Raw genomic sequence first — 1,153,433 nt, 5'->3', positions numbered from 1 at the left:
GCGCCCTGGCTTCTCCCCCCGCCCCCTGCCATTTTCGCGCTCACAGGGCGGTCCTTGCAGTGGCTGCCCCACGTGCCGCCTGCCTCTGACGCTGCCTGTGTGCCCCAAAGCCAATGAGCGCTCCACCGTGTCATGGAAAACCACGCCCCATCGCAGCCGAAGCTGCTGCTGCTCGCTCCCGTCGGTGCCCTGGGCCCCTGGGTCAGCGCCAGGCTGCCCACTGAGCCTCCCCTGTGAGCCCAAACCCTCTGGTGTTACTGAGGCTGCTGTCGAATGTCCCGGAGACCTCGGTGCATCAAACCCAAGTGGGATCTCTGCTAGTTCAAGGAGACCCCTTCTCCTGGCGTCGGTACCCCCGAGCCACCGTGGTTTGAGGGAAGGCTGTTCTTCCTGCTTTTGCCCACACCCCCTGCTGCACCAGGGCTCAGAGCGGAACAAGTTCATGGGGCCGGACAGGAAAACAAAATGCGGCCAGGGCCCTGCCGAGCCGCCAGCAATTCGCAGTGTTCATCCTCGTGCATGGAACGCCTTCCCTTGGGTTTGCTCTGTCCCAGGAGGGCCCTTGCTCTGTGGCGCAAAACGGCTCCCACAGCCTGCGCTGTAAACGGCCACACATGCGCAGACTCCCCCGAAACTCCTGAAAAACACAGGCTTGTGTCAGGCAGACCCCCGCACACCCAGCCCAAGGAGCCGTTAAAAGGCGCTAAATGGCGTTCTCCCCAGGACCTGAACTGCTCCGAGATAGAAAAAGGGACTTTTAGGGGAAGGCAGTCCCTTCCAGGCCCAGCAGACCTTCGTGTTCTCTGCTTGGGGACACGCTTTATCCCAGGGACCACCCGAGGGCTTCCTGGCCCCCGTGGGAAGATGTGTGCAGGACACAGAGCGAGGGGCTTAGGGTCCAGAGACCCTGCTCCTGGTGTGAAAGTCCTGAGGTCTCTTCAGGGGTAGGGGAAACAACTAAAGTGCTTACTAAAGTCTGTGTAAAATAATGTTGAGTTTACCGTCGTTCGGTGGGTGCATCGGCCGGGAAAGTTGCTGTTGAAATTCACCGTGCCAGCGCCCCGCCGCAGATACTCTTGTTTCCTGGCTGGGATGGTTTTCTTCTTGTTGTGTTGTTTGTTTGACTTGTTCATCGGTTATAATTCTCCATTATCTCCAAACTCTCCGACCGTTTAATACAATTTTGCCACCCCAGTGAGCCATCTGTTAAGGGGACTTTGTTCAAGCGAATTTCACATTTTCGGGCGACGTGGGTGGAGAAAACGGGGCATGCCAGCTCAGCAGAGGGATTAGAGGCAAGATGTGTTTGGACCTAGAGCCAAGCACTGAGCTCCTGCAGTCAGGGACGGGGCAGCAAGTTATGTTGTTTGGCTGTGCAAGGAAAAGGTGAACCCAGAAAACTCACGTTTAAGAAAATCTATCCAATCATGTAACCACAGTGACATGAGAGCTTAGGCAGCCTTTGTCAAAGGACTAGGAAACCCGTGTGTGAAAATTTTTGTTCCAATATAAAAATTCAACCCTCCAGAATTTTACACTAAATTATATCGGACACACTGGAGCTGGGAAAATAAAAACAAACCAAAATACAGCAGGCAGGAAAAGCACAGAAAATAGTCTAAAACCTAAGGCCAGCCCAGAGCACACGCTTTCTGCCTGAAGCAGAACAGGTGAAGGGCAGATTTTGGGAGCTGACACAGTCTTGTCTGTCATAGAAAGACCAGCGTTTGGGGCTTCCCTGGTGGCGCAGTGGTTGCGAGTCCGCCTGCCGATGCAGGGGACGCGGGTTCGTGCCCCGGTCCGGGAGGATCCCACATGCCGCGGAGCGGCTGGGCCCGTGAGCCATGGCCGCTGGGCCTGCGCGTCTGGAGCCTGTGCTCCGCAACGGGAGAGGCCACAGCAGTGAGAGCCCCGTGTACCGCAAACAAAAAAGAAAGACCAGCGTTTACAATGAACTCCGAATAAGCTTCCATTTGGCATAGTCTCTAAGTGTGTACATTTTTTTTTAAAGAGGAATAGTTACCTAAAGCAAGGGGGAGTGTTCTGCATGTCCACAAGCGTGTTTTATTGTTTTATTTTCATTTTTTTACATCTTTGAGTGTAATTGCTTTACAATGGTGTGTTAGTTTCTTCTTTATAACAAAGTGAATCAGTTATACATATTCATATGTTCCCATATCTCTTCCCGCTTGCGTCTCCCTCCCTCCCACCCTCCCTATCCCACCCCTCCAGGCGGTCACAAAGCACCGAGCTGATCTCCCTGTGCCATGCGGCTGCTTCCCACTAGCTATCTACCTTACGTTTGGTAGTGTATATATGTCCATGCCTCTCTCGCGCTTTGTCACAGCTCCCCCTCCCCCCTCCCCATATCCTCAAGTCCATTCTCTAGTAGGTCTGTGTCTTTATTCCTGTCTTACCCCTAGGTTCTTCATGACATTTTTTTTCTTAAATTCCATATATATGTGTTAGCATACGGTATTTGTCTTTCTCTTTCGGACTTACTTCACTCTGTATGACAGACTCTAGGTCTATCCACCTCATTACAAATAGCTCAATTTTGTTTCTTTTTATGGCTGAGTAATATTCCATTGTATATGTGTGCCACATCTTCTTTATCCATTCATTTGTCAATGGACACTTACGTTGCTTCCATGTCCTGACTATTGTAAATAGAGCTGCAATGAACATTTTGGTACATGACTCTTTTTGAATTATGGTTTTCTCAGGGTATATGCCCAGTAGTGCGATTGCTGGGTCATATGGTAGTTCTATTTGTAGTTTTTTAAGGAACCTCCATACTTTTCTCCACAGTGGCTGTATCAATTTACATTCCCACCAACAGTGCAAGAGGGTTCCCTTTTCTCCACACCCTCTCCAGCATTTATTGTTTCTAGATTTTTTGATGATGGCCATTCTGACTGGTGTGAGATGATATCTCATTGTAGTTTTGATTTGCATTTCTCTAATGATTAGTGACGTTGAGCATCCTTTCATGTGTTTGTTGGCAATCTGTATATCTTCTTTGGAGAAATGTCTCTTTAGGTCTTCTGCCCATTTTTGGATTGGGTTGTTTGTTTTTTTGTTATTGAGCTGCTTGTAAATTTTGGAGATTAATCCTTTGTCAGTTGCTTCATTTGCAAATATTTTCTCCCATTCTGAGGGTTGTCTTTTGGTCTTGTTTATGGTTTCCTTTGCTGTGCAAAAGCTTTGAAGTTTCATTAGGTCCCATTTGTTTATTTTTGTTTTTATTTCCATTTCTCTAGGAGGTGGGTCAAAAAAGATCTTGCTGTGATTTATGTCATAGGGTGTTCTGCCTATGTTTTCCTCTAAGAGTTTGATAGTTTCTGGCCTTACATTTAGGTCTTTAATCCATTTTGAGCTCATTTTTCTGTATGGTGTTAGGGAGTGATCTAATCTCATACTTTTATATGTAGCTGTCCAGTTTTCCCAGCACCACTTATTGAAGAGGCTGTCTTTTCTCCACTGTACATTCCTGCCTCCTTTATCAAAGATAAGGTGACCATATTTGCATGGGTTTACCTTTGGGCTTTCTATCCTGTTCCATTGATCTATCTTTCTGCTTTTGTGCCAGTACCATACTGTCTTGATTACTGTAGCTTTGTAGTATAGTCTGAAGTCAGGGAGCCTGATTCCTCCAGCTCCATTTTTCTTTCTCAAGATTGCTTTGGCTATTCGGGCTCTTTTGTGTTTCCATACAAATTGTGAAATTTTTTGTTCTAGTTCTGTGAAAAATGCCAGTGGTAGTTTGATAGGGATTGCACTGAATCTGTAGATTGCTTTGGGTAGTAGAGTCATTTTCACAATGTTGATTCTTCCAATCCAAGAACATGGTATATTTCTCCATCTATTTGAATCATCTTTAATTTCTTTCATCAGTGTCTTATAATTTTCTGCATACAGATCTTTTGTCTCCTTAGTTAGGTTTATTCCTAGATATTTTATTCTTTTTGTTGCAGTGGTAAATGGGAGTGTTTTCTTGACTTCACTTTCAGATTTTTCATCCCTAGTGTATAGGAATGCCAGAGATTTCTGTGCATTAATTTTGTATCCTGCTACTTTACCAACTTCATTGATTAGCTCTAGTAGTTTTCTGGTAGCATCTTTAGGATTCTCTAAGTATAGTATCATGTCATCTGCAAAGAGTGACAGCTTTACTTCTTCTTTTCCGATTTGGATTCCTTTTATTTCCTTTTCTTCTCTGAGTGCTGTGGCTAAAACTTCCAAAACTATGTTGAATAAGAGTGGTGAGAGTGGGCAACCTTGTCTTGTTCCTGATCTTAGTGGAAATGCTTTCAGTTTTTCACCATTGAGGACGATGTTGGCTGTGGGTTTGTCATATATGGCCTTTATTATGTTGAGGAAAGGTCCCCCTATGCCTACTTTCTGGAGGGTTTTTATCATAAATGGGTGTTGAATTTTGTCAAAAGCTTTCTCTGCATCTACTGAGATGATCATATGGTTTTTCTCCTTCAATTTGTTAATATGGTGTATCACATTGACTGATTTGCGTATATTGAAGAATCCTTGCATTCCTGGAATAAACCCCACTTGATCATGGTGTATGATCCACACAAACGTGTTTTAAAAGCATGACAGTTATTCAGTGACTACCTCGAGAGGCCTGACTTAATCCCTCTGAATAACGTCTAAACATGACAAATGGTGGCCATTTACTAGTTCTCCTGCAGGGTGATGCTATCAGTTTGCAGGCCGTTGGTTTGGAACATGTAATGATCAGGAATAGTAAAGCAGTGCTAGAACCGTAATAGGATACGTGCCCCTTAACACCTTTCCCACCCTGTGCGCACACACGCCGAGTGATGATCGCTGGCGTTAGAACGTTCAGGTGCAGAACAGAGAGAAGAGGTGCCCCAAGTCACCAGGGCTCAGCCTGAGCCTCGAAGGGCCGTCAGTGGCGTTAAGGCCTTTCTTGCTCTGGCCTCCACCTCCCTTTGCAGCCCCATAACTCCCACCGCCCCTCTACCTGCAGGGGGAGGATGGAGGGACACACAGGTATTCGCGGTGCCTGGCGGCGGGTTGGGGGGAACACACTGAGGGAAGAGGCTCGGGTCAGCCCCGGCGGGCGCTGGGAAAGCTACCACAAAAGAGTATTATGTGCATCTCGAAGCTCTCCTAGGATAATGGGGAGACGGCCATGTTGGGGGAGGCTGGTGGAGGGCACCCAGGGCGGTGAATTTCTGGGAAAGGATGAGAACACTGCACACGTGGGGACGAATTAAAAGATGCCAGTAATGTTACAGGAAGAGCGACACCAATGACAGTTACCCCACCCGGACCTCAAAACGGGGCAACAGCTCTGAGGTAGGCGGACTCTAGGAGGGCCGATGAGGACCTAGTTTTAGGTCTGGGGGGCTGTCATCAGGAAAGGGTCTCTGAGACGTCATTTTTGTTGACATCTGCCCTTGGGCAGGAGTTTGTTGGCAGGGAGAGCATCCAAGCAGAGGGGCAGGTGAAGGAAGGCCTGGCTCCGGACGGAGCTGAAGCCGAGAGGCACTGCCCCACACCCTGGTGCCTGCGATCAGAGCTTCCGCCCTCTATTCGCCTTTACACTTTCCAGTCCCTCCCCGTTTCTCTGCAGTATTTATGTGCATGTCATGTCCTGGCGGGCAGAGGCGGCCTTTCCAGATCTTGCTAACCCGGTGCCTGGCCATCCCTTGCACAGAGGCCTGGGCTCAGTACCCGCCCTCCAGTGAGCGGTGAGGTTCATTTCCTGCAGCCCCATCACAACCATGGGGCTGACATGTAAATGGAGCTTCAGAAGAAGCAAAGGCTCCCTTCTGTGGCGCAGAGCCTACTCCTTGTGTTTTCTCAGGTCAGATTTTCTTTTTTTAAAAAAAATTTATTTATTATTTATTTATTTTGGCTGCGTTGGGTCTTCGTTGCTGTGCGCGGGCTCTCTCTAGTTGCGCTGAGCAGGGGCCACTCTTCGTTGGGGTGTGCGGGCCTCTCATTGTGGTGGCTTCTCTCGTTGCAGAGCACGGGCCCCAGGCGCACGGGCCTCAGCAGTTGTGGCACACGGGCTCAGTAGTTGTGGCTCACGGGCTCAGTAGTTGTGGCTCATGGGCTCAGTAGTTGTGGCTCGTGGCCTCTAGAGCACGGGTTCAGTATTTGTGGTGCACAGGCTTAGTTGTCCCACGGCATGTGGGATCCTCCCAGACCAGGGCTCGAACCCATGTTCCCTGCACCGGCAGGCGGACTCTCAACCACTGTGCCACCAGGGAAGCCCTCAGGTCAGATTTTCTTACGGGCAGTGAGGCCATAGTGACATCCCCTAGACTGCGAGTGAGTTTTGAATCTGTCTGCCCTAGAAGCTCTACCTGTTACAGTGAAGACCATCCATCCCTCCTCAGAGGGAAAAGGGCTAGAATGGCAGGAACCAGCACTGGGGATGGGACGGTCCCCTGAGCCCGCGGCTGTGCATCTGCTCTCCAGGGCGACGCCCACGTCCTGCCTGTGCTCGTGGGCAGGGCACTCTCAGATGTTCCAAAGTGTTCACAGATGACACAAAATATAGAATTTATGTGAAGGAAACCCAGAGACATACTGTCGCCATCAGCTGACATTAAAAGGGTGAGGACACTGTTATAAACACTGTATATCCTATGTCCTGAAAGCCAGGAGGCTGCTGGCGCCGGACCGGGGCCCCGAGCATGGCCTTCTCTGGAACGCAGTCCTGGGCTGGTCCACAGGCCGCTGTCAGTGCCGTTTGCAGAATTAATCTGAGACATGGCCTCCTGCTGAAAGCTGAGCGCCTAATCAGAATATGTGAAGAACAGAAATTCCTTTCCCTTGAAAATTATGAAAATGGTCTTATCCAGCCTCCAGGCAAGTTATTTGAATTGTAAAGCATCAGAAGGCTGTGATGAGCCCAAAAAAGATGGTGGACTCAACGGCTAAGAGGTTTTGCTTAAACGCTGATTGTGGATGGAGCATGTTTGAAAAAAACACACAAACCCTGACATCTATTATCCCCAGAAAGATATTTAAATTAAGTGGCAACCGTGAGCGTGACTCTCCTTGCAAAAATCTAGGTTACAGCTAATAAGAAATGCTGTCTCAGTATAGGGCTACATTAATCAAATTGATATGACATTTCACCACTGACTTTATTTGTTATTTTTATGATGATTAATGGGAATAAGCATTTAGATTGTCCTCAAGGTATACGGCAAAATTAAAACATTGTTATAAAGGAGGCGTCTAATGAAATAATAAACAAAGAGTCGCTTTTTACCTCACCGACTGTGTGCACACTGGTAGGGAGAATGCCAGGCCAGCCTTCGACGACTCCAGGCCAGTCCCAAGCCTCTGGCCCCAGGGGAACAGCCCGGCTCTGTCCATGTGCTGTGTCTCAGGGGCTTTAGTCCCACGGACGATGAACCCAGCTCACTGGACAGTCAGCAGATATCTGTTAAGTCCCTACTGTGTGCCAGAAGGTACTTCATGTTTTAGGTGCTGGGACCTTGGCGGTGACTAGACACAGCCCCTGCCCGTGACTAGACACAGCCCCTGCCCTCACTCAGCTTTAGGTCTGATGGGGGATAGAAATAGATAAATAAGGAACTTGAAAACTGGTTTCGGGGGACCCACAGGTGCTGGGAGCTCAGAGGGGCAGCGCCTCAGTCAGGCTCAGAGGGTCCGGGGAGAAGGCTTCCGGAAGCCGGGAGTCCAAGGATGAGCTGCACTTCTCCAGGCAGAGGGACGGCGTGAGCAGACAGTGACCCCGGCAACGCCTGTGCCCCACCGAATATCCAGCCCACGAATGTGTAGATTCAGACCCCTTGCTGGGTCTCTGGGTAACAAGTCAGTTAAATAAGTTCTACTGAAGGTCTTTTAAAGCACCATCCAGGGCTTCCCTGGTGGCGCAGTGGTTGAGAGTCCGCCTGCCGATGCAGGGGACACGGGTTCGTGCCCCGGTCTGGGAAGATCCCACATGCCGCGGGGCGGCTGGGCCCGTGAGCCATGGCCGCTGAGCCTGCGCATCCGGAGCCTGTGCTCCGCAACGGGAGAGGCCACAACAGTGAGAGCCCCGCGTACCGCAAAAAAAAAAAAAAAAAAAAAAACCAAAAAAAAACACCATCCAGAAATTAGTGACCTTTCTTTTATTTTTAATTTAATTTAATTTAATTTTTTTTGGCCTTGCCACGTAGCGTGTGGGGTCTTAGATCCCCGACCAAGGGTGGAGCCCGTGCCCCCTGCAGTGGAAGTGCGGAGTCTTAACCACTGGACCGCCAGGGAGTCCCAGTAGTGACCTTTTTAAACAAAATGGATCGAAGTGAGTTGAGATAAACCCTTAAGTTAAATAAATATATTTTCACAGGAGCAGAGCTGGTAGCTTCCAAAGTTTCTATGTGCTTCTCCCCTGAAGTGGTTGTTGATTGTGACTTAACGGGGGACAGGAGCTGAGCTGGGGGGAGTCCTGCGGAAGGTGCAGGAAGACCCACTGCCCAGAAGGGAGCAAACCCAGCCTCCGGAGACTGCAGACAATCCAGCTGAGGGCACGGACCCTCCCTAACCTCGTTGTCAACGAACCCTTTCAAGCCATTACGTTCAATTACACGAAAGGGGCCCGGAGGTTAACACAAGCACACGGATTGCTGAACAGTTAATGAAATCACAATAAATGAATTCAATGACCACAGTTCATTATGAATGTAAAATCTGATTAGATGATGGAGAATAATATCGCTGTGTTCATCTCTTCCTGGGTGATGTATTGCTCTCTCCCTTCAACTAGCATTTACCTCCACAGATAAGGCAGAAATCATTGCAAAGAGCTTGGGGAGAAAAGAATACCTTTTGACCATGTGCTCTGTTTCCTTCGCTTCTTTTTTCTTTTAACTGAAGTATAGTTGATTTATCATGTCGTGTTAACTTCTGCTGTACGGGAAAGTGAATCAGTTACACATATATACAATTTTTAATATTCTTTTCGGTGACGGTTTATCTCAGGACATTGACTGTAGTTCCCTGTGCTCCCTCCTGCAGTGTAAGTTGGTGCAGCCACTATGGAAAACAGTATGGAGGTTCTTTCCCCTCTGCTGGCCTATTTCCTACATGCTCTGTTCCGTCGGTCATTTGCCTAGAAATCCTCCCTCACTGTCCTACAATTTTATGGCCTCACAGGTCCTTAGGGAATCTCAGAGCCATTTTGTTTTCAGACTGCCTGGATCCTAAGTTTCTTGGCACTGCCTGTGGGCCATCTGTTGATAACTGCTCGATGGTCCTAAGCTCATAAAGACCTACTTATTCTAGCCACAGCGTGAGGCATTGAAGATACGAGCCTGAGCAAAAAGGTGGAGGTCCCTGACCACCTGGTGTTTAGCGTCTCTGGGGAAGGACATTCACGAAATCATCTCACAAATGTAAACATCTAACTGTGACCCATGCACGGAGCAGAGGTACACCCCCCGTGAGAGGGTAGAATAAATATAGAATCTGACCAGCCAGGAGGTTCTGGAAAGGCTGCCTGGGGAAGTGGTGTAGGCAGAGGCCTAAGAACAAACGTGCCTTAGTTGGAGGGGAGGGCGTTCGTGGGAGGGTGGTGTGTGCAAAAGGCTCAAGATGGAAGGGATCTGGATGCTTGCAAGAGAAAGGAAGAAAGTCGTGGGATGCAGCTCGGAGAGTGAGGGTGGATCGTGGAGCAGTTGAAGCCACGTATGCGGGTCCCGTAAACGCATCGTAGATTCAGGTCTTTGCGCTCAGAGCCACCCAAGAGGGTTTTAGTGGAAAGGAGCGCAGGCTGGTGAGCTGATCACACCTCAACTTGAAAACTCTCTGGCTAGTGTGGGAAGGCGCTGCAGCCGCGTGAGTGCCAGGCTGGCGCAGGGGCTGTTGGACGTGGTTCAGGCCCCAGGCAGTGCTGTGTGGACTCGAGCGGGCAGTGGAGAAGCAGGGGTAACAGGCACGAGTTGCCCCTGACTCTCAAGGGGCAGGAGAGGCTCCATTTCTCTTTTTCAAAATCAAGCCGGATTTAGCGCCAAAAGACCACTGATCGTTGAAAGCAAGTGACGCGGCTCCCACGCTGTCCCCATCCCTGGGGCCCCTTCAGGGATGACACAGGAAAAATGAAGCAGGGCTGTCATCGAATCTTCTCACCGCTTCCAATCGACTTCCATCTAGAGAGGCTTAGACTGAACTCTGTTGCCTGATTCTAAAATGAACTTGTATCTACATGGCCCAAAGTACTAGCCGTCTGTCCTTGTCTAAAAGTCAAAACCGTAGCAAGGGGCACTACCACCTGGAGACATTTATTTTTAATCCAAACACCTACCCCACAGCTGAGTGCCGCCCCTCTCCTGTGGCAGAGCTGCTGGTCAGTGGTTCCTTGTGACCTGTGCCCTTCGTTTTGCCCTTCAGAGACCATTTGGAGGGGGAAAGCTCTGCTGCTGGGATCCGCTCCCCCAGCCAGCTTGGCGGTGCAGAGGGAGTTTCACTGTGGCTCCCAGGGGGAAGGCGCCAGGTCTGAGCCCCCATCTCTGCAGCCTTCCTTACCCTGGTCCTGCATCCAGGGCTTTGCCGTAAGCAATGGACCACACAATCCTGTCTCCTTTCCTGTACGCCCTCAGCTCTTTTGTCTCCCAGCCTCCACCTCCTCTCCCTCTTGGCTGTGTCATCTTTATCAGCCTAGATATTTCAAATAAGGAGCTGTCCATTTGGGGCTGGGGGTGATTTGGGGGGTTACCTACCCGCACCTTGCCTGAAACACAAAAAGGCTGTCAGCTTCCGCTAGGCAAGGGAGCCCACAACTCTGGAAGCCAGAGGCCCAGGGGAAGTGGAAAGAATACCTTTTCCCATTACCGGTGACTGCAATCCCGGTGCAGCACTAATTAACGTATCAGTGAGCCACACGGTGCCCAGTGCGGCCAGGCTCCATATTTTGCCGTCTCCCTGCCCTTGAGGAGTGTGCCCTGGAGCTCAGGTGGTTCCTGTGATCACAGAGCCTGCAGCCCAGGCTGGGAAAGCCCAGGCGCCAGCCCAGAGGGCATGTTTACATCACCCAGCCACTCCTTCGGAGCACGCAGGTGGGACCAGGGACGCACACCTGCGGGGCCGCTGCAGGGACCCTCTAGGTTGTGCCTTGGACAGGACGCTTGGTCCAGAGGGTGCTGGGGACTGAAACCCACGCTCCATTGGAGAAAGCAAGTGCTGGCCATGGGCGCAAGAGCCTAGAAAAGGGCTCTTTTTCCTTTTTGTCCGCCTGGAGACAGGCTCTCTTATAACCACCTGCCCTGAAGGGGAGTCTTTTTCCAATTTGCATAAAGGTGGTAGCAGGGGCCCCAGAGTCAGAGAATCAGGCAGTTGCCCAGGGATTAGCCTGACGCCCAAAAGCCCCGCTTGAGACGACCCTCTGTACAGGATGACGACTGACCCAGCTGAGCAGAGGCTCTTGGAGAGCTAGAATCTTGTAAGATCTCAAGAGGTGTGGAGGGGCTGAGAGGGTGGCACGGAGACGGAGCACAGAGAAGGGCAGCAGTAAATCAGGGCTGTGGGGAGGAGGGATGCTGGTTTGTGGAGCATCTGTGTGGCCGAGTCACGCTGGAGATGGGGCCTGCGTCGAGAGCACCGGGCGCCTGCTCCTGGGGCCCAGGCCTGGGGTGCCTGCACCCCCAGAGCTTCAGTGGCCACCAGGCTCTGGCCGCTTGCTGAGCGGCACCCGCCAACTCCAGGCCCCTGCACGCCTGTGGGGGCTCATCGCTGTCACTGGGACAGAGTGGGTGTGCAGCAACGGACGCGGACAGGGGGTAGGACTGCCGTTAGCAAGCTCTGCTCTGCAGACCCTCCCTCCTGACACAGTTGCTCCACGGCACCGGCTGCAGTTTACTTACCTGCTGTATGTCCCCGTCTCCCTCCCCCGAGATGGGTGATGCGCTGTGAGAGGACAGGGGACCCCTGCACTGCATCCCTCACTCCAGGTGCCTAGTGTACCCTTCCCGAGTCCAGTGGAACCCGCCTCATATGTGTCTGAAGGAGCGCTGTTCTCTACAGAATCATCACCTGGTGGGCATCTTCCCCTATACATTTTGGAACAAGGCTCTTAGAACTGTCTTCAGAAAATGAGTTTGGAGGCTTCATGAGAAAAGAAGCCTTAATGCTTTATGCAACCAACAGTAAATGGAAAACAGGACTCTATTAATAAACACAAACTCACCTACGGTCCAGCTGCTTCAAGAAATGCTTTTTAGCGACTGCCTCTGGCATTTTTACTGACCAAGATTCCTACTTTTCTGGCCTCTGCGTAGCTGAGTTTGTTCAAGCCAGAGAGCTGACCCTGTTGTAAGAGCTGGAGGTTCACAGATGTCATGATGCAAGAAAACGATATTTCCAAATATTTCACACATTTTCTTTCTGATGAAAGAATTTGCTAGCAATGCTTAAAATCCATATTACGCTTTTCTCCTCACTTTTGTCCTCAATATTCATACTTTAATTCTGGGGCCGAGATTTTGCCCCTACTTGGTGTGGATGTGCTTCGGGTGGAGACGTGAATCCTCCAGCCCCGGAGTCTCTGAGTCCCGTCACCTCCCATCGTCACGTGCAACACTGACCATGACGTCTGCCCCGCTTGTAGGGAAATGTAAATTCCATGGTGGGGTTGAATCACAGCGAATCCAAGACCACCCAGATCATCCCACAGCCCAGCCCTCCTGAGGGCTGGCAAGACCCCCAGGCTCTCCATGGGCTCCCATGGTCTTCCCACTCAGGACACAGCTGCAGGAACCATGACCCTCAAGGGGATCCTGGCTTCCCCGCGGAATTAATTAATGGGCTCCAGGTCAGAATAAAGCACTTCGACATTGAGCTGAAGGCCTTGAACTCCTCTGGGGCAATTCAAGACTTTTCCTAGCACCGGCTTTGCCCAGTGTCCGAAGGGCACAGAAAACCCCGGCCTGCCACAGAGCCAGTTTGCAGGACCCCAGGTACCCGTGAGGCCAGTGTAGCAGGAACTTACCAGATCGTGTGGGGCTGGTCCAAGAGGGGTGTTAAGCACACACATCTCAACACACACACACACATGCAACACACCACACACACAACACATACCACACACCACACACACACACACACACACACACACAAAACACACACACACGTGGGGTGTGGGAGGCTGAGAGGACCACAGTTTGCTCCTGTCAGCCGTGCACAGGACTCCTGGACCAGCTCTGTTTCTTTTATCACTCACTTAACCCAGCAGTTTTGCTCAGAACTCAGTGCCACGGGAAAGTAACACACATGTGAAGCCTTTTCATCCAGAAAACAAGTGCAGAAGTGTGTCTAACTATCGCTAAGTTACTGCATCTCCCAAAGAGAGAACCACACAGCTAAAACGGCATGCCCAGAGCAGTCAGGGCTGCTCCTTTACTTGTCATTCTTGTAGCTCTTTTTCTCCGCCTCTTGGGTGTGCTGAGTGGATCCACAATCTCTTACTCAAAACCTTTGAGGCCAGATGGGTTTCACATTTCAAAAATGTTCAGATTTCAGGAAGGTAACGTGGTGCAGATATCATACTTTATGTAACAGCCCTGGGGTCTAGGACAGCACCTCCTAATTAAACTTATTAACATTTCTGTAGCCAAGGGTATGAATTAAGATCCTAAGTTGTAATGAATTAAGATCCTAATTTGCCCCGTATTGTTTTAGGTCAGGTTTTGCCTCTAAATATAAAAAGGCAAAACAAAACAAAACAAAAAACCCCCACAAACGCTCTCGGTTTCTGGACATTGGAATTATAGGTAATGGGTTATGGGCCTGTCTCCCCGATTTTTTGGCTCACCCATAAAAGTCGGCCTGCACATCTTTTCTCCTTCTACTCACTTACCTTCCTTCCTTTGTTCAGGGTGTTGGTCTCATGGTAGAGCCTTTTCCGTCCTTCCCTGATCTTACCATTCTTAAATATCTCAGCATAACTGTCCATCTAGGTTTTGCTTCCTATTGCTGTCGTTGCAGCTCACTTCGTGCACAGAGAACATTTCAAGTGCAGAGAAGTGGTCTCGACTCGGATTTTAGGCTTCTTAAAATAGGTTTATATCTTATGCAGCTTTGCAGACTCCACAACCTGGGAAACCTACAGAAAAATATAGGGCCCCTGGTGTTCGAGGAGCTAACATGGAAAAGAACATTCCAGGCCCTGAGCAGTTCCCCCATCGCTCAGTCATTGGTTAAATCAGTGAGGGTTATCCGACGCTTCCTGAGGAACCGACCTTACAGGACTCCACTAGAACTACTTCCTGGTTGCAGATGACTCTCTGAAGTCGCCCAGAGTTACATTCACCTGTTTATGCCAAGAAAGAAAATCTCCCAAACACAGTCCAGCAGAAGGTAACCAGATATTTTCAACAAGGGTGTGAAGTTTTACCCACTGGAGATGCTGATTCCACGTCTCCCGGGCAGCCTCGGTTGTGGGTCGTGTCTTCACGTCTCACACAACTCACTCAAGAATTGCTGATCTCATCTGTGCACCCAAACCAGCGGCATTATCTATAACAGCCAAAAGGTGGAAGCAGCCCAGCTGTCCACTGATGTATGAATGGATAAGTAGAAAGGGGTGTCTGTATCCAAGCGACTGATTCAGCCACTGAAAAGGAAGGAGATTCAGACACATTCTATAGCATGGATGAATCTTGAGGACATCGTGCTACGTGAAGTAAGCCAATCATAAAAAGACAAATACTGCATGATTCCACTTGAGGTACCGAGAGCAGTCAAATTCATGGAGACGGAAAGTAGGCTGGTGGTTCCCAGGGGCTGGGGGAGGGCAGATGGGGAGTTGCTATTTGATGGGAACAGGGTTTCAGCTCTGCAAGATGAAAAGATCCTGGAGATGGATGGTGGTGACGGTTGCGCAACAGTGGAAATGGACATAATGCCACTGAACTGCACACTTAAGAATTATTTAAATGGTACATTTTATATTATGTATTTTTACCACAGTGAAAAAGAGAATCGCTAGTGCTAACGAAGATAACTTCTGTTTTGCAGAAATGCTTTCTCCTTGAAGTACTAACATGAGCCCAAAAGGCAGTAACATAAACTAAACTAAACTAAACTAAAACTAAAAGGCAAGGGAAGCAAATGGAATTGATTACGTCCACTAAGAAAATCTTCTACTCGGCCTTGTACCATTTGTTTCTGTGTGTGAACATTCTGACTTTGCAGCAGTTATGACTCCGAAAAGGGGGAACGAAGAGAATCTCAGCTTTAAGAAAACTAGGACACAGTCGCATTTATAGAAACAGGTGCAGCTGATCTTATTTGGAATTTTTTCAACTGTCTTCATGATAAATAAAAGCAGACACCATGTCACATGAACCAGGGAACTTTGCTCCCAGCGGTTGGCAGATTGCTAAATTCCATGAAGATCAAATTCACCTCCGATGTCCGTACGCCCCGGCTTCCCGGCCCTGTGGACACAGCTGGCTCCAGAACCTGCGCCCACGTTCGGTCAGACTGAGGCGGGATACTGCCCGATGCACGGGATTTCCCAGATGGCCTCCGCTGAGTCCAACGCCATCGTCGTGCCCTTCTCACCTCTGTAGCACTGGTTCTGAACCTTGGCCACGCATAGAAACATGTGGGAGATTTTTTAAATCCCAGTGCTCAGCCCACACCCCAGTTGAACAAAATCAGAGTCTGTGAGGTGGGAACCCACTGTTGAGACCACTGTTTTATGTCCCTATAAACATGACATTTATGGTCCTAAAAGCTTTTCGAAAAATCAATAACATTTTTGAAATAGGAATTCCTTCTGACGAGAGGAAAAAAATTTCCTCACACTTTGAACATCTAAAAGGTGAGACCACTGTTTTAAATTAACTCTATAATCCTTTATATGGTATCTGTGAGAGTAGTAACAACTATATACATTTTCTCCTAAAAAGATCATCTACTTTCTGTCCTCCCTTATGCTCCTTTCCTTAAAAATCTCACCAGCAATCCTGTGGGAATTTCATATCCACTCCCATCTTATCTCACGTCTCAAAATAATTGGTTGAATTATAATCGAATAATTGACTTCCAGTGAACAAGTATTTATTAAGACCTACTCTTCGGGACACCATGGTGGGCAGGACAACTTTCCAGCTCTCCTGGGAAATCAGCTTCTAGAGGAAGCAGACAGACCGCTGTGGGGTCAATCCTTCTAGCTGGGGGACTCACAGCTGAGTCCTCTCAGGGAGCTGCCTCGCCCAGGGCAGCCTCCCTCCAGTGACTGGTCCATGAAGAGTGGACTTGATCTTGCGCTCAGGGCCATCCCAGAGCGCCCACGGGATCGGCAGGGGCTTCTGTTCCCACTAACGTCCTTCGCCCTCTGCCCAACCCTGCTTCCTCGCCCCCTCCTAGCAGTTGATCCCAATAACCTTCCTACGTGCAAGTGCTCAGCGTAGACAGTCTCCCAGGGAACTCTCCCCAAGACTGCGGTGGATCCTAGGGTGGCAGCGGTGGACCCTAGGGTGGCAGCGGTGGACATGGGGGAGGTGGAGAGGGTGAAGATGTGGGAGGGAGAGCTGTGGGACCTGCTGATGGATTAACTGTGAGCTAGGAGAAAAGGCAAGGATGCCTCCTGGGTTTGGAGCCTGAGAAACTACGTAGCTGACACTATCTTCTGAGATTCTTTAGGGAGAAACGCTGGCGGGAGAAATGTGGATATGATCCAAAATAAGGGCTTCCAACTACAGTGTGTAAATTATTAAGCACCCCCCTCATAATAGCTATTAGTTTTTTGTGTTCTAAGCACTTTGGATGCATTAGGTATCTTAACTCATTTAATTCTGACAGCAGCGCCGGAGCATGGGTTTTATTTTCCTGTTCCTGAAATCCCCCAGGCCCTCGTGCGGCACCCTTCTGTTCCTCCAGCTCTGGTCAACAGGCTGCCCTGACCTTCCCTCCCTTGCTTGCATGCATCAAACATTCTGTGACCTCAGGCCCTTTGCACGTGCTGCTCTCCACCTGGAGCGCTCTTCCTCCCCTGCTCCCATCAGCCTCCTGGCTGTGACCTTCCTCAGGTATCACTTCCTCAGTGTGGCTTCTCTTGTCCTCCAAGGCTAATGGGGCCAGGTTGTCCTGGTCTCACGGCACCCTAACATATTCCTTTATTGATTAACTCTGTAGTATTCCGTTACTGAATAGTCCTATGATATTTCCTATTTCTTTCTGATTAACCCCATGGGATCTCCTCAATGCGTCACTACAGTTACAGTTAGGTGGCCGTTTGTGTGATGAGCCTCTTCCCCGGCACAGGAAGCCCCATGAGAGCAGGCGCTGCCTTGCTCTGACTTCGCCCTCCAGCACAGTGTGTGGCACATACTCGACTCTCAAGAAATATTTGTTCAGTGAATCGTGGAAATAGTGAGGCTAATGGGATTCTAGAACGTCCCATGAGTACACGTCATTTTGTTGTGGAGCTGGGATGTGAACCCAGGTCTGTTTGACTCCAAAAGTCAAAACACATCATAATTTGCGGACTGAAGTTGGGAGGGCTGCCCCATCCAACCGATCAGTAATATCTGGACGAATCCGATGAGAGCTCAAGAAGACGTCCCAGAAACTGGATTAAAACTTGGGTTCCTGTAGCTCTGCACTGGGACGCCTCCCAGAAAGGCAGGGAAATGATAATATTCCCTTTACCCAGGCAATTGTAAAACAGATTCACGTTGACATGTGTGCCCAACGTGGTGCTAGAGAAGAGGGGTGGGATGGGGTCAGGAGACAGGAGGCTATGAAAATGTATAGTCTCCTGGAATCCTCAGAGAGCGAGATGGGCTGGTTCTAATTGATGAGGTCTTTTCTCATCGATGAAGTATATGCACTAGGAAACGCTTTTTATTTCAACCCTCATGCTAAATCTTTCTAAAATGGATTAGTCCACCTTTTTTTTTTTTTTTTTTTGCGGTACGCGGGCCTCTCACTGTTGTGGCCTCTCCCGTTGCGGAGCACAGGCTCCGGACGCGCAGGCTCCGCGGCATGTGGGATCTTCCCGGACCGGGGCACGAACCCGTGTCCCCTGCATCGGCAGGCGGCCTCTCAACCACTGCGCCACCAGGGAAGCCCTAGTCCACTTTCTTGCAATAATAAATACTAGTTGCTAAATGAGGTCTCAATTTTTAGTGATGACAGAATCTCACGGGGCCACTGAGGCGACAGCTCTGGCCATCCAGCACTGGAATGGTGAGATGGAGAGAGTCAGGTCCACAGAAGGGAACGCTGTGGGTCAGTGAGCTGAGGACGAGCCCAGCCTCTCCCCGACACGCAGCTGGGGAGTGAGAGCAGAGCAGTTAATCCAAGCTTACCTGTATGTCTTCACCTGAAAAATGATGGCGATGGACCACGTTGGTGTCCATCGCGTTGTCTGACTGCCTCCCACATTTGAGATGATTGGTTCTCGGAGTATGTTTATATAGGCTTAACACAAAGTTTAATGAAAAACACCTACTCTTCTGTGATACATTTTAATTTTTTCTTCCATTTTATTTTCTAGGAAACTTTGCTCACTGACTTCAGAACCTGCTAATAAATTTCAGAAACAGTTTGGAAACCACCATCCCCATTGTTGCTGTTTACGATTCTCGACAACGAACTGGCTGAGTCAAGGTAAGCCCAGCATACGCTGGGATGTATTTGCCGTTTTGAAAGTGAAATGTCATCTTAGCTTTGTCATTTGCCGCATTCTTATAAAAGGCCAGTGGGGGAAAAAAACACCTGCTTTCTGATGGAGAATTCTGGCGGGGTGGTAATTCTCGTTGACTGAGATTAATTTCACTCCCTGAGGACGCACAGGAAAATGAGAGGTGGGCACAGTGGTATGTAATCAAGGTCAAAGACACGGGCAGCGAAGAGATGGAAGTGGGGAGGGCAGGGATGGGTCCTCTCCTCCGCTGCCTGTCGCTCAGCGGTAACTGGAAGGGCTGATGTGCGTGAATTTGCTGTTGGGAGTTTCTATGACTGCGACACTTAGGTTTGTGAATCCCTGAGCTCCTGCATTGTTAAAGGCTCTGGGACCTCCAGGGTGGCGATCGATGCAGAGGGGAACGTTCTGCTCGTCCAGTGGGACCCCGGACCTTGCGCTGGACAGCAAATCCCGGCATCGAAAAACAGCTCGGGTCTGGGTGGAACCAGGAAAGTCGGCGTAGACCTTGCCTTTGAGACCTTGAAGCGATTGCGTGATTGAAAAGTCTGCCAACTCTTGTCCTCGTTTCCTGGGGTCCTAAATGAGCTTTCAGGTTGCTGAGGCTGGGAAACCACAGCCCCAGAGGCTCACCTGCAGCCACGCCCAGCACGTCCTCCAACCTGGAAAGGTGTGGCTGCCTCTGTGGATCAGAAAATTGGAACAGAGGAAAAAACAAGGCCTAGGGCACCCTCGAGCGAAGGACAAGAATCCGGGGCTCCTGGCTCCTGGCCCAACCCTCTGGTATTTAGTCCTTGTGTCTGAACGGAAGCAGGCTCACAGGAGTGACGACAACATCTTAGTACCTGAGCATGTCATGAGCACCTGCTGTGTACCAGGCCCTGCACCGAGGGCTTCATGTGCGTCCATTAACGTCACCTCAGAACAGACTCTGTGAAGCTGGTACCATTTTATCCCTGGTTCCAGCTAAACCGATTAAGGATGGCGGGAGGAGGCGGCGGAGAGTCTTCACTTCCTCCAGGCCCAGAGGGACTTTCAAACTCCAAATTAGGGAGCGCGGAGCCGAATGCGTCTTATTGAAGGAAACCAAGATGGCCTTTGCCCGGAGTCCTCTGAGTCATGGATAAATACATTCGAGAAGGAAATGAATTCAATTGAGCTAATTCAAATTTCATGCCACTTAATTTTAATAGGACAAATATTAGCCCGCCAGTAACACTTTTAAATGGTTGGAATATGAATACATGCAATTCGATGTTGAACTGAAGATATTATCTCACCATCATTGAATCTGATTCGTCTCGGGGGAAACGAAGGAGGCATTTTTAGTGGCCACGGAGGTGGCTGACTGAAATTCTAATAAACCTGGGAACGGATGAATAAAACACTGTCCCGCAGCCAACACCCAGGGTTTCAGCATCTCTGAAGCATCTAGACGCTCAGCCCAGGGCAGGTACATGACCCCTTCTCTTCATCACTAACGTCCCTGGGGCCAGGCACAGAGCACGCGTGATGGGGATCATGTCATAGGTCACCCCGCTGCAATTGCGGCTCATTCCCCTTTCTCCCTCACTACCCTGTGATCCCGGTGACAGCAGGAGTCACGTCCCCATGTCTTCTGGGGCTTCGTATCATGGCCTCTAACCCAGTGCCTTTGGATGAATTATTAGCGCTGATGGCCAGTATTGCCACGTGCGGACGCCGACCTCTGCCCTCACACACGTTCCTCCACTGAAGACTCCATCAGCCTGCAGGTCCTCCCAGACCTCACCCCGCAGCCTTCATTCCAGCAACAATCCTAAAATAACCGCATGCACATCTGACGTTCGCCAACCCTATAGCAACGTTTCCAAATAAATTCTGGGACGTGTTCAAGGGCATTCCAAGGGGGTGAAGAAAGAGATCCCAGGCTAAGAAAGTTTGTGAAGCCCGGGGTGAAACTCAGTGAAATGCTTCCTTAGGGAAGACTTCTCGGAGCCTCTAACGTGCTACCAAGTGCTGTAATTTTCCTAGAAGGACTTAACGGCGTTCAGCTTTTCTGTGTTGGTTAGGATTCCCCAGAGGCAGACCCTGAGACAAAGATTCAGTATAGTAATCTGTTTTGGGTGTGATCCCAGGAAACGTGGGTAGGGATAGAGAAGTGAGACAGGCGAGAGAATAGAGCAGTGAGCAGGGTTTTGAAGCAGTTACCTGTAATGAATGGACTGGATGTCTGTGTCCTCGCAATGCATATTCTGAAGCCCTAGCCCCCGTGTGGCTGTATTTGGAGATGGGGCCTTTATGGAAGTAATTAAGGTTAGATGGGGTCATAAGTGCGGGCCTGATTCCATAGGGTTAGTGTCCTAATCAGAAGAGGATGAGGGCTTTCTTGCTCTCTCCACAGGTACACGTGCGCTCACCAAGGAAAGCTATGGGGGAGCTTAGTGAAAAGGCCAGAAAGAGGATCCTCACCAGAAGCTGAACTCTGCCAGGACCTTGATCGTCCAGCCCCCAGAGCTGTGAGGAAATAAAATTCCACCGTTTCGGCCCCCCAGTCCGTGGCATTTTGTTGTGGCCGCGCAATCTGTCTAATACCTTCCCATCGTGAGTAAGGAGCTTAATCCTGCTGAGAGTCAGAGGCAGACATGCACCGGGGCCTTGGTTAAACCCCAAGGAGACAAACTGGGGAGGTTGAGGCCGACATCTGTGAACAATAACAGGATATAAAGGGAGCTTCGCGTGCTGCGGGGATTGGCGTGCCTGGAACCGGGTGGGCAGCATAAACAGAGCAATTCCCACATCCTCTGGGCTGCAGGGGCTTCTTCAGTCTAAAAAAATTATGCCACTTGGTAGTCCTGAGACTCAGAGAGGAGAGAGGGAGGCGGGATACTTATACAATTCCCATCCGTCATGCTCCGGGGCATGAACTTCCCGGCACTGCCGACCTGCGGCGCAGGTGGCAAAGCAGCCTCTAGACCAGAGGAGGTCCTCAGGCTGGAGATGCACGTGCTGGGTTCTGGAAGCTGCCTGGTGTGCCCTGAGGGGCCAGGGGACGTGCGGGGGTGCCGACAGCACCTGGTACGCTGTTCGGCCTTGGACGAGCGTCTTGTAGACAGTGATGTTCCTTGATGCAGTTTGGAAAGCTCTGCTCCAGACCCATTTCAGGCGGCCCAGAAGAGTTCGATTTCCTGTCAGAATCTGTCCACCTGCTCATACTTATCGGTATTAGTTTGCAAGGGCCGCCCCAACCAAGTGCCTCGGACTGGGTGGCTGAAAAAAACCGAAATTCATTTCCTCAGTTCTGGAGGCTCTGACTCTGAGAGCAAAGTATGGGCAGGGTTGGTTCCTTCTGAGGCCTCTCTCCTTGGTTTGCAGACGGCCGCCTTCTCCCTGTTTTCACATGGTTTTCCCTCTTCCTGTGTGAGTCTGTGTCCTAATCTCCTCTTCTTATAAGGACACTAGTTGTATTGGGTTAGGGTTAGGGCCCACCCTCATTTTAACTGAATCATCACTTTAAAGGCTTTCTCTCCAAATTGAGAGACACTCTGAGGTACTGGGGGCTAGGACTTCAACATACCAATTTTGGGGGAACATAACTCAGCCCCTAAGCCATTTATCCCTCCACTGGCATCAAGGCAAGTCATTTGAGAAACACCAAAGGGCTGTGAAGCGAGCAGGACCTGCCTCAGACCCAACCCTATAGACGGGCGTGTCTCAAAGAACATGTCCCTCTGAAGGGAGTTCTTGGGTCACGGTGGAGACGCTGACTGAGGCCCATCCAACCACCGACATCCCCAGCAGAGTGGAGCACGTGTTACAACTGATGAAGCTACGCTGACACGTCCTATAAAGTCCACAGTGCACATTAGAATTCACTCTGCTGTCACACATTCTGCAGGTTTTGACAAATGGATGACACGTATCCACCATCGCAGTATCAACGAGAGTCGCTTCACTGCCCTTAAGGATCCTCTGTGTTCCTCCTGTTCATCCTTCCCCCAGCCCCTGACAACCACTGATCTTGTTACTGTCTCCATAGTTTTGTCTTTTCCTGAATGGTTGGAAGTAGCCTTTTCAGACTGGTTTCTTGACTTACTGAAATGCATTAATATCATGTCTTGAGAGCTTCTTTCTTTTAGCACTGATGACATTCCATTGTCTGGATGTACCACAGTTGACTTTTCTATTCACATACTGAAGGGCATCTTGGCTGCTTCCAAGTTTGGGCAGTTACGGATTCGGGGTGTATTTTGATGGTAAAGTCAACAGAATTTCCTGACACTTTGGGTATTTTGTGAGTAATGGCCCCAAAGAGGATGCCAAGGCATTTGGCCAATGCAGCTGAGAGAACAGGGTTCCCGCGGATCCCCGCACACACAGGAGGACAGGGAGATGATGGGCTAACAGTGGCCACACCAGTAATCGTAACTCTCATTGACAGACCTTAGCTTTCCGCCAGGCTGGGATAAGTGCGCCGTGCCCCTTATCCCGTGTCACACTCACACCAGTCCTAGGAATAGATGCTGTTAACATCCTCATTTTACAAACAGGAAACAGAGGCAAGTTGTTTCCTTGCTCCAGGGCACACAGGTCTGCTCATACCTGGCTTCTGAGACCGTAAATATTTATTATATGATAGTTGGCGTTTTTACGCAAACACATCAGCCTGGTTAATAGAAAGCTCCCCAAACCAGGGTAAATCCTCAGAGAAATGAATGTCACTATGTGAGGATTCATGGGAGGAAGCTGGCTGACCACTTCCCCGTGGTGACAACATCCAGCATGCTGGCAGCAGTGTTTTCTAATTCTGGTGAAGTGAAGAGTTCGTGGTTCAGAGCCTGGCACACAGTGGGTGCTCCAGGAACACAGGCCATCAGCTTGGAGAGGCGAGTAACAAAACTTGGGTAACCTGGGCGCCTAAACGGAAACTTGTACAGTCTGAAACTTGACTTGTACATTTCCCCTATTGATTTGACCAAAAGTATTAAATCTCTTCTAGGCCCCCTTTGAGTGGCTACAAAATCACTGTGTCCATCAGTGGTTCTCAAGAGCCATCCCCCAACCAATCTGGGCTCTGGTAGTTTCCACCCAGCTGGGGCAGAATGAAAAAAGTCAGAACACGGCCGTGAATTTTCATAAAACAAGATGTATTTCATTTAAAGCCCGATCCTTTCGTTTGAGATGTGTCCTGTTTTTAAAGCCTAAAAATGCCTTTTTTTTTTCCTATGAAATAATAATGAAAGTAGTTAGGAGTTCGCTTGCCTAAATGAATTTATGGAGCAAAGCAAAAGCCACCAGGTCAGTCTCTCCTTTTTGTTGTTGCTACTGCTGGCGAGGAAACTTACCAACCCATGAAATCCAAATTTCTGGGTGTCACTGACCTTACATAATCGACGTAAACTCGGTTGACTATAAAAGCAATCAGAAACGTGAGCTCAAATGTAGAATGATCAAGAGTTAGGACAGGTCACCTCTACTGCCGAGCGAAGTATGCGTCGATTACCCGCCCCCATACCGCCCTGCGTTAGGCGGCGTCATCCAGAGATGAAAACACAGAGCTGGTCATTCTCCTTCACTGTTCACAAGCCCGCTGCCAGGGCACTTCTAGCTACATGTCACACCCCGTGTACACACCTTGCAGAATTTGGGGTGTAAATTTCCCACCCCCCCACCTCTTTGTCTTGCTAAAGGAGTCAAGGAGAGGGAAGATGCTTTACCTCCTACACGATTTCTTGCCAAATTTATAGGAAAAAAATGAAGAATATAAGCGATTAAAAGGCAACCAACGTTGCACACTGAGGGTGTCTGCTGCACTGTCCTGTAATGGGCGGGGGTGTGGTGGTGACTGAATTGAGAACACAGCCCTGCTCATTCCTGAAAGCCGAGCGAAACCTCCCGATCCGCTGAATTCCAAGCCACGGAGGACTTCCTTCGGGATCTCACTGCCTGGCGTCCCACCTCTCTTTTCTTCTGGGGAAACGCTCATTCGGCCAAGTTCAGACGGAATCTTCACTGCAGGACTCCACACAGGACTTACCTCATCCGGTCGGAACGCACGGTTGGTTCAGAGCTGGGCACACACCAGGCCGGGCCAGAGTCCTCCATGGGAATTCCTCTCTCCAGCTGGGAAGATGGTCTCGGCGTGCCAGCCTGGGGCGGCCTGGGGGCACTTTCATGGCTTCACGGGAGATGCTGGTCTAGGAAAGGACCGTTTGAGTTTGGCAACGTCAGGGGTGGGCTGACCGAGGGCCTCAGCACACGGGTGGGACTCTGTTCCTGAAGCTCCCCCTCCTCTGCCTTGAGCCTCTCCAGGACCTTTCCCAGCCGTGCCAGACAGCAACATCCGTTTTAAATTAAGTTGGTCTGAATTGCGTTTCTGCCCCTTGGCAACAAAAATCCTAACAGATACACCGATAAACATAGAAATTTGGAGTAAAGTTTAAATCCTTCTTTTTGTCACAAGCAGTCATTCAAGGGGAAGGGGTAACAGCAGGACTGTGGGTGCATGGCTGACCCTGGCCCCTGGCTCCCAGGTGTCTGCCATTTAGCCACATCCAAGCCCCACAGTGAGTTTTCTCAGTCTCTTCCTTTAACTCTTCCCGGGTCTGAAAACTGCACAAACCTACATATCTCTGCCATCCACCTATTACCCTTTCCCTTCCCAAGCCTCCATTCTTTTTTCTTGTTTCCCAAACGCATTAAAGAGGGAAGAAATCCCACTACTGTAAGCTCTCCTGGGGGCTCCCCAGGGTCCATCTCCGTGTTATTGACAACAGTGATGTCTGGTTGGCGCTGTCGTTCACTTTCCCTAAACTGCTCTGCTGATGTGAGGCTCCTAAAATTTTGGCAGGTGGTTTGAACTGTGTCATACTGAAAAGCCTATGTGTATTTTTAAAAAATTAATTAATTAATTTATTTTTGGCTGTGTTGGGTCTTCGTTGATGTGCCCGGGCTTTCTCTAGTTGTGGTGAGCGGGGGCTACTCTTCGTTGTGGTGCGCAGGCTTCTCATTGTCGTGGCTTCTCTTGTTGCGGAGCAAGGGCACTAGGCGCACAGGCTTCAGTAGTTGTGGCACGTGGGCTCAGTAGTTGTGGCTTGCGGGCTCTAGAGCACAGGCTCAGTAGTTGTGGTACACGGGCTTTGTTGCTCTGCGGCATGTGGGATCTTCCCGGGCCAGGGCTCGAACCCATGTCCCTTGCATTGGCAGGCAGATTCTTAACCACTGCACCACCAGGGAAGCCCCGTGTGTTTGTTTAAATGACGGTTTTCCATCGCTTTATTCTAAAAATGCTTTGAATCATCACAGAAATTGAGAGGAAGATGTACATCTCTTCATTACAGCATGTGCTGCCTGGTATTACTGTTGCTTTTTATCTGTCTGTCACCACCAGACTGTACACGCCTGTGAGGAGAGACAGCACGTCTTACTGAATTTGTATGTCCAGCCCTTAGCATGGTTCTTTGGCAGTCACGGTGTCCGATGGCTCTCCGTGAGGTGCAGGCGATTCTTACAACTCTGTAGAACCTTGCTTCTCAAAGTGTGGTCCGTGGGCCAGCAGCCTCGGAATCACTAGGAGAGAGGGCTGCAAATGCAGAATCTGGGCCCCACCCCGGAACTGCTGATTGGGAGTTGCTACCTGGCGTGCAGAGAGAGCTGGGGTGATCTTGCAGAGTCAGGGGCTGATTGATGGGAGAAGGGAGAAGGAGGGGGAGTCGGGTGGATGAGCCTGCAGGGCTGGAGTGAGGAATGACAGTGAGCCCCAGGGGAAGACCGGCCAGCCAGAGGATGATGCCCCTGTAGGAAGGAGTCAGTTCTAGGGTCCTGTGCCCTGCAGACCGTCTTTATTCATACAGGACCCCCTCCCTCGCTGTGGAGAAAGGCAGTAGAGAAAACCTTCACTGCTGACGGGAAAAGACCAGAAGATCACGCCTTTCCTTCTCCCATCTTTAAACTTAGGATCTAGGTGCTCTGGTTTTTGTATCCAGGGGAGACAGGCTCATAAAAGCAGACGGCGATCAGGTTCTTAGTCTTAGAAACTACTGATGCGTTAAAATGAAAACATAAATTAGCACGGCCACTCCAGTCCCTAAATGAATTGGGTTTTGGCACTCTGCTTCTGTAGGAGCTCAGTAAATGATTTCCATTTGAAAACACAGCTCAAGGAGCACTTAATAAGTGCAATTTGATGATGAAAATGACGATTCACATAGCAGCTCCCTATGAATCCAGTCAAGCCAATGTTTCCAGGGAACAGTAATTAGAAAACCAAGTCCAGGACACACCCACGGAAGGGGGCCTCTTGGGGATCCGAATGCGATGTGGTCAACGGCAATTCTGAAACAGCTGGCTGAGCATTTTCCTGCTTCAAAGATCTGCTTCCCTAACCTGCTCCGCCCGGTATCCATCCCCACAGCTGATCCTGAAAAACCACCCTAAGCAAATTCTTTTGACCCTGGAGGTAGCAGTTTAGGGAAAGGCGTGGAGAAGCGGGCCGCTGGAGAACGGGACTCCGCAGGGGGACCTCAGGAACGAAATAGGTCACCGGGCTCCGGGGCAGCGCTGCCCCGCCCCCGCGCGGTGCAAGCCCCGACCGCCAGCCGGGGTGGGATGAGGGGCCGCGGCAGCGAGGGTGACAGTGCACTTCCCCGCCTCCGGGTCGTCTCGCTCCCGCAGGGCGCTGGGGGGCTCTCGCCGCCCCGCGCCCCGCGCAGCCCCGACCCCTGGGGCGCGCGCCGGCCTCTCGGGGCTCCGGCGGCGGCGGCGGCGCGCGCGGGCGGGCACGGGGCGGGGGCGCGCGCGCGTGGCGCGAGCGGGCGGCCGGGCGGCCGGGCGGGGAGAGCCGGGCGCGCGAGCCGAGCGCGCAGCTCACCTGCCGCCGCCGCTCACCTGGCGCGGAGCGCGCCCCCGCCCTCCCGGCCGAGCACCGAGCGCGGCAGCCGCCCCTCGCCCCGCGGGCCCTGCGCCGACAGGCCACACGGGTCGCCCGCGCGCCTCGGGAGCAGCGGAGGAGCCCCCCGGCCTGGGCGGCCCAAGGTGACCCCCGCGATGCCTCCGTCCCCGCGGGCAGCCTGTCGCGGCGCCCCGTGAGTCCCCTCGCGTCCGCCGCGCCCCCGCCGCCAGGGCAGCGGCCGTGGTGCATGGGCGTCTGTCTGTCTCTGTGTCTGTCCACACCTCCATCGCGCGCGCCCGCCTTTCGTGGCCCAGCCGCGACTGCCCCGTGCGCACGGGGGAGGCCGGACCCCTCTTTGTTCTGGCCGGGGTGTGAGTGTGTGCACGCGCGCCGGGCGGCTGTTGGGGGGGGGAGTTTTGAACATTCCACCGAGGAGGGCGGCCCCGGCTCGCGACCTGTCGCCGTGGCGCGGTCCCCCAGCGGCAGCCCCGGTGCCAGGCTCCTTTTGCAGCACGCGAGACGGATTTTCACGTGTGTCCCCAGCACTTTAGCAAACCGGCCGCCGCGGTCCCGCGTGTGCCCGCCCCGCTCACGCTCGTGTGTGCAAATCCCATCCTGTGTTCCCCCCAGCGCCAAAGGGCATTTTTTTGGTTGTGGTGGGTTTTTGGCTTTTGTTTTATTCCCTCTCAGTCTGTAATTCAGGAAGCTCGTGGCACTTGGGGGTAGTATCTGAGTAGGGGCTGGCTTTCTGTTCGTGTGGGTTTTGCGTGATGTTAGATTGTCACCCTGCTGTATCTCAACATTAAACAGCCTGTCTTTTCGTTGAAGAGGACGGGGGTTAAAATGAATGAAGACCTGAAGGTCAATGTAAGCGGGCTGCCTCGGGATTATTTAGATGCCGGAGCTGCGGGGAACGTCTCGGCTGCTGTCTCTTCCCAGGTTCCTGGCGTGGAGCCAGAGCCAGAGCTGGTTGTCAACCCGTGGGACATTGTCTTGTGTACCTCGGGAACCCTCATCTCCTGTGAAAATGCCATCGTGGTCCTTATCATCTTCCATAACCCCAGCCTGCGGGCGCCCATGTTCCTGCTCATAGGCAGCCTGGCGCTTGCAGACCTGCTGGCCGGCATTGGACTCATCGTCAATTTCGTTTTCGCCTACCTGCTGCAGTCAGAAGCCACCAAGCTGGTCACCATTGGACTGATTGTCGCCTCTTTCTCAGCTTCTGTCTGCAGCTTGCTGGCTATCACTGTTGACCGCTACCTCTCCCTGTATTACGCTCTGACCTACCACTCGGAGAGGACAGTCACGTTTACCTATGTCATGCTTGTCATGCTCTGGGGGACGTCTATCTGCCTGGGACTGCTGCCCATCCTGGGCTGGAACTGCCTCCAAGACGAGTCCACCTGCAGCGTGGTCAGACCCCTCACCAAGAACAACGCCGCCATCCTCTCCATCTCCTTCCTCTTTATGTTTGCGCTCATGCTTCAGCTCTACATCCAGATCTGTAAGATCGTGATGAGGCACGCCCACCAGATAGCCCTGCAGCACCACTTCCTGGCCACCTCGCACTACGTGACCACCCGGAAGGGGATCTCGACCCTGGCCATCATCCTGGGGACCTTTGCTGCTTGCTGGATGCCTTTCACCCTCTATTCCTTGATAGCTGATTACACCTACCCCTCCATCTACACCTATGCCACCCTCCTGCCCGCCACCTACAACTCCATCATCAATCCTGTCATATATGCTTTCAGAAACCAAGAGATCCAGAAAGCGCTCTGCCTCATCTGCTGCGGCTGCATCCCGTCCAGCCTCTCGCAGAGAGCGCCGTCACCCAGCGACGTGTAGCGGCACTCCACTTAGGAGCCTGCATTACCAAGCTCTCCCACTGCCTGGCCAAGCGGTTGAGATGCTCTCCTTAAATTCTTTCTGTTGGATTCTCTCTGAAGCCACAGGAGCACTTTGAAGCATTTATTTAGATAAGTTAAGTGATTGAAGTGAAAATAATGTTACCAGTGTTTTCACCCTTTGAAAACAATTGAGTTCTTTGCTCAATACAATTTCGTTTTGTTTGGGGTGGTTTTTTTTGTTTTTTAAGTATTTTATTTGGAGGCAGAGTTTTTGTTTCATATTGTTTGGAAGATTGGTAGTGTGGGGGGGGGGGGAAGGAAGGGGTATGACATGGCCATGAAATTATAAAAAGTAAATTGGTCCCAGAGTTTCTACCTGGACTTTAAAATAAAACTGAGTTATTGAGGAGAATGGAGACATTACTTCTTCCAGACCGTTTTTTTTTTTTTTTTTAAACATCAAGGTAGATTTTCAGTGCTGCATGTATCTAACAATACAATCACTCTGAAGCCAGTGGAAATAGTTTACATGATTTACGTTTGGAAGGGACATGATTTTATTAACATGAACTCAGTAATAAGTTACCAACACTGAAACCATGAACCCATTCTTTTTCATTCTTTCTTTACTTTCAGCAATTACTGTTCACAAAAATTATTTTGGTACTCCTAGGATGGTTGTAATTCTTTCTGCATGGCTGCCTTTGTCAGCGAGACCGCTAGTTTCAAATGTTGCCATGTATATCCAGAATCAAGTGAGTCACTTTTCAATATGGTTTTTCCATGTGTCCTTCTAAAATGAAATATGAAATTTGTTGCGATTTACATATGAAGTAGGATTGATTAGGTACACCACAGTAGTTTTTTCAGCTACAGTCTGTGTTCAGGAAACAAAAGAAAAAAATTAATAACATTATTCAAAGTGGATTAAATTGATTTTAGTATATTCCCAAAAATAATTAATGTAAAGCTATATCACAAAATATGAAAAGCATCACTTGTCCCATTTCTCTATATCTAAGAATGTATTAATAGTTATTCTTGGTTGAGATAAACAGTATTACGTACTGTAGACCAAGTATTTCTGGTTCATACTGTCTGTGGTGTCAATGCATTTGAAACAAGTGGTCTCCTGCTTTACTGATCAAGTTGTGAGTAAATAATATACATATCTGATTGTGATGTATAGCAGCTACATTATGTAAGTTTACAAGCAGAATGACCACATGGCTGTTCATGAAAAGTTAAATTTGAGCCCCTTTTCTTTCTTTTCACCAGAAAGCAACTTAAATTCAATAAAAACTATATTGCCTGTTTTCAGAGAGCAAGGAAATGATACAGAAGAATTAATTTTAAACATACCGTATAATGATTGTGTTTGATCGTCATTTCTGTCAGCACAGACAGATGTTTTGGACACAGATACCTTCCCTCCACTTGCAGTGTACTTATAGCTGTGTCTATACAACCAGTGGGAGAATTTCTGGACAGCCCATCAACTTAACCCATTCAGGTGTTGGAAGACCAGTATTTCAGGGTCCTTGGGGAATCATCTGTAATCGGTTAACCTCATTGGTCCCTCCCAAACGTTGTGCCCACGGTGGTCTGAGGTCCATTCTGGCAGCCTGCGTGCTGAAGCCCTCTCTCCAGAGCACCTCCCAGTGCAGCGCGAGTGTGAATCGATCCTACACTTGAATCCGTGCCTCCTCTCTTATGTCACTTACGGTAGAGGAGAAGGGTTGAAACATTTCAGAAGTGGGAAAGGATTTTCAGTCCACAGAACTGGATGACCCATCTCAACCTTTAAAAAATTCTTCAGGGCTTCCCTGGTGGCGCAGTGGTTGAGAGTCCGCCTGCCGATGCAGGGGACACGGGTTCGTGCTCCGGTGCGGGAGGATCCCACATGCCGCGGAGCGGCTGGGCGCGTGGTCCGTGGCCGCTGAGCCTGCGTGTCCGGAGCCTGTGCTCCACGGCGGGAGGGGCCACAGCGGTGAGAGGCCCGCGTACCGCAAAAAAAAAAAAAAAAACACAAAAAACCCCCAAATTCTTCAACATGTGATGGAGTTGGTAGGTTGAATGTGATGAGTTTTGTTTGTTTTTAATCGCTTGAAAGTTAATAGCATCTCCACGGGAGAAATGGCTAAGGTCAGTTGGTTTTGACGAGAGCTGGGAAATATCCATAATGAGGTTTGAAAGCAATAAATGTGTTTTTGTAGAAATGGTGGTTGCCATTTGCATATCTCTAATAGTAATTATAATGATCATAATAAGTACGGTTTTTCACCACGTGTTGTGTGCCGGGCCCCATGCTGGGCGCTTTATCTGCTCTGTTGCTGTATTCACAAAAACACACATTTATAGTTAAGAAAACTGAGGCTCAGAGAGGCTAAGAAATTTGTCCGAGGCCACAGAGCTTCAAGGGTAAAGGAAGGATATGAATCCAGGGTTTCCGGAGTCTATGCCTGTCTCCTTCCCTGCACGGGACTAACTTTGATGCCTACCAGGATATGAGGGAAATGATATATAATATGTTAATGTCACTAAGGTTTTAGTCCTACAATTAAGACATAAAGCTTCCTGTTTAAAATTACGTGGGGGACTTCCCTGGCGGTCCAGTGGTTAAGACTACGTGCTTCCAATGCAGGGGCACAGGTTCAATCCCTGATCGGGGAACTAAGATCCAACATGCCACATGGTGCAGACAGAAAGTAAAAAAAAAAAATAAAATAAAGTAAAATAAAATAAAAGGACATTCTATTAGACAACAGTAAGTGTTTTAAAAAAATAAAATAAGATTACATGGTTTGTGACTATCAACGTGGTCCTACCTACAGGAACGAGGCCCGTTTTTATTATATTCAGTTCTCTTCTTCGCTAAGCATTTCCCCCGTTTGGCGCCAAGGCCATCCCCCAGAGGCACATGGCAATATTTTAATGCAAAGAGGCGAGGGCACCCTTATTGTGCAGAGATTTTCCCTTCCTTTACTATTTTCAACTTCCTGTTATATACTTACATCAGTATATAATGGTCTTGCAAATATTAGCTAAATAGCTGCTTTTGCCTCCAGTTTTTAAAACATCTGATTTCAGCTGAGATTTTTTCATTCAATTGTAACATGTTCTTACTGTTTACTTTCAGTTGTGAAGATTTCTGGATGTTTATGTGATTTCCTCAGAGCTTCTTTGTCTCTGTGGGGTTAATGATTAAGAAATGTGCACGTCTTGATATATGTGTGTACGTTTGTGTATGTGTGCGTGTGTACATCTATATATGCATATATACGTTCAAGAATGTGAACTTTGCAGCAGGACTAAAAACATCATAGAAAACAATCATGTTTCCAACAGTCCTAAGGTTAGCAGGTAATCTTTTACTCCATTTGATTAAAACTTTCAGCTACCAAGATATTTGTATTATTTCCAGTAGAAAGAGTTATCCTGTAACAATGACAGTTCAGTTACTTTACCAGAATCCTTAGTCAAGGCTAATTATCCAGGTAGTGGCTATCCTGGGTTTTGTTTCCTTTTATCCCTGTAACTCTGATTCTTTGTCTCAGTCACGTTTGTTTCTTGGCGGTAAAGGGGGCTGTCTTCCCTCTTGGTACCTGGAGGCAGAGGGGGTGATGGGAAGAGCACCTCCTTTCCCAGAGGCCTAAAGGGAACAGTCATGTTCAGTAGGGGAAAATTCCTCCACTGACTTGGCAGGCAGGAACAGTCTTGGAGTCCTCCAGAATTTAAAGCAGGATTTAAACACGTGTAAAAGAGAAAATGAGAAATAAATGAAAGTATTTTGGAGACGTCGTAAACTTTTTGTTTTTAGAGAACTACTTACTCCATTATTAAAATAATGATTAACTTTATTTCATGATAGTATATACATCGTATGAAATTAGGACAACTTACCATTTCAAATTTAAAATACATATTAAGTAAGTGACTGCGATGGTGTTTTATTAAACAACGTTTATGTTTCCATTTTGATTATATGCCTGGTGTAATGAAGGAACAGACTGCTTTCTTGTCCCCTTTAAAAAATGGAATAATTACTGGATGGTTTTGATATCTGGTTAGAATTTTAAAATCTGGTTGGAACTTTTAGAATCATCAAACATAGTTTATATACATCAAGGAAGTAAAAACATGGTTGGAATTAGCAAACAGATCTACTGGCCTCTGGCGAACAATGCAGAAAAAATTACTGGTAATTTCGACTAGGGATCCTCAAAATTGAAATATTTAAAAGGCATACGGATCATCTGAGATTCTTATTAAAATGCAGATTCTGGGCTTCCCTGGTGGCGCAGTGGTTGAGAGTCCGCCTGCCGATGCAGGGGACGCGGGTTCGTGCCCCGGTCTGGGAGGATCCCACATGCCGCGGAGCGGCTGGGCCCGTGAGCCATGGCCGCTGAGCCTGCGCGTCCGGAGCCCGTGCTCCGCAACGGGAGAGGCCACAACAGTGAGAGGCCCGCGTGCCGCAAAAAAAAAATGCAGATTCTGCTTCAGGAGGTCTGGGGCGTTGCTAAAGTTCTAGCAAGTTTCCAGGTGACGCTGATGGTGATGCTGACAGTGTGTAGCCAATACTTTGAGTCACAGGCGACTTGTCACGCCTTTAGCGTTCTTTAAAAAAAGTATATAAACCTCTGATAAGGATAAATAATTTTTTAAATAATAATTATAATATAAATACTTAAGTTATATAAATATAATTATATATACAATACAAATAAATACGATACACATTTAAATTATAATATATTATATATATATGTTTAAAGTGTTTACTCTTGTCAGAAGTTAAAAGGTAACTAGTCTGTGTTTAATGGATTTGAACTTTGAACTCTTCCTAGAATTTCTCAGGATCTAGTAAAGACTTTTTCCTGGTTAGTGTCCTCACTGTTTGAAATTCGGATTACCATTACCTTAGGGTAATTCTTTCAGAACTTAATATAACAATGCAATATATACATGAGTATACGTAGCAACAAAGGTTTTCATCTCCATATTTTCAAGAAGGATAGTTTTCCCTATGACACATGGGGTTTGTATCTGGGGGGCTGTGTGTGCCTGCATGATTTCATCTTGAAATAACTGAGATGAAAACTTCTGTTCTCTGTGTCCTAAAATTCAACTGAACTGATCCTAGAGCAACCCTTTCCTAGCCAGGCAAATCAGAGAAATTTTAAATATCTCACCTTGATTTTTGACATTTATCTGTAATCTTCTGTTATTTTCAGCATTAAAAATGCTATTAATGTTAACAGTTATGATGGTCATTACATCCACTGTACTTCTTTTCGGCCCAAGGACGTAAGAGTATTTTTTTTTCCAATAGAAGTATGTTAAAGTACATAGTTAAAGTGGGTTTTAATAGATAACTTTAATATCTCCACAGTATAAAATATTTACAGAAGAAATCTAAGAATTTTTTAATCATAAAAATTCAAATAATAGCATCAAAGCACCAGGGAACAAATTTTCAATTGAAAATAAGTTTGCAGCAGAAATGAAAGCACTTCCTAGGGCACAGATTTCCCTGGTAACTGACTACAATTACAAGTAGTGTATTTTAAAAGGAAAAAAGAACATCTTAATGGCATTCTCTGAAAGGTAACAGAAGTCTAGGTTACTGAGCTGAAACCTAAGGGAAAATTGGTTTGATCCAACTCTATCCTTACTCCTTCCAGGATCCTTTTGAAATAGGGGCAAATTTATTCTTGGATGCTATAGAATCTGACAATCGGAAGGAAATTTACAGAGTGGAATCTTCTATATCGAATCTAAATCTTCCAAGTCAGGGTATCTTTGGAAACTAGAGTCCCACATTTACCCCCAAAGCTTAGCAGCATTTTAATATCCCTAATCACAGTCTTCCTTATGACACTCTAATTCTGCTTACCTTGGCCCAGCCCTGGAGATGCAGAGAAGGCCCTAGTCACAGTCAACGTTTATACCTTGCAAATATCCATTAAACGGCATTCTCTTCTTCTTCAAACAGTGTTATCCCAACGACTTAAATCATTTTTCCGGATTGGTTTCATTTTATATCCTTTTGATCCTTTTCCTTTTGAGCCTTTTTTCCATGTCATCTGCCATTTCTCTGCAGCCTCTTCAACTCTAGTAATCAAAACTGGGCTCCAGTGGCCCACTAAATGTGGAACTCCTTGAGGCAGAACGACTGATTACCCTCTGCATCTGCTGGCCGAGTGGCCATGGGCCTTCAAGCAGGGAGCCCAACCAGAAGCATCAGCATCTCCTGGGAACATGTTAAAATGCAGCATCTCAGGCCTCAGCCCAGACCTACTGACTCAGAAACTTGGGACGTGAGGCCCTGCAGTCTGACTTTTAACAAGCCCCCCAGAGGGTTCTGATGCACACTTGAGTTTGAGAACCATGCCGTTCAGCTCTGACCAAATCCCGACATCGTTCTGACATAACTAAGGGCGTTAAGATCTCATCAGGCCTAGGACCCCACTGGCTTTCCTGCTGCCTGTGCCCTGTTGGATGATTCTGGTTTGTGGTGTGCTACCTTGCACTAATTACTGTGGCACTTGTCGCTTTTTTGGGGGGTTATTTTCTAATTCGTCAAGGTCAGTTGAACTTCTGCCCCTCCCAGCAGGGCCGTTCCACTGTCGTGCACCACGTATGTCGTGCTGGATGGCAGTCTAATGGATGTAGAGACAATTCAGTGAGAGGGGAAAAGTCCAGCCAGACCTCCTGCTTGGCATCGTAGAGACTAGTCTGGTGCTTTTCCTGTACGTGACCTATCTGTGAACCTTCCAGAATATTCCACAGGCAAGGCGGTGGTCCGGCCACGCATCATCTGTCTATCCACACCCACCATCTCCGGCCGTGGGACGTGCTACTCACACCCACACGTGCATGTACACAGCACGCCCTCGCCCCTCCTCTCTCACTGTACGTACCTCCGCCTTCCTTCTCCGTTGCCCAGGTCTGAAGTCGTCGGTGGGGACGCCCAGAGGATGAGGGCCTCGAAGGTGGTTGACTGTGTGTCTGACCCTCAGGCTGGTTCAGTGGTGCCAGGACAAGAACACGGACGTGATTACACAGGGAGCGCGGTTCCTACGATATAGGCTGGCGGTCACCTCACCCCCCGCCCCCAGTACACACACCAACCTCCTCATCCTGTTGCTTACAGTCCAGAAAGGTCAGGAAAGAAGAGCAATAGTCAGGTATTGAGCAGGACTCCTGTGGGTTCTAGGGACTGCCTGGAGGCTGGAGCCAAGCTGCATCTGGTGACTCAGCAGAGTAGGATGTCATTTCCACGGGTGTGTACCCTTCCAAATCACTGCATTGATTTGGTCACTTTTCTTTAGGAACGTTTGAAGCTATGAGAACATAACCTATTTTAAAGATCAAAAAATGATTATTAAAGACACTCTGCCTTTGTCAGTTCAAGATCCAGTGTAAGAAGCAGCACATCCTGCAATAAAGGACACAGAGGCACTTTGCCCCCTGAGGAGGCTTTGGGACAAAGGCGGCTGCTCTCCCAGCCCAGTGACCAAATACTTCACAGATGTGGATGCACAGGAGAATCTGGCTTGTCTTCAAGTGAAAATCTAGGTATTTTTGAAACATCTGAATCCAGAGTTTATGACTGAAGTTAAGGGAAAACACTGGTCTCGCAGCCCCCAGCGCTACCCCAGGGACCTCGCTCCCTCTGAATGTTTCCACCCCGTGGGAAGGTTGTCCTGGGACAGGGGCTTCCTCTTAGCCCTCCCACCCTCAACAAACTTAACCTTGTAAACAGGCTCCACCCGGGGTGAGAAGCAGAGCCGGCCCTGGTTCAGGCTGTTCTCATTCAAAAGCCATAGCTCTGCGTTTAGGTCATTGCTTTAGTTCTGGGACAGGTGGCAAATCCTGAGAGGTCTTTTCATTTTTGAAAAGTGAAGCTTATTTCACTCTATCCCACCCTGCTGTTGGTGTGAAGATGGTTTCTTCCATCTCTCAGACTTGGTTTCCCCTCTAGTTACTGGCCAGCTCTTACTGACTTCCTCCAGGAAGCCCCCCTGGGTTGAAGAGGTTTGGGGAAGAAAACCTATCGGCCTCAGTGTGCCTGCCTCTACCTGCAGACCTACCAGAGTGACAGGGCTTGAGTCAGCAGTGTTGACCATAGCTACCATTTCTATTGGAGTAAAAATAGGTTTATGATTGTAAGAGGGAAGATGTCAATCAATGGCTACGTAGTCTTCATGAATAAAATGATTGGGAACACAGACCACCTGGGTTCACATCATTTCCGATTGCCGGCTTTGGGGTGCATTACACAATCTCTCTGAACCTCTGTGTCCTGGTTTTATGAAATGAGCATGACCTAGAAACCCACCACACAGCCTGGTGATATGGGACACAGGAAGGGTTTAGCATGTAGTGCTTTGCACAGACCTACTTAAATGTTATTTTGCATTAGTATTATTATTAGTGCTGCTGCTAATGGGTGTATTGACTTACTCATTCTTTTTTTTTTTTGGCTGCATTGGGTCTTCGTTGCTGCGTGCGGGCTTTCTCTAGTTGCGGCGAGCGGGGGCTGCTCTTCGTTGTGGTGCACAGGCTTCTCATTGCGGTGGCTTCTCTTGTTGTGGAGCACGGGCTCTAGGTGTGCGAGCTCAGTAGTTGTGTTGTGCGGGCTCAGTAGTTGTGGCTCACAGGCTTAGTTGCTCTGCAGCATGTGGGATCTTCCTGGACCAGGGCTCGAACCCGTGTCCCCTGCAGTTGGCAGGCGGATTCTTAACCACTGTGCCACCAGGGAAGCCCCGACTTACTCATTCTTCATACCCTTGAAGGTAGTATTTGAAAACTAGCCTTCAAAGGGGGGATGCTTACACATCGCAGGTTGAGAGCCAGTCCTACAAGGCTCCTCCTTCTGTGGACCCTGGTGCTCTGCTCTGCATGTCCTGGAGCTCAACACACTTCTGGGCCCAAATCGTCCAACAATTTATTCGCTTAATAAGTGACGCCGCATTTCAGAAGTCACTGCATTTTCAACACAGGCGCTAGGATGTTTCCATGCCCAAAACATCAGTACAAAACTTAACAGATGCACTAGTCAATGCCGTCCTTTGTCACAGCAGGGCCGGCAAGCTCGGAAGAGGGATTTGCAAATTTGCAATTACAGGAATATAGGTAAATTGAAGAAACTCTCAAAATATGCTAACCAACAAAAACAGAATTTTTTTACAAAGCAGGACAGCTGCTTTCTTAGTTCTCCTGAGGGAGAAAAGCACAGATTGTCTACTTTCCAGTCAGCCAAGTTTACAGGCTTTCTAAGAAGATGGTCTATATATTTGATGAAAGATTTCACTGAAAACGATGGATTTGGCAGTTCGTTTCCGTATAGCAGTCAACTGACTCATAGAACTTGAGACCCAAGAATCATAATCCTTACGTCAAGCGACATCTAGCAAGAGGATATTCATGGAGTGCGTGCGTGCGTGTGACCTATGTGGTCTCATTCTAGGTTTTGAAACAGTTTCAGAAACTGTTGAGGATATATAAAATCAAGCTTGATTTTTCTGCAAAAGGTATGAAATAAAATGGGAACGGGCAAAACTGAAGCATCAAGAACACATACTCAGTTTTTCCAAACGTGTTTTTATATACTTTGAAAAGCATACAATTCCGTGATTAGTGAGTTATTCTTAATGTCAGTGTTACATATTTTGGATTGTATAATTTTGTTTGGTAAATATTTAGAACTATCAAATCTAAACAGTTACTATTAAAAGCTGTATCGGGCTTCCCTGGGGGCGCAGTGGTTGAGAGCCCGCCTGCCGATGCGGGGGACGCGGGTTCGTGGCCCGGTCCGGGAAGATCCCACGTGCCGCGGAGCGGCTGGGCCCGTGAGCCATGGCCGCTGAGCCTGCGCGTCCGGAGCCTGTGCTCCGCAGCGGGAGTGGCCAGAACAGTAAGAGGCCCGCGTACTGCAAAAAAAAAAAAAAAAAAAAAAAAAAAAAAAAAAAGTTGTATCACTGGTTACTTAAGAGAAATAAAATAAAATAACCATCAGCCCTATTTCTGTTTATTCCTATGTATGTCTATCTATTTTGATCACATAGAAAAGCTCTGGAGCGGGGCTGTCTGACGGAGCTTCCTGTGGCAATGGGGAAGTTCCGTGTGTGCTATTCAGTACGGTAACTGCCAGGCTCGTGTGACTACTGAGCATTTGAAATGTGGCTAGTGAGACTGAGGAGCTGAATTTTTAATTTTGTTTCATTTTAATCGATTTAAATGAAATTTAAAAAGCCATGTGGCTCTTAGCTACGGTACTGCACAGCACATATCTAGAGATGCACTACTTCTCTCATGGAGACAACCACAAGAAAGACGAGTTCCTTTGGTTTGTTTGATTTAGGATTCAGCCGAGGCAGGGAATGCCCAGGATCCCGGGATGGATGTAGAGAAGGGTCACCCAGGGAGCTTCCTAGAGCGATGGGTCTCGGGGGCGTGGAGTCGGCTTTACCGAGAACAGTTCTCCATGGGTCAGTCCTTTGGGGTTGATAGCAACTCATGGGGCCGTGAAGGATGCACACATACCCCCCAAGCCAGCCCCAGACACCCAAGCCAGCCCCCCGGCTTCCCACCCACATGATCTCTTTGCTGTGCGTGGCGTCAGTTCAGAAGACCTCCCTGTGGGTCCATCTCCCGCCTCACACCTTCCTGAGTGTGGACGCTGAGGTCTGGGGCAGATCCGAGCCCCCAGGTTTACTGGCTGCCACACCGTCTCGGGCCAGGTGTCCTGTGCTAAGGTGGTTGGTTTGTGCCTGCCGTTGGGGACGCCTGTCCGAGTCCTGGGCTCTCGCTTTCTGCCCGCGCCGCCTCGGGTGAGTCATTTCACTTCTGTAAGCACAAACGTCCTCCTCTGTGAGATGCTGCTCTTGAGATCACGGAGATACAGTGGCATCCCTGACGGACTCCCAAGGGGGCTGTTGTTATGACTGTGAACGAGAATCTTCCTGCGTGTCAGCATAAGCAAGTGTCCCCTAACCTAAGAAAAGTCAGGTATCATTTCCCAAACGGGTGAAGCAAGCCTAGAGAGATGAAGGGCGGCATCCACAATCACAGGACTCGGAGTGGGTTGGTCCACCTCCCGCTTCCCAGCACAGGGCTCTTCGTCTGAGGCTGGTCTAAAGTGATGGAGCAGAGGAAACTTAGCAGATTTCAGTGAGACTCTCGTCACACTAAAGAAGTGGAAGTCCTGGTTCATTGACTGACACTTCAGAAAATTCAGAAAAGCACAAAGTAGGACTCATACATCTATCATTCCTTTTTTTTTTTTTTTTTTTTGCTGGTACGCGGGCCTCTCACCGTTGTGGCCTCTCCCGTTGCGGAGCACAGGCTCCGGACGCGCAGGCTCAGTGGCCATGGCTCACGGGCCCAGCCGCTCCGCGGCATGTGGGATCTTCCCGGACCGGGGCACGAACCCGTGTCCCCTGCATCGGCAGGCGGACTCTCAACCACTGCGCCACCAGGGAAGCCCCGTCTATCATTCTTCTACCCATTGAAAACGACTTGGAGTAGTTGTGTATTTTCTTTCATTTCTTTCATTTCTTTCATGAATGCTTCTCTAAAACCTCAGCTCATACTGTTGTAAGTGATGATCGCTAACACGTACAGGGCCCGGCACAGTGCTGAGTGCCTCACCTGCATTCCGTTGTAGACCATAATTTGTTAACATGCTGTTGTGTCACTTCATGTATGGTGAACACATTTCCACAGGCATGGCCTGGTCTCTGACCACATACATACTTATTAGTGACTCTATAGAATTATATCGGATGCAAATACTGTTGTTATTTAACCAGTCCTCTTTTTATTGATTATCTAGCCAATTTCCAGTTTTCTAGTTGGAAACACACTTTAAGGAATAGCCCCGAACGCACATTTGCCCACATCTAGGATTTTTCTCTAAAAATCCTAGAAGTGGGGGAGTTCCCTGGAGGTCCAGGGGTTAGGATTCAGTGCTTTCATTGCTGTGGCCCGGGGTTCAATCCCTGGTCAGGGAACTAAGATCCCACAAGATGTGGAGCGTGGCAAAAATATAAACAAACACTACATAACTTAGTATTGTTCGTCTTTCATTTGTATAAAAAATAATATGATGCTATTTGCATCCTTTAAAAAAACAAATTAATTAATTGAAAAAATCCTAGAAGAGGAATTACTGCATCAAATTTCCAAACTGCCCTCCAGGTAACAATTCACAATCCTACCATCAATTCGTGCAGATGTCCTCAGTAGCTTCGGTTTTATTCTATGTATGTTTGCACACATGACGAAGCCAGGATGATTCGGATGATTCTGCTGAGTGAGTGACGGCCTGGTAGGTCATACCCCAATGGTACAGTGGGCTCCATCTCAACCCAGAGGCACAAAGAGGAGAGATGTAAGACTCCAGGCAAATGGGGAAGGAGGGCTGAGGACGACCTCGCCCCTCCCCTCGGCACCGGTTGCATTTCTGTTAGTCGATGCGCCCATTTGGGGACACCATATTTGGAAATGGTTACAGATAAATTGGAATAAATTCAGTTTAAAAAGTGATTAAAGGGTCAGGAAATAGAGTCGATGAGGAAAGATGAAAAGAATTGGATTATCTGTCCTGGAGGAAAGGAGGCCAATTAGTGACCTAATTACTACCTTAAAGTTATAAAGAACTTGAAAGAGAGCGTTTTTTTCAGTATGAATGGAGTATTGAATAAGAAGGATAGATCATATTAAAACTGGATTTTTTCCAGTTGGATACAATGAAAAGGCTTTCAATGCATTATCTCATTTAATTTTTTTTTTTTTTTACATCTTTCTTGGAGTATAATTGCTTTACAATGGTGTGTTAGTTTCTACTTTATAACAAAGTGAATCAGTTATACATAAACATATGTCCCCATATCTCTTCCCTCTTGCGTCTCCCTGCCTCCCACTCTCCCTATGCCACCCCTCCAGGCGGTCACAAAGCACCGAGCTGATCTCCCTGTGCTATGCGGCTGCTTCCCACTAGCTATCTATTTTACGTTTGGTAGTGTATATATGTCCATGCCTCTCTCTCGCCCTGTCACAGCTTACCCTTCCCCCTCCCCATATCCTCAAGTCCATTCTCTAGTAGGTCTGTGTCTTTATTCCTATCTTACCCCTAGGTTCTTCATGACATTTTTTTTCTTAAATTCCATATATATGTGTTAGCATATGGTATTTGTCTTTCTCTTTCTGACTTACTTCACTCTGTGTGACAGACTCTGCGTCCATCCACCTCATTACAAATAGCTCAATTTCGTTTCGTCTTATGGCTGAGTAATATTCCATTGTATATATGTGCCACATCTTCTTTATCCATTCATCTGATGATGGACACTTAGGTTGTTTCCATCTCCTGGCTATTGTAAATAGAGCTGCAATGAACATTTTGGTACATGACTTTTCTTTTTAGCTATTTATATTTTATTTTATTTTTTAACATCTTTATTGGAGTATAATTGCTTTACAATGGTGTGTTAGTTTCTGTTTTATAGCAAAGTGAATCAGTTATACATATACATATGTCCCGATATCTCTTCCCTCTTGCATCTCCCACCCTCCCTATCCCACCCCTCTACGTGGTCACAAAGCACCGAGCTGCTCTCCCTGTGCTATGCGGCTGCTTCCCACTATACCACATGATCTTTATTTTTTTTAACATCTTTATTGGAGTATAATTGCTTAACAATGGTGTGTTACTTTCTGCTTTACAACAAAATTAATCAGTTATATATATACATATGTTCCCATATCTCTTCCCTCTTGTGTCTCCCTCCCTCCCACCCTCCCTATCCCACCCTTCCAGGCGGTCACAAAGCACCGAGCTGATCTCCCTGTGCTATGCGGCTGCTTCCCACTAGCTATCTACCTTACGTTTGGTAGTGTATATATGTCCATGCCTCTCTCTCGCTTTGTCACAGCTCACCCTTCCCCCTCCCCATATCCTCAAGTCCATTCTCTAGTAGGTCTGTGTCTTTATTCCTGTCTTACCCCTAGGTTCTTCATGACATTTTTTCCCTTAAATTCCATATATATGTGTTAGCATACGGTATTTGTCTCTCTCTTTCTGACTTACTTCACTCTGTATGACAGACTCTAGGTCTATCCACCTCATTACAAATAGCTCAATTTCGTTTCTTTTTATGGCTGAGTAATATTCCATTGTATATATGTGCCACACCTTCTTTATCCATTCATCCGATGATGGACACTTAGGCTGTTTCCATCTCCGGGCTATTGTAAATAGAGCTGCAATGAACATTTTGGTACATGACTCTTTTTGAATTATGGTTTTCTCAGGGTATATGCCCAGTAGTGGGATTGCAGGGTCATATGGTAGTTCTATTTGTAGTTTTTAAAGGAACCACCATACTGTTCTCCATAGTGGCTGTACCAATTCACATTCCCACCAACAGTGCAAGAGGGTTCCCTTTTCTCCACACCTTCTCCAGCATTTATTGTTTCTAGATTTTTTTATGATGGCCATTCTGACTGGTGTGAGATGATATCTCATTGTAGTTTTGAGTTGCATTTCTCTAATGATTAATGATGTTGAGCATTCTTTAATGTGTTTGTTGGCAGTCTGTATATCTTCTTTGGAGAAATGTCTATTTAGGTCTTCTGCCCATTTTTGGATTGGGTTGTTTGTTTTTTTGTTACTGAGCTGCACGAGCTGCTTGTAAATTTTGGAAATTAATCCTTTGTCAGTTGCTTCATTTGCAAATATTTTCTCCCATTCTGAGGGTTGTCTTTTGGTCTTGTTTATGGTTTCCTTTGCTGTGCAAAAGCTTTGAAGTTTCATTAGGTCCCATTTGTTTATTTTTGTTTTTATTTCCATTTCTCTAGGAGGTGGGTCAAAAAGGATCTTGCTGTGATTTATGTCATAGAGTGCTCTGCCTATGTTTTCCTCTAAGAGTTTGATAGTTTCTGGCCTTACATTTAGGTCTTTAATCCATTTTGAGCTTATTTTTGTGTATGGTGTTAGGGAGTGATCTAATCTCATACTTGTACATGTACCTGTCCAGTTTTCCCAGCACCATTTATTGAAGAGGCTATCTTTTCTCCACTGTATAGTCCTGCCTCCTTTATCAAAGAAAAAGGGTTTACCTCTGGGCTTTCTATCCTGTTCTTTGATCTATCTTTCTGTTTTTGTGCCAGTACCATACTGTCTTGATTACTGTAGCTTTGTAGTATAGTCTGAAGTCAGGGAGCCTGATTCCTCCAGCTCCGTTTTTCGTTCTCAAGATTGCTTTGGCTATTCGGGCTCTTTTGTGTTTCCATACAAACTGTGAAATTTTTTCTTCTAGTTCTGTGAAAAATGCCAGTGGTATTTTGATAGGGATTGCATTGAATCTGTAGATTGCTTTGGGTAGTAGAGTCATGTTCACAATGTTGATTCTTCCAATCCAAGAGCATGGTATATCTCTCCATCTATTTGTATCATCTTTAATTTCTTTCATCAGTGTCTTATAATTTTCTGCATACAGGTCTTTTGTCTCCTTAGGTACGTTTATTCCTAGATATTTTATTCTTTTTGTTGCAGTGGTAAATGGGAGTGTTTTCTTGATTTCACTTTCAGATTTTTCATCATTAGTGTATAGGAATGCCAGAGATTTCTGTGCATTAATTTTGTATCCTGCAACTTTACCAAATTCATTGATTAGCTCTAGTAGTTTTCTGGTAGCATCCTTAGGATTCTCTATGTATAGTATCAAGTCATCTGCAGTGACAGCTTTACTTCTTCTTTTCCGATTTGGATTCCTTTTATTTCCTTTTCTTCTCTGATTGCTGTGGCTAAAACTACCAAAACTATGTTGAATAAGAGTGGTGAGAGTGGACAACCTTGTCTTGTTCCTGATCTTAGTGGAAATGCTTTCAGTTTTTCACCATTGAGGACAATGTTGGCTGTGGGTTTGTCATATATAGCCTTTATTATGTTGAGGAAAGTTCCCTCTATGCCTACTTTCTGGAGGGTTTTTATATAAATGGGTGTTGAATTTTGTCAAAAGCTTTCTCTGCATCTATTGAGATGACCATGTGGTTTTTCTCCTTCAGTTTGTTAATATGGTGTATCACATTGATTGATTTGCATATATTGAAGAATCCTTGCATTCCTAGAATAAACCCCACTTGATCATGGTGTATGATCCTTTTAATGTGCTGTTGGATTCTGTTTGCTAGTATTTTGTTGAGGATTTTTGCATCTATGTTCATCAGTGATATTGGTCTGTAGTTTTCTTTCATTGTGACATCCTTGTCTGGCTTTGGTATCAAGGTGATGGTGGCCTCGTAGAATGAATTAGGGAGTGTTCCTCCCTCTGCTCTATTTTGGAAGAGTTTGAGAAGGATAGGTGATAGCTCTTCTCTAAATGTTTGATAGAATTCGCCTGTGAAGCCATCTGGTCCAGGGCTTTTGCTTGTTGGAAGATTTTTAATCACAGTTTCAATTTCAGTGCTTGTGATTGGTCTGTTCCTATTTTCTATTTCTTCCTGATTCAGTCTTGGCAGGTTGTGCATTTCTAAGAATTTGTCCATTTCTTCCAGGTTGTCCATTTTATTGGCATAGAGTTGCTTGTAGTGATCTCTCATGATCTTTTGTATTTCTGCAGTGTCAGTTGTTACTTCTCCTTTTTCATTTCTAATTCTATTGATTTGAGTCTTCTCCCTCTTTTTCTTGATGAGACTGGCTAATGGTTTATCAATTTTGTTTATCTTCTCAAAGAACTAGCTTTTAGTTTTATTGATCTTTGCTATTGTTTCCTTCATTTCTTTTTCATTCATTTATTTTTGATCTTCTGATCTGATTTTTATGATTCTTTCTTTCTGCTAACTTTGGGGGTTTTTTGTTCTTCTTTCTCTAATTGCTTTAGGTGCAAGGTTAGGTTGTTTTTTCGAGACGTTTCCTGTTTCTTAAGGTGGGCTTGTATTGCTATAAACTTCCCTCTTAGAACTGCTTTTGCTGCATCCCATAGGTTTTGGGTCGTCGTGTCTCCATTGTCATTTGTTTGTAGGTATATTTTTAATTTCCTCTTTGATTTCTTCAGTGATCACTTCGTTGTTAAGTAGTGTATTGTTTAGCCTCCATGTGTTTGTATTTTTTACAGATCCTTTCCTGTAATTGATATCTAGTCTCATAGCGTTGTGGTCGGAAAAGTTACTTGATACAATTTCAATTTTCTTAAATTTACCAAGGCTTGATTTGTGACCCAAGATATGATCTATCCTGGAGAATGTTCCATGAGCACTTGAGAAAAATGTGTATTCTGTTGTTTTTGGATGGAGTGTCCTATAAATATCAATCAAGTCCATCTTGTTTAATGTATCATTTAAAGCTTGTGTTTCCTTATTTATTTTCATTTTGCATGATCTGTCCATTGGTTAAAGTGGGGTGTTAAAGTCCCCTACTATGAATGTGTTACTGTCAATTTCCCCTTTTATGGCTGTTAGTATTTGCCTTATATATTGAGGTGCTCCTATGTTGGGTGCATAAATATTTACAACTGTTATATCTTCTTCTTGGATCGATCCCTTGATCATTATGTAGTGTCCTTCTTTGTCTCTTCTAATAGTCTTTATTTTAAAGTCTATTTTGTCTGATATGAGAATTGCTACTCCAGCTTTCTTTTGGTTTCCATTTGCATGGAATATCTTTTTCCATCCCCTTACTTTCAGTCTGTATGTGTCTCTAGGTCTGAAGTGGGTCTCTTGTAGACAGCAAATATATGGGCCTTGTTTTTGTATCCATTCAGCCAGTCTGTGTCTTTTGGTGGGAGCATTTAATCCATTTACATTTAAGGTAATTATCGATATGTATGTTCCTATTCCCATTTTCTAAATTGTTTTGGGCTTGCTATTGTAGGTCTTTTCCTTATCTTGTATTTCTTGCCTAGAGAAGTTCCTTTCGCATTTGTTGTAAAGCTGGTTTGGTGGTGCTGAACTCTCTCAGCTTTTGCTTGTCTGTAAAGGTTTTAATTTCTCCATCAACTCTGAATGAGATCCTTGCTGGCTTGAGTAATCTTGGTTGCAGGTTTTTCTCCTTCATCACTTTCAATATGTCCTGCCAGTCCCTTCTGGCTTGCAGAGTTTCTGCTGAAAGATCAGCTGTTAACCTTATGGGGAGTCCCTTGTGTGTTATTTGTTGTTTTTCTCTTGCTGCTTTTAATATGTTTTCTTTGTATTTAATTTTTGACAGTTTGATTAATATGCGTCTTGGCGTATCTCTCCTTGGATTTATCCTGTATGGGACTCTCTGTGCTTCCTGGACTTGATTAACTATTTCCTTTCCCATATGAGGGAAGTTTTCAAATATAATCTCTTCAAATATTTTCTCAGTCCCTTTCTTTTTCTCTTCTTCTTCTGGAACCCCTATAATTCGAATGTTGGTGCGTTTAATGTTGTCCCAGAGGTATCTGAGACTGTCCTCACGTCTTTTCATTCTTTTTTCTTTATTCTGCTCTGCAGTAGTTATTTCCACTATTTTATATTCCAGGTCACTTATCCGTTCTTCTGCCTCAGTTATTCTGCTATTGATCCCTTCTAGAGTATATTTAATTTCATTTATTGTGTTGTTCATCGTTGCTTGTTTCATCTTTAGTTCTTCTAGGTCCTTGTTAAATGTTTCTTGCATTTTGTCTATTTCCAAGATTCTGGATCATGTTTACTATCATTATTCTGAATCCTTTTTCAGGTAGACTGCCTATTTCCTCTTCATTTGTTAGGTCTGCTGGGTTTTTATCTTGCTCCTTCATCTGCTGTGTGTTTTCTGTCTTCTCATTTTGCTTATCTTACTGTGTTTGGGGTCTCCTTTTTGCAGGCTGCAGGTTCGTAGTTCCCGTTGTTTTTGGTGTCTGTCCCCAGTGGCTAAGGTTGGTGTAGTGGGTTGTGTAGGCTTCCTGATGGAGAGGACTCGTGCCTGTGTTCTGGTGGATGAGGCTGGATCTTGTCTCTCTGATGGGCAGGTCCATGTCTGGTGGTATGTTTTGGGGTGTCTGTGGCCTTATGATTTTAGACAGCCTTTCTGCTAATGGGTGGGGTTGTGTTCCTGTTTTGCTAGTTGTTTGGCATAGGATGTCCAGCACTGTAGCTTGCTGATCATTGAGTGAAGCTGGGTGCTGGTGTTGAGATGGAGATCTCTGGGAGATTTTCACTGTTTGATATTACATGGAGCTTGGAGGTCTCTTGTTGACCAGTGTCCTGAAGTTGGCTCTCCCAGCTCAGAGGCACAGCACTGACTCCTGGCTGCAGCACCAAGAGCCTTTCATCCACATGGCTCAGAATAAAAGGGAGAAAAAGAAGAAAGAAAAGAAAGAAAGAGAGAGAGAGAGAGAGAGAGGAAGGAAGGAAGAAAGAAAGAAAGAAAAAGGATAAAAGAAAAAAAATAATGTAAGGTAAAGTAAAATAAAGTTATTAAAATAAAAAAATAATTATTAAGAAAAAAATTTTTTTAAAGAAAAAGCAAAAACGGACGGATAGAACCCTAGGACAAATGATTAAAGCAGAGCTATAGAGACAAAATCTCACCCAGAAGCATACACATACACACTCACAAAAAGAGGAAAAGGGGGAAAATCATAAATCTTGCTCTCAAAGTCCACCTCCTCAATTTGGGATGATTTGTTGTCTATTCAGGTATTCCACAGATGCAGGTACATCAAGTTGAATGTGGAGCTTTATTCCGCTGCTTCTGAGGCAGCTGGGAGAGATTTTCCTTCTGTTCTTTGTTCGCACAGCTCCCAGGGGCTCAGTTTTGGATTTGGCCCCGCCTCTGTGTGTAGGTCGCCGGAAGGCATCTGTTCTTCGCTCAGACAGGACGGGGTTAAAGGAGCCGCTGATTCGGGGGCTCTGGCTCACTCAGGCCGGGAGAAGGGAGGGGTACGGATGTGGGGCGGGCCTGCGGCGGCAGCGGCCGGCATGATGTTGCACCAGCCTGAGGCGTGCCATGCGTTCTCTTGGGGAAGATGTCCCTGGATCCCGGGACCCTGGCAGTGGTGGGCTGCACAGGCTCCCCGGAAGGGGGGTGTGGATAGTGACCTATGCTCGCACACAGGCTTCTTGGTGGCGGCAGCAGCAGCCTTAGCGTCTCATGCCCGTCTCTGGGGTCCGCGCTGTTAGCCGCGGCTTGTGCCCGTCTCTGGAGCTCCTTTAAGCGGCACTCTTAATCCCCTCTCCTCGCGCACCAGGAAACAAAGAGGGAAGAAAAAAGTCTCTTGCCTCTTCGGCAGGTCCAGACTTTTTCCCGGACTCCCTCCCGGCTAGCCGTGGTGCACTAGCCCCCTGCAGGCTGTGTTCACGCCGCCAACCCCAGTCCTCTCCCTGCGCTCCGACCGAAGCCCGAGCCTCAGCTCCCAGCCCCACCCGCCCCGGCGGGTGAGCAGAGAAGCCTCTCAGGCTGGTGAGTGCCGGTCTGCACCAATCCTCTGTGCAGGAATCTCTCCGCTTTGCCCCCCGCACCCCTGTTGCTGTGCTCTCCTCCGCGGCTCCGAAGCTTCCCTCCCCCGCCACCTGCAGTCTCCACCTGCGAAGGGGCTCCTAGTGTGTGGAAACCTTTCCTCCTTTACGTCTCCCTTCCACTGGTGCAGGTCCGTCCCTATCCTTTTGTCTCTGTTTATTCTTTTTTCTTTTGCCCTAACCAAGTATGTGGGGAGTTTCTTGCTTTTTGGGAGGTCTGAGGTCTTCTGCCAGCATTCAGTAAGTGTTCTGTAGGAGTTGTTCCACGTGTAGATGTATTTCTGGTGTATCTGTGGGGAGGAAGGTGATCTCCGTGTCTTACTCTTCCGCCATCTTCCCGGAAGCCCTCCATGACTCTTTTTGAGTTATTGTTTTCTCAGGGCATATGCCCAGTAGGGGGATTGCTGGGTCATATGGTAGTTCTATTTGTAGTTTTTTAAGGAACCTCCATACTGTTCTCCATAGTGGCTGTACCAGTTCACATTCCCACCAGCAGTGCAAGAGTGTTCCCTTTTCTCGACACCCTCTCCAGCATTCATTGTTTCTAGATTTTTTGATGATGGCCATTCTGACTGGTGTGAGATGATATCTCATTGTAGTTTTGAGTTGCATTTCTCTAATGATTAGTGACGTTGAGCATTCTTTCATGTGTTTGTTGGCAGTCTGTATATCTTCTTTGGAGAAATGTCTGTTTAGGTCTTCTGCCCATTTTTGGTTGGGTTGTTTGTCTTTTTGTTATTGAGCTGCACGAGCTGCTTGTACATTTTGGAAATTAATCCTTTGTCAGTTGCTTCATTTGCAAATATTTTCTCCCATTCTGAGGGTTGTCTTTTGGTCTTGTTTATGGTTTCCTTTGCTGTGCAAAGCTTTGAAGTTTCATTAGGTCCCATTTGTTTATTTTTGTTTTTATTTCCATTTCTCTAGGAGGTGGGTCAAAAAGGATCTTGCTGTGATTTATGTCATAGAATGTTCTGCCTCTGTTTTCCTCTAAGAGTTTGATAGGCCTTACATTTAGGTCTTTAATCCATTTAATCCATTTTAATGGATTTTGAGCTTTAATCCATTTTGAGCTTATTTTTGTGTATGGTGTTAGGGAGTGATCTAATCTCATACTTTTACATGTACCTGTCCAGTTTTCCCAGCACCACTTATTGAAGAGGCTGTCTTTTCTCCACTGTACATTCCTGCCTCCTTTATCAAAGATAAGGTGACCATATTTGCATGGGTTTACCTCTGGGCTTTCTATCCTGTTCCATTGATCTATCTTTCTGTTTTTGTGCCAGTACCATACTGTTTTGATTACTGTAGTTTTGTAGTATAGTCTGAAGTCAGGGAGCCTGATTCCTCCAGCTCCGTTTTTCGTTCTCAAGATTGCTTTGGCTATTCGGGGTCTTTTGTGTTTCCATACAAATTGTGAAATTTTTTGTTCTAGTACTGTGAAAAATGCCAGTGGTAGTTTGATAGGGATTGTGTTGAATCTGTAGATTGCTTTGGGTAGTAGAGTCATTTTCACAATGTTGATTCTTCCAATCCAAGAACATGGTATATTTCTCCATCTCTTTGTATCATTTTTAATTTCTTTCATCAGTGTCTTATACTTTTCTGCATACAGGTCTTTTGTCTCCTTAGGTAGGTTTATTCCTAGGTATTTTATGCTTTTTGTTGCAATGGTAAATGGGAGTGTTTTCTTGATTTCACTTTCAGATTTTTCATCCCTAGTGTATAGGAATGCCAGAGATTTCTGTGCATTAATTTTGTATCCTGAAACTTTACCAAATTCATTGATTAGCTCTAGTAGTTTTCTGGTAGCATCTTTAGGGTCCTCTATGTATAGTATCATGTCATCTGCAAACAGTGACAGCTTTACTTCTTCTTTTCCGATTTGGAGTCCTTTTATTTCCTTTTCTTCTCTGATTGCTGTGGCTAAAACTTCCAAAACTATGTTGAATAAGAGTGGTGAGAGTGTGCAACCTTGTCTTGTTCCTGATCTTAGTGGAAATGCTTTCAGTTCTTCACCACTGAGGATGATATTGGCTGTGGGTTTGTCATATATGGCCTTTATTATGTTGAGGAATGTTCCCTCTATGCCTACTTTCTGGAGGGTTTTTATCATAAATGGGTGTTGAATTTTGTCAAAAGCTTTCTCTGCATCTATTGAGACCCTTTTATTTTTAAATTGATGTAAAGTTGATTTACAGTGTTGTATTAATTTCTGCTGCACAGCAAAGTGATTCAGTTATATATATAGATATAGATTTTCAGTCATATAGATATCCTTTTTTTACATTCTTTCCCATTATGGTTTATCACAGGATATTGAATAGAGTTCCCTGTGCTCTATGGTAGGACCTTGTTGTTTATCCAACACTTTTGAATAAATAAGACCAATTCCACCACTCAGCCAGTCCACCTTCCTGTTCTATGGGTAGTTCACACACATGTGGGATGAAAAGAGCAAACAATAGTTATCGCAGCACCCTTTGCAATAACAAAAAATGGCAGGTTGGAAACCAACTCATATCCACTAATAAATCAGGGTTAAATCCATGAAGTTCCTTCCATACAATGCAACGCGATGCACTCATTAAAGTTCAAAAAGCCAGCTCTTACGTGAATAAGGTACGGAATAATCAAAAGCATATCGTGTTAACTTATGTGGAAATAAATGAAGAGCAACAGGTGCAGGCCATGTATTCCGTGCCTGCCCGGCCTCTATCACGTGTGTCTGGGCAGAGACTCCAAGGCAGGCAGAAGAGTGGGAGGTCCTAGTGGACCCAAGGGAAGGTTTCAGGTGGGCCCTGACCGGAGGCTGCCGGCGTGGGGAGGCTGGAAGCAGGCAGGCCACGAGCAGGGCGTCCTGTGTCATTGGTACGGGGACGTATTTGGCCTTCTCTCGCAGGTCCTAAGTTTCAAGCAGGGTCAAAAATTGGGGACGTCTTATTTTTCGTGTCAGCAGAATCTTCTCTAGAGAAGAGCTGCTTTTGTTTGAGTCGGTGATGGCCAGGGTAGAAGCCCGTGAATGTCCAGATTAACGAGCTCTGCATAATGAAAGGGGGATGGGGAGACTCAAAGGTAGAGTGGAGACAGGGAAAACGGAGAGAGCGAGACCCCAGGAGTGGCCACTGAAGAATAACTTTGAGAGAAAAATATGGAATGGGGATTTAACTAAGCTGGTTGCTGTGAAGTGTGGGAGGTCACATCCTGTCATCCATTTCCCTGTGAATTCTTAAGGAAAATCGGCACTGCTCAGCCGTGCTTTGTACGTGGGCTTTGTACGTGGGCTTGCTTTGGGGAGGGGCTGCAGCGCAGTCAGGGTTGCTATGGGAACAACCTGGGGGCCACCGTGGGAGATTAGACACATAAAGTGACGCCACGACTCATTCTTCTCCGGTAACGCTATCTTAAAGCAGGCCCTGCCTTTGTGGAATTTTGTGTCCACTAAGTTACTGTATTTTCCTTAGTCGTACTTTGGTTTTCAGGTAACGTTATCATTTCAGTAAAACAGTGTCTGTGGACAAGAAAAAGTCTATAGGGGTAAACTGGGATTTGAACATAAAGGAATTTATAATCAGCTGGAGGCCACGTGCAGGGATCATCTCTTCCAGAAAGTTCTTAAGGCACCAGGCTTTTAAGGTAAGCAGTGGCACAAAGTATCCAAAATGATGAATAACGTGGGAATGTCACCATCCCTCTGAGTTTCTGTGAAGGTGCGATCTTGGTTCGTCTTATTGGTACCTTGCGTGAGCCTCTCCTTGAGGATACGAGCTGGGTCTCCTGAGGTCCTCCACACATTTTAGTATGAAAATAAAAATTGCTTAGGATGCTGGGATAAGATTTATCCTCCAATATGAGTTTTTCTCCTTCTCTTAGTATTATACCCAAATTTTGGCTGGGGTACATGCCTGCCCAGAAGAAAAACTACACTTAACGTTCCTTGCATCTGGGATGGCCCATGGGATAGAAGCAGGATTGGTGTCCACAACTACCTAGAAATGTCTTTAAAAGGAAGAAACACACCTTTACCTCCCTTCTTTCTTCTGGCTAGCTGGAATGCATATGCGATGGCTGGAGCTACAGCAGTTATCTTAGCCTTGACATGAAATCTGTTTTGCTGAGAATCAAGGCAGAAGGATCTGGGTCCCCGACATGTGGCATCCCATTCCAGTCCATACCACTTATACGGATTAAATAGATTCCTTTGATTATTGACAAATTGCCCTCCATTGATGGGGGAGGTGCTCAGGGGCAAGGAGGTGTACAGAATCAGATATTTTGATATGAACTTGCATGTAATAGGGGCTCAATATATTATTGTTTTATGTGAATTGGGGGAAAGATGAAAATTCCATAGAATGAGCATTTGGGAAAGAGTGAATATCCCTGACTCTTATAGAGATGAAAATAAAAGGCAGGGCTGTGGAGGCAGACCAACTGCAGCCAAGAATGAATGCTGTATTTTAGGGGAAAATAAAGCATAGTCTGAAATAGTCACCTCCATCAGCAGGTTGCTGGCAGCGCCGCCCACCACCCACCCACCCCTCCTTGATGGACAGCTCACAGTAGCCCCAAGCACGCCGTCCATCGTTCAGGAGTAACCTCAATGAGCTGTTCTCGGGCAGACGTGGCTGAAAGGCTCGTTGAACACACCCAGTAAGGACAGGGATCAGAGGCTAATTGCGGGAGCTCAGGGCAGCTCTGCAGGGTGCCACCTGGTCCTCCTCCGCCCTCCTGCTGTGCTCCTCCACCACAAGGAGTCAGGTGGGACCGCCCAGGCACAAACGTGGCACTCATTGTTCCGTGGAGCCTGCAGGGACTGCTTTGAGGGTTAGTTTTTTGCAGAACAGGGAAAAGTCACTGCCCCGCACACGCCCTCTGGAGAAACACTCTGCAGTGTATTCGCTCTGCCAGCCAGCTTTGCGTGGGGACCAATAGCCAGTTCCTGGAACCATCTGAAGACACTGCAAGAGGCCCGTGCAGGGGCTGCATGCTGTCAGAGCACAGTCTGGAGGCACACAGGGCCCTGAAATAGCTGAAGGGGCCTGAAGGCAGCATGTGTCTCCCGGGCAGGCCTCCCAGAGTGGAGCTGGCTCATTAGAGGCGGTTTTCCTGGCTGGGTAAACTGATGTGGATATTGATGTGAGAGGGGCATGAGGAGAGCTCGTGCTCCCGGAGCCCCCTTTCCACCCAGGGAGTGGAGGATGCTCCTGCCTCTCTGGCTCCCGCGGACTCTGTCACAGGCGACCACATCCCTCCTGGGGGCTGAATTGGGTTGTGCATCTCTATGTATAGTATCATGTCCTCTGCAAACAGTGACAGCTTTACTTCTTCTTTTCCAATTTGGATTCCTTTTATTTCCTTTTCTTCTCTGAGTGCTGTGGCTAAAACTTCCAAAACTATGTTGAATAGGAGTGGTGAGAGTGGGCAACCTTGTCTTGTTCCTGATCTTAGTGGAAATGCTTTCAGCTTTTCACCATTGAGGACGATGTTGGCTGTGGGTTTGTCATATATGGCCTTTATTATGTTGAGGAAGGTTCCCTCTATGCCTACTTTCTGGAGGGTTTTTATCATAAATGGGTGTTGAATTTTGTCAAAAGCTTCCTCTGCATCTGTTGAGACGATCATATGGTTTTTCTCCTTCAATTTGTTAATATGGTTTATCACATTGATTGATTTGCATATATTGAAGAATCCTTGCATTCCTGGAATAAACCCCACTTGATCATAGTATATGATCCTTTTAATATGCTGTTGGATTCTGTTTGCTAGTATTTTGTTGAGGATTTTTGCATCTATGTTCATCAGTGATATTGGCCTGTAGTTTTCTTTCATTGTGACATCCTTGTCTGGCTTTGGTATCAGGGTGATGGTGGCCTCGTAGAACGAGTTTGGGAGTGTTCCTCCCTCTGCTCTATTTTGGAAGAGTTTGAGAAGGATAGGTGTTAGCTCTTCTCTAAATGTTTGACAGAATTCGCCTGTGAAGCCATCTGGTCCAGGGCTTTTGCTTGTTGGAAGATTTGTAATCACAGTTTCAATTTCAGTGCTTGTGATTGGTCTGCTTATATTTTCTATTTCTTCCTGATTCAGTCTTGGCAGGTTGTGCCTTTCTAAGAATTTGTCCATTTCTTCCAGGTTGTCCATTTTATTGGCATAGAGTTGCCTGTAGTAATCTCTCATGATCCTTTGTATTTCTGCAGTGTCAGTTGTTACTTCTCCTTTTTCATTTCTAGTTCTATTGATTTGAGTCTTCTCCCTTTTTTTCTTGATGAGTCTGGCTAATGGTTTATCAATTTTGTTTCTCTTCTCAAAGAACCAGCTTTTAGTTTTATTGATCTTTGCTATCGTTTCCTTCATTTCTTTTTCATTTATTTCTGATCTGATTTTTATGATTCTTTCCTTCTGCTAACTTTGGGGATTTTTTGTTCTTCTTTCTCTAATTGCTTTAGGTGCAAGGTTAGGTTGTTTTTTCGAGACGTTTCCTGTTTCTTAAGGTGGGCTTGTATTGCTGTAAACTTCTCTCTTAGAACTGCTTTTGCTGCATCCCATAGGTTTTGGGTCGTCGTGTCTCCATTGTCATTTGTTTGTAGGTATTTTTTTTAATTTCCTCTTTGATTTCTTCAGTGATCACTTCGTTGTTAAGTAGTGTATTGTTTAGCCTCCATGTGTTTGTATTTTTTACAGATCTTTTCCTGAAATTGATATCTAGTCTCATAGCGTTGTGGTCGGAAAAGTTACTTGATACAATTTCAATTTTCTTAAATTTACCAAGGCTTGATTTGTGACCCAAGATATGATCTATCCTGGAGAATGTTCCATGAGCACTTGAGAAAAATGTGTATTCTGTTGTTTTTGGATGGAATGTCCTATAAGTATCAATCAAGTCCATCTTGTTTAATGTATCATTTAAAGCTTGTGTTTCCTTATTTATTTTCATTTTGCATGATCTGTCCATTGGTTAAAGTGCGGTGTTAAAGTCCCCTACTATGAATGTGTTACTGTCGATTTCCCCTTTTATGGCTGTTAGTATTTGCCTTATATATTGAGGTGCTCCTATGTTGGGTGCATAAATATTTACAATTGTTATATCTTCTTCTTGGATCGATCCCTTGATCATTATGTAGTGTCCTTCTTTGTCTCTTCTAATAGTCTTTATTTTAAAGTCTATTTTGTCTGATATGAGAATTGCTACTCCAGCTTTCTTTTGGTTTCCATTTGCATGGAATATCTTTTTCCATCCCCTTACTTTCAGTCTGTATGTGTCTCTAGGTCTGAAGTGGGTCTCTTGTAGACAGCATATATACAGGTCTTATTTTTGTATCCATTCAGCCAATCTGTGTCTTTTGGTGGGAGCATTTAGGCCATTTACATTTAAGGTAATTATTGATATGTACGTTCCTATTACCATTTTCTTAATTGTTTTGGGTTCGTTATTGTAGGTCTTTTCCTTCTCTTGTGTTTCCTGCCTAGAGAAGTTCCTTTCGCATTTGTTGTAGAGCTGGTTTGGTGGTGCTGAACTCTCTCAGCTTTTGCTTGTCTGTAAAGGTTTTAATTTCTCCAACAAATCTGAATGAGATCCTTGCTGGGTAGAGTAATCTTGGTTGCAGGTTTTTCTCCTTTGTTACTTTAAATATGTCCTGCCACTCCCTTCTGGCTTGCAGAGTTTCTGCTGAAAGATCAGCTGTTAACCTTATGGGGATTCCCTTGTGTGTTATTTGTTGTTTTCCCTTTGCTGCTTTTAATATGTTTTCTTTGTATTTAATTTTTGACAGTTTGATTAATATGTGTCTTGGCGTATTTCTCCTTGGATTTATCCTGTATGGGACTCTCTGTGCTTCCTGGACTTGATTAACTATTTCCTTTCCCATATTAGGGAAGTTTTCAACTATAATCTCTTCAAATATTTTCTCAGTCCCTTTCTTTTTCTCTTCTTCTTCTGGAACCCCTATAATTCGAATGTTGGTGCGTTTAATGTTGTCCCAGAGGTCTCTGAGACTGTCCTCACTTCTTTTCATTCTTTTTTCTTTATTCAGCTCTGCAGTAGTTATTTCCACCATTTTATCTTCCAGGTCACTTATCGTTCTTCTGCTTCAGTTATTCTGCTATTGATCCCATCTAGAGTATTTTTCATTTCACTTATTATGTTTTTCATCGTTGTTTGTTTCATCTTTAGTTCTTCTAGGTCCTTGTTAAATGTTTCTTGCATTTTGTCTATTTCCAAGATTCTGGATCATGTTTACTATCATTATTCTGAATCCTTTTTCAGGTAGACTGCCTATTTCCTCTTCATTTGTTAGGTCTGCTGGGTTTTTATCTTGCTCCTTCATCTGCTGTGTGTTTTTCTGTCTTCTCATTTTGCTTATCTTACTGTGTTTGGGGTCTCCTTTTTGCAGGCTGCTGGTTCGTAGTTCCCCTTGTTTTTGGTGTCTGTCCCCAGTGGCTAAGGTTGGTTTAGTGGGTTGTGTAGGCTTCCTGATGGAGGGAACTAGTGCCTGTGTTCTGGTGGATGAGGCTGGATCTTGTCTCTCTGATGGGCAGGTCCACGTCTGGTGGTGTGTTTTGGGGTGTCTGTGGCCTTATTATGATTTTAGACAGCCTCTCTGCTAATGGGTGGGGTTGTGTTCCTGTTTTGCTAGTTGTTTGGCATAGGGTGTCCAGCACTGTAGCTTGCTGGTCGTTGAGTGAAGCTGGGTGCTGGTGTTGAGATGGAGATCTCTGGGAGATTTTTGCTGTTTGATATTATGTGGAGCTGGGAGGTCTCTTGTTGACCAGTGTCCTGAAGTTGGCTCTCCCAGCTCAGAGGCACAGCACTGACTCCTGGCTGCAGCACCAATAGCCTTTCATCCACACTGCTCAGGATAAAAGGGAGAAAAAGTAGAGAGAAAGAATTAGTAGAAGTAGGAAGAAAGGAAGGAAGGAAGAAGAAAAGAAGGAAAGAGGGGAAGAAGGAAAGAAAGGATGGAGGGAGGGAGGGAGGAAGGAAGGAGGGAAGGAAGGAAAAAAGAAGATAAAGTAAAATAAAATATAATAAAGTTATTAAATTAAAAAATATTAAGAAAAAAATTTAAAAAAAGAAGGATGGATAGAACCTTAGGACAAATGGTGGAAGCAAAGCTATACAGACAAAATCTCACACAGAAGCATACACATACACACTCACAAAAAGAGGAAAAGGGTAAAAAATCATAAATTTTGCTCTCAAAGTCCACCTCCTCAATTTGGGATGACTGGTTGTCTATTCAGGTATTCCACAGATGCAGGTACTCAAGTTGATTGTGGAGATTTAATCCGCTGCTTCCGAGGCTGCTGGGAGAGATTTCCCTTTCTCTTCTTTGTTCGCACAGCTCCTGGGGCTCAGCTTTGGATTTCGCTCCGCCTCTGCGTGTAGGTCGCTGGAGGGCGTCTGTTCTTTGCTCAGACAGGATGGCGTTAAAGGAGCCGATGACGCGGGGGCTCTGGCTCACTCAGGCCGCGGGGAGGGAGGGGCACGGAGTGCGGGGCGAGCCTGCGGCGGCAGAGGCCGGCGTGACGTTGCACCAGCCTGAGGCGCGCCGTGCGTTCTCCCGGGGAAGTCGTCCCTGGATCCCGGGACCCTGGCAGTGGCGGGCTGCACAGGCTCCCCGGAAGGGGGGTGTGGATAGTGACCTGTGCTCGCACACAGGCTTCTTGGTGGCGGCAGCAGCAGCCTTAGCCTCTCATGCCCGTCTCTGGCTTCCGCGCTTTTAGCCGCGGCTCGCGCCCGTCTCTGGAGCTCCTTTAAGCAGTGCTCTTAAATCCCCTCTCCTCGCGCACCAGGAAACAAAGAGGTAAGAAAAAGTCTCTTGCCTCTTCGGCAGGTCCAGACTTTTCCCCGGACTCCCTCCCGGCTAGCCGTGGCGCACTAGCCCCCTGCAGGCTGTGTTCACGCCGCCAACCCCAGTCCTCTCCCTGCGCTCCGACCAAAGCCCGAGCCTCAGCTCCCAGCCCCACCCTCCCCGGCGGGGGAGCAGACAAGCCCCTTGGGCTGGTGAGTGCCGGTCGGCACCGATCCTCTGTGCGGGAATCTCTCCGCTTTGCCCCCCGCACCCCTGTTGCTGTGCTCTCCTCCGCGGCTCCGAAGCTTCCCCCCACCGCCACCCACAGTCCCCGCCCGCGAAGGGGCTCCTAGTGTGTGGAAACCTTTCCTCCTTCACGGCTCCCTCCCACTGGTGCTGGTCCCGTCCCTATTCTTTTGTCTCTGTTTTTTCTTTTTTTCAGGTACATGGGTGGGTTTCTTGCCTTCTCGGAGGTCTGAGGTCTTCTGCCAGCGTTCAGTAGGTGTTCTGTAGGAGTTGTTCCACGTGTAGATGTATTTCTGATGTATTTGTGGGGAGGAAGGTGATCTCCGCGTCTTACTCTTCCGCCATCTTCCCCTCATCCCCTGCCCTTGATTGTTGAATGGAGTTAACCAGGTGTCCTGGGTGGGCCAGAGCTGAGGCTCAAACTGTCCAGAAAGTAGAGTCTGTGCTTCTTCAGGAACCTCTTTATGGCCCTAATTTTCAGCTGGGGGCAAACACCCGACCTTTGTCTACAGCTGACACCCAGACGTCTACAGGCCCATGTGACGTACATGACGGGGGTGGCAGATCGAGGCCAGTTTTCAGTGAACGCTATCAAGCCTCCCAAGAAAAAGTGCACCACGGGGACGAGGAGGTTGCGCAAAACACACGGCCCGCCCTCCAGGTCGAGTTTCCAGAGGCTGTGGTACTTAGACCCACCCTCACCAAGACACCCGGCCACACTCATGGTGCGGCCTGAGGAGCAGAGTAGCTGAGTCTGGGACGTGCGGGGGCCCCTCCCCGAGGGACCATCAGGGTGGTAGGTTCTCTTCTGTCTCTGGGTGTCACTGACTGGGAGAAAACTGCAGGGCCTGACATGCAGGCAGAGGAAGATATGGCCTACCAGGTGGAACACTGGTGGCCCTGCCAGCCCTCCACAGAGGGTGGGTGGCACCTGGCCTCCTGTGCAGGGTGCCCAGAGTCACCCAGGACCGCTGCGTGAGGCCTGATGTCAGTGTTCGAATGACTGCTTTCAGACCAGCGGAGAAGCCAAATCCTTGGGTGGTTTGTGGGGGGGGGAAAAAAAAGGAAACTCTAAACTACAAAAAAACCACCACCACCCAAGTAGGGAATGTTTGTCCTAGAGATCGTAAGATAGGGGCTTGAAAATCGCCAGGCCGCACGCAAGCTTCTTGAGTTGAAGCCGCAGACTTGAGGCGGACGTTCTAGGCAAACCTTCCGGGAATCTAATCAGACTCACACTGAGCGCCCGTCAGTCATTTTTCTTTAAATGTCTGCCCCTTAAAGACGACGTCTTGCTCGGCTGTGACCTCTCTCAGTGCACCCGTGTCACAGCCGCCCTGGTGAAGCTCGTGTCTGGAGAAGAAGGTCCCTCAAAGCCGCTGTGAAGTCATCGGCTCCCAGACCCTCACAGCCGTCCCCGGAATCTCACTGAGGGGCGTGGGGACCTGGGGCACATCACGGTGCCCAGAAATGCCAGCCCCTCCGCGAGATCCCAGCAGCCACAGGAGGCAGGGAGCCTGTGGGTCTGAGCCCAGGTGCTGGGGGCACAGAGCCTTTGCCCCAGAGGAGAGGGGTGAACAGACTGCAGGCGTTGACAGACGCAGGCTGATAGCTTTTAAGCCGCCCCCCTGCATCTGTTCACGGCTGGTCAGGAGCCCCCTGTGGTACGTTTTATGCCTGTGAGACATTCGAACCACAGGAGTCCCTCCCAGCCTGTGCACGACCCTCGCCCTGGCCCCAGTCCCTAAGTACCAGAAAAACCCCACGCCCGTCTCCCCTGCAACCTCATTTGGGGACCTGCTTGGGAAGCCTGCCCGCTCTCCCCAGTGAGTAAAGAACCTTCTGCACCTTCTTGGCGTGTGTGGGGTTCATCGTTTAAACCCCTGGGGCCAGCTTCCGGTGAGACCCACCCTGGTTCCGCAGGTGCCCCCAGCGTGGCCACAGGGAGCACGGCCTTGGGCTCTGGATTAACTAAATGAAATTCAGCTGTGAGTGGGGATGCAGGTGGGCCCCTGTCCCCACTGGACTGTGCACACAGCTAGGACCGGGGCCAAGTGTGCCTCAGAAGACATCTGCATAAAGCTTTTAATTAAAGTCACTGGCTGAACAGAGGCTAGTGGGATGGGGACGCCCCACCCGACAAAGAGGGAGAGGGAGGGAGAGGGCGCTGACCTGGATGAGGGGGGCCGTGAGGACGGAGAGAAGGGGATAGCGTCCAGATGTGTCTTGCAGGGCGTGTGTGTCTTTGCAGAACCCAGCACCTACCCTGAGCACCGGGAAAGGAGCCTGTGGCCATCTCCTTAGTCTTATGCGTGTGGCACGTAAATCCTGCCTGTGTCCCTCAGCGGCATTATTAGTGGCAATACTGCCATGTCCCTTGGCCTGTTTTGGTGCGTGTGCCAGCTAGAGCCACCCACCGTTACCTGTGAGATATGGGCGGATCCCTCACGTTAGCATTTATGTCAATAATGGGGGCATTTCTATTTTGAGCCAGAGGACAAGGGATCTAATATCCGACATCTTGATCACTCCTTCAAGAGTTTAGTTCATTGCACATGATCAATATTTAATATAACTTCCTCAGTTATTAAAGCTCTGCTTCTTTAAAAACAATGATTTGCCCTCTCCTGCCATGGGATTCAGTGACACCGAAGCCCTGGGAGCCTGTGATGCTGGTCACTCTGTGGTAATGATGGATTCCCTTCTTCTGCAGGCATATTCTTCTCTTTGTACAACTGCACTTGATTGGGACAAACGCATGGATGATGTTTTGAAAAATGACCCAAACTCAGCTTTTGGGAGAGAGTAAGAGCTCAATATAACCAATCTGTGCAAAGAAGAAAGACAGGAAAGTAATAAGTGACTCAAAAGAACACTAGGGTTGGGGACAGGCAGGGCCAAGGGCTCCCCAAATAAGAGGCTTGTTCGGTTCAAAGTGCTAGTGATGGGATCACCTTCCACCGTGGTCCTAGGAGTCACAATGCTTGGGTTTCAAATCCTCATTCTACCTCTGTGACACAGGCACGTGAACTCAATCCTCAGTACAGCTCCCCCTTCCCTGTGTTCCAGATGGGGAAACTGAGGCACGGAGAAGTTAACATATGCAGAGAACTTAGAAGATGGCTCAACACGTGGTGAGTCCAGTATAAATGGTAGTTACTCGAAAACTGGCAGCTGGCTAAGGGCTACGCACGAGATGAATAGGGTTCATCTCCTAAACTCCCAGCAACGGTAGCAAGGTTGCAGGATACAAGGTTAATACACAAACGTCAACCACTTTCCTGTTCACCGGCACAAGCTGGGCATTGGGACTTTCAAAATCGCCCCAGTTGATTCTTATACACAGCCAATGTTGGGAACCCCGGCTCCAGGGCATTCAGGCACCCCTGACCCACCAACCGAGGCCCGATGAACAGGTGGCTTTACGTGATCATAATATCAAGTTTGCATTCTGCTAAGACAAGTCAGCTATCTTGCTATTTCGCTATCCTAATCATCCTAACATTGGAGTGCGTGGCATAATTTGCAATCTTAATGAGAACTACTTTCTTAGTCTTAATTGGATTCCAAGTTACATTAATTCTTTATAAAAATCTCTCAATATATTATGCTTACTAGGCCAGAAATATTTTGTTCACGCTGCATTTTAAACATGAGAGAGAGAGGGAAGAGAAAAAAGAACAGAGCAGATAGCTCATTTAAAAATACTCTAAAAGGCAAAAGCAGCCCTTCACACACGCCAGCATGGCAGACGTGGATTTAGTCCCAGCTCATGTTGTAGAAACAAGACTTCTTTTTGCAGGAAACGGAAAACAGCAGCCCAGGAAGCAGCGTGACTCGGGGCTCACGACCTGCCCGGCTGGAGACACACCCCTGCCGAGGCCACCTAACCTCTTTGAGCCCCTGTTTCCTCAGGTCAGGAAAGAGAAGCAGCCAGCCCTCACTACCTGTGTGGGGCAGGTGCTGGGCCAGGCCCCTGTGTTTACAACTTAATGAGAGAAATTCTAAGATGTGCTTTAACTCAGGTGAAATGGAGGCCCAGGCACATGAAGTGAATCGTCCAAAATCACACAACCAGGAAAGGCAGAGGCAGGACCCGAAGCTGGGCACCTCCGAGTGCAAAATCCTTCTGTCTGCGTCACTCCGGCTTAACAATTCCAACTGAGATAAAAAAAAAAAAAAAAGCCAGTTCAGACCTGAAGACACCACGCCAAGCGAAATCAACCAGACTAAAAGGACAAACACTGGGTGATTCCGCTGACACGAGGTGCCCAGAGCAGTCAGATCACAGACAGAAGGTAGGATGGTGGGTGCTGAGACTGGGCGTGGCAAGAAGGGAAGTTAGTGTTTAACGGGGACACAGTGAACCATTTCTGGAGATGGATGCCCAGGGGTGCGGACACACACGACGCTACTCAGCTGTCCACTTCAAGATGGCTAGGATGGCAAACTTTATGTTGCGAGTATTTTACCACAATAAAAAAAGATAAACTATATTTAAAAGAAACCCATGTGCCGAGAAATGAGCAGATAGAGGGATTGAGACCCAGTTTAGGGCACGGCAAGCAGTGGAATGCCTGAGCCCATGACTGCCTGCCCAGCAGCTGGCTCCTCCCACCGAAGGCTGAGCCCAGGGACTCGTCCTCCAAGGCGGGAGGGAGAGGAAACCCAGAGCGCAGGATGTCAGGTGCCCGGTGACCTGGGACAGCTCCTCAGTAACTTTTCCAAACCCCACTAGGAAGCCAACGGCACCAGGTGCCATGAGACGCGGTAGGACGCGGCTTTGCTTCGGGCTAAGCCCCTCACCCGGGGGGAGGACGATCCAGTGGCCGGGGCAGATGTGCCGCACTGCATCCTGCAGGCGTTCATCCACTGGGGGCCCGACTCAGCAACGGCCCCACTCCGGACCTACTGAATCAGAAGCCCAGGGAGGGACCTCGGCCATCTGGGCTTTAACATGCCCCCCAGGTGAGTCTGCTGGCCGCCGGTGTTTGAGGACCAGCTGTGTGTCTCGCTCCCCATGAGGGAAACACAGTCACCTATGTACTCACGGAATCGCCAACAGAGCCTTTAGAAAACATTAGAAACAGGGAGACGGGAGGGCTGTCATGACAAGTGTACACTCAGTGTGGACCGGCCTTGGTGACAGTAGCAAATGTTGCCAGAGTGGCCAGGACAGTCAACGTGGTCAGCGGTTCGAGACAGAGACAGGACTCGTAACACTGGTGACCGTTCTGAGAAGCCAGGGAGACCAAGGTCTGTCCTCAGAACAGGGCAGATGAGGGAAGGAAAAGTGGGACCTTGGAAAGGAGGCACTGAGCAGGGTAAGAAGCGCACCGGAATGAAGACCAGTGAGATCGCGCAGCACCCAGATCGTAGGGGGCCGAGAGGCGGGGCGACAGCCGCAACGTTGGGGGTAAGAGTCACAGACCGTTCTTCCCAAGGCCACGTGCTCTTGGTGTCAGACCCTGAGCAACACAGACAGCGAGAAACCCCTTACACGGTCCCGTGTGGGCAGCAGGTGTGTCCCTGGTGGGCACACCGTCAGCGGCCGATGCTGTGTGCTGTCGACTGTCCTATTGTGGCCTCACCCTTCACCCCGGATCTACTGGATCTGGAAGCAGAGGGGGGTCACTTTCACTGTCTTCGAGCGAATAGTACAGTTCTCAAGGCAGGACTTATGCTGGTGAGACTTGTGTGTTTGGGACTTGCTGGCCCTCGTCCTCTCGGAAAGGGAACCTGAAGCATCTAGGGTTGCACCCCTGCTCACACTGTGACGGGCAGGGTGTCAAAGGGCTGCCACCTGAGGCCACATCGGGGATGACACCTGAGGTGAAGGTCAACAGGTCATACCTTACAATCCAGAAAATCCAGTTTCATGTTGCTCTCTCTTTTTTCTTCTTTCGATCTTCCTGAGGCTTAGACAAAGGCTTCTCTGAAGTCCAGCCGGGTCTTAGTCACACTCTGGGGATATGAAGATACAGTCATAAGTCCCTGCGTGGCTGAGTAAGTATAAGAACACATACAGGTTAAAAGTAAAAGGATGGAAAAGATATGTGATGCAAATCTAGTCCTAAGAAAACTAGAGCGGCTATTTTTTTAATTAATTAATTAATTAATTTTTGGCTGTGTTGGGTCTTCGTTGCTGTGCGTGGGCTTTCTCTATTTGCCGCGAGCGGGGCTACTCCTCGTTGCAGAGCACGGGCTTTAGGCGCGTGGGCTTCAGTAGTTGTGGCACGTGGGCTCAGCAGTTGTGGCTCGCGGGCTCTAGAGTGCAGGCTCAGTAGTTGTGGCACACGGGCTTAGTTGCTCCGTGGCAGGTGGGATCTTCCCAGACCAGGGCTCGAACCCGTGTCCCCTGCATTGGGGGTGGGGACATGGGTTCCACTGCACTACCAGGGAAGCCCCTAGAGTGACTGACTATCTTGAGTGGACTTCAAAACAAGAAAAATCGGGCTTCCCTGGTGGCGCAGTGGTTGGGAGTCCGCCTGCCGATGCAGGGGACACGGGTTCGTGCCCCGGTCCGGGAAGATCCCACATGCCGCGGAGCGGCTGAGCCTGTGCGTCCGGAGCCTGTGCTCCGCAACGGAAGAGTCCACAACAGTGAGGGGCCCGCGTACCACAGAAAAAAAAAAAAAAAAAAAGAACAAGAAAAATCGAGAAAAAATACTTCAAAACATATATTTTGCTCACAAGTCTGCAGTTTTGGCCGGCAGATCTCAGAGGGGGTGGATGTCCCTGCCCCAGCGGGTGTCAGCTGTGGCAGTTCATGGTGGGGACTCGAGAGTCCTCTGAAGGGATCCTGCCCACTCACGGGGCTGGCAGGCGATGCTGGCTGGGACAGTGGCTGGGACGGGAAATGGAGTTGACGGACCCAATCCACTCTGTCTTCCACAGATGCATTTGGCTGCAAGGAAAGAGGCTTAAATTAATCAAAGAACAGTGGCTGAAACTGTAAGGACTTGGCTGTGGAGGGAGGGAGTTGCAGGGTGAAGGAATTCAGAGGCTCGGTGAATCCCAGGCTCTTGTCCAGACCTGGGAAGGGTCTGACGTTTTATCTACTTGCAGAGCCACTGTTTCACGAACACTGGCGGCCACGGCTCCTGACTTCACACAAGATCTCAGGATGAGAAGGGAGACAACCAAGGTCTCTTCAGGCTAAACTGCAGTCCAGAGCTGGAGAACTGACATGGTCTTGAGTGAAGAAAATACAGGTGAACTACTGACACTGGTCCACAAGCAAGTCCACTGTTTTATCAGAAGGTCAGTCTCTCCTCACAAGCTCCACGCTGAGTGCTCCCAGGTTCCAACGCGAAACCATGGCTCCATTGGTTCTGTTTCTCCAGGGAATCCTGACCAGTACGGGGACATGAAGACAACGGTTCTGTATCCGGGCAGGCTCACCCTGCTTCATAACTATTTCTCTGGATGGTGGGAAGCGTGCATCAAGCCCGAGTAGCCACAGGACTCGGGAGACCTGGCCCCAGGGGACCCTCACTCTCACACTAGGACATTCGCCGGGACCCTCTGCTTCAGCTCTGTCCCGCAGGTCGGGGCTGAATGGCAGAAGGAGGGAGCAGATCCGGCCACAGCCAGGCTCTCGGAAATGGGGCTCGCCACCTCCACTTGCAGATTCCCAGGCCAGGCAAGGTCAGGTGCCACAGGGACAGGCCCTGTTTCCTCCGCTCCTGCCTTCCTCTGCTGAGCCTTCTTAACCAAGCCCACACGGCAACATAACCCTCCTCACGGCACCAGCCTGCGCGGAAGCTTCGGCCCTTAGTGCACCTCGGCTGGAAGACTCGACGGCTCAGAGTGAACGAGGCCAGGCCCCCAAGATGCAGAGCTGACAGGGCAGGGAGGCGGGGAGTGCGCTCTGCTGGGAGCCCAGCCATGCGGAGGGTTTGCGTGGGGAGCAGATCAGGGTCAAGGGCAGAACTGAGGTGTCCACCTCCTAGAACCCGGCGCTGAGAACCCGTGGGACTGGTGGATGCAGGGCAACTTCCTGCCGACGCTTGTCGACCTCCACAGGTGGGTCTTGGCTTCCAAAAGAGACGAGAACTTAGAGATGATCATCTCGTCTCACCCACCGTGCCCTCCACGGAGCTGTGTTGTCACGGAGGCAGCTCAGCGGAGATCTCCACACTGTAACGTGTTTAGAATCAAAGCCACTGATTCAGAAGAAATTCTCGGAAACCTTACGTGGAGCAAGCCCGCCTGCTCCGTTCCTTTGCACAGGCACCCTAACCTCCAACACCAGAGGGCCAGTTGGTATGTGCCCGTTTCACTCCACTTCTGGGAGAAAAGAAAAGTACTCGAAAGTCTTCAGCGAGGTGAAGCACAAAACCAGAGAACCGTAACGAACCTGCTGGCAGGAAGGTTACGGTGGATAAAGGGGTGTCTCAGACCCAAGGCGGTAAGTAGCAGAGGTGGGGACCAATTCATTCTTTCACTTGAGGTGCCTTTGGCCATTCAGCTGCTGAGTCCAGGAGACTCAGGGTCCCCCCCCACAGTGTAAGGGGTCCTCCTCCCATCGGCCCAGGGACGGGAACGGGATGCGGGGGCCAGGGAGGCGAGGGAAAGGGGACGGGGGTGCACACGATGCAGCACGGCCAGAATCCTCCCTCGCCATCCTCGGAGGCCGGCCCCCCCTCCCTCCGTCCAGCCCCCAAGAGGGCCTCAGGGTCCCAAAGCACAGGTGCAGGTAAGTCTGTGGCTTTCCTCCCCCACCCAGCCCCCATCCCAGCCCGTCCAGGGGCCACGGCAGCCCCAGCGGGCCGGTCCAGCTTGCTCCAGCCCCGGTTTCTCTTGTACAACAGCCTGGCAGCTCCGAACAGGGAACTTACCTACTGTGCTTCTTGTCACTTCTGTTTCTGAGTCAGCGGCTCCGTGGAGCAGAAGATGCTGTGGGGAAAAGCTTCCAGGTCAGGGGGGCGCTCACCCACCGGCTGCTGGGTCTGAAGTGACAGCCGCCTTCACTGAACACGCAGCTGTGTCCACACAGCCCCCAACCCCCCATCGAGGTCTCTTAAAGTGTCCTTCGCGCCCATCAGGCAGCGGTTAGAGAGCAGACGAGGGCTACGTGACACAGCATCCTGCCTGTGAGGACCCGCCCACTCGGACCCACGTCTGGACGCAGAACTGACGGCCTGCAGTTGGAGGAGGGCGATTTAATACCTGCCCCTTCGAGGCAGGAGTGAGGACCCAGGCCGGGCACGGACACCACCTTCTTCTCCCAGGCTCCATCAGGGGCACGTTCCGTGCGGTACGAAATGCCTATTTTCGGGCAGAAGTAGCCTTGGGAAGCAGAAGCTTGGGGTTAGACCACTGACTGCATACCGTACACTCAGAAGGCTCAGCTGGAGGGCCGGGAAGCCGCTGGGCTCCAGACCCCGGGGTGGAGGAGGGGCCCAGCGGCAATGTCCACCTGCACTGGGCAGCTGGTCACTTGAGGGCAGGGGATGACAAGGCGGGTGGGAGGCCCCGCAGGGGTGCCGAGGGCCCCTGCGCCGGGTGACACCTCATCCTGGTCCCTTCAGACACATCCAGGCGGGAAGCTTCCGAGGTGCTCGAGGCAGTGCTGACCCCCTGTGGAAGGTCCCTGCACTTCTCCGTGAACTAGCTTCCCAGCCAGCTGGTTCCCGACAGCACGTGTGGCAGCAGCGCTAAAATCCACTTATCGCTGGAGTTGGGTCCACCGACGCTCCCGCTATGGGGTAGGCATCATTCTCACCTTGTTACAGGCGAGGAAACTGAGGCTCAGAAACCGTATGTGAGTAAGGCCAGCAGGTCCGGGGAAGGGCCCAGGGAGCCAGACGGAACCCCGCCAAGGAGGCGGATGCAGCCGACACCCAACCTTGCCACACCACCAGAGAGATTACCACAAAAGGGGGCTGCTTCACACAGCAAGCGCCTCCCCTGCGTCCACCCGATAAATTTTGTTGGCGCCCGCACCCGGGCGCGACTTCTCTGGCCCCTTTCTCTCGGACCAGTGAACCTCGCCCGGCAGCGCTCCCAAATAAAGCTTGTTTAAGCTCTCCTCCGTCTTTGGTGCCCTTCCTTACATTTGGTGCCGAAACCCGGGAGGGGTACCCAGCCCCACAAATTACTGTGGGGCCACCCCTCCCCGCCCCCCCAGGGGACGACCGGGGACCTCTGCTCACCCACCCGATCCGGCAGAAGCGGGGTAAGTTCCTCCTTCGTTCCCCTCGACCCCCGGGGGCCCTACCCACCGGACTCCCTGGCCTTAACCGCGGCCGCGTCAGGGACTCCTCCATCCTCCCTCCGAGCCTCGGGCGATTGTGGAGACGTCCCAACTGCCTGACTGCTCTCCCATCCGCCGTGACCAGAGAGTGAGACCAGAAACGTCTCTCTCTCTCTCTCTGTTCACCCGGGGACAGACCGGAGGTCATGGGGACTTCAGAATCCAAACCAGATCCTAAGGCACCCCTGGGGTGTCTCCTGGCCCACTTCTCAAAACTCGGCTTTTCTCAAGATCTCCGCCGCAGGCGGCTCGTATTCTATTCCACCGAGGCCTGGCCATGGTACCCTCTAGAAAATCAATCTAAATGGCCTCCTGAAGGGACTTTCGATTTCAGCATCCTCCGCGATTTAGATAACTACTGCCGCAGGACGGGTGAATGGTCCGAGGTCCCCTACGTCCAGGCCTTCTGGTATTTACCCTCCCGTCCTTCCCTCTGCGTCGACTGTTCCACCTCCCAGATCCTTCTTGCCAAACAGACATCTCCCACATCCAAGCCTCTAATTTCCTTTGACGATGACCCCTCTCCACTCGCCGACCCACCCGAATCTCTCGCCTCTCCCCCGTCCAGAGCTCCTCTCCAACCCCCACCCTACCCTGGACCGGCCCCTCTCCCTCCCGAGCCCACTCCATCGCCCCCCCCACCGCTCCCCCCGGCAACCTCCCCCTTGGCCCCCCCCTTCCCCCGCTTCCTCTCCCTCCGTCTCTCTCCCATCACCCCTCTCCTCGCCGGTCAGCTCACACACCCGCTCCCACCACCACGACTCCCAAAACCCAAACCTTCTCTGTCCCTTAAGAGAGGTGGCCGGAGCGGAAGGATTAGTTAGGGTTCATGTTCCCTTTTCCCTCCAAGATCTCTCTCAAATAGAAAAGCGATTCGGCTCCTTTCCTGCCGAGTCCTCCCGCTACATCAAAGAATTTCGCTACCTCTCTCAAGCTTATGATCTAACCTGGCACGACATCTATGTGATCCTATCTTCCACTCTGACCCCCGACGAGAGGGAACGAATTCAAACTGCTGCCCGTAACCACGCAGATCAGGTCCACCTCACTGATAACTCGATGCCCGTCGGAGCCTCTGCCGTGCCTGGCACCGATCCGGGCTGGAGTTATCAGGACGGCCAAGACGGTCACCGCAAACGCGATCTAATGATCCAATGCCCCTTGGCTGGTATGCAGGCTGCCTCCCACAAGATTGTCAACTTCGAAAAGCTAAAAGAGATAACCAAGAGCCCAGTGAAAATCCAGCCGTTTTTCTCACCCGCCTTACGGAAGCTCTAACTCTCTACACCCGCTTGGACCCTGACACCCCCGCAGGCGCCACGGTCTTGTCCACCCTCTTTACCACCCAGTCAGACCCTGATATCAGAAAAAAAACTTAAGCGGGCAGAGGACGGCCCCCAGACTCCCATCCGAGACCTGGTAAAAAAGGCCTTTAAAGTCTACGATGCCCGTGAAGATCGGGCAGCGTCCAGCCGACAGGCCCGGATGCACCAGAAGGTGGCCCTCCAAACCCAAGCCCTCGGAGCCGCCCTGCGGCCGCCATCTTCCATGGACAACATCCACGGGACCCGCCGAAGGCAACCCCACCAGGGGCCTGCTTCAAGTGCGGAAAAGAGGGGCACTGGGCTCGCCAATGTCCCAATCCCCGGCCTCCTTCCAAGCCCTGCCCTGGCTGCGGGCTAGCAGGCCATTGGAAAAGTGACTGCCCTACGGCCGGCCCTCCCTCAGCGCCTCCACGCGGAGGGCGAACCGACCCGACGGCTCTACCACTCGAACTCCTGGGATTGGCTGACGACTGACAACACCCGGACTCGAAGACCCCCATCACCCGCGCCGAGCCCAGGGTAACGCTACAGGTAGCGGGTAAGTCCATCTCATTCCTGGTGGACACGGGGGCTACCTATTCGGTCTTGCCTACATATTCCGGGCCAGGTTTTCCTTCCCAGATCTCGGTTATGGGCATTGACGGTAAGCCGTCCTTCCCGCTCCACACCGGCCCCCACTCATGTTACATCGAGAGGCTCCCTTTTACTCATTCTTTCTTAGTCATACCTCCTGCCTGGTTCCTCTGCTAGGTCGTGATGTTCTCTGCCAATTAGCGGCCTCTCTCCAACTGGCCAGGCTTGATCCTAAGGCCCCCTCCTCTCAACTCCTGCTCCCCCTCATCGGTCTGGCAGCGGAGCCCTCTCCCTCCTCTCTCCCTCCTCCCATCTCCCCCAACCTGATAGACCCCCAGGTCTGGGATACATCAAAACCCATAATAGCGACACACCACCCCCTGTCCTAATCCGTCTAAAAGACCCCTCCAAGTTTCCATCCAGGCCCCAATTCCCCAGCTCTGAGACTCATCTAAGGGGCTTACGACCTATCATCACCAGACTCTTAGACCAGGGGGCTCCTCGTCCCCACGGACTCTCCCTGCAACACCCCCATCCTGCCTGTCCGCAAGGCCTCAGGAGATTACCGCCTGGTCCAGGACCTCCGACTGACCAATGAGGCGATAATTCCCCTCCACCCAGTGTGCCAAACCCGTACACTTCGCTCTCCCACATTCCCCCACCCACCACCCATTTTACGGTCCTCGATCTCAAAGACGCCTTCTTTTCTATCCCCCTACACCCTGATTCCTACTTCCTTTTTGCTTTCACCTGCACAGATCCGGATACCCAGGCTTCCCGCCAGCTCACCTGGACGGTTCTTCCCCAGGGCTTCCGCGACAGCCCCCCACCTCTTTGGCCAGGCTCTGGCGCGGGGCCTCGCTTCCTGCCCTCTCACCCCCAGTATAGTCCTCCAATACGTGGATGACCTCCTCCTCTGTAGCCCATCTCTCAGCCTCTCAAAACAGCACACTGCTGACCTCCTCAATTATCTCGGCTCTCGCGGCCATCGGGTCTCTCCAGCCAAGGCCCAACTGTCTACACCCTCAGTAACCTACCTGGGGATTCACCTTACCCCCACAACAAAGAGCCTGACGGCCGACCGCACCCAGGCCATCCGCGACCTCCAACCTCCAGAGACAGCTGACCAGCTTCTCTCCTTTCTGGGCCTAACAGGATTTTTCCGACACTGGATCCCTAGCTTTGCTCTTCTTGCTAAGCTCCTATATTTAGCTGCTAAAGAAACCCCCCAAGGACCCCTTACCTCTCCCTCCACTGTTCAACGGGCCTTTCTCACCCTCAGAGACACCCTGATAGCCTCCCCTCCCCTCCCCTCTCTCTGCCTAACCCAGACCGTACTTTCCACCTCTTTGCAGATGAACGGACCGGAATAGCTACTGGACTCCTTGCCCAACCCGTAGGGCCTCCCTATCGCCCATGGCCTACCTCTCCAAACAACTTGACCCGACCATTCAGGGACGGCAACCGTGCCTCCGAGCTGACCAAACAAACACTCAAACTGACCCTGGCCCGCCCCCCGACTGTATTCTCCTCCCACCAACTGGCCGACCTCCTAGGCCACAAGTCTCTCTCTCTCTCGGGCCCCTCCTGCATCCAGGAATTCCACCTGCTGTTCATTGAAAACCCTGCCATCTCCCTCGACCTCTCCCCCCGCCTAAACCCGGCCTCCCTCTTGCCTATCTCCGATACCGGGACCTCCCCTTCCCACTCCTGCCCCCAAGTCGTAGAGGCCCTCAGCCCGCCGAGGGAGGGACTCTTCGATGCTCCACTGTTAAACCCGGACCGCACCCTCTTCGTAGATGGCAGCTCAGTACTCGGCCCCGATGGACACCGCCGGGCGGCCTACGCGGTAGTAACCATCTCAACCATCATCGAGGCCAACCGCCTCCCAGAAGGGCCAACCTCTCAAAGGGCTGAACTGATGGCACTCACGCGGGCCCTCGACCTCTCTAAGGGCCAAAGGGTCACTATCTATACAGATTCTAAATACGCCTTCCTGATCGCACACAGCCGTTCAGCTCTTCGGAGGGAGCGCGGATTTTTGACCACCAAGGGCTCCCCGGTGGTCAACGCCTCCCTCATCGCAAAACTCCTGGATGCCCTCCAGCTGCCTGAGGAGGTGGCAGTCATCCACTGCAGGGGCCCCCTGTCTCCCTCTAACCCAACAGCACACGGTAACTCAAAGGCCGGCTCCGTGGCCCGCGAGCTCGCCAAAGAGGCCCCTCCAGCTCCGATCTTGCTCCTCACCACCTCAATCCGACCCGCATACGACCCCCACGAAGAGACGGCCCTACTATGCAAAGGGGGCCACCGGGCCGAAAAAGGATGGATTTTTATGGACAACGAAGTTGCCCTCCCTTCAGCCCAAGCGGCCAGCCTCCTAGCAGACATCCACAAGTCCCTACACATTGGCCCGAGGGCGATGTTCCGTTTCCTAGATCCCCTCTTTTACATGCCTGGACTCAGAGATGCCATCTCACAAACTCACGTGGCTTGCCAGACTTGCGCGTCCGTCTCTCCACAAGGAGGCCTACGGCCCCGAATCCCTACTCACCAGATGCGCGGACACCAACCTGGCGAGGACCGGCAGACTGACTTCACCCACGTGCTCCGCCATAAACGCTTCCGATATTTGCTCACTCTCGTTGACACCTTTTCAGGTTGGATCGAGGCCTTCCCAACGGCCTGAGAAACGGCAGATACGGTCGCCACCATCCTTCTCCAACGTATCATCCCCCGATTTGGCCTGCCGATCTCCATCCAGTCGGACAACGGACCCGCCTTCGTCTCGCAGGTGGTTCAACAGGTTTCTCCGCAGCCGTATACAAGAAGTCTCTCGGGTGGCGGTGAATCAGATGCTCCTCCACCCACCTGCCTTACTACCCACAGAACCCCCCGCTGCCGCCCTCCCCTAACCTCCGGACCGCTGGCCGCCCGACTCCCTTCCGGCGCCCCCGTACAGCAGGAAGTAGCCAGAGACCAAACGTCGCCCCATTACACCAAAGAAGTCGGGACGTAAGGCCAGCAGGTCCGGGGAAGGGCCCAGGGAGCCAGACGGAACCCCCGTCAAGGAGGCGGATGCAACCGACACCCAACCTTGCCACAACATCCGAAAGATTACCAAAAAAGGGGGCTGCTTCACACAGCAAGCGCCTCCCCTGCGTCCACCCGATAAATTTTGTTGGCGCCCGCACCCGGGCGCGACTTCTCTGGCCCCTTTCTCTCGGACCAGTGAACCTCGCCCGGCAGCGCTCCCAAATAAAGCTTGTTTAAGCTCTCCTCCGTCTTTGGTGCCGTTCCTTACAGTGACCTGCCCAGGGCCATGCAGCCAGTGGAGGGCCGATGGGCGACCAGAGCTCCGGCCACAGGCAGGGCCCTGCTCCCCGCTCTACCTCCGTGCTGCCCCTCCCCAATCCCAGCCTCTCCTGATTACTGCAGCGTTACAGTGAGTCTTAAGCAGGAGCGCCAGCCCTCTGACTCTTGTTTCCTCCTTCAACGTCGTGCTGGCCGCTCTGTGTTTTGCCTCTTCTCAGACCAGCGCTGGCCCAGCCACACCCTCTCCTGAGCCCAGCCCCCCTGCACCGCACCCTCTGGCCAGGCCAGGCGCCTGCCTGCCCATCCTCCAGGAATAGTGGCCGCTGTGTTGACCAGTGCCAGCCCACAGCCTGGCAAAGGGCTTGTTTTGTCTCAGTCTCTGGTTTCCCCCCCGGCAGACTGGGGGTTCCTGCGGGACCGCCATGTGGGAGGGGTCCCTGCCCTAATCCTTCATTCCTTCATTGCCCCCTCTTGCCCAGCCGAGAAGCAGTAGCTGTTCTTTCATACCTCTTACCTCTGCACTCCTCGGGGTCCTCTTAAGGAATTAACCACCTGGTAGGACTTCACCTGTTAGGAATTAACCACCTTGTCTTGTTCTACTTGATAATTCTTTATAGAATTCCCTGGTGGTCCAGTGGTTAGGATGCCACATTTCCACTGCGGGGGGCACAGGTTCAATCTCTGGTCGGGGAGCTAAGATCCCGTAAGCTGCAGGGCCAAAAAAAAAAAAAAAAAAAAAAATCTTTATATTAAAATACCCCTGTTCAAATAACCAGTAAGTTTCTGTCTCCCAATTGGACACTGACAGGTCCCCGGCCGAGCTCCAGGCTGGCAAGAGGGGGAGTGTCTCTGGCAGACTCCCCGCCCCAGGGCACAAAGCAGAGTGGGGATAGGGGGTTGGGGGATGGGGTGTGCCTGTGGAGATACGGGAGAATCACTCAACAACGAACTGAGGGTGAAATAAAGATATTTTCAGATGAAAAGAATGAGTTTTTTTCCATCAGCAGATACTCACTGAAACAAATTCTAAAATAACATACTTCAGGACAGAACGAAGTGATCCCAGATGGAAGTCTGAAATACGCAAAGAAAGGATGAGCAAAAACAATGATAAATATTGGGGTAAATCTAAAAGGACATGAAACAATGCTATCTTATGAGGTTAAAAAGAGGGAACATGCAAGTCGGACGGGGTGGCGGAGCTATGGACAGAATCGAATTTCCCCAAAATTCACGCGTTGAAGCCCTGCTCCCGCTGTGATATACCATTTGGAGGCAGGGCCTTTGGGAGGTGATTAAGTTATGAGAGGGGCCCTCATGACGGGATCGGTGCTCTTATAAGAAGAGACCCCAAGGACTTCCCTGGCCGTCCAGTGGTTAAGACTCCGCCTTCCAGTGCAGGGGGTGCGGGTTCGATCCCTGGTCGGGGAGCTAAGGTCTCACATGCCTCATGGCCAAAAAAACCAAGACATAGAACAGAAGCAACATTGTAACAAATTCAATAAAGACTTTAAAAATGGCCCACATCCAAGAGCAAATCTTAAACAGAAAAAGAAGAGACCCCAAACAGCTCTCCCTCTCCCCCCGCCCTGCCGTGTGAGGACACAGTGGGAAGGCGGCCGTCTGCAAACCAGGACGGGGGGCCCCAGCAGAATCCAGCCACACTGGCACCCTGATCTTGGACTTCCAGCCTTTACAACTGTGAGAAAATACATTTCTGCTGTTTAAGCCACGCAGGCTGTGGTACTTCATTATGGCAGCTGAGCTAAAACAGGGATAAATGCTGCAAAGACCCTTGTGTTGTCCTGAAGGAGTGAGCAGACAGGGCTGGCACCCAGGCGGCGTGAACCTGTACATCGTCCCAAGTGAATTGGCCACTAGGGTTCTGATTGGTCCGTGTGTGTCATAAAACAAATATTTTTATTACCTCTGCAGAAAATTACTGACTAACTTTAGACTTTGATAAATTAAGCTTTCATATTATAATTCTTAGAGTAATGACCCATTAAAATTTTTCCATTTAAAACACAGAAACTGTCAGAATGAGGAAAAAATCCAAATATTTGCTAACAAGAGGCATATCTAAAACATAATACAGATGTTGAAAGTCAAAGGACAGTAAAAGATGCAACAGGAAGATGTTAATCAGAAACAAAAAAGCCACTGGAACATTATAAATATTAGACAAAATAGATTTAAGGCAAAGATAATCACCAGGACGAAGCTCGTGTCATAATGACAGAAGCTCTTTCAGCAGAACAATGTCAGTTTGGTTAGAAGAACAGGTTCCAGAGTCAGTCTGTTCAAGTTCCAGCTCGGCTACTTACTATACGTGTGATCTTCGGCAAATTGCTTCGTCTCTGTAATTTTCAGTTTCCACACGTAAACGGGATACTAATAGTAACTACCTTGTAGGCTGGTTAAGAGGATAACAGAGTTAGCATGTATTTAAAGCACTCAGAACAATGCCTGCCATGTATGGACATAGTAGGCATTACACACATAGGGCATGAAATTGCAAACCCTAATAACATGCATCAAAATACGTGAAGACAAGTTTAACAGAATGACAGAAATGAATAGATACCAGTCCAAATTCTCAATGGGCTATTTTAAACACATCCTCTGAGTGATTAAAAATTCAGTAGCAATATGGAAGTGTTGACAATACAAAAAGTCTATGGACACATAAAACACTGCATCCGATAACGTATACGTTATTTTCCAAAATTTGCCGTATACTGGGTTGTAAAGTGAATCTCATCAAATTTCCTACAAAGCATGCGTGAAATCATGAGAGACATGTTCTAGAACTACATGCAGTAAAGCTAGAGATCAAGAACAAGCCAAAACACCTAGAAAATCTTCATCTGGAAATTAACATTTCTAAATAATTCACACAAAGTGGAAAATGTCTTGAACTGAGTGCACCATCACTCCCCACTGTACAGAGGAGGAAACTAAGGAATCGGTCATTTGAGTAACTTGCCCAAGGTCACAGAGCAGAGGCAGGATTTGAACCCCAGAAGCCTGATTCTAGAGCGTCACTCGTTACTGTCGTACTTTACTGTTTCCCTTAATTATAGAAAAATAAGGTGAATGTTATGATGGTTAGCAGCAGTCTTTCGTCTCTATATCACCATGTCCAGCATATCAAAAGGCCTTTATACATTTAAAAATAATTGATCAGTTTTTTTAGGTAGGTGAACATTTACTTGGTTACAAAATTGACAGGTACTGAAAGGGGAACGTAGCAGAGATTCCCCTCCCCACCCCCAGACAGCCGGGGTGCCCTCCAGAGGTAATGCTGTCACAATCCTATGGGTCCTTTCAGAAATGTTTTATGCACATATAAACGAAGACATATATTTTTTCTTTTTATCTAATGAATAGCATATATGCACATTTTCCTGCTCTTTGTTTCTTCACTTTAATGATCTATCTTGAAAATCACATGAATGCATTTGAAACATCCTCATTCTTCGTACAGTTGCAGAGTATTCCATTGTGTATGTACTATAATGTAATCCATATTCTGTTGCTAGAACAGTAGGTTGTCTCCAATCTTTTGTTATTTTAAACCATGCTGTGGGGAATATGTCATTTTGCACATGTTCAATTAAGTCTGAAATACCTATCCGTCCCAGTTACTGGAATCTGTCTCGGTTCCTAAAGACGTATAACCAGTTACACCAAATCTGAGTTACCTAAGCTGATGACATTTATTTCTGCTCACAGATCTGCAGTTTTGCCCTGATGAGCTCTGTCGGGATGGATGTCCCTGCCTCAGCAGGTGTCACCTGTGGCAGTTCACGGCGGGGACTCTGAAGGGGTCTTGCCCACTCACGGGGCTGGCAGGTGATGTTGGCTGCTGGCTGGGACCATGGCTGGAACCAGACTTTGCATGTGGCCCCTCAGGTGGCCTGGGCTTCCTTACAACATGGTGGCTAAGCCCAGAGGTGGGTCCTGAGGGAGAGCCAGGCTTCTTGCCTTTGTGACCTTGCCTTGGAAGTCAGGCCTGCAGTGAGGCAGCCCCCAAGTCCCATCAGCTCCAAGGGGAGGGAAATAGAATCCACCTCTTGCCAGTGGAGGGGCAAAGTGCTGGAGGAGAACGTGGGGCTGAAAATACTGTCCTCACACTTTTGGAAAATCCACTCTAGATGTGGATTTGCTTGATCTCGCATATGTACAGTCTTTTTTTTTTCTTTTTTGTCCTTCTTTGTTGGCATTGCCTACCATTATTACTATTATTATTATTATCATCTTGGCTGTGTTGGGTCTTCATTGATGTGTGCGGGCTTTCTGTAGTTGTGGCGAGCAGGGGCTACTCTTTGTTGCAGCGTGTGAGCTTCTCATTGCGGTGGCTTCTCTTCTTGCAGAGCACGGGCTCTAGGCGCGTGGGCTTCAGTAGTTGCGGCACGCTGGCTCAGTAGTTGTGGCTCGTGGGCTCTAGAGCGCAGGCTCAGTAGTTGTGGCACATGGGCTTAGTTGCTCTGCGGCATGTGGGATCTTCCCAGACCAGGGATCGAACCCGTGTCCCCTGCATTGGCAGGTGGGTTCTTAACCACTGCACCACCAGGGAAATCCCCTACCATTATTTTAAAAAAAAATTTTATTGGTGTATAGTTGATTTATCAACACAGTGTTGTGTTAGTTTCTGCTGTACAACAAAGTAAATCAGTTATACGTATACATACATCCACTCTTTTTTAGAGTATTTTCCCATACAGGTCATTACAGAGTATTGGGTAGGGTTCCCTGTGCTATAACGGTAGGTCCTTATTAGTTATCTATTTTATATATAGTAGTGTGTATATGTCAATCCCAATCTCCCAGTCTATCCCTCCTCTTCCCCCCGGTTTCCCCCCTGGTAACCATGTTTGTTTTCTACCTCGGTGACTCTATTTCTGTTTCGTAAATAAGTTCATTTGTGTCATATTTTAGATTCCACATATAAGCGATATCACATATTTGTCTTTCTCTGTCTGACTTACTTCACTCAGTATGACAATCTCTAGGTACAGTCAGTGTTGACAGGTGTTTGCTAACTGCCCTTTGGAGAATGTGTCCCAATTCACTCCTAACAGCAGGGCGCGAGAAACACATGCAGGACGGATTGAGGGAAAGAACGGGTGAGTGGATGTGCCGCAGGAGTGAAGCTGATGCACCATGTGGCCACTGGGGGGCGGAGCTGCGCCCTCGGGAGGCTCCCTAAGCACTTGGTGACACGCGCTTTAGCAGAGGGAGGCCGGAAGCTCCCTGCATCCGGTCCGTACTTCGGGGTCACACGGCACGGCACGGATGCCTCGGTGGACGGAAGAGGGGAGCCGGGATCACAGATTTCCGTTTCTCTAGCTCATCTGTACAGGGGGCGTCTGTTCCCCGTGGAGAGTCCTCCCAAAACCACAGGACCGGGACTCAGAACCCACCTGTCTTCTGCAGGGGCCTCAGGGGGTGATGCAATTCCTTTAAAGGCAGGTTTCCAAACGGCCTCCGTGTTAAGCCGGGGGTCGCTCCGCCCCGGGAGAACAGGAGATGCTGCTCTGCGGCCCAGAGACCGTGCGGATACTGAGCCCCGCGCTCCGGCTGTTGCCCAGGTGATTCCAGGGGCGCAGCTCCTCGCCCCGCCCTCCCGCGTGCAGAATCCTCAGTCGCTTCCAGGGACCCCAGACCAGAGACCCCGAGACCACGGGCGTCGGCTCCGGGCGTGGCATCCTACGGGCAGCAACATCCACTCTGCAAACATCTGCCCCCACGGTCGTTTGCGGAACCTCACATCCTGAGATGCAGGCCCGCCCTGGTGTCATCATCATACAGATGCCTATTCCTGACAGACCCAGTGGGGATGTCCACGTCCACCACTGAGACCCGGGCGGGGCTCGGGACCTGCTGGAGTCAGGGAGGGTCGCGGGAAGCAGCAGGGCGTCTCGGGACATCCAACAATTGCTTTTAGTCCAAAGTGGGGGACCAGCAGCCTTCTTCCGCTGAGCCCTGCCGCCTGCCATGAAGACGCCGTGTTGCCCCTTGCACGGGCTCGTCTAGTTCTGGGGTCCATTTGTGCCCCAGCCCCTCGCTTCCACCTTGCAGTCCAGCCTCAGTCCGGCAGCGGGGAAGGCTGCCCAACGAGTCCTCCTTTAAATTCCTCCAACGCCTGGGAAGGCGGGGGCGCGGAGTCCCATCAGGAAGGCCTGGTTTGAACCTCAATCCTGGGACCCTGGTCGGGTGATGTGGCCTCACTTTTCTCACCTACGAAACGGATCACAGCCCCCACGGCACAGAATCGCTGTGTTCAGTCACAAAGCACACGCAGCCATCCTAGCGTGAGGCCTGCCACGGGGGTTGGGGGGGGTCAGCCCCTGTGCCAGTCCCGCCACTCTGGCCCTGCCCTGACCTTACAGCTCCCAGCCCTGGTGCCTTCGTCCAAACGGGAGATGCAGGCGTCCTGGCCACACTCACAGCAGAGACGGGTCACGCTGAGACGCAGCACCAAGGCTGCCGGGGCTCACGAGCCTCCCTCCAGCTTCCCCTCCACGCTCTGTTTCTCCAGCTGACGTGCACGGGCCCTTGGGGACACGGCAATTGCTCCCCCTGCATCACCTGTGTTGGGGGGCAGGTTGAGTGTCAGGCCCCGGGTGCCGGCTCCACCAGGGCCCAGCCCCGCCTGACTCTCTGCTGGACTAAGTGGATGCTGGACTTGGCCCTGAGCCCGGTGCTGGTGGCTCCAGGCCACAGAGGGGTGGGGTGCCCTCCTCTCCATGCCGTGGCTGGCCCCTCACTGCCCTCTATCCCCATCCACTAAGGAGCCTGAACACGGGGAAGCCTGCCTCCTACCCTCCCAGGTCGGAAGCGAGGCCTCTGCTAACCTCCTTTCGGGATTGCTTTCTTGCGGCGGCCTCGGAACAGACTGCGTATGAGTCCAGCGGGCAGGGCCGGGAGGGGTGGAGGCTCCAGCAGGCTCCCTGGGCCCCCAGGCTGAGCACAGGCGCGTCTTTTTCATGCAGAGGTGGAGGGCCCGCCGGGGCGTTCATTAGTCTCTCTGACCACTTGTCTTAGCAGAGGGCACATAACCATGGTACTAGGTGTGGGGCTGACTGGAGGATGTTTATTCTGTTTCCCACTTAAAGGCAGTTACCACATGGGAAAGGACAACCTAGGGTGCTCCCCACCCTGGACCGGTGGTTAGGGACCCACCCGCCTGGGTCAGCTCTGCAGACCAACTGCACCCGGGGCAAGGAAGCCCCCTTCCCCCCTTCCCCGCCCCGCGTGACGGGCCAGGACCCCACAGCAGCATCTTTGTAAGACACGCGGCCCGAAGAAAATCAAGGAAGTGCTTGGCTCTCTTTCACGCCGCCTTTGACGCTGCCCGGCCCCGCGGGGCCGAGGGGCAGGGCACCCCCCGCCATCAAAACCTGCCCCACAAGCTGGTTTTATGGGCCATGAAGGGAGATAAGGGAACCTTTAAGAGTAGGTGCTCACGACCCCAGGAGAGAAGTCCCGGGAGCCTGGGGCCAATTCACGCACCTGCGTGCATCACGCCACCTTGTTCCCACCCCAAGGACCCCACGGCGGTAGAAACAGAGCAGAGAATCAGACTAACATCTCCCAGTCCAGCCACGGGAGGACGAAGCCCTGTCCAGTGAGTGACATCAACGGGGACAGCCCCCAGGCAAGGATCAGGCCCCAGCATTTGTCTTCCCAGGTTCTGAGGCCAAGAGCTCAAAGGGGCTCCTAAATTACCTGCCCCGGGACCATAACGTCTCCCAGGGGCTTTGGGCAGCCAGGACCCATCGATATAAACAAGTGAGAAGCTTGGTGTAGGTGCCGAGCCGCAGGCAGGCTTGGAAGCGAAGGGACAGCCGCCCTGAAAGGAACATGGAGCTGGGCCACCGGGTGTGAAATTAGGGATGGCGATTCTGCATCCCTGCACCTGGGGTCCAAAGACGAAGATGGCCAGCAGGGACTCAGCTCGCCCCCGAGTGCATCAGGGCTGCACAGAGCCTCCTTCAGGAGCCAGAGTGACAGACAGCCCCTTCCTGTGGTCTGGGGCCCAATGTCCAGTCCACTTGGTGCCTCCGCCGGCTGTGCAAGAGCCTAGGTCACCGCAGGGGCATCTCTGGGCTCCTATCAACCGTGTAAGGGCAGGTGCTGACCTGGCGTTTCTGGAACTTTGGTGTCCCTAAGAAACACCTGCGTGACGGGATAAACTGTGGATTCCACAGTCTCGTGCTCAAGGTTTGGGAGAGGGCCCGGAAATCTGCATTTTAACACGCATCCCAGGTCACTTTGAGGTGGGTAGGGTGAGGGACCGCCCTGGGAGAAAACCCCGGCTCTGCTGGTAAGACAGGGAAGGGGCGCCTGGCCTGGCTCCTCCCCCCACATTCAGGAGCACCTCGGTTCCGATGCCAGGCTGAGTCCTCTGTTAACTGCCTTGGGCCCCTGTGCCCCCAGCGTTGCCTCAGAACCCGCTGTGGCCGCCAGCTGGCCGCTGGGGCCCCGGGGGAGGGGGGACGGCGACGGGGTGTGGGGGGGAGTGGAGGGGCGGGGGGGGGGGGAGTAGAGGGGCGGGAGCGCCCTGGAGGGGATTACGAGAATACCCCGCGGTGACTCACTCAGCTCTGCCTCAATGCACAGGCCGTTGAAACTCTCTAACTTACAAATCAAATGAATGCCTGGGTCCTTGAAATATTTCAAAGGAGCTCAAAGGTAACAACACCCGACCTTAATTGTCAAGGTCATAAAGTCTCGATTTCGAGAGGGTACATTTCGAGCCACCGTCACGCGCGCACGCAGAAGGCAACGTCTGATCCACGCAAACGCTAAGTTACACTCACGTCTGCAGGATGCGAAGGCTACGTACTCTTCAATTGCCCGACTTCAATTTAAACTGGTTTTAGGCCAGAACAGCCGAAGCACATCCTAGAATATTAAATGCTTTGAAATGTCACTTCACGGGAAGGCTTGGTAGGCTTTAAATGACTCTCAAAGGGCATATTTTCTTCATTTATCTTCATTGTGAATCAGCTACCAACTCACCACCTCTAGCTAATCATGGTGCTGTGTTTGACGCTAATTACTCAGATCACAAATGTGCGGGACGGATGCAGTGGGGGACCTGGAAAGACGACAGAAGCAAATATTCACAACAGAGCTATTGTGTTTGGGCAAATCCATGTCCAGCAGGTGTCAGCTCTGTGAAGAAAGTGTACTTTGAAAGCAAATCTCTTTCTCATCTAAGTCCCTGTCAAGATAGATACCTCCACAAGTGACTCACACCTGCAAATTCAATACGTAAGTCTTCTCAAGATTTGACATACCTCTGTATTAGCACTGCCTTCGCAGAATACAAAACTGGCGCACAGTACAATGCGCTGTTAGCGGTGTGAATGCTTCTTGGTCTAAGGATAAGAAAATCAGAGAGTGATGAGGTCAAGCAGTGGTTCTCAAACTGTTAAGTAGTGAAACCATATTTTCAAATGAACCCCCAATAATAGAATTTCCATTTCTAACACTCAATGAAAACATTAAGGTTCTTTGGGGAACATAAAAATTTGAGACCGGGGTTAATTAAGGCCGGCAATTTGCAAAAGTAGCTTCAATCTCCACATTATTTATGTACTGTGTTTTGCCGGCGGTTTAGAGAATACCCTGATCCACAGACATAAGGAGATGCATACAGCAAGTGTTTCAGAGCACACCATGCGTGCAATCCTTCTATACCACATGAATAAAGATATCGCAAGTTTTATTGCAGAGTCCTTGCAAAAACAGGTTTGCCTGGTAGAAAATCTGGACCGTTGGTGGTCTGTTATATTTTGGTATTCAACAACAGTCTGCATTTTTAAAAATCACATTTAAAAATATTTTAAAAATAAACATTGCGTCAAATATTTACAGACTGAGCGCTCCTGGGAATGAAGGACTAACCCATTCCAGACCAATTCTTTACAGAAAACAATTATAAACTGGACAAAATAGACCTCACAACTATTTAAGGCACTGGAGAGAAATCAAGAAGACAGTAGAGGAAGTTGACGCTTGGAAGGAAAGAAGTTTGGTGCATTTCCTGTTTTTTAATGGCTTTTTTGCCTGAGGACAGGCTCCGTCCCGCCAAGCAGGGCAGCTAAACTTGAATAGAAACCCTGAAGCCTTGCTGGCGTATCCCAAAGTCCACTGGCTTAAAGAATAAGAGGACCAAGTTCAGAGAGACCAGAGTAGATAGAAAGTGAAGGAGGATCCAAGAAAGGAGAGCCAGAGAAGGGACCCAAACATTCTGTGAAAAACTGCCCACCTCCCATTGATCCTGCAACTAGGCCTGAGCAACGCAAACTCCAGGCAGCCTGACTAAACTAAAAGAACTTAAAAGATTTCTGCTGCTATACATTGCAAGGGGAGTGGGGAAGCATTGGGAGCTTAATTCTAGCCATGTTAACTGTCTCTCTTAAAAAAAAAAAAAATTGGCACTTTTCAGAGGAACATAATGGAATCCAGAGTCTCTAAAATGCGTTATTCACCAAGTTTAGGATACAAACCCAAACTACTAGGCATTGTGCACTCAGGAGAAGAGGCCATCAATAGAGATTCATCCGGAAAAGATCCAGATGTTGGAATTAGCAGGCAAAAATGTTTAAAGAGCTAGTGTAACTATGTTCAAAGAGGTAAAGGAACATAATTTTTATTTTTTGGCCGTGACGCGAGGCACGCAGGATCTTGGTTCCCCGGCCAGGGATCGAACCCGTGCCCCCTGCAGTGGAAGCTCAGAGTCTTAACCGCTGGACCAACAGGGAAGTCCCGGAAAATAAGCTTTTAATAGATGAACAAGTAGGAAATCTCAGCAGAGAAACTATAAAAAAAGAACCAACAGCAAATTCTAGAATGGAAAAAAAAGAACAATGAATAAAAGATATACTAGATGGGCTTAAGAGCAAATTATAGATTACATATGAAGATCCAGTGAACCTGAAGATGGAGACATAAAAATTATCCAATCCGCAAAACAGGAAGAAAAAGAATTTTTAAATCGAAAGAGTCCCAAGCAATTGTGGGCCAACATCAAAAGGTCTAACATATGTATACAGGCAGACCTCGGAGATACTGCAGGTTTGGTTCCAGAACACTGCAATAAAGCGAGTCACATGAACTTTTTGGTTTCTCAGTGAATATAAATTTATGTTTACACTATACTGTAGTCTATTAAGTGTGCAATAGCAATGTATCTAAAAATTAATGTAAATACCTTAATTTAAAAAACTTTATTGCTAAAAAATGCCAAAACAATTAACAATAGTAACATCAAAGATCACTGATCACAAACCACCATAACAAATATAATAATGAAAAAGTAAAATATTGAGACAGTTACCAAAATGTGATGCAAAACATGAAGTGAGCAAATGCTGCTGGAAAAATGGCACCGACAGACTTGCTTGAGGCAGGGTTGCCACAAAGCTGTGATTTGAAAAAAATTCAGTATCTGTGAAGTGCAATAAAGCAAAACACAAAACGAGGTCTGCCTGTAACAGCAGTATAAGAAGGCAAGTATGGAAAGGGGCAGAAAATATATCTGAAAAAATAATGTCCAAACATTTCCCAGATTTCATGAAAGACATAAATTTACAGATTCAACATCAGTGAACCCCAAGCAGGATAAATACAAAGAAAATCACATCTAAGGATGTGGAGCAACATTGCTGATGGCGATAAAACAGTATATCCACTTTGCAAAAGTCTGGCAGGCACCTACCTATGATACAGAAATGTCACTCCTAGATTTTTATCCAAAGATAGATGAACACGTATGTCCAGAAGGGACTTGTGTTAAGTCTTATCCAAGAAAATGGATAAACCCACTGTGGTATATTCATACAAAGGAACAGTACTCAGCAATAAAAAGGAACTAACAATTGACACATGCAATAACGTGAATGAATTTCAAGAACATTACGCTCAAAGAAGCCAGAAGCAAAAGGGCACGTACTGTTTTATTCTATTAGATGAAGTTCTAAACAGGCTAAATCAACCCATGGAAAACAAACAAACAAAAAGCTAGAACAGTGGTTGCTCTGGGGACTGGAATAGGAGAGAACTGAATCTGCAAGCGCCCGAGAGAACTTTCTGAGGTGAGGATAATGTTTCTATCTTGATGGGATTTGCACCACACGAGGGCACACACTTTAAAACTCATTGAATGGTATACCTAAGATGTGTGCATTTCACTCTAAGTATCTTTTACCTTAAAACATTAATACAAATATTAAACTCTAATTTATGATATACTGAAGTGCTCAGGGGTGAAGTATACTGGAACTTTGAAATGCATAAAATAAGGTGGATTGATGGATGGGTGGATGGATAGATACGGGTGCGTGGGCATTTACTGAACAGGTCTGCTGTGGAACAGGGGTGCCACCGTTTGAAAATAAGACTTAAGAGACCAAGTTCTGCAACCCAAGCGATGGCCAGATTCCCCATCTTTAAGGCTAGGGAGCTGGACTAGCCTAGCACTAAGAAGCCTTCTAAATATAATATAAATAAATAAGTAAAACTGACCTAAGTAAAACTAATACGCTACATAGAGTATTAGTACTAAGGCACGAGGCTGTCGAGATCAATGAATAACCAACATGCTGCAAATATGGAGAGATTTTCTATACGTTTGAAGCTGCAGCTGTGGTGGCTTAAAAAGCCCCCTCAGGGGCTTCTCTGGTGGCGCAGTGGTTAAGAACCCACCTGCCAATGCAGGGGACATGGGTTCGAGCCCTGGTCTGGGAAGATCCCACGTGCTGCGGAGCAACTAAGCCCGTGCGCCACAACTACTGAGCCTGCGCTCTAGAGCCTGCGAGCCACAACTACTGAAGCCTGCGCGCCTAGAGCCCGTGCTCTGCAACGAGAGGCCACCGCAATGAGAAGCCTGCGCACCGCAACAAAGAGTAGCCCCCGCTCGCCGCAACTAGAGAAAGCCCGCGCACAGCAACGAAGACCTGATGCAGCCGAAAAAAACAAAAAGCCCCCTCGGTCCTGAGTACTGGGCCCAGGAAGGTCTCCACCCTATTTGTACCCCATCTCATGACACTGTCCTTCTTCTCGCTCCATTTCACTGATCCTTGGGTTCCATGGTCACCTGTCACGGTCTTTCCCACTCAGCAAACACCAACGCTGTCCCCGCTATTGAGAAACCCCCTCCCTGCCCTTGGCTCCCAGCTAATTTCTGTCCATTCCTAGACCTCAGCTTCCCCTGGTCCAGTCTAGACTGAGCAGACCTCACCTCACCCCTGAGTAAAGTACACAGACAATGATCAAAATTACTTATTCGACAACATATGACGTCTTTCTCTTTAGACGAGATGCTCCATGAGGGTTAAGACCGACCTGTGCCTCATCTCCAGCAAGTGGCCTGCAGATGCCTACAGCCAACATTCCCATCTGTCGACAAGGTGTCCAGCACAGTTCTGTGCACTTTACGCGGGTTATTGCATTTACACTCTTCTTAAGCCTTCGAGTGTGTGTTGACGAAGGCTTCTCTTCTGCTCTTTCTTCTGCAAACGAACATCAGTCAGTAAAGATGTGTGGGCCCCTAGGAAGTACCAGGTGCTGTGCTCAACAAACAGGCTGTAACAGTAAACACGAGGCCCCACGTCTGTGCTGCGGAGCCCAGGCTGTTGGGAACACACCCAGACAGAGTGGGAGCCGTGCGTCCAGGGACAAGGAGGAAACACGGGGTACCTGGCAAAATGCTTCATGTTTTAAAAGTGGCACACAATTAACTTTTGGTGAAAAAAAGTAACTGGAACATCTGTCATTCATCCAATCACTGCACAAGCAGCTGCTCACCATCGAGGGGTCGGGCCGTGCCGGGAGGGTCTCGGGACATGCAGAGGAACGTAGCACACGCGGAGCACACCATGCACACGGGCAGCTCGGGGCAGCGGCCACAGCAGCCTCGACGCCAGCCTGCTCCTGCTAAGGCGCCCCTCTTACCCCCCGACCCCCGCAATGCTGCAGTTCAGATCCCCCGAGAACCTTCCCCGGGCCAGCAGCTGATCTTCACTCCGTTCCCTCCCACAGGACGCAGAGAGGATGCCCCTTTCAAAGGTTAAACGGAAGCATCTCAGAAGCAATCAATGCTCCAGGGTATCAGTCGCTATGATAACTGAGACTGGATGCGGTCGAGACGCCTCTGTCTTCTGGGCAGGCTGCTTCCTGCTCTGGGAACGGCTTCTTCTTTCTAACTGTACCAGTGCTTTCCCGACTCACTCGAGAATCCAACCTGAACTCTTGGCTACACAAGAATTGTGCAGAAATTTAAATGGAAATCAGAGCAGTATCTTGTGTTACCTAATAAGGAAAATGCTAATTAAAAGCCCCACCCTTGGGCTTCCCTGGTGGCGCAGTGGTTGAGAGTCTGCCTGCCGATGCAGGGGACACGGGTTCGTGCCCCGGTCCGGGAAGAGCCCACGTGCCGCAGAGCGACTGGGCCCCTGGGCCATGGCCACTGAGCCTGCGCGTCCGGAGCCTGTGCTCTGCAACGGGAGAGGCCACAACAGTGAGAGGCCCACGTACCACAAAAAAAAAAAAAAAAAGCCCCACCCAACCCCCAACTTCCCCCCCTCCCCGCCAAAGATTAAACATACAACACTGTTATAAATAAGCAAAAGTGTTTAGGGTTAAAAGTGTAATTTTATTTAGATGTTACTTGTACATAATCTATAGTAAGATATACAAACAGATAAAAATTGTTTACTAGGAGGTTTTTTTTTTTTTATACCACTTTAAATTCAATGTACAACAGCATTGGTAATACTGCAAGATGACAGACTCTGGTTTAGACAACAAAAATTACTTGCTACTGTCGCTGACACATTCCCATGAGTGTTCAATGGATGAAAATGTATCATGGATTTCAGCTGCAAATTATTACAAAACTTTCACAACCTAGCCACTTGGTGCTCAGAAAAGATTTCGATATTCTAAAAATTTACTGAAATGAAAATGCTAATTCTCCAACAGTATACTTCTACTGAAGAAAACCAAAAGTGACCAAATCTTATGGTTTGGGGCCAAGAACAGAAAATCAACCACATCATGGGTGGTTCTGAGGAATCTTCTCATCCCTCTGCCTGATCTATGACGTGAGGAAAAGCTTGTAAGAAATTAAACTAAATACACGCCGGGGGAAACGGGACAATTTAAAATAACCTTACCACATACAACTACTTTAAAATGTAAAATCCATGGATATGAAGGATGCATTTACATGTTTTTCTCCATCTGTTTTGTAAATACTTTTTGCAAATGAGAACGGACAATTCAAAATAGTCACTTTTTCCTTTTCATGTACTATCATATTAGAAAAAGTCTGGATTTCATTTTTAGAATAAATCAAATGCGCTGAGAAAAATACTGCAAAAAATAATCTACACTGGATTTTAGTCCTCTCCCCTTCTGTTAAAGGCTACGTAACACATCAGGGCGAAAGCTTTTTCACTAGTCAGAATATCAAGTTGAAAATAACTTGCTAATTAAACTACAGGAAGACAACGAATACTTAACAGGCTCATGAATATTTACGGATAAAGTGCCACTAATTTTATCGTGATGAGATATAAACAGAAGAAATCCTGACACGGATAGTAGCTTTACGCATTCTCTCCATCCTGAGGACAGAAGGGCCGTAAGAAAAACCAAAGAAGCATTCCAAATACAAGTTCTAGAATGACACAGGTGACTCCTTATCCAAAGTAAAGTTGAAGACGAAATATTATAAGAAAGACAAAATACGATCGAAAGTGGTAACAGTCCCCAGGAAAATGCCAACACAGTTGCCTCCACACTGGGGAAAAAAAGGAGAGAAATTAAAGAGAGAAACTGAGAAGTTCATTAACAGCTACTACTTGCAGGCAATAAACGTATGGTGACGAGCTCCAAGACACAGAAACTCAATCAAGAACCACGTGCCCAGACAGCTGGCTTTAGCTGAAAAGACTCAGATAACCTGGCCCGGGCACTGGGAAAGGTAATACAGACCTGAGGCTTTTCAGAGTTCCAACCTAGGTGACTAAAAGCCCGTCAGGCTGGCCTTACAGGATGACCACGACCTTCCACAGGCCACAGGTGTCCCTCGGGGACACAGACGTGATGGGGGGCCGGTGACGTCCTGAGGAGAACGCATTAACAAAAGCCGGCAGTCGGGGTCCTGCTGACTCTACCATCCACCCAAACACCTCTGTCTCAGCTACAGGTTCCTGGGCCACAACTGAGTCACTAGGACCCACAGTCCGTTTGACACATGGTACAGACGAAAGAACTGCTCAGTGGGTAAAGTGCCTCGTACATCTGTGAAGTTGTATCTGAGATCAAAGCCTGGGATGTTTATTCCTTCCAAACAAGCAGTTACCCTTCACCCAGCATTACAGAATGTAAGCTCTCATTCATGAGTTTCCCAGGGGTTTGCCTTGGGCAGGAAAATCTGCCTGGGCTCGCGTGTCACCACGTGGGAGGGGACAAGGAAGGGACATGACCTGCTCCAGCGAAGGGGCGACTCTCCTCTGAGGTACCTGGTCCAGCCTCGTGTGCTGACGACCGTGTGGGAAAGGGACCGATGTGCTTCTAGGACAGAGCGAAGGCCCTACTCGTGCTGGGTCCCTAACTGGCCATCGCGCCAGGAAAGGTGAAAAGCTGCCCCAGTCTCCTTTCACCTAAACTGAAGCTGTCAGGATTCAGACCAGGCGGGGCGAGGTGCCGCCCGGCCCCTCCTCTGCAGCACCGAGGCCTCCACGTGGCCTCACTTGGCACATGGCTCCGGAAGAGAGGTTGTGCAGGGCTCTGCACCCGGGGCCACCCGGGGCCGGGCAGGCTGGCACCCGAGCTGCAAGGACCGCCAAGGGCTCTGCATGCCATCGCAGACGGCAGTGGCCCTGAAGGAAGAAGGGCTGATCTCCACTTTCATTACGGCTGCGCTGCTGAAACCTCTTACAAAACTCCTCAACAAGCACCGGCTCCACGGATGCCCACAGGGGATCCTGCCTGCAAAGGGCCAAGTTCCCATTTCACAAGAGGGAGCAAAGGAAGCGCAATTCTTCAACAGAGCGTTCCCACGCACAGAGGCTACCAGGCCGAGAGACTGAAAACAGAAACATCTAACTCTCCTACTTGTCAAATCTTTCTCTCTAGAACCAACGTCTTCTGAAACACATTTAAAAAAAAAAAAAAAAGTGGAAACAATATCTCTTACGGATGGGAAGACATCAGTCTGACGCACAGTCATTAATCTTGCAAAGACCAGACATCAGGCAGCTTCACAAACGCACAGCGAGTCTGCAGGATTCTAATGATCAAGGGGAGTGAACCCAAACTGCACTAAGTACTCTCGTGGCCAGGAGGAAGGAAGCAGAAGGCTGTTTTCGGGACAATGCAATAGTTACAGCTTATTTCCTCGTGTGCAGCACGGTTTGCTATGTTTCGTGGCACTTAAGTATTCCACAGTAAATACTGAAAAACCCAGAATTTTTGCATGTGCAAGAGCAATCTCACGTTATCGATACAAAAGTCGCTAAGCTACGGGATTATAATACCACTATGTGGGCGCCGGGGCCACAGAGATCGTCAGCACACTCCCCAGCCCGGGGCCCTGGGCGCCAGCCTCAGTCGGACCAGTCGTTCTCGTCCAGCTCCGAGTCATCGTCCGAGTCGCTGTACTCGACGGCGATGCGGCGGGACAGGATGGTGGCCACGTCGTTGCCCACGGGCTCGCGCTTGGCTTCCTGCTCCTGCAGTTCTTGCACCTTCTTCAGCTGAATTCCTGGATACACGGGACACGGCTTAGAACGACACCCCTTGGCTTACCGCTCCAATCACACAGAACGGACAGGGAAGTCTACCCGGCTGCTGTTCTCCCCACTGACACTCTCAGAAAAAGCTTGAGAAATCTGAGGGGAGAAGCTTGGGAAACAGAGTTTCATGAGCAAGAAAAAAGGAATGTGCGAAGTCATAAGGTTCTTTACAGCGGTGCGTTGAAATGTAAGAAAGTCAGTTACAATTTCAGCGCACACGAGCACCGTGAAAGAGAACTCCAGGACGGCACAGCCTGACCCGGCAGCCACCGGGCACGAGAGGCTGTTTCAAGGTAGATTTACGGTGGCCGGTGGCCCCCATAGTGGACCGTGTTCCTGGACAGCCTGGGACCCAAAGGCTTGGGAAACAGAGCCAAGCTTCTGGCCAAGCGGGCGAGGTAGGTGAGAAAAGCTCAACTTCAACAATTACCGTTGAAAATGGGTATGAGATCGCAATCACCTTACTCTCTTACTTTTGTAAGTAACAAAATGGGATCTCTAACAATGTGCTGTGTTATTTCCTTAACCTTTTCTTTCAGAGTAATTTCAGACCTATAAACTAGCCGTAAGACTAGTAGAAAAACGTTCCCATATAACCTACTCAGATTCCCCAACTGGTAACATCTGACCAAATTTATCCTCTTTCGCTCTCATTTACACACACACACATACTTTTTTTCTGGACCATTTGAGAGTTAAGTGGCATATAATGTCCCTTTGCCCCTAAAATACTTCATGTGTCTTTCCTAAAAAAAAAATTGATCAAAATCAGACTAGCAGCAGAGATACAATAGTACCATCTATTCTACGAATTTTATTTAAATTTTGCAAATAGACCTAATATAACAAACGAAAAAAGTTTTCCACCAGGTTTGGGATCCGCCATGGGATCTCACCTGTTACATTACTCGCCACGTTTCATTAACCTCCCTTAGTCTCTGTGTTCTACGACCTTCACGTTTCTGTAGGACGTCCCTCGATGTGGACCCTTCAGAGGTTTCCTCTGACACATCCAGGTTACGGATCCCTCTCATTGGACAAGGCTCACAGGTGTCAAAAAGCAAAACACTGTCCCTACCAGGCCCGCAAACGCGTGATCAGTGAGGTATTCTGACTCTGGGACTTTCTTCTTGACAAAATCATCGTGCGTCAGTAACGTCAATGCATACAAGAGCTCCCCGCCCTGATCTGACCAGAGACGCTCCACTTCTTAAGGTTTCGTGCTCTGGGGTTTGGTGTAGGACCTTCACCTGACAAGGGTTTTGCTACTTTTAAATAAATGTTGAAAATCTACTGGCTTAGCACATCAAACTAAAAATATGAAAAGGCTAAGTAAGTTACATCCTAGGTTTCTAAAAAAACTAAATCACTGACATGAGCTCATTTTCTTTCATTTATACTTTGGCCCTTAGAGTAGAACGCAGAGAAAAAAGATCCAATTAACTAATGATCATTTTTATTATCCGTTTCTGCTCAAGTAAAGCTTTCCTGAATTCAGTGCTTTATCACTGAGCTTACTTTGCACTGAAAAAAAAATGTATCCACTATTAAGAAAAAAGAAAACCAAACAAGGCTCCTTCAACCCTCTTCTACCGGCCCTCTGGGGCAGAGGGGGTCCCTGGAAGCAGACGAGGCTGCAGCCGCCGGGACAGGGGGCAGCGTCCCGGGACGCGCACTCACCCATCCGAATGGCAGCGAGGAGGTCGCTCCGGGCGTCGCTCACGGGCGGCTGCGCAGCCTCCGGCCTCTTTGCCTCGGCTCCCGGCGGGCCGTGCATCGGGGAAGGGGAGAGCGAAGAGCCGGCACCTGGAGGGCCCGGCGGCGGCGGCGGGGGGCCCGGGGGGGGCGGGGCCGTGACCACCAGCCCACCGGAGGGAGGGTGGGTAGGACCCGCGTAGGAGGGGCCGGCGGACGCTGGGAAGGGGGGCTGCGTGGGCATCTGGAGGGGGCTGACGAAGGCAGTCTGTGCGGAAGGGATCATGGGCGGGGGCGGCGGCGGCGGGGGTCCTGAGGGGTTGTAATACTCCATGATCTGTGCCGGGAGCATCCTGGCGGAGACACGAAACAAGAGTCACCAAAGAGCAACCCAGGGTCCCAACCTCGGAGGTTCCCGCACGCCTCGGAGAGGGGCCTCCCCGGACAAGACGCACACTGGCAGCTGAATTTACAACACTGCGGGACACGAACATCCACGCTTTGGACCACAGGACCACACAAATCCCTAGGTCGGAATTCAAGAGCATCTACTGACGTGCACCAGAAAGTTAACCACTGAAAACGTAACTTTCTGTGGAACACTGGAACAGCTGACTGCAGAGGTAAGAAGGCAGCACAAATGCATCCTCTGCACGAGGCATCTCAGAAGTGGGGGCTTGAAAACCCATCTTACAAGGGTTCTGTGGCCAATCAGATTGGACACTTCTGTATTTTATATCGCGTCTTCATGGAAATTCCCCAAGCCCATGACGCCCATCAGAACATCCAAAGCTTTGAAAACCCCTCCAGCCGAGAAATCTGCTGAGTTCCATTTAGCCAAGAGCTTTCCAAACCAGCTGGACCGCAAACCCTCTCTGCCTGATACTTGGGAAGAGCCACAGAACACACTCTGGGGATCCTGACTTAAAGAGAACCAACCACGGGAGAAAACCTCGGGGAGCTGAGGGACCTACATTCAGAACGTGACCCACGCTGCTCTGGAGTGAAGAAAAACACTGTCGATGGAAACACATTTTCAACTTCCCTGGGCGCTGACTCGGAGGGGCTAACTCTTTAAAGACTGAGGTGGTGCGAAAACCACAGCCTATCAAAACACAGGCGGGGGCTTCCATTAACAAACGCTGAACAGGAGGGTCTTTGTTTCGGTGGTGTTCGAATTTTTCCCAAACGACAGAAAACAAGAGGACCTGGTGGCAGAAGAGTATTTGGATACCAAGAGGTCCGGGTGACATGTACAAGTGTAGCAAGTGCTGCACTGTATAGCTTTCTCCTTTGAGATACGAGTTGTCTGCGGTTCGCCCGGCCTATCAGAGAAACACTGGAGCATCTGGGACAGGCTCACAAAACCGGCAGCTCATCCTTTGTCAATGCCTTGGCTCAGTCATTCAGACATGAAGGGAACGTGTGTTTGCGAATACAGACACCGACCTGAGGTTCATCTGTAATAAAAGGGGCAGCAGCACGACACTGCATTTTTTCACACAGGATTTCTCACGACTGACAGTATCCGTATCCGGTCATTCTGGGCTGCATCCTGGCCTCCACAGTGTGATTATTCAGTGAAAATGCTTCCACCACGCACAGCAAGACCCCAGTGCAATGGCAAGGCACGGTCAGAGCCCGGGAGTGGGGAATTACCCGTAGTCGGCGGGAGCCAGGGGCGCGGGGGCCTGCGACGCCTCTGCGGCCTGCGGCGGGGGCGGAGGCGGCTTCTGGGGCCGGTTCAGGGCCAGGTGCCTGGCCGAGGCCGACGGGGGCCGGAACTCGTGCTCGGGGGCCTGGGCTGCCGGCCCGCGTGGCGGTGCGTCACCGGCTCCGTGGGAAGGCGTCCCGGGCTGCGGGTGCAGAGAATGGTTGGGGGTGGCAGGATACGAGTAATCCGTGACGTCCGACGCGTGGGACCTGACGGCCAGAACCAGGGGTGGGAGAAAACGACGTAAGTGAAAAAGATTTCCCCTCCCAGGCATCAGCATGTATTTGAATAATAACATGGCCAAGGCACAGAAATCACACGCTTTTTCCCTTTCCCATCAGCTAGGTCTAGGCCCACAAGCGACAACGTAATCACGACTTTGGCAGCAAGCGCCAGGGTTACGCGGATTCAGAGCCGCAGCTTTGAAGTGAGCGCATCAGACGGACACGGACGGGCAAGCGGCAGGCAGCAGAGCCCCCTTCCTCAACATCGCAGCCGACTCTTTTCTAAGAGAGGCTGCAAGACACACTGTGCTTAACTTGAAAATGGCATCGGAGACCTAAGATTTTAGTGCAACGAAACTGACAGCATATGATGCGACCTTATCAAATGGCAGACGAACCGGATACATATTAACAGTAAGAACAGAAAAAGAAATCAAGGATGCGATACGGTGAGTCGCGGTTTTCTTAAACAGAAGAAACATATTTAGCCAAAAAGGAGAGGAGGAGTGCGGTGCCACGCGCAGAGGCCCTCTTGCTGTCTCTGAACGCACGGGTGGGAGGGAAACTCTGAAAGGAATGCGCGTCTCGTTTTAGTCAGCAGGGTTCAGGAGGATGCTGGTACCCGGCCGCTGGGGGAGGGGAGGGCTCGGCAACGTCACACGGTGTTAGTCACCCGGGTTACGGGACGCGTGGTCAGTACAGGGGGCACATCCTCTCGTGACGCCGAAGCAGGGGGCTGCTGAGGCTGCGATCCAAGAACAAGCGGAGCGACAAACCCTCTGGGCGTCCTGTCGTCTCCCGAGCTCCCTGCCTGCTGCAGTTTCCTGGCGTCACTCATAAACTCAATGCCCATCTTCCTTCTCTCCCACTCTTCTCTTCTCGTTCTTACTTTTCTCACACTTACTTGCTGGTTTCTGTTAGGATTCAGCTTGTGTCTCTCCCTCTGAAGGAAAGAGGCAAACACACATCGGGTCTTTGGAATTCAGACAGTAGCGTCCCTGGAGCGTCACACCACACAGAAAAGTTCTTTAAATGGCAAAAGATCGCTGGCTTTTTTCTTTTTCCTTCCCTAATTGCAATATAATAATAACCTGTAACTCACTTTCTTCTCCCCTAAGTGCCCTATGAACTCTAGCTTACAGTGTACGTGTGCCTGCCTTCTGAACTGTGGCAACCGCTTGCTGGTCAGAGAGTTAAAAATATTTTCAACGGGGGAAGACTCTGACCTGTATTTAGATTTATCTTATTTTAAAAACGTAAATACCTAAAACTCTGGAGTCCTTGACGATGGGTGCTTGGCTCTGTCGGGGGGGGGGGGGCTGCGTCATAGACTGGGCATAACTTTCTAAGGGAAATGGACTCGTCTACAAAACACGGACTGCTCCTGAGGGGATGAGAAGCCAGGAACTGGGAATATTCTGGCACGATTTGGAAAGCTGTCCTGTAAAGCAGCTTGGTGATAAAGGGCCGAAAGGAGGCAATACAAACGGCATAATCGGACGGAGGAAAGGAATGGGCGGTGAACGTCCGACATCAAGAATTACAGCAGGAGAGCGGGAAGGACAGGGCTCTGACGAAGGGTGGGTGGGAGACGGGACCGGTCACTCGAGGGGTCACTGCCCAAGTACAGGGGACACCGGTGGGCTGGAGGAGAGGTGAGGAGGGGGGTGCCCTCTGAGAGACAAGGACCCCTACAGGAAGGCAGAAATCAGCCACAGAAGACACGGCACTAGTGTGGGCAGGAGCGGGTGGTCCTGAAGCTGCATGAGTGTCAGGAATTATCTGTTACAGGAAAGAGAACTTGGAGGAGTGAAGACAAGATGGAAACAGGAGGAAGTAGGTGTAGGCAGTGGAGACCCAGCGGGAGAATCAACGAATCCCGCAGGGTTCTGTGGGTGGGAGGGTGGGCAGAGTCAGGCGCCTGCAGCACCCAGGACAGGAGGAGGAAAGGGGCGAGGACGGTGGGCAAGGAGGCATCCTGCTTCCGGGTCGCTGGGGAGAGCAGTGGGCAGGCACTGCATCAAGTCTCATCCTAAACGTACGCTTAGAATCAAACCATCCCTGACCATCTACAAAGAGAGTAAAACTTATCATCAGTTTATGCAATCAGCTTAAAACATGTAAGTTATATGAACAACTTATACACATACCATGATCCCTGATACTCAAACTTCCCTCAGTTATCCTGAATACATCCACTAAAAACCAAGTTTCTAAGTAATACTTAAAACGTGAATACAAGAAGTTAAAAAATCAGAAGACAGAAAACAGAGCAGGAGTTCACTTTTGTAAAAAAAAAAAAAAAATTTGCACATTTGCAGAAAAAAGACCAAAGAAAGAAATACACTAAAATGCAAAAAAAGTGGTTTCTTTGGATAACAGGATTATGAATACTTTAATTTTTTCTATAATTTGCAAATATGGAAAGTTTATCTTATTTCATAATAAGAAAAATAGTGATATGCTTTAGTCAAATAAAAAATAAACATTTCCAAAATAATTTAAGGGATCAATTGTACACCCAGTATGGCACAATCTAATCTCAGATTCTAGAATAAATATCAATTATTCAACTGAGGGATTAAAAAAAGACATTTTCCATCTACCTACTGAAATGAAAGGGAATATAGGGAGAATTGCAAAGTATATGTTTTGCATGAGTCAACAGTCACAACTAAGTTAGCTGGAAAAAAACAAAACCCAAATGGCCCTCCTGGGACTGATCAAGTTCAAGCACTTCTCCCACCCAAAGAACTATGGGCACAAGTGTGTCATCATTCTTACTTTCCACAGAAATAAACTGACATAAAGATTAAAACTTGAGGCCAGGGCTCAGTTAAAGCTCCAGTAATTCTCTAATAGCTAACCGATCGCAGCTTGTACAGAAAAATGACCTAGACCTGCCTCACAGGCAATGACTGACAGCCCTTGTGGGGTAGGAGTACTTATAGGGCTGGAACCACCAAGTATTAAAAGCATCTTCCATCTGTCAGTCTGTGCTAAACGCTGAGGTTAATAAAGACAAACATTAAAAAAAACAAAAACCCAGATCTAACGCAAGGTCCAGGTTGTTGCTGTTTGTGAAACATCCTTGAATCATGTAAGAATTCTCCATTCACATTTTTAAACACTGACGGAAGACTCCAACTTTAGAGAAGCAGAAATAGGAAATTAACCGTAAGTTACAATTGACTGGTCAGTTCTTCTCCTTCAGTGAAGCCCTTTTGGGATAAATGCTGCTTACTGACCACATCTTTCACATCTGCAAGAGAGATTTTTACTTAATTGCTAACAAATTTTCAAAATAAACTTCAACAGAATTCTCCTCCTGCAATTAGAATACATAAGATTAGCGAACTGAAGGAAAAAAATCTTTGTTCATCACTTTTAGAAAAGGTTATCAAAAAGAACAACAGTTATTCCTTGATCACATCAGCTACCACCTACCAATCGGTTCAGATACCAAGTGAAAGGAAAGGCAACATTCTAAGCAAAAGAGGCGGAGAGAGAATTAAATGATTATTAAAATTAAAAGGGTCAGTCTTAGGCAGTTACTATGCCCAAATTCAGAATCAATGTTAAAACAGTGCATCTAGGTTAATGGAATGCTCGAGTTAAGCCAGAGAGACAGAAAATCACACAAAGTAACCCAACGTCACAGAAAACTGCTGTAAACTATTATTTCGAAGTCAAAGCATATATACCGTTCATTTTTAAGGAAAGTTTGGAAACACACTGTGGGCCACAGAAGCACAATGCTACCGTGCATTTCCATTTACAGGGAAGCCAAGGCCGGCTTTGCACACACACATGCACACGAACATGCACACGCACACACACCTAGTGTCTGGGGACAGGGATCCCTCGGAAGATGCTCCGTGGTGTACGCTCTGCGACAACCTGGTGTCGGGTCTAAGCTCTTTGTCATACGCCATCATATTCCATTCCTGGCGCCTGTTTCTGGCTTTTCTAACCTTTTTCACCTCCCGGGTTGTGCCATCTATGCGCTTTTGCTCCTGACGTCCGGGAAGGAAGGCAAGCGTGCCGAGACAGAGGGAAGGAAAAGAGCGGGTTAGTGCAGCGGCCCCGGCAGCCACGAGCCTGGCGTGCAGGCAAGGCAGGCCCGTTTCCATCACTCCCGGGTCAAGAACGTTCTAACATGCTTACCCAACTCAGACCCGACCAAAATAACACATACCTAACGATTTAACATCGACACATCAGAGTTACCGTGCTGCAACTTCAAGAGTCGCTTACCGTCATTTTGGATCAAGAATTCTCACTTCACTAGGATTTAGCTCGTTTTCAATGTACGACACCTTTTAGATCCCTATTATACACATGAAATACCTGCCCGCACCAGACAGAGAAATCGTTTCCCACCCCTACACCATTCTGACTTGTTAACGTGCAATCATCTTTCAAAACATAATTTTAAATGCTCCATTTCAGTTTGAAAAGGTTATTGCAGAATATTTAAGCGAACCCTGCAACTAGCTTAACAAAAAAAAACAAGATAAGAACTTACCTTCCCTCCCGTACAAAGAATCATTCCTGCTCCAGCCCTACTTTGCCAGCAAAAATGTCTTCGATAAATAACTTGGGTCCTACGCAGGTGCTTCTTTAAAGGTGAGGACAGTTACTTCTACGTGTGTTTACGTCCCTCCTGCTTCCCCCGTGAGACCTGCTGACCTTTAGGGAGGTGAACTATGCGCCTTTATGTCCTACGCTCCCCTCACGGCACCTCCACGCGCGGCTCTACAGAGGGCCCACGCTCAGTAAACGCGGACTGAACGATCACGTCCAGGTGAGCGATGGTGCTCACTACGTCCCAGCACCTGCCAGGCCCGGACGGTACAAACGGCAAACAAAAGAAGACAAGGATCTGCCCTCATGGAGCTTGAGGTCCAGCGGGGAAGCCCACAGAGTCACACAGGTAAATGAGCAATTATGAAATGTGCAACAACACGACTGTATTACACAGAGAACGCTGTCCGGTCTGGAAGTCAGGGAGGGTGCCCGAGAGGCTGGGACGAGCTCTGCAGGGTGAGGAGGCCTGAGTCCTGCAGAGGAGGGGGGCAGACGCACGCAAGAGGCCACGGGACAGCATCTCGCCAGGAGAAGCGACAGAAAGCGAGTGTGAATTCGGGCGAACGGTGGGTAAGACCTTGAAGGCTGCGTAGAAATGTTGTTCTTTATCCCAAGAGCAACGGGAAACCATGAAGACTGAGAGGGGAGGGGCTGGCACGTGAGAGGAGCCCCTGTGCTGGGGACAGAGTCCACGGGGAGAGGCAGGGATGCCGGGCAGAAAGCTGCTCAGGTGTCCAGAAGGAGAGGAGGCCCATGGGAGAGGAGGGGAGCCGTTAGCCCAGGTACCCAGGAGGCTCAAGTGATGTGCTGGCAGACGACGTGAACGTGAAATTCACAGAACACATGCCAAGTGTTAATAAAGACACGGAAAGATGTGCAATTCGTATTTGATTTTTTGGGGGGTGGGGGAAGCTCATCAAAAAATAATAATAGTTCATCAGCAGATGAATGGATAAAGAAGATGTGGTACATATATACAATGGAATACTACTCGGTCACAAAAAAGAACGAAATAATGCCATTTGCAGCAACATGGATGGACTTGGAGGGCATTATGCTCAGTGAAATAAGTCGGACAGAGAAAGACAAGTACTGTATGATACACTTATATGTGGAATCTAAAAACTACAACAAACTAATGAATATAACAGAAAAGAAGCAGACTCACAGATATAGAGAACAAACTACTGGCTACCAGCGGTGGGGGGCACGTAGGGATGGGGGAGGGGGAGGTGCAAACTAGTGGGTGTAGGGCAGGCTCGAGGATGTATGTACAACATGGGGAATAGAGCCAATATTCTGTAGTAACTGTAAATGGAAAGTAACCTTTAAAAACTGTATAAAAATTTTTTTAAATTTTTAAATAAATGAAGATAATGCCAGATAATAATAATCTTCAGGACTGGAGGAGGCCTGTTAGGAGTGTAAACTGGTTCAGTCCTTAAAGGGTCAGGAGCAATAGGATGGGATCTTTCAAATTTTCAAGTTCACATTGCACTTCTGGGAATTTACTCTGACGAAATATGTGCACATGAGTCCAGGTACCCCCTACAGTGCTGTAACAGCAACAATTTAGAAGCAACCTAAATATTCATTAATTCGGTAATGGGTAAATAGTTTATGAAGCCTCCAAACTTTGGAATATGACACAACTATTAAAAAGAATGAAGGACACCTTTATTACGTCACTGTATGTATATGTCTGTGTGTGTGTGTATACAGGTCAATTCTAGGAATAAAAAATACTCTGTGACGTGTGTACACATGTATTTATGAACGCCCTACAAGGTCGAAAAGTATGCACATGTGTTACCAGAGGGTGGTTATGCCTGGGCAAGGGAGAAACTCACCCCCAAATTTTCTAAACAAATGTGTTTTACTTCAGGGTAGGTGGGGCATTTTACAACTGGCATGTATTGTGTGAACACTTTTAAAACCAAAAGAGAGAAAAAAGAAGGGAGACCTCAATGGATTCCAATATACATCTCACTCAAGCGTCACTGTATTACACTAATTAGTAACTATCACCCTTACTTTTAAGAGATGTATGCTGACATATTCAGGGCTAAGTGTTATATCTGCCACTTTCTTTACAATGGTTTAGCCTCCAATCTACCCATCAACACGCACCCGACACACACACACACACACACACACACACACACACACAACTATAATAAAATGCTAACCATGAGGCATCTGCATCTCAGCTACGCTGCCTAGCTTAAAATCCCGAGACTACTGCAAGCTGTTTCCTGCCCCAGGATGATCCTAGCTGCTCCTATCAATACCTGAAAGCCCCTCGGTCTGCCCAGCACGCCTCTGGCATCCCCTCTCACGTACATGCACGCACAGTCGCACACACACTCACTCTGCGTAGCTAACTTCTGCTATCAGTCCTTGCACCTCAGTGAGCAACGCCGAGGGGCCTTCCTCAACTCACCACCTCACCTTCTGCACTGTCACCCCACCTGCTGCTGCCACCTCCCCCAAGGCTTCTCCTTCCCAGCACTGTAACTACAGCCTTACAACGACATAACTATTTGCATAACTTAAAAAAAATGTTCTCAGACCATCAAACCAAGGAAATTTAATGTCAGAAACAATGGATGTCTTATCCCCAAATTTTCTAAACTAATTCTTCCTTCAGATAGAATTGTCTGTTCCAAAGTGAAAGTGACTTTTGGGTTTCTAAAATCCTGGGAAATTAAGGATATCTTGCCTCATTTTCTGTTCCTATATAAAGCAGATTTGTATTAAAATCTTCAAATTTCTTTCCCTCTTTATGAGTTCCAAAGGACAGCATGATTATCTAATGTTTGTTTCCCCCGCTATATTTTCATCTCCATGAGGGGGATGATCCTTTCTTTTTCATCACAGCATTTACAAGCCATTCAAAAAAGAACCGTTATATAAATGAACGAATAAGAAATTCTCATCAGAATTTTGCGTCTTTGAGGAATATGGAATGAGACAAAACTGCCAAGGAAACGACAAATAACTTTGAAGACACAGTAACCACACAGAGTAGATTAAGACTAAAGAACAGTGGCAAAAAAGTTAAATATTTTTGTCAAAAGTATCACTGATGCTTCTAGGAAATCCTGGGAGGCCACTTTAAAAGCAGGAGATTTTTAAAGGAGAGTCCTCTTAAAAGTACTTGGGGGTTTGCCCTGTTACCATAAAAGAGTTCGGGGATTCAGACCAACAGGGCTTTAAATCTCTGTTCCTTTTCCTTTGGAGAGATTAGTATCTTCTTTTTCTTCACCTGAACACTTTGCAGCTTCTTTGCTTGGCTATTTCTCCACGTGAATACCCAGCAACTCTTCGAAGATTTCCCATTAAATCTCCCCAACCCATCAGCACGAGAAGTGCATACAGATAACCAAGTCTGTGGAATTCTCTCCCAGAACTCGTGGTAACCTCTCACACTTGCAGTCTGCAACCTATTTCCATGTTCCCTTTCCTAAATCCTGTTTTCAAATCTCAAGTTCTCTTCCATCTCGAACTGTCACTCCTACTGGGCCAATACACCTACTAGATGTCTCAGAACCTTCAGGCAGCCAGCCCACAACATGCTAAGCTCTTAATTCACACACCCTAATATTTGTCAAACAAAGCAGGTGGTCATTTTTTAAAACACAGCTCACATATAAAAGGCTTGGCAAATATCTGCCTTTGGAGAGTTAACTCTGATTTTCAATGGTTTAAGTCTAATTTCTGGGCCCCAAAGGGATAATTTTCAAAACAGAAGTTCCTTAATCTGAGAGTGGGTTTGTCCTCCCAAGAGCGTTTGCAGTACAGATGTCCCTCAACCTTCCAACTTGCAATTCTCCTGCCTACGACCACCCCACCAAAGGGAATCTCATTTTTAGTAAATACTACCCTCGTCCAAATGTGCAGATCACACACGCTTTTCAATCCAATATGAACCTCTCACCACAGTCTTAATTACAGTTAGGTGACAACCCAACAATTAATAATGTTAAAAAGACCAAAGCAGAAAATTCTAACTGATATGGAATGTTGACTACTTTATGAAATTTGAAGAGCAAGAGAAAAGTTATAAACCACAGTTACGAACAAAACTGTATTTATTAAAGCAAGTATTAGAGAACAAATCAACAGTATTTATTGAAAATAGTTATTACTGTGTTAGACTGAATGGTATCTTCATGTGACAAATGCAACCTCTAAAAAAACTTCACGAAATTCAACATCTCAACCGTTTAAAGAATTTACTGATTTTAAACTTCTAATTTCTAAGGGAGAATCCCATTTATACGCACGTTTCCCATACTAGAATTATTTACCTTTTGACGTCTTTTCTCTTTCCTTTTGTCTTCTGTGTCCTGTAGCATTTTTTCTTTCCAGAGGTCAAAGAAATAGGAAGGATCAGTATAGAATTTCAGCCCGTCCTTTTTATCATCTCTATAAACCAATGTATTACAAGTCGGGGGTGGGGGGGAGAAAAGGTCGTTAGAGAGTTTCATACGGGGTAAACATTAATGTTAATTCTAAATCATGAGATAACATCTACGTGAGGAATTTGAACTGTCCTTATACACTGTTAAGTCTCCCAATTTCCCTTATTTGGAAAAATGTGTGAACATGCAAGAACAGCACTTTTTTTCTAGAATAATGAAGTAAAAACTACTCTTGCAAATTTAGATTTCGGTAGAGCAAAGTGCTGCCCAAATCACAATATGGCTCGTAAACAGCAACATTTAGTTCCACAGTTATTTCAAGGTATGTTCTGTTTATTCCAATGGGGGCCACACACACAGATGGATGGATTCTTAGTATATATATACATTCACTTCTACTCTGGAGCGACAATGTTATTAGGATAAAAATTAGCAAGTACTCTGTGCTTTTCTCTTAATTAGGTTTGCCCAATGTCTACAATTCAATTAGGAAAGGAGCAAAAGGTTCATGGTGTATAAATGTAACTAGGATAAAAAGTGATGACCTAGATATTTTTTTAAATGGAAGTAACCGACAAAGAAAGTTCACTTGTAGCCATTTCATTGTCAAGAACTGCTGCAATTACTATATTCTAAAAAATACTTCAAGTCTTTTTAAAAAATATTTATTTATTTATTTTGGGCTGCATTGGGTCTTCGTTGCTGTGCACGGGCTTCTCACTGCGGTAGCTTCTCTTTGTTGCAGAGCACCGGCTCTAGGCACACGGGCTTCAGTAGTTGTGGCTCACGGACTCAGTTGCTCCACGGCATGTGCAATCTTCCCGGACCAGGGCTCGAACCCGTGTCCCCTGCATTGGCAGGTGGATTCTTAACCACTGTGCCACCAGGGAAGCCCCGTCTTTATATAAGTTATTCATTTATCATAAAGCCAATAAGAATGCAGCCAATATGAACCCAAAGTTGTAATATAAATCAATAGACAGCAAAGTTCAAAATAATCATGATAAGGAGGGAACACTCTATTTATTCTACTAATGCTTTAAAAAGTATCTGGCCTGTACATTACCTTCAAGAGAAGGCAAAACATTTACATTTAAAATTAGCATGTCAGGGACTCCCCTGGTGGCGCAGTGGTTGGGAATCCGCCTGCCAATGCAGGGGACACAGGTTCGATCCCTGGTCTGGGAGGATCCCACATGCCGTGGAGCACCTGAGCCCATGTGCCACAACTACTGAGCCTGCGCTCTAGAGCCCGTGAGTCACAACTACTGAGCCCGTGTGCTGCAACTACTGAAGCCCGTGTGCCTAGAGCCTGTGCTCCGCAACAAGAGAAGCCACCGCAATGAGAAGCCCGCGCACCGCAACGAAGAGCAGCCCCTGCTCGCCACAACGAAGACCCAATGCAGCCCAAAATAAATTTATTTTTAAAAATGAGCATTTCAATTAGTCATTTAAGGCATACAGAGAAAGAAAAAAAATCAGAGAAATGAGTATAGAAAAGAGTTTGTGGCCACACAGTCAAAGAAAGTGACATGAATTACTCAAGGAAACCTGGTCTTGAAGTTCCTGCTATGCCATGTTCTGTAAGCTTCTCAGCATCAAATAAAGAGACCCAGGCTTTCATGAGGGTCATCTGGTAGCTCTGTCTTAAAGTCGCTAACAAATCAGCACAATTCACTCTGTACTTTAAACTTTAATTACTTAAAATCCTTTCTTTTCCAAATTTCCTAAGTGAGAAGCAACCTGCACTATTGAGATTTTATTAATAACATTATTGTGAAAAGTATAAATTATTTCCCTAAGATACTAGGCCTTCAATATAGGTGAAGACAGAAAAACTGAGCAGGAACTTGCTGCAATTTTAAGATGTATAAAATGCACCTTCTTTTTTTCAAAAATGGAGCTAATACTTAATGGAATAAATATGTTTAATAACTTAAGCAAACGTTAACCTTGACATCAGAATATAAGCAGAAATGTCCTATGTTTATCGCAACTAAACATTCGATTTTTCAGTCACATTGTACATCTCATATTTAAGACTGCATTGTGACTGTGTCATATTTAAGTCCAAATGCAAAAGTTTATGTGTTTTCTTACCCCAAACATTTCTGTATTAATAAAAAGTAGATTTGAGCTGGCACTACTATTCTTAAATACTATTAAAAAGTCAAAGACATTTTTCTTTTCCATAAAACTGAGTAAACACACAATAATATAATATATAAAGGTCGATTCATTTTTTATGCAATTAAACATTTTAAATCACCACAAATATTTAATCATGATCTTGAATAATCAAATACAAGTGGTTCATTGAATTTTCTGGGTTTCTTTTTTCCTTTAGAACAAAGTATTTAGTGAGGTTTCTTAGGAAAATTTTCCTAAGTTCTCATGGCTCTGGGCTAATAAGTAAAACTGAAATTGTCCCAGAAAAATGTCTATTGAACAAAAGCAAAGTCACAAGTTAAAACGTTAGGCTTACAACACCACTATTCATCTACATCTTTAAGTGAGTGCGCTAAAACCTCCAGAAAAGTGTGCTTGTTTCATATAAAAATGTGGTACCCTGGTCCTCTCCCATCATGGTTTCCACGGAATCTCTATTACATTTTTTGGAGAATCTTTCTGTCCATGCTGAAAGACAGGGGTGCAGTCTGAATTACTGCTTTACTAGCAGAGCCGCAACAAAGCACAGCTCCAAACGTCTCCTTTTGGACCCTGCGAAAGGATAGTTAATTCAGACCCCAAAAACCTCTGGGCACTCCCTGAGAAGGGCCACTGGGCCCAGGAGGACAATAATGGACGTGAAGGACACAGTGATTTCAGGAAGGCCTCTGCAGGGGTACTACCCAGCAGAGCTAATCCTGGGGGACCGTGGGGACTCCACCACCAGCCTGACTGAGCTCATCAGAAGCTGGACCAGTGAGCTCGACAGTGGGGTGAAGAGACAGGGAGGTACAGGGAAGTACATGAAATGGGAAAGAACACACGGATGTGGCCGGCGGGAGGAGAGGCGTTCTAAAGGGCATTTTTAGTTAGTTTCTTAATATTCATTTTTTGCACATTTTCTATTCTTTTTCCTGGAAGTTTGGTCCTAATAATGTGTCCTACCACTTCACACAGAAGGTTAATTTCTTGACGATATATTCACTCGTAGAAACCTCCAATGCTGTAGAACATGTTTTTCTGAATTCAGTAACAAACGTCTGCAGGGCTGAAATGCTGAGACAGGTGTTTTGCTGCATTAGAAGTGAATTATGCAGTTCCTTTACACTTGATTTTGCATGCGAGGAACAACACAATCACACAGGGTTATTACATAACGTGCCCACTTCTGCTGTAGATATCTGCATTTAAAAGCTAACGTGAGCGCTCCCACTTCTCTTGGTAAACTTATTTATATTTTGAAAGACTCAGACTTTGGCAATTCTGTAAATAACTAATTTCACTATGGCTAACACCGCAATTATCATTCTCAAAGTCTGAAAAGATATTTTCACCGCACTGCTCGCCCCTCTCAACTCATTTACACTGAAAAGGCTCTGGGGATACACAAGGCCGTACCTGTATGGTGTAAGGATATTCAGAGGAGGCGGTTTATCACTCTGGTTGTAAATGTCAGCAACAGGATTGGGAATGCTGTTCTTTGAAACCACCTGCTGGTCTTGGACTGTGGAACTTTTGAAAGCTTTTTTCATGTTGATATCCTGTAGTGACACTATTTAGAGAAAAGTCCAAGTCGGGTTATATGGAAATATTTTAGAAACAAGTATAATTTGACTCACAATCACAAACATCTCCTAGAACAGCCAAATAATGTCTTTTATTGTTCACTTAAAACCATGCTTAAATAGTACATGCCTTCCCTCCCTCTGATAAACAGTTTTATCTGTAAGGCGCGCCTTTCCTTCTTCTGTAGCGATATAATGATTTCATGGAACCTAATATTAGAGCATCATTCTTTACTTAAATAGCATTTCTCAGAAACCACACAGGCATAGAGTTATGAGTATAACAGGAATGTAAACACAATACCCCTGGGTATCTTAGGGGGGAAAATCACTCAAACAGTTAATACCAGTTTAATTACAATACATGTGGGAAATACTTCTGCAAAAACCACACAAATGGAAAAACTGCATTAAATTTTTCTGACACTAACATTAAAGAGAGAGGGCAAAGCTTTTCAACCTACCTGTAGTCCTAGAAATTAAGCAGCATGATATGAATCTACACTAAGGAATGAGAGAACCAGGCTAATTATCCTCATTTCCTGAGTTTGTCAACATGTTACATCTCAGGTTTCAACTCATCTGACCTCCACACAGACTTTTCCAGGTGGGTAAACTGTTACATTAACCCACTGGACCAACGAAGCTGACGGTCAGGGGTGTTAAGTGACCTTTCCAAGGTCACCCTGCAGACCAGTGGCAGGCCCAAGGAGAGCACAGATTTCCTAACTCGGCCGCGGGATTTTTCTACAGTTACATCCATGGCAAGGAAAGTAATAAGGTAAACTCTTGATTGGCAACAAATCTTAAGGATGTGAGATATGCTGTGGAATCTCATGAGATTTAACCTACAGACTAACCTTCTCCAGTGTAAGGTTTATCACAGGCGTTACAACTGCAAGAACCAACAAAAAACTGAAGACAGACAAATATTTTTTAAAAAAACACTTGTGATACCGTTTGAAAAGTGAATGATTAATTTAAAATGTTAAAAATTTCTTATCTGAATAGACCAAGCAGCTATTCAGATTTTTATTTTTTAAAATAAGAGACAAATTTTAAAATCAGATTAAAAAGAGCACAGCTTCCGCTTGCTACTTACTGTTCGAAGAGTCAGTAAGAAATGCTCGTAACAGGTATTAAATATCAATGTTCTACATTTCTGTTAAATGTTTAGTTTGCTAATTTAATTCTGACCTTTGAAAAAGATCTGAACATGAGAAAACATGTTTTTCTTAAATGATGAGGGATGAATTCCATAAATAACTATATTAAAAAAAAGAAAACCTTCTTATTACTACTACTGTTAAAGGCCTAGTAGAAAAATCAGATGCTAGGATTGTTTTAATGCAACAAGAGAAATTGTAAGTACCCTTATATAAAGGTAAAAATAACTTTTCAAAGTAAATATAAAATGGCATATCTTGATTTGGGGGGACAGATTTTTTCCAGTCTAATTTCAGTCTTTTGTTCAAAAGAGACAGCAAGTGGAAAAATTTTTAAAGGAATTGTTGAATATTCATTTTGTTGAAACTACCCCAATTTCAGGGTATGACCACCAATTAACTACACAGCGCCTGTCAACACTAACTTTGTTTTAAAACCCTGAAGCCTAGAGGCCTTCAGTAAATGTTATTTCTGGGTAGTTAACCCAGCAGGATCAGCAGCATGACTTAGAAGCCTCGGCCCAAAGGAGAGCAGCAGGTGAAAGCTCACCCTCCCCCTTAGCTGGACAGAGTCTGTGATTTTTAGGTAAGAAATTATCTTTACTACCAATAACTACCAATGACGTCCATGAGGACTTCTAATACTGAATGCATTCAAAGAGTCCTTTAAAACAAATACTACATGTGTAGTTTATTTAAAAAGAGAGTGTGGGGCTTCCCTGGTGGCGCAGTGGTTGACAGTCCGCCTGCCGATGCAGGGGACGTGGGTTCGTGCCCCGGTCCGGGAAGATCCCACATGCTGCGGAGCGGCTGGGCCCGTGGGCCATGGCCGCTGAGCCTGTGCGTCCGGAGCCTGTGCTCCGCAGCGGGAGAGGCCACAACAGTGAGAGGCCTGCGTACCAACCAAAAAAAAAAAAGAGAGTGTGGCACACAAGGCAGACAAGATAGGACTCTCTTAATTACTAATTAACCCCACTGTTGTGGGGTTTCCCCCTCATCGTTCTTCTAGAAAAAGACAAGATGAAATAACAGCATACGACCCCAAGGAAGAAGCAGGAATTACCCTGCGATTAACCACTCCTGTCCCGTCCGCATCATTTCCAGCTCACAGCTCTCAGGCAGTTACCTACCCTCTTCCACTGTTGAGTCCAGCTGGGTGACTTTGACAGCAAGGCGATCGATTCTGTCTTGAAGAGAATTTGCTCGGATGTAGAAGTTGTTGGCCTCATTAAACAACTCACCAAATATGTCTTCAGCATGTTTGCCTGGAGAAGGAACGCACGGGAAAGGCCACCTGGTCAGAACCCACATTCTCACCCAAGCCAAACTCCAATCCCAACACGCGGGGCTTTGCGCAAATGATCACAAAAATAAAGTATCACAGTCAAAGGCCTGTAGAATTTTTCAAAATTTATTAGGCATGTTCACACATATCTGAGACGGACCCAAAGTTGTAGAATTTTAAAATGCCCCAAAACGGTGCAGAATTTTTACTTGATTGCTCCATGAGCTAGCCCACCAGCTGCTTTCCGTTAAACTTCTTTAGAAGAAACTACTCTCTCATTTTGCAGGCTGCATGTGTAAACATCTCAGGACCTGCGGTTTCCCTTTACTTCCCAAGGCAATTCAGTAAGTCATGTTGTTTTCTACACTTAGGATTCTAACTCATTCACAATCGGAAATGTTAGACATCTTATATGGCGCCGACAACTTTCCAATGGCATTAACGTCTTCTAATTCCTATTTCAAAATCTAGGTATACAGTGCTGACTCTGGCCCTCCCTGAAAGTCGACATGTTGAATTCTGAGTTAAATTTTTCTCTGTGGATCACCTCTTCATGCTTGTGAGTGCTAGACATACTTCCCAATTTTTCTTAAAGTGTAATTAATAACATTTCTGAAAGTTTAACAAGCAAGACAGGAATCAGTATCTTACGATGAATTTCCAAATCCGAACGCTATTCCTTTTTTCTCTCAACAAGCATTTAATAACTACCTACTTGAGTGTACAAGGCATGCCTGCATCCTCTCTCCCCGGACAGAGATACCACTATTTTTTTTTTAACTAGATTTCATTTTTTAGACAGTTTTAGGTTCACTGAAAAACTGGGCAGAAAGCAGAGAGTTCCCATGTAACACCTGCCCCCCACACACATAGCCTCCCCTGCTGTCAGTACCCTGCACCAGATGGCACGTGTGTTATAACTGATGAACACACACTGACATGCCATTATCACCCCAAGTCCACGGTCTACATTAGGGTTCACTCTGGTGTAGGACATTCTATGGACTTTGACATGTATATACAATGACGGGGATCCACCACTGTAGTTACCATACAGAGTAGCTTCACTGCCCTAAACATCCTCTGTGCTCCCGCTGTTTACCCCACCCCATCTTGGCAACCACTGATCTTGCTTTTCTGTCTCCATAGTTTTGCCTTTTCCAGAATGTCATAGGATTGAAGTCATATAGTAGAGAGCCTTTTCAGACTGGCTTCTATCACCTAGTGATATGCACTTAAGGTCCCTCCGTGCCTTTTCATGGCCTGATAACTCATTTCTTGTTGTCACTGGATAACATCCCATTGTCTAAATGTAACACAGTTTTATTTACCCGTTCACCTACTGAAGGACATCCTGGCTGCTTCCAGTGTTTGGTGATTATGAATAAGCATTTGGGCGCAGCTTTCCGTGTGGATCTAAGTTTTCGACTCACTTGGGTAAATACCAAGGAGCATGACTACTAGATTCTACGGTACGAGTATGTTTAGGTCTTTAAGAAACAGCTAAACAGTCTTTCGAAGCGGCTGCACTCCCACCGGCAATGAACAAGAGTTCCTGTTGCTCCACGCCCTTGCCGGCACTTGGTGGTGTCAGTGTTTTGCATTTTTGCCATTCTAATAGGTGTGTAGTGATATCTCGTTTTAATTTGCACTTCCCCGATGACATATGATGTGGAGCATCTTTTCATGTGCCTGTTTGCCATCTGTACACCGTCTCTGGTGAGGGGTCTATTCAATAAAAAATCTGCACACCAATTACATATGTTTTTAAATACTGCAACTAGACGCGGCACCAGAGTTAACGTCTGTTTGCTGCCTTGTCAACTCTTTCCTGAGCAGACTTGTGCATCTAATTACCTCATAAACATCTCCACATGGATGTCCTGTAAGAATCTCAAAGCCAGCACAAGTTCTCATAGGAACTCACGTTCACCTTAACTCAAACGTGCACCCCCACGTGGAAAGGCACGGACCACCCCGAAAGAAGCCCAAGCGAGAACACAGTCCTCCGGGACAGCTCCCTCCCTCCACGGCCACTGACACCAAACCTCGGCCCCTTACGCCCCCAGCCCCGCGGCTCTGGCCCTCCTTGTTTCTCGCCCGAATTACATCAACAGCTTTGTTTTTCTGCCTCCAGACTGACCTTCCACCCTCAAATCCCTGCGGCACGCTGCTACTGCGCCGACCCTGCACGGCTCCCAGCAGCCCAACGCCACCCCTGAGGCTCTCAGCAGGACACGGGGGGCCCTGTGCACCTCAGCGCCGCCCCTTTTCTGGGCTCCAGAAGGACGCACTGCCGAAACCTGCCCCACTTGCTCACAGACGCTGTTAATCCCTCCTCAGGTTCGAACCCGTGCACTGTCACCTCGCTCAGAAGACGCTGAAGGCCAGTTACGGCCCAGAAGGTTCTACGTGGTCCGGCTCATCTGCCTCGCTGGCCCATTCCCTGCTTTCCTCTCCCTCCCACGCCACGCTGGCCCCTGCTGACGCTCAGCTGCGCCGGCCACGCCCGCTCCTTCCCAGGCTCACATCTCCTGTCCCTCCTGCCTGGGCCACTGCTGCCATCCAGGTCTCGACCCAAGGTCACCTTCTAAGGGAGGCCTCCTCCAGCCACTACAGCTAAACGGCCATCGCCTCCCGCCCACACTCACAGACGTAAACAAACACACAGGCAGCCCGTCCCTGCCGGGCTGTATTTTCTCCCAAGCACTTACCACCACGTAGTAAGTTACACACCCGTACTTATTCATCCCGTTTCCTGCCTGGCTCCTGCCACTAGGACATACGATCCGGAGAGGAGGTCTCTCCCCGGTCTGTGCGTTGCTGTTTCAGTTGCCAAGGTCTAGGGCGTGCCTGGCTCATCACAGGTGCTCAAAAAGAGTTTTGAATAAACGAATAAAAATGCATACACTTAAAATCAATCCTTCCAGATGCAGACTGGGGTCTGTGAGATCAGAGGCCCCTCTCTGTGTTCGCAAATACAGTAAGTCTGTTACATACGAACCTTCAAGTTGTGAAATTTCAAAGACCCGAACATGCGTTCCCAGGTCCAGTCGTGTAAGTTAGCTCACGTGTCTGGCGTACATTGCCACGTGCGTGCGTCCTCTGCATGTGGTTGTGCTTTTGTGTACTTTACTGTGCAGCACAGTATAGAGTACAGCAGTACAGTCCCTTTATTTCAAGCCCAGGATGTCCAGAAGCAAGTGTAGAAGCAGCAATGATGTGGCTGGTACTACTGTACTTTTCAAGGTGCTGTACTGTAAGATTAAAAATGTTTTATTGTTTGTGTTTGTTTTTTATGTATTATTTGTGTGAAAAGTATTATAAACCTATTACAGGACAGCACTATATAGCCAACTGTGTTAGCTGGGTACCCAGGTTTTGTTGGCCTTATGAACAAATTGGACTTACGAACGCACTCTCAGAACAGGACTTGTTCACATGTCAGGGACTTACTGTACCCAAAGGACGCCTCAGTCACAGGACGCATCACATGCCCCTGTTCTTGTCTTTATTGATGGAAGTTCTTTAAGGGTGTGAGCCATGCCTTATCTGCATTGCTTCTCTGCACTGTCTGTGCTGGGCCTGTGCTCAGTATCTCTTGAATAAAAACACATAACCTGTACCAGTGTTTTCTTGTTAACAAGGACACAGCCAACAAAGGCTCCCTGCTCATGTAAGTTTGGGAAATGCTGGACTAGAAGGATTAAACGTGTATCTATGCCTCAGGGCATCTTAAAATCTTTAATACACTCGTGTGTGTTAGGATTCTGCAGAAGCCCCTAGCACACCCTGTTTTCAAACTGACTGGGCCTGGAAACACCAGTAACACCTTTCAGAAATACTGTTTTCTGAAGCCCATTTGGGAAAATGCCTGCCCGTTCACCGGGATGACCTGTAGACAGAGCACCGTGTTCCGAAGCTTTAGATCCAGGTCTAGGAGTTGTTTATTTGGAATGCCAGACATAGTCAAAATGGAACCAACTGATTTTTGTTTTTCTACTTGCCCATTCATGGTTAGAAAAAAAAAAAAATTCCAGTGCAACTCCAGAAGAACCCTTTTCCCTTCAACTCTGCAGAAATCTAATTAATAGGGACAGCATATACCAGCAAGAATACAGGCATATACAGCACAACCTCTTGCAGAAGAGACATCAGCGTTCTCAAAGCACAGCAAGCACTGCTGAGAAGCACACTCTGCTAGATGCTAAATAAGTTGAAAAGGGTCAATAACACAGGCCCTTTACCTTCCATGCTTAACCCTACTTGAAAAGAACATACAACTGCTACTATACTCCCATTGGAAGTTCTCAATTTATAAAAAGAAACAGAAATTAAAGACTTGCATACTTAATCCTTTCCAGCTGCTGAAAGCTGACGAGTGACTGAAGAGAAGGAAATGGAAGAACTATATTTTCCGATGAACAAGAATAAAGTGTTGCAATTACAGCATTCCGTTTTGCAAACTGCAACTTATTCGAAAAGCTTAATTGTACTCACTCTTCCAGTGGCAAGTCCAATAATAGCTACACTAAAATAATTCTGAATTGAATTAAAGACCACACAGAGGTAAGCACCATTTATTCATTCTTTACTGACAAAGGATCCATTTACAGATTTATTGGCACCACCACGAGCTTACGTCCAAGTGTGTCAGGTCGCGAAGTGCGCCTCCCAACTGCCAAAGCATCAAAATTATGTGTGGATTTTCTGTTGTATTTAGGATTTTCGGGGAACAATCAGTGTGTCTGTGAGAGTCCTTCCTGCGGAACAAGGCACCAGTCATAATGAGGTCCTTCAGAAATTTTAATCCGTACACCTAGCACCTTGATCTTGGGTTCGTCATGATTTTGGCTTTCCATTTTCCACTAAAAGGAACGAGGCTCCTTGAAAAAATGACTGATTCTAGGGATGAGGGTGAAAAAGTACAAGATGTGCTTAGAATATCTTGGTGTGCTTTTCAAAATAAGCAAAGAAGTATTCAGAGGGTGGTGGGGACATGTCGAAAGGACACAGGAGCCAGCATGAAAGGGTCCCACTGGCCAAGTCTGGGAAAATGTGAGTACTAAGACAAATAATAAAGATGACGGCTTATAATCCACGGAATAAGAGTCCATGAGTCCAGACTGCTGTAAATAAACGAACGAATGAATAACAGGCAAAGAAGTGAAAGCACTTACATCAGAACTCCAACTAATAAACGCAGAAGAAATTAGGGAGTGACAAAAATCACCATTCTGTGACCCCCCAATAATAAGTGCTTTGGCCAAGGACCATCCGTGGATGCTAAGACTACTGGGTAGAACTGGGACAGAACATGGTCTCAGAGTGTCTGGGAACAGGACAGAACATAGTCTCAAAGTGCCTCCCCACAAGACACTTACTAATTACATAGGGGATAAAACTTTACGGTACAGAAACCCACAGACAAAATGTTAACCAAGCAATCAGAGTTCACAGGGGCAGTTACGGGACAAGCCAGTAACGTGAGCTTCCAGATAGAATGCCCTGAGTAGGAGGTGTCAACCCTCTGTGACAGTCCTGAGAACATCTTAAATCTAGTCATGAGGGAGCATCAGAAGACAGACCAAGGAATGGCCCATAAAACCATGGCTGGTTCCCCTTAAAATGTCAAGATGTCGAGTCATAAAAGTCAAGACAGACTGAGGAACTGCTCCAGATTAAAGGAGAAAGAGAGAAATAGATATGTTTGTATATATAAGAACTATATATGTATGTGTATGCATGTATGTACGCACAGAGACACAGGAGGGGACAGAGGAGAAAGCAGGGCAGGAGGAAAAGAGAGGAATTTCTGAGAAAAAGAAAAGACGAGGTAAAATAATATGTGGGTGAAAGTCTGAGAATTCTTCATACGCTTTTTGACCTTTTTGTAAGTCTGAAATCATTTCAAAATTAAAAATTAAAAAATAGGGCTTCCCTGGTGGCGCAGTGGTTGAGAGTCCGCCTGCCGATGCAGGGGATGCGGGTTCATGCCCCGGTCCAGGAGGATCCCACATACCGCGGAGCGGCTGGGCCCGTGAGCCATGGCCGCTGAGCCTGCGCGTCCGGAGCCTGTGCTCCGCGACGGGAGAGGCCACAACAGTGAGAGGCCCACGTACCACAAAAACAAAAACAAAAAATAAATTTATTACTGTGTCTGTAATAAAGTCCAACTGCTTCTGAATTCCATGAAATAATGCCATAATTATTGGGCCCTACGTTATTTTTTTTTCCTTTTTAAAGTTTCACTTTTTTCCTACTATGAAAGTAATCCATGCTTACAAGAAATGTAGAAAATATGGAAACGCAAACAATAGGAAAAACGGCCCAAAGTCCAATCTAAGACAGCAACTTCTAACACTCATTTCTTTTGTCTTTGTTGTATTTATAAGTATGTATAAAAGTTAAAAAAACAAACAAACAAACAAAACAGGGCTTCCCTGGTGGCACAGTGGTTGACAGTCTACCTGCCGATGCAGGGGACACGGGTTCGTGCCCCGGTCCGGGAAGATCCCACATGCCGCGGAGCGGCTGGGCCCGTGAGCCATGGCTGCTGAGCCTGCGCGTCCGGAGCCTGTGCTCCGCAACGGGAGAGGCCACAATGATGAGAGGCCCGCGTACCAAAAACAAAAACAAAAACATAGCATACAGCCTGATTCTTTGAAATGTCTTTGTGGGTATATAAAAGCAACACAAGCTCATGGAAGAAAATTTGCAAAACTCAGAGAACAATAAAAAGTAAAAAATGTCACGCATAGTTAACCACAGTGAACTGTTTTGTACACTTGTTTACAACACCCTTTCTAAGCATTTTATAAGAACTAAGACAACAGATGCTGATTGTTATGCATTTTCAGCTTATTCAGCAAATATGTATCAAACACCCACTGTGTACCAGGCACTATGCTAGTCACTTGAAGAAATACAGCAACGAACACAGCTTTTATTATATGCAGACAGTACCACACAGACCATAAATAAACACACAATCCACCACATGACAAGTGGTATGAAGAAAACAAAACTGCAAGAGAACATGGTAGGAAGTGGGTGACACTCAGGTGGTCACAAAAGGCCTCTCTGAGGAGGTGACGTTAGGGCGGACGGTGGATGGAGATGAGGGGGCACCTTCCAGGCAGAGACAGGCTGCAGGTGAGGACAGCATTCAGGGAGGAGGGCGAGTGGCGGAGGAGGATGGAGAAAGGGATGTCCTTCCCTTGCGGTGGGGGGACCAGAGTGGGGCGGGCAGGTCCCACAGGGCCCCCGTACAGCAGGGCTGGGGCAGCTGGGACCAGAACTGCGGCAACAGAGGTGGGAGCAGGTGTGCAGATTCAGTACACATTGTGAAGATGCAGGAAGAGAGAAGGGAAAGACCACGGCAGCTGGAAGAGCAGAGCCCCCACCTGCTAAGATATATGGGGGGGAAGAGAGAAGAAAATCATTGTTTCGGTTTGATCACGTTGCACGTGAGATGCTTCCGGAAGCAGCTGTACACACAAGTTTGAGGTCTGGGGAGAGGTCGTACGTTTGGAAGCCGTCAGCGTGAAGGTGGTATTCGGGCCACGGCGGGTGAGGTGGCCTGGGAACCGGGAGCGGGGGAGGGCTTGTGGCCACACCCTGGGGCCCCACGACGCAGAAGAGCTCGTGAGGCGAGAGACACCCTGAGGGTGCTGGCCCGAGGCAGGTAAGGAAGCCCTCCAGGACGGGGAGGGAGTTATCAGGGGTCGAACGGTGCTCAGGCATCAGGCCACACGCCTGAGACTGAGCACGGGACTTAGCAACGTGGGTGTCACTGTGGGTGACCCTGACAAGCACAGTCTCAGGAAAAGATGCGACAGAACTTCAGTGGGGACAAGAGACAAGCGAGGGGAGGGTAAAGGCAGGAGTGGTTCTTTCAAGGAAGCTTGCTGTGAAGGGAGTAAGAAATGGGGCGACGGGGAGAAGATGACCTGAGCGTGATTTCTCAGTGTGTTAACATTCGGTAGGAATCATGCGGACGGGGGTGGGGTGGAGGCCACGGGAAAGACGGAGCTTAACCCAGTCCTGGAGTGAGTCCTGGGGTCAGCACTGTAGAGCAGGGGGGGCAGGGCGCCGGTGCACAGGCAGAGCGGAGGGCTCATCTGGCAGGAGGGGGGTGTGTGGTTCTCCCCTGAATGCTCTTATTTTCCCAGGGAAATAAGCAAACCACCAGCTCAGAGTTTGGGGTGGAAAGAGAAGATGTGACACAGGCACCTCCGGGCGGGGAAAACTAATGAGCGAAGGAATTTCAGCAGGACTGCCAGGCAACCGAGTGCTCACCTGAGGAACATTCGTGATCTTACATCTCTCTTCTTTCCTGATACAAGCATTTAAAGGTACAAATTTCCCCCTAAGCACCTCTTTACGTTAATCCCACAAATACACTGGGGATTCTGTGTGTTCATTACCCACACAGTTAGAGACAGTTTGCAATTTCCTTTTTGATTTCTTCTTTGACCCAAGGAGTGATTTAGAAGCTATTGCTTGGTTTTCCAATATGTGAGAAGTATCTAAAAAGGTTATTGTAATTATTTCCTCATTAACACCACACTCTTTATGGTATCAGTCCTTTCAAATGTACTATTCTCTGGCTAAGCATATGTCCCACCTCGAGGAACATTCCATGTGGACGGAACGTTAGAAGAATGTGTATTCTACAGGTGGGCGTTTAGTGTTCTGTAAAGCTCCATTAGGTCAGATTGGGGGGGAGTGTTGTACAAAACTTCTGTATCCTGGTGAGTCGTGATTCTCAGAATCTGTCTGTCTTTCCAAATTTGGGGGCAGCGGTTTGTCCTGTGACCTCAGTTCTCTGAAGGATCTAAGAGAAGCTGGTGGATTTCAGTTTGTTGAGCCCTTTTCCTGTTATGCAGGCGGCAGTGGCTTCTAAGTTCCTGAAACGCCGGGCTGGAGTCATCTGTGGATCCTGTTTCTACTAACCTCTCTTTCTCTTAATTATGAGTCATGCTTTTCTCCTTTCCCATGTGTCTCCTATTTTAATTTTTTGCTGGACAACGTGTGTAAAAGACTAGTCAAGAATGAAGTAGACAGGGCTTCCCTGGTGGCGCAGTGGTTGAGAGTCCGCCTGCTAATGCAGGGGACACGGGTTCGAGCCCTGGTCTGGGAGGATCCAATATGCCGCAGAGCAACTGGGCCCGTGAGCCACAACTACTGAGCCTGCGCGTCTGGAGCCTGTGCTCCGCAACAAGAGAGGCCGCGAGAGTCAGAGGCCCGCGCACCGCGATGAAGAGTGGTCCCCGCTTGCCACAACTAGAGAAAGCCCTCGCACAGAAACGAAGACCCAACACAGCAAAAATAAATAAATAAATTACTGAACTCCTACCCCCAACATCTTCTTTAAAAAAAAAAAAAAAGAATGAAGTAGACAACGTTTACTCCTATGAAAGGTGCTACGTCAAGGAGGAACACGATGCTGGTAATCACAATCGTGCACCTGAGAGAGGAGTGATCATGGTTAGGACAACTTTAGAAAACAACATGAAAATCCTTGAAAATCTTCCCGCAAAGTTTTTAGATGATAATAACAGTGTAAATCACAACCATCAGAAAGACACCTGTAAGTCACTGAAGACACGTTACCATAAGCCTATGAACTCATGAAATGGAAAGAATACCGATGACAAAAGCAGAGAGGTTTGATGGCAGACTTGACTGAACATTCGGACGCGGCTAGCTCTCCACCTGTGCTCTGGACAATGAGTCTACACTTAAATCCTGCCGTGTCGCAACCTGTCCAGGGCGAGAAGTGAGAAACGGCCCCCTCGTCGTTTCTTCTGTGAAGGAAGTGTTTCCGATGTTCCAGGTGGGGCGGTAAGTGCTTGGATTCCCAACAGTCCTGCCTTTGTGGGGGACTCTCATTATACTCACCTCCAGTTCTACGGCTGACGGAGTTGTGCCTTATACTTTCCTAAGTACACATTTCTCTTACCTCTCTTCCCTGGCTTCCTATTTTTATCCACAAGTAATGCAAATACTTATCTCAGATTGAAGCAGTAAACTTTAAAAAATTCGTGCTGTTCCTTCCAGTCAGCTCTGTCCACTACATTCATACGTTTTCTCTTAAAGTACCTCAACCCAGCCTTAACCTGCATGGAAATGAACTTACGATCTAGTTCTTGCATATACTGTGTTTACATCTTCCCTTTCACTTCAAAAATCCCATTTGGCTAAGACCATCCAAGAAATCTATTCAGTGCATGCCTTCAAAATACTTAAATCTCTATTCTGACTAGAACTGAACTTGGTATAATCAATTAATACAACCCTGAATTTCAGATCCAATTACATAAAGCAGATGTATTATACTGCAAGCCCTCAAGGAAGCATTTTTGTGACGATTTGGCATTTGGTTTGATACGAGACATAATACATACCATAAGGAGTAGCAATTAAAAAAAGTCACTAATTAAAATCTGAGAAGAAAACAGAATTTCTTTCTCATTTATACAAGTACTCAATATAGAAATTAATGGAAAATAGATTTTGTAATAACTTTTTTCAGAGACTCACGTTTAAAATTAATGGAGTCTCAAAATTTTAGACCATTTGTAAGAACGATCCTAGCTCTTTGTGAGGAAGTTTGATGACCTATAAGATGTAAGAAATCTTAAAAAAAAAAAAAAAAAAAAAGTGCCAAAAAAGACTAGTGCCTCCCTGACAAAGAAACATACAGTTATGTCCAACAGCAAGATAATGGTTAATGATACTGTATCAATATAACACAGTAACCTCTAGCTATTAAAAATGTGTCTTAGAAGACTCAACAAAGATGTTTACTATATACAAGTGAGTATAGGCTACAAAACCGTATGTGTGAGGTATCATTTTTATAATGATATATACAAAGCATTATCAATGATTTTCCAATTAATAAAAAAATTTGTAATTTTTTTCCTTTGTGTTGTCCTGTGCTAAGTTCTCTACATGATCTTATTAGTACCATCAAATATAACCAAAAACTTTGGGGCAGGGGAGGCACCTAAGGTCTAACTCCTTTCCTTGTGACATACTCTTAAGAAAGGAAAGGGAAGACAGCTATAATCACAAGAACGAAGTGAAAGAAGTGGAAACCAGCCTGGGACGTATTGAAGTGGATTTGCGTCATCCTTGGCACAAATGCCCTATTTCCTTTTTAAAGCAAATTATATTAAAATTACATTATAATATCAGTAGGAATTTGATTGCAAGACACTGTGATTTTTTTTTTTTTTGCGGTACGCAGGCCTCTCACTGCTGTAGGCTCTCCCGCTGCGGAGCACGGGCTCCGACGCGCAGGCTCAGCGGCCATGGCTCACGGGCCCAGCCGCTCCGCGGCATGTGGGATCTTCCCGGACCGGGGCGCGAACCCGCGTCCCCCGCATCGGCAGGCGGACTCTCAGCCACTGCGCCACCAGGGAAGCCCAAGACACTGTAATTTTAATTGAGCAACTAGCTGGTAAGAACAAGAGCACTCAGATAATTAATCAAGGAAGACGATGAAAGGCACTCCTGATTTAATGTTAACTGCTACACTAAGCTGTCATTATCTGAAGAAAAAAACATCAATATTCCATTACTGGAAAACCGAGTGACACACTAATTTTTTTTCAATGAAGTAGAGTTGATTTACAATATTATTTTAGCTTCAGGTATAGGGTATAGTGATTCAGTATTTTTACAGATTATATACTCCATTAAAAGTTATGACAAGATAATGGCTGTAATTCCCTGTGCTGTACAATATATCCTTGTTGCTTATCTATTTTATACCTAGCAGTATGTATCTCTTAATCCCATACTCCTATCTTGCCCCTCCCAGTGGTTACCCCACTGGTAACCACTAGCTTGTTTTCTATATCTGTGAGTCTCTGTTTTGCTAGATACATTCATTTATTTTTTCGATTCCACATATAAGTGATATACAGTATCTTTTTCTGACTGATTATTTCACTAAGTATAATGTTCTCTAGGTCCAACCATATTGCTGCAAATGGCCGAATTTCATTCTTTTTTATGGCTGAGTAATATTCCACTGTATATATGTACCACATCTTCTTTATCCATTCCTCTGTCAATGGACATTTAGGTTGCTTCCATGTCTTGGCTGTAGTGAATAGTGCTGCTATGAACACTGGGGTGCATGTATGTTTTCAAGTTAGTGTTTTCATTTTTTCTGGATATAAACCCAGGAGTAGAAGTGCTGGGTCATATGGTAATTCTATTTTTAGTTTTTTGAGGAACCTCCATACTGTTTTCCATAGTGAATTCACCAATTTATTGATACATTCCCACCAACAGTGTACATATCCTAACTGACATTTGTTATTTGCAGACTTTTTGATGATGGCCATTCTGATAAGTGTGAGGTGATATCTTGTTTTGATTTGCATTTCTCTAATAATTAGAAAAGCTGGATATATCACCCTCCCAGACTTCAGACTATACTACAAAGCTACAGTAATCAAAACTGCATGGTACCAGCACAAAAATAAACACACAGATCAATGGAACAGAATAAACAGCTCAGAAATAAACCTACACACTTATGGTCAGTTAATCTACAACAAAGGAGGCAAGAATATACAATGCAGAGAAGACAGTCTCTTCAACAAGTGGTGCTGGGAAAACTGGACAGCTGCATGTAAAAGAATGAGATTAGAACATTTCCTCACACCATATACAAAAATAAACTCAAAATGGATTAAAGACCTAATTGTAAGATGTGAAACCATAAAACTCCTAGAAGAGAACATAGGCAGAACACTCTTTGACATAAATCACAGCCATTTTTTTCATCTGTCTCCTAAGGCAAAAGAAACAAAAGCAAAAATAAACAAATGGGACCTAATTAAACTTAAAAGCTTTTGCACAGCAAAAGAAACCACTGACAAAATGAAGAGACAATCTATGGAGAGAAAATATTTACAAATGATATGACTGACAAGGGATTATTATCCAAAATATACAGACAGCTCACACACCTCAATATCAAAACAAACAACCAACCCAATCAAAAAATGGGCAGAAGACCTGAACAGACATTTTTCCATAAAAGACATACAGATGGCCAACAGGCCAAGTAACACACTATTAACCAAAACCACTTTAAAAAGTGGCTTTCCTTCTCCCTCCCACTCCTCTCCCCACACCGTCACTCATATTAGAAGTTAGTAACACTCAAAGGAAAAAAATCTGAAGACTACTAATTTTTTATTTTATTGGACAAAGCTTTGAAAGCTTTTGATACTTATTCTCTAATTATAAGGCTGTTCAAGTTACAAATTTCCTCTTCCTCATTTCTATGACTGTTCTTATACTCAATACCAATAAGCAATATTTTTTCATTGAAAAGAAACAATTCCCTGAAAAGCCTGGGAAATATCTAGTTCTGACAAAATTTTTGGCCCTTTAAAGTCAAGTGTCTAGTTTGGATGTAGTGGGAGCACTGTAACCGGTAAGAACCTAAAGATTTCCCCAAAGTTACGTAGAGTCACTGGGGCTTCAAAGGCCTATCTGGTACCAGGACCAGGTTCTCTTGTTTGATGTAAAGTTATTTAAACCCTCATGACCCTGAACTGTTCCCCCATAGATGTGATGAGAATCAGAACGATCTGGTGAATCGGGCCCTCAATTGCTAGTCTTCCTTTTTGGAAAAGACCAAAGAAACTCCTTCTGGCCCCTTGGTCTGTTCTTCCTTCCTTAGACCCACTAGAGAATTAGTTACTCTGGATTACGGCAGGAGGACAAGTCTGCTGCTCAGGCAGGTATGCCCGCTCTAGGATCAAGGCAAATCCCTAAAGTTCCCCTTGGGATTCCCCCAAGATGGCCTTTGTAGACAAAGTCTAGCCTCCCTCTGTATCACTTATAGGAAGTTCAGATGACTGTACATCACCTGTCCTAATCTGGGAGTGGAGGCGCTGGGGCAGGGTGGGCAGGAGCCTACTGAATGACGGTCAGAAACTCAAAGGAATAAAAAAATAGACTCTGTTTTGACTTTACCTTGAAAATTCATCCTCAGTAATAGACGAATTTTAATATGACAGACTCATACTTTCCTGAAACTTCACTTTAAAAATAACTGATGAATGATTAGAAAATTAGAAAACAACACAAAAACTCTACTCAGTGCTCTGTGGTGACCTAAGTGGGAAGGAAATCCAAAAGGAGGGGATATATGTGTATGTATGGCTGATTCACTTTGCTGTACAGCAGAAAGTAACACAGCATTGTAAAGCAACTATACTCCAATAAAAATTTAAAAAAAGAAATCTATTTATGCCCAGGAAAGAAACAACAACATTGTTTTACTGATTTATAAACATTCTTTTAAATTCTTATTTTCCTTAACAATTTTAGATCATAAAAATTTTTTTGCATATACCTTTTCTCATCTCCTATATTTCCACTCAGTGGGAAGAGAAACCTACAAAAACTAAAGATTCACCCAAAATGTAGACGTCACTCATCATGTGCGAGCGTTTATGGCAGGTCATAATTGCATATGTTGCCTACTGTATGACCACATTGACGTCAATTATATATGCTTTTGTAACTTCTAAGTAGGGACCCAGTTGACTTTATTTGCTGTAGGCTGCACCTAGAGGAGCACCGAGTGAATAAACAGGAATAAATAAATCACTGGTTATCAGTAACTTGTTGCTCCACCACCAATTAACAACCATCCTTGTTTCCTGAAGTTGCACCCTTGGCTCTCGCGCCCCCGTCCTCCCTGGGCGGCGAGCACGGGGCACCTGCACACCTGTGAGGGTCTGCCGTGAACTGGCCACACGGCTCCTTGACTGGGTGCGGGGCCATCAGTGCAACCCTCCTGCCTCGCCGGCCGGGGCCTTGCTCGTGCCCAGCGCCCGTTTCTCTCCCCGCGCCCTCCTGCCTTTCTTCGCCCGCTGGCTTCCTCTAGCTCCTTGCGGCCTCCCTCCACCCCCCGCAATAACCACGCAGGCCTGCGATGGCCACCGGGACCTCTCGGTCCTGGGCCACACCCCAGCGGTAGATCCCACGATAAACGAGCACACGCGCTGCGTCTTAGTTCAAACTTCCCGACAGAACACGACTGGCCCAGACAGGCTTTTCGATCCAGACACGCAGCATCTGACTTCGTAGGTCACCCCGATCACGATCCCTGCAGTGATTGCTAGCATCTTCTGTTCAAGCTCCCCCAGTGATTCTAGCAGAGAATCAGGGCTGAAGCAGGCTGACTGGGGTTGGACTGTGCTTGAGGCCAGGACCCATGCCTGGTCCACTCACGAGGCTAGAGCAGGATGTGTGTACAAAGCGTCACCACGGCTCCAGTGGTGCACTGTTTCCTGCTGCTGCTGTAACGAATTTTCACAACTTCAGTGGATTAAAACAACACAAAATTACCATCTTACAGCTCTGGAGATCAGACGTGTGAAATGTTACCACGGGGCTGAAATCCAGGCGCTGGCAGAGCTCTGATCCCTTGGAGGCCCCAGGGGAAGGTCCAGTTCCCAGCCTTTTGCAATGTACAGAGGCCACCTGCACTCCTTGGCTTGTGGCCTCTTTTCCTGTCTTCGGACCAGCAACGGTTGATGGATCCTTCTCACATCCTATCACTCTGACACTCCTTCCTCCCACTTAAAGGACTCCCGGGATTACATGGGGCCACCAGACAGCCCAGGATAACCTCCTTCTCGTGAGGTGAGCTGACGAGCAGCCTTAATCCTCCCCTTGCCCCGTCACACAGCACATGTGCGGGTTCCCAGGGTGAGGATGCAGACATCCTCAGAGGGGCTGTGATCATTCTGCCTACACACGGACCCTACAGAACAAAACGTACCCTGCGGGTAGTTTCACTTAGAAGAGACCGTGGCCAAGCAGGCACCTCTGATGTAACCCTGCGCACGAGGCATGGTGTGATTATTAAAACCTTAACAGTTCATGTTGGTTTTCATCACTTAGACCTTATGCCAATAGACGTTTCAGCCATAAGAAAACAAGAGACTGAAAAAACATTCTCATGGAGATATATGAATGCACACAGAAATACTTTCACCCTTCAGTAATTTACAAGGTGTCCTCCTGTAATTATACAAATTTTACCAACCACCACGACCAAAAATCAATTATAATTAGTTCAGATTCCAGAAGAAATCTATTTTGAAGCACATTTTAAGCAATTTCCAAATTACTTTTGTTTAGCCAATGATTATAGACATAATATATCAAAAATATACCAATAATGATGCGCTACAATTCTTCTAAAGAAAAAAAAATACTCATCCATAGTGTTTCTTCTCCAAAACAAATAAAAGCACTTGAGTTGTTTTTAAAACCACTCTCCCCGCCTTGACGCGGCCAGGATGTGAAATTTCATGGAGGATTTTCTCATTATTAACAGAGGTTCTGAAAATTTAACTGTGAAAACCTGTCATCCAAAATGCAGTGTGAACCATCTAAACTGAAAAGGAGTGGGACGAAGTGAGAAAATAAGATCACGACGTAAATGTAAAAGTTAGGGAGAAAGACTGCAACTTCAAAAAGCTCTGAAGGAAAAGCATTTTCATGCATATGTGAGCCTTAAGAAATGGAATATTTCTTGGGTATTTCATATTCATGTTCAAAATTAGAGTAACAGGAAGTCCTCTCTTCCTTACGCTTGTGTTTGCTTATATTTCTATAATCTGTGTATGTAATGTGTACATGGCACTGCGTACGTGTAACCATCAACTCATCTGCTGACCTCAATTTGGAAGTCAATACCTGCATTTTAACCTTCAGTAGGTTAAAATCAGCAAGTCTCACTAGCTTGGGGCTTGATTCTTTGATTCATTTGGAATATTATTCAATCACCAAACATGTATTGAGCCTCTATTCTAACGCCGGGCATATCACAGGTGCGACCTAGTTTTCAATTCGTTACACTGAAAAATAATTAGTCCTGTCCAAGTTTAATGCATAATTCACATTTTTGAAAATGCCAATTATTTTATCCTCATTTTTAATAAGCTTTTAAAAATGAACACTACTTTAAATCTACACGTTTGGTGGTACCTAGTGACTTGTGAACTGGTCAATGCTAACTTTGTCACACGAAGCTGGTATCACCAGACCAGGGAGGGGGCCACAGCTGATTGCACGCTGGGAAATTCAAGAGGGAGGGTGGGAGGGAGGGAGGCTCTCTCCTTCAAAGCTGCAGGCCTCTTCTCTGGACAATCACATAACTACTGAATTGAAATCAATTTGCTAATTTGTTGAACTATGTCACTGGTAATCAGAAGAAAGGAGTCCCGAGGCAGGACACTCACTCAGACTGCTCAGCTGACGTATGATGGCAGCCAGGGTGCTGTTGGTCACACACTCGAGTTCACTGGGGATGCCCTCGGGCAGGGCTCCCCGGCACAGGTGCCGGGGTTCGATGTTCCTCTTCACTAAAGGCATGGCTCACAATCTGAAAATTAAAAAGACAGTTTTAAAAGCTCATATTCACGTTTTAACAAGCCTAGAGTTTCAACTCCCTGGAAAACTGACTCTTCTCCAGGAATCTGCATTATCCTATCATTTCTATGTGAGAGAATCGGCTCAATATGCAACAGATGTTGAATTCCTTACGTGAATGCCACAGACTTCAGAGATATATGGACAGCACAATCCCACTTTTATAGAAAAGGGATGTACGCAAGATTTCCAGTGAAGTGTTAGCGACTGAATACGTGCATTTTTACCCTTCCCCCACTCCGCCAAAATGACAAGAGAGAGGAAAGGCACAAGCCCACACGTACTAAGAGAGGAAAGGACACAACAGCCCAAAACCACAGGCAGCGCTTACAGACTAGGACACAGGAAAGGCCGAACCTGGGCTGCCAAGGAGGGAGCAGGACGGAGCCCACCTACCTGGGCGGAGGGTCACCAGACACTCAGGAAAGCCTTCCCCGTTATCCTGGGAATTCAATCCACTTCTCTCCTCAAAAAGTACGTTATACATCCAATGACACCTCAACGTTTTGTTTAAGGCGGTATATAGAACTTCAAGCCTACCACCTATACAGCAAATCTACTGCCCCCTACAGCAGGAGAACACTCAGTGACTGGGACACACTGTCACCCTGACAGGGCGCCCACAAGGCCCAATTCACAGGGGCAGCACCAGAAAAGCCAAGGAGCCTGGTGGCGTCTGAGCAACTCTCGTTACATGAGACAAGTAATACCTTGTTCAAGTCACTGTTGCTGGGTGTTCTGTTACTGAATTAAATTTATTCCCAACTGGTACAACGGCTCACCTCAAGAAGCCGGAACTAGCGAGGCACATGGTAAATCTTTCTTTCCTTCCTCCCTTCTCCATTACCTCTGTTCACGCATCCCATAGACACCTGCTGAGCACTGACCCGACGCCGGGCAGTGTGCAAGGTGACGAGGACCCCGTGGTGAGTGAAACAGACAAGGCTCCTCCCCGCCCCCCCGGGGAAGTGAGACATCGGTCCAACCGCCCAGGTCAGTGGACTCAGGTTATGAAACCCCCTGGGGGACCCTGGGCAGCCTCTCTGTGGACGTGACTGCTGAGCTGAAATCAGAAGGGTGGACAGGGACTTTCTTACAGGGCTCTAGCAGAGGGCGAAAGGCGGGGGCAGCTGTAGAGGAAAAGTTCTGCTCAACTGGCCAGTGTTTTTATCGACTATTTCCGCCTCTTGTCCATTAAGGGGCTGGTTGAGCACACCGACCACATCTTCCAACCCAAATACTACTTCATCCACCGACCTAGGTGCACAGCCTGTGGTACATCACTTCACCCCTCCATGCCTTCCTTTCCTCCCCACAAAACGGGGATCACAACGGGACCTACCTCACGGAGTGAGGACTTAATGCGTTATTACATAATAAACCACTTAGAACAGGGCCTGGCATATAGGGACACTCAAACAATGTGACTAATTATATTAATTTTATTATACCTCATATGTTGTTATGATGTTAATTCTGACTCTGATTATAACAATAAAAAAGGAACAGTTCACTGGTTGAAAATAAGGCTGAACCACAGAAGACAGATAACAATATCTACATTAAAATTATGTCTAAGAACATATATACACTATTATGTATAAAACAGGTAACTAATAAGAACCTGCTGTATAGCACAGGGGACTCTACTTCACTTTGCTGTCCAACAGAAACTAACACAACACTGTAAAACAACTATGCCTCAACTTAAAAAAAAGGAAGGTAGAACTGCACGTAACCTCAATAGCCGTGGACCCATCAAACACTGAGCACCGACTGTGTACCGGCCCGATGCTGACGTCTAACACCTTCATAAATTCAAGTGCGAGACTGAGAGGTACCAAAGGAGAAGGGACTGGAATTATCTAGAAACTGGAAGAAGTGAGAGGAAGCCCCCGACCCTTTCAACTGAAAACCTGTGGGCCTCCTTCCGTGCAGACACTGCGGTGTCCACTGGGCAGGGTGGGTTTAACAGGCCTCATGATGCTCTCACTGGCCTTCCAAGGCCATCCCATTCCCCACTCCCATCCAGAGCATCAGACTGGGATGTCCCAAAGCCACATCACTGATGGGAGAATATCTGAGTCCTATTCGGGGGACTAGTTTGGGGAAGTCGGGCACCCAAAGGAACTGTTAGAGTCTGGTTCATCTCAGTGATGTTAGCCATACTTCTACATCCGTTCCTAAAATTGTTTTTCTTAATGTACACATATGCTGACATTAGGAAGACATGGGCACTGTCTCCCACCCCGTCCTTAAACATCTCATGATTATTAAGAATAAGAAAGGGACCAGGTGGTGACGAGAGAATCTTTATACGCATAAAAATAAACTAAAAATTTCCCAGGGTGCCAGAAAAAAGAAATGATGTCAAAGAAGAGGTACACATCCAAGGAAAGCGTGTTAAACTAGGAAAATTCTAGATACACTAGTCTCTAGTCAAACGTGTAGCTATGATATATGCCATTTCTTCCTGGGAGAATCAATTAGAGCAAGAGGCTGGTAACTAGTCATAATAAACTAGAAAATCTCATAAGGAAAAAAAGAAAAATCATTAACAAACTTAATAAAAGCATAAAGTATAGGAAAGAAAAATACTGAGAACCAATCAGCAGAGACCGGAGAACTAGAAGGAAATTAGGCAACAGCAACTACCATGTAGATAAAGAGGCGGCGAGCACTGCGGGGGCGGGGCGGGGGGCGCAGCTTCTACAGACGCAGGTGAGCAAGGGATGCGGACGGGACCGCAAGGCTCTGAACCCACTGCTCAGGACGCTGCTCAGTGAGAACGGCCCACACGTGAACTGGCTCTCGAGTAAGTTCTCACAAGAGGGTTGTACAAGGGCTTGGGGTAGACATGAGCTCGGAGCTGAGCGCCGACTGTGTATATAACGTTCTCTTCCACGTGCATTTGTATTTATTCAAGATGGAATGTCCCTCCTTCCCCATATTTTTCGACCTCTGACAGCCCCAAAACTTGCCAGTCTGACACCCCCCGGCCCACCACCCATATTTCTTTGGATCCGCCGTCGTTCAGATACACAAAATCCTAACTACACACGCACCCCGCAGACGTCCCCCCTGCACGTGCAAAGCAGGCCAAGCGGTCATCACCTCCCCCTCCTTCCCTGACTGGGTGGCTCTCCGATGTCAGATGTGCCGTCACGTCGTCGTCCTGGCGTATCTGGAGCTAACACCGCCGTTTCCCACAAGCCGTCCTGAAAACCACACCAGCCTTTTCGGAGCCTCCCCCTGCCCTGCCGCCCTGCCCCGCCCGCGCTGAAGTCCTTCACGTTTACGCCTGAGACACCCCCTCCGGCATCGCTGAGCTGCCTGGAGCCTCCGTGTGTCCCTGACAGACGTGCTGAAGACGCCCACCCGAACACTCGCCTGTGATGCTATCAGGGCACAAAGGAGAAGAGCTTAAGTCTCTGCAGGGGCATTAACCACATCTTGCCTTTTCTGGATTCTCATGCTTCGACACCTGAGCCCAGGCTCAGCCTGCAGGGGCTGCCCCTCCCGGGACTGGCCAAATCCTGAACTCGCCTTGCCATCCAGCCCACCAGTGCAGGGCCCTCGCCACCACCTCCACTGCTCCCAGCAGGCCACCTTCCGCCTGCCCTAATCACCTGGGCGCCAGACACCAGGGGTGACCTCACACCCCAGAGCCCCTGAGATTATTCAAATGAGCTCCTCCTAAACCCGCTCACCCTGCCTCACCCGTGCCTCTGAGAAAATCCACAATACAGGCTCCTTCCCCCAGATCCCCCCCCACTCCCTCTGCCTCCGACGGCCCTGGTGCTTCCCCGTGGGGCCCCCTCCCCTGGGAGCTGGGAGCGACTCACTCTCTTGTCAGTGGCAGTTGTCTCTGGATCCACTGGCTTCACTACACCTCGTGTTTCCTATTAACACACCATATTCTAAACAGTGAGAGGTCTGAGAAGGATTCAGAAGAGGCTGCGTTGTCAGACGCTCACGCAGCTCCCCGCTTACCATCTCCAGCACCCCGCAGAGCTGGTGTGCCTGCACTGGGCCAGCACAGACAGCGTCTCTCCCGCAGGGCAGACCGTAAACTGCCCAGATTTCGGGGCTGAGTCTACCGACTCTGTTCCCCACAAAGCCCTTCACAGCCCACACCATGGCTCGAGCACCCCAATGATGCCTGCTGACCTCGTGCCCATATACATACACACACATACGTCTATCTGCCCCTCCCTGGGCACCTGGCCTGTTGTTCAGTAGTTCAGCTCTAATTAATCCCAGCCTTCACTTCTCACTGTCATTATCCCTAGATGTGGGGTTCCCGCACCTGTCTAAATACACAAGACAACAGAGAGAGAGGACATGCTGCCGTCTGTATAATTTTAGAAGAAGGGTTGCATTTCACAGATCCTTTTGAAAGTTCTAATCACCCAGCAATGACTTTTATGGCTTTCCTGTCAGTGTGAAGTACTCTAACAGATGTATTTTTTCCCAGACAGCCTTTATCTGACATGAATCCAGTTTTGAATAAATGGAAGCGCAAGGAAGAGGTAAAGGAGAAAATGTTGAGTCAATCGATTCTCTTGAAAACGCTTTGCAGTTACAGAAGCAGACATGGAATGAGCGAATCCAGCCAGTCACCAGCAAACAACTTCCATGTGCTTCACCAGCCCATCCCTGGAACATCCCAACCATGCTTCAAAGCCACACTGCGTGCTAAGAAAAAAATCTAACGCGGCTAATCAAATGCTCAAGGACTATCTGAGGTAGCATGAGGTTTACTGCTAAGCCTGCAGTTTGTCCAGCTTTTCTGGGAAATGTCTCAGTCTACAGACACAACCTGGTTCACGCAACTGTGAACTAGATTCCAAGGCACGACCGAAACCAGGCCAGGGTCCCTCCCCAGGAACCTGGAAGTGGGACCACGATGTCCAGATTAGTTGCTGCTCTTTGGAGCAGCAGAGATGGAGAACTCTTCACCACTTGAGAGGGAGGCTGACGGTCAGTCTGCAGCAAGAAATGAGAACGGGACAGCTGAGGGGAACCAGCAAAGACCAGACAGCGACGGGGCTCCCAGTGGCTCTGCCCAGGCTCCTGCAGACCTCAGCCAACCAGGACGGAACCTTCTCCTACACCCCCACCCCGGGGTCGGACGTGCATCACGCAGGATGCCTCTTCCAGCCTCCTCTCCTCTTTTCACACAGGCACATCCCCCGTCAAACTTTTGCAGGTGGGATCCCATAAGGACACAGAATAAATAATATAAGCGGACATGAGACTCTGATTTTTGTGTCACCTTTTCAAAATAACCCCGAGTCAGTGTGTACTAATTACACCTTCCGCGGCTTCCTTACAGGCCGTGTGGAGGCTCGCGTGGAAACGTGTGCTGGGCAACAACATGTAAGATACTAATGATCCTATTACTTTAATATCACGTTCATTACTGAAATAAGATACTTAATATTTCCCATCTAATTTTGCTTATTGTACAATTAACCTAAACCTGAATTTTTCCTGTAATTTTACTCATTATGCAACGAAATGTCTGCAAACTGGCATTTAACTTCTCCAAGTAGTACTCTTGTGATTAAAGTCAAAGGATTAAAGAATTTCAGAACCGTATCAATGTGTTTTCTACTTTCAAACTTTCCTATCTTCCAATAACTTATTTCACCTCTTTTTAGAATTCCATAAACTGAAACTCTTCCGTTTTCCTACAGCATCATTAATTGGAATGCTTTTTTTTCTTAAAAAAAATTATAGAAGCAATTCCACAGATGTTTAAAATAGTAAGAAGTTCTCAGAATGTCCCTTTCCACAGCCATTCCTGTCCATGTGAACCATCTGGAAGATCTCTTTCGGGCGAGCAGCCGACTTAGTAATACAAACACAATGAGTGGGTTTTTCCAGATATCCTACTGCTGGTGGTTTTCAGTTGAATTTCATTGTGTTCAGAGGACGTGCTTTGTCTGACTTTAACTCCCTTAAATTTGCTGAGATTTGTTTTATGGCCCAGAAACCCACGATTGTGATCATTCCCCAGTTTGTATTACGATTGTAGAAAGGGTTGATTGGATGCAGAGTGTAACTTATAGAAAGTGCACTAAGTCCTTATTACATATTTAAAACTATGTTACTGATGGCCCTGTTTGAGTGTATAAAACTGACAAAACTGTGATGGATTTCTGTCTCCACCCTGCAGCCATAAAGACTTCCTGAGGCTGGAGAACACGCACAGCTCGGAGAACCTGACGGTGCTAATGATGCTTTCTTTTCTGCTCCCGACGTGCTGGTAACCTCTGCTCCGACTGCCACACGCCTGGCAGTTACAGCGCAGCACGTAGCAGAGGAAATCACACGCCCAGGCTCTCCTGCACACAGCAGACTACACGTGTGCCTACTGCACATGTCTGGATTTTTAATCACATGGACTTGTATGTAGGAGTTGTGTCCTCAGAAAAAATGTGATCCCAGCACATGTGGCCCCATCCCTGCACCCACACAGAGCCGGTCCTCTGATTCCCACCATATTTCCCGCTGTGCCCCTTTTACTGTGAGGGGCAAGGACCGTGTCCGCTCCTCCCTGGCTTTACGGGACCCCGCCTGCCTGCTGACATTCCCCGGAAGGTACCCCCAACGCCGTCACATTCCTGCAGCCAGAGGAAGAGCCTGGGCCTCCTCAGCGCCCACCCTGTTCTGTGATCTTCTAGAGCGATACTGCCTCACCTCTTTTACGTAAGCTTCAGGGGCAAGTCGTGATGAAGTCGGGGGGCGAAGTGGGGGAAAGACTGCATAAGTGTAACAGTTGTGTTTCACTGGGATAAATGTCTAGGCCTTGTTACTAGAACATGGTCTGTAGGCTCCTGCATGATGAGGGACAGAAAGGCGCAGAGGAACCGGAGGACCTGGGTTCCAGGCCCAGTTCTGCCACCAGCACTGCGTGACCCTGCGCAGGTTTCTTAACCAAGGTGGGCCTCGGTTTCCTCCTCCGAAAAAACAGATTTGCTCTCACAGGGCCCCCGAGTTCTGGCGTGCTTTCTTTCCTTCCAGTTAGATATTCAGCTGGCTTCCAGAAATAGCCATACTGGATTCAAACTGTGCTCCAAACACCTCGTGCATTTCTATTATACTTTAGCCAATGGAAATACAAAGAATAAACATCAAAAATAAGACAAAATCCCTCTCCTCGAGGAAGTAATGGTTCAGTGAGAGAGGAGGCGTATCAATAAAGTTACAATCCAGGGTGACAAGCACTAGTTTAAGGTATTTCTCATACCTGGGAAATTAAAACACAGCTGGAGGGCTTCCCTGGTGGTGCAGTGGTTGAGAGTCCGCCTGCCGATGCAGGGGACACAGGTTCGTGCCCCGGTCCGGGAAGATCCCACATGCCACGGAGCGGCTGGGCCCGTGAGCCATGGTCGCTGAGCCTGTGCGTCCGGAGCCTGTGCTCCGCAACAGGAGAGGCCACAACAGCGAGAGGCCCGCGTACCGCAAAAAAAAAAAAACAAAAAAAAAAACCACACAACTGGAAAGACTTCACTGGGGGTTGGGGAGGTCACACCGCTTCACCGACCCTCCAGCGCACGCTCGGCACACGGAGGCTACTCAGGAAACATCAGGTGGTGGAGGAATGCAGTTCGTTTCCAAGGGTTGGAAAGTATCATCTCGTTTTTGCTCAACAGCCTCAACAAGTAAATAATAAGTACCCCAGGGGAAAAAAGCAGATGTATGTCTATGGAACAACATAGTGATATGAAACCCCTGTCAAGTGCTTATTTTTGGAGGACGCTCAGAGATAAGAAATGGTCGCTTGTCTTTTATGGGCTACAAAACATCACCTGGACATTTTTTCAGGTGGACGCTAACATCTGGTTCTAACTGAAAAGGCAGAGAGTAGAGGTCGAGGCTGAGATTCCTCTGCACCAGCGTGTTCACCACTGGCTCCTGTCTTGTCGTTTGTCTGCTGTAGAAAGAAACCTCAAGGCCAGAAAAAGTGAAGAAAATAACCTACCACGAGTGGGATATGGAGAAGCAAGTGGTGAAGAGCATCCAGTAAGTGAAGAACAATCCGTGGTCTCTGCCCCGCCCTCCTCTCCTGGGCATCACGGGGGTGGCCACGGGGCTCAAGAAAGCTTCTCTTCTAGAACCTTCCACCAGTTATCTGGGTATCTATATTGAAATTGACTTTTAAGCTCTGTTATATCCTTCTTTAGTTTGGACTGGTTTTTTTTTTTTCAATTTAAAGTGATGAAATAAAATTATTTTTAAGGCAGAACAAGAAAATGTTTAAACATAAAATTTTCTCTGCCATTTGAGCCACTATCCTCCCCCCCTCTTTAGTGTGCACTTTGCATCTGTATCACACATTATATTAACTGGATCCCCTTAAAGACACAGGAATGCCTGTTCACCCAAAAAAAGCAACTTCCTACTGGTGCCAGTGATGCAATGACTTAGGAATAACACTCCTTTCTCAATCCTGCAAGAGGTCACCGTGATCCACTACTCGCCTTGTTGGGCTCACAAACTGTCAATATGTTCCTCTGATGTATGACTCTTTGTCTCAAAAACTTATATAACGTGTGCTTTGACCTCCGATGAGCAGAATCTTCAGAGATTTCTAAAAGACTGCCTCCTGGGTTATAATCTTCAGGATGGCCTGAATAAAATTTGTTCTTGCTTTCTTAGATTGCCTATTGATTAATTTTTCATCAACAAATTATTAAATTCCTTTTAGATGTAAACCGCTTTAAAAATATATTCGTATTTTATTTCTAAGTCATTTTATAGTGTCTTGGTATCCATATAATCAGACACTCAGTACATTTGGGACTGCAGAATATACTTTATATTTGAGCCTACACCTGTTTTCTATTTCTCTGTTGCACATGAAAGTTTATTCTGATTCACGTTACTAATCCAGGAACCCCAGAGATGCTTTCACCGGGAACTGCCTTCCTTCCCTGTTTTGACCAGCCAGACAAAACCAGCTACTTAAATAAACTTTTTTTAAGGTAAATGGAACCTGGGAGATCTAGACTGTAAAATAATCCCAGTCACTCCCAAAAGCCTCATTCTAGAGTAAAGGGGGAAAAATCGCTAGTAAAATGGATGAAAGTACAAATCACTTATTGAATGAAGGTCTTATATGCAAAACATACAAAGAACTCTCAAAACTCAATAATAAAACTATCCAATTAAAAACATGAGCAAAATATATGAACAGACACTTCACAGAAGACAGACAGACGGCAAATAAGCACCTCAAGGACATTTCACACCATCAGTCATTAACCATGAAGGAGATGCAGATTAAACCACAAGGAGACAGCACTGCACACCTATGAGAATGGCTGAAGGCAAAACCACTGACCACACCAAACATCGGTAAGAATGTAGAGAAACCGGAACTCTCTGCTGAAGGGGATGTAAAACAACCCAATCGCTTTGGAAAACAGTCTGGCAGTTTCTTAAAAAGTTAAACGTGCACTTATCAGAATGACCCTAGGAACCATTCCACTCCTGGGAATTTATGCAGAAGAAATAAAAGCATATGCCCAGGGACTTCCCTGGTGGTACAGTGGTTAAGACTCCCAGCTCCCAATGCAGAGAGCCTGGGTTTGATCCCTGGTCAGGGAACTAGATCCCACAGGCATGCCGCAACTAAGGAGCCCGCCTGCCGCCACTAAGACCCAGCACAACCAAATAAATTAATTAATTAAAAAAGAAAAAAAAGCACATGCCCACACAAAGACCCGTACATGAATGTTCATACAGCTTGATTTGCAAAAGCCAAAAACAACCCAAAAGAGAAACGACCCCAAAACCCATCAACGGGTGAGTGGATAAACAAACTGCACTTTTTTTTTTTTTTTTTCGGTACGCGGGCTTCTCACTGTTGTGGCCTCTCACGTTGCGGAGCACAGGCTCGGCTCACGGGCCCAGCCGCTCCGCGGCATGTGGGATCCTCCCAGACCGGGGCACGAACCCGCGTCCCCTGCATCGGCAGGCGGACTCTCTACCACTGCGCCACCAGGGAAGCCCAACAAACTGCACTTCTTAGCAACAACGTGGAACGAATTACTGATACGGGAAACAACAAGGATGAATCTCGGATGGTTATGCTGAACAAAGGCCAGACCAAAAAAGAGTACACACTGTAGGGTTCCTCCTATGTAACTATGATACTGTGATTTATAATAACAAATACGTATTTTGTCTTCATCACCACTAATGGCACAGAGCTCCTAAAACTCTTAGAATTTCCTAAGTGATAAGAGCTATAAAGGGGTCTTTTGACACAAACCAACCCCTTTGAACAACACTTGCATATGTTAATGAAGTGACTTCCGGACCTTCCCTAAGGATGGGGGCTGGTTGCCAGGGGAACCAACCCAGTGATTAGAAGGTTGGAATTTTCAGTCCCACCCCCAGACCTCTGGGGAAAGGAGAGGGGCTGGAAACCATGTTCAGTCACCCACCGCCAATGATCTAACGAATCGTGCCTGTCACGAAGCCTCCAGAAACCCCCCAAAAGGATGGGGTTCAAGAGCTTCTAGGCTGGTGAACCGGATGCATCCACATGCCAGAAGGGTGGTGCACCCCAAACTCACGGGGTTCTGTGTCTCATCATCGAGCCGCTCACTCATATCCCTGAAGGCCCTTCGCAACAGCCTGGTCGTCCATCCAGTGGGTAAACTGGTTTCCTGAGTTCTCTGCACCATCAGGCTCAGACGGGGTCACGGGAACCTTGGATCTACAGCCACTCGGCCAGGAGTGCAGGTAACAAAGGAAGCTGGGGGGCTTGGCTGGGGGGATCTTGTGGGACAGGCCCTTCACCTGTGGGATGGGTGCTCTCTCCACCAGATAAACGTCAGAACCAAGTTGAACTGCAAGCCACCTGGCCGGTGTCACCAAACTGCTTGCCGTGGGGACACTACACGCCTGGTGTCAGAGTGAAGAAGCAGGAGACACACAGAGGACTGCTTTTCCTTTACAGTAACATTCTGGAAACGCACACCAATCTCACGACAGAGAGCAGATCCGTGCTTGCCTGGAGGTGCGGGAGAGACGGTGCGGGGGGGGGGGGGGGGGGGGAGGGGGACAAAGGCCAGAGGAACCTTCCACGGGCGACAGCGTGCGCGCTCACGGCTGTGTGCACAGGTCAGAACTCACCAGACTGCACCTTTCAAACATGCATCATTTACTGTTGGCCAGTTACGCCTTATTGAACGAAGGTCTTATATGCAAAACATACAAAGAACTCTCAAAACTCAATAATAAAACTATCCAATTAGTTCAAAAACTGGATCCGTGGGGTTGGATAAGAGATAAGAGCAGAATACAAATTGGGAGATGCCTGGAAAATTATTTCATATTTAGATTTTGACACGATGGTCAGAGAGAAAGAATTACTGTGAGCCACAGACACGGGACGAAAGACCACGACAGAAAAAAACAGAAAAAGATAAATTTAGCAACTCGTCAGGCGCCACAGTTAATGGCTCGATGAATACAGCAAACAGAAATGCTAACTCACTTCCTAGGAAAAGTTTTCCTCCTACAGAGTTCCATCCTCCAGAGTGGATGTGTCCCTGCTCCACAGTCAGGGAGCGGGCAGTGCAAACAGTGAGCACAGACAGCCGTCCTGAAAGGGGCCTGGCCCTGGCACAGCAGCCGAGCAAGCCAGACCAGCGAGCAGAACCCAAGTTCTTCAGGCGCTCAAGCCCACTACACCCCAGTCCTCACCTCCAAGACGGAAGCAACGCCTGCCTGCTCCCCTCCGAGGGCTCCGATGAGACCTCTGACGACATGGTACACCAAGGCCACAAAGAGCGTAAAGTGGATCCCAAACCCCAGATGCTACCCCTGTGAAGGAATCAGTGCTTACCTGACACGTTAGAAAACGAACTCTGCCTCCCTTTTCCCGTTAGCTGGACAAGGAGGGGAAGAATGGTTTAGCAGCACCACAATCAGGCTGTGATCACACTGTGATGCGTAGGAAAGGCTCATAAGCTGCTCAACGCGATGTTATTGTCACTATTTATGACCCACACTAAGTATCTGTTACATGAATGCCCTTTTAAATAAAACTAAAATTGTCAGCTTCTTATTCAAAGTACAATAAACATATGACCCATGGACACTTTATAAACACAACATTAAACTGAGTGAACACTGCGTTGTTTTCATAACATGAAACACATGAATAAACCCTCAGAAGCTAAAACCATCCAGAGTGGCTTTAGCGCTTGTGAGGGTGAATTGATCTCAGAGAATCTTCAGGGACTCAGACTCTACCTGTATGACCTATGACCTCAAGGTTTAATTCTCAAAAGCCTCTAGTTTTTGCTTCCATTTACTTGACCATAAATTGAAAGTCTTCTCGAAGATTAGGCAGCATCTCCTCTTTTTGTTACGAAAGATGCAGCACTTATTTTTCTCTGCCCTACTCTTTTGCACCAATTACTTGAGAACAACGTTCACCAAACAAATTAATGAAGCAAATCCAAAATGCGTTAAAAATAAATGTAAGCTCCTAGAGGAAACAACAAATTATAAGATACAAAATTAGATCATTTACCAAGTGTGTAAGCTCCTAGAGGAAACAACAAATTATAAGATACAAAATTAGATCATTTACCAAGTGTGTAAGCTCCTAGAGGAAACAACAAATTATAAGATACAAAATTAGATCATTTACCAAGTGTGTAAGCTCCTAGAGGAAACAACAAATTATAAGATACAAAATTAGATCATTTACCAAGTGTGTAAGCTCCTAGAGGAAACAACAAATTATAAGATACAAAATTAGATCATTTACCAAGTGTGTAAGCTCCTAGAGGAAACAACAAATTATAAGATACAAAATTAGATCATTTACCAAGTGTGTAAGCTCCTAGAGGAAACAACAAATTATAAGATACAAAATTAGATCATTTACCAAGTGTGTAAGCTCCTAGAGGAAACAACAAATTATAAGATATAAAATTAGATCATTTACCAAGTGTGTAAGCTCCTAGAGGAAACAACAAATTATAAGATATAAAATTAGATCATTTTCCAAGTGTGTAAGCTCCTAGAGGAAACAACAAATTATAAGATACAAAATTAGATCATTTTCCAAGTGTGTAAGCTCCTAGAGGAAACAACAAATTATAAGATACAAAATTAGATCATTTTCCAAGTGTGTAAGCTCCTAGAGGAAACAACAAATTATAAGATACAAAATTAGATCATTTACCAAGTGTGTAAGCTCCTAGAGGAAACAACAAATTATAAGATACAAAATTAGATCATTTTCCAAGTGTGTAAAGAAAACACTAACAGCAGAGCCTGAAATATCCACTTGGACCATATGGAGCTTCCACTTTTGTTGGTCAAAAATAGCCAAACGTTGGCAACTCATACGAACGACATCCTGAAATAAGGTCAAAATAGCAGAAAAGCTGTAGAACCTACCAACTGTTCCCTAGCAGACACGCTACAGATCTTGAGTCTGTATTTTTAGAAGCCAAAAGCATCCTGGTGGCAATATTTTTGGCAACTAGAAGCTGTGTTCATGAAAGATAGTTAAGATAAACTGAATGGTTATTTTAGTTAACCACTCCCAACTGTTGGCACTATGCAAGTACCAGAGAAATACTAGTAAGATATCTAACATTTGCAACACTTGGTCTCAAAACATCAAGCCTGGCACCCTAACGGCTTCATTCTTCTCAACACAGTCCAACAGGTGAACCGTGACCATTCGGGGTTTCTAGTTCACCTTATAGAAAATCAACCAAAGAAACAAAATCATAAAGCTAACGATGGTAACCCCGTTACAGGTGATAAATGGGAACATTTTACATACCTGAGCATTTTATTATATACGTTATGTCATTTACACCCCACTACAACCTTATGGGTTGGCACTGCCCTCGCTTAACAGATAAAGAACTCAGGGCTCAAAAATTAACTTATCCAAAGTGACATGATTCATAAGTAGAAGAACTTAAACTCAAAACCAGTTCTGCCACATGCCGTGGAGCGGCTGGGCCCGTGAGCCGTGGCCGCTGAGCCTGCACGTCCGGAGCTTGTGCTCCGCAACGGGAGAGGCCACAACAGTGAGAGGCCCGCGTACCGCAAAAAAAAAAAAAAAAAAAGTTCTGGTGGGTGCCAAAGTCTTATGATGTTTCTGCAACTAAGACCCTCTACCAGCATCACCATCTGAGGATCCACGGTCTCTCAGATGCTCTGAGGAATATTTTCAATGTTTTCAGCAGCTTATCAAGATTATTATCCTCCTTTTACAGATAAGGGAAATGAGGATCAAGGATTTACGTGGATTTTGCTCGAAAGCTTAATTAAGCCTCTATGTTTTTAGCATTTGGACCCAAGATCTTCCATAACTTCTAAACCTACACTCCTCCTCTGTGCTATACCAAGTACCGAGCACCAAGTGACAGGGCCGGTAACATGTAACGAAATGCACACAATTATTAAATTTGTTTAAGATTTGTAAGTATTCTACTTAGGCTGAAAAACAATTTCATTGCAAGAGACTTAGAAATGATTCCGGTAAAACCACCCAGAGGTGCTGTCCTGTCATAATTCTCCCAGACAACTGGGACCACGACTCAAGATTCCCTCAGCCCCACGCTGCCAACCACCGCAAAAATGAGTAAGTACTTGGAAATTACATAGCAGCCATTAAAAGGCACAATATGTGTCTTATATTATTACACAAAACACGTCTGTATAGTCTAAGAACTGTTAACTCCTCCAAAGTTAAGTGAGGGTTGTAACAGATTTAACAAATAACGTTGTTTGCCCTCACAAAATTTTAGAGGACATCTTTATATTGTTTCAGGTAGCCTTTTTCTTTAACTTAAAAAACAAAAGCTATTTAATGAAGTTTAAACCAATGTGTAACTTTTAAATACTACATGTGGCTTGCCAGTTATATCAACGGAAAGAAGATGCTGAAATAAGACTCTCACAGTAGATTATGCTGACTTTTAAAACTTTAAAGAACAGTAATTTAAACCCACAAGTGATATAAATGTTGCCTTGCTTTTATGATTTTCAGATCATGACCACAGAACCCAAAATGTAGTAGATTTTATGTGCTGGCATTCAACAGCTATTCCCCAACTCCTGCTCTCCCTTCTATATCACAGAGGCTGGCAGGCTAAACCAACATTTCTCAGGCCCCTTGCTAGGGGAGTTCTAAATTTGCTTTTGCTTCTTTCCCTAACCATATGCCTTTTATTTCTTTTTCCTGCTTTATTGCACTGGCTAGGACAATTCTGAATAGGAACGTTGAGTGACTAGCCTTGCTCCTAATGTCAGGCAAAAGCATTCAGTCTTTCACCAGTAATTGTAATATCAGCTGTAGCTTCTTCATAGACAGCTTTTATCAAGTTCAGGAAGCTCCCTTCTACTCCAACTGTTTTGAGAGTTTCCTTCTGTTCTTAGTTTTCTGAGTTTTTAATCATGACCGGATGATGAATATTGTTAAATGCTTTTTCTACATCTATTGAGTTGATCATAGGGGTTTTAAAACTTCTGTTGTTTAGTTTGTTGATATTGTGAATTATTCCTGCATTTCTGGAATAAATGGTCCTTGGGCATGATATATTACCCTTTCTATATAAACTGTATTTAATTTGTTAATATTTTGTGGAGAAATATCCGTTTTTTGTATCAGAGTAATACTGACCTCATAAAATAGTGTTCCTTTCCTTCTGTTTTCTGAAGGGTTTGTATATAATTGGTATTATTTCTTTCTTAATAGGTTGGCAGAATTCACCAATGAGACCATGTGGGCTCAGAGCTTTCTTTTGGGGACAATTTTTAACTACAAATTCAATTTCTTTAATGAAGAGCTATACAAGTTACCCATTTCTTTTTTTTTTAAGATTTTTTGATGCGGACCATTTTTAAAGTCTTCATTGGATTTGTTACAATATTGCTTCTGTTTTATGTCTTGGCCTTTTGGCTTGCGAGGCACATGGGATCTTAGCTCTCCAACCAGGATCAAACCCGCACCCCCTACATTGGAAGGCAAAGTTCTTAACCACTGGACCGCCAGGCAAGTCCCTATCCATTTCTTCTTGAGTGAGGTTTGGTAGGTTGTATCTTTGATGGAATTTGTCCATTTATCTAAGTTATCATATGTATTAAGTGGCTCATAATATTTCCTTATCTTCCTATTAATATCTGTAGGATCTAGATTGATGGTCTCTCTTTTCTAATATTAGAAATTTTTGCCTCTTCTCTCTCTTTTTCCTGATCACTATGACTACAGGTTTTATGGATCTCATCAAAGAAACAGCTTTTGGTTTCACTGATTTTTCTCCTATTTCTTTTTCCTGTTTTTTTATTTCATTGTTTTCTGCCCTTATCTTTATTATTTTCTTCCTCTGCTTGTTCTGGGTTTAATGTGCTCTTTGCCTTCTAGTTTCTCTTTTTTTTAATTTATTTTTTTGAAGTATAGTTGATTTACAATGTTGTGTTAATTTCTGCTGTACAGCAAAGTGATACAGTTATAAATATATATATTCTTTTTCATATTCTTTTCCATTATGGTTTATTACAGAATATTGAATCTAGTTCCCTGCCTTCTAATTTATTTTCTTTTCTAACATCTTTATTGGAGTATAATTGATTTACAATGGTGTGTTAGTTTCTGCTGTATAACAAGGTGAATCAGTTATACATATACATACATCCCCATATCTCCTCCCTCTTGCGTCTCCCTCTAACCCTCCCTATCCCACCCTCTAGGTGGATATAAAGCACTGAGCTGATAAAGTAAAAGTTCATATTATTGTTTCAAAACTTCTGTTTTCTAATGTAAGCCTTTAACACTATAAATTTCCCTTTGAAGTACTGCTTTAGGCACATCCCATAAATCTTGATATGTTATATTTTCATTCAAGATATTTTCTGATTTCCCTTGTGACTTCCCCTTTGACCCGTGGGATCTTTATAATGTGATATTTAATTTCAAAATATTTGGTGATTTCCCAAACATCTGATACTGATTTCTAGCTTAATTCTGCTGTGGTCAAAGAATTCAGACATACTCCTGGAAAATGGGAATCAACATCAGTTTTTTGATAGGAAGTTACTGGAGTGCTATGGCCAAGGTCAAGGTGAGGCAGGATTAGAGGTCAAGGCTTCTGGCGTGCCCCACACACAGATATCAAGAGTAATACGTTCTCTCTCCATACCAACTCAGAACCAAGACTTGTTATTCTCCCTCTACCCTTAATGCAAAAAAGGACAATTCCCCAAACATCAAGTGATTTTTTTCACTCTGTAAAGCAGGCAAGACAGACGGCAGAATTTTGTACAGAAGGAAAGTGAGGTTCCAAGCAGGACCTGCCTTCCTAGTACACCATCCTCGTTACTCTTGAGGCATTCCTCAAAGATAGGGAAATACAGGTCATTTAAACCCGTAAATAATTCAAAACCTCATTTGAGCCACTGTTGGGATCACCACTTCACTTCAGAGTGAGTTACAGTAACACCTGAGGAGGTTTAAGTTTTATCATCTTGGCTTCTCATACCCACTCGTTATTAACAAGATCCAAAAAATAATGAACTGGTTAAACCTCAGGAAACAGAAAGTAAATGGGCAAGATATATAGGGGGGGGGAAATGAGACCCCAGTTTAATGAGCCAAAAACTGCATGTCCATACTTGTTCACGTAAAAATTAATAGGAAATGAATATATCAAATTATAGTTTTTCTCTTTCAACCTCTCACTGTTGATTAGGACCAAAAGCTCTAAAATATTATCTGCTGTTAATATTTATATATTAAAATATATTGATATTTTAATATTTTGAAACACTAACATATTTTATCCTACTCCATTTCAAATTCAAATTCTAAACTATAATGTTATAGAAATTAAATGGCTTTAAGGGTAAAAGGCACACAGTCTTACCGTGTAACTGTTGACTTATGGGTTGCAGAAATGTCCCTCAGGTAGCATCACCACTTTGGCTCAGATATCAGTAGTAACAGCAATGAAAATTAAAACTAAGAAGAAAGAAAAAAAAAATATTAAATACCGGCAAGCAAAATGCATTCACGTCTCCAAGAAAGTCTTAAATTCAAATTTCACATTCCAATAATTTCGTCAAGGGAGCTCTAGTCCCAGAACTAGTTCTTTTTAAGTTAGTTTAAGCAGGGAGCTAGTAAGGAATGTGAATTCCGGTATAATTCCCACTCTCTATCCTGGAATAAGCTCTGAAATTAACTTCAAGGTATCTAGTAAATAACAGCCGAAGGGAAGAAAAACAGAAAAGCCCCGTATACCACAGGTCTATCCATCTGAACTGCTCACACACATTTTAGGTCTGTGACCGCCCACAATTAACTGAATACAGATCATTTGCATAAGAACTCAAGTCAATAAAAATCTTGGTGATCACTTCACAAATATTTTAATAGTACATGTGGGGATAAAACAGTAACGACGACTTAAAACCTGCTGAACTGACCCTAGAAGGTGTTTCCAGGATAACTGATATTAACAGCAAGCCTACAGAGTTATCTGAAGATAGACACTGTTTGTGGTACCAAAAATATAATACAGTTTCCTACCCAAATAGAGTTACCATTCACTTAGGAGAATACATTTAAGAAACATGTAGAGAACAAGCATTCGTTCATTCGGCAAAACATTTCTAAGCATCCTGCGTAAGCTGGCCCGCCTTTAAACCCTGCAGACACAAAAATGACTGAGAAAACGCCTGCTCACGAAAGAACTGAGTCTTGCAAGGGTGACTGATGCGCGTAGATAATTATAATACAACACGGTAGATTCAGGAAAGAGCAGGGCAGCCCAGAAGTGGGCTGGGGTATAGCAAAAGCTTCGTGGGAGGTCAAGGAGGGGTGGGGGGAGGGGGAAAGGCCGTGCAGGCCCTGGAAAGGAGGGGGTGTGATCTCCGTAGGAAAGGAAAGCAACTTGAAGTCTAGAAGGGACTGTCTGGCTGTGCGTGAATTGTATGTGGGCCAGTGGATAACGAGAACGTCCACAGTTAAGACTGTCACCATCCTTTTGAAAGTGTGAAAAAAAATAGAAAGGTCATTCGATAATACTACACATGTCCTCCTAGTTTGCTCAGTTAAAATTAAAAGCAGCACATGATTTTCTCTCCCTTCCTTCGGAGCGGCTGGACAGCACTTGATGATGCAAAATGTAAAAGTGACTTTTTCCCGTCGTTTGCATAACTGATCATCCTATTTCCAAATACAGAGAAGCATCCCTGGGCTTTAGATTATCCAGGCCAAATTTCACCTGAACCAGATCACCTTATTTGCATGATTTTGAAAGCAACCAGCACTATGTGACTATACAACTAACTGTACCTAAGGGCAATCCAAACGTGTGTGCCCTGGACGCCCCTCTACATTCGCAATCATGTGTTAACTCTTCCTTTGGGAAACACAACTATGAATTTTCCCATTTGTGTGAAAGGCTATGGAAGTAGAATTTTGTTACTAGTTACCACTTGGTGAATGCCTTACTGAGGACTAAGCAGAGCGCTGAGTCACCTATGATTAACGTAATCTTCACAAGGCAGGACGGAAAAGTGTTGCCGGCCATCAAGCTAGCAGCCGCTGCAGCTGCCCTGATGGTGCACCCTGAGGGGATTCAGGACGGAGAAAAATAGGATACTGGTCCTAGATAGTTAAGATGCACATCTAAGGAAGAATTTCAAAGAGCCCAGACTCTTGCATCTTCCCATACATAGAAAGACACTAAAATCATTAACTTGAGATGTTTGGGTTTTGTGATCGGCAGTCATCTTTAGACGTTCCACTACGTGCCCCCACCCCCCCACCCCCCCAACCCACCACCACCACCACCACCACCACCACCACCACCCCCGCCAGCAAAAACTCCTATCCTGGCTCCCTCCTCACCTCTTTGGAATACTTCCTCAGAGTATCTGAGAGGCTGTCTCCCGGGCTATAGCCCTCACTCAGTAAATTCCCAAATAAAACATAACTCGAAGCATTTAGCTTGTGGGATTTTCTTCAGTCAACACAGGTAACATCTCCATTAAAAAGTGAGGAAATTGAGGATCGGAAGGTGACTTGCCCCGGCCGACACAGCTTGGAAGAGGCAGAGCCACGACAGGGCTGTCTGGCCACCGTCACTGTTCTTAATTACTGTATCAGATGGCCTCCTCTGGACGTGCATACGTGCATTTTTCTTTCCTACTGAGCTGATAACCCGTCTAACCTAAGTCAGGAACCACGAAGGTCTTGAAGAGTTAACTGGACTCTGTGAATGTGCTGCCTTACTTTACAGGGGAAAAGCGTACGTTGAACTCCTCTGAAGGTACAGGTTAAGGTTATTAAGTGTGAAACGCAGCACCTCTACTAAGAGGTGTTGCATTAGCACAGGGAAACACATTTATATGAAGCACCAGGATTTACATGGTTTCTGTCGCTGGTTAAGCCCTGGCCATGGTGCTGAACATGCCACTCCGGCTGCACCTGGGAGCACAGCCACCCTCAACTTCCTGCCAACTGGCTTGCATCTGTGATGCTCCCCTGCCACGAACGCCTCTCCTCGTGTGGCTTCCGTGCATCCAAATTGGCTCCAGTCTTTACAGCACAACCTGGGAAGCCTCCTCCACCCACCGTTCCTCCCTCTATCAGTTTAATAAACACTTGCCTGCTGTGGTGATGTGTCGGGCTTCGTGTGCCCCGACCCTGGACAGCCAAAACCCAACCCTGCACCCCCAAGAACCTCTTGATCCCCCAGAAGAAAGGCTGTATCAACAAGGAATCGGTATTCAATGTGACAACTGTGTGTGCGTGGTATCGAGAGCGGGGGGGGGGAGGGGCAGGGGGCAGCCAGGGTGGGGGGCGGGCAGGGAGGCTTCACAGCTCTGGTAACACTGTGGCCTTAATTCAGATGACAGATGACCCAGACCTACAATAAGATGGGAGAATTTATGAATGGGCACTGAGTGCTAGAGCGGATGGGCACCGAGGGGTCTCGCGGGTGGAGCCCAGGAGCAGAGGCGGGAATGCCAGGCTCAGCCCCCCGCAGTGATGGGCGTGTTCCACACGTGGACGCCGGCCCATGTGGTGGGCCCAATCACAGAGAGCACTCGACCGACCACTTTACCTGTGCCAAGTGTGACTGAGGGACTGAGTTTTCCATTTTCTTTCTTTTTAATTAATATTGATTTGAAGAGCAATACGTGGCTAGTGGCTACGGGACTGAACAGTGCAGCTCTTAACATTGCAGACTCGAGATTCTGAGCTGAGGGGTTGTCACCAGACCTGGGAAAAGGATCCCCAAGAGAAAGGGACGCGGACACGCAAATATTCGTTGAATAGACGGACGAACAGGCCAACGGACAGAGTAACAAAGTGGGTGGTCTTAAAGGGTTCCTCCCTTTAAAATCCCATCAAGAGGTGCGTGTCCTCGCCATTCAGGTCTTGAGTGATGCCCTCAACATGGCAGCATCCACATGTACTCATGCTGGCTCCAGGTCGCAGCCTCCTCCTTAAAACACTACTGCTACCTTACAATTCCCTGCACTACGAATTCCTCATACTCTGAAGAAAGCAAAAGAGAGACAGAGAAAAGGGGGGAAAAGGAAAAGCTATTATTTCTGAAACCATAATTTAGAAAATAATCATAGATTAAAGATAATCAATGAAGCCAGGATAAACTGCTATCTAGTAAAATATGTTATTTTCTAAAAACATGAAAGGAAGCAGGGAGGGGAGAGGAGTAGCAGCTTTACCATGAGGTCAGGTAATTTCAAATACATTACAGACCCTTCAGCTCCTAAGCAGTTCAGCTGACATTTGGTCTACACTCTTCTGTACTCTGATGAGAGAAAAGACTGAATTTACTCATGAAATACCTTATTTTGTTCTAGAGAGCATTTTAAAAGGTCAATGATAATAAAGTTTTTCCTAGGAATATGCCCTTTCCTCTTAGTTACCTACAACATCCAAAGTCAACATGAAAGAAAGAACTCTGTGACATGAAAACATTTAACCTGAGAACAGGTTGCGTCTAAGTAACTCACTGGTAATCTGCCAATATTATCCTAATCTGATTGTATTAGGATTTGTTTACTATTTTGGTCCTTGCCATCTCACCTAAGCTTCTGAATTCCAGTTGTCCAGAAATGTGAAGCCGCGTACACACAACACACACACGTGGTCCAGGATAGCAGTTTCTGCACTGCATTCCAGGGCCACCTTCTTCACCAGGCTCAGATTCTAAGTTCCTCTCCATCCAGGAGGTCGCGTCATCAACGTTCTTCACTATGCACAGAGCAAGCTCTACTTACAAGACTGTGAGACACTCTGCAACGTGCAGACTCCATTATCTTCAGAGAAACACTCATCAGCACGTCTAACAGGAATGTTTTCAGCCAGAAGCGTGTCTAACAACACGACAAAACAGCAACCTCTGTGCTGCCTTGCTCGGCCTCTCAGTCGGCTATCTGAGCTTCAATTCCCACGGCTAGAATTGCCCTGCATCACTTAGATCAGAGCCACAAGGAACACACGTAGCTGGCCCCGCAGTTCACCTCAACGCGTAAGTGAGCTCTTACGTAGGAGGGATGAGGAGTAAGACACGGTCCTGGTGCCCAGAGAGCTTTACCTGCTGAGGAAGGGTGTCTGTGTGTGTGTGTGCGCGTGTGTGCCCGTAAAACAAGCAGCAGTAGGAATGCTGCTGTACACACAACACAGCAACAACGCCAGTCGACACTGGCTTAACACCTACATATAAGCCCCTTCCCAGCTAGGGACACATTCAGTTAACAATTAATAAAACCACATTCATTATTCTATGAGGGTGCAAATGAAAAATTCTCCCAGTTTTTTTTTTTTGCGGTACGCAGGCCTCTCACTGCTGTGGCCTCTCCCGTCGCGGAGCACAGGCCCCGGACGCGCAGGCTCAGCGGCCATGGCTCACGGGCCCAACTGCTCCGCGGCACGTGGGATCTTCCCGGACCGGGGCACGAACCCGCGTCCCCTGCATCGGCAGGCGGACTCTCAACCACTGTGCCACCAGGGAAGCCCTAATTCCCCCAGTTTTAAGTAATTTGTTCATTTAAAAAGTGTGTACCACAGACCTAAATACTAGTGTCATAAAACAATAGTTTCTTCCCCTTAACCTGACGAACAGTAACTACCTAGTGAAATAGGAAGACAAAATGATCAATTCTTGATATAACATGGCTGTGCAGAGAGCCACAGCTGGCCCATACCTCCGGGCTAACGGTCCCCGGCCAGAGAATCGAATAACGCAGATCAAGATCTGGGCCACATCCACCGCCCATGATCCGTTCAGACACTTAGTTGCTTTCTACAATACAGGAGCAACGCAGCCATGAATCAGGCAGCAGGGACACGACATACAGAAAGACAGCACACTGAGGTCCGAAAGTGCCAAGTGGCAAGAGAGATTGTGCACAGCGTCGTGGGAGGAAAGGACCAATGCCGGCTTCAATAAACAAGACTTATAACGTGCGTGCGGAGCAAAGCGACACCGAGAGACTGATTCCTGTCCTCTGAAACGCACAGAGGATGCGAGGTTAACATAAAGACAAGTGCCACCTCACCACCTAAACATGAAGACATCACGAGGGCCCAAAAGTTCCCAGGTCCAGAGCTTGCTCATAAAGTACAGCGTGTACTGCCTGCCTGGGCAGTTACAGGATACGCACAGGCCAGAGCTGTAAGGGCCCAGGGATCCACCCGCCATCCAGTGCGGACTCCCCCCTGCCCCATCCCTGGCTGCTTCTCGTGAACACTGTTCAGGGAGAGGAATGTGTAACCTCTCCTTGGGAACCCAAGCTCTGTATTCGGTTAAAGCCTGTATCTTTAACACTTCAAACCAATGCTCTCTGTTCTGCCCTCTGAAACCAGAGAATCTACGAAAGCCTTCCACTCTGCAAGCTTCCAAGGGTCTGAAGGCACTCTGGCCTTTCCCAGTGCTCCAGTCTGCCCTTCACAGACGCAGGGACAGCAGGGGAGCCGAGGGAAGCAGCACACCCTCTGTTAACGCGGCCAATCGGCCTGTTCCATCGGCTTTACCTTGGGGTCCCTGACACCGCCGCCCTGCCCCCACAGGGACAGGCCAATTCCTGGGCAGGGTCTGCAAGCTTCCCTCCCATCACTCCTCCCCACACTGCCTTCATGCACACACCCTCCACACCTGCATCTCCCCACACCTGCATCTCCCCACACCTGCATCTCTCCACACCTGCATCTCCCCACACCTGCATCTCCCCACACCTGCATCTCCCCTCCCCACACCTGCATCTCCCCACACCTGCATCTCCCCACACCTGCATCTCCCCTCCCCACACTTGCATCTCCCCACACCTGCATCTCCCCTCCCCACACGTGCATCTCCCCACACCTGCCCTCCTGCCCTCTACCTTCTGACCAGCGAGGGGTCACTTCCACCGCAAAGCTCTGCTCAGCTGCCAGCAGAGTCCACCCCCTCCTCTGTGCCCACCAAGTCAGCCAGGCGACACAGGATGCCATGGTGCAGTGGGCTCTCAAGCCAGGATTCAGCTCAAACTGGCCTCCCACTTACGCCCTCTAAGGCAGGTTATTTAAGCTTAAATTCCCCGAAATACAACGAGAGCGAGAATCAAAGGAGTGATCCCTGGGACAAGCCCGGCCTCACACGTGGTAACAAGCCCCTGAGAACATCCATCACTGACCCGGCACCACTACTGCCTGTTGCCCGGGCACTGTGACGGCCCCCAGCGTGGGAAGAGGGTCACCCACGTCCTTATACCCGCAGGGCTTCACACAGAAAGGAGCTCCGAAGCCTCCTGAACAGTGTTGAGTCCAGAACAAAACAAACAGTGAATCAATAAACGAGCACACAAAAGCCTAAAAGCAAGATGACTGAAGAAGCCCAGATTTAGTTCTGGTCTTACCCGTTTGCCTGGTTACCATCACTGCAATACAAGTACCGCGCTGCCGCGAGATCAAAGAACTCAGAAGCGGAAAAGGTTCGGAAATTCACAGTAAACCATCAGTTTTCAAAGCAAGAGTGCATTTTCTAGTATTGTGTCGCTTCTGCCTACCTATGACTGTTAAGCTTTTATAAAAAATATATATATATATTTTAACACTCACCGCAGAGAGGTCTGGCCCTGCGCCACCAACGGAGTCCTAAAACTGCACTCTTCACTATCAAAGACCTTTCTCATCTTCTTTTTTTTTAATTCCCGGCTCAATGTTCGGCACACAAGCAACACTCAAAAAACATCTGTCAAATGAGTGAACTTTCTCAAATGATTCGGTTAAAAAAATCATCATGCATCTTCGTGACCTACTTCAACCAGTAGTGTCCTGTGACCTGGTGCTGGCCCTGTGGTCACCATTTCAAGGGCTGCGCTCCGCCCAGGGAAACAGCAGGAGAATTGGGGTCAACAGAACACCACTTTCAGGGCAACCAAACAGTTAACGAGCTTTTGCGGAATGGGCATAAAAAGATAAAATAATAATAACTTGCACAGGATAAAAATAAGGCTTCCAGCTTGAAGAAAGATTGCTGACTGGGAGCAAGTTTTCAGAAAGCTGTTCAGCAACATTATGGAACAATCCACAACCACTAAACACAACTGTGGAGCGGGACCAACCGGCAGCAGCACGCCGTTTGCTTTCGCAATATTCACAGGCAGCTGGAGAACGGAAAAAACAAAGGAGCGGCAGGACGGATGCAGGAGACAGAGGGACAGAACTGACCATCGGGGAGGGATGGAGGACAGGAAAACAGGGGGAGGCCTAGGGACCCCTGAATAGTTGCTCCAGAGTCCCGCAGATGACAGCTACAACAAGCTTACCCGTTAAGACATCCCTTCTTGGAAACGGGACACTGTGTCCTTGGCCGAGGTCCTGGCACCCTTCCTGTTGCTTGTGACCCCACAGGGATGAGAAGCCAACGATTCCGGAGCCGGGGGGGGGGGGGGGGGGGGCGGGTGGCCGAGGATAATAGTCTAAACCCTGAAACAGGTCCAACTCAAGTAAAAAGATTTTCTTGCCTAAACGATGTTATATTTTTCTCTGCTTTAATTACTGAATCCTGTAACTGGAATTTCACCACTGATTCAAAGAGATGCTAAAAATAGTCTGTTCTAGAATGAGGAATGAGAAGCATCGTGTAATTTTGCTACTAAATGGACTCCTGTTTTTTTCACAGCTCAGTAACTTACTCTTCAAATATATTTCCTCTTTTTATTAACCAAAAATGTAAAGCACTTCAGATGCATATTAAACATTAATTTTCAACACTAATTATGTATTTATAAGTTTATAAGTAAAAACTCAGACATACACCAACCTTACTTAAAAACAGTCTCTTTGACTCTCTTCCTCAACACCTAATCATGACCTTCATTAAACACCTCTGACTGCAAGAATACAGTCTCATTTCCATATGATGAATGAACAGAGCTGTGATCCAACAGGCTCCCGCTGCAAATGGCAAATTATTAGTAACACCTCCCATTTGAATCCACGGTGCCGTTTACAAAGGGTTTTCACGTAAATCATCTCGTTTAATCTCTACAACAACCCTGCCACAAACAAGCAAGGCAGAAATGACTTTAACCAGCTTACAACTGAGGAAGCAGGCTCTGAGAGTGAAACAGCTTGTAAAGGGGGGACAAGCCCTCACCTACGTCCTGCTCACGCTAAGTCCCACCTCGTATTCCAAACTCAGCCCCTCCTAAGACTCACACAATTCCCATCCTCCAAGTCCAACAGAACTCAGGTGACTCCCAACTCTCCTTTCCACTGAGGCTTACCTCCAATGCACAGGCTCTGTCTTCTCAACTCAACCAGAAGCCCTGGAGGGTAAAAATGGAATCTCACGTTTCGTCGTACTGTCTAGAATGATAGCACACACATCACAGGGATACACTGAATTACTGTCATGATGCCACCAATCAGAGAGTCATCGAGGAGACCAAGGTCTAACTTCAGCACCCCAACGATGGCATGACTCTTGGCTTGGGCCCACCTTCCTAGCTGCAACTAGGTTAGAAAATCCTGGAAGTCGGTCCCAGGCCATCGTAAATAAATGTAAAAGAGGTTCCCTTAGCAATGACTGAAGTTGCCTTACATCTTCAACTGGTTTGAGTCTTTGCTGCTCCCCCACACCCGTAAACGGCCCCTGGATTCTGACTCTGTGTTGGTTCCTGAGCACCCGGGAACGGGACCCACTGGGTGTCTCCATGGGGTCTATTCGCTTGATGTGCCCCGCCTTGACTCCCATATTCACCTGGCTTCTGTTCCCGCCAGGACCCACAGCTTGAACTTCCAGGCCCCACTTGGTTCTCCCGACCCTGGCTTCCCAGCCCACCCTCACATCAACCACAGTCGGCCCGTACGGGGACCTGCAGAGCTTCTACAACTGACCGAGAGAGGGTCCAGTCTACTTTTTTTATCTTCAGTTTATACCTGGAGTTCTGCATGTCCACAACTCCTTCAAGAGAAGGACAGACGTAACACAGGTACCAGAGCAGTCACTCTGACTCCCCCCCCCCCCCCAGTGACACAATGTCCTTCCCTCCTCAACCTCAGACTGAACAATGTAACAACCTCCTAAAATACCATACAGTCAGCAATCAACATGCTGTCAGATACCAAATAGATCATAACCAAATCAGGATTACTGTTTAGTTTCATTAAATATGCTGAATCTTAAATTTGGACCAAAAATTATTACATAAATATACAAAAATACTTAGGAAATCTGCACGTTATCAGATGGAAACAGCAGATGTAAGTGCCGCAGAGCAGACGGTTGGGTTTTTTTCCGATCACCATGACGATTTTTACATATTCCAGAATCAAAATCTATTTCAAAGCTTTCTGTGTAATATTAAACCTGACATAAAGATTACACAAGCAATTCAACAAGTAACATCAGTTATTTTTCTCCCTGAGCAAAGTATAGTAGCAGCCGCTGTAACAAATGGGTCCATAAACTTCCCCCCACAGGGGACCTGTGCGTTCAAACAAGACTGACACACGCAGCTGTCGCATTCAAGTCTCCCGAGCCCCCAGTCATACCTTGCCATGGCTGCGTCTGGGGTGTGGGAGCTGAATGGCTCGGCGCACACAGTGAGAAGGAAGAACACGGCCCACGAGAGGAGACAGAACAAGGGGAATGATTACCGCCCAGAAAGGAAGGCAAAATTTCAGTCGTCTGTGGAGAGTAACTCATCACCACTGAATAAACAGGAAAAGGGAAGGACTGAGAATCACTCCCCCACCTCCAACCTTAATCTGTCTCAAAAGGGAGCAGAGGGCTTTCCTGGTGGCGCAGCAGTTGAGAGTCCGCCTGCCGATGCAGGGGACACGGGTTCGTGCCCCGGTCCGGGAAGATCCCACGTGCCGCGGAGCGGCTGGGCCCGTGAGCCATGGCCGCTGAGCCTGCGCGTCCGGAGCCTGTGCTCCGCAACGGGAGAGGCCCGTGTACCGCAAAAAAAAAAAGGAAAGAAAAAAACTAACAAACAAAAAAAAGGGAGCAGAGCAGGGGAGAGCAGGTCGCGATGGAAAGACAATAATTACACGCTTGGAGGTGGAGAACTGACGTGCAGGGGACCTCCAGATCACCAGTGAACGCAGAGCTGAGGCTGGAAGGAGAAGTCACAAGCCTCCAGCACTGCTGTAATTGAGGGAATGGAACAGAGACACAACAGATGGCAAGGCCAAGGGGAATGAACACGAGATGGGGAGAAAATGGCATCAGAGACCAAATTCCAGGGAAAAGGGGCTCTCCTAAAATGTCAGTGGGGGCATAAATTGTGACACTTTTGTTGTCAGTATGTGTTAAGAGCCTTAAATTATTTAAATTATTTAAACTACTAATTCTTCAGCAATATATCCTAAAGGAATAAACACAAATATGGGCAAAGATTTATACATGAAGTTGTTCCCCCCTTAGTGTTACTTGTGATAACAAAACACAAGAGCAACTAAATATGCCAAACAAAAGAATTAATTTAAAGTAAATTATGCTAGATCTATAAAATAAATTATTATGCAATACCTACGTTGCATTTTAGAAGACTTTTAAATTATGTGATAAAAGTCTTATGACATGAGATCACATGTGAAAGCATACAGAATAGTATATACAGTATTTACTTATGCAAGAATTATTTGTTGAATACCTTCTATGTACTAGCACCTAGGTACTGGGGAGAAAATGCAATAAAAGAAATAAGTCCTTATTTTTGTGGAGCATGGATTCTACTGGTAAGTGTCCCAGAAAGGGTAAATAAATAAATCTGCAAGAGAACCTCACAGGAAATAAATGCTAACAAGGCAAACATAACAGGTGATGTAAAAAGAATACTATCAACTATAAAAAGTACCTGAAATTGACTTAAAATAAATAAACTGCAAGATTAATAGTAAAAAATAATGCCAACTGAAAACCAAAAGCAAATTTCAGGTGGCTTAATAAATGGTCTAGAAAAAGAAAGGTGGCACTATTATAACCGGAAAGCGTCCGGGCCCTTTATGGTTTCCCCTTCAGCATCCCCAGGAGGCAGAACTTCCAAGCGCTCCCCTTTCTCAACCTCAAACATAAAAATCAGGAAGTGCACGAAAGCAGCCTGGCTACGGAGGCCTGTGCCCCTGCTGGACTGCTCTGGACCGAAACGATCTCCTCCGTAATTTCACAAGAGAAGTGATCCTTCCAAACACAAGCTAGGATGGTATTTGGTACCTTTCCATTTTCACGACAGATCGACCCCCCCCCTCCAACACACACACACACACACACACACACACACACACACTCACTCACTCACTCACCTAAGTTTGTTCATTCATTCACTGAACCAATATTATAGGGCAGGGACTCCCTCAAAATCACAACATCCCCTATAGAAACCAAGGACCAGTTCCCCAAATGCAAAATGTTCCATTCCTTAAGCATTTGTGAAAACACTAAACTGAAGGAAAGCACTGAGAATACTGACGCGAGCTGTACAACATATTACACAATCGCTCAGAAAAATAATGCGTCTATACTTAAAACACATGCACAACTCGAACGACATTTATCCTCCAAACAATTACTCTTCAGCAGATAACTGGTAAGAATGTCCTCATAGTAGATATGGAGAAATTGAGAAAAAAAGTAAAAATACTATATAATTCCATGAGGAAAACTACTGCAAAAAGCCACACAAATATTCCCTGTATTCTGGAATATTTCCTGAAAAGTAAGATTTAAATGCATACTAATTACTTATATTTTTAAAAAGTCAAGTTTCACAATGAGATATTATATTATGGAGGTTGGTTAAATAAAGCATTTTGCAGAGGTAGGTGACATCATAAACTTCATTAAAACCATGATACAGGAAAGCTTATCCTATGGAGATCAGGCAAAGCCCGGAGCAATCTAGAATCACTCTGACGTAGGAAGCAAAAGAGAAAACCAACTTCCTCTTTCCTTCTAGGTCCTTCTGAGCTACTCCCTGATAAATATTTCCTTCCCTCAGGCGGTCAGCCACCCACCCTGAAGAAGCAGCTGAGCACACTGGGGGTTAATGCAGAACACAAGGGCCCGCAGCTCAGTCCCCGGACCTTTGCTCTCCTCCATCACAGCCCCTCCTCTCAGATCTCACATCACCAGACCAGACCACCGCCCTGAATTCCAAAGCAGTGCCCTCGCTCTGCTCCCTGCTCTCACCTATGGCTCCGCCAAGCCCCCCAGCCTGGTCTCCACTTCTCACCTTGACTCTGCTGGCCCCAACCCCATCTCCCACCTGCACCCTTGGCTCCCAGTAGCCTGTTCTCCACTCGGGAGCCAGAGCAATTCTGTCAACAGGCAAGTCGGATCCTGTGTCTCCTGGATTTGAAACTCTCTCAGGGCTGGTCACCTCACTCCGACGGTACACGGCGCGTGACAGGGAGTCAACAGCTAGCTGCTGGGGGTTTGCGTGGCATTTCATTCCTACTTTTTATACAGAAGACACCAGAGAATTGTGAGATTATCAGACTTCTGATGTATTTATTTGGAACGTTTCTTGGGTGATCTCATCTAGTAACCTCATCTATATCTGCCTGTACTTAAATCTCTGCCAGATTACCTTCCACCAGTAGATTTTTAGGGGATATTTCTGGTTTAAGATCTACATTTAAAGACGAGATCTGTAGGGAGAAAGACATTTTCAAAGAATCATCAATTCTCCACCTTACGCCTCCTTTTAGTGTTTTCCTCAAATAAAAAAGGTCAACATTCCAAAAAAATGACTGAAGCAGAAGTAAATACCACGTTACATCTTTCTACAGAGAGTGAGAGGCGGCAACCTTACCAGTACAGAAACCATTAAAAACAGGTATCAGGTGGTTTACCCTTTTTTTTTCTGAATATGATTAAATGGGGAGGGGAGACCTTCTCAGCAGAGGATCACGGACAAGAAATGAACAGGAATGGAAACCCAAGCACCCCGGCCTACAGCCAAGAACACCCTGACAGCGTCTTGTAACAAGAAACCCTGTTGCTGCGCTACGAGGGAAAGTTACACACACAAGAACAAAGGCATGTTTACATTTTCCATTCACTCCTGTAACCTGAGCTGATGAGGTCACATCCGCTGGCACTGGGGGTGGGGGGGGGCAGTCAAGGAACTAATGCAGAAACGGGACACTGCTTTGCTCCAATTCAGTATAAGAGGCACGACAACAGTGCTCGCAGATGCTAACATCTAAAGAAACATCTAAGCCACGAGACTCTGTGTTCAAGACAATCCAAAGCACGAGGTCTAGCGTTCTCTCGGAGGGAGAAGGTTCACTCCAACCCAACCTCCACCAACGGGACTGTTTTTAATTTAATTTCAAGAGAGGTACACACATAAATTTGCCCAGCTCTGTGGCGCTTTGGAGAAATAACAAAAGGGAAGATTTAAATACCAGATATAGCAAAATCATTCCCTAAGTATTATCACGGTACCGAGTTTCCTCTTAGAATTCCATTAATGCTGAAGCAGCCACCCCTCCTACACATCCATCTATGGGCAGCGCTGCGCCAGGCTGGAATCTCTGACCTTCACGGAATTTTGTCACCTGAGACATCAGGAACTGTCTAGACCAGCAGTCCCCAACCTTTCTTCCACCGGTTTCGTGGAAGACAATTTTTCGACGGACAGGGGCTGCGGTATGGTTTCCGGACCTTTCAAGCACATTACGTTGATTGTGCACTTTATTTCTATTATTATTACATTGTAATATATAATGAAATAATTATACAACTCACCATAATGCTGACAGGAGGCGGAGCTCAGGAGGTAATGGGAGCGACGGGGAGTGGCTGTGGATACAGATGAAGCTTCGCTCGCTCGCCCGCTGCTAATCTCCTGCTGTGCGGCCTGGTTCCTAACAGGCCACGGACCACTACGGGTCCGTGGCCCGGGCGTTGGGGGCCCCTGGTCTAGACCACACAGCTCCTGAGGCCCACTGGGCTCAATGTGTGGTCTACCGATGCACCCATCACAGCAGTTCCCACCAGACACGCTGCTCCCCCATCACTTCCTTCTGTGCTTTGCTGGCACCTGCCCACTCTCTCTGCCCGAGGCAGTCTCGAGATGAACCATTCCTAGTGCTGCATTTGATGCCTGATGGAACAAGCTGAAACTTCTCCCAAACGATTCCTCTAACAAAACAGAAGACTCCCTGCAGCCCAGAGATTCAGCTGAACAAAAACAGAAGAGAACCACGTCACACTCCATCCAGCGATTAACAGAAAAGCAGGCGTGAAGAAATGCCCGACCTCGAATGACATCCATATATGCGAATGAAAGCCGCAATGCCATACACTCTTTTCACTTACCGTATCAGCAAGGATTGAAACACGAAAACCCCCGTGTTGGCCAGGACGGGGTTCCTCAGGCACTCTGACACGTCACTGGCACAAGCAATAAATGAGGCTTTTTTTAGACTGCAAAGGGTGCCCAAGATCAAATTAGAATCTAAGGAAAAAAATATGTATTTCCCAAAAGGTAGTCTGTGATTGACAGCTGACACACAAGTCAGTTTGGGATGCTGTTTAACGCTGGCGGAAACCGGAAGGGTTAGCGTGATACCCCCCAACTCCCCACACTTCCTGGCCACGCGGTGACCAGGCCGGGCACAACCCAAAACGGGCCAGTGGGCTTCCCTCCCAGGAACGGGGATCTGAGAGCCCGATTCTGGTGGACTCTCATCACAGGAGCTGGAACGAAGGAAACTGAACTCACATCGAGAGCTTCATCTAAAGAAGTCCCGAGTTCCTGGCATATTCTCTTCCTGCTTAGCACACAAACGGCATCTGGATTCAGTGAACCGACTTTCACTTTGAGTTTTTCAAATTTATACTCTAGGATTATTTTCTGCTTATGTCCTCGTTTTTCCTAAACTCCGATTTCAACTAGTTTATTTGACGACCATATTGACTTCCTGTTTAAGAGCATGATGAGCTATGTTTCTTAAACAGACTGAGTCTGGTGCAGCTAGATTCAACAAATCCCCAAACTCGCCCTCCGCTTCAGAGTATTATTCTGATAGGATTATAGGATTTCTGATAAATTTTTTGAGGTTTTTTTTTTTTAAGTCCTATAACAATTTTAAAATCAACGAATCCTGAAAGTAATTTTCCAAAGGGGGCAAAAAAAGAATTATCGTCTCCTCATTTTTAAAACTCACTTTAATTTCATGGTAACTGCCGTTCGCCAACAGATGAAGGCCAATTCTCTCTCATCATTTGTTCCATTATTTTCCAATCTGTTACAGAACTCTACAGACTATAGATGCGATGCGCCCTTCAAAATGTGAAGTCTGACTTTAGAAAATTAACACAGCCTGGACTGTCTTCTCCCATAACCACTCTGTCCAGGGCTCTCCCCCAACCTCACAATGAACACTCAGAAAGGGAAGGAGATATATACATACTTATTTCAATCATAATAGTCAACTATGACAACACAAAGAATTCAAGCTTTCAAAGCACTTAATTCTGCTGAAGATGCAATCATGTTACATGCTTCGAAAATAACGCACTCCCCCATCCTGTTTTTAGAGAACTTTGAAAATCTAGACAATATGCTTCCTTTCAAAACACCAACTGCTTCCAGAGAAAAAGAAAGAAACAGACAAATGATCTTGCCAAGAACCATCTCTGCAGTTTCTCTTGGTAGAGTAGCCCTTTCAGTGGCTACAAAGATTTAAATTCAATCCTTGATTGGATTGATGATATACCACCTTTCATTTACTTAGAACTGGATTTTAGAACAAAAAAGAGCTTAGAGTACTCTAATTCAGTTGTTTCCAACTTTTGCAAGGACGAGGACCCCTCTGTGATGCTCAAAAATGTTAAGGATTCTTACAATAGCTGTGTCTAGTGATTGAGAAAGTAAAGAAGAAAACCATGAGTACACAGTAATTCTTTAAAAGCCACCTGCAAACACCTGTAAAATAGTAACACATGAATCTAATTCTTCTTTCTTATTACAGAGCCAGTTAACGTCAGAACTGAGTCTAAAAACAAGTCTCCAGACTTACGACACAGATGGGGTTCTAAGATTCCAGAGCGTCACTCAGCACAGAGGAAGGTTTTCTCTAAGTATCCCCAACAATCCTCTTAGGAACTACGCAAAGCGATCTTCAAGTTCTTACGGGAAAACAAGCAAAGATCCGGAATTCTGAAAAAGAAGACTAAAGAGTAGAGGGTATCCCTATCGGCTACTGAGGCGCTGTAAAGCTACAGTGATTAATCAGTGTGCCGCTGAAACGCAGAAATGACTCCTAACACCTCGGAACTCAGTGTAAAATGGGTGTGGCATTTCGTATCACTGGAGTAAAGATTATTCGTTAAATGCTACTGTAACAATCCATGGGGGGGGGGGCAATCAAACGGAGTCCGTCCTTACCGCTCAGGCCAAAAGAAGCTCCACATGGAACCAACAAAGGACCAGAAGAAACACAGAAGATTTTTTTCTTAATAATCTTGCAGTGGAGAAGGTCTTGTGAAACATGATTGAACAACAGAAGCCAAACGTTAAACTACTTGAAAAAATCAAGTATTACTTCATTACTGAAAATCCGACAAACAAAGCCAACGTCACCCACCGAATGAAGCCCCTCCGGAGCGTTACAATTCTAACCATCAGACAAACCCAGATTCTCTGCCATCCAAGCACAGCGCTCCTGTTTGCCATACAATCCCGGATTCCTCAGAAGATAGTTTTAAAACAATGAAAAATTATATCTCACAGAATCCATGGAAACAACCTTGCCTAGGCCTGTGGAGTGAGATTTCTACAGCACCACCCTCAGCTGTGACCTCTACTCACACTAGAAACCATGCAACACAGTAAGTCTTTCGTTAGGCATTGGGGGCCACAGTTTAACTTTAGCAAAACGTACACATGGCAAAGCAGCAGGCATTTTTTCAGAGTAAGTCTGCTCTGGGATGTATGGCCTGACAGTCAGCATGCAGACTCAGCAGTGCATGCTCACCTAGTTTACAATGTCAACAGACACTACTGGGCGCCTGCAGCATGTAAGCCAAGCTCTAAGATGAAGAAGAACCAGTCTTCTGCCTTCCAGAAGCTTCCCATCTAAGTTATCCGTGAAGCAAACCGTGAGGAACGGATGTCCTTATCGACAGCAGCAACATATGTTTCAATCTTCGTATTTCCCCACGTGACTGAATAAAGCAAAATTACAGTTATCTAATGTATTACTTATAAGCAAATCCCTTCTAACCATGGGATTTTTTAAAAATTAGTTTACGGGTATACCTAAGTGACTCGGCCCCCAAACCGGAAGGCACCACGAAACAGCCCATCAGCTGAGCGGGTGCTCCATCTGCAGGGAAATGTAAACAGCTGCTATTTAAACTCAATCATTATTCAGTATCGTATTGGTCCAGAAACCAGGCAATTTTTACCTCTTGTGGACTTTTCCCCTTTATCCCTATCTGGTATTCCACCAAGTTCTCATCCATTCATTCTTTCTCTTTGACATGAAAATATTACCTGTTACAATTACGTATTCGCTCACTTCTGTCAATTTTTTCAAAGTTTTTCTTCCTCTTTTGCTTCCCACACTATCGCTTGGGAGGACGTTGTGTATTTCACGATGAAAGCTCTGATTCAGAAGGCATCTGCCCAGCCCCCCCCCCGCCGTCTCTTCCCAGAGGCTGGACGCTACTTCTCCTCCATAACCTTGGCCAAACGGCACCAGCCATCAGAACTATCAAAGGAGGAACTGTTTTCACTTCGTTCCCTTTACAAAGACTTTGAAACAGTTCTGACTCTCTGTAGGATCATCTACAGGGCAATTCTGACTTTGCAAGAGATGCCAAGACCTCTTATCCTATATGTACCTTCAACACACAGATACTGGCAAGTAAAATTCCTGAAAAATTATCTCACGTGTTTCTTTGCCGCCCATGAGTGCTTCCCAGATAACATAAAACGGAAAAATATTTTATAAGTTCCTTATTTTAATTTGAGGAATGACTGAACTCAAGACAAATCATCCTTTTATCTGTTAATTATAAAGAAATGAATGAAATTATAAGTCAATCCCGATAAGCTATCCTTAATAATTTCTGTAATAAATAATTCTTTGGTTAACAACCAGACTCTCAATATTCTACAGTGAACATATCAACTACAGATTAGGTTAACAGAGGCCACACAGGCTTAATTCTAGATCCTATGAATACTGTTTCAGAAAAATTATGTTCACTGACTAGTACTGGAAATTAAAGTCACACTTTTACTCTAAAAATAAGCGCTCTAGGGAAGCACTCTTAGCAAGTATTTCCCGTGAATTATAAGACACCCTCATTTGCCACAGTCAAGGATTTTCATAGTAAGATCTTTAAAATCCTGAGATGTTTCATTTGTATTCCAGCAGAAACCATCAGCCCTCAAGAAAAAGCAAGAGAAAGGCTCCCCGTTCTGTTAATTTACTGGTCCCCGGTGACTAAGCCATGATGAAGTACCTTTGTTATAATGCTTGCTAGATCTCCATAATCCTGCAAAACCAAGGGTGTCTTTTTTTTTTCCTGGAAGGGAGGGGGATGGTAGGAGAGCACCAGAGGTACCACTTAAAAGTTAGAGATTTAAGTAAACATTAGGAAAAAATGCAGCATCTTCCAGGAGGTCAGAGATTCACTGCCCTGAGCCCAAAATGAACTTCACTGAACTGAGTTCTCAGGATCTTTCTGAGCAGATCACTTCCTGGTGAGCCGTGGCTTCTGCCCTCCAAACCTTTTCGGGCTCCTGAGGTAGCACCCACACTCCGGATGCCTGTTACCATCTGCTCCTACTATCTGAGGGGAATGAAACGGTCCTGACACAGCCTCCCGACCACAAAGGCAAATTTCAAGAAAGCAAGAGCGGCTTCACAAGACTGTCACAGCTTTAAGAAGGAAGAAGGGACATTCTACAGATTACAGAAGGATAATTTAAAGACAGCTCCCAAGCCCCAGTACAGTGTGTTTAGGGCCACTTTTCTGAAAAACTGCTCAAAGAAGCAACAAAAACAGGAAATATCATCAAATTCATAATTTAAAAAAAATGTTTTTTGGTTTTTTTTTTTTGCGGTACACGGGCCTCTCACTGTTGTGGCCTCTCCCGTTGCGGAGCACAGGCTCTGGACGCGCAGGTTCAGCGGCCATGGCTCACGGGCCCAGCCGCTCCGCGGCATGTGGGATCTTCCCGCACCGGGGCACGAACCCGTTTCTCCTGCATCAGCAGGCGGACTCTCAACCACTGCGCCACCAGGGAAGCCCTAAAAAAAATGCTTTTTAATAGAATAAGGAATTTTTAATGAAAACACCACCTAACATAAAAGAACTGTGCTTGGGTTTGAGGATCCCTGGGCCCTGCTTCCCCCTCACCTGTGCCGACTCTGACTACGACCTTCTCTGCATCTTCTGTGTGACCGTTTTGGGCACAGACAGAATAACAACAGGTGCACAGGAGAAAGGGCCCCCTGCTGCATCAGGTCCTCAGCCAGCACTACCCATTCACCCGCTGCTTGAGGCCCAGGAGCAGTTCTCTGTGTCTCATCCATTAAGGAAAATCATCCTACTTTTTCCCATCCTTGCTTGTCTCTGTTGCCTCTGGAACCTGCCCTCACGTGATCCGGGACCATCTGAATAAAAAGCTCCCGTAGAGGACTGCCGTAGACATCAAATTTGATCACATAATGAAGACCCTTAACACGTAAATCATCAGACGTGCACTCTTCTGAGAGCTGACACACACTGCCCACACGAACTCTGTCCGAGCCACGGCACCTTCGCTGTTACCCTCTTTCCACTAAGACCCCAGGCTGCAAATTATCACTCAGCATTCATTTCTTTCTGCCCCATTTTTAAACGTCCATAGAGGTGCCCTTCCACAGCTTTCTTAGTGACTAATTATGCCCTCAAGGTATTGACCCTCTTAGGAGATCTGTTAACAGCTAAGAAGGACATCTACGTTGTTCTGCCCTCTCTTCCAAGGTGTGGTCCCAGGACGCACACACAGGTCTGAAGGTTTCTTAGGAATTTTCTTGCTGTTGCTATTGTTCTTTATTCTGCCGATTCCTGGGCGATTTTTTACTCTCAGTACAGAAGTCGACCTTTCATTCAGTATTCACGTGGCTTCCTCTACTCCTTACATCAACTCTGCGGGGCAGGCGTTGTTTTCTTAGACAAGGAAGTCAAGGCTCACGGAAGTTAAGAAATGGCCCCCAAACCACACAGCTAATAAACGGCAAAGCCAAGATGTGACCCCAAATCAGTCTGGCCCCAAACACCGGCTCTTGACTGGGTTGCGATTCTGTCTCTCATCGGGTCTGAGAGGCACTCAATCATCCAGCCCTGTGCACATCCCACTGTGTTCCAGAAACAAGACAGCATTTATTGGAAGTAGGTGAAAAAAAGAAAAGGAAAATAAGAATAGAAGCATCAAATGAGCTAGAAATGAGACACATACAGAAGGCATCCCTTAGGTCCTGCACATCTGCTTCAGGTGAGCCACAAATCTGGTTCAAGAACCTGTAAAGGGGAATCTAAGGTTTTACAGAATAGTGTCCACAAGCCACACATCTACCAACTACTAAACCAAAGTGCCTGTACTCCTGATTCTAAGACCTGGAAGCAATTCCAGCAAACATAGAGTCCACACCTACTGACATCCTATCCCCAAGCAGGGGCTGAATAATCCCCAAGGCATATTCCTCTTTCCTCAATGTTCCAAACGGCCCCTCTGTTCTGGTTCCAGAGCCTAGCTGGCATAGCATCATAGCAAATGACTGTCGAGGAAAGAATCTCTAGTAAATGGTCATTGACAATAAAAAGCCAAGAAGCTCTGATCGTCTTCCATTGCTAATATAAGCTGGGACCCCCTGCCCACAGAGCAGTAGTTTTGTAACTTTTTTTTTTGTTTTTTTAAACAGAATTTTCACCAGAATGCCAAGCAGCCAGAAGGGAGTAACTCTGGTTGGGACCAGCGTGAAAGCTTCCAACTGATTTCTTCATCGTAACTTCTCTGAAGCTTGGCGAGTCACTCGGGACTGTCCCCTGCCCCCCCCCCCCCCCCCCCCCGACACTTACAGCCAAGCCCCTCCTACTGCTTCCTTCGGGTTATCGCCTGCCCCCCTTCCGGAAGGAGCAATTAGCAGCAAGGCAAACCTCGGGGCGGTAAAAAGTCTCTTAAACGCACACGCAGGGCGCCTCTGCAAATTAAGAAAACTGAAGCAACACGCAACAACTTACATACGGCAGCACGGAAATACGAGTGACTAGGAAAGTCATAAAACTATGCTAGACTCAGCAGTGAGAGCATTAACACAACACGAGGGCACAGCATTTACCGTTTATCCACCTGGGGCAGAGGGAAGGAAAACACCAAAAGGCCCTGGTCAGCTCAAACCTCTCTGGGTTTCCATTTATTCAACTTTCCTAAAATGTGATTTAACTAACTACTGTTCATATCCCTAGCACTTCAGGAATTCTGGGAAGTTAAATTTAAATGAAATTTGCCGAACCTTATGATTTATTTTAGTGCTTTCATGAGAAGACCAGGATGAATCAAATTTCACTCAATTTAGGAGAAGAAATCACATTCCATCCATCCAGATCAGGAAGGATTCCTCATTTCACCAACGACCAATGCGTGCAAAACAAACATCATCTTTAAAAACAACAGAAAGAAATTCCAAAATTACCAGAAATAATGTGAGGCTGACACTAGAATTAAAGGGGGAAAAAAAAGTCAACAAGCACCAAAATGTATTATATGAAATCCAACGCTTCAGAAATAATATTTGAATGCTAACTGGACCTACAAACGCATATGCGTCTAATGCTTGGCCGCTTTTATACAAAGCCTGCTGAAAGTGGGAGTCCATTCACTGAGGTTCTTTGAGATGTTCCAGACAGAAACAGCAACTGAGCAAATTTTTAAGCTACTTTATGCTACAGCACTTCTGAGGGAAAAACAGCATGAAAGCCAACTTTTGAACATACTCATATTAATAAAAACCTATCCTAATACCCTTCTAAATGGAAAAACTTAAGAGGTTATTTTTAAATGCAAATTTACATATTGGAAAGCCAAAAATACGCAGCAAGAAATGACTGGAAATACAGGCATCTCTACTTTTCAACATCTAAGGTTTCGGAAACGCAGTCAATCCAGAAATCACGCGTTTTTCGGCATGATTCAGTTTCATTTTTTCTGGGCTCATTCATTCGTTTCTGAGGACCATGCACAATCAGTGGGCACGCTAACCGTTGGGAATGCTGTCTCCCGGTGGAAAAGGGTCATCACAGGGGTGTATATCATGTCTAAAGATCACCGTAAGGTGGGGACAAAGAAGGGGCAAGATGCAAAGAGAATAATGCTGTCCTTGTCTTTCATTCTTTTTCCCCCAAAAGTTCAAAGAGACAAAAAAATAATGGTAAACTAGGCACGGTGATAATGGACGTGAGATTTTGTTTTATCTGCAAAACAACCCAAAATATCAATGTCTCCTCAGCGAAAGAGAACTGTTGTTTTCAACCTTATTTCCCATTCTTGGCACTTTAGTTTAGTGTTTGTCTGGAATCAGGCTACTCACCTGTGTAATCCATGGAACGTTAAAATATCTGAATTTTGTCTGTCTGTCATCTCAAATTACTCAATAAAAGGAAAGCAAAAAAAAACCAATCATTAAATAATTTGCTTATAATGAATCATAGCCAGCCTTCCCCTTCTCTAGCGTGGATATTTTACTGACCTTTGTATTTTAATCTAGTTTCTCTCTTCTTGTTGTTTTACAGTTTCACAATAGAAAGACAGTTCCGCACAACTATCATTCCAAAATTCTATAGTCTAAAACACAGTCAACATAAATAGGTACATAGATGATTTCCATCATTTCCTTTAAACTCATTTCCATTGTTCCTCTCACTTTTAACTTACCAAACCAAATTATTACTGAATAACATTTTAGCCTCAGATAAGCTCTCAAATGTTGCTTTGAAAAGATGAATGTTCATTTTAAAACAAATGCTTTTCACCTCTCTTTAAAAAAATAAAAAGTAAAACACAGTCACAGATCATTTTTCGACAATTTTGAGGTTAAGTTCTACCTAGATGTTAGGAGATTAACAAAACTGACAAACCTTTAGAATGACCACACGCACCAAAGAAAACGAGAAAAATCACAAGCTGGTGAAATCAAGAATGAAGAATAGACATTGAGGGGCTTCCCTGGGGGCGCAGTGGGTGGGAGGCCGCCTGCCGATGCGGGGGACGCGGGTTCGTGCCCCGGTCCGGGAGGATCCCACATGCCGCGGAGCGGCTGGGCCCGTGAGCCATGGCCGCTGGGCCTGCGCGTCCGGAGCCTGCGCTCCGCAGCGGGAGAGGCCACAACAGTGAGAGGCCCGCGTACCGCAAAAAAAAAGAAAAAAAAAAAAATAAGAAGAATAGACATTGATCACTACCAACCAGAAAAACTTCACAAGGATTACGAGGGAATACTCTCAAGAAGTTTATGCCACCAAACCAGACAACTTAGATGAAAAGGAAAAATCCTGGAAACATACAAATTAACAAAACTGACTTAAAAAGAAAGAGATAAGCTGAATAAATGTATAGCAAGTTAAGAGATTGAATTAGTAATTAAAAATCTTCCCACAGAGAAAACCTCAGGCCCAAATGACTTCACAGGTGACTACCTAAAACAGAAATACCAATCTTTCACAAATTTTTCTAGAAGAGGAAACACTTCCTAACTCATTCTATGAAACCAGTTTTATGCTGACACCAACGCCAGACAAAAATAGTACAAGAAAACTACAGATCAGGGCTTCCCTGGTGGCGCAGTGGTTGAGAGTCCGCCTGCCGATGCAGGGGACGCGGGTTCGTGCCCCGGTCCGGGAAGATCCCACATGCCGCGGGGCGGATGGGCCCGTGAGCCATGGCCGCTGGGCCTGCGCGTCCGGAGCCTGTGGAGGGACCACAACAGTGAGAGGCCCGCCTACTGTTAGGAAAAAAAAAAAAAAAAAAAAACAACTACAGATCAATATCCCTCATGAATTAGATGCAAAAATACTCAACAAAATATTAACAAATCAAATCTAGAAACACAGAAAAAGAATTACATACCATGAACAAACGGGATTTATCCGAAGAATGCAAAGTTGGTTTAACCTCCAAAACTCAATTAGTACTATATGTCATATTAATAAACGACAATACTACATGGGTGTCTCAATAGATACAGATTTTTCTTTCACAAAATCCAACACCCATTTGTGGTTAAAAACCCCCAACAAAGAATTTAGCATCTATTCATTCACGGTCAGGGCTTTCTATTTAAGACATTTTTCCCTACTCTAGGCCATGAAGCTACCCTATATTATTTTTTACCTTTCATCTTTAGATCTACAGTCTGTCTGGCATTGATTTTCATGTATGTTATAAAGTAGGGGTCAAATGTCATTTATGGACATCCATCTCAAGGATCACACACCAATGACCGAAAAGACCATCCTTTCCAAACTATTTTACACTTAACATAATCAAATGTCTACAGATGTTTGGTTCTGTTTCAGGTCTTTCTGTTCAGTTTCATTCATCTGTTTGCCCTCAGTTGTGACAATACCACATGGTCTAGAATATTACAACTTTATAAACTCTTGATATCTGATAAGTCCTGCCACCTGTTGTTCTTCAAGGGTGTCTTGAAATTCTTTGCCCTCTACATTTATATAAATTCTAGAAACAGATAGTCAATTTCCACCTCCTAAGATTTTTTCATGCTATGGACTAGGGTTGAACAGTATCTATATCAATTTAGGGTGAACGGACATCTCTATATTTAGTCTTTCATACCATGAACATGGTATATTCCCTCTTTTCTTACCTGTTCCTTAAATTCTCTAAATATTTTACGGTTTCCTATGTCAAGGTATTATAAATTTCTTACAAGTTCTATTCCTATATATTTGGATTTTTAATGCTATTGTAAGTAGTACCTTTATTAACTTCATTTTCTAATTGTTTATGGCTATAGAGAATCTAGCAACCATGCTAAAGACACACCTTAAGTCTAATAACTTACACGGATTCTTTTGGATGTTTCTGCATACGCAATAGTTTCACCTGCATATACTGAATTTTTTTCTTCTTTTCCAACTCTAGTATTTTTTATTTCTTTTTCTTATCTTACTGTGCTGGCAAGAACCTACAATATAATGCTGAATAAATGTGGTAATTACAAGCATCCTTATCTCATTTCCAATTTTAGAAGATAACTTTTCATTATTTCAACACTAATATGATATTTGCTCTAAGTTTTCTCACCGATACTCTTCTTAGTTTGCTTAAAAGTTTTTCATCATGGATAGATATTACATTTTAGTGTTTCCTGCATCTAATGATGACTGTATAGTTTTTTTCTCCATCAATATGGTGAGATGCATTGGATTTGTTGAATGCTAAACCGACACTGCATTCTAGAATAAACACCAATTGTTCATGATATATTATCATTTTATGTTGATAGATCTAATTGTTATTTTTTAGGATTTTTGCAAGCATGTTCATGAATGAGACTGTCCTATGATTTTTTTCTTGTAACATCCTTGACAATATTAGATATTAAGATTATGCTGGCCTGGCAGGACTTTCAGGCTCAGAGGATTTTGTCCACCTGCTTCCAAATCTCCTCATACATTCTCCCTCCAAAACATACACAAGGAGAGCAAAAAAATCCACATATGATCTATGTCTTCCAGCATTAATATAGGAGGCAGAATACAACAGCCTTCAAATCATCTGTCAGTGGAGGAATAAACCAACTGAATTCCAACAGGGCTTCCAACACACACCACTGCAAGCCTAGAGATGCTTCTCGTGCTGAGTCACTGACACGTTGCATTATTCACGTAAGCCCACCACACCTAAAACACCAACTTGGGAGGCTCAACCATCACTGAAAGCACAGGTTTTGTTGTTTTCATTCCTGATCCTCATGTAGTTTTGATTCTCATTATTTATACACAGCTTTATTATGATGACTATTTCCTATAAGTTCATTCAAATCTTTATTTAATGGGGGACAAGACAGACAAGCTCCCACCGCTTACGTCCAATAAAATCATAAGCCTCTCAAACAGTAAAAAATTGGATAAGGTATACATTCCATTAAAAAAAAACTGTACATGCAACTTTTACTTATACACAGTTGATCTAAGTTATATCAGTGTCCAAAAAGAGAAAAAATGCTGAGTAAATATTAAAATGCAGGGCAATGCTGTTTGTCTCAAATGAAATTTGACTATCAGTAGCAACCAAATAGCCTAAGAAATAAAGCCACAAACTTCTAAACTGCATAGCAGAAAAAGTAGCCATAAATGTAGTTTAAAAGAAAAATTCTGTCCTAAACCCTTTAATGCCTAAGCCCTAACACAATTCTTTCAAATGATACCCTAAGTTTTGTCATGGCCATAATTTTTTTTTTGGAGGGGTAGAATGGAAGGAACTGGGCATATTGGAAATGGAAGAAGTCTTTAATTAGCCTATGTGATGCAGTGGACAAACAGCACAGAAGCTGTGCATTTTTAATTACAGCTCAGGTAGGGACTTCATTATCGCTGATAAGCCTTGTAACCGTTCAAAATTACAATGCCAATTTTTAAAAAAAGAAGTAACGTTTTAATAATCTTCCTCCCTGGGATATCTCAAAGAACAATTCCCACTTTAGTCAAGCCTTTGGAAACAAAGTTGTTTGCAGTGTGTAATTAAAATCTGAAGGCAGGTGACTGGGGAATTTGGGGGTTTCTATGACTGCTGGTTTTTAAACCAATAATCAAGGTAGTTAACTCTAAAAGGTGTAGAAAAACGGGAGACAAATCCTATGGAAAACTAAGAACCAAGATATGTTTTAAATCTACAGGGTTGGTTATAAAACAAATGTTTTCCCATTTCTATTGAAACAGACGAAGGTCCTATTCTGAAAAATTACAGTCATGCCCCCAAAATTAAGGTCTTACTTTGCAGAGATGGAAAGTGAATCTATTCCTCCCCTTTCTAGGCTGTGGACAGCCTCCCACAGGATGAGACCAACGTGAGCACAGGCTCTATCTCCTTGCAACCTTCTGGTTAATGTCATCCTCCCTTTGGATTGGACATTTTGCTCCCTCCTGTTTAGACACTATTCCTTCCATGCACCACAGGGAGTAATTCAAATCCATGGCCTCTCCTTAAGCATTTCCTCTAACCTGAGGAAAGAATACCACTCAGCAAAGAGTTACAAAGTCAACTGAAAGCTGATATCTGCCTAGGTAGTTCCCTAACACAGGACTACATAAGGTAATAGGCAAAAACCAAAACCCCCTGTGTCATACACATATTTTGAGGAGCTGAAAAACTAAGTGTGACATTAGTAGGGCAAGATGACTCAGATCAAGTTTTTAAAATTACATAGTAGGGGTAGTGTTCTGCTTAGGTCATGAATCAAAACTTATGACATAGTCAGTCAATGAAAAAGTATCTGTTGAAGCTCTTCTATGGCAAAGAAAACACTATTACATCCACTTAGCTGATAAAATACGGCTGCATGGGTTGTGGTTCACAGTCAATCACATCCGTACTTTTATACTGCAACAGAATTTCACTGAACTGTTCACGTGCACAGAAACAAGTCCCAGCACTCATGGGAGGATGCTATGAGATGAACTAAAATGCAATGGCTGTAGTAGGCGATGCAATCTTTGGATTGCGCTGGAGCACAACTTTCATAGGCCCAATACGGTTTTCAGAAATCAGAAGTACTCAGAGACCAAAGGTCACATCCGCTGGGGGAAGACAATGTGTGTTATCACTGCGAGCTAAGGCTATGACCTAACGAGGTCTTTACCTGAGGTTATCTGACAAAGGCAGACACACCTACGAAACAGGCACCACGATGTCTGGTTGTTGACCAGAAGGGAGTTTATAGTTACGTGAGCTGGACAATCGACCCTCTGCCTCACCTCTCTAGCTTTTGACGACAGGACCTTGGCTGTATCAACACTGTTATCACCAGTAACGAGCGTGATACACAGTAGGCACTCAAACACGTGTGGGCCTCCTGAAAAGAACCAGAAAGCAACAACTGAAAGAAAGAAATTAAAATAAATAAAACACTGAAAAAGTTCAAGAATATAGCTGAAGACGTCTTTACATTAGCTTCAAGACCACTGCTCTAGAAGGTCAAAGGGCATCCCAACAAGAGGAGCAAGGGACAATGTCACTCGTCCAAAGTTTAGAAATGATCCCAGATGCTGTGCTCAGGGTCAAGGCCCAGAGGCTCTAGTAGACCTGAAAGGTGGGAAAATACCCTGGGATGTTTGGGATGTTTAAAATTAAAAAAAAAAAAAGTCAACAGAAGCAAAGAGCTAACCTCAAAGAGAACAGGCACAGGTCCGGGGAAGAAGAAACAGAACAGGGTGGCTCTAAAGATCAGGACTGAAATCCGAGTATATGGAAAAATATTCTAATCTAGGGACATCTATTAAGTTAGGGGGACAGGCTCTGACACAAAACAAACAAGAGTGGCCTGGAGGTAAGTGGCTGAGAGAGCACTGCCGGGACAGGGCAGCACGGGGAGGACGCCACAGACAACGCGACCCCAGAGGACCCGGAAAAAGACAAGGCTGTGCGCACACAGACCCACCCTTGGAAGGACCACCCGCCCTAGGAAAAGCATGCCTTCAAAGGAGAACAGCATCCTAAAAAGTTTGTGTTTAATAAGAGAAAATAAAGTCACTGTTAAAAACATTCCACCCTGCGCCAGACGTTCCTCTCTAGTGAAGGCCCTTCTCTCCTCTTCAAAATCCAGCCTCCCCTGACTGGCTTCACCTCCTTAGCACCACCACCCCTTAATCCACGGCAATAAGGCTCCACTGTGATGCCTCTTGCCAAAATCAGTAATTACATCCTAGGGCTAAAACCAATGGAAATTCTGAAACCACCATCTAGCAACCTCTGTCTAGCAACCTCTCTCTCGGTACTTTAATATACACAAACCCCTCCATTAAAAAAGAAAAGAAGGTCCCCCTTCACCCAGCCTCCTCTGTCACCCTTCAGCACCAGCACACTCTGTGGCCCCTGCTCACTAGGAAGCCCTCTTACAAACCAGCCATCTCACTCCTGCCCCCATCACTGTGTCATCACTGCCGTCAGCTATGTTACAATGACCTGGCTGTTATCATCCCTCTTTGCTGACGTTTTCCTGGACCATGGCTTCCCAGACACCCAATCCTTTCAGTCTCAGTGTGGGAGCTTATCTTTTAAACACAAGAGTCCTTCAGATCCCATTCTCCCCACTCCTTTTCTTTACGCATGCTCTGCACAAGCTTCTTGAATCTACTCCATTAACAAAGGCAGAGGTTCTAGAACTTTCTCTTCTCACTGCACCGGTTCACTCAGCCCTGATTGCAAGGACAAATGCCTACTGAGTAATAGAACCATTAGATACTGCAAATAACAAGTATCTATGTCCTAGCAACTTAGTACCCATTTGAAAACAGCACACTTCAACTGAGAGAAAGTGGGTATTTCACTTCTCTCTTCAGTAAAACACAAACAGCATAATTTCTCACACCTTGGAGTCAGACTGGATAGCACCTCCCCCGTTCCCTGGTCCACACCGAACTGCACGCAGAACAGCAACCAGTGAAACCCCAGCTTTGCAAAGATGACGTCATCAGAAGGAACGTGACATAAACTCCTGGAGAAACCGAGCAGGCAGGTCCCGCAGGGCTGACAGCTGTTTGCACTGCTGAGCGTCCTTCATCGAACTCATACTCCCTGCGAGTTCACTGTGGCAAACAGTTTGGGAACCGGTGCTGAGAACTCTCACACGCGTGCCTCCAGTCCAGACACCTTCCAATATCCGGATCCCAGTGCAGCCACTGACCGCTGCGTCCCGCAGGCACCTTGAACTTGACAACGGCAGCATCTTCCCCCCAAACGGCGGCTGCTCACTGTCCTGGGGCCTAAGGACGGCCTCACCACCCACCAGCCGCCCGGCCACAACTCGGCACTGCCCTGTGCCCTCGCTCTCCCAGCACACGCGCGCGCACACACGCGCGCCGACCACGCCGTCCTACCCCCTCAGGCTCCCCTCCCTCCAGCCCTGCCCCGCTATCCGTTCTCCAACGGCACGTCTGACTGCGTCCTTCTTCGGCTCGGAAGGCTCCGGCCGTTTTGGTCACCCAGCAGGGAGGCCAGGCCCCTCCTAACGGGCCTCGCAGGGCCCCGGAGGCCCGGCTCACCCCTCCTCCTACCACGCGGCACCCCGGCCCCCTCCCCCACGCAGCCCTAACCTCGGCTCTAGCTGCTCCAAAGCCTCGTGTCCCCGACAGGCCTCTGTACTCTCTCCTTCCCCCTGGCACTTCTGGGGGCGCTTTCCTCGTCTCTCCGAACCGTCCCCAGGCTCGGGTTTCTGGTCATCCTGGGAGCTCCGCGAGGGCCCGTTCGGAGCACACTGCGCCGTGACCAGCGGCTCCCACGGTCGCAGATGCCGCCGAACCGGGAGCTCATCCGGGGCCCACAGAGGCACCTGCCTTGTTCCCCTGTGTCCCCGAACACCCCGTGAACCCTGGAGTTCGCTGAATGAATAATGCGGGCCAATGAGTGGGTCCGGCCACTCACGGGATGCTCCACGGGCTCACCGCGGTCTCTGCCTCGGCAGCCGCCGCGTTGCACGCGAACTGTTCGTCTCGGCACACCACGAGCATCCTCAGAGCTGTCGTCTCTTATTTCTGCAATCCCAGTATTGAAATAGCAGCGCCCGGTACTTCGCAGGCATCCACTAAAGGGCTTTTGAATAAAAAAGGTGACTACCCCATGGCATTAAGTGCGGTTACCCCTGGAGAAAGAAACAGGACCAGACGGGGGGCGACAGGACCAGGAGGAAGGGGGAACTCAGACTTCCGGCTCCACTTATCTCTACAGTGACAGTAAATGTATGTTACAACATGCGTTATTTACGCATTGCTGGTCTACGATATTCCTGCATTACCAGCCTTAAATGAAGGCAGGGGTAGAGAACCAGCGGGGAAGAGGCATGCATGGGTCCCAACGCCACGAGCAGCTCCCGAGAACATCTGCCCTCTAAGAGGAAAACCAGGCCTTAAGAAAAAAAGAGGACTTAAAAGAGAAGTCGAACATTTGCAGTCTGTCCAGCCATATGGAGGCGCTCCCAAGAAAACATAAGGAATGATAGCAGCCTGTGAGTGGAAAACACAATCTCGAATATTCTCCAGAGAAAGTCCTGGGAACTCTAAAAGACCATTAGCAGTGGCCCACGAGCTATACGTTGAATACTTATAACAGGCAACGATTTCAATCAAAACGTTCCAATAACCAGAAGGTTCCTTGCCACATGAAGGCTTCCATGGGAAGGGTAAGGCGCGTCTACAAGGACACACTGAGAAGAGATGGGTGCTATAATGTTGGCAGGACCGCTCGGCAAAGTGTCTTTTTTCACCTTTATTTTCAGAATTTTGTAAAAATGGTGTAGCACATCATTGCCTATTAGGTCATAAATCTGAGGCAAACAGAGAAAACAATGCTATAATGCAACTTCATGTCAGCAACCAGACATGAAAGAACAATTTTTATAAGGAGATAGTTCCAGAACGAGCTTCTTTTCACTGTGTTAAGAAAACAGAGACTACAGGTCAGACGGTAACTATATAAAGCCAACCAAACTTTCCAACCTAGTGAGCTTGAAACATCTGAAAAGACACAACTCTCATGAATATCAATTAAGGAGGTCTTTAAAAAATGAAGAAAAATGAGTATGACGTGGACGCTCTTAGGAAGGAGACCAGACGCACAATGAGAACTGCCTATGGGAAAGGCCAAACCCGGCTTTCTTTCGTTTAACCTCTCAAGTAGATAAAAGAACTAGCTTTAAAGAATCTCTGCATTGTTTCACTGCTAGAAAAGGAAAGTTGGGTAAAGCACGTACAAAAAGAAGCCACCAGCATTCAATAGAATTTGCCCTAGAGGCAACAGAGAAGTAAGTCAATTATAACACTTTGAACCTAGTTTTGACAGAGAAGCAGACATTTTAAGTTTTAGGCAAACCTAATTTTTTTTAAGATGCAAAACATTTCTAATGGCTGGCTCTTGCCCTTAAAAAATGTGGATTCCGATTCTTAATCTTTCATGCCCCACGATGCATTTGATTTGAAGAGCTTCAAAGCAAAAACAGGCCTTTTTAATTGTCAGTTGTTAAAAACGTAATAATTACTGCTTGGTAATAACTGAGAATTTAAAATTCATCCCCAAATGAGAAAGAATTCCTATTCCGCCCAATAGCAGCTAAGAAACGAGATGCTCCATTCATCCTTAAACCCACAGCTGAGTTTCTTAATAATTAAGAACTCTGCTCTCCACCAGGGAACTCTCCCTTGCACAGAAGCTGAACCAAGAAGAAATCGCCATTGCCGGTTAAGCAGCACACACGGAGCACACACGGAGAGGCAAAGGCTTTCCCCTCGCCGAAGCCCCGGCGCGGAGGAGGCGCGAGAGCCAGGCCCCGCCGAGAGAGCCTCCCGGGAGGACGCATCCCGGCCCGCGGGCCCCGGCGCGCCCAGTCCTCGCACCCCGCAGCGGGCCGCTCGCAGGCTGCCGACCCCTCCCCGGCACCCGGAGCCCAGCTCGGCTACCAAGCCCGGGACCAGGACCACGGGCGCCCGCAGCCCCGGGGGAGGGGGCACCGGCCGCGGGGAGGGCGAAGCCGAGGGGAGAGGGCCGGACCCGGGCGGCGGGCACGCGGGGACTGGGCCAGGTGCGGCGAGACCGCGCGCAGCCCGGAGGGACGCGAGGCTCCCGGACGCGAGGCAGCCCCGGGCCCACGCGTGCGGCGCGGGCCGAGGCCCGGGCGCCACCTGCGGCCGGGATGGCGAGCGCCTGCCCCGCAGCCGGGTGGCGCCCACCGGGGCCGGGGGGCGGCGCGGGCGAGAACGGCGCCGGGCCGCGCGGCGACGGCGGGAAGCCCGGGCCGGCGCGGGAGCCGGCGGGGAGGATGCGCCGGGCTGCAGGGCGGGCGCGGGCGGCGGCGCGGCCGCAGTGGGCCCCACCGCCCGCCCGAGCGCCCGGGCAATGCAGCAAGTTCACTTGGCCGCGGGGCTGCGGGGCCCGCGCCCGCCTCTGCCCGCGGGGCAGCCGCCCAGCCCGAAGCCGAGCAGCGCAGGGGTCAAGGCCGGGCACAGGGAGCCGGCTGGCTGCAGCCCGCACTCACCGGTCCGCGGTTCCGCCGCCGGCGCCGGCGCCGCGCTCTCAGCTCCATGGTCCCGCCGCTTCGCGGCCGCCCGGCGCCCCCACCCCGCACCGCCCCGCACGCAGCGGCGCTAGCGACGCCGCCTCCGGCCCGGCCACGGCCGCGGCCACGCCCCCTCCCGGCGGGGGGCCAGGCCGGAGCGAGAGGGGGGCCCAGCGCCGGCTCCACCAACCAGGGCCGGCTCACCGGCCGCTGCTCCCGGATTGGCGAGCGCCTCGGCCAATGGGGGCGCGGCAGGAGTGCGGCGCGTCGGCGCCGGGGGGCGGGGGATTGCGGAGGAGGTGGCTCTAGCCCTTCGTCCTCCGCCCCTGGGGTCGGGCTGAGGCTTTAGCCGGAGTCCCTCCCGGAGTGGACAGGTAGGGACTCTTTGGGCAGAGTTTAGCCTGGGGGCCGTGCAGCACCTCCGCTAACGATGTACCACTGCAGTCCCTTTGGGTTTCCACCCATACTCTAACCTTCCCGGGGTTTGAGGGCTCTTGGAGACAGAGGTCCATCTATCTACCTGTGTGCTGCAGAGTTGAGGGTTCACAACCCTGAGAGGATTACAGCCATGCCCTCGGTTGGTCTTATGCCCTTCTCAAATCCGTCAGCATTCTGCCTGCAGAATCTTCTCATTCCCTCTGCAGATTCCTCTCTTCTTTTCCCCCCGCCCCCGACTTCAGTCTCCGTCCGCCCAAATGTGAGAGAATCCACAATACCTATTAAATACAGGGTATCCCATAAACTGCCCAGCCAAGCCCCCTGGCAGTGGGACTTGATTGATGACTCGGGGGTAAGCTTAAGGAAAGAAAAGGGAGGAGGAAAAGGAAGGAAAGGAAGACAAGAAAAAAAGGAAAAGCCAATTATGTTCTCCTAGGTCCTGAAGGAAAGGGGTTTAAAAATGGAAGTGTTATCTTTATTTTACTTGCCTTTATGCTTTTTGGTTTACCGATAAGGTCACTAAATTGAAAAGCTTTTAGGAAATAAGTTCTAATCTCAATAAAGAGTCCTAGAAAAACTAACTCAGGTTGTCTTTACAGACATGTGATAACTACCCACATCTGATCCGGCTCCTAACAGCAACTAAATGCTAGGGAAAATGCATAGCAGCTGATAACAATTTTAGCAAAGTTTGAAGCACCAGAAATGCAGAAGAAAACGCATGCATCCCTCTTCATGTGTAATCTATTAACCTACATTACTTCCAAAGGAAGCGTTTTTAAAGCTCTATTTTAAGGTGACATATATTTAATTTCCATACCATGTCAACATGAAATATTCTGGTCATTAATAAGGTAAACAGGAGTTTAGTGAATTATTACAGTGCTCTGTATTTGTAATATTGATAGTAGGGTGATAAATTTCTGTTGCATTCAAAGCTGACTTGTTATTCAAGTTGAAATGGCTTTCCTTCATTTTATCTTCATTTACCCAGGGGAATAGCTTCCAGGTCTATATTTAGGTCATTGATTTAGAATTCAAAAATGTGAAGGTGTAAGATACCCAGAGTCTGTTTTCAGGGATGCTAATCACATTTCCGTTGCTTCTCCCGTCTTCAGTGACCCCCCCCGCAACTTTATATGAACTGCTGCTACACTTAATTCACACCCACTATTAGCCCTTAATTGTACTGTCCTGAAGTGTTCAGGATTGTTTCATATAAGTCGGTTTTATCTCTAATTAGATGTTAAGTTCCATAAGGGTAAGGTCCTTATTTTATACTACAGTTTCCTTCCCCCGTGATGTCTAGTGCAGTGCTGAATATGTAGTAAATATAACCTTACCCTTAGTATTGTGTCCATAATGTAGAGAATTTTCTTCAAATATAGTACTTCTGTGAACCAGCCCTTTAAGTAAAATTGCTCAGAGCAGTTGCCTTAAGGGGCTAATGCCTCATACTTAGCTGGAAAAATGTTGCCAAATCAGGGAGTAAATTGGTTGCCTGTAACAGAAACTTGAGTAAAGTGCAGACCAACAGGGGTTGCTTCTTACCACGTGACAGGAAGTCTGGAGACAGCCTGGAGGGTCTGCAATATCTCCAGGGTGTCAGTATATCTCAGGCTGCTTCTCCCCGTTGGCTCTGCTGTCCTTAGCATGTGGCTTTGTCTTCCTCTCACAAGATGGCTGCTCCCCTTCTGGACATTGTATCATATTCTGGAAAATGGTAGGGGGATGGGTAAAGGACGTAAGATCAAAGAGATGCCCGCCAACTGAATCTTCCCCTTAACAACCTTTCTGGGAGGCCCCAACCAGCACCTTCTGTTTGCTTCTTATTGGCCAGACCTGTGTCACACTGTGACATACCCCTGAGTGCCAAAGAGTCTGAAATACTAAGTAATATAAGCCAGGGACCTTGTCTGCAGCAATGTGAGGGTTCCGTTAGTAAGGGAAAAGGGGAATGCAGTTTCTGCCACAGTTGCTGAATAAATGACATTCTCTATTCACTCCTGTTTATTTATTCATGAAATGACCCACTTTTTTTTTAAGCCATTCAAATTGCAATAAGAAAACAACCCAGTATAAAAATGAGCAAGAGATCTGAAGAGATGCCTCATCAAAATAGAGATGGCAATATTCAGATGTCAAATAAGCATTATATGTCAGAGAATTGCAAGTTAAAACAATGAAATGCCACAACATACCTTCTAGAATGGCTAAAATTCAAAGAGCTGATAATACCAAATGCTGACAGGGATGGGGAGCAACTGGAATGCTCATTCATGGCTGGTGGGAATGCAGAATGGTACAGCTGCTTTGGAAGACAGCATGGCAGTTCTCCACAAAGCTAAGCATAGTCTTACCACACAATCTAGCAATCGAGCTCCTTGGTATTTACCCAAATGAGCTGAAAACGTAGGTCCACATGAAAACCTGCATACAAATGTTTGTTTATAATTGCCAAACACTGGAAGCAACCAAGATGTCCTCCAGTAGGTTAATGGATAAACAAACTGGTACATCCAGACAATGGGATGTTATTCAATGATAAAAAGAAATGAGCTATCAGGCATGAAAAGACATAGAGGAAAAGGCAAAACTATGGAGACAGTAAAAAAAAGATCAGTGGTTGCCAGGGGTTAGGAGGAGGGAGGAAAGTACAGGCAGAACACAGAGGATTTTTAGGGCAGTGAGACTGCTGTGTATGATATTATAGTGGTGGACTCCTCATTATACGTATGTCAAAATCCATAGACTGTACAACCCAATGTATAACACAAAATGGGACCTACCTTCATGTAAACTATGGACTTTAATTAATAAAAATGCATCAGTCTTGGTTCATTCATTGTAACCACACTAAAAGAAGATGTTAATGATAGTAGAAACTGTGTGAGGGGCTCGAGGGGTAGCGGGTGGGTATATGGAAGTCTATGTACTATCTGCCCAATTTTTCTGCTAATCTAATCTAAAACTCTACTAAAAAATAAAGTCTGTTAATCATTTTTTTAAAAATGGGTATCATAGTTACCGTAATAATGTCAACATACTGAGGTTACCATTATAAAGAGAAAAAATTTGCTTTGGAGATGTCACCTTTGTTTTATTTATGGACCTTGAATGCATTCAAAGACAAATTCTATTGCCCTTCAACTATTGCTAAATCTTAAAAAATTCTTCACATATACTTTTTTTTCAGTTTTAGTTCTGGGTAAAAGATTTACCAATTGTCTGCACATTGCCCCTTTTTTTCCTCAATCTTTATCAGTCTCTGTCTCCCTCCCTGTCTCCCACTGCCACTTTATCTATCTCTGTCTCTCTACCTCTCTGCACACAAGAAGTTTTTTGTTACTCAACCACTGAAGGTGAATTGCAGACACCCAGACACTGTACCCTAAATATTTCAGCATGTATCTGCAAGAACAAAAATGTCTTATTCGATAATAAGAGACAAGCAGAGTCTACGAAATGGGATCACAGAGACTAGGTATCTCTAACTTCTCAAGACTTCATCACTCCCTTTTTTTTCCCCTGTAAATATTTGTCCAACCTGATATATAGGTGCCTTTATCCCCAGGAACTGATATGCTGAAGCAGGAAAATTAAATTTGGGAGCATGGGAGGTGATGATAACGCATCGCGCTAAAGAGAATTCTGGTGATGTGAAGCGATCAGTCATTTCGTGTTCCGTGAAATGATGTGTGTGAAGCACGTGGTGCAGCCGGTCCTGACCCACCAGTGAGCTGAATGCACGCTGTCCCGTGTTATTATAACAACTGAACAAGCTCTCAAGCATGTTCCTAATGAGATCCTCACAGCTATATTTTTTTAAACCTTTTGAAATGTGCCATCTTTGTTCCACTTCCCTCTTGCCTGGTCAAAATCTTGGATAAATTCCCAAAGTTGAAATGTAGGCAGCTTTAGTGTCATCTTTACTTCGAATCAGATGAATCTGGGAGTGATGACACGGTGACTTTTTCAAGACGCTTTATAAATGAGATACGTACTCAGTGAGTTACTTAAGTTCTCTTTTGTCATTACGAAGTCTTTAGTGGAAAAACAATTGTCATTCTTTTTACTTAATAGCATGTCACCTTACGTAAAAATTACAAACTGTTTTGCATTAGGAAGTGAGTTCAGTCTCACTTCAGGGGAAGCAAAAGAACAAGAGTGGTTACTAATTAAAAGAACATAATTAGAATACGTAAGAAATCAAATTATAAGAGCACAATAATTGTCGGCATTTTTGACATGTTCATCTGTACTTGTTCTTAGAATGAAGTGAAATAATGACTATAAATACCTCACATAAATCTTTATAAACACACTTCACTTATTTAGCTTTCTTTTGAAGGATAGTATCTATTTTTATCTTGACACTAGAGTGAGATAAATACACATGTCTACATACCCACATCTCACGAGAATAAAATCTACCCCAGAAAAATGAGGTGCTTTACCTTCAATCGGAATATTAGCCCAATTATCTCGTGAGAGCAGGGCAGTATATTGATATTAACCTTATTTTCAAGTGAGGAAACTTATGGGAAGGTGAAAATAATTCACACATATTGACAGTTCATAATTTGCAGTATGATGTGCTTTGCTCTATTTAACATTCATAACATCTATTCAGTACATGGGATTACGCCCATTTTACAGATGGGGCACAGAGAAATTACGTTATTTAACCAGGGTCACTCGAGAGTCGGTGATATTTTTGTGGAAACGCTATTTTTCCAATGAACCAGGACAGCTGTGAAAATGGCCACGTGTACACACTCTTCTGCGACCACAGCTGGTATGTCCCTTGTCTGTTCCCTGCCCTCCTTTCCTAGTGCCACTACCCAAGCTGAGGTCACTGCCACTGCCTTCTGTGCTGTAGAATATGTCTAACACATGTACCCTGGCTTTATTCCTCTTCAGCCTGTCTTCACATTATTTTATGGGTGATTTTTAAAATTCATATAGATCTGATTGCACCTCTCTGCTGCTCAAAAACCTTCAGAGGCTCCTACCGTCTACAAGATAAGTCAACTCATTTTCCAGCTCCAACCAGTTTCCCTAAAGCATCCTGAACTACTAGCATTCTCCCCATGTGCCTGGGCTGTCTGAATACCTGTGGTGCCCTTCCCTTCTGCACCTGGGAAGCCCACCTTTCACAAGGCAGCTCAAACGGCACCCTCTCCGGAGCCTTCTTGCATCTATCCACGTCTGCCTCTGCGCTCACATGGTACCCCTCCACCTGCCTTTCCTCCCACAATTATTTCACTGTCCCCCACCAAACAGGGAGTCCCTATAGGGCAGAGTCTATTTCTTATCCATCTTGAATTCCCAGCCCCTACGGCATGCTAGGCATATAACTAATATTTGTTGAATGGATTTCATGATAGCAGAGGAATAACTAATGTCCGAGCCATCCAAACAGCACTTAAAGACAGAGGGCTCCAGGACATCAGTCTTACAAATTTCCATGGTGAGCGCGTGGGAAACAGGCTTCCATCCCCCGCGAAGGCCATGAAGCTGATCACGGCAGCAACAGGAAGAGGGAAGGTGTCTGGGTGGTGGGCAGCCTGGCAGCGTGGGCCTGTGTGTCCTGCCTCCTCCACACTGCCCCAGCCCCGCGACACTGGTCAGCTTCTCCTGACCCTCATCCAATAGCCTCACAGTCTGACCTCGCTGCGGGGAAAGCATCTGGATCTGAAGTTACCTGGCTGCCAAGTGCGTTACAGCAAGATAAGCACGGGCCATAATTAGACGCCATTTATTGTCTGCTCACTCTGGGCCCCAGAACCTTGGGAGGCAGGGGGGATGGGCTGCAGACAGCGTGAGCTCTTGAATGAACCCCTCAGGATCTGCACTCCACACCCCTGTTCACTTAGGACAGTAACTTAGTGTCTCTGAGCCCCCAGTTGCCTCAGATAAAATAAAAGTGGTTGTACCATTGCCAGTGTTCAGGGAATGTTAATTATTCCTCTTCTCTGCCCTCTCCCTGTCCAGACAGCACTTATTTATCAGTCTATTCCCTTCTCCACCTGAAGGAAATCTGTTTTAAGTCAGTATTTTACAAACAGTGCAGAGGGTAACCTGGAAATGACTGAACCAAAGCTATGACGTGGACTCAAGTTCACAAGACGTATTTATTTATTTATAAAATTTATTTATTTATTTATTTTTGTCTGCGTTGGGTGTTCGTTGCTGCGCGCGGGCTTCCTCTAGTTGCGGCGAGCGGGGGCTACTCTTCGTGGCGGTGCGCGGGCTTCTCATTGCGATGGCTTCTCTTGTGGAGCACGGGCTCTAGGCACGCGGGCTTCAGTAGTTGTGGCGCAGGGGCTGAGTTGCTCTGCGGCATGTGGGATCTTCCCGGACCAGGGCTCGAACCCGTGTCCCCTGAATTGGCAGGCGGACTCTCAACCACTGCGCCACCAGGGAAGCCCACGAGACGTATTTAAACAGATAGTAAATTGGGTATAGGATGAGCCTATGTATTGCAATAATGAATTAAAAAAAAATCAAACCCTGTAAACGGATGTCGCTGAGGGCAATGACCCTGTGCTGGTCCCGTTGGAGCCCACGGAGAGTGTGTTCACTCCTATCTGGGAGTGATGCTGCTTTTAGATCCACATGTACGTTATTTTCATATTATTACAAAAATTGAAGAGCACTTGCTCGGAATTCGGTTATTAAACTACAGAGTCTTCATTTTGCTGCTTGGGTTATTACTGTTCCTAATTTGCTCCTGAAACAAGTATACAGCTGTCTCTTGCACTGCAGACTGCAGAGTGCCCCGCTACAGCTGCTGGGCTGGCTTTGGTCTCGTGTGTGGTGACGTCAAGTTAGAGAAGCCACCAGGGCTCTGACGGAAGAAAACGGCTCCCAGGTGAATGCTACCTGAGGAACGTGCCTTTGTTATCAGGCGTTCCCCTCGACCACTGGGGCCTAGGAGTTTTGCTAGTTAACCATTCCAAACCCATTTATATGTGGGTTATTATGCAATGGCTTTTCCTATAAAAATTAAAGAGCTTAACAGATTTGGGTGCTTTTTACATTTTACTTTTTTCTTAGAAAAGCCCTTGAAGATAAGATATTTGATAGATAAGGCATCTAAGGCTCAAGGAAGTTAAATAACTTGCCTGGGGTCATAGAGGATTTTTATTTTCATAAATCCCAGAATATTTCCTAATTGCCTTAGCTCCCAGTCTGAGTCATTTTGGGTGGAAAGGGCTGTTTGACTCCTCTTTGCGATTCCCCATGTCAGGTCCACTAGCCCTCACTACCCATAAGCGATAGTCAAGTGTTCTTACTTACTACAAAGCGCTAATTATATTCAACAAACTTTTCTAAAAGGAGACAGGTTGCAAGGTGTTCTGGAGGGCGACAAGCCAAGTATCATGTTTCTTCCTGCCACCAAGGAGCATCCCTCCAGCTTGGAAGGGGAAACCCAGGAATGTTATCAAATGCAAACATTGTAAGTCAAGGAAGAAAGGTAGTAGGTTCTAGGAGAGAAGTCAATTATAAATTAAATTCCACTGGAACATCATGAAGGGGGGAAATAGATCTATCCGAGTGGAAGCATGGAAGAGATAACCTTCAAGGTGAACCTTCAAGGGTAGATGTCATTTTGACAAGCCGACATGTTGGAGAAGGACGCCCCGGTGTGGGAAATGGCAGAGTTGGGGAGAAATGGGAGAAAGTGGTGGAGAAGCTGGAGGAAGAGATTAGGACTTAACTCTGTAGGGTCATGAATGTCTTGCTAAGAAATTCAGACATTATTGCATGGATGGCGAGGACCCACCAGGGGCAGTTCATCCATCCAACCGCGTGTGTGAGCAACCAACTTGGCCTGGCGCTGCAGGAAGGAGTTGAAAGGATGAGCACCTGTGCTTTGGTAGGGTTCCGGCCCTGCCCGGACGGGAGGTGGGTTGGAGAGGAAGGACCCGAGGTGAGGAGGTGAGTTATTAAGTTCTCACAGTTAGTGACTGTGAGGGTCACTAACTGGGAAAAAAGGTGAGGGTCCAAACTGGGAAAGCAGCAGAGAGAGCAAAGAGAAAACGTGGGTGTGGGGCATGGGACAGGGGTCCAGCCCCAGGATTTGGTCCTGGACTGGAAGGAAGAAGAGAGGAGGTTAAAATGTCAGAGATGGGCTTCCCTGGTGGTGCAGTGGTTGGGAGTCCGCCTGCCGATGCGGGGGACGCGGGTTCGTGCCCCGGTCCGGGAAGATCCCACATGCCGCGGAGCGGCTGGGCCCGTGAGCCATGGCCGCTGAGCCTGCGCGTCCGGAGCCTGTGCTCCGCAACGGGAGAGGCCACAGCGGTGAGGGGCCCGCGTACCGCAAAAAAAAAAAAAAAGACACTTCCCACTCGCTTGCCAGTGGACACCAGGAGAAGAGGTCAGGCTCAGCCAGGCTGGGGATACCAGCAGTGCCCCATGATCTGTCTGTAATTCCAGTTTTGTTTTGTTTTTTTTGAAAGAGAGAGAAGCTTCAGGCAGGTGCCACAAAACATAGCTCCAGACACCAGGACTGAGGACCTGAAACCATCAAGTCTCTGGGACCTGGCAGCCCTGTTTGTTAAGTGCTGCCCTGGCTTCTTACCTGGAGTCCACACACTGCCTCTCTTCCTTGCCCTAGAGTCGGGTCTTTACAGCTGAAATTTAACACAGCATGAATCTATTCCTCTCCCCATCTCAGCGCCCCCCATGCAACAGTGACAGTTCTCTTCATATGATTCACAATGAAGTCATCATCTCTTTGAATGGTCCCTATTGTATTTCTTCAATTATAACTGAAAGCTAAAGGCTTTCTGAATCAATAAATGATCCATCTTCATTCCCAATAACTTTACCCATTTGACCTACATAGTTTCCCAGTTTCCCATGTTTGTTTTCAAACTAAGCAGACAGCCATCCACCCACCCACCCACCCATCCATCCATCCATCCATCCACCCACCCATCCATCCATCCATCCACCCACCCATCCATCCATCCACCCACCCATCCATCCATCCATCCACCCACCCATCCATCCATCCATCCACCCACCCATCCACCCACCCATCCATCCATGCTTTAACCCCTCCCACACACGCAGAGGGGTCCCAAGAGCCCAGGGGAAAGGCAGGAATGCTTCCAGAAAAACAAAGACCCTGGGTCAAAGCCAGGACAGACACCTTCCCATCACCTCCACATCACCCCAGCGTCCTGCTGCCCAGAGGTGACCCCAAGAGGTGGGGCTCAGGCTTCAACACAGGAATCCACGGGCCGTGACGTCCCAAAGCCCTGTGCCACCTTCCTTCACGTCTTCATTTTCTTCACCTGCTTTACAGGCTCACACCTTCTAGCCCAACTCAGAAATTATTTCTCCTGTTAAACCCATACGTTCCTCATGCATAGACACCGTTTCTGTTCCCTCCAGACACTGAAGAAATGTCGCAAGCCAACCAATCTATAAGCATTTGTTGAGCACCTATTCTATGCCCAGGGCAACAACAGCCCTTGCTGGTCAGTTTTCAGTGGGCTTTGGGCAGGAGGTGGTGCGGAGGGCCAGTTAACCCAGACGAAACGTGATCGTTGTGTGGCCTCGAACCCTCATGCTCACATCAGTGTGTGTGGTTAACACACAGCCTTGGGCAAAGAGGTACCCGCCTTGCCGACCACTTCTCACTGGCAGGTTTTGCTTTTGGTGTTTTTTGAAGTTTGTTTTATTAAAGTACAGTTGATTTACAATGTTGTGTTAGTTTTCGCTGTGCAGCAAAGTGATTCAGTCATACATTCTTTTTCATATTCTTTTCCAATATGGTTTATCACAGGATATTGAATGTAGTTCCCTGTGCTGTGACAGTAGGACCTTGTTGTGTTTCCATTCTATATATAATAGTTTGCATCTGCTAATCCCAACCTCCCACTCCTTCCCTCCCCTCCCCACCCTCCCCCATGGCAACCACAGGTCTGTTCTCTCTGTCTGTGAGCCTGTTTCTGTTTCATAGATGGGTTCATTTGTGTCATATTTTAGCTTCCACATATAAGTGATATCATATGATATTTGTCTTTCTCTTTCTGACATACTTCACTTAGTATGATAATCTCTAGATCCATCCATATTGCTGCAAATGGCATGATTTCATTCCTTTTATGGCTGAGTAGTATTCCTTGTATATATTTACCACATCTTCTTTATCCACTCATCTGTTGATGGACATTTAGGTTGCTTCCATGTCTTGGCTGTTGTGAATAGCGCTGCTATGAACATAGGGGTGCATGTATCTTTTCAAATGATAGTTTTGTCTGGGTATATGCCCAGGAGTGGGATTGCTGGGTCATATGGTAGCTCTCATTTTTTGAGGAACCTCCATACTGTTCTCCATAGTGGCTGCACCCGTTTTCATTCCCACCAACTCACTGGCAGGTTTTGATGCCGTCCTACAATCAAGATCCTGCGGCTCCCCGGCAAATGGGACACAAAAACGTTTGAGAAGGAAGTACGGTCTAGATGGAGAACAACAAACGACTTACGGTTTATTTGCCGAGAAGTGCAGGAGGTAAGTGTCAAACACAACTCTAGCAAGTCTAGCATTTTTCTTCTCCAAATATAATGCAGCTGACTGCGCAGCCCCACCTAAACAGCCCACTTCCTCGCGCTAACATGGGCCGAGAATGACAGGCCACCACTGCTCAGCACCGACATGCCATCCCAAACATTTGCAAGTTTGTGGCCAGACACTGGTTTACTCAGGCAACCTGCAATCTTATCTGCAACCGACCTTGCAGGTAGCGAAGATCTTAATGGTGGAACTCTTTGAAACGGCCAGGCTTTACACGTGACCAACGATCAGATTTTGAATGTGCAATCAATCTTCCTTACAGGTGTGAAGCAACAAGTGAAGGACAGTTGCCTCAAAGCACTAAACCTCCGCGTTTCACAGGTGCCCAGCTGGGAGCTTTCAGGTAGCATTTTTGTAGGGCCAATTTGTTGTCTTCAAAACGTGCGATTCAACTCAGACAATTCATGTGTACTACAGCCTGGCAGCCGTGGCACAGTTTCCCGGCATATGGTTCCAAAAAGGAATAAAACAAGTGCCCAACTGACTGGCAGAAGGCAGGCACATTCAGAGTACCTGGTGTAGAGTGACAGACGGATGCAGGGGAAGGTTCGGCCACTCCTGGTCGGAGGCTCGGAAGAGGAAATCTTGAGTAAAGGATGTGGCGTCTGAGATGGAGTTGAAAGGCTAGATGGGGGACTTCCCTGGTGGTCCAGTGGTTAGGACTCCGCGCTTCCACTGCAGGGGGCGAGGGTTCAATCCCTGGTCAGGGAACTAAGATCCTGCCTGCTGCGTAGAGCGGCCAAAAATGAAATAAAATAAATCGCTTTAAAAAACATAAAGAAAAGAAAGGCTAGGTGGGACTTCAGAGATATAAAAAGGAGGAACCTGAAGGGTGTTAGAGGGCCAGGTGGGTCCTCAATCCAGCCCTGCCCGCCTTCTTTCCCTAGGAGCTAACATTGACTGCATACTTACTGTATACCAGATACCATTTGAAGTACTTATTACATAATATGATCCAGTTAATCCTCAAAATATTCCTCTGAGATTATCCATAAAATAATCTTATCCCATTTTTCTTATCAGAAAAACCAGGCACAGAGAGGCACGACATTCTACCTTGTTCTCGTTGCCCAGCAAGGCTTGACAAGTGGTCCCTCTAGGGCTGTAGGACCACAGACCCCTGGCTGGGCGCCCGCTCTGATCTGTGGACTTCCTGTCTATTGGAACCTGAACACTTCCACACACCCCCCATCACGGGACCCCTCCAAACCTTGCTCTGGGTTTCAGTGTGTTTGCTCACATGGCTTCAGACACCGTGTTCTGCCTGCCAGATGGGCTGTCCTTCCCACACCTGTACCTTACCTGGGCCTGTCCCACCCAGGGCCTCCGTACGGCAGGAGTCAAGCAGGCTCCCCGCATCACGTCCAAGGACACTGCGGGAAAAACAGCAAGATGGGCAGTGAGAGGAAGACAGGCAGGCCACTGGGTGGAGGTGGGCTCAGCCAGGACGTCCAGGGTCTCAAAGAAGAGGACGAGGAACCCGGCCAACTCAGAAGTCAATGGAGAGCCATAGGAGGTCCTAAAGCATCACTACAAAGGTTCATCTGGAAGCAGTATGGAGGACGGACGCAGGGGCAGAGGATCAAGCAGTGCTTAATTCTGGCTTCTCTGACATCCCCTGGGAAGCTTCTGGTTTGCCCATCTCCAGAGACTCTAGTGTAACTGGTCTAAGAAAGATATTTTTCAAATACCGTGAGGGTTTTCATTGGGAATGGGGAGTCTTAAAGAAAGAACATATCCCCAAAACACAGCTGAGTGGTCTACTCATTTTTTTATAAAAAGCAGTCAGCAGAACGCCATCTCCAGGATCCAGTTCCTCCTTGGGTTTCTGGTTCCTGCTCTCTCTTCTCCGTTTGTTCCTGAACCTGGCACCCACCCTCATCCTCTGCCACCTTCATCCCTACTCAACAGGTCCCGCTCACCTGACTCTCGGTTGGTCACCCCACCGCTTGGTAATTAGCCCAGGCTACGCTTCCAAACTCTGCATTTGCCGCCAGAATTGTTTTGACATCTACCGTCGCTTTCCCGGCGAGCCCACACCCCCAGCCTGCGTGGAGCGGAGAGCGGGGGAGGGATGTGAGAGGCATCGCGAAAGGAAGCACGCAGGTCTCGCAGCTGATTAAAGTTGACAGCCTACCACTGAAGAAAGAAGAGCGAGACTTCACTGAACAGCCACGAATGCCTGCAGCGTATTAACATTTCCTGAGAACACAGAGTGCGAAGTCCGTAGGAGGAAAACCATCTCCTCGCTTGCACGTCCTGGGGTGTAGGAGGGTTTGCGTTTCTGGCAACAACACGATGGTGGTGGTGAATGATGGGAGGGGGGTGAATTGACAGGTGTGGAGAGCAGAGCAGGAGCCCATCAGGAGGAAAAGATAAGAGAAGATTAGTAAACCCACGGCGGCTGGATTAGAAACACGCAGGAGGTCCGGCTCCTGAGAAGCCAGAGCGAGGCCAAGGCTCGGCGTGAAGGAGAGTTCCGGGCTTTGACTTGAGCCGTGATTTGAGTAGAATGAGTATCTGATAAGGATTTTCCCTCCTGGTATAAAATGAAATGATTAAGAGGCGTGGAGGCTTTATGTTTAGATTTCCTCTGTGAGTCTGATGCTTCAGATGGGCTCAGTCTGGAATTGGCACATAAGACAAGGACGTTCTGGTCTGATGGGAACAGAGCTGTGCATTCATGGGTGGAGAACCCCTAGTCCGCTCTGAGATGTTCCGGGGAGTCCACAGGCCCACACAGCCCCCGTCCAGAGACCTCAGCCTGAAACCCAACAGTCTGTATTCATCTCCTTATGTGCCTTCCCCTTAGGTTCTCTTTTTAAAATTCACTCTCATTTAGAGATAACACGTTAATCACATTTGCACCAAGGTGTTAATGATTTCTCAGATCTCCTTTCCTGATGACAGAATGTTGAGTAAAGGGTGAAATCACCAGAAACTTGGGTTACAAATCAGAAGGAAGGAGAGGGAGGGAGGAAGAGGAGAGAGAGTTATTTGTATAGATGTTCAGAGCAGCATTATTCACAGTAGCCAAAAGGTGGAAGGAACCCAAGTTTCCTTTGGGGGATGAACAGATAAACAAAATGTGGTCCCTCCACACAGTGGAATATTATTCAGCCTTTAAAAGGAAGGATATCCTGACACACGTTACATCATGGATACACCTTGAGGACATCGTGCTAAGTGAAATAAGCCATCCACAAAAAGACAAACACTGCATGATGCCACTTATATGAGATACCGAGAGCAATCATAGAGACAGAAAGTAGGATGGTGGTTGCCAGGGGCTGGGGGAGGGGGGCGGGGGAGGTCAGTGTTCCATGGATATGGAGTTTCAGTTTTGCAAGATGGAAAAAGTTCTGGAGACTGGTTTCACAACAATGTGAATATGCTTAACACTATGGAACTATTCACTTTAAAATGGTTAAGAAGGGAAATTTGATGTTATGGGTTTTTTTTTTTTTAATTCAGGGTAGTGAAAGACAAAGATAAATTTTGCCTATTTTGAAATTCTGCACAGAGCAGGCCCTGAATGGAAAATTTTTTTGTTTTATTTGGGTTTATTTTCGGTCTCGTTCTCTTTTTAAGCGACAGAAGGGAGAGATGCATCGTCCTTACTGCTTTTGTGCCTGGAGCTCCCACCTCGGAATCCTCGTTGGCAGGTGTTAGGGTCTGTTTCACCATCGTTGTCAAGTTCAGTTCCTACAGACTGAAGACCTCCTACGGCGTCCGTGCTCCAGGCAGCTTCTCTCTTGTGAGTACTCACAGCAGTCCTAAGGAGGCAGGGACCACTACCGTACAGCTGGAGAAACTGAGGTCCCTAATCCTCCAGGGTCCAAGAGCTGGTGTGCCGAACTCGTTTTGGAGAGGTTTTTGCCTTTGTTTTTTGGCCCTAATCAGTGTTTGTATTCCCCACATCTTCTTTACTCACCTCTGAAGATGACAGAAAACCTGGAAGTGGAAAATAAGAGCCTTCGTAGATCTTGAAAACAAGCGGGAGAGGCAGCGTGAGCGGTGGAGCGCAGTTCAGCGACAGCCCGCCGTGAGCACGCCTCCCAGCCTGCGTCCTACGGCTGCACGTCCAATCCATACGTCCAGTCAAAGCCCAGAATAGGCACACGCCCCTCAGTGTGAAGACACGTACCTGCAAAGTTAGCAAATGTCCTTGAGATCTTGTGACATAGCCTGCGGGCTGGGAGCCAAGGACTTCTGAGCTGGTGGTCTTCCCTCTTCCTTTGCCTTCAGCAAACAGCCGTGTTTCCTGTGTTTACACTTCAGCACCCGAGGGTAGAGAGGGCTCCTCCCCTCTCCCCGCCCCTCCATCCTGCTTTCACTCCTATCCCAGCCAGACCTTCCACTGGTTCTCTCTGGACTTAGGTCAGAGCCCAAACGCTGCCCTACAAGGCTCTTTCGAGGCGGCCCCGCCCCCTTCCAGCCTCCTTGCTCTGACGCACACGTGGCCAGATCCACACTTGTTAAGCTGCTTGTAGTTCCCTGAACACATCACTTTGTTATATCTTTTACAGGGTAATAATTGTCTCTACTTATCGAGTGTGTTAAAGGCTTCACATATGTTATCTCCTTTCATTTGTAGAGCGATGCTGCAAGGTCAGTATTATTGACCCCGTTTTACAGATGCGGAAACTGAGGCTCGGAACTATTCGGCAGTTTGCCCATGATCACAGAGCTTGTAAGCGGCAGTAAGAAGTTGAAACAGGGGACTTCTCTGGTGGTCCAGTGGGTAAGACTCCACGCTCCCAATGCAGGGGGTCTGGGTTCTATCCCTGGTCGGGGAACTAGCTTCTCACATGCATGCTGCAACTAAGCGTTTGCAAGCCTCTACAAGGACCCCGCAACTAGGACCCGGTGCAGCCAAAATACATAAATAAATAAATATTTTTTTGAAAAAAAGAATTTGAAACAGGCCTGCCTGACTCCAAAGCCAGTGCTCTCAAACATGGCCAAGTGTGCTTCTCAAAATGCTACAAATCCTTCTTCAAACCCTCCTTGAATCCCTGCCCTTCCCGCTTGCAGGCGCGTTCTGTGACGGATCCTTCCTGCCTTCCTGGTTACCGCCTGTGTACTGAGTGCCTGCCGTGGGCCAGGCCTGCGCGGTGTGCGGGACAGCGGTAAGTAACTGTCAGTCCCTCGAGGGCAGCGCCTGGGCTGTGTTTTGTTGCTTGCCCTCATTTCGCACAGTTCCCCGGTTGTTGAATAGATCGACCTGATTGTCAGCCTGGAGGCCATTGGTTAAGAGTATTTTACTCATGGAGTAAACCAGCTTTGTAAGTTTACTCAGGGGGGTTCTTCTTCTCTCCAAATCCTTCGGGACCCCCCCCCCCACACACACACACACAACAGGGCTGTCCAGAATTAGGCTCAGGGCAGCAGGTCATGGACACATTTCCCCCGCCCCCAAGGTGTGTGGTCATCATAATCCCCAACTAATCATTTCCTTTAATAGATCCTTTCAAAATGGTATCAGTCCAAAAACAATCTGGCTGCCAGACGACTTCTAAGAAATATTCTGCTCAAACTTGCCATGAACCGATTGCCTGGGCATGGGTGACAAAGAGAGAAAGCCAGGTGCTTTCAGTGCCAGCAAAGCACAGGACACGTGGCGACCGGCCTGTCCTCGAGTCCTGCCAGGGCGCTCAAGGTGCTGGCTGTAAGAGCAGGTGTATCCACCATGGGCGCCCGCCCATTCTCTGTTGACTCATTCCCACGTCCGTGAAGGGATCCAGTCTCCTGTCCTGACCTCCGGAGAGCGGCCAGGTCACCCATCCAGAGTCCCGCATCTCGTCCATCTGGTCAAAGGAATGAGATGCCCGGTGCCAAGGATTCTGCCCTGGATGGTAGCCAGAGGGAAGCTGCGTGAACTCTTTTCGGCCATGAAAGTACCATTTACCAGATTACAGAATGTTCAGAGCACCTGAGTCGTGGAATTACATCCCGGTAGTCCGTGGTTCCACTAAAACATGTGAGAAAGGAATTAACCAGCACACAGAAGCCTTGGCTGTCTATTCTGTGCCCGGGGAATCATGTCTGCTTTGCGAAACACTGCAAACCAGGGCATTTTATCATGTTTTCTGAAAATCCAGTCTCCTGATACACTGTTAACAGGTCACCCGTGGTAGGTGCCACCTGTCTACCTCTCGCCTAACTTGAGTCATCGGTGTGGAACACTAAACAGCCTTTGGGAAAAAGTGCTTAGACATTGGCAGAGGCCTTCTTATATAGATACAACCTCAGGACTGAGATTCTTTCTTTCTTTCTTTCTTTCTTTCTTTCCTTCTTCTTTCTTCCTTCCTTCCTTCCTTCCTTCCTCTCTCCCTCCCTCACTTTCTTTCTTTCTTCCTTCTTTCCCTCCTTCCATCCTTCCTTCCTTTCTCTCTCTCTCTCTCCCTCCCTCACTTTCTTTCTTTCTTTCTTCCAGGAAACACTCCGGAGGGCACATCAATTAGTCATGTAAGCCCAGAGCTTTCACGCCATTTTCCTTCCATTGAGACATGTTGAATTTATGAAGCTGGGCTTACAGAGTAAATATTTCCAACATCTCATGGGAAGCTCTTTTTTTTTTTTTGTGGTACGCGGGCCTCTCACTGTTGTGGCCTCTCCCGTTGCGTAGCACAGGCTCCGGACGCGCAGGCTCAGCGGCCATGGCTCACGGGCCCAGCCGCTCCGCGGCATGTGGGATCCTCCCGGACCGGGGCACGAACCCGTGTCCCCTGCATCGGCAGGCGTACTCTCAACCACTGCACCACCACGGAAGCCCCTCTTTTTTTTTTTTTGCCACTTTGTATTGTCTAAACTCTAGATATTTCAGGTGTTTCTTTAAAAAAAGACAATATTAAAACTTGTATTCTCACTGAGTTTCAGTCAATAATTTTTCTTCTGGAAAAATGTTCTCTAATATGGCAGGAATAAATTGTGGTTATTTCTGAAGAAAGGAAAAGGGAAGCAGGTTGAGGGGTGGTAACAAATGGGATTCTACTCTTTTTCTAACTGTTGAATGCTCTCTAAAGAAGTATATACTCATGCACTACCAACATAGCTACAAATTAAAATTTAAGTAAATATAAACAATAATGTGTTACATTTAGGTCTTTAATCCATTTGGAGTTTACTTTTGTGTATGCTGTTAGGGAGTGCCCTAATTTCATTCTTTTACATGTGACTGTCCAGTTTTCCCAGCACCACTTATTGAAAAGACTGTCTTTCCTCCGTTGTATGTTCTTGCCTCCTTTGTCGTAAATTAGGTGCCCATATGTGCGTGGGTTTATCTCTGGGTGTTCTATCCTGTTCCATTGATCTATATTTCTGTTTTTGTGCCAGTATCATACTGTCTTGATTACTGTAGCTTTGTGGTGTAGCTTGAAGTCGGGAAGCCTGATTCCTCCAACTCCTTTTTTCTTTCTCAAGATTGCTTTGGCTATTCAGGGTCTTTCATGTTTCCATACGAATTATAAAATTTTTTGGTCTAATTCTGTGAAGAATGTCATTGGTAGTTTGATAGGGATTGCACTGAATCTGTAGATTGCTTTGGGTAGTATAGTCATTTTCACAATATTGATTCTTCCAATCTAAGAACATGGTATATCTCTCCATCTGTTTATGCCATCTTTGATTTCTTTCATCAGTGTTTTATAGTTTTCTGAGTACACACCTTTCGCCTCCTTAGGCAGGTTTATTCCTAGGTATTTTATGCTTTTTGTTGCAATGGTAAGTGGGAGTGTTTCCTTAATTTCTCTTTCTGATTTTTCGTTGTTGGTGTACAGGAATGCCAGAGATTTCTGTGCATTAATTTTGTATCCTGCAACCTTACCAAATTCATTGATTAGTTCTAGTAGTTTTCTGGTGGCATCTTTAGGATTTTCTATGTACAGTATCATGTCATCTGCAAACAGTGACAGTTTTACTTCTTCTTTTCCAATTTGTATTCCTTTTATTTCTTTTTCTTCTCTGATTGCCGTGACTAGGACTTCCAAAACTATGTTGAATAAGACTGGTGAGAGTGGACATCCTTGTCTTGTTCCTGATCTTAGTGGAAATGCTTTCAGTTTTTCACCACTGAGAACGATGTTGGCTGTGGGTTTGCCTATATGGCCTTTATTATGTTGAGGTAGGTTCCCTCTATGCCCATTTTCTGGAGAGTTTTTATCATAAATGGGTGTTGAATTTTGTCAAAAGTTTTTCTGCATCTACTGAGATTATCATATGGTTTTTATTCCTTAATTTGTTAATGTGGTGTATCACATTGTTTGATTTGCATATATTGAAGAATCCTTGCATCCCTGGGATAAATCCCACTTGATCATGGTGTATGATCCTTTTCCTGTGTTGTTGGATTCTGTTTGCTAGTATTTTGTTCAAGATTTTCACCTCTATTTTCATCAGTGATATTGGTCTATAATTTTCTTTTTTTGTGATATCTTTTTCTGGTTTTGGTATCAGGGTGATGGTGGCTTTGCAGAATGAATTTGGGAGTGTTTCTCCCTCTGCAGTGTTTTGGAAGAGTTTGAGAAGGATGGGTGTTAGCTCTTCTCTAAATGTTTGACAGAATTCACCTGTGAAGCCATCTGGTCCTGGACTTCTGTTTGTTGGAAGATTTTTAATTATGATTTCAATTTCATTACTTGTGATACGTCTGTTTATATTTTCTATTTCTTTCTGGTTCAGTCTTGGAAAATTGTACCTTTCCAAGAATTTGTCCATTTCTTCGTGGTTGTCAATTTTATTGTCATATAGTTGTTTGTAGTAGTCTCTTAAAATCCTTTGTATTTCTGCAGTGTCAGTTGTGGCTTCTACTTTTCCATTTCTAATTTTATTGATTTGAGTCCTCTCCCTTTTATTCTTGATGAGTCTGGCTAAGGGTTTATCAATTTTGTTTATCTTCTCATAGAACCAGCTTTTAGCTTTATTGATCTTTGCTATTGTTTTCTTTTCTTCTATTTCATTTATTTCTGCTCTGGTTTTTATGATTTCTTTCCTTCTAATGACTTGGGGTTTTCTTTGTTCTTCTTTCTCTAGCTGTATAAGTTCAGGGTTAGATTGTTTATTTGAGATTTTTCTTGTTTCTTGAGGTGAGATTTAATTGCTATAAACTTCCCTCTTACATGTAAGACCAGACACTATAAACCTCTTACAGGAAAACATAGGAAAAACACTCTTTGACATAAACCACAGCAAGATCTTTTTGGACCCACCTCTTAGAGTAATGGAAATAAAAACAAAAATAAACAAATGGGACTTAATTAAACTTAAAAGCTTTTGAACAGCAAAGGAAACCATAAACAAGACAAAAAGACAACCCTCAGAATGGGAGAAAATATTTGCAAATGAAACAACAGACAAAGGATTCATCTCCAAAATATACAAACAGCTCATGCAGCTCAATATGAAAAAAACAAACAACCCAAAGCAAAAATGGGCGGAAGACCTAAATAGAAGGTCTGTATGTTTTTCACCACGGAAGACATACAGATGGCCAAGAGTCCATGAAAAGATGCTCAACATCACTAATTATTAGAGAAATGCAAATCAAAACTACAATGAGGTATCACCTCATGCCGGTCAGAATGGCCATCATCAAAAAATCTACAAACAATAAATGCTGGAGAGGGTGTGGAGAAAAGGGAACCCTCCTGCACTGTTGGTCAGAATGTAAATTGATACAGCCGCTATGGAGGACAATATGGAGGTTCCTTAAAAAACTACAAGTAGAACTGCCATATGACCCAGCAATCCCATTACTGGGCATATACCCTGAGAAAACCATAATTCAAAAAGAGACATGTACCACAATGTTCATTGCAGCTCTATTTACAATAGCCAGGACATGGAAGCAACCTAAGTGTCCATCAACAGATGAATGGATAAAGAAGATGTGGCACATATATACAATGGAATATTACTCAGCCATAAAAAGAAATGAAACTGAGTTATCTGTAGTGAGGTGGATGGACCTAGAGCCTGTCATAAAGAATGAAGTAAGCCAGAAAGAGAAAAAGAAATACCATATGCTAATGCATATATATGGACTCTAAAAAAAAAAATGGTACTGACAAACCTAGTTGCAGGGCAGGAATAAAGATGTAGACGTACAGAATGGACTTAAGGACACGGGGTGGGAGGGGGAAGCTGGGGCGAAGTGAGCGAATGGCACTGACATATATACACTACCAAATGTAAAATAGCTAGCTAGTGGGAAGCAGCTGCATAGCACAGGGAGATCAGCTCGGTGACCACCTAGAGGGGTGGGACAGGGAGGAGATATGGGGACATATGTATGCATATGGCTGATTCACTTTAGTGTACAACAGAAACTAACACAGTACTATGAACCAATTATACTCTGATGAAGATCTATTAAAAAAATAATAATGTGAAAAATGTAACTGATTTGGAGGTTGACATCGTTTCCCCCAACACAGTTAAACTAACGCCGTCCCGGGTCCTTGCTGCCTTCTGAGGAACGTATTCAGTCTGTACCAGCTGCCCCGTGCTGCTACCTGGCCAGGCCTGTGGACAGCACCCTGAGTGCTGGGCACCTCCGTCTCCTGGCAGTAGTTTCTGCCACAACCTTCAGGGTGACGCTGGCTCTTCCCAGGGGGCTGCTTCCAACATTCCCAGAACTGCAAACTCTTTAGGAGTCGAAATAGCCTCCTGTTCCGTTCAGGCCTCCCAGCCCTAGGTCCTTTCTTTTTGTGCATGAATTGGGGAAATATTCCTCTCCCTAAGGCCCATCTTAGCCCTTGGGGCTGGGATGAGCACCGCGTACGAGGTTTTCTGCTTCTTTTCCTTGGCGTGACTTGAGAATTTACCTCGTTCGTTGTTTGCTCCAAGCACCTTCAGAATTCTCCCTTTGAAGACCTTCTTCCCCTTGCAAATCATTCAAGAAGATGATTTGGGGGAAAAAAAATGAATTCTCCCTGGCTCCATATGCAAATAGCTTAGATTCAGTCATATGTTTACTTTATACGTGCATGTAAGAAAATATATATGTGTGTATTTGAAAGCGTGAAACCATATTTATATATATGCAGATGTGTGTGAACACACAATTCAAACAGAGATTCAGGCAACCACTAAGAGCAGTGCCCAGCTCATAATCTGACAACTTGTTGCTTTTAGAATTTTATTTTCTTGCAGTCCAGTACATCCTTATTAAGGTAGTTCTAGCTTATAATTAATTCTCAGTGGGACACACTATTTCAGTATGTTTGGAAAGATCTCCTTAGGCCTTTAAATATTGCTTAAAAAAAACCCAAAACCTGGGACTTCCCTGGTGGCACAGTGGTTAAGAAACTACCTGCCAATGCAGGGGACGCGGGTTTGAGCCCTTACCCAGGAAGATCCCATATGCCGCGGAGCAACTAAGCCTGTGCACCACAACTACTGAGCCTGTGCTCTAGAGCCCGCAAGCCACAACTACTGAGCCTGCGTGCCACAACTACTGAAGCCTGCGCACCTAGAGCCCAGTGCACCACAGCGAAGAGTAGCCCCTGCTCACCACAACTAGAGAAAGCTTGCACGCAGCAATGAAGACCCAACACAGCCAAAAATAAAGTAATTAATTAATTTTTAAAAAACCCATAACCTTGCAAATGTCATAATGGAGTAAAAAGATTTCAAAATACCAGAGGTTTATTATTCATGCTATTTTACAAGTTAAATTATACATTAGGGTTATGTATAAGGTAAATGATAAGAAATGATGGTACAAACTTCAGTAACTAGCCGTGATTCACAGAGAAAAGTATGGGTGGGTGCTCATCTCATGTTTTCAACATTCCTGTATCCACTACAGCTTTTTTTTGAAATGACATGGATATTACTGCTTATACAGTAAATATATATCCCTTTATAGAAACATATGTATGTGCATAAATGAGAGAAGCAATGAAAATATTCTAAAATAAAGGAACTTATTTGATTTCTTAGAGAACTCATTAAGTTAATCTCACTTTGTTCTTAGGGTGGCTAAGCTTGGAAAATCAGGTCCAAGAACATCTGCTTCACAGAGAAAGAATCTGTAATTCAAGGCAAAAGAATACAAAAAGGAGACAAAATGTTCTACAGCTCATTTGGCTGGAACACACAGGCGTTTCAGGTTTGTAGGGGAAAGGAGTGTGTGTGCACATCTACCTGCATCTTTGATTTGCAGAGGTTTGGTTCCCGGCATAACCCAGACACCCAGCAGTAGGAGATGGCATGCTTAATTACTTAAGAGACCCAGAGAATAACAGCAAATCTTTATTAATGGAGGCGTTTTGGGCTTCCTGCGCTCCTTCCTTCGATAAGCTGATTATTGCATTATTGGTACCAGTCTTGTCAGGACCATGGACAGCTCCATCACAGCAGGGAGCTCATCGCTGCCTCCTTCTACTGGTAGAATTTTAGAGGAAAATAGACCTGAAAGGTTAACTGTTTTCACACCTCACTGTACAGATGCCAAAACGGATGCTCATAAAAGTTAAATGACGTGTTCAAGTCACATGTTTAAATCCAAAACGCAGTCTCTCCCCCGACATAGCATAATTCAGGGAAGGGATCACTTAGAGTAAGTGGGTTTAAATCCACATTCTGCGGAATTCGGGCTTCAGTTTCTTCATTCTGTAAAATGGGTGTAAGGATGCCTTCCAAGCAGTGTAGTGAGGATCAGAGGTGACGCCTGTAACATGCTGAGCTCAACTTGACAAAAAGTAAGGCCTCCATAAACAGTAGCCAGGGATAAAATCAACACAACCCACGTACCACACTGAGAAAAGAAGAAGTGCAAGATATCACCCAAGGTGCGGTTGGCACCCCAAAACGAGTAAGACTGGATTCCAGAGAGCCCAGATTTCTACCTGACTTACCCTAAGCCGTATGCTTGTCCTTTAAGGCAAAGAGTTTCAAAGATGACCACACTTCCTCTTTCTTCCTCAGGTCATAGGTTTAAGTAATAACAAAAACATATGTACATAACTGAGTAGTTTGAAGCCGGATTTAGCAACCTTAGCAAACTGGGACCTGCTGTTTAAGGTCGAAACCTGTGCTACAGCCTTCCGTACTGTGTGCTCCCCATCAGTCTCTCCCGCTCGCTTAGACGGCACTAACGTCATTAATATCCGTCCTCACTTTGTCTGCACCCACCTCCTCCATCCATATCCTTTGAGTGGGGTGTTTGCTGAACACCTGCTGTGTGCCAAGTACCAAGTGAGAAGGCAGGCAGAGCTCCTGGCTTCATGAAGCAACCATCCGAGGCAGGAGACCAACATTCAATAGGCTGTTACCATAAAGGAGCAGTGTTATCACCTGTAAGCTTCCCCCTGTTTCAAAGAAGTGAAAATATTGGGTTTGGCCAAGAAGTCCGTTCGGATTTTTCTATAACATTGTATGGAAAAACCCAAGTGAACTTTTTGGCCAACCCAATAGCTCTTTCTTATACAGGACTCTCATCCAAACTGAAGAAAAGTGACAGAAGAAGTCACCTCTACGTTATAATAGTTGTCATGTCTACAATGGACGCATATGGCAAAACCCAGCATTTCAAATCTCATAAAATGAAATATATGAATTTTTTTTAGTGCTGTCAACGTTTTCCTTCACTGGAAAAAAACATCCGAATGGGGTCTTTTTAATGTATCTAACAAAAAAAGGAAAATCTTCTAGAAGTACATTAAAATATACATCACAAAGCCCTACCCCGGGCCAACAATCGAACGCACACAAAGGATTAAAATTCAGATTATTGGGGCTTCCCTGGTGGCGCAGTGGTTGAGAGTCCGTCTGCCGATGCAGGGGACGCGGGTTCGTGCCCCGGTCCGGGAAGATCCCACGTGCCGCGGAGCGGCTGGGCCCGTCAGCCATGGCCACTGAGCCTGCGCGTCCGGAGCCTGTGCTCCGCAACAGGAGAGGCCACAACAGTGAGAGGCCCACGTACCGCAAAAAAAAAAAAAAAATTCAGATTATTGGCAGTCCAGTCTGGAGTGAGCGTTTTTGATTTTATATGATTAATGTGAATGATGAATATGTACTTTGTACATGGCTCTTCTATTTTTGAACCATGTTACTTGCTTTGTTGTGTAAATTTCACATCTAAGGCTTATTGTACAGAGCATAGCCAATACTAATAAGGATTTGTGTGTAAATTTTCATCCTCAAAGTACTCTGTAAGCATTAATTGATACATTCAGCCCCTTGTTGAAAGAGATGTGCTTTGTAGCCCTATTTTTAGAGGCTCAGGACACCGTACACTTCACCACAAAGCGCTAAGGGAATTAGTGATGGAATGCGGTTATCTCAGCGTTTAAAATCCTCAGTGTGTGTGTGTGTGTGTGTGTCTAAGTATGTCCTCCCTCGCTCTCTTTATTTCTTTTCTCTTTTTCCCATTTTTTTTCTCGCCAATCTTAGAGCTCAGCAGTTTGAAAACAAGTTATGTTAGGAAGAAATCAGCAGAAGAAAAAGAAGGGAAATGGAAAAGAAAAATTACTTAGTTTATAAGTAACTCATACTAACTTGTATAATACCTACCATTCCTTCCCATGATTTACTACTGTTTGATTTAAAATGGTAACAGCTATCCTGCATTGCACGACTTATATACCAGGCATTGTGTCAGGCGCCAAGGATAAAGTTTTTTGTTTTTTTTTTTAATGGAAGAGACAGGCCCTTGCTTTCAAGGGATGTATGGCATACTGGGAAGACAACCTCGGGAATGGGTAACTGTGATGTCCTGCAGTGAATGATATGATAGTTGTACTCACAGCGTGTAAAGCCAGCGTATAGAAGAAGCATTTGATCTCGTCTGACTCAGTCATGGGAGAATTCCTAGAGGAGCTGAAATCTGGGCAAAGTCTTATGAGATGAATAAAGCTACCAGGGTGAAGTGGGGAGAGGCATGCCAGGCCAGGAGTGCAGTGTGCTGTGTGTGCGTGTGATGGGCAGGGGTGCCTGGGGGCAGAGGCAGGTAGAAGCGGCAGCAAAATGTTTATCTCCGTTACAGCACAATGATCAATGCAAAGAGTAATAGGACTTACATCTGGAATATAGACAGAAGCCATCTGTAACTAATGGGAAGCCAGCGCTTCCCTCTGCTGGCTCTGCATCACCTGCACTGTGCACATTTTATGGAAGGAAGCTGCGTTCCTGAAAATAGTTTTCATAAAACTTGTGTCTCTCATTTGAGCCTCCAGTGGCACCGGCAGCTACAGTTTCTCAGGATGCCAAATGAGATAAAGACTTTTCTGTTCCGTCATTCATTCTACAAATATTGGAGTCAAGCGCTGCACTGGGTGATGATAGGGAGTGAACACTAACGAGGTCACACTACATCCAGGGAGCCCGTGACCCGGTGAAGGGAGGAGGGAGGTGAGAATACCAACGTTTCTCAAACTCTGAGATACAAACCGATAGACGGTAGGGGTTTCTTTCTCCTGAGGCCTCTCTCGTTGGGGTGTAGACGGCCACCTCCTCCCTGTGTCCTCACGTGGCCTTTTCTCTGTGCATGTGTGTGTCTGGTGTCTCTTCCTCTTCTTATAAGGACACCAGTCATATTGGATTAAGGCCCACCCAATGGCCTCATTTTCATCACCTCTCTACAGGCTCTCTCTCCAAATACAGTCACATTCTGAGGTCCTGGGGGTTAGGACTTCAACATATGAATTTGGGGGACACAGTTCAGCCTATAACACTAATAAAACTTTATTCCCGTATTTGTGCTGCATTATGCATCAACACAACTAACTCAGCCTCAAAAAAAAAAAAAAATTAGTAGAGCTACCAGGAAATCCTCTTTTCTAGTTACTCTGAAGCCACTGACAAATACGTTGAGAAAACAATTGCCTTTATCCGGCTCCTGCACTTCCCCACCTGCTCGTACACACACATCCAGGAGATCAAGTCTGGCTTACCTCCTTAAACATCTTTGGAACTTCTCCCCTCTTCTGCCGCTGCCTTCATTCAGACCTTCATGGTTTCTTTCCTGAATAACAGCACCCTCACCAGTCTCCCTGATGAGGGCGTGATTTCCCTGAAACACCCATCCCACCTTGCCGCTCTCCTGCCCACATCCCTTCAGCCGTGCCCCCGTTGACTTCCAGGATTCAGTCCAAACCCTCCAGCATGGTTTAAAAGGAGGGCAACCAAACCAAGGAGGTCAAGCGCTGGTGAGGACGCAGAGCCACCGGAACTCTCATACGTGGCTGGCAGGAACGCAGGATGGCAAGCCGCCTTGGGAAGACAGTTTGGGAGATCCTTACAAACTAAACACACACTTTGCCCTATGAGCCAGCAATCCCACACCTAGACAATTACCCCAGAAAAACTAAAACCTACATTCACACAAACCCCTGCATAAAAATGTTCAGAGTGGGCTCAGTCATGATTACAAGAACCTGAAACAACCCAAATGTCTCTTAACTGGGGAATGGATAAACAAAGTGTAGGGCATCTATGAAACAGAACACTCTTCAGCGGGAAAAAGAAACCACTCCTAAAAAAAGAAAGAAAGAAAGAAAGAAACCGCTCCTGCTACACGCAGCAACATGTATGAATCTTGTACGAACTATGCTAAGATGTCAGGTTGAAGTCAGTCAGTTATGACAGTCCTACAAGACTAATAGACTTAGTTAATACATTTAGATATCTATTCCGTTAAGTGGAAAAACTTTCAAAATGTCTAGTCATTTTGGCGGAATATGTTTCTAAGCTGTATGTATAAATGCAGTACAATGAGCATATTTTATCCCCTTGTTGACTCCGTCAGGCCGTGCCCATCTTAGTTTCATATCAGGTCGGAATGGGGCACGGCCAGGCTCTCACGGACTTGAGAATACAGGGCTCTCTGCCTTTCCCCCAGCTGGTCCCAGGATGCTGTGCTTGGTGAGGACTTTCATTGCTTTTAGTTTTGGTTTGGTTTCGTCTTTTTCTCCTCCTACTCTGTCAGGCTGTGATGTCCTTCCATTATTCATGTTCTTGCCTCTAGAAGTCTTCTGCATTCTTCTTCTTTTTTTTTTTTTTTTTTTTTTTTGCGGTACGCGGGCCTCTCGCTGCTGTGGCCTCTCCCGTTGTGGAGCACAGGCTCCGGACACGCAGGCTCAGCAGCCACGGCTCACGGGCCCAGCCGCTCCGCGGCATGTGGGATCTTCCCGGACCGGGGCACGAACCCACATCCCCTGCATCGGCAGGCGGACTCTCAACCACTGCGCCACCAGGGAGCCCTGCATTCTTCTTAAAGGTGCTTCTCACTGGCCGTGAGTTGAACACCAAATAACCAAGTCTGTTGGAATTCTATCTAAAGATTCATGGATTTTTGTCACAAATGGTGTGACATCTCTTTTAACTTTTCAGAGATGCCCTAACTTCCTTCCTAGATCTTGGTGGTGTCACAGATACTTGAGATGGCTGCCAGATAAATGAGATGTTTTTTAGCCAAGATGATGGCTAGTCCTTCACAGGTGTCACTAGTTGTTTCCCAGGGCTCCAGAGTGTGAGGTTCATTTATACCTTTCAGCTGTGCTCTGTCCACCTTATCAGAGAGCCCTGGGGTCTTTCACATGTGCTGTCTGTTCCATGGAGCTGCTGTCAGGAACGCTTCCCTTTTTGCCTTCCCAGACTGGCATTCTGCTGACTTTGTAACTCTCATAGAAGACAGATGCAATTAATCTTCCTACATCTCTATCAAGATCCGGAAAGATACCCTAATTTGTCAGAATTCATTCAGAACCATCACAAAAATCAGGGCCCACAGACAGGCAAGGCAGTTTTTTAAACGTCAGAACAAAAATTGTCTTGAGGACCAAAACTGAAGTTGAGCAAATTGGCCCGTGAGACAGAATCTACCAACACTGTGGCTCCCATAAGGGCTGGGGCCGTGCTGGTACCTGAGGGGAAAATGTCGAACCCTCTGTGCTTTAGTTTAAATGAAGTGACGAATCCCTCTGAGCAGAGCTGCATCAGGTACCCTAAGAAGTTGCTGACCTCGCTGACTTTATAGATTGCTAAGCACAGTCACAGTGGATCAGGGAGGGCAGGAGGAAGTGGACAGATCATCCTTTCAGCCACGTCCACTGCTACCGAACCACAAACCCTTCTACTCTCCGTGTCTCTCCCAGGGTATCTTCAACCTGGCATCCTTACTCTGTTAGCAGATATAGGGAAAAGATATGTTTCTGGTTTATTTTATGCATCCGTTATGGCCCAGATAAGCCAATTAACCATTCAAGGCGGGATTTGTACTCAAAAACACAGGCACCAAATGGCAGAGAAAGCCAACGATCGACGCCCGGCCACGTTCCCACCATCAGCTAGTAACCCATGTAGGCGCCAGTCGCAGTGCCCTTGTGGAACGCTGATCCACAGGCCTGCCTGCCGTTGGGATGAACAAGATGGGCTCTGTGACCGGGGGACCATCAAAGAGCCTTCCTAGGGTTTCAGGGTCCTTAGAAACGATGTGCAGAGGTTATACTGTTGAGAAGTCTGTTTTTCATCAATATGTATTCCATAAATGGTAAGCACCTTCTATGTGCAACGCACTGAGCTGAGCACCAGGGGAGAGGCTAATAAGGTGAGTCAGACAGGAGCCCTGTCCCCAGAGAGCTGCTGTTCAGAGTTTAGCGGGGACAGAGAATCGTACAGAAGTGCTTAGACCACAAGATAGAAAGTGGTGGGTGTCGTGGTGGATTCAAGATGGCCAACAATTCTTCTCCAGTGGAGGTGGGGTTGTGTTCTCCTGCCCTTGAACCCAACTGGCCCTGTGGCTTGTCTGGACCAATTTCACAGGTGACAATGACACCATGTGACTTCTGAGCTGGCCCTCAAGAGATCTGCACCTTCTGCCTTTGCTGCGTGAAGTGCTCCCTCTTAAAAGTCAATATGGTAAGGCTTCCCTGGTGGCGCAGTGGTTGAGAGTCTGCCTGCCGATGCAGGGGACGCAGGTTCATGCCCGGGTCCGGGAAGATCCCACATGCCGTGGAGTGGCTGGGCCCGTGAGCCACGGCCGCTAAGCCTGTGCGTCCAGAGTCTGTGCTCCGCAACGGGAGAGGCCACAGCAGTGAGAGGCCCACGTACCGCAAAAAAAAAAAAAAAAAAAAAAGTCAATATGGTAGTTCGACATCCCTGAGACCGCCATGCTGTGAGGAAGCCCAAATTAGCCACGTAGAGGCAGGGCCCGTGGAGGAGGCTGCTCCCAGCCTCATTTGTAGCAAATACACTCTGATGTATATAGATGTCAAGGGGCCAAATATATGGCACTGACTCTCAAATACTTCAGAGAAAGTCATCTCTAGCTCCTATTACATATGATATGATAGAATATAATGCAATATAAGGTAATATATGTATGTTAGAGAATGTGCAAATAATAAAGCAAATAGAGCAACACATTAGCAACAGGTGAATCTGGGAGATACGGGGATTCTGTGTACTATTCTTTTCTTTTTCTTTTTTTTTTTTTTTTTGGGCTGCACAGCTTGCGGAATCTCAGTTCCCTGATCAGTGCCCTGAATTGGTGCCCCTGGCAGTGAAAGTGCAGAGTCCTAACCACTGGACCGCCAGGGAATTCCCTCTGAGTACTATTCTTATCCTTGCAACTTTTCTGTGTATTTGAAATTACGTGATTTCAAATTAAAAGTTACTAAAGAACAAATCCTGGCATGGACATACTTTTCCTTGTGGATACACAGTTCTATTTACACAGTGTTGACTCATGAATGAGAGTGGCCCAGAGAAGCCACTCAGCCTTGCTGGGCTGCTGGGTTTCCGCTAACGAGAAGGAAGCCCCCGCGTTCAGTCAAGCCCTCTGGGTGACCCAGCATAAAAGCTGACACCTCCCCGGCGGTCCACGTGGGTTGGGACGCAAGTGCGGGTGTTGTGTTTCGTGTATGTTTGCCTTGGCTCCAACAGGGCAGGGACTAGGCCGCTGGCATTCATTCGTGTAAGCAATCATTCATTTACTCACATATGCATTTAATTTAATCTAACGTTTATGGGATGCCTACTCTGATCATCAACCTGGCTTTCCTCTCTCATATGAGCTAGAATAATTTCACACCTAACGTGTTTACTCAAGATGCTAAGTGCCACGCCCTAACGCGGGCTGGCGCGGTGGCCTCTGGGGGAAAGGCTGAGGGCGTTCCAGATGCCATCAGATTTTGCCTGGGCCACAGGTGGGAAAACAAAGCCCAGCTCTCCCTCTTCAGATTCAGGAACACTGGCCTCATTTTTCTTTGCACCTCCTATGGTAGAGCCACTCAGTCCTGCTGACTTAAGGGGAACCCCGCCCTTATCTTCACGGCCCCCAAGCATTCGATGCTGAGCTGACTTTGGAAGCCACCATGTGCCCTGTGCTGTATCTTAATTCATGGTTGGGAAGGGGTGGTATCATAGAATTTTTATTCGATGACTTCTGTAGTTCCCATTTCATGTAATTTTCACAGGAAGAAGGCTCACGTGAGCCCCCTGGTCCTGATCTGCGCTTTCCTCTACGACCTCCTGAATCTCGGATTTCTCAGCCTGTTTCCTCCGCAGCAGGGGCTTGTCTGGTGCAATCAGAGGCGACCTTAATTGGAATCTAGATCTAACATCTCCCTCCGGTTAGTTTCAGAAAAAGACCGCTCTGAGGAACCTGCAGGCTGCTGGGCGGTGGTGAGGAGAGGAAGGATGACACGCACGTGACGGATGGAGGCTCAGAATTAGGGGTCCCTATGCTTCCGAGTGGTCCCCGTGTTCAAGCACCTCTGGCAGGAGAGAGTTAGCTTGGGGACCTCCCCTCCTGTGCTCGTCCCTTCCTGGCCCTCTCCTCCCGCCTCTGACCCTGTAGGTTTGGTCCAGGGGGGAACAGGACAGGCCGAGAAAAGGAAGAAAGAGCAGATTGGGGATGCGGTGGCTGCAGAGGAGGGAAACGCTCACCTCTCCCTCCCCCAGTCCAGCCTGTAGCTGAAAAACAGCTCCTGTTGCTTTAACTTAACTCTAACCTCCCCGGCTGGGGGTGGAGAAGCCTTCTGCACAGCAAAGCTGCTCTTAGCATTTGCCATTCCAAGCTGAGAGGGGAATTACGTGAGGAAAGCACTCTTATTTCTTCTCTCCCATCCTGGAGGAGAGCCTCATGCAAGTAAATAAGAAAACTGTTTAAAAAACAACAGAAAGCCCTTCAACAGACTGTACTCCTAGACGTACGCCCTAAGAAATTCTGTAAAATAAAGCTGACCTGAGGGGGTCATACAGTGAATCAGAAATATTGCCAAACAGGAAAACGGATGGAACAGAATATTGAAACTATTACCTGCCTATAAACCTCTGCTCGTGGAACACAAGTCACCTGGGATATACCAGCTGGTAAGCTACAAGCCAGCTTCCAACAAGCACGCCTACTGTCATCTACATTTTAATTATCCCATTTTTATGAGGCTGTTACATCTTAATGAAATACAAATTTGTTCACCCAAAATTCTCTTTGCCATATGGCTCAATAATTGGGCCTGTCTCGTAAGCTTCACGGGGTCAGGGAGGAGAATAATGATGCTTCAGGATAACACAATCTTCCAGAAGAATGCTTGCTGTCCCAGCCGTAACCCAGAGGTGCTGTCCAGTCCGCCTCGGGAGCCGGCCTTGAGGGCTTAAAATGCCATTTGAAAAATCTCTCTTCAGAAGAGATCTCCACTGTTGCTCTCAAAATGTGCAAGGGATATGAATTGACTTAAAAGTGGACAGAAAATACAGAAATCACCCTCATATCTGGCAGGGAAGGGCCTCGTCTGAGGTTTTCCCATTCCTGACAAAGGAACATTTTATTTTGTCAGAGTAGAAAACGGTTTAGCTTTCTCCTGAAATGGCGTATTCTGTGGGGAGATAAAGGCTCCTTCTACCCTGCAAGGAGGAGAAAGCTTTCTAATAAATCCAGCTCTCCTTCCTTTCATTTAGAAATTCTCTCCTGGAACTATAATCAATATCCTGGGATAAACCATAATGGAAAAGAATATTAAAACAAGAATGGATGTATGTGTATAACTGAGCCACTTTGCTGTACAGCAGAAATTAACACGACATTGGAAATCGACTCGACTCCAATAAAATGTTTAAAAATCTCTCCTGGTGACCCTCAGTCTGAAGGCCCGAGGGGTGAGTGGAAGCTCACAGCCTCAGGGGTTCTCCACGGCTCTCACATTTCTTCTGTTCTGATCTTGTGCTGCCCCAACGCAGACAAGGGATGAAGAGGCCTCACCGTTTGCACAGGAAGGACAGCTGTTCTTTCCCTGTGTTAACAGGAACTGAAAGGCCACATGCAGAGCTGGGGTGTATCAGGGCTCAGAACCAAGCACAGGACAAACGGCAAGGACCTCTCTCTGATTTAGCCCAGAATCGGGCTGGAACCGCTCGCCATTCTCGCTGTCACCCCAAATTGGTCCCAGTGGCTGGAAAAGGGTTTAATCCAGAGGCCAAGGGCCAAAGTGGGAGGTGGGTTGCAGTGAGCGTGTTGGCCAAGGATTAAGGAGGGGGAAGGCAAGAAGGTACAGCCAAGCTGATTCTAACTCTGGCTGCAGAACCCGGGATGCAGGGTTGTGCCCCAGGCAGGGGCTGCCAACGGGAGCAAGTGCGATGCTCCCGCAGGCCTGGCCAGGCAGAGACTCCAAGGGCCTCCTCTCCTTCCCTGAGCTTTGTGTAGTGCTTCCTGGGATGGTGACGATCACGATCGTCATCAAAGGCATCTTCATCATTCGGTCAACGTTGCAGTCACATCACACACACATCGCATCCGCGTGAGGTAGCCTGGGTGGCTGGCCACGACCCATTCAGAGACAGAGAAACCAAAGCTCAGTAAGGGTCAATGACTTTTCCCAACCTCGCAGCAACAAACTCAGGATCTGAGTTATTCAGAGTACGTGACTCTGAATCCTATGTTCTTTTCAACACCAAGTTTTCTTCCTTAAATCACTCCAAACGAAACAAAACAAGAAAACCCTAATATGAGAAAAGAGGGCTGGCCTTTCAGGAACGTCTAGTCATCGTGCTGAGTCACGTGTCTGGCCAGTCAAGGGCACGATTTTCGAACTAAGGTCATATAGCTCAAAGCCTTCTGTTTAGACTTTTGCGGTACGCGGGCCTCTCGCTGTTGTGGCCCCTCCCGTTGCAGAGCACAGGCTCCGGACGCGCAGGCTCAGCGGTCATGGCTCACGGGCCCAGCCGCTCCGCGGCATGTGGGATCTTCCCGGACCGGGGCACGAACCCGCGTCCCCTGCATCGGCAGGCGGACTCTCAACCACTGCGCCACCAGGGAAGCCGTGTTTAGACTTTTTTATTTGACAAGTTCAATGTTGCCTGGAAACAGAGAGCAGAAGAAATGAAAAACCAATATCACCTCTTTTTTTAATCCCAATATGTAATTCAATTTATTACTCAGATGGGAATTCTGATGTTAAAAGTCTATTTTTATATAGCCTTCAGAAAGGCAGCCTCCCTTCACTTTAATAAAATTTATCTGAAATGACTCTGTAAATCTACAAGCGCCTCTGAAATCTCACTGACGGCAACAAAGCTTTCTATTAATCAGACAATGCTGTGTCCTGTGGGGAAGGGAATATTACATGGAATACTTAACCCTCAAGCTGCTTATCGTCTAGTGGGGATTGGGGGGATAATCACCATTTCACACGTGGATGAGTGAAATCCAGGAAGGCCAGGGGCAGTGAGGAGGTGAACAGGGCGCACACATCGGCCCCCGGAGGCTGGTGGGTGGGAGAGGACCGAGGACTTTGCAGGCCTGGGAAAAGCATAAGTGCACAGGCACGGGCGCACTGGCGGGGAGGGCTCTGAGGACAGTGTTCTGACAGGCTGGAGGAAAGGAGAAGACTCACGTGGACAGTTTGGCCAGGACACGTTCTGGCATGTCAGACAAAGCAACAGGGCTTTACCTTACACACAGTGCAGGGCCCTGGAAAGCTTTGGAGCAGGGATGCTAACTGGTCTCGTGGTTCCTATTGCGGTGGACCTGGATGAAGAGAGCCTTTAGGAGGTTGTTGGATCAGAAGTCAGAGAGGAAAACGATGGAGCTTCTCCAGACACGTTTCTGCCTTTTTAAACACTCCTCAGCCCTTTCCTGCCTCTCCATCTTTAACTTCAAGGACCATCCGTCCGTCTATCCATTCGTCCACTTAGCCTGTCAACGACTCAATGTCTACTGTGTCCCATAAGAGCAGGAGCCATCCTCGCCTGCTTGAGGACAACTGATTGATTTACGTTTCCTTGAAGGCATCAGTTTCTAGCCCAGAATACCTGGGAACTCTTGAATCAAATTTTCATGACGCTGATGAACTTTCAGTTCCTCCTTGAAGACTTCCTATGAGCACCCAATGTCAGCTAATGAATCAGAAATTGGCCTAGAAACAGAACTTTTTAGAACTGGAAGGAACCTTAAAGATCATCTCTTTTTACAGAAAAGGGAGCAGAAACCTCCAAAATGAAGATGCTTTTCCAAGGGCCGCCAGCTCTTGGGTGATGGTCCGGGGCGGGCACTGCGAGATGGCCAAGTCCTTCCCACCTCCTTAACTCCTTGGCGTTATTTATGTCTGATTTCCAAATAGTGCTAGTCAGTTGTAATAATAGAGTCTACAGATTTTCTGCCCCACTGCAATCTGGCTGACCTTCCGGCAGTTTTCTTTTGCCAGGTCCCGGGTAAAGTCTGAAGGGAAATTAACAATGAGGTTGATTTTTTTTTTTAAAGGTTAAAAGCTTGATTTTAGTTTTCAGATCACTGCCATTTTATTTCAGCTTTGAAGTTTTTCCGGAATTTCCAGATTTTTCTTATATATGAACATACACCACTTTCAAAACTACCCAAGCAACCAGGAAGTAGTTAGAATTAACCTATATAATAACTAACAGGAATGTTATGTGACGCTCAATTCGAGATATCTTCAAAGATGAGTACAGACTATTTCCGAACAAGGATTTTTTTTCCCATCTTCTCTGTAATTTAAGGTTGCATGGTTCAATAGTAAACAGCTCCCAGCTGCAAAAAGGAAGTTGGAGACAGACTATAATTTCACATCAAACACAATTCCAAAGAGGTCTGTAATTTGTGATAACGGTATTGTTACTCTGACTGTTTCCTTATATACCGCCTTCCCTTTAACACAAACCTTTACAAAGGATGCCATGTTTCGAAGCATTAGCATCTCCTGTGAAAGAACCCAAGAATTTTAACTGTGCCCACAAGCCCTCAGTCTCGCCATTTGGGTCAAGTGCCTAAGCCCAGCAGATAGACACTATTTCCAGAAGCTTCTGGGACAGCCTTAAATTAAGCTGAGGTGAAAAGGACATGTCTTTGGTGGTCTTTTGTTATAAACAGATCTGGTCGTATAATCATTCCTATGTTTCCTCAGAGTACAATTCAACTGTGTACCCAGAGCCGTGGTCTGAAAGCTATCAGGGCATAGAAGAACTTGGCGTTTAAAAAATACCCAAATGAGGCAATTTTATGGCCTAGGGTTTCTAATAGAAAACACGCCGAGAGCTAAGGAGGTTTCACAATGTCCCCTTCCTCTTCAAATTCCAGGGTAATGCTCCCCTAAAGCCTCCGGAGATGGTTTGGAATAAATGCCATGAATTGCAAAGCCAGGGCAATCAGATGCTGATGATGTGGAAAAACACGCGTTAGCAGGACTGGACTACAGGAGGTCTGCGGCCTTTCCGGGGTCAGCTCTGAGCCTTTGGAGGGAGCACCAGAGACAGGGATTTGCCTGCTGCTTGGGCAGGGGTGGGGGGCGGGGTGTTGAGGAGGCGAGTGGAAGAGAACCTAGGTGCCCTCCAGCCACGGTGGAGACAGGACTTAGGGACAGTGTGGTTAAGACAGAGCAGTGCACTGTTCTCTTCCAAACTTCTGGGGATTCAGGTAGATCTTTTTTTTTTTTTTATGTTTATTTTGAAATAAATTTCACACTTACACAGAAAAGTTGCAAGAATACAAGGATTTTTCATGTACCTTTCACCCAAATGTTAATATATTTAAAATTTTTTATTTTATACAGGAGTGTGTTTGATTTACAATGTTGTGTTAGATTCAGGCGTACAGCAAAGCGATCCAGTTATACATATGTCTATTCTTTTTCAGATTCTTTTCCCACATAGGTTATTACAGAATACTGAGCAGAGAGCTCCCTGTACTGTATCAGAGCGATCTTGAAAGGGGGAAAATCCTAACAATGATGGAGAGAAAGAGAAGGCACTGGCAGAGAGTAAGCAGAGGGGAAGCCAGGCTGAGTTTCCAGCTGGTCCTGGAGAGCAGATGGATACGCCCGGGGGACACTCAGGAAGCAGGGGGTGCCTTTAAAACTAGAGACTGAGGGAGCTGCATTTCAATAGGAGACAATATTCCCGGCTATCTATTTTTAAAAAGAATGTCAAATCACCCCCAACACAGGCCAGAGCCAATTAAGCTGCTTTTCTTCATCTTCAAAGCCCAGGAGAAGACAGGCCTTGATATTTAACTACTTGTCTTTTTCTTTTCCCTTTGCCCAAAGAGGGGAAAAGCCCTGCTTTAGCCGAAATGGTAGGGAATTGTCCAGATTGGCTGGGGTCAGTGTTTGTATTTGAAAAGCCAATGCCATTCAAACAAAGCAAAACAAACCCCTCTTTAATGTGGTCTCTTCAAACCAGAAACTAACAAACCTAGTTTTAGGAAATTCATCACCTGGAATTTCCACCTGTAGGAGTTTCTTTAGATTCCCAGGGCTGCCAGAGCAAAGTACCACAAGCTGGGCAGCTGGGAACAAGAGAAATTTACTGTCTCACAGTCCTGGAGGCCAGAAGTGTAAGATCAAGGGGTCAGCAGGGCCTCGCTCCCTCTGAAACCCGTGGGAAAGAGTCCGTTCCAGGACGCATCCCCTCCTTGGGCTGCCGGTGGCCTCAGGGCTTCTTGACTTGTAGGTGCCCGTCTTCTCCCTGTGTCTTCAGGTCATCATCCCTCTGTGTGTGTGTGTGTGTCCGGGTCCAAATTTCCCACTTTCAGGAGGACACAGTCACGCTGGATTGGAACACACCCTCATGGCCTCATTTTAACTTGATCGCCTCCATAAAGGCCTTGTCTCCAAACAAGGTCACATTCTGAGGTCCTGGGGGTTTAGGACTCAAACATTTCTTTTTTGGGGGACATAATTTAACATATAACAGGGTTTTGAACGTGGATGGGGGCATGATACTCTGGCCCGACCTGCTTCCGCGGAGGCGGTGACCACCCCGAGGGTGGACCCTGCCCACCTCCAGAAGCACTGCTGAAGGCCCCAGGGCTGAAAGCTCCAGAGGCCCTGGGTCTGTCCATATCCAACCCTCTCCCGCAGGTTTTGAATTCAACCTACAGAACACTTTTTTTCTTCCTAGGGAATTCATTTTCAATTTTAAAAGAAAAGTTAGTAGAAAAATGGGGTTCACTTACCTTCCATTTGAACATGACATATTTTTTTTTACATCTTTATTGGAGTATAATTGCTTTACAATGGTGTGTTAGTTTCTGCTTTATAACAAGGTGAATCAGTTATACATATACATATGATCCCATATCTCTTCCCTCTTGCGTCTCCCTCCCTCCCACCCTCCCTATCCCACCCCTCTAGGTGGTCACAAAGCACCGAGCCGATATCCCTGTGCCATGCGGCTGCTTCCCACTAGCTATCTACCTTACGTTTGGTAGTGTATATATGTCCATGCCTCTCTCTTGCTTTGTCACAGCTTACCCTTCCCCCTCCCCATATCCTCAAGTCCATTCTCTAGTAAGTCAGTGTCTTTATTCCTATCTTACCCCTAGGTTCTTCATGACATTTTTTTCCTTAAATTCCATATATATGTGTTAGCATGCAGTGTTTGTCTTTCTCTTTCTGACTTACTTCACTCTGTATGACAGACTCTAGGTCTATCCACCTCATTACAAATAGCTCAATTTCGTTTCTTTTTATGGCTGAGTAATATTCCATTGCATATATGTGCCACATCTTCTTTATCCATTCATCCGACGATGGACACCCAGGTTGTTTCCATCTCCTGGCTATTGTAAATAGAGCTGCAGTCAACATCTTGGTACATGACTCTTCTTGAATTCTGGTTTTCTCAGGGTATATGCCCAGTAGTGGGATTGCTGGGTCATATGGTAGTTCTATTTGTAGTTTTTTAAGGAACCTCCATACTGTTCTCCATAGTGGCTGAACCAATTTACATTCCCACCAGCAGTGCAAGAGGGTTCCCTTTTCTCCACACCCTCTCCAGCATTTCTTGTTTCTAGATTTTTTGATGATGGCCATTCTGACTGGTGTGAGATGATATCTCATTGTAGTTTTGATTTGCATTTCTCTAATGATTAATGATTAAACGTGACATATTAAACACCAACTTTTTATATTTTTTTATAAGTTTATTTATTTATTATTTTTCGCTGCGTTGGGTCTTCCTTGCTACATGCCGGTTTTCTCTAGTTGTGGCGAGCAGGGGCTACTCTTCATTGCACTGCGCGGGCTTCTCATTGCGGTGGCTTCTCTTGTTGCGGAGCATGGGCTCTAGGCACGCGGGCTCCGTAGTTGTGGCTCACAGGCTCAGTAGTTGTGGCTCGCAGGCTCTAGAGCACAGGCTCAGTAGTTGTGGCTCGTGGGCTTAGTTGCTCTGCAGCATGTGGGATCTTCCCAGACTAGGGCTCGAACCTAGGACACGCCCCTCGAACTAGGACACGCCCCTGCATTGGCAGGCGGATTGTTAACCACTGCACCACCAGGGAAGTCCCAACACCAACTTTTTAATCTCCTTTTTCTCCCACACCCTGCTAAGTATTAACAAAGATTCCAAGTATATGACATTCTGGAAAAGGGAAAACTATGAAGAAGTAAAAAGATCAGAAGTAAAAGGATTGGGGGAGGAGAGAGAGGAACAGACAGAGCACAGGGGATTTTTAGAGCAGTGAGAATATTCTGCATGATACCATATTGATGAATACATGTCATTACACTTTTGTCCAAACCAGAGAATGTACACCACCACGCGTGATCCCTGGTGTAATCTGCGGGTTCTGGGGGATGAGGATGTGTGAATGTGGGTTCATGGATTGACTGGAACAAATGCACCCCTCCCGTGGGGATGTTTATTGGGGGGCGGGGGACGCTGCCTACGTGGGGCAGGAGGTATATGGGAAATCTCTGCATCTCCTGCCCAATCTAGCTGTGAATCTAAGACCACTCTAAAAGATAGTTTAATTATTAAAAATATTAATTAACCCCAAAGACAAGGAGGGAAACTAGACACTGTTTGGAAGGCTCACATTAGGAGGAGTGGCTGAAGAAGCGTGGGTGGGCAGGGCTGCGGGAGGACCGGACTCAGCCCCCGAGCATCCCCGGCCTGCCTGTGTGCAGCGGCTTGGAGGCGTGCTCAGGTGGCGGGTGGGTCCGCGCAGCGATGCAGAGCCCGCGGTCACAGTGGCCCCCTTGCACGCTGGCCGTCTTACTGAGCTGGGACTCTGTCACTTCTACAGCCCTTTTCACCTGGAGAGAAGCCCTCCGCTGGGCCGGCTGTGGTGGGGGGCATGAACGGCCCCCCAGGTGGGGAAGGAGGCCGGGGAGGGTCTCATGCCCGCGCGCTCCCGTGGTCCACTGCGCTCAGAGTCACCTCACCCGCTCCCGGGGCCCGTCCCTGAGACCCCTGGCTCTGCGGAGAGCGAGGCGCAGGGCGGCGGGGGCCTGTCCCCCACCCACCTGGCAGGCGGCCCTACGGCAGGAATCACCTGCTGCTTCACCTGCCCCGCACCCCGTCTCCCTCGCCTTCATTTTGTGAATAGATGACCACTTAACCTGTATCAAAATCCAGACACTTGTTTGGCTGGACCTAGAGTGTATTATGTTTAGCAAATAAGTCAGACGGAGAAAAACAAATACTCTATGTTATCACTTGTATGTGGAATCTAAAAAAATGAAACAAATAAATGAATATAGCAGAACAGAAACAGACTCACAGACATAGGGAACAAACCAGTGGTTAACAGTGGGGAGAAGGAAGCGGGGAGGGCAAGATAAGGGGTAGGGGATTAAGAGACACAAACTACTGTGAATGAAATAAAGAAGCAACCAAATATAGTGTACAGCACAAAGAAATAGAACCATTATTTTGTAATAACTTTCAATGGAGTACAATATAAAAAAATGTTGAACCACTATGCTGCACACCTGAAACTAATATAAGGTTATAAATCAACCACACTTCGATTAAAAAAAAGAAAAAATCAGTGATAAAAAAATCCAAGTACTTGTAGAAAGGTGTGTACTTTGAGACGCCTTACCTCGGCTCCTTCTTTTCCCACCCATCCCCCTTTCCTCTACAGGTAACTATTTTTATGGGTCTTTTGCATCTCCCAACCCGTCCTAGTTCCCTCCCGCCTTCATTGGGTGGGGGGGTGGGGGGGTTATGGTGAGGTGTCAGGCTTCCCACTCTGCTAAATTGGTTTCCACTCATTTCATCTTCCAAATATTTGTTGAAATACTCTGTCATCTGCTCTCTCATTTTTTTTTCCTTGTGAGTTTATACTTCAAACAATTTCTTTATTGTCATTTTAGTGGCCTCATGGGGGAATGGAGAAAAGATCAGCAGGAGATTTCATTCCTGCACCCTCATGCTCTCTCTGTTAACCCTGAACAAATTGCAAAATAGAACTGACTGGAAAAGACACAAAGCTGATGTGTACAGTTTGACACCTAAAGGGCAAATGCTCACGGAACCATCGCCAGGCCCAAATATAGGACATGACTGAACCACAGAAGACCCCCCCATGCCCCTGACGCCCACAGCTCCCGCCCCCATGAGCATTTTAAGCTAATGATTGTCACCACGGGGAAGCTGGGTGAAGGATACATGGGACTCTGTCCTGTTCCTGCAACTTCATGGAGGTTTATAATCATTTCAAAATTAAAAGCTTATATATATTTATATATATAAAATGATGAATTACATGTACATCAAAATGTGAACCGATTGTTATACCTCTTGTGAGAGTTGCATTCACACACCCAACTGGATAAGCTCGCTTGGGATAATTCAGAAAAATTATTTGGAAAAGCACATGCTCACCATTTGCTGTCTGTTTAGAAAATATATAAGAAAAACTGGCAGGCAAGGCAAGTAGGAGAATTCAGAATTTGTAGATACTATTACTATCTCCATTTTCGTGATGAGAAAAGAGAGGTGCTCTGTAAGATGCCCAAGGTCACACGGCTTGCATGGAAATGGCCTTGGTGCCTGTCCAGTGTGAACCTTATGTTGTTGTCACTCAAACTTACAGGGTGTCACTTCCCCAGAGACACTGGTGACCCATCTACAACCACCTTTAATGCTTCACGCTCTCCAAAGCGTAACCACTTTTCCTCCACAGTGGTCACTATCAACCGACACCGCGTTATACACTCACTCATATGCTTTTTACTGGCCATCTTCCCCCCTCCCCAGTATATAAACCCCATGAGGGGTTTTGTCTGCCTTACTGATCTCTGATCCCTAGTGCCCGGAAAAATGCCCGACACGTAGTAGGCATGCAAGAAATATGAGGTTAATGTAAAAAAAGAAATTCATTTTTAAAACAAAGGAATGTATATAAACCTTAAGAGAAAAGTAGCTCTATAGGAGTGCCCTCCATAGGAAGCCTTCTTGCTTAGTTTGAAACCAAAGGCTAGGGAAAAACTTGTCTTCCTCATTATGGATTTTTTTCCAAAATCTTAGACTGGGTGTGTATCAGAAAACCATCAAAATGTTGCAGGCAACGTAATATTAACAGGGCATCTAGCATTTCCTACTAGCTTCATGTCCTTAAAAAGTTAGTAATTGAATTAATAAGTGTAACAACGGTTATCATGAAATCTACACTGTCACTGAAAAGTCAGCTTTCCTCGTTGGCATGTTCGAATCCCCTCTAGCCTCTGTAGGCAGCTGCCCACGTTCTCCTCGTTTGTATGCAGCAGGGGCCCTTTGATCACGGTGCTGATTCCTTGCGTTTAGCTGTTATCCCTGTTAGTTAAGACAATATTTCCCCAACTACGGTCCATGTAAGAAAACACTTCACTCGAAAAGAAATCCTTGGGACTTCCCTGGAGGTCCAGTGGTTAAGACTCCGAGCTTCCAGTGCAGGAGGCACGGGCTCGATCCCTGGTTGGGGAACTAAGATCCCGCGTGCTGTGTGGTGTGGCCAAAAAGATAAAAAATAATAATAATAAATTTTTTAAAAAGAAAAGAAATCCTATATTTTCGTGTACTCGAAAAAAGGTAACTGATATTCTCACAAGCTGGCCCAAGGAGGCCTGAGGCTATTATGCTGAGTCCCTATGATAATGCGACACAGAAAGCCATTTAGAGGTAATCAATTTCCAAGTAGTACTCAACTTTGAAGTCATTCTTTTCACCCACAGTCTTTCTGACACCTCTTACCTCACTGCGGTCTGAGAGAAGTAATTTCCAGGCAGGAGAAGGAGAAGCATGGGCCTCTCCGGAATCTCACCCCACAGAGGCAAATCTAGCCCATGGGGAAGAGGGAGGACCCTCATTCTATCTGGATGGGTTGCTCAGCATTTATGTGCCCCCATTTCCTCATCTCTAAAATGGGGATATACTAGTAGTACTTATCCAGTAGGGCTGGGATGAGGATCGAACAAGTTAATACATTCACATACCTAGTAAACGTTAACTCTCCCTGTCTCACTAGAACTTAAGCTTACTGAGGGCAAAGACGTGGTCTCTTTTGGGGAATGCGGCGCTCCAGTGCCTATCCAGGGCTGGCATGTGGTGAGCACTCATGAAAATATCTGCAGCATGAATGAATGACAAATTCTAGTACAGCAAGGATCTGTGCAGTAGCACAGTAGGAAGGGCAGCAACTGTATTTATTGAAATAATGCCGAGAGCTGCATAGTTAATATCTGAATTTAAGCAATTACAAAGGAAGAGTTCTGTCTATGATTGGCAAATCCATGCTGATAGAAGGGAGTTAGGTCCCACTGCGGGCTGGCACTGGTATGAAAGAGCACACGGCACATAGAGCATCAAAACCAGGGCAACAGATAAGAGCAGTGACTTTTCCTCAATCACTCCTGGATAAAGATATCAATTCCCCAGGAAGGAGGGATTCGATGTTAAGAACAAAACAAGGTTCCAGTTTCCCAAACATTTGAGGACAACCAGCTGGCCGTGGCATCTCTTTCCCCAGCTCTGCACACCCAGCTCCAACTTCAGCTGCCCCATCACATGATTCTCAGATTCCTCACTGCCCTGAAAGTACTCCTAGGTACTTTCTGGTTGTCTTAACACGTGGTTCTGGATGGGAGACTCTGCATGCTACCAGCCAGCACAGAGAACAGCAGGAGTTCTAGAAACCACACTTTATTAACACCAGCTAACAAGCAGCAGCTGTCACAGTGACTACTTCCCACTGGTGGACTCCTGGGAGACTCCGGCTGAATCACTAAACCACCAAGTCCTCTACACTTGGCTTCCTTTCAAGTCAGGTAGCTGCCTCCCAGGTCTGGAAGAGCTAACTGTCTTAGGCGGTCAGTGGAATATTTTTCCTTTGGAAAGTTATATTCATATTTTCTGTTATAAAAATTTAATTATGGAACTGATGGGAATTCCCCAGTGGTCCAGTCATTAGTACTCTCCCCCTTCACGGCCGAGGGCCCGGGTTCGATCCCTGGTTGGGGAACTAAGATCCCGCAATCCAAGAGGCCCAATAAATAAATAAATAAAATTTTAATTATGGAATGAAAAATTTAGAAGAGAAAGAAATCATCCACGATCCTGCCGCCCTTCTGCCATCACTGTTATACTGTAGCAAATCTGATGGCAGGTGTTTTTCCGTCTCTATCGAGTACACAAATACTATCAATTTTACAGCCTAATTTTTTCCCGTGAATTTACCATCTTCTTGTCTTTTGTAATGGCTGTATAATATTCCTTACAGGGGATTTACAGGGTTTATGTAACCATTCTCCTGTCATTAAGCATTTAAAGTGTTTACTGTTCTTTCATGCTAGTAAGCAGTGCTATAATAAGCATAGTCGTGAATGTAGAGTTCTCAGGATTTAGGATTATTTACTTATGTGAATTCCCAGATTACTTGCACACTGGATTGGGGAAGAGATTGACCTTTTTACCAAGGACCAAATAGACTAAGCTGGTTTTCGAGAAAATCAAGTTACCCATCTCCAAGGAAGCCCTAAAATAATTGTTATTATTATTATTTTTTTTTTTGCGGTATGCGGGCCTCTCACTGTTGTGGCCTCTCCTGTTGCGGAGCACAGGCTCCGGATGCGCAGGCTCAGCGGCCACGGCTCACGGGCCCAGCCGCTCCGCGGCGTGTGGGATCTTCCCGGACCAGGGCACGAACCCGCGTCCCCTGCATTGGCAGGCGGACTCCCAACCACTGCACCACCAGGGAAGCCCTATTTTTTAAAAAGTTTTTAGAAAGCAAATATTCTTAAGGAAGCTAATGATGAGGCAGAATTCAACGAATCTGGGAACCACGCTTCTTGGCTCCGAGTTGGAGCAGGTTCTCATCGGCCCTCCCGTCTGCCTAGTAAATGGAATGAGGGTGAACATGGCCTTTTCTCTCTTAACACCCTGAGGTCCATCATCTGTATTTCACGTCAAGTTGCAGAGGAAGCAGGATTGATACACCCTGTGGGTCCATCTCCCTGTTTAGCCCTCCCCCATTTTATTATCAAGAGCCCATTTTAATGAGTGTCAGCATAATTGATGAAGGACAGGATTGCCGTGAGGGGTGGAGTTTTGCCTCCAGACCCGGGAAGGCCTGGGGATCGCATCACCCTTCCCCTGCCCGGCACCATCCTCCCAGACCTCATGCCTCTCCCCCCGCCCCAAGCACTGGGTAGAAAAGCTGGGCTGCAGGAGAGCTCACCCCCTGCAGTCCCAACACCAGGGACGGTTCTAATTACTTAGGAGTTCCTTCCCTCACCGCCCGTGGAAATAAACAGGGTCATGAAGACTGGGGACCAGCTGTCACACCGTTTGTGCCTCTAAGAATGGAAACCCACCAGCTCTGTTCCTCTCGCCTAGTCTGGCCCTTCATCCAGGGGTGTCTGACACTCCCTCCTCACAAAAAAAAAAAAAAAAAAAAAGGCCTCTTAGGCCCCTTGACACTGTTCCCTTCACAGGTATTTATTTTGGCAAGAGAAAATGGCACGGGTCACACTGTGAAAGAGGCAGGCAGGATGGGCTGCACACGGGACTTGAAGGTGCCAGGATCTTCAGGCAGCCTGGTGACTTACAGGCCATCACAGCGCTGTCTGCGATGCTGGAAGCCTTCCTGTGCTTTGCTTTTCTGTCTTTGATTCAGGAGAAGAGAAGGGTGGGTGGGAAGCAGGGAGGATGCAGAGCCAGCCCTGGGAGGTGCCTAAGTGTCTCCTGCTGAGCATCCGTGTGGCCAAGGTCCCTCCTGCACCTGTGCTGGGGACTGGACGTTGTGCCCCGAAAACACTCTTAGGCTGGATCCCAACCCCCAGGGTGATGATGTGAGGAGGCGGGGCCTTTGGGAAGTGATAAGGTCATGAGGAGGGAGCCCTCGTGAATGGGATTAGTGCCCTTATAAAAGAGGTCCCAGGGCTTCCCTGGTGGCACAGTGGTTGAGAGTCTGCCTGCGGATGCAGGGGACTCGGGTTCTATGCCCCAGTCTGGGAAGATCCCACATGCCGCGGAGTGGCTGGGCCCGTGAGCCATGGCCGCTGAGCTTGTGCGTCCGGAGCCTGTGCTCCACAATGGGAGAGGCCACAACAGTGAGAGGCCCGCGTACAGCAAAAAAAAAAAAAAAAAAAAAAAAAAAAGGTCCCAGAGAGGTGGGGTCACAGGGAGAAGGTGACCATTGGCAACCCAGGGAAGAGGCTCTCACCAGACACCAGATCTGTGGGTACCTTGATCTTAGACTTCCCAGCCTCCAGACTGTGAAAAATAAATGTCTGTTGTTTACGTCACCTAGTAATTTTGTTATAGCTGCCCAGACAGACTAAGACAGACACTTAAAACCAGGGCTGGTTGCCTAAGCCCCGAGCGTGCAGGGCTGTGTCCTGTCCTCAGGGCAGTGCTAGGGGGTGGCAGGGTGGGAGGGTAACAGACTGGACTGGTCCCCTCTCTGCCTCTGACATCCCGTGTAACCCAGGGGACATCATTCAGGCCTGCGGGGTTTGGGGTGCTCATCTATGAAACACATTGTGTAGGGTGGTGGATGATGTGGCCTCCAAGTTGTTTGGGAGCTGGGACAGCCCATGAGTCTGCAACACCGATTGTTAATTGCACAATGGACTTAGTTCTAGGGACCACGCTCAACCCAGCAGCTCTCTCGTCTCCAAGGACCTGAGGTCCGACTGGCACCAGGCAGGGATGCCCCCAGCCCCAGCCTGCCCTGCTGGGCTCAGGTCTATAAGTGGCATCTGCCTTCCCGCTGGAGAGCAGTTCCCCCTGTCACTTCAGGTACACTTTCAGGTCTTCTGGAAAAATAACATTCCATTGCGAGCACAGGGCGAATGAATGTAAGCAACTTTGGTTCCAAAAGTGGTTCCTTCAGGGCCATCATCCTTCCTCACCAGAAAAGAAACAGGCTTCTGAGTTCAATGAATTCCTCTGCCTGTTAGGCTGCTCACAAATTGCTGGGCTATCAAGGGAGGATTGGGGTTTAAAGCATCTTTTACTGGCTATCAGCCACAGTTTCATCTACTATTGGAATTCGATATTAGCAATGACTTCTTGGAGACGGGAAGTGTCTGAAATTGCCCTGTCTAGAAAAATGCGGGTCGATGGATTTCTTCATAAATATGTAAGAGCGAGGACTTCTGTGAATCCAGGCTGACTAATGCCAAGTGGTAATTAACTTGCGTGCATTCTTGGGTTTTCAAAGCCAAGTTGGAACAACTTATAAAACAAATGTTTTCTCATGAGAGGGGGAATTGCAGGCTCGTGCCAGAGCCCGCTCCTTCTGGGAAGTGACCTAGTGAATCTTTCAAACTCATTCACTTCCTCCCAGGAGCTGCTTGTTTCCTCCTAGTGATGTTAGAGACAAAACTCGAGCCCTATAGGACTTGAACTTGGTTTCTGTAAGATGGTTAGAGATGAGGGTGTGGCCATGTATTCATCCAACAGTGTTGAGTGGCCGTCAGGTACAGGTACTGCAGACACAGTAGGTAAAATTTGGTCCAGAGGTGACAATGGAGGGTGATTATTAGTAGCCTGGAGATGCCGTAGGAGCACCCCCAAAGGAACTGCTCTGATACCTAAGGTGACACCTGAGGGTTGTAGACTGTCCCTGAGCAGATGAAGGTGGTGTGTTTGTGCTCCAGGCAGAAGGAACAGCATATGCAAAGTCCCCAACGTAGGAGAGAGCACGGAAGGAGTGGGCAGCAGAGCAAAGTGTGGGCCGGGGGTAGAGGGGGGCGGAGGTGAGGGAGGAGGTGTCTGATGACAAGCCGGTCAGGCACTGGAGAGCTTGAAAGTGCAATGAATGGATCTGGACTTTATTCCAGAGCAGGGCTTCTCGGCTTTGGCACTGCTGACATCTGGGGCTGGAGGAGTGTATTGTGGGGCAGGGCAGGCAGCCGTCCTGTACCTTGAGGGATGCTCACCAGTATCTCTGGCTCACGCCCACAAGATGCCAGCAGCATCTCCCCAGTCATGACCATCAGAAGCGTCTCCAGGGCTTCCCTGGTGGCGCAGTGGTTGAGAGTCCGCCTGCCCATGCAGGGGACACGGGTTCGTGCCCCGGTCCGGGAAGATCCCACATGCCGTGGAGCAGCTGGGCCCGTGAGCCATGGCCGCTGAGCCTGCGCATCTGGAGCCTGCGCTCCGCAACGGGAGAGGCCACAACGGTGAGAGGCCCGCGTACCGCAAAAAAGAAAAAAAAACAAAGTGTCTCCAGACATTGACAAATGGCCCCCTGGTTGTTGGGGGGTGGAAAACCTCCCCCTGCTGAGGACCCTTGCTCCAGGGGCCGTGCGGAGCGTGGAAGGGTCTCGAGCAGCCCCGAGACCCTGAGAGCAGGGAAGTCTGCAGCATGAATTGACAGTCCTTTCCTCTGCTGTCACTCCACATCTCCCTTCCCTCCTCTGAGGTGAGCTTCTTGTGGGCATCAAACGCTGCAGGAGAAAAAGGAGTTGCTGTGTCTTTCAGAAACTGGAACTAGAAAGACTTTCCTCTTCTGATGAATTGGTGTACTTACCTTTATGATGCTAGAGCCCTGAACGGTTTCCCAAAAGCGTAGACTCATCTTTCCACTCAGCTCCATCAGCCTCTCTGAGCAGGTGTGAGTTGCCCACTGGGGCCCAAGGTGAGTGGACACAGCAGACGGGCAGGCGGGGACCTCAGGAACCGATGTTGCATGTCTCCGTCTCCCGTCCAGCTGTGGGACCATTGCGTAGGATTTTAGAATTGTTCAAGGAAAACAGGAAATCCAGACTTCTCTGTGAAATCTCCCAATGTTTAACTACTGGCAATAAATTAAAATGTGTATAAGGTATGTGCCAGGCTCAATCCAATAGTCTTCGGGATTTTTTCTGCTCAAGGCTTGTTTGTAACCTCTCAATCTGTGGTTTTTGTTTTGATCTTTAAAAAAAAAATGTATCCCTTTTTTCTTTTCTTTTTACATTTATTTATTTGTCTGCATTGGGTCTTAGTTGCGGCACTCGGGCTCTCCAGTTACGGCAAGCAGGCTCAGCAGTTGTGGTGTGAGGGTCCTAGAGCCCATGGGCTTAGTTGCCCCGAGGCAGGTGGGCCTTAAGTTTCCCGACCAGGATCAAACCCACGTCCCCTGCATTGGTAGGCGGATTCTTAACCACTGGACCGCCAGGGAAGCCCCTATCCCTTTTCTCTTTTTGCTCTGGTTTTAAATTTTTTAATTTCCTTTTTTCTTCTTGGAAGTAGAGGATTGTGTTGTGTGTCCTTCTGTTAGCCCCACCCAATTCCATTTCCATCTTTCCCCACCTGGCCCTGGGTCCCGGGAACAATGGCAGGTCTCGCCTGGTGACACTGGCAGGGTTCAGGGGGCGGAACTGAGTTGGAATAATTGCTGACCCCCTGTGGGAGCCGCTCAGGTTGGGCGATCTTGCCCACAGCACCCTCTCCGGGCCCTGGAATCTGCTCTCTGCTCCCCGTCCTTCTAGGCCAGGTGACCCAGGAAGCCTTGACACCTTCACCCTAATCTCATTGGTTTCCCTCAACCCTGCCCAAATCTCTGTGGACAGCCCCATCATCTCTCCTCAATCATCTAGCCTGAGGGTCCCATCTGCTTCCTGCCAGGGCGTGTGACGGACAAAGTATAAGTCATCCAAAGTAGACCATGGGGAGGTTGGGGGACTGGGTTCGTGAACAGAATATAAATACTAGGTTGGTCTCAGAGGATGGGCATCAATAGGACAGATGGGAAACAACAACCACAAGGTAAACAGGGCGAGTGTCTAGATCTTCTTTATCCAGTCAGGTCCCCCTCACCTGACATGAGCTTGAACCCTTCGTTTAGAGCAGCTCTTGGCATTTTCATGCGGAACAGCGTTTGTCCTGTGTGAATATCATCGTTTCCAACGTGGAGAGCCTTCCCTGGAGGTGAAGCCAGTGCATGAGGAATTTCACAGAGGCCCTGCTGGCCTGCTCCCACCCCTGCCCGCCCCCCACCCCCAGGGCTTATTTCTGCCTCTTTCTCCACTTCTTTTCACTCATCATAACCATCTGGTCTTTTCTAGGCGGTGCAGTGCGGCAATTAAGAGCAACTGCTATTAAATTAGGGACTTTTGTGTTGCAGTCTCAGCTGTTGTCATTTTACCTGTGTGGCTGGATACAAGGTATCTGGTCTCTTCAATTTCCTCATCACACAAACCTCTTTGGGTGGCCGAAAGGATTCAATCAGAAAATGTAAGGACAGCACTTTGCACTGCTCCTGGCATGAAGGGTGCCCGGTAAATAGAAGAGATTATTAACCACTCAACCCCTGTTGCCCAGGAAGCTGTGAACTGTTGACAGTGCATGTGTTTATGGGAACATCTGTCTGTTTCCAGCACACAGTGACTTTCGTTTTGTGCAATGACCCTGAGTCAATGCACGATACTAAATGGTCCTCCGGATCATCAAAGAGAGACCGTGTTACATTCAGCCTAGTGGTCAATAGGTCCTCACTGTTTCCGCATTTTGAAAAGTCCTACGACGGTTTCAGTGTCCAGTGCTTCTGTCCTCCCATCCTCTCCCGTGTGTTTCTCGAGGATTGAGATGGAGGCTGACAGGTGACACCTGCAGATCCATTAGCATCACAGGGACGGTTCCCCCACCATCTCCATCGGGAGACCCCGACTCACTGAGAGCAGGACGTTGCCTCCTTCTGCCTCTGCACTGATTGGGGACTTGCCGTTCCCTTTCTATGTGCCCGTTTCCGTGAGAAGCCTGTTCTCCCGATGTCCTCTTAACTTGCCAGGACGACAGATTTCACGTTAAAATCAGCGTGTCACTTGCTGGGGCCATAAGGCCAAACACGCTGAGTTGGGAGAAAGGAAGACGGGAAGGCAGTGGTGATTCAAACCCAATAAAGCTGACACGGATTAAAGGGAAATATTGAACCCCCTCCTGGTGTTCAATGTGAGACTTGATTCACTCTTAAAAACTGGATTATGTGCCCCTGCAATCCCCCCCCCACCCCCAGTAGCTCTACCCCTTAGCCTCTTACTCAGGGTGAGGCAGTACAAAGTCACGATCCTGGAGTACAGGCTGTGCTGTCCCATTACACAGATCCCGGTTCCTTATCTGTCAGTTTGACTAATAAAATCAGCAATGTCTTGATTGGCATTTATTGGATATTTACCATGTGCTAGTCTTTGTGAGGATGATCCCTTTAATCCCCCCAAACAAACCTATGAAGTGGAGACTCTTATCAGCTACCCTACTGGACAGCACGGTGCCCGACAGTGGTGAAATCTGCGGGTTGGGCAGGATGACTTAAGATGCATTTGCAGGGCTTCCCTGGTGGTGCAGTGGTTGAGAGTCCGCCTGCCAATGCAGGGGACACAGGTTCATGCCCCGGTCCAGGAAGACCCCACATGCCGTGGAGCGGCTGGGCCTGTGAGCCATGGCCGCTGAGCCTGCGTGTCCGGAGCCCATGCTTCGCAACGGGAGAGGCCACAGCAGTGAGAGGCCCCCGTACCACAAAAAAACAAACAAACAAAAAAAGCAGAAATGACCCCAAACTAAGACATTAAAAGGAACAACAACAACCAAAAAAAGAGATTAAGAAGGACAAGATGTAAGATGGAAATTTAAGAAAGATCATTTGTTTTTGTGGAAAAATGGTTAAGACAGGTAAAAACTAAAATGTAGATAAGAAAAGGGTGTGAGCTTAAAGAAATTTAAATGATTTATAAGTCACAATAAAAGGAATTTTTAAAAGATGCAAGTTGAGGGCTTCCCTGGTGGCGCAGTGGTTGAGAGTCCGCCTGCCGATGCAGGGGACGGGTTCGTACCCCGGTCCAGGAGGATCCCACATGCAGCGGAGCGGCTGGGCCCGTGAACCATGGCCGCTGAGCCTGCGCGTCCGGAGCCTGTGCTCCGCAACGGGAGAGGCCACAGCAGTGAGAGGCCCGCGTACCGCAAAAAAAAAAAAAAGATAAAAGTTGAGGCAAAATAAAGAGAAGAGAAAAATTATAAACAGTGGCTGGAAGGCAGTTAAAAATGGATAAAGTTATAAACCAAAGACCGGAAGAAAATGTAAAGACTTAGAACGATAAGGAAAATAGGCACTAGATCATGTGTAAACTGATAAAATATTTTCAAACAGTACCCAAAACGTAAGGCTCTTCAGGCAAAGGTGATTGAAAGCACAAAGCAGCCGGCTGGGAGCCAGGGTGAGACGAGAACCACCCTCTGACCTCGGTGCCCGCGGTGAAGGGGCCCAGCCGGTGCCACTGGGTCTGGGGTCCAGGATGCCCCCCGGGGCCTCGGGCAGCCTGTCTGTTGTCTCTGCTGGGCTGGCCAGGGCCCGGGACTCTCCTTCGAAAAGAGCTGCCGCCACCAATCCGCCCGAGTCTGCCTCAAGCCCCAGCGCCCAGGAGCCCCCATACTGGGAGGGAGAGCCCCTCCCCCCGACACCCTCCACCCCCTCCCACCATTGCAACAGGATGCTTGACCCACACACTCCTTCCAGGGCACAAACACGGGGGAAGGCCCTCCTGGGCTGAAGGGGAAAACCCAGCATGAGAAGGCAGATGAAAGAAGGGAAGAGAAACCACCATGGGTCCATACTGAGTGCTCGGCGTTGTTCGGTGATGCGCAGATGCTGCTTCCCTTAGGGACCCTCCCAGCGCAGCCGCCAGGTAGGTGCAGCACTGTGCCCACTGCACAGATGGGAACCCTGAGGCCCGGGACCCTTTGCTCACCCCCTCTCTAGCCTCTGCAGCTCTGGTGCTCTGTGCTGACTGTGGAACTTTCCCCACTGATTCTCAGCTCCTTTAACCCCCTTGGAGCTCTTGCAGCGTCTACTCTCTTTTCAGCCTGTTCATTCTGGCCGACAGTCAATTCCGACTGGTGCTCAGCTTCTCTCCTGATATACGTGTGTTACACGGACATTCTGTACCCAAGTATCAAGAGATGGAAGCTCTGGCATCAGATTTAATGCTACTTCCATTTTGCCCACTAAACAATAAGAAAGCCCCCCAGGGGACCCCTAACAGGTGAAGATTTCCACAGCCTCCCCAGGATGCGGGCCGTCGCCCTAAATATAGCTGAATGATTCTGCCATTAATAACGACCCTTTCTAGGAGCGGGAGCCACACAGGGTCCACAGGAGACCAACGCCCCTAATTCACTAGCAGTTTTTGAAAGGTAAGTACCCAGAGAGAAACTGCTAAGTCAACCCACGGACAGTATTTGCCAGGCGTCAGCTCGTGGGCAGGCACAGCGGGCTTCCAGAGCGCCTCTCCTCCCTCGAAGAGCCTGTCAATGGATTAGGAGAGTGACGCAAGGTGGGAGTGATTAACTGCTAGCAGTGTGGAGATGCTGAAAGCCAGGAGTTCAGAGGCAGATCCCGACTCACCTGTGACGTCGGGCTTCTCGCTTATAAACGCATAATAAGGCCTGTAAGCATTCCCAGAGCTCATTTCTGCAAAGCATTGCTGGCACGTGGTCATGTGATGAAGGGTAGCCGTGCTCGCGAGTAGGTTAGACGTGACATGTAGACAGCGTGGATGCCATGGGCTGGACCGAGCGAGCTGCCCCCAAGAGGAACTGGGTGGGATTGCGGCTCCGCTCGACGGCAACGTGACAGTTCTGTGCTTCCGGCTCAGGGCTCCTCCACCAGGGCAGTGTGGACATCTGGTGATGTCTGGAGATGTGTGGTTACTGTCACCACGGGTGGGGAGTGGGAATGGGGGAGGGGTGTGCAGGCATCCAGTGGTTGGAGACTAGGGATGGTCCTCACCACCCTGCAATGCACTGGGCAGCCCCACAGCTGAGAATCACCCAGCCACGCGGCAGGAGCGCTGAGGTTGAGACGTCCAGCTGAAAAAGCTTTAGCTGGTGAGCCTACCAGGCGGGCTGTGCTGGGCATGACCCCCAGAGGGTCTCGGTCGGCAGGTTTCAGGTGAGATCCCCGCCCCAGCATACACAGCCAGAGATACAGAAGCAGGCGGCCCAACACTGCTCTACAAGGCGGAGGTTAAACTTGGCAAGTGTGGAACTACTCACAGGGGCTTTGCATCCTGAAGTTTTCCAAACTTCCCCAAGTACCTAACTGTACTGAGTCCTGAAGAAGTCTTTAACGGTCGGTATCAGGCCCCTTATACAAATGAGGAAGTGGAAATACAGAAAGTCTGACTTGCCCTAATAGCCTAATAGCCACCAAATGGCAAAATCAGGACTTGAATCCAGCACCCAGCTCGTTGCCTTGCATTCAATAGCAAATGCTTGTTGACCGAATGAATAATTGAATAATTATTCATTAATTCAAATAATTGAATTATTATTCAAATAATAATAATTGAATAAATTCAATTTATAATTGAATAATTGAATAAACCATGCAATAGGGACTTCCCTAGTGGCGCAGTGGTTAAGAATCCACCTGCCAATGCAGGGGACACGGGTTAGATCCCTGGTCCGGGAAGATCCCACATGCCACGGAGCAACTAAGCCTCTGTGCCACAACTACTGAGCCTGCGCTCTAGAGCCCGTGAGCCACAACTACTGAGCCTGCGTGCCACAACTACTGAAGCCTGCACACCTAAAGCCCATGCTCTGCAACAAGAGAAGCTACCACAATGAGAAGCCCGTGCACCGCAACGAAGAGTAGCCCCCACTCACCGCAACTAGGGAAAGCCCGCGCGCAGCAACGAGGACCCAACACAGCCATAAATAAATAAATAAATAAATAAATAAATAAATAAATAAATAAAACAAGCAATAAATTCAGTGCTGACTTAAATGCATTGTCTTTCCACTCTTGCATGATGACTCTTTAACTCTCGTAAGGTTTTAGAAGATGAAATCATGAAACTGAAATTATATGAGTTACACTAAAAGGTGATAGGAACAAAGAGCTTCTTTTTTGAACTGATTTTTAAAATTGTCAAGACATCCTCACCCAGGAACGGAAAATTATCTTAGTTCATCATGCCAAACTTTCAAAGAAAGGGAAGAATGGCCTTTTGAGACTTGAACTGTTAATACGTGATGTTAATAAACAGCGCAAATCTTATCTGTCTCTGAGCATTTTTTTTTACTTAAAAGAGACTATTCACGCAATAAAGGGTTAGACGTCAAGGCTAATGGTTTAAAATGAGCACTTTAAAAGTTTGCCCTCTACTGGACAGAGGTAGAAATGCATATAAGGTCTAGAAAAGGTTATGTCTTCCTGATTCCTGCGCTTTGCCTCCGTGCTCGCCTGAGCTCTCAGGAAACAGGAGAGCGGCTGCTGAATCGTGTCACATTCCTATGTCGAAGCCCCACGCCAGTGCCTCAGAACGTGGCTGTGTTTGGAGATGGGGCCTTTAAAGAGGGGATTCAGTTACAATGAGCCCTTTGGGGTGGGCCCTAATCCAGTCTGCCTGGTGTTCTTATAACACAAAGAAGCACCAGGACGACGGTGCACAGAAGAGAGAGACCAGCTAAGGACACAGGGAGAAGGCGGCCCTCTGCAAGCAAGGAGAGAGGCCTCAGGAGAAACCGGCCCTGCTCTCACCTTGATCTTGGACCTCCAGCCTCCAGAACTGGGGGACATAAACATCTGCAGTGCAAGCCACCCGGTGTGTGGTATTTGTCACGGTGGCCCTCGCTGATTCCTACAGCTGCTACTTGGGAACAAGCTTCCCCGCTGATGAGAAGGTTAGACAGCTGGTACCACTGAGCATCTGCTCTCTACACGTGTGTCCTACCTCCCAAGGGGCCTCTTGCAGGGTTGATGGCCGTCTGACTCAGGTGAAGCGCCTGCCAGGTGTCCTGTGAAGAGGGCAAGCCCCACGTGGCTCTCACCCCGGCTGGTTTCTTTGCGGCTGCCCGAGCACCCCATCCATGGGTGCGTTACAAACGTGTGTTAACACTCGACTTGGCAGATCTGCTAAGGGAAGAAAATTCATCTAATGCTTTACACAGTAACACCTAAATAAGTGTGAATTTTCTGTTTCTTACCTCTGGCTGCCCATTAATAGGGGGAATCTAAAATTATCTGTAAGGGGAATGTACTCAGGCCATTTCCTCACCTACCACTTTGTCAGGGAAGGAAGTGTGTTTTCAGGAAATCTGTTACTCCTTCAAAGGGTGATGCTTCCTGTGTCAGAAACAAGACATGACTCCTGTGGGTGAACCCCTCACAAGCGGTAATAAAGTGCGTCCTAAGTACACGGAGCACATTCCGAGCCACGTGTGCCGGTACCTGACTCGTGTGTCCCTGGTCCCGACACCTCTCTGTGGTTTTCCCTCTCAGTATCTCCTTCCCAGCCCCGGCATCCACCTGGGCACTCTCATTGGCCAACACGTCGCCCTCCCTCCAAACACACATGTGCTGGACCTACTTCCCTGTGTGGGCCAGGCTCTGTCCAGGACCCACACTGCCATGGCCCGGGGGGCTGGGGACACATGTAAACGGGGAGAACTGAATTCGACCCTAATCCAACTTTAGGAGGTTGACGTCCATTCTAAAATCCAGCCATGACATTCGGGATTTCAGACATCCAGATGGGGCAGCAGTGAACTAGTTGGCAGTAGACACAGAGGTGTTTCCCTGAGGGAGGCCCCCCTTGCCCGAGAAGGAGACCCCGGGGCCATGTCTGACCCAGGAACACGCGGGCCAGTCGGTCATCTTGGGGTCGCTGCTGTGTCCCCTGGGCTCCATGGAGCAGGCCACCGCCATCGTCATCCTAGGGGACACTCACGAAAGGAAGCCCAGGACTATAGCCCAACAGGGGTCCAAGAGGAGGGGGCTGCCAGCTGGAGGGGGCGTGTTCTTGCTGGAGCTCTACGAGGCCACGTGGAAGGACCAGGGCTGAGAGGGAAGGAGGGGAGCAGGACAGGAGCACAGAAGATGTGGATGGAGCACAAATGGGAAAACCTGGGGACCACACGTGATAAGAAGTACACACACCACGGCTGACAGCTCTGGATCCAAAAGGTTGGGGATGGTCGCGCTTAAACTTACATTTCCGAGTGAATGTTGGACGCCTGCTTCAAAATAGCCATATGTGGCAGCTTGGAGCAGGCAAAGATCTTTTAAGGAAAACTCAAACGTGCTACCCATAAAGAAAAAAGTTGGTAAATTGGGCTATATTAAAATTAAGAACTTCTGTCTTTAAAGAGACACTGAAGAGGGTGGAAAGGCCGCCCACAGAGGGGGAGAAGGCACAGCATCAGGGAAAAACACACTAAAATCACCACGAGAGTCTAGTGCACACTCACCAGGATGTCTGAAAGAAAAACGATGGGCAACATCAACTGCTGGTGAGGGCGCGGGCAACAGGAACCCTCGTAAGCTACTGGTGAGCATGTAAATGAATACAACCACTTCGGGAAACTGCGCTTATCTAAGACTGATCGTGTGCATATTCTAAGGCTTCTCCCCCAAAGACACGCACAAGGTTGTCTAGGGAAGCACTGTTTGCAACAGTACAAGACCAGAAACCCAGCCGCCCATCAGCGTGAGAACGGACACATCAGTGGTGGGATGTTCCCACAGGGGAACGCCATTCAGCAGTGGTTCTCAAAGCGTGGTCCCTGGACAAGCAGCACCAGCGCCACAGGGCAACTTGTTAGAAAAGCAGACCCTGAGGTCCCAGCCCAGACCTACCGAATATGAAATCTGGGGACAGGGCACAGGTGCTAACGGGTCAGCCACATCACCTACAGGCACACCTGGTAAAGAAAGAGCTCCCGTCCCACACCTGCCCTCCAGGAAAGCCATGGTTTCTGTCTGACTCAATGCTTCTGTCTTAACCTCTGCCACCCTGAGCTCTAGGAATGGCCGGACCCACCTTCAGTTTTTCATACAAAGGGGAAAATGTCCCCACTGGCTGTGCTTCCTGAGCTGGGCTGGGGATGGTGACAAGGCATGAAGGAGGCCAGACCCCAGGAAAATCAAAAGCATTCTGCTTAAATGCACAACAGTGTTCATTGCAGCTCTATTTACAACAGCCAAGGCGTGGAAGCAACCTAAGTGTCCGTCGACAGAGGAATGGATAAAGAAGACGTGGTACATATAGACAATGGAATATTACTCAGCCATAGAAAGGAATGAAGTAATGCCATTTGCAGCAACATGGATGGACCCGGAGATTATCACACTAAGTGAAGTAAGTCAGACAGAGAAAGACATATATCATGTGATATCACTTATAGGTGGGATCTAAAAAAAGGATACAAATGAACTTATTTACCAAACAAAAATAGACTCACAGACATAGAGAACACACTTATGGTTACCAGAGGGGCAAGGGGGGAGGGATAAATTAGGAATTTGGGATTAACAGATACATATATAGATGTATAAAATAGATAATCAACAATGATCTACTGTATAGCACAGGGAACTATACTCAATATCTTGTAATAACCTATAATGGAAAAGAATCTGAAAAAGAATGTACGTATATGACTATATATATGAATATATATATGACTGAATCACTTTGCTGTACACCTGAAATGTAAATCAACTATACTTTGATTAAAAAATTAAAAATCAAATATTAAAAAAAATTTTAAAAGCATTCTGTTTAGATTATCAAGAAAACATGAACAAGTCATCCTGGTGTCTCCCGCCTGGATACTGGATGAATCTGATGGGGGTGAGGACAGAATGAGCCCCACTGAGTCCTGAGATGCTGACCCTGGGCCCGGCAGCGGGAAGCAAGCATTGAATGACAAATGGCTCCTTTGATAACGGTCTTTCCTACCGCAAAGGCCTGGGACAGCCTGTGTAAACAAGGACAAAAGGGAGCCAGAGGGGCTCTGCTCTCCCTCTTCTGGGTTCTAACCTACTCTGGGGACAGACCCCGCTTCTGACCCTCAGCTCCGACCTGGGAAACGTAATGACCCAACCAGGCCAGGCAGAGGGACCATCCCGATGTGCTGAGCGGCCGGCGGAGAGTAACTCTGTGTCTCTTTCACCACGACTTCACTGTCTAAACGCCCCCGGAATTTTCTTGAATACGTAAGTATTTCGGCACATGTGTTATCCTCTCTTCCTCAAAAGGACACTGTAAAGTGCCTGGTTTCATTTAATTCAGGATCCAGGTGCTTATGTGAGGAATCATTTTAGGGATCTGTTTGTCTCTGTTTAGAATGCAACCGCTTCCCCTATCCCCGGAGCCTCCAACCTTGCAGTACAAAAAGAAGTAAACTGTCTCATGAGTAATCTGAACACCTGTTGAAATAATAATATTTCAGATATATTGGGTGACATAAAATATATTAATTTCACCTGCTTCTTTTTTGCCTTTTTTAATCAGTATGGCAACTAGACAATGGAAAAGTACACGTGGCTGGCATATTTCTATTGGACAGCGCTGGTCTGTGGGGCCCTATGTGATCTGATACTGCTGCCTTTCTGGATTCATCTTCTTCCTTCCTCTGCCTCACTTGCTCTGTCCCCACCACACTGGCCTCCTTGACGCTTCTACGAAGCACCCAGCAGGCTCCTGCCTCAGGACCTTTGCATGTGCTGCTCTTCCTACGTACACCCCGTGTGGCCGGCTCCCTCCCTTCCCTCCCGTTTCTACCCCACGGTCACCTCCATGAGGGCGGTGACTGCTCTGGCCTCCCTCTCTAAAAGGTAAGCATCACCTCCCAAATTCCCATCTCTCTCCCCTGCTTTATTTTTCATGCTTAATATGTATCTCTAGCCAAAATCGTGCTCGTCCACCTTGTTTACGGTCCATGTCCCCCACAGCAGGAAAGCTAATAAAGTCAGGGTTTTTGTCTCTTTTGTTCTCGCCTGTATCCTCTGTACCCAGAGAGAAGAGTGCTTTGCACAGAGTAACGCTCAATAAATATTTGTGGAATGAGTGAATACAGAATACAGGCTTTTAGACTCAGAGTCCTTACTCCAAATGAGAGAAGTCAAATATATATAACAGATAAAAACGGTATCAGGGTAGGGGGCAGTGAATGAAGCAGGGGAGAGTCCCATGGGGGGTTGAGAACTCAACCTGCTAAGGAGGACTGGCCGTGGCCAAGAGGCTCTCAGATCCACTCAAACCCACTCAGTCCTGCTGTCAGATGGTGGTGGGTGGAGGGTAAAACTGGCTGGAAAGCAGGGAATGGAGAATTTCTGTTTTTCAAAAGCTTTCTATAAGATCTGTGGGACTCACTCGCCGAGACCAGCCCTTGGGGCTGTGGCTTATTTTTATAAGTGTGACGGGACACAGCAGATGAAGACTTGGCCTGGTTTGTAGGGCAAGTGGTCCAGAACTTGCTGCAGAGGCCCAAGGCCCATCCCAGAAATGCTGATTACAATTTGTGTTGAATCCCATCCCCAGCGAACTCTGTGTGTCTTGCACCTAAAAATGTAGTCAGGGGACTTCCCTGGTGGCGCAGTGGTTAAGACTCCGTGCTCCCAATGCAGGGGGCGCAGGTTTGATCCCTGGTCAGGGAACTAGATCCCGCACGCATGCCCCAACTAAGAGTTCACATGCAACAACTAAGGAGCTGGCGAGCCGCAACTAAGGAGCTCACTGGCCGCAACTAAGGAGCACGCCTGCTGCAACCAACACTTGGTGCAACCAAATAAATAAGTAAATAAAATAAATATTTTAAAAAACATAGTTCCATCAGCGGATGAATGGAGGGACAAAATGTGGTCCATCCATACAATGGAATATTATTCATTCTTGAAACGGCAGGAAATTCTGACACCTGCTACAACATGGATGAACCTTGAAGACATTGTGCTAGGTGAAATAAACCAGACACAAAAGGACAAATATTGTACAATTCCACTTATCTGAGGTACCAGAGTAGGCAAATTCATAGAGACAGAAAGTAGAAGGGTAGGGCTTCCCTGGTGGCGCAGGGGTTAAGAGTCCGCCTGCCAATGCAGGGGACACAAGTTCGTGCCCTGGTCTGGGAAGATCCCACATGCCACGGAGCAGCTGGGCCCATAAGCCATGGCCGCTGAGCCTGCGCATCCGGAGCCTGTGCTCCGCAACGGGAGAGGCCACAGCAGTGAGAGACCCGCGTACTGCAAAAAAAAAAAAAAAAAAAAGAAAGAAGGGTGGCTGCCAGGGGCTGGGGGGGAGGGGCAGGGAGAATGGGGAGTTGGTGTTTAATGGGGACAGAGCTTCAGTCTGGGAAGATGAAAAGTTCTGTGGATGGATGGTGGTGATGGGTGCCCAACAGTGTGAATGTACTTAATGCCACAGAACTGTACCCTTAAAAACAGTTAAGATGGTAAATATTATGTCTGTATATTTTACCAAGTCTTACAAGTGCTGACAAGTCTCCTGGGCCGGGGCCTGGGAATCTGCATTGCCAAGGAGGCTTCTGAGCAATGCTGATGCTGCCTGCCCGGGGACCTCTAGCGTAGCCGACACAGGTGAGTACAGCACAATCGACCTCCCCACCTCGCAGCTTCTAGGTCCGGTGTCCAGCCAAGGACCAACATTGTGTCTGCTGCCCCCAAAGCTCGGTCCTCTCGGTTAGGACCAATTTCAACAGTAAACAAAGGAGCCTCGCAGCTCCACGCCCTGCATTCAAGGAGCAACCGCTCTCCTTTAAAGGTCCTGTGGAAGGAACCTGACTTCAACAGCTTCTCCACCAGAGTATCCACACAGGAATTTCTCAGCGGCGTGAAGGGGGGTGTGCTCTGGGTGGCGGTGTGTGTGAAAGTTGACTGTAGAAAGCTTGCACAACAAAGAATGAGTAACACCCTAATGGGAAAATGGCCAAGAGTGGTCATGAAGAGGCACTCAATGAAATAAGTAATACAGATGGCCAAGAAGTGTCAGAAGTGATAATTCTCATGAGTAATCAAACAAATGGAAGAAAACATTACAGGAATGCATTTTTCATATATTGGTTTGGAAAAAAAATTAAAAGAATAATAACCAGTGTTGGCATGGGTGTGAGGAAAATGATCACCTTCTCAGAGTGGAAGGACCATAAACAGGTACACTTAAGGGACAATCCAGAGAGATGCAGCAAAAGTCTTCACAAGATACACAATCTTTATGTTACTCCCTTTCTGGGAGTTTGCTCTTAGGAAATAAGCAGACACGTGCACCAAGATACATGCACAAGATTGCTCACTGCAGTGTCGTTTAGAGCAGCAAGAGTTATCCAAACCTCCTAAATAATTGGCAAACACACTGAATCTGTCTATAGTGGCAAAAGAGTACTATACGGCCATTTAAAAAGATACCGTGGATCACAGTTCTATCTTTACTTATTGGGAAGGATGTTCAGCATATATGTGTCGGGAAAGCAAAGAGCCATGTGCATAATGTGAATGAAATCTGTTTAAAAAGGACATACATATTTACCTTAAAAGTCAGGAATCAATCTTACTGTGGTTGTCCCTGGGTGGAAAGATTTGGATTATTTTAATCGTATCTCTGGTTGTTGCTTACCTGTATTATCTAATTTTTCTACAGTGATTATGTATTACAAGAGGTTTTGTTTGTTTGTCTGTTTTTAAATCTCTTGTTTTGGCGCATGAAAAGGAGCCCACAAAGGAAACCAGTTACAAAGACGAAAGGTGTTTGCCAGACTGAGCTCTTGTGTATATTGCGGGGTCACTGCAGGTGAATTGAAAAGGCGGTAATTAGACTGAACGTCAAGAGATGAGGCATTCAGGGGAGCCGCAGAGTCGCCGGTGGTCAGCGAATGCCAGAGGACCCTGGGAACCAACCGCAAACGCGGGGTGCTGCGGGGAGAAGTAATCTGCCTCCTGCGCCCCCGAAGCGGGCACCTCGGGATGGGCGGCGCCGGCCGGGCCCTGGCGATGACCCCGGGCGGGGATGTTGCCGCGCGGATGCAGAATGCTCCAGCCTCGCTCATCCCAAGGCCTCCTCTCCGCGCGCCCCCGCCCCGCGCGTGACACCCCGGGGTGCGAGCCGAGCCCGGCCGGGCAGGGAGCGAGGCCATCTTCCCCGCCCCTGGCACAGAGCCGGGTCCCTCCCATCCTGCCCGCCCTGCACAAGTGGTTCACTTTGCGGCCGCTCCGCGGGCTCCGGTTTGGTTCCCACGGCAACCTGGACACGGCCCAGCGATGCAGTGAGAGAGGGCAGCCCAGTTGGAGGCAAGGTCACGGCCACGCACGAGGCCGGGGGGGGGGGGGGGGCGGGGGGCGGGGGGCGGGCAGAGCAGCCAGCCCCGCCCAATGACCCCTCCGTCCCGCCCCCCGCGGGGCGAGTCCAGACCCTGCCCCGCCCTCCGGGGCGGCGCAGGTCCTGGCGCCCGACTCCTGGGGGCGCTGTCCCCATAGACCACGCCAGGAACGGCGTTTTCTGGGGACTTGTGCCACGGGGGCCCCCACTCCCCCATAACGACCCTGCATCCTGAAAGCAGGACAGTCTGTTGGGGACCCAGACAACAGCTCGTTTCCTCAGAAAACTCAGCAAACTCAACCATACCGAACACAGCCAAGAACTGGATGGGAAGCAGAAAAATCCGAAGTAGGAACAGCGATTTCTAAAGCCAGCCTTGAAAAGCGCTCCTTAGCAAGTCAGTCGGGCCCCCAGTGAGAGCTACCCGCTCTGCTCTGGTACATCCCGTTTCTGCACCAAAGTAGCACAGACTGGGCAGCTTACGAGAGCAGGAATTTATTTCTCGCAGTTCTGGGGGCTGGACGCCCGAGATCAGGGTGCCAGCCCGGTCGGTTCTGATGAGGGCCCTCTCTTGGGTTGCAGCCCGCACACTCCTTGTCTCCTCACATGTGTGTGGGGCTCTCTAGGGTCCCTTTTATGAGACCATTGATCCCCTTCACAAGGGCTCCACCCTCATGACCTAATAACCTCTCAAAGGCCCCACCTCCTAAAACCATCTCGTCGGAGGTTAGGATTTCAACATATAGACTTGGGGGGAACACAAACATTCATGCCATGACATCCCCCAAGTCAGTTTGGTCATCTGGTTTCCCAGCCAATGGAAGAGCAGAAGAGCCTGGGAGCGGAGTGGACGCCCCTCCCAGGCCCCTCTTATTGGACCGGGGCAGCCGGCTCCCTACACCCCGCCCCCCAGCCCCCAGGAATATTGGCTGCTAGGGACTCACAGGTGTCCCCTTCTTGGGAGACTTGTCTTTGGCAGAACCAGATCCAACTCACCCCGGGGGATTAGAAGCATCCACCGTCCCTCCCCCAGGCAGCCCACAGCCAATGACCGACTGACAGGGGTACCCTTTGCCTCCAGGTGCAAACAATTCCGTGCGGTTCTGCCCCAGGGCTCCCAGCCGAGACCACAGCCTTCCTAGCTCTCAGCAGCCCGGCCCTCCTCCCTTCACTGCCTTCTCCCGAGAGCACACGCCCTCCGCGCGTCTTGGGCGTCAGAGTCCTCTGACTGTGCTTCCAGCAAACCTGGGCTACAAGTGAGAGCTTGGAAGAGATGCGCCGCTAGCAGAAATGGCGCCTCCGCCTCCCACCGTGTCCAAGTCAGACACCTGGGTGTCATCTTTGCCCCTCCCGCCCCCCCCATCGGGCGCCTCGTCTTGAGTCTGTCCACTTGTCTAGGCCCTGGGACACCACCGTTCAGGACACCTTCGTTTCCCACGGGTCTTGCTGCTGCCCGTTGTGCTTCTCTCCAATCTGTTCCCCTCGTGTCATCAGAGAGGGCAAATCGGGCCGTGCCTCTCCCCTGCTGTGTCCCTCCTCTTGTCACACTGCTGGGTGACATCCACTTTATTCATATTGCAGTCTTCTGTGATAGGACCAGACACGACCAGGCCACTCTCATCCCCCTGCCATCCCCCCACCTCCAGCAACCCCACACCATCACCCCCTCCGGACATCCGGCACCATTCAGACAGTGCCTTGAATAAGTGCAGGACCTCTGGTGCCCTGGGCATGATCCACTGGAAATCTCTTCCCCACCCCTTTGCCTGGCCCACTCCTTCCTGTCCCTTTTTCAGGATGGGGTTTGGGCATCTCTTCCGGCCAGAAGCCACCTAGACCTCTCTGTGTGCCACCTCACCCCTTATGGCCTCCATCAGAACAATTCTTTGTATTTTTGGCATTCTCAAGCACATGAGGTCAGGGCTGGGAGTGTTTGTTCGTGGCTGTACAATGGGCACTCAGTAGTTAAGTGTGTAATCGATGAATGAAATGACAGTGGATGGCCTGCCATCAAGAACTCAGAAAGCCGGGACTTCCCTGGTGGCCCAGTGGTTAAGAATCTGCCTGCCAATGCAGGGGACACGGGTTCGAGCCCTGGTCCGGGAAGATCCCACATGCCGCGGAGCAACTAAGCCCGTGTGCCACTGAGCCTGTGCTCTAGAGCCCGCGAGCCACAACTCCTGAGCCCGTGCTCCACAACTACTGAAGCCCGCACGCTTAGAGCCCGTGCTCTGCAACAAGAGAAGCCACTGCAATAAGAAGCACGTGCGCCGCAACAAAGAGTAGCCCCTGCTCACTGCAACTAGAGGAAGCCCACACACAGCAACGAAGACCCAATGCAGCCAAAAGAAAATGAATAAAATAAATAAATTTATTAAAAGAAAAGTTAAAAAAAAAAAAAACTCAGAAAGCCATCTGGGGCCGCCTAGAGTGGGACAGAGCCCTAGCCACTTACTTCCATGGCCCCTGAAGCACTCCTGCACCAGAGTTCAGGGTGGTCTCTTCTGACACAGAGAAGGAGATGCCAGCAGGGTCTCTGGGGAATTCTGACTTTACTGGGACGTGTTTCAATTCTCTACTTCAGTCACTCTGGCCTCCTTGAACAAGCAAGTGTGTTGTACCCCAGGTCTGTGGTTCCCCCCAGGCACCTGCATGGCTGCCCCCCACCTCCCTTACCTATGAGATGACTTAATATCTCTCCGTGAGATGTTCCCAGATGGGCTATTTCCAATCTCCACTGCCCTGCGCCTCGAGATCCAGCACCCAGTCCCCCCTCTGCTGTGCTCTCCTGCACCGAGTTATCGCCCCCAACAAGTCAAGTATTTACTTGTTTGCCTTGTTTATCCATTAAATGAGATTAGGTTTCTGGGGTTTTTTCCCCATTTTGTTCAGGGCTGAACCACCAGCGTATACAGCAGGTGCTCGGTAAATCTTTGTTAAGTGAATGTGTGAAATCAAAGCATACAGTTGAGAATGGACCTGCAGGATGGAGTAATGCAAATTGTGAGACTGGATTCAGGAAGCCTAAGCCTGGAATCTTTGACGCTGTGCTCGGCCAGTGGCCCGATGGCAGAAGAGAGCTTGGAGAAGACAGAAATACTCAATCCTAGTTTTCTCCCTTTGTCTTCTTCTCTCTCAGTGAAAATGATCTTAAAGCCGGAAGGGGAGGAAGCCGTACGAGATGGTGTAAGTTAGCTCTGAGACGCTCGTGAGGGGAGACAAGCCACTTTCTTCACATTTTCTCCATCACATCAAGCCTCATCCTACCCCTTCCCAGCGTGAGCAGGAAAACCAGTCTCCGTGATTTTGTGGAGGCGTCTTCCCCACACAGTCATTCAAGAGTCCCGGCAGGGCATGTTTAAAAGTGCCCTGCAGGCCCCTCTCCGTGTCTCCTGGCCCTGCCCCAGGCCACGCATGAGAGGGCGTAGGCCCCCAGGCAACATCCCCACCCCCTACTTCCAGACCCGGCCCCAGAGACCCACCTCCAGTCCTGGCGAACAGCGAAGTGAGGTCCAAGAAAGGAGAGGAAATAGGCACGTGGCACTGAGGGCTTTCCACCAAGTCAGATACGCAGGTCCAAGTGAGGCCTTTCTGGGGAGCCAGGGGGAGGCTTGTTGGCGGCACAGAGACAGGAGTCTTTGAGAAATCACAGGGATGGTGAGAGGCAAAGGACTGAGGATACTGGCGGGGTCGGGGGGCAAGAACAAGGTGGACACCAAACCACAGACAGTGAGTGTGACCTTGAGCACTAACATACGTCGAGGTTAGATTAACAAACCAATGTCATGTTACTAAGCCAATGTTTCATGTACATTAAGGAGAAGAATGAATGATTCTGGGGAATTCACTTGTGTCCAGCTAACCTCATACTTCATTACATTTCTTGCTAGATCGAAAGGCTGTGGGATGAAAGAGTGTCTTCATTTGGACAAGAGGATGAGTTAGGCTTCCTCTCATCTCTAGACAAGTTGGGGAAATGTCAGCCAGATGAGTTATCCACACCACATACCCCTCACACCTACTGCGTGGAGCTAGACACTGAAATCACGAAAACGGATCAAACACGGTCCTTGTCTTGGAGAAACTCAGCCTGGTGAGTGAGACAGCTGTGTAAAGAAGTGATGATGATACAGTTTGATAAATGCTGTAACTGAGTCATTTACAAAGTGCCCTGCTCCACAGTCCAAGTGGGTAACTTTGTAGCTGGTGGAAGAACATTACATTTTCAGCATCAAGGTGGAGGGAGGTCTCTATACTGCTTCACCACAAAGATTTATATGAATTCTACATTGCCCAAACTCCTTTTAAGAATTTACAGGAGGACACTGCGGTCATTCTGATCCAGTTTGCCGGTGACATCAACTTGTGGGGTACGGGAAAGATGTCGGTGGTAGACCGGGATTCAGAGAAACCGCCAAAACCTAGAAAAGCTATGTCAAAACTAAAAGATGAAATTGAGAAAGGAAAAATGTAAAGTCTCTACTTGCATTCAGATGTGATTTTAAGAGAGGTTCTGTGACAATGTTCTAGAGGGTTTAGACATCTACAAGGTCAGCGTAAACCAGTCTGACTATAGGACCGCCACGTTGACTGGGAGGTTTGGGGGCTACAAAGCTAGCAGTGGTATCCAGAACAAAGAAAGTACTGGTTCCACTCTGCTCCATACTGATGAGACAGCTTCTGGAATATTGTGTTACTGACTGAAGGTGCTCAACCAAGGTGGCAAAGAGTCCTTGAAAACTGAGAGGTAGCTGGAGGCCCGAGGACGTGGCGCCGGCCCCATCCTGGAAGCACAGAAGCCCCCAGTGAGACCCAACCCTATGTGTAGTCCCTGCCTGCCCCCACAAGAATGAAGGGGCCCGTGCGGATGACCGCCCTTGCCCCACGAATGAACGGGATCTAGAAGTTGTTTTTACAGCTCCGCGCTGAAAGCTATTCTGATACTATTCTGACACTGTAAGCCAGGAGCTCCTTTTCTTTCCCTACGTGGAGGGACGGCTGACTTCTTTCTGCTCAGGTCTCCTGGGTATTTTGAGGTTTCCCCGGACCGGTTTCCTTAACTTCATTTGGTACCCAAGGCTGGCTGCCTGCCTCTCTCTTCCAGCCCCCATTTCTGAAGGTCAGGCCCTCCCCACCAGATGGAGTCGCTTGGATAAGCTGGTCTGGTGTCGGCGCTGCCCGGCTTGTGCACACCTGTCCTGTCCATCCTCCCCAGCCTCAGTGGCTGCTGGACCTGGACGCACCAAGCCCCCATTTTGATCTCCAAATGTCAGCTTCCCTTCTGCCTCATTCTTGCTCCGGCCAATCCCCCAACACACGCAAGGGTGCATGCTTTTGTACACACACACACACACACACACACGCACACACACTCCTACTCACAACCGACCGACCCCCCTGCCCTGGGCTGTTTCCCCAAACCCTCACATTCAGAAGGCTTTCATTTATTGTGCCAAGGGGTAAACCAGGGCAGACGGGTAAACAGTTCTCTGCGGCAGATTTCAGCTCAGGAAGAGAAACAATGCTGTTGGCTCAGGAATATCGTGGAAGGGATTTCTATGATTCTATGGGGGGGAGTCAGACCAGGCCAGTGTCCCCAAATCCAGCTGTCCAGCAGCTTACCGAAACGCAGCTCCCAGGGCCTGCTCCAGACCTACCATGTCAGAACCCAGCATGGGAGGTAGGAATCTGTATTCTCAGCAAGTTTGCCAGCTTATTTGATGCAGCTGGTCCTGAGACTGGCATCTGAATTAGATGATCTTGCCTCTGAAGATCACATTTATGCTTTTTTATAACGATGCCTCTGAGAGATCAAGATACTGTTCAAAACGTTAGGGCTTCAAAGGCTGCGTTTCAGAGCCTCTTGCCCCTGAACGCTGCCGGCAGAGTCAGCACTGCTGCTCTGCCCATTCAGGGATGTGGCTGCTGGGATTACTTCCTGCTCACGTACCCCTGAAAGGTCAAGTGCACGAATGCCAGACCTTGGCGAAGGCTGCGCCGCCAGAGGCTGGGGGAATTCCCCTGGGGTGTTGGCATGACCTTGCCTTGGGAGCACAGCCCTGGCCAGGGCCTGCCTCTGCCAGCACTGGAAACAGCCCTGAACATTTGCTTCCCTCCTGAACTCGTGAGCCTGCGTGCGAATCCTCCGTGCCAGGGCCAGGAGCCAGCACGCGCCAACTGTTCCTAATCGTGCAGGAGATCAGACCCCACCTCCACTGGGAGAACAGCCCACACTCCTTTGTCTCCCAGCCTGGCCTGGGTTTGCCTTCTCCTTAAAGAAAAAGAAATTTTGAACTGCCATCATTTAGTACTTGAAATTAGCATCTCTCTATAATTACATAGACAGATAGATACAACAGGCACATAAAATGTAAGTGTAATGTATATATATTTCTATCTATTTCTCTACCTCTCTTGTCTATGACGTCTAACGATGATCTGGCCAGTTCCTAACCCTTCCGTCAGGAACAGCCACTTTTTTTCAGCACGTCACCTGACACAAATAAAAACTTTCTCATCTCCAAAAAGAGGCTAGAAACCGCATCACCCATAGTCACCGCAGACCAATTCTACTTCTGTTTCATTTCAGCCCACGATACACTGAGATTCAGATAAATATACACAAACAAACAAGAACACACTGCACTAACCTTGGATTAAAAAGGGCAACCTTTTATTGAACGAGCCCCTAACAGATGCAACAATACCCGTGACAGCCTGCACACTGGGGACGGAAAGAGGACAGGCGAGGAGGGACATCCAAGGGCTTAGATGTCCTTGGAGCTCTCCGTGGGAACGAACGTGCGTTCAGAAGTCAGAAATCCCATGACAGCTGCTCAGGGCCTCTGATGCCCATGAAATCCACCCTCCATCAACCCGGGGCCTTGGATGGGATTTACGCAGGAATTTGGAGGCAAGACAAGGATTTTCTAATTATCAAAGCAACACACCCAGGGAGTCGGAGACTCTTTGGCGCTCTTGGAAAAGCAAAAGGACCTGCAGGAACATGCTCACCCACTCACCCACCCTGGGCAGGACAGCGAAGCGTGGGCCCCCCTCCCCCTCTGGCCCCGCCCACGGGCCCTGGCATCTCTGGGGGGCCCCGTCGTGGGCCTCAGAGAGCACCGGGGGCAGGGGTCGCAGGACGCGGCAGCATGTCACTCTGTCAGGGGCGTCGCTGGTAGAGAAGTCAGCCAAGCAGAAGCCCTGTCCCCCTGGTCTTGGAGGCTCCTCAGCACGTCCTGAGGCCGGGGGAGTTCGCAGCCCCACGGGGCCCGTGGATCACGCTTGCTCTTGGGGGAATCACCTTTCTGTTTCTCGGCGGTGTTATAACCCGATGTGTGAGTCACTGTGCGTCAGATGCGTAAGAGGGCAGCAATGGGACGTCGGCTCCTCTCCACTTCCTGCCGCAAATCAAGCGCAGCGTGGTGGAGGCGGAGGACGGTGTGTGGACGGGACCAGCCAGTCAGGCGGCCGGTGCCACGGGAGGGCCCGCAGGAGAGTCCTTTTGCCCTAAAACATCTTTCTCAACACGACACCGTGGTGCCTGAGTTCCCGCCATTGTCGTTACTTCTTCAATTGAATTACGCCATAAAGCTACTGCCCAGCTGGAAGGAGTAAGGAGTTAATGCAGCAATTCCGTGAACAGTCGTCTAGTCCCAGTTAGCCTGTAGGATGAGTTAAGCAGCAGAGAGGAAGGGCAGGGGAGCTTCGGCGAGGAAGTCAGGACCACTTGTGTGGCTGGCAGGACGCCTCCCCCCGTGCCTGCTCAGACGCGCAGAGACGGAGGGAGGGCTCTGGGCCACTGGGGGTGGGGGGAGGGCAAGGGGGAGAACGCGGAGGGAGGCGTAAAATAGGTCGTAATAGGCTGGGGGTCTTGAGCATTAATAATGTTCATACAAAAGTGAGGTCACAGTGGACTCTAGCCACCATTTCTGTTGTTAAAATGAGATGGAGGCTGCAGATCCCCTACCACATGTATGCCACAACTAAGAGTCCACATGGCGCAACTAAGAGTTCACATGCCGCACATGCCGCAACTAAGACCCAGCACAGCCAAAATCAATCAATCAATAATTTTAAAAACGAGGTGGAGGAAATGCAAGTAGACTTGGTCCAAAAAGCAGCACAAAATCATCATCAGTAAGTTGAAAAACAACTTGTTTCCATCCCCAGGAATCATCTGTTGATTGTTATGCTTAGGATCTGAACAAAAGAGTACTGCAGGTTCCATGTCTGCCTCCTTCAAAGCTTGCCAGTCAAAGAGAGACACGTAAGCAGGACACAGAGAACAGGGAAAAACACTTAAACTGGATGGGCTATGAGGTCATTACAGCACGTGTAACTCTGGAATGCACAGCTGCAATGCGCAGCACGGCTGGGAAAGGGCAGTGCACGGACCAGTCAGTCAGCTCAGCCTTCATCTAGTCCCACAGCCGTCAGAGTGCCGGCCGGGTGCCCAGCCCAGCGCCAGGAGTCTTGAGGTGTGTAAAGATGAAACAGACATGGTCCTTACTCTCAAGGAGGTTACCACCCAGAGGAGGTTAGACATAACACGCGATGGAGTGGAAACAGCACAGATATGAAGGCTGCCATCAGAATTCAATTTCATGGTGCCACTCTGAGCAACTGTTTCATCTTCTGTAACAAGGAGTAATAGTATACACCTCCCAGGGTTGTGTAAACCTTGAAGGAGCTAATAAAAAGTCTTAATGCGATGAATGATCTAATAAATGTTAAGTTTTCCTCCTTCCTTTCACAAACGTCTCTAATGCAAGGCAGAAAGTGATGTGTCACGAAAGAAAAGTGTTCTGAGAGCTCAGAGAATGGAGGTGCAATTACTTACAGCTGGGGAAGCTCAGAAAAGAGTTCACGGAAGAGGTGGCCTTTGAACTTGAAGATGGGTAGATTTAGAAATGGAGAAACAGGAGACGAAGAGCTCCAGGCAGAGAGACCAACGTGGACCAAGTTCAGGGGCAGGTGAACGCTGGCACGGGAGATAACGTTGGGACGTGACCGGGGTCATCCATTGAGGGCCTTGATGTGAGGCGAAACCTCAGGTGTAATCAAAGGTATTTGAGCAGGAAGGTGAGATTGGTCAGAGCTATGCTTTACAATTATGAATCCTAGAGCTGGGTTTCTTATCAATTGGAGAGGAATCTTACCAGTTCTAGAGGCCAGAAGGTATGCCAGTAGGTACTGGTGTGGAGGTGCAAGTGAACAGAAGGTAGCTGGGAGATTCCACAAGCAGGATGTGTGGGTGAAGAGTGCAGAGGAGCCCCATGATACTGGAGCCTGAGAGACTGGAAGGACAGAGCCCCTTGAACAGAAAGAGGAAATGCAGACAGTGGAGAAGATGACGACGTCAAGCTGGTGGATTCTATTCTGGACTATTCAGAAAGGACCTGCAGGCAGCTGAGCCACGGCACTGGAGCTCAGGAGAAGTCCCACGTGGACGTGTGTGCTTTTGAGTCACCAACGTCAAGGTCGATGGAGCTAATGAAGGGAAAAGACGGCAGAGGTCAGAGCTCTGGGACGAGGTCATCGTGGGAGTGGGGGAGGAAGAAGCAAGGGACAGTGCAGCCTCAGGGAGGCCACAGAAAAGAGAGCCCCTGGCAGAAGAGGAGGGCACCTCTGGTCACTAGTGACCGATGGTGCAGAGACGCTAAAGAAAATGGGGAACAAGAACGTAGGCTTGCGATTCAAAGCTCATCGACAGTAATTCTTTCAAACTCCATTCTTGTGGATGAAATTTTTTTTTGCTTTTGGATTTTGCATGGATAACTTTCGTAATAACAACAAAAATTACTAATGATCCTGACCAGGTTAAAACCTCTCCAATTGTAAAGGCCTTGGGATGGCACAAAGTTAGGAAGTATAAGTGATGGTTGTAGATTGCTCTTTGAGACATTTCATCACCAAGAGGGAGAGAAAGATGGGTCAAGTAAGGCAGAGTCAAGGGAAGGCTGCAGTGATGTCCCAGAACCCCCCTACTTTGGGGACAGCTGATTATTACATTTTCAGGAATTCCATGAGCATCGTGTTACAACTGGCTTGAAACAGTCTCACTATGGGAGTGTTTACACTACAGACATTGGCAAAGACTACAAATCAGCCACGCCCCCTCACCCCCGCCCCCCTGCCCCCCACCGCCAATGGTTAAGATGGGAAGGCGAGCATGTTTCTACCGGGTAGATGAATAGGATGCAGGAAGAGATTGTAAAGTAGGTCAAGGTAGAAGGATAGGAGGTGGGCCAAGGGAGGGGAAGCACTTCCAAGGTCTCGTGAGGCCCCAGGTGTCACTAGGGCAGGTGGGGATACGGAGGTTATGGGGGATGTGGGATTGTGAGGACAGAATGCTGGAAGCATCATCTCATGGACTTGGATGAAGGAGTGAAGATATCCCCTAACCCACCTGACCCAGCTGGTGGGCCAGTAAGCTTCAACTCCACAGCTCAGCCAGGAAAGAAATTAGGCCAAACTGAAAAACAAATTATGCTTGAAGGAAAAATACCTTTACCTGAAGTTGGAAAGCCACGCCTTCACTATGGCGTGGCATATCCTTGGGTTGTTGTGTCTAAGGCCTTAGAAATGTCATCACTGTCAATGTGAAGGCTTGTGGTGGAATCTCTGAGCTTATAGGACACCTCAGTCCCATCACCAGGAGTACGGTCTGAGCGAACATGACCTCACATATAACACGCTCTGTGTTTTCTTACTTAGGGGAAAATGAACAGTCCAAAAATCATCAGAATGTGAGGCTAAGATGGGAAACTTGGTTCTGTGGAGACTGGACCCCTAAATCCAGATTGGAAGCATCTTTTCTCAGATACAGTGTTTGAGATTTGCTCTTTCCTGATACTCCCATGACACATTCCTTGACCTTTCCGAATTTTTATTTAATGTTAAGAGGAGTTACGATAAAAGTACATTTTATCCTAAATATATTTAACCTACATGGTAGGTTTTATTAAAGCGTAGGTTCACACACACACAAAGAGAGTACAAGGGGGGTGCAGAGAAAGACAAAAATAGAGAGACAGAGAGAAGGACAGAACAGAACACACTTGGCAGCTCTCAGGCCAGGACCCAGCTGTGATTTAAGAGCTTTCTGTGGGACTTCCCTGGCGGTCCAGTGGTTAGGACTCTACACTTCCACTGCAAGGTGCATGGGTTCAATCCCTGGTCGGGGAACTAAGATCTCACATGCTGCACTGAGACCTTCCTGTAAGGACATCACATCTCTCGGGTCCCCTTGTGGGCTGCTGAAAACAAAGGGATTTCACGCCATTTCAGGGCCGATTGGAGGAGAGAGCTACCAACTGCTTCCTCACTTAAGATGGCAGTCCCACTTGCAAATGTCAGAAATGTCAGACCAGACAAACATCTCCGGAAAGACATCCTCAGGGCAGCTGAGGGCACTGGCTTCTGTTCCCGTCACATCAATGATGTCTTTTGACTACACGCCTGGCCCTCTGCTGCTGAGATCTCCAGCGGGGAAGTCTTCCCAACTCTATATGATACATCGTCTGGCCCATAAATGAAAACCTGCTTTTCTCTCCTTTGAGGATAAACAGTGTCGTCAGTGGACGGGGGAGGGACTTCCGTTCTCAAAGTAAGACAGAGCCCAAGATCTTGGGCTCAAAAGGGACGGGTCATCTTCTTTGATTGAAGGTTTAAATTAAGGAGACTTTCACTACCAGCTCAATGTGAATGAACTCGGAAATGTGACACTCTGTGAAGAGAAGCCAGGACGACATTTCAAAGAACGGAATAATAGTCATAACAGAATCTGGAAAACTGTGAAGCGGGTAATAAGAGTTTCTCAGTGTGTCCGTGCCACTGTCCCCAGCGGGGAGAAAGGGAGGGTGACTTGGTGTCTGACCTGCTTGGCACTCTTATCGTGAACTAATAATTTGCTACCCTGGTTTATAAAGGGGTGTGAGTCTGTTCACCAGGATTTGAATAGATCTAGGTTGTAAGAAAACTTCTGAATCTATTTCCCTTTAAAAGCAATAAAAGCGATGGTTAATATGTACGGAGACTTCACCCCGTGCCAGGCACTGTGCAAAGAGCTCTGAACACAAGGTCTCACACTTCAGGGCAGTGCTGCTGCTTCCTCCACTGCTTCCACCACCATCTCATCACCCCCATGTACAGAAAATGTTGAGGCTTTAAGAGGTTGAGGAACTTGCCTAAGGACAGCAGCTCCTAAGCGGCACAGCTGGGATTTGAGCCCGGGGTTTATTTGGCTCAAAAATCCAAGCATTTAATCACTTACTGAGACCGTGAGGCTCAAAAGAGCTGGATGTGAAAGATGCAGAATAGACAGAGACCTTCACAGGCCAGAGTTCAGAGCCCCATTCTGCAAACGAGATTCCGTATAACCTTGGACAACCACTTTTCTAAGCCTCGGTTCCCTTGCTTGTAAAGTGAGGACTAACTAATAAGCTAGTGGTATTGACCTCGAAGTTACTGGAGGATTAAATGAAACAACACTCACAGAACACCTTGTTCATAGGATGCTGGGCAGGTGCTGGCCCACTGGGTCAGAATCCTGGGTCTCTCTCTCCGCTGTTCATTCTCTTATTCATGCGTTCATTCATCTATTCACTCATTCATTCATCAAGTTACTAAGAACCTATCATTGTTCCAAGAGCTAGGGATACAGCATGAAAAGACAGTCCTTAACTTCAAAAGTTTACAGTCTAGTTAAGAGAGATGCAAGTAATGAGGTTCTGGACCCAACTCCAATGTGTGGATGGGAGGTTTCCCCCCGACACCACCAAGCAATTCTCTGGACAACAGCTGAGTGTCCTATAATTCAACTGAATTCTGACCCTATCTGCCCGGAGATGTCTGCGTTGTTACCTGTGCTTCTGACCGACCGGCTACAGATCAGAGGTTCCCACAACCCCCTCTTTGGGTTCAACTAGTTTGCTAGAGTGGCTCACAGAACTCAGGAAACCTGTTTACTTGCTAGATTACCAGTTTATTAAAAAGGATATTAAAGGATACAAACCACCAGCCAGATGAAGGGATACAGGAGGGTCAAGTCCCCAACGAGGTGGCACATGGAAGGGTTTGGGTTCCCCAACCGAGAAGCTCTCCGAACCCCATCCTTTTGGGTTTATGTGGAATCTTCATTTTACAGGCATGATTACTCAAACCATGATTAAATTATCAGCAACTGATTCAATCTCCAGCCCCTCTCCTCTCCCTGGAAATCAGGGGGTGGGGCTGAAAGTTCCACCCATTTCCTGGTTGGTTCCCCTGGCAACCGGCCCCCATCCTAAGTACCTTCCAAAAGTCACCTCATCAACCTAAACCCAGTTGTGGCGGCAAGGGGCTTATTATGAATAACAAGATACCCATTTCACCTTGATGGCTCTGAAGCAATTTCAGGAACTGAGGACAAGAGACCAAATACTGTAACAAAAGATGCTCACATGGCTCTTACTGATCAGGAAATTCCAAGGTTGTCAGAGCTGTGAGCCAGGAACCATGGAAGAAAACCACAGTAGAGATGAGAAATATATTTTGGTCATCTCAATGACCAAATGTATATTTCTTATAAATCACAATATCACAGCAAGAAATTCTACTGTGACAAGATCATTGCTGTAACGCAAGTAGGAGAGAGTGTAGGAGGAACGTAGCAGAGGGAGCCCCCAGGCATGCCTGTAGAGCCAGAAAATGCTGAACAGAAGAAGGCTTGGCTTTGCCCGGAGGCAAGACCCTTCCAAGGAGAGAGAAGAGCATGTACGGGGAGACAGAAGGAGCTAGACCAGTCTGCAGGAGCACAATGGTCAGAGATCGCTGAAGGGCCATGGAGCAGTGATGGGGGGCGAGCTGGAAGGAGAAGGGTCCAGAGCATGGACCACAAAAGTGCACCTGAGGGTGGACTCCTTCCTGTGGAGTCCTGTGGTCACTCCTTCCTTGTATATTTTCAACTTCTACTCCACTGGCTTTTCCTCAACAGCCAATGAAGTTTGTCAAGTCTCCCAATATTTTATAAAACAAACACTTTGATCCTACATCTCTCCCTACCTACTCACTACCTTCCTCTCTCTTTCATGTCACAGCCAAACTGCCTGCTGACTGTCCGCATTTCTTTCCGTCTCACTCATAGCTTGGCCTCCTGCCATCAGTCTCTGCCACCACGTCATAGCAACCACCTTGGCACATAACACCAACGACCTCCCGCTTGGCAGTTCCAATGGCCTCTTTCTTGTCTTCATCATGTTTGACCTCTAGGTGGCACTGGACAGTGTTTGACCATCTTTCTCTAACATCTCCCTCATTCGTCTGCTTCTCCCCACCACACTCTTCCTGTTTCAGCTGCGCCATTATTTCTTGGACCGTCATTTCTCAGCTCCTATGAAGGCTTCCCGTTCTCCACTCATCCCTTTCATAACCTGCCCCTCTGCGTTCACCCTCACTCACCCCTTAGCTTCAGCTGCCATCTATGTGTGGATGACTTTGAACCACACATCAAGTCTGGACCTCTCTCTTGAATTTTACTCTTGGGTATTCAATTTCCTTTCAGACACTCTACTAGAACGGACCGTTATAAAACCCAACATGCCCCAAACTGAACTCATCTTTCCCTCCCAAACTCACTCTTCCTTGTATTCACAATCTTGACAGAAGTCACCACCAGCCACCCCGTCACCCAGGCCAGAATCCAAGGAGTCCTCTTTGCCTTTCTTCCTTCTGTTATGCACACCCTCAGACACATTCTGTCCAGTTGTACCCCCTTAATGCCTCTCATCACTCTTCCCTCTGCAGCAGTCTACTCCACAGAACAAAACTCATGGTGTATCTTATCTGAATGATGGCAATAGTCTTTTTTTAAATACAATTTCTACAGGTGACTTTCCATTTACAGCTATTACAAGATATTGCAATTACAAACTATTCCCTGTGTTGTACACTACATCCTTGAGCCTATTTGACACCCAACAGTTTGTACCTCCCCTCCCCCACCTCTATATTACCCCTCCCTCCCCTCCCCACTGGTAACCACTAGTCTGTTCTCAGTATCTGTGAGTCTGCTTCTTTTTTCGTCTTATTAGTTTTTTGATTGGTTTCTCAGCCTTCAATCTTGATGTCCACTCCAATCTGTCCTCCTCCCTGCTTCCAGAGTAATATTTACAAAACACAAAGCTGAGTATGTTTATTAAAAAACTATTCAGCAATTTCTCTTTGTTTATAGGATATAACCTAAGTGCCTTAGTATGTGGTATGAGACCCTTCAAGCTGTACTGCCACCCACATTTTCACTTCCGGACATGCTCTTCCTGGAACCTTAGGTTTCAACCAACCACTTGCATTTCCTAGAATCTGTCTGGCTATTTCCAGCTTGTGAGATTTTGTTCTTCTGCCCACGCTGCCTAAAATTGTTTTCTCTCCTTTATTGCTCGGCAAATCGTTATCTATCCATCTTTCAAGACTTGGATCAAACACCCTCCAGCCTGTTCTCCCTCTCATGGTTAGAACCAACTTCTCCATCCTGTGTACAGATCTCTATCTGCAGCACAGGCAGAAGACTTCAGTAATTTTCTTGGTCAGCTTCCTTGAAATATAATTTACATACAACAAAGCTCACCATTTTTAATTAAACAATTCAGGGAGTACTGACAAGTGTATACAGTTAGGTACTAACAGCACAATCATGAGAATATTTCCATCTCTCCAAAAGTGCTCTCATGCCCCTCTGTATTCAATCCCCCTACTCCTACTGCCTGACCCGTGGCAACCTCTGATCTGCTTTCTATCACCAGAGTTTTGCCTTTTCTAGAATTTCACATAAGTGAAATCAAATAGTCTATAGCCTTTGTGTCCAGCTTCTTTCACTTAGAAGAATATATTAGCGATTCATCCATGCTAACACACACATCTCTAATTCATCCTTTTTCCTTTCTGAGTAGTATTCCACTGTATGGATGTACCACAATCTGTTTATCCATTCACAGGTTGATGATCATTGGAGGTATGTGCAGTTTGGGGCTGTTATGAACAAAGCTGATAAGAACATTTGAGTGCAATCTGCTGTGGACATATGGTAGGAGTGAAGGTCCTGGATCCCATGGTAAGTGTATATTTAATGTTATAAGAAATGGTCAAACTGTTTTCCCAAGTGACTGTAATGTTTTTCATTCTGACCATCGGTGCACAGGAGTTCCAGTCACCCCAGATCCTTGCCACAGACTTTTTACCTTTAGCTATTCTAGTAGGTATCTCATTGATTAGTAAGGTTACAGCATCTTTTCACATGTTCATCTGCCACACACACATCTTCACTTATAAACATACTTTAAATCTTTTGTCCACTTTATTAAAACATTGGGTTGTTTTCATTTAGCTGTATGCATTCTTTATCCGTTGTGGATGTAAGTCCTTTGTCAGATACATGTTTTGGAAATACTTTCTTCCAGCCTGTGGCTTGCTTTTTAATTTTTTAGCACTACCTTTGGAGGAGGAGAAGTTTTAAATGTTGATGAAATCTAATTTATTAATTTTTGCTTTTTGTGTCCTATTTAATAGATCATTGTCTATGTTAGGTCACTAAGATTTTTCTCCTCTGTTTTCTTCTAGTAGTTTTATAGTTTCAGCTCTTTTGCCTTTTATTTACATCTGTGTTCCATTTCAAGTTAATTCCTATCAATGGTATGACATAAAGGTGTGTGTGTGTGTATATATATATGGCTCTCCAGTTGTTCCAGCATCATTTATTGAAAGATTATTCTTTCTCCATTAAACTGCCTTAGTAATTTTGTCAAAAATCCAATGGCCAGATATCTATGGGTCTATTTTGGAGTTCAATATTCCGTTTCATTGAACTACTTGCCTGTCTTTTCGCTAATACTTTTTTTTTTTTTTTTTTGCGGTACGCGGGCCTCTCACTGTTGCGGCCTCTCCCGTTGCGGAGCACAGGCTCCGGACGCGCAGGCTCAGCGGCCATGGCTCACGGGCCCAGCCGCTCCGCGGCCTGTGGGATCTTCCCCGACCGGGGCACGAACCCGCGTCCCCTGCATCGGCAGGCAGACTCTCAACCACTGCGCCACCAGGGAAGCCCCGCTGACACTATTTTGACTACTGTTGCTTGTAACCAGGGAATGTGAGTCCTCCAAGTTTGTACTTCTTTTTCAGAGCCGTTTGGACTATTCAGGGTCTTTTGCATTTCCATGCAAATTCTTGAAGCAGTTTGTTGATTTCTGTTGAAAAAAAAGCTCGCTGGGATTTTGATTAGTATTGGTATTGCACTCAATACATACATGTCAGTCAATTTGGGAAGAACTGACATAATTTTAGTTGAATATGTGAACTCCTTCTACATATAAGGCGCTTAAACCCACTCAATTTTTATAGCACTTGATAGTTTCTAAAGCCAGTTCATATACATTATCCCATTTGATCCATCACATAACCAGAGGAAAATGCTGGCCTCACTTTGCAAATGAGAAAACTGAACCTCGGGAGATTTGACTCGGGTCAGCCGGTTGGGTATGTGGTGGCGCCAGTTGGCCTGGCTCTTTCATTTCACGTCGACAGTATATGGGATGCTTTATCCTGTAACTATTGATCTGGTGTATCTAAAATGCTGGCATGTGGATCTGGGCAGAGAGGACCTGGCAACACAGCAAATTCAACCCTACACTTTCGCTCCCTCTTACTTGGGTAAAGTAGTGGCTGGAGACCCAGTCACCCTGCTTCCAGACCAGCCCTGGGGAGCTGGTCCAACCATCTTGTGCATCTCAAATAGTCGGGGAGCTTTAAAAATGCAGATGTCTCAGCCTCACCTCCAAAGTTTGGATTCAGTTGTTGGGGGTAGGGCCCCAGTATTAATATTTCATAAAAACTTCAGAGGTGACCCTAATATACAGCCAGGTTTGAAAATGGCCATTCTGGTGTTTCCAGGGAAAGAAAGAGCAGGAAAGTCAGGAAAGATTTCTGAGACTTGGGCAAAGAGTGAAAGGCCTGAGGGTCAGGGGTCACCAGCATAACTGGCCCTCTGATCAGAAGGGAAGGAAGATGACAGAGCTGGACGGAAGGTCTTGCCAGATTCCTTAGCAGAACCCGGAAGAGATACTAAACACATGACAATTCCCCTCCGGGGACTGATCCCCATTCCTTTAAAAATATCCTCACCCTCAGTGAATAATAAGAAATTCAAGTCTCATAGAATCAGATAAATTCCTAACAGGAAAATTCGTCTAATTTTCTTCTCTCTCAGATAGGAAAACCAAAGTCCTCCGAGGCTACCGGCTGCGTCAGCGCTGTGCCCCCCGCCTCACCCCACCCCACCCCGGGGCTGGACTCCCCACGCACTCCTTCTGCTGCTCTGTGTAGCCTGGGCCATCCGCTCACATTTTTATGGGGAGGTGAGGCCTACTGGGGTGCGGGGCCGATTTCTGGGCCATTCAAGCCACTGGCTTCCAAGCCTTGGTGTATCCAAATCACCAGGGAATTTAAAATACAGATTCCTGAGCGCAGCCTAGAAGCCAGATCTCTGGAGTGGAGACTAGGAATTTGATTCACACCCTTCCCTACTCTTCCTTCGCTCCCTGTGGGCCCGTTTTGTCTTGCTTAGTGTTTGTGAACTCTGGAGGGTCTGACACTGGAGTATTCGGTGACCCCTGGGTTTGGTGATCACCTGTGAATTTTACTTGTGGAAACATCTCTGCCCCCATGTGCAATCAGGAGTGAACAACACTAGATTTATAGCCTGATGCAACCAGGATTTTCTTCCTCATTTCCACGAGCTGAAATACAAACTGAACATAGCAATCATTTTAAGGCCACGGAAAAGCGGATGCCACGACCAGAGCTTTGGGCAACCACGGAAAGAGCAGGACCTGCCCCAGCACCCAGGCATCTGTCCTGCAGGGTGGGCGGGCACTGCCCAGACAGTGGGCATCCGGGCGCCCCCAACCCTTCAGGTTCTGGGACCACCAACCCCTGGCCAGGCACAGTGCTGGATTCCCAGCCAGCACCTGTGGGTGACCCATCTTCGAATCCCTGCACTGCAGCTGCTCAGTGGCACCTCTCAGGTCCTCATCTGCAAAAGGGGGCGCTGACGGCTACTTTATACAGTGCTTGGGGCAGCCCTGCCTGCTGAGCTGAGCTGTGAGGCTCGGGCCATCACAGTGTCCCTCGGTGCCTCCCTTGAAACCGCCTGGCTAAGGGCCCTGGGGTTTGCGTATCACAGAAGCAAGAAACGCCACCTCCCCACACCAGGCTCGACCGAAGCAGGTCTGACCCCAAGGATTGCCCACAGTCTGCGGGGAGAGAGGTGGGTTTACAATCCATTATAACGCAGTGACTTGGTGCTGAGCTAACAGGCGGGGAGGGTGGGGTGACCAGGGTCAGGAACGGAAGTGCTAGAAGTGTCTTCAAGCTCCACCAGGAGTTTTAAGGCGAAGATCAAGGGCCGAGGGGTCGGCATGCTGGGCAAGGCTGCCACGTGTGACACAGGACAGGGTGTGGGAGCTCAGGAGGTACGGCCGCTGGACTCAGGGAACAGCCAGTCTCCACCGGACCCAACAAAGGCTGCTGGAGAGTGGGCGGCACCAGGAGGGTGGCGTGCTCTCGTTTCCTCCACAAAGCAGGCAGATAACTGTTCAGTGGTAACCACACGGCCCGGGGAACACTAGCTGGGAGACGGCTGGGGACGCAGAGGTGAGCGCGGGCCAAGGGCCTGTGACAGCGTAGGAGCTCTGTGACCTGTTCTTTGATTTGTGGACCTGGATCTTGCCCTGGGGCCCCAAGGGTTACAGGAAAGGGTTCTCTTGACAACCGCATTAGCCCAAGGGAAGGCCATCTAGATTCCGACCAGCTGGCAAAACCCTCTGCATCTTTGCCTGATTCTGCGCTGCCTCCTCCTCTCCTGGCCCGGATTCCAAGCGCAGAGCCTCAGCTAGGGCCACACGCTCCTTCCTCTACTCCCCTCAGAAGCCCTGTAGGGCAGCGTCTGTATCTGACCCTCCTGGAGGCCAAGGTCCAATAGCCGTCCCGGCCTCTAAGCGACGGACTCCCACCTTGGTCCTCTGACCCACGCCTCTCCGGGGCTCTCCCTGCTCCTCAGGGGCCCTTCACCACCCCCACCCCCTCATTCCCGGCCACCCCCAGGGCCCCTCCTCCCCGCCCCCTTCTCCATCCCTCCCCAGCCCCGCCCCTCAGGCCTCAGTAGCCGCTCCCCCGACCCCACGCCGCCCTGGGGAGCCCAGGGGCCCCCTTTCCTCCAGCTCCCACTTCAGGGCGGCTGTTGAAGCCCGCGAGCACAAAGGGGAGACACAGGACGCGGGGCCCTGGCCTGGAAGTGGTGGCGCCAAACCACAGCCCTCACGCCTCGGCCCGGGCCTCGGCCGCCGGGAACCCAGCCGCCCCGCCGCCGCTGCATCCTCCGTCCTCCGCGCGCGCGGCGGCAGCATCCTTCCCGCGGCGGCGGCATCCCCCATTCTCCGCGCGCGCGGCGGCGGCGGCATCCCCCATTCTCCGCGCGCGCGGCGGCGGCATCCTTCCCGCGGCGGCAGCCTCCCCCATTAAACGCGCGCGCGGCGGTAGAATCCTTCCCGCGGCGGCGGGCTCCGCTGAGCCGCGCCCCGCACTGTCCTCTCCATCAGGTCCCGGGCCCTCGTTGGTCCCGGGTGCAGCCTCTGTAGGTGCTTTGTTGGTGACCGTGAGAGTGTTCAGCTTTGGGAAGAGAAAGTGGAGGGTGTAACCGTGAGTCAGGACAGCCGGAGGAGCCGGGCAGGACAGCTGCTTCTTCCTCTTTCCTGTCCAGGAACCAGCCACTGCGTCCCACTGACTATACCTCCTTAACGCTTCTTTTTAATGCGGTAAAATATACGTAACATCAAAGTTACCATCTTAACCATGTTTAGGTGTACAGTTCAGTGGCATTAAGGATATTTTCCTTGTTGTGTAACCATCACCCGCTCCGTCTCCAGAACTCTTTCCATCTTGCAAAACTGCAACTCTGTCCCCATTAAGCATGAAGGCCCCATCTCCGCTGCTCTCCAGGCCCTGGGAACCACCATTCTACCTTCTGTCTCCAGGAATTTGACTTATAAAACAAGAAAGAAAGCAAACTGCCATAGAGCTTTTATTGACAAAAGTCAGTAAGTGGTAACAGTATAATTTTTTGTGAATGAGGGAGGAGTGGCTGGATCTGGGAGCCCAGGTCTCCATGACCTTCACCTTCCCTGGGGGGCTCTGTGCTGCCTTGGAGGGGGCTCACCCCTTCACCCCAAACAGCGAGGGGCCCAGTGCTGGGGGACAGAGCGCTGGACACATCTTCGAATCACTGGGTGATCTTATGCAAAGGCGCAGTCCGTGTTCTGAACAAGTTCTAGGCGAGGCAGACCTACTGGCCCAGGGACCACACTCTGAGCAAGGCCTCTCTCCACCTGGGTGAACCTTGCCACCCAGGCCAGGCAGGACCTCTTTGAGGTTCAAAAAGGCCAGGCCCGATTCCTTTTTTACTTTTTATTAAATCACCTGATATATTTTTTAAAATGAAGAAGGCCAAAGCAGTTACAAAAATATTGGCGTATTTTAACAGTTCACAGTTTAACAAATCAACAGATTTGTCATGCCTGCACAGATACAATGCATATAATTGTGCCTGTCACAAAATAATTACTGCGCTAAAAAAAACAGATTAATTCCTAGGGCCCGGTGGGTGTGAGGAGTGGGGATGGGATGCAATTTTAAGGTTGTGGGATGAGCAGCTTCCACTCTTGTCAGTTTCCTCTGGGTCTGCGTGTGTAACTTCATTGGGAAATAGTGTTGAAGGGTCTGCACTGAAGGCTCCTCAGGGACCAGGGGGCCCAGCGGTCCTGCAGGCTCCCGGGCACACACCTGGTGAGCGAGGCTCGGAGACCAGAGGCCTGGCCTTTCCAGCGGGGCTGCGGTTGTCCTGGTCCCGGTTTGGGGACCCTCTCTTTCCAAAAGATTGTCACAAGCCATGTCTACTTCCTCCAGAAAGTCCCGACGCTCCTTCATCTGCAGAGGTGTGGGCTGACTCTGGCCTCAGCTGGACATTGCAGGCCATGTCACAGCAAGTGGGAGAGATTCACTTGGAAACCTCCGGGAGGGGGCCTGGGGGCCATGCGGCAGGCACTCTCCAGGGGCTGGGTGGGGTCTGGCGCACATCTGGAGGATGATTTCAGAAGCTGAATCCAGCTGCTCTAAGGCTTCCCAGCCCCTCCGTGGGCCTGTTTCTCAAGCCCCTGGTGTTTACAAATGGAATGACTTTGTGTTATGAAATTTCTCATTTTAGGAATGGATTAGGACAACATTTCTGTGAATAAGAAGCTAGTTTAGCACATGCAAAATATTATTCGACTCGCAACACAGACCACCGTCCCCTCACCCACCCAACAAACACACACACTTATTCTCCTTCATCCTTGGAATCTAACACGATGTCTGGCTGGCCCCAAGGAATGAAGTTTTAAGGGCAGCCCTAGGAGACTCTAACATCACAGCCGCTGTCTGTCTTCAGTCTTCACCTTGCCGACTCTGCGGGGACAGGGCCCTCCTAAACCCACAGAGGGGTGCAGGCATGTCAGGACCATGGGCCAGGGTCATCTCGCCTGGTCAAGACTCCATCAGGGTGCCTGTCCTCCCGGAAACACCTGGTCCCGTTGTCCTGTTCGCTGGCTGTCCTTGTCACTTAAGCAAACCTGAGCCACAGCACTAGGGAAATCAGTCCTCTGTGGGCGCTGGAGCCCAAGGTGCTCCCCCCACAAGAGCTGGGCTTGCTGTGAAGACCTTCATTCACCCACATCTGTAGGTCTGTCTTCTCCAGGTCACACGCACCATGGGCACTGCCGGCTCATGACTGCCTGCTCAGCCCCCTCTCTCCAGCCAGGACAATTAGAGCTACCCGGAGTGTCCCCATTTGGAAGTGTCCGGAATCCTTCCCTGCCTGCCCATCCAATTTCCCAGGCAGGGCTGAGCAGAGTCCTTAGTAAATAGCTTAGCATAATACCAAACTCTTTCAGCATTCAAACCCATTTTCTCCCAAGCCACAGCTCACCTGGCTGTGTGATTACCCTTTAGACTGCTGCTTTCTCCCATCCTCGGGGCTGGGAAACAAATCAAGTGCTTCCTGGTGGACTGAGAAGGTGGGTTCTGTGTAAGGATAAGAGCACCATTTAGACATAATCAAGGATCCAGAAGAGACTTCAGCTTGGACAAAGACAGACCATTTCTAAACCTGTCACTGCTGCCTGAACGTGGTGGACTCTTCGCACAAGGCTGCGACTGTGCAGCTCGCAAAGAAATCAAGCAGCCTGCAAGTGCGTGTAAAAGGGCTTTCTGCCCAGACAGCACGCTTGTGGTGCGCCACCAAGAAATGAATGTTACCTCTTTCTCCATGTAGAGCCGGACAGTTTCATAAACTCTTAGGGGCATGAAATAAACACAGAAGTTAAAACAGGAAAAAAAATATATTCACGAGAACAAAAGCATGTGAACACATTTTGAATCATCTATTGGTGTAGTTTGATTTCCAATTGGTATATGATAAATATTTGCTAACATTTCATTAATGAATATGTTCCTGTGGAAAAGAAGCACCTCTGTAAATAATCAGTAAGTGGAAGACGCAGCAGTAATGAAGGACCGCAGACCCAGCTTGCCCAGTGTATATCAGTAAGAATACTTTCTATTACAAAGAGCCAAACACCAACTTAACATGGCTTCACGAGTAAGGCTAGGGCTTCCCTGGTGGCGCAGTGGTTGAGAGTCCGCCTGCCGATGCGGGGGACACGGGTTCGTGCCCCGGTCCGGGAGGATCCCACATGCCGCAGAGAGGCTGGGCCCGTGAGCCACGGCCGCTGAGCCTGCACGTCCGCAGCCTGTGCTCCGCAACGGGAGAGGCCACAGCAGCGAGAGGCCCGCGTACCACAAAAAAAAAAAAAAAAAAAAGAGTAAGGCTATTTGTTATGGAATTTGCAAGTCCAGCGAGGGGACAGCCTTCCAGGGTGGTAGATACACCTCCAGCCCCCCGGCTTCTTGTGGTCTCTGCTCTGCCATCCTCGGGGTCAGCTTTGTCCCAAGACTGCTGCCTCCCTCTCCACTGACTTAATGGAACAATATGACATCACTGATTCACTGTGGAGGTAAAGATGCCAGCTCCAGAGGCAGCTGGGCCTCAGTGGAACCCTGGCTCTGCCGGAGCTGTGCATCCTGGGTAAAATGTGAACCTCCTAAGCACCAGCTTCCTCATCTGGAAAATGGGAATAATAATAGGGCCTGTGGCCTAGGATGGCTGTGAGCATTAAATGAGATGGTGAGATGGTGGCTGACATGAACAAGGCACTTACAAATGTCAGCGCCCACTGTGTCTTTACGGAACGTATTCAATGCTCACAGAGCGTGCGGCATCGTGCTGGCTTACGGAGACAAGAGCCAGGGAGAACACAGGGGAGGAAGTAGGTGCCCTACCCTTGATACCCTCACCCCCAAGACAGGAGCAGGAGTGGGGACCTGACGGCACCTGGTGAACAGTGGACAGAGAAGCAGGGAAGCAGTGGGGAAGGCGACACTGGCCTCCAGGGCTGCTTTCAGGCTTTTGGGCTCCTTTATGTTCGGCATAGACAAACCAAATACAGCCAGACCTCAGAGACAGCACGGGTTCTGCGCCAAACCACCAAGAAAGGGAAGATCACAAGAGAGCAAATCACATGAATGTGGGGTTTCTCAGTGCATGTGAGTTAATGTGTACCCCATACTGCGGTCTATGAAGTGTGCAGTCAAATAGCATTATGTCTAAAGAAATGGACATGCCTTAATTAAAAATAATTTACTGCTGAAAGATGCTTACCATCGTCTGAGCCTTCAGTGAGTCACAGTGTTAACATCAAAGATTCCTGATCACAGACCACCATAATCAGACGTAACAGTAACGAAAAAGTTTGAAATATTGTGAGAATTGCCAAAATGTGACCCAGAGACAGGAAGACAGGAGCAAATGCTGTTGGAAAAACGGCTCTGACAGACCTGACCAACACGAGGTTGCCACAGACCTTCAGTTTGTAAAAAACGTAGTATCTGCGAAACACATTAAAGCAAAGTGCAATAAAACAAGGTCCGCCTGTACTGGTATCGTGAAATTAGAAAAGCAAAACCCTCCTACACTGTTGCTGGGAATGTAAATGGAGCCAAATGTAAATGCAACCACTATGGAGAACAGTATGCAGTTTCCTTAAAAAACCAAAAACAGAATCACCATACGATCCAGCAATCCCACTCCTGGGCATACACCCGGAAAAGATGAACACTCTAATTTGAAAACATACATGCACCCCAATGTTCACAGCAGCACTATTTACAATAGCCAAAAGTGGAAGCAACCTAAATGTCCATTGACAGAGGAATGGATAAAGAAGATGTAGTATATATATGTGTGTGTGTGTACACACACACACATACACATACACACACACACACACACACAGTGGAATATTGTTCAGCCTAAAAAAGAGAGTGAAATATGCCATTTGCAGCAACATGGATGGAGCTAGAGATTATCCTACTAAGCAAAGTAGGTCAGACTGAGAAAGACCAATATCATATGATATCACTTATTTGTGGACTCTAAAAAAATGATAAAACAAACGTATTTACAAAACCGAAACTGACTCACAGACACAGAACACAATCTTATGGTTACCAAAGAGGAAAGGAGTGCAGGGGAGGGATAAATTAGGAGTTTGGGATTAACACACACACACTACTATATTATAAAATAGATAAACAACAAGAGCCTACTGCAGAGCACAGGGAACTATGCTCAATATCTGTAATAACTTAAAATGGGAAAGAACTTGACAAAGAATATATATATACATATGCATAACTGAATTACTTTGCTGTATACCCGAAACGAACACAACATTGTAAATCAATTATACTTTAATTAAAAAAAATAAGATAAATTTTTGTTTTTAAAAAGCAAGAAAGAATTTTCTTGACTCAAAGGGACCAGAATACCCTTTTTTTTTTTAGCCCAACACAAAGGAACACAACATTTTCTAGGATTGGAGACAAAAGCAACCAAACCCTGCTCAAGCCCAGAGAACCTGTGTGGTGCAGAGCCACGCGAGGTAACAGGAGCAGGGGAATTATGTCCCTGGTTATTTATTCTGGACGATGTTAGGCAAGTACTTAACTGTGCTTGGAAATGTTCCATGCTTTTAGTAGATAACGAAAATCAAAATTTTTGATATTTAAGCAACTTCCCCCAGGAAGAGAAAAAGCAATGAAAATCTATTTTAAATAACCACAGAAGTGAAGACATTTGACCTTGCATCTACTGCTCCCTTCTCCCTGCTGCCCGATGCCCCCCATCCTGAGTTCTGCTCAGTGGGGTGTGAGGGGGGAAACGTCGACTAGAAACTGTAGCTGTAAACATCATCTTTGTAGATGAACTAGTTAAACTGACGTTTAACCATCAAATGCCCCCTCTCTGCCTGCCGCCGTGCCGGGTGCCACCCCTGGGTGCCAGAGTCCTCGGGGAAGCACATCAGGCTGGGTATTGCTCCTGTGAAGCTCGCAGAGGGTGGGCGGTCCACGCAGACAGAGGATGCTGTGAGCTCAGGAGATTCCTGCCCCAGACCCTCTGGGAGGCTCAGCTCGCCCATGCACACGGGTACTGGGACTCTGTCGAGACGCCAGCCACAGCTTGGGATTCACGAGCGGCCCTGGAGTCCTCCTGTTTGGACCTGTTACTCTCCACGCTCCCTGTTTCATGGAGAAAAACCCGAGCCCCAGAGCAGCAGACTGATTTGCCCCAGTGCTTCCCCAAGAGACCAGCACAGCTCGGAACACAGTTCCATATTTCTTCCTCCAGAACTTGCCATTCCCTTGGGCAAGGAGCAGACGGCCCATTTTCAGTCTCACTCTGGACCACAGGTCATCATTCAGTATAAACTACTGTGAAAGAAATCAAGTTGTAAAGGAAAGACCGCCGGGCATCTTTTCAAGTTGGCTTGATAGTTACAGGATGAGAGAGGATGCTGTGAACGCACTGGCCCCAGGCGCACTTGCCCTTAAGAATGGAAACACCAGAGCACCGAGGAAGTGCCATTTGTTAAATTATAGTTTAAAAAATTCTTTCTTTAAGAATGTGAAATCGATCGCATAAAATGAGTCACCGGTGTGGGAGCGGGTGACAGGGCTGGTAGGGCTCTGGTTAATGTCAGTTGTCTGGCTGGTAGGGGAAGAACTGTGCTGGAAAGGAAAGCAGGGATGCTCTTTAGGGATAGGAATGTGTTGGAAGAAATGCCTTTTAAGCCAGGGCATGAAGAAGTTTCTGGCCCAAGCACTCAGCTCCCCCTACCACCTTGCATCAGAGCCTCCAAGGTGGGGAGCTCTCGAATTTTCCTCAGAACTAGCAGTGTCATCTGCCAGCAAGATCAGCAGCTGCTTTTCTAAGTAAAAAGGAGGAGGAGGAGAAGAAGAAAGCAAGCAAGCAAGCCAGAGAAAATCACTGCATTAAAGAAGGCAGTGAATATTTTCACTGAGTGGAAAGGATATTTCCAGCACATCTGGGCAAGAGCTTAAACCCTCCAAGTGGTTAATCTAAGATTCTCATGCTTCCCAGGGATGTTTTATTGTGTTACTTCCAAGTTTTATCACTTTACTTCCAATTTGTATCCTTGGGGATGGAACAAAAATGATTTTCTGAATCATAGGAAATGATTCAAGCTGGGTACAATTTGATATTAACCGAGGGTACTCAGGAACCACAGATGAACTTAGCAGTTTTTCATAGATTCTAAAATGGGATTCAAAGTGGCAAACATTATTTTTTCCTCCTAATTCAATAAAGTGACAGAACGAGTTAAGTTATTAAAGATCTGACACCCCACCAGGATTCCGCAGTACTGGGGTAAACTCAATTACTCTTTCTAAATAATATAGCAGGGGAAAATGAAAGCATTATTGTGACCATGCCCAAGAATAAATGAAGAAAACATGTTTAGTTTTATGAAGAAACTCAGTCCTCAAGACTTATGTTTTCGTAAAACAAACAAAGAAAAAACAGTCAATTGGATTAAAGAGATTCTTTAATCCTAGATTTCCTCCTAGATCCTACCGACTTGCTATTTAAATTGCCTCGCAAGCATGTGTGGCTTAGGAAATACCTACCTACACTTTGTGCAATCAGGATGGTGGTGAGAAAGATGACATTTGCCTTTGAAAACTGTCCGTGTGCCGAAAGGCTCAGGGAAAATAAAGCTGAAAATATGAAAAGAAAAGTGAGCACGCTCACCCAGTCCAAACCCGTGTTAAGGACATCGTGCTTGAATTAGTAATACGGGTTCTGGTGGCATATTCAGAAAATTGGTGAACTGAGTTTTCTAATATTTTATCCTCTGAATTAACTTCCACCTTCCAGCAAGGGAAAATGCCTGGAAATATATTTAAGAGTGCTTATGGTATTACATACTTAGGAAGAAAATGACGGAGGACATTACTGTTCATGCCTAAATATAAAGTGAGGTTGTCTCTCAATATTATCACTCAAAATAGAAGGGATCATCTGATAAGCAATATCTTAGAAAGATTAATTGAGGTAGGCATTGGTCTAAAATAGGATCGTCGGATTTGACAAAGAAAAATCTGTAGTTGGGCATTCTGTATGCCCAGTTAAATCTGAATTTCAGATACACAACATTTTTTTTTTTTTAGTATAAGTATGTTCCAAACAATATGTGGGGCATTTTTACACCAAAATGTATTTATTGGTTACCTGAAATTCAAGTTTAAGTGGACACCCTATATTTTATCTTGCAAGCTGAGTCTAAAATGACCTTAAAACACTAGTTTTGGATGATTATAGAGGTCATTTGATGGAATGGATTTTGAAAAACAGAGACAAAAAAATTGAACAGGTTTAGTATTTAGTAATTATTCTTGGGGCTGTGACACTCGATTACAATTGTTTATATTGTTAACAATGCTTATAAAAATCACTTACAAAAGCCACAAAGTAAGTGTTTTACATGTGGTGATCACTAAGTGAAAACAAACAGAAAAAAGACAAGCACAGAAAGGCAAGCCATTTCCTTGTGGCCTGGGTAAAATTTCCAGAGAGAGCAACATATATTGAAAGTCAAAAAGGGCTGTGCTTCATACAACTTTGATGACATAAAATGATGTTTTAGGAAACTCAAAAAGAGATAATAGCAAGGACAAAATTACTGAAGCCAAAGACGCATATAAGTGATTGAATAAAATTATTTCATGTTAAGTGAGAGCAGGAAAAAGCAATATTCTAAAATCATGTTAGTTTATCTAATGTGTAATTTTACATACTTATAACTGAAAGCAGATATTTAAGCATTCCATCTCCATCTCTTAAAGGATATCTATATCAATGTCTAAATCGCTATCATCCATCTGTATACCATCTATCTATCCATCTAAGCTTTTCCTTTTTTAATCTTCTCATTGGGAAACTAAAGGATCCCATTATATACCAGACTGCCTTATGTTTGGTCATGTATGACACAGAGTACACAGATTTTAGGAAAATGTACGGACTGTCTTATCAAGCTCAAACTCACTTATATCATGATGCTAATAAAACTTGTGACTCTGCCTAATGTTTGACCCACCTAACAAACTGTTTCCGGGTGTGACTCCTGCTTCCAGCCAAGATGGAGTAATGGGACCAGGTTTACCCTTCCCCCTTAAACAATTCAAAAATTGGACAAAATATATTTCAAAACTGGTTTTCAGACATCAGACAATGGACAGCACAAGTACTGTTTCCCCAAGAAACAAAGTGAGTCTTACTGTTGCATGAGCTTACTGCTTGAAAGCAGTTCCCAGTACAGGAAAGAAGAATCTGAATAAAGTCCAGTGTGCTTGGTGTTTTGAGCAGATGGAAGTTGCACTGCACGGAAGCTAAGGTGGCTGGGATTTAAGGGCAATGTCTTGGAGAGCGAGAGCTGCACGGAGAGCGACCTTTGGAGATCTGCAAAAGGGTCCCCTCAAGTCAGAGTGATGCATGAGAGGCCTCTACCAGAGGCTGAGAACCACTTCCTGGAGTTCACACAGGGCTGAGAAGAGTCTGTGTCCTACCAGTCAGAGTGGTAGCTGGGGCTTCTGGCAGAATTCTCAGAAGGACATTTCTTTAGTAGTGGGGACTAATTAGCCCTAGACTTAAAGGCAGTTCTAGACTTGATATATAAGCTTCGAAACAAGTATCAAAAGGATCCAGTTAATTTAACAGGGTGCCAAAACAAAATTCAACACTAAACAAATATAACGAGGTCTAGCAACCAACAAAGCAAAATTAAAAATATCCAGCATCCAATTAAAAAATTACTAGGTTGAGAAATTAAGAAGATGATCCCTTAACAATGCATCAATAAGAATAAAATACCTAGGGATAAAGTTAACCAAGGAAGTGAAAGATCTGTACACTGAAAACTATATGATTTGATGAAGGATAGTGAGACACAAATAAATGCAAAGACACTTTGATCATTTTTGGGAAAGAGTTAATATTGTTAAAATGTCCATACTACCTAAGTAATCTACAGATTCAATGCAATCCCTATCAAAATACCAAAGGCATTTTTCACAGAAACAGAAAAAATAATCCTAAAATTTGTATGGAACTGTGGAAGACCCAATTGCCAAAGCAATCTTGAGATAGACGAGCAAAGCTAAAGATATCACACATCCTGATTTCAAAATATATTACAAAGCTATAGCAATCACAACGATATGGTACGGGCATGAAAAAAAGACATATAGATCAATGCAACAGAATAGAGAACCCAGAAATAAACCTGTGTATATACGGTCAACTTATTTACCACATGGGAGCCAAGAATATAGAATAAATGGGGAAAGGACAGTCTCCTCAATAAATGGTGTCAGGAAAACTGGACAGCCACAAGCATAAGAATGAAACTGGACCCCAATCTTATACCATGCACAAAAATCAACTCAAAATGGATTAAAGACTTAAATTTAAGACGTGAAATCATAAAACTCCTAGAAGAAAACAGAGAGGGTAAGTTCCCTGACATTGGTCGTGGCAATGATTTTTTGGATTTGACACTAACCAAAAGAAAAGGTAACAAAAGTAAAATAAAAGTGGAAGTATCAGGTTGGCCAGAAAGTTCATTTGGGTTTCTCCATAAGATTTTGGCCAACCCAATACACCACGCTAAGAAGCTTCTACACAGCGAAGAAAGCCATTAATAAAATGAAAAAGCAACCTACAGAATAGGAGAAAATATTTGCAAATCGTATCTCTGGAAAGAGTTTTATATTCAAAATATTTAAAGAACTCACACAACTCAATAGCAAAAAACCAAAGAATCCAACTTTAAAATGGAGACAAGAACTGAGACATTTTTCTAAAGATGGCATACAAATGGCCAACAGGTATATTAAACGGTGCTCAACATCACTGCTCATCAGAAACATGCAAATCAGAGCCACAGTGAGACATCACCTCACACCTGTTAGAACGGCTATTATCAAAAAGACAAGAGATAACAAGTGTTGGTGAGGGTGTGGAGAAAGGGAGCCCCTGTGCACCTGCTGGTGGGAGTGTAGTGGGTTGGCCAAAAAGTTTGTTTGGGTTTTTCTGTTACATTATCTTATGGAAAAACCTGAACTTTCTGGCCAGCCCAGTAATTGGTACGGCCACTATGGAAAACAGTATGGAGGTTCCTCAAAAAATTAAAAATACAACTACTGTTGTATTCCCACTTCTGGGTATCTATTTAAAGGAAATGAAATCAGTATCTCAAAGAGATATTTGCATCCCCGTGTTTATTGCACCATTGTTCACAATAGCCAAGGTATGGAAACAACCTAAGTGTCCATCAATGAATGAATGGATAAAGAAGATGAGTGTGTGTATATATGTAAAAATACACATACACACACATCTTCTTTGTATACACACACACACACACACACACATTGTTCCCATACTGTTCAAGGGCCCCAACTTCTTCATAATCCAATCCAATGACCCACCTGTAGCTCATCCCAAACCACCACAGGGAAAATCTTAGTAAACTGATACTACTGCGAAGCACAGCCTAGCACGACCTACTTGACCAACAATGGCTTCCTCACCGCTGACATCTTTTGAACACGCTTTTTTAGCCTGGATTCCATGCTACCCCAGTGCAGAAGCCAAGACAAAGCCTTGTGCGCAGTTGATTTACGTGTGAATGTGATCTCAGGGAGCAGTAGTGTGAGGTGAGGGAGAGAACAAGGAAGGAAAACCAATTCAAGGATGCATTATTCGGTTGGCTGCCACCGTGGGTGACTGGGGCTCAATTCTGTCAAGACCTTCTAAAGTGCCTTACGAAATGCCTCTCCAAACTGTTCTGCTTTGGGAGATCAAAGGAGGAAGCATCTATATATTGATTCTTTTTTAAAAAAAATTTTTTTAACTCTTTATTTTATTTTTCAATTTAATTTTATAAATTAATTAATTTATTTTTGGCTGCGTTGGGTCTTCGTTGCTGCACGCGGGCCTTCTCTAGCTGCGGCGAGCGGGAGCTACTCTTCGTTGCGGTGCGCGGGCTTCTCATTGCGGTGGCTTCTCTTGTTGGGGAGCACAGGCTCTAGGCACGTAGGCTTCAGTAGTTGTGGCACGTGGGCTCAGTAGTTGTGCCTCACGGGCTCTAGAGCACAGGCTCAGTAGTTATGGCGCACGGCCTTAGTTGCTCCGTGGCATGTGGGATCTTCCCGGACCAGGGCTCGAACCCGTGTCCACTGCATTGGCAGGCGGATTCTTTTTTTTTTTTTTTTTTTCAGGCGGATTCTTAACCACTGCGCCACCAGGGAAGCCCGCCATTGATTCTTTTAATCCATTGGTCAAGGGTAACCCCCGGGCATCAGTTGCCCCTCGTATCCTGAGTTCAGAGTGGGTCCTACGAGCATTCTGCACGGATGAGGCATCAGAGAAGCTCCACTGCCGCGGGCCCCGGCAAAGCACCTGCCCGAACATGGCTGCAGCCCATGTGGACACAGTCACTGTAATAGCAGCTGGAGGAAGAAGGGGCCCGGAGGAGTCTGACGTGCACAGGAGTCCTGCGTAACTTGGCACAGTGAAAGCCTCTGACGACATCAGAGAAAAATTTTAGTTGTCTGTTTTTGCCTATGTAGAGCATATTTTCCGCCAGTGCAGAAATTCAACTGGAAAAGCAATTACCGCATATTAATCAAGCAGATTTTAGGGCCTACTGAACCAGCGTCAGGTTTTAAAATCCCTTATATTGTTGAGTATGCTTTCAACAGACATTATCAGTAACTAGTAAATTACAAATTCTTTTTGCACTTTGTAATTTAAATGGGAAAGCACACCAAGAAATGACTTCATCTGAAAATAAAACAGCCCTCGCTGGCAGCCCACAAGCTTATTTATTTCATCTCTGGCTCCTGCTGCCCAGGACATGTTCTGTGCTCTGGACAGATGCACACTTCACCCCGTATGACATTCCTAGGCTTATTCCTTTCTCTGAGTCCTGGAAGCTGAGGTAAAGCAAATCTGACTTGGTCACATAGCTGAATAAGTTTGAGCAGGGCACGGTCTCTCAGAACTCCATTATTCTCATTTGCAGAATGGGGGAAAATACTACCTAACTCACAAAGCTTTCGTGAGGAGTAATTCTATGTGTAAAAGGCTTCACGTAGTGCCTGTCACGTGGTAGGCATTCGCTGTAATTTTAGGGTCCAGGCGACATAATAAAGCTAATTATGCAACTTTGAAGCGTGATGCATAGTTTGCTCTACGCAATGCCTTCTGGCGTTTCTGTGACAGTGAAAACATCATTGTTACAATTACAATTCTTATTATTGACAGGGGCTTGGAAAAGGTGAATGACTTGACCAAGGCTGACATTAAGTAAGCGGCAGGGCCAAGACCTAGGTCTTCTGACCCCAAGCCCCGTGTTCTTCAGATGCTCCACACCAATCCTCCCTACCCCAAACCCTTCCCACGGTGCCGCTTCCTCTCAAGACGGGAGAGTCATGGTTCCAGCCCTTTGCTTAGTGCTTGATCCCGTCATGGCGTCCACTATTGTGTTTCCTGTGTGTATCCTGACTCCTCAATTAACTGTAAATGTAGTTCCTTGAGTGTTTGAGGACGGCGATTGAGGTTTGTTTCAGTTCCGTTTGGCTACAGGTCCTAACGGACTATCAAACACTTACCAAATGCTCAGTAAATATCTAGTGAATTCAACTCTCTTGCTCGCTCAAAGAACATTCAGGTTATGAGCAAATTCATACATGAGATGAAGATTGTATTAATTGTTTAGTAACACTTTAGAAAAGCAGGAGCCCCAAACCCTTGCAGAATTAAAACAAAAAAATCTTAATGAAGACTACTGAATTCAGGGGGACCTTTGAATATTCCAGCCTTGGGATTATCAATGCGCTAGCTCTCCGTTTCGCTCATTGAAACACTCTAAGCTGATTCGTGAGAGGCTAGGAAACGTCTGGTCATGAAATGACTCCAAGTTTAACTTACCTGCTAGAACTAGGTCATACTATAAGTCTTAAGAAAAAAGTCGGATTTCCATTTGGAGAAAACACTAATAATAGCTAACACTTATGCACGCTTAAAAGCTAGGCATGTGCTAAAAGCTTTACAAATACTAAATTTTAAATCAAGTTTAATGCGCAATTTACATACAAATCACCAATTTAAAGTGTACAGTTTGATGAGTTTTGAAAAACGCATATATGCGCACGTGTAACCACCACTACAATCAAGATTCTACCAAACTTTCATTTTTATTGCTGAATAATTTATTTCACTGCATGGATATCTCACAATTTATCTATTCATCTGTTAATAGACATCCATTTGCGGGCTATAATATAAAGGTATTTTGAACATGTATGTACAGACTATTGTGTGGACATGCTTTCCTTTCCACTGGGTAAATACCCTAGAGTGTGACTGCAGGGTCATATGGTAAGTATACGTTTAACTTTATAAGGAACCATCAAATTGTTTCCCAAAATGGCTGTTTTTTATATTCCCACCAATAATGTATGAGCATTCCAGTTGCCAACACTGGATTTTGTAGGCTTTTTTTTCCTATTTGTTTTTTATTAAGGCTGAGTTTAAAGCCACTAAGACTCACCTACACAGTTCTGAGGATTTCTGCATTCACTTGCGCAGCAAAAATCAAGATACAGAACGGCTGCATCACTCAGAGAAATTCCCACACGTCCTTTTGCAGTCAATCCCTATCTCACTCTTGCACCCCGGCAGCCACTGCTCTGTTTTCCGACCTCATGGTTTTGCCTTTTCCAGAATGTCATATAGGTGGAATCATGAGTATCAAATCAACACACTGTACACTTTAAACTTACATAGTGTCATATGTCAATAATATTTCCATTTTAAAAACAAAACCAAAAACCTGCCTTTGTGGAGTTTACCTTCTGGGGCGGGGCGAGGAAAAACAAGAGGCAAGTGTACGTTAGTGATGGTCAGTGCCATGTAGAAAATAAAGCCGGGCCAAGGGGGCAGGATGCTGGCTGGTGTGGGGAGACGAGGACAGACTGCAGTCTTATACACAGTGCAAGGCGGGAGCCTCTAATAAGATAAGATCTGAGCAGACCTGAAAGAGGTGAGGGAGGAAGCTGAGAAGCTGGGGAGAGACAGATGCGGATGGAATAGGAAGTGCAGGAGTCTCGAGACCACAAGCGCGTGGCAGGTTCCAGGAACAGCGGGGACAGCGCTGGAGCTGGAGCAAGCAGGTGACGGGGTGGGAAAGACACGGCAGGACACGCAGAGCCTTGCTGGGCACAGTAAGGGGTCTGGCTGCCACGGATGGGGGTGAGAGGGGCAACGGCAGGAGGACCGCCCAGGCTGCCGTGACGAAGAAGACAGGTGCGGGGAAGGGGGAGGAGACAGCAGCTGGGAGCCACTGAAGGAAGAGCCGGGTGTGGGGTGGAGGGGGTCGTGGGCGTGCGCGTGTATGGAGCCAAGGTCTCCCTGTGGCTCGGACAACTGGGAAGGCGGGTAAGTCTGTAGGACGGCAGGCTGGACGGTCGAGGCAGGAGGCAAGTTTGGGTACGTTCAGTCTAGAGAGAATCTGAGTCATGGGTCAGATGTGCCAGACAGGTCTGGGCTGGGAATCTGGGACTCGGCAGCCAGGGAGCAAGTGTGAAGAGGAGAGGCCTGGGATGGAACAGGGAAGGGACAGAAAGCAGTCAGGTGTGGCTGAGAGGTGCTTCGTGGAGAAGCAGAGCCAGGGAGCAGGCTAGAGAACCACGGCAGGTGTGGGTGTCTGTCGTCTGTCACAGACGCAGTTAAATGTATGAGTCTGCAGCTCAGGGAGGAAAGAGGCTGGACTTGTGAATTTGATGGTCACCAGCAAGACTGGGCAGGGCTGCTCAGCGAATGGGGGTTGACAAAGGAATAAAGAAATCTGAGGACCGTGCCCGAGACGTTTCCAACACTTCAAGTGGAACTTGTTATTGTGGGTTTTGCTTTTTGAAATTCACGCAGGAGAAGATGGCTGTCAACAGAGCAGCCCTCTCTCCGAGCCACTTAACTGCTACTGTTTGCTCAAGCTTTAGACCAGCCTGGGAGCGTTCCTCGTGCGTGTCCCTCAACTACTGCATCAGAACCAACTGGGGACCCTGTTGAAATCGAGGATTCCATGTTCCACCCCAACCCTACCAAAACAACCTCGGGGGCCAGACCCCGAGAAGACAGAAAACTCCAGATGATTCTCATACACACTAAGTTTAAAAGCACTTCATTAAAGGCAGGGAGAAAAAAGCAGAAGACAATCAGAGCGGAAGGGAAATACAGGTAAGACTGACGGCGGTGACACAGCGGGGGAACTCTGTAGCCAGATCTGCGCATCGTGTGCAGAACTGGGGTGGGAAGACTCAACACGGAAACACGGGTTCAGCTCCTAAAGACCACCGTTACCGTTAGGGTCAGGCCACTCACTATCGGAATTCCTCAGTTCTTAACATGTTTTAGAATAGCTTTATATGAATGAGTTGAATTTTTAAGAAAAGGAGTATGGTAGTTTCTTAATCTTCTGTATTTTGTGTCGAAGGAGGAAGTAAAAATAATTGGGATAAAAGAGTCAAAGTAGGCTCAGCATATCACAGAATTTGGCATTATTCTAGAAATGGAAGGCTCATTATGATTTCTTTCTACTAGAAAGGTGTCTATTTCACATCTTGTATTATAGCACTAAGTGTAACAAAGAAACGAATCCGTATCTAAACCATAAGTCATTATGGAGGCAGAAGATCTAGATATTATTAATGAAAACAACTGAAGAGATTTATTTGGAGGCCACCTGTTAAGGCACGTTTTAAAATAAAACACCTTTGTGTATATAAAAATACAATTGACTCCATATTTTGATTTATGAAAAATAAATTTATTACATAACACCTTGTTTTTAACAATGTTCAATTTCTTTAAATTCAGAATACTTGTGTCATTCATGTAAAATAGTTTGATACAGTACATTGTATGTTATAGGTTTTCTTTTTTCCTCAAAAATTCTAAGGCTCTCCTACTCCTTCTCCTTTGCTGAAGTAAGGGCACCCTAAACAACGTGCGAACAAGTTTTTAAAAAGAAAATGAACTGAACAAAATTTTAGTAGCACTACACCAACCAGCTTTCAAATCAGGACAAAGTATCTGAATTGGATGCCGCACCTTTTTAAGGAAGTTATCATTCATGCTTTTTTCATCTTTAAAGCATGCTCACAAGTCAGCAACACCAACAGGAAAAATGAAACACCGTCTATGACAATCAGTTTAGTTTGTTTGCTGAACCAAACAGGTTTATATCAATGACAACATATTTAATTACTATCAATAGCAGCTTTAATACCAGTCAAGTCATAGATTAAAAGTAAAAACAAACTCATAAGTTGGAAATCAATCTTTGGGAGTTTTGAAACCTTCCTGGAAAAACTATGTGGCTTCTTGTACTTTCAAAAAATTCCAAGCAGTATTCTTGGTCAAAAAACACTGATTAATGTAGAAAACGAATCAACCCACTGTTAAGACACTAAAATGAACGGTGTACCGAAATAATCTCATTTTGAGTCTTGGTTACTTTGTTAACATATACTGTATGTTTCAAGTACCAGTTAAACTTTTGTGTGTGTGTGTACTATTGGTCAGATAATGTTGTTACACTGGAAGAATTCACCACATACAACGACAAATGCTCGCCCCTAGCACGTTTCACAGCTTCAACTGCTACAGACTGTCACTGAAAAAAATGCATTGGTCAGTCTGAACCATGTCAAGTAAACTATGGAAGTAGCAAACCCACAACACAAACTGTGCTAGCACTTTCTTCTCAAGTCTAACTCCAAAAAGGTACAACTTGGAAGCCACTACCCCAATCTGTGAAAAGTGGTGGAACTCGGCTACCGGACATTTGACTACGTGGCTGCACAGTACATTCTCATGGCCCATTCCAGGTTCCCGCCGAGAGCCGCAGGCAGCCCTGCAGCACAGCGACAGTGCATGGACAGTATCCGATGCAGCTCAGTACCGGTGTGTCTGATGAGAGTACTGTGGAGGCTGCTGGGAGGTAGTTGAGTATCCCATGCTGCTCTGTGGCTGTGATGTGCTTGGTCCAGGGTTGGGATAGGCAGCATGTGGATTGGAACGCTGGAAAAGGAGAGGGAGGGCAGATGTGACTCAGGTGTTCTATGCGCTGGCTGTATCCTGAGCCAGCAAGGCTTATGTGTGGTTGAAATGTCTTCTATTTTACGGCAGTAGGAATTTTAAAAGTCTTGTGCTATGTATTGGCTTTAGAATTAAAATGACAAAACCCCCACATCTTTTAATATCAGCTTTTCTTTATGAAGGTCAGAAGTATTTCTGGTAAAATAACACTAAGCTGAGTCTTACTACTGTGCTGTGCTGTGCAGTTCAGTTTTTTTCTATAACAGGAACTCCCTTTTATGCTGTTTTGTATCTACCTGATAAATGATAACTAACTTGCCTGGGATGCTTACTCTTGAACTCAATGATGTGTACATTAAGAAATTCAAAGCTAATCTACATGCTTGTTTCTTCAATAGAAAACTCTCAGCACACACGCATGACTAAAGAACAAAAATGAATATGACAAAAAAGGGTACCGCAGAATCATTTCTTCAGCATTAGATATTTTTACGCCCTTTACATTAATGAATCTTACTTTCTGCTACAAGTGATATACAAAAGTAAAGTTACAATTATTAAAATGTAAGAAGAGTGGTATTCTCAATTCTACAAACAGTGCAAGGGGCAGCGTTCAGAGTCCTCTAGTTTTGATCTCTCCTATTGCTATTCCCACGCCTGCACCTCTCTCTCATACTGTTAGTTCCCCAAGACAAACACTACGAAAGATTAACCGTGATTTAATACCTTCTTCTTTCAAAGCATGTTTAATAAATCATGTAATTTGAAATTCTGCCAGCCCTAGCGAAAATAACATTTTAAAAAGAGTGGACATGTGAAATTGTAGTCAGAAATGCTATTTTTGAAACCACCCACAAAAACCACCACAATAATAACGTCAACAAACAGAAGCACGGCAGCATGCTCCACCCTGCTCCATTTTCACGCTCAGGACGCACCACCTGGGCGTGCAAACAATCCTCGTGCCGACAGGTGCGTTCTTTCCCTCCAGGTGGGGAGGAAAAGGTAGTGGAGCAAACATCAACCCACAAGACGCCTGTCTGTGAGCTTACAGGAGGACAATTACTACTCGGGCAGACGATGATTCCCAGGGTTTGGTGGGCCGGACCTCCCGTTAACCACAGCAAAGAGTTCATATCTAGTTCTTGAGGTGGAGCCGTATTAGTTTACTAAGACCTCTTTCTCTCTTTTAGTAGGGAAATAACTCTAACTGGTCAAGTTTTCAGTATGCTTCCACACTGAAATCCAGATCAGTTGAGAATAGGATTAGAACCAGCAGGGAGGTGGTACACAATGTTCAAAATGGGTCTGTCGGCAAAGGACCTGACCATGTCACTTGAGAGGATCCACAAGTGGCATCGGAGCCACCCCCAGCAGATCTGAGTCTGCGTCCTGAGTCTGCCTCCAGCTCGTGGGGTGAACACGGGAAAGGGGTTTAACCTCTAGAGCCTCAGTTTTCTGAAACGACAATAATGCTGACCTCACAGAGTTGTAACGCTTGGAGGAAATGATGTCTGTTTCACACTTAGTAGAAGAGCTGGCACATGGTAAGTACTCAGCAAGCTCTTCCCATGATTACAGTCACCACCAGCACCACCACCAGCACTCAGGAAGTGTGTCCTGTGCACTGTGAACGCTACTAAGAATTCTAATGATGACGACGATACTAAGAACGAATAGGTGAGTGGTGTCATCTACTAAATGCCTGTCAGTCGGGCCGGCCACTGTCCTTAGCTCACGTCCGCTCATGGAATCCTGACCACAGCCTCACGCTGACCATCATCCACATCCATCCGACAAATGAGGAAACTGAGAACATCTGAACCACCTACTCAAGGTTGCCCAGAAGTCAGTGGCGGGGCTGGGATTTGGAAGCCTGAGTCCTTAATCACTGTGGTTTCAGAAACGACAGGCATCACTTCCTGAGCGCCCACTGTATGCTGGGTGCTGAAGTTCACCACAGCTGTTCCCACGGCAACGGCAGGTTAGGCTTCGCCCGTCTCATGTTACAGATGAGAAGCTAAAGCCTTGTCCAAGGTCACAGAGTTAATGAATGGCGTAATTTACGTCTGATCATGTCAAGTCTGGCTAAGCCCCCTCTACTGTACCACCAAGTGCTTTCAATGCCAATAACTCTTCATGTCAACGTGTTTCCCAGGCATGTAAAGGTCGGTATTTTCTTAACGACGTCGCATTTTCCAGTGGTCACAAGCCCACATGCAATACTGACAAGGCAGGTCAATGCGAAACAGACGGGAAGTACCTGATAGTCTGAGGTCATGATCAGTCCACCTGAGGTAGTGGTAGGAGGGACGACTCTCACTTTCTTCAGCGGGGGCCCCTGGGTGTGACTGCTGTCTTGATTCCCTGGGTGGCCGGTCCCATTCGTGTGGTTATTGCCCTGCTGCTGCTGCTGGTTCTTCTCAAGTGGTTAAACACAAAAATAAAGCTCAGCTCAGGAGGAGAACAGACCATGTCCAAGCCAGGAAACGGCAGAGTGGCAGCGAATCAAACAAGAAGCGGCCAAGCGCACTTTAATACTTACTTTGTCTCCTTTGTCATCAGGCTCCTCTTCTGTTAAAAATTCTCGCTTGGGGTAAGGGATTTGACAACCGGCAAAAACGCTGATCATGAGAAAAAAGAAAAGTGATTTCGGGTATACTAATCAATATTTCAAATGCTGCATTTAAGTGGTTTTTGTTTTCATCTTTTAAGATGGACTCTCTGCCTGCTTATTTGTGATATAAGCACCTTTCATGCCTCTGTGACACAATGAATCTCTTCTTCTAAGCAGTGACGTCACAGCAGGCCAGGGGAGGGCTTTTCATTGTATAAAAATAATCAATAATCATCTGATAGGACTCAGCTTTCTTCTTTGATCCCAGGCTCCTTTTTTATCACCACAACCAAAAGATAGATTCCAGCTGGAATGTCATTATTTTACTCTCCAAACTGCATTTAAAATGAGAGTATGGAAACACAAATATATTTGGGAATGGAGTCTGCAACTGGAACACAATACTGTAACTGCAAGCAGTGAGCCAGCTCAGGGAGTCTGAAGGAGTGACAGCTGTAAAACCCCTGACGACACTTCAGCCATCAGAGCTCATTTTTCACTTCTCATAAGGATTTCCTTGGGTCCCCAGGTAAGAGCAATGGCAACTTGGAGCTGACAACTAAAATAAAGCATGCAGCAAAAAAGTCTATCATGCTAGTGAGTTAATAAATTGATCACTTACTCTGATGTAGGAAGTGGGTCTTCTAGGAAATAGGGGTCCTGCATAGCCTGCTCTGAGGTAATTCGCTTTATTGGGTCCATGGTAAGCAACTTCTGAAGCTGAAACCACAAATCGTAAACACATCACTGCATTACTTCTCTTTGTTTTATACTCTTTGGCACATTTTTGGGAGGCATATGTTTTTTGATGAATAACACCAGAATTTGGAGGGTATTTATTCCCCCAAACTAACAAAAAAAAAAATCTCCCAATTGTTCCGTTTAATGTAATAATTCACATTTTAGTCATTCTAAGACTCATTATCTCACTTTGTTCTCCTACAAGAAGTAACTAAACTTATGTCTTCTTATTCTAAACCAATGACCTTTTCCCTAAATTGCTATATCCAATTTAAAATGGGACTAAAATTCTTGTATTTTCTGTTAAGGGGGAAACTTATTATAACACAAATAATACACCAGCCACATGTGGCTATTTAGATTTAAATCTAAATGAATTATAACCAAATTAAACCAAATTAAAAATTAATTAATTAATAACCAATTAAGAAATCAGTTTCTCAGTCATGCCAGCAAGCACACGTGGCTGGAGCTGCCCTACCAGACAGCACAGGCGTCCGAGTCCTCCTGACAGCGCTGCGCTGGTCTGAATAAATGTGGTGGCTGGCACAGAGCTCGTAAAGTGGAGAGGTGTAGCTATGAATTTATTAGTTGAGAGATTCTGAACAAGTTACTTAACCACTTTGTAACCCCATTTCTCAAATGGAGATTAAAAACAGTACCTTTTATCGTAAGTTTATTTTCAGAATTAAACGAGTTAATACGTGGAAACCAATTATAGCAGTGCTGGGCACAAAGAAAGCACTATATAAGTGTTAGCCATTATTATTACTATTATTACATAAAGCAATGTCACACTAACGTGAAAACTCATTATCTTTTGGCTGAAATATAATTTACTGAAGGCTCTATGAACTAGAGTATTTGATGTAAATATGTGATTTAAGAGATGATCTAAACAGTAGTCTCTTAGCTTAGATCTCTGATCTAATGCAGTGTTTTCCAGGCTTTAGAGTACACCAGAGTCATCCCTGGAGCACTTCCTAACAACTCCCAGATGTCTCTGGTGCCGCTAACCTATGACCATACTCTGAAAACCAAGCAACTAGCAGACATGTGGAGACAGTGGGAGATGACACAATCAGAGAACAAATGGACAGAAAATATTTTTAAATGCAGATGAAATGCTGGGATGCTGAGACTTTAATTTTAATGAGCTGATATTTCAGTGGAAGCACAATTTATTTTGAGATTGAAAGGAAAAGCATGCATTTGCTACTTAAAATACTCAACAGTTTTAATGGAATTGTATTAGAGCTTTCAGATGGAACCACCCAAGATAGGTCACCCTAGTAAAAACAAGCAAGTAAGCTGTAAAGGAAGCCTATCTCTCTACACTTTTTGGTGGTGGTGGTAGCGAGAGTCTCCTCAGACTAGACTGAGTAGCAGTCAATTGGGGGGACGTAAGATAATTCCCCTAAATTGTGACTTTTGTTCTACCACTATTATCATTATTTTGTTAGAATAAATAAGGCCATAACTTTGAAGGATCTAACTTACCTTCCAATTTGGGTACTACTTTAAGTACATTATAAGAAGCCATGATTTGGATAATAATACACTGTGTGGTAATATGGTCAGTTAAGCACTGCTTTTTAAATTGCTGATTAGATATGAAATGTATGATACACAACATGATAAAAAATTACTGAAGAAGATGCAGAAGCAGACGAGGAGAAGGAGAAGAAAAAGCAGAAATACAAGAAATATTTGCCAAGGGGCCTGGTACTGTAATAAAGGAAAGCTTAATCCTTTCAAAGTAAAAAAATTCCCATTTAATGAACTCATTTAAAAATACTGGGAATAAAGGATTAAAAGAATTTAAAGCCAAGCAAAATATAACCCGCTTCCCCAAATTCCCCCTTTATATTACTTTTTTTGAAAACTGAAAAACATTTTTAATTGTTATGATGTAAAAATGGAAAGTTTACTGTAAACAAGTTTAAATTGACAATAGTTGAATATAATGTCACAAACTACCTTGATAGTGCAGATGCATTTAGATTCTAGGTCAAATCATTTTTCCATTATATACTATCTATATACTACATTTCTCATATTCTTCCAGAAAAAGCACATAAAGGTCCCTGAAGGACCTTTAACAGCCAAGTCTATAAGAGGTAAACTTATAAAGAGGTAATCTGTAAAACTTATTTCTGAACAGTGGGATTGTTTTCATCTTGATTCTTCTTTGAAATTTTAAAATAACTGATGAAAACCAATAAATGGAATTTTAAAAATGACTTGACAGACTTGGTACACTGACTCTCTTTAGAAAATCTAATGTAACCAAACATTAAGTCTGTGAATTAATGTTTAGAAAAATTAGTATTAATTTTTCTAATTAATTAGAAATTCTAATTAATGGGTTTAGAAAAACAAGTATTTGATATCTTTACTATATGCACCAACGAGATCTCTGCATTAGTATTACTATTAAAGAACTCTAAGAGTGCTGAGTAACCACAGAAATTGACTCAAAAAAGCCTCAGTTGGGCTTACCGGGGGAAAAAATGCATTAGTACTGTTTAGTACTTTTCTCTAATGCTTACCAAGTGGAATGCTTTACTATCTGGTTTAACTTTATGTTTTTCCATATACTTGATAAGGCTGCAGTTGGTATACCTGAAAGAGAAATACTATGAAATAGCTATATTAGATATGAGGTTAATTTTACATTGGCTGAAGTTTTTCCAAACAGAATTATTTTAATGGTAACTAACACAGAACATATATTGAAAATGGTATTCAATCAATTTTATATTCCATTCAGTATTCACACCAGTCACTTCTGAATGGATACTGTGGATTAAATGCAAGATAATTTCATGAATAATGTACACACTGTTTGGCTTTGTTCACATGAATGCTATCTCAACAATTATCTTAAATAACATATGGGTCAAGAGTTTAACTCAGCCTTATTAGTAAGTTTAAAATAAATACAAATTTAAAAAAATTTGTCACAGGTCTATAAAATCCCTCTCCCAATCCCCTTGATCTTACATTGAGAATAAATGAAATATTCCTTCTCCTCCATTAAAACGTACTTATATTTACAACCAACCTGGGTGGGTAGGCAGGTGGCTATCAGCAAGGTTTGTTTATTTCAGTCTCTTACTGCTTCAGCTATGATACTTTCCATGGATGCACAGCTTCCAGAAAGTAATAAATATGGAAAGAAATGAACTGGCTTTTTTTCTCATATCCAAATCAGCTGCTAATATAAGATATTCACCTTCTTTCTATCACCATTCAAACATCTTAAGAAATGAAGACTATCATAATGCAAAAGTATTTATTAGACTAAATAAGTAAAATTATTTAATAGAATGATCTTGTGTTGAGTATTCTACCATGTTGAGTATTCAATCTTATACTAAGAATTCTAGAAAAGCAAAAATCAATAAAAGGTCTATTTTCTTTCCAACTTACGTATTTCTTCTGAAATCTTTCATTAATGTTGAATGTTCAGGCATCTTTTTTATATCTTCCCAATCTTTATCTGTGAAATACATTGATATAATTTTATATTGTCTAGGTTCCTATTCTCAAGAATTTTAATAAAGGTTACTTCACTTTTCATTACCTGTCCTATACTTTTAACTTCCATGAAAGCACAGACTTCAAATAAATGGTCAGCTATAGTAAACAGCTTAAACATGTAAACGCAATTCCCCATACCTTGTACTGAGTTCAATCTATCTCTTTTTAATTTTATTTTTTGAATGCCTACTTTCTACATGTTTTACTATAAGTTACCTAAATTTCTGTAACAACAGAGGAACAAGTTATAAACAAATATTTCTGTTATTTAATAGTTCTATTTCTATTTGTAAAACCACTTTTGTCCCACCAAATTTCTTGGTTAAATCAGCACCCAATCTCCTCAACAATAAGTGTACTATCTTCCCCCTCAGTAGCTTTAAGCTGTACCTCTTTTCCTATGGCCCTCCTCACTTTCCGCTCATTAAATACACTGGTTTATGTGGTCATCAAGGTAAGCAGTAGCAGCTCTTTGAGATGGAACAGAATAGGATGCAACTAGCATATTAACAAGTCAGCTGGTGCCTTGGCTAGTTTCCAGCTACTGGATACATTAGGTGGGAAATGCCTAGATCAGTCTTGCTGGCATTAGAGCTACTCAGACACCACACGCTTTTTTAGAAGCCTGCTGTCACCCTCAGGGCACTTCACTGCGAGCCCACAGGTGCCCGCACTCTACCAGGTAGCTTCACAGCACTTCAGCTTTTAAATGACCTTCAGAGGTTTGCTTTTCTTTCAACTGACTTAAAAAAATATTTGCTACCTAACCTCCAGATATCACATATTGTAAACTAAACACATACTTTAAATTCCTAAATGGCATTTTCTCCTTAACTACTTCCTTGTTCAATTTCTCAAGCTAGAAATCCTGAGATAATCTTTTATTCTTTCCTCAATTACATGCTTCCTGTCAAAAATTATATCTTTATTCTTTCTTCTCCAACCAAATCACTTTATACCTGGAGTACCGCTACAGGTAAGCAGCTGGTTTCCTGACTTGAGTTACCTTTCTTAAATTGATTTTTACATACCCCTGCCATACTAATCTAAGATTGAACATAAGCCATGTCACTAGTTCTCAAGAACTTATCACAGAGTCTCATTCTTTAGCACAAGTCTAAATTTTGCTGCCTGCCTTTTAGGTTCCTTATAAGCTAAGCCTACCCTAACTGTGGAACCACATACTAAGAACCATTTTAGAACCATCACCAATGGAGGCTGCCCCCCAACTCCACCCCTGTAAGCCATGCTCTTTCCCCTGGGGCCTCTGAAATGATGGGTACATTCAGAGGTGGGAAGAAAAGGCCATTCTCCCCATTACTCAAACTACTCCCATTCTCTCAACATTCTCCTTAGAGCAGTTCAATGTCAACTCCAAGAGGGCAAGAGTCATGTCTGTTATATGAACAATATTTCATATTTAACACAGTGCCTGAAACATGGCAGGTGCTCAATAAATAAATATTTAGTGAATAAATGAAATTCCCATCACAACAAAGCAATCTTTGTAGAAATGTCAGTCAATTTTGGAGAAAGGTAGTTATTCTGCATTTACTGATAATTAACACAACGGATGTGGAATTATAACTCCCAGATATTTCTGTATTAGTTTTGAGTTACTGACCTAAGAAAAATTCATAATAAGAAATAACTTCTAATAAGTACTTGACTAGCCAGAACTATGTAGGGGTTTTAAACAAATTTTCTTTATTCTGGACCTCTGGGCAGAGATCCTGGTGGGTGATGAACGGCTGTCTTGTGGCACAAGGGACTGGGATGCAGCTAGAGATCTAAAGCCTGTGACGGGACATCCAACAACTCCCTCCCTGCTGCAATCAGTGCAGGCATGGCCACTGTGCAATGTGAGCCCTTCACTCCCATCCTGACTGTTCTAACTTCAAAGAATGTTCTTACTGACAAGAGTTATATAGCAAAAAACGCTATTATTCAATACAATGTACTGCACAGTGCCCTAAATAGAAATACTGTTCAAAATTTGTAATCAAATACCAAGTAATGACATTATTATACATACTGCCAGACAAAAATATATACTACTGAATTTTATTTCATCTCCAATGGTGAGAACTAAAGGCACCTTTTAAATACAGATATTGCAATCATTTTAAATATGAAACAAAACAAAACCTAAAACCAAAATGAAACAAAAATACACCCTGCAAATTCAAGAAACCCCTAAATATTTTATGCTAATATGTGAACTCTACAAATTTTGCTATTTCTATGGGTCTTTGATTAATGCAAGTCATCAACACAGAGAATTGAGTAAGAGTAGCTTTCATCAGCTAAAAATATACACCTTTCCAATGAAGATATCTAAGTTCAAACAACAGTGATTTAAAAACAAAAACAAAAACATAATGTGTACCTGCAGGAAATCCCATTACATTGAATATTCTGTCCAGCTGGTCATGGTGATAAGGATTACTAGTTTTGATGTCCTCTTGTCGACAGTGAAATATTGGTTCTGACGTTAGTAGTTCTGCAAATATACACCCTATAGCCCAAATATCTTTAAAACAAAAAGAAAGAAAAAAAAAAGGAAAAGAAAAGAAAAAAAAAGGAAAGGAAAAAAGAAAGGAGGAAAATAAAGTGGTTCTTTCCAAAAGAAAATGCATTTTTATGTTGGCAGGGAGTGTTTTTTAGTTCTTTTTCTCCCCTAATAAGCCATATTAATTCCTAGCAATTATAAATATCAAGGAATATTGTCTGTACATACATATTCCCACCCCACCCACCCCAGTGTTTCATTCCCTGTTAAACCTCCATCCCACCCAGTGGTCTCAGTCCAAGTTTAATCGAATTTATTACCTAAAAATTTTGGTGAGTTTAAGTGCTTCAAACATTACCTTATCTGTGAAATACATACAAAGCTGCAGATGGAACATGGGAACCATAAACAAATAAAGCGAAACGAAAAAATAAACAAACAGAAAACCCAAACAGCCTGTGAAATTGTGCATACTTGCCAAAAACAATCAGCACCATTTTTTGAGGTAAAAAATATTTTTTATTCCTATCTAGTTTATGTACTTATTAATTTGTGAAGCTTAACAATTATCCTGCCATGTTAGCACTAGTTAGCAAGGTACTGTTCCAACAAGAAAAAGACAATGCCTAGCCTCAAATATTCTAATGAAACAGTATTCATACTGGAAGAGCTTTTTGTTCAAGTGTTTCTCCATGCTATAGCAGAGTCAGACTTTGCAAGTTTAAGTGTTTTATAAAGACAAGAAAATATGGGGCAAAATACTACCTTTAAATAGGCACAGAGGTGACAAATTCATAAGAATTATTTAAAAGCCAGGCAAATGGATTCCTCTTTATACAACAAATTTCCTTCACTCACTTTAAGATACAGGCTAACTTTCATTCACATTAAATTCTTACTAAGAGAACTACTGGCAGTGGAAAGATATACATGCCAACCTGGAATCTGAAGCTGAAAGCCTCCATTTCTACTCAACAAATCCCTAGATCGACCATGGTAACTTCCCTACACTCAGCACAATGCTGTGCACACAGCAGCCACTCAGTAAGTGGTTTCTCACTGACCTAACCAATACTGTGGTAAACACAACTAGAAGGACAAAGTAACATCACTATTTTATTAAGGCCGATTATTCAGGTATGTTAATAATGGTCACTTAAATAGAAAGTGGGAAAAATGTTAATTTATAAATAACTGAAAATTCCTAAAATCTACAACTGGAATATAGATATTTAATTTAATGTAAAATTATCACACTTACATTTCAAAGTAACAAGTTAAACATCTATTTACTTTAAGATGACAAACGAGACTACAGCAAGTGATTTTAAAAATGACACTGTCTGCCCATCAGTTTTCTCCCCCATCAGAGAACCAAGTCTGGCCAACACTACCATATGGAAAAGTCTCATCAAGAAATAAAAGCCAACTATTTTCGTTTTACTACCAGAGAGTAAGTGGGAAAATTAATTATTTTGTGATTATTCTTTATACACGGTTATCCCATAGGAAGCTGACCTCTGATCATCTCGATCCAAGGGAAGATAGGCAAGCTGAGTGGGGTCACCAAGAGGGCCGGGGGGGTCAGTCTGCATCTGTAAAACGCTACTCATAGCACCCAAGAGACACTGTAACTACTCAGCCTCGTTATGAAAACTCGAACAAAAAAATAAAACATGTAAAGGAAGATGAGAGGTAAGTAAATAGTTTAGCTATCCTATGTTGCTTTAAAAAAAAAGTCAGGAAAGTAGGATTTCCATAATTACTTTACTGAACCTTGCTTTAACTTTACCCTAAATAACCTCTCTCTTCCTATCTTTTCTATTATCTTTCACCTTCTATCAATTTCACCATCCTTCACTTCTTCAAATCCAGACATTAATCACGAATTTGAGTTAGCTGATCAGGCTATTACTTCGGATAAATTTCTAAATCTTTGTAAACAAGTCTCTCCTATCTTGCCTATTTTTTCAGATTGTGCCAAGGGAAAGTCCCTTCCTGCTCACCTACCTGTCAAACTCCTTCTAGAAAGACTTTCCAAATTAAAAACATACAAATCCCATCTATTTCTCAAAGTATGTGATGTTCATGTGTAGCTACTGAGCTAACCAGGCAAAGTGGACCGCAACTGGGGGCTACACAGAAGCAAATGGGGGGAGGAAAGATGTGTTAAATTTGTTTTCATCAACAAGTGTACTAGCAGTTAGCCTCTAGCTCAATGAAAGAGTAAATTCACATCCTCCCGGTTTCATTGAAGTTCAGACTTTAGTAAAACTTTTAAGACTGCCCTAGTTGACTGTTAATTAAAGATACCCCTCTTTCAGCCTTCTCCACAAGGTCAATCAAACAAAACCCCCAACAGTCAAAACTGAATTAAACTTTGTCCCCAGGAGCACAGTGTTGACTAAGCTATCATTTTCTCTCTTGGGTTCAATGACTCAGCTTGCAGTTCCATACAATGGAGTGAATGAGCACAGCACTAAGATCTATTCGCCACGAGGGTGGGAACATGCTGGCTGATGTGCTCAGATTTCCCCTATGCTCTCTTGCTTCTTCTTAGCACCTTCAGTCTAACGTAACCCACCAAACTCCACTGGCAGATTTAACCCTTCTAAATGAGACCACTAAAATGAACGTACATCCAGCAAATAATAGGTAAATTCAACCACAAAGGTTCTTCTATCTGCTGCGCCGACTACAACTACCAGACAGGGAAGTCAAAACGCTGGGCAAGTGCCTTCAGGGTGGTGGTGGGGATGTGCCGAGTGCTTCACTGCATGCTCAGGCTACCCACCTGTGGAGCTGGAGGAACGAACCGTGTGAGAGAGACTGGAAGCAAGGAAGAAGTTTCATTTTCTACTCCTGGATTCTATTTTTTAAAATTTATATTAAAAATGGCTTATATATGATTTCTGTCTCTCTCTCAAACAAAAAAGCAATTTGTAAGATATCTACATTATCACTTTTTTGAGCAAACATTTTGATAGAAGAAAGCATTTTCCAGTATTGCTCTGGGCCAGGCCAGGCATATGCGGAGGGACTGGGACTGACCTTGGTCTCAAGTCATCTGCCCTCAAGTCAGTTCCCTCTGTGCTCTCGCTACCTCAGAAGGCAGTGGTTTCTATCCAACATCACAGAACTTTCAGAGTTGAAGGGGATCTAAGAGATGATTTAGGCTAAATTCTCATCTTCAAAAAATGAGGCCATAAAGGACTAAACACCTTGCCTAAACACCGTCCCCCTCCCCGAGTGGCAGAGCTAAGGCTACAAGTCAGAGCGTTAGTCTTGGTTACTTCTGTTGTTCAAAGATGACAACATAGTTTATGCACACAGTCATACTGTTGTCTCAACTGGATGGAGATCCCTTAAGGGTAAACGACATAATCTGCGTTCATTTTGGTTTTAAAAAGTCTAACAGTTATCCAATAAATTTTGATGCTGATGAGAAGGAGGAAGCCCTTCTCTTTGCTAAATTATAAAGCCATTTGAACAAAGGAATCCATCTAACAGCTGGTAGTCTAGCTTTGTGACAAACAGCCCTGACCTAAAACTGCTAGACTGCAGACTGTCCTGGTGAATAACAGCTTATACAATTCTCAATGCTCACAATAAAATATAGATTTCTTAAGAAGAAAGTAATAAATGATGAGCCAGAGTCACAAACCTATGTTATAGTTTATTTTTTACTCAATTTAAATCAATTCAGTGTTTTCTGTTAACAGAAGCTGAAATTAGGTAATTATTTCCTTATTTGTATAGCCTCTTAATATGTCTTACCAAAAGTAACACTGCTTTTAAATATTCATTTTCTAGGTGGAAAAAATACCTATGTGTCATATTAGTTTTCATGCTTAACCATTCAGAATACCTTTGTAAAAAAGATAACCAAATGTGTGCTTAGGTAGTAATATACATTCAAAAACAGGGCTAGCTTCAATAACTTTTATTTTTCCTCCTAATTGACTTTTAAAAATTAAATATTTTATTTTGGAATAATTTTAGATTTTTAGAAAAGTTGCAACGGTATAGTACAGGAAAGTCTTACACCTGACTAACTTAATCTACCTTTATTTTTCTATACAATAAAATGTGATCTCAAAGCAGGTATAAAGATTAGTGAACATAAAAGATTTTGTGAAAAAAGACATGCTGGATTCAAGATTAGTATGGGGGAATGATTACAAGTATTTTTCCTTTCCTCTTCTTGAGTATATATTGAAATGACAGCAAAGAAATAAAGGTCCAAATCCACAGTAATAGAGAGAACCAGAGGAGACCATCAGGGACAAGACCCATTCACTCACTCAGCAGAGTACTCAGTTCTCACCATGCAGGTAATGGCCTCCAGTGGTGAACAGCTGGTCAAGGCTTACCCATTTAGGGGATTTCAGACAGGAAGATGGAAGTGTGATGGGTAAGGCTGATGGTGTGACCAAGGAAGGTCTCTCTGAAGAGGGAGTATTTTGACTAAGATATGGATGAAAAGAGACTGGACATATGCAGACTTGATCTAGCAGAGATACAAATAAAAACATTTCTGCAAACAGTTCAGAGAAGGCCCCAGCCCGCAGTATTACTGCTGAGTGGGAAGCAGACTTGCCCCGCACTGCTCTGGGGAGATTCTGTGCTTGGAGAATCAGCTACAAAGTCTGTATTTTGAACACTTGATCCCTCCCCACCCACTTACTGCCCTGGGGCTACCAGGTACACAGAGCTTGGGCCAAAAGTTGGAGATTCTTCCCTTAAAGAATCTGAATGTCCTCAGTGCAAAGACTTGTGCATACTGGCATTTAGGATTCCCCAGTTAATGGTAGTTCTCTGCTGGATCACCCTGAAGTAAAGCCTGCCAATCTATGAGCCCTCTGATCCATGTACACTAAGTTCCCAAGCAGCTTTTTGTAACCTGATTCTCAAATGCAGAGACATCAAGGGTCAACAAACAGTTCAAGAACACCAGCCACATGAAAGTGAGAGAACAAGACATATCAGTAAAAAAAAGCAACTACAAAGAAAACACAGATAATTATTCCAGAAATACAGCAAATTACAAACAATTCAAAAGCATCTTTATCACTGTCCTCACAGTGTATTTAAGAAGCTTTTCTTTTCCATAAAGCAATACAATATGTTAAAAAAATAATCAGAGAATAAGAAGGGGTTCTTAGAAATAAAAAAGACAAAGGCAGAAAAGCATGAGAAGAAAAGTGGTATAAAGGATCAATCCAAGAAACCCAACATCTGCCTATACTCAGTTTAGGAAAGAGAAATAAAAACACAGAGGAGCCAATCCAGACTAGCTCAAGAGGATTTCCCACAGACATGGGACATAAACTTTGAACTGAATGTGCCTACCAAGTGGCCAGCACACCACTGTGAAATACAAGGGTGAGAAGTCCTATTTGTTTTCAGAAAGGACAAAACCCCAGGTAATTCACCACTGAATGAGAACAAGATCAATGTGAGACTTTCCATTAGTAACACTGACGCTAGAAGACAATGGATGAACATCACCAAATTCTGAGGGAAAATCATTTTGTACCTATAATTTTAATCCCTACCAAACTGGAAAGTATCATGAAGGCATTTTTTTCAGAAATACAAGAACTAGAAAATTTACCTCTAAGATAGGTCACTTAAGAATATGCTGTAGCAAAGTAAGGGATGAAATAATGAAATCCAGAAAGAAATAGATCCCACTCAGAGGAATAAAAAAAGGAAAAACTGGGATGAAAACCAATCCAGAATAGAGCGAAATATAGAAGACTTGTGGGTGGAGTTATCCAAAAAAAATAAAAATGGGTTTAACACCATCCTGGAGAACATAGAACAAGTTAAGTAAGCAATAAAGGCACACAAAAAAGGAAAAAAGAAAGGCAAAACACATAAGAAAAAACTACATGATGATAACATTCTACCAAATAAAATGAAGCAGAATAAAGATGTCATTAATGGAAAAGTTGTGATAAAAGGATTGTGGTAGCTGAACATCAAATCCATTACAATATGTAGCCTAAGTATAAACAACAGTGGGCATTATGGTTTGCAAACAGAAAATAAATGCTGTAAACATCAACAAAGTGGTAATAATAATAATGATGACAATGGTACTATAAAGTGAGAGGTTGGTGGGGGAAGAAGTAGAAGAGCACTAATTTCCTAATTCTTCAAAATAGGGAGATAATACTATCAAAAATTGAAAAGTGAATTAAGATGTTCTAAACGCCTACTTATTTTCATAATCTTTTTTCCTTAATTTTAAGGGGATCTTTTAGAAGCTAGTATTTCTTTTGGTGAAAGAAACATTTGTTTGAAGTTCAACGATTAAGAAATTTTACTATATTTATTTCTCTTTTCAAGTAAAATTAAAATACTTTTTACTTAGGATTCATAGTATAGTCCCATATATTTAAAAACTTTTTTAGCATCTATTTATCTATCAGAAAGGGATGTCTGGAATGGTACACCCCTAATGCTAATGATGGTATTTCTAGAGAATAGAATTTTATGTTAGTTTTTGCTCTTACTTTTATAATTTTCTATATTACTTGATTTAAAAATATACAGAAATATGTATACTTTACAACAACAAAGCCACTTTTAAAAAGTCATGGAATTTTAATTAGTTCTACTCACCAATAGCTTTGGTATAATGTCTTGCTCCAAGAAGTAATTCTGGGGCTCGGTACCAGAATGTTACGACTACTGGATCCAAATCTGCTAAAGGCTTCAAAGGTGAATTAAATAATCGGGCAAAGCCCATATCAGCTGTAAAGAAATAACAGCAATGCTAAGGACACAGATTTTTACAAATTTCATTGATTACTCTAATTTTACTATTATTATTAAGATATGAAAAATGTGAATTCCGGGGGGAGAAAACTAACAAAACCAACACAACATCTCACCCCTTTCAGAAGTCTAAATATAAAACAGGTTTGAGATCTTCATTCATTGCCAACTATTGTCACTCACTCTTCCACTGGGTTACAGACACACTCTGCTGCCAGAGGTCAAGGGTGACCCTGCCCCTCCGGGCAGATTTCCTTCCATCTGTCTTACCACCATTGGGACAGGGCTGTGAAGCTGCATTCCCATTCTTTTTATTGGTCACAAGCACCAAGAAACTAGATCAGTTAGGGTGAGGCTTTCCATTATTTGCACCAATAAGCACGTTCACTGGTATAATCAGAAGCTGACTGTACAGTATAATAATACCACTATTTCCCCCCATTTATTTGGGTGGAGTTTTTTCTTTAAAGAATCATGCTTGTTTTTTAAGCTGGAAAAGACTTTAAAGATCATATAATTCAATCACCTCCTTTTTCAAATGAGGAAACTGAGGTTAGAAGAAATTAAGTGATTTGACAAATGTCTTAAACTCGTATCTCAGAGCTGGAGCTGTAATGAGATACAGTTCACGGCATTTCACACGGTTTAATACATAGCGTGGTAATTCGGGCATGGACATTTTTCCTAATAAACTGCCACCTTCTTATAGGCGAAAACTGTCTCTTTTTCATCTCTCTCCCCCTTTTAGCATCAAGTACAGTGTCATTACACATTGCTTTTGCCAAACACACACTGAATGAACAATCACTATTCATACCACCTATTCGAAAATTTCAAGATTCATCCACCATTTGTTTAATTTTGCTCTCCTAGTATATATTTTTAATGAAGTAGGCCCCAATCTAATCTACTTAATTACAGAGGTTAAAAAAAACCCACAGAAATTTGGCAAAGAATTAAAACCATGAGTCGGATTACTAAATACTGGTTTACAGAAGAACTAATATTTCTTCTTAAATGTGAATACTTTAAGCCGTTAGTGGCCCCCAAACCTGCCAACATCATACATGTTACACAGAAGTATAATTCCAAACTAGATTACTTTTAACATATAAAATTCCCCTAAATCTTACAGTAAAGAACACATCTGTAAATACTGTTTGGCTGGGTCTTCTAGATTTTGCATGCTTTGAACTTACATTTGACTTTGATACCACCAAGGTGGATTGGATGAAATCCTTTAAAAGCACATGTAAGGACTTAACAGGCATTTGATACTATGGTAAGCACTGACAGGGCCCGGTTCTCAAAGCAAGTCAATGACTAGGAGCATTTCGAGGTGCGTCAAATGTTCGCACTACTAAACACTTGCAAAATTTATATCAAGAGTATTTCGAGAGTCTAATTAGAAGTAGAAAATGAGACTTGGGGAATTTATAGGGGAGGGGAGGGAAGAAGGGTTAAGAATGCCTGGGTTTTTCTTTGTTGGTGAGGTGGTACAAATCAGCTGATAATTCTAATGCATATTAAATCTTACAATCAGAAGTCCCTATTTACTTTGTTATATACTCTCATAAGCCTGCTTGCTGCTCTTAAATTAATATAATTTAGTGACTACATTTCTTCTATCCACACACAAAACAAACTGAATAAATGTGACAAACACAACTCGGAAATGACAATGAAAAAATAAATCTAGTTCTATCCTTAGAGGTTATCAGACCAGGAATGGGTAAAATTTTGCATTGATATATAAGAAAACAGAGCTATTAGAAAACATGCCGAGGTAGAGAACGCTTGTTAATTTTTTCCCTTCAGGCAAAGGCTCATTAGAACCCACTCAGCCTCAGTGGTATCCTTAGTTTGTAATTCCTAATCTAGATGAGGCTAACAGAGGCATATGTTCTCATCTAATGGGGCTCAGGTAAACAGAACCGATGGTATAATTACTAGTACACTGTATGCCCTTGTGACTAAAGGTGAGGCTGGCTTCTAACATGGATAGAAGCCACTCACCTCTATAGGCTATTTTTAATGAAAGCAAAATTTCTAAGAAACTTGCATGGCTTATTTTATAATTAGAACACTTCAGTCTCTAAAGATTGTCTGACACCTTTCAAGAGTGTGAAACATTTTTCACTTTTAATGTATACTCTTTAGAAATGGCTTCGATCACATGGAACTATATGAATAAATGCATATTATTACAGCAAAAATTAGAAGTGATAAAGCTGCCTGCAAAAGTTTTAAAAGAGTGCTACACTGTGACTTATCAAAGATATAACATACCAATTTTTACTCTTCCTCGCTCAGGACCTTCACCCATAACTAAAATATTAGCAGGTTTCTGTGGAAACAAAATAGTGTTTTTTTTCAGTAGACAGTAGTGGTTTCTTTTAAATAGACAATATGCCAATATAACATAAATCCACCTTTAAAAAAACCACATTTACTCAAAAATTAAAATCAAACACAGGAAGTCACCAAAGAAACTTTATGTGTATATATGCAAAGCAATATGCAACTTCATGAAGGCCAAATATGGCAGTGCTTTTCTCCAGGCAGAGCTAAGGCTTTTCTTGGCCCTGTTATCAGTCTGCTTTCACTACTGCGGAACAGCTGGCAGAAAGTTAAAATGCTGTGCTTCCTTCTAACTCTTTTAGTTACATAAAATGTCCTGCAACTTCAAGGGAAAATGTATCTTCAAATATAATTTAACACTAAGCAGCAAGTTAATTATAGGGAAGGGACCACCTGATACCCTTTTTTGCAAACCGCATAATATGTACCTATGTTTCAAATAAATTATAGAGAAATCAATTTAATAAAGTCTTTTCTAAATGAGTTAGCAGAGTAATAGGAATTTTCCATGACCTGAACATCTTTGAGGTTTTCATTTTTAAATAAAAAAGGAAGCTAACATTTAAAGTGAGATTTTACAAAAGTAATATTTCAAACAGTTCTTAAGTCTCTAGAAATAACAAGGTTAACTGCCATCTAAAATGTGTCACAGTGGCGTCTACAGTGGCGTCTACTATACTAACACAGAAGGGTTGTCCCTCTTCAAGGAGGAGAGAGGGAAAGGAGGAAGAGGCAGTCCCCAAACGTCTCTCAGGCTGCCACCCTGCCATCCGCCTGCTCTGACTGCAGTTCTACCAGTCTGCTGAATAAAAGTGAAACCAGATCACGACGCCTTTCAAATACCCATCAAAGCAATCTTGGAATCAAGTTAACGATTTTAATGAAGGCTGTTTACAGTGGTAACCAATTCACAGGCTTCCCTGACCATATTTAATGACAGCCCCTATGCTATTACTGATAAAACGTAACTTACAAGTACATTATTCTACCAACTACCAAAGATCAAAATTATTTTTTTATCCTCAGTGAAAAAACACTGCTGAAATGGTAGCACATATATTTCAAAGGCTGAAAATTCCTAGTTTTTAAGATGAGGAAACTAGGCACCAGAGCGAGTGCATGACTTGCCCCAAGTACAATCACGGAGATGGGGGTGGGGGGCAGTAGCAGGATGTGCTCCGTCTCTGAGCAGTGCAGTGCCCCTTCCTAATAGACCCTTCTGAAGGTAATTTATGTAGCAAGCTTTAAATGGACGTGTATTACCATAACTATAATGTTTTGTTCAAGAAAATGTTTTCAGAATGTCCATCATCACACACACGCTCCCGCCCACTGAGATAGCTGGTGAAGCACTGAGAGGCAGCGCAGCACTGACAACACTCCCTGGGAGCCACGTGGAGCTGCCAACAAAGCTGCTCATCAGGGACACTGCAGAGCTCAGCCTGCTTCAGAGGAAGCCAGGTCTCAGAGACTCGTGCGAAACGCCGACAGCGTGTGTGGGGGGTGCCCTCCAAGAGAAGAGGCAGCCCGTCTGTCTGGCTGAGGGCGAGGCCTGCTCTCAGTCACGGTGTGGCTCAGGAGGGGACTTGATATTTGGGCTAGAACTCTCTTCTCATGGTTCATCACGGCACGACTCCCTAGACATCTGTTGAACCCCATTTTGATTCTCCTCCCGTCAATTCAGTCTTCTGTACTATTGCCAGGGTTACCTTCCTAACAGACAAAGCTGATCACATCATCACTCCCTCGTTTAAAATCTTCCACAGTAACAGAGGAAATTATTAGGAAAACAGTGGAACAGAAAATTATATACAGACTGTGATTACAACTGGGTTAAAAAAAAAAGTGTTGAGTAAGGACTAGAAGAACAAAAAAGGTTAGAGTGACAGAGGCAGGGACGACCTTTTCAAAGCTGCTTTGAATGCTGTTGCTGTGCTTTATTAGTAAAGTATTTCACCTTTACGTGGCCCCTCACCGCCTGTGAATAAGGTAGAAGTCTTTATGATGGAATGCCAGGCACCTACAAGCTCTTACCCACTGAGCTCTCCTGCCCCGCCTTCCACCACTCTCCTGCCACATGTGTGTTTGCAGCGTTCTGTGACTAGACCTTACACAGCTATGTCAGTGCTAGCCCGTTATTTCTACCGTAAGAACTCTCCTCTGCATTACTTGGGAAAACCTGATTCTCCACGCCTGCCCTCTAATGATGTAAGTAATACATGAATACGGTCTGATTATAAACAATTCAAACTATGAGGCCACATAGAGTTAAGCGTTAAAGGCTCTTTACCACCCATCACTCCTCCACCACATCCCGAATCCCACTCCCTCCTCCACAGTTACAAGCCGATTAACTGGCTTGCTGTGATGGATTTTTCTAGCACTTAAGTGCTCCTAAAAGATTACTTCCATATCTGGCAAAAGCACAAGCACACATGGGCATCACTTTCCTCCTTCTATTTTAGATGGAGTGGAAAAGCTCTCTCTCTCTCTTTTGCTTTCTTACTCATTCAGCAGCCGGACCCAGATCTGAGAAGCCCTGGGATGGGTGGTACTGGTCAGCCTGCTACTAGGCAAAGGGGGAAAAACTCCCTCTCTTGGTCTTCATTTTATTATAGACTCACTGGACTGGCCAAGTCCCAAGCCTGGGTTTCAGCATTGGTGGGGAACAGCTTCTCTGTCAAAGTCTTTCCTAGTATTAGGGTTTGGGGCCAAAGCTCCAGCTAATAATTAAAACTTGCTTTGCAAGACAACTCACTGCCTACTGCAAGATCTGAAGTAGATCTTGGGGCCGAGGGTCAACACGCACACTTAAATTAATGGATTTAAGTTCAGTATGGGCATGCTATGTGGTCATAAACAAAAGAGAATGGTTTTAAGTGCTGTTTTAATAAAACTGTTTATAAACGAGTCCCTCCTCATGGTGTCTCCCACGGTGGTATCCATATGCCCCAGGGCGTGATACTCTGATTTAGTAGACATATCTCACACTAAATTTCTTTTGTGAATGTGATCTAATGGAAATCTCAAGAGAAACCGGCAAAAAAGCCATAGAGATCATGAATACTCTTGTCAGTATTTGTTTTGTTGCTTAATCAGTTTTAAGGAAGTCTTCAAAAGACCTGATGGATAATTTTTGTTTTCGTACTTAATGCCACATTGAAACAATATTATATTCTCCAAAAAGCTAATTTCTTTTCTTTCTTTTTTCAGTGAGAGAATTTGGTAGCAGTTTTAAGCTCTAAAGCCAAAGCATCCAAGTAACTGGTGATAATTGATGAAACAATCAGTACTAACCATGACTTTGGTAAATAGTCTGCGATCTTTCATGTGCCATCAGACATAATCACCTTAAAAAAAACATACTTTGCTGGTGACATTTTGATGAGGCACATACTCCATTAAACTGTTTGCTGCTATAGAGAGCAGAGGTCCAACATGACTTAAAAGTACTATAACATCATGATAACATCTTCGAGAATAGTTATCTTATGCACAGAAATGATTACAGAACACCCTTTACTGCCTGCTGAACAATGAAATAGATCAATGAGATACTTGTTTGAAGTATAATTATTTGATTGTTTGAAACTACTATAGCCTTCTCTTGCTTTATTTCTCCCAGAAAAAAACTGTTTGTAATTAAAAGAACATGCCCTTGTTTTACAGTCTCATGTTTTTTCTTCTTGTTTTATGTTGTTGTGCTCCCAAAAAAAAAACCCCACTGACATTTCCTAAAGCAAGATGTCTGTGTTACAGAGATAACCATTCCTGTAGAGGCTTTCTGTCCTCCAGGCTCTGTCACGATGGGAAACAGCACACTGATGATTCTGGCATACAGCAGGGATGGCAAACTGGTTTCATTTAAGGGGCCAACTCTGGTAGAAGACTAAGGACCGCAGGGAGCTGCATCTTGAGAAAGACAGGAATTGGGCTGGTCCGGAAACTTCCATCACCAATCAGAGGTACCTCACACAGGTATGGAAGTGCAGAACACTGGCATCTCTGTCAAGTTAACAACTTGTTTTTCTAGGAGTAAAACCAGAGTCTTCATATTCACTAACGTTATCAAGGCAAAATGGAGACTCTCAGTCAACAAGCAAAGTGGGTTTTTAATGGATCTGTCTATGAAAAGAAGACAGGGATCCCTAAGAAACCACCATTAAGTGCTGTTCTCCAAGATTTTTTCAGAACTAAACTTACACACTATAAACAACACAACCTGGTGGCACACTTTCTGGACACTCAATGACTTCGTTTCAGTTTGGCTGTTAATCATTTTGTACTACGACACATACTGATCTGTATCTCAAATGGCACATTTTCAATTGATGTCTAATAGCTAAAAAATATAATTCTGCTTTTACTTTTTTTTTTATTGTGTTGAGAGATTAATGTAGAATTTGTGTCTTTGTGAATACTTAGCATGAATATCTTCATCTTCTAGTACACACTGAACTTTTCTAGACATACATTTTTAGCAAATGGTTTTTCTTTTTTTTCTATTCTTTTTATTTTTTGACTGTGCCACACGGCTTGTAGGATTCTTAGTTCCCCAACCAAAGACTGAACCTGGGCCCTCGGCAGTGAAAGCTTGGAGCCCTAACCACTGGACCACCAAGGAATTCCCAGTGAATGTTTATTTTAAAATATGTTCTTTTATATAGTCCTAAATGCCAAGCAATTCTATTATATCACATTGCTTCATTCTATAATTTTTGCTCATTCTTTATTTAAAAAATTTTGTCAAAATCTGATTTAAAGAATGTCAAAGTACACAATTATATATTTCTATTTCCTTTTGTACAGCTGCCAAATTGAACAAACCGTAAGTTCTTTGGTGTATATCCATTATTTTAATCATTCTGCTGTTACAAAATATGTTTCAGTCTTTTGAAATAAAATATACTTTATCTGATACTATAATATTTTTCTATATTTGAATAGACACAGACTTTAGACCAATAGTTCTCAACTTTTTTCTTCCCCTAAACATTTGAGGAATATAACAGACTTCTTCAGAAGATGAGGAAGTATGGTTAAATGGTTGAGAACAGGCTAAAAGAAAATCAAGGATGCTATGAGCTATTAGTTCTATGACCTTCACCTCCATTTTCTCATTTATAAAATATGGATAAAAATAATGACAAGTTAGCGTTGCAAAGATAAATGTTACTAATGCACATAGAAGACTTAATACGATGCTTGATATATTAAAAGTCCAAAATATATTATAATGACAGCTAACACTATAATCTGTTAATAGTGACTCACAACTGAAGTGATTCTTAACTGAAGACTTCTGGGGGGTGAGGTAACCATGCATGATTGGATAATACCTCCAAGATGATTTCTCTACATCTCCCTATGAAATGCCCCTAATTGTTTTTGATCACCTTTCTAGCTTCTAGTTACTTATGCCTTTTATTGATTAAAAAACTGTTTATTATTAGCAATAGCTTTTTAAGAGTTAAAGTAATAAAAATACACATCTTGTAGAAAATTAAAATACAGAAAAGTACAAAGAAAGTAAAATTTATCTGAAACCTCACCTCACAGAGTTAGGTCATTACAAGTATTTTGGTGGACATAATTCCAGATTTCTCTATATTATTTACATTTATATAAATATCCTAGAAAGGCTTTTTTTTTTTTTTTTTGCGGTACGCGGGCCTCTCACTGTTGTGGCCTCTCCTGTTGCGGCGCACAGGCTCCGGACGCGCAGGCTCAGCGGCCATGGCTCACGGGCCCAGCCGCTCTGTGGCATGTGGGATCTTCCCGGACCAGGGCACAAACCCGTATCCCCTGTATTGGCAGGCGGACTCTCAACCACTGCACCACCAGGGAAGCCCAGAAAGGCTCTTTTGATTCCTGTATTTGTTCACTCAACAGTGAACAAATAATAAATAAATGCATAGTACTATTGTATTGATCCTATTTTATTTAGCCTCCCCTATCATAGTTACTTAGGTTACTTTTAGACCAGAAAAGTTCCAGGACATTGTTAAATAATAGTGGTAACAGAAAGGTTAGAACAGAGAAGATAACAAAAGGTAACAGAAAAGATAACAGCTGTTGATTTGGTATGTACACTTTTTATGCTTAGAAGTTTTCTTCTTTCCTTATTTTTATAAAGAATTTCAATCAGAAATGAATATTAAACTTTGTCAAACACTGAATTTTGCAAAAGTTTTATATTTATAACTATTGAGATAACCACAGTGTTATTCTCTTAGCATTATTAATATGAATTCTGTTAATAGGTTTCCAAAGATTGAATCATCTTCACATTCTTGAAATGAACTTCATTTACTTGGAGCACAGTAGTATTCTTTTAACATTCCTCTGGATACTATTTGCTAATATTTTATATAGGATATATGCATAAATATTTATACATGACACTGACCTACTATCTTTATTAGGTCTGTGTCAGTGTTATGCTTTCTTCCTACAAAGTTATTAAGGAAACTTTCTTTCTGGAACAGTTTATATAATGCAGGATTAACTGTTGCTTCATGGTTGAAGCAACTGTGAAAAATGTGCATTTGTTACATTTTTTTAGAGGTAGCCCTGTGACAAATGTCTTTAAGTCTTCCATAGTTGCCAGTCCATTTAGTTTTTCTACTTTTTCCAGGGTCAATTACGGTAATTTGTATTTATTTTAAAATGTTTATTCTATCCAGGGTTTTGTAGAACACCAGAATAATTTAACAACTATTAAAGAAATTTAAATGATAGTCAAAAATCATCCATCCTCATTTCAATGCACCAGAAACAGTTTTACAGATGACTTTTACCAACCTTTCAAGAATAAGTAATTCCTCTATTATACAAGCTATTCCAGAGACTAAAATCATTTTCTGAGGCTAGTATAATCATGATAACAAAAAAAAGAGTACAAACAGATCACTGACCAACTTCACTTGAGAATATAGACACAATAAAGTATTGGCAAAGGGAATCCAACAGCAACTGGAGAAAAGAAAATCAAAACCAAGTAGGGCTGATCCCACTGAGACAAGGATGGTTCAACATTAAAACTGAAATAAAACCTTATAAATGTCAGCTACCATATTAACAGATTAAAGGAAATAGCCATATGACCATCTCAAAAGATGAAGAAAAGCATTTAATAAAATCAATTCTTGATTTAGAAACAAACAACTTAATTGGATATAGAAGGGAACATTTTTAACCTGATAAAAGGTATCTACCAAAACCCGAGAACAAACATCACACATAATGATGAAACTTAACAATTCTTACTAAAGACAGAAAAACAGTTACCTCAATCATTTGCCACTGCACTAGTAATTAAGTCCTAGCTACTTACCATTACCAAATGTCAAGGGAAAAATGCACTTTATGTATTTTTACTTTCCTTTTAAAATTTTAATATTTCTGTGACTGGGTTCTGTCTTATAACCTCCATGGTATGACAGTCAAGTTGCCAGCATGTTTTTTCTATCTTACTGATACATAAAACAATGCTGCAGCTTGCAGCTCTCCAGTCTTCGCAGCAAGAATATATAATAAATATTTAGGATAGACTTTGAGTACACCTGTCTCACAAGCAGGAGGCTACTGAGGAACTTTAGGTAGGGGAATGACATGGTGTGATTTGCTTTTTAGAGCGATCATTCTGATTGCTATGTAGATACTGGACCATAGGAACATAAGACTGCAAGTAGGGAAGATTCACTTGGACATTTTTTCAGTAATCCAGGTACCATGGATTAGAACAGTAGTGACAGAAATGATAAGAAGCAAAGTCAAGAGGCAGTAAGTGGACTGCAAAAAACTCAACTGTGTGAACTGTATGAACTGGGAGGTCAGGTTACTGTAGGGTTAATGAACAGGAATTCACGAATGAGCACACCTGGAAGTCCACCTGGAAAATCCAAATCCATATCCTGGCAGTGAGGGGTTTTGGAATCTCCCTGTTAGTCGGCACCTGTTCATTGGACTGACCCAGAGACACTGACCCAGAGACATTAGGAGGACTCCAGAATCTCTGCTAATTTGCTCTTCCCTTCATGGCTGTCTCTTCCCACAGCTGTTTCTCCCTGAAAACAAGCACTACAGGTCACTCTTATTTGAGAAAAGACACTGGTCAGATGACTGGGACCAATGCCAACTGCACCACATTCAAATCTCAGTTATAGGACCGTCTTACTGTAGTTCAATCTGAGATATGTTTTGAAGGTAGCATTGATAAGAATCCAGTTATTCAATCAATAAATATTTATTGTGCAGCTAATATGTGCTACTCTGGGTAATAATGATACAGCAGTAAATGAAATGGATAAAGTTCCCGCCCCTAAGGTACTGCTTCATAGTTCTAGGGCAATGTGATGATGGACTGAAGTAAAATGCACTTCCTGAACACTTATTATGTGCCAGACAGTCCTAATACTTCAGATGACTCTCTATCAAAGAGATGAAAAGACAGGTCTGGCTCCATTTTATGTTAAAAAAAGAGAAAAGATACCAATGTATGTGACTTAAAACTCAGATAATCCTCTACTTCTAGTCAATTTTTAGGATTACTCAAAGATATTATCTTACACTCCATTTTTTTTTAAAGACTCAATTAAATTATTTAGAATATCTGTTCTTGATTGGTGAGAAATCTGACTTAAAAGATTCTAGCATTGTGCTGATAAAGTGTCTGAAAAGACTCAGACTCTAAAGAAAGTAGATTAGAAGCAATATGCAAACTAAGTAACATAATATTTTCATAATCAACTTGTAATCTGCCCATATAAGCAGGTACGGTACTTGCAGCTGTGCTATACAGTAGAATTAAGTAGGCCACTTTTCCATTATGTAAAACAATAGAACGCAGTTCACTGTGTATGCTCAACATCAATATCAAAATTACACAAACATGGCACATATCAAGAAATCAAACAGACTGTTTACAAACAAATACTTCCAAGAAAGAAAACTGCCCAATTGGTCATTTAAGTAAATATACTATAGAATAAACACAATTCATTATGTTAACTAAAATTAATGCAAACCTCATTTAAGTTTGCCTTAACCCATTCTTATCAATAAAACCTATGCTTTATCTTCAAGCCTAAATTTTATGATCACAATTTTACATGTCTTACTAGTTATACAATTAGACAAATAAGAAAATTAGAGTAAATCCTTGGAGATTTATTTACTTTCATTCACTCCCAGTAAATGAAGCAAATCTCAAGTAATAAGCAGTGATTAAACCTGACAGTCACAAAGCATTTTTCTTCAAAAAAGCTCTGTTGTAAAGAAACATGCTTAATATATTCCCAACACTCATTTCAAGGAAGCTAAGCACAGAGAAGGGGCAACAGCAGTTAGAACAGAGGCCAAGAACGCAGGCTCCTTTCTTCCCAGCTGGTCAATTATTTTGTTGCTTTGCCTCTTTCAGCATTTGGACAGTGGCAGGGTCCTTTCTGCCTTTTTCTTTCTTTCTTTTTTTTCTTTTTTCTTTTTTTTACCCTGAAGAAGGTACTGTCCTCTTTTTTTAGGCAGAAAAAAAAGTGTATGCATGGCTTTTTTTTTTCTTAATAGCAATCATCCTCTACCATAAAATAAATACACTAAAGCACACTCAATATTATGTGTGAACTTTTAATAAAGACTAAATAGAATCTTCCTCTGTTTTCTTCCATATAACAATAATATATGTTAACTGCAAACTATGCAGACAATTTAGAAAGGTATTAAAGGAGGAAGGTGAAATTTGCCTGAAATTCTCCTACTCGTAAATAAACCCTACTTAGAAAAACATATTTCCTACAGGGCTACGGCTATTCAAAATATTTTATTATCAATGTCAAGAAATTTGCATAAAACATTAAAGTACTTATAATTTGGGACAAAGTGTTTTCTAAAGATTTGACTACTTTTTTTTCCTTGATGTTCTCTTTTCCTAACCATATCAAGGACCTTTTGGGAAACAGTCTAGTGCAGCAGCTTTCAAACCTTTTTGAACACAACCCACAGGAACAAAAATCACTTAATATTGTATGACCACATTCACATATACCCATGTATAACTGAAACAAAAGTTTCATGAAACAATAATTTCCCTCAAGACATATGATGCACTCTGATATTTTCTCTATTCTACTCTACTCCATTAAAAAAATAAAAAGGCTGGTTGTGTTGTGTGATTTCCCAACTCATTTATGGCTTTTACAACCTGCAATTTAAAAATCATTGATCTAGAGGAAAAATTCCCTAAATTCAGTGACCCAGCTTTGAAAACAGTTCTCTTAAGTAACCAGAATCAGGTCACTTAATCTTTCCTTCTGAGTCTTCCACTTATTGTACAGAGCTCAACAGTCAATAAGAAAATGCATCTAGGGAGATCAGCTCGGTGCTTTGTGTCGACCTAGAGGGGTGGGTAAGGGAGGGTGGGAGGAAGACGCAAGAGGGAGGGGATATGAGGATATATATATATATATATATACATATATACGTAGAGCTGATTCACTTTGTTATACAGCAGAAACTAACACAACACTGTAAAGCAATTATACTCCAATAAAGATGTGAAAAAAAAAAGAAAGAAAATGCATCTAAAAAACCCAACAAACCAACTAACCATATCATTGCGGGCAAACTTTAGTATTAGTAAGCAAAAACTAATAAAGCAGGCAATCTCACTCAAGAAGAATCAGATCCAAAATACCCCAATAATTCATCACATTACCATCAATACATAACTAGGTGCCTTCATAAAGTAGGCCCTATGAAACTGAGTTTGAGTCAATGGCTCACTCCAAGATTTTGACTGTATTGAACAGGAAACCAACTCATCCTTCACCAAACAGCTAAAACCGCACCAAGTGATTCCAAGTTACCCAGTATAATTAAAATAAACTGCATGGCAGCGGCACTATCAGATTTGTTTTTAATAAGTCAGATTAAAGCTCTGAAATAGCTCCAGCATCTTTTAAATACGTTTATGCAATGGCCCACTGGGCTATGTCACATCACATACTACACATGATAGCACATCCCCACTGGGATACTCCAAAGGAAATCTCTACGAAGATTTATTTTCTAGGAAATTTTACTATGGCAAACAACCACACAAAAAAACAAAGAGCCTATTTTGCAGTCAAATGCTCTGCCACTGAGCTATACCCCCCCCCCCAAAAAAACTACTTTGAATTGGTTTAGGGCAGGAGTGACAAACTAGCAGCTAGCTGTAATACTCCAAAACACTCCAAAGTTTGTATACAGCCTTGTAATTCAGCTTAAATGAAAAAAGAAAACAACACAGTGGAAACTTATATTACAGTATATCTCACTTAATACTATATTATAGTATATAATATAATACACTATGTTATATTATCCACTTAGTGCCACAGGACAAAAATACAACCCTATGTGTCTGGTAGTTCCAAGTTAATTAACACTATGATAAAACCATTAAGGTAATAATTCAAATGAAATTTTGGACATTAGATTTTTTTTTAAAGTAGAACACGTTAATGACCATATGAGAACCTGATATATACTTAACGAAAATTAATGGTAAATAGGCCAGTCATCATAACTACTTCTCCACTTTCTATTAAGTTCCTTAGGAAACATGTCAAAAGCCCAAGTCTTTAATACTTACTTAAATACAAGTCTGATTTGAGTGTAAATCATTTCTATGGTATATCTGATACACTGCATGAATATTTTCAACAAAAAGCACAAAATTCAGCCAACATTGAGTTCACTAGAAAATTTAAAATGAACAACTATTAGCTAGAAATTTAAATATTTACATTGTGATTAGTAATGAACTGGTCAGTTAAATGTAGTATTAAAGTGAAACATGAGAGCTGCAAGTTCAGAACAGCTGGGATGTATAGGAGAAGGGAGGTATGGGCCCCTCACCTACAATTAAAGAATAATTCACACAGAAGGTACTTTAAGATGTTCTTGAAAAAAAGTGAGGGATGTAAACGAACTATGATGGAAATGTTCGACCCTTAAGATTAAAGGAAAATTGGAAAAAATAAATGACATGAAGAGAAGAACATCAGAACAGACAAAGGGCCAGGAAATAGGTCTCAGTGGGAGGAACAAAAATATGGGGTAGAGGAAGAGTGCAATGGAAAAGGTCAACAGATCAGTATCATTAGCTGAATGGTCTCTGAACTGACTGCTAAGAGCGAGCTGAGCTCTTTTAGGTGGAAAGAGGAAGGCTACTGAAAGGACTTAAAATGTAGTATAAATAGAAAAGAACTTTTTCTGCACTGTTCCACTGCACTGAATCACAGCAGAGATAAGAGGGAGTAAAAGGAAGAAACACAGCAGAGTCTCTGTGTGTCTGCAGATATGGACCAGCATCAGGTAATACCAGAGATAAGCTATGGAGAATAACCTTGGAGGCCACTTTGCTTCTGTTACAAATGGGCTAGTTCATTCATTCAACAAATATAAGCAATACTGTATACACTAATGTGTATTTTGCTAAGCGCTGGGCAGGATACAAACATATACAAAGTCACAGTCTTTGCCCTCAGGACTTACCATCAAACAGAGGACATACAATTACCAAAACTAGCAAGTGCCCCAGGGGTAGTTCAAAGTAACTGCTACAGGGTGTAGAAGTAAACATTCTCCCTCCCAGCTAGTGTGACTGGGGTGGGAGTGGGGGAGTGGAGGTGGAAGAGGGGTGCACTTTACTGATGAGGTAGCAGGAGCAGAGCTTTAAAGGATGAATAGAATTTCAGATGCTGGAGATGAAGGGAGCAGGGATTCAGGAAGGCAGGGCAACCTTGGGGTTGGCTGGAAAATAACTATAAAGAAAGAGAGAAAAGAAAAAAAGGAGACTGGAGTCAGACTGTACTGGTGTGTTTTTTTTCGGTCTTTTTTGCCGTACGCGGGCCTCTCACCGCCGCGGCCCCTCCCGCCACGGAGCACAGGCTCTGGACGCGCAGGCCCAGCGGCCACGGCCCACGGGCCCAGCCGCTCCGCGACACGCGGGATACTCCCAGACCGGGGCACGAACCCGTGTCCCCCGCAAAGGCAGGCGGACTCCCAACCACCGCGCCACCAGGGAAGCCCTGTACTGGTGTTTTTAATCTCTAGTTCACTAACACCAGCATGCATACGTTTGACAAGCGTTTTTCAAATTCTTAATCTATCACAGAATTTCTCCTAGGAAAAGAAAAATTAACTGAGTTTGAAATTTCACGATTTCACAAGAAAACCATCCCTAAATTTTGAAAGTTTTTTAAGAAGTAATCAGTTCTCGGCTTCCCTGGTGGCGCAGTGGTTGAGAGTCCGCCTGCCGATGCAGGGGACACGGGTTCGTGCCCCGGTCCGGGAGGATCCCACGTGCCGCGGAGCGGCTGGGCCCGTGAGCCGTGGCCGCTGAGCCTGCGTGTCCGGAGCCTGTGCTCTGCAACGGGAGGGGCCGCGGCGGTGAGAGGCCCGCGTACCGCAAAAACAAAAAAACAAAAAAACAAAACATCAGTTCTACTGAAAGAGGCCAGATAGAGTAAACTGGCTGGATGTCCTCACACAGGTCACAATGGAGTCACTGTTAGTGAGAACTTCTCACACTCTGTCCGTGTGCTTTAACTCAATCCAGGAGGACTACCTCTCACAGGAAAGAGTTCAGTCACTACTGCCAAATCAAACTTAGCTTCTACACAAAAAGTATCGAATATGATTTTGGTGCTTCAAGTTTTTTACTAGACTGGGCTCAGAAAAAAATCACCAAACTCAATACAATCAGGCTAACAGATCTCAAACCTTTCCTTATTCTGAGTCACTTAAACATATCTTTATTTGAAGCTTTCATAATATTTCACACTTAGTTTCTCTTTATGGTATCTGGCAAAAAAATCTTAGTATTCCTTAAGCCAACAGAACACTCCTATTTTAAATAAACAGCAGATAACGGGGGTGGGGTGGGGTGGATGGACGACGTGACCCAGCAATGCCTTTTCTCACATTACCTTAACGGGCGTCTTGGCTAACCGACTTGTATGGGGTGCTTATTTTATCTGTCACCTTGGCTGGACCACAGTGCCTGCGTGTCTCGTCAAACAGTATCCTGGATGTTTCTGTCAAGGTGGTTTTGGATGAGATTAACATTTAAATGGGTGGACTTTGAGTTAAGGGGATTACCCTCCATAACGTGGGTGGCTCTCATCCACCAGGTGAAGGCCTTAATAAAACAAACTGACCTCCATGAACAAGAAGGAATTCTGCCAGCAGACTGAGTTTGGACTCAACTACGCCTCTTCCCTTGGGTCTGTCAAAGCTGCCAGCCTACCCAGCAGATTCTGACTAACCAGGCCTCCACAACTGCCTGAGGGAGCTGCTTAAAAGAAATCTCACTCTCTCTAATATATACACATTCTGTCTCTCTGGAGAACGCTGATTAATACAGATGGTAATGCCAGAACCAGGACTACAGACTATTAGTCAAACGATTTTAATTTCCAAGGAGAGGAGAAAAAAGAAGAAAGGAGAAGGGTGTAGTCAAAGGAAACAACATAGCTAACTTACACACACCTCTGTTTTTATTTTTCTCTACTTACAGCAAACAGATTAAGTGTATAAGCAAACCAACTTATACATACATATTTTAATGCTCTAAAACTAAAAAGTTTACTTTGGATTCATAAATTATCTCACAAAATAAATACTGAATGTTTTTCCTTTCTAGCCCGTTTTTCTTAAAACATCCACACATGTGTACACATTACCACCTTCAGCCCAACAAGAGTTCCAGAATTATTAGATCTCTATTTCCTGCCAAGGATGACAGATCCCAGTTACTGAGTTACTGATCTGCTACTACATAATCATTAGTAGTGACAAAATTAATCTTTATTTATTAAATAACAACTATATCAAAGAACTTCATAACTCTATCATCTCAAATCAGTATTTCTGTTAATAATAAAGCCAATGCTATTAAGCAAAAGCTTCAGTAACATTCTGGGCTACTTTCAAATGGTGTTTTTAGGCTGTCTATGCCAATTATCCACCTTAATATGAAGTTTCTTGTGGCAAGTCAGCAACTTAACCAATTGGTTCAATTATTAACATTAGAAATCTATGTAGGGAATTCCCTGGTGGTCCCAGTGGTTAGGACTCCACATTTCCACTGCAGGGGGCACAGGTTTGATCCCTGCTTGGGTAACTAAGATCCTGAAAGCCATGTGGCACGGCCAATAAATAAACAAACAAACAAATATCTACATAGATCTACTAAGGTTGGTATCGCCTCATTTCATCTAAACCTGACTGAAAGGAGCAAAGAATATAATTAACTCGTAATTATATTCATTCTCATAGAGTAAATATCTCATCCGCAAATCATAACAACTATTTGAGAAGGGGTTAAAAAAAGGCGTATCATACAGCTTCTAAAGAATGTTCTTCAGAGTAAATACTTGATTACTCCATATATGAATATCTTATGTAGCTATCGTTGAAAAACTATATAATATCAAACTCCAAAATTTAATTTTCAGCTGGCAGGAAGGTGAGCACATATTTTTTAAAAAACTATGATAATGAATCTTTCCTTCAAGAACTGAAGAATAATTCAAGAGGCAGGTACCTGAAACAGTAAGATCCAGCCTGGGACAGAGGTTATCGTTTTAAGGAGACGATGGTGCAGTGTGCCTGTGATGCACAGAAGGGTCAGGAGTTTGGAAGGATCACTAAGAAGTCACGCACAGACAATACAGGAAACCACACTTCAGATGGGAAAGCCAAAGGAGGCAGCAGCAGAAAAACAACCGCTTACATTTTACAAAATATTTTGGATGAACACACTTTTAAACAGAGAGCAGTGGCATATCAAGAAGGGCACAGGAGTAGGAACGGTTTGCTTCAGTGAACAGGAATATTTTATCACTGATACTGTTCAGAATTGCCAGCATACGGTAACAATAAAAAGTAACGGGCCTCCCTGGTGGCGCAGTGGTTAAGAATCCACCTGCCAATGCAGGGGACACGGGTTCAAGCCCTGGTCTGGGAAGATCCCACATGCCGTGGAACAACAAAGCCCGTGCGCCACAGCTACTGAGCCTGCGCTCTAGAGCCCGCCAGCCACAACTACTGAGCCCGCGTGCCACAACTACTGAAGCCCGCGCACCTACAGCCCGTGCTCTGCAACAAGAGAAGCCACTGCAATGAGAAGCCCGCACAGAGCAACGAAGAGTAGCCCCCGCTCATGGCAACTAGAGGAAGCCCGTGGGCAGCAACAAAGAACCAACGCAGCCAAGAATAATTAATAAATAAATTTTTCAAAAGTAACTACTTTTCATCTGTTTATTATTTTTAAATCAGCTACAGACAGTGCATCCCTCTGTCACCTGCACCTAAGTGCACTGCTCCACTGCATCTGTCTCCTGGTACACCACCAACAGAGACTTCTGAGATGACCTGCTCTATACTGTCTCTGTGCCAAAGACAACTTGTTCTGGCCGTATCAATAGAAAGAGCTCTCCCAAGAGAGACACAAAAGAAATCAGACTTTGAAATTATTTTCACTACTGCAGTTAATACTAATGTGAGTAGTTCAGGTATATTATACATTAACATAAAAATTAAATACTGGTTTAAAAATCAGTTTGTATTCATCTAATGAACATACATATTTTAGTGATGAGAAAATACTTACATTAGAAAGAAAATGTAGCGTTATCGTAGCATAATTAACTCTATGGGGAAAAACCAGATTCTATTCTTTTAGAATCATAAAAAAGGTCAGTAACTCAAAAGTAGTAATAGTTTTTCCCTAAGTTCACTCTACTCCTAAAAGCTGAAATTTATATTCAGTTTCATAGAGCGACAAAGGATTTTTTTTTTTTTTTTGTGGTACGCAGGCCTCTCACTGCTGTGGCCTCTCCTGTTGCGGAGCACAGGCTCCGGACGCGCAGGCCCAGCGGCCATGGCTCACGGGCCCAGCCGCTCCACGGCATGTGGGATCTTCCCGGACCGGGGCACGAACCCGTGTCCCCTGCATCAGCAGGCGGACTCTCAACCACTGCGCCACCAGGGAAGCCCACGACAAAGGATTTTTCACATTCATGTTCTATAAATTCATTGTTTATAAATAAAATAACCTAATTCTACTAAAAATAAAGGAAAATTTTTTGCATAAGGGAAAAAGTTATTTCAACCAAATTTCTGATGTGTTATATCGGTCCTACTCTAAATGGTTTCTAGATTTGACAACTGGAGATAAACTAACTACCACTAAACTTATTTCAAGATTTACTGAAGACAGATGAAAGAACTAGAAACTAAAACACCTGACTGAAGGCCAGAGACTGAATGCAGAGAGCATTCAGAGCAGCCTGGAAAGAATATCTGCGTGAGGGGCAGAGCAGCTCCACCTCCAAGTTGGCGACGGGTTTTTTCCTAATGTACACATGTGACTAGAGACCAAGTCATCACTTCCAGTATTGTGTTTATAATTGTTTGAAATGAAGGCACACTTTACTAGAGTTACTACATTACGCAATATGAAAGGGGAAAAGGGGAATTTGAGATTTACATAATTTAAATCTATGAAGATTTAATGAACAATGCACCATTTAATCACCAATTTAATGCTATATGGGTTTTTTTTAAAAAGGGCATAAACTATTCTGCCATGTGAAATAAAAATAAAGTCAGTTTCTGAAGTTTCTAAATTCGTAAAAATTTATTGCAGCTTAACATGACAAGGCACTCAATAATGTACTCAATCATGATTATTAAAGGCTGTTGGCAGAGAGACTGCTACTAACATAGTGGGTTTAAAAATAAGCAGATGAATGCTCCTCTTCTAATATACAACTTAGGATACAGTAGGCTCCAAAGGGTTATTTTCAAGTTACTCATAAACATACCAACTTCTAGAGTTTGCCTGGCATATAATATTCAATGTAAAGCAGGCCAATACGTTATTTACAGACTTGAAGAAAACCCCGAAAGCTTAGCAAAACAAATGTGCCCTCTTTCACCTCTTCAGCACCAGCTTAACGTATGTCAAGAAGCAGGATGCATTACACAAAAGCACAAGGCTAGGCTAGTTTTGAGACTAGCATTCCCACTTCCTCTATAAGGTTTGCAGGCCTGTATAGCACTGATATCTAGAGACAACTAAAAAATCATCCAACTCCAAATGCATCTTTCTGGCTTAAACCTAACTATATTTCAACTTACCAAATCCCTGTGCAACACCCAGTTAGCATGCAGGTAGTGAATCCCATCTAGGATCTGATACAATAGTGACTTCACCATTCCCCGAGGTAACTGTACTGGCTTCTTGTTTGCTTTAGACGCTCTGTGAAACTTGATTATATGCTGAAACAAAGAAAAATATCACCAGAAGCTTAAAAAAGAAAAGACAGTTTGATATATAATATTTTCCTAACAAAAAAACACTCAGGGATTTCCAAAGATTTGAAAATATAATTTCACGTTCTGCTGGATAACATAAATAACCTTAAATTTTCCAAATAACTAGAGCTAAAATGTCATTTCCTAAGCATATGATACGGTCTCAGAAAATAAATGATGACAACAGAGAAGTAATGTGATTTTATTTTTAAAGTATAATTAAAAATTACTTTCAGAGTTACTTGACCCCTGTTTATCTGGTGAAAATTTTCAAGAAAAGAGTATTTTTTATTCTGCAGTGATTAAATGAAAAAAAAAAAAAGAACAGATAGAGTTCTGGCTGGTTGACATAGCAGAGATGTGGTACCTATTTACAATACATGAGTTATAAAGAAAGCAAATGGGAAAATATTTCAATTAAGTACACCCAAGCACAAAGGAATAACACGTAAATGACCAATTCACACTGGACATAATTAGAAATATGAAAGCTTCTTCAGACGAGGAAAAAAAAACAGCCTTGTAACATCCATCAAAGGTTTCCAGGTATCAATGTAATGTTAGTGGACATCCGGTCAACACAATACCACTTTATAAACAGAAAAATCATTTTACAAATAAATGTACCTCAACAGAAACAAGATACAATGTTTCAAACTCTTGACAGGTTTCATTTTAATTAAAGTTCTCTTAAACTGCAAGAAAATCTACAAGTCAGCTGCAGCCAACTCTGCTGTGTGCACCACTGTGCACATGCCTGTGTCTAACATGCGCAAGAGCAGACTCCTGACCAGTATTTGTGAGGGAATATCAGGCGTATTCTTGAACTTAATAAAAATAATTAAAAGAGGAGTGAGATATTTAATATTATACATTAACCTTTTCATTTCTACTTTTTTATGATATAGAGGTAGAAAATGGGTAAGAAATAACTAATGACTAATGAGTGAAGGAGTTTTATCTTCCAAAGAAAAAATAAAAAGCAAAGGTTTATTTCAGAAGGTAAGGGGTATCAGTCAGTACATATGTAGTATGATTAATCTATGCTTTCGTAGCAGCATTACATTATGTTAACTTCCTTCTCAGTAATTTTTTTAAAGTATTTAAGAAAAGGCAAACAAAACAGAGCTACAATAACTCTTAATAATCTAGACTGTCACCTATCCTAAGAAATGATGTGACAATCAAGTCTGTTCACCTTAAGAAGAACCAGTGGCCCTGAGAGCTTAAAAAAAAAAAAGATTAAAATACATTAAAAAAATTAAAACCTGCCAGAGTAAGAATGAAAGGAACAAATATTTAGGGAGGTAAGATAACCAACTGATGCCATATACCACTTCTTTAGTTATATTCTCATTAGGGTATTACATATTACTTTTTAACCAATATTTTATAACTACAAAAAACTACAGTAAGAGAATTTTTTACCTTCATTTTTAATCCAGGGCAATATAACAAATATGCAATATGTATACCATAAGATTTCACCAACACCTAAGTGATTTTTTTAAATGATCTTTTTACTGCAACTGTTTTCTTACCCTCTGCTGCCTTACCCCATCTAATTCATTTCAATATCCAAATTAAAATAAGAAAATAAAATGGATAAAGAATAGGTTTTAATAAAATTGAATCACCATTTGGTTTTTATTAAAATGAGCATTTAAAGTACTTATTTGGCTTAAATGAGTATTAATAAGATGATGATAAAGCCAATGGTGACTATATGCACAACATTACATGCAGTATAATTTGTGAAAGCATAATTATACCTACATATAAAATTAAATATTACATACCAGTTTGTGAGAAACCATAGTGAATACAATGCGATCTCCTATGCTCAACTATGTTTTATTACAAATCACCTTTACAAACCAGCCTGGATATTTTCTCATAAATTTGGATTATATAATTTGATTTTGTGTTAGATTTCAGTATGACGAATGTTCAATTCAATACTGGCCACCCTGATGTAATGAATTTTTATTAACAGAATCCTAATTTGATTAGATCTCTTTTAAAAGAACAGAAGCCAACAAGAAAAAAATATTTACATCCAGTATGAACCCTGGACAATAGTTTCATAAAACAGAGAGAAAATTTCATGTGTCTATTTTCTGTTTGAAAACAGTTCTTTCCAGACAACTTACAAAAATAATTTGAATCAAACCACATTTAGTCATGGAAAACAGGAATCTACAAACAGTATGAAAACATTTTTTTCTAAATCTGAAAGCATATGACACCAAAATAAGTTTCAGTTTCTGAAGTCTGTTAAAGTTAAAATTATGTAAATGAGGATACTTCTGGAAATTAGCAAAAGAGTTTAAAACTATTTAACTATTTTCAGAAGGTGAATTTACTTTTAAACAGTTTTACTAGGATTTGTGCTAGTTTTATTTCAAAATTTTGTATTTGCATTTACGAACTACAGCTGAATGAAAGAATAAATTATTTTGAAGATTTTGAAATTGAGCCAGGATACTATAATCCCTTGCATGTTTTCTCTTTTATTTAGCTCAATAAATGCACAGTCACGCTAATTTAGTAAATATAGATAGGATGCAAAACACAGTGAAATATTTAAAGACCTTATTACTTAGTAAATATCAGAAAAATGTATCTCACAGTACTGAAGTAGTTGCTAATGAATTAACTTGACGTAATACTGGGTTTTGTTTACTTGTTTTGTTTTTTAAACTGAAATCTGTGTTAACATGTTCTTCACCCAAGACTGATCAGGATATAAGTTTTGTATGTTTCAAAATTATTTGGGCTATCCTATTATAGATTTTCATCTATATATATCATTAATCTTATCCCCAAGATGGCCTTTCAGGTTTTTTTTAAAAAATGTAGCTGTTATATTTAATAAAGGAGTAAATTTTATAGTTACTTAAGGCTTCTGTAAATCCTATTTTAAAAATAATCTGCTGAGGGCTTCCCTGGTGGCACAGTGGTTGAGAGTCCACCTGCCGATGCAGGGGACACGGGTTCGTGCCCCGGTCCGGGAAAATCCCACATGCCACGGAGCGGCTGGGCCCATGAGCCATGGCCGTTGTGCCTGCGCGTGTGGAGCCTGTGCTCCGCAACGGGAGAGGCCACAACAGTGAGAGGCCCCCGTACCGCAAAAAAAAAAAAAAAAAAATGTAAATCTCATACGAAGATGAGCTCCCAAAATTGTTTTCAGTCAGTCCCTCTTAATCCCCAACTGAAACCATGGCTCCATGTCCACCAACAATTCACCTTACCCAGAGGTCATGTTCAGCGTAGTCAAACAGAAGCCATACTTTCCTATCAGCATGAGACAGAAACACCTTCTGAAGAGAGATGACATTTGGATGCTTAAGCTCTCGAAGTAACTGCAAAACAAAGGAGATTCATTAAAAATCTTTGCCATAAAAATAGCATTAAAAACCCCATACCATTTGTAATTCAAAGGCAATACAAACCTAATGGCAATCAATCCTAAAATTCTAATAAGTACCCATACAATTTTGAGATGCCCATAAAAATGAGTAAAAATCAGTGGAGAAAAGATACTGAAAAGATATAACTGTGTAAATCTGTCTGTATGGTTGCTATTGCTTAGTTGGTTTCTTTTTTTGTTTTGTTTTAATGTTTTTATTATGGTAAAATATATACATAACATAAAAAAATCACCATTTTAACCATTTTCAATTCAGAAGCATAAGTACGCTCACAATGTTGTGCAACCATCCCCACTATCCATTTTAGAACTGTTTCATTATCCTAAACAGAAACTCTGTACCCATTAAACAATAACTCCCCACTTTCCTCTCCCCCTCAGCCCCTGGTAACCTCTATTCTACTTTCTGTCTCTATGAATTTGCCTATTCTAGGTACCTTATATAAGTAGAATCATACAGTATTTGCCCTTTTGTGTCTGGTTTATTTCACTTAGCATAACGTCTTTAAGGTTTATCCATGTTGTTGCATGCATCAGAATTTCATAGCTTTTTAATGGCCAAATATTGGGTTGGCCAAAAAGTTCCTTCGGCTTTTAAGTATAAATTAAAGACACATTTTTCAATTTCACCAAGAACTTTACTGAACAACGTATTCACCGTTTTGCTCCACTACTTCTGCCATTTTTCAGGCAACTTCATAATTCCATCTTCCCAAAACTTTTTATCTTTTTGAGCAAAGAACTGTTCCAGGTACCTTTTACAGTCTTCCAGGGAATGGAAATTTTTTCCATTAAGAGAATTTTGTAAAGACCGAAATAAATGGAAATCCGAAGGTGTAACGTCTGGTGAATACAGCGGATGAATCAGAACTTCCCAGCTAAGCTGTAACAGTTTTTGCCTGGTCATCAAAGAAACATGTGGTTTTTGCGTTATCGTGATGGAAGATCATGCATTTTGTTGACTAATTCTGGAAGCTTTTTGTCAAGTGCTGCTTTCAGTTGGTCTAACTGGGAGCAGTACTTGTTGGAATTAATCGTTGGGTTTTCCAGAAGGAACTCATAATAGAGGACTACCTTGCAATCCCACCATATAAACAACCTTCTTTGGATGAAGACCAGCCTTTGGTGTGGTTGGTGATGGTTCATTTCGCTTGCCCCACGATCTCTTCCATTCCACATTACTATACAGTATCCACTTATTTTTTTTTTTTTTTTGCAGTACGCGGGCCTCTCACTGCTGTGGCCCCTCCCGTTGTGGAGCACAGGCTCCAGACGCGCAGGCTCAGTGGCCGTGGCTCACGGGCCCAGCCGCTCCGCGGCACATGGGATCTTCCCGGACCGGGGCACAAACCCGTGTCCCCCGCATCGGCAGGCGGACTCTCAACCACTGCGCCACCAGGGAAGCCCCAGTATCCACTTTTAATCACCCGTCACCATTCGTTTTAAAAATGGAACGTTTTCACTACATGTGAGTAGAGAATCGTATGCAGAAATACCTTCAAGAAGGTTTTATTCTCTTTAACTTATGCGGAACCCAAACATCAAAGCGATTCACACAACCAAGCTGGTGCAAATGATTTTCAATGCTTGATTTGGATATTTTGAGTATGTCAGCTATCTCCCAAGTGATGTAACGTTGATTGTTCTCAATTAAGTTCTCGATTTGGCCGCTATCAACTTCAACTGGTCTACCCGACTGTGGAGCATTGTCCAGAAAGAAACCTCCAGCACAAAACTTCGCAAACCACTTTTGACACGCTCAATCAGTCACAGAACCTTCTCCATACACTGCACAAATCTTTTCTTCGTTTCAGTTGTGTTTTTACCTTTCTTGAAATGATAAAGCATAATGTGCCAAAAATGTTGCTTTTTTCTTCCATCTTCAATATTAAAAGGCTACACAAAAACTCACCAATTTTGATGTTTTTTTTTAAATGCACACTAATATGACAGCTGTCACAATACAATCTAACAAAATTGTTTCTAATGAAGTTGAAGACAACTCAGTGTTACTAGAGCTGTCTTACGGGAAAACTGAACAAACTTTTAGGCCAACCCAATACATTCCATTCCATTTATATACCACATTTTGTTTATTCATTCATCAGCTAATGGACACTGGTTGTTTCCTCGTTTTGGCTACTGTGAATAATGCTGCTGTGAACATTGGTGTACAGGTACCCGAGGCCCTGCTTTCAATTCTCTGGGTAAATACCTAGGAGTGGAATTGCTAGATCATATGATAATTCTATGTTTAACTTTTCGAGGAACCACCAAACTGGTTTTCACAGCAGTTCTACCATTTACATTCCCGTCAGCAATGCATGCGAATTCCAATTTCTCCACACCCTCACCAACTTTTATTTACCTTTTTAAATTTTCTTTTTGTAATAGTCACATCCTAATAGGTATGATGTGGTATCTTGCTGTGCTTTTGATATGCAATTCCCTAATGACTAATGATAAGCATCTTTTCATGTGCTTACAGGTATATCTTCTTTGGAGAAGTGTCTATTCAAGTCTTCTGCCTAATATCTAATATGCGGCTCTAGAGTATAGGCTCAGTAGTTGTGGCTCATGGGCTTAGTTGCACGTGGCGTGTGGGGTCTTCCCGGACCAGGGCTCAGACTGTGTGGATTCTTAACCACTGTGCCACCAGAGAAACCCTCTCTGCCTATTTTTGAATTGGGTTTTTTGTTGTTGCTATTGAGTTGTAATTCTTTACATAGTCTAGATATTAATCCCTTAGCAGATATATGATTTACAAATATTTTCTCCCATTCTACTAGTTGCCTATGTTTTGACATCACAAAACAATTAAACTTAAAACAAATCTGTAGCTTGTAATTATTTTAAAAAACTATCTACAGTCGTCCCTCAATATTTGAGGGGAACTGATTCCAGGATCACCCCTCAACCCACCCTGCCCTAGGAGGGTACCAAAATCCCCCAATGCTCAAGTCCCTTATACTTTAAATCATCTTCAGATTACTTATAATATCTATTACAATGTAAATGCTATGTAATTAGTTGCTGGAGCATGGTAAATTCAAATTTTGCTTTTTGGAACGTTCTGGAAATCCCCCCCCCCCAATATTTCCTATCCATGGTTGGTTGAATCCATGGATGCAAAGGGACAACTGTAACAGCAACAATAGAAAATATAAAATTCATCACCACCAAATATCAGATAAGAACTAAGATCTGTAACTCTGTGAGATACAGTACCTATTTTTTCTATAAATTACAAAGGAAAGTTGAATAAAATTTTGTAAACTTTTCACGAAATAATAAAGAGCTTATACAGACAGAAACTTGCAAGTAGAACACATTTGCATGGGTTTATTAACCTTTCTCATCTCCTAGAAAGACATTCTTCTATTTAAAATCTTTTATCTCCTTATTTTATCTCCATTTAATAACCCAAGTGGCCCTAATGATCCGTAAGTTAAAAAGCATTCCCACCCCACCATGCAAAAACAAATACAACAGCAACAATGACAAGAAAAACTTCTCATGAAGCCTGATATTCTGTCTCTATCAGTTAGAACTGACTTAGTGCCTTGCAAATGTGTTCCAAATACATGACAGACATGTAAGAAAGTCAAGGTTTTAGAACTTAGGACTTCAGTACCTTTTCTAAGAACACTCTTCACCAAAACAAGTATCAAGGTAAATGTAATGTTAACAATATATTAGGGGCTCTGAAATGAATTCAGCAAAGGAAAGACTATGAATGGACTATATATTAAGTCATTTATATTAATGATTACTCTCTGGAAAGTGATGGGTATTTTATTCAGGAGCAAGATTAAATTCAAGTTATATATTTCTGCTTTTAGAATATAATTTACAACTTATGAAACTCCAGAGATACACACAAGTTCTCAGAAAGTTAAGGTCAATATCTAAAACTGACCATTTGCTAATTAATAAACAAGGCAAAGAATGTGATACGGGAAAGCCTGGACTTCAGGGTCGCCCAAGCTCAGCCAGCTGGCTGGAAGAGTGGACCTGGCCCTAAATGCACGTCAGTTCTGGGTCAGGGTTTTCTCCATTACCTCACAACTGGAACACACTTCTCAGCTGGGCAGCTATTTCAAATCCTTTCTGGAAATCAGCAGGGTAGAAATTATAACAAACAAACTCCAAAGCTTTGGCAAAAGCTCTCTCCAATGATTAGAAACCTACATATAAAGCTATTCTTAGATGTCACCTCCATCTCACCTCCAAGATGAGGTTTAGCTCTTGTATTAAAAAGGAAACAGCAGCAACCATCTTATTAAGCTCTTCCTAGGCGCCAAGTATGGGGCTAAGCATGCGACATGCGCCGTCTCACGTAATCAGGAGCTACCCTATGAAATATTTATACTCTTACTTTACAAGGAGGAAATGGTGGTGTAAGGGGATTAAATAATTTGCTCAAGGTCACATTCCTAGGTAGTGGCTAGAATCAGGATTCAAATGCTTTTAAAATTAATTAATTTCTAAAATACAGAGCCAGTAATTTGGTCTAACAACAACACGTCCCAAGACCTAACACCCAGGGGGAGTAATTCTTATCATCCAGAGACACAGATATTTTAAATATATACTAGGTTATGAACTGGACAATGGTAGGCACTGTGTCTAGCTCAGCACCGTACTGCTAGTTTCTAGCACACTGCCTGGTACGTGCTCATTAAATACCTGGTAAAGACATGAATAACTGAGTTCACAAATAAAGAAAATACACCAACTAAAGGGCATCATACAACACACCCTTTGGCTTCTAAACTGTGGGCTAAGATCAATGCTTTCATCAAAAAATCAATCCACTTTTATTTTTAAAAAATCTGATTAGTTAAATATTAAGTCTTTGAGGGCAATGATTTTAATAGTAAGTGCTATTACTATGGTAGTAAGTAATGGTAAGTGTTATGGGCTCTCCTCCCAAAATTCTTGTGTTGAAGCCCTAACCCCCGGAACTTCAGAATGATTCTATTTGGAGATAAGGCCTTTAAAGAGGCAATTAAGTTAAAAACAGGTCAGTAGGATGAGCCCTAATCCAATCTGAATGGTGAGCTTACAAGAAAAGGAGATTAGACGCACAGAGAGATGACCACATGAAGAAGCCACAAGAGGGTGGCCACTTGCAAACCAAGGAGAGAGGCCTCACAAGAAACAACTCTGCAGGCACCCTGATCTTGGATCAACAGCCTCCAACAGTAAGAAAATAAGTTCCTGTTGTTTAAGCCACCCAGTCTGCAGTATTTTGTTCTGGCAGCCTTGGCAAACTAGTACAGTAAATAGCTATTACTACTGAGTAAGTACAACACGCTATGCTGGGAGATGGGTCTCTGCGGGATTGGAGATGGAGCTGAGAGTCTCAGTGGCGAAATGCCTCTAAGTAAATATTTACACTGAAGCACTTCCAAAAGACCAGGAAGCTGGGCTACATTTAGCAGAGCTAATGCCTGCCACATGCCAGGCCCTGCGGCAGATGCTGCACTAGGTGCCGGGATATAAAATGTGCTGAGACCTTCCGCTGAAGTCCTCTGGCAGCAGACAAGTTCAAGTGAGCAGGCAGTTCGCGTGCTGTGGCTGCAGCAGTGCTAACTGGCATTGACTGAGGAACTAACATGCACCCAGAGTTTACTGTGTCCCAGAAGTGACCTACGCTCCTCACACACTAAAACCCTATGAGATAACTATTATTCTCATTTTACAAAGAGGAAACTACAACACGGGGAAATTACATCACCTGCTTTGGGTCCTACAAGCCAGTTGAGTGGTAAAGCCAGAATGGGAGCTCAGGTAACCCGGAAAGGGTCTTAAGTGCTCCATGGAACCCCGTGAGGCGGGTGCTCAGACACTGGGGGTGGCGAGCACTTTTCATACCTGATGGGCTTCAGCACCCCACACAGAGCCCATGGGCTGCAGATGCCTCTTCTTGGCACTGTATAAGATGTTTTTGCCTTTTTGAAAATTTTATGTCCAAAAATGTTTAACGGAAAAAGGTTTAAATAAATTTATACAATGGTTTCATCACAGAAACCACCTAAGTTTTCCTAATTCTACTGGGAATAAAATCTTATAATTTCCTGAGTACTAAGATCACTGGTAAAAATACAAATGTTTTAAAACATCATTCGTCATAAACTTAATTCATTCTAATTAATGCCACACAATATCACCCTTAATCTGAACTCTAAAAGTACAAATAAAAAATAAATAGCATTTAAAACTATCTTGTCAATAAATACCACTTACATGGTGAGTGAGAAATAGGTAAGAAAACCTCTAATATTCTCAAAATAACATTGATTTCTAATATTAAAATTTTACAATATAGCAAAAATAATAAATTCTAAATGTATGCCCTAAGTATGAGAGTTGAGTTGAAATTACTATAAAAGCATCAGTAAAATTATTCCAAAATTATTTTTTTTTAAGCTGTGGAAACTTTTCTTCAATTGAATTCTTGCAAATTAATTAAAGAAAAATTTAAAAAACCTGAGGTGCCTAGGTTAAAGCAGATGTGAGCTTTAACAGCAGCTGAACTACAAGGCGGCCCCTTGGTACACCGAGAGCCCACTGAAGAGTTCTGAACACCACTAAGCTAAAGGGATCATGACTCACAGGAAGCTCTGGAAATACAGAGCAGGCCTCTTAGAATACAGTGAGGATGAAGACATGCAAAGCTCTTCACTTCAGTAGAAAGTCTCGGAGTTCTTTCCTTCTTCCCTCCCTTTTACAATTATTTACTAGACAAAAGACTATGTGTGAGAGCCAGCACACACTGGTGAAGAAATGCATTCCAGTCAGGCAGAGGTAGGACCACAAACAGAAAATAAGTTAACAAAAAATAAAAAGAAACTCCTTGTAATTATAATTTGTAATAAATGCTATGAAAGGAACAAACTGGGTGTAGATCGTAAGAGAATAATGGAGGTGACTGGTGGGGAAACCAGACTTCTCAGACAATGGACTTCCATAATAAATGTGAGGTCTGAGAAGACTTGTCAGACAGATGGGATCCTTTTTCCTTTTGAATTTTTATTATAGAAAAATTTTCAAAAGTAAATAGAATAGTAAAATAGAACCACCCCCATGTATCATCATCCACTCACAGCCTCTCTCATTTTATCGATATTCATATCCGCTCCTCCCACCCCACCCTGAATTATTTTGAAGTGAATCTCAGACATATGATTTCATCTATAAATATTTCAGTACATATTGCTAAAATATAGTCTCTTTTCTCTGACCGCAACAGAAAAAAATTAGTAGTTGACAACAATAAATTATCTGGAAAGCCTCACATATTTAAAAATTAAATAATATATTTCTAAATAATCCATGAATAAAAGAAAAAAAATACAAAGAAAATGGAAATTATTTTGTACTAAATGATAATAATAATACAATGTGACAAAATTTGTGGAATGCAAGTAAAACACTACTTGGAGGCAAATTTATAGTTTTAATTGCTTATATTAGAAAAGAACTGTTTTTAAAAATCAATGACCTAACGGTCCACCTTAAGAAGATAAAAAAGAGGGACTTCCCTGGTGGTCCAGCGGGTAAGAATCCACGCTCCCAATGCAGGGGGCCTGGGTTCGATCCCTGGCCAGGGAACTAGATCCCACATTCATGCCACAACTAAGAGTCCATGCCACATCTGAGAAGTATGCATGCCACAACTAAGAAGTCCGCATGCCGCAACTAAGAGTCTGCATGCCGCAGCTAAGCATGCCACAGCGAAGATCCCACGTGCCGCCACTAAGACCTGGTGCAGTCTAAATAAATAAATAAATGTTTTAAAAAAGAAGAAGATAAAAAAGAAATGCAGGCTAAAAGTAAGTAGAAGAAATAATAAAGATAAGAGCAAAAATCAATGGTATAGACAGAGAACACAAGTCCACAATGAAACAGGGACACCACTATAGGAGCCACATTTGTGAAAAGATAATAAGAATATTATTAGCAACTTTGTGCCAATAAATTCAGTAACAAACAAAATGAACAAATTACATAAAAAATAGGACTTATCATACACAAGACCAAATATTAAATGTGAAGAGCTCTATATCTATTAGGGAAATAATATTGGTCGGTGAATTCTGTCCAACATTCAAGGAAGAATAACTGCAGCCATACAGAAACTCTGTCAGAATGCAGAGGATGAAGAAAGGCTGCCTAACTTGTTCCGTGAGGACAGCACAACTTCGATACCAAAGACAAAAACATTACAAGCACGATAATCACAGGCTAACGTTCTTCAAAAGACCTAAAACTCCTCAGCAACACATTAGTAAATCAAATCAAGTGATATATAACCAAGCAGGGATTATTGCAAAACTGCAAAACTGGATAAACGTTAGAAAATTAATCAATGTAGTCTACCAATATAACAGAATAAGAGAAGAACTATATAGTCATTTCAGGACATGTAGAAAAAAAGCATTTGATAAAATTCATTACCATTTACAAAAAATAGAAGGGAACTTCCTAAGCCTGACTGATGGTATCTATAAAAAACTTATAGCTAGCATTTAACTTGATGGTGAAACACTGAAAACACTTTCCCCCAAGACTGGGAACAAGTAAGATGCCTGCTCTCACCACCATTCAACATCTTCTGGGAGGCTCTAGCCAATGCAAAAGAAAAAAATCAGAAGCACAAGAGAGAAAGAAGTAAGACTGTCCCTATTCAGAGATGACGCAATTACTGACGCAGAAAATCCCAAAGACAGCACCAAACTACCAGTGAATTTAGAAATATAATGTATGTATTTTTAAAAAATCAATTCTGAATACAGAAGCAAATACAGAAGCAAACAAGTGGAAAACAAAATTTTAAAAATAATCCCATGTATAATAATGTCAGAAAACATAAAATCCTTAGGAATGAATTTAACAAGTGTGTAAAGCCTCCACACTAAAAAACTATAAACATTGTTGGGAGAAATTTTTTAAAAACCTTAAAAAATGGAAAAGTATGTCTGTCTAAGCCATGAAAGAAACACATACTTTCATGGCTTAGAAGTTTCAATATTATTAAGATTCAATTCTCCCTGAATTGATGCAAACCATAATGTTAGCAGGCATTTTTTAGAAATAAAAATTACTAGCCAATTCAACAATGTACATGCTAATGCAAAGGACCTAAAATAGCCCAAACAATCCTGCAACAAAAAATAAAGCTGGTGGCATTATACCACTTCACTTCAAGTCTTGCTGTATGTAAAGTAGAGTTATCTGGTATTGGCTGAGGATAGACAAAGCGATCAATGGAACAGAATAGAGCCCAGAAATAGTCCAACACTTACAGTCATTTAATTGTTTACAAAGATGCCAAAGGAATTCAATGGGAAAGAATCTTTTCAAAAAATGATGCTACAATTGTACATTCACATGGGGTGAGGGGAGGAGATGCTCAAACATTACATCAGACTACAAACAGAAATGAAGTGAACAGATCATAGACTTAGAAGTAAAGCTAAAATTGTAAGGCTTTAGAAGAAAACAAAGGGAAACATCTTCACAATTAGTGAGTAGATAAAGATTTCTTCAGCCAGACACAGAAAACAATAGTCATAAAAGGAAAACACTAGTAAATGAGACTTCATCAAAATTAAAAATTTCTGCTCACCTTAGGTTGAAGAACCACAATCAAGTACGTTAAAAATAAGCTTTCATACTCCTTATTGTGCTTAACTGCATTTACAGTTATCAAAATAGATAAAAAGCTAAGAATGTCTGTTCCTGAAATGAATGGAGTTTTGTTTGATGTTAAAACTTTTTGCTGAAGAATAATAAAGACAGAGGAAAGCACATGAACAGCTTAGTGAGTTTTCACATGCGAAACCCACATGACCAGACCCAAAGCAAAACCAAGAAACAGAATAGCACCCTGAAAGCTCCCCCTTGTCTCCGCTCTGGTTCCTCCCTGCCCCTCTAAAGGTCATCCCTATCACGATGCCCAACATCACTGACCATAGTTCAACAGATTTTAATTCTTTAAAAGCGACTGCAGAACTGACAGTTAATGTACAGATATCTTGCCTCAAGATACAAGAGTATAAGAATTTTATCAATGAAATGAAATATAATTTCCAATACAGCATACCTTTCGTGAAGAATGCCCTCCATCTCATTCCTATTCTTCCCTCATCGAGGTAATTCTTACGTGTCCTCCAAAATCTGAAACCTTCCTTGATTCTCTAGTTTAGATACATATACCCTTTTCCCATTCTCTATTCCCTGCTACCACAGTGCTCGGCACACCATTCCTATTATTAGAAGAATTATAAGCCTTTCCTCATCAGTGTGCAAACGCTTAAGGCCAGGGATCCTGACTTGCTCTACGTGTTCTATGTTTACTTCTTCTTGGTCTAGTTCCTGTCAACATGATACACAATAAATGACTCTTAGTTGAAAACCCAGTGGTATAGAATCTGTTAAAAGAGTAATATTATTTAAATTAATACCTCCAGGTCGCAACAGCCTATATCTGTGTAGACAGAGGGCTGAAAGCAATAAAAGTAAAGATTATTACAATATATATTCTAGAATATTCTGATTAAAGACAGAAAAGACAAGTTTGGACCCATAGTTTCACAATAGTAAAAGCTGAAGTAAAGTCTCAGAGAATACTCACTTTAAATGTAAGAATAATTATTTAATAATGCATTAACATGAAGAATATTTTCCTTCAGAATCAAATTGAGATTCTAATTACCATATGGCAATGGTATGCCTCCAAAAAGGGGGGGTATATAATTTTACTTATTCAAATGAACAGACAGATACAATGAAAATCAAATAATCTCATTTTAAGTTCATAAGTAATGACATTAATCTCATCTTATTAAAATAGAAATATTAATTTTATATGAATTAACATATAACATAATAAACAATTTTATTGCACTCAATGAAATAATAATAACTGGATCCTTAACTATTTAGTGACATTTTTTGGAAAAATATATAGTTACATAAACAACTGAGATTTACTTAACCCCAAATACGTGAATTTACATAGAAATTTTTACTAGAACTACATGCCACCTTTACTTCTCTTTAAAAAACAAATATATTTTGCTATAGATAGTAGATATGAAAAATATTTCTCAACTTTCAATTAATGTGTGTATGTGACAAATACAATTCAGAGACCTATATAGGTGACACCCATAAATCAGCTGACAGTAATGATGATAAAAAGAGCTTCACTTACTGCTATTTCTCTACATGCCGACATAGAGATCCCGGTTCCTTCTATTTGTTTTAAAGCATAGTCTTTATCATCTTTCCTGTAAAAACAAAGTTATTTTAATATACAGATAAATCTAAATGTATGTGCATTTTTAATAAAATAAAAAATAAATATAAATCACATACACTTCGACACCTTTCACATATAATCACATAATTTCATATGGGAGAAACTTCAGGTAATCTATTCCAATCCCATTACTTGATGAGGGAAGTTAGATTCCAAGGAATAAAAAGACTTGTCCAAGGCTCTATGGTTATTTGCAGAAGAGAAAGATTCAGAAATGAAGCTCCTGACTTCCAATAATAGGTTCTTTCTGCTCTAATATGTATACACTTCCTGTGTGTGTGTGTGTGTGTGTGTGTGTGTGTGTGTGGTGTGTGTGTGCGCGTGTGTGCGTGCATATATAAAACATGGTCTCTTAAAGCCCATTTGGATATTGGGGTGTCAAAAAAATTAAGAAATGAATGCATCATTCATAAAGTACAAAATGGTTATGATTTAAAACATGTTATATAGTTCATATCCCCAAATACCTTCAAAGGGATTCACTCGACATATGTTTACTGAGCACTTACTGTGTCTCCAGAACTGTGCTAAGTCCTGGGGATACAAGGGAATTCCTTCCTTTATGGAGCTTTCTGTGGCTACTGGCGGTGAGAGATAACTAACCCACCACAAGACAATATGATAATGCTGTGACAGAGCAAGTACGAACCGCAGAGCTACCCAAAAGTCACTCTTTTGCCTGGAGACCCAGGCAAAGCCTTCTCAGAGGAAATCCCATCTCACTGAGGCCCAAATGGCAGTCCTCAGACTTTCTGGACTCAGGACCCTTTTACTCTCTTAGATGTCTCTGAGGACCCTGAAGAGGTTCTGTTTGTTCTATCAATATTAACCCTCTTAGAATTAAAAATGGGAACTCTTAAAAAACACAACCTACGAAAGCACATATCCATTATCCACCAGAGCAATGGCATCATCACGTATCACGTCACCTTTGAGAAAAACCCACTGTACACTCGCGAGAATCAGCGTGAAGAAAGGCATATAACATAGCACTGTTATGAAAACAGTGTTGACCTTGCCGACCCTCTGAAAGGATTTTGAGGACACCTAGAGCTTCTCAGATCGCACTTTGAAAACTGTGCTCTGTGTGTGTGTGTGTGTGTGTGTGTGTGTGTGTGTGTTAAGAGGGGAACAAAGTGTGAGGGCACGTGAGGTGAGGGAAAAGCACTTGAAGAACATACATTAAACAATACATTAAACGGGAGATGAGGATGGGGATACAGTTAGGAACCAGATCATAAAAGTCTTTTTATACTCCAAGAACAAGAGGAGACGCTCCGTTAACAATTTTTAAACAGGAGAATATCAATCCTCCTCTGCTTTGGCGGCCTTTTAAATGTTGGGGGGCAGTAAATAAAGACAGGAAACCGAGACACCAGCTAAGTCCACAGTGTCCAAACTATGCTGGCTGCTGCCAAGGGGACAGACTGGAGTGACGGAAGGCAGACCAGCAGCACAAAGGACAGAACCCTGGGGATGAGGAAGGAGATGGGGTCAGACATAATGACTCCTGCCCCAGGGAACAGGCCAACACAACATCATCCCCCGGAACAGGAAACACAGCAGGAGGAAAAGGTCCGAGGGACCAGGAAGATGATGGCTCCACTGTGTGCAGGCTGAGTCTGGTACCTGTGAGACACCTACGTGGGGATGGCAAGCTGAATGAGCACGTCTAAAGCTCAAGAGAAAGCTGAAGATGTCAGCATATACACACTGTCAACCAAGCCAGGAGAGTACATGAGGCGAGACCAAAGAGCAGGACTGGTAAGAAAAGGATTTTCCAAAAAGGGCAGAACAGTAAACAGTATCCAAAGCCGCCGAGAAGTCTAGTGAGGTGAGGAGCGAGCAGTGTCCACTGAATTTAGCAACGATCAAGTCACCAGGGGACACTGGACTAGGCAAAAATAGTCGCAGTGACGTCTGGCAGATACTGCAGAAGGCTGGGGAATGAAGGGGGCATAAGTTAACTGAGACAATAAAAGTAGGTAATTCTTTGAAGGTGATAAAATAAGGCAGCAGCTGGAGGAATACACAAGGTTAAAGAATTTTTTTTAAGATGTAAGAGGCTTGATTATGTTAAGTACTGAAAGGAAGAACCCAGAGAAAAGGAGATGAGAGGGAAAAACGAGAAGAGCAAAGACTGAAATGCTGGGGAGAGATTAGATTCAGAGCGAGAAGGAGAAATGTGTCTTCCATTGTTAACAGGAAGACAAAGGAGGGAGGAAAGGATAGATACAGGTGCAAAGAAGTTGGTTCAGAGGCAAAAAGTCAGGGGAGTTCTCATTTTGATGGCTTTCATTATTTTTCTGATGTTGGAAATGAGGACAAATACTAAAAGTAAGGGGGCTTCCCTGGTGGCGCAGTGGTTAAGAGTCCGCCTGCTGATGCAGGGGATACGGGTTCGTGCCCCGGTCCAGGAGGATCCCACATGCCGCGGAGCGGCTGGGCCCGTGAGCCACGGCCGCTGAGCCTGCGTGTCCGGAGCCTGTGCTCCGCAACGGGAGAGACCACAACAGTGAGAGGCCCGCGTACTGCAAAAAAAAAAAAAAAAAAACTAAAAGTAAGGGCAGAGTGATAGAGCCGGAGTTAAGGTTTGACTGAACAGATGAGTAACTCCTTATAAAATCAGTAAGTTTAATACTTTATCATTTTAAGTTATCCATAAAGTTTATGTAACTTTATCTTTCCTTTTATAACATATTTACACCACATCCTTAGTTGTAAAAACAAATCACAATTACATTATTTTTCTGAAAAAAGATTTGTTTTACGACAACCAGATTTACAAGTACTTTCCTGTAAAGCACCATGGGCACACATTATGTTAAAAATACACTAAGAATATCTGTACTTAATGTTCACCAAGTCTGAATGATTTCTGAAAGAATTAAAGGAGACATTAAAGAGGGTGACACAAAAATAAAATGAAATTGGGATCAGAATAAATCTGTTAGAGATTAGACAGTTCATGTGCATGGTACTGATTTAACCAGATGGCCAACCCAGGAGTGTAACAGGTCCTGTTATAGCTACTGTTGAGGATAACTTCCTAGACTTGAGCCTTCTAAGGGGAGAGAGAGAGAGTGGTGGGGAAGGAAATAAATTAAACCGGAGACTAACTCACCTCCTTGACAACACCCCCTGGACTTTCTCTTTATTAAAGACAGCCATGTGAAAATGTCTTCAAAATGAGCTAAAAAATTCTAATCTGCAATCAGTTCTCTCCCCCATCCCACGTAGTTAATGTTTTATATTTTATAAAAGTAAGTTATCAGAAAGAAAGGTAAAATGGGAGAACAAAACAACTTTGAAGAGATGTGATTATCAAAGATGCAACTGCCTCTTAAAAGTCACCTAATAATAGTTACCATCGTAACACGATAGTGCTCTGTGGCTTGCAGGGCACACTCACCTATGTAGCCACGCACACAACACTTTTTTGTAAAAAGGCACCCTGGAGAGGAAAAAGATTCGTTCCCTACGTTCAGTCATGATCCAGTCGAAGTAGTCAGATTGTATCAGTGATAACTGCAGTACAGTGCTCTATATAATAGTACCATAAACAGAGGGAATGATCAACTAACTATACCTTGAAGGGTTGAAGGAAGATGAAAGAAAGCTTCAGAAAGAGTCTACTTAAGCAGAGATTCTTAAGACTTAAGAAGTTTGTCAGGAAAGGAAGGAGGGGCTGGGAAAAGAAATCAGTAGTATATGAGGCATCCCAGGGAGTGGGAAAAGCATGTATAAAAATACAGAAGCACAGACAGGATCTGGCATGCTCAGAGAATAGCAAAGACCGGCAGCAGCTTAAAATCATGGAAACACGTGGACAGCCCTGAGGTTTGCCTACCTTAGAAACAGACAGAGGTAGGGTGGGAGGGGGACTTTCATGCCAGCTCTCTCCAAAGGGTGCAGAATATGTATACTTCACTTCAAGGAGTGTACAAAACAAATGAGTATGACAAGAAAACATCACATTTAAAAATAAATAAACAAAGTTGAGAGAAAGTGTGTCATGTGAGAAGACCAAAAAGAAGAGAGCGCAGCCATGATGAACACTTGCCTTTAACAGATGGGAGGGGAAGTCAAAAATATAAAATGGCTATAAAGGAGTGGTTAAAAAAAAATGAGTAGTGTTTTGGTAAAATAGAGTACTGAACACATATCAAATTTCACTCCCCTCCTGACACCCTACTAAAACTATGGCAAAGAAAAAATTTTAAAGACATAAACCCATAAGGATGAAAAATGAGAGAGAAGATAGCATAAAAATTTGGAAACTAGAATGTAAGTGGACAAACAGTAGAACAGTAGCTGATGACAAGGATCCAAGAAAACCAAATAAGAAGCTGATAGCAAAGAAAGCTGAGAACCAATTAGATGTGCAGAGCCAAATCCTCCAAAGCAGAGACTTGAGAGGACAAGATCCATCTGGAAGCAGAGCTGGCTGGGTAGAAGATAAACTGAAGAGAGAGCCTGGAAAACAGAGCAATAAAACAAAGTTAGAGAAATGTGAAATGAAAATAGGGGAACTAGAGAGCCAGTCCATGAGATCCAACACACAAATAATGAGGAGTTTCAGAAAAAAAGAACAGAGAAAAGAGAGGAAGAAAACTTACAAAGCAATTCAAGGAAACTCCCCAAACTGAAGGACAGGATTTGTAAACCTGGAAGGGTTCAGTGAGTTCCTATCACAAATGAATTAAAACAGATGCACATCAAGACAATATTTAGGCATTTCAGAAAAGTGGAGACAAGCTTCCAGTGAAGATGGGTAACGGCCACTTAAAAAGGGTCAATATTATTCAGCCACGAGAAAGAAGGAAATCCTGCCATTTGTGGTAACATGGATCATGGGTAGACCTTGAAGGCATTATGCTAGGTGAGACAAGTCAGACAGACAAGGACAAATACTGCATGCATATCACTTATATGTGCAGTCTCTCGTAAATACAGAAAGTAGAATAGTGGTTACCAGGGGCTGGGGGCTGGGGGACTGAGGAGATGTTGTTTAAGGGTAAAACTTGCAATAAGAAGATAAAAAATCCTGGAGCTCTAATCCCGGAGATCTACTGCACAGCACAGTGATTATATACAACAATACCGTATTACAAACTTCAAAGTTGCTAAGAGACTATATCTTAATTATTTCCATCACAGAAAAGAAATGATAATTATGTGACATAATAATTCTGGTTAACAAAATAATTTTCCAGAACTGTTCAACCTTATCACTGATGTAAACAACTATCTTCCCTTGCCAGACACTTAATCAGCTCTACATGCGCTCGGATTAGGTGTTTGGCTATTTTTGAAGCATCATTAGGGAAAGACTGTACTTGAACCCCCATGGAAATGACCTTGCCATATTCTGCAGTAAAACTCCTTGGATCCATAGCTCTCAATTACAACAACACAACACTTCCTCAAGTTACTGGAAGACTGTCCAGCCAGAGACCCCAAATTGAGGATTGCTAAGAATCGTCCAGAAGATGGTCTTAGAATGAGAAAGCTTATACCCAAGACCTTTGGATCAAGCAGCATGAGAGAGAGAGCTTCCACCCCCAGGGCTTACGGAACAAAATCTAAATGGCCAGAACCAAAGACAGTCAGGCTTTAATCTGCATGCTTTCCCCACCTTCCCGCACCGCCAGCTCTTCCCTTCCTCTCTGCTGCTTTAAATTTCTGAATTTTTAACAGATACTTGTTATCTCTAACAATGATACCTATAATATTGCTCTTTGCATCCCCAGTCACTCCTTGTATGAGTCTCATACCTGGCTGCAATTTGCTCAGGATTTCACTAAAATATGCAAACAAGCCAACTGTTGAGATTGTAGCCACTTTCTTTTGGGTGCAACTCAGCTCACTCTAGTTCTTGGGCAATTACACTCAACTACTAAGCAACTCTTCCTTTTGTTTTGTTTTGTTTTTTATTTCTTTTTGGCTGCGATGGGTCTTTGTCGCTGCTCGCAGGCTTTCTCTAGTTGTGGCGAGCAGGGGCTACTCTTCGGCACGCGGGCTCTAGGTGCATGGGCTTCAGTAGTTGTGACGCGCAGGCTTTGGTAGTGTGGCTTGAAGGCTCTAGAGCGCAGGCTCAGTAGTTGTGGTGCACGGGCTTAGCTGTTCCGCAGCATGTGGGATCTTCCCAGACCAGGGCTTGAACCCACGTCCCCTGCATTGGCAGGCAGATTCTTAACCACTGCACCACCAGGGAAGTCCATAAAATGGTAAACTAAAATAGTAAATAAGACAGACAGCCCCTCTGATGTCAAACCTAGGAAAGTTTCTGTCTACACCAAAACCACACTTGGGACCTTGGCTCTTGGCTTAGAAGTAGACTACAAACTGTCCATAATCTCTCAGCATTTGTCAGTGTTCTAGAGTTCAAATGTGATCTCCAGAGTCTTATATGTGCACAGCCATTTTTGCTTTGCATGATTCAATAACTGACCCCACAACAACAAAAAGTAGTCACAAAGAACTGACTGCAGTCCAACAGTAGATGAGACTCTCTGAAGTCTCCTGATCAACAGAATTCCAGCACAGAGAAGATCTGGATTTCACAGAACAATATCCTCAATGGCTGAATCTGGCCAAAAAGAGGGACTAAGAAAGTGAAAATAAACCCCACTGAAAATCAGATTGTGATATCCCTAACAGATTAGCAGCAAGGCCTCTGTAGAAAAGGCAAACAGGAAATAAAGTTTTGCCCAAGGCCACACCAGAATGGCAAAATGACTAAAATGGCCCTTTTTTGAGTGATTACTGCTCTCTTACCAATGAGTCCCCAGCTCTGCTTCATTCCGCCTACCTCTGAACAGAATACTCAGATACCCAATTACCAAACTGACCCCACCTCACAACAGTATCCAATGCAGAGCTGGTCTACTTCCCAGTCTCTCCTTAGACTCATTCAGCCCAAACCTACCGACGAAGCCCCACTTGCTCTGGTTCCCAGGTTGTGCACTTGCCCTTGCTGCAGCAGGCAAGTAAACTTTCCTACAGGTGCATTCCGGTGGCCTGTAACATTCATGATGCCCAATTACCTTACATGAAGTCACAATGCATTAAAGCAAATTGAAACACCAGTCCCTTTAATTTACATCGGGTCAGCTCTCAGAGAACACATTCTAACTAGCCATGCTATACTTTGCTTAAAATTCCTTGTCGTAGTTAACATGTTTTGCTCTTTTGATCATTCTGACAAATGAAATCCACAAGTTAACTTGCTGGTTAATGACATAAGCTTATTTAAAAGATTATTAGACCTACTAATTCTTGACTTGGGGGCATTCCTGTGCTCGGCACAGCTATAGTACCTGAGATACACCAGTGAGCAAGATAGACCCAACAGGAGGTACTTTCAAGTCTCTTGGCAACTCCAGAGGCCAAACTCCAAGAAGTTACAAAGCTTCTTGTAAACCTAGCTATGAATCTCTCTCCTCTGCATTATCTTGTGGGATTTAAGCTCAATTTGTTAGCTCTCATACTTCAAACACATCTTTACCTTGTTTGGAAAAAAAGCTATGCAGAGCTTAAAAAGTATTTCTAACCTTGGAAACTGGAAAGAAACTCCTGGTCCTTTCTGTCTGTTTAGTTACAAGATTACAGTAACATGATCAGATATCACTAAATGTAGGGGGTTTCCATCAAAGACAACTACCAACCTATCTTTCTTAGATCACCTTCCCAGTGTCATTTTTCTGAACATAACTCTACAAAGAGTAAAGTTATATAATCAGGCATCCTGACTTCAAGAACTATATTTTGACACTGGTCATATAATCATTCTTTTTCTCCTTAATATTCGTGCTAGAAGAAATGAGCAACAATGAAAACAGAAATTAATGTGTAATATTTTCCTCCCTAATAACTGGTCTTCCCTGCTATTTCGCATATCTGCCTAATTTATTTCTACTTGGCCCCAAACATTTTCTTCTTAAAAGTAGCATTACATCGGGCATGTGAATACACCTGAACATTTCTTAAATATTAACGTGTTGTACTCCAAGTATTATTGTGAATAAGTACTCAAGATTGATGTGCTATTAAGGTACCCTATAAATGTTTTTCCCTTAATCTACCTTTTAAATTCATAAGAATGGGAGCCTATTATAATGGAAGAAGAGAATGGGACAGAGATGAGAGGATGAAAAATAAAGAAAAACGTAGGGCCTTGTACAGACTGACAATGCCAGGATGCCATGTATCGAGCAGTATTTTCAACTCAATTCCATGTACAAAAAACAGCAAAAACAATCAGTTAAATGGAACTATCACTACTCAAGTACAAAAATAAAACTTCCTAAAATTACGGGGAAAAAATTATGGTGGGAGGAGAGTTAAATTTGGCAAATGCCAAAGATATGTAAAATTTATGAAAATTTCAACAGAATTACATAGATATTTGACAATGTTAAACACAATAAAATTAAGATCTGATTAGATTAGACTTAAAAATCACACAACATCAGCACACACTAGTAGGATCAAGATTTGAGGCAAGCACATAGCACAGGGAGATCAGCTAGGTGGTTTGTGACCACCTAGAAGGGTGGAATAGGGAGGGTGGGAGGGAGACGCAAGAGGGAGGAGATATGGGAATATATGTATATGTATAGCTGATTCACTTTGTTATAAAGCAGAAACTAACACACCATTGTAAAGCAATTATACTCCAATAAAGGTGTTAAAAAAAGAAAAAAAAGTTGAATCACTATGTTATACGCCTGAAACTAACATAATATTGTATATCAACTATATTTCAATTTTTTATAAAGTGTATTAAATCCATGCAGTTATACTTTATATTTGTTGAATACCATAATGAATAAGAACTGTCAACCTCAATCAGAATTAATCTCAAAATCTAAAAAAAAAAAGATTGGAGGCAAGAATGTTAATTAGGAAGCTATTGTCAATAATCCAAAAGTCAAATAACAAGTACCCGAACTATAAATTTTGCTATTTTCAATACATAAGTGAACAGCAGTGGAATTAAAGAGTGATAAACTCAAGCCGGCTGCCTAAGAGCAATCCCAGATACAGGTGCTGGGCTTCACAGGAAAGAAGAAACCTGTCTCTTTCTCCCGTTTCCTTCCAGCCCTGCCCCACCTCAATCACACATAAGGTAAAATTGGCCAGGGACTCACTGTAATTAGCTAAGGATGTAACATCTCACCAGAAACGAGATGGCTGCACAGAATAAGAAAAGATGCAGTATATCTCCAAGTGGGCAGGGCTGGGGGGGCACTAGCTGCCGGCCGGGGTCGGGTCAGATTGGAGAAGCTTAAGTCTTGCAGCAATATCAATAGTAATCTTTTGTATTTGGCACTTTCATACCATTCTGCAAAAAATCACTCTACTAGTAGATTTATAAGCCCTGTGTTCTCCTAATTCTGGGAGCAAGGTCACCTGCGGGGAGGAAGCAGAGACATTTCCCAGGAGTGGGAAGCATACCTCTGCTCCCAACTTCCCCAAATACCAGAAAGCCTATTTCTCCACAAGTGTATATTCAACAAATGTGACTTCCAGACAGGGAGACAAAGAGTGGGACTCCCAGGAGATGATGACAATGCGTAACAAGCACTTTCCACATACCAAGTACTACACTAAGCACTTAAGATAAACGCATGTTAAAGTCCATGCCTCACATGATCTGGAACAATTTACATAAAATGTGTTTTGCATGTATGTAGTTATGTATAGAGAGGATGCATACATGCTTTCTGTATAAATATTTATGCACGTACATAAATATATTTAAAATACATGTGTAAATGTGTGTACATGTATACATATATAGTGTATACATATATACATGTATACTTACCCATATATACAGAGAGATATATACAGATATACATCCCAATATACATGTGTGTATATGTATACACAGAGGAAGAGGAAGAAGAAAATAATTTTTTAGTATAGTTAAGTTACTAACTGGCCATAGTACTATTTTAACTCAAATAGACATGAGAATAATTATACAGGTGTTTCATGAAGAAAAAATGTACCATGGTTATTATACAGTTTACATAGCTATGACAGATTATCCCTTATACAGCAAGAGTTGTGTTTAATAATGACTCACAACAACTTACAATCATTATCCTATCTTACATACAAGGACAGAGAATCCAAAGTCACAAGGCTAGACAGCAGCAAACCTGGACCTCAAACACAGGCAGTCATTCCAGAAAATATCTCCCCACAAGGCTATATCAGTTTGTTCTGAAAGTGTGGCTACCAACTCGTTTACAAATTGCGTCCAGTTAAAATACTCTCAGGCAGCTTCACCACAGTGCAAATGGGTCACGTGTGAATGAACACACCTCCTCTATCTACATGAGCTAACACACTATTTTGCTTGTCATTAAAACACACACACATACACACACACACTCTCAAACTCTGCTCCTGTCAGTGTCTAACTGACAACTTATCTGGCAATGAGCAGATATAAGCTATCAAAAACTTTTCATTTAAAGCTGTTGTCATATATTCTATGAACAACAAAAAAATAGGTCTGATACCTTAAAACAAAAGACCACCTGAATGTTCAAGTTTTATTTGTAGCATTCACATATCTATAATCTTTCAATTGTATAAAACTGAAAGAGAGCAAAGAGGTGAAAAAATTTTAATTGTGTATAAAACCTATGATTTAACAAATTAACATTCTGAGTGGTTTGAAGCCAAGAGAAAAGGCACAATAAGACTACAGGAAAGGAGGGAAGTACCCATAATTATCAGAACTAGACTAATCCCAAAATGTAAAGGTAATGGGAAAAATTAATTTCCCACTTGGGAAAAAAAACCAGCTTGGAGCTTTTCACCATTGAGTATGATGTTAGCTGTGGGCTTGTTATATATGACTCATTATTTTGAGGTACTTTCCCTCTATACCCACTTTGTTGAGAGTTTTTATCATTAAAAAAAGGCTATATTTTGTCTAATGCTTTTTCTGCATCTATTAAGATGATCGTATGATTTTTATCTTTCATTCTATTAACGTGGTGTATCATACTTACTGATTTGCGTATGATGAAGCATCTTTGCATGCCAGGGATATATTCCATTTGATCATGATGCATAAACCTTTTAATGTAATGCTGACTTGGGTTTGCAAATATTTTGTTGAAAATTTTTGCATCTATATTCATCAAATATTGAACTGTAGTTTTTCTTTCTTGTAGTGTCCTTACCTGGCTTTAGTACCAGGGTATGTTGGCCTCAAAAAATAAATTTAACAGTGATCCTCTCCTCTTCAATTTTTTGAAAGAGTTTGAGAAGAACTGGTGTTAATTCTTCTTTACATGTTTAGCAGAATTCCATAAGGAAACCATCTGGTCCTGGGCTTTTCTGTGTTGGGAGGTTTTCAATTACCGATTCAATCTCCTTACTCGTTTTGGTCTCTTCAGATTTTCTATTTCTTCATGATTCAGTCTTGGTAGGTTGTATGTTTCTAAGAATTCGTCCATTCTTCTACGTTATCCAATTTGTTGGCTTATAATTGTCCATAGTAGTCTCGTATGATCCTTTGTATTTCCGTGGTACCATTTGTAATATCTCGTCTTTCATTTCTGACATTATTTGAATAATCCTGTCTCTTTTTTTTCTTAGTCTAGCTAAAGGTTTGTCAGTTTTGTTTATCTTTCAAAAAACAGCTTAGTTTCATTGACCTTTTCTATCGTCTTTCTAGTCTCTATTTCATTTATTTCTGCATTGATCTTTGGTATTTCCTTCTTTATGCTAACTTTGCGCTTAGTTTGTTCTTTTCCTAGTTCCTTGAGGTGTAAAGTGAGGTTGTTTATTTCAGATCTTTCTTGTTTCTTATTGTAGGTGTGTATCACTATAAACTTCCTTCATAGAGCTGTTTTTAACACATCCCAAAAGTTTTGATATGTTGTATTTCCAGTTGTGTTTGTTTCAACGTATTTTCTTATCTCCTTTTCAGTTTCTTCTCTGACCCATTGGTTGGTTATTCAAGAGTGTGTTAATTTCCACATTCTGTGAATTCTGCAGGTTTCTTCCCGTTACTGATTTCTAGTTTCATACCACTGTGGTCAGAAAAGTCAGGTGATATGATTTCAATCTTCCTAAATTTGCTAAAACCTTTTTTTTTTTTTTTGTAGTGAAGCAAGTAAAGTGTTTATTAGGAGGAAAAAGTACAATACGTGTGGATAGACACACAGGCAGGTTCAGAGAGGGAGTCACACCCTTGTGGTAGTTGCTAATACCTGTTTTATAGCTTAACATATGATCTATCCTGGAGAATGTTCCATGTGTGCTTGAGAACAATGTATATTCTGCTGCTGTTTGATGGAATGTGATATATATATATATGTCTGTTAGGTCCATTTGGTCTAAAGTATGGTTCAAGTCCAATCTTTCCTTACTGATTTCTGCCTGGATGAAAGTGGGTTACTGAAGTCCCTTACCATATTGTATCATATTTCCCCCTTTGTATCTGTTAGTTTATACTTAATATACTTGGGTGCTCCAATGTTGGAGGGTATATATTTATGATTGCTATATTATTCTCTTGGTGAAATAAACCCTTTACCATTGGCTTTTAAAGAATCTCTTGCTACAGGTTTCGAGTTAAAGTCTGTCTTATCTGACTTAAGTATAGCTACTCCTGCTCTCTTTTGGTTTCTACTTGCATGGACTATCTTTTTCCATCCTTTCACTTTTGTGTGTGTGTGTGTGGTACGTGGGCCTCTCACTGTTGTGGCCTCTCCCGTTGAGGAGCACAGGCTCCGGACACGCAGGCTCAGCAGCCATGGCTCACGGGCCCAGCCGCTCCACAGCATGTGGGATCTTCCCGGACCGGGGCACGAACCCGTATCCCCTGCATCGGCAGGCGGACTCTCAACCACTGCGCCACCAGGGAAGCCCTCCATCCTTTCATTTTGAGCCTATGTGTGTCCCTTGACACTAAAGGGAGTTTCTTATAGGCAACATACAGTTGGGTCTTGTTTTTTAATTTATTCAGTTACTCTATGTCTTTTGATTGGAGATTTTAACCCATTCACATTTAGAGTAATTATTGATAGATAAGGACTCACTAATGTCACCTTAATAACTGTTTTCTGGCTTACTGGTAATTCCCATATTCCTTTCAACCTCTCTTGCCGACTTCCTTAACGAATCAATGATTTTCTGCAGTGGCATGTGTTGATTCCCTTCTCTTTACCTTTTGTGTATCAACTGTGGGTTTTTGCTTTGTGGTTAACATGAGGATTATAACAAAGATCTTAGAGATATAACTGTCTACTTTATACTGATAACTTCAATTGCATACAAATTGAAAGTAATATGCCCACGTCTACGAAAGGTAAGAAGGATCAAAACAAGATGAGCACAGAAGCACCAGAGCATACAAAGAGGGTTAGAGGTTAGAAAGGAGAAGGGACACCTTCAAGGAAAAGTGACAAATACTTGCTGTCACAGGGTCTGGCACAGCATATATGCAGTTGACACTGCTGGTTACTTACCCAGTATCCATTCCTCCTGATTCCTTCTTACAGAATGCTGTTTTGTTCAGGTTTATTTACTTTTCCTTAATGTAACTATGTGCCTCAAAAGAAGATGAGCCCTGGGGATTCCCTGCTAGCGCAGTGGTTAAGAATCCACCTGTCAATGCAGGCGACACAGGTTTGATCCCTGGTCCAGGAAGATTCCACATGCCACGGAACAACTAAGCCCGTGCACCACAACTACTGAGCCTGCGCTCTAGAGCCCGTGCGCCACAGCTACTGAAGCCCACGCGCCTAGATCCCATGCTCCGCAACAAGAGAAGCCACCGCAGTGAGAAGCCCGCGCACCGCCAAGAAGAGTGGCCCCCGCTCGCCGCAACTAAAAGAAAGCCTGTGCACAGCACCAAAGACCCAACGCAGCCAAAAACAACTAAATAAAACTTTTTTTTTTTTTTTAAAAAGGAGCAAGACAGGTTTGGTGCACTATATTAAAAAAAAACAAAAAAAGAAGATGAGCCCTCCCTAGCCCCCAGGTGGGCCAGAATGGTCCAAAAGTAATTTTACTTCCCTTGCCTATGATTAGTTCAGAGACAGGCTATGAACCAATTCTGGCCAATGAGTCATGTGAAGACTGCTGGGTGGCTTCCCTGAGAAGGAGGGGCGGGGGCGTGACTTGATCATCAAAGAGCCTCTGGAAGAGAGAATCTCTCTCTTAGGAAGCGGAGCCCCACGTGCCTGTAACTATTTTACCTGCATGAGAGGATCTGCCTCAGGATGAAGCTAATGCTGAAGACGACAGGACAGAGAGGGAAGGAGCCTGGCGTCTCAATGACAACAGTGAGGTGCTGCGCCTGGAGAATGGCTGGAGGCTGCCTTAAATCTTGATTTAAGGGTTTTGTAAGATATCGAAACTTCCTTACTGAAAAATCATTTTGAGATAGAATTTTCTATTATTTGAAGCCAAATGCATTGTAATAGAAGAAAGGGCAAAGAGGAGAACTAGAACAGAAAGCCACAGTAAAGAACAAAGAAAATGTGAGGTAGCTCTTTAACAAGGTCTAAGGTGAAAAGAAGGCAGGATGAGAAATCTCTGCTGGGTGGCCCCCTTTTTTCCAATAAAATATAGATAGAAAGTTTGTTTTAACTTATTCAACTGTTTTAATGCATATTTATTATTTGCTAGATCTTATTCCAGATGTTAACATCAGCAGTCCACAAGGCACCAGGTTCCCTGAGGCAAGAAGGAACTTGGTGCTTAGGAGGGGCTGAAACTCGTCCAACAGGGAAGGGAATGATGAGAGGTGACAATGGAGGTGAAGCCCAATCACCCAGGACGGGGAGGGCATGTGAAAGATTGTGAGTCATCACAAAATGCAATGAGAAGCCAATGAAGAGACATGATCAAAGTGACATTTTAAGAAGATCACACCAGCTGTTATGTGGGGAAAACTGAAATGAGGGAAATATGATGGAGAGAACAGGTTAAAAACCTATGGCTCACAAATACTGTAAGTCCACTTACATGAGGTACTAGAGACAAAAAATGAAACGGTGGTCTTCATGGGCTGGGGGAGGGAGAATGGGGCCTTAGTGCTTAATGGGGACAGAGTTTCAGTTTTTGCAAGATGAAAAGAATTCTTTGGACAGATACAGGGTAAGTACCATTCAATACCCTTTACATGAAGTTTAAACACATTCACAGCACTACTTAACACATATATGGTATGGAGGGATAAAGGCATCCATAGCAATTTTAACAGCAGCATGTTTGTTACTTCTAGGGTGAGAGATGTAAATTTGATCAGGGAGGGTGTATTAGCTTCTTATTGCTGCTCTAACAAGTTACTACAAACTTGGCTTAAAATAACACAAATGTATTATATTACAGAGCAGTAAGTTGGAAGTCCAACATGGGTCTCAGTGAGCTAAGATGAAGAGTGCCAGCAGGCTGCACTCTTTTTTGGAGGCCCTGGGTGAGAATCAGTTTCCTGCCCTTTCCAACTTACAGAGGCAACCACCACATTCCTTTGCTCATGGGCTTCTTCCTCCATCTTCAAAGCAAGAAACAATGGGTGAAGTCCTTCTCATATCACGCCACTCTGACCTGGCTTCTGCTGTCACATCTCTTCTATTTCCCTCTTTCACTTTTAAGGATCTTTGTGATTACACTGGGCCCACTCAGTTAATCCAGAATAATCTTCCTATTTTAAGGTCAACTGATAAGAAACCTTAATGCCATCTGCAAATTTAATTTCCCTCTGCCAGTTAACTGAACATATTCAAAGGCTCTGGGGCTTAGGACATGGACATCTTCTGTGGGGGTAAGCATTACTCTCCCTCCCACAAAGGGTGCACAAGGAGCTTGAACTTTCTAATGTTTTATTCCTTAAGTAGAAAAATAAAAGTGTTCATTATGTTTTTTATTATGTCTCTTTATATGCCTCAAATATGTTTAAAGGCTTCTGATGTGAGGTTTTCTTTCAAGACAAATGTTTTAAACTTTCACAGAGCCTTAAGATTTTAATGAGATCACTCAGGAGCAGTAAGGGGAAAAGGGAAGGAAGTACAGAAGACTCAAGGCCTTGGCCCTGCTTCAACCTAACCAGATCCTCTTTTTATTGCTTCTTACTTTTCTACAAAACATTTCATTTGAAAAGAAAAAAAAGGATTCCAATGATTCAAACAAACAAATAAAAAGAATATCACTGGCCTGAGACTGTAAGAAAAACTATACTAAAATAAAAACAATTTATATGGTACAAAAAGTAGATAATTGACAAGCTAACTCAGGATTTAATGATAGCCAAAGAGATATGTTTAGCTCTACAAAGAGGCTATTGAGGAGCTGAATGATGCCTCTGATAGCCCTGCACGACTAAGGAGATAAAACTTACAGTCCAAGGACCACTAAAGCCAAGGAGAAAGAAGGAAAGGGTGTCAAGGAGTGCCCATACACTTTTGATTGACACCCTAAAGAGCAGTACTCTAAGAAACAAGAACTATACTGACTCTCATGAGGACTGAAGCTCAGCTTCAAATATCAAAGCTTGAAAACAGATTAATGTAGCCCCAGATTGCTAGCTCCTTCAGGCACCAGATAAAGGTGCTCATTGTTAGAAGATACTACCTCCTAGGCATAAAGTTATTTCGACAGAAAAGTTTCAAACACAATGTCTAAAACACAGTTAAAAATAACCAAGCACACAAGGAGACAAAACAACTAGCAGAAACTGCAAACAATACAAATAGACTCGTAAGGGCTAACTAAGCATACAATATTCAAGATGATAAAACACTGAGAATTCTGACAGAATCTCAAATGCCCAAGAAAAGAACACAACAGATTTTTGAGGAGAAAAGAAAAAGTTCTAAAACTGAAAAAATGACTGCATTTAATAATACAATGGACGAACTTAAAAACAGAAGAAGTACAGCAGAAGGGATTATTAATGAACTGGAAGCTATATCATAAGAAAATATTCAAAATAAAGAATAGAATGACAAAATGATGAAAACCATGAAGGAGAAAATCAGAGACATAAGTAATACAGATGAGAAGGGCTACCATGCATATAACTGGATCCCATCAAGAGAGGAGAAAGAAACAAAAGAGAGACAGAGGGCACAACCAATATTTAATAAGACAATGGCTGAGAATTTTTCAAAACTAATGACAATAAATTACAGATTCACGAAGCATTATGAATCATAGCAGCCTAAGTAAAAAGGGTGATCTTCAGGTAGAGAAAATGATCCAAAAGGAAGCATGATAATGCAGACACATTACCTGCAAAGGAACAGTTCATTAGACCAACAGCTGATTTCTTGACAGAATCAACACAAAACAGAAGAGTAACAATATCTTAAAATACTGAAAGCAAAAAATTGCTAATCTAGAATTCTACACCCAGTAAAACGGTGGCATTTTCAGACAAACTAAAAGAGAGAATTTGTTAAGAGTACCACAGTAAACAAAATACTATGGAGTATTCTTCAGGTAGAAAGAAAATGATCCAAAAAGGAAGCACAATAATGCAGGAAGGAATAAGAAATGGAAAAAATGGTTGTAATTCTAAAGGAATATTAACTGTATACAACAATGGTAATATCTTGTAGAGTATAAACTTACAGAATTAAAAGATACAACACTGTCATATTAAGTCAGGGATGGGGGGAGTAAATGGGGTTGAAGTGCTCTAATATTCTTGTACTATTTGGGAAAAGAGTAAATGCACCAATTAATATTACACATGGTTAAGTCAAAGATGCATCTTTTAATATCTAGAATAACCATCAAAGGAATAGCAGGAGTATAGAACCTCCAAGTTAATATATGAGTCTCTTGATAAAGACACTTGTAGATACTATAATTAGAAAGGACAATGGAAAACCAATAGTTCTGCCATTGTTAAGAAAGTGAAGGATAAAAAAAAAAGTGGGTGATCAAGGAAGGGGATATGATGGAGAATGTCACATTTTATCCTTAAACTCACAAGGAGAAATTTCTCTAAATATTAAAGGACAACCTTGCAAAATCCGTATTACTGCTAGTGCTGTAACAATCTTAATTAAACCCTACCACTATTACGGAACCTCTCCCTTGGAGCTGACAAACAACTTCAGTGGTAGCACCTCTAATAACCTTCAGACATTCCCACATACTACCCTCAACTCACTGGCAGGCCTTTAACAGGAACATTTTCTTTCTCCTATATGATACCACTCCAGGGAATTTAACAGGGAGAAATCTATTGGTAAAAGGAATTACTAGATTAAATGTTCTCCTAATGGCCCATTCCTTGAAATCTTCCTAACCAATAATCAGGTCATAGCTAATTTACTGGTGTCTCCTTATTTAAACCAAGCCCCAATTCAACACTGTTAGGAGTCTGACTTTTTGTGGGGGGGGGGGGGGGAAGTCTACTGATATTGGCAGCTTTATTAGGGCTAAACCCATCAAGGCCTGAATTACCTCATCCAAACGTCTACCCAAATTTAGACAATACTCTCTAAAAGCAGAAGCTAAAAGGACTAAAACCAACAATTGAAAACCTTGCAAAGAACTCATACCTCACACTAATCCTTGTAATACTCCCATCTTCATGATTTAGAACAAAAACAAAATGGAAAGGGATATAAATTTATTCAGGATCTCAGGGTCACAAATAGGATAATTCATTTCCCCTCCCATCTCACTTTCCTACAGAACCAAACCAAAATATTATCTTCACTGCCTCCTGAAGATGTATATTTCACACTTGTAGATCTGTGTCTTTCTATAGTGTTCCTTTAGATCAAAATAGTCAACACTTGTTTGCCTTGGGAAAGTCAACAATATATCTGGATAGTTATGCCCCAAGAGTTCACAGAGGCACCCTCCAATTTTTCAGCAAGTCCTCAACCAGTACCTCAAGGATCTTAAATTTGCATGGGCTTCTACTCTAGTCTAATATGTGACCGATCTTTCGTTGTGTTCAAAAAGTGAGGTAAGGGACTTCCCTGGTGGACTCTGCACTCCCAATGCAGGGGGCCCAGGTTCGATCCCTGGTCAGGAACTAGATCCCACATGCATGCTGCAACTAAGAGTTCACATGCCGCAACTAAAGATCCCGCATGCCACAACAAAGATCCTGTGTGCCGCAACTAAGACTCAGTGCAGCCTAAAGAAATAAATATTAAAAAAAAAAAAGGTGAGGTAAGATCTAAGATTGATTACATTTTTCTATTTTAGCTCAGAAAGGACATAAGATTTCCAAAGAGAAGTTATGACATTATTAAAGTATACTAACTAATACATGATATATCCTACGGAGGTAGATCCCTTATTATTGACAAATTACAAATTGTTCAAAACTTTCCAAGGCATGTAACTAAGAGACAATTACAAAGACTCCTAGATCTCACTGACTACTGCAGGCAATGGGTTCCCATTTTCCTATAATTGTATGATTCTTAAATGATTTAACCAAGTCCTCAATGATTACAGCTCTTCCCTGGAAACCTAAACATGAACAGATCTTTTGCAATTTAAAATGAGCACTTCAGCAACTTTCTACTCTGAGATTACCTAATCATCATAAACTTTTCTACCAATCCATCCATGAGAGATCTGAACAAGCCCTCAATGTACTTACTTAACTTCATGGGAGTCATAAGAGATCAAGAGGTTACTAAAATTTCTCTTGACCCAGTGGCAAAAGACTACCCAATCTGTCTAAGAATAGCCACAGTAGTCAAAGTCTTCTGTCCACTTCGTTTGAGGATCTTCTTTCAACTCCAAGGTCCTCCTGCTGCACAATCTTTATTGCTCACTGGAAAGACAGAGTATGTCTCAGCAAGAGGATAAGCTCATATAAAATCCTATTACTTTATCCCTCACACATTTCCATTCATTGTTGTAATACTTCAAGGGTCAGCAAACTATGGTCCATGGGCCAAATTCAGCCCAAAAGCCTGTTTTCACACTGCCCATAAGCTAAGAATGTTTTTTTATACTGTTAAAGGATTCTTTAAAAAAAAATAAAGAATACACAACAGAGACTGTTATGTGGCCCACAAAGCCTAAAACATTTACTGTCTGGCAGAAAAAGTTTGTTGATCCTTGCTACTCCTCCATTCCATAAAAAAGGGGAAATTAGTCTCTGTTGGCAAACTGTGCCCCAAATAGACTTAACAGAAACTCTTCTAGAAAATTCAGACTTAATCTTCATTGTTCATGGGTCATATATTAAGAATGAAACAAGAAAATATGAGGCAGAATATGCTGGGACAGATCTCATCTCAGCGCCTAGAATGTGACCCCTTGCTACAGGCAAAATATGCCCAGATGACAGAAGTAAGTGCATTCACCAGAATTTGCCAGTTAGCTAGCTGCTTAGCTAGAGATAAAAGGATTAATATATATAAATTGAGAGTGGTATGCTTTTGGGTAGTCCATAATTTTGTAATGCCTTGGAAACAATGAGGATTCTTGATTTAGACATTAATGCTTCCTAAAACGATAACTACTATAAAGACAGAAGCCCATTAAACAAAGAGAGATAACACAAAGGTAGGAGAAAATGTCCCGGCTGATCATTATGGCAGACAGGCAACCCTCACTAGGATCCTAGCCCTCGTGACAGGATAAGACTAAATCTTTAAAGAGGTTCAAAAAGGCTAGTACAGAATGCCAGTGGTTATCTCCAGAGTTGGAAAAGGAAGGGGTATTGGGAGAAGCCTGGGTGCAAATTACCCAAGTTAACCTCTGAGGCTCTCAGGACAGTCTGTGGCATCAGAGGTCCTCAAATGGAACCTGTGAAAATTTTTTGCAATACATAAATATTCAATAAAGATCAGGAATTCCTACAGGTCAGTAAGGAAAAGGTAGACAAACCAGTAGAAAAACAGGTAAAAGATCTGAATGAGATTTCACAAAAGAAGATATTCAAGTGGCCATTAAGCATATGAAAAGGTGCTCACTTTCACCAGTTATCAGTTAAAAAAAAAAAAATCACATTGAGGTACCACTACATGCCACCTGTGGCTTAATGGCTTAACTTATAGACAGATAACACCAGGTTCCTACGGGAACCACTTTGAACTACTCACTCTTATAGAACCATGGGACCTGTATAGTTGCTAGTGCCCCCATCTCACTGTTCCCAAAGCTTTATCAATGCAGTCTTCTGCGGCACTCAGGGCTCAGCTGCTAATGAGAACAGGATCTCCAAGGAGAAATACGTGAAATATTCATAAAGTAACATAGTCATTCAAGGTTACTTTTAGCGCTACCTTTGTTATAGGTTTCAAAGGAATATTTGAAAGTTTAAAACCACCATTTATAAAAATCCCTATAAAATAATTTATAAAAATAATCTCACTGAAAGATTTATATTTAACAAATTGTCATATACAGCTATATAGAATTATGATGCAGTCATTAAAAGTCATGCTTTTGTGAAAATTAATAAAGGGAAATCTCACTAAAATGGAGTCAGAAGCCAGAAGGGGAAGCTTTTAAGCAGTGCCACTTGACTTCAAATAGATAACAACTATCAATTACAGACCCCAAAAGAATACTCATCAGGACTTCCCTGGTGGTCCAGTGGTTAAGACTGTGCTTCCACTGCAGGGAGCACGGGTTTGATCCCTGGTCAGGGAAGTTCCACATGCCATGCGGAACAACCAAAAAGTTAAAAAAAAGAACACTCATCAACAGGAAAGAATCAAGTACAGGCCCCAACAGGAAGAGTGTACATTGCATCTCCTACATCAAATCAACTACCCCAGCAACTCAGCCAATAAGAAAATGTCATCACCCTGAACTCTCACTTTTCTCCAATGGACTTTCATTCAAAACAAACCCTCCCAACTTCCTCCTTTTTCTCTATAACGTTCCTCTCCTTTGTTTGTCGGATTTGCCTGATTTTTGCTATGGCTTGCTTGTCCCAAATTGCACTTCTCTACTATTCCCAAATAAACCCATTTTTGCTGGCAAAACAGCTGTTTTAAGGTCAACACTTCCAAAAAATTTATTGTTCGAAAAATTTTAAACCTAATGAAGAATTGAAGGAATTGTATAATAAATACCTATGGATTTAAGTTAAACATTTGGGTGAGAATACATCATAGGTGATTTTTTTTCTTATTGCATCACATCGGAAGATACACGATATGGGCTCTCCCACTACCTGTGATGCTGAGATTGATAATTTTGTTAAGCTGGTGACTGTCAGATCTCTCTGTAAATAAAGGGACATTTCTCCTTTACAAGTAGTAAATTATTTGTGAGGTGATATTTGAGACAAAAGGAGTATTCTATTTCCCAAGAAACTTTTACCAAATGACTTTAGTATCCATAGATGATTCTTGCCTGAATCAAGTATTACACTTCGAGTTACAAAATGCTTTTTCTGATTCTATCATTCCTTCTACATTTATCGATTGGCATTCTTGTGTAAAGAACTCCCTCTCCCTCCGTTTTTTACTACCAATGGGGATTCATGGATTCTTTATATAACACGTTATAATCTATTATTCTTTTTGATGCTCAAATCAACCCGAATTTGTCCAAAAAACCCTCTTCAAGTCAGCTCCTATTCCTTTCGAAATAATTTGACATCTTTGAAGACAAGATGTCACTAGAGGCCAATCAAAATTCAAAACATAAAGAATTAAATCAGACAAACAATATAAGACAATTTAATAAGACTGCCCCACACAGCTTCTTGTTCTTCCAAGTCTTACCTCATCTCTTCATTAATGGCACCACCATCATTGACTCAGTTGTTCAGGCCAGGCACCGTGGAATGATTCTCCACCCTCCCTTTCCCTTACTACTAGCTGGAGAAGTAAACATGATGGTTGGAGGAGTGGAGAGCTACTACTTTCCACTTCATGCCCTTCTGTGTACTACGTATATACTGTTTATACTTTTCCTATGACCATTTCATTATTTTTTTAAAAATTTAAGTATTGTTTAAAAAATGTAAAGCAAGTTTGTGGCTCATTAACTTTTAAAGGTAAAGCAACCATCTGCAGGTTTCAGCTTACCTTACCGTACTTTTTCTAGATTTAGCCCGTTTGGTCCAATGTTCTCCAACTGATTACGGTTCCTGATATTTTATTATAAAAACTCAGAGCTGACAGGACTATACTTGAGTTTCCTCTACAACTCCATCAATCTGTCATTCAGGATATACTGAAGCCATGTGTAAAGAGAAAGAATTCCCTACCTTTCATTCCATGTTTGGACAACTTTGTTACAAAACTGCTCCTCATGTTAACAGTGACAAAGTGTATCTTCTTTAGTTTTCAGTCACTGGTCACAGTTCTACATCTTGGGTCACAAAGTTTTGTTCCTCTTCCACATATTTGAAACAGCACCCATATGGGAAAGTAGGCTTATGCCCCTTGATTTAAACCTCAGAAGACTGGGGATGAAGCCCCAAATTCCATTTAGTGATTAATTATAGATCTATCATTCATGAATACACCTAAACTTTCCTAGAAATTCATTATGTTTTCAGCAGCAAAGTAAAGTACTGTAGAGCTTCTATCCCACTGTCATATTTCAAGATTGGGATAGAAGGAAACAACACGTCATAAGCCTGAGATCTAGAAACAAGCCCACATTCAACCTATCTATATAGTCACAGTTTTCTCTACAGTCAGCCCTCAGTATCCACAGGCCCTGCATCTGCGGATTCAACCAACAGTGGATAGAAAAATACTCATGAAAAAAAATTCCAGAAAGTTCCAAAAATCAAAACTTGAATTTGCTGCACACTGGCAACTATTTACATATGATTTACATTGTATTCATTACTATAAGTAATCTACAGGTAATTTAAAATATGGGAGGATATGTATAGTTTATGTGCAAATACTACACTTTATTTATTTGTTTATTTAAAATTTTTGGCCACGCTGCGTAGCATATGGAATCTTAGTTCCCCGATGAGGGATCGAACCCACACCCCCTGCAGTGGAAGTGCGAAGTCTTTTTTTTTTTTTTTTTCATTTTAACAGCTTTATTGGAGTATAGTTGCTTTACAATGGTATGTTAGTTTCAGCTTCACAACAAAATGAATCAGTTATATATATACATATGTTCCCATATCTCTTCCCGCTTGCGTCTCCCTCCCTCCCACCCTCCCTATCCCACCCCTACAGGCGGTCACAAAGCACCGAGCTGATCTCCCTGTGCTATGCGGCTGCTTCCCACTAGCTATCTACCTTACGTTTGGTAGTGTATATATGTCCATGCCTCTCTCTTGCTTTGTCACAGTTTACCCTCCCCTCTCCCCATAGCCTCAAGTCTGTTCTCTAGTAAGTCTGTGTCTTTATTCCTGTTTCACCCCTAGGTTTTTCATGACATTTTTTTTCTTAAATTCCATATATATGTGTTAGCATACGGTATTTGTCTCTCTCTTTCTGACTTACTTCACTCTGTATGACAGACTCTAGGTCTATCCACCTCATTACAAATAGCTCAATTTCGTTTCCTTTTATGGCTGAGTAATATTCCATTGTATATATGTGCCACATCTTCTTTATCCATTCATCCGATGATGGACACTTAGGTTGTTTCCATCTCCGGGCTATTGTAAATAGAGCTGCAATGAACATTTTGGTACATGACTCTTTGAATTATGGTTTTCTCAGGGTATATGCCCAGTAGTGGGATTGCTGGGTCATATGGTAGTTTTATTTGTAGTTCTTTAAGGAAACTCCATACTGTTCTCCACAGTGGCTGTATCAATTTACATTCCCACCAACAGTGTAAGAGGGTTCCCTTTTCTCCACACCCTCTCCAGCATTTCTTGTTTCTAGATTTTTTGATGATGGCCATGCTGAATGGTGTGAGATGATATCTCATTGTAGTTTTGATCTGCATTTCTCTAATGATTAGTGATGTTGAGCATTCTTTCATGTGTTTGTTGGCACTCTGTATATCTTCTTTGGAGAAATGTCTATTTAGGTCTTCTGCCCATTTTTGGATTGGGTTGTTTGTTTTTTTGTTATTAAGCTGCATGAGCTGCTTATAAATTTTGGAGATTAATCCTTTGTCAGTTGCTTCATTTGCAAATATTTTCTCCCATTCTGAGGGTTGTCTTTTGGTCTTGTTTATGGTTCCCCTTGCTGCGCAAAAGTTTTTAAGTTTCATTACGTCCCATTTGTTTATTTTTGTTTTTATTTCCATTTCTCTAGGAGGTGGGTCAAAAAGGACCTTGCTGTGATTTATGTCACAGAGTGTCCTGCCTATGTTTTCCTCTAAGAGTTTGATAGTTTCTGGCCTTACATTTAGATCTTTAATCCATTTTGAGCTTATTTTTATGTATGGTGTGATCTAATCTCATACTTTTATATGTAGCTGTCCAGTTTTCCCAGCACCACTTATTGAAGAGGCTGTTCTTTCTCCACTGTACATTCCTGCCTCCTTTATCAAAGATAAGGTGACCATATGTGCGTGGGTTTATCTCTGGGCTTTCTATCCTGCTCCATTGATCTATCTTTCTGTTTTTGTGCCAGTACCATACTGTCTTGATTACTGTAGCTTTGTAGTATAGTCTGAAGTCAGGAAGCCTGATTCTTCCAGCCCCGTTTTTCGTTCTCAAGATTGCTTTGGCTATTCGGGGTCTTTTGTGTTTCCATACAAATTGTGAAATTTTTTGTTCTAGTTCTGTGAAAAATGCCAGTGGTAGTTTGATAGGGATTGCATTGAATCTGTAGATTGCTTTGGGTAGTAGAGTCATTTTCACAATGTTGATTCTTCCAATCCAAGAACATGGTATATCTCTCCATCTCTTTGTATCATCTTTAATTTCTTTCATCAGTGTCTTATAATTTTCTGCATACAGGTCTTTTGTCTCCTTAGGTAGGTTTATTCCTAGATATTTTATTCTTTTTGTTGCAATGGTAAATGGGAGTGTTTTCTTGATTTCACTTTCAGATTTTTCATCCCTAGTGTATAGGAATGCCAGAGATTTCTGTGCATTAATTTTGTATCCTGCTACTTTACCAACTTCATTGATTAGCTCTAGTAGTTTTCTGGTAGCATCTTTAGGATTCTCTAAGTATAGTATCATGTCATCTGCAAAGAGTGACAGCTTTACTTCTTCTTTTCTGATTTGGATTCCTTTTATTTCCTTTTCTTCTCTGAGTGCTGTGGCTAAAACTTCCAAAACTATGTTGAATAAGAGTGGTGAGAGTGGGCAACCTTGTCTTGTTCCTGATCTTAGTGGAAATGCTTTCAGTTTTTCACCATTGAGGATGATGTTGGCTGTGGGTTTGTCATATATGGCCTTTATTATGTTGAGGAAAGTTCCCCCTATGCCTACTTTCTGGAGGGTTTTTATCATAAATGGGTGTTGAATTTTGTCAAAAGCTTTCTCTGCATCTACTGAGATGATCATATGGTTTTTCTCCTTCAATTTGTTAATATGGTGTATCACATTGACTGATTTGCGTATATTGAAGAATCCTTGCATTCCTGGAATAAACCCCACTTGATCATGGTGTATGATCCTTTTAATGTGCTGTTGGATTCTGTTTGCTAGTATTTTGTTGAGGAATTTTGCATCTATGTTCATCAGTGATATTGGCCTGTAGTTTTCTTTCTTTGTGACAACCTTGTCTGGTTTTGGTATCAGGGTGATGGTGGCCTCGTAGAATGAGTTGGGGAGTGTTCCTCCCTCTGCTATATTTTGGAAGAGTTTGAGAAGGATAGGTGATAGCTCTTCTCTAAATGTTTGATAGAATTCGCCTGTGAAGCCATCTGGTCCTGGGCTTTTGCTTGTTGGAAGATTTTTAATCACAGTTTCAATTTCAGTGCTTGTGATTGGTCTGTTCATATTTTCTATTTCTTCCTGATTCAGTCTTGGCAGGTTGTGCCTTTCTAAGAATTTGTCCATTTTCCAAGTTGTCCATTTTATTGGCATAGAGTTGCTTGTAGTAATCTCTCATGATTTTTTGTATTTCTGCAGTGTCAGTTGTTACTTCTCCTTTTTCATTTCTAATTCTATTGATTTCAGTCTTCTCCCTTTTTTTCTTGATGAGTCTGGCTAATGGTTTATCAACTTTGTTTATCCTTTCGAAGAACCAGCTTTTAGTTTTATTGATCTTTGCTATCGTTTCCTTCATTTCTTTTTCATTTATTTCTGATCTGATTTTTATGATTTCTTTCCTTCTGCTAACTTTGGGGTTTTTTTGTTCTTCTTTCTCTAATTGCTTTAGGTGCAAGGTTACGTTGTTTATTCGAGATGTTTCCTGTTTCTTAAGGTAGTATTGTATTGCTATAAACTTCCCTCTTAGAACTGCTTTTGCTGCATCCCATAGATTTTGAGTTGTCGTGTCTCCATTCATTTGTTTCTAGGTATTTTTTGATTTCCTCTTTGATTTCTTCAGTGATCACTTCGTTATTAAGTAGTGTATTGTTTAGCCTCCATGTGTTTGTATTTTTTACAGATCCTTTCCTGTAATTGATATCTAGTCTCATAGCGTTGTGGTCGGAAAAGATACTTGATACAATTTCAATTTTCTTAAATTTACCAAGGCTTGATTTGTGACCCAAGATATGATCTATCCTGGAGAATGTTCCATGAGCACTTGAGAAAAATGTGTATTCTGTTGTTTTTGGATGGAATGTCCTATAAATATCAATTAAGTCCATCTTGTTTAATGTATCATTTAAAGCTTGTGTTTCCTTATTTATTTTCATTTTGCATGATCTGTCCATTTGTGAAAGTGGGGTGTTAAAGTCCCCTACTATCAATGTGTTACTGTTGATTTCCCCTTTTATGGCTGTTAGTACTTGCCTTATGTATTGAGGTGCTCCTATGTTGGGTGCATAAATATTTACAATTGTTATATCTTTTTCTTGGATCGAGCCCTTGATCATTATGTAGTGTCCTTCTTTGTCTCTTCTAATAGTCTTTATTTTAAAGTCTATTTTGTCTGATATGAGAATTGCTACTCCAGCCTTCTTTTGGTTTCCATTTGCATGAAATACCTTTTTCCATCCCCTTACTTTCAGTTTGTATGTGTCTCTAGGTCTGAAGTGAGTCTCTTGTAGACAGCATCTTGTTTTTGTATCCATTCAGCCAATCTGTGTCTTTTGGTGGGAGCATTTAGGTCATTTACATTTAAGGTAATTATCGATATGTATGTTCCCATTCCCATTTTCTTAATTGTTTTGGGTTTGTTATTGTAGGTCTTTTCCTTCTTTTGTGTTTCTTGCCTAGAGAAGTTCCTTTAGCAGCTGTTGTAGAGCTGGTTTGGTGGTGCTGAACTCTCTCAGCTTTTGCTTGTCTGTAAAGGTTTTAATTTCTCCATCAACTCTGAATGAGATCCTTGCTGGCTTGAGTAATCTTGGTTGCTGGTTTTTCTCCTTCATCACTTTCAATATGTCCTGCCAGTCCCTTCTGGCTTGCAGAGTTTCTGCTGAAAGATCAGCTGTTAACCTTATGGGGATTCCCTTGTGTGTTATTTGTTGTTTTTCCCTTGCTGCTTTTAATATACTTTCTTTGTATTTAATTTTTGACAGTTTGATTAATATGCGTCTTGGCGTATTTCTCCTTGGATTTATCCTGTATGGGATTCTCTGTGCTTCCTGGACTTGATTAACTATTTCCTTTCCCATATTAGGGAAGTTTTCAAATATAATCTCTTCAAATATTTTCTCAGTCCCTTTCTTTTTCTCTTCTTCTTCTGGAACCCCTATAATTCGAATGTTGGTGCGTTTAATGTTGTCCCAGAGGTCTCTGAGACTGTCCTCAGTTCTTTTCATTCTTTTTTCTTTATTCTGCTCTGCAGTAGTTATTTCCAGTATTTTATCTTCCAGGTCACTTATCCGTTCTTCTGCCTCAGTTATTCTGCTATTGATCCCATCTAGAGTATTTTTCATTTCATTTATTGTGTTGTTCATCATTGTTTGTTTCATCTTTAGTCCTGCTAGGTCCTTTTAAATGTTTCTTGCATTTTGTCCATTCTATTTCCAAGATTTTGGATCATGTTTACTATCATTATTCTGAATTCTTTTTCAGGTAGACTGCCTATTTCCTCTTCATTTGTTAGGTCTGCTGGGTTTTTATCTTGCTCCTCCATCTGCTGTGTGTTTTTCTGTCTTTTCATTTTGCTTATCTTACTGTGTTTGGGGTCTCCTTTTTGCAGGCTAAAGGCTCGTAGTTCCTGTTGTTTTTAGTGTCTTTCCCCAGTGGCTAAGGTTGGTTCAGTGGGTTGTGTAGGTTTCCTGGTGGAGGGTACTAGTGCCTGTGTTCTGGTGGATGAGGCTGGATCTTGTCTTTCTGGTGGGCAGGTCCACGTCTGGTGGTGTATTTTGGGGTGTCTGTAGACTTATTATGATTTTGGGCAGCCTCTCTGCTAATGGGTGGGGTTGTGTTCCTGTCTTGCTAGTTGTTTGGCATAGGATGTCCAGCACTGTAGCCTGCTGGTCGTTGAGTGAAGCTGGGTGCTGGCGTTGAGATGGAGATCTCTGGGAGATTTTCGCCGTTTGATATAATGTGCAGCTGGGAGGTCTCTTGTGGACCAGTGTCCTGACGTTGGCTCTCCCATCTCAGAGGCACAGCACTAACTCCTGGCTGCAGCACCAAGAGCCTTTCATCCACATGGCTCCTTAATTTGGGATGATTAGTTGTCTATTCAGGTATTCCACAGATGCAGGTACATCAAGTTGATTGTGGAGATTTAATCTGCTGCTCCTGAGGCTCAGCTGGGAGAGATTTCCCTTTCTCTTCTTTGTTCTCACAGCTCCCAGGGCTCAGCTTTGGATTTGGCCCCGCCTGTGCGTGTAGGTCGCCAAAGGGCGTCTGTTCTTCGCTCAGACAGGACGGGGTTAAAGGAGCCGCTGACTCGGGGGCTCTGGCTCACTCAGGCCGCGGGGGAGGGCGGGGCACTGCGTGAGGGGCGGGCCTGCGGCGGCAGAGGTCGGCGTGACTTTGCACCAGCCTGAGGCGCGCTGTGCGTTCTCCCGGGGGAGTTGTCCCTGGATCCCGGGACCCTGGCAGTGGCGGGCTGCACAGGCTCCCCGGAAGGGGGGTGTGAATAGTGACCTGTGTTCGCACACAGGCTTCTTGGTGGCGGCAGCAGCGGCTTTACCGTCTCATGTCTGTCTCTGGGGTCCGCGCTTTCAGCCGCGGCTTGCACCCGTCTCTGGAGCTCCTTTAAGCAGCGCTCTCAATCCCCTCTCCTCGCGCACTAGGAAACAAAGAGGGAAGAAAAAGTTTCTTGCCTCTTCGGCAGCTCCAGACTTTTCCCCGGACTCCCTCCCGGCCAGCCGCGGCGCACTAATGCCCTGCAGGCTGTGTTCACGCCACCAACCCCTCAGCTCCCAGCCCCACCTGCCCCGGCGGGTAAGCAGACAAGCCTCTCGGCTGGTGAGTGCCGGTCGGCACCGATTCTCTGTGCAGGAATCTCCCCGCTTTGCCCTCCGCACCCCTGTTGCTGTGTTCTCCTCCACGGCTCCGAAGCTCCCCCACTCCGCCACCCGCAGTCTCCACCCACGAAGGGGCTTCCTAGTGTGTGGACACTTTTCCTCCACAGCTCCCTTCCGCTGGTGCAGGACCCGTCCCTATCCTTTTGTCTCTGTTTATTTTTTTTCTTTTGCCCTAACCAGGTACGTGGGGGGTTTCTTGCCTTTTGGGAGGTCTGAGGTCTTCTGCCAGCATTCAGTAGGTGTTCTGTAGGAGTTGTTCCACGTGTAGATGTATTTCTGGTGTATCTCGGAAGTGCGAAGTCTTAACCACTGGACCACCAGGGAAGTCAAAAAGGAGATGAGCATCCTCGATTTTCGACATCCAAGGGGTCCTAGAAACGACCCTAACCCCCTCCCCACCGTAGCGAGGACCAACTATATATGTCAAATCCAACCCTGTAACTTCCAAGCTGAAAGACCAAATCCTTTTAGATTATATACTATGGTACCCTTCTCCCAATCATTTTATTTGCCTTTCTCCAAACCTATTCTAGTTCTTGTCTTCCTACAATGTGACGACACTCATCAAAAGTAAAAAGGTACTATGATTTTGTACAACGGTAGGATTACATTTTCTACTTGATTTTCAACACATGATCTAAATGGTACAGTGAATATAGTAGTCCCCCCTTACCAGTGGTTTTACTTTCTGCGGTTTCAGTTACTCGTGGTCAACCACAGTCCGAAAATATTAAATGGAAAATTCCAGAAATAAACAATTCATAAGTTTTAAACTGTGTGCAGTCCTGAGTGTCATGATGAAATCTTGCATCTTGCCAGGGATGAGAATCATCCCTTTGCCCAGTGTATCCACTCTGTGTATGTTAGTATACGGAAAAAACATAGTAAATACAGGGTTACATTACTATCTGTGGTTTCAGACATCCACCAGGAGTACTGGAACATATCCCATGTGGATAAGCGGGGACTACTGCTTCATCTGCACAACTCCCACCTCCACACATGTGTTTTTCTAGAGACACCCTCCCCCTGGAATTTTCAATCCATTCAAGTGCTTTAACAAGAACAAACGTATTTGTACAACTAGATCCTATCAATAAGCACAGTTTACTGAGCAGAGCAACAACACCTGCACTGAGCTAGAACAATAACAGTATCTCAATCTACAAAATGGGTCATCTGGTCACTTGCAATCAACAAATATTTACAGTACTTACTATTTAGCCTGTACTGGCAAATATAGGCAAGTCTCTTATAGCATGAGTTTTTACAACATAATATGGTTATAACATCACTGATTAATTAGGGGTAAAAAATCACCACACAAAGGCGTTATTACTAGGATGCAAACTGGAATCAGCACAGAGTAAACAGGAAAAATAACAGTTGCATGCAAAGAACAGCCACATACAGATGCATTGTTGACTGTCTGGGTGTTCTTCTGGAGTGGAATTGTTTTGTTTACCCAAGCATTCTTTTATTCTTTTACCGCTGGCAATGGTAACAGTACTACAAGCAAGACTGCACAGTCAAGGACAAAGATGATAGGGGAATCTAAGAACCTTCTGAGTAGACTACATGGTAAAGGAGGAAACATTCAGTTTATTCCTATCATTTTTAGTCAACAGACGTATTCCTTTTAGATTACAACTATAAAAATACTTGTATCACAGCAAGTTCAACAGAAACCCTCTAGCCCCCTTACCCCAGTGAAACAGCTGTTTTTATAAGGGATTTTTCATAAGAGATTTCTCAGAAACACAACCATGACATTGCAGGCAAAAGCACTATAAGTTACCATCTGCAAAAAGACATATTTAGGAAAATTAACTACTAATAAACATCACAAATTCTTCTTGAAAAATATAAATTAACATAATTGGGTAATGGAGAAACAGGGAATCACAAATGACTGAACAAGTGAGATTAATTTAATAAATACATTAAAATATATGTAACTTTTCAAGCTCTTATGAGAGCTTGAAAACTTTCTTTACGTGTCTTGTCTTATTATACTACGCAAAGGATCTCTGTGGGATGAATTTATTTTACAGACAAAAAATCCAAAGTGCTCAAAGAGATTAAATGAATTGTTCAAGCTGGTATACTGCATATATCCATCTCATAGCTAATAATGTTATGAGAATAAAAATAAGAGTTCTTACCTAACAGAGAAACACTAGAAACATTCCCATTTAAAATCAAAAGTAAGGCAAAAATACCCGCAACACTACCATTATTAAAAAGTTACAGTCGGGACTTCCCAGGTGGCACAGTGGTTAAGAATCCCCTTCAGGGGACACGGGTTCGAGCCCTGGTCCAGGAAGATCCCACATGCCACGGAGCAACTAAGCCCATGCGCCACAACTACTGAGTACACGTGCCACAACTACTGAAGCCCGCGAGCCTAGAGCCCACGCTCCGCAACAAGAGAAGCCACCGTAATGAGAAGCCCATGCACCGCAACAAAGAGTAGCCCCCGCTCGCTGCAACTAGAGAAAGCCCGCGCGCAGCTACAAAGACCCAACACAGCCAAAAATTAATTAATTAATTTTTTTAAAAAGTTACAGTCAATGCAATAACATCAGATTTTCTAAAGTTGAAGTACTAGAAAGGAATTAATAATATTTGTCAGTATTTGCAGTTGTTATGAATATCTACCTAGAAAAACCAAGACAGTGAACTAAAAGTGTTCAGAACTAAATATATGAGAAAATAAGTATTTTAAAAATATAAGATGAAACAGTCACAAATACAATTAAAGATTTTAACTAGGTAAGAACAGTAGAAAGGTAGATTAATGGGGAATCACTGAACTGTCTTGACTTTTGGGTAATATTTTTTAAATTGTATAATAAATAGCTAAAGAATCATTTTTTAGTATGTCAAAAATATTACATGAGACCAAATGACACATGAACTTATGCGTGACTACCAAATAAAACAAAATACACAGTAATAAACAAAATGTAGGCTGTATATGAAGAAAACTGCAAAGCTTTATCAAAATTCATTAAGATAAAATTTGAACAAATGAAAAAAACAGCCATACCGCTGAGTATGGAGAGTAATTAATCAACACATTTAACACAGTTTAAACCCAAGTAAAAAAATATATTTTTTAGAATTTAAATTGTTGATTTTAAAGTTTAAATGGAAGGGAAGTTTATGGAATAAATAAAAGGAAGAGAAAGACTATCATTTTTTTAAAGAAGAGTGATGAAAGGGTATGGTCTTACCAGGTATTATAAATCTGCAAGACTTAAAACAATAGGGGAGTAACACAGGAATAGATCAATGAACCAGTAGACAAGGTCCAGTATTCAAGAGAACTTAGGGTAATGGTGAAGGTGGCATTTCAAATCAATTGTAAAAGAATTATTCAACAGTATTAACAAGACTAGAAAAATTACAGTTAGAACCCTAATAACATCTTATACTCAATAAATTTAAGATTAAATAATTTAACTGCAAAATTTTTTTAAACTTTAAAAATGTTAGAAGGAAATGTAAGAAAAAATGTCTACAGGGAAGAAAAATCAGAAGCAATGAAAGAATGACCGATGATTACATATTAAAATAACAGAGTCAAATATCATAAATACAGTCAAGTCGGTGTCCAGAATCTGACTTTTGTGCTTTGTATAATCATAGAATTCATTGCTGCTGATTTCTATCATAATTCACATTGTCATGCAAAGTGTCTCTTAATAACTGAAGGCTGTCGATATCCTGTGATTTCACCTTTTCTATAGTCTTACTCCCATGGAGAACTTCGGTTCTGATGGAGAAACAGTGAAGAGCTTTAGTTTTTTTCTCCAGATATCTTTATATTTCTATTGTATTTTTAGTTGTGTACTGTGTGCTACAGATTTTTTTCAGTTTGTTACAAACACAATTTGGTAATTTCCTAAATTGGTTCTGCCTGCCTTCAAAGAGAAACATCTGTATAACCTTATAGGTATAAACTACTTTCTGGTAAAATGATCAGAATAAAATGAGCTCATGTGTTCCTGAAATTTTTGAGAGGATATACGGTATTACATGTTCCAGCAAATCTCGCTGTTTGAGTTTGACACTTGATTCAATATTTCTGGTATTCAGTAACATATGTGTTTGTTAGTTATTCTAATTTGGGTCAGTTTAAAAGATACGTTGCGGGCTTCCCTGGTGGCGCAGTGGTTAAGAATCCACCTGCCAATGCAGGTGACACGGGTTCGAGCCCTGGTCCAGGAAGATCCCACGTGCCGCGGAGCAACTAAGCCCGCGAGCCTAGAGCCGCGCTCCACAACGAGAAGCCACTGCAATGAGAAGCCCGCACACCACGATGAAGAGGAGCTCCCGCTCGCCGCAACTAGAGAAAGCCCGCGCACAGCAACGAAGACCCAACACAGACAAAAATAATAAATAAACAAAATAAGTAATTTTTAAAAAAAGATACGTTCATTGCAAATTATGCATAGAAAATGTGGGCACCGTTCCTGTTTGCCTCTTGATCAGAAACTTCAGCAGGGCAGTAAAGAAGTCCATGTGATTCAAACTGATCTTTAGTTGCTGTAAGAAGTTAAATGTAAAAAACCTTTTTTAGTTTTAGGCCCCTTTGAAAAACCTTGAAACATGGAGTAGAGGCAGGGAACTGTACTCACTGAAGTAGAAATGACTGCCCACTTCAGAATCTTCATTGTATTTATACACAAATGCGCTTACATAAATCAGAGGCATTTTGTAGACGCTTTGCTGACTTGTTCACCTCTACAGAAACACAGAAACCAGACCCATTTTGTAAAGCAGAAAGTCATGTCACGTGGAACATGTCCTGTATGTATTTCCTACATGGTAATGGAGTCTTAATGATAAGTGCAAGGTGATAATTTAATGATGGGATTAGTCTGATCACTTAATATACACAATCCTGGAAGTGAATTACTTGCATCAGATATAGTGGTATTTATTATTCTGTACAGAGAGGAGAATACATATAAAATATATGCTTACGTTACATGCACGCAGATTTCATGCTCCATAAATCTTTTCTATTTTTTAATTTACCTTTCTCTAAATGATGTGCATGGAATATGCCTTATTACAGAAAATGCTGTTCATAATTTGACTACGAGGAAAAGTGCCTATATGGTGGTAACGCTAGTTAAGGCAAATGAGACAAATTATCAGTTTACTACATCACCAGTTAACATTTTATATTGTGATGTTCAAAAAAGAAAAGTTTAAATCTCAAATGTATATTTTATTTTACAATCAGTTGTGGGATTGGGGTGGGAGTATGGGAGGGTTGGGGAGGAAAGGATAATTCACCATGGCCACTGATGGGAATCTTTTTATATACCCACTGTGTTTCTATGTTTGCCATTTCTGGTAACTATCATGACTAAATTGGATAGCTTTATTTTACAAAGGTATGGAAAGTTTACAGAGCAGTGTCTAAATCTACATTAGTTGCATTTGCACTATATGTTAATGATATACTTTTGCAAATTATTCTGTAAATAAAATGATTACAGTAAAAATATCTGTATTAAAAAAAGAAGAAAAAAAACAGATACATTTTACCTTCAGATAATTGCACTGGTACTTCACTAGGGTTAATCCTGCCCAACCAGATTTAGAAATGAGTTGGGGAATATGAACGGAGTTTAAAAGAGATCAAAATTTGGAGAGGTACCAGCCCTTTAGACAACATTCAGGCCCTCTAGAATTATTTCCATATGGCTAATTCCTACATACTGAATATACATGATGTTTTCTCATCCACAGTTATTTCCCACTTCTCTTCCCCAAGCAAAAATAAATCATCTTACTCTCTTTTCTACTCAGTTACTCTTTTGTACTGTGATAGAAACTTGAAAAATATTGGTGATGAGGGGTTTTGTCCCTGAGTGTCCACTGTACAGTTCAAGAGAGCACAGTGTTTCACCTGGAATTCAGGGCTCCTGATTTTCTGGTGGAGGGTGATCACAGCAACTCTTGATTTGGGTTCGCCACAGGGGTAGCCAGACCAAGGAAGAGGATGACTGGGAGGGATGCAGGAATACAAAAAAAGGGAAAGGAGGAATGGGGCCCCCATTTGCTCAGTTTCATTAACTAATTTGTACTCCTATACAACATCAGTGTCAACTGCTATTAAGAAAATCTTAGTTGGGCTGAGCTGGTTCTCTTGTGAAATTGTGCTGGTTATCTTTAAGCTTATCAGTTGTTTGTCCAATTAAACACTTTCACCAGTATTTGATCCAAGTTGTACACACAATGTATTTGGATTATTGTCATTGTTCATCTACAAACTCAAAACAATCATTTTAAAGTATCTTGGGAGTGTGTAGAGTGTAACTATTCTAAATACCTTTATGATCCTGATGATATTTTTTAAAAATAATAAAGTTGGGAGGTTCCCTGGTGACGCAGTGGTTAAGAATCTGCCTGCCGGGCTTCCCTGGTGGTGCAGTGGTTGAGAGTCCGCCTGCCGATGCAGGGGACACGGGTTCGTGCCCCGGTCCGGGAAGATCCCACATGCCGCGGAGCGGCTGGGCCCATGAGCCATGGCTGCTGAGCCTGCGCGTCCGGAGCCTGTGCTCCGCAACGGGAGAGGCCACAACAGGGAGAGGCCCGCGAACTGCAAAAAAAAAAAAAAAAAAAAAAAAAAGAATCTGCCTGCCAATGCAGGGGAACATGTTCAAGCCCTGCTCCGGGAAGATCCCACATGCTGCGGAGCAACTGAGCCCTTGCGCCACAACTACTGGGCCTGCGCTCTAGAGCCTGTGAGCCACAACTATTGAGCCCACGTGCCACAACTACTGAAGTTCGCATGCCTAGAGCCCGTGCTCTGCAACAAGAAGCCACTGCAGTGAGAAGCCCTCACACCACAATGAAGAGTAGCCTCCGCTCGCCGCAACTAGAGAAAGCCCAGGTGCAGTAACGAAGACCCAACACAGCCAAAAATAAATAAATTAAATAAATAAATTTAAAAGAAAAATAATAAAGTTGGATCTTCCATGTTACAATCACAAAATTAAAACCAGTATTTAAAAGTGGAAAAGTAGGGGCTTCCCTGGTGGCGCAGTGGTTTAGAGTCCGCCTGCCGATGCAGGGGACACGGGTTTGTGCCCCGGTCCAGGAGGATCCCACGTGCCGCGGAGCTGCTGGGTCCGTGAGCCATGGCCGCTGCGCCTGCGCGTCCGGAGCCTGTGCTCCGCAACTGGAGAGGCCACAACAGTGAGAGGCCTGCGTACCGCAAAAAAAAAAAAAAAAAAAAAAAAGTGGAAAAGTATTAAAATATTATGGGGAAAAAAAAGAAGCAAAGAAAGAATGACAGATGTTTACATATTAAAATATCATAGAGAAATAAAAATTGGAAATACTTGCAACATGAATAAAACAATTTAATATTCCAAGAAGCAAAGTACTTCACAAAAAAAAAATTTAAGAAAACTATTATAGGAAAATGGGTAAAATATGATCAGGCAATTCACTAAAGAAATTAAATAATGAAAAAACAAGAAACTGTAAGTTTAAATATTAATGAAACAAATGTAAATAAAACCATGATTCCATAGCTTTCCTATCAAATTTACAAAGATTAAAAGAAAATTATTTTAAAGATTAAATAATAAAAACACTGATCAAGGGAGTGGCAAACATTACTCCTGTTCATTATGAATGACAGGATGAATTAGTTCAAACTTTCTAGGAGAAAATCTGGCTAACTAACTCAAAATGGATCCATGGCCTAAAGAAATAAAACTACAAACTACAGGCTTTACAACCTTGACTTAGCAATGATTTCTTGGATTATGACAACAAAGGCACAGGAAATAAAAGAAAAAATAGACAAATTGGACTTCATGAAAATTTTTCACATTGATGTGTCAAAAGACAATATCCACAGAGTAAAAGGCAACCTACAGAATGGGAGAAAATATTCGTAAATTGTATATCTTATAAGGAATCAGTATCCAGAATATACAGAGAACTAAAAACAAAAAACCAAACCACCAGATTAAAAAATGGGTAAAGGACCTGAACAGACAGTTTTCCAAAGAAGATATACAAGTGGCCAACACTTTTTTTCTTTTTTTAAATAGTAGCCATCCTGGGCTTCCCTGGTGGCGCAGTGGTTAAGAGTCCGCCTGCCGATACAGGGGACACAGGTTCGTGCCCCGGTCTGGGAAGATCCCACATGCCGCGGAGCAGCTAGGCCCGTGAGCCATGGCCGCTGAGCCTGCGCATCCGGAGCCTGTGCTCCGCAACGGGAGAGGCCACAACAGTGAGAGGCCCGCGTACCACAAAAAAAAAAAAAAAAAAAATAGTAGCCATCCTAACAGGTATGAAGTGATATCTCATAGTTTTGATTTGCATTTCCCTGATGATGCATCTTTTCACGTGCTTATTGGTCATTTGCAAATCATCTCTCCGATAAGGGTCTAGTATCCAGAGTATAGAAAGAATAGAAAGAACTCCTATAACTCAATAATGAAAAAGATAAATAACTCAATTTTTTTTTTTTTTTTTTGAGGTACGTGGGCCTCTCACTGTTGTGGCCTCTCCCGTTGTGGAGCACAGGCTCCGGACGCGCAGGTCCAGCGGCCATGGCTCACGGGCCCAGCCGCTCCGCGGCATGTGGGATCTTCCTGGACCGGGGCACGAACCCGCGTCCCCTACATCGGCAGGAGGACTCTCAACCACTGCGCCACCAGGGAAGCCCAATAACTCAATTTTTAAATGAGCAAAGGATATAAATATGTTTTTCCAAGAAGATAATCAAATGATCAATAAGTACATGAGAAGTATTTACTGATACTGAATGATACAATAAGTACAATTCATCATTAGGGAAATGCAAATCAATACCACTTGATAGCCGTAAGGACAGCTATATTAAAAAAAAAGGGGCGGGATCAGTGTTGGCAAAGATGTGGAGAAATTGGAACACTTGTGCATTGCTAGTGGGAATGTAAAATGGTGCAGCCACTGAGGAAGCAGTTTGGTGGTTACTCAACAGTTAAGCATTCAGTTCCCATATGATCCAGTAATTCCACTCCTAGGTATATATCCAAGGAACTGAAAGCAGGGACTCAGATACTTGTATACCAATGTTCACAGCAGCATTATTCATAATAACCAAAAAGTGGAAATGACCTAAATATCCAACAACTGATGAATGACTAAACAAAATGTGATACATGTTAAATCATGGATAAGCCTTGAAAACATTATATTAAGTGAAAGAAGCCGATCACTAAAGACCACATATTAGATGATTTCATTTAAATGAAATGTTCAGAACAGGCAAATCCAGAGGCAGAAAGCAGATTAGTGGCTGCTCAAGGCTGGAGGGTTGGAGGGACAGGGGAATGACTGCTGATGGATACCGGATTTCTTTTAGGGGGGATAAAAATATTCTAAAATTAAACTGTGGTGACAGCCACACAACTCTGTAAATACACTAAAAGATGGTGAACTGTACACTTAAAACAGGTAAACTGTATGGTATGTGAATTATATCTCAATAAAGCTATTAAAAAACCTTATGAAGTATAAATGTGTAACTTCTTAAAAGGTTTTACTAATATTTCCTCCATGAAGACAACTGGTATTTAATTTCCCTACTTAGTACACTGCAACTAAATCAAAACTAGTTTTTAAATACTTTAAAATAAATAATGAATACCTAGTGGCAAATGTTATCTTACATTCCAAAGCATTTCCGGGGTAATCATAGCACAGAATCTCACTCAGGAAAAATGTAATTGTACTGCATTCTGATTTAAAAGCAGCAAGCATACTTAAACTCAGTAAGTCCAGTTCTCACAAAGTGCAACAGAAATAGGGCAAACGCTACATGATTCAAGTCATATAAAGGTTAAAAAGTGGTATACTTGGTTAGTGGTTTTTGCTTGCAATGAAAACTTCAAGTACTTAAAGAAGATCAGGTTGAATCACCTTCCGAAACTGAACGGTTCCATCCCACCCCCACAAAAAAAAATCCGGAAGAGAAACAGATGAAATATGTGAAGTGTGTGCTACTTTGACAGACTTCCTTATGTTTTCCACGTCTGCATGTCCAAGCCTAGCACATGTCAAAAGCCTAAAGGGGCTCTGCAGGTCAGCGGGTCTTGGCTAAAACAGGACAGTAGTAACTTTTGGCTACAGGGTACCTGGTTTAAACTCTCAAGCAGCCCTGAACTCTTGTGTACTAAAATAGATTTTCAGATAAAAAGATTAAATGTTTGCGTACTTTTTCAGCTTCTTATCTATCTATAAGGAGTAAGTACTTTCCAACTTCTGTTGAGGAGAAATTATGTCTATGAAGAAAGAGTTACGTTTAGCAGTACTTAAAACTGTTTCTAAAAGTCTCTTCCAAATTAATAAAATACATCAGAACTGTCTAGTAGATAATCAGCTGCCTGCTTACCTACATAATTCCCTCTGCTGAATACACAAAGTCAAGAAATTCCATTGGCAGCAGAAAAGGAGGCCAGCCCAGAGGGGAATCCTACTGAGACTGGTGACAAGGAGCAAGGCCAAAGCCAAAATCAGTACCAAACAGAAAAAGCGAGCCAAAAAGGGGAGAAAAGGAAAAGACTGGGTATAGGAAGGTCAGTGCTGGTCAGGAAATGAAAGGATGACCAAGGCCAAGCAACAGGAAACAAGAGAGAAAGATCATCTGATGAAAGTGAACATAAAATAACATGTAAACTTAATAATGACTGTAATCTTAAGTATCCACAAGACTCAATTTTTTTATGCCAACCAGTAATCTAAAATACATAGGACTATGTGGGGAAAGAAAACCTAAGGCAAAATTTCCAAAAGAATAAACAATTCCACCTTTACAATGCATTTAACCCCAGGACTCAAGCATGTCATTATTATATTTATTTCCATTTCTTCCTTCCAGATTAAGTTTTGTTTTGGGAGTTTTGATGGGAGTATAAATGGTGCATAAGATTGGACCTCCAAAGAGCCTGAAGCCTAGGCCTGTTAAAGAGACATTCCTGGGAAACTGACCTGCACTGCAGCAGTCTAGCAGTTATGTACTGGGTCGTTACCAGTAACTTGTGCTTGGGCGTGATGATCAGTCTCTAGAACTTTTGAGAGAAGCCAGGAGGGATAAAACTCCCTGTGGATATAGCAAGGGAGTTTCTCTTGCTTCATGAAGACTTTGCTCCTTGCCAGTGGTATCATCCACAGCAAATATCCCTGTGGGGAACTTTCTGGATACCTGCGAAGTTCTGTCTCCATCTGAGAGAATGTTGTGTGGAAAGACTGATATAAAGGACATTTATTGCAGTACTGCTTAAGGGCATAAAAAAAAAAATGAAAGCAACCTAAATGTCCTTCAACTGGATATGTATATTACATTATGTTCATAAAAAAGAATGACGAGCTGATGAAATGAATTACGTTACATGTGCTGTTACCAGTCTCTAAAACATATGAACTGAGAAAAGCAAGGAACAAAATATACGTATACGCCATCATACATTTTGTGTTTAAAGATGACATAAAGTCCTTTCTAACTAATTCTTACACATAACCCAGCAGCCACTGATAAATGTGACTTTATAAAAATAAAAGAGTTATGCATGAAAAATAACCATAAAGTCCAAAGATGTTTGTGTCCACAAATGGAAAGCATACACAAGAAACGTATCAGTGGACAGCTCTGAAAGAAGAAATGAGTGCCTGGAGGAGACAGAGGTGAGAAGACTTAAGTTTTCACTTCCTCAGTATATTTACATTTTTTGCATACTCATGTATTATTTGGTCAAAATGAATGAAATAGTAAAGTAAATTTTAAAGTCGACCCAGACATGTATCTGCTCCCATACGCATATATACAAAGAGCGGCTGACAATGATCTTCCGGCATATTCTTACACACTGTTTGAATTTTTATCCTGAGAGTTTATTAATTGTATAATCCAATCTTATTTTATAACAGAAATACAGCTGTTGAAAGTATACAATCTTTGACCCTAAAATTCCACTGCAAGAGCTTGATACTATGTTGAAGAACTGTAGTCATATTTTCTAGGAGTTACTTCCCTAACTGCAATGGCTAAAATTTAGAGACTACTTATATTTCATCTATCACTAGAGAACTGGTTAACTGGATACATATCTACTGTGTGTGTGTGTGTGTGTGTGTGTGTGTGTGTGTGTATAATGTGATGCCAGCAATAATTAAAACTGATGATTTAGAGCTATATTTACTGACATGGAAAGATGCATAATATGCTTTTTTTTAAAAAAAATCAACGTTCTCCATCCGATGGATCTATTTATTTATTTTTTGGCTGTGCAGCATGTGGGATCTTAGTTTCCCAACCAGGGATCGAAGCCACGCCCCTTGCATTGGAAGCGCGAGTCTTAACCACTGGACTGCCAGGGAAGTCCCGCATAATATTCTTGAATGAAAAAAAATAACGTCACAGTAGATTTCATTAATCATTTTCTCCATCACAGCTGTATACCACTGTATTGTAATTACCTGTTTACTTGCCTGTGCCCCTCAAAGTCTTTAAGTTCCCTAACGACTTACAACTATGGCCTGTTCACTGCTGAATCACCTATACCTGGCACAGAACCTGGCCCATTAGACATTCAATGAACAGAGACCAAATAAACTGTAAATACACATATTTGCCCTCCCGCAAAATTACAGCTAAAGAGAGACTATAATGGAACATCAAATATTTAAATGACTTAATTTTACATTTAAAAGAACCTTCAATGTTAAGTCAGCACTAGAAAACAAATACAAATACTCCTTACTCTGTGCTTAACATTTTCTTGGAAAATGTGTATAAACTGAATTTTTGGCAAACTGAGTCACAGGATAAGTATGCTAGGAGAGCTCCCTTACTTAAAGGGCTTCTTTCATAAAGTGAAAAAACTCCAAACAAATGTATTTATTCTACACGAGCTTAAATTTTGCACGATTTATCGGCTTTCCTTAAAACAGAAGCCTCATAAAAATAATTTTTCAATACCTACCTCCTCTTTCCCCTAAAATAATGACTTGCTTAATATAAACCATAATACCACTGTTTGACAAGTTTGGGTTTTTGGTTTTTTTTAAAAATCCCTTAGTTCTTTAGAAAAGCTATAAAATTCAGGTGTACAGAAACACCCAGAGTAGGCATCATGATGTGAAGAATTCCTCTCCTTAGGATTATTTGTTAGAATTCATGGGCTATAATAAAGTTATGGATTTTAAAGAGCTTATCTAGAGAGAGGAGTAACTGAGTTACCTTGAGTAGTTGTTAAACTATATCATTTTTTATTCACATAACAAAAGGAAACTTCAAATATGAAACAACCACAGAGTTTAAACAAACTAAATGTCAACTCTGGTTCAGAGACTAATTATGTTTTCCTTAAGGTTAGAAATATAGGTGTGATCCCCATGTAAACTGATTCATTTACAAGGTATACTTTAGAAAATACTTTATTCTTTGTAGTGGCTCAATTTTTCAAATACCTGGGACTTCTATTTGGTTCAGTCAATTAACAAAGCTTGCATCTGCCTTTGGCCTTTGGTTTTGTTCAATTCTGTTCCTGGTATCAATTTAACCAGCCCATCAAACTTTGCTTCTCAGGGTATTTTCACAAGGCGCTGCTTTTCTATTCCAAAATATGCTCAAGTTTTTAAGTCTAGCAAGTTTAAAAGGAAAATTTTCAAATATGAATTTTAGGTACACCAAAAATTAAAAAGTATTAAATACCTGTCGACATTTGACAATATGCCAGGAAGTAAGGGGAACACAATTACTGCCCTAGAGGAAATCCATAATATCCAACCCATAAACCTTCACCAGAAAGACCCAAAAGACATATAAACATTAACCACATATACACTAATGTAGTTACATAATATATCTATGAAGAACTAACTGTTTTGCGGGGTGGTGAGTGAAGAGAGAATTACTGGAGTTGTATGTTAAGATAAAGTAGTTAAGATTTCTGAAGCTAAATGTTAGAACCAATTTCAGCTGAGGGAAAACTGCTCCCAGCACAAGGTGCTGCCTGAGAACAAGCTCGGAAGGCGGTCTGATTTGATGGAGGAGGAGCAGCTGGATTAGTCTGTATTGCAGAATCGCCACAATAGACTAGTGTGTGAACACTTCCTGGGAATAAGGTGGGCTACTGATTAATAAGGTGTCCTGGGAATTAAGGTGTCCAGGTTTTGTGGACAGAGGACAAATCATGGTTCTAAACCAAAGTCAAGGTAAAGCCACTCAAAAGTGGTTATCAGCTGCTTTCAAAAGTTTGGCAGTTTCTCAAAAAGCTAAACATAGAGTTACCATATGACTCTGGGTATTTGCCTAAGAGAACCAAAAACATATATCTACACAACAATTTGCGCATGAAGGTTCATAGCAGCATTATTCATAATAGCCAAGAAGTAGAAACAACCTAGATGTCCACCAACTGATAAATGGATAAACAAAATGTGGTCTATCCATACAAAGCAATATTTTTCAACCATAAAAAGGAATGAAACACTGACACATGCACAACATGAATGAACACTGAAATCGCTATGCTAAGTAAAAGACAAATGGCCACATACTATATATTTCTACTTACATGACATGTTCAGAATAGGCAAATCCATAGAGAAAGAAAATAGATTAGTGGTTGCCAGGGGCTGGGAAGAGAGGGAATGTGGAGTGACTACCAATTGATACGGGGTTTCTTCTGACACGATAAAAATGTTCTGGAATTAGGTAGTGGTGATGATTGCATAGCCTTGTGGATACACTAAAAGTCAGTAGACTGCACACTTTAAAAGGGTGAATTTTATGGTATGTGATATATCTCAATTTTAAAAAGGGGATTCTCAGCATTTTTTCTGTGACAACACACCTGAAGGACAAGACATAACTCTATCAGTAAAAGCAGCCTACTACAGCAGGGACTGGTTTTGTGACTTTGACAATCACTATACTGAAGAATCTTGAGAAAATGATAACTTAAAGGTCTTTAAGCATTAAGATCAAACTAACGGGTGAAAGTCACTTTTTAGTGACAACTTCAAGAACTGCCTTGAGGTGACAACAGATATTTTAAGACAAAAAATATCACAGTAGTTTCTAAATAACAAAGAGATGGATGGCCAAGGCCTACTTAAGCTGCTGTGAAGGAAAGGATTTACAAATTGTTCTGAAAGAGGTAAGGACAGTAGGATTTTCATTCTCTAGCAGCAGCTAAGAACAGAAAAAGAATAAAAACATAAAGAGACAATGAGGGTTGGATTCAACAATACAAGGCACTACAAAAAAGATGACACCAGCCACAGGGAAGAATATATATTTATCAACACTGATTTGGCATATACAGTCCCAACTTACATATGGATCATATTTCAAATGTTTGTAAATCATAATTCCGAACACAATTGCCAAGAGAACTAATTTTTGAGAAAGTAGGTAAGCTTGCAAATGACCTACAGTAACTTCTAATAATTTGTCATTATTTCTATTTTCCTAGCTGAAATTCAGTTGCCGGAAGCCACCTCCCTACCATCTTCTCACACAACTGAGAGTCCCAACAAGAGGAATTCCCCTCCGACCTGTTGGCCACCACCATCTCAGCAGCACAGAAAATTCTGGATCCCTACTCCTCATGGAGGTGAGGCCAAAGGAGAGTCATCTGCTATCCAGAGCCACTGTTCTGCCATGGCAGTCTTATTCCTAAATCAGACAGTTGGATTTCAGAGGCTGCTTGTACCCTGATTCACCAATGTTCTTGTGATGGGAAACTGCCACAGAGACAATTAAGGTGCTCAGTACATGCTGATAAATGTATCCCCATATTGAATCACAGAGACTTCATCATGTCCAGTGGGTACAACGGAACACCTGTAGCACATGTATGTAGCACTACACAAGCAGCAGGAGCTCAAAGATGCCGGCAACAGAAAAGGTGCGGCGAGGAAAGGCATGGGAAGAAATAATTCAGACCCACAAAATTTGTTGGGGTGTTTAAGAGCACACACAAAAAAAACCCTTTGTCCTATTCCTCTTGAAATGCCCTTTCTGGGACTTCCTTGGCAGTACAGTGGTTAAGACTCCACCCTTCCAATGCAGGGGACACGGGTTCAATTCCTGGTTGGAGAACTAAGATCCCACATGCCCTGCGGCGTGGCCAAAAAATTAAAATTAAAAAAAGAAGAAAAGAAACTAAGTTAAAAAAAGAAATGCCCTTTCTGATGAAATCTTCCCTGTCCTTCAAGACTCAACGAAGTGCTGCCATCTCTGAGAGGTTTATCCTGAAAACCCTAAGCAGTTGGGAGCTTCCATGTCTGTGTTCCAATAGCACCTTGTATTAATTATCATAATGCTTATTAAATTGCTATAGTTTATTTACGTTTGTTTCCTCAGTAGGTGTCTTCTGAAATAATGGAATATTTTATTCATCTTGGCATTCTCAATACCTTGTACAGTGCCTGGCAGATAGAAGGGTCCAGTAAATATTCGCTGAGTGACTGAGGGAATGGATTTCTTCCAATGTTAGAAGAAACAGTAAAATAATCAAATAAGCAAATGCAAAATGAATTAATTTGCCAGTTTGCTACTAAGAAAATGGGCTCTGGGACTTCCTTGGTGGCACAGTGGTTAAGAATCCACCTGCCAATGCAGGGGACACAGGTTTGAGCCCTGGTCCAGGAAGATCCCACATGCCGCGGAGCAACTAAGCCTGTGCGCCACAACTACTGAGCCTGCACTCTAGAGCCCGCGAGCCACAACTACTGAGCCCGTGAGCCACAACTACTGAAGCCCATATGCCTAGAGCCCGTGCTCCGCAACGAAAGAAGCCACCGCAATGAGAAGTGCACGCACCGCAATGAAGAGTAGCCCCCGCTCGCTGCAACTAGAGAAAGTCCGCGCGCAGCAACAAAGACCCAACGCAGCCCAAAATTAATTAATTATTTTAAAAAGGAAAAAAAAAGAAAATGGGATCTAAGCATGAAACCTCAAAGTGGCCTACCCAGTGGATCTGAATGCACTGAGTATTCAGGCAGATAAATTCAACTGCAAGTAGATAAGAAATGCATAGTGAATATTCTGCTTGTCCCTTTCCATCACATTTTTTAAATGTTATAAGGAATATTCCTTATTGGGCATGCAAAATCCCCACTGATGGGGATTATTACATGTTGTATTTGGCATTTCTGACATCTAAAGAAATACTTAAATCAAACTGAGCCTAGATACAGGGTTCAGCAATATTCAGAAGAAAAACTATTCAAATCCTTCAGGGGAAATAAAGGGTTCCAACCAAGTTCTGATCACAGCTAAGGAATTAAAGCTGACTTAAAAGCTCTAGTGCAGATCAAATCAGAAGCGTTCCTCGTGCTAGCCACCAAATGAATGGTTCACAGGATGGGAGCAGCCACATAAATCCCACACCTTAAGATGTAAACAGGAGGGAATGCCACAGTGGTACAAGGCATGTTAGGTAAGGGAGCTGACAAGTCTTTGGAAGCTACTTATTTTCTTTTTGGCAGTTGATGAGAACCCACATTAAAGCATGAGACTAAGAAACATGGATGTGTATTACTGTCTAAAGTAAAATTTTTGTCTTAGTGGTTGCTTACCTGATCTTGCAAAAGTATTTTATATTTTTACTTCCTCAAATTATAATACTAGGAAGGCCCTAAAAATGATCAACTCAAACCCCATAATTTTAGAAATAAGGAAACAAAGGTCTACAAGGGCAAATGATTTGCCCAAGGTCATACTGGTGATCAGAGGCAGAGTCTGAACTCAAACTCAGTTCTCCAGTCTCCCCAACTTAGAGTTCTTTGCACTACATGAAGAATTTTCACATCCTAACATGCCCTATTAGAGTCTGGTCCTACACACACACACACACACACAGAGACATACACGTATACGTGTGTGTGTGTATACACCACATAGCTACACACTTACTTTTGCAGCACTAGAAAAACGAGGGCTGTTCAGAAACATACTAAAAAAGTATCAGTTAATTGAAAAGACTAGTCCTGTGATAAGGCATTCATGTTTTCTGAATGACCCACTAAAACACCAAATCCCCATGTCTATGTTTATATTTATCTTAATATGAAGCATAATGGTTAAGAGCCTGGGCTGTGGAGTAAGAGACCAGCCTGTAATTCCCCAATTCCAGCTCTGACATTTAATTAGTCATGTAACCATGGACAAATTTGCTTAACCTTTTAAAACTTCAGTTTCCTCAACTATAAAACTGAAAAAACACAACTGACTTGTATGGTACTTGTGAGGATTCAACAGATGATGGCTGTAAAGGGCTCTGCCCAGATCCTAAGACTTACTCAGTAACTTAGCTATTATTATCATTACCACTGCCTACTAATCTCTGTGCTGTCTACAAAAGTGCCCCAACAAAATTTTCTGTATATTTCTCTCTCTCTCTCTCTCTCTCTCTCTCTCTCACATTCACACACACACAATCCCAATTATATAGTATCTGTTCTTTTGAACACAGAGTACAGCAGCCTAAGAACCCTATTCAAGAAAAGTCTTTTTGCTTTTCTTATTTGGAAATCAAACTCTTACCCCAAATTAATTTTTAAATTCTACAATGTTCAGTGCCAATAATGAGAATTTAGAATTTAAAAACACAAATTGTTTTCTGGTTCTCACACTTTTCCATTCCTTTAAAGAAGATAAGTTTGGTTGCCTAAATTCTGCAAAGAGGAAATGCAATTGACTCAGAAAGAAAATGAATCCCCCTGCTTCCCACTGAGTACCCTTTTGGTGTTCAGACACAAAGGACACTCTCTATCTCATTTATGGTGACAGCGAGAGTGAATTATTCCCAAGATTTACTGTGCATTTATGTTTTAACTCTATTAGAATCTGAAAATAACACAACTATAAAAGGCCCCCTTTCCATGTGTATAATCATGCCTCAAATAAAGTGTTCCACCTTCCCCACATTCCTTAAAATGCTGAGTTTACCAAAAGTGTGGTATACTAGCAGGAGAGTATTATTAATACTTAAAATCAAAGAAATGACCTTTCAAGCTGTTTTATTTCCTAAAACAATAATTTAAGCAGCTAACTCCTCTGGTCTAAATTCCATTACTAATTATTCATGTCTATGATGCTCACTGGACAACTGAAAGGATACATTTAGATACCTTCATTTTAATAGCCAAATATATCTAAATGAAATTTATTTCATCTTATTGTAAATCTCAGTATTCTCTTTGAAGGTGTTATTGTCTGGGTTCCTAGAGTTCTCTGAAATTCCAGTTGCAGAATATATAATTTCATTTGAAAGTAAATCAATACTAGAAACAAATTATTTGATCATCATCTTTTTATAAAAGATTAAACAGCCACAAATTTTATTTTACCAGGACTAAAATGCACTAAATTACATTTCACTGACATAAGATCAAAAGAACTTCATAAATACAATGCTTCATTTTACCAGAGTGAGGTTATAAGAAGCCGAAAAACATTCCCTCTGGAGCACAAAAACTGTTTTAAGTAATTTTAAAACTCTCTTGACATTTCATCCATTTTTTAAAAAACAGTTCTTCCTATATACAAAATCATTAGAGGCTACTGGAAAACAAGCCCAAAGAATTATAAACAAAAAGTTAATTTTTCCAAAATGCAATGCTACCTACTTTTTGGTTATCATGAATGACAAAGAAGTGTTCATATATTATACATTCAGCTAATTTTAAACTGTATAATTTAATCTTCTAAAATTATTCTTAGCCTAAATTAAAACTTGACCATGAGATATAAAATGTGGTCAAAAGTACCTCTTGCTAGTAAACAATATTATAGTTTTTCATAAAATGTAAATTCAAAGTTAATAAAATTTGTATGTTTTATTAGCTTAAATTGGTAATTGATGAAAATAGCACTGGTTTTTCTCAGAGAGATTAGAAAGAAATTAAGATCACCAGAATTTTATAAAAAAGATGACAGACTAGTCAAATGCACTACAATGTCTAATCTCATGGGATCAGGGATTTTATGAATATGCCCCAAATTACATAATATTGGGGGACAGGGAGATGGTGTAAGTCCTTTAAAAAATATTGTATGGGAAGTTAACAAGGATAACTTTTTAAATATGTACGTTATTACAGACTAATACTTCAATGAGAAATATAATTAAACAACAGAGTCAACAACATCTCCAGAAGCTGATTTCTCAAGTGTCACCAGACTATCCATTCTGCTAAAGAGTACTTTTAAAGACATGCAGCACCCACAGTATCAAGTTTTCAAATCCCTACCTTCTGCATATACCAGTACTGCTTTACTGCTGCATGTAAGCACTGAAATGCACATTCCAAATTAATGAGAATTACTATCTTCTTCCTCTTAGAGTCCATTTTAAGTTATTTTAGAAAGATATCTCAGTAAATCTAAGAAAAAATGTTGAATAGGTAGATCCTTCCTTCGCCAATATTTAGAATACTAAAGTATTTATAAATATGGCTTCCCCCCCAACCCAGGTAACTTCAGCTTTTTGAATGGTTTCATTTTTTTAGTGCTAATATAGTTCTGAACATACCCTCCTGTGTGATTTGGGGGGAAAAAAGCAATTATCTTAAACGTTAAACAGCAGCTAACCAAACTAACAGTGATGTTCAAGTAAACCTACTTTGTTTATAATAAAATCTAAAGATTATATAACAAGCTTTGACGTTCTCTTTCCAGCAGTTTCCTACAGTGTCAAAGGCGATAAAGACAACATCCGTTTTTAGAAGAGGAAAACAGGAGTTAATAAATTATATTTTCTCAACTAAGAAATGCCTTCTCTTTTGTCAATATCACAAGCTATTCACCTAGTGACAAAGGAAAAATGAACACTTCACCTGCCGGTTTCGGAAACTAAATTGGGAGCGTTACCAGTCATAGACTTAATATTTCTCGGGAAGAATATCTGAAGCAAAGAGATTATTGAAAGTTCATTGCCAGCTGCTACATCTGGGGGGAACGGCCTGAACAAGACTCCCCTATTTGTCATCAGCCTTTTTCCTCACCACCCACCCTGCACCAAACCCCCATTGTTCTAGGTAAAACTCACAGCTAATGATATCGAAAGAGTAACTACTACGTTTCTGCGGCAGGTGATCACCAAGAGGAACTCTTCAGAACCACACTGACTTGCTGATTTCTTTCCCCAAAATAAAATCCGAATTTGATCGTAAATCAATCACAAACTGGTGGGGGAAAAGGATCCCAGCTTCCCTTCCAGACTGATGGATGTCAGTCCAGAGGCGGTTGAGGAAAGCCCCAGAAGGTTCCCATAATAAATCGACCCCCCTTAAAGATCATTTAAACTGACGTTTCATAACGAAATTTTAAAGAAATCTGTACCGAAACCCCTGAAAAAAAAGTACACAGCTCCCTTGCCCGACGAGCGGCGCCAGGAGAGACAGAGGCAGCGGCTCGCCGGGTCCCGTACGGGCCCGGCCCCCTCGGCACCAGCTCCTCCCCGAGCCCGGCCGGCCGGACCCAGGCCGGAGGGAGGCTGCCCACCTGCCCGGCGCCGCCGCCCGCCCGACGCCGACACTCACCCATCCTTCCGCTTGGCTTTGTAGACGTGACCATAAGTGCCTCGGCCAACTTTGCAGCCCTCGTATTCAAACAGGTCCTCGACCCGCTCCCGCTCGCTGCTCAGCTTCACTTTAAAGTCATAGTCCATTGTCACGGCCTGCGAGGCCGGGGAGCGGGGTCGCGGCGCCGCGGGGCGGGGGTGGGGACCGGGGAGGCTCCGGCAGCCGCGGCCCCCGGGAACCCGCCCGCTCTACGCCCGGCGGCCGCAACGCCGGCCCGGCCGCGGCGGCAGGAGGAGGCCCCGCGAGGGCGCCGGGGACATCCAGGGGGGCGGTGGGGCGGGGGCCGGCCGGGGGGGACGGCGCGGTCCCCGGGCGCAGAAGGGTGAGGGACGAGGGCTGGGGGCGGGGAGCGCGGTCGCTGCCCTTGTCCCCGCGGGCTCCGGGGCGCCGGTCCCTGCGCTCCGGCCGCGCGCTCGGCCCCCGCGGCGGGCAGCGGCAGGACGGCGCGGCGGACTGCCCCTCGGGCGCTCGCGCCTCGCCGCGCTCACACACGTTCACACTCACTCACTCGCTCGCTCGCTCTCCCATCCACTCAGACAGAAAGGCAGCGCCGCACAACAGCCGGTACCTCCTCAGAGAGCGGAGGGAGGGGACTCGCGGAACACGGCCGCGCTGTCGCAAAAACGTCGCGAAGCCTCGGGCTGCTCGGCCCTCCCTGCAGCCCGCGCCGCGCCGGCCGGCCGGCCTCCCCCACCGGGACCCGCTCCCCGAGGGCTGCGCGGACAGAGCGCGGTAGCCGCTGCCCAGAGCGGCCGCCACACGCACCACGTGGGGCGTCCCGGCGGCGGCTGGGGCCCCAGACTACAACGCCCAGAATGCACGCGCCGCTGCCGTGGCCGGCCCCCCTACGGCTCCGCCCCCCGCGGTGGGGTTGTGGCAGCGTTGCATGATGGGATTCGTAGTCCAAGGGGAGGTGAGTCGTTTCAATCTCTAGGGGAAAAAAATTTTTGTTTTTTCTTACAGCGATGTCTTTAGAGTCTGATTTGGGCTAGAAACTTAACCAAAGAAATTCAAGTGTGAGGGAGGCTAGTTTGTATTAGAGTCACATTTTGCGCCACTTCCGAACTCCAGAGTTTAAAGGGCATTATCGTTATCGAAAAAAGTCGAAGTATTGGTCAACAGCTCACAGACTATTATTTGGTGTATTCTTGTCGTTCACAGTCTGATAAGGGCTGCACAAAGATAGCAATGTGTTGACACACATTACAAACATCAGTAAAAGTGAGTCAGCGAGGTGTGGCTACGCTGCTCCTGAAGAGCACCAGTCTTGTGACAGACGACCATCCCAGTGCGCCCCATCCTTTCAGAGGGGACGTTATTTTGAGTATGACCTCTGCACCACTGCCCATACGCGCAGCAATTTTTAGCCATGATTACAGCAATTGATCTAAATCCATGGAAACCGTTGATAATTTTGAGGTAGGAAAGGTGTCAGCTGGAGGAGTCCTGGTATCTTGATAATAATCCCTCATGTTGTTTTATTCCCCTTATTTAGACGTCTGTTTTTCATTTTTTGATTTTATATTAATTTTGTATTTATATTTATTTTACTTTTCCCAATTGCTATCGTTTCCACGAAAGCTCCCCAGCTCCCAAAGGACATATAATCTCTCCCATTTTTAACCTCCATCACACATTTTTTTCATTTTTCCTGTGGTACTCATCAAATTCTGTTTTGTCTTTTATTTCCTCTCCCTTGCTCGATTATAAATTCCTATAGGAAGTAATATTTGCATCTTCCATAACACCTAGTATCATGGCTTGATTTTGGTGCACAGTAAACATTTGTTGAATTAATGAGTATGGATGTTTGTGTCCAAAATATCTATGTACAAATGATAACCATGATACCATTTTATGAAAAATCCTCAGAAGGGATCTTATACAGATTTCCCTGGAGAAAAGAGTGACTTCACCACTGGTTTAAACAAAGTTGTTTTTCCTAGTACATCAAATACTGTTTAGTGTTTAAGCACACTGACCAGTTAGGTGGGCCTGGGTTTGAATCTTGATGGGCCATTTATTAGCAGTATGTCCCTGGACCCTCAATTCCTGTCTTTGCAAAATGGAGATATAAAAGACCTCAGCTTAGGGTAAGTGCACCAGAAAATTAAGCTTTCATGAATGGGGCGTTATATGTTTCCAGTCAGTGATGTCAGTTGGGTGATTCTCTAGCGGGACTGCTCCTTTGCATAATTACAGAATTCAATTCTTTTTCCTAAATATGATTTTAGAATAGACTTCCTGAAACATATATATTTTGTATTTCTTCAGTGCTGTCTTTTTGTCCAAGTATTTACTCATAGATCTTGAGAAACCAAACCACCACGCTAGAGAAAAGGTTGTGAAGAAGCATGAGACTGGGCTTGCCCCACCTGTCTCCCACAGCCCCTGCACACGATATTCCTGAACCCTGAAGGTCTCTGGCTTCTTAAACTGTACTTTTGACTACTGCTTTGACTCTGTCCACCCTGTGGATGAAGATAAGACCTTCCCATGAAGAAACAGAGTGTTTTTTAAAAATAAAAATTGTATGGATTTAAGAGGTACGACGTGATGTTTTGATACACATATACATAGTGAAATGATTACTATAGTCAAGCTAACTAACAGTGTTCTTACTATGAGTAATCCCGGGACAGGAAAGGACGCCAGCCTAGGACCAGGGAAGAGAATGGCTCGCTTTGCTCTCTGCAGCTATGGTGTGAGTTAGGGGTCTGGACTCCAGGTCGGGGGCACACGGTGGTTTGAGGTAAGCTGGCCCCTTAAAGGAGCATCACGATGGGGAGCAAAGGAAGAGAGAGCCACGAGGGCCCCTTAAAGGGGAGCTTGGCTAATGTGTTAGGAGCAGTACTATCTAATATCCAGCTTGAGGTTTTTCTTTTCTGCGTGGTAATTCCCTTCTGTTATCCCCGAGATATCAGCTGGGTCTTACCTGTGGAGCCTGTGTCCAGGCTTGGAGGAAAGGAAAGGGCAGCAGCCGGAGACTCAATTACGGGAGATAAGAAGTAGCCTGCAGAGCCAAAGCAATGAGCTGGGAAGCCCTTGGGGCACATGCTTGTGTTCCAAAAACTTGAGGGAGGGAACCTGGTTTTGGAAAGGATTTCCTGTAGATCGGGGGACCCCAACCCCCAGGCTATGGACTGGAACCCCGTGGCCTGTTAGGAACCAGGGCAGGTGAGCGAAGCTTCATCTGTATTTACAGCCGCTCCCCATCGCTCGCAGTACCACCTGAGCTCCGCCTCCTGTCAGATCAGCAGTGGCTTTAGATTCTCTTAGGAGCGCGAACCCTACTGTGAACTGCGCATGCGAGGGACCTAGGTTGCGCGCTCCTTACGAGAATTGAACGCCTGATGATCTGAGGTGGAGCTGAGGCGGTGAGGCTAGCGCTGGGGAGCGGCTGCGAATACAGATTCTCATTAGCAGAGAGGTTTGACTGCACAGACACCATAATAAATCAGTTGCTTGCAGACTCATATCCGTGAGTGGCAAGTGACAAGCTGCATCTTTCGGAGTAGACTGGACATAAGCAACACACTTCAGGTGTCACTGTCTCCCGTCACCCCCAGATGGGACCATCTAGTTGCAGGAAAACAAGCTCAGGGCTCCCACTGATTCTGCATTATGGTGAGTTGTGTAATTATTTCATTATATATTACAATGTAATAATAACAGAAATAAAGTGCACAGCTCACCATAATGCACTTGAATCATCCCGAAACCATCCCCACCCCCGTCCGTGGAAAACTTGTCTTCCGTGAAACTGGTCTCTGGTGCCAGAAAGGTTGGGGACCCTGCTATAGATCAAAGAATCAGGTTCAGACTTAACTGTTATTTGACTGAATTGAACACATCAGGGACCTAAGAGCTGCTGTTTCAGTTTGATTTTCAGCCTCCGGTCATCCTGATATCATGTCTCTTTGCTCCACGATGACCTCCAGTGACACTGTAGAGTCTGTGACCCTCGTTGGTCCATGTCCCAGACAATGCGCAAATCACGCTCATGCTTCTTTTCTTAAAATGTGGTTCTTTTCATTCTAAATTTAACATCTCCAGTCTAAACATGCCTCTCAGACACCAGCCCCACATTTCCACTGCCTCCTGTTCAGCCTCAGGGGATAATGTGCTGTCATCGCAAATGTAAAATTTCTGAAACTGAACATACCATACCGTGTCCTGAACCTCCCAATTCCCCAGCACAGCGATGCCAGTAGACAGACGTTCTGTTGTTTTCCTGCCAACCCCACGAGCTCAGGCCTTCATTAGCTGCTCAGTGTGCTTCGTGCTCATGCCAAGTATACCTTTGTCCAATCCTCAAAGGCTGGATGCTTCCTCATACCATCTCTGACCTTTGCAGGCCTACCCATCCTCCAAGATACAGCTCAAATGCCTAAGTTAGTCATGCAGCCTTTCCTGGTTCTTACAACTGAATATGAACTTTCTCTACCGTGAACTCCTACCCCAGCCCTGGCACCACTGCACTTTATTTGTAACTCACATAGAAACATCACAGCTGCCTTGTATTGTAGTCATTTATTTTATGTACTTAAAAAAAATATCTTTCCTTTAATAAACACCTTAACGACTGAGTCTGTAACTTATCTTGTGTCTCCCCACAGTGCCCAGGACATAGTCTGCATAATTATTTAGAATTAGAATGTGTTTCACTGGCTTGGTTTCTATAAAGATTGAAATGGACCTTAATAATAATAAAAGGGGGGCAGTCCTTTTAAACCATTTGGCATTTTTCCTCAGTCCTGCCTCTGAACACATACTTTTTTGCAGCATGCAGAAGGATTTGGTGCTTTGTGATCTATGAACGTAAGAGAGTCCTACTGGGCCTTCTCAGTGGTGATCACTTGCTGTCTCTACAACTTTTAATTCCGTTTTCTCACTCAGTATCAAAGTGTGATTTAAACGGAAAATATCTACTCTCCCTTCCTGCAGGTAGAATACTCAACACCTTTATTATCGAAAAGCACATATTAAGCATCTATATTTGAGTGTAATGTTAGACACAAGAAATAGCAAGTTAAATCAATCAATGCTCTAGTCTTCTATAATTTTTCAAAGAAAATCCTGATTCAAAAAGTTTCTCAACTATATAAGCATCCAGAATTTAATTCAGACCTTAGAAACAGTCAGAACCAAAAAAACACTTTCAAAAATAACTTCCTTTCTCCCCTTCATCATGTGAGTGTCATTTGTTCTCACAGAGTCATTTGCTCCACATGACTCGACACATGACCACTAACAGTTGCTGAATTTGATGTAAGATGCCTGTCATTAGAGAATAATGGATTCTGCTCTCAATTCCAGTTCTGAAAATCCCAGGAAGGGCTCTGGACCAACTAGGTTAGGGGCCCATCCTGGACCAGTGAAGTGTGGCCACAGAGGCAGGGTCATATAAGAATATGAGAGCGCCTTCATTTGGAGGGATGAGGAAGCAGGGGGTGGGGAGCTCACAGGAGAAGGGAGAAAGCTCAAAGTACCACGAAGAAGTGAAACAGGGCAATGAGATGGAAAGTGGGTCCGGGAGGAGATTACTTACATTGGGTGGACGGCCAAAGACGCTGTGAGATGAGGCTTCAGCTGAGATCTGAGTGATGAGAAGCAAAACCTGCTAAGGGGAGGGAGCAAAGTGGTCCAGGTGGATGGAGCAGAGGGACAGCAGGTGCAAAGGCCTTGAGCTGGGAGCCAGGGAGCAGAAAGAAGGCCTTGTGTGATAGGAGTGTCATGAGTGAGGGGGGAGGTTGTGTGACATAAGGACAAAGAGGTGGGCAGGCGCAGGTTATAGAGCCTTTTAACCCACTTCACCTCTCAGCAGTCAATCTCACCCTTCCTTACATTGCCTGGGAGGGCTCTCCAAGGGCAAAGGTAAAAGCGTAAGGTCTCTTGAAGGCTGAGCTCTACAACTGACACAACGTCACTTCTACCACATTCTGTTGGTGAAAGCAAGACTCAAGACCAGCCCAGATTCAAAGCGTGGGCAAGTAGAGTCCACCTCTTGTTAGTAGGAAGTGCAGAATATCATCGCATCCATGCCTTTCAGTCTCCCCAGGCGCAGATACATATGAATCTGTAGATTTGGTGCAATTAGTTCCCTTGCAGATGGCTTTGGTTTTCTCTCGAAGGTAAAAGAAAAGTTCACCTGCTGTGAATGAGCAGACGGGGTGGAAGGAGAGAAAGCAATGGTTTCATATCTGAAAAGGCTGTGGGTTGAAAACAATCTTTCGGCAGAATCAGAGAGATAGCTGGCAGATCATCGTAGGACTTTCTAGCCAATGTCAAGGGCCCGTTTGCAGGTGCAGCTATGCATCGTATCAATATCCATCTGCCTTGTTGTGAGATTTTCATCACCAGCACTCAACAGCCCAGGTGGAGACCGGGTAAAGACAGATGTTGGATTCATCCCGGGTTAAGGCCCTGCCAGCTGGGTATGATGAAAAGAAGATGAGGGGCGGGGAGTGAGGATTATTGGCAGCAGAGTAGTTAGAATAATAGACCATGACATTAAGCTGGGTAAGGAGGAAAATGAAGACAGGATTTCCCCTCTTATATCCTAATACTAGCTTGAAGTTTTTCATTTAATTTTTTGCAAAGTAATTTTAAAAATAAATACCTATGCTCATTCCTTGCTTCATTAATATCTGTGTATGAGGCCAAGACCCTTCCATCAAATGCATACTAAATAAAACAGACAGCTGAAAAAATAATATAACAGGTTAAAAATGATTTCTCCTTTTCTTAGCTGAGGGATTCCCATTCCAGTGACCGGTAAGACCATCCCAAACTGAAAACCTCTCCCATTTGTTGATGACGAATTCTGCTCTCACGTTCTATAGGTATTAAAGAAAGTTTACCTCTTTAAATTGATATTCAGTACTATAATCTTGTCCTTTTCTCCTTGAATAAGCATATGACTTTAATTTTCAGTTCAAAATATACTTTGCCACACAACAGCGTAGCAAGTAATCTCTAGAACACCATTTAGGTTTGTGTTCAGTTTTTCAAGGTGTAACATTACTCTGGATTCTCCTCTCATTCCAATATGTTTCACCTTCCAGGTAGCTGGACTATGTTACTCAGACCCAATCACGAGAAAAGCTGAATCTTTTCTGGCTGGTTTCTGTGCAAAACTGGATCTCCTGTGAGCCACAGAGGTCTCTTTCTACCGAACATAAACACGCTTAGGTCATTTCTGCAACCACCTGATACTTGATACCTGGGGTTATTTGTTTCCGTGCAACTCCATGCCCAGAACCTCTGGGACTTTTTCACCCTTAGTAGCCTTTGCCCCTTACCAGCCAAGGTCAATTTCCATCAGGTATTGTCCTTCTTGCTCTGAAACCCTACATCCTGTTTAAATTTTAAAATGCTGTTTTATTTACATCATTACCCTGCTCAGAAATCTTCAAGGACCCTGTGTGACCTTTCATCACCTACAGCATAAAGTTCAAACTCCTTCCTCTAATATTCCAGCCTCTGTATTTACTTTAGCCTGACTTATGAAAATACCTTAAGGCAGGTTGCAATAGAAACGTTAGAATTAGATTAATCAGCTCCATATAGCTAAGTTTCCCACAATCTGAGCTCTTCTATTATCTCTAGTAGGGTTCTAGCCAGTTTCCCCTGTGCTGCTTCCCATCAAATAAAACAGTGGTTCTCGACCTTGGGTGTACACTGGAAACACCTGGTGAATCACCCTAGCAATTCTGGTGTAATTGACCTGGGCTACAGCTGGGTGTTGGGATTTTTTTTTTTTTTTTTTTTTTTTTTGCGGTACGCGGGCCTCTCACTGCTGTGGCCTCTCCCGTTGCGGAGCACAGGCTCCGGACGTGCAGGCTCAGCGGCCATGGCTCACAGGCCCAGCCGCTCCACGGCATGTGGGATCTTCCCGGACCGGGGCACGAACCCGTGTTTCCTGAATCGGCAGGTGGACTCTCAACCACTGCGCCACCAGGGAAGTCCCTAGTGTTGGGATTTTTAAAGCTCCCTGGTGATCCTAATGAGCGTTCAAGGTTGAGAACCTCTACATTAGGACAAGTTTATTGATTCTCCCTGAAACATTCGTCATTCCCCTCCTTCCCTATCCACACTCTCCCTTTCTTCTTTACTTCTCTAAACCCTACCCCCTCTTTGATATCCAACTCAGGTACTGCTGGGATCTTAACTTATCACCCAATGCCAATACATTCCCATAGCAATACCATTTACACTTATTTGGCACTTTGCATATACTTCTTTTTGTGTGTTTATCCTGTCTCTTCAATGGGATTCTAAGGTGTAGAAGGACAGGGCCTGCATTTTATAGCTCTTTTTGTCCCCAGAACCTAACACAATGCCTTTCCAACTAGGTACCATTGTGTGATTTATGGGAGATGGTGATGGTGATGATGATAATGATGATGATGGTGGTGGTGATGATGATGACAGTGATGGTGATGATGATGGAGATGGTGATGATGGTGGTGGTGATGATGATGATGGTGATGATGACAGTGATGGTGATAATGATGGAGATGGTGATGATGGTGGTGGTGATGATGATGATGGTGATGATGACAGTGATGGTGATGATGATGGTGATGATGGTGGTGGTGATGATGGTGGTGATGGTGATGATGATGGAGATGGTGATGATGATGGTGGTGGTGATGATGATGGTGATGATGACAGTGATGGTGATGATGATGGAGATGGTGATGGTGGTGGTGGTGATGATGGTGATGGTGGTGGTGACGATGATCATGGAGATGGAAATGGTGATGTTGGTGATGGTGATGATGATGGTGATGGTGGTGGTGACAATGATGATGGAGATGGTGATGATGGTGGTGGTGATGATGATGATGGTGATGGTGGTGGTGACGATGATCATGGAGATAGAGATGGTGATGTTGGTGATGGTGATGATGATGGTGATGGTGGTGGTGACAATGATGATGGAGATGGAGATGGTGACGTTGGTGATGGTGATGGTGATGATGATGAGAGTGTTGATGGTGTAGCAGATGCCAAGTCAATGCTCCAACCATATCCGTTCAGATTTCTTTCTCTCTTTGTAGAGCTACCACCCTTAGGCTACTGGAACGCCTTTTCACACACAAAACTGAAGTTCTGGGAATTAAGCTCACCCCCACCTTAGTGACTGTGAGTGCAAGTATGAATACTCCAGCTCTCATGACCTCTGATTGGGACCACACTGGGGTAACCTGCACTGTCTCCTGTGTCCCGCTGAATTTAGGTCCGAACTGGTATTAAAACCCTGACTTAGGCTTCTTTTTTCCCAATTCTACTCCCTCACTCCCTTACTGGTGTTTCCTGGGAACACTTCCTAAATCATTTTCACATGAATCCTTGTCTAACGTTCTGCTTTTTTGGGGGTAGGAGGGAGCCAACCTAGGACAGATGATAATATAATAGTAATAGCAGCTAATATTTATAGAATATTTTCTACGTGCAAGGCATTAACTCATTTAATCCTCAGAATTAGGTAGGTACTATGGTTATACTCATTTTACAGATTAGGAAATTGAGGCATGCAGAGATTAAGTAATTTGCAAAAGGTCACACAGATAACCAAAGAAGGAACTGAAAAAAGAAAAGGATAAACCTACAGGTCAGGCACAGTAGGGGATCAAATAAAATGAAAAATGAATTTCAATCAATTACCACTTAAGCTTTATGGGCAACTTAGAAACTAAACCATCATGTATAATAGTATCAGTTATGGCCTTGGGACCAGCTGCAGCAGCAGGGACTGTAGGTTGGCCCATCACCCTCCTCCTATAAAATTTCCCAGATGTTGTGGCTAATAAGAATTCTGGAGAAACTGTGCTTAGATGGAGTACCTTTATGCAAAAAGCAAGCGATCTGAACATTGCAAAGGTGGAAGACAGCACCCTGCTCAAACCCACTTATAAGCTAGTGCATCTGTACCCCAGCTGCTGTGAGCATTGGATAACCATTCCAGATGCCACCTTCTCTTGTCCTCCTGCATCGAAGACCTCATCCAGGGGTAATGGGGGTACAAAAAGCTGGCCTTCTTGGATAACACTTGCTGGTGAATTGTGTGGGATCAGCTGAGGCTCATTCTTATTTCCTTGCCTTCCTGGCCAATCCTGCTTCCTTCACTCGCCTTTTCCAGAGAGCACTCCCCTCATAAAATCACTTGAACAAGAATCCTTGTTTCAGGCTCTGTTTCTAGAGAACCTGACCCATGACAGTCTCTGGCGGAACTGGATAGGTGAGATTGATGAGAATGACACTGGGTACTTCCAACCTCCTTGCTCAACCTCCATTCTTCCCTTCTTCTGGTGTGCCATCTTGTATAAAGCCTGGAACACTAAAAATGACGTTACCCAGGCTTTCTTGCAACCACAGCTCTGGATGCAGATTAGGTTCTGCCAGTTAAAAGGGTTCAACAAGATATGGAAAACTGAGCTGAAGGAGAAGCTGTATTTCTACCGGCTTTGGGCTGTTTTCCTGTTGGTAAGCAAGGCTCTGGAGGGTGAGGATTTTCTGCAGTAGTGATTCAGCGTGGTTACCAGCTTTGACGGTGTTAAGAGATAACCCATGGCTCTGGGACCAGGATTTCTGCTGTTGGCTTCCAGATCGCTGTATTACAGCAGCTGATGCCGGACATTCCCGAACCCAGGACTCCAGTGGCAACCTCAGAGGTGGTAGCTCTCCTCTGAGGTCGGTCCTGAACGTATGTGGGAGTTGGTCTGAGGCTCAACCCACAGCCCACACTCCTCTGTCCATTGCAATGATTTTGTAGGTACCTAATTCCCTGTAATAAATACCTTTCTGCTTTAAAAATGTAAAGTGATTTTTGCATCCTGCCTTGAATCCTGGCTGATTCAGAGGAAGAATTTTTAGCTGCAAGAACCCCAGTAAAATAACCTAATTAAAGACAGAAAATGGGGCTTCCCTGGTGGCGCAGTGGTTGGGAGTCCGCCTGCCGATGCTAGGGGACGAGGGTTCGTGCCCCGGTCCAGGAGGATCCCACATGCCGCGGAGCGGCTGGGCCCGTGAGCCATGGCCGCTGAGCCTGCGCGTCCGGAGCCTGTGCTCCGCAGCGGGAGAGGCCACAGCAGTGAGAGGCCCGCGTACCGCAGAAAAAAAAAACCAAAAAAAAACCAAACAGAGGATGATGTAAAGGAATAGGAGAATCACACACACCCATTTGTTGACAAAGTAACGGAGCCCCTAGGGAACTGGCAAGCTCTCTGTTCCTTTTCTAATTACTGTTTACATGCTCATGGCCGCCATCTGGGAGGTCTTAGCCTTTTCGTCTCTATGACCTTTCAGTTCTTTCACTCACAGTTAGCCGACAAAATCTCCATGACAGAATTCCAAATTCCCAGAAAATCTGGAACATGTACCTTATCTCAAATAGCCATGGCCAGAGAGGTGGGGTCACATGGTCTAGAGTGGCTCCTTGCAAGCAGCTGGCAGGTTCTCTGAAAGGAAATGATGGACTTCTCTAGAACACAGGTTTAGGAGTTCGACTGCTCCATTTCCCTGGGCACATGCTTCTATCTGGAGGAGTTTCTGATAGAGTAAAACTCTAAGCTGTTGATGTAGGGGGTGCATTAGTTTGCTAGGGCTGCCATAACAAAACACCATAGACTGAGCGGCTTAAACAACAGAAATTTATTTCTCACTGTTCCAGAGGTTGGAAGTCCAAGATCAAGCTGTCAGCAGGTTTCGTTTCTTCTGAGGCCTCTCTCCTAAGCTTCCATATGGCTGCCTCCTTGCTGTGCCTGTACATGGCCTTTCCTCTGTGTACACACATCCCTGGTATCTTTTCACGTATCCAGATTTCCTCTTCGTATAAGGACACTGGGCAGATAGGATTAGAACTCACCCTAATAGCCTCATTTTCACTTAATTAACACTTTAAGGCCCTATCTCCAAATTAAGTCACATTCTGAGATGGGGGCGGGGTGGGGGGGAGATTAGGGTTTCAGAATATGAGTGGAGGGGCACATTCAACCCATAACGGGGGGTGTCCTTGGAGGTGGTTTTCATATGCAGAAAAAGGCTATTAAGAAGTTTCTCTTTAGGAATGGAGCACTGACCCAGGCTGCAATATGGATGGCCCTTTAAAACAGGGCTAAGTGAAAGAAGCCAGGTGTAAATGGCTGCTCTCGGGCTTCCCTGGTGGCACAGTGGTTGAGAGTCCGCCTGCCGATGCAGGGGCACGGGTTCATGACCCGGTCCAGGAGGATCCCACATGCCGCGGAGCGGCTGGGCCCGTGAGCCGTGGCCACTGGGCCTGCGCGTCCAGAGCCTGTGCTCCGCAACGGGAGAGGCCACGACAGTGAGAGGCCCGCGTACCGCAAAAAAAAAAAAAAAAAAAAGGCTGCTCTTGCATGATTCCATCTATAGGAAATGTCCTATAAGCAAATGCACAGAGACAGAAAGTGTCTTAGTGACTACCAGGGGCTGGGAGTGGGGTGGGAAGGAATGGGATGACTGCTAATGGGTGTGAGATTTCTTTTAGGGGTGATGAAAATATTCCAAAATTAGACTGTGGTGATGACTGCACAACTCTGTGCATATAGTAAAAATCACTGAATTGTACACTTTAAATGGGTGAATTTTATGGTATGTAAATTATAGCTCAATAAAGCTCTTTTAAAAAAATATTTTAAGAGGAAATTAATAAAATACTCTTTTAAAAAATCTTTGCTTTAAACAGTTAATATTCAACTTATCAAATTCCAATTCAATGCCCTACTTAAACCTTAGGCTTTTAAATCTAGTTTACAGCTCTCATTATTCTAGTAATAAGTAAACTTTAACAGTCATTTGGAATTAGACTCTGACAAAATTTAGATCTCATTCACATACTTATTTAATTAATACTTATTTAATTAATCATCTTCAAACAAACATTTTAAACTGTTTATAAATGTAATATTTTTTCATTCATAAGTACTTCAAATGTTGGATTTAATGTCTTCCTGAATCCTTAAATAATAATCTTAAAATTAATCAGAAAACAATATGATGAGCCTAAATTTCTCTTAGCTGTTCGTATACTGTCCACAAACTTATTAAGATTTCAACTTAAGGGAATTCCCTGGTGGTCCAGTGGTTAGAACTCGTGGCTTTCACTGCCGTGGGCCAGGGTTCAATCCCTGGTGGGGGAATTAAGATCCTGCAAGCCAGGCGGCACGGCAAAAAAAAAAAAAAAAAAAAAAGATTTAAACATAAAAGTCTAAATCAACATCTCAGTTTGGATTTTAAATTTTAATTACAGCTGTCATTCTAAGAAGCCAAAATCACTTAAACACTATAAGTACATAAAATAGCAAATATACAGAAAATCCTTTTAATGTTATGGTTTTCTTTTATACCTTTTTATTCTTCACTGTAACAAGTCCTGGAGTTAAAGACGCCTACACACTAAAAAGGCCAGGTAGCATCCCAGTAAACGAGGTTAATTAGACCAAAGATTTTGGCAGGTCATGAGAGCTGGAAATACAGATATCCAGAATGATCCACCTCTCTGTCCCAATTATCATATGTAGAACCCTTTTATAGTCACTTTGTCTTGGGCTACAAAATTGACGCAAGGTATTGGATTAAAGTTCCATACATTACCTGACTATCTATCCACAGAAATCTGCAGCCTGCCACCAGGTAAATCGCTTGATGAGACTTTGTATTTTTTGACTCTTAGGATATATACACGTCTTTTCGGTTTAACGTTTTAAAGTATTTGCACTTGATGGCGTATTACACTCATTACAACCCGTATAGGTATTTAAAATGATTTCTGCTTGAATTTTGGATATCTCACGTGTGATTTTCTCACACGTGTACTCGGAATTCCTGAGGTCATTGTACTAACATGCATTAATCCTGTTTGTAACAAGTTTGCATTTTTCTCTGCTCATCCTTGCAGTTGGCTGAGGGGCATTTTGCGCCAGGTGCCATGCTGAGCTCTGGGACTCTAAAAATGAATAAATCCATTTGTTTGAACTGAAGGAGTTTGGACTCTTAGATGGGAGAGAACTATAATTGAACAGAAAATCATTGTACTCATTCAGTGGCTGTCTTTTTCCATTCAAAAGGAGGGCACGGGCCTGGTTTGTCTTATCTTCTGCTGTTAGCATTAGCACCTAATTCCTAGTGGCACCCAGTAAATATTTGTTAAATGAGTAAGTGCTAAAATAATTATACAGAGGAAGCTAAGAGAGCCACCGTACTAGGGACATGGGCCTAGTTTTACGCGTGGCTGGACGATGGGGTTAGAGTGCCACTTCAGAGGTATCAGAAAAAAAATCCCTTGACCATGAGATATGAAATGAGTCCTGGGAGATAAAGGAAATTAGGTAAAAGTGGGGTTGGGGGTTGCTTAATTGAACTCCAAGTAGTTCCAGAATGCCAAGAAGCACCCAGTCTGTAGTGGTATACAGCAGAGATATCGTGAAGGGCCTTGAAGACTGTATCGTTTATATATTCCCATTTTCGTATCTATAACAATATGCCGATTTTTAAAAAAATCTTGTCCCTTCTATCCCTACTACACTGGTAGCTCATGGATGCTAAAGTTTGTTACCCAGGCGCTAAGCATGAGAGCCGGGATAGATTAGCTCCTCCAAAGTTAAGGCAGGAATGAATGAACGAACGAATGAATGAATGAACGAACGAACGAATGAAGAATCACAGCACGGTGAGCACGGTGCAATGATTAAATCTTCTAGAGGGTAGGGAAGTCGGGGAGCCTATACCAGGCTGGGCAGGGACTCAGTCAAGGGCGTAACTAGTGGTGAGGCGAGTTTGGTAAGCGTCACATCTCAGAAATAAAACCAGAGACACGACTGTGGGGAGGGGTTGTGGGTTCAAAGTGCATTCCTAGCGGGAATTCACTTTTTTCACTGAAACCCGAGTAGAGGCACTCGAGAATTGGTTAGGGTTTGTAATTTCCGATTGGCAATAAGGGAAAGCGCCTGGGTGGTGAGCTACGTGGTACCCAGGCAGTCAAGGGACAAGAACAGACCGCTGGGTTGCACTCCAGCCCAAGTCGTCCTTGGGCCGCCGCACTCCGGCTGGAGAGGCGTCCACGTGACATCAGCGCTGGCGCGAGCGCCGAAACCCGGAACGCGGCACGCGGCATCCGGGTTCCCGCCGGACGCAGTTTCCACTCGTACAGGCTAGCGCCCGGCGGCGGCTGAGCGTCTCCTGTCGCGCAGGGGGCGGCCTGGCCGTAGGGAGAGACGGGTGGGGCCTGCCGTCCCTCCTCCAGAGCCTCCGCTCCGGCTGGACCGTCCCGCTGCAGCAGGCTTCTCTTCAGCAGACGAGCAGAGGGCGCAGCGGCCTCCGGAGGCGCGGATGCGAGCTCCGCCCGCCGCCCGGTCACAGCCTCCGGGGCCGCACGCTTCTCTCCAGGTAGCGGGAAGACGGCCAGGTCCCCGGCGTAGTGAGCTCGGGGGAAGCTTCGGGCCCTCCGCGGCTTCCGGGAGACGCGGGGACCTCAGGCCCTCCCTGGGCCCCGCCTCTCCTGATTGGCTACCTGCGGTCTAGATGCCCTGCCCTGGCCGGTGATTGGCTCCGAGGCCCCGCTGTCACTGGCTTCCTTGTGGGAATCTAGGTCGCTAAGGGAAGCGTTACTCCAGGACCGGTTGGGGAGAGGTTGCTTGGGCACGAGTCCAGTTTGTTTATTGTACTGGGGGCCCTACCCCGGCGCGAGCTTCTGTCGCAACTTCCAGGAAGAGAACCAGTATCGGGACGGAGGGCAGGGGTGGCGAGCGAGTGAAGGTTTAGAAGTAAGCTGGAGGCCCCTAAGCCTGGCAACCCCCGAGTGGGAGCGGGGTGGGAAGGAAGGCCTTGAGAGAGGAGTTGTCATCCCAAGAGGGGTGACGGTGGAGGAAAGAAAGGCCTAGTTTCTGTTGTGGCACAAACGGGCCGTGCGGGAGATTTCCATGACCTAATTGTTTGGGGATCTCATTTTCTAGGTGAGTTTCTAACAGAATCCACTGGAGATTTTGCTTTAACTTTACGGTAGAGTTGGGAGACGACTAGCCTTTCCTAGCCTTCAAAGAGGCAACTTATTGAATAATTCGACTCTCTTTTATCGCTTCAGATGGGCAGCTGTCAAAAAAAGCACAAACAGTGGAAGGATGGATACCATTGCATATATTAAAAGTATGTGGAAAGGCAAGTAAGGTATTCACGTGGATTTAATTGTGGTTAATTGCACGAGAAAATTACCACTTAAGGAGAAGCTCTTAAAGTTTTGAATAATATTAAAGTAGCTTGAGTCTATGATAGGTTTCAGATATTTAAACTGTTTAATACAAAAAGCTTATTACTGCTGTACCTACCGAATATGCTCTTTGCTAATGATGGTCTAGTCCTAATTATTCTGAAAATGGAAAGAAATCTGTAGTTTTTGATAATGTTAATTTGCATGTGACTGGATAGTGCTACTAGATCTTTCCTTAAAAAAATGACATAGGGATCACTGTGAAAAAATCCTTTGAAGTTGTCATTTAATGTCAGAATGTGCATGAGAGTGGTTAGTTGCTAACTCATACAATAATTTAGACTTGTAGGCTAATTTCACTCAGTTTTTAAAGTAGTTTGCTTATTAAACACTGAGTCCTAGTTACCGAAGTTGCTTCCCTGGTCACCTAGTCATTCGATCCTGCAGCCTTTATTAAGTCATGTGCTGTATTACACATACCCTTCAGTGACATACCAGAAATTGTCAAGGAATGGTTTATTTCAGCCACAGAACACCCAGATTAGCTCTCGAAGGTAGACCTGGGCCCTACCCTGGAAAATTCTGACCTAGGATTGGGGGTGAGCTCTGGGCATCTGTAGTTTAAAACATTTCCTCAAGGGTGTTCGATGTGCATTCCCAGTTGAGAACTGTAGCTTTAACGACTTAGTAAATAGATGTGTTTAAGAAATTCTAAGATATTTATGAAACAATTACTTTCCTCCCTTGATTTCCTTATGGTTTAAAAGTAAACTTCTCAGGAATGACATTTCAGTATAATCCAAAAGCAGCGTTTGCCTAGCGAGGTCAGGAAGTTTCACTGGCACTCAGAGACCTCCGGGACTAACCATTCCAGGCTTAGGAACAAGGTTTCCTGTGGGGAAACCCAAAAGCTCTTACGTGCTTTTGCAATCCCCAGAGCTGTGCACAGAGTGTTGTTTCCTGTTAGCTGTAAGAGAAATCAACTCCAGGTCTGTTCAGCTAAGTTATTTTTACCTCAACAAAGTGCAGGGGGGGTAATACTACATTTATGAACTTTTTGGGGGAAGAATACCCTTACTGGAAATAAATGTAAATGATACCCTCTTGATACCCAATAGTCCTTTGCTTATGAAGTAAAGAACGTGCATAATGCAAGCTTAGAATTTGTACGGTAATGTGAAATACCCAGATATTTGGAACATCAGTGAGGGCTTTGGGGCCAACAGGAGAGTCAAAGACGTAGAAAATGAGATAATCACGCTGATTTTCAGCTATGAGAAATGTGTGGTGAAACCAAATCCAATCTGACTTAGAGGATGTCTTCAGGCGAAGAAGTAGGTCCAATTGTGTTCTATCACCTAGGAGCTGTTATTCATTTTATATGTTAAGTTCTTCACTGCAAGATTTGGCATATGAAGTATTTGAGTAGCGGACAGAATTTTAAAACGAAAATGAAAAAACGAAGTTAAAATATGAAGCCATGTGTAGTCCACGGCTAATACCTTGAATTGTGTATATACCGTTGGAACAGAAAGCCAGGAATCTCAGCATGAATTGGTCTAGATCTAGACCAGATGGTGGTGGTGAAGAAACCTCATCTCAAGACCAGAATCATCATGAAAACGAGAGAAGGTGGCAACAAGAGCGTCTCCACAGAGAAGAAGCCTATTATCAGTTTATTAATGATCTCAATGACGAAGATTACCGGCTAATGAGAGACCATAATCTTTTAGGCACCCCTGGTAAGAGATGGGTAAAAGAGGAAATACCTTTTTCAGCATTATTAGAAGTTTCAAAATAAGGAGGGGTTTTTACCCCATCTTCCCTCTCTCAAAATATAGTGTACTGTTTTTGTGACCTTAAGAGCATTGTAACATAACAACATAGAAAATCACTGGCTTACTTCTGTATTTTATAAGTAGGTAAGAATATTGAACATATAGCACTGTTACACAAGTGTCAAACCAACAGGTTAACGTACATGATAGTGTCAGATATTTATGTAGTCCTATGTCTCTTAAGTAATATTTGTACAAATAAAATATTATTCATTTAAAACCTAATTCTAACTCATTTGAGGTCTTATCATTTATTTATTTAGCTGAATTAATGACTCCCAAAAAGTTCAATGTGCTCCATTAATTTTTTACAAATTAATTTCACAGATGAACTAATTGAAACTGTATGCTCATATATATTTGTGTGTTGCATATTTGCATTCTGTATACACATATAATGAAGGGCATTCATTACCCATATAATGAACTAGGTAGAATTCAAGTAAATAAAGATCTGAAATTTTCTCTAGAAGTACTCCCTTCTTAATTTCTTTTTAACTCTGACGAAAATCCACAGAATTATAGCTTATAGGTTCCTAAGTATATCAACTAGGAGCACTTCATTAATGATTCAAATTAAATCTTATTTTAATTTAAATAAAACATTAATAAATGAAACAACGAAAATGATGTGTATTTGCATGAATTAAACGTTTTTTGTTGCCTTCAATTTATAGAACATGAAAACAATAGAATGTCTTCTACAGATTGCTAAAGATTAGTCTTACCCTTCATGAGTGTTCATAAAACTTAGTAATTTAAAGATTTTAATTTTAGTGGGCACTTTTCCATTGTTTTAGGAGAAATAACATCAGAAGAATTACAACAACGTTTAGATGGAGTCAAGGAACAGCTAGCATCTCAGCCTGACTTGAGAAATGGGACAAACACCAGAGGTATTGTAGACTCCTTTCCATAAGGAACAGGTTTGATTGGAGTAATTGCAGAAATGAACTTACAGGACCTTGTACAATGTTTGTTTTTAGTGTTTTCCAGACTAAATGTGATAATCATTCAGGTAGTATTTACATTTTATATGCTGAGCAGTATAGTTAGGTAATACAGGACAGGGGTTGCATATAAAGATGTCTTACACACCCATTGCCTTCAGGGAGCTCATGTGTATGAAATAGTATACAATTAATTACCAGCAGAGTTCTTTTTAATCTTAGACTTTACACACTACTGTTTTTTTTAAGTAATATAACTAAACTTAGCTTCTAAAAATTTATACAGAACAATACAGAAAGACTGAGTCAGGAAAACCTATTTTTGTTGCTTTGTTTTATTGGTTTTGTGTTGTGTCATTTTACTGAACAGACACTAAGTCATAATATAAGAAATTCTTATAAAAAAACAAATCGGGGCTTCCCTTGTGGCGCAGTGGTTTGGAGTCCGTCTGCCGATGCAGGGGACATGGGTTTGTGCCCCGGTCCGGGAAGATCCCACATGCCGCGGAGCAGCTGGGCCCGTGATCCATGGCCGCTGAGCCTGCGTGTCCGGAGCCTGTGCTCCACAACGGGAGAGGCCACAGCGGTGAGAGGCCCGTGGACCGCAAAAAAACAAAACAAAGAAAAAAAAAACAAATCACTTGTAAAAAAACAAAATTCAAACTAAACAGAAGTGTATAGAGTTAAAAGTAAAGCCAACTTTAACGTCCCTCTTACCAGTTCTACTTCCTTCTCCAGAGGTGTTCGTTAGTAGTGGTTTCACATATTACATCAGGATCATGGTATTGGTTAGGGTGAAGACTATTAAACACCCCAAATGCATCGGCTGATGAGATGGAAGTTTACTTCCGTTTTGTGCTCAGTCCAGGGCAGACACACGTCAATCCATAAAGCCTTCTGGGACCCACGCAGCCAGCACAGTGCTTCTACAACTGTGCTGTCCAGTGCGGTAGCTACCGGCCACATGGGCCTAGTTAAATTTAATAAGATTGAAAATTCAGTTCCTCAGGCACATTAGCCACATTCAAGTGTTTAGTAGTCCCCTGTGGCTAGTGGCTTCTGTACTGGACGGCACAGGTACAGAACATCTCCACTGTTGCAGAAAGGTTCACTGGGCACTGACTGCTGCTCCAGGTATGGTTTGCATGATCAAGCTAAGTCACAGCCACTTCTAGGTTCCAGCTGGCAGTTCCAGGTTCCAGGAGAAGGCCCAGGCCCCTGCCCGGAAATGAGCTCTCTCACTTCTACTCCCGTTCCATTGATGAGAACTTAGTCCCGTGGCCACACCCAGGTGCCAGGTTGTTCACAGGACACTGCAGTGCATTTCCAGTGGAAGAATGGGGTGACGGATTTTGTGAGACATGAGTGACCTCTTTCACACACTGCCATCACTATATTCTAGTAATTAAAGAAAGAAGTGGCATCTGGAATGACTTCATGTTTACCTGCCCTTTACTTATATCTTTTTGCAAATTAAAATGGAAAGTGGATGTTAACCCCTTTTCTTCTTTGTGTTTAGATATGCAAATTGTACTATTGGTATAGCTGGTAATGCTGGTCCTTTGAATATGTTTTGATGGAGAATGTACTCGTCACGTGTGCAGTAGCTTATACCTTTAGAATGTGGCTGCGGTTGCTGTTTTTAGTGATGCCAGCAGCTGATTAACAGGTTTAACTTTAATATTTAAAAAAGTTTTTTATGAGAGATTGCAGTAATGAAATAAAATCAAAGCAGACTCATTTAACAACTGTTTTTGAGAAGAGCGAACTTGGTAAAGTCTGTGTAGTTAATGTGCGTTAGAATGCTTTTCACTGAATTTTGTACTTTATATAATCCACTGGTTAAAATGGAAAACTTAAAGCTTCCCACAGTAGCACTATCATACCCAAAGAAGTTTATTAGGGGCACATTTCTTTCTTTCTTTCTTTCTTTAAATGTGTATATATTTTAAATTTTATTTTATTTTTGGCTGCGTTGGGTCTTTGTTGCTGTGTGTGGGCTTTCTCTGGTTGCAGTGAGCGGAGGCTGCTCTTCGTTGTGGTGCACAGGCTTCTCATTGCGGTGGCTTCTCTTGTTGCGGAGCACGGGCTCCAGGCGCACGGGCTTCAGTAGTTGTGGCACATGGGCTCAGTAGTTGTGGCTCGCGGGCTCTAGAGCGCAGGCTCAGTAGTTGTGGTGCACAGGCTTAACTGCTCCGCGGCATGTGGGATCTTCCTGGACCAGGGATCAAAGCCGTGTCCCCTGCATTAGCAGGTGAATTCTTAACCAGTGCGCCACCAGGGAAGTCCCAGGGCACATTTATTTCTAAATCGATTCATTCAACAGTATTAATTGAGAGTCTGATTTGTCCCAAATACTGTTGTAGAGGTTGGGGATTTAACAGTGAGTAAAATAAGGCAAAACTCATTGTCTTCATGCAGCTCATGTTCTAAATGAGCAGAAAATGTATTTTATTGTATTATATATAATGGCTAACATTTATTGAGTGCTTCCTATGTGCCAGATATTATACTAATCATTTTATATACAGTGTCTTATTTTATCCTCATGATAATCCTTTGACATCTGTACTATTATTATCAAGTTTACAGATAAGGATTTAGCCAGAGAACTTAAGTAACATGCCTGAAGTCTCCTATCCTCACATGAAGATATGATGTGGTTCTAACATTTTACTCATGAAGCCATATTTCTTGACTTATACATTTTGGGCAGTTTCTGAGAAATAGGATAAAATTCTTAAGGTTGCCAAAATACCTAATTGCAAAAAATATTGAGTTACCTTTACCAAAGAATTCTAAAAATTCAAGATAAATTATACATAAGTTTTGCCACTGTATTTTATTGATACTACCATATGAATAAAGCAATTTTTAAAATTTTTATTTAGTTGCAGCGGGTCTTAGTTGTGGCAGGTGGGCTCCATAGTTGTGGCATGCGAACTCTTAGTTGCAGCATGCATGTGGGATCTAGTTCCCTGACCAGGGATGAAACCCAGGCCCCCTGCGTTGGGAGCGTGGAGTCTTATCCACTGTGCCACCAGGGAAGTCCCAATAAAGCAATTTAAATGTACAGTTTTGATACTGGATATATTTTTCATTTGCCTTAATATTTTGCCAATAACAGGCACATAGAAAGCAAGAGTGAGGATTTCTTCACACCTTTGCACAAATAGTATTTAAAATTTTATAATTTTGATACAGTGTGTATTATAGTATGCTTATAGTATACACCTTTCTTTTAGAAAGTTCAGCTTTTTGGCCGTTTTTCATTCATTAAAATGCACAGATGTTCTTAATTATATTTTTAATTTAATAAAGACGTAGTTTATCTTACAAGCTTTCAATAAAGATCTAAAGATAGATTTTAGGAGTTGATGTTAAGTTGATTTGGTTTGCTTTCCAGACTCAGGGGTCCCTCGAGAAAGTTCAAATGAAGAGTCTCTGCTGGAATGGCTCAACACCTTTCGTCGCACGGGAAACGCAACTCGAAGTGGACAGAATGGGAACCAGACTTGGAGAGCTGTGAGTCGAGCAAACCCACACAGTGGAGAGTTCCAATTTTGTCTGGAAATCCACATAAATCATGAGAATAGAGGATTTGAAATGGATGGCGAAGATTATGTGGGCGTTCCACTTTCAGATGTTAGCCAAGATCACACCGCAGATGGGCCACAGAGATCAAGTAGCCCTGTGGCCAGGCGAACCAGGAGCCAAGCCGCAGGGGCTCTCAGTGGTAGTAGTGCCAACGTTCCGAGAACTAGGCTTGGATCGAGGGGGCGGAGTTCAGTAGAAGGATCTTTGTCAGCATTGGGAAGATTAAGAAATGGAATTGGGGGGGCAGTTGGCACCCCTAGAACTGGTGCTGCACGCGCTAATCCATCAGGTGGTAGTGAACTCAGGCAAAGGGAGAGGCAGCGATTTGGAGCAGCCCATGTTTGGGAAAATGGGGCTAGAACTAATGTCACAGTGAGGAACACAAACCAAAGATTAGAGCCAATAAGATTACGGTCTACTTTCAATAGCCGAAGCCGGTCACCAATTCAGAGGCAAAGTGGCACTGTTTATCACAGTTCACAAAGGGAAAGTAGGCCTTTTCAGCAAACTAGCAGGCGGTCTGTTAGGAGGAGAGGTATAACTCGTGTCTTTCTAGAGCAAGGCCGAGAAGGCAGAGGTACCGCATATACTCCATTCTCTAACTCAAGACTTGTGTCAAGAATCACAGTAGAAGAAGAAGAGTCCAGCAGGTCCTCCACTGCTGCACGACGACACCCAACCATCACACTGGACCTTCAAGTGAGAAGGGTTCGTCCTGGAGAAAGCAGAGACTGGGACAGTATTGCAAATAGAACTCGATCCAGGGTGGGGCTGGCAGCAAACACAGTCACTATCGAAAGCAGTAGTGGGGGCTTTCGGCGCACCATCTCTCGTTTAGAGCGCTCAGGTATGCGAACCTACATTAGTACCATAACTGTTCCTCTTCGTAGGATTTCTGAGAATGAGCTCGCTGAACCATCATCAGTGGCTCTTCGATCAGTTTTAAGGCAGATCATGACTGGATTTGGAGAACTGGGTTCTCTCATGGAGGCCGAATCGGAGTCAGAGGCCCAGAGAAGTGGTCAGCGTCGGCCAGAGACACACTCAGAAGTGAGTCTCCTCGGTGAGGCCGTCAGCCAGCACAGGGGAGGGTCCCCCCAAGGCAGGTGGACCCGAGAAGACAGCCCTGACACCCCGCCTCGTGCCCCAAACAGAGGTGGCAGGCAGTCGCAAAATTCAAGTAACTTGGTCGAAACTGGCACCCTACCTATCCTTCGCCTCGCTCACTTCTTACTTAATGAAGGGGAGGATGATGACCGCATGCGTGGTTTAACCAAAGAGCAGATTGACAATCTTTCCACCCGGAGCTATGGGCACAGCAGTATCGATAGCGAACGAGGGAAAATCTGTAGCGTTTGCATCAGTGACTACGTAACTGGAAACAAGCTCAGGCAGTTACCTTGCATGCATGAATTTCACATCCACTGTATCGACCGGTGGCTCTCAGAGAATTGCACGTGTCCTATCTGTCGGCAGCCTGTCTTAGGGTCCAGTACAGCAAACAACGGGTGACATGCTGGATCCAGTCAAGTGTTGCATCTTAGTAGAGCTGAGTATTCAGGCATTCTTTTGTTGAATTATTTGTGATGAGCTAACCAGGATGAAAAATAACAGATGATTATAGTTTGAACTATTTTTTTGTGTGCTTTTTTAACTTGTTAAAAAGAGAAAATTTATAGAAAATTTAAAATGCAAATGTTAAATTATCCTAAAGTACAGAATAGTTAATATTGCTAGAACCAAATAACTTCTAAAATGTTTTTATTTTGGTAATTTTGTCATGCTAAGCACTTTTGTATCTGCACAACTCAGCAGGTTACAAATCAATATTCTTTTTCTGAGAAGTCCAGCAGATTTTGCTTGGACTTTCAGGCTTCGTACCATGTCCAGACATTGGTGTCTAAATAAGCCTTTCTTTAACTTTTTATTCTAAGGACAGTATCTTTTCATGAAAGAATATTTGGCTGAATGTTTGCTAAATGCATTAAAGTTACTTGAAATATTAAATTTAATATGCAGCATATCACGTGTATATATAGGTATATAATTTTAAGGTTAAAGTATTCAGTCTAAAAACTACCAGTTTGGTTCTTATTTTAAACTGTTGGGCTATTACTGCATATGGCACAATGTTTAATACTTACAGGATCATCTCTGGGAGGAAGTAGATTAAGATATTTAAAAATAGACATAATTTATGAAGCGTCTCTGACAATCTGACTTATTAGACAGCAAGCAATATATAACACTGAACAAGTATTTCTTTTTTCAGAAATGGAACGTGGACATTTTAGAACATAGAGGTTATTTAACTTGAATTCTACCTTTTTGTGACCTTTTTGAAAGTGCAAACAATTTTTTGGATTACATTAAGTAAGATATACAATATGCATGGTTTTCAAATTTAGTTTAAAATCTAAAAACAAGGGTCTATAAAGAATCAAATGCATAGATAATATGTTAAGTTCAATTGGAGACCAAAAAACTCCAAATGAAACAATAACAACAACAGCAAAAAAAGTTAAGAGAATGTAGACTTTAAAACACAAAGTATGCATTGAAGATCTGTTTCTACCAATAAATATTAAAATGTGTCAACTGTTCTTCTCTATTGGTCCACCGTGGTTTATTCACTGAAAGAAGTAGTTATTTCGCACTAACTCGATGCCCTGCAGTGTTACTGGTGTAGAGGATTCAGTAGAGGACAAAGTCCCTGTCTTCATGGGAAAGACATATTTGCTCTTAGAAAATTGGAAATCGAGCAATACAATGAGGTATTGTTCTGACTTTGATGTTTGTTTATGAATAAATGACATAGTTTGCTATGGTGATACCACTTGGACAAAATCACAAGAACAAATACCTCAAGGCCGATTCTGTGAAATTTAGGTATATCTCAAGATTTAGTTTTTGTTTCCAATTAGTGATTATATGTAGTTCGTTCAGTAAGATGCATGCACAGGACTTGTTAGGGGGTGCATTTAGCCCGTGGAGTGAGAGGTTTTAGTAAAGGTGGTGACTTTGGAGTAAACGGTTTCTGTAGGTCACATATGGGACATAGGACTGGGGAGTTTGATTTGAAGGCTTTAGATACCAGACTTACGGGATTTTTGCTTTACAGAGTCTAGATGGCTCTTGATAAATCGTACTGGCGAAGGGTAAGATCACTTTTCATGTTTCAGGAAGATCGGTACGGTGCAGTGTGCAGAACGCGGTGGAGTGGAGAGAGGTGGGAAGCAAGAAACCAATAAGGAAATATGATCAATTTTTACTATCAGTTATCATCATCATCAGTTATTATCTAACCTAGGTTGATGGAAGTGAAACTGGAAAGAAAGAAAAGGGCATAAAAATGTTGGAAAAAAAAGACATTATTTGGTTTCTAGTTCACTGTGAGGAGGTGGGAGAGTCATGTGTTCACAGGTGGAGAATCTCTGAGTGGAGGAGGGCGGACAAGTTACAAGCTCGGCCAGTGTAGACATTGACCTGAAATGGAGCCGTATTCATGTATCTATCACACTCACTTTCGTGGCACCATTTGTCCCCAGTATGACAAGAGACTAAATCCAGCAGTTACTGCTCATATGGAACCTTCCTCAGGAAGTTCTGCCTCCCCTGGTTTGAGCAGTTTGGAAAATCAAGAGGAAAACAAAAGGGGAAATGAACAAAGTAAGGATAAAGGAGAGAAAAAAGCGTGTTGATCCTCAGTCGTTTGCAAGACATGGGAGGACCAGCACGTGAAGGGATTCCCGCGTAGGCACTGGAAATAGAATTGGATTGTGCACTGTATGGAAACGTCCCTGAAAGCAGCAGGAAAGCCTAATGAATTTGGTAGATGGTACCCTAGTTGGGAACAAAGAAGTGTTTTCTTTAATATTTTCATTCATCTCCCAGTAAACAAGGCTGATGACAAACACAAAGGTTTATTGTCTATTTATAGCATCTACTCAGCAAGGATTGTCCCCTTTGTGCTTCCAATAAAGAAAGGAACAAATCATTTAAATTCTTCATTTGGGGGCTTCCCTGGTGGCACAGTGGTTAAGAATCTGCCTGCCATTGCAGAGCCCTGGTCCGGGAAGATCCCACATGCCACGGAGCAACTGAGCCTGTGCGCCACAACTACTGAGCCTGCGCTCTAGAGCCCGTGAGCCACAACCACTGAGCCCATGTGCCACAAGTACTGAAGCCCACACGCCTAGAGCCCGTGCTCTGCAGCAAGAGAAGCCACTGCAATGAGAAGCCCACGCACAGCAACGAAGAGTAGCCCCTGCTCTCCACAGCTAGAGAAAGCCCGCGTGCAGTAACGGAGACCCAACGCAGCCAAAAATATATTTATAAAAAAAAATTCTTCATTTGACTCTTTTCCATGACATGTCCTTAGAGCTTGTTCTATATAGTGTGGCTGTCTTGTGAACTTCTGTTTCTGAACTGTCAGCTTCCTAGCTGCCTTCCTACGTATTACATCCTTTTACCCTCTTTTTCTTGTATCTCAGAGTTTTATAATTTCGACTAGCATTGTTACGACTTGATTATCTTTCACTCTTAGGTTGTGTTTCTCTCAGTCTTTAACATGAATTCCTAGTTTAAATCTCCCATGCTCTCCTTGAAATATTATTGCCACTTAACATGGTAGGAGGCAGAGTTAAGAGAGTCAGTCACAGGACCATTTGCCTCCAAAGCCTGTGCTCTTTCCACTACCCTGCATCCTGGAGAAGCTGAAATGCTTTGGGAAGTTTTCAGCCTAACTCCTTCCCAAAGATACTTGTCTAATTTTGTAACTTTGTTATATCATGTGTTTGTTTCCATGTGCAAATACACCTTTTCTTTCCCGAGAATGAAAAGAGAAGGACCACTCCTGAAAGATATCAAACAGAATCTGTACTATGAGGATGAATCCAGCAAAGAGATGAATGAGGCATCTGAAGATGCTGTGTTAAGGTCAGAGTTAATAAGCTGTCTGAGGCCTTTCCGTGAATATTTCTCCCAGACAAGAACTTACAGTGAACTTCTCATCTTCCTACATGTCTCCATTTGAATAACCTCTGGCCAGAGGAGGAAGAAATGGTGTAGAAATAGGAGCCCATGTGAAGTGGGTGGTTGTTACCTTTGTAGTGGCAGCAGACTCCTGTAGGGTCTCTCCCTCAACCTTGTATGACTCTGGCAATCAGAGACCTGGGATATCTCTCAACACAGATGCACAGATTTCCCAGGAAGCCAGAGCCATCTCTCATCGAGAGGGCCAAATGTTCCATGTCCCAAAGGACATGACTGAGTGGCAGTGGTGCTCGTTTCCTTGATGTCGTCAGACAGGTTGGGGGTGCTTTTCAGTGACTGAGCGTATTAGGCCCTGATGTATCTGCGCTTGTGATAACTGGGGATCCATCAATACTTACAGCAAGTATGTTTGTTGTTTTATTTTGAGCATTACATCTCTGAAGACTCTTGAGTTGGCCTCTATAGTTTTCTTTCTCTTTTTTCATTTTTAAAAAAACAACAGTCACACTTCTGGAAACTCAACACTTTCAGACGTATTTTTCCTCTATTAATGTCTCATTTGAAGACAATTACATATTTAATCACAAAATGTTCCTACTTGACTATAATCCAACTGTCTTCTGTGCAGCTTCAGACATGTTCACATTCTTCCCGGCGGGAGACGGTCCAAGGTCACGTGTAGCTTCTGTAGTGTGAAGTGACACAATTTTGAGTTCAGGTTCTCTGGATGGTGTCCGTTCTTCCGTTAGCTTGGATCTGATAATAAGCGCTTTTTTAAACTTTATTTATTTATTGTTGGCTGCGTTGGGTCTTGTTGCTGCGCACGGGCTTTCTCTAGTTCATTAGCTTGGATTTGATCAGGTTTAATTTCAACTCCTCACCATCCAGCTTATGGGATAAATGATCAATGTAGCTTGTATCTACCTGCTAGAGTAAAGTGGAATCAAGATCAAACTAGAAAGGGGGAAGGACGTGTCCCTGAGCACGTCGATTACTGGTGCGGAATATACACCAGGCCCTGCTGAGCAAGCTTAGTAGGATGAATGACAGAAACGGTCTCATGGCATCTCTTTGCTGCCTCACTTAGCTGGACGTGTTTGGTCAGCCAATACGGCTGGTTCAGGTCCTGAGTCGGGGCCCCTTCAGAGAGGCCCCGAGGGAGGAGTTCCCTGTTGGCGCTGGTGGCGGCACCAGTGAAGGCAGGGGCGGGAGGGTTTGAGGGGTGCTGGTGAGCACGTTTGATATGCTTGGTTCGGGAACTGCTGCAATATTGAACAGTCATAACTCTGTGGAACGGGCTGAGGCTTTTGTGACAGCACAGCTTCCTTAAAACTTTAATTAGGTCCTTAACAACTTCATTTGGGGTCTTGCATCCAATGCCAGAAATCTTGTCTTATCCTTGATTTGCTTGGGGGAATAGCCATGGCCGTAACACCTTAGGTTTTTGTTTGTTTGTTTTTCGAATTTTGTTAGGAGTATCCTTCTATGGCCCTAAATCTTAGTTAAATAAGGTATTGCTTCTGGCATAGCCGGGAGCCTTTCGTTAATCTTCCCTTGACCCTTTGCTGCATTTCAGACCAGTGTGCTTTGCAATCGGAGGGCACCCTCTTCATTTTTGTCTGCAGGATGAGGCAAAGGGACCGTTGCACTCTGACCAGCTGGGGTCAGGTCAGGTGGCCGGTCCACTGCAACCATGTAGACTGCGAGGGGATCAATTCCATTCTAATTCCCAGCACTGAATTACCTGGTGTTCCTGACAACTCCCTGTGTTGGAGTTTCCTGAGACCACTTCCAGGTTAGTGGTTGGCTAGGACTCAGGACTCAGCATACGGTCGTGCTTACAGCTCAGATATATTACAGGGGAAGAAGGCAAAGCACAGTCAGCAAAGGGAAAAGGCACATGGGACAAAGTCTGGAGGAAGCCAGGCCAGCTTCCAAGACTCCTGTCCCCGTGGAGTCACACAGACGTACTTAGTTCCTCCAGCATCGAATGTGACAATGTGGGAGAAATGTTGTCTCCCACGGAAGCTCATCACTGACTCAGTGGCCGAGATTTATTGAGGGCTGGGCGTGTAGGCATCCTCTGCCTGGCACGTACTAAAATTCCAAGCTCCTGGAAGGGAAGCAGGTGTTCAGCATAAACCAGATGATTTGCACAGATAGTTCAGGCCCATCGAGACACGCCTGTCAGGGAACAGTGGGGACACCCCCAAGTCAAGTTCCTGGATGCTAGCCAAGGGCCAACCTTGCACACAGGGCTTTCCGAGGACGTCTGAGGCTTCTACCTGAATTCTTCTCTGCACACTCCTGCATCACATCTCCATCTCTAGCTCAGAACATTCTCCTGTACTTCAGGACCACATTTTGACAGCCTTGGTTAACGTCTGCTAGGCTGGCCCTTTGGAACCTGAGGGTCAGTATATTCAGAACTGAAATAATCTTCACCCAGAGTGTTACTCACTTTCTTTTTCTGAGCTCAATGCCTCTGCCATTCACCAGTTCAATGAAGGCAGGAACGTCTGATCCCCTTCCCCTGTGGGGAGGTCAGGTGGCACTGGCTTGCTGAGGATGGTTCCAAGGGGTCAGAATGAACCTCCGCCTCGTGGCTGTGAGTGCAGAGTCAAAGTTCAAGTACAAAATTGTGATCAATACACTGATAAGCCTCAGAGGTGGAGAACTGGGTTTAAATAGGTGTCAGAACGGGAGGGATTGGAGAGACGGTCAAAACCCAGGAGGAATTAGTCCAATCCGATGAATGGGAGAGTGATCAGGAAAAATCCCTCCGACGGTGGCTGTTCCCGTAGCTGGTTGGTTGCTTGCCTTGAGTTGGTGTATGTTTGACGGGGAGTCAAGCACTAAAGAAAGGGCTCAGAAGGGGATAAATAAGAACCCGGATTCCTGCCTCTTTCCTCACATCCAGTTGAGCAGCCTGCGTCCTTTGGAATCCTCATCGTCTCCTTCCCATTGTATCAGGTCAATGAGGGCCGTGCTCGTGTCCCACGTCACCCCGTACGTGGCGGCAACCCCCCTGCAGTCTCTCAGGGCAGTCCTTCCACAGGCTCATCTGGGTGCGTCCCATGTCCACGTCCCCAGCTGTCTCCCTTACGTCCTCACTGTTCTCACAATAACATATAAGATCTTTATATTTTTGGCCTCTGCCTACCTTTCGCAACTTCATTTTCTACCATTTAGGGTGCCTCTTGGGGTCCTCACCTTGCCCTTCGCACTTCCAAGTTTGTGACCATGCTGTTCTCTCTTCCTGTGACGGCCTTTCTGGTTAACTCCTGTTTATCCTTCGACTCTCACCTCCAGCATCGCTTCTGCAAATGCTCCTCTTGTCCTGTCTCCAGGGCACAGCAGACACGAGGTCTGGGACCCGCACTACTTCTTAGGGGCCCATGAAAATGTTTTAATTTCTTTTAAAATCATCAAAATATATACGTATATGTAACTATGATGTAACCTGTATCACATTTATCATTATACCGACACAGCAGTAGAATATAATTTTGGTATTTTTTATGGAGGAAGGGGCCAAGGTAAAAGTGCCGAGCATCATGTCATCCCCCATTTAGGAGCTTCGGCTACACTCTGTCTTCCCCTGAGAACCGTGAGCTTCTTGAAGTCATCCTCAGCCCCTAGCATGAGGCCAGGTACACAACACGTCACTCTATGTATTTAATAAGTAATGGATAAAAGTTTGGGTATGTAGGTAGACGCTGGCTTACAAATAGCTTGTATCAGTACATTAAAAGTTGTTGGTAAGATTTTCTTTTGGAAATTCAGAATACATTTACCATGGAAATAATACCACACGTTTGTACTTTGAGGCAAGAGGAAAAGGCTTCTGTTCCAGGCCAGCCCACAAAAATTTACATTACTCAGAGAAATGTCTATTTAGGTCAAGAAAAATCTCAAATAAACAATCTAACCCTACACCAAGATCAACGAGAGAAAGAAGAACAAAGAAAACCCAAAGTCAGTAAAAGGGAAGAAATCATAAAGATCAAAGCAGAAATAAATGAAATAGAAACAAAGAAAACAATAGCAAAGATCAATAAAACTAAAAGCTGGTTCTCTGAGAAGATAAACAAAATTGATAAACACTTAGCCAGACTCATCAAGAATAAAAAGGGAGAGAACACAAATCAATAAACTTAGAAATGAAAAACGAGAAATCACAACTGACACCACAGAAATACAGAGGATTATAAGAGACTACTACAAACACTTATATGCCAGTAAAATGGACAACCACGAAGAAATGGACAAATTCTTGGAAAGGTACAATTTTCCAAGACTGAACCAGGAAGAATTAGAAAATATAAACAGACCTATCACAAGTAATGAAATTGAAACCGTAATTAAAAATCTTGCAACAAACAAAAGTCCAGGACCAGATGGCTTCACAAGCGAATTCTATCAAACATTTAGAGAAGAGCTAACACCGATCCTTCTCAAACTCTTCCAAAACATTGCAGAGGGAGGAACACTCCCAAATTCATTCTACGAAACCACCATCACCCTGATACCAAAACCAGAAAAAGATATCACAAAAAAAGAAAAGTATTGACCAATATCACTGATGAACATAGAGGCAAAAATCCTGAACAAAATACTAGCAAACAGAATCCAACAACACATTAAAAGGGTCATACACCATGACCAAAGGGGATTTATCCCAGGGATGCAAGGATTCTTCAATATATGCAAATCAATCAATGGGATACACCACATTAACAAATTAAGGAATCAAAACCATATGATCATCTCAATTGATGCAGAAAAAGCTTTTGACAAAATCAACACCCATTTATGATAAAAACTTTCCAGAAAATGGGCATAGAGGGAAACTACCTCAACATAATATAGGCCATATATGACAAACCTACAGCAAACATCATACTCAATGGTGAAAAACTGAAAGCATTTCCACTAAGATAAGGAACAAGACAAGGATGTCTACTCTCGCCACTCTTATTCAACATAGTTTTGGAAGTCCTAGCCAGAGCAATCAGAGAAGAAAAAGAAATAAAAGGAATACAAATTGGAAAAGAAGAAGTAAAACTGCCACTGTTTGCAGATGACATGATACTATACATAGAAAATGCTAAAGATGCCACATGAAAACTACTAGAACTAATCAATGAATTTGGTGAGGTTGCAGGATACAAAATTAATGCACAGGAATCCCTGGCATTCCTATACACCACCAACGAAAAATCAGAAAGAGAAATTAAGGAAACACTCCCACTTACCACTGCAACAAAAAGAATAAGATACCTAGGAATAAACCTGCCTTAGGAGGCTAAAGACTTGTACTCAGAAAGCTATAAAACACTGATGAGAGAAATCAAAGATGACATAAACAGATGGAGAAATACACCATGTTCTTAGATTGGAAGAATCAATATTGTGAAAATGACTATACTACCCAAAGTAATCTACAGATTCAGTGCAATCCCTATCAAACTACCAATGGCATTCTTAACAGAATTAGAACAAAAAATTTTACAATTCGTATGGAAACACAAAAGACCCCAAATAGCCAAAGCAATCTTGAGAAAGAAAAACAGAGTTGGAGGAATCAGGCTCCCTGACTTCAAACTATCACAAAGCTACAGTAGTCAAGACAGTATGGTACTGTCACAAAAACAGAAATATAGATCAATGGTACAGGATAGAACGCCCAGGGATAAACCCATGCACATATGGTCACCTAATTTATGACAAAGGAGGAAAGAGCATACAATGGAGAAAAGACATCCTCTTCAATAAGTGGTGCTGGGAAAACTGGACAGCTGCATGTAAAAGAATGAAATTAGAACACTACCTAACACCATACATAAAAATAAACTCCAGATGGAATAAAGACCTAAATGTAAGACCAGACATTATAAAACTCTTAGAGGAAAACAGGAAAATCACTCTTTGACATAAACCACAGCAAGATCTTTTTTGACCCACCTCCTAGAGTAATGGAAATAAACACAAAACTAAACAAATGGGACCTAATTAAACTTCAAAGCTTTTGCACAGCAAAGGAACGATAAACAAGACAAAAAGACAATGCTCAGAATGGGAGAAAATATTTTCAAATGAAACAACAAAGGATTCATCTCCAAAATATACAAACAGGGCTTCCCTGGTGGCGCAGTGGTTGAGAGTCCGCCTGCCGATGCAGGGAACACGGGTTCAGTCCGGGAAGATCCCACGTGCCGCGGAGCGGCTGGGCCCGTGAGCCATGGCCGCTGAGCCTGCGCATCCGGAGCCGGTGCTCTGCAACGGGAAAGGCCACAGCAGTGAGAGGCCCACGTATCGCAAAAAAAAAAAAATAAATAAAATAAAATAAAAATAGGGAGAAGACCTAAATAGACATTTCACCAAAGAAGACATACAGATGGCCAAGAGGCACATGAAAGGATGCTCAACGTCACTAATCATTAGAGAAATGCAAATCAAAACTACAGTGAGATATCATCTCACACCAGTCAGAATGGCCATCATCAAAAAATCTAGAAACAATAAATGCTGGAGAGGGTGTGGAGAAAAGTGAACCCTCCTGCACTGTTGTTGGGATGTAAATTGATACAACCACTATGAAAACAGTATGGCGGTTCCTTAAAAAACGAAAAATAGATCTACCATATGACCCAGCAATCCCACTACTGGGCATATACCCTGAGAAAACCATAATTCAAATAGAGACAGGTACCACAGTGTTCATTGCAGCACTGTTTACAATAGCTAGGACATGGAACCAACCTAAATGTCCATCGACAGATGAATGGATAAAGAAGATGTGGCACATACATACAATGGAACATTACTCAGCCATAGAAAGAAACGAAATTGAGTTATTTGTAGTGAGGTGGATGGACCTAGAGTCTGTCATACAGAGTGAAGACAGAAAGAGAAAAACAAATAACATATGCTAACGCATATGTATGGAATCTTAAAAAAAAAAAAAAAAGGTACTGATGAACCTAGTGGCAGGGCAGGAATAAAGACGTAGACATAGAGAATGGACTTGAGGACATGGGGGGTGTGGGGGAAGCTGGGGCGAAGTGATAGTAGCATGGACATATATACACTACCGAATGTAAAATAGCTAGTGGGAAGCAGCAGCGTAGCACAGGGAGATCTGCTTGGGGCTTTGCGATGACCTAGAGGGGTGGGATAGGGAGGGTCGGAGGGAGGCTCAAGACGGAGAGGATATGGGGACATATGCATGCATATGGCTGATTCACTTTGTTGTAAAGCAGAAGCTAACACAGTATTGTGAAGCAATTATACTCCAATAAAGATCTATTAAAAAAATATGTAGGGCTTGGTTTGCTCAAATTGTCTCAATCATGTTGTATCTTTTATGATCCAAACTCATGTACAAATAAGGAAATAAAGCAAGTTGTGGTCACCTGCCCCAGAAGGATTACATTTTGCCCTATGGGAATGGGAATCACTGATCTTTGCTAGTAGTCGTGCCCAAGTTCCCTGAGTTGATACAGGTAGCAAAAGAAGAGAGCGATCAGGGTTCTCCAGGACCTTATAGAGAACTGAAAGGATGATATCATTATCATTCCACCGTTTACACAGACAGCATTGTACCACCGTTTAGTTCTCATTTTAGACCCTGCCCCCTCTTATAATACAATTTCAAGTTTCAACTCAGCACACCCCCTTAGGGACCAAACAAAATTTAAAAATAAGAATCACTGAGAATGAAATTATCATCACAGGATACAAATTTGTATCCAACCAAAACAATGCCAGAAACACTTCCAGCAGTCATTAAGAAGGTCTTGGGGGCTTCCCTGGTGGCGCAGTGGTTGAGAGTCCGCCTGCCAATGCAGGGGACACGGGTTCGTGCCCCGGTCCGGGAAGATCCCACATGCCGCAGAGCAGCTAGGCCCGTGAGCCATAGGCCCGCGTACCGCAAAAAAAAAAAAAAAAAAAAAAAAAAAGAAGAAGGTCTTGGGAAATATGGCTGAAGTTGATCTGCAGCCAAAGAAGTCAGAATTTGAGTCTTATTCTGAGTCTTAAAGGCAAACACGCCTAAAAGAAAATACACAAACTTCAAAGATCATTTTGCAACAAAGTATCCAAATAAGAAAGCCAAAGGGAAGGAGAGACCTCAAATGTTAATTACAAAATGTATCCATTCCCAAACAATGGAGAGGTGGAGTCAAGATAATTCACTCCACCAATGAACTTTCAACTTTACAGTAACAGCCGCAGAACCTCTAGAAGCTGGATTGAAAAAAACAGATTTTCATTTTCTGTCGGAAATTTGAGTGAAAATTAGTTAGCTTTATTTACAGTATTTCAGTTCATCTATGTTTTGGAAGCAGCAGTACAGAACGTGAATGCGAATTACACAATCTATTCCCAGCTCCCAGCATGCATATGGCAGGGCTGAATTTAGACCGTGGGAAAAGGGGGAGAATTTAAGTTAAGTGACTAAGAACAAACACCTCGATGATCTTCACCCACTGGAGCGTCCTCCTGATTTTATAGGTTGCCACCCCCTGGAGCTCTGTGGGAGACGCAGGTAAACTCAGTCACAGGAAGCTAGAGGCTGTTTAGCTCCAAGTTTTGTAGCCTGTAGAGACGTAGCCTCTTGTTTTACAGGAGCTTTACAGATAGTGTGGGGAGATGCCAGAGCAGTGCTACCCCATTGCCACTGAATTCCTAGTCTTCTCAGTGCCTTTGAGAAGACTTCTATTTAAAACTAGAGTAAAACACCCAAAATATGCCCTACCCACAGCCGGACGCCCAAACTAAAAGGCTTATCTGCCCCAGTTCTCCTCTTATCTGGCTGCTGTCTCCCCTCTAGGCTTTATTTATCTAACTCTACTCATCTTGGAAGGATCGACTTTTTTCAGGAAGTCATCTTTGTTTACTCTAATTGAAACTTCTCTCTCACTCAAATTTTCTCTCCCCCAGGTCTAGAGTAAGATTTTCAGAGGACTGTGGGTGTGAGGTTTTGATGCTCACCCATTATACTTCAAAGCAAAAACAACCCTAAAATATACAATATGTGTACAAAGTTTCTAACCTCTTCCTATAATTGTTACTGTTTTTATAAAGTTTTTCATTTAAAAATAATAAATTTGTTTTTGGCTGCATTGGGTCTTCGTTGCTGTGCGCGGGCTTTCTCTAGTTGCGGCAAGCGGGGGCTACTCTTCCTTGCGGTGCGCGGGCTTCTCATTGCGGTGGCATCTCTTGTTGTGGAGCACGGGCTCTAGGCACGTGGGCTTTAGTAGTTGTGGCATACGGGCTCAGTCGTTGTGGCTCGTGGGCTCTAGAGCACAGGCTCAGTAGTTGTGGCGCACGGCCTTAGTTGCTCCGCGGCATGTGGGATCGTCCCGGACCAGGGCTCGAACCCGTGTCCCCTGCATTGGCAGGCGGATTCTTAGCCACTGCGCCACCAGGGAAGCCCTGTAATTGTTACTTAGATGATTTTTTTTTAAAAATCCAATTCTTTCAAACGCTGTTTTGTACCTTGATTTGATGGTACTCAGGGCAGTGCTAATGCTGTTTGTTGGATTACCACCTGTTTCCTTCACCAGAAGGAATGCATTATGAGATTAGGGACTTTGGCTGGTTAATTACTGTATCTCTGAAGCCTAGAATAGCACGCACATATAATAGGTTCTCAGTATGTTCAACTCATGAGTAAAAGGGAAATCTTCTAGCTGTGTTCAAATATTTTAAGAACTTCATGTGGCAGGTGTGTAAGTGGGGATACCGGGTTGGGTTTTCTTCTGTGCTTCTGAAGGCAAAGAACTACGTATGGGAACTATTGGGACTGAACATACAAATTTTCTGATATTTAGAGCTGGTCATTATTACCTCTAGATTAGAGTTAGAGTTGAACATTACCCTTGGCATCCTCATAAGGCAGTGACCTCTCCCCATCAGTGGAAGTACTCAGAGTCAGAGCAGCATCTGTCAGGGGATTCCTTCTTGCAGAAAGGCAAAATAATCCCCCCGCCCCTCCAGCTATCCATGTCCTAATTCCTAGAACCTGTGACTGTGACCTTACATGGCAAAAGGGACTTCCTAGATGTGATTAAGATAAGAACCTTAAAATGGTGAGATGATCCTGGATTATTGGCAGGGGTTAGGGGTGCTCAATCCAATCACATGTGTCCTTCAAATCAGAAAACCTTTCCCGGCTGAGGTCAGAGTCAGAGGATGATGTGAAGAAGGGTCAGAGAGATGCAACGTTGCTGGCTTTAAAGAAGGAGAAAGGGGGCCACAAAACAGGTAATATAGTTAGCCTCTAAAAGGTCAGAAAGGCCAGTAAAGATCTCCCCAGCAGTAGCCTCCAGAAATGAACATAGCCCTGCCCTCACTCTGATTTTTTTGTGACATGTGTTGAAGTTTTGAATTCCATTGGAATTCTAAATGTACAGAACTGTAAGAAAATAAAGTCATGTGTTTTAATCCATCAGGTTTGTTGGAAAACGAATACAATGACCTTTAAGATTATTTTCCAGATCTGAGACTCCATAATGCTAACCTGTCGGAGGAGGGATTGGATTAGAACCAGGAAAACAATTCCAAAAGTGAGGGTTATTAAACATGGCGGTGATTTATTAAGCAGACTGTGAAATCCCCATCTCTAAAGAGCTTAAAGATGAGAATGGATGAATGTGACCTGTCTAGAACTCAGTCTACAGTTCCATCATCCAAGAGTCCAGGGGATGAGCTAGATGAATTCCTACTCTCTGGAGTCTATGAAAGGGGCCCAGTCTATGAAAAGAGGCAGGATTTCTGTAAGACTCGTGCAAATTGCCTTTAAATGGAAACAATTTCCCTTCTGAAAGCATTGGGGTATTAGGTGAAAATGTCCAAATTGAAGCAATTTAAAATCTCCATTTCCTATTTGGCATGAGTTATGAAATTTCATATGAACATATAGATACATAAACAATGTAGCCATTGATATTATGCCCAAACTGAGCCTGTCATTTGCTTTTGAGTGATGGAGCAAGACTGCATATTTCCATCCAGGGATCTGTTACAATAGGAACCGTTTTGATTATATCTTAAATTTAAAAAAAACTCCCTCTTACCTTGGGGGAGTGCAGGCCTCTGAGTCTGCAAATCAGTTTGCATACAGCCAACACCCTCTTCGGGAATCTGTTCTGTCTTGCCCAACTAAGGTCCCCACAGAGAGGGAGAAAAGAGCTGCAGATTTCACTTAAAAGTTCCCCCAGTCTGCTCTTCTGGGTGCCTTAAGCAGTGACTGAAAGGTCCTGCTCTCTTTTCTTTTTTTTTCTGATAGGAGGGAATTTTTCTTTTTCTTTTTAAAAAATTAATATTTATTTTTGGCTGCGTTGGGTCTTCGTTGCTGCGCGCGCTTCCTCTAGTTGCGGCTAGCGGGGGCTACTCTTCGTTGCGGTGCACGGGCTTCTTATTGCAGTGGCTTCTCTTGTTGCGGAGCGCCAGCTCTAGGCGCGCTTCCGTAGTTGCGGCTCGCAGGCTCAGTAGTTGTGGCTCAGTGGGACTGCTGATAATTCCAGGAGTAGGTACTCAGCTCTCTCTGAAAGTGATCAGTAGCGCTTTGACCATAGATTCGCTCCTCTAAGGAGTCCGCTTCTCTTCCCTAATTGTGCCGCACGACTAAGTTCTTGTCTATGTCTGTTTGAAGGGAGGGTGGGAGGGTGGCTGGGCTGGGGGGGGGGACTGATGTCATAACTGCCTCCCTTGCACCGTCAGCATTTCTCATCTGTCCTTGTCCACCGACCATTTATTCTTGTAGAATCTAGTTTCCCATCAGCAATGATGAGGACACCTCACCTTGGAGCTGCTGCGTCACCGTTAGTATGGGCTGGATGGTGGCCTGCAAACGACCTTACACTCCCTAGCATTTGTAGACCTTGGACATTAACCCCACTTCTCCCAGGGGAAACTGCAGTCTTGTTTTAGGTCACCTGGTGACTTCTAGTCCAGTGTGCTTATACTTCAGGGCACTGTGGTCCAAGCCAGCTTCAAATAGGGCTCAAGCTAAACATTTCAGAGAGGGATCTAGCATGACTCAACCAAGACTCTCTGGAGTCTAAGTAGTCTGGGTTTGAATCCTGAGGGCCACTTTTGGCAACGTGACCTTGGGTGAATTACTTAACCATGAGTTTACCCACAAAGTCACTGCCTCCAGACTTTGGCTTAACCCCTGGGAAAGGGAACCCCAAGAATAAATGCGGTAATTTTAATTTTTTACGCAATCCATCAGATGGGGCAGGGAAGGGTGGGCTGCATGTAGCTCAGAGTGGTCAGAAATTAACTGAGATCCAGAAAGTTAAGAGGCGTGATATTTCCTGCACACTTGAGCGGACATTCGTACCGATACACCAGACACCTCGAGAACTTCCGTATCCCGCTATCCCCACGGCTATCAGCCTCGCCCGCCCACCAAACGTTCACCCCTTCTGGGGCCGGCTCAGTTTTCCAGGCCTTTCCCCTTCCTAGGCGTCTCCTGCGGGTTCCCAGTCCGAAGGCTGAACCCCCACGTCGCAGCCGTGGCCGGAGGCGCCCACGGCGGCGAGACTAGCGGTCCTCCGGCTCGTGGCCCGAGCACGGTCCGGCAGCGAACCTCGGACCAGTAGAGGCCCTCGGGAAGCCCCCGCGCCAGGGTCGCGGATCGGCGCGTGGGCGGGCAAGAGGCCGGGGCGGGGGGGTCAGTCCCGGCCACACCCCTCCCCGCCTCGCGCCGGCGCTCTGGCAACTGGGGCGGGGCTGGGGGGGGCAAAGGCGGGCCAGCACCGCCCCCGCACCGCCCCCGCACCGCCTACGTTGGGGGGGGAGGGCGGTGCCGTGACAGGCGGGACGGCCGAGCGCGGACGGCGGCCGAGGAGTCCCAACCTCAAGCCCGGTGCGTGCGCGAGTGTGTGCGGGCGGGGCGGGGTCGCGCGCGTCCTGACAGGCTGGTGTCAGCGGCGGCGCGCCCCTCGGCGCGGCCGGAGCTCCAGCTCCAAGCCAGAGTCCGGCCTCCTCGTCTGGGGGAGTTTTAACTGTTCAAAGCTGCACACGCTCCGGCCGTTCAAATTTCTAGAAGTGTCTTGATTGCTTGCTTTCTTTTTTTCACTTTTTTGAAATCTTGACCTGCAGCGTGTTATGTCCTGACTCTCGGACACGCTTTAGGCAACCAGGGCATGAAAAATGGAAATGGAAGCTTCCGTAAGTGAACTTGAATTTCTACCCCTGATGAACACCTGTGACTGGCTCCCCCGTTGCATTTTTAGGTACAGTCTAAAACGCTTCCACGGTCTCCGGGTCCCCAGGGGCCCGGTCCAGCCCCACCCGGCGGGCCTCACTCCCTCCCCGCAAGCTCCGGGCACATGGACCTTGTACAGTTCTTCAGCGAAAAGAGATCTCCGCTCAGCTGACACTTTTGCCTTGTTTCCCACGACTGAGATTCCTCCTCTTCCTCTCTGCCTACCTCCTTCTCGTCCTTTAGATTTCAGATCAAATACCACTCCCTCGGAAGGATTTCGCTGACCTCTCGAAACTATTTTCCTTGGCACTTAACAGTATATCATTTAAAAAAAATGTTATCTTGTGTTTATTTGTTCAATGCTTATGTTTAGTAGACTGTAAAGTTCATGAAGGGACGACCATGGCTCTTTTGCCTTTTACTGTACTTTCAGAACCTCGCAGGAGGTGGGACATAGTGGATATTCCCCAAATAGGTATTGAAGGTACAAAAGAACTTTCCAAGCATGTGATTACAGACCTTTGATTCTGGGAACGTGCAAGGTTTGCAGTTTGCCCCGGAGGAGACAAGTTTCGAATCATGGCCTTTAAACTTTTTCCACGGTACCTTACTTTCATTAACAAATTTTTTTTTCTTGCACTCCAAATATATGTATATTTATTTATTTACAAATTATAAAAGTGTAGTGCATGCTCATATATATTTATATATTATTATAAAGCACACACAATCAAACAGAAGCTTTTTAAAGCTAAGATAAAAATAATAGCTATAAATAAAAGTTCTACAATTTTTTTCCTGCACTATGCTTTGGAGCCCACTATGCAGATAATTTGTGAGAAGAGGGCTGCCCTCTCTTGGTAGAGGGCAGCTAAAGACACTTGCTTTGCATGGCCCGAATTCCTCAGGCTTTCACAGGGTTACCGTTTTGTGACCTCTCGTATACTCAGCATTCCTGGTCTACACTATTTTCATTCAAGGAAAATATAAAGCGAGGCATTGTTTTAAGCCAGCACATTCTTTAAAATGCAGAGGTACTCGTATTATGCACTTATATTGGACCAGGAAACAATGAAACATACGCATGTATAAATGTCTCAAAACTGAGTGTCCATCTTTATAACACCATGGTCACTACTCTATAAACGGAAAAATAATTAATCTGTTCTCATGTTTCAAGGCTTACAGAATTTTCACCTTTGAAGGCAACTGAATTATATTATTTTAGGTTTCTTTCTTTTCTTTTTCTTTCTTTCTTTTTTTTTTTTTTTGGCAGCCCTGTGCATCTTGTGGGATCTTACTTCCCCAACCAGGGCCCACAGCAGTGAAAGCCCGGAGTCCTAACCACTGGGCCGCCAAGGAAGTCCCATATTATTGTAGTTTCGATGGTGGGATATTCCCTACTCACTTTTATATTATATATATAACCTATCTATACTATATTATACATTTATAATATAATTATGTCATATTATAAACGTTTATACATTTATATATAAATAAAGCCTTATATACTTTAAGCCTTAAGAACTTCTAGGGTAAAAGCATAACAGATTTCTATTATACAGCATGTCTTTTGGACTTAAATAGTTCAGTGTTTGAACAAATTCTGAAATGCGTTTATGTACGGGTGAAATGGGGGAGACCAATCATAACATCGTCCTAGGAAAATATTACAGATCTATGTATGAGAATTTCCAGCAAAGTCAGCTACACCTTCTGAGAGAGATAGGAGTGAAACATGTAACATAAGTCAAAACTGCAACTGTTCACTAATTGTTTACAATTTCCAGTTGTGTAGATAATTCACTTAACCGTTATTTATTTCTCCAGAGCTGGTTTTTGCTACTTGATCAACATATTCAATTTTACCTTCTCATTTCTACTTCTGCAAAAACGATTATGTTTTAGAATCTGTCTAAGCTGCCCCTATTTTCAAGTTGCAGTCTGTTAGGGATATAAGTAAAGAGACAATGATCACAAGCAAATAAGAGTCCTGAGCCCTCACCCTGTCTACCAAATAACAAACTCACCAGCAAATATACACAAATGCCCACAAATGCCTAGGCAAGATAGGGAAAGGAGGGAAGGAAGACAGAGTAGAATTCACAATTCACTGTATTTCTCTACTTCATTTTCATGACATGTGTCAGGCAGGAACATTACGCAGGCAGTGCACAATCCAACCACAGTTCCCCAAGGGTACCAATCTCCCAGAATTGCTATGTCAAAGCCCACATCCTAATCCAACACTCCCATCCCTCTGCCTATTCCAGTCACCAAAGGAATTCTTTTGGGGTATGTTGTCTTACTCGGACTCTACGGCATATCGAGTTGCATGTTACCAGAGTTTCTGAAAATAGCAGCTCACTTATTAATTACACACGGGAAAAGGTGCCATTACGATGGAGAGAATTAGAGGACACTGTTTTAATTATAAGATCAGTGTATCATCACCAACAGCTTGTGGAGCCCTAGCTGGGCCTCCTCCAGCCGCAGGCGGGCACCGCGACGGCTCTTCTCTCCCGGGGGCGTGGCCCACCCTGGGTGAAGGGACGGAACCGCGGTGGGTGCTGAGTGATGGTTCCGCGACCTGGTCGTGGGGCCTCCCTGGCTCGCTCCCCGGAGCTCCCGGCAGCCAACCGGTGACCCCACGCGCCGGCAGGAGACGCGCCGCCGAGGCCCCCAGCGCACCGACTGCGCAGGCGCAGAGCCGGGCAGACCCGCGGCGCAGGGGAGGCCGGCGGGGCTGCTGCTCGCTGGCCGCGGCCCGTCCCGACGAGCCGGGGCGCCCGGGGAGGCTGCCGGAGCAGCGGCCGCAGACCCATGGAGGAGCGTGCTGCACGCACGGGGGAAGCCGCCTCGCGCGGGCTCTGAGGAAAAGCCGAGCTCGGCCGTTCCCGGCCTGGGTTTCCTCCTTTGCGACCCTGCCTCGCGGGGGCTGTGAGGGAGCAGCGTCGGCCGCGTGGCCGGTGCGCTTGAAGAAGACGGTGACGGGAAAAAGGCGCGGGCAGAGCGAGCGGCCGGCAGGCTGTGTCCTTGTGTCACCTGCCGTGGGAAAGCCGCCCGCGCCCTGGCGGCCGCTGCGCTGGGTGCTCGGGCGCCGGGTCCCTGCGGTCGTTGGTGGTGGGAGCCGGGCTGGGGACCCTGGGGACGGCCTTGCTTCCTTGCTCACACCGTTCACACGACATTGCATCGCAGCCTTCAGTGTCGACGTTGGACTTGAGTGAAAGTTCATCTCGTCCAAATATTTATTGAATGACTATGCGAGAATTATTTTAAAAATCTGAATGCATAGGCGAGCGCCTGGCACCCAAAAGGGTCACATTCCTGGTTTAATACCGTAACCTCATAAGGCCCTTTTTCTTCGTCCGTAAGAGTGGCTCCACCGCCCAAGTTTGCCCAAGGTCACAGGCCAGGGAGCTGCAGTGCTTGTTGAGATTTTTTTTTTAAGATTTAAAAAAAAAAAGAAGTACAGTTGATTTAGTGTTGTGTTAATTTCTGCTGTACAGCAAAGTGATTCAGTTATACATATACGTACATTCTTTTCTTTATATTCTTTTCCCTTATGGTTTATCACAGGATATTGAATAGAGTTCCCCCTTGAAGCAAGGCGTTTGGCCTCCAGGCTCTGTGCTCTTAGTCACAACAGTTAGTGACTAAGGAGCACGTTTTTAGATGCATTCTCCAGGCTCTTCTTCTATTTTATTTGTACTTCTGTTAGATTAGGAGATAAATCACTTTGGATGGAATCTGTGATCTATCAATCCTACATGGACCTTAAAAGTGCAGTGGATTGAGATTCCTGTGTTTTTCACCTCGTCTTAGGGCACGGTGTGGTTGCCTGAATTACTTCAATGTAAATGATATCCACACTCAAAATATACATGGGCAACAGAAGGCAACTACAAAACTCACAGGACTCAAACTTTCTAGGACCCACTGGGTCATCGCTCATCTAAAGGAAATCGTAGCTGTAACTGCTGGTGAAACTGAAGGGGTGCAGGTATTATCTCCCCTAGGAGGCTGGTTGGGCATCTCATAGAGGCTGTACTTCCAGAGGTCAGTCGTCTATGAGATTTGTTCTGTTCTTTGAAGCTACACATTTCAAAAACACTTCTTCTGAAGGCTATGTATTCCTATAATGTATTCCTTTCACTGATTTCTGTGCTAGAGGAAATGAAGGTAATCAGTGGGGTGTATGTGAGAAGACTCTTAAGGGAAATGTTAAACAGTTGGCCAGAGGGCAGTTCACCAGACAGCTGGCATTGTTGCATGAAGAACCATGGGAACAAATATTAGACTCTTGTTAGGGGTCATGGTTGGGTTTTCAGGCATTTCCTGTTAAATCATGGTAAAGAATGCACATTTGTGCATTAGAGGGGCCTATTCTACATGTTAGAAACAAGACCTTTCGGGGAGTACAGAGTTATGCTTTAGGAAGTGTGAGCCCATTGTGATAGGCTGAAAGTGCCCCAGGCCCCCAACCCCCCCCACCCCAGGATATACACAGCCTAATGCCTGGAACCTTGAATGTTACCTTATTTGGAAAAGTCTTTGCAGATGTGATTGACTTAAGGATCTCGAGATGGGGAGGTTCTCCTGGATTACCTGGGTGTGCCCTAAATACAATCACAAGTGTCCTTAAATAAGAGAGAGGCAGAGGGGATTCGATACAGGAAAAAAGAGAAGGAGGCCATGTGAAGATGGAGGCATGGACTGGAGATATGGCCGCAAGCCAAGGAATGCTGGCAGTAATCAGAAGCTGGAAGAAGCAGGGAACAGATTCTTCCTTAGAGCCTCCAGCGGGAGCACAGACCCCCTGATACCTTGATTTTGGTTCACTAAAACCGATTGTGGATTTTGGCCTCCAGAACCGTGAGAGAATACATTTCTCTTAGGCCACCAAGCGTGTGATATTTGTTACTGCAGCCGCAGGAAATTAATGCTCGTGGTTAATTCAGGGAACTAATAGATCTCTGAATCTGTCTAACAAGGAATTCGTTGATACTAGTTTTGTCCCTTTGATACTATTTTCCCTTCTTGGAATGCTTGGCTTTGTGGTTGATGGTATAGAGACTGACTTGGTGACCCTGAGTAGTGTGGCTCCAGCCCGTACATTCAGGTGTTTTTGTTTGTTTGAGTGGTCAGGGATAGCAGTATGAATAAGACAATGTCCATATCCAGGCCATGAGGTCAGTATCTGCCTATCAAATGTCAATACTGGCCTCAGAATATTAACGTTAAAATTAATTGCTCACCTTGGCTCACCACGCACTAGTAGGGTTGGATAAGCTTCACAATCTGACTGGGGTTATAAGGAGGACCAAGCCAAAAGAAAAGAAACCCTTGGTTATACACACTTAGCACTGTGAGTATATTTATGTTATACTGGGTTTGTAAATCATTACGTCTAAACACACCCATGAAGTCAAGATTGAGTCAGGAGCCCAGCGGGCCAATTCTGGCTCCTCTACTTTAGGCAACTTAGTTAAACTTTCTGGAGAGTGGAAATAGCATGAGATATAATAATAAATATTATTTAATAAACACGTATGTATCAGAAACTGGACTAAGTGCTGTACGTATATAATCTTATTTAATCCTTGTAACAACCCCTAGCAATAAGTGTTATCCTAATTATATAGATGAGATTGATGTTCAGAAAAAATTAAGAAAACTTGTCCAAATCTGCAAAATCAGTGGCTGAACTGGAATCTGGACACAGGATGTCTTATTTCCAAGTACATACTTTTTTTTTTTTTTTCCAATATTTATTTATTTATTTGGCCGCACTGGGTCTTAGTTGCAGCACGCAGGATCTTCGTTGCTGCGTGTGGGATCTTACTTGCGGTGTGTGGGATCTTTGATTGCAGCATGCAGGGATCTTTACTTGCAGCATGGGAACTCTTAGTTGCGGCATGTGGGATCTAGTTCCCTGACCAGGGATCGAACCCGGGCCCCCTGCATTGGGAGCATGGAGTCTCAGCCACTGGACCACCAGGGAAGTCCCTCTAACTACATACTTTTTTTTAAAATAATTTTTTAATAGATCTTTATTGGAGTATAATAGTTTCACAATACTGTGTTAGTTTCCATCGTACAACAAAATGAATCAGCCATATGCATACATATGTCCCCATATCCCCTCCCTCTTGAGTCTCCCTCCCACTCTCCCTATCCCACCCCTCTAGGTCATCGCAAAGCACTGAGCTGATTTCCCTGTGCTATGTTGCTGCTTCCCACTAGCTATCTATTTTACGTTTGGTAGTGCATATATGTCCATGCCACTCTCTCGCTTTGTCACCGCTTACCCTTGCCCCCCCATATCCTCAAGTCCATTCTCTAGTAGGTCTGTGTCTTTATTCCTGTCTTACCCCTAAGTTCTTCATGACATTTTTTTTTCTTAAATTCCTTATATATGTGTTAGCATATGGTATTTGTCTTTCTCTTTCTGACTTACTTCACTCTGTATGACAGACTCTAGGTCCATCCACCTCCCTACAAATAACTCAATTTCGTTTCTTCTCATGGCTGAGTAATATTCCATTGTATATATGTACCACATCTTCTTTATCCATTCATCTGTCAGTGGACATTTAGGTTGGTTCCATGTCCTGGCTATTGTAAATAGTGCTGCAATGAACATTGTGGTACCTGCCTCTTTTTGAATTATGGTTTTCTCAGGGTATATGCCCAGGGTCATATGGAGTTCTATTTTTAGTTTTTTGTTTTGTTTTGTTTTTTTGCGGTACGCGGGCCTCTCGCTGTTGTGGCCTTTCCCCCGTTGCAGAGCACAGGCTCGGGACGTGCAGGCTCAGCGGCCATGGCTCACGGGCCCATCCGCTCCACGGCATGTGGGATCTTCCCGGACCGGGGCACGAGCCCGTGTCCCCTTCATCAGCAGGCGGACTCTCAACCACTGCACCACCAGGGAAACCCCTATTTTTAGTTTTTTAAGGAACCTCCATGCTGTTTTCCGTAGTGGTTGTATCAATTTACATTCCCACCAACAGTGCAGGAGGGTTCCCTTTTCACCACACCCTTTCCAGTATTTATTGTTTCTAGATTTTTGGATAATAGCCATTCTGATCGGCGTGAGGTGATACCTCATTGTAGTTTTGATTTGCATTTCTCTAATAATTAGTGATGTTGAGCATCTTTTCATGTGCCTCTTGGCCATCTTTATGTCTTCCTTTGTGAAATGTCTATTTAGGTCTTCTGCCCATTTTTAAATTGGATTGTTTGTTTTTTGGATATTGAGCTCCATGAGCTGTTTGTATATTTTGGAGATGGATCCTTTGTCTGTTGTTTCATTTGCAAATATCTTCTCCCATTCTGAGGATTTTCTTTTTGTCTTGTTTATGGTTTCCTTTGCTGTGCAAAAGCTTTGAAGTTTAATTAGGTCCCATTTGTTTATTTTTGTGTTTATCTCCATTACTCTAGGAGATGGGTCAGAAAAGATCTTGCTGTGGTTTATGTCAACGAGTGATTTTCCTATGTTTTCCTCTAAGAGTTTTATAATGTCTGGTCTTACATTTAGGTCTTTATTCCATCTGGAGTTTATTTTTGTGTATGGTGTTAGGGAGTGTTCTAATTTCATTCTTTTACATGTAGCTGTCCAGTTTTCCCAGCACCACTTATTGAAGAGGATGTCTTTTCTCCATTGTATGCTCTTTCCTCCTTTATCCTAAATTAGGTGACCATATGTGCATGGGTTTATCTCTGGGCATTCTATCCTGTACCACTGATCTATATTTCTGTTTTTGTGACAGTACCATACTGTCTTGATGACTGTAGCTTTGTGGTATAGTTTGAAGTCAGGGAGCCTGATTCCTCCAATTTTCTTTCTCAAGATTGCTTTGGCTATTTGGGGTCTTTTGTGTTTCCATACGAATTGTAAAATTTTTTGTTCTAATTTTGTGAAGAATGCCATTGATAGTTTGATAGGGATTGCATTGAATCTGTAGATTACTTTGGGTAGTATAGTCATTTTCACCATATTGATTCTTCCAATCTAAGAACATGGTATATTTCTCCATTTGTTTATGTCATCTTTGATTTCTCTCATCAGTGTTTTATAGTTTTCTGAGTACAAGCCTTTCACCTCCTTGGGCAGGTTTATTCCTAGGTATTTTATTCTTTTTGTTGACATGGTGAATGGGAGTGTTTCCTTAATTTCTCTTTCTGATTTTTCATTGGTGGTGTACAGGAATGCCAGACATTTCTGTGCATTAATTTTGTATCCTGCAACCTTACCAAATTCATTGATTAGTTCTAGTAGTTTTCAGGTGGTATCCTTAGGATTTTCTATGTATAGTATCACGTCATCTGCAAAGAGTGGCAGTTTTACTTCTTCTTTTCCAGTTTGTATTCCTTTTATTTCTTTTTCTTCTCTGATTACTGTGGCTAGGACTTCCAAAACTATGTTGAATAAGAGTGGTGAGAGTGGAGATCCTTGTCTTGTTCCTGATCTTAGTGGAAATGCTGTCAGTTTTCACCACTGAGTATGATGCTTGCTGTGGGGTTGCCATATATGGCCTTTATTATGTGAGGTAGGTTCCCTCTATGCCCATTTTCTATCATAAATGGGTGTTGAATTTTGTCAAAATCTTTTTCTGCATTTATTGATATAATCATATGGTTTTTATTCCTTAATTTGTTAATGTAGTGTATCCCATTGATTGATTTGCGTATATTGAAGAATCCTTGCATCCCTGGGATATATCCCAGTTGGTCATGGTATATGATCCTTTTAATGTGTTGTTGGATTCTGTTTGCTAGTATTTTGTTCAGGATTTTTGCATTTATGTTCATCAGTGATATTGGTCTATAATTTTCTTTTTTTGTGACATCTTTTTCTGATTTTGGTGTCACAGTGATGGTGGCTTTGTAGAATGAATTTGGGAGTGTTCCTCCCTCTGCAATTTTTTGGAAGAGTTTGAGAAGGATTGGTGTTAGCTCTTCTCTAAATGTTTGATAGAATTTGCCTGTGAAGCCATCTGGTCCTGGACTTTTGTTTGTTGGAAGATTTTTAATTACAATTTCAATTTCATTACTTGTGAAATGTCTGTCTATATTTTCTAATTCTTCCTGGTTCAGTCTTGGAAAATTGTACCCTTCCAAGAATTTGTCTATTTCTTCATGGTTGTCCATTTTACTGGCATATAAGTGTTTGTAGTAGTCTCTTATAATCCTTTGTATTTCTGCAGTGTCAGTTGTGATTTCTCCTTTTTCATTTCTAATTTTATTGATTTGTGTTCTCTCCCTTTTTTTCTTGATGAGTCTGGCTAAGGGTTTATCAATTTTGTTTATCTTCTCAAAGAACCAGCTTTTAGTTTTATTGATCTTTGCTGTTGTTTTCTTTGTTTCTATTTCATTTATTTCTGCTTTGATCTTTATGATTTCTTTCCTGCTACTGACTTTTGGTTTTCTTCTTCTTTCTCTAGTTGTTTTAAGTGTAGGGTTAGATTGTTTATTTGCTATTTTTCTTGTTTCTCAGGGTGAGATTGAATTGCTATAAACTTCCCTCTTAGAACTGCTTTTGCTGTGTCCCATAGGTTTTGGGTCATCGTGTTTTTGTTGTCATTTGTTTCTATGTATTTTTTATATCTTCTTTGATTTATTCAGTGATCTCTTGGTTATTTAGTAGCGCACTGTTTAGCCTCCATGTATTTGTGGTTTTTACAGTTTTTTTCCTGTAGTTGATTTCCAATCTCACAGCACTGTGGTCAGAAAAGATGCTTGATACGATTTCAATTTTCTTAAATTTTCCGAGACTTGATTTGTGACCCAAGATGTGATCTATCGTGGAGAATGTTCCATGTGCACTTGAGAAGAAAGTGTATTCTGCCACTTTTGGGTGGAATGTTCTATAAATATCAATTAAATCTATCTGGTCTAATGTGTCATTTAAAGCTTGTGTTTCCTTATTTATTTTCTGTTTGGATGATCTGTCCATTGGTGTAAGTGGGGTGTTAAAGTCCCCTACTATTATTGTGTTACTGTCGATTTCCCCTTTCATGGTTGTTAGTATTTGCCTTATGTATTGAGGTGCTCCTATGTTGGGTGCACAAACATTTATATTTGTTATACCTTCCATTCCATTAGACTTACAATAGATTTACAGAGCTTGGCAAGAATGACAGAAACAAAGCCATTCCAGAGTTCCTTCAAATTAAGAAAAAGATTTCTTAGGTGACAACCATGTGTTGACTGAAGTTAATACTTCGTAAGTTGTGACTGAACAAATATTCCAATTTGAATGTGGGGTTGTAACTTTTAGTTGTTTTTAAAAATATTTTTCTTTGAAATAAAATTCTTGCTGGATGTCACCTGAACATGATTCTCCCAATAGGTCAATGAACTACCGTCATTTGGAAGAGAATATTATTTTAGCAACCACAAAATTAGACAAAGTCCTTTCAAATATTTGTATTCTCATTTGATTTTTGCAGTAGCTCTATGAGTAGTGCTGCGAGGTCCCTGTTACTGCTCCCATTTGTTAGATGTAGTAACTGAGACGCACTCAAGGCCACACAGCGTGTCTGAGGCAGAGCCAGGATTTGAAAGCCAGGTCTTCCGAATCACCTCAATGTTTGTTTCCACATGGCTTTGCTTCTCCTGAATCGATTGCCAACCTATGTGAGAAACTAGCACATATGGGTCCAAAACCAAGTATTCTTGACTCTCCACTGTGAATTTTTTCTAAATGTCACGTACATTGGAAGATCAGGGGCAGTATAGATTTCCTGAAAAAATTTTGAGCCAAGTTCTGATTGTGTGGCTTGGTGATTTTGTTTGTTTCCTGCAGGACGAAGATATGCATTTTAAGGGAAATAATGTGTACGCCATGGCCAGAGCATCCAATCTTAATGAAGAGCTGGGGCAGATGAGGGCCTCTCCAGGGCTGAGCAGGATGATGGGGGCTGAGCAGGATGATGGGAGCTTCACAGAAGGTGGATTCAGGGAGAGCATGTGCAGAGTTCAAATGTTAAATGTAGCCATGGGCTATAGATAGTATGACACACACGTGGAGCTTCAGGAGTACAGTTTGTTCAGATATTAATAATATTGCATCATGGGTTGCAAGTAGAACAGACCAAATACAGGTTATTATGTGCTTACGAAAGAGTGGAAGAGCTGGAGGGATAGGTAGGAAAAGCTGTTGGGAGCTCCCAGGGTTTCACTTATCTCTGAGGGAGCCACAGGGACCCTGGAGCCTGGGAGGTGGCCGTGATTATGCCTCCCTAAAGCAGGTGACCCACAGGGAAGCATCCAGAAAGTGCTGCAAAATTCCATACCTGCCAAACCCATGCATCTGCCCACAGCTGCCAGAAGGGAAGCAGTAGAACTTCTAGCTCTTTACTGAAAATTCCTCTCAATGGTAGAAACTAACCTGCTGACAAGAGATTGGGAGAAAGGTAGCCTCGGGCCTCTAGACCCTGCCATTCAATAGCAAGAGGCAGGAATGATGCCAGGTTACCAACAGGCAGATGTTGGTTACCTTTTAAATGACACTGGCATCTTTACAAGTTAAAATTCACCTTTAAGAACTGCCACGATTTTTTGTCAATTATACTACAGTAAAGCTGAAAAAAAAAATGTACAACAACTCTCACAGTTGTGTAGTATCTAAAAGGAGAAAGACTTGTAATTGTTAAGTTTTTCTATCTATTTTTTGTTCTCAATATATTTTTTTTACTAGATTATGATTTTCCTTCTTTCAATTAATTGGAGGCCACATATAAATCATGGTGAAAGGCAGAATTTTGGAGTTAAACTTTCTGAGTGTGAATCCTGGTTTCACCATTTACCAGCAGAGACAAGGACACCACAAGAAAAGAAAATTACAGGCCAATATCCCTGATAAACTTGGATGCCAAAATCCTCAACCAAATATTGGCAAATCAAATTCAACAATACATTGAAAGGATCATACATCATGATGATTTATTCTAGGAGTGCAAGGCTGGTTCAACATCCACAAATCGAACAGTGTGATCCACCACATGAACGAAATGAGGGAGGGCTTCCCTGGTGGCGCAGTGGGTAAGAATCCACCTGCCAATGCAGGGGACACAGGTTCGAGCCCCGGTCCGGGAAGATCCCACATGCCGCGGAGCAACTAAGCCCATGCACCACAACTACTGAGCCTGCTCTCTAGAGCCTGCATGCCACAACTACTGAGCCCACATGCCACAACTACTAAAGCCCACGTGCCTAGAGCCCATGCTCTGCAACTAGAGAAGCCACCACAATGAGAAGCCCACGCACCACAATGAAGAGTAACCCCCACTTGCTGCAACTAGAGAAAACCCTGCATGCAGCAACAAAGACCTATTGCAGCCAAAAATAAATAAATTAAATAAATAAAATTTTTAAAAAATGATGGATAAGAATCATGTAATCATCTCAACAGATGCAGAAAAAGCATTTGACAAAATTCAACATCCATGTATGATAAAAATGTCAACGAAGTAACTATAGAGGGAACATATTTCAACATAATAAAGGGTGTATATGACAAGCTCACAGTTGAAATTATACTCAATGAAAAATTGAAAGTTATTCCTCTAAAATCAGAAATAAAACAAGGATGCCTACTCTCACTACTTTTATTCAGCTTAGTATTGAAAGTCCTAGCCACAGTAATTAGGCAAGAAAAATAAATACAAGGCATCCAAATCAGAAAGGAAGAATCAAAGCTGTCTTTTTTGGCAGATGACATGATATGTATAGAAAACCCTAAAGACTCCACCAAAAACCTGTAAGCAATAATAAATCCAGCAAAGTTGCATGATACAAAATCAGTTGTTTCTAAAAATAAAAACAAATAAATGTTTTTGAAAGCTTACGTGAAAGCTTCTGCCTTTTATTATCATTTCTGGTGACTTTATTTAACAAATAGTTGGTATCCGTCTATTCTTTCTGAATAATACAAAGATCTTAAAACTGTTTAACTCCACATTGCTTTGCAGTATTTGTTGGACAGAAATGATCACCTACAGAATTTCCATTTGTCTTTAAAACGAGTATTATACTTGTGATCATGATTAAAATGGCTTTGGATTTGGTTTTCTTTTTCATCTGAGATATATATATATATATATATATATATATATATATCAGTATATCAGTGTCTATCTACTTAGTGTTTTCTAGGTACTTTTAATGAGATTTCTTGTGGTTGGAAAATGAACTTGGACTTCTGAATTTCTTAGGTTTGATGACTTGAAGTTTACTTTGTGTATTACCATAGAATTTCACCTCCAGTGTACAACAAAGAGAAGAGTATGGCTTCTGAAAGAAATAAATATTACATATAGAATTCTTATAGACTGAACTTCTTGTTTTCTAAAAACTCACGTAATTTGAGGATTTAAAGAGAAAGAACACCATCTTTGCTCTCTAAATTCCTTTTTTTTTTTTAGCGGTATGCGGGCCTCTCACTGTTGTGGCCTCTCCTGTTGCAGAGCACAGGCTCCGGACGCTCAGGCCCAGCGGCCATGGCTCACAGGCCCAGCTGCTCCACGGCATGTGGGATCTTCCCAGACCGGGGCACGAACCCGTGTCCCCTGCATCGGCAGGCGGACTCTCAACCACTGCGCCACCAGGGAAGCCCCAATGCACTGTTTTTTTTCCTAGTAGTAATGCAATGGTTAGAGATGCTCACTAGACGTTGAGTCCTTGCTAGAATGGACTGATTAATTCATCTTTATATCACATAGATATGTATATAAATATCATACATCACATTTGAACTTCTGCAGTGGTGAAGCTGAGAGCTGGTAGATGCAGAGATAAATTGATCATGGTTACAGGAATCCAAGAGGCCGTAACTGGAAAAATTTAGAAAAGAATGCATATTTCATTGATATGTTTTTTAGCATGCTACCTCTTTTCATATTTACCTCTTCAAATTATCTAAGCATTAAGGATTTCATTTGATCCGTGCAATTTTATTAAAAGATTTATTTGTTCTCATTTCTCTCTGCTGATTTTCTCCCTTACTGCTTGTAACCTTACAACATGAGAGTGTTCATACAATGTTTCTAATCGCGCGGATTTTAGATGGAAGAGAGAAGAGGTGTTTCAGTCTTAAATTGTCACTGTCAGAAGCACTTTTGCTAATATTGCCTAGGTTGCAAACAATATTCTTACCAGAGGAGGGCACCATTATCTCATCGGACTTGCAGGAAGATTTATATTTGGAAAAAGATATGTATTTGGAGGGTAAAACTTGTTTGTGATTGGGAGAATGAGTTGTTTTGTGAGATGAATACTTTTTTCCTCAGGTAAGAATATGTTGTCTGGGCTTCCCTGGTGGCGCGGTGGTTGAGAGTCCACCTGCCAATGCAGGGGACAGGGGTTCGTGCCCCGGTCCGGGAAGATCCCACATGCCACAGAGCAGCTGGGCCCGTGAGCCATGGCCGCTGAGCCTGCACGTCCGGAGCCTCTGCTCCGCAACGGGAGAGGCCACAACAGTGAGAGGCCCACGTACCACAAAAAAAAAAAAAAAAAAAAAAAAAAAAAAAAAAAAAAAGAATATGTTGTCTTATCTTCTTGTAGATGGGAGAAGAATTCACATTTGAAATTCTTACTGTCCTGGAATTTTCTAGGTAAGCTGCCTTTTCATTCTATTTGTGTATTTCCCAGGGCTCTTTCTGTGACTATTCAACTGAGATTTGGCAATGTAAATCAAAACCTTAATACAGAATCCTGAAATTCTAGTTAGCTTCTACGCGCCCTTTCATCTCAGCTCAGTCTTCTCTTCTCTAGTAAAAATTCCCTTTTGTAGTTGGTGCAGGTTCTTGACCTCTCCTTTCTAGCACTTGTCATAGTCAGAGCTGCGATTTCAAATCTGGGTTACAACTTAACAACTGTGTCGCTAACTAGACTGTAAGTTCCAGGAGGGTAGGAGTCACCTCCTGCAGGGGCTGGTATGCAGCAAATACTCAATAAATATTTGGTGAATAGATTTTTGCCTTAAAAAGCAAAATTCAACTGAGTAGATTTTAAAGATCTTACTGGCTTTATTCAGTGATTCATGAGTTGGGCAGCATCCCATCGAGCAGATAAAGTAGCTCTCAGGAGTTGTACAAAGTGGAAGACTTTTATAGGCAGATGGGGCGGGACAAAGAGAACACGAGCATAAAGTAGATTGTTTGGGACAAGGTCATCTTCCTAACCCTGAGGTCTGTCACTCAGGTTACCTCACTAGTGCTGACCAGGTGATTCCACACTGACTGATTGAGATTAGATTCCTGGGAGAGTCTGAAATTGCAGTTAGGTCAGGTATTGAGTCTCAGTTTGGGGATGTGGCCTGAGCACACGACTCCATTTTGGGCCTATTGTCTCTTTTTTAACAAATGGATATTGAACATTATTTTCACAAATAAACCAAAAACTGTTTCTTTAAAAATAGACAGTGAATTGATTAATTTTTTCCCAAACAATGTGCATCCTTCTTTCCTCTTACACCCCAGCATCTGTGGCCTGATTCCCCAAAGCATGTTGTCAGGATATTGGTGATGGTTTTATTTCCATTGGATTTTCCTCCAGACTCATGAAGTCATATCTCTTGGACCATTTCACTATTTCTAATGTGAAATTTGAAAAATTAGAAAAGGAAATTAATAAGTAAATCATTCGTTCTTCCTAAAGCCAGATGATTTTTTTTAATTGTATTTTTAAAGCCTTGTTTCCCAATGACATTAAACAACAGGAAAAAACCTTTAAACCTCAGAAAAGTTGTTGTTACCCCCTCTCTAGGAGAGATTTTTTTTTTTTTTTTGGCCATGCCAGGTGGCATGCAGGATCTTATTTCCCCAACCAGGGATTGAACCCGTGCCCACTGCAGTGGCAGCACGGAGTCCTAACCACTGGACAGCCAAGGAAGTCCTAGGAAAGATTTTTCTAAGAACTTTGTTACAAGAAAATACATCTCAGTATTCATTCTAGTTTTCTCCTTTCTTAATATTTGACTACTGCTACCACTAGAGCAGTCATTTCCTGTCATTAACACCTGCTCTCCTAGTTAGGTAACACTTAAATGATTCATTTGCTTTGAGTAGTGTTCCAACAGCTTTCTAAGTATTTAAAACAATTGCTAATCCTTTATCCCTGTTGGAAAGTCCCTTCTAGATGAAGCGTTCCACTGTAAGATTGGTCACCGGGACCATCCCTGGAGGGTGGGAGCTCTAGCTTAGACTGTTGGCAGTGAGGTGGGGACAGATGAAGACTGTGTTTTCGGCAGGCATGGCCATGGGGCTCCTGGGGGGTGGGAAACATCTTTTCTTACTGGCACTCTCTGCTTGGTGACCTGGCAGAGTTGCCGTCTCAGCGGCTCATTTTGCTCCTTGGTGGCTATATTGACAGGGGCCAGCGGACCAGAGAAGGAAGAAGGGGAGAAGGGAGATGACAAGCATGGGTGCATGTGGAGAGGAGGGTGAGAGGGTGAAAAAAGCTTGGGGGACAGAGGAGGGAAAAGGATCACTTGTGGTCGTAGTTGTGGTTCTGTTACTTACTAGCTCATGACCTTCCTGGCCACCTAACCTCTCTGTGCCACAGTTTCTTGATCTATAAAATGGGGCTAGCAATGGTGTCTGCCTCACAGGATTGTTGTGAAGATTAAATCACAATGCCCGGCACATAGTAAAAACTGATAGAGCACTTGGTATGAGTGTTTATTATTACTGTTATTTTAATTGGAACACTCTTCTCTGAGGCTTGTTTGGATTTCACTAGGGTTTTCTTCTCCCTGAAGGAGATCTTCCTTCTCTCCTTCGGCAATCATTTCTATGAACCTCTTACTTCTCTTCCAAGCTTGAACGTCCTTTTCTTGATCAATCTTATTCCTGAAGAAAAATAAAATTCTTTCTGTTGGAAGAGCTTGAAAATGTGGAGGAACTAATGACTGAAATCCCAGCTGGTCTGCTGGACACACACAGAGCAGTCCTCTGAGGCCAATGGTGGTCACTGCACTTGAAAGACTGGCAGCTGGGGCTCCATTTAAATGACCTTCCCAAAGTCGCTAAGCAAATAAGTGGCAGAATCAGGGTTCAAATCCAGGTCTATCTGGTTCCAAAGTCTTTGGTATTGTCAACCAATCTGTACCTCTAGAGGTGAAAGAAAAGTTAAAGGATGTAAAAAAAGCAAACAAAACGTATTTTTGTCTTCATGGGGAGAATTGCAGTCTATGCAGCTACAAATATTTTTCTAGAATACTGTTCTAGGACTAGGGTGGACCACCTGTTTGTGGGGTCCCCTGCTTTAGTAAACAAACAAGGTAATTCCCAGTCATTAGGAGGGTGATAAAGAATACTGAAGAGTATCTGATGGAGACAGCGGTACCACTGGTGGTGGAGGTTTATCTCTGAGGGGCCTGGGAGCCTTTGTGGGGAGGTGGGACTTGGGCTGATAATCGAACGATGACAGGAGGGTGAAGCGTGGGCGAATGAGATGGTGAGGAGGAATTTAACATCTCTGTGCAGCAAAGTGGGGGCAGGACGGCCTAGTTGCTCAAGATGGTGTGAGGACTGAATAATACACAGACCCAGGGCTGCTCTCCCCTTTCCTCATCAAATTTGCATGATTATATTATATATATTACATGTATATAAAATTTATGTATTATATTATAAGTAATATTTGTACATATAAAACATAAGAAAGGTATATTACATTATATATGTCATGTACTATGTTATAATAGTACATATTAATATAAAATATCATAATATATCTGTAATTATATTAATATAATATATCATAATAGAATCTATTACATATATTTGTGTCAGTAAACTTCCATGGAAGAAAAGAATAGTAGGAGAAGAAGGTGGAGATTTATAATTAGAATCTCAGTTAAAGGAAGCAGGTAAAGAAGAAAGAAGAGGCTGGCAAGAAACATGCTGGCCTTTTCAGCAATGAGCAGCTGAGGACTCGATTAGAATTCTTTGGACTTTGAATTTTTTGTGTGGGTATTAGTGTCATGTACTGAGGAAACTAGAAACTAATAATACACTCCATTGTTTTAGTACTAGAAAGAGGATGTCTGTAATTGTGCGAACTCCTACAGGACAGCTCCGGCTCTACTGCAAAGGGGCTGTAAGTTCTGGGATTCGGTTTTTTGGGGGTTTTTTTGAACAGTTTTATTGAGGTTTAATTTCTACACCATGAAAACACTCATTTTAAGTGTACAAGTCAATGGTTTTTAGCACATTTACAGGGCTGTGCAATCATCAGAATCCGATTTTACGTCTCCATCATCCCGACAAGATCTCTCCTGCCCGTTTGCAGTAACTCCCTAGTCCTACTTCCAGCTCCCAACAGCCACGAATCTACTTTTTGTTTCTATAGATTTGTCTTTCGTGGACATTTCATATAAACACAGTGGGATTCATTATTCATGTAACTCCTTCCCTCTATGTTCCAACAACTTACAGGAAGCCTTTTACAACTTCACAATGTTTTATTTTATTATTTTATTTTTTTAAAGCAAAGAATGGTTTATTGCAGGGCCAAGCAAGGAGAAAAGTGGCTCGTGCTCAACAAAAACCCCAAACGCCCACAATATTTTAAAACGTTGTTACTTTGTATGCGCTGTTATCACTGGTTGTTAACAGCATTACCCAAGATTGAAAAGTCCATCTCAGGGCAACAGAGAAGGCTTCCCGCCCCCCCCGCCCAAGCTGAGCCCATTGAAATTTGTGGTGGCTCACACCATAATTTTACTAAACTTTTATGTCAGTGAAAACTTGCTGTCACTCAGTTGTTTTTTTGAGAACCAGTGATTAGATGGTTGACGCTAAGGGTTTGTAGCAGGAATGTTGATCCCAGTTCCAAGCCCAAAGTGCTTGGATTTGGTGTCTCAGGAATTCGATTTACGTCTGTAAATCTCTTTTTATAAAGCACCTATGTATTTGTTCACTACCGTGTGTACCTTAAGAAACCCAGCTTTACTGAGGTAAACTTGACATAAAATAAATGGTACATATTTAAAATGTACATTTTGTTAAGTTTTTTTTTTTTGCGGTACGCGGGCCTCTCACTGTCGTGGCCTCTCCCGCTGCGGAGCACAGGCTCCGGACGCGCAGGCTCAGCGGCCATGGCTCACGGGCCCAGCCGCCCCGCGGCATGAAGGATCTTCCCGGACCGGGGCACAAACCCGCGTCCCCTGCATCGGCAGGCGGACTCTCAACCACTGCGCCACCAGGGAAGCCCCATTTTGTTAAGTTTTGACGCTGATCTGCTTTCTGTCACTATAGATTCATTTCAATTACTAAAGTTTTATACAAAGTCATATAGTGTATATGACTTTTTGTCTGGCTTCTTTCGCTCATAATTATTTTAAAATTCATTCATGTTGTAGCTTGTACCAGTAGTTCATTTCTTTGTATTGCCGAGTAGATTCCATTGAATGGATATACCAGCATTTGTTCATCTGTTCATTTGTTGCTAGACATTTTGTTTGCAGTTTGGGCTACTACAAAGAATACTCCTATGAGCATTTGTTTGCAACTCTTTGTATGGACATATGGTCTTATCTCTATTTGATAAATAACTAGGAGTAAAGTTACTGGATCATATGGTAGGCATATTTCAACTTCTTAGGAAACCACCAAATTGTAGTTACATTCCTACCAGCAGTTGTCACCAACACTTGGCCTGGTTAGTCTATTTAATTTTGCCGTTCTAATAGGTGTGTACCTCATTGTGAATGTAATTTACATTTCCATGTTGACTGATGATAGCAAACATCTTTTCATATGTTTATTTGCCATCTGTGATGGGGGTTCCCAAGACCACCCCTATGCTTTTAGTGAATCTCTAAAAGGATTCATGGGACTAAGCATATAGTTGTGCTCATGGCTAAGATTCATTACAGCAATGTAATAAAGATATACAGCTAGATCACAAAAGAAAAGACATGAGCAGTGTCTGGAGGAATCCCATGGGGGTCACACAGGGAAAGTTTGTATCAGTTTAGAGAATTGTTTACCAGCCAAATTTCTAGATGCCAGCCAACGGCCAATTTTGTAAGTAGGTCTTTCTAAGGATAGCAGTCTCTGATCTGCCATGTCAACTCTTTTTTACACACCATCCACTTATTTTCCTTGTTAAAACGTGTTTAAATAGTTAACTTTTTTTTTAAGTAACTTTTTTTCTTATTGAGTTTTGAGAGTTCTTACTTATTTTAGAAACAAGTCCTTTATCAGATATATTACTTGCAAATATATATATATATATTTACATCTTTATTGGAGTATAATTGCTTTACAATGGTGTGTTAGTTTCTGCTTTATAACAAAGTGAATCAGTTATACATATACATATGTTCCCATATTTCTTCCAGTCTGTGGCTTAACTTTTCATTTCCTTAACTGTATCTTTTGAAGATCAGAAGTTAGTAACTTTGATCTAGGTCAATTTACCAATTTGTTCCTTCAGATTTCTTTTGATTAGTATTAGTATGGTATAGCTTTTTCTTTCCTTTAACCCATTTGTGTCTTTAAAGTGTGTTTCTTCTAGGGATCATGTAGTTGGTTCTAGTGTTAAATAACAAGAAAAATAATGTATATATACTCATGTGAATACCATTTTCAGTGCTCTTCAGACCCATGTTAACATTTGATATAATGATTTTTATCTGAAGGGGTTCCTTTACCATATCTTATACAGTAGATCTGGTGGTGATAAATTTTTTCAGCCTAAGTTGGAAAAAAAAATCTTCATTTCATCTTCATTTTTTTCTAATCTTCATCTTGAAATCAATTTTTGCTGAGTATAGAATTCCAGGCTGACCATTTTTTCTTTCAGTGCTGTAAAGACTTTGCTCCGCTGGCTTCCCACTTGCATTGTCCCAATGAGAAATCTGCTGTGTTCCTTGTCTTTGTCCCTCTGTATGTAGCATATTTTTTCCTGGAATTGTGCCTTCACTGGGGCTGCTTCAGCTCCTTCACATCTATTAGCTATAACAATAAAATTGTAGAATAGTATTTATAATTTAGACTGTCATGCTTAAATGTTAATCACAGTGTGTGTATTTGTGTGTGTTTTCTATAGGATTCAGTGATTTATGAGAGACTTTCAGAAGATTCTCTCTTTGTGGAGGAGACTTTAGCCCATCTGGAATGTTTTGCCAAAGAAGGTAAGTGAAAATTGTTTAGAATCGATTTCCCTTTCGTAATGCTGTTCTCAACTGTTGAAATTGTAGCCTCAATGCATGTCACTGATGCTCAGGCCCACCGGTGGGCAAGGGGGAGCTTGATGGTATGTGAGACCTTGTGTGCCTTCTGTTTGCTTAAAAATAAATGGTTCCCCAAACAAACCCTGTCAAGACATTACTAGTATTTTCCCTTCCTCCCACTTCCAACAATATTTTGTGCTTACGCACAAACAGTAAAATGTATGTTTTTACTATGTGACCCTTCCTTTATTCCTAAGGCAGCGTCTTCAGTCTATTATCTGTTTCTGCTAAGCGTTACCTTTTATCAAGCTGTAGTAGGAACTACGCCTATAGTCGGAGAAAAAGGGAGGTTTTTCCAGTTCGTTATGTATTTTGAAGTTAATTATTTTGTGCATATAACTCAGAATGCTGACATAGTTGATATTTTCCTGCCATTCTCTTATCCTTCTGATTTTGACTTATCATCCATCTCTTAAGGAAAGAAAATTCCTTGAGTGAGTTTTGAATAAGAACCACATCTACTGAAAGGTTCATAGAAGCTTTGCAAAGCAAGGTGTAATATCAAATAAGGGTAAAGCTAATAATACCTTGAAAGCTGTAGCCCGCTTTCTCCTTTTAGTTTATAAGCTGCTGCTTCCTACAGACACGTGCGTCTTGTCTGAAAGTATGGATAGTTTGCAAGTTTGCATTTTGGGCCTCTTACTGCTATCTGAAAATATACCTGTGCTGTAAGCAGCTTACAATAGGTAGAAGCGTATGGGAACTATATTACAATTGAGCTCAAAGCAGAATAACAACTTCTATAGCTCTTCTGCAGAGCATTCGTTTCTAGGGAATCCTTAAGTATTTGAATGTTTTACAGGAGTTAGCCTAAAATACTACAGTCTGGTGTAAGGAAAAAATGTTTTTCAAACAAGTTCTTGCAAAATGGGATTTAGATTCATTTTCTGTTATTTTGGTGACTTTCTGGCGTACTAACTTGGAAACTGAAGCCTCACTGGTTCTTTCCTCCGTTCAACAAATAGTTATTGAGCACCTGTTCAGTGCCATGCACTGTTCTCAGCTTCCAGGACAGAAGTGAACAAAACATAGAGAGCTAATGCCCTGTGGGAATTTGCCAGTAATAGATGATGCCGTGGGGTGATGAGTGCTATGCAGAGGAAGTAAGCAGGATGAAGGGAACAGAGGGATGGGGTGCTCTCTGTATGGGGTGAGTTAGGCAGAGACTGCAGGAAGGGAGGGAGAACCACGGGCTCTCCAGGGGAAAGTGTTCCAGTAGAGGGAAAAGCAAGTCCGAGTGTTGGGAAATAAGAGGACTGGCAGGGCGCCACAGTGAGCAAGGGGGAGGGGACGAAGGAGGACCAGTAGGGAGGCCAGGGCAGGTCCGGCAGGGCCACGCGAAGGCCTTCTCTGTCCCACGGGCTCTGAAATGCTTTCGGATTTTGTTTTCAATTTCTCCTTCTCCCTGATCCCTGGAAGCCTGTCCAGGTTATCCCTCTCTCGCAGGTCTGAGAACTCTGTGTGTTGCCTACATAGATTTAGCTGAAAGTATCAGCAGTGCTTGGTGATGTATAAAGAAACCAGTACAGGGCTTCCCTGGTGGCGCTGTGGTTGAGAGGCCGCCTGCCGATGCAGGGGACGCGTGGTTCGTGTCCCGGTCCGGGAAGACCCCGCATGCCGCGGAGCGGCTGGGCCCGTGAGCCATGGCCGCTGAGCCTGCGCGTCCGGAGCCTGTGCTCCGCAACGGGAGAGGCCACAACAGTGAGAGGCCCGCGTACCGCAAAAAAAAAAAGAATGAAAGAACTTTGGAATTCAGTATTGAACATCCTTGCCCTTAAAAGTTAAATGGCTAGTTCTGTTAAATATTTTTTACTGTATCATTTTCTTAGACTCATTTTTAAAGAATTCTAAATAGATTTCATTTATTCCTTTTCTGACACTTCCTTTTAAAAAATGTAGGTCTGAGTTTCTGACATCATTCTTCTCTACGAAAAACTTTAAAAACTATTTCTTACAAGGCAGATCTGCTGGCGATGGATTTCCTCAGTTTTTGTTTGTCTGAGAAAGTTTTTATTTCTCTTCCACTTTGAAGGTTAATTTCACTGGATATAGAATTTGAGGTTGGGGTTTCTTGTTCTTTCAATGCTTTAAATATTTTACTTTCTTCTTGACTGCAAGGTTTGTGATGAGAATTCTATCATTTCTTATCTTTATTCGTCTACAGGTAAGGTGGATTTTTTCCCCGCTCTGGATTCTTGCAAGATTTCCTCTTTGTTTTTGGTTTTATGTACTTTGAATATGATATGCCTAGGTGTAGATTTTTGGCATTTATCCTGCTTGGTATTTTCTGAACTTCCTGGGTCTATGCTCTTGTGTCTGCAGTTAATTTTGGAAGATTTTCAGTCATTAGTACTCAAACTTTTCCTTCTGTTCTCTATTTCTTCTCCTTCTAGTATTACAATTGCTTGTATGTTAGACCTTTTAGATTGTCCCACAGTTCTTGAATATTCTGTTGTGGTTTTCTTTTTTTTTTTTTTTCATCTCTGAATTTCACTTTGGGAAGTTTCTGTTGACATATCTTTAAGCTTGTTAACTCTTTCCTCAGCTGTGTCCAGTCTACTGTTGAGCCCATAAAGGACATTCTTCCTTTCTGTTAGTGTTTTTACAGCCCTGTGCGTGTGGTGTTAGGGTGTGTGGGAGGGGAAGTGTTCTGTAATCTTACGATTAAATCTCAGTCTTTAACTGAAACTGTGCCCCTGTGTCTTCATAAGTGTTTCTTAGTGCTTTCTTTCTCCCCTTAGGTGAGACAGGGAGGCCCAAGGGGGCTGGGGTTGGGTAAATGCCTTTCCCTCCAGGTGGGATAAGGTTCTGGTAAAGTCTTTAACCTGGGAGACTAGGCTTTTGCAGTGGAGAATGCTCTGGGCATATTTCAAAATGGTTACTTTTCCCCTCCTTCTGCTGAGCCATGAGGGGAATTGCTTTAGCTTTTCACCATGAGAATCTCACTGTGAGGTTCTCAGAGGTAAGCGCACGGAAGTGTGAGGGCCACCCGCTAAGATCACACTCACTTTCGTACTGGTCCACACTCAGCCTCCAACAATTCCTCAAAATTACCCTTTAAGTGTTCCTACTCGCTCTTGGCTCCAGCTTCTGCTCCAGATAAACAGATTTCAGCTGTAATTCTCTGTGTCCACACGTCTGTCCAGATTCTGGGGTGGCAGTTAGTCGTGTAACCTCAGTTCTCTGACGGATGCAAGCGGAGTTGATATTCAGTATGTTCAGCTTTTTTGGTGTAAGAACGGCAGTGACATTCTTACAGAATTCTTACCCTCTACTGAACTTTTATAGTTTTCCTATACACTCATTTAAATGTATTTATCTTAATACGTTAAATCCTCATAAGCCAATGGTATAATTTTTGCTTTAAACAGTTCAGTGTGTTTGAAAGAAATTAAGATAAAAATAGTCTTTTATACTTTACTCATAGATTTACATAACTTTAGATTTTCATGGGGTTTTTTTTCTGCTTTTTATGTTATATTCTATTTCACTAAGTGTATATTTTTAATCTAAACCATTTTCCCCCAGTTTCTTGATTTTTATGTATCAAATAATCACTTTTTATTAGAACTTTAAGTTTTCTTCTGAGTAAACACTTTTATTACATGTATAGCAGTCATGGTTCTTAACTGGAAGCAAGTGTGTGTGTGTGTATAAAGATTCATTGAGCTGTACGTTTAAGATTTGTTCATTTTACTGTCTGCCTATTATACCTCAATAAAGTATTCAACATAATATAAGAAAAGAAATCTCATCATGTTTAAGGAGTAGTCAATTCATGTCTTACCTCTTCATAGCATATAATAGTGATGGTATCTTTTCTATCATTTTTCTTTATTTCTCAATTTAGTTTGCATGTGTTTGGGGTTGTATATAGCTTTTGTACTAGTAATAAGGCCTTTAAAAAAATTAATTCATTTTTGGCTCCGTTGGGTCTTCATTGTTGCACGTGGGCTTTCTCTAGTTGCAGCGAGCGGGGGCTACTCTTTGTTGCAGTGTGTGGGCTTTTCATTGTGGTGGCTTCTCTTACTGTGGAGCATGGGCTCTAGGCGTACGGGCTTCAGTAGTTGTGGCGTGTGGACTTACTAGTTGTGGTGCGTGGGCTCTAGAGCGCAGGGCTCGAACCCGTGTCCCCTGCATTGGCAGGCGGATTCTTAACCACTGTGCTACCAGGGAAGTCCCATTAATGACGGTTTTAAAAGTATAACATAGAGCAGCGTCTTCTTATGTTTTATAAAGCCCCTCCATTGTTAAATATTAGATGAAATCTGAAGTATAGTTTTTATTTCTCCAAATTATATACACCAAAGGAAACTGAGACATATGTTCAAATTTGTGTTTACAAAATTTGTGAACATTTTGGTCTCGATTACATAGGTAATTAGAATTATCCAGAAGCTAGTCTTAGTGTAGCCTACTTTGGAAGGCTTTATTTCACTTAAATATTGTGGTTTAAATAGTGATCCTGGTACTTTGTCTCTCTAAGCTTTTCTCATGTTTTAAGTTCCTGTAAACTTTAGTTATATCATTTTCAAAGCTCGTTATCCCTAAATAATCATTATGAAATTACTGATGTACTTGTTTTACATAATTGAAGCATATAAAGCAATTTTCCCGTATAATGTGCTGCCGGTTACCAAACTGTATTTTACATCATTAATTTCAGAAAGTCAGTCACAAAATCACATTCTAGAAGGAACTATGTCAGAATTGGCTTAACTCCTGTTGGTACTGGCAGCAGAAGCAGTGGAAAAGAGAGACAGATAAATAAATTAGGGACAAGAGAAAAAAATTAGACATTAGAACTGACAGTTTTAGCTTGAAGCATTTAGTGTTCCTAAGCAATTGTAAAATTGAAAACAATATGGTAATTAGAAAAGCACCAAGTTTTGGGTTCAGTAATCAATGAAACGTGGGAAAAGTTATTCAAGTAGAGGCAGCCTTCAATTTTGTCAGATTCCATTTGGGGGAAAGAACAATTGCAGTCACTTGAGACCATCCACAGGACATTCAGTCAACTGTGTGGAAAGAGTAGAGGTGGAAATGTTTAATATGATGTATACGTTATATTACACTTAATAGTTCCTACACAGTGTGAAATCCAATTTCATGCTTTTGAATTCCATCCGTTGTTAGACCTTCAAATTTTTCTAAAGGCCTCAGTAATTCAAGGATTATTAAATTACCTTTTAATTCAGGAAACACACACAGTTATTGCATTTGGGTAATAAGTAATGAAGGCCTTTTGACAAAAAGAGGCTTGAGGATTATTTTATTAAATCTTTTGGTGCTTGATACCTGTTGTGCTTTTTAAAATTTTTCCCCAAGTGGCACATTTTGTTAAAATTTCATTTATTAATATGTTAAGGAAAGTAGAGATCTTAAATCTCCTCTATCGATCATTGAATATAAGTGAAAATTATAGTTCAGAAAAATAATAGAAATAAAGCAGATACCTCAATAAATATTTGGTACACTCATCAGGTCCACCAGTCTTTCAATAAATGGCGATAACTGACATTTTTCAGGTTTTTTTTATTCTACTTGCATTTGACGAAGGAATTTTATTTACTGTTAATCTATATCACTTAAAATTTTATTACATGTTTTGGTGGAAATACTCCACTACTTGAATTTTTGACTCTGTCACTGGCATGGGAGTCATCTGTGTAGAATTTTGAGCTCTCAACAGTTTATGTGAATTTTGAAGGAAAGAAAGGATGGGGTAAAAAAAAATAAGGTACAGGAGGTGACTCCTGCATCTTAAATCGAGTCTCTACAACAATCCTTCTCTCTATAACAGTCCTTCTCTCTTAGACACCTGATACCCAGTTTTACAGAGGTCCACCCCATTATTCTGTTCCCATCTTTTAAAGTTTTTCCAAAATTTCCCCAAACTTCCTCGTCTGCTATTAGCACCCTTCCATATTTTCCAACTAAGAATTCACTCCTACTTACATACCTTTTCAAAAACAGCTTTATTGAGATATAATTCACATGGCATAAAATTAATCTGTTTAAGATAATTCAGTGGATTTAAATGCATTTACAGATATACGCAACCATCCGCAGAATCAATTTTAGAAACTTTTCGTCATCTCTAAAACAAACTCCGTACCCTTTAACTGTCATCTCCCTCACCCTCCTTCCCCCCACCCCTGAACAACACTCACCTACTTTCTGTTTCTATGGATTTGCCTCTGTGGACTTTTATATTAACCAAGTCATATAACAGGCAGTCTTTTGTGACTGGCTTCTTTAACTTACCATGTTTTCTAGGTTCATCCATGTTGTACCATGCATTAGCACTTCATACCTTTTCTTATAGCTAAAGAATACTTCATTCTATGGATATACTGTATTCTGTTTATCCATTCATCAGCTTGTTTCCACTCCTAGGTTAATTATGAATAATGCTGCTGCTTGTACATTAATATACAAATTTTTGTGCAGACATATGTTTTCATTTCTCTTGAGTGTATATACGCTAATGAGCGGAATTGCTGGGCCATTCAGTAATTCTACATTTAATTGTTTGAGGAACTGCTGGACTATTTTCTGAAGTTGCTGCACCATTTTACGTTCTGACCAGCAGTGTGTGATAGTTCTGATTTCTGTACATCCTCACCAACACTTGTTATTATCTGACTTTTTAACTTTAGTCATGCTAGTGGGTATGAAGTGGTATCTCATTGTGGTTTTGATTGGCATTTACCTGATGACTGATGATCTCAAACATCTTTTCATGTTATTTATTTACTTTTAAATTTCAATTCTGTGAGATTTTCACAGGGAAGAAGGAGCTAAACATACGCCTTAATCTATCATCTAGACTCAAAAGGTCTTTTCATTTATATTTAAAATGATAAAGATAACGTAATTTCCCCCTCTTTGTTTTAGGCAACACAACAAGTGATTAATCAGAACTGCCAAGATCTTGGAGCCTCGTTAGGTAAACAAAATGACCTGGCCCTAATCATTGATGGTAAAACATTGGCGCATAGCCTCCACTTTGAAGTTAAGAAGAGCTTCCTTAATTTGGCCCTCTCATGCAGAGTAGTATTATGTTGTAGGTAAGAATATATTCACTGTTGTGTTTTTTCCTGCTATATTTAATATTGTTTATGTGAAGAAAATATAGACATGGAAATGTAAGATTTTGTAGAGACAAATTTCCTTCCTGGGAAAATATTTGCTCAAACTGAAATGAAAAATCTGAATTTAATTCATATTGTCAGGTTTAAGATTTATTCAAAAGCAATTTATAATTTTTCAGTGGTACATTGTTCATCGATGTAATGGCCAAATGAAAGAAGTCTTTCAGGTAGAACAAAGGCCCTCCGTTTATTTCCAGTGAGGGGCAAATTTAAAAACAATTCACTGACACCTAGAGGAAAATGAAGTTATGAATAGGAGTGCAAGCAAAAACATTGTTCTTTTAAAAAAGCAAATCATCTACAACCAAGATGCCTGGAACTGAGAAAATCATGAAACTATGTACAGAATAGTTGTTCCTTGCTCCTCGGTAAAAATAGTAAATGGACCAATTCTTAGAGCGTGTTAGGGCATTGGACTCGTCAATGTATCACAGGTGTGCCCGTCAATCAGTGCGGTCCGCTCTATGCTTCACACACCTCTCTTAAATGTCCTTCTGTGCTCACTGTCATTCAGCATCTACTAAAAATATGCAGCAACTTCTGTTCTTCACTCTGCTTTCCCCTGAGCTGTCTGTAGTTTATTTAGCCTTCAGGATTCTTAGTGACCTAGTCTTCTATCAGTTAGAGCTGACAGACATGATGGAAAGCTGAATTCAAATCCAGCTTAGGCGAAAAGGGAATTTATTAGGTCACATAGCTGAAAACTCTGCAGGTAGAACTGACCTCATGAGAAGCAAGCAGGGCTTCCCTGGTGGCGCAGTGGTTGAGAGTCTGCCTGCCGATGCAGGGGACACGGGTTCGTGCCCCGGTCCGGGAGGATCCCACATGCCGCGGAGCGGCTGGGCCCGTGAGCCATGGCCGCTGAGCCTGCGCGTCCGGAGCCTGTGCTCCGCAACGGGAGAGGCCACAGCGGTGAGAGGCCCGCGTACCGCAAACAAAAAAAAAAAAAAAAAAAGAGAGAAGCAAGCGAACTCATCCATAATCAGTTCGCCAAAATGGTTTCTTTCAACCGTTTAGATTTGATAAACCGGGTTTCCTTTTGCATCATAACAGTATTTTGAGGAATTCTCACTTTTTCTCTGCTCTCACTCCCTACGCATGCTGGTGGAAACTGGAAGGGACAATGGAAGGATGTACCAGAGAAGCGGAGAGGGGAAACAGCAGCTGATTTTGCCGCTAAGGATGGATATTCCAGCAGTTGGCTTGCGTGGACTATTGGTGGTTTGTCCTAAATCTGGCTTCACTTAGGGTTTGATGTGGGCTCAAACAGTGTCTCCTGTGTGATTTATCTGGTGCCGGCTTTATCCCCAGGCTGGTTCCCATTTGGCAGTGGCAGACCCGAGCCTCACATCCTCATAGGTTTGTGTCCGGAGGAAGATTTGCATACGCTCTCTCCCAGAAATGGGGCATCATCTCTCATTGGCTCTGAAAGTAAACACTTGCTGTCAGGAGCCTAAAATGAGAAGCAAAACAGAGGGATTATTTACATGCTGGTAACAGCGAAAGTGCTGCTGTAGCCCTAGGTCTAAAGGGATCAGAGGAGGTCGTGGTCACTGGGACCTGAAAGGAGAGCGTCCTGCAGAGTGGGCTGCCCTGAGAGGAGCAGTGAGCTGTGGCGGACAGACAACCAGAAGGGGAGGACATTGCAGGGAGGAGCGCGGAATGACCAACCTGACCTCACTCTCTTTCCCTTCCAGCTTCTGCAGGGGTCACTCACCAGCCGGCACAACTATGACTCCAACTCTCAATTATCCAGGCTTATGTGATCCGGTGCCTTGGTTTCTCTGTGTCCTCACTCTTAAGTGTCCCCATCAGATGAACGGTAAACATAAATGCACGTAAAAGTGAAGTCTGCTGACTGACCTGTATGCTGAGCTGGTGAAAACAACTGGGTATGGAATTGAATGAAACTGTTACTTAAAAGAGGAGTGGAGGGCAGTAAAAAAGAAGAAAGGCTGCGTCTCCAACATCCTTCATGGCTTTAAAATTTTATGATTTAATTTTATTTTTCTACACATTCTGCTAAAATTTCATTAAGAATTTTTAGTCTATGCCCCTGAAGGATACTTCTTTGCGGTTTTATTTCCTTTCATGTCTTTGACTAGCATTGGTATCAGGACAATTCCAGCCTGATAAAATGAGTTGGGAAGTGTTCCTCTGTCCTCTGTTTTCTAAAACACATTCTGTAGTATTAGTGTTATTTCTTCCTAAGATGTCTGATACATTTTACTGTTGACACAATCTGGACCTAGACTTTCTTTTTGACAGATTTTGATGAATAATTCAATTTCTTCAGCAGATATTTAAATATTTTCTACTTCTTCAGTTAGTTTCGGCAGTTTGTGTCTTTCAAGGAATTTGTTTATCTAGCTGTCAAATAGGTTGGCATAAAGTTCTTCACAGGGTTATTTTATTTTTTACTTTTGTGTAATTTGTGGTAGTATTCCTTCTTTCCTTCCTCATGTGGATAATTTGTGTTTACTCCTCTCTTTTTTTTTCCTTGATTAGTCTAGCTTGGGCTTCACCCATTTTGCTGATCTTTTCAAAGGGCCAACTCTATGGTTTGTCCAGTTTCTATTTGCATTCTGATATATATAGCATATATAATGTGTACATATATATTATATATATAACATTAATATATATAATATAGTCATATAATGTATAATCATAATATACAATAATATAATATTCCAATATATAACATATTCATATCTGTATTATTTTCTACTTTCACCTTATTTTAGATTTCATTTCTTTTTCTTTTTCTAGTTCTTTAAGGTAGAGGCTTTTATAGTTGATTTTAAGCTTTTCTACTATAAAGCATTTCAAGACATAAATATTTTTTAAGCAATGATTTAACTACAGCTGACACATTTTGATATGTTGTCATTTAGTTCAAGGTACAGTATTTTCTCATTTTCCTTGCAATTTCCTTTTTGACTCATGGGCTATTTAAATGTGTGTTGTTTAATTCCCACACATTTAGGTATTTTCTATCTTCCTTCTGTTATTGATTTCTAACTTAAATCTATCGTCAGGGTAAATACTCGGTTGTTTTTTTCTCTCCATACTTTGAATTTGTCATTCTGTTGTCTTCTGGCTCCATTGTTCCTGACGAGAAGGTCATCTTATTGTTGTTGCCCTGTATGTGATGTATCATCTTCCTCTTGCTGCTTTCCATATTTTCTCCTTGTCATTGGGTTCCTGCAGTATGCCTATGTTGCCACTAAGTGTAGTTCTCACTGTGTTTATTCTACTTTGGATTCATTGTATCCCTAAATTAATGTGTTTTAACCAAATTGCAAAGTTTTCAACCATTATTTCTGCAAGTATTTTTCTGCTGCTTTTGTTTTCCTTTACCTTTACTCCAATTACATATATGATTGAATGCTCGATGTTGACGAGAGATCTGTGGCACTGTGCATTTTTCTTCAGTTTTCCTCCCTTTCTTCTTTGGAATAGATTTTTTTTTTTTTTTTTTTTTACTGGTCTAACTTCAGATTAGTTGATTCTTTCTTTTCCCATCTCAGATCTGAAGTTCATATAGTATATTATTTCATCCCTAGAGTTTCCATTTTTTGATAGTTTACATTCTTCTTTTGGGATATCCTGTTTTTTGTTGATTTATAATTGTCATAAGTTTCTTTGATTTTTTTGGAAAGTAATAATGTCTGTTCAGTTGAAAAGGGTAGGAATTAGCTGTTCAATGTCTATTTTGAATTCCTACTGTGTTTTAGGATTATGTTTTCTTATTGCATTATATAGCATATTGACTTTTTTTTTTTCTATCCCTAGTAGATTTCTCCCCCTTATTTCAGATATTGTGAAATAGAACACTTTGGAACTTCTGTGCTGTTTCAGCCAATAGAATGACAAGATGAACTTTTCCAGACATGACTGTAAAGACTCTCGATTGGGTATAATCAATTCCAGGATTAAGGAGATTTGGCTTAATGCCCACATATGGAAACCTGACTTAAAATATTTTATTGATTGAAGCTCAACTAACAGATAGTTGTTAAAAGACTAATATTATTTTAGGCTGTATTTTCATATATGGGTGGGGAGCTCCAAAATCAGAATTGATAGTCCAGTGCTCTCCTTAACTGGTCAGAGCTGACTTGGAGCTTTGGTAAAGGATGCAGAACTGCTTGAAGAAGTGCTTGAAGGACTTGAGGGTGTGTGGCAGGGGGCAGAGAAGGCTTACTGGGCTGGTCCCTGATATTGGGAGAACTTGGTTGCCAAGAGGATGGAATTAAGATTTGAATTAAGACATGAAGAGCCACACTTGAGATTAATCAAACTGAGTTAGTTTTTTTCCCCTTCACAAATATCACAGTCTAAATATGAAAGTGATCATCAGTCTAAATGGTGAAGTTATTTTCATTGCAAGTATTTCAGTAAAAGGACCAGTATCTCTTGATGGGAACTAGGCTTACAAATGGTCTCTAACATCCTCTACTTCAGAAACTTTTCATATTATACCTACAATGTAGTGATGGTAATGCATTATATTCTCTTCATTATGAAGCAAAAGTTTTTACCAACAGTGCTTCTACCTTAAATTTTGGAGTGTGTTCTAATCAAGAAACCCTTCTCTCTCCTCAGTTTTTAATAATCTCACCTGAAGTTTGAAAAGGTTAAATTTAAATTAGTTTTTAGGAGCTGTTCTGTGGGAAGAGAATGATAACTGAGGCCATTTTCTTACTAGAATATAAAACCCTTGTGTGCCCTTATCATTTTTGATGAAGTGCGTGTCTAGCTTGCTGAGTGAATGAATAAATGAGTGATGAATAAGAGGTAAAGTTTTGCCCTCCTTCCTTGGCATATTTGTAAATATGTTATGGGTAGACAGGGTCTGCTATTCTGAAATTTTTTAGGAATATAAAATTTGCTTCTGTAGCTTGTCTCCGAAAAAAAAGGTATCAATGACGTACCCTAATCTGCAACGGACACATCACAGGAGAAAGAAACAAACTTTTGTTAAGTCACTTAGCTTTTGTTTGTTGCTGTTGTTTCCACAACATGACCTTGACTCTCCCGACTGATAACCTTCTCGTTTTTATGTCTCCTTGTATTTTTCAAGTAGTTTGATTTTCAGAGGCTACTCTGTGTTCCAGTCTTTGGGTACATGCCTTCATACAGTTTCAGAAATAGTAGCCCTCCACTTCTTCCTCTCACGTATGTAGATAATGTAAATTAATATAGCAGGCCAGCGTGAGACAACAGGTAGTGGTGGGGAAAATGGCAAACTCCATGTAAACTGGGCCACTAATATTGTGTATTTCTTTGGGGATGTTAAAGCAGTGACTCTGTGTTTTTTTGGTTTTACTTTTTATTTTGCTTTTTGTTTTTGGTGGGGGTAGGTAGGAACTTTCTTATATCTGTAAAAAGCTTACTTAATGAATTGGGAAATTTACCAGTAACTGCCATTTGAATGTGGCTGTGGGTAGATTATTGCGGACTCCTTTGTAAAGCCTTTCAGAACAGGATGAAGTAAAATGAACCAAAACAGAACACTAAAACATGGTCATTTGTCTTTTTTTTTTTTTTTCCAGGTTATCTCCCCTCCAGAAGGCTGAGATAGCAGATATGGTTAAGAAACATGGAAAGGCCAGCACCCTGGCCATCGGGGACGGATGATCCAGACGGCCCACGTGGGTGTGGGAATCAGTGGGAACGAGGGCACGCAGGCCACCAACAAGTCGGATTACGCCATCGCACAGGTCAGTGGCGTGGGTGGTCAGGTGGGCGTGGAGAGGGTTGAGGACCTCGGATCCACCCCCCGAGGTGTACCCCACCCTCTAAGCTCCTTTCTGTAAGAAACTACCAGCACTTTGTCACCGAGGCCAGGCTCATGCTGCTCGCCACATACAGGCCAATAAATGGAGAGACAAGGTGTTGGGACAAGGAATTGCAACTTTATTTGAAAAGCCAGCAGACCAAGAAGATGCTGGACTTGTGTCCCAAAGAACCACCTTGCCTGGGTTAGAATTCAGGCTTCTTTTATACTGAAAGGGGAGGGAGTGAAGTCAAACACTTCTGGGTTCTAGTCAGCCTCTGGAGGGGATGTGTTATTTCTTCCTTCCTGAGGTCATTCCTACCCGGGCCTGCTCAGGATGTTCCCTGTGAGCCAAACAAGGGTGTTTTAGCTTAATGCTCATTACCTGGGGGGCAGGGGCCCCAGAGATGGGCCATTATGTGTAATTTAAGCTTCTAGGCAACATCCCTTTAGTGATGAGCTTGTAATAGAACACAAAGATTCTCTCCTATTACAACATTTGGGGTTCTCTTTAGTTTTGTCCTTATGCACTTTGCATAAATAAAATCTCCCCATTACCAGCTCTGGAGTTGGCAAAACTGCTGCCACTGAGAATCTGTAGCTCTACTAATATAACCTCCAAATCCCCAGTCTCTCCAGTCTGTACCGTGTGCTTTACTTTGTGGTGTGTCTCTTGGTAAAGACTTAAAATATCCCTATTTCCTTTTTTTTTTTTTTTTGAAGGAGACACTGCCTCTTGGCAGGCATTTTTTAAAATTGTGTTTTTAGAGGAGTTTTAGCTTCACAGCAAAATGGAGCAGAAAGTACAGATATTTCCCTTATATCCCCGTGCCCCCCTACACAAAGCCTTCCCTATTATCAGCATCCTCCACCAGAGCAGTACGTGTGTTATAACTGATGAACCTACACTGACAGGTCATTATCACCCAAGGTCCATAGTTTACATTAGGAGTTACTCCTGGTGCTGTACAGTCTGTGGGTCTGGACAAGTGTACAGTGACACACGTCCACCATTACAGTGTCATAGAGTAGCTTCACTGCCCTCAAAATCCTCGGCACTTCACACATCCATGCCTCCCTTTGCCCTAAACCTTGGAAACCACTGATCTTTTTACTGTTTCCGTAGTTTTGCCTTTTCCATAATGTCATATAGCTGGAATCACACAGAACGTAACCTTTTAAAATGGGCTCCTTTCACTTGGTTATAGGCATTTAAAGTTCCTTCAGATCTTTTAAGCCTTGATAGCTCATTTCTTTTCAGTGCTGAATAATATTCCATTGTCTGGCTGTATCACAGTTTGTTTATCCATTCACCTGCTGAAGGACGTCTTGGTTATTTACAAGTTTTGTCAGTTATGAATTAAGCTGCCATGAACATCAGCATGCAGGTTTCTTTTTTTTTGGCTGTGTTGGGTCTTTGTTGCTGAGTGTGGGCTTTCTCTAGTTGTGGCGAGCGGGGGCTTCTCTTGTTGCGGAGCACGGGCTTTAGGCACGCGGGCTTCAGTAGTTGTGGCATGTGGGCTCAGTTGCTCCGCGGCATGTGGGATCTTCCTGGACAGGGGATCAAACCCATGTCCCCTGCATAGGCAGGCAGATTCTTAACCGCTGTGCCACCAGGGAAGTCCCAGTGTGCAGGTTTTTGTGTGGACAGAAGTTTTCAGTTCCCTTGGGTAAACATCAAACAGTGCAATTGCTGGGTTGTATGGTATGTATAAAAGTATGTTTAGTTTTGTAAGAAAATGCCAAACTGTCTTCCACAGTGGCTGTCGCATTTTTGGGAAGGTGTTTAAGAAGAGTGCATGGTCCTATGATTTAAACCTCCTGCATGTTTATGCACCATCCTTTGCTGTTAACAAGAATACCTCCTGTGTCTACATTTTGATATTTTTACTTTTGAAGAATATTTTAATGAACAATTATTTTTGGAACAATGTTTTAATAATTTAATATTGGCTTTTAATAGACGTAATTTTTTTAAATCACATTTGAGCAATGAGCAGTAACACTCTCATTCTTGCTGGATTCAGAAACCACATGTAATTCTTGAGCAGCTCCCTAGGAATAACCCTGGGCCTCTAGGTAGGCCATCCCTAGGGGGCTGTTCTTATGGTGGCTGTCCCTGAGAGGCTAGCTGATTTAGTAGTCTGTCCAAAGGTAAGTGGATGCCTAAAACTAGAGTGGTAACAGCATGGATTGTTAGGGCTTTGCCACATAGATGGAAAGCATACGGTCTCGATGTCTGAATCAGGTCAGTTCTAGAATCTTCTCTTTACTCATGGATTAAGTGTCCTGGTTTTATAGATGGGAAAACCGGGGCTCCTATGTACGAGGGAGTTAAGGAAAGTATCAGTGGATTACCATCAAAGCACTCCTGTCTGTAAACACAGGAGTGTTCGCACCACACTCACCTGTTTCCTTCACTGCTCAATGCCATTGGGATGCATGCTTCCTGTGAGCTCAGCAATTACATGTGCTGTAAACACTGACCTAGTAAACACCCCAGCTGCACACAGCTGGCCGGAATCAGGTGTCCTGGGCCCCCCCGGGGAATATCTGTTCACCATTTTCTCTAGGGAAGGCAATTCCAGAGTTCTCTTCTTATACCAAATATTAAAAGGGTTTAGAATTGCAGCTGCAGCTGTGATCAGGCAGATGGTATAGGAGTCCAGGCTTTCTTTTCTTCCTTCCACCCGCCCTGAGTTGCCTCACCAAGCCAGTCACTGGTGCGGGAGACTGATCTGACTCATGCTTTGACCCCTTTTTATTAAAGTGCCATTTCAGGTTAATGAAAACACTTTGAGCTCCATCCGTTTTTCTTGTTGTTTGTTTTTCAGTCTGGATTTTGCCTGAGAACAGCTCTTTGACCGGAGCTGGGCAGAAGGGTGTCCTCCACGGTGTGGGCTGTTTCATACTCCCCCAGGATGAGTCTCGTTCCCAGGGCCGTAGTGGCCATTCTCCCATTTCCGCCCCATCTGCCCCCCCACCCCCAGCCCGCCTCAGGTGGGCTGGAGCAGAGGGTCCAGCCGTCTTTCCTTTGCTGCCTCTTGCAATGCACGACTCTCCCTTCCTCAGAGGATCAGTGTAATATTCTGCTCACAACCTAGATCTTTTTCTTCTCAGAAAAGAGTAGAGTATTTGTTTCTTCCTCCCTAAACTTCTTAATATTTTAAAACCAGCCCAGGAAATGCAACTTTGACTTCAAATGTCTTTTTCCCCCCTGCAAATAAATCAGTGCAAAGCTAAAAATTGGGGCAATAGGAGTGTTGTCTATAATGACTGGTTTAATAGCAAGCTCTAGGCAAAAACAAAAGCTGGCCGCCTTCTTGAATTCACTTATTTCAGTGTAGCTGCACACTTTATGACTCAGCATCTCCCCCCGCCATCCTGACTCTCATGTTCCAAATTCTTTTGTTTGGTACACGGGCCTTTCACTGCTGTGGCCTCTTCCGTTGCGGAGCACAGGCTCCGGACGCGCAGGCTCAGCGGCCATGGCTCACGGGCCCAGCCGCTCCACGGCATGTGGGATCTTCCCGGACCGGGGCACGAACCCGCGTCCCCTGCATCGGCAGGCGGACTCTCAACCACTGCGCCACCAGGGAAGCCCCTCCAAACTCTTAAGCAGTCTTTTCTGAAAGGCTATTTTTCCCCATATGTACCACCTTATGCCACTTGGAGGTATTTAATTTTCGCGGTCACAATTACTGAATTGTCTCATTTTGTGGAATAATTCTCCCAAATATTCATCCCCTAAAATGTTTATTGAGTGCTTCCCACATCTTAGGCATGAATGTAAGCAGTGAGTGAGCAGTGAGCCCTGCTCACTTGTTGAAGGTGCAAAGTGCTGTGGAAAAGGAACACATAGATGAGGTAAGGCAGCTGAGGCGTGCTGCAGAGGTCACACGTTACCTCCTTTATAATTTTACTTTTTCTCTTTATATACTTATTACAGGAAATGGGGGAAGTGATTCCCATAAGTCTTACGATTCCTATAAGACTTGATCAGACAGAAACATCCGTGACAGAGGTTCTTGTTTCCAGGTTCTTACTTCATTAAATAATCCTGACCCCCTTCTCACGATTAAGGTCCTAGATGTGGATCAGATTAAATTCAAAGCCTTGTAGGTGACAAGTGAAAATCCAAGCAGAATTTGCTGGGCAAAAAAGTGATGTTTATTCATTTATTTTAATGATAAAAGTTAATTTTATAAAGCTTTAACAAAATTCCTTTATAGTGAACAGTCATGTCAGGTTGTCTGGGAATAGGTTTCATTCTGCTTCTGTCCTCCAGAGTGGGAACTGCTGAGCTGGGAAAACAACACTTTGTGGAGTTTGTCTGTAAGTGGTAGGTTCCTTTGAACTCCATTGACCATTATTTCTGTCTTTTAGTTCAGCTACTTAGAGAAGCTTCTGTTGGTTCATGGAACTTGGCATTATTTTCGAGTGACCAAATGCATATTGTATCGTTTGTACAAGAATGTTGTGTTATACATCGCTGAGGTAAGAAAGGAGATAACGCTCTCTTTACTTGAGGAGTTAGATCTTGTCTTTGACATAGAGCTTGCTAGTTTAGGTTTTTTTGTATTTATCTCACTTAAAATACTGTTACATAATCCTGCTTTAAGCTTTTGCTCACATAAAATCGATTTAACATTTTTGCTTAACATTTTTGGTTCATGATAACTTGTTGACATAATCTGTGCTTAAAAAAAAATATCCTGGGCTTCCCTGGTGGCGCAGTGGTTGGCAGTCCGCCTGCCGATGCGGGGGACGCGGGTTCGTGCTCCGGTCCGGGAAGATCCCACGTGCCGCGGAGCGGCTGGGCCCGTGAGCCATGGCCGCTGAGCCTGCGCGTCCGGAGCCTGTGCTCCGCAGCGGGAGAGGCCACAACAGTGAGAGGCCCGCGTACCGCAAAAAAAAAAAAGAAAAAAGAAAGCCCTGTTTGGAACTGAAGTGCATCTCTGCCGGCTCCAGACCCTCCTGGTGATTAAAGGCACCAGAAATCTCTGGGCTTCTGAGCTGTCTTCCTCCTGACACGGGAAATCTTGTCCCAAGGCTATTGTTGCCTTCCTGACATCCCACTAAGGGACGGGAAGGGCCTTGTTCTCGCAGACGCACGCTCTTTCCTTTTGTGTCTCGGCTGCACTTAGCACTGGTGGTTGAAGCAAGTGGAAAAAGAAAACTTTTCACTAGCATTGTCTCCACATGAACAAAGTAACATGAAAGAAACCCGTCCCCGCCCTCCTCTCCGTGTTGGGGGCAGCGGGGCCTTGGCTTCCACCCTGCAGCCAGCCGTGCTGCCTCCGAGGGGCTGCCCTCCTCACAGCCACACTGGCACAGCGCCCGGCAGCAGGGCCTCTGTTTTCTTGAAAATGGACCCAAGAAGAGATCCATAACTGCATTTTTCACAGGCTCTGAAAGTTTGCCATGCCTTTATTGCTTCTGAAGAAGCATGTTTTCACTAGTGTGTAGTGTATAAGGGTTATGGGATATGGGAAGTGAATCTTCCTTTTTTTATTGAAGTATTGTTGATTTGCAATATTAGTTTCAGGTGTACGACATAGTGACTCAGTAGTTTTACAGATGATACTCCGTTTAAAGTTATTACAAAATAACTACTGTATTTCCTTGTGCTGTATAATATATTCTTGCTACTTTTTAAAAAATTATTATTTATGTATTGGTTTTTTTAATTGAAGTATAGTTGATTTACAATACTATATTATTTTCATGTGTGCATGCTTAATTTTTTTTATACATGGTAGTTTGTGTCTCTTAATCCTACACCCCTATCTTGCCCCTCCCCCACTTCCCTCTCCTCATTGGTAACCACTAGTTTGTCCTCTCTGTCTATGCCTGTTTTGTTTTATACGTTCATTTGCTTTAATTTTTAGATTCCACATATAAGTGTTAACATAGAGTATTTGTCTTTCTCTGTCTGGCTTATTTCACTTAGCATAATACTTTCTAGGTCCATACATGTTGTCTCAAATGGCATCATTTCATTCTTTTTTATGGCTGAGTAATATTCCATTGTATGTATATACCACACCTTTATTCCTTTGTAGATGGGCACAGTATTTACAATAGCCAAGATATGGGAGTGAATCTTCTAACTACCGTTCTGACTTTAAAAATACCTGTGTAAGCTTTAAATTTGGTTGTGGAAATATGTTTTGAAACATTTTATTTTGAAGTAATTATAGATTCACAGGAAGTTACAAAAAATATTTACAGGAGATCTTGTGAACTCTTCACCCAGTTTCCCCCAAAGATAACACTGTGTATAATACAGGTGTTAATATGAAAACCAGGACATTGATACTGGTACAACTTACAGAGAGTATTCAGATTTCATCAGCTTTACATGCACGTGTGTGCATGTGTGCATGTGTGTCGCTCTATGCACTTTTATCCCTGTGTAGACTCATACAATCACCAGAGTAATCCAGATACAGACCTGTTCCAATAAAAGGTAGAATCCTGCCCCATCACCACAGGATCCGCCTCGTGTCACTCCTTTATGTCCACACCCACCCCTAACCCCTGGCAGTGGCTAATCTGTTCTCTTTTCCTACAACTGAGTTCTTGCAAGAACGTTATAAAAGTGCGATCACGTAGTACGTAACTTTCTGAGACTGGATTGTTTTCACTCAGTATAATTCCCTTCAGATCCATCCAAGTTGTTGCACGAACAATCATTTTCCCTTTTTATTGCTGTGTAGTCCTCCACCTGTTGAAGGACATGTAGGTTGGTTCCAGGTTGGAGCCATCATGAATAAAGTCCTGTTAACATGTATATAGGCTTATGTGTAAACACGAGTTTTCACTTATTCAGGGTAAGTGTCCAAGAGTACATTTGCTGAGTCATATGGTAAGTGTATGTTTAGTCTTAAAAGACACTGCCAAACTGTTTTCCACAGTGACTTTACCATTTTAAATTCTCACTGGCAAAGTATCTGTTCTCCTGTTTTTCTAGATCTTTGCCAGCGCTCGGTGTTACTACTATTTGTTATGTTAGCCATTCTGATAGATGTGTAGTAAGATCTCACTGCGGTTTTAAATTACATTTTGCTAGCGGCTAATGATGTTGAACATCTTTTCATGTACTTATTTGCTCTTTGCATATCTTCTTCAGTGAAATGTCTCTTCATATCTTTTGTCATTTCTAACTGGATTGTTAGGTTTTTTCACTGTTAACTTTTGAGAGTTCTCCACATATTCTAGATATTAGTCCTGTGTCAGAAATGAAGTCTGCAAATATTTTCTCCCAGCCTGTATCTTGTCATGTTGTGTTTTCATGGTATAATGTTAGCTGTAGGTTTTTTTGTAGCTGCCCTTCATCAAGGTGAGGAAGTTCCCCTCTTTTCCTAGAATGCTGAGAGGGTTTTTTTTGTTTTGTTTTTTAGCATCTTTATTAGAGTATAATTGCTTTACAATGGTGTGTTAGTTTCTGCTTTATAACAAAGTGAATCAGTTATACATATGTTCCCATATCTCTTCCCTCTTGCATCTCCCTCCCTCCCACCCCTCTAGGTGGTCACAAAGCACCGAGCTGATCTCCCTGTGCTATGCAGCTGCTTCCCACTAGCTATCTATTTTACATTTGGTAGTGTATATATGTCCATGCCACTCTCTCACTTTCTCCCAGCTTACCCTTCCCCCTCCCCGTAACCTCAAATCCATTCTCTAGTAGGTCTGCATCTTTATTCCCGACTTGCCCCTAGGTTCTTCTGACCTTTTTTTTTTTTTAATTCCATATATATGTGTTAGCATATGGTATTTGTTTTTCTCTTTCTGACTTACTTCACTCTCTTTGACAGACTCTAGGTCCATCCACCTCACTACAAATAACTCAGTTTTGTTCCTTTTTATGGCTGAGTAATATTCCATTGTATATATGTGCCACATCTTCTTTATCCATTCAACTGTCGATGGACACTTAGGTTGCTTCCATGTCCTGCCTATTGTAAATAGAGCTGCAATGAACATTTTGGTACATGACTCTTTTTGAATTATGGTTTTCTCAGGGTATATGCCCAGTAGTGGGATTGCTGGGTCGTATGGTAGTTCTATTTTTAGTTTTTTAAGGAACCTCCATACTGTTCTCCATAGTGGCTGTATCAGTTTACATTCCCAGCAACAGTGCAAGAGGGTTCCCTTTTCTCCACACCCTCTCCAGCATTTATTGTTTGTAGATTTTTTGATGATGGCCATTCTGACCGGTGTGAGATGATATCTCATTGTAGTTTTGATTTGCATTTCTCTAATGATTAATGATGTTGAGCATTCTTTCATGTGTTTGTTGGCAGTCTGTGTATCTTCTTTGGAGAAATGTCTATTTAGGTCTTCTACCCATTTTTGGATTGGGTTGTTTGGTTGTTTTTTTTTTTTTTTTTTTTTTGCGGTACGCGGGCCTCTCACTGCTGTGGCCTCTCCCGTTGTGGAGCACAGGCTCCGGACGCTTAGGCTCAGCGGCCATGGCTCACGGGCCCAGCCGCTCCGCAGCATGTGGGATCTTCCCGAACCAGGGCACGAACCCGTGTCCCCTGCATCGGCAGGCGGACGCTCAGCCACTGCGCCACCAGGGAGGCCCAGTAATGGTGTTTCTTTAAAAATTTATTTTTTGGCCACGCCGTGTGGCATGTGGGATCTTAGTTCCCCGACCAGGGATCGAACGCGCACCCCCTGCAGTGTAAGCACTCAGTCTTAACCACTGGACTGCCAGGGAAGTCCCAATGACGGTATTTTAAAATCTCCTTTTCCAATTTTTCATCGTTAACATTTAAAAAATTAAAAAATTAATTTATTTGGCCTTGCACCCACGTGCACTGCAGTGGAAGCAGGGAGTCTTAACCACTGGACCGCCAGGGAAGTTACTGTTTTGAAGTACAATTTTTATAATTACCTTATAGCTCGTGACTTGCTAAATTCACTAATCATTCTCGTAGCTATTTTTTTCTTTATTAGGATTTTCTCTATATACAACCATGTTGTCTGTGGATAGAGAGGTATGCTTCTTCCTCATTTATTTTTATTGCATTAATGCACAGGCTGGGCCATCCAGTACAGTTTTATTTATTTTTTTATTATTATTTATTTTATTTATTTTTTGGCTGTGTTGGGTCTTTGTTGCTGTGTGTGGGCTTCCTCTAGTTGCAGCGAGCAGGGGCTACTCTTCATCGTGGTACGCGGGCTTCTCATTGCGGTGGCTTCTCTTGTTGCGGAGTATGGGCTCTAGGCACGCGGGCTTCAGTAGTTGTGGCACGCAGGCTCAGTAGTTGTGGCTTGCGGGCTCTAGAGCACAGGCTCAGTAGTTGTGGTGCATGGGCTTTGTTGCTCCACGGCATGTGGGATCTTCCCGGACCAGGGATTGAACCCATGTCCCCTGCATTGGCAGGCGGATTCTTAACCACTGCACCACCAGGGAAGTCCCTTGGAGTCATTCTTAATTCTTCCTTTCCATTGCATTGGCTCTGCCATCTCATTATATTCAGTCTGGTCACTTCCCACTGACCCACGCCACTGCTGGCACATGGTCTGAACCACTGTCGTATGTCTACACTGCTTCAAAAACCTCTTAAGGAGTTTCCTGCTTCTACCCTTGCCCCTCAGACAGCAACCAAAGTGATGCATTAAAATTATGTCAGCCCAAGCACATCGATTTTCTGCCCAAAACCCTGCAATGGCCATCCATCACGTTCAACATAAAAGCCTGCCGGTGCCCCAGAAGACTGACTTATCTGGATGCCGTACTTTCCTGGTGTCGTCTCCTACCCTTCTCCCTCCTGCCTCATCCCACTCCAGCCTTTGTGCTCTCCTCACACTGTACCAGGAGTACTCCTGCCCCAGGGCCTTTGCACTGGCTGGCAGCTCTGCCCAGAAAGCGAATTCCTCATACATCTGTGGGGCCCCCTCCTTCACTTCCTTCAAGCCTTTGCCCAAATATCAACTTCTCAATGAAGCTTACCCTGACCGCTCTCTTGCTACACAGCCCTCACCCCTGATTCCAGTTTACTTTTTTATTTCTTCATAGCACACTCTTGGGTGCTATATGATTCACTTTTTATGGCATTCTTATTTATTATCTGTCTTCGTGGCTAGACTGTAAACTCCATGAGAACAGGATTTTTTTTGTTTCACTGATTCATTCCAAGGATGCTATATCCAAAAACAGGAATATTTCCAGCATTATGGATTCTCTACCAAGTTTAATATTGTGTGTTGTCCCCCAACATGTTTTCAGCTTCATAAACTACCTTTCTGGGTTCTAGTTGTAAGTTTCAGTTTCAAGACTCAGACCTTTCTAGGACCTCTCCTCTTGAATGGTGGTGGGAAAATGAAACGAGGGACCCTGGGCCACGGTTTCAGCTGCTCAGACAAGCCCCATATACAGGCATGAGCCAGCCAGCCCCTCAGCCAGGCTGCATCCTCCAGGACACGTTTCTCATGTAGGGCCTGGCACTACATCAGAATCCCTGGGAGGACTTCAAAAAGCACACACCGATGTCCAGCCACCCACAAATCAATTGTGGCCCCAGAAAGAAGGCTGTAGAAAAGGCTTCTTACATGGTTCTAATGCAGCCAGGTTTGCAAATTGCTCCATCACCAAGCCCCTCCAGACTACCTGCCTCCGTCACTGGCCTGGCTGGCATAGCCACTGTATCCCAGTCCAGTGGGAGTTTTGATTTCTGTCACCAGAATGTTCACTTGGATGTATTAGTCGTCTAGCAGAGCCCCCCGTGCTTTGCTCTCTTAGGTGGGGACGCATTTTCTCAAGTAGAACATGCTATGATTTCTCAGGAAGAACTAGTCCGTTCTTATGACGCTACCAAAAGCAAACCCCGGAGGACTTTTACTCCTGCCTTTTGCGCGTCCATCACCGAGTAAGATCTGGGTCCCCGGGTCCCGCACTTATAGGTCCTTCCCTGAGATGGCTACAATGAGCCAGTACTCCTCAACACCCCTTTCTGTGACTGGCCAGTTTGTTAGTTATATATCGATTGAGTCACGATCCTTGGGTATAAATAATGGAGGAAACCTATTGGCTTTTTCTTAATTTACCTTCAGTGTTTTACCTCATTTATTTATTTTTCTGTGGCTGTGAGATAATTTGTCAGTTCAGTGTCAAGTATAAAATTAAAAGCACTATGTTTTACCAAAATTTAAACTTTGGTACAAGTTGTTTTGGGGAAAAAAGGTAAAGGATGTTATGTTGCATAATAAGCTTGTCTTGCTTAATTGGAAAGGGGTCAGACAGAAACTATCTTTTGAAAACTGACAGATTAAGGGTACAAGGCACCATATAAAACATCTTTCTAAGTAGAGCGTCCTGTCCTGTCCTGTTTGAGTTATATTTGATGTGTATAGAATGTGCACTGTAGTCTTGATTTCAGTGAACTCACATAATGAGTGTAGCATAGACTAATCTTGGGCCTCAAAATCAGGTGTGCAAGAATTACCATATCTCATTAATCTCCCTCTGGGTACCCCTCACATTAGGGCTAGTAGAAAATTCAACCCCAATCACTCTTGTGGCTCTGCCTTAGGTGTGTACAAACTTCCCAGGGTTTCAGACACTGCAAAGCACTGGCTCCTCCATCCTTCTGTCATCTGCCCACACAGGTCACCAGTAAGACACACGGTTTCTTTTGGCCACTTGATGAGGGTTCTGTGCCTGGTATGGGGCATTGGAACCTTTGGGGAGGTTGAGATGCCCACGCCTGTGGTCTAACATTCCTGTCCTAGAGAACATCGTCTCCCCAGCGCACTTTGAGAGAACAAAGAGGTGTCTTTCAAATCCCTCCTCTAGTCCAGGGTAGAACCCCCTTTCTCAAATCCTATTCTACTTAGTGAGTTTTTAGAGGTCAAGACCAAGAATTCTTGTAAACTACCTCTGTTTTCTGTGCTGCCAAGCGACCCTTCTGAGCAAATGAACTAAAAAGCCTGATACCTGTTTGAATGGAAATAAGGCAACAAGGAAACACTGGGAGAAAAAGCCCAATAAACATCTCAAAAAAGTTATTCACAAATAGATAAACAAAATGTGGTATAGCCATACAGTGGAATGTTATTCAGCCTTAATAAGAATGAACTACACACAACATGGATGAACCTGAAAAACATTATGCTAAGTAAAAAAAGCCAGTCATAAGGGGCCACATACAACATGATTCCATTCACAGGAAATTTATAAGCAAATCTATAGATGTAAAGTAGATTAGTGGTTGCCTAGGGCTGGGGGCGTGGGGTTGAATGGAATGTGGAGTGATTGCTAACGACCACAGTGCTTCTCTTGAAGATGATGAAGATGTTCTTCCTTTGGACGGTGGTGGTAGTTGCACAATTCTGTAATATTCTAAAGAGTATTGAATTATGCACTTAAGGGTGGATTTTATGGTATATGAATTATATCTCAATAAAGCTGTTAAGTTTTTTAATCACCTATTTAAAAAGTAATAGATAAATTCAGAAATTGTGAAGCTACAAGGTCCGTATAAAAATCAATTGCATTTTTATATGTTACCAACAAACAACTGGAAAATGAAATTTCTTTTAAGATAACATTTATAATAGCATCAGAAGACAGGAAATAAGTATAGGTCTAAAAAACATGTGCAAGATCTATATACTAAAACTACAAAACACTGATGGAAAAAAACTAGGCAGACGTAATAAATGAAGAGAGATACCATGTTTTTGGATCAGAAAGCTCATTATTGTTAAGATGTCAGTTCTCCCCAAACTGATCAACAGGGTCAACAAAATCATAAATAAAAATACTATTTACAGTAGGGATTTACATGTAGGAATAAATTTAACAAAATAATACTGAACACCGTAAAACATTGCTGGGAGAAATGAGAGGTGACGTAAATAAGTGGAGAGATAGGGACAAACACATCCTATAGATGAATAAGTGGAAAGAGTCCAGTCCTTGGTAGAAACATATCAGCTCTCCTCAGACTACTATAAGCCGCTAATTTGGGAGGAGCCGGCCTGGAGGCAAAGGCAGCCCTCAGAGGTTGGTGGATAAAGAGATGGAAAAAACCTGGGTCCTTTCCGTGATCTAGTTGAGCAGGTACCAGGGGATGGGGGTGGGAGGTGGAAGGCAATTGAGTTAGTATGAAGGAACTGTGAATAGACAGGGTGTCCTCGCTGACATGTGGGTTACATGAGTGACTTTCAGGAATGCCAGACTCATTCTACGATTCATCAACGCTTTTATGTGTTTGCAGTAAATATTTATTACGTAGATAGTGCATACTGCACCTTTCGCTAGGGGTAACCGCAGGAAACAAGAAAAACACGTTGCCTGACATCATGCAGGTTACAATCTGGTTAGGGAAAAATTATTACATACATACTTTAATTTGACAGAGTCTTGCCTATTCCCTGAAAAATGTCCTTTCCCCAGCCAGTAAGGCTCACTGAGGAGAAGATTTCCTGACCCAAAACTAACCCAACTATGGACCATCCTACGTAAATTACCTGGAGAAATTTCTTCTTCCAAAGCTCCCCGTTGAAGCCTTATTTCTGCTCAGGAAGCCTATTTTGGAGGTTTCCTGGTGGAAACGAACTTACTAAAGACCTGTGTACAGTCTATTGCCAGCCTGTGCTTCCCAAGGCTGGTTGCTCAAACTTCCTGTCCGTTGCCGCTGTTTGGTTGGTTTTTCAAGTAGTAGGACACTAGGTGGAACGGGTGGTGTACATTTCCTGTCAATACAGGCCAGCCACAGGCCGCCTTTGGGTGCTTGGTCCACTACGGACCCCCAACCTAGTAGAACGAAATGCAACATTCACCAGGAAATGAATGATCTCACGGCAACTACAAGATCAGGTCTTCCCTGAATTCGAGTTTTTAACCCCTCAAGTTGGCATTTTTATCCAGTTATCTTAAAGTTTTTACATTTATGAATCGTGCCCAGAAAGACCAGCCACATTCCATACTCTGAAAACTAAAACAGAAATTGCTTAAGACACCCTGGGACAAGTCACCTCTCAAGAATCTTGTTTGTGCGGAACAAGGAGGCCATCCTTTGGAGTCCCTGGGAGCTTTAACATCTGGGAGCCCTCCTTTCCCTGCAGGGGGCTGGGGGACTTGGAGAGACCCAGGACGCTCCGGAAATCCAGGACCAACCGGGCGCTGGGCGGGGTCGAGCGAAGAGGAGGGGCGCGGCCCGGGGGAGGGTGGTCGTCCGCGCCGGGTGCAGGCCCGGAGGTGAACGCCGCGGTGGCGCGTCCTCCCCGCTCGCCCGGTAGCAGGGCACCCGGAGGGCAGGAAGCGGGCCTCCCAAAGCGCCCCCAAGGCTCAAGGCAGGTGGCGCCCCCGCCAGCCACACCCTGCCCCAGCTCTTGCTAAGCCGCCCAAGTTCGCGACACCCTCTTCTCGTTTTACCAACCTGGGGCCTCCTCCAGCCCCGCCAGGTGAGTGGAGTCGCGCTGGGCCGGCGGGGAGGGGAGGGGCCGGACTCGGCGGGGGCGGGGCTCGAGCTGACGGGGGGCCGGGGGCGGGGCGGGCCTTCCCTTCGCGCTCCCCCGGGCAGCCTCGGGCGAGCAGCCTCGCTGCCCGCGGTTACCGGAGGAGGAGAGGGGCGCCGGTGTGTGCACAGGTGTGTGCGCCGCCTGCACGTGCACGTGAGTCCGCTAGAGGGGAAAAGCGCCCCGACACTCCGCCGGGCGCCGTTTGTCCCCCGACCCCGGGGGTAGGTCAGCCGGGGCAGGCGTTGGCCGCCGAACTCGGAGGCGAGGAAGCGGCGCCGGGCACGTTCACCAGCCACCCGGCCTCGGTCTCCTCCTCCTCCGAGACCCAAGCCCGCGGCGGTTCTGCGCGGGGGCGGACAGCGCGGCGTCCTTGGGACTCGTTAGAGACGCGGGTTCGCTGCCCATCCCCAGGCCGCGGAGTCGGAAACTCGGCGCTTCCCGCACGCGTCCGTGTTCGCTGACCAGCTCCGCGGGGGTTCCCACGCGCCCTCGGAGAGCCTCAGCCCGGGCGGGTTTGCACCGTCCATGCGGGCAGGGCGCGGGGCTTCGGACACACCCGCAAGCCGGTCGTTAGTTCACCGGCTCCTTAGGCGCCCAGGTCTGGCTGAGCTGCCTGAGGACAGCCACGTCCGACACGTGGTTGATGCCCAACTCGGAAAGAGCAGTTTTACATGCTTAGGGTTTCCCTGTCCGGGGTGGCCCTGCAGTCGCCGCTGGGTGGCATTCACAGCGAGGAGCCCTGAACCCCTGGGCTTCGCTGGGCGCGGAGTAAGGCTTCAGGGAAACAAGCTTTTGGGTTTAGACTGTGGGGAGCATGCTGCCCTCCACTGACGATACAACTAAAATTGTCCCCGGTTCCTGAAAGTGAGTGTGCTTCTCGGTTCATTTAGTATGCACAGCTGAAGGTTCTTCTGCTGGGCATCGTTCACGTTCTTTGAATTCTTGGAAAAAGGAAGGCGTGGCTGCGGATTTCACCTGCCCCCTGTCAAGCGGGCAGAAGCTTTGGTGTTGTGAAAGTGTTCTCCCTGGGCCAGGAAAACATCAAAGTTGTGGACTTAAAACTTCTCGCTTCAATGTAAGCAAATCCTCCTGATTCTTTGGGTTAACTTAAGTCAACCGGAGGGGGGGTATTATTCAATAAAGGGCCACTATTAGTTTTCTTTCTTCCTTTTTTTTTTTGACACTATTAGTTTTCTTCTGCCTTTCAGTAGGTTCTCTTTGAAAACAGTTATCTCATCGTTTTGTTAGCTGTTAAGCCTTAGGAAGGTTTTGAGCAGACACACAAATTGTTCTCTGAAAAGCAGTGCCTTGTGACCTTATCTGGGCGTGGGGAAGCTGGAAAGGTGGAGGAAGTAGATGGAGACTGACCGGCGGGAATATGCTAGAGGGCTGGGTAGGTAAATCCCAGCAAAATCTACGCCAGCGTAGGAAGAGTCAGCTGCTCAAAATGGTCCAGGCTGCCGCAGATGGCATTATTTCGTGATGTAGCGGAGTGATCACTATTTGTATGTGTGGGACCTCTTTAATGCCGCGTCATTTGCCTTGGTCAGTCCAAATTGTGCAAAAACGAACCTTTCCCGGGATCTCGCGTGCACCTGGCGTGGTGCTGGGGGGCTCAGGCCTCAGGCTTGAGAAGATGGACATTTGGCTTTGGACGCGGCAAGTAGGGAAATCGATTGTTTGAGCCCTGTGTTCTGTTTCCTCCTCCCACCAAAAATCACGTGCACGAAAAATACTTTCCCAAAGTCTGCTGTCTGGCTTTTAATTTTGTTCATGTTCTGTAGATATTTAAACTTTTTAAACATCAAATTTCTGACGCTTCTAGTACAAGTGGTAACAGCAAATATAAACCATTCTCTTCATTCTTCTGATCACATTATTTTGATTATTTCTCTGAAATGGGATTTCTTTCCTTAATGACCTCTTTCTGTTGCTTTGTTTTGAGAGCTGCTTATTTGACTGTCTTAGATCTATACTAGGTTAGAGCAATATTCAAAATTACCAATTCTACACAGCCATCAGCAAACACCCGACCTCTTGTCGTACTTAAATAGATCCTTGAATTATTATAATAATTAAAAAACTATCTCATAAGTAAGGATGGGGAATTAAAATTCATTTGCTGTTCTAGGAATTGTTCTGAATTAGGGAAAAAGCCACAGGAATCTTTTCCCCTGAAATAATGATTCAGAAATTTTAGAATACTGCAAGGCAGACGGAAAGACACCAGGGGGCAGGAGAGACTTTTTTCCTTTGGTCAGCTCTTTCCCTAGTTTATGAAGAAAGAACACACCTCCAGTGTTACATCTGTAGCTTTTCCACCTATGAGATCTGCGTTTGTTTTCTTCACAGTTTACATATTTTCCTGTTATGAACTGGCTTTTCCCCCTGCACGCGGTAAAAATCTAATTGGCTGTGTATTAACTGCAAATCAAACATCTGGCCCAACAGATGAATATTTGTTTCACATAATTAGCTCCCAAAGCAGCAGCTGAGGCCTGGAAGTGCGTTCGCTTCTGGTCAGGCCGCATCCTTCTTCTTCAGAATGTTAGGATGTGTTCAAAGGGGGCTTTAGGAAAAAAAATATGCATAGAGTAGGAAGTATTTCCTAGAAAATAGGAACTGGGAAAAAAAACCCCACCGGTAGCCAAAACAAAATGTAAATAAATGGTAGGCATTATATTGTGTTCAATAAATATTCCTTACCTGGATGAATTTATAAAACGTGCTTTGGGAACAGTACTGTTCAACATTTTTAGCCCCATATACCCAATGATTAAAAGTAATTTTCCTGTCCCTTCTTGTATGATATTGGGAAATTTCAGAAAAAATGGTTTGTTTCATCTTCCAAGTAGGCAGTGGTCTTAAAACAGTGAATTTTATGCCTGCCCCTTTCAGAGATTCTGAAGTGTCTGCCTGCTTTGGTTGGGGAAGTAATCATCATGGTGGGAGCAACTAGGATGTGTCGTGTAACTAATGGGAGACAAATGTTAGTTTGCTTCTCTTGTGGTCCCTGATCAAGCTCCCTGCCCTCTTTAGCTCACCTGTCCAGGCCATCTTCAGACTCGCGGTAGAGTTATCAAACGATGACGTAACCTTGGCACCTCTGCTAGAGGTGGTTGAACACCCCACCACCACCTGCCTGCCAGACCTCTCCTCCCTGCCCTGGGCTCTAGCACCTCCGCACGTGCTCCTCCGGTCAGGACTCACCACCGCCCATTTTCAGACCCATGTGTCTTTGCAGGGGCTCCCCTCCTGCCTGAGATGCCCTGTCCCCCTCCTTCACCCAGCCTAGAGATCTTCCTCCAGTCTCCTCTGAGCTCTGCTTCGACCAGTTTTTTGTTTTGTTTGGTTTTGTTTTTTTTTTGCGGTACACGGGCCTCTCACTGTTGTGGCCTCTCCCGTTGCGGAGCACGGGTTCCGGACGCGCAGGCTTTAGCGGCCATGGCTCACGGGCCCAGCCGCTCCGCGGCACGTGGGATCCACCCGGACCGGGGCACGAACCCGTGTCCCCTGCATCGGCAGGCGGACTCTCAACCACTGCGCCACAAGGGAAGCCCCCGACCAGTTGTTTTTAACATCACATGGTCTTGTCTCCATCCTGTAGACTAAGTGTCTTTTTACTCACATTACCAGCGCCTCACACATGTCTTCCCTATAGTAGATGCTCAGTAAATGCTTGCTGGGTAAATAGAGTTCTGGCCAGGTCCACGGCTGAACTTTTCTGCACGTTTAGTTGACGTTCTCTGGCAATGAATGATCCACACTTTTTTTTTTTAATTTTAATTTTTATTTTTTTTGCAGTACACGGGCCTCTCATTGTTGTGGCCTCTCCCTTTGCGGAGCACAGGCTCCAGACGCGCAGGCTCAGCGGCCATGGCTCACGCGCCCAGCCACTCCGCGGCATGTGGGATCCTCCCGGACCGGGGCACGAACCCGTGTCCCCTGCATCGGCAGGCAGACTCTCAACCACTGCGCCACCAGGGAAGCCCCGATCCACACGTTTTAACTGGACCTTTAAAACTCATTCTTACGGAAAGCAGAGGGAAAAACATTCCAGATCTGAGTAATCACTTGAACCTATCACGTTTATTGTATCAGGCACTTTTGATTGCCGTCCCGTATTTCGGGCAGGGTTCCTGAATGCAAGTAGACAGCTGGCCCTGGCCGAGCATTCAGCAAGGAGCCCACCCTCCCTCGGATCTGTACCAGCTGCTTCTCATCTTCTAATTCCACAATCTGTTAAATCCCCACCAGTTGAATTTCTTGATACTGATTTCGGAAGTAGTTTTATAACAATTAACTAAAAGTTAGGCTATTCCAACAAAAAACTCTAACGTAGGAAATAAAATTATGTCATGTTTCTTCTACTGGGTGTGCCACTCCTTAACTTGGAGGGAGAAAAGGTTTGTTGTTTTCTGTTTTTAATCTTCTCCGGTACATAAAATACAATCCCCTCCCCCTCTCACATACTCTTCTGCAGTTTTAAAATAGCAACTACAGCTGCCAGTGGAGACTCTTCCGGGATTTTAAGGCCACTAATCAATTTCACAGCTGGGGGCAAAGCACTTTGCTGGGGAATAGTTTGCCGTGACATACCAGGTGCTTTGAGCTTGTCAGGGCGGCAGAGGGTTAGGGTTAACGAGTAGGGGGAGCTGGGGCCACGTGATGAGGCCAGCAGCGCCGACTCCTGCCCCCCCTTCCCTGCACTGTGCAGGAACCGGGCCGGGGGGACCCCAGCTCCTCCGGGAGCAGAGAGCTGAGACCAGGGGAACCCCAGCTCCTCCAGAAGCCTCCGGGAGCAGAGAGCTGGGACCAGGGGGACCCCAAGTCCTCCAGAAGCCTCCGGGAGCAGAGAGCTGGGACCGGGGGACCTCACCTCCCCCAGAAGCCTCCGGGAGCAGAGAGCTGGGAAGGTCAGAGCTGCCGGTTTCCTCTGTTACTGAGCACAAGCGGCAGACTTAAAGTGTATGAAGAAGCGAAGTCCGCCTTGAAGAACGCCTCTTACCGCTGTTCCTCACCCTCAGCAGGCATCGGAGCTGCGGAAGGGTTCCCTGGAACGCGGATTGCTGGGCCTCATTCCAGAGTGCTGACTCCATTGGTCTGGAGTCGGGCCCGAGAATCTGCATTTCTAACCCATTCCCAGGCTATGCCAGTGGCTTTGCTGGTCCTGAAACAAACCATCGTTGGAACTTCTTCTCTAGCCAATCAGTTTGCTTTCTTTCACTCAAATATTTACTCACAAGAGAGTTTGTTTCCCCCAAACAAACACGTAGATACAGAGAACAGAGTGGTGGCTTTACCAGAGGTGGGTTGAGGGGAGGGTGACATCGGTAAAGGGGGTCAACTGTATGGTGACCGATGGGAACTAAGTTTTTGGTGGTGAGCATATTGTAGGGTAGACAGAAGTGGAAATAAAATGTACACCTGAAACATATAAATCAATGCCATTTCAGTGATGTAACAGTTTGTTTCCTTGTGTCCCTTACACTCTGCTTCACTCACCAACACTTCCCTCCAATGTTAGACTAAGATCCATATGGTCAGATAATTGCTCTTGCCTAATTTTAGACTAAGTGTGTCGGGAGAATAACAGGACTGTGTTAGAAAATCATCATTGTAACAAATTTCCTTTAAACATTTTTTTTTTTTTTTTTTGCGGTAGGCGGGCCTCTCACTGTTGTGGCCTCTCCCGTTGCGGAGCACAGGCTCCGGACGCTCAGGCCCAGCGGCCATGGCTCAGGGGCCCAGCCGCTCTGCGGCATGTGGGATCCTCCCGGACCAGGGCACGAACCCGCGTCCCCTGCATCGGCAGGCGGACTCTTAACCGCCGCGCCACCAGGGAAGCCCTTAAACATGTTTTTAAAGGTATCTTTGGTATGTAAGTTTCATGAACTCAAGGCACTTTAATTTTGCATCTGAGCCAGTGTGTGGTGGGATAGAACACTTTCTTCTATCCAGACTCCCTTTTCCCAGAAGCTCAAGTTAGTTTTAATAGCAAATGGAGGGGGTCTCTTTTTCTTTTCTTTTTTTTTTTTTCCCGTGCGCGGGCCTCTCACTTGTTGTGGCCTCTCCCATTGTGGAGCACAGGCTCTGGAAGTGCAGGCTCAGCGGCCATGGCTCACGGGCCCAGCCGCTCCGCGGCATGTGGGATCCTCCCGGACCGGGGCACGAACCCGCGTCCCCTGCATCGGCAGGCGGACTCTCAACCACTGCGCCACCAGGGAAGCCCCGGAGGGGCTCTCTTAATTTCCTACCAGGAATAAGCTGTCCGTCAGGTCATAGGGTGACTTATTGTAAAGTGAACTTCTCCATCCTCGCTGAGCTCATCCCAGAGGCTGTCAGACAGAGGATGTAGCTCAGTCTTTAGAACTCAAGTTCTGGAGTCAGATTGACCTGACTTGGACCTGAGAAAGCTTCCAAACCCTCGTGGGCCTCAGGTGTGTGTGTGCGCGCGCGTGCGTACGCGTGCGTGCATAGGCGTGCGCGTGTAATTCTAAATTGGAGACAGTAACTCTTACCCTATAGAGATGCACCACACACGTGCTTGGGCTGACTCCTAAATGGTCACATGGCAAAGTCACTGAGGCCAAAAGCCAAATATCGCCATCACGAAATGGATTTCTGGGATGAAAGAATAACCCTGATATTGCTATTAGAAAGTAATCATTAAGTGTACCAGGTGTCTATTGCCACGATAATGCTATGTAACCAGTAACTACAAAACTTGGGCGGCATACGATAATTAGCATTTATGGTTCACTGTTCTCTTGGTGCTCTGGGCAGTGGTGCTGATCTGGGCCAGCCCCGGGGCATCTCAGCTGGGCTGCTGTCTGCTCTCTCACAGGGCTTCTGTGACCTGGGGGCTGGCGGTCCAGGGTGGTGTCAGCTCCAGCATCACGACTCTGTTCTGTGTGGTCCCTCATCCTCCAGCAGACAGTTGAGCTTGTTCTCAGGGTGTGGTGGGGTTAAAGAGTGAGAACTGAAGCATGGCAGGCAGCAAGGCCTGTAGAGATCAGGCTCAGAACTGGCACATCCGTCACTTGTGCTGCATTCTGTTGGCTAATGTGAACCATAGAGCTGTCCAGGTTCAGCGCGCCGGGAAAATAGACTCCACCTCTTGAAGGGAAGGGCCTCAAAGTTGCATCACAAAGGCTATGACCATATGGAGGGGTAGAGAATTCGAGTTGCTTTTTCAGTCAACCTACGACATTAACATGCTTCTGTTATTAAAGTTTGATCAGTCAAATGTTATAAATTTGACATGATGGTGAAGAAACAATAATTTCTCCACCGTCAGCTGCTAGATTTCCTTTCTGGTAGCTACCTACCTATTTCCAACACTAGATAGAAGCCACTTTCACCTGTGATTGGTAGAGAAGCAAGGTATTTAACTCATTTTAAAATAAATATTCTACTTTAGTCTTCGTTATGTCTGGTGCAGAGATAATTTATCACATGGGCATTGTCGTAGAATAATTTGGGAGTTTTTCCTTGTGAAATTTTAGGTGGCAGTGTTGCCACGCTGATTTTAAAGCACCCATACAAAATTGAAAGAATTTCCAAATAGTACTTTTTCTTAAAAGGATTATGACTTACGTAGAATTTTTTTAAAAAGCAATAAATACAGTTCCTTTTTTTTTTGGCTGCATTGGGTCTTCGCTGCTGCGCGCGGGCTTTCTGTAGTTGCGGCAAGCGGGGGCTACTCTTCATTGCGGTGCGCGGGCTTCTCATTGCGGTGGCTTCTCTTGTTGCGGAGCATGGGCTCTAGAGCGTGGGCTCAGTAGTTGTGGCTCACAGGCTCAGTAGTTTTGGCTCGCGGGCTCTAGAGCGCAGGCTTCAGTAGTTGCAGCATGCGGGCTCAGTAGTTGTGGCTCACAGGCTCAGTAGTTTTGGCTCGTGGGCTCTAGAGTGCAGGCTCAGTATTTGCAGCACATGGGCTTAGTTGCTCGGCATGTGGGATCTTCCTGGACCAGGGCTCAAACCCGTGTCCCCTGCACTGGCAGGCAGATTCTTAACCACTGCGCCACCAGGGAAGCCCAATAAATATAGTTCTTAAATACCACTTTATTTAATGTTAAGAATGCTAGTTTACCAAAACGCTTGTACAAGGTCTAGAATTATGATACAATCTATTAATCTTTATTTTTCTGCTACATATTATCATTTAAATTTGCATTTCATTTGCTGACTCAAAAAGGATATGTATCCTGAAGCCAACATGCTTTCTTTTACATAATCTTCACAGTTTTCACGCTCGTTGTAGTCTTGTAATAACAAATATAGATTTATAATTCAACTGACTGGTAGAATTCCAACCTCTAAACACACAAAAGACGCTTTCACCCCAGATTTCATTGTAGAATGCTTATCTATATTTGCAAGTAAATACTGTCTTTCAATCTTAACAACAAATCTAAATATCGCACCTTGTTTGTATCTCTGATGTCATTAACGTGATTAAATGTGGTGGTAACCTATGCACGCAGATGACCCTGGATCATACACAAGTTCAGGGAAATACCGTTGAAACAGCCTCTAATATTTTCAGTAGATTCCAGCTGCACAGCAAAGCCGAGGCTGAACTCCGGGTGTGACTTTACTGCCAAATGGGGTTTAGATTAAGTGAGGCAATGTGTGTAGACAAGGTATGACACACAGTAGGTGTTCAGTTGATGCCAGGTACTATTTCCTACTATTTTAGCCTTTGGTCAGGATGAGTCATATTATGACATTGTATTTCGATGCCTAGTGAAACTTATCACCAAAGCTTCCGGAGTCAGAGCAGGCAGGAAGTTAAGATGGGGAATGTCTGTGCAAAAAAACATCCCTTCCCTTGGAGTTTTAAATTGAATATTGTGTAGAAGGCTGTCTCCAAGCCTTGTTGCCTCTGTGAACCCAAACCTCCATGTTTTACTCTGCTGTGACTATCACAGCATCATGACAATTATTTCACCTCTTTTAACGGTGTGCTGCAAATATGATTAAACCCAGAACGGGCTCCCGACACGTATGGAATCTATAGATGGAATCTGTATAATTGTTTATGATGATGTTTCAAAACCAAATGGATAACTATTGGTTTTGGATGTAAAGTACATACTTATTATAGCCCATTCCAAGTCTACACTAGTAGGATTCTAAGTGGATCATGTGTTTCTGCAAATAGGTTGGATTTTAGGAGCAAATTTAAAATGTGACTAAATAGAGAGATCTATTGATACATGGTTTTGGCTACTGAAAAGCTATTAGTGGGACTTCCTGGTGGCGCAGTGGTTAGGAATCCGCCTGCCAATGCTGGGGACACAGGTTCGAGCCCTGGTCTGGGAAGATCCCACATGCTGCAGAGCAACTAAGCCCGTGCGCCACGACTACTGAGCCTGCGCTCTAGAGCCCGCGTGCCACAACTACTGAGCCCGCATGCCACAACTACTGAAGCCCGCACGCCTAGAGCCCGTGCTCTGCAACAAGAGGAGCCACCGCAATGAGAAGCCCGCGCACTGCAACGAAGAGTAGCCCCGCTCGCCGCAACTAGAGAAAGCCCACGTGCAGCAACGAAGACCCAACACACCCCAAAAATAAATAAATTAAAGCCATTAGTTACTAGATGTCTAGCTATTGTGTACTGTAATGATGTATTACTTTAGTATTTGTGTATTTCAGGTTCAAACTTTAGAAGCATATGCCTGCACATGTTAACCAAGGACAAATAAACTTATTTCTCATTCTTCACTCATTCAACAAGAAGCTGTACAGTCTATGGATGACGCAAAGGCAAATCGGACTGGGGTCTTGCCTTCAAGTAGCCTAGATCTAGGAGTTGTGACTTGGAGGAAGGTTGCTTAAGATTTAAAGTAAAATCATGGTGGGCTGCTGATTGCTCCCTATCACTGGTGCCCAGCGTTTACCCCCACGTCACCTTCCCCTTGGCCAACACCAGATTGACAGTCCAGGTAAGCAGAGGGGTCATTTCAGCCTCCTAGTCATCTTCTTTCTGATCTTTCTTTTTTCCTGTGGATTTAGTCCATTTTCACTAGTATAATGTCAGAGCCTCCTTTTTGTTTAACTCTCGTTCCCAGGATGCTTTATGTTACTTAATTGATTGTAACAATCGGTTACAATTTAACCGTCTCACATTCAACTTTTAGCCAGAAGGTGGCGCTCAAGAGCCAAAGACAGGAAATCTTGGAAAGCTTATGGCTTTTGTATCTTTTTCTGTTTTTAAAGGTCTGGAATTATACTTTTCAATTTAGCACTTAGAGCCCAAAGTTCAGTAGCAAAATACGTGTGAAATTAGCCAAGCTGTTAGGAATGGGTACTCAAATAATGTGTTTTAACAAGCATAAGATTTAAATTTAATAATTTGTTGACAATAGGGAAAAAGCGTAAATCGATTACCAGCATGAGAGAATGGGGTTTGGTTCTCTTCTAACAAGCAATGTACAATTAGTAATGTTGGCGCTTTGGTGTACATGTCTGTGTGGCAGATCATCCCAAATCAGAAGGAGCAGGGTTCATCCATTTTTGTGAGTCACTGGCCATAAAACAGATTGCCCAAACGTTAACAATCGTCGACCGTGGTAAAGGGGTATAGAGCAGTGCTTTAGCTGTTCTTATTTCTGCAGCTCTTTCTCCAAGTTTGAAATTATTTGCAAGTAAAAAGTAAAAGCAAACAAAAAACCAATTTTCCTAGTTTATAGAGTCAAGCAGACACGGCCTGATTTTATCCTTTGGTTAAAAGCAGCACTTACACTGCCCTTAGCTTACTTTGTAGGGAAAGACACTCAACTACTGGAGTTGGCTGAAATCTACAGGTAATTGTGAAATGATACATCATGAGCATTCATTAGGGGAGTTTGAAGATTTGATATGTGTCAGTGATCTGAATCCCCAGTGTTGATAATCCAAGGAATCTCGGCGTCTCCAGTGAGCTGGAGACGCGGCAGAGAGTGGCAGAATTCCTCCACGGAGGCGTGGGGAAAGGTGAGCCACTGGTTCTTGGCTTTCTCTGTGTGTCTTTTAAAAAGCCTTCCAGCGTCGTGAGCTCACTCCTCATCCATGACTCAGCCACTGTAATTCCAGCATGTGTCAGAGCATCTGCTCCACACGCCAGAACCCACAGGTGGTTGTGCCTCCAGATCTGGAGCTCTGTTCCAACACTCGGACTTTAGAGTAAACCAGCCCTGACCTGTAGCTTCACCTCCAAGACGACCAAAGCAGGACCCACCATAATGAAGAAAGCAGCAGTTGAGGGCTCTGCTTGGAGGCGGTTACCCATTTTTTTTTATTACTTGGAGTCTGTCTTAGTCTTTCTCTTCCTATCAAGCAACATGTGGATTATATTTTCTCAAAACTCAGGCTGAGTTTGGCTGCCCCATACAGTTTCTGGAAACGTATCGATGAGTTCAGGAGGAAGCGGGTTTTTTTTTTGCTTGTGTTTTGTTTGTTTGTTTTGTTTCTGAGCACTTGGTATTCATTCTCTACCAAGAGGATATCGGATATGCAAGTGCCTCTGCAGTAGTACCGTAGACGTTGGAAGTTCAATTTCAGTGGTGGAGTTTGCCCCTCCTGTGGTTTTAGCTCTCAGTGTCAGGACCGCTGTGTTCAATCCAGTTGGTATGACTGCTTCATGTGGAGTAAGAGATACGGGTTTTTACTGCACTCTATAAATATGACCATTTATTGGCCCCAACATATTTATGTGCCCCTTCATTCAGTGCTCCCTTAAACTGTCCAATTTGCTTGACCTGGTCTATAAATGTAAATTGCCTAATTCTGAAACTCACTCTGGTTGCCTTCCGAATGGGCAGGAGTTGGATTCTCATTACCTCAGCGGACGGACAGAGACCAGGTCTCAAGGTAGCCCTTGAGCAGGGGGTCACCTTCTCACTCTCTCTTCCCCTCAACACTCAAAAGTGCTAAAAATGCATATTATTCCCAAACTTTAATTAAAATATTACAGAGATGGGATACCGGATACATTTCTCTAGGGGCAGCCATCTCATCTGGTTTTAAAATGTTTTCTTTGCTGAAGGATGTCAGGAAGTTTGATTGACGTCAAAAGAGCAAAGATGAACCGCGTTTGCTGTTTTCCTTATAAGCCTAACGCTTTGACATTGCCTAGTAAGATTCAAGGAATACTAGTAGGAATCTCAAGAATTTAACTAGTCCTGGCCCTGTCTAAGGCACGGCTATCCTAAGACACCCCTCGTCCTTCTGAGGCTGGAGTTTATTTAATAAGTTCTTAAGGAACTTAGGGGCTGGGGAATTTCATCCCCTCTTTTCATTCTCTTGTGTTACTGCTTCTGCATCTACACTGGTTAGAGAGTGTGCTTTAAATATCACTTTCTGTGACCCGACTCCGCTTCCTCTGGTCTGCCTTCTCTGTGCTGGAGACTAAGGGCCCCCCTAAAATAATCCTTTGTGTGGTTAAAGGGAGTTTTGAAGCAAACTCCGTCACCTTTTTTTCCCTCAGCACCTGAAGTCTTTCTATAGTTTTCTGCTTTTTGTTTTTCTAATATTTTCTTCTGGACCTCGTGTCTCTAAAGCTAGTCAAGCTACTTCCAGAAATAAAAGAACTGAAAATATGTATACCTTACAAAGTCAAACTGCTGTGCACCAAAAAGGAAATTGGTAATAGAAATTAAGAATGCCAGTGACTGGCGTCTTTCTGCTAGGACATCTCATTTGTGTAACATTAGAAACCACTTCATTGACAATAAAGGCTGGGAAAGGAATCCTAATGTTACTTGTGTTAAGATTAATTGGATGACGTTCTCCGTAGGCTGGAAATTCCTTTTTAACTTCTTTGGAAATTTTAGAAGAGTAGATGAATTTAAACCTTTTTTTTTTTAGCTTACTAAATAACAAACTTATTAGGAGAGACACTGTAATGATAATCAAAGAAGTTAGCACAATGCCTGGCACATACCAGATGCTCGGTAGTCAAGGGTCCTTATTAGCTGACTGAGCTTCAGTCTGAGAGCTATTCAAGCATATTTTCGAACATAAAGACATTAAAAAAAAAAACAACCTTTCTTCTAATTAGGTAATGAAGGCTAGCACGTTGGAGACTGTCCAGAGAACAGTTACATTATACAAGAACTTACACTATCAAGCAAGAAGTGTTCTCAGTGCTGTAAAGCTGCGAAGTGGTCTGAAATACTTAACAAGTCTTAAGGTGTAATTGGGACGCTGACATTTGTAGGACATGGAACTCATCAAACCCTTTTCTGCTCATTTGAATACTTGCACAATGCAGGGCGCTCTCCCTTTATTCTTTCAACAGAGACGTTTTGAGGAAACGCAGATGTGAGGCGCTATCCAAGGACTTTTAAACAAATATGAAGTTTAATTCAGTTGTTTCCTGAGAGGTTGACTTCTTGCAAAAGCCAAAGAAAATCTCTTACTAATCCAAAAGGTACCCCCCAAAAAAGGTTGATGCCATAAAATGGGGGGAGGGCTCGGTTTCAGAAAGTTAAAGTATTTGGACAGGGATAATTACGAGGGCTGTGAGGCTGCACTGTGAATCCCATCATTCTGTTTCTGCTCAAATAAGCAGCACAGTGGTCCTTTTATCTTTTTATGTTTTTACCAGGAGACTGGTGGGGCAGCTTTGATGAAGGAAATTCCTGTTTACGCCAAATCTGAACACCCAGGATGATTGGGATTTTTTTTACAATGACCCAGGCATATAAAAACAATGATCTTAAGGGTCAGAAATCCCAAGGAACCTATAACCCCAAAGTGCCTTTTGAATTATTTCAATTAAAAATATGCAATTCCAGGTCTGTGTAAAACAGCATCATTTCATGGGACGTAATATTAGACATTACTCCACCTTGTCTTGCTTTGCAGGGACCAGCCCTGCTGCACCCGGAAATTCCTCTTTGGTGTGGGAGTCCCCGCAGAGTGACCCTGTGCTTCTTAGACTCGCCATTGTGGTACCCACGGAGGCTGGCAGCATCGTGGGCCAGCCCTGGCTCTCAGTGCTGACCAGAGCCTCGGTGACCTGGCTCGTACCTGTGGAAGGCCTGGTGATGTCCACCGCCACCAACACTGCAAAGGAGACAAGCTGCTGCCACCGATTCTGTGGACGGCAAACGTTTCCATGTCACCAGGTGACACCCAGGAAACAGCTTGTTCCTTTCCTCGTCTCCCTTCGTTGCAAACCACTCTCACCTTAAGCCTCAAAAGTATTCTGTGGGGCGGGGCCCTGGGAGGCTCCGACTAGAAATTCCCTCCCTCTGAACCCGCTGGCCAAGGATTTCATCCCCAGCGCCAGGTTTAGGACCCTAGTCTTACCAGATATTTTATCTCCAAATTGCTACACTCAGAATGGCTTTCGTAATTAGGTGCATTTTATTGAATTCAATTCCTTGAAAGTAACACTTCAGTATTTTTGTGCCTGGCATATAGCACGTGCTTCATAAACCAAGCCTGCTCCAGGTCTACACTGTGGGACCCAAAGATGAAAGGATTTGATTTGAGCCTTCAAGGAGTTATTGTCTAGACAGCAAGACAAAAGGAATCATAATCCCAGTTATATCAATAGAGACATGAATACACCGTTCCGGGGGAAATTGAACCTGGATCCGGGGTATCCAACCCCATTCTCCAGCCTATTTTTTTTTTTATAGAAGTGTAGTTGATTTACAGTGTTGTGTAATTTCTGCTGTACGGCAAAGTGATTCAGTTATATATATATGCATTCTTTTTTTCATATTCTTTTCCATTATGGTTTATCACAGGATATTGAATATAGTTCCCTGTGCTATACAAGAGGACCTTGTTGTTTATCCATTCTATAGATAATAGTTTGCATCTGCTAATCCCAAACTCCCAATCCATCCCTCTCCCACCCCCTACCCCCTTGGCAACCACGAGTCCGTTCTCTATGTCTGTGAGTCAGTTTCTCTTTCATAGATACGTTCATTTGTGTGGTATTTTAGATTCCATATATAAGTGATATCATATGGTATTTGTCTGTCTCTGTCTGATTTACTTCACTTAGTATGAGGATCTCCAGGTCCATCCATGTTGCTGCAAATGGCATGATTTCATTCTTTTTCATGGCTGAGTACTATTCCATTGTATATACTGATGTATACCACATCTTCTTTATCCATTCATTTGTTGATGGACATTAGGTTGTTTACGGTTGTTGGCTATTGTGAATAGTGCTGCAGTGAGCATTGGGGTACCTGTATCTTTTTGAATTAAAGTTTTGTCTGGACATATGCCCAGGAGTCGAATTGTCCAACCATTTTGAATCAGCATACATTTACCTTAAGTACCATATTCTGAATGAATATCTAGTTTCCTCAAACTGTTTCTAGCACATACTCCAGTCACTGCAGCTCCTCCCTCTGCGGTCCACAGGTATAGGGCTATGACCCAAGCTGCCTCACATTTTAGGAAGACCTCAGTTGTCTTATGCATTCCTGCCATCAGTAGGTTAGAAGGAGCAGGGAAGGAAGAATGTATTGGTCAGCTCAGGCTGCCATAACAAAGTACCACAGACTAGGGCGCTTAGACAACGGAAATTTATGTCCCACAGTTCTGGAGGCCGGAAGTTTGAGATCAAGGTGCCAGCAGGTTTGGTCTCTCCTGCGGCCTCTCACCTTGGCTTGTAGACGGCCGTCTTCTCATTGTGTCCTTACTGCTCTTTCTTCTGTGCGTGCCCACCCCTGGCGTCCCTTCCTCTTCTTGGAAGGACAGCAGTCCTATTGGCTTAGGGCCTTATGGCCTCATTTAGCCTTGATTATCTCCCTAGCACCTCCTGTATTTGCCTCTCCACATACAGTCACATCGGGGGTTAGGGCTTCAACCTATGAATTTGTGGGGGGGGGGACATAATTTAAGTCCATAACGGAGGTTTTGCAACATTCATCTTAGAGGCTTGGAATTACATTCAGAAGTATCTGACTGTGATGCAGAACTTTTTAGCTGATCATCTTTCAGTGCCATTCATCATTAGGAGAATAGAGTTTTGAGCCTGGATTAGTGAACCTGCTTCAGGACCTTCATGGGACATCACAAGTAGATGGCCAGTTTCACAGCTGCAATCTTTTTTTTTCTAGATTCTTCTTTATTGTGGTAAAATACACATGAGATCAATTTTACCATTAATGTGGTTTAGTAGATTCACAAGGTTGTGCGACTGTCACCATTTCTAGTTGCAGAACATTTTCAGCCCAAAAGGAAAGCCTGTACCCATCAGGCCATCACTTCCCCTTCTGCCCTCCCTCCCCAGCCCCAGGCAACCACTGACCTTCTTTCTATCGCTATGGACATTTCATATAAATGGAATCATATATTATATGCCTTTTTGTGTTTGCCTCTTTGGTTTACCATAGTGTTTTCAAGGTTCATTCATGTTGTAGCGGGTGTCAGTATTTCATTCCTTTCTATGGCCAAATAATATTCCAGTTGTATGGATAGACCACGTTTTGTTTATCTGTTCACTGGTAGATGGACATTGAGTTGTTTCTACTTTTTGGCAATTATAAATGGTGATGCTCTGTGTACAGTTTTTAAAATGTTGTCCAATTATCTTTTATTTTAAAAATATATATTTATTTATCTTTATTTTGGCTGAGCCAGGCTGGACATATGTTTTCAACTCTTTTGGGTATGTATACGTAGGAGTGCAACTGCGGGGTCACATGGTAACTCTGTGTCCAACTTTTGAGGAACCGTCAAGCTGTTATGCACAGTGGTTTTATATTCCCAACTAGCAAAGTGCGGGTTCCAGTTTCTCAACATGCTCTCCAACACTTGTTATTTTCTGTTTATTATTATTACCGTTGCCATCTTAGTAGCTATGAAGTGTCATTGTGATTCTGACTTGCGTTTCCCTAATGACTAATGATGTTGAGTATCTTTTCATATGCGTGCTGTGTGTCTTCTTTGGAGAGATGTCTATTCACGTCCTTTGCCTGTTTTTTGATTGGGTTGTTTGTCTTTTTGTTGTTGAGTTGTATATATACTCTGGATACTAGACTCTCCTCAGCTATATGATTTGCAAAAACTTGCTGCAGGCTTTTGGCCGTTATGTTGATTTTGTTTACGCCACCCTTTTAGATACTCTGGCGTTACTGGAAGAAGTCCTGGGTGGTTTTTAACTCCGTATTTTCGAAAAGAAAATATACCAATAGTAAACATCAAAATCAACATAAAAATGTTTCAGTAAAACTCCGGGGTTAGGGGCTTCCCTGGTGGCACAGTGGTTGAGAATCTGCCTGCTAATGCAGGGGACACGGGTTCGAGCCCTGGTCTGGGAAGATCCCACATGCCGCAGAGCGACTAGGCCTGTGTGCCACAACTACTGAGCCTGCGTGTCTGGAGCCTGTGCTCCGCAACGAGAGGCCGCGACAGTGAGAGTCTCGCGCACCGCGATGAAGAGTGGCGCCCGCTCGCCGCAACTAGAGAAAGCCCTCGCACAGAAACGAAGACCCAACACAGCCCAAAATAAAAAACAAAACAAAACAAAAAACTCTGGGGTTAGGGGTGAGGATGGGGCAGGGAGAGCAGAGTATGTCAGATGTTTCACGTTAATAGTAGATGAGAAGAAAAAGAATTTTAAGTATGGAAATTACTTTTCTGAAAGTATATTAATTACAAGGAAAAAACAGGAGGATGAAAGATGAAAAACTTTTAAAGCAACAAGGAAGATTTTTTTTTTCAAAATTTTATGACCGTTTTTATTTTCAGATGAGGTTAAGTAAACCACAAGACAAAATTAAAAGAAATGTAAATTAACATATTTGTTTGGGTTTGCGGTCTCATTTGTTAACACAAACACTTTAACTTAAAAGAACTTCTGGTAAACCAAACGTGAGTTTTCAGTACTACTCCTGTTTATAAAAGAGGAGGGAGAGAAGTGAATGAACCCAGGGAAAGCCATTTTTCTTAAACAGACTGCTGACTGGTGTGCAGATGGTAGGAACCTCTGCTCTTCCTGAAATACACAGAAAATCACTGTAGATCTTGCAGCTTTTAGAACTGCAGCCAAAGGAAATATGATTACCTCCATACGATTTGCATCAACTCCAGTTAGCCGAGTTATAAGTAATCATTTCTTTAGTCCTATGACTTTGTACTTGTACTCTTAAAGATATGTCAGAAGTTTGTTTTTAAATCAGTTGTATTTTTTTTTCCCTAGAGGTAAAATACAACATTCTGTTAGCTGTTGCAATTGAAGTTAACAATGCACTAATATTGAGCAACTGCTTTTCTATGTTTTAGAAGGATAAGTGTTTTACTTAGCTCCTCCGGCTGCTTTCTTTTATCAAGAAAGTATGTCATTTGCACATTCGCATTACGTAAATTCAACTACTGTGTAGGAGCTTGGTGGAAAAAGAATAATGAGAGGGAGAAGTAACGATGTAAACAGTGTGTGTGATTTTGCCCTCATTCCACTCAAAAGACACACATATCACAGTGATTGTGAATCAGGCAACCTGAAGTGGTTTCCTCCCCCTCGTGCCTCTCGCAATCATGAGCCTCTTGCCGCACTGAGCCTGATTCAGGGATAAAGCTGACTATGTCGTTTTTTTCACTATATATGCTGATGCTACACATGAGTGCTTTAAAATGGGGTTGGTTGCAGCCCATGTCACAGCTAGGAATCCCATATGAACAAGCAGAGTGAAAGGTACTAAGAAACATCTTAACAAACTGAAGAGGAAAACGTCCAAAGGCAAAACAGAGGCACCAAATAAGAATCAGGTTCAGTTCAAGCAATCAAAAACACGAAGGTCAAAGTCGGTAGATGGTGATAAAATGCATTTTATTCATATATATATATATATATATAGAGAGAGAGAGAGAGAGAGAGGGAGGGAGGGCGGCACAGACTGAAAGGCAAAATAAACTGAAAATATACTTCTGCAGTTAGTGTCTACAGAATTCAACTTTTTAAGAGGGAGGAGGGCACTCCTTCATAGGTGTTTAAATCTACTTTGGCAGACTGCCTGACATTTAGTTTTGATTATAATAAATTATTACTACTACCTGTATGTTTTGATAACTAGTTACAGTTGCTCAGAAAGACTAGTAAAATAGTTTAAGACTGTCAAGGATGGTGAGGGAATTCCTTATGGAAGGAACATCGCCACCTTAATATGACCCAGTGGCACCTCCCACAGAGATGCTCAGTAAGTACTTGACAACTTATGTTATAAAAAATTTCAATACAACGTACTAGATACACAAAGAAAAAGTAAACTCAAGTCAGAGGGAGGAACAGAGTGGTATAAAGTCTCTCTGAGCATGGATGACAAGCAACCACCACATTGAGTAACCACGAAACAGGCCTCTCCTTCACTTTTAGGGAATAAGGGAACACAGCAGTAAAAAGAGGATGAATTTGCTCAAAGCTCTGCACTTCCAAGTCTGCTGATTGTGGACTAACCATTCTAATGGTTCTGAACCATTTGGGGAAAACTTTTTGGGTTTAAGCTCTGGCATTACCAGGTCATAAATCAGTTTCAGTATGAAAATGGCCAACAGTTCTTTCTTCATCAATAAACTGACAAATCATGGGTGCTTTGGAGAAGAGGATAAATGGATAGTGGAGGGAGGATATGGCATAAGTACTGTCTGAAGAAATGGACAATTCCCTTGCATTAATTTTTTCCCCAAAGGCAAAAAAAAAAAAAAAAAAAAAAGTAAAGTATTAACCCTCTGAACCCCACCCCAGTCATTTTCTGGTGCCGTAGGAAAATAATGATGCCTCGCCATCTGGTGATCGTGCAGAGTCAGCAGTTAATTCCGGGCTTTCTGTGGTGGAGACTGGTGACCAGCAGCGTGGTGGGCAGGCTTTGGAGTTCAGGCAGACTGTGACTTTCTGTGTGTAAGGACTGGGCAAGTTATCCTCACCAGCAAAGTGAGGCGAGTAGTTACGTCTTCTTTGTAGGGTTGCTGTGAGGATTAAATGTGCACGTAAAACTCAGCACAGTGTCTGGCGTGGAGTAAGCCTTCAATACACGTTAGCTCGCAGTACCAATGTTTTCTAAGAAAAAGACTCAATCTGAAAAACTGAGTCTTCCCTTGGCTTCTTCTAGTCCAAGTGCTGTTGCTCTGATGATTTTTCTGATCCCGCTCGCCTCCAGGGATCCGGCACATAACCCCCAGGTTATGTGCTTAAACTGACCCTGTACATCACCGATCGTAGCTTTATAATACTTGTGTGCTATCTTTGCTTATTCAGTTCTTTGTCTCTCTGTCCAATTTCCAGAGACTTTCATCTCTGTTTGAAGGAAATGGCCACGACGTCTGGCTTCTTGGAGAACCCCCCGGACCCAACACAGAACACGGTATACTGTAACCGCTTAGCTTGTAGTTGTGGAACGAATAATTCGATATTAAAATCTCGTTCATTTCCTAGGTTTAGAAAAGTTCGTGGCCGGTGCATTTAAAATACATAATTTTATGAAGCTAAAAATACCCCTCCCCCCGCCACAAAGTCTAATGAAATCAAGTGCAGTGCTTGGAGAGAGGTTTACTGAAAAGAGTAAGGTGTTTGCTTCCAGGGCGTAGGGTCGGTTTTTCCTTTTGATTCCGTGGGGCGAGTGGCAGGGTAGCCAACCTGCCCCAGTCCGCGCGGTGACCCGGCCCGCCCAAGTGCCCGACCATGTCTGAACAGCGGCGTCTTTGCTGTGAATAAAATTGCTTTGTGTTCCATAGACACGGACTTGGGGGGGAACCTCAGTGGTCAGCACCTCTTCTGCTCCACTTTAAAGATGAACAAACTGAAGCCAGAAAAATGCAAGATTCTTTTTCTGGTCGGGCTGGGCCTAGATGTCAGGTCGCTGACTTCCAGACCGTGTCGGAAGGGTCACCAGATCCTTTAAAAATAATCACGGCGGCTTTAATAGCATCAGCACCTGTTGTTTCAGCTTCCGCAAGGCAGGAGCTATTAATCTCTCCTCCTCAAAGCCGCGTTGCTGGTCTGTCGGAGCCCTGTTTGCTTCTTCACGCAGCTGTCTACACCATCGGGGCCAAATGTGGAGCCGAGGCACCTTTCTGCTTAAATCCAATAAATCGCTCTGCCCAAATTTAGAAAGAAAAGCGACACAGATCATCCGGACAGCGGCCTAATCTGGCAAGTCTCCACCCCACCTAGTAGAAGCCCGAGCCCACCACGCAACCCCAGGCCAGTGACCGGCCGTGGCCTGGACATCGGGCTGGGAACTGGAGGGACAGTGAGTCTAAGTGGCAACTTCAGCGTCTGTAAATGGAGCGCAGTTATCATCCTTCTTTGGGAAGTTGTGAGAATCCGAACTGTGAATGCCGCCCAAGACCTGCAATAAGCAAGTTGAGTTTGCCCTTATTGCCGTTACTGCTGTTGCTGTGTTAGCTCGAGCGCCGTTGTCTCCCGCGCCCTTTCTACCCGGCAGCCCACGGCCCGCGGCCGTTCCAGCCCGAAAGTGAAGGGCTCGCGGCCCCTGGGGCGGCGAGGGCGGGGCGGCCCCAGCGCGCATGCGCGCCCGCGGCGCCAGCCCCTCTTAAGAGCGCGGCGCGGCGGCGCGGCAGGCGAGTCGGGGTCGGGCGCGCGGGTGGGCGGGAGGCTGCTGCGATCGGCTTGTTCCCCAGCCCCGGGGGCCGAAACTTCCGTGGGAGGCGTACAGCGGTGCGCACCTACCCAGGGCGCAGCGGCGGGGGGGGGGAGGGGGAGCCAGACGGAGCGCGCCGAGGCCGGAGAGCAGAGGAGGGGAGCAGGGCGAGCCGCCCGCCTGGACCCGCGCCCAGCAGCAGCCGCGGCTGGCTCCCGGGACCCCGGCAGGGCGCGTCGGTTCTCGTCCGCGTCCCGGACGCCCGCGTGCGCCGGGAGGATCGACCGTCCGGCCCGCGGAGCGGAACGTGGTGGCTGCACCCAGGGGGCGGCCCGGGCGGCGCGGCCGGAGCCATGCGGACCGAGTTCGGAGCGCAGGAGGCTGAGCGCCGCCGGCCGCTGCACTTGCTGCCCGGAGCTCTGTGCCTGCTGCCCGCCGCCTTGGCCTCTTCAAGCCGCCCGAGGGGGGAATAAAGCCAGGAGACGCGCCACGACTAGCGCGCAGGACCCCGAGGCTTAAACTGTGCGGCAGCGCCCTGGCTCCGGGTCCGAAGCGGCGCGCCCAGCGGTCCTCCGGCCCGAGCGAGCGTCCCCTCGGGGATGCACGGGGAGGGTCCTGTCGCGGGTGAAGCCTCCGGGGGCTGCGGAACGGCAGCCCCGGGGGCCCTCTGAGTCGCACCCGGAGAGCTCCATCGGCGAGTGCCCACGAGTTACAGGCAGCTCCTGCTGGGGCCGGGCCACCGGCCGAGGGAGGGCATGGCTTAGCTCCCGGACGTCGCGGCGGGGGGGCGGGGGCCCGCGCGGAAGGCGCCGCGGAAGGGACACTCAGCGCAGAGGTCCCGGCCTCAGCACCGCCGGGACCGGGGCGCCGGGCCGCCACCTCCCAGAGTCGGCCCTGCGCCCTCTGGAGACGCGCCGCCCGCGCCCAGGGTGGTGCCATGTGGGGCGGACGCCGCCCGGCCGCCTCCTCCCGGGACGCCGCTTCGCTCCTGCCGCTGCTGCTGGCCGCGCTGCTGGCGGCGGGGGCGCGGGCCAGCGGCGAGTACTGCCACGGCTGGATGGACGCGCAGGGCGTCTGGCGCATCGGCTTCCAGTGCCCCGAGCGCTTCGACGGCGGCGACGCCACCATCTGCTGCGGCAGCTGCGCGCTGCGCTACTGCTGCTCCAGCGCCGAGGCGCGCCTGGACCAGGGCGGCTGCGACAACGACCTCCAGCAGGGCGCCGGCGAGCCCGGCCGCGCGGACAAAGACGGCCCCGACGGTTCGGCAGGTAGGCGGGCCGGGCGAGCAGAGAGGGGAGGAAAGGGCTCTGCCTCGCCGGCGGGACCCGGCAGCCTGGAGAGGGGGAGGGAATTCGGAGCCTGCCATTTCAGGAAAGGGGCTTGGAGCGGGAGGCGATGCCTGCGTCCCGGCGCAGCCTTTACCTTGTGTGGAACGGGACAGCGGTTCAGCGCCCTGGGCCTCAGTTTCCCCATCTGTCAGCTAAAGAGCGGCTTGGCTTGGGTTTTCCGGAAATAACCCTAACATCCAAAGCATGGCGGGCCGCAGCCAGCCCCACGTGCCTCCTGCCCAGGGGTCTCCGTGCCCCCTCCCGGGTCTCCTGTCTCTATGGGTCTAAGTCCGAGGACGGGGTCATGTTTCGGCGGCGCCCCCTAGCGAGAGGGCTGGCCGGGGAACCCGAGGGCTCCTTGGAGGGAAGGCCGCTCCTTGGGTCTTCCCGAGGGTGATGGGCTCTACCAGCCCCCGGGGGAGAGTCTATCCCTCCCTAAGATGCACCTCCCCCACCCTGGCCTCCTTACCACGTCGGACTCGGAAGGTGTGACATCAGAGCCGTGCCATCCCTGCTCTTTGTGGCCTTGATTCTTTAACTGTATTTTTTCAGATTGCCCAAGTTAGAGTTGGAGAAACAAATGCGTGAAAGCACTTGATAGGTTCTACTGCCTCCGCTTGTCACCAGTCTCCCAGACCCTTCTCTTGAGGGTCTATCCCATATTGTGTTTGGGAGGGAGGATGTGGTCCGGGTGGAGGTGGAAGGGCACACATGGCCCGGAGGGGCGTCTCCGCCCGTTATGAGAAGGAGAGGACTGTTATATTAATACTATCTCCCCCCCACCCCAGCTCGGGGTTCCAGCCGCCTGAGCCAGGGCCCCGCTGGTCCCTGTTCACAGAGCTGGCTGGGGCTGCTGAGAGGCGGCTCGTTTCAGTCCTTCCCTTTGCAGTCACGCATGTTATTAGCTACTCCTACTGGTCGGCTGCTGCCTCGACTCTGAAGAGGAGAAGGGAGGGGAATTCCAGAAGAGGTGTCGTCTTAGCGCAGCATAGCGGGGTGTGTGGCCTCCCGAATAAACCTGGGGGGACGAGCCATGGGCACACTGCTTGGCTGCCTTCTCTGTGTGTGCCAAGTTGGGCTTTCGCCGGCCTCCTAGAAGTTGGGATGACTGTGGACAGATCAGTAGGCAGCCGACTTCTCAAGACGCCGTGGTATGTGGGGATGCTTTCTAAATTCCACTTTTGAATCTTTTTTCCTAAAAATTCTGCACTCAAGAAGGACAGCGCATGTCTAATTAAGCAGAGCCGAGGGCTTCCAGGAACACTGCCTTCTCTGCCCTGAGTTATTTACTTTTCCAATTAAAATCCTGGAAAGAGAACAGTGATTTCTCCCCCAAACTCATTATGTGGACTTAGACTTTTTTGTTTTTTTTCTAACTGTTATTTGTTTACTTGATAACATATAAGGCTGGTATCTTTAATTTAGAAAAGAAGTCTTCAATCGTCAGCCTTTGGTTACATACTTGATAAGGTATGTTTTACTTACAAGGCATCATTTCTCCATGGCTCAGTGTGGTACTATGTTCTAGAAACACTGACTGCAGGAATATCGGTTCTGTCCAAGGAGCGTGATTAGAACGGCTGCTGCCCTAGCGGACAGAGGGCGTTGCGCGTATGTGAATTCAGGCGAGGGAGAGCTGAGCATCTCCCTGGACCACGTGCTGGCACTGCCCTTTGCCAAGACCAGCGGGACCAATCCCTGTCCTCGCGTGGCGTCTAATCGAGTAGTCAAGGAGATGGGCAGGAACGCGTCGAAAGACATGGGTTCTTGGTCATCTAGGGTGGGATTCCACAGACCCCTCCCTCCTGATTCTCGGTCCCCATCAGCCAGTGTGTCCAGCTTCTGAAACTCGGTAGTGCTAGGCCCACGGCACCCCAAAGATCTTTTTAAGTAAAAGAATTGGAAACTGGAGTTCGCTACTGATTTTAGTAAAGTGTTTTTTATCTTGACAGTTTTCTTTTCTGGAATAAACCTCCCTCGTTAAGTAGGATGCCCATTGCCTTTTGCTCTGCGGGCTTTTCCCTGCGGTTCTTCACACGGAATCCAGTGCCCTAACTCCAGACCTGACAGCGCCGCCCCAGCCACGTGGTCCTGCCTGGGGCCTCGGCTCACTGCGGGCTCTTTCTGGAACAGATGTCAAGCCTTGTCCTCCTTGGTACCTTGTTTCATGCTGACCTGCTGCCTGGACAGCCTCCCCCCAGCCAGGCCCACATTCCAGGGACCAGCCTTCAGCTAAGTGTGTGTGGAGGGCTTTTTTTTTTTTTTTTTTTTTTAACCCGTCTTTGACCTCTGTATCTTACAGACTCTTTTCGGAAATGGCTGTGACTAGGGTCTGCCCGAATTTTTTGATTTATATGCCTATGAAACAAGAAGCTGCGAAAAAAAGTTCAAAGAGGTTTACGAGAAATGTAAATAATTTTCTGGGGGGAGAAAAGACTTTGAAATAATTTCAACTCATTTCTGTGCAGACCCTACACACTGTTAGGGTAGACTGAAATGTGGGCAGTTCCGTTACTCTAGGGATTTTAGAAGAGTCTTAAACCGTTCAACTCATATTTTTGCTAAATTGGGTATTTGCCTCCATGAGCGTTGCAGTTGGTGAGTCTAGCTGTCAGTGTTAACAGCTTTGCTTTGGGGGCTGATCCCCGCTGCCTGCCTGCAGTAGGCAGGCCCTGCTGCGCCCCCCTCCCCATCCCTAAGCACTTGATAAAGGACGGTGCTTCCTGTGTGCGGCCGATAAGCGCACACACCGGCCTGGCCCAGGTTCCTGGCTTCCGGGTACCAGCGTTGTTCATTTATCCATCTCCGCTGCCCATCCCCGATTTTTACTGCATCCTTACAGGAAGTCATCACAGTATGTCTCTCTCCTTTTCTTCAGTCCCCATCTATGTGCCCTTCCTTATCGTCGGGTCGGTGTTTGTCGCCTTCATCATCTTGGGGTCCCTGGTGGCCGCCTGCTGCTGCAGATGCCTGCGGCCCAAGCAGGAGCCCCAGCAGAGCCGGGCCCCGGGGGGGCCCCGCATGGTGGAGACCATCCCCATGATCCCCAGCGCCAGCACCTCCCGAGGTTCCTCTTCCCGCCAGTCCAGCACGGCCGCCAGCTCCAGCTCCAGCGCCAACTCGGGGGCCCGGGGGCCCCCGACCAGGTCACAGACCAACTGTTGTTTGCCCGAAGGCACCATGAACAATGTATACGTCAACATGCCCACAAACTTCTCTGTGCTCAACTGTCAGCAGGCCACCCAGATTGTGCCCCACCAGGGGCAGTACCTGCATCCCCCCTTCGTGGGGTACACGGTGCAGCACGACTCGGTGCCTATGACCCCGGTGCCGCCGTTCCTGGACGGGCTGCAGACGGGCTACAGGCAGATACAGGCCCCCTTCCCTCACACTAACAGCGAACAGAAGATGTACCCAGCCGTGACTGTGTAACGCAAGGTGAGGCCAGGGTCCGGTACCAGACAGAGGAAGGCAGAAGCTGTGGGCTCGGGAAGGATTCTCAACGTGGAAGTCCCAGCGTATCGCTGGTGTTTGTGGCACAATTCTGTTGGATGGCTTGCTTTGCCCCCAAACTGTATGAAAACATCTTTCTCCAAATGAGCGTTTCTGGACATGTTTCATCCCAGTGCATGATTGATTTATGATGGAGAAGAGCATCCCCTGGAGATGCCTGTGTGGTCGCCAGTGGTTGTGTGACACATGTGCGCCCTTAAGTGCCCTTGAGGTGTGGCTGTCAGAAGAATTTTGTAAACTGATTGTTTTTATTATTTCATTACTGTTACTTCTTTTTTATTTTTTATTGTATTGGTACAAGATCAGAATAGTTGTTCCCTCCCTTTTACCTGGGCCAGCTTCTAATAAGCATCCGAAGTTTTAGGGGGGATGCGAAGAGCACAATTCTTATAAAAGGAAACCAATCTGGACTCTGAGGTTAGTCCTTGATCTCAGTATTTCCCAGACACACCTTAATTCATTGTAAAAAGATATATATATATTGTTTATTTTTGTGCTTTTTTGGGGTCTATTTTGTGCTTTTTTACCTTGTGTAGAGATCTTATTACAAAGTGATTTCCTACATTAAAAAGAGGCTGAAAGAAATTGTATAGTTACTTAACTGATGACATTTCAGAACTCTGGGATTATTTTAATCTTGAAGTAGAGTGATGGTGTAGTAATAAAACCATTCAGCCCCTTCTCGATTGTATCTTTTAAATTTCTGACTTTACATTGACATCTGAGAAGAGTAATAAAGTGTTTTCATATTGAAATCATAAACTATCACCTGCCCCTTCTCCAGATGACTCTTCATTTTGCTGTGTGGTGTGGTTTGGCGTTTCACTCTGTTTGGTGTTCAGACCTCCGTGTCCATATAGTACTGAGTGCCGGTAATTACTGTTGTTATAAATGAACGTCAGCCTTTCTGCCTAGATCTGATAAAACATTTTCTTGTCTTCCCTAGAAAAGCTCAAAGAAACGCTTGCAGAGAGAGAGATACTTAATATCGCTCCTCAGCCCAAATCTGAGACTTGGGATGAAATTTAAACCGCAGATTCGATTTACTTCGCAAATCATAGGCTTTTTATACTGTCGTTATCAAAATGTCTTGTTTTTCAGGCAAGAGAGACTATCAAGTTGAGAAGAGCTTTTCAAAGAGATATTGCCTTTCTTCCCCACAAAGTTAGTTCTTGTTTTCCTCTCTCTTTTAGTCCTCAACAAGCACTGTATTCATTACCAGTCTTCTGAATTATGAAATTCAAGTGAATTTATTTGTGCATTGTTCCCTTACAAGAAGTAAGTTGAAGTTAATTTCCAACTGCTAGCAAAACCAAGATTTGTAATTAAATGGTTGTAAGGTATGGTCTTCTACACATATTTATATCTGTATCTATGGTCATCGGTCTGTGGTCTGTCTACCTTTTCTATCACCTGTCTGTATCTCTGTCTATCTCATGACTGAAAAACGTAAAACCATTGTTGGCAATTGGTATCAACAGAGATACCCCATCAAATCTTTTAATAGCCAAAGGCAGGGGAAAATCATTTTACTTATTAATAAATGTTTTATGGCATGAATTCCTAGAGGAGTTGGGTTTTTTCATTTTCATTCTACTTGGTAATTTTTCAGATGGTCTGTTAAACCTGTTAATAGGGGAAAATTGCTAAAAGTCATAAACATTGCCTTCTAGAACCGAGAGCCTACCTTTAAAAGTGATTGATATCTGTGAAGTCGATAGTATGTTCTGAGTCAGTGGGTATTTTATGTGCTCTATGGGAAACGCCGACAGCGCAAAACAAACAGTTCTTTTGGGGTCATTATATTAGCAGGCTAACGTGTGTTCTGTACATTATCTTTGATGGAGGAGTCCAGCTTATCTAAGGAAGTAAAGTGCTTAGGAATTTGGAGGTGAAAGGGGCCTTAGAGATCACCCAGCCTTGGATTGGCAAACTTTTTTTTTCAGTGAAGAGCCGGAGGGTAAATATTTTAGCCCTTGCACGTTGTGTCTGAAACGACTCAGCTCTGCCGCTACAGCACAGAAGCGGCCACAGAAGGTACATAAATGAGCCTGGCTGCGTTCCAATAAAACCTGATGGATGGACACTGAAATTTGAATTTCATATAATTTTCACATGTCACGAAATATTCTACTTTTGATTTTTTTTTTCCCCAGCTATTTCAAAATGTAAAAACCATTCTAAGCTCTAGGGCTGTGCAAACCCAGTGTGCCAGATTTGGCCATCAGGAAGGGACTGGAAGGGACTGGGTTCACCAGTCCCCAATCTAGTCCACTCTTTCCTGGTGCTAGAGTCTCCCCTGCGACGTTCTCAGCAGCCTTTTCTAAACACAGGGATGGAGAGTGCCCGCTTCTCCTTACAGGATCGTCTAAGCGTAACTTCTTTTCAATATCGTAATTCAAGCCAAAGTGCACTTTAATAAAAGAAATGAGTTTTTCACTTAGTGAATGCTACTTGGTCTTTCCAAAACATGTAACATCCCTAGAAGCAACCTCAGATCTCTTCAGTTTTCATCAGAACTGGAGAAGTTTAGGTGACGAAGTAAGAACGTTCAAATACCTGGTTTCGGTATACCTTCCTTACTGTCAGGAAATCAGAGCCTGTAAGGTGTAACGTGCACCCTGTAGAAATATTGTAAACTGTTGGAAAAACGAAAGGAGCACATGGAGATAGACAATGGTTTGCTGTTGCACGTCTTCTGTATGGAAGCCTTCAGTGTCGGTTGGTTCATGATGGTTCGGGGTGCGGGGGCATTTTGTATCCCTTGTGTAGGAAAGTCAGACCCTTTGATTGCAAGGAAGAATGAGCCAGTTCTTTGTGTCCACCTAAGAGCCCGGAAACTCGGCATCTCTTATCACTTCTGCTGCCGCTGGGAAAGTTAAAATTTAACAAGAATATCAACATCCGAAGTGGCGAGAAGACTATTAAGACAAATGCATTTTCCCGGCGTGTTTACTCTGCGATGCTTAGCTTCAAGCCAGCCTTCCTCTTCTGATTAGCCTCCTGGAGGAGAGACTGAGGACATATTCCATCTATTAAATTTACCTTGAGCTCGTTTTTTTTCAAGATGGCACTGTTTTATTCCATGAATTCTGTGACTTGGATTTTCTCCGTGTTTTGTCACAAGTTAGGATTTAAGTTTCCTCCAGAAGCATTTCCTGAAGAACCCACGAAGGTGAGAACGGGGTTGGCGAGGCAGATCGGGCAGATGTTCACGAAGGGACTGGACGCGGGGAGAAAAGTTTAAATGGTGCTACAATTGGGGGTCAGAAGGTTTGAACACCCCGCTCTCTCCTTGGGTGGCCCCTACCTAGTAACAGCGATCACACTTCGTCCCCCCTTTTTCTCTCCCAGGCTTTTTCGGTGTTTCTTGCAGACTTGCAGCAGTCTTTTGCTTACATAACATCTTCCCAGCCCACACGCCCTCAGCTGTTCATGAACGTGGTGTAAGCGAATGCACGGCTGCTTGCTTTTAGTTGCGTGAGCTTCCTAAGCGCCTAAAAGGAACACGTTTGGTTCTCTTTAATGGACTTTTAACATTGTGACTTCCCAGGAACTTAGCCTGGCCCTCCTCTAGCCTGTCAGAACTGCGGCACTAACGTGAGTCCTGGGTGTTTGATCCCACTGTCCATCTACTCCCAGCCTGTGCCTGGGGTCAGGGGGGGCAGACCTGGGAAGAGGGGTTTTGCAGACCCAGAAACCAGACCGACCCTGTCAGTCATCAGGACAGAAAGCAAGCATCCCGGGCACCTGCCCGCCCTGCTGGACTTGCTGAGTTGCTGCCCGGTGAACCAGGTGTTTCCTGCAGATGCACAGCAGTCTTTTGCTTACATAACACTTTTTTGGAACTTTTTATTTTATATTGGAGTATAGTTGATTAACAATGTTGTGATACTTTCAGGTGTACAGCAAAGTGATTCAGTTATACGTATACATGTATCTATTCTTTTTCAAATTCCTTTCCCATTTAGGTTGTTACGTAATATTCAGCAGAGCTCCCTGTGCTCTGCAGTAGGTCCCTGTAGAACCATCTCCACTTTAAATGTAGCAGCGTGTATCTGTCAATCCCAAACTCCCTAACTGTCCTCGCCTCTGCCACCAGCACCCGTAACCTTAAGTTCCTTCTCTAAATCTGGAAGTCTGTATACCACCCTGAACGCGCCCGATCTCATCGGATCTCGAGAGCTAAGCAAGGTTGGGCCTGATTAGCGCTTGGATAGGAACTTTTAAAATGTGATCACTTCCCTGTTTTGCTTATGTCCTTTGCCCCTTGAACAGGAGCAAAATCACAGCGCCCGAGGAAGCTGCATCATCTTGAGTGGAGGAATCTTCCAGACCCAGAGCGGGTGGCAGCAGGAGCTTTAACAGCCCAGGGAAGGGTGCGGACGCCCTGGGACCTGCCTGCCCAGAGAAGGGCCTGGGAGCCCGGAAGTGGGTCGGAACCTGGCCGCTGGGGTGGGCACGCCCTTTGGGCTCCACTTTCAGAGCCCTTGCATTTTTAGAGGAGCAGCCTGAATACTGCAAGGAGGGACTGAATCGTGCATGCGAGTGAGAACCCCACTCATCATCAACCTTAATCCTCCTTTTCTTCCCCTTCTCAGATGGTAGAGCCCAGAGGACAGCTCCATCCTTCCGCCTTCTCTCTTTTTTAAGAGCCAGAGAGGAGCTATTTTCATCAGCCCGTTCATTCCAAAATACTTGTATAGAAAATTTCTTTGACTTCTGAAATTTTTTTCTTAATTCAAAACTCGGATGTTATTGTGATTCAAGTGCCTTGAAGGGGGTAAGTGAAAGACGACAGAGTTAACGCCCTTTCCTGCAAATCATGGCAATACGCTGGGCAAATACGTGTCCTGCAGTGGTCTGCATTGGCTTCCCTTTATCCTCTGTTCCTCTGGGTAGAATCATTTATCAGTGAAAAACGGAAAAATAAAACCCTAGAAAAACAGTCCCTGCTGTCTAAAATGTTAGATATTTTTGAATCTTAACTATAACCCACAGCACCACGACAGAATCACTTTGAGATAAAATTCCAAAGTTTTATGTAAGGCGTTGGCTGTGATGGTCATTTCACTTTTCACAGTTGAATGTCTTCAACACTTATACCCCAGAATTGAAGGACACAGATTCAAATCAAGAACAAGAAATACAGAATTCGTGTTTAAAAAAAAAAAAAAAACTTTTAAACGAGAGAGATTAAAAAGGGGTAAAAACTTTATGATGGCAGCCTTCAGATTGATTTTAAGCATAAAACCGGCATCTTAATTTCAACCATCTCGAAGTGCAGGTCTTTCCATTTAGAAAAATCATGGGTTACACAAGACATTATTTACTCAGTAGACATAACAGCCATAGAAGACTGCCAGCTGTAACATGTATATAAGACTGCCACATGTGTGTACACATATGTGTCCAGAAGGCGCCCAGGGAAATTTGAAACAGGAATGATTATTACATGAGGCTATCTCATCCATGACTCCGCTCTCGGCCCTTGACTGGTATTTTGAAACTGGAGTTTGTTTGCAGTGCTCAGCTTTCCCTGTCGCAGATGTAACTGGTTCTGTCTAACCCCGCTGGAGACGGATGGACCCAAGTTCGAACCCATCGCTACCACCGGTGGTGTGGCCTTGGAGGAGGGCTCTCGAGGCTTGGAACCTTGGTGTGAATTCTGTAAAAGGGGATTAACACCCACCTCCTAGGGTTGGTGTGGGGACATAGGAAGTAGCATCGCACAGAGCTGGTGGCATCCAATAGGTTTTTATGATACACATATAACGTCAGATATTTTTAACCTGCTCAATATAGAGAAATATATAACGTATATTGACAAAATATGTCAAATATATATGTGCATATATACATAGCTCCTTATAAGAGAACTAGCTTAGGAGAGTTCCCTTATTTTTGTTTCAACAACTAATGAATTTTACCTAGGTTAGTCTACATTTCTTGTGTCTTGGGGTCGCCCAGCAGACTTGTACGGAACTGGCTTTCTCCGACCCTGGAGACGGTCCCACTCTTTGTGCCCTGAGAGCCTCCCTTATTTCTGTGCCACTGTTGCTTTGTGAAATCCCAGGCTCTCTCTCCTCCCGTGTCTCTACTAGGCTTGGCGGTTCCTACCAGGCTTTCCTACTCTGCCACTTGCTATCGCTCTGAAGCAGTCAGGCTTCAGTCCGGAAGCTGGACTGAAACATTTTAATTTTTTACTGAATTATACCCTCCACACTGCAGAGCGCATGCATCTTAAACGTACATCACAGTGAACCATCCCCCAGATCAAGAGATAGAAAAAATCCACTTGATAGCGCCCTTGGAAGAAGAGTGCTCTGTCACCATAGCTTAGCTTTGCCTGGTGCTGAACTTTGTATGAATGGAATCACAGAGTATGTACTCCTTTGTGTCTCAATGTTATGACCAGTGTTGAATGGGGCTGTATTTTTCTTTTTCACTGCTGTGTAGTACTCAACCCTAGGAATGTACTGTAATTTTTTATCGACTCTACTATTGATGGACACTCGGGTTATTTTCAGTTTGCAGGTGTTAGAAATATGCAGTTAGGGACATTTTTAAACATGCCTTTTGGGAAACATAAGCACTCAGTTCCCTTGGGTGGGATTCCAAGAGTAGAATTGCTATGTCATAAGATACATTTGTACATTTGCCTTAGTAGATATGGCTATTGTCACACCAGTTATTTTTAACAGAGAGAATTTGTGTAAATATTGGTTAAACAGGTGCGAGAGGCCTGGAACCGCAAAAGGGGACGCTGAGGTGACACAGAGAGAGAGAGAGAGAGTGTCATTACCTGCCCGAAGCAGTTACTACCCCAGGGCCAAAACGCAGGGAAGAAGTTGGGGTGTTGGAATCTAGAAGCTTGAAGACCTGTCATGCTCAGAGGGGGGGCACCTGTGGACTGGTGCCTGGGGGGACACAAGGAGGCTGGTTCTAGGAATGCCCCCCAAACCTGGAGCTGGGTGCCAGCTGCTGCCAGGTGACAGCCGGGATGGTGGGCACTGACCGCAGCAGCTAGCCTGGCCTCGCCCCCTGCTCCCGGCCTTTCAGGTTCCCTCCAGTGCCCCCTATTGGCAGGGCCCAGTGTTGGCCCGAAAGCCCAGGGGAGGGGCTGTGCAGGCCCCCAGGCTCACGTGGCTGAGTTGGGAGGGAGGGGCCGGGGGCCAGGAACCGGCATCTCTGCAGCGGAGACGCTGCTTTGCGGCTCCAATGGCTGTTGAGATCTTCGTCACCTTTCTGACGTGTGTGTTGCAAACGTGTCAATCTACTCGCTACGGTCGTGTCTGTCGCCGGTGATTGAACTTAAAGCAGCACGTCCGTCCCATCCTAATGCGGAAATGAGACTAAAGGCTCCGTCGGAGGCGAGTTCGGGGGCCTCCCCTGGCCGGGCTGGGGGGCGGTGGTCTTCGCAGGCATCCCTTTCGGAGCAGCTCTCGCACACTCCTTGGAAGGAAGAGCACTTTGGAGGCGGTGACAGTGGCATTCAGAGCCCTTTCCCGCCCCGGACCAGTGCGTGACGACTCCGGGCGCCCCTCTGAGCTCCAGCTGCTTAATGTGGGACACGGGTCCCCTCTCCCCACGGGGCAGCCGTGCCTGCACCCAGCTTCCTAACGCGAGTGGCTCCGGGGACTGCTTCACAGGGACTCTGATTGATGTAAGTGGCGGGGATTCGGGTTACGTTTGAAACCGTCTTCAAGACCGCACCTGGCCGCGTTCTGCTGGGTTCCTTTGCCCCTCTGCTTTCGTCTTTTCCCATATTCCTTAGACATCGGGCCGCAGGGCCGGAAGGGCTGGAGGGCGGGGCGGGGACAGGGCTGTCCTCTGCCCCTCTTTCCCACCCTCGGTGTGAACCTCTTTGTTCTCCGTCCCCATACACTTGGCTTGTACCCTTGTGTCATGCTGCCTGGGACCACATTTAGTGTGTGCGTGTCCCCTGGGGTGGTGAGTTCCTTGAGGAGAGAAACCAAGACCTCATCAATGAACAGCACCTCAGCACCTAGTACAGGGCCCGCGTACACTACACACACCGTTATTAATTGCAGAGGTAGAAAGAAAGAATTGGACAGAAAGATTTCACGTACTTCAAAAGGAATTTAATAGGAGGTATCTTTAGGCCAAGGCAATACTATTTATAAACTTGTATATACACACATATATATTTACAGACACTTACGTATATGTATATACGTTGTCTGATACAAGGAGGCGTTACGTGGACTCGCACACAGATTTTCCTTTGATCACACAAATGTTCAAATAGCTGCTCAGTTAACAATGCCTGAGATAGAACAGGAACTTTCGTCCCATCTGCTTTATTCTTGGACCCTTCTTATGGGGACCTTGGCGAGAAGGTTATCTCTTGCTCTGTCTAGATTTTAGTCACGGGTTGACTCCAAATATTTGGTGCAACACAACCAAGTGAGGCTGGCTGAAGTTTGCGATTGCCAGAGCCATCTTAAGACAGTTTCTCCTAATTATAAATTGGAAGTCTGTGATCGGGGATGGAATTTTCCTCGCTTTTATGATTAGTGAGAGTTTTCATTTTTCTTCTTTTTTAAACCAGTACAGTATTTATTAGTTTTAGTGTTAAGAAGTTTTATATCTAATGGAAGGTGTATTGGAACAAAAACACCCCTCGTTGAGTGTCTGAGGATCAATACTCATTCAGCCATCATTTATCGAGAAGTACCAAAACCTCATCTGACTCGGCACCTTGTCTTTCTCACAGTGGGGTTATAAGAAAAAACCGTGCTTGACAAATGGTATTTGAACCCACATTCATTCGCTACTATACCCGGAAGTGGGGTCCGGCTGCTCGCCGCTCAAAAGCCAATAAAGAGGCCAGCCTGGTGGAAAGGAAAGATTGCTTTATTTTGGAGGCCGGCAACCGGGGTGGAGTGGGGGAGGGTGAACTCCTGTCCAAAGACCGACTCCTCCCACTGACAACCAGTGGACAAGAGCTTTTATAGACGGAGGGAGGGGCTACCTGCAGAAAACAGCACAGTCGGCTCTGACAGTCATCTTGAAATTGGTCGCTGGTGGTCTGATCAGCGTCATCTTGATTGTTTTAAGTAGTCAGTCTGCAGTTCCAGGGTCGGTTTGTGCCCATTTCCTTGAAGCCAGTTCTTGGAATTGTGGCAGCTTCTGTCATGGCTACCGTCTGGTCATCATGTAGTTAACTTCTTCCATCTGGTGAGGGTTTCAGCATCTATAAGACAGCTCACAGGATATGGCTCAGAATATTATCTGTAGCCCTTTAAGGAGGAACTAAAGGTCCCTTGACTTTGCTTACTGCCTAAACTATTATTATTTTGTCCTATTTGACGACTTTCCTTTGTTTCTGCATTTTCTCACTTCTCTGATTAAACTTATTCTTTGGCTAAAGTTTTTCCACAGACAAAAAAAAGGCTGAGGACATGGGGGGGCATAGATCATAGGGTCCTGCCCCGTTTCACTTCGATTAGCAGAAGATGAATTGGCCGTGATGGAAACTCATGACTACGACTCCCCTTGGAGTGCACTGCCTATGGCGGCGGCGTACAGTGCCACGCTGGTGGCCTTGTGTGGAATACAGAGCACTTGGTTCCTGAAGGGCACGCACATCTCTTCACGTGCGGGCTACACGTGTTCCTGCGTTAGCCGCCCACAGTCCCGTCATGACTTTAGGAGGGTGAGAGGTCTGTGATCGCATCGTATTAACTGGGAAGCAGCTGCAAAACCTTAGTCTTAATGCTGCGTTTACTGTCATTGATCAGGCATTGGTGAAACAATTTCATGGTTTGTAAGATGTTCTCACATCCATTACTTCATCCTGGAGGAGATCATCTCCTTTCCCTGGAAAGTCTCCTGAATCCCCAGAGAAGCATCTTGTGTCCTCAGTACTTCAGTACCTTGTACACACTTCACTTCCACCTTGTGCTGGAGTAAAAATGGACACAAATTCTCCGAAACGCCTTCTTCCATGGAGAAGCGGGGGGGGGGGGGGTGTCAGTCCCCTCCCCTGGTATCTGGGTGGGCTTTGTGGCTTCTGCATCGACAGCATTTTGGGAAGTGATGCCGTGCCCGTCTCCAGACCCGGTCCTTAGCGCAGCTTCTACTTCTTGTCTCTTGGACGCCTGAGCTGCCGCAGATGACCTTTGGCTATGATGAGAGTGAAACCGCAGGTAACCGTTAGTTAGATGCATTTCACCTGTAACCTGCCTTCACCAATCGAGGTCGTTTGAATTGTTACGAAGGACCGGCGTGTCTTCCATGCGGCACGGAGCCTAAACAAGATGTTTTCTAGGATCTTGGAGTCAGCTGCGTCTAATTCACGTGGAGCCTGTTAAGACTGGATAGGACCGCCGACCCTCCAAGGGGGCGTGCGTGAGGGTTACAGGCTCCGAGGCTGTTGGAAGTGAGAGGTCCCAAAGCCCCGCCCTGAGCTCGTGCCCCGGGCCTCCGGCTTGGAGCGCCGAGGCCCGCAGTCTAGTTACGCCTGCGCAGAACGCGACGACGCACCTTCTCCCAATCCCCTTTCCCCGCCCCCACGCCCCCCGCGCCTGCGTCTTCGTCCCTCATCCCTTAAGTACCCCCGCCCCTCGCCTTCCCGTGAGTGGGTCTGCGGCTTGTGCTGCGGTTTCTGTGTTTGGCTGGCTTGCGGGTAAACCGTGTCTTTGCTGCTAGACGTTGGCGTCCCACGTGTTGTGGCTCCTGACGCGGCGGGCAGATGGACCTGGTTCAGTGACAAGGTGAGACCACGCGGAGAAGCCACCAAGGAAGCCCAGAGACGGGGTGAAGAGATGGAGACGCCAGCCGGCCGCCATTGAAGTCGTCCCAGCTGAGGGCCCAGCGTCGCGGAGCAGAGGTGGGTCGTTCCTGCTGAGCTTTGCCCAAATGACAGATTTAAGCGCAAAAGAAATGATTGTTGTTTTTCTTCTTCTTCTTTCTAAAATTGTGGTAAAATATACATGCAGTTTGCTATTCTAACTCATTTTAAGTGTACAGTTCGGTGGCATTACGTACATTCACATTGTTTTAAACCTTCACCACCATCTATCTCTGGAAGTTTTTCATCTTCCCAAACTCACACTCTGTACCCTTAATACTCCCTGTACCCCTTTCACCCCGACCCTGACGACCACCATTCCACTTTTTTGGGGGAAGATTTTATTTCATAATTTTTTATCGAAGAATAGTTGATTGACTAACATTGATTACAATATTAGTTTCTGGTGACTCAGTATTTTTAGATTGTATTTCATTTAAAGTTATTACAGGGCTTCCCTGGTGGCGCAGTGGTTGAGAGTCCGCCTGCCGATGCAGGGGACACGGGTTCGTTCCCCCGTCCGGGAAGATCCCACGTGCCGGGGAGCGGCTGGGCCCATGAGCCATGGCCACTGAGCCTGCGCGTCCGGAGCCTGTGCTCCGCAACGGGAGAGGCCACAACAGTGAGAGGCCCGCGTACCGCAAAAAACAAAAAACAAAGTTATTACAAGATAATGGTTATAATTCTCTGTGCTATACAATATATTCTTGTTGCTTATCTAGCTTATACATAGTAGTCTGTAAATATCTCTTACTCCCCTCCCCCCTCCCCTCTCCCCACTGGGAACCACTGGTTCTCTCTGTGAGTCTGTTTCTGTTTTGCATATATATTCACTTGTATTATTTTTCAGATTCCACATGTGAGTGATACCATACAGTATTTGTGTTTTTCTGACTTGTTTCGCTAAGCATAATATTCTCTAGGTACATTTACATTGCTGCAAATGGCAATATTTCATTCTTTTTTTTATGGCTGAGTAATATTCCATTTGTGTGTGTGTGTGTGCGTGCGTGTGTGTGCGCGCCCGCGGGTGAGTGCCACATGTTAATCCAGTCTTCTGTTGATGGGCACTTGGGTTGTTTTCATGTCTTGGCCGCTGTATATAGTGCTGCCATGAACACTGAGGGGCATGTATCTTTTCAAATTAGTGTGTTTTCATTTTTTTCCCCAAATATATACCCAGGAGTGGAATTGCTGGGTCACATGGTAACTCTGTTTTTAGTTTTTCGAGGAACCTCCATACTGTTTGCCACAGTGGCTAGGCCAATTGACATCTCCACCAACAGTGTAGGAGGGTTTCCTTTTTTCATATCCTCTGCAGCGTTTGTTGTTTGTAGACTTTTTGATGATCGCCGTTCTGACTGATGTGAGGTGATATCTCGTTGTTGTTCTGACTTGCATTTCCCTAATAATTAGCGATGTTGAGCATCTTTTCATGTGTCTGTGGGTCATCTGTATGTCTTCTTTGGAAAAATGTCTATTTAGGTTTTCCACCCGATTTTTTTAATCAGGTTTTTTTTTGATATTGAGTTGTATGAGCTGTTTGTATATTTTGAATATTAACCCCTTATCAGTCGTATTATGTACAGTATTTCTCCCATTCTGTAGATTGTCTTTTTATTTTGTGCCTGGTTTCCTTTACTGTGCAAAATCTTTAATTAGGTCCTATTTGTTTATTTTTGCTTTTGTTTCCTTTGCCTTAGGTGTATTTTGATACACCCTTCTTTCTGTGTGAATTTGCCTATTCTAGGTACATCATATTACAATATTTGTCCTTTTGCATCTAGCTTATTTCTTAGTGTAATGTCTTTGAGCCTCATCCATGTTGTAGCATGTGTCAAAGTTTCCTCTCCTTTTAAGGATAACTAATATTACGTTGTATGGGTAGATGATTTTGTTTATCCATTAATCCGTTGCTGGACATTGGTGTTGTTTCCACCTTTTGGCTATTGTGAATGATGCTGTGAACGTGGGTGTGTAAATATCGGCTTGAGTCCCAGCTTTCAGTGCTTTGGGATATATTCCCAGAAGTGAAATTCCTGGGTCGTACTGTAAGTCTGTTTAAATTTTGAGAAACCTGTTGTTATTTTGGGCCACCGAGCTCTGAAGTGGTTTGTTCCCTAACAGATAGCCAAAACGCTCCTCGACTGCGTTGTTTGTTGACACGTCTGTCCCCTCCACTGGGCTGAGCTCTTTGGATGCTTCGTCTGTTTGCATCATTGCTCATAGCGGGTGTGGAACATGCTTCTGGACTGAGTGAGTGGAGAGTCTCACAACCAGATGTGATTTTAAGAATATTTATCAGTCTGATGGGCAGTAGTATGGACTTGTCATAAAGGACAAGTGCCTTGTAGGGTCAGGAACGCCCCACCCCCGGTGGGTATTACCTGTTAGTTGCTGGATGGTGGCAAGGTCCAGAGGTGGTGATAGTGTGGTACCCATCACGCTTTACCAACAGGGGACGTGGCTAGTTATCAACTGGTGTGGAAGTGTCTCGGCATCTCTACGGGCAGTCGAGTCGTCACAGTGCTGGTGTAGCCCGCAGCGCTGTTCACCGTTGCCGGTGGGTCAGCAGGGAGCGTGGTCCCCATCCTGCTGGCAAGGAACTTGCGGTGCGGGGGGGGGGGGGTTAAGCGACTTGCGCGAGGTCACAGAGGCGGTAACTGGCCAGGCTTCTGGGGTCGGGGGAGTTCACGGTAGCCTTGGAGGGATGGGGCTCGGGTCTGTAATCCATCTCACTGCAGGGCGTGCGGGCCTCGGGGCCCGGGGCTGTGGGTACGGGCTGCGAGCACTGCTGTCTGGGACGTGCCCCAGGGGTGGCTACGAAAACCGGCCCCTGAGGACCGGAGGCTCGTAGGCCTGGGGGTTGGGGGGAGGGGAAGGGCGCACAGGAAAGCCGGCTGGGCCTCGGGCCTGGGCGGTCAGAGGTCTGGATGGGGTGTTGATTCCCTGGCGAACAGAGGGACGGCCATCAGGTGGGGAAGGGACACTCTTGTCCCCTCTCTGGTCACTTGTTTGTACGGCCGATGGGGACGTCCAGTTACAGAAGGTTTCAGAGGTTGTTTGACAAGAGGAGGACAGTGGCGTTGGCTGAGCGAGACTAAACCATGTGCGGGGCGGCGGGACCTGGCCCAGGCGTGGTCGGCCACCCTCGGCTGGGACTGAGCACTGCGCTTCCCGTGGGATATGTTCGGAGGTGGGCCGTGGGAGGTGATGGGGTCCTGAAGCCCTCGTGGCGGCGTTAGACCTTTTATCGGAGGGACCCTAGAGCTCCGCAGGCGCCGGTGCCCCGGAGGACGCTGCGACCTGACCAGACCCTCACCTGCATCTCAGCCAGCACAGCGTGGGAAAGGAAATGGGGCTGTTACAAGCCCGCGGAGCTGGGTGGTCTTGTCTGGGCAGCGTCTGTGCCGCGGGCCAAGGTGTCGGGTTCTACGTCCCTCGCCCCAGGTCTGTCACTACCCCGGAAGATGAGCTCCGAGAGGAGAGGTGGGGGCCTGGTCTGGGTCGCCAGCTTCTCTCTGGGGTCGGGAAGACGGCTCCTGTTCCCAGGAGCAGCGAGGCAGGGTGCGTGACGGCCCCGCAGGCCGAAGCCCCTGGACGGCCGGGCGCGAGGTCATTAGCGGGCCTTGCTGCCCACGTGGACCGCGGGGTACCGGCTCTCCCCCTGTGCTGCCGGCCGGGGCTGCTCCCCGCGCGCCGGCGCCTCCGCAGCCTCCTCCGAGAGGCCCCGGCTTCTCAGCCAGCTGTCTGGGCCAGCTGGGACCGCTGGGGCCCGGAGCCGTGTCCCCTGCGCACGCAGTTGCCAGAAGCGGGGCTCCCGCGTCTCCAGAAGCGTCCAGTGGGTTCAGCCCTCGCGTGCCGTCGTGGCGCTGTCGGAGCTGCTTTGCCAGATTCTCGAGGTTAAGAGGTTTTGTTCTTTTGTGTTCGTGGACTATGTGTCACCTTCATTCCCTCCCTCAGAATCAGGCTGTGCGCGCGCTGTGTCCCCGCGATTCCAGAAGCGTCCAGTGCGCCTGTCCCGGGGCCCCCTCACGCGCGGGGCAGGTAGTGGTGATGGGGCCACAGCGAGCCCACTGGGGCTGGTCACCAAATACGTTGGAAAGCAGGATTCCAATAAAACGTTTTCCAGCTAAAGTATTAAATAAATTTGCTTGGAGGTGTTTTCTTTTACTGATGCAGGAGGGTCTCCCGCGCCCGCCCCCCAGTTTTAAAAGGAATGTTGAAACAAATTCAAGGGCTTTTCCTGCAGCCACCTTTGCAAGTCATTTGCCTGCAGTGGCTTCTCTTAAGAACACTGGGAAGGGAAAAAAGTGACTGTTGGCAGCTGAAGGGCTGGTCAGTTTCGGCTCATACCAGCCATTGGTACCCTCCGTTCAGGGCCATTTGGGAAGTGGCGGGACAGTCACCTGTCCCCTGGCCATGGGCAAGATGTCAGGTCAGCAGAAGGGTTTTATATTAAATGAAATGTAATATATGCACAATTGTTTGGCTGGAAGAAAATCAGGAGGAGCTTCTCAGCGATTAATTGTATTTCAAGTCAAAACGTGTTCTTCAGGGGAGAGATTACAGGTAGCATTAAACTTCGTAAACAACCCTTAACAGCAATCCTGTAGAAACTGGGACAGACCAGTTCCGGGCTCCAGCCAAGGCTGTGGCTCTCAGGACAGCCCTGCACCCTTTCAGCATCCATCACTCTGCAGTCTGAGGTCAAGGACCGTTCACTGCCAAGAGAGACAGGCAGCTGAAGACGGTGCTCTGAGGCCAAGCCTCAGGAATTTTAAGTCGTTCTATTTATGTGCGTGGCCTGCCTTAAATAAGCGAAGGCTTAGTGTTTAGGAGCTGGACTGTGTGTTTGGTGCTTCTGGCTTCGGTAGGTAGAGGGCTTTTCTTCTCTCCTCCTCTGGGAAAAGATAAAGTCCCCGACCTCCACCTATATAGTCCCAGGCACATCAACTGCTTGGCTTTTCCACAATTGCTGGAAAATTCCCTTGAGAGAGTCCTACGTGGAAAAGAATGTAGGCAGAAGATACTAGAGGCTGGAGCAGGCTCCTGCCACGTGCCGTGTTCCTCTGACCACACTTCAACCCCGCGAACTATGTATATCGTGCATAAACATTTAGAAAGTACACAGCAGAATCTGAATGATTTTCCAAAGTATCCTGCGTCTCTTTCGGAGAGAGAACTGTCCTAGAGGACGTTGCCTTAGGCAGAAATGTAGGGTCTGCACACTGTCTTCAGCTGCCGTTGGCCTCAGTGGTTCAAGTTCATGCTGGTGAGCACAGTGGCAAAGGCGGATTTTGTAGACACGACCGAGAGATGGCAAAGGTTGGAATTTAACACTTCCCTGTTGATTGTATTAAATCGTTTTATTTTGCGTGATGAAGAAAAAGGCGCGGGTTGCTGGGGGCGCAGGCCTATGTAGAGCAGAGGAAAAGCTGCAGAATTCTGCCTGGAAGTGCGGCTGGCCTCCTGTCCCTGATGTGTCTGGAGATGTGGCCACCAAGGTGGTGACGGCTACCCAAGTTCAGTTCTAATGGGACAAGGCCTGTTTGGGAGGATTTGATACTGGCCAGGGTTCCTGGCCTTCCCCAGTCGACAGAAGTTGATCAGAGGCCAGACAAGAAATTCAGGCAGGGCTTTACGGGGCCCCTGCTGCAGCTGGTGTGGGGGGGGGGGGGGATGAGAATAAGCAACAGGTGCCCTTGCTCACTCCCCGAGGGAGGGGCGAACTTGTTCCTTATATGGAGAGAAGGCAGGGGTGTGTCCAGGGGTCGGGCTGGAGGCGTGGCTGAGGTGGTCTGCCCGCCCCTTCGGTGGTGTCGAGTGCAGGGGGCACGCGCAGTACCCTGCTTTTGCGCTCGGCTTTTCAGAATTGACAGTTGGGCTTTTTGGTCTTTTTGTATCTTGTCCGTAATTTGCCCCGACTGCACGTGCATGCAGTTATTTTTAGTCCCTTAGAGTTTCTTTATATTTTCCTGCTGGAGGAGAGGTGTGTCCAGGTGCCGGCCCTGCGGCCCTGCCTCTGCCCGGCTCCCAGCCTGTCTCAGAACCAGTCTGCTGAGGGAAATTGTAATAAATTTGAAGTGGGCAATTAAGAGGTTTTCTTGGGTTTAAGCCTCTGCAGGGAGCTGTCTCCAGGCCCTCTTTCCGTCCTGTCCCCCACTCCCAGGAAGCATAGAGCTGCCCAAAGCCAGGGCCTGAGGCCGGTTTCCAGTGAGGACCCCCCCTTCTCTACGCTTCCAGGGCCAACTTCTGGGCCCTCAGCTCCCCCTGAACCCGGGTGCCCCAGGTTCCATGTGGTCTCCGCGGTGTGAACTGTGCACCCCAGGGAGCCCCAAGGCTGTGGACTCTTGCCCGAATGCCACGTGTTGTGCCTGCAGGGAACCCAAGAGGTCTCTTCACACTCTTTTGAAATAAGGTCAGGGGAGGAAAACTTCCTTCTGCCCTCTCAGGTCTGCGGCTGGTCTAAGAGATTCACTGACATCAGACATAAACAGGAGAAAAGCATACACATTTACTTAATATTTTTAGGTGGACGTGGGAGTCTGCAGAAGGAAAATGAAGACCCCCCCAAAAGCCGTTAGGCCCAGTAGCTAATCTACCTTTTTACACAGAGACTGTGGGATGTGACCCAGGGGGCTTGGGCTAAGTGGAAGCAAACTGCGGGGCAGTGGCAGGGAAGCTCGTGGAAGATCAGGGTTATTGCAGAAGGTGGTCTGTCTGGGTCCGTGCCCGTCTCTGGTAGTGAGAACGCCCTTCTCTTCCTGGTGCAGGGAGGGCCCCTTTCTCACGGGGATGCTAGGACCTGTGTTTAGGTGGAAAGGGGAGGGCAGAGCTACTTCTCAGGTGCCTTCAGCTCAAAATCATTATGCCAACGTGGCCTATCTGGGGGTGGCATGTTCTGACCCCCTTCGATGACAGTGTCATGACTTCACGCTGGCCAACGGAATCTGAACTTCCCACCTCTCAGTTTGCAGGGAAACTGGATGAACCAAAGGGAATAAAGTAACTGAGGGAGAAGCCCTTCCGTGCACAGTTCTTCCCTTTGCCTGATCATCAGACTCAGAGTGGCCTCAGGCCCCCTCCTCAGAAAGAGCCCTGGGCTCAGAGCAGCCGAGCTCCTGTTCATCTGCCATTCAGATCCCCCTGCACTTCTGCCATTCACAGCGTTTCCAGGCTGTCAGCTTGGCGGGCAGAGCATGCATGTATGCAGGTACAGACCCAAAGTACCTGCTGACAAAGCTTCTGTGTCATAGTCCGGAGTCCCTGTGGCAGTAACTGCTTATTAGTGGGAAAGAAATTCACAAAGCAGGGTCCGATCATTTACTTTAACAAAAGATTTATTTGAAACAGGTTTGTGCAGACATACACCAGTCAACGGACTGATTAAAGCCACAAATCACTACGTTTTCCAACCCCCCTAAAAACACCAGGAAAATGCCCTTCATCTGCATTCACTCCAGGAGGGAACCCAGCTCCACTGTTCTGTGCTGCTGTAATTTAACAACCAGAGGACGTTAATAGGATGTGAAAATGGTAACACTTCTAGAGGGAGGGAACAGAACCCCCAGACTCCATAAAAAAGCTCCCCCCCCCCCCCACCGCCCGCTCTGCTGGGAGCCAATTAAACGTGCCTCCACTGCCCCCTTCCCTCTGCATAGACAGATTAAAACCTCCCTGGCGCAAACGGTATTTCAGCGATGCAAGCACAGATGTGACAGCAGACAGGAGAGCACGTGGCTTTGCCTGCATGAGGAAGACACCACAAGCATGGCATGCTCAGCAGCCCAGGAAGGATGCAGCGCCCACTGAGGCTGCAGGCCCTGGGGGGAGGCTGGGGAGCATTGGCCCAGCAGGCCTCCCAGTTCAGCGCCGCGGGAGAGGGAGGGCGGAGCAAGGCTGTCAGGACTTGGATTGAGTTTATTAATGAAAAGCCGAAAAAGTGTTCCCCGGTGCAGGGATCTCGTTGGCAGGAGGGAGACTGTATGACAGGGCAGATTTTTCCTTCTCAGTTCTGTACCTGGTGTCTACTGATCTCCCTGGAGCTGCACGCCCAGCTGTCTTCAGGAATACGACCGGCTCCAGTCCCCTCGGAAGTGGCTTCACATCCTGGTCTTCAGGCGTCCCTCCTCCTTCTGGCCCTTTCTCAACACTGTCGAGCTGGTCTGTGAAAGGCTCTCGATAAGCTCTCTTGACCCCCGGGTTTCCTGGGCAGGGTTATTTGGATAGCGCCATTCCTTCAACATTCTTCTTCCTCTTGCTGTTGTAAATCAAAGCCACCTGACACTTTGTTCCCGACTTTTAAAACGAACAGGTCTCCTTTCCGTAGCCAGGTCGGGAGAAATGCCGTCGGGCTAATCTTGGGAGCTTGTTTTCCTTGGTCTGATGCCTGGGAGTAGATATCTCTAAGGCAACTAGGGCAAGAGATTGTCACTTGAAAATGAGCCAGCCTGGGTGTAAGAAGAATGGCTCTCTTGTCTCCCCTGGGTCAGGGGAGCAGAGGTGCTCTGCAGGGTGACAGCTGCGGGTTATGCTTGGTGTGGGGAAACGGGGGAGCTTGCCCCTCTTCTCCAGTCCCAGTGGTTTCTTAGCTCTGGCCCCTGAGAGCTGTGTGGGCTCAGAGACCTTTCTTCCCACTGAGAGGATTTCCCTTCACCCCTCACTCAGACCCACCAAACCAAGAGTGCTTTAAACAGCCCAAGGTGGAAGTCTGGCATTAAATGGAGCTCTTGTAAAAGAGAAGGGAAGTGGGTAGTGGACAGTTGGGGATGCTGGAAAAAAACTCAATGAAGAGTCCAACACGTCAAGTCGAGTTGGGTATCCCAGGTCTGCTCCTTTTGGGAAGAACACTTATTAATATGTCATTACAGAGGAACTTGGGTCCTGACCTCTGAGACCCACTGGAAAATCTTCTACCTGTTCTCCTAGCTCTTCAAGAGGGAAAGATGGCTAGTGTGAGGTGAAATAATCTCCCCCAAGGCTGACAGAGACCAAGAACTGCCTTGAGCCGGTGACGAACCAGCCTCAAAGCCAACTGCTGTATTGCTTCCCCCCTTTTTTTTGGAGGAGGTCTTTATTTTCACTATCTCCATCACTATTACACTTTCTAACTTAAGCATTTGCATGAAGAAGTATTTAATGAATACCATGGGGGATGCCATCCTTTAACTTGACCTGGTAACTCATTTCTTTGCCATATTATTATTTCAGGCTCTGCTTAACCACAGTTTTTTTCCCTGTTCAAGTTTTTGATTTTATGGATCCCAGGAGATGAAGGCTACATTTCAAATGCTGGGCCTAAATCACTCCTTGAATTACTTTGGGACAATGACCCTGGGCAGTAATTCAAACCCTGGCTGAACCGTGTGTAGTTCTTTCACGTGTTCAAAACCAAGGACTACCTTATCCTACAGCAGAGTTTTGCAAACATTCTGTTCAACCTGTGGTCTAAGGCATAAATCTCCAGGAGCAGGAATATGATAGAATATTCTCTTCCTTATGGTTCAAAAGGATAAAGGGTCATTGTTTTAACGGTGAGATTATAGACTAGAGCTTTCTTGAAGAAAAAAAATCCAAAAAATCCAACCGTAAAGTCCGTGATGTATGTCCATGTGCGTTTTCAGGTATTAGTTACTTACACTTACTTTTCCATTATTCACTGTTTCTTGACAAGTGATTACAGATTCTCACTGCCAGCTCCCCACAGCAAGACCTAAAGCCTTGTCAGGTGAAGGAAAGGCCAGCAGAGCTCTCAGCTGTGAGCTGCAAGCCCAGGCTCGCGTGTTAGGGTATCACTCCAAGTGTTAAAGAAACGGCATCTCCTTTCTCTAAAGCGCAGGGCAAGAAGAGAGAATGTAACACTGGTCAAGAAGCCTGGAATATTCTGCATAGAGACGGGCTAGACCACTGGCCCTGAGTGGAACCTGCCACTTCAGCCCAGTCCAGGGTCTGGCTCCGCGGTGCCGACCTGCCAGCCCGTGTGTCACTTTGTGTGTTGCAGAGTGACAAGTCCCAGGTGGCATCTCCACTGAGCTGACAGTGTGCAGCTTAAGTCTGGCCCACCCTACTCCCCGGGGGAGCGCTTGTGTGTGACACTCTGACCTCAGTTTAAAGATAGGACAAGTGACACGGCCCCCGAGTCGGCCCGGCTGAACGTCATACATCACACGTAGTGACAGCTGTTCCTCCTAGAACCCAATTTAGTCATCTGGCTACAAGGTAGCTTAATCACAGGGGAGAATAAATAGAAAGGCATCCCTCCAATGCTTGCTTCTGTGTGCATGTTTCATGACTGCAAAGACTGTTTAGTCTGCTTCTCAAGGGAACTGGAAAATACACTTAAAATACTCAAAAGTCTGAACTGTATTTTAATGTAAAAAATAAAACCCAAAAAGCCCCAGATAAGCGCACACTGTAATTCACAAATCTGATTCGGAAGGCTTTAAGTTCAAGAACGAGCCAAGTGTTTGACAGAGAACTGAGTCTGAATTCCCTTTTCCAACTAGGCTTAGGTCCCAAATGAAACTGAATCGTCAGGGTGCCTCACAGGACTCCGTGAGAATGTTCGTGTCTCCTCTGCACTCAGGACTTTAGCCCTGCGCCCACCTTGCTCCGCTGTGTTAATTACAGGCACATATTCTGCTGCATGACGGTCCTTCAGCCACTCAGCTTGCTGGGTGCCCAGCGTTTCAGTTGGCTTAGACCTTGGGGAGGAAGGAGTGGCAACTGGACCTGCCTGTTCGCTGCGTCGTTCTGCTCGCCCTGGAGCCCTCTCTGGGTCCCCGTCACCTCACGAGCGGGGGATTCGTCTTTGTGGTCCACGCACATCATACTCTAAATTATCTCCATGCCCGGTGAGATGCGGGTGCTCCGAAATGATGGGGAGGAAGCAGGATGCCCTGTTGTTTCATTTCCTAACGTAGCCCAGCCCTCCCCAGGGGGGCCGTGCCGTTTTAAGCATTTTCTCCATGCCCGGTGAGATGCGGGTGCTCCGAAATGATGGGGAGGAAGCAGGATGCCCTGTTGTTTCATTTCCTAACGTAGCTAAGCCCTCCCCAGGGGGGCCGTGCCGTTTTAAGCAGCAGCAGCTGCCCGGAAGTGGTGAAGTTAAGTCAAATCCCCAAATCTGGTCCGGCCGCCAAAGCTGCGAGCAGAGGACGTGCCTCCAGACCGGGCGTTTACGAAGGGCTCCAGGTGCCGCTTTCCCGCCCCAGGGCCTCCGGGTTCGGCCCACGTTCAGAACGTGGGACTCCGTGGTTCAAAGTCAGGGACTCGGCACTCCCCTTCCTCGGCTGAGATTCGGGGCCCCTCACGTGCAGAGAGCCGCCTGCGCCTAGCACTGGCTGGATAAGGAAGGAAAACCTGTCAGTGTAAGGAAGGCCGTTTCCTTGAAATGTTTGGAGTTCTGTTCACTTAAAACCCATGTCCATGGACACCTGAGGCTGATCGTGACAACTGTCTGGGCTTCAGGGCTTGGTTTCAGAAATTTCTACTGAGATTTGCAGGAAGAGTGTCTCCGTGCCCCTGCTCCCCTCCAACGGCCGTCTTCCTCAGCAGCCTCGGGGGCCCTCCCTCTCCCCACTGGGTTACTCATCGGCTCAGATTCCGGAGCGACAGGTGTGCGCCCTCGTTGGGATGATGTGCTATAAATTCACTCAAAAGGCAAAATGTGCTCTGAGCTCCCAAGAGAACAAGCGTGGGTTCTAATTTAAGCAGGTGCCCAGGTCCAGGGGTCTGGAGGCCGGGAAATGAGTTCTGAGAGCCTGACCAAGGCGGGCAGGGCCCCAGCGGCTCCACCATTGCCCTGACCTGCAGGCTCCCCTGTCGTCAGAAAGAGGCAGATAGAACAGACACTTAGAATCTACGCGAATCGCTACGTTTCTTTAGTTATAGAGGAAGGGGTTTCTGGCATCCATATCTGAATCTGGGGAGAAGGAGGGAGGGCGGGGGTCTGGGTGGGTGCCCGCTGCCACCATGCACCAAGCGTGGGAACAGCCATGCAGCAGGTCTGAGTGTGGGGCGCCCGGGCAGCAAGGGTGCAGGGACCGTGGGGACCCCGACGGGCCCGCCCTGCTGGGAATGTGACTGAGGTTCCAATAATCGTTCTCAGGTTTACCACCCAGATATCTATGTTGTGATTTCACTGCAATCAGGACGTTTATGCCAACTTCATACAAACAAAGGGGGGAATCAAAGCAAGCTGGCAGCTTGCCTCCAGTGAGGTTTACAGGCTGACCACGGACCGAATCTGTGCGTTGACAACACAGGAAGTCGGCGTGCCCACTGCAGCCCCACCAGGTGGGTTTCTCATGCACCGTGAAACCCACTCTGTCTTCTCCCAGAACCGCTGGGACTGACGTTGAAATACTGGTGAAGCATAATGTTTTTAATTTCACACCTCACAGGGCACAGTTGAATGCTTCGGAACAGCGTAAACAAAAGTCAGGCCAAGCACTGCGGATGGACGAGTGGGAAGGGGGAAGGTGGCTTCCCCTGCGGCCTGTGTCCAGGTTTCTGAGGGCATCGAGAACTAACAAACGGGTGGGCTAAGGCCACGGGATGTGTTTCCGGTGTTCTGGCCACTGACACCCGTGTCTTCTGACAAGCACGTGTTGACACTGGGTGCAGCAGACCATCTCTTTCGGAGGCTCCACCGGGAGACCGCGTCTTACTTCTTCCTGGATTTCTGTTTGGTGGTGTCGTAGGCGCGGACTATTTCTTCCTGAGTCACGGCCCCGTGCTCCTCTTGCGAGAAGGCATACCCATCTGGAAGAAGAGCACAGCGGGGCTGGTTAGGGGGACCAGGAGAGGCTGCTCGGGGGCGGCAGCCGAGCTTCTGCACACTGGCCTCCGCAGCCTTGGATGGGGGTCCAGAGACCCGTGACCCCCTTGAAGGGGCGGGTGGCCAAGAGTGGGCAGAGGCCGGGTGGTTCTGTGCTGATGGGATGGGCAGGGCTCGGGGCTGGCCTCCCATTTCTGCCTGTGAAGCATAATCAGTGGGTCACTGGTCCACGGCTGCGCTTTCCCACCACCAGTCGAGGGGAAAGGCAAAGTCATCCTGCGCCGGAAATGTCCCAATCTGCCCGAAGCTGCAGGCCAGTCGGTAATTTATGAAGCTGTAAACATGCCAGGTAGGTAAATAGGCACATGCTAACGGTAAAGGCTGGCAAAGTGCACACAGTGCTGGGAGCTTGCCTCACTGAAATTGCATGGATTTGGACCATAATACATTGCAGCGGGTTTACTTTTGGGTAAATAAAGAAAAAGATCACTAGATAAAGTCAAGAGGAATTTAATGATTGGCCCAGTGGCTACATAAAGACTGGTTTTTACAGTCAGTTCCAGTAATGATGCTGGTGACGATAGCAGACAGTTATCGAATGCTCCGTGTCTCAGGCACTGTTGTATGTATTACGCACACATAGCTCAGTTCTTCCTCCCAACAGCCCTGTGAAATGGGTGAGAGTTCTTCCCGTGTCACAGGTGGGGAAACTGAGGCACAAGGTGATGTCATGACTTGCTCAAGGGCCGGCGCTCTCCTGCAGCTCCGTCCTGAGGTTCTGAGTTGGGGTTGGCATTCACAGCCCAAGGCAGGGCTGTCCCTCCTAACTGGCCCTTCCCACAGGAGGGACATTTGCAGGAGTCCCTCTCTGCTGGCCGACCCTTCTGGGTCAGGGGTACGGAAACGTCCCGCAGCTGGATTAGACCTTCTGAGCAAAAGACGTCACAGGCACCAGCATGCCTTTTGTCTGCATATTTATGACTGTTACTGGAGCTGTTAGTTCGTCATATCCTTTAAAGGAGAAGAAAAGAGAAATCTTGCCCATGTATCGTCCTGGATTCCTCTTTTTAAAATTTTTAGTTTTATTGATATATTGGAGTATAGCTGATTAACAATGTTGTGTTAATTTCAGGTGTACAGCAAAGTGATACAGTTATACATGTACCTATTCTTTTTCAAATTCTTTTCCCATGTAGGTTATTACAGAGTATTGAGCAGAGTTCCCTGTGCTATGTCCTTGTTGGTTATCTATTTTAAATATAGCAGTGTGTACATGTCAGTCCCTAACTCCTAATCTATCCCTACACCCCCTCACCCCCGGTTCCATAAGTTCACTCTCTAAGTCTGTGATTCTGTTTTGTAAATAAGGTCATTTGTACCAGTTTTTGAGATCCTGCATATAAGTGATATCATGTGATATTTGCCTTTCTTTGGCTGACTTACTTCACTTGGTATGATAATCTCCAGGTCCATCCATGTTGCTGCAAATGGCATTATTTCATTCTTTTTAATGGCCTTGTAATATTCCATTGTGTATATGTACCACATTTTCTTTATCCGTTCATCTGTCAGTGGACATTTAGGTTGCTTCCATGACCTGGCTATTGTAAACAGCGCTGCAATGAACATTGGGGTGCATGTATCCTTTCAAACCATGTTTTTCTCCAGATATTATGCCCAGGAGTGGGATTGCTGGATCATAGGGTAGCTCTGTTTTTAGCTTCTTAAGGAACCTCCACACTGTTCTCCATAGTGGCTGCACCAACTTACATTCCCACCGACAGTGTACAAGGGTTCCCTTTTCTCCATAGCCTCTCCAGCATTTCTCGTTTGCAGACTTTTTTCATGATGGCCATTCTGACTGGTATGAGGTGATATCTCATTGTAGTTTTGATTTGCATTTCTCTAATTACGTTGAGCATTTTCTCATGTGCCTCTTGGAAATGTGTATGTCTTCTTTCAAGAAATGCCTATTTAGGTCTTCTACCCATTTTCTGATTGGGTTGCTTGTTTTTTGATATTGAGCCATATGAGCTGTTTGTAAATTTTGGAGATTAATCCCTTGTCGGTTGCATCATTTGCAAGTATTTCTCCCATTCTGATGGTTGTCTTTTCGTTTTGTTTGAGGTTTCCTTTGCTGTCAAAAGCTTTTGAGTTTAATTAGGTCCCGTTGGTTTATTTTCGTTTTTATTTCCATTACTCTAGGAGATGTATCAAAAAAGATACTGATGGGGCTTCCCTGGTGGCGCAGTGGTTGAGAGTCCGCCTGCCGATGCAGGGGACACGGGTTCGTGCCCCGGTCCGGGAAGATCCCACATGCTGTGGAGTGGCTGGGCCCGTGAGCCGTGGCCACTGAGCCTGCGCGTCCAGAGCCTGTGCTCTGCAACAGGAGAGGCCACAACAGTGAGAGGCCCGTGTACAGCAAAAAAAAAAAAAAACCAAAAAACGTGATGTGATTTATATTAAAGAGTGTTCTGCCTATGTTTTCCTCTAAGAAGTTTATGGTATCTGGTCTTATATTTAGCTCTTTAATCCATTTTGAGTTTATTTTTGTGTATGGTGTTAAAAAATGTTCTAATTTTTTTTTTTTTTTTGCATGTAGCTGTCCAGTTTTCCCAGTACCATTTATTGAAGAGACTGTCTTCTCTATTGTGTAGTCTTGCCTCCTTTGTCATAGATTAATTGACCATAGATGTGTGGGTTTATTTCTGGGCTTTCTATCCTGTTCCATTGATCTATATTTCTATCTCTGTGCTAATACCACACTCTTTTGATGATTGTAGCTTTGTAGTATAGTCTGAAGTCAGGGAGCCTGATCCCTCCAGCTCTGTTTTTCTTAAGATTGCTTCGGCTATTTGGGGTCTTTTGTGTCTCCATAGAAATTTTAAGACTTTTTTGTTCTAGTTCTGTGCAAAATGCCACTGGTAATTTGATGGAGGTTGCACTGAATCTGTAGATTGCCTTGGGTAGTATAGTCGTTTTGACAATATTGATTCTCCCAATCCAAGAACATGGTATATCTTTCCATCTGTTTGTGTCATCTTCGATTTCTTTCTTCTTACAGTTTTTGGAGTACAGGTCTTTTGCCTCCTTAGGTAGGTTTACTTTTGGCATTTTATTCTTTTTGATGTGATGGTAAATGGGATTGTTTCTTTAATTTCTCTTGCAAACTTTACTAAATTCATTGATGAACTCTAGTAATTTTCTGGTTGCATCTTTAGGGTTTTCTATATGTATTGGGTTTGCCAAAAAATTCGTTTGGGTCTTTCCATAGAATGTTATTGAAAACACCCAAACGAAGTTTTTGGCCAACCCAATGGTATCATGTCATCTGCAAACAGTGACAGTTTTACTTCTTTTCCAATTTGGATTACCTTCATTTCCTTTTCTTCTCTGATTGCCACGGCTAGGACTTCCAAAACTATGTTGAATAAAAGTGGTGAGACTGGACATCCATGGCTTGTTCCTGATCTTAGAGGAAATGCTTTCACCTTTTCACCATTGAGTATGATGTTAGCTGTGGGTTTGTCGTATATGGCCTTTATTATGTTGAGGTAGGTTCCCTCTTTGCCCACTTTCTGGAGAGTTTTTATCATAAATGGGTGCTGAATTTTGTCAGAAGACTTTTCTGCATCTATTGAGATGATCGTATGGTTTTTATTCTTCAATTTATTGATGTGATGTATCACACTGATTGATTTGTGGGTAATGAAAAATCCTTGCATCCCTGGGATAAATCCCACTTGATCATAGTGTATGATCCTTTTAATGCATTGTTGGATTCGGATTGCTAGTAGTTTGTTGAGGATTTTTGTGTATGTGATATTGGCCTGTAATTTTCTTGTTTTGTGGTATCTTTATCAGGTTTTGGTATCAGGGTGATGGTGGCCTCATAGAATGAGTTCGGGAGTTTTCATTCCTCTGCAATTTTGGAATAGTTTCAGAAGAATAGGTATTGACTCTTTTCTAAATGTTTGATAGGATTCACCTGTGAAGCCATATGGTCCTCAACTTTTGTTTGGGAGTTTTTTTAATTACAGTTTCAATTTCAGTACTTGTGATTGGTCTGTTCATATTTTCTATTTCTTCCTGGTTCAGTCTCGGGAGATTGTACCTTTCCAAGAATTTGCCCATTTCTTCCAGGTTGTCCATTTTATTGGCATACAGTTGCTTGTCGTAGTCTTATGATCCTTTGTATTTCTGTGGTGCCTGTTGTAACTTCTTTTTCCTTTCTGATTTTTATTGATTTGAGCCCTCTCCCTCTTCTTCTTGATGGGTCTAAAGGTTTATCAATTTTATCTTTTCAAAGAACCAGCTTTTAGTTTCATTGATCTTTTCTATTGTTTTTTTGGCTCCTTTTTTTTTTGGTGGTATGTGGGCCTCTCACTGCTGTGGCCTCTCCGGTTGCAGAGCACAGGCTCTGGACGCACAAGCTCAGCAGCCATGGCTCACGGGCCCAGCCGCACTGTGGCATGCGGGATCTTCCCGGACCGGGGCACGAACCCGTGTCCCCTTTGTCTCCATTTCATTTATTTCTGTTCTGATAATTTTTTTCCTTCTGCTAACTTTGGGTTTTTGTTTGTTCTTTCTCTAGTTGCTTTAGGTATAAGGTTAGGTTGTTTATTTGAGATTTTTCTTGTTTCCTGAGGGAAGATTGTAATTGCAATAAACTTCCCACTTAGGACTGCCTTTGCCGTGTCCCATAGGTTTTGGATCATTGTGCTTTCATTTTCATTTGTCTCTAGGTATTTTTTGATTTCCTCTTTTGTTTCTTCAGTGATCCATTGGTTGTTTAGTAGTATATTATTTAGCCTCCACGTGTTTGTGTTTTTTATAGTTTTTTTCCCTGTAGTTTATTTCTAATCTCATAGTGGTGTGGTCGGAAAAGATGCTTGATATGATTTCAGTTTTCTTAAATTTACTGAGGCTTGCTTTGTGGCCCAGCATGTGATCAGTCCTGGAGAATGTTCCATGTGCACTTGAGAATAATGTGTATTCTGCTGCTTTTGGATGGAATGCTCTATAAATATCAATTAAGTCCATCTGGTCTAATGTGTCATTTAAGGCCTGTTTCCTTTTTGACTTTCTGTCTGATCTGTTCATTGATGAATGTGGGGTGCTAAAGTCCCCCGCTATTACTACGCTATTACTGTGTTACTATTGATTTCTCCTTTTATGGCTGTTAGTATTTGCCTTGTATGTTGAGGTGCTCCTATGTTGGGTGCATATATATTTACAATTGTTACATCTTCTTCTTGGATCGATCCCTTGATCATTATGTAGTGTCCTTCCTTGTCTCTTGTAACATTCTTTAAAGTCTATTTTGTCTGATATGAGTATTGCTCCTCCAGCTTTCTTTTGATTTCCACTTGCACGGAACGTCTTTTTCCATCCCCTCGCTTTCAGTCTGTATGTGTCTCTAGGTCTGAAGTGGGCTTCCTGTAGACAGCATATGTACGGGTCTTGTTTTTGTATCCATTCACCCAGCCTGTGTCTTTTGGTGGGAGCGTTTAATCCATTGACCTTTAAGGTAATTATCGATATGTATGTTCTTACTGCCATTTTGTTAATTGTTTTGGATTTGTTTTTGTAGGTCTTTTTTCTTCCCTTCCTCTTTTGTTCTCTTGTGATTTGATGACTCACTTTAGTGTTGTGTTTGGATTCCTTTTCCTTTTGTGTGTGTGTATCTATTGTAGGTTTTTGGTTTGCAGTTACCATGAGGTTTTGATATAGCAGTCTGTATATAAACAAGATTGTTTTAAATTGCTGGTCTTTTAATTTCAAATGCATTTCCAATATCCTGCATTTGTGCTCTCCTCTTCTCATGACTGCTGGTTTTGATATCATATTTGTGTGCGGACAATTTCTTACCTCTACTGTATGTTTGCCTTTACTGGTGAGCTGTTCTGTTCATAATTTTCTTGTTTCTAGTTGTGGCCTTTTCTTTGCTGCCTAGAGAAGTTCCTTTAGCATTTGTTGCAAAGCTGGCCTGGTGGTGCTGCATTCTCTTAGCTTTTACTTGTCTGTAAAGCTTTTGATTTCTCTATCAAATCTGAATGAGAGCCTTGCTGGGTAGAGTATTTTTGGTTGTAGTTTCTTGCCTTTGATCACTTTAAATACATCATGCCACTCCCTTCTGGCCTGCAGAGTTTCTGTTGAGAAATCAGCTTATAACCTTAGGGGAGGAGAGTTCCCTTGTACATTACTTGTTGCTTTTCTCTTACTGCTTTTTTTCCTTTGTCTTTCTTTTTGTCAGTTTGTGTCTTGGCATGTTCCTCCTTGGGTTTATTGTCCCTAGGACTCTCTGTGCTTCCTGGACTTGGGTGACTGTTTCCTTTCCCATGTTAGGGAAGTTTTCAGCTATTTGCTCTTCAAATATTTTCTCAGGTTCAGCACTTTCACTCCTGTGGGAGAACTTGTGGTATAATTATTTTCCAGTTTGTGGGTTGCCTATCCGGCGGGTATGGTATTTGATTTTATCAAGATTGCTTCCCTCCTACTGTCTCGTTGTGGTGGCTTCTTTGCTTTTGGATGTAGGGCGTCTTTTTTGGTAGGTTGCAGCATTTTTTGGTTGATGTTGTCCAGCAGTTGGTTGTGATTTTGGTGTTTCTATAAGAAGAGGTGAGCTCATGTCCTCCTACTCTGCCATCTTGTTACCCTTCATCCTGGATTCTTACTTTACTCAGACATTTGGCTTAAAAAAGGAAAATTTCTGGACTATAAAGACATACAGTAGCACTGTCTAAAAAAGTCCTTGTGGGATGGAGGAGAGGAAGTGACTTACTGCTCTGATCACACTGTAAACCAAGTCTCCATCTCCCTCAGGGCTGGCTGGCCAGCTCTTCCCGAGAGCATGCCTTTCAGCCTGAGAGGACCCCGGGGCTCAGGAGGGCCACCCTGGGAGGCAGGAGGTGTGGGCTGAGCTGCAGAGGTGGCCTGGGAGCCACTGAGGACACGGCTGGGCAGCAGGGAGCAGGTGGGAGTGAAAGCAGAGTGAGAACACAGGTGCCCCCATGGGGCGTCGGTCGAGCTGCTCACCTGCATTTCTAACAAGACCAAACCCACAACCCAAAGGCCCCACCCCGGGACAGCAGCCCTAGGGCAGCGTGAGCCCCTCCAGCCGGTGCAGGCAGGTGGCTCATCCTGCCCTGAGTGGCCCTGGCGCTCCTGGGCTTCCTCCCGGCCCACTGCTTCCTACAAGGAGGCTGTGCTGGGTCTCCCAGCCTCAGGGGCTTCCTGGGATCTGAAGAGGAAATGCCTCCTCTCACCTCTGAGCTGTGGGGCGGAGGTGACGGTGGACGAGGAAGCCTTCTGAAACCTGTGTGGCTGTGGGCACTGCAGCCCTGGTGTCCAGGCCCCAGCATGCTCTTTGTGCTGTGGGCACTGCAGCCCTGGTGTCCAGGCCCCAGCGTGCTCTTTGTGCTGTGTCTTGGCTGCCACGATGTACCAGACCAGCTGCCTCTCCCTGGGCCATTTCAGGGCAAATCGAGCAAATAGCACTGTCTCCTCCAGCAGTAAGGCTGGGCTCTGGACAGCGTCCACCTTCCAGTCTCCTGAAGGGGATGTTTCTGGGCATGTCGGTTGTTTCCCGAGCTGGCCCCAGAGCTGTCCTCGGATCCCCCACGCTGCTGGGTGGTGGGCCTGCCACCCAGGGGGACGCTTCCCTGCAGAAGGGCCCTGACCCCGAGAGATGGGGACACCGTGTAGCTCTTCCCTCCCCAGGGAGGTAGGTGACCGCGGGCCTCTCTGTCCCTCGCTGGCATCCCCCTGCCCTGCTTTCAAGGTAGAGCCGAGGCGCCAGTGAGAAGCGCTCGTTCCAACCCTCGCTTGGCTGTGACTTGGACACAGAACCGGGGCCCTTTAAGCTCTCCGTCTTCTTGGTTTACTTTTCTGTAAAATGAATGGGCTGGACTGGGCCAGGCCCAGGTCCTTCCAGCTCTTATCCACCACATGGGCGCCAGCATGGTCCCTTGGCTGGTGACGCCCAGGCCACAGAGCCCTCCTGTGGTTGGGACTAACTCTACACTTGGCGCCCGGAGAGGAGGCCTCTGCTCCAGGCCAGGGACGGAGGAGCCTATCTTGACAGTCAGCCCAAACAGAGCAATTACTACCTGCCTTTTAATGTGTTTTTTTGTGGGTGGGGTGGGGGGCAGGGGAAGGAATGAAGGGGACTTGCTGAGACGTAAAGATGAACATTGTTTGGGACTGTCCTTTTGGGGAAAGCATCTGGAATTGTCTACCCCTGTTCAAGCAGAAGGGGCAGCAGCCCTGTCTTTATTTATTCGTTGTTTTCCACTCAGATCCACCTGTACCTTCAGGAAGCCAGCTGCAGTGCTCTCCGCAGCTCCTGTTTGTGTCATGGGTACAAGGGCCGTCCAGTGGGATAACTAACTCAGCCCCTCTGGAGTGGGAAGGGTTTCTAGGCATCTGTCCTAAGGGACAGCAGAGGGAAGCTTCTGGTTCGATAGCAAATCTCTTCTCCCAGGGTCAGCAGAGTGCCCAGAGGTCACTACCAGAGGGCTTCTCCACCAGCTCCCCTGGGTGCCTCCACCATCATGTTTCCAAAATGGGCACCAGGATGTTCTTAGTCTCTACTGAGCTTAAGTGGACTTTGAATTTAAGAAAGAAAAGAGGACTTCCCTGGTGGCGCAGTGGTTGAGAGTCCGCCTGCTGATGCAGGGGACACGGGTTCGTGCCCCGGTCCAGGAAGATCCCACATGCTGCGGAGTGGCTGGGCCCGTGAGCCATGGCCACTGAGCCTGCGCATCCAGGGGAAAAAAAAAAAAAGAAAGGAGAGTGGCCTGATAGGGTGGTCCTGGGAGCATGGGAGTCTCTGACATTCAGATAAATATTTTCCTCTTAGAAACAAAGCCTGATAGGGGTTAGAGCAGGACAGCAGGGACCATAATCACCCAGCCAGCCTCCGCCTTCCCAGCCTGACAAAGAAACACCATCCCTTCACTAGCTCCTGCCTGAGGGACGTTTAACTGCCATTATTTGCATCCAAACTCAGAGGGAGCCCCTGGCTCTTAGCATTTCCCACAGTCATTCATCTTCAGGAAGTCCTGACAGCCAGGAAGGAATGATGGGGGCCTGGAGAAAGCACTCAATGGACCACACCTTCCTAAATGCTCAGCCGTGGCCAGGATCCGGGGATAGAATTCGGGTAGGTGGAAGGGCAGGTTGCATTTCTTATTTGTTTTGTCTTCCTCTGGTAGAACACTTGGTGAAGTCCATAAAATCATGTCATTTTTTTTTTCATTATTTTGGAATAAAACTTCCCTGAAATAGCGTTTTTTTGAATCGGAGCTCTCATAACATCTTAATGAAAGTAGCTATTTCCTGTCTGGGAAAAGACTCCTAATAGCACTTGGGAAATTGGGAACACTGTGTGGATGGTAAGGAAATTAGACCGTGTAGGAAACAATGAGCTCGGTTGCTAGTACTGTGTGCGGGTGGTCCATCAGAACAAGTGCTCCAAGACTAGGGCTTTTCCTTCCGGTTTCCTGGGAAGACTGAGGCCGGAGACAAGCAGAGGCCAGGAGCCCCTCCCGATGCTTGATGGCCCTCTCTGGTGGTCCGTGACTGAAACACCCTGGTATCCATTAGGGTCCTACTCCTAGTCGCTGAGTGCCTTTAAAATGTGGTGTGATTTTAGCAGCTTGCCTATTTTTTGTATTTGTTCATCAGAATTTTGGTTTGGTCCTTCAAAATACTGAGCGTTCATAAAACGTTTTGTAGTCGTTTTAAGACCCTTTATGGCACTCCCACGAAAGCTCTCGCGCCGCCTTTGCTCTCAGTGTCTGTTCTTTCCCTGGTCGGACGCTGCATGGCACGAGCCCTGCGTTTGGGGAACCAGTACTCATGTTCTCTGTGCCCATCACCGTGAACCCTCACAGGCTGTGTAAGATGCAGATGATTCTGTTTTTCTCCTCAGAGGAGAAAACAGACGTTTAGAGAAATATGTAAGTGGCCTAAAGTTATTCAATTTGTGGCAGAAAAGACAAGTAATACCTAACATTTGGACTCCACGCTGTCAGGCTCTGTTCCAGGCACTTTATGTGTACAATCTCAGTGAACCCTCCCAGTAACCCCAGGGAGGTTCTCACGCCATCTGTTCTACAGGTGTAGGGACAGAGGGGTTAACTTACCTAAGGTCACAAAGTGGCAGAGCTGGGACGGGACTGCAGGCAGCCCGGCTCTGAGGTGGAGCCCTGGACCTTGTGGCTGGGACCCTGCCACCCAGCCTCCTCTGGACTCAACCTCTCTCGAGGATCAGAGGCCGTGGCTGGGGTCCGGGGCCCGGGCTCTGCGGGGCCACTTAGTGTGCCGACCTGAGGCTCTTGGCCAGGTGTCTTGGGGCAGAGAAGCCTCAGAGAATGCGGGGCATGTGGGCCCTGCTGGGAGCTACTGCAGCCCCTTCTCCCACGGGGATGTCCAGGCGGGGGCGGTCACCGACGGCCATGACGTCCCACCTGTTCCTTTCCTTCCCTCTGTTGAGAAAGTCTGCAAAGATGTGTTCACCGTGGGGGGATGGAGCTCAGCTGAGCCGGGCAGAGGTCCTCCAGTACCTGTCCTAAGGGTGCAGTGAGGCTTCACTTTCTACCCCTTGTTTCCGGCTCAACTCAGGGAGAGAAAGGAGAGCAGAAGTGGGGCGTCAGTTGAAGAGATGGGAGTGCAGGCGGGGACGAGGCAGGAACCAGGGCCTCAGCTGGGGAAGGGAGGCTGCCTGCGCAGGGGCCCCTGCACTCGGCTGCAGCACCCTCGCCTGCCCGGCAGCCCAGGGGCTGGATTGCAGGTGAGCCCATCCCCTCCTCGAGCTCCATCTGGCGTTTCCCCGCCCCCCACCCCCACCCTGCTCCTCTGGGCTCTGACGCATCCCCACAGACCCTGCTTGGCAGAAACGGGGCCTGGCCTCCAGCTGCAGGGGTGGCGTGGGGCACAGCCTTCCTGGGAAGACCACAGAGACTTTTCCCCAGTGATTGCCATTGTTGTGATTACTATGCCAGTAGCGTAGGGCTACTTTGGGGGGAACCATGTAAAAGGAGCGTCACTTCAATCTTAGAAAGAATCTGATGGGGAGGCTGCCACAGGAGCTGAACCACATCAGATCTGAAGCTTACGGGTCGTGTCATTCAGACATTTGACTGGATCCCGGGGAATCGCCTACCCACCGGGTGTACCTGCCTGGGGCCAGATACACCATTTCCACTTCTGGGTGTAGAGCCTGGCAGTGGTCCGCACCACGTGCCGGCGGGCTACTCACGTGGCACTGACTGCTGGAGGGAACTGCCCCGGAAGTGGGTGGGCGGCGTCTTCCTGCCCAGCCTCTTGAGCAGCCGGTCTCGCTCGTTGGTCCTGGGGGCACATCACACATGGTCAGTCCCCGGCCACGAGGACACCTCTCGAAGGTGCTCAGAGAAAGAATGGCTTCAGGTCGTAACACGAAACAGACCGGGAAAAGGCTGCCCCACGGCAAGGAGAACGTCCCGTTTCGCCAACTGCCCCTCTATTTACAGCAGATGCTGCCTGGACGCCTCGAGAGCGGCTCCCTCCTTTGAAAACCCGCTCTGTGCGCACCCCGTCCCTACGCGACCCTCGGAGCCCCGCCTGCCTCCTGACGGAAGGGGACCAGGGCCCCTGCCTCCGGGGCAAGGAGTGAGCTGTTGCTCCGGTGAACGGAAAGCTTCCATTCCACCTGCCCCCCAGGCCTGGAGCCTCGCCTGGGTGCCCCAGGACCCGGCCAGAGACAGTTGCCTCTACAGAACCTGATGCTTATTTTGAACCACAATGAAAACCAAGGTCAGTTTTCTTTGAAAACACAAGGATTAGGCGTGTTTCCTGCCTCTCGTGAAATGGTCCCTCCTCCAAGGCTGCCGCTGCTCTGGGGCAACACGGAGGTTCTCCCTAGAGGACAGCTGGGCTTTACGACCAACCAAAGGTGGGGGGGTTGGGAAATGCTCGAGAATGGCCCCGATCTCCTGCTGCCGGGGTGTTACTGGGCTTGCCCCCAACAGACTGCGGTGTACGGCACGCTCTGTAACGGCTGAACTGTACCCCTCCAGACTGCACCTGCAGGAGCCCTACCCATCCATGGTCTCAGGATGGGGCTGGATTACAAGACGAGGCCTTTAAAGGTCACATGAGGTCATCGGGGTGGTCCTAATCCAAGCTAACTGGGGTCCTTATGAGGAGAGGGGATTAAGACACACACACTGCGGGACGGCCATGTGAGAACACAGGGAGAAGACGGCCTTCACCTGCAAGCAGAGGAGGGAGCCCTCGGAAGGAACCAGGCCTGGAACACCTTTGCTCCGGGACTTCTGACCTCCAGAACCCTGGGAAAATACACCTCTGTTGTTTCAACCACCTGCTGTGCAGCACTTTGCCAGGGCAACGCGTACATCCCCAGTCTGCTGTCTGTGGGAACTTGAGGGCGCGGAAGTTGGAAGAGCTGCAGTTGCTTGTGGTCCAAAACCCCTCCCCCCAGCCCATCCAGGCCTGAGCCCAGGGTCCACTTCACGCTCCCCCAAGGGCCTTTGCAGGGGGAGCAGGGCCTGGCTACTCTCAACAGTCCTATGAGCTGAAGTTCACTGTGCTCTTGGGTTTCTGCAAGAGAGCAGTTTCTGATCATCTTGGCTGAAAGAACAAGGTTTAATTCATCACCAGCTCAGGGCAAGCCCCAGCCTACCCCCATTGGGAAGATGTCTGATGGCTGATGAGAACACACACTTTTTCTGTCCCCTCACACTGCCTCTCCCTTCCCTCTCATCTTTCCTTCCAGGGGCCACCTTAACTGCCCTGGGCCACAGGGATGAGCAGATGCGCGGCCCTCGTGTGGCCGCCTGACGTCCGCAGCGCCCGTGCTGGCTGCTCTCAGCTGTGTGACCTCCCTGTGTGACCAGCACTGGCCACGGTTCCTGCACAGAAGGCACTGCCAGGCAGCTCCGAGCCCAGCTGAGAAGGGCTCCCTGAGGCCCTCCCCGCTGGGACCCTGGTGAGATGAAGGCATATCTCCCAGGAACTGAGGGGCCAGACTGGGCGCTCCACCCCGCCTCTCCTGGACCCTCCGACGTTTCAGGTCCAGAAGGTCCTCCTAGCGCTGGGGCTCGTGAGAACCTCACAGAGCCACGGACGGGAAGGGCTCTCTGCAATCATGCATCCTGGTCTCTAGCTGGGCGGCTGAGGAAACAGCCTCAGCCTCGCCAAAGGGCACTGTGCTGGGCAGACGTCTCTAATTTCCGCGTGGGACGGCGTATGCGTTTCTCTTTTTTATAATGAAATATTCAAACACAGAAACTAGCGCAGAGAACATCCACCAACCCGCTCAGCTTTAGCCAACGACAGCACCACCCTTTGGCCCTGCTGTGTCCTGCAGCCCTTCCTCCCATGTGGGGAGGGGGACATGGGGCCAAGGAGACATGTCCACCAAGAGCCCACACCTGCCCCCAGCCCAAGTACGCGAGACCTTAGAAGTCCCTGTCCAGTAACGCCAAGCTGGCATCCAAGGCCAACCTGACCCCCTCGCTAGCTCCGTCTCCCTAGAAGTAGACCACACAGCCAGGGTCCATGCTCTGAGGCCTGGGGGGTGGCCAGAGGGTGGTTGTAGCGTGGGACGTGTGGACTGGGCTGTCCACACGCGAGTGCAGGTCCCCTGGTGGCGCAGGACAGAGCTGGGGTGGGGGTAGGGGTACACAGGGCAGCTACCTCTTCCCTGTGTTAATCACCGTCTCCAGAGAATCCGGGCATCGCAAGGCACTGTGGTCTTCACCCACGTGCGTTAATCAAGGTACATGGCTATTACAACTTGCACACACTCAGACATAGCCTCCACTTGCACTCTTGTACCATGTCCTGCGAGTGTTGGAAAAGCTGAAGCTAGAAAGGGGTATAACATTTGCCATTTATAGCATTCTATTATCTATAGATGGTTTGAAAGCCATCCACTCACAAAGACATAGGAAAAAGTGAAGAAACACAATCAGATATTTGCTTTGGTTAATTCTGGTTAATGAGAAGAAAAGAAAAAAGGAGTACAGATTAGCACAGGGAAATGAGATTTGGGTTTATAAACAAGAGAACTCTTGACAAAATACTACAAACCGAATTCAGCAGTATAATGAAAGGATTACACAACCTTACCAGATGGGATTTAGCCCAGCAATGCAAGGGTGATTCAACATACAAAAAGCAATTAATATAATACGCCACACTTACAGAATGAAGGAAGAATATCAGTGATCATCTAAATTAACGCAGAAAGATCATCTGACAAAAGCCAACACGCTTTCATAATAAAAATACTCAGCAAACTAAGACGGGAAGGGAAGTTCCTCCACATAACAGAGCATTTGTGAAAAACCCACAACTGACAACATACTCAACGGTGAACGACTGAAAACTCCATGATCAAGACAAGGATGCCTGCTTTTACCACTGCTACTAAAGGAATTTACTGGAAGTGCCAACTAAAGCAGTTAGGCAAGATTCCAACAGTCTTTTTTTTTTTTTTTTTGCAGAAACAATCCTATGATTCATAGGGAATTACAAGGGGCCCCAGATAGCCAAAATAATCCTGGAAAAGGAACACCACAGTTATAGGACTTATACTAACTTATTTCAAGATTTAATATAAAACTACAGTAATGAAAATAGTGTGGTACTGGCATCAGGATACACATATAAATCACTGTAATGTAGTTAAGAGTCATATGTCTATGGTCAGCTGACTTTGGGCTAGGGTACCCAGGCCATAAGGAGAGGAAAGTCTGTTCAGCATATGGGTCTGGAGTAACTGGATTTCCACACTCAAAAGAATGAGGTTGACCCCTTACCTGCAATCACATACGAAAAGTAGCTCAAAATGGATCAAAGACCCAAAATATAAGAGCTCAATGTTTACAACCTTGAATTTGGCGATGTTTCTTAGCTATGACACTCAAAGCATAGGCAACAAAAGGAAAAAATAGATAAATCGGACTTCATCAGAAACCTTTGTGAATCAAGACATTATCAAGAAAGTGAACAAACCACCTAATCAAAAAATGGGCAGTAAAGCAATTATACGCCAATAAAGATGTTAAAAGAAAAATGGGCAGAGCACCTAAACAGACATTTCTCCAAAGAAGACAGATGCCCAAAAAGCACATGAAAAGATGCTCAACATCGCTAATTATTAGGGAAATACAAATCAAAACCACAATGAGATTTCACCTCACACTGGTCAGAATGGCCCTCATCAAAAAATCTAGAAACAATACATGCTGGAGAGGGTGTGGAGAAAAGGGAACCGTCCTATACTGCCAGTAGGAATGTAAATTTGTACAACCATTATGGAGGGCAGTATGGAGGTTCCTTAAAAAACTAAATATAGAACTACCACTTGATCTAGCAATCCCACTCCTGGGCATATATCTGAAGAAAACCATAATTCGAAAAGATACATACACACCAGTGTTCACTGCAGCAATGTTTACAGTAGCCAAGACATGGAAGCAACCTAAGTGTCCATAGACAGAGGAAGGGATTATGATTGGTACATATACACAGTGGAATATACTCAGTCATAAAAGAGGAACGAAATAATGCCATTTGCAGCAACATGGATGGACCTGGAGTTACCATGCTAAGTGAAGTAAGTCAGAGAAAGACAAATATCATATGCTATCACTTATATGTATGTGGAATCTAATAAAAATGATACAAATGAACTTATTTACAAAACAGAAACAGACTCACAGATCTCGAAATCAAACTTATGGTTACTAAGGGGAAACATGGGGGGAGGTGATAGGAGCTGGGGATTGACATATACACACTACTATAGATAAAACAGGTAACTATCAAGGACTTACTGGTATGGCACAGGGAACTCAATATTCTGTAATAACCTATATGGGAAAAGAATCTGAAAACGAATGGATATGTATATATGTACAACTGATTCACTTTGCTGTACACCTGTAACTAAAACGCTGTAAATCAACTACCCTCCAATAAAAATTTTTTAAAAAGGGAAAAGACAACCATAAAATGAAAGTATTTACAAATCATATAGCTGGTAAGGGTCTAGAGTCCAGAACATATCAATAATCCCAACAACTCAACGGCATAAAGACGGACAAACCAAATCAAAAACAGGCAAAGGAATTGGATACATTATCCGAAGAAGAAACACAACGGCCAACAAGCACATGAAAAGATACTCAACATCATTAGTCATTAGGGAAATGCGGGTCAAAACCACAAAGAAATAGCACTTAACATCTACTAGGATGGGCTATAAGTGAAACAAGAACAGATAATAACAGGTGCTGGAGAGGATGTGGAGAAACTGGAACCCTAGCACATTACTGGTGGGTCTGTAAGATGGTGCAGCCATTGTTCTTCACTAACTTCAACATGGAATTACTGTCTCACCTAGCAATTCCACTCCTAGGTCACATTAGCCAAAAGAACTGAAAATGGACTCAGACACTTGTACACCAATATCGAGAGCAGCATTATTCACAAAAGCCAAAAGATGAAAACAATCCAGACATCAACTGCTGAATGGATAAACAAAGTGTGGTCTGTCCATACGATGGAAAATTATTCAGCCACAAAAAGGAACAGAGTATGACACATGCACAACACGGAAAAGCCTTGAGAACCTCATGGTGAGTGAAAGAAGCCAACGCCGTAGGCTGCGTCTTGCACGGTTCCATTCATATGAAATGTCTGGAACAGGCAAATCACAGAGAACGAGCATTGGTTCCCGGGGAGCGCAGGGCATCCCGGGGGTGCTCAAAGCATCCGAGGTTTCCTTTCAGGGAGACGAAAATGTTCTGGAACTAGACGGGTGACGATCGCACATCATCATGAAGGTACTAAACGCCACTGAACTGTACTCTTTAAAACGGTAAATCTTATACACAGGATGGATAAACAACAAGGTCCTACTCGAGCACAGGGAACTACATTCAGTATCCTGATAAACCATGATGGAAAAGACTGAAAAAGAATGTATATATATGTGTAACTGAATCACTTTGCCGTTCAGCAGAATTTAACACAACATTGTAAATCAGCTATACTTCAATAAAAAAAATAAAAAAATAAAAACAGGAGAAGGAATGGGTCCTGAATTGGAGGTAAATTCCCTCCCATCACCTGAATGGTTGGTGACGATGTCATCTTCATGGTTTATTTCTCCGACGGTGGGGGTGGAGTTCAGTGCTTGCTTTGACCTTTTTCCATCCCAGCTTAGGCATGGGTGCTGCCTGAGATCTGTCCCCCCATATGGAAGGTGCAGGTGAACACCAGTGATAGTGGTGAAAGCCCATCTCACACAGCCCCTTAAGGCAGGCTCTGCTGAGAAGCCAGCGCCTCTCCAGGGAGGTGGTTGGTGCACTCCTGTCTCAAAGAACAAGCAGCGTCAGGAAGGAGCAGAGAGCTGGCAAGCGTTACTCGCGAGAATAATACACTCTTACGTCCGCGTTTCTGTCAGGAGGCTGTTCCTGCTAAAATCACACACGCGTAACTGGCACAGAGCAGAACGTGGAGAATAGAGCAAATAATTACAAATCTGTTTTTTGGTCTTGTCAGCAGTTACAGCTGGTAGGAATCACAGCTGACACCACAAAGCAGCCAAAAGCAAATAGGTATTTTTAGAAACTTACTGTTAAATGATGGCTGGATGGTCTTCAAAACATAAATCTGACAGGTTCCTCAAGATAAAAGCGAATCAAAGTCCCCGTTCCTTCAGGTAGGGCCAGACACCTACCAGGCTATCAGACTGCTGAAATTCTAACCCACTTTTTTTTCTTTAATTATTTATTTAATTTTATTTTTGGCTGCATTGGGTCTTCGTTGCTGCGTGTGGGCTTTCTCTAGTTGCGAGGAGCGGGGGCTACTCTTCGTTGCGGTGCGCGGGCTTCTCATGGCAGAGCACGGGCTCTCGGCGCGTGGGCTTCAGCAGTTGTGGCACGTGGGCTCAGTAGTGGCTCTCGGGCTCTAGAGCGCAGGCTCCGTAGCTGTGGCGCACGGGCTTAGCTGCTCCGCGGCATGTGGGGTCTTCCCGGACCAGGGCTCGAACCCGTGTCCCCTGCATTGGCAGGCGGACTCTCAACCACTGCGCCACCAGGGGAGCCCCCTAACCCACTTGTAAAGGTCCCTAGGGAATGAGGCTTCATAGCCTCAGTTGGTAACTTATGTCACTCATTATAATCTGAGCATTAGGAAATGAGAAGCTTTGGGCTCAGTCATATCCCAGACCTGCCCGGGCCTCTGTAGGAGGGGGAGCCCCCCAGTTATGTAGTGAGGGGGACAGCAAGAATAAACCAAATCAGAGTAGCTTTTCCAGCCTAAGATTCCAGTAAGACAGGTGTTCTGCCCTGGGGGCAGCAGCCCGTCGTAAATTCTATTCGGTTGGATGGTAGTAAATTATTCTCCCCCTGAGCTACCTCTGAGGCACTGGGGGGCATACGGGAGATGCCACCCTGGGCCCCTGAACCTTCAGGAACCGCAGAGAGCAGGCGGGGAGGAGTCCCTGTGAGCGGAGATTCCCGGAAACACCAACACAGCTCTGCGTGTCCCTCTGGAGGACTCGTCCTCAGGCAGGGACCAGGTCTTAGGCCTTCTCTGCGTTTTCACAGTGTCCGCCTGGCTGAGAACAGGGCACACGGTTACATACACAAAACCGCACTTGTGCTCTGCACGGCTGGTTTGGACCATGACTCACTATCTTATTCCTGTGTGACTCCATCAGTGGATCCTGCACCGTGTGTCTGTGTCTGTCCACACTGCCCAGCACTGAGCTCAGGACAGCAGTTTCCCAACAGTAGCTGAGAAAATTCCTCTTTACCAGAGAAATGCTTCCTTAAAAAATGACAGAACAGGGCTTCCCTGGTGGCACAGTGGTTGAGAGTCCGCCTGCCGATGTAGGGGACACGGGTTCGTGACCCGGTCCGGGAAGATCCCACGTGCCGCGGAGCGGCTGGGCCCGTGAGCCATGGCCGCTGAGCCTGCGTGTCCGGAGCCTGTGCTCCTCAACGGGAGAGGCCACAACAGTGAGAGGCCTGCATACCACACACACACAAAAAAGACAGAACAGGGACATCATCCTCATTCTCTTCGAGAGGAGGGAAGCCCCCTCCAAATTCTGGACAAGAATTAAAACAGCTCCATGGCCTTTACAGAGACAAGATGTTGTATTTAGTTAAGAAAAGAATTCAGATTGCATAGAACAGTTGGAGGACAGTCTGGCTGAGGACAGGACAGCATTCAAGGTTAACTAATTTAATACAAATCCCATTCCCAAAGTAAAAAGGTAGATTCCTGTAGTCCTTCCTGGCCTCAAGTCGACTATCAAAACTGGGAACTGGAGGCAAGAAAGCCCTGTCTTAGCACAGTGATTTTCTTCTCTTCTAGACAAGGCTTTGGAAAGTGGGGTAAGGGGACCATGCTGGGTGTTGGAAGAAATCTCATTCTCGTACAGTGTGGACTGGGTGATTTCCTACCAAAAAGAAGACCGAGGAGTGGTAGTACCAAACTAGGCAGTGAGTCTGACAGGGGAAGCAGCAGACCTGCAGCCTCAGAAATAGGTGGGATCTGTCTGTTGACAACCATCCCTGGCTCAGAACAGAGGTGGTGTGTATGAGGTAACTGTGCTGATTGATGGGACTGCCCAGGAAGACTAACAAAAAGAGAGGCAGGGGACAATGAAAAGATCCAAAAGCAAAGATAGATACACGTAATCCTTTTCCGCTGTGCCTGCTAGTGATGTGGTAATGTAAGTAAACCAGTGAGCAGTGAGGTTAGGAGGAAAGTCCAAAAAAAATAGAAGGTAGTAGCCACCAACTACACTGTCCTCTCATCTGAAACAGCAACTTAGGTAAAACTGGCAAAATGGCTTCTCCTGAAAATTAGAACTGCATTACTATAATCTATATACTTTTAAAAGGTTAAAAACAAAACAAAACAAAACAAAATTCCTGTCCGGAGAGACTTCTGCTTCCACGATGGAGTAGATGTATTTTCTCTCTTCCTCCTGTTAAGTACAGCTGACAACCCTGGACTCTACATGTAAAACAAATATAAAGGTGAAGATGGAGAACTGGAAAGGTGGAGATAGGAAGGAAGACCAGCTATGAACCTTGGAGCACGAGAAACCCGAGTTTTCTTTTGGCTCGTAGATTCCAGACTTGGAGCAGGAATGCCTGGCAACCCAGAAATGCCCGGGGGCGCAGCCAAAAAAGCCCAGGAAGAAAGCCCTCTTCTCTTCAGCCAAAGGAGCAGGAAAGCGGCGGCCTCGTCAGACAGAAAACTTTCAGACCATGATCACTCTACTCCAGCCAAACACCCCAGAAAAAAACTGTGGCTCCACTCCGGTCCAGCCAGCAGAGACCAAGTGGGCAGCCCAGATGTCCACCCTCACAAGGCTGCTACATGGTGCTCCAGAGCCCCTACTGAGGTGGTGACAGAGGAGGCCAAATAGGAACCTGGGACTTTCATCCCTGCCAGCTGATAATGAGGCCTCTGGTACCCTGTGGCATCAGCAGAGATGTCAGGAGATGCATGGGGAGAATGGACTTCTGTCCTTCCTCTCCTCACTGGAGCGGTATCAGAAGAGGCCTAAGGGAGAATCAGGACTTTCAGCCTTCCTCAGTAGTGACAAGGCCACACCCATACCTCTGACCCCTCCCCACCCCCTGCAGTGTCAGTGGAGACCACGTGAAGAGCAGGAATTCTCACCCCCTCTCTGCAGGCATCAGCACAGACCGAGTAGGGGATCTGGATGACCTCTACCTAGCAGGAGAGAGCCTGCCGTAAAATCCAGGGTCACATAACATAACACCCAAATGTCCAGGTTCTACGTGAAAGCTGTTACACCAAGAACCAAGAAGACCTAAAACTGAATGTAAAGAAAAATCAGTAGACGGCCAACGTCAAGATAACAGATACGGTGGAATAATCTGGCCAAGACTTTAAAAACAGCCACGATAAAAATGCTTCAGTGAGCAATTACGAACATGCTGAAAGCAAATGGAAAAAAAGAGGAAAGGCTCAGCAGAGAAACAGAAGGTGTAAGAAGAACCAGTTGTAAATTTTGGAACTCAAACATACAATAACGGAAGTTGAAAGCTTAGTGGATGGGCTATCTTGATGGCAGGGTAGAGGGGACAAAGGAAATAATCAGTAAACTGGAAGACAGAACAGTAGCAATGATCCAATCTGAGTAACAGAAACAAAACAGCCTGAAGGAAAAATGAGCAGAGTCTCAGGGACCTGTGGGAATATAACAGGCAATATAACATTCACGTCTTCAGAGTCCCAGAGGAGAGGAGAAAGAGGACGGGGCTGGAAAAGCACTCCAAGTACTAAAGGGTGAAAACTTCCCAAATTTGGTGACTGAGAGCTAATCCTACAGATTCAAGAAGCCACATGAATCCTAACTAGGATAAATCCAGGCCAAGACAGCTTGTAATTAAACGTCCGAAAACTAAAGACAAAGAAAAGGTCTTAAAAGCAGCCAAAGAGAAATGACCCTTTACCTATAGTGGAAAACCAGTTTGAAGGACAATGGATTTCTCATCAGAAATCACCGAGGCCAGAAGTGGCATAATATTTGTCAAGGGCTGAAGGAAAACCGTCAACTCAGTGAAAAATATCTCTCAGGAATGAAGAAGACAGCAAGACACTCTCAGATGGAAAGAACAGAGAGAGTCTGTCACCATCAAAACCACCCCATAGGGCTTCCCTATAGGGAAGGTGGCGCAGTGGTTGAGAATCTGCCTGCCGATGCAGGGGACACGGGTTCGAGCCCTGGTCTGGGAAGATCCCACGTGCCGCGGAGCAACTAGGCCCGTGAGCCACAACTACTGAGCCTGCGCGTCTGGAGCCTGTGCCTCGCAACGAGAGAGGCCACGATAGTGAAAGGCCCATGCACCGCGATGAAGAGTGGCCCCCGCTTGCCGCAACCAGAGAAAACCCTCACACAAAACGAAGACCCAACACAGCCAAAAATAAATAAATAAATAATCCTTAAAAAACAAAACAAAACACCCTATAAGAATTTCTAAAGGAAGTTCTAAAAACAAAAAGGGAATAATAAAAGAAGGAGTTTTTGGAACATCAGGAAAGAAGAAAGAACATGGTAAGTGAAACTATGGGTAAATACAATGGGCTTTCCCTTTCCTCTTGAATTCTCCAAATTAAGTCTGACTAGTTAAAGCAAAAATTACATACTGTCTGATGTGGGTCTAAATATGTGTAGAGAAAATATTTAAGAAAATTATAAATGTGGGTGGGTTAAGAGCTATAACAGGAGGTAAGGTTTCTGTATTTCATTCAAATTGGTAATATGACAGCACCAGTACACTGTGATTAGTTATGTATATATAATATAATGCCTAGAACAACCAGTAAAAAAGCTGTGTTATGAGACACACTAAAAAACACAACAGATAAGTAAAAACAGAATCCTAAGAAATGTGCACATAACACACGAAAAGGAAGAAAAAAGAAAACAGAAATGAAAAACAGAACAGAAAACAAAAGATAAAATGGTTAACTAAGCCCCAACATATTAATAATACATTAAATATAAATGCTTTAAATATACCAATTAAAAGACACAGCCTGACAGAGTGGATCACAAAACATGACCCAGCAATGTGCTATGCTACAAGATATGTCTACAAGAAACTCACTTCAAATATATTGCTATAGGAAGACGGAAAATAAAAGGATGGAAAAAGATACATCACATGAACATTAACCAAAGAAAAGCAGGAGTAACTATATTAACATCAGATAAAGTAGACTTCAGAGCAAGGAAAAATTACCAGACAGTGAAAGACATTATGTAATAACAAAAAGGTCAGTCTACCCAGAACACACAGCAATCCTAAATGTCTATGCACCAAGCAACAGAGCTGCAAAATGTGTGAAGCCAAAACTGATAAAACTGAAAGAAAGAAATTCACAATTATAGGTGAATCAGTCAGTATTCCTCTCAACGGTTGATAGTACAGATAAGCAAGGAACAAAAAAAATCACATGATCACATCAGGTGATACAAATTAAAACCACAGAGAGCTATTATTACAGAACTATCACAGTGGTTAACATGAAAAAAAATTAGTGACAATACCAGATGCCTGCAAGGATCTGGAAAGCTGGATCACTCAGACATTACTGGTGGAGATGTAAAGTGGTCTGACCACTAACTAGTTCCTTAAAAACGCCAAACATACCACATCCTTCTGAATATACTAAAACCACTGAATTTACACTTTAAAAGGTGAAGTTTATGTATTTGAATTGTATCTCCAAAAAATAAAAGATAAGCCTGGGCTAACGTGCAGCCCGAGTTGCCAGTCCACAGAATTGTGACCTAAATAAATGGTGGTTATTTTTTTTAACGGAAAAAAAAATACCGAAATATGCAACTACCATAAACCCAGCAATTGCACTCCTGAACATGTATCCCAGAGAAAAGACTTAACGTTCATGCAAAAACTGGTACACACATGCCTATAAGAGCTTTATTCATAATAGCCCCAAACTGGAAACCCAGATATCCTTCAACAGGTGAATGGTTTAACAAAGCTTGGTACACAACATACCACTCGACAACTAAGAGGGAGAAAGTACTGATACACGTAACAAGGCGAATCAGTCTCTAGAGAACTACGCTGTGTGAACAGAGGTCACTACCAGAAGGTTACATACTGTATGATTCATTTACGTGACATTCTTGAAACAACAACATTATAGAAATAGAGAACAGATTAATGACAAAACTGTAGAAATAAGAGAACAGATTAACAGTTGCCCAGAGCTAAGCAGAGGATGGACAGTAGATGCGGCTATAAAAAGACGACATGAGAAACCTTGTGGCGACGGATATGTTCTGTACCCTGACTGCATCCATGTCCGTTTCCTGGTTGTGAAACCGTTCTCCAGTTTTGCAAGATGTTACTATTGGGGTAAACTAAAGAGTACATGGGATTTCTCTGTATTTCTTATAACTGCATGTGAAGCTGCAATTGTCTCCAAATAAAAAGTTTAAATGAAAACAAAAATCCTTCTCAGTTTTATGCATTCGCCTCTGTTTCGTGTTTGTCTGCAGTTAGCCTTTGTAAAGAAGGATACGTCTCAGAGCGGCGTTAGAAGGGTGGGAGGCCTTCCTCCAGCCCCTGCTGGGACTGCCCCAGAGAGAGGCCGGCCACCTCCGCAGAGCCGTCTGACCTCATTAGCGAGCAGGCAAAGTCGACCTTGAATGACAGCCCCAGCACATATGGAAACCATTCCCGCGTCCCAGGACTTGCAGTGAGGTAGGAGGCTCCTCTCGCACGGAGCTGAGCTCCGTGGCCCAGTCGGAGAGCCCATGGAGAGGTCAGGTCAGAGTCATGGGGCCGTTAGGAACAGATAAATTAGCAGGGGCACCTGGCTGACCCAGAGAGGCCTCGGGGAACGGCCGTGCGGGTGGGTTGAGAAGCCCCAGGTGTAATGGAACAAGTCGGGGATGGTCCGGGCTCAGTGCGTTTCCTGATGGGCCATCTGGGGAAAGGACAAGCCCGAACAGGACCACGGCGGTGAAGCACCACGCTCATCAGGAAGATGCAGCTTTACGAGCAGAAAGTTCTATTAAAGTTCTGTTTCCACCCACTGGACTGGCCTCTTACCTACTCAAAATCATACGCTAAAGGACCCAGGCTTCCTTTCAAACCCAGCTTCCCACCAGCCCTCCCCTCCCTCCCTGCTCCAGCCGCATGGCCTTCTGGCCAATCCTGGAACACACTCTCCTGGGGTGGATAGCTTCCCACCCCAGGGCCTTTGCACTGCTTTCTCTCTGCCTCCCAGGCGGCTCCCTCCCCCAGTTCACTCAGAGCAGCCCCTGCACCAGTCATAGGAGAATCCTCTCCTCTCTCTACACCGTTCCCTGTAGAGAGAACGGTGAGCCCACTTTTCCCTAAGTTTAGGAATTGAAATCTCAGGACACGTGATCACGAACGGCCGACTGGGCTTGAAGCGACGGCCAGTCAACGTCTCCTTGCTTTGCTTCCCCTCCTCCGCGTACAAGTCTCTCCCCAGCTCCACTTCTGGTTCGCTGCTACCCGACTCGAATTGCTTTTTGCTCAAATAAACTCTTAAATTTTTAAAATATGCTTCAGTTTCCCCTTTTTGTAGGACAGTATGCGAATGTGATGAAGGAGGGAAGACAAGAGAGCTTGGGAGGCTGGAAAGAATGTTTATAAAAAGGCAGCAGTGGGCTTCCCTGGTGGCGCAGTGGTTGAGAGTCCGCCTGCCGATGCAGGGGACGCGGGTTCGTGCCCCGGTCCGGGAGGATCCCACATGCCGCGGAGCGGCTGGGCCCGTGAGCCATGGCCGCTGAGCCTGCGCGTCCGGAGCCTGTGCTCCGCAACGGGAGAGGCCACAGCAGTGAGAGGCCCGCGTACCACAAAAAAAAAAAAAAAAAAAAAAAAAAGGCAGCAGTGATTCCTGAGGTGTTTGATGGTTACAGGTAACAACCGGAGGATGGACTGATGTAGCGCAGGGTGCTGGAGAGAAGCCCTGGGAAACTGAAGCCGCGTAGCAAGGGTGGGTTTTGAACAGTGAAGCCTGTTGGGCTGGAGTCTTCATTTCCCGAGGGAATAGCTGGCAGCTGTGTCACGTAAAATACTGAAAATTAAACGTGCCTTGACAAAGTAGCCAATATATGAAGGTTAGGACGTGGGGATAAGGACTTAACAGTATTTTTTAAATCAGTTAAATTCCTTGAATGTGAACTTGCCCTTAAATGAGAAATACAATTTGCCTATTAAAGCTTCAGAAGATCTGAAGCACGTTTGAAACCACTGGTGTCTCTCCTGACAGTTATTTTGTTTGAAAGTAGCGAACTTTCTAGTAGGCCCATGAAGCTGCAAATTAATTACAGTAGAATAACTGTCCCCTACCATTGCCCCTCTTTTCCTAGCATCCCCTCCAATACGCACAGGGTCTGGGTCTGGGCAATAAACACCTGACTTGACCAATTTCAAATCAGCGTCCAAACAAACGATAATTCAGAGCTGGCCAAGAGGTCCCCCGACTCAGCTCTTGAAGTAATTAAAGAAAGATGAGCTTCTCTACCGGTTAACCTCCTGAACGCTAATTAAAGACAGTAAGGGTTGAGGTGCAGCCTGTCCTCTGTTCTCGGGCATCGCAGGCAGGTGTTCCGGGGAGGGAGGGCTCCCGGGAGGGCAAGGATGCGGTGGACGCAGGGCCACGGCCGCTGCCTCCCTGCTGATCTGTGGGAAGGGCAGTGAACCCTCCCGATACGAACGACTGGGGACGCCCTGCAGTCGAAGCCTCAGGTGTGTGTTTACAGGACTTCAGGCCACGGGCGAGCCACTCCTTGTTCAGCCCAGCCCGTGGAGAGAGCTGGAGGACCTCAAGAAATTGGCTTTTAAAGAACAACACGTGATTCATGGTGTTGAGGTGCCTAAAGCCCGTTCTGGAACCAGGTGGGGCATGGAAAGGAGCCGTCACGACGGGGGGATGCGCTCGTGGTCCTGAGTCCCCCGGACTCCAGCTGGGCCACCGCCGGCACGTGGGAGAATCTCCTTGAGTCCTCCTTCACCGTACCCCCGTGGAGGAGGGGACAGTGGCAACAAGTCCTGGGGAGACTCAGGAAGAGCCACGAGCTGCGCCCCCTTTCGGATGACTGTGTTCCACGTGGGACGCAGTGCAGGGCTGCAGCGACTGGGCATGGGGGTGAGCGCGGGGTGAGCCCCAGTCTGTCCCCAGCCCTGCGCAGATGCTGGAGCCCAGCATCTCCACGCTCGGGGCACAGGTGGCATCCGAGCCGTGTGACCTGCGGGGACGGGCCGGCCTGCGGGCTGAGGCTGCCGGCCCCGCTCTGGGTCTCGGCTGGGCCCCCCTCACTCACTACCGGGGGACAGGTCTCCACTACCCGGCGGAGCTGCTTTGGAGTTGGAGCTGACACTGCATTTTCCAGAATCCCCTCTGGGTACTTGCAACTTTGTTTCCTGTGGCCAAGCAGCTGGGCTAAATACCTAAAACCTCTCTTGAAACACGTGTGCATCACCCAGAAAACACTGAACCCCGTCCTCCTCCGCAGAAGGTGGCTGTAAACAGTGGGCTCAGCTCAGCCGCGAGAAGACGGCACGTGTGCGGTCGTGCTCAGCTGAGGCCACGCCTGCAGGGACTAAGATAAAGAATAACCACGTGGCACAGGCAGGAGCTAGTAGGAGGCACAGGGCCTCCTATTTGGGGGTCGGCTGTTGAGCGTTAAGGTAAACGGAAAGGGCAACTTCACCTGCAGCTCTCTTGTGCCATTTGAAGGCTGTCCAGATGGGGGCCCAGGCGACAGGAGGCGTGACTCCACCTCCACCTGGCGGGTGGCCCAGGTGCGACCAGGCAAAGCCTCAAGGCCACCCTGGGCCTCATCTTTAAAAAGTGTCTTCACGGTGCAGACGGGGTCGAGGCAGCCCCACACACGTGTCGCCGGGCCTTCATTCACTACTTTTAAAGCAGGGTTTTCTAGAAACCAATAAGCACTCGGATAGGTGGCACCAAAGGGCACCCCCTGTGAGGCCCTGTCTTCCTCCAGCTAGGAGAGGTGCTAAGCCTAGCCGGGATTTGTGGCAATCCATTGCTTTCAAAATAAGATGATTGGGCTTCCCTGGTGGCGCAGTGTTTGAGAGTCCGCCTGCCGATGCAGGGGACGCGGGTTCGTGCCCCGGTCCGGGAAGATCCCACATGCTGCGGAGCGGCTGGGCCCATGAGCCATGGCCGCTGAGCCTGCGCGTCCGGAGCCTGTGCTCCGCGACGGGAGAGGCCACAACAGTGAGAGGCCCGCGTACCACAAAAAAAAAAAAAAAAAAAAAGATGATTGTCTCCATAATCGCTGACTCACGCTTTCCATTTTGAAGAGCCCTCACTGAAAAGATTCACCTGGATCCCACAAGGTGCGGCTGTCCTGACAGGTCTGGCTGGATTACCGTAGTCTCGGTACCCAGCAGTCTGTGGGAAGATTCACGGCAACTGATGTGGGGACAGCATGTGAAAGCTGTGGTGAAGAAGAAAAGTACACGGGGTGTGGGAGAGGGAAACATGTTTCCCTTTTCTTTCCCAATGGGAAGAAAACCCCTTTGGAGTATGAATTTTTTAAAGAATGCATTGAAAGTTTGAAATTAATTCTTCATACATTATTACCTGGACTCTCTTTGGGTCATCCATAAAGATTATGAAATAGCAACTAAAAACCATGATCTGTCTCCAGGGTTTGATCCCTGTACTTCCTGAGTGAATACACCATACAGGAGAATGCTGACATCTCAGGGTATGTGCATCTCTGCCTCTGTGAAGCAATGCTATTTTTCTGAGATAAGGAATAACACCTGTCGACAGATGAGTGGATAAAGAAGATGTGGTTCATATATATACAGTGGAATATTACTCAGCCATAAAAAATGAAACAATGCTATTTGCAGCAACATGGATGGGCCTAGAGATGATCATACTCAGTGAACTAAGTCAGAAAGAGAAAGACAAATACGATATATATCACATCACTTGTATGTGGGATCTAAAAAACGGACACAAATGAACTTATTCACAAAACGGAAGCAGATCCACAGGCACAGAAAACAAACTTACGGTTACCAAAGGGGAAGGGTTGGGGGGAGGGATAAATTAGGAGTTTGGGATTAACAAATACACACTACTGTATATAAAATAGATAACCAACAAGGACCTCCTGTAGAGCACAGGGAGCTTTACTCAATACTCTGTAATGACCTAAATGGGAAAAGAATCCGAAAAAGAATACATACATGTACACGTATAACTGGATCACTTTGTTGTACACCTGAAACTAACACAACATTGTATATCAACTGTACTCCAGTATAAAATAAAAATTAAAAAAAAGGATAACAGCCTTCAGGGGGTTGTTGAATCCCCTAAAAATCTAATGCAGAACCGACAGGCAGGGGGACGGGGCATGGCTTCCATCAGATTATCAGAGGCCTGAAGGAGACGTGCCATTGTTAGCCCGACACCCATTTCTTCCCTCCCCCACTGAGAGACACCCCAGCTTCCCACACGGATGGATCCTGCTGGTCCAGGACTAGCCACCGTCCACCACAGAATTTTCCTGAATGTAGGACTGGCTCAGGGTGGTCCCATCAAGGAAGAGAGGAGCTTGTTAACTGGTTTTCTGGAAAAAGCTCTCCGTTTTCCATTGGTTGAGAACAAAGTTGCACATGTGGTCACGACAGGGTTCGGGCCAGAGTGTAAAGCGTTGGTGCAAAGTGACAGTGAGACAGGCTGGGACCTGGGACCCCTGGCTGCAGTGCTTGCACCTGGACACACCTCTCTGAGCAACAAAATACAAAGAAACCATATGGGACTAAAAATAACTGCATGCACGAGCAGTCGGGGCAAATTACGGACAAGATACAAAAAGACCAAAAAGCCCAACTGTCAATTCTGAAAAGCCGAGCGCAAAAGCAGGGTACTGCGCGTGCCCCCTGCACTCGACACCACCGAAGGGGCGGGCAGACCACCTCAGCCACGCCTCCAGCCCGACCCCTGGACACACCCCTGCCTTCTCTCCATATAAGGAACAAGTTCGCCCCTCCCTCGGGGAGTGAGCAAGGGCACCTGTTGCTTATTCTCATCCCCCCCCCCCCCCACACCAGCTGCAGCAGGGGCCCCGTAAAGCCCTGCCTGAATTTCTTGTCTGGCCTCTGATCAACTTCTGTCGACTGGGGAAGGCCAGGAACCCTGGCCGGTATCAAAAGGATGGAAAGAAACCGGGTCCTTGACGACATTCCTGGCTAGGGATCTACCACCCAGGGCTGCCCTGCAGCAGGACAGCACGTGAGGCGAGTCAGGGACTTTGCCCATCCTGACGGGGCCTCTGTTGTCTGCAAGTGAAGCAGCTCTACTGACATTAAGAGCTCTTGTTCCAAAATAGCTAAGAACCACTGGCCCAAGGACAGATTTAAGGAAGCAAGAGTGTCTGCTCACGAGAGAGCAGGGAGAGTGAATTGAAGGGACAGGGGTGACAGAGAGATGGAACTTGGCCTTTCATTCTTGACCTTGTGACCTTGAGGTACACCTAGTGGTTATTTTTTTAAAGCACACTTTCGGATGTAATCTGTAATAGTAATCTGGGTTTTATCACCCTCTCCGTTCCTGTAAGCAGCATCTATTATCTCTACTCGCTGAATAGACGCATTAGGTCTTGCCTGAGGGGACCACGTTCCCCACAAGAGCGTGCCATGAACCCCCCAGGGCTGGAGGGCAGTTCACCGTCAGCCCAGAGGGCAGCGCTGTGAGTCTGCACAGCTGGCTGCTTAGTGCTACTCTGCAAGGCCGTTACTAACCTACGATTTTCTTTTCTCCTCAAAAATGGTGCGAGGCCACTAAAAGAAAACCTTCGTGTATTGGAAGTTGTTCTAGGGTGGGGTTGAGGGGTGACCTTCAAACACTCTGGGGTGAAATATGCATGTCCCAGGACAGCCCTGCTTAGGGGAGGAATCCTGGGGACATATAAACTTTGTGTCTACATGAACACACTGCACAGACCCGGATGAAGGAAGGTCTCTGACTCACAGGATCTCAGTCTACAGCTGTTTCTGGTAAGCGAGGCCTTCGATGGCTCCCTGTGGCCGCATCACAGGTCATGTGATTTGGCCCTTACCTACCGACCCAACCTAACTTCTCACCACCGTGCTGGGCTCTCAGCCCTTCGTACTGAACTTTTCACTGTGCCCGGACAACGCGTTCCATCTATTGAGTCGTTTCCCTGCAGCCAGAATCCCCTGGCCCCGCTTCGCCCCCTGGTAACACATTTTAGTTTGCACCGCATCTCCTGGCAGTCTCGCCATCGCTGTGTTAAAACACTTCTCCTCTGTATTCCCGTTCTCCGGCTACTCATCTGCCATCATTCCATTACGCTTTCTATTTTTCAACTGCCCGGGATGATCTCTGGCAAAATGCAAGGACTCAGTATACGCTCTTGCCTGGATTAGTATCACCACGAAGGCGTCTCCGGGTGAGCAAACACATGAGCAACGCTGTGGGGAAAACTCTCAGAAGCTCTACTTTTATCCAAGCCGAGCCCTGGAGATTAGGAGGAAATCGCACCAGGGTTCCATCAGAGAAACCCCTTTTGATAACGTGATCTTGAGCAACAGGACATATGCCCACTCACAGGCCTTTGAAAAACGTCAGGATACTACTTGCTCAGCAGATGTTTTGTGCAAAACGTTTGTAAGAGTTTGCACATAAATGGTAATGGTTTATAGAAGAAAAAAAATTAAGGGAGTATTATGTACCTGCACTGCTCACAGATGGTTGACCCAAACTTTTGCGAGAACAAATTATAAACTTCACTGTAAACTCTAGGGTTGGTTTTTCTGCTGTTACTTCATTTTCTTTTGTTGTTCCTATAAGTGGTAGAAAATAGATGTTCTGTTGCACAGCAAAGGAAACCATCGACAAAATGAAAAGACAACCTACTGAGTGGGAGAAAATATTTGCAAATGATATGAATGATAAGGAGTGAATATCCAAAATATATAAACAGCACACACAACTCAATATCAAACAACAAAGAACCCAATTACAAAATGGGCAGAAGACCTGAACAGACGTTTTTCCAAAGAAGGTATGCAGATGGCCAACAGACACAGGAAAAAATGCTCAACACTGTAATCATCAGGGAAATGCAAATCAAAACCACAGGGAGCTATCACCTCACCCCTGTTAGGATGACAGTCATTCATCAAAAGGACAATAAGTAACAAGTGCTGGTGAGGGTGTGGAGAAAAGGGGACACTTGTGCACTGTCGGTGGGAATGTAACTTGGTGCAGCCACTATGGAGAACAGTATGAAGGTTCCTGAAAAAATTAAAAATAGAACTACCATACGACCCAGCAATCCCACTATTGGGTATATATCCAAAGGAAATGAAAAGACTAATTAGAAAAGATACATGCACCCCAGTGTTCATAGAAGCATTATTTACAATAGCTAAGATATGGAAGCAACCTAAGTACCCACCAACAGATGAGTGGATTAAGAAGATGTGATGTATGTCCACACACACACACACACACACACACACACACACACACACAATGAAATACTACTCAGCCATGAAAAGAATGAAATTGTGTCATTTGAAGCAACATGCATGGACCTAGAGAATATTATGCTTAGTGAAACGAGTCAGAGAAAGACAGATACTGTATGATATCACTTATATGTGGAATCTAAAAAATAATACAAATGAATGTATACAGCAAAACAGAAACAGACTCATAGATACAGAAGACAATCTAGTGGCTCCCGGTGGGGAGAGGGGAGGGGGGAGGGGCAAGATAGGGGTAGGCGATTAAGAGACACAAACTACTATGTATAAAATAAATAAGCAACAAGGATATACTGTACAGCACAGGGAATTATAGCCATTATCTTGTAATAACTTTAAATGGAGGAGAGTCTATAAAAATGAGGAGAGTCTATAAAAATATTGAATCACTCTGTTGTACACCTGAAACTAATATTATAAATCGACTATACTTCTTCAATAAAAAAATGGAAATCGATGATCTTTTGTTGTTCTTGTAAATGGTAGAGGTAGATGAGAAATGCTGGCTGAGTATACGTGTATATGTGTGTGTACCTAATATGTATATCAATCTGTCGTTAGGTATGTGAAAGTATTTGCTGCTGACATGAACACGAAAGCAGCACAGAATGTCCAAAGGGATCAACGGCAGGTGCATCTCCAAGCCTACATGCTATGTCTACTGACGTCATAGGCTGGGCACGCTCCAGCAGGGCTATAAACGAACAAAACTCAGAAACCACGAGACCTCTGCAGAGTAGAAGCTGCCGCGTTCAAGAAAGAAACAAAGGCAGGGAACACAGCAGTGGCACAGCTATGAAGTAAAGCTGATGGAATGATGTGGTTTTGTCCTTTGAGAATATTACACAAAAAGGGAAAAGGAGAAAAAGTCACCTGTACGGATCAAAGAAGAAAGGAGGAAAAGGAGGACGTCTGCTGGGCTGAGCAGGCGAATGTCCTCAAGATGCTCAAGACAGTTCTTTATCTGGAATCAGATGGCGCACTTTGCCCGTAGACATTCTTTACAAAACAGCATAGATACAAATCAACTGTTTCTGAGGACGAGAGGGTGTTTTCATTGCCCAACACTGAAGAAGCTGAAGCAAAAAACCTTGAAGGACTGCAGAAACGTGGTCCTCAGCCACTGGCCAGCACGATTTATAGATGCAAGAAGCAGAGGCCAGACGGAGTGAAGATGTAGCTGCAGCGTTTCCCTGGGTTATCAAATAGGAAGCTCGCTTGGATTTTACTTTGGGAAGTCGCTGGGTCTCAAAAGCTCCAGGACAAAGAATATCTGTGATGTCGGTCAAAGAATGCAGCATGGTGGCCACCGGGCCTGCACACAGCCCAGCCAGACATCTCTGCTATCGAGTGCTTTCGCATCTTTCATCTGCTGCAAGAAAGACTGAAAGATGCTGTGTGGATGGAACAGGCAGAGGGCTTGGTCTCCTGTTTCCTACATGTTTGCGATGGCGAAAAATGCACCTGGACTGGAGCCCAGAGTTGCACATGACAAAAGTGCTTCCAGCAAGTTCCTGTCCTGTGTGCTTTTTAAAAAAGCAAATGCTTTCTGAATAGGTAACACAGAGCCAGGAAGACAAAAGGTCTGGGTGAATGATCAATGCCTTAATGAACAAAACAACTGTCATTCGAGAAATACCTTGAATACCTAATATTCCATGACTATTTCTGATGAACTGGCAAAAAGAAATATACAGTAGAATTTGTATTTTTAAAATTTCATTAGTAATGAAAAGTTATATTTGTCAGTAAATTAAACGAGTGCATGTAAAACTCTTGCCTAAATTTTACTTTTTAATTTAAATACCAAAACTTCAAGTTATTCATTTTCTATTACTAAATTAGATGTATAAGTAATATTGAAATAATTGTGTTTTACTCTCTCTAAAGCGTATATTCTTATAAACACTCTAAGTTTTTTGCAGAATATGTGCGTCTGGATTTGGTGACTGAATTGAAATACAAGGATAATATATGCTTATAAGGTTACTGTTTACTATTTTTTCAAACCATAGTCTAATTACAGTCCCTATACCTTAAATATTTTAAAAATATTTAACTAAAATAAGCACGTATAAATATTTCCTATAATTCATATTAAATCATTTTTATTTATTATTTTATTTATTTAATTTTGGCTGCGCTGGGTCTCCCTTGCTGCACGCGGGCTTTCTCTAGCTGTGGCGAGTGGGGGCTACTCTCTGTCGCGGTGCGCGGGCTTCTCACTGCGGTGGCTTCTCTTGTTGCAGAGCACGGGCTCTAGGCACGTGGGCTTCAGTAGTTGTGGCACATGGGCTCAGCAGTTGTGGTGCATGGGCTCTAGAGCGCAGGCTCAGTAGTTGTGGCGCACGGGCTTAGTTGCTCTGCGGCATGTGGGATCTTCCCGGACCAGGACTTAAACCTGTGTCCCCTGCATTGGCAGGCAGATTCTCAACCACTGTGCCACCAGGGAAGCCTCATATTAAATCTTAATATATCAGAAACCACAAATGTTTCAAGTTAACTTGCTTCCCGAAAGTTCTCACATTAAAGGTTCATTTTTAAAATTTATTTATTTATATTTCTTTATTTTGGCTGCGTTGGGTCTTCACTGCTGCATGCGGGCTTCCTCTAGTTGCGGCGAGCGGGGGCTACTCTTCGTTGCAGTGCGTGGGCTTCTCTTGTTGCGGAGCACGGGCTCTAGGCACGCGGGCTTCAGTAGCTGTGGCTTGCGGGCTCTAGAGCGCAGGCTCGGTAGTTGTGGTGCACACGCTTAGTTGCTCTGCGGCACGTGGGATCTTCCCGGACCAGGACTCGAACCCATGTCCCCTGCATTGGCAGGTGGATTCTTAACCACTGCGCCACCAGGGAAGTCCTAAAGGTTCTTATAGTTGATCTTACAAATCAGTCACTTACTAGAAAGGTTGTAACTATATAGCGCTATTTTAAAGAAAGCATTCTATGTGTCCATTCATGTAAAATAATAAGTGACAAGGAGCCTGTTCAGGTCTGAGTGCTTTGCTTGACCCTGTTCCTGTCTGCAGTCAGTTCTGCAACAAGAGCCATCAGTTTATCAGGATGTTATTTTAGAGAGTTTAGTGCTTACGGAAACTGTTGGTTGCTTCTTTATATGACTTGTACATTTTTGATAAGAAATTTAAGCGAATTTATATTATTTATATGTTATGTGTTCTTTATATTTATATATTATTTAATAATTATAAAATTATGTAATTGTTTAATATATATTAATATTATTTTATATATTAATTTAAGCAAATGAATCATCATTATGTGAAATATAATCAAGAAAAAAAAGAAAAGCTGTCTGAGGTTACAAGGTGAACTGTGAAACCCTTAAACTTGGCAACTAAGTTCTGTACATCGAGGCTTTTCTAGGTACAGCCCAAAAGAAAGTAGAGAAAAATTGGATATAGAGATAAGACATCTGTCCTCCCTAGGATATTAATTTCAGATTTTTGTCATTTTGAAAATCATCTGAGTGTCACCACCGACTGACTTGAAAACAAATACATGTGTTAATTTGAATTTTTATAATAAATTCATACTAATAAATATCTTCCGTTTTATATTTCGGTATCTTGCTTAACTTTTATTTTTTTAACATCTTTATTGGAGTATAATTGCTTTACAATGGCGTGTTACTTTCTGCTTTATAACAAAGTGAATCAGTTATACATATGTTCCCATATCTCTTCCCTCTTGCGTCTCCCTCCCTCCCACCCTCCCTATCCCACCCCTCCAGGCGGTCACAAAGCACCGAGCTGATGTCCCTGTGCTATGCGGCTGCTTCCCACTAGCTAGCTATTTTACGTTTGGTAGTGTATATATGTCCATGCCACTCTCTCACTTCGTCACAGCTTACCCTTCTCCCTCCCCATATCCTCAAGTCCATTCTCTAGTAGGTCTGTGTCTTTATTTCCATCTTACCCCAGGTTCTTCATGACCTTTTTTTTTTTTTTTTCCTTAGATTCCATATATATGTGTTAGCATACGGTATTTGTCTCTCTCTTTCTGACTCACTTCACTCTGTATGACAGACTCTAGGTCCATCCACCTCACTACAAATAGCTCAATTTCGTTTCTTTTTACGGCTGAGTAATATTCCATCGTATATATGTGCCACAGCTTCTTTATCCATTCATCTGTCGATGGACACTTCAGTTGCTTCCATGTCCTGGCTGTTGTAAATAGAGCTGCAATGAACATTGTGGTACATGACCCTTTGAATTATGGTTTTCTCCGGGTATATGCCCAGTAGTGGGATTGCTGGGTCGTATGGTAATTCTATTTTTAGTTTTTTAAGGAACCCCCATACTGTTCTCCATAGTGGCTGTATCAATTTGCATTCCCACCAACAGTGCAAGAGTGTTCCCTTTTCTCCACACCCTCTCCAGCATTTATTGTTTGTAGATTTTTTGATGATGGCCATTCTGACCAGTGTGAGATGATATCTCATTGTAGTTTTGATTTGCATTTCTCTAATGATTAATGATGTTGAGCATTCTTTCATGTGTTTGTTGGCAATCTATAAACTCAAAATGGATTAAAGACCTAAATGTAAGGCCAGACACTATCAAACTCTTAGAGGAAAACACAGGCAGAACACTCTATGACATAAATCACAGCAAGACCCTTTTTGACCCACCTCCTAGAGAAATGGAAATAAAAACAAAAATAAACAAATGGGACCTAATGAAACTGAAAAGCTTTTGCACAGCAAAGGAAACCATAAACAAGACGAAAAGACAACCCTCAGAATGGGAGGAAATATTTGCAAATGAAGCAACTGACAAAGGATTAATCTCCAAGATTTACAAGCAGCTCATGCAGCTCAATATCAAAACAACAAACAACCCAATCCAAAAATGGGCAGAAGACCTAGAGACATTTCTCCAAAGAAGGTATACTTAACTTTTTAGTTTAGGCATGGGATTCCATGGCTTTAAAACATCACGGTAATCACGTGTTCAAGAAAACCGGGTCCTGCGTTCCCCTTGCTTATACCCTTCCCATGGCTCTGGCGGCTGAAACCCTAGTCCCCTGGGCTGGCTCACAGACCCCCGAGGGACCGAGTGACGTGGGCCCTGCCGCCGCCTAGAAGACTCTGCCCGCACCTCGGAGGCACGGGCCAGACCAGGCGGGCCCCCTTGGCCTTCCCACCAGACCTCTCTGCAGCCAGCAGGGCTCCTTCCCCAGATCTCCATCTGGGCGGCCGTGTGTACCGTTTTTATTTGGGTCTCGGTAAGTGTCATCCTGGGAGGCTTTCCTGCCCACTCCAGCCCGGCCAGTCATGCCCCAGGACAGAGCTCTGCCTCACTTTCCTCATTTTCTCCTGTTCATTCACGTGTTGCGTCTGTTACCTTCACGGGACCACGGGAGACCCGGCACAGTGGGAAACTGTCTCTCTTGCTCCGAGCTGCGCCCTGGCCTGGCCCGCCCTCGCTTCCGACGCGGCCCCGATTAAGACATCACTGGTTCTGTTCGTTATGAAGCCAACGTGGTGACTCAGTTGCAAGTGTGAACTCCCAGTTACCACCACCGACCTCGCCCTGAACCGATCCTAGTTACTAGAGAGAGAATAAACACTGAACATCCCTTTTTCCACTGCCTTGTTAGGAAGACTTTGCTGGGCTCCCTGAGTGGCTGAAAACCGAGGCCGCATGGTTAGCAGTCATTCCTGTGTCCTGTGTCCTGGCCCAGGGAAGAATTTACTATCACGAGACACAGATAAATCTATCGCTAAATGCAGTGATGCCCGCTACGGTGACCATCTCCTAGCTGTAACTTTTACATGTTCTCCAAGTTCTTCTCAACCACAAGGCCAATGATGTCATATTCACCTGTGACCACATGGGCCTAGACTGGCCTTCCAAGTGCCAGCCAGTTACAGAGATGGGGGCCACCTCACCTGACACCACCGACCACACCTGGGACCCCGGCGATGTGTTCAGAGTAAGTGTCGGGGCAGAAGCAGACATCGACCGTGAATGCAAACTGTGCAGCAGCACGTCTCAACTTCTCCTTCCCTCCGACAGTCCGGTACGACCAGGGGAATCAGCAACTGTCGTGCACGCACTCCAAAAAGCACTCTGTACCCGTACTTTCAGGGTGTTGCAAAGTCTACACTTCTTTCCTCGGCCTCCCCAAGAAGTGAGGAATGAAACAGGCCAGAGCATCTGGTTCGTCCTGGAAGTTATCTCATTGTGACTCAGTTTCAAAGCAGGTGTTCCTGGTCACCCATTTTCGGCCAGCTGGGATGTTCTGCTCCCCTCCCAGCTGTAGCGAAGACGGGGGGGGGGGGGGGGACAAACAACTCACCGATGATGAAAGAAAAGCAATTAGCCGAGATCTTCTAAGAATTTCCCAAAGAACTAATCCCTGCTTGGAATGTAAAACACCACTATTCAAATTATATGACCTATACAACAAAAACAAAAATTTCAAGTCTACCTCTGATTGTTTCTATTGTTGATCAAATAGCTTAAATAAAATCAACTTTCAAAAAAAAAGGATTAAAATATTTCATGTTAGTTTAAAAGGGACGCAGTGAGCCATCAGCGCTAGTTACTTACTGACATTAATTTCATGTAAAAATGACTTTATCTGCCAACTTTTGGCAGAGAAAGTTGACACTGAGCTAACTTAAGTCATAATCCAAAAAATAAATGTATTCAAGTCATCCGAGAAATAGGATGAGGACTGTTGCCAGCAAACCACTGACCAACGCTGAACCTGTCACCTCCCTACACTGCAAGGAAACAGAGTTCCTTCCCGGCCCTCTCCAGGCGTCCTGTAAAGAGGCTGTCATCGTTCATCAAGCCGTGGGCAGTGGCCGGGCTCTGGGCAGATTCTAGAACAGCTAACACACCACTCAAAGGTGGATGAGAAATCCTTTTCTGGTTTCAAAACGAATGACACATGGTATTCAGAAAAGCTGTTTTAATTATTAAACACCAGGCCGTAACAACCACAAAAAGGCCCTCAGGATAGAACATCTGTAAAATAACAGCCGATTATTTTTAGTCGACGGGCAGCTTAGGTGTTCATTAATCAAATGCTAATTAGGCCTCTCGCCTCCTTAAGAGTTTATTCCCTCATCCTTTCCTTCCTGTGCCCAGGATGCAGGCAGTCCCCAGAAATCCTCACTTGGGTAATCCCACCAGCCCTCCTGTCATTTCACTCTCTTTGTCCCACGAATGCATTTCCTCGCCTGTCCTGAGATTTCCCTGGTCTCGCCTGGGAGTGTTGCTGACTCCCCAGGTGGTGGTTTTCCTGAGGAGGCTCCTTGGTCTCTAAACCAAAATATTTGCCGGACTTAGGCCTTGCCCAAGGTTCTTCCCCACGCGGGATTAAACACACTCAGGTTCTTTTATAGACGCGCTGGTCCCCAGTAAGGTGATGCTGGCTGGAAATCACTTTCTCAACAAGTCTGTTCCATGTTCTTTCTACATTTAGGGCCCTAAAGCCACCAGCACCACGACTCTCTGGCTCCTGCAGAGTTCTGCTCAAGACCCCGTCAGGCTGGCCAACGGCAGGCCCCGGTCTGCGGCCTCTGTTGGGGCTCCCGCCCCCGGGCGGGCACCCCTCCTGGCCTCCAGGGCTCCGCCGCTTTCCGGGGACTCTAATGTAGGTCAGATTGGAAATGGAAACACCTGGGTGATTGTCAGTATCTTGGCTTCTTGGAAAGAGGCCTGGACTTCAGAGATGGGGTCCAGCCCCTGTTTAGTTGGGCCACCTGGGCAGGTGAGTCCACCTCCCAAAGGCCAAGCTCCCCCCTCTGCACAGGAGGAGACTGTCATTCGCTGCCCACGGTGATGATGAGAAAAATCTAATTCTGTTAAGCCCATGGCATTAAAAACAAGCAAGGGGGCACTTCCAGAGATTAAAAGACTTAGAAACACAGCCCAGAACATTACGCGTGGACCTCGCCTAGATCCTAAAACAAATCTAATGAAACCCTAAAGAGACAGGGCTGAGATGATCCAGAAGATCTCTTTCCGGACTGAGTATCAGTCGATACAGAGGAATGATGGTTAATTATTAGATGTGATAACAGGCCCTGGAGTTATAGTGTTTCTATGTCACAACACAAGCAAGGATAAGATGCATTAGTTATAGACACGTTATAATGTAAGATATTTAGAGCTACATGTTGAAGTATGTAAGGGTGAAATGCTGTCACGTCTGGGATTTGCAAAGAAAAAATAGGGGTGAGGAATTCCCCAGTGGTCCAGTGGCTAATTAGGGCTCTGAGCTGCCATGGCAGGGGGCCCGGGTTCGATCGCTGGTCGGGGAGCTAAGGTCATCCTGCAAGCTACGGGCATGGCCCACCCCACCCCCCCAAAAAATAGGGGCAAAAAGGGGCTAGATGAAGCAACTGTGGCAAAATCTTGGTAAGTGTTGAATCCGGGCAATGAGTACACAGCAATTCGTCGTCCTAGTCTCTCTACTCTCATGTATGTTGAATATCTGAATAATTTAGAAAACTTGAAAAATGAATGTACTAAGGGAAGCCCAGGCAGATGTCAGGATAGTGGGAGAAGTCAGAAACGAGGGGGCAATGTCAGTGTGCCTGGAAAGGAAGCATTTGTCCTCAGGTCTGGGTCCCTCCAGGACAGGGATCTGACTCCTTTGTCCAAGTCCTCTGGGAAAACCACGTGTGTTCAAAGGGCCAGCGAAACGGAACTGATTCTGCTTCTAAGTTAGAGACAGAGGGGTGTTAACGCTTTCGGAAAGCCTACATATGCTACAGATTTAATACGTATTATTTCATTTAAACCTCAAATCAAATTGAGGATAAGACAACTAAAGTTCAGAGACGTTAGTAACTCAGCCAAGGTCACACAGCCCAGTGAGTGGCAGGGCTTGGCGCTCAATTCAGGTCTGTCTCTACAGTCTCTGCTCTGTCCTCAGCTTCATGACACATCGATGGAAAAAATGCAGCTGGAAGTGAAATAAACCTTCAGCAGGTGTTGGAGGCAGACATTTGCCACCTGGCCTGGAGAGGTTCGCTAAACTGATGCCATAGTTTCCTAAACTTTTAGCTAATAAAATGACTAATGGGTATTTTAGAGGAAAAAAGTGGGAGAAGGGGTGGGAGGGAAACAAAAGGAAGACAGAGCTCACACCCTATACTTTGGGGAAAAAAGTATTCCTCCTGAAATGACATGAGGCTTATACTGGAGAAATGTATCTCCTGTTTTGAGCCCTGCTCATACTCATCTTTGACTCAGCAGTTGTACCAATTTTGACTTGGAGATACGATGATACCAACACTATTTTAAACATCAAAGGATTTCTGTTTAAAGACCAAAGCGTAATGGATTTTTTTTCTTTTTTCTTTTTTTTTTGGCGGTACGCAGCCCTCTCACTGCTGTGGCCTCTCCCGTCGCGGAGCACAGGCTCCGGACGCGCAGGCTCAGCGGCCATGGCTCACGGGCCCAGCACGGGCTCTGCGGCATGCGGGATCTTCCCGGACCGGGGCACGAACCCGCGTCCCCTCCATCGGCAGGCGGACTCTCAACCACTGTGCCACCAGGGAAGCCCCCAAGACCAAAGCATAATGGATATTTTTTAGTTGAGTACACACTCAAAATGTATTGGGAAGTTTTTGTGTTTTCTTTAATTTATTTTTAATTATTTATTTTTGGCTGCGTTGGGTCTTCGTTGCTGCGTGCAGGCTTTTCTCTAGTTGTGGCGAGCAGGGGCTACTCTTCATTGTGGTGCGAGGGCGTCTCATTGCGGTGGCTTCTCTTGTTGTGGAGCACGGGCTCAAGGCGCGCGGGCCCCAGTGATTGTGGCACACAGGCTCAGTAGTTGTGGCTCGTGGGCTCAGTAGTTGTGGTGCATGGGCTTAGCTGCTCCACGGCACGTGACATCTTCCCAGACGAGGGCTCGAACCTCTGTCCCCCGCATTGGCAGGCGGATTCTTAACCACTGAGCCACCAGGGAAGCCCTGTGTTTTCTTTTTAATGTAATTGGTTTCAAAAGAGCCTGGGAGAGCACGGCCTGGTCGGGGGGAGTGGACAAGCTTTCCTTTGTCTGAAAATCTTGCTGATGTGTTTCAGGCTCTGACTCTGGTTGTTGGCAGATAACACTCCATGAGGAGGCCCGGATCGTCAGTGAGGACAGCGCCCTGGCTGTGCGGAGTAGCCTTGATGGAATGGAAGCTGGGTGGACACGGGCCGTGGCCCAGACGGAGGAGCGGATCAGATTCCTCTGGAATTCCCGAGAGGTGGGTGGCCGTCTAGACTTCCCCGTGAGTGCTGGCTCAGGCCGGGGGGCAGGGAGCCTGTGCTTCAATGTTCACAAAGGACAGAAAACCACACGGGGGATGCAGTGATGGCTCACGGCCCGGGGAGGACCAGCCGCACGGCTTCCTTTGCCCAGGGCTCAGCATAAGCTGTACTCGGGGAAAGCACTTAAGCGAAAGGGAATCCCACTGCCTTGCTGGCCCAAGGCAGGGGCAGCAACCAGAACTCTTGACCTTGAAACTGGAGAAAATCAGCGCAGGGCCCACCCCACTCCCCTCCCACCAACGATGATGAGCAGAAAGAAGGTCTAGAACAAGACAAGGGTCTCCTTGTTTATCCAGACTAAGCATAACTGGGAAACTAGGTGTTTTCATCAAATACATTCAACCTTTTTTCTCGCTTTGATGAAACACCTAAAAGACCAGGACACCCCCCACCAGACGCCAAGGAAGAAAAAAAGTTTAAGGGGAAACAATTAGTTTGTCATCTTACATGACATTTTAGGCATTTGTGTGAATTACGTGTGTAAAGTAAGTGAGCATCGCTAGATTTTCTTCCAGCAGGAAAAAAAAAAAAGAATGAGTTACACGTTGGGCATAAAGAGGGATGAACAACAAGGTCCTACTGTATAGCACAGGGAACTATAGTCAATATCCTGAGAGAGACCATAATGGAAAATATAAAAAAGAATGGATGTATATGTATAACTGAGTCACTTTGCCGTACAGCAGAAATTAACACGACGCTGTAAATAACTGTGCTTCAATTAAAAAGAAAAAAAGCAGTAAAGAGGGAAAAAATATTACCAAATATTGAAACAAGGAATTCTTCCGCTTACCTCCTCATTTTTCAGATGGTACAAAGTGATGGTGTGCGTGACAGACTGCTCCACAGACGGAACAGTAGGGCTGTCTCTTGGGAAAGATCAATGGGAAGATGGTTTGGGGAAAGGTATTCTCAACGATCTAAATATCACTAAGTTTCTAGCATCTCTAAGCTACACACACTCCACAGCGAGAAAAGTGTTCCACCCGGAAAAACCAAACTAAAAATCAAAAAGACCCATTTTTGTTCATTCCCTTGGTATTTCTTACTTGACGATATTTTCTAGATCTCTAATTCCCCTTCTCATTATCAGCTTGTTTTCTCTAAGTCGTGAGAACACGCTGACTTATGCCCAAATGACACAGGTTACTGGAAGCCGATTTACTCATGAGAAAGGGCAGAAGCCGGTTTGTGAGATTTTAAGGGTTATCAAAATGGTGAAAAAGTTTGGGGGCTTAGATAAGATCACTACAATGTTCAGCTATTTTACTGAATGAATGAAGGGCACATAGGGACACTTAAGCATCTCCAGCTACCATTTCAAAATGGTCATTTGGCACAAGGGGGTTTTCGGATTCATGCATAAAGATTTTGGTTCTATTTCTTGTGAGTACATTCCTGAGGAAAACGCCGGACTATCTGCCAGCCACCTGGATCGGGGTTTTAAGACTTGGCAGGCTGTCCTCGAGGGGCCCTCGGGAAGGGCGTCAGAGCTGAGCTGAGGAACAGCGATGGTCAGGGAGGCAGGATGCCTGGGTACTGGGGCAGTGGGAGTTGGGAGGACCAGCTCCAGGCCTGTGCATCTCTGCACAGATAGGACCACCTCCCCATCTGTGCTTCCACGTGAGCTCTACTCTCAAGCCACGAGATGAAGGGCCCTGTCACTAGAGGCCAAGCGATGGCCTGTATCCCTCTGTGGCCACTTTCAACAGGAGCAAATGCCCCGGGGCACCAGGTGCACGGATGCTGCAGGTTCATCTTCCTCTCTTCACCGGACTTTGGCGTTTTCCGCTCAGTCAACAGATATTTACAGAGCTTCCCCTACGTGCCAGACTGACAGTGGGAGAGAGATGCACGGATGAACCCAAACATCTGACGGGGTGGGGAATCGGGCACGGGGAGCTGAGAGAAGAGACAGAACACTCAGGGTCTCTCAAAGAGGGAGTCAGTCCCTGAATCTCCGGAAGGAAGGACAGCGCTGCAGAAATCTCTGCCCGCGCTCCTGCGCTGGCCACCCCTCCCCCAGCCCGCAGCAGCAGCTCCGGGGCAGCTCAGGAATCCAAGCAGGTGATGAAGGAACAATTGTGAGGGCAGAGTCTTCTCCCAAAGAGAGCAGCTGCCTCCCCAGGCTGCACATGGACCACCCAGGAGATCTGGGGGACATCAGGAGGGAGAAGGCAGACGTGCGTGCGGGGAGGTGGCACTGAGGATGGTGGGAGGCCTGGGGCCCCTGAACTATCTTCCTAGGAGCACAAAAGTGAGGCCAGATCCTGGGACAGAGAGAAAGGAGGCCGTGACCCCTCGAGGACCTCCTGCACCCAGCCGCTCACAGACACTCCCATCGACTACCACCGTCGCAGGTGTACAGAGCGCCCACAGAAGAGATCCCAGAACGTAGAAGGCAGGAGACCACGTTTAAACTCTAGCTGTCTTCTGATCCATCTGAACATGTAGAAGTGAATTTTGAACAGGATAAGGGCATTTAGACATTACATTCTTTTTGAATCTGCAAAAGAACGTGTGTGTGTATATATATATATACACACGTAGGTATAACTGAATCACTCTGCTGTACACCTGAAACTAACACACATTGTAAATCAACGACACCTCAATAAAAAAATAAATATTTTTAAAAAATTACATTTTTTTAAATCAACCGCAAGCTCTCTCAAGGCTGACAGTCCACGACACCCTTCAGCGTCACGACCCTTCTTCCAGACTGAAGCCCGGCCCCCGACGTTGTGCTGGTCTCCACGGGTCAACGTGCCGTCACACGCCTTGTTCCCTTAAAACCCTAACACAACATGCCCCCCACCAGCCGGCCATTCACCTTCTTCTAGAACAGATGAGGACAGTCTCATTATAGGAAATCTCTCACCCAAGGCCGTGTGGCTCATCAGGCCCAGAATTCAAACGCGGGCTCTGAGCTCTGTGGACGCACGCGGTCCTTCCCTGCACACGTCCGACTCAAGCCTTTGCCCAGGCGTCTGCCGCAAACACGCCCTCATCCTTTCTGTCCGTTACCATCTGCCCGTCCTCAAAGCCCATCCTGTCATCGAGAAAGGCTTCCCGATGTCTAATGGGGAGAAGAGCCCTGCTCACCCTTAGCCTGTGTGGCCCGTGTAACCGTTACACACAGACCCCCTTCAAGCCCGGCCCCGCCCGCCCCAGTCCTGACTTCAAGCTTCAGGCGGTGACTCTGTCCCGTTGATAGATAACTACTCACAACAACAAGCACAGCTGCCATACAGTGTATACTAATGGACTCAATAAAATTAAGTCATAAGCACACACAGAAACCACAACTTCAACTCCATACTCTTCAACCCCTTTCCTAAAATATCTAGTCATCTGAGATAATATTCCGAATACTTCTCAAAATGTTTGGATTGCCTTTCCTAAAAGCAAAATAAAACAAACAAAATGCTTTGTTTTCACTGCTTTGAAAGATGTACAACAGAACAGAAACAAAACAGAACATAAATACAACAGAAGTATTCAACCTCTAGACTTTTGTTTCTCGAGCAGTTGGCTACAGGGTTCCTTCTAAGCACGGAGAGGAGAGCCGTGCTCATAATTTCCCAGACATTCATGTCCCTAAGGCAGCAGAAATCTCCTTACTACCCTGCAAATTCTCCTTGGGCCCAGGTCAATTTTCTTCGGTAAATTTTAACCGAATGCAATCTGATAACATTTTAACCTATGCGATTAAACAAAACCTACTCACGTGCCCAGCAGTTAGGTGTGGGGGGAGGAAGCTGAGGCTCTATGAGAAAGAAGGGGGGTCGGGAGCCCTTGCGTCCCTGGACCAGCCAGGGACCCGTGACCACCAGGTCACGTGACGCTTTCTCAGCCCCAGCAGCAAAAAAAAAAATTCATTAAAAACAAAACAAACCCCGGGTATACCCGAAATGAACTGTAACCAAATCTACACGCATAACACGCACTCTTCAGCCAGCAAACCTTCAGGGCAGATACACTTTAGTGTCAGAATTGGGCCTGGTTTTTAAACACTCTGCTAATGCTGCCAACACAGAACTTCCCCTGAGATCACAGCGCTACTCTTTCTGTTTTCCACGCGTGGGTTGTTTTCCCATGTCCAGACCCCACATAAACCCCCATCTCACCCAGGGGCAGACCCAGGGACCCCAAAGTCAGATTTCACGTTGCCCCTGAGAGGGCGAGATCTACACCTCACGCAGCCCCTCTCACGCTGCACACCAAGAAGCTGGAAGGAAACCCGGGAACGAAGGGCGGGAAAAAGAAGAGGGGATCCTCAGGGCATCGGCCCGGGGCTGCCCACCTCTTTCCGTTACTGTCCCGGAGCATCGCTCTTCCCATCACTCTGGACTTCCTTTCCAGCTCCTGCACCTCCTCCAGAAGTGTTTTCTTGCAGGTGTGCTTGGCCCTGTGTCACAAGGAAGAGACAAGAAGGACATGACACGTGAACTTTACACAGCCTTGAAGATGAGCTGCTCCCTTCGTGGGCCACATCTCATGCCCGCTGACCCGGGCCCAGGCCTGGGGACATGGAACATTCACTGTCCCCGTGCATGGCAAGGGCTCCACCTCCGCAACCTGGGAAGCACCCCAAGTCCTTGCAGAACAGACTCGGGCCGTGAGGGTCAGAAGCTGCCCCCCTAAAGAGCATCGCCTGTCACTGCAGAGCTGGCTGAGGCCTCCTGCGTCCAGACAGAAGCCCGGGGTACCTGGAGAGTCGTGGGTCAATCTCTAAAGCTTTTCACTGCAGGACCAAAAAACCCAGAAGATGCTTTAATCCTCACCCTAGTGGATGCATGTGGGTCCCTCGGGCTGTGCCCTGACGGTGAGATCAGGAGCCTGGGGGGGCGGGCAGGGGCGGGGGAACAGTCTTCTCTCTCCTTTTAGGGTGAAAAGAGCCACTGTTGCAGCAGGACTGGGAATTACGATGCCAGAGTTCACAGTCATCGTGCCGAACCCTTGACCTGAAATTTGGGTCAACACAAATATCTGGACACAGATGTCCTTTCTTCCCTTGCAGAGACTTACCATCAGGGCCCATGTCTGCAGGCCTCGGCGGCGTGAAACAAGGGATGGGGTAACAAAACGGTCTGGCCTTTCCAGCCGTGTAAACTGCAGACGGGCCCCGCTTCCTGACCCGCAGGAAGAGTTACCTGCACCCTTTCCTGATTAAACTAAGAAATACCTTAACAACGTTCCAATAAGTGTCCGATTGCAAAGGTCTTCCTAAAATTGAGCTTAAACAGAGAGCAGCTGGTTGGAAACTATACAGGGGAAGAAAGGGCATTTAAGGAGACACAGGTTAGGAATGGGAAAAGAAAAACTATAAAAAGCAAGAGGGCCCTAACGGAGCAGCCCAGGGCAGCGTTCCTTCTTCTGAAAAGCTTGTTCGTTTCCGTACAAATGCATGTGGGGAGCCCACCAAGTAGCCGGACTCAGAGACAGAATCAGAACAAAACTGAGCGCATCTTCAAGGACGTGGGACAGTGAGATGGAACACTCTGGAGACGTGAGCTGTTCCACGGAAACACGTACTGCCGTCTGCCCTCCACCTTCAAGGAAAGGAAGTCTGTGAAGACAGCGCCCGGTCATCTGCTGACACCCCAAGTTCACCTCCGAGGGAGAATCGGGGCTGAGACTCTGTATATGGTCCGTCATTAATTTCCCCGGAGGAAACAAGGGACATGAACCACACAGGTTTTCACACATAATTCCTTAACCACACCAAGCAATGTCCTGAGACTCCGGGGTGTAAACTACTGCAGTTCAAAGCGGAGATGGCGGCATTTTCATTGAAACAAGAAATGAGAAAACGTTTAACTTTTTGCCGGAAAGGAGACAGTCAAAAAGAATGTGACAGTTGATACCGTTCAATATGAATGAATACGCTGGGCCCAAACTTTACCTTTGAACGCACGGGTGTCTGGGGCTGTGTGGATAAAAGCCAGCTGCGTAAACAGCCAGCCCCACTCCACGGGTTCACGCCAGATACGTGGGTCCCGTGGAGCATGTCGGGTTCGTCTAGAGAATGAGCTGTCTCGCTTACCGTCTCAGGACTGTCCTCACTCCATCATCCTCCCTTGCTCTGCACCCTCCTGCCCACAGAGCAAGCAGGGTTCACTAACCCCTAGACCAGCCCCCAGTGTTCTCCTCTGGGCTGGGGGCTAAGGGGAAGGGCGACACAAAGAAGCAGGCTTGGAACAGGAAGCCTGGACCACAGGGTGCAGAGCACACTGGAAATGTCCAGCCTGGGCCAAGAGCAAAGAGAGCCTGACCCACTGTGCTGGGGCTGCCGGTTTCCACTCATTCACAAAACTGCCTGAGGGGGAAATAATTTCAGTATCTTGATGCTCCTGGGCGTTGTTCACGTTCCCAGTGGATGAAAATGCACCCATATACAAGATGGATACCATCCAATTTTATAGTATCAATATTTCCACTAGGCTAGTTCCCGTGAGCCAGCCTGGGAGCTTAACCAGTGTGAGAACACAGCTAGTCCTTCTGCATGAGGCACTGCTGTACATACAGGTGACACTAGCAATTTAAAACCACTTTCTCGGGCTTCCCTGGTGGCGCAGAGGCTAAGAATCCGCCTGCCAGTGCAGGGGACACGGGTTCGAGCCCTGGTCCGGGAAGATCACACGCGCCGCGGAGCAACTGAGCCCGTGCATCACAACTGCGGAAGCCCATGCGCCTACAGCCCGTGCTCCACAACAAGAGAGGCCACCGCAGTGAGAAGCCCGCGCACCGCAGCTTAGAGCAGCCCCCGCTCGCCGCAACTAGAGAAAGCCACACACAGCAACGAAGACCCAACGCAGCCAAACATAAATAATAAATTAATTTTTAAAAAATAAAATGGAATAAAACCATTTTCTCAAGAACCTTTACCCAATAAGGCCTTACCTAAAGAAATGATTCTAAGACCTCCCCTGTCAAAGTCTGCGTATGAATGGACTAAAATCTAGTACTTACAGGTTTCAAAAGCCAGGCTCTAAGCATTAGCCACTGGCATGGAAGCTGGATCTCTCCCGTTACCTGTGGACAGCTGGTTCCCAGGGGTCCAGGACTGCTCACCCAACCCCACGTCAGGAGGCCAGGTGATCACGGAAGGCTCAGGTAGGGGCACTTAGCCCCTGTAAGGGAGTGTGGTGACCCACAGCGAGCCTTCAGATAGAACAGGAGTATCTCCAGGTTACTGGGGATTTTTGAAATAAATAAGTCGGCTTAGAATCTTGCACTTTTCATCTTCTTGTTTCTGAAACTCTTTTCCTGGACTCTTTCTTTCTTTTCTTACGGAAGGAAAGCAAGTCAGAAGGAAATGGTAAATTCTAAGTGGGGATGAAAATATAAATGCAATGTGCTTCAAAGAAATCAGTCCAGTTAGAAAGTATTAAAAAAAAAATCAAGGCCCCCGTTGTACACAGGAATTTCTTATTACCTTCTATTTCCATTGAACTGCCTATCTGGGATTATAATAAGGAAATGAAGTCATTCTGGACTTGCTGAATGCATCGTGTGCTGACTGGTAAGGTACCAGAGATACAGCTAGACAAGAGGAGATGGGTTCCTAAGTTCCGTGGCCTTGAGCTTTGTATTATTTTTATAAAGCAACATAAATGAATTTCTCCTCAATGAGCGTAAGTACATGGCAGCTTACCTAAAAATGCTGTCATAGGTAAACATTTTGGAAGCACGTAAGCTAAAGGATATTAAAATAGTTCTGGGCAATTTAAACTTCATGCGTGTAATAAAAATATTCATTAGCCAGGTATCACATACAATCAATCAGTTATTTTAATAAAAGATGTGTTAGTTTGGTCCCTCATGAAAATTCTGGTTAACAGGATAACAGAGGAGGTATTATACGGTGTCCAAATCAGACTTCAGATAGACTAATAATGGATCTTCATCAGAAACTCGATAGACTTCATGGAAAAAATGACCGAGTTACCTCATGCTGTTTTTTTTTTCTTTACTGTTAACAATGCAGGTCCTGAAATGGGAGAGAGACTGGACAAGGAAAAGGGAAAATGCAGGAAGACAGAGCAAACCAGAGCATACAGAAATACATGTGAAAGGGCAGGCCTGCCTTGGGCTGGAATTTAAAAGCTCTTTCCAAATAGAGTTAGCCACCAAAATTCAAAACAAAACCAAAAAGCCTTAAGACTGGTTCAAGGTGGACTTCCCTGGCGGTCCAGTGGTTAAGACTCTGCGCTCCAAACGCAGGGGACCCGGGTTCTGATCCCTGGTCGGGGAACCAGACCCCGCATGCTGCAACTGAAGAGCCTGCACGTGGCAATGAAGACCCCGCGTGCCGCATCTAAGACCCGGAGCAACCGAATAAATAAATATTGAAAAAAAAAAAAAAAGATCGGTCCAAGGTAAGACGGAAGAACCATCGCAAATCTACAGAAGGTTCCGGATGCTGCCTCAAGCTGACTCACCACGGCCACATTGTCCAGCTACTCCCCGACTCCCCACCACGTAACTCAAACTCTTCTCTCAAGTCCAAGGTGCGGCCTAGCACATCGCGTGTCAAGAAACGTTCCAAAATTTGAACCAGATAATGGGCGATTTTCTGGAAAATCAGGATGAATATTTGTGTTCAGTGTGCCAGAAGGAAAAACGGGACACATTTTATAAAGCTGAAGAAGGAGAAATGACAGCTGAGTAGCGTGGTCTCATCAGAGGTAAGCAACTCATAGTACGCTTTCCTTCTTGGGAGAAGCCTCTGATTTTCCTTGACTCAACAAGAAATATTTCAGGCTGGGAGTACGACAGGAAGGAAAACATGGGTCCCGTGATCAGAGGGAACATGTCCAAAGAAACGGGCCCAATTCCTGTTTTTGAGGAGAGGGCTAAGTATAGTGTAGACTTAACTGTATGTTATAAATTGGGCATATACTTTGGGCAGACACTGCAGGTGCGATGAGACAATATACCCTGCTCCTACCTGGCTGGCGAGCTCCTTGGAAAGGAAATGACTTTACTCTTTCCAGATGGCGGAGCTGGAAGCAGTGTCATTTGATGTATCCTCGCTAAAATGTAAACAGCACTAATTTTACAGTGCCAGGAAAAACCAAAAACAACTCCTGTTGGAGGGAATAGATAATTTGCTTCATGGCGACTGGGAACTGCTACTTGGAATGTATTGGAAAAGATCCAGAAAGCAGAGGAAGAGGCAGAGACACACTCTCTGAAATGGCAGAAAGATACTTCTGCCGGCATCTCCCTTGGCAATTATCTCGATCGCAACCAAAACTGTTTTTCATGACATTAATTTAACAGTTGAATTAAAATAGGCTGACATTGATTTCTAATCAAATCACTGTGCTCAACCCCTGTACACTGAAAAGTGATCTGACGTAACCAACACCACGTTCTATTTACCTGAAACTAGCTTGATGAGCTTGCAAAATTGAAGAAATTTGGCAAAGGTAACTATACTGTGCCGCAACTGGGCTATGTGACGAGAGCAAATCCTAGAACTAACATTTTCTTCCAGTTCATTTATGAGATTAAGAAAGCATCTTTCCTGGGCATTATAACTTCATTTCCAAGGATTCTGATCCTGCTACTTCAAGGACACAGTTTTAGCAGATACCATGGAAGCAGTGGTAAATCAAGGCATTTAAGAAATTAGAGTTATTTAATGTTCACTAACAGTTGTCAAACTTAGTGAAGAGAAGAAAAAAAAAAAAACACCTAAAATATGTGCTATAAAATTCTCTCTGTCCCCTTCCCTCTCCGCATTAGGTATCACCGGTTGTCAAGATAATGCCAAGATGAAGATTTTTTCCAAAAACATCCTTAACTGTCAGGCAAGAACAATTCTCACTGAGTATGGGAGGAAGGGAGAGAGAGAAATGAAATCTGATGTCTTTTCCTGGAAGGTTTGGAATGAAGTCTCAATTCTCTACCCCAGGGGCCCCAAATAATTATGCTTTGCCCAAAGTAAAGCGAATCCAGGAGCTGCAATTTTCAGGGAAGTTGGCAACTGTAGGAGGTATCATCAGGCCTACCCCAAATAAAAATCGATATGACCTCATTTTGGAGTATTCCAGCTTTTCCTCGCAGATGAAATACAATTTACATTACCTTGGAACTCAGTAGCTTTTTTTTTTTTTTACATTGTACATAAGATACTTAGGAGATAATATATTTTGAAACGTATAAACAAAAATCGAGCATGAATTATTTTCTATCGAACCTATGTTATAATTTCATCCTTGTGATTAATCTTCTCATAGACTTGTAAATTGACACTTCAGGAGAATTATACTTGAAGGATTCCTACTGGGAATTATTTGGAGAAATGAAGAATACTTGATTCCAAGTATCTGTTGATTTGAAATGACTTTCATAAACATACAATTTCCCTTGAAGCATGGGGTTTAAAGCCAGGTTCTATCTGTGATCACATAGCACTGATTTTTAGATAGAAGGAGAAATGAATTTTGAGTTATGTTCCTTAAACCTGATGGAATTTCTAAACTTAGAAATTCTCCCCTATAATCGTGTACAAGCAACATCTCTCTTGACCTTCACACAGCCTGACTCCTTTTTGATTCTATTCTCATATTAAGGTGAAGCACAGGTTAAAAGAAAAAAAAAAAAAAAGACACAACCCCAAATCCTTTATATCTGTTTCTGGCAGGTGGCAGGAGACGTGTTTCTTCAGAAGTCCCACAGCATCTAATACCCTACGCTGGGGCCCACTGAGGACTAACTGGAGGGCATCGGACAAGACCTGGGGTACCACTTCATCTTTCACTTACGCTTTCCACACCACATCTTCCATCAGACACGCGGTAGGAACCAGAAATAATCCCAGCCAGAAGTGCGCAGAGCTCAGGACCATGGCTGCCTGCAAGAAACAGAAGTGACATGTGCATTAATGCTCTTTCAAAAAAAGAGAGAGAGAGATAACTTAATCAGTGTAACACGCCCCATCACACAAAAGCAATAGAACGTATTAAACTAGTGAAAGCTGAAATATACACCCAGGAAAAACGGGAAGGGGACCGGCAGGGTAAGCGCCTTGCCGCGATGTTCATCAGCTCTTGTCTCCATCCTGATATTTTGACGAGTGTTGTCTCCTTTTCTAAAGCGCTTCGAACCCCCACTCTGGTCAGAATATGCTGTCCTAAACCCCTCCTCTGGAGAAATGCTGGAGCCGCCAGACTCCACAGAAATAAACTTCACTCCATAGGCGCCTTGCAACCACCCACGTATCCATCAGTTCCTGGTGCTTCACTGCTCTCCTTCACTGATGTAACACACCTGGGTGCAGGGCAGAGCGGTTCTCAGCACCCAGAGGAGGAAGGTGAACAGGTTACGGTCCTTGTCTTCAAGGAACTTAAAATGGGGTGGTGTCTCCCACATCACACGTGGAAAGGATGTGTCATGCTCATATGCTCTGGGGGTGAGAGGAAGGCTAGAAGGCTGGGAAGACTTCTTAGCGACAGAGTGTGGGATGTGATGGGAAGAGAAGCAGGATTTCAACAGCTACAGGGACAGAGGGAAGGCGATGACAGGGGGAGACACAGCCTCCGATGATGAGACTCCCAGTTCCCAGGATGCAGGGTCACAGAGAATTTGGGAGGAAGCGGGAGAGGGTCTTAAGGAAGAGTTACAGGGGCAGCTGTCAGTTAGGTGAGGACCTGAAAAGAGGGTTCAGGGTCAAGGCAGGGGGAGGGAAGGAGGCGAGGGGGGGAGGGGGGGGAGGGGAGGGAGGAAGGGGGAGGGGGAGAGTTGATTTTGCTCTGAACAGAATCGGGGCTGGGAAGGCAGAGTCCTTAAACTTTGTTTTGAGCGAGCGAGGCCAGAGGGTGGAGCTGGTAGCAGTGGCCAACTACTCGGACAGGGACCGAAGTTAAGTGTGACAGGAGCCTTCACATTCACTGGTTTCTCTTTTCTAAGTGCTCGCCGCTGGATTCTACCGCAATCGATGTGTTCTGCTCCAGCCCACACCTAACCACGTCAGTCTTGCTGCTGAACCCCAGCCTGTAGCCCTGTCTGTGGTGTCGGAACTTTATGACAACAAAACGGAGAAGCAGTGAGATCTGGGGGTAAAGTTGAACACCGACCCTGGCCCTGGAGCCCTTGCTTCCCTTTTCTAAAAACAAGATGGCCAGCTTTCTGGAAGAGCAATTTAACACCTTAAAAATATGTGAGTGCGTTTTGCCCCATCAATTACCCATCTCAGAATGCATCCTACGGACACAAGTAAGAACTTGAGTAAAGAAGCAAGTACAAGAGTATTCACGTAGTGCCGTACCGTCAAAGGAAGTAAGAAATAAGTGTCCCAGAAGAGGACTTACTAACTATACTGTAGTTCCTACACCCAGTGGACTTCTGTGTAGCAATTAAAGGGATGCAGAACTGTAATGTTGACATAGAGAGGTGTGATGCGATATTGGTAATAAAACGGATGGGTTCTGAGCGTCTGAAGGGGACCTCCCCCGGCAACAAGGGTAGGGGTGGGAAAGGACGCAGGATTGGCCCAAGTCTCAGAATTAAACCTGAGATGTGATCTCCTGATGCTGCCCACCCAAAAGCTATGCTGCATCTTTAAGTGTTAAGCACTGTATATATGTCAGTATACATCAATACATATAATAGTTTTTGTAAGTTCTGTTTTGGAATTTCCTCACCTTAAAAAAAAACCACACACATTCCGGGGCCTCAAATGCAGTTCAGTGGTCCAGACCTGGATCCACTGAGACTGTGCAGACCACCAACCCGTGTGCCCCCTGTGTGCTTGCATGTCAGGAAAAAGGCACAAAATGGTCTATCGAGGGAGTGCGTTGCAGTTTTCTTTTCATATCTCTTTGGCTAGCTCTAGTTCCCATTTCTCATACAGAGAACGTATTACTTACACATACAAAAAATTTAACTCATCGCCCTCCCCACCCCACGCCAGTGGCCCAAGCGAACCACAGGAAGGAGTTGGATTATCCAGGTCCTTTCTTTCTGCAAGTCCCACCTTCCCCCTCTAATCCATCCTTGGCTGACCCAGCGACAGGAGGCGGCCTTGTTTAAGATACACTTGTGGGCTACATCCTAGATCATCGGCTGGTGTATTTTGCAAAGAATACAGTCATTTAAGAATACGATTTTCTAGAAATGATAGTTACTGTGATGGGATGGAGGTGTTAGCTAATGCTATGATGACAGTCATTTTCCAAGATATAAGTGGATCCAATCAACATGTTGTACACCTTAAACATACAATATGATATGTCAATTCTATCTCAATAAAGCTGGAAAATATTTTTTCGAGAAAAAAATAAAACATGTTCCAACAATGTGTACTATTTAAAATAGTTTATGAAACTCCATAAGAATTCTCATTGCTGACGGAAAATAGGAAAATGACCTTTGAACTGCCCTGCTGAAAATAGGGAGCCGTCTCCCCAGTTGACAAAGGTTACATGGAAATTTGGAAGCACTGTTGTTTTGTCACTGGTTTTTAAAACTTGGAGCTGTTTTAAAACACATAATGGACATAACTAATTTTAAAGGTGTGTCTCCAGAAAGGTTTCTACTATCCCGATTTTCACACATTGACTGAGGTTTGAGGTACTGAGATCTTTGCTAAGGCCACAGCTTTTGGTATCGAAATGTAGTCAGATTGCTCTTGTTCTCTCAGAATAATAATAAAGAAGTGTTTACGGAGCTGGGCTAGGTGACACATGACATTTAATTACTCCCCCCTCCCCTCTCACCTGTACTACTGAGTGAGGTTTTAAAAGTACCCTTTTGATGTGCTAACAGCCCCACTGGAAGAAGGGCATCCTCAGTTAACACACCTTTAGCTACAATGACTGTTAACCACTTAGGTGCCAAATGCACCCACTGGATCTCTTGGGGTGCTTCTCAGTCTACTTTCAGAACGGATACAGGATGGACAAGAAGGATCCTCCGTGGGGACAGGGCCGCTGTGCTTCTTCTCCTCCCCCTCAGTCACAGTGAGCACGTACTGGGGAGCGGAGTTCCTGCCCCCCAGGCAGCGGCCTCGGGCTACTAACTCTTCTTTTTTTGTTTTTTGTTTTGCGGTACGCGGGCCTCTCACTGCTGTGGCCTCTCCCGCTGCGGAGCACAGGCTCCGGACGCGCAGGCTCAGCGGCCATGGCTCACGGGCCCAGCCGCTCCGCGGCATGTGGGATCTTCCCGGACCGGGGCACGAACCCGTGTCCCCTGCATCGGCAGGCGGACTCTCAACCACTGCGCCACCAGGGAAGCCCTCGGGCTACTAACTCTTGCTGCTCTGGGGGATTTTCTGCATCTGAGCAGGTAGAGCAGAGCGAGGACTTTGGGTTCAGACGGACCTGGGACGGAACTGTGCCTCTCAGCTTTAGACTGTGACACTTGCACGGGTCCACTGCCCTCTGCATTCCTCAGTCTCCCTCCCCGCCGTTAAGATCAGGACAGCAGAAGCACCTCCCTCGCGGGGCTGTGGTACCCAGCACCCTGTTAGCTGTGCTCACAGACAATCCATCTCCCAAACACCCAGGAGCCCTGGACCAAACCTTCCAAAATAAACACACGCTTCTTCCTTCCTTGAAGTCTACCTGGCTCCCCCAACCCCCAAACAGCTGTACAGGGCCCTGTGATGCTCTGGAAACAGCTCCGCCTGTAAAATGACTCCGAAGCGGCGAGTGCGCTCAGGGCTGGCGCATGGCACCCGGCATCTGAGCCCCAGCCAGCTGGCTGCGCTCCATCCCTCAGCTGCCTTTCCGGAGCAGAGCAGTCCGGGGACCCCTCGATGAGACATTTTCTCCACTGTTTTCTTTAACTCTGACAACTGCATCTGAAATTGAGCAGCAGCCCGCGGCCCCCCAGGGATTCCTTCTGCATTTCTCTCTCTCTCTCTCTCTCTCTCTCTCTCTCTCTCTCACTCTTGCCGTTACTTTTTAAGGCTCCTCGAACCAAAGTTCAGATTGCATTTTTTTTTTTTTTAAACAGAAACAAAATGTTCTTGGGGAGAAAAGACTTGACTTCATAAAGAATTTATGATAACCAAATGAGGATGGCCAATGACCCATCCCAAGGACCAAACTGAGCAATTAAGGTGTATGCTTCTACTTTTAAAATGGATCGATTCTTTCACGAAACTAGAAACTTCACAGCAACAGTCCATCTATCTGCATTCCCTCCTCCAGTGGTCTGGAGCCCTCGTTACGTGCCAGCCTCACGGTCCCTTGGAGAGACCTACAGATGGAGACCGCACAGCCCTTCAAGGCTTCATCTCCACCCGCTCACAGAACGTAGGGCGTGTTGTTAAGGTACCTTTTCTTCGTCTCCAGGGATACGTTGCTGCATGCACATAAGAATCCACTAGCACACCCTGCCACAGCTCCAAAGTCCCCACGAGGGTTTCCCAAATAATAGACATGTGTATTAGTAGCCGAAAACCAACCCTCCCCTCTTCCAACCCCTCCCCTAGCATTTCCTACTTGAATTAAGCGACACCGCTGGCCTCAGGCACAAGTGAGAGGTGGGTCTTGGTTTCTGCTTCTCCTCTCTTCTATTAAACCTCTCTTCCTCGGCGTTCCCGCGTACATGATTTCTAAGCCCCACAAAAACCCCTGCAAGAGAGACACTAACTGTTCCCATTTTACAGGTGAGGCAATGAAGGCTCAGGGGTTAAGTGGCCAATTCAAGGTCACCTGGTAAGGGGCTGAGTCAGGATGTGAACCCAGGTCTCTCTGAGTCTAGAGCCAGGGCCCGTCCTGTGGTCTGAGATCCATGTTCTTAACAGACAGTGGCTTTAATGTCTACTCATAATTCACTAGTATTCTTTTTCTTTTTACTATATTTGCCAGTGTTTCAATAACTTTTATTTTAATAAATTACAAGCCTTTAGATGTATATAATCCAGCTTCCATTTTTATCCCAGAAGTCCTACTCTGACTTTTCCAAACATAAATTAACTCTGCTGCAACACTTCTGACCCTTGTCTTCTTCTATTCTGCTTAAAATGTAACATTTTTAAATGATGAATTTAAAAACTGGGCTCTTTCATGGTAATGTCCTTGTTCCAGAGCACGATGCCACGTGCTGACTCAGCGAGCAGGCGTGCCTCATTACTCAGTGAAGCACAGACTCCCACGTCTTGGGGCCCAGTGAACAGACAACACAGCACACGCCCGTTAACCGACGGCTCAGAATCGGGACAGCCTGTGGGTCTGAGTGGGTCTTGAGGTCCTCACTATTCCTCGGTAGGACAAGTCTTATTAAGGTTGGTACCTATGAAGCAAAACCAACATCTTAGTCTTCAAAGCATCCTGGCCGGCATTGACAGGACAGGTGAAAAGCAAAACTTAACACCCGTAGAAGAAAAGGTGGGAGAGTATCTTTCTGACCCTGACTAGCTTTTAGAAAATTTGATACAAAACAGCAGAAACATTGCAGGAAAAGAGAGGAGTTCGCATTAAAAGGGAAAACTTTTGCTCTAAGGGACACCATAAACGATGTTTAAAGAAAAGCCACAGATTGAGAGATTTCCAGTGTACATTCCAATCCCGGTTACACGTATGCTCTGGGGAGACTCATACGTGTCCACAAGCAGACATGTGCAGGAACGGTCACTGCAGCATTTCTGGTGACTGACCTCCACCAGAAGTCAAAAACCTAAATGTTTATCAATAGAGAAGAAATACATTTTGGCATATTTCTATAACCAAAAACAGCATTAAAATGAGCCAGCTACACTTACATCACTCTAGATAAACTTCAAAACCCAGTTCCGAAAAAAAACCAAAGCAATCCAGTGTCGAGGGGGAGGGTGTGTATGATACGACCTATATAAAGTTTCAAAACCCTGCAAAAATCAACATTGCCTATTGTTTATACTTTCTACAGGTTTATACATACATAATACATGTATGAAAATAGTAACATGAAAGTAATGAGAGTATTTCTAGCTCAAGGAGGATGAGACTGGGAGGGCTACTAAGGGCACTCAGCAGCTTGGCTAACATTTCTTTTTTTTTTTCTTTTCGAAAAGATATGAAGCAAGGAGCATGTCAACACTGGACTAGGCTGGGGATATAATTCCACATCCTTTGTCTCTACGTGTGAAGTCTGTCGCCATGTTGAAAAATTCCACCAAAAGTGGGGGGGTCTCTAAGATAGCCAGGGGGACAAAGGTGAGCCTTGATTGGTCAGAGGGCAATGGGCTGGGGGCACGGAGCCCAGTGCAGAAGCAGGAGCCAGCAAGGAAGGGGAAGGTGGAAGCACAGGTTCTGAGGCTGAACGAGGCCAACTTTCAGAAAGTTCTGGTTGTGGAGAGAGCCTGCAGCTCACAATAATGACCACCCTGGGGCGACGGATGAGCTCGGCCATGACAACAAGGAAAGGGCCACAGATACCTGTGCTTGCCGTGTGCTCAGCCCTTTTCCCCAATGAGCTGGCTCCCTCCTCCCCGCAACCCTGTGAGGTGGGTGCTATGTGGTCACTCCCAGCTTACAGATGAGGTCAGTCAGGCAAGAAGGGTCTAGGGTTTGAACCTGAAATGGGGAAGAACCTTTGTATTCTATTACAAGTTCATCACCAAAGGGATGTTTCCTAGAAGCTTAAATTACACACATCGGCCCGACTCTGGGACCCCTGCCCCACCCACCCCCAGGTAATGAGGATTAAGCCAAAACACCTTTGTTTAGCTCCCAGGAAACATCCTGAGCAGGCCCACGTGCGAATGACCTCAGGAAGGAAGAAATTAACACATCCCCTCCGGAGGCCGAACCAGGACTTTACTCCCTCCCCTTTTAGTACAAAAGAAGCCTGAATTCTAACTCAGGGAAGATGGTTCTTTGGGACATGAGTCCAGCATCTTCTTAGCCTGCTGGCTTTCCGGAGAAAGTCACTATTCCTTGTCCCAACACCCTGTCTCTTGATTTATTGGCCTGCGTGCGGAGAGCAGTACAAGCTTGGACTTGGTAACGAACCCAGCCGTCTGACCCCGGGGCCCACACCTTCTCACAAGACAGGTGGGCTAGCCCTATTTATTCGGGGGCCATTTGTACACAGTGACGGGTGAACCTGTGGAGATAAATGAGATCACAAAGAAGGAATAGCGGGTGAGGAAAGGCTTGAGATCAGCGTCCGGGTGATTCCTATACTAGGAGGTGGGGAGAAGGAAAAGGAGCCGGGACTTGGTGAAATCTCAGGGGGAGGGAGTCCAGGATGCAGCTGTGTTCTGAAGGTGAGGAGATTTTAGGGATGACGAGGGGGAGGGTGCTGAGGACGGGTGTGCAGCCATACCATGAGGAAATGGGGGAGGGAGGAGGGCCGGATGGGGCTTGTCCAGGACCTGAGACGGCTATGCGGGTGGGACAGGAGGAGAAAGAGCCTTGGAAGGTAAGAAGTCAGGAGGGGAGGGTGGAGAGTGGTCCCAGGGGGACTGCAGAGAGGGGATGACATGGAACGTGTGGCTTTGGAAATTCAAGCACCAATGTTAACTCAGAGGTGCTGTGGACGGCCTTCCACGACCCCGGGACACACAAGGCCGCTTCACAATCGTTAAGGAACCATGATCCCAGCTCTTCCGGTGAACAACTGACTTGGAACAAAAGTTTCTCTCCTTCTCGCTCTTTCCTTGGGCTCCCAGGCTCCTGGGTGACTCGGGAAAGGAGCAGGAGACCCACCGCGCATCCTGGTTGCACCTTTGTTCCTGTAATTACAACCGTAATTCAGACGAAAGACACACGTGCACGCATGATTAGGCGTGAAAGTTAACATCACAACCCGGAATATGAAATACTACCTATGTGCGATGGGGCTAATTTACATTTACTGCGGGATCCGTACCTGTGTAATTTCCTGGCTTTGGTCTGTACAGTTTTTCAGACTCAACATTTTATTAACTTTTCCTTTAAACCAGCTATCTGTCTTCGGCTAGGATTCCCCATCGTACTCGCATGCGTATTTCCAAGCTGAATATCCTGTTTTAAAAGTCTGTCCATTTCCTCTCATCTCCCTCAGTCCATCTGTATTTTTTACATCGAACCTCCTGGGTCCTCACCTTTTTTGGCTCTGTAAATTTAATTAATGTACTTTTGACTTTCTTTACCAGGTCACTGTTGAAAATTTACATAAAACAGATCCAATTGTTTTTCATCACGCTCTAATAGAAACACATCAGCTACATTTCCCTTTCCCATATATTTCAATTCCTCTTTTCAATACAGCTTCCCAAGTTTAAAAATTCTTAGATACAATGGCATATGAATGCTTTTGACTGATTCTTCTATAGAGAGCCTCCTACATTTCAGCATCCTCCCATGTTAGAATTGGGTTATCATGTAAATAACATATGATACCATTTGCTCTTCATAAAATCATCTAGACCTTCTTTTTTTATTTTAAGAGTTCAGCACAAAGATTTTACTTTATTTTTCAGTTATACATATATATATATTCTTTTTCATATTCTTTTCTATCATGGTTTATCACAGGATATTGAATACAGTTCCCTGTGCTCTACAGTAGGACCTTGTTGTTTATCCATTCTATAGATAATAGTTTGCATCTGCTAATCCCAACCTCCCACTCCTTCCCTCCCCTCCCCCTCAGCAACCATAAGTCTGTTCTCTGTGTCTGTGAGTCTGTTTCTGTTTCATAGATAAGTTCATTTGTGTTGTATTTTAGATTCCACATATAAGTGATATCATATGGCATTTTAGACCTTCTTTTCTTATGTCTTTGTTCCCCTCGATATTGTTGAAGGCTCTGAGGGATTTCTTGTGCTTTTTTAGAACTGTCTTCTTATATTTCTATTACTTTTGGAGAAATGAAGATGTTCTCAGAGGAGAAACGAATACGATAATTAGCCTTCTTTCCCATTATTTCAAAAACAAAGCCAATGAGGTTACTTTGAGTCTCTGTTAAAAAAGGAAATTCCAAGCTGACGGCATGAACGAAGTCTACTAACGCATTTGAGATTTTGAATAATACAATTATTATTTCAAGGATCCACTTTGTTTTTCCTCATAGTTTTACTTATTTACTCACTACGGCATTGAATGCCAATGATATATAATTTTGTGTTTCCTTTATCTCTTTTTTTCTTTAAAAACATTTATTAGTAAGCCATCGTCACTCCTTTGTTCTCCATATTAACAACCTGCTTTCTCCCTAGCACAAACATTTATATGTAGCCCCCGAGAAAGCAAAAACAAAAAATGCAAACCAACTCTAAGGCGGGAATAGCTGAACGTACACCTTTGCCTGTAATTCCTTCTACTGAAATCCTTAACAGGCTATAAACAAGTTGGCAATGAAACCAATGGAAGAGAAAAATCTGAAAAAAAACATGTTTCCTGAGTTCTGTTCCTCTTAGAATCCCTATTTAAATACTTTGCCTTATTTCTAAATTTTTCTTCGATGACCCTCACTGGTTGAGATGATTCTAATCAGAGCATCCCTTTCTTTGTGGCTGTTTAAATAACTTCATTTTTTTAAACCAATAACACACTGAAATGTACTGACCAATGCAATTGAATTGTATGAGAAAGCTCAAACTGAAGTTCATTAAACCCACGGCATCACCTGGGAGCACTTCAGGTAACTGCCTTCTGGTTAGCTTTCCACAGAGCAGCGCTCAGGAAGCGCTGAGGTGCACAGGTGGTCTACTGTGCAGATACTAAAACTGTCACCTACAGCACTGTACGCTTTGGACCTCTAACTCACAGTGTCTTGGGAAGCGGGCTGAGGGTTTAGACAATAATAAAAATACCGCTGGTGGAACAGCGGGACAAAGGAACTTCAGGATGGCAAGAAACGGGCAGGGAGGGACGGCTCTGTGTTACATTGGGGTAAATCAAGGCCAGCCTTAGAGGAATGTTCCTGGAAGCTGGGTGAGGGAGGGATGGCCAACCTTCCAGGGCTCTGCCAACTGTTTCCCAGTGACTCACGTGGAGTCAATCAGAGGAAGCGACTCTGATGCTTCCATGTCACGGTCCCACTAATTAATTCACAGATTAGCGTTTAAATGAACATCTGTGGGACTAGGGCTTCTTCCCTTCTCGCTTCAGCTGGACTTGAAGATGGTGGCTTGCGGTTTTTCTTTCAATTCAAGGACACCAGGAGAACACTTGTTTGGAGTCCGGACCCGCGGGCCCACGGAGGCTTTTTCCTAGAATATCTCACTGCAGGTTCAGCAGGGCCTGTCCACGTCCCCACAACGAATTACTTCCGCAGACACCGGGCCCACGGCCTCCCCGAATCCTCCCCTGTAATCCCCAACATCTGTTCTGTGTCCAGCGCTGACCAGCGGGGGAATTGGCAAGTCCTGGCCGTCAGCATCACACAGCTGAGCCGACAGGCTCACTCGGCAACAGCCCTGTGATCCCAGCTGAGCACACCGGACGCGGCGAGGCTCTCGGCTAAGCCCTGGGCGGCGCAGCGGAAACACCTGTTCAGAACTTGTTCAAAATAAATGCGTGGTGAGCATTTCGAGGGGTCAGGTGGACAGCAGCCGTGAGGATTACGGAGCTCGGGGTCCTTGGGTGCGTTACATACCCCGATTCCTAGGGTCGATGCGCGCCTGTCCTTCTCCACATTTTAACTGAAGCTGCTGCATCTGAGGTTGGCTTGGGGCTTTACTCCTCTCTGGGTGACACGCAGAACTTCATGAAATCCACAGCTTCAATCTCAACCAAACGTCCCATATTACCCGATTTGGGGCTCAAGCCTAATACCTATCGTGCTGTTGTTAACAGGATGTTTGATTTATCTGGAGAGAATATGACGCAAAGTAAACATGAGTCTCTGCATCAGTGCAACACCTCTGACAGGGAAGCACAGCCCCGCTTCATCCGGTAGGCGGTCCAGCTGGGGAAGGTGACCCGACACCTCTAAGCCTCATCATCAGTGGAGACGGCGCGTTTTATTTAGTTATGGTACCGTTTGGTTCCAAATGCATCCAAGGGGGAACGAGTAAATATGAAAGAGAAAAGAAGGCAGCACAATTGAACACGAACTATCGAGAGAGACAACATGTCCCTCAGCTGGGCAGCCTGCCTGATTCCCCAAAGTCAACACGGCGAGCTGAATGCTGACGTGACAAGCTCCCTGAGGCCACGTGCACGCATCTGTAAGCTGGGGCCATCTTATCCTTGCGGGCTGCTTGCCGGGCACTGAGCACCATATATAAAGAGCCTAGTACGGTACCCGGCACTGGACTTCTTTAGTACATTGCAGAAGTTGGCAAAATCGAACCGTCTACAAGGGTATCTGAGGCCATTTGCGGTTTTTCATTCAAGACCCTGCCCTTGGCTTTCCATCCCCTGCCCCGCGCTCTCTGGCCACATTCAACTGTCTACGTCTCTTCAAATCCTCAAGGTTCTGTTTCGTTTTTCCTTGGCCTTTGCCCATCTCGTTCTTGGTTCAGTCGACAGTGCCTGCCTCTGCCGCTGTTCTGACTGTGAGAACTCCTCTTTCCCCCTCCAAGATCCAGTTCTCCAGGCAGAATGGCACGCATCCCTCCCCTGCATCCCTCTATAATGGTGACAGTTCTATTGCTGCCATTTTCCACATGACTATTGTCTGCCAGGCGCCGTACTGGCCACTCGCCGTCCCGTAAGTTAATACACACGGATGGCCCTACAGCGACAGCCATAGCCTCTACTTCACAGATGTGGAAAGTCAGGTCCAAAGAGGTCACATGATCTTCCTCTGGAGCCAGAGGTAAGAACCACCATCTGATCCGGGTCCGCAGACCCCAGAGTGCACCCCCCTTTCCACTGTGTCTTGTGATTCTGCTTTTTTTTTTTTGCGGTACGCGGGCCTCTCACTGTTGCGGCCTCTCCCGTTGTGGAGCACAGGCTCCGGACGCGCAGGCTCAGCGGCCGTGGCTCACGGGCCCAGCCGCTCCGCAGCATGTGGGATCTTCCTGGACCGGGGCACGAACCCGTGTCCCCTGCATCGGCAGGCGGACTCTCAACCAGGGAAGCACCACCAGGGAAGCCCTGTGATTCTGCTTCATGCTCAAGGATGCTGCCCTGTTTCCTCATCTTCTTCCTTAGACTGAAAGCCTCCTGATGGTAGAGATGTGTTCTCTACGCCCCTGTGTCCTCAGCAGCTGATGTCAGAGGCGGCCACTTATTAACAGGTTCACTGGAGACAGTGAAGGGGAACCCACTTTGACAGAGGCCAGCCATATACACTACAGGTTCTACACTGCCGGCTTGGTTGGAGTATAAACATCTGGAAAGGAAGTTAAGGCCCGGCACACAAGTACCAACCAGGTGCCACCTGTTCCTAAATCTTTAGCAACTGACACCAAGTATTTTCATCCAGACTCTTAAGGATTCTTCCACTGGCATTAGGCAAACCTCCCCACTTGGGTGGCTTTCCAGCAATTAGATCAAGTTAGTCCGTAGCCTGTGGGTCCCTTTTGAGCCAGTGACTGAGGAGTGACCCTCTCTGAGGGGCTGGCATTGTGCTCTCAGGCCGGACCACCCCAGCCCTGGGAGACACGGCTGCTGGCCTGTAGGTACCACCAGGACCGTGATCCTGGCACTAGTTCCCCTGGAAACCTGACTCTTTGAGTGCTGTCTTCAGAGCGAGAGCCCCGTCACGTAACAACCAACTGGCCCCAGCAGCTGAATTTCTGCAGCTGCCCTGGTCACTGAGGAGGCCTGCTGGGAAGGCCGGTCACGTGGACACGCTCCACTGGCCTCAGCCTGCGTGTGCCCACGCGTGGAGCCTCTCCTGCGACCTTGAGGCCCTCTTACGTTGGGTGAGCTCAGAGCTCTGAAGCTTTGAGGGGACCCAGGTGCACAGCCCTTCCTGGCTCCACTGGCTGCAGCAATGGGGGTGTGCCTGCCTGTGTCCTGGGATAATCACGATAACCGCTGCCGCCTACTGAACACACGTCCCGAGCCAGGCATCCTGCTAAGTCCCTGGACACGAATTCCTTATTGAATTAACACAGCAAACCCTATGATGTTGGCACAGTTTCCACTACCCCGACCCCCCTCTGGCAGATGACACAGCAAAGCATAGAGAGATGGTGACTCGTCTGAGGTCACACAGACAAGAAGTGGTCCAGCTGGGAGACCCCGTGCTCTGAACCGTGGACTACAGTGTCTCTCAGGCAACCCCGTGTCTTACTGAAGCAAAGGCCATCAGGGAGAAGTAGGAAAGAAATCCGATATCATGACTGCCAAACCAGGCAGAAAAACTGGGCTGGCCCTGTCGTGTAATCCGGCATCAGCAGAAGGAAAGCTGAGTAAACAGAAGTCAGAGTAAAAGTTCATCGACGACTCACAATAACGCACTGGGAGTGGGGAAACCTAACCGGGAGGATGAAAAGTGAAATTTGGGGGGCATGAAATATGGTTCCTTTCAGCTCTAAAGCCCGTGACTGACTTCCCCAGCAGGCTTCGGGCAATGCAAACACCCAAGACAAATCCTAGAAGCATATCTAATGGAATAAGCCAGATTCTGTTTGCTTGCGTTTTTGAGGCATCAAAACGGTTCCTCTCTGTGCTGACTTTGGCTCCCCTGCAGTTTTAATTAAGCCTCCCAAGGCTCACAAGCATATTAAAATTAGGCAGAAAGAAAACCTGTGGCCTTTGATGCCAAGGGCTGCTAAGTGCTGGCCTTCCAGTTTGATCTCTGCTCGGGCAGTTTCAGCAGATGCTCAGAGTCGACCTAAAGGAAGAATTTTCCATTTATTTTGCTTTGTGGGGAGGGGCCGTGATTACTCAAGTGATGAAAAAGTTTCTTTCTTGGGGGAAGCTGCGACAAAACAGGTACCGGGAATCCCTAAGTGGGCTGGCATTTCTCGTTCGAACCATCCCAGAAGGAGGGATGATGGCAGGCCTCCTCCCCTGTGTTGCTCTCTGAGATCCACCGTCTGCACAGCATCCGCCCACCATCGGTCCCACTCTTTTTCTGCTGGAGGGGAGGGAGTCACATCACGCCACCGGCCATCGCTGCGTCGTCATTTCGGCGGCTCTCATCCTGTGCGGTCCAGAAACGGTGACTGGTTTCCTCTCCGGCACTATAACGTGAGATTCTGGAGGAGACTGTGTCTCGTTGGTCTCCCTTGGTAGGTGCGCTGGATACACCCCTCCCTCGCCCGGCCTTTAAAGAAGCTTTGCTGAAACACTTTAGGGAGTTTGGGGTGTTTTTGAGCACGAGCCCCCCGTTCTCCTTGCTCAGCCCTGCAATAAACCTTTCTCTGCTCCAAACTCCGATGTTTCAGTTTCTTTCGCCTCGCTGTGTATCGGGCACGGGAACTTGCGTTGGGTAACGCGGGCTACTCTCTCAACAAGCCTGGGGGTGAAGAAGGGCACAGAGTAACTTACGGGGTGGAGACTTAGGACAAGTAAGATGCTTGGGGAGCTCATGTTAGCGAGAAAGCCAATCAAGACAGACAAATTAAAAACGTACAGGAGGTCCCAGGATTAGGCATGGTTCTTATACTTGTTTTGTTTTGGGGACAGGGAGTATCAGGTCGTGTTTGTGTGTAACTAAAAATCCAACCAACAGTGGCTCAAACAACAAACAGTGGCCGATTTTGCTTTTTCTCCCCAGATATTTCTGGAAGAAGGTATTTGCTCCTCCATGCTCTGGAGCACCCAGGCTTTCCCCGTCCTTCGGTAGCACCACCCTCATTGTTGGCTTTCATCTTTCCTCTCGCCTGTGGCCTCGTGGCCCCAAGAGGGCGGCAGTAGCACGAGACACTCCATCTGCCTTCCGGGAGGAAAGCGGAGGTAGCCCACCCAGCTCCCGTCATGCAGGAAGGCCCTGGCCCACTTCCTTAGTGCCCACTGGCTACTCGTGGCTCACAGGGCCACTTCCAGCTACCAGGGAGGCTGGCCACCCACATATGTGTCCTCCTAGCATCCTTAGCAGGAAGTGGTGGGAACCCAAGAGGTTGTTACTGGCGCTTGAGTCAGCCATGGGGATGCAGATGGTGACCTAGGGAAGAGTCTTAGCATATGGAGCGATCACACAGCTCCTAAGAAATAAGGTGAAACCACATGATACGGAGGAGTTCTGAGAAAGAGAAACACAAAGCTGAAGGTGGTGACGGCTCAGTCACCCGTGTGGGGCATGGGACTGTCCTCTGATAAAGCATGAGGGAGAGAGGGAGGGAGAGAAGTGGTGACCTCGGGAATGTCCCACTGGGCAACATGGTAGAGCGTCTGCACGAGGAGTGACCCACCAGGCTTGACGCTAGCACAGGAAACCTAGGACTATGTTCCGTTATTGAAACACCTCTTCTGATATCAATTTCCTTTTAACTATTTAGAATAATCATTTCAGTTTTCTTAATAGGTTGGCTTTCAAATTTGTGGGAAATTCTTCCTCTTTATTCCTTTCAATATTTAAGGGATTGGTTGAGCTAATTTTGGGGTGTAAATATCAATGGAGGCTTAAAGTAAAGAAAGGAGAGAGGACTGAGAAATATTGTCAACAATTTCCATGTGAACACAGAGAAGTAAACGGAATAAGTAATTCTTCTACCTTCTTCAATTACATAATCATTGAAAGGATTCTGGTATCTGTTATTCCAAAGGGAGTCTCCTTAAATACGTCCTCTGTCTCCTTGCCTCTTCCTTAATAAGGCCCCCTCGCCATCTGCTTTGGGAAGCCCAGAAGTGTCAGGGAAGTTGTTCCTTCTGCCAAGCTGGAGCTCCTTTCCAACGTTCAGGGAGAAAATGTGGGTTTGTAGAACTTCCCAATTGTTTTCTCTGGGGTTTGAAACCATAACACTTCCATTCAGAGGAAATAGTCTTAGGATGTTTATTTTTTCAGACTTCATGAATATTAAAAGCACTGTGATTGAAGCCAAAACATAAGAAAAATGAAGGCAGTGATACCAAATGCGGCTGTTCTGCTTTCAAAGCCGTCTTCATCCGTGTAAAATGTTTGAAGCAAAAGAAGAGAAATGGTAATAAACATAAAGCAAAATCAAACGCGGTTCTAGGGACACGGTGGCCACAGCTCTCTCTGGGCTTTGGACGCAGCTGGACAGTGGCGTGGGGAAGGACGGCAGTGCTCTGTGAGCAGACACACTTCAGAGAAGGAACAGAACACTGAGTTTTCAGCTGAAAACTCAATGTGCCAATTCCTTTTTAAAGGTTCACACGTATTCAGCCCGGATATATCATGAACCTCTGAGGATTTACATATCTCAATGTGAAGAACTAAAAACCAGTGAGTGGCTTAGATAAGACCTTATGAATACTCAGACCTTTTAAATCTTCAGGTGCCAAGATGCATTTCCCAACGTGAACCCATTTACTCCAGTGAGCATCAGACTACTTCTTTTCTAGCCCTGCTGGCCCAAGAGCAGCCCCATGGGTGGAGAAACGCTAACTGGCATTTCGACAACAAAAGTTCAGAACGCTGACATAGCCACCTGCCCATTTGGGGACTAAGTATGATTCAGGGACCCCCATGCATCAAACCTGGTCTATTTTTTTTATGAGAAAAACCAAACGCTTCTGAAATGAAGAAGCTGTTAAATTTTGTCCGGTGAAAGTGATAAAATACTGAATCTTAACTTTTTCTGGTGTGTTGAGTAGCACGGGAGGGAGGTGAAAAATACCATGACAGTGGGGTTCCCAAGCACAGGGACCAGACGTGTGGTGAAGCAGGGGAGCCCAGTACTGAACTAGCGTCGATGCGCTCGTCTTAGAACAGACTTTGAGCCAGAGACACCAGGAAGGAAGGAAGGAAGGTGAAAGGATGGAGAGTGGGCAGGAGGGACAGGAAACACAAAATCAGCAGAGAAGAGGGAAGTCCAGGAGAATCTGGGAACGCACATTGCCTGCTGTCCCCGTGGTCCTCCAGGGCTTTCTGGAGTCAAGGAAAGTTACTACCAAGCCATTTTTCAGTTCATTAGTTCATTCTTCCGAACATTTCTGTTAACTAAATAAAACTACGTTAGCTCTGCAGTAAGTTAAAATTTAACTTTTTGTTATCGCTAATAACTGATTTTTATTTTCAAACTTTAAGCTTATTTTTTGAGACATGATCCATCAGTTCATGTGTTTCTCATTCATTCATTTAGCAAAACCTCCAATGAACACCCATCATCTGCCAGACACAGTCTCACATGCTAGAGATACCATGTGCTCAGCGGGGACACAGGTCACGCCCTCCAGAGCCTCCACTCTGTTGGAGAAGAAGGATGTTAAGTGAATGACAAGGGCCTTGAAAGTGACAGAGTGGGCAACAGGGCATCTGGAGTGGATGGCAGTTGAGGGAAGGAGAGGGGAAGAATCAGGAAAGACTCCCCTCAATGAGCCATTTCTCCGCAGAAACCTGAAGCAGGAGTGCAAGTTGATCAGGTAACACGGGAGGCGGGCAAAGCTCCAGAGCCTGGAGAGAGCCTGCAACGTTCCAGGAACTAATACAGCAGAGCAGAGAGCGAGGGAGGGCTGGCACAGAGAGGAGCTAGATCGGGGAGGATCTTAACATCTCGTTTAGAATCTGGACCACATCAAAACGTCAAGATGAAGCTGTGACAGACACACTCATACTGACGTAGAAGAAAGATGATTTAACCGTGGAAGATGTCCTAAAACAATTGAGAACTTTAGCCTGAAATCTTCAAAGCTAAATCTTCTTTATACTTATCAGTGTACCTACAATCACACCCACAAGAATTGCATTTTCATCTTAGACGATAAGGCATTTCTCCTCTCGTCCAAAGCTACCTTCTCGTCCTGAACTGATCCCACTTCTTCCCCTTCTGTGTGCATTTGTTACCCTTGCCCCTCCCCCCTCTGCCCTCTCTCCCATCTCTCTGGTCCTAGAACCTCTTCTCTCCTACTGCAATGCTGTCCTGCCCCTGAAATCCTGGGGAAAAGCTCCATTTCCCTCAGGAGCTGGCTGAGGGGAGTCACTATTACACTTAAGAAGTTCCCATAGTTTCCTGGACTCTGCCCCAAAGTTGACTCTGTTCTTTTGTAGTTTGAGGTAATTTGTTCCATGTATATATTTCATGCACTACATAGAACATATTTACTATATGCTGTTTCTTTCTCTAAGTCTTTAAGGGCAATGGCCAAGCATTTCATCTTTATATTCTCAGCACATAGCTCAATGCCTGACAGAAAGGAGACCCACCAAATAATTTTTTTTTACCTGAATTCCGTAAAAACAGCAAACATTTTAAAGTCCTTGTGATTCCCCAAAACTACCTGAGAGAAGACGCTTCTGTGAAACAGAAGTACTACACCATTTGCAAAAAACGAAAACACAATTCAGTCTTTTACCTGGTTAGCTCTTTTTTTTCTTTGTTTTTTGCAGTACACGGGCCTCTCCCGTTGCGGAGCACAGGCTCCAGACGCGCAGGCTCAGCGGCCATGGCTCACAGGCCCAGCCACTCCGCGGCATGTGGGATCTTCCCGGACCGGGGCACGAACCCGTGTCCCCCTGCACTGGTAGGCGGACTCTCAACCACTGTGCCACCAGGGAAGCCCCCGGTTAGTTCTTAATGAGAATTATATACAGTATGAACCAAAAATATCTCAATGAAAAATCAATTTAAGATACTGTTATAGGTTGAACTGCATCCCTCTCAAATTCTCATGTTGAAGTCCTAACCCTCAGTATCTCAAAATGTGACCTCATTTGGAAATAGGGTCATTGCAGATATAATTAGTTAAGAAGAGGTCATTAAAATGGGACCTTAATCCAATATGACTGGCATCCTTATAAAAAAGGTGAGGGCTTCCCTGGTGGCGCAGTGGTTGAGAGTCCACCTGCCGATGCAGGGGACGCAGGTTCATGCCCCGGTCCAGGAAGATCCCACACGCCGCGGAGCGGCTGGGCCCGTGAGCCATGGCTGCTGAGCCTGCACGTCTGGAGCCTGTTGCTCCGCAACGGGAGAGGCCACAACAGTGAGAGGCCCGTGTACTGCAAAAAAAAAAAAAAAAAAAAAAAAAGGTTAAGTGTGGACATAGACATGAACACAGGGAGAAAGCCATGTGAACATGAAGGCAGGAATTGGAGTGATGCCTCTCGAAGCCAAGGAATGCCAGAAATCACTGGCAAACCACCAGAAGGTAGGACACAGAGGCCTGGCACAGATCCTCCCTTATAGCCTCAGAAGAAACCAACCCTGCCAACATCTTGACCTCAGACTTGCGGCCTCCAGAACTGTGAGACAATACATTTCTGTTATTTAAGGCGCCCAGTGTGTTGTACTTTCTTACAGCATCCCTAGCAAATGAACGTGGATGTTAACAGGTCGTCTTCTGTTTGTAGTTCAGTTGCTCTTGTCAAACCTTCTGTTACTCTCCTGTGGGTCGGGGAGAGGCACGGGAGGAAACTGGGAAGGGGTAGGGCGTGTCTGATGGGATGTAAACCATAGACATGACCAACCCATTTGATTCTTGCAAAGACACGGGAAGGTGAGTTGAAGGGCTGCTGACCGGGTAATAGTCGTTTCCCTACCCATGCCAGCTATCTGCAAAAGAAGGACCCTTTGATAATGATATGAACTCACCAATTAAAAAGCCAGACACTGTAACTATACTATCATTTTCTGGAATGTCTTATGCAGCCAGAGAGTAACTTCACAGAAAATGCTAGAATCACACAATCCTATCTAGATGATATTCTTAGAAAAAATAATGCCAGAAAGGAATTAAATGGTTCAACTCCTCTGTCTACAGAAAGACGAAGACCAAAGCCATGATCAAGTACTCCTTCTTTGGATGTGGGCAGCATTTTTAATACTCACAGGACCTCCAATCCCTTGTTTTGATAACTTCCAGGTACCAGGGGACTTACCGTCATCCCCATTTTACAGAAGACAAATGGAGGCCAGCAGTCAAGTTATCCCCAGGCTACAATGTAAGTAGATGGTAGGTAGATGGTAGGCTGGAATCTGAACTTGATAACTGGAAGCAGTCCCATGATCAATCAGTGCAATTTCAGTCTCAATCATTTTTCTAAAATAAATGGTGCCTGGATGGCATCAACATTGAGAGGGTAACTTCTTAACTTGAGAGAAGGTAACGGTAAACAGCAAAAGAAGATGTCACGCCCTGTGCATCTCATGCTTTTCAGCGCCTAGACCAGCCCTTGGCGGCGGAGGCCACGGCTTCGCCTACCGTCTGCGGTGCCCAGCAGAGTGCTGGCTGGTGGAGGGCAAACAGTCAACGTTCACTGAACGTGAAATAAAAGACTTTAAAAAAAAAGGCTCTTCTAGGAGATTCCATGAACTGGCAAGTCGATCGCTGCTGCTCTTGGCAGGGCGATGCTGGCGAATCTGGTTATGGGAAAACTTCACTGCATTGTTCGGCCAAATATGATAACTGCCAACCTTTTCTGATGTGAGGAGGGGCGCTCTCTTTTACACCGTGTTCCTCCCAAGACATGTGTTTCTAGGTCGTTCTTGACTTTGTAAACAGGGTAGCCGAGTCTGGATCTGTTTAACCCCACCTGTTCTTTCCCTTTCACGTTGATAACACAAAGAAGACACTCCACCTTCAGATCTGGACCGACACAGCACAGAGTCCAAGACTGCCCCTAGAAAAGAAGGCGTTCCCTGGGTTTCTAACAGGTGAGGCTCTGGGTCCAGTTATGGGACTGAGGCTACTAGGATTAGAATTAGCACATGTCCCTGGCTGGCAGCTGCCTGATGGCGACAGATGAGCAACAAATGTGTAGCAGACCGATCCCCCCCCTTCGGTTTGGGAAGTGCGGGATCTCTGGACACACACAGGCGTATGCGCCGTGGCGTCGGATTCTAACAGCAGGCCAGAGAAAGAATGCCAGGAGTCACTCACCCTTCTGCGTGGTCTCTGAAGGGGTTCCAGTAATTGCTTATTTATAACCTCTGAGCACTTGGTGGCCGTCCCGGCAAGGAGCGAGCAGCTGCCTGCAGGAAACCCACGGCCCTGCCCACTGACTGCAAACACATGTTCCTTTCTGTCACCTCGAGGAAGAGTTGCAATTCCGTAATGGGAGAGTTGTCAACTGATTTCCTTCTCTTTGTGGTTCACTGCAACTTCAGGATCTAAAGGTCTCATCATCCTGTCACCAGCCACTATTAATACCTCAAACGATGTTACAACAGTAAGACCAACCGTTCCTGTAAAATCATCCTTTCATCCTAAACTGTACATTCGCATGGGGCCCCACTCAGAAGGAAGCACTCAGATAGCCAAATTCTGAATGCTGGAATCAAATTCTGAATGTTTAGAATAAAAATTCTTAACAAGCAATAGTGAGCTGACCAGAGAGATTTTTTTTCAAAATTGCATGTTACTGGTTAAGATGACAGACTCTTTCGTATTATTTTAGAGTTGAAGAACGCATCCATTCCGAGGTATAGTTTCACCTCCTTATGTTACAGATAAGATCCGGGCAACCACCCCGCCAGGATCTTCCTGTTCGATTCTGAAACTCTGAAACTGCAGCTAATTCTCACCCTCCAAACTTCACACAACAAGGGTGTCACTGTTTTTACATTTCAGAAGTTGAAGAAATAAACCAGAGAAGGAAAATATTCACTACCTCAAGAAGTTATTTAACTTATTTCTGGGTTAGAAATCTAGTACAATATACGTTTCACTTTTATACACATCTGATCAAATAAACACCAAGAACTACACTTCAAACTATAAAATATGGAACTGTGCCACAATGTCTCATATCCCAACAAAATAGCATATCTTGGCCTTTAAGTCTTTCATGCAAGCATGAGATTACAGGTAAATTAATTAAACACAACACACAGATGTGAATTACTTTCAGTTCAGTTTTTCTAATATCTGATCATCACTTATATATTTTAAAGGGGAAAAAAGATTCAACAATATGTTCGCCTTGAAATTTGCTTACGCTAGCTTATTCTGTTGGAAGCAAAGTCTTTTAGCCTTGCTGTTGAAATCTGTTAATCTTATTCACGAGTCGTTGCTCTTATTGTGTGTGTAGGAGTGGGGAACACAGGACAGTGCTGCTTCTTGGAACGTCAGGAGAAAGACAGAGTTTCTACCCTCTGAATCCTCACTGCTTTTCCCCTGGCACGTAAAGAAAAGTGAAGTAAGAAAATGTTGGGAACATTCGGGAAAAGGAGTCTGTTAAAGGCCAAGGAAGGGCTGGGAACTTGAGATGCTGGGGTCAACTGCAAAACTGCAAGGATGGGGACCCCTGTGGCCACCTTAGCCAGAAACAGTGCGATCCTGCTGAGCCAGGCCGCTAGCATGCAGGGAGACCTGCCAGTGTTTCGGATGCAGGATCCCCAGGCTCGGTGATGACTACCCTGGTGCCAGGAAGGACAGTGGCTCCTGGCCATGTGGGCCGGCAGGTGTGGGTGTGCCGGGGAAGGTGAGGACTCTCTCCCGCATGCTGGGCTCGGGGTGTGTGTGCGTCATCCGGGCTGGGAAGTCGGGAAGACGCTGGATCACTGACTCCGGCACTTAGAGAGCTAACGTTTCGGAGACTCGACTTGGATGCCATCAGCACATAAGCAGCAGTGGGAACCACGGGAGCAGGTGAGACGAGGCAGGAAGAACAAGCTAGCAGCTGAAGACGGAACCCCGGGGAGGGAGGCTTCGCAGAGAAGCGATTGAAGAGGACGAGGGGCCAGGATGGAGCGTGAGAAGGGCTGGCTGGAGAATGGACAGCATCCCGGGCAAGACGGCTTCAAAGGAGCAGAGGAAGGTGTGCGTTTAAACAAACCGACAAACTACAGAGACGTCTGTAAGATGGAAAATATTCTTTGGAATTGGAATTAGGAGCTGGTCGCAGACTTGGGTGACACTAGTTTCAAAGACATCATGGGGGCAGCTGCCCGCGCTGGCAGGTAAGGGTGAACTGGAAGTAGGAAAGGGGGTTGAGGGACATCCCTGGTGGTCCAGTGGTTAGGACTCCGCACTTCCACTGCAGGAGGCGCGGGCTGGATCCGTGGTCGGGGAACTAAGATCCCACAGGCAGCGCGGTGCAGCCGGGAAAAAAAAGGAGGGGGGGTTGAAAAAGTAAGGGTAAACCTTCCTTAAGAATGTCACTCCGGAGTTTCTCTGGACTGCAGCCGAGGGGAGCAGAGACTCCCCACCCCTCCCAGCACCTCCTGCTAACTCGGAGCTCAGAGAATGAGCCTCTCCCTGGCCCAGTCTCCTCAGTGCTCAAACACATTCAATTCTCTTACATCCTAAGAACAAAACCAGAACCCGGATACTCACAACCTCTTGCCTACAGTGTCTGCATACAGCTCATAAGGAGACCGTACACTCAGCTAAGAATCCCCCTAATCCTGAAGGTTAAAAGGTGTTAACCCTGGCCCGTGGTTTTAGTGTTATTTTTATAATATGTAATAGACTATGTAACATACATATACAAATGATAACAAGGATACTTCAGTATGTGAAAGAAAAATATTTTAAAAATAAAATTCAAAATATAGTAAAAAGGTTATAATCAAGGAAAAAGTCATAAAGATAACCAAATAAAGTTTTATATTTAAAAATTAATTCCTGGGGGCTTCCCTGGTGGCACAGGGGTTAAGAATCCGCCCACCAGGACAGGAATAAAGATGCAGACGTAGAGAATGGATTTGAGGACATGGGGAGAGGGAAGGATAAGCTGGGACGAAGTGAGAGAGCGGCAGGGACATATATACACTACCAAATGTAAAACAGATACCTAGTGGGAAGCAGCCGCATAGCACAGGGAGATCAGCTCGGTGCTTTGTGACCACCTACAGGGGTGGGATAGGGAGGGTGGGAGGGAGGGAGACGCAAGAGGGAGGGGATATGGGGATAAATGTATGTGTATAGCTGATTCACTTTGTTATACAGCAGAAGCTAACACACCGTTGTAAAGCAATTATACTCCAATAAAGATGTTAAAAAAAAAAAAAAAAAGAATCCGCCTGCCAATGCAGGGGACACGGGTTCGATCCCTGGTCCGGGAAGATCCCACATGCCGCGGAGCAACTAAGCCCGTGAGCCACAACTACTGAGGCTGCGCTCTAGAGCCCACGAGCCACAACTACTGAAGCCCACGTGCCTAGAGCCTGTGCTCCACAAGAGAAGCCACTGCAATGAGAAGCCGGCGCACCGCAAGGAAGAGTAGCCCCCGCTCACCGCAACTAGAGAAAGTCCACGCGCAGCAACGAAGACCCAACGCAGCCAAAGATAAATAAATAAATAAATAAATTTATAAGATAATTAATTCCTGGTCACTTAAACTGTAAGTGTGAATAATAAGCACAGAGGACAGAGCGTTGGAAATGGTGTATATGAAATAAACGCTCATTGAAGGAAAACCACTGTAACTGTGGCCAAGGCTCTGAGCCCTCAAGCTATGTCTATTGTCCAGCCAGCAGGAGGTCCTGGGGGCGGGAAGCCCGGCCCGTGGGAATGACCACCCTTTACCGATATAAGTAAATGCTATTAATAGTCCCACGTGTGTGTGTGTATGCAGATAGCATTCATCAGATATTACTTGTAAAACATCTAGAAAGAGCCAGAAGTCCTGATGTGTGAATAGTCTCACATCCCAGTTTACTCCTGAAGAAGTATTCACGAGCCCTTCTGTCCCCCCTTTAGCTCCAAGATCACACGTAAGGAATCAAGGAGAAGAGTACCAGTCATTTGTCAGAATGCTGGATGCTTTAGCCAAGACCTGGTGGGTGTTTTCCCCCAGATGAACACGTGTAGTTTCTCTCTACATCTAAGTCTTGATCTTTACTATAAGCTCACTTGAACCCTTCCAGTAAAAAGCACAATGTAAAATTTTGGAGAATATATTAAAAACATGGATGGCCTCATATCTAGAAAAATACATCATTCTTTTCGATGTGAATGTCATTGACTTTCAAGGAAGCATTTAGCTCAAGTTCAAAAAGCAAATTCATCATCTTGGTTGGCTCCATCCTCTAACTCGTCAACTTACAAGATCTCAAGCAACACAGGTGCTCACGCTGACTTTTAAGAAAACATGTATCAACAGCCCTGCCTAAGAGGAATAGTATTCGTGGGGTTTTTGTTTGTTTTTTTGCGGTACGCGGGCCTCTCACTGCTGTGGCCTCTCCCATTGCGGAGCACAGGCTCCGGACGCGCAGGCTCAGCGGCCATGGCTCACGGGGCCAGCCGCTCCGCGGCATGTAGGGATCTTCCCGGACCGGGGCACGAACCCGCGTCCCCTGCACCGGCAGGCGGACTCTCAACCACTGCGCCACCAGGGGAGCCTGAGGAAAAGTATTTGAAACCTCTTTTTCCTACTGCTTAACCTCCATTCTAGTACTAAACCCGAGGTAGCAATTTGCTTTCTTTAATAATTCTTTTATGAAGAATACGTGGGAAATTAATTTAAAATAATCACCATATTAAGTATGGTAATCCCCTAACTAACACCATGGTACAGGAGGGGTCCAAAATGAAGTGAAATGGCCAGGACAGGTGCGGGGAGGTGGGGACGGATGGGCAGCAGTCAAGTACCAATCGTGATACTGGAAATCACACTCTCATTGGTTTCACTGCATCCAAGTCTCCCGTGTACTGATTAATGAATTTCAGCGGGGAGCCTTAAACTTTCACAAATTAGAGCAAATCTTCCATAAAATAAGCCACTGTAATATCTATCATGTACACTTCTACTCATTCCCTTCAGCTTGAAAATGGGCTCTTCTCAGGGCTTCCCTGGTGGCGCAGTGGTTGAGAGTCCGCCTGCCGATGCAGGGGACGCGGGTTCGTGCCCCGGTCCGGGAAGATCCCACATGCCGCGGAGCGGCTAGGCCTGTGAGCCATGGCCGCTGAGCCTGCGCGTCCGGAGCCTGTGCTCCGCAATGCAAGAGGCCGCAACAGTGAGAGGCCCGCGTAACGCAAAACAAACAAACAAACAAAAAAAGGGCTCTTCTTTCCAGGTTTCCCTTTGGTGCCACAGGTAATGGACCCCATTTTCACACCACGGAATGGTCCAGACTACATTGGTCCTTTTCTTGTTATTAACCAGGGAGCCGGCTCTTTCTGCAACCATGTGGTCACCACCAAAAAGTAACCTTGAACATCACATGGTTGGAAGCTGACACAGTCCCATGAACACATGTAACATTTTGGCTTCCTCATTTCCTGTTACAAATTTCCCTCCCTCCTATTCCAGTAATTGATGTTCTCCCCAGGATAACCTCCTATCCATCCCTCATGCCTCTCTAGCATCTTGAAGTATTTTCTTTTTACCGGAAGGCTTTGGGAAACCTCCCCTAACGGGCTGCACCACTGCCCTCTCATTTCTAAAACGCTCCTTATCTGGCAATCAGTTCATGTCTGTTTATGTGGTTTGGCCAGGATTTCCACTTCATAAAAGATGAATTCACTGACTCTAAAAACATATGTACCTCTACAGATAATTATCCTCTGCAAATACCCGCCTTCTCTTATTTTCTCCCTTCTTTCTTCATGGTCAACAGTCTTCTGAGGCCTCTGATACTCAAAGCACAAAAATGTATTTTCTGATATTTAAGAAATTTTAGAGTTAAATAAGGCATCTTATTCAATTGCAGTCCTGTGCTATGATACAATTAACATTTAAAAACAATGCATCCCATACAATGGAATAGTACTCAGACATCAAAAAGAATGAAATAGGGCTTCCCTGGTGGCGCAGTGGTTGAGAGTCCGCCTGCTGATGCAGGGGACCCGGGTTCGTGCCCCGGTCCGGGCCGATCCCACATGCTGCTGAGCGGCTGGGCCCGTGAGCCATGGCCGCTGAGCCTGTACGTCCAGAGCCTGTGCTCCGCAACGGGAGAGGCCGCGGCGGTGAGAGGCCCGCGTACCGCAAAAAAAAAAAAAAAAAAAAAGAATGAAATAATGCCATTTGCAGCTACATGGACGCAACTAGAGATTATCATATGAAGCGAAGTCAGAAAGAGAAAGACAAATACCATGTGATATCACTTATATGTGGAAACTAAAATATGACACAAATGAACGTATCTACGAAACAGAAACAGACTCAGAGAAGAGACTTGTGGTTGCTGGGGGGATGGGTTGGGAGTTTGGTATTAGCAGATGCAAATTATTACATATAGAATGGATAAACAACAAGGTCCTACTGTATAGCACAGGGAAGTATATTCAATATCCTATGATAAACCATAATGGAAAACAATATGAAAAAGAATATATACGTATAACTGAGTCACTTTGCAAAAAAAAAAAAAAAAAATGCGTTCCATTATGGAGAGAAATTGTTTTTATATTTACTGGGGGGAGTGGGGGAAGACATGTCTTTCTTTAAATATATACCAGCACAGTGAAAGCCATGTTAGTTTTAAACCTCACCAAGACAGAACTTTCTAGTAAATTATTTGTCAAAATTAATTAGTGATCATTCCTGAAATTATAGTTTATATGAATTCTAATTAGCCTGGCCACCCACTGACCGTATAATGGTAAAATGCCGTATAGTGAGTTACACGGTGCCGTGAGCTGGTCCCAACCAGTCAGACCCGGGACGGGACGGAACCCAGCTTTGCACCTGAACAGCTCTGTGAGGCCAGGCAAGTTCCTCAGTCTCTCTATTGCCCAAGTTCTTCATCAAGTGCAGACGATAAAACTGGTGCTTCAGGGTCACCGTAAGGAACAGATACACTCAATGTAAAACAACTGGTAGAGTATCTGGCTCGAATTAGACGCCTACTAATCTAACCTGCAGAAGCAGAGTTCAAATTGGTTCTCTGCAGATTTAGAAAGTCTTTAAATGGGGAAATAAGAAAGGAAGAGAAGGGAAGAAAAGGGAAGGAAGAAAAATGAGGAGAATATAATGTCACTATGCTCAACATTTGGGGTCATCTTCGAGGAGCTGTATCCATAATCAAGGTCCAAAGCAGCGGAGACCTGCTCGGGCCAGGAAGCGAGTTGGATGACGATTTTCCTTGCTTCTCAAAGACCCGGAAACTCTATCTACATGAGAGGTGCTCCCAGGGCTGGGTGCCTAGACCCTCTCCTTTGGAGCTGAGTACCATCTGTGCACGCACTAACGAGTCAGAGTGAGTGTGAGACTTAAGGACCTAGGAGTGAGAGCAAGTGACTCGAGGGAAGGACGCAGGTGCTGGAAAAGCCAGGAAACGAACCTGGGACATTGTCTAGAGGTCAGCAAGTGCTGAATATACAACCTCTGAGTCCAGACCCAACCTGAGCGAATAAAAGAGGTATAGAGAAAAAAAATAATTCAAATAATTAGGAATAAGAGGAGATAGATAGGAAAAGGAAAAGCCAATGCATTCACGAATAAGGACAACGATAAAGACAGGCCACTGCAATATGCTACTCACAGTGAAGGTTTAAAACCACCCCTGGGACTTGCACAACAAGGGGCTCGGAATGACCCAAGTCAAATTCTAGGTCAGGTGCAGTGCCGTCCGGACACCGGCCAGGACTGTCACTCGTGTCCAGGCTTCGATTTCCTCATGGAAACAAAGGGCTGGGATGTTCTCTAAAATTTCCTGCAACTTTGCTCAGCCACACGCTTCAAAGAGTAGATCCTATGGTGCATTTTAAAAACTGGGGCACCGCTGACTTACAAGGTTGTGCTTGTTAGTTTCAGGTGTACAGCAAAGTGATTCCGTTGTATATACATATATTTTCTTTCAGATTCTTTTACACTATAGGTTATTATAAGATATTGAACATAGTTCCCTGGGCTACCCAGTACGTCCTTGTCGTTTATCTATTTCATCCGTGGCCCATTTTAAGTTGAACCCTGTGTCTGACGGACTCAATCTATAGGATGGGCAGTGGCCAGGTGACATCAGGCGGGTAAGGCTGATTCATAAGCAAGAGGGTGATCTCTGAATGCCAGGGCCATGGGCACTGCCCTGGGGATACCTTTCTTCTTTGGAATGTCTCCTCTGACGGAACAGGACCAGTGAGGGAGGCAGGCAGCTTGGCTACACAGCTTCTGCCCCATACCTGCTGTGCCCTGCCCACGATGGGCCTGTTCTCTCTGGAAGGTCGGCTCTGAGTGGCCCAGGGGAGCCTGGCAGCAGCCTGGGAAGAAGCCAGTTCAAAGGCATATTTAGGATGAGTTATGTGAAAATTGCCCACAACATCACTTTTTCTTCTTCTCTCACATTGTCAGCATTTATGAAACCCACGTCTCCATTCCCCTTCCTTTATTTTCATCGGACTCACAGTTAGTTGGTGGAGAATGTTTTCAGAACCAAACCTGGAGCTGATAAATAGCATCGGTTTAATGGTAATAAAGGAACAGAGTCGAGATGGAATGAAAGCCTGGGCTTAAGTAAATAATGACACAAAACCCTATGATTTTGTAAAGAGAAATTTCATGGAAATGTTTCATGTTTTTGTTTCAACACGATGATAAATGGAAGCAAAGCATGGGTAGAGAAAGGATCATTTTAGTCCTGGAAGGAAACTTGAGAATTCAGTTCACTAAATATTTATTAAACCCTACTTGGGGCTAGGGGTTGTGGTTACAAAAGCCAGTAGGATGAGGTCCCTGTTTTTTTTAAAAAAAATTACTTATTTATCTTATGTTTTGGTTGCATTGGGTCTTCGTTGCTGCACACGGGCTTTCTCTAGTTGCGGTGAGCAGGGGCTACTCTTCGTTGCTGTGTGTGGGCTTCTCATTGCGGTAGCTTCTCTTGTTGAAGAGCACGGGCTCTAGGCTCGTGGGCTCAGTAGCTGTGGCACGTGGGCTCAGTAGTTGTGGCACGTGGGCTCAGTAGCTGTGGCACGTGGGCTCAGTAGTTGTGGCGTGTGGGCTCAGTAGTTGTGGCACGTGGGCTCAGTGGGAGCCCACCAGAAGTGGGATCTTCCCGGACCAGGGCTCAAACCCGTGTCCCCTGCATTGGCAGGCGGATCCTTAACCACTGCGCCATCAGGGAAGTCCTGAGGTCCTGGCTTTTCAACAGCTCAAAACATATTAGGGAGACAGATACAGCCTCTGCCTGTGCTTGGTCTCTTCTGCCTCAAGTCCCTTCTGCACTGCCCCTGCTCTGCTGCATGGAGCTGACGCCTGAAGACTGCAGGTTCCAGTAGCTCCAACTGGGTCCTGCCAAGTGGGAGGTTCTGGTAAGAGACGAGCGGGTGGGACGCAGGGAGAAGCCAGGATTTCTCCCTCTGCCTGCAGGTCTCCAGAGTGGCTCCGTGTCCCCTGCACCCTTGCTCTTCCTGGACACGCCCGCGAGGATTGCTGCTCCGGGGAGTGGTCCAGCCCCTTCCCTCCACTCTCCAGCCTGGGGTGGGGGGGACTTTCTGTTGTGGTTCACCTCTGGCTCCCCTCTGAGCCCTCGTATTACTTGCACAACCAATTATTTGAATTAAAACAAAACACTATCAGGGACTTTTCTGGCGGTCCAGTGGTTAAGACTTCGCCTTCCAGTGCAGGGGGTGCGGGGTTGATTCCTGGTCGGGGGGAGCTAAGATCCCACATGCCTCGCGGCCCAAACCCAAAACATATAAAAACAGAAGCAATATTGTAACGAATTCAGTAGAGACTTTAAAAATGGTCCCCGTCTTAAAAACAAAACAAACAAACAAAAAACGCTATTTAAAATAATTAGCCTGGCTTCTGTATTCCTGGTTAGACCCTGACTAAGGTACAACAAATTAATGATGAGACAGTGGAATAGATGTTCTTCTAGCAGTTTGAACGCTGCAGAGCTATGGGTGGGCACGGAGAGAAAGATTAATTTTGCTCAGAAGACGGGAGAAGACCCAAACAGGTAGTAATACCCCTCATGGTGAAACCCTGACAAGTGATGAGCGTTTGGTCCTTGACAGGTGAGCCAAGTCTTAAGAGCTGAGGAAGAAGGATGGGGGGTGTTTCCCCAGGGAGACAAGCGTAACCAGGAGCTTGGAAACAAACAGCAAGTTTCCAGCAAAGGGTGCAGTGAAAGAAGATGCTGGGTAAGGAGGTGGTAGGGCTCCACTGGGGGGATCCTGAAAGCCCTTCCAAGGAGCTTGGGATTTGCTCTTTATGCCGCTGTGACCCTTAGTGCGTTTCTAAGCAGGGACAGGATTGCAATACAGAGTAAGGCACAGTGCGAAGGAGGCTATGACACGAAGACCATACAGAGTAATTGTTCCAGTTGAGTGAAAGCTGACGACGGCCACCACTGTCACGGTAGCAGTTGAGACCATGGAGAAGAGTGGAGTTACAGGACATATTGGTGATGGAAAGGATGGAGCTGGAAAAAGACAGATGTGTAGGCCAGGGATTAGTAGTAAGAATATAAGCAAAGTTCCACGTTCCACGTCGGAGCCTGGAGATGAACACTGGTGCTCACAGGCCCACGGGTGGCGTCAATGAGTTTGATTTCCGAGGAGTTGACTCCGCGGTGACCATATAAACACACAGGTAAAAAGCGTGACAGGGTCTTACAGATGCGAGTCTGGTCCTCACAGAAAAGGGGAGGGGGGCTGGAGACTTATATCGGCAACGTCAGCACTTCTATTTAGTTGAAACATGGGAACTGAAGAGATGACCAGAAGAAGAGCTACGAAAGCCACGAAGGACTGAACTCAACTCTGACAAACACGGCACTCAAAGGCCAGAATGGAAGAGAAGGACCAGCAAGTGAGATGGCAAGAGAGGCACAGAAGGGAATTGGGCACGAGAGATAATTTGGGTGTCAACAGAAGAGCCCTCAGGTATTGAGAGCCACGAAGGCAGTCACTGTTTATATTTATCCACGATAACCTAAGAGAACTTAATTCTTCAAGACAACTTTCCCACCAGATCAAAAATCCAGACAAACACAAACAAGAACTCTGACGGAGACGTCTGAAGCCGAGAAGATTCTTGACACCAAGTTCAGGCATTAGCACGCACCCTGCAGCCTAGCTTGTAAACGGTGGCTTTTCCCGGTGGGAAACAAACAGCGGCCTTGAGAACAATCAATGTCTTGCTTAAATGTTCTCCTTCACCTGATAGAAACCTGCCAGAAATAAGTAAACCCTAGTTTTAGGAAAGGAAAAGAATTTCCTGACCAAAAGGATCAGAATACTACTTATGAATTTTCAGTCACGTTTCATTGACGTTTTTTCTCATCTGCTGTTTTAAAAGATGGAAGTAAGCTTTCCTATTTTATTTTTCAACATTTTTGAAGTGTGTTCATATGTTCCCTGAAACTCTAGTGATGAGTTGACAGTGAGGCATACTGGGAAAGCACAGGGTTTAAGAGTCAAACAGGAGTTGGTGCAAATTTATCTCCGTCACTTCCTGGCTCTGCAGTTTCGGGGCGATAAGTGTAACCGATGGCCTACCTGTGCTATTTACCTGGTGCCGAGCTGAATGAAATAAAGGATGAGCTCATTGCATTTATCTCTGCCATTACTTTAGGAAGTAGGCGTTTTTACCCCTTTACCCCTTTCTCAAGGCTGAAACTTAAGCTCAGACATTTTAGTACCTTGCTTAAGGGCATACAGGCGGAATGTAGCTAAATTGGGAGGGGGACCCGGCTCTGTCCCACCTCAAGGGCCACACCTTATCCAATGCACTACAGCGTTTTTGTGGCCTCACAAACACCTCCCACCCGGATTCGGTTGTTAGAATCACTAAATAAACGCTCCACCTGAAATGTGAACACCAGGTAGCCCCTAATCGATATTACGATGCGGGAGGAATGCTAGTTTGAAATACTAACCTTGCTGAGAATTAGAATGTAAACTGACCAGTAGGACTTTACTAGGTAGGGCACCCCAGCCCAGCCCATCCCAACATAGTTAATTTTTCAAAACAAATTCTCCAAGAACCTCAATACTGTACACAATTATTTATAAGTTATCTAATGATTTCTGATAATAAGGAATGAGGTCACACTAGGTCTGGGGGACGCATGTAACCTGACATCTTAAATTTAAATGTCCCTTTTTACAAAAGGGGCAACCGAGGTGTAGGCTGGACATGAACCTTGGGTTTGGAATGTCCCTACCTGTGCTGGAGCCTTTGACCCACACCCTATCACTGACCACATGGGTCCCGGACTGCCAAGCTACTAACTCTTTCCTTTATGATTCTAAGGATAAATTCTAATGGCTCGCGGCACATTTCTTCACGGCGAAGCCCAAATGAGTCCCCTCTCCCGGACTCCCACTGGGCTGCCTTGGTACATCACAGGACACTGGCTGAGAAAATCTCTTTTGAGTCCCTGCCAATCACCCTAGTACCCGTGACTCTGCTGAAGCCTGTGCCATTATTTATTACAGCATAAGCCCTAGCTGTTGAGGGTCAATTATTCCATTGACCAGGCATTACAATAATTCCTGGTAATTAAAAGAGGTACTTATGTGAATCTGGGTGCATACTGAAAGAAACATTAGTCCTTTCGTCAACTTGGCAAGTCTATTGTTCTGAGACAGGCCCAACCAATTAACATCTTTTGCCAATCCCTGTCAGCTGCGGCTTGAAAGAAAGGAGAGAAAGGGGGTCACTCAGATGCTAATTTAGATACAATTGTGTCAGAGCTGTCTGGAGGGGGCTGGCTTTAAAGAAACCACCGGGGGGTTTAATGAAGCAAACAGCTTGGGTCCCAGTGACCCTGCAGGGGTAATTTTAAAAAGACCCTTCTGTATTCCTTTGCCAAATAGAAGAGGGGCATCACAAGAAGCCCTTCCTTAAAAAAAAAAAAAAAAAAATTAAGAGAGGGATAATCATCTATTTAATCTGCTCATTAAACAAATCTCTCAGGCGGACTTAACATGAATTAGCACTTCTCTAAAAAGGCAAAATGTGACATACAGCAGACAGCTCAGGTCATTTGAAAGGTCACAGTTCTTTGTCCTAAGCTCAACTGTTAATGTGTTAATATTCGATGATATGGAGCAAAGACCACCACCTTCATTCAATCCTGGGAGAAGAACAGTATACGTTTTCCTAACTGGGAAACACAAACACTTTCTTCAGGTCCCGACACAGATCAAGGCATAAGCTAAATATAGAAGATGGCCTCCGTTGCTGATTTTCAAACACAGGAATTAAGAGAGAGGAGAGAAAGCCACAACCGCATCAGCTGGCTCCCGGCACTGCTTTCCACCTGACGCTGCTGGGCTCACACGTGTGGTAGGAGCTTGAACAAGACTGCCCTCCTGCAGGGACCCTCAGGACCTGGGGGCCACTTGGTCTGAGGACCACAGCCTGGAAACAAGGACTCCAGTGGCTGAGGCTCCAGGGAGGTTCACATTGACAATATCTGGAAGGCAAACTTCCTGGAAAACAGTGGAATCTATTGTTCACCAGTGAAACATCACACTGACACCTACACCTTTCAAAGACCTCAGCTGCCTCTAAATGGGGATGACTATATTAGGGGAAACACTGACTGAAACTGCCTGCCCTGGCCAGGCAAAGGCGGCAACAATTTGCACGAGTTATTTTATGACAGGAGATCCTGGTAAGGAACAGGGAACTAACAAGCCACCACCAACCAGAAGAATTCGGGAAAGGTCAAAAGGAGAGAGGAGATGCCAGTCCACACGTCCTACCAACCTCCCAGAATCCTCCTTGCTGGAATCCATCTTGGCTGAGCGATGTGCACGTGCCACCAGGAAGGACCCTGAGTCAGAGTGATTGGCCAGAGGCAACCCGGAAACTAACCCCATCACCATAAACCCCAAGACTGCGAGCCACGTGGCAGAGCAGTCCTCCCGGGTTCCCTTACCCTCCTGCTCTCCGCCCGGGCGCCCCTTCCCAGTAAAGCCTTTTGTTTTGTCAGCACGTGTGTCTCCTTGAACAGTTCATTTCCGAGTGTTAGACAAGAGCCCGCTCTCGGGCCCTGGAAGGGGTCCTCCTTCCTGCAACAATTAGTCTTCCCTCCATATTTACTAATCATTTGTAGCTGCTGTGAATGGGGTGGCTATCATGTAGAGAAGGTGTCTACAAGGAGGCGTGAAGACTTACACAATCCTTGAACCAGTCAACCTAGACCCTCACATAGGACGCTTATACCAGTGGAAGAATTGTTTCACGGGAAAAGAGCAAAAAGGCCAGTCCTGGACCACTTTTGCAAGAGATAGGAAATACTTTTTGACAAGTAACGTTAACTATCATAAGAAAAAGAGAGTGAGTGAGGCCCATGTCAAGAGAAACCAACACTCAAACAGAAACTTGCACACCCATGTCCATGGCAGCATTATTCACAATAGCCAAAAGGTGGAAATCACACAAATGTCCATCAACGGATAATGGATAAACAAAACGTGGTCTGTACTCATGGGGTTCAGGACACGCTATCCCCAAATACGGCACCTTGGCAGAACGAATAGTTTAAGTTGAAGGAGTTTGAGAAAATGGCAGAAGCAGGAAGGTGTCTCTGACCTTCTCCTGCCCAGCACCCCTGAAGCGGGTTAAGGACCTTCACATGAGAGGACCCTCCACACCCAGAGTGAAGAGCGTGGACACAGAGGGGATCCCCGCAGACAGGCCTTGCTGAGTCCCCCCCCCCCAAGTTCACCACCCTGAGCTCACACTCTTTGCTCAGCACGTCCTTCCACAACTTTCCACTCTTTACCAAACTTAGCATAAAAACATTCAGATTTAACCATTTCTCTGGGTCTTCATTTCCTTATGAAGGTTCCTGAGTCACATAAAACTTATATGAATAAATCTGTATGCTTTTCTCCTGCCAATCTGTCTTCTTCAGTTTAATTTTCAGACCCAGCTAGGGACTCTAAGAGGGTGAAGGAAAACTGTTTTCCTCCTCTACGAAGCATTTAATGGAATCATGTTATTTGCCCTTAGAAAGGAATGAAATTCTGATGCGTACTATGACAGAGATGAGCCTTGAACACGTTATGCTAACTGAAATAAGCTAGACACAAAGGACAAATATTGTATAATTCTACTTACACGAGGTACCTAGACTAGGCAAATAGAGAAAGACAGAGAGGGGCTGGGGGTGAGGGTGCGTGAGGAGTTAATGGGTACAGATTTCCTGTTTGGGAAGATGAAAAAATTCTGGAAGTGAATAGTGGGAATACTTGATGCCACTGAACTGTACACTTAAAAGTGGCTAACGTGATTAAAAATTAATATAAAACAGAATATGACATGGATAGCGCATCATAGCTACCTGACGTTACCAGCTACGTTATTCTAGAAACTCATGTTACAAAGCCTGTGAAACTATTGCCTCGGAATGATTTCATTATAGTAACATAAATGTGTACTCAGGATTTCCTTTTGTAGGAAAGTAAATAAATAATTACAAGATAAATCAATCAGCAACTCCAATGTCTATTTGCAAAGCTTTCCTACCCAGCTTAAACGTATCAGGTTGAAATAAAGATTTAATACACGGATATTACTGATAAATAAGAATCTTCAAAGTTCAAGGTATACTTTACATAATCTGAAAATTTAACACCATAAGTTCAGTTTAACGCCACGTGTAGTTACTTTTATTAATACTCCTTAACACTGTTTGTTCCTCTTATTTTCCAACGAATATGTTCTACTTTATTGGCTTGTTAAAGAAAAGTTAAGTATCACACACTAAAATTATTCAAAATCACTGAGTCAACTGTCCCCACTATAAAAGGGCCATGAAACAAAAATGCTGCCCAAGTCCGCGGAGCCAGGATCACGATGGCCTGAGAGCTGCTCCTCTGAGGTCAGCTGCTTCGGAGGAGAGCAGCAGTCAGTTGGTATTTGAACTGTCTTCCCTCTTTGGAACTCGTTGTCTGAACAGTCAGTCATGTCAGCTTTGGTTCAGCCCCCTTGAGGCTTAAACCAAGTGAAGCCTGAATTCACCATTTAGTGCTGCAGCAGCCGTGGGGCGTCTGGAATTTGTCGAGCGCAGCGAGCCTTACAATGGCACAGCTGCTGTGGAATGCTGTTACAAGACACCCACGGGGCTGGGGCCTCATGGACACCCTGTTTATTCGGAACAGGGAGGCCAATCACTGCTTCATTACCTTCTCACCAGACAAGAAGTTGCAAGCAGGAAAGTATCCAAGAGCAGTCTAAGGACCAATGGGGAAATCCTCAGCTCCTCTGCAGCCCTAACTGGATAAGACAACTCAATGGGTGAAACTCCATTCAGCTCGCCTATGTCACTGTGACCACAGACCAGAGTGCCCAGAATACAGCTGCCCGGCTGTGAGCACACAGGATTGGTGACTCATAGAAACTATCCGTTGTCTATATGTACCACGTCTTCTTTATCCACTCATCTGTCGATGGACACTTAGGTTGCTTCCATGTCCTGGCTATTGTAAACAGTGCTGCTATGAACATAGGGGTGCGTGTTATCTCTTCGAATTACGGTATATTTATACAATGGAATACTACCCAGCCATAAAAAGAATGAAATAATGCCCTTTGCAGCAACATGGATGGACCTAAAGATTATCATACTAAGTGAAGTCAGTCAGACAGAGAAAGATAGATATCGTATGATATTTGTATGTGGAATATATTTTAAAAAATGATACAAATGAACTTATATACAAAACAGAAATAGACCCACAGACGTAGGAAACAAACTCATGCTTACCAAAAGGGAAAGGTGGGGAGAGAGAAATTAGGAGTTTGGAATTAACAGATACACACTACTATATATAAAATAGAAAAACAATAAGGACCTACTTATAGCACAGGGAACTATACTTAATATTTTGTAATAACCTATAAGGGAAAAGAATCTGAAAAAAAATAGACACCTATGTATGTATAACTGAATCACTTTGCTGTACACCTGAAACAACACAACACTGTAAATGAACTATATTTCAGTTAAAAAGAAAAGAAACTATCAACACTGGGAATGAAAGACCTGCTCTACAGATGCAGGAGCAAAGAGAGTGCATCTCAATGGGAAGCCATGAGGCATGGAGACGCCAGCTCCCACGGAGATTTCTAAGGTTTATGTCAGATCATGGCAGTTATATAAATTATTTCAATTTTGATAGGCTGGTGTGTGTGGGGGGGACACTAGACCCTAGAGTTGATTTGTTATCGGAGAACCATTATCCGAAAAAAACCTATCAAGGATACAGAGATAAGTCAAGTCTTAAAATGACACAGCAATGCAACAGGACAGCTTAACCCCTGAAAAGAACCTGTGCGACCCCACTTCTGCTCACAGCCAGCTTCACCACGTCACACTTTGGTCCATCACAGAACTCTGAGAAAATCTCTTTTTACTCTATAATCTACTGCATTTATTTAAGAATGTAGTATGACATCTGATAGCCAAAGACACAGGGGCCAAACCTTGAATGGGAAACAAAGGTAGGACATGAGAAAAAAAAAAAGGGGGGGGGGATTGGGGGTGGGAAGAGGGCATGTGGAAAGCTTGTAATGGCAAAAAGGGACTAATAAAAATCTGTCAGAGGCCTGCTGATCAAGTAAGGTTTGCATTTGACTGTCTTCAGAAAATGTCATTGATTGCTATTTACAGTTGAAAGCAGCCTTAGAGATCTGCACGTCCCTATCATATGTATTCACGAAATGACTGCTGAATGGCTGGGTCAACAGACCCTTTTATTGTATAAATGAGTCAAGCAAGAGACGTAAAGAAATCTCAGACTTCTGTCGCAGAGGAACCCACCAAGGAGGCCAAGATTCCAAACAAGTGTTAGTATAAATGGTGAGCAAAACGGGGGGGGGGGGGAGGGGGGGGGTTGATTTTAATTTAGTCCCCTTTCCAACTTATCATTTGTTGGGATGTGACAATATACCAGTTTTTTGAATGTTCTCGACCCTGTTTTAACTGCTCAGCAACCCGTATTGATTAAGGAGCTGTGCTCCAAGCCTGATGTGCTCACCAGGCAGAAACAAAGATGCAAGGTCCAGCCGGGGGCCACCATGTCACAGGAGCCAGGATCTCCTATCCAAAGGCTCTCGTTTTGTCATCTCCATAATTAAGTAGGAAAAGCAACAGGAAAGCAAAGATTTGGGTAGGATGTATTCACAAAAGGACAAGAACAGGAAGAAAGGGCAGGGTGTCTGGGTGGAGAGAAAGATGGAGACCATTTCATACAGAAACACAGCGGAATTCACGGAAAGGCAGAGCAGAAAGGAGGGAGGGGACCCTGATGCTGGGCAGGGGGTGCCGAGGGGTGCGTGCAGTGGGACGGGCTGTGGGGAGCCTGGGACACGGGGGAGGTGAGTGCAAGGGGAATAAGGGAATCACCGCAGATTCTGGACAGAGGGACATAATGAAAACGGGCTTTCAGAAAAGTCAAGGTTGTAGCTGTGCGTGTCCCAAGAGAAGAGACTGGAGCTTCCTGCCCCGCAGGAAGCAATAAAGGACACGAAAGTTTACACTCAGGCGGGAAGAGACTCGACAGGATGCAGGCAGATTGGCTGTGAAGGCAAATCACGGCAGAGAACAGAGATGATCAGAGACCTGGGACACGAGTCGGAGGATGAACAACAACAACAGAGAAATCAAGGGGGCGTCTGTTTTAAAAGGGAGTGAAGAAGAGAAAAGATAAGTTTCAGACAGTAAAGTTTAAGGGCAGGGCAGAACCCATGAGGGGCACGGCTGGCAGGTGCCCCTGGGATGGAATAAAGAGGGAGCGGGGACCACGGGCACCCTGGCAGAGAGGATTTCTTGACGATCAGCAAAGAACTAAGGGGAAAGGAGAGTGAGAAGCGGCTCGTGCTGAACGCGGATGTGCCCACGGGCTTTCTTGTAAGTTCTCGTCTGTGCACAGCAGCCCGGCAGGGTGAGGAGGGAAGATCCTGGAAGATGCAGGATGGGGACCCAGGAGAGCGCAGCTCACAGGGGCCTGGCAGCGTCCTGCAGGGAAGCAGCCGGCAAGGGGGCTGAAGCTGGTCAGCGGGCAGAGGGCGACCAGCTGGGGGACTGCAGAGGCCGGACGTTAGCTGGTGACAGTGACCTCTGCCTAAGAACTGAGCAACAGAGGCTCCAGCCTCCCCAAGTAGACAGGAGTGGAGAGGAGTAAGCAGCACAGGGGGTCAGCCAGGGCTCTTCTGTTTTAAATAAGAATAGAGACCAGAATATTAAAAGACACGAGGGAGCGGGGAGGGGAAGGGCATAGGAATAGGGGTGAAAACAGAATCCAGGTCCATTACAAAGTGATAGATGGTAGGATCGGAGAACTGGAAGAAAAGTTAAATCTGGAGAGCCAGAGAAAAATCTTATTTGTTTAGAAGTGAATACACAAGAGGTGTCCCTTAGAAAGTCTTCCTTAAAAATATTTTTCATGTAAAAGTACCTCCTGAGGTCATCTGCTGAAAAAGAGAGCAGCAGAGCTTAAATTTAGGAAAAGGAGAAGGCAGGCAAGGGACAGTAAGGGGACAGCGGGCAACCTGGGCTCTCCCTTCAGGACCAAGGAGTCAGCGCTGGACACACACACTTCTCCTTAGAGATGTGTGTGTGTGAGCGCGTATGCACGTGTATCCAAACACTCAAGAAAACCCAATAAAGGTATCTCATATCATCAAGATAATTGTTCTTTCGGTGCACTACTTAAAGAACTGTATTTAACAATGTGCAAGATGTCGAGGATAAAGCAATGGGATGTTCCCATAATCTTTTAGGCATTTAGAGTTCGACCGGCAGCAGTCTAACTGTAATGGAATAAGACAAGGATAGGCCAGACCAGCTGCTCTAAAAGCAACCAGTGATTACTGGGTTAGTTGTGGAGAAAAGAGGGCATAAGGGAAAATGACACTTAACCACGGACATCTGAATCAAAACTTGAACCATGCAGAGAGTAGGGGAGAAAGCGCTGGGGCAGAGACAAAGCACCTGGACAGGAAGCCACGTGACACGCCGGGAAGACACGATGTTTCTGTAGGTGGCAGGCAGGCAAGCAGCAGGACTGACTCGGGGTCCCCAGGGGTCCCATCTGCACAGGGTCTTGGCTGTCACCTTAAGGACTCTGGGCAGTGACTCCGGGGAAAACGGGGAGCTGCTGCAGGTTTTCACCGGGGGACACCCGCGGTTTAAGATCTCTCTCTCTGGCAGTGATGGTTTTCTACCTGGGCTGGGGCCTGGATCACCTGGGGACCCTGTAAAAATATCAACTTCTGGTCCCCAAACCCTGAGGTTCTGATTCAACAGGTCTGAGGTACAATCTACGCAACAGTATATTTTTTTGGGGTGGGGGGGGTACACGCGCCCCTCACTGCTGTGGCCCCTCCCACCGCGGAGCACAGGCTCCGGACGCGCAGGCTCAGCGGCCATGGCTCACGGGCCCAGCCGCTCCGCGGCATGTGGGATCTTCCCGGGCCGGGGCACGAACCCGCGTCCCCTGCATCTGCAGGCGGACTCTCAACCACTGCGCCACCAGGGAAGCCCCCGGCATTTGTTTTTAAATCATCTATTGAGTTCCTGTTTTCAGCTGAGAACTCAACAGTAAATAAAATAGATAAAAATCGCAGCGCCAGAGAGCTGATGCGGGTGGGAAGGCAAACCAAAGACAAAAGGAAGCTACACGGAATATCAGAAGGGGAGCAACAGCGGGGATGAAAATTCAGCGAGGGTGGTGGGGTGACGCACACATGTCACCATGGCTGTGGAGGGAGGCGAGGCTGAGGACCTGAGTGATGACCCGGAGGGCGACAGCGCCAGGACAGCGACCTCTGAGCAAAGGACGACTAGTCGGTTTACCAGCTGAGGATGGAACTTACCTCAGGTGGTGGAATGGTGAGAGCAGCGGGGCAGAGAAGAGTGTGTAAGGCAGGCAGTGGCAGAGGACGATCACGGGTGGTCTCCTGGACCATCGCAGGGACTTGCTCTGAGTGAGGCGGGCAGCGCTGGAGGTTTCCGAGCAGAGGAGGGACAGGAGTGACCCAGGCTCCAAACCATCCTCTGGGCGCTGTGTTGACAACGGACTTAGAGGGACCAGGACGGAGGTAGGGAGATCAGGTGGGCGGCAGCGGGGCTGGAGAGAGCGGTGGGACCCCGATGCGCGCTGTAGGGAGGGCTGAGATGAAGGGAAGAAGGACAGAAGTGGCAGCCAGACCCTATGAAGGTGAGGAAACTGGACAGCAAGGTCAGGGTCACGCTGCCCACCTCGGGACGCGTGCATGTGCGGAGCGAGGGAGGGGAGAAGCCAGGGATGGGTCCCTGGTTTGGGTTACGTGAAAGCAAGACGGGGTTCACAGCAGGAGAGGCAAGTGTTGTTCTGCTTTGTCCCCTCATCTCTGTTGCACGCGTGCGTGTGTCTGTGTGCGTGTGTGCAGGGGCTGTAAAGTTAGTTACTATTTTGCCATGTTGATTTTGAGACGCCTAGAGACCAAGAGTCATTCAGGAGGAAGTGACCAGTTGAAAAAGCTGGAAATTCACTCAATCAGCGTGGGCCTGAGGCTCAGGACGAGGTCTGGGCGGGACACAGACTTGGGGTCATGGTCTAAAAGCAGTGGTTGACGTTGCAGCTATGATGCGACCGAGCATTTCCAACGAATGAATATGATCGACTGTTTGAAATAATCATGGTCCAAAACGTAAATACAGACACGTAGCATCTACACCCATCTTTGCCCACCAGATATGGGGATTCTATGGATAGAAGCTGGATTTCCTATTTCAAAAATGCCCAACATTTGGACAAAGAACCCAATCGGCTTGTGCAGAAAAATGTCCAACCTCCCCCAAGGCTTTGGGGAGGCGGGTAAAGAGATATTACTGAAGCTTCAATGTGTAAGTAAAAACGAAGACCAGATAGACCATTATCACATCACTCTGCAGTCAGATAATGTCTTCTGGCAGGAACTGAATCTGCCTTTTGAAAGGCCAAGGTGGTGGCGGGAGAGATGGGTTCCCACAGGTCTGCTGAGGAATCTCCCTTTCCTGCTCAACGTTTTCATTGTTCTTTTTCAAACTCCATGTTTTTGTTCCATTTGTTTGCCAAGAATTTTTAATCTTGTTGTCTTTTGCTATAAATACTAGGCTACTTACTTAAGGGGTCCCCAATCTAGGTCAATATAACTAAATTATTTGGAATTGTCTTTAGTTAGTCATCTTCCAATTTGGTAGATCACCTAGTATTTTATACGCTTGCACATATGACATTTTCATTCAAACCATCTTTATGTGTTTAAAAGCCATCCCTCTGAGTGCCCAGGGATGAGCTATTGTCAGAACCAGCAATGATCATTTACAAATAAACACCACATCCTGTTTGGAGAGAGTTTCCCAGCCAACAGGCTAGAAGAGGCCTCTCTGGAGTGGAATCTAATCTGACTTTGAAATCTCAGCCACCCACAGCCGTTTCTTTGTTATCAACGGCAGTTTAAAGCAGGGCTATTTACGCCTCTCAGAAAGGGACTTGTGAAATGACGGTTCCTGCTTCTAAGATCTGTATATGAAAATAATGGGAAAACGAGTAATTAAAATTTTTATTTTATCCTATCTAGTTGACTTAGTTTCTTCTACAAATCATACTTCAAATTATATGTATCTAAAACAGCCATGAATACAAATTCATGGCTATGATGAATTTTTGCATAAAAATGTACATCTCCCGAGTATAAAATATAATTCCTTTAAAGGTACACGCACGCATAGAAGACTTCTCAACTCCAAGTACTACGTGTGACTTTTTTTTTCCCCCTTGGACACGAACACAGATGCTGCTGGAGCTCCTTACTTAATGAAAGTTCTCCAATCCCTCAAAATTCCCAAAGCCCCTTCGGCTCGGTCCATTTCTCTCTTTCCTGCTCTTCAAACTAACGCTCAGCTTCCGTGTGCTACTTCCGAAATCCCTTGGTCCAACGCTCGTATCACCCACTTCCAGTACCACCCAGGCTGGCAGAAGCCTCCAGAGATGCTTCCTCCTCCAGGTGAAGCCTGGCACCTTCAGCAAATCTCATCAGCCTCATTTAGTCGCCATCCCTGTCTTTCTTCGCCCCCTAAGCTTCTCCCCTTCCTCCTTAGACCAATGGAGAGTCATTCCCTGGGGCCCACCTCTGAGCACAGCACTAATTATACTGCCGTTTGCTTCCAGGACTGTTCTCTCACCTAGACCCAAACTCCACGAAGATGCTCTCTGATTTTCTTGCTTCTTCCACGTAACCCCATGGAACTAACACGGCCAGAACAGAGGGGTTGATTCCCCCGCAAACCCACACCATTCCCAGCGTTTGCCGCCTTGCTGAGCAGCACACACCATCTCCCCACTTGCTCAGACCAGCCAACACCCGGAAGGTGTCTGGGATTCTTCTCCTTCCCCAAGCCCCTAATCCAATCCTTGTGCAAGCTCCGTGTCTCCTGGACACATTTCCCTCACCTCCACCCACCACTCACTCCAAGTCATCGTTGCCTAACCTGGCTGGCCGAGGCTGGGCCATCCCGGGGTGCCTTCCCGCCTCCACTCCTTCCAGGGTACCATCTCTCTCCCACACAGCGGCAGGTTCATCTTTTAAGATGTATATAGCAGATCGTGTCGTATTCCTGTTGAGAACTCTTCAAAGCCTTTCCATCGCACTGAGAATAAAACTCAAGTTTCTTACTTCGTCCTTTACAAAGGCCTCCATGGTCTGGCCACTGCTCACCCCTCTGCATCCCTTTCCCGCCACCGTCCTCTGCACGCACTCCAGCCCCACCAACCGCTGCTCTGACTAGGAACATGCCACGCCCCACACCCTCTACTCCCTCCTTCACCTCCGGCTTGAGCTCCCTGGGCTCCCTGAGGCCATGGAGACCCCAGCCAAGGCGGGAGGAAGTCACTTGCTGTTGTAATTCTCTGCACAGTAACGATAACAATAGTTTCTCCTGCTTATATATCTATTCATGTGTGGCTGCCTGACGTCACTAGGAGAGAAGCTCCAGGAGAAAAGGGGCCCCGGCCTCCATCCTGGCTGAATCCCAGGTCCTAGGACAGTACCTGGGACATCGTAGCCATGGATTAACTTGTACTGAACGGACTACATACAGAGTTTTTGACAGAAAAGACTCCCAAACTATTTCAGATAGGCTGACACTGTGAAGTGAGAAAAATCCTATAATAAGTGTCATTTACCAAGTAACTATCATAGGAGTTTCCCAGCACCTGTGTTTTCTCACAAACCCTTAATAAATTGGATCCTAAATCCTCCACCTGCCAGACATGCTTGAGAGGGTAACCAGGCTGTGGCACGTCACGTGGCAAGGGGCAGAGACGCTGATGCTGGGCAATCCCAGGGTGTCCTGGGCCTTCTGGGGTGCCCTGGGCCTTCTGGGGTGTCCTGGCTCTGTGAGCTCCAGCAATCATACCGGAACCAGGGAAAGCCTGCCTCCATGCTTGTCAGAAACAACCCTCCCCAGACCTACACTAAGACATGATCTGCTTGAAATGTCCAATATGCTTGATGGGAACAGTCCAAAACCCGGCCTATCTGCTACTAACCACCTCGTAACACATTGTGCTGGCGTGAAAGGCTTTCAGACCTGGGTAGTGTTTGAAGAATATTTTCAATCAGGAGTCATTTAACGACCCAGTCCTCATTGGCATGCAAAAACCCACCAAGCACACAAAACAACACCTCTGTGCTCCACACAAAGAAAACCTAGCCTGGGACCCCATACAAGTCACATGTGCTTGTGACGAGGCCACTGCAGAGGAGGGGAGGAGACGCAGGAGAAGCTTCCAGCCGTAAAGGGGAGACAGCCCTGCACTCTTGTGTGCACAGACCTTCCCCGAGCATCTCAGTACCACAGGTGGAAGGGGACAAGAAAAGTCACTAAGGAGAGTGAAAAGAAAGCTTCCATGGCTCTTCACTTACTTTCTACAGGCATCAGGAAACTTCCTCTCCTCGAGCCCAAATGAATCTCTTATAACCAAAGAGATGCCACACCACGTCCAGAGAGGCCCGACATGGTAAACACCCAAACTGACATGACCTCCTGACAAAAATGAGAAGACATTCAAGGTCACGCATTTTCTAAAAGGACACGAAGCCTCAAAATCAAGCACACGACAAAAAAACACCAGTCCAATCAATCTGTTAGACACGCTACCTTGGGATCTCTTCTCAACGTGTCAGACAAAAGACGACCATCATTGGTCTTTCTGTTTTTTGTCCTTTTCCCAGCGTGGGACACTTTGGTCCTTCCTGGAGAAACGCTCAGACACCTGAGCGCAGAGGCAGAGACGGCAGTGTCCCTCCAGAGTTAGTCCCCTGATGTCGAGAGATTTTTTTTTTAATTTATTTTATTGGACTATCGTTGATTTACAACGTTGTGTTAGTCTCAGGTGTACAGCAAAGTGATTCACTTATACACACATATATAGATATATTCATTCTTTTTCATATTCTTTCCTGTGATGGTTTATCACAGGATATTGAATATATTTCCCTGTGCTGTACAGGACCTTGTTGTTTATCCATGATAGACAGATTTTTTTAATTCATAAGGACGAAGGTGGGTGGTGGCAGGATCAAATGGTTCAGATCTAAGAAGCAACCCCATTTCTATTCCATTCCGGATTCTGTGGGCTTTCTAACATGATCATTTTTGAGTGGCATAGCTTTTCCCTAAAGAAACATCAAATACACATTCAAGAAAACCCATTGGTTTTCTTCAGTGAGAGCCAAGTACAGTGTCTATTAAAACACATTTTTCATTAGACAAAAGTCAATCTCGGGCTTCCCTGGTGGCGCAGCAGTTGAGAGTCCGCCTGCCGATGCAGGGGACACGGGTTCGTGTCCCGGTCCGGGAAGATCCCACATGCCGCGGAGCGGCTGGGCCCGTGAGCCATGGCCGCTGAGCCTGCGCGTCCGGAGCCTGTGCCCCGCAACGGGAGAGGCCACAGCAGTGAGAGGCCCGCGTACCGAAAAAAAAAAAAAAAAAAAAAAAGTAAATCTCAAAGACAAGGGAGTTTGCTCGACTCAGGAAGAGAAGCACGACGCTGCTCTCAGACGTGAGGCTCCCCTTCCCTCCCCTCCCCGCCTGTGGCCACTGCACACCCTCAGCCCTGAGCCCTGCTGAACCGTCAGAATGCGTTCCACGTTATAACCTGGCAAACATGACTTAACCTGAGAGAAATGCTTTAAAACAAATTTTCATTACATCTGCCACGTCCTTTCTAAGCAATACCTTCTGTTTCCACAGGACTTAAACACAGCTTTGTTTTTAAAAGCTAAATTTCATAGGTCTTTCTTCAGCTCTATGGGAGATTCACTTCTGGCCATAAAAGGCTCCCCGCTAGGAAAAAAAGGTTCCCAAATGTTTTAGCATTTCTGCACCACGGACTTAAGTTCAAAATCAGTCAGTCCCACAAGAATCAAGGAAAAGGAACATTCTGCAAGGTGTCAGCCTGATCCCCAAAGAGGCACTTCTACAGGGAGTCTGATAGGCGGGACCTTAGGTAAAAAGGTACCAATGGTGAGCGTGGCATCAGGACAGAAGTGTAACTAGGTACCAGGGAAAGGAAACAGACTTCTTTATCTTCCAACACGCCATTATTCGGGGAATACTTCATTAGAATAAGATCGTTAAATTGAACATAGAAGTTAAAAACCTTCTACCAACGTGGGCATGTTTGTCATCCATCTAATATTTATTGCGTACCAGGTATTCTGTTAGGTACTGAAAGAGATACAAAAGGTGAAAAAGACCTGTTTGCATTTTCAAAGTGAATCCAGCTGTAGGCAGCTATCAAGTGTTGGCTGAAAGATATATAGTTGGGAGCTGTTATTGAAGACTCTGGTATATATACTGTAACCTAAGAGAAACTAAAAATAAAATGAGAAGAGAATCCTTCAGACCAATTATACTTAAGGGATGTTCCTTAAGGGGGTAGGAAACAGTGGTAAAGAAACAGTTAAGAGAAATAGGCGAGAATTACGTTTCAGAAGCAAAAGACAGAATTTCTAGAAGGCTCAGGGTCAAGTCCTGCCAGGAGATCAACCACCATGAAGGTGAAGAAGAGGCTATTGCATCAGGGAGGGAGGGGGTGGAAACGGTATTGATAATATCCAACAGGAAAAGAGCCAAGGTTTGCATAAAAAACCCACACTGAGCCTAAAATAATAGTCCTTCCTGAAGAGCGCTTTCTTCATCTGCCACGGAGCCTCAAGCAAGTGTGAACAGAGCTGTGATCAGACTACATCTCAGAAACTTTCTCAAGAGAAATGAATCCATGTCTTCAAGAGTCCTCCAGCCAAGAGACAGAGAGAGGAAAAGGTGATCGCAACAAAAGTTATTCATACAGTGCTCTGCCCCGGGCAATTTCAACTTCCTGAAGTCACGAAACCTTTCATTATCTTTAAAAATCATTTCAATGATATATTTGACAAATGAGAAAGCAAATTTAAGAGCAATAAAGAGACACGGGTCTCTGTCGGAAACGGGAAAGAAGATTAGGACAGCAACAAGAAGACAGTGAAAGAAATGACGGTCTGAAATGGTCTTCGAATAACACTTAATTACTCCTCTGCAGAAAGAAGTCCCCCTTATGGACGGAGCTTAAAAAGCTTGCTTCTTGGCACAGCCCTTGTGCAGTCATAGAGGAAAAAAATGCCATTTTAAGGGGAAAAAGGGAAAGGGAAGCTTCAGAAATAGTATTTGTTCATAAACTTAACATACGGGGAAAGTTGATCTATTCCAATAGACCTTCCATCTCTGAGAACGGCCCCCCGAACCCACACAGGCTGACACATCAGCTGGTTCAACAACGCAGCTCCTGCCCTTGTGTCGCCTGAATCTACTCAGCACGTCGACCCTCTAGAGTGGCAGCTTCACGTGGCCTCTGTATTTGGTTGCTTTCCTTTAGTTTTTTAGCTTTTTCTGCACTCCCTCCTTAGGAAAAAAAAGAAGAAATTCTCCTTATCGTCCAGTTTCAGAAAATTTACACAAAGTATTTTAAAGTTCTTTACGGAAGTAAACTGGAGTGCTACTAAACTCTCAGTCGGGGTATTGTTCTCAAATTTCAGATAAAGGATCTCATGGTAAAAAGCCATTTCATTTATTTTATTTTTTTATTGAAGTATAGTTGATTTACAATGTTGTGTTAGTTTCAGGTATACAGCAAAGTGATTCAGTTATACATACATATTTTATTTCCGGATCCTTTTCCCCTATAGGTTATTACAAAATACTGAGTACAGTGTCCTATGCTACACAGTAGGTCCTTCTTGGTTATCTATTTTATATATAGTAGTGTGTATATGTTGATCCTAAATTCCTAATTTATCCCCCCTGCACTGTTGGTGGGAATGTAGACTGGTGCAGCCACTATGGAGAACAGTAGGGAGGTTCCTTAAAAAACTAAAAATAGAGCTACCCTATGACCCAGCAGTCCCACTCCTGGGCATATACCTGGCGAAAACTCTAATTCAAAAAGAAACATGCACCCCAGTGTTCATAGCAGCACTATTTACAACATCCAAGACATGGAAGCAACCTAAGTGTCCACTGACAGACAAATGGATAAAGAAGATGTGGCACATACATACAATGGAATATTACTCAGCCATTAAAAAAGAATGAAATAATGCCGTTTGCAGCAACCTGGATGGACCTAGAGATTATCAAACTAAGCCAAAGACAAATACCATATAATTTTGCTTGTATGTGGAATCTAAAAAGAAAAATGATACAAATGAACTTATATACAAAACAGAAATAGACCCACAGACATAGAAAACAAACTTACGGTCACCAAAGGGGAAAGGGGAGGGGGCAGCAGATCTAAACAGACATTTCTACAGAGAAGACATACAGATGGCCAAAAGGCACATGAAAAGATGCTCAACAAAGCCGTTTCATTTTTATAAAGAGAAAAGGGGACTGAATTATTCAACCCACCTTCCTAGAGGCATCCCTGTACCTAGCTAACGTGTGCTACCTTTGGTGAGCAGAAGGTCGTTTAAGGCACCTTGTAAATGTTGTGTTCCCTGGGGGCCGTTCTCTTCTTGTCTCTCTGCCCACTCACGATGGGCAACGCCACCCCCTCCCATGACCATCACCCACATGGTGGTAATTTCCAAGCCAGCGTATTGAAAGGAATGTTTAAGGGTATTCACTGCAGAAGCAGCAACAGAAGCATTTACTCAAAAGCATTCTACTGAGATCAGAAAACATATTGATATGCTTATCATTAAAAGAAAAACCAAGCCATAAAACCAACCTGGCACCCTCAAAAGCCAACCCAAAGCTTAACAGGAAGAGTAATTAGAAGCTCCACAGCCCACAGGTTCCCACCTCTGGTGCTAAAGGAAATACCTATTGTACTTAAATTTGCAGCCTCCTCTCGTCTGAATTTATTATTAATGCAAGTTGCATTGAGGAAAGAACTTTTTCCTTATGCTCTCATGTCATACTTTTAAATATAAACTTTTTTTTTTTTTTGCGGTACGCGGGCCTCTCACTGCTGTGGCCTCTCCCGTTGCGGAGCACAGGCTCCGGACGCGCAGGCTCAGCGGCCACGGCTCACGGGCCCAGCCGCCCCGCGGCATGTGGGATCTTCCCGGACCGGGTGCACGAACCCGTGTCCCCTGCATCGGCAGGCGGACTCTCAGCCACTGCGCCACCAGGGAAGCCCTAAATGTAAACTTTTAATCAAAGTGAAATATGCACACGACAAAGTGCACGGATGACATGTGTACATCGCAAATTAGTTTTCATTTTTGCAAAATGAATTCTGTGGACACAGCATTCAGATGAAACGCCCCAGAAACTCAGCAGAAAACTCCTCAGGCCTCTCCCATTTCTCCCTCCCCCTCCACCCAGGCATAACCCCTGCCCTGAGCTCTAACACCATAAATCAGTCTGGCCAGTTTTTGAACTTTCTACGAATGTAATCCCACAGCATGGATGTTTAGAGAGACCCCTTGGACGTTATGGAGAGTCAACTGGTCCAAGGAAAAGTGTTCTGTCTGCTTGTGGACCGGGTGTTGTTCACGGCCTAAGCGGATGCCCCTCTCTTTGCAAATTCTGTCATGAATAACCAGTAATGGCGCGTCCGTAAAGCCTATGGAACGCTAATAAGGACCCGGCAAATGGAAGCCTCATCGTGCTTTCCTCATCATCTTCCACTTTCATGGCAGTAAATCTCTGACGGTCCCTCCGGAGAAGGCCGTGAGTTCTCGGGACGTTTTTCCTACACGCCGCTCAGCGGCCACCAGATGGTACAGAGATGCTCCGGGCTGCTGCTTGGCACGGAGCCCTCACATGCCCGGGAGGCACTCTGCCCACCAGGTCAAGCCCTCAGGGCCTCCCCGCTCCCGCTGTCGGCACCCAGCGCGCGTGGAGCGCGTAAGGCCATGCGTGGCGCCAGCGGCGCGTCACACCCTAGTGTGGATTTAGTGACTTGTTCACAAAAGGCAGGCTGTGCTCGCAGACGTGACCAAAGATAGGGAGGCCAAAGGGCGGGCAACGCACGACAGACCCTGGATGGAAAGTAGGGGCGCAGAATGCCCTTCTGTTAGAAAAAACACACCAAGCACATGTGCCAAATCCAGCAAGAGCCCAAAGCCACCGCGTCTGCTTTGAGGGTCTCCCAGAAGGAGAGCTAACTGAGATTTACGACCTCATGCCAGCAGCAGTTTAATCCACCGTCATCACCCCGACATCCCAACTTCTTTGGGGTGTGGGACAGCGGTCCTTTTAGGTAATGTGGAAAACTTAACGTTGTTGATTCATACAGGTGTATAAACACACAACCTAATCTAAGAGACCGATATTCCATGACTTGTCAGTTTCAGAACCAGCTACTGGAATAGTCTTAGTGAAAAAACTTCCTTCAGAGCAAATGCAACTTTAAAACAATGGGGTATCCGTAGAGACCCAGTAACGTGCTGCTCTGGGAGATGGCTCTTTTTTTTTAAAAAAAAAATTTAATGTAATTAAAAAAATTTTATTGAAGGTAGAGTTGATTTACAGAGTTGTGTTAATTTGGAGATCGCTCTCTTAATTCAGACTTTCCCACGTGCTCTCTGGCAGGGTTTTATTCACTTTCTCTCTGGAATTTTGAACCTTCAATTCCCTTTGCTTTTCTTGAACAGAAATCCTTCCCTTCAATAGGAATCCTGGTTATTACAAGTGAATACTGGATTACTCAGGACAAGAGAGAATTCTGTGAGTCTAGGTAAATAAACACACCATCAAGGAGTACAGCACGGAAACAATCCCTGTGGCTGGGTAAAAGGCCAATTTTAAAAGAGGAAATACGCCTCAACTCTGTAAACACCCTGATCAAATTCCCCTCCTATCAGGTTATGACTTTTTTTAATTCTAGGGGAAACAAGACTATACAATTAATAAGAAGAAACTAGCATAGTCAGAATCAGGGGGCAGTAAGAATTCTCTGGGTTAGGATTGGTCTACCTAGGCCCTTGGTGACTCTCAGACCAGCTGCCTCTATTCTGACCATGAGCTGGAAAGGCAGAGCGACATCCCTGGGGACGATGACCAGACCTGACCGTCAGCCTTGACATTCCCCTCCTTAAGGAACAGGCCTCATCCAGGTGGAAGGATGCAAGGTGAGAGGGACAGGGTCGGGGAAATGCTACCACGTCCACTTTGAGAATCTTCCAGAACGAGAGCTAACTGAGATTTATGACCTCATCCCAGCAACAGACTCAAGGGAGGCCAGCGGGTGACAGCAGCCATGGCCGCAGGGAGACACAATTCCCCGAGGCTCCGACTCAGCCCGTTCATCCCACACGTCTGACTTTTCAGAGCGAGCAGCACCTTCTCAGGCCACAGTGACAGCAAAGACGAGGAAGGGCAAGTGGCAAACATCCACAGAGGGCTCGCCGTGGACCCAGCTCAGCCCATCAGGGCACAGGATCCCCGCGTCCCAGAGGAAGCCAGCCTGAAGCTCAGGCTGGAGCCAATGTTCTTCCTTCCTCCTGAGGGCAGACGCAGGGGACTGTACTGGCCACAAGTCAACCAGTCCCTGGATGTAGGGGAGGAGGTGATGAGCGAGAGAACCAAACCCTGCAATGATTTCCTTCCTGACGCTGTGCACCCGCCATCCTAACCCCTGAGGACGGAGATGCATTTGCTGGGTCCCTGAGCTGTGATGTGGAAGGGAGGGGAGACCCCTCCCCTTCAACCTGCCCTGGTCTGCGGGAGCCCCCGGGCACGACCCCCCGGAGACGGCGGCCCCAGGAGGCAGAGCAGACACCACTGCCCCTCGGCTCGCCAATCGCCCACCAGCCACAACGCTGTGGGAGGTAAAAGAGACTGACATTGGGCCTCATGGACGAGCCTGGAGAACTGATCTCCCGCCTTGCTGGGCCCCTGGAAATCCCTTTCCCCGGCAGGAAAGGCCGTGTGTGCAAAAGGGATAAAGTAACCAGAAGCGAAGGCTCCTTGGTCCAGGGGAGACAAGGGCCATTTTGAGCTGGGAAACAGAGGTCTCTTTAGAACGCACAACATTGAACGAGGTCCTACACGCGACAGCACGAGAACCGCCTTGTGTTGGGTTGGCCAAAAGTTCGTTCGGGTGTTCCCGGAGATGGTGATGTTACGGAAAAACCCACACGAACTTTCTGGCCAACCCAATAACACGCAGGCAAGCGTCTTGCCCACCGTGTCACTCGGGGTTTAACAAATAGGACTCGGCGATGATCGCTCGGCCCCCAAAACAGTTCATGAACATCAAGTGTCGAAAACCAACCCTGGAAGCGTTTGATAGGTTTATGGTACCAAGGATGCTCTCACCCTGCTCAACTCCATTTTTCCGCTTCCTGTTTCTCAGGGACTCAGTTTTGTAAGGTAAGAGGGGCTGTGAAACAGGTTATGTATTTGGACACGCCGACAGGCTGTGTGGGACAGGCCACTGTCCTACTCATCTGAACCCCTGGAAATCCAATCTGTACTGATTTAAAAGAAGAGGAGGGGGCAGTCCAGGGAGCTTCATCTTTTCAAATCGTTAAGATTTGATCTCCGCCGGCAAAGTCCCTCCAGTTCCACTTGGTTTGGCACTTGACGCTGTATTGAGAGCCTCCCTCCCACGAGAAGCGTAAGACCATCTTCTCCGTCATTATCTCATGGTTGCAGGACCATCGGACTGATCCCCAGTCAGGTTTTTGCGGCTCGGGCCCCTGCATTCCTGCCTGAGCCCTGCAGGAAACGGAGCCTCTGCAGCTGCCAGTGTTTATTTACACACATTCCTGCCTCAAATTGAATTAATGAGCATAATTTAACTCAGCCAGTGCCCTCCCCGCACTCCTTCCTTCTCCGCCCCACACGTTCCCAGGAGATCTTACTGGGATGTACTCTGGTGGCCGGGACCTAACTGAGGGCTTCTTTCCCTTTTGTGTCCCATGGACTCCAAGGCTCTGGTTAAAATGCAGATTCTAGGCCAGCAGTTCCTGGCTGGGGCCTGAGAATCTGTATTTCTAACAAGACCGCTCTCCCTCCGGTGATGCTCAGGCTGCTGGCTGGGGGCTGCAGGGTTACTGAAAAACTCACCTGTGTTGCATATAATACGAGATGTCCTCAGTGAGTCACCGAAGGCAAATGGGACCCTGTGATCCGTCTAACAAATCCGATGTAACGTAAGGTTTCTCAGAAGCATGTCCACCGGGGATCTGTTTCCCTCCTCTACCTTCTCCGTGTGTGCATAAATAACACAGAATAAGTCCTATTAAACCGCAAGGCGTATTAACCCCTAAACAGTCATATGCCGATTCCAAAGCGTAGGCGTTAAAGAAGCTGGAGTAGGAATGCTGGGACCCTTAACTTTCACACAAAAAGCAAAAGGAACCCCGCATAAGAAACTTCAGCGTGGATGCGGTTAGATGCAGGAGGTCTGTTTATTGCACTGGGCAGACCTAGGAGGACTTTCCTGCATGCCATGTCACAGTCAGAGTGCAAGGAACTTTCTCTGAAGTCTGCAATGAAACCAGCAGATCTCCTGTGTAATTCACACACTGTCTACCTTTGCTCATTACCCCTGGCAAAAATCCTTCCAAATTCTACCAAGTGTGGCAAAGGATTAAAACAGGGAGCGGGGAGAAAAACACTGCCCCCTAAGACAAAAGAAAGTAAATTAATATATTTGAAAACCACTGTCAACGTGTTGGATTTTGTGCTTCCTGGATACAAATACATGTAATACCTCCAGCAATAAATCTCGTTAACCTTGGACCCAAAACTGTTTGCCCAGATCCGCACGAACTCCGTATTTGGCTGCTTCGATAGAGAAAGGCTTTCAAGTCAAATTTTGCACAGCAAAGTAGAGTTGGGGAATTTTCTTTTGGAGGAAAGATTGAATTTATCATGAAACACATTGCATCGAGAAACTGGTAAAATGAACCACCTTTTTACCCAAACCACAAAGACTGCAAATTCCTTTGCTGGAAAAGTTGGCTGCTCTGTTGAAAAGATTAACTTATCCTGAATAGCTTTTGAGGGGCACGCATGGGTAGATGAGATTGCATTTTCCATTTAGGGGCACGGAACTTGTAACGATACTTAGTAACTCTTGGGAGAGAAAAATGGTAAAGATTCTTCCGGAAAATTTACATGAATTGATCTAAAGGTATTCCAGAAAGGTCCTCACGATGCCTAAATTCTGCTGCAAAGCCGAAATTCATCTCAAACCTTTCATTCCCACTTAAGGTCTCACTGTAAGGATTAAGAATAGGGGACCAAGCAATGTCTGAGGGACCAAGGGGCTTACAGAATGGCTTCAGAATTCATGGTGACAAGAGAATTTGGGTAGGAGACACCTTGGCAAAACTGTGATCTATAAACTAGAATTGAAACGTAAGCCACTACAGCAGTGTACAGAAGTTCAGAAAGGCACCTGCTCTAAGAATCGTGAGAGGAGACATCCCACAGAAACGACCGCTGACTGGGACCCAGAGTCAGACGGAAGAACACGGGGCGACCATGACCGGACTTCAAAGGGAAAATCAAGAACTGGCCTGAAAGAAGGCAAGATGTATATAAAACTAATGAATATAAACAACTTTCTGTGAAACAAAGTAAAATGACAGAGAATTCACAAACAATGCAGCTTCAAACACATCACTTTATGCGATGTTCACTGCTTACAGTTTTTGAGTTTCGGAAGCTCATTCCACCCTATTGGAAGCTTAGGGGATAAAGAGGGGGCCTCTGTGCCCCACCTGCCCCCAAACTGCAACTTTCTAAAATGCCAACTCCCAATCTTGGTAGTTACATAAATGAAGCTGAGGACTAATTACTTTTCTTAAAAAAAAAAAAAAAAAGTTTTTAGGAGGGAAAGTGGACTGAAATGGCATCTAGTAGATGGCAACCCCTCACTAAGACCTACTCGCCAGAAGAAGGTTTTAAAAGGCTTGGATAGAATTCTCGTTCATGCCTTGTAAGAGAATACTACCTTCGTTAAATTATTCCACTAAAACTGAACCACTGTAAAAAGAAAGGATCAGTTTTTCTTTTAACAAAAGGAACAAATCGCCAAGTAGACAGCTTTGTTAATTATCTAAAGTCGCTTCTTCATTTTACGTTTCCAGTTCAAAACAAACTATTCTGTCATAATAAGCTATTTTCCAAAATCATGATCGTCTCAGATTGTTAAAATCTCATTTAGAATCAATAAGTTTATATTGTAGAACATTATATTGTTTATATTATAGAACATTATATTGTTTATATTATAGAACATTATAATGTTCTAATGTAATATTTAATTATTTTTGAACGGTGGAAGGAGGATTCCTTTTTTCTTTATAGCCTAGACAAGGCCCACTTTTTAATTCATTTAAAACGATTCAGTCATCAGAAAGTTAACAAAAAATAAAACTCCTATGCTATTTCCTTTTGTTTCTAAGAATTAATTTTCCCACATCGCTCGTAAGAAGGTAAAATTCTGACTTATCACATTACAGGACCTTTATTTATGGTCAACCTCATTCTTTCCTGATGCCATGTCTCGGAAAATTTCTCAACAGCCCTGTAATTTCCTTCGGTGAAAATTTAAAACCCTCTCCTTCCAGTTTCATTGCCCCACCTGGCCTTCTCCATCACGCTAAGACTTTTCATGTCCTTCCTGTATCAATCACTTTTCCCTCCATCCTTCTCTTTTTCCCACCTCTGCTTCCTCTGGTTTTACTGGACACAGAATCACTTTACTTACTGGTTTTCTTGCCTTTCATGAAGATGCTGTATTGGGGACAAATTTCAAATCTTAAACTTTTTCTTTTCTTGTAATATCACTTTACTTGACACTAAAATTCTACGTCCCAACGAGGCTCTTGGTGTCAGATCCACTCCAGCTTTAAGTCACAAGCCTGGACTGCTTCCCCATCTAATTGAGTAAGGCACAAACCCCCAGAGAAGGTCTGCTTCTTCCATGAAATCATCTCAGATTTATCACAGGCCAGCTGCTAACGAAACTTTACCTAAGCTTGACATTTTCTTGACCAAAACCTCCTCTCCAACTATGTGCCTGTACTTTTTACTCCAAAAATACCAACCCCTTCAACACAATAATGAAAATGCTGTCCAATGATGTATTGGTCCAGGGAACAGACGTTTCTGCTAAAACTATCTGTGATCCACTAACTTCATCAGTTTTATCTCCCTTAATAAAACTGTTGGAAAATGATTAGCTTAGTACTTCCTTAAACTAGGTACTCCAAAATCCATCTCGATTTCATATTTGTCTTTTCTATAATATCACTTCCAAAACAATCATTTCCATTAGGTAATTAAACCTTATTATTAACCCTTTACAAATACCAACATCAACAGACAGTATACCGCATATATCACCCATGCAGCTAAAATAGTTCAACTAGGATTTTTAACTGGAAATGTTCTTAAATATTTTTTAACTGAAAATCCTTCTTTGGGTGGGAAGAACGCATGGTTCGTGCTACTGGTGTTTTGAGCACAGTTCAGAAAATGCTAAATTCATGAATTAATCAATCACTTCCACGTGCACATCCTGTGCTAGGCTATTCCCAAATGTTTGAGTATTTGTCATCTGCTTTTGTTAACAATTCAGCAAACAGATATGAAGCACCTGTTACACCAAGCCAGCTCCGTTCTCCAATTCTACAGGAGAGGTGTTTAATTTTACTTTATTAATTCATTCATTTAAATATTTACTGAGTGCCAGAAAAGAGGAGAGGCAGGTACCGAGGATATACTGAAGAGCATTTACTCTCCTCATAAACTTACAATTTAGAGGAAGAAACTGATATTAGTTATGAAATCACATAAATATAAATTTTTGACGATTGTGATAAAAACCCAGAACATAAAATTTACCATCTTAACCATTTAAGTTCAGTGTAAGCTATCTTTACGTTGCTGTGCAACAGATCTCTAAAATGTGTTCATCTTGCAAAACTGAAACTGTGTATCTGTTAAACGCGAGCGGCTCGTTTCCCCTCCCCCCCAGCCCCTGCCGACCACCGTTCTATTTTCTGTTTCTGTGATTTTGACGACTCTCGGTACCATACAGGGGAAACCATATGGCATTTGTCCTTTTGTGACTGCCTTCTTTCACTGAGCATAATGTCCTCAAGATTCATCCATACTGTAGCGTGTGACAAGACTGCTTTCTTTTTAGAGCCCGCATAACGTTCCATCGCCTGCATGGATCACGTTTTGTTTACCTGATCATCTGTCGACAGACAATCTGTTGTTTCGACCTCTTGGCTACTGTGAATCATGAAGCTATGAACAAAGGTGTACAAATAGCTCTTTGAGATCCTGCTTTCAGTTCTTTCGGGAATAAGAAGTGGAACTGCTCCATCCTACGGTATTTCTGCGTTTAATTTTTTGAGGAACCTCCATACTGTTTTCTGCAGCGTCCGCGCCACTTTACATGCCCACCAACCATGCACAAGGGTTCCGTTTTTCCACATTTTTGCCAACACTTGCTATTTTTGAGGTTTTTTTAATAGTGGCCATCCTAATATGTGTAAGGTATTATTCTCATACACAAATTTTTAATTGTGGTAAATGCAAGGGAGGAGAGGTAAACTGTCTTAAAAGAACACGCACTGTGAGGGTTTCACCTTGTCAGGGACACAAGGAAAGGTACCTGTAGGAAGGAATGACTCGCCTGAGGTCTGGAAACCAGGCGAGCCCTAGCTACGTAGAAGGCGGAGACCAGGGCATGCAGGAAGTGAGGGGAGCAGGTGCAAACGCATTGTGGGAGCCCAAGCAAGGCCTGCCGGGAAGTGAGGGAAGGCCAGTGCAGGTAGGGCAGGAGCAGGCTGAGGGCTGCACAGGGCTAGGGGCTTGGCAAGTGGCCTGGACCTTTACCCTGCGGGTAACGAGAAGCCAGGGGAACAACTCCATCAGACTTACGTTTTGAAATACTTTGGCTGCAGTAGAACGATGGGTCCAGACAGACTGCACGCTAAGAAACTAGTCACGAGGCTACTGCAATAGTCCAGGCAAGAAATGCCATCGCACGCAACTAACTGGGCAGGACCAGAACTGGATGGAAGGAGACACAGGTAGGAGAAGGACAGGGTGTGGATTCAGCATAATGATGGGGGAAGGGGCCTGAAACTCCAGAAGGAGAAAAAGGAGGAAGTGTTCGCACGATCTTAGGAATTAAGAAATCCTACTTAGAAATTGCCACCTGTTGAACAAATTAACTACCTGTTCGACACAGACCTAGTTTACTTTTGGCGGCACATGTTACAACTGCTCAGCTGGTTGCAGCAGGTCGGAAAAGAAACCAAAGGCCCATGTCCTGGCCTCTTCCCTCCCACATTCAGGAGGATGTGGCTGGGGAATTAGCCAATACTTTGGAAAAACTACCTGAAGTCACACCCACGCTTCGTAAATCTTGCTTTATAAACTCTGCTTAAAGCAATTAATAAGCAGAGATGAACAGCTCAGGGGTACCCAGATTTTATTCTTTAGGGGAAAGCCTTGTGTAAGAGCCGAGACCCTTTTCATTGTAGGTGACGGAAATCAAAGTCGGCAACTCACACCCTGGTGCAGGGGAAGGTCCTGAGGCCAGGCTTCTCCCAAGCCCCAATCTTATCTGAGACTGGGTTTCCCACCTCTTCATCTTGCCTGCACTAAATTTAGCTTTGGAGAGTGAATCTGCTGGTGAAGAGCGGGGCTGTCCAATACATTAGCCACTGTCTGTCCAGATGTGGCTACTGAGCGCTTGAAATCGATCAGGTCTGCCTTGGGATGTGCTGCAAATCCGATATACACACTGGATTGCAAAGATATAGTGCAACGATGTAAATTATCTCAGTAATTTCTTTTAATGTGGATTATATGTTGAAGTGATACTATTTTGGAAATGTTGGGCTAACTATATTAATAAAACTAACTTAACCTGTTTCATTTTCCTTTTTTTAATGCGGCCACTAGAAAATTCAAAATTATGATGCATCTCCCATTATACGTCTGCTGCACAGTGCTACTCAGGACCATGAGCCATGTTGAATTCTTGGCTGCAGAGAGAAAGAAGGCCCTCTTAGAAAAACTTCTATTTCCCTCCATCTCTGTTTTGAACAATCAGTTCTACCGAAACATGTCTTCTTTTTCCTGGGGGGGTGGGGGCCGGCAGGGGAGGGGCATAGGAAGGCCACAAAAGGAGGTAAAGCCCCTTGGTAGCCTGACTTTCCGACTTGGAAGATGCACAGTAGGGAAAGTTCACCAGCTGCTTTTCTGCAACATAACCAATTTTCCAGAAGCGATAGGAGAGCTCTCACTACCTTAACTTGACCCAGCTGATTCTACCTTTTGTATCTGTAACTTAATGATTTCTTCATTCATTAGGACTCTTTACAGAAGTAACAGAAATCCAACTTGAATTGTCTTCTGCAAAAATGGGAGTATATTGATTTAGTGTATCTGAAAGTTCAGAGACAGCTCCAGCTTCAGGCAGAGCTGGATCCAGGCACATACTCAACGCCATCATCTCTCAGTTCAGCTTTCCTCTGTGCTCGATTCATCCCCAGCCAGGCACTCTCTTGGTGGTGGCCCCTTGCAGCTCCAGGCTGATGACATCCCTGATATATAACAAACCCAGCGGCAAGAGAGCTTTCCCCTTCCCCTATTAGTTTCTATTTAAAAAAATCCTTGAATTGTCTCTAAGTGGCCTTGGTGGGTCATTATGCTGTCCCTGAATCAATGGCCATGGTCCATGAGATGAAGCTGGTAGTTGACTAGTCCTGGGTGTCCGGTCCAGACCCAGAGGTAGAGCAGAGGTAGAACCAGCACTGCTTGAATGCACGTTCTGAAAAAGGGGACGGGACTGGGGGGCTGTGACCAGAAAAGGGGGAATTGGATGTAGGGCAGGTGATAGACAAGGAGATACCGCTGCACCCATGTTGCTGCTGCTGGGCTGAGTGGGTGGGGTTGCCTTCACAGCACCCTGGGAAGGACCTGCACATCTAAATATGCCCTTCTTTCTGTTTCTATCCTTTATCAAAACCGGGGAACCCTCCTACACTGTTGGTGGAAATGTAAATTGGTACAGCCACTATGGAAAACAGTATGGAGGTTCCTTAAGAAACAAAAATAGAGCTACTGCAATCCCACTCCTAGGCATATATCCAGAGAAAGCCATGATTTGTAAAAATTCATGCACCCCATGTTCATAGCAGCACTATTCACAATAGCCAGGACATGGAAGCAACCTAAATGTCCACTGACAGATGAATGGATAAAGAAGATGTGGTACATATATACAGTGGAATACTACTCAGCCATAAAAAAGAACAAAACAATGCCATTTGCAACAACATGGATGGACCTAGAGATTATTATACTAAGTGAAGTAAGTCAGACAGAGAAAGACAAATATCATATGATATCGCTTATATATGGAATCTAAAAAAGGATACAAATGAACTTATTTACGAAACAGAGATAGATTCACAGACATAGAAAACAAACTTATGGTTACCAAAGGGGGGTAGGGATAAATTAGGAAAAATAAATAAATAAAATGTATATTAGATTTTTTTTTTTTTTTTTTTTTTGCAGTACACGGGCCTCTCACTGTTGTGGCCTCTCCCGCTGCGGAGCACAGGCTCCGGACGCGCAGGCCCAGTGGCCATGGCTCACGGGCCCAGCCGCTCCGCGGCATGTGGGATCTTCCCGGACCGGGGCACGAACCCGTGTCCCCTGCATCGGCAGGCGGACTCTCAACCACTGCGCCACCAGGGAAGCCCTGTATATTAGATTTTTAGAAAAGAACAAGGTTGGAGACAAAGGAGAACGGGGTGCCGGATTAAGGACGGACCTGCCTTTCTATCAAGTAAGACTCTGAAATCAGTGGCCATCTCCTTATAAGAGACGCGTTGTCCTGCACTAATGATTTGTGTTTACTTTTGTGTACATCTCAAATTTTCCATAATAAAATGTCTTAAAATTAAAAAAAAAATAGGTTGCAATAATTTTAAAAATCTGTGAATGAATTCGCTGGTGGTCCAGTGGTTAAGACTCGGCGCTTTTACTGCTAGGGGCCCAGGGTTCGATCCCTGGTCGGGGAACTAAGATCCTGCAAGCCTCATGGTGTGGCCAAAAAAAAATAAACAACAAAAAACAAACTTGTGAATGGAAGTGCACTATAGTTGCAGACACAGGTAACCTAGATTTCTCTTTTCCTGCCTTTAGCCAAAGCAATGCCAAAGACTTACGACAGCTGCTTAATCCGGTTCAAAAAGCATACGATTTCCTCACTGAACATTTGATATCTTGCAGTGCCAAAGGCAATGACAATACCTGAAGCTCTCACTTCCTTTAAGTCCTTCCATTATTCTGATGCTCCGGATGCTGTCGACAAGGGCTTTGCAGCCTCATTTACACGAAATGGGGAAACCTGGGCACATGCTCCCTAGCGTGCTATGATTCTATTTTCTCCCTTCTTAGTCTAACCTACCCTGTTATCGTTTCCTGCACGAATCCTTTATCTAGTGGCCTTTATCAGGCACCTCTCTATCTCTTACACAGAACAAACCTAAAGAACACGCATGTTTTTGGCGGAGTGTGAGGTGGGGCGAACTACAGCTCTGGTCACCAGACGAGGCATCTCCCTCCGCAGATGTCTGAGAAGTAAATCCCTGCAGAGAACCTCAACCCCAGGCCCCCCATGCACAATTCCACATGTTTGGAGAAAGGAAAAGTTCAAAACCACATCAAACATACTCTGCGACCACGGCGTATAAATGTTCCAAACAAACAAAATCAGCGTGTAACGTGTACTTCAATTTGCTGACAGATATTTAAAAAATTAACATCAGAATGAATGGCAAACACCAACACCACCACAAGACCTTTAACCCCAGAGAAAAATAACTCACAATCAAAGCCGCCTTGGCCTCGAATTAGCGCACAGCATCCTTGAAACGAGAGGCCAAGATAAAACAAACCGCCAAAATGGAGAGAATGGTGCAGAGGGTCGGAGGCAGAGCTAAGAAAATGAGGGCTTTCCGTAAAGCACTGAAAAAAAGGAACTCTACATTTATATTTGAAAAATTCTATTACACTGCAGGGCAAGTCACTTCAGATACAATTTAATAAAAGCAAAATTTTAAGAAGGAGTGACTGACATCTATTTGACCCCTGGTTTGCACCAACCATCACCCTATGTGCTGGCCATCATGACAAGGTGTGTGGGTTCGTACCCTGAGGTCTAGGGGACTTGGGAAGTCCCAGCTACTCCTCTCCCCAGCCTGACCGAGGTACTGCTTCTTTCTTTCGAAGCCCTCGTTTGCTCATACGGTTGTAGAGTCAATTGTCAGATGAGCTAATGCTTAACTCATTATTATACGTAATTTCACAGGCAGAACATACGTATATGAACATATATTTTGTCTGGGACATAGTACTTTCTCAATAGACATCACCTACTATTACTTATATGCCTTATTTTCTTTCATGTCCTTATTAACTCCAAAGATAGATATTATCTACTACTTACACCTGACGAAACTAAGGTTCAGAAATAACACGATTGTGGCTATTATGAACAATAGACTTAACTTGATAAATTTCTTAGGCACTAGGTTAATCTAGTTCAAATCCCACTTTCACCGTTAGGATTTGCAGTGAATAGGAAAGAAGTTTGAGTCGGGCCACGTTCACCCAGATCTGATTGATCCTGCGGACCTGCAGGAAGCAACCAGGAACTAGCGGGTGCTGGTCCCATCCCTGCCTGTAGGGAGAATCTGGAATCACTCTGAGGGGCGAACGATTTCATAGAACACACTTTCTTCCTTGTTTGGTAGTCAGGAAGAGAAAAAAACAAACAGCTTGGCATGACATGTAGCAACTACAAAAGCCATTTTCGGAAGGAACTCTTGTCAGATACCTGAATTTTCTGATTTTCAGAGCCCAAATATCTATAGGCCTATATTTATATTGAGAACTCCACTAGATAGCCCCGATCATATGAATGTTTCTGATTTTTCTTTTCATTAACAATGAAGAACTTTTTGTTGTAGTTGTAATTTTTTTCTAGGGATTAGTGTGGGGAGGCTTCAAGGGGGCAAAACGCATATGAATGCAGGGGCCCTGGATGTGGGCAAACGCGTATGAACGCAGGGGCCCTGGATGTGGGCAAACGCGTATGAACGCAGGGGCCCTGGATGTGGGCAAACGCGTATGAACGCAGGGACCCTGGATGTGGGTGACAAGAGGTACAGACACGGAGAAACCCGGAAGTCCCTACCTTCTTAATTTTGTTCATATCGCTAGTTTTTCAGATAATAATGTCATCCAGAAACACAGCATGTTCCTTTTTGTAAGTCAGTCTTATTATCACACACAATGCACAAGTTGAAAACCAAAATGCAAACTGGACTTCAATCAGTAATCTGGCCACAATCCGCACACAAGAAAGTTATTTCAAACCAAGAGGCAAGTCTCCAGTGGTAGGACTTCCTACCTTACCAGGCTGACCGCTTCTCACCCTAGCCGGGCCCCATGCTCCTGAAATACGTTCTTTGAGGAAAATAGGACCAACTCTATCCAATATTGCTGTATTAAAGATCATTCCAATGAATTTACGATATTCACATTAGGTGCTTCTGGGATGTTATCATCTAAAACACTCATAATTGCAACACTCGAATAATTTGTTACCAAATCCTTAAATAAATCTACAAGCACCTAACTTTGAGTAAAATATAACATGCGATGTTAAAGCCTTAGGCCTGTTTTTTAAAAATCACCTATTTCCTTAGTTGCCCTTATCTTGTGAACATAAGAGAAACATCCCCACATCCACAGGAGGCTGGAGAGTGTTTCCTGACACCTGCTTCTCACTGAGGCTAGGCCGCCCTGGCAGGACGCTCCTGGGAGGGTCCTCTCGGGGGGCAGCCTTCGAGGCCGGCGGCATCCGCTATCTGGACAACTGTGTAAGAGACTTTGCCTGTTTTTGCTGTTTCTATCAGTTCTTTCGTAGCAGCAGTCGGATTCTGGAGCTAGTGTCCCTCGTGGTGAACGACAACCCCAGGCAACTCTACCAGCTGCGCATGACAGGTCATGTCTCTGATGGGTTTCTTTCAGGAGCGAACATGCTTCTTTGCCAGAAACCCCCAGCGAATGTCTCCTCGCGTCTCCTTCAGGGTTTTGAACCACCCGTGACAGCATGGGGCTGGGATCAAGCTCCCTGCTGCACTTAGGGGTGGAAAGGGCTCCCTGAGCAGTTGGGTGCTTGCACAGGAGCTGGAATGGGGTACAAACTGGGCCCCTCACCAAAGGGGGAAGCAGGATGGGTGCTGGGGACAAATGACCATGTCCCACGCCACGAAAGTTAATCTGAGGATAGGTCCTCTCCTGGCCCTCCGGCTGGCCTCTGGCCAACACAGATGTTCTGGAATGTTCCGAGCAGCGATGGCCCTTACCCCTGCTTCTCGGCTTACTTCCTAGAGCACATGCAACCTGGAAACAAAAACGCTCTTTTTATATTTATATGGAAAATACCCAGGCCTGAGATTTTGCTCAGCTGCAAAGTCCAGGAGAAAGCCAGCACGTAGGGAAGATGAGTAATTAATCTCTTTGATCCAAGGGCGGCACCGTGACAACCAGCCCTCGTCCTGCCCACTTGTAGTCCATCGGGATTTGCACTATGTATACAAAGTGTGTATATAAAACTCAAAAGTAAACTCAGTCCTGGATTTAGGATTAAAAAAAAAAAAAAGGCTGCCCTATGTCAGAAGCTGGCTGGAGCCTGGAGCGTGGCACTGCAGACAGAGTTAGCAGCCTGTAGGCTTTGAAGTGAAAGGTTTTCCCCCTCTTTTACTAGCCATGAAAAGAACTTTAAAAGAAAAGCATCGGAGTGGGTGAGGAGTATTTTTCCGTGGCGAACGACGTAACGCCCTCGGGTATAATCCTCTATTTAGAAAGCTGGGACCTTACAGCTGACACCACACCACCTGCTGGCCCTCACAGACCCACTGCTCAGAGAAACAGGGCCCTGGTGGACATTTAAAGATGCTGCCTTCTCCTGGAACCCCCAGCACTGGCTTGAACATTGTCATGGGGTCGTATTTTAGGTGTTGTGAGCAGGGGCTCTCTAACTTTAAGTGGAAGAATAGTCTGGGACCCTACTAAGAAACTTCACATCAAGAACCTGTAAAATGTTAAAAATAAAACAGACAGGGCTTCCCTGGTGGCACAGTGGTTGAGAGTCCGCCTGCCGATGCAGGGGACGTGGGTTCGTGCCCCGGTCCGGGAGGATCCCACATGCCGCGGAGCGGCTGGGCCCGTGAGCCATGGCCGCTGAGCCTGCGCGTCCGGAGCCTGTGCTCCGCAACGGGAGAGGCCACAGCGGTGAGAGGCCCGCGTACCGCCAAGAAAAAAATAAATAAATAAAAGAAACAACAACAACAAAGAAAAAAAAAAAGAACCTATAAAATGTTGAAACTCTTTAGCCAAAAGAAATGGGAGTTTAAGTCACAATATTCCTATTTACAAAGGCTCAAGAAAATAATTTATCACTGCAAGATAAAGTAGTACAGGCATGTCTCACTATTCCCACAGGTACTCCTAGTATATCTCCACCATAGTCCTCTGAGGTAATTAGGTCGGGTAACAGTATTCTGACTTTGCTGATAAGGAAATTAAAGCAGCTTAAGTGATTACCACAGGCTCCAAAGCTAGTTGGGGCAAGTCTCTTGACTTTTAAACAAAGGTCAAATAAGAGGCACACCCTCAGAGACCCCCAGAGTAGTAAGCCTTGCGAAATACATGAAGAAAATAAAAGCCCATTTCCTGATCCAGGTGTAGATCAAGTTTTCTCACCTCTCTAATTCAAAACCCGACTTCAGCAGGCAACTCTGCGCTAAAGAACGTTGATAGTTTTCCACCCACCGGCCTTGGCTATGGGCACCCATCATGGAGAAGCTTACATAACCCATGGTTATGGTACTGGCAGAAAAGAAAACACACGGTCCCGTACGGAAAAACCTCATCACATATTTTTCCCCAGCTGAGGACTGTGGCATCACCCAGGACAGACACAACCAGAGTTCCTAAGTTTCTAATTCACTTTAGGTGAATTCACTGTGGGCCTAGGAAAATGGAAAAACAGGGTGCCCCCTTAACGTCCCACAAATGCTGACTGTTCTCAGGAGAGGAAGGATACAGAGGACTCTTTTATTTTATTTTTTAAATTAATTAATTAATTTGTTTGTCTTTATTTTTGGCTGTGTTGGGTCTTCGTTGCTGCCCGTGGGCTTCTCATTGCGGTGGCTTCTCTTGTTGTGGAGCACGGGCTCTAGGCACGCGGGCTTCAGTAGTTGTGGCTCGTGGGCTCAGTAGTTGTGGCTCACGGGATCTAGCGCTCAGGCTCAGTAGTTGTGGTGCACGCGCTTAGTTGCTCTGTGGCGTGTGGGATCTTCCCGGACCAGGGCTCGAACCCGTGTCCCCTGCATTGGCAGGTGGATTCTTAACCACTGTGCCACCAGGGAAGCCCCAGAGGACTCTTTTGATTCGAGAAATTTCCACTGGGACTTCCTGACTCACTGGTTGGCTTTCATGGACCACACTGTGAGGTGCTTCAGGGAAGATGAAGATGCTTTGATGGTGGAAAATCCCCCCCACACTACAGCCCTCCCTCCCTTTGCACTCAGGGCAAAACCTGCCTTTTCCTCATGAGAAAAACTCCACATATCGTGGACAAGACAAAGAAATGGTCAATCGAATTGGTTTAGGAAACCCCAGCAGAAACGATGTATCTTTTCAACAGTTTAGGATGCTACGAAGAGACAGAACATTTGGTGTGAGGTCTATCTCCGGCTCCTAAGTGAGAAATGCCGTTTGCCACCAGACACTAGTTTAATTCCACAGCTCAAAAGAACCATGTTCCTTTGCCAAAACCCTACTGCTTCATGAACGACAAGAAAATGGTTTATAAAAGTCACTCGAAACATTCTTATAATAATAACAACACTAATTTTTTAAAAGCAGCCTTTTTCCAGAATACCGTCACTCCTAAGCATTCAGCAACCGTCGTCGTCAGCTTGGGCTGCTGAAACAATACCACAAAGTGGGTGGCTTTATCAACAGCAGAAATTTATTTCTCCAAGTTTTGGAGGCTGGATGTCTGAGATCAGGGTGCCAGCCTGCCTGGGTTCTGGTGAAGACCCTCTTCTGGGTTGCAGACGTGTAAACTTCTTGCATCTTTTTTTTTTTTTCCTGCTGTTTCTGTCAAGCGTTTTTTAAAACTTGAAGCCTAGCTGCATTACAATACTGTGTTAGTTTCAGGTGTACAGCAAAGTGATTCAGTGACATGTATGCACATGGACATATATTTTCAGATTCTTGTATCTTCACACTGCAGAGAACGAGTGAACTGGCTCTCGGGCCTCTTCTCCTCAGATCACCAATCCCTCCCAAAGGCCCTACCTCCATGTTGGAGGCTGAGGTCAGGGCTTCTCAACATGAAGTCGAGGGGAACACAGGCATTTAGTCCACAGCACCAGCCTGGAACGAAAGGGATGTACGTGGCTCGGCCATATTTTCAACTTCCCCCAAAGGAGCTGCCTCCTGTCACTGACGGCCCCTCTTTGTTTATGACAGTACATCACCCCTCTGGAGACAGCAGAAAGCCTGTCTGAGACTTCAGGCTTGTTTAGCCACTCTCCACCCAAGTGATTCTTTATAAGTGTTAAAAAAAAAAAAAAAAAAAAAGACTTCCCTACCACTTTTCAGAGAATGATGGCGGCAGACACCGGGTGAAGGAGCATTAAAGTTGGCCTTGACATTGTTTTCTGACACCCTGTCTCCACTGAGAGCTCCATCCTGGAGCAAGATGAGAGAAAAGAAAGAGCTCTTTCAACACAGACAGCGGATTACCCACCCGGCCGCCCCGGAATGCGAAAATTACAGTAATATCTCCTTCCACGTCTAATGAAAACCTCGGTCTCAGCCAGCGATGGCTGATTTCAAAACGACATCATCGGCCTCATGGAAACAGACCAACCAACCAAAACGTTGAAACGACGTGGTTTATGTTAAAAAAAAATTTTTTATACCCAAGTGAAATGTGATTTAATATTACAATTTCTTTGCTGTTGGATGGTAGGAATAGCTCATTCGGTTTTTTCGGGAAGTCCCCAGCTATGGAAATTTCACCATTTATGCTGAACCTTCAAACCACAAGGCATGCAACCCGGACACCGAAAACGTGGCGTGTCAGTGACTACATGGTAAATGGTCCCTCCACACTTCAAAAGTCAACCTCCTGATGGGCTGGTGACCATCTGAATGTCTGAACTGGAGTACACAGAGGGGTCACTAGAGCATCCCTCCGTGGAGGGCACTGGGAGGGGCTGTCAAAGGAGTGGGCTTTGTCGCCAGTCACCTGTCAGCTGACTCCAGCCTATCAGCTGTCACTCTTCTCTAATTTCGGAAACTGTCCACAGCAGTCGGTGCCTTTCATCGTCCTGCACCACAAAATCCCCCAAATGAAATATTCATCGGGCCACATCCATCCTTCACCAAAAGGAAAGACCATGAAGCAGGTATTCTAGGCACCAAACCTTACCAAGTGATCATGACTGTGGATACCTTTCTTGCTTTAAAACAGAACCGATTCCAGTGAACCAAGTATCTTTGCTGGGAAATGCTTGTTTTGCCACAAAACAATCTTCTTGATTCATTCAATGCTCTGTAATTTCCTCCATCGCTTGTATTTGGAAAGGAATTGAAAAGTGTGTTATGTGTTTGTCCTCGTGCCTTAGAGAAGGCAACGATGCATTTGGGGACACACAAGCCACCCCTGTAGGACACATCTGTCTGCTCAGCACCCACACTCAGGAGGTCCCAGACACCCTGGGGTACATCGGCGGATTCACCAAGTAAAAAAGGCAAGCAGCCCACCCAGCATGACCTCACGTGGAACAGCTGCTGGGCACGTATCTAGACTTGGGGAGGCCCAGAGTTTGGGCTCATTTCTGCAGAGTAAGTGAGGCAAAGATGGTGGCCTGATGTACCATGCACAGGCCTGCCCCTAAAATACGTAGTCCTGAGGCAGGAACCAGCAGAAGCCCCCAGCCCACAGTCCTTCTCTTCCCACGCTTGGTTCTGACTCACGGTACAAGCGTCCTCATGCAAACGTGGGTGCGTGTCCCAGAGCAATCCTCCAGTGGACCCAGCACACATCACCCCCCTACAAAGTAAGCTGTCCTTGGGCCCAAGGGTGCGCTCCGGGCCTGGATCCGGGGAGAGAACCAGGCAGGCCTGGCGAGTAGGCTTCTGGCCATTTGGAAGACTCGGGGTCCTGGGAACCCGGGGAATGCACTAGAGTCGGGATGCTGCCCTCGCCCCACGACCGCCTGCCCTGTGAAAAGGGACACGCCCAGCCAGGGACCGCCAGCGCAGAGACCTCAAAGGAGTTCAAATGTAAAGAAAAAGGAAAACGCAACGTCTTCATAAACATTCTGTGTCCCTTGCTACCAATCACATATTCTTTTGTAAACCCTGAAAAATTTCCCTGTGAAACACAATTTACAGCTTCATTTGTAAACGGAGGGCATTCGGAACCCAGGGCTTTCAAGGTCCTCTTCAGACCCGATCCTGTGGGATCCTAAGACCCAGGGTGTCAGTGGTGATGGGTCCATCTCAAACACTGGACAAAGATAATATAAAAGACGAAAAAAATAAAATCTAAAGGATTTTAGATTTTAGCGTAAAGGTCTTCAATCTCAGCCTCTCCAGTTAAGAGATGAACAGTGAGATATTCTGCTTAATTAATGATCTGGTTAGTAGAGTGGTTAGATCTATCCTTCACAGGTGACTAATTATCACCTAATCAAAGTATAATAACACCCAACATGGAAACTACAATCAGCATAATCATGGGGTTATGAATGACCCAAAACATCTCCTGTTTCCCAAGTCCCTGAACTGCACACATGAGACCTGTAATTAACAGGCAATTCATTAAGGAAATGGGGACACCGGTAGGTCATTAAGTCCACAGTTTGCGTAACAGTGATAATTTCCAAGGCTGTTTCTGTGGCCTGGACAACCCCTTCCAGGAGCTTTGATTTGGTCTGTTTCCCACCTGATACATCTTGACGGAAGCTGGCAACACCAACCTGTCCAGAGACACGGAAAGCCCACAGTTAACAGCACTGACCTGCCCTTTCATATCTGGAGCGATGGGAATGGTGGGCCAGATGGTTGAGTAGATGCCAAAAAACACCAACCAGATGAGCATGCTTCCCCAGACGGCCAGGTGACTGAACTACAGGAGAAAACAGACACTCAGGCAGGGTTCTCTGCTGAGCCAGTAGCCACCTGCACCAGCCGCGGCAGCAGCCCTGGGTCCACGCCACCTTTCTTTATGGAGAGATTTCTACTAGACACCGGTTGAGAGTTTAAGTGACTAGTGGCCCCAAACTATCCTGAAGAGGAAAGTGCTTTTTCCACCACAGCTGACCATCCTGTAGACACATCCTACAGTGCTACCAGGCTCCTTTCTGTCCCTCGCCAGTGTTCACTTTGGAGCGGAATAAATAAGGTATCATTGCTCTGGTAAGAGGGCGTGGGACAGACAAAACGAACAAGATGGGTTTATTTATTATTTTGAGACTTTGACTGTTCATTTTCCAAAGAACTTTTAAAAAATGTGGAATGGATATATCCCTTAGCGATAACACTCTAAGCATCTGCTGAGTTGCGAATTTCTTCTCCTCTGTCCTCTTGCTAGGTCGATCCTTGACTTCTTTTCAGCCACACTCCATGATCTAATCCAGCAGGAGCCTCTGCCAGCTGCTTAAAAAATCTGACCACTGCTCGCCACCTCCTCACGTCCCAGGCTAAGCCACCAGCCCCTCTCACCTGGATTCATTGCCTCTGTCTCTCAACGAATTCTCTGCTTCCACATTCACCTCCCACCCCACCCCCAATTAATGAGCACAGAATCAGAAGCCTATTTAAATAGCAGAGATGAACGTGAAACATTGGCCATAATCCTCAAGAGTTGGAAATAACCAAAATGTCCAAAACTGGGGACTGATTCAATAAGGGATGGGATATTGATAAAACTCAATACTCTTTAATCATGAACTATGACCTTGTAGAAGTACATATATATATATATATATATATATATAGTTTTTTTTTTTAATTTATTTATTTTTGGCTGCGTTGGGTCTTTGTTCCTGCGTGCAGGCTTTCTCTAGTTGCGGCGAGCAGGGGCTACTCTTCATTGTGGTGCGGTGGCTTCTCTTGTTGTGGAGCACGGGCTCTAGGCGTGTGGGCTTCAGTAGTTATGGCGCACGGGCTCAGCAGTTGTGGCGCATGGGCTTAGTTGCTCCGCAGCATGTGGGATCCTCCCAGACTAGGGATCGAACCTATGTTCCCTGCACTGGCAGGCAGATTCTTAACCACTGCGCCAAAAGGGAAGCCCAGACTCTGTGTTTTGTAATACGTTGTCTTATTAAAAATCTACACGGAGAACAAAGTCTGGAAGGTTGTACAGGAAATACTAACAGTAACTATATCTTGGTGGTAAAATTATGGAAATTAAAACTTCCTCTTTCTGTCCTTCTGTATTTTCTTTGTGTGTGTGATTTTTTTTAATACAATGCACACGTACACTGGAAATGAACTGACTGTTAACAGCTTAGAACTGTATTAAGTGCTCAGCAAACGAATCATCAGGGAGCTCTGGGTGGCAACTGTGCCCTGATAAAGATCAAACCACAATTTTTACATGCAAACTTTAAAATAAGGCAGCTAGGTATTGTTTACTGTTTTCCTGGGGCTTAAAAAGATACCACACCGTAAAAAGTATCCATAGTGGGCAGGGAAATAATTCGGGAGAAAACTCACTTTTGTCCAAGCTGTAGTCTCCAAACCGGCTTTCAGGCAAACAGTAACGACGACATACTGTGAAAGCAAGAGGAATGTGGGAAACGCGTTATCCTCACTTATTTTCACTTCCCAGAAGAAATCCCAAATCCTCCCCAGAGGCAGTTTCTCCGTGGCGTCTGGACTTTGAAAGTGCTATCTTGGTAGCTAATTCTCTGGGGGTCAGTTTTAGGAAAATTACAGGCAGGTTCTTATAAGAAAAGCCCTCATTTTAGTGACTGACTTCTCACAAGTAACAGTTACTTTGCCCTTTTCTTAGCTTGGAAGATTTGGGAGAAATCGCCTTCCCTTGGTGTTGGTTTTGTTTTTCTTCCCCCCCCCCCCCCACCCAAGTACATGTGATACGGTCATCTGAAGAATGGGGGAATCTGCTGATCACCTGTCCAGAAATCTTAACTCTGCATAATCTTCACTCAAATACGAGGTAAGCATTTCACAAGCACTCTGAGCTCTACGTGTTGCCAAATCTTGGCTCCCTGTACACCGATGGCGAACAGAAATACGGAGACAGAGTAGGAAATAGAAAAGAGTAGCTTCATTCCTTTTGCCAGGCAAGATAAGGAATCTATACTATATAGTTTAAAGATGTGAAATAAGTCATAATGACAAAGGCTTTATATAGAGGGAGAGGTGAAACCCACACATGCCATCTAAGAAAGATTCAATAAACAGGTAAACTTACCGTATAAACGATATTTCCAACAAATAAATAGTCTGTGGCATGACCATTGGCCAGCACAGTATCTGAAAAACAAAGAGGTTACAATTACCCTCCAGAGCAGAGCACTGCAACCTATTTTATTCAGAATGTAAAAACAGAACTTTAGAGACATTGATCAAAATGTAAGGGAATTTCGAAAATTGCATTGTCTGCGATTCTAATGCCTCCTTTTTCTAACTCTGCATTTTTTCACCTTATATTTTTGCCAAGTGAAGCAAACAAACAAAACCAGGTTTCCAACAAACCGAACAACCAAACCCTTGATCTGTGTGGAAATTTACATTTTCATACAGATTCAAATCTCCCTTTTGTCAGTTAGAAAAAGGAACAGTATAAAAACATATTAATCTATCTTTGTGGGTGCCAGTATTAGACCTTTTCCATGTGTTCATTTACTAGTCGTCTTTCATTTTTGCTAAATTGGAATTATAGGCCAACAGCAGAAGATAGCTACATGATACAAAATGAGTTCATGATTACTGAACTCAGAGAATTGAAAAGAGTATTCACTACTTGTGTTCTCTGTCAACTTCTGCGTGAACTTCTGGAGTCTATAAACGGGTGAATGCAGACAACCCAGTGAGAGATGCGAGACAATACAACTAGGATTCCGAAGTTTTAATTTTATAGCTTTCCAATTTTTTCTTCGTAAGGATGACTATGACAGCGTACGTAACAATCACTAAGGCAGAACTCTAAGAGAATTGTCCAGTTTGGGTCAGCTAGCCTGCTGTGAAAAGTCTGGTCTGTACCCTGAGGGGTCAAAGCCTGTTTTAAGATCAGAAATAGTTTCTTGGGGTGACACTGCCGATCCCCTTTTATTCTCTTTTATACTCATCTGTGGCCTACAGGCCAAGTGTATAGGGATTTTTCTGTTCAAATTTCCAACCCAGTAGCTGTTGTACACACATATCTGGGCTCACCAATTTACCCAACTGTTTGTTGAAGAATCTGATTCTTATTAAAGAATCAAGATCCTTTTAGTTTCGCAAACACCATAAGGATCAAGTACCGTCACAGGGAAAATCTGGTAATGGTGGGACCCTGCATCCAGCCACAGGGCAGGCCCTTTCTGCTAATGCTAGATAAGTAAATTTGTGGATAAGGACAGATGAACCCACAAAGTGACATCACGGGCTGCGTTAGGTATTGGCCTAAACCCCAGGGATTGCTCCTGGGGACCGTGACAGTTATCCTAGGGTGGCCACTGACTTCAAAAGGATTAATCTCAAAGCCTAGGGGAGACATGGTGAAGGGAGAATCAAAACTCAGGCAGGACTTCATTAAAAAGGAAGGAAGGAAAACAATGATCAGAAAAGTAAAGAAGAGGCTACGTTAAGCTCGAGAAGGCCACAAGTTGATGTATTAGCAAACAGCTATTCAAAACTGTAAGGGTTTGCATTTTAGTAACTGGCCCTAAGATTGCTTTAATAATAAAGACGACACTTTTAAAGAAAAGCCTCAATAAAGAAACACTTGAGATTAGACAGGAGACCATTGCTTTGATTCTAACAGAGATGATAGCTGTGAAAAGGGTAACATTAGTCTTTTATTTACAGGACAAATATTTATTTAAAGCCTACTTTAAAGCGGGAAGTGGGGAGACAAGATCCCTGTCTCCGTGGAGCTCCCAGTACAGTGAGGGAGATAAGACAAAAACACACAAAGACGTAGCAGGTATGGAATAGACAGGTATGGAATAGAGACGGACGGGGCTGCTACTCTAGACAGGGAGTCCCGCAAAAACCTCTTTGAGGAGGCAACATCTGAGCAGATCGCAATAGTTCAAGGGAGTGAGTTAAGTGAACATCTGGGCTAGAGCGTTCCAGGCAGAGGACTGGCCAACAGTCTGAATACAGACAGCAATGATGAGCTCAAAGACCATCACAAAGGCCAGTCTGGCTGCAGAGTCTGGGGAGAGCGCCCAGACAGTAAGAAGGGGCCAATTAACGTAGGTCATAGTGGGGAGCTTGAATTTCTCTGTTAACTACGACAGGAAACCAGAGAGTAAAATAGTATGAGTTACGTTCTTAAGGGAATAGTCCAGCTTTTATGGGAGAACAGATCCTGGACGACCAAGAACAGAATAATAACAGATGCAATTCCAGTTTGGAAATGATTGGAGCAATCCATCCAGGAGGATGATACTGGTGGCATGCAGAGTTGGGTCCAATATGGTAGCCTCGAGCTGCTGTTTACATTTGAATTAATTAAAATACAATAAAAAAATTCAGTTCCGGCTAGGGATTGGGGAGGAGGGGGGAATGGGGCATTACTGCAGCAAGTGTACAGCGTTTCGATTTAGGGTGATGAAAAGATTTTGGAATAGATTATTGGTGAGGGCTGTAAACATTCTGAATGTAACGCCTCTGAATTGTAGACATAAAATGGACCATAGAACGAAAACCAAAAAGCTCGAGGATAAAACACAGGATTAAATCTTTATGGCCTTAGATTTGGCAATGGTCTCTTAGCTTTGGCACCAAAAGCGCCGTGACAAAAGAAACAAGGAGATCAATCAGACTTCATCAAAATTAGAAACTTTTGTGCTTCAAAGGACACCATCCTGAGAGTGAAAAGACAAAAACCTCCGGAATGGAGAAAATATTTGCAAATATTTATCTGATCAGGAACCTGTATCCGGAATACAAAAACAACTCTTACAGCTCAACGGTAAAAAGACAACACAATTTAAAAGTGGGAAAGGGCTCTGCACAGAAATTTTTCCAAAGAAGAGGTACCGATGTCCAAGTACATGAAGGGATGCTCAACGTCATTAGACATCAAGGGAATTCAAAACCAAAACCCACAAGATATCATTTCACACCTACCAGGGTGGCTATGATAAAAAAGATAGATAGTAACAAGAGGTGGCAGAGGATGTGGTCAAATTAGGACCCTCAGACACTGCTGGTGGAAAAGTGAAATGCTGCAGCCATTGTGTAAAACTGTCAGGCAGTTCCTCAAAAGGTTATGCCTAGGGACTTCCCTGGTGGCACAGTGGTTAAGAATCTGCTTGCCAATGCAGGGGACACGGGTTCGATCCCTGGTCCAGGAAGATCCCACATGCTGCTAAGCAATTAAGCCTGTGCACCACAACTACTGAGCCTACGCTCTAGAGCTCGTGTGCCACAACTACTGAGCCTTCGAGCCACAACTACTGAGCCCACATGCCACAACTACTGAAGTCTGCACCACAACTACTGAGCCTGTGCTCTAGAGCCCGTGAGCCACAACTACTGAGCCCACGTGCCACAACTACTGAAGCCTGCACCACAACTACTGAGCCTGTGCTCTAGAGCCCGTGAGCCACAACTACTGAGCCCGCGAGCCACAACTACTGAAGCCCACGTGCCTAGAGCCCGTGCTCCGCAACAAGAGAAGACACCACAATGAGAGGCCCGCACACCGCAACGAAGAGTAGCCCCCGCTTGCCGCAACTAGAGAAAGCCCGTGCACAGCAACAAACACCCAATGCAGCCATAAATAAGTAAATAAATAAATAAAATTAAAAAGCAAACAAACAACGTTATGCCTAGTTACCATATGACCCAGCAATTCCACTTCTAGGTACACACCCAAGAGAGATAAAATCACGAATGAAACACACAAAAACTCATACATGAATGTTGATAGCGGCATCATTCACAGCAGTCACAAGTCCATCAATGGAGGAAATGTGGACTATACATACAGGGGTGTATTACTGAGCTATTAAGAGGAATAAAGTACTGGTACGTGAACGACATGGGTGAACCTTGAAAAATCTTACGCTAAGTGAAAGACGCCAGTCACAAAAGGCCATGTATCATATGACTCTACCAGTGTGAAATGTCCACAATAGGCAAATCTATAGAGACAGCAAGTAGATTAGTGGTTGCAGGAGCTGAGGGTGTTTGGGTGGGAACGGAGAGTGGGTGCTGATAGATATGGAGTTTCTTTTGGGGGTGATGAAAATGCTTGGACACTGATTAAGGTGATAGCTGCAAAACCACGTGAATACATTAAAAACCACAGAACTGTACAATTTAAATGGGTGTGAGGCAGGCAAGACAGGGCGGGGCCCAAGGACAGCCTCTTCATGTATAGGCATTAGACAAAAAGCAAAGCCACTGCCTTGTTCTGCACTTAATGAGGCCATGACTCACAGAGGAACAGCATCTAAAACAGAAACTTTGTAGCACCTGAGCGAGAAACTCCGCAGCATGAAAACCGTGGAGCGCGCGCCACCGCCAGGTAGGAAACAGATAGGCTTTGGGGTGACCTGCTGCAGCTGGTTTCATGCTGACCCTTTGAGATAAACTATAATACTATCAGGATGAAGAGCCCTCACTGGATGAGAGACTGCACAGCCCACGCAGCCCCCTCATTCTTGTGGTCGAGAGGAGGTCCCGGCCAGACACATGCACAGAAGGGGTCTCAAGTCGTCCTCTGGTAACCCTGGCCGCATTGTAATATCCTTATAAAATCATTAGCATTGTGGTTTTGACCCCCGCCCCCCAAATCAGGTGAATTGTATGGTATGTAAATTATATAGCAATAAAGCTGTTATTAAAAACATTCAGTTCCTCAGCCGCACATAACCACGTTTCAGATGCTCAGTCGGTAGCCACGTGGCTTGCGGCGACTGTCCCGGAGAGCACGGATGCAGGACATCTCCACCATCACACAAGTTCTGGTGGACACTGCAGGCCAGCGCGTATGTTGGAAGCAGAAGGAAGTGACAACTTTTGGCACGTATTCTGAACAGAGAGATGACAGCATTTGTTTTTGATCTGGGTGGGGGTGAGAGAGAATGGGAAGAATCAACAGAGATTTTGAGGTTTGGGGTCTGAGTAACGAGGTGAACCGTGGTATCATTCACTAGGTCATATTAACGCGGGAACGCTGATGAAAAGGGTGGCCCATGAAAACTCGGTACCATGCGATCGATGTCTGAAATTTACAACAGGAAGAAGAGACAGCAGTGAAGCACGTGCTATTAGGAAGAGAGACAGAAGGATATTTGGAAAAATAAGGTGGAGAGAAGGAGCTGGGTTAGTAGAAAAAACTCCCAGTAATGAGGGTTAGAAGACCTTGTTCAGCCCCACTCTCTTGTTCCAGCTTTGCCATGATTTCGTATTTTAACATTTTAGGTTCTGGGTCTCAGCGTCCACACCTACAAAATGGGGGTGGTTCTATCAGATATAGACAATGATGACTGAATTATCACCAAGGTTCTTTTAGGTAGAAAATGGTAAGATTCTAAGGTCCGTGTTCTTAGCTGCTAAATCAGGGATTCAGTGGTAGAAACCTGAGAGCTTCAGAGCTTCGTCCTGTCCATTTTAGCTCAGGATGGATTTCCTAACCTCAGTCTCACCCTATGTGTTCATGAATGAAGAAAAGACCCTTTCATTGAGAAAAGCAGTGATCTGAGGGCCCTGAAGTTCTACCTACACGAAGCCCTGACAGAGTCCAGAGAAAACTCTGGTCAGATGAAAGAGTTAGAAGGGCTAGGAGACTAAGCTGAAAACCAAGGTTTACAATTATGGCTTGACAACTTGTGAATTTCCTTTTGATAGTAATATTTCAAATGCTGGTTGATTCATGTACTAAAAGAAATTAAATATACAAAGCATTTGTCTAAATATGGAGGGCTTAGAACGTGTTTCATATTTTAAGGATATGCAAATAGTGAACAAAAAACTGTTAGACATTGTTAATTCTACATGGAAAATAGATAACATATGTTACTAAGTATAAGACAGGCTCTGTTCTAAGCACTTTACCTACGTGAGTAAGTACTTCTTGAATGCTCTAACAATGCTATGAAATGGTATTATGGCCTGCATATTTCAGATGAGGCAACTGGGGCAGCAAAGAGAAGCTAAATGACATGCAAGGTCACACGCTTAGTGAGAAACTGTAAGCTTTGTAATACAAGATTGTCTTCATTAACTGAGTTAGAAAAATGGACCCCAAAGAAGAAAAGAAGACAACTTCAAGGGGAAAAATAGACTAAGAACTCTTTTGAAATACCAACACCTAACAGGGAGGAACTTTCTAGCAGAGAAATAGGTGGAAAGAAAATGAGACTCACACGGCAGAGATTCTGTACCACCCAGGGCACAAGTGCGGGAAGCAGCAGTAGCCCCTTGAGATCTGGCCTTTTAGTTTGAGTTCATTAGTCCGGAGCTGCTCATCTCAGCACTGCTGACATTTTTCTAGGTAATTCTTAGTTGCGGGGCTGGGGGGCGGCACCGTCCTGTGATTACAGAGTGTCTGGCAGCACCCCTGGCCTCTCCCCACTAGACGCCAGTTGTGACAACCAAAAACGCCTCCAGACAATGCCAGTGTCTCCTGGGGGAAAAATTCCCCGGATTGAGAATCACAGCATTAGAGGAAAGAAAACAGAGGAGCTGGAATAAGTAGAGAGAATATACCCCAAAGTAAGAGTGGTTAATGAGGGGCTTCCCTGGTGGCGCAGTGGTTAAGAACCCGCCTGCCGATGCAGGGGACACAGGCTCGAGCCCTGGTCCGGGAAGATCCCACATGCCGCAGAGCAACGAAGCCCGCACGCCACAACTACTGAGCTTGCGCTCTAGAGCCCGCAAACCACAACTACTGAGCCCATGTGCCACAACTACTGAGCCTGTGCTCTAGAGCCTGCAAGCCACAACTACTGAGCTCGCGAGCCACAACTACTGAAGCCCGCGTGCCTAGAGCCTGTGCTCCGCAACAAGAGAAGCCACCGCAATGAGAAGCCCGCACACCGCAACTAGAGAAAGCCCGCGCGCAGCAACAAGGACCCTATGCAGACAAAAATAAATAAATGAATAAATTTATTTTTAAAAAAAAAGGGGTGACTAATGAAGGGAACCCCCTCCTCTGTGGTCAGGCCGAGGAGGAGAGTGTGGTGGGACCTCACAATTCACACCATCAGCAGAGAAACAGGGTGAGGCCTTGGCACAAAGGGATGCGACTGCCATCGCTTGATGGCCTTTCAAGTGGGTAAACCCTGTGATTACCTCTGGGACTGAGAGCTCACTGGTGAAGAGAACATCTCCATGGAGACACTTAAGACCATGGACCACCATGCTGGCAATTCGGCATGAACAGAAGGAACAGACAGTGAAACCCAGGGACATCTTCCAACCGCAGCTTCTAGAATTTTATAATGCATGAATTTCTACCTTGCCATGACAGTAAAGTGCTACTGGCATTACATAATATGTCTGCACTTGAACCAATCGGAATGCACCTCAGATAACTTTTACTGAAGCAGGATCACCCTACTATTTCAGCTCATCATTTTGGAAGGATAACTCAACACTGCATTTTAGCTTTCTGCTTAGGAAAGAGCATCTCCTGTCCCAGTCGAAACTAATACCACCTGGGAATAATTTATTCCTTGGAGGAGAAACTCCCAAACTAACTTGAGATTCTGGGACACGTCAAGAGCCTCGGAAAAGATAGCATCCACTAAACAAGTCACAAGTCATTGCTTTGCCCACCCTGTTGGGGAAATTCCCACGGAATACAGTCTTCTCTTAAAGGTTATATTTCAACTGTTTTAGAGGCAAATACCTGCGGGCATCATTCCTTGTTAAGATTTGCCAATAACCTCCTCCTGAAGAAAAGATCTGAAGTCCTAAACAATCATTGGCAGAGGAACGCATTAATAAGATACAGCTTGGCTGATAATTCCAGGCTGGAAAAGCCTGTTTGGACTGTCGAGTTTATTCCTGAAGCATGTCGCTGACAAATTACTTCTTCCCACTTTGTTTAATCTTAACAGTACTGTTAGGATTCCACCACTCCACTCGGGAAAACAACTTTCCTGTGGTTTAGCTGCTTTCATTTTAGTTGGATATTTAAAATCTCAAGTGATTTTTTTTTTTTTTGATAGGAGAAAAAGAACCCCCAAGCCAAGAAGAGTAATTGGGTCCCCAAGCCAGCCTTCAGAACAACACTTATCCACCATCTATGTAAACGATAGGAAGATTACTGCAGACAAAGCAGCATGGGGTGGTACAGAGGGATGTTTGGGAGGAAGGGGGCAGAGAGGGGGGGGGGGAAGGACAGTTCAGGCACAAAAGGACTCGGCCCGCCTAGAGGCACGGAGGTGGACTCCTGCCCTGCTGGAGTAGAACCTTGAGATGCACGGGGCGGGGCGGGGTGTGGGATAGGAGCGCTACAGTGGCCAGAATGGTGAGGTCAGCACGGGCCAGACCACACCAGGTTCTAAAAAAGGTCCCTGTAAAAGAGATCCACCAAACGTGCAGGTGGAGACAGGTGATCTCACCAGACCTTTGTTAACCGGCAGGATGCTGAGCATTTCCCAACGGAAACCTCATGCTAGTGCACGAAGGCTCAGCAGAGCTACGGCAGAGGGAAGGAGAATCCGGCTGCCTGTTGCGTCGGCACCGCCGGCGTTTCACTGAACCGTGTGAGATCAGCCAGGCCTTGGCAGGCGGAGGATCACATCCACACAGGTGAGAGCTGAAACGTTGCCGGACCAAAAGTCCAGGGAAGGAGTTCCACAGAGTAAAGAACCTGAACGAGCGAGAAAGTTTCCCAACTGCTTTGGCGGATAAAGCACTGAGTCACATTTAGAATGACCAGCTGTGGCCACGTGTGGTGTAAAACCTAATATAAGGATGGTGCCGACCATATACATCGAAAGTATTACTACAAAATACCAGAGCTAGAAGCCGCATCCTGAGAGCCAGTCATTCTCTTAGAAGCCGATACAATGCCTTGGCTTCAGGACCCTCAGACCCAGCCTGTTCGTCCAGACTTACATTATTTGCAAAATCTGGCTGGATCCAGGGACTGACATGATGTAGGTTTAGCCAAATGAGGTTTAGAAACGCAGACACTAAAACAGACTGTTGTGAACAGTGGGGACAAACCCACACGAACCCTCGCGTGAGTAGTGATGACCCCAAACGCTGCATGCAAAAAGCTCTCTGAAAATATCTGTTGGAAAACCCACGGTTTGTAACAAAAGTATGTCTCGTTTTCTAAACAGAATGATAAAGGAACTTACCTCAGATGCTTCCAGAGGGCTAGGCTGATGACATCTTATAAGGATGCCATTTCAATTAAATGCTCATTAAACACATTACATCATGGCCCAGCTAAACCACAAAAATGTATTCAGAAAGGGCTCTGACAAAAAGCAAAATCTGAAACTAAGTTATAGCATAGTGCTGTGCAGCCAGAGAGGACAGGGTTTAATAATCAGGAAAACAGATGGGGTGAACGTATGTGTGTGTTTTTAGTGCAGTAAAAATCGTGGAGTGCCTGGATTCCAAATCACAGGTAGGGCTTCCCTGGTGGCGCAGTGGTTAAGAATCCGCCTGCCAAGGCAGGGGCCGGGGGTTTGAGCCCTGGGCCGGGAAGATCCCACATGCCGCGGAGCAAGTAAGCCCGTGCGCCACAACTACTGAGCCCATGCACCACAACTACCGAAGCCCGTGCGCCTAGAGCCCGTGCTCCGCAACAAGAGAAGCCACCGCAGTGAGAAGCCCGCGCACCGCAACGAAGAGTAGCCCCCGCTCGCGGCAACCAGAGGAAAGCCCACGTGCAGCAACAAAGACCCAACACAGCCAAAAATTTAAAAAATTTTAAAAAATAAAAAACTTTATGTTAAAAAAAAAAAACACAGGTATCTCACTCACATAGGACTCCGTCAGGAGAATTAGGGGAGGTGGCACCATTCCCTCCACGTCAGGACACCTGCCAAGAATCCTGGCTGCAGAGCAGATACCAAGTTCCTCCTGTTTCCCTTCTCCCACCCTTTTTGCTTCTAGAAGCTTCAGCAGCACTCGTTCAGAGCAGGCCTGATTCCAGCATATTAATCCGGCTCTCCATTCCCCCCGTCTCACCCTTGGGGCCTCTTCAGACTCCAGAGGCTCAGAGGAGGTATGATGCCAACCAGCTACTATTAGATGAATATCAAGAGTGAAAACGTCGTCCAAGTTTCAAGTAGCTAATTTCCAAATAAGCTTAGACTTAATCCCGCTCCAATGTCTGTACTGTCTGTACTACAACTGAAACAATTCTTTCTGCTTCCAACACTATGTATTCACAAAGAGAAACGTTATTTTTTCCTTTCTTGGTAAAGAGCGGTATAAGCTATTGGAAAGAGTTTCTAAAAGGTAGAGTTTATACAAGTGTTAGTGATTATAATTACATTCATAACCAGCACTGGGTTAAGTTCCTGGTTATATAAGCCTTTTGCTGGATTTTCTCCTCTTTACTGACATTTCTGCTGGATAAAGTTAAGGGTATGAAACTCAGATTTCAATCTCTTTTTTCACTCTTGTTTACTAAAAATAGACTTGAAAAAGGAAGTAAAAATGATGGAAAGTGCACTCGATCGCCTGCCAATGTCAAACAGCCACCTCGTAGGCACGGACTCTTTTTTTAATTCCCGGGAGCATAGTCTAACGACATTCCACGGCTCTTCGTACCTGGGTGGGGCCCCAGGACTAGCTCTTGCCAATCAGACGTGAGCAGAAGTGATGGATCGCTTCCTGCCAGGGGGAGGTTGAGAGCAAGCCGTCCTTCTCCTGCTCTCTCCCATCCCCACGCGAAGGCTGAGGGTGAACTCAGGGGCCCCGCACAGATGGAGCGCCACTGTATTGAGAATAACTAGGGCTTGTTGTAATCAGGTGTCGAAAGACACACAGACGTGGACGTGATGATCGTGAAGGAAGGAGTTTATACTCACGGATCCCTAGAAACAGTTGCATGGGGTGTCAGGCAGGGCCAAGGGAAAGCACCAGGGTCAGTCCGGAGGCAGGAGGGGAGAGCATGGCCCAGAGCCTCTAGTGGGGTTTTCCCGGGACAAAATGGACTGAAGCAGGGTAGGTACACTGTTTAAGCTCAGGATCGGATAGTGTGAACTATTTCAACAGTCTCTGGGTTTTAGGTCGATCCCTAGTTATGTGGTACCTGGCCCGGGGGTGACTTAGGGCAGGGGATATTGGCCTGGTGTGAGAGAGTGAGGTACAGAGATGGCTGGGGGTGTGGGAGCCGGAATGGTTGGCTGGGAAGCAAAGGCGTGCCTGTGGGACAGTTGTTTGCTCTCCCTAGGAATTAGCCAACCCTGGGAGCACAGTCTCTCCAGGATCATGGGCCCAACTATCAGGGCATCACAGATGCAGAAAATAAGAACATATAGTCAATACACCCATGTACGATGCACTTCTCCGTTTGATCAGTACACGAGGCAGAAATAAGCCTTTACCGGACTACGGCCCTGATATTTGGGGGCTGCTTGTGTAGCAGCTATTCCCACCTTAATACACCTCGATTCAACTTCCCCATAGAAGCTACGTGGGTGAAATCTGGGAACTCTGACTCACGCTTCTTACAACATTACATCAAACCCAACTGTTTAAAATATATGTAGCTCAGAGTTTATTAAGAGAGACACTGAAACGTAAGAGACATTTGAGTGCATGAAAGCCACGGCCCTTCTGCCCCATTCTGTGTTTCCAAACAACAGTGCTGTAGGCACATGAGGCGGACTTGACGTTACTCGTTCACCCTGTTTAAGGGTAACCAGAACAGAAGAAGACATTCTGAATTTGGAAATTGGGTTTTGAATGTGCTCCAGTGACTGGGTTAGCAACTAGTGATTCAGATTTATACGCTAGCTATAGTTTCATTTGTATAATTCCAAGAAGCTTCTAGAGTGTTCTGTCTTTCTCGTTTTTAGAGAGCAAGTCCCATTCACTTCATGTATGTGCTTCAGGATTCTGTGACTGTTCACACTACCCTGTCCTCTCCGTGGCTTTCCCAGATGCAGAGCCCACGTGGAGTTACTACTCCCCTCTTCTGTCCCATTTAGCATTGAATGCTCGTCCCTGGATCGCCTTCATTTACCTTATATCTTACAATGGGTAGACAGTATGGTCACTGACTTTGCAACGGGAAGAAAACACCGGCTATTGTTTCCCGTACCTTCCTTTAAAATGCTTTAAAATATAGTATTTTACGGGTAAGTTTTGTGACAGAAGAGCAGATTCTCCTACAACCAGGCAGACTAGGGAAGCACTCATGGATACAACATCAGATCCTTCCAGTTCTACCTCCTAAGCAGCCCTCAGATCCATCCTCTTCTCTGACACGGTCACGACACAAGACCACACGACAGCCAACCAGCCGGACGCCAACAAACATCCCGGCCGGTGTGGTGCCACCAAAGTTCATCAGATACGTGGTTCTCTGCTTATAACCCATCAATGGCTCCCAGTAAACTCATACTACGAAAGGCTCCCTTGTCCCAACAGGCTGGAAATGGTCTGACTCCTCGGTCTCCATCCTTGACCGTCCCTTGCTCCCCCATCCTCCAGCCACAGGGGTCTTCTCTGACTAGGAGTCGCACCCTCTCCCCCATGCTCGTTCCCGTAGCCTGAAACCCCTCCCCCCTACTCTTTTCCGAGCTTGTTCCTGCTCATCCTTCAACTATGCTGTCACGTCCTCTGGGGGGCAATCCTTAAAGCTGGAACCAGGTTAGTGGTCCTTGGTATGCACTCCATTTGACCTTGACTGTCCTCTCGCTACACTTTTTGTTCAGTCCTGCCTTGTCCAGTGTAAGCTCCACGAGGGCAGGGAACTTGCCTGTTATGTGCACTACCATCTACCAATACTGACCTGCACAGAGGACACACTCACTTATCTTTTCTTTTTCAATGAATGAGTCATTGATTTTAAGAAGTTGCAATCTCGGGGAACAACGGCAGTCATGCCCCAACTCAGCTGAACGTGAAACTGACATGATATAAAATAACCAAGTTTACAGTAATAGGCATAGGTCATAAATAATTCAAGCTTAAATGACCCAGTAATGGCACAGGCAGAGAGAAGTACCCTACATCTCATTTTATACACGTGCACTATTATTTCAGTTTATAAAACATGCCTCGTCTTACAGTAGCACATTTACCAAAAAGTATAAAACAGCCTTCTCCAAGAATGTTCAGAGACCCTGTTGCTTAATTAGTGCCAATAATTATCCACATGGTATTTCAAAGTACCCACAGGGTATTTCTTCTCCTAGAAAGAGGAGGGAATGGTTTCCAGAGTGTGCACTGTGAGGAGTCAAGAACAATTTTTTTTCGGGAATTTTTCTCTGCTGGTAAGTATATTCCCATCACCTCCCTCTTAAATTTCATCAAGAAAAATCTGAAAATTTCCTTTTTTTAAATCAAAACGGATTTTACGTCCTTTTGCCAATAACCACATTCCACTTCAAGGAGGGTTGCTCAAATATGCAGACTGGGTACACCCATGGAAAGCCCGAGTGTGGCCTGACACCGAGGTCTGGATGAATTTCGGTCCCTGCAAAGGTGATGTCTCTGGTTTTAACCTAAAATCATGTTTCAGATCAAAGGGTGGGAGCTACAGGCCAGCCGTGGCCGTGAGTGTAAGGTTGTGATGGTTGGAAGAAATCTGATTTACGGAATTGCTGGAGTGGAAAAATGTATTTGGAAGCTTGAAATGAATCGTCACCAACTCCACCAGCCAAGGAACGCTTTGAAAATTCTATCCAAAACCATGCAAAAATAAGCAAGGCAGAATTCTTGGAAGCTTCCTAAGGAATGAACAACAGGCTCACACCTTCTTAGAAACGTTTCTTCCCAACCATGATGCTGGGAAGTGACCAGCACTGCATGTACCTAAGCCTGTCTCCATGGAGACCGGAGAGAATCTCCCGGTACAATCCACCATCTTCGCGACACAGTCCACAGAGCATGAAACAATGGAACAGAGCTACTCTGCAGACCTCAGCCCCTGGTCGAGCAAAGCCCCTCAGGGCTCAGAGTGTGGCACGTGTCTGATGGACAATTTCCAGCGGGACTTGACGCTGGAGTGGGGCCCAAAGGCACTGTTCTGTGAGATCAGGGTCCCCACACTCCGAAAGTGCCCCAGTTTGTCTCAAACTGGTGTCACGCTTCTTTGGGAAAAGGGTGAATGCATCCTTCTAAGGGGCGATTCAAAGTGTAACAGGAGCGCATTTATGTAGAGGACAATCAGCACGTAAGTAATCGGATCAGCTGCCGTATCCCGGCTCTCCTCAAACTTGCAAGCTTCCTTGATTTTCACCTCTGACTTCCGTCTGCCCTCCCCTCCCCGAAGAAACAAACACACAAAACCCACGCTCTTGCCAGACCTTATGTATTTCTCCACACGGCTGTCTTATCTTCCTCAGAGGCAAGTCCCATGGTGTAACTCTCCTACCTTAAACCCTTCACTAAAAAAAGTCCCCATGTGGGTTTTGGTGATCTGACTGTCACCTAACACCCAGAATGCTCGACTAGGGACGCTGCTGCAGACCCAGAGGGGATGCTGGAAATGTGTGCAGACGTGTTCTGATTCACAGTTGCACAAGGATAGGGAGAAGGGTGACAGTGGGCGGGTTCACCGACCAGGGCCAGAGATGCTCAGTGTCTGGAAGCGCTCACCAGAGGCTGAACGAGGTCCCGAGTCCCACCCTCCGACCCCCACCCCATTGGGAGCCACTGCCCACGGGCTCTCCCAGCTCCTCGGCAGCACCAGCCCTGTGTGCTCGTGGTCCCAGCCAGGAATGCTTCTTCTCCCCGCCTTTACCCATACCTCCCGGCCCTACTGGATCATCCCCTATTCATCTTTTAAGAACTCAAGTGTCACTTCCTTGGAGAAGATGCTTCCTTGACCCGCTAGACTAGGCTGTGTCCCGGTATTACAAGCTCCCCCTGCAGCCTGTAGGACGCAGCACACTGGCCATGAAGCAATTATGTGTGTGATTCCTGATGGCCAGCTCTGACCTTATGGAAGCCCCCGGAGACCAAGACATGCTCTTATGTCCACCGCACCCTCGGCGCCTGGCACGTCATAGGTCTGCGGTAATTCTGCTGATCAAGTTCTTCTCTAAACATGCTCCCTCCTCTCTAAACACATTCCCAGTCCCTGGGTCTGACCCTCCTTGGGCTCCCCTGGATCAGGAAACCTAACTAGGATTCTTGCCACCAGCTCGCCTCCTACCATTCACCTTAACGAGATACGATGGATTCATTTCCCCCAAACTGCTCTGATCACAATACTTGCCTTGATCGAAACTCTACTGACTGTTCACTGCCTCCAAAGCAAGTCCCGATTTCTCAACATCGCATTCCAAGCCCTCGGCAACCCAGCTTTCACCTGCCTTCTCCAACTTTGCCCTGCCTCCCACCCTGGAAGGGATGACCTTCTCAAGCTCTCCACATCTGTCTAGAATCGCTCTCCTTCGTTTGCCTCTTCCTCTAACCCTCCACATCTCCCTTTGCCTGGACTTTCAGGCTAAGGCTACACATCATCTCCTCGAACGAGCCATGAATCATCCCACCTGAAAGGCGTCTCTCTCTCTCAGCCCTCTACAGTCCGAGAGCACTTTACCTGTATTTTACTTGAGAATGATTTTCCGCCTCGCGAGAGAACTACCCGCTAACTTACCAGACGGCAAACTCCTTGAAGGGTGAGACCCGCATTGACTCATTTACCCACCACCCTCAGAACCTACCACAGTGTCTCAGACATAAGGACCACATGAATGAACAGCGCTAAGGAACAATCATCATTTCGCTGTCTATTAATAGTGAGAATTTAGAAATTCATCCTAACATAGTCATTCCACTTGTTAGAGGACATCAACTAGTGACCAAGAACACCAACCGGCCTCCGGTTGTGCTTTGCTAAATACGCTTAACGTTTGCTATTTATTTCACCTTCAACAGTTTCACTCAAAAGGTTACTGTTGGGCTTCCCTGGTGGCGCAGTGGTTGAGAGTCCGCCTGCTGATGCAGGGGACGCGGGTTCGTGCCCCGGTCTGGGAGGATCCCACATGCCGCGGAGCGGCTGGGCCCGTGAGCCATGGCCGCTGAGCCTGTGCTCCGCAACGGGAGAGGCCACGGCAGTGAGAGGCCCGTGTACCGCAAAAAAAAAAAAAAAAAAAAAAAGGTTACCGTTTACAACACAACCAAAAGAAAACCTCTGTGCTGAAGGCATATGATGAAATAATGACGCTGACCATGATGGTGATGATGATTTTAAAGATGGAAAAAAAATCATTCTTTCGGTTGCTTGGCCAATTGCTAATCTGAGGGAAGCAGGTAAGGGTGACAGAAACCAACTTGAAATTCACCTGGTGATATCTCTTAGGTAAATTAGTAACCGTTTGGAGTCTATCCCCTTTCAAATACAGACCACGTTAGGAGAACGAATGGATTTACATGATGGAATCTAGGCGAACAATAATGATCCCAACCTAAACTACAAACCACAATCTCAAAGCGCATATTCATGACTCGGGATCAGAAAACCATCGTCTTTGCTGAAAACAGGCCCTGCTAGCTCCTTCTGAAGCAGGCGAGTGAATGACCATCGCGCCAAACTTCTGTGAGTCCAAAGGCAAGCACTGCACATTTAGGGACAAAGTCTATGCCGAGATAAGAGCGTGGGGGGCCTGTCTCTTCCTAAGGACGAAAGGTTGGGCTCCTGGCCGAGAGATCACCTGCCAAACCTGTTCTTGTGCTCACGAGACACACAAGACACACTACCTCCCAGTCCCAGCCCAGCCTGATACAATGACGGCTGCTTTATCACCAAACTGTCAGAGCTTCTAAAACGAACCACAGTCAACACTCTTATCTTTGTGAGCCCTTACTCACAAAACCATTTCAAAAGAAATTAAATCTACTGTTAGTGAAGATGAACCACAGGAAAGCTTTATCATTCAAAGAGAACGATTCCACTAGAATGCCCCTTTGGGGGTGGGGCTGGAAGCAGAAAACTGTATTTTCTGATTTAGAGACTTAGGGACCCTTGAAGGAAAAGGGCATCGGATGAAACTGAGAGAAAAGGTCACAGGGTATATAACACACTTGTTGGGCATGCATTTGACAGGTTAAAGCACGTCAGTAAGGATGAATCATGTCCATTTGAAACACAGAAAAACACTGACAGAAACAAAGAAGCTTGGAAACTTCCTATTTGTTGGTTCTCTATACAATGAAAGGCCTTGTCTAGTCAACGTTTGGAGTGATTTTCCCCAGGGGTATTATTATGATTTGAGAGGGGTAAAAAGTAGCATTCTTGTGACACATTTTCACTTTTTGAGACTAATAAAAGGTATGTCTCTTTAAGAGGTCACATTTTGGATGTATTAAGAAGTATGAACAAATACACCCCTCCTTCAGCTTAGGGAAGACTGAAACCAACAGGGAGAATCAGTCCTCCAGCAAGCTTTAAACGTTTGCTTGAAAAGCGTACATCAAGGAAAGGAGACTTTCGGAGAACTGGGCATAAGATAAAACTCTCACGAGATTTGAGTTATTTGGCATAGAGGTACGTCAGGCTTGGAAAACGAAAGCCCAAGTAATTAACAGAAAATTTCAAATTGGTGCACAAGAGGCATCGATGTTTCATTATAGGACAGTGCTTTTCTTCAAGATCCTTGACTCAAATGGTTATTAAAAATAAAGTTTAGAATTCCTAGTATTTAAACTCTCCAGGCAACTGGAAAGAAAAATGGGTTCTCCGAGCCAGAATGGGTGAAACCTACAAGCTAGTAATAAGCCCATCAGATGTTTCCTATGTTTTTCTTTTGAAATTTGTTCCTGTGATCTCTGGGTCTGCAGAACTGGGGAAGAAAATTGTGAACAACTGGCGCTGAGGGGCTGCAAAGCTACCCGCTGAGAGTTGGATCTCGAAGCCATTACCTACCGTGCTCCAGCGCTTTCATGGGAAACCAGAAGAGGATGAGGGAGTGGACCAAGGCGTTGATGCAGTGACCCCAGAAAACCTAAGGGAAAACAAACCAGGGGAGTCAGGAGCTGCCCACACTCTTGAACTCTGTGTAGCTCAACAAGCCCCTCATTGTCAGGAATGCTGGCTACGATGTCCAGCTCCAGAAGGCGGAAAAAACCCCAATTTTTTACATACAGATGACTGGGCTATCTCCAGATAATATTACTCCAGTACAAAGACCTAAAGAGATATTCACGTATAAACAGGACAACATACAATCTATCCACATCCAAAAACTAAATGACGATGCATTTCCTTTAGAACGGAAAGAAAGACCACATTTTACAGTCATCCAGAGAAAGGGTATTGGGTCAAACTGTTAATTAAGAGACTGAAGCCGTACTTCTGAAAGCATGAAAAACATTTAAAATGTAAATTCCTACACAGCATGCTCACTCTTTCGTTTTACCCCTGAAAATCCCTCCCATACAGTTTTTCAGTTTTTAGGATTTAGATGAATATCATACACATTTAAAAATTCTCTTTAACACCTGAAAGGTCAAACGAAAGAACACGAAGTTTAGTTTCTTCTAACTTAGAGTTTCATAAATGCATTTCATTCATCTTTTTAACTCTGAGATGACAGAATTACTAAAGCCAGATTGAATTTATTTAAAAATCTCCAAATTGTTCTGGGAATTGTCATAAATATATAGTTGGATCTTAAGTAGTGATGGGACAACAGAAAATAATGAGAAATTGTAAGACAGTGGGATTTTCCTATTTTAAATGCTCATTTTTTCCCTATCTTCTCCCTGCTCTCTGTATGCCCCCTGTCCCCCCACCCCCAGATCTTCAAAATGCTTGCAGGTCAGTCTCCGAGCATCCTCAGCTCGGCTCCCTTTCCAGTGGGTCCCCTCCCTACCGCTCCCCTTACGTGGCCTTTGAATTCAAACTCTGTTGTAACGATTTACGTGAACAATGTGGAATAAACAGGCCATATTTCCCATTGACAGAGCCACGGTGAACAAGGACCGATATCATTAGTCAGCCCCGTCTCCTTGTGCATGGAACACACTAGAACCAGCAGTATCCCCTTGTGTTTTTTCCAGATGTGGACATGCCTGTTACACTTTCCCAAACAGAAGGCAGCCCTGAAGGAAGACAAGCACGACACCCGGCTCAAAACGAAGCCTTCAGAGACTGCTCTCTACCGAGGACGCCCGTGGCATCCTCCCTAAAGCCTTGGTGGGTGTCCACGCAGGCTAATCACACACACAACCGGCACGTGGTGTCTTAACTGAGCTGGGCATCGAGCCTCTGTTCCAGCCTCCAACTCCCCTCCTGCACAAACACCGGAGACGGAAACACGGCGATGCAGGCATGTGGGCATCTTTGCCTCCCAACCCAGCCGGGTACCTACTTCCCCTCCCAGCCGGGGGCCCTCACCTCTGCCCTCCTAGCTGTGGCTGGCGGGTCAGTGACACACCAGACTCCTTAGCCGCTCCTGATGGCGGGACCCCTGTAACACCTAAGCCAGGCTCATCTCAGGACTGCCTACTCCATGTCTGTCTAGATGTTTTCTCTTTCCTGATCCACCAGACTGAAAATAATACCCACGCCTGACTCGATTCCTGTGTTCACCTCTGGCCAACTTTGCTCACTGGCTAAAGGGACATTTTCCTGTCCCTGAGAACCAGGCAGTGATGGAGGGAGGGCCGTGCCAGGCGACAGGGCTCTATGGGGTGGGGGACGATTGGATCCTACAGGTCCTGGGGCGTGCGGGCCGCTGGCCACATGGTCATGGGGGCCCACATAGGGAAGAAGAAGGCGTTACTGAACAGGAAGGGACGGACGCTTCCTTCCCGATGTGGCAGCTTGAATTCACCATGCTTGCGATACCGGGAGAGACCCGGGGCCTCTCCTCCCTTCAGACGCCCCCTCTGAGCAGGTACCAGCGCTGAGGGACAGGACACAGCACCTGTGCCTTCCGAGGGGCCCTGTGCATGCGTGGCTTACCTTGGTGTTGAAGCCCTCGGCGTTCTGGGTGATCTTGTAGAGCTGCGGGAACCTCAGCATGCTCTCCTGGCTACATGACCTCTCGAAGATGCCCAGAGTGAAGGGGGGCAGCGCCGTGAAAATCTGCGTAGACAACAGTGCGCCATCACCAGAGGCCCTTCCACTCCCACGGTTCCGGTGGTTCAGGTCTACGCGACGATGACTTAACTCTCGACTGAGTCCCAACCTGAGGTTCAGTGATTCACGACTCCCCGGACACCCTCCCGACAAACGAACGAAAGACCATTTTAAACTGTTGCCTAATCGGCATCAAATGAATATACTGAAGGCTAAAAACGACATCCTAAGTATCTGATTAGCCAAGAAGTCTGTTCCAGGAACAACTGCCCTCCTCTGCAGACGAGCTGTGACTTAGAATCCTACCGTGGTGAGCTCTGTGCAGCGCGGCAGTGTTTTCCTGTGAGTGCTGGGGTGCAACTTTCCATCCTGATTTTACACTCACATTTCAGGAAGCACTATGTACTTCACCCACGTATTCATTCGATGGACTTTTAAGGGGAATGCATGATGGGCCAGGTATTGTGATAATCCCCAGGGAAAGAGAGATTTAGAAGCAGGAGGAGGAAGAGGCAAGGAAGCAGGTCCCTGACTGCTAGGAACTCTGTCTGCTGCAGAGCTGGGGACGGGGCAGCTGGCAACAGGCATAGAACAAACTTAAAACACAGCACTCTGCAAAATCACTCCTGGGGGAGAGGAGAGGGGGAGTCAAGGAAGGATGCTTGGACTAAACAGCTTCTGCACTGTAAGGTACTGGACCTGCAGGATTTGGTGGGAGGGATGCAGAGGGAAGCACCGCCATGAAAGGAGCACCCGTCACAAACTCTGAGGCACAAACACGGACACACGTTTGTGGGGAAGCTCTAGGACGTTCAGGACGGCAGTTAGCTAGGGACACGGCACAAGACAAGGCTGGGATGGAGACAGAATGACCTCCCAGGATGACGAGCTCTTGGGCAGAGGGTACTTCCCTTTTTTGAAAAAAATAAATTTATTTATTTATTTTTGGCCGCATTGGGTCTTCGTTGCTGTGCGCAGGCTTTCTCTAGTTGTGACGAGCGGGGGCTACTCTTTGTTGCGGTGTGTGGGCTTCTCATTGCAGTGGCTTCACTTGTTGCGGAGCACGGGCTCTACACATGCAGGCTTCAACAGTTGCAGCACATGGGCTCAGTAGTTGTGGCACGTGGGCTCAGTAGTTGTGGCACGTGGGCTCAGCAGTTGCGGCTCACAGGCTCCAGAGCGCAGGCTCAGTAGTTGTGGCGCACGGGCTTCGTTGCTCCGCGGCATGTGGGATCTTCCCGGGCCAGGGCTCGAACCCATGTCCCCTGCATTGGCAGGAGGATTCTTAACCACTGCACCACCAGGGAAGTCCCTTGGAGGGTGCTTCCTAAGACTGTTACCTTCACCTGTCCTCTATAGCGTGTGACATAGCTGAAGAAGACGGTTGGTACAAGCACGTCATCCAGCCCAGGCGGTGCGGCAGACCCGAGGACCACCTTCTCCTTGGGTGTGTGCACGGGTCGCTCCCTACTCTGCATCAGCATCAAGCAAATCTGGACCCACGAGCCCAGCGGGCTCTCAGGGCCGTGGGAACTGGATGTGTGTCTCTACGAGAGTTCTGATTGCACGCCAGTTCCCAGGAGCCTGAACATCCGACCAGAGGAGTCAGCCTTTTCCAAGTCTGTTGGGATAAAGCAACGAGAGCTGCGGTGGGGTGAGGCCCGTAAAACTCACCAGCAGCTCCATCTTCACCCGGGAGCGTAGAGGAAAACAGCCCTGGGCTGTCAATGTTCTACAGATTTCAGGGAGAACAAGATCCAGAGTGGTGGCATTCACATCTCACAATAACAAACGCTAGAGCAGAGCACCCCACAGCATCTCAAAAGCTCTGCACACTCAGTATATAAACTCGCCCTCACTGTTTGGTTAAAGAAGCTATCTGCATACTCTTTACACAGCCAGCTTTATTTTTTCTTTTCCTTTTTTCACTTACTTCCTCCTTCCTCCCACTTCAAATCCTCTCCCCCATCACATCCCCAGGCTAACAACCACCCAGCTTGTAGCATGCCCCTTCCCCCTCTACACACACACTGCTCGGGATCATTATTTGTTTACAGAAGCAAGACATCAAACACATTTTCTTCATCTTATTTTTCTCATTAAACAATACACCACGGGAAGTCCCCGGGTACCCTGGGTTTGACCCCGAAGCAGCCTTTTTCATGCTCACATAATATTTCATAGCGTGGATGGATCATAGTTTTTCAACCATCACCTATGGACAGGCATTCATGTTATTTCTAGCTCTTCACTGCCACAAACATCATGTAATAAACACCTAGAACACATTGTAACATCTATCCTTTATCTTTTATTTCTATGTGAAAGGTTCCCAAAAGCAGGTCTGTAAGGGTAAAAAAAATCCATGTATTTTAAACTTTAGAGGATGCTGCTTTCAGAAAAGGTTCCCATTGTTTATCTCTCCCTTCAGAAAGGACAACAATCTTCTCCCTGCTTCCCTGTCAGCAATGCTTGTTATATTCTATTTAATACTCTCCAGCTTGAAAAATTAGTATCCACCTAAGTTTTGACTCTTACTTTGAAAAAATGTTCATTTCCCTGGACCACCAACTTTAGTGCTAAGTTCCCTGACTTATTTGTCCAGTTCTCTGTCAGTATCACATTGACGTGGTTATGGTAGCTTTATAGTATAGTCAGATGTTCAGATAAGTCTACCTTTCTGATTGGTCTTTTTTGAACATGCCTTGCATATTTATTCTTAGATGCCTGTTAATTCCATTCATACCTTAATATCATTTTACGCAATTCCCTTCTCCCCCCACCCCCGAAACAATCATCCGCTGGGATTCTATACGGAATCACATAAATTTATATACTAATTTTGGAAGGGTTGATACTAAGGTTTTTATGATACTAAGTCTTCCCATACAAGGAAATAGTATGACTTTCCATTTGGTTAAATCTTGTTGCATATACTTAGGTAAGATTTGGGGTGTTTTTCATGGAAGTACTATAAAAATTGTTCCTACGAAATGTATAATTCTAATTGCTATTTTGAAAGGAATTACTATTCTCCTTGCATTTCTAAGCGCTCATTGTTAGAATTAAAAAAAAAAAAAAAAGCTAGTGATTGCCAGGACAGAAAACAACTATGGGTTTTTATATATTTATTATGAATCTGGCCAGCTTATCAAATTTTCTTATAATCCTAGTATTTCTTTACTGGTATGTTTTGGGTTTTTTAGATGTACAGTCATATATGAACATATTTAACATGGCCATTTTTGGTGCATATATTTGTATAAGCACAGAAATATTTTACTTTTTCCTAGTATTTGTAATAGTTATTTAATTGTCTTGGTAGTTGCTGAAAATTCCAAAACAATGCTGAATTATATAGTGATGGCAGGAATCCCTGACTAATTTCTTATTTAAAATGAAATCATTTTAGAGTTTTACCATTTATGGCAATATGCTACTGGTTTTTTTAATAAACAGCCTGCATTATAGTTAATTGACTTATTTCTTTCCTATATTATTTAGGGTTCTTATTTTGGAACGGGCAGCTGAATTGACTCAAAGACTTTTGCACCATCTACTGATGGGATCACATTTTTCTTTTTTCGGCTGATACAGTGATACTTAGAAACATTTAAAAATGTTGAGCCTCCTGGATTCCTGAAATAAATCCTTTGTCAAATATTTTATTCTTTTGATTCATCGTTGAATTCTATTTGCTGATACCTTATTTACAATTTTTATATTTATGTGTATAAGTAAGACTGGCTCAGTTTTCTTCAAATTCTGCTGGCTTGAAAATTAAGGAGGAGATATTTTCTGAAACAGTGCTCAAAAGAGTTATCTCTTCACTAAAAAGTGGATAACATGTAGCTAAAATCCATCTGATCATGGTAGCTTTTGTCACCGGTAGCCTCTTCAGTCTCATTCTACTCATAACCTAAAATGATGTAGAAATTGGACTATGGATATAATGAGCATCTAATAGGATGGCATTGATTCACGACCTTGGGAGATGGAGGAGTTTCAATGCTATGTAATCTGCTCTGAGAATGAGATTGAGAAACGATGACTTTCTACTTTAGCTGGCTTGGGGAATCAAACATGAAGCGTTAAGTACCGAAAAGGAAAAAAGCAATACTGCTTGCAGAAAATGGCAAGGGATATAAGTGATTCACTTTGTTATAAAGCAGAAACTAACACACCATTGTAAAGCAATTCTACTCTAATAAAGATGTTAAAAACAAAAAAAAAAGAAAATGGCAAGGGAGACTCCAGCCCAGAAGAGGGGTCAGTAGCAATGTCTCAGATGTCACAAACTGCGGAGGGACCCGGAGTGGAAGCAAAGGCTAAACAGAGGAGTAACCACAAAATTGGAATACGGGGTAGTAGGGCTTAGACAGTAGTATCGTATCCATGTTACACTGTATGATTTTGATCATTATACTGTGGTTATGGAAGAGAATGGTCCAGCTATGCACTAAAGGATGAACAGAATGGGCATTATGTCTTAACTGACTCCCAACTGGCTCAGAAATATACGTGTTGGAGTGTATGTGCACACGAGCCTACGTACGCACATGTGTGCGTGTCTTGAGAGAGACGCATGTGGTAGGCAAAATGCCAATAATTGATGAGTCTGGGTATACCGTTCTCTGTACTCTTTCTTGCAACTCTTCTCTAAGTTTCTATTTATTTCAAACAAAAGTTACCAAGACAATTGCTATGGGGGCAGACTTCCAAGTCCTCAAAAGCTTTGGTCCTTCCAGTGATTGACTGTGGAGGCCAATGACCCTCTGAACCCACTGGATCTGACTGTCCCAACTCTGCCACCACTCCCTGGTGACCGTCTCCCACACTGGTACCGTGGACCCGTGGTCACAGGGCCATTTCACCTGGGAATTCACTTCTCTGCTGCCGTATCGTCCCTCATCTGGAGGATACAAAGGGGATAAGACGTATCCCCAACCCTAGGGATCAGAGGTCATCGTGCGTCTTAAACTTTAATGTGGGTAACCACTGCTAGAAAGTTTTATTTACATTTTTGTTTTGCTTCTCAGTACCTCTGAGAAACTCTTCGTTAAGTTAGGATGATGTTTGGGAAATCTGCGTCTTCAGAGAAATCCTGGTGCTTCTCCTGCAAGTGGTCTGGGGACCATATCTTGACCAACATCATCCTATAGCCTACGGGCATCTGATGTGTAATAGCCACTCAATACGAGTTTGTTGGATGAATCTGAACTGCCCAAGACTGCAGGGTGCTAAGGAAAGAACCTAGCACTCCTGCCTGAGCATGAGAAGAGGGCTAAGATCCATTTATCGTGTAACCAGTGACATGTATTTCAGTCCTTAGCACTAAACATAGCCTCCTAGGTCCCAGCCTTCTAGTTACAAGTACGTACGTGGGCCTGGGTTGGCCACTCCCAACACTAAATCACTACGGAGCAGTCAGTATATTTCCCCCTAAACGGTCACATAATTTTAACCTACTCAAAACACTTTTAAGTCCTGCAAAGTTAACCATCTGTCCAAGGGGAGGCCCTGGAGCCCCTTTCCATGTGGTAGGGGGTCAGAGTAGCTTTTCAAGCATAGGTGATACACGGCCATCAATTCAGCCCTGCTCTCATCACCTGTCAGTTTTGTCTTTGGGGGCATAATTATTAGCAACAAATGTACTAGTGTACTTTGTAGTGAGTAACACACTTACCGTCTTCGGAATGCTGCCTAAACCCAAGATCTGAACTTGGTTCACCAGTATCTTAGTCTACACGTGTGACCCTCTGAACCCGTCGAGCTCTACAGGGCTGAAGCAACGTGCTGTATGCAGCATGTTATACATAACACCTAGCACAGCAGCTACTAAAAAAGGGTGTGTGTGGGGGGGAGGAGTCTGAGAATGGATGATCCGAATAGCCAGCCACGAATGTATATACAAATTGTAAATACTTACAGCACCACGATTTATCTCATTGTATGTCTGGTAACTTCCATCTATGTCTACCTATGCTGGCTGCTTCAGAGTACAAACTCCCCCAGGGCAGAGAATGTCAGAGTTAGGGTCCAAAGCAGTGGTGAAAGTGCAACTCCAGAAATGTGGCGTACTCGGGTCTCTACAGCACCAAGCTATACCCCTTGCCAGTAAAAAAAAAGCCTAAGTAGCTACACAGTCATCTTAGTCTATAGTTTATATTTATGTCTAGCTTTTGAATTCATTACAGTCAAGTAATGAAAACAGAGCTCTAAAATCATGAAAAATACCAAATAAGCTGATTACCATTCACCATGGGAGCTGGAAGTCAGAATTCATTATTTTAGCACTAACTGTGGGAGGAAACGTTCTTCCACAAGGACAGATACGCTTTTAAGAAGGACAAAAAGGACACCAGGTTACACGTTGTATATTCGCATAGGTTTAAGAATTCAGAAATAAAATCATGGAGTGGAATGAGTTTAGACGTAGCTCAGAAATTTTTTTCTTGAGCTAAAAACATGGAAATGTTGCCCGGGCATTTAGTCCGGAGGTAACAAGGGTCTATTTTCAAGATATATGGGTTAATAATTTCATGGGGTTATTCAAGAATGATCTGCTATGATTGAAACCATGTGTGGAGAGTTTGGGCTTCTGCAGGATGTGGGGCAGCAACAAAGGCCCTAAAGATGTATTTGTGCTGCCTGCCATGGAGGCAGATGAGGGACTTAGATACACTTCCCAGACACAAACAGTTTAGTTCTGCACGCCATCAGAGAGAAGTGGAGAATGCTTACCACGTTGTACAAGCCAATGCACCAACGTTCAAATAAAATCTGCCCAGAAAATCCATTAACGAAGGCGAACCAAAGCTGAAAGAGAAAAAAGTTCATGAAGTTTTGTATCAATATGGACCTAAATGCTTCCATTCACCGAAGGCGTAGTGGGGAATGTGGACCACCAGCTGGACACAGCTGCCGCGAGATAAAGCACCAGAGGATCGCAGCCGCTGCTCTTTCATAAAATACAGATTCCCAGTATCACAAATACCAATATTTTAACGAAAAGTTAAGGCGTACATCGACTTTAAGAGGTAGCATGTACATATTTACAGAAAAGCAGTTTATGTTTAATTTACATCTAATATGTTTTGTGTCAACACTTTCTCAATACTGGAAGGGTCTCAACTTTGTGTTCTTTCTCCTATAAAGTTGACTCGATAAATATGATTTATCTTTGTAGGACTTTCAAATAGATAAAAATAAATAAAAAACCACAGAAACTCCTCTGTTGGTCATGTGTGTTCTTAGCTCATAAAATACTGACCCTCCTTAATCAAATGTCCACCACCTCAGCAAAGGGCAACACGCAATAATAGGAAAGAAACATGCTCAAATCATCTTTTGGAGTAACATGGGATGTATAAATAAATTAAGTACAGATTATATCTTCAAGTAGACCATAATTCTAATTGATTAGGCAAGACTGACATAAAAACAACTGCAGAGCAAAGCGCCAGGGACATGAACGACAAAAAAAAAAATTATTGGGACTTCCCTGGTGGTGCAGTGGTTAAGAATCTGCTGTCAATGCAGGGGGACACGGCTTCGAGCCCTGGTCCGGGAAGATCCCACATGCCGCGGAGCGACTAAGCCCGTGCGCCACAACTACTGAGCCCGTGTGCCACAGCTACTGAAGCCCGCGCGCCTAGAGCCTGTGCTCCGCAACAAGAGAAGCCAACACAATGAGAAGCCCGCGCACCGCAGCTAGAGAAAGCCCGTGTGCAGCAACGAAGACCCAACACAGCCAAAAATAAATAAATAAAATAAATAAATTTATAAAAGAAAAAAAATTATCTTAGAGAAGGAACCATTACCAGGTATAATTAGGAGAAGATATGGAGGTGGTGAGAGTGAAGCAGAAGATGGGCGAGCCATAAGGAGGCTGAATGGAAACCTGATTTAGAAAAAAGTAAATACAGAAATACGGGATACAAAACGCCACTGTTTAAAATTCAGCTGAATTTATATGATACAGCAGGATCCTGGTGATGTGGGGTAGTCTTTAATGTACCCCATGCTAATCACAGAATCCACCTTAGTGGTGTAACATCGTGACAGACTGAATCCATTACTACAGCGGAAGGACTCTGGCAACACAGAACAGCCACCCCATAATAATCTGGGTTGAGATTAACTCTGCTACTGACATTTTACTAAGTCAGACTTTTCTAAGTCAGTTTCTTGACTCCCCCAGACTAAGTTTCCTGAGCCAGGAATTGTTCCCAGATTTGCACAACTGTACCCAGTAGGATGCGCGGCACAAACAGGGACTCGCTCACCATGTCCCAGTGAGATCGAACGAAATACCTCAATTCAACCGCCAGATAGAGTTTTCTTAGCACATCTTTTCATCATCTCGCTCCCTCATTCAAAGGACTACCAGGGATCCCTCCGAAATCTAAGATAAGCTTGCTGACCTTCAAAAACCCTTCAAAAATTTACTCTTCATTTCAACTACCTCCCCAGAGGTCCCCATGAGGCCTGGCTATTCTCAGTGAAGAAATACTGGTGGAGAACTAAGAATCAGAAGTTTGTGCTCTGCTCTGCACTCAGAATGCTGTCACCACACCTCTTCAAATATTAGCCATCCCTAAAACAACAATTTTATTTGCACGGCCTCCCTATCACATGAGGTCTCGGCAATCAGTACTCCAACCAAATTTTTAGTGCAATGACAGTCCAGGTCCACACCTGATTCAAGCAGACTTATAAAGTGCTTCAAGGGTCTTAACCTAATTTTCCCAAGATTGTGTTATACTTTTCTATTCAGACAATACAGAGAACATTGATAAATATCTACTGAACACAACTATTTTATTGCTTAATTCAGTTAATGCAGTGCCTTTTGCTGAAGGTAGAGTAGTACTATTTTTACTGTCCTCCCCTCCCTAATATCAATAGAAAGCAGGAAAACAATTGAAAATAGAAAAGTTATTTTCAAGGAAATTATGTGATAGCCTTAATTAAAACTACAAATGACACAGAATAGAGGCTGAAAAATATGATGAAGTAGGATCAAATCAAGGGAGAAAGTCAATAGAAGACAAAACCTTCCGAGGGAAAAGGTTTCCAACAAAGAGGTGGAACAAGCCCAGAAAGAGCTGAATCAGCGCTTATTCAGAGGGTGACATACAGAGGTAGGTATGAGTCATGGCTGAGGTCCCTGGTCCAATTCAACACAGCAGGCAAACCGCAGTTCAAGGGCAATGCGCACACAAATGCCTTTTCCCCCCAGAAATGACTGAGGAGAATGGCAGGGCACGGGACCGAGCAAAGAGAGCTATCAACTCAGCTGATACCAATCGAGGCAAAGTGAAAAGAAAGAAATGCAAACTCACCTAACAGGAAACCTGTGATGCACAGAAATTCCCTGTGAGGCATGCTGAGGAGAAGAAATGGTGGCGAGGGAGGTGGTCATTACTACAGAGTGACAGGTGACCAGTGCGGAAGAGACAGACACTGATGGGAAAGCGTTCTGAAAGAACTGTGAAGCCCCCTCCCCTAGACATCATCAAAAAATAACAAAGAAAAAATACAAACAGAAGAATGTGACATATAAATGAATGATAATACTATGAAACAATCTCCAAAGAAAGAACCAGGTCAAAGCACAGAAAAATATTTTGAATGCTCCTGACGAGGCGAAAAGAGCTAAAGAACATGTGGTCTTTCATTGAAACAAGAGCTAAAATGAGATGTGTAAGATATCAAAGAAGGAAACAAATAAGAAAGGTCGATGTGACAGATTAAGGCCATGGAAATAAAACCCAGAATGGACACTGCTGAAAGCAGTCAGGGTAGGGTAGGGCAGGCTCGAGAAAACTGGGCAATGAACAAAGGTTAACATTGAATTTAAGAGAAACTGCCTGCCTTCCAAAGATAACAACAACAACAAAAACCCCAAAAGGTGTACCTAAAAAAACAAAACAAAGGAGAGGGCTTCCCTGGTGGCACAGTGGTTGGGAGTCCGCCTGCCGATGCAGGGGGCACGGGTTCGAGCCCCGGTCCGGGAGGACCCCACACGCCACAGAGCAGCTAAGCCCATGCGCCACAGCTGCTGAGCCCGCACTCTGGAGTCCGTGAGCCACAACTACTGAGCTCGCGCACCTAGAGACAGTGCTCTGCAATGGGAGAGGCCATGACGGTGAGAGGACCCCGCTCGCTGCAACTAGGGAAAGCCCGCACGCAGCAGCGAAGACCCAACGCAACCAAAAATAAATAAATAAATTTATTTTTAAAAAGGTATAAAAAAAAGCATGGAAACAAATGTTCGAAGATATAATAGAAGAAAAAGTCCTGAAATATTCTAAAACCTTAATCAGCCAATAAATAGAGAAGACACCTTTTGTCTCCAGGAAACAAAACAAAGGCCACCAAAAGATCAACAACCACACAAACCCTGATACATGAATTAATGAGTTTTAAAATTTTATAGGATCAGTTTTTTAATATATTCAGGCAGAAAAAGCAATTAGCCTACGAGGGGAAAAGTCAAGTTTGGCTTCATGTTTCTCGGGCACAGTAGACAACACCAGAAGTCAGCAGTGGATGTTCACAAGTCCTTAGGGAAATAAAGCGTGACGAGAATTTCAGCAAAAGGTAGAAACCGAGGAAACATCAAGAGTTGAAACATAACATGAAATATGATGACAGAAGTAATACCAAATATGTGTTATATTAATAATACATTTAAAAATGCTGAATGGATAAAAATACAAACCCCCAAATATATGCTAAGTACAAGAGAAATGTGAAAAAGAAACACTATTCGAATAAGATTGAATCCATGACCCTAACTTGCAAAGCCCTACAGTGGACAAGGCCCTCGCCTGCCATTCTGAGGTCACTGCCTTTCCTCGTGGAGCTGCAGTGGCCCTCCACTGCTTCCCTGCAAGCACCAAGTATGGACCCAGCTTCATTACCTTGTACCCAAATGTGAGGCAATTATGTCAACAGCACTTGGTTAATAAACCACCTTATCTCACTCTGTTGAAATACCCTTTCACATATAATAAATTACCATTCTGTATAGGAAAAGTTATACCTGTATAGTATTGTGGTCTCACTCCATATACTCAAACTAATCACAGATGGCTTGAACACTTAACCATAAAAAACTAACTCAGAGCATTAGGAGAAAACAGGAAAAAAAAGTTATTTTTTGTATGTGAAACTGACTCTCTGTATGACAAACTCAGAAATCAAACAAAAAGAGGAATAAATTTGAAACAATTCATTTCTATAGCAAAAAATATTAATAAAGTTGAAAGAAGATGAATAAACAGTACACATATATTTGTAACGTCTGTGAAGATCTAATTTCCTTACTATATAAAGAGTTCCTACAAATAAGAAAGAAAATGCCAACAAGCTGTTAGGAAAACAGGGAAAGAATATACAGGCAGTGTGATCACAGGACACAAAACCACTTATAAATGTAGGAAATCTCACTTTTTATGAAACACACACACAAAGGGATATCATTTTTTTTTTTTTTTTTGTGGTGTGTGGGCCTCTCACTGCTGTGGCCTCTCCCTCTGCGGAGCACAGCCTCCGGACGCGCAGGCCCAGCGGCCATGGCTCACGGGCCCAGCCGTTCCGCGGCATGTGGGATCCTCCCGGACCGGGGCACAAACCCACGTCCCCTGCATCGGCAGGCGGACCCCCAACCACTGCACCACCAGGGAAGCCCGGGATATCATTTCTTACCCAACAAATGGGCAAAGATTTAAAAGCTTGATAACCAGAGAAATCAGCTACCCTTATACCCAGATGGTAATATAGCATTGTCCACAAATATGTTTAATATACTTCTCCTTTGACCCAGCAATTCCAACTTGTAGGAACATACTCTATATCCTATAGCTATAATCACATAGTATTCAACATAAAAATACAAGGATGTTACCATGGCATTATTTGGAAGGATAAGAAATTAGAACCTGCACGGAGATCGGTAGCTAGTTAAATGGATATAATTCATCCACAGCGATGAAATACTATGTAGACATTAAAAAGAGCAATATAGGTGTGTGAGCATGGTAATACAGAACTCTCACTGATATAGTATTACATGAAAAATATCAAGGTATATGTTGAGTAGTCATGATTATGCAGAGCAGGTGTATACACTCTCATACGCATGGCGACTTTCCGGAAGACCCATGAGAAACTGTTCACGTTCATTATCTTGAGGGAGCAGAAGTGTTCTCTAGGTGGTAGTAATGGAGACTCACTCATACCTCTCGTACTATTTTGAACTTTTTAAACACGTTCATGTTTCATTTAGATAACTGTTTCGAGCAGTTTTTCTCAACTAGGGTTGATTTTGCCTTTGAGACACTTGACAATGTCTGGAAACTGTTTTGAGGGCGCTGTTGGCAACCAGAGGGTAGAGGCCAAAGATTCTGCTAAATACCTTACAATGCCCAGGCGAGTTCCCTACAGCAAAGAATTATCTGGTCCAAGATGTCAAGGGTGCCACTATTGAGAAACCCTGGATGAAAGAAATAGGTTCATTAGGTCAACCTGATAAAACTTCGAAATAATGTTGCAACGTGTTTGTTATAAGCAAAATAACGCCACGGGACAGACTGCAGGAAGCCATGATTAAATCTGTGGGTAGCAGGTGAGGATTCAGAAATCTTCGCTTCTTTTCGAGTAACTACCCTCTGGCCTGATGCCTCATGCACAGAACCACAGGCCTTACTCTTCAGAGGCCGTGGTAGCAATGCATGTGAATGCAGACCTTGACAAAATTAGATCCCTAAACCAGAAATATATCTTGACAAATTATTAATGAGAAATCAGTTTAAAGACTGAGAGTGAATTTCATATAACTATGACATTCTAGTTGTTGAAAATACACAGTAAGGGGAAAAGATCCTAAGAAATCAAGCTTCTCTTTCTCAGCATTAACCTTTGCTCTGAGCAATCCTAACCATGTCACAATTTTCAATCTTTACTTCAGATTAACATCCTTGATTAGCTGAATGTTGAGATATTTCCTCTGAGCAGCCAGTGTTCTGATCCTGTCCAAGTTGGCACTGGCTGGACCACATGTTTCTTCAAAGATTTTTGATATGTTTGTCCTAATTTTTATCAGTTGCAGGTGCTGCGGCTTTTTGAAAAGTATAAGGCAGCTAATTTTCAACACCTCCAATTCAATTTCAATCTTCATTCAAATAATCCATCATTAGGGGATCAGACCTGTGTATTTCATTGGAAAGATTTACTTGGGAGAGAAAAAATTAAAACCTAAATAAACAAAACAAACACAATTCATCTTCTCATTTCAAAATCCATGAGCTGGTTTTCTCTTACATTGTAAAGACTCAAACTTGATTTTATTTTGGCAAGATTTCCCTAGGTGAAATGGAAAAAGTAGGAGAACACACTGTATTTTAAAATATTTATGAAAACGTACCGAGTTTTTACTTTATTTATTCACAGGACAGGTACACGATGGCTCCCTGACACACTATAAAATCAGACTTTCACAGTGGTTAGTCATATACAAATGTTGATCCATCTACAAAAAAGAAAGCATTGCGCCATTCATAAGCATCAATGTCATTTTTGGAGGACCACGGTTTCAAGCTGCGTGCCCAAGCACACAGTCCGCGATACAGACAGACTGCCCGCCCCCTCTGCTGTGCGGTTACTCGGACCACGGTTTCTACAGCCACTAAATCTTACTCTTCTGGATTAAGGGAGCAAAGATTCCTCTGCTTTCACTCTGTTAACTAGGAATGCTATTAAATGGATACAGTCAAAGCAGAGAGCCAGGTTCTGCCCGGACGGCCTCAGACTTGTGAGCTGGGAGGAATACTGGCCAGTAGTGATGGTTTGCCAAGCTCCTGGGGTTTCTCCTGCTCAAATGCAGCGCTGTTATGAGCGAACTGACCCACACTTATTAAATGGCTTTTCCTTCTTGGAAAAAGATCCTTTTTTGCTTTAACTGCTGCCCCACTGCCAAAAATGCAGTAACCGTCCTGGCTAATTGCACAGACTCCTGTCTAGGGGTCCCAGCCGCCACTGTACCACATTGGCAGCTGGACCTGCTGCCACTCAGATTCTCAGCTCCCAGCCACATACTTGGATGATTGCTTCATCCGGGAATGGGGGGAACCGTTCCTCAATTTACTCGGCTCTTCCAAGACCCACGGTAGAGGACTGAAGTGGAAAAGTACCCTACAGAGAGTAATTAAATAATTAGCCATTCGGTTTCTCACTAAAGTGGCAGCAACATCATGATCTAGTGATATGCAGTCAGGTCTGAGCTGATTAAAGATATCTGTTTAAAAGTCAAAGGGCTACAATCTTTTTGGAATTCGATCTGGCAGTATGCATTAGGATAAAAAAGAAGCATACACTTCATCTAGAAATTCTATTTTTAGAAGTTCATTTCTCATAAATAAAAGCACCTGTATATAAAAACATACCTTGTTTTGCAGTACTGGTAACAGTGGGAAACAAAACAAAACAAAAAGCATAGGGGGAAACCCCTTAAAGTTCTTTATTAGGGGATAAATGCAGCAATCCTGTCTTTTAAAATGTAAAATCTATATGTATGTAAATGAAGGAATGTATGCCAGAGAAACAGTATGAGATTGACAAAAGAAAAGGCAAAATGACTAGGTAAGTCATTAGGTAGGTAGACAGGAAATTAAGGGAGAAAAATCAGGATGCTATTATAGGGTAAGGATTATCAGAAATTTAAAAATAATAACAGCACAAAAATAACAGTAGTAGCAAGATAGCCTAGGAACTTCCCCTCCAGTATCTTTTTTTTTTTTTTTTTTGGCGGTACGCGGGCCTCTCACTGCCGTGGCCTCTCCCGTTGTGGAGCACAGGCTCAGCGGCCATGGCTCACGGGCCCAGCCGCTCCGCGGCATGTGGGATCCTCCCGGACCCGGGCACGAACCCGTGTCCCCTGCATCAGCAGGCGGACTCTCAACCACTGCGCCACCAGGGAAGCCCCCCTCCAGTATCTTTTGCCCCATAAATATGGGATTGAGTGGCCAGAGTTAAATAAAGACTGTGGTAATAAACAGGCTGGGTTCGTCTCTGAAATCTTCGGAGAGTTTTTTCTTTATGGGTCAGTCCTGGACAGGCCCAATGCTAGCAGCAAACACCACATACTTACAAAACTTCTAGGGATTTTTTCAAGGCAAACCAACACAAGAAAGAAAGTTACAGAGTAACGGGTACAGAATCCATTTCTTGCAAAACCACAACAAAAATGCCACATGTTTACGTATTTTCATGAATGCAAAGAAAAGCATGGAAGCTACTGACTACTAGTGCAGAAATAAAGGCAGCTGAGAGGAAGTTACTTTTCCTTTATACACTGCTACCATACAACAAAGAAGCACTCCTTTCAAGAATTATGTAGAGGAGAAGGCCTTGTTACTCTGTCACTTCACCGTGTTCATTTCTCTCCGGTACTTTCTGTTGCCTTGTTACCTGTACACCCCGCCATTTGTGAGATGCATGCAGCCAGAGATTCTATCAATTCCATTCACTGAATTGCTATGTGATCAGGGCAGCTTCCTTAATCCCCGCCCCCCAAGCTTCATGTTTAAAAACTTTTTATTTTATATTGGAGTATAGCTGATTTACAATGTTGTGTTAGTTTCCGGTGTACGGCAAAGTGATTCAGTTATACATATACGTGTATCTATTCTTTTTTAGATATTTTTCCCATATAGGTTATTACACAATATTGAGTAGAGTTCCCTGTGCTATAGAGTAGGTCCTTGCTGATTATCTATTTTATAGAGAGTACTGTTAATCCCAAACTCCTAATTTATTCCTCCCCACACCTTTCCCAAACTTCATTTTTAATGAACGAATGGAAAGAAAACCACACACTACAGAACCGTCATTGTTGTTTTTGATGATGATGATAAAAGCTAATGTGTATTTAATGCCTACTCTGCACAGAACCTTCGAGCAGAACCTTCTAAATGGAGTACAGTATCTCATTTAAAGCTCCTAGCAACCCTAACAAATAGGCATGGTCTGCATTTCACAAATGAGGAAATCAGGGCACAGAGACAAAAATATTGTGGCTGCTACCAAATAGGTGTTTGACAGACAGTTATAGTTAGTAACAGTAGACCCTACCTAACAAATCAGTGACTTTAAAAAAAAAAAAAACAAGTTAAGGCGATTCAGAATCAAATCAATATTTAAGGCAACTAACCATGCTGTTGACAGTTTAAGATTGTGACAGGAACAAAATACTTCACAACTATAAGCACGTCAGCAGTTCAAAAACACTTATTAACAAACTGATCTCATTCTTACGCCTCTAATGCCATGGAAGGAAGCTAAGGCTCCTTTTCACATTAAGATATAAATTCCTTTGAAAAACACACCACATAACAAAATGCAATCACTCTGGTTTTAAAAACATTTCCCTGCAATATTTTAAGCTGAAATCTCACAGTCCTTCGCTAAATATGGTTGAAATCGACCCAGCAGACAAAAGTAAGCCTCTCACCTTTCATTATCCAGATTTTTTGAATAAAAAAACACCAATTAATACTAACATGACCATCTAAGTTATGTTTAAAGGGATTAGAATGTCAAAAGCATAAAAGAGGAATATCACATGCAAATAAATATAGCATATGATGCGCACGTAGAAATTTTCTTGCTTCAGTTGAAACATTTTCTTTTCCATTAAAATCCCAAGCGATGTAAGACGTTGAATCTTACAGCTCAAAAGTCCCACAAGTTAGTAAAGGGAAATCTCGTAAACACTTTCAATGTTTCCTTAATTTTTCAGGGCTACCAAATGACATGCTTATCCTACGGACCATCAGGTAAATACAGAATCGTGTTTCCTTCCCATAAAAGATCATAATATCGACCAGATGCAGTACGCACAATTAAATCGATTTTTAATACGGAATTCTTGGCACAATAGAATGTAATTGCTCCAAACTGTGTCAAGGACTACTTACATTTCTTAATAGTTCAAGGCTGAGACTCTCGGCCCAAATCCCGTGCTCCAGTGTTAGGAGACCAAATCGCCCTGGAGGCTAGTAATGAAATAATGAAGCTTTCATCTGGGATCCCTGGTTAGGATCTGTTCTCGTCCATTAATGACACAGTTGTTTCCAACCTCCTGGTGTTGGAACAGTGGCAGGGGGTTTATTACAGAAGAGGTAGCAGAAATATGTATAAGATCATTCCGTTTATGGATAGGACCTATGGCAAATATCTGAGAAAGTGTGTTTTATAACCAATAAAGGAATGCTCTTAACATATGGATGGTAAGATTTAATGCCTGGCTCCAAAGACCAGGGATGTAAGAAGGCAAGGCTTCTGATACCGTCTCTCCATCCCCTTCAGCCACTTGATGCCTGCAACCTGGGCGAGGTGTGACATTTCTTTTCCTTATTTATTTGTTCTGGAAAGTGGGGGAAAAGGTCTGTCTACTCTCTCAGAGAAGGATTAGAAAAATCATATGTATTTTTAAAAGTTCAGTTATAGAACTGTTTACTAAGACCCTGCTTCAAATTATGCTGTGCTACGTGCAGCAGTCACAAAGGTGAAGCAGACACCGTCCTTGCCCTTAAAGACCTCACTGTGGTTGAGGACAAGTTTGGGATGAATCAGAAGTACGGGAAAGTTCTTTGGGAAATGGGTTCTGTCTACAGGACTCACCACAGCTTTCCCCAAGGTGGTAGGTACTTGCTGGGTCTGGAAGTGTCAGATTCCATCATCAGCTCATGGGGGCAGAGGACTATTAAAGGCAGAGGAAAGACTTGTATGTAATCATAGCAGCTGTGAATTTCCAGGTGGCCAGAACAAGGATAATGAAGTGAGAGGAGAGGGCTGGCTTCAGACTCTGAAGGACACTGGACAGCTGTTCTTCAAGGTTGCGAACAGCGCTGCACGCATTGCCCTAGAGAAATTTGAAAACTGTGTGTCTACATATCTGAAAAGACTCGCTCAGTATAGCTTTACTTATTTTATGGTGGTAAAATGTACATAACATTTACCATTTGAACCGTTTTTAAGGGTACAGTTCAGTGGCATTAAGTACACTGACACTGTTGTAAAATCATCACGACCGCATCTCCAGAACTTGTTCATCGCTCCGAGCTGAAAGGGTTCCCATAACCGGCAACTGCTCGTTCGTTCCTCCCACGAGTCCCTGGTAACCACTGTTCTGCTTTCCGTCTCTCTGAATTTAACTACTCCAGTTACTTCATATGAATGGAATCAGGCAATATTTGTCCTTTCGTGTCTGCCTTATGCCTCTTAGCATAATGTTTTCAAGGTTTATCCATGTGGTAGCAATTAGCAGAATTTCAGTCCTTTTGAAGCCTGAATAGTATTTCAGGGTATGTACAGACCACGTTTTGCTTATCTATTCAATCGCCGATGGACACTTGGGTTGCTTCCACCTTCTGGATACTGTGAATAATGCTCCTCTGAACACTGATGTCCAAGTCACTGTTCAAGTCCTTGCTTTTGATTCTTTGGGGCATATGACCAGAATGGAATTGCTGGATTATACGGTAATGCTACGTGTTCAACTTTTAAAGGAATTTCCATACTATCTTCCACAGTGGCCGCACCACTTTACTTTCCCACTAGCAAGGCAAAAAGGTTCCGATTTCTCTGTCTTCTCACCAACACTTGTTACTTTCTGTGTCTTTTTTTTTAAAAAAATAGTAGCCACCTTAATGAGTGTGAATAGGTATTTCACTGTGGTTTTGGTTTGCATTTCCCTAATGGTTAGTAACCAACGACCACAACCAGAGGTGAAGCTTGGAGGTGAGAGGGCGGAAGACGAGTTTGTTTTGGGGGTGTGTGAAATGTGCAGTACCTGGGGGCTCTCCAGGGAGAAATTCACAGTGCAAGGCTGATGCTCAGGGGAGAAGCTATATAAGGAAAATGTTTGTAATATTAGTAAATAGATAGTAATCACATCGACGGGAGAAGAAGTCATCCAGTGAGGGACGCTGTGTCAGGAAGAAAGAGGAAATCCATGGACGGGGCTCTGGGTGACAGCAACATTTACAGATCAAGGGCCAAAGACAGAAGCGAAGCACAGGCACTGTGCATTGAATTTTATAAATGGTACTTGAAGTTTATAGCTCATTTATTTTAACCCTAAGTAAATGTTTATTCACGGGCCAGGCACTTCTGGAAGTCTACCCAGAGGCCTTCACTTATACATGACTGGCCAGAACAAGGCACAAAGCCGGGCCCAGAACCATTGCTCTGGGGGTTGTGGTAGAGAGCTGTGGGGAAAAAGGTCACAGATGAGATCAAGTGAGTCCAACAACCCTGTCTGTACAATCACAGCAAACACCACATGAGACAAAAGCTGAAACCATGCCGCACTTTGTAAAGGCACTCGCCTACCCTGCCCTTTGTCCCAGCTGTGACGTTCAAAGTTCCTAACGATCAGTTTGGGGCCCTGACAAGTGGCAGCTTCCTCAAATGCCCCAAACTGAGAGCTGCTTCAGTAGGTGTAATCTCAGGATCTCTGAATGAATTAGAACGGGAAATATCAACAGAAGCGTCACCTCTCTCAGAGGTGCCCCAGGCCTTACGAAGGTGTCAGTATAGGGGAGAGGGACGCTGGTGAAGGAGACGTACAGCTTCACATGCAAAACCTCCTCGAACACTTTTTCCTTCTTCTTCCCCCTCTTCTCAGCTTTTATTTTCAGAAGGAATATTTCCTCAATAAATTCAAAGCAATCAAACTACTCTGATAGCATTGCCTTTTAATTATGGCATTATTCACGTTTAGAACGTCATTTAAAATAATTTTGAGGCATCGATATAGCAACTCGTCTAGTTTAAGTGTATGTATTTATGATTTCAGAATAACGGTCTAACAACCAGCAGAAATATTTTTCAGTCCTGCTAAAATGTCTAGAACATTAATGTAGACAAGAGTAACAGCAAGTACTGACGGCACTAATTACAGCCTGGTATGTATTTTACGGGGAGTTAAATTCTCAAAATAGCCTTTCTTGCTACAGATACTTGTCAATCTTAGACTTCCACTAAATAAGCTAATACACAATTTAACTTGAATCTTATCTATAACACAGTTAATTATTAACAGCTGGGAAAAATTCAAGCATTCATTCCACAGAAAGCCCTCCTGATTGCTATCCAAGGATGTATGCACGTACATGGTAATAATGATGCGTTCTTTATACTCGCACAATAGAAAACCCTTTTCCACGACAGGATATGAAGGAACAGGCACAGTGCTTGTCAATATTTAGATTTGCTAAGAAGTTTGTTCTCAGTTATTTTTATAACTTTTCTTGGAAATTCTTTCAGGAGAGGAAAATAAATGTGATAAACAATGGAAAATGCTGTCACCTTTCACTGCAGGGCCAAATTACTACGAGTGTACTTTAATTTTATGATCATCTGAAATGTGTTAATTTATTCAGTGTTTCAATGTTTACAGTATTTGATGAACGTTACAATATGTAAATAAGAAATAAAAGAGCTAATTAAAGAAAGTCTAAAACCACATATTGGAGCTTCTACGAAGAACTTTCAAAAAACAGAAAAAAAAACCTAGACAAAATAGAGAAAAATACAGGAACAAAAGAAAACTTCAAATAAATTTTATTTCACATCCTCAAAGAGATATGAGAAGATATTACACCTATAAACTAAGATCGGAATGTTACTCTAAAAGTAGGGGGAGAGGGGCTTCCTGGTGGCTCAGTGGTTAAGAATCCGCCTGCCAATGCAGGGCACATGGGTTCAAGCCCTGGTCCGGGAAGAGCCCACATTCCACGAAGCAACTAGGCCCATGTACCACAACTACTGAGCCCGCATGCCACAACTACTGAGCCCACATGCCACAACTACTGAAGCCTGCACGCCTAGAGCCCGTGCTCCGCAACAAGAGAAGTCACCGCAATGAGAAGTCTGTGCACCACAAGGAAGAGTAGCCCCTGCTTGCCGCAACTACAGAAAAGCCTGTGTGCAGCAACAAAGACCCAACGCAGCCATAAATAAATAATTTATTTTAAAAAAAGTAGGGGGAGAAAGAAATAAAGCACTTGTAACTTAAAAAGAAATAAAAAGATTAATATTTTTTAAAAACCTCAATAATGGGGCTAGCAGATAGACGAGGAATCTCTAAAAGAGCAAAGAATAAGACAGAGTAATAGTAAAGAAAATATAAGCAGCTTGGGAGATACATCCAGAAGGTTCAATATATGACTAAGCTATAGAAAGACAAAATGCAGAAAATGGAGGATGATATTACAAAAAAAAAATAATACAGGAAAATTTCCCAGACTAAAGAAAACCAGTCTCTAGGTTGAAAAGGCACATAAAAGAAAGACGATCCCTCCCGTTCCCCAGGTTTTGCAAATTTCAGAACATTAAACGTACAGAGAAGACAGAAAAATATTCTGGAGTCTAAATACAATGGACTGGGAATCAGAATTGCGTTGAGTTTCTCTCCAGCCAACCAGAAGAAAGTTAAAAAAAACACATAGAATTCTGAGAGGAAAAGAATTTCAGCCTAGGATTTTATATCCAGCCCATCTACCAACCAAATACAATCACAGAATAGATATTTCTGGTTATCCAACGTCTCAGAAATACACCACCTATGTAATACTTCTTAAGAATCTACTGATATGTGTGCATCAGGAACACGAGTGAAGAAGTTGAGAATAAAGATGACAAGGGGTCCAGGAGACAAATTTCAGTAGCAGGAGGAAGGGCCTGAGAACAAGAGATCTGGATGGAGCCTGGAGGACAGGGCTTCAGAAGGGAGAGGAAGGTGGGCAGGAGATGCAAGGAAACACGTGATAGGATAGAGTACCTGGAGAGTATTCTGCAGAGTATTAAAAGTATGTAGAGGGCTTCCGTGGTGGCGCAGTGGTTGAGAGTCCGCCTGCCGATGCAGGGGACAGGGGTTCGTGCCCCGGTCCGGGAAGATCCCACATGCCGCGGAGCGGCTGGGCCCGTGAGCCATGGCCGCTGAGCCTGCGCGTCCGGAGCCTGTGCTCCGCAACGGGAGAGGCCACAACAGTGAGAGGCCCCCCGCGTACAGCAAAAAAAAAAAAAAAAAAATGTATGTAGAATTCAGTGAGGGCAAGAGACAAAAAGAGCGGTTTTTAGAAACTACAGGCAAAACTGAAACCTAAGCAAGAAAGGAAAAATAATCCTAACATCCTCCTTGGCTCTAGAGCAAACATTATTTACATCACTTTAAAGCGGTTAACACGGATCCGCGCATTAATAAAATGACAGATGTAACTACCCTGGGAGGAGGGGAGGTAGGGCAGGACTGGATGGGAGGGAATTCCTCACCTACCAAAACAGGAGGTCAAAGGTAAGGTGTGAAGTAGACAGGCCAACATAGAGCACAAGCGTGTTCACTGGAGACAGAAAGATAGTTTCCAGGAGAAACATCCAAAAGGGCTTTTCTTTTGGAATTATGATCAGAGGAGAAATAAAAGTAGGGGGAAGGATTATCATATTTAATGGAATGTAAATATATACAAACTCCCAACGTATACATGTATATACACGCACACACATATCCTATGCCTCCTGGGACTATGACTTTTAAGTTTTAAGTAAACTGCATGTTTTATTTTGATTCGAAAATGTAGTATAATTGACTATATTTCCCAGAAACATTATTTCCAGTCAAAATTATTGACTACCTGATGCTGGTTTTATGTCTGTATTGACATTTGGATTACATTTTGCTACTGCCAAGGTTATACCACTGATGTTGCTGTATATTTCATTGCCAAGTGCCTTCCACACACTAATTATCTACTTAAAATCATGTTATTACATCCCACTCAGCATAGCTTATATAATTAAGAGGGAAAAAAACAAAGACGAGGGGGTCTTTCAGTACAGTTATGGGTATTGTTTTCTCTTAGGTGAGGCAAAAGGCAAACATTTTGTGTAACTATTAAGTTCATCCCTTAAGATCCTTAACTCTAACAAGACTTAACAGGGCAAACTGAAAACAGAAGGATGAAATAAAATGTGAAGATGGTGATAATTCTATTCTTTGATATTTCCAAGAAATTGGAAAAGATCATCAAAGATTTGAGGGTATAAACTAATATACCATAATCGCATCAATAACTGTGAAAAAATTCAAGGAGCCAACCCAGGAAATAAGCGACCTGCCTGTACTTCCGCAACTGAAGGTTCCATCTGGCTTCTCCTGCCTGCTCTCACTCTCCCTGCAGCCCACCTCTTCCTTAATACCTGAGTCCTCTCGTGGAGCCATTTGTGTCCCTGTATCTGAGTTTTCTGCATATTTATTTAACATCACAGCAAAGTCACATATCACTGCTGCTGGAAGACGGACCCATGAATCACAGATGTCAGCATTTTAAAGCTGGAAAGGAATGCTTACTAGAGATAGAGTGACTGAAAAAAAAAAAGACAGATGTGTTCTCTGGTCTCAAGGAGTTTTTTAGGCTGGGGTAGGACAACTACAGCCTGGACAATTAATTTTGTCACCACGAATGTGACAAATGCTATTAAGGACAGTCAAGGTTGCCAAGGACCCAAAACAAGGATTCCACTTCAGCTGTGGCATGAGAGACGGGGGGTAGCTCCTACGAGGATGGATGAGAGACGGGGGGTAGCTCCCACGAGGATGGACCGGCAGGGTCAGGGCTCTCGTTCACTCTGTAATTTCTAACTTGCTATCCAGAGAAATAGAATCTTGCATCAGTTCATCAGCACTGAGATCAGAAGCACGGCTAAATTCAGAAACAACACAAGAGCCTCATTCAGACAAACTGCTTTTCCCGGAAGTCAGTACTCAATGAAGGTCACAGACCAACGGAGTTGAAGGAAAGCTGCCACGACAATGAATTCTGGGGGCTCAAAGCCCAAGGAAAAACAAAACCGAACAGAACTGAAACAACTTTATTGCATTTGGATGGTGGAGGCTAAGTGGGCTCCCCAGGAAGCAGGCGGTGTAGACGGTCCGCTCTGTGGCAATACATTAATTACGGCTCTACACAGAGACTCATTCTTGCAGACTCTCCAGGAGTTTGACTTTTGGTTATAACTCACTACTTACTGTTTGATCATGTGCTGGACACATATTTATGGAGCTCCAACCATGGACTGGGCTCTCCTCCAGGTGCTGGAGATTTAGGGGAAAAGAAAGATCCTTATCTCCAAGGTGATTATGGACCAGTGGGAGACACAGGAAATAGGGAAGTAAACATACAAATCAGAGCATCAGGGCTGTGAAGAAAATAAACAGGGTGTTGTGAGCTGGAGGTGAGAACATCAGCCTTTCAAAGGGAGACGGATCAGCCCCGTTAAAAAGGAAGGGGAGTTTAGTCTGTTCATGTAACAGAACAGAGGGCAATTCCACTGGATCTTAATAAGTAATTGGGGAGACTTCCCTGGTGGTGCAGTGGTTAAGAATCCGCCTGCCACTGCAGGGGACACGGGTTCGAGCCCTGGTCCGGGAAGATCTCACACGCCGCAGAGCAACTAAACCCCTGTAGCACAATTACTGAGCCTGCGCTCTAGAGCCTGCGAGCCACAACTACTGAAGCCCACGTGCCTAGAGCCTGTGCTCCACAACGAGACGCCACTGCAATAAGCCCATGCACCACGACGAAGAGTAGCCCCTACTCACCCCAACTAGAGACAAGCCCATGCACAGCAACAAAGACCCAACACGGCCAAAATTAATTTTAAAATTTAAGAAAAAAGAAGTAATTGGGAGAGTGGTGTTAAGAGGCTGAGGGATTGACAAGGGTGGACCATGAGGGGAGGTGGGAGGGGGAGGGGAGGGGGAGGGGAAAGGGAGGTTTTGTTTTGGTTTTGTTTAGTTTATTTTTGGCTGCGCTGGGTCTCTGTTGCTGCGCACGGGCTTTCTCTGGTTGCGGCGAGCAGGGGCTACTCTTTGTTGCGGTGCGCGGGCTTCTCATTGCAGCGGCTTCTCTTGTCGCAGAGCACGGGCTCTAGGCATGCGGGCTTCAGTAGTTGTGGCACGTGGGCTCAGTAGTTGTGGCTCATGGGCTCTCTAGAGCACAGGCTCAGTAGTTGTGGGGCACGGGTTTAGTTGCTCTGCGGCATGTTGGATCTTCCCGGACCAGGGCTCGAACCCGTGTCCCCTGCATTGGCAGGCGGATTCTTAACCACTGCGCCACCAGAGAAGCCCTGAGTTTTTTTAAAACTAATTTTTTTTTTTTGATGTGGACCATTTTTTACCGTCTTTACTGAATTTGTTACAATATTGCTTCTGTTTTATGTTTTGGTTTTTCAGCCAGGAGGCACGTGGTATCCTAGCTCCCCGACCAGGGATCAAACCCGCACACCCTACATTGGAAGGCAAAATTTTAACCACTGGACCGCCAGGGAAGTCCCAAGAGTAGGTTTTGAGAAGAAAGAATCAACACCTCTCTTGGAAAGATTAAGTCTGAGAGGACAAAAGAATGCAGGTTTTAATTTGAAATAGCAGTCTTAACCTGTCTAATCATTTTAAGCTAGTATTTCACATACAAGCCAAGTCATTGGCAAAAACGGATCATTTAAATTACGGCATGTGAATGTTCACTGGAACAATAAATTTTAAAATATTACATGTGTTTTTCACGTTTAGCTCTTAAGGAGGACACAATCCTTCCTCCAGAGATGTGAATTTCTTAGATCTCTTTCAACTGTTTGAAAAGCTCTCAGCTCTCTGAAAATACGGATTCCCAGTTTGGTTCTCAAGAGATCTCTTTGTTTGTAAGGTCACAGAGGTACCTAGAAGTTAAATCATGTGTAGTAAAGTATAGGTATCCGAAGGATTTTTTAAAAAAATTTCAAGCATAAATATGCTTTGAGTAGGTATTTTAGGTATAAAAAAAATCTTTGGGGGCCAAGAAACCAGTTTGAACTTAGGTTCAAAAAAGGTTTATGTGTTGTTCAGAATGCTCTTATTTCTTGCCCTAAAATTAAGGGAACTTGTGATTCAAAGCTCTCATGAAAATACTTCTAAAAGTGTCTTAAGAGACAGACTTAAGTGCACAGCTGGTGCAGGGCCCCTGTACTGCACTCAGTGAATCAGGGAACAACAAAGTAGAGAATATTAAAAGGAAATTTAACAACCCTTTTCCCCTTCCTGTGTGTGTGTGTGTGTATAAAGTGATCCTAGGGCTCCTGCTGATTTGTGCGCTCCGTCTTCTGCAGTGTGCAGGAAAACAAATGAGCAATGCAAGCAGAGTGAGTTTTTTTTTTTTTTAAAGAAAAAACAGGTAAGAATAACAACCGTAAAGGAATTAAATGGTCCAAGTCTCACTCAAGGGAAACACGGCAAAACATTCACAGTGACAGGATTACAGATATTTTTCTATCCTCTCTTTTTCACACGGAATAAGTAATGTGACTAAGTTAATTGTCTCACTATTGGTTTTTATTTAAAGAATTTTGAGGTTAGACATACAGATCAATAAAATAGAATTGAGAATTCAGAAACTGACCCCCACTCATTTGTGGTCAACTGATTTTCAACAAGGATCCCAAGACAATTCAGTGAGGGAAAGAATAGTCTTTTCAATAAACAGTGCTGGTACCAGTAGATATTCACATGCAAAAGAATGAAAGTGGACACCTACCTTACACTATATACAAAAATTAACTCAAAGTGGGCAATAATCCTAAATCTAAACCTATAGAACATCTAGAAGAAAACACAGGAGTACATTTTTGTGACCTTGGATTAGGCAATGGTTTATTACATATGACACTAAAAACAGTGGACAAAAAAGAAAAATGGGACTTCGTGAAAATCAGAAACTTTTATGCTTCAAAGGATACCATCAAGAAGGTGAAGAGACAACTCACAGAATGGGAGGAAATATTTACAAATTATACGCCTGATAAGGGAATTGTATTCAGAAAATATAAAGAAGCCTTACAGCTCAATAATAAAAAGACAACCCGACTGGCAGAGAAGAAAACGGGCAAAGGATCTGCATAGACATTGCTCCATAGAAGATATACAAATGACCAATACGCACATAAAAAGGTGCTTGACGTCATCAGGGAAACGCGAATCAAAACCACAATGATATACTTCACACCCACTAGGGTGGCCATAACCAAAAAGGAGGATAGTCACAAGTGTTGGCGAGGGTATGCAGACACTGGAACCCTTGGACACTGTTGGTGGGAATGTAAACTGGTGCACCTAATTTGGAAAACGATTTAGCAGTTCCTCAAAAGGTTAAACATAGAGTTACTATCTCTCTCTCTCTCTCAATATATACACAATTCAACAATTCCATTCCTAGTACACACCAAGAGAATTGAAAACATCTGTCTATATAAAAACTTGTATATGAATGTTCATGGCAGTATTATTCATAACAGACAAAAGGTGAAAACATTTCAAATATCTATCAACTGTCAGATGGATAAACAAAATGCGGTCTTATCCATACAATGGAGTATTATTTTGCCATAGAAAGAAATGAAGTACTGACACATGCTACAACATGGATGAACCCTTGAAAGCCTCATGCTAAGTGAAAGAAGCCAGGCACAAAACATCACATACTAAATTATTCCACATACATAAAGTGTGCAGGACAGGCAAATCCACAGAGACAGAAAGGAGATTAGAGGGCACCAGAGGTTTTGGTGGTAGGGCAGTGGGCGTGATGTGGGACGACTGGTAAGGGCGTGGGGCTTCTTTTTGCAGTGATAGAGGTGTTCTGCAATTATAAAGTGGTGATAGCTGCACAGGTAAATATACCAAACACCTTCAACTGTATACTTTAAGGGGAAAATTTTATGGTATGTAAATTATACTTCAAAAAAAAAAAAAAACCTCTGCTTTTAGCTCTCACCTCTCATTCCAATATCAGCTATCTATCTACAGTCGCCTACCAGGCATCTCATTGGATCAGCTCAAATGCTCCGCACCTGCAGTGATGTCATAGAAGAAATACAGAAGATTACCTGAGAGACGAATTCCATTCTAGTCCTGATTCGGCCCCAAACAGCCATGTGACTTCAGGCAATTTACATAAGCCTTCTTTATGCCTTTCTCCTCCAATTTTTACTGTCATTCCTCTCTGGTCCTCGCCTCTTCCTTGTCATGACCCAGACCCCTTTGTGGGAATATGGGGGGGGGGGCGGTGCTGAGCCTTCATGTCATCCTTTCATCACTCCCTACTTGAAGCTCATCTGCTCCCGAAGCCCCAAAAGCCTCTTTACATAAGAGGACTTTCAAACTGTGTTTCTAACATTCACCCTTCACCAACCACCAGCTACACTCTGCAATTGAAAAGAATAATTAATAGCATTTATAGGGGAGTTTTAGGCTTACAGAACAAGTGAACAGAAAGAACAAAACTCTCACACAACCGGGACAAACCCAAACAGTTTTCCCTCCTACTAACATCTTGTATCAGTGTGGATACAACTGAAGAGCTAATACTGATACGTTTTTATTAGCTAAGTACACAGTGTACACTAGGGTACATGCTTTTACTCCACAGTTCTACGGGTTTTGACAAATGCAAGATGTCATGTATCCATCATGCCGGCATTTCCCAGAATACTTTCACTGCCCTAAAAATCCCCCGCGCCCCACCTACTCATCCCTTCCCAATTCCCAACCCATCACTGCATTTTTAACACCTCTAAAATCAGCTTGTCACTTCTTAGCCAACCTGATTTCTCTCTGCATGGCCCCAAGTGAACGCTTAAGATCTGGAGTTCAAGATTTCTTTCCCCCTTCTCTCTTACTCCCTCTTCATTCATGCTCTTTGCGGTGTCTTTGGTTTCCCCTCCCTTCCCTTTTCTCTGATGATCTGTTCTACTGTAAATTATGAGATTCAGTTCAAGCGGGGAACTTGCCCTACGTGTGTGTAGAACGAGTTATCTCCAGGGTCTGAAATAGACTCAGTCTTCAAACAAATGAGTGACGGCCTCCCACGGCATCCCCAGAGCTTGGTCGTGATCTGCTCTCCAAAGTAGCAAATGCCACATTAGAGGAAGTGCAGATTGGCACTGTTTTTGAGGTTAAAGTATTTGCAATATTTTTCACTTTCTCTTAAGTACTGAGGCATACCTGCAGTGAATTAAACAGCCCCCCAAATAATACAGCTAGCTATATTAGCAATCACTTAGCATCTATGGATGTCTTCAGATCATTGTAAGCACTTAACGTTGTAACGGTTGTAGGCTTCATCAAGACAGTAACTTAAATATTTCCACATTTTCAAAATTAGACGCTACATGCCATTTTGTAAGCACAATTTGTACTTACTTTCTGAAATGCCAGTGTGGTTTTCAGTGTGGAATACGAGTAGAAACTCTACCTATATGCACAGCTTTAGATCCCAGGCATGTGGAAATTTAAAAAGCAAATTTTGCTTTTGAATAAATTATACATATTACAGATTTTTATGATCAAATCAAAGATATATCACCTCCCTACTCTTAAATAAGGGTAAAGAAGAAAAAGGAAGCAAACTTTAAGTATTTATCTCTAAAGCAAAGTCAGAATTTGCAGGATATGAGAATTCAAACAAGAAAAGATATTTTAACAAAATCCTTAGCCAAGCACCTAAAACACGCGCTGAAAAGTAACAATCCAGAAAACAGAAGCTGGCGACTGAATGTTTAATGACGATGAGTTGGAAAGGGTTACATTCTGGACTCAAGACCTGAATGATTCCAAACTATTAATCGATGCTAAGAATTTGGTGGCTGTGTCTGTCTAACACCTCATTCTTCTCCTAAACAAGCTTCTTAAACCTTAGCTAGTCTCTGTCTTTTCTTATCCTAGAAGTCTCCCTGGGCTGTGATTTTAAGTTCACAGAATTCATTTTTCTACACACTAAGAAGGGTCACCAAAGCTAGACTGTGACAGCTGGGCATTCAGGCCGCAGCAGGTTCAGACTCTCTCTCCCTAAGCAGCCCCTTTACAGCAAAAGGCCAGCCCAACTGAAACCCTGTCTTAAAAGAAAAAGGGAAGAAGTTCACTTTTAAAGGTATTTTTAGATTTAGAATTTTACAGAAAGCTTTTGACAGTTTTGGGGCCACAATAATAATAGAGAAACTAGCCCCATCTACTAGCCCTATAAATGCAGACACCACCATTTCCTCTATTGAATTGTTAGATCAATACAATTACAAAGCTACAAAACTCATGACATGAAATTGGCTAATATCACAGAAAATTAAACTCCAAAACACACGGAGATGATATTTCAGAGTTAAAATTCGCTTCCTCATCCCTTGTAGGTTCTAAATTTTATAGCTTTTCAAGTAGGCACCATTCAAGTAGGCACTTATTTCTATCTTCGCACTTTTAATAAAAATTGTAATATTTACTAACACTGCTTCCCAACCCAGAATCCCCTCTATGTTAATATCACCAAAGTGATCCTTCTTCACAGCCCCCGCCCCCAAGAAAATGATGATAAATTAATACAAACATTTAAAAATATCCTGGCAACAACTAAAAAGCTCTTGAAATTTAAGCAAAACGTCCATTTTGTCAAGGTACATAGTGTACTATACATGCAGGGCATCACTTCAACAGCGTGTTATTATTAATGTGCTTTTTCCTCAAAAGACGGATCTGTTCCTGTTTGCTCTGGACCATCATTTGCTGTCTCTTCCAACACCTAAGTTCTTGTTGCTCTTTGCAGTATTTCTGTGCAAGCTCTCTTAAATGCAGGTTAAGTAAAAGTGCTAAAGACAGTGTTTCAGAAAAACTGGAGATTTGGTGCTGTCCATAGACAAATATACATCCAAGTGCAAGTACATTCTCAGATGCACTGCCTGTAATACAGCCCCCAAATCACAGTACCGGGATCAATTCTAACCAAGGCAAATAGTAGGTAACAATCCAATGTACTAGCAACAAACAAGTTTCATGAGTCCCCTGTAGTTTCACATAGAGAACCTAGGAAAACTTTCAGGTAAAGGTAACATGGGAGCTGGTTTTCAAAGGATGTGTAGAATTTCAATACTAAAATATGGAGAACAGGCAAGTGACATTTGGGTTCAGATGCTGATTTAGACAAAAGCACGAAAGCAAGGAAGCATATATAATCTGCGTGATATTTATTAAATGACTGCAGCTAAATCAAATTTATACCTGGGCCAAGTCTTTATAAATATACTATTTAAGAATACACAAATAGGGCTTCCCTGGTGGTGCAGTGGTTGAGAGTCCGCCTGCTGATGCAGGGGACACGGGTTCGTGCCCCGGTCCGGGAAGATTCCACATGCCGCGTAGCGGCTGGGCCCGTGAGCCATGGCTGCTGAGCCTGCGTGTCCGGAGCCTGTGCTCCGCAACGGGAGAGGCCACAACAGTGAGAGGCCCGCGTACTGCAAAAAAAAAAAAAAAAAAAAATACACAAATATATTTATATATTATGGGATAGCCCTTAAATTGACATCAAGAACCTCTATTTTTTTTTTAAATTTATTTATTTACTTATTTTTGGCTGCGTTGGGTCTTCGTTGCTGCGTGCGAGCTTCCTCCAGTTGTGGCAAGTGGGGGCTACTCTTCGTTGCGGTGCGCGGGCTTCTCATTGCGGTGGCTTCTCTTGTTGCGGAGCACAGGCTCCAGGTGCGCGGGCTTCAGTAGTTGTGGCTCGCGGGCTCCTGAGAGCAGGCTCCAGCAGTTGTGTCGCAAGGGCTTAACTGCTCCTCGGCATGTGGGATCTTCCGAGACCAGGGCTTAACCCCGTGTCCCCTGCACTGGCAGGCGGATTCTTAACCACTGCGCCACCAGGGAAGCCCCAGGAACTTCTATTAAATGACCCTGTTATAGATTTAACTGTTCCCCAAATATTGAATTATAATTTTGATATTCAGTTTCGATTATATTATGAAACTCATTTTAGCAATCTGTTACACTCCTGTCATCTGATTTTGCTGAGATCTGCATAAATCAGTTAATTGAAAAATGAATCAAATCTGATACATAAATACTGTATTTAATTTGGAATACATAAATGTAAATTTGTTCACCAAACCATGATTCTACAGTCAGGAACTGCTCCTCTGGCTGAAGCTCCCTTTTCTCTATCACACATAGATACCACAACCTGTCAATACTAGTAAGTTACAAAATGCTCCGTTTCCCTTTTTTTTTAACGTAAAGAGAAAATGTGCAAGGCAATCTGAGTGTAAATCCTTCATGATTCTTTTTTAATCCACCAGTTTTCCATTGTTTTACTCCTATCTAATTATCTCTTAAAGGAAATCTCACCTTTGAGTCTTTCCACAGCATACAAATTAGTTCTCATTAGAACAACACGACTCCCTATTCTGCACGTGTATTTCATCACTTCGCGTTAAGTTTATACTATACGGTTATGACAACTTGCACGCCTAGCACGGCGGTAACCACTGGAAGGGATGCATGGAATGAAAGGGAAACAACTTCACTTTTCTTCCTCTCAGCTAGAGGAGACAAAGTTTCCATGTGGAAGGCCGGAGGTTTACTTTTATGATGAAACTAAAAATACGTGGATTTTCAGATTTCTCTCCTGCTAAGTTAATATCTAGCGTCTAAGCCTTCTACTTTACAAATAAAATCAGAACTGGAGTGCACGATGGTAACAGAACCCCAGTGGTTACGTTTTCTGTTGCTTCTCAATCTGCCATTTTCAACTCAGCTTGAGAAAATGACAATGAAAATTTCCCACCTCCCTGTATTTTGTGTAGGAAATGAAGGTTACTTGGGGTTATTGTTTTTTTTTTCAATTAAAACATGCAATTCATATCTCCTAAATCTAAAATTAATTTGTCAATTAATTTTTTACTTATTTTTAAAATTGAAATATAATGAAACTAACAGTACTGTGTTAGTTTCAGGTGTATAGCAAAGTGATTCAGATATACATATATTTTTTTCCTCTTTTTCAGATTCTTTTCCATTATTGCTTATTACAAGATACTGAATATATTTCCTTGCGCTATAAGTAGGACCTTGTTTGTTATCTATTTTATGTATAGTAATTTGTATCTGCTGATCCCAAATTCCTAATTTATCCCCCTCTCACCCCTTTCCTCTTTGGTAATCAGAAGTTTGTTTTCTATGTCTGTGAGTCTGTTTCTGCTTTGTAATATAAGTTCATTTGTGTCATATTTTTTAGAGCCCATACATAAGTGATACCATATGGTATCTGTCCTTCTCTGTCTGACTTACTTCACTTGGTATGATAATCTCTAGGTCCCTCCCTGTTGCTGCAAATGGCATTATTTCATTCAATTTGTTTATTTTTCACAAGTCGGCAAGCATTGACGGGGCATTCATCATCCTATCTCTCACCGCTCTCGCCTGCTCCCAGGGGATCGACAAAGGGAACAGAGCTGCTGGCCTTCAAGGTCTCCGTGAAGCTGTCCTACAGAAACTGAGCCTCCCTGACTGAGTCCTGATTACTTGTTCCACTGCAATTATTCGTTGTGTGTATTTGTAAAGACAAGTTCTAAAAGGATATTCGCCTATTTTTAACAATCATGGGAGGCGTCTCAACGCAAGACAAAATTTTTCTATGTTCTATTATCCAGATGACGAATCTCTCATTAATGGAGGTTAACACACAGATCGCATTTTTAACATTTAAATCGTCAAGTAACATCCGTTCACATCCAATCACTTAATGATCTTCACGTTTCAAAGTGTATTTAAAAATCACCCAATAGCAAGTCCAAATCCTCTGGGAAGAGGAAGGAGTAAGATTCGGAAGGAATTCCTCCCCTGATCATCCTGAAACTACTGGCCACCTTCGTGAGAGCACCACCCACAGAGAGGGACACGGTACGCAGATATTTAAGAGCGGCACTGGGTAAAGTTTACCCACGTGAGCTTCCAAAAGAGGGATGTGCTTGGCCGCTGGTTGGAGTGACGTAGCAATCCCGAAGCCTTAGAGAATGTGGCTTGAAGCTGAGAGACAAGGGGAGTTTTTTCAGGTCAGAATGCTAAACCACTCCAGGCGAGCGTGTCTGGACAGCCTACCAGGCACGGAAAACGCCTTAAGGAGAGAGATACCCTGGGCTCCACAGCCGTCCCAGGAGAGGGAGTGCGGATTCCATGGGAGCCCAAAGGGGAGGACGGCACGGAAGTGGAGTGCCCACCCGGCACATTTTAATCCCCTTTCACAGGCAGATCCTTTCCTGGCTCTAACTGGATGTAGCTTATTTCGACAACTGTCCAATGTGTTCCTCCAGACAGACCTCAGAAAAGCAAGCAAGGTTAGGGCTCAGAGTTCAGGTTCTGGGGCTGAATGGAAGCGGACTTTTGCTGAGGGTCAAAATCTCAGTCATTCTCGACCCGCAAAGATGCATTCTGCTGCTCCTGCCCGGGCTCAGGACAGAGTTGGCAACCGACAGCTTTTAGTAAAGGAAGATCTCAGAATCTTGAGCCCCTTTGGCTGCTGAAACCGTATCCTAACAACACGCTGCAGTTCTTTTCACTGTTGTTTACTGAGAATCACAAAGGTCACGTTCTCCAAGTGTGGACGAGAGGAGGCAGGCTGAAGCAGGACTGGAGGTGGAAAAGCTCAGTGCAACTCTAACGGCTCGTCCTACTCCCGGCCCTGAGACACACACGTCCTTTGTGAGAGCTCATTTCTCAGCGCAGCCGTTTCCTCCCTAGGGACAGTCTTTAAGAAAACAATCCACAGAGTGCCTTCAGGTGTTCGGGAGCCACCACACAACTCCTTCAAGGCCCAAATGAGTAGCTGCACCTGAAATCATATGCAAGATTTCTGAAAATCACTGGGAAAAGGGTTCTGTAAGACATCTGGACCAGATTCAAGGTGTTGCATCATAATTTCTGGTGTATCTTTTTCTTGGCTTCTTAGGACTGACCTGTCATCCAATTTGAGATTTTTTTTTTTTTTTTTTTTACAGTACGCGGGCCTCTCACTGCCGCGGCCTCTCCCGTTGCGGAGCACAGGCTCCGGACGCGCAGGCTAAGCGGCCATGGCTCACGGGCCCAGCCGCTCCGCAGCATGTGGGATCTTCCCGGACCGGGGCACGAACCCGCGTCCCCTGCATCGGCAGGCGGACTCTCAACCACGGCGCCACCGGGGAAGCCCGGTCCGAATTTTCTTTCCATGAACAAGGGTGACTGTTCTGCTCTCCTAAGAGCAGAGTGGTCCTTTGTTAGGAACGCTGCTGCCGCGCCCTAAAATGGCTTCACCTGCCATCGGTAAGAGCAGCTGAAATCCTTGCCTATGAGAGCTGCTTAGGGAGGAGTCCTTAAACATACAGAGGAAAAGCTCCATGTTCATCTGAACACAGGTGCGGTTAGGAGCAAGTCTCACCTGGACTCCTCTCTCCAGGCTCCTGTTCAGCCCCCGTCTGCCCTCCAGGGAGGCAGACCTGTTTAAAACGATTTTCAAGTGATGAACTTGTGTCGTGCCCCATCTAACCATCTGCCAGAATGATTCCATATTTGGGATGGGAGCGCGCTTAGTAGTTTCGACTGCAGCAGGTGCCCATATGTCAATACCATTTAACTGCGGCAACTACCCAATAGGGCATTGAAGTCCTGTTTTATAATTAGGACACCGAAATGCAGAAAGATTACCCAATAGGAGCTCCAGTCCAAAGCCAGCCTCCAGCCTCTTCCTTGTAATCAGTCTCTGATACCCCTTCCCTTCAAGTACTGCTCTAGTGCACAGCAGTTCATAACATTTTCTTACTAAGCATTTAAAATTGTTTCAAAGAGTCTTTCTCCATTGAGGATTGGACAATTTTTTTTTAAAAATTCATCTATAAAAGGAGAAACGTTTAGCTTCAATAGACCAGGTGGACAGAGTTACATCAAAGTACACAACTGCTTGACGGTCACGTGTACTAAGTCACCACGGTGGATACCTCCCCCTGTGTTCCCGTGCTTCACCCCCAAACACATATTTGAGGACATTTCCGCAAATAACAGATGCTTTCCTGAGGGAGCTTCAGAGATATGTGAATCACCCATCATTTTATGATAAGTGTCTTCCCAGGAGAATAACTACTATTTCTTGCAGTACAAATGAAACAAACATAGTTTGATATTAATCTGGAGGCTTATTATACAACACGTTGTGGCCATTTGTAATGTCCATCAATCGGAGATTCTCAAGAAAGGACCTTGAGCTGAGGGCGTCGCAGCCTCAGCAAAACACAACAGGGAGAATAACGTGTGGGAAAGAATTTTTGAAATAAAATTAACTGTGGACCGCAAAAAGGGATTTTTTATTATTGGATATAGACCTGATCTGCGTAAATTATGTAAGCATCTAGGACTCATGTATCTCTAAATAGGTCGGATTTACCAAGACTCCCTTCCCACGGACGACCGTTCATGCTTTAACAGAACCAATCTGTGAACGCTACACTGCCTCTCTTTTGATTATAATTAAATATCAAGACCATTACTTTTTTTTTTTAATGAATTCAGCATGGGATGTTAAACAAACCTTAGCACTTCAGAAATGTGCTATTGGGCTTCCCTGGTGGCACAGTGGTTGGGAGTCCACCTGCCGATGCAGGGGACACGGGTTCGTGCCCTGGTCCGGGAAGATCCCACATGCTGCGGAGCGGCTGGGCCCGTGAGCTGTGGCCGCTGAGCCTGCGCATCCGGAGGCTGTGCTCCACCCGGGAGAGGCCACAACAGTGAGAGGCCCACGTACCGCAACAAAAAAAAAAAAAAAAAAAGTGCTATTATGAGTGGCACTGAAACGGCTAATACGTCCTTTGATATTCTACTCTCAAACACTCAAGCCATCAAATAACACTAGTTTGGGCCCTCCAACACTTAAAAGACATAGTAGAAAATAGATCTTGAATAAAAGCTATAGTAAGACGACCTATACGTCAAATTTCCCCATCAAATACGCATATGTGCTTGATTAATAGTCTATAGAGTTGAAGATGAAATCGTTCCCTTCAATTTATTTGGATTAAAGCTCACCACTGCTTATTATAACCAATCACCACTAAGTATCAATATAAACTTTTAAATACACAAGCACATTTTAAAACCATAAAGGAGCAACTTAACAGAGAAGAACTCAACAGAAGGCAACACAGCTGACTGAAATGGGAATGAAACAGTCCTTGGGTACAATATCCACATTTGAAGAGCACTGGACCTGACACTCAAAAAGCAAGATAAAATGAATGACTGTAACAGGTTTTACAACCCAGCTGTTTTGTTTACCCCTCACCATGGCAAGTTTTTATTATTATATTTGGGTGCATTTAGAACTCAACTCATGTAGAGGTATAAATTACCTAATGTCCACTAGAGACCCTTGAAGAGAGTTCATGAAACCCAGCCAAGTGTTGAAAAACTACTTCATAGCATTTATCTTTCGGGGAAAACTGTTAGTAAATAAATATGTACTACTGACAGCAAAAGGTATTGTAACCATAGAAGATGCTCTAAGTGATACTTTCCCTGTAACAGCCTAATTTTTGCCACCATGGCCTACTTTAGTTTCTATGGATTTGGGGGGTGATTTTGTTTTTAATATGCATGTCAGCTACAACTTCTGGTTGTCTTTCTCCTAACCCTCTTCCGTAGAGCATCTATTCACACATGTACAAATTAAAATGACATTTTTCTGCATGTAAAGTCAACATACTATTTTAGAACAAAATGTCTGTAAAACCGATAGAAAAATCATCCATGCTTTTACTCAAAGATGAGTATGGGAATATGTTAATATTTACCCTTCTAGCCTTTTTTATATGAACGTGTATTTGCATAGCTGAGTTTATATGATATAAAAAAATGCCATTATTTACCTTAACAAAGCTTTCTCGTGGTCATTATAAATGCTCAGTCATTATTTTTTTTTTTTTTTTTTTTTTTTGCTGTACGCGGGCCTCTCACGGTTGTGGCCTCTCCCGTTGCGGAGCACAGGCTCCAGACGCACAGGCTCAGCGGCCATGGCTCACGGGCCCAGCTGCTCCGCAACATGTGGGATCCTCCCGGACTGGGGCACGAACCCGCGTCCCCTGCATCGGCAGGCAGACCCTCAACCACTGCGCCACCAGGGAAGCCCAGTCATTATATTTTAAAATACAGGTTTACAGTGGGGCAGTAGCTGCAATAAAGTGTCAAAAGGTTTCCCACCCACATCACCCTAAAAAGAAGAATTTGACACAGGCTAAGACCGAGGGCACAACCCAGCCAAGGGGTACAGTTCTGGGGTCAGAAGCAAAGCTGTGAATGGAACCTGTTACCTGCAAGCGTGTTTTAGTAGTTTTGTTTTCATATTCTTCTTTGATTTATCATCATCATTATTTTAAATTACCACCCTAGGCCTCTCTCATTGCTGCAGCCAATGAGGTACTAGTGCCCCGGGGCCCCTCTTTCCATGAAGGGGTAGGACAAAGTCTCCTGCTCAGACAGCCCGGACAGGGTCAGGGTGGTGCAGGGCAGGTGACGGAGACCTGAGATCTCATGGGTGTCCATGGGGCATCCGGAGCTGGAGTTCTATGGGGCAAGATCCACATTCCCACAGGACGTTCCTGGATTCACCTGAAAAAGCTCCACTAACGATGTCACTGAGGAACCTACACTGCTGGGAGGCAGCCGCTGAAGGACTCGTGGTGCCCGGAAGCTGTTAATTATCTTCCAGAGAAAAATTACAACTGCTTTCTCCTCTACACAAAATTCACCTTCTTCATCCATTTTATGGTGTTTTCACCTCCCCGGGCCGTGTCCTCAAAGATCTCTCCTGTAAAATCTTACCAGTTTAAAAGGAATCAGGCAGGCGACGTTTTTGTGCAGTACAAAACAACGAGATGGCCATTTCCAACGAGATGGTCCCAAACGTTCAGGGGCAAAAAAACAACACACAACCTGCTTCCTGAACAACTTCCACAACTTCCGGGTAGTAACTGAGTCATACGTAACCACACAACTTAGCCCCTTATCCTAGTAAACTACACAGGATCTCACGGCGTGGCCACAGTTCTTAAAAACAGATACATTAGGGAAGTACTGTCCCACCAACTCCAGATTTTAATTCAATTTCACAAATAAATATAAAGAAGTGTCCTCTCTATCTACCAAGTTTTCGTCAGTTCCTTTCCCCACACATTATCCAAGTAATAAGATACAATAAAGGACCCGAAACAATTCTAAAGTATTAGAAAATTTTTTCTCTGTCTTGAGCCAATAAGATTGAGATGACTTCTTTACTATTTATCCACAGGTCTATTTTTGTAGATGTGAGAATGTCTTCCGGCAAACTCCATTATTTCCTTTTTCTTTCCTAAAATACTTGTCAATAATTACCAATTGGATTGACCATAACCCCTCAAAAGGGAAAATAATTCTCTAAGTTTGACACATGGAATAACAATCCTTCTCCCTATTATTATATTTCGGAGAAAAGCTCACTGAAAAATCATTCATTCCCCCTAAAAATATACATCTAAAACAATCTATGTCAATGTGCTGACAATCTGTCATCCTAAGGAAATTCTTTCAGCTGTCACTGAGGGGGGAGGGAAAAGCGTTGGCATTGTTTGAGTTCTGGTTTATGATTTACTAGAATATTCATATCTGAAGGTTAAGGAAATGTCCAGAAAGATGAGCACTTTAACTATTTTCTTACAACTCAAAATTAATGAGGCATACAAACCTTTGACAGCCCAGTGATACGTAAGCAAACTGCGGCCCCAACACCTTTGAATCACGTAACCTCGCAGGGATGAGAAAACAGCACGGAAGAAAATGCCCTGGTGCTCTTCACATATGCACAGATGAAGGGCGTGCATTACTTTCCCAGGATTCGGCTGTCGTGAAGGAGACCAAGTTTAGTTTGGTCAAATGCTCCCCAGGTTTATAAGGTATAGAACTGATATTCTGATCACAGCTCTATCTGTTGCATTAAAATGCAGGCACGGGTGCACAGATCAGCCTTCGCAGGCCTACCCACCAAAAATGATTATAAGGAAGTGTGTGGGATTATGAGAGAGAGAAAATGCGTGTGTGTGTGTGTGTGTGTGTGTGTGTGTGTGTGTGTGGAGAGGGGAGGGGAGAAGCTCAATATAAATGAAAGACCTTCTGATAAACATGACACTTGGCCTGATTCAAATATCAAGAAGTAATTAGTAGACTCCTTCTCCCCTTATTTTTATTTATTTTTAGATATAATTTACATACAGTGAAGTTGGTCCTTTTCCATGCACGGTCCTATGCGTTTTGACACGGTCCTATGAGTTTTGCATAGACTTGTGTGGCAAGAGGAGAACCTGGTACTCTTCTGTCATCGGGGCACTGATGGTTCTAGTGTCAGGGCAGGTCCAGTTGGAAAGGACACCAGGGTAGCCAGGGCACTGGGCAGCTTGCCTGGTGCTGGATCATTACAACCTCATGGTGACAAGGTCCTTGTAACTAGGCTTCTTTTCAATGAACTGAGCATTTGTATATAACACAGCGTTCCTCAAAGTGACTGGCTCAAAGGAACAGGAACCAAGAGATAAAGAAACTTGTCGGCCTGATGGGACATTAATTAAAATCAAAATCAGCACAGCTCTTTTGTTCCAGTGATTGCGGTAAGTAAACAAGTTACTCCCAAAACTCGGTGGCTCAAAACAAGAATGGTGTGAATGCCACTCGCAGATCTGCACCTGGTCCGGCTGAGCAGGGGGCACGTCTCTGCTGCCCTGGCATCAGCTGGGGGCTGGAGTCCTCTGAAGCTTACTCACTGGTGTGTGGCTGGTGTGTGGCTGGCAGCCGAGGCCTCAGAGAACTGTTGACCAGAAAGCTCTGTGTTTCTTCTCCGTGTGCCCCGGGTTTCCTACAATAGGACAGTTGGGTTCCAAGGATGGTGTCCCTTTTATGTCCTATCCTTGGAAGTCACCTAGTGTCCACGTAATAGGGAAGAACAAATCTGACTCCATACTGGATCTGTTTCTTTTACTTCAATTGCTTTGGCTACAAGTTAAGAATGTTGCCTGTAGCCTGAAATATACAGGAGAGTCCCTTCTCAAGGCTCTGACCTTTGAAGGTATCATTCATAGAGAGATAAAAAGTTGCAGAACAGAGAATAACCTTTGTCTTGTGGGAGGTTTACAGGGACATCATGACCTGACCCATACAGACAGCTGCAAGAACAAAGGATTCCGATGGCCAAGAAGTTGGCAACAACTGGCCACACCCCTCCCCTTTTAGTATAAAAGCAGCCTGAGCTCCAACTCAAGTAAGATGGTGCTTTGGGACACCAGGCCACCGAATTCTCAGTCTGCTGGCTTTGGGAATAAAGTCGCTATTCCTTGCCTCAGCTATTCCTCAGCGACTCATCCCTCAATTGATTAGCCTGTCGTGCAGTTAGCAGTACGAGCATGGACTCAGAAACATCTACTGCTTCAGGGTGTTACAAGGGTCCACCCCGAATCAGGGGAAGGAAACACAGCCGCCACTGCTCAGTACCGAAGTGACAGAAGATCTTTGTATGAAGATCACGGGACGTAAGACGCGTTGGTGGAGCCCTCTTTGGAGAATACGATCTGTTGCTCTGTTATGAGCCACCAAGATGAAGAGCTACCACAACCATCTTGCAGAAGTGCAGAGCTCATCCCATCACCGCTACTGTATTTAAAATACCCTGAACCACATGCATCTAAGCCTTACCTGACATCACCCCAGTTTTCCCCCCCACTGCCTTTTAGGACGTTTCTTTCACTCCCTACTTTCAACCATTCAGAGCTCCTTGCAATTCTCCAGACTCACTTGCATACCCTGTTCCTAGGGAAGCCATCCTTCTTTGCTTTACTTGGCTTACTCCCAACTCGTTTCTTTAGGAATGACTTCTCCTGGGCCGTGGTCTCCTCTAAGATGCCGTCCTTGGAAGAAGCAGCCTGTACTGCTGCGGCTCTACCAAGAGCAGGGGTCCGTGGCCTCCTCCTGGCTTTGCCCCGGCCAGTCGTCTGACCCAGGGTTTCACGCGTTTACCCGAGTCAGTTTTCTCGTGCTTCCGTCCCTCCCATCGATAGACGCTGATCTCAACGAACACCCCTCAAGCTAACGCCATTTCAGAGCCTCCTTCCCAGGGATCCCTGCCCGCAGTGAACGGTTTAAGATGATTCCAACCTTTTACTACTACAGTGAAAAATAAAACAATCGCAACTCATGCCACTGACAACGGGGTAATCTCCCCAGAATAGAAAGCACTGCTAGAAATTTTTTTTAAAAAGGGAAAATGCCAGGATTTATCAAAATTATTAATGCATCTGCCCTTTGACATGGAAGTCCCACTTCTGGGAACTTATCCAGCACTGCAGCATAATTTGCTGAAGCAAAATGTTGAAGTTGGAAAAAACCCAAGTGTCCATCAATAGGGGACTGGTTAAGTAAACTACTTACCTAACTGAACACTCTGCTGCTTTTTTTTTTTTTTAAAACTAACTGAACACACTGCTATTGAAAAAGACTGAGGAGGCCCTCTAGCATTATGTGGGGAGGTTCCTGGGATATACTGTTATGTCACAAAAGTGGGTGCAGAAGAGGTCTGACACTTTGCGATATACGTAGATATATGTGTGCGCACATGCACGTGTGATATGCATGTATGTACATGTGTGTATGTCTCAGGGTGTGTGTACATATTTCTTCCTATCCAAGAGTGGGGAACACCTTCCTTTTTATTCACACTGACTTTATAGCTTTAGTATATTTCGGTTCGTTTAAAACATTATATCTTTTTAATTAATGTTTAAGAAAAATCTTTTCATAACTCATCGTAGACAGAGAAACTTGATTTTCAATATCATTTTAATTTTACTCTTTAGAATCCCTTCTACCAACTTAATCGGCAACAACAAAGACTTAGCTGTTTTAAACAGAATGTAGGGTTCTTTTCTTCCATTTACGTTCATTGTGTAGAAACCACTGAGAAGCATTTTTTGATATGGGCAGATATCCCTTGTGGGGTTATACATTGTAACAGATGCTACAGAAACAGGAAAAAAAGGAGAAGCAGCAGAATCCTTGGTCCTGACTCCTATCTATGTAGACTAGGGCTAGAGGCAGGGTAACCGTGGCACTGGCTACGGTTACAGGAAGTAGCCGACAAGGAGGAGAGACGCAGGAAGAGGCATCCGGTGAGGGTTCCTGGGGGAGGAATCCCAGGGCATTTGCATCACAGACAGATTTCTATCAGACCACACAAACAGAAAAAGGAAGGAAAAGCAACCCCCCAAGGGCATGTGTAGGTACACAGCTCTTGCGAGTCTACGAGTCTACGGGTCGCGCTTGTTCCAGGAGGAGCTGCTAGAAAGACGGGCCCAGGAGACCTGCGTTAAAACAAGGGCCATCTGCTTGGTGTGATTCCGGTGGGAAGAAAAACCCAAAGCTGCTGCATAACCTCCCTAGGGTGAGTCTTCCATCAGTCTTTTCAGATACGTTCGGGGATAAAGTAACAAGATCCTGCAAATACTCACCATGAGCTTTTAACATTTCCAGAAACAATTACTGAGTCAAATGCATGCTTTACGTCAGCTGATGATACTATGAACGGACCCCAGTGGCCTCTACCATGACCTATCAAATAGCACAGGAATGTTGTACGGCACTGCCTTTTGGTTTAAGTTTCTCTGGCAAGTCTCCTCCCCCACCAAAAAAGTCAGGATATACAAAACACACCCAAGGTTTATAGATTTAAAGTATTCTCAGCCGCAAGAACCCAGGAAAACTTATTTTCCATTTTCATACCAACACATACTGGTGGTGGCCAGGCTGTATCTCACTGCGGCTTGCTCTTGTGATGGAGTGTCCCAAAGCAGGTGAATTTCAAAGCACCTTGAAGGCAGGTGTAACTGACAGAACTGCTGGACACTTCAAGGTTATAGCTGGAAACCACCCAAGATCAAGACAGCACTTTACCCACCTGAAAGCACTGACAGGATCTCTGCTGACATCACAGCTCCCGCCCGGTTCGTACCCAAGGAGAAAGGAGGGTGTGCTTTCAGGCAATCAGTAGGCACTTAGAGGCAGTGCTAGTCTGGCCTCTGAAGCAGGCAGGCAGACAGGCATCTGGATCCATTAGAGCCTGGAGAGCAATCTTCGATCACCATGAGAGGCTTGGATTGGAAAGAAACTGGCAAATCTCCACACTCCGGTGGATTCCTTCCAGCAAATTCCAGCAGAGTGGACTGCTGAGAGGCTGAAGTTTTAAGGGACGAGTCTGAATGTTTCATTTAAACGCTGCTGATGTAACTCGAGCAGAGCGTGTGAGCACCAAGCGGTCTAGGCTACTTAATGATATCTGAAAATGCCGCTCTAGGTCAGGGGAGAAGATCAGATCACAGATGATGTTAGAAGAATTATTTCTCAGTTATGGACAAGGGCCCACATTACTGGGAAACAGTTAATTGATTAGCAAGCAACCTTCCAGTTAATCTGACAGATTTAATCGCGGTGGTTCTGCCCTACAGTGATCGTACACAGCTGCAGAGTTGACGATTACATAACAAGGGCCAAGCGTCGGAAGATTCACCTCCTCCCGGGAAGGCTTCCGGCAGAGGGTGGACAAGAAAACTAGATTCCTGTTCTGGGAGGGGGCAGGGACGAGAAGAGCCTCACGCCCATAACCACAGCAGAGCTGTAAGGTTGTCAAATATGAAATACCTTAAAAGGATGCTAAAGGCTGATGTGAGAGCTTGCTACATGGTTGACACCATGCTAAAGGCTTTCCAATGTGATTTCACTTCATCCTCACCAACTTCTGGAAGTCTGTACCTTCTTATTGTCATTTTACAGAGAAGGACGCTGAGGCTGTGAGTGGTCCCGAGGCTTGCCCAAATCTGCGTGTCCTGAGCTGGAGGTAAAGCCCCCGGGGGAGCCCCCAGCCGTGGCCGTGATGATGCTGCCCTCGGCTAATGGACACCAGCCAGACAGCGGTTGGAAGCGTGGCTCCAGGAAGACAAGTCTGTGGGTTCCTGGCCTTTCTTTTCCCCAGGAGGGCTTAAGCAGAAGGCGTTCACCAGGCTGACGCACTTGTCCACTACCGTCATCTTGCTTTTTTACGGCCAGTGTCATGCTAGTCAAACTTTACTCCAGCCCTTCCTTAAACTATGATATTACCTGGAGTTCACTGACTTCCTGGTCCCTGGTTCTCAACCCACTGGGATTGGATTTCCAGAACTCCCCAACCATGGGAAACCCTATTCGTATAAAGGAATACTACTCGGCAATAAAGAATAAACTACTGATACTCTCAACAACTCTCAAATGCATTACGCTGAGAGGAGAAGCCAGCATAAGAAGACCACACACCGTCCAGTTCCATGCCTACAACATTCCAAGAAAGGCAAAACTACGGCATCGGAAACCAGAGCAGTCATTTCTAGGGACTGAGTGGGAGGGTAGCGGCCGATACAAAGCGGGCTGGGGGGGGGTGTGGGGAGTCATGGCGCTGCTCTGTATCTGAGTGTGGTGATGCATTTGTTAGGACTCACAGAACTGTACACTAAAAAGCATTAATTCTGTGCATGTGAATTACAGCTGGTAAAACAGGACAGCGGCATACCTTACTAATAAATACCTTCTAAGGAATAAGGGAAACCAATTAGCTGAGGCTAATGAGGAGGTAAAGCTTCCAGTTAATAGCTAGTGTTATGAAAAAGCAATTCTCAGATTGACGAGTGACCCACAAAAGATTATCAAAACAACGTGCAGGGACTTCCCTGGTGGCGCAGTGGTTAAGAATCCGCCTGCCAGTGCAGGGGACACGGGTTCGAGCCCTGGCTCGGGAAGATCCCATATGCCGCGGAGCAACTACGCCCGTGCACCACAACTACTGAGCCTGTGCTCTAGAGCCCGCGAGCCACGACTGCTGAGCCTGCGAGCCACAACTACTGAGCCCGTGTGCCACAACTACTGAAGCCCATGTGCCACAACTACTGAAGCCCGTGCTCCGCAACAAGAGAAGCCACCGCAATGAGAAGCCCACACACCGCAACGAAGACCCAACGCAGCCAAAAAGAAAATTAATTAAAAAACCCATGAAACCCAAAAGCCCAATAGATTCCTAGAGTCTGGCCTCTACTGAAGACCTGCTCAATCGATTCCCTGTTTATTGAGCGCTGTGTCATCAGTCCTGCCTGGGCCACTGAGCTGGTGAATAGACAAGCACCCGGTACTAGCCTGTGCAGCGCCATCTCTGAAAGCAGGAGAGCCTTTAGCCAGGGGAGCAAGTTGGAATCTGTGAGCGTTAGCGCAGATGTGAGGAGCCGGACCCCTTGCTGGGTCTGAGTCGTTTATTTCTGCCACAGCGCCAGGTGTGGGGGAAGAGCGGGCACCTGGAACAACGCACCCGGCAGAGCTCTCCAAGTTCACGCGGGCCCCATGAGTCCCTTGCATCGATTCTGTTTCTGGACTTGCACTTCTTTTTTTTTTAATTCCAGGGAGGCTTAAACAGTTTATGGAGTTAGAGACTCAATTTTTATAACATCCATGCATAAATACTTTTTTTCAGAATACGGGATCTTTATAACGATCCTCTTAGGTAAAGCAGCTGCGAAAACATCATTCAGAAAGCATATATTGTCACCCGTGAAAAGCAGTAAGAGTCTCTTTTTATAAAGTTCAAAGTGCTGGGTATCTGGTAGGGGCATCCCTCCAGACCTAAGCCTTCTCCGGCTTTGTGACGGTTCCTCCCCGTCACCCCTCCCCCTTGCCTTTTGCTAACAAACTCCCCGCTCTATGGACCAGCAGCAACCAACTAGGCTTTGAGAGCCCGGTCCTAAGCCCACGTCTAACTAGTTCTGCAGCCGCTTTCCCGCTGAAACGTAAAACCCCAGCAAAGTGCACGTTTTCCCTGTTGTTCACCCTGCCGATGACTCCTGACACCCCTCACAGAGCTGGAATAAACGCAGCGGGTGGGACGGTAAAGGCAGGTGCGGGCTCTCCTTGGTACACAGGCCTAACCCTCCCTTCTAGCCGCTGGCCAACCTTCAGGTCTTAACTCATTTCATCCTGGAAACCCGAGGCCCCTACCTTCCCCGGCTGTGAGGGAAGAGCTACCCTTCTGATCGATCTCACCTCAAGCATCTTCCTGGAAGCCAGCGCCCAGCGTGGTACTGAGTGGTGGGAGTTCTCACCTGTGTCCCCTCCAAGAGCCAGAGCTCCGTCTTGTTCATCTGGATCCCACAACCCGAAATTGCGACGGTTTAAATCTCTATTTCAGTGATAATATTTCCAGGCCTCTAGGCTAACATGCATCCCATCTCCCAGTTTGTATCCCATACCAGTTTAACGACCCCAGGAAAACATTAAAATTTCTCATATATGTTGCCAAAAATAAGTAGACACTCTAAATGGTATAAAATTCCCATTTTTTTTTTCACATCGCTATCTATGTGTCATGGTTATTCCCTGTATTAGGAACCACCAACTTCTCACCAATATAATGGCCATGATTCATGCCCCAGGTTAAAACTACAAAATTACATTAAAGGTCTCTGCTTACCATGTGCCCAATGTATTGAAAGACACATTTTCTGAAATTGCTTTTACTACGGAACTTGCCTATTCCGGAATGAAAAAGGGATCCCAGTCTCCAAAAGCAACAAAGCTCCCGTCTGGTTTTCAGGCCCCTCCTCTGGCCACTCCGGTACCCCTACCTCCTTGCCTTTGCTAATTTCATTCCTTTTCCTGGCCCGAACGCACACACACGAGGCACACTCCCCTCCAGCTGGCTGACAGGAGTCCCACCTGCGTGGCCAGCTTGCAGAGCCCCACCTAGTCCAGCCTCACAGCAAGGTTTCACCTTCTGAGAAATACGGTCCATCTGGTCACGGCCACTAAACTCAGCATTTAATTGGTTGTAATACAAAGCAAAACTCCAGGCAAAGTTTGTCTTTCAAGCCTTCAACGAGCTGATGCGCACTTTTTGTTTCCCTCAAGGTGAACAAAACAGCCAAGCGCTTGTGACGTTCTTTTTTTAACGTTTTAGCATTTTTAAAAAATGGTGGCGAAATACACATAGAGTTTAGCATCTTAACCACTTCCAAGTGTGGAATTCAGTGGCATTAAGTATGGTCACACCGTTGCGCAACCATCACCACCGTCCACCCACAGAACTCTCTGTGACATTCTTGTCTGTCATCGTCTGCGGGAAGGCAGACAGAATATTGCCAGTTAGTTTCTAGGGATAAAAACCCAGCTTTAATTCACGGAACTGTACACCTAAAAATGGTGCATCTTACTGTATATTCATTATACTTCAATAACACTGATTAAAAACAAAATAGGAGAGATGTAGTGTGGACCATCAGGGTCTAGACCACCAGGGGCTCGAGGGAAAGATGGGATTTTATCAAAAGACACAGGAACCCTTGAGGAGTTTGAAGAGAGTAGTGGAATTCATTCGCTCACTCACTGCCGACATTCTGGGGCATCCATGCTCCAGACACTGAGCCAGGCACTGGAGCTGGTCAGATGTATGTTTCAGAAAGTTCATCCTGGCTTCATTATAGATGTTTGAATGGGCAAATCTAGTGGTCTCTGCTATCATCCAGGTAAAAAGTACTAAATTAAGGTAGTAACAGAGAGGATGGAAAACAAAGACGGAATACACTTTTAGTTCTACCATTAATAGGGCCCCTAGGAAATCACTGATTCCATCATTTTGTTCCTAGTTTTTAATCACTTGAACCAATGGTTGCTTTGGCCTGAATAAATTTCAAATGGCACACCACACAAGCATTAAGAGCTGTCAGCAAGGGCTTCCCTGGTGGCGCAGTGATTGAGAGTCCGCCTGACGATGCAGGGGACACGGGTTCGTGCCCCGGTCCGGGAAGGTCCCACATGTCACAGAGCGGCTGGGCCTGTGAGCCACGGCCGCTGAGCCTGCGCGTCCGGAGCCTGTGCTCCACAATGGGAGAGGCCACAACAGTGAGAGGCCCGTGTACCACAAAAAAAAAAAAAAAAAAAAAAAGAGCTGTCAGCAAGAAGGAACGTGTGGTACAGATAATAATACATGAATTGAGCACGGATTATGTTCAAGGCACTGCAGTGAAAATGGTCTAATTAGATCAACATCATTTTGGTGGAGTATTTATGGCCTGGTTAGAGGGAAAGGTGTAATTCCACAAGGCTTTTTGTGGGTGAAGCTGGAGATGAATGTTTATCAACACAGGAAGGGCTGAACAGGTTGTAGAACACCACAGTGTGAAACACCAGGCAACAGATCTCTATGTAAGTGATGGGAAATGATTCCGAAATGCACTGTAAGTAGAACAGGGGCGGCAGGACGTATCACAAAACAGGATGATGTGTGTGTAAAACACTGATTTGTCTGTATATATAAACATCTCTATAAACACAGAGAGAAAAATCAGAAAAGAATACACATAAGGGATTTAGGGGTGGAGGGACTTTCAGACTGAGACTTGTATTGCAGTGAGAGTATCACCAGGCATTCCCTCTCTAGAGAAATCTGGTTCTATAGGTTAGTACACCAAGTGCGCGGACAGTATTACATCATAGGCTCTAGTTTCTCCGTACAATCTTTATTGCTAATTCAAATCATCTGCTGAGCCTCATATAATGGCTAAGACTATATACGTGTATGCATGGACACGTGATACCTTTTTTAGCTAGCATATTATTTTAAGTTTGTATTCTTAAATGACTGCTAGTTAAGAATATCAAAGGGCTTCTGAGATGAGAACGTCCTGGCTATCACAAAGGGTTTCTCCTTGATGTGCAAGAAAACCAGTTCAGAAAAATACATAATATACTTAATTTATTCTCACATAAGTAATTAACTACAAGATAACCCTTAGAATGCAACACTATTCATTGCAAATGAGAAAATCAACTTACAAAAATCCTTGATCTTTCAGCTCAGAACACACTAAAACAGCATACAAGCAGTACTTTCCCATGTTGGAATTCCACCTGAAGCGCACACGCTGACGCCACAGAGGTTACTCGGCAATGGCAGAGGCCGCCTGGGAGAACGCTCGAACTGTCTGCGCTCAGCTAAGGATTCTGTTTCTTGGTTTTAAAATTAAGATCAGGAAGCCTCCACCGAAGAGAGAAGAGAAGAAGCTTGGAGGTAATGGCTGTCATAAAAAGCTAGTTATTTTCGGAGATTTCTGGTGACTTGGCAGTAAATCTTAGGTTAATATCACAGACCTGGGGAATCTGCACGTGATACCAGCTGCGCATCAGAAAGGCAGCGCGACCACAAAAGTGCCAAGCAGGGAGAAGGCTCTGCTGGATAAGCAGCTGAAGTGAGACTATAAACAACTGGATCACAGGGCCAGACCCTCCACAATCCACGTGACATTGGCCGTGTGGCTAACAGGGTCTTGGTTCTCCAGCCGGTGTCAGGCCTGAGCCTCTGAGGTGGGAGAGCGCAGTTCAGGATATTGGTCCACCAGAGACCTCCCAGCTCCATGCAATATCAAATGGTGAGAGCTCTCCCAGAGATCTCCATCTCAACACTAAGACGCAACTCCACTCAACGACCAGCAAGCTACAGTGCTGCACACCTTATGCCAAACTACTAGCAAGACAGGAACACAACACCGCCCATTAGCAGAGAGGCTGCCTAATATCATATTAAATTCACAGACACCTCAAAACACACCACCGGACGCAGTCCTGCCCACCAGAAAGACAAGATCCAGCCTCATCCACCAGAACACAGGCACCAGTCCCCTCCACCAGGAAGCCTACACAACCCACTGAACCAACCTTAACCACTGGGGGCAGACACCAAAAACAACGGGAACTACGAACCTGCAGCCTGCAAAAAGGAGAACCCAAACACAGTAAGTTAAACAAAATGAGAAGACAGAGAAACAAACAGCAGATGAAGGAGCAAGGTAAAAACCCACCAGACCAAACAAATGAAGAGGAAATACACAGTCTACCTGAAAAAGAATTCAGAGTAATGATAGTAAAGATGATCCAAAATCTTGGAAATAGAATGGAGAAAATACAAGAAACATTTAACAAAAACCTAGAAGAACTAAAGAGCAAACAAACTATGATGAACAACAGAACAAACGAAATTAAAAATTCTCTAGAAAGAATCAATAGGAGAATAACTGAGGCAGAAGAACAGATAAGTGACCTGGAAGATAAAATAGTGGAAATAACTACTGCAGAACAGAATGAAGAAAAAAGAAGGAAAAGAATTGAGGACAGTCTCAGAGACCTCTGGGACAACATTAAATGCACCAACATTCGAATTATAGGGGTCCCAGAAGAAGAAGAGAAAAACAAAGGGACTGTGAAAATATTTTAAGAGACTATAGTTGAAAACTTCCCAAATATGAGAAAGGAAATAGTTAATCAAGTCCAAGAAGCGCAGAGAGTCCCATACAGGATAAATCCAAGGAGAAATACGCCAAGACACATATTAATCAAACTGTCAAAAATTAAATACAAAGAAAAAATATTAAAAGCAGCAAGAGAAAAACAACAAATAACATACAAGGGAATCCCCATAAGGTTAACAGCTGATCTTGCAGCAGAAACTCTGCAAGGCAGAAGTGAGTGGCAGGACATGATGAAAGGGAAAAAACTGCAACCAAGATTACTCTACCCAGGAAGGATCTCATTCAGGTTCCACGGAGAAATTAAATCTTTACAGACAAGCAAAGGTAACAGAATTCAGCACCACCAAACCAGCTTTACAACAAATGCTAATGGAACTTTTCTAGGCAGGAAACACAAGAGAAGGAAAAGACCTACAATAACAAACCTCAAAAAATTAAGAAAATGGTAAGAGGAACATACATATCGATAATAACCTTGAATGTAAATGTATTAAATGCTCTAACGAAAACACACAGACTAGCTGAATGGATACAAAAACAAGGCCCGTATATATGCTGTGTACAAGAGACCCACTTCAGACCTAGGGACACATACAGATTGAAAGTGAGGGGATGGAAAAAGATATTCCATGCAAATGGAAATCAAAAGAAAGCCAGAGTAGCAATTCTCATATCAGACAAAATAGACTTTAAAATAAAGACTATTACAAGAGACAAAGAAGGACACTACATAATGATGAAGGGATCAATCCAAGAAGAAGACATAACAATTGTAAATATTTATGCACCCAACATAGGAGCACCTCAATACAGAAGGCAAATGCTAACAGCCATAAAAGGGGAGATCGACAGTAACACAATCATAGTAGGGGATTTCAACACCCCACTTTCACCAATGGACAGAGCATTCAAACAGAAAATAAATAAGGAAACACAAGCTTTAAATGATACATTAAACAAGATGGACTTAATTGATATTTATAAGACACTCCATCCAAAAACAACAGAATACACCTTCTTCTCAAGTGCTCCTGGAACATTCTCCAGGATAGATCATATCTTGGTTCACAAATCAAGCCTTGGTAAATCTAAGAAAATTGAAATCATATCAAGTATCTTTTCCAACCACAATGCTATGAGACTAGACATCAATTACAGAAAAATATCTGTAAAAAATACAAACACATGGAGGCTAAACAATACACTACTTAATAACCAAGAGATCACTGAAGAAATCAAAGATGAAATCAAAAAATACCTAGAAACAAATGACAATGGAGACATGACGACCCAAAATCTATGGGATGCAGCAAAAGCAGTTCTAAGAGGGAAGTTTATAGCAATAAAATCCTACCTTAAGAAACAGGAAACATCTCAAATAAACAACCTAACCTTGCACCTAAAGCAAATAGAGAAAGAAGAACAAAAAAACCCCAAAGCTAGCAGAAGGAAAGAAATCATAAAGATCAGATCAGAAATCAATGAAAAAGAAATGAAGGAAACAATAGCAAACATCAATAAAACTAAAAGTTGATTCTTTGAGAAGATAAACAAAATTGATAAACCATTATCCAGACTCATCAAGAAAGAAGGGAGAAGACTCAAATCAACAGATGTAGAAATGAAAAAGGAGACATAACAACTGACACTGAAGAAATACAAAGGATCATGAGAGATTACCACAAGCAACTCTATGCCAATAAAATGGACAACCTGGAAGAAATGGACACATTCTTAGAAAAGCACAACTTTCCGAGACTGAACCAGGAGAAAGAGAAAATATAAACAGACCAATCACAAGCACTGAAATTGAAACTGTGATTAAAAATCGTCCACAAAAGCCGAGGACCAGATGGCTTCACTGGCAAATTCTATCAAACATTTAGAGAAGAGCTAACACCTATCCTTCTCAAACTCTTCCAAAATAGAGAAGAGGGAGGAACACTCCCAAACTCATTCTACGAGGCCACCATCGCCGTGATACCAAAACCAGACAAAGATGTCACAAAGAAAGAAAACTATAGGCCAGTATCACTGATGAACATAGATGCAAAAATCCTCAACAAAATACTAGCCAAGAGAATCCAACAGCACATTAAAAGGATCATACACCATGATCAAGTGGGGCTTATCCCAGGAATGCAAGGATTCTTCAATATAAGCAAATCAATCAATGTGATAACCATATTAACAAATTGAAGGATAAAAACCGTATGATCATCTCAATAGATGCAGAAAAAGCTTTCAACAAAATTCAACACCATATATGATAAAAACCCTCCAGAAAGGAGGCATAGAGGGAACTTACCTCAACATAATAAAAGCCATATATGACAAACCCACAGCCAACATCATTCTCAATGTTGAAAAACCGAAACAATGTCCACTAAGATCAGGAAAAAGACAAGGTTGCCCACTCTCACCACTATTATTCAACATAGTTTTGGAAGTTTTAGCCACAGCCATCAGAGAAGGAAAAGAAATAAAAGGAATCCAAATCGGAAAAGAAGAAGTAAAGCTGTCACTGTTTGCAGAGGACATGATACTATACATAGAGAATCCTAAAGACTCTACCAGAAAACTACTAGAGCTAATCAATGAATTTGGTGAAGTAGTAGGACACAAAATTAAGGCACAGAAATCTCTGGCATTCCTATACATTAACAATGAAAAATCTGAAAGAGAAATTAAGGAAACACTCCCATTTACCACTGCAACAAAAAGAATAAAATATCTAGGAATAAACCTACCTAGGGAGACAAAAGACCTGTATGCAGAAAACTATAAGACACTGATGAAAGAAATTAAAGATGATACAAACAGATGGAGAGATATACCACCTTTTTGGATTGGAAGAATCAACATGGTGAAAATGACTATACTACCCAAAGCAATCTACAGATTCAATGCAATCCCTATCAAACTACCACTGGCATTTTTCACAGAACTACAACAAAAAATTTCACAATTTGTATGGAAACACAAAAGACCCCGAATAGCCAAAGCAATCTTGAGAAAGAAAAATGGAGCTGAAGGAATCAGGTTCCTATACTACAAAGCTACAGTAATCAAGAGAGTATGGTACTGGCACAGAAACAGAAATATAGATCAATGGAACAGGATAGAAAGCCCAGAGATAAACCCACGCACATATGGTCACCTTATTTTTGATAAAGGAGGCAAGAATATACAATGGAGAAAAGACAGCCTCTTCAATAAGTGGTGCGGGGAAAACTGGACAGCTACATGTAAAAGAATGAAATCAGAATACTCCCTAACCATATACAAAAAAACCCTCAAAATGGATTGAAGACCTAAATGTAAGGCCAGACACTGTAAAACTCTTAGAGGAAAACATAGGCAGAACACTCTATGACATACATCACAGCAAGATCCTTTCTGACCCACCTCCTAGAGAAATGGAAATAAAAACAAAAATAAATAAATGGGATCTAATGAAACTTAAAAGCTTTTGCACAGCAAAGGAAACCATAAACAAGATGAAAAGACAACCCTCAGAATGGGAGAAAATATTTGCAAATGAAGCAACTGACAAAGGATTAATCTCCAAAATTTACAAGCAGCTCATGCAGCTCAATATCAAAAAACAAACAACCCAATCCAAAAATGGGCAGAAGATTTAAATAGACATTTCTCCAAAGAAGATATACAGATTGCCAGCAAACACATGAAAGGATGCTCAACATCACTAATCATTAGAGAAACGCAAATCAAAACTACAATGAGATATCATCTCACACCAGTCAGCATGGCCATCATCAAAAAATCTACAATCAATCAATCCTGGAGAGGGTGTGGAGAAAAGGGAACCCTCTTGCACTGTTGGTGGGAATGTATATTGATATAGCCACTATGGAGAACAGTATGGAGGTTCCTTAAAAAACTAAAAATAAAACTACCATACGACCCGGCAATCCCACTCCTGGGCATATACCCTGAGAAAACCATAATTCAAAAAGAGTCATGTACCACAATGCTCATTGCAGCTCTATTTACAATAGCCAGGACATGGAAGCAACCTAAGTGTCCACTGACAGATGAATGGATAAAGAAGATGTGGCACATATATACAATGGAATATTACTCAGCCATAAAAAACACGAAATGGTGTTATTTGTAGTGAGGTGGATGGACCTAGAGTCTTTCATACATCGTGAAGTAAGTTTGAAAGAGAAAAACAAATATCATAGGCTAACGCATATATATGGAATCTAAAAAAAAAAAAAAGGTTATGAAGAACCTAGGGGCAGGACAGGAATAAAGACACTGATGTAGAGAACGGACTTGAGGACACGGGGAGGGGGAAGGGTAAGTTGGGACGAAGTGAGAGAGTGGCATGGACATATATACACTACGAATTGTAAAACAGATAGCTAGTGGGAAGCAGTCGCGTAGCACAGGGAGATCAGCTCTGTGCTTTGTGACCCCCTAGAGGGGTCAGATAGGGAGGGTGGGAGGGAGACACAAGAGGAAGGAGATATGGGGATATATGCATATGTATAGCTGATTCACTTTGTTATAAAGCAGAAACTAACACACCACTGTAAAGCAATTATACTCCAATAATGATGTTCAAAAAATAAAACAAAATTGAAACACCCCCCCAAAAAATATAAACTAACAAATAAATAAGTAATAAATAAAATTAAGATTGCCCAGAAATACTAAGGAGAAAATTGGGCGTGGATCAGTGGAGACATTTATTCATTCATTCATTCATTCATTTTTCATCCTGTGAAGAATGTTTAAAAGGCTGTTTAGAAAAGACCATTTGATCCCTGTTGCTTGGCCACAACTGAAATATTAATGTAAGGAACTCGCCCAGCACTTTCAGAATTGAAAGTGTTCCAAACAGCATTTTTCAGACAGACTGAAATTGTACTCATCACAGCCTCAGCCCCCTTGATGTTTTTTTTTTTTTAAAAAGGAAAAAGGCAAGATAGTAGGTGTAAATGACTAAGAAGGGCCCCCGAGGAAGCTCTGGAAAATTCAAGGGTTGGGGCTTCATGGAGAATGTCTTGATAAGAAGTCTAGACTATCTGTAATGTGCTGATTGTGAGGAAAACCAGATTATTGAGAAATCTTCTGAAGCCAGCACCTCCAGGAGATGAAAATGCCCGTGAAAGTTGGGCTGTTATGTGGGACGGGGACTCCAATGCTCGTCACTTCAGTCCACAGCACTAATTATCTACGACCCCAAGTGACATTCAGGAGTGACTCCTATCACAGACGCAAAAAATGCCATGGGGGGTGGCGGCAAACATCTTTAAGCGCCTAAAGCGAATTGTCAAAATGTGGACAGGAAGAAGACAGACACTACCAAGTCCATTACGTGTAACATCGCAAAGTTCTTACTCGGAGTGGGTTGAGGTGAACGCGGCAGCACGAGACGAGCAGACAAGGCAAGCGGGCTGCCCTTTGTGCAGATTAGAAAAATGCATCTCTTTTTCTAGGTGTTCCTATGTTTCAGCCCTACTGACCACTTTGGCTGGGCAGGCTTGTGCAGTGCACAACCTGCGCAACTTGGGAAAATTACTCGGTAGGAGTTTAGTTAGAGAGTGAGTGATGTGAACCTCTAAGTCTGACCTGCATATCCAACTGGAAGGAACAGACAATTTGGTAAAGAAATGGTTAATCACAGTTCCATGAGCAAACCGCTTGTTCAATGATCTGAGTTGAGGATTTTAAGGGACCACATCAGAAAAAGTGGATATATGCCTCGCTTCTTATTTCTGCCAAGAGTTGAGAAATCAGACACAAAATAACCCACAATGGAAGGAGATATTAGCACCACACACAATGACCATTGCTCTTCTATTGTCCCATAGAGTGACTGCCTGCTTCCTCCTTAGGAAACATGTCTGGAAATCTCTTATTAGTCATGACGGCCACGCCTTTATAGCAAAGCTATTCTTCAAAAGGAGGAACGAGGTGGCTGGTGGTGCCCCTGGGACCAAACATGAAATGCCTTTTCCACTTGTCCCTCGGCCCCATCCGCCCTTGCTAGTCCCAGACAGCACATTTATTTCACTTACAACGGAATCAGCATCTTGAAAAACAGGCTGACAACCCAGTGAGTTCATTGGGAGATTTTTAATTACATTCCTGGCTTCCTCCCACTCAATCCCACATCCTCCCTGCTGCAGTGGCAGCATCTAAATATCCCCGAAGCAATAAACGAAAGCTCAGGAAACCTGCAGATTCCATGAGACATCCAGCCAGAAACCCTTTCATTCGAGTCAAGATAAAAACAGATGGGTTGCCTAGGAATGTCTCCGTGCCCACCAAGCAAGGAGCCACCGGCTGCTGCCCAGGCTCTGGCCACCTCGGGGAGGAGGGTGTGAGTGACAGCAGGAGGGACACGCAGAAGAGGGCCTTCCCCTGTCCGTCTGTCCACTGGACAGAGGGAGGAGGGCGTGCAGTGTGGAGAAGGCATCCCGGGACTCCTGGCTTTTGATCCAGAGAACCTGGACCTGGAAGGTGTCCCCGGTTTCAAAGAGGCTGTGTGTGTCACAGGTCTCGATACATCAGGGGAGTATCTTTTTACTTATCCCTGAACAAAATCCTTCCTTGAAATGACCTAATTACCTAAAGGCTGTCCTCTTCAAGGAAGCAGCAGCCTTACTCACCTCGATGATGTAGAGGACCACGTTCTTGTAGAAACAGTACAGGATACACTTGGTCACCCGGTTGTAACTCCAGGCGCCGTGAACCAGCAGGAGCTTCTCCAAGTAGGAAAACTGAAAAAGGAAAGAAAAAGGGTCCAGGAGAGCCCATCACTTGGGAAGGAGAATCACAGGACGTCCTCTGGAGGAGGAGACTGACAGGGAGTGGAGGAAACCGGATTCTGCAGGTAACCCAAGAACATCATTCCCTCCAAAGGCAGAGCTTTCAGGCCAGGTGAGAATGACTAAAATCTCCTCTTAAATCTACGGAATTTTTCTTTTCCCCAAACGCACAGCTGGACTTCGAATGGCTATTCTTGTGAAAATCTATTTATGCAACTTCTTTTTCAGGATCTGAATTATTAAAAGAAGGTGGCCCATCAGAACTGGAAGAAAAGAGCAGTGGGAATCAGATGCTTCTGCTGGATCACAGGTTTTATGATGACAACAGGAACAAGGGACAGGGACACTCGTGCACCAGTATCCTTGGAAACAGAAGGGATGCACATACACGCGCTACCTGTCTCCGCTGTCAGCCTGCAGGTTAAAGACAGTGAGACTCACAGACGCAGACACACACTCTGCCCTCCACTTCTATACCCACGTCCTTCCCCTTTTTGTGGCCTCCGACAAGTACACGGCCCCTCTTGCTGGAGTGCGACGCAGTCATCCATCCGAACAAAACACCAACAGGCAGCGGCTACTAAGTTCAGAGTGACGTAACAGCTTAGCTCTCACAGTCTGAAATATTCAGCAATATTCCAATAAAATACTTGAATCCTCCTTGTGGCAGGGGGTCACCACTCCAATCATATCTCCTCAGCCTCCCCTCCCCTTAGCCTGGCTTTGCTCTTTCTGTCCTCTTTCCCAAAGGTCCCCAAAAGTGTGAACAAGGGGCCGGAGGGAGGGAAATGGGTTGTTTTTCTGGGCTGTAGCCTGGGCGTACTCTGGCGTGTACGCACCGTCTGTGGGTGCAGCCCTGCTTAAATCCACAGTATATTCAATTGGCCTCGCCTGGTGCTGGATCCCTCCCCTTGGTTGCCTTGAACTAAAACCTTAACTCCTGTTCTGAGTCGTAGGGAAGTCCACAAACTCAAACTCTGTTTACTTTCCCAGGAGAGATAACCAGGTCGGAGTGAGAACATCCACGGATACTAGAAATCCTGGTGCTATTGTAAATTTCGTATTCGTTCCAGATGACTTTTGAGATTATATTGAACTATCTGTAGAAAAGAAAGGCTTCTTTTAAAAAATACTCTTTCAAGAGGAAGGCATGCAATAGTTTGCTTTAGCGCTAAGAAGAGGGGCTCAGTCCCACGTGAATCGCATCTCGGCGCGTTTCTGCAGATCGGGGAAGGCAGATGTCTCATCTACGTGCTGCTCGAAAAGCTGAATGAGACCCCAAAATGGGAGGAGTAGGTACATATGGAAAAATAAAACCCTCCATAAAGGCTCATCAAGGATTCCAGAGGGGAACGTGGAATCATAAAATAACTAGCGAAACAAATAAAAAGGAAGTTTGCATTTGACCTGGACCCCCTGGAGTTCAGCCTTCAATGGGTACAGAGAACATCTGCTGGAATCATCCCGAAGGTGCTGGCTTGGCGCTACAGTGACTTCTTTTCAGGAAAAAAACAGAAAACAAAAAACAGATCCTAAATCGAAATGCTATTTTCATGAGGTCTGTCAAAAAACATTAAGAAGGCAGGGGGCACAAATGACTCTCTCCCGAGGAGAGCAGGCAGCGGAGGGCCGGAGACCCAACACTACACGGGCGGCCCACGCACGGCAAAGCAGCAAGACGGGGGCCGGCCGTCAGTCCCAGGGCCGCTCCTGCGGACAGAAGCAGGGGCCGGTGGGGAAGAAATAGAAGCAGAGCTTTGCCGACTTCCTCATTTTCCCAAGGACAAGTCTTCGAGCTAACTTCTTCCCTTCTGGAACGACTCTCCAGGGCACGTTCTCGAAAACCCAATCAAAAATGTATTCGTCCACATGAAAATAAACAGACCCAGGGCAAGGCGTTAACTTCAACCAAAGACACTGATTGTTTTATTAACTTCAGCTAAAGGAATTCAGCAAACTGCGGCATTTCCTACCTAGTAATTAAGGCGGAGGAAGCATACATACTGTAGGGTGGAGAGGGTGTAGGGCAAGGAGAACGCAGCCCCCGAATAACGGGATCTCTGCCTGAGCGTGAACGGGACGGCGGGCAGGAGGGATGGCGGCCATATGGGGCCCCCCGTCAGCTCCACCCGTCAGCTCCCCTCCTCTGGCTTGCGCTGGATGGGCAAGAAAACCCCTAACTAGAGTTACAAAGTCCTGCTCCCCTCTCCGCCCTCCCTTGATTTTGATTTGCCTTTAATTTTGACTGGCCTTTAATAATCTGAAAAGACCAATTGCTCCAGATCCCACATCCTATTAGTACAGTTTCAATAAAGCAAGTCATGGAATCTCCCTTCCCTAGACATTTGAAAGAAAAAGACAGACAAATATTTGCCTGGAGCTCCTAGGAAATCTCTAAAGATCCTGCCAGCCAGATGATGCTATAACTCAAGTATTTAATAATGCTGGGGTGTATAAAATCTACAGTTGCTGACAGACTGCGGGAAGCATGAGTCCCACAGGCCTTGGAGCAGTTGACTCGGCAAAGTAACTGGGCAGGTGTGCGGGGCTGGTCCCCCAAGGTCACGTGCAGGTCCGCTGTTCTCTGAGCCTGGGGCCTGAGACCCATGGCAGGTCACCTATTGTGAAGGAGCCCCAGTTTCCCCACCTGTAAAATCGGAATTCATTCTTCCTACCGACTTCAGCAATCATCTTGAGGATTTATTTGAAATCAACAAAGGAACAAGGCTGGGGTCTCCCTGGTGGCGCAGTGGCAGAGAGTCCGCCTGCCGATGCAGGGGACGCGGGTTCGTGCCCCGGTCTGGGAAGATCCCAGGTGCCGCGGAGCGGCTGGGCCCGTGAGCCATGGCCGCTGAGCCTGCGCGTCCGGAGCCTGTGCTCCGCAACGGGAGAGGCCACGACAGCGAGAGGCCCGCGTACCACACACACACACACACACACAAAAACCCAAAAGGAACAAGGCTGATTTCATGCACTTTTCGGAGCCATGAGGATCCTGCAGTTCTTCCCAGTGTTTGCACAACCACCAGCTGGGAGGGAGTTGGCCATGGGATCTAAGGCACAGCCCCGCTCCGGGAGGTGGAGCTCCCAAAGCCGCAGAGGACCAGCTTGACGCAAGGCCCTCGATGTTTAAGATGCAGCCCCACAGCTCAGCTTGAAGGAGGAAAAGCCATCATTACTGTGTCCACGTGATTAGGTTAACACATTCTTCAAAAGACTGAACAGTGGAGAAATACGAGGGAACTATAGCCAACGAGCAGGCATTTAATCCCAGCACACTGTGACCCAGAGACAGGAGGAGACAGTCCGTGCTCTCCACGATGTCTAGATTTTCCTGACGGTCGGGCAGCATCAACGGTCTAGATATGCACCCCAGGGGTCAGGAGGTTGGGTATTTTCCTTCACTTCTGGGCTGTCATTGTGGAGTGGACATTTCTTTCAGCCTCAGGCTGCCGGGACAGGAACTACTAAGGAGGTCAGGAGCCTCTGCTGAAACGTACGGTCCAGAGAGGAACGGGCTGGATGTGGCCGAACTGCCGGAGGCTATGTGCGGCTGACCGCCGGGGAACTGCCGCCCAAACCCAGGGCTCACGCTCCCGGCACTCCACCTGGCAGCAGCGGTCCTGGAGAGCCCTGGACACAGCCCCGGAGGGCAGCGGCAGTGAATCCCTGATCCCCCCTGACCTTAAATAGCTGCTGAGAGAGGGTTCCAGCACCTTCTGGAAGAGGGGAGATCAGGATAGGAATTGCAGAGAACGGATGCTATGAGCACAGCCATCCTTGGGCACGGGATGGCATTAGAAAAGGACATGCAGCAGATGCAGAGTTGAGGGGAAGAGATTATTATTTATAAAATCATTGAGACCCATCTGTCAGGAATGACATCTCACCTGGACGACAGAAGGCCCAGCCTGCCCCACAGCCGGAAAGGAAACCCAAACCGCAGGACAGGGCCTCGTAACCGCACAAGATCGAGGCAACAGAGAAACCCCGATACACTGGTGGTTTCTCCTCCATGCGGCTTCCAAAGGGGTGGCAGGGGTCTAGGGCTGCACTGAAGGTCGAGCACCAGCCAGGCCTTTGCGTCCAGCGGACCCTGTCGACAAGGTGGGACGGCGGGTCGACCACACCACTGACCTGTGCGATGGCGTAATCCGAGTTGTTGGTGGCCTGCATGCCCTCGTTGCCACTGATGCCCACACCCACGTGGGCCGTCTGGATCATCCCGACGTCATTGGCACCGTCCCCGATGGCCAGGGTGATGGCCTTCACCCGCTTCTTCACCACATCCACTATCTCCGACTTCTGCAGAGGGGACACTCTGGAGGAGAAGAGAGAGGAGTTACGACTCTACGCGCCTTTCCAGAGGAAACAGCTGTAATCTACATTTCACTGCATTAAAAGGGCAGTTACTGGACAATTTCCAAATTCAATACAGACGTTTTAGGCTCATGTGCAAAGAAGCTTTCAGAAAACGGTAGCTTGTGGCTTTCAAGTATTTGCCAACTTCACAGATGAAATACGCAACTCAGACTAACTTAAAGCACAGCCCGTTGGTAATCGCGCCGCTCAGCGGGAGCCGTACGTGCAAACTCCTCCTGGGCACGTGTGCCCTCCCGAAGGACCAAGGCAGCTAAGCTGGTTACAGAGGTCCTAGGATGCGTCTTCCCGACAAATCAGAAAACTAGCACAGACCCCAGTTTGGCTTTGCCATCCGTCATACGTAACCCAGGCTGGCAAGGGAATTTTCTACAAAACCTGCTTTCAGAGAAGGGAACGAAAATTGGCAGGGCTTGAGAAGTGCAGAAAGAGGACTGGTGTGAGAGGAAAGAAGGCAGACTCCTCCATCCCTAGCCCAGAGATAGAGGCAGCGTTTGAAGGGCAGTCCCCAGGGCAGCAGGTCTATAAAAACTGAACTGCGCACAAGCATGGCCCCAAAGGAGAAGGTGAAGTAGCCAGTACCTAAGAGGGGTTGTTTGCACAGAGAATCAACGAAGGTGGGCTATTTTCCATAAGCCCCCCCCCTGGGAGGAAGAGCCAATATAAATCTACGGGGTCCAAAGCACAGCAGCGTTAATTATGAGAAAGTGTTTGTTCAGACTATAAGACCAGATAATAAAACAACATGATAAAACCACCAGTACATCAGGACTGACCTATTCTACGTTTGAAATTGGTAAGCTGATACTTGATCTGTGAAATTTACAGGTAAATCCCTAAATCACTCTCTCTCTCTCTCTCTCTCTCTCACACACACACACACACACACACACACACACACACACAGCAAAAGACCATTCTGAGCTTCCCGGAGATAGACCTCCGCACCTACGTGTGGACTCTGCTTACAAGCTAGAAGGGACCCTCAAAGACTCTCTCAGTAGCATCTTTCATGTGGCCTCCAACCTACAGGAATACCTGTTTCCAACAGAAAACTTCAATTTTACCAACCCTGGAAGGAAATGTGTTTGGTGAGACAGCAAGCTGAACTCGCAGACAGGTATTCCGGAAGCCTTTGCTCGTTACAAAGAAATGAGGACGAACAAGTTGGAAAAACAGAATCTAAGTGTCGAAAGGGCTGTAGGAGCCATGGCATGTGACCTACTCTCTCTTGTATCATTTTCACAGGTATTTTCAATGATGGGTGGGAATTTACTGCCTCCTTGGGGAAGTTGCAACCACTGAAAATTACTATCGCTTTTTTGTTGTTGGTAAGCATAGTTAAAAGTCCTAATCGTGTCCTTCTGGTTAGAGCAGAACAAATGTAACTCTTCTTCCAGATACTAACAAGGCTGAAGTATGACGACACCCATCACCCCTTTCCTCCTAAAGCCCGGTTTCTGTTGGTTCAGTCGGGTCCTCCATCCGTCATTTAACAGGCAAGCTGCAGACCTTAAAAAGAGCTTCCATGGAGGGTCTTCTAGACAGCTGAGAGCAGAACAGAACAGACCACCATCTCTCTGGTAGCAGATGACAGACCTACTTTAATGTAGCCTGAAAGGAAATTACTGGAAGCTTTCATTGTTTACCCCTGAGCTTCCAGTCGACTATGTGAAAGCAATTAAACAATGTTAACATACAGGCGTGTAAGCTCTGTCTGTTCCCTCCAAGTGCACGCAACTGCTACCTGGATCCAAGTAAATTTCTTATTGGCAGACGCAGCCGGTAATTCTCGTTTGCTACACAAATGTGATTTCTCGTCCCGTTGTTGAACTCGATAGAAGCAGAGATCAAATGTGGTACAGAGAAAACAGCAGAGGATTCAAATTTAAATGGCTGAGCATGACCTTCTCCTGGGCCCCCTACTAATGATTTAAACAGGGAAATAATTCTACAAGTTCTTGTCTTTCATCAATGAAATGGGGAAAATGATAACCGCCCACCTCATGAGATGGTTGTGATGTATCTATGCGAAGCCGTATGTTACCTAGCAGGTGTGAAACAAATGTCTCCTACCTCACCCCCAAATCTCAATTATTGGAAAAAATAAACGGACACACCTGAGAAGTGCACGCCATCTGACCCACGATTCCCAGACCATGTGTGTGCGCCCCTGGGGTACCGAAGGGGTAATTACCAATGTCCAAGGGAAGCACAGCATCTGTGGGGCGGTACAAAACACCAGCTGGAAAGAGCTCACAGTTTCAGCATTAGCTCACTCTACATCCCTCTTTATGATCTAGCTTTGCGAAGCTGAGTGTTCATGGCCGCTGGGATACAAAGCAAATGCCCCAGGAAAGGTCACTGTGGAACAGGGAGTGAGGAGGGCAGCACCCACGCTTAAGTCAAGGTTTGAGAAGCTGAACAGTGCCCTACAGGTGCCCCCCACCTTACCATCGGAAATGGTTATGGTCGCTTAAGGATGAAAGAAATTAAGTATCATCTCTTTGCATTTAGATGCATTCTTGTTTCAAACGTCTGCTCAGTGGTTAGGACAGAATCCTTCTTCAACTGTTTGACTTTACCTACCCAAGAGTTAGAAACTGTTCCGTTTTCGTCTGGCCTAGGGGCTTTACAAAGCAACGAGGAAGACACTAGGGTACTGTGAATGCAGGGACTCCGGGGATCTCTGCGTTCATTGTCCCTCTCCGTGATGACATCAGTCACTCTTCAAGGACAACTATTCACTCCTTGAAGCCTTGGGTTGGCCAAAAAGTTCATTCAGTTTTAAGTAAAAATAAAAGACAGTTTTCACTTTCACCAACTTATTCATTAACCGAACGAACTTTTTGGCCAACCCACTAGAACTTCACCTAACAGCGCCATCATTTCATCCTGATCTCTGCTTCCACAGAGACATCACAAGGGAGCGTGAACAGACTCTTCAACAGCACTGGACTGGACTGAGGCTGCAGCTCCTTGAGATTCTATGTGCCACCCAGGTGACCAAGCAAGGTGACCAGGCGTGGTCTGGAGAGAAGGGAGCCCAGGGGCAGACGCCCAGCCATGCGAATATGGTGTTTTGGGAGGTTGAAGGGCCGAGGTGGTGGACCAGGGAGGGTGCTGAGAAAATCCGAGGTTGCAGCTGTCGCTTTTCTTTTTGGGGTTTTAGCAGTAAGCCAACCAACGTTGAGACAGTAGCAAGTCCAACAGGCTCACTGCGCTTGCCTCTCTGAGATCCGTATCTCAGGTAGGTCCAGGGAAGTCCTGATGGCTTAAAGTAAAATCTATGCAAGTCCCAAAGCTGCCTTTTCCCAAAAAGCAAAAAAGAGAAACCCTGACTGGGGTAAATAAACCAAGTCATATCCCAGTGTTTTGGAAGCATGAGATTCTCATCCACAAGTCATTACGCCCTCGCCTGTAATGCCTCGAGAAAACATAATTCTAACACACACGAGGGGTTCAAAACAGATGTCAAACAGCTAATGTTTACAGAACTGAAGAGGCTTCACTACGCTGAAGCCATAAGTAGTATTTTAGTAGACCAAGTTACCACGAAGCAGTAACAGCTCTTTTTAAATCTTCATTTGTGACCTGGAATCACAAGTCACACTGAAGTAAGTAGTCCCAGCGTAGAATACATTCAACCCATCTAATAAGAATTCCAGACCATATCTGAGCCAAGCTAGGCGCTGGGTCACTTGTATATCCTATTTGGGTGCATTATGAATAAAGATATCAACTCAAAGATCTTCAATCAACTGGAGAGGTATTCTACCCACTTTTTTAAGCTAACACAGCAGATTTTAACATACAAAACAAATTTTCCTTCTGATTTAAAAATATTCAGTATCCTGGAGTCCCTCATTTTATGATACATGTTCCTGAAATTTTAAAACTCACTTTTAAAAGTTATTTCAAATATAACCGTTAAGTAAAACCTTTGGTAACTACTTTTATAAGATTAGTGTCCATGCACTAATTTATTTGATCTACAAAAGCCCTGGCCTCAGAGTGAGTTTTTCAATTCGGATTTGCAATATCACCAGAGTTTCTAAATTTTGATATTTGCAAAATCAAGCTTAACCAAATCCCTTCCCTTCTCAGACCTCAGTTGCCCCATTTGTCAAAAAGGGGCTGGATCTCCATGACCGATTTGTAAACTGAGCTCAGATGAACCAGGGGTGTTACAAGGTTCTCCACCCGGGGGCACCCAAGAGAACTTCGACCAGGACCACAACACTTACCAACCAACCAGACGCACTACACACGTCCACTAACTCGACTTCCAAACTTCTTTATTCCATGTGGACAGTCCTCATGACTGAAATGGACGTCGGAAGACCACTGCCCGAGATCACTGAGTCTCAGTATTTCAGGGACCATCAGAACCACCTAGAAAGCTTGTAAAAGTACACATTCAGATTCGGGAAGTCTGGGGTGGGACCCAGAAATGTGCACTTTGACAAGTTCCTGGTGACCCAGATGCTGCTGTCCGTAGACCACACGGAAGCAGCCCGCGCCGTTTCGGACAGGATAGCAAGTTCTCTCTCGCTCAGCGTTTTAATTAGCTAAGTTTATATTTCCACAGCACAAGAGTCATGTAAAATTTTCAGAGAATAACAAAATTAATTAGCAGAAACTGAATTTCATCCTCTTTTATTTCAAGCTTGACATATGTAGGTGGTTCTTTGCTTTTAAACCCCATCTAAGTACAAATTTGGGTTGGAATTTCCTTTAAAATAGCTTCCTGTCCGAGTGCCTCACATATGTGGGTGACAGGGAAAAATACTAACCAAAATAAGGTGCACAAGACTTCCTAGGTTTTTTTTTTAATGATGCAGAAGCCAACATATATGATTTCATTTGTGAAAGTTTCTGTTTTTCCGTTAAAGATACTATCCCATGAAAGAGATTTTCTTTGATTAAAAAACCACTGATGGGCTTCCCTGGTGGCGCAGTGGTTGAGAGTCCGCCTGCCGATGCAGGGGACACGGGTTCGTGCCCCGGTCCGGGAAGATCCCACATGCCGCGGAGCGGCTGGGCCCGTGAGCCATGGCCGCTGAGACTGCGCGTCCGGAGCCTGTGCTCCGCAACGGGAGAGGCCACAGCAGTGAGAGGCCCGCGTACGGCAAAAAAAAAAAGACCCACTGAAAAAAGCATTACACCTAATTTCTTATAAGCAGTCGGTTATCCTGAATGTTTTAAAAATTGTAGCACCTTAAAAATTTCATATAGTTTAAAAAATTTAGTATCATATAGAGTTTGTAATATACAAACACCTAACATATGAGTCTAAAATCTAAAAATAACTGCCCGATCATATACCTGTTTTAATAAATGTTTCCATGGCTGCCTTACTAACGTCCCTCTGACCCCTGTGTTCTTTCTCTAGATATATCTGGTGCACTTACGTAGGGCCAGCGGTCCAGGCTTCTTGGACAGTTACCCTCTTCTGGAATGTCCTACATCTGTGCTCCGACCCAAAATGTGTAAGGCCGTCACACTTAACCACATGTCCCAGTTTGCAGTGCATTTCACCATAGCCTGAAGCTCCAAAAAGCAGCTTGGGATGGGCCCCGGAGCCCAGCAGCAAAGGCGGGACTCAGGGCAGACGGGTAGCAGGAGGATGGGGGCGTGTCTGGTGGAACCCAATTGGAGCCTGTGGGCTGGCTTATTTGTGGGCACAACGAAGTGAAATTTAAACTCAATCACTCAATGGTTCTAGAGGAGACTGAAGTGCTCCCTCATCATAAAAACTTACAAGTAGAGAGGGGCTGTATTCTATTGGGTTGGGTTAACATCTTACAGAAAAACCTGAACGAACTTTTTGACCAACCCAATCCATGAGAGATGGTGCCTCGGAGAGACGCAACAGCTCAACGAGCACTCCAGGTTTTTTTCCAAAGAATACAGTGCCTGACCAAGAGGCAGCCTCACAAGTGGGGGCTAGTGCAGAACACACTCTAAAAAGCAGGATGGAAACGTGCAGAGGAAAATGCCGTCCACGAGCTGAAGGCTTTGAGAAAGTGGCACCCCACCCGAGGGGTCTTTCAGGGATGAGGGTTTCTAGCCATGGCGGCTTCAGCAGTAAAGGGTTCTGTCCTACCCCAGCATTTCCTCTGAAGATTAAGACCCTCCAATCATTTGGCGTTTCTCTCGATCCTGAAAAATTTCAAGACCGCATCTGAAATCGAGTGAAATAATGCCATCTGCAGCAACCTGGGTACACCTAGAGATGATCATGTTAAGTGAAGGAAACCAGACAAAGAAAGACAAATGTCGTATGATGTCACTTAGATGTGGAATCTTAAAAAAAATGGTACAAATGAACTTCTGTGCAAAACAGAAACAGACTCACACACTCAGAAAACAAACTTATGGTTACCAAAGGGGGTAGGTAGGGGGGAGGGATAAAGGAGGAGTTTGGTATTAACATATACACACTAAGATAATCAACAAGGACATACTGTAGAGCACAGGGAACTCTGCTCAATACTCTGTAATAACCTAAATGGGAAAAGAATCTGAAAAAGAATAGATATATGTACGTGAATCACTTTGCTGTACACCTGAAACTAACAGCATATTGTAAATCAACTCTACTCCAATATAAAAGTTAAAAACAAATTTCAAAACCACATCTGATTGGTAATATAAAAGGTGGGGTTTCCTACAAAATGCCGTAGGACTAAAGTTACTATTCTTTCTCTAACCTCATTGGCTGCCTCATAAAAGAGCAGAAAGGATGACAGACCACATGGGGGGGGCCACCAATGTTTTAAGGACTGATCCCCAAATTTTCTAACAGGTGTATTTATTTCTATGAACTCTATATTTTCAGTATAATTGGCCACATCCATTCTGTGGGATGTGTTTGTTCGTCTCTTAGATTTACCTTTCCTTCCTTCACATCCTGCCCGTCCCTCACCCCAGCCTCACTGCCAATCCACGATTCATACGGTGGGCTTTCAATCAATGGGAACTACCTACCACAATCATGATTCTAAGACTAATTACATCTCTAACCGTAACTATGAACAAGAGGAAAAAAATATAGTTCTACTCACACAAAAATATGTTAACTTCCATGTAAGTAACAGATCTAGAAACATGGTGAATGAAAGCATTCCCAAAATGACCAGATGCCTCTATAAGATCTAAACTTACCACCCTCAGAAGCAGATAAAAACACCCCACTTTTCCTGTGGTCTAGGAATGGACACTGTTTGCAAACTTCCTGACCAAACAAGCAAATGGTCTTGATTCTGTTTTCTACTAACATCCTTGGAAACATTATAGGCTTATTACAGGCTTTTTGTGACAGCTCTTAATGACATATGGCTGGCAACGCTCTCTGGCATTGGGCTTTCCTGGGAAAGGCCAGCACGTAAGCCTGCTCTCTTTCCCCGGCCTCTCTCAATCACGATGCTTTGACTATTATAAGCCAACAGTGAGTCCCTGAGTATCATCTTGCATAAGCACTTTGAAGGCGTAGCAGACACGGGCTTACCCAGCCTTTACAGATGGTCTTGGGGATGCCGGGTGGCACAAATCCTCCAAAGTCTTTCTGTTTAAGCACCTCACCGTGTATTTGCTCTTTGCACAAGGATTTAAGTCTGAAATCACACTCTATTGCAATCTCGAATACCTCAGTACCTTTGCCCTGTTAATAACTATTCAACTCGGTGGTTAGGAGAGTGAGCACTGAACTTGCTGATTGAACAAAATGATGGCCTGTATCTCATTATTGGTGATGAATATCTGCATGAAATAACTACGAACCCTGATGTGATTCAGTCAACCCTAGGAAATACAGGCCAACATGCCACTGGATTTGCTGAGAAATGAATCTAAGGGCCCAGATATACCAATGGCATTACTTATTTTGGTACGGCTGAAATGTACAAGTTCTGATAACATTTCTGGTATTTTGCCAGTTTCAGCCATAGGGCGGCCTCCCTTTGATCACACTGAAGGTTGAGTGCATACTGCGGGCGCAATAGGACGACTCTGACTGCGCCGGGTGGGGCAGGACGCAGGCAGATGCCCTGCCATCTTGTTTTATATCCTGGTGGAGCAATTCTGTGGTCATTTTAGGAACTTAATACGGAACTTAATACATATATGTGGGCATATATTAAATTCAAGCTGCAGAAGGCTTAAAGTATCCATGGCGTCCTGTAAGTGCAAAGATGATTTTCAACATGGTCTAAGTATTCGTTTTTCAAAAATATTAAGGGTAAATGATTCCACACTCCAGAAAAGACTCTTTAGGTATAACTCAACTTTCAAAAGCAGCAGTTGAGTTCATCTTCAAGCTCTATCGAAAAGGGGGAGGAGAAGCAAGGGGGAAGGGGACAAGGGGAACGAGAAGGGAGGGGGAAGAAGGGTGGAAGCAAAAGAGACCTTGAGAGACTTTTAAAAAATACCGTTTATATAACTTTGCCACTATAACAATATATTAACCTTTACTACTACTAATATCCTCGTTGTTTAAAAGGTTCATTTACCTCATTCAATGTTTAATATTTAAGAATTACATAAAGTTTGAAGGGGTCCCTGATATCTCAGGGCTGTACACACACATGCACTGCACAAAATACAGTCCTGATTCTCCTCTGTTTGGACCTTGAAAAGCAAACTCGCTCGTGCAATTTCACTAGGATGAATCCCCCAGCGTTTAAGGATGAAGGATTTTAAGACCAGATCTTCTAGTCATCTGAAGTCATCCTAATACAGCCTCTACAACTTGATTCCAAACTCTAAAAGTTTCCTCAACAAACAGGAATTTCAAAGGGAAGGATGCTACCAACTGAGATGAAGCAATCTATCTATCACTGACCTCAATGACTACCTGCAGGGTGACGGCCCCCCCCCCCAAAGCCCCATCCTCCCCAGCCTCAGGGGTGCAGACCATGTAACGCTGCGAGTCGAGAGGGAACTTGATCCTCCTTATTAAGTGAACAAAAACCCTTATAACCTGATCCTGCGCCACGGCCGTAAATGCTGCCGGGGCAGCTCAGGCTTTCAGAGGGCTCTCGGTAAAGGGAGGACACCCCGTCTGCTGAAGATCAGCTTACTCTGCAATTGAGAATGGGCCCCCTTTGAAATCAGGATACCCTGCTTGGGGGTTCAGAATTTATCATCCGTCCTTGCGTCCGTGACAACTTTATCATGTGTCTGGGAAACGGAGCAATCCAAGGGGCGCTCAGACAGGAGGCTGGCTTCTGAAAACCTAACATCTCCATTAAATGGTGTCGAATCGATTAAGATCTGGGCAACCGCATTTTATAAAAACTTTACTAGGTTGTATGTTGTGAATTACACACAGTTTTATATTCACCGACGTCGACTGGTTATAGACTGTTTCTTCCTGTACTAGGCTCGAAAGAACGGCGCGGCCGAGGAAGGCTGGGATTTAAATAAAAGATATTGGATTCTCCTGTTCCCAGGCTGCAACAGGGATCAGAATAACACATTTAAATACCTTAATGTTTTTAGCACAAAAAGCATGAATTCGATACTCCGCTTCCTTGAAATGCTTTATTAAGGCCCCCAAGACCCTCTCAGGAGTGTCTGCCTTCCTTGAAGTTAACATACATTTACTGTTCCCCACTGTCAATTTCACTACTGTTTCAAAACAGCGCGCCTGGCCTCTGCTGCGGGGCGGGTGGGTACCGGAAACAGAGCCCAGAGGAAAGGTGAGAAGGGCTTGAGTTTTGATGCTCTTGGAGCAAACTTGTGGCCCCATCAGGACCGGGCGGCACGAGCTGATGCAACGCTGAAAATGAACGACGAGCAAGGTGCTTGAGAGAATGATCTTAATTACACCTGCCCTTCACCTGTCACCGGTGCCTGGAACAAAGGCCACCTGGTTACCAATCCAACAAGCAGGCCAAGCTGTAACTACCTGCACTCTGAGAAAGGGGGCAGCCTGTCCACCGCCGACCTTCACCCCAGTCCCAATCCAAACAGCCAGGAGCCCTGAGAGCCCCGGGGATGGCGGTAGCCAGTCTAGGTTCCGACATCCGGGGAGTTAGTGCACAGATGAATGCCTCTCTCTTTTCCGTCCCTTTATTTTTTTTATTTCGAAGTGGGATTTGTTGGGTGGGAATGGAGGTAAATTAAACAAAGCTCTTTCTTCCAAATAGCATAGACCCTTCTCAAAGCTAAAGCCTGTATTACATAAAAGCCACTAATGCTTGGTGTCGATAGCAGGAAAGGATAATGCTTTTCTGTTTCATTACCACCCACGTAAGACTGTTAAAATCAAGAGGTACATTTGTCCCAACCCATAGAACATACAACACCAAGGGTGCACCCTACCGTCAACGATGGGTTCTGAGTGGTTATGACGTGTCCATGCAGAGTCACTGGTTGTGACAAAGGTACCGCTCTGGCGGGGGATGGATGTTGATAGTGGGGGAAGCCATGCATGTGTGGGGCAGGGGCATAGGGGAATCTCTGTCCCTTTCCTTCAGTTTTGCTTTGAACCTGAAACTGTTCTAAAGCATAAAGGGACTGCGGAAAAAAAGGAAAGAAACAGCAGCATTCTACCACTCCCCAGACCGAACACGAAAATCAGTCGTGATGGTTCTGGTCATCTGCTGAAGTCCTGGACAGTGGCAGAGAGAGATGGCTAGCCACCAAGCACCCGGGGCAGCAGGTCCTGGGCTGGTGGGCACACCGGCATCGTGACCATCCACATGTGGGTCTGTGTAAAGAGAGGACACGAAACCCCATACACCGTGCACCCCCAGAGGAAATGAACTGTAAGAGCAGCCCGCTGAGTCTACCACAGGCTTAATCTGTAACTTGGTCTTCTAACTGATCAAGGCCATTGTAATAGTGCTTCTTCGGATAAAGTCTGGTCTGAAACGCAGTCAGCTGTGTACTTCTGTCTCCATGGCTGGGCTCCAACACCTGGGCTACCCGGTGTTAGGGACTTGCTTTACTCAACTTCAAATCCCATTGCACCAAACACAACAGGTAACAAACAAGTGTTTGTTGAATTACCCATTTCTTAAATGATTTTTTTTGGACTTCAAACATAGGTCCCAGGACTTCCCTGGTGGTGCAGTGGTTAAGAATCCACCTGCCAATGCAGGGGACACAAGTTCAATCCCTGGTCCAGGAAGATCCCACATGCCACAGAGCAAATAAGCCCGTGTGCCACAACTACTGAGCCCGTGTGCCACAACTACTGAAGCCTGTGTGCTGAGAGACCGTGCTCCACCACAAGAGAAGCCACCACAGTGAGAAGCCCGCGTGCAGCAACGAAGACCCAACGCAGCCAAAAATAAATAAAGAAACAATTTTTAAAAAGACACAGGTCTCTTTCTCCTCCTTCTTAATTATAATGAACAGTTTTCATTTCATGTTCAAGGACACACTTATCATACTAAGTGAATAATGATCATCTTGCAGTTTGCAGTTTGGTTAAAGAAAGCGCAAGATTAAGAGTATTCATTTGCCTGTTCAGAGAAGCCCAAATCATAGCCTTTGATTCTACCTGGTACGTTTCAGAGGAAATGAATTCCGGGAACAGCCACGTGTATGGGGTTACCACATTTTGTAACCTCTTGTACCACTGCCTAAATATCAAGGCTGCTGTTTACAGGCTGGTAAGTGGGGTCGATGCCACCAGCACCCGCTACATCCACCTCGTCTGGTGGGACCACGCCGCGTTCAGGGCAGAGCACCTGATGCTGAGCTCGGAAAGGGGACCAAGGCAGAGCTCCCCAGACACCTGACCGAGGGGTTAGGGCTGGTACCAGATCGGGGGGGGGGGGGGAGGGGGCGTGGGGTTAGAGTGAAGAAAGTTCCAGATGAGAAACCTGAGATGTACAGGGGGTGCTCCTAGAGAGGGGCTCCCAGCTCTACGCAGACGGCTCTGAGTACTCGGCCCACAACAGGGAAGGAACCTTACGATTCCACCCAACTCACAGCCCAAAATGGGACTCATTGACCAAACTGGGCCCCCAATCAAGGGAATGTGACAGAGGGGGCGGCTAGAGCAGTGTCACAGTGAGCGAAGTCACAGCAAACACCTGCTCTCTCCCCTTCATTTTCACACACACACACACACACACACACACACACACACACACACAGTCTCATTAAACTGAATTGGTACACACTACAGATAGAATCTAAAGCAGCAATACCTTCGGTGTCATAATTTTTTTTTTTCAAGCCAATGTAACAAAAACCCAACAATGTTACTTTGTCCTCTGGTTCTCAGTTTCCTGTTTGTACCGTGGTGGGTTAGTAGGGTGATAGATAAAGGTATGGGGTTTCTTTTTGAGGTGATGAAAACGTTCTAAAATTGTGGTGATGGTTGCATATCTGTGAATACACTAAAAACCATTAATTGTACACTTCAAAGAGGTGAACTGTATGGTATATGAAATTATATCTTCTGTAACGCTGTTTCTTTAAAATAAAAAAAAAGAAATTCTCACATATTGAGGTCTGGGGAAGTCATTCTGGCTTTACAGGAGGTAACCTGAATTTGATGCTAAAACAGCCTGTCTGTGGTCTATCAGACATACACTGCACATCTGCTCTAATAATTAAAGAAAAGCACACATTGACCAAAAGTAAAGAATGTCCACGTTCAACATAAAGATTAAATGCCCCTCTTCCTGGGACGCCAGCGCTGGTTACTCCTTTGATGATAAGCCTTCCTTCCCTGGTGCCAAGGCCGTGCTGACTCGCGGTGTACGTGCTGGTCTGTTTTTGGAAACCTTGAAGAAATGTCTCCCTGACTTGTTGAACGTTCTTTGTTCTGACAAGACGTAAAACTGGGCTGAAAACCCTGCTTCTCCAGAGAAGTTTCTCAGAGAAATCTGGGAAGCTGGCTTCTGGGCTGTAGTCCTCAGTCTGGATCAACAAAAACTCTTCTATTCTTATTATTGATTGTTCATTGATTATTTTCATCAACAGAAGCCTCTGTGGTCCTGTGGTTGCTAAGAAAATTCCACCCTTCCTTGGACAGGCACCTCCCCATCCCCTGGAGGCTGTTCTCTTCCCTATAAGTTTTCAGGGTTCCCATGATTAAAGCCGTGGGGAAGGGAGCTCCAGCGATGAGCACGTGTGAATGAATGAACGAGCTGCATTCCGCGGGGAACACGTCACGTGAGAGGAATCAGATGACAGGGCCTAAATGGGGTCCTGGCCTCTGTGCATCCAGATGGACGACCTCCCTGGTTCTGTTTCTCTTCCTCTGTGGGAAACAGTGAAGATTTCTATCGCTCCTCACGCTCTAAAATCCATACTTTTAAGTTGAAAGCAAAAATATGTGACTCTAATAACAACAAAAAGCATAACAACAATACAGGAGCAGCAAGTGGTGATTTAGGAAGTACTGTTTACTCATCAGTAACCTTCCCTACACTGACGATTCATGTCACCCTCACCGCAACGCTGAGAAACCGGCCCCAGTATCCTGACCATCTCAGGGGTGACGAGGCCAGGCTCAGGAAGATCAACACGTGTGCGGGGTCACAAAGCGAACGAGTGGCGGAGACAGGACTGGACACAGCTGTCTACCTCCAGGGCCTGCCCACTCACCACCGTGTCCCACTCTTGGCTACCTGGACACACACGTCTGGAATTCTCACTTCGTTCTGCAGAGCCATGAGGCCGGGCTACGGTCTCCACCCCCAACCTTGAGGACCCAACAGTGTTATTACTCTGTCCCCTGGTTCTCAGTGTCCTGCCTGTAATTTGGGGGTGTCACCACTGCCATCGGCCTCACAAGACAGCCATGAAGACCGAAGAAATGCTAACGTGGATAAGCATTCTGAAAGGTAGGAGAAAAAGCCCGTTTCTTAGTGTCTACCTGACTCTTGGACTCACCGCCAAGCACCAGCAGCCCCCCTCTCCGCTGAGGATACCCCCGCAAGCTCTGCGCCAGTCCTGGCTGGGAACATCCTCTGTGAGCTCCTGGCTTCAGCGCCTCTCGGGGTCTTCAGGATGGAGATGGGATGAGAGTCAGAAGAAAATTTTGGCTGATGTGTCCTTGTTTGAATTTATCAGCCCTTCCCTTAAAGTCCTGTGTTGGATTGTTTCCGTGTATGATTTAGTAGAGGGTTTCTTTCTGTACCAACCCATTAAATGGTATAATAATTTACGCTAATTTTCATACCTAATGAATATGAATGTAAGTGAACACCAACAAGATTTCTAGTTCTTGGACTTCCCTGGTGGTGAGGTAGTTAAGAATCCGCCTGCCAACGCAGGGGACACGGGTACGAGCCCTGGTCCAGGAAGATCCCACATGCCGTGGAGCAGCTAAGTCCGTGCGCCACAACTACTGAGCCTGCGCTCTAGAGCCCGCGAGCCACAACTACTGAGCCTGCACGCCACAACTATTGTAGCCCGCGCCTAGAGCCCGTGCTCCGCAACAAGAGAAGCCACCGCAATGAGAAGCCCACGCACCTCAATGAAGAGTAGCCGCCGCTCGCCGCAACTAGAGAAAACCCGCGTGCAGCAACGAAGACCCAACGCAGTCATAAATTAATTAATTAAATTTTATTTAGTTAGTTATTAAAAAAAAAGATTTCCAGTTCTTGCAGGGTGAAGATTAGGCCTTCCCTTTTTCAACCGTCCACACATCCAACCAAGTGTTCGGCCCACAAGGGCTGCAGCTCATTTGCCCACGGGACTCGGGCAGCAGAAGCGGCTCCGGTGTGTGTTGGGGGGAGGGTAGGCACGCGGCAGAGAGCAAGTGAGGAGTGAGCCACCTTGTCACTGCCAGCACCCCTCGCTCAGTAGCTCTGTCCCTGGGGACGTGGGGGGCTAAGTGGCGGAGGCCTGAGTCTGAAGATGGAGCTGTAATAACATCAGCGTTTCTCGAATGATTAGAAATGGGCAGTTAGCCCACTCCGTCCTCACGCCCTAAAACAATGCCAACCGTTCGCCAGAGTAAGTTACAAACGCGACAACGTGCAGCTACCACAAGCACCACGTCCTCCTCAAGCGACGTCTCACACAGAAGTGTGATTCTCTCCACGCACACCCCGACCCCAAAGCGTTCTTCCTCTTGCTCTCAGCTCCGGCGGCAGGACAGAGTAGCAAACCATGACTCCGCTGCGATGCAAGGGATGCGAGTGGAAGTCTACGCGTTCTAAAGAAAATGGATAGAAACTGATAGAGGAAAAACGTCACACACGCGCAACTACGTAAAACACCACCAGTGAACAAGTCAAAAAGAGAACTACCCCCTCCCGCAGATGACTGTTCTCAGTTAACCTACAAACCTAATAAAATGTGCAATGATTCTCTTATATCAGAGAGAGTCTGCGATTAGAGTAAAAAATAACAGAATCTGAAAAGCACTTCATCTCTGACATGATTAAAATTACAGAAAGAAATTAAATTATGATTCGAATTTGTTCTTCATGTTTGATCCAAACAACTTTAAGAGCTAAGGCCTCCTGCCTCTGTCACATCAGACAATTCTCCAGGGTGACCTTTTACTCACGTGGGGCTCGTGTGAGCTACAAACCTCCACCTAGAGTTCTTTCAAAATTGAAGGCATTAATTTTCAGACAAAGGAAAAGATTTTTCAGCCTTATTGAAAAGATGCTTTGGTTTCCAAGAAGCTAGCTACAGCCTATTAAGTCATGTTAGCAAAAGCAACCCCCCCCCCAAAAACAGAAAAACAATCACATTTCTCCGTCTGAAATGTTTAAATGCTGGAGTTTTCCTCGGAAGCAAACAGAGACCACTGCTTCCTGGGAGGATGATGGTCTGATGGGTCTGAGCCGTCAGCACGGGGATAACGTCTGCTCTGTGTGACTTGCCCACGGATGTCCTGAGCAGAGGCCTGGCCCAGTTAGTTTAATGAGACACAGACACGCTTTGTTGGTTTTCCTTCTACATTTTGGGACTTTTTAATCAGCATGTTACAAAGTTCAGGTCATCAGTAGAACAAAGAAAAATACATGCAACAATCCAGCCAACTGGTCAACCAATATAAATGCATGGGGCAATCAAGTTGGAGGTGTAGAGACAGCTGCCCCGCTGCCTAGGTCCTGCAGGGGTAAGGCGGGGCCATCAACCCCCACTGAGTCAAATGTATCTGCAGGGCACCCAATGGCTCTTGGAAGAAGTCACACAGACACGGTGCTAAAGGCAAGGGGAGCGATTTCCTTCCAAGTCCTTGAGTGAATGAAGGAGAGAAAAATATATACGGATGCTGGCTTAACACACCTTAATGATAATCGGGAAATAGCCATTTTCTATTTCTTCCAGATGCACGTTAACCAAGGAAATAGACTCTTCCGGAATTCTGGGGGTCCATTTTGACGCAGGTGCAGTACCTCTTTTCGTGCACACCTGCTCACCAAGCTCAGGGGAAAAAGAGACCCTTCACAGGCAGGAAGACCTTTCACTTCAGAGCATCATTCCGGGCCCCTGATGGGGCTGCGCGTTCTCAGCCAACACGTCCCTAAGAGACAAACTGGGAAACGGCATCACAGACATGGGGAGGCCGACTCTCGCTCTGCAATCCCCCCCTTGAAGGCGGCACCAGGGTCGCTGTTCCCAACATAACGCCATTGTTCACCACACTACCTGGCACGTGGTCCACACTCATGATGTTTGTGGACGGACCTATTGCATTAGAATGAGAGCCTCCAGGCCCACAGCTGCACACCGCTGTGGTCTGCAAGAAAGGCAGAGTAGTGTTCATTAAGGGAAGGGGACACGACAAACCACACACACACACACACACACACACACACACACACACACACACACACCACTCCCCCCTGCAGAGTGTCTGGCCAGCATCCACGTGGTTCAGCTCTGAGCTGGTGCTGAAGGACCTGGAGACGGTTTCACACGTGTGTGGGGGTCAGGCATGGGTGGGGCAGCTACAGGACCACGCCCGGGAGAGTCAACCGGCTCGTGGGCTCCCATGAGCATCCCCCGGGCTGTCTGTAACGTCACCTCCCAGCTTCGCCTGCGTGTTTTGCTCACACAGCGTTCTGACACGTGCCGTGACCTGTCCTGCCAGCACGTCTCTGCTCAGTGGTGCCCAGTGCACTACTGCACAAACCTGGTCTGTCCCTTCTCTTGACAAATGAGCGTCAGGCCCAGCTTGGTGAAGCGTTCCATGGGAGGGTCCAAAGACCCCACAGTGAGCCAGACCTCATCCCTGTCCCCCAGATGCCACACTCCAGTACGAGAGATAAGAGCTGTTTATATGTCACCCCAGCCGGGGGGACAGTGAAGATGGCCGGGACATCACAGCTCGGCCAACGACCCAGCAGAGGGTGGTGAGCAAAGAGCAAGAGGACGGTTAGGAAACAATTACAGGAGCTCTTCTCCGAGCTCGTCCTGAAAGGATGTGCAGAGACAGTGGCCAAACCGCCAAGACGTCTTCAGGTGGAGGGAGCATTCTGAACAGAATTTGGCAAAAACTAAACAGACTAAAAGCACATAATGACGATGTGTGGGTACACGAGCAGCACCCTAATATACTACCAACAAGGCTGACGTAACCGGATAGAACTTCTGAACAAAACAGGCAACTCAACTCCAGGAACTTCTGCTAAGAAAGCAAACGGATAGTAGGCAGGTCACAGTGTCAGCACAGCCCCGAGAGCGCTGCTCGCAAGTACGGCGCCCGTGTTTTTCTTAAAAACAAAAGCTGATTAACAACTTTTTAAGGTCTCACTTAATTCCACACTCCCTTAATGACCACCTCTGGCCCAGATCCTGGCCATTTGAGTTATATTACCCTACAGGAAATTTATCAGAGATGCATCCGAACCTTCCACATACAAAGCACAGGAACAAGAGAACAAGATGCGGACGTTTCTTTGCACTGTACCTCCATCCCTTTCACGATGGGCACGATTTCTTACCCATAGTCTCAGGCTCGCTAAACGTCTGTGGATGAGACTGACTTCAAAATAAACCACCGGTGTTGGAGGTTGACTTAGTTACCTTCAAATAACCACAGAGAAGGTTGCAGGAGAATCAGGAACCCCACCAAATAAATCAGATTCACGCCGAGAGCTCAACCTCACCAGGAAGATGTGCGTCTGTCCCCTGCAGACAGCGGTGCTGGCCGAGCTCATGGGCACCGTGTAGTCAGTGCCCCAGAGCCTCCGTCGGTTTTCTAATCCACTGGGATGCAGTCAGAAAACTCACTTCACTTTTGGACTCTGGACCAACACGACGACACATTCTCAGGCTTGAAAAATGGATATGTTGTTACTATATCGCTTTCCTGAACTAGCAACACAATTCCCCAAGGGATTTCTATTTTTCCCCCCCAAGGAGCTCTTTCAAAATAGAAATTTTATAGACATAAGTAGGAGCTCTTTACACGCAACTAATTATTTTTTAAAGTAAACTTAGATATAAATGATCAGAAACTAAGGAGACACTATTACAGTTATCTGGAGTAATTCATTCTTCTCAAAAATGACCAGAACTTCTTGTTTTAATGTTCTTTCCATTTTTAAAGAAAATCTGAACAAACACAATGGGTTTTGTCTACCCTGCAGCCTTGCTCTGCTCATCATGCCAGTCTACCCAGTGTACCTTTTCTTAAACGCCACACCTCTCCCCTCCAGGAACAAGCCCCTGCTCAGCAGCTCGCCATTCAAAAGGCTTCCTGACCAGCTTCAGAGGTGATGTGTCTGGCTGGTACCCTGACAGCGGTGATGGTTTCACGGGTGTTTGCATGTGTTCGAGCTCATCAAATTGTACATACACACAGCTTTTGTCTATCAATTATACCTCAACAAAAGTTTAAAATATGCAACGGTCGTGGACTCTGCAGAGAGCATCACATTTTATGCCTCTAATTGTGTTTTCCTGCGTATACCTCGTTTAACTTTCCCTTCTGTTTGACTCTCTTCTGCATTTGGGCTGCAAATTAATATTTCGAACACAGAATCTTCCCTTCCTTTCTCCGAACTCGGACCACTGTATATTACAGTAAATCCCTTTTCTAAAACAAACAAACAAACAAAAACGAGGTTTCCTGACCATTCCCTGCATAAGGCTGTTTCCTCCAGACACTGCCTCTTTCTCTGAGAACATAAGCGACCAGAACCACACACTGTCCACACCCGCCCACTCACATTCCTGTGCCCGCTTCTTCTCCCGACAAAATCTCCTCCCCCAATTCCCCAGTCTCCCGTGTCCCCTCAGCTAACTTCTATCCATTGTGATGACCAGATGCAAGGTCACCTCCTCCTTGGGAGAGGTCTGCCCCGATGCTTCTCCACCTCCGGTCTACCCACCAGCCTAGCCCAGCCGCCCTCTGCTACCCTCCTGCTGTCCCCCGGTACATAGGCTCAATCAGAATCCTCACCCCATCACCCTGAAGTGACCATTTATGTGTCTGTCGTCTAGTTCTTACAGGCAAAGATGATTTTCTTTTGTATCCTCAGCGCCTAGTACAACACAAAATGTGCCAATGATAATAAAAGTGTCAACTTTTATCCACTGGAAGGAAAAAAACCCCTAAAGATCCAGAATTTGATGTTAATAAAAACTATCCCTATAAATTCTCTCTCAAATGGTGTTATAACTTCACTGCCTTTTAAGGACAAACATTGATTACTCTACCTATGTGAGCTTTCAAACCTCCTAAAAATCTCAGCATAGAACCAAACTGGGTTCCTGTATTTTTTTTTTTTTTTTTGTTGTTGTTGTTTGTTTTTTTTGCGGTACGCGGGCCTCTCACTGTTGTGGCCTCTCCCGCTGCGGAGCACAGGCTCCGGACGCGCAGGCTCAGCGGCCATGGCTCACGGGCCCAGCCGCTCCGCGGCATGTGGGATCTTCCTGGACCGGGGCACCAACCCGTGTCCCCTACATTGGCAGGTGGACTCTCAACCACTGCGCCACCAGGGAAGCCCGGGGTTCCTGTATTTTGACCTCCATGTCTTATGTTTCAATTGAGGTGTGGTGTACAATGTTGTGCTAGTTTCAAGTATACAGCAAAGTGATTCAGTTATACATATATATACATGTCCTTTTTCAGATTCTTTTCCATGACAGGTTATTACAAGATACTGAATATAGTTCCCTGTGTTCTACAGTAGGTCTAAGGAAATGCCCATGGTATGTACGTTCGGGAATGACGATGGGGCTGACTCTTCACAAATACAAAAAGAGGTTAAAAGAGAAAGAGAAGAAGACATTTTGAAAATGCTATAACCCAAACCAGAAATAACTGCTAATACAAACAGGCTCCTTCCCAAATGTAAGCGGGTCACAAGTCATGGGTCACCTCAAGGCGGCCGCAGCCATACTGTTTACTCTCCTCTGGGGGCTTAAAAGCATCTTAGTTGATGAACAGGCTCTGAAGCAGAAACATCTAAACCCACGCTAATGCCCAGAACAGCAGTAACTTCTTTTGATTAATTTACCAGGACGGAAAGCACGAGAGAGATCAAACCACGCTCTTTACTAAACAATTAAACAAGCAGCCACTGCCTCTAGCTTGGTGTGTGTCAGGATGAAAGCAGGATGGGGTCGCATGAAAAAGCAACAAATAGCTTCCACTGATTAATGCTTAGAGGACTTTTTCCCCCTTAAATGTCATAACAGTTCACTCAAGGGTCCAACCAAAGAGTTTATATAACATTTAAAACAGAGAAAAAGTTCCAACAGCTTAAGAAAATTCAGATGTGTGGTGCGGAGAAAAGTCAGGTCAGTTTCAAAGATCCTTCCAAACGGGTTGGCAGGAGGCTGTCCAGTTTGTTGAAAAATCTTCAACATGAAACAGCATGGGGGGGAAATCTCATTGTCTCCTTTCCTCAAAAAGTAACTGTACTACTATGAGTGAAAGTTTCTCAAACCATTTAGCCCAGTTACAGATGTGCAATTCTAGCTACATGTCCTGCTTTGAAAACACAGAGCTATAACAAATAGCGTGCACGTGGATCTCTACCTTATGTTTTCTTCTTTGAACCAACAAAGTGGAATTTAAACCAAACTGACTCCCAAGTCACGATGAATTACAAATACGTTAGTGATGAACCCTCGGATTTTCTCAGTGATCAGCTGAATCAATTTTTTAAAAACCCAACGAACCTTCTGTAATGAAACAGAAGTCATTTATATACTTGTGGAAGAATATCTGGATAAAGCCAGCTAAAAATGTCAGCTTACCGGAAAGTCAAAATTGGCTAATTTTATATCCCCGGGGAACACGTCTTAGCTAATTCAATATTATTTTTAAATGTATTGCTGTGTCTTTGGAGCTACTCACTGCTACTCTCTCCTAATCCATAAAATGAGGATGATGGGGCACGCCTTGTAGGATTTTAAGATGAACTGCAACAGTGGACACGGAGCACGTATCTTTAAACTCTACCACAGAACATGCCTCACTGCACACTCCGCACTGGTCGCACTAGATCGTCCGCAGAGCGGTCCCTCTACCTGGGATGCATCCCGCGTGGCCAGCTCCCCTCCTTGCCGGAGCCTCACTCCCGCTTTCACACGGATCCCACGGATCCTAAGGGCTCCTTCCCAAGCAGCCTTAAGGGCAGCGTTTGTTCTGCAGAGGTTCCCTGGTGTGTGAAAGACATCACGATGCCCTTTACTACTTCTGCCAAAAAATTAAAATCGAATCCCTTAAACCCTTATGCGGAGAGACCACAGAAATTGGGGAATGCAGAAAACTGACTGTTTTACTGACCTGTCCCCAATCCTGTCCCTCTTGTTAAGATATGTGAGCCCAAAGAGTATGGACGCATAAGCATGTTTTCCCGCTTAAGCTGGTTCTAGCAGGCTCAAATCCTTTATTACTACTAATGGAGAAAATAAATGGGTTATAGATGAGATGGACGTGGGTTTCTATTGACTCCTATTTCTGATTTCTCCTATGTATACAGAAAACCAAAAATTGTTCTTCCAAAGCTTTTCATCCTCCTTTGTTAAAAATAATTGAAAAACTCTTGGGTGAGATCAGGAAACACAAGGAAGAAGGGTCTCATTTTACAGAGGAAGAGAAGGAATGCGAACATGATCCCCAACAGACTCTGGGATTCCCCAAAATGAACTCATAAATGCCTCCGATCTAAGACGCTCCCGTCGCAGGCGTATTTTGAAAGCCCAGATGGAAGAGCTAGAGATGACACCACAGTGTTTAAAATATAAAATTAAGAAATACCTACGAATTATCCCACAGTGATTTCCGCTCCGGTGGTAAAAATCGGCTTTCACTCTGACCTGTTTAAACAGTTCAGACTCAAATGCGATTCTCTCTAAACACCCTGAGCTGGGACTGTCAGGTTTTAGTTACTGAGAAAATGCTTTGCTGTTTATTGTAACTGTTGTTGAGGCATAAAGAGTGTCCGTCTAGAGCAGAGAATGTTCTGGTCAAGTTTCCTTTCAGTATCTGATCCTCAGATCTCCAACGAATGAGCAGGGAACACAGTAGACTCAACCTGGGTTCATTTCTTTCCAAATCGAATGCAATTTCACGAACATCTGAGCACCTATAATATACGAAGCCATCTTAAGTGTTTTCGTAAAAAAAGACACCATTATGTGTACAAAAAGGACCGTTTTAAAGTCCTTCCAAGTCCAGATTCAAATTCTTGTGACAGCGTTACTCTAAGGAACTTCACCTGCCTGTGTAAGAGCAACAGTCTTCTCGTTGCCCAAGTTCGGTAACCGGGGAGATGCCCACGCCGTGTCACCTACCCTGCCTGAAGTCCAGGTCCGCGGCGGAGCACACTGACAGCCAGAGAGCTCTGAATCAGTCTTCCCTGTTACCCCTGGAGCTTTGTTTCTTTTTAGGCTTTTGGACTTGAATTGGTTTTATCATTAGTTCATTAAGAACGTCAGTGAGCACACCAGTTTCAGCTGGAAACATGATGAATATGAATGACCTTATCTGGATTTTAAAGTCTTTCCTGAAAAGCATTAGTTCAACGGCAACCGTCTCTTGGGTACGGAATGACGCTGTTACAGTGTCACCGCACAAGAATGAGAACTCAGCCCCAAAAGGTACCCAGAGTGCGGTGAACACATCAGAGGGCACAGACGTGGGCAGGGGGGACGCGGTTCTCACCCCATGCTCAGCAATTCTGTCCAATCCAGGGAGACCTATCCCTACAATACTATTTCTCTCTGACTAAAATACCATTTTAGGCACCAAAAAAATATTGCATTCCTAGGAAACTGAACTAGAGGATGAAACTCAGGTGTTTTTTGTTTGCTTAAGAACAATTTTGGTTTCGAAAAGAATAAGCCAGAAAAGCTCTACTAGCATTAGAAATGGATACCAGCACTTATTTCATTCATGCAATACTCATTTCATTCTTTAAATATTGCCCTATTACCCCATCTAAGGATCAACTCTATCCCGCCTGAATTCATAGTCTTCTACGTGTAAACTCTCCAGCACACCCCAGTCACCAGGAGAACGCCACACAGTCACAGGTGGATGGAGTCCAGAGCATCAATGGAAATGAAACAGTCTAAGTCCTCATGAGACAGTCCTGAAAATGATACCAAATCAAATGCAAGCACCTCGTATAGGTTACTGGGAACAAGACAGACTTTTATAGTCTGTCTATACCTTTCTATAGAAAGGTGAGTTAATAGTATAATTGACTTTGAATTCTAGGCCGGCTCCCCTGTCACTGGCACACGACTCCCGCTGACACCAGTCAGCTTGCGGCGTAACGCACAGGGCTTGCCATTAGCTTCAGGAAAACAAGGAGCGAGGTGAGTTATACACCATCCACACTCCCATCTAATCTTGAAAATTCCGAAGCCAAAGCAGAACAGGTGGTCCCTGACCTAGCGTCCTCCTCCCTTCTTCCTCCCGACCACTGAGTACAACCATAAAGTCACTACAGGTTTTCTCAAAAAGGTGTTAATTTCCCTCCCCCCCAGCTTTATTGAGATATAATTGATATATAACATAAAGGCATATAAACATGTTGATCTGGTCCATTGATATACTGTAAAACTGATTCACCTAGCTCACACCTGCATCACATCACATAATTACCATTTCTTTTTTGTGGAGAGAACGCTTAAGACCTACTCTCAGCAACCTTCAAGTGTATCAACAGCAGTGTTAGCTATAATCACTACGCTGTTAGGTGCATTAGGTCCCCAGGACTTATTCATCTTACAAATGCGAGTTTGTATTCTCTGACCAACATCTCCCCAGCCCCTGACAACTACCCTGTTCAACTCCATTTCTACGAGTTCAGCTTCTTCAGACTCCATAGGTAAGTGATATCATACAGTATTTGTCTTTCTGACTTACAATTTCCCTTTTCTTATCTGCAGGACATGGGGCCCTATCCTCAGAAAATATATTTAAGATCCTTTCCTCTGAAATGCAACCTGTGTCTAATTAGCAAAGATTAAGGGCTTCCCTGGTGGCGCAGTGGTTGAGAGTCCACCTGCCGATGCAGGGGACGCGGGTTCGTGCCCCTGTCCGGGAAGATCCCACATGCCGCGGGGTGGCTGGGCCCGTGAGCCATGGCTGCTGAGCCTGCACGTCTGGAGCCTGTGCTCTGCAACAGGAGAGGCCACAACAGTGAGAGGCCCGCGTACAGCAAAAAAAAAAAAAAAAAAAAAATTAAGAAAACTCCACTATTTCTCTCCAGCCGGACGCACCGTTAATTTCACAGCAGGCCTTGTGCTTATTGTTACATTATTCGAGGCAGGTCGCTCTCACCGCGGTGGCTTTGAGATTTCTAACCAAGGTCGCATAATAAGGACACAGCTGAGCTAGGATCCACAGTGCCATCTCGATTCTCAATCTAATTAACAGCCTGCAATTACTTCCTAATTGTTACTACCACAGATGGAACTGAAATGATCCCATCATCTCAAAATGTGGAACCACATGGATACAAATTAAGTTCTCCCCTTCGCCCATCTTGGTCCCCTTGAAAGGGCCAAGGAAAGTGCATTCTAAATGAAATGTGCAAAACCACGTAGAGTGTTCATTTCCCAGTAGTGTCTCTGACCCCATACCCTTGCATATTTGGGTAGAATGAACCTCAGAGTCTCACTCTCTCTCACACACACACACACACACACACACACAGGGCAGGAAGGAGAGAGCAAGAAGGGTGGGGGAAGGAGGAAGCAAGTGAAGGAGAAAAAGAAAACTATTCTACCTAATGTTTCAGGGTCAAATCAAATCTGCTGCATTCACATTGGTTTACAAGCTGAGAAGCTAGAAAGACTGGGCAACAGTCTAAGAAAACTCATACCTCGGGTCAAGGGATTTCAGTCTCTTCCCCGTTACAAGATCAAGGCACTTATTGGAAGATGTTAGTCTGTAAAACCTACTAAACCAGATCCACAACAGAAGGTAACGAAGGGCTTTAAACGTTGCTGCTATGCTAAAAGACAGTATATACTTTTTCTTTCCTAAGTAATAGATGTAGGCACAGGATTAACTTACAGCCGACAGCATTTCAAAATACCTTCCTTCTAACCCAAAATGCTTTTACCAAGGACGTTCCATCAACGAATAAATCAACTGTTAACTGATAGGAAGCATGTTCCTCGAGGGCCTTCACCTCATTCATCAATATAGGTTTTCACAACTAATTAGCATTCTTGCTAAGGTTAAGAAAAACTCCGCAACAGGTGAAGTGGGTGAAATTGATCAACTTGCTGAAAGCTTTCGAACAAATCAGGGCAGAACTCTTTCTGTGCGCTGCCTGACACCCCGAGAGACACGCTGGTCTAATGTTTCCTTCCCAAGCCAGCATATGCCTGAAGCTGAGGCGGCATCTCCCGCTGCAGATGGAAAATGTGACTGGAAATGGCCGCCCACACTGGGCACGTCTCCTCCACATCCTTAAGCTGATTCTCTGTGCTTCCTTCTCGGGAGGGGACCATCCGCCCCTCTGCAAGAATCCTGCAAGAACTTCTCCTTCGTGATACCATCTCCCCTTGTGTTCGTTTGCTGGGGCTGCCATAACAAGGTACCACACACTGGGCGGCTTAAACAACAGAAGTGTTATTGTCTCAGAGTGCAAGAGGGCGCAAGGCTAGGTGGAGGGGTTGGCAGGTTCCTTCTGAGGCTGCGAGGAAGGCCGTCCCAGGCTCTCTCCTTGCTTCTGGTGGTTTGCTGGTGATCTTTGGCCTTCCTTGGCTTGCAGAAGCATTGCTCCAATTTCTGCGTTCATCATAGCACGCTATTCTCGCCGTGTGCTTATCTGTGTCCAAGCTACCCCTTTATATAAAGTCATCCTGGATCAGGGTGCATCCTAATGCGCCTTAATTTAACTAATTATACCTTAATTTAACTAATTACATCAGAATGACCCTATTTCCAATTAAGGTCACATTCTGAGGAATTGGGTGGGTTAGGACTTCAACATAAGAATTTTGCAAGACGATTCAACACTTAACACCCCTACGTTTTTCACCTCTTGGAAAGTCCTCCACCTCCCAAATTGGAACCTGGGTCCCCCTGGAAGGCCTGTGCTACAAGGGTGCCCCCCCACCTGGGCGCTCCCACCACACTGCCTCACATTCCACATCCTTCAGACTGAAAAGGCAGCAGCCGCCTTCTCCTAAACCTCCCAAGGCCATTTCCAAACCTCTGCTTCCTCTACCTACTGTAAAATCCCTGGTTATGACTTCCTTTCCCGAGGCACATTCCTCAGAGTAAATGATCGAAAAGATTCACTGCCAATAAAAAAGGGGGAGTGTCAAATATGTGTGGGAATCACAGCCGACTACAGATCCCCCTCCTGAAAATTTAAAATAAACGATGCCAGTAAGAACGTGCTGTACGGCACAGGGAACTCTACTCAATACTCTATAATGGCCCATGTGGGAAGAGAACCTAAAAAGAGTGGATATATGTATGTGTATAGCTGATTCACTTTGCTGTACACCTGAAACGAACACATTGTAAATCAACTACACTCCAATAAAAATTTTTAAAAATAGTAACAATAAAATAAAATTAAAAAATAAAACAGGGCTTCCCTGGTGGCGCAGTGGTTGAGGGTCCGCCTGCCGATGCAGGGGACGTGGGTTCGTGCCCCCGGTCCGGGAAGATCCCACGTGCCGCGGAGCGACTGGGCCCGTGAGCCATGGCCGCTGAGCCTGCGCGTCCGGAGCCTGTGCTCCGCAACGGGAGAGGCCACAACAGTGAGAGGCCCGCGTACCGCAAAAATAAAATAAAATAAAATAAAATAAAATAAAATAAAATAAAATAAAATAAAATAAAATAGACGATGCCAACAGGGAGACACTAATGGTGGTGAGAAGAGGCAGGAAACACTCTGCAAAGTACAGAGCCTCAGCGACTCCTCAGCCTCTGACCTATCCTAATTCTTTCTTAGGAGGAAACCCACGTGTCCCTATATGCTGTCTGCTTTAGTCCCGTGGTCGCTAATGACATGCTACAACGCACTTCACACAGGCAGTTCATCTCGCATACTTCATACGCACCCTTAGGAATTTGACTCTTAGAAAGACGTGGAAGGAAGGCTGCTGAGATCTCCACCGATGAACATCCACACCGGAAAGTCTACAAGGAAGGAGGAGAGAAGGGCAGGCACCGGCCCTCAGGTAACCGGCTCAGACGTGCGCAGAGCAGCCAGCGCCTTCTCAGAGCTCACACATCTAAAGGGCAGATCCAACCCCGGAAAACAATTCTCCCAATTTCGGGGTCCAGCGCTCTCCCCACAAATACCATGACAATGAGCTCTCATTCTGTAAAGGCTGCATTTTCGTTGAAGGTCAGTAATTCAACTTCCCTAAGGGTTTAAACTTAAGAGCTAAAATTTTGCTTGCATGTGTATTTCGGCTATTTGGGGGGGCAGTTCTATTCTGGGTATCCTGCTCATTAACTGCTAATTACCATGGGGGAGAAAGTTCCAATACATTAAGAAACAAAGCAACCAACAGATTTCAGCGTCGCACACCCTCAGTATCCCGAGAACGTTAGACTTACATCCAGTACTCATCAAGATTTCTATGATGTGCTAGAATTAGTGGATGTTTGAACTAATCTTTTTCAGGCAAAGGTCTTTCCTATAAAACTAAAATATAAGAACCTGTGTGTTCTTAAAAAGTTATTTTCTTATATAACTTGTAGCAGCTATACATCTTTTTAAATCTCTGATGATTAAAATAGCTTTATTTACCATACCCATAGTTCAGAAAGGTGAAGAAGCATAGTCTCGTGAAAAGAAAAAAGATGCTTAAGTAATTGGCCTCCGTTGCTTTGCCCAAGGTGTCTGAGATTCTCACACTTTTCACCCTTTTAGGATGAAATGCTAAAGGTCTCTACAACATAGTAACTGATGTTTCGTATCAATCACTAACACATCATTCTTTACAGACTAACCCAGCTGGACCTAAACACCTGTTTGGATACTAGAAACCCCTACAGCTGAATATACCTTTTAGCCTCTGCAACTCGACAAATAGGGACTCTGTATCTTTCCTGCCAGGTCTGGCTTGCCTCCTAAGATCCCTCGTGTGGGTGCTCACGGTGACCTCCTGCTGCCGTAACAGTGGCACCATCTTCAACTTCTCCTTCTCCCTTCCTGGATCTTCATCCTGTTGACTCTGCCTCCTGAATTTCACTGAGGTCCATCTATTCCAACACACCCAGCTCTCACGGTCTCCATTCAGTCCTCATCTCCATTCCCATGCTCCCTAGTGGTATCCTCCCAATGGCTGCCTTCCAATCTCCTTAACTCCTAACACGGTGAAATGATGGGAACTGAAGCCAGCACTGCTGGTCATCGTTCTGCAAACTAAATCAGCTCTTTATTGAGGACGAGCACTAGAGGTGGCCCCTAACGGTCAATCCACTGCAGTGTATTGCACAGCCCAACGGATGCTTCCAAAAACTGCTATTCTTTGGCAATTTAGCACACATCTCTTCTGTTCACTTGGATCCTGCATTTTACGTTATTTTTCCCCAGTTGCATTAGTGTGCGTTTTGCAAGCTGTATCTCATTTTGTTATTTCCTGCCTATATTTTTAATCCTTAAGGTATAATTATAATCTGTTCTTCCAGATTTTTGAAATCTCCGGATTCAGGACCATCTGCCAACCTCATTAACACAAAGTTTATGCCTCCTTAAATAAAATGGGATAGATCCTACAGATCCCTGTAACGTCAAGCTGCAGTGGTAACCCTGCCATTTACGGTACATTTATTTACTGTCTTCCCACTATTTTCCATCTGTGTGGCTCTTCTCCAAGCCAAGTTGAACTTACTTGGCAATAGAACAGGGTCAAAAGTACTAAAAAAAAAAAAAAAAAAAACGAAAAAAACGAAAGCCTCCTTCTCTTCCGTGTCATGACTGCTCGCACCTCTCGGTTTACCTAGTTACAGAGGAAGAAGTTAACGTCCACTGGTTTCACTCTTTAAATCTTTCTGGTCCTGTTTCTCTCTGTTTCAATACGGTTTGACTGAGGGAGAAAAGAATTTCTCCTGCAAACAAGAGCAACAGATCAACAAGCTCAATTTAGGATAATGAAGGGGTTGAGAGGACACCTCCCCCCTCCCAGCGCCGCTGATGCCTTGGGACCTGTGTTGGCAAGTGGTGTGAGGAACGGCACCCCAGCATTCATCCTGTGACCAGGAGGTGCTCACTCAGGCATCAGAGAGAAACCCCAGTCTATTTCCTTCCCCTCCTCAGATACGGGATGTGGCTCTCCTGCCCCAGAAGCTCAAAAAAAAAGGCAGAACTTTTACTCACCAGTTTCACATGCCAGTCTACCCTTTCACGCCTCATGTCTCCCTTCCACACTCGCCAACTTGGGAAGAGAAGTTTACTCGTGATGAGACCAATTATCGGCTCAATAATCTACACGAATTTCAGAGCTGAAAAGTTTTCTGTTTTCAGGTGTCATGTTTCTTTTTAAAATGGAAACCAATACTCAGATATCCTGTGCTGAACAGCTGTAACAGATGCAGCCTTATCTCGCCACCTCATTAGAAGAAACAAACAACTATAAATCTTGTATTACATCCAAAAAATTGTCAGCCCCAAATAAAAGCCGGCAAGGATCCAAGTGGCATGCGCCTTGGTTCTAGCCATGTTTGCCTGTAGTTCTTACATATGTAAATTGAGAAACTGTTAGCAGAAGCCAGCCAGCTGAAAACAGATGTGTTTAGAGTACGCAGACACGTTAGAGGGGCCCTCCAGGCTCAGCCCCCTTCCCACCCTTCACTGAGAATCCCTTTCTACTTCCTACCCTGGGTGCCCCCTGCCCACGTCCGTCCCATCACCCATTTCCATCCGTTCTGTTGGCTAAGCACACCAGCCCAGCCGTGGCGGTAGACCTCAGGATGAGAACACAGGATATGAAAAATTCCACAGCTTAAAGATGAAACCAGAGCAACTGTCAGAAAAGGAGGTGGGGGGCAGGGGGAAGAGGCAGAAACAAGAGGAACAAGTAAGGCAAGAGGAACATCACATCTGTGTTTCCGAATCTGCCGTCCATGCTGCCTGCTTGTCAGAAGTCTCTGGCACATGGGGGTTTAAATCCCAGCCCACCGCTTACTCTGGGGGCATCCTGGAGTCTACGAGGCTTTTCTCGTGGGTAAAATGGAAATAACACTTCTGAAATCAGAGGGCTGATATGAAGATTAAGCAAGCTGGCATGCTTAATGCTCTGGGCCCAGGGTAGGACCTGGTCTTAGGACTCAGCCTGCGGTATCCTAGGTACAAAACGGGCCGTCTGGTCTCTGGACATGAACGTGATACTTTACTGAAATAGGAATGGAGCCTGTTGTGGATTACTGGGTTGGCCAAAAAGTCTGTTCAGGTTCTTCTGTAACGCGTTATGGAAAACCCGAATGAACTTTTCGGCCAACCCAGTACTCGTAGGAGAGAGGCTTTGACCTGCATCCAGCAGACCAACAGGTAACTAATCCTTCTTGGTCAAGCCCGAAAGGATTCTCTTAACTTGGGACTTAACAAAATAACCAAAAGAATTTGCCAGGGCCCAGGTGGGTACAGTAAAACAAACAAACAAAAACCTGTACGCAAACACCTGAGTTTGAGTTTTGTCTCAGGCTTGAGTAATTTTTTTTTTTTTTTGCGGTACGCGGGCCTCTCACCGTTGTGGCCTCTCCCGTTGCGGAGCACAGGCTCCGGACGCGCAGGCCCAGCGGCCATGGCTCACGGGCCCAGCCGCTCCGCGGCATGTGGGATCTTCCCGGACCGGGGCACGAACCCGTGTCCCCTGCATCGGCAGGCGGACTCTCAACCACTGCGCCACCAGGCAAGCCCAGGCTTGAGTAATCTTATTTACCTTTGTGAGGGTCCACTTCCTTGTATTTAAACTTGGGGTAAAGATCCCTGTGCTCACTTGCCCACCTTCTATTCACTCTTCAAGCTACCTGTGACCCTCCTTCCTGGCTTACGCCTCCCCTACACGTCCCTCCTGCCTGTCGGGCATCACAAGATCGTTATCTCAGCACTCAGATTGTCATTGTGACGGCTGGCTTCGACACTCACCCCCCAAATACCGAAAGCGTCTCCCCACACTTTTATTTGCAGGTTAGTGTCCCCCAGGGCTCTGCGTCAGACAGCCACACAGCATAAGGTCTCAGCCAGTGCCACGTTCAACGGCAATCTCGACATGGATGATCTCCTAGACCAGGGATCAAAAAACTGCAGCCCGTGGTCAAAGCCAGCCCCCTGCCCATCCTCGGAGTACAGCTGTCCTGGAACACAGTCCCCCTCGTTTGTTATGGACCGTCCACAGCTGCACGAAGCCTAGGATTCTTATTATCTGACCCCTTAAAGAAAAGGTTTGCCAACCCTCGATGCACACTGTGTCCCGGGAGACACGTGGGTGTCTCCCAGGCCACTCTCCAAACGTCTACAAGTGACCACTCCCTCACATAATCAATCACCCTCACGTCGCACTTGGAATCAATGGAAGTGTGGTCCATCCACACCCAGGAATCCAGCTGTGACAGTGAGGTCGGCCTTACCTCTGCTCTCTAAGCCCCTCCCCCGGCTCCACCGCTGCCGCCCCTCCATCCACTCCCCCCGGAACGCTGCAAAAGCCTCCTGGTTTCCTCCCCTCCCCCATACCTCGCCTTCCTCTCATTCAGCCTTCTGCCACTGTCAAGGCATTTTTCTGGCATAAGAATCTCCAACTCTTCTTTCTTACCGGGCGTCCCCTAAGATACGGTCCCCAACACTTCCTGAACATCTAAACTCGCTCTGCCTTCACATCCACAGATCCAACAACCTGCGCTAGGATTTCCAAGACGGAAGATACAATACCCACCTTCTGTGAGGGGGACGGAACCACAGAACTAAATCCATGAAACTGGATTCTAGGTGTTGGGCTAGGACCCAAGTCAACCACTTTTTCCTGAGTCTCCCTTGACCAGCAGATGAAACTGATCACGTGTTCCTTTCTGCCACGATCGTGCCCTGATCTCACCGCTACTAGAAAGCTGATCACAACGGGTCATGACTATTTGTTGCACTGTCCCCTCTGCTGGGCCGTGAACTCGGGGTAAGAGCTGTTTTGAGCAACCCCGAAGTTCCACTGTAGTGCGTAATAGGTGCTCAATAAACACCTGCTAAGACACGAAATGCTCTGTGAACTGCAAAGTACTACACGAGTTGAAAACGGAGAAACCTATGCTTCCCACTGTTTTAGGCTCAGTTTACTACCCACTTCATACCCTACAGACACGCACTGGAGAAGGAAAGGCCATTTGTGAGGGCTTGATCAAATTCTGAGCCAAGTGCTTTCCCAAGTGTTATCTGAGCAATGGGCCTACTTCCCATTCCCAACTGGACATGGGGGCCTTTCCAAGTAGTATGAACCGGGAAGACAGAAATGGGGATGAAGGTGGGGAGAAGGTAATTCGGAAGGAAGGTGGTACTTCATCTACACAGCAATTCACAGCCAATGGTGAAGTTTATCTAATCAAACGTATTTATGGAACGCGTATCATTTATGGAACGCACATCATCATTACGCGGCGGGCACGATATTCGAGGTATCCACAGCCAGTCCGTCATGGTAAAAGAGGACAAAAGAAGAAACTTAACATGAAGAGAAAGTTAGAGGGAACTTGATCTTGTTTGTACGCTGGGAAAAGGTAACGTTACAAAAGAGCTGACCAGCTGCTCTCCATCTCCAATGAAGAAAAATCTAAAGGAATTGGGGTAAGCTATGCCATAAGGTATTGAAATTAGGTAGAAGGAATAATTTGCCAACATCAAAGGGTGCTAAACACTATGTGTGGTTTACAATTGTACTTTCAGGAGGTCCTTAAACAGTTTGAGAGAATCTGGGCGGTTCTATTTGAAGAAAGGAAAGGGAACTGATAAATTCTCAAGGTACCCCGCTGGATCATGACGGACTGACTTTTGTTTAAAGTGGGCTCATGCGTAAAACAGACTAAGTGATTCCATACTTGCGACCACTGGACAGCACACCCTCTGGAAACACTACTATGATCCAGCGAGTGCGAGAGTTGACCAAGTACAAAGAGCAGAATAAACGACTACTGGATCAGCATGAATGGAAAGGGAAAGGTTCCCTAGTGGGAAGAGTATAACTTTTGAGTCCTGCTGGCCTAAGCTTGCAACCTTCTCCCACCACTGAGGACCGATCTGACCTTGTGGAAAACGCATGATAGACACAGCGTACACCAAGGGAAATGAGACCCACGTGTGAACACACACACAAGCACATGCAAAGAGTGTTAATAAGGAAATAACAGGAAACGTCTGAAAATGGGGTGCCATTAGTGATTTCTAGTTCCTGCACTTTTTTCAAATTCTATAGTGAATATCTATTGCTTTTACAGTTGGGGGAGGGAGAAATTGCTTCCCCTCCCCCCAAAAATCTGTCTTGTTTTTTGGGCCAATATAATCCTTCATGCCATTCTTTATTATGCTATAAACTAACTTCTCTGTTCATCAAAACACCTGCTGTTAAGTCAGCTTCTTTCCTTATTTGGCTTGAAGACTTCACGATGCACGCATCCCACTGTCCGTATTGCATCCTAAAGGCGTGTAAAACTGTCGTTTCACAGCCTATTATTCTCAGATCCTCCCCGTTCAGTTTTCTCACATGTGGGAAATGACACCACTGACATATAAGAAAAACCCCAGCCAACGATAATAATTCTAGAGTTCGGATGGGAGCAAAGGAAGGGTGGGAGTCTTGTACTACGCTTCCAATAAATTCTCTATAACTTCCAAATGTTCATGCTCTTTCCGGCTTCATTCACACCTGTGGGACAAATCAGCAATAATACCGAGTGTAAGACATTCTTTTCAGCCCTGAGTTAGTTCTTTTACTGGGACAAATTATGTATTTCTTTCATAATTTTTAATCCCTCGGAGACCTCACTAACTGACTCATAAAAGGGGGCATCCATTCTGTTATTGCTGTTTGTTGGACCGACTCAGCTCGCAGACAGGCTGAGATCCTTGACAAGTCAGGACGCCGCGAAAATAAAACATTTCAAGTCAAATATAATCCCACAGAAAATTTAAAAAGCACTTCCTTAATGATGCACTGACATGCGTGAACATTCTTGGCTACAAACTACATACCCAAAATAAACTCAGGAGACACTTCATTTATTTACCTTAGGTATTGAAATTTAAATATCTAGAATTTCTGATCAACAAACAATACCTTGGAGATCGTGGAGACTATTTTTACTTCACAACCAGGAAGGGGGCGGCCTGACGTGTGAACAGTTTGTTCAAGGACTGATGGTGAGTGACAGTGTCCATGTGGCCACAACCCACATCTTCTGAGCCCTGGTCCAGATGCTCTCCCATCATGCAGTGCCGCTCATCCCTGCAAACCCATCAGTAGTAACCGCCCGCAGAGGCCCATCTGCACGTCCAACGTCCCAACACTGCTCTGGGGGAAAAGAGCCTCCTTTCTCCAAACCCAATGACTGCAGTAGGGGGTTCTTTCCTCCTGGAAAAGCCCAGCTCTTTGGGCTGGGCAGAGAGAAACTTGGTTTTACCCCGACGTGAGGGAGATGCAGCAGCATGTCCGAGGTACAGAAGCACAGGAGGAACAGTGAAGAGGGAGGGCAAACCAGCAGGGGGTGACACTGGGGACCCCGTAAGGACACCGGAGCTCCGAGAGAGAAGACGCTGCTCGCCTGTGGAAGATGTGTCTGGTTTGCCAGCGTTGATGGTTTCACCTTCGGATCAACCACGTGCATTTTCAGAGCCTAAGTTTTTCACAACCGTCAGTGTTAGTGAAATCCAGTCCCAGATGTGGACGCTCACTGCCCCTGGAGTGAGGACACCATGTAGGTACCTGTGCAGGTGACCATAGACTCCCCCGGTTCTCAGTGACATCTCTGCTTTAGTCAACTAATGCACCCCATTCCGTGTGTGTGTGTGTGTGTGTGTGTGTGTGTGTGTGACTCTGCCGTACATCCCTCCACCTTTTTAACTGAAGAAAGAATTATATTCTACTCTTTGTGGATTTCATTACACCAATAGGCATATTCCACGAACCACCTGGTGACCCTAAATGTTTTACATTTAGGACTCAGCACTTTTACCCAGAAAAATGGAAGTACAAGACTGGACAGGGTTCCTCCAAATAAAAAGCTTTCTGTGGCCAAAAAAGTTGGGGAACACAATGGGAGAAACAACCAGTACAAGAATTCAGCTGGTCAATATTTTAATTATAATGGCTTTCCAGCAATCCCCACTCCTGGGCATATATCCAGAAAAGATGAAAACTCTAATTTGAAAAGATACATGTGCCCCAATGTTCATAGAAGCACTATTTACAATAGCCAAGCAACCTAAGTGTCCATCGACAGATGAACAGATAAAGAAGATGGGCTATATATATATATATATATACACACACACACACACACACAATGGAATATTACTCAGCCATGAAAAGGAATGAAATAATGCCATTGCAGCAACATGGATGGGCCTAGAGATGACTATACTAAGTAAAATAAGCCAGAGAAAGACAAATATCCTATGGTATCACTTATATGTGGAATCTAAAAAAACGATACCAATGAACTTATTTACAAAACAGAAATTACAAAAAATTTACAAAACAGACGCACAGACATAGAAAACAAATTTATGGTTACCAAAAGGGAAAGGGGGGAGGAGAGATAAATTGGGAATTTGGGATTAACAGATACACACGACTATATATAAAATAGATAATCCACAAGGTCTTACAGGATAGCACAGGGGACTATATTCAATATCTTGTAATCACCTATAATGGAGAAGAATCTGAAAAAGAATATATGTGTGTGTGCGTGTGCGTACAACTGAATCACTTGCTGCACACCCGAAACACTGTAAATGAATTATGCTTCAATTAAAAAAAAACCCATCCTTATTCCTTCCTTTAAACAATTAAACAATAAAAATCCAAGAACGCCTCAAATCCCACTTCCCGTAGTGCGCTTTTCCAGAATAAGTAAATTGGGCAGAGATTCTACACTTGGCCACTTTTATGGTAATTCATGTCAGGGCTATTAAACACGAAAAACTATAAAGTAAGAATATAGAAGAAAATAAAGAAGTCCGACCCATAAGGAGGACTCAGCCCTGCAGACTACTCGTAAGCGTGAGGGCACGGACACCACGTGAGGCTATGAACTCTCCCGGCAGAGGCCGCCCGATGGGCCCTTTCCCACGAGCGGTACACCGTGGACACTGGTGTGATCCCAGGCAGTCCTGACACACAGCTGCAGCTTCTAAACCTCTCTTCCCCTTTGTGCCTCAAGCTAAAATCAACTGGATGGAGTTGAAGACAAATCGGTCTTCATCTGATTTTTGCTTTCTCCTGAATTAAGTCAGATGTGAACAGACCAACATTCATCTGGGAGGTGCTACGTACTCCGGGTCCAGTGAGCAGAGGCAAGACTCAGGGGGAAACACTACCAAACGCAGAAACTGTGCATTTACTTGTACAGGGAAACGCTTCCCTTCCCAATGCCATCAGCAGCCTGAACAATTCTGTCCTCAGTGAAGTTGTAAGTGCCAAAGGAGCAACGTATGTCCCTCGTTAATATCACATCTCATCCCCGTTGCACGCTTCTGCAGTTTTAACAAAGTCGCCTAATAGAAAAAGGGGAAAAGAAATCAAACAGGACAGGCCAAGCAAGTGTAGGACAGGACAACTTCCTCCAAGCCTCGCTAGGGGAATAATAATAATAGTACCATCAAACCAAGAAAAAGACAAGTCACAACAGACTCCAAATAAACGAAACAGTAGCTGGACTCAGCCCCAAATTCTCATCGTAAACGATCTACGTGCGACACACTCTACAGAGTACTTGACCCCCAGTGACACGGGAGGGAATGTCCAGGCGTGCCCTGAGGGTACTCATGAGGGTTCAGTGACTCAGCACAAGGAGGTGGCCACCACGTGCCTGGTCTGACCACATGATTCATTACCTCCTACCCTCCCTGGTTCTCAGTAGGATGGAGGGGCTAAGAGAGAGAGGGGAACAGAAATCAGGGCCAGGTCATCCTGATTCTGCATTTCAAGGTCAGAAGTAAATATTCTGAGTTTATGGTCCCAAAACAGAAGGAAGGAGGGAGAGCACAGGGGGAACAAACAGAAGCAATGCAAGGATGCAGTCACATAAGGGTGACCCAATAAACCAATGAAATCTTGTGCGAGAGAGTGAAAAAAGCAAGGTGAGCCCTGAGGGTCTATGAGCGCAACAGGAAGACACCCATCTGATAGGGGCTGAGATGAAATTATACCTGCACTTTGAGAAACAATTTTCAGAGTCAGCAGTCCCAGCAGTCACTGTCCAAGGAGAACGCAATGGGAACCTCGCACACACCTCCATACCCACACGTACATGCTAATTCCAGATCTCCCCACACTCCCTGAAGTGGATGCAGTGAGGATCTCAACCTGAAAACCCACGGCCACGCCAACAGCACGAGACAGGAGGTAAGATCTCGGCGGTTCCCTTCTCAGCGCAGCCATGCCCGGGGACGCAGCAGCGCCCTTTTCAGAGGCTCAGATGCTTCACCACTCGGATTTCAGACGCTCAACTCAAATGTCTGCCGGCAATAGTGTGACGCAATCCCAACCACTTAAAAAGTCCATTTTCTCTCTAAGGCAAAGACCTTTTATCTGTCCATTTCATGGCTCAAATATCCTAAGCTGTCCTGAAAAGCAAGATGACCTTTAAGTACAGACCTTCCTGAACGTACGGTGGGGTTATGGTCTGATAAACCCGTCACCAAGTTGAAAATACGGTAAGCTGAAAATGCGTTTAATACCCTACGGAACATCACAGCTTAGTACCACCTGCTTCAATGCTCAGAACACCGACATTAGCCTACAGTTGGGCCAACTCCTCTAACACAAAGCCTATTTCATACGAAAATGCTGAGTACCTCGTGTAATTTATCAAATACTGCACTGAAAGTGAAAAACAGAATGGCTGTCCGCATCCAGCACGGCAGTCGGTGTATCGGGCGCTTCCCTCCTGATCGCAGGGGAATTCTGCTCACCGACACTGCCCGGCATCACGAGGGAGATTCAGACCCCAGAGTGCCAGCCTGGGAAAGCATCCACACCCGAGATTCGAAGTACGGTTTCTCCTGAATACATACCACTTTCCCACCATCGTAAAGTCAAAAAATTGTTAGTCGAACCATCATAGATTAGGGACCATCTGTCCTGGTGGCTTCAACTCAAAAGGAGCAGCTCAGTATAGATGAAACAGTGGGCAAGACCTCGCTGCAAGCAGAAACTAACACACCACTGTAAATCAATTCTATCTACTCCAATAAAGATGCTTAAAAAAAAAAAAAAAAGACCTCGCTGCTGCTTCTACCACCATTATTAAACAGGTAATACCATCAGCCAGGTAGCGTGCTGGGCACCTCACATTTGCACGGATGTGTCTGGGAGATGGATGTCCCCACGTCGCACAGGAGAAAACCCACGATTCCGGTCCATTCTTTGCTGAAGGCCCCATAGCTGGGAAGCGGAGGAGGGATGGTTCAGAAACCACGCCCTCCTCATTTATAAGTTTATTCACACGAGATATTTAGATATTGTTAAATCCTAACAATAATAAATTATTAATAGTGATGACTTAAAATAAATTAACAAACAAAAAATATTGTTCCAAATTTTGATGATTGGTAACGACGACGAAAACGGGTTTTGGTTTAACTCATCTGACACAGTACGTGGTTGTTCGACAGACTATGTGTGGACTGAGAGCAGGAGATGCCCCGTGGATGCCCACGCCACGGCCACGCCCAACCACGCCACGCCCACTGTGCCCCTGCCACGCCGCGCCACGCCCACTGTGAGGGTCGGGGGCCACACCTGGGAAACGTGCCAGGGACCACAGGTGGGCTGTGACGTTGGGACCTCAGAACACAAGCCTCAAGGCTAGACTGAGGGTCTGACCAATTTAAGGTTTCCGTCTGGGTCCTTCCCCATCTGCAGCCTTTGCAGAGTTAACGTTCTGCCCGTTAACTGAGGCAAACCGGTAGGAAATTACAAAGGGGGCATATTCCCAGCGCTGTGTCACACCGGAGCAAATGAAAGGATTTAAGCATATCTGGCTTGAATAAATGTTTTCTCTATAAAAGTTAATCTACAATTACATTTAGTGTGAAATATTATATAGGACAGCATCCCACGTGTTTCTGCTGCTGGAGGACTCTTTATAGTTTAGTGTGTTTTACTACTGGTCCCCTGTGTAAATCTGGAAACTTCCCTCTGGGGAAGTTTATTCCAGGTGAGGGCTGGCTTTAGCCATGAGCATTTCCAGTCCTCTAGGACACAGGTTCTCAAGTTCTCCAAATGCCCGCCCTATCTGCTTTTCGCTACTGCAAACACCTCCCTACCTTGTGGTGGCCGCTTTGCCCTCGACAAGTGAGAACAAAAGTAACACCGTGGACAAAATCACTCCCCTGGTCCACAGCATCTTGTGGAAACTGATGTCCTCCTGAAACCAGACAGAACTCCAAAAGCTCTAAACTTTTTCCTGTAATATTCCAGTGCAGTAAACAATATTTCTCAGAGGACCAAAGTTTGTCACGTGAGGGCTAAGCTTGAATAGGTTTCAGGTTTCATGGTTTACCTTGAAAATTCAGGTGACCTTTTACAGTCTCCATCATACCACAGTTAGGTTAATTTATACATAAAGGCTTTCCTCTGAGAGCCGAGAAAAAAATGTACCTGAGACGGGCCGGGTTTTCTGTGTGCCTCTGCTCACCCCAGTCCTAGACGACAAACATGCACACACCATACCACACCGTACCCCAGCCGGAGGAGGACGGCGATGCAGTGTTAAAGGAACCAGGGATTACACTGCACATCAAGACAAAGGAAAGGGGGGCTGAAATGTACACACACGTGTCCACCCAAGCCCCTCCCCCTCCCGCCGATTTTTAAAATATAAACTTATGTATTTATTTATGTATTTATGGCTTTTTTGGGTCTTCCTTGGGATGCACGGGATTCTCATTGCGGTGGTTTCTCTTGTTGCGGAGCATGGGCTCTAGGCACGCAGACTTCAGTAGTTGCGGCACGCGGGCTCAGTAGTTGTGGCTTGTGGGCTCTAGAGCGCAGGCTCAGTAGTTGTGGCATACAGGCTTAGTGGCTCTGCGGCGTGTGGGATCTTCCCAGACCAGGGCTCAAACCCGTGTCCCCTGCACTGGCAGGTGGATTCTTAACCACGGTGCCACCAGGCAAGTCCCGCTCTGGCCGATTCTTAACTGCTCTTCCCTAAGGAGCGTCCTAGCATTCCTGCCTTGCTGCTGGATACGTCCTCCAGACCCTGGAAATTCCGACTTCTCATGAAAAGGACTCCTTTAGTCCATCAGGCCAACCATTCTAGGCTGAATGGCAGTCTACGTCCACATCTCAATCCCTGCCACCTGTAAACGTTACCTTACGTGGCAAAGAGGACCTTTGCAGAGATAATTAAGGATCTGGAGATGGAGAGATTATCTGAGATTATCTGGGTGTGTGGGCTCTGAATGTGGTCACTCATGTCCACTGAGGATTTTACTGCAGAAGAGAAGGCAATGTGATGACAGAAGCAGACTGCAGGGGTGCACTGTGAAGATGGGAGAAGGGGCCACAAGCCAGGGAGTTTATTATTTTTTATTTTTATTTTCTTGCGGTACGCGGGCCTCTCACTGTTGTGGCCTCTCCCGCCGCGAAGCACAGGCTCTGGACGCGCAGGCTCAGCGGCCATGGCTCACGGGCCCAGCCGCTCCGCGGCATGTGGGATCTTCCCGGACCGGGGCACGAACCCGCGTCCCCTGCATTAGCAGGCGGACTCTCAACCACTGCGCCACCAGGGAAGCCCAAGGGAGTTTACTATTTAAAGAGACTCTTTAGAATTCAGCATCCGCCAGAAGCTGGGAAAAGCAAGAAAAGAGCATCTCCCCCTGGAGCCCCCAGAACTGTAAGCGAATTAGCACTGTTTTCAGCTACTGAATTTGTGGCAACCTGTTACAGCAGCAACAGGAAACTACCATCCAGCTTCCAGGTCGTGCCCTGCCCTTCCCACCCCCATCCCTGCCACGATCCCCACACCCACTGAGGCTCCCCCAGCCCTGCCCGTCTTCCAAACACAGTGTGCCTCAGCTTGTGGACCACAGAACATGACGACCTATCTCCCCCAAACTGGAAAACTTTTCTCTTTGGAAGAGAATTCTCATTGAAGGATTCTTTAACTAATACGCACCACTGATGCCTTTGAAATAAACAGGTCCAAAATATTTTGCCTTCATTTCCTATTCAATGTGTTTGTCTCTATACACCGTGGGTAAACATAGAGCTCAGAAAAGTGCTTGTCAAGTCACTTACCCCTTCTGAGCTTCAGTTTTCTTTCTAGAAAAGTAGTGTAGCCATGGAAATGAAATAAATAACACATAAAATTTCTTGCATAACACCCAGTACATGATGAGCGCTCAGTGCGTGCTGTGTCATCACCCCAGCAGGTGACACTCAGCCACAGGTATCGTCAGACGGATCCCGGGTGGTCCTGATGGAGACAGGACTTAAGAAGCACAAGAACTGTCTATGAGCCAGAAAACCAATCCTTATGATTTCTTCCCAGTCTCACCACCTGTGGACTCAAGGATGTAGAGAAAGGATGCTGGTGAGAATGGAAAATGGTGCGACCGCGGGGGAAAACAGCCCGGCAGCTCCTCAGGAAGTTAAGCATACAGTTACCATCGACTCAGCAATTCCACTCCTAGGTACTCACCCAGGAGAGATGAAAACATGTCCACACACAGAGTTGTCCGTCAACGTACAGCAGCATTGTTTGTCAGAGCCAGAGGGTGGAACACAGCCCATATGTCCATCAACCGATCAAAACAAAACAGGGTAAGTCCACACGATGAGGTATTATTCCGCCACGCAAAGGAAATTCTGATACGTGACGTCACACGGACAAACCGTGAAAACACAATACTAAGTGAGAGGGGCCGATCACAAAAGGCCACGTGCTATGAGTCTTATTTACATGAAATAACTAGAGGAGGCCAGTCTACAGAGACAGAGGTAGACGAGTGGCCGCTAAGGGCTGGGTGCTTGGGGCTGCTCTCGTGCACAGGGTTTCTGCTTACGGGGGTGAACTCCCAGGGGACTGGGAGTTTGGGGTTAGCAGATGCAAACTATTATATACAGGATGGATAAACAACAAGGTCCTACTGTAGAGCACAGGGAACTACATGCAATATCCTGTGACAAACCATCATGGAAAAGAATATATACATGAATAACTGAGTCACTTTGCTGTACAGCAGAAATTAACACAACACTGCAACATTGTAAATCAGCTATACTTCAGTACAATGTTTAAAAAAAGAGAGAAGGCGCACCAAGTTCTCAGCAGATGCCACGGCACCGTTTGCTCAGAGATGAATGAATGGAAAAGAAGTTAAAGACATAACCAACGAGAACCAAGAACGGCTAATGGGGACTGGTGAAGCGGGAGAAGAGAGAGGAGAAAGGCTCTGAGGAGGCTCCCGGAGCAGGCTCACAGAGCAGCTGGGAACATGAGACGGTCGTCAGCAACACCTACAGAATTACACCTGAAACGCAGGAGGCAGCCGATGTCCTTGAAATCCACCCCCAGGGAATCATTTATCTGTCCGGCCCTCTGCCTACCCACCGATTGGTTTTTTCCAAGTTAAGAGCCAACCTTCAACCCGACAGCAACTGTCCGCACAGATCCAGGCAGGCTGCAGCCCTGCAAAAAAAACCCATTTCCTTGGTCTGAGAAAGGCATCCATGCCAAAGCGACGGTGCATCTGACTTTCCCTCTCCTTTGAGTGCGAGCTAATTAAAACGTGTTTGGTCATCCCTGACGGAGAACGGGCAGCTGCTGAGCCAGCACAGGGCAGGGATGCTGCGCAACTGTTTCATTTTGGAAGAAATTAAACAGGGAGACGTTCCGAATTGAAGCCTGGAGACCAACGATGAAGTCTTTCTCTGGCGCTGAGTTGGAGTCACAGGATGGCAGGGCTCAGCGGAGGAAACCTGGGGTGACAGCGCCCACGGAAACCGATGGACAAGCATTTCACACACGTTCTAACTCAAAGGGGCAGAACAAGGCACGGTCTCTGAAACCCTCAACTGCACAGAAAAATGCCACCGGGTGTCCACGTGTGTTTTTTTACACATGAACAGGGGCCCGGTTACTTTCACTCCCTCTGCCATTCTGCACCAACTCTGCCCATTCATTCAGTTTGTTCTAATTGAAGCCAAAAGCCAGTTACAACAGAACAAACATTCCCACACTTTACCATCACTAAATAAAACAGTCCATGTTCGTACATCTTTACGGCTAACCAAGTTTTTAAAACATCAATTTAAAACAATTTACTGGCGTTTTAATCTCTCATTGTTATTCTTGGCTAAAAGCACCTGTTTTCTTTTCCCTGATTCAGAGTAACAGGACAATAAAAAGGAAACAAAGCTCAAAAGTGAAGGGTAAACGAAAAACTCTACTTATTTATATCCAGTCAGTTAACTTTTTTCTGACCCTGAGTCTCTGAGATATGAAAATGCTCCTTAATAAATTTTATAACTCAAGATTTGCTCCAACTCAAGGAATTACAAAAATGCTCGGTTTTGAAATAGTTGTAGGATCTCATCATTATGACAAAGAAGTGATCTCAACCCAACTTTCCTGATGTCACTATCCTGCCCCAAAAAAACAAAGAGTGCAACACCACACAGATTAAAATCCCACCTATCCACTTCCAACATCAAGGAAATAAGGTATTGGGATACATGTGACATAATTTAGGAACAGGGCCCAGGCCCTCCTGCCATCTAACCCCCAAGTCCTTAACACACAACATCGTTTCCTTTTCCTTGTTAGCCTGCACTTTTAAGCACCATCATCAAAATATACATCATGTAGTAAAAGGGAGAAAATTAAAATGCCAAAGATAAGCAAGCTTGATCTCAATTCTTCAATCCAACCTGTGTGCGTTAGGCCCTTGCCACACCATAAGGGACTTCACCGGAGCACAGGCTCTAACAGCTAGGATCTATTATACAAAGAGGAGTGTTCAGATTAGGGTGTATCTCCCCCAAAGAGAGCAAATCCGCCAAAAGACACTCATACGTTACATAGAGTCAGTGAGGTTATGGGAAATGTATTGGTTTTGGTCAGCTTTCCCTCAGAATTTTCTCTATTAAAGATTTACTTACAGCTATTATATAGTCTTTCATTCAATCTTTGGCTACGTTTAGAAAAGAAGAGCTCAACAAGGTAAAAGGAAGTTCATCAAAGTAGTGAGAGGCCCCATTATTTATTAAGGTTCACAGTTTTGAGATCTAGGGCAAGTGACTTCATCTCCCTAAGCCATGGCTTTTGTCTGGCGGCGGTGGTAGTGATGGTACCCACCTTGGAAGGATTTTTTTGGACACCACGTGAAATGATGCCTGAAAAGTGCTCAGTAGAGAGCTCATTCTCAGCATGAAATAGCTATTATTACCCTCAGAATATTGCATCCCTGATCCCAGTTCTTGACAATCTGCTCCTTTCACTCTTACTTTTCATACGTGATTACAGAGTGCTCTCCATTTTCCATCCTGACCTCCCTCAGATCTGTTGATTTCTCTTCACCTCCTTAATCCAAGCTACCCAGATCTGATTTACTATGGATGAATAAATGAATGAGATGAAGAAATGAAAGAATGGTCATTCTTTCAGTCTGCCCATCTCTGGTAATGTTGCCAGCAATTGGAAACACACATTAAATGAAAACTCACAGGTGTAGGGCTTCCCTGGTGGCGCAGTGGTTGAGAGTCCGCCTGCCGATGCAGGGGACAGGGGTTCGTGCCCCGGTCCGGGAGGATCCCACATGCCGCGGAGCGGCTGAGCCTGTGCTCCGCAATGGGAGAGGCCACAACGGTGAGAGGCCCGTGTACCGCAAAAAAAAACCCTCACAGGTGTAAATAGCACATGCGGGGCAATGACAACTAAAGACATCTTTCTTTCCATACGACTATTTCTGACTCCGTTCTGCCCAACTTGTGTGTGACTTGGTGTGTTCAGCCTGAGTGCGGAAACGCATTTGAAATTAAAGGGAAAAAAATAAACAAGCAATTCGCGTTTTATGGATTCAATATCCACATCATTTATAATGTGCAACATTGCTGTTTCTTCTTCCACGGTTTGTAATCATCTCATTTGCTTTTATTCTTTTTCATGTTAGGTTTGCATCTTCGTCCTCTGTACCTGCATGAGGCCAGGGTAATGTCTGACCATATTGTTTATCACCATAGTTCTAGTGTCTAGAATAATGTTTAACACATGACAAGAACTAAATAAGTGTGTGTCAAATTGATCTCCTCACCTCTCCTCTCACCCCTCCTTTGGACCACTCTCCACACCACCAGTTAGAGTGAGCTTTTTAAAAATATCAATCTGGCCAAGCCCATTCAATGGAGATAGAAGAGTCTCTTCAACATATAGTCCTGGGACAGCTGGACAGCCACACGCAGAAGAATGAAATGGGACCCTCACCTCACGCCATAGACAAAACTAACTCAAAATGGATCAAAGACTTAAATGTAAGAGCCAAACTATAAAACTCTTAGAAGACAACACGAGAATAATTCTTCATGACCTCGGATCAGGCAATGGCTTCTTAGACGTGACACCAGAAGCACAAGCAACAAAAGATTAAGTGGACAGACTGGACTTCACCAAATTTAGCAACTCTGTGCTGCAAACAACGCCATCTAGAACGTGAAAAAGCCTATAGAGTGGGATAGAATATTTGCGAATAATGTGTCTGGTAAGATACATGTATCCAGACTATATAATGTTACAACTCAATAATAAAAAGACAACCCAATTTAAAAGTGGGCAAAGGTAGGGAGGGTGGGAGGGAGGGAGACGCAAGAGGGAAGAGATATGGGAACATATGTATATGTATAACTGATTCACTTTGTTATAAAGCAGAAACTAACACACCATTGTAAAGCGATTATACCCCAATAAAGATGTTAAAAAAAAATTAAAGTGGGCAAAGGATCTGAATAGATATTCCTCAGCAAAGGTACACAAACGGTCAGTAAGCACCTGAAAGTACGTTCAACATCATTAGTCATCAGGGAAATGCAAATCAAAACCACAATGAGCTTCTACTTCATACTCACTAAGATGCCTATAATGAAAAAAAGACAGTTCACAATTTTGGGCAAATATGGGGTGAAATTGGAGAGCTCATATATCGCCGTGGGTAAAATGGTGCCGTCACTTTAGAAAACAGTCTAGCAGACCCTCAAAAAGTTAAACGTAGAATTACTGTTTGACCCAGCTATCCGCTCTTAGCTATACACTCAAGGCTACTGAAAACATACATCGATAGGAACACTTGGACTTGAATGTTCATAGAAGCATTACTCATACAGTCAGAAAGTAGAAACAGCCCAAACGTCCACCAATTAATGGTATATCCATACAATGGAATCTTATTTGGCAATAAAAAGACGTGAAGTCCCACAACACGGATGGCCCTTCAAAGTATCATGTTAACTGAAAGAAACCAGCCATAAAAGACCACATATCATGTAATTCCATTTATACAGAATGCCCACAACAGGCAAGTCTATAGAGACAGAAAGTAGATCAATGGTTGCCTAGGGCTGTGGGGTAGTAAACTGGGATGAAAAGGTGATAAAAATTTTGGGGGTGACACAAATGTTCTAAAATGGACGGTGGTGATAGTTGTACAACTCTGTGAAGATACTAAACACCATTAAATTATACACTTCAAATGTGTACACCGTATGGTAAGTGAATTAAGTCTCTATAAAGCTGTTTTTACAAAATACACATCTGATTACATCATTCCTTGGTTAAAATATTTCAAAGGTTTCATCTTGTGCTGAGGATTAAGTCCAAATTCCAACAAGATCTGGAATGGGCCCCAACTTGCTTCCCCAGCCTCACCTTACATCACTCTCCTCAATGCAACGCATATACGTAGTAGTTGCTCAATAAACATGAGCCTAGTGAACTGATTTTACCAGAGTCTTCAGTGGTATTAGCTATAAATGAAGCCAACTTCAGCCTTAAGAAGGCACAGGAGAATGAGAAAGATAAAAATAAGGTAGGTGACTTTCAAAGGAAGCATTTATTCAAATTTCCAGTCAATTCTTTTTTTTTTTTTTTTTCCTATTTCTAGAGCCCAAGGAAAGATTCTATGAGCACCCTGCCCTCAGAATCAAACGCCAATTCGGATACAAAAGCTCTTTGTTGCCCCCTTGGGCTTCTGTATTCTTACTAGGTGTCAAATTCCTACAGGAAGGTAGCCCAGAACCTGGACATAAATGCAGCTAAGGAGGCGTCCCTGAATTGGAAAGATAATGCAAGGAGAAGCAGCTCAACTCTGAGAGCATAAACATCTTCTTTACCAGTGTTACATCCTCAATGTTATCAGCATAACTTCAGCAACTGTCCTGAGAAGGGTGTCCACTGCCTCCAAGAAAATAAAGGTTTAGGGAGGGTATCACACCACTCATTCTTTGCAGGTATTTACTGAGCGCTCACCTTGTGCTGGACATCAGGTAGGCACAGAGGACACAGACAAAATCCCTGCTTTAATGGAGCTTACATTCTGTTGGGTGGAGACAAGACTATCAATCATTAAACAAAACTACAGCATGTCAGGTAGTGCCAAGTACTATCAAGCAAAAGAAAGCTACGGAAAGAGGAAGGGGTGCTAATTTAGCCAGGCGTTTAAGAACGGCCTCACTCGGAATGCAGCATCAGAGTAGAGATCTGCATCACGTGAGGATGCTGCTTTGTAGGGTAAGGGCTTTACAGGCAAAGGGAACAGACCCCTCAATGTTCCTGAGCTGGCAACCTGCTCGGAAAGCCCCAGGAACAAAAAGGAGGCCAAAGAGGCCAGGGCTTGGTAGGCAAGGGGGAAGGCGTATCCACCGAGGTGTTTTCATGTTATTCTCAGAGAGATGAGAAGCTGCTAGAAGGCTTCTTAGCTGGGCATATGGCTTCTCTTTTAACCAAACTCTGGGCTAATCAAAGCAGATCATTAAGGGTAACCAGAGAAATCTGCATTAGCTACAGCAGGAGAGAAGCTAAGACCAAAGGTATCTATATACCAAAATACAAGAGACCGAATAGTAAATTCACAATTGTTCAAGCCGCGTGGTTTTTACTGTCCAGCTCTTCCTCCAGACCATGGAGCTGCGGGCTGTGCTGATCTTGTTTCCACCCCCCAACCCCATACAGCTGAGCCCCCAGAACACACAGGGAGCCCCAGGGAGGTGTTGGGCAGGAAACATTTTTGCAGCACATACCTTTAACTCATTCAACACATATGCAGATTTCATATTGATTTTCAACTCAAGACACACAATGTGACCTACATTTGAAACACTCTTCAGAAGACTTTTAAATCTCCTGGAATAGTCACAGGAAAGACACTAAGGCATCAACGGGAAAAACTTATCAATCACTAGCAACTACTAGATTCAGACTGGGCTTTTCTAGAACCTTGACTGAGAATCTTAGTTCAGGGCAAAGAGAGATTTATTTTTCCATAAAATATCTACATGAAAGCTGTAGTACTCAAAATCATACTAACTTCAGGATTTTGAAAAGTGGGCTAATATAAATTTGTTCTGAATCAGTACCTTTTCACACATAAAGGTATGCTTGAATAGTATAATACATATAAAACTGGTGAAAATTTCGAAGCCAATGAAAATCACTCCTTAGTCCCATCAGAGACCCCAGACTCGGCGAGAACGCTGAAATTTGTCACACAGAATTGTAAACGTGCCTTTCAAGTTGGAAACAGAAGAGGCAATTTCTGCTTCTCAAAGCTTACATCAAAACTGAAAAATGGAATGAACTGACAAAGCTGGGAATTTAGTAAAAGAGAAACAGACAGCATTTTGGGAAAGGAGGGAATTCTGTACAGTGATCGCCGTCTCTATTTTTAAGGATTAAGTTGCTAAACTTAAGACAAAATAAATCAAGTTAATCTTAGGATAGTTTTAAGGGAAGACTGGTATAGTAAACTAAATACAGTATTAAAGTTTCAGTTCCATGAAGATATTCCTTACTTTGGCTTCTATCAGCTGAAGTAACTTATCCTTTGTTGGAATGGCATCATTTTCGATTCAAAGCAGTCTCTGGTTTATTTTGCAAGGAAATATTTTTAAGGCTATCATCTCCTACTCATGCAGTTCTCCGCACCCACCATTCACAGCTCCCCCCAATCCTTTTACGTACACAAACTCAGAACTGATCAAGGGAACTCCAGCTGAGGATTTTATTAATTAGCTTGGGCAGTATGGAAACCTAAGCTTACTATATCAGTTGGCTCAGGCTGGCATAAAAAAGTACCACAGACTGGGTGGCTTAAACAACAGAAATTTATTTTTTCTGCAGTTCTAGAGCTGGAAGTCCAAGATCAAGGGGCTGGCCAGTTGGGTGTCTGGTGAGAGCTGCTTCCTGGCTTGCAGAAGGTGCCTTCTCGCTGTGTGCACACATGGCAGAGAGCTCTCTCGTGCCTATTACAAGGACACTAATCTTATTGGATCAGGGCCCCACCTTTATGACTTCATTTTATCTTAATTACCTCCTAAAGGCTCTCTTTCTGAATACTGTCATATTAGGGGCTAGGGCTTCAACATATGAATTTCAGGAGGACATACTTATGTCCACAGTACTTATATTTCCTTTCACTATGTCTTCGGTCTTGGGCAAAGCATGAGGGGAGCCACTTAGATCCCTGTCATCTCATCCCCTTGAGTCCGTAAGGGTTTCAGCAAACCCACGGGATTGGCCTTGCTACAGGTAGCACGTGCATCCTACCCTGAATAGGCTTACGATTCAGCAAGCACGTCTGACCTCACCCAAAGCCCTGCCTCTCGGCCACCTTGACAGAGGGACTGAATTATGGGGGACCCTTCACCTTTCTCAACTTTTCCTCCTGTTCCAAGCCTGCAGCTAGAAACAGGGACTTCCTACAAGGCTCGTCCTCCTGGCTCTGGAATGCTAGAGGCAGCGTCACTGACCAGTGAAGATCTCCATGCCTTGAAGGTGAAGACCCCCATGGTTCTGTGCAAACCCAGAGGAGCTCAAGGACCCTTTTCTCATGGGGAACTGGTCCAACAGCCTGGCTCACAAACCCAAAGCCAAAGAGCCTGGTAACTACACCTGATGGAAGCAAAACAAGTCAGTACAAGAGGTCACATGCTCTCAGGGGCTGCTTATAGGTGCTACTTCACGCATCAAGAGACTTAATACAGAAAAGCAACGGCCCCTTGAAATCGACTACAAAACATCTGAACTTCCTCCCACAGTCAAAAAGGGTGACAAACTTGTTCTATGAATGACGATGACACTGTCACCTAGTGTCCTAGAAGACGGATGTCACCTAATATGATGCACATGCCTCCTGAAGTCTTGTCCTCTCAAACCCAGCCTGGCCCGTCTAGAAGGACAGCCTCTCCCTCTCCCCATGTTAAAAATTTCCATCACCTTCTACAAGCTGCACAGGGAATTCACCTTCTCCAGAAAACTTCCCCCGATTAGACAAACTCCAATAATAAATACTGGAACTTGCAGCTTTACGGTATTTAATTTGCGATCAATTCTCATCATCTACATGAGTCGTTTTATGTGTTTTCTAAAGCCATATCATGGCTATTCATATTATTGTTTCCCATTAGATTGTATGTAAGCTAAGGGTGACTGTGTGTGTAACCCTGAGTCTCGTTTTCACCCTGCAGTTGCACAACCTATCGTGACTGGTCAAAAACCGGCATCTGGCACGTGCTAGCTACAAGGTAAATGGAACAGGGGGGCATTTTCTCTAGCTTCTGACAGATCGACAGGCTGTCTCCGGGGGACTCTGGTCTCGGACACCCACCTGCACAGACCCAAATGCACGGCAGCTGCTGGAGAGTGCGCAGCGCCACGAAATGCTGGAAATTAATTTCCCTCCAGTGTCCCCTCTGACGTGGCCCATCCTACAGTGAGTCTTAACTTATCCTCCACCCACCAACCCCACTACACTCCATCCATCACTAGGAGTTACTGATTCTAACTCCTTAATGACCAAGAATCTGGATCCCCGTCCCTTGCAGAAAATCGATAAACTACATCTGACAGTTTTTTGCATCCCTACTCTGTGTCAGAGGCTCAGGCTACCACTACCCTAGTTCAGTATCACTAAGTTAAAGTACTGCAAGGGCCTCAGACCTCGCATAGTCTATTTTGACCTTCGCATTGTTGCCTTCCCCCAAACACACGCCAGCTCTGTGAAACTGCTCAAAAACCCTCATCTTCCTCACCATCATCCTTAAAGCCTTTCAGCATGGCCTCTGGAGGGGGATCCGTGGGGTTCCCACCTTGGATCCGCTCGCTGGAGCTCCAGGGCACCTGGGGGCAATGCCTTCAGTTCTCTGAGGCTCAGGTCTCTAAACTGTACCTTCAGGATGGCGAGCTTCCTCTCTGTGGGATCGTTTCAGGGGTTCTCAGAAGCGGTAGACGGTAGTTGTCTACAGAGGGTCGGGACATAGTGCTGACAAGTGTTAGTGTCAATATCACTAGTATTCCCACCAACACCCTCCCCTTGGAACCAACAAGGCCACTTAGCTCCCAAGATCTGACTTCACGGCACCTTGCATTGTACACTGTGTTCCTCTTTGTCATATCTGGGCTGGCCCTCCCGGCACACTGAGTCCTCCTGGCAGGCAGAGATTTAATTTAATTGATAGACACTTGCTTAGCTGGGTCACAGCGAAGAGCCTGGGCGGCCCTGTGACGTGGGGCAATGTGGTTACCTGTGCAATCCCACTAAAACCAGTTTATTCCAAAAAAAAAAAAAAAGATGTTTAAAAGCCCTCTTAAAGCAGAAACTAACACACCATTGTAAAGCAATTATACTCCGATAAAGATGGTTAAAAAAAAAAAAAGCCCTCTTTTTCTCCTCAACATTAGCTAAATACACATGACACTGAATCCAAAGAAATCTTTAGCTTGAGACAGTCTCAGGTAGATAAGCGGAACTGCAAGGCCCCCAAGGATGGAATCACGCTAAAGACTCGGCTGCAGTTTTTAAATACAGGAAATACAAATAGGACCACAGCAAACCCCTGCCTTCTAACTTCGCTGATTAAAAATATTTTAAGGGCTTCCCTGGTGGCGCAGTGGTTGGGAGTCCGCCTGCCGATGCAGGGAACACGGGTTCGTGCCCCGGTCCGGGAGGATCCCACATGCCGCGGAGCGGCTGGGCCCGTGAGCCATGGCCGCTGAGCCTGCGCGTCCGGAGCCTGTGCTCCGCAACGGGAGAGGCCGCAACCGTGAGAGACCCGCATACCGCAAAAAAAAAAAAAAAAAATTTAAACATTCATGAAATGTTGGTACCAGCCCTAATGCATTTGTTATTTATTATTCTTAAGTAGCTGTGCTTACACTTACATAGGTTAACGTACAACTACAGCTATATAGGAATAGAAACGCATATCCCAAGTGTCATGAAAGTAAATGAACATCATTAACATTTTTCTTCCATTTTTCAAACAGGCTTCACCGCCTTCTATATTAATCTTGTATTTGTTCCCAGATTTGATCATTCAAAATTCCTGTTTTCATGTGAAGCATTAGGGTTTGAAAAAATACTGAACATATACCTATACGTTCACTTGTTCGGTGATGTACAAATAAGCATATATTCCCTTACTCTTGTTATCTTCTGTCTCAGGCAAAATAATTCATGTTCATCATGATTTTATAAAGACAAAATAAGGACTTAAGGCTCAATTATCTCTACATTGGCAAAATACCGTGATAACATAGGACTCCTAATTTCTCAGGCTCTGGTATTTTCAAACAACACCTATTCATTGAAACAAATAAAAGGAAACATGCACCAACGATTGACAGATGGTTTTAACTTGGCGCTTGTATATTTGCGAAAGGATTACCTTCATGCTGGTGTGTTTACTTTGGTCTTTAATGACTGGTGCACCCAACTGAAAGGACGCCCCTATGAGTACTTGCTTTGCAAGAGAAAAAGGCTGTCTCTGGTCTTCTCAGATGACCCAGATGTCAAGATTTTGATGGGATGTTGCGGGGGGCGAGTGGCTGCCTGTCCGCCTGGCTGCCTGTCTGTCTGCCTGTCTCTCATTTGCGGAGCTATCAGGACTCAGCCACTGGAGACTGTTGAGCCCGGGAACCTGGACAAACCTCAGTTACCTGATTAACGAGAAACAACAGGAACCAGACCTTTCAGCAGAAGCTCTCAGCCTCTGCTAACCCAGCAAAGCTGTGCAGAGAACCATAGTGAGCTCAGAAATCACCCATCAGAGAGCTCAAGCCAAGCCCAGGGATTCCAAAGTTTGGCAACTTTGCTTCACCAACCTGGCTTATCTCCTGTTGACAATTTACTTGTGACCCTAAGTGGGACTAAATGGAAATAAAATATCAAGAACTCTGAGAAACAAAAGACGAAAACGTTCTTCTCTTGTCTTGCATCCTCTCTCGAGTTCAACAAGTAAGAAATGGAATCACAGGGGCTCAAAGGAGAGAAGCCGTCCTACCCTTGTGATGGGAGGATGGACCCAGAAGACATCTGGCTGGTGAAACAAGTCAGTCTCAGAAGGGCAAACACTGCACAATTGCTCTCACATGAGGCATCTGAAATAGTGAAAGGTACAGAAATAGACAACAGAATGGTGGTGACCAGGGGAGGGGTGTGGGGGGCAGGGGAACTTTGTCCAATGGGTACAAATTTACATTTATACACAAGGATTAAGCTCCAGAGACAGTGCCTGCAGTTCACAATGAGGTCCTGTGCACTTGACAATTTGTCAACAGGGTCCATCTCACGCTAAGCAGTCTTACTACACCAAACCAAACCAAACAAAAACAAAAACAAAAAAACCAGTGGGGGCTTCCCAGGTGGCGCAGTGGTTGAGAGTCCACCTGCCGATGCAGGGGACGCGAGTTCGTGCCCCAGTCCGGGAAGATCCCACATGCCGCGGAGCGGCTGGGCCCGTGAGCCATGGCCGCTGGGCCTGCGCATCCGGAGCCTGTGCTCCGCAACGTGGGAGGCCACAGCAGTGAGAGGCCCGCATACCACAAAAAAAAAAAAAAAAAAAAAAAAAAAATACCAGTGGGACACAAGGAAACTCTGGGAGGTGGTGGATACGTTAATCACCCAGATTACGGTGGCGGTGGCGGTAAAAAGAGTGGATATATGCATCTTGACTCACCAAACTGTATATGTTAATTATGTGCTGTTTTTGGTACACCAATTAGACCTCAATAAAGTTGGAAAACACAATCAGAAACAGATAAGCCTGCAGTCCGCGGGTAGTTGCAACTGCAAGGCCGGCCCTTCCTATTCAAACTGGAGGACAGTAAAGCTTCAGGGTGGAGTAGTCCTTACGATTTTCAAAGTCATAAGAGGAATCCTGGCTGTCAAATCAGGAAAGGGAAGGCATCGATAATTCAGGAGGTGATAAATGAGGGCAAGTGTCAGATGTATAGACAGGGAAAGGGAAAACATAATTTTCTTTGGGACCAATTAAGGTAAGAGCTGCTTTGCATATTCTCAAGCAGAAAGATGTCGATGCTGTCAGAAGAAGTGGAATGTTTTTCCTAGTGAAAGTGAACATGACACTTTCTTGCATTAATGAAACACGTTCGGAACGACTGCACGGGAAAAAGAAAAAAGCACTTTAAGTACAAACCCTACCACAGGGAGAACCGAGGAGACAAACATTCACGACATACTGCACATGTTTAACTGAGCTCTGCTCTTGACTTTTCCTCCCCTGGTTTGTTCTGCTAGCAGGAAAGATGCCAAATATTATGAGCTTCTCTTTCAGAATCCTGGACCACAGTTTGACCTAACAACACCTTGCTTCGTTTGGCAAGCAGTATTGTCAAAAATAACAGGCACCGACAAATTAACCATTCATGAAAAGGCGGGGGAGGAAGAAACACGGGAAAAAACGTGACACGTTACGTGTCTCTGAGCGCCTCTCGCATCTCCTGTGGGTCCCAGTGTGTTGGAAGCAGCACAGCAGAGGGATGGAGATCATGGGATTCTATCGCCAGAATTCTTAGACTACGGCCGAAAGAGAAAAGGTCCTCATTCCTCAGGCTGCCCATTTTCTACCTGAGCTTCTGTGTGGACCCACTAGTGTGAAGGGCACCAACCAGAGGGAATCCCCGCCATGTAAAGCACTTTTCAGAACTGTTCACATGGATAGTTCTATTAGAAGAAAAGTGATGTGATCACACCGATTTCATAACCAATAAAAATGTTTTTCTAAGAGACATGTTTCTAATTTCACAGCATATTGTTATAGTCCAAACCCTATTATTAAATGCCCCTCAAGAGATATTTCTGTCATGTTATCATACTGTAAGTACTACCTTTTAATGTGGGTTACTTAAAGAGGATTTTCCTGCATTCTCAACCTATACTAAAATATTTGCCCACATTCTATCACATGCACTATATATATCTCCCTACCAAACCATCTTGCTAGCTCACGACACAAGCAACCAAGTGGACGGGTTAATTTATTTTTCTATTTCTGGCCCAAAGGAGTTATATATAAATAGTGATGAGGGTGGAGTCAAGATGGTGGTGTGGGAAGACACCGAGTCAGTGTCTCCCCACAACTAGGGCACCTGCCGGCCACTGGTGGTGGACCCTGACACCCAAGGAGACAGGAGGAACCCCCAAGTGAACCACCGGGGGTCAGGCCAAAGCTCCTTCGGTGGGAGCTCCGTGTCCGAATCACTGGACTGACAGAGAACCTCAGACCCCAGGGAATATTCATCAGAGTGAGGTCTCATGGAGTTCCTCATATCAGCACCAAGACCCAGCTCTACCCAACAGCCTACAAACTCCAGTGTTGGAAGCCTCAGGCCAAACAACCAGTAAGACAGGAACACAATCCCACTCGTTAATAAAAAACAAAAAACAAAAAACAGACAGCAAAAAAATATGTCACAGATGAATGAGCAAGGTAAAAACCTACAAGACCAAATAAATGAAGAGGAAATAGGCAACCTACCTGAAAAAGAATTCAGAGGAATGATAGTAAAGATGATCCAGAATCTCGGAAAGAGAATGGAGGCACAGATTGAGAAAATACAAGAAATGTTTAACAAAGATCTAGAAGAACTAAAGAACAAACAAACACAGATGAACAACACAATAACTGAAATGAAAAATACATTAGAAGGATCAACAACAGAATAACGGAGGCAGAAGAAGGAATAAGTGAGCTGGAAGACAAAATGGTGGAAATAACTGCTGAGGAGCAAAATAAAGAAAAAAGAATGAAAAGAATTGAAGACAATCTCAGAGACCTCTGGGACAACACTAAACGCACCAACATTCAAATTATAGGGGTCCCGGAAGAAGAGGAGAAAAAGAAAGGGTCTGAGAAAATATTTGAAGAGATTACAGTCCAAAACTCCCCTAACATGGGAAAGGAAATAGTCACCCAAGTCCAGGAAGCACAGAGAGTTCCATAAAGGATAAACCCTAGGAAAAACACACCAAGTCACATATTAATCAAACTAACAAAAATTAAATTCAAAGAAAAAATATTAAAAGCAGCAAGGGAAAAACAGAATATAACATACAAAGGAATCCCCATAAGGTTATCAGCTGATTTTTCAGCAGAACCTCTGCAGCCCAGAAGGCAGTGGCAGGATATACTTAAAGTGATGAAAGAGAAACACCTACAGCCAAGATTACTCTACCCAGCAAGGATCTCATTCAGATTCGATGGAGAAATCAAAAGCTTTTCAGACAAGCAAAAGCTAGAAGAATTCAGCACCACCAAACCAGCTTTACAACAAATGCTAAAGAAACTTCTCTAGGCAGGAAACACAAGAGAAGAAAAAGACCCACAAAAACAAACCCAAAGCAATTAAGAAAATGGTAATAGGAACATACATGTCAATAATAACCTTGAATGTAAATGGATTAAACGCCCCAACCAAAAGACACAGACTGGCTGAATGGATACAAAAACGAGACCCATATATGTGCTGTCTACAAGACACCCACTTCAGGCCTAGGGACACATACAGACTGAAAGTGAAGGGATGGAAAACGATATTCCATGCACATGGAAATCAAAAGAAAGCTGGAGTAGCAATACTCGCATCAGATAAAACAGATTTTAAAGTAAAGGCTGTTACAAAAGATAAGGAGGGACACTACAAAATGATCAAAGGATCAATCCAAGAAGAAGATATAACGATTATAAACGTTTATGCCCCAACATAGGAGCACCTCAATACATAAAGCAAATGCTAACAACCATGAAAGGAAAAATCAACAGTAACACAATAATAGTAGGGGACTTTAACACCCCACTTACACCAACGGACAGATAACCCAGAGAGAAAATAAATAAGGAAATACAAGCTTTAAATGACACAATAGACCAGATAGTTTAACTGATATTTATAGAACATTCCACCCAAAAGTGGCAGAATACACTGTCTTCTCAAGTGCTCATGGAACATTCTCCAGGATCACATCTTGGGTCACAAATCAAGCCTCGGAAAATTTAAGAAAACTGCAGTCATATCAAGCATCTTTTCTGACCACAACGCTATGAGATTGGAAAGCAATTACAGGAAAAAAAACTGTAAAAAACACAGATACATGGAGGCTAAACAGTATGCTACTAAATAACCAAGAGATCACTGAAGAAACCAAAGAAGAAATTAGAAAATACATAGAAACAAATGACAATGAAAACATGATGACCCAAAACCTATGGGATGCACCAAAAGCAGTTCTAAGAGGGAAGTTAAGAGCAATTCAATCTCACCTCAAGAAACAAGAAAATCTCAAATAAACAATCTAACCCTATAGACTTAAAACAACTAGAGAAAGAACAGCAAAGAAAATCCAAAGTCAGTAGAAGAAATCATAAAGATCAGAGCAGAAACAAATGAAATAGAAACGAAGAAAACAAAAGCAAAGATCAATAAAACTAAAAGCTGGCTCTTTGAGAAGATAAACGAAATCGATAAACCCTTAGCCAGACTCCTCAAGGAAAAAAGGGAGAGGATGCAAATCAATAAAATTAGAAATGAAAAAGGAGAAATCACAACTGACACTGAAGAAATACAAAGGATTATAAGAGACTACTACAAACAACTATATGCCAATAAAATGGACAACCATGAAGAAATGGACAAATCCTTGGAAAGGTACAATTTTCCAAGACTGAACCAGGAAGAATTAGAAAATACAAACAGATGATACTATCACAAGTAATGAAATTGAAACCATAATTAAAAATCTTCCAACAAACAAAAGTCCAGGACCAGATGGCTTCACAGGCGAATTCTATCAAACATTTGCAGAAGAGCTAACACCAATCCTTCTTCTCAAACTCTTCCAAAAAGTTGCAGAGGGAGAAACACTCCCAAATTCATTCTACGAAACCACCATCACACTGATACCAAAACCAGAAAAAGATATCACAAAAAAAGAAAATTACAGACCAGTATCACTGATGAACATAGGTGCAAAACTCCTGAACAAAATACTAGCAAACAGAATCCAACAACACACTGAAAGGATCATAAGCCATGATCAAGTGGGATGCAAGGATTCTTCGATATATGCAAATCAATCAATGTGATATACCACATTAACAAATTAGGGAGTAAAAACCATATGATCATATCAATAGATGCAGAAATGGCTTTTGACAAAATTCAACAGCAATTTATGATTAAAAACTCTCCAGAAAATGGGCATAGAGGGAACCTACCTCAACATAATAAAGGCCATATATGACAAACCCACAGCAAGCATCATACTCAATGTTGAAAAACTGAAAGCATTTCCACTAAGATTAGGAACAAGACAAGGATGTCCACTCTCACCACTCTTATTCAACATAGTTTTGGAAGTCCTAACCACAGCAATCAGAGAAAGAAAAGAAATAAAAGGAATACAAACTGGAAAAGAAGAAGTAAAACTGTCACTGTTTGCAGATGACATGATACTATACATAGAAAATCCTAAAGATGCCACCAGAAAACTACTAGAACTAATCAATGAATCTGGTAAGGTTGCAGGATAAAAAATTATTGCACAGAAATCTCTGGCATTCCTGTACACCACCAACGAAAAATCAGAAAGAGAAATTAAGAGAACAATCCCATTTACCATCGCAACAAAAAGCATAAAATACCTAGGAATAAACCTGCCCAAGGAGGCGAAAGACTTGTACTCAGAAAACTATAAAACACTGATGAAAGAAGTCAAAGACGACATAAACCGATGGAGAAATAGTCCATGTTCTTGGATTGGAAAAATCAATATTGTGGAAATGACTATACTACCCAAAGCAGTCTACAGATTCATTGCAATCGCTATCAAACTACCAGTGGCATACTTCACAGATTAGAACAAAAAATTTTACAATTCGTATGGAAACACAAAAGACCCCGAATAGCCAAAGCAATCTTGAGAAAGAAAAGCGGAGTTGGAGGAATCAGGCTCCCTGACTTCAAACTATACCACAAAGCTACAGTAATCAAGACAGTATGGTACTGGCACAAAAACAGAAATATAGATCAATGGTACAGGACAGAAAACCCAGAGATAAACCCACGCACATATGGGCACCTAATTTACAACAAAGGAGGCAAGAACATACAATAGAGAAAAGACAGCCTCTTCAATAACTGGTGCTGGGAAAACTGGACAGCTACATGTAAAAGAATGAAATTAGAGCACTCCCTAACACTATACACAAAAATAAACTCCAAATGGATTAAAGACCCAAATCTAAGGCCAAACGCTATTAAACTCTTAGAGGAAAACATAGGAAAAACACTCTTTGACATAAACCACAGCAAGATCTTTTTTGACCCACCTCCTAGAGTAGTGGAAATAAAAACAAAATTAAACAAATGGGACTTAATTAAACTTCAAAGCTTTTGCACAGAAAGGAAACCATACACAAGACAAAAAGAAAACCCTCAGAATGGGAGAAAATATTTGCAAAGGAGACAACAGACAAAGGATTAATCTCCAAAATACACAAACAGCTCATGGAGCTCAATATCAAAAGAAAAACAATCCAGTTAAAAAATGGGCGGAAGACCTAAATAGACATTTTACCAAGGAAGACATACAACGGCCAAGAGGCACATGAAAAGATGCTCAACATCTCTAATTATTAGAGAAATGCAAATCAAAACTACAATGAGGTATCACCTCATGCCGGTCAGAATGGCCATCATCAAAAAATCTAGAAACAATAAATGCTGGAAAGGGTGTGGTGAAAAGGGAACCTCCTGCAATGTTGGTGGGAATGTAAATTGATACAACCACTATGGAGAACAGTACGGAGGTTCCTTAAAAAACGAAAAATAGAACTACCATACGACCCAGCAATCCCACTACTGGGCATATATCCTGAGAAAACCATAATTCAAAAAGAGACAGGTACCACAGTGTTCACTGCAGCACTGTTTACAATAGCCAGGACATGGAAGCAACCTAAGTGTCCATCGACAGATGAACGGATAAAGAAGATGTGGCACATATATACAATGGCATATTACTCAGCCATAAAAAGAAACGAAACTGAGTTATTTGTAGTGAGGTGGATGGACCTAGAGTCTGTCATACAGAGTGAAGTAAGTCAGGAAGAGAAAAACAAATACTGTATGCTAATGCATATATATGGAATCTTAAAAAAAAAAAAAAAGGTACTCACGAACCTAGTGGCAGGGCAGGAATAAAGATGTAGACATAGAGAATGGACTTGAGGACACGGGCTGGGAGGGGGAAGCTGGGGCGAAGTGAGAGTAGCATCGACATATACACACTGCCAAATGTAAAACAGATAGCTAGTGGGAAGCAGCTGCATAGCACAGGGAGATCAGCTCGGTGCTTTGCGATGACCTAGAGGGGTGGGATAGGGAGGGTGGGAGGGAGGCTCAAGAGGGAGGGGATATGGGGACATATGTATGCATGTGGCTGATTCACTCTGGTGTACAACAGAAACTAACACAGTATTGTGAAGCACTTATACTCCAATAATGATCTTTTAAAAAAATAAAATAAATAGCGATAACATGTAACTTTTACTTGGAGGAGAGAATCAAACATAATAGAAATCCCTAAAAGTCAAAAGTTGATCTCGCAGAATGATAAGCATAAATTATTTCCTGAAATAGTTATTTAAGATGAAAACAGTCCTTAACTTCTAAACATGAGTCATCACCAAAATTATCTTTGGTTTACAAAAGCTTAATAAGAACTTTTTTCTATGCTAGAAATGTTTAGAAAGGGATTCCTTTTTCTACTCTGGATTAATTCTCCGAAATCTCCAAATATGCCAGTCTCTACAATGGTTAACACAAGCGATTTTTTTCAACACTACAAAATCTTCATCCGCCTAATTTTCATTCCAGAGAAATACTAGTAAAACCTGTGGGTGGAAAAACATTTCTTACACGTTGGGCTTCTGGAAATTGTTTTCATTCAACATGCTGCCCAAGACCTGTTACATCTGAGCACTCATCTTTGCAGACTAACAATAAGGCCAGTTAGGACCACATAAATTGCTGCAATCATTCAAATAATAGCATTCATTTTAGAGCTCACCCCCAAAAACCTGTCTGAAAATGAATTCTCCCTTAATTGCATTTAATCAACAAATGGGCAAACATACACTAAGCCATAATACAAACAGCCCAAGGATAGGCTTACAACCTCGACAAGTTAATAACGCTCTCTGGAATAAAAGATCCAAGGAGGGAACTGACTTTTAACTAAACATGTAGGATGCTGAGAAATCACACCATGAAAGAAACCAAAGAAAAGTTTTATTTTTACAACTGTATGACTGGATGCCCACCAACATAGAGGCCAATCAAAACATGATCGGTGGTACAATTTTAATTAGTGTGTCTGAACTCTGTTTTGATACGATTCTTGGGGATGGGTCACAGGCTGAAAGATACCACACAACAAATGCACAGCATCCTGAGATGTCTTAGCGTCCATCACACCTCCAGCCGGAGTGGAGACCAAGTGGGAAGAGGCAATTCCTTTCCACAGGACCAGTCCCCAGGATAGGACAGATGCACAGGGTTTGGATAAGGGCGTCAGAGGCTTCAGAGAGTCCACAAAATGGGTATAAGACCGAGCCAGTCGTGGGAACGACAGACTGTCAGCATGTAAAAATGCAGCATCAGTTTCTCTCTAGAGTCTGCTCATATGTGTCCCGCCACAAAATAATCTCTCATCTGCTCCCTTTTCCAAGTGAGACTAACAAAGCCCAGCTCTGCTGACTAAACAGAGGACAGCACGTGTCTCCCAGCCAGGCAGGGAGTGAGCTACCGACTGTACCTAAGACACATCCCTTTGCTTTCCTAGGGAACGGGCACAGATACTTTTGCAAATTTCTGTGCCGCTTACTTTTTTAAAAAAATTTATTTATATATTTTTGGCCGCGTTGGGTCTTCGCTGCTGCACGCGGGCTTTCTCTAGTTGCGGCAAGCGGGGGCTAGTCTTCGTTGCAGTGCGCGGGCTTCTCATTGCGGTGGCTTCTCTTGTTGCGGAGCACGGGCCCTATGCACGCGGGCTCAGTAGCTGTGGCTCGCGGGCTCTAGAGCGCAGGCTCAGTAGCTGTGGCGCACGGGCTTAGTTGCTCCGCGGCATGTGGGATCTTCTCGGATCAGGGATCGAACCTGTGTCCCCTGCATTGGCAGGCGGATTCTTAACTACTGCGCCACCAGGGAAGTCCCTATGTTGCTTACTCTTGAATGCATTATTATTGTACGGCAATCATCATGTGTCCTTGCAAAGACTGAGCGACAAAAATCTTATTCATAGTGATACTCAAAACAGTGAGAAAACCCCTCTTAACCTGAATATTCAACAACTAGGAATAAATTAAACCAACCATTGTGTTTTCATAACAGAACACTACAAAGCTTTTTTAAAACACATTTTATGTTACTATTTGCCGTAGAAACTGTCTAGCATCTTTTCACTTTACATATTGTGAACTGGCTAACGCTCTTTCAAGAAAAAGCATTTTAACTGAAAAAGATCTCCATTTAAATACCAATTGCTAACAGTAATGATCTCTAGTCTACGGGACTGTGAATGCGTGTTCCTTCTTCTTGCTTATCTGCCCTTTCTAACTTTTCTCTACAAGAAATATAAATCACTCTACAGTTAGCAAAATCAGCCCCGAAAGTTTCTGGAAACATTGGTTGTTCTCCCTCAGCCCTCTCCTCTGGAGTGTCTTTACTCCTGTGGTATCAGAGTAAGTACATACATGTTTATCTTCAAATCGATCCTGAAAGACAGAAGTCTAAACACATTGGAGAAAATAAACGATGTCTTCTGAGGTCCCTAATTTGCACAATCAGGGGGAAATCTCTGCTGTGATGTTTTCCTTCCACTCCATCTCCTGCCCAGAGACTCAGAGCCATAAATCACGTCTGCCCGGGTGGCGGCACTGGGGCCCTGAGTGAGCATCCCGTGTTTGCAGGGGGCTGCAGTGAGGCCATCTATCAGCTCCCTCACAAGGGGAGCCCTGATGACTCTTTCATGACTCTTTTCCTGACAATACAAACCTTTTAAACTTCTCAATGTTCTCAAGAGGTCGAAGTGTCCCCCCAGCTCCCATCTGTGCCTATGAAATTGATCCCCATTTTGACAGAAAGAAAGAGCTGCACAGAAAAAGGAAAAATGAGAAAACAAGAAAGACGGTCGTTTTAAGTAAAGGAAAACAAGGAAGAGAGAACAGAGAACTTCTTCAACACACTGAAAACGGTTTACCCATTTTCTACATGACTGTTATCCCCCTGGAGAATGATAAATCCCACAAGACTTTATGCTAAATCGGTGTAAACAAATTCTACTTTTTGAAAAATGTGTTAAAAGCCAAACCTGTCATCTGAAACTGAGTCTTGACAGTAATAAACATGGGACCATGACTCTGCTGGCAGAGACAATTACATGACTCAAGAGCAGAGGCCCTGATCTCATTCAGATCCAGGAAGCACGGCTAACGCCTCTATCACCTGCTGAACCCGGGGGCAAGATGATATAATTTGTCTCAGGCTCTTACTTCCTCATTTATAAAAACCAAGACAACACTTATCAAAGATCAACAAATCGCGAGACTGCAGTTTCAGACCTCGACATCGTAATTTGTTTATACGGTTTAGTCTCTCTAAAAGTCCCTTGGATATAACATCCTGCCTGTTCCGCTATGCGAAGGCCCTGGCAACGGAGAGGAGGACCACTGCACTGTATCACTGAGACAGTAAACTAGGAGGACCAGTGGGGAGACCAGCAGGGATGAGGCAGTGCGGGGACCAGAGAGGATGGTGACCCGGCTCAGTCACATTCCAACTAAAGGTGCCCAAGAACGTCAGTGTGAAAAATCCCAGGTGTAGATGGATCTACAGATCTGGAGCTCAAGGAAGAGGCCACGCTGGACACGCAGACCGGGAAGGTCATCTACTCTCAACCCTGACGACTCACCAGAACCACCTGGAAGTTCGTAAACTTCCTAGACTTCTGCTTTAATTGTTCTGGGGTACGATCTGGGGATCACGACCTTCTTTGTGGTCTCTCAACAAAAATTTTGTGCAAATAAATAAAACTTCCATCCAACATTTCATTTTTTTCATTCAACAAACATTTCAATTCAAGGGATGCGTTCTTGTGTTCATTCGCCTATATCTTTAAGGTAAAGTTAACATAAAATTAACCACTTAAAGTGTAACAATTCAGTGGCATTTAGTACGTTCACAATGCTGTGCAACCATCACCCCTATCAAACTCCAGAACACTATCATCGCCAAAAGGAGACCTCGTACCCACTAAAAAGTCACTCCCAATTCCTCCTCCCCCAGCCCCTGAAAACCACTCATCTGCGTTCCCTCTGGGTGCATGTGCTTATTCTGAATATGTCATAGGAATGGAATCCTACAATACGTGGTCTTTTGTGACCGGCTTCTTTCCCTACCTATGTTTTCGAGGTATATCCACGCTGTAGCACGTATCAGTGTTTCATTCCTTCTTATGGCTGAAAAAAAGTCCACTGTATGGCCAGACCGCATTCTGCTTGCCCATTCATCCATCGATCGACACTCGGGTTGTGTCCACCTTCTGGCCATTACGACTAGCGCTGAGGACCACTGATGGAGAAGGTGGATGAGCAGAGGGCACGCGCCAGAGAAAGACGCCGGGTGGGAATACAACAGGGCCAAGGGCAAACCCTGGAAACACAGCATTTCCAAGGTGCTGTGAAAGAGCCCATGGGGGAATACATAACTAGGGAGAAGAGGGGGGTGTCACGGAAACAGAATCCAAGGGGAGCCCTGGATATCAGAGGCTGAGGACGAATCCAGAAAGGAATTAAGAGGCTGTGCATACGGCAAGATGGAGGTCTTCCTGGAGGAGGTCTGATTTCAAGGAGGAGGGGCGTGCACGAGAGGCAAGGGCTACAGATCCACATTCATCATTCGCACTTAAGGCAAAGACCAGCCTTGTCTCTGTTCTCCTACGATGCCCAGGAACGGCCAATATCAAGCCTAAAATAAAGATCTTACTGGACAAACCAGTTTACACCTCAACAAATAACACCCCTGCCAGACAACAGTAAACTGCCGTCCACGTTGACCGGTAACTGTTCCGCTGACCAGATGATGACTTTTTGAGGATTTTAACCACGTGTAAAATACTCGGGGATAGCAAAGTGTAATTAGCAAAATAGTGTGATTCCAATCTCAGCGAACTCTTTAACACATTCTTAGACTTTCCCTCTTTCTGCTGCCTGAAGTATTGTTTTAGTTTAAAAGTATTTATCCATTTTCACACAACCTTTGCCAGTCTCTGAATCAATACAGCTGGGAGACAGTGCATCACGATTTCACTGAAAAATTATTTTCTGAAAAAAAAAAAACTACTTTGTTATTGGAGAAAAGGGTAATTTTTATAACTATTGCATTTTAAAGATGAAAAGTGTGAAAAGGTGAACCTTATATTTGAAGTCACATATTAAATTTAACTGAAGTTTAAATTCTCAACATATCTGAAAAGTGAGTGCTTTAAAAAAAATTTTAAAAAAAAGTCTGTGGGTTCTTTTTTCTTTTCCTTAATCTGAAGTATGAGACCAGCCAAGAAAAGTCTCCTGAAGGTAAAATAGTGCACCATCCTGGATTCCTTTTCTCAATTAGTGTTTCTATTTTGTAGACAGTAACCGTATTTAATTTGAAATTTCCTCTTTCAGTGCCAATTCCAGTTTGAACGCCTTCCTGTGGAGCCGTTAGGGGTACAGCGTGATGTGACACACGAAGCCCTCTGAGCGCACTCACAGTCAGAAGGGGAAAAAGATGTTTTTCTTTGGTATCAAGCACCTGGCAAGCAGAGCGCGTACTCCCATAGAGCCTGGAAGGCATTCCTGGCTCTCCCCTGAGAATCCAAACGGACTCGTTCTGATTTCCCTCTGAAAAACCATGAAGTTAGAGCACATGTGCTACAGTTTACCAGATTTTCCGCGTCTCTTGCTGTTTCTGGTGTGGTGTGTCTCTGCTCACCGCCACAGCGCGGTGACGGCTCCCTAACGTGGCAACTGCTGGGGACCGTTGACTTTCTCACCGTGACCTCAGGCTCTACGTGAGACAGTGACCACCTCGGGTGGTGACACTTCGTAGACATCAGGTGCTGCCTACCCAACCACTTAACGACGTAGACCCAAAGGGGGAAATTGTGAGCGAGTCCTTCCCCATCATTCTTTCTAGCCTTCTTGCCCTGTGTATGTCCCTCATCTAAACCTTCCCAGTGGAATCCAGGAAAGAAAGTGCGGTGCCAACTGCTCAGAAAAGTGGGCTTGTTAGATAACGACACCAAAACACAAGGGACAGAAGAAAAAAACGCGTCATGAAAATTAACATCTTTTGTGCTACAAACAGTACCACTGAGAAAATGAAAAGACAGCCTACAGAAGGAGAAAAAACATTTGTAAATAATATATCTGATAAATACTTTATCCAGAATACATAAAGAACTCTTACAACTCAATAATACAAGAGACAAATAATCCCATTAAAAAATGTGCAAAGGACTTGAACAGACATTTCTCCAAACAAGATATATAAATGGCCAATAAGCATATGAAAAGATTCTCAGCATCATCAACCATCAGGGAAGTGCCTATCAAAACCACAATGACAGACTTCCCTGGTGGCGCAGTGGATAAGACTCCACAGTCCCAATGCAGGGGGCCCGGGTTCGATCCCTGTTCAGGGAACTAGATCCCACACGCATGCTGCAGCTAAGGAGCTGGTGAGCTGCAACTACAGAGCCTGCCTGCCGCAACTAAGACCCAGTGCAACCAAATAAATAGTAAAAAATAAAAAATTAAAAAAAACCCACAATGAGGAATCGCCTCACACCTACTAGGATACCCAATCAAAAGATGGATAATAACAAGCGTTAGCCTACATGTGGAGAAACTGGAACCTTCACACACTGCTAGTGAGAATATAAAACAGTGCAGTCACTTTGGAAGCCAGTCAGACGGTTCCTCCAAAGGTTAAATATACAGTTACTTCCTGACCCAGCACCTTCCCTCCTGGGTGTGTACCCAAGAGAAATAAACACAGAAATCCATACAAAACCTCGTACATGAATCTTCACGGCAGCATAACTCATAATAGTCAAAGAGTATCAACAGGGCTTCCCTGGTGGCGCAGCGGTTGAGAGTCCGCCTGCCGATGCAGGGACGCGGGTTCGTGCCCCGGTCCAGGAGGATCCCACATGCCGCAGAGCGGCTGGGCCCGTGAGCCATGGCCGCTGAGCCCGCGCGTCCGGAGCCTGTGCTCCGCGGCGAGGGAGGCCACAGCAGTGAGAGGCCCGCGTACCGCAAAAAAAACCAAAAACAAAAACAAAACAAAAAATAAAAAGTAAAAATAAATTAAAAAGGGAGGGGACCACCATAAAACCAGGAAGCACGGTCTTTCATTTCCAGACGCTCTGATCATCCCTCACTGTCTCAGGTCCCTCAGAGCTGTACTGAGCGTCCTGACTTCCAGGCAAAATGGGCTTCTCATCCATTGTTTCAAGCGCATTTGCATCTGTTCCTCGCCCCCACGGTCCTCAGATGCCCTACAGCCACACGCACAAAAGCAACATTTCTCTCCAGCAGGGAGGCCCCACCAGCCTCCAGCGCCCCCTGGCCTTCGGTGGCAGGTTCCAAATTACGAAAAGGGATCAGGACAGAGAAAAGACACGGAATATCATGATGTGAAGACAGACGGTCAGGGCTCTGGGGGGAGGTGCACTCGTGGGGACAGTGAGAACAGATTCTTTGGTCTCGTACAGAAACCAGTAGGAGGAGGGGGCAAGGCTGGGGAGACCTGGGAGAGAAGACCTTCCTGATGGCAGGGCAGTGGGGCTTGCCCTCAGACCGGCTGGGCATCCCCAGCGGGCAGGGTCCTGCAGTCCGGGCAGAGACGCATGGCATCACCAGGGCCTTCGGGTAAGGCAGAAATGCCAAGGCCACTTGTCAATGTGACAACGGTTATTCTAACTGGACCAGGCTCAAACCCACAGGAGGCGCTCCTCAGAGACTACAACAGCGAGGAAGTTCAAAGCATCTTGATAACAGGCTTCTGAGAAAGTGTCAAAGGAAACAAGGTAGGAAAAGTGTATAACCGTAAAACCTAAGAACAGGCAGCAGAGAGAGGATGAATCCAGCAATATGCACTGAGCGCGTAACAACCACACGCGAGGCGCGGCCTGAACACAGTGCTTTCAGAAACGGGAAGCTCCGCTCTCACCTTTCAAGTTGTTTGCTGCAAAACTGGGCTGGTGCTGCTCGTCCTTATTTAGTTTATTCTCTTTATATCGTGCTTTGCTTTACTGCGCTTCGCCAGATACTGTGTTTTCTACAAATGGAAAGCTTGTGGCAACCCTGAGCTGAGCAAATCTACTGGTGCTCTTTTTTCCAGCAGCATCTGTTCACTTTGTATCTCTGTGACTCTGTGTCACGTCTTGGTAATTCTTAAAATATTTCAAACCCTGGACAGCAAAAATGACCGCCGCTGAAGGCTCAGGTGATGGTTAGCATATTTTTAGCAATAAGATATTTCTGATTTATTTGTACCTTTTTTAGACACAATGTTACTGCACACTTAACAGACTACAGTATAGTGTAAAAATAACTTATACACGCACTGAGAAACCAAAAAATTCTCCTGACCTGTGTTATTGCAATATTCGCTTTATTGTGGTGGTCTAGAAACAAACCTATAGTATCTCCCAGGTCTGCCTATAATTTGCCTGACTTTCAAATCTCTATCAAAACTGGACCTTCTATAGCCAGTAGCCAATGGGTTGTTAACAATCCCACCCTAAAAACCCTTCCCAGATTTCGAGAAAAGCCAGCAGGGGCATCTGGTTAGATCTTAAAACAAAAATTGTCACAGCACGGTCCCCAGCCAAACTCAGCACCGACGGTCCCTCAGGAAAGAGGCATCCAAACCCCACAAGACTTGGAAGCTGAGAGCATCCTTCCGGAACAAAGGAACCAAGTCCCTGGGACCCTTCTAACATCCCACGAGCTGGAGGCCGAGTGTTCCATTTTACCTATGTGAATATGACCAGAGACCCTGGCTTTGATCACTCTGATCTGCTCAGAAGTCAATAAACAAAACAAAAATGCAAAAACCACTAACCGCCTTGTGTGCAGTCTGTGAGTGGACAGTTGAATGTGTATTATTGTTTTGCTTTTTTTTTTTTTCCCCAAAGCTTATTCCCATGAATGGTTCTTTCACGTAAACCCAGGACTCAGACAAGTCAGAATATGAATCTCGGGCAGCCTCCGTGAGCCTACCTGCAGCATATGACCGCTTTGCACGAGAGGGCCAAGTCCAGGAAGCTTCTCCTGACCTCGAAGGACAGCGCGTACTTCAGGGTGTGCCCGTCGATGATGAGGGCCGCGTCGTTCTCCTTGCCCAGAAGACTCCCAAGGTCAGCGCAGTGCTGAGTAATGGCTGCCCGCGTGGCCTGAAACAAGGGGGGGGGGGCGGACGTGTCACATTTTAATAAATCAAAAACAGAAGCTTTTAAAAAGCAGAAAGAAAGGCCCAGAAATCCAAAGTACGTTCCTTAAAATGAAAACATGCCCATTCTAATGTGAAACATACAGAGCTCAACTTGGCATATTTACACATTAAATGACACTGGCCTGCCCTCTGGGTCTGTGCTATGGGTGAAAACATCCCCATCGTGAAATTTTTTTTTAAGCTTTTTTTTTTGATGTGTACAATTTTTAAAGTCTTTATTGAATTTGTTACAATATTGCTTCTGTTTTATGTTTTGATTTTTTTGGCCCCAAGGCATGCAGGACCTCAGCTCCCCAAAGAACCTGCACCCCCTGCATTGGAAGGCCAAGTCTTAACCACTGGACTGCTAGGGAATATCACATAGTGATAGTTACATTTGATATTTACAATAACCTACTCTGGTTGCCGTCTATCCAAATTCTTCTCCATTGGAACTTTAATTGCTTAGGTTCTGATGACTATCTTTCTCTCCCCTCCTTTACACTACAGACATATTCTTCTTGGTGTCCCCTAGAAACAGGAAACTCCATAAAAACAAATACATTCTTTGGGAAAAGGTAACGTTGCTGGAGCTTAAATGCCAAGCATCTCTCAGTTCACACAAGGTCACCTTTAAAGCATCCCAAAGATATTAGAGGCTATAAAAATAACACAAAAGATGAATTTCCATTCTCTGCTGAGATCTGCAGATTAAACCATTTCCTCCATGTATCATCAGAGTAAGAAACGAACTGATAATTTTTTCATGTTACAAAAAATATCCAATAAATTAAACTGCCAATACGTTTTAAAACATTGCTACCAACCCAAATAAGTGCTTTGGTGTGATGTCTACGATCAGATGGAATTAAAGCATAGAACCACTTTTGAGATTTAAAAACAAGGACGTTCTGATCTTCCAACGGAATCTGTGATCACGAATAGGATATCAAGTTCAAATATAATATATAAAAAATTTTTGGTTCATGATAAAAAGCCTGCTTAAGTTAATCAGGGAAGCACATAGGTCAGCTGAAATCATTCCGTCTGGACAACTGTCCTTCGGTTATTAAGTTATATTTACGTCTATCATCTGGTAACATAAATTACAATTAAGAAATATGTGGGGGCTTCCCTGGTGGCGCAGTGGTTGAGAGTCCGCCTGCCGATGCAGGGGACACGGGTTCGTGCCCCGGTCTGGGAAGATCCCACGTGCTGCAGAGCGGCTGGGCCCGTGAGCCATGGCCGCTGAGCCTGCGCATCCGGAGCCTGTGCTCCGCAGCGGGAGAGGCCACAGCAGTGAGAGAGGCCCGCGTACCGCAAAAAAAAAAAAAAAAAAAAAAAAAAAAAGAAAGAAACATGTGGAATGAACAGGGATTCTTCCAGCCCTCGTTAAACTGAGGATCAGCTACCATCACAAAGTGAGAAGCAGAATATACTATCTTACTGCTCGGTTACCCTTTAAACAAGAGACTTTGACAATATTAAAAAGATGCACCTAAGGCACAATTGGGGTGCTATGGTTAGGTGGCCTGGGGTCTGGTCCCGACTCTCCACTTACTACCTCTGTGACCTGGGGCAAAATACAGAACCTCTTTAAACAGCAGTCTTCTCGAGTGTAAAACAGAGCTAAGGATGCTCACTTCGAATACTCACTTCATAGCACTTTTCTTATGAAAAGTGAGCTACTCGGAGTAATCTACTTGGCATATAATTAGCATCCAGTAAAACCCATTCCTCTTCCTGTTACTATTTATTCATGAAGAACTTCCTACACCAAGGAAAACACACACCTCCGCCACTTCAGACAGTGAATAAATGCCCTAAGTGACAACGCCTGCTTTGTCAATGCAATAATAGAGGAATTGATAAAATAATGCTCTAAGAAAACAAGTTAAATTGACTTTTACTAAAAATAAAGGACACTTTATACTTCTTACTCTTGGTTAGTTGCGTAATCCCGAATCTCAAACAAAACATCTATGTTTACTTTATCTGTGCAAACAGCCTGCCCTTTAGAGTTTGGGTAGAGAAGAAAATTCCACCCACTTAGGGAAACCCCAGCTTGGCAGCCTGGGGGTGTCACCGGGGGAATCAGACAGGTCCGGGCAACTCTGGAGGGCGTGCCTGCCGGGGTCCAAGCACAGCAGACAGAAAACCCTCCTGGGAAACGTCTCGCCAAAGCAATCAGGCCGGTTTGCAGATTTGGTCCACGGACAGCAAGCCGGCGCCGTGGCAGAGGCTCAGACCAGCCCAGGGTCCTTCGAGGAAGAGGCTGAGGGCACAAGTCCCTGAGGTGCGCAGACCCTGTCTACGGCTCTTCTTTATGGGGACACAGCACCAGTGGAGCTACGCAGAGACAGTGATATTACGAAGGGTACTTTCTCTACTTGGGATTATTTCTGGAGTGTGCATGAGGACAGACCGGACACTGACAGCTCTTCTTCCTGGGGGAGGTCCAAGTGTTGGTGGTTGACCACCTATCACTGTGGGAGGCTCGGGCATGATGCGGAGGGGTACCACCAGAAGAAGCCTGAGCAAAGGGAATATGATGGGAGAAACATGCTGAGAAAACTATGTTCCTGATGTTACCAAGGCTGTTGCCCCAGAATCATACCCCTGCCCTTCCCGGGAATGGAAACCAATAGCTCTTATCTAAGTTTCAGGAGGAAGCTGACAAGAACTGGTTAGAAACATCTAGGCCCAAGATGGCGGAAGACTTGACTGCCAGTGGACTTTGAGCCTCACTGTACACTCGTTAGCTGCTAAATGACACACCCACCAGTGCCAGGACAGTTGACAGTTGCCATGACAACTACCAGAAAAACCCAAACGACGACTGAAAAGGAGTATTACGTCAGTTCCGGGTCCAAACACATCCCTATTCCCGGATAACCCCTGAATATTCCTGCTACTCTTTCCAAATCCCTCCCTTTCACTCTGACCCTCCTATATATTTGGTATACGTGTCAGCTTCTCAACCCAGTTGGCCGCTTCTCCATTCTTTGGCCATTCGGTAAAGCTTGCGCTGTCCCAGTTTCAGCACCAGTCTTGTTACTGGCTGTGCGATCCCTCTTCCTCCCTCCACCCCTCAACCCTAGTCTCCCCCTCCGGCCACATGAAGACACAGCATGAAGACAAACCAGGAAGAGAACGCTCATCAGGCCCTGGATCTGCCGGCACCTTGATCCTGGGCTTTCAGCCTCACAGCCATGAGGAGTGAATTCCCAGTGTTTAGGCCACCCAGACCATGGTACTTTTGTTACAGCAGCCCGAGCTGACTAAGACGAAAGGTCACTCCTGGAACTCACTGGCGAGCGGATATAGAGATGAAAGGACCATGTAGGTACAGTCAGTGCGCAAGCAACAAGCTGTCACGTTTACTGCGTGGAGTAAGGTTTCTACTTTCACATCGTAACTGCAGGGACAGCATACACAACACGGGAGACGAGGCTGTGAATGCATGGCGGGGTTGGGAGTGGCAGGTGGTCAGGGCAAAGCCTCTAGGAGCAGGCGATGCCCATGGGGGTAATGACCCCTTGGCGGTGCTGAACTGCACCCTGTAGAAACATGGCGGCCAAGCTGTCCACTTGCAGTGAGAACACCAAACATTCCTAAATCGCGCGACACCGATAAAAGAGACTTCACATTTATATTCCATTGACCGGGCACTTTCTCACACGCTGGTAAAGAGTACAGTACATTAATAAATGGGTTCAACTGAACAATTACATGAGTCAAACCTATTACCGTCAACCAACCAAGATGTAGTTACTGAAGTTCCTACTATGCTCTATGGTATCTACCCCCATAAGTCCTACAATACAAGCAGGGTGGCAAACACACACACACAAGAATGAACTAATCAAAACCTAATATTCTCCTGATGGGCAGACTGTAGACCTCACCAGGATCATACCTTGCCTGGTGTGGCTCATTTTTGTGTTTAGCTGGAATTATACTAAATTTTAAATTCTAGGAAGGCAGAAACTCCTTTTGCCAAAAATCTCTGATCACGAGAGCGCAAGGCAGGCGCGCCATACATGTGCTGACTCCCTAAATTAACTGATGTGTCTAAGCTACGCCTTCACTGTAATATCTTTAAGAGATTATTTACTGGTCTTCGAGCATCTGTTTGTCCGACCTTCCTGTGGGCTATTCAGCCTTCCTAGTATATTTTTACGTTACATCTTCCTTAAGAACGATCGGTCCTTGATTCTTCTTATTCCATGTATCCTGGACTCTTTGCCTTCAATGTCCTCGAGGCCTAACCTTCCCCCTTACCTGAACCATCCTGTTCTCCCGGCAGTTCATCTGCTCAGAATCACACCTGTGCCTTTGAGACTGAAAACCTTTCCTACCACTAAACTCCCTCCAGATTCATCCTTCCAACTCTACCCTTGTCTCCAGCCTCTACTTTGGTCTTTAATTCCTACGTTTTCAATGCCCACTCAGCAATAATCTTTCTTTGATCAAACCCAGACTAGCGCGGCCCACCACACATGTGTGGCAGAATATAGGTCCCTTCTGTGCAATTCTCGAGCAAGCCAATCGGAGGTGTTAATATCCCAAACAGTTCCTTATTCTCAAATGGACCGTGGTTCAAAAGTCTATTGGTGAGTTAGTTATTGGGCACTTAGACTCTATTTTCCCAAAGGAACGACGTTACAAAGTGTGGCTGGATCCCAGGGCCTGTTAATGCCTACTTAGCCCAGTTGCTAAAACTTATACTGCAGTCTCTGATTTTAATAAAACACCGACTACGGAAGTTACCATGGACTTGGCTGTTAGCGGGGGCACAGGGAGCTGGGGCTGGGACTTCATTTCCTGAAAGTTACGAAACATCCCGAAATTCTTCATTAGAATTTGCCTTTTAGGCATTATTATGAAAAAATATATTTCCAGCTTAGCATACATGTTCTTCCATTTTGTTTTCCTTCACAATTGAAAACACACATGACTTAAAGCCAAAAGTGGGCAACTCTGAGTAAAGGCTGATCTCTGAGCCACGCCAGACACTCTTCCCCAGACATGCTGTACGATGAACCCTGCGCCTCTTATCGGTAAGGTCAGCACTTGTCTCTGCCTTGCCGGGTTTTTAAATAAGATTCTATAAACACCATAGACAGTGCTACCCTGTGATCTCGGGAAATGGTTGTCTCTCTGCTGATTCACAGATCAGAGGTTCCTCTGATGGCCCCTGAGCACAGCTGAAGCGCACCCCGCTCAGCCTACAAGCAGATGGGACCTGGAAGGCAGTTCTACTGTTAATCACTTTAGATTCAATAAACAAAGCGGGAGAGACAACCCTTTCTAGAACCCGGATGCATTTTTACCAATTTGCAGATAGCAGGAATCTCTCCTCAAAATTAAACAGTGCCGGCAGCGGTGAACCCTGTCGAGGCAGGTCACCGTCTCCTTCCCCGAGCTCGGCAGTGTCCGGAGGAATTTCTGAGTCGCCGTGGTAGCAGCAGCTGCCTCAGCCCTCACTTTGATGTTCTGCAAATTCCAACGGGCGCAGAGCTGACGATGCTGAAAAGCCAGGATGGCTCGAGTTTCAGGAGCAGCAACTCAACCAAATCACACCCAGCCTGAAAGTTCAGGAGCAAAGTACCTTCTCCTGAATGAACCTTGGGCCTGTGAGCCTCTAACGGTCATGCTCATCCTCTAGACCACAGGTTCAAGAGAAGAGGAATCTGTAGATAAGAGGAACCTACTAAATGTGTCATGTTTCAAGGACTTCTTATAATACAAATCATTTCAAGGAAGATGAGATTATACTTCACAGGCATGAAGCAAACATCCTAAAGAGATAATGGGGACTCTTGCTACAGGTACCCAGGTGCCTGCCTGGTACCCTCAGATCACCTTTTATCACCACCCCCATCAGGCTTTTCTCTACACTGGCTTTCTCTACCTCCCATAGAAGGTTTCCATTTCTGATTAAAAAAAAAAAAAATTATCTTCTCAGTGGAGACCTGCTCAATTTACTGAATTCACACTAGCATATAACCTCTACAGAAGTCGTTTTGCTTTTGTTTTGCTTTTGTTAATCAGCTTCTTTGAACCTCTTCTACAATGAACATACAGAAGACTTCCATCACCCCAAATGTCCCCCTGAGCCATTTTGCAAGCACTCCCCTCCCCTCCCCCACCGCCAGCATCCAGCCATCATCGATCCACTTCCGTTACTATAGTTTTGCCTCTTCTAGAACGCCACACAAATAGAATCACAGTTGCTAGTCTTTTCTGTCTGAACTATTCACTTAGCCGAATCCTTTGAGATCTGTCCAAAGTTTTTGCCCTTATCAATAGCTTATTCCTTTTTGTTTCCAAGTAGTATTCCAATGTATGACTATACCACAACTGTCCACTCACCTGTTATTGTACATTGGGGCTGTTTCCAGTTTTAGGATATTCCAAATAATTCTGCTATAAATATTCGTATCCTAGTCTTTGTGTGAACATGTTTTTATTTTTCTTGGGTAGATACCTAAATTGAAATTGCTCCGTCATACCGTCTACACAGATACATGCAGAGCACACGCATGTTTAACTTTATGGAAACCATGAGACTGTTTTCCAAAGTGGCTGCACCGTTGCCTTCTCAACGGTCCCGTCTGAGCATTCTAGCTCTGCCGCCTCCTTGTCGACACTGACACCAGCGGTCTGTTTAACTTCAGCCTTAGATAATAATGGCTACGTTGTGTTAGATTTAGTAGTTTTAATTTGCATTTCCCAAATGACTAACGGTGTCAAATCTCCTTTAATGCTTAATGAATTAAATGGATTTCTATTTGCTGGGATTGCACGGCATACAACTAAGCACAGTGGAATAATTTACGTAATACACGGGGAATTTTTTTTTTTTTTTTTTTTTTTTGCGGTACGCGCAGTGGTCACTGCTGTGGCCTCTCCCGTTGCGGAGCACAGGCTCCGGACGCGCAGGCTCAGCGGCCATGGCTCACGGGCCCAGCCGCTCCGCGGCATGTGGGATCTTCCCGGGCCGGGGCGCGAACCCGTGTCCCCTGCATCGGCAGGCGGACTCTCAACCACTGCGCCACCAGGGAAGCCCACGGGGACTATTTTTTATATAGGGTAATAACAACCATGTACGGAGGCTAGCACCAAGAATCTCTCTTTAGGGCTGGAGACCCTATTTTTTCAGTTCCTTCTTTTCTTTTTACATCTTCCATCTCTCAAAGATCCACATTTTCCTGGAAAGGCATCCCCGGCAAGGTTAGAAGAGAGATTCAGTAAGTGGGGCACGTGAAAGAAACTGGGCAGCAGCTGCTCACCAACAAGTATCATTTTTAAGAAAGAGACCATTTATTCCCTTAGGCTTCTGAGCCTAGAAAGTTTGAAAACTATCAATCACCACTATTTATTGAAAGAAAATTTGACTAACAGTTGTGACAGGGCTCAAATCACCGAGGTTAAAAACCTCCCTGAAAATATGTACTTTCTTTCACTTCTCAAAGGATATTAAATAGCACACCTAATATGCTTAATTTATTTTCTGCCACAAAACTAGATTTTGATTTTAGCGCCAGGAATCCTTTTACATACTAAACAAATGTGTTCTTGCATAGCTGTGTATAATAAGATCTCAAAAATAATGCAGATGCGTGAAAAAGCGTTTGCTATTTGAACCTCTACTACGGAATCTTTTTGCAGTTTTTGAGAAAGGAGATAACCCTTTTTAAGAAATGATTTCAAAGTGGGACCCTCCCGCAGGAAGAATGTGACATCCCCACTTGTGAGGGATCCCTCAGCTGCGTATAAAATGACCCTCTCTAATTCCACGGAACAGTTGCTTGTCACACATCTGTCCAGAATGGATCTCAGGAAGTCACTGTCTATTTTGGGGACACAATGAATCACATTTAAAATCATCACACTAGATAAACAGCAAGGTCCTATTGTAGAGCACAGGGAACTACATTCAATACCCTGTGATAAGCCCTAGTGGAAAACAATATGAAAGAACGTATGTATGTATAACTGAGTCACTGTGCTGTACAGCAGAAATTAACACAACACTGTAAGTCAACTGTACTTCAATAAAATTAAAAATAAAGAACTCATACAACAGAAAAAAAAAAAGTACTGTCAGTGATTCTGAAAGAGTCACAAATAACACATTAATCTCTAAAGTACCTGATACACTCCAAGCTTCTTGGGCACACCCCTCCCAAAAAGAATCATCACACTCACCAGGAATAATTTGACTGTCAACATAACAACCTCAACTTAATTACTTAATTTCCTGACCTTTGGAGATTTACATTTTTAACTTTTAACATATCTATATTATATATCTATAATATAGTCATTGGTTTAACTATTTCTAAAGTGGCCTTGATTCTTGGACGGATTATAAAGTGCCCAAAGCAAACACAATGGTGATTGAGTTTAGAAATTTTAAAACAAAGTACTGCAGAAAAAGTTGCTAGAGTATTTTTAATGAACTGTGTGATTAAGTATGTCAGCTAAACTTTGGCCAAGGAAGACAGAGTGCTATTAGTCTCACACAAGAAGATAAAATACCCCAACAAGGACCCACTGTATAACACAGGGAACTATACTGAATATTTTGTAATATTGAGTACTACAATACTCAATAATAATAATAAGGGAAAACAATTTGAAAAAGAATACATACGTATATATACATATACATATATATGTATGTATAACTGACTCACTTCGCTGTACAGCTGAAACTAACACAACACGGTAAATCAACTATACTGCAACTAAAGAAAAGATAAAATACCAATTGCAAACTAAAGATCTACATTTGCTCCACAGTGACAAATGCTAACATCTGTTAGGCCCTCATAGGGAGCACATCGTAGGTACCACAAAATCACCTCAATGCTTGACCTACTTATTTGCTGTATGATAAGACCAATTTCTTAATAAACATATGCTAACTTTAAAAATAAACCTTATGGATGCCATGTAAGAAAATAAACATGATAATATTAATTTCCCAACGTTGGGTTGATTTAAGCTTTTCACGTTACTATTTCGATAATACAGCCTTTGCACTTCCTACTTCTAAAGGCTTCTGGACTCTTAGAGGGATTATAATGTGTCCAGACTGTGTTTAGACCGGTGTGAACAACAAAAACAGTAAAAAACCAAAACATTTCTGAAAGAGAAATAGTGAAGGCAGATCATGGAAGATCCCCAAATGCACGTGTGGCAGCAGCAGGCTGTGCTGACAGGCACTGAAGGGTGTAGCCACGCGAGAAAATGGGCCCTTGGGCTCCCATCTCGGGTCCATGGAGGCGAAAGCGCGGGACACGAAGGGCTGGGCCTCGCTGCCGCCCACATACTCCCCAGCCACAGCTGACCCACCCTGGCCCGGTTCTGGAAAGAGCCTGTCCACGGGTCCTCTTCAGTTTTCCTGGAATCACTGTCGTTGGGGAGAACAGGCTGTCACGTGCCTACCAACCTCTGCTCTGTTAGGGAAACATCTCACGTCGGCGTGGGACACTGTCACACACTTACACACTTCCTAAACGATCGCCTCCAGTCGGAAAAGTCAGGGGCATGTTCCATGACACACACGTCTTCAAAATCAATAAATAAAACCCATGAATCAGTAAAAGTGTTAGGAAAGGTCTCGTTTCCACGGGAGACCTCCACACTGATGACGGAGCGGGGAGGAAGCCTCGTCGTGTTTCATCTGGGCGCCTGGCCGAGAGGCAGACCCCACGACCAGCCAGGGCGGGCGAGGGCGGGCAGCCTGGGACACTCCTCACCAGGCTCTCCACAGACTGGCAAGGACTCAGGGTTATGGAGATAAAGTTGACACTGAAATACAGAGCAAGGACAAAAAGCCTTCGTGTCACCTTCACCCATTAAGGGTCTATTATGTGCATACGCTTCTGGGGGTAGAGAGGCCCAGAGACAAAGAGCGAGCCTCACAGACGACACACAAGTGCCAAGAATCACCGCGTGCGCACATCCAGGCCGCAGGACTGAAGGCCCGTGAGGCGCGGGGGCCCCAGGCGTGCATTGGGGTGCACCGGGGGACAGGCCGGCGGGCTGCACTAGGGGGAAGCAGGAGGACCCCTTCCCAGAGCCCGCAGGGGGCTGACGCGGGCTTCTACATGTAAGATGCCCACCGGATGACACGCGTGCAAGGCGCGAGGAGGACACAAAGCAGCTAAGGGGCCTTCACGTGATGAGGGTCTCGCCTTCCTTGGGATGAGAGAGATAAAACCAAGAAAGGCGCTGAAGCAAAGCACACGCGGTGCTCGCTGAGCAGGCGGCGGCCGAGAGGCGCGGCGGGGCCGAGCGGAAGCCCCTCGGCAGGTGGATAAACTGGGCATCACCGGGAAAGGCACGGGAGGATGGCGGGGGTAGCCCGGGATTGGGGGTCAGAGCAGAGCGGATTTGGTTTGAGAGGAAACCCCTGTTCCCTGCGAGACCGCGGCGGGCAGGCCGGCTGGATGGCGGGGAACACCCGGCCTTGCTCTGGGGGTTCTGCTTCTCGGAAGCCACGCCAGCCACTGCGCCCGCAAAGTTCCCACGGAACATCCGCAGCTGATTCTGTGTGGGTCACATGACCTCTCCATCCACGCTGCCCCGAGAACGGAAAGGAAACCATCTGGGCAGTTTCCCTACTACTCCTCAGTGAGCAAAGGCAACGAAGCACATCGCTCCGCAGGTGCTGAGCTACGGCCGCCGCCCCCCGGACACCGACCCGGGCAGAGCCATCGTCCACTGTCGGCTGAGAACCACCTCCGCTCCGCTTGGTCCCCGGCGCGCATCGGCACGTGCCCGGGGTCACGGGCTTCCTACTGAAGCTCTGAGAGGCCTGGAGGCGTCAGCGTCCTGCACCACTCACACCTTCAGTAAGCAGGCGTGGATGTGACTGAGACACGGCCGTGCGCCCAGATCCAATCTCCCTGGGGACAGGTAGGGGGCACATCCACGGGTGCACGTGCCAGGGAGGAAGGTCAAGCAGGGTCAGGAAGCAGGAGTCCATCGGAAACTGGACATGAGGGGCCAGTCAAGGAGACACCAATTTACAGGCCAAAGCACAACAGTTTCCGCTTAACTGGACAAAAGGTCCCGACAGTCCGTTTGAGGCCAGGAAATATAACCCATAGGTGGCTTTTAGGTTATTCATCCCACTTTAAACAAAACAAAACAAAAAAACCGTTTCACCCAAAATTAAAAAAACAAAAACGGGCAATTTCACACGAAAGCTCTGATACCAGTTTCTCGTGAAAACTACAGCACAGGGGACCCCTGGGCCCACGTCCTGCATGGCCGCTGCGCCTGAGATGCAGGAAGGAGCTCTCCTGGCTACGACGCCTCCCCTCCGCACCGACTGCCCCTCAGTACCGGGCACTGGGCATCACGGGCTCCTGGGAATGTGCTGCTCTGTTTCTCTGCCCACCTGCCACTAAAAGTGGGAATAACCGTGAGGAGGGCGGCCACGGCCCCCTGGTTCAGGGATGCTGATGGACCTCAAACATTCCCTGCACGTTCCTGGCCCTGCAGGACTGTGCTGGACCCGCTCCCCTTGGTGAGCATCGTCTTCTTTGATCTTTAACGGGACACGACTGGTGCAGAGACACGCTCCCCCGAGGGCTCCGCCCGGCTTCTCTCAGCGCTTTCCGGGCTGTTTCTAATACGGGTGCAGGGTTTTAATTCCACCCAGCTGACAAAGGATCAGCCTCTACAAATAAACCAGTAATTTTGAGAGAACATACAAATTCCCAGATGGAAAACCCAAAGGGATCCAGAGGAATGATTTCCTGAAGCTCCTTAAACGGCTTTCTGCAGAGATTTCACCTCTAACACACACATACATACACACACACACACACACACACACACACACACACACACACACACACACACAGACACAGACACAGAGCTTTCCAGATGGCTAGCATTTCTATAGGGAAACATAAAGCATCCACTTTACTATTAAAAACTTTGAATAAGATGGCATACTCGATGTACTTAGGAACTTCTAAAGTGCCTATGAGAGCTTCCGTCTTTATATATATATTTTGGGGGTCCCAAGTCTTAGAACTAAAAGCTTAAAAGAAGAGATGAAAAGCTATTCTGAGAAAAATATATACATACATCCTATATATTATTTATATGGCATATATGATATATAAAATATATATATAAAATACTTATATACTATACACACTATAATATACCATACCAAATAGTTATATATATATACACACATCACAAACCATTTTTGTTAACCTTACTAAACTCTATTCAACAAGTACTATGCTGTTACGTACAGGTGATACTCAAAAGTATTGGGGATATAAAGATATAATAGATTCCCCCCTGCCCACAAGTCTTTAAGAAGCATGCTTTCTACCAGGGACACAAGAATGGAAATGCTTGATTTGGTCAGAAGAGTAGCACAGGTCTACCAGACTGAGCATGTACTTCTGTGTGAATGTTGGTAGGTGGGACAGACAGTTTGCAATTATCCGCAGACCCCACCACTCCTTAACGTACTATTACAGAGAGCTGTGAAAAAAAAAAGAATAATAACGTAAATGAAAGAGAAATAGATTCTAACAGGGGAGAAACAAGGAGCAAGAGAAAACTACTAAAAAACAAACAAACAAACAAAGCCCAGAGATTAGTTTATAATCTAGTTTATTTAGTTTATAATTTAGTTTATAATTGTCAACCTTTAAAGAGAACTAAAGAGGAAAATTTAATACTGGAAAATTTAGCAGAATTCACGATGGACAAAAGGGTACCCCAGCAAAGAATCAACTCTACAAAGGAACTGCAACCTGACACCTGTCCTCACCCATCAGCACCCATGGAGGAACACCTAGACACCCCCTGGGAAGCTAGGCTTGGGGCGAGGGGGAAAGATCCTGGGTTAAGAAAGGTGAATTTCTTTTAATTTTTAAAATTTTTAATTTAAGCATAGTTGATTTAGACTATTGTGTTAATTTCTGCTGTACAGTACAGCAAAGTGATCCAGTTATACATATATATTCTTTTTCATATTCTTTTCCATTATGGTTTATCACAGGATATTGAATATAGTTCCCCGTGCCCTACAGTAGGACCTTGTTGTTTATCCATTCTATATTTAATAGTTTGCATCTGTTAATCCCAAACTCCCAATTTATCCCTCCAGAAAGCTGAGTTTCTGCATCCTATAAGGAAACTGACTCAGGGCTCAGCTCAAGGACCTGTGTTACCCTCAGGGCACTCAGCAAGCCCACCTTCTCCCCATTTACTGCCGGACCCTCTCACCATCTGCCCTCCTGGGGAGGAGGGATCTCTCCGCTGATGCTTTCACTGCTGCCTCTCGAGGCTCAGGTGGCTGACCCGCAGATATGCTCCAATCTTTCCCGAGGGAAAGGATGGCGTAGGGGAGGGAGCCCTGCGTGGGGAGTGGAGTCTGGGCCAGGGGCTGGGCCAAGAGCCACACAAGGTGAGGCCGGGGTGAGGAAGAGTGGAGATGAAGACTTCAGGAGCAGAAATACCGGGGTGGGGGGTTGGTAACAAAGCCAGGCCGTGGGAGGGGCCGTCACCTTCAACAACAGCCGGACGACCTTTGTGGAGATGGAGACGGTGGAGAAGGCCAGAGGGATGAGGGGAGCGGAGGGCAGGTGGACATACGGTTCAATTTTGGAGCCTGTTAATTACACGAGGTACCTTGATCCATCCTTCTCAGATGTACTTCAAAGCCTAATAAACTCCTCCAAGACAAGTTTTAAAGGTTTAAGTTATTCCCAAATTGAACAAGCCCGAAGACTCACGAGGGCTCAAATTCACTAGGTATCTGTGCTAGATTACCCCCCGTCCTCCAGAATAAAAGGAAAATCACCAACACCAGAAATATGTGGGAAATGATGATTTGCAGGAGACCAGAGCGTCCCTAGTGCTTGAAACTATGTAGAGAATAAAAAAAAGAGAAGCAGCTCTGTTCTCCAGACTTACATTTACTAGGTTCTAAATCCAGCCCAGATTTGACCTTTGCTTTAAATAGATTTTCTTGGAGAGAAGGGAAGAAAACATTGATTCATCCGAGACTTCTGAACGACCTACTGTTCACATTACTTGAAATAATGTCTGCTTTAAATCAGAATTCTTGAGACACAGAAATAAATATACCAAGAGGTTTCTAATTCTGTGCTTTCACCAACGGATTATTTTCATTCACAACAGTGGACGAACTTGATACGGCCTTTCCAGAAGAAGGGCTGCAACCACAGAGCCGGAGCCAGGGAGGGATCCATCAGATCGCTACCATCCAGGCTCAGGCTGCAGCCTGTCTCGAGATCAACGCGTTCAAAAGAACAAATAAGAGAAGTATGTCAAACGGAGAGGACTGTTCAGGGGTTTCCAAGGCCTGTGTTAATTTAGCAACACTTGGGGAATGAGGGAAACCTAGCGGCAAAAATGTTTCCAGGAAGATCGAAAAAGGGGAAACACGAATCATTCAATACCAGGACTGTTCCCTCCGTAAATGTGAAACATACAAGCTTCCCACACTGCTAAACACAGTCCTTCAGATCGATGTCACCCATGGAAGGGCTCATTAGGCGGTTAATCTATAATCCTGGCCTTAAGCCTTCTTAGTCTATCCTTTACCAGTTTTATTTCCTCTCACGAGTTTTGAGCGTTTCGCTGTTCATTTTCCCCCACTGTCAGAAGACAGCTGGAGAGAGAAATACAAATACAACGGACCCTTGAACAACACGGGGTTTGAACTGTGTGGGTCCACTTATCTGGAGACCGTTTTCCAAAAAATATAGTGCCTGTCTTTTCATCATTTTACAGATCTTTCAATTAACTGTGGGGAAAAGTTTGTGTTCCATTAGAGACCACAATATGGGAAATCGAAAGAACGAGGCTTTGAGTCCTGATTCTACCCCAAATGTTTCAGCTCTCTGCCCTTGGGTGAGTTATCAATTCCTTTGTTTTTGAGGCAGAGATAGTAATACATAGATTTTCAACTACATGGGGGTCAGCGCCCCTAACCCCTGCGTTGTTCAAAGGGCAACTAAATAAATTGAATAGAATTGATCTCAGACGTAGTTCAAAGCCTAATGAACTCCTCCAAGACAGCTTTTGGAGGTTTAAGTTATTCCCAAATTAAAGAAGCCCGAAGACTCACAAGGGCTCACATTCACTATGTAGCCCTGCTAGATTACACCCTGTCCTCCAGAATAAAAGAAAAATTACCAACACCAGAAATATGTGGGAAATGATGATCTCCAGGAGACCACTATCTATTTGCTTCTGGTTGGGGAAGAATTTGAATATGTACTTCTGGTACCCATGTAGATAAATGATGTCAGGGCACCAGGCAGGTAATAAAAGTACGGTTGACATTAAGGAGTGGTGGGGTCCGTGGCCAATTGCAACATGCCTGTGCCACCCACCAATATTCACCCAGAAATACACACTCAGTCCAGGAGACCTATAGGACTCTTCTTCCAAATCAAGCATTTTGAGAATCTCATGTGTCTAGAAGACTTACAACCCAAAGGACCAGCCACAGTCCACAGAGACAGGGCTAATGCAGAGAGGAAGCAGAAATCACTCGTCCACACGCCCCGCCAGAACCTCCCCTTGGACGTGGCAGCTGACACAGCTTCACACCCGAGGGCCATATGTTCACCGAGCCTCCCTCTTCACTGGTCTCCTCGGCTGTCTCACCCTAGGCACCACTACTAAAATAGCCTCACATAGTAATATCAGCAAGTCATCTCTCTGTTTATGGTCTTTTGCTATTTCTGTCCTATCCAAGTCAGTATTTAGAGATCACTTTAATGTTTAGTATTTGTTTATTTTATGGCTTCTGTTATTAGAGCTTTCAAACCTTTTATGGCAAATGACCACAGCGTCTCTCTCTAGTTGCAGTAAGAATGTCTTCTTTAAAACTCAAGGCAAGGGACTGCCCTGGCGCTCCAGTGGTAAAGACTCCACCTTACAGTGCAGGGGACACGGGCTCGATCTTGGTCAGGGAACTAAGATCCCACGTGCCGCGGGGCAAATAAGCCCGCGTGCCGCAAAATACAGAGCCCACGTTCCACAACGAGAGAGAAACCCGAGCAGACTGCGCACCGTGTGGAAAAGATCCCACGTACCACCACTAAGAACCGACGCAGCCAAAAATAAAGAAAATAAATAAATATTAAAAAAATTACAATTCAAGGCAAGACTGTTAGGTATAAAAAAAAGTTGGGCTTCCCTGGTGGCGCAGTGGTTGCGAGTCCGTCTGCCGATGCAGGGGACACGGGTTCGTGCCCCGGTCCGGGAGGATCCCACATGCCGCGGAGCGGCTGGGCCCGTGAGCCATGGCCGCTGAGCCTGCGCGTCTGGAGCCTGTGCTCCGCAACGGGAGAGGCCACAACAGTGAGAGGCCCGCGTACCGCAAAAAAAAAAAAAAAAAAAAAGTCATTAATATGTGTGAAACCAGGCAGAAGGAAGCGCCTGGACAGCAAGTCAGCCTGAGCTCCGGGCCCTGTGAGAGTACCACCCTTAAGTAACTCACCCATCCACTGCAGGAGGCGGGGGGAGCTTTTTATTTTATTTTATTTTATTTTATTTATTTTATTTTTGGCTGCTTTGGGTCTTCGTTGCTGCGTGAGGGCTTTCTCTAGTTGCGGCGAGCGGGGCTACTCTTCGTTGCGGTGCGTGGGCTTCTCACTGCAGTGGCTTCTCTTGTTGGGGAGCACAGGCTCTAGGCACAGGGGCTTCAGTAGTTGTGGCACACGGGCTCAACAGTTGTGGCTCGCAGGCTCTAGAGCGCAGGCCCAGTAGTTGTGGCGCCCGGGCTTCGTTGCTCCGCGGCATGTGGGATCTTCCCGGACCAGGGCTCAAACCCGTGTCCGCTGCACTGGCAGGCGGATTCTTAACCACTGCGTCGCCAGGGAAGCCCGGGGGAAAAACCTTCAATGCTGCTTTCAACCAATCCACACACGTGAATCCTCAGGGCAGGGCTTGCAGCCCAAGAACTCTGGGGAAAGACATCCTGCATCTGAGAACCAATCGGGTTCAACAGTCCTCAGGGTGTAACATTATCAGTCGCCCTGCAGAAACCCACCAGGTGACAGCTTTGCCTACAAAGTAAGCAGCGGGCACAGATCACCTCACCAGCCGTGGACCCTGTGCAGAGAAAATAACCCCAATAAAGAAGGTGGGGAAAATGACTCTCATGTGAGTTTTCATCACAGACGAAGAGAAGTGTGGCCAATTAAAGCAACAACACAAGTAAGGAAAACAGTGGCTGGGGAGCAGGCCAGGCTGACCCAGCCACTCCATCCAGAGGGCGCATGGGGCCCCAGGGCCAGACTGCGGGGAGGGGCTTTACTCCATCCTGGTCACCGTCTCTCAAACCTGTGAGGTATTTGGAGAGGAGGGTGGAGGGAGGGTCCAGTTAACCACAGACCGCGAGGAAGAGGGAAGGCTAGGAAGGCCGACTTTGGAAACGCAGTGTGGCTGCCCGAGAGCAACGCTTCCCCAAATCTTCCCACATTTTCATTAAACCTGCCGTGACGCTTCTTACCGTAATAGAGTCTGAATTACAAAGGACAGCAATCATAAGTGTCTTCCCCGAAACATTAGCTTTCCTGAGGCTACAGTTACGCACATGTAGTCACGCACAGAGAACGACGTGTGGTCGTTTTGCTTCTGTTTGACGTGTTTTTCTTGTACGTTTCAGCCAAGGACCCGAGTGTTCTTTTTGGCCTCGATTACAGTCAAACACAGTCACTTGAGTAGAGGCTCGCCCTTTATCAGTGAGAGGGCGAACCAGACCCCAGCCCCAGCGTCAGCCCAAAGCTTTACCCCTCATCCCCTCTGTTCTGAAAAGTACACGGAATGGAACAGACCGCTGAGGGTCTCCTTTTTCCTTGCCATCTTAGATCACTGTTTTCACACATTTTCAGCAAGTAAATCATTTTGAGGTATTCTCAAGGAGCCGCCTGCTTTGTTTTGGTAAGAGGCAGGAGGGAGGTAAGAAGAGAAGGAATGAAATGGCCGGATCTGTGGAGGAGAAGCAGGCCCGTCCACAGTTTCAGTGGACCACATCCCTCTTCCCGCCGGGAGAAACCGCTGCTCCTGGAGCTGCCCTGGAAACTGCGAGAAGGGCTCCCCGCTGGCTTCCTTCCCCGACTGGACTCAACAGAGGGGCCACTGCCCAGAGCCCACGGCGGCCAGGATGGCAGGAACGCACACAGGCCGCGCTGCTACCCCGAATCACACACCTGTCCATCTCTGGAAGAAACACAAGCATGGAAACTTAAAGGAAGCACTAAGGGAGGGGAACACAAACATTTCACCCTGCACCCAACACAGGACGAATCTTCTAAAACGTCAGCACTGAGGCCAAGCTCACCTTCAAAACCAGCTGTTTCCTTCTCTTTAGAGAAAACATCCCAAGGCTGTTTGATCACATTCTCTGCAGTGACAATTACCAGGGGGCGGCTGGCACACTGGACCCTGTCAACCTGAAGACCTCAGGCCCATTTAGATGCACAGAGCCCCTTTTATAAAACCTGCAAAGAAACCCCACGTGCCGGGAACCTCTTGCCAGCTGAGATGAGTAAAGCCATGAATGGAGAAGGCACCTTCGTGATGGTCACGTGAGCCCCTCACTTTACTTTCAGAGAAATGGGTACAGAGCTCGTAACGGCGCGACCCGTGGAGGCTGCAGACCACGCCCCTCATCTAGAGCTTTCCACGCTTGGCACGTTCCTTCCCTCCATCTCTGCACACTGTCCTCTGAACCTGGAGCATGGCCTCCATGACCTTCATGCCCACGTCCCTTTAGCCATATCACTTCCCAGGCTGCCATAGCTAGCCCTAAACAGGTGGCTTAAACAACAGAAAATCATTCTCTGGCTGGCAGTCTGAATTCGAGGTGTCAACAGGGCCAGAATCCTCTGAACCCTGAAGCGGGGGGTACTTCCGGCCACTTCCTACCTTCTGGTGGGTTGCTGACTGCGGCCTCTGCGCCCGCACTCTCCCTGTGCACACGCATCTCTCCGCGAGAGGACAGGGCCCACCCCTCCAGCAAGTCCTCATCTTGACTGATCCCATCTGCAGTGACCCTGCTTACAAATACGAATCCCGACTCTGCCCTAATCCCCTTGACCTTCTGGGTTTCATTTTTCCTAATCCACCATCAACAGTTTGTGCTCTCATCTACAGAGCATCAGAGGAGAAAGACACTACCAAGATCACGTGGTCTCAGAGAATGTCACTCGACCTGGAAGGGGCCCAGGATGGTGACCTTGACCCTGCCCTCCCCCGATGGTCCCTCCCAATCCCCACCTTAGTTTCACAGCATTCATTCATTCGTTCAGAAGATTTGCAAATACTTACCGTGTGCTACTAGGCAGTTAACTTATGTTCAAGATTTGATGGTACCCAAGATGAACAGAATCCCCTGCTCCCAGATGAAGAGTGTGTCAGGAATGTGCACAAGTGAACACATGGTGCTAAGTGTGACAAGGGCCAGGATTCAGGCAGCAAAGGAAGCTACCAATGCATCCAGGAAGCCCTAACCCCAAAGGATGTCACATCCCATCATCTCCCCCCGGAGTCTGTCTCCGGCCTTCTGACGCTGCACCTCTACCCCGGCGACAGCAGTCGATTCCACGGCTTCTGCTGGTTGGCTCCCAACCACAGCCTCAACGTCCCTCTGTGCTTACAGCTGGGTATCCTCTTGCCGTTGTCCGGCAGGAGGTCCCAGTAGCACCGGGAACTCATTAAGCCCACAGCCAAGGTCTTTGCCAGATTTCCAGTCTGTCCCTGCACGACTATTACTTTCTACTTAATTTCACCCCCAGACTCTCAGTCATTCAAACTGGAATCCTGTTATCTTTCCTAACCCTTCCTTCTCTTTCACCCACCCCTCCTCCCCCACCCCAAATTGCTTAACTGGTTTCCAAGCGTAATTTTTAAATTCTTCCTAGAAAACTTTCCATTATTGTCTACTTTTTTTCCATTACCATACCCTAGATTCATGTTCTCATTAATTCATTGTGAATCTTGTAAAGACATCTGCCCCTGATTACCTCTTCTCAAATCTCTACCAACTGCAACCCAACTTACAGATAGATAACTTGCATTTTCGTCACGTGTTACAACTTATAAAATGCTTCCAAACAGAAACAGACTCACAGACACAGAGAACAGACCTGTGGTTGCCGAGGGGGAGGGGGAAGGGGGAGGGAAGGAGTGGGAGGTTGGGATTAGCAGATGCAAACTATTATATAGAGAACGGATAAACAACAAGGTCCTACCGTAGAGCACAGGGAACTATATTCAATATCCTGTAATAAACCATAATGGAAAAGAACACAAAGAGAAAATGTACATATACGTATAACTGAATCACTTTGCCATACAGCAGAAATTAACAACACTATAAATCAACTAGACTTCAACAGAATAAATGCTTCCACACCGACCACCTTTCATCCCCAGGTCAGCCTGCAGTGGTTGGGAGAGTGAGAATTGTTCTCCTTGTCTTGGGAAGAGGAACTGGCCTGAGAGGTTAGGTGACCTGCCCAAGGTCACAGAGCAGAGGCAGAGCAAGTGCTCAACCCCAGGCTGGACTTCAGGTCCTGACCCCACTGCCACACTGCTGCACAGTCACCATCGTTCCAACGGACGCCTCCGACTCCAGCTCTCTGCACAGAACACGTGTCCGGCAGACAGCCACAACCTGGGAGGAGTCTCGCGGATGTGGCTCTAGTGGCCTCGCCCCCGGCTGGCTCCCCCAACCCTGCCCTTCTGCTGCAAATGGCCCATCCCCACCCCTAGGCGCTGCTCTCGGGGGAGGGAGAGGAGCCGGCACCTGGAGGGAGGCGCGAGGCTGAACCAGCAGTGATCGCTCGGCGCCTTGGGTCTAGGTAACCCAGTAAGCTCTGCAGCTCCCCAGCGGGGCTTTTAACTCCATCAACTCAGCAAGGCTCCTGGCCACGACCTCCAGCTGCTGCCAGCCCCATCATGGAGTACCTGTCCCTTTCTCCCCAACCTCTTCCATGATTGCAAGATGACCACCCTAGGCTTGGAAATCTCTTCAGCACCAGAGGCCACGACTGCTCCGTGGGGTGAAGCTCAACCTCGCACACAGAGCTGAAGGCCAAGTTCTTGCCACCACGAACGACCTGTGCCTCCATGACCCCTCCCCACCTCCCTCAGCCCAGGGACCTGAGCAGGCAGGAGCCATCCTCCACTGATCTTAAACTTCTTACATTCCTGCATCAGGGCCACCATGAAAACCTGACTTTCTCCGAAGACACCCCTTGCCTCATAACCCCCTGTGGTATTGTCTGTGTCCCCCACGCCCTGCTCCCCCTTCCCTCCTCTCTCGTGTGCCTCGCGTTATCACGGGGCTCCTTCCAGCATCTCTGGACCTCTCTCATCACCACCTCTCCTCCCTCTGAAGCATCATCTACAAACATCCTTGCTCCCATCCTATCTGCAGTTATTGGATAAACTCTTTCAAGTTCTCTTTTTGAGGACAGAGGAGATTAAAGATGGTTGAATTCAAACACAAACTGAAATCATGACAAGACACTTTCCCATAAAAACCCCGACAGAGAACCCAGGCCGTCTTTTTCCTGCTGCCTGTTACTCCCCTTAGACTTTACCAAGACCAAGATCCTCTACGCTTCCTAAATTAATCTCCCCATTCACACTTTTCCCCAGAACCACCTTCCACCACCTCCTGCCTGTTGGAGCACCACTCATTCTTGAAAAAGGAATGCGACGCCTCTCCCGTTCTGAGTCTCCCGGGAGCTCCAGCCTGTGGAGCTTCCTGACCACCTTCTAACAAGTCACACAGAAGCCAGGCTAAGGTATTTACCTGTAAAGTCTTAAAAAACAGGAAACCGTTACGGGTGTTAGACCAGCATCATCGATAGAACTTTCTGTGATGATACAAATGTTCTTCTGTTCTGTCCACGTGTGGCCAGTGAGCAGCTGAAATGTGGCTGACGCAACTAAGGAGCTAATATTTCCGTTCTGTTTAACTAATTTAAATAGCCGTATGTGGCTGGTGGCAGCTTGAGTGGGCAGCAGATTTCTAGACTAAGTCAATGCCAGGATAGAAGTTTTTAAAAAGATGAGGTTGATCCAGCAGGCAGGCAGACAGTGTGCTGGGGACCCAGCGAGAGAAGCTAGCCAGGAGGCCCTGGAGGTGATGTGGACAGATTTCTCTTTCTCTAGAAAGGAGAAGAAAGCACTCTGTCCTATCACCAAGGCACTAGGAAAAGAAAAATGAAGGGAAAAAAAAAAAAAGGAGTAGGGAGTTTCCTAAATCCCTTCAAAAAAAATAAAAATAAAAAAGACTAGAGAAGATAAGACACTTTTCTGTTTGGGAGTCTTAACTTATCAAATTGAATTTCCTATTGAATAACTCTACCAGTAAGAGATTTTTTTTTTTTTAGCGGTACGCGGGCCTCTCACTGTTGTGGCCTCTCCCATTGCGGAGCACAGGCTCCGGACGCGCAGGCTCAGCGGCCATGGCTCACGGGCCCAGCCACTCCGCGGCATGTGGGATCTTCCCGGACCCGGGCACGAACCCGTGTCCCCTGCATCGGCAGGCGGCCTCTCAACCACTGCGCCACCAGGGAAGCCCCCAGTAAGAGATTTTGATTCCCTACTAATAAGTTCATCGTTCTGTCAAGTCAAATACGAAATAATTATTTTCTAGGAAGAATATATAGAATGTAAAATAATCATGTAATAGGCTATCCCGGTTTTTCCTCTCCACTTTGGCAAAATTCAACCTTCTTACTTTGGCACACGTCAAACAATCGATTTGTTTCTGATGAAGCGTGGGGAGGCTGGGTAGAGGTAGTGGGGTGTTATGATATGCTCACGCATCAACAAACTCAACTGTTGCCAGGGAAATGGTTAGGATGTCCTGAGGGAGAGTTCACAAGCGGTCCCTGAGCCAGTTAGACCTCACCCCCCTGAAACGACTTATTTCTTTACCACCCTCTCCTCACACAGAGGTCTGGACTTTGCCAGTAATAACTCAACTTTAGAGAAGAGCTACTGAGTATAGCAAATTCGGAAATATCTAAGCCACGCACGGGAAAAAACAATCTAGCTCACCTCCCTGCCCCTGACACCTGTGGACATTAAGGACATCTGAACATCTCTGTGCTTGAGCTCTCAATTTAGAAACATAGTCCTTAATTTGAAATTTCAATCCTCTGATTTGTACCGCCAATCAGACCATGAGCTGACAACCAGTATCTCCTAACCTGTCAGAAGACTTACCCTCCAAGGCACTCCAAGTTTTCAAATAAGTAAACAAACAAGTAAATAAGTAATATAATTATAGTAATTGGATTTATGTAACCTAAATCAAAGGGAGAAAGCGTCAACTGGGGGATTTCCATTTAAAATGTCCTTTTTTCATAGAAAGCAAACCTAGGGTTACCAAAGGGGAAAGGTTGGGGGGAGGGATAAATTAGAGGTTTGGGATTAACATACACACACTTCTATATGTAAAATAGATAAGCAACGAGGACCTACTGTAGAGCACAGGGAACTCTACTCAATATTCTGGGAAAAGAATCTGAAAAAGAGTGTATATATGTGTATTTATATATAACTGAATCACTTTGCTGTACACCTGAAACTAACACACTGTAAACCAACTATATTCCAATATAAAATAAAAAAATAAACTAAAATACAGTGTTCTTTTTGGAGCCTCTCCATCACTCACTGGGAGAACTCAGGCCTGCTAATTGAAGGTAAGCTTATTCAACCCACAAACTCCAGCAGGGCCCAGGAGAATATTTTCAACACTCTTCCAAACACCTTCACTCTCTGAAGCACACTCATCAGAACCAAAATTAATGCCCAGATCTTCCAAAGTGTGTGCATACGATATCCTTCTTTCATAATCCTCTCCTACTTCTGGTGGAATGACTTCACGTTCTATCAAAAGCACAAGAGATATTCGTGCGCCAAGGTTGTGTCATCACATTTCCCAAAGTATGAAGGTGAGAAACTACTTGGTAAAATGCCTAACCCCCACAGAGCCGTCGGCATCTGAAAAAACCGGAGGCATTTCCCAAGGTGCCACTGTGCACCTGGCCCGCCGCGATTCCGTCCGTCCTGTTCTACAACTCGTATATCCACCAGGCTTGATTTCAACAGCAAGGATGTGTACACACAGCACGCCTTCTGGAAAGGAAGAATGTCAGACATTTTTAAGCATTTCAAGATTGACAACTGCAGGGCAGTGGTCCTGGAGACAGCCACCTGGCATTCCAGGTCACGTGACCCAGATCCTCAGGACACCACAGACGCGTAAGCTACGTTGCTGCCATTCCCCAAATTCCACCTCGCCAGGCCTCCCCCTCCACCTCATGGGGACCGTGTCTGTTTCATCAGTTCACCTTCTTTGTAAAGCCTGACGCTAACAAGCAAGGCAGATACGTTCAGGGAGCAATCGGAATGAGGGACAAAGGGAGCGAGAGAAAGCAGGTTCACCCCATTTGGTTCCAGAACACTCCCATGAAAACAGACGGAAAAGGGCAAAGAATAAAAGGGTCCTTCCACGGCTCCTTGAATTCATTTGGTGACTGACTGCAGTTTGCTTTCAAACCACTCAGAAACACGACCGGTGAATCTGATATGTTCAAAAGCCCACCAGTGAAATGATATTCGGGAGGCAAGTGGGAAATGATTCAGATGTGGTTTCAGCCTTCAAGCCACGGCTCACTTCAGCACTACTCCCAACTCCGTGCTGTTTAAAACTACAGTCACATTGTAATTTTGAAAACTGATGCAAGTTTCACTCTCGATAACCAAGCATTGGGAAGAAACGTACTGCTGAAGATTTCGGGGTGCGGAGAATGTGCCAGAGAAGAGTCTTTCTTTCGAAGTTGTCATCTCATTTTGCTCTCCAAGTCCGACGGGAATTTTATACTCTTTAGAGGAAAAGGGAGTAAGAAACTTAAGTGCGTTTCAGGGATTGTAAAGTGACAAATACACCACCTCCTAGGAGAGACACACGAAGGCAGCCCTGGCAGGGAACCCACTCTAACCTCCTCATGCTGAAATACAGGGGCCAACAGGCATCAGAGACATTTAAAAGCCAATTTGTTTCAACCAACTCAGGACCTAATGACTTGACTGGGGGCCTAAAACGGACTGGAACTGAAAAAAACATTATGTGAGGAGGCATAATTTACAAAATACTTAAAATTTGCATGCTTCCCCCCACAGATGGCTGAAAACAAAACAAAAAAAAACAAGCTTAGAGCCTGCCCTAGGTCCCTGCAGAACAGATACAGTTTCTTGGGGGCATGCATCTGGACCCTCAACAGGACCCCTGGAAAGGCACCTCGACCAGGATGAATGTGTTCACATCACAGAGATCTGGTGGCTTCTCTAAGCACAGAAATATTACTTTGGGCAGAAAATGGAGATCCTTGGATGGACAGCTTTTAACCTAAGACATCATTCTTCAGGCAGGGTATGGCCATGATGGAAACAAAACCAAACGGGATTCCATGATTGCAGTCAAGCTCTTGGGTGTCTTCTGCTGCACCACAAAAAACTAGTTTAAAACACAGGCTTCAGGATGACAAAGCAGCAAACGGACTACAGAATTTCCACCCAATGTTCTGTACCGTCTTTCACTTTTTTCCCCTAAAATCGCTTTTTTTTTTTTTTTTTTTTGCTGTACGCGGGCCTCTCACTGCTGTGGCCTCTCCCGTTGCGGAGCACAGGCTCCGGACGCGCAGGCTCAGCGGCCATGGCTCACGGGCCCAGCCGCTCCGCGGCATGTGGGATCTTCCCGGACCGGGGCACGAACCCGCGTCCCCTGCATCGGCAGGCGGACTCTCAACCACTGCGCCACCAGGGAAGCCCTAAAATCACTTTTTATTTTTCTCCCATCCCCCTGTGGAACCAAGTGTAACTAGGACTACACAAGCAAATAAATACATCTTCTGAAGTACGGGATTTCTTTTCTGTTAGTTCAGTAGTCACTTTCCTTTCTTTCTTTTTTTAAACTCCGGTGTTGTGAATCATTCTTTGTAAGCCTAAACCGTTTTCCCCACTTACCAAGAGCTTTTCGGGTAGGGTAGATGGGAGACCACAATTCCATTTGTGTTTGAGGTAAGAAAGCGAGCTTACTAGGGGAACAAAGCAGGGTAAACAGGGAGCGATAAATGCCAATTTGTAAAATGTCATGAAATTACAGTAAATTAGTCGGTAAGGCTGTAATGACTCTCAGTATCACATTGGTTATTTTTTTTACTTCCATTCCTATAATTACATCCGTATTATACACGACAGGATTAGAGTAATGAGACTCAATTTCCTGTGTGGTGTACAGACATCAGAGTCATTGCTTTCCAGTTATAGCAATTGGTCTCATCATGGGTCACCTTGTAACCGATCCAGAATCTCTGAAGTTCAACAAGAATTATGAAGTAGAATTCCTTACAAATGTATAGAAGGCCGTCAGCATTCACCGGCAAGGATCGCAACAGAAAGGTACAGACAGTGTGATCTCAAAGCCACGTGAGGAGCTAGAGGTCAGGAAGAGTGCCTGTCTCCCCTCCGGTCCTCCTCTCCCGATAGGACAGGGGCTAAGTGGAAAGATGGTGCTAATGTGGGAATTCTGTGATTTTTCAATCTGAAACACCACACATATCTTCCTTCTGAAGACGGAAGCTGGAGAGACTATTTTCAGGGCATACTGACCATGAAAACTACCACGTGAACAGAGTTTTTGTCTTTGTCCTGCGCCCTTGTCTTTCCCACATTGTCTTGGATTATACACGTCCCCAAAGTCTCCCAAACCACCTGAGCCTGCCCTGTCCCACTGTGGCTCCCACTTTCTGTAATCGCCTCCTTGCTCTGTGACCCAGGCTCTTCCGGTCTTAAATAAGCATGTTCGCAGTCTTGAAATGTTTTAATAGCTATCATATGCAAGGGAAATTAGATTGACTATATTAGCTCAAAAAGGCAGAACCGGGACCCACTGGTACAGATTCTGACCCCGTCCTAGGGTCAAATCCACGCACACTCGGAAGAGTAAATTAGCCAGTGCCTGGCAACCAGAAGAGGCAGCTCCAGAAATGCTGCTGACAAAGGAATTTAGAGAATGAAGAAAAGAAATGGGAGCCAGGGGCTTCTCTGGTGGCGCAGTGGTTAAGAATCCACCTGCCGATGCAGGGGACACGGGTTCGTGCCCCGGTCCGGGAGGATCCCACATGCCGCGGAGCGGCTGGGCCCGTGAGCCATGGCCGCTGAGCCTGCGCGTCCGGAGCCCGTGCTCCGCAACAGGAGAGGCCACAACAGTGAGAGGCCTGCGTACCGCAAAATAATAATAATAATAGAAAAATATAATGTGAATTACTATATTATACATCTGTAACTTATGTAATATTGCACAGCAACTGTACTTCAATTAAAAATATTGATGCAAAAGTCACAGTTGCACTGAATTAACGTGCAGACGCATTCGTCGAGTTTTATTAAACCTGCCCATTCAGGAGCTTCAGCAGGTTTGGAGTTACTCCAAACTGAATGATGCGAGCCCTGGCTCTGCCCTCCTGCGTGTGTGTGACCCTGGCTGGGCCTCGCTCTCCTCCAGAGGCCTGCGGGAGCCTCCACGTGCCATCCTGGACGCCAGAGCACGTCCACTGGGATGACGGCGGGCAGTGTGGGTGGTTAAACGTCCACCTCCTCACTATCTACCTGCTCTGTGCGTTCTAGGTGATCCCTTTCCTTTGTACGCGGGCTGTTGCCCTCTGTTCACTGACAGAGTACTTGGAAATGAGCCCGTATCTGCATATGAGGGGTTTCTTCTTCATTATAACAGGATGCTGCAGGCAAATATTCCCGGTTCCCCAAAGAACCTTCAGCACAGACGCAGGTTTAAGCTTTTCAAGGGCACCTTCTTAGATCCCTCAGCTAACAGTTTTCAGGGACATGTGCAGCCTAAAGACAACTGCACGTAGGTACCTTGATGTGTAAGGTTTGTTGCCAAGGATCCTTTTTTCCCCCAGGTTAATCACTAATTCACTTTTAGAACAGTGATTGGGAACTCATGCTTCCCAGAATAATCCTTTTTAGTTTGCAGTGACTTGCTGTGGACTTCCAGTCCGTTTTTTGTCAGTTTCGCAGACCATTTCAAGAACATTCTTATATTTATACCAAAGAACCTAAAAATCAGTAAGACCGCTCTCCTGTTCAATACAATTAAGAAAGAAGTATTCAATAGGCAAAGCTAGAGAGCAACGAAGTTAATCGGGGAACCAGAATCCCACACAGAGGCAGGCGGTCAGCATTTAGGCTCAAATCAGCCACACGTTAGGCCTACAGATTCTTTCTTTCTAAAAAACCAGGGAACCATGCTGGGGCACCTACCAAACGTTTTCTTATTGAAGTAAAGTTGACTTACAATGTTGTGTTAATTTCTGCTGTACAGCAGAGTGATTCAGTTTTACATACACACACACACACACACATTCTTCTTTATATTCTTTTCCATTATGGTTTATCACAGGCACCTACTAAACTTTATCAAGGATGCAGCCCATAAATAACTTCATCTCTGATGCTGTGAGCTTCCTTTGTGTCCTAGGAAATCTTTGCACGTTAATCACAGCAAGTCATGGGAGCCAGCACATATGGTGCTGACAATACGCTCTCATTCTTTTTAAACATGTGCCTATTTTAACTCACTTTAATCCTCACAATACTACGAGGTTGCTGTTATTATTACCACCATTTTACAACAGGGAAAGTCTAGGCACAGATAGTTTAAGAAACATGGTCTAGGTCACAGAGCCAGGAAGGAGAGCCACGTTCAAATTCAGACAGGCTGACCTCGGGGTTCTTCAGCTAATCGCCACCCTGTGGCGCTTCAAGTGTCTTGGAAACAAAGATGCTCAAAGTACATAATCCTCACTGTTTCTACTGGTTCTTGCTTCAAATCAATGATTCCACGCGTGTCAATCACAGCCTCACACCATCACTTCAATTAGCATCTAATCCTTCCTTTTTACTTTAAAATGTGATGCCTTATTTTTAAAATATCTTTATACAAACAACAAATTTCCTCCTCACTCCCAAACAATGTGCTTAATTGAATGTCAGTGCCCATGTTAGAAACAGATGCCATAGGTAGGGTCCATGGTTCATGATTCAGATATTACATCTCATACCTTCTAAATTCTGCTTTACACAAATGGTATAAAGAAAAACAGCTTCTCCAGAGCTATGCAAATTGATTTAATCCTGCTTAAGTTCCTAAGCATTTCCCTGCTTCTTTCTTCAAGCAATTTTCACTTGATTTAGTATATAATTGAAATATCAAGAGCTAATGAACAAGAAAAAGATAACTCTTAGGCTCCACTCAATGATCTACACAATAATTGTGGTCAAAAGCAAAAATTGGGGGCTTCCCTGGTGGCGCAGTGGTTGAGAGTCCGCCTGCCGATGTGGGGGACGTGGGTTCGTGCCCCGGTCCGGGAAGATCCCGCATGCCGCGGAGCGGCTGGGCCCGTGAGCCATGGCCGCTGAGCCTGCGCGTCCGGAGCCTGTGCTCCGCAACGGGAGAGGCCACAACAGTGAGAGGCCCGCGTACCGCAAAAAAAAATAAAAATTGTTTATCCTAACCAGGACCAAAAGACCCATCAATATGCCAACAAAAAAAAAAATGAATGAACAAATATCACCTGAATCAAGAAAAGTAGAAAAATAATTCTGATCTTTAATACCATTCATTTTTTTCAGCTTATAGATTCATCCAAATTAGGTGGCGGGGCGGGGGGAGCTCTAGGCAGCAGCACTTTTTGGGGAAATGGAAGAATAGAACAGATGGTCTTATAGTCAGTATCTGATAGGTGGGCCAGGTACATTCCTGTGTCAGAGAACCTGTGTATCATAATATTCTTGAACTTCAAGGAACTCCCAATCCAGCAGAGGAATCTAAATCCTCCATGAACATATCAAGTTAACTCTCTCTCTCTCAGACCCATGTGTATACACACACACAAATCAGCTCTCATTACAGATTTATTGTTAACATGAACTCAGAAACGCAAGACATTTCATACAGTTGCTGTGAGCAAAGACATTTATTTTTAAAGCATCCAGCATGTGGTAAGAACTCAACAAATCCTGTCACTACCATCCACCTGAGAAAGAGACAACAAGGTAAACACCTAGTGCTGGGTCAAAGACTTTCTATAAGCTAAAAGCCATATATAATCATATTGTTAAGTTTACTGTTTGTCCCAACTTTCTGAAAATATGCTAAAGGAGTTTTTGTTAAAAAACTATCCACAATGTCATCACCTTAGCACATTTAAAATATTTTTTGTGTATTTTCTAACACATCCACACAGACCAGTTCAGACACTGGCCCCTCATTTGTAGCGTTCATTTATAGCTAGGGTAGGTGACTACCCTAGCAACTGTGTGGGCTTTTACTAAGGAGGTGTGTTAGGTGCCAGAAACCAAAAGACTACCCGACAGGCCCTGCTCTCAAGGAGGTCTGTTATAAGGGAATATTTCTAGCTTTGTGTCTTGATTTATTGCTTCATTCCTAAGCACAGTCCATTTTCTACGATGTTTTCTGCAGCTTGACCATTTGTCATCATTAGATAACCCAGGGCAGCCTTTGTTTCAGGTTTACAGTACGGGATCTAAATTTGTGGCTCCAAACTACCATTTTTCTATGCCCACATCATTCACGCTAAGTTCTAATGTCTTACTTGGGAGTAATTATTTGATATCAAAATAAACTCAACGTGTGAGCTGGCGATTTCTCAGCTGCCCTCAGGGTTTCTGCTTAAGGATCAGCGTGTTAACTTGGGCTCTAGTATTTGATGGGTTAAGCCCTCTCCCCAGATTTGCCGTTTCAGAATATACTATTGGCCTTTCTGGCCCATTTATTTTCCACATGAATTTTAGAATCACAACAAGATTTCAATGAAGATGGGTTTTACTTTAGGGAACGGAAGCTTAAGAACCGAAGGGCATTGAAACATAGAAATAGAGAAAGTAACAAAATGGGCTCTTCTCCCATCCCAGTTTAATTAAGAAAGAAATAAATGGATACTGTGTAGAAGACTTTTAATAGTCTAACATTTAGAAGAGTTGAAATTATCTGAAATACAGGTCCTGGCAGTAAAAGACTGAGCTCCTTTCTGACTGCATCCTGCCTGCAACAACTGGCTTCGACTGGTTCTAGTTCATTAAAAATAAAAGGGGGAAAATGGCTAACAGCAAAATCAAGAGGGTGTCTTGGCTCTCAGTAATTTAATTCTAAATGTGAATAACATGCTTATTAAAAATGGAAGGTCACTCTTCCGAAACTTCCCCCAAAGGCACAACTGCCAAGTTGACTTCTGATGTCGTCTTTACAACATTATTAATTCACTGACATAATAAAGCTGGCGAGGGAAAGCTTCGCGTTTGCCTCACAGAGGGAGCTGCCAGTGCCTGAGAGAGGACCTTGCACGTTTCCTAGAAAAGTGACCTGAAAAAATAAAAGTTAGCTTACATTAAAAAAAAAAAAAAAAAAAAAAAACCGTCTTGATGAAGGGCTAAAAATGCTTTTCTCTGGCTTTGGGGAAAGCCCACCAAACCGCTTCCCTAATTCCACCACCTCACAGATTTTGCTCTGTCTTCAGGCATCAGCAACAAAGCGTCCTACATTCAGCGGTGCAGAGAGGGCTGGCCCAGGGTAAGCCCCCGGCATCGGGTCTACCAGCAAGCTGGTCTGGAGAAAAGGCAGCACCTCCTCGGAGGTTCTCCATGGCAACCGCTGAAAGGCACCTGGTATGAAAGCCGGCCTCCAAAGCATGACCTGGCAGCAAACTCTAATGAAATGAAACGTGACCACTAAATGCTTGTGGATCTTAACTTGTCTCGAGTTCCAGACTGGGACAGCAGGCTGAAACCTGCTATGATCGTGAACCGCACAATCGATAGCTTTTAGAAAGAACTTTTTCTACCTAGGTTGCCGAGGGTCATCTGCTCCGCCTGTCTAAGAATCACCACGTCTTGCAGATCTGCCCCCGGAGACTCACGGGCTCTCCCAGATCCTGAAGGGGCCACCCCCCAGGTCCCACAACCTGGACAGGGAAACCGTTTGTGAAACAGCTTTTAATGAAATGGATCACTCATTCAGTTTTTTTTACCATTCATCTTCCTTTATAAACTTTCCTCCTATACTATATCCTTCTGCCTTTAATTTTTCACAAGTACCAAAAGTAATAACGATGGAATAACGTCAACTCTTCCATAGGTATCAATGCCCTTCATCCACAGGTCACCAGGACAGACTGTAGCAGCTCATGGGAATCAGGGGACCAGCAGGCTAAGGGAACTTGGTGAGGGGGGAGCTCCGAAACAGATGTATAGGAGGGGCTTCTGACTGATCTGGGTTCTGTTAGGTGATTTGGGGAAAGGTTCACGGAAGCGTGAGTTTGCTCTGGATTGGGAGCTGTCGGAAAGCAGAGGCAAATCTATGATTGGGGGTCTTGGTAATTTTATCGACAAGATGGAAAGACCAAAGTAAGGGACAATCTTCAACAGGCAAAGCAGAGCAGTCCCCTGTGTCAGCCAGGGGAGGAGAGCACATGCTCACATCTGTGGCTTGGACATCGGTAATTCCTCACGTGTATCTGCCTATATGGTCAACTTGCAAATTCGCAGACATTTTTCAAATAATACAACTTAGGGAACCTTTAACGAAAGGCAAGTAACTGTCTGCCGAAGTGGCCAATCAGTCGTTCAACCAGCTGTGATGCACTAAGACGATGGTCTGCACATCCATGCCCGTGGCGGGAGGTCAGGGGGTCCCACACATTCAGGTGCCTCTGTCGGTTCCCAAGCCTCCCCTGAATTCAGGACTCCGAGCCATAAAACTGAAATCTTTTCCAAGATGATAGGGTCAGTGGAACATGAAAGAACAGGAGAACCAAACCTTGAACCCTGACAAGGGAAACATCACTAAAAGGCAAAAGACATGCATCCCAAACATATTACAGAACGGCACCTGCTACCTCCGGGTCATGTCTGACTTGGAGCAATTGCTCTACAGAGAAACTCTGAACGAGGCTACATATTAACTCACACAGCAGGTGTGTCCCAAATAACCAAGACTAGGCATCCCACAATAACCTTAACTAGTCCACCCGGGTCATTTGACTCAGAGATTCTAGTAACATCACGGGTTATCGTCAGTATTTGTGTGCTACATGCAACATAAATGTTTTCTTCCCATTTCAGAGACTGTCAGCTGAGGGCTTTAAGCCTGGATCTAATCCACAGACCTGATTCATTTCGGCCACGCAGTACTCCTGAAACATCATTTCCAACATGTCAAAATCAAGAGATTTTATGTAAAAATCTAGGTTTCTGCCTTCTTTTGAAAAATCAGGTTTTGGGACAGTGGCCCTGAATTCCTACATGAAACAAATGGTCGGCACTGGTTAGTGGCTGCTCCCTTAGGAGGAGAAGGCTCTGCCTTGGTGACAGTCCCCACCTGGCCACCACATTCACGTATGTCACCATCCCACCCCATAGGCATCGGAGCCTGTGAAACAGAGCAGGACCCTACGGGGCCTTCCCAGGACAGCCCACACCCACAGCCCGGCAAGCCCTACCCCTCCCTGCTCCTCGTCTGCAGACAAATTTTAGTCAGAGAATAAATTTAATCAGAGAAATGAAGACATATGGAAACAGAGGAAAAATGGTCAGGACAAAACAAAGAAATAATAGTTTAGTCATTAAACAAATGACCTTGACCTTCAGTTCCTCCTCAAGGGCTACAGATAATACTCTGAGCCCTATCCTGTGAGCTGTCTTGGAGATACAGAAACCCTCACCAGATGGAAGAAGTTAACTACGTGATGACCAGACTGGAGCCATGACAGAAGCTGCCACAGTTCCGAGAATTGGCCTTAAGGAAATGGGAACAAACCGACCCTGGAACTGCAGACGAACTGTACTTAAAACAATCAAGATGACGCTGCTCAGACCACCAGCGACCAATTTCAAGATGACTGTCAGAGCTGAATGCCGTGTCTGCAGGTAGCCCTCTCCCTCCACCTATACACCCCTGAAACTCCCCTTTAAAAGCTCTCAACCTCTGATTGGCTGGGACGGGGGGGAGTTGGCCTTTAGACATGAGTCTGCCTTCTTCCCAGGTTGCCAGCCTCCTGGATAAAGAAACCTTTCCTTTCTACCGACACTTGCCTCTCGATACTGGCTTTCGAGTGGGGAGCAGCCGGACGGACCTGAGTTCAGTTAACATTTGCGACTCCCGCTTTACAGAAAGAGACACAAAGTCGGTTTCTAGGATGGGGGGGAGTGTGCACATCAAACTGTACTGCTTCTAGGACTTAGCCGTTCTCAACACCCCACACGTCTCCAGACGAGGCATCTGGAAGAGACAAACATTTCCTGCTCTGTGTTCCCACTTCGGTTTCCTGACCTGAAGTCCGCAGCTTGATCCTCAATTCATTTTACGTGGTCTTCTGGGGTTAAGAAACAAGTGTAGGGCTTCCCTGGTGGCTCAGTGGTTGAGAGTCCGCCTGCCGATGCAGGGGACGCGGGTTCGTGCCCCGGTCCGGGAAGATCCCACATGCCGTGGAGCGGCTGGGCCCGTGAGCCATGGCCGCTGAGCCTGCGCGTCCGGAGCCTGTGCTCCGCAACGGGAGAGGCCACAACAGTGAGAGGCCCGTGTACCGCAACAAGAAACAAGTGTAGCTTCTACACTGGCTTTTTCCCAACCTCCTTAGATACTTTCAATTCTGAAGTAGTGAATAAAAAATACTTTAATACAGGTTATGAATTTCAGTAAGCAGAATCCACTGGGACTTTTAAGGAAAGAAAAACAAAATAATTGCGCAATTCACTAAGAATCAATTAAGTCAGCATCCTGGTTGTAAGTGAAGGCTACATGTTAGGGACTGCTTCATAGTAACGTAGGCTAACATCTGGGTGCTCATGCTTTGGCAGATACAATCCATACCTTTACACGTGTGGGCCTATTAGTCCTCGTAGCTTTCTCGGGGTACTGTTATCCCCATTTTACAAATAAAGAAACTGAGGCCCAGCATGTTTAAGTAATGGGCCCCAGGTTACACAGGACGGAGTCAGGATTTCAACCCAGGCACTGACTCTGCCTGTGACTTCCTGCTTCCTATTTCCTATTCCATTTATTGAGAGACTCTTGGAACTAACAAGCGCTGTTGCACTTGGAAATAAGAGCTGGTTCATCAACAGATGCTGAAATCAAGTGACCTAAACCTTGACGTCCCACTGGCTGGTAAAATGGCTGGCACTCCCAATTCTTTCAGCCTGTATGGACACAAATATTTCTAAAACAAATATAAATTACATGGGGTACCCGCCACATTCCCTACAATCACGTTGAGCAAAGATTCATTTAAACTACAGGAAGTGGACAGTCAACTAACGATGTTGCAGGATCTGATCATAGATTGTTTCCTCCAGCGATCCGTTTGGGGTTGTGAGCTTGGGGAACACCACGTGGACGCTACGGACCTGAGGGATCTGTGCCCCGTTAGTGATGTCAGACAGCTGCTGTCCCCCACCCCCAGCTGTGTCTCACTCCCCACCGTGAGGGGTCACTGCACTGGGGAGTACTTCATGTCACAAGTGCACAACGTCACTCTCTCCTGGCAACCCCAGTGCACCCCCGATGGTGTCTGACGGCAACAATACTCATCCTCTGCGTGAGGTCAGGACATCCACTGAAGAAGCAAGGATATGAGCCCACTGTCAGGGTGACAGGCTGTCTCGTCACCATGTAAGATGAGAGACACTCCGGTTCTTCCGCCCCCAGATCCCACCTGTAAAACACTCAGGTTTCACCAAGAGGTTAATACCTTCCACCCGTTTGCATCTCCCCCACCCGCTGCTCTGTAAACCAGGCAACTGCAAACCCGGGACTGGGGCCAACTGTGGAGGCTTTCCTTGAGCACAGTGGGGTGCCAAAAGGTACCCGCATAGAGCACGTATCTGCTGAAAACACCTCGGGTTCACGGCATCATCAAAACACACGCCAGTGACAAGTATGTCATCGAACCACCTACAGGGCGTCACCTGCAAAGAGCCTTAAAAGGGGGCCCCAAGGACAAAGGCAAGACACAGGGATTCGACCGTCTACAGCTACAAGCCCGGGGCAGAGACTAAGGGCAGGACCGAGCTCTCCCAGGAGAAGGTCTGCCACCCCAGGGAACCACACAGAGGGTGGGATCCCCACATTCTCAATCTTGCACAAGTGACTCAGCGCAGTGGCTTCACATGACGGCGACTATTTTCAAAACTCTGCCACAGTCTTTAGAAGCAATTCACCAGAAAGTACAAGTAAGCAAAACAGCCTGCTTTCTAGTCACCCCTGAAAACACTTTTGTTGGATTTGAGGCCAAGAACAATTCCTAAAGTACACTCCATGCTGCCTCATCCTCAGGGTACAGAGCGAGGAAAGCAAAGGTCACCACCTTCCCCCTACTTTCCTTTTCAAGTCCAGCTCCTCGGGATTGGAAGGTGCCCCAACGGTCAGTGCTGAGTTCATGGCTGTTGAGGTCTCACAGTTTGTCATAGCTATTTTGTGACTCTTGATACTATTTTTTTTTGACAAAAAAACAGTAAGAAGATGGTATCTTCTGGAGAGCTATGAACATTTGGGTAAACTCCAAATAGGAAATACCTAGAAGAAAGAATTTACAAATTTGGTGGTTGGCGGCATCACGGGGTCTGCACACGCACATCGAAACGTTGTGACATCATTCATGTGAACTGAGTCTTGTCATCAATAATATTCTGTAGAAGGACTTTGCACATTATAAAATTTTATCAGTCCATTCATATGATTTGACCTCTGCCCTGTAACAGGCAGGAATCTAGCTGGAGACACAGCAGGGAGTTTAAAAAAAAAAAAAAAGCCCTGCCTCTGGCCAGGGAGAATATTTAATATTAATTTGCTCAAGATAGAGGCTTTCAGAATCCCAAGATATTCCTATCCCATCCCCCAAGTCCACTCCCCCAATCCCATCGGTTTCACCTTCTGCATCTTTCCTGCCAATCCCCAAGGTCTCAGCCCTGCACCTCCACCATTCCACGACCCTGGGACCACTGTGTCCCCTCCATCCACCCTCCAGGCGTGCAAATCTGGACAGGAGGCGTCACTGGGAAGCATCCTCCCTGCTTAGAGCCTTCTGCAAAAGCTCTATTTCCAATCATCTGTGTATCGAGGTAGCTTGCATTTCTGCCTTCCCCCTAAGCCATGAGTCCCCTGAGAAGAAGAGGCTGGCCACTTCTTTTTATCCTTCTCCAAGGCAGCGAGGCTCTGGTAATAATGGCAACTCTGTTTCCAACAGGGCAGGGGTCTTGGTCCATGGCCTGTTAGGAACCTGGCGAGCGAGCGAAGCTTCATCTGCCGCTGCCCATCGCTGCCCATCGCTGCCCCATCGCTCACATCACCTCCTGAACCATCCCCAGCCCCACTTCCCAGTCCATGGAAAAACTGTCTTCCACGAAACCGGTCCCTGGTGCCAAAAAGGCTGGGAACGGCTGTGATAGGGGTTGTGAAGACACTACAATTTCTACACAAAGGCAAAATGCAAAATTGGAGCGAGCATGGCTGATCAAGGCTTCCGCCAGCCCAGCTCAGCCCAGCTTTGCAGGCTTCTCACACCCCAGCAGATAGCTTTCCCCAAACCACAGAACAGAAGTTACTCTTCGGAGAATTACAAGGATTCCATGCTCAACTAAGTTTGCAAAACCCCGGATGAAACCAATTGCAGCGGGTTCCTTGGCAGGGGGACATCTCAGAGACCTCAGCACAGTCGTGTGATTAGAGAATCTCCAACAGGAGAATCGGGACATGGCGCCCACAAATCCCCCCAGCCACAATCACTCTTTCTCAAGGCGCACCTGCTCACAGCCTGCAGCACAAATACCTAGCAGGACACTCCCCACATGACGGCAATTTCCTTTAAGGAAGAGTTTCTCCCGCCACATTTTTCCCCCTGTGCTTTCTCTCCAATTCATTTTCTCAGACATAACCCTCCCCAATTTTAGCCCACTTCTGTCCTGCATCCCCCCTTATTTCCACAGCCCTCTGTATGTCTGCCTATGACTCTGCACTTTTAAAATGTTATGTGGGTCCCCCTCCCTTGAACTGAACTTGGTGAGCGTGGCGATGTGGGCTTGTCTCCCCAGCACGGAGCAAAGCCCCCCTACCACGTAGTAAAGTTGAGTAAAAGTTGACAAACACTAGTCAGAAACAGCACACACACAGCAATGCAAATTCACTTTCTTCCTAGTTTTGCTCCTGGTACTTTTTTTTTTTTTTTTTTTTTTTTCAGTACACGGGCCTCTCACTGCTGTGGCCTCTCCCGTTGCGGAGCACAGGCTCCGGACGCGCAGGCTCAGCGGCCATGGCTCACGGGCCCAGCCGCTCCGCGGAATGTGGGATCTTCCCGGACCGGGGCACGAACCCGTGTCCCCTGCATCGGCAGGCGGACTCTCATCCACTGCGCCACCAGGGAAGCCCGCTCCTGGTACTTTTAAAAAATTATCAATAGAAGGAACATTCCTCAGAGAAACTTCTGGACATATTTTGCTGCTTCTTAAAAAAAAAAAAAGTGTTCGCAAATGACTGGGTAATTGTATTTTTTGTGTTTACAGCTTCCAAACCAATGGCTAACCATGATGGTAAGTGTCAATGAGGTGAGTCTTAATAGTCCTAACTTCCCCAGGAGACCCATGCTGGTCAGAGAACAACGAGTTAAAATCGTAATTCTGGGGCTTCCCTGGTGGCGCAGTGGTTGAGAGTCCGCCTGCCGATGCAGAGCACACGGGTTCGTGCCCCGGTCCGGGAAGATCCCACATGCCGCGGAGCAGCTGGGCCCGTGAGCCAATGGCTGCTGAGCCTGCGCGTCTGGAGCCTGTGCTCCGCAACGGGAGAGGCCACAACAGTGAGAGGCCAGCGTACCGCAAAAAAACAAAACAAAAAAAAAAAAAAACGTAATTCTTTGTCAACTTGAATAGATGCAGAGGCGGCAAGTGGAAGAAGGGCATGGCACAGGTCTTCTTTCCAATGTTTTCCACTGAAAACAAAATGCAAAAAGCACTACCACAGGACACAGCAGCAAAAGCAAACCAAAGATAGACTTATTTTCAATATGCCACTATTTGGTACGGGAGAATTTGAAAGAAAACATCAGTTCCAACTTCCTACGAGAGTCTTAAGAGATCGTTGTAGTCATAATTGAAAAGCCTTAAGAAAAACTACTCCATTAAAATTTGAATTTTTGTTATAGTTTAGATGTAGCTTGAGTTTATGATGTGTTAGAATTTTATTTCTGAATGATCACTTTATAGGGCGGACAAACTGAACACACAACTCCTAACAGCGCTTCCTGTCGTCGAAGCAGAATGTCGCCATTTTAAAGGGCTAGAGACTTAGTATTTACCTTTTAGAAATGATTAATATTCATGAGTCCAATTGATTTGATGCCTACTCCATCAGGAGCACAGTTCCCAACTGTAGAGACAGTCCCCAGAGAAAACCTGACGGCTTTTCTGACAGCTCATTTGGAGACACCGTCTACTGAAACATCTGGAGCTAAAAGTAGAGACAGCGCAGGTCCATGTCGAGCCTGACTGAGTTAATCCTTTCAGCTCTTACATTTTCTGGTGAAGTTTTGTAGATTTTGAGAGACAGCGTTCAAGTTCATTTTTTCTTGACCGCTTTTAATATTCAAGTGTTTTTTCCATCAACAAAAGGTACTTGCAAGGTACTCTTCACTAAGATCTTGATTTAGCTGATGCTACATTACATCCAATTTACCCCACACCTCAATTCCTGGGATGCAGAACTTTCCCAAAGACAAACTGACATCAAGTGGCTATCACATCATCATCATCATCATCATCATCATCACTGTGACCACTGTCATCTTACTGCTGTCATTGAAAGGGCAAAGTAAGAAATTAATTTTGATGCCTACATCTAAGATCTGTAAAAAGACAAAGAGGTGATCGCGCTCACGCGCTCTGATGCGTTTCATATTCTCGTTCTCTCTCTCCCTCTCCCTCCTACCCCGTTCTCTGGAAAAAAAAAAAAAAAGTCAAGGCTGTAACTCAAACCACTGAGTCTGGTGATAGATTTTATCCATGCTTCATTTTTAGAAATCATACTATAGGATGAATTCCCTTAGAAGCGATGAACGTGGAATATACAATGAACACTCCAGGAAGCAATGAACTTCTCTACATGCCACACTGAAGGAGAGGGCGTTACTTACCGGGCGTGAACATTCGAACCACAATCTTGACTCTATTTGTAAAAAAGAGCGCGTTCGGCCAGATCAACATCGACCTCTGAAGGGTACTGTAACGGATGTCACCAAGCTCAAGAGGAATCTAACTTCATCTTTCTTTGCTAATGGGAATAAGTAGAGCCTTGAGCAAACCAATCTGCAGGATGCCCCTTCTTCATTCAATACTTTGGAAATCAGTCAAACATTCTTAGACACTAAATATACCCCCCCCCCATGACTCAGCGCTTTCACTCAAAAGGTTGAATTACAAACAGTTGATCACCTAAGCATAAAAGCATCAGCACCGTCAGCAGCAGATAAACTACGCGACTCTGAGAGTGTCTTCCGGAACCTCCTCCCTGGGGAAGTGACAACAGCCTGGAGGGTAAGCAGAGGACCCCACTTCCCCCGAGAAAAGCAGCTCCCCACTTGAGCTGGAGACTCAAGAAGCCCCCTCGGGACTTCCCTGGTGGCACAGTGGTGGTTAAGAATCCACCTGCCAATGCAGGGGACACGGGTTCGAGCCCTGGTCCGGGAAGATCCCACATGCCGCAGAGCAACTAAGCCTGTGCGCCACAACTACTGAGTCTGTGCTCTAGAGCCCACGAGCCACAGCTACTGAGCCTGCATGCCTAGAGCCCGTGCTCCGCAACAAGAGAAGCCACCGCAATGAGAAGCCCACGCACCGCAACGAAGAGTAGCCCCTGCTCACCGCGACTAGAGAAAAGCCCGCGCGCAGCAACAAAGACCCAACGCAGCCATAAATAAAAATAATTTTTAAAAAATCTGAAAAAAACAAAAAAGAGAAGGCCCCTCATCACGGAAGACATAGATGCCCACTCTTCCTCCGAATCTCTGCTAAATGAAAGCTGCTCTCCACAGGGCTGCCCCCATACAGCCCAGGATTCCACCATCCATCTACCCCGTTTCTCCCCTCCCCCCCTCAGTGAGTCAATCCCGTGCTGTGACCTCATCCACGGCCTGCAGAAGCCAACCAGGTACAAGACAGCGTGAGGTGAAGGACAGGAGCTTTAGGGCAAAAACCAGGTGAGCTGTGAACAACACACAAAGCCGGAAGAAGTGGAGGGATGATACCTATGTTGACGGTAGCAGCATTTTCTAAAAGCTCTTTAAAAACACTGTAATAATGTTCCACAGCCACTATGAGGTAAATCGGCCTCAGCTGAGAAATTATCATGCACAGGACAGGTACAGCCTTGGTCCTCCCCTGCTTGTGAATGAAGCAGTACCCGCCAGGTTACTCTCTTCCCATACAAGCAGCAAGGTTTTTCTTTGAGAGTCGATATCATCATCAACCAGCACTGGACAAAAGGACGCTGCATAAACAGAAAGTTTAGATGATATCAAATACAGAAGCCTCTTTCTCACATCAACTTAGGACCAAAAATATAAACGTATCGTGGAGTGGACCTAAGCACATGACAGTTACCAGCAGGTAGAACTGTCTCAGGTCTTTAAAAAAAAATTCTAAATCGACACTGTCCTATATGGCAGCTACCAGCCACACATGGTTAGTTATACGTAAAGTCAATAAAGTAGAAAGTTCAGGTCCTCAGGCGCACTGGCCGCACGTGACTAGAGGTTGCCATGGTAGTGGACAACTCAGTGAGCATCTCCATCCCTGCAGAATGGGGCACTGCCACTGTAAGTTCTGAAGACAAGTTTTTCCCCATGGAAAAAATCACATATATAGTATGTGATTGATACTTGGGGAAAGTATTTCGCTTGCTGGGTCAGAAACTGAAAAGGAAATCGCGCTAAGCTCTCTCAGTCTGAAAACCCACTGTCAACAACTCAAGATGAGTTTGTTTTTTGCAGAAATAGACACATAGATGTAGAGAAAAAATTTACGGATACCAAGAGGGGAAGGAGGGGTGGGATGAACTGGGAGATTGGGATTGACATATATACACCACTATGTATAAAACATACAACTAATGAGAACCCACTGTATAGCACAGGGAACTCTACTCAATGCTCTGTGGTGACCTAAATGGGAAGGAAATCTAAAAACGAGGGAATATATGTATACATGTAACTGATTCACTTTGCTGTACAGCAGAAACTAACAGCATTGTAAAGCAACTATACTCCAATAAAAGTGAATTTAGAAAAATAAAGCAGAAGAAACAACTTATACAGACATGTTACCTAAATCGAGATAAGCAAAGGAATATAGAAGTCTAACAGAAAAAACAAAAAACAACTCAAGACGCAAATGCTGTAATTAAGTTACAGCAAGAGAGGCCCCTCACGGTGAAGGCTGCGGCCTCCAGCACAGTCAAAGGCCCCTGAACAAGACTTAAGCCCCAGGAAATTCTCCAAGTCAGTCCCCGAAGCAGTCACTGCTCTTGTAAATTAAAATGAAGGATGAGAAGTAGAACTCTAAGGACTTCTCAATAAATGATGCAGTGGCCTTTGGTATGTCTAGCATGTTCATAAACATCCTGCTTGTCAGCTAATCAGATTGCCCAAGCTCTCAGTCATCACTACATCTGTCTACTTATCACCGATGTCTATTACTAAGAAGCATATTTTACACGTGTCAACATAAGGGCTGCATGCAGACTTCCTGCAGAGCCATTCCCTCCAGGAAATATCTGGAGGAGTTTTCTATCCACTGGAGGACATAAAACGCAGCTCGCTGCATGGGCAAAGCACAGCTCCATCACTTAAAATCGTTGGCCTGGAGCTAAGCTTCACCCATGCGGTATGAACACGGGTGCGTGTAAAATGAGGATTAGGGCTGCGGCATATCGGCCAGGAAACTGACACTGGGAAGTCAGTGTCGCACCAAATAAACGTCGTCAGATAAAGAGGGAAAGGGCTTAGTGTCCTCTGATTGGCCATCTCTACGGGGACCTGCCACTTCTATTGGACACATGACCGTAACTGGACTGCGCGTTTTCGCCGGTGGGTCTGTGTGAGTTATAAGTTGTTCTATGAACATATGATTTCCCACTAATTGTGAGCAAAACTAAAACACTTCAAGGCCACAAAATTAAACCTCTGAACCACCTAGCTTTGGCTTCAATGTGACCATATGGTCTCAATTCACTTAGAAATAAAACATGAGAAGGCAAGCACCAGAACATCCTAGGCATGGTTTCCCCTCCCAGTTGCTTGTTCAGGGAAGGAAAAAAAGAAAAAGTTGTCTTTAACAGAATGAGGGTGGTGTGCAGGTCTACGATAGAATAACAGGAATGGCTTTCTTGGAAAGGAATTGCCAACACAAAGCTTTCAGTACTATAAATACATCACCCTTTCTAAGGCCGTTGATTTTGCCATAAAATTAAACTGTGGCTGTCACACGAACTGCAATATTACATTACCCCTTTTTCCCCATATCTTCAATTCTCTCTCAAATATCAAAATAATAAAAATAGTAGTATACAAGTTGTCATAGAAAGAAGACCAATTTATGTTGTATGTTAAGCCAGCATTTCTTCTGTTGAGGTCAGGGGTTTTATACTGGAAAAGAGAAGCCACAGTGGCCTAAACAGAGAGATGAACCAGAGGGAAAGCCTGTGGGTGGAAAGGAGAAAAGAGATTTGAACACAAGAGGACACTCTGATAGGCCCTGCCGTCTAGTCTATACTACCTCCTTCACGCCAGAAGGTAGTCTCTCCAAAAGCTACAGTCAATTTCAGCACATTAAACATATCATCCGGCCTAATGCAAAACAGCTGGCAGTTCTTCAAATAGCAAATGAAACGGAGTAAGGATGTTTATGTTTTGAGCTGTTACTTCAAAGTGAAAGAATATTCCCAAAGAAGACTAGAAGTAATTTACGAAGACTACTACAAGATTGAGTGACTAGGGCTTCCCTGGTGGCGCAGTGGTTGAGAGTCTGCCTGCCGATGCAGGGGACACGGGTTCGTCCCCCGGTCCGGGAGGATCCCACATGCCGCGGAGCGGCTGGGCCCATGAGCTATGGCCGCTGAGCCTGCGCGTCCAGAGCCTGTGCTCTGCAACAGGAGAGGCCACAACAGTGAGAGGCCCGTGTACCGCAAAAAAAAAAAAAAAGATTGAATGACTGATTAAGGAAAATAATTTAGCGTGAATTTAAAAAATAAAAGGTATCCAAATCAGAAAGGAAGGAGTAAAACTGCCACTATTTGCAGGTGACGTGATATTATATACAGAAAACCCTAAAGACTCCAGCAAAAAACTGCTAGAACAAACTAATTCAGTCAAGTTGAAGGACACAAATCAATACACAAAAATCTGTTGCATTTTTATACATTAATGAAAAACTATCAAAAACATAAATTAAGAAAACAATCCCATTTACAACTGCATCAAAAAGAATAAGATATCTAGCAATGAATTTAACCAGAGGTGAAATACCTGTACACTGAAAACTGCAAGACATAATGAAAGAAATTAAAGAAGACACAAATAAATGGTAAGATATTCCACGCTCATGGATTTGAAGGATTTATATTGTCAAAATGTCCATACTACTGAAAGTGATCTATAGAGTCAATGTAATCTCTATCAAAATTCGAATGGTATGTTTCACAGAAGTACAGAAAAAAATACGTAAAATTTCTATAGAGCTGCAAAAGACGCTAAATAGCGAAAGCAATCTTAAGAAGAACAAAACTAGAAAACAAAGCTCTCTGATTTCAAACTTCATTACAAAGCTACAGTAATCAAAACAATGTAGTACCGACATAAAAATAGACACAGAGATTAATGAACAGAACAGAGTCCGGAAATAAAACCATGCATACACGGTCAATTAATTTATGACAGAAGATCCAAGAATATACAATGGGGAAATGACAGTCTCTTCAATAAATGGTGTTGGGAAAACTGGACAGCCACAAGCAAAAGAATGAAACTGGACCACTATCTTATACCATATACAAAAACTAACTAAAAATGGGTCAAAGATTTGCATGTAAGACCTGAAACCGTAAAACTCCTAGAAGAAAACAGGCGGTCAGCTCCTTGACATCAGTCTTGGTGATGAGTTTTTGGATTTGACACCAAAAGTAAAGGCAACAAAAGCAAAAAGAAGTGGGACTACGTCAAACTAAAAAAACTTCTGCACAGCAAAGAAAACCATCAACAAAATGAAAAGGTAATACACCAACTGAGAGAAAATATTTGCAAATCATATCTGATAAGGGGTTAATATCCAAAATATATAATGAACTCATATGACTCAACAGCAAGAAAAAGAAAAATCCAATTAAAAAATGGTAGATGACCTAAATAGACATTTTTCCAAAGAAGACATACAGATGGCCATCAGGTACATGAAAAGATGCTCAACATCACTAATCATCAGGGAAATGCAAATCAAAACCACAATGAGAGATCGCCTCACACCTCTTAGAATGGCTATCATCAAAAGGACAACAAATAACAACTGCTGGTGAGGGTGTGGAGAAAAGGGAACCTTCACGCACTGCTGGTGGGAATGTCAATTGATACAGCCACTACTTAAGACAGGATGGAGGTTCCTCAAAAAATTAAAAACTGTAACTACCACATGATCCAACAATTCCACGGTGGGCACCTATCTGAAGAAAACAAAAACACGATCTCAAAACGATATGTGCACTCCCATGTTCACTGCAGTGTTATTTACAATAGCCGAGATATGCAAGCAACCTAAATGTCCACTGACGGAGAAATGAATAAAGGGAACGTGATATATACATATGTATATATATGAATATTATACACCCATAAAAAAGGAAATCTTGCCATTTGCAACCACATGGAATCTTAAACAAAAAGACCTCACAGATACAGAGAACAAATTGCTGGCGGCCAGAGGTGGGGTGGGGAGGGGAGTGAGGTGTGGGCAAAATGGGTAAAGGGGGTCTAAAGGTACAAACTCTAGTTACGAAATACGTAAGTCCTGGGGATGGAATGTACAGCACAGTGACTATAGTTAATAATACTGTATGTATATTTGAAAGTTGCTAAAAGAGTAGATCTTAAAAGTTCTCATCACAAGGAAAAAACATTGTGACTATGTCAGGTGATGGATGTTAACTGCACTTATCGTGGTGACCATTTCCCAAGGAAAAGAAGTGTCTCTCTACCCCCAGCCACCACTACCAGGCTCTATCTCTGTAGTCCACGCTGGCAAATACACTGCACTGTTTTCACTTCTCCCTGCCTTTGTTCACCCTGACTCCTATCGTCTGAATACCCCTTCTTCCCTTCCTAATTCCAGTTGGGCAACACTACCTGTATCAGTCTGCTCCAGCTGCTGTAACCAAGTGCCACGCACTGGGCGGCTTACACAACTGAAATCATCGTCTCCCATGTCTGGAGGCTAGAAGTCCAAGGTCAAGGTGTCGGCAGGGTTGGTTCCTCCAGCGGCTGTGAAGGAGGGTCTGTTCTAAGCCCTCCTCACGCTTCTGCTGGCCTCAGGGCTCCCCAGTGTGAAACTGTGTCTTGACACTGCTTTCTCTCTGGGGTGTCCGGGTCCACATGTCCCATTTTCATGAGGACACAGTCATACCGGATTCGGGCCCTTCTGATTACTGCTGCCAAGGCCCCATGTCCAAATAAGGTCACACTCTGAGGGATGGGGGTCAGGGCTTTTATTGGGAGACATGCTTCCACCCTCAACACTACCTCTTCTGCCATATCTTGGTGTAAATATTACATCAAAAACACCCTGACCCCTCATCCGATCTTGGGTGTGATGCTCTCCCCTGCAGGTGACCTTGCTGTGGCTTGTGACTCACCAACCTGTACCTCTTCTATCATGTTTATCCTGACTGGTCTGTCGCTCTCACTAGCCCATGGTCGTCTTGAGGACAGGGTTGACCTGGTCATCTGTGGAGCCTGTCCCTGGGCCCCAAGAAAGTCCTCACGGCAGGAACACATGGCTACACACTGTGGTGGCCTTCAAGTCCAGACATCATTTGACTCAAACTTATTTTTTAGAATAGCTAATTACATCATCAAAAAGGACAGAGGTTAATTTCTTTTAAATTAAGACTAGTAAAAATGCTATCACGAAGGCATAGGTGACATCAAGTGTCTTTTCTTGCTACAAAAATTGAAAACGTAATTTGTTTTCCCCTAGGTGCAATGTGACCCAGTTGACTGGGATGGAGAAGGCGGGGGAAATGCGTCCTCTCCTCTTGCAAGGCCGCTCTAGCCTTCAGCGCAGCGACGCACACTCCGTCCTGTTGGATTCAGACGCGACCAGGGCTGGTGATGCCACCCAAGCTCACAAAGGTCTAGGAGTCAAGATGCAAGTGTATTACCTGACAATAAAGTGCTACCTGTCAAATGAGCCAGGCATATGGCTTGGGCTGACCCAATTAGCCAAGGTTGTCTATCAGAAGGCTGCTTGGTGAACTTGGATTCAGGATACAAGGGAACGTCCTCCTATAATTTAAATGTTTAACGGCGTCAGACGGTGTGGCTAGGTCCGTGAAGGACCTCCACAAAGCGTGGCCGGACCCTCCTGGGCACCTCCCTTTGCTTGATTCAAACACCCATGCTATCGGCCTCTAAGGACCCTTATCGTCCTTCCTTTTATACCAACTTTTTTCTCTTTGCTTTTTTTTCCCCTTAACGTTAATTCCTCCAGTCACGTTACAGTAAAGGCCCACTAGCCCAGGAGCCATTCATTCTCGTTAAGAGAATGTCACACAACTTTGCTTTGATCCTTTATGTCAATCACACCACATTATCTAGAATTCAAGTTCTAGAATGTCTAGGATACTCCTGCCTCCTTCTGTGTCCTACAAGGGCCCCACGTGACCTGCTTCTGGTGCCTTAAGGCACCTTCTATGTCCTTTATAGCCTTTTATTCCCTGTTGCCTAAAATTGCACCCAGCACCTAGTAGGTGCTCAGTAAATTTATTCAACCGAAGAATTCAACCTCTTTTAAGGAGCACCCAGTCTTCATCCCTTGAGCTTGGATTGGAAAATCAAAATCACTGTAGATTCGATTTTGACTGTAATACATCTGAAATCTCAGAATAGCTAAGATACAGTTTTTAAGATTAAAAAAAAAATTGGAACCAGGAGAGCCAGTGTCAGCAATTCTACTTAGTTATGTGACCGTCGATAAGTCACTTTTGAGCCTGATACCTCCATGTGTGAGATGGAGACAGAGCTCCTGGGAGAGTTAAATCAAAAGAACCGAGTTATGTACCAGTGCGTGCTCTTTGGTTCATAAGTCATTTAATTTCCAGTTACCTGGAGATCAACCCAACATTCAAAGTAAGAGTCCAGTGATTCAAGAGACCTTGGCTTTTTCCAAGCGTGCGATGGAATGAAGGCTCAGATCTCCCTTCTTAGGAGAGGAGCAGCAGCCCACACAAGCTCCAGGGCAGCAAGGCTGTAATGAGACACCCATCACCCCGCTTCCCCAAGACCCGCCTCCCCACTGCTCAAACCCATGGATGCTGGTTCCCACAAGAACGTGTAATTTAAGCATCTCTGAATTGCTGAGGTCTGTGTATTTTAAAACCTGATGGCTCAATTAGCAGCTAGAGTTCAATCACTACAGCAGCATGTGTAATTTCAGACAATTACTTCACACCATGCAGGAAACTTCGGGTGTAAGAGCCACGTTATTTTAAGTCACATTCGCCCTACTGCATTTCTATACCCTTTTCATTAAACAATGTTTTCAGGGACTGCATTTGAGGGATCTGATAAAAAGTTTCTCTCAAAGAGAACTCTCCTATGCAGTCGGTGGGAACGTAAATTAGTGCAGCCACTATGGAAAACAGTATGGAGGTTCCTTAAAAAACTAAAAATAGAGTTACTATATGATCCAGCAATTCCACTCCTGGGCATATATCCAGACAAAACTATAATTCAAAAAGATACATGCACCCCTATGTTCACAGCAGCACTATCCACAACAGCCAAGACATGGAAACAACCTAAATGTCCATCGACATACGAATGGATAAAGAAGATGTGGTACATATACACAATGAGCCATAAGAAAGAATGACATAATGCCCTTTGCAGCAACGTGGATGGACCCAGAGATTATCATACTAAATGAAGGAAGTCAGACAGAGAAAGACAAATACCATACGATATCACTTACACGTTGAATCGAAAATATGACACAGGGCTTCCCTGGTGGCACAGTGGTTAAGAATCTGCCTGCTAATGCAGGGGACACGGGTTCGAGCCCTGGCCTGGGAAGATCCCACACGCCGCGGAGCAACTAAACCCATGCACCACAACTACTGAGCCTGCGCTCTAGAGCCTGCAAGCCACAACTACTGAGCCCGTGTGCCACAACTAATGAAGCCCGCATGCCTAGAGCCCATGCTCTGCAACAAGAGAAGCCACGACAATGAGAAGTCCATGCACTGCAACGAAGATTAGCCTCCGCTGGCCACAACTAGAGAAAGCCCGCGCATAGCAACGAAGACCCAACACAGCCAAAAATAAAAACAAACAAATAAATAAAATTTTTTAATAAAATAAAATATAACACAAATGAACTTACCTATGAAACAGAAACAGGCTCACAGACATAGAGAACAGACTTCTTGTTGCCAAGGGGGGGGGGGTGGGGGAGGGATGGATTGGGAGGTTGGGATTAGCAGATGCAAACTAGTATATGTAGGATGTTAACAAGGTCCTCCTGCATAGCACAGGGAACTATATTCAATATCCTGTGATAAACCATAATGGAAAAGAATATGAAAAAGAATATATATGTTGAATTGAATCACTTTGCTATACAGCAAAAATTAACACAAACTTGTAAATCAACTATACTTCAATAAAGTAATTTTTTTTTTAATGGAAAAACAAAAAAGAAAAAGGTTCTTTCTTCTCAACGAACCACAGCTCAGGTGTCCCCTAAGGAACAGTGTCTGATTCTCGGAAGCTGACGCAAGTGCGTGTCTGGATCCACACCAACCTCTTTTCTTTCCGTCACTAAACGTCTATCTTCTCATCGCCCGCCCTTCCTACTAAAAGCTCTTTCTACCCCAAATGTGACTACATATAACTGATCATGCACAATCCGCTGTTGCTGTGAAGTTTTCCTTATACCATTAAAGTATAACCTTTTTGAGCCTTTAGAGACAGTTCAAATGCAAAAACCTTCTAGATTTTGGCCAATTCAAGTACGCCACAAGCAACACACTAGTGCACATGGAAGGGACCTCTTTTAAAATCAGACAGTTGTTAAACTTACAGGAGCTGAAAGAGAAGTGAAAACTTAGAGGGGCGGTCACCAGGAAAATTGTACTAATCACTTTATTTGGGTAAATTGACTATTTTTCTGAAAAGCAGCTCACGTAGACAGGACCACCCCTGGGCAAGTGTAATTCATACAACTTGTACTGACCCAACTCACAGCAAATCATCAATGTCATCAACACATAATTGCATACATAACTCAAGTGCCCTTCGTACTTATAATTTGGGGAAATACTGTAATTTGTGCTTGGGAAGTGCATTGTTCAACCTTCAGGCAATACTTTCCAATACAGGTGCCGTTAAAAATACACAGAAAGACTAACATCAAGTATTTGTCAAAGTCCACTGGGTCTCCTAACAGCTTAGCAAAATGTAAATTAAACTGAGATGACATTTTTAAAGGTAAAGGACTTGTCTACAGTTACAAAAAATTAGAGTGTTAAGGTTATAACTCAATCAACCCGAGGCAGTTTCTATAATTTAATTTCCTCCAAATTCCTCTCCATTTTCACCTCTGTACTCATAAACCACAGGTATACATAGGTGATAATAGGAACCCTGGCCCCTTGACTTAACTTACAGTCTCTTAAGGGGCTTGTACGGACCAGCAAAGGCAAGAAAACTGAGGGATATGCCAACGAGTCAAATGGGAAAGAAACAGAAAAGAAAAAGCAAGACAGCTCCCATCAGAAAATATGCTTCTTAGGGATTCCGATTCAGTAAGCGTCTTAAGCACCAACACATGCAAAATATTTTAAAGATCTCTAACATTAAGAAACAACGTCTTAACATACAAGCTTATAACCCTAAGGGGAACAAGGCTAGCCCTCCGCTGAATCATCAATACAGGGCAGAAAAAACTCCCTAAAATGAGACACGGAGATCCAAACCTAGTTTGAGCGACTCGAGGATGAGGAATCGAGGTAAGTCAGGAAGAGGGCTTCCCTGGTGGCGCAGTGGTTGAGAGTCCACCTGCCGATGCAGGGGACACGGGTTTGTGCCCCGGTCCGGGAAGATCCCACATGCCGCGGAGCGGCTGGGCCCGTGAGCCATGGCCGCTGAGCCTGCGCGTCCGGAGCCTGTGCTCCGCAACGGGAGAGGCCGCAATGGTGAGAGGCCCGCGTACCAAAAAAACAAAACAAAACAAAAAAAGATATTTGATTGAGGATATTTCTAACAGGCTTAACACACTAATTTTTAAACGAGAAAATCTTTGCAAATCCATTTTTCTCTTACATGATGAGTTAGGTCTGTAATGACCCTACAGTAAGTTCTATAAACATTTGTTTCAGATTATAACTCTTTCCCAAAGTACGGGAGCGGGGAGAAGTGGGGCAGGACAAGATTCATTGCTTTTCTAGGTTTCAAATGTAATAATTTTACACCTCAACATTCCCAGTCTTTTTTGAAAAAGTTTATTGAAGTATAGTTGATTTACAGTGTTGTGTTAATTTCTGCTATATGGCAAAGTGATTCAGTTATACATATATACATTCTTTTTCATGTTATTTTCCATTATGGTTTATCACAGGATATAGAATATAGTTCTCTGTGCTCTACAGTAGGACCTTGTTGTTTATCTATTCTATGTATAACAGTTTGCATCTGCTAATCCCAAACTTCGAGTCCATCCCTCCCCCACCCTCCTCCGCCTTGGCAACCACAAGTCTGTTCTCTGTGTCTGTGAATCTGTTTCTGCTTCGTAGATAAGTTCATTTGTGTTGAATCTTAGATTCCACATATAAGAGGTATCATACAGTATTTGTCTTTCTCTTGCATCAACATTCCCACTCTCTCGTGATGCCCTTTCTTCTCCTGGCTTCTACTCACCATCACCCCTCACAAGGCCGCTTAGCTCATTCTGAACATTCTCATTTCTTTTTTTCTCTCCATAAGAAACTAAACCTGCCAGTTGCCAGAAGTCTGCTTAGCTCCACTTACACATCTCCCACTTGGCATATAAATTCCCTGAATGTCTTAATTTATAAAAATAACACAGGGTCAAGGTGTGATTGAATCATGTCCACAGGTCAAAATTCAAGGTCCGCTGTGGGTTTTAAAGACGTTAACCTTGGGGTTAATATGCTCTAGATTCAGTACAAACTTGTTCTCTACAACTTCCAATTTTGAAACCAACCTTTCCACACTTCAAAAGAAACAGATCTTCAGGTTCCTCGGGGAATCCATTGTCATATAAGCATTCCCACCTTCACCCCCACCCCCCCGCCCCAATTTCCTACTTCTGTATGAAGACTGGATTTGGTAAATATCAACATTAGCTGGAATGAAAAAACAGTGGCCTCACTCTAAAAAGGTAGAATGACTTTGGGTGTGACCAAAAAAAAACACTATGAAAATCTGTCAACAACACCTCTGATTGGGAAGAACATAGATTATGAAGGGTTTTTTCCTTTATTTTTTCCTCTACAATTCAGTCTTTTATTTGAGTAATTATTTTCAATCACTGACTCATTGCCATTATATAGACTTTGACACAAACTCAGAATCAGAAATGACCAACCGGAATCCCTACAGAAAGGGCGTCCAGAAAATATATTTTGCCCATTGAACTGAATTTATAATTAATGCGTGTTTGCCGCATGATTACAATTTAAAACAAAAAGTACAAGCTTACTTAGAGGAAGAAGTTCTTCTTTTATTGTCTCAAAACTTTTAAACATAAAAACTCCATGTGCACATACGTCTTACAATACAGGAATAAGCAGGCATTACGTGAATTTACTATATGTGAATTACATTTTGGTAAAAAATAAAAATGCATGAAATAAAGCCCAAGAAAATTATACTTAAGAGAAAGGAACTGATCTCTTAGCTCTGCAAAGTCCCTTGAGAATTTCCAAGATGAACATTTAGAAGCATTATCTACCTGAGATAACACTTTAGGGAGTTAAACATCCTTTTTCTAAAAACCCAAGATAATGGCAAGTAAGCACCAATAGCAGAAAAGGTTGCAGAAAATAAAAATAGAAACATAAATAGATGCAATCAAAAGTAGGCCAAATCTAATGGTTAATTTGTCATGCAATGTTTCCACCAACACTCAGCCCAGGGAATAAGAAATCTGACATCTGACACACATAAGTAGATTTTATACTTACTAACGCACAGGTTATATTAAGAGCCTCTTTCCTGATTTTTAAGTAAATGTTTCTTGACACATCTCAAGGTACCTTCTTGTGTACTGGAGAAGGGGGCAGACTCAAGGATAATGAGGATAAGATGGCTACCCTGGGGATGCTGAGGCCAGTGGGGAAGACGCTTGGACCAGTCCCTCTAACACAGCAACGGAAGCAACAAAACACAGGCCAGAGAGCAACACCAATAATCCTTCTGCAGGGACACTGTTCAATCCTCACCTTACCTCCCTCAAAAGAACTTCCCATCATAAAGATCATCTATTTCTTGAGCCTTCTTTGTTGAGGTCTCTTTTCCCTCTACAGTTTCACACAGTTCTACTGAAAAAAAAAATTAAAACGTCGCCAATGGAGCTAAGACATGGAAGCAACCTAAATGTCCATCGACAGAGGAATGGATAGAGAAGATGTGGAATATACAACATACAAAGGAATATTACTCGGCCATGAAAAGTGCCATTTTAGCAACATGGATGGTCCTAGAGGTTATCATATTGACACTAAGCTAGGAGGAGAAAGACAAATACCATATGCTATCACTTATATGTGGAATTTTTAAAAAATGAACTTATTTACAAAACAGAAACAGACTCACAGACATAGAAAGCTTATGGCTAACAAAGGGGATAGCATGGGGGTGGGGGGGAGATCAATTAGGAGGTTGGGATTAACATATATATACTACTATATATAAGATAAGTAAACAACAAGGGCCTACTATATAGCACAGGGAACTATATTCAATAACTTGTAATAAACTGTAATAAAAAAGAATACGAAGAAATATATATGTATACCTGATCACTGCTGTACAGGAGAAACACACAGCTTTGTCAATGAACCTATACTTCAGTAAAAATGAACGTCACCACTGGTTCACTGATTTGCAGTTTTCCCCTCTGATGACAGGTTATCAAGCAATAGGATTCACTGTGCCTACTTTGAACACTTTGTTCCGCTACTCTATTACAAAGGGAGTAAAAAGGTTTTAGTTGGGGCTTCCCTGGTGGCGCAGTGGTTGGGAGTCCGCCTACCGATGCAGGGGACACAGGTTCGTACCCCGGTCCGCGACGATCCCGCGTGCCGCGGAGCGGCTGGGCCCGTGAGCCATGGCCGCTGAGCCTGAGCGTGCAGAGCCTGTGCTCCGCAGCGGGAGAGGCCACAACAGTGAGAGGCCCGCGTACCGCAAAAAAAAAAAAAAAAGTTTTAGTCATAAGATTTCTTTCAACTGTAAAGCTACTTCTGCTTGAAAACTATTTCCAAACAATAGGAGGATTTTCAACACTTAGTATCTATTTCCCACCCTTTGCAACGTGTAGGCTATTGTCATATTATATTTCAAATCCACGTTTTATCCCCCAGGTATTACTGAATACATTCAATATTAATTTAGGTTTTAACGTTTTCTTTGCTTTTTAGTCTGTTGTGCAACTCAGGCCTTCTGCCCAAGATCATTTTCTCTCTGTATAAAACTCAACCTTCAACTTCTCAGACCTTGTTCTGTGAGTGCTTTGCATGTGACAGGTGAAAGAACCCAGGTTTCAAGCCCACAGGAAGCCAGCTTCACCCCAGCTCACTCTGGCCCCAAGGCTGTCAGGACAAGTGCCCCCTCACCTCCTGGGTTCACTCTCTTCCTCCAGCTTTACCTGAGAATCCCTGACCTATCTTCTCTTCAGTGCTTTAAAAAATATATATATATTTAAATATTTTAATTCAAAAGTCTTACTTATTTTCAGCAGGAGGGCTAGTTAGGGTACGTTTACCTACCACTACTGGAAAACAGAAACTCAAGGTTTTAATTACATTAGTGCCATTTAGAGAATTGGGAATTCTTTCTATTTCAGGTCTAAGCACCTGAAAAAGCAAGGTCTTTCCCATCATCCAAGAACCTAATAAAAACGGATGTGGGATGTAGTCCAGGAGCACGCTGTTCCGTAAAAAGACTTACGGTAGCTACTAGCTACCTCTGGGCATCACCTTTCCACCAGCAGCGTGAAATCCCCTGTCCCGCAGAGAGGTCCTGCTGAAAAAGGAAATTTCAACTGCCAAGAGAACCTTAAGTCCTATAATTTCTAAAAAGAGACACGGTCTTTTAAAATCAATTTTTACTCCCATTAAGGGAATTCTTTACTGCTCTAGAGCTTCCAACGAACAAATTTCCTAATAAATGGTTTTCAAGTACTCACCAAGGTGACAAGAGAAGGCGAAGCCAGCATTCTGTGCACATGGGGGCCGCTGGACGCCACCTCCCGTCCTGACACCCAGCCTGGCACACTCTCTCCCGCAGGTGACGGAGCCTTCTTGATGGCACTGAGCAGGCTTGGAGCAGATCCACCACCCGGCACAAGAACCACCTACACCAGTATCTCTTCCACACCCTCCCCTCCCATGCTGCCCTACCGGAGTCCTCAGCGCCTCACGCCTCGGAGGTCTGTGCCCACAGTTATCCCACACACGTGCAACATATGCTGCCAACCAATCCTGGGCCAGGTACCACGGTAAGTCACTCTCAACCTGCCTGTTCTACTTAAACATTAAAGAATTACTGAAGCCCTAGAAGTGGTAGAGCAAGGCCAGTTATACCCACGTAGGCAGAGATGAAAAATATCCGAAATCTAAGTGAAATTAAACATAGGGACTTATGCCATCAACAGCTTCAGTTCTTAAGTACATTAAGGAATCTCCTTTCAAAGTACAGCTAAATAGTCACCCAAGCTCACATCGCCTTTCAGCTCCTATGCCCTGAATTCTAACCCTGCTTTCATGAATATGACATGTTTACATGCTGGGAACTTGCACGTAATTTACAGACCAATAATCCGTTTCTGCATTGTTTAAATTCAAAATATAAAACACAGGAACCCATAGATTATCTAACATAAACAATGTGTCATGAGGCAGAGGAGTTGGTAGATTAAATGGGTAGAAAGGGTTTAGCGTATCAAATCCTAAGCACATACGCATCACACTACCCAATTGCTATCTTGCCAAACAGTAAGAAGTCCTCTCCTTTCTTTCCCTGTATCTATTAGTTCTTACCTATTGTGCATATTTTAAGTCTAGACGTAAGACTGGTGAGGGGAAGCTCATGGGAGGGAAGAGTGAAGGAGCACGGGTGTTACTTCAAATATTCTCACCCGACCACTCTGATTTTTCCAAATCTGCAGTAATGAAGAAAAACCATGGGGAAATATAAAGAGAAGTAATTCAGTAAACTGCATGATGGAATTCTAACAAAAATGAGAAATTCATAAAGAAAGCCATAATGAACAACAAAGTCGAGGTAACACCAAGTGAGAATCAGGTCAGCTCCTAACTTAAGAGTTTTTGTCAGATAAACCAGATTTTAGTTTTATTCTACCAAACACCTCCAATCATTTCCTACTGTCAATTCTCAATGGAAAGAACTGAAATACCGAAAAGTGGTTATAACTCAGATTCAATGGAACAGAAAATCCCAAAATTTAAATAAATTAAAATACAAAGGGAATTCCCTGGCGGTCCAGTGGTTAGGACTCGGTGCTGTCACTGCCGTGGCCCAGGTTCCATCCCTGGTCGGGGAATGAAGATTCTGTAAGTCACACGGCACAGCCAGACAAAAAAGATACAAAAATAATCAACCTCTAAATCTAAAACCTAATATCTAAATACTGCAAATGCCATATAAACAACAAGGAAAAGACCTTCAAATTAATCTATTAGACAATGATAAAGAAACTGTATGGTCATGAAATAATAACGCTTCATGTAATTACAGTCAAAAAAAATTAACTTCAAGGAAACGAAACTACTTTTACATTCCATCTGGCATTATAGCTTTTGTCATTTCCGTACAAATGCAGGATTTTCAGTCCTATGTGAATCTCCTTGTGGAGACGTATCAATTGAGCCTTGTCTCCTACTAACACTATAATTAAACTGTACAGTAAGCTATTTATATGTCTGCAATAATTTCCTTCTCAAGATACAGCAGACTTTCGCTTTATTCTACAAAATCATTGCCAATGACATATTTAATCTCGAGGTTACTGCTTAAATTACCCGTGCACCACCGTCTAAGCCCAGATCCTGGTTGGAGACTCTGGTAGCAGCTGCCACACGTGTCAAAGGGTTACTGTTATTACCTCTTCAGTAGAAGCCATGTGTGCCAGTCGGCCACGACAATCTGTCCCCTATGACCTAATTCAACCTATCAGATTTTGCTGATTTTTTTTTTCAAAGGAACAAAGGGTGATTCCTAAAACTCATGATTCAGAAACAGAAAATAAATGTTCCAGAAGTGGGTGCCTCCTAGAAGTATCACTTTCTCTCTAGATCCCCAAATAGGTAACTATTTAGGGACTTGGAGAATTTGACAAGGTAAGCTGTACCTCAAATACTGCTCTTAAAACTTAGATTTCATTAAGTGGTCACTGAAGAATGGAAACAAGGAAAGGATTCATACTCATGCATCGGCGGAAAAAAGGGTTTTGCTTCAGAAACCATTTAACCACAAAGAAAAAAAAAAGAGACCACCAAAAAGGTATGGAGGACATATTGAGCCCACCATCCTTAAAAAGAGAATAATGTTTCACATATTGATAATATAGTTTGTCACACAGGTCCCAGAAGAACTTGTGATACATCAGGTCAGAGGAACACGCTGCAAACTTTGCCCGACAGCCAGGAAGCAGTATCAGTAAGTCCCATTAAGGGCTTCCCTGGTGGCGCAGTGGTTGAGAGTCCGCCTGCCGATGCAGGGGACGCAGGTTCGTGCCCCGGTCCGGGAAGATCCCACATGCCGCGGAGCGGCTGGGCCCGTGAGCCATGGCCGCTGAGCCTGCGCGTCCGGAGCCTGTGCTCCGCAACGGGAGAGGCCACAACAGTGAGAGGCCCGCGTACCGCAAAAAAATAAAAATAAAAAATAAGTCCCATTAAGAGGTGACCGCCACCCTTCAGCAAAGATAGAAGAGGAAACTGACATCCTTTTCTGCCCGTTGTATTACGGATAGAACAGCCGCGTGGATGGGGATTTGAAGCCATGGAAACATGTACGCACTCCTGGAGAAAGTGAGATTGGTGGAACCACTCGAGAGAGAAATGAGGCATTAGCTGGTAGTACTGAAGGTGTGCACAGTAAGCAGCTGGATTCCTGTTTCTAGGCTCAGGGAACATGCACATACAACGTCCTCCGCAGCACTCGTGACAATACAAAAGTGGAAAACAATCTGAAATGTCTACCACCAAGTTTTAAATGCCGTACAGCAAAGAGCTACAATTAGACTGATCATCACGAATAAATGTCAAAAACATGGGGGAAGACACCAAACTTCACAAAGATACATAAACTATGATATCATTTACATACAAAATAAAAGGTCCAAAACCAGTTTCTACATAGCTTATGGATACACACACATGGATGGCAAAGGTACCCAAACATTCCAAACAGTGGATAAAGGAGAAGTAATGAAGCTTCAATTGTTAACGTTTTGCTTATTTGAAAAAACCATCTTGCAACCCAGGACATACAGCAAAAAAAGGATATCTAGTAACAAAAGGCACTACTGGCGGTAAGGTGCCCATCTCTCTGCTTTACAAGCAATGAGTCTATCACTTGACCATGAATGATGTTTGACAAAGAATTTAGGTAGAATCACCTTATCAGGTTAAGAAACTCCACGCCTACGCCAGGATCTAAAGTTTGTTGCTACTGTTGGTTAAAGATAAATGATTACTAAATTTTTTCTGCATTCAATTAGATGGTTGTATTTTTTCTTCTATTTGTTAATGAGGTAAAGTACATTAATAACACATTTTTCTAAAGAAAACACATGCTTACATTCCTGGAATTAAATGCAACTACATCATATGTCTGATTATATATATATATATATATATTATTGGATTTGGTTTGCCAGTCTTTTATCAAAGATTGTTACCTCTAACTTCACAGCCGAGACTGACCGGCAACTTTTATCATTCTGCCCCTACTGCTTTTGATTTGAAGGTTACTTTAAACATCAACCTACACTGAAAAGGACTGACTGTTTTCTGTATTTTTTGGAAGACTCTATAAAATTGCAACTATCTGCTCTTTTAATTCTTGACAAAATTAGAGTATGAACATCGCAAGGGCGTCTAGCGTTCTTTTGAGAGGAAAAATCAGAAGTAGTGATACTATTTCTTTAACGGATGTAAGGTTATTCAGGTTTCCCGTTTCCTCAAGTCTAAAGTTTTACGTATTTCCTAGGTAATTACCCATTTCACCTAAGCCTCAAATTTACTTACACAGAGCTCTTCATATTGTTCTAATCACTGCTCTCTCTAGCTGCAGTTATTCCTCTTTTCTCACTCTTAATTTTTTTCTTGACCAGCTTTGCGTGTGTTAATCTCGTTTGCCTTCTGAACAAAACTGAAGAATCCGCTTTCAGTTTTGTTGATCTTTGGTCTTTTGCTAACATCTTCAACTGGATGAATAGCTTTTACTAATTTTAAGCATTTCCTCTTTTGTAGGATAAGCAGCGATTCTCCAAAGTTCTCTCTCCGGGAAATTTAAATCCAGTGAGTTTGGATGCAAAGTATTTTTCAATCATTCAGTTTCACGTATTTTCTAATTTCCAGTGTGATTTCCTCTGAGTCCTGAATTATAAGTGTAGTTTTAAAATTTTCCAAGAGTACAAATTTTTATAATGACTGTTTTTAATCACTGATTTGTTAGTTTGGGGCCTTGGATTCACAGGACATGAGGTGAAGGGTAACCAATTCTCTAAAATGCCACTGAGACTTCCTGTATGAGTTGTACAATTTTTGTAAAATACTTAAGAATGTGAATGCAGAGAGATCTTCAAGATGGCAGAGGAGTAAGACGCGGAGATCACCTTCCTCCCCACAGATACACCAGAAATACATCTACACGTGGAGCAACTCCTACAGAACACCTACTGAACGCTGGCAGAAGACCTCAGACCTCCCAAAAGGCAAGAAACCCCCCCACGTACCTGGGTAGGGCAAAAGAAAAAACAGAGACAAAAGGATAGGGACGGGACCTGCACCAGTGGGAGGGAGCCGTGAAGGAGGAAAGGTTCCCACACGCTAGGAGCCCCTTCGCGGGCGGAGACTGCGGGTGGCGGAGGGGGGAAGCTTCGGAGCCGCGGAGGAGAGCGCAGCCACAGGGGTGCGGAGGGCAAAGCGAAGAGATTCCCGCACGGAGGATCGGTGCCGACCGGCACTCACCAGCCCGAGAGGCTCGTCTGCTCACCCGCAGGGGCGGGCGGGGCTGCGAGCTGAGGCTCGGGTTTCGGTCGGAGCGCCGGGAGAGGCCTGGGGTTGGCGGCGTGAACACAGCCTGCAGGGGGCTAGTGCGCCACGGCTGGCCGGGAGGGAGTCCGGGGAGAAGTGTGGACCTGCCGAAGAGGCAAGAGACTTTTTCTTACCTCTTTGTTTCCTGGTGCGCGAGGAGAGGGGATTGAGAGCGCTGCTTTAAGGAGCTCCAGAGACGGGCAGGAGACGCTAAGGCTGCTGCTGCCGCCAAGAAGCCTGTGTGCGAGCGCAGGTCACTATCCACATCCCCCTTCCGGGGAGCCTGTGCAGCCCGCCACCGCCAGGGTCCCGGGATCCAGGGATGACTTCCCCGGAAGGACGCACGGCGCGCCTCAGGCTGGTGCAACGTCACGCCGGCCTCTGCCGCCGCAGGCCCGCCCCTCACTCCGTGCCCCTCCCTCCCTCCCCGCGGCCTGAGTGAGCCAGAGCCCCCCAATCAGCTGCTCCTTTAACCCCGTCCCGTCTGAGCGAAGAACAGACGCCCTCCGGCAACCTACACGCAGAGGCGGGGCCAAATCCAAAGCTGAGCCCCGGGAGCTGTGCGAACAAAGAAGAGAGAGGGAAATCTCTCCCAGCCGCCTCAGAAGCAGCGGATTAAATCTCCACGATCAACATGATGTACCTGCATCTGTGGAAGACCTGAATAGACAACGAATCATCCCAAATTGAGGAGGTGGATATTGGGAGCTACTGTAGACTTGGGGTCTGCCTTCTGCATCTAACTTGTTTCTGGTTTTCTGTTTATCTTAGTTTAGTATTTAGAGTTTATCATCATTGGTAGATTTGTTTATTGATTTGGTTGCTTTTTTTTATATAAATAGATACACATATTTTTTTCCATTTTGTCTTTTTGTGAGTGTGCATGTGTGTGCTTCTTTGTGTGATTTTGTCTGTATAGCTTTGCTTTTACTATTTGTCCTAGGGTTCTGCCTGTCCGTTTTATTTGTTTTGTTTTGTTTTTAGTATAGTTTTTAGCGCTTGTTATCATTGGTAGATTTGTTTCTTGCTTTGGTTGCTCTCTTCTTCCTTTCTTTTATTACGACTTTATAATTTTGTTATTTTTAATACTTTTAAAACTTTTAATAACTTCCTTCCTTCCCTCCTTCCTTCCTTTCTTTCTTTCTTCCTTTTCTTCTGAGCCATATGTCTGACAGGGTCTTGGTGCTCCAGCCGGATGTCAGGCCTGTGCCTCTGAGGTGGGAGAGCCGAGTTCAGGACACTGGTCCACCAGAGACCTCCCAGCTCCACGTAATATCAAACAGTGAAAACCTCCCAGAGATCTCCAGCTCCACTCAACAACCAGGAAGCTACAGTGCTAGACACCCCATACCAAACAACCAGCAAGACAGGAACACGACCCCACCCATTAGCAGAGAGGCTGCCTAAAATCATAATAAGGTCACAGACACCCCAAAACACACCACTGGACATGGTCCTGCCCACCAGAAAGAGAAGATACAGCCTCATCCACCAGAATACAAGCACCAGTCCCCTCCACCAGGAAGGCTACCCAACCCACTGAACCAACCATAGTCACTGGGGGCAGACACCAAAAACAGGAACTATGAACCTGCAGCCTGTGAAAAGGAGACCCCAAACACAGTAAGTTAAGCAGAATAAGAAGACAGAGAAACACACAGCAGATGAAGGAGCAATGTAAAAACCCACCAGACCAAACAAATGAAGAGGAAATAGGCAGTCTACCTGAAAAAGAATTCAGTAATGATCGTAAAGATGATCCAAAATTTTGGAAACAGGAGAAACTACAAGAAACGTTTAACAAGGACCTAGAAGAACTAAAGAGCAAACAAACAATGATGAACAACACCATAAATGAAATTTTAAATTATCTAGAAGGAATCAATAGCAGAATAACTGAGGCAGAAGAGCAGATAAGTGACCTGGAAGATAAAATAGTGGAAATAACTACCACAGAGCAGAAGAAAAAAGAAAAGAACCGAGGACAGTCTCAGAGACCTCTGGGACAACATTAAGCACACCAACATTCGAATTATAGGGGTCCCAGAAGAAGAAGAGAAAAAGAAAGGGACTAAGAAAATATTTGAAGAGATTATAGTTGAAAACTTCCCTAACATGGGAAAGGAAATAGTTAATCAAGTCCAGGAAGTGAAAAGAGTCCCATACAGGATAAATCCAAGGAGAAACATGCCAAGACACATATTAATCAAACTATCAAAAATTAAATTACAAAGAAAAAATATTCAAAGCAGCAAGAGAAAAACAACAAATAACATACAAGGGAATCCCCATAAGGTTAACAGCTGATCTTTCAGCAGAAACTCTGCAAGCCAGAAGGGAGTGGCAGGACATATTTAAAGTGATGAAAGGGAAAAAACTACAACCAAGATTACTCTACCCAGCAAGGATCTCATTCAGATTCCACAGAGAAATTAAAACCTTTACAGACAAGCAAAAGCTAAGAGAATTCAGCACCACCAAACCAGCTCTATGACAAATGCTAAAGGAACTTCTCTAGGCAGGAAACACAAGAGAAGGAAAAGACCTACAATAACAAACCCAAAACAATCAAGAAAATGGTAATAGGAACACACATATCAATAATTACCTTAAATGTAAATGGATAAATTGCTCCAACCAAAAGACACAGACTGGCTGAATGGATATAAAAACAACACCCGTATATATGCTGTGTACAAGAGACCAACTTCAGACCTAGGGACACATACAGACTGAAAGTGAGGGAACGGAAAAAGATATTCCATGCAAATGGAAATCAAAAGAAAGCTGGAGTAGCAAATCTCGTATCAGACAAAATAGACTTTAAAAGAAAACTATTACAAGAGACAAAGAAGGACACTACATAATGATCAAGGGATCAAAGCAAAAAGAAGATATAACAACTGTAAATATTTATGCACCCAACATAGCAGCACCTCAATACATAAGGCAAATGCTAACAGCCATAAAAGAGGAAATTGACAGTAACACAATCATAGTAGGGGACTTTAACACCCCACTTTCACAAATGGACAGATCATCCAAAATGAAAATAAATAAGGCAACACAAGCTTTAAATGACACAATACACCAGATAGATTTAATTGATATTCATAGGACATTCCATCCAAAAACAACGGAATACTCTTTTCAAGTGCTCATGGAACATTCTCCAGGATAGCTCATATCTTGGGTCACAAATCAAGCCTTCGTACATTTAAGAAAATTGAAATTGTATCAAGTATCTTTTCCGACCACAATGCTATGAGACTAGATATCAATTACAGGATAATATCTGTAAAAAGTACAAACACATGCAGGCTAAACAATACATTACTAAATAACGAAGTGATCACTGAACAAACCAAGGAGGAAATCAAAAAATACCTAGAAACAAATGGCAATGAAAACACAACAACCCAAAACCTATGGGATGCAGCAAAAGCAGTTCTAAGAGGGAAGTGTATAGCAATACAATCCTACCTCAAGAAACAAGAAACATCTCAAACAAACAACCTAACCTTACACCTAAAGCAATAGGAGAAAGAGCCAAAAAACCCCCAAAGGTAGCAGAAGGAAAGAAATCATAAAGATCAGATCAGAAACAAATGAAGAAGAAATGAGGGAAAACGGTAGCAAAGTTCAATAAAACTAAAAGCTGGTTCCCTGAGAAGCAAAATTGCTAAACCTTCGCCAGACTCATCAAGAAAAAACGGGAGAAGACTCAAATCAATAGAATTAGAAATGAAAAAGCAGAAGCAACAACTGACACTGCAGAAATACGAGGAATCATGAGAGATTACCACAAGCAACTCTATGCCAATAAAATGGACAACCTGGAAGAAATGGACAAATTCTTAGAAAAGCACAATCTTCCAAGACTGAACCAGGAAGAAATAGAAAACATAAACAGACCAATCACAAGCACTGAAATTGAAACTGTGATTTAAAATCGTCCAGCAAACAAAAGCCCAGGACCAGATGGCTTCACAAGCAAATTCTATCAAACAGTTAGAGAAGAGCTAACACCTAGCCTTCTCAAACTCTTCCAAAATATAGCAGAGGGAGGAACACTCCCAAACTCATTTATGAGGCCACCAGCACCCTGATACCAAAACCAGAGAAAGATGTCACAAAGAAAGAAAACTACAGGCCAATGTCACTGATGAACATAGATGCAAAAATCCTCAACAAAATACTAGCCAACAGAATCCAACAGCACATCAAAAGGATCATACACCATGACCAAGTGGGGCTCATCCCAGGAATGCAAGGATTCTTCAATATACGCATATCAATCCATGTGATACACCATATTAACAAACTGAAGGAGAAAAACCATGTGATCATCTCAATAGATGCAGAAAAAGCTTTCGACAAAATTCAACACCCATTTATGATAAAAACCCTCCAGAAAGTAGGCATAGAGGGAACTTACCTCAACATAATAAAAGCCATATATGACAAACCCACAGCCAACATCGTTCTCAATGGTGAAAAACTGAAAGCATTTCCTCTAAGATGAGGAACAATGCAAGGTTGTCCACTCTCACCACTATCATTCAACATAGTTTTGGAAGTTTTAGCCACAGCCATCAGGGAAGAAAAAGAAATAAAAAGAATCCAAATCGGATAAGAAGAAGTAAAGCTGTCACTGTTTGCAGAGGACATGATACTATACATAGAGAATCCTAAAGATGCCACCAGAAAGCTACTAGAGCTAATCAATGAATTTGGTAAGGTAGCAGGATACAAAATTAATGCACAGAAATCTCTTGCATTCCTATACACTAACAATGAAGGAGAAATTAAGGAAACACTCCCATTTACCACTGCAACAAAAAGAATAAAATGCCTAGGAATAAACCTACCTAAGGAGGTAAAAGACCTGTATGGAGAAAACTATAAGACAGTGATGAAAGAAATTAAAGATCAAACAAACAGATGGACAGATATACTATGTTCTTGGATTGGAAGAATCAACATTCTGAAAGTGAATATACTACCCAAAGCAATCTACAGATTCAATGCAATACCTATCAAACTACCACGGGCATTTTTCACAGAACTACAACAAAAAATTTCACAATTTGTATGGAAACACAAAAGACCCCAAATAGCCAAAGCAATCTGGAGAAAGAAAAATGGAGCTGGAGGAATCAGGCTCCCGGACTTCAGACTATACTATAAAGCTACAGTAATCAAGAGAGTATGGTACTGGCACAAAAACAGAAATACAGATCAATGAAACAGGATGGAAAGCCCAGAGATAAGCCCACGCACATATGGTCACCTTATTTTTGATAAAGAAGGCAAGAATATACAATGGAGAAAAGACAGCCTCTTCAATAAGTGGTGCTGGGAAAACTGGACAGCTACATGTGAAGGAATGAAATCAGAACACTCCCTAACCATACACAAAAATAAACTCAAAACAGATTAAAGACATAAATGTAAGGCCAGACACTATAAAACTCATAGAGGAAAACATAGGCAGAACACTCTATGACATAAATCACAGCAAGATCCTTTCTGACCCACCTCCTAGAGAAATGGAAATAAACACAAAAATAAACAAATGGGACCTAATGAAACTTAAAAGCTTTTGCACAGCACAGGAAACCATAAACAAGACGAAAAGACAACCCACAGAATGGGACAAAGTATTTGCAAATGAAGCAACTGGCAAAGGATTAATCTCCAAAATTTACAAGCAGCTCATGCAGCTCAGTATCAAAAAAAAAAAAAAATCAACCCAATTCAAAAATGGGCAGAAGACCTAAATAGACATTTCTCCAAAGAAGATATACAGATGGCCAACAAACACATGAAAGGATGCTCAACATCACTAATCATTAGAGAAATGCAAATCAAAACTATAATGAGGTATCACCTCACACGGGTCAGAATGGCCATCATCAAAAAGTCTACAAGCAATAAATGCTGGAGAGGGTGTGGAGAAAAGGGAGCCCTCTTGCAGTGCTGGTGAGAATGTAAACTGATACAGCCACTATGGAGAACAGTATGGAGGTTTCTTAAAAAACTAAAATAGAATTACCATACGACCCAGCAATCCCACTACTGGGCATATACCCTGAGAAAACCATAATTCAAAAAGAGCCATGTACCACAATGTTCACTGCAGCACTATTTACAATAGTCAGGACATGGAAGCAACGTAAGTGTCCATTGACAGATGAATGGATAAAGAAGATGCGGCACATATATACAATGGAATATTACTCAGCCATAAAAAGAAACGAATTGAGCTATTTGTAATGAGGTGGATAGACCTAGAGTCTGTCATACAGAGTGAAGTAAGTCAGAAAGAGAGAGACAAATACCATTTGCTAACACATATATATGGAATTTAAGGGAAAAAAATGTCATGACGAACCTAGGGGTAAGACAGGAATAAAGACACAGACCTACTAGAGAATGGACTTGAGGCTATGGGGAGGGGGAAGGGTAAGCTGGGATAAAGTGAGAGAGTGGCATGGACATATATACACTACCAAACGTAAGGTAGATAGCTAGTGGGAAGCAGCCGCATAGCACAGGGAGATCAGCTCGGTGCTTTGCGACCGCCTGGAGGGGTGGGATAGGGATGGTGGGAGGCAGGGAGACGCAAGAGGGAAGAGATATGGGAACATATGGTGTGTGTGTGTATATATATATACATATATATATGTATATATATATCTGATTCATTTTGTTGTAAAGCAGAAAGTAACAAACCATTGTAAAGCAATTATACTCCAATAAAGATGTTTAAAAAAAAAGAATATATATATGTTAACTGAATCACTTTGCTGTACAGCAGAAATTAACAACATTGTAAATCAACTATACCTCAATAAAATAAAATTTTTAAAATATAAATAAATAAATAAATGTAAGTACTTTCAAGGGATTAAAGGAATTATTAATTGAACATGCCTAAAATTATCAGGAAAAAATTGCTCAAGGGACATTTCTAGTATACCACAATGTTACTACCTTCACAAAAAGATGTTGAAGAACAAATATAGTTATAAGGTGATCTTACCAAGTAGGTAAATATTCTCAGGAATTTATTATCAAGCTGCTAGGAAAAACAGAGAAATTTTCAATCAAATACTTTAGTACGAGGGCTTCCCTGGTGGCGCAGTGGTTGAGAGTCCGCCTGCCGATGCAGGGGACACGGGTTCGTGCCCCAGTCCGGGAGGATCCCACATGCCGCGGAGAGGCTGGGCCCGTGAGCCATGGCCACTGAGCCTGCGCGTCCGGAGCCTGTGCTCCACAACGGGAGAGGCCACAGCAGTGAGAGGCCTACGTACTGCAAAAAATATATATATATGTATATATATATATATATTATTTAGTACGAGACTTAAAGGCAGCGAAATTTTCTTATTTCAGGAGTTACTAGGAGGATGAAGAGAGCCAGTTCCCAGAAAGGGCCTGGCACTCATGAATAAGCACTCGACAGATGTGCGCATCTGTTACTAGAGAGGCAGTTTAGTTCACTGCCTAAGATATGGGACCCACATGTGCTGCAGTGAAAGTCGCCTAACGCAAGCATTTCTAAACGCACCTTTTCAAAGTGTTCTCGCCCCACCAAAAAAGTCCTCAGCACAGCGCACATAAACATCACCTCTTGTAGCAACAAATAATGGCACTGTGCCTGTGGGTATGAATATGTGCCTGTATTTAGGTATTTTAAACATATTTTAAGTAACTGAACATGGAGCCACCTGTCAGAGAAAAGATCAGATTAGGAAACTGGACTTTTAGGATTTACTATATAGCACAGGGAACTATATTCAATGTCTTGTTATAACCCATAATGGAAAGTAATCTGAAAAACATAAAGTGTTTCAGATATATATATATGTATATCTATTTCTATATTTCTCTCTATATCTATACAGGGACTCACAGACATAAAGAACATAGAAGAGAAATAGTGACTGCGACTTAAGAATTTATTGTGGGTCAAAGACTTTTCCACGTACAGAAGGTGGGGTGTGATCCCGGCCAGGCAGCCCAGAGCGGGCTCCCTTAACCATTATGCAATTCTGCATCACTTTAAAGTCTGATGACTGTCAGGTTCTTTGTCATGAGGACAAAAACAATGGAAATAAAAGAGTAAACTTCTGAGGTCCACAAGATGTCCATGGTCACCCTGCATGTCGTTACAAAGTACCGTAAAGAACCTAGCGTATGTTAAAGGTCTAACTTGTGAAACATCAACCATATCTGTGAGATCCTATAGCGTTCTGTGTCCTCCTGATTCCCATTTCTTGCTTATAAATGAGTCAGTGCTAGATACAGTTTACTGATTGACTCTCAGCATCTATTTTCATCCTCTTCTTCTTTTTTTTTTTTTTTTTTTTTTATATATCACAGGGACTGGAAAGCTAAAAGCCACATTTCCCAGACTCCCTTATCAGCAGGATTCTGGATGAATTCTAGCAACAAGATACACTTGCTTAAGATTGCAGAGACAGAGGAATTCCTTTTCATACAGGGGAAGTTTTCCACATTCTCTCACCCAGTCCCAGGTTCACAGGTGCAAGGCAGCTGGACCATCAGCTGTGATTGCCTCAAGTCCCCTGGGGAAGCAGAACAGAGTCCTGACCTTGGGAACACAGCCACAGACATATGAACTTGAAGCCTACCTTGCTGACGTCTGCTCCTTCAGGATTATCCAATAATTTGGCAAGCACCTAATTCCCTGTCTTAACTTCCTCTATACTTCAAATTAGTTTCTGTACCAGTTACTGAATTAACATCTCTCGGCCTCCAACCTACCCTTCCATACTCAGCTTGTGATACAGGAGTGGGGATTCTACAAACCTCATCCCTGATTTGCCAGCGGGCTCCCTGCAAGGCTCTGAGAATTAAATCTCACGGCCACACCCAGACCCAGGGATGCTGGGAAGTGTAGTCTCTGCCATACATGCCATTAATGAATTTTACACGATTACATTTTCATTCCATCACTGATTACACGAACTTATTTCATAAAACTCTGGGTTAAAGAATGACTACTTTGCTCAAGTATATCCTTACCAATTCATCTTCCTTTTAATGGCTCATCAGAACTAGTTTTTTGTGTATTCTATAGGTTAACATGTTAAAAACAACTGCACTTTCCTCCAAATAAATTTCATGGTTAGTTCAATCATTTGTTTCTTAGAAAATGCTGGCAAATTTTTCTATATGTCTCCATCCATATTCATTTTAATTATTGCAGCACAAAAAACAAATGATCCTCAAATGGCTTGGCCCTTATTGTCTTTTGCTAACAAATATCAAAAGATGTCTAGCATTCAGTAGCCAGCAGTGGGACTTCCCTGGTGGCATACTGGTTAAGAATCCACCTGCCAATGTAAGGGACACGGGTTCGATCCCTGGTCCGGGAAGATCCCACATGCCACGGAGCCACAACTACTGAGCCTGTGCTCTAGAGCCCACGAGCCACAACTACTGAGCCTGTGTGCCACAACTCCTGAAGCCTGCGAACGCTAGACCACGCGCTGCAACTACTGAAGTCCGCACACCTCGAGCCCATGCTCCACAACAAGAGAAGCCGCCGCGATGAGAAGCCCACGCACCACAATGAAGAGTAGCCCCCGCTCGCCACAACTAGAGAAAGCCCGCGCGCAGCAACGAAGATCCAATGCAGCCAAAAAAAAAAAAAAAGCCAGCAGGCCAGCAGTAGGTGCTGTGAAATTTGACAGGGTAACTGATTTGAATATCACATGTTTTTTATAAACTGCTGATAACATTGTAGATTTTTATTCTCATACTCAGTATTCTTAGTTTTTAAAGTCTCACTAATTCATAGCTTCATTTTGCAACAGCTAAGGTTTCAAGATACCCTCATACATTTAGGGCAAGAATCATGATTAATGATAGTAGCCTTAGGGAGAATACGGAAATTTGTTTAGCTTGTCAGATCTGATCACTGTTTTAATTCATCAAGCAGGCGAAGAAAACTTAAACTAGCAGCGTGCGTGTCCAGCAAGGCCACACCATTGCAGCTTCTGCTTACACTACTGTAATCTCAATACCTTTTTTTAAAAAAAAAACAGAAATCTTTTCAAGCCAGAACCTTGTAAGAGTCAGTTTAACCGAAACTAAATATAGTCTGTAAACCCATTTAACCAGTAACACAAACGGCAAGATTTCACAATGAGCTTCAAGCAAATGGAAGAGTGAGGGTCCCAGCGTCACCCCTTCTTATTTGTGGGACCCCACGCCTCCCTCCTCCCCTTCCTCCCAGACCCATCCCTGGTTAGCACACCAGAAACAGGATCGGGTGTGCCAGAGCCAGTCCATGTGCTATCAGCAATACTGTGATTTCACAGTACTTTTTTTAACCAAAAAAAAAAAAAAAAAAAACAGGAGGAAAAAAGAAAATGACATTCTCTACTGGTATCTTAAACATATCATCTAGTGCCCCCCTGGCGTGCACTTCATCACCCGCCTTGTTTCCAAGACCACTGATCTCTGTATTACAGAGCTTAGATGTTATTTTGGTAACAGTTGAAACACTCAAAACAGGGATAAATCCTGAGCATTTACAAGCATTTGGGGTCCTAGCCTGGACCTACGTACAGGTCAACTGAAGGGGGTGGATGCCAGGTAATTGATGGTCGTTGAGGTGACCCCCTTAATTCCCTCAGACGTACACAGGAGATGAGGGAAGGAAGCCAGGCCCAGTGCTTCTGATTCGTGGTTCACTTCCTCGGTCCCCGTCTCGTTCGCTTCACCATCAGAGCCTCCCTTTACAAGCGTAACTAACCCTGTCATCTGCTCTGAGCAGTGGCGCTGACTGCGAGCGTGGCCGTAGGTGCCTGCCAGGAACAAGCTCTTGTTAAACGACCCACAGGTGGAATCTCACTGTTGAGCTCCTATCTTCATGTCAAACCACCAAAGCAGGTCACTGGGGACTCTCAAATCAGCTCCCAACCAGGGTCTCAGCAGCAGCTTCAGGCCATGACGGGCTGGGTACACATCTGTACCATTCTCCGTGAGCCGGTGGCACTAGGATGTTGGGGAACTAAGAGCCTGTGCATCCTATTACGACGTAAACGTCATCAACTCCTGACACGTGAATATCATCTTGAGTGTCTGTACTACAAAGAAACGCCTACAAGTCTCCTAGCAACCACCAGGAGTTGAACATCGCCCCTTAATGGAAATCCTAACAGGAAGTCAAACCAGATTAAAACTACCCCATTTTAAAGGCACTGTTCTAGGTGAATAAAATAATGTGTTATTGCAAAGCAATTTTCTGGGCTTACTAGTTTTTATATCGGTTTGGAATATTTATTGTACTTCTTAACATCCATGGTACCCCTTAATCAAGAGTATAAAGTCATCTACTTAGGATTTGCCAAAGTGAGGAACATTCTTAGAATCACAGAATGATAAGCAAATAAGTTTACAAATACTGCAACCATCAATATCATACGTTTTCCAAACCATAACTCTAACATGGATGTACGTTATTCTCCAGACCTTGCAAATTCTTAATGTCCATTTTATCAGTACTGGGAGAGTATGCTTTCAACCATGCAGCTAGCCAGAGAGACTTTTTTATATATGGAGTGTGCTTCTCACAAAAACCTTCTCTCCTTCCTCTAATATGACAGAAACTGTAGCTGAATCTGAAGACAAAGTGACTTTCAATGATGGCCATCACCTAAAAACATACATAAATTCCTATATCTGGTACCAGAGGTAGAGTTTACCATTTTGATGTTTAAAGAAATGACTTTATGACATCCGTTCATAAATAAAAAGAGAAAACACATTGAGTAGTTTTATAATTGCTTTTTTAGTTAAAAAAAATTTTTTTTTAATCCTGATTATTAGTCATAGCAGAAACAAAGGGTTTAACACAGTGATATCAAATACAACTTTTTAAAAGCTACTTACGTCCAAAGAATCCTCCTTCAGTAGGATAAGGGCCATGTTCTGTGACACCAACCGGCAGGAATAGCCTAGAATAAAAGAAGGAGCAACATACGTGAATTTACCATCCCCACCAGGAGCTCGCCACGTTCAAGGTCCCCTGAGTTCAGCCTCCCTTCCTGTACCTTCCTTATCACCGTGTTTGGCCTGTGGGCTCACACAGAGGAAGTGAGCAGGTGTGGGGAGGAAAAGCTTACGCGGATTCGGACTTGCAGACAGCTCTAGCAGCGCTGCTCGGGAGGGTCTGCATAACTAATGGCTGAAATAAATACTCATCAGTTTTCCTTATCCCTGTTACCTTTGTATTAGGATGAGCTTTGGGTTCTCTCAAGTAAAAGCAAACGCTTTAGGAAGACAAAGGGAATCAACGGTGCTCCTCAAGCGGCACACACGCGTCTACTGCGATACCAAGGTCCCTCACTTGCTTTACAGAAAGCCAGGTAATTCTCACAGCAGGCTTCTAAGGAAGCCTATGATACCCAGAGAGTCCCTTTTCCTGCGAAAGCTCAAAGCAACCCCCACTTCAAGAAATAAACCTGAGTCAAGAGTATCCCAATGCTAATTCTTAACAATTCCCATTACATTTTTAGACAATGGTGTCTCTGTAGGTGAATTTCAGGAAGATACTCTTTTCCACTTTTCCTCCCGGAAGGCACACGTATTTTCTACGAAGCTGTTTCCTACTCAGACTTTGCAGTACACGCGTGACAGGTGGAGATGCTTGGTGACACAACGACCGAGGTAAGAGCCTCTCCGGACTCTTTCCCTTCTCCCCACACTCTGGGGAGAACGAGGCGGCGGCCCCAGCCAACCCCAAGTCCAGGGGTGTCTGTCGGGGCCCTGGGCTCTCTTTCAAATCACCCTCCACCATCTTGGTGCCCCTCAAGAGAGCTGCCATCAACATGTGCTTTTCACCAAGCTCCATCTTAATTTATCTCATCGAGAAAAGTCAAAGAAACAGTCCTTTCACCTAGAGGAGTGGTCCTTACAACGATCATGGACCAATAATCACAGAAACAGGGAACAAGTGGTCCGCATAAAGAACGTCAACCTTCAAAACAAGGACGCGGGTGACCATCTCAAGGAAGGGCCGTAACCAATGCTTAGGCAACAGGAGTCTGGGTTCTCCTGCGCAGAAGAGCCAAAATACCCCTTCCCACAGATGCTATATTTAACTAGAAAAGGAGACAAGCATTTAACTAGCGGACAAGTCACAGAACTGCTGCGTTCACGTGCTCGATTCCACCCAGAAGGTCCTCTTGTCATCCTCAAGAAACCCTACTAACAGGCACAAAACAGAACTCAAGACAGACAACAATTGAGATGAGAGAAAGCTTGGGGTATTTTTGGGGGGTAGAAAATAAATATTTGTGCTTATTTTGGAATGTATGAAGTGTTTCCTTCACTGATCAGTATCATTTGAGAGGACTATTATAAACCACCTGAGAACACAAATTTTAAAGCACAAAATCATGACTTTTCATCTAACTGTCATTTTCTTAAAGCAATACCTTGAAGATCTATTCCAGGCAGTTAACGACAGTTGTGTGAAGGGAATGAGATAATTTTGCTGGTTAAAACCTCACGTATCACTTGCAAAGCGAAAACAACTGAATAGTTTAAAATCACAGGACCACATGGGCAAATACCTGTTCAACCTCTAAGAGGAAAACTAAAGGGAGGAAACACAGCACAATTTTCCACACATTTTCAAACTTGTTCAAGTCTGTATTTTAACAATAGTGATGAGTAGAAATGAGAGTTTCCCAGAATGCCACTGAAAATTCTGCACAGAATGATGGAAATAACTGAACTTTGTTTCCCACTAAAATCTTACAAATATATTCTTCCTTTCTATAAATTCTTAGATTAAGTGCAGAAGGGAGGTCAATATTTTATTTTCATTTGCAAACAGGGATATTGGAACTTTCATCATTTTTCTTCCCTTGCCCCAGAAACTTCCAGCAACTTCATGCAATAGAGACTGTTACAAATTTAGTATAACTCACACAAGAGGATTTGCTGGTAGTTTTTGATATGAACAGCGGTTGCAGAAGCAAGCTGAAATGTTTCAGCCATCGCTTCCCGCTTGATTTTATATTTTGCAATTTAAGTAAAATGCCACTTGACAACTGAAGCTGCATGAAGATATTACGGAAAAACTCAAAGTATTTTTCTAGCCGTTGCAAGGGAGAGGGTAACAAATAAAACCACTGACACTTTCATGAATTTAAATACACAAAACTCAAGGTTTCTGAGAATAAACAGGTTCTTTTTTTTTTAGTTTGGAAAACGAAGCAAAATTTTGCTTAATTATCACACAGAACACTTGCTCTAGACAGACCATGGGGGTTTAACACACTTAAATGTGACTTAGCTAACATGGCAAATTAAATTATGTCAATCCAAGTTCGGTGTGCTTGATTTCTAATGTTTTTGGATAAAATGAGATCAGCTCTTGGAGAACAGCCAGCTATGAAATGTCAATCCACACTTGTAAATTGTGGTCTATTTCTTTAATCTCACAATCTAACAAGATGACCATAAAATGACTGAGAAGGGAACCTCTGGGATTTCACTTTTTACTACAGCTGAAGTTAACAGCACACCACAAAAGTGTTTAGTCTTTCTACTACCTGAGCATAATCAACACTCAAAGAAATTAAAATATTACAGCATCTATGGTCCTTAGAGCAGGACTTGATTTTAAGAAAATAAAATCATCATTCACACTAGAAAACAGGACCAAACCAAACCTCTCTTGGAACTCGCAATCAGCGTCTTTTTTCTGAGGTAAGCATATATTGTCGAAGATATCCCAACCTAGATTGCTTCGGAGACACTTTTGGAAGGATTAACAACGACTGATTCCTACTAACCATATACCTAGGATGCATCAGATTACCCCTCAGTGGGATTCACCTCGGTTCCAAACCCTCAACAAGTGTGTTGTTGGTTGTAAATAATTTCAGGGAGAATCTGGTCACTCAATATTTGAAAGTAAGTGTACGAAACACACGGACAGACGTCAGGAATGGAACTCTTCATCTGCTCCAGACTCGATCAAGGATGCTGAGAGCAGAATCCCTCCCCATGTGAGAACCAGGATATCAAGGACTCATCCACAGAAGCACACCTGGGCACCCTTCCCTCCAGACCCTCAGATGCTTCTCAGAAAGGCACCATCACGGGTAGGGACATGCTGCCTCCACCTTACCTTCTGATCTTCCCCCAAACCAGGCCATCCTGATTCATGCTATTCTCATTCTTTATGTATTTGTCTTAAACAGATTCTTGAGGATCAAGATCTAAACCTATCTCATCTGCAAAGCCTTCCCTGATCTTTTTTTGTTTTTTTGCGGTACGCGGGCCTCTCCCTGCTGTGGCCTCTCCCGTTGCGGAGCACAGGCTCCGGACGCGCAGGCCCATCGGCCATGGCTCACGGGCCCAGCCGCTCCGTGGCATGTGGGATCTTCCCGGACCGGGGCACGAACCCGTGTCCCCTGCATCGGCAGGCGGACTCTCAACCACTGCGCCACCAGGGAAGCCCTCCCTGATCTTTTGGACGCCTATCTTTCCGAGAACTGAATTATCACGTGTCATGGTCGTATGCTCAGATTCTCAGCTCTCACACCTGCGCGGCCCAGGCTAAGTTACCTGGTATCTCTGTGCCTCGGTTCTATCTTTAAAAGGGGATAATGCCTATCTCAAAGGGAATATTAAACTTACCTAAAGGACTTAGCTGTAATATGACAAATGCTGTGCTAACATTTAATGAGCAACTATTACTACCACCAGCCCTGCTCAGCATGTACACTGCACAACTGGTATTTTCTCATCTATTTTTATTCGAGTTTGTCTCAAAATTAACTCAGTCCCCAATAAGGGAACATAAGTGCCCCAAGCCTATAGGGGAGCATCTGGCAACAACAGAGCTGCAGGTAATCAAGAAATCACACACCTGACTCTTCTGCGAACATTACTGGGGCTGTGGCCGTGTTCCCCCAGCCCCACCTGAAAACCGGACTTGCCTCCCTGCCAATGGACAAGAATAGGGTGGGCAAGTCCACATTTACTCACTGTCAGAAATTAAACTTCTAAGACTATAGAAGTGGTTTAAAGGGATCAAATAATGGGTAACAAAACATGGGGGAGGGGCGGCCAAATTCCAACTCAGATGGTTCACCGTGAAAGCGATTCCCAATGCGATGACTTTAAAATGGAACATGCACTAGGATTTTGTTCTCACTCATCCTATATCCGTTAGAAAAAATATTATAGACTCTGAAAACTTCACATCTATTTTCTAACTATGTAAGAGATGCTTTATCCAGTCATAGTAAGGAAGTGACGACTACATGATTCACAAAGGCTATACAGCTGAAATTTCACTTTAGACTAGGTGATGCCAAATTTTTAAGCTAAAAAAGACAACTTCCAACTCCTGGAAACACAGCTAGTTAGCATAAATCCAAGCACGGCGCAGCAGGGTCCTGGCATCGTGTCAGTTCCAAAGGACCTCAAAGCCACACGCAGGATGACTGCATCTACCTAACACTCATAGGCTCATAATAGACACAAATACGCTGGAACCTCATTTGACTAAGTATTTATTTTCAAGGTATGAACTGAAAGTTACACTTTAAATTCTCAAACTGTGATAGATTATGGATGGATGGATAGATGGATGGATGGGAGGACAGATGGATGGATGGGAGGATAGACGGATGGAAGGATAGATGGATGGATGGGAGGATAGACGGATGGAAGGACAGATGGATGGACGGGAGGATAGATGGATGGAAGGATAGATGGATGGATGGGAGGATAGACGGATGGAAGGACAGATGGATGGATGGGAGGATAGACGGATGGAAGGATAGATGGATGGATGGGAGGATAGATGGATGGATGGGAGGTTAGGTGATAGATGGATGGGAGGATAAGTGATGGATGGAGGGAGGATAGGTGATGGATGGATGGAGAGTAGATGCATGGGAGGATAGATGGATGGACAGATGATAGATAAATGAGAGAGAGAGCAAATACTAAAGACAGCCAACAGCACCAAACACCTCTAAACGGAAATGTTGCCAGTTAAAACTGTAAGAGTCAACAATCATAAGACATCCCAACTCTGGAGGCGGTGAAATATGAAAACAAGGTGTCTTAGAATGGATGAAATTTAGTACCCTTCTCCAGGGTTTTCTAACTCAAATTTCAGAGAGGGTTTTCGTGAAAGCTTCATGAATCTGTTTAAAATGAGCCCTGCACCAGGAGTGATTGGCCCTGAGACCCAGCATGAACTAGCTTGGTCATTAAGTGGAGCATGACCTTGTAAACTCTGAACGTCCCCCAGCCCCCGGCGCTCTAAGACTGTTGACATGTGAAGACCAAAGACAGCGTAGGGAAAGCACTCCCAGCACAGTGCCCGGCATTCAGCACTCTTCTCCTTATTTCATCTAGAAGTAGAACTACTAGATACTTGATCTGCTTCCCAAATACCTTCTGGGTACCCTAATGTGCACACAGAACGCACTAAAACGTACAGAATACCCAATCCATATTGTGGGAGACAGACCAATAATGGTTCATATCACAGAAGGTATGAGGAATATGGGACTAGAACACAGGCTTACAACCCTCCTGGATCTGGAGCATGGCCTCGGGCTGCTCAAAGCCGTCACCAGTGGTCTGACGTGGACAAGTCTAACACCGTGTCTAGATGTCTACACTGCATCCTCAACAGATGCCCTAATTCAGTGGTACATACACACAATGGAACATTACTCAGCCATAAAAAAGAATGAAATAATGCCATCTGCAGCAACATGGATGGACCTAGAGATTATCATACTAAGTAAAGTAAGTCAGAGAAAACAAAGACCATAGGATACCGCTTATATGTGGAATCTAAAATATGACACAAATGGACTTACTTACAAAACAGAAACAGACTCACAGACATAGAAAACAAACTTATGGTCACCAAAGTGGAAAGGGAGGAGGGATAAATTAGGAGTTTGAGATTAGCAGATACACACACTATATATAGTGCTATGTATAAAATAAACAACAAGGTCCTACTGTATAGCACAGGGAACTATAGTCAAAATCTTATAATAAACCATAATGGAAAAGAATATGAGAAGAAAAAATATGTACATATAACTGAATCATGTTGCTGTACACCTGACACTAACACAATATTGTAAATTAACAATACTTCAATTAAAAAATAAGATAAAATAAAGAATTTTTTTAACATCTTTATTAGAATATAATTGTTTTACAATGGTGTGTTAGTTTCTGCGGTATAACGAAGTGTGTCAGCTATATGGATACATGCATTCCCATATCCCCTCCTTCTTGCGTCCCCCTCCCACCCTCCCTATCCCACCCCTCTACGTGGACACAAAGCACCGAGCTGATCTCCCTGTGCCATGCGGCTGCTTCCCACTAGCTATCTATTTTACATTTGGTAGTGTATATATGTCCATGCCACTCTCTCACTTCGTCCCAGCTTACCCTTCCCCCTCCCCGTGTCCTCAAGTCCATTCTCTATGTCTGTGTCTTTATTCCTGTCCTGCCCCTAGGTTCTTCAGAACCATTTTTTTTTAATTCCATATATACGTGTTAGCATACAGTATTTGTTTTTCTCTGACTTACTTCACCCTGTATGACAGACTCTAGGTCCATCCACCTCGCTACAAATAACTCAATTTGTTTCTTTTTATGGCTGAGTAATATTCCATTGTATATATGTTCTACATCTTCTTTATCCATTCATCTGTTGATGCACACTTAGGTTGTTTCCACCTCCGGGCTATTGTAAATAGAGCTGCAATGAACATTGTGGTACATGACTCTTTTTGAATTATGGTTTTCTCAGGGTATATGCCCAGTAGTAGGATTACTGGGTCATATGGTAGTTCTTAAGGAACCTCCGTACTGTTCTCCATAGTGACTGTATCATTTTACATTCCCACCAGCAGTGCAAGAGGGCTCCCTTTTCTCCACACCCTCTCCAGCATTTATTGCTTGTAGATTTTTTGGTGATGGCCGTTCTGACTGCTGTGAGGTGATACCTCATTGTGGTTTTGATTTGCATTTCTCTAATGATTAGTGATGTTGAGCATCCTTTCATGCCTTTGTTGGCAATCTGTATGTCTTCTTTGGAGAGATGTCTGTTTATGTCTTCTGCCCATTTTTGGATTGGGTTGTTTGTTTTTTTGATATTGAGCTGCATGAGCTACTTGTATATTTTGGAGATTAATCCTTTGTCAGTTGCTTCATTTGCAAATATTTTCTCCCATTCTGAGGGTTGTCTTTTTGTCTTGTGTATGGTTTCCTTTGCTGTGCAAAAGCTTTTAAGTTTCATTAGGTCCCATTTGTTTATTTTTGTTTTTATTTCCATTTCTCTGGGAGGTGGGTTAAAAAGGATCTTGCTGTGATTTATGTCAAAGAGTGTTCTGCCTATGTTTTCCTCTAAGAGTTTTATAGTGTCTGGCCGTACATTTAAGTCTTTAATGCATTTTGAGTTTATTTTTGTGTATGGTGTTAGGGAGTGTTCTAATTCCATACTTGTACATGTAAGCTGTCCAGTTTTCCCAGCACCACTTACTGAAGAGGCTATCTTTTCTCCACTGTATACTCTTGCCTCCTTTATCAAAGATAAGGTGGCCATATGTGTTTGGGTTTATCTCTGGGTTTTCTATCCTGTTCCATTGATCTATATTTCTGTTTCTGTGCCAGTACCATACTGTCTTAATTACTGTAGCTTTGTAGTATAGTCTGAAGTCCAGGAGCCTGATTCCTCCAGCTCTGTTTTTCTTTCTCCAGATTGCTTTGGCTATTCGGGGTCTTTTGTGTTTCCATACAAATTGTGAAATTTTTTGTTGTAGTTCTGTGAAAAATGCCATTGGTAGTTTGATAGGGATAGCAATGCATGTGTAGATTGCTTTGGGTAGTATAGTCATTTTCACAATGCTGATTCTTCCAGTCCAAGAACATGGTATATCTCTCCCTCTGTTTGTATCGTCTTTAATTTCTTTCATCAGTGTCTTATAGTTTTCTGCATACAGGTCTTTTACCTCCTTAGGTAGGTTTATTCCTAGGTATTTTATTCTTTTTGTTGCAGTGGTAAATGGGAGTGTTTCCTTAATTTCTCCTTCAGATTTTTCATTGTTAGTGTATAGGAATGCAAGAGATGTCTGTGAATTTTGTATCCTGATACTTTACCAAATTCACTGATTAGCTCTAGTAGTCTTCTGGTAGGATCTTTAGAATTTTCTGTGTATAATATTGTGTCATCTGCAAACAGTGACAGTTTTATTTCTTCTTTTCCGACTTGGATTAGAATGTTTTTTAAAAGGTCAATTTTAAAATATCTAATGGATATGAGTGCTTCTGAAACCAAAACTACAAACACTGCTACACCTTCTTTGAAAAAAGCACAAAATAATATAGCTGTTAATGGAAAAAACTGGACAGGTATCAATCACCTTGTGAGGTTCAGACAAGCCTCACTCCAGCAACGACTAACACCTTCCTTCGGGAATAATAAGCCATTCGTGTTTTCTGGGTTGATTTTGGGAACTCTGCTTTCACTTGTGTTTACCTAAACTTGGCTAGACCCTGATAGATGCAGGTGTGACACAAGGACAGGAGGACAGGGGCGGGGCAGGTGCAGCATCACTGCTCTCATGCTTTCTGTGCCCTCTGTGAACAAGAGCCGTGGATCAACAGCAGGTGTTTTAGACCAAATTTACATGGGAAATACCTGAAGGGCTGATGTATATATATAGAAAGAGACATTCCAACTAAAGCAAACGTATTATCCATCTATAAAAATGTTGCTGACATCACCAAGGGGCTGTAAGCAATGGGTTTTTATTATCTAGTAGTAGTGACAGGTCTACACAGAAACATCACCACACTTTTCTCCAAAAATATGTGTTTAGGAAACCACAGGTACAACGTCTACATCTAATCCTTCAGAGACTGTTTGTGAATCACATGTCAGTCTCTGGGGACTTTAATCTCACTTGTGTGCGAGTCCAAGAGGACTACAGTCTTGATAAGAAATGATTAAGTGGCTTTTTTTGTCTATTAAAAAAAAAAAAAAGAGGAAATCCACCCCAGACAGTAGGCATTGTCTATAACTGAGGTTCTCTGAGAGTCGGGGCTGATTCAAAAGAGAAGACTGAAGGAAAGGGCTCCACTGGAACCAGCTGACCGCGTTCCAAGGAGACTCCTCTGAATAGGACACCAGTCACTCAACTTCAGATGTTCTTTCTGTATGTTTCTTCCTGCAGTGAGCTGTGACATGGACTCTATTCCCATCAACGCATGAGAAGTCATGTAGCCCTTTCATTTTATCACCTATGCACCAGAGCTTGGGACACAAGGGTGACAGAAGTCCTAGATAATTTTAAAGCAATTCAAACAATCAAAATTAGATGTTTTGGGACTTCCTTGGTGGTCCAGTGGTTAAGAATCCGCCTGCTAATGCGGGAGACACGGGTTCGAGTCCTGGTCCGGGAAGATCCCACACGCCGCAGAGCAACTAAGCCCGGGCGCCACAACTACTGAGCCTGTGGCTCTGGAGTCCATGAGCCACAATTACTGAGCCTGTGTGCCGCCACTACTGAAGCCCGTGTGCCTAGAGCCCGTGCTCCGCAACAAGAGAAGCCACCGCAATGAGAAGCCCATGCAGCGCAACGAAGAATAGCTCCCACTCGCCGCAACTAGGGAAAGCCCGTGCGCAGCAACGAAGACCCAACGCAACCAAAAATAAATATAAAATAATAAATAATTTTTTTAAAAAAATTAGATTTTTTTAAAATTAGTAGTTTCACAAGTCCTTTTCAAACTAAAAACGTGCTGCTTTAACACTCATGAAGTAATCTGGGCTTAAATCCCCTTTCTTCAATTTTCATTTCTGCGATGCTTAGCAGGCAGAGGTTGCCAACCCAGATGGGGAAGGGAAAGGTTCAAGCCTATTAGAAAAACCTATGAATTGCTAAAAATCATTATAATGGCTATAGCTATATAAAATAATAATGCATATCTAAACTTAATGAAAACATGCTTAGTCTCTGAGACTAAATTTTTGTGAAGAAAGCAATAAGAAAATCAAACTCTCATCAACTTTTGAATTCTCTGGCCTCTGTAAGGATGTTTAATACTTTTCAGGAAGGTGTCATGGTCTTATTGTTTATAACGGACAGATAATGCTCATAAGAGCATCTTAAACTTTTCTCGGTCTTATGAATGAAGAATTCTATAAAACACTTCTGTCAATGCATCTGAGGAGCCCTTAGGCACCTCTATAAGACGGTTCAAAAACGTAATACAAAAATCAGCATTGGGAAATTATTCTTTAAATGAATTACCTATGTTAATTGCAGTTTCTTGTTTGTCGCCCGTCAACACCCAGATTTTAATTTCTGCCTTCAACAGAGTTGCTATGGTTTCTGGCACGCCTGCCTGAAGACGATCTTCTATGGCTGTGGCCCCAAGCAGCAGCAAATTCTGAATTAAAAAACAGCTTCCATTAAAGATGGGGACACACGTAAGAGCAGCATGAATGACGAAACTCTTGACAAAAGAAAGGCAGTCAAAGTGTTCTGAGACAATTACCTCATTTCCTCCACATTAAACCTTTGTCTGCAGATAATTAATGACAGTCACATGTGCGGCATCTCAAAACCACCTACAGGGCTAGAACCCCTCCACACACACGGGCCAGCACATGCCATCTACTTCTGGGTACAAGGGCACCTTGGGATAGGAAACCACCTGGGAAACCACCTGGCAGCAGAGCACATGGGTGAGTTATCCTGGGGACACTAACAGGACTGAGGCTTCTCTCTCACTCCACTCATGAGTCAAGGGCTGTGGTACAGTTAACACATGAGAAAACACTATTCAGTGACCAAAAAGGCCAACTACCTCCCGAGTGCCCACCTCTGGCCAGGGGACACACAGACATCGCACCTATTGAATTGCTCTATGATTCTCAAAGTAATTTTGGCATTTCCAGGGAAGCAGGGTAAATGAACATTTGATTTCACTTCCATCCACACCCAAGTTCCATTAAAATGACAAACAAGGGGGGAAAAAAATCAAAGGGGAATTTTAAAAAGATAAATAAAATAAAGGAACGAGAAAAGCAAAAAGCAATGACCTCAAAGCTACTGAAACTGGAAGATGGATGGACCAGTGGCTGCTGACACGAAACGGAAAAAGCTGAAATCCAGCTCCCAGATTCGAGGGATTCAATCCGTGGGAAGCTACCTCATGTCTTGGGAGGAACTGAAATAACAAAATCACGTGGGCAGCGCGGAGCGGCAATGGCAAAGCTCAAAGAGGACAGCAAGGGTGAAAACATTTAGTAGGTACGATGTCCAGCCAGCCTAGGCATTTTGACGGCTCAGGAAACTCAACAGGGCCAGCTAACGTCGTTACACCTCATCTCAGGCAAACCCAGAAAGTCGCCGATGCCGTTTTTGACCTGATACTTCTTAAGACATGAATGCTTAGCAGAGGGTGGCTAGACCTCTCGGAGAGCTCATAAACACTGAGTGTTTCTTAAAGCAAAGAAACGATGAAAAGCTAATGGTGAGTTAAGATACTTACAAGATCAGAGAACATCACTATATAGCCAAAAGGTTTCTGCACCAAAACTTTTTTGCTCGTTAGGTGTCACCGGGCATGTAACGCATCTACCACGTGCAATTACCTTCTCAATGATCTCGTAACACTCTTCCAGCCGCTGAGCTCTGTCCTTCAAGATGGTGCTGGCTTCTTGGTAGACTTTGAGCCACTCTGCATAATCACTCTCAGAGAGGTCGGCGTAAGCCACACAGAGGGTCCGCAAGCCTGCAAAACAGTCCCGCGTCTCCCGGTGAGGGCCCTAGTGACGGGCAAGCAGGGTGCCTTATCCCCAGGGGACACCACGTGTGCAGAAAATGGAAGAGACCATCCACTATATAGGTCACTCTAAGTCAACGTGCACACACTCAAAATGAACTGAAAAGCGACCTTACTTTAATATAAACCACTGCTTCTATAGATGATGACGGAACAGGAAAAGCCATGAGACTGAACTCCTCACAGCAGAGAAGGACACGAGGAGGGACGCACAGACATCACACCTATTGAATTGCTCTATGATTCTCAAAGTAATTTTGGCATTTCCAGGGAAGCAGGGTAAATGAACATTCGATTTCACATCCATCCATACCCAAGTTCCATTAAAATGACAAACAAGGGGGGAAAAAAATCAAAGGGGAATTTTAAAAAAGATAAATAAAATAAAGGAACGAGAAAAGCAAAAAGCAATGACCTCCCGTCAGCCAGGAGGCAAGACGGCAAGTGTGTTTCACGACAGCAGTAAAGGCCCAGTGTGCTACCACGTGAAACACACAGGCTTTCAAGCAGCCGTGCTTGTGTGTGCGTGTGTGTCCCTGTGTGCATGTGTCTCTGTGTGTGTCCCTGTGTGCATGTGTTCCTATGTGTGCACGTGTGTTCTCTGGTGTACATGCGTGTGCCTGTGTGTGCACAGACGTGGATACATGCGGCCAGAGAGGCTCAGGAAGGCAACGAGGCAGCAGCCGGCACTCAAGCTCTCATCACATCCACGTGCAGGGGAGCCTGACAGGAGTGTTGTTTAAAGCCCTTCTGAGAACTCCCTTCCTGTTCTCCATGGGTTCAGTGGATTAGTCTTGCCTGAAGTCTAGGGTAAGCCAGTGTCATAAGGGAAACGAGAGAGGGCCTGGGAAATAAGGTGAGTTTTCCGAGAAAGGAGTGCAAAACTGGGGGGGCGATTCTGCGTAGCATCGTGGGCTGGCCTGCCTCACCCTCGTCCCTCTGGTTAAGAGTTAGCGGATGACGTTTAGGTAACAGAGCAGTCGGTCTACAGCCACGACTCTTGTCACTGCCACTGGTGCAGAGGGTGGGGACGGGCTTGGCACTAGAAAATGACCCGCCTTTGAAGCAAGCCAAGTGCTGCACAAAAATGACACGTGAACACGAAGGCTCACCCGACTGCCCCCTGAAAGCACAACTCCAAGGGCAGAAATAACGTTCCCAAATTCCACTCACCTTCCGTGGCAAAATACTCCAGATGGCATAGTGTTTCCTCCATGTATTTTGAATCTTTAGAAAGTCTCTCAAAAATCACGTTATCCTGTAAAACAGGGAAACGCTATGACTGGCAAACCTCAGGTCAGCTGACGCTCTAGCGCCGCGAGCCCAGCTCTGTTTTCGTGGTGTGGATCCAACGCACACCTGGGTGGGCGACGGGAAACACAGTTCTTGGCTGGATTCAGTCATGAGCTTTGGAAAACAACCTGGGGGTGGGTATGCGTCCACACAAACACGCCGGGGAGGACCCTGGGTGTCAGGAGAATGAATAATCAGGGACACGACGGGGCCGACGTTCACCTCGATTTGCAAAGCTCACACCAGACTTTGTTAACACCCTTTGCAGACGTGGGAAGCATAAAACACACACCCTAAGTTGCTCAAGTGTACTCTCCGTTCCTGATGCTGCAGGAGCTCCCACCCAGGGAGGGCACGACCCACCCTGCACAGAACCTGGTTCAGCTGAGAACACACGGTGTGGACAGCGCATCACCTGGGGACTATTTCCATGACCCACAAGCAGGGCTGGAGGATTGCAGGCTACGGATCATGCAACAAACATGTGATAAATGGCAGTTTGGGGCCCCCCGCAAATCTAAGAAATTTAGTTCGGTTTAGGGGAGGGAGGTTTGAGGAGAATTAAATCCTATAACACATTAAATGCACCCCTGCAGCATTTCCTGTTGACTCTGCTCTGTGGTTGCCCCCCTTCCTCTGTACCTCACACTGACCCCCTTCTGGCCTTGCTGTGGTTCTCAGAACACAATGGCAAATAAACAACCAAAAAGGTAAGAAAGAGTATCATATGAGAACAGAATCTAACGTAATTATCTAATCTTTCCCAATCTAATCCAATATAATCTGGACCTTGGTGAGTGCAGATCGGATGCCTTAGAATTCACACACATTTTTACTCACTTTTTAAAAAGCTCTGTCACTGTCCTCAAATACTTCTTCCCACAATTGGTAAAGACGAGTAAGATTTCCAACGAATCACTGATCCTAGCGTAGCCTCATATTTCCCGACATAGTCTCCAAAAATGAGCTTAATAAGTCTTTCCCTCAACACATAAGACCACAGTTTGACAGAATGTAGTTTTGTAGGTCAGGCTCATGAACAGTAGCATCTTTCCTTAAAGATTTAGATTCGATGACCAGGAGGCAGACAGGACAGAAAGCCTGACATAGGAAATGACCGGAGGGGGCAGTAATAACAGACCACAAGTGGACACTACCTCAAACCCGCCAGCCAGCCTCTGTAGTGAATAAAAACTAAACCACGCATATTGAGAATAGCTGCTACAGAAAAAAATACACATCAGAGGGCTTCCCTGGTGGCGCAGTGGTTGAGAGTCCGCCTGCCGATGCAGGGGACACGGGTTCGTGCCCCGGTCTGGGAAGATCCCACATGCCGCGGAGCGGCTGGGCCCGTGAGCCATGGCCGCTGAGTCTGCGCGTCCAGAGCCTGTGCTCCGCAACGGGAGAGGCCACAACAGTGAGAGGCCCGCGTACCGCAAAAAAAAAAAAAAAAAAAAAACAAAAAAAAAAAACACAGCAGAGTCCTTAAAAGATCATAGGTTGATACAACTGACTGAATCTTCCAAAGTCACCACACGAGGATAGAAAACAGGAATCAGAATTCACACTCTAAGGATTCTGCAGGACATGGCCAGCTACTGTTTCTGAAACCAACTACCGATGAACAGCAAGCTTTCCACTGACCTCCTTGCCACGCTGGCTTGAACCCCCATCATCTTCAGGGGGCTTTTACTACTAAGTCAGCGGCAGGCTGACTGAAAGAGCCTTTCAACCCTGGGCGACCATCAAGGATGCTGAGAACAGCAGTTAGGGAAGCAGCAGGGGTCCCTGGCGTGCAGACCTCAGCCAGTACTTACAGCCCCTTTACAATAGAGTCGAAGCTGTCCTGAAGGGGTTCGCACAATTACAGACATTCTTTTTCTGTCGCTGTAGGGTAAAAACAAAAAGGAAAGAAAACCGTCATTGGTCTGTTTTCTAGGACCACATCCTGTGATTAAACACCAAACAACCTGAAAGGTGGTCTGGCTGGCCCCCAAATGGCCAAGCTCCGTCTTCCCTACCCTTGTCCTCAAAGTCAGACTTTAATTGTGTATCTCCTACTCTTGTGCATAAACCTATTCCTTTCCCTGCCGTGGAAACTCACTAGCACAGCTCTATGATAGAAGAAGAGACAGAAATGGAGAACTTGAGCGCTTTACTCTGTGTCTAATTTGCTCCTGACCATACTGTGTCCACGTACTTTTATTTCACAGCTCAAAAACGTTCAGTTACCTGCCCAGTAAGTAGCAACGTGCAAGATTCAGTATAAACCCACTCCACTCAAAAGCATCTCATCGTGTCTTCTTTTGACTGAAGTGGAAAGAAATGATGAATTCCGAGGACCTCCCGATTTAGCGCAGAGGTCCCTTGGCTTCCTCCCCAGCCGCAACCCCAAGCACATGCACCGGCACCTCCTTCCTCAGCTTTCAAAGGGACCCGCCCTCAGTCACTGACTCATTTCTCGCCCATCTGTATATATACAGGAAGTCCCTTCCATACGAGTGAGTTCCCTTCTGAGGCAGCGCGTTCGTAAGTCCGACAAAGTTAGCCCAGGTACCTGACTGACACGACCAGCTATACAGTACCACGCTGTAATGGGTTTATAATACTTCTCACACAAGTAATACATAAAAAACCAACAAAAGATAAAGAAAACATTTTTAATCTTACAGACACATGAGCTAACTCACTGGACGTGCGAATGCACGTTCGTGTCTTCGAAAGTTCACAGCTTGAAGTTTGTATATAGGGGACTTACTGTGTGTATATGTAGACAGATAGATAGACAGATAGACAGATAGACAGATAGAGAGGGACAGTTTATTTCAAGTGCACAAAAGAGGAACATACCTAGAAAACTCCAGGACATTAAGGATTCCAAATGTCTCCTCCTGTCCCATCTAGAGGAAGAAAAACAGGCTTTTACCTGAAGTGCAAAGTATTAAAATCTCAAAACAACCAGCTCCCCAATCATAAACCTCTCTATCCATGCCTCTCCCCAATCCCTCCCCTCCTCTTCCTCCCCTCCTGTTCCCTCCCTCCCTCCCTCGCTCTCCCTCCATCCATCCATCCCCCTGCTGACACCTTCCACCAAGTACTGTCTTCCCGGTCAGTCTGGTGGGACCATAGCTCCCCCTTCTGGTGGAAGCGTCTCCTTTTCCTCCAGCGGGAGTGGCTGTCGTAGTAGCTGATGGCAGAGTAACTTCCAAGACATACAAATACGGGACACAAGCTACACAGGTCCATCCGAGACCTGGGGCCAGTTATGCTTCCGAATCCAGAATTTTACACATCTCGCAGAAGTACGTGCACACGGTATGCCACTACATCCCCAGGGGACCCAGGCACTACACCCTGTAATACAACACACTGGCTTCCTGCAGCAAGATGCACGGCTATCCCCACCAAGTGAGATTCATAAAGAACAGAGGTGGCCCCACGGGAGTTCCATTAGGCTTCCCTACCAAATGTCCACAGCCCAAAATTAGGGGAAAAAGCGTGGAATTCAAAACTTTTTCAATTTTGGATTTAGAAACAAAGGAGTATAACTCTGCACCAGATTTTAGGGCAACTCATCAAATGCCTTTTCTCTTCGGGTTCTTCAAAGTTGGAACGTCAATATTCTTAATTGGGCTTCCCTGGTGGCGCAGTGGTTGGGAGTCCGCCTGCCGATGCAGGGGACACGGGTTCGTGGCCCGGTCTGGGAGGATCCCACATGCCGCGGAGCGGCTGGGCCCGTGAGCGTGGCCGCTGAGCCTGCGCGTCCGGAGCTCCGCAACGGGAGAGGCCACAACAGTGAGAGGCCCGCGTACCGCAAAACTAAATAAATGAAATTCTTAATTTTTCTCCACGAGATTCCAGATTATGTGTACACAATTTGAAAACTTTTTAATCTAATCTGCCCTTTCCCTTGTCCCCTGGGTGTGAGAGAAATAATAACTGAAGGAACACACAGATCCCCAAGTGTGTGGCTGACACACAAAGCACTGGGAAGTCACACTGTCCCCTCCACAATGCCCCGCCCCTTCGCTTCCTAAAACACAATGAATGGGCCACTTAACCCAGCCTCCGTCAGCATTTACCCCCTTCTCTCTGCAAGCCCCAGTTCCCTTTCCCCTCAGCCTGGCCCAGCTTTGCCAGGTCCCCGTCCAGAGGGTCACCGCTGCCACCCCCTCGGCACCCGTGCCGTGACCGCCGGGAGCCCACCGCCTCTGTGCCGATGTCACATCAACACCCTCACGGCCCCCACAGACCGAATGATGATCAGTAGAGCCACTTCGTTTTTTTTTTTTTTGAGTATGCACTTTTGCATCTGATTTTTTCTTAAGTCTTTATTGAATTTGTTACAATATTGCTTCTGTTTTTTTTTATGTTTTGGTTTTTTTTGGCCATGAGGCATGTGGGATCTTAGCTCCCTGACCAGGGATCGAACCCGCTCCCCCTGCATTGGAGGCAAAGCCTTATCCACTGGACCACCAGGGAAGTCCCAAACCACTTCTTGTAAGTAGCGGGTAACCACCTCGAGGACTTGTGGGTTGAGGATCCCCCGGTATTCACAGTTGAATAGGATTTTTAAAGTTACTGTTACTTATAAATCTTATCTAATCACATGGTCTATTTACTCCATCGCCCCTCCCGATCCCCATGGCTGCACTGCGGAGAAATACAGCAGCACCCACACACCTGAACCCTGGCCATGAAGGCTAAAATCTCCTCAAACTGGAGGTGAAGACGACACCATTGGTGAGAAGCTTCCACGAAGGAAACTATATTGTCAGTACACTGTCCCAACTTGTAGCGACTGTACGCTTCCCTAAGCTAAATTCCCTGTGTTGGCTGAAATCAAGCACAAATAAACATCCTCTGATCTCTGTACTCTGTAAAGAAGAAACTGAAAATGCCGAGAAATGGGCGCTCTGTACACGGTACGATACTTTTTAGGTTTTGCACGTAAGGAAAAGAAAGAACAGACTGCCACTCAGTTGTTCCTGCCAGGTCAGGAACAACATCGAGTTATTACACCAGATGGAAGCGAACTTCAAATGCCTTCAAGAGATCCAGGGATTTAAGGATGCAGAACGCCAAGAGCTGTAAAAACCCGCGAGTCCTCCCCAGATTGAGGGTGGGAACAGCACAGGGGCGAGCAGGCGGGGACTTGCCCGGAGACGCTCATCCACCCAGGCAGCAGTGAGCACGGCCCCCCCAACTGCTCAACCCAGAGAACGCCCATCCCACCTACCAACCCGTGTCCCTGCTGCCACCCCAAGGATCCCTATTTGGCCTTATTCCCGATTCAAACTTTCTCTTCTCCCCAGATTTCTCCCTCTGGCTCCTTGAGAGGGAAACTCAAAAAAATCATAAAATAAACTTCTTGATTTAAGGGGGGAAAAAACCCATATTAAAAAAAAAAAAAGGTCTTAAGTGCCAACTCCCTCCTCTGTCAGCCCAGGAGACCAGAGCCAGTGACCGAGGGCTTCAGGGAGACAGACGCAGACCCGCCCCCGAGGACAGGAGGCTGTGGAGCTTTTCCCAACAACTACGGGACCCAGAGCAGGCTTCCCGCATTCTTTACTGCCCGTTACTCCACATCAGTGGATGAAAGACTGCAGACAGCGCCTTTAAGAAAGATGACCCGAAAACAACACACAACACTGAGGCGACAGACCACACGACATATTCTCAACACACCTAGTTTCTCACAGAGAAAAAACAAACCAAAAACTCAGCTCTCACAGGTACAGTAGATGTGCTATTTCTAACATACAGTCTTCCAAAAAGCGGGTGACCAAGAGCGTCCGGCGGTGCCCTGGGGTGTCACTTACGGCCTCTATGATGACAGAGTAGGGCGTTCTGGCTGTGAAGACGAAGCCCAGCTTTCGAGCCCCTTTCACCAAAGCAGCTTCATCTGTCAATAAAGAATTGATGAGGCATTGACCAGTCTCTGGGAATGACAGGATTCTGTTTAGCACGTGTTATCTTTCACGTGAACGAGATCCACACCAGCGACAGAGGCCCGGCCTTTCGTGCAGTAAAGACCAAGGATCTAGAAGGCACTCACTTACTCTCCCCCAACCAGGACCCTGAAAGGAGCGCTTCCATCAGAGGAGAAGCCACGGACCTGGAGCTAGTCCCCCCGGGCACTCTGCAAGCCAGCGTGAGACCAGGGGCACGCAGTGGGGGCTTTGCGGGGCCGTATCACCTCCCAACACCCAGGTCCCCAGAGAGGGGGGCAGCAGGGCACACCCAATCAAGAGGCCTCACCTGGGGAGGAGGCCTGGTAGATGATGTTATCTCTGTCCTTCTCGGGGACCACGGTGTGGCACACGGCCAGGAGGGTGAGGAACTCCTGGATGCAGGGGGCTGTGGGCTGCAAACGGGAGGCGAGGTCACCCGACTGTCGGGACACCGCTGACGTACACCAGGGTCAGGTTCAAGGCACCCTCCCGCTTAGAACCCCGGACGCCTTCCTGCTCGCGTGAGAACAGAGGTCGGGAGCCCCAGCGTGGACCCCAGGTGCCCCAGGACCCGCTCGCCATCCGGCCCATCTCCTGCCACTCGCCACCCCCCAAGCCTGAACCCTCCACCAGCCACTCTGTCTACAGCTCTTCAACCTGAGCTCGACCCTTCCCGCTGGCCCATGGCCGTCCTCCACCTGCTGTCAGCCAGTCCCTCCCTTCGCGCATCCTCGGGGCTTCAGTTTACCAGTTGCTTCATCGAGGAGCCTGTTAACACCCCGTCTTGGAATGCGGTCTCTTCCCCTACTACCTGGCAAGGTGTCTGCTGTAAACTAGGCCCTTAAACTGTCTGCTAAGTGAATGGGTCTCTTATTTGATCAGTTTGCTGTTTCACAGTCTAAACTGTTTGGTGCTGTTCCTAAGACAACACCAGGATTCCGTGGGACTAGCTCTTCTCACCTCCTCTGCTGCTTTAGCACCTAGTGATCTATGGCAGGAAAACAAACTTCGGGAAACTAGACTCAGAGCCATCTGCAAGCCTGTCTGTCACCCTGCACTTTCTCCTTGCCCCTCCACCATCCCAACGCAAACAGACCATTTCAGTCACCCACCCGCATTATTACCCTCCACCTAAATACTATTTGAGGACGCTTGAGTCCTCTTTCAGAAAGCAAGGCCTCACGGGGTGCTTGTTTCTTTGACAACCTTAATGAAAACTACTCTTCTCCAGAGACGGTTCTTCTGAGATGTTGTTCCTTCCTCTGTTTGCTCCACCCTAGTAGCTGTGTCTACCTCTAAGATCAAATACAGGAAAGGACAGTATCAGTGTCTGTGACCATGACACAGAGCACGGCCTTCAGCAGCATCCTCTGTGAGGTCTGGGACCACTTTGTCAGAATCAGCAGGGCTGAGGCCCTGCATCCCAGCCCGGGAGCATGGGTGCCTTCCACACTCCCATCTCAGAACCACTGCTGGGAAAGTTTTAGCATCAACAAATACGGACTAACTGAAATAGAGAAAAGGAGGTTTCCTCACTGAAAATTCAGAGAAAGTTTTAAGTATATCTATCTCTTCACGAAAGTTGGGAAAGATAAAGTTTTCATGTTGCTTGAGTTTACCTAATTTTAAAACTAAAATGTTTTTCAGAAAAGAGTCATATTAGGTCTAATCTATACAGGTTAAACTGGTTGTGAAATGCTTTGATCATTGAATACTCTTCTAAGTCGGTGTTTTTCAGAATATAGCCTTTAGAACAAAAATGAATTCAGATGAACCGGCAATAAATCCTGGTCTGTTACAATAGTTCAGAATGTGACATCACAGTTAAGAAGTGAACAGACCAAGGTCCTGACTCTCATTTCTACATCTGTTTGCCAGGTGACTCTTGGCCAAGTCAATCTTTCTATGCAACTTCCCATCACCTCTCTGGGGTGACTCGGGTGCTAAAGGAAATATACTTCAAATGCCTAGCACATAGTAGGATGCTGTAAATGCTACGTGTTGCTATATCTTACTTTTGTTTCCTAAATTATCCTAGCCAAAGGATACTGTAATTACCTTTCAAAATACATGACGTCTTATATTCACAACTACGAGGAACTAGTATTGCAGAAACCTTACGAAGCAAAAGAAATCTGAAATGTTAGAGGATTCGATGGTAAGACTCATCTTGATCGTGATGTGCTACTTTATAACTTCACCCCGTATTTAATTTGGCTTTAAGTTCTGCGAAGTGTTCACCACAAATTGATCACACCCCTAAAGCACTAACACTATATAAGCGAGGTCACCTCTCTTCCCCAGACTCCAAAATGGTAACTTTCAAGACATGACACACGTACATAAATGAAACTGCATCACAAGTTATTTAAAGTCCTAGAAGCGTGTATATGTTAACCCCAATCTCCTATCACTTTGCCCCGTGTTTCCCCTTTGGTAACCATAAATTTGATTTCGAGATCTGTGCGTCTGCTTCTGTTTTGTAAATAAGTTCATGTGTATCGTTTATTAGATTCCACATATAAGTGGCAGATGATATGTCTTTCTTTGTCTGACTTACTTCACTTAGGATGATAATCTCTACACACTACTACATAGAAAACAGATAACTAACAAGGACCTACTGTATAGCACAGGGAACTCATTACTCTGTAATAACCTACATGGGAAAAGAATCTGAAAGAGTGGGTCTACGTATATGTGTAACTCATACACTTTGCTGTACATCTGAAACTAACATATTGTAAATCCAGTATTCTCCAATAAACATATAAAAATAAAATAGAGTTCTAGAAGCATATGGCAGCCTTACATGATGATCCTCAATGTTCTTCAGGAGTCTGGGGTCATCAAAGTCACATGAGTCACTAGGCGGAGGAGGTATCCGGCTGAAGAGAGAACAGAAGATACCTACTCAGCTCAGAAGTTCCTTCAAGATAACTGACACCTAGTAGGAGTCCGTCTTCAGGAAGAACCACACCTAAAAAGCGTCTAACTTTGTATTAAACTTCTCAAGATTTGAAATACTCGCTATGATTTCAAACCTCAAGGCAGTAAATCTTTAACCCGACGATAAACAAAATACAGATGGTCCCTGACTTACGATGTTTCGACTTAACAATTCTTCAACTTTATGATGGTACGAAACTGGTATGCATTCAGTAGAAACCGTACTTCGAACTTTGAATTCTCATCTCTCCCCAGGCTGGCGACACGTGGGACAACCCTCTCTCGTGATGCCGGGCGACACGCGCAGCCCCAGTCAGCCCCACCATCACGAGGGAGAACGACCCGTACCCGTACAACCACGCTGGACCCAGACAGCCACTCTGCTTTTCATTTGCAGTACAGTATTCCATAAATTACATAAGATATTCAATGCCTTACTATGAAATGGGCTGCCCAACGGTGGGCTAGCGTTAAGTGTTCTGAGCACGCTGTACGTAGGCTGTCCCAAGCTGTGATGTTTGGTAGCTTTGGGGTATTAAATGCACTTTTGAATTCTGATCTTTTCAACTTACGATGGGCTCGTCAGGACATAGCTCCACTGTAAATGGAGGAGGATCTGTAGTTACAAGGAGAAGAAAGAGGTGCAAGGATGAACGCCATGGCTTTACCATTTCTGTTGGCCCCTGCATCTACCAGGGAGAACTCCCCAGAGCACTTGCTCCAAGCATGTAAAACAGGAGGAATTGTGGCAAATGTATCTATGCAGCCATTCGTGGCCAGAGCTTGTACGTGAAAGAGAAAAAGGGGGCAAATAATTACAAAAAAGGAAACGTGACGCGATGGCTCCGCGCCGTCACACTGACGAGACGCGAAGGGCTGAGTACGCTCCCTTCTTCCTGAAACCCTGTCTTCAGGACAAAGACAAGGGAAGACAAGATGACAGCAGAGCTGACGTCAAGCGGAATGCTGAATAGATATCAGAGTTTAGTGCAGCAGAGAAAACAGAAACCAACAGCTTGCGAGGGGAAGCACCTAAAATGCAAGCTGCTGACCCCAGCAGGACCCTGGTGGAAGCTGAGGACGTGGCAGCACGAGGTACCTGTGAGACAAAGGGAAGGTGGAAAACAGGACAGGCTCCAAGTCCACCTGACCAAGACTGAGTCTGTGAGAAACCTCCCTCATCCCAGGCAGCCAGGCACCTGAACCCTCTGCCCCCAGAACGAAATGAAGGTCTATCCTCCAGAGAGCCTAAACCAGAGGAGCCCTGGACCCAGACACACTGAGCACACAGGTGGACAGGATACAGCATCCTCCCTAAACCGGAGTTTTAAGTGAAACCCTGTATACATTGAAAGGTATGATCAACAGCCCTCTGCCTCCATGCAGTTCCCATAACACCTTCAGCCAGATTTACAGCGCTTGGCAGGAAACCAGAGAGGTCCTCTTGCAAGAAGATGACTGATCGGCTCAAAAGAAAGACACACAGATGCTAACATCAGAGATCCTCTAATAAAACAGTCCTGGCTGTCCCCCCTACATACATGGCCCCAGCCATCAGCTTTCTTAGTGTAAAAATCTTAAAACGTTAGCAGACAACACCACTAGTCTTAAAGGAAATGCAAATCAAAACCACAATTCACAGCCATTGGGATGGATATTACATATATAAAAAAGGCAAACGCGATACCGCTTCACAGCCATGGGGATGGCTACTATATATACGAAAGACAAACAGAAATTAACAAGTGTTATGAGGACGTGGGAAAATTGTGCATTACCAGCAGGAATGTAAAATGGTAGAACTGCTATGAAAAATAGTTTGGTGGTTCCTCAAACAGTTAAACATGGAATTACCACATGAGCCAGCAATTCCACTTTCAGGCATAATCCCAAAATATATAAGAGCAGAAACTCAGATACCTGTACATCAATGTTCATAGAAGCATTATTCACAATAGCCAAAAGATGGAAATAACCCAAATGCCCATCAACAGATGAATTAATAAACAAAATGTGGTATATACATATATGGAATATTACTCAGCCTTTAAAATAAATGAAATTCTGATACATGCTACAACATGTATGGTACAACCTTGAACACATTATGCTAAGAAGTGGAAAGTGAGTGGATATATCAGACCGATAGCTGGATATTTTTGTTAAAGCCTTGTAGTACCACTGGGCTTTTAAAACCACATTCATGTTTCAATTTTATTCTGGTTCTCTCTTGAAATAACACATGCAACTTTTATTTTCAAAATATTCAAGTCAGAAATGCCAATATAAAATTGTTCCCAAGTCTTTCCCACTAAAGTGTCAAGAACTGCTAAAATCTACTTACCAGAAATCATCTGATGATGGTTCCCTTGCCAATTCTGGAAAATGACTGACAGAGAGAGAGAAACAGAATGGTTACAAAACTGTGATCAAAAACACAGATATTCCCACAAAGAACAAGCTCCAGCATAGATCATACGTTAGGCCCCGAACAAGTCTTAGTAAATTCAAGAAGACTGAAATACCAAGCTTCTTTTCCTACCACAAGGGTATGAAACTGGAACTCAATCACCAAAAAATGGAAGACTCACAAATATGTGTAGACTGGACAACATGTGACTGAGCAACCAATGGATCCATGAAGAAATCAAACATGTAATCAAAAACTACCTAGAGACACATGAAAATGGAAATACAACATACCAAAACTTACAGGATGCAGCAAAAGCAGTTCTGAGAAGTCCATAGCAATAAATACCTACCTCAAGAAACAAAAAAAAAAATCTCAAATAAACAACCAAACATTATACCTAAAAGAACTAGAAAAGAACAAATGAAACTCAAAGTTAGAAGGAAGGAAATAAAGATTAAAGCAGAAATAAATGAAACAGAGACTCAAATGTCAATAGAAAAAAAAAAAAACTGAAACTAAAGGCTGGTTCTTCAAAAGATAAAGTTAAGAACACTTGGGACTTCCCTAGTGGCTCAGTGGATAAGAATCCGCCTGCCAATGCAGGGGACACAGGTTCGAGCCCTGGTCCAGGAAGATCCCACATGCCGTGGAGCAACTAAGCCCGTGTGCCACAACTGCTGAGCCTGCACTCTAGAGCCCACAAGGCCTAGAGTCCGAGCTCCACAACGGGAGAAGCCACAGCAATGAGAAGCCCGCGCACCGCAACGAAGAGTAGCCCCCGCTCACCACAACTAGAGAAAGCCCACGTGCAGCAACGAAGACCCAATGCAGCCAAAAATAAATAAATAAATTTATATATAAAAAAGAAAAAGTTAAGAAACCTTTAGCTAGACTCACCAAGAAGAAAAGAGGACTCAATCAGAAATGAAAGAGAAGACATTACAACTGACACCACAGAAATAAAAGGATCATAAGAGACTACTATGAACAATTATATGCCAACAAGTTTGACAGCCTAGAAGAAACAGATAAATTCCTAGCAACATACAACCTACCAAGACTGAATCATGAAGAAAATCTGAACATCCTGATTACTAGTAAAGGATTGAATCAGTAATCAAAAACCTCCCAACAAGAGTCTGGGACCAGAAGCCTTCACTAGCGAATTCTACCAAACATTCAAAGAAGAATTAATACCAATCACTTTCAACCTCTTCCAAAAATAGAAGAGGGGGGAACACTTCTAACTCATTTTACAAGGCCAGCATTGCCCCGATACCAGAAAGACCACCACAAGAAAAGAAAACTACAGGTCAATATCCCTGAAGAACATAGACACAAAAATCCTCAGCAAGATATGAGCAAACCAAATTCAACAATACACTGAAAGGATCATCATACACAATGATCAAGTAGGATTTATTCCAGGGATGCAAGATTGATTTCATATCTGCAAATCAGTATGACAACACCACATTAACTAAATGAAGGATAAAATCATATAATCACCTCAACAGATGCAGAAAAATCATCTGATAAAATTCGACATTCATATATGATTAAAAAAACACTCTCAGCAAAATGGGTACAGAGGGAATGTACCCCAATATAATAAAGACCATATATGACAAGCCCACAGTTAACATCATACTCAACAGTGAAAAACTGAAAGATTTTCCTCTAAGATCAGGAACAAGACAAAGATGCCCACTCTCGTTGCATTCTTTTTTCAACATAGTATTAGAAGTCCTAGCCAGAGCAATTAGGCAAGAAAAAGAAGTAAAAGGCATCTAAATAGGAAAGAAGAAGTAAAACTGTCACTATTTGCAGATGACATGATATTATATATAGAAAATCCTAAAAGATTCCACCAACAATCTGTTAGAACTAAACAAATTCAGTAAAGTTGCAGGATACAAAATCAATATACAAAAATCTTTTGCATTTCTATATATTAATAAAGAATTAACAGAGAGAACATTTTTTTAAAAAAATCTCATTTACGGGGCTTCCCTGGTGGAGCAGTGGTTAAGGATCTGCTTGCCAATGCAAGGGATATGGGTTCGAACCCTGGTCCGGGAAGATCCCACATGCCGCGGAGCAACTAAGCCCGTGTGCCACAACTACTGAGCCTGCGCTCTAGAGCCTGCAAGCCACAACTACTGAAGCCTGTGTGCCTAGAGCCTGTGCTCCTCAACAAGAGAAGCCACCACAATGAGAAGCCCACGCACTGCAACTAAGAGTAGCCACCTCTCCCTGCAAGTAGAGAAAGCCAGCGTGTAGCAACAAAGACCCAATGCAGCCAAAAATAAAAATTAAAAAATAGAAAATTTTTTAAAAGTCCCATTTACAACTGCATCAAAAAAAATAAAATACCTAGGAATAAATTCAACCAAGGAGATTAAAGACCTATACACTGAAAACTGTAATACGTTAAGAAGTTTTAAAAGACACAAGTAAATGGAAAGATATTCCATGCTCATGGATTGTAAGAATAATGCTAAAACATCCATAATACCCAAAGCAATCTACAGACTCAATGCAATCCCTATCAAAATTCCAGTGGCACTTTTCACAGAAACAGGATAAACAATCCTAAAATTTATCCAGACCCACAAAAGAGGCCGATTTGCCAAACCAATCTTGAGAAATAAGAACATAGCTGGATGCATCATGTGCCCTAATTTAAAACTATATTACAGAGCTATAGTAGTCCAAACAGTATGGTACTGGACTAACAACAGATACATAGACCTATGGAATAGAACAGCGAGCCCAGAAACAAACCCATGCATATATGATCAATTAATTTATGACAAAGGAGCCAAGAATATACAATGGGAAAGGACAGTCTCTTCAATAAATGGTGTTGGGAAAACTGGACAACCACATGCAAAAGAATGAAACTGTACTATTATCTTACAACATACACAAAAACTAACTCAAAATGAATTAAAGACTTGAATGTAAGAGCTGAAACCATCAAACTCCTAGAAGAATACATAGGTGATAAGCTCCTTGATATTGGTCTTGGCGATGAGTTTTTGGATCTGACACCAAAAGCGAAGTAAAAATAAAGAAGTGGGACCACATCAAACTAAAAAGCTTCTGCACAGCACAGGAAACCATCAACAAAATGAAAAGGCAACTCACCAAACAGGAGAAAATATTTGCTCCCATCATAAATTAGAAATTATAAAGCTGATAAGGGGTTAATATCTAAAATACATAAAGAACTCATACAACTCAATAGCAAAAAAAAATCCAATTTAACAATGGGCAGAAGTTCTGAATAGACATTTTTCCAAAGAACATATACAGCAGGCCAACAGGTATGGGAAAAGGTGCTCAACATCACTGATCATTAGGGAAATTCAAATCAAAACCTCACATCTGTTAGAATAGCTATTACCAAAAAAAAAACAAGAAATAAATGTTGACAAGGATGTGGAGAAAAGAGAACCCTTGTGCACTGTTGGTGGGAATGTAAATTGGTACAACCACTATGGAAAACAGTATGGCAGTTCCTCAAAAATTAAAAATAGAACTTTCATATGACCCACCAATTCTACTTCTGGGTATATATCTGAAGAAAACAAAAACAGTATCTCTAAAAGATATCTATGCACCCCCATGTCCATTGCAGCATTATTTGCAATAGCCAAGACATGGGAACAACCTGAGTGTCCATCGATGAGTGAATGAATAAAGAAAATGGTATATATGCAATGGAATACTATTCAGCCATAAAAAAGAATGAAACCTTGCCATTTTCAACAACATGGATGGACCCTGAGGGCATTATGCTAAGGAAATAAGTCAGACAGAGAAAGACAAATACTGTATGATTTCACTTACACGTAGAATCTAAAAACAACAACAACCAAGCTCAAAGATAAAGAAAACAGGTTGGTAATTGCCAGATGCAGGGATGGGGGTGGGTGAAATGGGTGAAGGGGGTCAAAAGGTACAAACTTCCAGATATAAAATAAATAAGGCATGAGGATGTAACATACAGCATGGTGACTACAGTTAATAATGTTCTATTACAGGGACTTCCCTGGTGGCACAGTGGTTAAGAATCCACCTGCCAACACAGGGGTCATGGGTTCGAGCCCTGGTCCGAGAAGATCCCACATGCTGTGGAGCAACTAAGCCCATGTGCCACAACTACTGAGCCTGCACTCTAGAGCCCACGAGCCACAACTACTGAGCCCGTGAGCCACCACTACTGAAGCCCTTTGCCGAGAGCCCGTGCTCTGCAACAAGAGAAGCCACCGCAACGAGAAGCCCGTGCACTGCCACGAAGAGCCACCCCCGCTCGCCGCAACTAGAGAAAGCCTGCGCACAGCAGCGAAGACCCAACGCAGCCAAAAATAAATAAGTACATACATTTATAATTTTTTTAAAAAACCTGTTAAAATTTTTTTTTTAAATGCTCTATTGCAAACTTGAAAATTGCCAGGAGGGTAAATCTTACAAATTCCATCACAAGAAAAAAAGAATTTCTAATTATGTATGCTGACAAGTTAACTAGATTTACTGTGGTGATTGTTTTGCAATATACACAAATATCAAATCATTATGTTGTACACCTAAAACTAATATAACTTTACATGTCTATTATACCTCAATTTAAAAAAAAATGGCGTTCAGATCGAAACATGAGTAAGAAATGTATAATCAGATTAGAAATATAAATTTATAGATTCCTTGAGATTTCTCACTAGGTTAGTATTTGCAGGAATAAACCATGTTTTAACTGGTCTAAATTGGGACCCATTCAGTTTTAAACAGCGTCAGCAGTAATTACACATCTACATCCCTTATAAATGTCCTCTCAAAGTATCAGAAAGTCAAGGTATTTGACTAAGCAGCTAAAAATAAACTTATTTTGTCGGAAGAATACAAATAAAATTTTCAGAAAGTGATCGAGACACTCACCCATAGGTTACCCCAGCAATGCTACACTTCTTGAAGTTCATGATATTGCATGTAAGAGTTCCAGTTTTGTCAGAAAACAGGTATTTTACCTAAATCAGAGAAAAGGAAAAAACATACACCGAGAACGTAAGAGACCAACAAATGAAGTCTTTTCTTCTGTGTTTTTCAAAATCTGTATTAGTTTTCAAAGGTAAGTTCCCTTAAGCGAGCAAAATATATTTTATAATTATATATATGTTATACGTAATAATTGTATTATTAAAAAATTAATATACTTTAATGCTTAGGCCACTTAAAAACCATTTCAATAACCAATTCTACAGTCCAATTGTGTGGAAATGTACAAAGGAGGCTTCAGTAACAGCTCTGGATCCATTTCAGATCCGTAAGAACCAAGTCCTGCCACTAGGCATCTCAATGACACTTATACAGAATTCGTTCTTGTGTCCAATATGTCAAGACAACAAGCTCCGACTTTGGCAACCACAATATATTCCTTTCTCAGAATCCATCCCCTAGTTGGGCTAAGAAGACCTATCCTGAAACAGCACGGAACAAACACGAGGCCTCTCGATCACGATCACAGTGAGGTTACGTGAAGGCAGCTTGGAACTGCTACAGATTATATAACTTTCCAAGGCACGAAGTTTTACACACATAACACACTGAGCTCTCGATATACAAAGGTGAAAAGAGAAATTCCTGTGGAGGTTAATGAGCAAACCATTTTGACATGATTAACTGCAAAAGAGATGAGCCCAAATGTACGTGTGCTGTGTGAGTTTCGTCCCCCCGGGCGGATGCTGTGAGAGGGAGGGGAGAAAGGACTCAGGACCACAAAGGAAGAGAGTCCAGGTCAGGCTCTGGATACTAACCAGCCACGTGGGCTCAGGAAAAGCCACCTCACCCTACTTGGACTCAATTTCCTTGTCTATGAAATAAAAGTTTCGGCCAGAAGATAAGTAACATCATTCTACGTGTAACTTTCTGGTGGGTGAGAGGGAGGAACCAACAGAATTGTCTCCAGGAAAGATTCCAGTGTCTCTGGAATTTTCTAAAGAGGGGTCATGATCGCGGCAGGATGTGAGGGAGACTCCAGTGATCCCCGAGAACTGTTCTGGGGAAGCCACATTGCCCCGCTTTGTAGAAGAGGGATTAATAACATCAAGTGTGTACCGTCCTTTTTCTTACTGATGCACTATAAGCAAATACACTGAGAATTATTTTTAAAGCAATTCAAGGCCCTTTAAGTAAAGAAAGATTATTAATGATCCTAAAGAAGTCAAATAGTACCTAGAAATATGAGATCAGTACACTGTGGATAATGAATGCTTTAACTATAAATAGTAAGTTTTTATGTAAGTTTTATATGCAGCAAGTCTAGGGGTACAAAAAGCTCAGTGGGATCAGCCTTCCAATAAGCAGTATTTCTTTCTGCCTCTTTCTTAAAAAATTTAAAGATGATACGAAAATATTTAAAAATGACATTTTATAATAAGGAATTATTAGCATTTTCTATCCTTGTGTCTATTGAACACTAAGTTATCCTTTAAGTCCCAACTCAAAACTAACTCCCCCATGAAAACTTTCCCTATTCCCAATTAGGATGAACTATTTCATCCTGGGTGCTTGAGTATGTTGAATCGTTCAATCATACAGGTCCAGTTCAACGGCAACTGAGAGCACAGGCATACTGAGCACTGTGCTAAAATGACACAGGCGACCAACGACCGTGTCTCAGGCACGTCCACACCTTCGAATGGGCTCAAAAGCCCCAGGATGGACATGGACATATATTACTACCACACCTCTTACTTTACTGTATTTATGTTTGGAAAAATTGTTATGGAAACACTGAAGAGAGATAAATTAACTTTCCTGGAAGTCTGGAGAAGGCTTCAAACAGGAGGTAAATTTCATCTGATACACATACCGCACTCACCTCCCGGGGTTGTTGGGAGGTTCACATAAGATTTATAAAATGAAATTATAATCTGTAATTGCAATGCATTCAAAAGAGGTATTCCTTGCAGTGATTTCAACAGAAGATGAAGACATAATGCATCAGTAAAGGCAGCAGGGGGTTGGTTAATGGTGGGAAAGAAACTGGTTCCCTGAAATGTTCCAGAGATAAAACCTGGAACACGTGAGAGACTGTATGGATTTATGTCCTTCAAATCAGCCCCCACATATTCTGTACGATTACCCAATATCCGAGGATCTTAACCATTATTTTCCCTTTACTTGCCCTTGATTAACAATTTTAAGAGTCCAAAGTAATGTTGCACTGTATTTTTTTGCACTAAATTTGTCGCAGGAAGCTTCCAGCTGATGAGATATACCCATGCCTCAAAAAGTAAGTCAAAATCAATTAACATTTGTATTTAATAGTACCTCCAAGTACTACAGAGCTCTTTTAGACATCAAAACCACCTTTACGGAGAACTATTTTTGCAAAATCTCTCCGTGGTTCTTCCAACACTTGTCTGCCACCGTGTTCATACACCGTTCCCAAAGTCCCCAAAGAGGCTCTCACCTGCCCAAGCTCTTCATTAAGGTTTGATGTCCTGGCCATGGCAGGAGTGTCATTTCCTAGATAATACATATCTGTGTCCTGAAAGAGAGAGGCGGGGCACTTCAGAAATTATCTACCATCGATTCCTCATTTCGATTAAGAAGAAACTAAAAACATACAACTCAATATAAATGTTAGTTTTTCATCTGGGGGTGAAAATACAGTGTCTATTAGTGTAGAGAAACACTGAGATACAGAGGAAAGCATGGTATTTATTTATATCTAGATGATTTGGCTTCAAGGTGATCATCTCCTGACCTAGACTAACTCACACTTCCAGAGTTTAGCGAACGCCTCATTCACAGGATTGTTGTGAAGCTCAAATAAAAAACGCACATCAAAGTGTCTGGTCTCCAAATACTGGCTGCTGAGGTCGGGTGCTTAATGGCCATGGCAGCTCCTTGAAAATTCCACCTCGACTCTTGCAACAGAATCCAAATTTACTGTCACCATGAATTTTGACAGAGAGGGGACACGTAAGTCGACACACTTAAGAGAACGTTACTTCAGCACTAAGGAGAATTTAAAGCATGAACAGCTGCAGCGACTTCATCCCCCCTCCCCAGAAGACAGGCACCTGCTACACATTCTGCTCCATTTCTCCACTGATCCTCCTCAGAGCCCCTGCCCTGCCCATCTCACAGCCCAAGAAGACATTAGGTGACTAGTCACAGATACCACTGGCTCAGGGACACCCTTGCCCATTCTCTAGGCAGTTAAACTCCCAGACTGAATCGTAATTAACGACGTTCTTCCTTTTCTGGGAGCTGAATTCCATCTCTGAGGCTCCAGGAGGGTATTAGGAAATGGCAGCTGACACGTGCCCAGCACCTCAGCTTCCAGCCAGGTGTGATACTCACCCAGTTTATGAAGAGGGCTTGTGTGTACTTCACAACCTCGAGGGTCACCAGCAGACTGATGGGAATCAGATTGTTGTACAAGATGATGAAGGTCAACAAGTTATATCCAAAATTGTCTGAGCTCGAGTCTGTGGAAGAAAACCAGAATATCTGCAGAGCTTAGTCTCTGCTCAGTTTCCTTGTACCTTACGATGCTGGAATTTTTCTGAAAGATGTTCACAAAAACGTTTATTGGCTTAAGTATACATTTAGAGATTCAAGTTAAAATAGTTACCGAGCACCTACTCTGTGGCATGAACTGTGGATACAAAGACCGTGATGCCACAATTCCCTCCAACAGAGAGGTGGCTTCCCAGAGGAGGCTGCGGGGTAGGGGGGTGACCGTGCAGCAGGGCACACGGGCTAACAAGGCCTTCACAGGGCACTGAGGAAACTGAGGCACAAGGGTTTTGATGTGGAGGCCCAGTCACTGAAGGCCGCCCAGAAGAAAAGAGGCTACAGACAAGTCCTGGAGGATAGAGAGAGGGCAGCTAACTAAAACGGATGCAGAAAAAAGGACAGGGGACTTCCCTGGTGGCGCAGTGGTTGAGAGGCCGCCTGCCGATGCAGGGGACACGGGTTCGTGCCCCGGTCCGGGAAGATCCCACATGCCGCGGAGCGGCTGGGCCCGTGAGCCATGGCCGCTGAGCCTGCGCGTCCGGAGCCTGTGCTCCGCAACGGGAGAGGCCACGACAGTGAGAGGCCCGCGTACCGCAAAAAAAAAAAAAAAAAAAGAATCCGCCTGCCAATGCAGCAGACATGGGTTCGAGCCCTGGTCCGGGAAGATCCCACATGCCATGGAGCAACTAAGCCCGTGCGCCACAACTACTGAGCCTGCGCTCTAGAGCCCACGAGCCACAACTACTGAGCCCTCGTATCACAACCATTGAAGCCTGCGCGCCTAGAGCCCAGGCTCTGCAACAAGAGAAGCCACCGCAATGAGAAGCCCACGCACGGCAACGAAGACCCAACACAGCCAAAAATAAATAAAATAAAATAAAATTTTTTAAATAAGATAACAAGGCACAAAGCATTATGAATGGGGCCAAAAATAAATAAATAAATTAATTAATTAATTCTTCCACTGTAAATCGCACACCCTGTACTGGAGTTTGACATTATCTGAGCAATTTAACTGACAGTTTCCACAAAGCTTGTATACCCGTATAGTGTCAATGCTGTTTATTTACCCAGACCATGATATTTTGGAACTAACGTGTAAACAAATGTATCTGTCTTCACATTTGAAGCTAAACATACAACACGGTTGAAATCCAGATTTTAAGAACCAAAATCAAGGATTTTGACCCAAGCTACAACTGAGGTCCCAGTCACATTTCCCACATCTGTAAAGCGGCGACAAGGACACTCCTGGGCAGTTCAAAAGGTGTGAGTTTTCTACATGACGTAACTAGAAAAGGGGAAAAAGATGTTTCCATCAGTTTAATTAAAATATATAGAAAGATGGAAATAATAATCATCCCGAGAAAATATCCCAAAGTTTTAAAATTCAAATTTATTATTCAAAAAAATTTTGTCATTAAATTTTATTTTTCTGGAATTGCTGTGTAAGGAGATTGGCAAATCTTCTCGCAAAACAAAAAGCAATAAAACTGGACAAAATTGTCAAAAACAAGCTTGATGAAAACTATTAATGTGCATATCCAAAAACCTCAACAAACTTCAAACAGGATAAACTCAAAACTACTGAAAACCAACGAAGACGTTGAAAGCAGCAATAAAAAAATGACTCACGTACAAGGAAAAACTCAGTAAGAGTAACAGCTGACCTCATCGGTACAGTGGAGGTCAGAAGGAAAGAGGACGGTATATTCCAAGTACTGAAAAGAAAAGAATGTCAACCAAGAATTCCTACAAGAATTCTGTATCAGCAAAACTATCCTTCAAAAACAAAGGAGGGCTTCCTTGGTGGCGCGGTGGTTGGGAGTCCACCTGCCGGTGCGGGGGACGCAGGTTTGTGCCCCGGTCCGGGAGGATCCCGCGTGCCGCGGAGCGGCTGGGCCCATGGGCCGTGGCCACTGAGCCTGCGCGTCCGGAGCCTGTGCTCCGCAGCGGGGGAGGCCACGGCGGTGAGAGGCCCGCGTACTGCGGGGAAAAAAGATGAAAAACAAGACAAAGGAGAAATTAAGACACTCTAAGATAAAAATTGGGATAATTTGTTGCTATCCAGTCTGCCTTACAAGAAATAATAAAGGAAATCCTCCAGGATGACAGGAAGTGACACCAGACAGTAATTAAATCTACGTAAAGAAGCAGAGGGCAATAAAGGTAATTATATAGGAACTTATAAAAGACCATATAATTACATATTTTCTATACTTTCTCTTAGATTTAAAAAAGTAGGGCTTCCCTGGTGGCACAGTGGTTAAGAATCCGCCTGCCAATGCAGGGGACATGGGTTCGAGTCCTGATCCAGGAAGATCCCACATGCCGCGGAGCAACTAAGCCCGTGCGCCACAACTACTGAGCCTGCGCTCTAGAGCCCGCGAGCCACAGCTACTGAGCCCACGAGCCACAACTACTGAAGCCCGCGCGCCTAGAGCCTGTGCTCCACAACAAGAGAAGCCACCGCAATGCGAAGCCCGCGCACCGCAACGAAGAGGAGCCCCCGCTCGCCGTAACTAGAGAAAGCCCGTGCGCAGCAATGAAGACCCAACGCAGCCAAAAATAATAAATAAAATCTTTAAAAAATCATCTGAATATAAAATGATCCCCAAATGTGTCCACCTTCACTGCGTCACGTGACTCATGTTTCGGTTCTTGAAGGGTGGGCATTGTCTACAACAGCCAACGGGCGGAGAAGGAGGGCACGGCCCGCACACGTACATCACACTTGGAAGGATGGTCAGCTTCAACAAGGAGTCCGTTCGCCACTTACCCATCTTCTTGATGTACCAGTTCTTTCCTCCTTGAGACCCATTCCAGTACAGGGCTCCCACCGAGCTCACCAAGGCCATGACCAGGAGGATGCCAAAGAGTACCAGGATCTGCACATTAGTTACTTTCTCCACATTCGATCTCTTGAGAGGCGCTTTGGTGGAATTCTGTACGACAGCATGTAAAGCCAGTAAGGGTCACAGAACACACTTGGGGGCAGAGAGCAGGGAGCAAAGGAGGTAAGTTAACCACATTCAGCACAGAAAAAGTAAAAGACTATCGTTTTGTCAAATAACCAATGAGATTTAGAAGTGTACTATGCTCCTGAATCAACAGCTAGTTTTAAATAAAGAACACAGAAGACACACTGTCATTTTCAAAGGGCACATTTCAACTCTGCATGACTCAGTCTGTACTTCTTACAATTACAGTCTGTACTTCTTAATTTTAGCATAAAATTAGCTACTTTCACGATCTTAGAATACAGGTTCCAAATCATTTAAGCCCAGTTTAAAAGAAATCAGGCGGCTGCTACTTCAAGAGAAACCAAGACTCTACATCACAAAAATCTAGAATCTTCAAAGTAATAAGGTAGCCCTGTAATTAACACACAGAGAGCTATTTGAAGCCCAGTAGCTCAGAATCTGAGAAAAGACATACACAAACACACACACATCAATAATGCAAAATAGAACAACAGGTGTCAAAATAAATGGATGCATCAAGGGTCCATCTGGAAAACTATGAACAAGAAACAAGCAAGAAGAGCCGGGGAAGCTCTGGTGGCCAGGGGAAATGTGAACGGGATCCTAAAGCACAGACAGAACGTGGGCAGGAAGTTACGACGAAAGTGGAAACACAGCCCAGCCATCTGTAAATGCTCAAGGCCTGCCTTCTCACCGCCGGTGGGGAGACCAGCCCAGCTAGACAACAAGCCAGTGTCGGGAGTGAGTCCAGAAAGATCCATTAAAACCAGATTCAAGGACCACTGCACAGCAGGTTTGGAACTATATCCCCTCAGCAGTGGAAAAGTCAATAGAACTGTTTGCCCTGGACAGTTATTCACTTAAAGTCATTTTATTGAAAAAATTCCTGAAGGCAGTTGTGGTGGGCAGAGTAACCGCCCTCCTCAGTGACATCCAGGTCCTAATACCTGGACCAGTGAATATGTTACTTTATATGGCAAAGGGGCTTTTCTGGTGTGATTAAATCAATGCCCTTGACTTGGGGAGATTAACCTGAATTATGCAAGTGGGCCCGATTTAATCACACAGGTCTTTAAAAGCACAAAAGGAAGAGATCCTTCCCCAGTTATGGTCAGAGGGAGATATGAGTACAGACGAATGGCCAAAGAGGCTCTGAAGACAGAGGAGAGGTGGCCATAAACCAAGGAACTCCGGGAGCCTCTAGAAGGCAAGGAATGGAGTCTCCTCTAGAACCTCCTAGAATGTTCTAAAAGGGAAGGCTGCCTGGCTGACATCATGATGTGGGTGAGACCCAGAGCAGACTTCCGACCTACAGAACTGTAGCCTAAGAGCTTCATGTTGCTTTAAGCCCCTACGTTTGGGTCATTTGTTGTGGCAGCGACAGGAAACTAACGTGTAACACAGCAGATGGTAACAACCCCTTCCTGGAGGAGGACAGACCCTGGACTAGATCAGAAGCCAGGAGTGGACGGGGGAGATGGCGGGAGCTTCAGTCCACTGTCTCCGTCCACAAGTCATGAGCCTTGTCCCTTTACAGGCAATACTGATACGCAAGATCAGGTGATCTGAATACTTGCAAGGCACTGACTGGCCATGAAAAATGGTGCCTTGGGCCAGACTTGAGTTAGCACTCGGTCTTCATCTTCCCAACCCACCGGATCCCTAACAGAGCTAGGATGAAAATGTCTCCGAATATAAGGATACAAATAAAGTCACAACATGAAAACAAAACCGAGGTGAAAACGGGCGGCCATTCATTCCTACATTCCATCGAGTAGCTCATACCACAAGGTGGCTGAAACTCATCTGAATTCTATCCCCGAGCCCAGGACTGCTGCGACCATGACCATGGCTTTCCGCGGGGGTGGGGAGTCGGGGACTTGCAACGCTGGTGATCTGCAGCCCTGTAAGCATCTAAGCAGCACGGCTGCAGTTCCTCTGTGTATACTCTTTTTCCCACTTCCCTTTAAGTCGCTGAATTATCTGTCCTTTAAAGACTTTTAAAAATATTCCTCTAGAATCTAAATGGAAATCCATCAGTAAAGGACAACTTACCAATCAAATATCATCTCAAGGTCGATGGGGTCGACACATCACCTTTGGCCTCACGGCAACAGCCAGAAGACCAGTTTCAAGACCGCCTACCCCAATCTTTTAAAAGCTAATCTTACTTTTAATAAACATTCGTTGGAGGCACAAGCAGAAAAAAATTTACAATAAACGTTACTTCTATGACTCCATGAGTTGATTGACTTTTGACCTTTCCCAGTGGTTGAATCCTGGCCAGTTAACAGGATTAAGAAAAGTTATGTTTCATCCAATACAAGAGCAATGACCCAACACTTCAGGCTTCAGCCCATGCACTTAGGAAAGCCAGGCTCTAACTACTCCCCCCCATCCCCTGAGCATTCCACCTTGCAGTGATGAGCTTGTAATGTCAAATTCCTACTAGCATTAAGAGTTCTTCTCCAAAATCCTTAGAAAATACTACTTTTGAGTATTGGAGTTCAAAATAGAAATAGACCAAAATGTCAGATTTTGAAAAAGCTTAAATCTGGCCTGAATTTTACACATTTGATTCCCTTCTAAGACAGCAGTCAGCAGAGTACTAGTTAAGACAAGGACTTGGGAGCCAGACTGCCTGGGCTGGAATCCCAGCTCTCTCTCTCACTGGGTATGTAACTTTGTTAACTTACTGAGAGATGCCTCAGTGTACTCATCTAGAAAACAAAAACAAAAATAGTTATCTTCCTCATAGGGCCACTGTGAGGAATCAGTGAGTTAATACATGAGAATTTCTTGGAGCAATGCATGGGGCACTGTTTGCTGGAATTACTGTGACAATCTCTCTTTCCCATTAAATCAACCAACAGAAACATCAGACATTGAAATATTTCTACATGTAACTACACTCAACATGAAACGAGGGAACTCTGAAGTAGGAGAGTAGAAGGCATTGAGGTGAGAGTTTAAAAAACAAAAAAGTAGGGGCTTCCCTGGTGGCGCAGTGGTTGAGAGTCCGCCTGCCGATGCAGGGGACACGGGTTCGTGCCCCGGTCCAGGAGGATCCCACATGCCGCGGAGCGGCTGGGCCCGTGAGCCATGGCCGCTGAGCCTGCGCGTCCGGAGCCTGTGCTCCGCAGCGGGAGAGGCCGCGGCAGTGAGAGGCCCGCGTACCGCTAAAAACAAAAAAAGTAGAAGAACCCTAAAGCAATTGTGTTTCCTCTCCGTGGTCAAGTAGCACAAGTAGAGACGACGTATGTTATGTCACCAACAGGATGGCTTCCAGCTATGTGTGTTGTGTTACATTCCTTTCAAAAGCTTGTTATTTTTACTCGTTGTTCGAGCCCTAAAGGCACAGCGAGTCCAGCACAGGTGTTCCTGGGGCTTTGGACTGTTCTGTACTTGAGCAGTCAACACGTAATAAGCCATTCAAAGAGGTTTAGCACACGTAGGTGCAAGGAAGGCACCCAGCACACTCACGGATGCAAACGTCACGGGGCAACTTAGTGAACACCTTTGCTCCCTGAAGGGAGGATGGAATTATGTTTAAGTGTCACTTCATTGCTCTCTTACACCTCAGCTGCAAAGCTGTATTACCAACGTACGATCTAGGGAAACAGCATCGTACCCTGAAAAAAAAAACTCCAGGGTACAAGGAATCTTGGGGAGTGGTCACATTTGTAAAATGCACAGTCTGAAAACTAGTCTTGGGGCCCTGCCCGCATCTGAGCGAGCGCCTTGTGATCTGTCACTTCACTGTAAAAACACAAGTGATCTGTGGTCAGCGGGGCTCCCAATGTTAGGCGGCAGCGGCGGGCGCTGGCCTGGGGGCGTCTGAGGACACTCGCTAGGTGGCAGGGGGCTCAGCTCTTCATCCAGAGAAAGTCTGCGCACAGCTGCTCAGACCCAAGACACTTTACGCGTCCTAGTCAGTGCGTGCGCGCACACACAGAACACACACACAGAACACAAAGAACGCACACGCACAAACACACACACAGAACACACACACAGAGACACACACACACAGAACACACACACAGAGACACAGACACACACACAGACAGACACACACAGAACACACACACAGAACACACAGACACACACACAGAGACACACACAGACACAGACACAGACACACACACAGAGACACACACACACAGAACACACACACAGACACAGACACACACACAGACACACACACACACAGACACACACAGAACACACACACACAGAGACACAGACACACAGACCACACACACACACACACACACACAGACACACACACACAGAACACAGACACACACAGAACACACACACACAGAGACACAGACACACACAGACACACACACACACACCCCTTCCTCTATAACCATCCCACCACATGTGCGGCCTCGCAGTCCCCGGGCCCTCCCCGCTCCTTCCTGCTCCTGCCTCACCCCCCACCCCGAGGACACCCCTCCCCTGAGGTCCCCCAGCAGGGGCTGCTCCACACAGACTCACGTGCTTCAGAAGACAGCACTGCTCAACGGATGCTCGGGGTCCGGTCATACTTCCGACACCTGCTGCCTCTAACGCCGTGTTAAAAACCCCCTTGTAAAATTCCTGCCATCTGGCTACACGCCCTTCTGCCTCTTCCCTCAGCAAGTCCACCAGCTCTCCCCTCCCCGCCACTCCCTAAAGACTTGAGCCACCGGTTACAGCATCCGTCTCTACCCCGGCCCGGCCACGTCCCATCTTCACCAAATGCCGTGGTCCCTCCATCCTTCACCCCTCAACACTGAACGCCTCCAACAGCTCCGCTTCAGCTTCCTGCCCCTGGGTCTCTCCGCTCCACAAACCCTCCGTGCCAGAAGATCAAAGCCAAGCCCCCTGCACACCAAGGCCTGTCATGCAGCAACTCCAACAATCTTCTTCAACTCCAGTGAGTCTCTCTGCCCCACCCCCCGCCCACCCCGTCTGCCCTGCGTTACCCAGCTGGTGTGGACACGGGGCTCTATCACTCCATCGGTTCTAATCAATGGTTAACTCTCTCCTCCTACACCACTTGAGTGAACCAACACAACAGCCTTCCTTCTTCAACTTGACATCTGAAATGTGCTTCTTAGTATCTGGTCAACTGACACCTCCAAACCTGGGCTGGATGACCTTCCATATGGACCCCCAGCACCCCGTAACGACACGCATCACACGATCATCTCTCCACTCTGTAATCCCCACCACTCCCAAGTCTGCCTGGTTCCCAGGGGTGAGACTGTGCCTTTCACTATTGTACCCACACAGCCTGGCACAAGATATGGTGCACGGTGGCCACGAAACACTTTTAAATCAAGAAATATTGCCAGATCTGTACTTTAGAAGTCACACAAAAGGGCAGACAAGCTGAAAAACCAATCCTCGTTGACAGCGACCATTAGAAATGACATGTAGGGGCACTGATTTATGCAGGATTTCAAAGCTGTCTGGAAAAATACGTCATAAAAGAAATGTGGGCTACAAGGTCACAGATAATAATTTTTAAAACTTAACAGGGAGAAAGAAGAACATCAGTTTAGTATTTTTTTCTCTTTGGTATATGATATGAAGAATAAGCATGAATTCAAAGATAACTGATTTTCAATTGCCTAGAATTCAGTTAAATAAGACAACTTCCTATAAAATCTGAATTAACGGGGTGCGGAGGAGAAGTAAAGAGAGAAATAAAGAGGTTAGAACAAATCCCCCCTCGCGTTCGAAGATAAAATAGGTGAGGCCTGACTGTCCCATTAAATCCAGAAAACAAAGACTGTTGATATTTCAGGCAAGGGGTAACAAATACTTGATACAGTAACAGAAATTCAGGAGGAACTACCTAGGAACCAAAATAAAAGCACCTCCTTTCCACATTTAGGTTCAGAGACAAAGCTTAAGGTTCCTAAATGCCACACCTGCATTCTCTACCCACGACTCCATAAAAAACAGAAAAAAACAACTGAAATCAGCATTGTTTTTCAGCAGAGAAATGTTTTACCTGCATGAGTTTGGTGTCGTGTCCAGTATAAACAACTATGCCGAACACCCACTGAGTGTTTCTCAGCTGTGTACCTCGTAATAAGATCTGGTCGGGCCCAAGGGCAACAGGGCTAAAAACAAGAAACAACATTTATATTTAATGACACTTTGAAAAAATGAGCATGAATTTTCCCCTTAAACATAAACCCACAATACATCAACCGTTTCCTTTAGTCAAATTTGGACTATTTCACTGGGACACAGGGGCCATAAAGGTTACCCCTGGCTTCATCTACCCAAGGTTTATCTCATCCATTCATCAACACAGAAAAAGGTGGGGGTTTTTCGCCTATAAAACGTTAAAAGGAAATTGTGTCTCTTATAACTCTCTTATGAAACTCAATATCTGAAAAGGAAATTAAGATAACCAGAAGTTTATTCATTTGGGAAAGTCAGTTTCTAGACTCTAAGAAAAAAAAAAAGCTACAATAACAAATCTGTCAAAGTTAACTTAATGATTAAATAAAAGTCTGAGAGATAATTTAGAACTTTAAAGTGGGAGCCTACAAAACAGCCCTGTGTACTACATGAAACCGAGAAGGGTGCCACACTTAGACTTGTCAGAGTTATTTTGGGTTGGTTCCCGTGATCGGGTCCTTCCCTTTGGGTCTGTTCAAAACATAAAGGTGGAGACCACTGGTAAGGAGCATGCAGGTTGAAGATAAGCAGAAGAGAGAAACCACGCCCCAACGTAACGACAAAAAATGACTCAAATGGTAAGTGCCAAGAGGGCAAAGACAACAGAATAGAGACAACAGGGCAGTGAACGTTCTGAAGGCAGGGTAACCGGTCCTTCTATTCAACTTGCTCAAAACACAGACTACTTAGAAGACAGCAAAGGGAAAAAAGATGTTTCTCTAATAAATGTCAGCTCTTATACGCTTCAGACATCTCTCTTCTGCTTTTCTGGACAATTTTACGCAGCCAAAATCAACTACTCTCCTCCCTGGCGAGTAATACACACAGAAAGACCAGGCCAGTTCTGTGAACCTCACTTCAGACCCTCGGGATATTTTCTTGCCAAAAATCAGGTCTTTCCTTAAATTTAAGGGAAGGTTTAAATGGATTAAAACGGTGTTTCAAGAAAAGCTCAGTCTCCCATATCTAAGCTAAACATGAAGAGATCTGTTTTAAAAATATTATGAAAGCAGAAAACAGACTGACATTTGCCAAAGCTCCTGTAATTCTTAGTCACATTAAAAATAAATTAAAAGAAAATCCACTAAGACAAGAGGAAGCGATACCTTTTCCCATCCAAGTTCAAGTTTCCGGTGAAATCGTAGAGGTGGCGATTGGGCCCTTCACACTCTATGCTCCCAGACAACTTCATCAGCACCTCCCTCACCTGCATGTCAGCCGTGTGACTCACACCCTGAAACGTTCAACCCAAAGAGGAAACTGAACACAATCTTCCAGGTTTACGAATGACACTCAGCATATCCCTACTGTTAATCAAAAGGAAATAATGAATCAACTAAAATGGAATAGTTGGGTGGGGTCCTCAAGCTACCAGCCCTTCAGGATGGACTTCACAGGCAGCTTCGGTCACAGCAACCTAATACAAAAGGTTTGGAAGAATTCAATATATAATAACAATTTTAAATTTCAATTAATAACTCGTTTTGACACAGATTTTCTGCTGTACCAAGTTGCATTCGATGATTCTGTCCACATATCTTTCTTTTCTATCTTACATATCTGACTTAGACATTGTTTTCTCTTTAAAGAAGAGTTACAGGGCGCCAGATATCACACTATGTTAAAGGGGTACTTTATTCTGTGTTTATGGCCACGTTAGGGTACAGCTAATGGAGTGTGCTTTCTGTAAAGGGTTTGGGTATGTTGATTATGACTTTAGCGTGGATGTGTCAGCACACTGGTGGAGTCCTGACTCTGTGCTTCACCGAATTCTTTCCTCCAGAAAAAGCACTGACTGGTACGTGAGGGGAGCACCGTCGCCATTTGGGCCCCGTAACAGTGCAAGTCATAAAAGGTGACTTTTTACCTGACGTATTTTAAGGTTCGTCTCCCCATCGAGATTGGCTGTTTCAACATAACACATTGCCTGAGGTTCACTAAGGAGAGAAAAAAAAAAAAAAAAAAGTTGAGTAAGGTCCCCTCCACCAATTCACAGCTCAGAAAGCCTCAACCATGGAAACTCTGCTGACCGGCCCTTCAGAGTGATGTCATAACTGACCGCCACGGGAAGAGTGACTGATGAGACAGACAGGACAGACAGACAGGTGTGTGGAGAGCACAGCGCCAAGACGAGCTGTCTCTCCAATGATCTACCCGCACAGGCCCCACAAAACGGCCGCCCGACTCCAAGTGGACAGAAATAACAGAGGATGCATGGGAAGGGGACAGGCCTGTGATGGGAAACAAGAGGTCCCAGCTAAGACCGCCCAGTGGGCTCAGGTGACCCTGAAAGTCAGAGGCTGGCCTGCCCTTGACCGTAACAGCCGCCCAGGCCAGGCCAGGCCAGCACACACTCCTTCTGAAGGAGATTACGGCCAGAGGAACTGGGAAATCAAGGCAGAGGCTTGGCAGGGTTTTGCTTCCCTGCAGTTTTTACTGTGTCAACAGGCAACTTTTTAATCAAAACACCTGATTTTAAGGACAGAAAACTCAAAGAATAGATACAGAGTACAGCACCTGCCGTGCTTAAACATAAGGATGGCAGATACTATACTCCTACTTGGATGTTCAGGTCCAGGGGGCACAGTTAGGGTTTAACAAGATTCTGTGACCACCAGCCACTTACAATCTCCTGGCACTGCCCTTCCTGGCCGTGTGGCCTCAGCGAGTTCAACGATCTCTCCGTAGCCCTTGTTTTTCCATGTACCAAGTAAGGCTGTCAAGGGCTGTTGGGAAGATTAAATGGGGTCATGTGCTCAACGGGCCACTCGGGACAAACACCAGGGAACCTGGAAAATGGGATGTTACCTCAGGCAATCCTTATTCAAAGCTGGCTTTCTGAGGGTCACACCCAAAACTCATAACCCAAACGATCTCAAGTGATCAACGTTTTACTATTTCTGAGAGTTTCTCTGTTACTAATCAATAGGGACAAACATGAATCCTGCCCCATGTATATGGGGCCTTTCCCCCTCTACAGGCCTGGGGTCCTTTTATTAAACCTTTTATCTCAAGCAGAAAATTTGTGCTAAGCCCTGAAATCTGACAAAATAAGTGATTTAGTCCCATAAAAGAGAGTCTGCCTGCACTCAAACACATGCGGTGGGAGATCTGATGCCCAGTAGCACATCAGTACAGGGAGGTTTAGTCCTGGCATCGTCTAATTTAATCTTGCGCTCAAACAGAAGTTTATTCTTATCCTGATTCTGGCTTTCCTTCTTTGATATATACTTTTACGTATCATCCAAGGATAAGTCAAGGACTGTGTTGTTTATCGTTTACACCATTTGGTGATGAAACCTCTGTAGCACAAAATTACCTATAAAACATGGCAATGGTGCCTAGACAGAAAGGGGGCAAAATACGGACCATCTACAAGTCACGTGCACACTGAGAAATGCCTGTGGCTCTCTGAACTACCGTAAGGGGAGGCATTCGATTCTGCGGAGAAGGCTGCTGGCTGGACCCACCAGAGCCGCTCCTGAAGTTTCAGACACGCTGTGACCTGGATGCTACCGAACAAATCACTCCACTGCTCTGGAATGTGTCCCCACAAACGAGGAATAGCCCAGAACAGCCACGAGATGAAAGTGAATCCATAAATATAAAAAGACGTCAGAAAAAAAAGTACAAAGAAATGAATGGGAGAAAGAAAACTCAGCGTTAAGGCAAAAAAATGCAAAGGAGTAAAGGGAGAAAACGTGGGGGAGAGGGTGGGGACCCAGAGGGTGCACGGACGGTAGCTGGAGGTTTCTGCAGGCACTAGGTAACACTCCATTGTTCTCAACGCCGATTTCAAAACCATGCCACGAGCCACCTGACCTGGAGGACAGCAGGACCACATCTGCGGGAAGACACTGCCCGTTGACGACCTTCACGATGTCTCCCACGGCTACCTAGAACACAAGAACAAGGACCGAGAAACATGAGAGACAGGAAAGTGCAAATGGTGATAAAAGTGGTTAAACATCGGGAGAAAAAAATTACTGTATAAGTGTGCCGTGAAGTTTAAGGCAGAGAAGCTCAAATTCTTTTCCTCGACAAGAATAAAAGGAACATTTCAATACAGACAAAAGGCAACACTGCCTTTCTGCAATGATGCCGAACGAAGAAGAAAAAAAAGGAGGAGAAAAAAGATGAGTCAAAACAACCATCAGGTTTCACTTTCTCACTGGCTTACAGATACATGCACATCTATCCCCACAGCTGTGGGCAGCAGGGTAAGCGGTTAAGTGCACAGCTCGAGAGCCTGCCTGGACGCCTGGGTCAAATCCCCCGTGGGACCCGTTCCTAGTGCACATAAACCTTGAGCAACTCATGCAAACTCTGGCGCCCCACTTTTCCCATCTGTCCAACGAGGTCATCAGCACATATTTCATGGGGTTATTGTGGGGATCAACTGAGTTAACACAGGCAAATTTCTTCTGTTTCACATCTGGGGAAACTGAGATACAAAGTGAAATACTGGGTCATGGTCACAAAACCAGTGAGTGTTAGAGCCAGGACTCAAAACCAAGCCATCGGGCTGGAAGCCCAGTGGTCTGATTAAAAGGTACTACTAAATTCATGCAGGAACAATGCATCTCAAAGGTCCCCTGGAAATACTCCACATGAAAGAGATTCGTGTGGCCTCAAGAAATTGCCAGAAAAGAATCACAGAAGCCCCCAAGCCACGGAAACAGGTGTTCGTCTGCAGGGCACAAGCCCACGGCCAAGGGCCCACAGGGCCTTTAAATCACAGACACACCAGGCTGGAGAGGACATGTGCTTTCAAGCCAGGTAGGCCCAGGCTCAGATCTGAGCTTCACAGACACACATGAACTCACAGAGCCTGGCAGGCAGGCTCTCCACCTCCTTGAACTCCAGTGTCCTCACTTATAAAATGGGAAACGCCACCACTGACCTTGCAGGGTTGTTGCAATGAGTAAGGAGGGATATGCCAGCACCAGACGTGAAGCAGGCACGGCTACGTGTTAGCCTTGAGCGTAACCAAATGGGCACCATGAGTGTGAGAGTGAGGATGGTGGAGTTCTCTGACAGCACAAGCAAGGCTGTTCCTGGTATATAATTTCAAAACTCAAAGTCTAACTGAGCAGGGCCCTATGGGGCCTTCCCAGGACAAACCTCTCCCCCACATCCTCTGCTTTAGCTCCTGGCTGAAGTACCTAGATAACAGCATGTGATGCACACTTCCTGGGTCGTTTTACAGATGTTAAAACCCCCACAAAAGAGGAGAAATTAACTACCTGATGACCATGAGCACATAGCCCCCAGACCTGCTGGCACCTAAGGATGATAACGTTAAACCTGTGACACCACCCTGTTACTACCATCAACCAATCACAGAACTGTGCACAAGCTGACCACCTACCCTGGGATGCCCCTCCCTCACCTGGCCTTTAAAGATGCTTTGCTGAAACCCTTTGGGGAGTTTGGGTGTTTTGAGCACTAGCCACCTGGACTCCTTGCTTGGCACCTGCAATAAAGACTGCACTTCCCAGCACCGCTTACTGAAGAGGCTGTCCTTTCTCCATTGTATGTTCTTGCCTCCTTTGTCGTAAATTAGGTGTCATAAATATGTGTGTGTGTTTATCTCTGGGCATTCTATCCTGTACCATTGATCTATATTTCTGTTTTTGTGCCAGTACCGTACCATCTTGATTACTGTAGCTTTGTGGTATAGTTTGAAGTTGGGGAGCCTGATTCCTCCAACTGCATTTTTCTTTCTCAAGATTGCTTTGGCTCTTTGGGGTCTTTTGTGTTTCTATACGAATTTTAAAATGTTTTGTTCTAATTCTGTGAAGAATGCTAATGGAATATTACTCAGCCATAAAAAGGAACGAAATTGAGTTATTTGTAGTGAGGTGGATGGACCTAGAGTCTGTCATACAGAGTGAAGTAAGTCAGAAAGAGAAAAACAAATACCGTATGCTAACACACATATATGGAATCTAAAAAAAAAAAATAGTACTGATGAACCTAGTTGCAGGGCAGGAACAAAGATGTAGACGTAGAGAATAGACTTGAGGACATGGGGTGGGAGGGGGAAGCTGGGGCGAAGTGAGAGTAGCATCGACATATATACACTACCGAATGTAAAATAGTCAGCTAGTGGGAAGCAGCAGCATAGCACAGGGAGATCAGCTCTGTGCTTTGTGACCACCTAGAGGGGTGGGATAGGGAGGGTCGGAGGGAGGCTCAAGAGGGAGGGGATATGGGGACATACGTATGCATATGGCTGATTCACTTTGGTGTGCAACAGAAACACAGTATTGTGAAGCAATTATACTCCAATAAAGATTAAAAAATAATAATAAAATAAAGCACATGCATATACCTATTCAGAAATCTAAAAAAAAAAGACTGCACTTCCCTTCACCACGACCCCGTGTCAGCAGATTGGCTCTACTGCAGGCGGGCAAGCGGACTCACGTTTGGTTCAGTAACAAAAAGGCACTACGCTTTCTGTTTCCTATTCTAACCCATGTTACTCATCTCTTTGAAATCAAGAATTGTAAAAAAAAAACAAAACAACCCACTGCATCTTACAATCCAGGAAAACGGCCTGACAGGTGACTGTGTTTAATATTTTATCAGGACAAAGGAATGATGCTAAAAGTCATCCTGTTAGTGCCTTGATTTGCTTATCAAAGTGTGTGGGTAAGTCTAAGGAATCGGGCTCAGCATCAAGAAGGGTGGTAAACATTACATTTCAGAGCCTCTGTACATCTGAAGTTCGTGTCCAGCTTAAAGGCAAAAGAAAGGCAGGGGCCATGCTTAATTCTTATCTGCATCCCCAGCGCCTAACACTGCCTCTGGCACATACTAAGAGCTCCATTTAAAACAACAAAATCCATTTTTAACTGAAATAAAAATGCAGGTGGCAGAACATAACAGGTATTTGGTTGATGGGTTGGTTTTTGTCTCTCCAAATGTGTGTAGGAAACAGTAATGAGCTTTAGGGGTCTGGAGCCATCCACTCCTAGATCCAGAATTCTGAGATCATCACTCCATTTTCTACTGTTTCGAGGAGTGTCAACAGCCCAAATTCAAATAATCCTCCACTCCTGCCAGTATGAGCGCCTTCCTGGGGAGGGGAGTGGCAACAGGAACATCAGGGAGAGAGGCCACTCCTAAGTGCCGTGGGAGTTCTCAAGTTCCCATGGCACGCTAGGAGCATTGCTACCATCTGTGAAGGCAAGAAACTCCAAGCACCTGACCGAGAACCACCACACTTCCCAGTGAGAGTGAGGTCAATTAATATTTACAACACAGGGCTTCCGGATGGCTACCCAGGTTAAGGTGTTGCCACAAAACACTACCGAGGGGCTTAATGGATCTCCTGTAACAAAGTAAAAAGAAAATGACAGCCAAAAGGAAGGATGCTGTTACCACATCACAGGCATCCTGCAGACTCCCAAGGTCATAGAGGCGTTTTAAAACATTTTATTAAATATTTAGCAAGAGATACTATTATATGTTACTCTTCTAAAATGTAGTTTTCTTCTGAAATCATGTTAATCAGCTTTGAGTCTTGGAGGCATGAGAGTCACCCTCCAAAAACATCTTGTGACCATTAAGTTCCAGCCACAACAGAGACTCACTGAAAAAGCTAATTTTAGTAGCCAGAGAACACCCAGGTGGCACGGGATATTTCTTCTCAATCTTCTATTTATCACTAGTAACAACCAAATCGCCACGCCGTTCTCAAACCCCGCCGACCCCATAACTCCAGCGAGGCAAACACTCCTTGCTCTTGTAAAGCTAAAAGCAGCAACTTTCAGCCTCAGAACCCACCCAGGATGGTTCCCAGCCCCCAGTCTACCACTTCTTATATTTAGGGCTAATTATAAACCCAAACTCTTTCCACCAAAAATGTCAGAAGTGAGAATTTCAAAAGTTAAAAAAAAAAAGTCTTTAAAAGAGTGCATTGAGATAAAGAGAACAACAGAAGACCAGGGGAAAACGCTTCTTTACCTGGATTCAGAAACTAGAAAATGATTTGAAATTTCAGAAATATCCATCAGGGGCAATGAATGTCCCAGCTCTGAACTGACACAGGGAATGGCTTCTAGAAGATGCAGCAACAGAGGAAACATGCACCCGTTCTAGGAAAGCCTCAGGGAAAAACCACACTGCACCACTTACATGACATGGACATGGCTTGTGTCTTAACACAAACTTTATACCAAAATCAACACTAGCAATGAATTACAGGTCTCCAAACCAGTACTTTCTGGCATATCTTTAAAATTTGTTATTACCTCTTTCCACATAATGGTATGCCACATACCATTCCTTAACACTGCAAAAGAAAAACAGAACAAGTATCGGTTAATACTGATGATAATCAACATAAAATCAGCTTTCCAAAATCCAAAAGGCTCCTTTTAAAATTCCACTGATTAATTCCAACATACCATATCCTTAGACATAAACGTATAACATCATCACTGCCCAAAACAGAGCCCCAACTAGGTACTTATGTACCATATAGAGAGGAACGCATATACATAAATATTCATGTTTGCAAATAAGTTACATCTATTCATATTTAGCCCATATGAAGAAAACAATCACCTTGCATTTACAAGATTCACCAAAACACACACACTGGCATAAACACACCGCACCCCCCCTGCATTAACACAGAGCTACCGTTCTAGAAATGCAACAATAAGCAGATAGAGGTCGGGGGCAATTATAAACCAAGGCTATGAACGCTTTGACTTTTATGGACATAAAATATGTCTAGCTCCTGAAAATTAAAACCTTTTCTAAAACTCTAAAATACACAAATCCTCTTCAGATTTTAATTACCAGGACTCACCTTTTGTTGGATTTGTTTGTCATTTTGCTATTTTTAAAGTATCTTATAGATTTCCCTCAATTATTTATTTATTTATTTTTGGCTGCCTTTGGTCTTCGTTGCCGCGCGCAGGCTTTCTCTAGTTGCGGCAAGCGGGGGCTACTCTTTGTTGCGGTGCGTGGGCTTCTCATCGTGGTGGCTTCTCTTGTTGCAGAGCACGGGCTCTACGCACGCGGGCTTCAGTAGTTGTGGCACGTGGACTCAGTAGTTGTGGCACGCGGGCTCTGGCGTGCAGGCTCAGTAGTTATGGCGCACGGGCTTAGTTGCTCCGTGGCGTGTGGGATCTTCCAAGACCAGGGCTCGAACCCGTGGTCCCCTGCATTGGCAGGCGGATTCTTAAGCACTGCGCCACCAGGGAAGTCCAAGATTTCCCTCAATTTATCTCAACACCATTAACTACTTATTTAAAATTCCTTAACTGCAAGTCTTCTTCTTAAGTTTTCTAGTGGAAAAAATGAGTCAGCCTGGGGTCTTACCTATCGTTTTCTTTTTGTTAACTGCATTGTCTGCCTTATGTCGCTTCTGTTACAGAAAGAAAAAAAGGTGTTAGTTTCAAAAGTTCCTGATGAATAACTGAAACAGCGAACAGTAAGATCCAGCAAAAAACAAGACAAGGAAACCAACGGGCAGCTACACTAACGTCTGAAAGTTCAGTTCAATGGTCGTGATCCAGCGCCACTCGCGAAATTCAGAGACTAACACCGTACATGTAGATGTGGTTTAAATGCTTGTATTTTGGTTACAGCAAGGAAAAAACACTTGGAAGCATAAAACTTTCTACTCCTTGATTGTTTTAGATCGAACTAAAAGAATTATTCTATAAGATAAACTAACAACAAACAACTGAACTCATTTTATTGATAAAGAACTTTGGGGGCAAAGTACCTTTGCTTTGATTTGTACTGCATTTATTCATTTACCTATTCCCAGAAAAATGTGCATGCATGTATGAGAGAGAGGGGGAGACAGACAGAAAGGAAGGGGAGAAGGAAGAGCCTGAAAAGAGGACAGAGAGAAAACAGGAAAGAGCATGAGTATGGCTGTAGCCAATGAATTTGGAGATGCACTGAAGTTTAAGGAGGGAGGAGATTCTTGGAAAGTAACCTCAATGCTGCTACACTAGACAGCAGTTCAGTCCTCCATTTGCTACCCAGACTAGCACGCTCTCAAGGAGGATGTAAGGAACATCGGCAATAAAAATCAGAGCGGGTCCATAAACCTAACATCAGGAAATACAGATTGAACTACTTCTGTTTCACTGTATAGTTCAGACACTGTGTGTACACATTCTGTCCCCAAAAATACCATCATGAAACTTGAGAGCCTAGTTAGCCTATAGACCAACCTTTCTGTCTTAAAATATCCAAAGCAGCAAATAAGTTGTAAGTTACATTCAATAAATGTTTTTATTATCTGAAAGCAAAAACTTACAAAATCTTCTACAATCTCTTTGATGCCTGCGATTGTTAAAATAATGATCAATGGCACCAGGGTGGTATATCTTCCTGTTGGAGAAACATCTGGAATTTGCTGTAAGATAGAGAGACCAAAAGTGGGAAGTTGGCAAATTAAAATCCTCTCCAAGAAAAAGAAAATATGGCTCACACTCCTCGCTCCTCTGCAGTTCTGTTGCATTCATTTCTGTTACAAAGCGATTACCTTATTTTAAGAGCTAGCTAAGTCCATTACCTATTTTTAAAATTCTACCCAACGTCGTTTTGTGTTTGGATCAGAAAAGAGGGTTAGAAGTCGGATCCCGCAGTCTTCTTTCAGTGCCTCTTTTCGTAACTGCAATTATCCTTAAGCAAAGAAGGACATACCTAAAGAAGTCTCCCTTTATGCAAAGATCCCAGTTGTTCAAGCAAACAGTAATTGGATGAAGGAGGCACATTTCATTCAAGTCTGATGACCCTTTCTCGGTTAAGTGACCTTTTTAGCAAGATCTTACTTCGCATACAATTAAGGCTATGAATTTTAAGTAAATTTTTAAAAAATGTCACCTGTAATAAGGCAATGAAGAGGAAGAAGGCATTGGCAGCTCTCCTGATCTGCTCGTACAAGAATCGAGGTAGAAACGTCAACACGCTGTACTTGGCCGTACTGTGAGGACAAAGGAAAACGCTGCTATCAGTTATGGATGTAAATTCTAAAACACAGGAAAACAAAGTTTCCAAAATTACACAAGTGATTGTAAAAACAAAATATTTCAAAACTCAGGATAAGAACATTGCTGTGCTGGCCCTCTCCGTCTTGTAAAAAGACACCTTTCCTAAGAAAATCTTCTAATGGGATCTCTGTTTTCAAACTTTGATACATACGTGTTCATTTAGTGACACACGGTGTAACCAGGGAAATGTACCCACCTTCTAGGAGCCTTGTGCTATGAACACACTAAGCGTATAAACGATGTCTGTATAGATAAAGATACGTATCAAAGATCACAAAACAGAAAGAGGCACATGTTCCCAAAGCAGTAATATATGAACACAGAGAGAGGTGAAGCATCTGCCTAGTAACGCACACAAACCAAGGTAGAACTGTTACCCCAGGATTGCTGAGTCACTACAGTTCTTATCACAAAGCCGCTGATTCAACGTAGAACGTCCACTCTATCAAGCACGCCCTGGTAACGGGCGTGTGGTTGACAGTTCAATGTGTCCCTCTGGACGCTCAACACAGACATTTTATGCTCAGCCACACCTGAATGAACCCCCCTTCCACACATCCTTCATTCAGCCACCTTCACTCACACTCCGCTTCCATGTGAGACATCCTCTCCTTCCACGCCGTGTCTCCAGGACTAATCTTGCCCTCCCATGAAGTGTGGTCCAACTCGCAAAGGCTCTTCTTCCTCCAAGTCACAGGGTGATGTTTACCCCTCCGTAATATAGTCTCTGCTTTGCTTTGTATTATATTTATGTACCCCCAGAATAGATTCTTGGAACAGTACGAATGTTTACTTTGTTAAAAAAACAAACAACAGACCCAAAATGGAGTCACTTGTGCTCAGCCCACATCATCAGACTGAGACTCGATGCCTGACCTAATTGCAGCTTCAGCCTGTTCCAGGAATCTAATCTTAACCAGTCAGTCTGGAATCACCTGGTCAGCACTAGGGAGGTTATCAACCTGATACACCCCAAAGGAATGTGACTTTGCCCCAAACAATTGACTCTTAGCTAGTAACTTCCTTGTCCCACTGTTTTTTACCTATAAAAGTCTTCCACTTTGCACAACTCCTCAGAGCTACTGTATCTGCTCGATGGGATACTGCCGAACTCATAAATCACTGAATAAAGGCAATGAGATCTTTAAAATTTACTCACCTGATTTTTTTTTTTAAACAACTTCGACTTTGTATGTTCCTAGCACATAGCAGATAATCAACGAACAGTGCGATAATGGAAAGGCATAAACTGGGGACCTGAGGGATAAAACGAACCATACCTCCTTTAGCTGCTCAAAGCCTCATCCATAAAAATACCTGCCGAGTCTGAGCTCACCTTCTGAAGCCACCTCTTACCTGAAGTACAGTCTTGGGAGATTTTCTGGGTTTAAAATACACATTAGTTAGAAGCACCAAAGAGAAGAGCCAGGCGCTCAGAAGACAGAGCACCTGAGGCACATGTACTTCTCTAACACCTGACGGTGACCAAACCTGGAGTGACCGAATGAAATGCCAAAACTGACAGCTCGGGCTTCCCTGGGGGTGCAGTGGTTAAGAATCCACCTCCCAATGCAGGGGACACGGGTTTGAGCCCTGGTCCGGGAAGATCCCACATGCCGTGGAGCAACTAAGCCCGTGCGCCATAACTACTGAGCCTGTGCTCTAGAGCCCGCGACCCACAACTACTGAGCCCATGAGCCACAACTACTGAAGCCCACGTGCCTAGAGCCCGTGCTCCGCAACCATAGAAGCCACGGCAATGAGAAGGCCGTGCACCGCAATGAAGAGTAGCCCCCTGCTCGCCGCAACTAGAGAAAACCGCACACAGCAACGAAGAACCAAAGCAGCCTAAATAAATAAATAAAATAAATTTATTTTTTAAAAAACTGACAACTCAAAACACACAGCAGCCTGAGGCCATATGATGGGGGTGGTGGGGAAGGAATGGGATGGGATGGGAGAGCTCCATGTACCATTTGTGGCCACTGCTGCAGGGAAGATCTGGCGTCACAGCCTGGTGTTTTGCAATACACAATGATTAAGAGTCATCCTTAAGACAGAATTATTTCTAGCCTTCTTCTGAAGGCGCTGTGATACTGTGATTTATTACAAGAAACATATTTGGTCTTCATCCCAGTTACTGGCACAGAGCTCCTAAAACCTTTGGGATTTCTGTTGTGTTGAGAGCGATAAAGGTATCTTTTGTTATGTCAATGAGGTGACTCATGGAAAGTCCCTAGGTAACCTAAGGATGGGGGCTGGATGCCAGGGGAACCAACCACATGATTGGAGGGTTGAAACTTTCAGTCCCACCCCCTCCTAAGAGAAAAGAGGGGCTGGAGATTTCAATCGCCGACAGCCAATGATTCTATCAATCACGTGTCTGCAATGAAGCCTCCATAAAAAACCAGAAGGACAGGTTTGGAGAACTGAAGACCCAAGGGAAGATCTGATGTTGCCATTTACCTCTATAGACCATCTGCCGGCAGAATTCCTTCTTCCTCAGGGAGGTCAGTCTCTGTTCATTCAGGCCTTCACCTGATGGACGAGGCCCACCCACATTACGGTGGGCAATGTGCTTTACTCAAAGCCCACCAGTTTATCCATAAATGTTAACCTCATCCAAAAGGTACCTTAAGAGAAACACCTAGAATAACATTTGACCAAATGTCCAGGCGCCCTGGCCCAGCCAAACTGACACATAAGATTAACCACTGCACGCATATCCCGATTCAGTGGGTCTGAAATGGGTCTGAGATTCTGCATTTCTAATGAGCTCCCAGGTGCTGGTCTGAGAACCACACTGAGTGGCAGCTACCCCTGAGGAGGTGGATGTGTTCAAGTCACCCATCTGAGTTCCACCCAGCTGAACAGGATACAATGTAACTGGATTCCCTGGGGGAAAGAAAATTGACAGGATGAAAGGGGTGCATGAAGAGCTTCCCAGCAGAAGAGTTTGTTCACCAGCTGAATTCGTTACCCCAGAAGATTCCCCCTCAAACTGCACGTGTCAGCCTCCCTGACGGCCCGGCCAGGCATTGGCTGCAAGCATATCTCAGGCGTTTAGTGAGTCTGTAGGGCCTGGGGCACGGGGAGAAATCACCAGGAGAAAACAGGACTGTTTCCCATGGTTCACCCAGCTTCCCTCTAAGTATCTGTTAGATCAGTGTTTCCCGAAATCAGGTGACATGAAGAATGACCAGGGGCTTGTCAAAATTCCATCCATCCATCCCTCCTTCCACAGGTATTTACTGAGCCTTATCTATGTGCCAGGCACCGTGCCCAGCACTGTGGGGAATCAAAGGGTCACAAAAGCATTATCGCAAGGGAATTACATTCTAGAGACAAAACGACACTTTAAAACCAAATAAAATATGCGGCAGGATAGATAGTGAAGAATACCGTGGAGGAAAACAGACCAGGGATGGAGGACACAGCAGAGGACACTGCAGGGTGAGGGGGGCGGGAGCAGGGGAAGAAGTTATTTTCGACAGTGATCAGGGAATGTGTCACTTAGAAGGTGACCTGTGAGCAAAGGCCTAAGGGAGGTGACGAAGCAGGAACCAGCCACGTGGATGCAGAGAAGAAATCTGCAGAGAGACGGAACAGCGCGCACAAAAACGCTGAGAGGGAGGGCAGCCGCCGTCCTCCTGCTGCAGGGGCAGGGAGGGGACCGGGGGGCGGGGCGATGGGGCTGACTCAGGCCCTGCAGCTCATGTCCCCACTGGCCTTTCTGTCTTCAGGAGACAGGAAGTCTCTGCAGGATTCCGAGGATAAGACAAGGTCTGACGACAAGGCCAACCTGCAAACCTCTCTCCGGGCCCCTGACCCAGCAGGGAAGGAACCTGGCTACGTGTGTGGTGGGCACGTTCCTCGTGGAAAACTCTTAGGAGCTGGCGAGTAAGGGAAACAAGCATCAGAAGACAGGGCCTGGAGACACGTGGGTCAGGGGCTCCCTCCTGTCACAACAAAAGCACTTCCAGAATCTGACCTCCGGAGAGCAGCCCCGGAACCCGGGGTGATGCCTGAGTGCAATTTTCCAGCCGGGAGAAGAAATCCAAGTTGACGGCTGTCCTCCAAAGGCAAATCTGACAATGCAGGAGCTGCTCAAAGACTAACTTCTCTGGACCACAAGCTCCGGAAACCCAGCAACCAAACTAGCTTAACACGCTCCTTCCAGATGTGAACAGTAACCCACACTGGGGTGTCTTCCTTCTCTGGCCTCACGTGGACAAATACATTTCTCGTACGTGCCCAAGGTAGCCTCAGCATTCAGTGTTTACTGGAAGACCGGGGGGCCCCTTAAACCCCTTCACAGAAGCTGACTCTGTGAGCTGACCAGTGGCTCCATGACCCTGTTCTGGGAACCCTCCCTCTCCCAGCTCCCTGCAGGAGACCTTCCACCTTTCTGCTCTCACATGTTCGCTCAGCAAGGAGTTCCGGATTACTGAAGGTAAAAGACACGGCCTAAGACGGCCATTCATGTCCTCATAAACAGCTTCATTCATTTATCCCTTAAGAGTACATTACACACCAACCCCTAAGAGCGAGCCATGAGACCAGTACATACAAAGCCCCCGGGGGACCCCCTGCCACTCCCGTTGACAACGGGCCTCACCGCACACCTGGGACTCGCCCAGGAGGACGTGCCGACAGACAGCCCGCCGCGGACAGGTCCTCTCCCCTGCTGTGGACTCCTGACGCATTGTCAGTCGCCCCTCCCAAATTATATTCTGGAAACCTTGAACGCAAAACTCCCTGATCACCAGGGCCCGTCCACTGTCAAGATAGGCCCACGTCACTAGAAGGTTTTACTTCATTTTACTGAGCTACTGAAATTTCACCAGTTACAAAGAACAGACTAATAAGCTCATTTCTAAACGTGGACGTGTTTATTTTCAACACTTTTCCGGTTTCTTTGTCTACAACTGGAAAAGATGTGCTAAATACTGCCTGGCCTCATAACCTGTTCCCAGAATGCAGTCACTGGACCTGGACCAGTACTGAGAGTGCTGTAATTACTCACAGCCCTTCATCACAGACCGTGCGGGCTGAAAAATCAGCCTGTTCTTTACAATACACATCCAATGAGAAAAATGGGTTGAGGCCTAATCGATCAGCTTATAAATATACCTTTGAACATAAGTTCAGAAATTAGACACCCCTGTAATTCCCATTAAACAGCATGAGTGTCCTGTTCCTATCACATTTCTAATTTGGTGTTTTTTACTCAATACATTATTCAATGAATAGCTTTGGACACAAGGCAATTTATCTCACATAGAAATGCGGGCTGAAAAGAAGATAACGGAGAGAAGGCAACATTTTGAGCACGGAGCTCGCTGCCAGGCGAATCTTTCGGTGAAGAAAACTCCTAGGCAAGCAGTTCTGAAGGCCAGACATTAGACATGCCTACGGCTAACATCTTTAAACATGGCACCGTGGAAGAGTAGGTTTGATTCGTTTGCTTTACGAGAAAACTTGGGAACTTTCTGCTATAAAATCAGAAGAAAAGGAGTTTGAGACTCTGACTCCATTTTACATGGCAAATCTCAAAGGATCCCTTTCCATGGGATTTCCCATCTTCAGTAAAAAGATACAGCAAATACCTCTTATGAAACTACCTGGCCTAAAGGCAGACGGGTACAGAAGGAGTCACGGTTCCGGCCCAATCCCACCACTGCCACCAAAGAAAAGCACTATGGGTCAGTCTATTGAATTACAACACCGTTGGCCCTTCACTGAGAATTCAGTCTATCCTTTCCAAACCCAGAGAAACAAGCCCTAACGACAGGGAAGGAGTAAGGCTGCCCTGGAAGTCAAAGGTGTGACATGACTCTGAAAATCAGTTACGGAAGCAGAAGCGCTCAAATCCACCCTGCAGGTCTCTGCCCTCAGTCACAGAGGCGGTGTCGCTGCTGGTCGCAAAGGGAGGTCACCGTGACTGTCCAAGAGGTCACTCCCAAGCAGGTAGAGCCCAGGAGCTCCAACCATGAGTGACATCTACATGGGAGACCAGCAGAGGTGGAGTCAGGGTGCAGAGCTCACTGGTGTGGGACACACACAAACCTCACTTGGAGCTGAACGTAAAGCAAGTCTGTCTCTCCTTTATCATTTTATTTTTGTCTGTTTCTCACATGACTGCCAACCTTCATCCAAATGTTTAATTTTTTTTTTTTGCGGTACATGGGCCTCTCACTGTTGTGGCCTCTCCCGTTGCGGAGCACAGGCTCCGGACGCGCAGGCTCAGCGGCCATGGCTCACGGGCCCAGCCGCTCTGCGGCATGTGGGATCCTCCCGGACGGGGGCACGAACCCGTGTCCCCTGCATCGGCAGGTGGACTCCCAACCACTGCGCCACCAGGGAAGCCCCAAATGTTTGATGTTAATTACAAATTTCCTGTTGGGTTCTGTGCACTTTCCTGAATGCCGGATAAGCTAAGGATGCTGCTGGAGTTCCCAGAAGTGAGCACACCCATGGAGGCGCTGGTCAGAAACTGAACACAGAGACATGAGGGGCCTAAGTCTCTGTGTATGGGATTTGACAGCATAAAGGCCAATCTCAAGGGCACCTGGCTTCTGACTCCCCACTGTAAAATGGACCCACACATTTATCACTTCTGCCTACTCAGGCACCATTAAAATAGTAGAAAACTGTGTAAAAATATACTGCCACGTTTTTAAAATCTAGGAGCAGAATTATCAGCTAAGGAGTTTCTCCCACCCTCCCCACCCCCAAAATAGACTCCTTTCTGCTTTTGGCAAGAAAGATGTCTCCTTGCCTCTAAGATGCCTTCTGAGAATGAGCCATGGGAAAAGAGGGGCATGCAGAGGGGCCTGGGGCCTGAGGAAGGGCCCTGGGCTGTGAGGCAGGCAGCCTGACCTACCAGAGAAGACAGGTCGGCCCATTTTCAAGAGAGCACAGGGTCGCTGCATTCGTTGGGGTTCCCCAGAGAACCAGAACCAATAGGATGTATATGTACATGTATGGGCTCACACAAGTCCCAAGATCTGCACTCAGCAAGCTGTAGACCCCGGAGGGCCGACAGTGTAGCTCTAGCTCAGAGGCAGGAACAGACGACGTCCCAGCACGAAGCCTGTGAGGAAGGAACAGTTCCCTCTCGCTCAGCCCTTTGTTCTATTCAGGCCCTCACCTGATTGGACGAGGCCCACCCACACTGGGGAGGGAAATCTGCTTTACTCAGTCCATGAATCAAATGTTAACCACGTTCAAAATCACCCTCACAGAAACACCCTGAATAATGTCTGACTAAATACCCATCCAGTTGACATAAATCCACCATCACAGTCACCTATTAGGCAGGACTGACCTCGGAGAGCCTCCTGGAGAAAAAGGAGGTATCTGGGGACAAGGACACTCAGAGCAGCCAGTTTGGGGGCTCACCCCACCACAAGGACACTGGGGCTGGTGAGCAGTACTGTGAAACACCTCCTGTAGCTTAACAGTGCCGGGACCCGGCCCTGCCCTGCCCACCAGAGGGCCCAGGACCCAGCCCCGCCCACCAGCCGCGAGCAGCCTCTACACACGGCAGGGCCTGGCAACCAACCAGAAGAGGGGCCAGCTGCGCCCACCAGCACACCGACAGTAGTCAGCGCCTCCACAGCAGAAGGGCCCATGCAGCCCACATAAAGGGTACCGCTAGAGCATACAGCTCTGGTGACCAGAGGGGAGTGTCCCGCTGGTACCCACAGGGCGTCTCCCACATAAGCCCACTTCCGCAAGATCAGGAAGCATAACCAACCTACCTAATACATAGGAATAAAAGCAGAGAATGAGGCAAAATGAGGTGACAGAGGAATATGTCTCCAACACAGGAAGAAGAAACCCCAGAAGAACTAAGGGAAGTGGAGATAAAGCAATCTCCCCGAGAAAGAGTTCGAGGTAACGACCATAAAGATGCTCAAAGAACTCAGAAAGGCCTTCCCTGGTGGCGCAGTGGTTGGGAGTCCGCCTGCCAATGCAGGGGACACGGGTTCGTGCCCCGGTCCGGGAGGATCCCACATGCCGCGGAGCGGCTGGGCCCGTGAGCCACGGCCGCTGAGCCTGCGCGTCCGGAGCCTGTGCTCCGCAACGGGAGAGGCCGCGGTGGTGAGAGGCCCGCGTACCGCAAATAATAATAATAATAAAACATAACAAAAGGTTGCAAAATATACAGTGTTCTGATGGAAAAAATAAGAATTGATATGTAAAAAACAAAAATGTTCCAGGAGAAAAATGAGACAGGAAAAATAAGTTATACTAGAAAGGAGACAAACACGATATACTACTTCACTAATTCACCCTGAAGTAAGTAAGTTAAATCTTCATCTGTAAGAGAATTCAGAGAGATCTCTTCTAAACCTAACTTAGAAATACGGTGGAAACCACCAAAAGAATTAAAAACAGTGGTTGCCGTTGGTGGAACAGAACCAGAATGGGAGAGACAGGGCTGGAAGCTACTGATTTTCATGATAAGCTTCCACAGTATTGGAACTTTTAACTACCTTATGTATTATTTTAATAAATATTTTAAATAAAAATTAATAGTACCAGATGTAACTGTCAAGGGGCCATCAGTTCTTGGATGTTCAGCTAATTTCAGGAATGGTTGTACATAAGGAGCTGTTTATTAGAACATGAAATTAGGCTGAAGACCTAGTTTACTCGTACACTACTTCCCACCACAAAATGAGATAGTTACACTCATATCTGATAGTAATCCCTTCAATCACCTCCTTCCGCCAGCAGCAACTGCGCCCCGGGTCACAGATAAAAGGAAGGGAATTTTAACCTGCCCTCCATGAGTCTAACGAGAAGCAAACACCCAGAGCCTGGCCCCCAGAGTACAAAGTGTTTACACACTCGTTGCTTTGAGAAGAGCAGTCTGGCTTTCAGGACGGGAGTCTTCACCCTGTAACTCAGTCCACGGGAGAAACGAGAGTAATGTTCCTCCCCCTTAAATGGAAGTCACTTTATTCTGTAGCATTTTAGCTCTTATTCAGTTCTCTTGCTTCCTTTCATCCTCTGCTAAATTCCTAGAACATCTCTCTTCTTCTCATCAAACCACATCCTTCTCTTCTGAGCCAACAGCCCAAGGGGTCACCTTCTCTGCAAGCTTTTCTCTATTCACGTCTACCCAGTGCACAATCATTTCAACTGTGTGTGTGAGTATGAGTGTGGGCGGGGGTGAGGGGTAGGGGAGAGAGAGCAGGGAAAGCAATTCTCTCTCCTCTGACCGTTGAGCTCTAGGTTGGCCACATCAAATAAGTATTCCCTTAACCCCTGTGCTTGCCTTGCGGGTGGAGAGCCCAGAGCACACCTCAGACCAGCAGCAGCACAGCGCCCTCTGCTGGCCGGTCGTCACCGCAGTGTTTCCGCCAGGTAGACCTCACTGCCCCATCCAGTCTGAGCCAGACCACGGTCCTCAGCCGCTCTCCAACAGAAGCTTCAATTCACCCCATGCTCAGAGGGTTCAAATCCGGGGCGGGTACAAAACGCACTAACCAGGAAGCTTGAGCTGTGAGCTCAGATCAAGGTCCGCACAACATGAAACTGTGTTAGAACGTGGCTACAGGAAGCAGGAAAGTGACGGCAAGAAATAAAAATACGGTGGGACGCACATATGGCCACCTTACCTTTGATAAAGGAGGCAAGGATGTACAATGAAGAAAAGACAGCCTCTTCAATAAATGGTGCTGGGAAAACTGGACAGCTACATGTAAAAGAATGAAATTAGAACACTCCCTAACACCATACACAAAAATAAACTCAAAATGGATTAAAAACCTAAATGTAAGGCCAGACACTATAAAACTGTTAGAGGAAAACATAGGCAGAACACTCTGTGACATAAATCACAGCAAGATCCTTTCTGACCCACCTCCTAGAGAAATGGAAATAAACACAAAAATAAACAAATGGGACCTAATGAAACTTAAAAGCTTTTGCACAGCAAAGGAAACCATAAACAAGACGAAAAGACAACCCTCAGAATGGGAGAAAATATTTGCAAATGAAGCAACTGGCAAAGGATTAATCTCCAAAATTTACAAGCAGCTCATTCAGTTCAATATCAAAAAAACAAACAACCCAATCCAAAAATGGGCAGAAGACCTAAATAGACATTTCTCCAAAGAAGATATACAGATTGCCAACAAACATGAAAGGATGCTCAACATCACTAATCATTAGAGAAATGCAAATCAGAACTACAATGAGGTATCACCTCACACCGGTCAGAATGGCCATCATCAAAAATTCTACAAACCATAAATGCTGGACAGGGTGTGGAGGAAAGGGAACCCACTTGCACTGTCGGTGGGAATGTAAATTGATACAGCCACTGCGGAGAACAGTTATGGAGGTTCCTTGAAAAACTAAAAATAGAACTACCATACGACCCAGCAATCTCACTACTGGACATATACCCTGAGAAAACCGTAATTCAAAAAGAGTCATGTACCACAATGTTCACTGCAGCTCTATTTACAATAGCCAGGACATGGAAGGAACCTAAAAGTGTCCATCGACAGATGAATGGATAAAGAAGATGTGGCACATATATACAATGGAATATTACTCAGCCATTAAAAGAAACGAAATGGTGTTATTTGTAGTGAGGTAGATGGACCTAGAGTCTGTCATACAGAGTGAAGTTAAGTCAGAAAGAGAAAAACAAATACCGTATGCTAACACATATATATAGAATCTGAAAAAAAAAAGGTTCTGAAGAACCTAGGGGCAGGACAGGAATAAAGACGCAGACGTAGAGAATGGACTTGAGGACATGGGGAGAGGGAAGGATAAGCTGGGACGAAGTGAGAGAGTGGCATGGACATATATACACTGCCAAACGTAAAATTGATAGCTAGTGGGAAGCAGCCGCATAGCACAGGGAGATCAGCTCGGTGCTTTGTGTCTACCTAGAGGGGTGAGATAGGGAGGGTGGGAGGGAGACGCAAGAGGGAGGGGATATGGGGATATATGTATAGCTGATTCACTTTGTTACATAGCAGAAACTAACACACCACTGCAAAGCAATTATACTCCAATAAAGATGTTAAGAAAAAATAGGGTGGGAGACAAGGGACTCCAGTCTCCATCCTCGCTTCCAGGTCCCTCTCCCCCTCTCCCCCTCCCCCGGAGCCCTCCATCAACCTTTGCAAAAGCAAATCCCCTTGCTTCTTAAAACCAAGTCAAACCTCTCGTCAACGTCTTAACCACTGGCCAATCCTGAGGTCATTAGATACTCTGGCCTTTTCTGAGCTAAGAGGAGGTGGGTAGGTGCCACCCTGCAGGGAGGAAGCGGAGGGTGGCGACGGCACCATTCTCAGCTCCCCAGGTCCTGTTTTGTTTTTACCCAAATCTGACCCTTATAGTCCTTAAGAGCAACACGCCAGGACAGCGGGGCTCACACAGCTGTCGGGGAGGGAGATGCCAGCCAAGGGGAGAGCTGAGCTAACACCCAACTCGGTTCAGGAAGGGGAATCCTGCACGGAGGGAGGTGGCGCTGGGACAAGAGTACAGTCATCTCCGGGACACCACCTAGCAAGGAGCGCCAGGGGACAGGAGGGGCAGGGGGAGCTCACAAGTGAAGCCCAAGGACATCGCTGTGACCAACGAAACCACCGGAGCATCACGCTTACTCGCTGCTGGATGGACGTGGACGGAAGGCGTCCGAAAGAATCAATGGGAAGATAGTGGTGACTGTGTTTGCAAACAGTTATAAAAATGTCAGAAGCTTCAATTCACTTTTTATCCTTCTGTTTTCAGTTTTTTGAACAGAGATGAAGGTCCTGTGACTATCAGAGAAGCAAAGCTCTTCTAAAAACCCACAGGTACCAGGGTCCCTGCCCCTCCAAAAGCGGAAACAAAGAAACAGAACACAGGCTGCGTCCCCTCTCGTCTCCCCTCTCGCCGTACCTGCCGCCTCCCTGTCTCTGCCAAAGCGACCCCCATACCTTCTCTGCTGCGGCAGTGGTTGGGCTCCCAGGAAACCTAATAAAACATTTATGCGTGTTTCAATCCTCCGCAGTGGCAGGAAGGTCAAAGCCCCCCCACCAGGCCCAAAGCCCCCTCGGGACAGTCTCCAGCACACACAGAAGTCACTGCGGCCAATCCAGGCTGATCTCTTTACCTCACTGGGGTTTTTCGTTTCCCCAAAGGTTTAAAAAAACACTAACACGTGTTCCTCAAGGAAGCAAAGCCCAGCGGGCCCTCCACTGCGGCGCAGTGACCCGCATGTGGCTCCCTGGGTTCTCTGGGCCACGGGGGGGGGGGGGGGGGGGGTCAGCTCCCTCCCCCAACCACCAGGTCGCTGCTCCGGTCCCTCCCCCTCCTCTAACCATCCCCCCACCAGCCAGGCTCCTTCCCGCTGAAGCTGTGCCCCTCCCCCTGCCGTGGGGGAAACAGGACTTGATTCACCTCGACCCCCAGCTCACTAGCTGCCGCTCCTCCTTGGGCCTCAGCCCTTCCCATCCTCTTAGGAAGGGACGGTTCTCCTGTCCGCGTCCAAGTCCACGGGCTGCCCTTTAACCCCGGGCACATCCACCAGGCTCTTGTACCATCTGATGGTCCAATACCTCAGCCTTCCCCCCCGCCCTTCACTGCTGACCCCTCAACCTTTAAACATGCTCACGACTCTTCCTGGCAAGATCTATTTTTATATAAAATCATGCCCGAGCTTCTCCCCTTCATCAGCCTCTCTCTCTTCATCGACTCATCTCTGCGGAAACGTCCCTACCCACCTCCCTCCTCAAAGGGCCGTCCTTGGCTTCTGTACCCTCCTCCCTGGGTACCATGTCCCCTCCCTCCTTCGCTGAGGGGACCTTAGACAGGACCCTCTTGTTCAACATCCCCAAGGGTCTTGTCCCCTCACTTCCATATCTCAAATCGCCACCAGTGTGTGCACGGTCACCAAATCCACCTCCAGCCTTGACCTCTACCACAAGCCCTCCCTGGACCAATATATTTACCTCTGGACACACCCGCCTGCCCATCCCAGACGTGCAAGGTCAGTGTGGTCCAAACTGATGGCTCCGCCCCCCGTTTCCCATTTGGTTAGTGATTCTGTGACGGGTGCCAGTAGCCACGCCCAGGAGTCCAGAAAAAACGCAAAAATAGGAGATGGAACAAGTGACAACAGAGAGGCCAGGCGCCCCCAGTGAACAGAAGAAGAGGGTGGGATTCGGTGGGGATTCTGTTACTTAGAAGAACTAAGAGCCAGTTCATGAGCAACAAACACAAACGTGAACAAAAAGGAAGCAAAGGCTGCACTATGACGTCAAAATTAAGTCTAAGGCCAAAACCATGACTAAGGCCAAAACACTCACTGCAGCCATGTCACCACCAGCATGGTAAATCCTGTGCATTAAGTGACACAGCACAAAGCATGTCAGGCAAAACTCAGGAGCGAGTTGACCCCCAAATTTGTGACAGTCTGGTAATAGCATTAGTCTCCTAACTGGATGGGTGCGAACATAGAAGAATGTAATGTAAGACTCTGGAGCCTACAGAGAATCTATCTCCTCCCAAATGCAGAGGGAGACCTGAGCCAATCTCTCACTCCCAGTCGTAGGGAACGAAGCAACAGGGAACCCGTGACACATTCACAGACCACCTGCAACACCTGCCAACGGGCGAGAGACACGGGTCCCGCCTGCCTCAGGCGCTAAGGACGGCAGGCGTGGGAGCTGCAACAGGAACTGGTCAACAGGTCAACAGAACCTGTTCCCGCAAGCCAGGCCACGGACTCAGGATACAGTCACCACAGGATTTCACAGCCAGAACAGCCCTTGAAAGATCTACTTCAAGCCCCTCATTTGACACAAGAGGAAACCTAGGCCCGGAAGACAGGATGCTATGGCCAGATACAGCTGCACAGGTGCAGGAGAAGATGCAGCCCACGGTCAAGGGCAGCTTGAGACCCAGGACGATGGTAGAGGGGCAGCTTGCCTCCGCTGGGTCACAGACCCAGAGAAGATTGCGTTTTAGTAGTCCCCTCCTCCATGTGGCAAAATTACATTCAGTAACAATCATGAAACTAAAACATATAAAATTGACCGGGAAGCAGCAAACACTGCCTTTGTTAAGTTTTATCTGATCATGCCAATAAATACTAAAATCATAGTGCAAGAAAAAGCGCAACTCTTTGTTATAAAGCAGAAACTAACACACCACTGTAAAGCAATTATACTCCAATAAACATGTTAAAAAAAAAGCACAACTATCTGTTCCATCATTTTTATATTTACATAACAGTTTGAATTTTGATCCTTTGGTTATAGGCTGCTCCAACATTTACGTCAATAATTGTCAAGTAACTCGTAGGTGAAAGTTAACAAAACCAAAACATCTGTAAAAAAATATAATTTAGACAACTACTGGATCACACCACTAATGGTAGCTTTTTATTTTCTTGATTTGGTCTCCAATTTGCAAACAAGGAATAATTATGAAAATGTTTCCATTTTAAGATTTTTATTAAATCTAGTCTGTGTGCACTGGGGGCCAGAGGGTTACCTGGGACTGCTCCTAATCCCCATGTCAAATATAACATGTATTTAAAAGTAATAAAAATGCACTAGTTTGAAGCACATACGTGTATTTATTTTATTGCCGACACTGCAGACCAATGCTGGCGCACGAGGACAAGGCACAGCAGACAGACTTTTAGTCGGTTTTACTGTTTGCACCTCGGGCAGGTGGCCCCTTGGTCCTCCACAAACTGTGGGGTTCAGGTGAGTTACGTACCTTTTTCCTGTGAACTGGGGATTCCAGCTCCACCTCGCCCACACCTCCCTTCCGGCCTCTCCTTAGGGGTGCAGGCTCAGATGTGGGAGCCTGGCCCCCTCACCTGGGTGCAGTCTGTACCGCAAGGTAAGCCTAAGAGGAAGGTGCCGTGGTAGTGAAAGTGACACACGGCACGACCCGGGAAGAACACACCAGAAGGCTGCGCTGAGTCTTCTGCTCCTGGAATTCCTTTTCTAAGAGGCTGAGGGTGTGAGCCGGAAAGCAGAGGGGAACTAGCTGATCCAGGCCTGGATAACACATGTGATCCCTAAGTCATCACCTGCACCCAAACCCACCAAAAAACTAAAGCAACGTGGGAAAAGAAACAAGTCACCAATGCCTTGCTTTTCCATCACATCCCCAACGGCAGCTCAGTGACTGGTGTGTACTAGACACTAAAATTAAATTTGCCAAGTGAACACATTTTAAACTTCAGTGGATAGAAATGACTAAGGGTGCCAGCTATCACATTAAATCCCAAAGGCACCTGCATGTGAGGACAGACAGAAATCTGTTACGTCTGAAGAACTGACATTAAAAGCATTTAACTCAGCACCCCCCTTTCAGGAGTACTTTATATATAAAAGCAAAACATAAAAAGCACACAAAACACAAATTTCTGAGGCTTAAGTAACTGCTTTGGGGGTTCGGTTCTGTTCAATAAGCAATTAAGTAGGAAGGGAAATCTTAGAACAACGTGTGAAGCCAATTCCTATTTTCTGTTCAGTTCTGACCTTCACCTGTGGAAGAAAGTCATTCAGTGCAGTGCTGCGGGGCTGGGAGTGGGCTGGACAGCCAAGGGGGTGGGAGATGCGAGACAGGAAGGGCACTCTTCTTAAGAGATGTGGGACCCTCCTGTGTAAACCGTAATGGAAAAGTATATATACATGTATAACTGAGTCACTTTGCCATACGGCAGAAATTAACACATTGTAAATCAACTATACTTCAATAATATATTTTTAAAAAGAGAGATGTGAGACCCACATCTTAAAAGACTGAAAGGCTTTAGCAAGGAAGGAGAAAGCACTCCAGGGAAAGCGCGTGATTAAAGGCCCAGGGAGCATCTCGCTGCAGTCAGAACACAGGATGAGAAGGAACAGGGGGAGATGGACCCGGAATCCAAGGGTAGAATGAGCACAGCCTTGCATACCTTACTGAAGACGCAACACAAGTAGAAATGGTCCCTGGATGAAGAATCCCAGAGCCTTCACTGTTCTAGAAAAATAACCCCCTGGAAGGGAAATGGTTGAGGGGTGGGGGTCACCGTAACAAGTGGAGAAAGAGAGCCTGAACCGGGGCAGGAGAAACCACCTGCTTGACAAGGCAGGTCTGGTTAAAGCCCATGCCCAATCCCACCAAGCTTCTTCCCCAGCCTTCAATTCTCCATCCTGGTCCAGGAATATCCCAACTTTCCCAGGACCATCAGGGGAAAACGGGTAAAGTCGATGGGAGAAATAGGGAAGAAAATAAGTCATTTGAGTTTCCTTTAAACTTTTATACCTATTTTGAAAAATGGGGCTTTTTTGTACCATGGTACACAGCAAGACGTAAGATCAAGCACAGAAGAATCAAAGGATGGAGACACCATAAAAACAATGACAGCTTGACAGAGTCCTGAAACTCCCGACAATGGTGGAGAATTACTATTTCAAAGGGCAGTAAGAAGATTACAGGAGGCGTCCAGAGTAGACAGATTCAGAGAGACAGGAAATAGAACAGTGGGGGTCAGGGGGAGTGTGGGTGGGGAGGCTGGAGGGATAGAAAGTCTTAGTTTGGGAAGATGAAGAGTCCTGGCGATTGTGTGCACCATGACGTGAGTGTACTTGACCCTACTGAACCGTATACTTAAAATAATGAGGATGGTAAATTTTATGTTACGTGTATTTAGCACAATTAAAAAGGGAAAGAAAGAAAGCGATAGGCCTACATGACATATTATGAAGGACCGGAGAGGCGATATCCACGGTGCGTCACGTTCTGGACATTTTCACACTTGGAGCCTCATGTGATCACAAGAAACCTTCAAGGAAATGTGCTTCCCATCTGACAAATGAGGAAATGCAGGAAATTACTGGCACAGGTCATTCAGCCAGAAATCAGGAGAGCCAAGACCTACAGAACAGATTTGCTTCGCCCACTTTACTTCACTTTGATTGCCTTTCCTCCTCGGGCTATTCAAAAAAAAAAAAAGTTTACACTGCTAGTTTTTTCTGTTACTATTTTTCCAGTAAGTACTTAGTAATTTAAAATTCTCTGTGATAACCTCAGGCAAACACTAAAATTAAATCTTAAAAATCAGGTTTAAGCAAAACGAAAATGTTTGTGTTTGTTCCTTACATCCACTCAGCCTACTCAAGGTGCACTTTTTTTTTTTTTTGTGGTACACGGGCCTCTCACTGTTGTGGCCTCTCCCGCTGCGGAGCACAGGCCCCGGACACGCAGGCTCAACGGCCATGGCTCACGGACCCAGCCGCTCCACGGCATGTGGGATCTTCCCGGACTGGGGCACGAACCCGTGTCCCCTGCATCGGCAGGCGGACTCTCAACCACTGCGCCGCCAGGGAAGCCCTGCACATTATTTTTTAATCTCTACTAACACAACACCAAACCTGGTGGTTTTTGTTTTTTTTTTTTTAATTCAAGTGATCATATACAAAGTTTAGTGGAAAGTTACTGCCAAACATACTATCTAAAATGCAAATGACGGGAACATCAAAATTCATAAGGCACTCAGTCAGACACTGCTTACAGTGTTTTCTGCATATTAATTCAGTAATTATGCATATTAATTAATTAATCCTCACAATAACCCCGTGACATACACACTGCAGGACGGGTGACAATAGGATCGCCTTCAACAAAATCACCACGTGCTAGTTTCCAACAGAAATCAGAGCCCCACCCCAGACCAAATAAACAGATTTTTCTTATGCAATGTAAGGTTTTTTAAAAAAATGATCTATATATCCTGGTCTCTCCAACCATGCGACAGGAGATGGGAAGCGCAATACGGCCTGTGGAGTGCAAGCATGAAGTGACCATCGGCACTGATGCTGTCTCGCAAAGATTCCACGAAAATGCATTCGATCATTTATGGGCTACATCAACCTGGCAAAAAGGTTTTAGAGACAATTCACTTTTTTTTTTAATTTTACTGAAGTATACTTGATTTACAATGTTAACTTCTGCTGAACAGCAAAGTGATTCAGTTACACATATATGTTGATATATCCTTTTTCATATTCTTTTCTATTATGGTTTGTAGGATATTAAATACAGTTCTCTGTGCTGTACAGTAGGACCTTGTTGTTTATCCATTCTATATATAATAGTTGGCATCTGCTAACCCCAAACTCCCAATCCATCTCTCCCCGACACCCTGCCCCCTCAGTCAGCAACTATCTTCAAAGTCTTACTAAGCAGAGAACACATCTCAGACGTTACAACAAAGCTCTATCACTCAACTACTGCTCTATTCATTACGTTGTAAACATTATTATTCCACGGGCATATGTGGACCCATTTTTAGGTCGTTCTAATTTTTTAAATACCCGATGTATTTCAAAAAGTAAACAGCATATGAGTTTCTCAAAAAGCCTAGTCATTCTTACTGTATTCATTTTTTCTAACTGTAGTATCTCAAAATATCAAAATTCATGAGGTCCCTTAGCCCAACAGTTCAAAAGAACACGCGATGCGTAATTGATTCATCTTCAGCTGCTAGGTGAGAAAACATACTTGGCTGTGAAGAACATTAATATCTGCGAACTATTTATATCGAAAGTATTATGATTTAAAACCTAACTGAGCTAACTTTCTTATAAAGCAATCCACTATTCCCAAATCCTTAAACATCAGGGGTTGGTTTCTATAAAACACTTATTTCATTCCATAGCAAACACCAGCACTGTATTAAAAATAGCTTCTGGTCTAGGTAAGCGTATGACTTGTGAAAAAAAATTTTGCAGCACTGTATTGTGCCCATGAACCATCCAAAGAAAGTTACTATCAAATGGACCGCAAATCTCAAAACACATGGTCCTCAGAACTTGGAATGAGAAACATGAAAAAATGGTCAGTAACATGAAGCTTTCTCAACATGCCCTCAGGGTTTAATGTGACCATGTAGTTTTGGAGTTTTCAGGTACAGTTTTAAGGGCAAAAATATCATAGGGCTTCCCTGGTGGCGCAGTGGTTGAGAGTCCGCCTGCCAATGCAGGGGACGCGGGTTCGTGCCCCGGTCCGGGAAGATCCCACATGCCGCGGAGCGGCTGGGCCCGTGAGCCATGGCTGCTGAGCCTGAGCGTCCGGAGCCTGTGCTCCGCAACGGGAGAGGCCACAACAGTGAGAGGCCCGCATACCGCAAAAAAAAAAAAAAAAAAAAATATCATAGATAACTTCTCCAACCCTCAATGGAGACAGATGTTCCTTTGTAGGCAAATGAATTATAAGCATTAAGTAAGCATTTCGGGCGTATGTGCGTGTGTGTGTATGTGTGTACGTGTGTGTGCTCGCATGTGCGCATGCAGACATTTACACAGAATGGAGGAAGGAGATTGGTAAAGACATCAGAAGGAATCTCCCATGATGTTTTCTTTGGCCTTGGAGTTTCCCAACTTCATAATATTGACAATACTGAGCTTATAAACATGGTTGACCCATGTCAAGACCTCCATACAGAGAATAACTACGTATATATGTGCACACACGCTCCCTCCTGTCCTTAAAATTATTTCTCCTGCAACATCTAAGGAAACATAGTGAACAAAACTTTACTGAAATCCTAGTGGCAGCTATCCAGCAAAACAGTAACACTGAGAGAAGTCAACGTTTCTGTTTGCCCTTCTGCCATAGTCATTTATGAGCTAATTCAATTTATTCTGATCTATCAAGCCTAGAATGATTAATGATTTGTAAAGGTAACATGAAACATTAACAGGAGGCAGTTGTAACAGAGATGGAATACTGGGGAAGTAAGTATGACACTACTCAGCCTATATAGCCTTACTGTTTTCAAATAAAGAGCTCTTTTTAAATTGTCAGAGCTTGGTAACACATTTCATATGCTAGACAATACTTCTGAAACCTCCACTCTTTACAGGAGCAGAAATAAAGGAGTCATTTTTTGATTGGATAACTTAAGGAATATTCCTTTATATAACTGCACCAGCCAGAAGGGTCCCGGAAACAATGTAACGCTGTCACCTGCCCCTTTAAAAGCCTTCCTCTCTGCAGCTAACTCACCTCCAGGGGCCTGGCTTTTCTCGGCACCTCAGGTATCATCCGCATCGTTTCTGGAAAGGCACACACATGGCTGGTAGACCTTCTGCCCTTCGCACGTGCCTCCCCCATGCCTGGATGCCCTCCCGATGTGAGCCACTACTCACCCCCAACCCAGCTCACTGGTCATCTACCATCAGCTTCACCCACACCCACTCTGCCGCTGGCCTGCCCTGCAGAGCCATGACCCACACCCAGCCCCGGAGCATCACTCTTGACAGTCGGGGGCTGACGTGCGTCCCTAGCACAGACCAGCACAGGCTTGGAAACGGTGCTCCAGCCTCCTTACTGTCATGTGTCTCAGTGCTGCTGAAGCCTAAGATCAAGGTCAGACTGGGTCGGACCACACAGGTTTTCTCCAAGGAAAAGAATCTAGAGCAGGTGCTTCCACCCTGGGGTGTAGGAGAAAGGTATCAGAGCTTATATGTACATGTACCTCCAAGAAGTTAGCTTCAATAACCTTTACTGAATGCCCCAAGACCCTCTGTAACACAGCTGAAGGAGAAGCGCCCTAACAGTGGGGGTCAGGGGATGCTGTGGACTGAACTGTGTCCCCTGAAAATCCCTATGTCGAAGCCCTAACCCCACCCGCATCCCCCGTGACAGTATTGGAGATGGCACCTTTGGGAGGTGATTAAGTTGAGATGGGGTCATGAGGGTGGGGCCCTCATGATGGCATTAGTGCCCTCACAGGAAGGGACACCACACAGCTTGGTCTCTCTCTCCTCACCACGTGAGAAGGTGGTGGTATACAAGACAGGAAGAGGGTCCTCACCAGAACTTGACCATGCTGGCACCCTCCATCTTGGACTTCCAGCCTCTAGAAGTGTGAGAAAATGCATCTCTGTTGTTTAAACCCCCAGGCTATGGTATTTTGTCCTGGCAGCTTAAGTGACTAAGGGAGCAACAAAGGTGCCCTCCCCTGGCCACTCTCTCGGCTTATTACTGCATGTTTCAGTGTCTGCATCCAGCTAGGCGCATTTGTCAACTAGACTAACTCTCCCAAAAAGAACAAGTGGCTTCAGAAACATGCAATGGACTTCCCCGGTGGCGCAGTGGATATGAATCCAGATGCCAATGCCGGGGACACGAGTTCGAGCCCTGGGCTGGGAAGATCCCACATGCCGCGGAGCAACTAAGCCCGTGCGCCACAACTACTGAGCCTGCGCTCTAGAGCCCGTGTGCCACAACTACTGAGCCCATGAGCCACAACTACTGAAGCCTGTGCACCTAGAGCCCGTGCTCTGCAACAAGAAGCCTGCGCACCACAACAAAGAGTAGCCGTTGCTCACTGCAACTAGAGAAAGCCTGCTCGCAGCAAAGAAGACCTAACGCAGCAGCCAAAAAAAAAAAAAAAAAAAAAAGAACCACGCAATGAAGCAAACCGCGTTTTGAAAATAATAAACGAATGCAAGCAAATAAACAGTACAACTGGCACCTTTAGGAAATAAAAGCTCTTCAAAATCATTTTTCCAGGTTAAATGTTAGGATAATTTAATTAAATCTGATAAATCAGCTGAAAATATTCAAAAATCAAGAAAGTTACCAACAATGTGGATTGACATCCGTAATTCTTAACTGAGAATCTTGGTAAATACGTATTGGGTCTTCAGATAATGACAGTAATACATATAGACAGATAGTTAAATAGACATATTCCAGGTTCATGGTAAAAAGTTTTACCGATGGGACATGTGATCAAAAAAATCTGGAGACCACTGATGTGGCTGTAGAGCTTGTGTGACAGAGCGAGGCCCTCTCCCCAGCTGTCAGCTCGTCTCAGGCAGGTCTGAAAGCCCCAGCCAGCCAAACCTCTCGGAGCCTACGGAGGACAAACACTGAAGATACAGAGAATAATCGCTCTGAAGGACCAACCACAACATCCCAAACTCAACCCCAAATCCTTTCCTAACTACATCTAATTAAAAACATAGGTAAGGGTATCTAAAAGCCTACAGTCTGAGTTGTGAAGAGCTGGCGTTCATTTAGGAGAAAAGGGCAGATCAGCATTTAGATGATCAAAGCCAACCTCATGGATTTCAGGAAATTTCTTTGTAAAACCTCCCTCCCTCCCAACAATGGTCAGACCTCCCCTTTTGTTCTCACGAGGCATTGTCCCTCTTGAAAGGGCTGCTGATTAGCATTTCTGAGTAAGCTTCTGCTGTCTGTTGAGTGACTCAGCCAGAAGTAGCAGAATGAACACTTAGACGCTACTTTCTAGATAACTACACAAAAGCTCACATGACTGAACTCTGACTGCAGAATTTTCTGCAGCCCACGGTTCTACTTTTTCAACTTCGACACAACTAGATCGGACGTTTGCAAACAGACCCTACTGTTGCCAGCTAAGGGGATGCTGCCTTCCCATCTGATCGGCACCGTGGATATGTGAAGATACTGGTCCAGTCTCCCCTGACCACCATCCCTTCAAACACACATCTGTCCCCAGTAAGGACCCAACATCGCCCAAAGCATCCAACAGAAAGACAAGAGTTGAGCATTTAGTTCCTACTCTCCCAGATACTTCTGGTTTTTAGTGTATTTTTACTTTGAGATAAGTTGATACTCACAGAAGAGTCGCAAACATAGTAGAGAGCTGCCATAAACCTTCACCCAGGCACCCCACGAAGTCAGTATCTCCTATCACCTTAGAATCATGATCAAAACTAATTTAATGACACTGGCACAATACTACCCCAACTACAGAGTTCAAAATTCACCAGTGTTACATATATACAATGGAATACTACTCAGCCATGAAAAAGAACAAAATAATGCCATTTGCAGCAAGACAGTTGCAAGTAGACACAATCATATTAAGTGAAGTCAGTCAGAAAGAGAAAGACAAATATGATATCACTCATATGTGGAATCTAAAATAAGACACAAACGAACTTATCTACGAAACAGAAGCAGACTCACAGACATAGAGAACAGACTTGTGGTTGCCAAGGGGGGTGCTGGATTGGGAGTTTGGGATCAGCAGATGCAAACTATTACGTAGAGAATGGATAAACAACAAGGTCCTACTGTATATAGCACAGGGAACTATATTCAATAATCATCATGGAAAAGAATATGAAAAAGAATGTATATATGTGTATAACTGAATCACTTTGCTGGACAGCAGAAATTAACACAACATTGTAAATCAACTATACTTCAATTTAAAAAATAAGTTCAGTGTTTCCTCCAATGTACCTTTTCTGTGCCAAGATCTGATTTAGAACTGATACTGCGTGTAGCTGTCACATCGCCCTAGTCGTCTCCAATTCTGGTTAATTTTAACTTGCGTTTTTCACAAATCCTGATGCTTAATTCTTTTTATCAGTAAGAGTCAGAAGCGCTCAAGTTCACAGAAGACAGACAGTAAGAGTTAAACAGAACCTGGGACTAGGGGAGGGGAAAATAAGTGACTGACTAGAACTCAAACCCAACACCTTTGCCTGTTTTTATAAATGGGAATGGCACACACATTTCTTTAGTCAAATTCAAAATCTGCACCAGATCTACCCATACAAGGGTCAACTCGATAAAGCAATTCACCCGTCCAAGTCGGTTCTCCTAGACATTTGCTGTTTCCTTAGAAACATCAAATACAAAACCGGCCCAAGGCTGACATGCTTCTGTTTCTAAAAATACTACATTTCAAGAAAGCTCAAGCACGTCATAGTTACCTGAAATAAACAGCGCCAAAGGCCCCCGATTTGAATGCTTTTATCTGCAAAATGCCTCCAAAGCCTTGTCCAGTGGTGCAGACCTAATAAGTGTTCTAATTACAAGCCATCTTCTAAGGCCATCTTCTGTGGCCTCACTTGCTACTGGCATGTATAAAAGTAAGGATTCTTGATGTGCTGTGACATTCATGTTCAGAAAATATAGGATAGGAGTGCTTGGTTTGGAGATAAACCAAGTATATGCCTTGAAATTAAAAACAGCTAACGCTAACTATGTGAAGAGATTATATGTTGATTAGCTTGACTGTAGTATTTTGCTACGTGTATGAAACCATCACGTTGTATGCCTTAAGAACATACAAGTTTTATTCAAAATATAAACAGATCAAGAAAAAACAGCATAAATGGAAGAAAATCTTGAGGCCGTTTTAAAGTAGGCAAATGGAATGCTTTCAACATCATCAACTATTCTTGATAAGGATTTTATATACCTTTACCTTTGCCAAACTTGACAAGGATGACTGTCTCACGTGAGATCTATAAACCTTGGTTTTTAACACAACGATCTGTACGTGAATCAAAAGGAAGTTACGATTGTTACCGGTATCTTGGTATGGTTTCTCTGTTAAACTGTAAGCACCTTAAGTGGGATGACCAGATCCTACCTAAATTCTGCGGCTTTAGCTGTTTAGAGAGAATCGCTCGTCCTCGCAGCCCTCCATGGTCTTAGATCTGGTACCATATACAAACATTTACCACCGCTATTCGGGTACAAACTGCTTTTGAAGATGATTTTGTTCTCTTCACTCCGTAAGAGAAAATTCTCCTCTTGGGCATCAGGATCCCACCCTAATATTATGAAACTGTGATGCTCCCACCCTAATATTATGAAACTGTGATGCTATTAAACCTACCACCCAGTGCTCAATTCTCCTTTCTATAAAGGCAAAATTCTACTCCAAACTTATCCTGACAAAATCAGCAAACTATTCATATGAAGCAATTTTCTCTTAAGGCAAAGCAACTTTAAGCAATGCAATAGCTTGACAAAGCTCGAGTTATTGCTTTAATGAAGATTTTTGCCATCTTTAACTCCCACCTGAAATGAATGACTCATTCAAATCTGAGTGTCTGTAAACATTCCTAACTTGCTTTGAAGGCCTCATTTCAAATACTGGAGAAAACCGTTTGACAGCCTTGAAACTCACTGTTTTAAATGGCATGCTCGATAGTCACATACAAAGACTGCACGTGCCTGATCTTGATGACATAAATATTGCCCATTCCTTTGACCAGGAAATCATTTCAAGGTATTTTCTGGAAGAAAAATTGTGTAACTTGAAACATTTTTTTAAATTTACATACACAAAATTAATTATTCGCCACCAGGTTCCACTAGATAGCAAGCTTTCTATAAGCTTTTAATATTTCACTTAAAATGCTTAAAGGGAAATGGTATCGTTCATATGAAATGTCCAGAACAGGAAAATCTACAGAGATAGAAAGTGGATTAGTGGTTACTTCAGGCCGGGGAGGAGGGGATGGGGAGATGTCAGCTAAGGGGCACAGAGTTTCCTCTGGAAGCCATAAAATGTACAACCAGCACCACAACTTTAGAACAACCTTGAATATAGTAAAAGCCACTGAACTGTATCCTTTAGATGGGTGAATTATATGGTATGTGAATTATTTCTCAATAAAGCTGTTAAATTTTAAAGGAGATGTGATTGTACACTTGAGAAAAAAGGAATCTTGTCAAGTCGACATATATACAATCTTTCATGTGTAGATGTAATAATTACACTGTAACATCTAGTCACTGCTGGATGATTGAAGACAGTTACTGTCTTCACAGTTAAGGTCCTAGAAGATCAATGCCTCGGAGAAAAAGACCATGTTCTATTTCTCTAGGATTTTGATAATCCAAATTCATTGGCTTCAATAATGGAAAACTTCAACATAGCACAGCTTCAGATCAAATGCTGGTGTTACCTGCAGCGTCAAGAACAAGGTTTAGAGAGACATCCATTGACACGGCACAAACCCTTCCAGAATTTCAAGGAATTGCTTGGAATTTGAGTCACCATGTCTGGCATTCCCCTGGGGCTGCCAAAGCCAGTTAACCCCGGCAGTGACCTTCTCACTCCCACTCGCCTGGTGGGGAGCCTCCTTCTTGGATGGACACACCAGTCCAAACGTTAACCCCGGACCGTCCATCGCTGCCCCGAATTGTACCATGCTGCCCCTCGCCAACCTCCCCGAACACACAAGCACCGCATCCCGCCTTGGCAAACTCCAACCCCTTCCGTGAAGTCAAAACACCAGCTGCCCATGAAGGCAGTCACATAGCAACTGCCCCACCATCATGAGCTTCCAAGCCAGAGATGGTCTCGGGTGGGGAAGGTAAGTGCGAGAGCTCGGTTCCAGGGACGGCCAGCCTACGGAGGTGCAGGGCATCAGATACACCAGACACCCCCACTCCATGGACCAGCGTGACCCCATCTGTCCCACGTGGTCCCTTCTTTTCAAAAGCCTCAGTTTAGATGCAAGCTATCTGGGATCAACACTCCATACGCCCCAGCTTCCGGGAAAAACCATTAATGTTTTCCCAAGAAAAACTATATTAAGAAAAATAACTCCTTTATCAACCCCCTTTAATGAAAATACTCCTTTGAGTAGCTTTATCAACTTTCAACAAACAGTCATGACAAAGACAAAAAGCCTTATTTTTTAAAAAAAAATCAGTATTTTATAAAACGATTTCAGCGATATTCAAGTGCTGAAACAATATTGTTCAACATTTTGTAAAATCCTTAAACTATATGCCAAGAAGCTTTAAAATCGATTCTTTAATGAACTACGAGTCACATTACCATCAGTAGTTCCTAATTAAATATACAGTGGAGGTAAAGTGTGTATTGGAAGACCATTTTCTAGAACAGCCGGCACCATACTTTAATTTCTTAGAGCCTATTCAGTAGACTCTGAAACCTATGCTCACAGTATAAGCCATGAACTCAAACTGTACGAACTGTAAGATTTAACATATTTAACTAATTCAATTATACACTCACATACAAGGCTTTAAATGGAATGGTTTGTGTCTACCTACTGTCTTCCTAGCCAACCCACGGTATACTCCCACTTAGCCCTCCCCCACCCCCAAAAGAGTACAAATGAAACTGTATAACAGGCAGCCGCTGGAAATCTCTTTGATTAATAATAAAAATCAGTTTCAAAAGTCAATGTGAGTCTTCAGATATAGAGAACAAACTTACGGTTACCAAAAGGGAGGGGTGAGGGGAGGGATAAATTAGCAGTGTTTTATACACTACTATATATAAAACAGATCCAACAAGGACCTACTGTACAGCACAGGGAACTATATTCAATATCTTGTAATAACCTATAATGGAAAAGAGTCTGAAAAAGGATTTATATATATATGTGTGTATAACCGAATCACTTTGCTGTACACCAGAAACTAACACAACATTGTACATAAACTACACTCCAATAAAAAATAAATTTAAAAAATTTTAAAGTCAATGTGAGTCTTAATTACAGAACAGGTTGTGAGGCCTCGCTACCAAGGCTTTTAAAAAGCTTCACCTTCCATGGGAACTAGAGAATTCGGACAAAAAACAAAGACCCCTATTTCATTCTCCCAGCTTTAAGCATACACAAATCGATACCGAAATTAATAGGAACTAAGCAAAAATACTACTTGAAAATATCTTAAGGTCACACACGAGAAAGTCTAAGGAAGTGGAACTATAATGTCAGTGCCGGACTGCAGATGGTTTAAGTATATTTCACAGAGTTGTGTATCCATCACCCCAATGAAACCCCGTGTACGTTACAGTCATTCCTCTTTTCCCAACCTACTCCTCAGCCCTAGAAGTCACTAATCTTATGGCTCTGTAGATTTGCCTCCTCTGGGTATTTCATATAAATACAATCATACAGGAGGCCTATTACTGGCTTCTCCTAGCCTAATGTGTTCAAAGTTCATTCATGTTGTAGAAGTGCATTCTTTTTTGTGGCCAAATGATACTCCACTGTATGGATGTACCACGGTTTATTTACTCACTTGTCAGTCGACAGACATTTGGACGGTTTCCACTTTTACCTACTAGGTATCATAGTAGGTAAAATGCTGCTAGGGACTTCTATACCAGTTTCTGTGTGGACATACGTCTTCATTTCTCTTGGGTATATACACCTCGAATTTCTGGATCATATGTAACTTCACATTTAACCTTTTAAGAAACCAACTGTTTTCCAAAGCAGCTACACCATTTTTCATTCCCATCAGCAATGCAGGACGGTTCCCATTCCTGCACATCCTCGCCAACACCTGCTACTGTCTTTCTGATTAGAGCTATCCTAGTGGGTGAAGCGGGAACTAGTGCTTGAGGCTCTGTATCTTAAACCAAGCCCACTCAGCCTTGAATTCGGTCTCAGCTATTCTTCCAAGCTACACGCTTAAGTATTAAATAGGCCCCAACGGTCATCCTTAAAACCCAAAACAGAGCCATCCAGGATCATCTAACACTCTTTTAATAAATGAAAGCGTCACTTCTGCATAGTATATGCACCATTATTTTATCCCAAATCCTATCAAGCTACAATAATGTCCGACAGCCAGGCCTTTCTGAAGAAAGATGTCAGGCTAAGCTCAAGTGCCACGGCTGCAGAGGAACACTTAACACATAACAAAGGAGCCCTGGCCTGGGATTCAGGTTTGTCAATAATCCGTACGTAACCTGACCAATCACTTACCTTCTCTACACCTGAGCATGGTGTTCTGCGCCACGCACAGAACTACATCCTCTGAAGTCACTCCCAGAGATAAAGCTGTCTAAGCCTGAAAGTTTAATGAAATTTGCCAACATGCTAACTCACATGCCCAAAAGATCTAGCTTTGCACATCAGAAAGACTTTGGGTTTAGTAGTCAGGCAGGCTAGGTTCTATTTCCAGCTATGCCATTTAGTAGCTAAATGGCCATATTTAACATCCTTCTCTGTCAGTCTCCTCATGTTAAGGTAAGACTGCCTTCTTCAAGGGGTTCTGAGGTTTTATAAAGCCAGTGCAGCTAAAGTACCCAAGAGAGTGGCCCGCAAAAAGCAGACGTTTACATGTTAGCGTCCATCCATCTTCCCGCTAACTCTGGGCAAAGTTTCCCAGCAAATAAAGCCCTCTTAACAAATGTCCTGGGCATTGAGAGCTGAATGCGAGTTCTTGTGACCTGAGGGCTTCCAGTATAAAGCTCTTCTCCACATGACAGTCGGTAACTTGTTAAGGAGGGCTATCGGTTGGCTTAAAACAGGGCTGGGGAATTCTTGGAAGGGCACTCAGGGATGAAAAGACGAGAAACCTCATTTTTGCCAGGGACGGAAGCCTAAAAACGTCCTCCGGGCTCACAGCCAGCCTGAGCACAGAACCAACGCAAAGGAGAGAAAGGTACGAGCTATATTCCCATGACCCGATTGGAAACGCGGGTGTAGACTGCCAGGCTTGAGGGGGAGGGGAGCGGAGGGGGCTGGCGACAGCAGAGAGGGGCGGGGGGCTGGCCAGGTGCGTGGAAAAGCCCAGGAGAGGAAGCCGAGCCACATCCCAGCTGTGAATTAACCGCTTCCTGCGACTCTCGGCTGGCTGCCGCCTCCTACCTGATCCGGTTGTCACGGAATCTGTTGAGATGCGGTTGGTTGAGGTAAATGGTGCGGGCTGGTGCGTCCAGCTGGTCCCCAACAGACGTGGCCCGGGACATCTCATCATCTGCCTTCTTGTAGCCCGAAGAAGAACGAACAGGTCCTGCGGAGAAGAGGCGCGGTCAGAAAGCAGAACACAAAGAAGTCACGCCCGGCACAGGCAGCAGCACGGGCGGGCGGGCGGGCGGGGACCAGCTGGAAAGGATGCTCCGGGCGACGCGCCGCAGCTGTACCTCGGCGGCCCCTGGAGACGCGAGCAGCTTGTCGGCCCCGCCCGCCCGCGCTGGTCCCCAGCGCTGAGGAGCCCCTCCCGGGGGTGGGAACCTCGGCCCTCCCGCCCCTCGCCCCGCCCCCTCCCTCCCCTCCCCACTCCCCGGCCAGCCGGGCCTGGGCGCGGGGAGCGCAGTCCCCGCAGGGGTGGCGAGGGGCGCACCCCTGCAGGTAGGGCCACGTGGGCCGAGCGGATGCGGGGAGCAGAGGCCAGAGCCTCCCCTCCCCGGGGCGAGCTCCCCCTCCAGGCCCAGGGAGTGAATTCCCGAGCTAGGCTTTCCCGGCTTCCTTGCGCTGAGGAACGGAGAGACGCATTAAGGGGGTGTGCCCTGCATTCGGCCGCCAGAGAGGACGGTGGAAGACACCTCTGCGCTCCAGAATGAAATTCCAGACCCTCCGTGCAGAGGGCTGGTCCCCTGGTTTCTGGAACGAACCAGCAGCTTTTCTCCCCCGACGCGCCTGGCGACCTGAGAGCAGAATCCCGCCCATCCCCGCTCGCGGGCGCGACGGGAGCCTTCATCCAGGGCTTCTGTGGTTAAGACCCAAGCCAGTCTATCTCCTTAAGCGATTTCAGTCCTAGAGCCGAGCCTCTCTTGGGCTAAAGCTCCCCATAACCTTCACTTGAGGAGGGGTCGGCAGGGACAACGATGACACACCCAATATGTCTGCCCAGGTGCACACCCCTCCAAATACAAGACAGGGTCCCTCACTGCACGGGGCCACCCACCTCGCGATTTGACCTTGGGGTGGGGGCGGGGCCCTGACGTCAAGGCCCACAGAAAAATAAGTGCCCCACAGATGACAGAGTCTTCTCTGCTTTTCCTTAAATTGCATCTGCCCTAATACCTGCCGCACTTTCCACCTATGAAAGAAACAGGTGTTGCATATCCCTTAGGAAACGGGCATCTCACTTCAGTAAACAGCCACTTCACAGCTACAAAGCACGTTCGGAAACATTTTGAAAGAGACAGCTTTGGCTATGGAAGTATGTCATCTTTTTTAAAGTGGTTAGAATCCTATTATAATCCTCATCCTAAGAAGAGGACACCCAAATATCAAACTGGGTATTGAGAGCTGCTGTGCTGTCGTGAGATGTGCTCACAGCCGGGTCCCTGGTCCCAGAGCAGGCGTAAGTCTCAGTACACGACCCCGGCCTCAGACCCTGTCCTCCAGCCTCCGCTCTCCGGGGCCCCTCTGCTCCGCCTCTGCTTATCCACAGGGGCCGCAGAGGGCAGCAGGTCCTCGGAGACTGGTTGGCCCGGGAGCCGCCGGAGTAGGCTGGTTTTGAAGCATTTGCTGATTTCAGGCCGACAGGGGATAGTTTGTAAGCCAGCCTGAATCGAAGTGCTGCTTTCCGCTCCGCTCCCTCATCCCACTGTGCTCTCCTCCACGGCTTTATCATCGTTACCTGGCACTATTTATTTATGGTCTGCCTTCCCAAGTCCAAGAGCAAAAGCTCCAGGGCAGCAGAGACATGTTCCGTTCAATGCAGTGACCTCAGCGCCCAGAAGAGTGCCTGGTACACGGCGGGCACTCATATTCGCTGGCTGAATAAGTCCCTTTTACTTCAGTCTAATAAAAGGTCGATTTGAATCCTCCAGGCAGGGATGCAGTGACCTGCACCGAGGGCTCAGACCCGTGACCCTACTGGGGACAAAACGGTTCACTGCCAGGTGGTCTTTGCTCGGTGGCTCTCAACTCTGCACATCATCACCGAGAAAGCACTCAAAATTTACTAGTTCCTGGGCCCAACCTTGACCAATTCTGACGCTTTTCTTTTCAAAGCTCCTCAAGGGACACAAACGGGCAGTCACAACTGAGAATCCCTTGTAAGAGGCAGCCGAGAACACAAGCAAAAATGAGCTGGCTCCTGCTCTCAAAAACGTTAACCGGGGCTTCCCTGGTGGCGCAGTGGTTGAGAGTCCGCCTGCCGATGCAGGGAACACGGGTTCGTGCCCCGGTCCGGGAAGATCCCACATGCCGCGGAGCGGCTGGGCCCGTGAGCCATGGCCGCTGGGCCTGCGCGTCCAGAGCCTGTGCTCCGCAACGGGAGAGGCCACAGCAGTGAGAGGCCCGCGTACCGCAAAAAAAAAAAAAAAAGGAAACAAGTTTGCCCAAACAAGAATTTCAATGTAGGATAATAAATATTAGGGTGAAAAAATTATTGATACAAACAATTAGTGATAACAGAACTAAGTGAGATATGTCCCAAGTACGTGGCATGCACCAGGCCAGCTCGTCTTTCTATATGACAGTAGGGCCAAATCTGGAACTTTATTTTAAGTAGAAATACACTCTCCCTCACCCCACCCTCAAGACTCAGATAACTTTCTTCTGCCTCAGTGGCCTCATCTTGACCCAATCCTCCTTTGGAGAAAAACGTTAATATTTTCAAAATAACACAATTTGTTGAAAATGTCTTGCCTAAGGAAAATACTGTACCATATATTACAAAGCACTTTGTGACGAAGGTTTCAAATTCAGACTCATGAGACGAATCCTGAGTGAACGCACTTTGAAAATACCACCGTACAAAATCAGAGTGTGTGTTTACAACTCCCCCACGTACATACACCCGGTGTCAGCAGACGGAGGCAAGTCAGGAAGCATCTACTGAGAAAGAAGCCGAGGTAAAAGGAAAGAAGAGACACAGACGGGCCAGCGCGACACAGACGGAACAGCGCAACACAGACGGGCACAGCGCGACACAGACGGGCACAGCGCGACACAGACGGGCACAGCGCGACACAGACGGAACAGCGCGACAGACGGAACAGCGCGACACAGACGGGCACAGCGCGACACAGACGGAACAGCGCGACACAGACGGAACAGCGCGACACAGACGGGCACAGCGCGACACAGACGGGACAGCGCGACACAGACGGGACAGCGCGACACAGACGGGACAGCGCGACACAGACGGGCACAGCGCGACACAGACAGAACAGCGCGACACAGACAGAACAGCGCGACACAGACGGGCACAGCGCGACACAGACGGGCACAGCGCGACACAGACGGAACAGCGCGACACAGACGGAACAGCGCGACACAGACGGGCACAGCGCGACACAGACGGAACAGCGCGACACAGACGGGCACAGCGCGACACAGACGGGCACAGCGCGACACAGACGGAACAGCGCGACACAGACGGGCACAGCGCGACACAGACGGAACAGCGCGACACAGACGGGCACAGCGCGACACAGACGGGCACAGCGCGACACAGACGGGCACAGCGCGACACAGACGGAACAGCGCGACACAGACGGAACAGCGCGACACAGACGGAACAGCGCGACACAGACGGGCACAGCGCGACACAGACGGGCACAGCGCGACACAGACGGGCACAGCGCGACACAGACGGAACAGCGCGACACAGACGGGCACAGCGCGACACAGACGGGCACAGCGCGACACAGACGGGCACAGCGCGACACAGACGGAACAGCGCGACACAGACGGGCACAGCGCGACACAGACGGGCACAGCGCGACACAGACGGGCACAGCGCGACACAGACGGGCACAGCGCGACACAGACGGAACAGCGCGACACAGACGGGCACAGCGCGACACAGACGGGCACAGCGCGACACAGACGGAACAGCGCGACACAGACGGGCACAGCGCGACACAGACGGGCACAGCGCAACACAGACGGAACAGCTGACGGCCAAGACCTGGGGGCGAGGCTTTTGTCTATTTCCGGGCTCCACCCCGTCATCCTGAGTAACGCCCAGCACACAGGAGGCGGCCTGTAAGCACTTGTCAACCGGATACACAAAGGGCTTAACGTAGTGTGTGCCTTCTGAAGAGGCCCACCCCGCCCCGCCCCGGAGCCAAGGACTGCTCCCTGGTCTGGTAACCTGACCCCTCTCCTCCCCACTCGCTTGGGACAGGGAGCCCGGCAGGCAGGTCTGTGTCTTGCAATCCCCTTCATCCTTCCCACCAGGGACAGTTACTTGGTCCACGTCGGGCCACTAAGGGTCTGCCTTCTGGAAACTTTGACGTGGGACCCGGGGAGATGATCTGTTTTTCTGTTAAGCTGTCTTCTGCCAACTTGGTTATTAGACCAGCTGAAGAACCTCGATGGGTAGAAGGAAAAGTTTTCTGCCCTTTTCACTTGCAAAGGAGTTTTACTTCCTCACAGAAGAAATTCTTGGAAAGGGAATATTCTACTCTTCCTAAGTCAGAAACCTATGAAAGTGAGAAGCCTTTGGGCAGCACCTCTAACCAGCTCTGTGGAAAGAGTCAGACCTCGGACATTGTCTCAGAATAAAGAATTTGGTTGGTCTTAGCCCTGGCTTCCTGGGGGAGTGGCCTCTGGCCCCTTGGAATTTCCCAAGTAATAGGAGTGTCTATGGGCCCTTCTGAGCAACCTGCATTTATGCCAGTGAGGTGACTCACAGTGGACCGTGGACAGTCTTAGAATGGGGGCTGACCTGCCAGAAAAACCAGGCGACTGCAGAGTTGGGGGTTGAGCCAGTTGACATCAGCCTGACCTCCTGACTGGGGGTGCGGGAGGGAGACACGGGGACTGGAGACCTATATACAGGAATCCCATAAAAATGCGGGACCCTAAGTGTCCACTGACAGGTGAATGGATAAAGAAGATGTGGCACATATATACAATGGAATATTACTCAGCCATAGAAAGAAACGAAACTGAGTTATTTGTAGTGAGGTGGATGGACCTAGAGACTCTCATACAGAGTGAGGTAAGTCAGAAAGAGAAAAACAAATACCGTATGCTAACACATATATATGGAATCTAAAAAAAAAAGGTTCTGAAGAACCTAGGGGCAGGACAAGAATAAAGACACAGACGTAGAGAATGGACTTGAGGATTTGGGGAGGGGGAAGGGTAAACTGGGTCGAAGGGAGAGAGTGGCATGGACATATATATACACTACCAAATGTAAAATAGCTAGCTAGTGGGAAGCAGCCGCATAGCACAGGGAGATCAGCTCGGTGCTTTGTGACCACCTAGAGGGGTGGGAGGGAGGGAGACACAAGAGGGAAGAGATATGGGAACATATGTATATGTATAACTGATTCACTTTGTTATAAAGCAGAAACTAACACACCCTTGTAAAGCAACTATACTCCAATAAAGATGTTAAAAAAAAAAAAAAAGAGGCGGCCAGAAAATTGCAGCTTCTAACACATCCTGAGCTAAAGAGAGGGGGAGGGGTCAGGACACACAGGAAGGAAGAGCTTTCATGGGAAGGCGGAGAAAACATTTGGAAAACAAAGGTCGCCCTGTTAGGCAGGAAAGTGTCTCAGGTAGAAAGTTCTCTCTGGTGAAAGTTCAACATGTGGACAAGTAATAACACCCATGTAATGAAACCCCAACAAAACTATGGACACCAAAGCTCAGGTGACAGGTCCTGAGGAAGCTTCCCACCGAGAGCCTGCCAAACCTCGCTCTGTCTCTTTGGGCTGGTCCTGATTTGTACCCTTTCTGATAAAACTATAATCGTAAGTATAGCACTCTTTCCCGAGCACTGTAAGTTATTCTAGTTATTACTGAAACTACAGGGTCAGTGGCAGCCCTGAATTTGTATTCAGTTGCTCAGAAGTGCAGGTGGTCCGGGGACCCCAGACCTTGCAGCTGGGGTCTGAATGAGGACAGACTTAGAGAATTGTGTCCTTAACCTGTGAAGTTTGACTAACTCTGGGTTGTTAGTATTAGAATCGCCCTGCAGACATCACTGAATTCTAGGATGACGGAGTCAAAGGGAAACTGTTAACAATCACAAAAGTGTATTAGGTCCAAGGAAAGCTGGGTGAGAAGCCAGATGTGCAGACACTTGAACCCAATTCCCCTTCCACTGGAACCAGCCGCCCTATGAGCTCAGGCCACCTGAGCCTTGGTTTCTTCATCCGCAAAACAAATCGATTACAGAAATCAAGTGTTGGCAAACTTTTTCTGCGAAGGGTCAGGTAGTAAATATTTTAGGCTTTGGGCCACATGTGGCCTCAGTCTCATTTCTTTTTTTTTAAACACAAAAGTCTTAAATGTAAAAACCATTCCAGCCCCCAGCCCCGCAGGCCAGATTTCACTGACCCCTCATTTAAACCAAGTTCTTTTACAGTTAAACTGACTATATCCCAACACCCTCCTCAAGGGGAAATTAGACTAAATTTCCCCTTTATCAATAAGATAGGACATAAAATTCCTGGAAACATCGGTGTTTGGGCTTTTGCTACGTCAGTTAAAAGTTGGATGGGTAAACAAGGTCCTACTGTAGAGCACAGGGAACTGTATCCAATACCCTAAGATAAACCATGATGGAAAAGAATATATATATATATATATATATATATATATATATATATATATATATATGTATAACTGAGTTACTTTGCTGTACAGTAGAAATTAACACACTGTAAGTCAACTATAGTTCAATAAGGCATTTTTAGAAAATGTTTTTAAAGTTGGTTATGCCATCTTCCTAATTTTTTTATGTACTTGTAAATAAAGGTGGGTTTTTTTGCCTCCAGAAAGATTTCCAGGAAACTAGTGCAATCATCACAGAACTTTGCAACAAGAGGTATGTGCATGGGCACACGCACGTGCACACACTCCCCTTCCCAAAGAGTTTCAAGTTCAACTCTGGCCTCTACCCCGTGTTTACAAAGATGTTCCTAATCCTTCAGGACACAGACGCACAGCAGTCCAGCAGCCGGGGAAGGCACCTGGGCTGATTCTCTCCCCTAATCAAATCAACACAATGAAAACACGGTCCAGAAGCAAAATGTGAGTCTTCTTGCCTCACAGACACACTTTGGAGGCCTTTGCTAGACCCCCACTCTGGACAAACCACATCTCTCCAGGTATAGCGTCGATGACCCATCTCCACCGTCGGTGAATCCGATGGAATCTTCATCCACCGGTGAATTCAAAGGAAATACACCGACGGATCAGGAACTCTCACTACTGCAAGTCCTGATGGGTTTCTTTTTTTTGAATATGTATATTTTTTTATTTTTGGCTGTGTTGGGTCTTCGTTTCTGTGCGAGGGCTTTCTCCAGTTGCGGTGAGCGGGGGCCACTCTTCATCGCGGTGCGCGGGTCTCTCGCTATCGCGGCCTCTCTTGTTGCGGAGCACAGGCTCCAGACGCGCAGGCTCAGTAGTTGTGGCTCACGGGCCTAGTTGCTCCGCGGCATGTGGGATCTTCCCAGGCCAGGGCTCGAACCTGTGTCCCCTGCATCGGCAGGCGGACTCTCAACCACTGCGCCACCGGGGAAGCCCTCTCTTTTTTCAGGGAAAGAGGAGATGGGGAGGGAAATAAGAGGCTTTGTGCAGCCATGATTTAAAATGTTGTGGGGTGCTAATTCACCCAAAGTTACGGACACCTCCTAGACGGAAAGCACGCTGCCGGGTAATGGGCAGGGAAAAGGCACACAGCTTAAGGCAGAAGCTTACATTTTAGCTGAGGCAACAGAAACAGAGAGAACAAAAATCTGGGAATTCAGAGGACAAAGGTGACTGCCAGGCTCATAACAGGGCCCAAAACCAGGGCGATTTCATTAAGAAAAAGTTTCGGGTTTCCCTGGTGGCGCAGTGGTTAAGAATCCGCCTGCCAATGCAGGGGACACGGGTTCGAGCCCTGGTCCAGGAAGATCCCACATGCCGCGGAGCAACTAAGCCCATGCGCCACAACTACTGAGCCTGCACTCTAGGGCCCAATGCCACAACTAATGAAGCCCGCGCGCCTAGAGCCCGTGCTCCGCAACAAGAGAAGCCACCGCAATGAGAAGCCCGCGCACCGCAACGAAGAGTAGCCTATAAGAATGGCTATGGGGCTTCCCTGGTGGCGCAGTGGTTGAGAATCCGCCTGCCGGTGCAGGGGACACGGGTTCGAGCCCTGGTCCGGGAGGATCCCACATGCCGCGGAGCGACTGGGCCCGTGGGCCACAGCTACTGAGGCTGTGCTCTAGAGCCCACAAGCCATAACTACTGAGCCCGCGTGCCACAACTACTAGATCCCGTGCGCCTGGTGCCTGTGCTCTACAACAAGAGAAGCCACCGAAACAACAAAGAGTAGCCGCCCGGCCCCCCGCCGCAACTGGAGAAAGCCGACGCGCAGCAACGAAGACCCAACGCAGCCAAAAACAATAAATAAATTTAAAAAAAAAGAATGGCTATGATTTGGATGTGCAGAGAAAGCACGAAGCCTTCCAGGAATGGTACCACGGGAGCAGAGACACAGGCCAGTGATGCGTTATTCACAACCTGGCCGGCTCCAGCTGGCGGGTGAAAGGTGAGCCACAGTCTTCTGAAGCCTAGTTTCCAGTAAGCACAGTAATACAAACTGGGCTGTTCCTGGAAACCCATTTTATACCTTAGGTATGTGAAATCCATCATGTAGATTACGTGAAGACAAATGTGCTTTTAAGGAAATACGTTTAATAGACAAAACTAAACACAAAGAAGAAAAGCTATGCTTCAGATATTCAATTCAGAGGATTTTTCTATATGGGCTGGATTGGCTAAGGCTTAAAATACAAGCCCAGTGAATTTTCTGGAGCAAGTCCCTCTGTTGCTGGGATGGATATTCTCCATCCCTCCTGGGACCTCAAAACTGGGCTCAGGTTAGGGACACAGACTTTAAAATTCCATCGCCGATTCAGCATGCACAAATGTGGTCTCTGAACAGTTCATCCTAGGAGAGGGGCAGTGTGAAGTTGGAGTTGGCCTGTTCTAAGCAGTTTGAAGACCCACAAGACTTTGGCCAAAGGCACACACGTTCGCTGCACATGGCCTCACAGCCAGCCCACCTCTCCAGCATCCTTGGTGACCCATCTCTCCCTTGGTCTTGAAGCTCCCCCCATAGCAGCCTTCTCCCCACTCCTCAACTCTGTTCCCCCCAGAGCCCTGGTACCTGCTTTTCCTTCCACCCAGAATTCTCTTCCTCTAGGCTGGTTTTATGCCAACTTCCTCCCATGGCACTGCCTGACAACCATCCCTACCGCATGCCCTGCTGCGTTCTTCCCTGGCTCCGTGTCCTTTCTTTCACTGCACTTAGGAAATTGGTTTGCTCGTCCTCTGTCTTCCAACATTAGCTGTAAGCTCATGATCACGGGGCCCACGTGCTCACCTGCACTCCCCACTGAAGGGACACAGAAGGTGCTCCGTAAGTGTATCCAACAAACAAAGTGGACACGGCCACAAAACTTCACATCCTGTCTTACGTGGATGGAGAAAAACGTTGTAGATTGAATTCAAGGAGTTACAAGTTGGACCCTAAGGTACCACCCAAAAGAGAACTGGGGGGAAAAAGGAGAAATACCCGGTTTTGTTTAGAAGTGAATCCAACTTGATAATTTCAAAAATTCCTGTAAGTGCCGTTAAGTCCCTCTTGAGTAAAGATGCTTTGCCTCCCAGAATTTCTTCCTCTTCTTTCCTTCAGATGGCGCTGGGGAAATGGGGGGCAGGGAAGAGCCGGGGTCCTTGGACACGGATGCCTCCTGCCTCCTCTGATCCACACCCTCAGGGGCTACAGTCCATGATGGGTCTGGCTTGGCTTCATCAGGGGGCATTCGTGTCCCCAGCTGGCTCCCCCTCACCTGGGCTCCCTCTGCGCAAACCACAGAGCCCACCGTCCGTCCTCTGCCTCCGGGCTGCCTGCGTCAGCCATCCACCTGCAGCCCTGCAGGACCTGCCGGCTGGAAGAGCCAGCGGCTTTCAAATCAGCTCCAGACCACTTTGAATGTACAGGTGGGCAATTCAAGAAAACAAAACTATTACCCCTCAGTTTTATCTGCATGTATCCCACACACCTCGGCTCTCTGATTGGGGAAACTTTCCCCAGGAGAGAAAAATTAAGATGTCTCTTGTCAGATGATTCTCCTCTCCCAACCCCTCCCCTGTCTACCCGCTAAGGATCAAAAACAGAGGCGAGCTTTTTAATGTCCTGCCCTGACATCATCCTCCTGGATGCCATACAACACTTTAAAGACCCACTGAGCTCTCTCTTCAGGGTAGAAAACGATGAGTCAAGCCCCCCTCAATGTCTGTTGTAAATATGATAAAAGGGAGAGAAAAACTGATCTGCAAAGTCTCCTCAGAAACAAAAGCCTAGCTTGCCTATTCCTGCCCGTTCTGATGTTTCTCCTAATCCTTCCCAGGGCGGAGGAGGGTCTGAGTGCCTTGAAGTCAGATGCCACATACAAGAGAAAGGCACGCGTGTGTGTGTCAGCCACCATCCCGTGTCATGTGCAGACCAGCCTGTTAGGGTCCTATGACCCGTGGTGACAAGCAAACATAACGCTTTTCTTCCATCAACGATCTTAACCTCCAAAAGCAGGCGCAGATTTGAACAAACCAGCACGGAGGCCAAGTCATCCACCTTCATTCCCAGCTCCTCAGGTACACAAGACGCGCTCTCCCAGTGCGACGGCTCTTCCCGACTCTCATGCTGAAGCGACATTTTGTGTCTCACGTTTCTTCTCAGACAGAGACGTGAGGAAGTTTCAAACATGGAAAATCATTGAAAAGGTAGCACAACGCCAAGGAGACGCAGCTGGAGGAACCTGGACCTCCAGCCCCTCCCCCAAGTCGGTGTCACCAGGTCAGCCGACCTTTTCAGGTCACAGGGTCATCGTTATGATAAAAAGCACCACTATCTTTTGCTGAGCCCTGTCTAAGCATTTCATCTGTATCAACCCTTATCATTGCTGTAACCATCACTGGATGAGCACGCTCACCTGGTAGAAAACACTGGGGCGAAGAGTAACTCAGCAATGAGTTCAGTGTCTACGAGTTGAGTTTCTTTGCAGTTCAACACAGCCAGCCGCTAGGTCTTTCTTCACTTGCATAACACGTCCCCGTCCCTCAGACATCCTCGGAAGCAGCCACTTTCAGACCCACCCGCAGCAGGAAGCGAGGCCCCTCCTACACACACCTGCAGGCCCCAGACCTCAGCTAGCTCTCCCGTCAGCTCAGGGTCCACATATACACGCATTCTGCCCTGGTGTCAAGCAGACCCCTGACACCAGGAAATCGGTTCCGCCACAGACACGGGACAGCCGACACAGAAGGGCCCAGCACACTTGCCCTGCTCTCACACGGGTGAGTCACGCTTGCCGGCAGGGATGCAGGTTTCATTTCCGTGCTTAGTGCGTGCTGGCATGTTAGCTGGCCTAAGTAACTTTCAAAAGAAAGACTTTTACTTTCTGTTTTGAATTTTACCATCACCTTCTAAGAATAAATCGGTTTCGAAAAACAATGCTATTAAGCAGAAGTTTCAAAGTCAAAAGCCGATGATCTAAACAATCATGGGGACTTCCCTGTTAGCGCAGTGGTTAAGAATCCACCTGCCAATGCAGGGGACGCGGGTTCGAGCCCTGGTCCGGGAAGATCCCACAGTTGCTGCGGAGCAACTAAGTCTGTGCACCACAACTACTGAGCCTGAGCTCTAGGGCCCACAAGCCACAACTACTGAGCCCGCGAGCCACAACCACTGAAGCCCGCGTGCCTAGAGCCCATGCTCTGCAACAAGAGAAGCCACCGCAATGAGAAGCCCGCGCACCATGACGAAGGGTAGCCCACGCTCGCCGCAACTAGAGAAAGCCCGCGTGCAGCAACGAAGACCCAACACAACCAAATTAATTAATTAAATTTTTTAAAAAGGCGGTATGTGCACTTTAAAAAATAAATAAACTTAATCATGTTTTATAGGAGGATAGAAAAGAAATAAAACCAACCCCCCAAAAAAGAATTCCTTGAGGGAAACGTAAGATGGAACCACCTGAAAGGTACAGCTCGTCATCAACAGAGCCTCACTCTAGGTAATGTATTTCCTAATTCTGTATTTCCTAATTCTGTACTCTCCCGTCCCCATCGCTATGGGTGTACACAGCTGTCAAGCAGCCACTCCCTGAGGTTAAAACTTCAGCCTTACGGTAAATACAAAGCTGAACTCTGTGGCAGGCTCCCACACCTGATGCTGACACTATTAATGCAATGATCTCATCATAGCTACTACACCACATGTTACAATGAACTCAAGCCTGTCTAATCCAAAGGCATAATCCTACCTCCAAACCTCAGAAGAATCTCTTAATCTTCCTGACCTCAAACACTGATATGCCCTCCTGCGAGGTATTAGACTTAACAAAGACTCTCTAATTTTACAAGCACAACTTTTTTTTTTTTTTTTTCGGTACGCGGGCCTCTCACTGTTGTGGCCTCTCCCGTTGCGGAGCACAGGCTCCAGACGCGCAGGCTCAGCGGCCATGGCTCACGGGCCCAGCCGCTCCGCGGCATGTGGGATCTTCCCGGACCGGGACACGAACCCGTGTCCCCTGCATCGGCAGGCGGACTCCCAACCACTGTGCCACCAGGGAAGCCCAGCACAACTTTTTAAATTAATTCTGTGAATTTATATGGTGATAATTGTCAAATGAAAATGTTCCAACACCACAGAAGACTTATTAAACATCTAAGTATCAGCTACTATAATTCCTCAACGCATGCACAACCCTCTTTTTGTCAAAAGTCATCTCTCCCAAGAATTTCTCTGTATTTACTTACTCAATATTCCAACCAGGAACCCCTCTGCTCAGTGCACTGATAAGCATCAACTCTGAGTCTCAGATTCCAAGGGGCATCCCTGTGTCCACTCTTCCCTCCAACCATACCGCTCCTGTACCTCAGAAGTCTAAATTAAGTCCCATATTTTCCTTGCACACAAAAACAATTTACTGATATATTGTACTAACTGACCCAACGAACTCTTCTTTCCCTACAGTGGAGTCACGGTTCATGGTGAAAATATTTACCAGGTGTTTAAGGTTGCCCCCAAATCTGTATCATGGTGAGGGACTGCCTCATAAAAAACCCCTGTCAATTACCCAAAGAGGTAAAAACTTCCTGGCTAGAGTACTGGTAAGTAAGAGTTATGAATTTCCTGAAGTCCAGAGATTATTCCATGATAGCTCTCCCAAGTGCATTATAACAGGTATTGTTGTAATAAGGAAGAACCTTTGTATACTGTTACAAGTTCATCACTAAAGGGATGTTGCCTAGAAGCTTAAATTACACATAACAGCCCATCTCTGGGGCCCCTGCCCCCCCAGCTAAAGAGCATTAAGCTAAAACACTCTTGTTTGGCTCACAGGGAACATCCTGCCCAGGCCCACCTGTGAATGACCGCAGGCGGGAGAAATCAACACATCCCCTCCAGAGGCTGATGGGAACCAGGAAGTGTTTTCATTTTACTCCCTCCCCTTTTAGTATCAAAGAAGACTGCTTTTTATTTTTTAACATCTTTATTGGAGTATAATTGCTTTACAATGGTGTGTTAGTTTCTGCTGTGTAACAAAGTGAATCAGTTATACATATACATACATCCCCATATCCCCTCCCTCTTGCGTCTCCCTCCCACCCTCCCTATCCCACCCCTCTAGGTGGTCACAAAGCCCCGAGCTGATCTCCCTGTGCCATGCGGCTGCTTCCCACTATTTTACATTTGGCAGTGTATATATGTCCATGCCACTCTCTCACTTCGTCCCAGCTTATCCTTCCCTCTCCCCATGTCCTCAAGTCCATTCTCTACGTCTGCGTCTTTATTCCTGTCCTGCCCCTAGGTTCTTCAGAACCCTTTTTTTTTTTAGATTCCATATATATGCGTTAGCATATGGTATTTGTTTTTCTCTTTCTGACTTACTTCACTCTGTATGACAGACTCTAGGTCCATCCACCTCACTACAAATAACTCAGTTTCGTTCCTTTTTATGGCTGAGTAATATTCCATTGTGTATATGTGCCACATCTTCTTTATCCATTCATCTGTCGATGGACACTTAGTTGAAGAAGCCTAAATTCTGACTCAGGCAAGATGGTTTTCTGGGACCCAAGTCCACCATCCTCTCCGTCTGGCAGCTTTGCAAATAAAGTCGCTCTTCCTTGCCCGACACCCTGTCCCTCGATTTGTTTCCCTGTTGGGCAGTGAGCAGAGCAACAGGAGCTTGGACTTTGTTACACTGTAAACTTTCAACACTTTACTTTTACTGCAATCTGGGTGTGCAGGTAGAAACCTTTAATGGTAAGAGCAATGCAGATCAGACAACAACCAGGGTCTAACACTGTGCTGTCCACCTCGGTAGCCACTGGCCACACGTGACGACTGGGCACTTGGAACATGGCTGGTCAGAAGAGAGATACACACAAGTGTACAACACACACCGGATTTTAAAGACTTGGTATTCAAGAAAAGAATGTAAGATGTCTCCATTTTTATAATGATTGTGTTGAGATTACATGCGGGATATACTGAGTCAAGGGAAGTATACTATTAAAGTACAAATACACTCACATTTCTACTGGACAGTGCCGGGTTAGCAGTTATGATTGATAATTATCTTACTCTCTGCTTTTTACCTCTCAGTATCTCCCGCAGCCCTTCCCACCCTTCAGTTAAACCTGCAGCTTGTATCGAAAGAAGGAGAAGTAATTTCGATTCCAGCTGAAGGAAAATTTAATAGGGAAGACGATTTGTACCTGAGATCACCACATCCTAATGCTAAGTACTAACACTTCACCCAGCTCTAACTTAGCCCGCTGGCAAACTGCCTATCCAGCTGCAATTTGGGGATAAAAATGCCCGTAGAGAAATTCAAGCTCATGGAAGAAAGCGTTTCACTAAAATCCGAAGAGTTTCCTTGTAACAGAACTTTAGTCCTGCCTTAGAAGTGAGCATATATTTGTTTATCCCTGTTTCTAATAAGACTAACTAGATACAGCTCTATCTCAGATTAGAGACAAGGGGAGGAAAAAGATTGCTACAGTAAAGGCACACTAGTCACTGGTCAGAAGTGACAGCTCATCCCAGGGAAGGGCACAGAAACACACACACACACACACACACACACACACACACACACACACGTTGACCAAGCACAGCAACCTCTGAGAACATAAGTTAGAGGGAGTGCACTGTCCTCATGCCCAGACACAAAGACAGCCCTAAGGAAGCACAAGATAGCCACTCATGATCAGTTACCATTGTGTCATTAGGAAAAATTTGAATAACACTTTCCTAGGGGCCCTGATGCTTTGTGCAAAAGTTTTTAATTCAAAAGTTGCCTATTATGTTTTGGTAAATTAACAGTTAATGTATCAGAGCTGCCTTTTTAAGCAAGCTTAAATTCTTAATTTAGTATCTATTGATCAAGCTAACAAAGATCTTTACTGTTTTAAATATTTGAGATCTTTCTGAAAATATACGACAGCATACAGTAGTGTATCTTAAACACATCTGTGCCTATAAATGCTTTTATAGCAAGTGAATTACTTCCACACACTTAATACAAACTTAAATAGGATATCAATCTTTAATAGCGCATTTTTCAAGCATACTACATTGGTATTTGATTTACACAAAAATATCATAACCAAGTGGACCTAAAAACCAGTCCTAAGTTTATAAAGAGAGAAAAAGCCCCGAAACAGAATTGAATTATTTTAGTGAAGAAAAAAAAAAAATCAGGATGATGCCCTATGTCACCTGTAGAACGTAACATCCTCTTGCTGTACTTTTAGCCCTTGACGGTGGGAGATGCCAGCAGTCATGTACTTTTCCTCTCCCCATGTCACAGCTGTCTCTTGTGTGACTAACATTAGAGCTAGGTTGCAAACTTCCACTAAGTTCTCCAATTAAAACTCATGGACTTCCTCAAGTTCAGGAAGATGTATTTGCTTACAGAAAAGGATCTCTCTTCCCCTTCTCTCCCCCTTGCAAACTCTACATTGAGATTTTGAAAACTGAACCCAGCATGACACCTGAGTTTTTGGTATGGGGTGACTTTCCACGGCTGTAATAACAACCCAAGTGAGAGGATATTTAATCAGCTGGCTCCCTCAGACCATGCCACAGCGAGCCCAGAAAGTCTGAGCTAATTAAGACAAAAAAAAAAAAAAAAGCACACATCAATGACCAAGGAAATATACAGTAAAATGAGATTATCCTATCTCACAAACTGACGGTTTAAAATACACCAGTTGAGATCTGTCTCTGACCGTGAGGTTTACAAGGAGGTCCAAATAAGTGTCCTTTCACTGTAACAATTAGAAAACTGGAATCTAGGAAACTTTTTTTTTTTTCTTTGCGTTACGCGGGCCTCTCCCGTTGCGGAGCACAGGCTCCGGACGCGCAGGCTCAGCGGCCATGGCTCACGGGCCCAGCCGCTCCGCGGCACGTGGGATCTTCCCGGAGCCCGCGTCCCCTGCATCGGCAGGCGGACTCCCAACCACTGCGCCACCAGGGAAGCCCTAGGAAACTACTTTTTTTCTGATATCAAACAACAGGCAGTGTAGGAAAGGAACTTGAGAGAAGAGAAACAAACAAGGTGAGCCCAACGATCATACCTTTCTACTTGAAAACAATTTCTGGGCAAAAGTGCAATGAAGGGGGAACCCAGACAAAAGCCTGGCAGTGTCACCAAACTGAGGAGACAGACATGTCAGGGTGATGAGGCCAAAATGCTGAGAATTTACAGAGCGCGAACTGAGGAGGGTGGGACTATGCAAAACAGACCCTCTAGAAATTTGCATACGGTCACCTCGACTCTTTGGCTAAATTCCAATTTGCACATATGCGTGGCAAAATTCATCAGGGGAAGAATAACGGCCAAGGAACTGCCAGAGAAAAGATTTCCAGAGTTCACACAAAGCCAGAAAATTGTTAGAGTTCCTAGGAGCCAGAGATGACAGACCGTGTTGACTACACTGGAGCTAAAATAGATCCATAAAAACTTATAAGGGCTTCCGTGGTGGCGCAGCGGTTGAGAGTCCGCCTGCCGATGCAGGGGACACGGGTTCGTGCCCCGGTCCGGGAGGATCCCACATGCCGCGGAGCGGCTGGGCCCGTGGGCCATGGCCGCTGGGCCTGCGCGTCCGGAGCCTGTGCTCCGCAGCAGGAGAGGCCACAGCAGTGAGAGGCCCGCGTACCGCAAAAAAAAAACAAAACCAGTGAAACAAGAAAGTATATAGCAATTTGAACATCATTATAAGGCAACTTGACACAGCTGGCTCTTCAAGAACTCTCCACCCAACAAAAGAACACACAGTGGGCCATTCAACAAGATAAACCAGTTGTACTCTACTAGTCTCAACTCATTTAAAAGGACTGAAATTATATAAAACGTGTTCTCTGACCGCAATTAAAAATCAATAATGAAAAGCTCTTTGGAAATTTTTGAAATATTTGAAAATTAAACACACTTCTAAACTGTAGGGTAAAAGAAGAAATTAAAAGGAAAATTAGGAAGTATTTCAAACTGAATAAAGTAACACTCTAGTTTGGAGCAGGGGGAAGGCAAGGCAGCAGTCTGAGAAGAAGACACACAAAAATAGTCAAACCAAATCCTGCCCTCATTTATGTCAGGGCTGTGTAGGTAAAACGTAAGTGAGATACACGAAAATACACTGTGTTGTGTTACAAGCACCACAGGAGTTATGAAGAGTGCCTTCAGAAAAGGCAAAGCTTGTCCTTCTGTGAGTGGGTCGTGGTCATGAGGGGAGGATGGCTGGCGGGGACACGCGGACAAGGGAGGGAAGGGACAGAGGAGGCAGTGCTGCGAGGAGAAGGCAAGGGAAACCCAAGTACCAGGAATACCATCCGGACACTGGAGCACGTAGTGTGCTCTATATTCACATTCTCTTTTGTTTACAGTAATTCCGGGAGGTTGGCATTAACTTCACTCCATACGCAGGAATCTTACAAGTTGGTTGACTTGTGCAAGTTCACAATAATGGCTGCAGTGGGCGGAAGGTCAGAATCCAGGCTCCTTGTCACCGCCAGCTAACCCTAACCGAACGGTCATCACTGGGTTCCCATCCCCAGGCTGCCCACATCCACAACCTTGTCCCATCAAGTTCACTCCATCTCCCAGTAACCCACCAGGCATCCTTATGCTTTTGCTTCAACTCTGCCCAAAAGCTTCTCCCCACACCCTGCCATTCTCTACGTGAATCTCACTCATTACATGAGACCGAGGAGTCCTCCCCTAGAACCTTTCCTGCGGCCTCTTTAGAATTTACATTCTCTCTCTTCTATGGTCTCTCCTGAATAAGCACAGTAAGAGTTTATACCAGTACGTGAAGATGTACATTTCAGCTAAAAATTATTTTTTTTAATCAATACTGAAGTCAGCATACATCAATTCAGTCGATAAAACCAGCGGCCACTTTGTACCCAGAACGGCACTTAAGACAGAGGTGAATGAGACAGTCCCTGCCCTTCACAGATCCAGAAAAGCACTAAGTCCCTGTAAATCAACAGGGCAGTTGTCAGAGAGGGAGGGGAAAGCAAGGGCAGGAATGACACCGCATCTCGGGACGTGAACAGTGGGTGCGACACCATGAACTACAAGGGAAAGGATGGTGTTTGGTTGTCAGTGGTTGAAGGGAATGCAGAGGGAGGAAAGGATGAATGAGATGAGAGGGGTTTTGCTGGGTTTAAGACATTTCAAGTTTGCGGTTGCTGTGAACGCTTCAAGGGGAAACGCTCAGTATACGTTTGGGCATTTGTACACAGAGGCTAAAGCCAGGTCTGGCTGGAGATTAAGGAACCATCCGCATGAAAAGGGTGGATGAGATCGTCTCAGGAGAGTATGTTCACTGAGAAAATCCAGACTGGCATGGGCTATGTGCTGCACTATGGCTTAGAGAGAAAATAAGCTTTAAAAGCTGTCCTTTCAAAAGATCAGTCTAAAATAAATGAGCTAAGCTTTTATATTCAGAAACTAGAAAAAGAGCAAATTAAACACAAAGGAAAGGAGAGAGATGAAGAGGGAAGAGAGAAAAGAAACTAAAGAAATAGAAAATATACATATTACAAATCTTAGTCTTTGCTATAGTTTATCTGACAATTTGAGTACAGAATTTTTTAAAATGCCTAAAAAGAAACAAAAAAAATTTTTTAAACAGGCATTTTTTTCAGAGAACTAAGTCTTTTTATATACCTGAGCATAACAAAAGTAAAATTAAAATGGCCTAGGGACTTCTCTGGTGGTCCAGTGGTTAAGGCTTCGCCTTCCAATGCAGGGGGTGCAGGTTCAATCCCTGGTCGGGGAGCTAAGACCCCACATGCCTCATGGCCAAAAAACCAAAACATAAAACAGAGGCAACAGTGTAACAAATTCAGTAAAGACCTTAAAAATGGTCCACATAAAAAAAAACTTAAAAAAAATAAAGTTTAAAAAAAAATTAAAGTGGGCTAAAAAAATAAAAGCTTCCCCTAGCCATACCTTCAAATTTTCACTATAGCAGGTAATTCGTTTGACAATAGACTAAAAGGAGAAATACAGCCTCCACAAAGGCATTGGTGCAACTGCAAGGTGGCTTCCCCACAAGACTGCATTAAAGAAAGAACTCCACCACTAGAGAAAGCTTGGAAACAACGTTAATAGAACATGTACAGTAACCTCAAATTTTACCACCTAATTAAGTTGCACAATGGGGGCTACTTTCAACTATCATGATGTACTCTGACATGTAAGACCACACTGCTACTTCTTTTAGCTGTTGGGTTGTCACATTAGGAAAATGATATAATAAAAGTTTATAACATCACACCTGTCAGAATGGCTGTCACCAAAAAGACAACAGGTAACAAGTGTTAGGGAGGATGCAGAGAAAAGGGAACCCTCGTACACTGTTGATGAGAATGTGAATTGACGCAGCTACTGTGGAGAACAGTACAGAGATTCCTTAAAAAAAAATTGGAAATACAGCTACCATATGATCTAACAATTCCACTTTTTCCCCCCACCAAAGAAAACAAAAAACACTAACTTGAAGAGATACACACACCCCCATGTTCACTGCAGCATTATTTACAATTGCCAAGATATGGAAACAACCTAAGTGCCCACCAACAGATGAACGGATAATGATGTGGCACATATACACGATGGAACATTACTCAGCCATAAAAAAGAATGAAATCTTGCCATCTGTGCCAACGTGGATGGACCTAGAAGGTATTATGTTAAGTGAAATAAGTCAGGCAGAGAAAGACAAATATGGATGATTTCATTTATATGTGGAATCTAAAAAAGCAAATGAACAAACATAAAACAGAAACAGTTACAGATACAGAGAACAAACATCTGGCTGCCAAAGGGGAGGTGGGTAGAGGGAGGAGGGAAATAGGTGATGGAGATTAAAAGGTACAAACTTATAGTTACAAAGTAACTGACTCACAGGGGTGAAATGTACAGCATGGAGAATATGGTCAATATTATAATAACTGTGCAGTGACAGACGGTAACTAGATTCATCACAGTGAGCATTTTGAAATGTATACAAAAATCGACACGCTATGTTGTGCACCTGAAACTAACAACGTTGTAGGTCAATTATACTTCAATTTTTTAAAAAAGAGGGGAAAAAAAGCTTACAATTGAAAGTTCACAAAGGAAAGGTGAGGGGCAAACCGGAGAAGATCTGCCCAACAGTATAATGAGAGACAGGACAAAGGTTCCAAGTCCAAGTCGAACATCTATCTGCTCTCAAATTATTACCCCCTTTCTGTAGCAAAAAGAACATATCCTCTTTTAACATTAAGCAAAAGCAAAGTTTAAAAAAAATTCGTGAAGCATCATGGTGGTGTGAGTCGTTCCTTTTTTCTCTCCCCTTTGATTTACAACTAATCAGACACCCATAACTGGGGAAAAAAACCACCTCTGCACGGCAGACCAGGACACCAAGATGCACCCATCTGTGCACCTGAAAGTGGGTGGACTGCACCTTGGAGGAGACCGCAGAGTGAGGGAACTGGCCACGGGGCCAGCAGTGGCAGAGGAGATAGTCGTCCATCTGGCAGCAAAGGAGCACAAGCTTTCTGACAGAGATGTTGCAAGGTGAAGGCGGTGAGTGGGGACCTGCCAGGACCAGCTGCTCTCTCAGGAGAGACCAAGGGACCAGGGGAGGGAAAGGACAGGGAGGTGGCTGGACAAAGAAAACTGGAGGGAAGCATCTCCTGTTTGTCCCAGGAGGCAAGAGCACCACCCCCAGACCTCTGGGATCCCCCCGCCACTCGAGGACCCCCTTACTGGGTGTGGGCACACCCAGGTGCCAGGTACACACCTCACCCCACTCGGCCGCCACCCTTTGTTTTCTGTTTTTGTTTTTAACGTGCCCACTCCCAACCTTCGCGGGGAGTTAGCTCAGAGAAGAGAAACCAGAAACTTGTGCCGTAACACCACCTCCTGGAAAACAAAAAGACTCTTAGCTAGCGACCTGCTGAACTGGTAGAACCAAAGTACGCAAAGAATAGACTAAATAAGGAGGGTGCGCGTGACTTCAAATGTGTCAGCACAGGCACTATTCATCAGACACCATGAAAAATCATGGTAATATGGTAAAGCAAAAAGAAAATGACAATTTTCCAGCAACTAAACCCAAAGACATGGAATACTGCAATATAACTGATAAAGAATTCACAATAACTGTTATGAAGAAATCCAATGAGCTACAGAAAAACTCCCGCAGGCAGTTCAACGAGCTCAAGAATAAAATTAACGAACGGAAGGAGTACTTTACCAAGGAGACTGAAATTCTGAACAAGAACCCGACAAAGTCTGGAGCAGAACTCAATAAACGAGATGAGGAATGCATCTGAATACATTGGAAAGAGAGCAGATCAGACAGAAGAGAGACTATGTGAGCTTGATGACAGAAAAACATAAATGATTCAGGTAGAACGGGACAGAGAACTAAGATTCTTTTTTTTAAAGTGAAGAAACCTACAGGAACTATCAGACTCCATTAGAAAAGCCAACGTAAGAATAATGGGTATTCCAGGAGGAGCAGAGTGTGTTTAAGGAAATAATAGCTAAGAACTTCCCAAACCTAGAGAAGGTTCTGGATACGCAAGTCCACAAAGCTAACAGGATACCTTATCATCTCAATGCAAAAAAAGTTTCTCCAAAAGACATATTAAAAATGTCAAAAGTCGGGCTTCCTTGGTGGCGCAGTGGTTGAGAGTCCGCCTGTCGATGCAGGGGACACGGGTTTGTGCCCCGGGCCGGGAAGATCCCACGTGCCGCGGAGCGGCTGGGCCCGTGAGCCATGGCCGCTGAGCCTGCGCGTCCGGAGCCTGTGCTCCGCAACGGGAGAGGCCACAACAGTGAGAGGCCCGCGTACCGCCAAAAAAAAAAAAAAAAAAAAAAAAAGTCAAAAGTCAATGATAAAGGATTTTAAAGGCAGCCAGGGGAAAAAAGGCAAGAACCTACAAATACTCCCGCTATTAGGCTATTGTTTATCAGCAGATTTCTCAGCAGAACATCTACAGGCCAGGAGGGAGTAGAATGACATATTCAAAATACTGAAAAACGAAGACTGTCAGACAACGATACTCTGTCCAGCAAAGTTCTCCTTCAATATGAAGGAGAAATAAAGACTTTCCCAGACAAACAAAAGCTGAGGGAGTTCACCACCACTAGACCTGCCATACAAGAGAGGCTGAATGGGGCTCTTCAAGCTGAAACAATAGGAGAGTACACAAAACTCTGATTAAGATGAAAAATAATCAGAATTAGAACACTCTGACTTTTTAGAATAGTATATTAAACTCTTAATTATAGCATCAAGATTAAAGGAAAAGAGCACTAAAAATAACTATAGCGACTACAACTTGGTAATGAAGTCACAGCATAAAGAGATAATTTGTTTCATCAAAAATATGAAAGGGGAAGAGTAAAAGGATGGAACCTTCATAGGCAAATGAAGATTAACTGCTATCAGCAGGAAAAGGACTATTTTATCTATGAGATATTTTATGTAAAACTCATGGCAACTACAAAGCAAAAATCTAAAGCAGAGACTTAAAACATGAAAGAGGAGATTGAGCAAATCACCTTGAAAAACTGCCAACTTACAAAAGGTAGACAGAAACGGAAGAAAAAAAAACAATGGAAAGACAAAAGAACCAAAAAACAAAAGATAAAATGGCAGTAAAGTCCTAATATATCAATAATCATCCTAAATGTAAAGGAGGGAAGAAAGGCACAGAGTGGCTGGATGGATTAAAAAAAACCAATTATATGCTGCCTACAGGAGACCCATTTCAGCTCTAAAGACACAAATAGGCTCAAAGTGAAGGGATGAAAAATGATATTCCAAGCAAACAGAAACCAGAAGGCAGGTGTAGCCATACTCGTATGAGATAAGATAGACTTCAAGCCAAAAAGGATAAAAGAGACAATGAAGGTCATTAGGTAACGGTAAAGGGGTCAGTACATCAAGAAGATGTGACAATTTTAAATATATATGCTCCTAACACCCAAGCACTGAAATACATTAAGCGATACAGATCTTAAGGGAGAAATAAGACAGCAATACAGTGATTGTAGGGGACTTCAATACCCCACTAACAGCAATGGATAGATCATCCAGACAGAAAAACCAACAAGGAAATGTTGCAATTGAACTACACGTTAGAGCAAATGAACTTAACAGACATAGTGAACATTCCATCAAACAGCAGCAGAATGTACATTCTTCTCAAGTGCATATGGGGCATTCTCCAGGATAGACCTCAGGATGGACACAAAACAAATCTTAGCAAATTTTAAAATACTGAAATTATACCAACTATTTGATCACAATGGAATGAAACTAGAAATCAGCAAGAAAAGATCGCAGATATATGGAAACTAAACATACTTCTAAACAACCATCGGGTCAAAAAAGAAATCAAAAAGGAAATTAGAAATTAGCTTGAGACAAATGAAAATGAAAACACAACATATATATTGCAGGATGCAGCAAAAGCAGTTCTGAGAGTGAAGTTTAGATAAACACATATATTAAGAAACCAGAAAGATCTCAAACAGTCTAACATTACAGATGAAGGATTTTGAGAAAGAACAAATTAAGCTCAAAGTCTGCAGAAGAAAGGAAATAAGTACCAGAGTGAAAATAAATGAAAGAGACCATAAAAACAATGGAAAGTATCAACAAAATTAAGAGCTGTTCTTTGAAAAGAAGCAAAATTGGCAAAACTTTAGCTAGACTAAGAAGAGAGAAGATTCAAACGAAATTAGAAATGAAAGAGGAGACCTTACAACTGATACTACAGAAATGTAGGATCATAAGAGACTGCTATGAACAATTATATGCCAACAAAATACATAACCTAGAAGAAACTGATGCCTTTCTAGAAACACAACCTACCAACACTCAATCAGGAAGAAATAGAAAATATGAACAGACCAATAACTAGTAAAGAAACTGAGCCAGTAATCAGAAAACTCCTAACACATAAAACCCCAGGACAGATGGCCTCACTGGAGAATCCTACCAAACATTTAAAGAATAATTAACATTAATCCTCCTCAAACTCCTCCAAAATACTGAGGAGGGGAAACACTCCCAAACTCATTCTATGAGGCCAGCATTACTTTGATACCAAAACCAGATAAGAATACCACAAGAAAAGTGAACTACAGACCAATATCCCTGATGAATATAGATGGAAAAATTCTTAACAAAATATTAGCAAACGGAATTCAAAAGCACATTAAAAGAATGATATACCATGGCCAAGCGGGACTTATCCCTGGTATGCAAGGATGGTTCAACATAAGCAAATTGATAAATGGCATACATCACATCGATAAAATGAAAGGTAAGTCACATGATCATATCAGACGCATATAAAGCATATGACAAAATACAACATCCTTTCATGATAAAAACCCTTAACAGACTTGTACAGAAGGAACACACCTCAACATAAGGCCCACATAGGGCAAATCCACAGCTAACATTATACTCAATGGAAGGAAATATGAAAGCATTTCCTCTAAGATCAGGAACAAGGCAAGGATGCCCACTCTCACCACTCTTATTCAATATAGTACTAGAAGCCTTAGCGAGAGCAATTAAGAAAGACAAAGAAAAAAAAGACATCCAAATCAAAAAGAATTAAAATTGTTATTTGCTGAGGATATGGTCCTATGTACAGAAATTCCCAAAGAATCAGTCAAAAAACTGTTGGAATTAATCAATGATTTCAGTAAAGTGGCAGGATATAAAAATCGACATACAGAAATCAATTACACTCCTTTACACTAATGAGGAAGCATCTGAAAAGGAAATGAATAAAACCGTCCCATTCACAACAGCAAAAACAGGAAGATACTTAGTAATAAGCTTAACCAAAAAGTGGAAGATCTGTACAACAAAAACTGTAAAACCTTGCTGAAAGAAATCAAAGGCAACACAAACAAATGGAAAGACAACTCTTTATGTATAAGAATTAATTGGTTAAAATGGCCATACTACCCATAGCCATCTACAAATTCAACACAATCCCCATCAAAATACTAAAGGCTTTCTTCACAGAAGTAGAAGAAACAATCCTGAAATTTGTGTGAAACCACAAAAGACTCCAAACAGCCAAAGCAGTCCTAAGGAAAAAAAAAATCTAGGAGGTATCACACTTCTGGATTTCAAATTACACTACAAAGCCATAGTCATAAACACAGTATGGTACTGGCACAAAAATTAGGCATACTGACCAATGGAACAGAATAGAGAGTCCAGAATTAAATCATGGCATAGACAGCCAACTAATATTCAACAAGGGAGCCAAGAATACCCAATGGGAAAAGGATTCTCTTCAACAAATGATGCTGGGAAAAGTAGAGTAACACATGCAGAGCGATGAAACTGGACCCCTATCTCACACTACTCACAAAAGTTAATTCAAAATGGATTAAAGACTTAAACAGAAGACCTCATACTATAAAACTCCTAGAAGAAAACACAGGGAAGAAGCTTGACATTGGTCTTGGCAATATTTGGGGGGCAGGATTCCAATGCACAAAAGGAAAAAAAACAAATTGGACTATATCAAACTCAAAACTCATTTTATTGTTTCCCTTGCTTCTGCACAGCAAGAGAAACAATAAAATGAAAACCCAACCTACAGAATGGGAGAAAATAATTCCAAACCACTTATCAGATAAAGGGTTAATATCAAAATATATCCAGAGAAAACCACAATTCGAAAAGATATGTGCACGCTTATATTCACAGCAGCACCATTTACGAGAGCCAGGACATGGAAGCAACCTAAATGTCCATCAACACAGGAATGGATAAAGAAGATGTGGTGCTTATATACAATAGAATATTACTCAGCCATAAAAAAGAATGAAGTAATGCCATTTGCAGCAACATGGATGGACCTAGAGATTATCATACTAAGTGAAATGAGTCAGACAGAGAAAGACAAATATCATATGATATCACTCATATGTGGAATCTAATTTTTTAAATTATATAAATGAACTTACTTGCAAAACACTCACAGATTTCGAAAACAAACTTCTGGTTACCAAAGGGGAAATGTGGGGGAGGGATAAATTAGAAGCTTGGGATTAACATACACACACTATTATATATAAGACAGATAACCAATAAGGACCTAGAGTATAGCACAGCAAACTCTATTCAATATTCCGTAATAACCCATATGGGAAAGAATCTGAAAAAGAATGAATATATGTATATATATAATCACTTTGCTGTACACCTGAAACTAATACACTGTCAATCAAATATACTCAAATAAGATTTTTAAAATAAATAAAATTATATATTTATATATATACATATATACATGTGTATATACATTTGTGTGTGTGTGTGTGTGTGTGTATATATATATATATATATATATATATATATATATATATATATATAAAGAACTCAGTCAACTCAATTTAAAAAACTCAACAATCCAATTTGAAAATGGGCAGAACTAAACAGAAATTTCTCCAAAGACATCAAAACAGCTAACAGGTACATGAAAAGATGCTCAATATCACAGATCAGGGACTGCATATCAAAACCACAGTGAGTTATCACCTCACATCTGTTAGAATGGCCATCATCAAAAAGACAAACAGTAACAAGTGCTGGCGAGGAAGTGGTAAAAAGGGAACGCTTATACATACATTGTTGGTGAGAATGTAAACTGGGCCAACCACTACGGAGTATGGAGTTTCCTCAAAAACGTTAAAAATAGGACAACCATATGATCCAGCAATTCCATTTCTGGGTATTTATCCAAAGGAAATAAAAACAGGATTTTGATGAGATATCAGCACTCCCATGTTTATCACAGTATTATTCACAGTAGCTAAGATATGAAAACAACCCAAATGCCCATCAGTGAATGAATGGATAAAAAAGATGTGGTACCCATACAAAAGGGAATATTACTCAGCCATGAGAAGACATCCTCCCATTCGCAACAACGTGGCTAGACCTTGAGCACATTATGCTAAGCAAGATGTCAGAGAAAGACAAGCACTGCACGATATGCACGATATCACTTGTAAGTGGAATCTAAAAAAAGCTAAACTTGTAAAAATAAATAAATAAAATGGTGGTTAACAGAGGAAAGGGGTGGATAAGACTGATGGTGTTTAAGGGTACAAACTTGTAACTATTAGCAAATAAGCCCTGGAGATCTAATACACATTATAATGAATACAGATAATATTATTGTACTATACGTAATGGGATAAATATCGCTACACTGGCAATCATATTACAATACATAATGTATCAAAGTCCCATACTGTACACCTTAAACTTACACAATGTTACGCAAATATATTCAGTTAAAAAGTGGATGAGAAATTATTTGTGTAGGTGAAAGACCACAGAAAAGAGGCCTTGTGTCTTTGCCTTATTCTTAATGGAAAGGTGTTTCAATTCCACAGTTGTCTAAACTGAACTCTTTTTCCCTTTTAAATGAGAATGTCTAATTCAAGCTTATTTTATTGTGCTACTTAGATTATTGGCTTCAAAATCATTCCAATATAGGCAAAGTTTTCTTAAATAAAACACAAAAAACAGGCTTTAGGGCTTCCCTGGTGGCGCCGTGGTTGAGAGTACGCCTGCCGATGCAGGGGACACGGGTTCGTGCCCCGGTCCGGGAGGATCCCACATGCCGCAGAGCGGCTGGGCCCGTGAGCCATGGCCGCTGAGCCTGCGCGTCCGGAGCCTGTGCTCCGCAAAGGGAGAGGCCACAACAGTGAGAGGACCGCGTACCGAAAAAAAAAAAAAAAAAAAAGGCTTTAAGTAAAGCTTGATAAATTTGAAGTCGTTAATATTGATAAATTCCATTCATTGAAAGATATTGGGAAAAGAAATAGGCATGTCACAGATTGGAGAAAAATATTTGCAATACGTGTATCTGACAAAAGACTTGCATCCGAAATAAAGAATTCAGGCAAAACAATAAAAGGTCAAAGCAAAACGAGCACAAGACTTGAACAGCATTTCACAAGAGGATACCCCATGGCCAGTAAGCACATGAAAAGATGCTCATCATCGCTCACTAGTAGAATGCAAATTAAACCCACAAAAAGACACCATGAAACGCCCACACATGGGCTTAAAAAAATGAGACACTCGTGTTCACCATAATGTGGAACAATCGCTGATGAGAATACAAATCATATCAACCACGTTAAAAAAAAACCCCACGTGGCAGTTTCTCAAAGTATACATCGAGCCCATCATGAGTTAATTCTACGCCTACGCATTTTATCCAAGATAAGTTATGTCCACAAAAATATAAGGAATTTTACTCAAAATAGCAAAAAATGGAAATAACCCCACGTCCCATCATCAAGGGGTGGATAAACATATGGTGATCTATCACGGGACGGACACTCCCAAGGCTGAGTCCCACAGACCCACGGCGGCTAAAAGAAGCCAGACCAAAAAAAAAACACATCCTGTAAGATTCCATTTACACGTAGTTCAAAGGCAAACGCATCTTTAGGTGTAAAAGTCAGAACAGTGATTGCATCTGGGAGGGAGCAGACTGTCCGGGAAGGGGTGAAAGGGATCTTCCTCCGGAGTGATGGAAATACTCTTATTTGGGTGTTGGCATATCGATGGACAAAAATTCATTGAGCTATGTACTCTAGATTTGTATGCCTTGTATGTTAAATCTCCAAAATAAAAGATTTTAAAAAATAAGATATCCCCAATGCATTTGTCATTCAAGTGACTTTATTTTACTTAAAATATTCTATTACTCAACAGATCCTGGCTGATCACCTATTATGTGCCTGGAACCCTTCTAGGCACGAGAGCTACAGCAATGAACAAAACAGGCAGAAGTGCCTGCCCTTACATTCTGGGGGTCGGTGGGAGAGACAATAAAGAAAATAAATTACAGTATTTTATAAGGAGAAATGTAAAATAGCAAAAAAAATCTTTTTAATGAGTGAGGATGGGGAATGCGATGGGGAGGGAGGCTGGATTACAGTTTTGGCATTGACCCCATAAACTACTTTTTAAATTGAATCATGATGGATATGCACACACAATCCCATGTGTGGTTTTTAATTGTGGTAAAACTGGTTAGGATAAATATGTTTTAAGCGTAGAGAAGTGTTAAGCACATTCACAGCGCTGTGCAGCCAACCTCCAGAACTCTTTTTCTTGCAAAACTGAAACTCTGCCCCATTTAAACACTACCTCCCTATTCCCCTCTCCCCCCAGCTCCTGTAGCAACCACCACTGTACTGTCTCTATGAGAGCAGTAGGTTTCATTTGTTATATACAGTAAGACAACAAGAAAAAAATTTCTAGCTGTGTGTGACGCATGTTAACACGACTCACTGTGGTGATCATTTTGCTACAAATATCAAATCATTATGTTGCACACCTGAAACTAACATGTTATAGGTCAATTATCTCAATTTTTACAAACCTAGTCTAATTGTTGAAAAAGTATATATGCAAAGCAGGACATTTTAGTGTTGGGTGTTTACAATAGCAATTTTCTCGGTCAGCCAATAATACTCATATAAAGTATATCTGAAAGAATCACAATTTGTATCAGGTTACAAAAATCTGAGTTCCAAGTTATAGTTAGGATGGAGAAAAACTGAATGAGTAGATAGGCCAGGAGACCAGACAGGATAAGGAGAGCTCCTGGAATACTTCCTGGTACCCAATGTATCAGCATCCTAATCACACAGATTTGGTATAAATCACTATCAATGCTGTACAAGTTCCTGACACTGTTGTTCTAATTGTACGGTAGGGACCCAAACATTCAATTGCCGAAAGCACTGTACCTTGACAAACAGAGCTTAGAGTCTGCTCGGCTACAGTTTAACAGTTGTAATTTTTACCAATTAAAAGAAGTTGCCCAGAAATTCAGAATTCAACTCATGTTCTTTGGAATTTTATACCTTAGCAGCTGCTACATCATTGTTGCAAAAGCAAATTCAATACCTAACAATAATTCACCATATTTAAACTAAAGAGTTAAAAAAAAAAAAAGAGGGGATTGTGATAGTCAACAGTATTTTAAAATTACTTCTCTCACCAATCAGGAGCTTAAAGTTTTGAGTTTATAATATTCCTGTCGCCCACTGAGGGGGGAAAAACCCTATTCCAAGACCACAGAATATTATTAGCTCATTTTCACATGGTAACTTCTGTTCTAAATACCATCTAATTCATTTTAAGGTTTCATCTAAATATTTTGATTACAAAAGCTATTTCAAGGCTCTCAACATACACTTTAAAAATACCTGGCTAACATTTGCAAAAAGAAAAAGAATTCCCTAAATCATCATCTAGGCTGTTTTGGCTTTGTTTTAAGCTATAGGACCCACAGTCAGTATCTAGAAGGCGTAGGAATGAAGAATTGCTAGCTACAGACTCACCACCTGCTCAAAAAGTTGCTGCTCTTCTCAGGGTCCCCCATGACCCATGCCTTGTGTGGGCTACATCTATATTCAACAGCTGTGCAGATGTGTCTGTTACCTATAGAACAGCATCTTCTCCAGCTGTGGGTCCCAGGCATGGCACTCCGTCCTCTACACAGACGCATAAAGACAGAGGCAGCAGTAACCGGGTGTCTGAGTATTAGGAACGTTCAAGGTTGATCTGCACGATAATCTGGGAGAATCGTACTATGCCCTGAAACTGTCCTGCTCTAATTCACCCAGCAGGAAACACAACCCTTGAGTATGAGAAGTTCACAGTGGATAGTACAGGATCACATGGAATTGGGGGGGGGGTGCAATTTTTAATGAAAAATCCAACAACAACAAAAAACTCTTTTACCTACTAAATTAGGGAAGGGAAAAAAAGGGAGAGGGGAATAATACTCAATGGTATTTCCTGCTATTTTACATTAAACTCTCCAAATCAGTAGAAGTCTTCTTGGCTTGCTGTATTTCCCAGTCACATCTGAGGATTCGTCGTAGAGCCTGTGATCAAATCACAGGGAGAGCCACATCGAGACCCAGGCTGCCCTGGCCACACTGGAGCTCCTTCCCACTAACCAGATCTCCCTGCAGAATCCAGTTATACCCAGGCAGCACCACCGGTCAGGTCATTTACAAAGAAGGTGCAAACAGGTGACACGTGCACCCCACGGAGATTCTCCCTGGTTAACCACCTCTCATGACAGCGTGCAAAGAAAAGGGTCCGTCCTACGCTGCTGGTGGGAATGTAGATTGGTGCAGCCACTGTGGAGAACAGTATGGAGGTTCCTCAGAAAACTAAAAATAGAGCTACTGTATGATCCAGCAATCCCACTCCTGGGCATATACACAGGCAAACCTATAATTCACAAAGATACATGTGCCCCAGTGTTCATAATACTATTCACAGTAGCCAAGACATGGAAACAACCTAAATGTCCATCAGATGAATGGATAAAGACGTAGTACATGTATACAATGGAATACTACTCAGCCATAAAGAATGAAATAATGCCATTTGCAGCAACATAGATGGACTCAGAGATTATAAGTGAAGATAAATATCATATGACATCCCTTATATATGGAATCTAAAATACGACACAAATGAACATATCTACGAAACAGAAACAGACTCAAAGACATAGAGAACAGACTTGTGGTTGCCAAGGGGGTGGTGGAGGGATGCATTGGGAGTTTGGGGTTAGCAGATGCAAACTAGTATATATAACATGGATAAACAACAAGATCCTACTGTATAGCACAGGGAACTATATTCAATATCCTGTAATAAACCTTAATGGAAAATATTTTTTAAAAAAAGAATGTATATACGTATAACTGAAACACTTTGCTGTACAGAAGTTAACACAACGCTGTAAATCAACTATACTTCAATTAAAAATAAATAAAATGGCTCTTGGATTTTAATCCTCCAACTCCACAGACACCAAAGGTCTCTCAGCACGATGGCTTTTGGTTTTGACTTTCATCTAGAAAATATACAGAAGTCCCCAAATTAAATATATTTAACGAAACCATATGGGGGATATGTCCTAGTTAAAACCCAAAAACAGTGGAGGGAAAGAGCTGGAATCACGTGACATTTTTAAAGCCTGCCATGCCTCAAGGGATGTGCAGAGGCAATGGCAAACGTTATCCTTGAATTCGACGGCAAAAATCAGAGACTCTTTCTTATACCAAATGGCCTGATCGATTCTGTGGCTCCCCACAAAGACATCCAGGACATCAGAGTCGGCAACGTTGCCCTCTGTAACTTCTTCTGTCCTGAAGCATCTCCCACATCCAGGGAAGACTGAACACCACCTCCCTGGTAGGGAGACCCTGCAGCAGCTCCAGGCCCGTCTAATGGGGACCACTCGCAGGAACGGTCCCAGAATTGTGCCCGCCTGGCCATGGCACACAGTGGGCACCAGGAGAGCTGCTGGCAGGTACATCCCAGGCAACACATGGTTCTGTTTTCTTCAGGGATGGTGTGAAAGCTGTGGTCCCAGATCACAGCACCTGTTTGGATTCCCATGGGAGAAATTCCATCCTAGGCTCAGAAACAGCTCAGCGTCCCCAGGGCAGAATTCTTCTCCTCTAACAGACGCTAATTCTTGTGACAGATCATGTTTCCTTTCCGCTTTGGGTGATTAGAGCCTGAGCCAAGTGCATTTCTCTGCCCTCGGACTTTCTCTTACTTCTTACTCCTGTTCTCTTACCCCCTGTTTTCTTGCTTGTTTTCAATTGTGACATACCATGCCATATTGATAGGTGGGGTAAATTATTCTTCCACAAAAGGACTATAGTGACGTAAAAAATAATTTGTCACATAGAAACAGAACCTCAGCATAAACAAGGCTGAATCTGCTAACAAACGTGGTTCAAAGCTGGGAGAGACTGTATTTTCTAATTCATCTTTTTTTTTTTTTCTTTTGTAGAAAGTGAAACTCTTTCTAAAGAAATCATCCCCAAAAGTTGATAACAGGGGCTTCCCTGGTGGCTAAGAATATAGATGAGGGACTTCCCTCATCTATAATATAGATGAGGGACTTCCCGTCCAGTGGTTGGGACTTCGCCTTCCAATGCTGGGGCAGTGTCGGGAGAGCGGGTGTGATCTCTGGGCAGGGAGCTGGGGTCCCACATGCCTTGCGGCCAAAAGGCCAAGACATAGAACGGGGGTGATGTTGTGATAAATTCAATAACGACTTTAAAAATGGTCCACATCAAAAAATAATCATCATCGGGGCTTCCCTGGTGGCGCAGTGGTTGAGAGTCCGCCTGCCGATGCAGGGGACACGGGTTCGTGCCCTGGTCCGGGAAGATCCCACATGCCGCGGAGCGGCTGGGCCCGTGAGCCATGGCCGCTGAGCCTGCGCGTCCGGAGCCTGTGCTCCGCAATGGGAGAGGCCACAACAGTGAGAGGCCCACGTACCACAAAAAAAATAATAAATAAATAAAATAATCATCATCATCTTAAAAGAAAAGAATAGAGATGACTTTTCTTCTTCATTCCTCTTTCTGTTCTCATTTTCTAAAATGAGAACATTTTATGATTAGAAAAATAAGAAGGGTTGTTTCCTGTATTTTTTTTTTTTTTTTTTTTTTTTTTTGCGGTACGCGGGCCTCTCACTGTTGTGGCCTCTCCCATTGCGGAGCACAGGCTCCAGACGCGCAGGCCCAGTGGCCATGGCTCACGGGCCCAGCCGCTCCGCGGCATGTGGGATCTTCCCGGACCGGGGCACGAACCCGTGTCCCCTGCATCGGCAGGCGGACTCTCAACCACTGCGCCACCAGGGAAGCCCTATATCTTATTTTTTAATGCCTTATTAATATTGGATTAATAAATTACTGCTGTCTGTAGAAAGACAAATACTGTATGATATCACTTATATGTGGATTCTAAAAAATCCAACCAACTAGTGGCTATAACAACAAAGAAAGAGAACAGACTAGCGGTTACCAGTGGGGGGAGGGAAGGGGGAGGGGCAATACACGGGGAGGGAATTAAGAGGTACAAACTTACGTATAAAATAAGCTACTAAGATATATTGTACAACACAGGGAATATAGCCAATATTTTATAATATCTTTAAATAGAGTATAGCCTTTAAAGATTGTGAATCACTATATTGTACACCTGTAACTTACAATATTGTACAACTATACTTCAATGAAAAAAACACATTGAGGTATCACCTCACACTTGTCAGAATGGCTATTAGCGAAAAGACTAGAAATAAGTGCTGGAGAGGGTGTGGAGGAAAGGGAACTCTTGTGCACCATTCGTGGGAATGTAAATTGATGCAGCCACTATGGAAACAGCATGGAGGTTCCTCAAAAAATTAAAAATAGAGCTACCATACAATCCGACAAAGAATATTACTGCTGTCTTATCCATATGATATTCTATATCTAAACTGGAGACTGTTCAATGTCCTTTGGGGAATTATGAAGATTCCAGAGTGTCAACTTGTTTAAAATCTGTCTTCCCTTCTCTGTAAAGCAAAGTTCACACTCCCCCACTCTCTTTCCCTACCTATTCTTTAGACTTCAGATAAAGCAGGAGCTTCACTTAATGTATGTTCTTTAAATTCCATTTTTAATTTGACTTTAAAAGATACACGACTCTCTAGTTCTGTTTAACGGTTAAGTTTCTACCATCAAGCATCATTCAGGGACTTCCCTGGTGGTCCAGTGGATAAGATTCTGCGCTCCCAACGCAGGGGGCCTGGATTCGATCTCTGGTCAGGGAACTAGACGCCGCGTGCTGCAACTAAAGACACCGCGTGCCGCAGCAAAGACCCCGCGTGCCGCCGCAAAGACCAGGTAGCTAGCTAAACAAATAAATAAATAATCTGGGACTTCCCTTGGGGCGCTGTGGTTAAGAATCCGCTTGCCAATGCAGGGGACACGGGTTCGAGCCCTGGTCCAGGAAGATCCCATGTGCCAGGGAGCAACTAAGCCCGTGCGCCACAATTACTGAGCCTGTACTCTAGAGCCCGCAAGTCACAACTACTGAGCCCACAAGCCACAACTACTGAAGCCCGCGCGCCTAGAGCCAGTGCTCTGCAAAAGAGAAGCCACCACAATGAGAAGCCCGCGCACTGCAATGAAGACCCAATGCAGCCAGAAATAAATAAATTAAATAAATACATTTTAAAAAAAAAAGCAAACTAAACTTTCCTGGTTCTCTCTCCAGCAGACATATCCCACATGGCTTAATCGACTGTATAAGGATTTCCCATAGCCAGAAACTCCTGCAGATCAGACCGCTTGCGAAGCTGTCACTCTCTGGTCATAACACATTCCTACCAGGCTCTGTCAGGTCAGCACACAGCCCTCCGAGGTGTCCCAGCATGCAACAGGTGAACACACCCCACAGAGGGTATTTAGGATCCAAAAAGGGTCCTGTGGCTGTTTCCCCCTAACTCCCCCCATCAACCAGGGTTGAGACAAGATGACAAGTAAAATGCCACACAAGCCACACCTGGATCAACAAGGCAGGGGCGTGTCGGCACCAGGAGACCACCTCCGTGTTGGAAAAAAAAAAAAACCCCGTGTGTGAGGGCAGTGAGCTCATTTGTACTCAGGCCTTCTAGACAAGAGCATTTTGACGCCGGAGTAAAAAGTCGGAGAGAGACAGCCTTCAACAAGACAAAGGGGCTGGGGGTGGGCGGGGCTGGAGGGAATAAAGCGTGGTTCAGTGACTCTGGCGGGGCAGTTGATGTGGATGAGACGGGAGGTAGGAGAAGAGCCCACGATCCTCTGCACCGAGCGGTGGCGAGCCCCGGCCCAAGTCCTAAAGGACAGACACGCGGGCAAGTGTCCCGAACGCAACTTCGGGTGCCGGCCTCCAGTCGTAACCATCTTTGACGAAGTCCCCCCTCCACCCGACATAAGGAAGGCTGCAGGAAGCAGGGGTCTAGCACGCTTCCCTTACACGACTGCCAAATGCACGGTTCTAACGCACCACGGTTCTGTGTGGGACTAAGCCTTTCAGCCCAAACCCAAGAACCGGGGTGTGCGTTTACTTTCATAGACGCGCGGGACGCTCTGAAGACAGACCAGAGACAACGGGAACTGCAGGATGCGCCTGAGATTCAGAGAGACCCCACACCACTCCCCCCTCCCCCCTCCCCCTCCCCCTCCCCCTCCCCCCTCCCCCCTCCCCCCTCCCCCCTCCCCCTCCCCCCTCCCCCCTCCTCCCCCCTTCCCCCTCCTCCCCCCTCCTCCCCCCTTCCCCCTCCTCCCCCCTCCTCCCACACACACCCAAGTTGAGGAATAAACATGTATTCCATCCCCACGCAATCCCAGCAGGACATGGGGCCAAAGCTTAGGACCTCAGGACAGACCTTCCAACAACTCGACTCTCACAGATAAAACCAAAAGGAAAAGAGAATTAGAAGTCATTCTCCAGACAAATTCAGATTTCTCCAAAACCGTGATAAAAATACACAAGCGAGACAGGCTGGGACCTGGAACCCCTGGCTGCAGTGCTTGCACCTGGACAAAGGTCTCCTTGAGCAACAAAATACACAGAAACTATATGGGACTAAAAATAAACAGAGGCATGCCCAGTTGGGGCAAGTTATGGACAAGACAGAAAAAGAGCAAAAGCACCCCAGCTGCCACTGCTGAAGAGCCGGGAGCAAAAGCGCGGTGCTGCGCACGCCCGCTGCACACAGGGCCCCCGAGGGGCGTGGGCAGACCACCTAAGTGTCCCTGTGGCCCAACCCTGGGACACACCCCTACCCTCACCCCAGACAAGGAACCACCTCTGGGAGCGAGCGAGGGAACCTTGCTGTTTGTTCTCGCTCCCCCCAACTCCGGCTGCAGCAGGGGCCCCGGTAAAGCCTTGCCTGAATTTCTTGTCTGGCCCCTGACCAATTTCTATTGATGGAGGAGGTCCAGAACCCTGGTCGGTAACACAGGGACACCCCGAGGGGCCCAGGAGCCCAGCTCACAGTGGGAGCTCCTGCCCAAGACGCTCCTTCAGGCCTCTGCTCATCAACATAGGGCCAGATGCAGCCCTAGGATTTTGCCAGAAACCATCAAAGCCCCTGAACTCAAGTGTCATGTTCACACTAGGAAAAAAAATTCACCGTGTTCACGCCAATCTAAAGATTCCCCAGGAAAGAAAGGCAATGGATGTACTTTGTGTGGGCTTTCTGCTCCATCCTAGGGTCCTCAGAAACACCCTATCCTGGGTGCACTGCAGGTAAGACCTAAAACTGTGCCCTGGCCGTGAGCACCCCAGCGTGTGGACACGCCAGGGCCCCAGAGGTCGAAGGGCAAAGGAACCCCAAGTACAAAGAGATGTGGGCTGAGCGGAGGGCGAGCCTGAGCGCGAGCTCCTGCGGGTCTCCTCCTGCACGAGCCTAGCCCAACGCTACAAAATGAAAACATCACAGAGCCATCGTGGGCGTGGATGAACAATGCGCGCGGGACAACCCTGCAGTGGCGTGTTATTCACCAGTAAGTAAAGGCATCACGTTCTAATCCGAGCTATACCATGAATAAACCTTGGAAACATTACGGTACTTCAAAGCAGCCTGACTCGAAAGGCCACGTATCCTAGGACTTCCAAGAAATGTCCCAAATAGGCAAATCTGTAGAGACAAAGCAGGTTAGTGATTGGTGGGGGCCCGGGGGAGGGCGGAAATGGGGAGGGGCTGCTAAGGGTAAGCAGGCTTACTTTGGAGCTTGTGGAAATGTTCTGAAATTAAAGAGTGGTGATGGTTGCAGGACTCTGAATATAGTAAAACCCACTGAACTGTACACTTCAAAAGGGTACATTTAATGTATGCGATTAAAATCATCAAAAATAAAAATGATGCACTTTTCTATAAGTAGGTCACAGTACAATAACAAGTGAAACTTTAAAAAATGCTGTAAGCACTTTTCTAAGGAGCACACACTATTAAATTAGAAGCAATCAGGCGAGAGCTAAACTGAATCTCAGATAACCTCGGATTGTTTTCTAGAGCTCGGAGGAAACAAAAATCAATGCCCATTTTGTTGTTACTGCGTGGGGTTTCTTCCCAAAGTAAAGGTCACTATTAGAACTCATCGATTTAAGGCTGCTTAGCGAAAGCATACAAAATGAACAGTGCTGAGGTCTCCTGGCCCATTCAAAGGCTTTATTATCAAAATAGGAGATTATATAAACACAGACATTTATATAACTAATATGATCAGTGTTATGTATTGTGTATTATATGTGATGTAACGGAAGAACCAATCGTGACTCCATGTTGGATCTGTTTCTTTCCCTTAATGGCTGCCTCCTGTTGCTTTTGTTCCCTAAAAGGATACAGTCTGTATGTAAGGGCCTTCCCTGGGGAACCCTGCCCCTCTGTTAAACCTAAGTGCCTTTGTTCAGGGGAACATCCAGACCCTGTCCACCTGGGGATGGTTGCAAGAAAGAAGAAATGAACACATCCCCTCCCCGAGGCTGGCCATGCCAGGGGATATTTGCAAATCTTATGGCCTCTTCACTTTACTTCCTCGTCTCCTCCCCCTCTCTGTGCTGTACAAGAAGCTGGCATCCAAACCCCCTGGGATGGTTATTGGAGACTGTAGTCTGCCGCGTCCTCGGTCTGCCGGCTTCCCGAATGAAGTCGTATGTATTCCTTGCCTCAAAGCTGCATCTCCGATTCACTGGCCTGGGCGAGCGGAGTGAGCTTGGACTCGGTAACAGTAATACACGTACCTGTGTATCTATACACACACGCTGAATGTCTACTTTGTAAAACACATCTTAGGAGGGAAGACACACTGAAGCAAGGAGCTCACCAGCTCCCCGGTCGTCCCTCAAGCCGCCTCCCTGTCTCCAGGGATCCTGTGTAACGACCACTCATTCCTCAACCCCCTGCAGGGGCCTCCAGCTAAAGCCTCGGAGATCAGCTTAAGCTCCTGCAGAGCCCCCCCGCCCCCCGCAGCTCCCGGCCTCCCGAGCACCCCGCACTTCCTGCAAGGACCCCACGGGGGCTCCCAGGAACCCCTGTGCCCGGTTACCCTCACAGCTGATGCTTCCTTCCTTTCTCTCCGCCCGAGCGCCCCCAACATTCCCCACACGTGAGCCCCGATACCCCCTTCTCCCCGCCCTGCTCCAACACCCATCCTCTCCCAAGCTCATCTTGGTCCCAGGTCTCTGTCCTGGACGTGAGCCCACACTGCTAGCTGGTCACGAGACGTCTCCACCCGGCGGTCCCATGTGCTTCTCCAACCAGCTCCAAACTGAACGATCTTTCCTCATTAAATCTCCCCTTTAACTAAGCTCTCAAACAAAAAGCATCACAGACGTCACTGATTTTCTGCCTCTCAGGCGACTTACTGGTCTCACCTCTAAAAGGCCGGCCCTGCCCTCCAGGGTCTGCTGCCCACCCCCCACCCCACCCCCATCAGGACCACCGCACACCTGCTGACTCCTGCCCAGGCTGTCCCCTGTCGCCGACACTGGACCCACAGCCCCGGGCCATGACAATGCCGCCCTGCGAGTCCCTTACGGCTCCTCCACAGCGACGCAGCTGGGCGAGTGACACAAGGCATCCCTGACTCACCAGTACCCCGCCTCATCTGTGGCCTCACCCAAGCACATGGGCAGAACATGCATCCCTAAGTGGGGGCAGGACCATGGGGTCTCTCCTGTTAGTCAGCCGCCTATCATGGTTATGGACTTCCTGAATAATCAGTACACTAGAAGGGAAACACTCGAGGGGCACCAATGGTTGTAGCATGAAGAATGGCCCATCGTTCAGCTGCTCCGTCCCTCCCCGGAGGCAACTACCATCACCGGATTTGGGGGAATCCAAATCCCGGAGAGACTGGGACCCAGAGGACTCTTCAGATCTTTAAAGACCGCACCACAGGGGTTTAAGTGCCAGTCCCGTTTATGGCTCTTTCCCACAACAGACCAAGATCTCAAGAGGGAGAAGTTGCTCCTCCCTGAATCCGACACACCCGGCACACAGCTGATGCTCGGTCCTCTTTCACTCAAAGAACAAATGAACACCAAGAAGCAGCGGTCGGTGTCAGGACAGTGGCAACAAGGGCAGAGAACTCCGCAAGAGGAAGAGCTCAGTGACTAAGGGCTGCTTCAGGAGTTTCCCCACATGGGGCCAGTTAGGTTTGCCAGTTTGTTTTGTTTTTTTTTTTTACTTTTCATGTTGTTAATACACTGGGGTTTTTTTAAGAGCCGTTTTAGGTTTACAGGAAAATGAGTGGAAAGTATAGAGTTCCCATTTACGTGCTCACATTCTGTTTCTCTTAACATCTTGAATGGCTGAAGTATAGTCGTTAGAGTTGATGAACAAGTAATGATACATTAACTGGAGTCCACCCTTTACAGTAGGGTTCACACTTTGCGTCGTACATTCTATGTGTTTAGCTGAATGTGTATGACGTGTATCCACCATTACAGCATCATACAGAATAGTTTCACTGCCCTGAAAATCCTGTGCTCCAGCTACTCGTCTCTCCCCCTCACCTCCAGCTCCTAAGATCCACTCATCCTTTTACTGTCGCTGTAGTTTTGCCTTATCCAGGATGGCGTATAGCTGGAGTCATACAGCATGTAGCCTTTTCAGATCGCCTCCTTTCACTTAGCCATACGCATTCAGGGTTCCTGCCTGTCTTTAGGTGGCATGATAGCTCTTTTTTTTATATCTATGTAGCTGAATAAAATTCCAGTGTCTGGATGGACCACAGTTTATCCATTCACCTACGGAAGGGCATCTGGATTGCTTCAGGTTTGGATGACTATTAGAAAACTGCTATAAACATTCAGGTACAGGTTTTTTGTGTGGACACACGTTTAACTCATTTGGGTTAATACCAAAGAGTGTGATGGCTGGATCATACGGCAAGAGTATGTTTATTTTGTAAGGAGCTACCGTACTGTAGTACGACACAGTGGCTGTACCGTTTTGCGTTCCCACCAGCAGTGAAGGAGAGTTCCTGTCTCCACACCCTCGTCGGCATTTGGTGCTGTCGGTGTCTTGTATTTTAGCCGTTCTAACGGATGTGGTGGTATCTCATCCCTAATAACATGTGGGTCATTCCTAATGCTTCTTTGCCATGTGTTTCTCTTCACTGAGGTATCTGTTCAGATCTTTTGCCCAGTTTTTAATCAGACTGTCTTCTTACCATTACATTTTAAGGGTTCACTGTATACGTTGAATACCTGTCCTTTACTGGATGTGTGTTTTGCAAGTGTTCTCCATCTGTGGTTTGCCTTTTCATTCTCTTAACAGTCATTTACAGATGTTTTTAATATTAAGAAAGTCCAACTTTCTTTCCCCATGGATGTTGTTTTGGACACTGCCGGACCATCACCATCTTTCTCCTATGTTATCTTCTAGGAATTTTATAGTTATGTTTTATATTTATTTTTGATTAAGCTAGATTTTGATTTCTTTTTCATATAAGACGTGTCTAGATTTTTTTGCACGTTATGCCCACTTGTTCCAGCACCAGTTGTTGAAAAGACTATCCTCTCCCCACTGAACTGCCTTTGCTCCTTGGTCAGAGGTCAGTTGACTGTATTTGTGCGGGTCTATCTCTACGCTCTCTACTCTGTTCCACTGATCGATTTGTCTGTGCTTTCGCCCATACCGCACTGTCTTGCTGACTGTAGTTTTGTAATAAGCCTCGAGGTGCTTATTACAAAGTCAGGCAGTGCCAGTCCCCCAACTTTGTTCTTCTCCTTCAATACTGTGACCCGGTTTTTCCAGGTCTTTGGCCTCCTCCATAGAGACTTCAGAACCAGTCTGGATATCCACAAAGCACACCGCTGCGATTCTGACTGAGACTGTGTTGAATCTATAAAGCCGTGAGGAAGGCCAGCTCCCTTACATGAAGTCCTGTCCTCTGCGTGTCTCATCCTTCCTGCGTGCTGCCTTCAGTGGTTAGCCCGTACACCCTCCCCACACTTGTCTGCTGCTCCTCTGGGTCCTGAGAAAGAGGAGACCCTCAAGCCCCGGCGTCCCAGCAAGCAGCAGAACCTCCACCAGTGATGCCGAGGCAGATTCAGGACAGCAAGGCCCAGACAAGCATCCCTGACTCACCAGTACCAGCTCAAACGTCCCACTTTATCGAAGACTTGCCTTCCAAGAAAATCTGAAGAGTAAAATTTTCACCAACATGTCAAAGAAGAGTGCCTCTGGGAGGTAGAGCATCACAGCAGAAAGGAGTTAAACGACACTCATACGCCTAATTCTTTAGCGAGTCCCATTTTATCCCCCATACCCCTTCCCCCAAGTTTAAAACATCGAAAGATTTAATAGAAAAAGCCAAGATTAAAGAGATCTATTTTGATTCAGGTCCGATCATGAAGCTCTGTGGGGTGGTGGGGGAGGAGGGGGACGACACTATCAACCCTGACCTTGACCTCAGGGCAGCTTCTCACCCTCCTTTAAACCGCATCTCCACTGACTGCAACAGGAAAGCCCTCCTGCTGTGTCCTCCACAGATGGTCCCTAGTTGCGATTTTTGGAAGCTTCTAGCTTTAAAAACAGAATGATCTTAGGCAATAGTTCGGGGAAATACAAATAGGTAACACGCATACTCTAACCCAGCAGGCGCAGAGTGCATCGCAAGTCATCTGATGGGGTGAGACGCCCATGGGCTGAGGTTTTCACACTGAGTGCATATTTCAGGGTTTGTACCTCAGGCAGTTCCTTAAGTTTTTGAGATGTGCTGTGTCTGCAAGTATCGAAAACCACTGAGAGCTAGAAAAAAAGATGAATCCCAATTATCCGTGAAAGGCACACGATCTATCATGAAAATATTCAGGAAGTGTCGTACTTACATAAACGAAGTCACTTTATTGAGTGGCTTAAGTGAGCTTGTTTCCAAACCAAAGAACTTTAGCTGAGTATTTTATCACTAAGTTTCAAAGAAATCGTGAATGCTTTCATGTTTTGCAATACACTTGACACTAAGTATCACAGCATTAAAGCCCACGTGTGTGCCTGCGAGGGGGACACCTGCTCCGAAGTCCCTGCAGAAAAGGGGCCACACGTGGAGAACAGAAGTGAGCACCGATTTACTCCCCCAAATCAGCAGGTGTCTGAAATTCAAAACCAACCTTGCCGGAGGATGCGATTAAAGAGGCCACGAGGCCAGGACAAAACTGCTGTCCTGTCCGAATGATCAGCTACAGAGCAAGAGACACAAGGAGAAAAGGAGGGAAGAATCAGCAAGGTGAGCGACTGAAGACACGGCATCCATCCCACGTTCAGTCAGCGCACACTTGTACCGGGTACCAGGTGAGCGGCACTTGGAGAGGAAATCAGGGGCTCCTCTACCGGGCCCCATGGAGGAGGCCTCCCTCCCGAGCCGGGCACAGCTGGTCCCACCTCCCAGCTCCACTGCCCTCCACACTCAGGAGCCTCTCCCAAGGCCCCCAGGACAACTCACCTCTCTACGGCGCCACGTGCTAACAATTTCGCGCTGTTCCTGGGCCCTGCCCACTGGCCTCACCATTTTCCACCTGGAGAAATCTTCAAAGCCGGCCGGAACCTTACCCTTCCAACACCTTCTCCTCACATCCCCTCCTCTAATTGTTGCCCACACTCCCCGCGGAGCACAATACCTTTTTTTTTTTTTTTTTTTTGCGGTACGCAGGCCTCTCACTGTTGTGGCCTCTCCCGCCGAGGAGCACAGGCTCCGGACGCGCAGGCTCAGCGGCCATGGCTCACGGGCCCAGCCGCTCCGCGGCATGTGGGATCTTCCCGGACCGGGGCACGAACCCGTGTCCCCTGCATCGGCAGGCGGACTCTCAACCACTGGCGCCACCAGGGAAGTCCCACAATACCTATTTTATTATGATGTGTGCATATCTTGCTGCTGCCCCCGGCTTGGGTCCTCCTTAAAGGAGGACACTTCACCTTCTTAACCCCCGAATCCCACCCCCTCCGAGTCCGTGATACGCAGCAGAGACCTTAAATCATCTTGTTGAAAGATCTAGGCCAAACAACTCACCGAGCACGGCGCCCTCCAACCTCACCTGCGCCCTCAGGTGAGGCATGAAAAACAAGTCAGTGCTAGCAAAACAAGCATCCCTTCGTCTGCTGAGCCAATGCTTGTGCCGGAGCGCCTGATGGAGCTAAATACTACAGGCTTTCAAAGAACCTCTGGAGGCGTCTTAAGTCCTTATGGAATTCTTTACATCCCAATTGGTTCAGAAGAGTTGTGTCTAAGTCGTACTACACTTGAGGAACCAAGCCAGAAAATGACAATGATGTCTTTGCTGAAACCGGAAGTCAGAGTTTACGCCCTACACCTGTTTTTATCCCTTTCCAATAATTGCTCAGTGTCACCATTATAGAACTGCTAGGGCTGGACTAAGGGGCGTGGAACAGGATCCGTTCTAGACACCATGTGATGTGGAAGAATGGTGATACATTTGCCAAGAGCAAAAAGAGAGATCCAAGTACCCTCAGAAGGACTTCAGTTGCCTTTGTCAGCCCTGCCAGGCCCCAGAGTTCCGCAGTAAACATACACACAGTCTTCCTCTCAGATTTCCACGGCACCGAACACAGCCGGCACAAGGTGACCTACTTCTGTTTTCTTTGCCCTGCTGTATACTTCCAGTTCTGTGCAGGTAAAAAGTGATCACTACTTGGGTAATTTTCAGGGGGCCATACAGTTTACTCTTATTTTAGAGGGACAAGAGAGACCGTAAGTTACGGAGAAACATGTCAACACATGTAAGAAGAGCAGTCGCATGCCCCCCACACAGCGGGGGGGGACCCCGAAAACAAAAGGTACTGCCCAGCAAGTATCTGGGCACCGCTACAACGCCAGCCCATTAAGGGAATGTTCCACGTGAAATGAAATGTCACCTGTGCGTTCTACACCAAGGTGATGTCAATGAAAATAATCAGTAAGCAATCAGTAATAAGCACAGAAAAGGGTTTTATTTTAAACAGCTGAGAACTAGCCCGGAAGCCCTCTTCCCAGAAACCGCTCCGGAGAAGCAGCTTTTCAGCACAGTTTTATATCTTGTCAGAACAAAGAACATTAAAACCAGTCAGGGAGACATTTTCTCAAGGTTTCAAAACAACAGACCAGCACATACACAGCGAGTCAACACGGCCTTGGCACCTGGAAAGGGAGGCTTATCAAACGAGTAACCAGCACTCGCATGCCAGGAAGAGGGGCATTTAATCTTTATCAACACAGACATTCTTTACTTCTGGTCAATGTGCCCTTTTCTTTAATAATTACAGCAGATATACAATATATGTCTGATAGACCCCAAACAGGCTGCTTCACTTAGTATCAAGTTCAAGTTAACTCATGTGAAGCCAGAATGACTTCCCCAGACCTCGATACGTGAAAGTTTCTTTTATCGGCGATCGTTTCTTAAAGAATGTGAGGTCTCTGTCCCTCTAGAATTGTCTTATACTTTACACAATAGAGAAAATCTGAGCTATTTCACATTCAGTCCTGGAACTTGAAGCAAAGTTTCGGAAATAAAGGGAAGGCACAACTTAAATAAAATAACCCCAGGGAGACATTCCATGGACGTAATTTAAAGATAAAAGGTATTTGTACAGACCTGTTTACAGCTATCCCAGCTAAATCTTAAAACTGAAATGCATCATTTAAACTTCAAGCTCTCCTAAGACAAGGTCAACATTCCCCTGACCGTGATATTAAAGAATATAACTTTACAGATTCAATGTTAAGCCCATTTCAATTATCGCCCCAAGTTTTATTTTGCACTCACAACACTGCACCTAAAGCGTGGCTAGTAGTCAATGTAATAATCTTTGGTACATCACATTTCTGCGAAAACAGGTTTTAAGATGCCAACAAAAGAGACCTACCTCCCTCCGCAGCCTGCTCTCTGCTCCGGCCAAAGCCAGGGCCACGCCCTAGCCCGCACCCCCACCCCGCCCCATTTTATCCTGGTCTCTGATTGCCACTCGCCCCAGCTGGGGTCCTGCGTGAACCAACCCTCTTCCAGCCAATTCATTCTAAAGCGGTTCTTTTCTAGTGGCCCCGAGGATGAATCCCCGTTGGCCTCTCCCCACCCTCAAAATGAGTCAAGTTCGGACATGCTTTGCTCCCAGATGCCATTTGAAGGCTGCTTCTGCCATGGTTTTTCCATAGAAACCCTTCAGTAGAAAAACCCAGAACCCCGGGAAGACGGTTTACTCGCCAGGCCAACGCACGCACACACACCCTCCGCGAGCTACCTCTGATCATCCTTTCTAGAACTATTCACACACCTGCCTCAGTTCCTGGCAATTGTCAGCAGAATTCTAGCCAAGATGGCCCTTTATCGGGATTGTTAAGCTGTGCACGTAGAGAACCAGGGCCCTTTCCTGACCACCTATACAGCTGTTATCAGTTATTTACATTACTTCTCTTCACAGCCCTTGACTCCATTTTACTCTGGTAGAATTTCCTCCCTGTTAAGCCTTTATGTCCAATTAAATATAAGATCCCTAAAGCAAGTGATTACGGCTTACGGTTCTCCAGAGGCCAGCACAGGATCAGTGCTAATACTCCATACATCGTGGCTGATGGAAGAAAACGAGCTTAGTGATGGTTCCCACCAACTACTGCCGATTTGAATCATAGCCAATGCTCCAGGACTGGAAACTCAGCCTAGTGAGAGGTTCCTTGGGTGTTAGTTAAACTTCATGGAAGTTTTGTGATTTGGCCGCTGTAGGGCTCCGTGTTCCTCCCTCAGCCGCAGCCCATGATGGATGAGGATAAAGCCAGCAGAGCTGGGGCGACAGGAGGCGGAACGGAAGCAAACCTGCCTTTGGAGAAGGCCTGCTGCATGCCCGGCAATTTGCACGTCCTTTGATTTCAACTTTACAAGATCCCAGGAGGCGAATGTTGTTATCTCGGTTTGAAAGATGAAACCACGGCGGAGTCAGAGAAGTTCGGTGATCTGTTCAGTTCACGCAGCATGAAGAAAGAGCTAGAAGAAGGATCTGACACCGGATCCTTGCCCCCTCCACTCTCATACAGGGAAGGACCAAAATCGACGGTGAGGACGGAGGTAATAACCCACGTGACAACGCAGACAGGAGCACACAACACATGGGCTGCGTGTGATCATGTATAAAGTGCTTCCACAGGCATATCTGAGCTGATCGTCACACAGACCGCACCGACAGGCACCGCAGTGCTTCTGCACGATCAGATGAAGGGTCTACAGTTCCGCGGCTGGACCACAGCCCCGAGGGGTGCCAGCCATTCGGCAGGATGAGCGTTCACGTCCCTAAGGTCAGGGGGCTGGTGCCACTGCCTTGACTGGTAACAGCGGGTACCCAGAGCTTTAGAGCAGTGGCGTGTCTCAACAAGGCCTGGGAGCTTTTCCACCACACATGTGCACACACGTGCACACAAGTGGCCGTACACATGGCTGTGCTACAGCCTTCCTCCCCCTCCCCCATCCACTACCTTCAAGGCCCTTCCCTCCTTAGAGGACGTGCTCCTGCCTTAACACAAGGGCCCAGGTGACACATCTCAGAGCCTCCAACTCAGGATCACTTCCCTTCTGCAGACAGACTGTGAACACTAACACCTAAAGCCAAAGCAGGGAAAATGGTGCTTCAGCAGAAAACTATGAATTGTTGCGCCCACACCCTCCGTGGGGATCTGACGCTCGCCTCTCATGGCCTTGAGCTCCGTGAACTGCAGGTAATGGAAGGCAACGCAAAACAGCTCTCTCGTAGACAGGGAGATGCCGTCAGGGGATGGCGCAGTTATCCTCCCATCGAGGAGCATGCCAGCTTTGCCCCGGTGCATGTCAACATCCTTGACTCTAAATGTGTCAGTCCTTTGGATTACGCTTTGAACTGATTATCACGTGTTACCGGGTCCCCCTCCTCTGTAAGAGAGTCGGGATTTAGCTTTTTGTTTTTTCAAATCATCCTTTAACGCAGTGTAGTAACAGGTCAAGAGGCAGACAGCGCAGCCCTGTCCCCGAGGAGACCAGAGTCCCTCAGGGGAGGTGGGACAGCTGCTGGGCTAAGATCCTGTGCGTCAATTTCTGCAGCCCTGCCCGTCACGCAGACTTTCAAAGTCTGCAGGAAACCTCAGCAGACCCTCCTCAATGCAGAGCCTCCCTGGTCCTGCGCACGCGTCAGATGTGTTATTCCAGAGGGCGAGGGGTCTTTTTCTTCAGGTCCCCTTTCCTCCACGTTGGTGGGTTTGTGGTCATTGAGGCATTCATTCCGGGCAGAGAGATCTTGGTGGGAGAATTCATGGGTTTCCTGCACCAGGCCATCCCAGGAAAGAGAGGGGCAGACAGGCTGTGAACAGGGGCGGGGGATAATGGTTAATTAGCAGAGTGGGTGTCTGCGGTCTAGGAGGTCAGGAGGGCGCCAGGGAGTTAACTGTACCTCCAGACACTTGGGGGCCGTAACAAAGGTGGGTTTCCCATTCTGTCCGCCGAGTGGACTTTCACCTGTTTATCTCCACCTAGAAGTTTTAATTCTGTTTCTATGGTTCATACTGACTTGAGACTGGTTGTCCAAAGATTACGTCAACAAGCACTGGGTAAGCATCCACGCTGTGTCTGGTACCGTCAGCACAGAGGCAGTGTTCCTCAAAGTGCAGCCAGTGGCCCCCTGATCAGAATGGCTACGATTCCTTGTTGGGGTGGAGATCCTTGGGCTCCACCCCAAACAGTCAGTGGGAAATCTCCACGCTAAACAAACTCCTTCTTTACACCCAGTGAAGTTTGAGAATTACTGAAAGGGAATCATTATACTAACTAGGTGAAGTGGAACGCCTGGACTACAGAATCATCAAATCTGGGTTGCTGGAAGGGGCTTCTATCCCATCGGTACCATGGAGCTCATCATATCTATATGACCTGCCTCACAGAAATGGTATGAAATCCAAGTGGGATCATATATGTGAAAGTGCTTTATATGCTTGAGAGCAAATACAGATTTAAGGCACCCGGCTGCCTTAAATTCTTCCCAAAACAAACTTGAGTTGATGAATAAGTGACTCAATCAATGACGAGTTATCCAGTGTCCGAGAAGGCGATAGCCCATAAATATCTGTGGATGAATGAATTCTCTGACAGAGGGTGTAATACAACCTTCTCATCTTACAGGTGAACAATGGAGTGGGACAAAATGTCAACATAACTTGGCCAAGATCACAGAGCTAGACTGTGACGAAATCTTGCCCAGACCAAGAAGGCAGAACACAGGGCCAGGCATCTTTGCGGGGAGGGGGGGAGAGCGGGGGGAGAAACCTGCCGTGTGGTCAGGACACATCGTCGCAGAAGGCGGAGACCCCGTTATACCATCAGGCCGAGGATAGAAGGAAATGCTGGGTTCAGCCTAAACTGGGGAAAACAGAATCACACCTGCCTCCAGAAATGGCCATGAATTCTGTACAGCTGAGGACAGAAGGCCCCAGGGGACAAAGACAGGGTCTTCAGTCAAGTGGAAAGAAACAAAGAGCTGATAAATGACATTGCTTCATCTGGAACCCCTTTTCCGAAACGGCCCCCCTGAGGTGCCCCAAGTTTTAAGCCTGGTGACGATTCCGAGCAGGACCGGCCCCAGACCTCCGATCACGATGAGAAACACAGGCCACAGGTACAAAATAGGGCCCTGGGTGCTGCTTATCTCAAGGTCTTTAACACGTGCCTGTCTCAATACTTTCAACCCAAATAGAGGAGGGGCTGCTGTTAGCATCTCGCATGAATAAAAGAAAGTAGTAGGGCTTCCCTGGTGGCGCAGTGGTTGAGAGTCTGCCTGCCGATGCAGGGGACACGGGTTCGTGCCCCGGTCCGGGAAGATCCCGCATGCCGTGGAGCGGCTGGGCCCGTGAGCCATGGCCGCTGAGCCTGCGCGTCCGGAGCCTGTGCTCCGCAACGGGAGAGGCCACAACAGTGAGAGGCCCGCGTACCGCAAAAAAAAAAAAGAAAATAGTAAAGTGACAAGAAACCACTCAGGGATTAATCATAAGGGGTACTGAAGTTAGTCACTCTGCAAGAATTATGGACAATTCAAGCTTCTCCTGGGCAATGTATGTCTTGTCATGCGACACAAAGAATGACAGTAATGGACCACGAGGGGGTTAGAATCTGCTCATTTTGAGAGAACTGGGGAGAGGAAGACAGATCCTCACTTTCTTTTTTTAAAAATAAATTTCTTTATTTTTGGCTGCGTTGGGTCTTCGTTGCTGCGCACGGGCTTTCTCTACTTGTGGCGAGCAGGGGCTACTCTTCGTTGCGGTGCGCGGGCTTCTCACTGCGGTGGCTTCTCTTGTTGCGGAGCACGGGCTCTAGGCGTGCGGGCTTCAGTAGTTGCAGCACACAGGCTTCAGTAGTTGTGGCTCGCGGGCTCTAGAGCGCAGGCTCAGTAGTTGTGGCACACGGGCTTAGTTGCTCCGTGGCATGTGGGATCTTCCACGACCAGGGCTCGAACCCGTGTCCCCTGCATTGGCAGGTGGATTCTTAACCACTGCGCCACCAGGGAAGCCCCAGATCCTCAGCTTTCTGTCAAGGTGACAAGCGCTTGGACCACAGGGCTGCCCCGAGCCCACGCACACTGTCTCGGCTTGCTGTCGCCAGATGCCAGGTCACGAGAAAAACCCAGAGGGCGCTCACCTTCCAACTCTGGCACCAGGACCTGCCCTGGAGTCTTCCAGAGATATGAAATCTATAGATAAACTTGTATAAGTGGGGCTGGGGCTTGGGGAGGTGGGGCGGAGGGAACACAAACTAATCCAGTGAGGGACAATGAGAGCAAACCCTAGTATTTAACGATCTGCGCGTGGCCGACACCCTTTCAGCCCTAATGTGCAGCAAAGCTCTCGGCATTAATAGGAATTTTAATCATCGCAATACGGTCTCAGATGGTCCCAGTTATTCATTTAACAAATACTGGTGTTCTGTAGCAGAAACAGCGATCAAAACCCAATGCCTGTCTCGTGGTGCCTGCCATCTAGTCGAGGGGCAGATAACACACAGATGCATTTACCATAAATTCAGCAAAAGAAACATAAAGGCTAAGGACATAGAGGGTGAGCCCAGAGTTCAATTTCAGATGCAGAAAACAGCAGTCAGCCCCATGAGGGCAGAGCATCCTGACGGAGGCCAGAGCACGTGCAAAGGTGCGTTTGAAAGTTGGTGGGGAAGCCACGTGCCGGACGTGCAGGCCAAGAGCAGGATGGTGGCAGGACAGTCAGTGAGGTCCCCAGGGCCCTGCCACGGAGGACCTGTACCCGCCATGAGCTTTAGACTGAATTCTAAGTGGGACTGAAAAGACACATTAGTATTGGAGCAGGAATTCAGAGCATCTGTTCCCCAGAAACCATCCATCTTTATCATCTCCTTGATCTGCAAAAGTACTACACTCTTTCGCTTCTTCCCTGAAAATTTCAAATATGTACACTCTCCTGGTTAATTATTTACATAGTACCTGCTTGATGTGCCCTGGGCCACCAGGAACTGATAAAAGAACAAATGAAGAGATAAAATAACAGCTGGGTGGTGGTGAGGACACGCAAGGAGGAAATAAATTAAAAGCAACCAAGGGCAACAACGCTCTGAGAACAAAATGTACATTAGGTAATAAACCGCAGATCCGGCAATGACATTCAGCATCATTTGTGGTTCTGAGACTTTGCAGCATGGAATTAATATACAATGAGGGTCATTAGCATATAGGAAGCCCCAATTAGCTACATGGAAGCACTCAATTTATGGAAAAGCGACATATGTAAGATGATCCCAGGGACTGATTAATAGACGCTTCTGATTCTGTCCTGGGGTAAACAGCGGCCAGCTGCATCTCCTAAAATGTGTTACATTTACTTCTGTACTTTAATGCAACTGATACTTCTCTTTAGAAATACCGTCCTTCAAGAAGACAGTCGCAGCGTCAAGGGTCTCGAGTCCCAATCACAGCCCTGGTCCCTGACAAGCCATTTGGTGTCCATGGGTCTCAGTGTCGGAGTTTGAAAGTCAAAGTCAGGTCAGTGACCACCCAGCTTCCTCCTCTCCAACAGGTCTGCTCTCTGGTCATGGTCATCCCACACGGCAAACGCTGACCAATCCCCTGCTCTCATCACTGAAGTCACTAAGGCAAGAAGAGGGCCAGCTGCTTAGGGGTTTTTTTTGTGGGTTTTTTTTTGCGGTATGTGGGCCTCTCACTGTTGTGGCCTCTCCCGTCGCAGAGCACAGGCTCCGGACGCGCAGGCTCAGCGGCCATGGCTCACGGGCCCAGCCGTTCCGCGGCATGTGGGATCTTCCCGGACCGGGGCACGAACCCATGTCCCCTGCATCGGCAGGCGGACTCTCAACCACTGCGCCACCAGGGAAGCCCGCCAGCCGCTTTTAAAGATTTTTCAGCCCACCTGTGGGAAAATGATGACCCTCGTTAGTAAACAAAGAAATACAAATGAAAGCAGAGGGTTACTGAGGGATAGCAACAGCAAGGCCTTCGAGAAATTGAAGAGCCTTATTCTGAAAGCACCGCCAGGCCTTGGGTAAGCGATGGAGGAGAGGGTCCCCCAGGTGGGAAGCCCTCTCCCGAGGTCCCCGCCAGCCTCACAATCACTGGTCAAGGAACACTTCTGGCCTCCAGTTTTTTGTTTAAAAAAAAAAAGTGGGTTGGACTTCCCTGCAGGTCCTGTGGTTAAGACTCCGCGCTTCCACCGCAAGGGGCGCAGGTTCAATCCCTGGTTGGGGAACTAAGATCCCACATGCCATGCGGTGCAGCCAAAAAAAAAAAAAAAGTGGGTTTAACTCCACACTATATTTTAGCTTAAATAAGAACCAAAATAGTAACCAGACTCGGTTGTTAACTTAGATGATCAAATCAGGTTGTAAATCTTTTGAAAAGTAAGTCTGATGGCAAAGTATAAAAGATATTCCCACCAAACTACTTGATTTATTTATTACAGTACTTCACATAAAAGCGAGCACAGGGGGCTTCCCTGGTGGCGCAGTGGTTAAGAATCCACCTGCCAATGCAGGGGACATGGGTTCGAGCCTTGGTCTGGGAAGATCCCACATGCCACGGAGCAACTAAGCCCGTGTGCCACAACTACTGAGCCCGTGTGTCACAGCTACTGAAGCCAGTGCGCCTAGAGCCCGTGCTCCAAAACAAGAGAAGCCACCGCAATAAGAAGCCCGCGCACCGCAACGAAGAGTAGCCCCCGCTCGCCGCAACTAGAGAAAGCCCACGCGCAGCAACAAAGACCCAATGCAGCCAAAAATAAATAAAAATAAGGTAAATTTATTAAAAAAAAAAAAAGCTAGCACAGGGTTCAATTTTTTTTTTTTTTTTTTTGCGGTACGCGGGCCTTTCACCGCTGTGGCCTCTCCCGTTGCAGAGCACAGGCTCCGGACGCGCAGGCTCAGCGGTCATGGCTCACGGGCCTAGCCGCTCCGCGGCATGTGGGATCTTCCCGGACTGGGGGCACGAACCCATGTCCCCTGCATCGGCAGGCAGACTCTCAACCACTGCACCACCAGGGAAGCCCAGGGTTCAATTTTTGTTTGGGTTTACTGAACTAACAAATGGATTCATCTGGCATCATGGGGGCACACCCACGCGTGTCCTGCCCAGATGCTCTGGGCCCAAGACAGCACAGGCTGGGGGGCCAGCCAGCTTTGCTGCTTCCCTGTGAGTCCATGTGTCCCTAGGCCTCTGCTGCCTCTGGCCACCACGACCAATTGCACTGCATCCCCAGGTGATCATGTCTGCCTTTTGCTGGGGTCTGAGCCCCTCTCCTGAGCCCTCCAGCAGACACCCAGCCAGCAGCTTGGTGGACGGTAAGTTCTAAGCTCTGCCTTCCTTAAGTGGGTCACTTTGGCACCTAATACACTGAGCCCAGCCAGGGGAAAGCAGGTGATCTCTGCACAGTCAAATCATGTTTCCACAGGAAACGAAGTCATGATTAAAAAATAAATCCCTTTCACCACTCCCAGTCCCTGAACACTGTGGCTTACGCTATAGTTTTTTACAGTAAACAATTTCCTACTTTGGGTTACTGCTTTATGTGTACTCACTGGCCTGCAGGAGCGGTCAGGTAAACTCGGCCCATCGTTAACTAAATCCCGGCACGACTGCCCTGAAGAACCCCTGCATGGACTCGGCCATCCACATATTCCACGCAGCTCCACGACCCGACCTGTACCTGCCCTGGCGTGGCCGTCTGTCTGTCCATGCAGTTCCCCCGGTCCCACCCCAAGCCCACTCAAGCGAATCTTCAGTTTACAAAGTGGCCCGTATTTTAAGTCAGACCATTCCCAGCGCGCCCTGCCAATTTCGCTAAAGAGAAATCCACACGGTCATTTGGGTCTCAGGCAAGAAGAAACCGATCTACAGGCAGACAGAAACTGCATTTCATGTATACAGTACAAGAAGGAGAAGAGTTTTGTCAGGAAATGTTATAGTTCTTTTTACTAATTTGTTTTAAATGCTGAGAAAGAGAAGGCAAAGGTCACCCAGAATCCCACCATCTACAGGAAGGAAGTGACACCAACTCCCCGTCCACACTGCACGTCCTCCCGGGATCTGCCCCCTTTCTCCTACACGTATACACAGACACACACACACCCTTTTCTTACATAAAATAGAATCATGTGGTAACTTTTTGACAGTGCCTCCTAAGCATCTTCTCAGGGTCATGACTACAAAGCTACGACTCGGCACCGCTAGATGGAGGCGCCGAATTTGGCACACCTGTGCCCTCTCTCCTAACGATGGTGGAAACATTTTTTTTTTTAATTTATTTTTGGCTACGTTGGGTCTCTGTTGCTGTGCGCAGGCTTTCTCTAGCTGCGGCGAGCGGGGGCTACTCTTCGTTGCGGTGCGCAGGCTTCTCATTGCAGTGGCTTCTCTTGTTGCAGAGCACGGGCTCTAGAGTGAGCGGGCTTCGGTAGTTGTGGCACGTGGGCTCAGTAGTTATGGCTCGCTTGCTGTAGAGCGCAGGCTCAGTAGTTGTGGCGCACGGGCTTAGTTGCTCCGCAGCATGTGGGATCTTCCCGGACCAAGGCTCGAACCCGTGTCCCCTGCATTGGCAGGTGGATTCCTAACCACTGCACGACCAGGGAAGTCCCGATGGTGGAAACATTTTTGCTGACATGACAGATGACGACTTTCCAAGGTAGACAGGGACTATTAACCTTGCTTTATGTGTAAAAAATTAAGGCTGAGAAGGTTAAGTGCCTTATGGAAAGTCACAAGGCTAGTAAGTGGAGAAGCAGGACACAGATGTTAGACTCCAGGCACCCTCCTGGTCCCAGCTGCCTCTTGTGAGCCATTAACCAGGTGCAAACACCCTCGGACATCCTCTCTGTGGCTGACGAGGACATGGCGTGAGCGGAGAGAAAACCTTCATCTTAGCAAAAGAAATCTTCCTCCTTGAAATGGATGGATGGTGTGAAGCTGATAAGAGGGGTTTAAAAAAATATGTTTGACAACATTATAAATAAGCCATTGTCTTTGGCCAGTATTGACCGATGGGCAGCTCTCTAGAGAAGGGATTAGGGAAGTATCTAATGGGGGGGGGGGTGGATAGGAGCCCAGAACTCCTGGAAGACAGAGTCGCTAGGAAGCAGGGATGCTGACAACAGCTGGATGGACCTCGCAGGACCCCACACGGGAAGATGAGAACAGCAGGAAAGAGGATGGTGTAGGGAGTAGTCAGGGAAACGTGGACGCAAGTGGTGGGCCCAGGAGGAGGGCATAGCCGGTTCCTGGAATTTCCCAAAGTGCAATTCCTGGGAAGACGCTGGCTCAGCCTGTTGACAAGGGGTGAGGCCACAGCAGGGCTGGTCAGTGGCAGAGAACGTCCCTCCAGTCCTGACGGCAGGCTTAGCAGAACACACGCCCACCCTGCTCACTGGAGGAGTTGAAAACCGTGGGCTGATTCGACACAGTCTGCTTATGAGGGTACCAATCTTTCCGGTTTACTTCGAACTAATTTAGTCCTCCAGCAAATATTTCCCGAGAGCCTACAGTGTGCCGTGCGCTGCGCAGGACACTGAGAACAGAAGGGAGAAGAAGATACAGCAACCAATGGGAGAGACTGGAGTGTAAATCAATACAGGACAGTGAACGAACCTCTCCCTAGAAATAGACAACGGTGCACTGGGGCTTTTGGGAAAAGTTAAATCCACACTGATGAGAAGAGACAGGAAACGCTTCCCAGAGGAAAGAGCCTTTGGCCAGGTCTTGAAGACAAAGTGAATTCAACACTCAGAAACTGGAGGGAACATGCTCTCGAAGGGGGAGAAGGCCCTAGAAGCGCCCTCTGCACAAACTCATTTGCACGTGTAAGTGTCACAGCCCCGTGTGTGCTGGGAACCAAGGCCCTGTGGAGGGGCCACACGGAAGCCCCGCTGCACGAAGCTTCGCACGTATTCTGGACAAGCGCTGCCCTAGGGGCGGCTTCTCTGGCCCTTGCTACTCACTGTAAAACGATTAGGTGTCGGTGCAACAGAAAAATTTTTCTACCCCCGTTGGCAAACTTAAAGGCCCATAGTCCTTCCTGCAGATAAGGCAGTACATCCTATTTCCTTGGTGAATGTTAATTTTTAAAAATATTTTCCATGTTTTTCCCCACTTGCCCTCTGATTCAGAGGCAGTAACCACATTAGACCCAAGTTTCAACGTCCCTGGTGTAAACCTTTGTCTCTTCCTGAAGGTCATGATTTATCCTTCTAAGAACCCGAAATAAAACATTATCATCGGGGCTTCCCTGGTGGTGCAGTGGTTAAGAATCCGCCTGCCAGTGCAGGGGACACGAGTTTGATGCCTGGTCCGCGAAGATCCCACATGTCGTGAAGCAACTAATCCCGTGCGCCACAACTACTGAGCCTGCGCTCTAGAGCCCGCGAGCCACAACTACTGAAGCCCATGCACCACAACTACTGAAGCCCGTGCGCCTAGAGCCCGTGCTCTGCAACAAGAGAAGCCACCGCAATGAGAAGCCTGCACACTGCAACGAGGAGTAGCCCCCTGTCGCCGCAACTAGAGAAAGCCGGCATGCAGCAACGAAGACCCAATGCGGCCAAAGATAAAAAAATAAACAAGTAAATTTATTTAAAAAAACAAAAACAAAATTATCATCCTCTTGAATCACTTTCTCCATTTACGCTCGCATGTTACCTATTTTACCATCTCTGTCTTACTTCCACCTCGCTATTTGCTATGCTATTTGGAATTTTTCATCTTAGATTTTGAGTCCTGGATGTCAGAGGTCTCGTCTTTTCATTTTGTATTTTTCACACTCTGTAATGATCACGCTCAGACTGAGAAACAAACGTCGCTCAGACTGAGAAACAAATGTCGTAACCGTCTCCTTCCTCCCCCAGAAGAACTGAGGTCCAGGCAAATCCCTTTTCTGTAAATAGACACAATCGACATTAGTACTGAGCCTGCAGACTGAGTCAATACTTCAGTAGACAGAGTGTATCACGGCAGAGACAGGATGAAAGCCAGCCTGCAGGTCTAGCCTGCTGGTGTTATTTCCAGAAATTGTTGTTTGCAGAAAAAGTAAGCTTTACAGGAATATCAAAACAAACGTAAGGTAGATAGCTAGTGGGAAGCAGCCGCGTGGCACAGGGAGATCAGCTCGGTGCTTTGTGACCGCCTGGAGGGGTGGGATAGGGAGGGTGGGAGGGAGGGAGACACAAGAGGGAAGAGATATGGGGACATATGTATATATATAACTGATTCAGTTTGTTATAAAGCAGAAACTAACACACCATTGTAAAGCAATTATACCCCAATAAAGATGTTAAAAAAAAAAGAAAGAGCATACACCAGTACAGTCAGAGAACAGAAAAAATTTAAAAAAGAAGATTTTCAAATAACAATTCCATAAGATGAGATACAAATTTGCAAACTGTAATTGAAGGTACTAAAATCAAGCATCAAAATAGTGCTTTATTAAAGTGTTATAATTCTTTCCATGTCTTCAGAAAGCCCATTATGTCTATATTTGAGCTGTTCCTTGTGCAACACTCCAAGAGGATCACAGTGTTGTTCTGCATCTATAATCAGAAATTAAAATTATTAGACAGAAAATCAGTTTCCAGGAACCATGAGAGCTGTTCCAAAGCACAAGAGAGAGCTATGAGGATTCCCTAAATTAAACTGTCTTTTAAAATAAGGCCAAGAGGGCTTCCCTGGTGGCGCAGTGATTGGGAGTCTGCCTGCCAACGCAGAGGACACGTGTTTGAGCCCTGGTCAGGGAAGATCCCACATGCCGCGGAGCAGCTAAGCCCATGAGCCACAACTACTGAGCCTGCGCTCTAGAGCCCGCGAGCCACAACTACTGAAGCCACACACCTAGAGCCCATGCTCTGCAACAAGAGAAGCCACAGCAATGAGAAGCCCGCGCACTGCAACGAAGAGTAGCCCCCGCCCGCCACAACTAGAGAAAGCCCGCGTGCAGCAACAGACCCAACGCAGCCAAAAATAAATAAATAGAATAAATTTTTTAATTATTATTTTTTAACATCTTTATTGGAGTATAGTTGCTTTACAATGGTGTGTTAGTTTCTGCTTTATAACAAAATGAATCAGTTATATATATACATATGTTCCCATATCTCTTCCCTCTTGTGTCTCCCTCCCTCCCACCCTCCCTATCCCACCCCTCTAGGTGGTCACAAAGCACCGAGCTGATCTCCCTGTGCTATGCGGCTGCTTCCCACTAGCTATCTACCTTACGTTTGGTAGTGTATATATGTCCATGCCTCTCTCTCGCTTTGTCACAGCTTACCCTTCCCCCTCCCCATATCCTCAAGTCCATTCTCTAGTAGGTCTGGTCTTTATTCCTGTCTTACCCCTAGGTTCTTCATGACATTTTTTTCCCTTAAATTCCATATATATGTGTTAGCATACGGTATTTGTCTCTCTCTTTCTGACTTACTTCACTCTGTAGGACAGACTCTAGGTCCATCCACCTCTTAAAATCAGGTCAAGCATATTTGGGGGGAGAGAAGAGTTGAAGGTAACGGCTTAGTATAGAAAACCCATAAATAGAACTCATTAATAAGACGTGAATACAATACTTGGAGAGTTTTTACTTTGCTATACTACAAACCTGGCGACCAAGTAGTTATCCACTGACGGAAGACTGGGAAAAATGTCTCTCTGCAAGATGAACACATCACCGCACGTGATCCCGCCCCGGAAACAGGGCGTTCCCCGCAGGGTCTTCAGTGCTCTCCACCTTGTTTCAGCGGGACCCGAGGGGCAGGGCTGACGTGCCAGGGGCCCTGACCACACTTCTTAATGCCAGGGGAGAGAGCGCCCCTCTGGCGTCAGTGGAAACGTTATCTTTGGCCAAGAGAGACACCAGCTCCGCGTTAATAAAATTAGAGTGATGACACCAGCTCTGTCTGCAGCGGCTCCCACCACCGGTGCAAATGCACATGTCCTGGGACAGAAGCCACAAATACCCTCTTCAATTTAACCACTTCCTTCCAGGCCTTTCGATCACGTCCCCACTGTGAAATGTCTTAACAGCTGCTGTCGTCTTCCCCGTGAGACCCTGGCACAAGCCCCCTATAGAGGAAATAATCCCTACTTCCCAATCCCATACATTCCCCGAGACCTCAAGAGGAAGGGAGGTTCTATTGACGTCATTGGGAATTTGGGATACAAGTGTCAAATTCAGACTCTGTTTCAGTATTACCGCAGCTGATTCGGATTGCACTTTCCAAGACACAGAAAGCTGGAAGAGTTTGACTTTTAAGTCGCCTTCCTTGCTTGGTGGATTTTAACTCTTGGTCATGAGTAAGGGGAGCATAAAACCCAACTGCCTTCCCCTCCCTCAGGAGTCTGGGCCCAGGGCGGGGAAAAATGCCAAGTGTTGGGGCTGAAGGACCATCCTTTTTGCTCCCTGCAGACCCGCACCCTCAACACCTCATCCCCACTCAACTGCTCTCTGGCCTGATCCTTTCAGAAGGGTTTGCATGTTCCCAGGGGACCTTGGACCTAGAACATAATGGGACGGCCCGAGCCTCTTCTGTCACCACACCACTGCCCGCCCCTGACATGGGCCTGGTCTGGACATCGGGGCCCCCAAAGCCCCTCGGAAAGGAGGACGCTGCTTCTTCACAGAGGGACCAATTCCTGAACCATCAGGGTGCAACCAGACACATTAAGGCCAGCAAGAAAGAGCCAGGATTGCACCTATAAACGGACAGGAAAAGCTCATGGATTTCTCACAGTATGCAGTCCTTGAGGATGTATGACTTTCCAGAGAGTTCTGGACAGTGAAAACAATCCAGGCTGCCCACAAAGACAGATGTCGCCGAGGCCTCAGGTGAGGCATTGACAGTGGAGAAGACAGGAACTCAGCCACAGCTGCTCCGGTCACTTACTGCTCTGGAGGGACCGGTGGGAGAGGGCAGCCCACTTGGATTCAAGAGCAGGAAACTTCAACTGTTATGGAAACCTTAAACTTTCACAGTAGTTTGACCACGGCAATCTGAGGAAACTGCTGTTCCTTCCATCTCTCCTTTATTTAGTAAATGTTCACTGCGAGCCTGCTGTGCCCTGGAACCCGGGTAGGCAGGGGTAACGCCCCGACGTACAAATTAGCCTTTGCCAACATGGGTTTCCCATCTAACGCCGTGCTCCCCAGCCACCCAGGTGCCCGACCAGACATCTGCACAGCTGGCTGGCCGGCCTCCTGTCTGCCCCGCATCCCCACACCTCATCAAGTCTCTCCCGTGAGCACCCATCCCTCCGCCCTCACTGCCGTGCCCGGATGTGCCCCCCATGCATTCCTCTCCCGTTAACCGTTTCCTGGACGTCATCCCTTTCCTCTCCAAGCCTTTCCCCAGAGTGGAACCAGAGTCAAAACTCTCTAGAGCAAATCCCATTGTGGGACCTTAAAGTCCTTCAAAGGATCCTCCACCACCTTGCAGAAGAAGTTCAAGTTGTTTAATGGGGCTGGGCTTTCCCGCTCCCCAGACTGGACATGCCCAGCACCCCTCATCCCGCAGGCTCTCCTTCCAGGGCTCTGCTCAGGCTGCTTCCGGTGCCCTGAACCCTCGTGTCACCCACACCCTCCTTCACACAACTCAGTCTTACGTGGAGCCTCCTCTGGCCGCCACGTCTGGGTGCCCCCTCCCGGGCTCCCCTCCCCCCCTGCCGTGGCACCTACGCGTCGCTCTGAACAAGCCTGTCGGCTCGTCTGGATCCCCCCAGCCCCCCAGCTCATCATCAGGGCCTGCACACAGCAAGTAATCGACGAGCGTCCCAATGGATGGATGAGAACACAGGTGAGTGGCCCCTCCTTCCTTGCGCTTCTAGATTTATCATCTGTGATAAAGCGAACTGATACCTTTCACGCAGGTCATAGAATCATAGATGTGGGATTTTCCTGGATACTCCCAACTTCAAGGTCTCTACTCCTCTAACCTAACCTTTAAAGTGTCATGGCTGCAACTAGCTAGGAAATGCCTCAAATCAGTGGGCGACAGTCCCTTAAAAAATAAGTATATGTTAGAAAAATATATTTCAAGACCATGTGTTCCCGTTGGGTTCTGGGAAGATATGGTGGCCACACATACAGAGGGAAGTCCCCACCTCGCTCTAGAGAAAGCTGGCCTGGAAGGAAAACATCTGGATGCAGAGAAGATGAAAACTGATTCCAGGTCACCCGGGGAGCTCCTGGCAAAGGTGGAGGTTGACTCTATAACCCATACAGCTCAACCTGAATTCTGCTTAGCGATGTTTCTTCCGTATTCTCTCCGGCCCCAGTCTGCTCCAGCTCAGCACTACTAACCAAGGTGGGCTGTTTCGTGGGACAAGAACCATTCTACCAAGGAAGCCCCTCTAGGTGGGTGTGGGGAACTTAAAGTTCAGAGGACCCTATTTCCACTAGTCTTGAATTGGCACCCAGCCTGACTCAGCCACCCTCTACTGAAAGGCAGACAAAGAATGAGACAAACGGAGACAAGTCCTCAGCTTGTGGGTTTTTTTTTTTTTTTTTTTTTTTTTTTTTTGTTACGCGGGCCTCTCACTGTTGCGGCCTCTCCCGTTGCAGAGCACAGGCTCCGGACGCGCAGGCTCAGCGGCCATGGCTCACGGGCCCAGCCGCTCCGCAGCATGTGGGATCTTCCCGGACCGGGGCACGAACCCGTGTCCCCTGCATCGGCAGGCGGACTCTCAACCACTGCGCCACCAGGGAAGCCCCCTCCGCTTGTTTTGATGCAGACCCAGGGGCCAGCAGCCCGGCAAACCAACAGGGGAGACAAGCTCTTTGTAAAGGGCACTTTCAATCAATCCTGCCCTTTCACCCACTCAGAAAGACACATCCCCCAACAGGCAGAGGCCCCGCGGCCACGACGCCTGCTCGTGGCTGATTTCCTGCCTCTCGCACACACCCGCTGCCTTTACCCCCGAACCAAAAAGCACTTATCTTTGTCACTCACAATCTGGCCTAAAGTGTATTCATTGCTAAAAAGAAGAACAGCTTGAAGCAGAAGAATAAGGACGAAAAATGGTTATTTTGGGAGAAAAAGCTTTGGGCTGCCTCTTAAAGGGAACAAAAGCCTCCTATTACAGCCCGAGCAAGCGTTTATTAATAATACTGCTGCAGCCTTTTTCCCAGATTCGATTTATAACCCGAGAGACACAAACACCTGCGCCGGTGAGGCAAAGCCTGGGAGAAAACGCTGCTTCTATGACAGCATCACGCCAGTAATCTGCAGATCCCAGTTTTAACGCTTTCAGTAAAAAGAACAACGATCCCTTTCGTTTGTATAATACTGAACCATTTTAAAGGGCTTCTGCATACTTTTCATTTTATCCTCATGACTCTGGTAATGCTGGAAGGGCAAAGAACATATTCAGATTTTACGGAAAGAACAGGCGTCTCAGAGCAGGTAGGGACCCGTCTCATTTCCCAGCTGGGCGGCACTAAGTGCCTAATCGATTCATCTTTGTATAAACCCAGTGTGGCCGTTGTTCAGTGAATTGAATAAAAGTCAACAATTAATGACAGCTGAGGACGTGATCATAAGAAAGAGACGCTAAATAATAAAAGACCCATCGTGGAGCTGGGCAGTAACAGAACCCACGTGTACTCAGACTGTCACCTCTTAACCTTACCCACGCTTTCAGTAAAACGTATCACGTTGTATGGGACCTAAATCTATACAGATCTCCCTCCTCTCCTCACTCTACCCGGTGGCGGCCACTGTCCAGCCCCCAGCGCCACACCCCAGACTCCACGGCGAATCCACGGCGCCAGCCGGCCAGTGTTTCTGTTCCCCAGATGGGGGCCTGAGCCTGACTACACCTCACGTTGTGTGGACTCAGCACTAAAAAAGTGGAACCAGGGACATGCTGGCTACCCCTCCATGCAACGGAATCTGATAGCTTTATTTTTTAATCCGTGTACTTATATATTGTACATTATGATAGATGGTTGCTTGCTGGCGTTTTGCAAAGCACATTCTCAACCACGAACAGGTATTGAGGAAAAGGTCCCTGCTGCGCACTGTGATCCTCCCTGAGCTCTGCATCCCCTAACACAGGCTGCTCCAGGGTGCCCACCATGGCCAGGACACCTTCTGCACGGCATCCTGCAAGGACAACAACGTAAACATCGATACAAGTAGGTTTCTTTTCTTTCCCAAAGAGCAGAACTAACCCAAAGGGCTTCAACTTAAATTATCTTTCACACTTGTTTAATGCCTACGATGTTCAACGCACTGAAAGAGAGGTAAGGTGAGCCTCCTGCCTTCAAGGACCCACAAGGAGAGTTAAGTAATTTAAATCCTTCTAGGATAGCGTTTTGTTAACTGACTTTCCTGCTATGTCCTTCACTAGACTAAGAACTTCTAGGGGTCAGGGATTATGATTTTGAGTTTGTTTAACCCGGTCATAGCTCAGTGCCTGGCACTTTGGAGGCCTTCAACAAATGTTGCTGAATGATGAATAAACAGAATAACTAAATAGTTTCTTTAATTGAAGTATAGTTGATTTACAATGTTGTGTTAATTTCTGCTGTACAGAAAAGTGATTCAGTTACACCTATATATACGTTCATGTTGATATATATATTCTTTTCGTTTTGGGTTTATCATAGGATATTGAATGTAGTTCTCTGTGCTATACAGTAGGACCTTGTTGTTTATCCATCCTTTATATAAAAGTTTACATCTGCTCACCCCAGCCTTCCACTCCATCCCTCTCCCAACCCCCTCCCCCCTGGCAACCACCAGTCTGTTCTCTATGTCCATGATTCTGTTTCTGTTTCATAGGTAGCTTCATTTGTGTCATATTTTAGATTCCACATATAAGTGATATCATAGGATATTTGTTTTTCTCTTTCTGACTTACTTCACTTAGTATGATAATCTCTAGGTCCATCCATGTTGCTGCAAATGGCATGATTTCGTTCTTTTCTATGGCTGAGTAGTATTCCATTATATACATGTACCACATCTTTATCCATTCATCTGTCGATGGACAGCTAGGTTGTTCCCATGTCTTGGCTATTGTGTATAGTGCTGCTATGAACATAGGGGTGCATGTGTCTTTTTGAATTATAGTTTTGTCTGGATATATGCCCAGGAGTGGGATTGCTGGATCATATGGTAATTCTATTTTTAGTTTTCTGAGGAACCTCCATAGTGTTTTCCACAATGGCTGCACCAATTTACATTCCCACCAACAGTGAGGAGGGTCCCCTTTTCTCCACACCCTCTCCAGCATTTGTTATTTGTAGACTTTTAAATGATGGCCATTCTGACTGGTGTGAGGTGATACCTCCTTGTGGTTTTGATTGCATTTCTCTAATAATTAGCGATGGTGAATATATTTTCCTGTGCTTTAGAATATGTAAATAATTGATGGAAGAACGGATCGATGGACAAATGGATGGATGGGCAAAGAATAGACAGAATGATAGGAGTTCAGGGTAGGGGACAATTACTGCTGGTTGGGGTACAAGAGGGAGAAAATGCTTGAGCTGAATTTATCAATAATAAAAATGCAGACTAATCCTCCCATTCAAGAGTCTTCCTCTCTGTTACTGGTTCTGCCCAGAGGCAGGATGTACCTCAGAAACTCACTCTATTCTATCTCATGCCGCTTTACCTCCAAATTGCCCTGTCCCCTCCCACCACCACCTCCATCTAGATCTATACAGCCTTTGAGACATAACTGAGGATAACCAGGTAAACGGATAAACAGATTGTGGTACATCCATGCAAGAAAATACCTGTCAGTGATACACAGGGATGAAACCACAGACAGGAGTGAACCACAAAGGCAGTACGTGAAGGAAGCCAGACACAAAAGGCTGACCACAGGCTTCCCTGGTGGCGCAGTGGTTAAGAATCCGCCTGCCAATGCAGGGAACACAGGTTCGATCCCTGGTCCGGGAAGATCCCTGGTCCGGGAAGATGCCGTGGAGCAACTAAGCCCGTGCGCCACAGCTACTGAGCCTGCGCTCTAGAGCCCATGAGCCACAACTACTGAAGCCCGCGTGCACAGAGCCTGTGCTCCGCAACAAGAGAAGCCACCGCAATGAGAAGCCCGTGCACCGCAACGAAGAGTAGCCCCCGCTCACCACAACCAGAGAAAACCCGTGCGCAGCAACGAAGACCCAGCGCAGCCAAAAATAAATAAATTTAATGGAAAAAAAAAAAGAAATAAAGAAGGAGGGACTCCCCAGGCAGTCCAGTGGTTAAGACTCTGCGCTTCCACTGTAGGGGGCGTGGGTTCGATCCCTGGTGGGGGAACTGAGATACTGCAAGTCACGCTGTGCGGCGGCGTGAGGGGAAGGGGGGGAGGAAGGAAGGAAAGAAGGAAGGAAGTGAGCTATAAGCCATGAAAAGAACCTTAACTGCATATCACTAAGCAAAAGAAGCCAATCTGAAAAGGCTACATTCTGTATTATTCCAACAAAAGAATATTCTGGAAAAGGCAAAACTATGGAGACAGTAAAAAAGATCAGTGGTTGGCAGGGGCTGGGGGTGGTGGAGGGGAATGAGTTAGCGGACCACAGCGGGCAGTGACACCTATCACTACACATTTGTCACCATGTGACCCTACAGCACTAACTTCAGAGTTAACACACACATCATCACATCCCAGATGCCACCTCCCTGGCCTCAGTATAATACTGCTGGCATTATCCTGGTGTGTCCTGTCAACACACCATCCTGCATAGAAGAGCCTGGATGAGGGACTTGGAAGCACAGAATACCACTCCCACCCTGAGCATCTCGCCGTACTCCACAGGCACACCCATAAAGCCCAGATCTCTACTGAAATCACAGACTGCAGACCACACAGCTCTTCATTATACAGACTTACCAACTAAGATTCAAATCCTATCCCTAAAGCAAAATACCCACACACCACTGATGCAATTTATCAGACCACCAATAACAACACAAGCATCATCTGGGTTACCAGCACTGTACATATGATCGCTGCCCAAAGTTTCATCAGTGTAGTTTAGAAGAAATTCCTAAAAACTCAAAGTCATGAACAACCTACAAAGTCTCACTTCATCCCCCAGTAATAAAACTTACCCTGTTTTCTCAACAAGACTCAGTACCCCTAACAGCCTGATGGTGTTTGAACATTACCTACTTGGATTTTTTTTCTTTCCTATCTACTTCTTCCATTTTTTTCTGGGACCCTCATTGAAGAAAGTAATACGTGACGGAGAAAATAGACACTAAGAGGGAAACATTTTAAAAATGTGTTGCTTAAAAAAAAAACCCAACTCAACGCCGATTAATGACTGGCCTCTGGGAAGACGATGCCACTGGTTGTGAACAGAGCCAGCTGCTCTCCCCGGACAGAGCAGCACGTGGTCAGAAGTTCATTCCGCCATAAATCGCAAGTCTATAACATCTGAAGATCCTCCCTGCAAAGATCAACGGATAATATCTGACGACGAAGACCCTCAAGCAGCTAGGTTTTATGAGACATTAGGTTCAAAGAAATACAGTAGGACTTTGCAGTATTATGACCCAGTTCGTTTTCCAAATTAATTCTAGGTGGATCTTAGATTGTGCCCAGGGGAGATTTTCACCAGTGTAAGAGGAAGACAAAACAACCCTGACAAGAACACAGCCAGAGCCCGGAGACACAGGCCGTGGTCGCCATCAGCATCCCTGGAGCCCCGACGGGTCCTGGCTTCACCCCTCCCAGCCTTGCTTCCCCCGCCTGGAAATGCGGGTGATGGACTGCTGGATGATTTTATTCCTGAAAGTCTGTAATTCCATGGACAGTCGATCGAAACTGTTTGGACAAGATGATCTCTCATCGTGCTGTCCAACAGAAATAGAATGCAACGTTTAAACATATGCAATCTGAAATTTTCCGGTAGCCACACTAAAAAGAAGAAACACGGAAAATCATTTTAATGATATATTTTTTATTAAACCTGACATAGCCAAAATATTATTTCAATATATAACACGCATAAAATATTATTAATGAACGTTTTACATTCCGTTTTCGTAATAAGTCTTCAAAATCCAGCGTGTACTTTCTGCTTATAAGAAGCTTGCTTCTGGGCTTCCCTGGTGGCGCAGTGGTTGGGAGTCCGCCTGCCGATGCGGGGGACGCGGGTTCGTGCCCCGGTCTGGGAAGATCCCACATGCCGCGGAGCGGCTGGGCCCGTGAGCCGTGGCCGCTGGGCCTGCCCGTCCGGAGCCTGTGCTCCGCAACGGGAGAGGCCACAGCAGTGAGAGGCCCGCGTACCGCAAAAAAAAAAAAAAAAAAGGAGCTTGCTTCTGACTCACATTCACTGTGCCCAGCAGCCCTGTGCGCCTGGCGGCTCCACACTGGATGGCACAGACCTAGAGGGATGCCTTCAGCTTTGATAACGTCTGACTCTGTGCAGATATCCTGAGCCCCCTGAAGGACAAATATCGGACCAGCGAGATGGAAATACAACTTTCTACTTGCCCACTACCAGAAAGCTCCTCCCTCGCCGCTCACCTGCCTGGTGTCCAGCTCTCCAGCTCATGTTTCCATAGTCACCCTCCCTTTTCATCTCTGATGCTGCCCTGGTTCAGGCCATCGTTATTTCCCACCTGGGATATTGCAGCAGCCCCTAACTGTGCGCTTTGTTCGCAGTCTTCACTTATGCCCTGTGTTTCCGTCCAGCCCGATTCATTTTCACGGGAGGCCCCTTCTCAGTCACCTACCCACGCTGGTGTTTCCCCCCCCCGAAAAAAGTGCCTGAACCCTAACTCAGAAGCAGAGCCAAGTAACGCATTTCCAAGCATCAGGAAGGGTCCACGTGCACACGCGCGCAGAATGGACCCAGAGCATCTATTTGTTACCTGAACCAGTAAAAATGAACAGTTCGTGTACTTTGGGGAAGGGACAGGCAGGGCAGGGGACACAACAGAAACCGCATGATCGTACACTTCTAGCACTTTGGTCAGGCTACACTCCACTGCTGAGTGAGTCCCCTGAGATTCCACAGGACAGAAGATCACGCAGCTTGTTTGCTAGATATATAGTAACTACATCTTTGGGGGTTTAAAGATGGACAACCTAAATGTCCATCAACAGATGAATGGATAAAGAAGATGTGGTGTGTGTGTATATATATATATATATACTCAGCCATAATAAAGAATGAAATAATGCCATTTGCAGCAACATGGATGGACCTAGAGATTATCATACTAAGTAAGTCAGAAAGAGCAGATAAATATCATATGATACCGCTTATATGTGGAATCTAAAATATGACACAAATGAACCTATCTATGAAACAGAGACAGACTCACAGACATAAGGAACAGACCTGTGGTTGCCAAGGGGGACAGGGGTGGGGGAAGGAAGGATTGGGAGGTTGGGATTAGCAGATGCAAACTAGTATATAGAGAGAGAATGGATAAACAACAAGGTCCTACTGTAGAGCACAGGGAACTATATTCAATATCTTGTGGTAAACCATAATGGAAAAGAATATGAAAAAGAATATATGCATGTATAACTGAATCACTTTGCTGTACAGCAAACTTAACACAACATTGTAAATCAACTATACTTCAATAAAAAAAATTTTTAATTCTGTAGCTCTAAAACCAAAGTTATGTTTCCTCAGTGCATTTAGAATACAGAAAATAAAAAGAAAATGGAAAAGAGTCTTAAACAAGGATAATCTTGATGAGGCTAAAAATAGTTGATAAGAGGCCTGATCCTGCAGCGCCCTGACCTGAATAAATCAATCACCCAGCAGTGAGCTCTTTCCCCCTTTGAATATGAATGAACATCTCCCTGGTAGGAAGGTGTCATCTAAGCTGGGTAAAAAGCAAAGCGTCTTTGTACTTAGGGTCTGGAATGAGATTTCAAATGTCAGAACAGGGAAGTGCTGACTCCTCATGCTGTTCGCTTACCCTAGTTCCCCATATGATCAGTCTCGGTGACGTGCTTAAAATACTGCAGTAAAAAAAAATTTAAAAATACTGCAGTAATCCTGGCATCCTCAGTGCCATTGACGGCTAACACAGAGACAGAAAAGGGAAAAGGGGCTCCCAAACGCTCCATCAAAATGTGGGAAATGTGCCATTTGCTTATTATTTGGCGTGAGATTACAAGAGACTGGAAAACGTCCTTGCAAATGTAAAACCTCGAGATCAAAGTCAATCAGGATTAGATTGCTTTTTAGGGTGAAATTTGATGATACATCAGATTTCGATTCTTACAGAGAGGCAGCGAGCAAGGTAAGAGATGAACTGTGAGAGCAAGAGACCTGCACACGGAAACAACACACCACACACACACACACATGTGCACGCACACTTCTGACACAGTGAGCCTCCACGACCACTGCTGATGAATGAACGGCACGTGCACTCTGGGGAACACAGCTAGCGGGCAGACCCAGGCAGCTGTGCCCGTGGGACTGTGTCCCTCTGCGCTGTCAGGGTATCTGCAGGTGCAACCAGCCATCCTCACTTCCAGGCGAGGGCTCTCTCCAAGGTCCTGCTTCTGCATTTGCCCCTTGATAATGGGGAGAAACTCCCAGGGCACGGATATGAGATCACTCTTATTTTTAGCCTTTCTTAATGGGTGTTAACATTTGCTCTAAGCACTTTTAACACCTAAATGGATGTAAATAATACCTTGTATGCAGTGTGGTATTGACCAGAGGCTATATTTAGTCAATGTCAAGATTCAGGGAGGAAAGGAACAGACCCATCTTTAAAGGTGCTCTGTACAGACCCTCCCATAAATGTTTGAAAACTTTTTAGAAAATAATTCTAACTTAACTTGAACTTTATTTTAACTTAATCTTAATTATTTAGAGAATCATTTTAATTTGTCTAGCCGGCACCTCGGTCAGATGAGGGTTTAAGATAAAATATTCACTGTAAAAATAAAATCAATGAATGATGAAATAACGGAAGGCATCAGCTGAGGTGCTTATTGACCTCTGCAGGATAAAAAACGACCTTGGAGGCAGGACTACTTCTCACGGAAGGTGACAACCTTCAGAGACATCAGAGGATGGAAACTCTAGCCATAATCAGAGCACTAGCTCGGTAATCACATACACCCAATAATGACACAAAAAGAACACAAATTCTCCAGTGATGACTATGCAGTCATCTCCTAGTTAAGGCCTCCATCATACAATGGAGACGGGAAAACAGTGACAACTGAAGTTTTTGCCAAATCTGCTGTTTGCAGGGTAAGTGTCTAGGTGGTGGAGTTGACCTTAGCTGATGACGGGCAGCATGAGAAAGGTCAGATATGTTGTCGATACGAGCTCGACCGTATCATAAAGCCCCCTCAATGGGTCGAGTAATGAACGCGCGCACGTTTATGCACGTTACTCGCTAATCACAACCATCCCGTGAACTACAAAATTTATTTTCATCCTTATCGGTGACGGAAGCAGAGGAAGCTTTTTAATGCCATACAGGTAGCAAATGACGGTGTCAGAATTTAAATCCACTTCTCTCTAACCTGAGAGCCCGATGTTTTAAATCCCATATACACGAGCTCTAAGAATCTTCCAAACACAATCTAGACCCTTAGATCAAGTCCAAAAATAATCCATGACAAAGCTCAGTCAAATCTGTATTTATTGAGTACCCACAGGATAGATAGTACAAAAAATGGAAGAAATTAGACCCAGTTCTTTATTTCCACTTGAGGAAGAGAAAAGAATATACAATGAATGAATTCGTTCTGTGAATGCAGGTCTGATATTGAACTAGGGAGGTTGGAAACAGTGGAAAGCACCCTGGCTTCGGAAATTACCTGGTCCTGCCAGAAGCTGACCCGCAAACAACACACAACTGGATTGTTTTTCTCTTCTGTGAAATGAGGGGATGAACTCTGAGATCCCTTCCAGCCCTTACATTTGAGCTCTTCGCCCTTTCAGCTGCCCCAACTCTCCTCATCCTTCCCTTGAAACTTGGGTCAGATTGTTAGGGGAAAACTAGGTCCATGTAGGAACGCTTTTTAAAACAAAACAAACTTAAAACCACCTTTGAAGACCAGTAGGAATGCTCGTTAGGGGAAAACTAGGCCCATGTAGGAATGCCTTTTAAAACAAAACAAAATTAAAAATTAAAACCACCTTTGAAGACAGGAGAGGGCAGAAGAGATGGACGGGCAGAGTGACATCCATCCAACACAGAGGCTCAGCGGTGTTCTAGAATAGGTGCTCTACAACTTAATGGCCCTGAGGGAACATCCTATCGATGAAATTACAATGATATAACTCATATGTCTTCAACTGGAGTATACTACAAGACCTGAAACGTAACAGTTAACTAGTTTATTTGATGAGAAATGACTGTGCTTTACTTTTGTATATTAAACTTTCTATTTTGAGACCATTTCAGATGCACATGCAGTTGTAAGAAATGACACTGACCTTTCTGTGTACCCTTTACCCAGTTTCCCACGACAGCACCATCTTGCAAAACTACAGGACAACATCACAGCCAGGACACCGATATGCAGGAAGTCAAGACACAGAACATCCCCATGAGCACAAGGATCCTTGCGTTGCCCTCACATCCTTCCCACCCCTGCATCCTCCTTCACCCCTGGCAAGCACTAATCTGCCCTCCGTTTCTATGCTGTTGTCATTTCATGAACGTTACATAAATGCGATCAGACAGTATATAACCTTTTGTGGTTGGACTGTTTTCTCTCAGCACAATTCTCTGGCGCTCCACCCAAGCTGCTGTAGTTGGTTCCTGTTTATTGCCGAGCAGTGTTCCGTGCTGTGGACGCACCAGTTTTTGTTCAATCATCCAGCCCCTGAAGGACATCTAGTTTCTTGTGATCAGGAGTAGAGCTGCTGTGAATGTTGAAGTACAAGTTTTTGTGTGAAGGTAAGTTTCTGTTTCCCTGGAATAAATGCCCAGGAGTACAAGTGCTGTGTCAAATGGTCACTGCAGGTTCAGCTTTGGAAGACACTGCCAACCTTTTCTCCCGAGTGGCTGGACCACTTCACCTGCCCAGCAATAACGGATGAGGGATCCAGTTTCTCTGCACCCTGGCCAGGATTTGGTGATGTCAGCAGTTTTCGTTACAGCCATTCTGACAGGTGTGCCATGATTCACTTTTTTTTTTTTTTTTTCGGTACGCGGGCCTCGCACTGTTGTGGCCTCTCCCGTTGCGGAGCACAGGCTCCGGACGCACAAGCTCAGCGGCCATGGCTCACGGGCCCAGCCACCCCGCGGCATGCGGGATCTTCCCGGACCGTGGCACGAACCCGTGTCCCCTGCATCGGCAGGCAGACTCTCAACCACTGCGCCACCAGGGAAGCCCCCATGATTCACTTTTAATGAACACAAAGATCCAGAGACAAAAGGAAGACACCCTCTACAGCCACCAGGAATCTTTAGTATCTTCCTGGTCCCTTATGATTATCTTCAAGGTACACAGTAAATCAGCGTCTGCCCTTAATGAACTGAGTAATGGGTAGGAATACAAGAGTACCTCCCTAGTGTAATACAACTACCAACTTCTCAGACCAAAAATCATACTCTAGAAGCATGAAATTCTGCAAGCATTCCCTTTAACGTTCTAAGAGCAAAGCAGAAAGGGCACTTCTGGTAAACTTTTGTCAGTACTAGCAAATATAATCAGATAAGAAAAATAAGGGTTATAACAATTATAAAGGAAGAAATGAAATTATTATTTGCAGATAATAAGAATATCTACACTTGAAAAATTTAGAGAATCCGTAACTATCAAAATTCATAAGACTGTTCACTAGGTTGTTGGGTACACAGTCAATATAAAACCCCAAAACCTTTGCTAGGCACCGGCAACACCAATCGAAAATGTAATTTTGGGGACTTCCCTGGTGGCATAGTGGTTAAGAATCCGCCTGCCAATGCAGGGGACACAGATTCGATTCCTGGTCCGGGAAGATCCCACACGCCGCAGAGCAACTAGGCCCGCGAGCCACAACTACTGAGCCTGCGCGTCTGGAGCCTGTGCTCCGCACCAAGAGAGGCCGCGACAGTGAGAGGCCTGCGCACCGCGATGAAGAGTGGCCCCCACTCGCCGCAACTAGAGAAAGCCCTCGCACAGAAACGAAGACCCAACACAGCCCAAAATAAAAATAAATTAATTAAAAGAAGGCTCAACATTTTTAAAATGTCTCTTCTCTCCAGATTAATCTACAAATTGAATGCAACTTTAACCAAAATCCTAACAGGATGTTTTTGTTTTGTTTTCAGAAAAGGCTCTTTTAAAAATACCCGTGGAGGAGTACAGGGCTACTGTCCGGGCCTCGCCACTCTGTCGAGTGGAAAGAAGAGGCCTCAGAGCTCAGGACCCTCCCTCGCAGCCCTCACAGCTCCTCCCCCACTTCCATCTGCCGTCTTTGTCGTCCAAACTGATCCCAGCAGGCCCTTTACCCAACTTCAAATGCCTGCCCCCTGGGAGCCCACACTGTCCAGGTTGCCCGCTTCCTCACACAATGTGTAAATACCCCAAACAGACCACCGTCTCTTAAAACCTTCCTCCCTGTCTTCCTGAACTCACAGCCTATCCGTCAGCGAAGCCCCTCCCCCTCCCCCTCCCCCTCTGGACTTGCCCGCACTGCTCCGCCCTGATGCTGCTGCCACCCACCGTGGATCTCAGATCCCTGCCCTTCCTTCTCCCTGTAATGCCCTGTCTTTGACCTTCATGCCAGCAACTGTGCAACAGTAGCTTTAGCCTTAAAACAGCCTTCTAGAACTCATATCCTCCTTCAGTGACCCTTCACTGTGCTCCCCGCCGCGCGCCCCCAGTTACAAAATTCACCCCAAAGAGTTTTCCGGTCATGCTGTTTCCAATACCTGTCCTCTTAGTCTCTCTTGAAGCTGCTCTTACAGATACGCTTCCCTGTGATCACACACAATCAGCTCCCTTCAAGGTCACCCATGTCGTCCCCTCCCCACTGCTGAAGAAATGGGCGGTTCTCAAGCCTCACCTGTCCTGAGCGCTTGGTAATGCTGGGCCCAGCTGGACACCCCGGCTTCCTGGACACCGCCTCTCGGGTTCCCTCCGAGCTCACTGGCCATCCTCACAGCCCCCCTGCTGTTGCCCTCATCTCCCTGACCTTGAAATGCTGGAGTGCCCAGGGCTCTGCACAAGGACCCCTCTCTTTCTGGCCACGTGGATACACATCACGTAAGCGCAGGGCCCAGTGGCAAATGAAAACGCAGCCCCCCTGTTCGAAAATCAGTAAGACCCCCAACATAGCAAGAGCAGAGCATGAAGACAAACTCGGGACTCTTCCAAGACTGGGGCCCGTGTGAGGCGTGGTTACACACCCGTCCTGAGAGCCCATCCTGCTGGGCCCGTGGGCAATCGTGAACGTCCTTCTCTGGTCTGGACACCGGCCTGATTCACACGTTCAAAGCCAAATTCCTGACCACCACCCCCGCCAAAAAGAGACCCCTTCTCTTCCTGCAGCTCTCCCTATCTCAGTAAAGGGTACATCCTTCCAGTTTCTCGGACCAAAACCCCTCGAGCCATCTTTGCGTCTCCGCTCTCACTGAGACCCCACAGCCCAAGCATGAGCAAATGCTGCGGGCTCTACCTCCTAACACAGGGCAGCTGTGCCCTCACGTACACCTTGGCACCGACGCGGGGACCATCTGGCACCTGGACGGCGCCCGCCCCCCAACCGGGCTCCCCGCAGCAGGTCTAGCCTGAGCGCGTCAGCCCTGGGAGCCTCTGACACTGGGATTCTCCGCAAATGTCTCTGAAGGCGCCCTTACGTTACTCAGGTTTACAAAACACTGGTCTAAACTGTCTGATAAGTTGTTTTCCTCTCACATTATTCAACTACAGGAATAGGAAAGTCACTTATTTTTATAGGCCTATTTTCTCCAAGAGAGCAAACAAAACCCACGATTCCAAGCGACCCCAGCTCCAAACCGCAAACCCTGTACCTTCCTCGTATCAGAGATGGACCTACAAACTTGCCAAGAGTCCTGAAACGGAATGAAATCTAATCCCTTTCCACCTCCCATTCCCTAAGGGTGTCGACAGCCCATCAAGTATCACAATCACGTGACATCCAGCTCAACAAGGCTGCGGTCCCTAAACATGCTACAAAACGAACGCAACACGGCGCCTAAGGATGCGAGCGGACGGGATGCCGCCCTGGGGGCACCGGGCGTGTGGCTCGAAAAGACCGGCCTCCAAGGCCCAGCCCGGGCGTCCCCAGGGAGGGGGGAGGGTCACCGGCTGGAGCGTCGCTGCGCGAGGCCCCGGGGCCCCAGGGAGTCACAAAGCTGGGGTGCCCCGCCGCCCCACCCCCCAGCTCTGCAGCAAAACGCGCGGCGAGGCGGCAGGGGCGAGAGGCTGGTGCGCAAACCGCCCCGAACCCACCGCGGTGGGGACGGGCACCGGCGGCGGGGGGACGATGGCAGGCGGCGGGGGTGGGGGGGAGGGTGGCGGCCGCCCTCACGAGCACCTGCCCGGCGCCCGGTCTCTGACCGTGTCCCCACCCCCGGCCCAGGCCTCCCTGGTGTCGCGGCGCCCAGCCCCCGGCGGGGGCGGGGCGGGGGCGCGGGGGAGGGCGGGGTGCGGGGCGCTGGGTCCTGACCGCGCCCCCGCCCTCTCCCCCCGCCCCGCCCCCCCGCCCGGACCATCCCCTCCCCACCCCCCGCCCGGACCATCCTCCTCCCCACCCCACCCCGCCCCGCCCTCTCCCCACCCCCAGCCCGGACCGTCCCCCTCTCCGCGCCCCCGCTCTCACCTACGGACGAGCGGGTCCACGACCTCCGGGGCAGGGACATCTTAAGAGTCTGGCCGCGGCCGGGGCCGTTGGGCATCGTGTCCCCCGCGGGCGCTGCGCGGGGCTGGGCGCGGGGCCGGCGGCCCGAGGGCCATGGGGAGCGCGCCGGGCCGGGAGCGGGCGGCCTCCTGCGCGGGGCTGCGTCGTCCGCGCAGCTGCAGCGCCCAGTGCGGCGGCGCCGGGGCTGCGGGCTCCGGGCGCGGGCGGGCGGAGGGGGGGCCCGGCCTCCGGGGAAGCCTCTGGAACGTCGCGCAGGCCGAGGCGCCTTCAGGTGCGGAGAAGGCACGCGGGAGGCGGGATCGGTGTTTTAGGGGCTCGCCTGGGAGCCGGGCGCCCCTCAGGGACCGTTTCTCTCTGTGCCCATCTGCTACCTGGTTGCCCCGCCTGCCACTTGTCAGGGGGCGCAGGTGGGAGTCGTTCGGGCTCCTACTTTCCTTTTTATCCCGCCGCAGTTTGTCCTTCCATGTCCAGTACGGTGGGACCTCTGCGAACAGGTATTTCTAAGGTGCCTGACATGTGGCCTGGAACTCAGGAAGGTCCTGGGTCTCTGGACTCCTCACCCCAGCCCTGCAGCCTCCCTACACCTTTAGCTAGTGGCGTGTTGAAACTGTAAGAAATTCTGGGCATCACTTAGCGCGCGATACACACACACCTTCTTCCATAGAAACAGAATCGTTGAGAGGTGAGGTGACTGGTCCAAGGTCACTTGATCTACTTTTGCTTGTTTTTACTTTAATGTTAATTTTGAAACTGTGCGTGGTCCTGCTGGGCACCATTCCATAAAGAAAATAAAAGGAAAAAAAGCTGCATCTTTTTAATAGCTGATAAAATTCTGACCTCAGAGTGAACACACACGAAAAAACAATTTAAGGAAGAGCCGGCCCCTGCGTTTACCGATGTGACCGCGAAGCTTCTCTGAACACAAGTTAAATACCAGGGGCTGACAAGGAGAGCAGGGTTCAGCAGAGAGGATTCTTGCCCGGGAAGGCAGAGCCATGAGGCCTCAAGCTCCCGTCCCGCTGGCCTCTGACTCGCATCTTCTTAGAAAAAATGCAGAAGGGATGGACAACTTGTTTTGAAAACTGTAGGCTGACAATTTCAGCTTCAAGTAGGATTCCTGCCTGACTATCTTGGGCCTAAAACAAAACAAAATGGGTTCCTGATAAGAAATGAGTCTTTAGCAGGAAGCTGAGGAAGAAGAAATGTTCTAAATTGTTGAGCTGAGCTTCAGGGCGGGAGAAAATATTTCCTCAGTGGGTCGTCACAGATGCTGAGGGTGATCCTAAAAGTTCCTAGCAATGAGTTTCTCTTTATAAATTTATACATAAGACTTTAAGCCATTTCTTAAGCCCTTCTTTACCGTAAACTAAAACCCCATTTCCTTTTTAAAATGTTCATACATGTATACATCTGTATGTCTACCTTTTATATGTCTATGTCTGTCACGTCTATAGACATTTTTTAAAAATTTATTTATTTTATTTATTTATTTTTGGCTGTGTTGGGTCTTCGTTACTGTGCGCGGGCTTTCTCTAGTTGCGGCGAGTGGGGGCTACTCTTCGTTGCGGTGCGCGGGCTTTTCATTGCGGTGGCTTCTCTTGTTGCGGAGCACGGGCTCTAGGCACGCAGGCTTCAGTAGCTGCGGCACATGGGCTCTAGAGCGCAGGCTCAGTAGTTGCGGTGCACGGGCTTAGGGGCTCGAACCCGTGTCCCCTGCATTGGCAGGTGGATACTTAAACACTGTGCAACCCAGGAAGTCCCTCTATAGACATTTTTAAAGGAATGGCATATATATGGCACGTAAAAAGGTATAGATAAGCATACAGCTATCACGCATGTCCCTACTCTCCAGTTTAGGGAACAAAACAATATAGACACAGTGGAAGCCAACAGTTCCTAATCCCTTTCCTTTCCCTCTGTCCCCAGACCAATTTCCTTTCAGGCTTTCTTCATAAGGCCTCTCTCCTGTCCTTATTTACAAACTAACTAAAGAGCCCCTCTGACAGGATTGAGCGAAGCGTCCGGGAAGGAAGACCATTTTGTGGACATCCTTATTCTCCTTAGGGGGTCTCCTAAAGCACTCTGCGAATGCATTCTGATGACTCTTGTCCAGATTCTTCTCATTTTTACACACTGTTTTTAGAGAGAGTGGGCCATACTGGACATGGAACTATCAATATCTATTGATATCTATTAGTAGAACCAGCAATATCTATTTTCCAATGACAAAGGGGCAGTTGTCACAGACCCTGTCCCCCTCAATCATTCATTCACTCATTCACATTCGCATACAACGTGTGACGCCGGCTGCAGCTGGGACCCCTACACGTGGCCTCTTCGGGTAGCCTAGGCTTCCTCACACCATGGTGGCTGGATCCAGTGGTGCCGGGAAAGAGGAGGCGGGTGAAAGCTACGTCAGCCCTTCTAACCTGGCCTTGGAAATCATGCAGCATCCCTTCCACCACATCCTGTTTGTTAAGGCAGCCACAAAGGCTGGATCAGTCCAAGGGGACGGGAAAGAGACCCCATTTACTGATGGAAAAGCGGCAAGATTCTGGAGGAGACTGAGGATTGGAAACACTGTTGCAGCCACTTGGGGAAGTACAATCTACCAGAACGAGCAAGAAGCAATTTTAATTTTAATAAAATATTATTTATGGGGCTTCCCTGGTGGCGCAGTGGTTGGGAGTCCGCCTGCCGATGCAGGGGACGCGGGTTCGTGCCCCGGTCCGGGAGGATCCCACATGCCGCGGAGCGGCTGGGCCCGTGAGCCATGGCCGCTGAGCCTGCGCGTCCGGAGCCTGTGCTCCGCAACGGGAGAGGCCACAGCAGTGAGAGGCCCGCGTACCGCAAAATATATATATATTATTTAGAATGGTACCAAAATCATAAAATACTTATGGAAAAATTAATGAAAGATATGCAAGACCTCCACACTGAAAACAAGGCATTTGGGCTCCCAAAGGACAAAACAGAAGGACTTACACTGCCTGATTTCAGGTCTTAGGCTAATGCTGACACTCATCAAGACGCTGTGATGGGGACATGTGAGTAGACAGAGCACCAAACAGCACAGAGCCCAGAAACAGACGCCTGCACATAGAGGGAAATGATTTTGACAGGCACTAAAGCAATTCAAGAGGGGAAAAGTCGTCTGCAGTAAATGCTGCTGTGACAACTTGATGTCCATAGGGAAAAAAGAAGCCTTGACCCCTTAACCATACACAGCAATGAACTCAACCTGGATCACAGATGTCAGTGTAAAAAACTAAGTATATAGAGCGTCTAGAAGAAAAGGGAGGAGAAAATACTTCTTATGCAGGACCGTAAAAAAGCCCTGAGCATAAAAGGAAAAACTAATAAATTGAACATCATCAAAAATAAACCTTCTGCTCATCAAGACGCCACCAAGAAAATCAATAGCCCATCCATTGACTGGGAAAAGACATTCACGATGCATCCATCCGACAAGGACTTGTATCTAGAAGGTCTAAATAATTCCCACAGTGCAACACTAAAAGAACAACTTGTTCATCATCAGGAAAACGCACATCACAACGGACATCGTGTGATGTTGCTTATGTGTGGAACCTAAGACAATGGTACAAATGAACTTATTTACAAAACAGAAATAGAGTCACAGATGTAGAAAACAACCCTATGGTTTGCCAGGGGGGACGGGGGAGGGATGAATTGGGAGATTGGGACTGACATATACACACTACTATATAGATAACTAATAAGGACTTGCTGTATAGCACAGGGAACTCTACTCGATACTCTGTATTGACCTGTATGGGAGTAGAATCTTACAAAAAAGTGGATATATGTATATGTATAACTGATTCATTTTGCTGTACACCTGAAAGTAACACAACATTTAACTCAACTATACTCCAATTAAAAAAAAAAAACAATATTCCACCACACACCCACCAGGATGTTGAAATAAAGATAAATGACCCCAACTATTGTGGAGGATGATGAACAACCAGAACTCAGACACTGCTGGTGAGAGTGTAAACTGTTGTGACCACCCTGGAAAACTTGCAGTTCCTGTAGAAGTTAAATGCCCACCTTCCGTAAACCCAGAAATTCCACCTCTAGGTACTTACCCCCAAGAAATGAACACTTATTTACAAAAAAGACTTGTAAGAGAATATTAAGTATTCTTAATATTAAGTACTACTTAATATAAAGATATTAAGTACTACTTAATATAAAGTAGTTTTATTCATAATAACCTCACACTGGAAACCACCCTACAGGTAAATGGATAAAGAAATTGCAGTATATTCATAGGCTATGACTCAGCAGTAAAAAGGAACAAATTTACAATTACCAATGTGTACAAGAGCATAGATGGATCTCAAAAGGCTGACGTTGGAGGAAAGCAAGACACAGAAAAGTAGATACAGGATGGTTATGTTAAAGTAACCAGATTAGCCCCAAGATAAGTCGCTCATGCTAAACCCCACATCGGCAAACAAAACTTAACTAAATTGCTATGCTCTATGCTTGGCTGTCCTAGGAAAGGAAAGCCTAGTCTACCCATCAGGGCTTGTCTGCTCAGCACAAGTTTCCTGACCCCTCCAAGACTTCCCTTTGCTCCTTATAGGTAAGTAACCCTGCTTTAACCAATCAGCAAATGCCCAGTATAACTTCCTTGTACCTGTTCACTCTGGTCTATAAACACCTCTTGCAAGGTGTTCAACATCACTGATCATCACAGAAATGCAAATCAAAACCACAACGAGATCACCTCACACACGTAAGAATGGCTGTCACCAAAAAGACAAGAAATAACAAGTGCTGACGACGATATGGAGAAAAGGGAGCCCTTGTGCATCGTTGCTGGCGGTATAAATTGGGGCCTCCACTCTGGAAACGGTACGGACGTTCCTCAAAAAATTAAAAATAGAGCTACCGTACGATCCAGCAACTCTACTTCTGGGTGTTTATCAGCAGAAAACAAAACCACTAAATTGAAAAGATATATGCAACCTTGTGTTCACTGCAGCATTGTTTATAGCAGCCAAGGTATGGAAGCAACCTAAGTGCCCATCCATAAATGAATGAATAAAGAAGATGTGGTATGTGTATATAAATATATATATATATATATATATAGAGAGAGAGATAATATATATATGACGTGAAATATTATTCAGCCATGAAAAAGAAGGAAATCTTGCTGGTTGTGACAATATGGATGGACCTTGAAGACATTATGCTAAGTGAAATAAGTCAGAGAAAGACTGTATGATATCTCTGTATGATAGGATATCTCACTTGTATGTAAAATCTAAAACAACAACAAACACAAGCTCATAGATACAGAGAACAGATCGGTGGTGGCCAGAGACGGGGGGAGGATGTGGAAAACATGAGTGAAGGGGATCCAGGTACAAACTTCCAGCTGTAGAATAAGTGTCCTGGGGATGGAATGTACAGCACGGAGACTATAGTTAATATTACTGTACGTATATTTGAAAGTTGCTAAAAGAGTGGATCTTAAAAGTTCTCTTCACGAGAAAACAAAGCTTGTCACTATGTGTGATGACAGATGTTAACTAGACTTATTGCGGTGGTCATTTTGCAGTATATACAAATATTGAATCATTATATTGTACACCTGAAACTAATATAATATGTAATTCTATCTCAACTTTAAAAAAATCTCTCGCCTTGTACAGCTCTTTGGGACTTCTTTCCATCTGCTAGATTGGATGCTGCTAGATTCATGAATTGTTGAATAAAAGCCTACTTGATCTAGTAAACTGATCTATAAAATGTCTGTGAAAATTTTTATTTTCACAATTCCATTTAAATGAAGTTTAAGAAAAGACAAAAATATATCTCAGGGCCAGGGTGTAGAAATTTACTGGGAAGGGTAACTTCCTGGGATGATAGAAAAGTTCTTTTTTTCTATAAAGGAGTAGATATTGGGTGTATGCATTTTTCAAAACTCATCAAACTGTACAGGTAAGATGTACATGTTTCACTGTAAACTATACCTCAACTTTTAAAATACTAATAAAGGGACTTCCCTGGTGGTCCAGTGGTTAAGACTCCACGCTTCCACCGCAGGGGCCACAGGTTCGATCCCTGCTCGGGTAACTAAGATCACACAAGCCTTAAGGTGCAGCAAAAAATAAATAAAATAAAATAAAATACTGATACAGGGGAGTTCCCTGGTAGCCTAGCGGTTAGGAGTCCAGGCTTTCACTGCCATGGCCTGAGTTCAATTCCTGGTAGGGGAACTGAGATCCCGCAAGCTGCGTGACGTGGCCAAAAAAAAAAAAAAAAATTAAAATACTAACAAAGGAAGTGAAAATTTTAAATGCTTGTACTGGGATACTCATAATAATGTTATTTATAATAGCAAAAACCTGGAAAGCAAGCCCAATGGCAAAAGAATGAGCATTTAAATAATTTACAATTCTTTTTAGAAAATGATTCTCTTTAAAAGCAAAATTTTTGAAGACTATTTAATGGCTTGAGAAACCATAATATGTTAAATGAATGTCAAATGTTAAATGAACAAAGGGAAAATGCAACTGTATATGTTGTGCTCTATTTTTAAATACACATATATATTATATATGTATGTATATATATATATATACACACATACACATCCGTATCTAAAAGGAGAGGTATTAAAACTTTAGCTGTTATTACCCCTGGGTGGTGCTACCTTAAAAAAATGCACAACATGAAAGTTGCGACTTAAGTTTTATTTGGGGCAAAATGAGGACTGCAGCCCGGGAGACAGCGTTCAGATAACTCTGAGAAACCACTCCGAGGGGGCGAGGAGGGAGCCAGGTTATATAGAAGTTTTGCAACAAAAGGGCAGGTAGTCGGGAACATCAAAAGATTATTGTTAATTAAAGAAAACCAGGTATCTCAAGTTAAGGAATTTAGCGCTTTTCTATGTACAGGAAGATGCACGCGTCTGGGCTCACTGACATCGTGCCGTCGATGTGCACCTCAGCTCTCTGGGGCCAGTATCCTGTGATTTCACATCCTGAGTTTCCTCAGGGCTCACCGGCTCCCGCTGGAGGGCTGCAATCGTTGATGACTGTGACATCCTTTCTTTACTGATATGGCAGGGAATATTCCATTTATAAATATTCCATTTATCAGAGGCGTGCTGGCCAACCAGAATAAGTCTCCCTGGAAACTGGGCTTTACCTCCAGGGGAAAGGGTGATCCCAGCAGGGAAGCCAGAGGGCTTTACAGAGAGACACTTGAGGACAGAGGGGCTGTGGGAAGTTATAAGGAGGACATGAGTTGGGGGTTTCCAGCAGCCATCTTGGCACCATTGGGAGAGACCCTGTCTAGCGAGCATTTCTAAGATGCATTTCTGATAACATTGGGTTTTTTTTTGGGGGGTGCACCATGCAGCCTACAGGATCTTAGTTCCCCAACCAGGGATCAAACCCCGGGCCCCCTGCATTGGGAGCACAGAGTCTTAACTACTGGACTGACAGGGAAGTCCCTCTGATAATATTGTTTGACCTGATCGGTTCAGCTTTTTCTGAAGCCCAGGCCATTCACTGGACTTCATGTGATTGAATAAATTCCTTTTTTATGCACTTCAGGTAATTGTGCAAAAGTTCTACACAGGAAGGATTTAGGGAGGAAAGGGCTAGGGAACATAGCTTGAACTGTGCCAAAGGCTGCATTACTCACAGTGTAGATTCTGGGGGGGATCATGGAGATTAACGGGGGCAGGGAACTAAACTTTCCCCAAGCCACTCCTGAAACCAGCTACGTTAGTATCACTTGCTCCAAAATATTACTGATTAATACAACTCTCTGCACCATTTGTGCATCTCTTCTGCTCTTTGTCATCAAATTTGCTTGGAACATGCTGTGTGTAGATGAATGAGTGTCAACTTAAAAGAGCAAAGCTTTTTTTTAATATAAATTTATTTATTTATTTTTGGCTGCGTTGGGTCTTTGTTGCTGTGTGCGGGCTTTCTCTAGTTGCGGCGAGTGGGGGCTACTCTTCGTTGCAGTGCACGGGCTTCTCATTGCAGAGGCTTCTCTTGTTGCAGCACATGGGCTCTATGTGTGCGGGCTTCAGTAGTTGTGTCTCGCGGCCTCTAGAGCACAAGCTCAGAAGTTGTGGCACACAGGCTTAGTTGCTCTGCGGCATGTGGGATCTTCCTGGACCAGGGCTCGAACCCGTGTCCCCTGCATTGGCAGGTGGATTTTTCTTAACCACTGTGCCACCAGGGAAGTCCTTAGACGAAGAATACTTTTTTACTTCAAAAATAAAATGTGTTTGTGAGCATCAGCTGGTATATTGGCCATGGTGTTCCCATCACAAAAACAAAAATTCCCCAAACTTGTATCCTATGTGTATTTGGACCTTCTTAGGTCCATTATGTGATGCTCTGCTGGGAAGTAATTAAGACCATGGACATAGAGAATGCTATCTACTAAAAATTCCCCATCAGTGTCTCACTGTCACTTACAAAATTCTCCATAAATCAGGTAACTACTTCCTAACTTCAAGGATGATACAGCTCCTCAAATACTTTCTCCAGTATTTCCTTTTCTTAGAGAAAGTTTAGGGCTCAGAGTCTAAAGTAGCCAAGCAGTAGCCTTCTACCTAAGATAAATTCCAAATATCAGGAGGAAATTTCAGAGACTTATAAAAAGCTTTTAAATATGTGATTTCTATTAAGATCTGATTTCGCAATTTAAACTCAGTTACAAGGCCAAGTAAAACAAGTTTTACAGACTCGCTTTTGTGTCAGTCAGCATTTTTAATTGATCTCAGAATATTCTCTATCACCAGAGGAAGTTGACCTTTCATGTTTCGATGAATGTGAAAGATAACTAATACGTAATTCTTTTTTCCCTGTTTGCCTTCCACAGTTCTTTCTCTGAGTTGCATTCTACCTTTCGGTGAAAGGCTTGTTGTCCCATTTGGGCAGCTTGAACGGACATGCTATTAAGGAGACACAGTGGAATAAAGAAAAATGGGTTTCTCAGCCAAGTCACTACGTATCCATTGGCCTTATTTAGATGAGTAATAAGTCTCTTTAAACTCTGGAATTCAACGATTACAAAAATAATTAAGTCCATTTGGTATGAAGGGTCTAGAGCCATACTTGTACTCACAACAGCAGTCAACTGTGGACAGCTCTACACGTCCCTCTGTGTACCTTGGGCCAGTGGGTGTAAAACTTCTGCACAGAAGAGCACCTCTTACTAAACCCAGGAACTTATGAACCGCTGATCCTCACCCGCACCTGATTCAGTAAGTCGTGGATTCTAGTCCCAAGGGTATCTGCCTGTCTGCAAGCATTCTGGGTGGTTCTGATATGCATGGTCTCTGCCCCATTCTGAGAAAACTGCCTTAGATTCAATCCAACTGTCTGTGTTTTGCACCAACAGAGAGCACGGCAGCCCTTCATCTGGTTGGCCCGTCAGGATGGGACCCGTGTGCTTGGGTTGCCGACTGTGGTCACAGCCCTGTCCCCACGTGACCTGAAAGTCAGAATTGCTCCATTTGGGCTCAGACGGAAAGAACCCCAGAGAGTGACAAGAGGGGGTGTATGGAGGCCCAGAGAAAGGCAGGCACTCAGGTGGGGGCGTGAGCACGTGTGGTTGTGATGTAACCTGCGTATACACGTGTGCACAAGGATGGGAAGCATCTTGAAGCTGGCTCTCCTTCAGGCATGGTGTTTGCTCCTCTAGTGATGGGGGGCCTGGAGCGCAGAGACAACCTCTCATCCAGGACGTCAAAGCCCAGGGACCAGCTGAGGAGAACCGGCCTGCACCGCTCTGTCAGCCATACTATAAGGAAGGCAGCTCACTGGGAAACAAACAGTCTTGGAAAAAGAGCTGCCATCCCCCCTCCCACCAGCAGTCACAGCCTGAAAGGCAGTCTTGACCCTGCCCGGCTGCTTCTCAGGAAGACTTAGAGGAGTTTCCTCTCCTCTCTGCCTCCAAGAAAGACGAGACACAAAGGGAACCATGAGTGTCCAGTGAAAAAGAGAGAGTGCAAGGGTAGAGCATGGTGTGAACTGGGCCATGCAGGCAGAGCTTGTAGAAACAACGGCAGTTCGCTTCCAGTTTGCAATTAACAGGTGACTGCTGTGATTCTCGATTCTCACCCAGTGTTTTAAGCAACTGTTAACTTCATGAGTGTTAATTTAGTTAAACGTAGACACGGTCAGTACAGCCACATAACCAGGTATGAATGTGACTACAGGACATGCCGACTGATTTACAAACTCAGCGAGGACACTATAATACATCTACATCGTACCTAGGAATAAGGTAAATGTCTTTTCACTTCATACATTTTAAAAGAATACTTTTCAACAAAGGATGCTGGAACAAATTGGATATCCATATACATACACCAAGGTGAATTTAGACCCTTACATCTCACCTTGTAAAAAAATTAACTCATAATAGATCACAGAGCTGAGTATAAAAACTAAAACCATAATAATTCTATAAGAAAACAAAGAAAACCTTTGTGACTTTGGATTAGGTAAAGAATTCTTAGATAGGATACCAAAAACACAGTCCATAAAAAGGAAATAGTGAACTTGACTTCCTCAAGATAAAATTGTTTGCACTTCAAAAGACGCCATTATGAAAAGATTTGCAAATCATATATCTGGCAACAGAGTATACAGAACAGTTCAACAAGACAAACAACCCAAGTTAAAAATAGGCAAGAAGGGACTTCCCTGGTGGTGCAGTGGTTAAGAATCCGCCTGTCAATGCAGGGGGACACGGGTTCGAGCCCTGGTCTGGGAAGATCCCACATGCCGCGGAACAACTAAGCCCGCGAGCCACAACTACTGAGACCACATGCCACAACTACGGAAGCCCGCGCGCCTAGAGCCCATGCTCCGCAACAAGAGAAGCCACCGCAATGAGAAGCCCGCGCACCGCAACGAAGAGTTGGCCCCCGCTCTCCGCAACTAATGAAAGGCCACGCGCAGCAATGAAGACCCAACGCAGACAAAAATAAGTAAAATAAATAAATTTTTTAAAAAACCCTTATGAAAAAGAAAAGGGCACAGAAATGTAATGTGCTTTGCTTCCCCTGAGAGTAAATGGAGTAGCAAGACCTGCTCACTCTTTATGGCTAATTGCATTATGATAGTAAACACCGTGATTGTCATCTTAGCCACATGGAGAAGCTCTTGCAGCGCAGACGCAGGAGCCAGGGACACAAAAACAAGAAAGAGGTGAGGGTGGGGTGCGGGTCCCGCCCTGGGTGAGGGGGAGGTCTGGCTAGTTTATGTTCTTGAATTTGCCCATCATCTTTTCAATTGTCGTTTTTATAATGGATGAGGGACCTTATGCCTTACCATTGATAGATGATCTCTTTTCTCAAGTCACAAGAATCCCTTTCTTTAAGGGATTAAGCCCAGGGCTTATTTCAGCTGCGTCAGAGCTACAGGTGTGGCCGGTTCTGTTACTAGTGTTGCTGAGACACGGGAACAGCGGCTGCTTGAAATTACGCGGGATTCAAGACACAATTTTACATGGGTCGGGGGGGAAGCTCCTAACATCCTTCCCTAATGGAGCAACCTTCATGAAAACAATACATAAGTTATGAAAAAATAGAAACATTAAAATAAAACTCGTTAACTTTTGAGAAGTTAACGTTTAATATTTGGTTTGCTATCTGCTTCTTCACCTCTAAAAATATTTTACAAACATTCATGCTCATATAACGTTCATTTTAAACATTTTTTTCCCTCACTATTTTCTACTATTTTTGCTCGGAGTTCTAAAAGGAGCGGCCACGACAGATGAATGTTTGGACCGAGGCTCTTCCTGAATTGTTCAACCACCAAGTGCTCTGGGCTGCATTTTGGCGGAGTGACTCGGGCACTCGGGCCACCGCGCGCCCCGAGGGTGAGGAAGGGGGAGCCGGCTCCGCCCAGGCTGCTCCAGGTGGGCGCGGGTGGGGACGCGAGGGGACAGGGGACCCAGGTGGCGCAAGGTCAGGCTGAGGGCGGAAGTCTCAGGGGCGCGCAGCCCTGCTGGTGAGCTATCAGTTGACGTAGACCCATTTACATCCTCCCGAAGAAGCGGCAAGATGCACCACTTGTGCCCGAACTTCGGAAAACAAGCCCATCCAATTCGCCCTCAGATGATGGAGAACGGGGTGCACATTTATGGATACAACAGAGCACCCTGCCGCTAAGCGCAGGTACCCGGGTGCGCAGAGCCGCTCAGGCTGGGGCGCCGCCCAACAGGTGGTCCCGCGCCCCAGGACAGCCCCGGACACACAGTCACCCCGCTCTCTCCGGCCCCCCCCAACCCCCCGCTGATGTGACTGCCGGAGCCTGGAGAGGCAGGAAAGACAGACCGGGTAAAGGGACGAGAGAACAGGCGAGTGAGGGCGGGCAGAGCGAGGGCACGGGGGCGTAGGCCCTTCCGCGGCCTCGCCCCCGCTCGGCCTCCCCCGGCCCCCTCCTCACTCTCTGGATGCCCGCGCCCTCCCTCGCCCTCCTCCTGGCGCCTCTCCACACGCGCGTGGCCGCGCGCACCCCTCACCTGCGCAGGTAAGCTTCTCCCCCCCCCCGCCCCCCTAACGGCGGGCTGCCCTGGGCGATGTCTCCCCTCCCTGTCCCGTGCCCGTTCCTTCCCTCCTGTCCTCCCTTCCCCTGCGGCCCACACCGCGCCCCCTCTTACCCCGGGCATCCCCCGCAGCGCCCTCCATTGTTTCAGGGGACCCGCGGCAAAGCTCCCCAAGCAGAACAGCCCAGGTGTGCGCGGCGGCAGGCGGAGGCCGATCTGAGCGCCCCGGGCGGACACGCGCCGACCCGCGTTAACCCGGCTGCACGCGTCCTGACGCAGGCCCGGCCCGGCCCTCGGGAGGTCTCTCCACTGAGGGGTGGACGCCTTAGAGAAAGCGGAGAGCGCCGCACGGGCCAGGGGTACCCGACGAACAGGGAGCGGGGAGACAGAACCACACAGCCAGCCAGGTTAAGGGAAGAGGGATGTTCACCGAAAAGATTTCCTTAAGAGGGACAACGACAGCGTGGGAACGCAGCCTGTGGCTGACTCTGCCACTGCGCAGATAAGAGGTGCTAAATACGTGATTGTTTTAGAGTTTGCATAGTTTTGGTTATTAGAAAGATTACACATCCTTTCATATGTTTATTGGTATTTTCCTCCTGTGAATTGGCCATGAACGTTCTGCGTCTGTTTTTCTCTGGTTGATCGTTTATCCTTACTGTAAATGTTTTTCCAGTTTGGTGTTTTTCTTTCAACTGCTTTAGAATGTTTTATGGGGTGAGAGGGAGAAGCGGGGCAGGGGATTCCCCTCTCCACCCCGCCATCCAGGTCCCTAATTCACTAGAGTCCTTTGAGTGCAAGCAATAAACACTGACCCTGGCTAAGTTCAGCAGAAAGAGAATTCGGCCTCGATGACCAAAGGTAGAAGAAGGAGGTGGAGAGCCTCAGGCAGGACAAGCCCCTGCGCTCCGAGGTCCAGGCACTGGACAGTCTCCTTAGGGAACCGTCCCCTTTCAGTCCCCGTGTCCACAACTCCACATTCACACTTGGGGGCGGAGCCTGAGTGGCCCAGTTTCAGTCGGCAGCCCAGCCTCGGTGGACAGGCAGTAGGGGGCGCGGGGATGGGAGGGGCTCGCCCACCCAGGCCACAGAAACAGCCAGCCCCAAGGGTTCAGGTGGTCAAATTGTTTCTAATGTTAGCCCTTAGCTTTCCGGATTTCATGACATTTCAAGAAAGCATTCTTTATCTCAAGCTTATACTTTTTTTTTTTAATGACCCATTTATTTTAGTATTTTTGTGTTCGCCTCTTTCACATTTGAATCGTCATCCCATCTGGAATTTCTTTTGCTTTTTCTAAGAGAAGGGGGTGTCCAGTTTTATTGTTTTCTGAAAGGCAAGCAGAGTTGTCCCCACCATTTATTGGACTAGCCATTTCTTCCTCGTGGGCGACACCACCTGTAATGTGGACCTTTACTCCGTGCGATTCCCACAGAGACCTACGGCTATTCCTGAACACCATCCTTTACTCCAGGGACTGGGCTCTGAGGGCTGGAAGATCCCATGGCCTCTGGGTGGGCTTGGAGGGGGACAGGGTCGAGGACAGAGCCTGTCTGCCTAGCAGAACCCGGGAAAGGTTCAGAGCTCAGAAACACGGGCGCAAGGGACAGCGGATGAAAGAACTGACAGCAGGGGAGTTAGTGAACCCTGAGGAGTCCACACCAGCGTGTGCACACACAGACTGTGCACACACGCTCCCGTATGCAGGCACACGTGTGGATGCACACGTTTGCATACCTGTACACACATGCACAAGCACAGACACAGACGCAGACCCCAACACACATACGACACACCTGCCTACTCAACGCACAGAACTTCCAGCAACCAGACATTTAAAGAAATAAAACAGGATAAAAAAATTAGGACATCAATCTGATCGTTAATAGGGGTTCCAGGAAGAGAAAACTGAAAAAATTAATAGGTGAAAATATTTTTTATAAAAATTTAAAGAGATATTTCTGGAGTTGTGTTCAAGGGTTTTCTCATTAAAAGGACCAGTCAAGTGCCTAACACAGGGAATTTAAAAAAAAAAAACGAAAACAAAAACTAAAAACTCTACAACTATACAAAATATTGTGAAATTTTAGAATATCAAGAAAGAAAGGGAAGAAGCAACAGGCTCACAGAAAGGAATAAGCAAATTACTCAAAGAAATGAGATTCAAACAGGCAGAGATAACTTTCCTCATCATTAACGTGATGCCAGAAAACAAAGGAATGAGGCCTTCAAATTTCTGAGGCAAACAATTTTTAACCTAAAATTTATACCAACCAAGCCTTTACATAAGATGAATGAAGGTAAAATAATGCTATTTTCAGACTTGCAATGACGCATAAAGTTTACCTCTTATACATCCTTCATCAGGAAGAGACCAGAGTTTTTTAGGATGTGTTCCAGAAAAACAAGGGACTAAATTAAAAAAAAGGAAGACAGGATTTAGGAAATCATAGATTCTACCCAGGAGATTAAGGGGGAAAATCCCAAGATGACAGTTGTGTGTGGAAATGGAAATTGATCTAAATTGGTGCAACACGGTGGATGCTTCAGTAAGCAGATATGCAGGGAAAGGGGGATAGGAGAGCTTTGACTCTATTTTTGAGAACGGGACAAACATAAGGAAGCAATAATAACAAAGAATTTAAAGGAAAATAAGACAATTAGGATGTAAGAACTAGTCAAAATAGCACTTATAGAGCTTTCTGGAAAAAAAAATGCTAGAGATGAAATTCAAGCAAGCAACAGAGGAATCAAAATGGAGTGCAAACCAACAAAGACTGGTGAAGTCCAAATGATTTTATAATTACAACTAAATAACTGTGGAAGCATCGTTCTGGAAAGGTAAGTGATGTAAACCGTATCAACAAAAAATAGCAATATGACTCTTGTAATATAAAAATTGGATATAGAAAGATGGGAATTGAGAGGAATGAGATGGGGTTACTGGCTTTCTTTCACCCTCCACAACAGGAAGCTAATAACACTGTTTAAAATTAACTCATGCTGCAAGAAATATATATAGTATAAAGACTGTAGCCTCTCATTATTTTTTCATGGTCTTACCTTCATACAAAAGAAATTGTTTGGAAACTAAGTCAAGAAGTTCCTGCAGTCAAGAAATATTTGCCTCTAGGGACTTCCCTGGCGGTCCAGTGGTTAAGACTTCGCCTTCCAATGCAGAGGGTGCAGGTTCGATCCCTGGTCAGAGAGCTAAGATCCCACATGCCTTGTGGCCAAGAAACCAAAAAACATAAAACAGAAGCAATTTGTAACAAATTCCACAAAGACTTTAAAAAAATGGTCCACATCAAAAAAATCTTTTAAAAAATTGAGAAGAAATATTTCTCTCAATTTCAGTATTTCCGTCCATTTTAGTTTGGTTATTTTTTTTCATATTGGGATATTGGATGAAACTTCACCACACGTAGCACACCCAATAGATTGAAGTCAGAGAGTGGGCCTGAGTGTATGTCTGTGTGCTTCTTTCCCTTTAAAGAGTCCCAGCAAAACAAGCATTTTTAAAAAGTCCTTCCACTGGAAATGTAAAACCTTGCCTTTAAGAAACTCTTAGGTGAAAGGGGAAAATTTTTTTAACCACAAAATTTCTCAAGAATCAAGATATTGAAAAGCACTAAGTATCAGAATCTATGACGTACTGTTAAACATAATGATAAAATGTGTAGTCTTAAACACGTATACCAAGAAAAATTAAAATTGAAATGAACTAATTATCCAGCTAAATGCTGTTTATAAGAGACATGCCAAAAATATAAGCACACAGAAAGGCTGAAAGCAAAAGCAACATTTTGCGGATATTAATAAAAAGGAAGCAGGAGTGATTATGTTAATAAGAGACGAAGTAGATGATAGTAATATTACTAGAGGTAAAAAGGGTTCTGCCTAATGAGAAAAGATTCAATTTGCCGACCACAATAGCCTTAGTACATATAATGAAAACCTGATAGAACTTTAGTGGAAAATACATACGCCAATATTGTGGGAGCTCAGAGCATGCCCTCTGTAGCCAGAAGGCCACGTGTGATTCCTCACCCCGGTCCTTACTAGCTGTGTGACCTTGGAGATGTTACTCAATTTATTTCAGTTTCCTCATCTGTAAAATGAGGATAATAATAGTACTCACCTCACAGGACAGTTAAGATCACTACCTAGTAACTAATATAAAGACTTTGGAACGTTGCCTGGTACATAGCAAATGCTCTATGACTGCTATTTCATCACTGATAGGTCAAGTGGACCAAAAGCAAACAAACAAACAAGAGAGGTAGAGGATTTAAATGACACAGTTAAAAGTTTAATTTTTAATAGGCATTGAAACCTCACACTCAACGGTCAAGAGAATAAATGTTCTCTTCGAGTACACATTGTAAAAATGGAACAAGTGCTATATCAAAAATTTCAAAACATGTAATATTCAGATGACCACATTCTATGACCACAATCCAACTAAGTTAGAAATTCATGACAACAATAAATATACGTATTTTAAGGAATATGGTTGAAAATGTAGATTTCTTTCTAGATGACTCACGAATCAAAGAACTCGTGCTGAAAATTAATACTTAGAACTGAACATTAATGAAAATAAAGTATTATCAAAACTTGTGGGATAGGGCTTCCCTGGTGGCGCAGTGGTTGAGAGTCCGCCTGCCGTTGCAGGGGACACGGGTTCGTGCCCCCGTCCGGGAAGATCCCACATGCCACGGAGCGGCTGGGCCCATGAGCCATGGCCGCTGAGCCTGCGCGTCCGGAGTCTGTGCTCCACAACAGGAGAGGCCGCAACAGTGAGAGGCCCGCGTACTGCAAAAACAAAACAAAACAAAACAAACAAACAAACTTGTGGGATAATGCTAAACTGACACAGAGAGCTAAGTTAGAGACCTCGTGTTTATGTTAGGAAAAAAAAAATGAAAAAGAACCCAAAAATTAATTAGCTAAATGTCCATTTTTAGAAAATAGTAAAAAGAGCAACAGAGTAAACCCAAAGAAGATAGAAGATACTAAAAATCAGAACAGAAATTAATGAGATAGGAAAGAAACATACAAATCAGAGGATCACAAAGTCAAAAAATTAGTCCTTCAAAAGACTAATAAAATGGATAAACTGCATGGGATGGGGGAATGTGGGCGTGGAGAGAGAGAGAGAGGAAGGATGAGAGGGTAGTTTGTAAAATAGGTAATACATCAAGACCAAGTTTGGCTTATCCTAGGAATGCAAGAGTAGTTTAACAGAAAATAAGTTAATACAATTTAGCACATTAACGATTAAAGGAGAAAACCATATTAACATTTCAATGGATGCAGAAAAAGCAAGAAATCCAATACCTACTCATGATTTTTTAAAACTGACTACAAGGGAACTTCTTTACCTAGATAAAGAGAATCCAAACCGACCCAAACCAAACAAAAAACCCCTTAATGGTGACACACTGACAGCATTTCCTTTAGAATCAGGAAAAAGACAAGGATGTGACTTTTTTTTTTTTTTTTTTTGGCTCCGTCGGGTCTTTGTTGCTGTGCGCGGGCTTTCTCTAGCTGTGGTGGGCGGACTTCTCATTGCGGTGGCTTCTCTTGTGGCGGAGCATGGGCTCTAGGCGCACGGGCTTCAGTAGTTGTGGCATGCGGGCTCAGTAGTTGTGGCACACGGGCTTGGTTGCTCCGTGGTATGTGGGATTTTCCCAGACCAGGGATCGAACCCGTGTCCCCTGCACTGGCAGGCAGATTCTTAACCACTGTGCCACCAGGGAAGTCTGATGCTGACTATTATTTCCACTTCATTCAACATTGTACCAGCACACCCAGCCAGGAGAGTAAGAGAATAAAATCAAGTATAAGAACAAAGGATTGGAAAGGAAGAAACAAAACTGATTATTTGCAGACGATACGATTGTCAAAGTAGAAATTTCTAAAACATATACGGATCAATTGTTAGAATTAATAAGGATTTAGCAAGATGGCTGAATACAAATTCATTACATGCCATTCAATTGCATTGCTATACAATAAGAAATGCTAATTGTTTTCTTTAAAAACTCGATACCACTTACAGTAGCGATAAGGGCTTGTGAATAAATCTAATGAATAGTGTGCACGTACTATTATGGAAAAAAGTGCTAAAACTTTATTAAAAGATATTAAAAAGACCTCGCCAAAATAGACCCCTATACAATGCTCATTGGAAGGAAAACTCAGTGTTATATGATGTCATTATCCATAAATTAATCCACAGATTTGATCAAATTTAAAACAAGTTTCCAATAGGAATTTTCATGACACTTGAAAGGTAGATTTTCAACTTTATAAGAGCCAAGAATAAGCAAGATACCCCCAAAAGAACCAAGTAGGAGAATTTAACCTACTAGACTTATTATGAAGTTATAGAAATTAGGTTCATAATTTAGTCTCTATAACAGTTAAGTCAGTGTAGAATTGATGCTGGGAGAGAGAAACCCACAGAGCAGAATAGTGAGCCAGAGATGTACACACACAGGAAACTTGACCTATGACACAGGCTGCACTCCAGGCAGCGGGGAAATAATAGATTATTAAATAAACAGTGTTGAGTTTCCAAGTGAAAAAAAATGAGATTGTGTTTCTCACACCGTATACAAGTCAATTCCAGTTGGAGTGACCTTTATGACTTCTAAGTAGGGAAAGACTTCTAAAATAAACAACAACACAAATCCATGAGTCATAAAGGAAAAAGATGAATGATTTCATCTACTTTAAAACAAAGAACTTCTCATCCAAAGACATTATCAGACAAGCCACAAACTGTGGTTAAATATTGTTAACCCATATAACCAACAAAGGATGAACAGCTAGAATTTATGGATTAATAAGAAAAAAACACAATAGAAAAAAATGGGCAGAATATATCACAGGTATTTAACTGAAAAGAAAGCATGAATGGCCCGTAGACATACGAAAATATTTCCAACCTTATTAGTCATTTAGTAACAAAATTAAAACCACCAGGAGGTACCACTGAATACCAATTAGACTGGCAAAAATTAAGGAATCTCTCTTTCCTAATACTGGTGAGGATGTGGAAGAACAGGGGCTCACAAACACTGCCGCTGGGGATGGAAATCTACACAAGTCCCACGACAACACTGACCGTCTACACACTCAAACACTCCTCACGCCTTTGGACCCTCAGCACAAAATAATACATTTCACACCCCCATCCAGAACACCCCCGTGCTTAGAAAAACAGTGCTGGCTCTTTCTGTGTGTGATGCAGTCTGATGGGCTCTGTTTTTTCATACAGAAGTCTTCCCTTCTTTTATACCAACCCTGCACCGCATCTAACCCGACAGCTTAGACTTCTTACTGCGGGGGCCTCCCGTAAGGCACTTGTTTGGGGCATAGCAGGCGGGTGCTCCCCTGAACCCAGGTGTCTCTCTCTCTCTCCACTTCCATTCGTGTCTGATCATTTTTCTTCACATTCCTGGAAGCTCCCTCTGTTCGTTTGAGTGCTTAGTAATTACGCACAAATCACGCATTCATTCTCTTGCTAAGTATCTTCTTTGACCCAACAGTTTCAGAAACCTGCTGTTTGATGTTCTGGATCCTTCCCGGCTTTGCCATGGTAACGTGTGTGAGGCCTTCCTGTTAGAACGGGCTGCATTTCCTGGTCCAGAGTATGGCCTTTCTGTGGATCCCCATGTGTCTAACCAGGCCGCCTCCTCTGTTCTCCATTCGGGAGATTACTAAAAGATGTCAGATCTGGTTGAAACCTACAGATGCTGGTTGCATTCTGCTAAATTTGTTTTCATGACTTACTAATGTATCGTGACCCACAGTTTGAAAAACACCACCCTGGAGACCCTCTTACATGGTGTGTCAGGAACACACGTGGCAATGTTCATGGGTTTGTCATAGAAAACAGTGTAGGAATGCTAAAGTGCCCATCCTAAGGAGACGTGACAGTTACTTTCACACAATGAACGTTATGTCTTAGTGAAAATTCATGAACCTAGATATGCCTAGATATGGCATGGGTAAACCGTGGAAATATAATGTTGAGTGAAAATAAGCAATTTGCAGACTACATACAAGATAGCATTTTTGTAACACTCAAAAACAAGCAAAGGACTTCCCTGGTGGCGCAGTGGTTAAGAATCTGCCTGCCAATGCAGGGGACACAGGTTTGATCCCTGGCCCGGGAAGATCCCACATGCCGCAGAGCAACTAAGCCCGTGTGCCACAACTGCTGAAGCCCGCGTGCCTAGAGCCCATGCTCCGCAACAAGAGAAGCCACCGCTCGCCGCAAATAGAGAAAGCCCACAAGCAGCAATGAAGACCCAATGCAGCCAAAAATAAAAATAAATCAAAAAAAAAAAAAAAGGAAAAGGAAATGTTTAGGGAAATATGCATATGGGATTTTAAAATTACGTTTAAAACATCAAAGGAAAAGGGGAGAATACAACTTAGAACAGTGGTTACTTCTGCGGGGAGCCAGGGAGATGGGGTCAGGTAAGAATACACAGGTAGCTTCAGAAACGTTGACCATCTTCTGGTTTCTAAATTAGATGGTGATTTCATGAGTGCTTATCATTATTACTCATAACTTATACTTTTATTATTTTTATATTTATACATATTATGCATCCTAGATGGTTATTATTATATATCATATGCTTGTTATTATTATAGACTTCTTATAGGATACCTGCATTTATTTTATTATCCCATGTAAACTGCTCTTCCTTTTTTTGTATGTATCAAAGATTATATAATACATTTTTTAAGTGAAGAAAACTGTAGATTTGGTCCAGGTTCCCGTGTGTACGAGAGTCCTGAGGGAGCCCCACGTGCTCAAAGGAAGAACAGCTTTGCCCCAGGCCGCAGGTCCTGAGAGGCTCACTGGGATTCTGCAAGCTCCAGGCTGGATTCCCAGTCCCACCACTCAACCCTGCAGCCCTGACACCAGCAGCACGAAGCCCGAGATGCCCTTTACCCTCCTGCCAGACCCGCATTACCCCAGGGCCCCCACTTACCCCTCAACTCCCACATTCACACACATTACACCTTGCACGTTGACCCCTAGTCCCGTCATTCACCCCCACCCCCGCCCCCAGTTCTTCAATTCAGTGTCCTCTGCAGTGGAGGTCAGTCATCAGCAAGCCCCTTAGAGCCTCAGCTCTGAAGACCCCTCGCCTTCTGGCTGTGATGGAAACCCCTCTCCCCCAGGGCACTGCATCTTTTCCAGCCTTCCCCTCATCCCCTGCACCTGGCCAGGAGACAGTCGACCTGTCTTTCTCCCCCTCATGGCTGATTCCGGGCCAGTCTCTCTCCTCTTCCAAAGAACCCCTGAGCTCCAGAGTTCAGGCCATCGGGCTGTACCCCTGGCTACCCTGGGTCATCCCTCCTCATTCCTCAAAGACTCAGCTCCTGAGTGACTCCCACTCTTTCCAACACTACTCCTGCTATGATTCTGGATGACTCCGTATCCCTGCACGTGATCCATGCGGCGCCCTGGACTCAGGGTTCCTCAACTTCCCTTTCTCCACCCATTCTGTCAGCATCCACTCCCACGGGCACACGCCCGGCACCGTCCAGTAGGGAGGGCTGCGACGATGATGGAAATGCCCTATATCTGTGCAGTGCAATATGGTGTTCATCTGTCACGTGCGGCTTTCAAAGGTGGCTAGTGTGACTGAAGAACTGAATTTTCCCTTTCAGTGACTTAATTAATTTACGTAACCACTAGCTGAGGCTAGTGACTATTGTGTTGGCAAGCGCAGCTCTAAACTTGGTCATCACGAGTAACTAGAAGACCTCCCGAATCTCAGCCTCAGTCATCACATCCTCCTCCATCATCTAGTCTTCCAGCACATTCTCTTGAATATCAAATAATCCCTCCATTGCCGTAGGACCTAAAACCCACTGATTCTAATTTCACTGAGTTCAACTCTTCATTCCCCTCCTTATCCAGTTTCAATTCTACAATCCCAAACCCCTTGTCCTTCTCTACCTTTATTGTACCTGCTTGGCTAACCTAAAACCCGATTTCGTGCAAGTCTCTACCTTCCATACACTAAAATCTGAACATCTGAACGTGGAGAAGAAAAATGCCCACTGAGCTGACTGGGCTTGTTGACTTCATGACCGCCAACCTTAAAGTGTACTCAGTACTGCCTGGCTATCTGATCTCTTCACTCTCTCACTGTCATGAGGTGATTATTTCATAACTTTCTCTCAACCCTCCACACTTCCACCCGCATCACCACTCAGCTTTCACAAGCGCTCACCTGGTCTTCCCACCTTCCTCAACGGATGCCCGTAAACCCCGCTCCCCTTGAGTGACTGTGATCTGCTGTCTCCAATCTTAAGACAGACCCCCCTCTCCCCTCATTTATCCAAGGACATCTCTCTAACAATTCTCTCCTCTCTCTCTTGCATACCAATTTTTCTTTCTCATTGGGTCTTTTCAGTCAACATACAAATAGACCATTATTCTAGCATGTGAAAAAAAATTCTTGATTCTAATTTTCCCTCCAATTCTTACCCTACTTTTCAAGAATCTCCTCAAAAGGGTTGCCTTTTCTTGCTGCCCTAATTTCTTCCCATTCTCTCTCTTTTACTTTTCTGAGGTAAAACTGGTGTACAGTAGACCACATACACGTGAAGTGTTCAGTGTGATACCGTTTGGTAAATGCCTTTATCTGTGCGTGACCACAGTCAAGATAACAAACATTTCCTTCACCCCAGAAGTTTTCATCTGTTCCCTTCACTGCCTTCTCTTCAATATTTGAGCTTACATAGCATTCCATCTCCATTTTAATTCATCTTTTGGCATTTTGGCTGTATCTTGTATTTCTGCGTTTGGTGGTCGTGATTGCCCTAGGGATTATAATATACATCCTTAAACTTTCGAATCTATTTGGAGTTAATGAACTGTAGAAACCTTGCAACCACAGAGGTCCAATTCCTCCTCCCCCAAGGCCCTTGGCCTCAGAGTCATCATAAGCATTACGTCCACACACATCTTCCTTCAGCGCTTTAAAGATGTGGTTCTATTGGCACTCATGGTTTCTCAGGAGAAATCCATCATTATTCAAATTGTCATTTTCCTCTAGTTAACTTTAAATATTATTTTATCTTTGGTCTTACATAGTTTGACTATATCTAGCAGACTGTCTTTGAATCTGTTCTGCTCAAAGTTTGGTGAGCCTTTTGAATCTGTAAAGGTATGTCTTTCATCAAATTTAGAACGTTTCTGGCTATTCTTTCTTTCAATGTTGTCTCTGCTCCAACATTTATCTCCTCCTCTTCTGGGACTCTTTACACACAAATGTTAGATTTATAAATTTTGTACCACAGGTTCCTAAAACTCTATTCATATTTTTTCAATCTTTCTTCTGCTCTTCAGACTTGATCATTTTTATTGATTATAGACTATATCCACCCAATGGAATATTATTCAGCAACAAAAAGGAATAAAGTACTGATATATCCTGCAACATGGATGACCCTAGGGCACATTATGCTAAGTGAAAGAAGCTATAGTCACATTTGTATGAATAGGATAGGCAAATACGTGGAAACACAAAGTAGATGAATGGTTCCCTAGGGCTTGGGGCGGTGGCGATGGGGAATGGGGAGTGACTGCTAATGTGTATGGGGTTTCTTTCTGGGTTGGCAAAAATGTTCTAGTATTAGATTGTGACATTGCACAACTTTGTGAATACACTAAAAAACCACTGGAATGCACCCTTCATTCAATGTACGGTATGTGAATTATATCTCAGTGAAGTTCTGTTTTTAAAAAAGAATGAGTTGCATAAAGTTACACACATTTAATTCACTCTACTTGGCCAGTTGTCTCTTGTATCAACTTTGCCTGTTCCATCTATGAATTTTCCACTACTCCTTCCATACACTGGATTAGTGGGCTGCTTGCAATCACTTTAAACATTCCCAGGATCTCGTATATATTCCATTACATTGTCCTTAAACAACAGGGGCAAGTTTTCTTTCCTGAATTCTAAAAATCTTGACCACTCTACGACATGTAGCTCTGTTCTTAAATGAGATTCCCAAAATGATAATCAGAAGTTCCTTGCAAAGTAGATATTTGCTGATTCAATGCCTGCTCAGAACTGGATTTTTCTTCCTAGTTCATTGGTTTCTATAACACTGGATTTTCGAAATCCAGTTAAAACCCGTGATTTGTTGCCTGAGAGAAAAAGAAAAATAGTTTAGACTGTATTAGGAGAAGTGTAGTTAATATTTACTACATGCTTAGCTTACACCTTACATAAGTTAACTCATTTCAATTTGCACAATCAACCTGGAACACAGGTATTGGTCACTCTATTTTACTAAAGAGGCACAAAGATGTTAAACTAGGCCAAGGTCATACACCTACTAAGTGGTGGAGGAGAGATTCTACCCCAGCAGCATGGTTCCAACATCTAGACAGAGATAGGTCGGCAATGGGTCACTGAGTTAACTAACCTTTTCCCACTGCACTGCACTAATTACTTAATTCAGAGGTATTTATGGAGTCCAATTAGATGATAAGTATTGAGGATACAAAACCAAACCAAAACAAACACAAGACAGGGCTCCTCTTCTGGGATTACTCAATCAAACGTGGGCGACAAACAGACCATCAAGTAACAGAACCATGACGTGGGAAGCCTGCCCTCTGAGGCCCAAAGTCTAAGCAGAGTGCAAAAGTGTGTATTCACTTTGCAGGAGGAGCTGGGAAGGATGAGGCAAGATGGCACTGAAAGGCCAGCATTTACTCCAAAGAAATGGCTCGTGCACAAGCAGAGGGGTGGAAGGGGTGTGCAGTTCTAGGAGGGCCTTGGTGTGACGGTGCCCCAAGGGGCGGGTGAAAGTAAGGACGAGGCTGTGAGGGGCTTGCATTTTATGCTGAAGAGTTTGGAACAAAGAGCGCCAAAGAGCTTGGCGTCCCATAATCCTATTTGCATTTTGAGAAGGTAACTAGGAATTCTGCTGGTGGAGAGGGCAGAGACAATGAAAGCAGGGATACCAGACAGGAGGCTGTTACAACGGTTGACCTCGAGATTATTTTAAAGAGAAGCAAATTAAAAATCTGCAATTTATTTCTCTTTTTGGTGTATAATAAGCCATATATGGTCCCAGGACCATGGTTAGTATCATCTAAACCAGCACTGTCCAAAAGATATAAAGTCACATACGTAATTTAAAATTTTCTACTAGCCACATTAAAACAAGTAAAAGACATACATGAAATTAACTTTAATCATGTTTTAACTCAATATATTATCTTTTCGACATGAAATCAATATACAAATATTAATATTTTACATTTTTTTCACACTAAGTCTCTGAAATCCAGTGTGAATTTTATACGCAAATGCTTCTAAATCTGGATGCTAAATGTACCTTAGAACTACTTGGTTTGCATTTAGGTTTTGTAAAATTTACAATTGAAAAAGTAGACTCATGTACCCAAGTAGTTCCACACACACTTAAATGTTGCCCAGTATGTGAACTGAACGTCAGTTTTAAAATTTTAAATTGATTCAAATGAATTTTAGAATTCAGGTTTCCAGTCCCACTGGCCCTATTTCATGTGTTCAGTAGCCACATAGGGCTAGTGGCCACCACTTCGGACAGCACAGATTAAAGCCTGCTTGGCTTATAATAGTTCAGAAATATGTTATTATCTGCAAACATAGGATTTAAAAAGTGAAGAATCACTCATTCTAAACCAACTGTAAATAAAACATAGTATTTTGGAGCAGAAGGAATTCTTTTTGAGACCAGGAGGAATAAATACTCAGCACATTACTGTTTGGGGCTAAATTATTTAAAAGAACTTTGCTCTTTAGACCAATCTTCTGTGCAGCTAACACAGAAGTTGTAAACAATGATTGGAAAGAATCATTCCTTGTTATTAACGTACTTACAAAAGAGTAAAACACAAAAAACGTCTCATTACAGAAGGCTGTCATAACACAACAGGTTAGGAAACATACACTGTGCGCTGAGTACCTGTGCAGCATTTGTAACTCGCCCTGGGATAGGAAGGAAACCACCCCTCCTGCCCCTGCTGCCAGCTGCCCTGCCCTGCAGAGCTCCAGATTCTGCAACTCTGAAACTGCAGAGCTCCAGATTCACCGCATTCAAAGTGATTGACATCAAATGCTTTCCCAGCACTGAGGAATTTACTACACGTGAGTACATTTTCCTTCCTAAGGCTTATTTGTGAACAGACTGACCATTGGAACTTTAACGCCTGTGCGTGACACCTGCCCTGTGTGAGTTCGTTTTCCCTATTGTGAAATGGAGACAATATCTCCCCCACCCTCCTACACAAGTCATGGCACCAGTGGGGAGTGTGTGGAGAGGACTCCTGTGGTAATGAAAGCGGGAAGGAGGGGTGGACAAAGCCAGTGGCAAACAGATGATTCAGTAAGTAGAGTGATGTGAGTGCAGGAGGCAGTAGAGAGGGGTGGGGAGTGGGGCTAACTGGAGGGTGAGTGACAGCTGAAGGGGCAGCTCCCTCTGCAGGAAGGCTGAGGCACTGCTGCCAGATCCTTCCACTGAGTTCTCAGAAGTAAGAGATTTGGAATTTTATGTAAAATCTGATTTTTAAAAATCAGCAAACATTCTGTGGACTAGAAAGATCAAGTGGCAGAACTCTAGTCTGTAACCTCTGAACGTAAAGTCACAGAAGCCAAAACTAAAGAGCAACACCAGAAACAGAGTGAAAAAGTAAAAGCCGGGCTTCCCTGGTGGCGCAGTGGTTGAGAGTCCGCCTGCCGATGCAGGGGACGCGGGTTCGTGCCCCGGTCCGGGAAGATCCCACATGCCGCGGAGCGGCTGGGCCCGTGAGCCCTGGCCGTTGAGCCTGCGCGTCCGGAGCCCGTGCTCCGCAATGGGAGAGGCCACAACAGTGAGAGGCCCGCGTACCGCAAAAAAAATAAAAATAAATAAAAGCCAAGAGAAGGCAAGTTATTCTGAAGAAAGAATAATATAGACTAGATCATGGACAAAGGAGACTACAATCACTACTGAGCTCAGATGCAATCTAGGTCAGCGTACACCCAAATCAGGAATAAGAGAGATTCAACAGAAGGTAGGCCCATAAAAATTAAGTCAAAGCCCTCTATTTAAAACTGTATTTGGATTAGATGTCCAAAAATACAAAACAGATGAAAGTGATGGATATAATTTTAAAACATGCCTTTTAAACTCACAGCTGAGTTAGCACGAAAGTAAGGTAAATTCTTAGAAGCCAGAAATGAAGTCAAAGCTTGAGGAAGGGGTACCTGAGACTGGTAGTGGCCCCTGATGCCAAGTCTTAGCAGCTGTTCAAGAGCCAAGCCGAGGCCCAGGAACCCTTCTTCCCTCTTCTCTGCCCACAGGAGTTTAGGGGAGTGTGAGACCACCCACCAAAAGACATCCCAGCCTCACATGCAGCCCTGCGAGGAGGTTCTGGCCAGCTGACATGAGCAGAAGCGACCTGTGCAACCGCTGGACCACACTCTGCAGAGGAAAAGTGTCCCTCTCCTCTCCACCCTCTCCTTCCTCCAGGAGCTTGAGTGCAAATCCATCCCACCACGCAGACAGGGCAGAACCACACCGTCGGGAGCCTGGGCCCCCGAGCAGCCATGTCACCCCCAGACAGCTCCCTGCACCACCGTGTGAAAGAGGAACCATCTTCTCTAAGCCACTGTACCCTGAGTCCTCTAATAGAGCAGCTTGACCACACCCTCAGTGATGTAAGCCACATGAGGCAAGGAGATCAAAGAACCCCTACAGAACAGGGCTGTCAAAGGTCTACACTAGGAGTCTGCAGACATTCTCTCCAGCGGGCCAGAGACAGTGATTATCTTAGGCTTCACGGGGCCATGCGGTCGCTGTCCCAACTACTTACCTCTGCTGTGATGAGCAGAAGCGGTCACAGATGGTCAGTAAACAAGTGGGCACGGCTGTGCCCTAGTAAAGCCTTATTTATAAAAACAGGAAGTGGCCTGGTTTTCACCCACAGGCTATAGTTTGCCAACCCCTTTCTTAGCACTACCATAGATAGATAGATAGATAGATAGATAGGGAGATAGACAGATAGATAGATAGGGAGGGAGGGAGATAGATAGACAGATAATAGATAGATAGAAAGGATAGGCAGATAGACAGATATGTAGATAAAGTATCTGACAAAACTTGCCTCTTGTAGCCTTGGCTCTCTGAAGTGAAAGAAAATTCTGCTCTGAGAATTCACTGCTTAGAGCTGACTCTCAACAGGGACTATGGTTTCAAGTCACACTTCATACATGGTCCAAAACATCCTCAGAGTGAGACGTTACATTAAAGTGGACCCGGGCTGGCCATGCCCTCAGGGGCCTGACAGAAGTCCCTGCTTGGAGGAGCACATCTTCGGCCTCAAAGAATTGATAAATTCCTATCAAAGATGAGCTCACAAATAAAAATTACGAAACACAAGGAGAAAGACAAGTCACATGGAACAAAAGACAGCAGAGAAAACAAGTAACAAAATCAGACCGTATTGACTTTAGGTATTGGACTTACCAATGACAAATATAAAATAAGTATGCTGAATAATACATAAAGAAAAGAAAGTGTAAATAAGGAATAAGAGATTACCAAAAAGTGACCCAGGCATACTTTTTAAAGGACCAATCATAACTTCCAGAAAAGAAAATTGAAATTTTAAATTAAATGAATTTCCAATAAAATTACCACCATAAAAAGATTAAAGTTTTAAAAGTGGCCTAAAACCACAGAGACAATGAAAATAGGAAAAGAGGCAATGACATTTTAGAAACTGGAATGGGAATAACTGACTCAGCAAAATCAAGAAAGCTAACTGTGAAGCTTGCAGTTGGGAAGCCTTAGTATTTCTGCAAATAGCAGTGGAGGTGGGACTGGAAACAGAGTTGACCGAAAGCTTAACAAGGTCAAAACAGCCCCTTCAAAAAGGAGAGGAAGGGGAGAGTGCTGCTTTTGTAATGAACCTTAGAGAGACATCTGACTCTTTAAACCTTGTTATGTGATTCTGATAAAAAGATAAGAATTAAAAAATGAAGACAAATCCTGCTATTTTCAAGGCTAATAAATTCCCTGGACTAATAATATAAAGTCAAATAGAGGGGCAAAATATTGATATACAAAAATATACAAAATATATCTTTAGGGCTTCCCTGGTGGCGCAGTGGTTGAGAGTCCGCCTGCCGATGCGGGGGACGCGGGTTCGTGCCCCGGTCCAGGAAGATCCCACGTGCCGCGGAACGGCTGGGCCCGTGAGCCATGGCCGCTGACCCTGCGTGTCCGGAGCCTGTGCTCTGCAGCGGGAGAGGCCACAGCAGTGAGAGGCCCGCGTACGGCAAAAAAAAAAAAAAAAAAAAAATATATCTTTAAATATTTACATATCATCAAAAATAGGGATGACTGTCAATGACGTTTTATTCTACTCATATATGAGCAATTTTAATTATATCTGACACTGGGCTGAAAGTGCTCTCCGTATGATCACCTTGCAAGAGGATTTCACTAGATTGACACCTATGATATTGGGGTTTGAGTCTTGGCATCATCACTTCGTACTTGCATAACTTTGGGCAAATTACTTAGCTTCTTCCCTTATCTGTAAAAGAGAAATTACCGTACCATTATTAAGGTTAACGTTATTAACCTTAATGTTACTGCAGGGCTCAAAAACTTCCTCGCGGTGTGAAGCCTTTCGGTCCAGACACGCCCATTACAATCTGACCCCAGCCACCCAGCTGAATCTTGTAAAGGCATCTTCATACAGTTATGATGTGTCAATGAAATATTAATATGACTTTATAAACTGTATAACTTAAAAGGTCTTATTCTCTTTTTTCCTCCCACCGAGTTTTCACTCATTCCCAGAAGTCATTTCAAAAGGACTAATAAATGTTGGCAACGTAAGAAAATTAAAATTTCTACACAACAGAAACAAGTGACCATAAACAGACGTGAAAAGATTAACTGTGAAACATTTGCCATACATAAGACAACTAATTTAAATATTAAGAATGTTTAAAAACAACATGAAATGGGGTGATGTGATTTTTTAAAAAACAGTCACACGAATCCAAGACTAAAGATTTAAAATTGTTAATTTTTCCAAACATTTCTACAGAAAGTGATTGCATCCAAAGAGCTCTTACAAATAATTAAGATGGCCAATACCCACATGGAAATGTTCAAACTCACATAAAGAAATGTCAATAAAATTGGATACTATTTTCACCTATCCTAGTAGAATCATTTCTAATAGCCAAAAAAAAACAGAAACCATCTAAGTGTTCACCAAAGGAACTAGTTGAACAGGATACAGACATATATGCCACGCAGCTGTTAAAAAGAATGAAGAAAAACAAGAATCAAGATGAAAAGGAACGTAGGAACTTCCTCTGGAGACGGGGGTATTGGTGGCTTTTAATTTTATCCCTTTATGCTGTTCACACTTATTTATGATTACTTTTAATTAAATGTTTAATTTCAAATGGTAAATACTTTATAAAAATAAATCACATTCATACTCACTGCTCAAAGCCACTTTCTAGTACAACAAATTTCTGACTCCCCCAAGCCTGAAGAATCTCTATTCCGTGCTCATAAGAATTTTCTTTGTATCTTTATCCCATAACTTAATAAGAGAGCCCAGCCTGCATTATACTTATTTGCATCAAAGTCTAGACTCTGAGAAAACTGCCTGGGTTTGAACTCCGGCGCATCCACTTACTAGCTGAGTGACCGTAACTACTTAACTTCTGTGCCTGTTTTCTCATTTGTAGAAAAGGAATGATAGTATCCACCTCACAGGACTGAGGGAAACAAGTTATATCTGTACCCTCTAAGCCCCCATCAGCGACTCACACACGGCAAATCTAAGTATTTACTGAAGTAAACTGACCTGCTACCAGGGGGCTCAGAGGGGTGAGGATGACAAAACCAAGTTCTCTGCAACTTAAATCTACAGCCTGCCCTCAGCACTGCAACCTTTGTGACCCGGTAGGTTGTTTGTTTGAATTGACAGATTAAGAAGAAGAGAAAAATGGGCACTGAATGAAGGAGTGAGAAAGGCAAAAATATTCTGGGCCAAGACCAATTTTTCTGGTAATCCCTACCCTTTCCTCCATCTGCTGCTGTCTCTCAGCCCCTGCAGCCCACTTCCATGGTTTTCTTGGGCCACTGAGGTGCACCTCCACATGGCAAGAAAAGGATCCAGCCTCACTCAGTCTGAGTTTGTGGTGTTCGTTTCACTTACAAGGGTCAGGCGAGCCTTCCTGGAAAGGCTTTCTTGTTAAACTTCTTACAGGATTCAAACAGCCCAAATTGCTCCCCTTACCCTGTCCGAGGTGGACAGACCACCCTGCCTGCCAGGAGCTGGGATGTCTTCCTAACACTCCTTACACCCTAGAGGGTGACTGTTCTCCCTCAGGCCCCAGGGCCCTCGGTACTTCCCTTACCTGCAGGGACCCAGTCTACTGTATGTGTGCAATTGCCCCGTATAAATCATGTAACCACGTTACCTTCGGTGCCTTTCAGATGGGCATGAAGGTTAGCTTGCTATTCCTGTTTCACAGAAAATCCCCAGCTCCAGGACTTAAGAGCTGTGTGGCCTTGGGGAAACTGCTTAGCCTACACCTCAGTTCCTTCATCTAGACACACGGGATTTCTGCTTTCTAGGATCATACTGAGACTGAACAAGGTCAAGGATATAGAGTTCTGAGTGTGCTGCCCGAACGGACTACACACAACAAATGAGACACGACCGTGAGTGAGATTCAGATGAGACTCCTGGGCCCACGTTAGCGAGCCCCCGAGTCGTGTCCCCTGAGCAACACCGTGTGGCGCGCTCCCAAAGGCACAGTGCAGCCAGACTTACCCACAGTGAGAGGCGGGGGCAAGGCACAGAGGAAGGGGATGCTGCCTATCTCGCGATAGACCGTTGCAACCCAAGTATGTCGCACACGAAAGTATCCCACTGCAAAACTTCTAAAGGCACTATTCAGCTTCCCTCGTTGTGAAAATCTCTATTTGAGATTAGCAGTACATTAAGTTGGGCTTACTATGTTATCACAAAAGAACAGTTAATCTGCATTTGTACTAACTGTAGGATACACATCCTCACTGATGAATAAAATTAAGGTGCTGATAGGGAAAACCACCAGGGATCTAACAAGCACTGTAAAACCTTGCTGAAATAAAAGACCTAAGAAATGCATATACCATGCTGTACATATGAAGATGTGAATTCTCCCCAGATATATATTTTATTTGTATAAATCTAATCAAAAATCCCAGTAGGATTCTTCCTAAGAAAAATCGAACTTGACAAAATAGGTACATCCTAAAGAGTATAAGGGTCGTAGAATAGCCACCCAACACAAAAACAGAACAAAAAAACAGAAGAAGATAGGGCAGCTTCCCCGTCAGGAACCGAAATAAAGCAACCAGCTATAGTGAGCAGTTGGGGAACCGGAGTGGGAACGGTAAATGCCTCTGCAGTGTCAGAGGTCCTGCACCCACGTGCCTTACGCAGACTTCACCTTCACACAGCCACCTGCCTTTACTGTCCTCACCTGGCAGGTGCTGAAGCTGGGGTGTAGAAAAGAAACTTGCCCAAGACCACACAGGTTCGAGGCAGGGGTCTGGGCCCAGCTGACTCCAGAAGTCCAACCTGTCTCATAAGAAAAATACTAGCACACACTGTCTACAGAGACCCTAAGGAGAAACTCCTAAATGATCTGGTGTAAAAACGGACACAGGACATTACCATGCAACTAGGTTAATATGTAAATGGCTAACATGCATGCTAAAAAGTTCAACCTCACATGTACTTGTTTTAAGGACTGATACTATCTAGGGCTGCAGACAGGAAGTGGGTACTCACACATACCACAGGAGTGTCTGTTTATATAGCATTTTTGGAAGGCAGTCTGACATTAAAACATACAGCTTGTATGCCTCTTCAGCAATTCCTCTTCTACAATCGATCCCAGAGAAACATTAAATGTAAGCACCAAGAGTCATGTTCAAGGATATTCACTGCAGCTCTTCTGTGAAAGCGAAATACTGGAAAGAAAAGGGAACATTTGGAACAAATCACCGGGCGTCCACGCCACAGGACAGTAAGCAAAAAGTCAGTCTCCACGGACTGACACGCAGAGAAGATACGCCACTAAAGGGGAAAAAAAGGAAGTCACAGAACACACAGACTGTTAACCCATTTGTTTAAAAAGAAAGAATCTAAGAGACAATAAATGTGAGAAAATGAGAGAGAGAAAAAGAATGAACATTTGTACACAAGCTGAAAAGGCATTTTTAAAAAGGATCTGAAAGGATACACACCAAACCACAAAGAGCAGACACTGTGGGGAAGAAAGTGGGTTTGGGGCCCAGGAGCTGAAGGCAACTTTCACTTTTTACTCAGTATTTTTGTGTAAAATTTAAAACGTTTCTGTAATTTTGAGAAGACAAAAGCAGTGACAAAGAACTTGCTATCTTGTATTCAGCCTTTTGTTTTTTTTCAAAAGAGCAAGATGTATAAACCAGTGAAAACAAAACACTAAAAACCAACCAGAGAATAGAAGAGGAATAATAAGAAAATTACATATGAATAACAACTACTGACACCTATAAAGATTCAAAGCAACTGACACAGTAAATTTTATTGTTTACATAATGACAGGCTCTGGACAAAGTGGAGACAATGGACACAGTGACGACACATTTAAACTCCTGTCACAAATTGATCTGTTACAAATTCCCAATGGTCAACATATTAAAATGTAAAATATATAAAGAAAAAAACACAAGAAATATAAATATCCAGCTTTTTGCAGTACAATGCAATGTCCTTTTTAAAAAAAGCTTGCTGTAATGTGTATTTAATTCTGACATTAATTCAAAACACAAAACCACATGTTTTCCTACCCTTCCCCAAAACCTGGATCTGGTGACTGCAGTATTAGGGAAGTATGCAAAAATAAAAACAACTTTCATGCTCAGAAACAAAGCATTTTCCTTATTTTAATGCATCAAGGCGCAAAAATTTCAATTCCAAAAGCCAATCATCGCTATATGCAGATAAATAAAACAGATTTGACAACACTTTCATAATCAAACCCAACTAACGTTATACTAAAATATATATGTGTGTGTGTATGTGTGTGTGTGTATATATATATATGTATATATATATATATGTAATACCTATTTTAGAAAAAAAGGTGCCTTGGTGAAAATGATTCTGAAAATATTCACTTGATGCACATTATGTACAAAACCTTCTATATAAAAAAATTAAACTATTTTCAATGAAATTCCATGTTCACATCCCAACTGAAAACTGCACTTGAAAGATAAAATAGGTCTACTTAACGGTTTCTGTCTGAAATCATGGCTAAGGCAGTTCTCTTTCCAAGGGCTCTCTTTTTCACCCACTCTCTGTCACTAATACTAATACAAATAACACACAGATGAAACCTGACATGTCTATATATGTTATTACCTGGAGCTCTCTGTTCACTGTTAAAACGGGGGATAGTTTACTGTGGCTACAAAGAATACTTTTTTTCTTAAAATATACTGTTTCTTTATTCCAAATTAAGCACTTACTTAAGACATAAAAGAGGCTGATAAGCGACTCCATTTGGTGTCAATATCGATAGCCCTATAAGAAAGAACTCTCTATTGGAATAGCTAGAAAAGTCTCCACTAAAATAATAGTGCATCCTTCACCTGCATAGAATCAGTTTGGCTTAATAGCTCTTTGCCCCCAGAACAGCAGTCTGGAGTTCAAATATGCTCTTGAAGCTTCGTTTCAGATATGAGGATACATAGGATAATAAAGTTGTTGAATCGGTTTGATGAGTCCCAGCAGCCCTCATCTGGAGTAGCTGCTGAGATTAACATGGAAACAAAAATGGGAGAGACTGGGGGCAATGAAGTTGAGTTGGTCAATATTTACACCAGTAACCATTTCACTAAGTCTTTAAGCAAATAACTACAATGACTTGGCGCCTTTAGCTCCTTGTTCTACAAGCACTGAGGATTTGAAGCATAAAAGGTGAAAAATGGAGTACCCTTAGAAAAGGGGAACAGTCTGAGGCAAAAGTTGTAGGTCTGTAAATATATATTCTATATGCACACACAATTGTGTGTATTATCCTGTATATATTTTACATACATATTCACAAGATGCCCTGCAGTGTAGTTCAGAAGGCCTTTTATCAAAGAACAAAGTGATTCTGGTATAGGCCCTAGAGTTCATACCATCTACATAAGAAACAAATGTGCATATATTCACATAATGTAAACCTTATCAACAAAAACATTGCTAAAACACTAGGTTAAATAGTAGTAGGTTTTACCAATCAGCGATGTAATATTTCTTACACTGAGAATCAAAATAATGAAAAATACACAAGTAGGTTTCAGATACACAAGAGAAAAGTTGTTTAGCACAGCAAACGAGAACAGAGTTCAAATTCCAGAAGTAAGGAAAAACTATCAAAACTTTATACATCTCCTGGGATGCAATTTAGTTCCTGCTTCAACTTTAGAAAAATAGATTCAGAGAATGAACGATGCTGCTACGGATTCTCTCAACACATCAACCCATGTTTATCTTTTTCCTCTTTTGTTTCCAGCTGGAGGCTTCTTCAGCTGAAGGAGTTGTCCTCCTGTTCCAAAGCCTGCAGAGGCAGGATTGGACACCCCAAATGTCAAACCAGCTGACGCCGTGATGCCAGGACTGCTGAAGTTAAACCCAGATGTACTTGAGCTGCCAAAGCCTTATGTTTAGGGAAGAAAATATTCACATCAGAAGTTAAATCACAAAAACAAACATAAAAAATGGGGATGAGAGCTAAGTGTCTAGCTGAAAGAATATATAATCTATGCAAATAGCAAATATCTTAGGGCCCTGAATTTCTAACATGGAATTTTACAGGAAAATAATTTAGCTGACAACTAAGTGGCACCATTACAGACAGAAGTTTAGTGACCCAGAGCAAGAGAGAAACCTTACACAAATAACTGAACTCGACAGAAAACTTCAAATTGGCAGCCACTTTCGTGTTAATTAAATATGCCAAGGTACCCTCCTCCTCAGCCCTCCAGAAACATTTTATCAAAATGTAAAGAAGAGACTTTCACAGCCTTTGGACCCACCCTTGCAATTCTAAGTCCTCCAAGAAAGCCTTAGCCCACAATTTCCAGGACGATGACTACACAGAAGAGCAGAGCCCTCCAATCATTAAGATCGCACACTATTGCTGCCTCGCCAACTAAACGCGAATATATGCATATTACAATCCTGAGACGCTGACCGCTATCATCTTACTCCCTAGGAACTACTGATTTTAAACACCACTTAATTTTAAATGGAATTTCCTTCAAATTCCCGCAATTAAAAACTTTAGTCGGTACTATTATTTTAGGCATGCTATTTATCCCTGAGAAATGCACGTTAAAACAAGTCATTATTTACAAATATAGAAACAAATGCAAAAGTAGATGGAATTTGGAAGTTTCTAGTAGAAGCGTCAAGAGATTATACCTATATTTATACCTATGTCAAAAATGAACGAAGAAGCCAGTTAATCATCATTTGTAAGACTGGTATTCTTAAAATCAGGGGGGCTTATAACTAAAGAACACCTCTTCAGAAGAGAAACTATTCTCCTGAATGAATAATGATAAAACTTTCGCAATGGGTTCATTTTTGTAATAATGAAGAAAACTGTTTAAACATAAAACTAGTCTTTGGGTTCAAAATAATCTCTACTTAGTTAAAAAGAGGATGTAGTTATTTATTATATCAAACTTAAGTTGTTAGAAACGTTCTACAAACCTGACCTTCAGCATATGAGACAGAGAAAGCTATACATGATTACTAGGCTTGCAGGCTTCATCCAGTGGGTAGAAACTGAATCAGGCATCTTTTTTGGATACCGGAAATAACAACACTTATACTTTTAAAATTAAATAATGTGCACCTTTGAATCTGCCTGAAGTTCAGGCCAAAACACACAAACCTGCACTAAGACTTCCTGAGGGTTTATTTGTTGTTCCAAATCCAAATGTGGAGGCCCCTGTGGTGCTGCATCCAAAACCAGAGCTAGCTCCAAAGCCTAGTGGGGGTGATAGAGAGACACACACGGCAGGTAAAAACACAGGTGAAAGGATACTGACAAGTAATACCCAAATTATCAGTGGTCTAATAAACAGTGTTGAGAACCACGGCCTTACTAAGGAGATCTGCTTTACTCCTTTGCATAAGACTTTTGGAAGAACCAGATCAATTCTGAAATAAAACATTTAGATCTACTTAGACTAAGCTTATGACCCATCCGTAATTTTTAAAGAACAAAGCCATAAAAAACAAGGTCATATTAGTACTTTCTCTCCCAAACGGACTAGAAATTTCAGTGACCATTCAAGTATGATTTTAGTCAAACAGATAGACACATATCTACTTAAGGATATTTCATTTCGGGAAAAAAAAAAGACTAAATTCATAAATAAGCAAGGCACGCACAACAGTTTCAATGCAAAGTACCACACACAGTAATTTTACTCCGCTTCCTGCGAAGACATTCTCACTTACGAAGTTTACCACTGGAACCCTGCGTGACTACACAAGGGTCGGTCACTCTACAGCTACTCAGGAAGAGCAGGCTCCTGCCACAGAATCAGCAACGCAATGCTGAGAAAGTGGGAGGGGGAGCATCGAGGCTTCTCTCCCAACAACACTACAGTCACAATTTAAACGAAGCACATGTCTTCATCATACAGAGTGCAAGAGGGGATTTTGCCAAGTGCTGGAAGATTGGTTTCAAGTGCTCAGAAAATGGAATCCGATTCATCTTCGGCTACTCTGCAACAGCTTATCTAAAATACTGAGCCTGACAGTATTATTGCCCGTAACTCTACGAAATATGGCAACAAACGGGAATACAGATCATAGGAATTACACTGTCTGCCATAATCCCAATAATTCCCATTAGAGTGTAATATATTACATAACCATAATAGCTTATAGGCTTTCCCTCTTATAATGATATACTTTAATGGAAATAAGGGAATCTTATTTGTTACATGACAATGCACCTGTCAAAATACAATCAACCTTCAATTATCCACACCAGAGAATTGGGAATGCATTTGTATTTAACCTGGTTTTGCAGAAGACTTACCTTACTAGTTAGACTTAACTTATGAATCTACTGAAATAAACTTAACTGCCTATGTATACAAGTATGCATAAAGGCAAATATGCCAGAAGCGCTCAGGAATGGAGAGAAGTCAAGCTGTTCGATTTATAATACAATTATTTCCCCATTTAAAGTGTTCATTTGCAGAAAGAGAAGATGCTTAGAAGAATGTATGTCCAGAAGTAGTTAGGACTCCAACTAATTTTTTTAAGTTAATTTAATAAAACTAAGTAATTTTCAAGTTCATATTTTAGCATATTCCTTTGAAAATATGAACATCCCTACCATTTGATTTTTAATACGTTTTTATATTTACTATTCACAGACATGAAATGATTTTTTAAGTTCTAAATCTAATACTAGAAAGCACTGATTATGTTTGGAGAATCTTTTTTTTGCCAGATAGAACCTTAACTTCCCAAAGAGCAGATCCTCTTAGAAGTGTTTACAGGCTGGTAGCAATTCAAATGTATCACAGTCCAATGCAATACGAGAAAAGTTAAAGTGTACCTCCAAGGTTTGAAGAACCTAGGCCACTTGACTGCAAGCCAGTGCCAATACCTGAGCCGAATGGCGCTCCAAAACTAACTCCCAGAGATGGCTGTGGCCCTGGTATAAAAAAAAAAAAAAAAAAAATGGGGGGGGGGAAAAAAAACAAATTTGCCTTACTCTTTCAAGATTAAAGTTACTTTATGAAATTATTTTTAAAATGAACAGTGATTACTTTTAACAAATTCTATTTGCTAAAACTTAGTTTTCAGGATGTCCCCCCAGCCTAATTTATCTGTCCCAGCTGATTTACCTATCCAAAAATAAATTTTAAAAAAATTAACTTGTTCACACTAGACAATTAAAAGAGGCTTACCACACGGAAAGATGAGTGTTAGTTTAAATAATTTGAAATCTTTAATGTATTGTAAATTATAGTTCTTTTAGTTCTAATTCTAGAATGGTTTTAGATCTCTCCGCTTGTTTTCTGATAAAACTAGTTGCTGTATTCAGTAAACGTTTTTACTTTTTTTCTTTTTAAAATAAGCTCCTTAACTGTTAGAGTCAAGTCTCAATTGATCAAAAGAGACTGACACTAACATGCAAAACCATCATGTTACTTCATAAGAGTAAGTACCAAAAACTAGGCATGATTTCTTATAGGAAATATAAATGATCTATAAATAAATAGATAAAAAACAAGACAATGTTTTATTTTATTAAATTTATTGTTCATCTTAAAGCAAATCAATTACACAGTAACATGACAATTCCAACTTGTTCACAAAGAGTGATAACTGAGTTCTACTGTTAAGCTCTGCTACATTACACCACTTATCACCTGATGAAATAAGATAGAGAATGAACATTTACAAAGGCACCGCTGTGTACCTTGACAGATTCAATACATTCAAGATTTCAATTCAGAAGTTTCTTTCCAACATCTTGGAAAATGTACTCAGATGCAGAACGATTAGTCATCCTTTTCCCATTTGTTACTTTAAAGATTTTGGCTGAGTTTGTTTGGCAAGAATAGCATCAAACTTACTAGCCTCCCTTTTTTAACTACCTTTTTTTTTAACTAAGCAGAATACAAAAATCTATAAATCTCTCATATTTGATAAATAATTTATGAAAATTATTTGATAAATTTCATAGTACAATCTTCAGTCTTGTCTTTTTCAAGCACAGTGATCAGTGCATCTCAAAGTTGAGGGAACTGCCAAAGTAATATACAGATTGATATTTAGACTTTTTAAAGAAATCAAAGCCTTCAAGTTGTTCAATGAAGAATGAGGTTTGTATATTCAAAAAGGTAGTGTAAAATTATAAAACATTAAAGAAAAAGGAAAGAAAAGAAAAAAGAAACTAAGGAACTACATTTTGCTACACTGGGACAGAAACTGGACTTTCCCAATAGCTTCTACCCAAGAAATAAAGAATAAGGACTAACAGCAGCCAGAGTTCTTACACCACTATTACAAAATAAATTAAAAAAGAGTTAAATTTTTACATCCAGTTTGAGATCAGTTTGAGAATAAAATACCTGCCTAGCAGCTCTTTTGTAAAATGTTACTACAGGAAAAAGAAACTAAGCATATTACCCTCTTATTTCTAATGAGAGTAATATGTAGAAAACACACGTCCAGTTTCTTTAACATTGAGAGACTTAAGTGTCACATGTTCACAGGAGGCACTGCTGGTGGAAGACCCTAGAGCATAATGCACACCACAGCCCTCAGCCCTACAAGTCCCAAGAGTTACTCAAGTAACATGCTTCGTGTTGTGTGCGGGTCTGCTTTTAAGAGCAACTCTAGTCATTAATATTCAGGATCCAGGTAATCAAGAACTCTAACGATGACAAGACTTTCCATTGCACAACAGGTACATGATATTTTGAGTTTTGTACCTTCACACAAATTCTGAAGGCAACATCATTTATAAAACTAGTAGGCAAATGTATAACATTTTTAATAGTAAAAACTCATGATAAATATCTCCCATGCCAAAGTATCAGCATATATTACACTCTGGCCACCATATAAATTATTTTCACTATTAGAAAGCAGAATCTACATCCTTCAGGCAAATGTTACGTAAACAATTCAAGAAATCTGTTTTAAAATCTGAATAGTCATTAGTCATTCAATGAGAGGCTCTTAGTTCCATAAATAAAACCAAGTTAGTAGTAACATATCCCAATGATTGCCCAAAGTGAAATCTTCATGTAGAGTAACATTTTACAAAAGTTACTGAATAATATATTCACACACAACAAAATCAAGTTTAGCACTGTAATTCATATTTTCCAGAATAAATTCTACTTTCTTAAAAGTAAAACTGCATTCACAGGAAAAGGACTAAAGTGCTAAAATTTTTTTATAATTTTCAATGATCACTCAAAATACCTAATGTCACTAGCATGGTTATTCCTAAGTCATATTTTTTAAAATAATAACTTTCCTTAAAAAACAAAAAATGTCTTCCCCAATTTCAAATATTTTACTGATTTAACGGGGAATGTCCTTTGGTTATTAAATATAACAAAATCATAAAACCACAAGGAAGTAAAATGAAGAAGTTTCCTATTTAACACTACACCTTAAACGTCCAAACATACACTTAAAAGCTAGAAGGTAGGAATTCCTAACAAAATGTCTCAGCTCTCCTTAAAAACAGCAGCTAAGTCATATGAGAAAAGTCTTTTTATGTAAACATCAAGAACTTTTAAAAGTGTCAAAACACAACAGCAAAACTTAATCCCAGTACATTAGCTTAAAACAATCTATCCTAAGTTAAAATTATACCGAAAAGCCTAACGTAAATGTCTTAAGCTTTTTAAGAGGCTTCAGAAGCACTGGTGGACAAGTGCACTCCAGATCTGCCGTCATGCAATCCACGGGTGATGCTTATTTCATACATAAGTAGCCTGTGGAGTTTGGCATCAGTTCTCTTCAGCCTTCAGAAGCAATAACCACAAATCACACAGGCCTAGGTTCTATCATATTTTTTTTTCATTAAAAGACATTGAAGAAGGTTCAAGAAGTCACTTATGTCCATACTTCCACCTCCAAGAAAGACTACACAGAAAGCACCTTCAGAAGGTATCAGCCTAAGAAGCTGCCTGCTTTTTTACATTAAAAAGTCAAGAATCCATATGCAAATAGAAGCAAATCCCCCCCTGACAACTCAAACCTTTCACACACCAACAGGGCTGTGTAAAAACAGCACACAAGCCTCATCCAGATTCATCTAGATGGTCTTTACAATTTGTTACTGGCACTTAAAAAGATTTCATCAGTCACAGGACAGAAGGAATAAGTCACTGGGTACAGAGCACAATGCAATAAAGAGGGGCATTTCTAATGGGCTGCATGCATCTAACGGAGCTGCTGCGTCTCACTCTAGTGGTGACAGGACTGAAATAGCTAATCCTGACGGGGAGAGACAGAAAGGGATGGGCTGTGGAGCATGCGAGACCTTTAGAGAAACAGGTGGGAAACAAGAAGACGATACAAAATGATCGCTATTGTTTGGCTTCTCAGTTCCAAAAATCCATACAACTCAAAATGAAAACACTGTAAGACTGTTTAAGTTAATAAATTACAATTCCTGCCACCTGATTAGAAAGCCCTTATGTGGGCTTCACAACTGCAGGGAATGTACAAGGGAGTCAGTTTCCCCAAAGCCTGGTGAAAGTCCACAAAAAATTGAAGCACGTGAGCAAAAGGCTCTTCAAGATGATGACTCTAAACTCAGCTAACATTCTCCACCACCACAGAGAGCAAAGACTGTATGCCTATTGTTCACCTTTACGTCCCTGGAGCCTAGCACATAGGAGGCACTCATACAGAATGAACGTATTTCTTCAGATGCCCACGAGCCCAAAATGTGAGAGTGAAAACCTACAAACCTCTCAAAACTGCCTACGTAAGAAAGTGTATAAAACAAAAATCCGACAGGTGGTTCTGCCTCAATTTTAGCTGTACACCGCAGAACATAATTAAATTCCCTTACAGCACAGCAGTTAACTGACTTTTCTCCAGTTTTATTGATTAGAATAGAAATCCCTTATGTTTAAAGAACACCTAACCAAATCCTGCTTCTCTGATCTATTTTGGGATTAATAGTAACCCTAAAAAGTAAACTGGTGCTGTAGTCGGTTGGATGAGCTGGGTAAATAATCATGAGAACTGATGACCGTCATTATGGGGTTGATTTGATATCTATCCATCCCATAATGACCTGATAGGAACCAACTCCACAGTGACTTCTTTTCCCTCTGTAACTGGAGAACGCAACCCTGTACTCCAGCCAGCTAGAGAACTACTACACAGTCCTTATGTCAGCCACTATTCACATGGGTCCAGCCATGGAGCGCGGAGGGTTTGGCATAAATCCATCATCAACCATTTACTGATGGTAAGTCAATTCTGTCATCTCCAAATGTGAAGAACAATTTTTTAAACTGCCAACAGTGAAACCCAGAGAATGCTTCCCTAGTAGAGGCAGCCTGAACGCAATCTAGAGATGTACGTTTTTTACTTTTTTGTACTATAAGTTACTACTGGACTACAAGGAACTCTCAGAAACACACATGCTATAGAATAACTAATAAGCGCTACGCAAAAATTCATGAACAAGTAAAAAAACAATCAGTATCCATTAAGACTACATTTCTCTGTCACACTTCAAGCCTGACAAAATAGGGACTGCAGGAGTAAAAAGATAAGTAATCAGCTCTGAAAGACACAAGACCAAACTAAACACTGCAGAACTAGACCACAAAAATGTTTCTCTTCTCATAAGAAGTGAAATTAAACCATGGACTAAAATTATCTGCTTTCCAGTATCTCACCAGTTATTTTCATCTGCTCAACCTCCCAGCTCATACTTCTTCATGTATAATCCAAAGCATCTCATAACATTTTTTCCTGCTCTTGCCACTGTTCTGTTCATTTTGAAAAGGTACAAATAATTCTAGCATGTACCTTCTTCCAAATTTGGTTAAGAAGGCCTGTTCTCTGATCAAACAAACCTATTGATCTTCAACACAACTTCAGTCGATAAAGACATACTTCATCCTGAGTGTGGGCATTCTGTAACCACTGCATGTGAGAGCACACTACCCGTCAGCATCAGGTACGAAAAATGCCAACCTATGGCTGGTTTACCTCTGACTTTAGAACAATACACAATACAGTCACAATTTTAGAATCTGTTGCTCTTAAATGTAATTCAGTAGTGGAACACCATGTTCTAAAGGGCATTTATAGCAATACAGCAAATAACATTAATTCACAATATTCAGTATCTAATTGATGTATAATTATTGCTAAGACTACCCTGCATTTTTATCAGGTATATGGTTTATAATTGTGTCCATCACAATTTTTAGACTGTATTGGAACAGCTACTCAGAGAAATTTCTTCAGTGCTAACACAAAAGGAAGACTCATAAAAATGCACATAAATTCTCTGCATTTTAACAGTAAGAAGCTATAACTTGAATGCATTCAGACCTGTAGCAGGCTGTTGCTGCTGTGTAAGTGTTGCAGCCATGGCAACGGCTGCTGCGTTTGGCATGTTGCTGAAAGGGGTGGGTCCAGTAGTGACTCTGGGCGCATTCTGCCACTTCTTGGCTTCTGCTCGCCTGGCTTCAAACACATCCACAGCATCTCCCAAGAACATTTTCCTGTAGCCAAGGTACTGTTCTTTGAGCACCTACAGGAATGAAAAAAAGAAAAGGTTAATCAAGTTTTGTGCTGACTTGGATAATATAAGGATGAACATAACCATGAAATAAGTTAGCAAAGACAGATCAAAAACACTGCCAACATTACACACTTCACCTAACCTTCAAATCAGAAGGACCTGAGTGATGGATCGGAGAGTTCTATCACACCTTTGTATACTGTGTTCCCTATTTCAGTCATATGTCTTTACGATCAACTGCCTAACATATTCTGGCTTCAGGAGGCCCCCTTTAAAATAAGTTAGCTAAGCTTTTAGACAAGCAAAGTAATATCTAAAATTCCATTTTAAATATTAAATATTCCAGTTTCTCATGAAAATTTCCCCTCCAAAGGCCAAACTTTGGATAACTTTTAGATTCAAAGAGCTTTAAAAAAAAAAAAAGCCCACTAAATATGTATTTGTTAAATACCTTTTTTATCGGTATATATAAATAAATAATAAAAGGCATGGGTGACACATACTAAAATAAGACATCACCTAAGCAGAGAGAGTTTGGAGGGTATAAAGAGGGCTCTTACTTGCTCAACATTGTTTATTTTACAATGAGAATAACTCATGTTGAGCTTAGGTAACCAAACTGGGGGGAAAAGAAAACAGAGAGTTTATAATTTCAGAGTAAGAAAGAAAAATTACCAAGTTCATAAAGTGGGCTGGATTACCCAATACAACATTTGCCTTAATTAAGGCCATTAATAGGAAGGATTCTGTTTCACCTTAGAATTATTAAATACTTTAAGGGTTGAGCTTAGTTTAGATCAGTTTTATATTACTTTTGAAGAGACGTAAGATTTTCATATTTCCAACCTGTTCTTACAGGAAATTACTAAACATGAGGCTTTGGGTTGTGACAGGTATTTCCAGCATTTGAAAGCTATCGCCTCCTTCCGTGTGGACGTCAGTGTATCATGCTCCAGTCCCAAGCTCTCCCACCTCTGCAACGTGTGCAAGTGGGCCTGCCAAGAGCTGGAAACTGGGGAAATACACTCAGAAGTGGGTCTGTGACATCAGAAACCACAGCTTACGAGAATAGATCTCCCCCAAACGCATCCTCCCTCTTTCTGTGCAATTACAAGCACATACCATGCAGCGTGTGACATCAATAGCCCATAAATTTTAGTTCTACGTCAGATAATGGGAAATAATGACCTATCTTAGAAACTTAAAAAAGACATTTAGTTTTTAAAAAAAAAACACAAAAAACTGACACCAGCCATTATCTACAGAATTAATAAAATTTACGGCTAATTTTGTTAATGTTGTGGAGGCCTGGCTGACCAGGTGACTCAAGCCTGTTTCAAAAGGTTATCTGTGTTGTTAATAACACCACAAAAGGAACAAAAAAAAACACTTCTTATAAGAGGTGAACAAGTCTAGAAATTACAGTTTACTAAACGCAGCTGAAAATAAATGTCAAATCTGATCATGGAACATCCTTTGGTTCTTGGGATGTGTATTAAAAAAAGGAGTAGGTCAAAATTTCAGGTAAAGTTTATCCAACATGAACTGGAGCTTTTTGTGCAAATCGCTGTCTCATTGTATTATGGCCCTGTTACCGAAAAAGGTAGTTTTCAAACCAGAGAGAAGAAACTGCCATTGAAAACACATCTATATTTACAAATATGTCTCAGATCTCCTTTAAAATACTCCAGGGAAATCAACTGTACTTCAATGAAAAAAATTTTTTAATAAAATAAAAATGTATTGGGGCTTCCCTGGTGGCACAGTGGTTGAGAGTCCGTCTGCCGATGCAGGGGACACGGGTTCGTGCCCCGGTCCAAGAAGATCCCACATGCCGCGGAGCGGCTGCGCCCGTGAGCCATGGCCGCTGAGCCTGCGCGTCCGGAGCCTACGCTCCGCAACGGGAGAGGCCACAACAGTAAGAGGCCCGCGTACCGCAAAAAAAAAAAAAAAAAAAAGTATTAATTAAAAAAAAATACTCCAGGGGAAAAAAGCATGTGTGGAGAACTGATAAAACAACATCAGCAGGATCTGGATAAAGGCCCAAGTCGGGTGGTGGGTACGTGAGCATTCATTATAATAGTGCTCTACTTTTGTGTGTATTTGAAAACTTTCATAATAGAACTTAATGGGAAAAAACATCTGCAGGACACAGACTTCAAAGTGCCAACAGAGAATCACCTTTAGCACTTTAAAAAACTAAACACTTATTGCAGACAAAGTTTCAAGAGAATTTAATAAAAATTCCTCCTTTAAAACTAAATTATTTTAAAGACTTGGTTTAAAATTTTAAATCTGTTAAGGCAAAAGGTCTGAAGTATGCTATCACTTCAAAAATGTATGATTTCAGAGGTTCACTTAAAAAAAATTCTATTACCATGCATCAAGTGAAAATAAAAATGAAAATACTGGTAATCTCCATGGAATTCTATTACAGTTAGGGATTGATTTAGACCCAGGCTTGGATGCTTTGAATTTTAAAGGTTTTCTCCGACTATACGTAACTCCAAGAAAGACTTTTAATTATATCTGCTTGATGGAAAAAGTGTACGTATATTAACATTTCACCCAAATAATTTCTAAAAATGAACATATTACACAAGGTTCAAAATATTCAGTGACAAATTATTTTATTTTTATTATTTTAATAAATACAGTTTCCTGTGTTTAGAAGGGACAAATGTTGTTAGCAAGCTTTTTTTTATGCAGGGATCAATAAACATTTAAAACACACATAAAATTAAAGCAGTGAGACATGATTTTGCTACTAAGACTGTTTACTTTCTACAGAAATAAACTAAAAGAGATGGAAACAACCCAACGTCCAACAGAAGACAACGGGTTACACAGACTACGTACACACATGCAGTGAAATCCTGACTACTAAAGATGATGGTGAAGAAGTGTGTGTATGAACGTGGAATGTGGTTCACAATGATGAAAAAAGTTAAAATAACAGAGTGCATAGGACACTTGGATCTTGTTTTTTTTTTAAAGATCTCATCCATGGTTGTGTCTGGGCGTGATCTGGATTATTTTAGTTTTAGTCTTTTTCACTTACATATAATTTTAGCTATTTCTGTAGTAAGCATGGATACTTTTGTCCTGTGAATGAACAAATAAATACTTCACTTGGGTGTAGCTGTCCAGATAGATGAACAGGCAATGAGAACTTACCTTCACATTTTCATGAATAGACTGAAGTTGTGCAGCTAAAGCTACAAATGTTTGATAAATTTTCTGCATAGCCATTGACAAATCTATAAGAGAAAATCATATTATCACACAAATATGTATACGACACAATCGATATTATTTTTCTATTACTTGAGTCCAATTTTTGGTACAGTTAATGTATAGGATGAATAAACTACACCAATACTTCCATGGATGAGAGAAGACAGCAGAACAGACTGAGAGAAGGATTCCTCCATCAGTAACCTGGGGGGCGGGGTGGGTGGGTGGGGTGCCCTAGGACATCTGCCATTACATCATAATAATTCATAACAAAGCATTTTATATTTATAGGAAATAAAGATCTAATCGAGGACTTTTAAGGAAATTGTCTTATGGCAGTTTAAGACAACTACTAGTAATAATCTAGAATATCGACTATATAACAGCTTAAGCTCTCTAACTGAAAAAACAGTGCTATTAAAAAAAAAATTACCACGGAAAGCATATTACCTTGAGGGGTGATGTGTGAATTGTTCGCTTGGGTGGCAAGATGGTTTTCCAGTTCTTCAATCTGTTGTCTGTACTGCTGGAGCTGCACCTCAAACTGCTGAACCAGGATTCTGAAGTAGCTATACGATAACATTTACCAAGTCAGATCAGTTTTAAAACACTGTTTCCTTTATATTCAAAATTCCAACAAAAATATGCCCCTGTTTATTTAAGTAGGGCCTTTGAAATAGTCTGATGACATAATGTATCTTTAAGTGACAGAGGTATTATTGAAACAAAAACCCAAACTTGTAAGTTATCAAGGTATGAAAAATAGATGCACAGCCTTACTCCAATCATGAAAAAATACCAATTAAGGGATAATCTACAAAATAACTTAATACTCTTCAAAAATGTCAAGGTCATCAAAGAAAAGGAAAGACTGAATAAATGTTACGGATTGGAAGTGACTAAGGAGAAATAACAACTAAATCCAGTGTGAAAAGAATCCTAGAACAGAAAAAGTGCATTAGTGGAAAAGACAGTAAAATTCAAATAAGTTCTGTATTTTGGTTAATATAGTACCAATGTTAATCCTGTTCTTGATAATTATACTATGATTATGTAATATGTTAACAGTAAGGGAAGCAGGTAAGGGATATAAAAAAATTCTTTGTACTACCATTTTTCCAACTTTTCTATAAGTCTAAAATTCAAAAGAAAAAGTTCAAAAAAACCCGTGCAATTGTCAACTAGATTTTACAGCCAAATACTTACAGTTCTTATGTTTATAATCTGAAATACTACTGATATTTATAATCTGAAAACACTACAGTGTGCTACAGAAAGAGTACGTAATTATAATCACTATTCTGATAAATTTAACGAGAGAATGCTAGAAAGATAAAAAGGGACTTTGAATAGCACAAAACGCAGTCTGAACACGACTCCACGAGAAATGGGGAACTGTGAAAGCTTTTCACAGTGGAAAATCACACAATTCAACCCATCTCAAAATTATCTCTGATGGCAGCATGAAGAACAAGACAGCAGAATAAAATACTGAGGAAGTCCAGCGAAGGAGCTCATCCCATGCGAATCCGAATAAGATATCAGGAGTATCGCTGTTATTGTCCATTTCCTGATTTTGATCACTGTACTATGGTTACGTAAGAGAATATCCTTATGTTTAAGAAATACACTCTAAAGTACTCAAGCATTAATGGGTATCATGTCTGCAAACAACCCTAACTGTCCAGGGGGAAAATGTATTTACACATATGGAGAGCAAGGAACGAAACTGCAGTAGAAATGTTAACATGCAGGGAATCTGGATGGAAGATACATGAGAATTCTTTGTTTCATTCTTGAAACTTTTTTTGTAAATCTGAAATTATAATAAAAAGAAAAAACAAAACAAAAGGGTGAGGGGCCAGGAGTCAACCAGACCCCTACCGCGCAGAAGCTCAGGACTCTCCTCTTCATGCTGCAGGCTCCTCATTTCTAATACTGGAATGTGACAGCTGTGGAGGGTTTGTGGGAAAGCAGATACAGCAGGTGAAGGGCCAAGCGCGCTGTGCGGCACATGGCAAGCATTTGAGAATATGAGCTATTACTCTCTTGCACGACACAGGCAAGACATATACCACATGCATGGAAACCACATGAATATACAAGCTGGGTACAGGCGGGTTTTTCAGGTTCACTTATCTACACTTTGTAATTTTTCTTCCTGAAGATTTATTATGTATGCAAATAAAAGTTATGGAAATACGTGAAAGAGTTAAACTATACTTAGTATGCCCTGTTTAAGGAAGGGACTATCATAAAGTATTTTTTAATTGAAAGTCCTTATGGGTATAAATATAAGTTTCTACTATCTGCACAATGTAATCAAGTGGAACAGACCCTGTAAGTAACAGGAAGTGCAACTGCATACTAGTGGGTAAAAGCTCAGACCTTAGCCTTCACTTACCCTTCAATAAGATGGGGATGATACACCCTCTCAGAGTTATGATGAGAATTAAATTTAAAAATCCACATAAGGTGCCCAGACTTGCTACAAAGTAAACTAAAAATCCCTACCCTGTATACTGTTTTTACTGTTCTGCTTTTTCAAAGAGAGAAACATGTGTTTAACTTACTCAGCAGGAGCTGTATTCTCATGTTGGAGTCCAGGTGGTGTTTTCTGGGTTCTTAAAGCTATTTCAGCATTTTTTAACTCCTGATATAATAGAGGTTAAGAAAAAGAAAAAGCCAATTAAAAGTTAGGCTAAAAATACCAACTACCTCTGGACTGAAACTTCAACAACGCCATTCCTGGAGCTTCATATGCTGTGAGAACTTATGGATGAAGCCACTTTACAAGGTGCTAAAACCTCCTTCCAGGCAAGACAAACTACACTTTTACAAACTTTATAATAAATTTATGGTCTATTTTAAGAAACCATGGATTCCTGTAGGATTTGTGAAGTCAATTTATCCACAGTTAAAGACGGTGTTACTATTTTAAAATCTGTAATAATACAACTATAGAAAACACTATTTAAAAAAAGCAAGGTAGTAGTAATAATCCTGAGGTTGATGACAGCAGCAGTTAACATTCTGGGTACTTACTTACTGTGTACCAAGCCCTGTGCTACAGGCTCCCCTTCTATTATCACGGACACTCCTCAGTGACAACTCTATAAAGTGGGTGACGAAGTTACAGAGACATTAAGTAATTTGCCCAAGGCCATGTAGCTGGAAGACCTGAGACCTGAGTCAAGGGGCCCAATTTTGTATGCCTCACACACTTAACCTCCCTTCCACTCCTCTGCAGTGCCACTCTTATCTTCCAGCCAATGGTTTTTCAAGACTCATAATGCGTCTAACCCACTTACACTCCACATTCCTATCATTTCATTGCTTCTGCAACCTCTATTTCAACGTCTATTTAAGTTTCCCTTACTTAAAAAGAAGTCTCTTATCCTAACTTTATGTCTCCTGCAGCAACTTTCTACCCTCATTTTACTGCCCAGCTGTGAAGTCTCTAACGGTCTCTTACTGTCCCTTCCACCTCCGTGTTACCCTCCACCTCAGCCTTCCGTCCTGTGATTCTGGACACGGGCCCAGAGCCTGGACTGCCCAGCGCTGAGCCGCGCCTGGGTCTCACTGGCGGGGCCCCCTCCCGTAACGCTTAACAGCCTGCGGGTCCTCCAACACGCCCTCTTCCTGCCTCCGCACCTTCCCCGTCACCCTGCCCCTTCCTCGCGGCCTGGGAACCACCGCCGCAGCTCTAGAGGCTCAACTCTGAGTGTGCCACTACCGCTCCATCCTGCTCCGGAGGGGGGCTGGAAGCACCCACTGAGCCCACTGCACTCCGTCACGTCTTGTCCCTGGAACACTTACGTGAGTGCTTTAGCTCACTCTCCCTAGGATACTGTAAGCATTTTGATCCCAAATGCCAGAGGAAGTGCTCTGCACATAACAGATACTTAAAAAGGTTCTCTGAATTTGTGGATTCAGCAATATAACTTCAATGAACCACGTGGCACCTGCCCTGCCCATAGAAAACATTAACCACGCAACTTATCTGAACTCTTAAGTGATGTCCCCCAAACGGGGCATGTGAAAGACTTCGCTTCCATAAGGTTCTGGTCTTCACAACCTCAACGCTGCTCCTTACCTCAGAATTGCTTTTATTTCCCAGAAAGGCTTTCTTTGAACAAAAGGTTTTGGATTTAATAAGGTGGATAACTCCTTCACTAAGGGAGTCAGAATGTTTCTGTTTCAACTGGCAATTCACGAGACTGTGGGTAGAGCACGAATCCCTGTGTATTTGAAATAAGAGAAACCACAGAGCAAGCCCCTCTGAGTCCTCATATGAGCTTTCCTCAACGCAACTCAGAAGCCATTTTCCCTCAAGGGAACCCCTGACTCCCACCCTCTTCTCTCTCAGTCTTTGAGCACTTCACCTGCCCCACGAGACTTTAGTACTTTGGAGTTCTCCTTTTGTCTCTGAAAGACAAGTCTGGTTATGTGACAAGTGTCTCACAAGTGCTTGTGGATGGAATCACCCAGTGTGAGAGTTACAATGGTTCCCATTCTTGTGTTCATTTTTTTCCCTTGAGTTTGCCTCCTCTATTACTTTGATAATGACCTTGTGCATATAATTTCATAAAAATTTCACACATGAAATTTAGAATTTCCTATAATGTTTCATCAGAGTCAAAACACTCTCCACAGTCTAAAGGCTTAAGTAACATTCTGTTCCTCCTAGGAATTCTGATACCTGAAATACCTGATGATAAGGGAAGAATAAGTGGGAAGGAAACATGGGGGAATACTTTATTCATATTTAACCAAAGCATTTGTAAGTGACCGGGAAACGTGAAAGCAGACAATAAAGCCTTTGAATCCTCTTTAAGCATCATAGTTTAGATTAGCTTTTTTTTGGTAACACATTTATTAAAAATGTCACAAAGTATTCTCCAATAGTTGACTTAAAGACACATAAGCAGGTACAAACTTCCAGTTACAAAATACGTAAGTCCTGGGGATACAACCTACAGCCTGGTGACAACAGGTAACAACACTACACTGTATATACAAAATACATAAGTCCTGGGGATACAACCTACAGCCTGGTGACAACAGGTAACAACACTACATGTACAACTGGAAGTTGCTAAGACTGTAGATCTTAAAAGTTCTCATCCGAAGAGGAAAAAAAATTGTAACTATTTGTGCTGATGGGTATTAATTAGACTTCTTGTGGTCATCATTTCACAACATACACAAACATTGAATCATTATACTGTACACCTAAAAGTAATAACGTTATATGTCAATTACAGTTCAATAAAAAGACACAAAGCACTTAAAAAATTTTTACTTAAAATATTATCACTTAATTTATGAAGAGCATAGCACCCTGATAAACCCATTAAAAAGGCATATCACATAAAGTTCATTAACAGATCAGGGAAAACTTTAGGGAAAGATTTCTAGATTGCCACGATCAGATCAAGTATACTGTATAACTGTGAAATATAAAACAAGTAAATCATCTATCACTATTCTTCCCCGCTGATGTAAAGAAGATATTTTACGTTATATATTATACCACCGGGACAAGAAGCAAGTAGACATTAGTGACAGAAGGTATTAGCCTCATTACCATTTTTATTAACTAAGACCTAACGAAACTAGCAAGTCACTGGAACTTAATATCTATAAAGCATGATATAATTTATATTTAACAACTGACAGATTAAAAAAATGTGTCTTTCCCTCTTGTATTATATAATAATTTAGGCAGCAGGCACGCTTGTGAAACAAAGCAGTCAGAGCATAAGCTTAGAGCTGGATCACCAGGGTCTGAACCTACGCTCTTAGAAACAAAGCTCTCCTGTTTTCTTGTTTGAGGTAATAACAGTACCTACCTCACAGGGCTGTTGTGAAAAAACACTAGGTTAATATATCTAAATTGCTTAGAATACTGCCTCATACATAGTAAATACTCAATAAAACCCAGTAACTATTAGTATAGTAATTTAAAAGTATATGCGCTGTACGGTTTTCTTATAGCATGTCGGTATGAAACTTCATAATTTTAAAAAGACATATTTCTATTTGAAAAACAAACAAACAAAAATCCTACAATGAAATGACAGTTTACCTGAGCAGTTTCTATTTTCAATTTGTCAATATTGAGAGTGTTCCTCTGTAATCCACTGGCAGCCAATGACAAAAGCTGCTTCAGAGCTTTAATATCTTCCTGCACTTTAAGCATTGCTTTTGAAGACATTCTACTAATTTCTTCTTGGACTTGTTTTTGTTCCTTCACAAATTTCCTAAAAAAATAAATAAAACTCAGTTTTAAAAAAATACACCTTTGGTTTTATACAGAAAAAAAAGTAGGCTGGTGAGAGTTTTAAGTCCAAGTGTTTTATGAAGCAACTATTAAAAATTCACCTACAGTTCACAGAATGGCAGTCACAGAATTTTAATTCCTTTATTTATTTAATTCCATTGTTCTGTGTTCTCCCTGATTTCTAAAAGCACCACAATGCTCCCCAAGTTAAAACACTTAGGAGGAGGAGAGGGTCCCCCTGAAACACCTCCCAGCACTCCAGTCTGATTCATCTACTGATGACACCTCACACACTTACTGCAGGTTGTCCACGTCCTGGCAGATGACAGAAGGTAGAGTCTCATCCTTCAGTGCTTTACTATCCCTAAGAAAGATGCCACAGGTGCATTAATACCAGAGATCATAAAAAGCTGACGGCTATCTGTATATCTTCTTTGGAGAAATGTCTCTTTAGGTCTTCCATACCTATAGCTGATTCACTGTGTTGTACAGCAGAAATTAACACAACATTGTAAAGCAATTATATTCTAATAAAGATGTTAGGAAAAAAAAGCTGACAGCTGAGTTCTACAACAGTATGTGTTAAGATACAAGAAAACAGAGCAAATATTCCCCCATTTACAGTCTTCCTGGATGATTTTGAAGTTCTTTATAAAGCACAATAAACTTCATGATCTACAAAATAACTAACAATTCATCTGACATGGAGGTTTCTTTTCTAAGGAGATTGGCATCTATTATAAGTACACGTAGATGCATTTGACTAAATTGTTCAAGAACAAAATAAGAAAATACTACAGACGGGATGAAATATTAATCTAAGCTCCTCCAGCTCAAAAATTCCATGACTGACTTTTCATTCAGTTCAAAAATATTACAGCATTCACTAAAGGAAGTCTGAAAAACTTCTCACAATGAGTTGCTCACAATATTTTACAACGTCAATCTGTTCTTCAACAAAATAAGACCTAGGAGTAGCTTAAAGGATTGATGACTATTTAAGGAAGACAGGAATAAATGTAACTGGGCTGTAATGGCGGGAGCCGCAGATCTGTACAACTTCGGGGACATAACCCTGGGCAAACGGCAGGCTCTCGCTGCTTCCCCCTTTACGTAACAAATACACACAAGATGTTTGGGAGGCGGGAGCTTCGTCATTTACTTACAAATGTTTTATTTAATGTAATAGAAATTATGTGAGAATACAATTGGCAAGAAAATAATGATCTTCAAATGTATATATGACGTACATGGAGGCTATTCTCCCTCTTCAACATCAGTGAATGGTGCTGGGACAGTAATTTATATATAAAATAAACAGTATATATACATTTTTAATTTGTATATATAAATAAAAGGTGCTCCAAGAGTAAAGTTCCATGAGTTGTTCAACATTTACTAAGTTAAAAAGATACATACATATATTTGTGTTTATTTATATTATTAGGGGAAAAGCCAACTATTTCCTAGAAATAAATGGTTATAAATTTTCTTAAAGATCTGACCTTCCATAATCTCTCCAGAGCCTATGCTTATTATTTTATTTTTGACAAAAACTTTAAAAGAATTTTTCTTCTACATACCCATAAGGTTCCATTTACTTCCAACCATACATTGGCCTATAGTTTAATAAGTAAAACTCTTTAATTAAAATATTTTAAAAGTCAAACTGTAAACTTACTCTGGTCTTGTTCCCGTTTTATCACCTAGAAAATTCAAGAAGCTTCGTGTAAAAATAGGTTATTTATCAATGTATTCCAAATACAAATTTTAAGTTAACACAAACTAAGGTATAAATAAAAATTGTTAAGGATTTCTTAGAATGCCTCTTAAACAGCAGGTGATGTCACGACTTGTCACGAACTCTAAACACAGCATGTTACAGACATGTTTATGTACACATGAACACAGTTATGTAGCTGATGTGCATCCATTTCTTTCAAGGGCAAGAATCTTCCTTTTTCAACTATCTTCCCTGAAAAATCTTCTTGCCTAGGAGTTTAACTCCTGAGAGCTTTATCTGACACTTTTTAAGGCCCTCTTAACAGGCTGCTCCACCTGAGAAAAAAAAATAAGTTGCTAAAACATCTAAGGCTATTTTTTGAATTATGGAGTTACTACAAAGAAAATTAAGTAAAAACAAGAGACAGGACCTTATGTTTAAAATTTTTCATTCAAAGAGAAATAAATCCAAATTTTCTAAGATTAAAAGGATTTTACCAACTTTTAGGATAGTAATTCACTCTTTAAAACAAGTATCTCCTACAATAAAACCCATGTCCAATTTTTGAAATCCCTATACAGATACAGGACACTGAATATTTTACAACTTCATGCATCATGCCATTCCAAGCTCTTCCAAGCAGTCAGTGCAGTGTGTACGCACGCGCTCCAGCCAAACATGCTTTCATCAGAAACAGAATAGGTGTTGCGAAACAAACAACAAGCAGATCACACACACAGAACCAACAACCACAAAAAAACTGCAAAATGAATTTGGGTTGGAAAAGATTTTTTAAAGAATATTAGGCATGCCAAGAGCACAGCAAGAAGGGCATTTTCATACTGGTTGGTGAGTAAATAAAGCGGTAAAACCTTTCTGGAAAGCAATTTCACAATATATGCCAAGAGACTCCAAAATGTCCCTCCCTATAAGCCAATGATTCGATTTCTAGGTATCTGCCCTAAGGAAATAACCAAAATATGAACAAAATTTATAATAAAAGCACACAGCATCTTCTGTGTGCCTGGCTCTCCTAAGGTTTTACAAACAGCAATCCTCAAACCAACCCCATGAAGCAGGGACTGTTACTTCCCCTACTTTACAAAGCACCGAGATAGCCTGAATAAGGTCACAGAGCCTGTGAACAGCTAAGCCAGGACCTGCAGCCAGCAAACCAGCTACAGAGCCGACACTTAACTACCATACTATGTTGCCTCTCTCTACAAGGATACCCAATACAGTGACGCTTCCCAGAGCGAAGATCTGGAAACAAACACTAACCGCAGGATGGTGGCTGACTGCACGATGACACATCCATTCATAAAACTGACATTAAGCAGCATTAAAATATTTGTAAAGAATTACGGACACTGACTAAAACTTGTGATATATTACACGAGAAAGAACAGGTTACAAAACATGTACACGGTCCCGATTTTTAAAATGCATATTAAAACACGCATTAAGATAGTTACATAAGACATATGCACATACAAATCTGTCTACAAAAATAAAATCTTAAATGCACAACACACACAAAATTTGTGAACTATAATGCAAACTTAAAAATAATACCTTTACTATTGAATATTTAACTAACAATCTTCCAGACATAGGAATTTAAGTTCCGTAAACAGGACTGTTAGAATGTGAAATTAAGAGTAACATTACTTACTCTTTTTATCCGATGAGCTGCTAAAATCTATACCTCCAAGGCCTTCGTTGCCAGCAGCTGAAGTAGCTGCTGCAGTTCCCAGAGACAGACCTAAAGCATTTTGTCCAAGTCCTACAAACAAGCCAGATGCCACTCATGAAGTTCCTCAGTCTTTATAATGATTTCCCCACTGACCAAAGTACTCAAATACATTTAAGTTGGATCCCAGATTATTTTCATTCTTGATTTAGACATATAGTAAGATACAAGTCTAGAGCATGCTTTGGACAAAGACTGATAATCTCGCTTGGATTCAATGGTATATGTAGTTTGAATGATGTGATTTTATTTATTAAAACGGCCAGAATATATCTGTTCATGGATATTTGTGGATACTCGATTTTATTTGTTGTTTTTAAACCCTCTCTATCAAAGCAGTTTTAGTTTGCATATTTTCAGGTGAATACATCTTGTCTTCCAATCATGCTTTGGAATTCTATACTTTTAAAATAATGTAGTACCGGATGTGTTAATTAACTTGATGGGGGGGAAACAATGTATACAGTCAAATCTTTATGTTGTACACTTTAAATATCTCACAATTTTATTAGTCAATCACACCTCAACAAAGCTGGGGGAAAATAAATAAAATAAATAAATAAAATAAGCAAAATTTCAAAGATCCTGCACTGGTCAATCACATAAGTCCATGCATTCTCAAGCTGACACAATTGTGTTCTTTTTAGACAAGATGCTATTTACTTTAAAAACAGGAAACAGCAGGATATACTGGATAAAAGCATGGGATAAATGAAAACTGGATTTAAATCCTGAGAATGTGTTAAAAAACACAGCTGAATGAATGTTATGAATTTTTAAAAAATCAGTGGCACGTTTAGGTTAACATAACCATAAAGTAAGCATTGAATATTGTGTCAAAGAGCCTAACAAAAATCAGAACAGACCTAAAAACTTAATAACAAGACACAAAAACTACCCTCTAACTCTTGTTTCTATTATTTTTGTGTTTTGCTCCCATGGGAATCTTTGGGAAAGATGTTTATTTATCCTGCAAAGAAATGTACGTTATAGTCAACTAATGATTTGGTTATTAGAAGACACCTACAAAATTGACTATAATAAAATCATTTAATACTTGTTTTTAATGTCCTGACTTCAAAGCACTCTAACACCCTTTCCTAACATCTATAACAGAAAGCCATTCCCAGAACCCGGCTTATGAGGTCAAGTTGTGCCACAGTGAATTTAGAGGCTAAACGATTCAAGACTATCCAACTGCCGTTTATTAAACAGACAAATTTCTCTATAGAACAGTTTACTGACTCCAGAAACAGGCTCTTTCTTGCCTCCTTACCTAGTCAGTCAATGCTGAGAAACTGCATTTCTAAAATATGGCAATAATGTATGAACAACTTTATTTTATAATTCAGTTTTTACACTAAAAGGAAAACATAAAGGTTCAAGAGACCACATGATCTGCTCAAAAGACCAAAACAAAGACAGTAAATTTAAACATGAATATTTACTCTTCTGGAGAGTAAATATCACAGTTACCTGATGCTGCCGTGCTTGCGCTTTGGAAAAGCGGCCCTCCCAAACCCGTCAAGGCTCCCCCTAAAGAGAGGCCTGCTGGTGCAGTGGTGGCTGCAGCTGCCGTCCCACTCAGGCTGCTCAGAGTGAATCCTGTGGACGCTATAAACAGTGAGCCCGTAAGCCCCCAAGAGCGCGAGCATCACAGAAAACACAAGACACCTTCTTAAAAACTGACATCACGATAAACCTGGCTCTTGAGAAAAACCACTCACTAAAGCTAACATTATACATACTTAAGAACAGAAAGAAATAGTACCTTTAAAGCAAAAACCAGTGACAGGAATAAGGGCTTTGGTTAATACCAGCATGGTATCAGGTAAGTGACTCCAGACAGTAATAGAGTTTTCAACCCAGGCCACCAGCTCCACACTCAAAACCGGATGAATCCTAAGGCAAGCAAGGTTTATGCAAACTCTCTACCCTTCCCTGTCACCGAAGTGCGCCTTGAAAACAACGCAGACATCAAGAGTTTCACGTGTGCCCTCTCACCCGCTCCCCTGCTTTGCTCTGTAAAGAGACCAACTTCCAAGAGGGCCTCTGCTGCTTTAATGCTCAAGGCTGATCTTCACAAACCAGTAATTCAGTAGGTCAACGCTGCTGAATGACTGAAATAAAAATCCTCCCAAACTGAAGTTATCTTTACCAAAGGTGGATACCTACATTCACTGACCGAGGGAAATAAGAACTCAACCAGAAAATGCCACCCTTCCCCGACACGCCTCACCTGCAGGAGTCGACGTCAGAGCGGACGAGAGCGTGAGACCGCCAGCCGAGGCAGACGTGATGGGCAGCGCAAACGGTGTGGCGGACGCCGCGGGTTTACTGAAGCCTAAGCTGAAGCCTGCCGTGGACGCAGAGGTGGTGGCCGGTGGGCCTGTAAAAAAATAGCCCAGCTTGCCGTAGCTGCATGTGTATTACACAGGCATCAATCAGGAGCCTAGAAGTCTACGTTCCGTAGATGGACCAAAGGTATATGTACTTATATACGTATGAGAGAGAAAAACCATTCACCAAATCAGGGTGCACACTAAAGATGAAAACCCAATCTATGCGGTAATACTGAAACTCAATCTCAGCCCCACCTCTAAATACACCTAAAACGCCACTTCCCCCTCCTCTCCTTTACACTCAACAGAACACAGTCCTTCTTCTCCAAGACTATTTAAAACATCTTCTCTGCTGCTTGAAATCCTCCTCCTCTGCTTCCGTGTCTGTCAGTGCCCTCCAGTCCCTTCTGTCCATCTCCCTCCTCGGTTCACCTCTTTTTATTTTTTTAATTTACTTATTTTTGGCTGCACTGGGTCTTCGTTGCTGCGCGCGGGCTTTCTCTAGTTGCAGCGAGCGGGGGCTACTCATCGTTCTGGTGCGTGGTCTTCTCATTGCGGTGGCTTCTCTTGCTGTGGAGCATGGGCTCTAGGCGCACTGGCTTCAGTAATTGTGGCACGTGGGCTCATTAGTTGTGGCGCATGGGCTTAGTTGCTCCACGGCATGTGGGATCTTCCCGGACCAGGGCTCAAACCCGTGTCCCCTGCACTGGCAGGTGGATTCTTAACCACTGCGCCACCGGAGAGGCCCTCGCCTCTTTTTTTAAATTGAAGTATAGCTGATTTACAGCGATTCAGCTGTACAGCAAAGTGATTCAGTTTTATACACACACACACACACACACACACACACACACACATATATTCTTTTCCATTATAGGTTATTACAAGATGTTGAATCTAGTTACCTGTGCTATACAGCAGGTCCTCGCTGTCTATCTGCTTTACACGTACTAGTTGTGTATCTCTGTCCACTTCTTAAATGCTCCTCCCAATGGCTCCATTCTTGCTCCCTCACTTCCTGAAACATCTCACCCACTTTCAGAATCTCACTATAGGTTCATGGGTCTAAATCTACGTCTACCTGAGTCTCCAAAGGCTATAGCTCTACCTGGATGTCCCTCTGGACCCCTACACATCTCCCTATAAAAAAATTTCCTACATCCCCCAGGGTCAATGTGGTTGCTCAAGCCAGAAATCATAATCATCCTTGACATTCCCTTGCTCCCCTGTATTCTATCAGTACAAGTCCTGTCAATTCTACTTCAGAGATATCCCTGGATTACAAACATCCTCAAAAACCTTAGTTCAGGCCATCTCTCTCTCAAGAACTATTACAATAACCTCCACGATCAGTCTCCTCCAACCTCTAATCTACTCTTGGAATTATCTCAGTTACTTTAAAAAAGAACAAAATAACATGCTGGCGACTCCCCCGACTTAAGGTTCCCACTAAGTCTATACATTAGTCTTTAAAATAGATTCTAAAGGCTTGGTACCCAAAACCCTTTCCTATGTGGTCCTAACCCGCTCCACCAATCTCCTCTTCCTACCATGCCTACCCTCAGAATCCTAAACTCCAAGAGCAAAGTACCCTTCCTGTTTCCCTGGATCCTCTGACGACTGGCCTCTGCGCTCTCCCCTCCTGCCTGGAACAGTGCTTCCTGCCCCGCCAATCAACAACTCCTCTCCTCCTCCTCAGCCTTCCTGGTGCCTTTCATGCGTCTCTTAGAGCGCATGTCAGATGACACAAGAACCCATCGCTCGGCCTGCCTGCTCCCTTTGCCTCACAACAGGCTGAAGGTCTTGCTCAGGCACCCAGCGGCCCCTGACCTCATCAGGGTCCTCCACCACCTTCCGCTGATACTCAGTGATCAAGGCATTGTGTAGACTCCCGGCCACAGCCAGGAACTAGTAGTTACGCTAAGTTACTAAACGGAGAAATTATGAATGGCCTGCATTTTGGCTTCTCCTGAAGGCACTCAGAGAAAAGAAGTCAGAAACTATGCTTCTGGATCGTCCTCGCCACAAGTGGAAGTCCCTGCCAGAGTAACGTGCTGTGAAACACGCACAGGCTCTAAAATCTCAGGACGGGATCCAACTGCTCGCTCTTGTAACCAGTCCTGTCCGAAACTTTGGTGGTAGACAGACGTGCTTTCTGTTGATAACATGTAAGCGGCATCTAAGTGAGGAAAGTTCACCAATCTTTAATTTATTTCAATTTTAAGTTTACATTTAATTAAATTAAGTCACGTTAACTGCGGTTCCTCACTGTCCTCTCGTCCTTTCACATCATTTCCTGGCATCCAGGTCAAGGTGCCGTCACCCTGGTTACCCACATTCCCTGCAGCATATCACGATAGAGAACCATGATATTTTTGAGCGGGAAGGGAATTCAAAACCTTTTGATTACAATACCTTCATCTGACAGATAACTAAAAGCCGCCAGATATGACCATCTAAGGCCTCACAATTATTTAGAGGTACAACCAGCACTTAATTCCAAGACTTCTGGCCTAAAGTTTGGTCCTTTTTTCACTAAAAGGGCTTAAATGACTGAAAAATATAAATGTGAAATAAATTTTGACAGAAAAAGCCAATTCTGTATTAAATTTTTTTTTCTGAACTAAAAAAGGATTACATAATCATCGATTTTTTAAAAATAGTCAAATACTGAAAGGTTGTTTGAAAAGTCAGTATCTATGATCTATATTCAGTTCCTTATATGTTTCTTCTATAGCCCAGCTCTGTGAGAGATTAGGAAAGAGTAGAAAAACCAGAGATCTGGGACCTTCCCTCAAAAATTCCTACTCAGTTAATCCTGTAGTTACAGCTGTTGCTATTCCTGGGGACAAAAAGAGAAATAAACTTTAATCACCAGTGGCAGATGGCATTCTTTTGGCCTGTAACAGGGCAAGACTTGGAATCACCCTCAGTGAGTGATGACACTGCTGGTAAGACTAACGCATATCACAGTATCTTCCACCACAACCACTGCCTAATACAGCATTCCTTCTATAGCACTGGTTCTCGTATCATAGGCTGCGTATAATTCGATCAATTAGGGATTAAGAGTTGTAAAATGCAAACAACTATTGCCTATGACAAAATCCGGCAAGGAGGAAAAAAAGCTAGTCCAAACAAAACACCGGCACTGTCTCAAGAGGCACACTGGCTGGTCTCACGTTTACGCCTGCAGTTCTTCCACGGTCTCTGTGTAGCTGTGAAAGTGCTGCAGTCAAGGCTGGCAGCTCAATGCAAAAGGTGGTTACACAGATCAAGAGACTCTGAGGGCAGAGAACAGAGGTAAATAAGGAAGTAAACTTTTAAAATGGTGGATCCAGTGAAGCATATTTCTGGCTTATAATAACAAAATATCTGTATTTTTTTTAATTAAATATCAGAAATAAAGTACATGCACAGACTCTAGACAATGCTATACTTTTTTTTTTTTTTTTTTTTTTAGTTTTGGCTGTGTTGGGTCTTCGTTTCTGTGCGAGGGCTTTCTCTAGTTGCGGCAAGCGGGGGCCACTCTTCATCGCAGTGCGCGGGCCTTTCACTGTCGCGGCCTCTCTTGTTGCGGGGCACAGGCTCCAGACACGCAGGCTCAGTAGTTGTGGCTCACGGGCCTAGTTGCTCCGCGGCACGTGGGATCTTCCCAGACCAGGGTTCGAACCCGTGTCCCCTGCATTGGCAGGCAGATTCTCAACCACTGCGCCACCAGGGAAGCCCAAATATCTGTATTTTTTTAAAAAACTTTTTATTATTGAAATGCCCACCAGAAACCTTTACCTCCTGCCCTTTTCCCAGTGCAACAATTGTTTTAATAATAAAAAAATCTGAACCATCTCTTAGGTATGTAAATTATGTTATAGCAAAATAGGAGGGCTTCCCTGGTGGCGCAGTGGTTGAGAGTCTGCCTGCCGATGCAGGGGACACAGGTTCGTGCCCCGGTTCGGGAAGATCCCACATGCCGCGGAGCGGCTGGGCCCGTGAGCCATGGCCGCTGAGCCTGCGCGTCCAGAGCCTGTGCTCCGCAACGGGAGAAGCCACAGCAGTGAGAGGCCCGCGTACCGAAAAAAAAGGAAGCTGACTGTCCCATATGCTAAATTAATTAATGTCCAAATTGTAAACTTGACTCAATCTTCACCAAGATAAAACACTGCATTACATAACCTAACATAAACTTGAATTACTTTAATTCATTACTTTTAAATAGATTTATTTCCTTTAATTCTTAAATGTATGTGTGTGTTGTCCTTCCTTACACTGAAGTCAGTCACAGCTAATGGCTGGCCCTATCTCTGACCCTTGATCCCACATCCCTGTCTGCCTTTTCATCTCAGTATTTACCATTTTTAAGTCTACCACCAGTGACGATCCTTGTAAAGGGAGGAGACACAGGACAGAACCTGCAAAGAATGAAAACCCCAAACCCACTCCCTGAGAATCTGACAACCCTCCTTACCTGTGTTCGTTCCTCCTAGAGTGAACCCAGTAGCAGGTTTAGATCCAAAGAGCCCGGCTCCGAAACCAGCAGAAGGAGCAGGTGCTGTCACTGGAGCTGCCGTGCTCCCGAGGCTCCCAAGACTGAGCCCCACAGAAGGGCTGCTTGTTCATAGAAAACACAAAATAAAGTCTACTAGAGCCAATACTTATTTAAGGGAAACGCAAGTTAGCTCTTCGAGGTTAATTATTTCTCCATTTAAGCACCTCACACATCTCCACAGGATACAAAAGTAATCACAACTCACCTTCAACCAACCACGTTCAAATATTTTTCTGTTCTCTATAAAAATAAATCCACATACAAAATTATTCTTAAAAAATGCAACAGCAGTCTTCAAGAAAAGCAGAATCTATAGCATTTAGGATTTCAGATGCCAAGGAATCATAAACAAGATCACATATATCCTGCTTTCACCAGTTTTTGTTTGAAAGCTAGCGTATTTTAAAACAGCCATAGGAAATCCTACAAATACGGATCATTTTCCTTCTGAACTATGTATGTACAATTCACACTGCTAAGCTCATTTGTTCTTCCCCGACTGCTAACATAAAGACATGCCCAGAAATAGGAACGTTACTCGAAGCTGTCCCCACCACCTCTCTGTTGCTGTATCGCCAGCCCTGGGGATGGGGATGAGGGACAAGAATAGACATACCCTGGCACGAGGAAGCTGCAAAGCAAAGCTCCCCTCTAAAAAGACTGTGTAAGATCAGCAGAAACCCTCTTCAGAGGTTCTGAAAGCTTAGAAAAGAGCAGCTGATAATAACAAGTGATGTGAACAAAGTTTACAGCTTTTCAACTGTTCTTAGCAAGCTGCAGAGGCTCAAATTTGCTATCTATAAATGGTAGAACAAACGAAAACAAGCCACAAAATCTTGACAATCTGACACTTCAAAAATTATGTCGGAGAGTTAAGCGAGATTACAACATGTATAACATAATGGGAAATCCCGTTCATGCTACATATGTATCTTTATTACTTCTCTCCCTGGCCTTCCACATAGACGTAAACACCATGGCGGAAATGCATGTCAGTTTTTTAAAAAAGCTTCAAAGCCTGCGGCATTTCAATGGAAGGGGCAGGCAGTACTGCTCTGGCCAGGCTCCGGTACCAGCTCTCCAACGTGCTGGTACTTGTATGACATAGTGTTTCTGGGCCTCTATCTCCTCACCAGCAAAATGGGAATAACAGTACCCACTTAAGATTTTTTGTAAAGATTTAGAGATTACGAAGGGCAAATTAACTTCACTCAATAAATGCTGTTGCTACTGTTACCATAAGGAGCACTTACAAATTCAACTAAACATATCATGTACAAGGCTCTACGCCAGTTAATCACTGTGAGGGCAGCGGAGAGGGAGGAGTTTTCAAGGAAGGAGAACCTGAAATCAGTCATCAACACTGAGCAGGAAAAAGGAGAGGGTGCACCCAAATTGTGTCTTTCCCTATTAGCACGTGTGTACGTGCCCCTCTGTGTATATAAGCACAGGGGGCTGGCAGAGCAGGGCTGCAAGGTCTCACCCAGAATTAAAGCACAACTGAACCAAAACGTATTTTTAAGAAACATTTTGTTGGCAAATTATGAAGAACCAAATTAAGGAAATGTTTATTATGCTACCCTTCCTCCCAAACAAGTCAGTAATCCCATGTTTTTACTGCTATTCCATAAATACACAAAAGATATACAGTGAAAGTATGTATTTTTAAGACAAAGTATTTAAAATTTCTTGACAATTTAAGATAAGTAAAGATACAATGAAGTGTTTCACAAGTTCATAAAGTTGAAAACATTACCAAAGAAAATATATCAAAGTAAAATTTTACTTTACCAGAGAAGCAAAGGAGAAATTTCTGTGGCAGAAATACTCACTTAAAGAAAAACAAAAAGCTACCTCAGACCTAACCAATTATTGCCTCAACGACTATTACCTGTCAACTCCTCAACAAGGACATGATGAAGAAAAGCCAGCAGACCCTGCCAGATGAAGAATGGAATCTTGCCCTACAGTGGACCTGCGAGCTAACCTAACCTAGGTGCATTTACCAAAAGAATGTTAGGCCTCCAAACCAGGACTCCAATGGGCAGGTGTTAGACCGTCTCTCCTTTTATTAATTTCCCAAGCCTTTCTACAGCATGTATACATTTTTCTAGTTTATTGCTAATAATTCATTTACTCAATCATTCAACAAGTATTTATAAAAGCCCTGCCAGGCACTGTCACAGGGACTCGGAGTGGCAGATGAGACTCAGGCCCTGCCCTCAGGAAGTTTCCAACCAGAGAAAGAGATTTATCAATCATTCATGCATTCAACAAATACATATTGAGCTCCACTGTGTCTCCTGGAAAACTAGCATGAAAAGATCTCCACCATCATGGAGCGTAAAGAAGTCAACAAAAAATGTAAGGAACTGAAACAACTGTGATAAGTGCTATGGTACAGGGTAAGGGATGGAAACCTCTCTACACTGACAGGTCAGAAAAGGCTTCCCTCCGATGTAAGCACCTGAGTCCCACAAGCAGGCATCAGCTCAGCACAAGAGGTGGTAGGGCAATTCCAGGCAGAGGGAACTGCCCTAAAGTGGGAAGGGGTTTGGCCTTCACCTGAGGAACTGAGAAAAAGCCCAAGTTGTGTTTTTCAAACTAAGATCAGGACCCATGAGATGAGCAAAAAATCAATTTAATAGCTCACAACCAGCATTTTAAAAAAAGGAAACGGAACAGAATAGAAAATATCAGGCCAAAAAAAAAAGAAAATATCAAAGTGCATAGAAAATATCAAAGAGTAAGGGTAGTATCTTTCGCTGAAACTGTGTCAGTTACTTATCTGTATGCCTGTAGATGTTATTATTATTTTCTTTTACAGTTGGGTCTGAATCACTGAATTGGAGCAAACAAAAATGAGAAGATGGGCTCAGGATGTCTGAAGAGGTTCCAGACTGGGCCTTGCAGACCATGGTAAGGTTTATTTTTACTTCATTCCAAGGATAGTGGAAAATCATTGAAGGGAGGCAATGGGAATTTTTTTTTTTTTTTAAATCTGGCTACAACGTTGTTAAAAAAAAAAAAAAAAGAAGTTGATGTAAAAGCAGTTGAGACAGCAACTGGGATTCCAGAGAACTAATCGAAGTAGGAGGTGATGGGAGCAGTTTTCATCTAACAGGAGAAGGTTACTGGTTGAGAAGCTGGCAGGAATCATTAAGTATTACGATCTTTCATGTAAGCTTCAGGAGAGCAGGACTTATTTATCTTACCACCTAAAGGGGAGCCTACTACTTAGGAATGCGTTCAACAAACATTTGTTCCACGAATGACAAGAGCCTGCAACAGGGTGGTGGCCCTGGAAATGAAGCAAATGGCAAGTAAAGCATTAAAATGATCAGGCCTTACTGATTAAGTGCACAGACTGACAGCATAGGAGCTATTAAGGAGAACTCCAGATTTCTGACTTCACTGTGTAGTCTTTGCCCACCCTACCCCGTCCCATACAGACAAAATTGAAGGGTTTTTGCCTTGTTGATCTACCAGCTTCGGGAGCTATCCTGTAACTCATTCTAGGCACACTATTTGATTTAACGATCTCCATTTTTATCTTCAAAAGTTCGAGCTCTAAAGAGCAAACCTCGCATCATTAAAATGATCTTTATTTTAATTGCCTCTTTCTGGACGTCTGCTGGCCAAATTGTTATCACTTGAAGAGGTGAGGTAGCAGGCTGCACAAAGACGATGACTATGGCGCCTACATTTCACAATTTAAGTAAAAGACAATGAGAGTCAGCACAATATCCTCACCTGTGATATACTAATTTGCACATACTGTTCAAAACTACCACCAAAAAGTGCTGTAACAAGTATTTGAAACAAAAAAACCAAGAGGACAGATAGGGCCCCATAAGGCACAAAAGGTTTGAAAGCGCGTTTAAAATAACCACGAAATCATTAATGTCCCAAAACGTATATCCTGCAATGGCGTCTCAATTATCGGGGAGAAATTTGCCTTTGTCCCCCTTACAATTTCCTATTAAGTCTCTTTTTCTAAAAAGAGCTTAGATCCGACAACCTTAGCTCCATTCATCCCTGCGACATTCACCGGGCGCCGGGATAGGCCCAGAGAAGCGGCGAAACCGCGGCCGGGCCTCCGCGTGGAAGCCGGCGCCCCCCGCCCCAGCCGCCCGCGACCCCCAGGCCACCCGCCCCAGCCCCGCCGGGAAGAAGGCCGCTCGCGGTTACCTAGACGCCGCGGTCCCGAAGGAGAAACCGCCTCCCGTGCCGCTCCCGCTGGCGGCCACGGTGGAGGAGCCCAGCGTGCTGCTCCCGAAGGAGAACCCCGTGGACATGGCTGCGGGCTCGGCGCGGTTGGCAAACTAGTGGCTCGGCTCGCCGCTCCCGCCTCAAGGCCCCAGCGGGCCGGGCAGCATCGCTCCCACCCAGCCGCGACCCTGCGCGAACGCGGAGCCCAGCGGACGCGAAGACCGCCCAACTGTGTGGAGATGGCGCAGCTCAAGTATACTGCGGCTGTCCGCACGCACCTCCGGAAGCGCGACTGTCACGCAGGGGCCGCTGGGAGTGAGCGGGGCCGGCTGCCACGCAGGGGCCGCTGGGAGGGGGAGGAAGGGGAGGGGAGGAAGAGGAGGGGAGGGAGGGGAAGGGAGGAAGGGGAGGGGAGGAGGGGGAGGGGAGGAGGGGGAGGGGAGGGGGCGGTGTCTGGAGATCCTGAAGGGACCGTGTCTCTCTCGGTTCTTCCTGTTTTGGCATCTGTGCTGACGTAACCTTTGCATTATGGCTGCTTAATCTCAGTTATTGCTTATATCCTTGCCTCCTGCCAGGGAGGATGCACAGACTAGACGGGATAAGAAAAGTACAGAAGCAAGAACGATGTAAGGGTTCTGTGAGCAACCCTTAAACATAAGGAAAATGGGGCTTTAAAGAGGAGAGTCCCTCTGACGGGAGGATGAGGAAAGGCTTGCAGGCGGTGGTGAGTTCGACGTGCTGCCTTCATAATGCAGATGCTTATTTTCCCATCAGGGGTTGTTACATTACTCTCGCAGAGGGTTTTCCTACCTGCGATTTCTTCCAATAAGATACGTGTTATAAGCAACCACCGTATTTGCTTTCCTAAAACAATTCCCACCAGGACACTGCCTTGATCAGAAACCGTGGGACCTCCCGTGTGGCGCTCAGAGTCTTACACATCACAGATCCTTCTAACCTGACGTCTCACAGCTCACCTTAATGCAGCACTTTCTCCTGAATTGATCTTGGGCATTGGCAACTGCTACGGACTGAACTGTGTCCCTCCAAAATCCACATGTTGAAACCCTAACCCCGCAATGTGATGGTATTTGGAGATGGAGCCTTTGGGAGGTAGTAAGGTTTAGATGAGGTCATGAGGGTGAGACCCTCATGATAGGATTAGTTCCCTAACAGTAAGAGACACCGGAGAACTCACTTTCTCTGCCTCTGAAGACACATCCAAAAGGCAGCCTTCTGTAAACCAGGAAGAGAGCCCATGAATACCTTGATCTTGAACTTAGCTTCCTGAACTGTGAGAAATGAATTTCTGTTGTTTAAGCACCCAGTCTGTGGTATTTTATTATTGCAGCTTGAGCAGACTAATACACCATCTCTGTGTATAATTTAAAAATTAAATGCATTTCAAATATTATGGCAGTCACTGTGGGAATGATAAAAAAGAAAAGGGACATATTTGAACTATTGTATAAAGAAAAAGTTCATAGTGATTAAACAGGAAGAGAAAAAATATTGTGGGGTTTTTGAGCTTCAGTGGTCTAGAGAATGCTATTATTAGTGATGAGTATAGGATGGTCACTAAGAGAACTGGGGATATAAAATCAAAGGGTACTTTTGACTTGGAAACTAAAAAAGATAGATCCAGATGATTTTTGTAAAAAGGTAGAAAGTGGCAACCTTTGTGTTAATTCCATTGCATATTCTTTCCAAAACTTTTGAAGAATACCAACATAAAATTAGTAAGAGCAAAATTCCTGGCACTTAAATGCATATATGTTAATTACCAACACATGTAAGATTAGCTGGATGGAAAGAGCATGTAAATATGTAGTAGGGATGAATATAAGACGTTCATAATAGGTGAAACTGGGTGTGGGGTATATAGGACCTCTCTTTGTAATAACTCTGTAAATCTAAAACAGTTCTAAAAATAAGTTTATAAAAGAAAATAGTGGGAAAATCGCTCAGAGATGAGACTTTGGAGGGGTGCCACTCAAATTGACAAACTATTTTTTAAACTTTATTTTTAAAAAATTTTAGTACAGCATTTCTGTCTTGTATCTGTCAGAGTAGTTTAAGTTATTGCTGCAGAAACCCCAGAATCCCACACAGAGGCGCACTGCAGAAATGGAAACTGGAATGTTTGATAAACAGTATTACAACCTACCACATGCCTCTAGAGGCGCCAAATGTAAGACTGGACCTCAAAGAGGCTTTGTAATCTTATATGCCTTCTTCTGTTTGTCCTATTAGCAAAAAGAAAAGAAATTCTCACCCATATGCTCTACAGGAATAAAATTCCAAAGAAAGCAGTTTCTGTAAGCCCAATTGTTTGTTTATTCAATTGAAAACTTCACAGTAAGGTGGCAATAATGTAAACTTCATGCCTGTGGAAGATAAAACCCCTTCCAGCCAGGCAAAACCATGGAGCACTGGAATTTGGCTTTACCTTCCTTTCCTGACAAGAGTAACATCCTACTCCAAAGCATGTTTCCAAATACTCTTACTGGGCATTATGGGACCTGAACCCATGTATCAGTTCTATGTGAATTGCTTCTTTCTGAGGATGAAGCAAGTGATTTGAATTCTAAATTCGATAGCAAGCCATTTTGCTTCCCCTTATTATTGTTATTTTTTTGCGGTAAGTGGGCCTCTCACTGTTGTGGCCTCTCCCGTTGTGGAGCACAGGCTCCGGATGCGCAGGCTCAGCGGCCACGGCTCACGGGCCCAGCTGCTCCGCGGCGTGTGGGATCTTCCCGGACCGGGGCACGAACCCGTGTCCCCTGCATCGGCAGGCAGACTCTCAACCACTGCGCCACCAGGGAAGCCCCCTTATATTTTATATTGTGAAAATTCTGTTAAGAAACCCCATCTTTTGCTGATTTACTGGCTGTATGATGACATTGTTAATGTTATAATCAAGCTGAATTATCTGAAAGGCAATAGTACTGTAAAAAAATTCTAGGGGGCTTCCCTGGTGGTGCAGTGGTTGAGAGTCCGCCTGCCGATGCAGGGGACACGGGTTCGTGCCCTGGTCCGGGAAGATCCCACATGCCATGAAGCAACTAGGCCCGTGCACCACAACTACTGAGCCTGCGCTCTAGAGCCCGCGAGCCACAATTACTGAAGCCTGTGCGCCTACAGCCCGTGCTCCGCAACAAGAGAAGCCACCGCAATGAAGAGTAGCCCCCCGCTTGCCATAACTAGAGAAAGCCTGAGTGCAGCAACGAAGACCCAACACAGCCAAAAGTAAATAAATAAATAAATTTATTTAAAAAATAATAATAATCCCAGTTTTGTTCAAAGTGGCACACTAACCAGAATCCCAGCTTCCTTTACAGGTAAATGTGGCTGATTAGATGTAAGTGGGAGACATGAGATGAGCGTTGGCTCATGTAGAGGAGGAGAGAGCTGGCATACATCCCTCTTGCCTTTCTCCTCCTTCTTTCTTCCCGCTGCCTGGAACTCAAGACACATGGCTGGCTCTCCAGCAGCCATCTTGGGCCGTGAGGAACTTAAGAATGGAAGTCATATGCTAAGGAGGATGTAGCAGAAAAACAGTATGAACACTGGTTATAGAACCACCGAACCAACCCTGGTCTGCCTACCATCCAATTTCTTTTCGGAGAAAAATCAACTTCTGTGTTAATCCATTATAGTTGAGTCCCTATTATTCTAAATTTAGGATACCATCTTTAGTAGGAATCCACACTAAAAGATGAATTTTACACGTGTTACCGGGGAAACATAGGAAATATCCAAGATGAACCAAGGTCCAGAACATGTATAGGACTGGAATATAACAATAAACGCTGTTTAATATTGATAATATTAATTGATATTAATAATATTAATTTAATATTCTGGCACATATTCATAGACCAATATCCACTTCTGTGAAGCAGGAATGCATTCTTAAGACTTTCCCATAGCATGGATAAAATTTCCCCCAAGCCTGTCCAATTCCCTTTGATCTGTTTTCCCATACCTTAATTAGGCCTCTTTTGGTTGCAAGCAATCGAAATCCTCTCAACGGAGTTCAAGCACAAGTGTATGTACGTGTTGGGGAGACATAAGAAGACAGATATATTGTACAGATACTGAGACGTTTCAAACGAATCTAGGAGAGGAATAGCCGGCCCTTGAGTATGTCAGAAACCAAGAGCTAGCTCATTAAGAAACAAACTGGAGGGCTTCCCAGGGCTTCCCTGGTGGCGCAGTGGTTGAGAGTCCGCCTGCCGATGCACGGGACGCGGGTTCGTGCCCCGGTCCGGGAGGATCCCACATGCCGCGGAGCGGCTGGGCCCGTGAGCCATGGCCGCTGAGCCTGCGCGTCCAGAGCCTGTGCTCCGCAACGGGAGAGGCCACAACAGTGAGAGGCCCGTGTACCAAAAAAAAAAAAAAAAGAAAGAAAGAAACAAACTGGAGAGGGTGGTACCTTCTTCAGGCAATGAGGCGGTCTGGAGGTCCCAGAGGATGGGTGAAGGGTTAACTAATTGACTGAGTGCCCGAGGGAGAAAGAGGGGGCCTTCATACATCAGGGATGCCAGATTATAATGGAGCTAGCCAAGTAAGACCCGATTCCCAGGGAGCAGAGGCAGGAGCTAGCAAGCAAATGGGGGGAAAGTGGGATGAGCCTGTAACTCCTAAAAATCAGATTGTTCTAAAACCCAAATGACCGGTCCTTCTCTACGAGCTCAAGCTCCTACTGAGGAGAGGGTGAAGGATAGCTGACAAAGCAGGCTTGGAGGGCAGCCGTGGAGAAAAAGAAAGTTGCTGCCCACTTCTCCCCTGAAGAACCCAGGGTTCAGTAAAGTGGTTACACAGAGTAGGGCACGACCGGCCACTGTATAGACCAAAGTTGAGAGCGGGTGCAAATGGACAGAAAGAGCAGACACATATGCCCCTGGGTTAAATCACCAAGATTCACTTATCTAAAGGATTCAGAGAGAAGGTCGCACAGTTAGGAAAAGCAGAAAAATTACAAATAACTTTCAAGACAGAATAAGGGGCAAGCTTCCAAACCCTCATATCCTGAGAGAGTGAGGTTCACATTGACCTGGAAACATTATACTAGGTCTCAACTTCAGCATGAGACTGAAGCAGCCCTGTACGTGGCCTAACCTGGAGGTATGCACGTGGCTGGGCCTCCTCAATCACAGGTTATAGAATACCAAATATGATCACTGGGATACAGTATGCAGTGCACTCAGTTAAGAACGCTTGATACACACGTACGCACAATTGTTACTTATAGAATTTATTAAGGCCAGCTGCTATGCGTAACGGATTTGGGTTCATTATTTCACTTAACCAAAATAAATAACTCCATGGAGGGGATAAAGGTAAGCATTGCTATTTACAGAAAAGAAAACCAGGAGTTCGAGAAATTAAATAATTTTACTAGATTCACAGTTAATAAGGGGCAGATAGGAGATCTGAATTCAAACAGCTTTGATTCCAGAAAGAATTCTGAGCATAGGCTTCAGCTTCTGCAGTAATCCACCTAAAAATAAAAGCTGAGAAATGCAGCCAATTCTTGCTCTTTTAATGATTTATTTCTATTTAAGAAACACCCAGATTAGGAAGTGTGATTGCTTTCATAATATCCCATTAGACGGTAAGCAGTAAATATAATTATAAAAGCATTTACATTTAATTTTAAAATATGAAATGTTTTCTCACATGACAATCATAGCGTCAGACATCTCTTGTGTATTTTATAGGGGAACTCAGTGCGTTTTTTTTTTTTTTTAAAGTGTAAAAATAAACACTAAGCATTAGGGAGAAATGAATGTGGAAGACTGATTCCTCATTATTTCAAACCACCATGATTGTTTACTTACTGCTTTTTGTGTATTTGTTAATTTTTGATGCAAAAAACCCTCCATTTTTAAATGCAAGGTCAATTAAGAAAATTATATTTTATTAAAGTCATCAATAACTAGTATGTTATTTTAAGTAGTCTTTGTAGGCACATATAAGGCAAAATCTAGGTGTCTCCTAGAAGTTGGATAATAAAGGAAATTATAAATATATACATCAAGACAAAATTAAGCAGAGCACAGATGTTTTAAGACTCCCTCCAAAAGATAGCATGGCTTCCAGGCTACATCTTGATAGGAACTTAGCAGACCAGGTGGCATTTCTAAAGAAATGGGGTCTCAGCGCAGAGATGTTCAGAAACTAGACTGGGGATATGTAACGTACCCCTATAATAATGAGACATCAGGGCTGCCCCCAGAGGCTTTCCTGGCCCAGAAACACTGCTCTCTTGTCTTGTAGTTGGTACATCACAACTACAGATGGGTTTACAGCTGCATCGGGATCTTGGCTGGATGACAACAGCCTGTCATATCATTTAGGTCATTTCCCTTGCCCGAATTCATGCTAAGTAAGCTTCTCAATGCAAAGTGTCCACTTAGCTTTATAGGAAGAGAATACGCTGACCCTCACTGCTGTCTGCTTTAACGTGTGTTTCTCATGGCCAATGATCAAGCTGGTACTTTGATATTCACCAGTCTGACTAACCCTAAGAGACAGAACTCTTCTTGGCTGGCTGGCCTTCCCTCAGGTTAGCTTATAAGTCTCGGGGACTCCTCCGTTGGTGCTGTAACTGGATTAAGTGACCTGTTTGCGTAAGTAACGTGATAACGACAGCAGAAAATACTTACTCTGGTAATTTTTACTGATCCAACTTTTTTAGGGAAGGTTAGAATTTAGGGACACTGGTGCACATACAGGTCCTCTTAAATTGGACCCTATGCTTTATGAACATTCGTAAGAATAAAAATGAGTCTCAGTGAACAAAACTCTTCTCCTTTATAGTGTCTACTCATTTCCCTTGAGTGAACCCACCCCTTCGTAGTGACAGAGGAATTGGGGCTCTTTGTTATGTTGTAGTTCTCAGCAGGGGGAGAGCTAGCAACAGAGAAGCAGATGGTCTGGATCATTTGCGTCCTGTGTGTGGTGTCCAACTGGGGCTTCTACTCAGGCTCTGCTGCTGCTGCTAACAGGACATCTGTTCCCAGGGCTCCTTGTGTCCATTCCCATGCACAAGACCTTCAAGTTGTGATGTGCAAGATCCCCAGTAAAAGTGCCACATCGCCACCCCATCATTCTGTAGCAATCCTGGCCAATTATCAAGCTCTCCAACAAAGATTGTTCTCAATTAACATTTTACTACTTGAAAGGATGATCAAAGATGATCAGATATTAGAGGAGAGTTCTGACATGAAAGTCAGAAGCCAAAACAACAAACCTAGAAAGAAACCTTGAGGGAATGGAGATAATTTGGGAAGCAAAAACAAACAGTCAAACAAACAAATACCTTATGTACCTAGAGAGATGAGATCCACAAAATCAGAACAAGGTGATAGGAAAAGAAAACAAACAAACAGAAAATGTATATAAACAAAAAGAACTCTTGGGGCTTCCCTGGTGGTGCAGTGGTTAAGAATCCGCCTGCCAGTGTAGGGGACACGGGTTCAAGCCCTGGTCCAGGAAGATCCCACATGCCGCGAAGCAGCTAAGCCCATGTGTCACAACTACTGAGCCCGCGAGCCAGAACTACTGAAGCCAGTGTGCCTAGAGCCCGTGCTCTGCAACAAGAGAAGCCACCACAATGAGAAGCCCACGCACCGCAATGAAGAGTAGCCCCCGCTCGCTTCAACTAGAGAAAGCCTGTGTGCAGCAATGAAGACCCAACGCAGCCAAAAATAAACAAATTAAAAAAAAAAGAACTCTTGCTAATATTCCAGTAGGAAAAGGCATACCTAAGGCCCAGATTTTGGATTCTAATATCATTCTTCAATAAAAGAACCAGAGGTCTTTGGAGAAATAGTTAATTCTAAGGGCTGGGGTGGGAAAGATGCAAAATGAGGTGGGAGCTTCTTGTAGCACCAGAAAGTAAGGAAGTGCTAAAAACAAACAAAGAAAACCCCCAGTACTGATGGGGGTATGTCAAAGGGACAGAGGAGCCAAGTGAAAGAGCTGCTAATGGCCAAAACGAGAACAATTTGAGCACGAAAATAAATGAAGAACTATCAGAATATAGCCTGAAGTATGAAATGAATATTCATGAGCCCATACTGATACAAACAAATGATGGAGTAAATAAGAAAATGGGAGAGAACAGAAAATTTTCTTGTGCAGAAGAATTTCAAACAACTTATGTAGAAACTCAGCCCTCAAAGATGGGGTGTATAACTCCTTCCTCCTTAAGTATGGACTTTGAAGAGTGAGCTCCTTTGAGAGAGGAGAGGATAGAAATGGGGGGAAATATAACTTTACAGTGGAGAAACTTGACAAACACTACCTCAGCCAGGCGATCAAGGTGTACAACAACAATGATAAATCATATTGACAATATGACTTGATATTGTTATGATGTGATAAGAATGGCATTTTATCTGCCTGGTCTTCTCCCACAAAGCCCTTAACCCTGGTCTAACTATGAGAAAAACTTTAGGCAAATTCCCGTAGAGGGGCATTCAACAAAATACCTGACCAGTATTCCAAAAAACTGTCAAAATTGGGTTTTCTATTCTGTAAACAAAGTACATCTCTCCATTTATTTAGGTCTTCTGTGTGTGTGTGTGTGTGTGTGTGTAATATCTATCTCCCTATCTATGTATCTATCTTTTTAACTCTCTATCTCTCCATCCATCCATCCATCCGTCCATCCATCCAGGTAATTTTATAACACGCTCTATAGAGATCTTATACACATTTTGCTAGATTTATTTATTGATATTCTTTTTAAGCTGTGGCAAATACATCTTTTTAAAATTCCATTTTCTCCTCATACTAACTTGGAACTTATGTGCTGTTTCTATATTTTAGCAGTTACCCTGGAAATTAAAACATATGTAACTATAACTTTTTAAGGCTAAAATTAACAAACACTCCTACCGTCTTCCAAGAGAATACAAGTATTTTAGAGTATTTTATCTCATGCCTGACTCATATATTTGAATTCTTTTCTTTTTAAACTTCTTAAAAGTTTATTAAAATTTTGTGCCACCAATATTTGTTTACATTTACTAATTTCTTTACATTAAAAAAACTTCAGGGCTTCCCTGGTGGCACAGTGGTTGAGAATCCGCCTGCCGATGCAGGGGACACGGGTTCGAGCCCTGGTCTGGGAGGATCCCACATGCCGCGGAGCAACTAGGCCCGTGAGCCACAACTACTGAGCCTGCGCGTCTGGAGCCTGTGCTCCGCAACGAGAGGCCGCAACAGTGAGAGGCCCGCGCACCGCGATGAAGAGTGGCCCCCGCTCGCCACAACTAGAGAAAGCCCTCGCACAGAAACGAAGACGCAACATGGCAAAAATAAATAAATAAATAAACTCCTACCCCCAACGTCTTCTAAAAACAAAAACAAAAACAAAAAACTTCATTTCTTTTTTATCTTAGATCTTCCATCTGTGATCATTTTCCTTATCCTTAAGTATACTTTTGAATAATTTGCTTTAATATGTGTCATGGCAAACTCTCTCAGTCTGTATTTTTTGTTTGAAAATGTCTGGGTTTTTTTTTCCATTTTCATTTTTTGAAAGATAGTTTGGGAAGAGAATTCTACATTGTCATTGTTTTCCTTCTGCATATTGAAGAGACTATTCCAATGTTATATGGCTTCCTCAGTTGCTGAGAAGTCAGCTGTCAGTTTAATTTTTGATCAACTGGAGGTAATTTGTTCCTCTTCTAGTCTGGATGGTTTTAAGCTCTCCAGTTTTGTCTTTGGTGTTACCATAGTAAATTCACCATAGTGATTCTAGTTTACTTCAGTGTGTCTAGATATGGATTTCTTTTTATTTATTCCTCTTGGAATTCGTTGAGCTTCCATATTCTGTGGATTGGTGTCTTCCATGCATTCTGAAAAATGTCAGGTATTATATTATCTTTGCCCCAGTCTCTCTCTCCCCCTTCTCTTCTTGTGAAACTGTGGCAAGACTTATGTTAGATCTTTTCGTGCTATCCTCCATTTCTCTTAACTTTTGTTTCCTATTTACAATCTTTTTGTCTCTCAGTAATCCTTTCTGGGTAATTTCCAAAAGTAACTTCCAGTTTTCTAATTCTTTCTTCTACTGTGTCTAATCTGTTAAACCTATTCAGTGGGTTTTCCATTTCAATTTTTGCACTTCATTTATAAAAGTTCTATTTGGTTCTTCTTCATGTCTGCTCATTAAGACACTGTTTTTCCCATACACTGCAGATATTTTCATCATGACTCATTTCTTTAAACATAATGAGCATTGAGCATAATTGTTTTATAAACTAAGCCTGATAGTTATAAAACTCTTATTGCCACTCATGCTGTTCTTGCAAATTATCTCTTGAGAATTGTTTCCTTGTGTGCTAGTTATCTTTTATTGTGACTAACAATTTTCCTTGGAAAGTTAATTGTAAGAATTATTTAAAACCTATTGTAGAGTGGCATTCCACCCAAAAAGGATTTGAGTCTGCTTTAATAACATTCCTAGGCACTACTAATCCCAAACTTTTAAAACTATATTCACAACTTGAAGTTTTTCTGAAAGTTTTTTAGGTGGTATGAATCTAGGTTGCAAATTCATCTAATAACATTTTTGTGGTTATAATATTTGCAAGACAGGAAATTATTGCCCCCCTCCTGTTTCTTAATGTCAGGGTGAATTTCCCACAGTATTCTGGGCATTGGATTGGTTGAGTTTCCTTCTGGCCCAGGCTTTATGTAGGGAGAGTCCCCCATTGTACTTCCTCCATGGGGTGGGCTCTAGACTTTGACTTCTGGACGTTAAGTCCTGTGAGAACATCAAAACAGGTACTAAATTTACCTGGTTTGGAAATGGCCCTCTTGCAGGAATTTCCGTATCCTGCTTACCTTTCTGGGTACACACTTTCCCTTATATTTTGCACTTGTGAGTCCTCACTCTCTTCTCAGTTACATTATAGGTGCTTTACAGGATTTGATTTTCTATTTTATTTTAATATATTTTATTTATTTATTTATTTTATTTATGGCTGCGTTGGGTCTTCATTGCTGCATGCGGGCTTTCTCTAGTTGTGGTGAGCAGGGGCTGCTCTTCATTGTGGTGCTCGGGCTTCTCATTGCAGTGGCTTCTCTCATTGTGGAGCATGGGCTCTAGGTGCATGGGCTTCGGTAGTTGTGGCACGTGGGCTCAGTAGTTGTGGCTCATGGGCATAGTTGCTCCATGGCATGTGGGATCTTCCTGGACCAGGGCTCAAATCTGTGTCCCCTGCATTGGGAGGCGGATTCTTAACCACTGCGCCACTAGAGAAGCCCTGATTTTCTATTTTAGATATTATTTTAGTTTTTAAAAAAAGCAGAGTCATTTCCTAGCCTATCATATTACCATAACTGAAACTTTTATATGGATTTTGAAAAACAAATCGATATAGAATAGTATTAAGAATACAGAATCTAGAGTCAGACTGTCTGGCTTTATCTCATGAATCTAGGCTTTATCTGCTGTGTGATATTGGGCAAGTTACTTAACTTCATTGTGTTTCACTTTCCTCATCTTTAAAATGAGGAAGGTGATAGTATTTTCCCCATAGTACAGGTAAAGCACTTAGTACTCTTTCTGCCACCTGGTAATCATTTAAGCGTTAGTTATGATTATTATTACCCTTCTATGAGAATTGGTAAAAGAGACAAAGTGAGAAATGATAAGGGACGAGGGAGATAATGTTGTGAGGAAAATGTGTTTGGGGATGTGGAATGGAGAAAATGACAAAAATCTGAGGGAAAATAATACAAAAAGAGGTTTTATCAAGGAAGTCTTGATGTATGTTATGCAATATAATTCACCCTTTTCTGCTTTTTCAGAAGATCTTCTGGAAAAGACCTGCTTTAGTTTTCAATTTTTTTTTTAACCGGATTTGTGTCTTTTGGATGTGATACTGTACGAGGCTGTTTTCTAGGTCGTGCAATCTTATCCTCATTATGTATTCCCCGTGAGTATCTCCATTGCTTTGAAAATCTGTCTGAAACATAGCCTGCACTCAAAACAAAGCAACACCAAGACGACTTGAATAAAATAAATGAATGAAACACTGGCAAAATAAAACATAAATTTTAATTAGAAAAGAAAACCTAGAGGGTAGAGAGGTCTTTGTAGCACCAAACATAGTAAGAAAGATGATGTAAAAATGGTGATGATGTTTTAAAAATAGTATTTTCTAGTTACAACAGAGTGAAGCGGCTTAGGACAGAACACTTGGAGAACATAGAGCAGGGCTCCTCCGCCTCGGCACTACTGAGATCTTGGGCTGGATAATTCTTTGGTGGGTGGTTGGGTGCGGGGTGTGTCTGGTGTATTTTAAAGTGCTCAGCAGCAGACCCAGCCTCTACCCACTGGATGCCAGTAGTACTGCCCGATACACACTCCTAGTTGTGACAACCAAAAATGTCTCTAGATGTCCCAAATGTCCCCTGGGGGCAAGATCACTCCAGGCTGAAATCACTTCAGCATGGCTGAAACAGAGGAATTACAAAAATCACCTGTTATCCTAACCATCTAGAAATGTTAAGTATTTCGTTGTTGTTGTTTTTTTTTTTTTTTGTGGTACGCGGGCCTCTCACTGTTGTCGTCTCTCCCGCTGCGGAGCACAGGCTCCGGACGCGCAGGCTCAGCGGCCATGGCTCACGGGCCCAGCCGCTCCGCGGCATGTGGGATCTTCCCGGACCGGGGCACGAACCCACGTCCCCTGCATCGGCGGCGGACTCTCAACCACTGCGCCCCCAGGGAAGCCCCAGTATTTCGTTTTAAATAAATAAAAATGACCCAACACACTCATATTGAACCTACCATTCTATAGCCGCTTTATTTTTCACTCAGTAATTCAGCATCAACACTTTTGTTATGTAATGTTCCTCTACAGCATAACTTGTTTTTGAAGTGTGAGTACTTTCTAATAAACTAATCTTAGCTTCTCCCTCCCGCCCCTTGTTTCACTGTTGTCATTAATTTCACTTATATGTAAGCATTTCACAGGGTACAGAATTCTAGGTTGGTGGACTCCTCTGTTAACCCTTTATTTCACTCCCCTCTCTTCTTGCTTGCACGCTTTCGGATGAGAAGTCAGATCTGATTCTTTTCCTCGCTCCTCTATAGATAAGGGTTTCTCCCGCCCCTGCCTTCTTCAGGATTTCTGTTTGTAATCTTTGATTTTCCATGGCTCGAGAATGATTGTAGTTTTTCTGGCATTTATCCCGCTTGGTGTTCTCTGAGGGTTTGGTGTATGACATTAATTGGGGGGGAAATTTCCAGTCATTATTGTTTCAAATATTTGTTTCTGTTCCTCTCTCTCTTTCCTCCCCTTTAGATATTCCCATTACATGTATGTTACACCTTTTGTAGCTGTCCCACAATCCTTGAGCATTCTGTTCTGGTTTTTTCAGTCTTTTTCCTTTCTCTTTTTCAGATTTGGAGGCGTCTATAGAGGTATCCTCAAGCTCAGAGATTCTTTCCTGCGTCACATGTGTTCTACTCATAAGCCTATCGAAGGCATTCTTCATTTCTGTTGTAGTTCTTTTAACCTGTAGCACTTCTTCTTGGTTCTTTCTTAGAATCTCCATCTCTCTGCCCACATTGCCTGTGTGTTCTTGCATTCTGTCTACTTTACCCATCAGAGCCCTTAGCCTATGAGTCCTAATGGTTTTCAATTCCCAGTCTGATAATTTCAACATCTAGGCCATAGCTGAGTCTGGTTTTGAGGCTTGCTCTTTCTCTTCAAACTGTGTTTTTGCCTTTTAGTATGTCTTGTCTCCTGGATAGTCGGACACTATGTGCTGGGTGAAACGACCTGCCTGGCACTGGTTCCCAGGGAGGTTGCTGCTGGTGGGTTTCTGCTCCCATAAGGTGTTGTTCTCTGTACTTGCCTGTCTGTCTGTCTGTCTGTCTCTCTCTCTAATTTGGGGGTCAGTGGTTTGCCCTGTGACCTCAGTTCTCTCCTAGATCTAAATGAAGTTGCTGATTTTTCAGTTTGTTCAGCTTTTACTTTTAGTCACATAATTTTAAAATAAATAATTAATTAATTTTTGGCTGTGTTGGGTCTCTGTTGCTGTGCGTGGGCTTTCTCTAGTTGCAGCGAGCGGGGGTTGCTCTTCGTTGTGGTGCACGGGCTTCTCACTGTGGTGGCTTCTCTTGTTGTGGAGCACAGGCTGTAGGCACGTGGCTACAGTAGTTGTGGCACGCAGGCTCAGTAGTTGTGGCTCGCGGGCTCAGTAGTTGTGGCGCACAGGCTTAGTTGCTCCACGGCATGTGGGATCTTCCTGCACCAGGGCTCAAACCCGTGTCCCCTACACTGGCAGGCGGATTCTTAACCAGTGCGCCACCAGGGAAGTCCCTACTCACATAATTTTTAAGGTATGCTGATATCAACAGTGTATGGACATACCACACTTTACATAACAATCCCATAATATTGGAGATTGTGATGGATTCAAATAAGGCTACAATAAATGTATCTGATTATTTCCTTAGAGTAGATTCTTGTGAGAAGAACTGCAGCTCAGACAAAAGACGAAGTACTGAAATTTGGTGTCACCCTGTCTCGCCCTCACCCACCGAATTCTCTTCTCACAGCACGTCCACACGACCCTGTCCACGGGGGAGAATTGCCGGCCAGTTTCCCAGGAGAGGACCGCGCTCTCTCGGGGATTGGAAGGCCTCCACCGACAGGAGGCGCTGTGGTTCTCACGGCGGCCCCAGGCGGTACCGTAGCCGCTCTCTCAGCGCCGCCGCCGCTCTGCCCACCGCGCAGCGCCCTCTCAGCGGCCCCGGTTTGCGGAAGTGTTTCCAGGAGACGATGAGCGAGCTGCGCGTGCGCGGTGGGCGCGGCCGGCTGGAGGTGGTGCCTGCCGGGTCAGGGGCGCCGCGGCCCGGGATATCCGCTCTATGGTGCGCAGGTGCTGCGGCCGCCGGCGGACGCGTCTTCGGGATGGAGCACATCCGTACGACCAAGGTGGGCGCGCGGAGGGCCGCTCGCCGCTGGGCGGTTTGACTGGCGTGGGCGGCGGGACGCGGCTGGCCGGCGGACGGGCCGGGGACGCGGGGCGGCCTGGGCGGGCCTGAGGCGGGGTTCTGGTCCGGAGTTGGGTGCGGAGGGTCTGGGGTCCGTTCCGTGGGGCCGGCGGCCGACCCCCAGCGCTGCGGCTTCCCGGGCGGAGTCGGGGCTGCTGCGGCCTGGTAGCCCGGAACACACCTGGGCGCCGGTGCACCTCCCCTGCTCGGGTCCTGCGGTCCCGGGTCACGGATGCTCGGTGCAGGCGTCGGGGGAGCTGGGACCGGCGCTGGGCTCCACCTCACTTCCCTGGGGTTTTGGGGTTTCCGGCTCCGTTTCACACTTGGGTGTTTTTAGTGGCAAGTCAGCTGGGCAGACGAGTTACGGAGGACGGCTGATGGAAATGCTCTCCAGCTGAGCTGATTAAATCCCTTGCTTCAGTTTTGTGTGTGATTTTCAGTTTTGTGTGCATTTACTCTGAGAACAAACATATTCTTATGATTCTGGTACAACTGTGAACACGGATGGAAGTGACCTCAAAATATTGCGAAGTTACTTTACCGACAACGTTGAAGTTCAGCTTCCACTTTGAGAGGGCAGGAAACAAGTCGAGATCAGAACTGAATAGCATGTTTTTAAGCTCCGCGCGGAGCCTAACAGAATCGGGACGAGGACCACTGTGAACCTTGACTCTCCGGGTTTTGCGGAAACCATCGGTCAGTTGCTGCCCATCCTCAAGTTATAGCTCATTTAGGGAAAGAGCAGACATCCGTCTTCTTCATTTGTTCCAGGGAAGACGTGAGATCTATGTCATTCAGATGTTTCACAAACTTTTTTAAGATGGACATGGATTTATATTAAAACTTTTTTTTTAACATGGCACGTACTATAGCTAATAAAATTAAAGATGCTGAAAAGTAACCCCATTTAAAAAGTTTCTCTTTGTGTCTTTAAAAGCAGAAAAGTAAAGTAACTCTAGAATTCAAGTTGCTGCCGCTTAAAGTTTGAAGGTAGAAGGGTAATTAAGTAAGTAACCGAACTAGTAGAAGGTACAGCGGACTAGAGTAGGCATCAGATCAGGGTCTGGTCCTGGTTCCCAGGTTCCAGATGTCTTTGTACTATCTGTGCACACAGATAGGAGCTGTATGCGCGTGACTTCCTTCTGTGCCAAATTAAACCCCATCTTTGCACCTTTCATTGTGCTTGCTACAGTGCAGAACATGTAATAGGAAAACAGTAAAAGTGAGCTGAATTTAATCAGAACAAATCCCATTCCTCGGGATTGGTAAGAGGGAACAGAATGTTAGAAAATCTTTAGGCTCCCTTGGCTTATTTTAAGTCTTTCCATCTGAAATTTATGATGTGTATATATCTTTGTTTTTATTTCTATAGTCATAGCAGCCCTCCCTTATTCCCTTACGATTCTTTCTGGTGACTTTCATTTGGCCTGATGTTCCTCTGTAACTGCCAGTTGATGGACTTCTCTTTAGTTTTCTGATTTAGTCTTACGCTTTCACAGTGGGCCCATGCTGGTGGTTTAGTAAGGTCTTTTTATGATGTTTTTTAAGGACTAAAAGATTTCTGACTAATTTCGTATTAAGATTAATTTTCTACTGTGCTCCTTTATCACTCTGGGTTATTTTTCTAGCATTAGACCACTCCTCTCTTAAGTGGCTGTATGTAGACTGCAATTAAACAAATATTTACTAGGTGCCTGTTACGTGTCAGGCACTTTACGGACACTGTACAGGCACACAGCAGTGAGCAGGGCAGGCATGGCCCTCACAATGCATTCTGAGAATTGTTGTGTAGACTATAATATTTTCCTAATTATAACTTATTCTTAAAAGATCGATTTGAACATAGCCAACTTTTTGTTTCTATTATGCATAGCCTTCACCTGGACAGTTAATTTGCTGCAAAAGTAATTGCATTTGAAAACTAGAAACGAATTTCTTTCAGTTTATTTAGCTGTTTTGAACTCTGTGTAGTTTAGTCACGATCAAGAATTGACTGTAAGTAGTGATGTGTAACTAGTGACTTGTTCTGTGTTGTTCAGACCACTGTATTTTTAAAGTAATGATTGCCATTTATTGAGCAACTGTATATCAGTATAGCCAACTCGACAGTATGATTTCACAGTGTTTACAGTTCACAAATATGTTAATTTGTACAGAATTATCACTAATTTCTTGACGCTGCCAGTTGGGACATTATCTCCATTTACAGATGAGGAAATCGGCTTGAGTGCCCACTTAGCTCATGAGGGGGTAGAGGTTTGTCTAACTCCATAGTCTACATAATGACCTTTCCATCATCTCTCTGCTTTCAGTCTGTTTTGTTCAAATGTATTAATATTAATTCAGGAATCTTAATAATAATTCTAAGAGCTTTTCCTTCCCCAAACCTCTTCTTGACATAAGTAAGTCATATTTATATGCTGTTGTTTTTTTGTCCTGATTTTAGTCACTTTTAAAAAGTATTGCTTACTAACCAGAGATATATCAGATAAAGTATTTTAGTTGACTACTAATTAAGTGGCTTTATAGTTCTAAGATTCAGGAACAGATGTATCATCGTGTTTTGGTCACATTTGGTTTACAACTGTACAGCGTCAACAAAGATGTCAAGTCTGAATTGGCAATTTTGAAAGTGCATTTCCAGGCTATATGCATCAGCAGTGTAGCTGCTGCCTCTCACTTTGAGCTCCAACTTTGCCATAGGAGAGAGTCTTGCCAAGAAACAATGGGAGCTGTGTGTCTTCCTCCTTTCCCCGCCAGGCTCCGGTGCTTCGGCTGACATCATGTGTTGATGCCGATGGTATTGTTCTAATTGTGAGTGGAACTTCACGGAATGGAATGGAAGGATGTTTTCCTCAGCTATCCGTGTATGAAAGGCTGCTTCCTAGAGCTGGGTAAAGCATGGGCTGTCCCATGGAAATCTGACCCCTTTGGGACTCAAATTGAGTTATTTCAACAGCAACGCTCAGTTTGCTCTTGGCTTGCTCCCCCTTTTTGTCGTTGGAGTGTGAGATCAGTCGTACGTGTGTGTGTACAAATATATATGTTACGTGTCATGGAGAGCGAGGGTGTGCAAAACTAAGAATGGATCAAGAACAAGGAGACCGATGATATTTTGTCTTTGAAATAAGAGCCAGCACGTCTTCAGGAGCACCTGAGTGCTCCCCACGCAGAGTGCTACGTTGACTGCCACTGGTATTATCCCCTTACGCAGCTGGGGAAAGTGACTCTTGCAGAGATCAAATGAAATAGCCTGTCCCGGCTCAAACAGCTGGCTCCACCAAGGAAGAGGTGGAGCTGGGAACTTGAAGCCAGGTCTGTGCTGTTCTCTTAGCTGCCACACTCCCCTGCGTCAGGTCAGGAGATTAGAGGAGGGAGGTGGGTCGGTATGAGCAGGCAGGGAAGGGAGGGATGGACGAGCCCTGTGTCTAGCAGGTGGCTGACCACGAGGGTCTGGAGTCAGGGGGAAGGTGTGCCCCGGAGATGTAGGCTCGCGAGTGGTGGGCGTTTAGGGGATCACTGAGATCTTCCGTTGAGGGTGCGTTTATGCCGGGAGAGCATGCAGGGACTGGAGAAGAGTGTGAAGGCCGAGCCCTGGGGATACTCATCAAGGGGCCAGGGAAGGAGTGTTAGGGACAGAGGGGAGAGGAGAGTCCCAGGCGGGCGGGCACAGCCCTGCTGATTCTCGTTTCCTTCTTTGCTTCCCCCTGCCCCCCTGCTCCCGCCTCTGCTCCTTCCTTTTCCCAGGGCCAGGCACTGTTCTGGGTACTGAGGAAATGGCGCTGAATCAACCACAAAAATCCCTGCCCTTTGAAAACTCATTTTCTAGCTGGGAAAGACGAAACAATCAACAAAGTAGTGAGTCAGATGTGTACCATGGTGGATGGTGGTGAAATCCTGTGGAGGGTGCTGGGCCGGGCCTGGGAGAGGACAGCTGGAAAGAGGTGGTTAGGGACGCCCGTCCAGAGCTGGTGACCCCCGAGTGCAGCCCGTCCAGTGCTGCAGGAGCGCAGAGTAGGCCGGGGCTGGAAAGTGCCCCTGGGTTTCTGGTCTGTTCCATTTGGTGATTTATGCAGCCAGACTGTGTCGTCGGTGCTGGGGAATACGTGGCCAGAAAAAAGGTCAAAGGCCTCTGCCCTTTTGATGCTTGCCTTCCACTTCACAAAGGCAACGTGATGCCCTTTCTTTTTTAAAATTTTATTATTTTCATTTATTTATTTAAATTGGAGTGTGGTTGATTTACAGCGTTGTTTAGTTTCAGGTGTACAGCACAGTGATTCAGTTATACATACGTGTATATAATATATATATATATGTATTCTTTTTCAGATCCTTTCCCCTTATAGATTATTATAAAATGTTGAGTACAGTGTCGTGTGCTGTACAGTAGGTCCTTGTTGCCTCTCTGTTTTATATATAGTAGTGTGTACATGTTAATCCCGAGCTCCTAGTCTATCCCTCCTGGTGCTCTTGCTTTCTGATAGCTAATTCCTGGCACGGTGTCAGTGCTCTGAGTGTGGAATAATGATTACAGGAGTCCCAGGTGGAGGCCTGGCTGTCAGGAGGGACCACGCGGAGCCAGAGAGGCCTTGACAGGGCGTTTCCTGCTTCACTGGCCTCGGCCTGTAGCTGCAGAGTGGGTACATACAGCTGGTGGTCACAGAACCTTGGGGGAGGCCATTGGTCCCTTCTGTCCCAGAGGCCCGCTTATCCCTCTTAGGGGCAGATGGGTGTCTTGCATTTTCAGAATGTGATTCCGTGTATGTGTGACTCCCTGTGCTTTTCATTTCCAGCTTTGTAGTCAGCTGTAATGTGAACTTGCCGTAGACACCATTAGGCCACCTTTTATTGCAGGCCCAGAGTTGGCCACAGTTCCCCTAAATGGCCCATAAAGTGATATGCTGGCATTTCCTCAGGGCTAGTGATGACAGAGAGAGGGTGGGGAGGGGAGGGGGGAGAGAGACACGTGCTGCCTAAATATCTGACAGAGAACACTTCCAGGGAAACACTGGGAAAAATCTGTAGCGACATCTGTAAAGTACTTTCAGTTCCTTGGTGAAGGGGGGAAATAAGCAGCAGCAGTTGGTGTTGAGAAACTGGCTAAGTCTGTGGTTGGAAATTTGTATGCTGATGGTTTTAGCAAAGAAAAAGATCCGATTTCTGTGTTTTTAATATTTATCTTAGGATTTTCAGCCAAGAACAGAATAATCTGTGTTTTCTCAGAAGATCTTCTATATTCTCCAGACCTTTAAGTAGTAAATAAATGTTTTTGAATAATTTCAGATTTACTATCTGTCACATCCATATAGAGGTTGCCATATGGAAGGAGAAATGTCATGATTTTCTGTTATGTGGCCTCGATTTGAGTAGAATCCTCCATTTACTAAGGTCATGAATAATCCTCAGATTGTTACAGTTGAGATAGACTCTCTTTCCCTCACACTTACATTCCCTTTGATCCTCTGTCCTAGCGAATGGCCACCAGTGACAAGCTAACATCTCAAGAAGCCCGTTTCTCCTCCTTTACTTCTCACATCAGTTATTGCCCCCAGGTGGGCTTCCTCCTTATCCTCCAGGCCCGTGTCATGTCTCTCCCAGGCACCCCTAGGTTATTTCAGCAGCCTCTCGCCTGCCCGCTGCACTAGCAGACTCTTCCCAACGCAGCGTTCTCTCCATGTTGCCATTGGAAAGATCTTCTTGAAACCCCCATCTGAGCACAGACTGCCGTGCCTACAGTCCTCCACTCGTGTCCCTTTACCTGCCGCAGTTTCTCTACCTTTACAGGTGTTTCTTTTTCATCAGGTAAAATATTATGTCTCCCCTTTTACATTTTTCCTCCTGTATTGAGAATTCTGTGTTTTCTCTGGATTAGTCAAGAAAATTTTGTTGATCTTTGCTTTTGACACTTACATTAGGAAAGCATAGATTGTTCTGCCCATAGAGCACATTAGAATAGTGCGTTTGCTTTTGGAGTCCATGTACCTCTTCCTTCCTTTCTCTGTTTGAACTTCACTGGGCAGTAGTTTAATACAGAGGACCGTCAGGGCTCGACTTAGCTTATCAGCTTACTAACAATAGTAATTTGTTAAACATCTATTTGAGCACTTTATTGCTTACTATCTGTCAAGCAGACTTGGGGTAAAGTACCTGACATTTGTTATCCAGCCTTTCTGCAGCCCTTGAGGTTGAGATTATTGTCCTTATTCTACAGATAAAGAAAATGAAACCCAGACAGATTGACCTCCAGCTGATAGCCAGTGTATTTTTGGGCGAATTAGCAAACTCTCTTTCTGTATATTTATGTGCATCTTCTTCCCAGGTTCTTCAAAGACGTGTGTGGGGTGTGTGCATGCACACGGAACGCAGTGGTATATTTTAAATGGCTAAAGTTGTAAGAAGCTCTTTTAACAAGTGGGAGGATGAGGCAAGCCGGAGCCTTAACTGTTTGGGGAGAGAGTGCAAAGATAGAGAAGGAACAGAGCCTAATGTGAGTTGAGAGCAAGAGGGATTCATTTGGAGTTAACATTAGAAGGAGTATCAGGTGCACAAGAACAATCTGGTGAGTTTCTTAAAAATACAGATTCTTGGTCTCCGTGTCCTGAGACGATTCTGTGGTGGGAGGTGGGAGGTGGGATTTGTACTTTTGTAAAGTTTCGGAGATGATTCAGATGAACAGCTAGGCTTTGAAACTTGTATGTTTAACCCAAATTAAAGCTCTAACCAAGGGAATTTCAGAAAATTTTGGATGTAGAAATTAGGAGAAATCAAGAAATAGGCTTAAAGCGTTAGGAAGGGTATCATCAACCTGAATTTCCAATCTCGATAGACACCCAGCCAGAAAGAAGCATGGAATATTGTACAGCCCTAGAGGAAGAAATGAGGAGTGGGGTAGGGGGCTGAGAGTCCACACTTTTATTTAAAAAAAAGGAACTGAACTGTAACTGTACACTCTGTTAGTCATTTGTATACTTTAGATTTGTTCATAAGTTACTGAATGGGTGTCTACCCTTCACCTACTTTGTAGGGAAAAGGTGGCAGAGAGAAGTGAGGAACAGTATAATGTTATAAAGAACTCTATTTAATAAATGCCTTGATGACTTCAGCAAGAGAGACCACTGGTAAATTTCGGGCACCTTCTGTTTCTCCCGGTGGGGAATTTCTCTGTGGCAGTTCACCCTAGTTCCACAAACATTTACTGTGTCCGGTGCTATGCTAGCCATTAGGTATTCAGACACAAGAGACAGTGCTTGCCCTGGGACATGTTACAGCCTTGGTGGGAGAGATGGACCCTTGAACAGACACTTTCATTATACTGTGGGAACACTTGAAAAATGGTGGATGGAGCAGAATTTAAACATATTTAGACCATGGGACGTCCCTGGTTGTCCAGTGGTTAGGACTCCTCGCTTCCACTCGGAGTGCACGCTCGATCCCTGGTTGGGGAACTAAGAACTAAGATTCCTCATGCCGCACGGCACAGCCAAAAAAATATATGTGTATGTGTGTGTGTGTGTGTGTGTGTGTGTGTGTGTATACATATATATATATATATATGTACATTCAGGCCATAAAATTGGTAGACGTTGTGATTCACTGAATGTTAGGAGTCAGGAAGTCATAGGATGGGTCTGAGGTTTCTAGCGTGGATGAGGATGGAGTACCATTAACTCAGTCCAGAAATACAGCATTAGGAACATATTTGTGAGAGGTCAGGGGAAATCCGTTTCGTTCTCAGTATGCTTAACATGCCCCTTAAGATGTCCAAGTAGAGCAGAACAGAGCGGCGGGAATCAGACCTCTGATGTAGGGTTAAGACTAGGCTGTTCCACTCCCCAGCTGACGCTAGCACATTTCCCTAACCTACCTCTCAGTTTCCATGGGGATAGTAATAGTACTTACCGCACGGGGGTTGTGAACATTAAAAAAAGTCATGTATGTTCATTTAAACACTTATTGTGGTACTGAGCATATGATACGACCTCAGCACTACGTCAGGAACTCTTATTGTTGTGTGTGCAGCAGACAGTGTGAACTCAGGAGAGATCAGAGCTGGACATTCGGTTTTGGGAGTCGCTAACATACAGACTACAACAGTGACAGTGGTTGAGATTGCCTATAGAGAATGGAGCCCTGAAGAGTAGTAGTAGCAAGTAGGGGGTGGGCAAGAGAGGGTCAAGATCCAGATGAAAAGGGTGTGATTGTCTTGCATGTAGAGAATCGTGTGTACACGGTTTTGTGCCTTGTAGAGAAATTATTATTTAAGCCTTGTGATTGGAGGACAACAAGAAATATTTATGATCTTTTCAAAATCCACAGATTCAAACCCTTCATGTGGACTTTTTTGTAAAAAACAAACTTACTGTTGAATTCAATGGTAATAAAATCAGCCCGCCACCCCATGCCGGCCCGCCTTTGTAAACTACATGTCAGTACACTTTTTGTCTTCTCTGGGGGTATCTGAAGTGCAGCAGAGTGATGTTGGCACAGGTTGTTTGCTTGAGTAGAGTTGATACCTTATGATAACCTTTATCTCCATATATATTCATCAGTTCTCTTTTCTCTAGAGCCGTTAACACTTTGTTTTAATTGCTGCAGGAAATAAGACAGGTGAGATAAATATTTCTGGGGTCGCTGTTGGTTGGCCGGACTTTCCTTGCAGCCGAACCTCATACAGTTAACGAGGCAACAGTAGTTGATCCCATTGTTTTAACAGTGTTTAAGTTTTGATGAGAAGTATGTGGTATAATAAAGTTACATTTTCATTTAAGGAAGAAATGGTCCTGAGCAATGAAATAGATGCTGATTTCCAGTCTTCATTCGGGTTTATAAGAAGGACGTTTTCCTGATGTCTTAAAGGACAGTGTGTGACAATCTGACAGTTTTTGTCTCTCAAATCAGCTCTCGGACTGGAGCTAGAATACATTGTTAGATCATGTCTCTAAGTTTCCAGAGGAAGGTGTTAAAACTCAATTCATTGCCGTACCCATGCAGATAAAGTTTTGTATCAAAACAAGATATTTTAATTTTACATTAAATTTTAACTTATTTGAATGGATACTGTTATAAGTAAAAAAAAAACTATGGCATTGAATATCTTGGAGGAGGAGCTGATTAACCTTTTATTTTTTTATATTTCTTTCTTTTAAATTTATTTATTATTTATTTTTAGCTGCATTGGGCCTTCATTACTGTGTGCGGGCTTTCTCTAGTTGCCGCGAGCGGGGGCTACTCTGCATTGCGGTGCGCGGGCCTCTCATTGCGATGGCTTCTCTTGTTGCGGAGCACGGGCTCTAGGCACGCAGGCTTCAGTAGTTGTGGCACGTGGGCTCAGTAGTTGTGGCTCGTGGGCTCTAGAGTGCAAGCTCAGTAGTTGTGGTGCACGGGCTCAGTTGCTCCGCGGCATGTGGGATCTTCCCGGACCAGGGATCGAACCCGTTTCCCCTGCCTTGGCAAGTGGATTCTTAACCACTGCGCCACCAGGGCAGTCCCTGATTAGCCTTTTAAATGGTAGTTATTGATTATTTTGGAAATCATAGTGGGGGCATTTTTTTCTTCAGTTTTAGTAAGAGAAAAGAAAATATATATGAGGTAAAGGCATAGAATTAATGAGATAATGGTTAGCTATGTGGTTTTGAAAACACATGATTTAAAGAACTGTCTACAACCTGCTGCTATAGCTGTGGATTAATGTTTTTAAGTTGGTAATGGTTATTTTACTCCCCCCCATACGAATGAATAGTAATAAATACTGTCTTTTCAAAACAGTGGTCTCCTGCAAATTCTTGGCCAACTCTAACCCTCTCTCCAGTGGCACCCGTGTGTGTGTGTGTGTGTGTGTGTGTGTTCGTGTGTGTCTGTGTATGTACTGTCAATAAAGATGTACTATGTACTTCACTGCCTCAGCTGTAGAGGGCGAGGGAGCAACATGCAACATAAGCTATGCAAGGGAGTCCAGAGCCAGGAAGAAATACAAAGCTGACATTAGTAATTAATTAACTAACTGAGAAGCCCTCCTGTTAAAAGACAGGACATCAGTGAGCCCTGGGGAACGCCTCTCACTTAGCTGAGCAGGAGAGCCTGTTGGCAGGGCGGACGGGGGGAGTAAAAGCGCAGGGCTGGACACAGAGCAGTATCCTGGGTGCAGAGGGGAGCAGAGTAAGTTGTAGGCTGCAACCTATTAACTGTTTCCTGATTGATTTTTTTCTGGTATTTTAGTTTCCTAACTCTAGATAATAACCTTATTTATTTCTTGACTTGCCAGCTTTAAATAAAAGATATTGATTCTTGGATACAAAAAACGTTTATGCTTATTTATACCATATCCTTGCTGTTCTCTTCCATATTTCTTTTTTAAATAATTCATTTACTTATTTATTTTATTTTTGGCTGCATTGGGTCTTCGTTGCCGCATGCAGGCTTTTTCTAGTTGCGGTGAGCGGGGGCTACTCTTCTTTGTGGTGCGCGGGCTTCTCATTGCGGTGGCTTCTCTTGTTGCAGGGCACGGGCTCTAGGCGTGCGGGCTCAGTAGTTGTGGCTTGAGGGCTCTAGAGCACAGGCCCAGTAGTTGTAGCGCACGAGCTTAGTTGCTCCGCGGCATGTGGGATCTTCCCAGACCAGAGCTCAAACCCGTGTCCCCTGCATTGGCAGGCGGATTCTTAAGCACTGCGCCACCAGGGAAGCCCATTCCCTTCCATATTTATGTTACCTTTTTTACAGAGTTCTTCTCTATTGGTTATATTTGTCACTGTAAATATTAATAATACTTATATTGTTGGTGGTTTATATGTTCCCCAAGATATGTGCAATTTAACTTTCAATCTTAAATAAACTTATGTTTTTGAACAGAAGGAGAAAATGTACATTTAAATGCTGGGATAACAGAAAAAGAATTTATACGACTTTTGAAATGAGAAATAACACCTTTCTCTTTTTCAGGTTGAGCAAGTGAAGTTGCTCGACCGATTCAGTACGAGCAACAAGTCGTTAACAGGAACCCTGTATCTCACGGCCACACATCTGCTGTTTATAGACTCTCATCAGAAGGAAACCTGGGTAAGGAAGACCTCTGCTGTGCTGTTTACTGTAATTATATTATTGGACATGGTCTAGCTCATGTTTTATTCTGAATATGCACAAAAAATTGTAATCGTTGGCTATTTGTCTCAACCAAAAAATTTTCGAAGTCACGTGTTCACACCTACCCTCCTATTTTAATAAGACAGTGATGTCATTGTGGAGTGGCATTCTTTCTCGGTGATGAATTTTAAGCAAAGGCCAGAAATAACACTACAAGTTCCTGGGTGAAGAGGTAGGAGCACCGCAGTGCTGTGTAAAGGAGCTTGGTGCATTGGAAGAGCCAAAAGAAGGCTGTTGTCACCAGAACTTAGGGATGTGGCAAGGGACCTGAAATGAGGCTAGGGAGGCGGGAAATAACATGACTAGGTGGCTTTTTTTATTGTTTATTTATTTACTTTTTTTTTTGAACATCTTTATTGGAGTATAATCGCTTTACAGTGGTGTGTTAGTTTCTGCTGTACAACAAAGTAAATCAGCTATATGTATACATATATCCCCATATCTCCCCCCTCTTGCGTCTCCCTCCCACCCTCCCTATCCCACCCCTAGGTGGCTTTTTTTTATTGCTTTTTATTTTATTTTTATAAATAAAATTTTAGAAAAGCAATTTAAAAAGCCATCTAGTCATGTTATTTCCCACTTCCCTAGCCTCAAGTATTACTGATTTACAATGTTGTATTAATTTCTGCTGTAAAGCAAAGTGACTCAGTTACACACATATATATTCTTTTTCATATTCTTTTCCATTATGGTTTATCACAGGATATTGAATATAGTTCACTGTGCCATGCAGTAGGACCTTGTTGTTTATCCATCCTGTATATAATAGTTTGCATCTGCTAACCCCAAGCTCCCACTCCTTCCCTCCCCTTCCCCCTCCCCCTTGGCAACCACAGGTCTGTTCTCTATGTCTGTGAGTCTGTTTCTGTTTTGTAGATATGTTGATTTGTATCATATTTTAGATTCTACATATAAGTGATATGTGATATATTTGTCTTTCTCTTTGTGACTTACTTTGCTTAGTATGATAATCTCTAGGTCCGTCCATGTTGCTGCAAATGACATTACTTCATTCTTTTTATGGCTGGGTAATATTCCATTGTATATATGTACCACATCTTCTTTGTCCACTCGTCTGTCAATGGGCATTTAGGTTGCTTCCATGACCTGGCTATTGTAAATAGTGCTGTGGTAGACATTGGGGTGTGTGTTACCTTTTTGAATTAGTGGTTTCATCTTTTCTGGGTATATGCCTAAGAGTGGGATTGCTGGATCATATGATAACTATTTAATTGTTTTTTAATGGTCACTCCTCTGCCTTGTAGAAAGTGGCTTAGAGAGGGTCAAGAGTAGGTGTGGAGAGAGCATTCAGGAGGCTCTTTACAGTAATTCAGGTGGGAAACAGTGGGGACCTTGCAACTAGGGCCGTGACAGTGGAGATGGAGAGAAGGAGATGGTGCAGAGGTATTTAGGAGATGCCATTCTCGGGGTCTGATGGTGTGTGGAACATGTGCAGCGATGGGGAAGTATCAGGGTGTGTTTCCGGCTTGGGCATTTGGTCATTTAAAAGTTTAAGTTTGAGTGTGTAGCGTATAACCTCTGAGACTTTATTTGAAGAGGGCGTTTCTAACATTTACGCACTCTGGGAAGCGAGTAAGATACTTAGTGCTTGTTTATAATGATGGTCAAACGTTTTCTCATGCTGTAGATACTGCACCACCATATTGCCTTGGTGGAGAAACTAGCTCTCACGACTTCTGGATGCCCTCTTGTGATCCAGTGCAAGAACTTCCGGACTGTGCATTTCATTGTTCCCAGAGAAAGAGACTGCCACGATATTTACAACTCTTTGCTACAGCTGTCAAAACAAGGTACTGTTCTTCAGGGCCAAAGCTTACCTGCTCAAATGAGATGGATTATCTAAGATACTTTTAAAATATCTCATTATTGTTATTTTGTACTTTAAGTACTCTTAAGTCAAGGTCTTGTGCACTCTGTTCCAAAAAGTTTGGCCTAGAAATAATGAGAAACTTCTGATCTGAATTGTAAGAAGAAGGGGTAATAAGAAGGAAAGAAGGGGTAATAAGAAGGAAAGAAGGGATAATAAGAAGGAAAGAGCGAAACGTTTATAGTAGTACAGACTTGAAAAACCATAGATTTACGTGGATGTCTTTAAAGTTGATAAAACCAGTAGCACAGCTTTTTTTTTTTTTTTTTAAATGGTATCCCACAACTGAGAGCAATGACTTGGAAATTGATTCCTGAACGAGAAGTTAAGGACGGTCAGGCTCCTCTGGTAACAGTGGGACTAGTACATTTAATCTGAGGGAGTGGAGCCCGAGGGGGTGAGCAGAGGGAAGAGAGGGTGACCCCTGCTTTAGCAGAGGTGGCAGTGAGGGCGACATGGCCCTAGAGAGGAGTTGCATCACTGCTTACGCCCCTGAGATCTTACGCCCCTACGCCGACGTGCTGGACTCCACAGCTCTCTCTGGAGGCAAAGCGCACCGGTTCCTGAACGTTCCTTTGTGCTGAACACCTGGGTCGCAGTGACCTGGGAGCAGGTCCACACTCACTCTGCTCTCCTAACCCTGGAAGCCTGTGCTGTTGGTCCCACTGTCCCCAGGGCAGCCCTTACCGCGGGGATGGTTCTGTGACTTTGGAGCTTGGCCTTGTTCAGAAGCGGGTGCTCTCTGGAGCTCTGAGCAGCCTTTGACGATTTTGGTCCATGCTGTCCTGTTGGGGTGTATGCAGTCTCAGGTTCTGTGTGCCACCTCTAGCTTTCCATTAAAGCGCTGGGCTTCCATTTTACATCTCATTTGGGAAAAGTGGTGGGTGGGAAGGGTCTACTTGTATCTTTAAATTTTTACTTTTAAGAAAAGGAAATATTGCAGTAGAGTATTTAATGTATGAGTCTGTACTGTTTACTAGCTTTTGCCGATGGTGTAAATTGAATCTCGGATCATTATGTGTGCCTTTAGGTATAATCATCTGCATCAAAGAACTGAAAAATATTAAGTTCAAGTATGTTCAGGTATTAGCTATCTCTCTGAAGATTTTTTTAAAATGGAGGGATAAAACTGAAAAATTTCTTTCATTTGTAGTGTATTAGGTCCTATAAATTGCATTTGACATTCATGTGTTTTGTATACCACAGCAAAATATGAAGATCTCTATGCATTCTCTTATAATCCCAAACAAAATGATTCAGAAAGGCTGCGAGGTTGGCAGCTCGTCGACCTCGCTGAAGAGTATAAGAGGATGGGCGTGCCGAATTCCAACTGGCAGCTGTCCGACGCCAACCGCGACTACAAGGTAAGGGGCTCAGAAAACGTTGTCACCTGTTGGAGGGGCTCAGAAAACACACTGGAGGGGAGGGTCAGAGACCGTCATAGCAGTGACTTGTCTATGTACTGCCAAGTACTGTTCTTGCATTTAGTAAGTTTTAGTGGTTTTTAAAGGTGATTTGTAACCTCTTGGTTTTTGAACTATGAGTAGAATGGTTATATTTTATTTGATTTTTTACAGATTTGTGAAACTTATCCCAGAGAACTTTATGTTCCCCGAATAGCAAGCAAACCAATCATTGTTGGTAGTTCCAAGTTCCGGAGCAAGGGAAGGTTCCCAGTTCTTTCCTACTATCATCAAAATAAGGAGGTAGGAAGCTGTCTTTTGATTTTACAAATGGAGTGTAACCCCTCTTCAGATTGTGTCCAAAAGAACACTCATTTTTACATTTAGAGGTCATTGTTACAGTGTTGCCGATAGAGAAATGCTGGCTTTTCGCTTGATTACATTTTTGAAATTTTAAAACAAAATTATTTGAAACACAGAAACTTTCATACTTGTCATCTTCCTCCCCTCCCTCTCATCCTTTCCTTCCTTCCTCTAGTAGTGACTTGAAAATAACAGGATTTGTGAACAGATAGATTCTCCTTCCTTTCCTGTGCTTCTCTTTTGATCCTGCTTGTTTTGGGGGAAACCAGATAGTTCTGAAAAGCCAACTATTGAGAAAAGGGAGAGAGCCAAGGGTGTTTCAGGCTCCCATTTTAATAGTCAGCTCTTCAGATCAGAAGGATTTTTGCTGTATGAATAGGTGGAGGAGTCTTTTCACTGAGATTCTGTAATCGGGCTTGCCCGTCCCAGTACAATTTGCCTTTGTGGTCTCCACAGAAGGCCAGGAGGTACTGCATATTTAATGTCTTATACGCATGGGATCCTCATATAACTTTATAAGGTAGTCTCTGGGTATTATTCCCTGTACCTTTCAAATGGGGAAGCTGTGGTTCAGAGAGGGCGAATCATTTTCCTGTCCTCACAGCTGGTAACTTGAGGGATGGATGCCAGTTCTGACTCCCAGTCTTTTGTGGCCTGATTTTTTTCCTTGAGAAGGTTTTAGAATTTTCTTTTCCCCCAGTGTCCTGAAATTTCACAATGATTTCAGGCCTTGGCATGTTGTTTTAAATTCTACGTGGAAACTCAGAACTCAGTTGGGAAATTGCCCCTCTATTTCTTTGGTAGCTTCCTCTCTTATGTTAATTTTCTTTGTACTTTTGTGTGTGTATGTGGACAAGTGGGCTTCCTAGCATAAACTTTATATGCTAGGAAGTTAATACCCTCTAAATTCTCTCCTCTTTATCTCATTCTAGAAGATTCCCTCAACCTTATCTCCAGTCCATCTCCTGGCTCCTTTATTTTTGCTATAGGATTTTTTGTTGTTTTTTGATTTTGTTTTGCTTTCTGTTTTTGTTTTGTTTTTGTTTTTTTGGCTGTGCTGTGAGGCATGCGGGATCTTAGTTCCCTGACTTTTAAATAGATTGCACATTTGATTTTAACTGTGGGTTTTTTTCCTTTAAGCATGTCTTTGAGGTGTGTTTTAGACATCTTTGGATAATCTATTTCCTCTCTTTTTAAAACTAGGCTGCCATTTGTCGATGTAGTCAGCCACTGTCAGGATTCAGTGCCCGGTGCCTGGAGGATGAACACTTGCTTCAGGCCATCAGCAAAGCCAACCCAGCCAACCGCTACATGTATGTCATGGACACCAGGCCCAGAGTATGTGTCTTAAGTCTAGTATGGTCTGGCAGTTCACTTGTCTCTGCTAATTCAGTTAGTGGGAACTGATCACTTTGTCCATATTTAACATATCTGAATCCTAGTTGTAAATTAACCGAGGCTAATGATACTAAGGAAATCAATCTTTTAAAGGATACCAACTTAGGATACCAATTTCCCAATAACCCAGGTGGTGATTTCTTATGTCTTCTGATATATATACAAATTTAGGAAACCTGAATTTTATATTGGGACCTCTAGATGATATGTAAGCCTTATGTTATTGTGAAGAAATACTGAAAAGTGTGTGTTGTGAAAATTAGAAATTCTTATTACTTTTTTTGGTGGAATTTTTAATTGGCAAAACGCTGTTAAAATAATGGACTGTAATTTGGAATATTCAGGAAAATAAGGAAAATAGATAGTGAGCTAACTTAGGAAATATTGAACCAGGGAATTATAAATAGTGAACAGTAAATAGTTGTTCTGTTAGGTATCTATAATGTCAGGATAAATTTTTATCATTGTAACAAATGTTAGAATCCCTTTTTCTTTTTGTAAACACAGTTAAGCAACCAATTCATGTAAGATACGGAAACTAAAGTAATTAAAATCCTCAATGGTAATAGCTGACATTACTTTTAATTTTTATTATAGCATCGCATGCAGAGCTGGTGGGCTACACAAAAGGACATTGGCAGAATTATAGTGAGAATTTCTTCAAAAATCTGGAATGATGAGAAAATAAGAGAAAGCGATGGGAAAAAGCGAGTGAGCGACATAGAGCACAATTTTAGGCGGCTTTGTTGGAAGGAATGGTAGTTGTTTCAGAAGTAATTCTCATCATTATGCAGTTTCACAAAGATAATGGAGAAAACAGAAGATAAGATTAATTTGCATAAATTAACAAGTATTAAAAATTAGAAATTGATAATTTGATATTCTTTTGTTTTAAAAAAAAGACTTTCTTAGAATTCAAGGGTGTTGGTGACACCTCTTGTAAGAAAAATTTTGGTTTACTTCCTTGTATAATCTGGGTGGGTTAATTGCTTAGAACTACTTTTAGGTAATACTAGATATAAAAAGATGATTGTAACGTAAGACTTTCTGAACATGAGGTCTGAGGGTGATTTGTTTCTCAGGCCCTCATATCTCTTACTTATATAATTGACTCCTACACAGAGAATAGATCTTTCTTTGATTGGTTCGTTTTACTAGTTAAACTCAAGTGGTAATAATGTGGAAGCATTTAAACACCTAACTCTTGCCTTAGCCGTCACAGGTGCTGAATGACCAGGGGGTCAGTAGACGCAATTTAACTATACTTCTTACCAACCTGGGCCCCAATCCACTGCATGAAGAGCAACATTTTCTTCCAACTTAGGTTCTGTTTCATCCAAGTTCATAAGACTATTCAGCAAATTATCATGACGTACCATATGAAATCCTAGTCTGAAAGAATTAAACATGCCAAATCTTAACCTCTGATAGCATTTGATCTAATAACCAAAGACTGTGGGCCTATAGGCAGTCTTCTCTCCCTAGCAACTGGGCTGTTTTTGCCCCAGTTCTTGGAGATGTATCAGGCTAGCTCATCATATGCTGTGTCGTATAGGGTGTGGTCTTCCAGTAACCCTGAATATGGAGGACCTGGAACAATCTAGTGCATGTTTCAGATGTGATTTTTCAGGGTCCCTGTGGCTTTCTGAATGATTAAGTGCTCCAGGCTTGTTCTGAAGTCAATCTTCTAAGTTCATTCTGTAAAAACTCCCCAGCTCTGCTCAACACTGAATCATATAGGGTTTGGACAGGAGACATTTCTTTCTTTTTTTTAAATTTTAAAATATTACAAACATATGGAAAACTGACTAAATACATATGTGAATTAGTTTCATGAATTATATGTGGAGAACTTCTTATCTGATTCTTATATAGCAATCATTTTGTTACTTTATAGGATCCTTCTGTACTATGAATAACATATATGACACTTTTCACTTATTAAAAAATGGTAGTATATTCCGTTTAGATGAGTTCCTTTAAACTCTGCTAGCTAAATTGTGGTTTATTTAGTGTTTTCATGATGTTTTGGTAAACTAAAAGATAAAAGCAATTTGTCTCTAAATTTAAAATTTTAGCTGAATGCAATGGCCAACAGAGCAGCTGGAAAAGGTTATGAAAATGAAGACAACTATTCTAATATTAGATTTCAGTTTGTTGGAATTGAAAATATTCATGTCATGCGGTCCAGCCTTCAGAAATTATTGGAAGGTACGATTATTGCTTACCTTCTAGGCAGCTTTGTCCCATAGAAATGTAATGCTAGTCACATTATAAAATTTAAAATTATATAATTAAAAATTTTCTAGTAGTCACGTTCAGAAGAGTAAAAACCAGTTGAAATTAATTTTAATAATATACTTAACCTAATATATTAAAAACATGCTAACATGTAATCAGTGTAAAAAATTAGTAATGATATATTTTGCTTCTTTTCCTTTAAGTCCTAGAAATTGGCTAGTGTGTCTCTTATACTTACCTCTTACTGTGGGCTACCCACATTTCAAGTGTTTAATAGCTGTACTTCAGTAGCGGCTACTATATTTATTAGACAGTATAATTCTACTGGTTTTACAAAAAATTGCTATTGTTAGATATTCTTGATTAGTCAGTACAGTGAAGATTAATTTATGACAGTGTTCCATTTAAATATTAAGCTATCTTTCCAGTCTTGGTGTGGAACTTAAAAAACTGGAATCTCAGACTTTTTTTTTTTTTTTGCGGTATGCGGGCCCCTCACTGCTGTGGCCTCTCCCGTTCCGGAGCACAGGCTCTGGACGCGCAGGCTCAGCAGCCATGGCTCGCGGGCCCAGCCGCTCCGTGGCATGTGGGATCTTCCCGGACCCGGGCACGAACCCATGTCCCCTGCATTGGCAGGTGGACTCTCAACCACTGGACCACCAGGGAAACCCCTCAGACTATTTTTAGTTACACATTTGTGTTGAAAATTTTTTTAAAAAGGGTATTGGAGCAATTTTTCTTTTTAAGCATGAGGAATGACAGAAAAATGTACCTAAAACTCCATTATTGAGCTTTTAATAGCATGTGTTCATGTATAAAGAGTCCTGCCTGTTTATTTTGTCCTCTTCTCTTCTTCCCCACCTCGCTCCCCAGGGGTCTCTTGAATAGAAGTGGGCACTCAAGCTCCTTTCTAACTGAAATGTCTTTCCCTTTGCAGTCAATGGTACCAAAGGGCTTTCCGTCAGTGATTTCTACTCGGGCCTGGAGAACGCAGGATGGCTGCGCCACATCAAAGCCGTTATGGACGCTGCAATCTTCTTAGCCAAAGTAACCCTTCTTCACTCATGTTTGATCTGGGCTTTCACTGGTTGGGAAGGAATGGATTTATTCTGTTGGGTGCTGGTATCCTTTCCTGCCAGATAACTTTTATTATGTTTTACCTCTTTAATGAGGTTCACTTTAATTTGAACCTTGAAAATATCACGTCGCACTTAATGTAGGAACTTCAAAAGAAATTCCCCAACACATTGAAACAGCATTTTTGTCTGTGCTTTTTGTTTGTTCGCTTTGTGTTTTGTCCGGTTCCTTGGAGATTATGCTGTGACAACATAATCATTGTGATCCTAGCTCTTCTTTATGATACAATACCTGCTACTTTGGTTTTTGAGTAAATAGCACTTACTGATTTACCTAAACTGGATTTTGCTAGAATCGAAGTGTGTGGTCTTTCTTTTCAGGCAATAATGGTTGAAAATGCGAGTGTGTTGGTACATTGCTCTGATGGCTGGGACAGGACTTCCCAGGTCTGTTCCCTGGGCTCTCTCTTATTGGATCCCTACTACAGGACAATCAGAGGATTCATGGTAAGGACTTGTTTGGCCAGACCACTGGTCTCAAATAGGAGTGATTTTATCCCCCTCCAGGTGTCATCTTGATTGTTACAACTAAAGGAAAGAGTGTGCCTGGGATCCAGCTGGCGGAGGCCAGCTGCTAATAACCTATAATTCACAGGACGGTCCCTACAACAGAGGATTACCTGGCCCAAAATGTCAGTACTGCTGAGGTCGAGAAACTCTGAGTTAGATTAATTTCCACTTGTGCCATCTCTTTGACAAAAAGTTTTAGATTAAAAGGGTTTTTTTTTTCCCCGTAAAATGTTGCAATAGAAATATTCAGTATTTCTCCCTCATTTTTATCTAACAAATGTAAATATTGTAGTAAGACAAGACATAGATAAGAGTACTTATAAACTATATTCTAGAGGAAACTTTCTATTTAGTGCACCTTCACTTGTTAGTTGTAACTACACTTTAGGGAGCATGTTTTAAACCTAAAGGTGCGATTTCTAGTTGAGCAGATTCCCTGCTTTGTGGCGCCGAAGCCCTGGCTCCTGGGTTTTGTGTGCTTTTTAATGCACGAGCATGGTCAGATTAACTCCTGTTTTCACAGTTTGTTTTAACTCAGGGCAGGTAAAATAAATGAAGAGCTGGTAGGCAGTTTTTATTAGTTTAGAATTATGAAGCACAGTGCTGTCTTAAAGCAGGGGAAGGTTTAACGCAGCCAGACCCCTTTCAGAACCGTTGTTTTCGTGGTGCCGGCATGTTGCATCTGGGACAGGTCAAATGCAAGGGCTTCTAATAAAGTAAGGTTCCGCTGGCCTTGGGCGTGTGAGATAGGGGTGTTTCCCTGGCCACGTTTGGCTTTCACTGTCTGCCGGGCGTCCAGATGAAAGCGTGCAGTAAGTGACCGGCGACCGTGTGGGAGCCTCGCAGGCTAGAGGAACGGTGAGGACTAAAGCGTGGCTCCTGCAGGTGACTGCAGCCGGCGGGTGATGGGTAGGGTGCAGGCTGTGTGAGGGGTGAGGCTGGCACAGAAGAACGGGGTGGGCTAGGGCCCCGAGGAGGAGAAGTCTGGCAGGCATCTGGACGTCCCCCTGCTGGGGGGTGAGAGCTAGCAACAGGCTTTTTTTTTTTTTTTTTTTTTTGCGGTACGCGGGCCTCTCACTGCTGTGGCCTCTCCCGTTGCGGAGCACAGGCTCCGGACACGCAGGCTCAGCGGCCATGGTTCACGGGCCCAGCCGCTCCGCGGCATGTGGGATCTTCCCGGACCGGGGCACGAACCCGTGTCCCCTGCATCGGCAGGCGGACCCTCAACCACTGCGCCACCAGGGAAGCCCAGCAACAGGCTTTAAACGCGGGAAACGGGAACATGCTCAGAGCTCATCTTTTTAAAAAGATGGTGTCTGGAATGCAGAGCGGTGGGAATGGAGGCTAGGAGACCCGCATAGAAGCCGATAGGATGACTTAGGAGAGAAAAGAGGGCCAGAACTAAGGCAGTGCCCCGCGGATGGAGGAGTGGGCGACGGGCCCCTCCAGGGAGGGCGAGACAGCGGAGTAAGCGTTTTTCGCGGACTGGGTGTGGGTGGGGGAGAAGACGCCTCTTCTCGGATTGCTTCCAGGCTCTGCGCTCAGTTGCCAGGATGGACTGTGCTGAGAGAAGCGACGGAGTGAGTTGAGTGAGAACGGTGTTGAGTTAAGTTTCAGACGTGGGTGTGTGGCAGGATGGCAAAGGTCCCACGGTAGAAGCCGAGGCTACAGCCCAGACCACGTGCCCGAGGTTGCCGGGTGGTGGGGAAGCTGGGATTTGAGCCCGTGCACTGTGACCCCAGAATCTGCATCTTTACCCACACGTGCCATGGCCTTCTGGAGAGATTTAAGACAAAGTCAGAGGAGCTAAAAGTGGCAATTTTGACATTGAAAAGAATGTACTTGGTGATTATATAACGAAATTAGAAAGTATAGTAAATACTAAGAAGATAATGTTGTTTAGATTAGACCGAAAATAATTAGAAACCTATTATTTCAGTAGAGTTGTAACAGAAAAGAGTGCACTCAGGAGGTTGCATATCAACATTTGAATTTGAATATAAACTTTTCATTGGTTTCTTTACCATCCTTTTTTTTTAAAAAGTATTACAGAAGTAACGTACAAGTAAGCCAAAAGGTTTAAACATCCACCCCAGTTTGCCACCCAGTAACCACTGGTAACCTTCTGATTTTCATTTTCCTAACCTTTTTTCTGTGCATATATCATCATACATACAAAAAATGTAAATGCAATAGTGTTTTATAACATACAATTTTCACTTAAAATGTAATAAATGCAACTGAAGTAAATTTAAGTCACAAGACCTACTGTATTTCTTTTTATGTATCATTTTCACTCCTTGTTAAGCCAGCCTCTCACCCAGGTTCTTGCTGTCTTTTGCCTGTAATTTAAAAAATTTCATTTTGTTTGCCACCATAAGTGAAAAGTGTAAATGCTGTTTTTAAGATAATAGGATTTAATCCACTCTAAACAAAAAAAGAATTGTGGTTACAAAATGGATTTTACTTTTTCTCATTAAGGTTTTAATAGAAAAAGATTGGATCTCCTTTGGACATAAATATTCGGAGAGGTGAGTCACAGTTATACATTTAGGCACTTGGTAAAGTTAGTAGAACTAATTTAGAGTACCTGAATGTTCCTGTTCTTCATGAACTCCCATGTTTGATGGGAGGTGAGAGTGGTGTTTTTTTGTATGAAGCCCGATTTAATTCTTTTTCTGTCATTTTTTTCAAGTCTGATACTTTTGTTAATTTTCATAGCAGTTTATTACCTTCCATTTTGTCTGCATTGTAGTAGTTAGAATGTAACAGACCTGTTAAAATTGTGGTTGAAAAACTCATAGGTGTAAATTGTTTCAATAAAAACATGACAGTTTTTTTTTTTAAATGCCAATGTAACAATGTTTTACGATTTTTTTTGGCGGTGGGGGGGGGGGATATGTATTTAAATTTAACAATACCCGAACAGTTGACCTCTTTCAGTGGCATTTTCAAAAGCTTGTACTTTCTGGGGGGTTAGGTGTGGCCATTTGGATGGTGACCCAAAGGAAGTTTCACCGGTGTTCACTCAGTTCTTGGAATGTGTGTGGCATTTGACTGAACAGTTTCCACAAGCCTTCGAATTCAATGAAGCGTTTCTTCTTCAGATCCATGAACATATTCATTCATGCCAATTTGGAAACTTTATTGGAAATTGTCAGAAGGAAAGAGAAGAACTCAAGTAAGACAGTTGATTGAAATGGGCTTTCTTCTTTCCTATTTAGCTGAGGTCTAACATAAATCATAGTTGAACTTAAACTATCTTGACAGTATGATATAGAACTGGGTCTTATTGTAAAGATTTTATTGTCTGTTTTTCTGAAGCTGAGTATGCTCTGAGTACCCCTCACACTCTCGGGTTAATAGTTAAAATTTGTTTTGAAGTGTAGCATACATACAGAAAAGCATGTACAGTGGAAGTGTGAAGAATTCAGAGGTGAGGCTAGACTGTGAATAGGAGTAAAAACTAAAACTTAACTCTCCATGGGAAATGACTGCCTGCTGTATAAAAGTGAGCGTTAGCGTCTCTGGGAAGATCTTCGTGTTTTTCTCATCCCATTAGGTTAAAGGAGAAGACGTACTCCCTGTGGCCGTTTCTGTTGGACGACCAGGAGAAGTACTTCAATCCTCTCTACAGTTCCACGTCTCAGAAACTGGCAGTTTTGGAGCCAAATACAGTATCTTTCAATTTCAAGTAAGCCGGCATTATTGAAGTATTTATACTCAATTTTTCTCCAACACAATTTATTGAAGTATTTTTTTTTCTTTTTTTGTCATAAAGGTTTTGGAGAAACATGTACCACCAATTTGATCGAACATTGCATCCTAGGCAGTCTGTGTTTAATATAATTATGAATATGAATGAGCAAAATAAGCAGTTACAGAAAGATGTTAAAGACTTAGAATCTGTAAGTATTCTGAAGTCTCTGATGTAATATATTTGGAATATTAAGTTAGTTTATTTCCTTACTTGGTGCTCTCAGTGTAAATGTAGTGTACGTATCAATAGAAATCTTGTAAGTACTCATGGTTGCTTCAAAATCAGGTCTCCTCTGCTTTGAACAAGTTAGTTTAAATCGCTTTCTCTGAATTTTAAAATGTATTGAACTATTTGAAGTATGATATATAGAGAAATAGAGATATAATAAGTATCAGGCTATTCACCAGCTGGCCTTGTGAGGTTTTAAGATTTACGGTGTTTGATTCAGACCTTTCATGTCTCTGTTTGAAGGGAAGACACATTATCGATCTATTTGCAGACCCTGTGAGCCCTACTGAGTCTTCCCCACTACACTTGCTGCGCTGAATCTGGTGTTAGTCATTCCTGTGCCTATTTTTATACTTCCTCTATATATGTTTATATCCACAAACAATTTATAGTATTGTTGCATATGGTTTGAAATATTATTTTTTATTATATATTGAAAAAAGAAAGTAGTTACGTATAAGATGTAGAGGGCAACAAATAACATGAATGCCCAGGTGCCCTTCACTCTGCTTAAGAAACCACGTTTTAAAGCTATACGAAGGCTGTCACACTGTCACGCTTCACTTTGCTCTACATTGTTTTGAAATTTATCCACGTTGATACACGTAGCTTTAATTCATCTGTTTTATCAGTAGCTACTGTATCATATTCTCTTGTGTGACTGTATCACAGTCCATCAGTTCAGCTATGCTAGACATTTCAGTTATTTGCAGTTTCGGATTTCCATGACGAGTGAAGTTGAATTTTTCCCTTTCTGCGAATGGCCTATTCAAACCACGTTTCTGTTGGCGTATTTGCCTTTTTCTTACTGATTTATAAGAATTCTTTATATACCACACACTAATTCTTATTTAGTTAAATGTATCACCAGTGGCTTTGTCCAGTCTTTTCTTATCTTTTCCATTTTCTTTATGGTATGTTTCATATAGTTACTGTGAATTTTAATATAGTCAAATTGCTCAGTCTTTATGTTTTATGCCTTTTTATATATCTTGTTTAAGAAGTCCTTCTCCACCCTAAGACGTTTCTTTACCATTATATGTAACAAAAAGGATCAGTAAGTCCATGTTTTAAGAAATCCTGGCCAATTGTTATAACTCAGTGAGACTATCCTGTCTGCCTCTCAGACAGGAGTGTTGCTGGTCACCTCTCAGATAAGGAGGTCATGACTGCCTGAGTGACCTGTAGGAGAGGCAAGCCCAAGATATAGACGGTACAAGAAGGTTGTCTGGAGATCAGTCCAAGGATCTAGAGAGGAACTAGAGTGGAACTCTGCCAAAGAATCCTTTTAAAATCTCTTAAAATCAAAAAAATTCTGTTGTATTCTATAGCCTGTCGTGCTCACCTACCAAACCATTGTAGGAAAACCACATAAGAAAGCTCTTCAGGCCGTCACACCTTCAACTAAATGAGTGTGTGTTTGTTACATTATATAGCTGTGATTTCAGGGTGACTGTCTCACATATATATTTCTCTCATTATAAAGTGTTTACTTTTTATAGTTTCTAGGAAATGTATGTGCTTTTCAGATATGAAGGCCTAGTGATCTTCTGTCAAATATGTTTTCCATCGCAAAAGTTGTACACAGTTGGGATTCTCAACCATGTCTCACCTACACTAGATTTTAATTTTTTGAGATTTAATTTTGCATCGTACATAAAGAGAACATGTGCAGAAGCTCGATTTTTGTGTACTTTCATCTAACATATATTGAACCTGTAGCGGGTACAGTTTGTAATTTTTTTTCAAATTTGGATTTGTTTCTAGCAAATTAAGCAACATAAAAATAAGCAGACAGATGGAGTTCTCACCAAGGAATTGTTAAATTCAGTTCGTCCTGAATCACCTGCCCTCAAAACCTCCTTGTGTCTCAAGGAGCAGACTCTGCTGCCTGTGAATGATGCTCTCCGAACTATAGAGGGCAGCAACCCCGCAGATAACCGCTACAGCGAGTACGCGGACGAGTTTTCCAAAGCGGAGCCTGCTGTGGTCAGCTCGGAGTATGGCGTGGCCAGAATGACGTGTTAGGCTCAGAGAGAGTTTTCTGGCTGCCTGCGGTGCGAGAAGTGGATTATCGTGAGGATGGTCTGTGTGCGTGACCCAAGCAATTTGCCTAGTGATGACCTTAGAGTTTACCAGTAGGTTGATAGTTGAAGTCAGGATGCTAAGTGCTCTTGTGAGAGAGAGAAGGCAGTTTAGCTGCATTTCTAGCAAGAAATGAATGACCTTCAGCTCTTTAAGAAGCAGGTGGAACTGGCCAGTTTACTGCAGATGCAGTTTGTACTGTACACTAGTGAACTGACATGTCTATGATTTACATGTTAATTACAGTCAAATAGGAATAGCCTTCCATAAGTATGATTTGACTGCCAGAAAACAAAACTGACAGTGGTCCCTTACTTAATAATTGACATGGCATGTACTTTCAAGTGTAGCTATGTAACTATGAATATTTGCAAATTTTGCCTATTAGTGGTGTTTATTGTTGAAATGCCATGAAAAATATTTCTAAGGAAGCCTTAAAGTCTCAGTTTATTCATTACACCACTCTTGAGTTTTAGAGCCTAGAGCAAGGTGGTTGGTTGTGTGTTTCCCTTGGTCGGTCCGGTTGTGTCTGTGAGCAGCTGCCCTGGCCCCCGCAGGAGCTGCACGCTGCAGTGCCCCTGTGGAAACAACACGGTGGTCGAAGGACACTGCCAAGCCCATGTTTGGCTGGTCCCACTTTCGTGGTCAAAATTAACGAAACCGACGGTTTTGTTCTGCTTATAATTTGTTTAGTGCTGCATTTGACGACTTATTATTTACGACTTACCCTGTTGATTTCTTGTATATGTGTAAGCACGTTTGACTGTCCTTTATGAATGGATTACTGCATCCTGTTGGTTCTTGTTCTGTGGTTGGCTTTATTCCTTTGATAAGTATGGAAGTTTACGAAGCTAAAGCCCTAAACTGTTCTTAGAGACAATAGTACATATATGTATATTTTTAAACTGTTTTCTCTCTCAGTGAATTGTTCTTCCTAGAAGAAACTTTCAATTTACCCAAGAATTTTGGGGTCAAAAAAAGGGAATACGGATAGTTTAGATTTTGCTTGGTTGCATGAGTTTTTCTCTGGGAAACATTTTTTTCTTCTCTGTTAACATGGAAGAAAAAAGAAAAAAAGGAAAATTAAGGCTAGCCTAATACAAAGTTAATGTTTAACAAAAAAACTTAAATGCTAGGAAGAGTTTCATTTTGCCACGTTATTGATAACTTTATTCTCTGTACTAGTACATATTATTAAAGCACCAAAAAAAAAAATAGAAAAGAAAGAAAGAAAATGACTTTCAGTTGACGGTATCACCCAGCTGGCTTTAAAATGGACAGTTTAACATGGGTGGCACAAGATATGATTGAAGGGTACTAGGAAATCTGCATAGGATCCCTTATGCTTCTTTTTATTACACCTACATCTGTTATATTAATTTTGAACATAAATAACTTTTTCAAATGGAAAAAAAGGCTTTATTGTATGAGCTTATCCTATTTATTTTTCCAATGCTTTTCTGTAATGCATTATGTAATAAGAAAAATACTTCTTTTTAAACAGTGACGGAAATGCACTATAAAGTAGAGTTTGTGATTTAGCCATGTCTATTTCCATATTTAAGCACTGGGACGAGAAACTTAAGCCTTGTGACCACAAAGGGAAGCTATTGTGCCTTGTTACTTGGTTCCAGTGATTGATTGTGGTTTTAGCATCTTCCACGGCAGACTTCTTACATTCACCTCTTCGGTTTATTATCTTAATCTTCAGTTTGAGGCATATATATATGTGTGTTTATATGCTCACACCTGGGCTGAGAAACCAGCTAACATCCTAAGTGACCTACAGGGTATATGTTGGCAAAAAGTAGTTGTGTATATGTTTTATAAGATTGCATTTGTGTTCAGTGTGTTTGGGATTGTATAGCATGTACGTTATTACATACATTGTTTAAAGGTAATTAAATGTTCATGTTTTACATTGAATTATTTTTTTTTTTTTTTTGAAAAAACAAATGGGATCCAGTTGTGGTGGGGTTTTTTCTCCCTCATGTAAGCAAATGGACCTGCACATGACACCAGTCATCACAGTATAAGGTTTGAGCAGTTAATTTTTCAAAAGGGGATGTTGATAAATAATCATTATTATATACAGAAGTAATTACCAAAATATTAAAAGAAGCATAGTGCGCTAAAAGGTTCAGCAGATATAGTTGATAATGTCCCTACATTTTCTGTGTGATCCTGTCACTTCCTGCTGTCATATCAGTATTTTATTGTGTCCTTCTCAACTTGTTGATAGAAGGTGGTATCCAACGAATTTGTACGTTTAAGGTGCAGTGTCTCTCCAGAGACAGGCCTGGATGTGATCAGACACAGGAAGTTGCCTGGCAGAGAGGAGTGTGACTTTATTTGGGGGTGTTTTGAACAAGTTGCTTAGGCTAGAAGTAGCTTGGGGAATCATGGCTAAATAAAGATGGCTGGAAGACCTCTTTTTTTAAAAAAAAGTTATTTGGTGGGGTAGCAGGGCAGGGGGTAGTGTCAGGTTAACATCTTTTAAGCTCATTATTTTGGGGGCAGTTTTAGGTTCACAGCAAAATTGGAGGGGAGGTGCAGAGATTTCCTTATATACCCCTGCCCCACACACGCATAGCTTCCCCCATTATTAACATCACCCACCAGATGGTACATTTGTTAAAATCAATGGACCTATACTGACACATCATAATCACCCAAAGTCCATAGTTTACCTTAGGGTTCACTCTTGGTGTTGTATATTCTGTGGGTTTGGACAAATGTATAATGACCTTTACGTATCGTACAGAGTATTTTCACTGTCTTAAAAATCCTCTGTGCTCCACCATCCTTCCCCTTCCCCAACCCCGTGGCAACCACTGATCTTTTTACTGTCTCCATAGTTTTACCATTTCCAGAATGTCATACAGCAGGAATCATACAGTAAGTAACCTCTCAGATTGGTTACAGATTCTCTCACTTAGTCATATACATTTAAGGTTCTTCCATGTTTTTTCGTGGCTTGGTAACTCATTTCGTTTTAGCTCTGAATAATATTCCATTGTCCGGGTGGACCACAGTTTATTTATCCATTCACCTATCGTAGGACATTTGGGTTGCTTCCAAGTTTTAGCAGTTATGAATAAAGCTGCT

The 1,153,433-nt window shown here is 44.9% G+C and overlaps 8 protein-coding genes across 21 annotated transcripts; 4 read left to right on the top strand and 4 right to left on the bottom strand.

The window, feature by feature from the left end:
- Positions 1 to 28,364: 28,364 nt before the first annotated feature.
- On the top strand, positions 28,365 to 29,378 carry GPR12 (G protein-coupled receptor 12; the record flags this gene model as incomplete). The annotated part of the gene is made up of 1 exon (XM_082859252.1): positions 28,365 to 29,378. Exon 1 carries the CDS (start codon positions 28,374 to 28,376, stop codon positions 29,376 to 29,378), a length of 1,005 nt encoding a protein of 334 aa, XP_082715378.1. The 5' UTR covers positions 28,365 to 28,373.
- Positions 29,379 to 92,993: 63,615 nt separating this feature from the next.
- Positions 92,994 to 147,729, bottom strand: WASF3 (WASP family member 3; the record flags this gene model as incomplete). Its single annotated transcript, XM_082859357.1, has 9 exons — positions 147,438 to 147,729; positions 129,321 to 129,463; positions 111,863 to 111,997; positions 109,400 to 109,553; positions 105,719 to 105,836; positions 100,656 to 100,831; positions 96,537 to 96,800; positions 94,863 to 95,230; positions 92,994 to 93,151 (listed from the first exon to the last, which is right to left on the bottom strand). The coding sequence occupies exons 2-9, from the start codon at positions 129,451 to 129,453 to the stop codon at positions 92,994 to 92,996; spliced, it is 1,506 nt and encodes a 501-aa protein (XP_082715483.1). The 5' UTR covers positions 129,454 to 129,463; positions 147,438 to 147,729.
- Positions 147,730 to 282,602: 134,873 nt separating this feature from the next.
- On the bottom strand, positions 282,603 to 388,113 carry CDK8 (cyclin dependent kinase 8). 5 transcript variants are annotated; one of them, XM_082859462.1, is made up of 13 exons: positions 387,559 to 388,113; positions 335,440 to 335,515; positions 324,034 to 324,144; positions 320,603 to 320,743; positions 302,339 to 302,396; positions 299,894 to 300,025; positions 293,138 to 293,281; positions 290,638 to 290,707; positions 289,755 to 289,827; positions 287,084 to 287,181; positions 286,390 to 286,468; positions 286,108 to 286,266; positions 282,603 to 283,826 (listed from the first exon to the last, which is right to left on the bottom strand). In XM_082859462.1, exons 1-13 carry the CDS (start codon positions 387,684 to 387,686, stop codon positions 283,701 to 283,703), a joined length of 1,395 nt encoding a protein of 464 aa, XP_082715588.1. In that variant the 5' UTR covers positions 387,687 to 388,113; the 3' UTR covers positions 282,603 to 283,700. The 5 variants fall into 5 exon arrangements, with proteins under 5 accessions (XP_082715588.1, XP_082715589.1, XP_082715590.1 ...); XM_082859463.1 differs by having other exon boundaries at positions 286,108 to 286,263; XM_082859464.1 differs by having other exon boundaries at positions 293,138 to 293,266.
- Positions 388,114 to 402,848: 14,735 nt separating this feature from the next.
- Positions 402,849 to 412,811, top strand: RNF6 (ring finger protein 6). 6 transcript variants are annotated; one of them, XM_082859461.1, is made up of 6 exons: positions 402,966 to 403,011; positions 403,706 to 403,767; positions 405,360 to 405,570; positions 406,467 to 406,562; positions 410,023 to 410,141; positions 410,770 to 410,962. In XM_082859461.1, exons 3-6 carry the CDS (start codon positions 405,378 to 405,380, stop codon positions 410,842 to 410,844), a joined length of 483 nt encoding a protein of 160 aa, XP_082715587.1. In that variant the 5' UTR covers positions 402,966 to 403,011; positions 403,706 to 403,767; positions 405,360 to 405,377; the 3' UTR covers positions 410,845 to 410,962. The 6 variants fall into 6 exon arrangements, with proteins under 6 accessions (XP_082715586.1, XP_082715587.1, XP_082715585.1 ...); XM_082859460.1 differs by having other exon boundaries at positions 402,849 to 403,011; positions 403,706 to 403,779; positions 410,023 to 412,811; XM_082859459.1 differs by having other exon boundaries at positions 406,470 to 406,562; positions 410,023 to 412,811.
- An 86,022-nt stretch (positions 412,812 to 498,833) lies between these two features.
- SHISA2 (shisa family member 2) lies at positions 498,834 to 505,023 on the top strand. The gene is made up of 2 exons (XM_082859381.1): positions 498,834 to 499,937; positions 502,876 to 505,023. Exons 1-2 carry the CDS (start codon positions 499,607 to 499,609, stop codon positions 503,427 to 503,429), a joined length of 885 nt encoding a protein of 294 aa, XP_082715507.1. The 5' UTR covers positions 498,834 to 499,606; the 3' UTR covers positions 503,430 to 505,023.
- A 21,349-nt stretch (positions 505,024 to 526,372) lies between these two features.
- On the bottom strand, positions 526,373 to 1,052,802 carry ATP8A2 (ATPase phospholipid transporting 8A2). Its single transcript, XM_082859361.1, has 37 exons — positions 1,052,711 to 1,052,802; positions 963,156 to 963,300; positions 933,566 to 933,665; positions 932,997 to 933,095; positions 932,042 to 932,087; positions 930,961 to 931,001; positions 926,519 to 926,592; positions 924,564 to 924,633; positions 923,803 to 923,930; positions 922,518 to 922,629; positions 916,300 to 916,465; positions 913,362 to 913,489; positions 912,463 to 912,540; positions 909,927 to 910,015; positions 904,914 to 904,958; positions 902,433 to 902,508; positions 899,928 to 900,033; positions 899,489 to 899,571; positions 896,517 to 896,566; positions 895,484 to 895,553; positions 893,547 to 893,631; positions 892,183 to 892,322; positions 890,834 to 890,972; positions 880,401 to 880,465; positions 807,259 to 807,431; positions 736,582 to 736,765; positions 732,286 to 732,396; positions 681,065 to 681,139; positions 674,204 to 674,326; positions 672,161 to 672,239; positions 654,386 to 654,447; positions 653,665 to 653,721; positions 651,965 to 652,072; positions 580,355 to 580,443; positions 573,880 to 573,984; positions 538,380 to 538,471; positions 526,373 to 527,097 (listed from the first exon to the last, which is right to left on the bottom strand). The coding sequence occupies exons 1-37, from the start codon at positions 1,052,736 to 1,052,738 to the stop codon at positions 527,000 to 527,002; spliced, it is 3,519 nt and encodes a 1,172-aa protein (XP_082715487.1). The 5' UTR covers positions 1,052,739 to 1,052,802; the 3' UTR covers positions 526,373 to 526,999.
- A 21,474-nt stretch (positions 1,052,803 to 1,074,276) lies between these two features.
- NUP58 (nucleoporin 58) lies at positions 1,074,277 to 1,109,383 on the bottom strand. Of its 3 annotated transcripts, none has more exons than XM_082859362.1 (15): positions 1,109,123 to 1,109,383; positions 1,104,851 to 1,104,993; positions 1,100,283 to 1,100,432; positions 1,099,520 to 1,099,657; positions 1,097,966 to 1,098,076; positions 1,096,249 to 1,096,273; positions 1,094,866 to 1,094,931; positions 1,094,373 to 1,094,547; positions 1,090,855 to 1,090,934; positions 1,088,732 to 1,088,850; positions 1,088,222 to 1,088,304; positions 1,084,852 to 1,085,053; positions 1,079,351 to 1,079,449; positions 1,077,662 to 1,077,757; positions 1,074,277 to 1,076,416 (listed from the first exon to the last, which is right to left on the bottom strand). In XM_082859362.1, exons 1-15 carry the CDS (start codon positions 1,109,227 to 1,109,229, stop codon positions 1,076,247 to 1,076,249), a joined length of 1,764 nt encoding a protein of 587 aa, XP_082715488.1. In that variant the 5' UTR covers positions 1,109,230 to 1,109,383; the 3' UTR covers positions 1,074,277 to 1,076,246. The 3 variants fall into 3 exon arrangements, with proteins under 3 accessions (XP_082715488.1, XP_082715489.1, XP_082715490.1); XM_082859363.1 differs by having other exon boundaries at positions 1,104,851 to 1,104,990; XM_082859364.1 differs by lacking the exon at positions 1,099,520 to 1,099,657.
- A 14,628-nt stretch (positions 1,109,384 to 1,124,011) lies between these two features.
- On the top strand, positions 1,124,012 to 1,152,239 carry MTMR6 (myotubularin related protein 6). 3 transcript variants are annotated; one of them, XM_082859181.1, is made up of 15 exons: positions 1,124,012 to 1,124,118; positions 1,135,113 to 1,135,229; positions 1,136,962 to 1,137,124; positions 1,138,408 to 1,138,565; positions 1,138,779 to 1,138,907; positions 1,140,171 to 1,140,305; positions 1,140,963 to 1,141,013; positions 1,142,444 to 1,142,576; positions 1,143,544 to 1,143,653; positions 1,144,064 to 1,144,189; positions 1,146,734 to 1,146,783; positions 1,147,233 to 1,147,433; positions 1,147,815 to 1,147,946; positions 1,148,034 to 1,148,160; positions 1,150,008 to 1,152,239. In XM_082859181.1, exons 1-15 carry the CDS (start codon positions 1,124,095 to 1,124,097, stop codon positions 1,150,266 to 1,150,268), a joined length of 1,917 nt encoding a protein of 638 aa, XP_082715307.1. In that variant the 5' UTR covers positions 1,124,012 to 1,124,094; the 3' UTR covers positions 1,150,269 to 1,152,239. The 3 variants fall into 3 exon arrangements, with proteins under 3 accessions (XP_082715307.1, XP_082715306.1, XP_082715308.1); XM_082859180.1 differs by having other exon boundaries at positions 1,140,963 to 1,141,076; XM_082859182.1 differs by lacking the exon at positions 1,140,963 to 1,141,013.
- The last annotated feature ends 1,194 nt before the right edge of the window (positions 1,152,240 to 1,153,433 follow it).

Source organism: Leucopleurus acutus (assembly GCF_964270905.1).
Source record: "Leucopleurus acutus genome assembly, chromosome: 18".
Classification (NCBI taxonomy): domain Eukaryota; kingdom Metazoa; phylum Chordata; class Mammalia; order Artiodactyla; family Delphinidae; genus Leucopleurus; species Leucopleurus acutus.
This window is presented reverse-complemented; position numbering and strand designations above follow the sequence as displayed.

Coding starts and splice junctions, on each gene's coding strand:
- RNF6 (XM_082859460.1), top strand. CDS start 405,378: ATGAATTGGTCTAGATCTAGACCAGATGGTGGTGGTGAAGAAACCTCA. Junction 405,571..406,466: donor TAATCTTTTAGGCACCCCTG/GTAAGAGATGGG, acceptor CCATTGTTTTAG/GAGAAATAACATCAGAAGAA. Junction 406,563..410,022: donor AAATGGGACAAACACCAGAG/GTATTGTAGACT, acceptor TTTGCTTTCCAG/ACTCAGGGGTCCCTCGAGAA.
- ATP8A2 (XM_082859361.1), bottom strand. CDS start 1,052,738: ATGGAGGGCGCTGCGGGGGATGCCCGGG. Junction 932,088..932,996: donor AAGAGATTGTAGAAGATTTT/GTAAGTTTTTGC, acceptor TTTCTGTAACAG/AAGCGACATAAGGCAGACAA. Junction 736,766..807,258: donor AAAGCGGTCATATGCTGCAG/GTAGGCTCACGG, acceptor CTTCTCCTCCAG/AGTGTCCCCTCTGCAGAAGT.
- SHISA2 (XM_082859381.1), top strand. CDS start 499,607: ATGTGGGGCGGACGCCGCCCGGCCGCCTCCTCCCGGGACGCCGCTTCG. Junction 499,938..502,875: donor CGGCCCCGACGGTTCGGCAG/GTAGGCGGGCCG, acceptor CCTTTTCTTCAG/TCCCCATCTATGTGCCCTTC.
- CDK8 (XM_082859462.1), bottom strand. CDS start 387,686: ATGGACTATGACTTTAAAGTGAAGCTGAGCAGCGAGCGGGAGCGGGTC. Junction 324,145..335,439: donor CGGCATGTAGAGAAATAGCA/GTAAGTGAAGCT, acceptor TTTGTTTTGCAG/TTACTTCGAGAGCTTAAGCA. Junction 302,397..320,602: donor GGGTGTTGCACAGGGATTTG/GTAAGTTGAAAT, acceptor TTGTTTCCACAG/AAACCTGCTAATATTTTAGT.
- MTMR6 (XM_082859180.1), top strand. CDS start 1,124,095: ATGGAGCACATCCGTACGACCAAG. Junction 1,138,566..1,138,778: donor ACGCCAACCGCGACTACAAG/GTAAGGGGCTCA, acceptor GATTTTTTACAG/ATTTGTGAAACTTATCCCAG. Junction 1,148,161..1,150,007: donor ATGTTAAAGACTTAGAATCT/GTAAGTATTCTG, acceptor ATTTGTTTCTAG/CAAATTAAGCAACATAAAAA.
- NUP58 (XM_082859362.1), bottom strand. CDS start 1,109,229: ATGTCCACGGGGTTCTCCTTCGGGAGCAGCACGCTGGGCTCCTCCACC. Junction 1,094,932..1,096,248: donor AAAACGGGAACAAGACCAGA/GTAAGTTTACAG, acceptor CATCTTTCTTAG/GGATAGTAAAGCACTGAAGG. Junction 1,085,054..1,088,221: donor CTATTCATGAAAATGTGAAG/GTAAGTTCTCAT, acceptor TCATTCCTGTAG/GTGCTCAAAGAACAGTACCT.